Source organism: Schistocerca americana, chromosome 2 (genome assembly GCF_021461395.2).
Source record: "Schistocerca americana isolate TAMUIC-IGC-003095 chromosome 2, iqSchAmer2.1, whole genome shotgun sequence".
In the NCBI taxonomy this organism is placed as follows: Eukaryota; Metazoa; Arthropoda; class Insecta; order Orthoptera; family Acrididae; genus Schistocerca; species Schistocerca americana.
In genome coordinates this window covers 84251075-85404507 of record NC_060120.1, presented here as the reverse complement: position 1 = coordinate 85404507, position 1153433 = coordinate 84251075, and the positions used below count along the sequence as shown (strand labels likewise).

Genomic DNA, 1153433 nt, shown 5'->3' with positions numbered 1-1153433 from the left:
TGCTCAGAGCCATTTGACCCATTTTGAGCACCCTATACGAGATGAGTGGGCAAGACCCAACTTGTTCAGGCGGTAAGTGCCGCTTGCTCTACTGTTGCAAAACTACATTTTGAATTGTGGCTTGTAGATTTGCGATGCAAAATTAAAAATCAAACGGAAGTGAAGCGGCACCCAGTATATCTTGGCAACCGTTATTACGAGAAGAACATGGATTTTTTTTTTAATCGACATAAGTTATCCTTTATTCCAACAGAGTTCTCCAACAGAAAGTTTGGAGGTACGTGACTTGGTCTAGTAGTCCAACTTATCCAGCGGGTTGCAACACAGCTCCAAGATTAAACAGAACAAATAGGATAAAACACTGCTAATAATTATTTAATAATGCAATCTGTCTCGTTCCTTTTCCTGTCTAGGTAGTATGGATTTGAGTAATTCCCACCACTCCCATTTGGATGTTCTGGAAAGTACAGGTGTTTAAGTACCGGTGGCAGCATTGCCGGCTAATGACGCGATCTACGAATGAAGAAGTAGTGGCTGACACACGTGCTGATATAGTGATACATATGGACATGTGATACATATGGACATGTAATACCGATGCAGTATAAGGTACTCGTATTTATACCTTTACTTTTAATACGGTCAACGTCGTGATCAGACGAGATAACAGATTAAGATCATGGCACACATTATCGACGCTAGCCTCTTCGTTGCCTGTCAGAGAAATTTCGTATAACAGCCTTTTGTTAGGACAGAAAGTAAGAGTAAGCCCTTAAGTACGTATTCGAAAATGGCTCTGAACACTATGGGACTCAATTGCTACGGTCATCAGTCCCCTAGAACTTAGACCTACTTAAAACTAACTAACCTAAGGACATCACACACATCCATGCCCGAGGCAGGATTCGAAGCTGCGACCGTAGAGGTCGCGCGGTTCCAGACTGAAGCGCCTAGAAACGCTCGGCCACTCCGGCCGGCAGTACATATTCGTACGAGAAGTTGAATATTTCAGTGACAGAGCAGAGCAAAATTGCCTTTCTCTTGTCCTTTCTATGGGAAGAGTGCTACTAAAAGGCCAAAAGCTGTGGCAACATGAGACCACCCATTGCAGGAGATTATGTGAAGAAAGGCTAATGGGTTTCGTGGTGGAGAAAGAGTTCACTTCTAGACGGACAGTGCTACATCGGAGATGGGTCGTGCGGTCCTCTAAATGAAGAATGATGCTCTTCTTCCGTACGCCACTGAGGTTACTGTCGACTCAGGAAACCATCTTGCAGTGTGCAGGTAATCTCTCCATTCGTAGCAAAACCCTGGCGCAACTATTCCTCTGATCTCTCCCATGCTAAGCAGAATTATTTTTCTTCACTTCGTATCTTAGATACTTTTGAAGTCATTTACAGTATGTGCACTTTTTGCCGGAATTCCTGTGTTCAAAAATTAGTTTGCATGTCCAGCCCAAACAGTAGATCTTGCTATCTTCATCCACCTTGCAGCTCTGTGCATGGTCGCCATATTGCTGTCAGTCCCCTCCAGCAGTATCGAACCGATGTACTCCTGTGTCAAAGATGCCACTGGATGCTGTATGGAGGGATGTGAATTCAGCATTCCCCTCTCCTGTCCGTTGTGAGTTTTTGTGACCCAGAGCTGCTACTGCTCGGTTAAGTAGCTCCTCAACTGGCATCATGAGGCTGAGTGCACTTGGCTTCAGACTTCAAGACCTGCCTTCAAGGAAAAGAAGGCGCTGGCACTTTGGGGAATCCAACTAGGATCGCACCGGCGACAGCCAGCTGCCCTGATCACGCAGCTAAGGAGCGGACACCGATGTGCTTTGATCAAGAGCCTTTATATTATGACTAAAATATGCGGTTGCTTTTACAGAGAGGTCATTGAGTAACATTAATCTGGAAAGAACATTTAATTCAGTTAGGCATACTGGCAGAGTGGCCTCCATGAGTAACTAATATATATTCAGGCGGAAGTTAACAGCAAATTTAGGCATAGAGTGCAGGCTTTCAGATCAGGTGTGTATATCCTTGCTGACATTACGTCTCGCTCTACAGCATGTTTCTGTGTCTAACTTTTGTCTGCTGCTCCGGTTACGTCTTCAGTAGCTACATAGACGTAGTTAATCACCTGCAGAACGTAAACTTTTTAGACCCAGAAACATACTTTATCACAAGGGCAAATGTCCAGAAAATCATTGACACTAGGATACTAGTCACCCGTGGTCTAGGGGTAGCGTCTCTGATTCATAATCAAAACATCCTCGGATCGAGTTCGAAACCCGCCACCTCTTTGATTAATAATCAGCATTGGCGGCCGAAGACTTCGGGCATAAGAAGTCACCCTCATTCTGCCAACGGGCTCGTCAAAGAGGGCGGAACAGGGGCTAAAGGTTCAGGGCACTCTCTTGTCCTTAGGGTGGGAAACTGCCCCTGAAGAAGGAAGAACCAGCAATGATCAACAGCATGAGGGTTCAGAAGGCAATGGAAGCCAGTGCATTAAAGACATGTAACGTTTATCCACAGGACATGTGGCCTGTAATTGAAAAAGTGTCGTGATGATCTCCCCATTCCCAAAAGATTCCGAAAAAAGTCCCCCATTGGGATCTCTGGGAGGGGACTGCCTAGAGAGAGGTGACCATGAAAAAAAGATTGAATAATCAACGGAAGGACAACGTTCTACTAGTCGGTCCGTGGAATGTCAGAAGCTTGAATGTGGTAGGGAAGCTATAAAATCTGAAAATGGGAATGCAAAGGCTCAATCTAGATATAGTACGGTTGACTGATGTGAAATGGATAGAAGAAAAAGATTTCTGGTCAGATAAGTAAAGAGTAATACCTACAGCAGCAGAAAATGGTATAAAGGGTTAGGATTCGTTATGAATGGGAAGGTGGGACAGATAATGTGTTACTGTGAACAGTTCAGTTATAGGGTTATCAGAATCGCCAGCAAACCAACACCGACAACGATAGTTCAGGTATACATGACGACCTCGTAAGCTGAAGCTGAAGAGAAAGTATAAGAAGATATTGACAGGGTAATACAATACGCAAAGGGAGATGAAAATCTAAGTCATGGGGGACTGGAATGGAGCTGTAGGAGAAGTAGTAGAAGAAAAGATTACAGGAGAATATGGGCTTGGTACAAGGAATGAGAGAGGAGAAAGGCTAATTGAATTCTGTATTAAATTTCAGCTAGTAATAGCGAATACTCTGTTCAAGAACAACAAAAGGAGGAGCTATACTTGGAATAGGCCGGGTGATACTAGAAGATTTGTGATAGATTACAGAGATTCCGAAATCAGTTTCTGAATGGTAAGGCGTACCCAGAAGCGGAGATAGTCTCAGATCACAGTTTATTAGTGATGAGAATAGGCTGAATCAATACGCAAAGAGGTGGAATAAGGATGTGCTAAGGAGCGACGAGATACGCTTGAAAGTTGTAGATACCTCAAAAAAGAATAGTCCGGTAGGCAGTACAGTTGAAGATGATTTGATATCTCTAAAAAGGACAGTCACAGAAGCTGGAAAGAAAAACATAGTTACACAGAAGGTGACTGCAAAGAAACCATGGGTAACACAAGAAATACGTCAGCTGATCAATGAAAGAAGTAAGTACAAAAAAGTTCAGGGAAATTCAGGAATACAGAAATACAAGTTGCTCAGGAATAAAACAAATAGGAAGTGCAAGGAAGCTAAGACGAAATGGATGCATGAAATATGTGAAGAAATCGAAACAGAAATTATAGTCGGAAGGACTGATTCGGCATATAGGAAAGTCAAAACAATCTTGGGTGACATTACAAGCAACGATGGTAACATTAAGAGTGTAACAGGAACTCCACTGTTAAACTCAGAGGCAAGCGCAAATAGGTTAAATCAGTACGTTGAAGGCCTCTATGAGGAGGAAAAATTGTCTGATGTGATAGAAGAAGAAACAGGAGTCGATTTAAAAGACATAGGTGATCCAGTATTAGAAGCAGAATTTAAGAGATCTATGGCGAATTTAAGATCAAATGAGCAGAAGGGATCGATAACAGTCCATCAGAATTTATAAAATCACTAAAGTAAGTGGCAAAAAAGAAAAAAAAAGACTATTCACGTTGGTGTGTATAATGTATGAGTCTGGCGATATATCAACTGAATTTGGGAAAAATATCATACACACAATTCCAAAGACAGCTGACAAGTGTGAGAATTATCGCACAATCAGCTTAACAGCTCATGCATCCAAGTTGCTGACAAGAATAATATACAGAAGAATGGGAAAGAAAACTAAGGATGTGTTAGACGACGATCAGTTTGGCTTTAGGAAAGGCAAAGACACAAGAGAGGCAATTCTGATGATGCGGCAGATAATGGAAACAAGACTAAAGAAAAATCAAGACACGTTCATAGGATTCGTCAACCTGGAAAAGGCACTCGACAATGTAAAAGTGTGCATGACGTTCGAAATTCTGAGAAAAATAATGAAAAGATATAGAGAGAGTCGGGTAGTATACAATATGTACAAGAGTCAAGAGGGAATAATAAGAATGGACGATCAATAACGATGTGCTCGGATTAAAAAGGGTGTAAAACAAAGACGTAGTCTTTCGCCCCTGCCGTTCAATCTGTACATCGAAGAGGCAATCGTGGAAATAAAATAAAAGTTCAGGTATCCATTTAAAATTCAAAGGGAAAGGATATAAATGATACGATTTGCTGATGACATTGCTATCCTGAATGAGGGAGAAAAGAAATTGCATGGTATGCTGAATGGAATAAACAGTCTAACGAATACGGAACATGGATTGAGAGTAAATCGAATAAAGACGACAGTAATGAGAAGTGGCAGACATGAGAACAGCGAACAACTTAATATCAGGATTTATGGTCACAGAGTAGATGAAGTTAAGGAATTCTACTACCTAGGAAGCAAAATAACTACTAACGGACGAAGCAAGGAGAGCAGCAAAAGCAGACAAGCACTGGCAAAAAGAACATTCATGAACAAAAGAAGTTTACTGGTATCAAACATAGGCCTTAATTTGAGGAAGAAACTTTTGAGAATGTACATTTGGGGCACATCATTGTGTGGTAATTAGTTTAGTTACGTCACGTTTCGTAGATCATTTTTATGATTATTTTATTGATACGCTGTGGAACAAGTCAGATTAGAAGATATATATACGCACATGAAAAGTGCTAAAATTAATGTTGCTGGAATTTTTAGTTCTACAAATGCAACTACATTTAGAGGTACAATTTTATTTTTTACCAGTTCTGAAACAGAAACTCGTCATGGAATAGAAAGAGTTGTTCAAAAGAAACGATTTTAAGCTAGATTTAAAACTTGATCTGCTACCTGCCAGACACTTTATGTTGTTGGGCAAATGTTCAAAGATTTTTGTTACTGAATAACGTACTCCTTTTTGAGCAACTGACAGCTTCAATAACGGATAGGAAAGGTCATTTCTCCTTCTGGTGTTGTACGTGTGAACATCACTATTCTTCGTGAATTGAGATGGATTATTTATAACGAATTTCATTAGTGAAACATGGACTCTGCGAAAACTGGAACAGAAGAGAATCGAAGCATTTGAGGTGTGGTGCTGCAGACGAATGTTGAAAATTAGGTGGACTGATAAGGTAAGGAATGAGGAGGCTCTGTGCAGAATCGGAAATGAAAGGAGTATGTGAAAAACACTAACAAGAAGAAGGTACAGGATGATAGGGCATTGTTAAGACGTCCATTGTACTAGAGGGCGCTGAGGAGGGCAAAAATTGTAGAGGAAGACAGAGATTGGAATTCATCCGGCAGATAATTGTGGACGTAGGTTGCAAGTGGTACTCTCAGATGAAGAGGTTGGCGCAGGAGAGAAATTCTTGGCGAGCCGCATGAAACCAATCAGTAGACTGATGATTCAAAACAAAAAAAGTATACTACGTTTAGTATTAAGGTACAATTATTACTAGTGAGAAGACATTGGTCCTGGCAATTCCAAGGAATTCAATAGCAGAAAGGGGCGTTCAATAAGTAATGCAATCCTTTTCTCTAATAACAGGTTCGTTTTATTCAGGATTCAAATACACCATATTATCCCGCACTCTTTTGGCTACAAAACCCTAATTTTCAACATAATCACCTTTCAATGTCCGCCCCCGGTAGCTGAGTGGTCAATGCGACAGAATGTCAAACATAAGGGACCAGATTCGATTCTCGGCTGGGTCGGATTTTTCTCCGCTCAGGGACTGGGTGTTGTGTTGTTCTAATCATCATCATTTCATTCCCATCGACGTCCAAGTCGCCAGAGTGGCGTCAAATCGAAACACTTGCACCCGGCTAACTGTGTGTCTGACTGAGGCCCTAGTCACACGAGATTCACATTTTTACCGTTCAATAAGACGCCCCTAGGTCACCTTTTTGGGAGGGCCTGCATGGTACCACTCTACTGGTCGATATTGAAGTCTGTGACGATGTTCCCCAAAAAGTTGTCACTAACAGCTTGATAATGCGTAAACTATTCCGCACAGTTGGTCCTTCGTTGCTTTTCATGGTCTTCTGTCAGGCGGCGAGAAACCCAACAGACATGTCTTTGAGTATCCAAATTATTGGATGAGTCTGCGAGCACTGCCAGCAGAGACGTCCAGTTGTCTACATCTACATCCATACTCCGCAAGCTACCTGACGGTGTGTGGCGGAGGGTACTTTGAGTACCTCTATCGGTTCTCCCTTCTATTCCAGCCTTGTATTGTTCGTGGAAAGAAAGATTGTCGATATGCCTCTGTGTGGGCTCTAATCTCTCTGATTTAATCCTCATGGTCTCTTCGCGAGATATACGTAGGAGGGAGCAATATACTGCTTGACTCCTCGGTGAAGGTATGTTCTCGAAATCCAAGCTACTGAGCGTATCTCTTGCAGAGTCTTCCACTGGAGTTTATCTATCATCTCCGTAATGCTTTCGCGATTACTAAATGATCCTGTAACGAATAGCGCTGCTCTCCATTGGACCTTCTCTATCTCTTCTATCAATGCTATCTGGTACGGATCCCACACCGGTGAGCAGAATTCAAGCAGTTGGCGAACAAGTACTGTTACCTACTTCCTTTGTTTTCGGACTGCATTTCTTTAGGATTCTTCCAATGAATCTCAGTCTGGCATCTGATTTACTATAGAATTAACTGCTTCCAGTTGCTGACATGCTATATTGTAGCTAAATGATAAAGGATCTTTCTTTCTATGTATTCGCAGCACATTACACTTGTATACATTGAGATTCAATTGCCAGTCCCTGCACCTTTCGTCAATTCGTTGCAGATCCTCCTGTATTCCAGTACACTTTTCCATTGTTACAACCTCTCGATATACTAATCAGCAAAAAGCCTCAGTGAACTTCCGATGTTATCCACAAGGTCATTTATATAAATTGTGAATGGCAACGGTCCTACGACACTCCCCTGTGGCACACCTGAAATCACTCTTCGGAAGACTTCTCTCTATTGAGAATGACATGCTGCATTGTGTTATCTAGGAACTCTTCAATCCAATCACACAATTGGTCTGATAGTCCATATGCTCTTACTTTGTTCAGTAAAGGACTGTGGAGAACTGTATCAAACGCTTTGCGGAAGTCAAAAAACGCGGCATCTACCTGGGAACCCGTGTCTATGGTCCTCTGAGTCTCGAGTCTTGTCCAGCGAGAGGTTTCATTGTGATCCGTCGATCATCTCGATTGAGAGGTCCAAAATGGAGCCACAGCTGTGTGCAGCCGACCGGCACGCGGAAGGTCGGACAGGTTTACGGTACTTTATTGCGTTTATGACAGACGACTCGCCCAACGACTCACCGTGCTTTTGTTCACTGGCATGTCTTAGTAGACATTATGCATGCGCCTATGAATACCTAAGATTCTGTGGTTTTTCACCAAAAGAAACTCAATGACTGCTCTCTGCATGGAATGCACCTCCATTACAGACGTCATTCGGAAGGCTACGTATATCGCCGCCACCTTTCGTCGGAACTCAGTGAAACTTAGGGGCTGAAGCGGGAATATTCTACGATGTCCTAAAACAAATACATTTTGTTCAGCTGAGACTGTTCGAGAAAAAAAAGTTGCATTAGTTATTGAACGCCTCTGATATTATTTTTCTGCTATGGTCGAGAATGTTTTGCAATGGAAAGTACGTGCAATACTCTGTTCCTTAACAACTCCGCCAAACCCCAGTGCCCCCAGTACCCAGTGGTAGGCACAAACAATCTCATACACTTTATATGTCATTCAACTGATCTTAGATTCTACAGTGTCCAGCTGGGTAATTGTATTATTACCGTTTATTGTTGTGCTGACCCTGCAGCAACAACATCACCGGACCAGGAAGAGGAAACGGCAGGGTACGTCAGAAGACCGGAAACGGTTACGCGATGCCTTCGCTCCAGGGCGTCTCCACCTGCTGCTCACGCCTCTTCGGCGCCTGCCGACAAGCCGTACGTCATCGTGGAAGAGGTCTCATCGGACCAGCGAGTTACAGGAAGAAGACCGCGTCGCGTGCCCGGGCCACTCAGCGCTCAGCGCCGTTCCGTAATGCCCCTGGGGCGGCGCCGCTTCCGCCAATGCAGCCGGCGGCCGCGCACGCAACGCCGGCCGGCTCCAGCGCGCTCGGGGGATTCCCCTAACCGCGTGACGTCATGAGCACGCCACAAGGAAATGTCACGGCGGTGAACCGCACAAAGCCTTTCCATCGCCGTGGACGACTAGCAGGATACATACAAATAAAATAAGTGCAACAAACAAAATATTAGACACCCCCTTGAAACAGCATTGGAGGACGGTAGATTGTGTAGAACTGGTACCAACCTTGTCTGAAGCTCATCACCTGCGATGGATCAAGGAACTGAAGAGGCGTGTATGCGTGTCTGTTATATGGAATCAGTGCAATAATATACAAATGTCACAGAATGGCAGAAATTTATGAAAGTGTCCACGACTACACCTTCAGTGAAGTTAAGCGATTTGTTGGTGTATCAACGCAGGCTGTCCAATATGTCTACGAAGCACGGAACACCTTTTGCAGCTAAGTAATACCCTATAGGAAAGAGATAAATCTACTCAGTTTATTCCTAAATTCATAAAATAAATGATAGGAAATAAAATAAAAATACATTATAACTCTCGCAGAGGTGTAGTATTGTTTTAAACCAGGTAGATAATACACAGGTGCAATATTAACCCATAGGCATGTTGTAGAGAGATCCACTTAATAAAACAGACCAGCTAATTTTTATTTTAATGACTTACGGAAGGATTTTGATGGAATTCATTTAACAGATGTGGTAAACCTGTTCTACAATCTAAGCATTACTTCCAACATAATAAAAACGATTGAAGACATTTGTTCCAAAAACTGCATGCAGGCGAAAATTGCTTCTAGATTAACTAGTTTTATACAAGTTAATAGTGGTGTTGGATAAGGTGATTCTGTGAGACCGCTACTTTTTACTATAGTCATGGATTAAACGATAAAGAGGCAAGGACTAGCAGTGATTGTAGAAAGAAAAATCATTTGTTACGTTGATGATGCAACTCTGCTAGCGAACTGTCAAAATAACTTGTAGAATTTTTTGCATGTATTTAAGGTGGCAGCCATAAACCCAAACATGGTCAAATCCCCTCAAAAATCGAAATGCATGACCATGTCTGTGGAACGAATTACATGCAAACTGGAAACGGATTTAGAAGTTGTTCACAGGTCATGACATTTAAATACATTCGTACTGAATTCTCCAGAAGTGATAATGTCGCAGAGGAGCTTAGAGAACAATTTAAAAAAAGCAAGGAAAGTGCCCGCTACATGTTACCAAGATGGTTACGAATATGCTGTAGAAGTTTCGCTGGGAAGCCCTCATACATCCTCCAAACAGTCCCCATCTCCTCCCGAGCGATTTATGTGTATTTGGAGCCCTGAAGAAAACATTGTGGCCATGCATTTGCTCCGGACGACATGCGGTATGCTTGGGAGCTGTCATGGTTCCATGGGCAACAGTAGACGTCTTTACAGGAAGGCATTAAACGTCTTGTCTCACACTGTCAGTTGTGGTGGTTACTTTAAGACAACTAACAGTTTTTTTGCTTTTCTCCATCCGTCTTTGGTTTTTTTTGGACTGCCACAATTAAAAATGAAAATGGCTAGCTGAATTTACGTACTGTGGGAATCAATTAAGTGTGGCGGCAGTAAGAACTAGACTTCTGGTCACGTCGGTACACGTTTATCAATACAAAATCAAACAGTAGTGCGCCTAATAATGGATAAGACAATAGGAACGCGGGCTAGCTACTACTATGAAACGTCCCCTTAAAAAAATTATAAATGACTGTGCTTAAACTGACACACAATATTTTTAGCGCAACGCAATCTGACTTTCAATAATCCCTGCAAAAGAATGGCCCTGACTAAGAATAACCTATACCTTTCATGAATCACTTACCTCACAAAAATCGTTACTCGAACTACTGCAATACGGTGAGCGCCAATATTGTCAGCTAAATAAAAGATTCTAACTACTGAAGGCACTAGCTACTGATAGGCATAGTTAGCAAATGGAAGATTTTGATAGAGAACAAACAATGTATTTACCGTAATAGTGTTCAAAAGTCTTAATATATATATTAGTTCATGACATCCAGTCTTACAAATTTACTCTTTCTGGCGGACACACGTCCAGATCATCCGCTCTCAAAATTCTGCCATCTCTCTTCCCACATCCACCACTGTTGGCGGCTCACCTCCAACTGCGCAACGCTACGCGCTGTTAACAGCCATCTGCCCAACACTACAATAGCAAATTCCAACAATGCAAATCAGCCACAGTCAGTGATTTTCATACAGAGTGCTACATGGCGTTACCAACATAAAAACCTAAACAGCCTACTTACACTATAAACAGCACAGTCAACGCGTTATCATAGCTGAGACAAATATGAAATAGTCAAGACAAATATAAAACCAACACCAGCCACAGTACTAGATGTTTATATGCCAACTAGCTCTCCAGATGGTGAATAGAATGAAAGAATGTATGATGTGATAAGGGAAACTATTCAGATAGGCATTTCCAAGTGCAGATGTAGACTTCAATGTATTGGTTATAAACTGCTGAGTAAAACCAAAGAAGTTACAAAAAGGTAGGAAATTATTTAAATAGAACCTGAATAAACTGAAGGAACCAGACGTGGTTGAGAGTCTCTGAGGGAGCGTTATGCAACGTCGCACTAAAACATGGCAAAGGAGTACAATAGAGGATGAATGGGTAGCTTTGATAGTTGAAATAGCGAAGCATTAGAGTGTCACATAGATAGAAGGAAAATGTCTTGTAGGAATCCCTGGATAACACATGAGTTATTGAATTTAATTAAAGAAAGGAGAAACGTAAAAATTCAGCAAATGAAGCAGGCGAAATGGAACACAAACGTCTAAACAAGTGAGATTGACGGAAAATGCAGAAAGGGTAATCAGGAGTGGCTAGAGGGCAAAAGTAAGATTCTAGAAGCATGCATGGCCAGGAGAAAGATGTCACCTGCAGGAAAATTACAGACACCTCCAGAGTAAAGAGAAGGAGCTGCATGAATGTCAAGAACAGCACAGATGGCAAGTCAGCACTAGATAATGAAGCAAAGTCTAAAATTTGGAAGGAACGTAAGAGGGTTCATACAAGAGGAAAAACCTTAAGGGCAATATTACAGAAAGAAGATGTGAAGTAGTGGGCGATGAAATGAGAGATATGATACTGTGTGAACAATTTGACAGAGCTCTGAGAGACGTAAGGGCGTACAAGGACCCTGGAGTAAACATTCCCTTAGAATTACTGAGATAACCAAATTATTCTACCTGGTGAGCAAGATATATGAGGCAAGGGAAATAAGCTCAGACTTAAGGAAGAATGTAACAATTTCAATTCCAAGGAAGGAGAGTGGTAACAGGTGTGAATACTGCCAAACCATCAGTTTAACATGTCATGGTTACAAAATGCTGCTATGAGCTATTCACAGAAAAATGGGAAAATCAACCGAATCCATACTTGGGGAAGATCAGTTTGGGCTCTAGAGAAATGTGGGAAAAAGGTCGAAGAAAGGCAAACAATTATTTATGGTATCTGTAGAGCTAGAGAAAGCTTTGAAGTTAAGAAGAAAGCAGGGAGCGAAAGCTTATTTACAGCTTGTACAGAAACCAGACTCTAGTTATTAGAGTTGAAGGACATGGAAGGGAAGCCGTATTTATGAATAGTGTGAGGCAGGGCTGTACCCTATCCCCGATGTCATTCAATCTGTGCTTTCATCAAGCTGTGAAGGAAACCAAGAAGAAACTTGGAAGGGGAATTAAAGATCAGGTAGACGAAATAAAAACTTTTAGTTTTGCAGATGATAATGTGATTCTGTCACAGACGGCGAACGACCTGGAGTAACAGTTGAACGAAATGGATAGTGCCGTTAAAAGGTTTTTCAAGATCGTCAACACGGGTGACGGAATGTAGTTGGATTAAATAAGGCTGCACCGAGGCCGTTAGGAAAGTATGAGGCGTGTTTAAAAAGAATCGAGCCGATCGCTCTTAGACGAAAACCACTGAAAGGATCGTATAACCTGCGGAAGGAGGGCAACAAAACGGAGTTTCGAAATCGTTTATGTACCGCTGTGCTGTGAGTGCGCCGCGGATGACAAACAATGGGGTCCTGCTACGAAAAGAAATAGTACTGCAGACCGTCATTGCTGGCTGTCGCTGGCCGGGGAGGCCGAGCGGTTCTAGGAGCTTCAGTCTGGAACCGCGCGATCGCTACGGTTGCGGGTTCGAATCCTGCCTCGGGCATGGATGTGTGTAATGTCCTTAGGTTAGTTACGTTTAAGTAGTTCTAAGTTCTCGGGGGACTGATGACCTCAGAGGTTAACTCCCATAGTGCTCAGAGCCATTTTTTGAACCTGGCTGTCAGACCATACGCCGGGCGACATTCGGGTTGGTATCCACAACTGTCCGGGGCACCTCCAGACATACCTTCACTCTTCATCGCGGCACAGTTCGAAGCGGGACTCATCAGTGGTGACAATTCCGCTCCGGTCACTATTATTCTAGGCCGAATGTGCCCATACCACTGCCAATGGGATTGTGTGTGTAAAGAGGTCAGTGGTAGTTGGCGCAAGCTAACCCCCTTTCTGTGAACCGTTTATCAATGGTTCTGGTAGTCACTGAAGCACCAGTTGCTCACGGACTAATGATAACGATGAATCCATGGGTTTGAGTGCCTCTCACGTTTTCTCGATCCTGTCACCTCTTTAGGTCGACCGCTTCAAATGGTTCATATGGCTCTAAGCACTATGGGACTTAACATATGAGGTCATCAGTCCCCTATAACTTAGAACTACGTAAACCTAACTGACCTAAGGAGATCACACACATCCGTGCCCCAGGCAGGATTCGATCTTGAGACCGAAGTAGCCGCGTGGTTCCGGACGGAAGCGCCTAGAACCGCTCGGCCACAACGTCGACCGCTTCCTTCTTGACGTTGTGTTCAGCCATGGTTCATCCATTCCTCCAAACATGTCGAGCGATTAACCGATTACTCTGGCTTATTTGAGCCCAGAGACACGTCTTCCCTCAAATGCGAGCATTTAGGCATATTTTTCACACGCCTGTCAAACTGAGTACACGGAATGAAATTAGCAAAGACTTTACATCCTGGTATCGATGTGTCCCCAGTTTACTATGGTTGCTACCTGGACGGTGAGATTGCGCTGCAGTGTCACACATTCATCCATAGGCCGCTAAAGATTAGTGTTCTGCATTTGTCGTTGATATCTGTATTAACATCCTTTTCTTACCAGTTTGCGTAACTCCTTCGTGGTGCGTGATTTTATTTACCCATTGTTTTCTTATTTGTCTTAGAGTGTAGTTTAGGTATTTTTACACACACACACACACACACACACACACACACACACACACACACACACACACACGCACACACACACATAACATCACGTCTGCATAACCATACCGGAATGCGGATAAGAAACACAAAAGATTTCAACAGAGAAAGCATCATGGGAAATTCTATCAAACTAGAAAACATAATCATCACGAAGACTCACATAATCGTAACGCACGCTCCAGATAATCCAGAAAAACGAAATAATTGGTGTAACCACGAAATGATTCGAATTATATGCCTGAGTTTACGTGACTCGCAGTACTGTCAGTTAAACGTAGATTCATTGTTGTTAATTTACGCCGGCCGGGGTGGCCAAGCGGTTAAAGGGGCTACAGTCTGCAACCGCGCGACCGCTACGGTCGCAGGTTCGAATCCTTACCTATTGAACCATTTTGTTAATTTACTTAGGGCACACCCAAAATTACGTCCAGGTTCGTGATACTTCTATAGTACGTGACTAAATTTTTAATTTAGCAACATGTCTTGTGGACATACCTTAGAATGTCGAATTATTTATTAGTTATTTCCTAAAGGCTGGGCACTTCGAACCGATAGTGCTACCGTAACCCATCGTTCTTTGAATGTCATGCTCTCGGAGCTGTATTTTGTGTGTTGGTGTGATCGTTTCTTATAAATCGTTCCAATTAAGAAATTAATTTTGTTCCAGGCATGTCGCTACACTATGTGCAACATTTATTTTGCAACTGGAATTTTGTGAGCAGTTTTTCTCTCTTCTACGTAGAATCGTTTAACCTGTGCCCAGTATTAATTGCAGGGGAACAGTTATTTGCTGACGAGATCTGAAATAATCTGAAGTTGCGAGCGACAGACATCAGACATATATGTAAAGGGGTAGAGAATTTAGCAACATATCTTGTGGACATACCGTGGAATGTCGAATTATTTATTAGGTATTTCCTAAAGGCTGGGCACTTCGAACTGATTGTGCTACCGTAACCCATTGTTCTTTGGATATCATGTTCTCGGAGCTGTATTTCATGTGTTAGTGTGACCATTTCTTACAACTCGTTGCGATTAAGCAATTAATTGTGTTCCAGGCAGGTCGCTACACTATGTGTAACATTTATTTTGCAACTGGAATTTTGTGAGCAGTTTTTCTCTCTTCTACGTAGAATCGTTTAACCTGTGCCCAGTATTAATTGCAGGGGAACAGTTATTTGCTGACGAGATCTGAAAAAGTTTTGAAATTGCGAGCGACAGACATCAAACATATATTTGTAAAGGGGTGGGTATTTTGTGGGTGATACGCAGTTTCGGTGCTAGCGATACTGTCGTCAGCATCGGTTTGCCCCGCCGCCCCTGCAGTTTGCTCCAGAGCGTCCCGCAGTCGTTGTGCGGCAGTCGCTCTGTCGGCGCTTTAGGCGCCGGTCGTTGCTGCGCGGCGCAGTAATTGCAGTCTGACTGTCGACGTGCTGTTAGTGAAGCCGTCACAACTCCTGTAACTGGCGCGATAATACTGGGAATCGCATTGCTGTTTGATGTACGTCCGCAGAAGCGACTCCAACGCTTCCCTGCGGTATGTGTTCATGGACTATCGCGCACAGCTTTGTAATCTCCTGAAACTTTGATGATGCCCATTTTGTTTCCGAGGCCGCAGTTGTGTTCCACTTACAAGTTAAAATGCAGGCTCAATCCCTCAAACCCATAATGCAACAGCACGAATTATTTAACACGCGTTTCGAAATCACATACCTTCATTAGGAGAATTATCTTTTCACGAGTATCTGCAGTGCATGGAAAGTCAGTTCGTGAAAAAATATAAAAAAATCAGAAGAAAAACCTCAACAACAGTGTCATCATCACGTCAGAATAAAAGTTAGTAAAAATTCCCTGTCACCTACCTTGTAACGATGTCGATGCCGTTTCTGAATCAACATGTTTCGTCGCCACAGGATTTCATGGAATTTACTTAATTAGTGAACCAATTTTTTAACAATATATTCACCTCGATATTCAGTAAATCAATTCTCAAAAGCAACCACTATGGATTTGAGTGTCCTCTTCTTAGAACGATGTCCACCAGCAGCTACGCTTCAGCACAAGGAGAGAACAATTCGTATGTCTCTGTTGGCTAGGAGTCCCGAGGGGCTGTTAAGCTGCCTAATCTAAAAAACTAGTTTTCTTCCAGAATGAGATTTTCACTCTGCAGCGGAGTGTGCGCTGATATGAAACTTCCTGGCAGATTAAAACTGTGTGCCCGACCGAGACTCGAACTCTAGTTTTCTTATCTCATACAGAACAGCCCATTCCTACACCATGGTTGTGTCTTAGATTATTTACATCTATATCTATACTCCGTAGCCACCTTACGGTGTAAGGCAAAGGGTACTTTGTGGTCCACTGTCACTTCTTCCTCGTTACGGTCGCCAACAGTCCGCGAGCGGAGCAGTTATTGTGGTAAGCCCCCGCGTGGATCCGAAGCTGATTTTGCCTTAGTGGCATTTTCGCGAGAATACCTCAGCGGAAGCTATACATCGGTTGATTTTTCTAGGAACGTACCCTCGCCGGCCGGGGTGGCCGAGCGGTTCTAAACGCTACAGTCTGGAACCGCGCGACCGCTACGGTCGCAGATTCGAACCTTGCCTCGGGCATGGATGTGTGTGAAGTCCTTAGGTTAGTTAGGTTTAAGTAGCTCTAAGTTCTAGGGAACTGATGACCTCAGGACTTGAGTCCCATAGTGCTCAGAGCCTTTGAACCATTTGAACGTACCCTCTCGGCATTTTGACAGTAAAACACACCGTCAGTACTCGTTTGTCTAGCACTGTCTGCCACAAGGGTTGCATGAATATCTTCTTGACGCATTCTCACTAAGTAAATGAACCTGTGACAAAATGTACCCCACTTCTTTGGATCCAAACTGTTTATCAGTCGTGTCTGGTATGGCACCCAGACTAATGAGCACTATTAAGTACTGATCGAACAAGTGTTTTGTACGGCACTTCCTTTGTGGATGAACTACAGTACCTGGGCATTCTTACACTGCTCAGTCAGGCGCTTTTCCTTACCTTGTTTTAAGTGGCCGTTCAACTTTGGTCAGAACGCACAGCTACAAATATTTAGTGTATATGACTTCTTCCACCGATTCTTCGGCAATCCTGTAATTATAAAATAACTGGTCTTTCCATCTGTTTATGTGCACTTAGTTATAGTTTCATACGTTGACGGCCAACTGACAATTCCTGCACCAATCTCCAATCCTCTACAGGTCTTTCTGCTTTTCGCTACAATTTTCCAACGTTGCGACTTCTCTGTATACAAAATCATCGTTGGCGAATTGCCTTATGGAATTTTCGACATTATTCACTGAGTGAAAAGTAATAGTCCTACAACACCCCCTTGCGGTACGTCTGAAGCTTTGATGATGAGGGTGAAAGTTGACGCCTACTCCTCTCAAATAGCTCCAATTCAGGCTGAACGTCACCATCCGACGGACGGATCACCACCAAATGTTTATGATATTACGAATTCGCTAACCATCCATATATTTTATAAAAATGGTTCTACGTATGTACGCGTGTATGTTACACATATTCTCCTAAACCCATGGACCAATTTCAACCAAACTTGGTACAATCATAACTTACTGTCTCGAAATCATCTCTGTCGGGATGAGAACCACCTGCCTATCGAAGGTGTGGCGACAGGGGTGGAAAAGCAGTATAGGACATTACATTCGGATACACTTTATTCATCCAGTATTTGAGAATGAAAGCACTTGGCGACTTGCAAAAATCTTTTTACATAATTTCGAACCTTGACGAAACATTTTCTCGATGACACCCGTCACAAAATGATGAAAGGAAAATAGTTTAGGCTTATTGTATTTTCGCTGTTGGTGCAGTAAAACTGGCGCATCCGACATGTCGTTATAATTTATTGCTTCTTTACTACTAACTCTATTCGCAACACAATTTGCAGACATTATCTATATATGCCGCTAAATGTAGCTAGAAAAAAATACTACTGTATGACATATAATTCAGACGATACGAAGTCGTAAACACTGAGATGTGTGAAAAACTTCCACATCATGCATGACGCTTTAATTTATTACTTCTTTACTACTAAACCTACTAACAAAACGTATCGTAGTCAGTAAACCCATCTACGACTGGATATAACTGCCAAATCGAATCATTATACGACGCGTAGCTCAGGAGATAGGACGTCAGAGACATTGACCTGCGTGGAAAAGAAACTTCAGTTCGCTGGAAATACAGGTGAAACATATGCCAAACACGTGTGAAATATGTTAAATATATGTGAAACACCTTTGACATGTTCGTACATGGGCAAAGCAATGGGTAAAAATCTCATCGTGAACTCCTGGAACGACTTCAACGAAATTTGGCGCACAGATTAGTTACAATCTAGAGAGAAATACTGTAGGGGTAAGAACAACCATCCGCCTGTAGAGGTGGCAGTAATAATGTGAAGAGAGAAGGGAGAGGACGACAGGGGGAAGGGGGAGACGGGCAGAAATAGGTCAGAGAGAATGGGGAGGAAATGGTCAGAGAGAGGACGAGAGGATGGAATTAGATGGTCGAGGAGGAGATGGACAGAGGAGGATGGACCAGATCAACAGATAAACAGAGGGGGCAGGACAGGTGAGATGCAGGGGGGGGGGAGAGCAGATGGATAGAGAGAGGAGGAAGATGAACTGAGAGAGAGAGGGGAGAGAAGGAGATAAAGCAGGAGAAGGCGAGGGTGAGGGGGAGGGGGAGGGGAGCGGGATGGACAAAGAGAAGGGCAGGAGGAGATGGAATGGGGGAAGACATGGGCGCAGCAGTAGAAGAAAATTGACAGAGGAGGAGGAGATGGACAGAAAGGGAGAGAAATGGGCAGAGAAAAGGGGAGCAGATGGATAGAGAAAGGAAGGAGGAGGAGGAGATGAACAGATATGGTGAGGAAGAGATGTGCAGAGAGGAGGGGGTGGAGGAGATAGACGGAGACACGAGGAAGGAGGAGTTAGACTGAGATAGCGAAGGATATGGAATAGGAGGAGATGGACACAGGAGGATGGAGCAGATGGACAGAGGTGGGAGGTGATGGACAGAGAGTGGGGAGAAGTGGATGGACGAAGGTCAGGACAGAGAGAGGGGGGAGTAGGTGGACTAATAGAGGATGGGAATAAACGCATATATGGGCAAAGGCGGGTACTCAGCCAGTTATCTATAAAAGATAGCATTTAGGTTATCGGTGCAACAGTGAACTTTCAAGTTCACTTGTATTCATCTGATGAGAACGGACAGATCTGTAATTTAATCAAGTCATTAGTGCTAAGTCTGATGATCTAGAGCTTTACATCATCATCTCGCATTCGTTACTTCCACCACCTAGGTTCGAAACAGCTACCTCTGAGTCCAGTGCCACAACTCAGGCATCCGCTAGCGGTCTCTGCTACGGAAGTGGGCACTACAGCAGAATAGTAGTAATGGTTATTATTATTATTCCGTGTGGGTCAACGGTCTGGTGCAGGTGTGACCTGGACTTCGGTAAGGCAACTATTTGTGTAACTATCTCACCCCAGTAAGAGGAACTTACTGATGAACGTGGTACTCGTACCACATGCCGTTTCTGGCGAATCTTCGAGTAATTGACAGGTGACGGCTAGGCTAAAGGCGGACTGAAGTATTCCATGATCAGACCGGGTTTCGATAAGGCAACATTTCGATTTCCGGACACGATAAGTGGTACACTTTACCTGAGCGTCTCTTTATTGGTTTCTAGGACAACAACATAAATAACTTCTTTCACATGCACCATTACCGTCAGATTGATTACCTCGGGTAACGCGTGCTCGATAACGGTGCACTCTGCGATGCTCGACCCCAGCAGGTAGCGATCTAGTGGTTCCTGGAGAGCGCGCTCTTTGGAGCATTGGTGGTTCACGGTGTAGACAACGGATAGTGATGTAAGGACAAATGAGCTGGCTTGCAAGTAAACCTCGCGGCTTGAGTTCAGCAGAACAGATTAATACATTCCGAGCGTCAGTGATTGGTAGTGTTGCAGCGACAGCAATTTGTATGCTCTATCACTCGTCCAACAGGAGAACGCGGACGTTGGCATATACGCATCACGACTGAGCTTCTCATATACGTAAGCGAGGAATGTAAGACACTTTCGTATGACAATGACTGGAATTTCAAATCACGTGATACACAGTTCTTCCTAAATTCACCAATGCATTATACTAACATAATTGGTGTTTATGGTAGATGACACTGACAGTATGTCAGTTCGGAAAAATTAAAAAAAAAGCCTTACTTACTTCCGCTGTTACCTGTTAATTTAACATATTTCCATACCTCGCACTAGACAGCGTAGTGTCCGGTTGTTCCGAGAGAGCCAATTTCCAGCTTTTGGTTTGCAGCGTTTTACAGTGATTGAGATGATACTATTAAAATACCAAGCTTCACGCTGAAGCGTAGCATTTACCTGCTGAAACACAGCTGCTGATCGATTAAATTTTAAAAACAGGACATGGTAATGAAGTGAAGTGAACACAAAGTTTTTATTGACTTTTGTATGGCTTTTATCACCCACGTAGAATGATCACACTGTTGTCTTCTTTCTTCCGTTGATGTAATTTGGTAATGACGTTCATGCAATGCATATTCTTGTGTTAAGATTATATGCGTAAAATTATGTTGAGTTTCTGCAGTGTGCATTGTAATCCTACTTTCAAATCTCCTGTAGCATTCGGCAGATGCACCTATTTGTTGAAATACGTAACTTCAGAATGAATTTGTGTGTCCACCTTGCTGTGTTGAACAGTAAAGAAGGTAATGCGAAAGGAAAACAGTAAAATATACTTATTGTGGGAGCGTCTCATCCCACACTCTCTGATTCCGAAATTGTTAATTATTTGTAGTTTCGCGATATAATTTCCAGAGGAGCGTGGCTCAAATCTTCACTTGAGTATGATATACAGTCCAAGACAAAAGAAATAAATAAAATAGAAAGAAAGAATGACAGATTGATATTCATAAAGGTATAGAAGGAAAACGCAAAATATTTAAATTTGGCTGCCGATGCGTGAATACGTGACACTAAACCGTATTTTCACTGTCCAGCTGTTAAGGATACTAAACAGGGGATACGTCGATTCCAGCACGTAAAGTCTGTGCGAATTTCATTCCGTGTACTCAGCTAACTATGTCTCACAGACAGGCCAGTAAACAATTACGCCGATGACAGCTTTTGAGGACGTATAGTTGGGCTCAGAGAAGCAGGTTGGCGTAATCGGCGAATCGCTCGACATTTGAATAGGAGCTACGCCACTATTCGACGATGTTGGCAGGAATGGGTGTACCACGGCCGAACACAGCGACTGGGAGCTGTCGACCTAGAGAGACTCTATAGGAATCATCAAAGAAGCACTGAGAGCTCCTGCTTCATCATTATAATCGATCTGACGTGTAACTTGTGCTTCAGTGACCACAAAAACCGTTAATAGGCCACTCGCAGAAACGGGGTGTCGACCACATTCGGCCGGGAATCTCGTTGACTGGAGTCTTCTGTGAAGAGTTCCGTTTAGAACTGAGGCGCGATGACCAGCGAAGACGCGTCTGGATACGCCCCGGACACCCGGGGGATACCAATCCGAGTGTGGGCCGCCGTACGGCCCGACAACCAGAGGTGATTATTTGGGGTGCCATTTCATTTCATAGCAGGGCACCTTTTGTTGTTACCCGTGATACTCATACAGCACAATGGTAAGTCGACGATATTATACGCCCCACTTCGTTGACTTTCATAGAAAGCCAACGTGGTCTCTAGAAGAGCATAGGGTTCCAAAGGATTGGAAAAGGGCACAGGTCATCCCCGTTTTCAAGAAGGGACGTCGAACAGATGTGCAGAACTATAGACCTATATTTCTAACGTCGATCAGTTGTAGAACTTTGGAACACGTATTATGTTCGAGTATAATGACTTTTGTGGAGACTAGAAATCTACTCTATAGGAATCAGCATGGGTTTCGAAAAAGACGATCGTGTGAAACCCAGCTCGCGCTATTCATCCACGAGACTCAGAGGGCCATAGACACGGGTCCCCAGGTAGATGCGGTGTTCCTTGACTTCCGCAAGGCGTTCGATACAGTTCCCCACAGTCGTTTGATGAACAAAGTAAGAGCATATGGATTATCAGACCAATTGTGAGATTCGATTGAAGAGCTCCTAGATAACAGAACGCAGCATGTCATTCTCAATGGTGAAAAGTCTTCCGAAGGAAGAGTAATTTCAGGTGTGCCGCAGGGGAGTGTCGTAGGACCGTTGCTATTCACAATATACATAAATGACCTTGTGGGTGACATCGGAAGTTCACTGAGGCTTTTTGCGGGTGTTGCTGTGGTATATCGAGAGGTTGTAACAATGGAAAACTGTACTGAAATGCAGGAGGATCTGCAGCGAATTGACGCATGGTGCAATGGTGCAGGGAATGGCTACTGAATGTCAATGTAGACAAGTGTAATGTGCTGCGAATACATAGAAAGAAAGATCCATTACCAATTAGCTACAAAATAGCAGGTCAGCAACTGGAACCAGTTAATTCCATAAATTATCTGGGAGTACGAATTATGAGTGATTTAAACTGGAATGGTCATATAAAGTTGATCGTCGGTAAAGAAGATGCCACACTGAGATTCATTGGAAGAATCCTAAGGAAATGCAGTCCGAAAACAAAGGAAGTAGGTTACAGTACGCTTGTTCGCCCACTGCTTGAATACTGCTCAGCAGTGTGGGATCCGTACCAGATAGGGTTGATAGAAGAGATAGAGAGGATCCAACGGAGAGCAGCGCGCTTCGTTACAGGATTATTTAGTAATCGCGAATGCGTTACGGAGATGATGGATAAACTCCAGTGGGCGACTCTGCAGGAGAGACGCTCAGTAGCTCGGTACGGGCTTTTGTTGAAGTTTCGAGAACATACCTTCCCCTAGGAGTGAAGCAGTATATTGCTCCCTCCTACGTATATCTCGCGAAATACCGTGAGGATAAAATCAGAGAGATTAGAGCCCACACAGAGGCATACCGACAATCTTTCTATCCCCGAACAATATGAGACTGGAATAGAAGGGAGAACCGATAGAGGTACTCAAGGTACTTTCCGCCACACACCGTCAGGTGGCTTGCGGAGTATGGATGTAGATGTAGACAGCAAGATAATGTCCACCCGCACATGGAGAGATTCTATTACCTGTCTTCCTGTTTGCCATCCCCTACCTTCACCAGCAAGGTCACCCGATCTCTCGCCACAATTGCGAACGTTTTGAGCATCATGGATAGGGCCCTCCAAGCAGCTCGGCTTTTTGACGATTTGACGCCCCAATTGGACAGAATTAGGCGCGGTATCTCTCAGGATGACATACAAAAATTCTATCAATCATTGCTCGGCCGAATGACCGGTTGCATAAGGGCCAAAGGGGGACCAACACGTTATTCACTTTCTCAATTTGTGAAGCACCTTCTCACGAACAAATAATCCAATTTTTCTGAAATTGTAATCATTTGTTGTTCTGTTAAAAAAAATGATTCAAATGGCTCTGAGCACTACATCTGAGGTCATCAGTCCCCTAGAACTTAGAACTACTTAAACCTAACTAACCTAAGGACATCACACACATCCATGCCCGAGGCAGGATTCTAACCTGCCACCACTCAGTCAGAACGGCCGGCCCTGTTTTTCTCTATATGTACCGATTTCCTTTGTGGTGCGTCTTCTTCTTCACGTTATTCACTTCCTCAAAGTGTGAAGCATTTTCCCTCGAAAAAATAATCCAATTTCTCTGAAATTGTAATCATTGGCTTTTATGTACGTACATGTACAGATATCGTTTGTGGTACGTCTTCTTCTTCGTCTCTCTTTTACTTGTCTTAGAGGGTGTATTCTCTGTGCTGTCCCTACATCCCTCCAGACTTGCATGTTTCATTGAACAAAGATGAACCGTTTCCTTTGTTATTTCCTAGTCCATTTTCAGTGTAAATGATTTGTAGTCACTATAATATTAACGACATGACAACCAACTACGTTTCTTCTTCATCTCCTCAAAAACTGCACATGTGTGATGCGTTATATTTTAAAATTATTATAGGCCTGAACTGGAAGATGCAACGTAGTATAAATAAATTATCAGTTCTAAGTGAGTTTTGGCGCGACTAAGGAAATAACTTATCTTTATCGTTGCTTTGAGCAGCGTAGTAAGAACGTTCTAGTAAAAATAAATGCTGGAGATGTATTATACGTCAGAACATTATACACAACGCAATAGTTACAGAATTTTCATACTTTGCGACAGCCTGTGCTATGCAGACACAAAAAAATCACGTCGTTCAACAAGGAAAAAGAAACTATGAACGTTATTCACAGCTACAGGCTGTGATACTTGTTTGCGTTTTACCGCTGATCCGAAATATATAGGTCACTGCAACGATATGAAGTAATCACATTTGTCAGCTGCAGTAATGAGCGTTGCGCAGAGTGGATGTTCATTATGTTGTGGTGGACGTTGTCAGCAAACATTAAGCTACGAAATGATGTGGTATCATCAGTAGCGAATTAATACTGAGTTTGACTGTAATGGTTCCCTTGGTTGTTGAAAATTCTATTTTATTTGGAAACGAAAAAATGAAATTCAAATAACCTATGAAAGTTTTATGTACGCTCTTGAAAAGATATTGTTGACTCTGAAACTCATTTCCAGTGACAAATTGTTCTAAAAATTGAAGAATGGTTGACTTCCTTTGCGCGAGAACCATAGTCTCGATAAATTTGAAGAACATCATTGCTGTCTGACTATTAGTTTAAATGAGTGCTTTATTATTAAATATTTTTAAACAACGTATGGCACTGTTGGTTGGGATATTCCACAGCGTGGCTTCAGCCGCCTGCCGAAAGGGTGTTCTTCCTCCACATATGTTAGCAACCGTCCTTTCGGTTGTGTCAGTGTTGTGTCGTATGTGTATCAGTAGAATGTAGGTGAGTGTAATGGACGCTAACGTAGTGTAGTGATTGTACGGTATGATGATGATCAGAGAAGGAAGAGGTTGAAACCAGGTATCGGCTGTGCTGTTTCTCCTGGGTGGACTTGGGTGTAAAAAAATGTAAACTAAATATTACGGTAAATTTTATAAGCACACGACTTCTCACGAACCTTGAATAATATCTGTAATGTTGGGAAACAAGAAAAGACAATTAATTATCGACGAATACGTAACTACCCTGAGAATTTAGCTAGTTTAATGAGTGCTTATACACGTCGGGCTAAATTAAACAACATATTACACTGTTAATAATATTCCTACATTAGTTACTTCTCTTTTATGCTGAGCTATTGCATTAATGTGTGTTTCTTTTTTATAGAAGTCACGGCTCATATTCATTTTATTACATTACACTGATAGCAAAGAAAAGGAGTCACAAATAATTTTTTTTATTACATTACACGGCACAGAACCTAATCCTCACGGATAGCACCATAATCTAAACTTCTCGAATAGTACCAATATGGCCGCCGGGCTTATCGTCCCTATCCGACCGACGTTCATCATCGTCAGAATGCGGAGAGGTTTGCTCTTTAATCCAGGACATTGGTACAAAGACTAGTGATCTGCAACTTCACGCCACTAACTCCCTAGCCCGTCAAATACTGTCAGTGAAAATTTCAACCAGCATCAGGATTCGAACGGGTTTACTTCCAAGTCGAGGAGCACTGCATTGAGTGCGTTAGCGGCGTCGTCTACAGAAACATCTTTCATTATGCTTTGCTAACCTATAATGGTCAATCTCGAGTGTGTAGTCATTTCTAAGTTCACAACTTGATATAGACACATCATTCTCGTAAAAAATGGTTCAAATGGTTCTGAGCACTATAGGACTTAACTTATGAGGTCATCAGTCCCCTAGAACGTAGAACTACTTAAACCTAACTAACCTAAGGACATCACACACATCCATGCCCGAGGCAGGATTCGAACCTGCGACCGTAGCGCATCATTCTCGTAAGTGTATAACAAAAACCATATGCCATGCATAGTAAAACATGACATCGACATGAATGACACAACTTCAGAATAAATTGTGGGTGTTGAGGGAACAATATTTAAATTACAATTCTTCACAACAAAGTAAATTGTGTTCCTGGTCGAGCAGTGTATGCCCGCTTCACCAGAGACTCTGCATGGGTTGTTTGAGGCTCTGGCTTTTTATTTACACTCGCTGACTTAGTTCTCATAGATTGTATCCTCATACATTCGATGAGCAAGACATGAATATTTTTACCTGGTTTTTTACCACTTGTGAACGGATATTAAACACGACTAAAAACGTACATTCTACCGAGCATTACAAAAAACACCAAATTTATCATTTCCTTAATTTTGAAACTTACTTGCAATTGTTTGTGAAGATTTTTGCGGGAGAGTAGACTGTCCTCCTAATAAGCGGTCTCTCTGAAAATAAATCACAGTCATTACTAATAGACTTTAACTTCTATAAATGAAACGATATATTTTGCCTTTTATTTTGTCAAATATTAAAATATTACTGTACGTATTAGCCACTTGTTTCATGTAGAATGTGTTTGCAATATTAGAGTGTTCGGTTTCTGGTTTCGTCGCTTCTTGCGTCGTGAGAGCGATAGAACTTGCTTTATTACCTGTACTTTGTAACCTAGTTTCTTCTGACCGGTTTCATGCGGCCTGCTACGAATTCCTCTCCTACGCCATTCTCTTCATTTCAGAGTAGCGTTTTCACCCTACGACCTCAGTTATATTCTGGCTGTATTCCAGTCTCTGTCTTCCCCTACAGTTTTTGCCCTCTACTGTTACCTCTAACACCACGGAGCTTATTCTTTTTGCCTTAACACTATTCCAAACATCCCAGATGAAAATTTAATGGTCATAGGGGATTGGACTGCGGTTGTAGAGGAAGAAATAGAAGTAGGGGTTACGGGAGAATATGGGCTTGGTACCGGGAATGCGAAAGGAGAAAGAGTAATACATTTCTGCGATAGAATTCTGCTAGTAAAAGCGAATACTCGGTTTACGAGTCACAAGAGGAGGAGGTATTCTCGGGACGACCAGCAGATAAAGATTTCAGTTGGAATACATCATGGTTAGGCAGAGTTTCCGAAATCAGATACTTGATCGTAAGGCGTATCCTGGAGCTGATGTAGTCTCAGGCCAAAATTTAGTAGTTATGAAGAGTAGTCTGATGTTCACGAGACAGTCATGAAGAATCAGTGCCCAAAGACGTGGGATGCGGAAGTACTAAGGAATGGAGGGATAAGACTGACGTTCTCTAAGGCTGCAGATACTGTGATACGGAATAGCACAGCAGGTAGTTTGGTTGAAGAGGAATGGGCGTCTCTAAAAAGGGCAATCACAGAAGTTGGAATGAAAGATGTAGGTACAAAGAAGGTAACTGCGAACAAACGACGGGTAACAGTACAAAAATGTTGAACGAAATCCAGGAATACAGAAATACAAGTCTCTTACGACTGACTTAGTATATAGAAAAGTCCAAAAACGTTCGGTGAAATTAAAAGCAAGGATGGTAGCATTAAGAGTGCAATGGGAATTCCAACGCAGAGGAGAGAGCGGATAGGTGGAAAGCGTACATTGAATGCCTCTATGTTGGCAAAGACTTCTCTGATGACGTGATAGAAGGAGAACCAAGTGTCGATATAGAAGAGGTAGAGAGTCAAGTATTAGAATGAAAACTTAGAAGGGCTTTGGAAGAGTTAAGATCGAACAAGGCAGTAGAGATAAATAAAATTCCATTAGAATTTCTAAAATAATTAGGGGAAATGGCAAGAAAAGACTGTTCACGTTGGTGTGTAGAGTACGTGAGTCTGACGATATACCATCAGACTTTCAGAAAAACATTATCTACACAAAGACTGCAAGAGCCAAGTGCGAGAATTATCGCACTGTCACTAGCAGCTCATACACCAAATTGCTGATAGGGATAATATGCAGGAGAATGGAAAAAAATTGAGGGTGTGTCAGATTAGTTTGGTTTCATGAAAGGGAAAGGTACCAGAGAGCCAGTTCTGACATTGCGATTGATAATGGAAGCAAGACCAAAGAAATAGTAAGACCACTGACGTGATTTGTCGACCTGAAAAAAGCGTTCGATAATGTCAAATTGTGTAACATGTTCAAAAGTTTGAGAAAAATAGGGGTAAGCTGTAGGGACTGGGGGGTAACATACAATATGTAAAATAACCAAGAGGGAACAATAAGACTGGAAGTCCAAGAATGAGGTGCTCGGATTAAAATGGTGTTAAACAGGGGTGTAGTCTTTCCCGCTTGCAGTTCAGTCTGTGCATCGAAGAAGAAGGAAATAAACGAAAAGTTCAAGAGTGGAATTAAAATTCAAGGTAAATGGATATCAATGATAAGATTCGCTGATGACATTGATATCCTTAGTGATACTGAAGAAAAATTGCGGGATTTGTTGAATGGAATGAGCAGCCTAATGAGTACAAAATATGGAATTTGAGTAAATAGAAGAAAGACGAAAGTAATGAAATGAGAATAGCAGGAAAGTGAGGGTTAGTGACCACGAAATACATCAGGTTAAGGAATTCTGCTAGATAGGGAACAAAATAACCCATGACGGGCGGAGCAAGGAGGATATAAAATGCGGACCAACACTGGCAAAAAAGGCATTTCTGACCAAGAGAAGTTTCCTAGCATCAAACGTAGACTTTAATTTGAGGAAAAAATTTCGTAGAATGTACGTTTGTAGCACAGCATTGTGTGGTAGTGAAACATGGATTGTGGGAAAACCGGAACAAAACAGAGTTGAAGCATATGAGATGTGGAGCTACAGGAGAATACTGAAAATTGGGTGAACTGTAGGGTAAGCAATGAGGAAGTTCTCCGGAGAATCAGACAGGATGGTAGGACATTTTTTAAGACATCGGGGAATAACTTCCATGGTACTAGAGGGAGCCGAAGAGAGTAAAAACTGTAGAGTAAAAGAGATAAAGAAGTAATTGAAGACGAAGTATGCAAGTGTTACTCTGAGATGAAAAGTTTGGCACAGGAGAGGAATTCGTGGCGGGCCACATCGAAGCAATCAGCAGCCTGATGACTCAAAAAAAAGAGAAGTTATCCCACCATTCTACCACTTCGTCTTGACAGTTTTTTCTTACGATACTTTCTTTCCTGACTCCGCGGGGAATTTCCTCTTCCCTTATCTTCTCTTCTGTTCCGGTTTACAAAATGTCCATGATTCACCACCATACAATGCTGTGTTCCAACGTACATCCTCTCAAGTTTATTCCTCAAATTAATTCCTGTGTTTTATATTAGTAGACTTCTTTAGGCCAGAAATTCCTTCTCTGCATATGCTAGCCTGCCTTTTATCTAAATCCTTGCGGCGTTCCAAGGAAGCAGAATTTCTTACTTTCTTAGCCGGCCTGTGTGGTCGAGCGGTTCTAGGCGCTTCAGTCTGGAACCGCGTGACCGCTATGGTCGCAAGTTCGAATCCTGCCTCAGGCATGGATGTGTGTGACGTCCTTAGCTTGGATAGGTTTAAGTAGTTTTAAGTTCTAGGGGACTGATGACCTCAGATGTTAAGTCCCATACTGCTCAGAGCCATTTTTTTCTTACTTTCTTGCGCTTCGTGACCACTTTGGGTGCCTGGGTGCAGTTGAAAGCTCCTCCCATGATCAATGCATCCTGCCGACCTAGGAAGAGAGGCGTCACTGTCCCTGAGAAGAAGGTGGAAAATCACGGAGGCGCACAGACATTGACTGTCCTGACGCCACTAAACGTGAGATCAGGCATCAGGGAGATCGGAAACTGAATCAGGGTGGATACCATCACGTAAGAGGATCGCCATTCCCCTACCAGTAGCGGAAGCATGAGAGACATATGCTATAAAACGATGGGAAGACAGAAATTTGCAACATGCATCTCCTGAAGGAGAGCTACGTCAACGTCCGCGGCATGCAGATGTCATGGAGTGAAGCTAGTTTGTGGGGTACGCGAATAGTGTTGACATTGACCGTGGCTGTGCGATAAATCTGGAAAGGTGCCATAGCCAAGACAGGCGATTCAAACACGGGAAACCACAGGGAACCCCTGTTAGGCTCCCATAGAGCGGCACATCACTGTGACGGGGAGAGAGCCGACCCCATCAAGAGTGGTCCATCGTTCAGTACACCTCCAGAATGTCCATCCTGAGCACCCTGCCGGTTCAGTGGAACATTATCACGAGTGGGCCGACGGGTAGTCAGACACAGAAAGGGATGCAACCGCATCAGACAAAGGCGGGGAAAGGTCGGTGACTGGAGTTGGAGGGTGGGAAGGTCCTCGCGTCGTCAAGTGTCAGGGTGTCAGAGGACAGTGCACCATCAGTATCAGCGACGTCATCCTGTGCAGAATTCCGATAGACGTAGTCATGAGAAGGGGTACGGCGTTGTCTCTTCCGTTTCCTCGGCGACCTTTGCTTCCTAACATCCATTTCCGTCTAGGACGCCGGGCGACTATCGTCCGACATGTGGCCAGATGCCAGAAAGGAGGAGGTAAGTACAGCTCCATGATCAACAACAATGGGGTCGGGACAGACAGGGTGTGCCTGCTGACGGTCGTCGTTCATTTGTATTGCCTCCGTCGGGGGTGTAGGAGAGACAGGCGAAACGCCCATCACCTTGTCGAGAGGAGTCGACACCGGTACCGACTGATTCAGAGGGGGCGTAGAAGGCAGCACCACCGCTGACGTGTAAGACAGAGGTAACACAGCGGGCGCCGCAGGAGGAGTGGCGTCTCCTATCGCCGTCTGAACCAGTCTACTGCGGAGACGCTCAGAAACGACATGGCCTTCCTGGCCACAACCTGAACAGGTGCGTGGCTGGCCATCCTACACGAAGACAGCCCTGCAGCCGGCAATAACAAGGTAAGAAGGCACGTGTTTCCGTAGTTCAAGTTTTATCTGACGGACACCATCGAGGACACGGTACGTTTCGAACGTCTTCCACGCTTCAGCTACGGGACTGACGAAGTTCCCGTAAGGTTTAAAAGCGGCCACTACAATGTCCGACGGTACTTCAAACGGGAGTTCGAAAATCCGCAACGTTCGGAGGCCAAAACCAGCGTGATCAACCACGACAGTCCCTATATGTCCGTCAGAGTATCGGAATTTGAGATCGTTAGCGTGACACCGCACAACGTCGCCGCACAGCTTGTCATTCGCCAGCTTTATGTACACAGTAGTTCAAATGGTTCAAATGCCTCTGAGCACTATGGGACTTAACATCTGAGGTCATCAGTCCCCTAGAACTTAGAACTACTTAAACCTAACTAACCTAAGTATATGACACACATCCATGCTCGAGGCAGGATTCGAACCTGCGACCATAGCGGTTGCGCTTTTCCAGACTGAAGCGCCTAGAACCGCTCGGCCACACCGGCTGGCTACACAGTAGTACTGAGGATCGAAAATGTAATCCGAGAGCATCTTGTGGCGGGAGACGCATTTCTTACAAAATAAAACGTTCAGCTTCATACGCCTTTGGTCGTTCGACATCTAACGGAAAAGTTAGTTTAATTGTCGCTTGACGGTAAGAAAGCGCCATGATGATAATTGAAATCGGTACTCTGAAACAAGCCGCTACACCGATGTAAACAAGAGCGCGCTCGCAAGCAAGCAACACACAGGCGAGACGCAGACAATGCGTGCAAGTCTCACCACAGCCAAAGGCGACAATTCTGTGCTCTACCAACTCACATACCAGAGATCTTCACATTCCTTGCTCTCATATACGATTTTGCTGTACTCCGTAGTTCTGCTGTTACTTTTAATTACCGAGCGAGGTGGCGCAGTGGTTAGCACACTGGGCTCGCATTCGGGAGGACGACGGTTCAATTCCGCGTCAGGCCATCCTGATTTAGGTTGTGATTTCCCTAAATCGCTCGAGGCACATGCCGGGATGGTTCCTTTGAAAGGAAACAGCCGACTTCCTTCCCCGTCCTTGCCTCATCCGATGAGACCGATGAACTCGCTGTCTGGTCTCCTCCCCCAAACAACCCAACCCAACTTTTAATTACCACTTATGCATGTTCTACTGAACGACAGCACACATCATGAACTAAATCGGTGTTTAGGTTGATACTCTATCGACACGCAACTTCTCGCACTGATATGAGTTTCTGACATCTGAAGGTTTGGGTGTCAGACTTAACTGTGAGCTTCGATGTCAAACCCTTGCTTACCAACGTACCAGTACAGAACATGGTAGACGTTGTACAGGAGTGCATAGTAACGTATATCTGTGACATCGTGCGGAGGGGGCTGAAGACAACGAACTTCAAGTGCAAAGATAAGTTTCATGAACAGACAGATAGCACGACAGTTGGCTTCCCTCTCTCACCAGTAGCCGCAAACGTGTTCTTGGAAGCTTTCGAAGAGGCGGCACTGCTCTCTACTCCTATGCGCCCTAAATCGTGGCTCTGATATGTGGCTATTCATCATTTGGCCACGACGAAGAAGCTTCCTCCAGCATCCAAACAAATAATATGACAAAATACAGTTCACGATGGCAATGAAAAAACGACGGTATGCTACCTATCCCGGACTTTGAGACCCATAGGACACACGACGGAAAGATCTGGACACAGAAATCTGAGACGCCATGTTATAGCTCACCTATGTTTTCTGGTGTAAAAAAAAGTTTTTTTTCTGTGACTCGTGTACCTACTGTTCCGTTATTAATAGAAACAAGCCATAGATTTCGAAGATCAGTGCTTACCGATATAAAATGGGGAGTTATAAGCTGATCGTTATAACCAGTCTTACTACACGAGCATTCGCAAGAGGTGAGTGGTATATTATAACTGAGCTAAGGGCCTGCAATCCATTCACAGTGTTTAGATGCCTTTCGTTTAGTTGGTGGCACTGTAGTGTTTGTTATACATACTCCCTGCTGTTTTCACCCAGTGGTAGTGCAGGAAAAACTACTATATGGACATGGAATTTGCTATACTCATGAGCGAATCACACCAACCAGTTCCACCAAACGGCAAATGTGAATTATCCGAAAGAGATTGAAAAGTCGTCGCTGACGCACGAGATACAGAAGATACAAAACACAATGTCTATAAGTGGTAGGAAATGCTCCCTGTGCCATGGCTTTCTCCGCTGACGGGTACGAAACATGTCCCAGGACCCTGTGCTGGTCCTGTATTTGATGTGGGACTTCATAGTGGAACGGATACAATCGTAGCATATCCAGTAAGTGCAGGTATCTCGCACACCAAAGAAACTGTCCTCACACCAGGTAATGGCTCTGAGCACTATGCGACTTGACTTCTGAGGTAATCAGTCGCCTAGAACTTACAGCTAATTAAACCTAACTAACGTAAGGACATCACACACATCCACGCCCGAGGCAGGATTCGAACCTGCTACCGTAGCGGTCACTCGGTTCCCGGCTGTAGTGCCTAGAACCGCATGGCCACACCGGCCGTCCTCACACCAGGTAAATTTTCTTCTGTGCGTCAGGGTGTGTCCGCCCTCCTATTATTGCGGTACGTTTCAGCACACGAGGCTCCATGAAGGAAATGTGAGAAATTCAGTTGCACAAGGTCGTCGATGCTTCATTGAGCAATTTCTGTGCTGGACGTGTATGCAAAGCAAAATGGAACATAGGCATTATAGGACATACCTTTTCTTTACTTCACTCGTACCGTTTATCAGGTGTAAACAGGCTCTTTAAGGAAAATTTATGTGAGAATAAAACTGTGTGACCGACCGACACTCGAAACCGGAACCTTGATTTTCACGGCAATGGTTCAAATGGCTGTGACCACTATGGGACTTAACATCTGAGGTCATTAATCCCCTAACTAACCTAAGGACATCACACACATCCATGCCCGAGGCAGGATTCGAACTTGCGACCGTAGCAGCAGTGCGGTTCCGGACTGAAGCGCCTAGAACCACTCGGTCACAGCGGCCGGCGACTGAGCTATCCAAGCACGATTCAGGATCCACCATTACAGCTTTCCGGCCACCAACACCCCTCTCCTTACTTCAAAACGTCACAGAAGATCTCCTGATTCTCATAATTTACTTTGTACCTCGAACTAAGTTCTGCTCTACTCTGTTATCGTACGAGGCCAGGAATCGGACCCAAATTCCCTTCTTTTCGTGAACCATCCTGCTGTCTGAGCACAGCCTGACTTAAATGTTGTTACAAAATATTCATTATATGAGGGTCACTCAATAAGCAAAGCAACAATTTTTTTATTCAGGTTTCCAGCGCACCATATTATTCCCCACTCTTTTGGCTAGAAAATACTATTTTTCAACATAATCCCTGTTCAGTGCGATGGTCTTAACCCTAGGATAACAAGTTGGGGTAAAAATCACCCCACCTTCTTATTTACGTTAATTTTTTTTTGTTTTCTTTTGCAAGCGTAGAAAATGGCCTCTCATACACTGTTAAGTACTTCAGAGGAAATAATAAGAGAATTTGAGCGTCAAGAGGCTGAAAACGAATATTGCAGCGAATCAGACGAAGAGGTGAATGAACCTGAAGACCGTCATATCACAGACGACCACGAGGATGACGAATTCGATGTACCGCCATTTGAGGTTGATTCATCGGACAAACGATATAGCCAAGTAAGGAAAATTTTATATGGCGGAAATGGGTATTGTTGGAACACACATCCCTTCCACAAAAAAGCATCCAGAGTGTCAGCAAAGAATATAGTGCTACATGCACTTGGTGCACTAGGCAAGGCAATAAACGAAACGTCTGCCCTGAAATTATTTGAACTGTTGTTTACTAGTGATATGGTTTCACTAATAGTTACGTACACAAACCAAAAAATTACTAATCGAAGGGAAAAATTCACATCACTGCAGTGGTATATTGGAGATACCAACCGCAACGAAATAAAAGATTTATTTAGTATACTTTTATGAGTGGAGCTCTAAAAGATGCGTGTCTGAATTGTACTGATGCGTGGTCTCTAGCATACGTGTCCCCATTTTTCCGGGGAGATACGACGAAAAACCGATTCCAGTTTTTGGTCAATAATCTAAGATTTGATGACCAACATACTAATTTGCAAAGAAGAACGGCAGATAAGTTCTCTGCATTTCGTGATTTATGGTGTATTTTTGTCAAACGTAGTCAAGAATTGTACACTCCATCTGCCCATTCAAAATGTGTCTGCCAAGCAAGCTGGACAAATATGGGCTAAAAATAATTTCATTATTTTTATGCAGGAATTCCATCTTTGGGGAAAGAGACTAGGGCCTAATGTGTTTCAGTTCCAACATATTATGTGATGAAATTACGTGAACTTGTATATGGAATCAACCGGAACATTACATTGGACAACTGGTTTGCTTCTTGTGAAGCAGCCGACAAACTGGCTGACAAAAAGTCGATAATGGTTGGCACCTTACTAAAGAATAAACCAGAAATACCTGGACCCTGCTTCAAACCAAGAATAGGCCACTTTCTTCATCTGTATTCATTTACAGGAGAGAAAAAATGTTGGAGTCATACATTCCAAAGAAAAATAAAAACCTTATTATTTTGTCAACGATTCATGAGATAGGTGCAATAGATGAAAAGCCAAAGAAATCGAACATAGTACTTTTCTACAATGATAACAAAGGGGGAACCGATGTATTTGATTTACTATGCCACAACAAGATCACAGGACGAAAAACGAGGCACGGGAAAATGCGATACGTGTAAGGGCTTTTAGATGCATCAGGAATATATGCCTATGTCTTGTATAAGGATAATGGCGGCACAAACAGCCGAAGAAATTTTCTAAAGTCATTTGCATTCGGGCTGGTTGAAGCAGAAATGGACGGAATCACGAGAAAAAATTTACCCAAAGAGTTTCGCATAACCATGGAACATATTTTGACACATTTTGTGAGCGATTTTCCAAGCTATATTCCAAGATCAGCAGCACAACCAGAAACGATCTCAAAAAAAGTGGACGATGCCTTCTTTGCTGTTGTGTTTCGCAATGTCATAACACAAAGGGTAACTGAATGAAATAGATAAGCGCAGTTTCATATTTCTGTATATGACAACCATGATCCAATGAAATGCATTGATTTGCTTTGTCATATTATAAAACATAACTATAGTTTGTAATAAATGTTTCATATTAGTTTATGCTACTCCAGAACCTCTTTTGTGAAACAAATAATCCATAAAAACGTGGGGTAAATTTTTACCCCACCTTCTTATTTATGTTTCGGGATTAGCACCTTGTTACTCTATGGTTAAGACACCTTACTTGGAGGGCCCGCATGATACCACTCTACTTGTCGACGTCGGAGCTAATGTCTCGCTGCATCAATAACCTTCCCGTCGTCCACGTACTGCTTCCCGCGAACTACATCCTTCGCTGGGCCAAACAGATGGATGTTGGATGGTGCAAGCTCCAGGCCGTATGGTGAATTGCGAAGAAGAGTCAAATGAAGTTTTGTGAGGTCCTCTCGCGTGCGGAGACTAGTGCGCGGTCTTGCGTTGTCACCGAAAATGAGAAGTTCATCTGCATTTTTGTGGCGACGAACACGCTGAAGTTGTTTCTTCAATTTCCTGAGGGTAATACAGTACAAATCCAAGTTGATCGTTGCACCATGTGGAAAGACACTAAGCAGAATAGTCCGCTCAGTGTCCTAGAAGCACGTGCCATGACCTTACCTGCTGATATGAAGATGGCATCTGTTCTCTCGGATATGTCCGAATGAACAGATACCAACTTCATATAGTTAAGGCTAACCGGCCATTGATTATCTTCTTCTGTACCGATGCGCACGTATTGCCCGAACTCTTACGGGACTCGGTAAGATTGTCTGGCGCGATTAATGAGTGTAATGGGAAGGGGCATCATGAATATAGTGTGTGGACATTAAGTTGGGAATGTGGGTCTCACGGGGAGCGTGCAAGTCATGATTCCCTGCAGTCGCACTGTTCTCTGTGCCCTCGGTGGCTCAGATGGATAGAGCTGAGACATAGCGCCTTCGCATCGCTCCTGTCACTTGTTAGGACGATATCGTTATAGGTATCAGTCATCGACAGATGTCACCAGCTAACATGGACCCGAGTTACAAAGCTGCACGTAGTTGTACTAGTAGGCGGCAGAAGTCAGCAGTTGACGGACAGTGCTAGCAATCGTAGTCAAAACAATGGTGTAAAGTAATGTTTGATTAATATTTAATGTATTTGCATGATTATAATTGTTTTATATGTATAGTAATTAGCAGTGTGAGTGTTGTATGAGTGAACAAGAACAGAACTAAATGAAAATTGTTTTGTTTATTCACGAAGTACCAGTTAAACTATACAGGGGATTTACTATAATTAAATGTGCAGTCAGTTTATGGTACTAATAAATCCTGAGTAGAACACAAATTAATCGGTAATTTCAGAAGGAGTAATTTTATATTTGATACTTTTCTAAATTTATTTATTTAGCAATTGCCACAGAAAGAAATGTTTTACTATGTTTGGTCATTGAAGTAAAGAGCGGCTTAGCGCGGGATAATCCTGCAACCTGATTTGCGGTTTGTGATATCAGCCAATCAGAAATATGCAGGCTTGCGCCAATCTATGGGAACAAAGCCTTTGGTGTGATCTAGGGGGGTCGGGGCTGAGGGTTCGAACTAGTAACATCTTATTGAAAGCAGCTCCAACGAAAGTACTGTAAAATCGCGGAAAAATGCTAATTACGAGCTTGTTAAGTAGTACAAAGTGTATTTAAGTGAACGGTATAGTGGAAGTCGTGTGGAATTTCGGACGGAATATCAAAATTATTGCTTTTGACAGTTAGTTAACAACGCGTGGCGTGTTGTGCGATCTAACACTGGAGCAGGTATTACGTGTAGAGCAGAGTGCACAACATTTGAGCGAGCATTTTCATAACTAAACGATCCGGTGAACTCTATTAACTTCGGTAATGGGTGTAAATACCATAAACCGGCTACGTGTGTGATTGTGGTGTGCGTGTGAACTTTACATTGTGTTGCCACTTAGTACGGACTTGGCAGTGTTATCGTTAAAAATACACCTGAAAATTTACATTGCCAAGTTAAAACTTTTATTTCAGTAGCTAGCCACATCCTATTTACCGGACAATTCTATGCATGTTGCGACCTGCAATAGACAGTAGTGGTCTAGTATTTTCTACTACAGCTTTTAGCTAGACAAATGAACATTGCTGGACAGGTAGGGCGGTAAAAAGTAGCGTGCCGCGCCGCAGAGCGTCTGCCATACAAGCAGGAGATTCCGCTCGGGACACACATTGTCAACTGTCCCCATTGATGTATATAAACGCCTGTCGACACCGTAGGGTCTTTATTTAATTATCATTTCATTGCCTGCTGATGGTGCGGCTTTTATCTTTTTCTTCGGAGGAGAGATTGTATGGCGCTACTCCATGGACTGCCGTTTGGTTTCCGGCTGGAAATGATGAAGCCATGTTTCATTACCTGTGACGATGTTCGACAAAATAAAAAGAAATCACAATGAGCCTTGTAACGCCCAAGAAATCCCGCACAGATGGACCTTCGTTGGTCTCCATTGTTTCCTGTTAGGCGCCGAGGAACGCAGCGGATACAAACGTTTGATCACCAGAACTGGTGGACGAGGGTGCTAGCGCTACCAGCAAGACGTCTTGTTGGGCAGAGAGATGTCTGATAGTGATCTGTCGATAACTTCGCATGAGACTGTCTCTACGTTGCAACATTTCGGGAGTCACAGCTGTGTGCGGCTGGCCGGCGTGAGGGAGATCGGACAGGTTTGCGCGATCTTGTTGCGATGATGGCAGACGCTTCGCCTAACGACTCATCGCGCTTTTGTTGACTGTCAGGTGTCTGAAGACATTCTGCAAGCGATTGTGAATACCTGAAATGCTCTGGTTTTCCTGCAAAAGGAACTCAGTGACAGACCTCAGCTTGTAACGCATCTCCGTGCGCCATTTTGAAGGCTACGTATAGCGCCATTCTCTTAGCGGAACTTCAGGAAATCATAGCGGCGGAAGTGGGACATTAAGCGTTCTCCCACAGCAAATTTTTCAACCAAAACTCCCCGAGAAAAAAAGTGTGTTGCATTACTTATTGAACATCCTTCGTGTTCGTTAGAATGCAAGTTCAGGATTCCTGGTCTGTTTGATGTCATGGCGTCACCACTGTCTTCACCCTCATCGAGCCGTTCGTTCAATTTAAGTGAATCTGCTTCAAATGAATCACAGCATCAGTGGTGCATTCAATTCTTCTGTTCCTTCTCCGTGCCTGACTTGCGACTCAGACTGCCAGGATGACGTCAGACACCCTACCCATTACTATTTCATTTATTCAACTCAAGATGAAGTGGATACCACCTAGATACATTGTACTAATGTATTAGTAAACTACACCTCAATACAACTAAATTATCTACAATCTATAATTAATATTTATGGCGCAAAATCTTTTAATTATTATCTAATGTTATTACATTAAATGAATATGTTCTTGCAATCATGTGTCCTGAACAGGAGGATTGTCAAAACATATGCAAATGTTTGTACATCCACACCTCAAGGTTCAGCCTCTACCCAGGTGACAAGTGCTCAGTCTCTAACCACGGAGCCAGTGCACCATGTTTTACTGTTGCTGCGAGACGGTAAGGACAGAGAGTGTGTACGTCTGGCACAGCTCTCCGCTTCAACCCATTCGCCCACAGACTTCTCCCCGTATTCGGGGACAGAACCCATCATCCTACGGAAGAGCTCCATGACCATCACAGTCGGCGTCTGAGACGTTCCAGAAACAGTATGTTTCGCTTTGGCTCTTAAATGAGAATCGCTTCGTCCGTGCCGGTTACGTAACAGATACCCTGCAAGCCGACGTTCCTTTACGTTCATTCACATGGGTGATACAACGCTTCCGACATCTGTGGCTTGTGATAGAATGTAGGCTTTCACCAACACATGACACTGTTGATGGTAAAGGTTTCGCGATATAAGGTCGTGGTGCACGAAACTCTTCTGCTCCCAATGTTTCGTCGAGAACTACGCTAGACATCTTCAGAGACGTTGCTCCACCGCTGAGTCTTGTCGACTGACGAGTCGCAAATTTGAGAGCGACATATACGTACACTACGTGGTCGCAGTTGCACGTGATATGCAGAGATCATCCTTGTTAAAGATAAAATTTGACTATCGACTGTTGTCTCGTGAAAAAAAAATCCGTTTAGCGATTCTGCAGAGCTATTGTCCATACGTCGCTAAGTTTCAAGGTATGTTTATATACGGGGGTTAATAGTGGCAACTATTTATTTACATCTCGTACAAAATAGATACGCGTTTCAAAATCTTACTGACGTTCAAAGTAGTCACCAGCATTGTGTATAACCAGTTGCCAGCGATGTGGAAGTCGTAGGATACTCTTAGCAGTGCCAGTTGTGTTGACAGTTCGAGCGGCGCGGTCTGTTGCCTGACGAATCTGTAGCAGTTCTGGAGCGAATGCCATGAAGTGTTTCCTTCAGTTTAGAAATCGAGTTGAGTTCACGAGGGCTTAAATCAGGTGAGTGCAGAAGGTGGTATAGCACTCAGCAGCCCCGCCAGTCAAACAAATAAGTAACAGCTTGCACTGTATGTGCTTAAGCATTGTCCTGCAAAATGACGGTCAGGTCCTGCAGGAAGTGTCATCACTTCTGTCTCTAAGCTGGTCGTAGGCTGTGTTCCAAAAATGAACAGCATAAACTGAAGGAAACACTTCACGGTATTCGCTTCAGATCTGCTACAAATTCATCGGGTAATAGACTTCGCCGCTCGAACTGTCAACACAACTGGCATTGCTAAGAGTAGCCTACGACTTCCACATCGCTGGCAACGGGTTATACACAATGCTGTTGACTACTCTGAAGGTCAGTAAAACTTTGAAACCCGTATCTATTTTGTAATAGCTGTAAGTAAATAGTTTCGACTATTAAAATTCCAACCCTCGTATTTCAATGGCTTCTCTACATAGCCGTGGGTAAAAGTTTGTCGTCGTAGATAAAATTTTTGTTTCTGAAACTTCACTTCGTGGCTTTCTGGGTGAAGAGCCGATTTGTCTATTTTTCTTAGTCGGCGAATAATTTTTCGTTCCTTTAGCCGCGTATTCACCCTTTTCTTGGTTGCTCCAATGTACACTTTACCACACGTATATCGAATTTTTTGCACGCCACATGCTGACAACGGAGGCCGTTTATTCCTCGCCTATTTTCTTTGCTGGTCTAAAAACCAGTCTAATGTCATGTTTCTGTAAAATCCTTCCGATATGATCTGTTTCTCTTTTAGTAAAAGCGGGAGAAACTGTATTCTTACTTCCTTTTTTTCACGCTTATCATTCGGCATTCCGTTATTAGGTCGTAGAATTCTGTTTATTTCCTCCACCGAGTACCATTTCTCGAAAGCGTCCTTTAGATGTTTTAATTCGGGGTACTTGTATTCCGGCATGCAAATCCTTTTGGCTCTGTTGGCAGGATTTTTAACGACATCTATATTTTGTTGTAGATGGTGATTAGAGTTTTAATGTAAATATCTATGCGTGAGTGTTACTTCGGCAAAGATAATCTCTGCTTATCAAGCGTAACTGCAGCCAAACCCCTTTTTCTACAATATATATGTCGTTCTCACGTTTGCAACTCTGTCAGTCGGCAAGACTCAACGGATGAGCAACGCCTCTGAATACGTCCAACGCAGTTCTGTACGAAACGTTAACATCAGAAGAGTTTCGTGGGCCACGAGCCTATACGCCGAAAAGTTTACCGGCAGCAATCTGTGACTTGGCCTTACCTTAGGGAATCCGCCAGTTATTTGTGTACCAGTGGGCTCCTCTGTTGCTCTCGCTATTCAGTCACTGTACTGATAAAGTGAAGAGGACACAGCGATATTCTGTGAACCGCCTCTAAGGATACAACAGAACTTGTCGACTATTGACGTTTAATGTGGCAGCGGGGGCAAGTCAGTTTAAAACAATCACCATCATGACATACCACATATTCCCACCGTACTATACAATCCTAGACTTAGGCAACGAGGAGATAAACACCACCGCCGCTAGACAGTAGGTTTTGCATTTCTGGCGTGTTAAAACCGGTGGCCGTGCCATGTCTTCGTAATATCCGTGGCGTTATCTACCAACAAGCTAACGCAAGACCTCATATTGTCCCTGATTTTCCTGACATATCTCAACACAGAGAGTGTTCGAGTATTCCACTTGAGAGCTAATTGTACATATCCCTGATGCTCTGAAAACTTGTGGTAATGGGTTGCCAGTACACTGGCCACTACGACTGGCATCGAGGTGAAGCAGTATGGAGCGACCTACCCGTGAGTCTCATCCACGCTCTGTCCGAACTATACAGTCCGAGAACCAGAGGTGATCGTGTTTGGCGCCCTGTGGCAAACCACACCGTCAGGCAAGGAGTCCGCATGACAGTGATGAATGCAGTCTGACAACGGACGTAGTCCTCGGAGACCCGACCGTTCCTGAGAGCAGGTGTAGACGTTGGTCTCTTCGTTCTAGGACCGCCTATAGGAAAGACACTACAATGGGCGCCGTGCTGACAGACCAAGGTGCTCCATACGTCTGCTCGTAGTCCATGTGGATATCTTGCTGCAAATACTCCTATTTCCTGACTCAAGGGACGTAAATCGGCTGTACGATCCTGCACGGCCGAGCGAACAGCACGTCTGTCCTCTCGGGCAGTAATCGCTAGGAGCCAGTAAGATTCAGCATGTCTTGAACCAGTCTCTTCAGTATTCGCATGACATTCGTGGGATTCCGACCAACGTGAGCATCAGTATCGCATATTGGCAAATCCATGGTCATAAACCTACGATCGCCACGATCCTGCCACTGTCGAATGCTGACAAGTTCTAGCAGATGATTCTCCTTACAAGAGGCGTAATACGGTCTTCTCGCAATCAAACAATGTTTCTCAGAATGAGGAAGTAGTTGCACAATCATTGTACCTAGTCTGTAAGACTGTGATGAAATGTTTATGATTTACTTATCCAAGCATGTAGTACCGTTCATGCCTACGTGAAATTTCTTGCATATCATCTTCGAGGCGTTTGCTTTTAATCGCGGACATTGTGTTGCCCACGAAAGTTTAAGGTGGTTGACTGGAAACGCCTTGCAATGACTGGAAAGAACCGAAACGGTCCCAATTCTATAAACTCATATAAATGAATCAGCGTAAACAATAACGTTTGAGAATCCACACAGCATATAGGATGAATAACTGTAACCAGTAATTATAATGGAATTTCATTACGGGTGAGGAAGTCAATAAATAAACCAGCAACCGATTACACTGTTAGAGTGGCTTATTTATTTAGGCTGTGTATTATTTTGTGATGGGCCGTCAGGAGCGCCGTCAATTAGCTGCGCTCTCGAGCTGCTAATGGCTGACGTGTGTGGCGGCCCCTGCAGAGTCGGCCGCCCGCCGGACACGATTACTTTCCGGGTCACGGGCGCCCGGCCGGCAGGCGCGGCGCGGCGGCAGCTGTCGCGCTCGGCGGCGCGGATCAGCCGGCTGCCCGCGCGATACCGCGTAATTATTTCAGGCGCTCGACCATTAAACTAGCACCGCGGCGTTAATAATGCGCGCCGGCTAGGTGCAGGCGCGCGTGCGCCTGTGCGGATGCCCTAAATGCGGCTGCCCCATAATTGCGTTCCGTCCGGCGCGGCTCTGGTGTACACTGCTTCGGCAGGTGGGAGAGGGACTTCACCTGATCACCTGTCTCGGTTTATCCTCCCCGCTGTCACAACTAACACAGCTCGGTAAAAAAATGGCGTTCATGTAAGGCAAGCAGCGCCAGAGACGGAGCCGTGAGCTACGAGGGGTAATTTATTTTATTTTATTTATTTATTTACCTTAGAGGGGGGGGGGGGGGGGGAGGGGGGAACCACAGTGAAAATGAAAAATGTTTTATTCGCAAAATTTTGCTACTTCGTCCAGCTACTTCTTTACACAGTCGCCGCTCCGACTTAGAAATTTGTGGTAGCGTAGTACAAAGTTTCCAATACTCTTGTGATCAATGGTCTGCAGAACTTCGGCCTTTCACTTAAGTTATAAAAGGAAACACCTAAAGCCGTCGTTTTGATGAGATTTTATTATATTTTAGCCTACTTCGGTGACTCAATACACCATCTTCAGGTCTTAACTGACGCTGAGTGGGTGAACTCCGATCGTGTACAGGAGCCCATCAGTGGCCAACATCTACGAAATGTCTTCCGTAGAATACTATAAAAGTCATGTTGGTACCCGACACGTGCAGACACAACATCGCTGTTACACTATTCTACGGAAACCATTTCATAGATGTTGGCCGCTGATGAGATCATGTATACGATCGAAGCTCACTCCTTCAGCGTCAGTTAAGGCCTGAGAATTGTGTACTGAGTCACTGAAATAGATAGCAATATAATAAAATAACATCAAAACGACGCCTGAATTTTATGACGTTCCTATAGGCTCGTCTGACGAGGTCTTTTCGGAAAGTAAGGACCGATCGGTAGCGATAAGGAAACCAGTAAGAAGGTGAAAAATATTTTATTTGCAGCAGTTAGCTACACCTCTCAAGTACTTCTCTAGATAGTCGCCACTTCGACTTTGGCATCTGTCGTAACGTTGTACTAACTTTCCAATACCTTCCTCATAGATATCGGCCCCCAATAGTCTGCACTTGTCTGCAGGTCGTTGTGTTTGCCAAGATGTTGTCTTCACAGCCAGCGGTTCAGTAGTGTGAGTACAGCTGAAACCCAGTGGGAGCCAATTACGAGCTGTATCGGGGTGATCAAACACTTCCCATCGAAAATGCTGCAGGAACATCTTCATTGTCCCTGCAGAATGCGTCTGCAAGTTGTCAGGAAGAAGGGAACGCATGACAGTTATGTTATGTGGGCTGCATTACATCAGGCGAAATCTCTCACCACGTGCTCATACACTGATATTCAAAATTAAAGCAACAAACCCCCTATTCCTCCGTCCTGTGTCTAATTTACGATGTAATCGTACAAACTGTTAATCGTACGAACTGTCAACGGATGTCCATACGATCGTGTCCTGCAAGGAAGATGGCATTCTGGTTAATGGGCAACCACAACGATGACATCAGGGCACCACTAAACGAGATAGTGTTTACCTTATTAGCCCCATATCCACAACTGATGTGTACACAGTCACAAACGGTGCAATATGGCACAGGGAAGACGTCTAGAAGGCCCTTTGAAGTGGAGGGCCATGAAGTAGGACAGTTGCAAACTGATGTGGCCGGATGGCTTAATGTGAATCGTTCTGTTGTTTTTCGGATGTGGTGGCAGGTTTCAGAGATCTAAACTGTATCCTGAAGACCAGGGCGGAGCCAACGAAGTATAACCTCAGGAAGAGAGAACCGGATTTGGCTGTAAGGACACGACGATATCGCCTTAGCAGTGCATGTCAACTGGCATCTGACCTCGTACCATCCTCTGGACGTGTTGTAGCGAGGTAAACGGTGTACAGAAGGCTTCGGCAGAGTGGCCTTTATTGTCGGAGACCTGCTGTATGTGTACCCCTGGTGCGTCTTCACAGAAGGGAACGTCTGGAGCGGAGCCGTCAACATAAACCCTAGACGTTCGAACAGTGGGCCAATGTTCTTCTCACAAGTGAGTCTTGATTTGATCTGGTGCATGATTCTCAGTGGATTCGCATCTGGAGGGAACGCGGAACACGATTTCGGAATCTAACCATTGTGGAAAGAGATCGATAGCGAGAATGACTCCTAATGGTGTGAGCAGGGATTATGTTGACCACTCGAACAGTTCTTCATGAAATTGTTCGGTTAAATTGGCAAGGTCTAACTGCTGTCAGGTATCGTGACGAGATCTTGGGACCTCATGTGCCGTTGTTGCAAGGTGCTGTGGGCCGAGACTTTATGTAGCTGGACGATAATGCTCGACGTCATAGAGTGCGCGTGGTTGATGTTTTCTTGAAAACGGAAGATATTTCAAGCATGGCGCGGCCTGCTCGCCATCCTAATTTGAATCCCATAGATCCCGTCTGGGATTCACTAGCGGGACGCAAGTTGCATCAAATCAGCATCTACCAACCACTCTCCAAGACTTGCGAGCAACGCTGCGGGAAGAATGAGTGTTATTGTCTCAACATGAGGCTGAGGACATCATTCACAGCATGCCCCGTCCTTTGTCAGGCCTGTGTTGCTGCCAGAGGTGGTCATTCCCCATACTGAGCACATTAACCAGTCATCGGAATGTGTGCCTGAATCCGTCGAGTTGGAAAAAACGAAGAACATTTTTCTCTGCCATTATGCATGTTGCAGTTGATTACGTTCTGTATTCTTTATATTGTTTCTGCTTTACTATCACCCGATTATACTGTTTTGTAGCAAAATTAACGAAACCTTGAAAAATTTCGGTTTCTTGCTTAAATTTTGGACACCAGTGTGCTTGGATGTGTCGCTATTTTCTAGGCATATGTGTGGTCTGTGCCCAACAGTTCTGCGCAAAGCTTCATCGGATTATCGTTGTGTTTTCATTTCGGACTCGATCAGACCTTACTTTCCGAACAGCCCTCGTAGAAGGCTTTGCTTTTTGGCAATTCTCCACGCTGCTCTGCAGCTCGTTGTCCTCCTCGCCAGCGTTATATGTGAGCAAAGAGATGAAAATCAGAGGGAGCCAAATCCGTGCTGTATGGTGGGAGATCAAATAGTTTTCGTCAAAAACGCTGTAGGAGAGTCTTTGTTGCAGCTGCAGTGTGCAGCTGCAACGACGAACATTGTCTTGGCTTCTTCTGAATCACCCTTCGTGTCAGGCTGCATAAGACTGCGATGATGGTCGTGTCACTTCCCATGAATCCCACCAACAAAGCTCCTTTTCGTACCTAGAATAGGGTAGTCATACACTTTCTGATGGAGAGGGTTCGCTGCCCATCTTTGGTTTAATGAGAATACAACGACTGTCCGGATAGCTCTTTTGGTTCTTCACTTTCCAAATGACTCAGATCTCATCCCCTGCGACAATTTTGTTCAAAAAGTCTTCTCCTTCATCATGGTAGCGCTGGAGAAACGTTAAGGCGGTTCCCATTCTATTGTGTGAATATTATCCATAGTGGATGCCGTTGAACTTGGTGACTGTTCCTTTATAGAGTGTAGAAAAATTTCCGCTACCAGTCACAATAAAAGATTATTTATTCGTCACATGACCGGTTTTGGCCTTGTGCCCATCCTAAGGTGTTTATACATTCATGTACATGTTTATATTGCTGGGGATCACTGTATAAGTAGAAAACAATTATTTGTTGTTGACTAAACAGATACAAGTGGAACAATTGTAAGTGGCAAGGCAGCATTTGTCGAAACTATATCTGTACTTACGCACGGATGAAGCATTATTATTATAATTACGCTGTGGTGACAGTTTTTCCACTTAGTTACACACTTGATATCATTTTGACGTCCATATTTCAGTTTAATAAAGTGTAGCTCAATATTTCACTATTACAGGGTGCACTCGTGAAATACACTGTGTTTACATACAAACATGTAGGCTGTGGTCAAAGAACTTAGACGTAGGAGGTGTAAAAATGTCGCTCATACAGAAACATGTAGGTTATGGTTAAAGAATTTATCCATAGGAAGTGCAACGATGTTGCACGTATAGAAACTTAAAAAGCTATTATAAACTGCGAAGATGTTTGATCCACATTATGAAATTTTTTTACCCACATTTTTGTCGGAGAACTTAGATCTAGGAAGAACAATGACATTATATGTATGAAATTACTAAAAGCAATCTCAAATTAAATGCACTTCCTATGGCTAAGTTATTTGACCATAATTTACATGTTTCTGTATGAGCAACATCTTTACACCTCCTATGTCTAAGTTGCTTGACCATAGCCTACATGTTTGCGTGTAAACACAGTGTATTTCACGAGGCACGTCGTAATAGTGAAATACGCAACTAAACTTTATAAAACTGAAATATGGACATGAAAATGATAACAAATGTGCAATTAAGTGGAAAAACCGTCACCACAGCGTAATTATAATAATAATGCTTCATCTTTACGTAAGTACAGATATATTTTCGACAAATGCTGCCTTGCCACTTACAATTGTCCCACTCGTATCTGTTTAGTCACCAGGATTTTTTTTTTTTTTTTGTATTTATGGTTCAAATGGCTCTGAGCACTATGGGACTTAACTTCTGAGGTCATCAGTCCCCTAGAACTTAGAACTACTTAAACCTAACTAACCTAAGGACATCACACACATCAATGCCCGAGGCAGGATTCGAACCTGCGACCGTAGCGGTCGCGCGGTTCCAGACTGTAGTGCCTATAATCTCTCGGCCACTCCGGCCGGCTTTTGTATTTATACAGTGATCTCCAGCAATATAAACATGTACATGAATGTATAAACATCTGAGGATGGGCATAAACCCGAAACCGGTGGTCTGACGAATAAATAATCTTTTATAGTGACTGCTAGCGGAAATTTTTCTACACCCCATTCTATTGTGTTATTTGATAGTCGTACAGCATCTTGGGAACCCACCTCGCACTCGCTGAACAGGAACATCGGCTGACTCTCGTTTCTTTCCCTAACCGTCTGCATCATAAGCATCTGTATGTCCCGCTTCAAAGTTCCTGAGCCACTGTCGCACTCCTCAGTCACTCGTGACAGTTTCACCACACACATTCTTCTATGAATTTCAGCTGCATTGCACCCCTCACCTCGAAAACATCGAGTGATAGTACGCACTTCACTCTTGGCGGGAGACTGTTGTTGTACGCAAGTTTAAATGCTCATGGCGCAATCAGAAATGACAAGTGCGACATGCATACTAGACATTCATACCAGAGACACTCCGTAACATATTTGTGCAGAGCTTCATCGAATTTTACTGTGGTTTCAAATACGCCCCCCAACGGACGTCTTTTTTTTATAAAAAAGGGAAAAAGGAGAAAAGAATCACCTTGCATAAGAAACGAATAGAGTTGTCGCAGGTGGTGTATCTAAGAGAAGACACGGCTGGAGTCTTGTGGGAATTTAACATTGATGTCGTGGACGAGATCCTAACGGAGACGATGTAACGTGGGGGTATAACTATCGTCAGTGGTTCTGTTTTGTAGTGTTTTGGTTGCAGATCTATGAGGGGCGTGCCAGAACACTGCCGACGAAGTTTTGGCGGTGGCTCAGGCAGCTGTGATCTTCGATGCCTCATAGCAGAGGAGTAATGCTACAAGACCATTGTAGGTAATTTCCCTCAGGATGACCGTCGTATTCCAGTACCTCTTAGAAATAAACTTGAGAAGTATTTCGTACACACGTACTCGGTGTGATAAGGGAACGTAGCAGGGGAAGCCATTGCTTAGCGGAAGACACTGGTTAACGAACGATAATGCCCTAGCGTTTGCTGCAGTGGGAATATAAGTAAGGTGTTTTTCGTATGTCCTTGTCCTTTGAAATCAGTGACGTCATACACAAGATGCATATTGACGAGCTCTTAGTCATAAAATGATCCACATTCTTGTTTATCACCGTTAACGCACAGTTAACGCTGTCGGGAATACAAACCCGAGACAGAACTGAGCTTCAAAGCGAAGAGTAAACTGACTACTACTGCTGTTAATAGTAAGCGCCGTGCGTTAGTAACTAAACAAGATACGAAGTACAAAAGGAGACGAGGTACAGGCAGAAGTAAAGTAGTGAGGACGGGCTGTGAGTCGTGTTTGGGTAGCTCAGTTGGCAGAGCGCTTGCCCGCGAAAGGCATAGGTCCCGAGTTCGAGTCTCGGTCCGGCACACAGTTTTAATCTGCCAGGAAGATTCAAGATACAAAGTGGATACCAAACATATGGACTGTTGTGCAGCTATTTTCAGGGCAATATAGATACAAAAATTATTGGGATAAGAAATCAAAGTAATTGCAATTAGTCGTTAACGAGCCACCAAAGATAATGAATACTTGTTAGCCAATGCTCAGAAAAATCTTTAAAAAAATCCGAAATTTTGTTGGCGGTGTTCGCGATTGTCCTGTATAAGACAGTGAAGTGAGTGGTAAGAGGAGTGTCAATCCAGTGCTGACATATTATGGAAAAAACTAGAGTTACATAAAAACATATTATGTTTATACTCCTACCATGACGGCATAGGCTGCAAGCAGATATTGAAAGTCACGAAGAAAGCAGCGTATCTTCACCCTTTACTGTCTGATAATTTCCGTAAACTATTGGATCTAAAATTAAAAATACAGTTGAGACAAATAAACAGTTAACAATTTTAACAATTTCTTACAGTATTATAAAATGTGAAAGAACGGCTATTAGGTCGATTAAGTGACACATTTGACGTGTGGAAAAGGCAGACGACGAGGTAGTGCTGAGATGAAGTGTCGCAAATGGCGCCAACGGTAAACTAGGGTAGAGAGAGTTATGAGTTAGTGCAACAAAACAAATATTTAGCATTTAGAGAAAAAAACGTAGCTACTGATACGGTAATCCCTGCAAGCTGCAATTATCCACGCCACACGCCCACAAACATGCAGATTTCCATTCTATGATACATCGTCTCGTATCTGTTCCAATATCTGAATCAGCTTTTAAAACATAACTACAAACCATAAAACAAATCACTTCCAGCAATGGCTGCATTTCTTCCTGATTGATAATGTATTACGAAAAAACGAAATGTGTAAAATTATACTACTACTGTGCGCTGGCCAATATCAATCACTCGATAGCTTAAAGGCTTGCAGCAGAACTCCATATATTGGCAAAATTTCAGACATCCTTGCAAAAAAGTAGTCTCGCAACGACACTTGCCTTTTATTAAACCAATGGTATTTCAAAAATTTTTATTCAATAATATAGATAAATTGACCCTACGACTTCTCTTAGAAGAAAGATTAAGGAAAAGCAAACCTACGTTTCTAGCGTTTATAGACTTAGAGAAAGCTTTTGACAATATTGACTGGAATTCTGTCTTTCAAATTCTGAAGGTGGCAGGGGTAAAATACAGGGAGCGAAAGGCTATTTACAATTTGTGCAGAAAGCAGATGGCAGTTATAAGAGTGGAAGGGCATAAAAGGGAAGCAGTGGTTGGGAAGGGAGTGAGACAGGGTTGTAGCCTCTCACCGATGCTATTCAACCTGTATATTGAGCAAGCAGTAAAGGAAATAAAAGAAAAGGTATTAAAATCCATGGAGAAGAAATAAAAAATTTTGAGGTTCACCGATGACATTGTAATTCTGTCAGAGACAGCAAAGGACTTGGAAGAGCAGTTGAACGGAATGGACAGTGTCTTCAAAGGAGGGTATAAGATGAACATCAACAAAAACAAAACAAGGATAATGGAATACAGTCGAATTAAGTCGAGTGATGCTGAGGGAATTAGGTTAGGAAATGAGACACTTAAAGTAGTAAAGGAGTTTTGCTATTTGGGGAGCAAAATAACTGATGATGGTCGAAGTAGAGAAGATACAAAATGTAGACTGGCAATGGCAAGGAAAGCGTTTCTGAAGAAGAGAAATTTGTTAACATCGAGTATAGATTTAATTGTCAGGAAGTCGTTTCTGAAAGTATTTGCATGGAGTGTAGCCATGTATGGAAGTGAAACGTTAACGATAAATAGTTTGGACAAGAAGAGAATAGAAGCTTTCGAAATGTGGTGCTAGAGAAGAATGCTGAAGATTAGATGGGTAAATCACATAACTAATGAGTTGACCAGAAGAAGGGATCGGTTGGTAGGACATGTTCGAGGCATCAAGGGTTCACCAATTTAGTACTGCAGGGCAGCGTTGAGTCTAAAAATCGTAGAGGGAGACCAAGAGATGAATACACTAAGCAGATTCAGAAGGAAGTAGGCTGCAGTATGTACTGGGAGATGAAGAAGCTTGCACAGGATAGAGTAGCATGGAGAGCTGCATCGAGCCAGTCTCAGGACTGAAGACGACAACAACAACAATAGATAAATTGAGCCTTTGTCACAGAATAGCGCACATAAAATGGCTTGCAAGCAGTTTGAAAAATTATGTGTCAGTCAGTTAGGCATTTGGCTACGTGAACATGAGAGTAACTAGAGATTGATGAAGAAATATTCAAGTTTAGCTATTCATATTTTGGCAGAAAACGATTCATACGATGTGGAATGCGAAGTTTTACATTCCGTCAAGAAAAGCAGAAAGATGACCACCGTACGACCACAGTACACTCTTGTTCAGAAAAAAACGAACACCTTGAACAACTAGATACAGGACGTTCATATTCACGGAACATATACATTAGTATTGTATGTAGCCCATATATTTGTTTGTATGTTGGTAGCACTATAGAGTGCATTAATATCACTGACAGCGCTCTGCGCCCTTGCTAACAGACTATGTCGCTGGAAGAACTCGCAGTTAGAAGTTAATAGTTAGAATTGATTGAGTTTGGTTGTGTGTGAGCGGGCGGACGGTCTGGACTTGTGTCCGTCATGGAAATTTAGTGTTGTTTCGAAATGGATTGTAAAATAATGATGGATGTATCTGCTAATGTTTGGGAAAATGAACTATTGGTCATTATATAATTTTGGAACTGGATGTCATATGAATAGGGTAAAATTTGCTAAATACATTATCTGCTCTGCAACAAAATCTTTCCTCTGCTAACCACATGTCTATCAGTACTCGTAGTTAGAGCCTATAGTAGTTAGAATCTTTTTATTTCGGTGACTATAGCTGCTGCGTCCTGTACTTGCTGTACTTCGTGTCATGAAGATTTTCTATGAAGTAGGTGACTTATGAAGTGTATGGGTTACAGTTAGGATTTCTTCTTCTTCAGGGACATTCTTTGTGTTAATTATTTGCAGTCAGATTGCTTTGCGTTTCAGTATTGTGGACAATGAATGAATAAGTTTGAGTTGTATTTGTCTGGGAGAATTCTGTAGCTAAGTGTTGACATGATAAAAACAAGTAAAGGGACAGTAGGTTCAGTTTCACTCAGCAGTTTAAGAAGTTTCAATAAGCATTCGGCAATTTAAGTAGAATGTAGTAGTATCACCTTCTCAGTTATTCAGTTTAAGTAAAACGTATTGAGAAATATGTTGAAACAGGATACTCTGTTTTATAAACACTTAGGAGGAGATCCTGCATAGATTCATGGTCAGGATGAAAGTTATGGTTGTAAGCACAGGTTTATAGCGCTTGGATTATTATTAAAATCACGCACAAATGAAATGCTCCATGCTCTGATACATATGTGTATGATGAAGTTGGTGGAACAGTGGTGAAGTTGTGGTGGCAAGCGACGTGGCGACTAACTGTAGTCACGGCTCTTGATATTTGAATGTTCTATGCAATTTCTTCTTGGCGACTGATTTTTAATGTGTTAGAGCCATTCCTTGTTGTCAAGAGTACCATGAAACACCCATAGCCACATCCGAGGCAAATTTCCTTGCAAAGCGGCTTCCAATTGCCTCCATTGGCACCGTCGATGTGTACCGTCCAACGGCTGGCCACTGACTGCGTACCGTTCCCACGAAGTAGCCTCCTAGTTTGACCACAAAAAACACCTTTTACATTGCGCCGAGCCACTTCCGTTGCGGAGGTACTTCCCTACATCTTTTACTTTTTAAAATACAATGCCCTAAGCATGAACCAGCTTCCTATATACAATGTTTTTCTTCAAAATATACACATGTTATAAAATGTCATTATTTTAAATCATCGTTTAGCTTATTCCATATATACATTACAATACTTTAAATTTCCTGTCACAAATCAGTGACCTTAATCAACAAAGAATACAAATTTCGTAATTAAAGATACACGGTTACACAACATAAACCTACTTCTAATCGACATAAGTGTTACAAACTAACATAGTCAATTGCCCATTATCATGGTGGGTCTTCCTGTTTAGCGAGCGCACACGAACTGTGTACCTAGCAGACCACTGAGAATCTCGCTAGCGAGGCGGACTTCGCGAAATTTATTACTGGGGCTTTTTCTTTGTGTCCCAACCCTTTTAAAATAAATTAGATTTTCTTGTTTACCTTGATTCTTTCTTTTTCCATAAAGGAGGTACTAGAAGCTGGTTGGAGAGGGTGTAGTGACAGTGTGTGGCTCTCGTTTTGCTGCCCAGTTGTCGAATTGGAGAGTTTCTTGAAAGCAGTAGAATTTCTACAGGCCACGATCATTTAAATCTTGCCTCGTGGGTCAAAACGAGGCTGGCGACCATTATTTAGCATGAGACTACATGTGTAGTTGTGCTTAGAAATAGTCCGGGTCCGGCAACAAATGTTCCAGAGGAGGTCTAGAGAGCATTTTGCAGTGATCACTATCCTGGTGGGCCGGCCGGAGTGGCCGAGCGGTTCTAAACGCCACAGTCTGGAACCACGCGACCGCTACCATCGCAGGTTCGAATCCTGCCCCTCGGGCATGGATGTGTGTAGTTAGGTTTAAGTAGTTCTAAGTTCTGGGGGACTGATGACCTTATAAGTTAAGTCCAATAGTGCTCAGAGCCATTTTTATCCTGGTGGTCGTGCCGCGTTTTGGTTCCACGTTGACCAACAGGCAGAACTGATTTTAGGTCCCTTGCGTTTGTCCGTTAAAGCCATGTTTGCGATGAACGAAGTTGATCTTGTGGAACCGAAGGTATAACTGATTCGAACTCTGGATCCGTGCACTGTAAAATTGCTTCCTTCTGCATTTGTAGTGACAGCGTGGCTGAGAGCTGGCTTGAGATTGTATTTTAAATGACGGCCTGAACCTGCTTTGGCTAATGCTATGTGTTATGTTAAATTGTTTAAGTTTGCATATGACCGATTTGTTTCAAATTCGTGAATTTATTTGTATTGAAAATTAACGGAAGTCTTGGTGTGTTCTAGTATTTCCCAAGTGGACTGTTTAATTTAAACTACGGTTACATCATTGGACGGTCGTTCCGCTGGGTGTGTATGACCTGTTATTTACTAGTGGGTTGACTGCTGGAACTGTGTTAAACTAAAAGCTATTGATGCTTGATTTGCGTTGTTTTAGGTTCTGGAGTTTTATTTGTAGGATGCTGCACAGCGTTACAGGTCTTGGTGATGTAAATTAGTGACACAGCTGATGTTTTTTTTAAATTATTTATTTAAAATTTTGTAAATTTTTTGTGCTGTCTAGTCAGCAGATTAATTGCATTGTATGACGTTTGTAAGCCCAAGTATTTCAAGTCATTGTGTCAGTCCCTACAGTAGTAGCCTCTTGCAAGATTTTGCTAAAGAAAATTTAATATTCATACTGTGGTTCAGAACTAGCCTACATTTCTGTGCAGTTAACGCTAGTTTTCCCTCATGTATTTCGAATAGTAAGTTTTTATATCCAAGGTCTGCCTCCCATCCTACTTGTTAATGTATCTGTTTGCGTTAATCGTCCACGTTTGGGTCGTTGAGAAGGTCGCACATCTGCAATGCGGAAGGGTCATCTGCACCTCGGCCGCCACACCTTGTTGTGTCCAGCCACTCCGTCTTTATATTGTGCCGGTTGCAACTAGCCCACGCTACTAATTGACAGAGTTAAGTTATTGTTCATTTTGATTGCAATGGGGAGTTGGGGCTTTAATATTTCATGTAACAACTGAAACTTATTTATTTTTCATTTCCCTGGATGTTGCTTAATATACTCTTTGGTGTTCTTGTATCTGGTCTGGTATTGTGCTGATTGGTAGTTTTACGAGGCTAGTCTTCACGTAATTAATCTTGTTCTGACTCTTATTTCTCTAAGACAACATTATTAATAAAATGTTAATTATTCCCGTAAATTTGATCAGTTAATTTTCTTAAAGTGTGCAATTTTTTATTCGACAAGTTACCCTTAAGAGGCTGGTTCCCTGCGGTAAATGAATTTGATTTGTTTATTGTAAAAGAGAAGAAATATTAATGCAGATTTATTTTGAGCATTACCTAACTTGCGAACCTTGATTCTGATGTTATTAATAAGAGTCACGTTACATAGTCTTGATACTGGTAAAGCAAATTCAAGGTTAATTGATGTTTTATATTTGAAATTAGTGTTTTCCTAGAAACTCCTTGGAATATAATTTGGCAGTTTTAACGCCTTCCTCGCCAAAAAGTTGCCATGTGAACATATTCGCACTCTTTTTACACAGAACGTTCTAAATCCTTTTACTTAGTCTCTCTTTGTAGTTAAGCTTTCATACGCAGCATCTCCCTCTCATCTCGGCCGTGTGTGTATTGTAACTTAGTAAACATATTCCGGGTCTTTCCACCTTGTAGTAAAGTAAGCGACCTTGAAGTGTGTCTTGTTATGTAGTCGGAAGGAGAGCAGTTTTTTGCTCTACATCAGCACAACTGTCGTTGGGCGCTGGGGTCATGAGCTGGCCGACCGCGTGCGTACGATCCGCTATTTACACTCCCTATGAATCTAAAGAAATAGTATTAAATGTTATTGGACCTTTTTCATATTCCAAATACGGACTTGTACTGGTAACACAACTGTACTTTAAAAATTTCAGTTTATTATCTTCAGTATTTTTCGAGGTATAGAAACTTACCTAAAGCGCTTAATAACTCTCCCGGTATTACACAACTCAAAAAGGGACTGTTTTGCATTTGTGTGTAATCCCGTTTGAAATTACAAACATCAAAAAAAGTTTTGACTGACCTCGGTTCCGAGATTTACAGAACCTGTACAGAAAATTGGAATAGAGATCAACATGAACATCATTTCCACCCTTTTTATTGCTCATAAAAACCACACATTGCGTGTTGTACCACCATACAGCGCGACCTTCAGAGCTGGTGGTCGAGATTGCTGCACACACCAGTAGCTCTAATACCCATCAGTACGTCATCTTTCATTGATGCATGACTGTATTCGTCGTGGCGTACTATCCACAAGTTCATCAAGGCACTGGGGTGCAGATTGTTCCATTCCTCAACGGTCATTCGGCGTAGATCCCTCAGAGTGGTTGCTGTGTCACCTCGTCCATAAACAGCCCTTTTCAATCTATCCCAGGCATGTTCGATAGGGTTCATGTCTGGAGAACACGCTGGCTACTCTAGTGGAGCGATATCGTTATCCTGAACGAAGTCATTCACAAAATGTGCACGATTGGGGCGAGAATTGTCATCTATGAAGATGAATGCCTCGTCAATATGGTTGCACTATCGGTCGGAGGATAGCATTCAGGTATCTTACAGCCGTTACGGTGCCTTCCATGACCACCAACGGCGTAGGTCGGCCCCACATAATTCCACCCCAGAACAACAGCGAACCTCCCCCTTGCCGCACTCGCTGGACAATGTGTCTAAGGCGTTCAGCCTGACCGGGTTGCCTCCAAACACGTCTCCGACGATTGTCTGGTTAAAGGCATATGCGACACTCATCGGTGAAGTGAACGTGATGCCAATCCTGAGCGGTCCATTCGGCATGTTGTTAAGCCTATCTGTACCGCGCTGCATGGTGTCGCGGTTGCAAAGATGGACGTCGGAAGTGAAGTTGCGCATCATGCAGCCTACTGCGCACAGTTTGAGTCATAACACGACGTCCTGTGGCAGCACGAAAAGCATTATTCAACATGGTGGCGTTGCTGCCAGGGTTCCTCCGAGCCATAATCCGTTGATAGCGGTCATCCACTGCAGTAGTAGCCCTTGGGCGACCTGAGCGAGGCATGTTATCGACAGTTCCCGTCCCTCTGTATCTCCTCCATGTCCGAACAACATCGCTTTGGTTCACTCTGAGACGCCTGGATACCTCCCTTGTAGAGAGCCCTTCCTGACACAAAGCAACAATGCGAACACGATCGAACCTCGGTATTGACCGTCTAGGCATGGTTGAACTACAGACCACATGAGCTGTGTACTTCCTTCTTGGTCGAATGACTGGAACTGATCGGCTGTCGGACCCCCTCCGTCAAATAGGCGCACGTCATGCATGGTTGTTTACATCTTTGGGAGGGTTTAGTGACATCTCTGAGCAGCCAAAGGGACTGTGTCTGTGATACAATATCCACAGTCAACGTCTATCTTCAGGAGTTCTGGGAACCAGGTTGATGCAATTTTTTTTAATGTGTGTATAACTAAAAAGATACAGTTCATAGAAATGGTTGTTCTAGAATTTTTATTGCTTTCGTTACAATAGTTGCTGATAGAATAGTAACCACTGTAAAAATGGTTATTTAGCTGTATTATGCTGTGGGAGTGTTGTGGAGAGACTGAGAGCGTGTGTGGAGAATATAAGTAAAAAACGAATATTTTATTTTACTTTATTTTATTAACGTATGTGTGGGAAAATTCTTGTGTAATTATAGTCCATGCGATGGGTGTCCTAGGGAGCATGCTACAAAGCAACCAGAAGAGAAGTTTGGGGCTAAATCAAGTAGTAATTTATTTCTGAGGATAATCCACACTTTGTTTTATTTAAATTTAACTTCGTTTTGCAAATTCATAATTTCTTTTATAAATGTCTTTCTGTATTTCTACTGGATGTTTCATTCAGGGATTATTCACGAGTATTTGAAGGCTACAGCTTTTTTGATTGGCTGCCTAAGATGTCAATCAATAAGAATTAAACAGTTACTGCGCTTCATGTGATGCTTTTTGCTGCAGTTCTGTGCCCCCAGGAGTCTCTGGCGAACAGTCTTAGGTTGCAGAACAATGTGGAACCACTCCACACCAGTTTTTGTTAAGATGAAGGAAATATTACATTCTGTCGATTCTTTTGATTATAATTGTGAAGTGACGATAGTTTTAAACGTTTATAACACGTCTGCTACTGTTATACTATAACCTCAAAGCTGGAGGCTGTTCGTGTATTGAAATTATTTTTATTAAAGCATTTACAGTATAAAGAAGCAGAGCAGTGTTACCCTCTGAAAGGAATTTTGTTATGTTGACCGTGATGTACCTAACGAAGGTGGCTTATCAGAAGTGAAAGTCAGAATTACGTAAATATTTAAACAGTAAAAAACGATAATTTACCTATTCACAGTTTCCAAATGATAATACAAACGGTCGCCAACCTAATTAGGCATAAGAATGAGTATCATTCTTGTTCAAGAATCTGAAAATAAGTAACTTCAATGGGCAAACACAGCCTATACTTCGTCAGACGAGAGTGCAGTGAACCCTGGCACCTCCATATGTTCACGTTAAAAAAGGTGCTAACAGTTATAGAAGAACAAAGCTATTTGCGAAATTACAACAGGTTATGGCACACACTATTGCCTTCAGGGCTCAGTCAAAGTGAATGGTTTGAATAATATTACTACTAATATTCGCTGTAGAATCATAAATTGGACATAGGTTCAACCTCTCTTTTACCAATTACTTTTCTATCTGACATGGGAAAAAAAATTTCACTATCAAACTATTTCTCACTGTCCTCTGAACAAAAGAAGTTACTGTTTTCACAGATAGTGGTCATTCTGTTCCTTATTACCTAGCATAAGCACAATAGACAAACTGTGGATCCTGTTACACTATTAATATGCACTTCCAATACACAAGAGAGACAAGCACTTAGCAAACATGAGTATATAACTTTCCACAAATGCAGTTCACGACTTTTACTGCAGTGAGACACAATATTGACAAATTTGTAAGAAACTGACTCACCTTTCTAAATTTACAACAGGCAGCACTATGATAATTACCAAAGCAAAACTTTATAAGTCTCAGTTTTAAGAACTTTTAATTCTTAAAAGTAACAGCAAATTGTCTTTATTGCCACAGTCTTCTACTTTCAAGTCAATGATCAAATAGGTAACTTTGAAAGTCCACTAAACTTTAAATTGGACTGTTTCAATCACTGGGGGGCTTTCACCAAGCTACATTTACTACCTCCCACAATTTTATCAAATACACAGTAAATCTTAATACTCCCTTCTTACTAAATATCAAACAACATTATTTAATTAACTGTTAGGCTTTGAGGCTTTGTTTCCACAACAAGGACACTCGGTAATCATAGTTCAAACGGAGAGGAACCTGAGAGGTGTTGTGATAAGGAAAAAATCAAGGTAGGTACATAGATTCAGTTATAAGTTACCTTTTATTTTAGCACACAAAAACATCCAATGAGTTTACATATCTACAATTCCTTAGTTCCTTTTCAGTGATTGCGCAACGTGGTGGCGAGTGCATGTCGGTGGGTGGATTTGCAGGCGGAATTGCTGGACTCTGTCATTTCTTGGTGGCGATGATAGGTACCAATTCCAGAATAGTTCCAGCTCTTTATCCGTCCATAAGAGGCATTGGAAAGCGGCACGAGAAGCCTCTCTCGGCACCAGCACAATACACAACTTATACATGAGCAACTGATAGTTTGATAACTCGTCCCCGACTAACTCTTATTCCACCTCTTCTACCTATGCCAACCACAATTTGCGCGCTCCAAAGTTCCATTCCGGGAGTGAACCACACCACCTTTTACTTACAAAATAACTAAGAACCCTGAGTGAAGGTCAGCAGTTTACATAACAGCAACCAAACATATTAAATGAAACAGAATATTTGCACATATTGACATTTCTTCAAAAAATTACTTAAACAAAATTATTCAACCTTAAAGTAACAAAAGAGATTATGTGAGAAAGACAAAACATATCATTTGATCATATTGTCCATATTACAGAGATTTCATTTCATTGCAGTATCGAATTAATCATACACTAATTACAGAAGTTCAACGATGGGATGTTGAACAAAATAGAAAGATGAATTAATCAACAAAAGGTATGTAGTGTGTAAGCTTTGATGTTACACGTTTTAATGAAAGTCTGGAAATTTTAAGTGGATTTGATTGTAAGTTATTTGCACGTGAACTTCGTTGTCCTGCCTAAAACTCTGCGTGACGTGTTTCGTGAACATCTCGAGATAACAGGGCGAGCACCTCTTCCTAAGAAGCCCACTGAACGACTGGACGTAGTAACTCGAGAACAGCTGTGGATCAGAGACTGTTAAAACGTTACAATTCTTCGGGTCGAGTTGGAAAACTGGTTGCTTTCGTGTGGAAAACTCCTAGTCAAAAAACCGTAACCAACTTGCACCAACAATGTCTACCAGTAAGTATGGACTTGACAGCCGTTTACCACTTGTGTACTGAAGTCTAGTTAGTTGATCTTTGATTATTATCAATCAAGTTATTTAAGTTTCGCGAACGCCTAAAATTTTTCAGGCTTACAGATTCTGCCTCCAATTTCGAGTTAAGAGGCCTTTGCTTGGTAGGTACTTTGTCGTCGTTTCTTTAACGCTGCTTTTCATCGACTGAGTATCTACCAACACAGAGTGAATGGGACTGACAGGAAGAAACTTACCGAGGTAACCACACTGTGATGTCATGTAGGGATAAGATGTTATAAGCCACCCCGCCGCAATATGTCTCTCACCGTCCCCTTTATCTTCCACTGATTAACAGTATATTGCGCAGCAGCTGTCTGCTCTTTCACTTACACTGTCTTCTTTTGTCTTTCTCTCCCACAGCCACTGTCTCAACCACATCTCGGCAGCTCGAATATTCTGTGAGTAATTTTTTTTCCTCCTATACCCAAATTTTTAAAATTTCGGTCCGAAATGCACCATCCCCCGTACCAACGTGTTAAGAGTTTGCCAGTCTGGGAGAGCCCAGACCCCCGAAACCGTTGTATCTGCTTTTTTAATTTTCACTCTCTCGTCTCTTTTTGGATTCCACTGCTATTGTCTTCATCAATGTCTGTATCTCTTTCACTGCCACTTTCTCTATCCCCCCTACTGGCACTGTCTCCTCTCCCTTCTACCATCACTGTCTCTCTGATACTATCTTTCAGCTCAAAATAGCTCGAATATGTTCGCATGCCTGAGACGGTCCATAGTCGATGGTGGAGAGTCCAGCTGGTGGCCCACGATGTAGCGCTCGCCTTGAGGTGGCGAGCTTGCAACGCCGAAGCTTACAGGAAGAAAGCGCGGACCACAGGAGGCAACTGTGGACGGGCAAGTGAATGTGGTGCTTTACTACCGAGCTCTTTGTCGAAGCTGAGTTAACAACAGGTACGAGGTGGTGCGGTGCCGAATTATACTTTAAAATTTTTAATAGACTTTCATGGAAGCCGCCACTGTTGTGACGTGTTATTATGCCGTCGGGTATGGGCTTATATGGAGACACGGCGCTTGGCGTGAAGGAAGTTTCTCGTTGCAGAGAAAAACGTTAACCGGTCTAACCGTACCGGGGGCCAGTATTTGTGGCTCTCTAAAAGTGGAATACGGGCAAAATTAAGCACCATTAGCTGCAGTCAGATTGGGAAGTTGTGGTGCGCTGCTAGAACGTTATTCTGCGGGGCTGTACTAATTTCAGGCTTGGTTCGGTATGACATGGGTGAGCATCCGCAAGTCTATAAAACTTCGTCCATTGCCTGTGCTTTAATTGTTTAGTGTTTTGCCATGTTCATAACAGCACTGAACTCTGTTATTCTTAAGTTAAACTGGCATGCCAATATGCTGGATGCTTTCCAGAATAGGTGTTTTATTTTCATATCTGCGTTAAAATTCTTTTAAAGCTTTTGAGTGGTTTTCATTTTATTGAGCAATTTAAGCAGGCCGAGTTTATCGAAACATACTCTTGTTTAATAACCTTAAGGTTATTATCTACATTTGGAATCATTAGTCCACTAGTTCACCACAACATACAGTCACTAATCGTTTGTTTTTGATCGGCTACTGTTGCCTTTTTTCAAGTAAAGCAACTGCTGGGTAATTCTGTGGTGCCGTTAACCGTCACCGTGTATATATTTTTTAAAGTTGGGATTTCAAGTTTTCTTATTCACGAAAATATTTTAGTAATTATACGCCACCAAAAACGTTCCGGCCGGCCGCGGTGGTCTAGCGGTTCTGGCGCTGCCGTCCGGAACCGCGGGACTACTACGGTCGCAGGTTCGAATCCTGCCTCGGGCATGGGTGTGTGTGTGATGTCCTTAGGTTAGTTAGGTTTAAGTAGTTCTAAGTTCTAGGGGACTTATGACCTAAGATGTTGAGTCCCATAGTGCTCAGAGCCATTTGAACCATTTTTTTGAAAAACGTTCCAAGACGGAATTGTGCATTATAGATGTAAGCTGCTAGGCGCCTTTCTACATCAGGAACGTAACATCTATTGAAACTTCGCACCAGCCGCATCAGAATGGGAGTGGCACTAGTAGCACCACTATGAGCATGCATATCAGGTTTACTTTAAATGCGCACTGTAACGCTCGTGAGCGTTACTTAGTCTTGAGAGTGGAAATAGTGACTGACGTTAGTCAAGAATGCCTTTAGGATGACAACGACGCCATTATCAACAGCCCGCTCAGTTTCGACGAGTTCGTGTAATAGGGCCACTGAAAGTTAGATTTTCCTTCCGCAGTAATGTAGAAAGACCTGGCAGGAATGTAGCCACGACGCATAATTACTGGCAGCTGTGGTTACGGGAAGACAGGGTCGCAAGAAGACCGGGCTCCAGACGGCCACGTGGCACTATGAAGATGGAAAACCGTATGGCTGTGGCGCATCGTACTGCTTCTGTAGTAGCAGTTTGAGCAGCAGTTGGCACCACTGTGACATTACAAATCGGTTACTTCAAGCACAGGTCCGACGCATGCGCCCTCTAGCGCGCATTCCACTGACCCCAAACGGCCGACGTTAGTGACTTAAGTGGCGTCGAACGAGAGCTTGTTGGAGGGCGGTGATATTTTATGTCTTCCGATGAAAGCTGGTGCTTGCTCCGTGGCAATAATGGCCGTGTGCTGATAAGAAGGAGACCAGATGCGCCCCTGCTACTAACCTGTCTGCGTCCTAGAAACACTTGACCTAAATTGGGAGTTATGATCTGTGACGCGATTTCATACTATAGCAGGAGCGCTCTCATCGTTGCTCCACGCACTCTGAATGCAAATTTGTACGTCAATCTGGTGATTCAACCTGCTGAGCGGCCATTTATAAATGGAATACCTATACAAATGCATTCTCGAAATTTTATTACTCTACATTAATTATTTCTTGGGACATATTTCAATCCCAAGCTTGGCGGGGGGGGGGGGGGGGGGGGTCGTGGGCTTGTGAAATCATTATGTTTTTCGATACATTTATGTTCGTTTCTTGTTTGAGATATTTCCTGTACCAACCTACAATCAGAGTGTTGGTGACGTGAAATATTGTGATAGAGTGTTGCGAATGTAAATATGTTGCCTCTGGGTTATGTTCCTACGCACTCCCGAGTATGAACTGACTTTTGTTCTTTCTCTTGTGTTCATTGTTGTTATTGGGCTATATTTAATTCCTCTGAAATTTAGTCCTAAATTAACAAATATGTCAGTCTCAAGGCGGTTTAAAACTTTCATGTTCTACTTTGTTTATGAAAGACAGAGACATTTCGTGCCAAAATTTTGGATGGGGAAGACGGAAAGAGAATTGAGGCAGATAATTGCCAACTTTTCTGTCATACCTTTTTAAACAGCAACATACTGGCCTTTTTTGTGCTCCAACAGGAGCGTTTTTCCTCTGGTTCCCTTCTTTTCCCTACGTCAGCAAGGTGTAATGCTTAAATAAAACGAAATCTATAGGTCAGTAAAGTTTTGACAGTTTGTTTACGTACTTCGACACATTTATATACTTTGACACATATAAACAACAAAGATGTACACTGCAAATTTAAACGCAGCCTAAACCTCTCAGACAAACGGAAGCTAAACGATGTCAAAGTTAGCGCAAGGAGGGCTATGTGTGAAGCGTTCAGTGAATTCGAAAGTAAAATTCTATGTACCGACTCGACAGAAAATCCTAGGAAGTTCTGGTCTTACAATAAATCAGTAAATGGATCGAAACAGCATATACAGCCGCTCTGGGACGATAATGGTATCGAAACAGAGGGTGAAACGCGTAAAGCTCAAATACTAAACACCTTTTTCCAAAGCCGTTTCACAGAGGATAACCGCACTGCAGTTCCTTCTCTAAATCCTCGAACGAACGAAAAAATCGCTGAAATCGAAATAAGTGTCCAGGGAATAGAAAAGCAACTGAAATCACTCAACAGAGGAAAGTCCACTGGAACTGAAGGGATACCAACTCGAAGCTACACAAAGAACGCGAAAGAACTTGCCCCCTTCTAACAGCCGTGTACCGCATGTCTCTTGTTGTTGTAGTTGTTGTTGTGGTCTTCAGTCCCGAGACTGGTTTGATGCAGCTCTCCATGTTACTCTATCCTTTGCAGGCTTCTTCATCTTCTAGTACGTACTTACTGCAGCCTACATCCTTCCGAATCTCCTTAGTGTATACATCTCTTGGTCTCCCTCTACGACTTTTACCTTCCACGTTGCCCTCCAATGCTAAATTTGTGATCCCTTGATGCCTCAGAACATGACCTACCAACCGATCCCTTCTTCTTGTCAAGTTGTGCCATAACCTCCGCCGGCCGGTGTGGCCGTGCGGTTAAAGGCGCTTCAGTCTGGAACCGCGTTCGAATCCTGCCTCGGGCATGGATGTGTGTGATGTCCTTAGGTTAGTTAGGTTTAAGTAGTTCTAAGTTCTAGGGGACTTATGACCACAGATGTTGAGTCCCATAGTGCTCAGAGCCATTTGAACCATCTGAGCCATAAACTCCTCTTCTCCTCAATTCTGTTCAATACCTCCTCATTAGTTATGTAATCTACCCATCTAATCTTCAGCATTCTTCTGTAGCACCACATTTCCAAAGCTTCTATTCTCTTTTTGTCCAAACTATTTATCGTCCATGTTTCACTTCCATACATGGCTACACTCCATACAAATACTTTCAGACAACGACTTCCTGACACTTAAATCTATATTCGATGTTAACAAATTTCTCTTCTTCAGAAAGGCTTTCCTTGCCATTTGCCAGTCTACATTTTATATCCTCTCTGCTTCGACCATCATCACTTATTTTGCTCCCCAAATAGCAAAACTCCTTTACTACTTGAAGTGTCTCATTTCCTAATCTAATACTCTCAGCATCACCCGACTTAATTCGACTACATTCCATTATCCTCGTTTTGTTTATGTTGATGTTCATCTTATATCCTCCTTTCAAGACACTGTCCATTCCGTTCAACTGCTCTTCCAAGTCCTTTGCTGTCTCTGACAGAATTAAATATCATCGGTGAACCTCAAAGTTTTTATTTCTTCTCCATGGATTTTAATACCTACTCCGAATTTTTCTTTTGTTTCCTTTACTGCTTGCTCAATATACAGATTGAATAACATCGGGGAAAGGCTACAACCTTATCTCACTCCCTTCCCAACCACTGCTTCCCTTTCGTGCCCCTCAACTCTTATAACTGCCATCTGGTTTCAGTACAAATTGTAAATAGCCTTTCGCTCCCCGTATTTTAACCCTTCCACTCTTAGAATTTGAAAGAGAGTATTCCAGTCAATATTGTCAAAAGCTTTCTCTAAGTCTACAAATGCTAGAAACGTAGGTTTGCCTTTCCTTAATTTTTCTTCTAAGGTAAGTCGTAAGGGCAGTATTGCCTCTCGTGTTCCAACATTTCTACGGAATCCAAACTGGCCTTCCCCGAGGTCGACTTCTACCAGTTTTTCCATTCTACTGTAAAAAATTAGTTAGTTAGTTAGGATTTTGCAGCTGTGATCTATTAAACTGATAGTTCGGTATTTTTCACTTCTGTCAACACCTGCTTTCTTTGGGACTGGAATTATTATATTCTTCTTGAAGTCTGAGGGCATTTCGCCTGTCTCATACATCTTGCTCACCAGATGGTAGAGTTTTGTCATGACTGGCTCTCTCAATGCCGTCAGTAGTTCTAATGGAATGTTGTCTACTCCCGGGGCCTTGTTTCGACTCAGGTCTTTCAGTGCTCTGTCAAACTCTTCACGCAGTATCGTATCTCCCAATTCATCTTCATCTACATCCTTTTCCATTTCCATAATATTGTCCGCAGGGACATCGCCCTTGTATAGAACCCCTATATACTTCTTCCATCTTTCTGCTTTCCATTCTTCGGTTAGGACTGGGTTTCCATCTGAGCACTTGATATTCATACAAGTGGTTCTCTTTTCTCCAAAGGTCTCTTTAATTTTCCTGTAGGCAGTATCTATCTTACCCCTAGTGAGATAAGCCTCTACATCCCTACATTTGTACACTAGCCATCCCTGCTTAGCCATTTTGCACTTCCTGTCGATCGCATTTTTGAGACGTTTCTATTCCTTTTTGCCAGCTCCATTTACTGCATTTTTGTATTTTCTCCTTTCATCGATTAAATTCAATATTTCTTCTGTTACCCAAGGATTTCTATTAGCCCTCGTCTTTTTACCTACTTGATCGTCTGCTGCCTTCACAACTTCATCCCTCAAAGCCACCCATTCTTCCTCTACTGTATTTCTTTCCCCCATTCCTGTCAGTTGTGCCCTTATGCTCTCCTTGAAACTCTGTACAACCTCTGGTTTAGTCAGTTTATCCAGGTCTCATCTCCTTAAATTCCCACATTTTGGCAGTTTCTTCAGTTTTAATCTACAGTTCATAACCAATAGATTGTGGTCAGAGTCCACATCTGCCCCTGGAAATGTCTTACAATTTAAAACCTGGTTCCTAAATCTCTGTCTTACCATTATATAATCTATCTGAAGCCTGTCAGTGTCTCCAGGGTTCTTCCATGTATACAACCTTCTTTCATGATACTTGAACCAAGTGATTAAGTTATGCTCTGTGCAAGACTCTACCAAACAGCTTCCTCTTTCATTTCTTAGCCCCAATCCATATTCACCTACTATGTTTCCTTCTCTCCCTTTTCCTACTCTCGAATTCCAGGCACCCATGACCATTAAATTTTCGTCTCCCTTCACTACCTGTATAATTTCATTTATCTCATCATACATTTCATCAATTTCTTCATCATCTGCAGAGCTAGTTGGCATATAAACTTGTACTACTGCAGTATGCGTGGGCTTCGTGTCTATCTTGGCCACAATAATGCGTTCACTATGCTGTTTGTAGTAGCTCTCCAATTTTTTTTATTCATTATGAAACCTACTTCTGCATTACCCCTATTTGATTTTGTGTTTATAACCCTGTATTCACCTGACCAAAAGTCTTGTTCCTCCTACCACCGAATTTCACTAATTCCCACTATATCTAACTTTAACCTATCCATTTCCCTTTTTAAATTTTCTAACCTACCTGCCCGACTAAGGGATCTGACATTGGCCGGCCGGAGTGGCCGGACGGTTCTAGGCGCTACAGTCTGGAGCCGAGCGACCGCTACGGTCGCAGGTTCGAATCCTGCCTCGGGCATGGATGTGTGTGATGTCCTTAGATTAGTTAGGTGTTCTAAGTTCTAGGCGACTGATGACCTCAGCAGTTAAGTCGCATAGTGCTCAGAGCCATTTTATTTGATCTGACACGCTCCGATCCGTAGAACGCCAGTTCTTTTTTTCCTGATAATGACGTCCTTTTGAGTAGTCCCCGCCCGGAGATCCGAATGGGGGACTATTTTACCTCCGGAATATTTTACCCAAGAGAACGCCATCATCATTTAACCATACAGTAAAGCTGCATGCCCTCGGGGAAAATTACTGCTGTAGTTTCCCCTTGCTTACAGCCGTTCGCAGTTAGTGTTACAAGGCCAGATCAGTCAGTCAACCAGACTGTTGCCCCTGCAACTACTGAAAAGGCTGCTGCCCCTCTTCAGGAACCACATGTTTGTCTGGCCTCTCAACAGATACCCCATACCCCTCCGTTGTGGTTGCACTTACGGTACGGCCATCTATATCTCTGAGGCACGCAAGCCTCCCCACCAATGACAAGGTCCATCGTTCATGGGCGTAGACTCTAGAGGAACGGAAGGATTGGAAAAGAGCACAGGTAGTTCCAGTTTTACAAGAAGGGTCTCCGAGCATATGCGCAAAACTATAGGCCTATATCTCTGACATCGATCTGTTGTAGAATTTTAGAACATTTCTTTTCAAGCGTATCATGTCATTTCTGAAAACCCAGAATCTACTCTGTAGGAATCAACATGGATTCCGGAAACAGCGATCGTGTGAGTCCCAGATCGCTTTATTTGTTCATGAGACCCAGAAAATATTAGATACAGGTTCCCTGGTAGATGCCATTTTCCTTGACTGCCGGAAGGCGTTCGATACAGTTCCGCACAGTAGCCTTATAAACAAAGTAAGAGCCTACGCAATATCAAACGAGCTGTGTAGGTGGATTGAAGAGTTTTTAGCAAACTGAACACACCATGTTGTTCTCAATGGAGAGACGTCTACAGACGTTAAAGTAACCTCTAACGTGCCACAGGGGAGTGTTATGGGACCATCGCTTTTCACAATATATAAAATAACCTAGTAGATAGTGTCGGAAGTTCCATGCGGCTTTTCGCGGATGATGCTGTAGTATACAGAGAAGTTGCAGCATTAGAAAATTGCAACGAAATGCAGGAAGATCTGCAGCGGATAGGCACTTGGTGCAGGGAGTGGCAACTGACCCTTAACATAGACAAATGTAATGTATTGCGAATACATAGAAAGAAGGATCATTTACTGTATGATTATATGATTGCGGAACAAACACTAGAAGCAGTTACTTCTGTAAAATATCTGGGAGCATGCATACGGAACGATGTGAAGTGGAATGATCATATAAAATTAATTGTTGGTAAGGCGGGTGCTAGGCTGAGATTCATTGGAAGAGTCCTTAGAAAATGTAGTCCATCAACAAAGGAGGTGGCTTACAAAACACTCGTTCGACCTATACTTGTGTATGGCTCATCAGCGTGGGATCCGTACCAGGTCGGGTTGACAGAGGAGATAGACAAGATCCAAAGAAGAGCGGCGTGTTTCCTCACAGGGTTATTTGGTAAGCGTGATAGCGTTACGGAGATGTTTAGCAAACTCAAGTGGTAGACTCTGCAAGAGAGGCGCTCTGCATCGCGGTGTGGCTTGCTGTCCATGTTTCGAGAGGGTGCGTTTCTGGATGAGGTATCGAATATATTGCTTCCCTCACTTATACCTCCCGAGGAGATCACGAATGTAAAATTAGAGGGATTCGAGCGCGCACGGAGGCTTTCCGGCAGTCGTTCTTCCCGCGAACCATACGCGTCTGGAACAGGAAAGGGCGGTAATGACAACAGTGCCCTCAGCCACATACCGCTGGGAGGCTTGCGGAGTATAAATGTAGATGTAGATGTTAATATAAAGTTAACACAAAATCGTTTTCTTCGCATTTTTTTCTGGATATTTTGCCCATAGATCGCAAACAATCGAAAGCGCCTGGCTTATGATTTGCCTGTCAATAGAGCAGATATATTACGATAAATATTTTGCTTAAATTGTAGTCTTTCCTGTTTCGTGTAGTTTTGCAGACACTTTAAGTCCTATGCGGCATGTATAGACCCATGGGCCCTTTTATACCATATTTTGCCACTGCAGTATCTCTTTGGACATAGGTGTATAGATGTGAAGAGTCCATTACACAGAGACAGCTGTCAATTACCTTTTATTGGTAAAAAAAAAAAAAAAAGAAATTCGTGGGCAACCGTTGCGATGACCCTCCAACCATTCCAGTGTGTTCACTATGTTAAAACGACAATTAGGACCCATGACCGGATGTTACGTGCGTATATTAATGCATAAGTACGGTAACTTCGAACCTCTGTATCTAGGTACCGGATAATGATATCAAAAAAGTTTCAAAGTTCACCAAGAACATTGTATTATGAACGGACGTTAAAAATTTCGACAATTTGCAATGAATATAAATCATAGAAGTGGCCATTTTAACACTGGTTCTTTTGGTACACAAAAACTATGGTCTTTTAGGATGTATCTTGGTAACGAAGATAGATTTTCGGGTAAACGAAAATGGAGATTCTAGATGAATGATTAAAGAATATACATTTAAAATTTGAGCCATTTGCTATGGTTAGCTATTTAGATAATTGCAGCCGCGGTGCAAAACCGGCTAAATCGGTTTTTGCAGGTCTCTGCGTAAGTACAATAACGCTTAACCTATGGATTTTTGGTAACGCGTAAAAAGATACAAGAAAGTTTCAAATTTCTCGAAGAATGTCATCTTAAGACACATAGTAAAAATTTGGCCGCCTCCTAGTTGGTACTCCTCGTAACAAAAATCATTGCTTTTCGTGGTTTCCTCAGGAACCACACATGAACAATGGTATTTTTTCTTATTTTCGATGCATCCACATCTCTGTCTTCCTCTACACTTTCTACCCTGTACAGATTCCTCTAGTGCCATGAAAGTTATTCGATGACGTCTTAACATCATATCCTTTCTTCTTGTCGCTGTTTTCCATGTACTCCTTCCCTCGTCGATTCTGCGGACAAGTTCCTCATTCCTTACCTTATCAGTCCACGTAATTTTCAACACTCTTCTGTAGCACCACATCTCAAAGGCTTTGGTCTCTTCTGTTTGGATTTTTCCCTTTATGCATGTCTCACTACCATACTTTCGGTCTCGGAAATTTCTTCCTTAAATAAAGAACTATAACTGACATCAGCAGGCTTCTCTTGATGAGGAACGATCTTTTTGTCAGTGCTAGATTGCTTTTAATGTCCTCATTGCTCCGTTCGCCATGAGTTATTTTGCTGCCTATGTACCAGAATTCCTTTACATCTACTTCGTGATCAGTGATTCTGATGTTTCTCACGGTTCTAATTTCTGCTACCTCACCTTACTTTTTCTTCGACGTACACTCAGTCTGTTTTCTGTACTCATTAGACTGTTCATTACAATTAAAACTGCCTGCACCTCTTAATTTTCACCGACGGTGGCAAAGCCATCTGCAGATCTGCTCAGTCATATTCTTTTACCTTGAATTTTAGTCCCACGCTTGAACCTTTCTTTTATTTCCGTCACTGCTTCTTTGATGGATAGATTGAATAGTATGGGTGAGAGGCTGCACCCGTGTCTGACGCCCAATGCAACGCGAGCACTTCGTTCTTGGCCTTTAACTGTTGTTGTTTCCTCTTGGTTCTTGTTCTAATACTATATTATACGGCCTTCCCTATGGCTTACCCCCATTCTACTCAAAATTCGAACATCTTGTACCATTTTACATTGAAAAACGCTTTCATCGCGTCGACAGATCCTATTGGTAGGTCTTGATGCTGCTCCGGTCTTGCTTCCATTTCTTTCTATATAATCAGAACTGTCACTCAGGTGACTTTACTTCTATGAAAACCAAACTGATCGTCATCTAACAGATCCTCAGTTTTCTTTTCCATTCTTGTGTGTATTATTTTTGTGATTAACTTGAGTCCATCAGCTGTTAATGTGATAGTGCGATCATTCTCACACTTTTTTGTGTTTTACTATGCTCAGAACCGTGTGAATGATGTTTTTTCCGGAAGTCTGATGGTATATCGCATGTTTCATATATCCTACACGCCAATGTGAGAAGTCGTTTTATTTCTGCTTCCACCAATGATTTTAGAAACTCATATGGAATGCTATAAATTCCTTCTGCTTTAGTTGACCTTAAGACTTGCGTGTCATGACGATCTCTCCATTGGCAAAAGATTCCGGAAGAGCCCTCCATTCGGATCTCCGGGAGAGAACTGCCAAGGGGGAGGATACCATGAGAAAAAGACTGAATAATCAACGAAAGGATAACGTTCTACAAGTCTGGGCGTGGAATGTCAGAAGCTTTAACGTGATTGGGAAACTAGAAAATCTGAAAAGGGAACTGCAAAAGCTCAATCTAGATATGGTAGGGGTCAGTGAAATGAACGGGAAAGAAGACAAGAATTTCTGGTCAGATGTGTATAAGGTAATACCAACCGCAGCAGAAAATTGTAAAATGGGAGTAGGATTCGATATGAAATGGAAGGTAGGGTTGAGAGTGTGTTACTGTGAACAGTTCAGTGACACGGTTGTTCTTATGAGAATCGACAGCAAACCAACACCGACAACGAATGTTCAGGTATACATGCGGACGTCGCAAACTGAAGATGAAGAGACAGAGAAAGTATATGAGGATATTGAAAGAGTAACACAATACGTAAAGGAATATGAAAATCTAATAGTCATGGGCGACTAGAATGCTGTTGTAGGGGAAGTAGTAGCAGAAAATAAAACAGGAGAATATGTGCTTGGGACACGGAATGAGAGCGGAGTTTCAGGTAGTAATAGCGAATACTCTGTTCAAGAATCACAAGAGGAGGAGGTATACTTAGAAAAGGCTGGTTGATACGGGAAGATTTCAGTTAGATTACATCATGGTCAGACAGAGATTCCGAAATCAGATACTGGATTGTAAGGTGTACCCAGGAACAGATGAAGACTCAGATCACAACATAATATTGATGAAGAGTTGGCTTAAGTTTAAGACATCACTCACGAAGAATCAATAGGCAAAGAAGTTGGATAAGGAAGTACTAAGGAACGACGAGATACGGATGAGGTTCTCTAAGGTTATAGATACAGCAATAAGGAATAGCCCAGTAGGCAGACACTTGAAGAGAAATGGACATCTCTAAAAAGGGCCATCACAGAAGCTGGGAAGGGAAACATATGTGATACGTGGGACTTAGTGAAGGCAAGAAAAGTTGTGAACGGCGTCTAATCAGTTACCGTTGGATGCACAGTAAACACTTTATTTAAGGAAATAATTTTTTAAAACCACTCATTTAAAAAATATTGACTGTAACACAAGCTACACTGACGTCTGAAGTCCTTATGAAGAAGAATTCAAATAATTTGTCAGCTCAAGGCCGCTGGCAATAGGAATAATTTAAACAAAATATTATTTTTAAACAATTCACACCATCAGACCGAATAGAGAAGGGAGTGATTCACATACAGTGCTCCAGGATCGACCTGAGAAAAGTACCTACAGCTGCGTAATCGGTGAGACGGGCAGCCAAGAGTTATGCTCACTTAACGGGATGGCAACTAAAACTAGGGCAGCTTAAACGCCGACCAGCACAATCGCAAAATCCACCTAAGATGCAATAACCATTACCACGATAGAACTAACAGTTAACATCGTCATATGAAAAGCATTTAATTACACAAATTGGACCCACCGCATCCTAGTACGCAGACAGGATTAAGACCAAACTGCCTATTCAAAATCTGACTAGATGCACATGGAACTGCAAAAGATAATTCCGCAAACAACTTAGGCAATGCTAAAACAGTCACAGCAATGCGACGAATTGCACGTAGACATGAACGCTAAGAACACAGAAACGGTCGAAAGACCAATACACGTCGTCCACTGACACGACTATCCGAACGACCAACCAGCGGTCGTTGCCAATCAAGTCAGGCAAGGGAAGCATCAGAGTATAAAACCGCTAACTGACAGCTTGATGACATTAGGGCACTTCGGCGGACGGACACACACACAAGTGAAAGTTGTACTACTTGAATATAACGATCCATTCAACTTAAACTCGCTTCCATCGGGAAGTGCATATATCGCCAGCTCCGTCGGCGAGAACTGACGCTGTCGGACCTTACTGCTTTTCCGTCCCAACTGAACTCCGACACTCGACGACCCGGAAATCCTAGAGGTCGCTGCAAAGATAGTACCAAAGTTCTCGCTATCGATAAACGCCGCTGCAGCCACTCACGGACTGACAAAGCCAGCAAACGTAATGGCGCCAGTGAACGGACTAAGCAAGAAGAAATACTTCAACTGATCGATGAAAGGAGGAAGTACAAAAACGTGCCGGGAAACTCAGGAACACAGGAATACAAGTCGCTGAGGAATGAAATAACTAGGAAGTGCAAGGAAGTCAAGACGAAATGGTGGAAGATGTTCGAAATTCTGAAAAAAAGTAGGGGTAAGCTACAGGGAGAAACGGGTTACATACAATGTGTACAACAGCCTAGAGAGAATAAGAAGAGTGGACGACCAAGAACGAAGTGCTCGTATTAAAAAGGGTGTAAGACAAGGTTGTAGCCTTTCGCCCTTACTGTTCAATTTGTACATCGAGGAAGCAATGATGAAAATAGATGGAAGGTTCAGGAGTGGAATTAAAATTCAAGGCGACTGGATACCAATGATAAGATTCACTGATGACATTGCTGTCCTAAGTGAAAGTGAATAAGAATTACATGATCTGCTGAACGGAATGAACAGTCTAATGAGCACAGAGTATGGCTGGAGACTAAATCGTAACCGAGCGAGGTGACGCAGTGGTTAGACACTGGACTCGCATTCGGGAGGACGACGGTTCAATCCCACGTCCCGCCATCCTGATTTAGGCTTTCCGTGATTCCTCTAAATCGCTCCAGGCAAATGCCGGGATGGTTCCTTTGAAAGGGCACGGCCGACTTCCTTCCCCATCCTTCCATAATCCGATGAGATCGATGACCTCGCTGTCTGGTCTCCTTCCCCAAACAACCCAACCCCCAACTACATCGCAGAAAGACGAAGGCAATGAGAAGTAGTAGAAATGAGAACAGCGAGAAACTTAACATCAGGATTGATGGTCACGAAGTAGACGAAGTTAAGGAATTCTGCTAGCTTGGCAGTAAAATAATCGATGACGGACGGAGCAAGGAAGACATCAAGCAGACTAGCTGTGGCAAAAAGGGCATTCCTACTGAAGAGAAGTATACTAATATCAAATATCGGCCTCAATTTGAGGATGAAATTTCTGAGAATGTACGCCTGGAGCACAGCGTTGTATGGTAGTCAAACATGAACTGCGGGAAAACCGGAAAAGAAGAGAATCGAAGCGTCTGAGATGACGTGCTATAGATGAGTGTTGAAAATTAGGTGGACTGATAAGGTAACGAATGAGGAGGTTCTACGCAGAATCAGAGAGGAAAGGAATATGTGGACAACACTGATCAGGAGAAGGGACAGGATGATAGGACATCTGCTGAGACATGAGAGAATGACTTCCATGGTAGTAGAGGGAGCTGTAGAGGGCAAAAACTGTATAGGAGGGCGAAGATTGGAATACATCCACCAAATAATTGAGGACGTATGGTGCAAGTGCTACTCTGACATGAAGAGGATAGCACTGGAGAGGAATTGGTGGTGGGCCGCATCAAACCTGCCAGAAGACTGATGACCCAAAAAAGGTAATTATGATTTTAATACTGGAATTCTGCTTCATCTTCAATGATGTCATTAGGAAAGTCCTCCTCGTCATTGATAGCTTCATTGTAATCCATCCATCTGTCCTCTGTCTTCTCTGCATTCAACAGTGAAATTCCCATCGCAGTCTTAATGCCACCGCCCTCTATTTTTCTATACGCGAATGGAAAAAAGACAAAGATTTATGGTCAGATGAGTACAGGGTATAAGTGGAGTATAATTAGTTATGAACAGGAAGGTAGGGCAGAGAGTGAGTTGCTGTGGACAGTTCAGAGTTAGTGTGGTTCTCATCAGAATCGACAGCAAAACAAACTCCGATAACGATACTTCAGGTATTCGTGCCGGCGTCACAAAGAGAACATAAAGAGGAAAAGGAAGTATATGAGGATACTGAACGGGTGATTCAATACGTAAAGGGAGATGAAAATGTAATAGTTATTTTGGTATTAAAATGCGGTTGTAGGGGAAGGAGTAGAAGAGGGCTTACTGGAGAATATGGGCTTGGCACTAGGTGTGAGAGAGGAGGAAGATTAATTTAGTGCAGCAATAGATTTCTGTAAGTAAAAGCGAATAATCTGTTCAAGATAAAAAAGAGGAAGTGATATACACTCCTGGAAATTGAAATAAGAACGCCGTGAATTCATTGTCCCAGGAAGGGGAAACTTTATTGACACATTCCTGGGGTCAGATACATCACATGATCACACTGACAGAACCACAGGCACATAGACACAGGCAACAGAGCATGCACAATGTCGGCACTAGTACAGTGTATATCCACCTTTCGCAGCAATGCAGGCTGCTATTCTCCCATGGAGACGATCGTAGAGATGCTGGATGTAGTCCTGTGGAACGGCTTGCCATGCCATTTCCACCTGGCGCCTCAGTTGGACCAGCGTTCGTGCTGGACGCGCAGACCGCGTGAGACGACGCTTCATTCAGTCCCAAACATGCTCAATGGGGGACAGATCCGGAGATCTTGCTGGCCAGGGTAGTTGACTTACACCTTCTAGAGCACGTTGGATGGCACGGGATACATGCGGACGTGCATTGTCCTGTTGGAACAGCAAGTTCCCTTGCCGGTCTAGGAATGGTAGAACGATGGGTTCGATGACGGTTTGGATGTACCGTGCACTATTCAGTGTCCCCTCGACGATCACCAGTGGTGTACGGCCAGTGTAGGAGATCGCTCCCCACACCATGATGCCGGGTGTTGGCCCTGTGTGCCTCGGTCGTATGCAGTCCTGATTGTGGCGCTCACCTGCACGGCGCCAAACACGCATACGACCATCATTGGCACCAAGGCAGAAGCGACTCTCATCGCTGAAGACGACACGTCTCCATTCGTCCCTCCATTCACGCCTGTCGCGACACCACTGGAGGCGGGCTGCACGATGTTGGGGCGTGAGCGGAAGACGGCCTAACGGTGTGCGGGACCGTAGCCCAGCTTCATGAAGACGGTTGCGAATGGTCCTCGCCGATACCCCAGGAGCAACAGTGTCCCTAATTTGCTGGGAAGTGGCGGTGCGGTCCCCTACGGCACTGCGTAGGATCCTACGGTCTTGGCATGCATCCGTGCGTCGCTGCGGTCCGGTCCCAGGTCGACGGGCACGTGCACCTTCCGCCGACCATTGGCGACAACATCGATGTACTGTGGAGACCTCACGCCCCACGTGTTGAGCAATTCGGCGGTACGTCCACCCGGCCTCCCGCATGCCCACTATACGCCCTCGCTCAAAGTCCGTCAACTGCACATACGGTTCACGTACACGCTGTCGCGGCATGCTACCAGTGTTAAAGACTGCGATGGAGCTCCGTATGCCACGGCAAACTGGCTGACACTGACGGCGGCGGTGCACAAATGCTGCGCAGCTAGCGCCATTCGACGGCCAACACCGCGGTTCCTGGTGTGTCCGCTGTGCCGTGCGTGTGATCATTGCTTGTACAGCCCTCTCGCAGTGTCCGGAGCAAGTATGGTGGGTCTGACACACCGGTGTCAATGTGTTCTTTTTTCATTTCCAGGAGTGTACTTGGAAAAGGCCAGGAGATATTACATCATTGACAGACGGAGATTCCGATATCAGTTGTTGGATTGTAAGGTGTTCCCAGGAACAGATACAGATGCACCTACATCTACATATATACTCCACTAGCCACCAAGAGGTGTGTGGCGGAGGGCACAATTCGCGCCAAAGTCATATTCCCCCCCCCCACCCCCCCACCCCCCCCCTCTGTTCCACTTGCGGATCGCGCGAGTGAAAAACGACTGTCTGAACGAGCTCTTATTTCCCTTATCTTTCAATGATAATCATTACGCGATTTGAAAGTTGGTGGTAATAATATATGCTCTACATCCTCACGAAGATTGGATTTCGGAATTTAGTGAGCAGCCCCTTCCGTAAGCGGGTCGTCTATCTGCAAGTGTGTCCCACTTCAAACTTTCTATGAGATTTGTAACGCTCTCGCGATGGCTAAATGTAGCAGTTATGAATCTTGCGCTCTTCTTTGGACCTTCTCAATCTCTTGAACCAGACCTAACTGTTAAGGGTCCCATACAGACGATCAATACTCTAAGACTGGACGAACTAACGTATTGTAAACTATTTCCTTTGTTGAAGGACTGCATCGCTTCAGGATTCTACCAATAAACCGCAATCTAGAGTTCACCTTGCCCGTTACTTGTGTAATCTGATCATTCTATTTGAGATCATTTCGAATAGTCACACCCAGATACTTCGCTGATGTTACCGCTTCCAAAGACTGATCACTTATTTTGTACTCATACATTAATGGGGATTTTCGCCTTGTTATACGCAATAGGTTACACTTACTAATATTGAGAGATAACTGCCAGTCATTACACCATGCATTTAGTTTCTGCAAATCCTCATTTATTTGTTCACAACTTTCATGTGATACTACTTTCCTGTAGACTACAGCATCATCGGCAAACAGTCTAAAGCCGCTGTCAATACCATCAAATCATATAAACCATGCAAATCACAATGCAGTAGTGATGAAGAGTAGGCTGAAGTTTAAGAGACTATTCATGAATAATCAATGAGCAAAGAAGTGAGAAACGGAAATACTAAGGGATGAAGAGGTACTCTTGAAGTTCTCTGAGGCTACAAGTACCGCGATAAAGAATACGTCCGTAGGGATTTCAGTTGAAGGGGAATGGGCATCTCTAAGAAGGGCAATCACAGAAGTTGGAAAGAAGACCGTCGGTTCAAAGAAGTTACAAGGAACGTAACTGCGAGGAAACCAAGGTAACAGAATAAATATTTCAGTTGATCGACGAAAGAAGAAAGTACAAAAACCAACAGAAAAATTCAGAATACGGAAATAAAGGTGATTTAGGAATGAAATAAGTAGGAAGTGCTGGTAATCAAAGGCGAAAGGTCTGCATCAAAAATGTGAAGAAATCGAAGATATAATGATTTCGGAAGGACTGAATCAGCATATAAGAAAGCCAAACAACCACCGCTAAAACTAAAAGCGAGGGAGGTAACATTAAGAGTGGAATGGCATTACCACTGTTAAATACAGGGGATAGAGCGGATGGATGGGAAGAATACACCTAACACCTTTAAGAGGAGTTTGACTTGTCTGAGAACGTGATAGAAGAAGAAACAGTAGTCAATACAGAACAGATTGTGGACCCAGTATCAGTATCAGAATTTAAAAGAGCTCTGGAAGACTTAATGTCAAATAAGGCAGAAGGGATAGAAAACATTCCATTAGAATTTCTGAAATCATTGGGGGAAGTGGCAACAAAACGACTATTCACGTAGTTGTGTAGAATCTGAGTCTGGCTATATACCATCTGCCTTTCGGAAAAATATCATCCACACAGTTCCGCAGATTGCAAGAGCCGACCAGTGCGAGAATTATCGCTCAGTCAGCTTAACAGCTTATAGATCCAACTTGCTGATAACAATAATATACTGAAGAATGGAGAGCAGAACTGACGATGTGTCACGTGGCGATCAGTTTGGCTTTCGGAAAGGTAAAGGCACCAGGGAGGCAATTCTGACATTGCCTTTGATAATGAAAGCAAGAGTAAAAAACAATCAAGACACGTTCATAGGATTTGTCGACCTTGAAAATGCGTTGGACAATGTAAAATGGTGTAAGATGTTCGAAATTCTATGAACAATAGGGGTCAGTTGTGAGGACAGATTGTTAATATGTACAAGAAGCCAGAGGGAATAATAAGAGTGGAAGACCGAAAACGAAGTGCTCGGTTTGAAAAGGATGTCGTTTTTCGCCCCTACTGTTCAATATAGACATCGAAGAAGCAATGACGGAAATAAAACAAAGGCTCGAGAGTGGAAGTAAAAGTTAAGGTGAAAGAATATCTATGATAAGATTTGATGATGACATTGCTATCCTCAGTGAGAGTGAGGAAGAACTACATGATCTGCTGAATGGAATGAACAGTCTAATGAGTACAGAATACGGGCTGAGAATAAATCGAAGTAAGGTGAAACTAATAAGAAGTGAGAAACTTAACATCAGGATTGATGATCACGAAGTAGATGAAGTTACGGAATTCGGCAACTTAGCCAACTGAAGAACCCACGACGGTCGGAGGACATCGAAAGCAGACTAGCACTGGCAAAAGGTCATTAATGGCCAAGAGAAATCTACCAGTATCAAACACAGACCTTAATTTGAGGAAGAAATTACTGAGAATATCCGTTTCGACCACAGCTTTATATGGTAGTGAAACATAGACTTTGAGAAAACTGGAAAGGAAGAGATTGAAGCACTTCAGGTATAAATGAAAATAATGTGGACTGATACGGCAAGGAATGAGGAGTTTTCCGCGAAATAGGTGAGAAAAAGAATATATGGAAAACAATGGTAAGAAGAAGGGACACGATGGCAGCACATATGTTAAGACATCCGGGAGTAACTTCCATGATGCTAGAGGGTGTTGTAGAGGATAAAAATTGTACAGGAAGACAGAGATTGGAATACACCCAGCAAATAATTGAGGACGTAGGTTGAAAGTGTTACTCCGAGATGAAGAGATTGTCTTAGGAGAGCAATTCGTAGCGTGCCGCTTCAAACCAGTCAGAGGACTGTTGGAAAAAAAATGGAACTTCTTCATATTTTTCAAGCAACCATTTCGCCCTAGTTTCCGTGTACTTCCCATCTAAAGTGAAACTTCCTGGCAGATTAAAACTGTGTGCCGGACCGAGACTCGAACTCGGGAACTTCCCGAGTTCGAGTCTCGGTCCGGCACACAGTTTTAATCTGCCAGGAACTTTCATATTAGCGCGCACTCGGCTGCAGAGTGAAAATCTCATTCTGGATACTTCCTATTTCATTCCTAAGTGACTTGTATTTATCTATAGCTGAATTTCCTTGAATATTTTCGTACTCCGTTATTTCGTTGATCAACTGAAGTATTTTTCTGTTACCTGTGGTTTCCTCGCAGTTACCTTCCTTGAAACTACGTTTTTATTTCTAAATTCCGTGATTGCGTTTTCAAAGATATTCCTCTTCAATTGAACTGCCTACTGAGCTTATCGCAGTATCTATAGCCTGAGAGAATGTCAGACGTATCTCTTCATTCCTTGTTCTTTGTGCATTAATTCTTCCTCATTAGTCTTCATCGTTATTAAATTTTGTTCTGAGCCCGTATCTGCTCTTGGGTACGCCTTATAATCCCATATCCCATTTCGGACTCTTACCCTGACTATGATGTATTCTAACTGAAATCTTTGTGTATCTCCCGGCCTTTCCCAAGTATAAGTCTTCCTCTTATGATTCTTAAAGGATTATTCGTTCTTATAAGCAGCGTAAGACTCACATACTAATGCAAAAGAACCTACGGATTTGCTGTTTGAATGAGCTGGAGGAAGCGTGTAATGATTAAATTTTACCCTGTAGTCTAGGATAGTTCCAAGAGGTAAACAAATGGATGCAAGGTGAAGGTCTATCCAAAACACTTGATCCACTACGTCTGTGATCAATAGAACCCGAAATGTAACCCTCTCAAAAGTCACATTTTCGCGTGCCAGTTTTTGGAACATATTGGTACTTTGCAATGTCGTGCATGGACCGATAATTGGACCTCATATACTAGCATCCGATTATTCCCAGTTTCTGTTTATTTCATTTAGTTTTTTAAGAGTATGTATTTTTTTTAAAAACCATAGTTTAGAAATTCGTTACGATATGTCTTAAAGAGAATTTCATACATGTAGTGAGAGCATGTGACACTGTTGATGATGATCAAGCTTGGTGGCCGCCTTGGTGCTATTTGCGAAGAGTAGGCTATGTGCTGGCACTGGGTTTAACCCTCTCCCATCTCTCATCTCATCATCATCATCATCATACAACACGAACATTACATTACAGTCCACACAGAGACATACATACACAGTACATGCATGTGGTATTAAAACATTGTAATGGAGCATGTTGTAAATAAATAAACCAAAAAATGAATACCAAGGAGACTATGATATTTGAAACTGCCAGATTACTTGTTAAATGTCAGATCACTTCGCCATAAACTACACTCCTGGAAATGGAAAAAAGAACACATTGACACCGGTGTGTCAGACCCACCATACTTACTCCGGACACTGCGAGAGGGCTGTACAAGCAATGATCACACGCACGGCACAGCGGACACACCAGGAACCGCGGTGTTGGTCGTCGAATGGCGCTAGCTGCGCAGCATTTGTGCACCGCCGCCGTCAGTGTCAGCCAGTTTGCCGTGGCATACGGAGCTCCATCGCAGTCTTTAACACTGGTAGCATGCCGTGACAGCGTGGACGTGAACCGTATGTGCAGTTGACGGACTTTGAGCGAGGGCGTATAGTGGGCATGCGGGAGGCCGGGTGGACGTACCGCCGAATTGCTCAACACGTGGGGCGCGAGGTCTCCACAGTACATCGATGTTGTCGCCAGTGGTCGGCGGAAGGTGCACGTGCCCGTCGACCTGGGACCGGACCGCAGCGACGCACGGATGCACGCCAAGACCGTAGGATCCTACGCAGTGCCGTAGGGGACCGCACCGCCACTTCCCAGCAAATTACAGCAAATTAGGGACACTGTTGCTCCTGGGGTATCGGCGAGGACCATTCGCAACCGTCTCCATGAAGCTGGGCTACGGTCCCGGACACCGTTAGGCCGTCTTCCGCTCACGCCCCAACATCGTGCAGCCCGCCTCCAGTGGTGTCGCGACAGGCGTGAATGGAGGGACGAATGGAGACGTGTCGACTTTAGCGATGAGAGTCGCTTCTGCCTTGGTGCCAATGGTGGTCGTATGCGTGTTTGGCGCCGTGCAGGTGAGCGCCACAATCAGGACTGCATACGATCGAGGCACACAGGGCCAACACCCGGCAGCATGGTGTGGGGAGCGATCTCATACACTGGCCGTACACCACTGGTGATCGTAGAGGGGACACTGAATAGTGCACGGTACATCCAAACCGTCATCGTACCCATCGTTCTACCATTCCTAGACCAGCAAGGGAACTTGCTGTTCCAACAGGACAATGCACGTCCGCATGTATCCCGTGCCACCCAACGTGCTCTAGAAGGTGTAAGTCAACTACCCTGGCCAGCAAGATCTCCGGATCTGTCCCCCATTGAGCATGTTTGGGACTGGATGAAGCGTCGTCTCACGCGGTCTGCACGTCCAGCACGAACGCTGGTCCAACTGAGGCGCCAGGTGGAAATGGCATGGCAAGCCGTTCCACAGGACTACATCCAGCATCTCTACGATCGTCTCCATGGGAGAATAGCAGCCTGCATTGCTGCGAAAGGTGGATATACACTGTACTAGTGCCGACATTGTGCATGCTCTGTTGCCTGTGTCTATGTGCCTATGTTTCTGTCAGTGTGATCATGTGATGTATCTGACCCCAGGAATGTGTCAATAAAGTTTCCCCTTCCTGGGACAATGAATTCACGGTGTTCTTATTTCAATTTCCAGGAGTGTATTATAAACCGTGTCAGAAGAAAGTTCGTAAAATACTGGGAACGATGACCAAATCAAATGCTGTAATTTTTTTTATAACAACGAATGACATTGTCTGGGTGGTACTGTAACTTGTTCAAAAATCTTTTTAAAAATATTTTTATCCATGGTCTCTGTTGCAAATATCAATACTTGATTACTTATTTCTATTATAAGTAATGGTCATCTTCAGATCTAAAAATGAGGTAAAATAAATTCTTTAACTTCACCGTCTGTCACATCTTGACCTGGCACACTTTTAATAATGGTAATGTTTTGTCCGAGGTATATTTTTAAAAGAACAGTGGTACAGTACAGTTCAGGAATCTCTGAAGCACTATGTCATCATCCGATACTAGATAGGGCGGTGAAAGAAAGTTTTCATTTCAGGAAATTAAATATAAAGTTACCTATTAATGTTTTTATTTAATTTGTAGATCTGGAGATGATCATTAAAAACGATCGAAAGCATTAATCAAGTGTGAATATTTGCAACTAAACTAAATCTTTCTGGTGTCACGATGTTGCCTTCTGAGACATACAGCCTTCGCTTCAAAATATTAAAAACTTCCTTTACTTCTTTCTGTTGTTCAATGTTATGCTAGGCCTTTAGTACTGTTGACGTAATATTATCATAATTATTGCTGTTATTATCTAGACATTGAATTTTTTTTATTATATTAGTTTGAGGAGATTGAGAATGTCTGACACAAAATAACTATAGTATACAAGCATTTTTTATTAATTAAAACATAGCCTGCTGTTATGTTCACGGTACAGACGTGTATCGAATGTTTTATTCAGTAATACAAACGTACGTAGTATGAAATTGTATTTGATTGTGACTGTTTTTCATTGTATCCTACTGGGTCTTTGTTGCTAAAAGAGGGTAAGGAGACATTGGACTATCATCACGGACGTCGACCGTTCAAATCTGCTCATGGCCATTCACATCCGAGTGTTATTTTTAAGCCACTAATAAAATCCGTGATGGTTTCTTTAAAAAGGGCACACCCTGTTTCCTTTCCCACCCTTATCCATTTGCTCCGTATCTCATGATCTCGTCGGTAACGAAACTTTAAACTTCTTCTATTTCCGTCGCCAAATATGGCAGCGGCATTTCAGAAGGTTTTAGAAGTTTTAATTACAGGTGGGTTTATATCATCATTGAAACAGTGAATGTAGGGAGGTACAAGTGTATTTTGATTAATCAGTTGGATTGCAAACAATTCACTGCCAGAGCGGCAAGCTAATTTGAAGCATGCATATGAAAAGGAAACAAATTTTCAAATACTGAAGGTGAAACGTCCCCTTTTGAACAATTATACATGTCTGTGCTTAAACTGACACACAATATTTTGTTAGCGCAACGCAATCTGACTTTCAAAATTCCCTACAAAAGAATGGCCCTGACTAACATTAAACTATACCTTTCACAAATCACCTACCTCACAAAAATCTTCGCTGCTCAAGCTACTGCAATACAGCGAGCGCCACTACTGCCAGCTTGATATCATCATATATAAATATAGCAGTTCATGACAAATTTCAAAACTCCGCCATCTCTCTCCCCACATCCACCACTGCTGGCGGCTCACCTCCAACTGCGCAACGCTACGCGCTGTTCACAGCCAGCTGCCTAACACTACAATGGCGAGTATTACAACAATGCAAAGCAGACACAGACTGCACACAGCACAGCCAGTGATTTTCATACAGAGGTGGCGTTACCAATAAAAAAACCTAAACAGCCTACTTACATAGCCCCCATGCTCCCCACAAAAAATTTTAAAAATTGGATTGGGCAGTGGCCAATACAGATTTGAAAAAATTTTTCATAATTACAATAACAAAGAAATCAAATGCACACACTTATTGATACAATGTTGGTCAAAAGCTCAAATTTTCTCACAGTCTATAAAGACAGTCCTGATCGTTCATCACGGTAAAATAGTAGTGTTTTTCTCAAAGTCTGAGCAGTAGAAGAAATTGCCAACAGAAGTAGTGGATTTCCATGCAGTCTTGAAGAAGTAGCGTTGTCCTTCCATCGGAAAGACAGTGCTGACTCTTGACATGCTGACAGATAATGGGCCACAACAGAGCAAACCCACAGCAGAGTCATTCGACGTTTTGAAGAATATTAGTAGGTAGGTCATCACAGAGTAGACCCACTGTAGTCCTGGTAGAGAGTATGGTATTGGTGGGCCACCAGAGGTGCAGACCCACTGCAGTCCTTGTAGAAATAATGGTATTGATGGATCATCAAAGATGTAGACCCACTGTAGTCCTTGAAGAGATGGCCAGCAGCCATCTGTTGTGACTGTGCAGGTGCACAATCACCACTGAAGAGTCTTGCGGACAATATAGCAAGTCCATAAACCACCACTTGTGCACTCACAAAGTTTTTTGAAATTGTCCTTAGAACCAGCAATGCTGTTATCCAGTCCCTTGCTGAATCATTAACACACGTGCAAACACTATCAGTCCCTACTTCTCACATATTGTCCATATACTATGACCAACAGAAACGTGTGCAGTGAAATGTAACTTACATGTTAATAATATCATGAACTGGTGACAATTACAATTTTATAACATAAGAATACAATAACAAAGGTACAAAATACATCATTAAAAACATAACTATACAGATAACATTTATAGTACAGGCTTTACAAAAGAATCGAACTAACATACACATCAGTGGAATTATGACATGAGTACATACATAAAAGATCACAATAACTTTTGAAACATCAACTTCACACATGAGCATTAAACAGAACGGAATTAATAATGTCTAACATCTTTACAAAGTAAATAACATATCATTAATGCAAATTATATTTGAGGATAACAGTATTCCTCATCATAGTTCATGTAGCTGAGTATGAGAAAAATTCTACAACATATGTCTGATGAGGTAAACATATAAAAAAATGGTTCAAATGGCTCTGAGCACTATGGGACTCAACTGCTGAGGTCATTAGTCCCCTAGAACGTAGAACTAGTTAAACCTAACTAACCTAAGGACATCACAAACATCCATGCCCGAGGCAGGATTCGAACCTGCGACCGTAGCGGTCTTGCGGTTCCAGACTGCAGCGCCTTTAACCGCACGGCCACTTCGGCCGGCGGTAAACATATAAAGACAGGAAGAACATATATACACAAGGGTACCCAAACACATAGTGGGATAACACAAAAGGAAAGGACAGGGTTTGTTTCATTGCAGTATTTTGCAAACAAAACTTTCTTTGCTTCTTGGAGATCTCCATTCATCATTATTCCCAAAAGTCCTATCTAAGCCTGCCTTCTGTATTTTGTTCACATCCTCTGTCAAAAATAGTTTTTCTCTCTGCTTTCTGTATTCTGTTCACATCCTCTGTCAATAATAGTTTTTCTCCACTGTACAGTATCCTTTTTATTTTGCCAGACCATTTTCTGATAGCTTCTCGATGCATTTCTTATAAATTTATAATAGTTAGTTTCTTATATAGTCTCCTCTTAAGCTAACTTAAATCTACTGAGCTTAGATACTAAACTAAGGGATGAGGCAATGCAGCAGCACATAAGAAATTAACACAAACAGCAAGGCAAAAAAAAAAAAAAAAAAAAATGGAAAATTGCAAAGCAAGCTACAGTAAATATAAATTACCAAGCAATGCAACATTACAACTAATATGAGCCAATGTACAGTAACAAGAAAAATAAGTCAGTAGTAAAACTAGCTTAACAGAGTAACACAATTTAAAATTCAGTAGCACTATGCCTGGCAAACAGCAGCAGCAAATATAAAAAATATAAAACTTATATCTATACATGACAAAGCTCAAGCAGAAAAGATATTACAGTAAAAACAACAATGCAGATAAGGGAAGTGTATATTCACATCTTAATGTCTATGTAAATTAAAGTGGTGCACCACGACAACTTATTATAAAAAAAAAATATTACAATGAACTTGAAAAGAGAATTATGTGTCCAGTTACTGTTACTAGTCCCTTCTTATTGTTCTTTCCTTTCCAAGTGCTCCTTTTTTAAAGAATGTGGATTACAAAATTATTATTTAATAGATCTGTTGACAGAAAGTGTTCACATTAGCAAATGCATTTTATTTTATAAAAGCAATGCTGCAACACAGCTGGAAACCAGATATCAAGTGAAATAAGCAACTACGAAAAGCAAAGCATAAAAATATCATTCAATAGTCATGTGGCATTTCGTAAGTCAGTAGCTCTCAACTCTCATAGAAAGACACTTGTCATAATCAGGTGTGCAGATGTACGAATATTTCCCATCAATTCATAAGCATTGCAGTAATTAGCACAAAGTACGAGTAATCATATGTTTTCAGGTAATGAGCGTGTAATATTTGCGATGCTTTCTACAAAGGAATGTCAATAGCAAGGTTAATGGAAGTAATGAGGGTGTCGCATTTGCAATATTTTCTCTAAAGGAATGTCAATGGCGAGGATAAAGGCCTGCCTTTTTTCTTTTTTTTTCTACCTGTGCTTCCGGAAAGGCACACCCTAATGGCTTCTTCTCCAGGTGTTTGACACAGCTGCGTGCCCACGACGCATTACGTGCAGGTGGTCACTTAACTTTCTTACGGAAATATTTACGACACCAGTTTCCACTACAGTGACAGTCTCACATAAAAATATTTCACAGGTCAAGAATTAGCGTTGCAAATCTGTAGAAAGAAAATCCTATGAATATAACGTTGTCCAAAAAATTTTCGCCGGCATTGTGATACATTCACACATTTACACACATTTCATAACTCTTAAAGTACGATTCTTGGTTTCCAACATCCTGTTTCACAAGTCAAGAGTCCCTACCCACTATTCATTACTCCTTACCTTATTACACATATACGTATCCATCGACACTCGTCAATATTTCGTCATTATAAATATGAAGCATAATCAAATAACTCATATAGCCTCAGCCTATTAATCATAAACGTACCTCAGCAGCACAATACACATCGTCGTCGTAAAAATAACATCATAACACCTCAGTCAAATCTCAAAATCGTCGTAGCTTCCTCCAATAATTAAAAAAATTCTCTGCTCATGTCAAAAGTGTCATCTGCCTCAAACGTACTTTAAAAATCATGAATCCATACCAAATACATCATTGAAAGCTCTCATAGTATCACAATGGTTCCGAAAAAATATGAAGAGTTCACACAGTACAGACAAAATACAATTTCGTAAGTGTGAAGTTATCCAACTCTGTAATTGCGTAAACATCTGTCACTGACGTAGTAAAAAGAATGTTTGTTTCTCTGTCAAATAATCAGATAGCTGTGTAATTCTGTGTTAGAGAAATATGGTACCGAAGTGTAAAGTTGTATAAGCAAATACCATATTAGCTAGGGCTCTTTGTGCTTGCCAAACACATGGTACACAAAGTAAGCGTGTACCCCCCTGAGGATTATTATAATTATACCCTCAGGTGTTACAGATTACAGCAATGGAATGAAATGTATCACGGAAAACTTTCTTTGTAATTCAAAAATCTTTAAAAGTAAATGTTTTAAGTACAAAATTAATCACTCAAATACGTGTCCTGTAGCGCTAAATATGCGTCTTGCTGTAAGATAATCTCTGTGGAAGTGTCGTAGTTATCGTCCTCCGAAAGCTAAGTTCTGCAGAAGACAATGTACTTACCTCATGATAAACGAAAGTGAAATGCTTTGCGTATAGATATCTTAGTTATTACGCTTATTGTTGTGGTGAAGAACGTACTGTGCTGTAACGTATTGTTGTGCTACGGAAAACCCTGTCTCATTGTAGCTATACTACAAAAGTTACTACTAAAACATGTTTACTTTCCAGAATAAAACAGAAAAACTGTGCAGATATAAAACAGAAACACCGCAAAAGCAACATTGTATATTGTCACTCATTAGTAGCGTCGTGATAAAATCGTGTAGCTGTCACATAAGCTAACCACTGTGTCATCTGGTATCTCACAGAAAGTACTTTAAATCCAGAATATATTTTCAAGTAAACCAAAATGTTGCATTAAAATCTCATTAGCAGTACCAGTATATGTTTTAAGTATGTGAGCCTTATGGTCGTTACGTAATCGTGCCACTAACAAACAAGAATGTACACACACAATAACGATGTGTCGTCAGTTCACTATAACAATGCATTCTTAATTTCTGTTTAAATAAGTTCTCTTGGTTCTTGACTGGATATTTAACTTCAAACATTGTTGCATATTAACAGATTCTAAGTCTGACAAAGCATACTAGTAATGTAAAGTTATATGGCAAAGACAAAGTTAAAAAGGCAGATTATCTTTCAATAAACGGTTTTACATGTGAAATGTGGTGTAAACCTTCACTCTTCCTAGTACGCAGAGTTTCAACTTCAACGCAATTATCATGTGGTATACGTCGGATTCTGTAAGGTCCATTGTAAACTAGAAAGAATTTGTGACTCAAGTGTTTCTTCTTATGTGACAATGAATGAGCTTTAATGAGAACTTTCTGACCAGTATACAATTTCTTTGCATTTGCTTTACCGTGTAGTTTTCTCCTTTTGTCTGCTGCAGATTTTATATTTTTAAGAGCCAAATCAATTATGTCTTTGTGTCGAAGTTTACGTGTATTCGGGAAAGGTACAAGCTCTCTGATTCTGTTCGGTGGTTCTTCATTCTTTAGTACAAGAGTAGGTGGTAAAGCAGTGGAGTCGTGAGGCATTTCATTCAGCACGTTTTGAAATAAGTGTAAATATCTGTCCCAATGCTGATGCTTTCTGTGACAAAAAAGTCTGCAAAGCTTATTGATTTCTTTCATAATCCGTTCAGACGGGTTACAATGTGGTGAGTACAATGAAATAAAAACAGGTTTGATTTTATGATTCCGAAGCGTGCGTGACCAAACAGCAGATCTAAATTGCGGTCCGTTATCTGAAATGACTTTAGCAACGTGGCCAACTTCACGTAAGAAATTTTTAACAAAGGCGTTGGATACAGATCGTCCAGTGGCTTTACATAACGGAGTGAAAGAAACAAATTTTGAAGTAAGTTCAACAGCGACTAGAACGTACGAAAATCCATTGGATGTTCTGACAAGCGGTCCCAAGAGATCAACAGCAGCAAATTCTTTTAATTTAGAAGGAATAATAGGAAACAACGGAGCACGATGTGAGACAGTAGATGGTTTCGCCTTTTGACAAAGTTTACAAATAGACAAGACTCTTGGAATTCTTTTTTCCATATTGTTAAAATAACAAGTCGTTCGCAGAATATGATAACATTTTCGTGGACCAAAATGTGCGTAGCTGAAATGAATGTACCAAATGAGCTTATTAACAAAATCGTCAGGAATGCAAAGTACCCATAGCTTGTCATCAACAGTGCAGCGTTTGAACAGTATGTTGTTTCTAACCAGATAATAATGCCGAATCTGTGTGTGTGTCTTTTCATGCCATTTGCTCTTGATGTCTTTCCAAATCGGATCTTTATCTTGTTCATGAGCAATGTCCTTTAAAGATGTGGTGATGAAGTTTTCAAAGGCGACTTTCTGAATGTAAAGAATACTGAAATTTTTCTCGAGGTTGCCTTCTGTGGTACTTTTCTCAAGCCCAGCCGGTGCGCGTGACAGTGCGTCCGCAACAATGTTCTCCTTGCCGGGAATGTAGACTATTGTGAAGCGGAATTCTTGCAGAAACAATGCCCAACGTTTTAACCTGTCATGATTTAATTTTGAAGACATAAGAAATTGTAATGCACGATGATCACTGTATACTTTTACGTGCTTACCAGAAAGAAAGAAACGGAATTTGTTAAATGCCCAAACGATAGCTAAAGCTTCTAATTCAGTAACGGAATAATTTTTTTCAGATTTTGTTAGCACTCGGCTAGCAAAAGCAATGGTTTTCTGAATGGTAGTGTCATTTTCTATGGCTTCTTGAAATAAATGGGCACCAAGACCGACTTTAGAAGAATCCGTGCTAAGGCAGAAATCTTGTGACAGATCTGGATGAGCTAAGATTGGCGCGTGAAGTAACGCTTCTTTCAAAGAATTGAATTCCAATTGTGCTTGTTCGTCCCAGTTCCAAATAGTATTTTTTCCAGTGAGAGAACAAAGTTTTGGTGTAACAAGAATTTGCATATTCAGAAAACGACGGTAAAAATTTACGAGACCTAGAAAACTGCGGACTTGTCTTTTTGTGGATGGAACTGGAATGGCTCTGATTGCTTCTAACTTTTCAGGATCCGGCTGAATGCCTTCAGAAGAAATAATATGTCCCAAAAACTTCACCTTTGTCCTACCGAATTCAGACTTTTCCAAGTTAACTGTAATTCCAGATTCTGCAAAAATACGTAACAAACTGTTGAGGATGCAATTATGTAGTTCCCATGAAGCTTCTGCTATTAGAATATCGTCCACATATAAGGTGATGTGACGTTTTAAGAACTCAGGTAATATGGAATTTAGCCCGCGAATGAATGCTGCTGAAGAAATGTTCAAACCAAAGGGAAGTTTCCGAAACTGATAACAAACGCCGAAACAAAGGAAAGCTGTGTATTTTCTACATTCTGGATGAAGTTCGATCTGATAAAAGCTGGATCTGAGATCAATGGAAGACAACACTTTTACACCATTAAAATTTTGAAGAAGTTCTTCCAACGTTTGCGGCCTGTCTGTTTCAGGAATAATGATCGTATTGATTTGTCTCGAATCTAAGACGAGCCTGATCGATCCATTTTTCTTCTCAACAACATGTAATGGATTGTTGTATGAGCTTACTGCAGGCTCAATGATGCCATCGTCAAGCATAGATTGTATTTCTGTTCTAACACGGTCCCTATAATGTGCTGGAATTACGTATGGTCTAACACAAAATTTAGTATGCTCACGAACACGAAATTGGTATTGAAATCCCTTGATTGTTCCTGTTTTGTGAGTAAAAACTGTGGAATGTGCTTGTAAAATCTCAAAATGGTCCTGCCTATCAATGTCATTACAGTTCTCAATTGTTTGAATTTTATTTTGAATTAAATCATTAGTATCAAATATGTCGTCGATACCATCCCTGTCAGTACTTGCAGAGTGATTGTTAGTGTCAAGTTCCGTCGAAAATTCCGAACTGTTGTCTGACAGAAGGTAAAGCCGATTAATTTCCTCGTCATGGTTTGAGAGCCAATCTTCAAATTTCAAAGCTATTGACCTACCTTCTTTTTCTAAACTTATTTCAGCATCGTGAAAGTTTAAGATTGCTTTGTATTCATTCAAAAAGTCTACTCCCAATATAATTTCCGTCGACAATAATGAAACAATAAGAAAGTTCGTAGAGAAACTGTGGCTTTGACAAAAGAATTCTAAGTTGGTTTGTTGGCGTACATCTACACTTTTTCCAAAGATTGCACCTTGTAATTTAATCTTACGTAACGGAAGTGTGGGGCAATCGTTCGATTTGTTGCATTTGCTAAAGGCTGTTTCACTAATTACTGAGATGGGACTGCCAGAGTCAAGTACTGCCGTAAATTTTACGTCATTTACAGTAATGTGAATCACAGGATATGCAATGTTGTTAAGTTTTACGTCGTGTTCCTGGAGTAAGATGTCCCTAATGTCTTCCATTTTTACGTAATTACTAGCTACGGCAGCTGCGTCATCAGTTTCATAAGTACGTTTTGTTGCTGCCAGCGGTGTGAGTCATTGCCTATTGTCTCTTTGTTGGCGCGCGTCGTTATTGGGATTTGGAGACCTAACTTCTACAAATTCACCGTGACGAGAGGGCCCTGCTCTGTTTGAATCCCGCCAGTTCTGATGCAATTCAGGTCTGTCGTTACGATCATATCGTCTGTCGTCATGTCGGTAGATTCCATAGTTTCTTTCTTGTCGGTCACGTGGTGGAGAATTCCTCCCTGAGTCGTAACTGCGCGCTGGACCGTTGCGTCTAAAGTTATTCTGTCTCCCTTGATAATAATTGTTTTGGTTCCCATATTGTCTGTTTCTCTGATTGGCTCTGTGATAGTCATTACTGCGGAGAGGTGATCTTTCCCTGTAATTATTACTGCTCTGCCAACGGTTGTCATACGGGTGGTGTCTGTTTTGGTCGCGATTTGCGTTGTGAGAATAGCCTTGTCGTGTCCAGTTATTATTTCTTTCATCGCGGAATTGCGACGGATGTGACCTGTAATTGTTGTGTTCCAGGTTTCGCGTTCCGCGATTGTCAGTGTCAATTTCTAATTCTTGTAAGAGTCCCTGAAATGCTTCAATGTCGTCTTTGCAACGTCCTGCCAAAATAATATGTCGTAAATGTTCAGGCAGTTTGATTAAGCAAATGTGGATGAGTTCTGAGGGGCTGCATGGGTTTGAAAGATACTGATTCTTATGCAACATGTCTTCAAAATATTTCATAAGACTGGAAAATTCAGATTGTTCGAAACGTTTCATCATTATGATGCTATGTTTTACTCGGTCTTGTGTGGCTTGAGACCAATATGCTGAGAGGAAGGCATGGTAAAACTCTCCTTCACTGTGGCAATCGTGAATTACCGATCGCATTCTTACAGCTGGTTCATTCTCCAAGTAGCCACACATAAATTCTAATCTGTGTTCTAACGACCAGTTGGGAGGAAAACAATGCGAGAATTGATGGAGCCATGCTTGTGGATGAATGTCGTTGCCAGAATTTTTAAATGTTTTGAATTTACGTGTAGTCATGAACAGCTTATAGTCAAAATCATCATGTCGGCGAGTCGCATATTGGTCATTGTTAGGTCGTGTCGGCCGTTCCATCTCAAAATTCGGTGCACATTGCCAATTTCTTTCATAACTTCCGAAATGCCCTGTGTTATTATTTTGTGGCTGTTCCGTATTTCTATGTCCCTCTTCCCGTATTGGGGCGCGAGTGTCCTCTGAAATACGTAATTCTTGTACTACTTGTGCCAACTGATCTTGTACTTCCCGGATTTCTCTTTTGTACTGTGTATTGATTTGATTTTGATTTTGTTTGAATTTTCTTATTTGTTCATGCTCTTCTGTGTCAGTGAAGGCTACGGGTCTTGTGTCATTCAGATCATCATCTACCTTTGTAGATAAGTTAGTGACCTGATCCGAAAGTTCGGCTACTTTCTCCGATAGTGTACTTATTTCCTCCATGTGTCTTTCTGAACCAATTTTCAGGGTATCTACTGTGTCCTTTAAGTTTTCCTGAGTTCTTGCAAGTTGCGTAACCGAATCGGTAGATGCAACTGAGTCAATTTTAGCCCACAAGGTCTCATGATTTTCATGAACAATGGTTTGCAGTTCTTTTATGGCTGCTTCGTGATTCTGTAATGCATTTTCATGCCGCGAAAAAATAGGTTGAAAATGCTCACAAATTTGTGTTTTTTACGTCATTACAGACTTTTTGACATTTCGATTCAATGTTATGTAACTCAGTAGTTAAATCTTCGCGTGTTTGTTCAAGTGTGGTGTCTAACTTTTGAAGATTTTGTTCCATTGCGTCTAACTGTTGCTGTGTTTGTCTCTGGTGTTGTTCCATTGTGTCTAACTTTTTAAGATTTTGTTCCACTGTGTCTAACTTTTTAAGATTTTGTTCCACTGTGTCTAACTTTTTAAGATTTTGTTCCACTGTGTCTAACTTTTTAAGATTTTGTCCCATTTGTCTCTGATTTTGTTCCATTTGTTGCATTAATTGCAATAATAATGTATTAGTGTCTGGAATCTGTTTCTCTACGCTTTTCGGCAGTGCATTTGCACCGGCAACATTCACATTTTGACAGGCAGAAAATGTGTCTTGACTTATTTGAGAAAACGGTGATGACCCAAAACCTGAATCTACAGTATTTGCGAAATTGTGTCCTGTCATTTCGGATCCCTGAGGCGAGCTGTTGCCGACCGATCGATCGATAATGCTTCCCTGTTCACTACCTGTTTCAATGTCTACACCATTGTTTGCAGCCCGCTCCATTTCCCTATGCACAATTACCAAATTACTACTTTGAACATCAGTTAATTCATTACTCGGTGGCGCTAACACACTGCTTTCGTTTTCACTGTCATTTCTCAGTTTACTTTGGAGCCTAGTATTACGTTTTTCACACGCCATTATTGTCACAGTATTTCACACGACAACACAGAAAAACACAATTTGAAGAGCAAAAATAAGAGAACACATTAACATAGCACTGAAAATAATATTTAGTTAATTGCAAGCGCAGCTGCGAAAAACTTGCTGCAAATCTACATGCATGCCACAACTGTTTTACTGTACAACAATGAAAAACTACAACTACAAAGGAAATTCTCTCTATAATTACGCGCTAGCAATAAACAAAATCTACACTAATTACACAAACTACAAGAAAAAATCAGAAGATTCCAGTGAGGTATCCTCGGCTAAGGGTCGACATATGAAACGTCCCCTTTTGAACAATTATACATGTCTGTGCTTAAACTGACACACAATATTTTGTTAGCGCAACGCAATCTGACTTTCAAAATTCCCTACAAAAGAATGGCCCTGACTAACATTAAACTATACCTTTCACAAATCACTTACCTCACAAAAATCTTCGCTGCTCACGCTACTGCAATACAGCAAGCGCCACTACTGCCAGCTTGATATCATCATATATAAATATAGCAGTTCATGACAAATTTCAAAACTCCGCCATCTCTCTCCCCACATCCACCACTGCTGGCGGCTCACCTCCAACTGCGCAGCGCTACGCGCTGTTCACAGCCAGCTGCCTAACACTAGAATGGCGAGTATTACAACAATGCAAAGCAGACACAGACTGCACACAGCACAGCCAGTGATTTTCATACAGAGGTGGCGTTACCAATAAAAAAACCTAAACAGCCTACTCACAAAGGTTCTGTAGTAGTAACACAAAATTCATATTGCCAGGTGGTAAATTTATTGGGTTCATTGCCGGTGGTTTCACGCCTACTTCTCAGTATTATGAGTAGGGTCTTGCATTTCTTTGCGTCGATTATTTCACCGTTTTTCTGTCTCTCTTTCTCTCTCTCTAACACACACACACACACACACACACACACACACACACACACGCACACACAGTACTGCAAATATTGCATTCTCATGTATACCTGAAATAACGCGGCCGAGTTCTCTTGCTGACGCAATCGGTATTCTTGGAGAAATACTGCTATCCAAAGAAATCCACTCGGGGAAATAGCAGTTTCCAGAGAAAGAGAAAATTGTTCTGCAATGTTTATTTGTCGGCCGCGCGACGGGACTGCCGGTGGTAGGAGTCCCAAACTCGGCAGAGTGTTTCATTCGATTCCTCGGGCGGCGGTAGAGCTCTGCGGTGAGGAGTGGTTCTAAAGTTTCCTATAGGAAACGGAAGGGAAGGAGAGGAGAGGAAAGGTACACCGCAGCGCGCCACTAGCCACGTGGCTCGCCGGAGAAGTCTTTCCCTCTCTGGAGAGCCGAGCCGCCACACAAGAGAAGGGCGTCTCTCCAGCACGTGTTCCAGCGTCCAGCAGTTCCACTGAGGGCCGCGCAGCGGGTCTCGCCTCCACAGTTTCCTAACACCGTTAGCGATCTCCACTAGCTTCTCGTAGGTATTACTTGCAGGTCTTACGCGAACGGTCTACATCTCAGAATTGCATACATACTCCTAATGCCACCATATATATGTTGTATGGCGGTCTCAGTGAAGAGGACAGCTGCAAAGACGGCCGTTATTTTGGAACCAAAACGACTGTTAAAAAAGACGTTTAGGCCGTCTTTTTTGCAGTCGCGAGAGTAAATTGCTGATTCACGTAACAGCACTTTATTCGTCCTGAAGCGGACTGCAGCAAAGATAGTCGTTATTTTGAAACTAAAACCACTAGCGAAGCCGACTTTTCCAGCCGTCCTCTGCAACGTTGCGCTTCAGATCGACTTAATGGCTATAAGAGTATGAAGACACGACAGGTGAATCTCGGCACTTAGCCGAGCTACACTTCTTCATGTTTGGTGAGGACTGGTAGACAGACGATACCTGAGACTTTTTAGTGCCTGTCAGCTACTAAGAGGGAGGGAGAGTTAGGCAGATATCACTGGAAGCTGGTTCGCTGACTCGACTGGCGAATTTGTGCTGGCCACATTGAGGAAAGAATTACGCTTGAGCCATTGTAAATCATATATCTGCATCTATACTCTGCATGCCACATAACGTAACGCAGTAACTACCCACCCTGACACCTGACTTCCCCCTTCACCCCTCCGTTCTCGCCCTCCTTTACGCATGTCACATATCCCTCCCCCTCCCTCAACCCCACCCCCACCCGCACTTCTACTTACGCAGTCACGGTGTTTGGAAAGAACGATTGTTGCTAAGCCGCTTAGTGAATTTGAATGATGCAGCATTTGATTTCTCTACTGCCTCCTCTCCTCTTCCAGAGACCATTTGTTAAGCCCCTTCCCTGTCTAATGTGTGCCATGTAGTTTTAGCTCCAAGGTCTTTTCTACGTAATATATAGAGAAGAAAGCAACATACTGGTTGACTCTTTTAGGAAGGTACGTTGGAAATTTATTTGTAAAGTGCACTGATATGTTTCCTGCCTCTCTTATGGTGTTTGCCACTGGAGTTCGATCATATGCATGACGATTTGATGCTTACTAGAAGAGTCTGTGAAGAAATGCCTGCTCCTCTTTGGATCTTCTCATTTCCTCTTCTATCATATGCGACAAGAGTTCCTGTTCGAACGAGGGTCTTATATACTATCTCCTTCCTTCTTTAGGATTATTCCAGTGAATTGTCTGAATTATTCCTTTCCTGCAATTAATTTTATGTTGCGATAATAAAAATTTATGCGAGACTAGGACTCGAACAAGGATCCCGACTGGTATTAATTTTCATTCATGGCTTCACATTCATTATGTTGCAGGTTCAGCGTATCTGAACTGTTGCCTGATAGAAGTTCATGTAACAGCAACATTTTGTGCATTTAATTCATTTCATACAATATTTTTTGATTCAATGTTATGAAAAAGGAAGTTGCTACTCACCATATAGTGGAGATGCTGAGTCGCAAGTAGGTACAACAAACAGTATGTCGCAGATTAGCTTACGGCCAGTCAAAAATACAGACACACACGTACACCCACGCAAACGCTGTCGTGTGCGTGTGAGTTGCGTTAGCGTGAGTTTGTGTGTGTGTGTCTATTTTTCACGAAGGCCATACTGGTCGATATCTAATTTGTGACATACTTTTCGTTGTGCCTATCTGTGACTCAGCATCTTCGCTATATGGTGAGAAGCAACTTTCCTTTTCATAATATTGTTACATTACATCCTGGATTTTCCACAGTTTAATATTTCTGTTTCTTTACTTAAACAGTTGGTCATATGACTTTACCCGACTCTGAGGGTCGCATTTGTAGAATACACAAGAAAAAACACCAGGAAGAAAACCTGAAATCACTGTGTAGAAGCTGTTGCATATGTTTCTGCGAGGACCTGTAATAAATATTTATGTACGCATACGCAAATGACAAAATCACTTAAACTGCCTACAGAGGTCCAAAAACTTCGATGGTAGTATCGATTCTCTTTTCTTACGCACCAACTTGCAGATTGCGAGGAAGACACAGCGAGAGTTCTACAGTGAAAGTATTGTCATCCTGTGTGCACTTAAAACATGAGTAACGAGTAAAGAAGACATATGAAGACTGGAGGCCTTAGAGACGTTGAAGTGTTGGAGGATGGAATGAATAAGTTGAACTGATAGGTGAAAAAAGAGGAGGTACCGAAAAGGGTGGGAGAACAAAGATAACAAGAGAATAATGATAACAAAAGGGAAGCAAGCAAAAATGGATACGATATAGGGTAAGAAAAAAAAACTCAAAGAAAACACACACCACGAAGGAATTGTCCGCATGAGACTGAGATCGGTAGATGTGATATACACGTACAAACAAACAAATGATTTCAATTTCAGGAAAACTGGATGATTTATTCAAGAGAAATAGCTTCACGAAATGAGCAAGTCAGTAACGCGATAGTCAACCAACTATTCTTGTGCAGGCAGTTATTAGCCTTGACATTGGTAGATAGTGTTTCTGGACGTCCTCCTGAGGGATATTGTGCCAAAATCCGTCCAATTGGCGTCTTAGGTCGTCAGTGTCCCGAGGAGCGAGGAGGGTCCTGCCCATAATGCTCCAAACATTCTCAATTGATGAGAGATCCGGCGACCTTGCTCGCCAACGTAGGGTTTGGCACGCACGAAGACAAGCAGTACAAAATCTCCTGTATGTGGGCTGATATTATCTTGCTGAAATGTAAGCACAGGACAGCTTGCCACGAAGGGTGACAAAACAGGGCGCCATGGATGGCAACCACAAGGGTTCTGCTATAAAAAGAAATGGCACCCCAGTCTATCACTCCTGTTTGTTAGACTGTAAGTTGGGAGACAGTCGACTAGGCTTCCCACCGCTGTCTGACACGTCTTTGCTCGTTATCGGGGCCTGGAATCTGATTGACTGGAGTAGATTTCTCTCCAGTGATTGGTCCTGGTTCGAGATGGGCTCCGATGACCAGAGAAGACGTGTCTGGAGATGCTCCGGAGAGCGGTGGGATAACAACCAGACTGCCGCTCGCCATACGGCCTGGTAACCAGGAATGGTGGTCTGGGGTGTCATTTCTTTTCATAGCAGGACCCCTTTGGATCTTATTCTTACAACACATCGGTACGACTATATTACAAGCCCCTTATTCTCTCCCTTCATGGCAATACATCCCGGACTTATATTCCAGCAAGATAATGCGCGCCCACATAGGGTGAGATTTTCTACTCCTTATCTCATTGCGTGCCAAGCTTTTCCGTGGCCAGCAAGACAGCCGGATCTCTCCCCAATTGAGAAAGTGTAGAGCACTATGAGTAGAATCCGCCGATTAGCTCGGTTTTATGTCTATCCAAGGCTCCAGATGACCAGAATTCGTCCCGATATCCCTTAGGAGAACATCTGACAACACCGTCAATCAGAGCCGAGCCGAATAACTGCTTGCATAGGGGCCACATGCGGATCAACGCGTTATTTACTTGCTCAATTTGTGAAACTATTTCTCTTGAATAAATCACCCAATTTATGTGAAATTGTAATCATTTGTTTGCCTACACGTGTACATCACACAGATTTCCTCACATTCGGATAGTGCCTTGTGGTGATAATTTTGATCTGTCTTAGAGTGTATATTAAAAGGCTGCAGGGGCCTATGGAAAGGTATGTGGAAGAGGAGACCAGGAGGAAGAGATATCTAACTGTGGGCGATGTAATGGAGGGCAGCATCAAGGAATAAATGGTGGACCACCTGAAATGGAGAAGCAAAGGCGTGTTAATCCAAAAGCAATGATGATGGTGACACATCGAGTGGCATTATGGGGTTATGATCTACAGAATAATATTATATTACTAGTATTACATATATCTCTCTATTGTGCAGGTAATTCTGTTGCACAGTCCACTGTACCGCAAGTGACTTAGTTAATCAATCTGTAAGCGTCAGCCTAAATTTTGAAATTGTGGGATACAGAGTTCGGAAAAAATCCTACGTTTTTTAACAGTACAACTGCCTCAGTGACAGGAACATATCGATGACGGTCACCTACATAAAGCTGTAAAGAGGAAGGCGGCTGTTTGATTTAGAGAACTGCCTCCGTTAATGACAGGGAAGGGCGGCCCACGGGTGTGACGGCTGCTTGTCGCAGCGGACATTCATTGCCGCCTGTTTGCCGCTCTGCGGTGACCCGCACTACGCTACGGTGTGGTGGGCGGCCGCCCACGGCAGGCGTTTCACTTCTACCCGCAGCATTTACGCGAGAGTACGCCGGCGCATCGCATTTCAATGGCCTGAAGCTAACCAAAACAGCGCAGCGTTGCCGTTTTGTTCGTTTTGTAACGTCAAAACGGATTCCGGGATACATTTACGCTAGTTATTCGTCCTGCACGTTTGAATGCAGCTAAGTATTTCACTGATAGCTACAATAACATCGAACGATAACAGTATACAACTATTCTTATGCTGCTGGAACAACATGAGTTTCCACTAAACATTGCTCACAGAGCTCTTTGTAATTTTCGACGGCAACTGCGAAAATGTCAGTAACTACATGGAGATCAATACGCATGCTTGTCGGATAATTTACTTGCAGTTAAAGTCCGTTGCTCATTGAGCTCTTAAGCAGTTCTTCACGGTAATAAGAAATTTATGCATCGGTTTTTGATCTAATTCTAAACTGTGTGGAAGAGCACATTTTTTTACTGCACTATATGAATTCAGCAATTATTTAAAGAAGACACACATATGTTTCAACAAGGATACAAAAAAGAAATATTAAACTTATAGCTATCATTCGTATTACCAAAACTATTATTTAACACGACTAAATTTCATTTCTTTAGGAATGTTATTTGTCATCTTTACCATGGGCAAATTCCTGTAGTGGTGCATAGTCACCAAAGTAACTCAACCAGAAGGAATCCACGTGTTAATTTGTATTGTCTTTATTTCGAATTTAATAAAAAGTTGAGGTACAGTATTTTCATATTCGTAGATGTACTTTCCCGTTCTTGTCAATACGGTACCAGAACGTTTAAGTTCTACCACTGTAAAGACGGAAGATCCGCGATTCGGAATGTCAGAACTGTGCAGTAAGTAGTGGCAGGAACACCACCACAAAACCACGCAGCACTATCACTCCAAACCATCGACTCTTGGAGAGAGATTTTAACCGTGTTCAACCCAATGGTAAAGTATCGAACTATTTTTCTCCGAATCGTACAGTTTGGGGGAAAAGAAATGAGAGTAATTACTTTTGGAAACCTTTTATCAGACAAAGCCTGTTATAACAATAAATTGTTTCGCTTAATAAAACGGCCGCCAGCCCAAATCGGGCACAGTGTCTACACAAAAAGATGAAGTCAATTTTCGACACTGAATAAATAACTACTTTCACTTACTACGGTCACTTGGGAGTAAGCACTACTAATCCCACTTTCTGTTACTTATGGAATTTATCACTATACTTCAGTAATTATTTAAAGAAGACACACATATGTTTCAACATGAATACAAAAAAGTATTATACTTATAGCTATCATTCATATGACCAAAACTATTATTTAACACGACTAAATTTCATTTCTTTAGGACTGTTATTTGTTAACGTTTTACTAACACCAATATTCGTCTAGCTTTTTTTGACATGTAGAAGCAACACGAACAATTACTGTTAAGATTGTTGCAGTTAAACAATTATGTTACTTTACTTTCTGAAATACTATTGAAAACTTATCCTCATGGTCACGCAAAGCGGTGGTCCTTAAACTGATACGTGCAAACTTTAGTATTTAATAATGATTTTCAGAATTTACTACCAAGACAGTACTATTGCCAGTAATTTCATATTATTCAAGCTTCAATAAACATCAGGATATTCGGAATAAATTTGTTTAGGTAAGGACCCTACTGAGGTAAATGACATAGGAAAATCACGGTTAAACACAAAGGTAAATTTAACACTTATATTCCACTGATTGAAGATGGATGGTTCACACTGTGATACACCTCTAAAGTACTTTGCCTGTTACTAATGTCGAAGGTGGCGTGAGGCGGTGCTGCGTAGTAACATTGCGCAGGTACGGCTCTTGATGTAGATAGCTCTGTCTTCCTCTTGGTGGCGACGATAAAATTGCAAATTTCTGAGCTATTAATTTATTGCCATACTACGCCACTCATGTAGAACACGTCCGAGGCCAAAACCAAGTCTTGCAGGTAAATTCGGGGCCTGTAATGCTTGACCAACGTAATGCGTGTTCACCACTTGCAGGGCAGCTACCGACTGTGTGAGCCATTTGTGCGCCAATTCTCACTCGCGCGCCCCACCACCTTTTCGATTCCACCACAGAACGGAGTTCCGTTCTACCTATGATTCCTACACCTTTTCATTTTACACTTCTGCTTACAAAAAACCTAAGTATGAACCATCTACAATTCCATGACAGCATATACATACAAAACTGACATAATTAATTACAGTTGTACTTGAAGTATTACATAATTATTTACAAAATATGTTTTAATACATTTATTCCACCTACGTCAAAGAGGTTATTTTAAACAGATAAGCTACACTTAACAAAAGCTTACTCTCGTTATAGTATTTTCTTAATTTTTCAAAATTATTATGGGACAAAAGTATTTAAAAGATACAGATTAATGGCAGTATTATATTTACAATAGCATTACAAGGGAAAGTCCTGTATCCTCAGCAGCAACAAGTCTTATTAATACGTCGAACAATGAAGCTTATCCCCTCTTAGTAACTACAGCGTTAATCATTTACTAAGAAGAAGGGAAGAAAATATCAACCATTTGAAGTTCGGCCATTACAGAGTGCAAGTGACTTTTATAAATAGGTGATTTAACGTCCAAGTGCAAAAATATCGACATACACATTCAAAGCTTCCTACAAATAAATACATCTGGTTAAAAATGGTTGGTGTGCCACTGGATGGCTGTTTCTGGCTTTTGCATCTTTACTATAACGTTTGCTATTGGCAGTATGATTCTTCTCATTATAGTACTTCTAAGTGTTCCGCCGCATCAGGTTGCAAAAGTCTTTGAAAGGCTAAAATAGCTTTATAACCGATTTTTCGTCTGTGTTGCATGTGCCTTCCTGATAGCTTTGACTAACCTGTCCTCTCAGGAAGGCCGAAAAGTCGGTTATATTAATATTTGACAATTTTAAGTATTTTTATAAGAAGACCCAGAAGCATTTTAATGTGAATGGAATGGGCCGCCGAAGACCACTTATTTATATTGTGGTATTTGGTAAATGGATATTTATATTTGTTAGTAATGGATCTATAGCGAATATCGACGTTATCGATTTCCAAGATATTTCTGCGCGTTTTGCGAGAAAATCATACAAGTTCTCATGAACTAGCAGAACTGACGAATGCTTTTACGTAAATAAATAAGATTACATTTTAATGCTTAATGAACAAATAACAGTTTATTAACAGATGGAGTTAAGAGTTATAACACACAAAAATATTTTTCCAAAAACGTGTAAAACTTGAGGAAATGTATAAAATATTTACTTAACTTCTCCGCGAAAGTTAGTGTCAGGAAGAGGACGTTCAGCCTAATTCCAATTAGGAGGAGTTGTGTTTGAAGAATGTTCTGACGTCATACTATATGACGTCTCTCTTACCTGTTCGTTAGAACTAATGATGTTGGACTGAGGCAATCTTCTCGCCCCAAGACTGAGCCACCGCCCTTTACAAGCGCCCCTCCCCGGAGGAAAGATAAGATGAAAATACAGCCCCGGTGATAGAAGGCTTCCACATTACAGTGGAACGTTAATGGGTTTAGGACCCATTTAGAGAAACTTAAACTGCTACTGCAGGAATGCCCACTGTGCCCCTGGTTACAGGAAACACATTTTAAAGCCACCGACACCTCTGTGCTACGTGGCTATACCCTCCACCGAAAGGGACATGTCCAGGGACAGATCCAAGGGAGGTGTTATTGTGTTTGTCAGTAATGTGCATCCCTCCTCTGCTCTCCCCCACGCTACTGAACTACTGGCAGCTGCTGTTGAAAAATAAGGGTGTCGGAGGACGACAGTTTGCTCGCTGTATCTACCTCCTTTCTTTCTTTCATCAGTCTCCTGACTAGTTTGATGCGGCCCACCACGAATTCCTCTCCTGTGCTAACCTCTTCATCTCAGAGTAGGACTTGCAACCTACGTCATCAATCTCTGTCTACAGCTTTCCCCCTCTACAGCTCGCTCTAGTACCATAGATGTCATTCCCTCATGTCTTAACAGATGTCATATCATCCTGTCCCTTCTCCTTATCAGTGTTTTCCACATGTTCCTTTCCTCTCCGATTCTGTGCAGAATCTCCTCATAACTTACCTTATCAGTCCACCTAATTCTAAACATTCGTCTGTAGCACCTCATCTCAGATGCTTCGATTCTCTTCTGTTCCGGTTTTCCCACAGTCCATGTTTCACTACCATACAATACTGTACTCCAGACGTACATTCACAGTAATTTATTCCTCAAATTAAGGCTGATATTCGATATTAGTAGACTTCTCTTGGACAGGAATGCCTTTTTTGCCATAGCTGGTCTACTTTTGATGTCCCCCTTGCTCTGTCCGTCATTGTTTATCTTACTGCCTAGGTAGCAGAATTCCTTAACTTCATCTACTTCATGAACATCAATCCTGATATTACGTTCCTACTAGTAGTTCTCGTTTTTGCTACTTCTTATTACTTTCGTCTTTCTGCGATTTACTCTCAAGCCATATTCTGTACTCATTAGACTGTTTATTCCGTCCAGCAGATCTTGTAATTCTTCTTCATTTAAATCAAGAGAGCAATGTCATCAGCGAACCGTATCACTTATATCGTTTCACCTTGAATTTTAATTCCGCTCATGAACCTTTCTTTTATTTCCATCATTGCTCCCTCGATGTACAGATTATGCAGTAGAGACGAAACGCTACATGCTTGCCTTACACCCTTTTTAATATGAGCACTTCGTTCTTGGTCGTCCACTCTTCTTACGGCTGTTGTGCATATTGTATATGGCCTGATTCTCCCTATGGCTTACCCCTACTTTATTCAGAATTTCGAACGTCTTGCACCATTTTACATTGTCGAACCCTTTTTCCAGGTCGACAAATCCTATGAACGTGTCTTGATTTTTTCTTTAGAATTGCTTTCATTATTAACCGCAACCTCAAAATTACCTCTCTCGTGCCTTTACCTTTCCTAAAGCCAAACTGATCGTTATCTAGCGGACCCTCAATTTTCTTTTCCATTCTTCTGTGTATTATTCTTGTAAGCAACTTGGATGCATGAGCTATTAAGCTGATTGTGCGATATTTCTCGCACTTGTCAGCACTTGCGGTCTTCGAAATTGTATGGATGATACTTTACCAAAAGTTGGATTGTATATCGCCAGACGCATACATTCTACACATCAAAGTGAATACTCGTTTTGTTTTCACTTCTCCCAATGAATTTAGAAATTCTGATGGAATGTTATCTATCCCTTCAGCCTTATTTGATCCTCCAAAGCTCTTTTAAATTCTGACTCTAATACTGAATCCCATATCCCTTCTAAATCGACTTCTGTTCCTTCTTCTATCACATTAGAGAAATCTTCCCCCTCATACAGGCTTTCAATGTATTATTTCCACCGAAGGTTGTTTTCCCTGTGTGCTCAGTCTGTCCTAGCGACAATAATTTCTTTTTTGATGTCTTCACATTTTTGCTGCAGCCATTTCGTCTTAGTTTCCCTGCACTTCCTATTTATTTCATTCTTCAGCGACTTGTATTTCTGTATTCCTGAGTTTCCAGGTCCATTTGTGTACTTCCTCCTTTCATCCATCAATTGAAGTATTTCTTCTGTTATCCAAGATTTCATCGCAGTTACCTTCTTTGTATCTATGTTTTTCTTCCGAACTTCTGTGGTGGCCCTTCTCACATATGTCCATTCCTCTTCAACTGCCCATATTCTCCTGTAACCTTTTCTTCTACTCCTTCTCCTACAACTGCATTCCAGTCCCCCAGGACTACTAGATTTTTATCCCGCCTTACATACTGTATTATCCTTTTCATTATCCTCACACACTTCCTCTATCTTTTCATCTTCAATTTGCGACATCGGCATGTATACCTGAACTAACGTTGTCAGTATTGGTGTGCTGTCGATTCTTGTAACAGCAATCCCGTCACTGAACTGTTCACAGTAACACACTCTCTGCCCTACTTTCCTATACTGTTGTTATTACCCTATACTTATCTGATCAGAAATCCTTGTCTTCTTCCCAGTTTACTTCACTGACCCCGACCATATCTAGATTGAGTCTCTGAATTTCCATTTTCCGATTTTCTAGTTTCCCTACCAGGTTCAAGCTTCCAACATTCTATGCCCCGACTCGTAGAACGTTATTCTTTCGTTGATTATTTAAGCTTTTCTTCATGGTAAGCTCCCCCTGGGCAGTTCCCTCCCGGAGATCCGAATCTATTGCCAATGGAGAGATCATCATGAAACTTTTTCAATTACAGGCCACATGTCCTGTGGATACACGTGTCTTTAATGCAGTGGTTTCCATTGCCTTCTGCATCCTCATGCCGTTGATCATTGCTGATTCTTCCGCCTTTAGGGGCAGTTTGTCACCCCTAGGGCAAGAGAGTGCCCTGAACCTCTGACCGCTGCTCCGCCCTCTTTGACAATGCCGTTGGCAGAATGAGGGTGACTTCTCATGCCGGAAGTCTTCGGTCTCCGATGCTGATTATTAATCAAAATTTAAGCAGCGGCGGGATTTGAACCCGCGACCGAAGACATTTTCATTGTGAATTAAAGACGCTACCCCCTTTTTTTTATTCATTTTGTTCGTTTTTGTTCGTTGCATCTGCTCGGTGCGGACGTCGTAAGACATCCGTTTAAGTTCGTTGTTGATCGATTAACTCAGTTTTTTTTTCTTTTTATTACAGAGGGAGCTAACCCTCTGACCGAACACGCTGAGCTACCGTGCCGGCACCCCTAGACCACGACGGTAAGAGAACATCCGCACGAAGCTATATATTGCAGGCTGCCATAGATCTTGTGGAACAACTCCAACGACCATTCCTGCTATTGGGGGACTTTGTGCGGATCGACTACTTCCCTCCCGTCGGATTTTGGAGAACCTCATGACGTCTCACGGGCTGTGCATCCTCAACATAGCTACTGGGTCATTCGAAACCATCGATCTCTCTTTCTGCTCTCCAGCCTTCGCAGACTATGTTCAATGGAGGTCATTGACGACTTCAGTTCCAATGTCCACTTCCCACTCTGCTCTCACCTACTGGATGGAACACTACCTGAAGAGAAGCCACTAACGTTGGTCTTTCAAGATCGTAACAACGTCCAGGAATAGGTGGACCACATCGTGCGAGTAATCGATCATGTCGCTGATTTATCCATCCCAAAGTCCTCAAATCATCTTGGAAGGTGATGTGTACCTTTGTACCTTTATGGACAGGTGAGTGCCGTTCAACCATCCAGGATAGGTGTGCTGTTCTTCGCCGATTCAATGCCGCCGTACAGCAGACAACCTCATAGCGTTTCAAGTCGCGCGAATCAAGGCTCGACGCATAATTAAGGAGACCAGCAAAGGTCATGTCAAGCGTTCCTGAACTCTGTCAATCGTTACACTTGTTCTACGAAAGTATGGGAAACCATCAGGAGGACTTCTTGCAAGCGCAGTGATTTACCGATAGCAGTAGAGCTGAAACAGGGATGTCTTCAAATAGCGCCCAGAGACATCACTGGAGACTCTTCCAGAGAATTTTGCACAAAATACTGCCATTGCCAGCCATGATCCGGAGTTTCGTCGCTACATTGCGATTGTAGAGAGGGGAAAATTGGGCTTTAGATCCAATAATTCTGAGACTTACAACTGACTTTTTTCCACGAGGGATGTGGAATCGGCCCTATCTGAGACTAATACTGTATCCAGTCACGACCAAATCCAGTACTGCGTACTTTCACATTTGCCAGCAGCGTCAAAGGGAGTCCTGCTCGAATGTTTTCAACTTATATGGCAGACAGGCAACTTCCCCAACTCGTGAAGAGAGGAAATTTTGATTCCTCTCCACAAACAAGGAAAGGACCGCGCATGTCCCAGTAATTATGACAGTATCACCTTAACGAGCTGTGTAGGAAAGACCTTGGAGCGAATGGTTAACTATCGTCTGGTCTGGCTGTTAGAGACCATAGCAGCTGTCAGTGTGGATTCCGGAGAACTCAATCCGCCATCGACAACCAGATGTTGTTATAGGCGGCTATTTAGCAGTCTTTCTTACCCAAACACCACTGTATTGACATCTTCTTTGATATCTGTAAGGCATATAATACCACTTGTAGATACAATATTCTAGCGCAACTGCATCAGTAGGGCTTTCATGGCCACCTCCCCATCCTCATGAAGTCTTTCCTGTCTCAGTGATTTTTTAGGAGCTGAGTTGGTGACTCGCTGTCAGATTGCTTGGAGCAGGGTAGTGTTTTAAGTGTTACGCTCTTTGTCATAGTCATAAATAATATCACGTCTTCGGTAAGCAGTCCTGTACAGTGCTCCTTATATGTGGTAGAGTTTGCTTTCTCAGTTCTTCCACCAGTGTTGCAACAGCGAGCCGTGAATTGCAACTCTCACTGTGTAGGAGCGGGTGCAAAGACGGATTTTCAGTTTCCTGCCGATACGCGTGTGTGCCTTCTTTTAACCGTCCTCATTGTATTTTTAATTTATCTGCCTTGCATATGAGAGACACATCCTACATTCTTGAGACTCTAGCTCTCATTTTTGGCTGCAAATGGTCGTGATTGCCGTACTTGAGAGAACTGAAAGCCAGAACCCTGAAGGCACTGAACGTCCAAGTGCCTTAGCCAGAGGTCCTTGGGAGCAGGGAGGGCACGTCTGCTCCAGTTTTATACTGCTTCCGTGCGTCCCCGACTACACTGTGGGTGCTTGGTGCATGGATCAGCGAGGACTCATTTGATGATCATTGACACTGTCCACCATGAGGGGATTCACCTGGTCACAGGCGCTCATAGATGCAGTCCTTGTGCTAAGACTGGGGAACCACCACTCAGCATCCGGCGGCAGCTCCTCACAGTGCAGCAAGCGTGTAAGTTCTTCGCAGCTCCAATTCCTCCAGCATATCATACTGTTGCTCATCCGCCTCTAGAACACCTTTCATCCAACCGTCCCCGAGCGACAGTGCCATTTTGGATCCGCGTGCAGCATGTGCTGGAGTCAGTGTGGAGCTAGTACATCCACAAATCCAGGGTTTCAACCATCTGCCGTCCTAGTTACTGCAGTGGCCAAACGTCATTTTAGATTTAGTTTGGTACAGAAGAGCCTGTGCAACACCAATATCGATTGTAAGTAGGTTATACTATGCAAATGTGTATATGTAACTATGAAGTGGTTGTTATTTACTAATGAAGGTCATTGAATTGTCAGAGGGCAAGTTGAAGTATTATAAAGAAACTAAATATATTTAAAAATAAGGAAATTTTATAGTATGTGTCTGCTCATGAAACAGAAATTGTACTTTGAATGCCGGTTCATGCTTAGGGAATTTGAATTGTGTAGTATAAAAGATGTAGGGAACCCCCTCCGCTAAGGAACTGGCTAGTGGGTGAGCACGCTACGCAGTCAGTGGGTGGCCTATGTACGGTTAATATCGAGGGTGCCAAGTGAGACATTTGGAAACTGATCTATATTGAATATTCGGCTGTCGAATGGTGCTCTTGGTATTATGGAATGGCTCTAAAACAAGAAAAATACGTCGCCTAGAAGAATTTGTAAAGGTCATTCAACTTCAAGAGCGTGGGACCAGTTAGCCGCCACAGTGCTTGCCACCACTATTGCGCCACTGCTCCGAAAACTTCAGGAACACAGATATGTATTACAGCATTTACCAGTATATTTGTGTGAGTGTTTGCAGTAATAATCGAAGTGCTATAAACTCGTCTTTTGAGCCCTACATACGGTCAAATAACTAAAATTCCTCCCAGAGAGTAACGCTAGTTTGTGAGAGAGCGTTATATTTGGCGCCAACTTGCAAAATACTGTTATACTTGCACTTCTGTTCCTAATGCAATATTTTCTCACATTTTATATGAACACCACAACTATGTAGTTGCCTTTGCGGATGGGTTTAGGCAGGGCGATTCCGTTGGTTGCCCTGTCGGTTTCCCGGATCGGCTCCTGAAGGTCTGACTGCTTCAAGATTTTACTTTCTTCGACGCAGAATTATATGCGATCTTCCGGGCACTGAAGCAGATGAGATGTTCTTCCAGTGCTAAATTTCTTTTCTGTACCCATTCCCTGAGTGCCCTTCACTCTCCCCACCTTTTGTATCCGATAAAGTAATCCAAAATATCCAGGATGCCCTCCTCCAACTCCAGCTACTGGGAAAGGAGGTGTCATTTTGCTGGGTACCAGGACACTGGGTATTGAGGGGATCGAAAGCAGCCAAGGAGGCGTGTCGTGATGCTCATTTATTTGAGTGTGCCATCCCCCTGCATGCTATCACATCGCTGTTCTGGTACAAAGCCATGCGTTGATGGGAAGATGAATGGCTGGAAAGGACCAACAATAAGCTCCGTGTATTAAAACGGACAACTCGGCCGTGGCGTACCTCTTTCCAGCCACTTTGACGAGACGAGGACCTTCTTATTCGTGTTCGCATTCGCGACAACCCCACGACGTGTATCTGCTTACTCCTGCGTCCGGCAAGAGGACTCTTCGATTTGTGGCGCTTGTTGTGTGCAGATCACTGAGATCACTGTGCACCGCATTTTTTTGGACTGCGTTTTATATTTCGATCAGGGGGCCGTGGTGGATCAGCCCCCTACACTATGTGATCAAAAGCATCCGGACACCTGGCTGAAAATGACAAGTTCGTGGCGCCTTCCATCGGTACTGTTGGATTTCAGTGTGGTGAAACTTCCTGGCAGACTAAAACTGTGTGCCGGACCGAAAGTCGCAATCGGGAACTTTGCCTTTCGCGGGCAAGTGCTCTACCAACTGAGCTACGCCAGCACGACTCACGACCCGTCCTCAAAGCTTCAGTTCTGCCAGTACGTCGTCTCCTACCTTCCACACTTCATAGAAGCTCTTCTGCGAACCTTACAAGGTTCCCCCGAGATACAAAGATCCCGAGTTCGAAACTCGGTCCGGCACAAAATTTTAATCTGCCGGGAAGTTTCGTATTAGCACACACTCCGCTGCAGAGTGAAAATCTCATACTGGATTCAATATGGTTTTGGCCCACCCTTAGCCTTGATGAAAGCTTCCACTCTCCCAGGCTTATGTTCAGTCAGGTGCTGCAAGGTTTCTTGGGGAATGGCAGCCCATTCTTCACGGAGTGCTGCGATGAGGAGAGGTATCGGTGTCGGTCGGTGAGGCCTGGCAGGAAGTCGGCTTTTCAAAACATCCCAAACGTATTCTATAGGATTCGGGATCTGTGCAGGCGAGTCTATTACAGGAATGTTATTGTCGTGTAACCACCGCTGATAACCACGCCGTTGAGCGCCCCACAAACCCAACCAACCCAGTGTAACCACTACGCCACAGGTCGTTCATTATGAACAGGTGCTCGATCGTGTTGAAAGATGCAATCACCATCGCCGAATTCCTCTTCAACAGTGCGAAGTAAGAAGGTGCTCAAAACATCAATGTAGGCCTGTACTGTGATAGTGCCACGCAAAACAACAAAGGGTGCAAGCCCCCTCCGTGAAAAACGCGACCATACCATAACATCACCGTTTCCGAATTTTACTGTTGGCACTACACACGCTGGCAGATGATGTTCCCTGGGCAATCGCAATCGCCATACCGACACCCTGCCATTGGATCGCGACACTGTGTACCGTGATTCGTCACTAAAATTTAAATTTGTCGGAAGTTACTATATGACAAAACTGCTAAGGTCATCGGTCTCTAGGCTTACACACTACTTAAACTAACTTTCACTAACGACAACACACACACCCATGCCCCAAGGAGGACTCGAATCGCCGACGGATGGAGCCGAAAGGCGCCTTATACCGCACGGCAACCCAACGAGGCAATTCGTCACTCCACCCAACGTTTTTTCACTGTTCAATCGTCGAACGTTTACGCTCCTTACACCATGCGAGGCGTCGTTTGGCATGATGTGTTACTTATGAGCAGTCGCTCGACCATGGAATCCAAGCTTTCTCACCTCCTGGCTAACTTGCAGTGGATCCTGATGCAGTTTGGAATTCTTGTGTGACGGTCTGGATAGATGTCTGCCTATTACACATTACGACCCTCTTCAATTGTCGGCGGTCTCTGTCAATTAGCAGACGAGGTCGACCTGTGCGCTTTTGTGCTGTACGTGTCCCTTCACATTTCCACTACACTGTCACATTGGAAACATTGGACCTAGAGATGTTTTGGAGAGTTGAAATCTCGCGTACAGACGTATGACAAAAGTGACACCCATCACCTGAACACATTCGAAGTCCATGAGTTCCGCGGAGCGCCCCATACCGCCCTCTCACAATGTATAATGACTACTGAGGTCGCTGATATTGAGTACCTGGCAGTAGGTCGCTGCACAATGCACCTAATATGAAAAACGTATGTTTTTTGTAGTATCCGGATACTTTTGATCACGTAGTGTATTTTAAGCAATGCCTAAACGAACCGGTTCACATTTTAAGGCTATGTGAGTTATCCAACATTTTTTCAAAGGTTTTAGGGTGATAGTTTTAATGTGCCAGCAGGGTGATTGGCTCACCGAAGTTTTTTGAAAGCGGTCAGTCAGTCACGTTTCCTTGTGCTTTTCTTTTAGCTCTTCTGTGTTATGTTTTCTCTGTGGATTAATTTCGTGTGTAGTACTTTCCCTCTTTCTGAGCTGTTTTAGCGCATTTGAGATAGTGACTGGGTGGTCATTTCGAGTGCATGAGTTATAGTGCACATTTACTGTGTGGCAAGTCGAGGTACAGATGACTACCATGGATTTTAGTGACTTCGAATGATATCCCGTGAAGATCTATGACTAATTTTTGTTTGACTAGGTTCCTGAAATAGAGTTCCGTTTCAACAAAATATCATAGTTGTGGCAAGGTCGCTTTGTGAGATTTTGAGTTGATGGGAGAGTACATTAATTTTGGTGGTGACGAAGTCCAAGTGTTAGTGTTTGCTATTGAAGTGGTGGTTTATGGTTTCAGAATCATCTGTGATGACCTGTTAGTTCGACGTTTCACATTCCCAGGTAATTGGATGATTGCAAGTTTATTTATTGGAGACCGAGGTAATGTCTCGATTGCGGTTGTTGTTTGCAATCAATAGAACTATTCACAAATTTCCCTTGGCTTACGTTGAAGTTGTTATCCGAAAGTAACTGAAATTGCAACATAGCCAGATTTTGTTGTTTGGAAGTTGACAGAACTCAAGGAACAATGAAGGTAAAGAGCGTAGAAATACTGAGTCCTGGAATTTAAGAAACTGAAAGTTGCTTTTTAAATGTTTCACTGAGGCTTATAAACGGACGTGTAAGACCAATGCCTGAAGAGGTTTAGCTTTGTAATTTTTAATGAATGTTAATTAAGGATTATCGTTTTTTTATTTTTATTTTCTCTTTCCATACAGTGGGAAAGAATGTTTAGCTTTGATCACAGCACTTGCCCCTTAAAATTAACGAAAAATCAGTAGTAGATGGAGTATTTTGAATAAAAGGGTTGCTACGCTGGTCGAAAGTTAGTTAAATCAGCCGTATAATTATGAAGTGTTATGTGATAGTGGGTGGAATTTTCCAGTTTTGTGTGAAATAATGGAATGGTTTATTTTGACGGGTAAGTACGAAAATTTAAAGAGATAGTTTATCTTTGGAAGACAAAGATGAAGATCTCGTTTGATAATTAACTGACTGAATTCAGTCTGGTTAAACGATACTAATGTGTTTTTATTCGAAAAGAGAATTAGTGAGAGTGTTTTTAGATAGCTCTTTGAATTATTAGAACGTCTGTCAACGCTGATATATTAATATTGTGACAGTTAGGAACTTAAAATCGAAAGCAAGGATCCAGAGATAGCGATTGACTATTTTAAACAGAGTTAATAACTGATAAGTTGTCGGAATTATTTCCGACTGACAAACAGGGAACACTTTATTTCGAACGCTACTTTATTGAGAGTTATTTCGAGTATGTCAGAAGTTTTATTTTACGAGAAGGAACTCTAATATATTTGTACGTACGGAATTAAGTTTCATTTAAGAGAACCTTACGAAAATAATAATTATACATTCAATACTGCTTGCGATTATGATCGGTGACCTAACAACAGAGCTCAGGAAGTTAAACAATTGAACAAGTTGTCTGCATCATTTATGGAGTTTTTCAGCAAGTTGAGACTTGGTGTTTTTTTTTCCTTGCAAATCTGAACACTTTTCCCGTATTCCCCTTTTTCCCGTCATTAAAGGGATTACAGTACTGGCCGATTTAAAAGATTGTATGAGGTGAAGATAGCGTATTTATACTTGCACTGATGTTGATTGAAATACTTATCCACGCTGTACGTAGCCTCTTTGCTTGTTATTGCAAACTCATTGTCTGAAGCGAGTATGAAATAACGCTTCGGCCTTGCGTCCAACAAGTTACCCTAATCTTTTCATAGCGACTTTTGGTTTTCCCTACAGCCCCTGATATATTTTGTGAATTCAGAAGTTGTTTTCTATGACGAGGTAAAGTAACTAGATATCACTGTACTTTATAAATTCTGGTGTGCTGTGCGCTCCCTGTACTGGAGGAACAGCGCAATAGTTTGTCTTTCAAGAACGGAGTGACGTTTAGTACAGTGGCGCACGCCGCTAGCGGTACAAAGCTCTTGTCTATAGACCGACACAGTACAGAGAGAGGTACTGGTAGGCCGAACCCTTCCATTCTGACGGGAGGAAGCTAGAGGGTGTCTCACATGGAATATCGTCACTCTAATTTAAGATGGCAAACTGTTCCTTTCTCAGGAATCTTTAAAAAAGAGCCAGAGAAGGAGGACTCTCCACATTTAACTCATTTACACTTACAGAAAAAAAATTGCAAAACAAAAAAATAATGAACAGAAGAAAATTCACAAGGTATGACTGAAAATGACGAACAGAATGATATGTCCGAAATTCTCGGTATGCTAAAAGAAATAGATTGCCACGAATGTGATGAAGAAGACGTTCATGAATGGATGAATATCGATGATGCAGATCCAGGACACCAAATCATGCAGGACAGCGAGATTGTAAACGTCGTCACTGATAGTGCTCCAGAAAGTGAAGATGAAAGTATACCAACAGCTTCTGAGCCGTTCACTTGTTTAGATACTGCCTTGCGATGGTTTGAAGCCCAAGATGAAAGCGACCAGTTTCAGATATCTGTAATGAAAAAAGTACGTAACTTAGCTGCTCGTAAGCGTGTAGGTTTGCTTAGTCAGACCACAATAAAGGACTTTTTAAACGTTAATTTTGTATACTGTGTGTATTGTTCATGGAAAATGCGAATGCAATATGTATATATTTTTGTTTAATAAACTGTGCCACATAGTTTATATTCCTACTGAAGTTGCCTTTGTATGTTACTTTGTAATACTAAAAGAGATGCCTGTTTTTATGAATAAATTTACTGTACAGTACTTCTTTTTGGCAAATAAACATGTACATTTCGATTATCCGAACAAACCAGTTTTCCGAACACCCATGTCCCCCATTACTTCGGATAATCGACGCTCTAATGTACCTTCTTCTCCCTTTTTAATCCTGTGCTCTTGTTTTGTTTCAGTTGGACTTTCGTTTCCAGAGAGTAAAAGAAAGAAATTATGTCCATGAGCACGAATTGCGTAAGTGTTACTCGCAGTTTAGCTATGCAGCCAACGTATTTAATTCACTTGGAAATTGACAATCAAGTCTTACGCATTGCAATAGAAAAGAGATGTCTGTGAATAGAAAATGATTTAAGTCTCGGAATCTGATTACGCAGCAACAACGAAATTCAATTTCGATTAGGCTGCTAATTCTTTATACCAGAGAATTTGATCTGATTTCACATTTCACAAAATATCTCACTGTTAATCAGTCTCAATGTACCGACACGAATTTTAACGACCCTAATGACATTAACTACGAAATATCTGAACCTTAATTATTGTGCTATTATGAAGCAAAAAGCCTCCAGTAAATTAGTTCTGCAGTAATTGGAATTAGCCGCTGGTGCCCCCTTTATTTTTCAGTAATCCAATTTATTGGAGGATGCTCGCACGGACGATGCGTACATATATGCCAATTTTTCTCTCTTTTCCTCTTCTATTACGCCGGCGGACAAAATCCTCATGATATATATGCGAAGCCACCAGATTTTTCCCGAATGTAAACTCCCCTACTTAAGTTAATTATAGCTTCATTTAATACCACTGACTTACTGATGCTAGAGATTCAATGCACCTTTTATGGCGCACAAGTCTGCCAGTAAAATTTGCTGCGGTCGGTATTTAATACAGCGCGCCTGTGCAGCCGAGCTGTCCATTCAGCCTTTTGCTTGCTGTGGCGCCAGTTAATGGCACGCAAGAATGCTGTCGACTAGCTCTTTACACTGGTCTGTCATTAAATATAGCCCGCTACTCGGGAATCTCAATTTTAAAACACTTAAGCTTTTGAATACTTCGTACGGCAATGGAATATGACTTTTCAGGTAGAGAAGATACATTACATTACTCACAGCTTGAAAATTTTTGTTGACCTGCTTAGGTTGTTGTCTAAAGTTTTTTTCCTGTATTACATTAAGCACTTTAAAGGAACCTGGAAATCCGAGTTCGGCTGCACACCTGTTGTATGCCGGAAAAAAACCCAACCATGGAACAAAGATCAACGAAAAACTCAATACTCAGTTGAAATATATCAGGATTTTGAGTCAATTATGAAAGAATACTGCCTACTGCTAAAAAATTAATGGTCAATAAAGTAATGCTGATATTTGATAATGAGTAGATTTTTAGATTTATTTTATTCAGGCTCTTCTTTGGGGGAACACAGGCAAGAATGATATCAAAATGGTTGAAGATAAATGAAACTCGCACAAGTTTCCATCTACGTAGTAATTCACGGTTAAGACAGTGTTGAATTACTTCTATGATGGGCGGTGTAAAGTAGAAATTCATTTTTCATGTTAATGTGAACATCGGATAAGAAAATACAGAGAATGGTGAACTTGCAAAATTCTCAGCACAGGCAGAGAAAATTCAGAATAAGTTTAGTGAAAATTGATACAGCTAGGACGAAATAGTTTCCAATCTCTTTTAACTTAGAAAAAAATTAGAAGAAAAGTATTCATTCTTGAGTGTTTTGAGATACTACCATCGCGGACATTTGTACACTGAAAATCTCGAGGACAAAGAAATCGACAAGTCAGTAATTCTGACACTTCGTATTCGCTAATTTCCTGTTGAGTAATTTTCTGTACCAACACACATTTTTAAAAGGTTGTCTCGTAGAGAATAGTGTTGTAAGTCACGACTTTAAGATGTTACTAGCTTTAATTGCAAGTACATGTGACCAGAAATTATAATTAATTTTGAGTAAGTGACCACACATTAGAAACAACCAAGACACTCATGATGTCAGTACGAATCCAAAAAATAATTAACAAACTCTTTGTTAGTGATTGGTTAGGCTAATAAAAGAGCTGTACCAAAAATATTCTCTCACCTTTCCAGCGATGCAAAATTATAGTTAGATAGCCATTTTAACTTGAGACGTTAACTGAAAACCTTTCTCACAACTACCTGCAATGCAACAAATGAATATTTAGGAATTTTTTTTCAAAGTGTCATTCTTTTCTTTCAGTTCGTTAAAACTGGAATATTGTTTCGCCTCACTTAGAAGCCTTTCGCTACGTTTTTCATTTTTGACCAAGTCTTGGGGATTTTCTATGTATGTGGTTATACCGACACAAATTATTTACAGAAGAACGGGAAAACTTGTAAAAGCAGACCTCGGAGGTAATCAGCTTGTGTTCTGAAAAAATTAAGAACGCGTGAGGCACCCTAATGACCACAAAACTTACCCTCGACGAGAAGTCAAAGACTAGCCTATTTTCATAACATTTGTAGACTTAGAGAATGCTTCTGACAGTGTTGACTGGAATACCCTCTACTAAATTCAGCCGTTTTTTCACTTTTTGAGTCATCATTCTGACTTTTTAAATCTTTGTTCTGACTGGTTTGGTGCAGCCCGACACGACTTGCTCTCCTGCGCTAACCTCTTCTTCTCAGAGTAGCACTTGGACCCTGCGTCTTCAATTATTTGTTCGATGTGTTCAAATCCTTCTCTTCCCTACAACGTTTGCCCTCTACAGCTCTATCTAGTACCATGGAGGTTATTCCTTGATGTTGTAACACATGACCTATCATCCTGTTTCTCGTTCTTGTCAGTCCACGTAATTTTCAACATTATTTTGTAGTACCACATCTCAAACTCTTCGATTCTCTTCCGTTTCTGTTTTCCCACTATTCATGAGGCACCACCATACAATGCTGTGCTCCAAACGTATTTTGTCAGAAATTTTTCCCTCAAATTTGTTATGTTTTATACCAGTAGACTTATCTTGGCCAGGTATGCCCTCTTTACCTGCGCTAGTCTGCTTTTATGTTCTCCTTGTTTGGTGCGTCACGGGTTATTTTCCTTTCAAGGTAACAGAATTCCTTACTTTATGATCTCTAATTCCAATGTATAGTTGCCTTGCTTTGTTCCTGCAACGATTTATATGCTTTAGTTGATGAGCATCTGACTTACCACTGTCCTATACTAAAATGGGATCTGACCATTATAGTATCCGTGGTCTAATGGCAGCGTTTTCTATTAATAATGATACCGTCCACGGTCCCACGTTCGAAACCCGTCCCTGCTTAAATTTTGATTAATAATCAGAATTGGCGGCCGAAGACTTCCGCCATAAGAAGTCACCCTTATTCTGCCAACGACCTTGCCAAAGAGGGCGGAGGAGCGGACAGAGGTTCAGGGCGCTCTCTTGTCCTCAGGCCGCGGTACTGGCACCTAAGGGCGGAAGACTCAGAAATGATCAATTGCATGAGGATATAGAAGGCAATGGAATCTACTGCATTAGAGATATGTAAAGTGTTTGCACATGACATGTGGCCTCTAACTGAAAAATGTCACCATGACTTCTACATTGGCAAAATATTACAAAATAGTCCCTCATTCGGATCTCCGTGAGGGGACTGCGAATGACCATGAGAAAAAGACTGAATAACCAACAAAAGGATAACGCTCTACGAGTCGGTGCGTGGGAAGTGAGAATCTTCAATGTGGTAGGGAAGCTAGAAAATCTGAAAAGGGAAATGCAAAGGCTCAAATAGATATAGAAGGGGAAACAAGACAAGGACTTCTGGGCAGATGAGAATAGGGTAGTATCAAAAGCAGCAGAGAATTGTATGACGGGAGTAGGATTCATTATGAATAGAAAAGTATGGCAGACAGTGCGATAGTGTGAACATTTCAGTGACAGGGTTGTTCTTACCAGAATCGACAGCAAACCAACACCAACAACGATAATTCAGGTATTGATGCCGTTGTCGCTAGCTGAAGATAAAGAGATAGAGAAAGTAGATGAGGATATAGAAAAGGTAATACAGTACGTAAAGGGAGCTGAAAATCTAATAGTTGCGGGGGAATGGAATGCAGTTGTAGAGGAAGGAGTAGAAGGAACGTTACAGGTGAATGTGGGGTTGGGATTAGGCTTAACAGAGGAGAAAGACTGAGTTCCGTAAAAAATTTCAACTAGTAATAGCGAATACAGTGTCCAAGACTCACAAGAGGAGGAGGTACTTGGAAAAGGACGGGTGACACGGAAAGATTTCAGTCATACTACATCATGGTCAGACAGAGATTCCGAAATCAGATTCTGGATTGTAAGTCGTACCCAGGAGGAGATACAGACCCAGATCACAACGTAGTAGTGAAGAAGAGTACACTGAAGACTACGAGATTACTCAGGAAGGATCAATGCGCAAAAAATTGGTATATGGAAGTACTAAAGAATGACTAAATACGTTTTAAGCTCCCTAAGGCTATAGATAAAGGAATAAGGAATAGTTCAGTAAGAAGTACAGTTGACGAGGAATGGACATCACATGGCTATCACAGATGTTGGAACGAAAAACGTAGGTGTAATGAGGGTAAATGAGAAGAAACCATGGGTAACAGAAGAAATATTTGTTGATCGCTGAAAGAAGTAGCTACAAAATTGTTCAGGGAGATTCAGGAATACAGAAATACAAGTGGCTTAGGAATGAAATATCGACGAAGTGGCTGCAGAAAAATATGGAGTAATCGCATAAGAAATGACTGTTGGAAGCATTGACTCAGCATACAGAAAAGTCAAAACAACCTTCGGTGAAATTAAAAGCAAGGGTGGCAATAACAGTGCAACGGTAATTCCAGAGTTAAATGAAGAGGAGAGAGTGGATAGGTGGAAGTAATACATTGAAGGACTATATGAGGGGAAAAATTTGTCTGATGTGATAGAAGAAGAAACATGATTCGATTTAGAAGAGATAGGGGATCCAGTATTAGAATCAGAATTTAAGAGAGCTTTGCGGGACTCAAATAAGCCAGAACGGATAGATAACATCCCACTAGAGTATCTAAAATCATTGGGGAAGCGGCAACAAAACGACCTTTCACGTTGGTATCTATAATGTGTGAGTTCGGCGACATACCATCTGACTTTCGGAATAGTATCATCTACACAAATCCGGAGACTGAAAGAGCTGACAAGTGCGGGAATTATAACAATCAGCTTAACAGATCATGCATCAAATTACTTACGAGAACAGTACACAGAAGAAACGAAATTGAGGATGCGTCAGATGACGATCAGTTTGGATTTAGGAAAGGTAAAGGCACCAGAGAGGCAATTCTGACTTTGCTGCTGTAATGGAGGCAAGATTAAAGACAAATAAAAGCACGCCCATAGGATTTTTCGATCTGGAAAAAACGTTCGACAAAGTAAGACGGTGCAAGATGTTCAAAATTTTGAGAAAAATAGGGGTAAGCCTAGGGAAAGACTGGTGATATACAACATGTACAAGAGCCAAGAGGGAATAATAAGAGTGGACGAGCAAGAATGAAGTGATCAGATAAAGAAGGGTGTAAGACAGGGATGTAGTCTATCGCCTCTACTGTTCAATCAGTACATCGAAGAAGCAATGATGAAAATAACAGAATGATTCAGGAGTGGAATTAAAATTCCGTAAGCATGCAATTTCACTGTCCCGGCTTTTGAATCCCGTGTTGGGCGACGTGAAATTCAGTTTCGTGTACAGCTATATCGATGATGTCGTGATTTATGGCAGATCCTTCCCTGAACACCTAGACCATCTAAGGCAAGTTTTAGAACATCTGATGGAAACATACTAAAGTCAACCGCCAGGCAGTATTCTTATCGCTTGTTCCCTCCGAAAAGGCAGGCATTGTCGAAGTGAATGCTACAGGAGGGAGTCGTGTAGTGTCTTCAGAGGAGATCAAGATCGACCGGTCTTGGAGTAGAGATATCCGTGCTTTCCGCCCACCAAAAATTTAGAAGGGCATAGACCGTTTTGTCGATATGGTAAATTTATTTGAAAATACTGATTTCGTTTCGTCTAATTAGCAGTTCCTCTCAGCTAACTGAGGAGGAAAGGGAAGGATTTTAGACAGAGTGTCTGTTACAGGAGCAGAACCGCAGTGTACATATCGAGGTCCCTGTCTCCAGCGGAGGCTAAATATGCCATTTATGAGCTGGAGGCATTAGCCGTCTTATTCACTCTGTAAAAGTTTAGATTTTATGTGGAGCATTCAAGTTCGTTTTAGAATCGGATAATTAGGCGTTAAACTGGGTTCTAGCCCGCTGTCGGGAGACAGGGCGCATAGTGCATTGGGCTAGCGGAGTATCAGCATTCCGGTTTTTGCTAAAACGTATCAAGGGATAGGAGAATATAATGGCAGATGGTGTTAGTCGGATGTTCTGGGAGGAAGAAGGTGAATACAAAGCATCCCTTGCTGACGGAACCAGGGAGACTGGGGGAGATTTGTGCTGTGCTTGCGGAAGTGCCCGCACTCTCTGGCGATTTGAAATAGACGCAAGAACAGGATCCGGAACTGGGAAAGATCAGGAAGAAGGTTGCTGATGGAGAAGCGATTCCAGGATAAGAGATAGAGCCAGGTTTGCTATCGTAATAGCGGTGATAGAAAGCTAACAATCTCAGGAACTTATACCCGCCGTTTTTAGGCATCACCAAGGCTGTTATAGGAGGTCAGATGGGAACCGATATGATCACACATAACATAAAGGAACCTTAACCTGGCTGTCCTTGTGTGAAGAACTAATGTGTCCAGTAAACTAACGCGACGCGTGCAAAGGAGCCAAGCCAAACCCAAATGGTTAAAGGGGTTTGCTCTAGTCCATACATTCCGAGCACCCCATACATAGAATATTCATTGGCTATATTAGTCCCTTGCCCCGTACTAAGGGGGTTACCAACATGTTACAGATTAACCCGGTTTAGCTGACTGTTTCCTAGCAGGGACATGACGAAAGGTATCAGCATTCGGCATCTGACCTAGCTTTTCGCTCTCTTTGGTCCACCAAAAGTAATTGCAAGCGATAATGCTCTCGCTTCTGCATCGTGAGAATTCCGCAGGTTTTGTTTTCGAAACAGGTTTAGACACAATGTACTATCCTCAGCCCTAGTTCGCCGAATGGGTAAACCGTAATCTGAAGTCGGATCTTATTATATTTCATGCGAGAGCTCCAGTCGTTACCGTAGTTGAATATAGCGTTTAGCATCGCCCGCCAAGAGGCACATAAAACTTCAGTGGATCTAATGTTCGTTTACTCAGTAAACTCGCCCCTATCCAACGTGCGGCATGCTAACGATCTGTTGGCTGAGCATGTAAATCCGATACTATCAAGAAGGATTGGAAGACGGAAAAAAGGAACATCGAGAGCGCTCTCCAAAGGGAAGCAACGCGGTATAACCATGATCGGCGTCTGGGGGGAGTCAGAATTGGAGAAAAGGATTTCATTAAAAATTTTGAGAGGCGAGATCAGACTCACAAGTGAGCACCGAGTAGGTTAACACCTCGATTCGTGGGACGTTAACGGTTCCTGTCGCCTCCCCAGATCAGCTGACACCGGCCGATGTGGCCGAGCGGTTCTAGGCGCTTTCAGTCCTGAACCGCGCGACCGTTACGGTCGCAGGTTCGAATCCTGCCTCGGGCATGGCTGTGTGTGATGTCCTTAGGTTAGTTAGATTTAAGTAATTCTAAGTTTTAGGGGACTGATGACCTCAGATGTTAAGTCCCATAGTGTTCAGAGCCATTTGAACCATTTTTGATCAGCTGTCTTCAACGTCGACTAAGAATCCGGTGAAGACATACTTGGTGTGGAATTATTCGAATTATGCTTCCGTTTCTGAGGTGCGTTTGCAGCAGATTAATTCGAAGGCTAGTTCATGGCTCTGCAGTAGCGGTTCCCGCCATTCTCATAACGGTCGCTAGGTGTACTGTCGGCAACCGATATTTGAGCAAATTGTATAGAATGGTTCCCTCAGCCTCCTTGTATTGTAAGAGTTCCCGGATCAGCGCTACTTTCGTCAACTCTGAGGTACTCAGTGTATGATAGATCACAATACCAATGTTACCTGGCCGTTAACGTACGGATCTACATTGCTGATTATTTTCTGTGGAAGACGTTACTGCAGTGGATATCGATTTTAGTGTTATATTGGTGCACATTAAATTATGAACCGAGCAACGATTAATGCGGAACAAGAGCTTTAAGGTTTCGTAGGAACTTTGAAATACCTATTTAACAGTTATTCTTAAGTGAACCAACGCCCAAAGTGAATGTGATTTGACAACGATTAACAAGCTTTTACACTTTACGGGAATGATAATTAACTTTGCTAAACAGAAATTCAAAAGAAGGAAAATCAAATAGTCCAAGAGCTGTACGAATATGAAAATAAAATTTTACCAACAAGAGCACTTACAGAACAAAACGGCCTTAATCGCCCAGGTGGGAGTAAACTATAACGCCCGGCGTCCACTGGCCAACCGACCCGCCGCAGTGACCTGTAGGCTAAGCACGGGAGCATGTCTGCAACACACAAAATACTGTCTTCGACATACACACAGTTAACTAATTAGTGTTAAGATGTTATCTGCCTCTTCTTTCCCCGGACAGTACATGAATCGCGAGGAGTTCCAGAAGGAAGTCCGGTTAGCTAATGGCAAGATTTAACACAGGAGAAAAGAGCCCACAAATGTAGAAGAAAGTTTCAGAAAATTCAAGTAGGCTAGCTCACACTGCTTTTAAAACTGAACCAGGACACCCCGCAACGAGTGCATTATTGTTCTACCGGCTTATTTCCACTTCAATCTTCCCGCAAAATCGAAGCAAGTTACACTTTAGAACGCCACCAAGCAACTAGAGCCGCTTAGCGGGCAGTTCTGAAGAGCACTTTGAAATCTGACTAGCTTAAGAGAAGGGAGGTTTAAATACGTATCACATTTAAATGTTGTAATTCGTTTTGCCGTTCTGAACGCGATTATTTTACTATATGTTCTTTTAACTCAGAAATGTTCATTGTCTGTGTTCTAAAATTTTAGTATTACTGAACTCAAGTTATCAAATAATTTTAACAGTTTTTTATTTTAAATTTAATATTAAAGTTTCATTGGTTTCTAACTGAAACTTTAAGTGGTTCAAATGGGACTTAACATCTATGGTCATCAGCCCCTAGAACTTAGAACTACTTAAACCTAACTAACATAAGGACACCACACAACACCCAGTCATCACGAGGCAGAGAAAATCCCTGACCCCGCCGGGAATCGAACCGAAATTTTAAGTGTTCTTAACAGTTCTTGTGCCAGCTCTGTCAAAAGCTACTAAATGAACTTGTATATCGTTACTTATTTATGGTAAACAATCTGTCATCGAAAGTATGTTCATATCTAAATTGTATCCAACATCTTAGCACTCCATCATCTAGCTCCCTATCGTTTTATTTTTCGCATACGCAGCATTGTTGTAGTTGTTATTACAGTTATTAAAAATGGTTCAAATGGCTGTGAGCACTATGCGACTTAATTTCTGAGGTCATCAGTCGCCTAGAACTTAGAAGTAATTAAACCTAACTAACCTAAGGACATCACACACATCCATGCCCGTGGCAGGATTCGAACCTGCGACCGTAGCGGTCTCTCGGTTCCAGACTGCAGCGCCTAGAACCGCACGGCCACTCCGGCCGGCTACAGTTATTAAATCACTGTACTCGGTCCAGTAAGAATACATAAAATATTAATACTTTTGATGCATATTGTCTGTGAAGTGAAAATTCCTATGTCTTAAACTCACGTTTGTGCCACCGGAACGCATATTTGATAAAAATGCGTAATAACTAAGTGTAACATATTCATAATCGCTGAACTGCAAACTGCTACTTTAAATAACTCACCACTAACAGACGAAAACAGCACATTATTTGAATTTGATGTTGATCAGTAAAATCTACATATTCGCAATAGGAATAATTCTGTTTTTTACTTCACAACGTAATATTTCTCAGTCCATTATTATTGATTCTTTTACAGTAAGACTTGTTAACTTAAGGTCTGTAATTGTATATTGACTAATTATGGGCCAGTGACAGCTTATTTCGTTTTTACATCTTGAATATAGGTCTAATTCTTATAAAAGTTACAATTTGATAATCTGATGTTACTATATATATTCTAATATCTTTCTATGTTAATAATTGGTGAAAATAACAATAGTTCTGTTGTACATATCGGTACAGTCCTGTATGTATTTACATAACACGTTAAGAGAATGGATTAATTACAACCGAACAAGTTTTAAACACAATAGAGGTCTTATATACAGATCACGTTTTTCTCACAGGTTTCGTAACACAGTACTCAAAATATCAACTGTCTAGTAACCTACCCGTTGCACTGTGTCATGTCATTTGTCATTAAAATACTCTGCTCACTGCATCACGTCATCTTATGTATCTAAATGATTACAAACAAGTAGTTTGTAAAGGCCACTGACAGATTTTCTCCACTTAGCTATGATAAATATCAATATTGGCTGTCATTAGCCAGATACGCGCAAGTAAAGAGATATGAGCTCTGTTCACAGTAACTGAGAAGTATAAGACGGAATTGGACAAATAAAAGAGAGATGCAAATGGAAATAATTTGTCTCAAGCCTGCCACCCTCTCACTTGGTTTCGCGCTTTACTTTCGAGTTATAATGGCCTAACGAACTTCTGTGCATTAGGCTGTGAAGTTTCGAGACTTGTGTAATCTTCTTAGTGCCAGATGACTTTGGGTGTACAGAAATAATCACATTTTGCGGGCTGGAGTAAGTTCGGGCCGAGGCGCGCCTAAATTGAGGCTTAGCACCGCGCGGGCCACACACAGCGCGCAATTAGCGCCCGCAGAATCGTGAACGGCAGCCAGCTTAAGGAGCCGAGTCCTGATCCTGACGACGCCGTCGTAACTACAGAAACGCTCCGTGCTCAACTTGGCCGGTCTGGGAACTTTGGCAGTGGTTTAATCTGAGGGAGAGACTTTGGCTGCTTTTGTCAGCGTATTCCAAAATTACCAGTGCTCTTTTATCGTTATTCTTAAATAGTAATATTATTCTTATTGGGTAAATTAATAGCTATTGCATCCACGATGAGTAAAAAATGTATGAAGAATTTTCAGTCTTGATGGAAGAGTTAGCAGCAACTATACAATACGTAATGACGGAAAAAAATTCTCAATACCAAAAAATAATAAATGTAGATGAAATTTCGATACTACATTTGTCCAGGAAACGTAATTAAATAATTAACATTGTAACAACACAGATTAATTCAAGCTCTAGACACGCGTTTGCAAATGGGAGATCCTGGTACATTAATAACCGGGGTAACCGCCAGAATATTTAATCTCAACATGCAAACGTGCATGCATTGTGCTGCACAGGTGCCAGATGTCACTTTTTCGGATGGAGTTCCATGCTTGTTGCACTTAGTCCGTGAATGGGTGACGGTTAACGCTATTAAAGGATGACGGTGGATTTTGCCGACCGATGATGTCCCATATGTGCTACAATGGAGACAGACCTGCTGATAGACCAAGGCAACATATCGACACTCTGTAGAGCAGGCTGCTTTACAACACAGGTATGTGGGCGACCGTTATCCTGTTGGAAAACACCCACTGCTGTACTGTCCATGAGTGGCAGCACAACAGTCGAGTTACAAGACATAAATACAAATTTTCATTCAGGGTACTTGGGATAACCACAAGAGTGCTCCTGCTGTCATACGAAATTACAACTCAGACCATAACTCCTGGTGTTGGTCCAGTGTGTCTAGCACGCAGACAAGTTGGTTGCAGGCCCTCAACTGGCTCCTTCTAGCCAACACACTGGAGCAGAACCAACTTTTATCAGAAAAAAACAAGAGACCTCCACTTTATTTGCCCTCCAATGAGGTCTTTTTTGACACCACTGAAGTCACAAATGGCGGTGGTTTGGGGTCAGGGCGTCTGGTTCGGAGCTACCCTTGAAGTACCGATTTGCAACAATTTGTTGTGCCACTCTGGTGCCAACTGCTACTCAGATTGCTGTTGCATGCGCAGTACGATGCTCCAGAGTCATACCCCGAACATGATAGTCTTCGATCTCAGTAGTGCCACAGTGGTTGTCTGGAGCCCAGTCTTCTTGGGACCTAGCGAGGTGGAGCAGTGGTTAGCACACTGGACTCGCATTCGGGACGACGACGGTTCAATCCCGCGTCCAGCCATCCTGATTTAGGTTTTCCGTGATTTCCCTAAATCCCCGCAGGAAAATGCCGGGATGGTTCCTTTGGAAGGGCACGGCCGATTTCCTTCCCCGTCCTTCCCTAATCCGATGAGACCGATGACCTCGTTGGCTGGTCTCCTCCCCCAAACAACCCAACCCAACCCAACCCAGTCTTCTTGGGACCGTCAATTCTCGCGACCACCGCTGTCAGCGGTCGTGTACAGTGGCTACATTGCTGCGAAATCATTGTGCAATATCGCGGAAGTAACATCCAATTTCTCTTAGCCCTATTACACGACCACTTTCAAACCCAGTGATGCGTTAAGAATGGCGTCTTAGATAATGGCGTCTGTTTGGCCTTAAAGGCATTCTTAATTAACATCAACTCGCCATGTACAGTCTCAAAAGTAACTGACACTCACGTCCGTTACAACGTGTATTTACGATAAATCTGCAATAAATATTGAATTGCTAAATACTCATCCAAGATAATAAATTATTGGTTTCGGGGACGAGGGAGAAGCCATCTGTACGCGACAGATAGATTTTAAAATAATGTGTCATAGGGAATATTTGGTGCTCATGGCTGTATCAATGGCCACTCCATAGAATCTGTAAGTACTTTCGTGGCGTTGCATTATAGTGTTGACAGGCACTGTAACATCACAAAGCGTAAGATGGTTGACATAACGTGTGAAGCACTCGTACTTTCCGGTCGTGGTAAACTGATACCGTGGTATAGTATCAGTGGTTTGTCAGATGGCCACTTGCTCCGTTGCAGTGCTCTCTACAGGTTGGACGATGTGAAAAGTCTGTCATATTTATTTACTTCGTAGCATGAGCTCTAATTTTACACTTAGAATAATACCCAACGGATATGATGACCAGATCTGGAAAAGCAGTCAGCAGTTATCAGAAGGTGAGCTCTGTGCATTGTTGTTGGCTGAAAGTGATATTACTTTCAAGCATCCGCTTCTTTGTAATAAGCCGCTTTTAGTGTCAGAGGGTTAGCGTTCATGTTACTGAACGGGTTAGACATCTGCCTCTGAAAAGTTTTGTGTTGCAAAAATGTTTTGGTTAGTATTATTTTACAATGAAATGAACACCCTTAGCTGCTTACAGGCGTTGACATACGTCAACGGGAACAGATGAAAATGTGTGCCCCGACCGGGACTCGAACCCGGTATCTCCTGCTTACATGGCAGACGCTCTATCCATCTGAGCCACCGAGGACAAAGAGGATAGCGCGACTGCAGGGATTTATCTCAGGCACGCCTCCCGCGAAACCCGGTGGTATCTGTTCTTTCGGATATGTCCGAAAGAACAGATACCATCTTAGTAAATATATAGTATTTTTTTGTTTTGAAGCAAGATGCAGCAAACAAAGTTTTTGCATGAACCACTCAAGGGACAATAAAGACAACGTTTTCTTTACTCTAACGTAACAGTGTGATTACGATTTGCGTCAGAAGGATGCGACAACTGGCAGGATGTGCTATGAACAGCGCAGTTACGTGCGAAGCGCATTTGTATGACAAACAGTTTCATTTGTTCAGGCGAGATTAGTTACCTGTTTGGACGAGATGATTTGGAAAAGCTGAACAGTCCCTAAAACATAATTAAAATGATAATGACAATTAAACCCTTATCATTTTAAAGAGATCAAGAAACTCAGTGCTCAGTTGGCCCAAAAATTTTCATCACACGCCCACATGCACCGTGCAATAATACAAACACTGAGTAAATTATTTCCTCGAAATAACTAAAGCCAAGTCCTAATCCTCCGACACCCTAGCTGCGGCAAGATATCTAAAGAATTGCAATAAACTCGTCAACTTGAGATGGGAACGAGAGACCTACAGAAGCCCTAATGCGATGTCGAGAAAGCCACCGAAGTAGAAGGAAAACGCGACCCTGCTCCGGACCAACAGAACAGCAACACGTCAGTCGGTAGCGATATAAGGCTGTCAACGTATACCAAACAACAAATAGCAAACAAGTTTAATAGATATTAAGATACACAGCAGCACTTAAACGTGCAATTGAGGATTATTTTCAAGGAAACGAACTATTAAAACTTCACAGTAGGAGCTGCCCGCTAATCAACAATGCAAGTTAACCTTCCTAGCATTGACAAGAAATGATGTACGAAGTCATATAATAAAATAATTTCGTAATAATTCAAGCAAGATTAAGTAAGTCAAGGTATAACTTTACTGGGGTCTCTTAGGGACAAATAGACATTATAATTTGGACACGCACCAAATGGCAGACGGCTGGTTAAAATGAACGCCTATAACCCGAAGAGCTCCTCAACACGGAGTAAGAGAGTGTGCAAATACATGCGCACACACACACACACACACACACACACACACACACACACACACACACACACACACACACACACACACACATGACCCACACGTGCGTACCTTTGCGCTGAGCGCACACAGCTTCAGTTACAGCCCAAAACTGATAAGTCGTCTCAGAGAGGGCAATAAGATCTGCAGCAAAAGGAAATTACAATCAGTAACATCAATTATCTGTGATAACGAACAATGATTTCAAGTACCAAATTAACATTGTAAAATACTAGCTTGTCGCTTACAGGAACCTCCAGATTGAAACACACAGCCCCAGGGGTCACTGAAACGCTGGAAGGAAACGGATTTCAGGCCAGCACACACTGGAGCAGAATTAACAGTCTTTATACATAATTTCATATCAATGCGAAGGAGCCCAATAGCGTCACGTTACAGTTTGGCCCTGGATAATAAGAGGGTTGTTCGGAAAGTAAGGAACGATCGGTCGCGAAATGGAAACCACAGTGAAAATCAAAACTGTTTTCTTTGCATTTTAGCTACTCCTTCCTGGTACTTCTCTACATTGTCGCCGCTCCAACTTAGACATTTTTCGAAGCCTTATACCAGATTTCCAACACCTTCAGACGAGGGTCACTCCAAAAGAAATGCACACTATTTTTTTAATCCATCTTTTATTCTATATGTTTGAACGTTTTACAGCGCCTAGATACATCCCTTAGGAACAATATTTTCATTCCTCCACACGATTTCCATCCCTCTCAACTGCCTTACGCCCAGCGCCTGTATACCCGCACGGTAAAATTCTGGACCAACCTGTTGGAGCCACTGTTTGGCAGCATGCACAGGGGAGTCATCACCTTCAAACCTTGTTCCACGAAGACTGTCTTTCCGTTGCCCAAAGAGAAGATAGCCACATGGAGCCAGGTCAGGACTGTAAAGCGGGTGTTTCATTGTTGTCTATCCGAGTTTTGTGATCGCTTCCATGGTTTTTTGACTGACATGTGGCCGTGCTTTGTAGTGCAACAGCAAAACATCCTGCTTCTGTCGATGTGGTCGAACACGACTTAGTCGAACTTGAAGTTTCTTCAGTGTCGTCACATATGCATCAGAATTTATGGTGTTTCCACTTGGCGTGATGTCCAAAAGCAAGAGTCCTTCGGAATCGAAAACCACCGTAGCCATAACTTTTCCTGCAGAAGGCGTGGAACTGTATTCTTTTTTGTTGGGCGAATTTGCATGATGCTACTCCATTGATTGCCTCGTCGTCCTGGTGAAAAATGATGGATCCATGTTTCATCACCTGTCACAATTCTTCCAAGAAATTCATCTCCACCATTCTCGTACTGTTCCAAAAGTTCGCTGCATACCGTTTTTCTTGTTTCTTTGTGAGGCACTGTCAATATCCTGGGAACCCACCTGGTACAAACCTTTTTGAACCCCAACAGTTTCAGTATACTGCAAACACTTCCTTCCCCTATCCCAACGTAGCGTGACAATTCGTTTACTGCAATGTGTCTGTCAGCAGTCACCAATTCATTGACTCTCTGCACATTGTCTGGAGTGTGTGCAGTACGAGGCTTGCCGCTGTGAGAACAGTCCTGAATATTGCCGTGCCCGCTTTCATCACGTAACCTACTTGCCCACCGACTAATTGTACTGCGATCGACAGCAGCATCTCCATACACCTTTTTCAACCTCTTGTAGATGTTTCCCACTGTCTCGTTTTCACAGCACAGGAATTCTATGACAGCACTTTGCTTCTGACGAACGTCAAGTGTAGCAGCCATCTTGAAGATATGCTGTGACGGCGCCACGCACGGGAACAGGTTTACCTAAGTTTGAAAACAAGCGGCAAGGATGTATCTGCACACTGAAAAACTTTCACACATGCAGAATGAAAACTGTATTTTTACAAAAATTGTGTGCATTTCGTTTGGAGTGACCCTCTTAGAAGGCAGCCGCCTGTGCTTTCCGATAATTCTCTACTCTGGTCTATAGGGAGTAGTCTGCGCCCAAGTGTTGTCTTGGCACCCAGCGTTTCATGTGAACAGAGATGATACTCAGGACGAGCCAATTACGCCTGTGTTGTGGGTGATCGAACACTTCCCATCGAAAAGGCTGCAGGAGCGTCTTCACTGCTCCTGCAGAGTGCGGCTGAGAATTGCCATGAAGAAGGAAGTGCGAGGTAGTCGTGTTAGGTGGGCTGCATTCATTAAGGCGAAGCCTCTCAGCGGTCCTCCTACTTGGCGGGAGACACTGCTGATCTAGGCACCTTTACTCACAGTGCTCTCGCAACTGGACAGAGCGTCTTGATGCGATCGACTGGCATACTAGAGACACTGCCCAAAACGTCCGTGAAAAGCCTCGTCGGATTCTCGCAGTGGTTTCCATTTCGCGACCGATCGTTCCTTACTTTCCGATTAGCCCTCGTACTACCCTACTGCTTGTAGATGCTAACAAGTTGTTCAATACATCTTGGCGTTTTTAGCACACCACAATTAACTTGTGCACTTCGTAATCGGGTTGCACGTGACGAGAGCCGCTCCATGACTGCGGAACTGGCCGGTAGCAACGGGCAATACTGAGGGAAAAGGTGAGGCCGCATGACGGTCAGCGGTTTCAGCTCACTGCCATCTCTAGTAGGCAAAGTGTTCAGTCACACCCGTCCTGGTCCGTGTCCCACATGCCACTCCCTACCACACAGCCCCTACCACATAACCAAGCAAAGATGATACGACGACCGGTAGAATCGATGGAACACGTGCAAAAGTGGCGCCAGTAAGATTGCACTCGCGCCCTCACAGAAGCCGCCGCAGCTCAGTCCCCATTTAGCAAAATCACAGGGCGAAGAAAAACTGCTGCACTTGGCTGTCGGCATTCCATTACTCACCTCATTTTACGACAAAAATGTATCCAGAGAAATCTAGTCCCGGCAATACGTTTAGGAGAAATATGCTGAAAAGAAGCGAGGTTGAGGGCAACACTATAACTGCACGCAGCGTGGCCAAGGACAGGTAGCATAATCTCCGCCCTGTGCCAGAGCTGTCCAATTAGCTCAGCGATACGAGGCAACACCGGCGAAACAGTCGTGCAGACTCGCCTATGTTCGAGTCGCGTTGGCGTCAAACATTTATACATTTATTCATTTTTAATAAAAGCATCAATCCAACTGACGCCAACATAATCCGGTGTCTTGTGTATTATTGTTACCTTTATTTTAACATGAACATCTAACATGAACTTCTGACAGACGTAATCGATCGTTTTGTTTTGTTCATGACACATATAAATCCTACAGAAAATAGCACCGGATACAAATAAAAATGGTTAAAATGGCTCTGAGCACTATTGGACTTAACATCTGAGGTCATCAGTCCCCTAGACTTAGAGCTACTTACACCTAACTAACCTAAGGACAATACACACCTCCATGCCCGAGGCAGGATTCGAACCTGCGACCATAGCAGCAGGGCGGTTCCGGACTGAAGCGCCTGGAACCGCTCGGCCACAGCGGCCGGCTCAGCACAGACAGTACCATCGTCTATATCGTATGAGCTACAGAAGTCTCAATAGGTTGGTTCCACTAGATTCTACATTAGGCTACGTACTATTTCCATTCGGTGCAGCTGATGTCCAGGCTTATCCTCACAGAGACGATACTTTCACGCACAAGCAATGTTCACTTTAGAGAGATGTACGAAGTGACCACCTTGCATTAGCTAGGACTTCTCCACTCGCTGGATCACACTTCCTTGGACCCTATGCAACACACCTCCAACCACCACTGCCAAAGCGTCATGGACACGAGCTAATATGTCGTGTTCATCCATTGTTGAAGTGTTATAAAAGTATTCTTTTAATTGGTCTCGAAAAAAAAGAAAACAGTGGATTAATGTCCGGTGAATGTGTAGGCCAGAACATTGGACTTCCACGACCATTCCATTTCCCTGGAAACGATTCATTCAAATAGCAACGCACATTCTATATCTACATCTACATCTACATGGATACTCTGCAAATCACATTCAAGTGCCTGGCAGAGGGCTCATCGGACCATCTTCACAATTCTCTATTATCCCAACTTCGTATAGCGCGCGGAAAGAATGAACACCTATATCTTTCCGTACGGGCTCTGATTTCCCTTATTTTATCATGGTGATCGTTCCTCCCTATGTAGGTCGGTCTCAACGAAATATTTTCGCATTCGGAGGAGAAAGTTGGTGATTGGAGTTTCGTGAGAAGATTCGGTCGCAACGACAAACGCCTTTTTTTTTAATGATGTCCAGGCCAAATCCTGTATCATTTCTGTGACACTCTCTCCCATATTTCGCGATAATACAAAACGTGCTGCCTTTCTTTGCACTTTTTCTATGTAATCCGTCAGTCCTATCTGGTAAGGATCCCACACCACGCAGTAGTATTCTAGAAGACGACGGACAAGCGTAGTGTAGGCGGTCTCCTTAGTAGGTCTGTTACATTTTCTAGGTGTCCTTCCAATAAAACGCAGTTTTTGGTTAGCCTTCCCCACAACATTTTCTATGTCTTCCTTCCAATTTAACTTGTTCGTAATTGTAATACCTAGGTATTTAGTTGAATTTACGGCTTTTAGATTTGATTGAATTACCGTTTAACCGAAGTTTAACAAGTTCCTTTCAGCACTCATGTGGATTACCTCACACTTTTATTTATTTAGGGTCAACTGCCACTTTTCGCACCATTCAGATATCTTTCCTAAATCGTTTTGCAGTTTGTTTTGCTCTTCTGATGACTTTATTAGTCGATAAACGACAGCGTCATCTGCAAACAACTGAAGACGGCTGCTCAGATTGTCTTCCAAATCGTTTATATAGATAAGGAACAGCAAAGGACCTATAACACTACCTTGGGGAACGCCAAATATCACTTCTGTTTTACTCGATGTATTTCCGTCAGTTACTACGACCTGTGACCTCTCTGATAGGAAATCACAAATCCAGTCACATAACTGAGACGATATTCCATAAGCACGCAGTTTCACTACGAGCCGCTTGTGTGATACAGCGTCAAAAGCCTTCCGGAAATCAGTAAATACGGAATCGATCTGAAATCCCTTGTCAATAGTACTCAAAACTTCATATGAATAAAGAGCTAGTTGTGTTTCACAAGAACGATGTTTTCTAAGCCCATGTGTGTCAATAGCACGTTTTCTTCGAGGTAATTCATTTCAAAGTGTGGTGGTGCACCGTAATGATGCAACAATAGCTGTCGCCAAACACCAAGTGGAACGCTTCCAAATGCGTGTGGTAAAGTACTGCAAAGAAATGCAAGATGCAGGTGCACATTTAACTTGTCGGGCAATAGGTAAGGGCCCAAAAGCACGTCTTCCAAGGTTCGACCCAATGGGTTTATGCCAAAGCCTGCCTGAAAGCCACGTTCGCAGTTGCCATTCGGATGTGTTCCGATCAATAATGCCTATTGTGGATGTTGGAAATACATTAACGAGTGAGATTCATCCGTTTGTATCGCGTTATTTATAAAATGATCGTTATCATCCAGTTGGTGCAAAGGCCATTGACAGAACTGTACTCGTCGAATGTGACATTCTGGCCGCTGATGTTGAGTGAACGTGTAATGATATGGATGCGGTTATCCATCATACAAACTTCAACAATCAGTCTTTGAGATATATGGAACTGCATTGCAAAATCACAGTTACTTTGCCAAGGTAATTAGTGAACGCTTTCAAGAACCGCGCATAGTCCTCGGACGACCTCTTTCCATTACTTGTGGACGAAGATTATCGGTTTCCTGGAGGTGTATATCCAGGCGACTAGAGACATTCTTATTGGGATACCGCCCTCGAGCGTACCGTGCAGCATATGCACAAGCAGCAGCAGCGCCCTGATTATCGGCTGCACCCTGCACGAAAAGCATACAGATGCATCCATAGTTTGTGTATTCCACCGGGAAGCCGCCCTACATGAACTTCGACGCTACCATCTGTGTTTTTGTACTGGGCTGTTAGCTGACACATACGTGCAGTTTAATGTAGCCCACTGTCATGTGACAAAATCATGTCCCGCTTATAAATGACGAGAACTTGGGAACATACGTCCCAAAAATAAAAGAAAAGAACCTGACGAGCATTCGAATCCCTCCCCCCCCCCCCTCATCCCACATTCCCTAGGACTGACTATGTCTAGTGTACCCCATGTGAAAGTGTGAGAACATGTACGAAATGTTTGGGTATTATGTAACTGAGGCTGTACAGGGTATTTTTGCCCAATGTCCACGTAGTTGGATGTGTGAGACCACCTAAAAACAACAAACTCATTGGCCAGCACAGCGGTCATCAATCCTTATGCGGCTGTCGAGCTTCCCCGTGTCATGGAAGGGCGTGTTACCTGATCTGATACGATGCTGGTAAATGGTTCCCGAAAGCTATGCATCATGACATGCAGCGCCACATATTCTGTTCCTGCACAGAGAAGGAGCAGCTCAAACCATTCAGTCCGCTCTGAAAGGGGCTACATGGACCTCAGCCACAGTTACTGAAAACTCCTGCTCCCCCAAACAACCCTCCCTCTCTCTCAGAAATGCCACATACTGCGTGGTAGTCAAAAAGGTAGACTACCATTATGCAAGCAACGAGGTAGTGGAAGAACTCAAAAAGAGATACAACAATGTCAAAAAGCCTGACGCGTCCGGTGAAGCAAAAAGACAACGAGCAGACATTTTGTAAGTGGCTGTTTAGGTTTTTATATTGGTAACGCCACGTAGCGCTCTGTATGAAAATCACTGGCTGTGCTGTGTGAAGTCTGTGGCTGGGTGGCATTGTTGTAATACTCGCTATTGTAGTGTAGAGCTGTTGGCTGTTAACAGCGCGTAGTGTTGCGCAGTTGGACGCAACGCAGTCTGACTTTCAAAAATCCCTACAAAAGAATGGCCCTGACAAACATTAACCTATACCTTTCACAAATCACTTACCTCACAAAAATCTTCGTTACTCGAACTACTGCAATACGGCGAGTGCCACTACTACCAGCGAAATAAAAGATTCAAACTACTGAAGGCACTACCTACTGATAGGCATAGTTAGCAAATGAAAGATTTTGATAGAGAACAAACAATATATTTACCTTAATAGTGTTCAAAAGTCATAATATATATATCAGTTCATGACATCCATTCTTACAAATGTACTGTTTCTGATGGACACACGTCCAGATCATCTGCTCTCAAAAATCCGCCATCTCACTTCCCCACATCCACCACTACTGGCGGCTCACCTCCAACTGCGCAACGCTACGCGCTGTTAACAGCCAACAGCCCAACACTACAATAGCGAGTATTACAACAATGCCACCCAGCCACAGACTGCACACAGCACAGCCAGTGATTTTCATACAGAGCACTACGTGGCGTCACCAATATAAAAACCTAAACAGCCTACTTACATATATATCATTCCGCTATGTGTTTGTGTACCCTTGTGTATTTGTGTTCTTCCTGTCTTTATGTGTTTATCTGATAAGACTTATTTTGTAGAATTTTTCTAATACTCAGTTTCATTCACTATGATGAGGAATACTGTTATCCTCAAATATAATTTGCATTAATAATATGTCATTTTCTTTGTATAGATGTTTACACATTATTAATTCTGTTCTGTTTCAATCGCATGTGTGAAATTAATGTTTCAAAAACTATTCTCATTATTTTATTTATTTACTTACGTCATAATTCCTGTAACGCTGATGTATATGTCTATTTTTATTCTTTTGTAGACCTGTATTACTACAAATGTTATCTGTACTATTATGTTCTTTAATGATGTATTTTGTACCTTTGTAATTGTATTCTTATGTTGTAAATTTATAATTGGATAGACACCAGTTCTTCAAATTAAGTTACATTTCACTGCACACATTTCTGTTGGTCATAGTAATGCACAATATGTGAGAAGTTGGGACTGTTAGTGTTTGCACGTGTGTTAATAATTCAGCAAGGGACTGGATAACAGCATTGCTGGTTCTAAGGACATTTCAAAAAAAATTTTTTTTGAGTGCACAAGTGGTGGTTCATGGAATTGCTGTATTGTTCACAAGACTCTTCTATGGTGATTGTGCACCTGCACAGTTGCAACGGATGGCTGTTAGCCATCTCTGCAAGGACTACAGTGGGTCTGTACCTTTGATGACCCACCAATACCATTATTTCTACAAGGACTGCAGTGGGTCTGCACCTTTGATGACTCACCAATACCATTATTTCTACAAGGACTGCAGTGGGTCTGCACCTCTGGTTGCCCACCAATACCATGCTCTCTACCAGGACTACAGTGGGTCTGCTCTGTGATGACCTACCTACCAATATTCTTCAAAACTTCGACTGACTCTGCTGTGGGTTTGCTCTGTTGTGGCCCATTACCTGTCTGCATGTCAAGAGTCAGCACTGTCTTTCTGTTGAAAGGACAACACTACTTCTTCAAGACTGCATGGAAATCCACTACTTCCGTGTGCACTTTTTTTACTGCTCGGACTTTGAGAAAAAAAACTGCATTTTTACTATGATGGATGATCAGGGCTGTCTTTATGGACTGTGAGAAAGTTTTAGCTTTTGACCACCATTGTATCAATAAGAGTGTGCATTTGATTTCTTTGTTATTGTAATTATGAAAAATTTTGTCAAATCTGTATTGGCCACTGCCCAAGACAATTTGTAAAATTTTTTGTGGGTTAGCATGGGGGCTATGTAAGTAGGCTGTTTAGGTTTTTATATTGATAACGCCACGTAGCGCTCTGTATGAAAATCACTGGCTGTGCTGTGTGCAGTCTGTGGCTGGGTGGCATTGTTGTAATACTGGCTATTGTAGTGTTGGGCTGTTGGCTGTTAGTAGCGCGTAGCGTTGTGCTGTTGGAAGTGAGCCGCCAGCAGTGGTGGATGTGGGGAAGTGAGCTGGCGGATTTTTCAGAGCGGATGATCTAGACGTGTGTTCATCAGTAACAGTACATTTGTAAGTGTGGATGTCATGAACTGATATATATATTATGACTTTTGAACACTATTAAGGTAAATACATTGTTTGTTCTCTATCAAAATCTTTCATTTCCTAACTATGCCTATCAGTAATTAGTGCCTTCAGTAGTTTGAATCTTTTATTTCGCTGGCAGTAGTGGCGCTCGCCGTATTACAGTAGTTCGAGTAACGAAGATTTTTGTGAGGTAAGTGATCTGTGCAAGGTAAAGGTTAATGTTATTCAGGGCCATTCTTTTGTAGGGATTACTGAAAGCCAGACTGCGTTGCGCTAAAAAATATTGTGTGTCAGTTTTAGCACAGTCATGTATAATTTTTCTAAGGGGACGTTTCAATTTTACTGATGAGAGTTCTCACCAGCAACTTAGCAACTCACAGTCAGCAAGACAACTTCAGTATATTGCAGAAGACTCGAAGCAGAGCCTCCTGATCCCCCACTTCCAAACCCTATGAAAAAAATGTTACAGTTTCCAGTAAATAACCGAAAGCTGTAAAAGTTCGAAACCAATCTTCCTAAAATGTGGAGGCTCTTGTAATTTTCGCGCTGCATCAAACTCCAAGAGAAACACAAAGTGCAAACCGTAAGGGAGATTACGATGCCGTTTCCATCTCTTACTTTCTCAGGCCTCATGAGGCTGCTTCCGAACCACTACAGTTACCACTTATTGTAATCGACCGAGCAACAAAAATCAGCAGAAACAAAGACAAAGCCATTGATGCCGCAACACACAAAGAGCATCTAATAATAATAACCTTACTGTTCTTATCAACCTCTTTTCTTTTTTTAAAAAAGAGGATCATGAGGCAGGTGTCCAGAAGGCTATTCAAAAACTACAACTCAAACAGTTCGGCAACCCCCCTACATCATCTGCAACATTGCCATTTCCGTCTACAGCTTCGTAGTAATAAAGTTGCACGGGGGCTTAATTAAATATGATGCAAATATTTTTTATTTTTTAGTAGCTAAATGTCCGATTACGCTGTGTCTCGTAATCGGTTCGCCCTGACTAGTATTATTACGCTATCTGACTGCAAAGAACAACAACAAAGAATGAAATGAACATTTTCGTAAACACAGTTAATTAATTAAGTCCCCAGCAACTATAAAACCTACTAAACCAAAGCATAAGTATAACTGTTCTGTACGTGGAAGTATGACTCAACGGACATCTGGCACGGTTCTTCTTCAACAAGACAAGAATTTTTTTTATACCAACTTTACTGACGTGATAAAAGAAAATTACAAATACTATAATTGCTCAAGGAAAGTAGAATTACACTCTAATACAAGAACACACGCCAGATGCTTTGTTGACTGAACCTGTAATGACGCATTATTTAGGACACTAAAATAAAAACAAACTGAGTTAATTACCTCATTTATATTGATGAAAATCATTCTAATCCTTACATTATATCTCAATCAGAACTCTCCAATATCACATCTCAGCAAGCACTGCCTAATAGTACATCTCAACAAACACTCTCTGCTACAACATCTCAGCACAGACTACCACGAGACCTCGACAGGCACTGACTACTACGAGCTCTCTCCAAGCACTGACTTCTACGAGCTCTCGACAAGCACTGTGGAGGCGGCAGAATAATACTCTTTGGCGCAATCTCTGGCGCAGTGGCTCAGTGTAGCCACCTTTCATATGCCCCTCCTCCACAGGCCAGAATTTGATGGTATTTTTGCCAGCATTGGTGGTGAAAATACCACCAAATTCGTCCACAAAAATACAGACAAAAACAAAAGATAATATTAATACCTAAATATCACATAATTAGTTAAAATTTTGGCTTTGCACTGACCTTTCAATAACCTAATATATAAGATACAGTAGGCAATACAAATTCTTTTCATACATGTGGCTTTACATAATAGTTTACACAATACATAAAAAATCAGTTTATACAAATGTTCACATAAAATACTTTTAATTATTAAAAAAAAAAACAAATAGTTGATAATTCCAGCCCAGCAATGGTCAACACGTGCAAACACCAACAAGTGACATCGTTTCAGCAGAAGCAGTCCATCAGTTGCACCCAGCAATGTTGAGTAGGTGCAGACACCAACAAGTGACATCATTTCAGTAGAAGCAGTCCATCAGTTGCACCCAGCAATGTTGAGTAGGTGCAGACACCGGCAAGTGACATGATTTCCATAGAAGTAGCTTCATCTGTGCACCCAGTAATGTTGAGCAGGTGCAGACAGCAAGAAGTAACAGTTCATTTCCATAGAAGTAGCATCATCTGTGCACCCAGTAAAGTTGAGCAGGTGCAGACAGCAAGAAGTAACAGTTCATTTCCATAGAAGTAGCTTCATCTGTGCACCCAGTAATGTTGAGTAGGTGCAGACAGCAACAAGTGACTTCATTTCCATACAAGTAGTCCATCAGTTACACCTACCAATGATGAGCAGGTCCAGAGAGCAGTCCATGATATTCACTATCACCGATCACACTGTTCATCAGCAGAAATTAAACATGTCCTAGTGGCACCAATCATGTAGAAAAAGTACAAGTAACAGTCCATAATATTCACTATCACTGATCACACAGTTCATCAGCAGAAATTAATCATTCCTAAGTGTCACATATTATGTTGAAAAAGTGCGGGTAACAGTTCATAATATTTACCCTCACTAATCAGACAGTTCAGGCATGAACAATAGTTTGAATGCACATACAAATGCTTTTACACTAAACATACAAATCATAACAAACACACAAATGATATCAGATAATTGTCATATTAACTATTACAAATACTCTATAAAGGCACATTTGCATGCCGTGCGTGAGTTTCCTCGGAAACGCGAAATCTTAATTAAATAATTAATCTGTGAGAAATAAATAAAGCCTATGGCACAGAACTGCAGCGCTGTGTCGCTGATAAAACAAAAACAGAATTACGTTACTCGTATGTTTGGTTTAAGAAAGGAGAGGTCTTGGATAAGTGGTGCGGGAAGCACGTATATTTCATTGACTGGCACACCGCCATATTTAATGTTATATAAGATCACTGCGAGTTGCAACCATACTAGGCACTCGATTCTGAAAAGAATTTATATTTATAAAAGTAAGTAGGATTATGAACTGTAGGCTTATTCATTGAATATATCTGATTTAACTAACTGTGTAATTTTTTTGTTTAGTAGACAATCACCTCTGTACGACGTTTTGGCATGGCTGGCAAATTATTGTAATATTGAGATTTAGATTATGAGTCCGCACCTACCGCAGCAGTCTTTGGAAACGATTTAATTACGAAGTCCGATTATTTCAGTTTTATTTCACGGTCAACTACGAGTAACATTGCCTTTACGAAAAAGCCATTGTCAAGCGTCTGATACCGAATAATTAAACGTCACGCAAATATTAATTACAACCAATCACTATCATACAATAATACATAATTAATATTTTATTTTATTTTATTTATTTTATATTGGCGACTGCGTGTCGGACTTGTTATTTTGTCATTTGTTACACTGTTCTCTTTGTTTCATGTGAAAAATTAACTTTCTGGACCCGGACGTGAATGTATGAGAAATAACAAAGATCTGAAGATATTTTCCAACTCTAAAATTTTGCGGGAAGACGCAATGAAGCTTCCAGCAAAATAAGGTAAGACGCAGCATCTTTGCATTGGCAGGCTTGACCAGACGCATAATTCAGTGTATTAGCTCTTCAGTAGATTCTGTAGTATTTCTTTCGCGCGTAGCAGTTTTCAGTGATAAATTTCATTCTCAGTACTTTTCCTTAAACAATAACTTCTGCAACAATACCAATACACGAGTGTACAATATGGCCGACTTCTATACGATACGTTGTAACATGGACAGCAGCCATTAACAATAATCCCATATTCAGTTTACATTTTTAAATTAACAAACAGCCATTGTTGCTACGAGCGATTCATGCTCAACTGCATTTTATTTTAAAACCAGTGTCAAACATTAATTTCTTGAAATATATATCACGTGTGACATGGTAATAACTAGAAAACAATACGCAAAAATGGAACAGCAAAGACGTACTATTCAGACGCAATCCGACTCGGACGAGAGACAAATGTTAGAAAATGACTTTACGACAGCAACCGGTAGTGACGATTCATCAAATATTGACGCAAGTGTTAACGGAAGTTTTGACAATAGGCCGTCCACCACAAAAATTTCAAAGTCTCAGTCAGAGCCCATGTTAATACATGACGTCACGTCTAATGACGCGGCGGGGGCAGAGACCTTGCAAACAGTAAACATTGCCAACATGTTACAAGTGCTAATGAAACAGAACGCGGAAAACATGGCAACCTTAAAGACACAAAATGACGAAATTAAATCTGACCTCATAGCAATCAAGGCATGTAATGACACTTTGTGTAAACGTGTGGAACTTATAGACGCCACACTGACCAAACAGATGACTGAACCCAGTACGAAATTTTCCAAGCTTAATACGAGACAAGAAAAGACTACAAATGACGTAGCACTTTTACAGACACAATTAAAAAACCTTAATGTCACGTGTGAAGCTCTTACTGAACAAATTCAAACATATCCTTCAGTACACGACAACCTTGAAAAACGAATTACTGACGTGCAGAATAAATTTGACGATGTTGAACAACACCTGACTGACATCTTACAATCTGATGCCACAGCTCATTTTCAAAATATTAATAAAGAATTTCATGATTGGGTAGAGAACAAAGACAAACATTTTGATAGATGCATACGTGAAAATTTACCAACAATTGTGCACGACTCCGTAGCGGGATACATCACTAATAACAAACAGCTGATTAGTGATGCAGTACAATCCGTCACTGCACCCATGAGACAATTCACCGATCAACCACAGTCTGAATGTAACGAAAATATCAGTCAAAATGTACAGTTCAGAAACCAATATACATACGGGTGTGACGCACACATACCGCACACAACATACACACAAGAACAAAACACACCACGACAACAACACATACCACAACGTGCAAACACAAACACAAGCTATTATCATGGTAAACTACAGCAACATTATCGTAATTACTCGCCAGCTGAGCATTGCAGTAATTACAGTGGAACAAATCCATATCATAATGCAAAGGAAGAAGAAAGCTTAATAAAACACAGGCAATTTCAGGCTTTTATCCCAGAAAAACGAACCATTCATCCGGTGATTTTTCTTAAATCTTTTAGTAACGCATTTCCACGCACTTGGAGTGACCGGAAAAAGATTTCATATATTGTCGGTTACATCCAAGGCGATGCAGCTGTCTGGGCATACAGTCAAGCTGACGTATGTACCACGTACAGTGAGTTTGAGCGTGCTTTTCTGAACAAATTCTGGTCGCAATCCGTCCAGGAGCGACTCAGAAGACAAATTTTAGAACCTGAAACTTTTAACAGTAAAAATGGTAACTTGCGCAGATATTTTGAAAAATACTTGAACATGGGACATTTTTTAGACGAACCAGTCGCAACGCGTGATATACTCCGAGCGTTGAAGGCCAAATTGCCTTTCAACATTAAGGAAAAACTTCTACATATCCCGGATGACGATTCAGATTATTTTTTAACAGCTTTAGATTCGGTTGACATGTTACTTGAAGATCAGCGCTTCGCGCGGCAAAACAGCAGCCACAATGTTTACACTAGTGGTATGCAAAACATGCAGGCTTGCCAACACAATTCTGGCGCGCCCACAGTTGGATACGCGGTACAGCAAAAACAGCAAACTCACATGCCGTCTCAATACGCAAATCAAAATCAACACGCGTATTCCAATACAAACAACAATTACAACAGTAATAACACTTCATGCGGCAATCCATACAAAAGGCACCGCGGTAATAACAACAACGGTAACAACGGATACAAAGGTAACAACAAAAACACAAACAGAAATAGAAATAATAATAACTACGAGCCAAGACAGCATCAAGGCTGGACTCGTAGCGATCAATACTATCATTCAAATACTGCTTTACCACAGCAGCCACCAGGACAAAATTGGAGCATACCTTACGACCGACAGGTAAGTTATAATGCGCAACAGCAACAACAACCGCAAAAGTTTGGAGATCATAATAGGCAATATCCGAATGTGAATATAATAGAAATGGCACCTGATGCACAACCCCAATCTGTGTCAGTACCTAGTACAAATGATAATCCAACAAACTAGAAACAGTCACTACTTTGCCCCAGGTCGTGGCTGAAGAATTCTTGGGGGGCGACTTCAATGTTAATCAGTTATTTGACACCACAGTTGAACAACAAAATATTGATGTGGCTAATAATTCTAAACAAAAGCTATCTGTTTTATTTATAAGATACAACCACAATGACAATATATCAGATGAACTTTTACAAGACAGTACACAATGTCGTTTAAACACAAATGAAATTGTTTTAGCATCTACTACTGGTGTAGTAGGTGGGATTCCAACTACTATTATCTTAGATACAGGTGCAGCTTTGAGCGTTTTGTCTTTTAATTTCTATAAAAAGATGTGTGAATTGGAGCCTGTGCCTGAGTTTCCTGCCCAAAACTGTAAAATAACTACCGCTCTAGGTAATAAGTCATGTAGGGTTACAAAGCAAGTTTTTGTAAACGTTAAAATAGGTAATGGAACCGTACAATGGCCATTCCTGGTTGTACAAAACCTTGTGACAAATTGCATACTAGGAATAGATATTATGAGCGAGAAGCACTGCATTATAGACTTCTCCAAAGGTAAATGTATTTTAAATGATAAAGGCAGTGTAATTATTATTGATTTGGACAGGAGAAATCTAAAGCATGACAAACACTGTACAGGGTACAAGGTTCAGTTAGTACTTGACAAAGACATTCAAGACATGCAAACACACTCATCTGACACAGAGCTAATGGACTTGAAAACATTGCTTGATCATAAGATAAGTGAAGCTACAGCTCTCAGTGTACATGAACGTATAAAACTACAGGAAGTGTTATCCGAATATTTACAAGTTTTTACCAAACGATTAGGTGTTATCAACACGTATGTGTACAAGATTGAAGTTAAGCCTCACAAGATCTTCTACCATAAGACATATAACGTACCGTTATCTCAACGACCTGCTGTGTGGCAAGAATTAAAACATATGTTAGACTGGAAGGTCATTGAACCATCCACCTCACCTTATTGTAGTCCTCTACTTGTTGTCAAAAAATCAAATGGAAGCATTAGGTTAGTGTTAGACGCACGAGCTATTAATGAAATAATTTTACCGGTTCACACAAAACCTGAAAATTTAGAAGAGCAATTACAGAAATTTCTAGATGCAAAATATTTTTCCACAATAGATCTCGCTAATTCGTTTTGGCAGGTGGGTATCATTCCTGATTCTCGGAAATATACTGCATTTATGTTCGGGGGGCGAACCTATCAGTTTTGTGTTCTACCCTTCGGACTGAATGTCAGCTCTGGGGTATTCATTACAGCCCTGGATACCGTGCTTGGCGACGATTTAGTTGAGACAGTCACACACTATGTAGATGATATACTGATAGCTACACAATCTTGGAATGAACACGTTGACACTCTTCAAAGAATTTTAAAAAAATTTGCACAAGCTGGAGTCACAGCCAACCTAAGAAAATCAAAATTTGGTTGCAGTGAGATAAAGTATTTAGGACATATCATTAATTCACAAGGCATACGTCCGGATCCCAGTAAATTAGATGCTATCAGAAACTTTCCTAGCCCTCGAACTAAAAAGCAGTTAAAATCATTCCTTGGGCTATGTTCATTTTTCAGACGTTTTTTGCCACAACCACTTTTGAACAGTAAACATCTGCTAAATCTACTCAGAAGGAATCAAGTTTGGATCTGGTCGGAACAGTGCCAGAATGACTTTAATACAATTAAACATGCTTTAGTGAATGCTAACATATTGAGCCATCCAGATTTCAATTTAGATTTTTGTATGACTTGTGACGCTTCACGTACTGGCTTGGGCTGTTGCTTATTTCAAGTTGTAAAGAATAAAGAGGAGGAACAGATTAGAATTATTGGGTTTGCGAGTCGCACTCTAACTGAATGTGAGCGTACATACTCCACTACTGAGTTAGAAACACTTTCCATAGTATGGGCATTCAAGAAATTCAATTATTATTTATTTGGAAAACATACGGTAATTTACACCGATCACCAGGCCCTGACATTTTTGTTAACTTGTAAACTTGTACATCCTAGACTATCACGATGGGCAGTTACACTTCAGAACTACTGTTTTGAAATTAAGTACATAAGAGGTAAGGACAACACCATTGCAGACACTTTGTCTAGACTTCCACAAGGTATGAATGACACCAACAGTGACTTAGAAAATATAAATGACTACAGGATTCTCTTAATGCAAGACAAGCAGTATCACCAATATTATATTGATATGTGCAGAAACATGGCTGAATTACAAAAATCTGATCCTCACTGGTATAAGATAATAACATTACTGGTAGAAAAACACAACCATCCTTTGACTAAGTATTACAAGTTACACAATGATGTGTTATTTTACCGCCGACATCCAAATGCTACTAACTGGTGTGTATGCATTCCCAAAGAGTCTGAACGTAATCTAATTTGGCACACACACTTAGTTTGGGGTCATTATGGGACGAAAAAGTGTTTGGCAAAGCTCAGTACATACTGTTATTTTAGCAATATGAGAAGAAAAATTTATAGGGAACTAAAAACATGTGTCATATGTCAAAAATCAAAACCTCAGAATTTATCCACAAAAACAGATTTACATTCTATTTTACCTAGTAAACCCCTGGAAATTCTGTGTACTGACATCAGTGGACCGCATCCAGCAAGCTCTGGAGGCGTCAAATATATCTTAGCTTTTTACGATATATTTTCTAAACATGTAAAACTTTATGCTTTAAAATCCGCCTCTGCAAATGCTATAATACGAAGATTCTCAAGTGATTACCTGACGCACGTGGGAAAACCTAAAGCAATTCTGTAAGATAATGCAGCATACTACTCTGGGTACAAATGGAGAAATTTCTTGAAGGACAATAACATTAAAAGTATATTTATTTCAAAGTTTAGTCCACAATGTAACGCGACTGAGAGACTTTTCCGAGAACTAAATCGATTCATGAGGACCTATATTTCCTCAAAACATACTAATTGGGTGTCCTACCTAAGTCTTTTCGAAGACGTACACAATAACTTAAATATTTACGATACGAATTACACACCTAACGAGATCATGTTCAATTGCAAACAGAACGATCAGTGGATAGAACCATTACCTAAGTTGTCAGACAAGGAAATCACACCTGAACAGAAAATAAAAGAAGTATTGACTACATTGACACATCACGCACAGATACGAAACAAACATCACACAAACATAATAAAAAGAAAACAAAAATTCAAGGTAGGAATGCTTGTACTACTTCGTACTCATCATAAATCTGTAGCACTCAAACGACGCAACGCTAAGTGGCGTCTGCTATATGAAGGACCTTATATAATTGTTAACATACCGCATCCTGGTGCGTATCTGTTACAACATCCTAGAACTAACAAAATTATTGGGCTATACGCACACCGAGATCTTAGAGCATTTCATGCCAAATAATGTCAAAGTCATACCCATGAAAACATTGCTAAGCAACTCGCAAAACTCTGTTTGCTACAACACAGATAATAAGCAGTATAGAAATTTTCATTTCAGCGGTTCCAGTGACGCAGTTGAAGACAGAAGAACTTTTCTTTCAACGCCACGGCTCCACTGAGAAGACTGAATATTAAAGTAAAATTTATGATTACGTAGCAGTGAATGACATATTAAATTTTTCACGGAACATTTGTTATTGTAGGTACCACTGACTTGGTATGACACCTGACGAACTGACAGACGTCATCTGTGAAGCGATCTTTTACTTTGAGAAATAGATTAGACGCACATCTCTCAACACGAAAGGCATCTATCAGTAGTCAAGGCCACACATACACTCTACACACACGCACAAAACGCGAGGAATCGAACATTTTCTCTCTCTTACTATTTTGAATATTTATTGAGTAGTGAAAACGCCTGGTCTTGCCTACTGATGTAATGAATGTTGTGTCTAACCTATCTTAATTTCAGATGACATCACAAAAAACATCGATAAAATCCCAGCAAAACCGTTAAAGAGGACGTAAATATCTGCAATCCATGTAATCAAATGTGACACAATGTAATAATTTATAGCTATGTAATAATGATGAAAACATGTTTATGTGTAACTGTATTATGTTTATGCTAAGAAAATATGTGACGTGTATATGTATGATTACTTATGTTTTTTTTTAACTGATGTATAATGTAACTGTTACTGTGTGAAAATTTGAACGATAACGAGTGCCAAAATGTGAAAAACTTAAAAAAAAAAAAAATGCGTAGTGAACCACTGTTCACGGACATTAACGTACATTACTAAGTCTGCAACTACGCAGAAACCTATGTGAAAGAAACTGTTAATGACATTCATGATGCATCGTACCTTTGTAAACGCGATGAGTAACTACGAACATTTAGATGAGCTATATTAAAAAAAAAAAAAAAAAAAAAAAAAAACTGAATATGTGAAGTGCATAATTCGTGCATCGTCTAGTGACATTACTACAGTACCCAACTTCAAGATGTTAACTGGATTAAATGGACACAAAGTGCCTGTCCAGAAAACAACACGATGGGTGGAAGAATTCTGGTTGGAACTTCAGGGAATGAAATGTTCTCGAAATGTGACGGACACTCTTACCTGGACTGTCCAAGGATCGACGCCAGCTATGTGCCGTCCGAGGTTCTGCAACCAAGCTTCCACGGAATATCGAAAACGAACTGCATATGGACTAATTACTCGACGGGTCACGTCTGCTCTGTAATAAACAATGCTTTTTGTCACAACGAACTGCATCACAACGACTATAATGGAAATAGGAAATGGACATGCTTATGTATCAATCACGTTGTTATACAGCGATGTTACTGTGATCAAAAAACTTTACCACGACGACACTAACCTGTGAAACAGTACTGTGCAGTAGATGAATATAAACTGTAATAACGACACGATGTGTATAGGTCAACGCACCTGAAACAACAGAATATTTTTCGTTGAAGCATTTCATTGCAATGCTATGTAACTAAGAACATTCAACAATCTAAAGTTGTATTGTATTATAACAAATATTGTAATTTTAAAACTAAGTTACCTGTCATAGAATGTAGTCTTCATATGTAATCTTGGTGGAATATTTTCTTTGTGCAACGACTAAGAAATGCGCGCGCACACGAACAATATGAACTGCAATACTGTGCCGCGTGATCTAAATTTACGAAATAACGGCAGTGCCGTAGTTACACAGACGCTTCTGCGCATGCGCGCACTCTGTTTTGCCAACATAAGAACTTTTTCGGCGCACGCGCGTCATTCAAATTTTGTATATAATATACAGTATAATGTAAGTCATGTAAATAGTTGTAGATAACTTAGATTTTCTTGTGCCTTTAGGTGAATTGCTCGCCTGCAGGTGTGTCCTTTCGCCTCGCAATTCAGGGGGCAATATAAAGGCACATTTGCATGCCGTGCGTGAGTTTCCTCGGAAACGCGAAATCTTAATTAAATAATTAATCTGTGAGAAATAAATAAAGCCTATGGCACAGAACTGCAGCGCTGTGTCGCTGATAAAACAAAAACAGAATTACGTTACTCGTATGTTTGGTTTAAGAAAGGAGAGGTCTTGGATAAGTGGTGCGGGAAGCACGTATATTTCATTGACTGGCACACCGCCATATTTAATGTTATATAAGATCACTGCGAGTTGCAACCATACTAGGCACTCGATTCTGAAAAGAATTTATATTTATAAAAGTAAGTAGGATTATGAACTGTAGGCTTATTCATTGAATATATCTGATTTAACTAACTGTGTAATTTTTTTGTTTAGTAGACAATCACCTCTGTACGACGTTTTGGCATGGCTGGCAAATTATTGTAATATTGAGATTTAGATTATGAGTCCGCACCTACCGCAGCAGTCTTTGGAAACGATTTAATTACGAAGTCCGATTATTTCAGTTTTATTTCACGGTCAACTACGAGTAACATTGCCTTTACGAAAAAGCCATTGTCAAGCGTCTGATACCGAATAATTAAACGTCACGCAAATATTAATTACAACCAATCACTATCATACAATAATACATAATTAATATTTTATTTTATTTTATTTTATTTATTTTATAACTCAAATATCAGTAAACCTATAATATTTATGGGTGTCAGTGCAAGCCACAACAAACAAATAAAATAATATTTACGAAATAGGTGGGTAGGATTAGGAAAGGAAAACACACAAAACACACTCATTCATCTTTCATCCACATTAAGTACTACTGTGTAATTGAATGGTGTTAACTGTGTAAATGTAATTCTGTCAAAATCTGATGTTCATCATGTGTATCAAGTAGTAGTGGCAGCAATGTATAACAGTCAATAATAGTTAAGTCAACGTCATAGTCATCATGTCAAGACCAATGTTTGCCAAGCCAGATCATATGTACTGTTGTTGAACATCTGTCAGTGAGCCAAGATATGTAAATACTTCCTCTCTTCAAAAAAAAAATATATACTGCTTAGTGATTTAACAAAGTGTGTGTATAGACTATCTTCCTTCTACTTTAGTGTTCTAGTCTGCTATCTTCATCCTCCTTGTTCCATAAGACCAACAAAAAAAATATGCATCTCACTTACTTTACCTCTTATCCACCAAAACTCCAATAATCATCAACTTCACACAATCTCAATAATACCTCAATAATACCTCTTCAATACGTCGATAAATATAAACCTTATTGCCAATATATGCTCCTCACTTACTTTAGCTCTTATCCACCAAAACTCCAATAATCATCAACTTCACATAATCTCAATACTTCAATAATACTTCTTCAATGCGTCGATACATATGAACCTTATTGCCAATATCATCTCACTTCCAACACAACTCTTTCCTCTAGTCAGTCTCCTCGAACAAGTACAGATAAAATCCCAATGCAAACCTCATCATCCCATACAATCCGAAGACACATTGTCAACACACAACCTCTGTGTAATCCGTCTAACCCAAATCTTCTACTCATTATGAATTATAAACCAAAGAAATGCATACATGACCTCTAACAGACATAGTTCGAATAACTCTCAGTAATTAAGTACGATTACGGAGTGTGAATGATCGTAATATTTCATAGTGTGTACATCACTTCAAGAATTATGGCAGAAGCAAACATGTGGAATATTTTTTGTGTCAAGTGTCACTTACTATTTCAATTGCTCACGAAAAATGCAGTGTAATAGCTGTCAATGGTCTAAACCTATTTTTGGTATGTTATGTCGTTAGCCTCCTTCCTATTAGCATAAATTTATACAGCTTGCATAAAACCTCAGCTCATGTGACTTCAACGACGTTCTTTGTACCAATGTCGTTCGTCGAATTATAGCAGTTCATTTTCTTATCTTTAAAATATAAGGCACTTAGCGTAAGCAAAACAAGCAATAGCAAGTAAATATACCAGTAGAGAACAGAATGTCAAAAAGTGGATGCAGCACAATCCTTACTACGAGGCTCTGCCAAGCGAACAATCTATAATTAATCCAATAGTGTGACCTAAACTCTCTGTTTGTACACAGTATATCAGCATTTCTATATACCAAATTAAAGAGTAGTTATGACAACAACAGATATGTATAAATATGCAATCCATACGCAAAGCAGTAAACATGTCATTAGCATCAATCAGCATAAGCAAATAAATGTTCATATGTCATCTTAATAAGTAAACATGAAGGCGCAAGCAGATAAATCACAAAGTATAACTTACATACATAATCACAGTCAGCACAATTAATCAGATTACAATTATAATTTAAATAAATAAGCACAGCAGGCACATAATAAAAAAATATGACATCAGTGAAAAAGCAGTGCAGCCAAGCGATGCATAATATATACAAATAACAATCCTGTTCATTAATAAAACATTAACAAAAATCAGCAAATGTACGCAAGCACGTCGCTTCACACGTAAATTCATAGAACATGAAATTAGCACAAAGTATGAATCACGTAATCGCGAGCAGCAAATTACGTCTAAAGTACGTACCTAAGTGGAAATATGTTACCTGAAAAATAAACTCAATTAATGGCTACCCTTTTTAGTTTATTAGTTTCTTCTTCGAAATTACATTCTTCCTGAAAATTTCTCGATAGCAAGTCGTCTTAACGTCGGAGACACACAGAATTTATCTGAAGTTCTTAAATATTTTATAGAACCGTATCCTGAAAAACACTGAATGTTAATAACATAATTCATCAAGTCACTATAGCTTTATACTGAATTTAATCGGAGAAAGTGGACTGTGTATTTGTTTACGGCTGTCAGTGCATTCGCACTGAGCGCTCGATCAGCTGTAGGCGCGTGACGTAGGAAGCAATTGTTCGCGGTCAACGACTGCCTTGTGCGGCGCGCAGACTTGACTGTTGCTTTGAGTATGTGCCGCCGCCAAAACACAGCGCGGTATCCTTGTACTCTCTGCGTGTTTACATGTAGCTGTGAGTTTCTCTAAAGTATGTCATTCCACAAAAATTTTTACGTTGGATATATGATGTATTCCTTTAGAGCGTCGAGATTTAAGAGTTTCTACTTCGACAGTGTTATCATGAATAATTTTGCGAATTCTATATGGACCGTTATAAAGCAGAAAAAATTTGCGACACAAGCCGTTTCCTTTGTGAGACAAACGGTGGGACTTAATTAACACCTTCTGACCAATTGACAAGATTTTTAAACGACCAGGACGTTTAGCTGATCTCTCTCTTCTAGCAGCCGCAGATGCAATATTTCGTAGAGCCAGGTTGACAACTTCAGAATGCCGCAGTTTCCGTGAAGGCGGAAAAGGAACGATTTCAGATATGCGATTTGTCGGTGCTTTATTTTTTAATACCAGTATAGGCGGTAAAGAAGTTGAATCATTAGAGAGTTCATTCAGAATGTTTTGAAAAATATGAAGATACTGATCCCAAGTTCTGTGATTCTGATGACAATAAAGACGACACAATTTATTGATTTCCTTCATCCATCTCTCTGAAGCGTTAGATTGAGGGTGAAAAAGTGAAATGAAAATTGGTTTAATTTTACGACGCTGTAGAGTACGAAGCCAAATTTTAGAACGAAACTGTGATCCATTATCTGATATAACCTTATCAACATGATCAACTTCTTTAAGAAAATGTTTGATGAAAGCGTTAGATACTGAACGGGCTGTTGCTTTGCGTAAAGGTGTAAAACACACATATTTTGACGTCAACTCCAGTGCTACGAAAATGTACGCAAACCATTAGTTGAACGAACCACTGGACCGAACAAATCGACTGCAGCCATCTCCTTTAATTTCGCTGGAATGATAGGAAACAACGGTGCTCTGTGAGAAACTGTTGGCGGCTTAGCCTTTTGACATAATTTGCATTTGGCCAGAACAGATCGAATACGTTTTTCCATATTACTGAAATAACAATTTTCTCGTAATTTGTGAAAGCATTTTATGGGACCAAAGTGTGCATAACTGAAATGCGTATACCAAATCAATTTATTGACCCACTCATCAGGAATACAAACTAACCAAACAGAGTTGTCGACCGATTTTCGTTTAAAAAGAATGTCATTGCGGACTAAATAATGCCGTCTAATCGCTACGCTTTCCTTTCTCCTCCACTTCTCCTTAATGTCGTTCCAGATTGGATCCTTATTTTGCTCCTTAGCGATGTCCTGGAGCGAAGACGAAATAAAGTTCTCAAACGCAACACCTTGAATATACATCAAACAATAATTGTTTTCTATGCAGTCCTCTTCAGCACTTTGTTTCAAACCCACAGGTGCACGTGATAAAGCATCAGAAATAATATTTGAAGAACCCTGTATGTAAACAATACTAAAATCAAATTCCTGTAGGTACAACGCCCATCGTGACAATCTGCCATGAGTTAATTTTGTCGACATAAGAAATTCCAGAGCTCGATGATCGGTGTAAACCTTAGTATGTCTGCCAAACAAAAATGTGCGAAATTTTGTGAAAGCCCAAACAACAGCCAAAGCTTCAAGTTCCGTAATCGAATAATTCTTTTCTGATTTAGAGAGAACACGACTTCCAAATGCAATAGTCTTTTGTACTACAACGCCGTCTTCTTCTATCTCTTGAAATAAGTGTGCCCCTAGACCCTTGTATGATGAGTCCGTCCCCAAACAAAAATCTTTAGATAGATCCGGATGTGAAAGAAGTGGAGCAGCAACTAAAGCATCTCGGAGTTGTTCAAATTCTAACTGAGCTTCCTCATCCCAACACCAATTAGATTTCTTTCCAGATAGTTCACATAAACGAGGTGTGGCCAAATCGTCCAATTTAACAAAGCGTCGAAGAAAATTACAGACACCAAGGAAACTACCAACATCACGTTTCGTGGTAGGAACAGCATAATTACGAATAGCGTCTAATTTTTTTGGATCAGGAAGAATACCTTCTGTAGAAATAATGTGACCGAGAAATTTCACCTGAGAACGACCAAATTCAGATTTTTCTAAGTTCACAGTAATGCCAACTCTTGCAAAAATACGTAACAATGAATCCAAAATTTTGTTGTGCTCACTCCAAGAATGTTTAGCAGTAAGAATATCGTCAACATATGAAGTAATGTTGTCACGAAGATAAACAGGTAAAATTTCATTTAAACTACGAATGAATGCTGCTGAAGATACAGTAAGTCCAAACGGTAATTTCCGAAACTGGTAACAGTTACCAAAGGCTAAAAAGGCAGTATATTTTCTACAATCAGGGTGGAGTTCTATTTGCCAAAAACTTGCGCGCTTATCAATCGTGGATAAAACTTTAATTCCATGGAAATGTTGAAGAAGTTCATCTAAATTTTGTGGACGGTCAGTTTCAGGAATGATGATATTATTTATCTGTCTGGAATCCAGAACCAAACGAATTGACCCATCCTTTTTAAGAACAACGTGTAATGGGCTAGTATAAGGACTGACTGCAGGCTCAATAATGCCCTGATCTAACATGTACTGAAGATCATTCTTAACCTTGTCTCTGTAAGCCAAAGGAATAGCGTACGTTTTCCCGCGAAATGGTGTGTGTTCTTTTACTTTAAATAAATATTGTAAGCCTTGTATAGTTCCTGTGTGATGACTAAATACTGTAGCATGTGAAGTCAAAATGTGGTGCAGCTCTTCTCTTGCAACGTCATCTGGCACTTCAGCTTTCTTAACCTTTTCATTAATTAATTCTTCGCTATTAATTATATCATCCATCGCGTCTCTGTATCTATTGTCATTGTCATGAATAAACACACTGTCGTCATAATGCTCAACGAAAACATCAGAAGTAAGAAACCTTAAACATTTTGTATCTGACTCAGATCTTGTTAAACGCTCGAAAAATTTCAAACATTTCGGCATTCCAGCAAAAGTCAAATTCACACTTCCTTCTTTAAAGTTCAAAATTTCCTTATGTGCGTTAAGAAACTCCATACCTAATATAATTTGTGTGTTGAGTAATGGAACAATAATAAAATTAGCAGAAAATTCGTATCCTTGACAAAAGAAATTTAAGTTGGTCTGTTGTTTGACTTCCACACTGTTTCCAGAAATCGCTCCTCGAATTGTAGTTTTAGAAATAGGTAACACAGGACAGGCAATAGTTCTTTCACATATACGAAAAACTGATTCACTAATGACATTCAATGGGCTCCCAGAATTTAAAAATGCAGTGAACTTATTCTTACCCACACATACTTCAATAACAGGGTGTAATTTCCTTTTCGTCTAGCAAAATGTCTCTCATGTCTTCCAGGCGTACGTAGTGTAAAGTCGTAGTGTCATTACTTTCTGAACCGTCTATATTGCTGCCAGAAGCCGAAGCTGCAAGTCATTGTCGATTGTTTGCGTCACGTCTTTGATTACTCCCGTCATTTCGCGGATCAATTTCTACGATTTGCACTTGTCTCTCTGAAGTTCTGTCACGTGGAGAATGCCAATTAGGTCCCTCCTGTCTGTTAGATGCAAATTCTTGGCTGTGTCTGTTATTAAAATTTCTGTTTTCCTGTCTGTCTGCATAACTACTCCTAGTGTAATTTCGACTGTCACTTCTGAAATTATTGTTGTATCTACTACCCTGATTATTTCTGTAGTAAGAATTTCTATTACTGTTTGAATAATTTCTGTCTTGATGATACCGATTACTGTTTCCGTATGATTGATCATTCCGGTACGAATTACCGTTATTATAATTGTCTGTGTAATTTCTGTTAGAACGTCTGTTATTGTCATAAGGCTGGTATCTATTGTCCTGTCTGTTACGTCTGTCATTCTCAAAATTACCCATATAACGCCCCTTCCGATCACTATCTCTTTTCTCTGAAAATCTATTGTTATTACTGTTACTGAAAAAGTTACAAGAAGTCCCGTCGTCGTTGTCATACTCAAGTTCTTGCAACAAAGTCTTAAAAGTCTCAATGTCGTCTTTACATCTTCCGGCTAAAGCAATTTGTCTTATGGATTGTGGCAGCTTAGTTAAACAAATGCGAATTAATTCAGTCGGGCTGTAAGGGTTGGACAGGAACTGATTCTTTCGAATCATGTCTTCAAAATATTCTGCTGGCGTGCGGAACTCAGACTGTTTGAAATTACGCTGCATAATAAGACTGTGTTTGACTCTGTCTTGCGTGTTTTCGGACCAATATGCCGATAGAAATGCATGATAAAAATCATTTAGATTATTACAATCTCTAATGAGTGCGCGCATCCGCGTCGATGATTCGTTTTCTAAATATCCACACATAAATTCCAGTTTGTGACTTAGTGGCCAATTTGGTGGAAGTGAGTACATAAATTGATCTAACCATGCACATGGATGTATGTCATTCTTAGAATTACGGAAGATCTTAAATTTCCGAACAGTCAAAAAGTGTTTATAGTCAAAGTTTTCGCCTCGTGGCGACAAAGACCTACCGCGTCTGTCCCAGTCCGAATGTCGATTATTGTCAAGTTCGCGCGCCTGGCGCTCTCTTGTTTCTTCTCGTAAATGAAATAAATTACTTTCTTCATACCCCTCCGCTATCTGTGATTCTAAGTTTCTTCTACTGTCTTTTCCTACAATTTCGCCTTCTATTTGTTTGACTTACTTTTTTAAAGCCTCTAATTCCCTTTTCACGTGTTCATTAAATTTTCCCTGATTTTATTTATGTTCTGATACTCTTCGGTCTCTGCAAATGGCAATGGTGCTGTATCATCCGAATCTCTGTCCCCATGTAAACTAAGATTTGTCAATTTATCTGATATTTCCTCAACTCTTTCCGCTAAATCACCTATTTTTTCTTTCTGTTTATTTACGTCTTCCGTAAGTGTCGCGACACGGGTTTCAGTATTGACACATTTGGTAGTTAACTGTTCATATTGTTGTGTTAGATTATTTATTCTGTCATTTGGTACGGATTCCTCGATTCTCTCAAATATTTCTTCCTTATCTTTTGCACGTTGTAAATTTAACTCTGAAAATTTCTGTACTATCACGCAATCTCTTTCTTCCTGTTCTCTATCCTGTTCCCTTTGTCTAATCTCTACTGCAATTAATCTATTAATATGAGCATTCAAAATCGGTTGTACTTCTTCTCTGATTTCTTTCTTTAATTCATCTTTCATATTTTTGAAACATGTCCCTATTCGTGAATCTATCCGTGTTTCCAAAGTTCCCATCTCTGCTTTAAATTCAGATCCTAACCGAGTTTCCATTGTTCCCATCCGTGTTTCCATTGTTCCTATATCAGTTTTTAATTCAGATCGTAAAGTTTCCATCTCTGTTTTAATTGTTCCTATTTGTGATTTTAATTCAAATCTAAACCGTGTTTCCATTGTTCCCATCTCAGTTCTAATTGTTCCTATTTGTGATCCCAAATTTAATATTGCACCCATCAACTGCTCCATATTAAATGGTTCAGAATTCTTTTCGCCCCAAACATTTCCCGCAAAACTAACTTCCTTCTGCATAGCCATAAGGCTATCTGTGTTCGATACTATTCCAGAATCTTCTGTCGTTAATCTCAGATTCTGTGAATTTTCTGATTGAGAAAAATTTTGAAATGGTTCCGGACTATTTTCCCGACCTATTAAATTGTTTTTCACTTCATTATTCATCACACTGTTTTCCTCTGTTGGCGAGTTCGCCATGTTAACAATTTCGTCATTCTCACTATTCATCATTTTTGCCTTCTTCATTGACCGCGTAATCATTTACAAAACATAAAAAATTCGTCACTGTTCGAAAATTACACACAATGCCTCCTTATCTCCAACAAAACCATTTACATGCAATGTCTTGCTCAAACACGATCAATCGAACAATTGAAATAATTGCACTAAATTGTCAAACGCGTATACAAGACAACAAATCAAATTCTGAGAAAAAAAATACCATTAGAAGAATGACAATTACCAAATCTACATATGCAAAATAGTCTACAATTACTAAACTACAAATTACTGCAACGATACTACTGTCTACTATTTTTTACAGTCAGAAGATTCCAAGGGACGATCCGAAGCAGCGGTCGCCACGTGCATGGGGGCTTAATTAAATATGATGCAAATATTTTTTATTTTTTAGTAGCTAAATGTCCGATTACGCTGTGTCTCGTAATCGGTTGGCCCTGAGTAGTATTATTACGCTATCTGACTGCAAAGAACAACAACAAAGAATGAAATGAAAATTTTCGTAAACACAGTTAATTAATTAAGTCCCCAGCAACTATAAAACCTACTAAACCAAAGCATAAGTATAACTGTTCTGTATGTGGAAGTATGACTCAACGGACATCTGGCACGGTTCTTCTTCAACAAGACAAGAATTTTTTTTATACCAACTTTACTGACGTGATAAAAGAAAATTACAAATACTATAATTGCTCAAGGAAAGTAGAATTACACTCTAATACAAGAACACACGCCAGATGCTTTGTTGACTGAACCTGTAATGACGCATTATTTAGGACACTAAAATAAAAACAAACTGAGTTAATTACCTCATTTATATTGATGAAAATCATTCTAATCCTTACATTATATCTCAATCAGAACTCTCCAATATCACATCTCAGCAAGCACTGCCTAATAGCACATCTCAACAAACACTCTCTGCTACAAAATCTCAGCACAGACTACCACGAGACCTCGACAGGCACTGACTACTACGAGCTCTCTCCAAGCACTGACTTCTACGAGCTCTCGACAAGCACTGTGGAGGCGGCAGAATAATACTCTTTGGCGCAATCTCTGGCGCAGTGGCTCAGTGTAGCCACCTTTCAAAGTAATAAAAACCAAAAAAAGCTCCCCCCCCCCCTCATCAAAGAAGAAAGATAGCCCAGCCATAGTGGTGAACCGAAGTCTCCATAGTCTTCTATTCGCCAATGTAGGTCTTCGAAACAAACATACAAAAAGAAAAGATAAAAAATACACTCCTAAAATAAACACTAGAACAGAACCAAATAGACATAACGGGTTTCTGCGAAACCTGGACCAAACATACTAGTAAGACGAACCTAACTAGATGTATCTGTCACATAAAATACAAATTCGACAGAAGAGGAGTAGTGACACTGTACGCGCGATCAGAACTCCCGATAACAGAAGCTCCCCTACCCTCACAATCAACAACATAGAAGCGGTGATGATAGGCATCGAAAAACCGAGAACATCAAGACTAATAATATGCATGTACATAAGCCCCTTAATCGACACACACACAAAATTCCTACATTGCATTCTATCTTTGAACATGATGTTTTCATGGGAGACGTCAGCGTAGACATGACCTGCTCGGTGACACCCCAACAAACAACAACGGCATCCAACTGTACGACTACCTGAACACTGAAAATATCTGCCGCATTGCCTTAACGGGTCCCACCTTCATCAGCTGCCGGGGATACCCCTTACGACTGTATACTACACAGCCCAGGACTCACCGACCATATGGCCGAAGTCAGAGACGCAGAAAGCATATCAAGCTACCATCTCCTGTCCTCTTATAAACCACCATAACATCGCTCCCTGCCCCTAAACCCACAGATTGTACAGTCAGGTATAAGTCAGATGGAAACTGGGAGAAGTACGAAGAAATCGTAACGACACAGTCCCAGTTCCCCATGACATTGACAGGTAATCACAACCTTCACCTCATCAACAACGACATTGAAGCGACTCTTGAGACTGTCATGGAAGAGGCTGTTCCCAAAATAACTATCAAAAACTACAGACCTACTATTCCCCAAGAAGCCCTCGGATTCATCGAAGAAAATAGGATAAACAATCTAGACCTGAAACCCATATGGAATCGAAACGTACGATCTCCAACTTCAGGCAACATCTACATCTATACATCTACGTCATTACTCTGCACTTCACAATAAAGTGTTTGGCAGAGCGTCCAACGAACCACCTTCAAGCTGTCTCTCCACCGTTCCACTCTCGAACGGCGCGGAGAAAAAACGAGCACTTACATTTTTCTGTGCGAGCTCTGACTTCAAAGAAGTACTGCAGACAGTCCGCTTCTTCCCTAAACCGATATTTTTGAAGAAGAACTTCACCAAACCGTAACCACAGAACTCACAGTCCTTCTCCATACCCCTACCGCTCTAACTGAAGAAGACGAGATGCTAACTGCTGACATCACAGACAATGAAATCTCAGACGCAATCTCATCGGACTGAAATTCATCTTCTGGGGAAAACAGCATTACACAACTTCACCTCAGGAAGGCTGCACCAGACATTATTGTATGCCTAAAACGATCTCAAAGCTGGATAAAATGATGGGGAATTATCCCAACTCCGACAAAACCCAGACCATTTTATTGAAACACAGAAACCTTCACGGCAAATCGAGACAAAACCCACAACTTGATCTTCATTTACGGAACTCTAGGCTGAACCTCTCAAACGTTGAAAAATGCATAAGAGTACACACAGAAAAATATCTGAACTGGAAGACGCTCGTAAAGCATGTACTAGACAAAGTACGAAAAAGACAGAATCTATTCACAAATGATCCATGGGCGATTTCACAGCTGCAGCACTCAACACTTACCAGATGTTCATCGGACAAGTAATTGAATACGCACCAGCCCCACTCTCTGGTATGACTGGACCCTCCAATGGAAGTCTCTACACCATTCAAAGACGACTCTTACGCAGCATACTTCTACCTCAATGGACCATCCCCAGAGCGAAGGTGTACCCCGTTGCAAAAATATTCCCTTTACAAACCAGACTGACTACGCTTCGTGCCAGATACGGTCGACACATCCTGAAAAACCTGACATAAAATACATGCTCACACGAAAGCCCAGACACACAACGAAATTCACACATAAATACATTTACCCTGCGCTTGTTATAGCCCACAACACCGAGGATACATATAGAAACGTCAATTACGAGATAGACGAACTTACTCAAAACACCGCAGTCCCACCTCACCTGACTCTCCTAATCTGAGACGAATCAAACACTGCCGATTAGCGTCCCAGAATCCACATGAGACCACAAAGATAGCTGCCTACAACCCTGACGACGTCTTAAGAAAACTTTACAACCACTAACTTTATGAACTCTTATGCTGTATACAACAAAACTACCACTGTAAATTCGAAACACATAGAACTCTAAATATAATAATACCCATCACATCGCTGAACTAGAAATTTAGAAATTTGAAAACAAGCCCTATTTGTAAATACACCTCCAAGTAGCATAAGTGCCCCCTTTATAGCAAATTATATTTAGACACTCTGACACAGAATGGTAGCAACATCTAGACCGAAAAACAAAAGTAAAGAAAATAAATTATTTGTAAATGTTCCTCCAAGTAGCACAAGCGCCCCCTTAGTATAAGCAATAGCATAAGAAAATACTGTGAGACACTCTGCTTCAGTGTGGTCAAAATGTATAGACCAAAAAATAAAACTAAATAAAAGACCAACAAATCTATTTTAACTAAATATAAGCATACTGATAAGGAACAATGGATACTTAAAAATAGTCAATGAAAAAAAAAAAAAACCTACAACAATGGCCGTAAAGATCTGGCAATTTCCCATCCGGCTCGCCTGCCTCTCCCCCTCCCCACCCCCCAACCCCTAAGGGAGGGGTATGGAAAATAATTAAACGAAGTTAAATATTTTTCATCTGATGCAGTAAAATACAGTACGGGACAATCTCTTTCATATGGACTATGTGACACCGTAAGCGATCTGTATAATCGAAAGTCCTGACAATAAGTAGCTCAGAAAGAAAATTAGAGTGGCGTAGGTTATGCCTTAAATTCACACGTTACATCATGTTCCTGTAACACAAAAATTACACACTATTTTCTCACAAATTTTGACGAGTTACTGGAAAAAACACGTTGCATGTCATACGCAAGTGATACATAACTTTCTGTTTCGTCAGAATCGTATGCTGCTTATGCACTGCACGATCATGCTGGTGTTTCATTAGCATTAGTTCAAACGTTCTGGTTTCCAGTTTTGTCCTTTTCTCCAGATGAGTTGTGCCTCTATATGTGTGATTAATGTCTCATACTGGACGCCACCTTAGATAATGCACCTTCACCATCGCCACTGTATGCAAATGAAGAAGAAGAGATAATTTTCTCATCAGGAATCAGCTTTTGTAACCAATCTTCAATTTACTTTGGTTATCTCCCACTTCGTTACTGTCGAAGTTCCATCACCAAATTCACAAACAACTATTTCAATTTTCAACAAATCTCTCTAGCGTCATTTCTCACTCGCAACAAATATGGAGATACATAGCTATGTAACTCAGTATTAAATAACACTGTATGGTGGCTGACTGAATTTAAATTTAATGATAGTGGTCATCGGTTGTCGTCGGTATTACTTATGGAATATCATATACTATTCAGTTACTACACTATCGGATTAATGATGGCCTGACAAACGAGATTTCACTGTGTGACACTTCTCCGCAATGGACAACGTCAGATATGTAAGTATGTACGTATTCTGTTGTTAAGCTACAATAGAACGTCTGTTTCCGAGGTGCCGAGGCTAGAAGTGTATTTAACACTAAATTCTTCTAGAATCTTCATATGGAAATGATGTTCTAAGGCCCCCCCCCTTTCCTAACTCCGACTTTTGCTCTTGCACATGGATTAAGAAGAAACGCAAACTGAGTGTAATCGACCCTGCAAGTGGAGTAGAAAAGAGTTCGGCACCTGCAATAATTTAATTTGATAGAAATTAATTTGATAAAGGAAAGTTTCATTAACGTAGTTAGAAATGAAAGGGTATCTTTACCAATCCACAGAATGAAAGTTCTGTCCAAAATAACAATTTGATTTATTATGACTAAACTGAAAATAATAAACAAAACACATGAAAAATTTACAATACGTCAAATCGGATACTCAAATAAATGCTGTGAAGGTGAAGTTGTCCATAAACTAGATTGTGACATTTATGACCAAATAGTACGTGGAGCCAATTCCTTGCAACTCAAATCTTAAGTAGTGAGAACTCAGACAATGATACCCAAGATGGATCCATGTTAGAAAAAACAGGAACAAGCGCGCTCTACTGAGCACTGATTGTCACATAGCAAAATTCCCTAATTTGCCAGTGCTACGGACATACATTACCAAGCTGTCTTCTTAACTGCAAGGACATGATCTGGCATACCGGAGGCGATGGCTGGTTGCTTCGACGTGTCGTTGTGGTGATGATAATGTCGTGAGTATAACCTGAAACAAATTCTTCAAGACCGGTTGTTCCAGACTAAAGACTTCCTAGCAACACAAATACGCCTCTGAGGGAGACGAAGAAGGCTCGGTACACAATCACTGACGGTACAGTGAGTGATTTTAGCAAGCGAAGCCACACAGTAACACCTATACAGTCAACTGTAACCGAAACTGCTCAAGATGGACAACATAGGCAGCTTGTAAGCAGAAAACTGAATTGCCAACTGTACTCAGAAAGTTACGTTGAAGTCAAAACTTCATCAACTTCGTAAAACAGTTACAATTAAATGAAAGTATATTAGACAGCCAACGGAAGGCAGGCCGTTCAGAACAGCGAGAGCTCAGTCTTGTAACCTACTCCGAGCGAAAAGCTAGAGCCGACTCCCTCAAGAGCACCCATACAAGCCGAACACAGAACAGTCCCACCCCCACGACAGTGGCCGTGGTCATACGTTCCAATCAGAACTCGAAAACTGGCGGAAAATTCCACTCTACTGCCGACGCACTACTACTCCATCAATGGAGGTACTTGGCGCCAATTTCTGCGCCGATTTTGCTATGTCACGGAGTTATCCCCTGAGAAAGCCAATCCCAGTTATGATATTGCAGAAAACGCGGGAATTTGCCTACCAAGACTCCCTGGGAACACAAGTCATTCGCACACCTCGCTGGTAGCCCGCCAGAAAGTGTTTTCACTAAGTTTCTGCGAAGTAACGGAATCTCTAGCACAGCCGCTGCGTCAGGCCCCTGTGAGCGTGTCGCCCCCGCTCTTATGACAATGTCGGCGTCTGGAAAGCATCCACTCGATTCCCTCACACCCGTCGGCTTAACCCTTTCAAGATCAGCAGAACCCGCCTGTCACCGGACCACCCAGCTGACGGGAGACGCCGCGTGGGAAATCCGCGTGTGAAGGAATAGCAACATTCTCACCGCATGCAATTAGAGAGGAAAATCGAATTACTCAGAATAAGATAGAAATATGAGAGGGGTCTCATGCCACCTCTCATGTTAATCATCAGGGGATAGCCCTCCATGGTGCTAGAGGGAGCCCTAGAGGTTCAAATGGTTCAAATGGCTCTGAGCACTATGGGACTTAACATCTGTGGTCATCAGTCCCCTAGAACTTAGAACTACATCCATGCCCAAGGCAGGATTCGAACCTGAGACCGTAGCAGTCGCGCGGTTCCGGATTGAGCGCCTAGAACCGCTAGACCACCGCGGCCGGCAGCCCTAGAGGGCGAATACTGCAGCGTGAGTTACAGATTAGTATTTATACAACAAGTACTTGGGGTGTAGGTGCACATCTGAGATGGAGACTTTTGTACAAGACAGGAAATAATTGCGAGCTGCTTTAAATCACTCGGAAAACTGATGATAGAAACAAAAGTTTGTAGGGCGATGAGTCATATTCGCGACAGCAAAGTAGTAGGTATTTTGCCAGCTGTTTAGCTCTCGGAATAAACGACGCGCCACATCTGCCTCAGAGCGACGACCGTTGACAGGCGTGGAACGCAGCTGCGCACAGCGGTGCGCTGCGATCGCGTTGCACATCGACGCTGAGTCGGGTTCACCCGCTGGCTATGTGGACCGTCATCGCGAGGGCTTGACGCTACAGTAACATGACACGTGACAACTGGGCTTTGTTTACGGAGCTGCAGATCCGGCGAGGAAATACACGCTGTGTACCGGCGGCGACTCCACGAGCTATGCGCGCTTCGCTTTGAGGCAGCACGAGGCAAAGATAAAAAATTGTCGCCCAGGCAGCTACTGGCAGCGCAGAGGCGGTGCAGCCAGCGACGCGAGGGGGTTACGCAGTGGATGAGTGGGGGAGGGGAAGGGACTGGCGCTGTCCGCCAAATTGGCCCTGCCCTGCCTCGCCGCAGATATTAGTTTATCCCTGCGGCCGGCGGCTGATCGCGTCCGCGCCAATCAATAAGCGACCATTGTAACATTTCCAGTAAATTTATCCCAATTCCAGTCGGGGACAGGGGGACCGCGGCTCTCCCCACGGGGAAAAAACCCGGACAGCTGGTGACGTTCGCTGCCCTGGGTCGGAGGTGGATCGAATGTGCGACAGCAGAGTCCAGTAGCTCCTTGTAAAACGTGGACCCTTTAGAGAGAGAGAGCTGACAGCTAAGTAATGAATGTGCGGATATTACATATGCCGCAGTTTGAGTAAGTCAATTTGCGAAGATATACTACTGGCCATTAAAGTTGCTACACCAAGAAGAAATGCAGATGATAAACGGGTATTCATTGGACAATTATATTATACTAGAACTGACATGTGATTACATTTTCACGCAATTTGGGTGCATAGATCCTGAGAAATCAGTACCCAGAACAACCACCTCTGGCCGTAATAACGGCCTTGATACGCCTGGGCATTGAGTCAAACAGAGCTTGGATGGCGTGTACAGGTACAGCTGCCCATACAGCTTCAACACGATATCACAGTTCATCAAGAGAAGTGACTGGCGTATAGTGACGAGCCAGTTGCTCGGCCACCATTGACCAAACGTTTTCAGTTGGTGGGAGATCTGGGGAATGTGCTGGCCAGGGCAGCAATCGAACATTTTCTGTATCCAGAAAGGCCCGTACAGGACTGCAACATGCGGTCGTGCGTTATCCTGCTGAAGCGTAGGGTTTCGCAGGGATCGAATGAAGGGTAGAGCCACGGGTCGTAAGACATCTGAAATGTAACGTCCACTGTTCAAAGCGCTGTCAATGCGAACAAGAGGTGACCGAGATGTGTAACCAATGGCAGCCCATACCATCACGCCGGGTGATACGCCAGTATGGCGATGACGAATACATGCTTCCAATGTGCGTTCGCCGCGATGTCGCCAAACAGGGATGCGACCATCATGATACTGCAAAGAGAACCTGGATTCATCCGAAAAAATGACGTTTTGCCATTCGTGCACCCAGGTTCGTCGTTGAGTACACGATCGCAGGCGCTCCTGTCGTGTGATGCAGCGTCAAGGGTAACCGCAGCCATGGTCTCCGAACTGATAGTCCATGCTACTGCAAACGTCGTCGAACTGTTCGTGCACGTGGTAGTTATCTTGTAAACGTCCCCATCTGCTGACTCTGGGATCGAGACGTGGCTGCACGATCCGTTACAGCCATGCGGATAAGGTGGCTGTCATCTCAACTGTTAATGATATGATGCCGTTGGGATCCAGCACGGCGTTCCGTATTACCCCCCCCCCCCCCCCTGAACCCACCAACTACATATTCTGCTAACAGTCATTAGGTCTCGACCAACGCGAGCAGCAATTCGTGATAAGATAAACTGCGATCGCGATAGGCTACAATCCGACCTTTATCAAAGTCGGAAGCGTGATGGTACGCATTTCTCCTCCTTACACGAGGCATCACAACAACGTTTCACCAGGCAACGCCGGTCAACAGCTGTTTGAGTATGAGAAATCGGTTGGAAACTTTCCCTATGTCAGCATGTTGTAGGTGTCGCCACCGGCGCCAACCTTGTCTTACTGCTCTGAGAAGCGAATCATTTGCATATCACAGCATCTTCTTCCTGTCGGTTAAATTTCGCGTCTGTAGCACGCCATCTTCGTAGTCTAGCAATTTAATGGCCAGTAGAGTAGATATCCTATTTTTGACGTACCCATCTCCTAACTGATTATTTTCTCACGTTTTTGGTCACAACAGCTATTTTCCACTTCGCGTTACCGTTTTTAGATAATTGGCTAGGAGTATGTAGCAAGTTGAAGGTAAATTCTCCCAGATCTTCAAATTATTCTTGATCCACTTTTCTTCACAATCTTCAGGTGTTCTCCGTTAACTGCACAGTGCCAAAGAACCGCGTCTCGTTGTCTTGTAAAAGAGAGTTTTCCCATGCCTGGGCATAAGAAGTGGCGTTATTGGGTAAGATTCTTCCGTCTACTATTGGTTGACCATGACACTGGATAGATAGCGAAACAAGCAGAACAAGAGAGGTGGAAGGCTTATCGAACTAGCTGAGGTTCATGGCATTGTCTGGGAATTTATTTATTCCGATCATGTTTTCGTCCATCCCCTCCTCCCTGTTCCTCCTTCCTCCTTCCTCCTCCTCCTCCTCCTCCTCCTCCTCCTCCTCCCTCTCACCATTCATCTCTTCCTCTTCCTGTCATTCTCCTTCCCCTCTCCTTCCATCTCCTCCTGCATACTCTCTCTAACCATCCCTCTTCTCCCGTCAATCTCCACCCACTACTGTGTCCGTCTTCCCCTCACACCTCTATGTGCTCTTCGCTCCTACTATCCCCCCCCCCCCCTCTGTCTGTCCATCTCCTCATCTCCGTCTGTGTGTCAGCCTTCTCCTCCCCCTTTTCTTTCCATTACATCATTATCACTGGTCCCCTAATACCAGTGCGACATCGATGGTTTTACCTGCAGAAGTATTTCTTTATAGATAGTGAGTTATATTTGTAGCATGTTTGGTTGAAATTGATCAGTGTACGTGACATACTACAGACATATACTGTGTGACTGAGAGGTCCGTTAGGGGGGTAGGACGTCAAATGGGCCGACTTGGAGCGGGAGAGGCATCACAGGACATTTTAATTCCCAGTGCCTATACTTTTACAAATAAATTCATAAAGCTTTGTCAGAACTACCAGGAAGGATTCAAGATTCACACCCATAACAGTGGAAGTTCAAAAACATAAAAAATAATTTTTTTAGATATGAAAATTCATCAGTTTCTCACTTACTGTCTGCTGCATTTGTTGCTATAGGTACATTTTTCTTCACAAGTGACAGAGATTCTTTGATGAATTTTGCACAGCATACGAATCATACTTACAGATGTATGAAACTATAGAATTTTCCAAATCTATTTAAAAGCGTGGCAAAAATTGAGATGTTAACTACAAAATTTGATATTTTTCTAAATATAAAATTTAAAACGTAACAGCTAATTCTAGAGTTTCAGACAACTGTAAGTATGGTTTGTACGCTGTGCAAAATTCATCGAAGAATCTCTCCTACTTATGAAGAAAAGTGTACCTATAGCAACAAATGCAGCCAATAGTAAGTGAAAAAATGACGGAATTTCACATGTAAAAGAATTTATTTTATTGTGTTTTTGAACTTCCGCTGCTATGAGTGTGAATCCGGAATCCGTTCTGGTCATGCTGACAAAGTTTTACGAATTTATTTGTAAAAGTATAGACAATGGAAATGAAAATGTCTTGTGATGCCTCTCCTGCTCCAAGTCGTCCCGTTTGACGTCCTACACCCTTTAACATTTGAAAACGCACTGGTACACGGAATAATGTAGGCAGAGGGGTAAAAATTTCCAAACACGCTTGAAATGACATGGGTTTGAACTTAAACCAAATATGAGTGCAGAAACTGGCCAACAGACGGTGCGGGAGCGCATCACTTCAGTGACGCCGCACGAGAATCGTGTGTAAAATGAGCTGTAGTGAGAGAGGGAGTAAGATCAAGCTTCGTCTGTATGACCTGCTGGAAGATGTGACTTTTATGCAGGATGGCACTCCACCCCCTATTGCTATACTGTACACATAGTTTGGTGAAGATCGCGTCCCGTATGATAGACATCCCACGTTCCCAGACCTGATTCCGTATGAACATCGGTTGTATGATTACCTGAAGTATCAAGTCTACCGCGACCGTCCTGCCTTTTTTAGAGATGCTAAAAGACAATATTCGACAGCGGTTTCTTACTATACCTACTGATATGCTATATAGTACTGTGCACAACATTGTCCCTCGACTATAGGTATTGTTAGGGAATGACGGCCGACATGTTGAGTATCTGTTACAAGGAACATGGTCTTTGTAAAAATCTGTTGTTATGCTAATTATTCGTATGATATGAAGGACCATCTGTTGATCATTTTGTGCAAGTTTTTCGGTTTCGCTAAAATCCCGAGTCATTTCTAACATGTGCGTCAATTTTTACCTCTCTACCAATGGCTTTTTTCTTTCACCTTTTATACCTAAATATCTGCTCTTTAACACCATATGATCCGACAAAGGATGTTACATTAAGTGTAGAACTCTCTCACGTGCCTTGATCTTAGATCCCGGAACACGTTGACAAAATTACTGTCCCGCTGCAGCGATTATTCTCGGGAGTGAATGACAAGCTGTGCAGCACAAATAAGAGACAGATTGCACTTCATACTTATACAACTATTCCAAAACAACCATATACATGTAATAAATGCAACCAAGCCGTTTTCGAGCACATTTACGTCACCCTTCTCATCCAAAACCCCACCCTCATTGTTCGTAGGGAATCTTCCTCCCACAGTAATTTTTAGATAAATGTTGAGTCATATACCTCACAAATTTGGTTGAAATTGCTCCGCGTGTTCCTGAAGTATGCTTCAGTGTCACCCCTTCTCATTTCCGCCTCTATGGGATGTCCGTGGATGGTAACCCACAGTATTTCTTTCGAGATAATAAGTAACCAGTAAAGCATCGATTCCTTAGAGAATCAAACACCCCCACATAAAACAGCTTCAAACTTTGAATTACTTTACAAATGAGTCAATGTGTTAAATATTTGACGCTAAGCATGTATGTGTGAAGGTTAAGAAAAGTTGTGAAATTTTGTTTATTGTTTGTTGGGTATCCTTAAGTGCTGTCATTATTGAACACTGAATGAGTGTAGTCTGGATGAATTGTGGTCCGTTTTTAGAACAGCTAGTTTTTTACGCAGCTCAGTGTTTATGAATCGTAAGTCTTGAACTATGTGCCGGCCGCGGTGGCCGAACGGTTCTAGGCGCTTCATTCCGGAACCGCGCGACTGCTACGGACGCAGGTTCGAATCCTGCCTCGGGCATGGATGTGTGTGACGTCCTTAGGTTAGTTAGGTTTAAGTAGTTCTAAGTCCTAGGGGACTGATGACCTCAGATGTTAAGTCCCATAGTGCTCAGAGCGATTTCCTGAACTATGTGTTGCACAACGATATAGTTTTGCAAGAATATACATTGTTACACATGCAGAATGTCTGCGCAGTATGTTGCGAATATAGTTTATGTAAACAAGTAATAAATTTAAACGCCATGTTTGATGCGACTCAATGTTTACAACGTCATATCTCCTGAACTATATGTCGTACAGTTATATAATTTTGCAGGTAAATTCAGTAGTATATGTAAATACTGTCTATTAAATGTGTGTCGAATAGAGTTAGTACTAAATAAGTAGTAAATTAAAACATCAGGCCCGATGCGGTAATTTTACTCCATGAACAGCGTAAATGTGATAAAATTTTTTTTTTCTCTTTCGTCATTTTGTGGAGGATGTCAACGAAAGAATATTCACCAATGTTAGAAATTAGGTACAAACTATATTGCAAGTCACTAAGTGGTATCATTCTCAAATACTGGATGAATATAGCCTCAGTATTTGCGAGCGGTTTGTTACGCTTCTTTTTCACCCCATTCCGCCATCCATTTGAGAGATCGGAGGTATTTAACCCACAGCACTTCCTTCCATGTTGTTGTTGTGGTCTTCAGTCCTGAGACTGGTTTGATGCAGCTCTCCATGCTACTCTATCCTGTGCAAGCTTTTTCATCTCCCAGTACCTACTGCAACCTACATCCTTCTGAATCTGCTTAGTGTATTCATCTCTTGGTCTCCCTCTACGATTTTTACCCTCCACGCTGCCCTCCAATACTAAATTTGTGATCCCTTGATGCCTCAGAACATGTCCTACCAACCGATCCCTTCTTCTGGTCAAGTTGTGCCACAAACTTCTCTTCTCCCCAATCCTATTCAATACTTCCTCATTAGTTATGTGATCTACCCATATAATCTTCAGCATTCTTCTGTAGCACCACATTTCGAAAGCTTCTATTCTCTTCTTGTCCAAACTATTTATCGTCCATGTTTCACTTCCATGCATGGCTACACTCCATACGAATACTTTCAGAAATGACTTCCTGACACTTAAATCAATACTGGATGTTAACAAATTTCTCTTCTTCAGAAACGCTTTCCTTGCCATTGCCAGCCTACATTTTATATCCTCTCTACTTCGACCATCATCAGTTATTTTGCTCCCCAAATAGCAAAACTCCTTTACTACTTTAAGTGCCTCATTTCCTAATCTAATTCCCTCAGCATCACCCGACTTAATTAGACTACATTCCATTATCCTTGTTTTGCTTTTGTTGATGTTCATCTTATATCCTCCTTTCAAGACACTGTCCATTCCATTCAACTGCTCTTCCAAGTCCTTTGCTGTCTCTGACAGAATTACAATGTCATCGGCGAACCTCAAAGTTTTTATTTCTTCTCCATGAATTTTAATACCTACTCCGAATTTTTCTTTTGTTTCCTTTACTGCTTGCTCAATATACAGATTGAACAACATCGGGGAGATGCTACAGCCCTGTCTTACTCCCTTCCCAACCACTGCTTCCCTTTCATGTCCCTCGACTCTTATAACTGCCATCTGGTTTCTGTACAAATTGTAAATAGCCTTTCGCTCCCTGTATTTTACCCCTGCCACCTTTAGAATTTGAAAGAGAGTATTCCAGTCAACATTGTCAAAAGCTTTCTCTAAGTCTACAAATGCTAGAAACGTAGGTTTGCCTTTCCTTAATCTTTCTTCTAAGATAAGTCGTAAGGTCAGTATTGCCTCACGTGTTCCAGTGTTTCTACGGAATCCAAACTGATCTTCCCCGAGGTTGGCTTCTACTAGTTTTTCCATTCGTCTGTAAAGAATTCGTGTTAGTATTTTGCAGCTGTGACTTATTAAGCTGATAGTTCGGTAATTTTCACATCTGTCAACACCTGCTTTCTTTGGGATTGGAATTATTATATTCTTCTTGAAGTCTGAGGGTATTTCGCCTGTTTCATACATCTTGCTCACCAGATGGTAGAGTTTTGTCAGGACTGGTACTCCCAAGGCTGTCAGTAGTTCCAATGGAATATTGTCTACTCCGGGGGCCTTGTTTCGACTCAGGTCTTTCAGTGCTCTGTCAAACTCTTCACGCAGTATCATATCTCCCATTTCATCTTCATCTACATCCTCTTCCATTTCCATAATATTGTCCTCAAGTACATCGCCCTTGTATAGACCCTCTATATACTCCTTCCACCTTTCTGCTTTCCCTTCTTTGCTTAGAACTGGGTTTCCATCTGAGCTCTTGATATTCATACAAGTGGTTCTCTTATCTCCAAAGGTCTCTTTAATTTTCCTGTAGGCGGTATCTATCTTACCCCCAGTGAGATAGGCCTCTACATCCTTACATTTGTCCTCTAGCCATCCCTGCTTAGCCATTTTGCACTTCCTGTCGATCTCATTTTTGAGACGTTTGTATTCCTTTTTGCCTGTTTCACTTACTGCATTTTTATATTTTCTCCTTTCATCAATTAAATTCAATATTTCTTCTGTTACCCAAGGATTTCTACTAGCCCTCGTCTTTTTACCTACTTGATCCTCTGCTGCCTTCACTACTTCATCCCTCAAAGCTACCCATTCTTCTTCTACTGTATTTATTTCCCCCATTCCTGTCAATTGCTCCCTTATGCTCTCCCTGAATCTCTGTATAACCTCTGGTTCTTTTAGTTTATCCAGGTCCCATCTCCTTAAATTCCCACCTTTTTGCAGTTTCTTCAGTTTTAATCTACAGGTCATAACCAATAGATTGTGGTCAGAGTCCACATCTGCCCCTGGTTCCTAAATCTCTGTCTTACCATTATATAATCTATCTGATACCTTTTAGTATCTCCAGGGTTCTTCCATGTATACAACCTTCTTTCATGATTCTTAAACCAAGTGTTAGCTATGATTATGTTGTGCTCTGTGCAAAATTCTACCAGGCGGCTTCCTTCCATATAAGAAGTGATATGTCTACCAAGTTTGGCTGAAATTGATCGAGTAGTTTAGGGTCAGAAATTGAACGTACTTCTGTACAAGGTGACAATTATTGAACTATATGAAATAAAATCGTCGTAACTTCTGAACGGTTTGTTCGAACTGCACGGATGGCTGCGGGGCATGATGGGAATTAGTATGGTTTCGTTTAGCTTACGAACCCCACTTTCATTTGGATGGGTTCCTCAATAAGCATAATTGGCGCATTTGGGGGGCTGAGAATCCGCATTTAGTGATCGAGAAGTCTCTTCATCCTCAACAGATTACAGTGTGGTGTGCAATGTCCAGTCACTGGATAATCAGTGCGATATTCCTTGATGGCGTGGTGACTACCGAACGGTACGTGAAGGTTTGGAAGATTATTTCATCCCCATTATCGAAAGTGACCCTGATTTCGACAAGATTTCGTTGATGCAAGACGAAGCTCGACACCATCGAAGCACGAAAGTGTCTGATGTCCTGGAGGAGCACTTTGGGGACCGCTTTCTGGCTCTGGGCTACCCAGAGGACGCTGGCATGGGCCTCGATTGGCGACCATATTCTCCGGAGATGAACACATGCGACACCTTTTTGTGGCTATATATTAAAGACAAGGTGTACAGCAAGAACCTGAAAACCAAGGCTGAGATGAAAACAGCTATTCGGGAGGTCGTCGATGACATCGATATCCCGACACTTCAGGGGCTCAGGCAGAATTTCGTTTTTTTCTGCATCACATCATTGTCAATGATGTCAGGCATATCGAACACGTCAGAACCTAGATCCGAATATACTTAGTGACGTTTGCATGTTGAATAAAATGTATGCACGCCGTATTTTGTAACTAATTTACGTTTTTTATAATATAGTTCACTAATAGTCACCCTGTACATGCATCAGTTTTTATAAGCTGTAGAGATTATTCTCATATCGCGGAGGTGGCTTCCTGTTTGTATTCCACAGGCATCGTGCCTGCGTGTTTACTTCCCTGACTGCGGTAAGCAACGAAGCAGACTGATACTCTGTTAGCACTGGAGGCTGATCGAATCTGTCACGGTGTGGCAGGACAGCATGTGGGATAGCCGTCCATATCAGAACAGCTGCCGTGCTGTCGTTACGTCCCTTTACCATCAGCGTAAACATTATTATGTAAGTCTGCATGCTTTCGTGGCCGTCGTCAGTGAAGTTAAAATCTTTTGTGTTTTTAGGTCTCGTCATATTTCTTGAAACAATCGACGTTTCGAACTCTCTGCTGGGGTCTTCTTCAGGATATTGTGGCGTCCACTATAGAAAGGTCACTGTCAGGAACCAGTGTCACCTTGTCTTATCAAATGAAATTTTCCCGCGATTTAGCTGGAGAAGTGGGATTATTGGGTAAAAATACTGGCAACCTTTGGTGGGCCATCTTAAGTATAGATTAAGAGCTTTTCCCGCACTGATGCCGAAGGAGTGGGCTGTTCGCTAAAACTCTTTTGGCTACCATTGGTGGGCCAACATCATTGATTGGAAAAGGATTTTCCGCGCACTTGTGCTGGGAAAGAATGGTTGGTGAAAATTCCTCCTGCTGCTATTGTTGGGCCTATATCATTCACCAGAACCGAAGCGTGCACAGCATGGGAAGGGGAATGTCTATCCAAAATATTATTGTCAGCAGAGGTGAGTTGGACAGCGACGTACACTGCGGCCGCGTATTCACTTCCTTGACGGCGGGCAGGCACGACGCCTGAAGCCTATAGCCTACAGCCTAGTGAAATCGATGTCAGGACAGCAGTTCTCATGACGTTCCGCTATCACCGCTTTCATACTTTTGTTTCAGCGACGCGTGGTGTTCGTGTTATTTAATATGTTCTTTGACAGCCCTTCCCGTTTCACCTATATACACTTCGCCGCAGCCACACGTCATTTCATAGCCTCCAGGAGTTTGGAGGCGATGAGGTGCACCCGTTTTCAATTGAGAGAAGTCTTTTGCTTTATTTTGATTGAAGAAACTGGTCTGGATACCATTTCTTCTATAGACTTCTGCTTATACGGTCAGCGAGCCGAGAAACAAACGGTGACCTAACAGAGTGAGAAAGCGGTCCCTCGTCCTTCTTATTAGCATTACTAATGTTTCGCTTAAAAACCCTGTTTGTGGACAAATTGTCATAGGCATTGGTCTTCACTGTCTTCTTTAAAAAATCCAGCTCCGATTCCAAGTTTTTGTCATCGCTGATAAGGAAGGCATGTGATGGTTCAAATGGCTCTGAGCACTATGGGACTTAACATCTGAGGACATCAGTCCCCTAGAACTACTGAAACCTAACAAACCTAAGGACATCATACACATCCATGCCCGAAGCAGGAATCGAACCTACGACCGTAGCGGTCGTTCGGTTCCCGACTGAAGCGCCTAGAACCGCTCGGCCACACCGGCCTTCGAAGGCATGTGAAATCAGTGTGTTGAGCACTGCTTGCTTCTGGGCTGGGTGATGGTTCACAGTGTGTGTGAAATCTTATGGTACTTAACTGCTAAGGTCATCAGTCCCCACGCATACAAACTAATTAACCTAAATTATCCTAAGGACAAACACACACACCCATGCTCGACGGAGGACTCGAACCTCCGCCGGGACCAGCCACACAGTCCATAACTGCAGCGCCCCTGGCCGCTCGGCTAATCCCGCGCGGCTGGCTGGGTGATGGTGCCAAGTAGTATCTAAATAGGTTTTTGTGTTAGTAGGCTCTCCACACATTCTGTGTCCTAGAGTGTTGTCAGATTTTCTACATACTAAGACATCAAAGAACGGGAGACCGACCTCACTTGTACTTGATTTTCGGGTGAATACCTTTTGAGAAATTGTGGAACCTATGATTCTTTCCTCCGCTGCGTGACCATACAACAAACGTGTCATCCTCTTAGTGAAGCCAACTTGAAGGTTTCAAAGTAGCACTACAGCGTTATTTAGTAACATCCCAGAATCAGATGCAAAGGAGATCTTAAGGGGGAAAGTTGCTCCATATGTGATAATAACCGACGCTGTTCAAATGGCTCTGAGCACTATGCGACTTAACTTCGGAGGTCATCAGTCGCCTAGAACTTAGATCTAATTAAACCTAACTAACCTGAGGACATCACACACATCTATGCCCGAGGCAGGATTCGAACCTGCGACCGTAGCGGTCGCTCGGCTCCAGACTGTAGCGGTAGCGCCTAGAACCGCACGGCCACTCCGGCCGGCACCGACGCTGTAACTACACTGCTTGAAACAATGCTTCCAACTGTTCACTGCAACCGCCTACCAACAATAGGCACCGTTTTCAGTCCTGGTCGCCAGACTGCAACAGTTTCCATTCCCTTTTCGTGAGGGGTGGCCATAATTACACCTGTGCCCATTTGTACACCTTTTCCTCTACTTCTTTTAAAGACCAAACCAAAATATTTTCCCATGTGTTTCGTTTCTATAAAAACCGGAAAAACAACAAATTTTCGCATGGCCACACTAGTGCAATATGATGTAATCACTCGTAGGTATAGTAATCGAAATGAAACGAAGTAAATTTTTCGTTTGGGTACTATAGGTCACTGTCCTATTAAAGAGAATTGGAAAATGTAATTCTTAACATCAGTCACAAGATTTATACATGAATTATTCCAGTCTGAATTTTTGCATGTGGCTACCACTAAGTGTGATAGTATTTTCGATGACGGGGTGGAATACAAATATTTGCACTAACGAATGTCGCCTTCTACCAGTCTCTTCATTCTTCTGTGTTTCGATGAGTAATAAGTTTTTTATTACTGCGCTAGATCTGCGTAGCGACTACTGCAAGCCTCGATGTTTGGGGGACGCTCAACATCGTGGTCATCAGCGACCGTACAAGTTCCAATATTCTCGATTTCCAGTCTCGTCACTATCCGAATGACACAAACATCCAGTCCGCGGGTGAAGAAAACCCCAGACCCGGACGGGAATCGAACCCAGGGCCTCCTTGATCGAGAGGCAGCAACGCATCCACTAGACCACGAGCTGCGGACGCATGCTTCGAGGAAGCATTGTTTATACTTCGAAAAATAGTTAAAATAAACGTGCCAAACTAACTTCCAAAACTCCACTTGTACGATTTCATGGATGTGGTACGCACAGCCAGCAGCTGCTGGTCAAAATTCCTGCCAGTTTTGGAGAGCCACACACACTCGACCTATGAGTTATGGCATGCAACTGCCAGACCGGAACAGCCCAACAGGACACCGGCAGCAGAATTCGGCGAAATTCAGAACAACGAAACGAACACGAGCAGAAATTAACGTCAAAAACAATTCCAAAGATCAAATTTCCAGTCTGATTAGCTCTGAAATCCGTTAGCGCAGTAAAAACTAAAAGCAATTCTCCCTCGAACAAAGAAAAAGAAAGAAAAGAAAATGTTACAAATATAAAACGAACGAAATGATAACCATCGAAACAAGAAATTTTGCAAATAACTTCCTGTATTTACAGCAATTTACGTGGTTTCTGACTAACAATTTTGTGTACATAAAGCATTATGAATGCATTTTTTCCCTTGTTCAGTAATAGACATATAAAGAAAGAAAAAGAGAGGGAGAGAAGGGAAAGACAGAGAGAGAGAGAGAGAGACGAGAGAGGAGCGACGAGAGGCGAGATACTTTCTGTCTTCACTTGACAGCAAAAAAAGTGGGTCACTGCTGAATACAACCAAAATAACGTAGCTGTGTTGCAGCTCCTCTACACACCAAAACCCCGTAGGGTACAGTCGTTTGACTACACACAATGGGTACCACAAGAGACTACTAAGAGACCAAAGGTCCTTATCGCAGTCAGTCTAAGTGTCAATTAATATCGTCATACAAAACATATAAGAAAACACGTTCTTAGCGATGAGACACCCCATAACACTCATAATCTAACCTTAATTACAACAAGTGACATTCTAAAAGTTCTGAGAAAACCGATTATTTTACATATATCGTACAGTAATCCTTAGTCAAAGTTAAATACTTGACACAATATATGGAGTTACAAAGCTGTACGGCAATTGGAAAAAAGTTTTTTGCTCTCTAAAAGGTTTTCCATCCACGTGCTGAAGGTCGCTCAAGACGAGTGGCTCTGGAAACTGGATATAGGACGAACCAGTAGAAAAACGCGATTAACGGCAATAAGCACTCTAAGGAAATCTCAACGTAAACAGCGAATCACCAGCAATATCATTGTTCTCGTAACACATCAACAGCTACGTGTACACAAATTTGAACTTCAAATGACATGACCAACGTCGTCGTTCTGGACCAGGATTCAAACCCAGCACCTATAGCCATTGCTAACTAAGCTAAGCTTTGTTTGTGCCTTATTGAGATCCGATCACTAGCCATAAAGAGACGTGAAGTATAGATGTTTGCAGCAGTATCAGTTATCAATTCAGATCCTGAAAATAAATTACGAAAATGTTTGTAATGAACTGGGAATCCTGTCATAACAGTTTCCGTCCTGGGAACTACCCCCAACGACGTTTAATATGGTGTCATTCACAATGAACAAGGTATGCTCATGTTTAAAATTGAAATGCCGTCATATAAAGCTTGTGACAGGGACGTGAACCCAGCACCTAATCGGATTGTTAACGAAGAACAGTCATGCAGAAAAGTATCTGAACGACCTGGATTGCATTTCGCCTCATTCCCATCCAACCCACATAACGCAGCTGTCTAGCAGGTCCTCTAATCGCTCCTTGATACAGTCGTCTGACTATTGAAAATGGTTCCAACATGTCACCACTAGAAAACACTGCTCTGTATCGCAATAACTCAAGATGTAAAGTAATACCACGATACTACAAATATCAGGGAACATCTAATCACAGATACGACTGTCCTTAAGGCTTGTAAACTCGCTTTTATTGCAATAACTGACATACCTGAAATGTTATCACTCTCATTATTACATCAGATAGGTAATGCACGTAGTAAGTTCGTCGTATTCATTATTTCCTCTTCAAAGTAACATACCATACTTGTTATTAAATACAAAATGTCATTGAAAATTAACGTTATTCACGAGCAGCTAGTTGAAAATATGTATGAACTTCAAATGACACGACGAACCGACTCGTTCTGCGTATGGATTCAAACCCAGGTCATGCAAACTAAGATTTCGTGACTGACGGAAATTAACAGTCATTCCTGACTAGGCAAAAGAGAGTGATATACCTCGATTTTAGACAGTATCAGTTAACAAATATCAACTTTAAATTACATAACGTAAACATTTTTAACGGTCGCGAATTCCTACCCATCATCTATTGTCCCTGTTAACGAACTACGAGCGGTGTTACCTACTGCTTCTTCACATGTAACTTACTTGAAATGGAGAAAGGTTACTTGTGAAGGAGTTTCTACATGCCGCCACTCCTTACTTTATTGTCGTTCCACCTGATGTCTACTTGATAGAGAAGGAATATCCTGTTTAATGTGATTTTCAGACCACAATGCCATTATACCTTCTTCACTTGGCGTAGCCAGAAGAGAGTAGAATCTGCCTCTCCCTATGAAATAAAATCGGCAGAAGTTGGACTCGAACCGAGACCATCATCATATGAAACTATCATCAGTCCAACAGACCACCAAACCCTCTTCACTACGACTCATTTCTCTATCATAGCACCGTTGCGGCACACAAGATAAGAATTCTGACACACAGGCTCCCTGTAGTGGTTTGGAGGATGTTCAGTACATTCATTTACTTAGTTGACCGAATCACCATGAACTAGCTGCCTTGGCAACCCAGTGCATACGTTCGACTCTATTTTGTAATCGCCGAAATAAAATAACGTAACTGCCATCTACACAGAACTGCCAACAGTGTAGGATGCAGAAATTTAAATAGGAAGTGTTCCTTTCCATTTGAGCTACTCTATTGCGCTATCTGTTTGTTGAAACCATCGTGCAGTGCTAAAGAAATGCTGTAACTGTCAGTCTCTCAGAAGTCTAGATCAGGCCATATGCATTATCTCACACCACTGTGGATTGCCGAAGTTCTGGAGGAACTGTTATTCACTTCCAGAGGTGCTGTAGCTATGTCACAGCTAGTAGCGTAACGGTAAGCGTCGCGCACTGTTGATAAGACTTCGCGTGTTCCATTACATTCGCTACTATATATTTTTTTAAGCGCAGTTCTGCTGTCTGCTGAAGTTATCAATTTAATGGAACTTTGAACATAATTCTCTTCACTTCTCAACCAAAATAGTCGCATGTGGAAAAAAGGCTAACTTCTGCGTCATTTTGTTCTTTTCAGGTTTAATAGACGGCCAGGCAGCAGATGCGTCTCGAAGCTTTTGTATTATGTATGAGGAGAGCGCATCGTGCCAAAATAGTCAGAAAAGTATATTCTGCATTATCTGTCGTCTGGTAGTGGTATTTTATTCTTCTTCAAACCTTGTTTGACAGCTTTAACTCAGAACAAGTTTTCTACATGCATGTAATCAATAAACTGCATGTGCATTGTCAGACTGTTATAGATAACATCAGAGAATTTGCATACATCGTTGATGATTAATATCTCTTCCATGTTTAGTATTGTTTTAACAACACTAAAAGAAACCTTACGACAACTGTGCACTGTATTATAAGAAACAAAAACAAAAAAAATTACCCACGATAACCTTACGACGAAAGTCTGTTTTAACAAAACTGAGTATCTGTACACAAGCGTGTCTCTATCTGCACGAATTAGTAAAATACTTCTCACTTAGATTTCGATTGGGTCTGTGTTTAAATGGCATGCTGTGTCATACTCAACAGGTATGCAAACGTGGCATTTCATAAATAAAGTTACGTATTCCTAGCAACCCAAAATTTGCTTGTCAGCAGCGGAAAGAGGCGCTACCTATTGTGCAGCATTGTAAATTTTTCACCATTGCACTATGAGCTGAAAGTATTTTCTTACGATTTGCTTATCGATGTTTGATCTGACTGCTTGCAGCTCTTACATAGAAGGGATAAAAAAGTAACACTCAGCGAGACTGGAACCGCGAACCATAACAACCGCGTTTCCACAGCTAGCGGATAGATATGGTTTGCACCTTCCTCTTACGAGGCCAATAGTGGATAGAACTCGTAAACCGCTATTTACAGGACGAGATTAGTTGCGATTACCAAGTTCAATGACTTTCCTGGGCTGAAAACCGTAAATTTACAATATTCTGTTACACCTCAAGCCATAACAATTCAGGTTATTCAATGGAAATGACACGAGAAATCAAGTGAACTTTGAGGCTTAATTCCGTGCACACCAGGAAGTAACTCGTCGATCACAGAGTTGCCAAACATACCTTGCGTTGTTGCCAGATGTCAGTTACATTACCAGCAGGAAGAAGACGAACCGATGTGATCCTACAGTGGGCTGGGAAGTAATCATAGCTGACGTCTCAAAGACGCGGCTGCTACGGCCTGGAATACGTAATCCGTCTGATTCACATTTCTGTAACTGGGTTTAGCGACTGGAGCGTAGTTAGTAATAATACTCAGAACTGACTGCAAACTAAGCTTCATAAATCAGTAACTCTCATAGTTATTTTTATATATCTTTCGTAAGTGTACTCAAAACTAAGATAATCACTGACGAACGTTTTCATGCCTCGCCGATAGTCTAGCATAACAAACAAATAAAAATAAAAAGAGAATGTGGTTGTGTGTGTGTGTGTGTGTGTGTGTGAGAGAGAGAGAGAGAGAGAGATAGAGAGAGAGAGAGAGAGAGAGAGAGAGAGTGAGAGGGAGGGGGGGGGGGGGTAATAATTAAAATGACTCGTTCCACATCATTACGAAATGTATTCATGATCTATGGAACAAGTATTAATCTAATCTAATCTAATCATATCATATTGCTGACTATCCATGAAGAGTCATGAAGTACCGAAATTTTGGCCCATATCACTAACAAAACCTAAACTTGAAAATAAAAGACGACAGTTTTTGTAATAAACCAGGACTCCTATCAAACCTTTTCATCCCTGTTAACTAACCATGAAAGATGTCTGATATACCTCAATTCAGAAGTAACGAAGTGTGTATGCATTTAAAGGTGAAACGCATGATGTGAAGTTCTGCGACGGAGATACGAACCTAATACGTAATCGGATTGTTAACTAAGTAAAATCAAATGTTACGTATCGGTTTTTCTTGCCAGCTGCTAGGTGTTTGAATCTAAAATAAGGACAAAAATTTTTGTGCCTGAGCGACAATGGAACCGCACTCCTGTCGTTCTTATTTACTATTCACGAATATTGCTTAAGTATCGATTGCTTACTTACCAACAGTAAGATGTGTGTGTGTTTGACCAGAAATTGTTGGCACATGAACATACATAAAAAATGCACGTTAATTTTCACTAGCAGGCCGATGTCCACGTGATAGGGCTTGAAATGAAATTCTGAATATTTTTGTACTGGATCAGGGTTCGGACCCACATATTTACCTGTGGAGGAGACCAAGAGAAAACTGCAGTCTTGGGAAAAGGAATGAAATGATACTGTTCCGAAAGATTCAGATCCTCGAAAGAGCAGATACGAATTCGAATTACAGTCCAGCAAAAAATTTTTCAACGTCTCTAGTTCAATCAAGTACAAGTAAAATAAGAGCCCTGTTCCTTTAGATGGCTATCAGTTCATCAAATTAAATAAAATTTTCTAATGTAAGTAAGTTTACTGGTGACAGTATTTCTGTTTATCCTGACCTCCACCTACGTCATTTTGCAACGTAAACCGGCTCTGCCCAGTTTGGAATGAAGGAACGTGATGTTTAATGCGGATTCTGAATTATAACAGCTTTATCTTGAGGTTACCAGAGGTGAAGTAAATCTGTTTGCGCCCCTTAAGAGTAAATGCCTGAACCCACGCATTGCACTTGCGATAGTTCGTTCCACCAGGCCATTGTGGCCACATTTCCCAGCCAGGAGTGTGCTATAATGGATGATGTGCTTAGCTTACTAAACTAGTCATGGTGGGAAAAAACGCGAGTCTATTAAATGGTTAAGTAGAAGCAAGCTTCTGACGTGGAGATTATGCTATTCTCATGTCAGCAGGATGTAAAGACTCTTCTAGGCGTCATAGCCTCGATTTGAAGGCATTTTGAAATTTTCACTAATTCAGGAAATTTCTTAGTTCGAGAAAATCCACTGTGAAGTGTGAAGTTACCGGATAATTCGATTATCACCGTCATTATTACTATAATTTTCTTCATACCGCTGCTGGAACACATGAGCTTAAATATCATTTAAGTCCTTTTGGTCATTATAGAAGTAGTTGTCCAAGAACAGATTCTTTCCCTGTCTACGGAATTCTTTTCATGTTAATATCAAACATCAGCAATTACTCGTAGATTACTTTAAAACTGAAGTAATTGATGAAGATGTCACTTGATAACAAAAACGCACTGTCTTTCTTCATTTACCTGCCCCTAGAAATGGCTGTCGAGTACTGCCAAACCAGAAGCCAAGGGATCTTACTACCTTCCGATATACGTCGCTGCCAGTTCGTCCATATGATTTGGTCGACGTGACCTGTTTCAAGTTGTGCATGACAGAGAATGTTTTAGAAAATCAATTGTTTTCCTTTGCTATAAACAGAAAGATCTTCATTCTAAGCTAACCAAGTTCAAAATTTTCGCAGTATTAGTTCACATTTAATATTCGCTTCTGTAATGTGGAAAAGTATTTCACAGTTGCAAAACCCGCAACCGACCCATTGAATTACGCTGACCATAAATTCTATCTCAGAGTGACACCAGTTTAAGTAACCTAATGTAGCGAATACTGTTTGTCAGTTCTCTTTCTCACCGGAAAATACGCTATTAACCCATTGGGCTCCATAAGTACACTGTAACAGTAATTTCTGTGTGTGTGTGCAATGCATACGGATTGTTGAATATCGTGGTGCTCTTTCACTTCTGTATACATTATGCCTGATTTAAACGGGCCATTTATCATTACAGGCCCTGGGCAGTGCAACATCATACTGACAACAGTAATGTGCTTTTACTGACAACCTCACTGTTCGCTTTACCTGGTTTTGTAATCATTTAAATAAAATAACACGATCTTCCAATGGGTGACATTTCATCCCCCTTTTCCTTCTGTGACATTTGTCAGTCAGCTTTTTGCCTTCGAACCAGGGAAATGCGGCAGAGTACGGCTGGTAAACGATTTACAAACCACGATTTAGTGCCGTTAACACGATTTCTTCAAACATTGGCGTAGCTGAAGGAATTTAGTTTCTTCTTAAATCGTCTTATGCAGGAACGTTCACAGATATCTCAAATAGGAAAAGCTCTTTATCGAGGTACGAAGGTTGTAAAACAAACTTCCCACAGTTTGTGTCAGGTTGATCTTGTCGTCTGATAGCACTGCGTAAGTATTTTGTGTAAGAGAGCCAGAGTTGGCTACATGGTGGCAAGGTGATAAAGAGCAAGACTATGGATACGAAGGTCTCAGGTTCGATCCCTCACCAGTCCCACGTTTTTTATGTGCCGTTTTACACATATTTCCCCTGGGGCAGTGTTTGTTGATGTGAAAAATGTCGAGTTGCACTGTGGTCCGAAAGCCACGTAAAACTGTAGGTTCCCCTATTAACTGGCTAGGTAAGTCACCTCAAAGGTCGGTTGAAAGCAACAGCATACCACCTCCAACAAGACCGTGCCTATTAAAGCACTGTGGTGTTCAAACCACTCTTGCGACTGATGACTGCTTTACTTTCTATGGGTTCCAAAACTAATGATCTTCGGGTTATTAACAATTTTGTGTTTTCATGCTGTAGCTTTGATACCAGTAAACGTAAGTAACAGGTCGAGCACTGTCACCGTTCGAGTTGTCAATGTGGTAGACGACGATGCTGTCGACCCCAGTTACAATTTTGGTCATGGCTACGTTTCAGTCGCATACCTCTATGGGCCTTTTTGCGTGTTTCAATATATACTTTTATACACTTGGTACGCTTCCAAATTGATATGTGATAGAGCTGTATTTAGCAACATGAATCAGATATGTTTTCCGTGCAATATATCCGACAACACGTTAGTGCAGCGAGATTTCGTTTATATGTTGCGCATGTTGCGAGAAATATTTGTGTTTTGCTTGCTTATGTGATAGGTTTCACCCCACTGAATGCGAGCAAGCTCACGAATAGACTGTCAGTAACTGGAATTACGCAATAACACACTTAAAAGTTGTATTTTTGCATTATGTATCCCGATGAAAATAACTATAAACAGGTTATATGCCTACTTGCTTATTATCGCGCTTCTCGATGCTTTCCTCAAAAAATTAAAATAAAAATAAAGAGAGAGAGAGAGAGAGAGAGACGGTGAGAGAAAACAGAAATGTATTTCAAATATCAGCTCAGTGACGCCATGTTCGTCTCGTGATGTAAAGCATGGAAAATTGATAGGTAATACCTCGTTGTACTAGCGATATGTATGGCTTCGGGGTTCTTTGTTTTCTCTCTGCAAACAACTAGAACAGAATTCTGTAGCAAAGTGGTAAGAACACCTACTCAGTGCGCCAATTAAACACTCAGCCATTCTTGGTTATTTTGTTAATCGTCTGTAATGCAGTAAACATCCTTGATTATTGATTTGTAATTAGTACCATTGTTATTGTTATTCGTCACGCCACAACAGCTTTCCTATCACTCATTGCCGCCGGTGCACGTAACGAATGGATCAGGACGAATGGAATGTGGGATGTTTCGTCACGGAGAATATACACAATTATCTCGGCGTCTTGTGTCAGAGTAATATGAAAATCTCAATAAGAAAAGATGACAATAACACCCAACTATTTCTGTCCACTTAACACCATGACGACAGACAAATTGGCGTCTCACTGTATTTTGAATATAATTCGTTAGCCTTTTTGCGACCTCATTTTAATATCTCGTGGGAGCAGGCATAATATTTTGCTTTTTGAACACCGAACAATAACACACAAAGATAGTAGATGGAAGGGTACAAAGAAAAAATCAGTCTCATGGGTGTGGATCCAGTTCATCATAAGAAGACTAAACAAGAGGGAAACATTACGAATGCAATTAATACGCTGGTTAGTATACATTATTTGTATATATCTGAAGATGAAAAAGCGCAGATCTGCACAGTGCCCGCATCTGCACTTTAGTTTCTGTCTTAATGGGCATAATTTTTAGTTTCTTCTCTTCTGAATTATCAAATGAATTGATTATTACGTGGTACAGAATAATTAGGTAACTGTGTTTCTTACAGCTTACATTCGCACCAAAATTTTTCTGCATTCTCGTGCAATTAATGAAATTCAACTTGTATGATCACAAGACTGCACATAGATGCAATCGATTTCGAGGTGCAAAGTGTTTGTTATCTTACTTTTCGTGACAGGTTGGCAAAGTTGATTTCCAAAGTCTTTTTATTGTACTGAAATAATCTTTTGTAACAAAGTAACAAGGTAAGTGTTTTATTTGTATATATTTTGTGGGAAACTGCAATCGTGATGGAAGATTACACACCTGAATGTTTGACACAGCTAGTAGGAGAAAACGCTGCATATTAACCAAAGCCCACGCCTCCTCTCCGTATCCTCATATGACACGAGCAGAGGATTCTCCTCCTACAACGTTACAGAGCTGTTCCTAGCACAGCCGAGAATTGCCAACATCTTCACAAACATTTGGCAACACTGTGACAGTGCAATCACTTCCGCGTATGGTACTGAACTGACTCGCTAAATTCACTTGATATTCCCTTTTTGGCTAAAGCAATGCTATTCTTCACATAAGTGACAAGTTTTAATATCTTTCACGACATGTTATGAGGCTGAGCGGTCAATACCATGACGAGAGTGGCGTGCTTGCAGCAGTGTGTCCGTAGCTCCGTGGTACCGCACATGTCTCGTGTTCCAATGGTTAAGAGAATCGACAGTTCTAATCATGGTACGGGAAGCGCGTGGGAGCTTTTTTTGTGTATTATTTCATGGAGCTGCGAATTCCCAGAAAAAATTCTGTAACAAAATCAGAAGAAAACGTTTACACATCAAATCCTCTTGGCAGCCTTAAGGTTTGCAACTAAACATGATACTCCTTGCTACTACTGAATACGAAGTTGATTATTAATGTGTCTTCATTACCATGTGTGCGGCGTGCGACTCTCAGTCAGCATAGACGTTTTCGTCACCTTATTGCTAGTTAAACGTGAGCACATCTCGCTGATGGTGGACCAACACTGGACATTTCTCGTCTGTTCCTGGTTAGACAACGACGGCGGTAGGAGCTGGGTTCGAATCCCGGTCAGGAAATACAACTTCAGTCGTCATTTAAGGTTCCAACCCCACTACTGGCGACAAACTGTGATATCTACATTCTGATTTTACGTACTGATTCAACAATCCGGTTAGGTGCTGGGTTCGCATCCTTGTCCCCAGCATTACATGATGGCATTTCAATTTTAAACATGTGCATCCTTTATTCCTTGACAATGCAACACTATACAACGTCTTTCGAGGTTAATTACCAAGAAGGTAATTGTCATGTTAGGGTTCCTGCTTTCGTACAAAATTTATCGTCATTTACGTTCAAGTTGAGAATTCATAACTGATACTGGTGCAAACGTCAATATTTGACGTCTCTTTCTGCCTAGTGATCGAGTCTCGATAAGGCACAAAGCTTTGCTTGGTTAACAATCGCTTTACGTTCTGGGTTTGCATCCGGATCCAGAACAAAGACGTTGGTCATGTCATTTAAAGTACAACTTCGTGTACGAGTAACTGTTGATGAGTAATGTGAACAATGATATTACTTGTGATTCGCTGTTAATGTTGGGATTTCCGTTTAGTGGTTGCCACCGTTAACCACGTTTTCTTTTAACTGCTTAGTATTTCATAAAGTTGATGCGAAAGCACTCCCCATTGAACGTTGAACGACGTTCAGCATGTGTTGCGTAAACCTTTCAAACAGCAAGGAACTTGTTTGCAATTGCCATACAACTTTATAAATCAATATACTGTCTCAAATATTTAATTGTGCCTAAGGATTACTGTACGATTTATGTGACAAAACTAGTTGTCCCATAACGTTTGAAATGTTACTTATTGTGATTAAGTTTAGTTTACAAACGTTAAGGACTGTCTGATCTCTTCTGTACTATCGTGGTGTTACTTTACATCTGGACGGACTGTCATAAAGACTGGTGTTCTCTAGTAGTCTCTGGCGGTACCCATTGTGTACCTTACAACGACTGTACTGTGGAGGGTTGCGACGACGTGCAACACAGATATGCAATGTTGGTTGCATACATTCAGGTGCAGCCTACACGTTGGAATTCAGGGCTGACCCATTTCTTTGCTGTCAAGTGTACATGTCAATGAGACGGCCATTTTCCGATTGCAACTAAATTATCTTAGACGTAAACAAAATATTCAGTAGCACAAGCTGTAAGCTGCAAACGTACATTGTTATTGTAGAATTCCGTGACGCATTTCAGAGTAGTGTATTACTGGCGTCATTTGCCATGGCTTATTGTAATGCACTCTAATTCAGTTTTTTTAGTATACATTTCCGAAAGAAATAGGCAATAATAATAATATGCTATGCTTTATTTATTTCTTGATCCATTTATTAAACCTGTTGCTCTATTGTCACAATGGTGACATGAAATGGATGACATGCAGGTGTCCGTATGTCAGTGATCAGATCGTTGACTATATTGCATATCATGCATTTCGTAAAGTGGTAAATAAAGGCTTCCGTTGCACAGTGGATTGTATTTGTAATACGATCCGTTTCCTCAAGAACGCTGGTACGAGATTCGAGCGTAACGAATGGGCTGTTACAACATCCATTTCGCCTTGCTGAGGACATAACATGGTTGCTATCTTTCGGGCACTGCTCTGAGTGGATAAATAATTCACGTCTGGGAGGGGTCGCTAGAATGTACGAGAGCTGAAGAGCATGTTATCATCATCTTTCTGCAGCATCACATCTCAACCGCTTTCATTCCTTTCTCGTTATCCCACATTTCATGATTCACCTACACATCTACATCTGTCAAAAACACTCTGCAATCCACTGTACAACTACTTCGTAGTAATATTATGAATTTTCTGTCCTGTTCAATTACGTACTGAGCGATGGAAAAATGCTTGGCCATATGCTTCAGTACGCGTCCTAGTCCGTATTATCTTATTCTCATAAATCCTTTGTGAGATATATGACGGTGTCAGCAGGATTGGTCACACTGCCCCCTTTGAATACGGGTTCTCTAAATTTTTAAATTTACTCAACAGTTTGTCATGAAACAACATCTGTATACCACGGGGACCGGCACACTATCCCCGATTATATCTGTTAAACTTTATACAGGGATAGGCAAAATAATGTGAACTAATGGGACAACATCGCAGGTAAGGCATGGATGACGCTGGACTGTGTTTGTTCAGTACGGACTAGGCATCAGTGCAGTGTTTAAGAGTACTTAACAATTCGTATTTGCATTCAGAGGCCGAGGTCGACGTGCAATGAAAGACCTAGCAAAGTTCCAAAGAGGGCAGATTGTGGGGGCCCGATTAGCTGGAGGATCAGTAACCAAGGCAGCCAACTTGCTGAATCTTTCAAGAGCAACTGTTACAAGAATCATGGCAGCCTACATAAATCTTGGAAAGATATCATCGTGTAAACGTAACAGTGGGCGAAAATCAAAAATAAATGATAGAGATCGTCATACGCTAAAACGACTTGTGTCGACACAACACGAAAGTACGGCTGCTAAAGTGACTGCAGAACTCAATAGCCATCTTAGAGACCACCAAGCAGCGAATATTCATGGACGAGCTACTATACCGAATCCATTAGTGACGCAAAGAAGCGTAAAATATGGTGTCAGGAGTATAAATCGTTAAAGGGTTATCAATGGAAACACGTCATATGGCCCGGCGATCAAGGTTTTCGTAATTCGAGCCTGGTTTAGATCTGGAGAACACCAAAGAAGCCTACAATCCTGATTGCTTAATTCCAGCGGACAAATATTGAGCTGGAAGTGTAATGGTGTGGGCAGCCGTATCATGGTATTCTACTGGTCCCATCATTACTCTCAAAAGCCGTGTTACAGCCTGCGATGATGTAAACATTTTAGATTATGTGCATTGCATGATTAAAATGTTGTTCCCCGAAAACGATGGCATATTTCAGGACGATAATGAACCCATTCACACAACCAAGGCAGAACAATCGTGGTATGAGCAGCATGCAACTGAACAGTAGCGCCTTCCCTTGCCAGCACAGTCTCCGGACTTGAACATTATCGAACCCTTGGGGACGGTATTGGAGCGCAGACTCCGGAGTAGATTTCCGGCTTCCATGTCACTACGGGAGTTAGAAGAGGTTCTGATCGAAGAGTGGCATATCATTCCCTGGAGACTATACAGTCATTATATGCCAGTATTCACGAAGAATTGCAGCGGTTTTACGGGCAAATGTGGTTCAACCCCTTGTTAATAAACCATTCCGAAGTAAGTACAGGTATTCGCGTTATTTTCTCTGTCCGCTGTATGTGCCGTACTCCAGTTTTTCTCAGGTGTTACGTTCTCAAATGAAGGAATATGGTTGAAATCGCATAACTTGTTCAAGCTTCTTCTCGTGTCCTCCGTGCTTCATACGTCATGCATTGCCGATAATTTAATGTTTTTGCTCCTTAGTGCATTCATCTTTCTTTGTTATACTCTTAATCCTTGTGCTCATGAGATTTCTCCTTCTTTCATTTTGGCCATCACAGGACCACCTTAATTCGCTTCAGCTTCGTTTCTTCCGATCTTCTTTCCCAATATTCTTTCATTCCCATACTTTGCAACCTTCTTCGTTCTTCTGTCCAAGATGATTTTGTTCTGGGTCTCGTTCTGTCCTCGAAAGCTTTGAAGGCCTGAATGATGTAAAAATCACCCTCTTGTATATCTCTGGTTCCTGTATTCTCATTTCTTCCAGATCTCTTTGTATCTCTTGAATCCATCGTACTTTGGTTTTCTAGTTCATCAGAAATTGTGTGATTCTCCATGCTAACCTCCCCTGGTCCATTCTGAGGATGTGTGTGTAGAACATGGTCCTTCTTTCGCTGATAACATTAGAAATTTTTTCTATCATGGTATACATTTCCTGGTTAGCTCAGTTTCTAAATTGACGATCATCTGTTTTTCGAGGCACTAATATTCTCCTGAGAATCTTTCGTTCTATCAGTTCATGAGACTGTTTATTCCATGTAACACGTACTGTAGTCCTTCCTCACTGTCACAGAGGGCAGCAAAGTTATCAGTGAACAAAGTTATCATGTACATAATTTCAGACAATGTTACTCCCACTTATGAAACTTTCTTTTGTTTCTTTTATTACTTTTTCGACATAAAGGTGAAACAACAGAGGAGGAATGCTGCATACCTGCCTTTCGCTTTTTGTAATCCAAGTACGACTCTCTCGGCCTTCAATTCTTATTACTTCTTGCGCTGTATATTACCCTTCTTGCTCTATAGCGTGCACCTTTTTTCTGAGAGTTACAAATATCTTTCACCATTTTACACTGTCTAACGTTCTTTCTGGGACGATGAATCCTGTGAAAATGTCTACATTTTTCTTATGTCTTGTTTCCATTATCATGCTTAACATCATAGAAGTGCGTCTTCTGCCTTTACTTTTCTGAGGTCAAATTGACCAACAGTTAATTTTTTTTCCGTTCTCCTGTATCATATCCTAGTTAGTAAGCTGGATGCTTAAGGGATCAAACTGATTGTGTGATAATTCCCGGAGTTACCGGCGTTTGCTATCTTCAGACCGACAAATAACTTGAATAATCGTTTGACAGCTACTGCTCCCGAAGATAATTGATACTTCTCTGATTAATTAACTGTCCCGTTATACTTGCTTCTTACGAAGTCTTCCAAAGCTCTTTCATACTCTGAGCCTAGCAACGGGTCCCTTAGTCTTCTAAACCTACACACCTATTTGTCCTCTATTGCATTCTCACACAGTTCCTCCTGTGTATTCTTCCAACTTACCTGTTCTCTCCTCTACGTTTAACAGTGAAATTTCTTTCACTCTCTCGATGTTGAAGTACTTGTTCTTAAAGTCTCCTCTTTTAACTTTTATGTTTGCTGAATCAGTTCTTAAAATGAGGATTTATTCTTCGATTTATTCACTTATTTCCACAGCTGTTTTGATTTAGCTTCCTTGCACTTACTTTTGAATTCATTCATAAGTGACTTATACTGCAATCGATATGCTGTATATTCCTTTCTTTTCCTGAACCATACTCTTTAGAGATATCTACTCTTCTTCGACTGAAAGGTATTTTGTGTTATTTTAAATCCCAGTATCAACAGCCTCGGACAGCGTTGAAAGCACATTATCTATTCTCAGTACTTCGACTCTGGCACTCGTCGTATGATCTTTGCTGGGTAATGTGTTCTCTCTGAGACTGTGTGGTGGTGCGTGCTGTCTCGGCCACGGTGCTTCATGGGACTGCCTGAGTACTCGGCGTCCAGGCAATTGCAGCGGCTTAGCACCATCGACCATTGGACTTTGGTGGCTGCGTTGACCGTTGCTACTAGGGAGTTTAGTGGGCAAGTAGTGGCTCTCGTCACGTGCAACCTGGTTACGATGTGCATCGGTCAATCATCTTGTGCTAAATACGCCGGGATGTACTGCTTGTTAGCAGCCACAAGTAACAGGAGAACCTGGAATTACCCATACAGGAAGACATACTGAGTCTACGACGAAGTAGACTCTGTTCAAGAAACCCACCATTACGGCAAGCACGACAGCTAGATGCCAGTGATACCGGGGTGAGACCTGCGGGACCAACTTATTGAAAATCCTGAAGAACAGGAGTGGTTCCGAAAGTATAAATGTGATACTTCTAGCACAGATCTCGACAGGAAACTATGGGTCAAATTTAACAGACCACTGGGCATGGACGATCCGCAGACTCTCTTTACAAATGGGATGCTACAAAGTCTCCGTTATGTGACTGTGGGGCTCCGAACCAGACAATCAAGCACATTAGAGATGAATGCCCCTTGCGTTCCTACCAAGGGAGTTGGAGCGACCTCATGAAAGTTGATGATGCGGCTCTTATGTGGATTAGGAACTTACATATTGACATTTAGTTAGTTTTATATGTAGTTTTGTGTTTTCATATTCCTGTTATATTTAGTATTTTTTTTTATTTGTCATCAGTCTACTGACTGGTTTGATGCGGCCCGCCACGAATTCCTTTCCTGTGCTAACCTCTTCATCTCAGAGTAGCACTTGCAACCTACGTCCTCAATTATTTGCTTGACGTATTCCAATCTCTGTATTCCTATACAGTTTTTGCCCTCTACAGCTCCCTTTAGTACCATGGAAGTCATTCCCTCATGTCTTAGCAGATGTCCTATCATCCTGTCCCTTCTCCTTATCAGTGTTTTCCACATATTCCTTTCCTCTCCGATTCTGCGTAGAACCTCCTCATTCCTTACCTTATCAATCCACCCAATTTTCAGCATTCGTCTATAGCACCACATCTCAAATGCTTCGATTCTCTTCTGTTCCGGTTTTGCCACAGTCCATGTTTCACTACCGTACAATGCTGTGCTCCAGACGTACATCCTCAGAAACGTCTTCCTCAAATTAAGGCCGGTATTTGATATTAGTAGACTTCTCTTGGCCAGAAATGCCTTTTTTGCCATAGCCAGTCTGCTTTTGATGTCCTCCTTGCTCCGTCCGTCAGTGGTTATTTTACTGCCTAGGTAGCAGAATTCCTTAACTTCATTGACTTCGTGACCATCAATCTTGATGTTAAGTTTCTCGCTGTTCTCATTTCTACTATAGACCGGCAGCATACCCCTGGATATTTTGATTATCAAATACGCCGGGAGAAACTCAAGAATCTTTCTTTTATTTCCATCATTGCTTCCTCGATGTACAGATTGAAGAGTAGGGGCGAAAGGCTACAGCCGTGTATTACACCCTTCTGAATACGAGCACTTCGTTCTTGATCGTCCACTCTTATTAATCCCTCTTGGTTGTTGTACATATTGTATATGACCCGTCTCTCCCTATAGCTTACCCCTACTTTTTTCAGAATCTCGAACAGCTTGCACCATTTTATATTGTCGAACGCTTTTTCCAGGTCGACAAATCCTATGAAAGTGTCTTGATTTTTCTTTAGCCTTGCTTGCATTATTAGCCGTAACGTCAGATTTGCCTCTCTCGTCCCTTTACTTTTCCTAAAGCCAAACTGATCGTCACCTAGCGCATTCTCAATTTTCTTTTCCATTCTTCTGTATATTATTCTTGTAAGCAGCTTAGATGCATGAGCTGTTAAGCTGATTGTGCGACAATTCTCGCACTTGTCAGCTCTTGCCGTCTTCGGAATTCTGTGGATGATGCTTTTCCGAAAGTCAGATGGTATGTCGCCAGACTCATATATTCTACACACCAACGTGAATAGTCGTTTTGTTGCCACTTCCCCCAATGATTTTAGAAATTGTGATGGAATTTTATCTGTCCCTTCTGCCTTATTTGACCGTAAGTCCTCCAAAGCTCTTTTAAATTCCGATTCTAATACTGGATCCCCTATCTCTTCTAAATCGACTCCTGTTTATTCTTCTATCACATCAGACAAATCTTCACCCTCATAGAGGCTTTCAATGTATTGTTTCCACCTATCTGCTCTCTCCTCTGCATTTGACAGTGGAATTCCCGTTGCACTCTTAATGTTACCACCGTTGCTTTTAATGTCACCAAAGGTTATTTTGACTTTCGTGTATGCTGAGTCTGTCCTTCCGACAATCATATCTTTTTCGATGTCTTCACATTTTTCCTGCAGCCATTTCGTCTTAGCTTCCCTGCACTTCCTATTTATTTCATTCCTTGTATTTCCGTATTCCTGATTATCCCGGAACATGTTTGTACTTCCTCCTTTCATCAATCAACTGAAGTATTTCTTCTGTTACCCATGGTTTCTTCGCAGCTACCTTCTTTGTACCTACGTTTTCCTTCCCAGCTTCTGTGATGGCCCTTTTTAGAGATTTCCATTCCTCTTCAACTGTACTGCCTACTGCGCTATTCCTTATTGCTGTCTCTATAGCGTTATAGAACTTCAAACGTATGTCGTCATTCCTTAGTACTTCCGTATCCCACTTCTTTGCGTATTGATTCTTCCTGACTAATGTCTTGAACTGCTACTCTTCATCACTACTATATTGTGATCTGAGTCTATATCTGCTCCTGGGTACGCCTTACAATCCAGTATCTGATTTCGGAATCTCTGTCTGACCATGATGTAATCTAATTGAAATCTTCCCGTATCTCCCGGCCTTTTCCAAGTATACCTCCACCTCTTGTGATTCTTGAACATGGTATTCGCTATTACTAGCTGAAACTTGTTACAGAACTCAATTAGTCTTTCTCCTCTTTCATTCCTTGCCCCAAGCCCATATTCTCCTGTAACCTTTTCTTCTACTCCTTCCCCTACAACTGCATTCCAGTCGCCCATGACTATTAGATTTTCGTACCCCTTTACATACTGCATTACCCTTTCAATATCCTCATACACTTTCTCTATCTGTTCATCTTCAGCTTGCGACGTCGGCATGTATACCTGAACTATCGTTGTCGGTGTTGGTCTGCTGTCGATTCTGATTAGAACAACCCGCTCACTGAACTGTTCACAGTAACACACCCTCTGCCCTACCTTCCTATTCATAACGAATCCTACACCTGTTATACCATTTTCTGCTGTTGTTGATACTACCCGATACTCATCTGACCAGAAATCCTTGTCTTCCTTCCACTTCACTTCACTGACCCCTACTATATCTAGATTGAGCCTTTGCATTTCCCTTTTCAGATCTTCTAGTTTCCCTACCACGTTCAAGCTTCTGACATCCCACGCCCCGACTCGTAGAACGTTATCCTTTCGTTGATTATTCAATCTTTTTCTCATGGTAACCTCCCCCTTGGCAGTTCCCTCCCGGAGATCCGAATGGGGGACTATTCCGGAATCTTTTGCCAATGGAGAGATCATCATGACACTTCTTCAATTACAGGCCACATGTCCTGTGGATACACGTTACGTGTCTTTAATGTAGTGGTTTCCATTGCCTTCTGCATCCTCATGTTGTTGATCATTGCTGATTCTTCCGCCTTTAGGGGCAATTTCCCACCCCTAGGACAAGAGAGTGTCCTGAACCTCTATCCGCTCCTCCGCCATCTTTGACAAGGCCGTTGGCAGAATGAGGCTGACTTCTTATGCCGGAAGTCTTCGGCCGCCAATGCTGATTATTTATCAAAGTTTTGGCAGTGGAGGGGATCGAACCCGGGGCCGAAGACGTTTTGATTATGAATCAAAGGCGCTACCCGTAGACCACGGGTATTAGTATTACTAATGTTATATTATGAAGGTGGCAGGAGAAAATTACTGGGAGCGAAAGGCTGTTTACAATTTGTACAGAAACCAGAAGGCAGTTATAAGAGTCGAGGGGTATGAAAGGGAAGCAGAGGTTGGGAAGGGAGTGAGACAGGGTTGTAGCCTATCCCCGATGTTATTCAAACTGTATACTGAGCAAGCAGTAAAGGAAACAAAAGAAAAATTTGGAGTAGGAATTAAAATCTATGGATAAGAAAGTAAAACTTTGAGGTTCGCCGATGACATCGTAATTCTGTGAGAGATAGCAAAGAACCTGGAAGAGCAGCTGAACGGAATGGACAGTGTCTTGAAAGGAGGATATAAGATGAACATCAACGAAATCAAAACGAGGATAATGGAACATAATCGAATAAAATCGGGTGATGCTGAGGGAATTAGATTAGGAAATGAGACACTTAAAGTAGTAAGTGAGTTTTCTATTTGGGGAGCAAAATAACTGATGGTCGAAGTAGTGAGAGTGTAAACCGTAGACTGGCAATGGCAAGGAAAGTGTTTCTGAGGAAGAGAAATTTGTTGACATTAAGTATAGATTTGAGAGTCAGGAAGACGTTTCTGAAAGTATTTGTATGGAGCGTAGCCGTGTATGGAAGTGAAACATGTGCGATAAATAGTTTGGACAAGAAGAGAATTGAAGCTTTTAAAATGTGGTGCTACAGAAGAATGCTGAAGAATAGATGGGTAGATCACATAACTAACGAGGAGGTATTGAACATAATTGGGGAGAATAGAAATTTGTGGCACAACTTGACTAGAAGAAGGGATTGGTTGGTACGTCATGTTCTGAGGCATCGAGGGTCCACCAAAGTAAAAATTGTAGAGGGAGACCAAGAAATGAATACACTAAGCAGATTCAGAAGGATGTAGGTTGCAGTAGGTACTGGGAGATGAAGAAGCATGCACAGGATAGAGTAGCATGGCGAGCTGCATCAGACCAGTCTCCGGACTGAAGACCACAACAACAACAACAACAACAATGTTATATACTTGTATTTTTAAACTCCACGTGAGCCATACGAATAAATAAAATAAAAGCAGTAGTATTATCTGATGCCTACCTGAAGTTCAAATGGTTCAAATGGCTCTGAGCACAATGGGACTTAACTTCTAAGGTCATCAGTCCCCTAGAACTTAGAACTACTTAAACCTAACTAACCTAAGGACAGCACACACATCCGTGCCCGAGGCAGGATTCGAACCTGCGACCGTAGCGGTCGTGCGGTTCCAGATTGTAGCGCCTAGTACCGCTCGGCCACCTCGGCCGGCCTACCTGGAGTCTTGAAGCAATTGGCCTCCTTGGCATTTGTTTGGTATTATCTCCGTAGACTGTTTATAGGTACTGTACTTAAAGACTGTTTCTTCTACCCCTGTGTGAGCTGGCTAGGAATCCGGTTTCTTCCTGCCATTCGGTGACCTCTTTGTGGCTGTGCATCCGCCAAGCTAGTATTCGGCAATGTTAATCTTGTACTTGAAATCATGGTTTATTGTTACTGAGTATTTGATACAACTGATTGTAATTTCTATTTGATGTAGACCTCATGGCTCTTTCTGGGGCGAGGTATTGGATTTGGCCTGTAACTGAAGTTGTGTAAGCTCAGCCTAAAGGTACTCACGTATGGATCATGTATATGTGCGTGGTTGTATCTGCACAGTCTCTTACTCCATGTCGAGGTACCCTTCGGGATACAGGTGTACAGTTTAAAGGGCCATTTGTTATTTGGTGCGTCAGTGTCTATTAGCCCCTAAGACGCCCCAGTAAAGGTGTACCTTGGCTTTTAAACCTTGTTTGAAATGTTATGTAATTACTATTTTAAATACATTGCCTCTTGTTATTGCTGGGAAGGTTAACTTGCAATGTCATAAGCGGCCAGCTCCCACACTGAAGTTTTAATAATAGGATCTTTAAATGTCCGTTTAAGTATTACTGTGCATGTTAATTCTTATCAGACATGTTTTGATGTTTATTGTTTGATATATTTTGACAGCCTTGTATCAGCAGCGGTTGACGCGTTGCTGTTCTGCGGGTCTGGGGCAGGGGTGCGTGTTCCTTCTGCTTCGACGGCTTTCCCGTCATCACACGAGGCCTAGGTGTTAGGAGGTCACAAGCGATTCTGCGGGTGTCCAGTTGCAGCCTTAAGTTGAGGCCACGGCCGGGTGTCGCCGTATTAGGAAGTAATTGATTCAGTATTTCTGTTATTGTAATGCCGTCGTGGGCGTGTCATGAAAGTCTTTGGGCAAACAGAGCACTGAGTATCTATATTTTGTTAAAAAATTAAGAGCGGCCGGTGTGGCCGAGCGGTTTTAGGCGCTTCAGTCTGGAACCGCGCGACCGCTACGGTCGCAGGTTCGAATCCTGCCTCTGGCATGGATGTGTGTAATGTCCTTAGGTTAGTTAGGTTTAAGTAGTTCTAAGTTCTAGGGGAGCGATGACCTCCGATGTTAATTCCCATAGTGCTCAGAGCCATTTGGACCATTTAAAAAAAAATTAAGGGTTTAAGTGTCATTATAATTTTAACTATGTTTTAGGTGCCCGGTAGTTTACTTAAGTACTTAACTTGATTTATATTGAGCAAGCTTGTGGGCAATCAGTGAAGTACTACTGTTGCTTCGGTCTTACATGTCGATAGGCTTTGGGCACCTTGGCCGTATCTTGTCTGAATGGGAGCAGAATAATCAGTGGAGATGTAAAATTTTTAATGTCTTTAATTCAATGTTTGTTGAACTTATATTCAAGTCCAGTCGTGGAACTATCTCACAGCTATTATCTGGTTGCGGGGAGAGAGCGCCGTCCCAGGTTTATTTAATTAACTGTTTGTAATCTGGCCACCATTGTGTTGCACGGTTAACGTTTTTGAGTACTATTTGTAATTTTATGTATAATTCTAATGTCCTTACACATTGTGAATTTAATTTAAAGGTGTTGACAATTTGTATGTATTTCGCAAGAATCTTGGTGACTGTCGGATGGCTCATTATAGATTTGTTATTAAATAAAAATATTTGTTTGGGAATGATAAATGACGCATCAGTTGGGGCCACCCTACCATGAGTTTTCCTTAAATTAATCACGATTCTTGTCCTTGGTCTCACTGTCGTTCACTCCTCCTGACTATTCTCCTAAACTTTTCAATTCTAAACAGTGACATTACGTCTGCTTCTGGGCATACTGTCTCCTGCCTATGCATGCATCCTACTCGTATACTTTTCGAACATCGTTTTACCACTTGAAATATACTGCAGGGTTCAACCAGTTCCTATTGCAGAGAAAGGATTATTAAGTTTCCATTCCCTTTACATAATCAAACAGACTTCAGTTCCCACATATTCAATGTCTCGTTCTCTTCGGCTGGTATTACCATATAAACTGGAAATAAAATTTCTGCCTTTGGTCAGTTTTACAGACGAACTGTTTGCACTGATTAGCCCTAATGAATCGTACAACGGTTGTAGCATTTTCTGCTGCTGACCAGAAATCTTTCTTTACTTCACTATCTACATTAAATTTCAACCTCTCCGTTTCAATTTACAGATCTTCAATCCTCCTTATCGCATGCAGACTTCATATCCCGACTCGTAGATTTTTCAGTCTTTTTCTAGTACTCATTTCTCTCTTGGTAGTCGCCTCCAGACGTTCGGTGACACTAATGTAAGACTTTAGGCAACTGAGAGGTCATCATGACACTTAATTACCTGACGTTATTTATGTGGATATGTGTTATGTGTCTTCAAGACATTGATTTACATTACTCAATGTATCTTCCTTCCGTTCATAATTGCTGTTCTTCCATCGTAAGGTAATGTTTCTTACCCAGTGGGTAAGAAGATGCCCTAATCCTCTGTTCACTATTCTTCCCTCTTTCGTCAAAGCTATCGGCAGAATGAGGATGATTTCATATGGCAGTCGTGATAAGTTCATTATTTTGATATAGCGTAAGAATTTATAAGATCCGTGATGGTTGCTGAAGTGTTTGAAGTTCATAATATTTCTAGAGATGCTATAGTACAAGAGAGAAAAGGAATTCCTTACAGGAATTCCTGTCGGGATCACTTTTAATATTTTATACAGGAGTGAGTGCGTGTACTTTCTTTACAAAGCTTTATAGTTCACTGTGCCATTTGCTAGTGGTCATTATTTTTAATTCGTGGAGGACCAAATGTTTTGTTGCTGCGTTATCGCCCGTAGCACACTCGACACCACCCTCTCCTCCCCCCCCCCCCCCCCAAAAAAAAAATCACAAAATTTCTTTATCGGAAATGTTAGAGACCAGTAAAAAGTATTTACTTTGTGCACGGTTACTCCTAGCAAATATGTGGTTTACTTTCATAACATGTAACTGTTCGGTGGAATTATTGAACGGTGGAATGTATTTAATATCTTGCTTTTGCTTCACAACACCCAGTTTTGATTTTCGGCTTCGCTGACTGCGTAACGTGTGTTCCAGATCGCTATCAGTAACGGACTTTGAGGTCAGTTGGCGATTCACAAAACGCACATCCTTTGATTTTTTGATGCAATTCCCTTGAGCGTCTGATTTTTCGCGTTTCTACGTGAAACTTACATCTAACGTATCTGATTGACATGGCTATGAAACTGATCCGTCTTCAAGACGTCACATTACAATAAATTTTTTGTGAAACAGTTGTAAAAATGTTACGTACATGGATTCTATGACCTACACAATATTAAAATTAATACCACACCATTTAATTTTTCATCACATTATACAACGAGTCGACTGCACATTTTGGCCTATAAACAGAGTTATTAGAAATTCGAAAAGTTTATACGTTCTTGAAAAGTACGAAACATCAATATCTACGTCTATGTTTAAGCTAGAGGTTGAAAATACCGCTTCAGTTGTAAATTTCTTTTATTATCACGACAGGTTTCGGGCTCTCATAAGCCCATCATCAGGTGCCGCAACTGTTCTGTGCTAGAGGTTGAAAATACCACTTCAGTTGTAAATTGGTACCTATGAGCGCTCACAGGTAGCAAACCGTGCCTAGTACACGTCCACCGCGGCGCTCGGGGGCCACAGCACAGTAGCGACACCTGAGGATGGGCTTATGAGAGCCCGAAACCGGTCGTGATAACAAAAGAAATTTACAACTGAAGTGGTATTTTCCACCTCTAGTATAAAGCCCAGTGGCCGATGTTCGTCCAACAGGACTGTTTGTCTATATTTAACATCCGATGAGGTAGAGGTGAATCGAGTTATCAGTAACTCTATACATTTGTGACTAAACCACATTATTATAAGACGCACTCGTGCTGAGAAATTAGTTCTTTGCTCCGACCTCCTAAATGCCCTTAAATATGTTTCCTTCTTCGCCTTCAAAGTAGTATCTTAGCGCTGGGCATCAGGGAACAAGAGACTTCAGGGAACTGAAATTGTTAAAATGTGACATCAATAAAACGTCCGCTCTAAATCTGGTAGCTCAGTATGCTGTCCCTGTACATTCTATATCAAAGATGGTGCTACGTTTCAGTTGGCAAAAAAAAAGTGGCTGTAACTGATGTACAATGAAGATATGGTTGTTAAAATCTCCTACTCGATCGTGGCATATCTCCATTCGGCCACTGAGGAGACATCAAACTCTTTCAGTCGCCTTCGGGTAGGGAATGGCTTCCTGCTCGGCAGGGAGTTACGTCCAATGTGTTGTGGCTGTGGCGAAGGGATTTCAATGCGCCATATTTTAACTAAATGTGTTTCAAATTCATGCGAAAGACCAGAGATTACGAAAATTTCTGTTCTCTAGTTCACCAAATGACGAGTCGAGTGCCAGATTTAATGAAATATTTGTCGCCTCCATTACTGTGAGGGACAATGCTTTAATACGAGGGTAATCCCAAAAGTAAGGTCTCCTATTTTTTGTAAGTACTTTTTATAAGTACTTATTTCTACAGTGGTTTACATCAGTTTACAGCTTGAAAATTTAGCTATTTTTAAACATAATCACCATTTCTGTCGATGCATTTTCGTAGACGCTGTGGCAGATTTTGTTTGCCCATGTCATACCAGCTCGCGGCCATGCTATTCAGAAAGTTATGAACCTCTTCTTTCACCTCGTCGTCGGAGTTGAATCGCTTTCCGGCCAAATGTTCTTTAACCTAGGGAACAGGTGACAGTCACTGGGCTCCATTTCCGGACTGAAGGGTTGGTGGGTGATTATGTTCCACTGAAACTGTTGCAGGAGAGCAACGGTTTGCCGAGCGATGTGTGTGTGTGTGGTGGTGGGGGGGGGGGGGGCGGCGGGGGGGGGGGGGGGGGGAGCGTTGTCATGGAGAATGTGTACACCCTTGCTCAACATTCCTCTTCTCCGCTTCTGAATTGCCCGTTTGAGTTTTTTCAGAGTCTCACAGTACCTGTCAGCGTTAATTGTGGCCCCAGCGATTCTGCTCCGACGACGAGGTGAAAGAAGAGTTTCATAACTTTCTGAACAGCATGGCGGCGAGCTGGTATGACATGGGCATACAAAATCGGCCACAACGTCTACAAAAATGCATCGACAGAAGTGATGATTATGTCGAAAAATAGCTAAATGTTCAATCTGTAAACTGATTTAAACCATTGTAGAAATAAACAGGTTTATGCACTTATAAAAAAATAGGAGACCTCACTTTTGGGATTACCCTGGTATGTTGTTAGGATGACAGACTGACTCTGGGTATTGTATAAGTGAGTCGTTTTTCCCTCTTTTATTCTATAATTCAGTTTTAACAGCACATTGTAACACTAAGACACGTAACACATGTGGACGAACATTTAGTTATTGAAAAATGGCAGCACGACACTGTAACATGAAAGGTAACGTACGATGAGACAGAATGTTCGTGACGTGCCGTAGTGCCGTCACACTTCCACCACTAGCCGTGACCTGAAGTCATAGCAAATGGTTCCCTATGCCATGATGCGAAGAGTAAAACCGCTTTGCCTGTCCAAAACGTTGGAAGATTGGGACTTCTACCAGGGCAATTCCTGCACACGCTGAGGATTGTGACTCAGGGTAGCGTAGAATCTCGATTCATCACTGAACACAATGCGATGCCATTAGTTCTGCATCCTCCGCGATTGGCTGTGACTGGGCAGGTGAATGTAAGTGAAAACGACGGATAGTGGTCACTATTTTAAGGGAAATAGTATTTTCCGATTTTTGGTTATGTTTTAGTCACATTCGTCTCAATGCATTTAATACGGACGCTGTTGAGCTTCCTAAACCCACAAGCGAAGCGCGTTTTCACACACACACTCACACACACACACACGCACACACACACACACACACACACACACACACACACACACGAGCGTACGCGTGTTTAATGTAATCTGTATCGTGATGTCACAGTAGTGAAGGAGAACCCAGGTGCGAAAATACCAAGTGTAACGCAAGCACAGTCGCTGACGTGTCACAAGATAGCCCTAGGGCTGTTATCGTGTCTTTAGTGTCCCCCGGATGTCAGACTAGCACAGTTCCTGCCTGCTTAGGGACTTCGCGGCAGCCTTTCAGTCACAGATTAAACGTCAGTCAGTATCGTCGTGTTATAGGGGTCAGTACGTATGCTCAACGACTAGAAACATTTATCATAGACGAAAGGAAGCAACTATGCATGAAATGCAGCTGAATTAAACCAAAAATTTTCCATTGCCTGAAGTTTACATGATATCACTTCGTGGTCACGTTATATATACAGCTAATTTCCGTTTATATAGCGTCTTTATAATTTTTACCTACAACGTCTTTCTGTACATTTAGCAAGCACTAAACGAAACCAAGTAGCAATTCGGAAACGGAAATGAAGTTTAACGAGAAGAGATAAAATCTTTGCTGATGACATTGTAACTCAGTCAGACAAAGGATTGGAAGAGCAGTTGAACGTAATGGATAATGTAATGAAGAAGAGGTTATAAGCCGAACATCAACAAAACTAAAACAAGAAAAATGGAATGTAGCCGAACTCAATCAGGTGATGCTGAGTGAATGAAATTTTATAATGAGGCACTAAAAGCAGGAGATACGTTTTGCTACACAGGCATTAGAAGAGCTGATAATGACCAAAGTAAGGAGTAAAGCGGGTATATAAATTATTAGAGATACAGTTCTCTGTGACACATAGAGTGTCCAAGACTGCGTTGCTGGTACTCGTATTATGTGTTTTATCAAGTGTGGCAGGATAAGTGAGGAGTTTGAACAGCGTCAGATGTTCGATACGGAAATACCACGCATGGGTGTGAGACATCGTTATGAGCACCTTACAGTACTTGAAAGAGGCCTCATTGCGGGTCTTAATTTGTCTGGCCGATCAAATGGTGCAATATCCATATATATGGGGCATTCGGATGTTGAACTGGAGGGGACTTGTGGGCCGACATACTAGTCGTGAAATCTTCGTTCGGCCACGTCTGACCATCATAAGGGAGAACCGCCGTAGTGTGCACCAAGCACAAGCACACCGTAACTCCTTTACACCTGCACCTGCTATCTGATAACAAGAAACGAGCTCCCTTTAATATTTTGTGTCGTCTCACACTATTGATTGAATAGTAGGAGCACGAGGTTTAGGGAATTACCGTCGCACGCGGAGGGTGCCTTGAACACCACAACACAAATGGCTGCCTTTCGAGTGGACTGCTGATAACTGGCATCACATTGTGTTCAGTGATGAATCGTGGATGTGCACTATCCCGAATGCCCATCGTTGGCGAATAAGGCAGCTACCTGGGCAGAAGTGCTATTCTGCCTTTGTTTTGGAGAGGTATAGTGGTGTAACTCTTCGCGTCATGGTGAGGGGAGCCAGGTCACGGTTGATGGTGACTGTGGAACTTCACGATACAACCATGTGTCGCGGAGATCCTGCGTGACATTGTGCTACCGCTCATGACAGTATCGTGCTGCCGTTTACCAATATGTTAGTTCTTGAATATGTTTTTCCACACATGCCGCGTGTGTTAATGGAAGATCTGCGTGATGCTGAGGTACTTACGTGGACAGAAAACTTCCCAGATCTGTTCCCAATAGAACACGTGTGGGGGCAGCTTGGATGTCAATTCTTTTCCAATGCTTGTATCCAGGCTGTGGGGCAGCTTGCCTCAGGGGAAGATACAATAGTTTTCTGGTATCTTAAAAAGCGATTCATTGCATAACTCCCAGCAAAGATGCAAAGTTTTGCTGATAAGTGGGATCATACTGCCATATTGTTTGCAAGTTTGATGAATCTGTTATTCACTGAATTAACATCACTTACCTACTCAACTGTTAAGTTTCATTTCTTTTTTCTCCTTCCCTTCTGGGTGCTTCACTTTTTTCGTCAAGCTTTGTTTATAGGAAAGGTGCTTGACTGTTGTATGTGAAAAGTGTCAGGCTGGAGCCAGCCAGTCACTCTCATTTTTTAAAGAGTAGTAATTACTCAGTCAAGACATGGAGACATTTCTTTCCTGCTTTTATGTCAGTACAGTGTGGGATTTGGTGTGCAAATGAATGTTCCATGATGAATGCAGAGTTTACATCGTTCTTCTAACAACTTTTTTCTATTAACTGCTCCCCAGCTTGCATGCGGGATCTGGCTGATACTTTCTTTGAGTCGTGGCAAAGCCGATGGGAAGCCGTCGCCATTGAAACGATCTTGTAGTGCATAGCAGCCTTGAACTGAGGTTGCCTGGGGTCCTCAGATAAGCGTGTCGCCAGCTCACGGGTGGTCCGCTGACCGCGTGCCTTCACTATCGCATGTTACCGAGCGCACTGAGTGTATCCAGAGGTCCTGGACAGTTAAGACGGGAGCACGTAATATCTTGCAGACGCCATAGGAGAGCATCTACGTACAAATTAGGCCCTCGTTGCAGTTTCACCATTTTACGGATGGTGACGATCTGATGTACAAATGTGGTCAGTAGTTTGGATTGCAGATAAGATATTGCAGATAACGTGGAGTGCAATCTCAGACGCTACGAAGACTCCTGAGGTACACTACCACCATTCCTACGCCAACATTTGGAGGATGTCTGACGAGTTTTTGATGCAGGAAATAGAGAACTCGTTCATTGGACAAAGTTTAAAATTAGCCAGAGTGTACATCTACATCTACATCTATGTGATTACTCAGCTATTCACAATAAAGTGCCTGGCAGAGGCTTCAATGAACCACCTTCAAGCTGTCTCTCTACCGTTCCACTCTCGAACGGCACGAGGGAAAAACGAGCCCTGATATCTCTTATTTCATCGTGATGATCGTTTCTCCCTATGTAGGTGGGTGCCAACAGAATATTTTCGCAATCGGAGGAGAAAACTGGTGACTGAAATTTCATGAGAACATCTCGTCGCAATGAAAAACGCCTTTGTTTTGATGATTACAACTCCAGTTCACGTATCATGTCTGTGTCACTACCTGCCTTATTTCTGTAGAGGCAGAAGTTCAAGTTCTCTCACATTGATCAGGGCTTCCACCATTTTACAGGGTGGGGTCAAACACTGCAACTCTTGTAACTTTATTTAAACTGAGTATTTAAAATGTTATTTCAAGTGATAATAAATTTTTCAGAAGCGAGAGGGAAATATCTGCTACGTAGCCTCTCGCTGGAGACTTTCTTTTTCTACGAATCGGCAGCCAGTAATTTTTGGTAATCATTCTGCGGGAGCTCAAACGTGTTGTGCTACTGATGGTTCAGCATACTGGATTTGTTCGTATTACGCTGCAATTACAGTAACATGAGTATAAGACTGTATGGGAAGTGTGAACAATTGTAAATGGTCAGAAATTGGTAAATGTCCACGTAAGTACCTCAGCATCACGCAGATCTTCCATTATATTACTTTGAATCAGGCAAGTAATGTTCAGTTATCAACTCCTGAAATGGTTCAAATGGCTCTGAACACTATGGGACTTAACATCTCAGGTCATCAGTCCCCTAGAACTTAGAACTACTTAAACCTAACTAACCTAAGGACATCACGCACATCCATGCCCGAGGCAGGATTCGAACCTGCGACCGTAGCGGTCGCGCGGTTCCAGACTGAAGCGCCTAGAACCGCTCGGCCACCAGCTGCCGGCAACAAATCCTGACTTAATTTCTTCTTCTTCTTCTTCTTTCGTTTCACCCGACTCTGGAGTACGTTAAATCAGTTTTTATTGTTCAATGCCTTTCTACGAGTCCAGAATTGTTTCATTCTTTCTGACCTCTCATTTCTTCTTCAGATATTTGTATTGCTTGTGTAGTTTTCATTTTGACTTGGAACCTATCTTTCTTGTCTTTGACAGTTTTATTTTTTATTTCTTACAGTTTCATGTAAAAGCATATTTTTTGTGACTTGGAGTTCTCTTAAGTCATTCTCGGTTTCCTTAAACCAATTTGGTTGTTTTTTTGTTGTGGAAGTATTCAAACTTTTTTTCCTAATCTATTTGGGTTCATTCTGAGGATGTGTCCATAAAAGTCAAGTCTTCTTTTCCCTATTGTGTCCGAGGGTTGTTCAGTTGTTCAGTAACGTGTTTCATTTCCGACAAGTATTGGATTATTGTTGTTGAATATGGAACCAAGGATTTTTCTTATTATCTTCCTTTTTTTAATCTCCAGTCTCTCCCTGGTGGTGAACAGTATTTCGGATGCATACAAAGCTTCCGGTGTAATTATGTGTTCTAATGTCTTATTTCTGCATTCCATGAGAGGGACTTTGTGGTAAATGTGTTTTAGTGAGTAGGAAGGCCAGTTCAGCATTAGTTCGTCTAAATTATACTGTCTCCTTCTCGAAGGCATTCCAGAGGGACCATTCTCCAAGGTACTTTGAATTATTTGTGTTTTGTATTGTTTGTTCTCCCTCTTTACAATTTCTAGCGTGTTTTTTAAGTTTCTCATTATCTTGATACTTTCGAAGGTGATTTTGGCACCTATTTTCCTGCTTGTTCTTGTAATTCAAGGAACTGTTCTTGGTTTCTTCGCAGGTCTCGCCTAGTAGGACCATATCATCTCCAAAGGCTATACAGTTTATTTTGATCATTTCTTTTTTCTTCCTAATCGGATTCTACTATATATCTCTGTGCTTCACCCTATGACTCCTTTTTTTTGGACGCATTTAAATAGCAGTGGGGCGAGTCCATCTCATTGCTATATATCACTTTTTATCTCAGTGTCGGAGAGTTCTCCCATGAGTTTAATTTTGGAGTATATTTTGGTAAGAGTTCCTCTGATTAGTTTTCTGTTTTTGTTGTCTAGGTGTAATTGTTTTAGTATAGAGATGAGGGATTCCCAGTCTGTTGAAATGTATACTTTCTGATAATCAATAGCAGTGGTAACATATGATTTAGATCTTGATTGTTGGTAGGCCATGAAGCTTTTGTGGTTTAGGATTTGTTCTGCGCAGGACCTTGAAAACCCCTTGGTATTCTTCAAGTTGTCTGCTTTGTTTAGTAGGATTTTGGAGAATATCTTGTATGTTACGTCTAGGAGTGAGATCAGTCTGTAGTTGTTGGGGTCTGTTTTGGACCCTTTCTTAAGAAGTGTGTGGGTGAAGGCAACCTTACAGTCGTGTGGGATCCTTTCATTTATTAAGATTCCTTGAAAGATGTTTTGGAGAGAATCAATGGCATTTTTGTTGACATGTTGCAAGACGTACATTTTATTCTGATTCACTATTCACGCCTTTCATATTTTATTAGTTTTGCAATTCTTTCATCATTTTAAAATTGCGGTGGGATGCTTGAATGGCAAGACAATTTTCTACAGCAATATTACGCTGGTCGTTGTGACAGGATGGGCACAGGATACTTTTCGTTATTTGTGAACCCAGTTTAGCAGTCTCCCTAGAGTGAACGTGATGGCTTCCCTTTTCCCTTGTTTGTCGTTGGTGTAGGAAGCATGTCGAACCAGTTTGAACGCTCTGTAGTGGCTAAAGTTGTCCTCCTTGCTAGTCTCACAAATTGTCCCTTTTAACGCTGCAAAGTGGCCTCGTTGACGAGACTATGACCGTCTTCCTGCAAATCACCTCCATTTTTTGGCATTTGGGTGGGTAGCCATAACGGCATCGGGTTTCGCGCCAGTCCCATGGCCTCTGATTGACCAGGGTAGGAGCCCGCCAATCATCGCGACCCAACGCTCCCAGCTATCATTTGGAGACTTAGAACATCGGTCAGTTCTGTCCCGTTCCCGCTCGCTGGTGGAGGCTTGAGGTGGCGATGATGATGTCGGTGGGCACGTGTGTGCTATAGGGTACACTATCGGCCTATAAAATTGCTACACCACGAAGATGACGTGCTACAGAAGCGAAATTTAACCGGCAGGAAGAAGATGCTGCGATATGCAAATGATTAGGTTTTCAGAGCATTCACACAAGGTTGGCGCCAGTGGCGACACGTACAACGTGCTGACATGAGGAAAATTTCCAACCGATTTGTCATACACAAACAGCAGTTGACCGGCGTTGCCTGGTGAAACGTTGTTGTGATGACTCGTGTAAGGAGGAGAAATGCGTACCGTCATGTTTCACACTTTGATAAAAGTCGGATTGTAGCCTATCGCGATTGAGGTTTATCGTATCGTGACATTGCTGCTCGCGTTGGTCGAGATCCAATGACTGTCAGCTCCTCTTCGACACAAAGCCGTGCAACCAGTCGCGGACTGCCGCGAAAGAGTTTCGGCTCGCATCTCCCGGTAGCCTCCGGTTACCAAACGCCCGCAACGTGATTCTCACGTTCTTTTAGGGACTCTGAGGCAGTACCAGGGTTCCTTCACGGGACCAAGCCCGCGTGCTGCAGGCCATTCTTCTTCCGCACCTCCTTTAGGTGCCGCGCTTGCACGAACAGCGCATGTTAGCGTAACGTAGGGACCACCCACTTCAATAGGGAACAAGAGACACTTCTCTCGCCTATCAAGAAAAGCAAAACTGTCGTTTCCCCCCTCCCACCCAATACATGATCCTAAGTGCGAGATGGCGGACGCTGCTAGCACTTCCCCTGCTGTCACCCGCAGTAAGGCGGCAACATACGAGGCGCGAGGATCGACTGCACCCGCCGAAACTCTCGCCCCGTCCGCTGCCGAAGGCAAGGGAGCGGCTGGCGACGCTCGACAGCTTGGCGCGAAAGCGCAAAAGCAGCTCGAGTCGCGCCGGCTAATCACCGAACCTTTCGGGGCGGACGTCTCACCCACAAAAACAACTACACTCAACATCACCTTACACTCACCTGTCACTGGACAGTCATGTACCATTGTCCCACCGACGCCGCAGCCTCAAGAGATCGAGGCAGTGGCGACGGATGTGGACACGGAAAACCACTACACAGAGCCCTGGCAGGTGGAGGGCCCAAAACGCAGACCCAGAAAAACACCAGCACAAACAAGCGAGCAACCAAACTCGCTAGGCAACCGAAAGGCGCTGTTGCCTACACCTACTAGCTCATCTCAGGCTAGCAACATTAACACAAAACAAAACGCAAACACAGCTGTGGTGAACAACAACAAAGCATACAAAGCCACAGCGGTGCCCACACAACACAGGACAGGTTTTCCCCCAGTCGTTATACATAACTATGGGAACCTTAGTGCCCTTAACACTGCATTCGCGGAAAGGCACATAAACAGCACATTACACGCAAAGTACTCGGGGGATAGGGCCTCACTGTACGTTGCCACAGGCAACGAATATAAAGATCTTCTGACCTTCCTCAAAGGTCGGAAGATCGAACATTAAACGTACAGAACGCTGGACGAGAGAACCCAGCAGTGCGTGATGAAGGGAGTGGATCCCAGTACCCCCAACGAGACAGTGCAGGCGGCCCTGTGTTATCTGGGATTCGACTGTAAAAGAGCCTCCCGGATGACAGGGTTCCGTACACACGCACCTTTACGACACTACATGGTTGAGTTAGCCGACACGGCTGATTCCCGCGCCATCCTGCAGATAAAGAGCTTTCTTCGGATGGACGTATGTGTAGAACTATACGAACCACCCAACGTCCCCCAACAATGTAACAACTGCCAGCGGTTCGGCCACTCGACCCTCCGCTGCGGCCTGGCAACTCGCTGCCGCGGATGCGCTGGCAATCACAGATCCAACACTTGCACACAAACACAGCCAAACCAGCGACGCTGTGCCAACTGCGGTGGGCCCCATGCGGCAAACTTCAGACAGTGCAGTGTATACAAACAGGCGCTGAAGCGTCAACAAGACAAGAGCAGGGTACTGTACGACATACCACGCCCAAGGCCAGCGCCGAACCCAGTAAGGAACGGCGTAACGTTTGCCACGGTTGCACGCCCTGGCGGAACGGCACAGGCCGCGGAACCTCAGCGCCCTTCACACACACGCGAAACAACCGCTGCAACAGCCAGACAACAGCCACAGACAACACCTGAAACCCAATAAGCATCGGTACCAACACCTATGCCCCCAAACAACACGACCCCACTCCCGGAAATCACGTGCTGCGAAGAAACGCACCACATACAGGAAAACACATCCACACAAGAACCCCCCGAACCCCAAGCCCAGAGGAGGAATAGACTGTAAGTAGGCTGTTTAGATTTTCTTATTGGTAACGCCACGTAGCGCTCTGTATGAAAATCACTGGCTGTGCTGTGTGCAGTCTGTGATGAGACTGCCCAACACTACAATAGCCAACAACAATGGAAACCATACACAGACTGCACACAGCACAGCCAGTGAATTTCATACAGAGCGTTACGTGGCGTTACCAATAAGAAAACCTAAACAGCCTACTTACAAGACGTACACGTAAACACAGGGCGGGGAACATGAAACCACCACAACAGGCTACGCAGCAACAACAGAACAGCAACACACAGGATAACAGTCAACGAGACACCGAGACTGTAACTCACACTACGATCCCCCTCACCACAGAAGTAACACAGGTGCCACAACCTCTGTCACAAAACACAAATGCCGCTCCTAACAACACACCAATACCCGCACAAGCGGCCGCTAACTCCACAACAGCACCTCAGGCTGCCACACCCAACACCAACACATCACCTGGGGGAATACTGGAAACACTATTCCCTCGACACACGACCGTTCAAATCCTTACCAAGGTACTTATGGCCGTCACTACACTCATCACCCAGCTCATGAGCGCCGAACCCGGGCAATACTGGGCTGTCATACACACTGCCGTCACACTCTTACATGAATAATATACCACACCCGGCCCATAACGCAGACCCGCACACTATCACAGATCCTGTTCTGGAATGCAGACTCGATCCACAACAAAAGGGCAGAATTTGCCGCGTTCATGGAGCGTAAGGGAATCCTTGTCGCGCTACTGAGCGAGACTAAGCTTAAACCGCACAAACAATTAAACTTTCCTGGCTACTGTGTCTATCGTACCGACCGACCAGGCGACGCCGTGGCAGGTGGAACTGCAATCGTCTTACACAAAGACATTGAGTACACAAACACGGAGCTCCCTGAACTGGAAAGAATCGAGGCTACGGCCGTCAGAGTCAAGTTCAACGGAGCCTACACCACACTGATATCGGTATACAACAGCCCTGTAGGCATTTCAACACGCGATATCAGCACATTACTCAACATTTCACCGCGAGTAATAGTCGCTGGAGATCTGAACGCAAAACACCCAGAATGGAATTCACGCATACGAAATCCCAATGGCAAAAAACTGTATGAACATTCACTAGGCAGAAACTACATTATACTAGCGCCGACAGAACCGAAGCATATTCACTTTCAGAGGGGACACAGGCCAGACGTGATAGACATGGCCCTCATCAAGGGCATTACATCGAAACTCAACGTTGCCGTTGAAAACGATCTGCCATCAAACCACCAACCTGTAATACTACACATTGAGGAAACACTGCGGCACATGGAACAACGCAAGATGTTGGACTACGGGCGTGCGAATTGGACATTATTCAAACAAACGCTCGATAGCCACATCCCACCTATACACGAAATTAATGAAACAGCACAAATTGACGAGGTAGTAGAAACCCTCACTAACGCCGTCCAGGACGCAATGGCAGGTACCATACCTGATCGCACCTCACAACAACGCAGTGTGGCCCTGCCCCAGGAAATCCTGGGCCTAATCTCAATGAGGAATCGCCTCAGGAGACAATGGGAGCGCACCAGGCGTCCGTACTTTAAACGGCACATTAACGGGCTACAGGGCATCATACACGATAAAATACAAACACATAGAACACAACAGTGGAACCAAAAACTCGAAGGGCTGGACACCGCACGACCTGGCGTATGGCAACTAGCTCGACGCTTCACCAGGGAGAAAATATACACCCCAACGCTTCAAGGGCCTGACGGACCTGCATACTCAGCGGAAGAGAAAGCAGAACTAATGGCCCGAACACACGCAGCGTCATTCACACCGAACCAGGTACCATCAGATCCAGTGTTCACACTTGCTACTGACCAAGAGGTTACACGCATTCTAGACCAACCATCGCGCGACGACATTCGACATGCTAGCACAGCCGAAGTCTCCTGGGCTATAATGCATTCCGCTGCTAGGAAAGCCCCTGGTAATGATGGCATTCAAAACCGTGTCCTCCAGGAGTTCACGGATAAAGCAACTGAGTACCTAACACACATAACGAATTCCATACTAAAACACCAACACCCCCTCCCCGCCTTTTGGAAGACGGCCAAGGTCCTGATGTTCAGGAAGCCGGGGAAAGACCACAGCCTCCCATAAAATTACCGACCCATCAGCCTTCTGAGCACGCTTAGTAAGATTGTTGAGAAGGTGATTCTCAAACGCGTCACTAGGCACTGCATAACAAATGACATTCTGAGACCGGAGCAATACGGCTTCAGCAATCACCACTCCACAACACAACAACTCCTACGGGTCGTTGAACATATAACATATGGCTTCAAGATAAACAAAGCTACAGGGGCGGTGTTCCTGGACATCGAAAAGGCTTGCGACCGTCTATGGCACAACGGCCTCATCCGCAAACTCAGCGACGCGGGATTCCCCGACGGGCTGCTGCGTCTAGTACACTCATACCTCACAGACAGGAGTTTCAACACTGACGTGCAGGGAAAACAATCAACACGACACGGTATACACGCGGGAGTACCCCAGGGAAGCATCCTAGGGCCCCTACTGTTTAACCTCTACATAAACGATCTCCCAACCACACACAACACAATGATGGCAATCTACGCGGATGACACAGCCATCCTTGCGCAAGATTGGAAACCATCAAACATTACGTCACGCCTACAGACTGCACTCAGAGTGGCTGAGCCTTGGTTATAGAAATGGCGTGTTAGAGTAAACGTCGACAAGTGCGAAGCCGTTCTGTTCACTAGAAGACCGAAGCAACTGCGCAAACACCGCTACTGCAGACCAATAACTCTACATGCACGTCCAATACGTCTCCGCGAGAAAGTCAGATACCTCGGTGTCTGGCTGGACCGGAAATTTCTCTGGAGGGACCACATACAACACATGACCAACCGAACTAGCGCGAGGCCCTATCCTATGCTCAACAGGCGTAGCACACTGAACAGAAGGGTGTCGAGGTCCATGTACATGACACTTATCCGACCCCTGATGACGTACGCAGCTCCTGTCTGGGGATACGCTGCGCCTACACGCCTGCGCCGTCTGCAGCTCATACAAAACAAAGTACTCAACATCATAAGCAATGCTCCACGATACACACGCATCGCGGACCTTCACCGGGAATACCGACTTGACTCTCACGGAGGTAATCCACAAACTCACCACAAGACTATACAGAAACTCCAGACATTCTCAGAACCCGTTTATTCTGAATCTGGGGAACTACGGCCACAACCATAGATGGAAACATAAAAGACCAAAAGACATACTTGTAAGGACATAACATCTATGCCTAAGCATACGCAAACATAACGGCACAGGCGAGCCCCTGTTAATCAGACGCCATTACTGGATATCCAGCTGAAATACACTGCCGAATAACTGGCACAACACAGGGAAGCCGGACCGTACACTGCATGCAAACAAGCTCCACACATCCCCCACACAGTGAGATGATCTATGGCCGATCTCCCACTACTGTATAACGATCTTGATTGTTCCAGGAATGTAGCAGCTGCAGCAACTGGGACACATCGCCATCGCTTGTCACGGTAATGATGCATGATACCTATACTAACAAATCCAACCTTGCATGAGCTATCGCCGCTAGTAAGCCACTACTGCTCTTACTACCCATCCCACTGTCGCAGAGGTGTTTTTCCCACGGCACGAGCCATGGCACTTTCTTCCCTCTGCTCTTCAAATCGCTATCCTCACTCGCGTTTCGTCCACTATCTATCACCTGAAGGACCGTGTTAATGCGTAGTCTTACCCAGACGAACTGACAATATCACAGCCCAGCATCCTGTGATCCACTTACTAGATAACTAACATGTTTACGGAGGTGACAGATCTTTTGGTTTGGTCACCACGTTGGTGCGGGCGTGGAGGGGCCCCATCTCTTTTTTTTTTTTTTTTTTTTTTTTTTTTTTTAGCAGAATGTGGAATCGGTGGGTTTAGGAGGGTAATACGGAACGCCGTGCTGGATTCCAACGGCCTCGTACCACTAGCAGTCGAGATGACAGACATCTTATCCACATGGCTGTAACGGATCGTGGAGCCACGTCTCGATCCCTGAGTCAACAGATGGGGACGTTTGCAAGACAACAATCGTCTGCACGAACAGTTCGATGACGTTTGCAGCAGCATGGACTATCAGCTAGGAGACCATGGCTGCGGTTACCCTTCACGCTGCATCACAGACAAGAGCGCCTGCGATGATGTACTCAGTGACGAACCTGGGTGCACGAATGGCAAAACGTCATTTTTCGGACGAATCCAAGTTCTGTTTACAGCATCATGATGGTGGCATCCTTTTTTGGCGACATCGCGGTGAACGCACATTGGAAGCGTGTATTCGTCATCGCCATACTGGCGTAGCACATGGCGTGATGGTATGGGGTGCCATTGATTACACCTCTCGGTCACCTCATGTTCGCATTGACGGCACTTTGAACAGTGGACGTTACATTTCAGATGTGTTAAGACCTGTGTCTCTGCCCTTCATTCGATCCCTGCGAATCCCTACATTTCAGCAGGAGAATGCACGACCGCATGATGCAGGTCACGTACGGGCCTTTCTGGATACAGAAAATGTTTGACTGCTGTCCTGCCCAGCATATTCTCCAGATCTCTCACCAATTGAAAACGTCTGGTCAATGGTGGCGGAGAAACTGGCTTGTCACAATACGCCAGTCACTACTCTTGATGAACTGTGGTATCGTGTTGAAGCTGCATGGACAGCTGTACCTGTACACGCCATCCAAGCTCTGTTTGACTCATTGCCCAGGCGTATCAAGTCAGTTATTACGGCCAGAGGTGGTTGTTCTGGGTACTGATTTCTCAGTATCTATGCAACCAAATTGCCTGAAAATGTAATCACATGTCAGTTCTAGTAAAATATATTTGTCCAATGAATACCCGATATCATCTGCAATTATCTTGGTGTAGCAATTTTAATAGCCAGTAGTGTACTTAGAGCACTAGGGATTCGTTAGTGAGAGGGTACTTTTTCTTTTAGTTTCTCGTAAATTTTGTTTCGTAAATTCGGTGGTTCGTGAGTAATGGTGGACTTGGCATCTGACCTTTGTCAGTTAGTTACGCGAGGTCGGCTATGGGCCGTATCAGAATACCGATTCTATTCCTCGAAGTTGCAGTATCGCCTTCAGCATCTCTTCTTTACTCGTTTTCATGTGATCTGCGTGTGGATTTAAGTTTCTGTATTGTAACTTCGCGAGATGGACTCATGGTCCTTTGTGCTAGAACATGCGACCATGTCCGCACCTGTGTGCCACTGCGTGGAGTGTGAATGGGTTTTAATTGTGTTGTACCATAACAAACAATTACGTTAATTGGAAAATCACTCTGAGCTGCCAGGACCATGGAGCAGAATTTGAGTTACACATCATCCTTCATACACCCCGGTATTGTACGTTGACAGAATTCGTTATCGTATCAAGGAAGTATCAGAAAAATTCGTTAGATATCTGTCATTTAACAGTTCACAACCCCTAATACGAATTTCCTTCACAATCGTTATCGAAGATACGTCCACATTAGCCGTATTTCATTAATTCACGATGTCTTGTACAATGCAGTACTAATACATTTACTTCCTAGTACATCTCGTGCCAAAGCTAAAAAAATTTCCCCCGAATATTGTTTTTCATATGCTGTTTTCACTCCAAGGTACAACTGTCCTTCATTGTGCAGAAAGGGTAAAGTTAACTTCCCAAAATCGCAAAATCAGTTATAACCTTTCTCGATGCTATCTAGATCGTAGCGTAAATTTGCATCAGATACAGAAAACAAAATATTCCCTCAGCTTATAGTTTCTGTGTACCTCAATTCAAACGTATAATCAGACACTTACAAAGAGTTGGGTATAGCACAAGGAGGAGGCGCGGCCTCCGTTATAGCACAGGGGATCTCGTTTTAATTCACGCTCTGACAGTCAGTGGCTAAATTATAACTTATTTACTTTTCTTGATATATTTTCCTAACCACCCGAAACGACGTAGTCATCATGTCCAATACGGAACAGTTTACTTAATTTACTCGAATAATCTTGTGAGTTAGTTACCAGACTATTGTTTCCCCGCTCTCTTTGCTGCTCAGTTTCTGTCAACAGCTTAATTATGAGGATTTTATGTTCGAACTACATCTCCAGAGTATGAGAGAGCTCCTTATGACATTTCTTCATCATGTGCTGTCTCTCCTGCGGAATAGTTTGTAACAAACGATAGTCTGAGTTACCCGTGTTTCAATTAAGAATGAAGGTGAACCCCTTTACACTCGTTGTCGCTGTTAACTTCAGCAAGAAACACATCCATGACTGACTTGTCGGGGCCAACACACTTCCATCTGTTACCCCTGCGAACAGTACGAGTGGTGGGAGGGATCTGCATCTGCATACCGTGCGGTGTCTTGGCATAGGTACAAATGATGATGGTGAGTGGCACTGAAACAAGTAAATATAAACATCAATGATTTCTCAGACTGAAGCGGTCCTGCCAATATTATAACGCTGTTAATGTCTAAGGCTTCATGTATTTCGAAACACAGCGCGTAATAAACTGCCCTGGCTTGGTTACATCATTATTTCGAATACCTAAGTAGTGGTAAGGAATGTTTAACAAGAAGTACATCGGTCATGACTCCCGAATACCAGCGCCTCCCAGATCCCCCGATTTGAAACCGTTGTACTTTTTTTGGAAGTTTAGGGATATTTAAAACCTTGAGTGTATTCAAGCTCAATTGATAGTGGCAACGGACATCGGGAAAGCATTGTGGATGGTTGTAAATGCATTAGAACTTGGCTGGGGTTATGGGGCTCGTACAGGCATCGATAAAGGGATGTGCTGAATCCTACCATCACATGAAAGAGGACCGTGTGGAACACTTGCTGAAATGTGTTTGTCCTCGAGTGCACTTTTGCAGTTTGGATCCCTGGGGACTGTGTTGTAAGGCATTGATGTATTCAGGCGTTATGCTTCGTATCGAATAACCCGTTGATTTCGGACCTATATTTATAGATTCATTTCCTTGTTTCATAGCCTTCTAGTCGCCCCTTTAGTTTGATTTATAATAGTCAAACACTCTTCGTATACTTCTTCTTCTACGTGATCAGGCCCAGTGGATCGCACGCTGCTACAAGTTTCCTCCTCCATTGTTTTCTGTCCTTTGCTACTATTCGTCATCCGTCCACGTCTGTTGATGCTAGGTTTAAATCTTCATGGAGGCCTTCCCTCCAACGCTTCTTGGGTCTCCCTAGGGGTCTCTTTCCTGTAGGTGTGAAATCCAGGAGCTTCCGAGGCCACCTGTGATCATCCATCCGGGCCACAAGGCCGACCCAGTGCATTCGTTTCGCTTTGACAGTTCCTGCTATGTTGGGCTACTGGTATAGTTTCTCAAGCTCTTGGTTGTGTCTGAACCTCGATTTACCAGTGTCTGCATCCGGAAACGGACCGAAGATCTGCGAAGCACTTTTCTCTCAAAAACGAGGAACTTATGGAAGTACTGCTTCCGGATACTCCATGTCTCACAGCCATAGAGAACTACAGGCTGGATTAGGGTTTTGTATAGTCGAATATTGAATTGTCTGGAAAGATATCTGGAGTGAAGGAGTTGTGCTAGGCCGTGGTACGATCGGTCTCCTCCTTGTATTCTGGCATTGATCTGTGTTAAAATAAATGTGGCATAATGGTCAAGCAGCTCCTTACGAGCCACACATTTCTGTAGTCAACACTGAACGACTAACGACCCTTGAGATGGTGTAAAGAGCGAAGCCTCTGGAAAGTGGACCATAGGAAACGAGTGATTTGGTGTGGTGAATCACGCTGTATCCTGTGGCAACCCATTGAATGTGTTTGGGTTTGGCGAATTCCTGGAGAATCTTACCTGCCATCACGTGTGTTGCCAAGACTGAAGTACGGATAAAGAAGATGGTATCTGTTCTTTCGGAAAGAACAGATACCATCTTCATATAGTTAACGCTAACTGGACGTTGACCTTCTTCAGCGCTGGATGCACACGCATTGCCCAAACTCTTACAGGACACGGTAAGATTGTCTGCCGCGAGGAATGAGTGTAATAGGCTGGGGCACTACGAATGTAGTGTTTGGACATTAAGTTGATAATGTGGGTCTTACGGGGAGCGTGCAAGTGACAAATACCGGCAGTCGTACTATCATCTGCTCTCTCGGTAGCTCAGATGGACAGAGTATCTGCCATGTACGCAGGAGGTCCCTGGCTCGAGTCCCGGTCGGGCACACATTTTCAACTGTCCCCGTTGATGTATATCAACGATTGTCGACAGCTTAGGGTCTTGATTTAATTATCATTTTACTGAAGTATGGAGGAGGTGGTCATACCGTAAGAGCAAGACTATTGTGGTTAGTGTGTGCTGAAGAAAATTCAAATTGCTAAAGGATATGAACACATCTTACAACATTCTGTACGGCGTGTAGTAGAGAAACAGCAGAGACGAGCAAAATTTGTATCAGCATGACATAAATCAGCACTTGCGAGGCGACAATAACATCCCTGATAAGAACGGGCGTGCCCATTCCCGACCTTAACCCAAAGAAACATTTAAGGACTAGTTAAAAACGCGACATTGCTCCAGAATACTGCGTTCAACACCACTACCTTCCTCGATTTCGTCCCTTGAGGATGAATGGTCTGCTATTCCCACAAGACACTGAGACACCTCACTGAAAGTGCACCTTCAGCAGAATTCAAAATTCAAGCCGTCATATAGGCGAAGGGTGTTCACAACCCATATTAATGTTCAACAATAGGTATCCGGATGTTTTTGATAAGTTAACAACGAGTTCAGACACAAAGGAAGCAGAAAGTTTAGAAATGTGGTAGTATAGAAGAATGCAGAAGACCAGATGCGTAGACAGAATGAGGAGCTACTGTGTCGAATTTGGTAAAAAGAAAATTTATTGCACAACTTGACTAACAGAAAGGAGCGGTTGATAGGATACATCCTGAAGCATCAAGGAATTGTCCATTTGATACTGGAGAGAAGTTTGTGGGGTAAAAATTGCAGAGCGAGACCAAGGCTTTAATACCATAAGCGCGTTCAAGTACATATAGATTGCCGTAATAATTCAGAGATGAAGCAGCTTGCAATGGACAGACTAACATGGAGAACTGAATTAATTGTCTCCCGGCTGAACACAACACGTATTTGTATATCAGTAATTTGTTATTTTACCGTGATTTTACGTTGCCTCTACAGACATAACGCACCATTTTGTTGAGGGTTTCGTGGTTACTTGACGAATTGCCTGTTGACTTACGTCTCGGGTCCTTCACCCATCATTTCTTTAAAGATTGTTTTTGATGTTTCATCATCACGAGTGGCTCTCATTATCAAAGGTTCACATTTCGTTGTCACCACCTGTGGAGAGTGAACCTCTGACCTTGTCGACCACTCGTGCTAGCCAACGAAACGTCAGGATAATCGTTAGAAAAACGGTGCCCCAAGGTTCGAGACAGAAGAAGGAAATGATGTAATATAATGTATCCTATCAATCGTGGCCTTACATAGGACGCCGCTGAAATAATTTTTGTAATCGATGTGATCTTAAAATAATTACAGCAGGCAAAATAGCCTATATATTTACGTGGTGGATCAACAATAGTAGTAATTCACCAAAAATACATTAAAAATAAGTATATACAGTTAAATATAGGTCTTTCTAGACGGAAACGGTTAGGGTAATGTTCACGAGAAAAGCTCTTTTTAGAGTCAAAAAGTGTTGCAGTCAAGCTGAACGACATGGAACCAGGTTTTTAAACTTCCTCACAGGTCAACATTGCGCACTGGACCAGCACGGGTACGCGGGACTTTGGTCTCCCCCGGGCATGTGCTTTATCGTCTGAGACACTGAAGGAGGACTCACAATGCACCCTCACACCTTTACTTTCACCAGTAATTCTTTCCTATTAAAGGTCCCAGGTCCGAGTCCAGGTGTGGCACACAGTTTCAGTCTGCCAGGATGTTTCAAATCAGTGAGCACTCAACGGCAGAGTGAATATTCATTCTACATTTTTTATTCTTCCTTTCAAATGACACCCTCGTTTCTCGAAGAAATTTAAGTGTACAGCAGCTCCGCGTGTGCGAGGAGTTTTCGACATTGTTAAGTGACACAGCAGACGCTGTTTCAGAAAAAAGTGACGAACCATTTTACAGTGGATGTATTCAGTATTCCAGATTGCGTTTCATTTCCTCTCAACTCCACAGAGACTATTTTGCAATGCTACGAGGCGTGCACCCTCGGAAAGAATAGAATGGTATAAAATATAACTCAAACAAAGTTTAAACTTATTACAAGCGACTGAAACAGCGTATATGAAAAGGAGTCAAGTTCCTTCGTCATTGTTTTTAACAACAGGTTGTGGGTATAGTTCTGAATCAGTCCTAGAGAGCTCCTAATAAAGTTACGGATACGATCGTAATTACAGTCTTATCGACTAATTCAACGACCAGTACGCATTCTGTGAATGGCCTCAGTCTAGATGTAATTAATTTGTAATTATCTTTCGCCGGTAATTTTGTGTGTACTCGCTACATTTTGAAAAGGGAACAGCAATATATCACATCAACCTATATGTAATTACCCACAACTACTGTTAAGCTACCATATTTTTTATTTCTCTAAAGGGAGATCCGACTGTTAACTTGTAATACGTCTCTGCTGTTCCGTCTAAACTGAATATTTAATAATGCTCACTACTCGCAGTAAATCCATTCTCTTATTTAAATGCAGAATTTGAACTGAGGTTATGTCTCCATACGTCAGACACTCACAAGTGACATTCCGTGGCTTATACTGTAAAGTTCCACAGCCATGGCGACTCAGAATACCGGTGTGTGCTATCGCTACGGCGGGCGGAGTGATGGATTTTGCAGCGCTCCATAAATAACGGCTCGCAGCAGGTTCGCCGCCGCAGGAACCGGGAGTTCTCCGCAGGCGGCCAACTTTTAAAAGTGAGAGAATGGAGCCGCCGCTCCAACTTGGAACTACTCGATAACCATCTCTGCCCTAATCCGTTTATCATTCGCAAACAGCGCGAGTGAGACTGCGCTCCCCGTTAAAGCTGGAAGAGCCGGCAGTCGCACCGCCACGCCATGCCCACGGAAAGCTTCTTATAACTGGATACCAGTCGTACGACTCCCTGTATATCGTAATTATGTAGCAGCTTGCTAGCCAGTTTCACTTCCAGTAGAGCTCTTATCTTACCTCTTCATGAGACAAACATAATATGCATGTTACAGGGTTCAGATGTGACACTTCCTCGGAGACTGTAACTGTGTAACAAACCAGGATTGGAACCTGGGATGTTAACTTCTCACAAACAAGTGCTCTACCGACTGCCCTATTGAAACACGCCCCACGAACCGTCCCCACAAGCAGCAGAAGAGGTACGGGAGGAATTGTGCTTGGATAGGTCAGTCACTTTCGCCACAAAAGTTAAAGGACCCATGTTCGAGTCTGTGTTCCGCACACAGTTTGAATATGCCAAGAATTTTCATATCAGTTCACATTCCGCTGCAAAATGAAAATTAATTCTGGAAAGCGTCAGACTGTTTCCCCTGTTCTTTATTACTGTATTAGGCTCTTGCAGAAGTTCATAGCGTTTTTCCCGTAAATTTAATAAACACAACGATAGACATAACAGAGACTTTAGTCATTAATAATATATACTTCTTCACTACTGCCAACAGTCTGCCGATATCACTGTAACTTCTCGATTTCGTGACTGTAGAAATCATGTGGTTTTGAGGCGAAGAACTTGTGGAGCCTTGTACGGAGCGCATTTTCATCTGGAAAGGCAGTTCCTTGAAGGTCCTTCGATCGAGAGCCGAAAAGGTGAAAATCTGAGAACATAGGATCACGTCAATATGGTGGATACGGGGTGATTTACCAACCCACCTCCTATATCGTTACGTATCCCAGACATCTCAGTTGTTGACAATGGTAGTCAGCAGTGATGGTTACATCTCGGGGAGGCAATTCAAAAATTGGCTCTACTCACTTTGGGACTTAACAACTAAGGTAATCAGTCCCCTAGACTTAGAACTACTTAAACCTAATTAACCTAAGGACATCACACACATCCATGGCCAAGGCGAGGCAGGGTTCGAATCTGCGACCGAAGCAGCAGCGCGGTTCCAGACTGAAGCGCCTAGAACCGCTCGGCCACAATGGCTGGTGGGGAAGCAATTCGTAGTTCCAACACACATATAACGTTATCTTTTGTAAATGCAAGCTGGTCTTTGTACGGAGATTTTATGCTTTGTTTGGCCTCAACAATTCCTTCCTTTTCCTCATATTAACATAAAGACACTATTTCCCGTCACAAGTCAGGAATGGGCTGTGTTGTTCAAGAGCCAGTTGATGACGGGTAAACAAAGACTCACATATGGCCAGGCGCCGGTTTTTGTGATTCTGGTTTAGAGCAAGCAGTAGCCATCCACCAAATTTTTGTACCTTTCCCACTGCATGCAAATGTCACACGATGATGGAATGATCACAGTTCATCACTATTGCCAGTTCTCGAGTACACTGTCATGGATTATTGCGGGTTAATGCGTTTAAACTAACTTCATCAAATCCCGAATGCCTTCCTGAACGTGGAAAACCACTAACGTTAAAGCGATCTACATCTACATCTACATCTACATTTATACTCCGCAATCCACCCAACGGTGTGTGGCGGAGGGCACTTTACGTGCCACTGTCATTACCTCCCTTTCCTGTTCCAGTCGCGTATGGTTCGCGGGAAGAACGACTGTCTGAAAGCCTCCGTGCGCGCTCTAATCTCTCTAATTTTACATTCGTGATCTCCTCGGGAGGTATAAGTAGGGGGAAGCAATATATTCGATACCTCATCCAGAAACGCACCCTCTCGAAACCTGGCGAGCAAGCTACACCACGATGCAGAACGCCTCTCTTGCAGAGTCTGCCACTTGAGTTTATTAAACATCTCCGTAACGCTATCATGGTTACCAAATAACCCTGTCACGAAACGCGCCGCTCTTCTTTGGATCTTCTCTATCTCCTCCGTCAAACCGATCTGGTGCGGATCCCACACTGATGAGCAATACTCAAGTATAGGTCGAACGAGTGTTTTGTAAGCCACCTCCTTTGTTGATGGACTACATTTTCTAAGCATTCTCCCAATGAATCTCAACCTGGTACCCGCCTTACCAACAATTAATTTTATATGATCATTCCACTTCAAATCGTTCCGCACGCATACTCCCAGATATTTTACAGAAGTAACTGCTACCAGTGTTTGTTCCGCTATCATATAATCATACAATAAAGGATCCTTCTTTCTATGTATTCGCAATACATTACATTTGTCTATGTTAAGGGACAGTTGCCACTCCCTACACCAAGTGCCTATCCGCTGCAGATCTTCCTGCATTTCACTACAATTTTCTAATGCTGCAACTTCTCTGTATACTACAGCATCATCCGCGAAAAGTCGCATGGAACTTCCGACACTATCTACCAGGTCAGGTTTAATAAGTCACGGATGCAAAGTACTAACTCGTATTCTCTACAGACGAATGGAAAAACTGGTAGAAGCTGACCTCGGGGAAGATCAGTTTGGATTCCGTAGAAATGTTGGAACACGTGAGGCAATACTGAACCTACGACTTATCTTAGAAGCTACATTAGGAAAAGGCAAATCTACGTTTCTAGCGTTTGTAGACTTAGAGAATGCTTTTGACAATGTTGACTGGAATACTCTCTTTCAAATTCTGAAGGTGGCAGGGGTAAAATACAGGGAGCGAAATGCTATTTACAATTTGTACGGAAACCAGATGGCAGTTATAAGAGTCGAGGGGCACGAAAGGGAAGTAGTGATTGGGAAGAGAGTGAGACAGGGTTGTAGCCTATCCCCGATGTTATTCAATCTGTATATTGAGCAAGCAGTGAAGGAAACAAAATAAAAATTCAGAGTAGGTATTAAAATCCATGGAGAAGAAATAAAAACTTTGAGGTTCGCCGATGACATCGTAATTTTGTCAGAGACAGCAAAGGACTTGGAAGAGCAGTTGAACGGAATGGACAGTGTCATGAAAGGAGGGTATAAGATGAACATCAACAAAAGCAAAACGAGGATAATTGAATGTAGTCGAATTAAGTCGGGTGATGCTGAGGGAATTAGATTAGGAAGTGAGACACTTAAAATAGTAAAGAAGTTTTGCTATTTGGCGAGCAAAATAACTGATGATGGTCGAAGTAGAGAGGATATCAAATGTAGAGTGGCAATGGCAAGGAAGGCGTTTCTGAAGAAGAGAAATTTGTTAACATCGAGTATAGATTTAAGTGTCAGGAAGTCGTTTCTGAAAGTATTTGCATGGAGTGTAGCCATGTATGGAAGTCAAACATGGACGATAACTAGTTTGGACAAGAAGAGAATAGAAGCTTTCGAAATGTGGTGCTACAGAAGAATGTTTAAGATGAGATGGGTAGATCATATAACTAATGAGGAAGTATTGAATAGGATTGGGGAGAAGAGAAGTTTGTGGCACAACTTAACTAGAAGAAGGGAGCGGTTGGTAGGACATGTTCTGAGGCATCAAGGGATCACCAATTTGGTATTGGAGGGCAGCGTGGAGGGTAAAAATCGTAGAGAGAGACCAAGAGACGAATACACTAAACAGATTCAGAAGTATGTAGGTTGCAGTAGGTACTGGGAGATGAAGGAGCATGCACAGGGTAGAGTAGCATGGAGAGCTGCATGAAACCAGTCTCAGGACTGAAAACCACAACAGCAACAAACCATTAACAACGATCTCATATAAAAACTGACAGAAACCACGAAGGCTGAATCTGACCATAACTTTAACAAAACAACTGTAGTTAAGACACGTTATTTAAGACTCTTTCAATTCCAATACTTTGACATTACATGTAAAATAACAGTGGACACACAGCCTCAAATTTAACACGAATACTTAGAACATATTTATTAAAACGTAACTTGGGCAATCTTACAAATAACTAGACTAGAGAACCTTGGAGAGCGAACCACGAAATTATTCAAATGCCCATTGGCTTGTAAGATGGCCTTTTAGGGCATAGAAAGTTACAACTTTCTACGTTCACAAATGTGCAACAACAGAAGTAAGGCCCAAGCTTGTAAGACCGAAGTTTAGCCACGAAGGTGGAACCGACTATGGGAAGTAATACTTACCTTCGAACCAAGACGTGGCTCCGTTTGCAACCCCACGTCGAGTAGGCCACCGAAATGTGAACCCAGCAAACGCTACCGAAAAGGAACACACGAGCTCAGGCGAAGTCCACCACCCGTAAGCCAAACTTGCAATCTAAAGGGGAGCTCTGCGCTTCGATTGCCCGCTGCCTCAGCTCACTGAAACACAGACCACACCCGATAACAGGAAGCCAAAAATCTTTTCTCAACTTTAACATTCAAGATTGACGAGTAGATTAACACTATAAAATCAAGGCTCAGCAACAACTAATTTCACCCGCAAGTCCTTTCTTTAAGTGAAACAGTACCTGAAATGAACTGGCTCACGACAACCGACACTCACTAGAACTTAATGACACACGTATTGGCCACTTTAAGTGGGCTTGGAAAGCTCAATACGGTAACCTTTAGAAATAAAAGCTCAGTTTGCCCGCAGACGACATATTGACACGGATTAACCGAGATCGTAAGCAAATTAAACACTTGCTAATAATATCTAATAAACTAACATTCTGCAAATACATCAATATTGTGCAGGAGCAGAACACACACTTAGTAAGAGGCATCAAATGTAATGGAACACACATACCATCACGCCTGCGGCAACGTCTTACTGTACCAAGAGCGATCACAGTCACAGTTAACTAAGCGCTCTTAGTAGTTAGAGTACTCAACTTGGTATATTGATGCTGGGGCGATTTCGCGAAGATGTGAGATCATCACTTCGCAAGACCTTAACAGCGTGTCCCTCCAACGAAGCGGGCACATCCACAGCTCACGAGGTTGCCGGAGAATCCACAGCACCGGCCAACTTCCGCCGCCTCCAGTATAACCACGTGATAAGCACCGCCCGGCCTCAGGCACGCCGTCTTCGCTTCTGCCCGCCAGCCAATCGCCGACTCGCGCACCGCCGCCTTCCGTTCTCAAAGCGTTGTTCCCCTTACTCGCGGTCGGCACTCGCTTGTATCCCTAGCCGGCCCAAGCCCCAAGACAAATCTCTGTACTAGGAAATCGGTCGTTCTCATATCAGAGATACTACTGGCACCGGTCCTGCCGCGGCTCATTGGCCAATCGACGTTTATTGATCCCTTAACCATAGTGCTGCAACCGATTGATACCTCGATGACACGACACGTGGATGTGGAATGTTCTTTAGAAATAATTTACAAAATAGTACATTTTGTGATGAACACTAGTATCAAACATGCAACTTCTGTTGCGGTGACTTGAATCGTTTTTAGCAGCACAACAGCTATCCGAACGGGCCTTGGTCGATGTGCAGACACTCTTTAAAGGTGAGGAAATACATTATTATCGATTGACTGTGGTTCTGAATGACAGAGAGTAGTTCACGTCGTATCAACATGTCGCGCACTATATGGACTGCCGTTTTGTTTCCGGTTCAAAGTTATGAACCCATGTTTCATCGTCTGCGACAATATTTGACAAAAAAAAAATTGTCACGATCAGACTCGTTACGTGGAAGTAATTCCCCACAGATGGAATTTCGTAGCTCTTTATGGATTTTCGCCAGAGACACCATTGAGTACCACAACTGGTGGAGAAGTGTGTCAGCACTATCAGCAGAGACGTCCAGTTGTGCAGCGAGGTGTTTGATTGTAATACGTCGATCACCTTAAATGAGAGTGTACGCACGTTTCTAAAATGCAGGAGACATAGCTGCGTGAAGCCGGCCGTCACGCGGAAGATCGGACAGGTTTGCGTGACCTTGTTGCCATGGTGACAGATGGCTCTCTCAACGACTCCATAGACACTCTGCAAGTGCCTCTGTGTATCTGTGATATTTTGGTTTTCCGCCAAAAGAAACCCAATGGCAGCTCTCTGCTCGGAACGCACCTCCGTTGCAGACGTTCTTTTGAAGGCTACGTCTAGCGCCGCCAGCAGTCGGAACTTCACGAAACCATAAAGGCTGAGACGGGAATATTCCTAGATGTCCCACAACATATTCCGCATTTTTTCAACAAAAATCTTCTTGAACGCCCCTTTTCGTATAACACTGTTGCTACCCATACATTGAAAATTCTATGAGGAGGCAATTTTTTCCTGTCTAGGTGTATATTTGAATTATGAGAGCAGTTTAGAGCTGGTATGCGATTGTATAGTCAGATGTGTGCAGTTCATATAAGCAACTGTTTGGCGCTTATTTACATGGACGGGTCGTGAACGGCTGAGGAGCTGCCTGTTTGTCGATACAGTCGCAGTGGCCACTGACACAGAATTCCATGGCTGCATCGCCCACTCGTCATGTCGACACCTCCATCTCGTGGTAATCCATCCACAAATTACGGGACAAAATCATAATAGTGTCTCATCAGTGATGATGTAGATGTATCTGCCCTTATACTATCGGATTTTAGACGAGAACATATGAAACTCCTGGTCAAAGATACTGGTGCGCACCAAACATCTTCATCGTTATTCAAAAATGTAACAGCAATTATTCCCTATGCCAGATACGTAAGTACAAGAATAGTACGGTAAACTAAATGATGTGTGAATCATGCATTGTACCAGGAGTCTCTCTTAAGTGTCAGTCACACTATTTGTGGTGTTTCTCCAGATATATGGAATTTCACTTCTGTAATGGATAGGTGGAGTGGGTCCAAACAAAGACTTATAAGTTTCCTGCAATACCCAGCGTCAGTGGAAAGCTTCTGTTTGTTTCCCACAACAAAAAAATGATTCACTCAATAGTATGGTCCAAAATTAGTCTAGGGAGATATTTTTTTGTCGCTATGCATTAACAGAGGCAATAAAACACGAAGTATAAACAGTGCTCCAGCAGTAACTCATGTGCAACCCTGCTCCACACTGTTTGCCACTGCCTTGCAACAGCGCTACTCTGAAGGTGCTGGAGTACTGATTATTCTTCGGGTTTTATTGTTCCTATTAGGACATATTGATAAAACGAATATACCACTAAATTAATTTGGGACCTCTCTATCGAATGGACATGCAAAATTACGACTTAAAAACCACTTTGTCTCTAATTGGAAACAAACCTATTCGTTCCATTAACAGTTGGTGTTACATGAAACATGCGATGAGCAGTATTTGTTTGGGTTGGCTCCAGCTACACTTTGCAAAAACGAAATCGAAAACATCCACTGAAATTTGATAGAAAATGAACCTGACGACTCTTAGGAGAGACACTCTGTATGTAAACACAAAGTATATGCAGAAGTCAAACAACATAACAATTGAAACCTTGTAAGTACTATACAAAATATCACGTATGTAAGTGTCCTTGTCTCGTAGAAACCAACACAAAAAATTTTCCCTTAAATGGTCCTATGAAAGAATGTAATTTACACTTACGTGCCATTTAGAAAATGTCAATGCAAACCATGAACGAGAGAACCAAAAAATCCATATACACTGGAGATTTGTATCACAGAATGTAGCAATGAATATTATAGCCACTGTGCCTTCTCAGAATGATAAAGTTTGGTTTTCCACGTGGTGTTTATCATCATATTTACAAGCTTACACAGCTTCCAGTTCAACAGACCTCAGACACTCTATCCCTTTAACACGATAAAGACCATCGTATTTATGATGAAGTTTATGTACCCCTTTATTAACATTAACCTTATTTGAATGCATGTTAGTTCTAATCAACACAAGGCCGCTATTTCATATGTAATGGGCATTGCTTTCTATTATGGACCATCTGACGTAACCTTTCTATGGCCAACTCTATCCTTTAATTTCATGTTAGATCTGTGATGGGATAATAAGTTAAAATCTCCAAAAATATACATTCAAGTGCTTGATTACCCAGAATTTCACATGGTGGGAATGCAGTCGAAGTTTGTGGGAGGTTGCTCATCGTACATTCAGAGTCCTCTAAGCATTCCTTCCATATAATGTGTTTGGACTGTTCAGTAAGTTCGACACATGTGGATCCACTGATTCACAATTACCTTTGTTGGATTAGATGCGAGCCTATCAGGACTTATTGTATATAGTTCTCTCTTGAAAGGTCCTGTGGACTGCTGTCAGTCACACTTTGGTTGGTTGGTTGGTTGGGGGAAGGAGACCAGACAGCGTGGTCATCGGTCTCATCGGATTAGGGAAGGATGGGGAAGGAAGTCGGCCGTGCCCTTTCAGAGGAACCATCCCGGCATTTGCTTGGATTGATTTAGGGAAATCACGGAAAACCTAAATCAGGATGGCCGGACGCGGGATTGAACCGTCGTCCTTCCGAATGCGAGTCCAGTGTCTAACCACTGCGCCACCTCGCTCGGTCAGTCACACTTTGTTTAGGCTTACGTATACTTATGAAATAGCGATTTTCCAATTTTTTTATGTTACCTTGCTGTTTAATCTTCTCAGGGGGTAGAACTTTGCGTATCACACACCTCCAGAACCACCATGAGATGTGTGAAATTAAGATGGGATTTAAGCAAAGGACCATCTAAATCTATAGCCACAATATCCCTTCAAGTCTTTCGGTGTTACTGGGTACAAAGATCCTTGATGTTTAACAGTTGCTGTTATTACCTCATAGCATGCATCACACATGCAGAAAACCCTAAAAATCTTTTAACTCATCAAGAGTACATACACTCTCTTTTGAGCATATGTCAACATCTGTCTACACCAACATGAGCGTTACTTAAAAGTGTTTACAGCGCCTGTTTCTCGGATGCCTTTTCAGTCTTCATCCCTTGTTTTTACTCACTCATATGCTGTTAAAGAATGTTCCCTTGCACAACCATATTTGTCTTAGCTATTTCCAACGCTAAACCCGCCAGGTTAGCCAAAAGCGATAATGCTTTGCTTCCTGGACTCGCGTAGGCGCGCTGGTCCCTGATCGAATCCGCCCGACGGATTAACGACATGGGTTGGTGTGCCGGCCAGCCTGGACTTGGTTTTTAGGCCGTTTTCCACATCCCACTAGGTGAATACCGGGCAGATTCGCACGTTCCGCCTCAGTTACACGGCTCGCAGACATCTGAAAAGCGGTCGCACTACCTCATGCTTCACACTAAATGCAGACAGCTGGGGTACACTAATTCCGTCAGGGGAGGTACGGGGTGGCGACAGGAAGGGCACTGGTCACCCTGTGACACTAACATCGCCAAATCCATAGTAACAAGGCCGACCCCGCACTGCAGTGGGACAAACGCCCAAGGATAATGATGATGATCTTCAATGCTGACTCCTCATTTTGTTCTCTTGAAGTGTTCTTATGCAGCTTTGTCATGTATGGTCTGTCTTTTTCTCCTTTTACCAGATTAACAGTTTGTTTCAAACGGCGCAAATGGTTCTAAGCACTATGGGACTTAACATCCGAGGTCATAAGTCCCCTACGTCATCAGTCCCCTACTTAAACCTAACTAACCTAAGGACATCACATACTTCCATGCCCAAGGCAGGATTCGAATCTGCGACCGTAGCAGCAGCGCTGTTCTGGACTGAAGCGCCCTGAACCGCTCGACTACAGCGGCCGGCAATAGTTTGTTTCCTTGGGGACCAGTATACTGTTTTGGCTTCCAGATTGACATCTACCATTTCACTGGTATTCTTGCAAGGTGAGTGTTCATCAAGGAAAGCGGGAGTGGTGTGATCTGCTTTCAAAAAGAAAAGCTATGCCTTATGGTCCGTTATTACCTTAGTAACTCTGCATGCCAAGTAATATCCCAATTTGCTGAAATCTACAGAACTGCCAGTTTCGATCGAAAGAAAGTCATGCTACACTGCCAGTTATCTTCAGTGGGGATATGTTTTGAAGACAGTTGGCACTGTAACATGGTGGTCCTTCGAATGAAACTGGCATGACACAATGCTCATGTAAGAATGAGATTTTGGAACATCCTTCACAGCCGGTGCTTTTGAAGTGTTCTGTTTGATTCTTTGTACATTGATGACATAGACTAGAAACTTGATTTCATCCTTTCCAAATTCAAAGGTTTCTAAATTCAAATATACTCTCACTTTTCCAAGTCGTAATTTAAATACCTTTCTTTGCACATAATTGCCTTTATAGTTAACTGTTCACCTGTTATCCAGTGCTCGTACGAAGACGGAGGTGGAATGTTCAAATCAAAAGCTAGTACGCAGTCCAGGTAGCTCCTTTCTTCACGCAAGAATACTGTGCATTATCTGGAATCACTGAGTAGTGGCACTTGTCGATACCCCATCTTAATTCGATACTGCTAAAAATCTTCATCCCATGAAATTTCTGGAGTAATTATAAGTTCCTGGATCTATTCCATCACAGTAATATTATCTTGTTCACTGATTATGCTTCCAATATGACTCGCAAGTCGCCATTCCGCTTTACTGTATCAGCTAGGTGGTCATCCGATAGTTCCTTTCGTCATCAGCTTCCGAATTTACGTTTGCACTGTGTAAACCTTGCATATTGATGATACAGGCTTTGGAAACACTGGAGCGAACTATATAGTTGATATATCAACATTCATAACGAATTAATTAAATGGAAAGTGGGGTTTTATCATTTACAACTGTACCTAGAAATCTGCCACTCCTCCCCGCAATTTTACTGATAAATTACGGCTTGCCTACAAATCTCCATGTCTCCTTGATCGTTCGGTATCTGAGCTGGAAACGAAAAGCAGGTGTTTAAGGTGTTTTGTGTTTGGAATATTTAAAGAAAGGCGACGGTATATAGGCGGGTCAGAGAGACGTTGCAATTGAATTAAAATCAGCATATTGCGCTTAAGAACCATGGAAAAAACGAGGCAGCCTTCACAGTGTAGAAAAATTAATGCATTCATAGTTCTGTAATATTACTGGCTCTAGTAAGCTATCCATTGAAAAAGAATGCGTCACAGTTAGCTCCGAGACGTGAAAGAGGCAACATTGGAGCGCTTAGGTGGTGTAAGCAGTTCTTAATCGGCTAGTGCTCGCGAAGCGGAAACAGTGATAATAGGCTCTGCCAATTAATTAAAACTCTTGCTACGCTACAGTCACTACTGTGAATAGTGGCAATTGGTACACAATTTTCTCAGAGCCAGCCGTAAAATCTTACAAAAGCTACTGACACACTACCTACACCCATCAGTGATGCGATTCGTGGTGCAGTTATAGCGTCCCACAACGCAGACTCGCCTCCATCTGTTCCATATGAAAGTGGAACTACGGAAAGAGAGCAGCAGCCGTCGTAGAACCAACAACGGGACTGCATGGAGGACAAAGAGAATGAGATGAAATGGAGAACATACTACTTGTCGATGCCACCCAATAAGGGACCATTACCTGTCAAAATGGAAGTGCTTGCACTGCTAACCTAAGAGCAAACTATTGCATAGATAACGAAAGAATATAATGGTAGATTCTGCAAACGAAAATGCGGGCGCGTGAGTGCGTTGGTTTTCACAGATGCATTGACGAGCAGTTGATGTATTGCAGACAACCTTGTAGGTGGGGGAACCACAGGTATGATTGTTCATACCCAAGTTGATGGATTGATCGTAGAACGGGGAGCGAGAGGATCTGCTACCGTGTTCGCAACTGTAATGTGAATTAAGGTGTATCCCTATCCCCAACGTGAATGTATTGAACACATCAGACTTCAAAGTAATCAAGACCAGAACTCATTGCAACGGAGATGACGGCTGACTTACACACTAATCTCCTCTAGACTAGAGAGGGTCTGTTCGTTAAAATGGGCGGGCGAGGAATCCATAGGGCGTACTTTGGACGCGACCCGATTGGGCCGTCACGTTGTGCTCAGAAGCTGGAACTGTGGGCAAAAATGTGTGTCGTCTGAAAAACAGCGAACAGGCAGTTGAGAACTGGATGTGCTACAGGCTGGACTCGTTAGAGTTGCTGGTGGGGGATGAGGACAAACTCTGCTTACAAACTGAGGCCTGACCCGTTTGAATGCACGGGACAATAGCAGGGTGAGGAATCGAAGAACAAGGAGAGAGTGTCAGAGGACACCAGTCGTCTTTGTCTTTGCCTACGTCACTTGGGGCATGTAGGTGGAAAGACTTTTTCTTCGAATTCGTGGGCATCTGTTTCCATTGGTTGCTGCTAATTCAGGTGGAAGCTACGAGCTTTTTAGAGAGGGTCTGTTCGTTAAAACGGGCGGGCGAAGAATCCATAGGGCGTACTTTGGACGCGACCTGATTGGGCCGTCACGTAGTGCTCAGAAGCTAGAACTGTGGGCCAAAAAGGTGTGTCGTCTAAAGGGTGTAGAACAGCGAACAGGCAGTTGAGAACTGGTTGTGCTGCAGGCTGGGCGCGTTGGAGTTGCTGTTGGCCGATGAGGACAATTTTTGCACCTGTATCGAGAGGTAGTATTAGTGAGACGCAAAACAACTGTTTGCTGGCATACCGTTGACAATGTCGCGATCAGAGACTTGTTCGTATGAAATTCTTTCCTAATTGCTGAGCGCTTTGCCACATGTGTCGTAAGCTAAATTCCTTACATGGCCCTGTTCTAGGTCGAGTAGTGTGCTCATTCTATTGTTTCAGGAATAGTAATTGGCATTAGTCTTTTTTTATCGCCCTGCTCTTGCCCTGTGCAAATCGTTTAATGAAGGTTTAATGCTATTAGCACCACGAATTTCTGTCTTGTTCTTTGCTTTCAGCAATGCTTATAACGGTTGTAGCATGCTGTATCACACACATGCTTATCAGGTCTGCATTTCGGATTGGACAGTAACCTGAAAGAACATTGTTAGTTACGCAATTAAATTTCATTCATGTACAGGTAACTCTAATAAATCCTAAGGTTTAAATTAAATCTTTGAACTCAAACTTCCCAGGTCATTTTGAGGTGCGTCAGGCAACAGATTAAATGTTACGTTAGGTACTGATCAACTTGGTTTCGTCTCCATAAGGCTATACTGTTCTGCTTGTTTCCATTGGTCCAGGATAAAGAAATTGTTTGGCACGTTTTAGGGGCAGAAATTCCTTCCACTTTAATTAACTACATTGTGGCCACTGCACTTATGAACGTTATAATAAAGCAATAGGGTTTAGTTGTTAAGATAGTCAAGTCCTTTCTTTGCCTGTTCTTAACGAGAATCACAGATTAAGATCACTCCATACTACGACGCATAAAAGAATAGCCGGCACCTTAATACTTGTGCTAATTGCAATTCGAACAAACAACATAACTTAGGCACTTCTGATAACATTATAACATTTATTCTCCTTAACATCAACAATGGCTTTCTTCCCTTCCTGCATACGTCTACACAAGCTCTTCCAGATGCAGAAGAGCGTTGTGCTCCTTCCACCACTCGACATTTAATATTATGGGCAGTCCTTCCTCTTGGACTACTAGTGCGTACACACAATATCTTTTTCCATTCAGCTTCATTGCAACTAAAATTTGTGTTTTAATTATTTTGCTTTTAGCGGCCACAGCGCCTGTAACATATAAGGTGTGGTGTCACCGCCAGACACCACACTTGCTAGGTGGTAGCCTTTAAATCGGCCGCGGCCCGCTAATATACGTCGGACCCGCGTGTCGCCACTGTCAGTGATTGCAGACCGAGCGCCGCCACACGGCAGGTCTAGAGAGACATCCTAGCACTCGCCCCAGTTGTACAGACGACTTTGCTAGCGATGCTGCACTGACAAATACGCTCTCATTTGCCGAGACGATAGTTAGCATAGCCTTCAGCTACGTCATTTGCTACGACCTAGCAAGGCGCCATTACCAGTTTATATTGAGATTGTTATTAATGTATCAACAAGAGCGATGTTCTCCAATTATGGATTAAAGTTGAGTTTTACATCAACTACGTACTTTATTTGCTACTATAAATTCCCTTAACTGTTCCAGACCTCACGCCAGTCTGCGTGAGCTTAACGCGTGCCTTTCGGCATCCTCGCATAGTGACTTGGCTGTCTTCCCAAGTCACAACAGTGAAAGGCAAAATGTCTTTCTCCCCTCTTCTAGCTATTTTCTATTCAGATTCTGCGGTACAGCTTTTACCTATACCTGAGTCTAACAACATTTATACCCTAATTTTAGTCTGCTGCTCGTGGTCGAGCGGTAGCGTCCTCGCTTCCCGGGTTCGATTCCCGGCGGAGTCAGGGATTTTCTCTGCCTCGTGATGACTGGTTGTTGTGTGATGTCCTTGGGTTAGTTGGGTTTAAGTAGTTCTATCGTCTAGGGGACTGATGGCCATAGCTGTTAAGTCCCATAGTGCTAACAGCCATTTGAACCCTAAATTTAGCAATGTTGATTTCTATTATAGGCTGCATAATCTCATCCGGCTCTTCATCATTTCTCCTCATCAGATCATCATTTTTGGTTGTGACTTCTGTTTTACGTTTCGACATAACTGCGGGTCACAAGCCATCTGTTGTACTGGGAAGGTGATATAGTTTCTCGAGCTTTGGTCACGCCGAGGCATGCCAGCGTCATTGTCTGCATACCGCTACTTGTCAGCTAAATTAACTTGCTGTATTGTTTACATGCTACGCGTCATGACGTCTGTAGCTGCCGAGCTGCCCACAGAACCTTTCGCTACCTCAAAAACTACGTTAAAATGTTCTGCCGTCTTCTTTTTTCCACCGCTGAACATGCTCTGTCATTACATGATTGTGCACTATACTTCCTCTTGCGGTTTCCTGACAGCCATCGATATTACCCCGATTCTTCACTTTAGCATTACTCGTAAAACGCATTCCGTTGTCCTAACGCTGACTTTACTGCTTCCACTTCGTCTTTGGGAACGGCTAGCAAGTTTTCCTGAACTGCTACCGTCAGTTTGCGTATGATCAAAGATACTATTTCCTCTCAGGTCGCCGGCCACTGTGGCCGAGTGGTTCTAGACGCTTCAGCCTGGAACCACGCTGCTGCTACGGTCGCAGTTTGGAATGCTGCCTCTGGCGTAGATGTGTGTGATGTCCTTAGGTTATTTAGGTTTAAGTAGTTCTAAGTTCTAGGGGACTGATACCCTCAGATGGTAAGTCCCATAGTGTTTTGAACCATTTGAACCTCTCTTTTCAGTCACGTAGTTGCCTGGGAAGAATTTCGTTACAATTCAGTTGCGTTCTCTAATGAATCGTCTGTCCGTTACGAACGGTATTTTGCTTTCTGGTGGACCAACAGCGCATTAATAATTCCTTTTCAAAATCAGGATACGTCTCACATTTCTGTTCAGTTCTCATCCCCCTAGTACGAGCCACCCCCTCAATCCATGAAGTGACGAAGTGGTTATTCTGTTGTCATTTTTATCTGTTTTCCGTCTTTCCCTTAGTTGCTATAAATTCGTGGAGGTATGTACCGTTAATGCAACTAAATGAAGGCAGTTTGTTGCCAGACGCGTTTCGCTTCTTTTATTTGGGAAACATCTTCAGTGGCCTGAAATACGTGTTTCTTTTTATACATGCAATAAATGTATGGTGTGATACATATAATATGCTGCTATATTACATTTTCTCGTTTTTTCTCTTGCTTTTTAGGCTACACATGTGATAAGAGCTCTTGAAATTATAAGTAATAACATCGAACGATACATTCACAATACGGAACTTGTGCTATAAAAGTTACTTCTAGCCTAAAAAGCAAGAGAAAACACGACAAAATGTAATATAGCAATATATTATATGTATCACATAATAGGTTTATTTTATATACAAAAAGAAACATGTATTTCAGGCCACTCATGATGCTTCCCAAATAAAAGAAGCGAAACGCCAACAAACAAACTGCCTTCATTTAATTCCACTGACGGTACATAACTCCAGGTTATGCTACTGTTTGTTCCACAATTCAAGTAGCACACATTTGAATTGGTCTACGAAATTCACCAAATTCGGTGTGTTGAACACCATCGCCATACGTGATTACTACAACCTGACAATTCTGTCTTACAGAGGGACGTAGGATACTGTACAATGAGACCAAGTGGTTGTAAACACCTTGCGTCAGTGGGATGTGTGTCAAAATAATTAGTCGAAATCCGACTAACACATAATGTCATTAACCGTTATAATGGGTACCCGCTAAGTAAAACCGAGAATCTTATTTCGTCAGATATGAAGAAACAACGACTTCTGAATCGGCTGGCTGTGAATATTAATTTGCAACGATACATTACTTTCGACAGTATTCACCACTAGAGGCGCTGCAACTCTTCTACGTCAGGGTCAGCTTTACCTCAGGGCATACGCTTTCGTTTTTTCGCTGCATATAAAAGTACCGTAGTTCAAGGTTTGAGTCAGTTATGGGCGAGAACGGCTTAGCTTTTCTCACCTGATGATGGCGGCCAGGTGGACGGTGGAAAAATGTGCGCAGATGACAGTTTGATTCGGCTGAAGACCAGACAAGAATCTCATTTACACAATTAGTTAATGTGGCATGACGGACACTTGGACTCGTGGAGAACTTAACTTGTTGCAAGCAGCGGTGCCCAGGCAAAACAATGTCCAAAAGAACTCCGTTTTGTGGCAAAAAAGTCAACTTCCAGGAATGCTAAGCGAGTGGTAGTCAGTGAAAGACGTCTCAGAATTCCATGACAGGCGGCTTGCCTTCCTTGGAAAGAGGAACGCTCTTTCTATTCCACTGGGCTGATTTTCTGTCCCTGGTTCACTTGAGGTGAACAATCGTTAGCTTAAATAGCTGTAAGAGAGCTCCTCATTAGGTAACCTAGGCATACAGCACAGTAGTGGAGTCAGGAGAGCATATGTGGAGGTGACTGCGTTGTTTAAAACATCTCACGGGCTGAAGAGTGGAAGGAACTCAGAATTGTTTAAGAACTGCAAGCCCGGATGTGTAACGATTGGCTAATATTGTAAAAATTCCCTATTGAGGTGATATTCGTTTCTTACTAGGAAGAAGATCACTGGCCACTTATTCGAAGGGCAATTTTCATTGGTACACGAGAATTGAGAGGATTTTCAGAGTGAAGGACGAAGACAATATCAGTAGAGATCATTTATCTTCTGATCGATATTGGGAAGACAATACTTCGACTTGGGACACAGAGGAGGAGACTCAGGCTCGCAAGATGGAAAAGTGCCCTTAGAGACTTCATCTGAAAGATCGGATGGAGCATTGGTGTGTTGCAATATTCGGCAGATCACGGCGCCCGCTGTGCTCCACGTATCTAAGTACTGAACGTTGTGAAGAATCAGGCTTGGGAGAACAGGTTAGGGGAAGTAACGCGGGTCCGCAGGTACGTTGTCAGTATCAGCCACATTTCGGAATCCAGTGCTGTTCGTGAGTGACTGAAACTTCACGGCGGCTCAATCGGAGATGTTAGTTACACACGAATTTTTTCTGGCTTCTGCTGGATTCAGGCAATCATTGCGTGACTATTGTGGGTTCTGTCTTCCGATAATTCATATATAGATTGCAGTCTCGTTCTATTTCCCCCAATCACCTAATCTTTGCACAGTTTTTCATGTATTAATTTAGTGCAGACTCATGTTAACAAGTCTTGATCTTCTTGTTTTCCTTATTTCTTTTAATCTAACAAATCCTGCGATAACTTGTTATTCATGTATGCCAGTATGGTTCAGTGTAGTTAGGTGAACACTCTCACTGGGAAAGCCTGGGTCACAAGCGTGCAAGAGAACTGTATGACTTCACAATCCAGTGTTCTCGTCAGTTTTTGTGTGAAACAATTTGTCACGGTTTGTGGTAGTTGTTTTTCTATTTCTCCTAGTTGAAAGTCTTGAGCTGATAGACTGGATTTTTTTATTTATCTTTGCCTTATAATCTGCCCAATCAATATTTGGCACATTGTTCCCACAGTCATTCCTGGATCATTCTCATGAAATTGTCATCATAAGTGAATTAGAAAAATTGTAGCTCACACGGAGACTCACCGAGAGTCTGTAATTCTGTCTTCGGACGGGCCATCGAGCCATTCACAAATGGAACAGGGAAATGCCGGGGGGGGGGGGGAGGTGGTAGTTTTGCTAGAATTACCCTATGCCACACACTGTAATACGATTTTCAGAGATACACCTCGGCAGCACCGTACAGGGCAGTAGTGGACGAGTCGTCTGAGACGCCCCTAGCAATGCTCAGCTGCCACCCAGTCTCCTTCTGTGCAAGCCCAGTAAACGACCGTTGTTCTGATGCAATTACCAGGTTGAGCGTGGATTTGAGGATGTTTCCCTACTGGTCTAGGTTAATACCTCAGTTCCCGTCTTGTCCCTAGAAAAAATTACACAGACAATATAATAAAATTAAACGCAGTAATGACTTTTCAGATTATCCAGACAGTTGTCGTACATACCTTATTTCTTGAGTAGAGGACGATTGCGGTAAGGGAAATGCTATTCGGTTGCTGAATCAACACAAACATCAAATCAGACCCCGCCAGTACAGGACAAATGATCATGAGAATTAGACGGTAATCTTATACTGTTGTGACGGAAGAACTAGATGAACACTAATGAAATTGTATTGATATTGTAACCTGTATAACCTCTGAAACTTTGCACACTTTCTCAGACGTCTAGAACACCTTCTCGGCTTCTACGTCTCTAGTAAATGTGACTCCAGAACCTTATAGCTTTCCCGTCCTCCAGAATCCCGGCCTACTGCCACGCTTGTGTCACTGTATCGCACCTCCTTTTCATCTCCAACCAATACAATCCTTTACTCTAACCTCCCTGACCTTGAAATCTTCCCTGAAACCTGCCTGTACTTCCAACCACAACCTACCTAACCCATTCCAAGTGGAAACTCCAATCTACCCTTTCCTTGCCCACCTCGCATCCCATTCATCTCCTAACACCACACCGCACTCGTAAGCACTTTCCTACCTAGATATCGCACATCTTTCCCTATGTAACATCCTCTTCAACACTCACACTTTCCAATCCCTATCCGCAATTGTCAGGGGCACTCATCATATCACACTCATAATGAAGAGAAGGTACATCACCACAATCATAAACATAACTTATTTTATTTCTAAAATATTTTACGTTAAATTGTAAATTATGCAATCTAGTTGCGGAAGAACCGGTGTTTGGCCCCTCTAAGTCCACCGCAATAGAGGGAAAAAAATGGTTCAAATGGCTCTGAGCACTATGGAACTTAACATCTTAGGTCATCAGTCCCCTAGAACTTAGAACTACTTAAACCTAACTAACCTAAGGACATCATACACATCCATGCCCGAGGCAGGATTCGAACCTGCGACCGTAGCAGTCCCGCGATTCCGGACTGCAGCACCTAGAACCGCACGGCCACTGCGGCCGGCCAATAGAGGGAATGTAAACAACTATTAAATTTAAAAAAAAAATGAGGACACTGAAACTGACAGCTGAACGACTAAACTCTTCAACGAACGCGTAGCGCAAGGTGTTAGATAACTTAATAGTTTCCGTGTTATCTTAATAGTGTACGTCGTGAGAGTTGTTAAAACCTAGACTGAGTGGCACTAGGCTTCTGGCGAGATTTGGAACCCTTGTTTCCAGTCAGTGACTTCTTATATTCTTATGCCGCAGAGACATTTCCAGGCTGCGCAAGAAGAAAAGAGGTTTGTTCCCCATTCACGCAAAGGAGACGCCCTTGCCCTTTAACTGCTTGCAGCCACACGGCTACTGAGACGCACCTGCTCCAGAACTGCGGTAATTAACATTAGGATTAAGCACGCCAGGGGTTTCTCCACTGGCGGCGGCTCAGCGTAATATAGGCGGGGTGCCGGGACGTCGGCCGAGGGTAGAGTGGGAACAATGCCCCTCCAACGACACGCCAGCCACCGATTTCCCTGGGAGAGCCTCTGCCCTCCAAACAAAGGCCTCAAACTTCTATTAACTTAGCTTCACATAACGGTCAAATACACTGCAGAAAAAAAAGTTTGTGCACCTGGAATGACGTCGTCGAGTTTCATCCGATGACAGCATGTGCCACCTTGAGGTTAGTAGATGTAGTTCACTGGGAAAGTCGAAGTTGAATTTTTAGCCGGCCGCGGTAGACGAGCGGTTCTAGGCGCTTCAGTCTGGAACCGTACGACTGCTATGGTCGCAGATTCGAATCCTGCCTCGGGCATGGATGTTTGTGATGTCCTTAGGTTAGTTGGGTTTAAGTAGTTCTAAGTTCTAGGGGACTGATGACCTTAGAAGTTAAGTCCCATAGTGCTCAGAGCCATTTAATCTGATGACAGCATATGTCACTTGGGGGATGTTATGTTACGTTATGTTAACCGGGGACCTAGAAACGACGGAGAGGCTCCGTCCCCGCCGCAGCCGCAGTGGTCCGCAACCCAACGACGACTACCGCAGTCCACTTCATCCTCTGCCGCCCCACACCGAACCCAGGGTTATTGCGCCGTTCGGCCTCCGGTGGACCCCCAAGGAATGTAACCCTACGTTTGCGTGGTAGAGTAATGGTGGTGTACGCGTACGTGGAGAACTTGCTTATGGAGCAATCGCCGACATAGTGTAGCTGAGGCGGAATAAGGGGAACCAGCCTGCATTTGTCGAGGCAGATGAAAAGCCGCCTAAAAGCCATCCACAGACTGGCCGGCTCACTGGACTTTGACAGAAATCTGCCGGGCGGATTCGTGCCGGGGGCCAGGCGCTCCTTCCCGCTCGGAAAGCCGTGCGTTAGACCGCACGGCCAACCGGGCGGACTCACGTGGGGGATAGTAGGTGTGCTTATAATGGCATCGTTTGAAAACAGGTAGCTTGGTGGAATAGCTACCAGAGTGCCCTCTGTGTCTACCCTCTAACAGGGAATGCTCGCAGCCAGAAGGCTCATTGTGGTGCAGTTGTGTGAAGCAAGACGCAACCTTGCCATGGAGGCACACTAGTGCTCCCTGCAGCTAACTGAACGACTTTGAAAGGGGTTAAATTGTGGCTTTCCGAGTGGTGGTATGGTCCCAAAATTGGTCGTTCTGCGTCAGTTGTGCTGGTATCAGTGGTCACGTGAACATTCACAATTATAGACAATGTTCTGGGAGTCCACACAGCACAGACGCCCGCCAGGATCGTCGTATTGTAAGGGCAACATTGACAGCTCGTACAGCTACCACAACGCACATAAGAGACCTTGCGAGCCCAGAAGTGTCAACACGAACCGTAGCGCCGCGCGGGGTAGCCGTGCGGTCTCAGTCGCCTCGCCACGCTTCGCGTAGCTCCCCTCGTTGGAGGTTCGAGACCTCCCTCGTGCATGGGTGTGTGTGTTGTCCTTTGCGTAAGTTGATTTAAGCTAGATTAAGTAATGTATAAGCCTAGGGACCGATGACCTCAGCAGTTTGGTGCTATAGGACCTTACCACAAATTTCCAAATGTTTTACGAACCGTAGCGAACCTTTTATTAGCAGTGGGAATTCCGGCAGGCACGCCTCTAGCCCATCCTGCACTCACGCCACACCATCGACCACGTCTCTGCCGGTGCCGTCAGAGGATCACTTTGAATAGCCTACTGCAGTCATCAGCAATGAGAACGGATTCTGCCGGCACATAGGTAATTGTCGTTTGTGTATACGTCATTGACCTGGTGAGTACTGTCTCCTACAGTGCATTCGTGGGAGACACACTGGCCCCAACGCAAGCCTTATGGTCTGGGGTCCGATAAGCTACAACTCTCTCTCACCACCGAGCGAGGTGGCGCAGTGGTTAGACACTGGACTCGCATTCGGGAGGACGACGGTTCAATCACGCGTCCGGCCATCCTGATTTAGGTTTTCCGTGATTTCCCTAAATCGCTCCAGGCAAATGCCGGGATGGTTCCTTTCAAAGGACACGGCCGACTTCCTTCCCCGTCCTTCCCTAATCCGATGAGACCGATGACCTCGCTGTCTGGTCTCCTTCCCCGAAACAACCAACCAACCATCTCTCTCACTTTTTGTATTTCAGGAGGGCGATACTAACCGGCGCTCTGTACATGCAGAATGCTGTTAGGCCCGTTCTTTTGGCGTTCTTGCAACAGGTAGATGATGTGTTGTTTCAGCAGTATAGTGCTAGCTCACACACTCAAATTCAGCGTACTGTCTAAGACGTGCAGAAACATCTCTGGCTACCACAATCTTCGGACTTGTCTCCAGACTAGCACATGTTGGATATAGTGGGACGAATGCAACTCGTCAGATAAAAACTCTTTACGTGAACAGGTCGGGCAGGCGTGGAATAACGTATCCGAGGGCAGTATTCATCATCTGTACAATCGACTGGAATCCAGAGTCAGTAAAGTGGAAATTTGTGGCAAGTTCTATGGGACCAAGCTGCTGAGGTCATGGGTCCGTAGACTTACACACTACTCAGTCTAACTTAAACTAACTCACACAAAGGACAACACACACACCCATGCCCAAGGGAGGTCTCGACCCCCGATAGCGAGAGCCGCGCGAACCATGCGAAAGCGCATTATTCCGCACGGGTATCTAGCGCGGCTAGAGTCAGTACCTTCATTGCTACTTGTGGAGGTTAAACCACGTACTAATATGGGCGTTTCAACATGGGTTGACACCTAGTAACACAGAACCGCTTGTGCTATTCATCTGTAAATTTAATCATTTCTTCTAAGCCATATATAACTTTGCAACAATACATATTGAGTGAATTGCAAACCTCTAATTTTTTGCAATAGTGAATTAAAATTACCGAAATGGAGCTCATGATATTGCTGAGAGGATGTGTGCTGGAGCTAATGCACTTAATCGAAGTATCGGCAACAATATGATAAGTTTACAGGCAGTGTCCTTCGCGGAATGCTCTTCAGGTACTGTTGTCAGCTTTGTGCACTCTATAGTTATCCGAGAAATTATGTAGTATACAACGCACTTCGATTTCGTTCGTGTGAAGAACATGCTGCTTAAGTGTACATCTACCTCTGCATTCGTCCTCAAGCGACGGTATAGTGGGAATGGGTATCGGAGGGTACGTTGTGACTCACCATTCTTGTTCCAGCAGACAACCTTGTAGTTTCGGCAAACACAGCTATGAGTATTCATCTTGGGTATTAATAACCGCTTCAACTGTATTTTGGTCCTTTATTGCTATACCACTATCGGTTTCGTGGTGTTAGAACAGAAAAGTTCGGAATCTTTCTTCTCAGCGTTCGTTGTCCGTCAGTACGAAACACCGCTAAAAGGCTGTACGTCATGGATTAAAAACTGCCAAATTCCATTATAGCGGGTGGTTCCAAAACAAATCGTATCATAGTGATACGATTCTGAAAGGATTCTGAAAGGATTCTGAGCTTCTCCGCTCTAATGTTTTAATCATATGTCACCTGAAGATGTGGCTTTAACGCCATTAAACCGGTAGTGGTACAGTAATAAGGAACAGAATACAGCTGAATAAGTTACTAATACCCAAGATTCTTGTTCCAGTTGCGAATCACGTGAAGGAAGAACGATGGCAGTGAGGTCAAATACTCCCATTTCACCTTCAGATTGTTTTGTGGAGATATACCTACGAGTAAGCAATATATTTTTTCACGCTCGAAGAAGCGTACGCCATAGAGATTTTAACAACACTGTCCGTGACGTTCAGCACCTCTCCTGCACCGCTTACCACTGGGTTTGGTTTAACATCTTCGACGTTTTCCCCCTTACCAAATGAAACTGTGGTAGAACGCGGTACTCTTTATGGATCTTCTCTATTTCGTCTATCGGTTCTAATTGTTGAAGGTCCCAGACTGACCAGCAGTACTGAAGTATCGATTGAACGAAGGTTTTTTGAAGTACCACATCCGTGGGCAGACTATATTTCGTGAGGATTATTACAGTTACTTTAAGTGGTGTCCTTCGATCTAAATCTGTCTATACGCATGTTCTAGCATATTTCATGGATGTAGTTGCTTCTAACGCTCGTCTGTCGTGTATTTGCACATTTAAAGGTCCTTCAGCAACTTAATGCGCCATACATTAATTTTATGTTGACGGTCAACTGGCAGTCCGTACCAAGCATGAATCCTGTGCAAGACTTCCGGTATTTCGCTACAGTTTTCTAGCGTTGCGACTTCTTTACATACATTTTCGGCGCATGGCGACATGGAGCCTCCAGTAAGTCTTTTTATATGTTGTGAATAGTATAATGTCTACATTAATAGTTCGATGGTAAATCTGGAGTGCTTGTGGGGATGGTGGGCACTTCCTGTAGCTTCAAATGGTTCAAATGGTTCAGGGCACTATGGGACTTACCATCTGAGATCATCAGTCCCCTAGACTTAGAACTACTTAAACCTAAATAACCTAAGGACATCACACACATCTATGCCCTAGGCAGGATTTGAACCTGCGACCGTAGCAGCAGCGCCGTTACGGACTGAAGCGCCTAGAACCGCTCGGCCCTAACGGCCGGCACTTCATGTAGGTAAGTTTTCTACCATTCGTTGCTTTACTTGCGAGGGGTCGCGGAAGAGATAATATTTGTATATCTCTGATCGTACTATGCTGGTACTTATAGGAGATATCAGGGCAGTAAGTGGAGAAAATCTATGGTCGTCCCATTATACAGTTCTTCAACGGGGTTTCTGCTAAAGGTTCCCATTTAAGATCCCTGAGGAACATCGTTGCATTTCTGTAATTACTGACTTACTGAATCAATACCTTTCTGATTTCATTCGAACTCTTCCTTCACTCCGATCTGTGAGGGTGGAAAACTTGAGGAGCAACGAAGGACAAATTCGACGGGATACTTGTACACAGATCCCTTTTCATCTTTGCTAAGCATCTTGCAAAGTACTCTGTTTACCTATTCGCAATCTCATGTTAGTCGTCTCTTCACAGGTTCTATTTATTGGTTCCATTTTATATCACTTCACAATAATATTTCATCTTGGTCATAAAATGTTTATAAAATGTGTGTGAAATCTTATGGGAATTAACTGCTAAGGTCATCAGTCCCTAAGCTTACACACTACTTAACCTAAATTATCCTAAGGACAAGCACACACGCCCATACCCGAGGGAGGACTCGAACCTCCGCCGGGACCAGCTGCACAGACCATGACTGTAGCGCCAAGACCGCTCGGTTAATCGCGCGCGGTGGTCGTAAAATGAGATTCATAGTACAGAAACTTTGCATCCTCACTTTCGGTTACATTTAACAACATCGACATACAAGAGAATATTATTCTAAGTCCTCTTGTCATGATGCAGGAAATAGAGGAAACGAGCTCGGCAGTTTTCCAGGAATTTACGGAGCAGAGCGGAATGACTCTCTTAAACCGGCACAATTACAGTGGGGCGGCGTTACTGAGAGCGGGCGACAGCACTGGCAGTCGTCGGCATCGGCGCGGCTTTCTCCGTTGAGCGGCTACGACATAAGCGATATACGCAGCGGAGATCATAGCTCGATACGACTGTGAAACGCGGTCGAATCTGGAGGCAGATAGTGTGTCACCGATAGAAGAAATCGCAACATGAGGATTTTGACCCTCCCGATGGCTTTTTGGAGTTTCGCAACCCCAGGCACCGCGCTCTTCCCACTTCGTCAGCGATCGTAGAAACTGCTTGAAGTGTTCTCTGAATACACTGTGGTGATAGAAAAGCGGAGCAAATAAAGAAAGATCAGATCATGTCAGTGACCTGTATAAGTTATAAAGCCTCAAAGCTAGGGCCGTATTTCATACATATTAACAGAATGAAGTGCGAATTGGAAATGTTACGTGTGTGACTGTGGAAGGCGACTGACGTTTATTCTAATGTGTTTAGTGAATGCAATGCTACGACCCAGGACAGAATCCATGACGAACATGAAAAATTCGTCCAAGCTGTACCGTGGTAGCTCCCAGAAGGTGAACCATCTGTATCAGTCACCAGTAGACTGCCAGCTAGAAAGAAACGTTGATCCTGTTGCGGCAAACAAGGAAGCTATTGCAGCACGGCAGAGCAACCACGTCTGGGAGTGAAGCATGATGACACCATGGAAGTCGTGAGATACCGCCATACTAGTGACGAAGCAGAGTTTCGTAAGAAAGGCTAGTTACAACCCAAGTTTGAGAGTTCAGATGTCGAGCCCCCCAAGAGCCTCTGAAAGGTGAAATTGCAGATGTTTAGAGTTACTCGGGGAGGTGACAGAAAATGGAGAACATCCCCACCGCCGAAGAGCACATGGGAAGCGCCAACATTAAATACCCCTTCCTTGCTAACACATGGCCCTATTGCTGATTGATGAGTGCTGATTTCCAACTGCCCAGAGCGTGGCCGCAGCCCTTGTGTCAGTTGCAGTTCAAAAATGGTTCAAATGGCTCTGAGCGCTATGGGACTTAACATCTGTGGTCATCAGTCCCCTAGAACTTAGAACTACTTAAACCTAACTAACCTAAGGACATCACACACATCCATGCCCGAGGCAGGATTCGAACCTGCGACCGTAGCAGTCACGCGGTTCCGGACTGAGCGCCTAGAACCGCTAGACCACCGCGGCCGGCTCTGAAGAAGTGAATAAGGGCGCAATAACTTAAGGATTCCAACTTTCTTACCGTACACAATCGAATACTTCAATCACAATGGAAGATAAATGTGAGACAGCGTTTGTTCCTCTTCATACTCTGACACACAAAAAACATCAACTACAACATGTTGCTATCATATGCCATAATTCACAATATGAGGCAAATGCGAGACAGTGTTTGTTCCTCTTTCAATTCTGACAAACAGAAAATATCAGCTATTACTCGTCGCCACTACTAGAGACAAATTCTAAAGAGGTTGTACTTTTCTAATATGCATAAAACTCAATATAGTAACTATTGCTGTATACTTATCAGAAACTCAGTTGTCTACCCTCGAATGCGTTCAGCATCCACATGAAACGGTCACTCTATGGTCATTGCTCCAGCTAACTCGGCTGTTGTACTCATTCCAGCTTCTTGCTGGTAATGACTCCATCTAACTCATGCTACTGACAGCCTTGGCCGTCTGCAATTGACTGGACTTTTATGCACTGTTTTTTCAGGAACTTCTGTGCAAATCTCTCCTGTAGAGATATTTTCCTTGACTTTCCAAAGGTCTCGCTCAAGATTCTTCCGTAACCCTCTAGAACGTTGTCGACCATTCCAGCTGTATTCCAGCGTTTGCTAGTCGCTTTGGTACCCGTGGGTGTTTCCGTCGCCTAGCTATTACAATACAACCATTGCCTCTGCAGGCTGTCAAAGTCCGACTTCACGTCTGACGTGTTGCGTTAATATTACACTTAATAATATTACTCTGTTTTCGCTCACAGCCATGCCACTTCATACACTAATTTATGTTAGTAGCCATGAAAGCCATGAAAGTGAAGAAGAATTTCATGATCTACTGAATGGAATGGTCTAATGAGTACAGAACATGGACTGAGAGCAAATCTGAGAAAGACGAAAGAAACGAGAAGTAGCAGAAATGAGAACAGTGAGAAACTTGACATCAGGATTGATGGTGACGAACTAGGTGAAATTAAGGAAGTCTGTTAACTAGGCAGTCAAATAGCCAATCACGGACAGACCAAGGAGGACATCAAAACCAGACTAGCACTGGCAAAAAGGGCATTACTGGCCTAGAGAAGTGTACCAGTATCAAAGATAGGCCATAATTTGAGGAAGAAATTTATGAAAATGTACATTTAGAGCAAAACATTATATGGTAGTAAAACATGGACTGTGTTAAAACCAGAACCGAAGAGAATCGAAGCATCTGAGATGAGGTGCTACAGACGAATGTTAAAAATTAGGTGGAGTGATAAGATAAGGAATGAGGAGGTTTTGCGCAGAATCGGAGAGAAAAGGAATAAGTGGAAAACAATAAAATGGAGAAGGGGCAGTATGATAGGACATTAAGACATCAGAGTTACTTCAATGATAATAGAGGGAGCTGTAGAGGGGGAAAATGAAGAGGAAGACAAAGATTGGAAAACATCCGGCAAACAGTTGAAGGCGTAGGTTGCAGGTGCTACTCTGAGATGAAGAGGTTGGCACAGGAGGGGAAGTTTAGCGGGCCGCACCTAACCAGTCAGAAGACTGGTTGTCAAGCGCCGGCACGCCAGTCGGGAATGACAGGGAAGAGAATGCTGTGAGAAGAAGGCAGACAATCAATGGCACGCTGACCGGACCTTCCCCCAGGACGACAACGCGGCAGCAGCGGCCCCTATGTGAAGGTCACATAAGCGTCGCGACCGACTGGTGATGACCCAGTTCAACGGCAGCATCAAGTTCATCAACTTGGATGGAAGCGCCAACGCTAGTCACTTCGCTTGTACTATGTAGCACAGACTTGGGATTGTTTATACTGAAAAAGATTGATTATTTCGTACGTCGCCCTTTGCTTGCGACACAACTGTGTGTCAAAGTTAAGTATTGTAATTTTTTTTGTATCAAACTGATTAATATGAGTTGTTTGATTATTTGTCTAGCGAATCGAGTTCGCAGGTTTCCGAGGCACAACACTGACGACACAAAAAAAGAAGGCAATGACAGTTAAAGCACGCATATCGTATAGTTTCCGTAGTTTAGAGGATGAACAGCCGTCACATTTGATTCATTTCATGACTTTTGCTTAAAGCGTGTTTAGAAATAATGAATAACCTGATTAAAAAAGCAACTCCACGTTGGTGGGAGGGATTACTGTTCCTTCGGACCAAATAATTACGTCTACACTGTGAACTCTGTCTTGCGTGAGTTCCTTTTTCTTTGTCAGTGTTTTTACCGCTAATGGCTAAACGGTCGCCGTGCTATGCGTGCTATGGACGTGTGATATTCTCATGCTGTGAAGTTTCGCAGTGACCTGTTTAGTGATAGCTGTCGTATTGAGAGTACCCTACTTCAGAAGCCGTGTGCCAAAGAAAATAACTTTTACTCTCGTTTTCTGTAGGAGCGAAGTTTCCACAGGCATTTTATCGATTACATGGTTTCCGTGTAGGGTCTTTTCTTTATGGGGCCAGGCACAGACTACACTATAACGATGATATACACTACTGGCCATTAAAACTACTACACCAAGAAGAAATCCACATGATAAATTGGTATTCATTGGACAAATATATTATACTAGAACTCACATGTGATTACATTTTCACGTAAATTGGGTGCACAGATCCTGGGAAATCAGTACCCAGAACAATCACCTCTGGCCGTAATAACGGCCTTGATACACCTGGGCATTGAGTCGAAACAGAGCTTGGATGGCGTGTACAGGTACACCTGTCCATGCAGCTTCAACACGATACCACAGTTCATCAAGAATAGTGACTGGCGTGTTGTGACGAGCCAGTTGCTCGGCCACCATTGACCAGACGTTTTCAATTGGTGAGACATTTGGAGAATGTGCTGGCCAGGGCAGCAGCCGAACATTTTCTGTATCCATAAAGGCCCGTACAGGACATGCGGTCGTGCATTATCCTGTTGAAATGTAGGGTTTCGCAGGAATCGAATGAAGCGTAGAGCCACGGGTCGTAACATATCTGAAATGTAACGTCAATGCGAACAAGAGGTGACCGAGACGTGTAACCAGTGGCACCCCATACCAGCGGGTGATACGCCGGTATGGAGATGACTAACGAATACACGCTTCCAATGTTCGTTCACTGCGATGTCGCCAAACACGGATGCGACCATCATGATGCTGTAAACAGAACCTGGATTCATCCGAAAAAATTACGTTTTGCTTTCGTGCACCCAGGTTCGACGTTAAGTACATCATCACAGGCGCTCCTGTCTGTGACGAAGCGTCAGGGGTAACCCCAGCCATGGTCTCCGAGCTGATAGTCCATACTGCTGCAAAAGCCGTCGAACTGTTGGTGCAGATGGTTGTTGTCTTGCAAACGTCCCCATCTGTTGACTCAGGGATCGAGGCGTGGCTGCACGATCCGTTACAGCCATGCGGATAAGATGCCTGTCATCTCGACTGCTAGTGATACGAGCCGTTGTGATCCAGCACGGCGTTCTGTATTACCCTATTGAACCCTCCGATTCCATATTCTGCCAACAGTCATTGGATCTCGAGCAACGCGAGCAGCAATGTCGCTATACGGTAAACCGGATTCGCGATGGGCTACAATCTGACTTTTATCAAAGTGGGAAACGTGATGGTACGCATTTCTCCTCCGTACACGAGGCATCACAACAACGTTTCACCAGGCAACGCCGGTCAACTGCTGTTTGTCTATGAGAAATCGGTTGGAAACTTTCCTTATGTCAGCACGTTGTAGGTGTCGCAAGCGGCGCCAGCCATGTGTGAATCCTCTGAAAAGCTAATCATTTGCATATCACAGCATCTTCTTCCTGTCGGTTAAATTTCGCGTTTGTAGCACATCATCTTAGTGGTGTAAGAATTTTAACGGCCAGTTGTATAATTGTCTATGAAGAATGTTAGAGGCCACCCAGCCGTCACAGGAAATGGTCTGAATTCATATTTGATTCTGTTCTTCCTCGTCAGATAGGCAGTTCTCGTCCATGGTCTGAATTATCTTTGCATTTTGACGTAGTAAATCTTAGTCAAGAAGAGAGTGGATTGTTTATAGCATTACTGTAATATGGGAAGCAGGTAGATTCGCAAGGAGACAGTCTATAGAACGGTGATCAGCTGTTGTAATAATAAGTTACTGGACAGTCGGAGTTCGTTCCTGAACGCAACTTCTGCTATCTACTCAGCAAACAGCCGAGCAAACAGACAAAATTCAATATCCATTTCATATTTAGGTTTCTGTACAAATTGAGCTGAGTTCTGAAAGACGCTAAGGGTATCAACGTGGAAGGGCTTAAAGATCTCTGACGGGATATCAGTTACAATAAAAGTGTATATTTAATACACTTGCAGTTCGAAGTTTCACATAATTAAAAAGAAATGAATAAAAACCTCAAGTTCCTTTACGATGAAGAGATAAATCATCGTTAGTGATAACAGAGAATACGTGGACAATGAAATGGAAATTCCGCTGTGTTATTATCTCGCGAGCACTCGTGGCGATAACATGCACGAAATATCGAGTGACCAGTCGCAGGTCACGGCAGCAATTAATGCGAAGCCGCGGCCTGACGCCGCGGCAGCAGCAGTAAATACGAGTTTACACGACTCATCGGCGCGCGGGAGAGGGGGCGCGAAATGCTGGCCGCTGGCGGTAGGCGCGCTCGCTGCGATGAAATGCGCCGTGAGTCATAATAAGCAACGGCGTCCTGAAGCATTAGCCCCACTTAATACTTGTTTCACTGAACTCACGCACTTTATCGTGATGCATAGCCTAGCTTCACTCGTGCAGTGTTCACAGGTGCTCAACACGGGATGTTCATTCCCGCTCCTCCCAATGTATACCACTGGATGGCTTGGGAAAACGATCAAATCACACAGTTAATGTATTTATGTCAGTCACCATTATATTGTGATATATTTTTGTGTACTAAACAATCAACATATTGTGCACTTGTAACTACTCAGAACTGCTTTTGTTATGTAAATTGAAGGGGGGAGAAAGGAAAGGATGGGGAAAGACCTAACGATATCAGATTCATAGGCACTTTACGCGGAATCAGCGGCGACGAGTGAAAATGTGTGAAGGACTGGGATTCGAACCCAGGATCTCCTGCTTAGTAGGCTGCTGCTGTAACCGCTGCATCACGTGGACCCAGTACTTTTCACAACTGTGTGGACTATCTCTGCACTCTCCCCAGCTGATCTATATTCCCAACTATCACCACCCATCCATAGTCCCCACAGATGTTCTCCACACTCACTGATTTTAGATTCCCACTGGAGGTCGAACGTAAATGTACATCCATACTGAAGGTTGTGGATTAACTGACCATTGAGGTGAATCAGTTACATGAATGCGCAGTGTCTGTTCTTTCCGACGTGTTCAAAAAATCCGACAGCACACTTTCATATAACACAATATTTTCATTCTTTGCTGTTACATGTTGAGTGCAGTAAAACACATAATACAGTTAAGTATAATTGACAGCAAGGAATGTTTGCATTACCAGATGCAAACAAATGTTAATGTCCAGTTTCGTTTCTGACCAAATTTTGTTAAATAAACCCATGTGTTGGGGTGTTGTAACTGAATGTCCCTATCAATTCAGTTCAAACATCCACAGTAGCAGAAAACGTATTTCTATTGCATTTCACTAAAAAAAAGTGGCAGTATGTGCTGTGTGGTCCGAAAAAGACACAGCCAGGGCAAAAGCACCACAGGCGCAAAGATGTGAGCTGCTGCCAGTGCCAGAGAGACTCGCCACTTGCGCGAGTTCCACCAGCGCTGAGAATGACGATATTGACTTCGCCCCAGCCAATCGCCTGCCGAGTACAGTCCACCAATGACCGGACACAACGGACAGAATTCTACTCGGAAGATAGAAGAGCAGATGTCGCCCACTTGGTTATAGATCATCGTCCAGGGCTGACTTAGACAGGGGATGTCGTTTGATGAACTCTTCTAAGTGAACAGGTAGTTGTTGTAGATTGCATTTGTTATGTACTGCGAAGTTTACCTACGAGTATTTGCACTTGGCCATTGAGAGCCTTTTTTGTGTTATATTTCGTGCAGCGTTGCAGGCCTCATTATGCAACTTGTCACAAAGATAAGTAAACCTGAATGAGATTTTCACTCTGCAGCGGAGTGTGTGCATGGTAGAGCACTTGCCCGCGAAAGGCAAAGGTCCCGAGTTCGAGTCTCGGTCCGGCACACAGTTTTAATCTGCCAGGAAGTTTCAAAGTAATCCACTGTTGCCAGCACTATTTCTGGCTGCTGGAAATAATGCTATCGCTGGATGAATAAGATGAGCGGATGGATGTAGCAGAGGAAGCAGAATGTAGTCAAGATTGGGGAGCGCCATCTAGAGGTGGCTGTTTCGCAATGAGAAGGCCCCAGGCGAATGGATGTCCCCTTGCGGAGGCGTCACTCGTGGTATTGCTGTGTACCTATTGCTGTGTACACAGCATCCTGGATAGCCTTAGATGGAATGTCATATAGATCTTAATTTATTTATACATCTATATACACTCCTGGAAATGGAAAAAAGAACACATTGTGTGTCAGACCCACCATACTTGCTCCGGACACTGCGAGAGGGCTGTACAAGCAATGATCACACGCACGGCACAGCGGACACACCAGGAACCGCGGTGTTGGCCGTCGAATGGCGCTAGCTGCGCAGCATTTGTGCACCGCCGCCGTCAGTGTCAGCCAGTTTGCCGTGGCATACGGAGCTCCATCGCAGTCTTTAACACTGGTAGCATGCCGCGACAGCGTGGACGTGAACCGTATGTGCAGTTGACGGACTTTGAGAGAGGGCGTATAGTGGGCATGCGGGAGGCCGAGTGGACGTACCGCCGAATTGCTCAACACGTGGGGCGTGAGGTCTCCACAGTACATCGATGTTGTCGCCAGTGGTCGGCGGAAGGTGCACGTGCCCGTCGACCTGGGACCGGACCGCAGCGACGCACGGATGCACGCCAAGACCGTAGGATCCTACGCAGTGCCGTAGGGGACCGCACCGCCACTTCCCAGCAAATTAGGGACACTGTTGCTCCTGGGGTATCGGCGAGGACCATTCGCAACCGTCTCCATGAAGCTGGGCTACGGTCCCGCATACCGTTAGGCCGTCTTCCGCTCACGCCCCAACACCGTGCAGCCCGCCTCCAGTGGTGTCGCGACAGGCGTGAATGGAGGGACGAATGGAGACGTGTCGTCTTCAGCGATGAGAGTCGCTTCTGCCTTGGTGCCAATGATGGTCGTATGCGTGTTTGGCGCCGTGCAGGTGAGCGCCACAATCAGGACTGCAAACGACCGAGGCACACAGGGCCAACACCCGGCATCATGGTGTGGGGAGCGATCTCCTACACTGGCCGTACACCACTGGTGATCGTCGAGGGGACACTGAATAGTGCACGGTACATCCAAACCGTCATCGAACCCATCGTTCTACCATTCCTAGACCGGCAAGGGAACTTGCTGTTCCAACAGGACAATGCACGTCCGCATGTATCCCGTGCCACCCAACGTGCTCTAGAAGGTGTAAGTCAACTACCCTGGCCAGCAAGATCTCCGGATCTGTCCCCCATTGAGCATGTTTGGGACTGGATGAAGCGTCGTCTCACGCGGTCTGCACGTCCAGCACGAACGCTGGTCCAACTGAGGCGTCAGGTGGAAATGGCATGGCAAGCCGTTCCACAGGACTACATCCAGCATCTCTACGATCGTCTCCATGGGAGAATAGCAGCCTGCATTGCTGCGAAAGGTGGATATACACTGTACTAGTGCCGACATTGTGCATGCTCTGTTGCCTGTGTCTATGTGCCTGTGGTTCTGTCAGTGTGATCATGTGATGTATCTGACCCCAGGAATGTGTCAATAAAATTTCCCCTTCCTGGGACAATGAATTCACAGTGTTCTTATTTCAATTTCCAGGAGTGTACATACTTCACAAGTCACCATACCGTGCATGACAGAGAATATGTTGTTCTGCTGTAAGGTACTCCGTTTAGTATTCCACTCCCAAAGGAAGAGCAGGTTTCTATATGCTTCTGTATGTGCCCTGATTTCTCTTGCCCAGTCTTCTACCTATCAGTGTTACGTGAGATGTGCGTTGGTGGTGCCAGATTCTATATGAAGTCCGACCAAATAAGGTTTTCTAAATTGAATCGTCCCCTTAGAAAAATTTATACATGACTGTGTTTAAACTGACACACAATATTTTTAGCGCAACGCAATCTGACTTTCAAAAATCCCTACAAAAGAATGGCCCTGACTAACATTAACCTATACCGTTCACAAATCACTTACCTCACCAAAAATCTTCGTTACGCAAACTACTGCAATACAGCGAGCGCCACTACTGCCAGCTAAATAAAAGATTCAAACTACGGAAGGCACTAACTACTGATAGGCATAGTTAGCAAATGAATGATTTTAATAGAGAACAAACAATGTATTTACCTTAATAGTGTTGAAAAATCATAATATACATAGCAGTTCATGACATCCAGTCTTACAAATTTCAAAACTCCGCCATTTCTCTCCCCACATCCACCACTGCTGGCGGGTCACCTCCAAATGCGCAACTCTACGCGCTGTTCACATCCAGCTGCCCAACACTACAATGGCAGACAACAATGCAAACTAGCCACAGACTGCACACAGCACAGAGAGTGATTTTCATACAGAGCGCTACGTAACGTTGCCAATAAGAAAACATTAACAGCCTACTTACATAATCTATACGCAAAGCACTTCACTTTGGTGTATCATGAGGTAAGTACATTGACTTCTGCAGAACTTAGCTTTCAGAGGACGATAACTACGACACTTCCACAGAGATTAACTTACAACAAGACACACAGTTTAGCGCAACAGTACACGTATTTGAGTGATTAATTTTGTACTTAAAACATTTATTTTTAAAGATGTTTGAAGTATAATGATACAAAGGTTTTCCGTGATACATCTCGTTCCGTTGCTGTAATCTGTAACACCTGAGGGTATAATTAGATTAATCCTCAGGGGGGTACACGTTTACTTGTGTATCATGTGTTTGGCAAGCACAAGGAGCCCTAGCTAATATGGTATTTGCTGATACAGCTTTACACATTGGCACCATATTTCTCTAACACATAAGTTACACAGCTATCTGATCATTTAACTGAGAGAGACAAACATTTATTTTACTACATCAGTGACAGATATTTACGTAATTATTCCGTTGGATAACTTCACACTTATGAAATTGTATTTTGTCTGTACTTTGTGAACTGTTCATATTTTTTCGGACCCATTGTGATATTATGAGAGCTTTGAATGATATATTTGGTATGGGATCACGATTTTTAAAGTACGTTTGAGACAGATGACACTTTTGACATGAGCAGAGAATATTTTTTAGGTTTTGAAATTATAGGAGGAAGCTACGACGATTTTGAGAGTTGACTGAGGTGTTATGATGTTATTATTATGATGACTATGTGTATTATGCTGTTGCGGTATTTTTATGATCAATAAGCTGATGCTATATGAGTTATTTGATTATGCTACATATCTGTTATGATGAAATATTGAAGAAGTGTCGACGAATAAGGTCAAAAATAATGAGTAGTGGTTAGGGACTCTGACTTGTGAAAAAGGTTGTTGGAAACCAAGAATCGTACTTTAAGGGTTATGAAATGTATGTAAATGCATGAATGTATTACAATGCCGACGAAAATTTTTTGGACACTGTTATATCAATAGGATTTTGTTTCTACACATTTGTAACGCAAATTCTCATGCTGTGAATTTTTTTATATGAGACCGCCACTATAGCGGAAACTGCTGTCATAAATACTTTAGTAAGAAAGGTAAGTGACCTTGACGTAATGCGTTTTGGGCGCCCAGCTGAGAGGTAGTCGTCTAACAAAAGAAAGCCATTCGGTGCAAAAAAAAAAAAAAAGAGGCCAGTATCCTCGCTATTGACATTTCTTTGTCGAAAGCATCGCAAATACGACATGCTCAAACTTGAAAACATATGATTACACTGTGTAGCTCGTAATTTATGATATTTACTAAAATGCCTAATGAAACGATGAGAAACATTTCACGGCTATTGTCTTGCTAGTTAACAGAAATGCCATATGGCTTGCTTTATGTATATATTTACTCATTTTGTTTAATATCTAGTTTCTAGCTGCACTGCAGCATTGGTTAAAATAAAATTTTATAGATGTACTAATATAAATATTTTATGCCTACAGATCCAGTAAAAAATAACTTTATGATGGATGTACTCCAAAAAAATAAGGGAGCACAAAAAGACATTTCCACTTCACAGGAATTGCATACATAATTTTTGTCAGTGACTTGGTAACTTGTCTGCTAGAGCAAGTGATAGTGATGCGTCACTCTAGTGTTAAGATGTGACATAGGTATTAAACATGGCCATTTTTAGTGTAATATTTTTTCTGCTTGAGCTTTCTCATGTTTAGATATAAGTTATTGCATTTGCTGCTGCTGTTTGACAGGCATAGTGCTACTAAATTTCACTTTGTATTACTCTGTTAAGCTAGTTTTACTACTGATTTATTTTTCTTGTTGCTGCACATTGGCTCATGTTAGTTTTAATGTTGCATTGCTTGGTAATTTAGATTTACTGTAGCTTGCTTTGCAATTTGCAATTTTTTTTGTCATTGCTGTTTGTGTTAATTGTTTTGTGCTGCTGCATTGCCTAGTCCCTTAGTTTAGCATCTGAGCTCAGTAGATTTAAGCGAGCTTAAGAGGGGGTAGCCTATAAGAGAATGAGTTGCGATGAATTTGAAGAAATGCACTGAGAGGCTATACGAGAAAATTACAGAAACCAGGTATAGATAGGACTTTTTGGAAATAATGAAGAACGAAGGGAGATCTCCCAGAAGTAAAGAAAGTTTTGTTTGCAAAATACTGCAGTAAAACAAACCCTGTCCTTTCCTTGTGTTATCCCACTATGTGTTTGTGTACCTTTGTGTATTTACGTTCTTCCTGTCTTTATATGTTTATCTGATAAGACTTACATTGTAAAATTTTCCTACATGAACTATGATGAGGAATACTGTTATCCTCAAATGTAATTTGCATTAATAATATGTTATTTACTTTGTAAAGATGTTACACATTATTAATTCTCTTCTGTTTTAATGCTCATGTGTGAAGTTGATGTTTCAATAATTATTCTGATCTTTTATGTATTTACTTATGTCATAATTCTTGTAACACTGATGTATAAGTTTATTTCTATTCTTTTGTAAAGCCCCTATTACTACAAATGTTATCTGTATTATTGTGTTTTTAATGGTGTATTTTGTACCATTGTTATTGTATTCTTATGTTATAAAATTGTAATTGATACCAGTTCATCATATTATTAACTTGTAAGTTACATTGCACTGCACACGTTTCTGTTGGTCATAGTATATGGACAATACGTGAGAAGTAGGGACTGTTAGTGTTTGCACGTGTGTTAATAATTCAGCAAGGGACTGGATAACGGCATTGCTGGCTCTAAGGACAATTCCAAAAACTTTGTGAGTGCACAAGTGGTGGTTTTGGACTTGCTATATTATCCGCAAGACTCTTCAATGGTGATTGTGCACCTGCACAGTCACAACAGATGGTTGCTGGCCATCTTTACAAGGACTACAGTGGGTTTGCATCTTTGATGACCCACCAATACCATTATTTCTACAAGGACTGCAGTGGGTCTGCACCTCTGGTGGCCCACCAGTACCGTAATCTCTACCAGGACTACAGTGGGTCTGCTCTGTGATGACCTACCTACCAATACTCTTCAAAATTTCGACTGACTATGCTGTGGATTTGCTCTGTTGTGGACCAATACCTGTCTGCATGTCGAGAGTCAGCACTGTCTTTCCGTTGGAAGGACAACACTACATCTTCAAGACTGCATGGAAATCCACTACTTCCGTGTGCATTTTCCTTTACTGCTCAGCCTTTGAGAAAAACACTGCAATTTTACTGTGATGAATGATCAGGACTGTCTTTATGGACTGTGAGAAAATTTTAGCTTTTGACCAACATTGTATCAATAAGTGTGTGCATTTGATATCTTTGTTATTATAATTATGAAAAATTTTATCAAATCATTATTGGCCACTGCCCAAAACAATTTGTAAAATTTTTTTGTGGGGAGCATGGGGGCTGTGTAAGTAGGCTGTTTATGTTTTCTTATTGGCAACGTTACGTAGCGCTCTGTATGAAAATCACTCTCTGTGCTGTGTGCAGTCTGTGGCTAGTTTGCATTGTTGTCTGCCATTGTAGTGTTGGGCAACTGAATGTGAACAGCGCGTAGAGTTGCGCAGTTGGAGGTGAGCCGCCAGCAGTGGTGGATGTGGGGAGAGAAATGGCGGAGTTTTGAAATTTATAAGACTGGATGTCATGAACCGCTATGTATATTATGATTTTTCAACACTATTAAGGTAAACACATTGTTTGTTCTCTATTAAAATCATTCATTTGCTAACTATGCCTATCAGTAGTTAGTGCCTTCCGTAGTTTGAATCTTTTATTTAGCTGGCAGTAGTGGCGCTCGCTGTATTGCAGTAGTTCGCGTAACGAAGATTTTTGGTGAGGTAAGTGATTTGTGAACGGTATAGGTTAATGTTAGTCAGGGCCATTCTTTTGTAGGGATTTTTGAAAGTCAGATTGCGTTGCGCTAAAAATATTGTGTGTCAGCTTAAACACAGTCATGTATAAATTTTTCTAAGGGGACGTTTCAAAACTTTCTCAGTAGTGTTGCGTGAAAAGAATCTCGTCTTCCCTTCAGAGGTTTCCATTTCCCCTCATGAAGAACTTGCATAACACATTTTGGTCAAACCTACTTATTACAAATGTAGCAGCACACCTCTGACCTATCACTCGAGCAGTAAACAAGAAGAGTCACACAAATCTTGCACATGTGCTGTCGTTTGTATATGAGCTACAGTTTCCTGGAATTCTCCCAAAAAACCAAATTCGACCTTTCACCCTACGTCCATGCCCTATTTCATATCGCTTTTGCAACGTTATACTTGGACCTTTAGTGGACGTGACTGAGTCAAGCAGCACACCACTGATAGCGTATTCAAATATCACATGACTGTTTTTCCCACACGTCTGCATTAACTTACGCAGTGGAACTACATGGCAGATAAAATAATGTGAGGCGGACCTAGACTTGAACCTGGGGCCATTGCTTTTCTCTAATAGGAGCTGTGCCGACTGAGCTATCCAAGCACTATTCATCAGCTCTCCTTAATGCCTTACTTCTGTAAGTATCTGATCTCTTACTTTCATTCCAGAACTTACACTGGCGTAAGGGACTAATCTGAAGAGCTGACTACAACTTTTTCACCATACTGTTGGCGATATGTTTTTAGTACCCTTAGGAAATAACCTAGTCATGTGAGTTCAAAACATCAAAAATGGAAAAATATGAGACATAATGGTTGCCTAGGCGCGATAACAAAAAATGGTTCAAATGGCTCTGAGCACTATGGGACTTAACTCCTGAGGTCATCAGTCCCCTAGAACTTAGAACTACTTAAACCTAATTAACCTAAGGACATCACACACACCCATGCCCAAGGCAGGATTCGAACCTGCGACCGTAGTGGTCGCGCGGTTCCTGACTGTACGCCTAGAACCGCTCGGCCACGCAGGCCGGCGGCGCGACAACATCCAGAACTTGGAGGTTCGTTACATAAAACGGGATGTGACAGTGTGGCACATGCATACCACAGAAACTCATTTCTATGGGCATGATGAAATAGTTCTAGATTTGGAGCAAGTCAGCCACAGCACGAAGTAGCAAGAATTATTAGTGTGTTTTATGCACCACCATTGTGAATTTCCTTACAAACGACAGATTATTCACAAATATTACGCTAAAATTTTTCACAGGTAACAGCAGCCAGACATGGTAGTAACACTTCAACATCAGTGGTGCAATGGAAATATTCTCTCACAAACACTCCCGACGTCAGAAGGGTGCACAATAATCAACCAAATTGTCCACAATTTAGAAATTGTTCTCTGCGTACGCAAATGGGTCGTATGTATTTCGTTAACCACACGACACAACTTGTTGGAAGTAACTGGCAGTGGAAATTAATGGATACAGATATTCTGAATTGGTCTATGATTATCCTCTATTCAGTCGATGTTCAGCCTAGAACGTGGGAACCAACACATTTACATTTGGAGAGAGGCGGAAACACTCTCATATTTGCGTACGAAGTGGTGAACAGCCAGCGAATTAGGGAACAATAATTGTAGTGGTTCAACCTTATTTTCAATTCTTGCAATTTTGCAAAAATGTACCTGTTTCATATTGAATTATATAGACAAGAATACTGACCATCTACTTAAGTGAATTGTAGAATATTATACTTACACCATGTAAAAAGTGCTCTTCATTCACTCTCACTATATATTTCAAGAGAAAATGGGTGTAAGAGAAAATTGCTGCTAACACCCATTTTCTCTTGAAATATATAGTAAGAGTGAATGAAGAGCACTTTTTACATGGTGGTGTATATGTTGTATACGGCGTCTGATCTCATGACTTGCTAGTTCAATGAGCTTACGAGGATAAGCTATCACAAAAAAGTGAGATGATATTAATATTTTCTCGTTCATCTTCTAGTGCCTGTCTGTTCCGGATGTTGATGGAACCTATATGAATTCCTCTCCTGTGCCAATCTCCTCATCTCAGAGTAGCGCTAGCACTCCCAAGTCCGCAATTATTTGTTGTATATATTCCATTCTCCGTCTCCCTCCACAATTTTTACCCTCTCTAGCACGCTCTAGTACAATGGAAGCTATTTTCTGATGTCTTAACACATATCCCATCATCTTGTTCCATCTTCTTGTCGGTGTTTCCTATACGTTCATTTATTCGCCGATTCTGATGAGAACTTCCCTTTCCTTTTCTTATCAGTCCACCTAACCATCATTCTTTTGCAGCAACAAATCTCCAATATTTTGAATTCCTTTGCTGCACTCTTCCTACATTTCATGATTCACCACCGTACAATACTATGCTACAAATATACATTCTCAGATTTCCACCTCAAATTAAGGTCAATGTATCACATTTTTATTTATTCGTCGAAGTTCCGCGTCTTTGTGTGCTGTTCTTGTCCCTAAGGTTCCGAGCCACTGTGGTCTGTTTCTTCTTTGTCCTTTTTTTTACCAGATATTTTCCTTGAAGAATATTATTTAGTATTTTATAATTCCTTCCATTCCTCGTTACATACCACAAGTATTTTATTTTCACATGTTTCTTCATTTTGCAGAGAATGTCATGTTGGTAATTTTACCTGTCCATGGTACTCTTAGCATTCTTCTGTAAAGTCACAATTCAAATGCCTTAAGTCGTTTGCTCGTCGTCTCCGTTAAAGGTCTCAACTCCATGGGAAAGGATGAGAAACATGTAGCATCTGAGAAACTTTAATTTTGTTTCGATTGAATCGTGGTCGATCTTGAACTCATGAATCATTTTACAAAACGTGTTTCTGGGTTCCTCTTTAAGGACTTTAATTTCTGGCGAGTTATTCCATTGGAATGGGTGTTAATGTTAGTTCCCTGACATACATATATTTTTTCTTGGTCAGTAAGTTTAGATGACAGTTTGGTATGTCTTTCTAACTGATGACCATTAATTTTGTTTTACGTTGATCTCTAGGCATTAACGCTCACTTCCTTTCGTTAATTCGGGATACAAGATGTGAAAGACTATTTAAGCTGTCAGCAAATGTTACCGCTACCGTCAGCGTAACCGACCAGCTTATCTACATGAAGACCATTCCTTCTTCGATATTTTCAAGATCTCGTTTGAAAATATGTTCAGAATAAAGATTAAATATCAGTGGCGACGAAAGACAGACCTATCTCATCCCTTGATATGTCTTTCCTGCTTCCAGTCTTGAAGTCATGAATAACATCACATCTTGCTTAAGGATGGTAAGTACGTAATTATTATTTCTGAGCGAAGAATACTGTTAACTTTAAATGTGAGTGTTGTGTCTAAACAAGACAGCCTAGACACAATGAGAGTAAGCCGAAAGGCACGCGCCTAAACTCACGCAGGCTGGCGTGAGGTCTGAAACAGGATACGTAATGAATGCTATAAAGAAAAGTACGTAGCTTCTGGAATACTTAACTTTAATCCACATTTGTAGAACATCGCTCTTGATGATACATTAATAGAATCTCAATATCAATTGAATACGGCGCCTTGCTAGGTCGTAGCAAATGTAGCTGAAGGCTATGCGAACTATCGTCTCGGCAAATGAGAGCGTATTTGTCAGTGAACCGTTCCTTGCAAAGTCGACTGTACAACTGGGGCGAGTGCCAATACGTCTCTCTAGACCTGCCGTGTGGTGGCGCTCGGTCTGCTATCACTGACAGTGGCGACACGCGGGTCCGCCGTATACTAACGGACCGCGGCCAATTTAAAGGCTACCACCTAGCAAGTGTGGTGTCTGGCGGTGACACCACAGTGAGCATTTAAGGTTAGGCTTTAGGGTGACTGTTACTGACATCAATGAAATAACAGGGTTGTGACTACGTAGGCTATCCCGGCGTAATAAGTCTTGAAAGTCTCTTCGGGTATGCTGCTGGATTCTAAAATCTACTCTATTCGATATTTCGGAGATCCAACTGTTCGCCGTCTTCAGGAGAATGCTGCTTCTCCCGTTGAGTCCAGCTGAGAACTGACGCCAGGCTGCAAATCGACTTCTTATATAGGCCTCCATACCGTACACGGCACATGTGCCGCCCATCCCGGTTGCTGCCTTGCAAGACTGGGCAAGTGGGAAAGCTCTTAGTAGAAATCCGGCGGCAACGATATGTCGCACTCATGGACAATTTTCGAACACTAGGACCGGCGGCACCGAAGAACGTTCCGTTTTGATGCGGGATAGTACAGGATTCCACGTCCTGCTAAGAGGAAACCCATTGTCTGTATTAATTAAATTATCCGCCAACCTAATTTCAATTGCCTCTTTGTAGACACTGTTGTAAAAACCGGAAGTGTTGGCAACTATGACAGTTTCGTGAAATTTCATACAGCGTGCCTCATTTAATCAGTGTTCTGCTACTGCCGATTTTTCGGGCTGTTGTAGCCTCGTGTGACGGCGATGTTCCACACACCTGTGATTAAGTGTGCGAATCTGCGGCCGATGTAAGCCTTCCAACAGTGACACGAAATTTTGTATACACCGGGTTTCCTCAGCCCCAAATCCTCTTTCACAGAGCCGAGTACTGCGCTAATCTTGAAAGGTGGACGGAAAACACTCTTAACGTTAAAAATCCTTGAAATTCTTACAGTCTTATACGATATTCCCGCAATATAAGGAATGAAGGCCACCGACCTATGTTCCTCTACATGCACCTACGGTGATGGGCCAAACTCTACAGCCCGACGAATCTGCTTCTCAGAGTGTTATCCTTAAAAACAGCCATCAAATCTGTAAGTTCTGGGATTAAGCTGTCCGCGTCGGTAATGGTATATGCTCTGCGTACCAAAGTCCTAAGGACGCCACTGCGTTGGTGTAGTGGATGAGAATTAGAATGGAAATGCCGATCTGTGTGCTTCGGCTTTCGGTGAACACTATGTCGCAAAGAACCATCTGTGTTTTTGTAAACCATAACGTCCAAAAAATGGTAGCATCACATCACTTTCTACCTTCATGGTAAATTTAATGCTGGGATGAAGAAAGTGGTCCAAGATGCTATTAAGAGCATCACGCCCATGTGGCCAGATGAAAAGGGTATCATAGACATATCTCCAGAAGCATGTTGGTCGCAAAACCGAGGTCCTCAGTGCCTTATCCTTGAAGTCCTCCATAAATAAATTGGCGACTATGGGTGATAAAGGACTACACGTAGCCACTCCTTCATTCTGTTTAAAAATGTTCCCGTTAAATAAAAAATACGCGGATGTCAGCAGATGAAGACAAAGCTTCACCAACTCTTCATCCAGTTTTTTTACTAATCAAATTAAGGGACTCTTCCAGAGGGACTCTTGTAAACCTACCACACGAAAACTCACTAATAGATCTGAAGGACCCAGCCTCAAAGATTTCAATCGTCGAATAAAATCCACCGAATTGGAGTATGGTGTTCATACTTGCCAATATATAGACTGAGAACAGTTGATAAATACTTCTCTAGGTTGTAAATGGCTGCAGTCAAATGAGTAACAACAGGGCGTAGAGGAACCTCTTCTTTATGAAACCTAGACAGACCATATAACATGAGAAACTGCAGCACCAGGATGAAGTATCTTACTTAATTCTTCATCAACGTGCTCTTTTTCAACAGTGAAAATGTCTCGCGATTAATCCTTTCTGTGGGGCCACTAGATAGTCTTCTGCACGCGACGCCCTTGAGTACTAAATCCATTTTAAGGACGTAATCATCCCGTGTCATTACAACCGTGGTATTCCCCTTGTCAGCTCGTAAAATTATTACTTCATCATCATTTCTAAGAGAACGAATAGTTGCTCTCTCTGCGGAAGAGATCTCATCCCGCGGTGGCCGAGGCCGACGTAATGTGTGGGACACTTCTTGACTTATTTCTTGTACTTGGTCCTCGGGAAGGCTGTGTACTGCTTGTTCTACAGAGCATATGAAATCTGTGATAGGAAGTCTTCTTGGAGTGGGGGAAAAATTTAAACTTTTCTCCAGTACCGCCACTGTGAGCCCATCCAACGCCTTGTTAGAAAGATTAACCACAGTGCGTCGACGTTTATCCCCTCCTGATGCTGCAGGTCGACCGTTCAAATTTCTAAGACTGGTCACGGCGCTCTTATGTACCCAAACCGATAACGCCCATACGGAATCATCAGACCACTGTCAAACATACCTGCAATGACAAGTTCAAATGTAAGAAGAGCAGATCTTTGGAAACAATATCCAAGCTACGGATAAAACGAATGCTTTCTCTTATAAGCGCTTGGCTTGCACGCTTCTTAATCCTATTAGCTCACTTACCATTAATGAAATAAAGCAATCTGGCAAAATTAGTAATAATGTATTCATCATGGCATCTCAGCAAGAAGGCGAGCGTACTCAACAACTGTCTTTTTTTCCTCCCAAGTTAACCTAAATTCTGTGCAAGTTTCACTATCTCCTCCCCGTAGAGGTACTTGATGTGACATCGTAGGCTTTCTCTGTGAATATGTCTTAAAGTCTCTTCGGGTTTGCTGCCGGATCCTGAAATGAACGCACATTCCATATTTCGGCGATCCAACTGTTCGCCATCTGTAGGAGAATGCTGCTTCTGCTAATGAGTCCCGCTGGGAAGTTTACTGTTGTCAGTCGTTGTTATTTATCTCCAAGACGCTTTATATCTCCAACATCAGATGGATTTACATTTGTCAGTATGACATATATTTGTGTTATGTTACGATTTTTGGAGGAACTTATGGAACTGTCAAGTGAAGAAATCAAATACTATTTCAGAACATGGTTTTGGTTTTTTTTTGACAAAAACTAAACTTATATCTAACGCTAAGAATAAAGTAAAACCAAACAAATAATTTAATATCGGTAATAATAAATATTTTTAACGTAAGGTAAACCTATATCTAACGCTAAAAATAAAATAAAATAAAATAAGATAAAGTAATATAACTAACGGTAGTAATTAATATTTTTAACGTTTGGTAAACGTTTAATTTTTGTCAAAAATAATCACAAATATCATGATTTGATATACTGTTTTGTTTCTCCACTACACAATGCCATAAGTTCCTCCAAAAATCATAACACAACATACAAATATGTCACACTAACAAATGTAAATTCACCTGATGATGGCGGTTTAAACCTTTGAAACGCTCGTTGGAGATAAGTAAACAGTGAGTCATAACAGTAAGCTTCTTGTTTCATCTGAAGAATACTATTGTTGAGTGCACGGAGTTGCCACACAATACATTGCCTCAAAATAATGCATTATAAGAGGTAACAGACAGTGCGGGGCGGAAAATATCCGAAATGGTCGCTGTTTTTGTTAGGTCTTTATAAAGAGACATTTAAATTGTCTGTGTGAGCTTTACACCTACGTTTTTCCGTTTACAAGAGCTTGAAAACTATTTTTGCGGTCAGCCAGAAAGCGATGGAGAACCCATTGACCATAAATTTCTGTCTGTAAATCTATATTATTCTTTACGCTCAGTGAAAGAAAAAGTTGCTACTTACTATTTACTCAGCGGAATCAGGAACTATGATTCTAAATAAAAGTTTTATGTTCTAACTATTGATATATTTATTAAAAGTACGTATGCATAGAATATGATAATATCCGTAATAATAATAATATTCCTATCGGAAATAGCACTATCAGTAATTCAGGGGTGACGCCTATGGGAAGTTCCAAGTCAAATTGTCTATCACCCTGACTTCTAATCATCAAAGTTAACTGCTCGCCTCAAAAGTGGAATATAATTACGCCACTTGCCATGCGTTTTGTCAACGTAACTGGAGGCACATAAGCAGTTACTTCCGTGAAATCTAAACGATCCAGGACGCTACACGGTCCTCACGAATTTACTTCCTTCTTCCACCGAAAACGCCTTAGCTTCCCGGCTCTACCATCAATCAAGGCACTGCAGACGCAGGCGTTTGACTGACGCAAACAGATTGATATCTCGGAGCGAAGTGTCTCTTCTTACTGCCTTTCTGGCTGTGTTTACATATGGGCGCAAGCGGCTGTCAAACAGAACACCTTTAGGCACATGTAGCAGCATGTCGGACATGTATTAATTAATATCTCTGTGGTTTAACAATTTAAAAAGTTTTAGCTCGATTGCATTTAAAACTTGCCGACTAGAATTTTTAGAACGGAACTGACAGCAGAAATGACTTCTGAACTACGTCTTCAAGATTCCTTGTATTAATAGTTATTTGCAATACATTCCTGAAACTTGGTACAGCTGTATTATAGCATTACTGTAACCGAGTGCCTTAGGTGAAACTTTGTGTAACAAGTACAAATAATACTTAATGTATTATGAATTAGGATGTTATCGTTTCATATTTGGTTTTTAGTAAATAATTTGAAAAGAAATAGAGATAGATTGTCGGTGTTACATATTTAGTATTTTTATATAGAACTTAGGGTGTATACGAATTTTCATCTTTCTGAGTCTAATATTTAGCGCCTTCAATTTTTCCTAAAATCGCTGATTTTGATCGAAATATTGCTCTAATCATGTTGAGACTCGTAAGTTTTAATTTTGGCATACTTTTGCACGTTCTCACCAATTTTAGCTTTCTAGTTTTATTATTTAGAGCCACTAATTTTTATCCTTACGTTCGAATATTTTGTTTAAGATCATATTTTGCGTAACATATTCATTTGATCATTTCTGAGACGTTACAATGTTAACATTAATTTACTGAAGGATACAATGATGAAGTTTGGAAAAGTTATTTTAATTTTCAATTTTCTCTTAGATTATGGTGCTATCCTTTGTATGTTGAGAAAAACCGCTTTATGATGACAGTGTGCTTGTAGCCGTGAACTGGGTTAAAACCCGGCACTCACTCTTGCCTCTGTGCCTCTTACAGTGGTACAGAGCTTGTTTCGCATCAACAGAGGATAAGAAAAGAAGACAAGTCTTCTCATTTTAGTCCAAGGCACAGTGAACAGCAGTATTATAGTAAAGATAACAGCATTCAGTTTCTGCCCAGAACGTGATACTGCAAGAAAAACTTTCATCTACCCTCTGTCATAGAAATTTAAATGATCGACTTCAATGGCTGCCTGATTAATTTGGACAACTGTATGTATTTTATTTTGTTGCTGTTAAGCGTTAATTCAAAACTACTGGACATAATATTTGCTAAGCCGAAGAACTCGACGAAAACTTACCTTCTAGAACATGAAGCAGTTATACTCAAAATATTGCCACCAGTGTTATGCCGACAAAATGGGTGCACCGCTTGGAAAACTATTCTCACTGAGTAAGTATACTTACTGAAGGCAAAAGATCAGAGTATGCACCCCATTACTGAGTAATTTATAAGTTCATGACCACTAACAACTTGAAAAGAAAGGTTATATAAATGATGTGAATTTAAAGATGAAAAGGTTGGGAATAGATACAGACAGATCCGCTACCAATTTCTAATTATTGCAATCTAAAGATATAGTCACTTTAATCGAAAAACATAGTTAAAATTACATGAACCAGGTGCATACACTCCAAAACCACGACAAAGAACTCTCTGAGAAAGTATTGATAATGAAAAGCAAGGAATCATTAGACGAATAAAGAATGAATTCACATAGCTTGCCTATAAAAGCATGGTATAGAGACAAGTGGTTCTGGACACTAACCGAAACTTCATGTCCCACAATATCACTCATAATGTCTCACAACGAAATTGTTGAGTGCGAGGTCGCAAGTTCAATCTTAGCAAGGCCCATTTGAAAGTGTTGTGTTAACAGTTATGACAGAAAAATGTTAGCTGCTAATGACTCACTGTCAGGAAGGCGATAGAAGGTGAAGGCCTGGAGGGGCGGAGAACAGCCTTCTACGGGATGTATGTATTACACTTCAGAAAATGGACGTCGTCGACATTCAAGAAATGTTCAAAGCACACTATTAACTTGGAGCACGAACACCAAATGAAATATGGCATGCCACATTTGTCACAAAGGTTCCCACCGTAAAGATCAAAAGTGAATGTGGTGTAACAGAGTGATGAGTGTTGATGGAATGTGAAGTCGTGCAACTGAATGCAAAACAGCCTGTAGTGGAGCTCTACAACATGTGAGACTGGTTCTGATCTATGTTCCTACGACAGTTGCACAAGGAGTGAGTGTTCCAGGAATATAGTGTTGAACCTAAGGCCTGCAAGGTAGAAAGATACCATCTCATGTTTGCAGAGTTCAGAAGAGTGCAGCAGTGTGCACAGTGATGTAATCAGACAACTTTATGTTAGCAAAAAATGAAAATCTTAGATTTCGTCATTAAGGTTTATTTTTACTCATTTTTACTCATTTTTCATGGAGTTTCTGTGGTGTCACCGCCAGACACCACACTTGCTAGGTGGTAGCCTTTAAATCGGCCGCGGTTCGTTAGTATACGTCGGACCCGCGTGTCGCCACTGTCAGTGATTGCAGACCGAGCGTCACCACACGGCAGGTCTAGAGAGACGTTCTAGCACTCGCCCCAGTTGAACAGCAGACTTTGCTAGCGAAGCTACACTGACAAATTACGCTCTCATTTCCCGAGACGATAGTTAGAATAGCCTTCAGCTACGTCATTTGCTACGACCTAGCAAGGCGCCATAGCATTTGATATTTATCGTGTGAAGTATGTACAAACAAGACCGATGTTCTCCAATTATGGATTAAAGTTAAGTATTCCCAGAACTACGTTCTTTTCTTTATAGGATAATTACGTTACCTTGTTCCAGACCTCACGCCAATCTGCGTGAGCATAACGCGTGCCTTTCGGCTACCTCCGAGTGGCTTGGCTGTCTTGCCACGCCACTACAGTTTCAACGCAGGTGGCTACAGTGAGTCACCAATGTTTTCAGTTGGGTTTCTCGGGACGATTACCTGCGATCTCCAGCAGTGTTCCTGTAGAAAGGCTTTCAAAAGAATCGTCCTTAAAAGCAGGGACAAGTGTCCAAGGTTGCCAGCGACCTACACGGTGGCTGTGGCATCTCATTGTGTCCACTAGGTATATCGTGGCGAGGGTTCCAGCCGTGCGGGATGGCGTCCCATTGTAAAATTCTCCATTCCCAGAGAACTGCGTCTCGTAGTTCGGTTTGGGGAAATTATTTGCATGCAATTACTAGCGTGGGTATTGGTTTCTGTTTAGGAAATGTCGGTTTGCTTATACGCTTTGCTTTGCCTCTCAGTAAAATAGGTACATTTTCACATAACTATGTCGTGTGACACATTAAGTTAACCAGAATTTTTTAGGAATTCATTGTAAGGTGTGTTATTTGTTAGACACATTACAGATCCTATCGGGAAGCTATCCTTTAAAGCATAGTTGCAACGGTGCTATAATATCTTTTATAGAACCAGAAGGAGACAAATATTCAGGAACCGAATTCATCCAGTCGTTCCAAGTGCTATGAACAGTAATGTCACACACTTTTCAGGTGGGATAGTTTGCTCTGAAGAAGTACAATTTTACAGTGAACACGTAGTGCGTAGTGGGGCGATCACACTGTTGTAGAAATAATTCAAAAGCCAAGGTCGATTAAATACTGTTTATGGACGATAAACAGTTTGGAGAAGAAGAGAATAGAAGCTTTCGAAATGTGGTGCTACAGAAGAACGCAGAAGATTACATGGGTAGATCACATAACTAATGAGGAGGTATTGAATAGGATTGGGGAGAAGAGGAGATTGTGGCATAACTTGACTAGAAGAAGCGTTCGGTTGGTAGGACATGTTCTGAGGCATCAAGGGATCACCAATTTAGTATTGGAGGGCAGCGTGGAGAGTAAAAATGGTAGAGGGAGACCAAAAGATGAATACACTAAGCAGATTCAGAAGGATGTAGGTTGCAATAGGTACTGGGAGATGAAGAAGCTTGCACAGGATAGAGTAGCATGGAGAGCTGCATCAAACGCCGGCCGCGGTGGTCTAGCGGTTCTAGGCGCTGAGTCCGCAACCGCGCGACTGCTACGGTCGCAGGTTCGAATCCTGCCTCGGGCATGGATGTGTGTGATGTCTTTAGGTTAGTTAGGTTTAAGTAGTTCTAAGTTCTAGGGGACTGATGACCACAGATGTTAAGTCCCATAGTTCTCAGAGCCACTTAGCTGCATCAAACCAGTCTCAGGACTGAAGACCACAACAACAACTGGATAACTGGTTTCAACACACTAAAGGTGCCATCATCGGATCTGAATGTAGAATTGTCACGAAAGATAAAAAACAACTGCTCTCATGGTCATTCTTTTCCATAAGATACGTAAAACCGCAGTCACAAGATAAAACCATTTCGTACCTCACCGCTGCTCGACTAACAACAATCGGCATCACACTGCCCTATCTTTTGTGATAATGATTTTATATCAGCCGGTCTGCCTCATGTATAGTTATATCCAAATGGTTTATAAAAGTTAATCTATATTCTGATCCGATGATTGCACCTTTAGTGTGTTGAAACCGGTTATTCAGTAAACAGTATTTAAGCGATCTTGGATTTGTACTATTTCTGAGTACAATTTTTATACGGTGACTAGGAATCAAGCAGAAGCAAGTTATTTTGACGTGATATTTGCCAACATTATTAGTCAAACAATGGTTGTAGTTCTCTTTTACTCGTTTTCCCACTCTTGCTCACTGTGAATTATTCCCTACTGCCTTTGCAAGATGACACTCATTAAAAGAAATCTTAGGGTGCAGAGAACCTCCAACTTCTCACAGCAAAATAAATAACTTTCAAGCAAGTTTACCATCTAGACGAACAGTCGCCATAATTGTATATTATCTCGTTAAGGCATGGATGTTAGTTGATCCTGATACAGATCTTTCGGTACCTCTAATTTTCAGGGTCCCTTTCATATGCATTTCCTCTTGAAATCCGTTTGGTCGGAGTTGAAAACAAATTCCTTACTGAACGATGCGATAAATTTGTTTATCTCATTTACAAATTTTCGGGCCGATTCTTCAGTTTTCTCTGGATCATCAGATTGATGCTTTGTTTGAAATTTCGTTATCTTACACTTCTGTAGCACATTGACGTTATGCAACCGTCTACCAGTTCTCTGAAATCACTGTAGTCCATGTGGTACGCAGTTTGATGAGCATAACGTAGTAGGTCACTATCATGTACATCCAGTAAATTGTATCGAGCGTCTTTCAAATGCGCAAGCACCAGTTTTGTTACTTACTCGAAATTTGTTCATATTATTTATTTATTTATTTATTTTTACTGTTCTGCAGATGATCTTCCTTGTAGGTAATTGTGTTTAATACCCACTCCGCTGACAACGATTGTTCTTTATTACGTTCCACCGGAAATGGGGTTTGTAGTTCACTGTCATGTACCCTTGTTGCGCAGTCGAGCGTATACGACACCACACATTCCACTGACTCATCTTGCATAAGTGCTAATATTTCATCTGCCACCGGTTTCTCAATATGCGAAATTTTTTGGATTCCTTTATGACGAAACGTCAACTTCAGTAACTGTTGTTGTAGATACAATACAATGTTTGATTTGTTTATCGTTGCCATTAATCTGCTTTGCCCCAACACCACTAGCACTAAAGCACTCTTGTGAGTTGCTCATTGACTAAGATGTTGAACTACTCTCCGTAGCCTCACCATTGGGTACCTCCCATGCCTCCCCCTGTTGCCATTAGCAGCCAATATTGCGGTTACACTGTAAACAATACATGCGTTTTCGAATGCCGTAAACATCACTAATCTTTTGTTACCTCGCGCTCAGGGGATTCTTTGTCAGTATAGACGTGGAAACATAGTATGTGTATGGGACGTCGAACAACGCATCTGCGTATTTGTTACCTCATATCTTGTCACTAAGCGTAGGGAAATATTGGTCGAATTCTGTATGTAAGTTTTCATACAAACCCACGTTGTAATCATCAAACAATCTCTTTCTTTCTCCATATACCTCTAAGACTACCATCCTTCCCCCTTACGAACAAGACATCACAGAACACATCACCAGAATAGAACTAAATATTTCCTCCTTCTTCAAACATACAGACCGTGCAGCTCGCAGTGACCGCGTAGAAGTCCCATTGGCCGAGCCACCTATCTCCCGTACGACGTAGTTAAGATAAACAATCACAGCTGATCCATGGCTGACTACAACGCAGATATCGACTAGCGGGAACGCATTAATATAGCAAATCTGCTCGCGAGTTAACAGACGTGTAAAACGTGATAAATTGGAAGTTGACAAATGTAACAGGCAAATTTCGAAACTTTATCATACTCGTGAGAGTCTTTACTTTTGAATTATGTAATAACTGGTTCAGTTTCAGATTTTCTTGTTTTCTGTAGCTACATACCAAGTAGACGTCCTGGAACAGCAATTTTCTATTGTGCATATTTACCTGTACCAAAAAAAAATTTACTTGCCTACAATTGACAATAAGTTCTTGTTAAATTTTGGCAGAATTTCGGATCATTAATAGTTTCATTCTCACACAAAAGAGAGGTGATATATTCAGCACCCACATTCTGTTCTATACATGTTTCAAAATTTAGTTTTAAGTTTGTTCTGAGAACTTTCTGTTCTCTTGATGAAATGAAGTTTTGTAGCCTGTCTGTTGACATTCTTCATCAGTTTGTGGTACTGTTTGCTGCGAGTTTCTGATACTGGACTCTTACTGTCCTTAATATTATAATGTGGCTTCTTTTGGTTCTTACATTATATTCCAAAACCATTTATTATCCAAATCGGTTGTTTACTAGCACTGCAATTTTCTTTATGGGAAAGAGCTATCGAAGAAAGTGATAAAATTTTGAAGAAAGGCATTACATTTGGCGTTATAGTTGTCTGTATTGCAGTCTTATAGCCAAGTTTCCCCTTAGAGATTGGTTTTAAATGTCTGTGTTTCAAGTGGTTTCATAATGGTTGTATGTGTACCTCCATCATACTACTCAGCAGCTAGTTGTTGTAGTTGCTCTACCAGAAGCCACTCAGTTTGAATAATAATGGTAGCCTACTCTTTCCATCCTGCTTTACTTTGATGTGGATCCCACTTGGAAACCGCCAGACAATTCCTTCGCTTGCTGCCTGCCTGTAACTGCTCGTGTCCAGTCTGCGACGGTTTCCCTTGTCTGTTTTCACTATCCTTTGAATATGTCTGCCTTGACGTAAGAATCCTGTAAATGAAATAAGCTTTGCCAGCTTCCGACATCCGAGGTGTATTATGTGTACTAGCAGAGCGGGAATTACTCTGCAAAGTTCGGAGCTGTTAACATTTCAGCACGGTGCTAGCACAGTGGCGAAAGTTACGTAATAAACAATGATCCCTCCCTCTAGGGATGATAACAGAACGTGACCTGGAACATCCATGCTACATCAGTTGTTTACAGCCTGACGAATAAACCGTGGCGGAGACTGCAATAAGATTGGCTACCCATTGAGATACGGAAACATCAGAATGACACTGAGGATGCAAAGCTCACGGGATAGCGATGCATACATATACAGATGGCGGTAGTATAGTGTATACAAGGTATAAAAGGGCAGCGCAGCGGTGGAGTTGACATTTGCGCTCTGGTGATTCATGTGAAAAGATTTCCGACGTGATTATGGCCGCATGGCGAGAATTAACAGACTCTGAACGCGGAGTGGTAGCTGGAGTTAGATGCATGGGACATGGGACAGAAACAAATTTCTCCCACAAAACTTTATTGTTCAGATCATTCAGCTGATTCACCAGCTGCGACATAGTTGCCTATATGAACAGTGATCCAATACTGTCAAATGATTTTTATTCCAGTCTTTGATCATAATATCAATTCTTTTGACGACGACGGGTTTCAGTCAGTAATGACCATCCTCAGATCTTTCCTACACCATGTCCTAAAGTGATAAGGCCGTAACGGCATCGTCAAAACACATAAATATATTCAGCACCGCATCGTCACATAGATCTAAAATAAGGTGTAGAATAGGCCACATCGTCAACACAGTCCATATAGTTGTAAAAATTACCGTGTGGACGATGTGGCCCATTCTTGACCTTATTTTAGATCTATGTGACGATGGTGTGCTAAGTATATTTATGTGTTTTGACAGTGCCATTACGGCCTTATCACCTTAGGAAATGGTGTAGGAAAGATCTGAGGATAGTCATTACTGACTGAAACCGGTCGTCGTCAAAAAAATTGATATTATGATCAAAGACTGGAATAAAAAAACATTATTCAGTTGGTTGTCCTACTTTCAATGGATTAATTAGTTTCGTTAGAAGAGGAGGCAATCAGAAGATATTGCCATTATAAAATTTCGTATATCTAGTAACAGGGAAAATCTTATGAGTTAATAGATAAATTAGGAAGGAAACACCACTTCCAAATTAAAGAACTATTTTCCTTCATTTCAGTAAATTACTTGCATTAGCTCAAACGTAATTAGTTTAAGAGGTATTGATAATTATAGATTTCACTTGGTCCAGACTTTCAGTGCCACTTATAACCAAACTACTGTAAATATTCAGTATCTGTTGATATATTTTAAATCACCTGAATTTTCTGAAACAGTTGACACTAGTATTCAAGAGCAAGTTCTCTAATTAAAAATTACTAAAACTTCATTAACGAAATTATGAATATAAAAGACGCATCCCAGTGTCATAAACACTGGTTTTCCAACTGGGTAAGCGTTAATTAGTACTGCGTATTTTAATACATGCTGCTTATGAGAAATAATGCATAAACAGGATACAATAATATCATAATACCATACTGTACATGTTGGCCTGTGAAGGGCAGACATTCTTACCTACAGAATTTATGGATTATTGTACGTTAAAGAAATGTAACAATATCCCAGGGAGAGTCTTCAAAAGGCCAAAGCTCGCTCAATTTTAGTCAGTTTTACTTTAGTTTTCAATCGGCCTTGTCACCGGTTGCATATAGTGCTAATCTTGCCTCTGTATTTGTTGAATTTAGCCTCGGGACTCATTAGCACTAAATTTTAGAGCTGCTTCATAAAGACTGAGTTAGTGCACTTATAGAAAGGGGATCATCAAAAACTTCATGGGTACTGTGTGCTCTTTTGCTTTCTGACGAGATAACAGCTATTAAGCTCCATATATGTCCTTACTAACTGCCTGTTTGTAAATATTACAGTCTGTAAGAGACATGGCATCACCGGTAGGATGTTAAGGACACAATAGAAGATTGGTGAACACCCGAAGTTCAACTTGTACAAGAAATTTATGCTATTCATTTCAAGGGTAGATCCTACTTCAGCACTTTCAGGTGGTAATCCTCCGAAACTGCGCTGCTACCAAGGCTTTTTCCAGAACAGGTTGGTTTAGTTACGAAACAAGTTCTCAAAAATAACGATACAGTGCTTCTACCGTTACCGTGAAGTGTCTCTAAACAGAAACATGTTATAGTATAGAGGGTGTATCATAATTAAAGGAATAAACGCATGCAGTTGAAGGTACACGATACTAAAAGGAAAAACTCTCATTAGACATGGGCCCACAAACGAACCGTTAGCGAGATAACTGCCAATTTATCGTTGCCAGACACGGTGTGGTCTTTCTTTACTTTCTCGACATGTGAAGTTGTAAACAGAATAGATACAATAGTACAATACATAGTCAAAGTGCCACTCATGTCAATTGTTTCTGGAGGTTCACTTGTGTTGTACAGGTGTCGGTGCTGACACGGTAACGAGGAGTATGCGGCCATGCATTTCATGTATGGTACGCTAACGACAATACACAGGGCAATGTATACTTGTACCAAGAAACATACCTTACCCGGAGGCACTCCGAGAGTCGATAGTTTACAAGGACATACCAGCACCTTCGATAAACTGTGAGCTTTGCACATGCTGCAGAAGTGGGTCGTCCTGCAAGAATTACGCCTGTGTTAGGAACAGAGCAGGAATCGCGATCCAGAGACTTCCTGGAGTGAGCCAGAGTGGTGTTTGGAAAACGGTGCAACGCAGTGCAATCTCCCGTTGCACCTCCAACGAGTTCAGCATCTGAGTGAGGCGGACCTTGATCCCAGAACAAAATTTTGTCAGTGGAGGCAACAACAAGCTGTAGGCATTCCTTCGATTTATAACAATATTTCACTTACAGATAAACAATGTGCACTCGTGGGATGTGCTTCACTATCATAATTCTTATGTTTGTAGTCATCTAGGCTCCTACTCACACACTGTGCATGAGTCTTCACATCAGCGAAATTTCTCATTGAATGTGTGTTTACGAGTAGCAGGTGATCGTCTTACTGGGCCGTACATGTTACCAATCAAACTCAGTGGACTGAATTCAGTTTCTACGGCATCATCTTGCAGGATTGGTTGAGTATGTTCCCTTAGAGCAAAGCCAAGAGATGCGGTACATGGCTGGTGCAGTACTGACACCTTGGTGAGAAGACATCTAACGCGCCGATATGGCCAAAGATGCATTAGGCGAGGAGGATCTGTTCTGGGACCTCCAACATCACCTGGTCTGAACCCCTTGGATTTCTGTGTTTTAGGGCCACCAAAGAGGTGTATTACACGCCACTCTGATTGACACGTTTGAAGAATTGGAGCTGAGACATCTCAGTGCTTGTCAAGAACTTCGAAATGATCCAGAAGTGCTTTAAAGGATTCGAAAACTCTTTGCGCCGACGAGTACAGGCCTGCATCTGGGTAAGGATTTTCCGGCGTAACGACAAGCGCCGGCACGAAGATCAAGATCGATGCAGCAGAGAGGGCTGCGAGACGAAGTCAGCCAATAGCACGCTGACCAGGACGTCATCACGACAGGAGCGGCAGCTACACATCTAGAGGAGGCGCATTAGAAGAGAGGACTAGAACAGCCGCAGAGATGTTAACGATAGCAGTGACTCATGAACTTGTATGATTAGCTTGAATGAAAATTATATGTATCAAAGGACATTGATTGTTTGCATGGCGCCAGTTGCTTGCGACCTATCATGTAGAAACGAATCTTAAGTATTGTCAATTCAGTTACTGTTATAAACTCCATTGATATGATTTGCTTGTATGATGTCTAGTTATTCGAGAAAACTGATTCCTAGCAACCTATAAGAAACGAGTGGGCAGGATCCCACAACGGACAACGCTTTGAACACCTTTAATTACAAATTGCGTGCATTCAGAGGACCTGCACTTCTGCCAAAGTAGCTCTTATAACATTTATTCATGTTGTACACTATTATTACCTTTTCCTAAATGGAATGACGTTTACACAGAATCAACTCAGTGTAGGCTGGTAGCCACAAAGTCGTAATTGTCTCGCAAACACTTCGTTGCGGGGCTGAGTTCATACAGATTTGTTTTATTTCTTGTATCGTGTGCTTTCAACTGCATGCGTTTAGATACTACATTAATTTTGACACACCATATATGTATTGGTCATCTGATTGACGTTCCTGTGGCCGTCATGGTCTGTGTCGTCACGCGCTATAGTGCGGGTGAATTTTTCCGCGTTTCTTACGGTTCAGAAGATGTCTGTACGGTTATTAGCCAAAAAAACAGCAGAGGAGGCCTGATGGATGCGGCTGCATTACCGTAACTTTACGGATCAAGAAGGGCACCGTGAAAACATTAAGACTGACACATAAACAGCAGCTTGTATCCATTGGTCGAATTTCCGTACTCTAGTAAGCTTTAGAGTTATAACTAAGATTCTTCTCGTCAAAGAATTATTTTTGTTTCGATCCAGTTATCACAGAGAAAAAGAAATTTTGTGACGGGGATGCCAACTGGCCACTCACCGGAAAGACTGTTGATACTGTATTTCGTCCGTCGTATGAAACCACGTATGTTCCTTCCTCATCCAATTTGTTCTCTGCCAGTGTCAGTTCTGAGCTTACCTCAATTCATGTCCACTCACTCCACGGACAAGGAACAACAGGTTAAAGACTGGCCGTTTGATTCATTGACCCAAAGAAGATTAGAATTTAACATCTTGTCGACAAAAAGTCTAATTTCAGCTCTGCACCAACTGGCGGAAGGAACCGCCGATGGTATTATTGAAGAACCACCTAAGCATCACATCCAGCTATTTAGAGAAATCACAGAACTTTAAGCAAAATGGGCTCAAATGAAGATGGCCTTCACTCCTTACGAGTCAAGTGTGTTAAATACTGCAGAACCTCCTTCGGTAAAAAAAAGGATATATCAAAATAAAGAAGAGTACTGAAATTGATTCTTGGACTTGGTTTAGCTATGGCCTAACCTGCATTCTCCATATTTGAATTTTAGAGAAAAACCGTAAGATCTATTTTACAACTAACTGGTTCGGGAACTGGATTTTCAAAAACTCAAAAATATTGTGAGGGCAGTTACACTGTCCTTTGCAAGCTTATCTGGCAGAACTAAGGGAAAAGATAAATTAAGAGAAGGAAAACTCGTTGACGAGATGATATTTATTTACTGATGTTTGCTAGATAATAATTCTCCTATTCTGCTACCGGCTGATCCATGAGAAGTTTGACTCACAATGAATGGAAGTCAGAGTGGTTCTGGAATTTTTTCGACTCCCTTTTTCCAAGATGACCACAACCATATCCACAGAACTTCATAATTACGTTCATAGTTCGACGTACACTCAGGCAACCTACCACGTCGATGAGTCCTCTAAATCATCCGATCTTAATCTGAAGAAAATTCTGAACTATTTGGAACAGTGGGTGAAACAAAGCCATAACATCCTTGGGTGATTGAAACAGTCTGCCTGACCGGAACTCGAATATGGAACCTTTGCTTTTTATGGGAAATTGTAGTATCGACTGAGGTTCTGAAGCGTGAGTCTGTGACGTAATGGCAAAAGTAAAACTGTGAGCGAGGGTACTGAGTGGTGCTGGGATAGCTCAGTCGCTTGAGCGCGTACCCGCTGAAGGCAGTCCCGAAAAAAAAAAAAAAAATGGCTCTGCGCACTATGGGACTTAACTTCTGACGTCATCAGTCCCCTAGAACTTAGAACTACTTAAACCCAACTAACCTAAGGACATCACATACATCCATGCCCGAGGCAGGATTCGAATCTGCGATCGTAGCAGTCGCGCGGTTCCGGACTGAAGCGCCTAGAACATTGGGACACTCCAGCCGGCGGCAGTCCCGAGTTCGAGTCCAGGTCTGGTACACAGTTTTAATCTGCCAGGAAGTTTCTTACCAGAGGACACTCGGCTGCAGAGTGAGAATTCATTGTAGAACGTCACTGTAATTTACTGGCTCTACGGGATCTAATCGCCCGCCTCAGTAAGTGAGTCGTCAGCAGGACTGATTGCCATGCAGAGGATCTGGGTTCCACGGCTGGTACCGGCAGAAATTTTTCCTAGATAGGCGGAGTGGCACGGGATGCAGTCAGCCTTGTGATGCCACCTGAGAAGCTGCACATCCGATTAGTAGCGGTTAAGGTCAAGAACCTAAACAGTGACAGGGAGAGAGGTGAGCTGACGATTCGCCCCTCCATACTGCATCCAGTGACATCATTTGCAGAGGATGATATGGCGTTCGGTCGGAGGCGATAGGCTCACTAGGGCGAGAGGGCAGAACTTTGCCTTATGGAATCTAATCATCAATGATTCGTTTCGCCAGCCGCTGTGGCCGAGCGGTTGTAGGCGCTTCAGTCCGGAACCTCACTGATGCTGCGATCGCAGGTTCGAATCCTGCCTCGGGCATGAATGTGTGTGATGTCCTTGGGTTAGTTAGGTTTAAGTAGTTCTAAATCGAGGGGACTGATGACCTCCGATGTTAAGTCCCATAGTGCTTAGAGTCATTTGAACCATTTTTTTGATTGGCTTCAGTTGGATCGGCATACTTGAAGAAAGTCGTCGACTGTCTTGTGCACCGAAGTGACGAAGTTATCAATAACAAAGACGTACTCGCTCGGTATTTCAGTGGTATCTCCTGGAGATGGCTAATTTCAGTTCCAGGGTACTTGCTTTTCTTCGCATAGCTGTAAATTCTGTCTCAGTATCACCATAGAGCAGCTCTGACGAAACCCAGTAGAAAGAACCTTGAATATTTCCAATAAATCAGTGGACAGTTAACCGATCGTGACTTCGCTGCGGTTGTAGCTGAAGACTTGGATGGATGAGGCTTAAAAAAGTTGGACAAGGACTCTTGTGTGGCGTAATTCGAGGACCTTTACTGCTCCGACCAGCAGAAATCAGCCGAGAGAAGAGCTCCGCCACGCATTCCCGACCAATCACGACAGATCGCGGGCCCGGCGGATCGCTCGACGACGTCGTTAGAGTCGATCGCACTAATGCGGGCGGCCGGCGCGATTACATTTTCAGTGAGCTCGGCAGACGAGACGGCGGGAGGCGCGGTGGCGAATTTGTCTGCCGGCGCTGTTTACTGCACCCCCATCCCGCCCCCAGTGTATCGGTTTCCATTTATCGCGTGCCTAGAGCCGCGGGACCCGTCACAGCGGCGGCCATCACGGCCGGCGCTGCCTGGAGTCGCAATTCTCCGCGCCATTGCGCCCGTTATCCCGCACGGACCGTTTTCCGATCGGCCGCTGTATTGCTGTCTGCCTGCCGACGCGAAAGCCCGGCCACGCGCCTGCCTTCTCTCTTGTAGCCACCGCTGTACCACGCCAAGGAATTCCGGGTTCCCCGACCCGTACATGCCCGCATTAACCCATAGCAGCCACGTCCCAAGGGATATTATCCCCTGTACACCAGTTAGACAGCTAGTGAGCTTTACACTGAGATGACAAATATGATGGGATACCGATATGCGCAAATACAGATAGCGGTAGATGCGTACACAAGCTATAAAAGGCGATGCATCGACGGAGTTGTCATTGATGCAGGTGAAACAGTTTCCAACGTGAATATCGCCACAGGGGGATTAACAGACTTTGAAAGCGGGCAGGTAGTAGGAGCTAGACACATGGGATCTTCCATTTCCGAAACCGTTAGGGAATTCAGTATTCTGAGGACCAGTGTTGAAAGATGGCTGTCATTTGTGACATTCATTTCACAGATTATTCTGCGTATTTGGAGTAAATAAACCAATATAAAGGTTAATTAGTCGTATTAGGTGGATTAGAAAGAGAGATACTTGATGATTAGACACATGTCTGAAATAATACGGGCTTTGGTAATGATAGTATTTAGTTGCACGCTGTAGGTGTAAGCAAAGTGGATTTGCCAGTGGAGGCGGGGAGGTGAAGGCCGGTGAGCGCCGGAAGAGCACTGTGCAGGGGCCGGGGGTCCCAGGGGATGCGGCCACTGACCGGGAAGCATCAAAAGGAACGCCGCCAGGTGCCAGGTGAGAGAGAGAGAGAGAGGGGAAATGTCGAGCAGACAGAGAGCGTCCAACGTACGCGCTGGCGCCGCCCGGTCGCGCGCTGTTTTAGCGGCAAATGGGATGAGCTCTGATTGGGAAGTTCATAAGAAAGTGCGGGAAACGCTGATGGTCAACGCCCGCTGTTTGAACAGAGAAATTTTTGGATAGGCGGAGAAATTGTATCACTCCGCGAGGCAGATGTGGGAGGCCTTTGCAGCGTCGTGATTGCCTGATTAGAGTTTGGCAGAAAGATTGTCGCAAGAGCATCGTGCAGAGAGCGACAGGTGGAGAGCGTCTTGTGCCGTGAAAGAGGACAGTAGCTCTGGGATAGGGACTTAGATTCTGAATACTGTGTTGCGTATGATCTAGAGTCTACAGCTACAGTAGGACATCAGCGTCCACGATAGGAATTGACTTGACTACTAGTATAATTGCAGCTGATTCCGCCTTATAGGCTGGCAGTCACCATTGAACATAGTCAACCAGTGCACAGAGCTATCATACTGGTATTGCACGTTAGTACAAGACACACTGGGATGCACCTTAAAGGTTGTTGAGCCAGTCTTGAAAGCGTTGTATACCATTTAGAGTAAATATAGGGCTTTTGGTATCAGCAGTTTCTGAGTAGTTTATTCTGCTCGAGATATTTGAGAGACTTATCCTAACTCAGCGACTTCGCACCTGCGGTCGTCGCCCCAGTGGTATCGACAGAGCCAGCATGCTGGTAGACGGTATTGTAAAACTTGCGGCAGCGGCAGTAAAGTTCAGAAATAGTTGTAGGATCGTGTTCTTGCCATCCACTGAACATCCGTGCAGTTCTGCTTACGATTCTTTTTTGGTTATTTGTCTTTTTGCATGTTGTTTGGTTTGTTTCTTGGTGGTGGTGTCTGAAGTACGTATTATTTCAGACACAAAAGAGGTTATAGGAACGCAGTCAGATCGCATTTACCATTTGCTTATCCAGGGGCATAATTAAATCTAACTTCGCATCAACTTAACATTAAGAGCTGAGAGCCAGTCTTACCAGTGTAGTATTCTAAGAAAAGTGTACAATTTGTTTAATTAGTTTTCATTCATGATTTGTTCAATATGATCTAATTCCTATCGTGAGATAATTTACAATAAATACTAGTTATTTACAATATCGCTTTTGATTCAGTAGTAGGTGGCAGATAGCAAGCACTGTCACATTAGTATAATTTATTCATGTTTAATATCGGCCACTACACCAATAAGAACCCCTACAGTGTCAAGAGAGAGCAGAGAATATCAAATTTCACTATGGATGAAACGCCCGCTAAACCCGATGGGCAGAGCAGGTGATTAGGATTTTGGAAAGGGCCAAATAAGATGTCGGACAGCTTCACCCAAAATTGTAATTCATTGTAATTTAGTAACACCTTTAAACCAAAACAGCATATAGTCGAACCTGTAGAACTACGAGATTCCAAATGACGATTTTTTTCGGCTGAAGGCCTCCAAACAAGAAATCATAAAGCAACAAGATAAATCTCAAGTGGTAAAAACATGCAGTTAAAATTGCAAATAAAATAATTAACATATACATACACAGTGGGGCTGAGAGCCGCAAGCAAGGGTGACTATATAAGCACAAACAAGATGCAATATGAACGACTGAAGGCCCACAATAAAATTTTCAAGATTTTAAAATAAATTACCATAACCTTTCAAAGGCAGAAAGTCGCATTTTTTTTTAGAATAAGGATTTAAGTGTCTGAAGGTCCACAATTGATTTTCCAAAATTCAAAAAAATAGCAAGAATTTTTGAAATCATTGGGTATAATAGATTATAATCAGACAATTAAACACCGGTGAGACGGACAATAAAGAAAACGGCACTCGTTCACTTGAGATGACAGGTGGTGAGCCCAGCTGCACTTGATCCGTCGGAACCCATCCAGGGGACAGCCACGGACCGACCGACAAAACGACTTGCTTGCCACCAATCGGTACGTGAGAACTGAAACACAAAAGGTTACGAACGTGATTATCCACAAAGAAATATGTATTAGCTGCCAAAACTACACACCATGTTGGACAGCGACAACAGATGAGGAAAGGACGCTGCCTGAACTTACGTTAATGGCCAGGGCAGGTAACGGGAACACTAACGGCCACAAGGCAGAAAATTCCGCTGGAACACTTGAATATGAAATATGGTAATGTAGTTAGCTTCAACCAGAAGGAACACTGCCTGAATTTACGTCAGTAGCCAGGGCAGGTAACCAGCACACTAACGGCCACAAGGCACAAAATTTCGCTGGTGCACTTCAGTTGTATTCAATTAATATAGTTAGTTGCACCGCATGGCGGCTAAATTTCAGCAATAGAAACACTCGGTGTTGCTCACAGGGAAACCTCCCCAACAGCGCACCACCGAAACAAACCACAACATGAATGGACATGGCCTGGGTAGTTGAAACCACTACTCAACTTTGACGTCCTGGGTCGGTGAACCAAGCAGCTCGTAGCGATCGGACAGCTCCACACACGCTCCGACACTGCGCAGGGACCGCCAGCGAAGCCAGCCGACTGCACCGTGCGGAGATAACTGCCCCGGTCCGCAGCAACCGACCGACCCCTTGCAGACTCCCTAGCCGGAAACTATATGCACAAAACCAAAGATGGTACATGGTGCAGATATCGATACACATCGCTGCTGCCACACGTAGCGGCAACAAGAGCGGGAAACCAACCACAGATAGACAGCGAAGTGTACGATAACGCATAGTTGGGAGTGAGCACGGCTCAATGGACAACGCAGTGGCCCATCGGGCGAGAGCAGCCGCGTTTGCGTAGAAATGTAAGTGCTACCAGATAAGCAGTATTGCCTGAAATACCCACAGAAATCAATGTGGGATGCACAGCGAATGTAATCGTTTCGACAATGCTGCCAAATTTTGCGTAAATGAGCTATGGCAACAGACGACTGACGCAAGACTTTTGCTAACGGCACATCGCCTGCAGCACTTATCGTAGGCTCGTCACAACATCGGTTGGGCCCTAGACGACTGGAAAAACGTAGTCTGGTCAGATAAGTCCCGATTTCAGTTGATAAGAGCTGCTGGTAGAGTTCGGGTGGGGTGCAGACCAAAGGTAGCCATGAATCTAAGTTGCCAACAAGGCACTGTGCAAGATGGCGGTGGTTCCATAACAGTGTGGGTTGTGTTTATGTGGAACGGACTGGGTCCTCTGGTCCAACTTAATCACTCATTGTCTGAGAATGCCAATCACTGATGTGACAGTAATTGTTGGCTTTTCTTCCGTGCCGCTGTCCAGTTTCCGTCAACATGCAATGATTGGAGCTCTGGCACTGACTGACCCGACCGCATGTTATGTGCTAGCAAATACTATAACTTCGCACACCTGAAGATTGAATTCTAAAATCTCGAAACCGGTTGTGGATTAAATAAATATTAGAACAACTGAAGCGGATCTCTCTCAATTAATTATCATGCGTCTTAGTTGCGGACGTCGTACATATCAGATCTTGTGAATTAATTTTCTTTGTGCTTTCATTGTATATGCTAGCTAACAGCATTTACCTTTTCGCTAGTTCCAGAGTTTCACAGTGGTGTGGAATTCATTTGATGTTTTCAACCTTGCAAAGATGAAATACGAAGAAATCTGTATGTCGCCGAAATCATTTACTTCTCCTGAAGACCTCCATATTATGTTATTTATTAGATAAGTTCTTGGACATTCAGTCGAATGATGTCAACATACTGTTAGAAATCGTGGAAGCGTTAGAAGAAACAGGAAATAACTGTTTCCTGAATTGTGGTTCGTTCAATGACTAACTGAGTGGACATTAATTATAACAACATAGTTAATGTCCAGAACAAAAACATAGTACCTCCCTAGTCAGAAGAGAACATGTATGGTACTTGTCGCGTCCGGGAAATGAGGAACAACAAAGACTGGAGGAGTGAGTGGAACAACAGGTTTAATCTCTCAACAGAAGTTCACACAAGATCTGAATACAAACATTATCAGGAGGAATTGTACACTGAGTCCCTATCACAATCACACATCACTGTCTCCTCAGGTCTGTATGTGATCATAGTTACAAGCAGTGATTCCAAACAATTCGTGAGACTGCAGGCTGATGTTGCCTGCCATCCGTGGTGAGGCGTGCTCTTTTAACTAGTCCGGGCACACTGGGGTACACAGGCCAACGTTGATGCCGCGAAGCCGTGGCATGGCGTGATAGGTCCGTAGACAGTAGGTTGCTGTTTTCCGTGTGTTCGCCGACTGGCGTTGCTCAGGTTACCGTGGATGGGGCTTAAGCTGTCGGTACACGGGAAGAGGCAGCTAACTTTGATGTGCATGCAGACGCGGTTTCCCACGTCACGTTGCACAGCGCCATCGACACACGGCATGAGCTGTTCGACGTGATTTTGCGCTCTCAGCGCACTCCAGCGACGGTTTTCGGATTTATGTAGCGCGCAACCCATGCAGTGCGTTCACAAAAATGGATGTGCATAATATTCCTACCTAAGCTCTATTACAACTAACATTTCGTTTCCTCGCCGTATGGGAGTCCTGTTTTTCTCTCTGTGATATACATATATGAAAGTTTTAATATCCATGACCGTGTAATAAGGCAAAAATGGAAGATACATTTTCACCTAGGAATGACAGTCACACACACACATATAATTCTGACAGAGAGCGTACGCATATACACATAGAGCAAATATTACAGAAACTATTTTTATTAATTTCATATGAAACTCCCACGCGAAGATGAAAAACAGAAAAAGGTGGATACTGCGGGATGTAGACCCGTGTCCACTCTATTGCTCTTCTCTGCTACAGTGCCTCAGCCAATTATGCTTTTTTTTTAATTTTTTTTTTAAATGCAGGTTCAAATGGCTCTGAGCACTATCGGACTTAACTTCAGAGGTCATCAGTCCCTTAGAACGTAGTACTACTTAAACCTAATTAACCTAAGGACATCATATACATCCATGACAGAGGTAGGATTCGAACCCGCGACCGTAGCGCCTACAACCGCACGGGTACAACAGCCGGCTTAAATATAGGCTAACGGAATAGAAGGAATTGTCTCGAGGGCGAAGTGGGCAGGGCTCATTGTATGAGATGTGGCCATGATGTTTCTGTCGCCAAACAGGAACATATGGAGAGGGTAAATGGGCACAGCAGAATATTCACTTATTTATTGACAAAAAAAAATCCGCATTATCCATGACTTGTCTCTGAAAAAAAAAAAAAATAAACACGAAGCTACACTTCTGTAACTCGCACATATGGCGACCATACTCCACGGACGCTGCCGCCGCATTTTCATGGCATGCCTTCTCGTAATGTCGTGTAGGTAGCGCTGTCTGTTCATCTCCTTGTCTGAATGTATCAAATTTATCTCCTGCGATGAATAATCCAGCTATGCGGTGGATCGAGGACGATTCTCTGCGAGAAGTTAGAAAAGTATTGACTGTGCTTAGGGTTCTTGACAGTAGAACGACGACGATCGTTTAAATACGAAGTGTGACAATGAAGTAATGAGACTGATTTTCTTTGCAAGGTGTGGCTAGCCTGCACGCTTGCGTAGGCACAATGTCTTTGACCTTGGTCTATAAGCTGCTTCACGTCCAAGCGGCACATCGATACAAATGCTCAGTCGTGAGTTGTGCTGTAATAAGTTAACACATTTTTGTGTCTCTCGTCACGGAAATGGAACCGCATAATATTGCGCAACGTTATGCTATTTCTTTTTGTACTAAATTCGGTGAAAACGCGACGACAAGTTACGGTAAGCTTAGAAGGCTTTTGGAGAGGATGTTATGTCAAGAGCTCAAGTTTTCCGTTGGCATAAAATGTTTAGTGTAGGCAGAACGAATGTTGAAGATGAAGACCGCAGTGGACGACCATCAACCTCACGGACAGATGTCAACTTCGCCAGGGTCCTTGAACTCGTACAACCTGATCGAAGATTATCCGTGAAAATGATTGCAGAAGAACTGAACACCACTCGAGAAACGGTTCGTCTGATAACAACTGAAGATCTGCATCACGATAATGCGCCATCCCCTACTGCTCTGTCAGTACAGAAATTTTTAACCTCAAAACAAATTTCGGTACTACCACAGCCACCTTGTTCACCAGACATCGCTCTGTGAGACTGTTTTCTATTGACAAGAGTCAAAACGGAGGTCAACGGACAGTATTTTCAAACAACACAAGATGTACAAAAAGCTGTGACGAGGGTCTTGGAGGATATTACAGAAGATTAGTTCTAGAAATGTTACCATCAATGGCAGAAGAGCTGGAAATAGTGTGTGCACTCTGAAGGGAACTACTTTGAAGGAGACAACACCAAACTTGACTAAAATGGAAAGCAACATATTTTTTCACATCAGTCTCATTACATTATTGTCGCACCTCGTAGTTCCAAAAATCCGTGAGTCCTATGACACCTCCATCTCCAAATAAATAATGAAACGCATGACTTCTGATCCACGTGACAGCGTTGTATTTCGTCCTCGGATAATAGCAGCGTCGGGATAGAGGAGAGTGCAGGAATCTACACAAGCGGCCGACATCTACATCTACATCTACATGACTACTCTGCAATTCACATTTAAGTGCTTGGCAGAGGGTTCATCGAACCACAATCATACTATCTCTCTACCATTCCACTCCCGAAGAGAGCGCGGGAAAACGAACACCTAAACCTTTCTGTTCGAGCTCTGATTTCTCTACTTTTATTTTGATGATCATTCCTACCTACGTAGGTTCGGCTCAACAAAATATTTTCGCATTCGGAAGAGAAAGTTGGTGATTGAAATTTCGTAAATAGATCACGCCGCGACGAAAAATGTCTTTGCTTTAATGACTTCCATCCCAACTCGCATATCATATCTGCCACACTCTCTCCCCTACTACGTGATAATACAAAACGAGTTGCCCTTTTTGGCACCTTTTCGATGTCCTCTGTCAATCCCACCTGGTAAGGATCCCACACCGCACAGCACTATTCTAACAGAGGACGAACGAGTGTAGTGTAAGCTGTCTCTTTAGTGGACTTAATGCATCTTCTAAGTGTCCTGTCAATGAAGTGCAACCTTTGGCTCGCCTTCCCCACAATATTATCTGTGTAGTCTTTCCAACTGAAGTTGTTCGTAATTTTAACACCCAGGTACTTAGTTGAATTGACAGCCTTGAGAACTGTACTATTTATCGATTAATCGAATTCCAACGGATTTCTTTTGGAACTCATGTGGATCACCTCACACTTTTTGTTATTTAGCGTCAACTGCCACCTGCCACACCATACAGCAATCTTTACTAAATCGCTTTGCAACTGATACTGGTCTTCGGATGACCTTACTAGACGGTAAATTACAGCATCATCTGCGAACAACCTAAGAGAACTGCTCAGATTGTCACCCAGGTCATTTATATAGATCAGGAACAGCAGAGGTCCCAGGACGCTTCCCTGGGGAACACCTGATATCACTTCAGTTTTACTCGATGATTTGCCGTCTATTACTACGAACTGCGACCTTCCTGACAGGAAATCACGAATCAAGTCGCACAACTGAGACGATACCCCATAGGCCCGTAGCTCGATTAGAAGTCGCTTGTGAGGAACGGTGTCAAAACCTTTCCGGAAATCTAGAAATACGGAATCAACTTGAGTTCCCCTGTCGATAGCGGCCATTATTTCGTGCGAATAAAGAGCTAGCTGCGTTGCACAAGAACGATGTTTTCTGAAACCATGCTGATTACGTATCAATAGATCGTTCCCTTCGAAGTGATTCATAATGTTCGAATACAGTATATGCTCCAAAACCCTACTGCAAACCGACGTCAATGATATAGGTCTGTAGTTCGATGGATTACTCCTACTACCCTTCTTAAACACTGGTGCGACCTGCGCAATTTTCCAATCTGTAGGTACAGATCTATCGGTGAGCGAGCGGTTGTATATGATTGCTAAGTAGGGAGCTATTGTATCAGCGTAATCTGAAAGGAACCTAATCGGTATAGAATCTGGACCTGAAGACTTGCCCGTAAGCGATTTGAGTTGCTTCGCAACCCCTAAGGTATCTACATCTAAGAAACTCATGCTAGCAGCTGTTCGTGTTTCAAATTCTGGAATATTCCATTCGTATTCCCTGATGAAGGAATTTCGGAAAACTGCGTTCAGTAACTCCACTTTAGCGGCACAGTCGTCGGTAACAGTACCATCGGCACTGCGCAGCGAAGGTATTGACTGCGTCTTGCCACTTGTGTACTTTACATACGACCAGAATTTCTTCGGATTTTCTACCAAATTTCGAGACAATGTTTCGTTGTGGAACCTGTTAATGGCATCTTGCGTTGAAGTCCGTGCCAAATTTCGCGCGTCTGTAAATTTTAGCCAATCCTCGGGATTTCGCGTTCTTCTGAACTTCGCATGCTTTTTCCGTTGCCACTGCAACAACGTTCGGACCTGTTTTGTGTACCACGGGGGATCAGTTCCATCTCTTACCAATTTATGAGGTATGAATCTCTCAATTGCTCTTGCTACTATATCTTTGAATTTGAGCCACATCTCGTCTACATTTGTATAGTCAGTTCGGAAGGAATGGAGATTGTCTCTTAGGAATGCTTCTAGTGACACTTTATCCGCTTTTTTAAATAAAATTATTTTACGTTACGAGACTCAAATTTTCTCTGAACTGTTCAGCAACTATATCATCGGAGTCTAGCGGTCGGTAGAAGGAGCCATTTATTAACTTAGCTCGGCTGTTAAGTATAACCTACACCCATACCAATTCGCACCGAGTATCTAGTTCGACTTCACTACTAGATAAACCACTACTGACAGACACAAACACTCCACCACAAATTCTGCCTAATCTATCTTTGCTGAACACCGTCTGAGACTTCGTAAAAATTTCTTCTGAACTTATTTCAGACTTTAGACAGGTTTCTGTACCTATAACGATTTCAGCTTCTGTCCTTTCTATTAGCGCTTGAAGCTCAGGGACTTTCCCAACACAACTACAACAATTTTTAACTACAATTCCGACTGTTCCTTGATCCAAGCACGTCCTGTATTTGCCATGCACCCTTTGAGATTGCAGCCCACCCCGTACTTTCCCGAGGCCTTCTAACCTAAAAAAGCGCCCAGTCCACGCCACACAGCCTCCGCTACCCGTGTAGCCGCCAGCTGAGTGTAGTGAACTCCTGACCTATTCAGCGGAACCCGAAACCCCACCACCCTACGGCGCAAGTCAAGGAATCTGCAGCCAACACGGTCGCAAAACCGTCTGAGCCTCTGATTCAGACCCTCCACCCGGCTCTGCACCAAAGGTCGGCAGTCGGTTCTGTCAACAATGCTGCAGATGGTGAGCTCTGCCTTCTACATCTACATCCATACTCCGCAAGCCACCTGACGGTGTGTGGCGGAGGGTACCCTGAGTACCTCTATCGGTTCTCCCTTCTATTCCAGTCTCGTATTGTTCGCGGAAAGAAGGATTGTCGGTATGCTTCTGTGTGGGCTCTAATCTCTCTGATTTTATCCTCATTGTCTCTTCGCGAGATATACGTGGGAGGGAGCAATATACTGCTTGACTCTTCGGAGAAGGTATGTTCTCGAAACTTTAACAAAAGCCCGTACCGAGCTACTGAGCGTCTCTCCTGCAGAGTCATCCACTGGAGTTTATCTATCATCTCCGTAACGCTTTCGCGATTACTAAATGATCCTGTAACGAAGCGCGCTGCTCTCCGTTGGATCTTCTCTATCCCATCTATCAACCCTATCTGGTACGGATCCCACACTGCTGAGCAGTATTCAAGCAGTGGGCGAACAAGCGCACTGTAACCTACTTCCTTTGTTTTTGGATTTCATTTCCTTAGGATTCTTCCCATGAATCTCAGTCTGGCATCTGCTTTACCGACGATCAACTTTATATGATCATTCCATTTTAAATCACTCCTAATGCGTACTCCCAGATAATTTATGGAATTAACTGCTTCCAGTTGCTGACCTGCTATTTTGTAGCTAAACGATAAGGGATCTATCTTTCTATGTATTCGCAGCACATTACACTTGTCTACATTGAGATTCAATTGCCATTCCCTGCACCATGCGTCAATACGCTACAGATCCTCCTGCATTTCAGTACAATTTTCCATTGTTACAACCTCTCGATACACCACAGCATCAGCTGCAAAAAGCCTCAGTGAACTTCCGATGTCATCCACCAGGTCATTTATGTATATTGTGAATAGCAACGGTCCTATGACACTCCCCTGCAGCTCACCTGAAATCACTCTTACTTCGGAAGACTTCTCTCCATTGAGAATGACATTCTGCGTTCTGTTATCTAGGAACTCCTGAATCTAATCACACAATTGGTCTGATAGTGCATATTCTCTTACTTTGTTCATTAAATGACTGTGGGGAACTGTATCGAACGCCTTGCGGAAGTCAAGAAACACGGCATCTACCTGTGAACCCGTGCCTATGGCCCTCTGAGTCTCGTGGACGAACAGCGCGAGCTGGGTTTCACACGACCGTCTTTTTCGAAACCCATACTGATTCCTACAGAGTAGATTTCTAGTCTCCAGAAAAGTCATTATGCTCGAATATAATACGTGTTCCAAAATTCTACAACTTCATCTCGTAAGCAAGACCGGCAGCCTCCACCAAATCAGATAGCCGCTGGAATCCAGAAAGAATTTCCTCAGATCCAAAGCGACACACGTCATTAGTGCCGACATGTGCCACCACCGCAGCTGGCTGCACCCTGCGCTCTTCATGGCATCCGGAAGGACCCTTTCCACATCAGGAATAACTCCACCCGGAATGCACACGGAGTGCACACTGGATTTCTTCCCCTCCTTAGCCGCCATATCCCTAAGGGGCCCCATTACGCGCCTAACATTGGAGCTCCCAACTACCAATAAGCCCACCCTCTGTGACTGCGCGGACCTTGAAGGCTGAGAATCATCCTCTGAAACAGGGCAGGCAGATGCATCTGGCTCAGCCAGAGACAGTGCCTGAAACCTGTTTGTCAGACGCACCGGGGAGGCTTTCTGATCAGCCTCTAGGGACGTGTTTCGCTGCCTGCCACGCCTTGGAACGACCTCCCAATCAACCACAGGCGAGGGCTCAGCCCCACTGCGGGCAGCAACCGGGGAACCACAGCAGCAGACCGATCTGGGGATAGACGGGACGAAGTTGACATCCCCGTGATACCCAAGTCCGGCTCCCCACAGTGGTGCCCATTGGCAACAGCCTCATATTGCGCGACCGAAGTCAGCGCCGCTTGCAGCTGTGAGCGAAGGGATCCCAACTCAGCCCTCATCCGAACACAGCAATCGCAGTCTCTGTCCATTCTATACAATGTTGAACAATAGTTACTGAAACACGAGTCTGTGCCTAGATAACGCAAGGGAACACGCAAAGAATGTATTAACTAACCTATACAAATGCCTAACGACTGCGCTACAATCTACCTGAATTTACGATTACAGTAACTAAAACTCGAAATTACACCTCCTACACGAAACTCACACGCAATTTAAGTAAGAATCTACAAATTAAACACTAAAGCGCGATGCTACAACTCTCAAATACTATAATACGCCGGAAATTTATGAATTAAACAATGCAAGTACCCAAAACACACAAAGAAATTAAGAATTAAACTATGTAACAAATAAGTAAGCCAGGGGTATACAACTTGCTGCTGCAGATGCTTATCCAACGGCGGCAGGGAGCACATCCGTAAAAAGAGAGCCAAAATTCTGACGCAAAAATTACTAGATTTCTTCCGCCGACCCACAATGTAGCCGGTGTTCATCTGTATCCTGGACGTTACAGTTCACACATAAAGGCGCATCTGCAAGATGGATCCTGTGGAGTGTCCCCCGAGTAATTTGCTTTCTGTTCACCGCCAAATACCAGGTCAAACGTACGTCTGAGGGTTACCGCGTTGACAGTTTCCCATACTACGTTCCAATGCACGGTAGAACATGTCAGTTTGACGACATTAGGCGACTGGCTGCGATGTAGTGCGCGATTGAGTCACTGGCCATTGGTGAACGAGACACAGGCAGAACGTGCGGTAGGTAGCTGTACTCCAGATGAAACCTCTCAAAATAGGAAAAGGGCACTGGAATCTCAGAAAGCGTCACCGGAAGGTCAAGGGAATATGGTGCCTTCCAGCTGGTTGGGCATTGTCCCAAAGCTTGAGGTGCATACTGACCTATATAGACACTGCTCAGTCATGTGTGGTGTCACCGCCAGACACCACACTTGCTAGGTGGTAGCCTTTAAATCGGCCGCGGTCCGGTAGTATACGTCGGACCGGCGTGTCACCACTGTCAGTGATTGCAGACCGAGCGCCACCACACAGCAGGTCTAGAGAGACTTCGTAGCACTAGCCCCAGTTGTACATCCGACTTTGCTAGCGATGGTTCACTGACAAATTACGCTCTCATTTGCCGAGACGATAGTTAGCATAGCCTTCAGCTACGTCATTTGCTATGACCTAGCAAGGCGCCATTATCAACTGCTATTTATCTTGTGATGCATGTACCGTCAGACCGATGTTCACAAATTATGGATTAAAGTTAAGTATTCCAACAGCTACGTACTTTATTTGCTAGACTCAAATCCTTTAACTGTTCCAGACCTCACGCCAGCCTGCGTGAGCTTAAACGCGTGCCTTTCGGCTTCAGCTCCTAGTGGCTTGGCTCTCTTGCCAAGTTACAACAAATGACGACGAGGATTTTGTGTATTGATACAGCCTAATTTACTTGTGTCATGGCTTCGCCACAATCTCCAGATGTACTGTCCGAATTTTATCACTTGCAGAACCAGCAGACGCAGGCCTTATTCGATGCCCTTGGACAGCTCATCCAGGGTCAACGTGCAATGCAAAACGATGCGGCGGCCGCCGCTCCACCGCTGCCGCAGCCACAACACGCCGTTGCACCGCCTTTTCGTCCTTTTGATGCTGCACTGGAAAGCTGGACGGCGTGGTCACGCCAATTTGGATTCCATCTCGCCGCCTACAGAATTCAAGGTAATGAGCGGCAGTCTTTTCCCCTTTCCGCCGTAGGCGTCCAGACGTACCATGTGATAGTGAAATTATTTCCCTGACACGACGTAGCAACTCTGTCCAACGACGAAATTTTGTCTGCATTAGATGCATATTTCAAAGAATCAGTCAATGTAGTTGCAAGAAGGTATGCCTTCTTTCATACAAAACGTACGGCCGGTCAAACTAATCGGCAGTGGGTTGCAACTTTGCAAGGCCTTACTAGGGATTGTGCTTTTGAGTGTGAATGTGGACTCCCTTATTCAGATACTATGGTGCGTGATGCAATTGCACAGAACGTTTCTGATGTTCGTATACGGGAACAGATTTTGAAACTAGTCAATCCCTCCCTTCAACAAGTGATGGACATATTGGATCGGCAAGACACACTTGACTTTGCTCAGGAATCATTTGTAACTTCGCCACACGTGTGTCAGGTTAACCGGCCCACCGGGCGCGCTGCACGGAACAGTAAACAGCCTTCGCGCCCGTCTGCGCAGCTGCCGCACAGCTCTACACCACGTGTGCCGCGCAAGCAAGCAACTGCAGTGCTAAAATCATGCCCGCGGTGTGCTACTAGACATTCGCGTGAGAATTGCCCGTCACGCCAGGCTATTTGCTTTTTCTGTAATAAACGAGGACATGTTCAGAGTGTTTGCCAAAAAAAGGTCCGATCGGACACTCACAACCATTCCAGACCCTTTGCTTCGCGCCGGAATCGGAATCGAACCAAGGATACTCAGGCTCGTGAAACTTCGCCTATGTACATGCATATAGTTCATGCCACTCCGCCCAGTGCCACTCTCTCTAACAGTGACTGTGTTTGTCTCACAAATAGTGTGTGTCGACATCGACGGAAATCCCGTCAAGTCGCAAGTGATTCTGTACCAGTGTCAGTTCAAGTTGCACGAGACAGTCGCTCTTGTCGTCAGCAGGACAATAAACTCTATGTAGACTTGGACATTAATGGCACCGTGATACCATTCCAGCTCGATACCGGAGCTGCAGTTTCCTTGATCAATCACGACATGTACAAACAGCTGGGCACACCTCCGTTGCGTGCCACAAATGTTAAGTAGTTATTCAGGACAAGCTATCCCTGTGTTAGGACAGTGCAGCCTTCTTGCAACATACAAGGGACAAACAAAACTTGTGTCATTTTACGTCCTGCGTTCTTCTGCAGTCAACTTGTTTGATTTAGATTTATTTCAGTTGTTTAACTTGTCTATAGTCAATCAGGTCCTATCAGTGAACCAGACTGTGCCTTCAGACAGTGTTTCTCGTCTATGTGAAGAATTTGAGACATTTTTGCACCGGGCCTCGATTGCGCTAAGAACTATAAAGCACATTCGGAACTGAAAGTAAACGCGCAACCAAAATTTTTCAGAGCGCGCAATGTTCCCCACGCATTGTGTGATGAGGTCGCAAGAACATTACACGATTTGGAATCACAAGGTGTGATTGAACGTGTGCAGGCTTCTCTCTGGGCATCACCCTTAGTAATTTTGCCAAAACCTTCCAGTAAATTGAGACTTTGTGTGGACTTCAAGGCAACAGTGAATCCACAACTAGTGACTGCAACTTATCCTTTACCCCGCCCGGAAGATCTTTTTGACAAACTGTGCCCGGGTAAATATTTTTCGAAGTTGGACCTAGCAGATGCGTACTTGCAAATACCGGTGGACGAAGAATCCCAGCGCGTTTTGGTGGTTAACACGCATCTTGGTTTGTACCGATTCAAACGACTGCCATTCGGGTGTGCATCCGCCCCTGCATTGTTTCAGCAATATTTACAAACTGTTTGTGCGTTGGTCCCTACTGCAGCAAACTATCTGGACGATATTGTGATCTCCGGAAAGACGGACGAAGAACATTTAGCCAATCTCAGAACATTATTTCAGGTCTTGCTACAAAATGGTCTTCGCTTGCGGAAGGACAAATGTGTGATTTTTGCTCGTGACTTACCATATCTTTGACATGTACTCAATGCCCAAGGCATACATCCCAGTCCAGAGCACCTCCGTGCCATACAAGACTTGCCTTCGCCGCAGAATTGGAAGCAGCTACAGAGTGTGTTGGGAAAAATCAATTATTACCATAAATATGTGCGCCACGCCTCTTCCATTTGAGATCCGCTTCAACACTTACGCCGTAAAGGTGTTCCGTTCGTCTGGACGACGGAATGCAAAGCGCCTTTCGCCAGTTGAAATCGGCGTTGCTTTCCAATACTTGCCTTACGCCATTCGATCCCCAGAAACCCCTTTTGTTGATGGTGGATGCATCGGATTTCGGGATCGGTGCGGTGCTTGCGCACAAAGATGGATCGCACGATCGCCCTATTGCCTTTGCGTCCAAATTGCTCTCGTCTGCGCAACGAAATTATTTACAGGTCGAGAAAGAAGCATTGGTTCTCGTATTTGGTGTTACTAAGTTTCAGGATTTCTTGTATGGTCGTCACTTTACCATCATCACAGACCACAAAACTTTGACATCGCTTTCTCATCCGAACAAGACTGTACCTCCACGTACAGCGCAGAAAATCATTCGCTGGTCAATTTTCCTCTCGCAGTACCGCTACGATATCTTGTATCGGTCCACTGCTAAGCACGGAAACGCCGATGCGTTGTCCCGTTTGCCTGTTGCTGAGGATAGAGCATTCGATTCTTCCGAACTTGCTTGCATGTTCATTGATGCGGAAACCGATGACGTGGTCGAATCGTTTCCGTTGATTTTCGTCGTGTAGCTACAGCCACAGCTGCTGACCCTGTCCTTGCTACGGTTTTGCGTTTTGTTGCTACGCAATGGCCCTTGTCAAAGTCACGGATCGAGGATCCGTTGGTTCGCCGATTTTTTGCTCACAAGGAGAGACTTTTTGTTCGACGTGGCGTTTTGCTGTTGCGTTCTGATAATGATCAGTCCAGGGTCGTGGTCCCACGTTCGTTACAGTCCTCTGTCTTACGACTTCTCCACCAAGGACATTGGGGTATAGTGCGAACGAAACAACTTGCTCGTCAGCACTGTACTTGGTTCGGAATCGATGCCGCGATTACGAATATGTGCTCTTCTTGCATGGCGTGTGCCGAACAACAATCCGCACCACCGCGGAAATTCTTTGCATGGCCAAAAGCCACTTCCCCTTGGCAACGCTTACACACCGATTTTGCTGGTCCGTTCTGGAATGCTCGATGGTTGGTTCTGGTCGATTCATTCAGTAATTTTCCTTTTGTTGGCCGGATGTCTTCCACGACATCTTCTGCCACCATCCAGCATTATCCGCTATCTTTTGCATTGAAGGTCTTCCACAGACTATTGTTTCCGACAATGGCCCACAATTCATTTCCGCAGAATTTCAGTCATTCTGCAAGGCCAATGATATTCAACATCTGACGTCCGCGCCGTTTTCGCCGCAGTCAAACGGTGCCGCTGAACGTTTGGTCAGCACTTTCAAGTCACAGAAGTTGAAAGAGTCTCATTCTCGGGAGGACGCGTTATTGCTCTTTTTGTCCACATATCGCTCTCAGCCCCGAGATGGTCGCTCGGCGGCTGAGTTGCTCCACGGTCGTCCTCATCGAACCTTGATGTCTCTGCTCCACCCGCCGCATCAGGTTCCTGTGCAGCGGCAGACACCTGCTTTTGCTCCTAGCAACGTTGTATGCTATCGCAAATATCGAGGTTCACGGCGTTGGCTCGAAGGGCGCATTCTTCGCTGCCTCGGCTACGCTATGTATCTGGTTTTGGGGGCCTCTGGTGAGGTGTGTCGGCATCTCAATCAGCTGCGCCTCTGTCGTCGCACGGGTTCTGCCGCTCCCCGTCTGCTTTCAGCGACGGTGCCGTCCGGTCAGCGCCTTGGGGACCCATCTATTGGCTCGCCTCATCCCCAGGTGTTACCGACGCTGCCTTCCATTTTGCCCCATGGTGACGCGCCGCCGCCGCCGCCTGTTCTTCCGCCGGCGACGCCCGCAGTGGACGCGCCGCTGCTACCGCCGGGCGTCTCCCTGGGTCACGCGCCGCCGATCGCTTCCCGTGACCAGTTGTCCTCCACCATGGACCTCTTGCCCGCTCCGGACCATCTGTCGTCTTCGCCCGTCGGATGCCCCGACCCGATGGAGGTCGACCCTTCGGCCCCTCCTCTCTCTCTACGGGCGCATACACCGCATGTTGGCGTGCACCCTGGAGTAGGTTTTCAGGCGTTTCCTAGCTCCCCTCAGACGGAATGGCAGGGTGCGGGTGGCACAGCCTCGCCTGTTGTTAGGCTCCCCACCTCGTCGCAAACGTCAACATGGGGTCCTCCCCACGGCGGGCGGAAGCCTTATAACACAACCGTACGCCGATTTGGGGGGGGGGGGGGAGGAATGTGGTGTCACCGCCAGACACCACATTTGCTAGGTGGTAGCCTTTAAATCGGCCGCGGTCCGGTAGTATACGTCGGACCCGCGTGTCGCCACTGTCAGTGATTGCAGACAGAGCGCCACCACACGGCAGGTCTAGAGAGACTTCCTAGCACTCGCCCCAGTTCTACAGCCGACTTTGCTAGCGATGGTTCACTGACAAATTACGCTCTCATTTGCCGGGACGATAGTTAGCATAGCCTTCAGCTACATCATTTGCTACGACTTAGCAAGGCGCCATTATCAACTGCTATTTATCTTGTGATGCATGTACCGTCAGACCGATGTTCACCAATTATGGATTAAAGTTGAGTATTCCAACAGCTACGTACTTTATTTGCTAGACTCAAATCCTTTAACTGTTCCAGACCTCACGCCAGCCTGCGTGAGCTTAAACGCGTGCCTTTCGGTTCCACCTCTTAGTGGCTTGGCTGTCTTGCCAAGTCACAACATCATTAACATTGACAAGGCCAAGTATGCCCCATTCTTTACGAAGAGTAGGCGAGTCGTACCGAACCTTAAATATCACCGCAGTGCTGACAAAGGAACCGAACGCCACCATGGTGCTCTGAACTATGTGTTTAGGCATCGGTAGTGTTTGCGCTACAAGCTGAATTCGTGATGCCTGACAGACATGAATACATTCGACCCTTTGATGAGACGTCGTCCGTGAAGTGAGTTGTGTCTTTTATGTTCTATTCTCCAAAATGTTATTGATTCTTAATTATGTAATACATCATAATAAGAACGACATGTCTTCATGAATCTTAATGGGGTCGTTGCTTTAAAACGGCTTGTGTATTGAACTGGGGACCAAGAAACTACGGAGAAGCTTCGTCCCACCGTAGCCCTCAGTGGTTCACAACCCCACAACAAGCCACAGAAATCCACCCACCCCACCGCCTCCCCACATCGAACCCAGGGTTATTGTGCGGATCGGCCCCCCAGTGAATCCCCACGGGAACGTCTCATACCAAACGAGTGTAACCCCAAACGTTTGCGTGATAGAGTAATTACGGTGTACGTGGAGACAGTGCTGGTGCAACAATCGCCGAAATAAAGTAACTGAGGCGGAATAAGGGCAACCAGCCCACATTCTCCGAGGCAGATAGAAAGCCGCCTTAAAAACCATCCACAGGCTGGCCGGCACACTGGACTTCGACGCTATCCGCCGGGCGGATTCGCGCCGGGGACCGGCACGCCTTCCCGCTCTGGAAGCATCGCGTTAGACCACGCGGCTAGCCGAGCTGGCTAAAACGGCTTATCCTGATTACACAAGAGCTATACCGCGAAAATAACTACAAATGAAAATTCTTTAACCAGGAATATGACTTTGCCAGTAATTTTGGCTCTGAGCACTATGGGACTTAACATCTATGGTCATCAGTCCCCTAGAACTTAGAACTACTTACACCTAACTAACCTAAGGACAGTACACAACACCCAGCCATCACGAGGCAGAGAAAATCCCTGAACCCGCCGGGAATCGAACCCGGGAACCCGGGCGTGGGAAGCGAGAACGCTACCGCACGACCACGAGATGCGGGCGCCAGTAATTTTCTTACAACTCGTAACCAATAACGATTCACCTCGAGACATGTAACGTGCTGGTGCTTTGGAACAGCATATACTCATACGGTGGCACGCATAACATAAAACCCATCGAATACGAGCTTCTGCTGAACACGACAAGTACAGTATGTTTTCTGCTTGTGAAGTAGGCAGCGTTCTTGCTTTCTATTTGTTTTACTAAACGTGGCACGTTGGCGAAATATCGCAGAACTTATTTTGCGTTTCACGTAAGTAAATAGCTTCTCAATTACGAATGGTAGGACGTGGCGTCACAAAACTCTGGGAATGCCACGTCAACGTTAGGTAACTGTACCGTGCGTCGACGACGTTAGCGGTGCCTGCACCTGCATTATTAAGCGGCGGTGGTGCCGCCGCCTATCGACCATGAGTTGAACGCCGTCTGATTCCTGGCCGCGAAACACTGTGCGCCACGGTGCGATCATTGATGACACTGCTGTACTAGCTTCCATTGTCATACAGAGGGCTGTATGATTTTTGTTAAACGGAAGTGTGATAAAACGCTTAAAGTTAAGCAATGTGGAAAGCCGGTACAGTTTCGTACAGTCTGAATGTGAATTGTAAAAGTGGAACAAAGATTAAAGTGGCTGAAAAATCAGCCAATCAGTCGCAAAACAAAGGTTTATTAGCCCTTATCTAGGTTTCCATATTTCTAAAAATATTTTCTGAAGAAGGAGTAGGCCTTGTTACATCACACGATAGAACATTAGATTAGCTGAAGTCGAGAGGCTCTTGTCAAAACAGGAATTATCCCAAGCCATAGCTTTAGACAGCAGCCAGATTACGTATGTTGTACTTCAGAAACAATGCTCACTAACCTCTACTAGTGGGCATTTGCTAGTGAGCTTTCATTCTGAAGTATGACATGTGAAATCTGGCTGCTATCTAAAGCCATGGCCTGGGAAGGCATTCAGTTTCATGTAATATAATGTACCATCATGTGATGCCACAAGGCCCACTCCTTCTTGCGAGCTAGCACCCCAAAGATTTTAGGGCTCACATGCGGTTTCTCTTCGTCGACATGTCTTGGCTCAAACTCGTCTAAGGGTTGAACCACACATGTAGAATTACATGCCCTAAATTAGACACTTATGACCCTTTGGTTAAATTGTATGGCTGATGGCAAGTTTGCGAAATTCTATGAAGTTAACGTGACATATAATAACAGTAATAGTAATATCGGGAACTAAATTAACAGCCCATAAATTACGTAGGCCACACAATTGCGATTAGGATTAGAATAATGGTTATTCAGGTAGCAAACTAATAGCGAAAGTGGTCGTATTTAGAGTTCTGTTACATTCGAGGGCATGTCCATTTGACACACTTAAATCATTCACCATCTCATCGCGAAATACAAATTCTCCACGCGAAAAGTTAAGAGTTCACACGAGGAGTGCAGCGGCGCACCGCTCAGAGACTAAGTCCCGCGATAGCACTCAAGGCGAAATTTTCTAAGTCGTTTCACTTCCTAGCTGGCTAAAGACCGACTGTCCGCTTTCGCGTCTCAAAGCGAACTGTCCTCTTTGGTGTCTTCAGTCGAACTGTCCGCTTTCGCGTCTGCACCGGCACTGGCGTTGGGCGCGCGATGCCGAAGAGTGCGGGCAACGGAACGCGCGCGTCCGAGCCAGCCGGCTCGGTCGCGCCGGGGCCGGCCGCTGGCCGGTCGGTGGGGCCTGCCCCGCCGGCCGTCCCGGCGGCCGCTCCCCACAGGACGGATACAACGGCGACGACCCCTGCAATGACAACGGATTCTGACAGGCAAGATGCTGAGGACAGGACCACGACGAGCGATATGCGAATGCAGAGCGGAGGACACCGTACGTCAAACCCCTGTGACGAGAGAAATCAGCTAACACAGAACGATCGGCAACAACGGGAACTAAGACGTGAAATACAGCACATGATTCTGCAAAGTCAGGAAGTATACGACAACCGGACTAGTACAGTTCCTCCTTCACAGCCTGAAGAACAAGTAGGCGACGTGGAACAATTTTCTCCAACGGAAGACGACGACGAAATGGAGGGAGTCTCCTCTGAAGAAGTTTGGACCATGCAGCCCACCGACGGAGAGGGCGATTTTACACTAGTTCGCCAAAGAAAACGACTCAACGCTTCTCCTAAGCAGAACAACTCTCGGAAGCGACAACGTCCAGAAGAACTGAAAACTTCCAACCGTTATGCGGCTATTGCGACGGAAGATACTACGGATGCTCCAGAACGTATGGCCCAGACGAGTGACGTCAATCTCGAAGCAGATAAAGAGGGGACAGATGGCTCTGGCCGTAACTTACTACGCAAAGTCCCGCCAGTTACTATTTACCATACCAAGAACTACATGGAACTCAACAAGGCGCTGAAAGCGAATATTGACGGCAGTCTTAAGGGCATCTACCAACGAGACACGATCAAATATCATTTTGACTCTTATGAAGATCAACGGCGGGCGATAAATTTCTTTGTGTCGAATGACATCCACTTTTTTACACATCAGGCCGCAGAGGACAAGGAACTCAAAGTGGTTGTCAAACGTCTACCTGCCGAAGTTACGGAGGAAGAACTGAAAGACGCACTGATAGAGAAGGGCTTTCCTGTCATCAACGTCCACCAGTTTAAAAATCGAGACGACAACACGAAGGAATTACGACCTCAAGATGCTTACTGTGTCACGTTGCCAGCCCAAAAGGAAAACTACAAGATTTACGACATCAAATACCTTCTATATACTAAAGTCGTTATTGAAACCTACAACAGACAGGAAGGACCTGTTCAATGTCGCCACTGCCAGCGATTCGAACATACGGCTAATTATTGCAGCTTGCCTGCTCGCTGCGTTCGCTGTGGAGGGCAACACCGATCTTCAGCATGTACTCATCCCCGAGGGGCTCCGCCAAAATGTGCTAACTGTGAAAAGGACCATCCTGCCACATGGCGTGGCTGCCAGAAGTACCAGGAACTTCTCAGGAAATACAGACAACGGTCTTCCCCGCAGCCCTCTCAACGGAGGACTCGTGTAATACGGAACTCCAACCTGACGCCCCACCCTCCGCCCCATCGTCAGCAACCGCCACAAGAACAGCCGGAAGCGACACGGCAGCCAGTAACACAGCCTCCTCCTGACGCACTTCCACCTCGGCAGCACCGCCAGCATTACTCATACGCCCACGCAGCATCACCATGCCGACCGGAACCGGAAACCTACGTCTCACCAGCTCATTTGATGGAATCTATAGCTCCAGCGCTCTCTGATGTCGCGAAATTTCTCACCGCCGTGCAGCAACAACTAGTGGGGATACTTTCTTTAATCGAAAGTGTATTGACGGCCTTTGGAACACTTTAAGCTGGATCGCCCTGGGACCACGAGACACCTGAAAATCTGTATATGGAACGCCAACGGACTGAAACACAAGAAAACAGAATTCACTGAATTTTTACAACGTCACAAAATCGACATCGCACTTGTATCGGAGACGCACCTTCGTCCAACAACTGAGCTCAGATTTCGTAACATGTACGTCTATAGAACGGACAGACAAGGCCAACGAGGTGGAGGAACCGCAGTTCTGCTTAAAAGGGAACTGCGGCACCATCATGAAACACTACCACACCTCCAACATCTGGAGGCAACAGCAGTAACGGTTCAATCGGCGACAGGCAACATCACTTTCATTGCGGCGTACAACAGCCCCGGTAAAAACCTGGTGCCAGACGACCTAAGGAGTATCTTCACCAATTTTGACAAAATATTCCTCGGAGGTGACCTCAACAGCAAGCACGTCGCGTGGAATTCCCGGCGTACGAACCCACGTGGACGAACTTTGATTGCCATGGAAGAAGAACTGGGCATCACAGTCCATGGCCCACGAGAGCCGACACGGATTCCTTACGTCGATCGGCAAGAAGCAGACGTCCTAGATATTGCTATCATCAAAAATATTGAGACGAACCTCCAGCTCCGCACCGTCGACGATCTTTCGTCTGACCACCGACCTGTTATCAGCATAGTGGAACACGCAACGGCCACCCTTCCGCCCCCAACCTCACAAACTCTGAACTGGGGTCAATTTCGGACATATCCTGACAACAATATCTGCCCGACGCAGGGCGTTTCAACACCGGAAGCCATCGACATCGCGATACAAACTTTGACGCAGAAGATAAAGGCAGCCAAACGGAGGGCAACTACTCACACGGTCTACCCTGTAGTAGCGTTCGATGAGTTTCCGCCTCTACTCCAAGAACTGAAGAGACAGAGAAACAGGAGTAGGCGACGTTGGCTCCGCTATAGAAACCGGATCGATCGACGAGAAACACACGTCTTAACACGAGAACTGCACAGGAGAGTGGCCGAGTGGCGACAGCAGGTCTGGGAAGATAAGATGGATGAGTTCTTACTTCGAACCAAGAACGAATGGCAGGTAGTCAAGAACATACGACACCAGCGGCCACCTAAACGAGCCATCAGAGGACCAGATGGCCTCCTCTATGACGAACTCGCCCAGGCGGAGCTGTATGCTACGACTTACCAAGAACAGATGTCTACACCAGCGACCCCCGTGAACGACGTCCGCCTGCAAGAACAGGAAGCCGTCGTTACAGCAGAATGGACTGCTTTTCGTGCTGCGCCTGTGCAGAGCCGCCCACAACTCACCACACCAGCAGAGATCCGTAAAATTATCCGGAAGACTCGGAATAATGCGCCGGGCAACGACTCCATAAGCAACACCGATTTGAAACAGTTGCCCAGGAAGCCAACTGTGCTCCTTACCCGAATTCTCAACAGCTGTCTTCTGCAGGGATATTTTCCTACGGCATGGAAGACGGCTCGAGTAGTACCAGTACCCAAGCCAGGTAAAGACCCAGCAGAACCCAACAGTTACCGGCCAATTAGCCTCTTGCCGACCCTTGGCAAGGTGCTCGAGAGAGTGCTGTTGAAGAGGCTCCATGACACGCTTACAGCGCATGATGTTATACGACCCGAACAATTCGGTTTCAAGGACAAGTTATCTGCCGAACTTCAACTTTTACGGATCACCGAACGGATACAAGAAGGATACAACAAGCAGCACTTCACGATTGGTGTCTTCCTTGACATCGAAAAAGCTTACGATAAGGTGTGGCGGCCCAACCTTATCGTCAAACTGCATCGTACTACCCCTATTGCGGATTGTTACATTAGACTCATAGACAGCTTTCTGCAGGACAGGAAACTGTATGTCCGAGTCGACGACAAAAACTCCGAAATGAAACTGATCTCCGCAGGAATTCCGCAGGGCTCTGTCATTTCGCCTCTGCTTTTCAACTTATATATAAATGACATCCCAACAGTCCCCCTTGTTACGGCGAGTTTTTATGCGGACGATACGGCTTTTCTGACAACTGGACGACACTTGGACCAGCTAATCGCTAGGATGCAACGGCAACTTGCTGTAATGGAACGCTGGGCGCTGCAAAATAAGATAACGATCAATCCGACGAAGACGGCAGCCGTTCTGTTCACACGGAGGAAACCAGTTCTGAACGACAGACTCCAAATAGCTGACCAATTTATCCCATGGTCGCCGGAAGTGAAGTATCTCGGTGTCTACCTTGACAAAAAATTACTCTTTACGCAGCATATTGACGATAAGAAGACGGCAGCCCAGAAGATGGCCAGGTCATTGATTCCGTTCCTGAAGAGTAAGGATCTCAACCCTAAGACTAAACTCCAATTGTATAAGGCAACAGTGGAACCCACAATGTTGTATGGCTCCACCTCGTGGGGAACTACGTGCGTCTCCAACTACAACAAACTCCAAGCGCTGCAAAACATTTGCTATCGATGGATCACAGGAGCTCCATGTTGGACAAGAAACGTCGACATCCGCACCGCACTCCACGAGACCACTATACAAGAGAAGGTCCATGACAAGGCTCTACGAGTTTTTGACAAGATCGATGCCCTTAGGGACGAAGTTCGACAATTAGAATCGGTAGGAACAGTAAACCCTGCAAGATGGCACAAGTATCGAGTACCGAAGTCAATAACGTTTCACCCCCCATAGGCAATCTGTCATAACACGAGGAAGCAGTCACACATAACAGCCTTGACACATTTCACCCTCCACAGGAGATAGACATCACCAAAGACAGCAGGCTAAAGGACCCATTGCGTGCCCAAGCCTAACTGAATGTGTAATTAATAAAGTGTTTTCCTTTTATCCTTACATCCCATTCTAGAAGAATAAGTCATCAAGGATGATCTCTTCAGTCCACACCACAAACTATTTAAAAAAAAAAAAAAAAAAAAACCGGCACTGTTCCTCTTCCCGTCCCCGGCAGCGTTTCCCGCGCGCCGAACATCCCCGCTCTAGTGACTGGGGCAGTTCCCTTTCTTGAAGCCGTCCATCTGATTGGCTACAGCTTATTCTACATTATTTTAGATTTCAACATATTTAAATAATGAACGCTTGACCACTTTTGCTTTCTAAATTCAGTAACGATAATATCCATTACGTAATAAACGTTCAACTATTTTACATAAAACCAATTCAATTTCCTTCGTAACTTCGAAAGTCATGGCCAGCAGCCTTGCACATTTTGCTTTCTGATAAATAAATAAAGAACAAAAGTAACTATTTCGCACTAAACTTTACAATTTTCTATTACCTAATGATTCAATAAGGTGTCATGCTGTCATCGTTCAGTGTGTTTTGTGTGGAGGAAATGATGACCTGATGCTTAACTGAAAATACTGATACTTTAAATTTACTATGACTTTTAAACAAATAAAGTTACAGAGTTGATATTTAAAACATTTGTCATTTTAATGATGCGCTTCTATAGGAAATGTCGATCGTTAAGATCGACCAAAGCGTTCAGATATTAGCATTTCGGTCTTTGTTACAAAATTTGTTAATTTCACTTTAATGGTAAATCCTAAACTATTATAGATATGATCAACATTCAAGTTTTTTTGGGATCACCATGAGAATTCATGAAGGTTGATTTAAAGTCTTTAATTGCTTATTCTTCTGTTGCTCATATAAGAATGGTTATTGGAGGATTTCATTTCCTGCATTACTACAGAATTAAATAGTTTTCATAAATGTGTCCCTTTATGGCCGATCTTAGGTCCGCCGTATTTAACACTGCTATGAGTGCCTGGGTTTCCCTATGGCGTAGGTTCTCGTCAGTCTCACTCGCACACTACAGCGCTTAGGCCTCAATAGACAGTAGGTGTCTGTGAGTTTTCACATCTCGTGTTGAATCTGTGCCCTTTGTGGCACCCGGTCCTGGACAACAGGATTCATTTCACTATTCCTGAAGGCTGACTCATACGGCTATATACTTAAATGAGAGCTAAATGCTCTAACTAACATTCTGAAAAAAATATTTGTAGAAATACCGAAACCTAGGTCAAGGGCTAATAAACCTTTGTTTGGCAGCCATGTTTATGATTTTGGATCAAAAACTTATACAAATTACGAAATGCACACCAAAAGCAAACTCGCGAAACTGTGAGAGAAAACCTATTCCAAAAATTTACAACTGCCTGTCAACACTATTGAGGAAGATCTACGTAACTGATCTCTGTGAATTGCTTTCAGTTTACTTCAACTCAGCTAAACAGATTCAGGGAGTTATACCAACAAGGAAATCGGAATATTACTAACTTTACTCCAAGTAAACCTGTCGAGGAGATGGACTTAACACGTAACTCTTAAAGCGTAACTCGTAGCTGAAATAAAGACGACCCTTCTTGTTATGCCCTAATATGCAGCGTATAAAGCCACCAGCTGTCGTGAAAGAACGGCGTGCAAACCGCAGTTTAATAGTTCGAGCGGACGAAAAGTCGCTTGTGCAGTTGATACCATGACACATTCGTATACAACAGTGACAAATGATAAGTATCAGCGAAGTAGTGTTTCCGCGGGTTTAGACCTGTCTTCAGAAATCTCAAGGCAAATTCAGGCAAAAAATAAAGACTGTTTAGTTGAAAATTCTTTTCATCAACGTAACAAAATTTGGAAAAAGGAAGAGAATATTTTCAGTATTACATCCGAAACGTTTTCTCGCCAGTTATAGCAAATAATTCATTGATCTTGTTGGACTCTTGGCCTGGACTTAACATCACATCTGTCTTTAGGAGGACAACGAAAAGATTCAGTCTTTAGATAAAGAAATTTTTGGGTACTGTAAAACGTTTTTCAAGCAAATAATTGGACAGTCTTATTTCTGATAATTTTTTGTCGTTTTAGGTTTATCAGCGAAATAGTGTCGTTAAACTTCAGTCATTTGTGCAGTGTCAGAATGCATCCTCAGGTTTTACGAGTTTCATCAGTACGCCAGGTACGTTGCACAGTAGGCAGAATGACGGTATCGAACATTCCTTACTCCAGCGCAATTCTGTCTAAATAAAACTAGTAATTACTGTGATGTGCCAAAAATGCCTTAATTTTTCTTTTATCAGATATTCCTGGTGTAAAGAAAACGTTTGTTTTCGTCACCCAGTAGACGCTTAGCGTTAATGTCACGACTACTGAAAATAACCAAGGAAGTCTGTCACTGTAAAATATACATTACTCAAAAGTTACCATAAGAATTGTTCTACAGAAAATGTTGTAAAATATTTCCTGTCAACATACTAAAATCCCGACTGATGATTGAAGTCGTCTTTAGTGTAACATAAAACACTGCTTTGATTCTCTTACATCTGTTAGTCACTTCTCTAAAAGTTACATCTGTAACAGTTTAACTGACGATATGAACTGCAGGTGTTTAAATAAATCATGATTTGAGACATTATCTGTATAATTTAAGTGCTTATAATTCACGTGTCTGTCCTTCGGACTTTGTGCTACGCGGCGCTGTTTTCTCTTGTCACGGTTGCGTCTACTTATTCGCCGATTCGCGAGCCAGGCAGCAAGGAAGGGGATGTACAAACCGCAGTTATACATAGTTCTTCCTGTGACAAAAATTAGTAAAATTGCAGGTCGCCTTAGCAGCTAAAATTTTGACAGCGCATATCTTTCGGTGTACTTTTCCTGTGTGGGAAATTTCAGGGTAGGTTTCGACATGTCAGATTGGACCATTCCCCTGTTATTTGATCCTGAGCGGTCGGAAAGGACTAACAAAGAGATATGCTTCTCCAAACATGTATTTATGACGTACACGATACTTCCGGTTTGAATAGCTGATAATTTGGTTACGCCAGTAATAATTTGTGTCCTTGTGAGTATACAACAGGCCGCTGCGAACATTTTATTTCGAGGAGGCAATGTGGTAACATTCCATATTTGATACTCTACTTGTCTTGCGATCACTAAAATTTTTAGTGACATATGACAGTTGCTGACTGTCTGAAATTATAATTTGGCAGCCAGATGAAACTTTAACTTCAACAGTGTCAGCTTGTGAGCAGCACGATTCTTACAAGTATTTCCACTGTTACGTTAATTTTTTTCTGGTTGCTCTAAAATACTTCATTGGTACTTCGCGAAATTTACGGTTTGTTTAATGAATTATTCAGCTTTAAAAGTATGAGCCAGCTGTTGGTTTATGAACAGTTGACGTGGTATGGAATGTCATGCTACGCACATTTGTAGTGAGTAGTTGATTGAGGGAATCTAACTGCATTTCAATCGTTATACAAAAGATTTACTGCACGTACATTATTATCGTCTGTATATCTGAAGTTATATCTGTATACTGTTGGTTAAGCCACCATTCTATTTACTGTGTTCACCACTGATGAATAAATAACACTGGGGACCAAAAACAATTTTCCTTTTTTCGTCTTGCCGGAAACGTTTGACCTGAAGCTCGTTTTTTGGTGCTGTTGATTGCGAAAAATGCCTTCCTTTTGTTCTAGCAACTCTAGTTTATGAGGTATTGATGATATCATTATGCATTGGCCTTATGATTAAATTATTTTTATTTCACCATTTGTAAACTGATTGTTTGCATTAGGCCTATACTAATTGATTTTATCAAGCTCTCGTCATGTAGATGTTGCATATGTACTTTAACCATTCTGGTATTTATTTGTTTTCATAGGTACCAACATGGGTTCTTTAAGAAGAGAATGTGCGAATAATCCTATTTTTTAAATGTTTTTGGGAGTGCACATTCATTCAGCAAAGAAAAGCCATAACTTACGTTATAAAAAGAGAGTATTTGGCCTATTTCAAAGTGAAACTGGGAGACCAAGCTAAGGCCCAGGCAACTCACATTGTATGTAAAACCTGCAAGAGCATTTGCGACAGCGGGCAAATGGGAAACAGAAGTGCTTGAAATGTGCTGTACCAATGATATAGCGAGAAAAAGTAAACCATTGTGATGACTCTTCTTTTTATTCACTGAATGTAAAGGGCATCAACTGCACTAGCTGGGAAAGGAGGATATACCCCGACCTGTCCTCAGCAAGATGCCACATTCCACATTCAGAGTATATAACTGTTCGCATATTTACCAGCCTTCCGGAGTCATCAGACGAAGAGGACGACTCATATGAAAGCTAAGCTGAGCAAAACGAGAGTGGTTCTGCAGAATCTTCATCAGTTGCAACAGACTGTAATCAAGCGGAATTGAGCGACTACATTAGACATCTAGATATTCCACAAACGCCATCTCAATTGTAAGGTTCCAGTCTGACAGATAAACGCTGTGTATTAAGGAGGACAAAAGTCACGTTTTACTACAAAAGAGAAGCAGATTGCCTGTCATTCTCCACAACAGGGAACCGATTAATTTTTGACACCAATGATGAGGAACTGTTAATGAAATTAGTTATAAAACAACACACTGCAAGTAAATGGCTGTTCTTTATAGACAGCTCCAAACGCCGCCTAAAATATGTTCTTTTGCATAGTGGGAATTAGTTATTCAGACGCTATGCGTGAAAATCGAGCTACAGTAGCCATACTCCTGGAGAAGATCTCCTACAGTAGTTACCAATAGGTTGTCTTTGCCGACCTCGGAGAAATTTCGGTTAGAGCCACAAGGTAGGCACATCAAATATCAATGATTTATATGTCTATGGAACTTTAGAGGTAAAGATCAACACTGGGCGAGAAGTCAGTGGCCTCTTAAGGAAAGCATGGTCGTTGAAGAAAGAAGCATCGTCACAGAGCGTTTAGCTGAAAAAACAGCTTCATATTGCCATCAATGCATATCAAACTTCGATTAATGAAGCAATTAATCAAGACTTTGAATTGAGATGGTGGCTGTTTCGACCATATACGTACGAAATTTATGCACTTTATAAGGAGAATAAAAGACAAGGTATAATTTTGATGGACCACAAATTCACCAACTCATACATAACCAGAAACTGAAGACTAGATGAGTCACAGCAGTGCAGTGTGTGAAATATCAACATCTGCATTAATTGAGAATGGACCTGATAACTGCGATTATGGCTCCACATCAGTTGTAAAATGTTTGAGAACACATGAAAATTTTTAACTGATTGGGACTCGAGCTCGAATTTCTCGCTTGTCGAGAGAGGTCGCCATAACCACTTCGGCCATCTGAGCACACTTCCAGGAGCGGCCCAAATTTCTATTTGTCCTGGTGCCAACTCTCCCTTGTGCTTGCTCTATATTATCGTGATTTTCGTACAGGGTGAGACACTTGTTTGCCCTTGTCATTGCCTTACTGTGACATGAAATACTAAAGTGCATTGGCTAATAAATTTCTTTGACAATTAACAGCCGCATTCAAATTAGAATAAACTCACAGACTGCGATTACGGTTCCGCATCCGGCGTAGAATACTTCAGAACAAATGAAAATTTATGCATGATCGGGACTCGAACCTAAAATGATACTGAGGCATCCGCATGGTCTTCATTTTGTATGATAGTGAAGAGCTTCCTTGGAAAGTATAAAGCTCTAAATTACGAATGACTAATGAGAATATGCTCACTACTTCATGCGCATTTGGTTGTAACATGAGCATAAAGCAACTCTATCTGCATAGTCATATGGAAAGATAGCCAGAATGTCTTGTTGATGTAAGTGAGGAGAAGGGTGGCCGTTTTCACCAGGAAATACGTTCAATGCAAAAACTGTATTGTGGACGATTGGATATAAACATGATAAGGGACTACTGTTGGAGCATGCAGCAAGTCCAACAACAAGTCATCAGATGAAAAGATAAAAACGAGGATATGGTGACCTTATGAAATGAAATCAATGAACTAAGTACGACATTTGTGTAAATAAATAATGGTGATTAGATTGATTCAATTGCTTATTAAAAAGAAAGTGGTTGACCCATTCAAATGTTATCTATATTTGATTGTATGCCATGGTGTAATTGTTCAATATGCTGACCAGTATGATTAGATTCGTATGTAACGTAAATAAGTTATTTCTAAAGAATCTAGAGGTGCTGGGACGAAACTGAATGTTTAGAAACAATGACCAAAATACCATCTGAAGTGGGTTATAACTGTAAGGTAACAAAATCACTGTTCCCCAAAGCAATAGTTTATTAAAACTTAAATGATAGGTATTTCCTACCATTATCGAAGCTAAGGGATTTATCGCAATTGTTTATCATTAATTGAATTTATTTAATTGGGAATGCTTGAATTAGAATTTGGACTGGATGGTCACTTACGCATCCTTTTCAGTTTTAGCAAGCTGCAGGGCACAAATGTGACAGCGTGCAGATGTGACAAGCTATAAGTCACACACATATACTGTGTCTTGGAAAAGAAGATGTAATTAAAAAATGTGCAGTGACAAGTTTCAAGACAATAGTCGGCCCAGGTAGGTGAGTGACAGCCGTCATGCGGCTGGAGGGACACAGTGAGTGGAATGAGAGGAAAGGTAGGTATTTGGTCAGCCAGAGTGTGGATTGTACTAAGATTTCCACACATTAGAGTCGCTATGGACGTTAACAACATTGCGATGTTCTGACCTTGTCTGAAACTAATATACATTCTTGGGGTGTGGTTAGTCTAATGCAACTATGACTTCCAACTATGACACCCACCCACCCACACACACACACACACACACACACACACACACACACACACACACACACACACATATATATATATATATATATATATATATATATATATATATGTGTGTGTGTGTGTGTGTGTGTGTTGTCTCTGTATTACTGTGATTTTACAAACCTAAACATGATGACGGAATATATCAATGTAGATATTGGTTGTGAAAGTTTATAGGGGAAAAAGGTGTAAAGAATGTCGAGTGTTAATGTGGAATTATAGGAAGGTCATGAATTAAAGGTTTACAGTACAAAAACTACAACGAAAAGTTAATTTCAACGAATAACATCGGCGAAGACTGTAAGTAAGTAATGTTCTAAAAGCAAAGGTAATGAATATTTAAGTAGTAAACTAATGATTTATTGTGTGACTGAAATATGTATATAATTTTCATGGTGTGGTAAAAACTGCATTGGAAGAATTATTGGACAGGAAACAAAGGAAATAATTTTACGTTTCTACGGCACGACATCAAATGTTTCACCAAGGATTGATTTCTGTAGTTAATATATCCAGAATGCAAGGAAAAGTATGAGAAGGGAGGTAACTGCAAATCAAAGTGAAGCAAGTTTCAGTACTTCCTTACTTCCAGCAATGGTCTATCAGAGCCAACACGAAAGCTTTCTTAAGTATGCACGGGGTCACAAGCTGCAGGGTTAAGAGGATAAGATGTCTACTTGTTCGTGGAAAGGCCCCTACTGATAAGTGGCAAAAATGCATCAGGAAATCAAATCACTGTTCAGAAATAAATATGATAGTGATCATGTAAAAACTTATCCCCCCAAAATTACTCACTATACCACAAGAGAACAGCGTTATAAGAAACAAGCAGGTGAGTAAAAAAAATCATGGATGAGTAATTCAAGATACGGTATCCCCAAGCAAGCAATATAAAGTGTGAGATTTGTCTGAAAATCTACAAAGATCGGTTGTCATTTACATTTTGACATCCCAAGTTGACACATGGTGGAACTTGCGTAGATCTGAATAATACATTGTAACCGAAGACACTCAGTGAAGAAGCAAGATGGTTGCCGCTGCAGCACTGACGCTTCATTAAGGGAGAGTTTTAAAATTTTTTGCTCTTATTCGTGAAGTAGTGGGAATATGTCAAAAAAGAAGATGGTACTGCAGGTATTGCTGTAGATATGATGCATGATCAGTCTCCTCCTACCTTGGGAATAATTGAACCTTCGAAAACTTATCGTTATTGCGTTCGATATCCATTATCTCAAAATAGAGCATGTCACACCGTGTACTTATCATGAAGCAGACCCAAAAAGAAAAAAAGAGTTCTGATGAATTCTGTACTTTAATGCTGGATTACAAACAAAATGATTTGCCGCTAAAAATAAAATACCTTCATATATTTTCAGAAAACTACTATGGTAGAAGGATGCTACAGTAAGGCTCCTCATGGCAGTTGCAGCATATGAGCACTTTGACACAATTATTCAGTTTTTTCCAGTCCAAAGCCATTCGTTACTACCCTGTGACTCTGCAATGAATAAGTGGAAAATTCGAGCTGTCGATAGGATTTACATCATCAATCAGGTTGTTGAACTAATCGTTACTGCAAGTACCTCACAAAAGTTCCTGAATTAGAAGCGCAATATCTTGTCTGTGGAAACAACTAACAGCAAAATAGTCTCAATAAATAAGTCTTCCACTTTGCCGTAATTCATGGAATTTGAGTGCGAAAGTGGGCGTAATGGAAAGATGACAGCAAAACAGCACATTGGAGGCTTAGTGAGGCACTCTTCTCGTTTAGGTATTGATTTAAACACAACTGCTGCAATATACGACAACTATGTTCCATCAAGTGACAAGAAAATAGCTGAACCCAAGAAACTGGAGTCATGGATCCTCAAATAACATATGTATAGTTTTATAGCGCACTCCACAAATGGCCTCAGTAAGCAGCAGAGAGCCCAGCAGGGAATAAGAAATACGGGGACAAGTAATGTTTCACTAAGCCTTCAATTCATTTGACTGAGTTTATAAGTTAAAAGTTGGTGTTCAGAACCCGTTATATAAACTTAAAATAATAATTTTGTTATTGAGAAACAATAAAACTGATATTCAGGACATACCATGTAGCCTTACAATAACGGTTTCTCTGTTAAAATAAATAAATCTTAAAATAAAGTGATGAGTACCAGAGAATTATATTGTTGTGGAGAGCTAATTTCAGGAACAACCCATGTCAAACAACTTTAAATAACTTTAAACATTAACATCATTTCGTATCCTATCGTAGTGTTGTTGAAAATTGTATCTACATATCACCAGAAAGCCTGAAACGTCCCCTTAGAAAAATTAATAAATGACTGTGCTGATAAACCTCTTACATTATTTGCTTTTCAAACAGCTGAGCAAAAGTGAACGTACTCAGACATTACTCTCTTTACTTATTCTGATCAACACTAAACTGACACACAATATTTTTAGCGCAACGCAATCTGACTTTCAGATATACCTACAAAAGAATGGCCCTGACTAACAATAACCTAACCTTTCATCAATCACTTATCTCACAAGTATCTTCGTTACTCGAACTACTGCAATACAGCGAGCGCCACTACTGCCAGCTAAATAAAAGATTCAAACTACTGGAGGCACTAACTACTGATAGGCATAGTTAGCAAATGAAAGATTTTGATAGAGAACAAGCAATGTATTTACCTTAATGGTGTTCAAAAGTCATAATATATATATATATATCAGTCCATGATATCCAATATTACAAATTTACTCTTTCTGATGGACACACGTCCAGATCGTCCGCTCTCAAAATTCCGCCATCTCTCTCCCAACATCCACCACTGCTGGCGGCTCACCTCCAACTGCGCAACGCTTCGCACTGTTAACAGCCAACTGCCCAATACTACAACAGCAAATTCCAACAATGCCACCCAGCCACAGACTGCACACAGCACAGCCAGTGATTTTCATACAGAGCGCTACGTGGCGGTGGCGTTACCAATATAAGAACCTAAACAGCCTACTTACAAGCCTATCTTATAATGTGGAATAGAAACTGACAAGCGAAACAGAGTACTCTGGCAAATAACATATTTTTCCGTTTTTCTCAAAATCAGCATACTGGGACAATTGTTGTCTCTGCAGTCAGTGTTGGAATACTTGAAAACTGTACAGGATTATATCTGGAATGGTGATCAGGCGTAGAGTTAGTTTTTAACCAAGGATGGCAGTCACGAAGGGAACAGGCAGAGCCTGTGCTGGGCACTTATGGTTGCTGTTTTTGGCTGGCTGAGGTGGTAAGGGCTTGTGAGACCTGTAAGCCATGTGTGTGTTAAAGTATTAGCGTAGGGTGCAGCTAGACTAGAATAGCCATTTCAGTGCAACAGTTTGCAGCTTGTAATTTCTTACACTTTCCCGGCGATTTAGTGACATCGCGTTGAATCGGGTATACTGCCGGTGGTCTTTGTTCATCTAACACAATATTTTGACGTCGTACCTCAGCGTCTTCATCAGGTGCTTACTGTGACTGTCGCAGTTTGATAATGTGTACTCCTGACAGTGAACGTTGTTGTTTGAGAACGGTTACTCAGGAAGAATTGAATGAAGTGTTAAACGTGGGGAACTTGTTCAGATTAACTTTCTGGTGCTCTGCTAAATGCCATTGGTCCAAGCTGAATGTTGCCTGTGGCCGTGCGGTTAAAGGCGCTGCAGTCTGGAACCGCAAGACCGCTACGGTCGCAGGTTCGAATCCTGCCTCGGGCATGGATGTTTGTGATGTCCTTAGGTTAGTTAGGTTTAACTAGTTCTAAGTTCTAGGGGACTAATGACCTCAGCAGTTGAGTCCCATAGTGCTCAGAGCCATTTTTTTTGTTGCCTGTGTACGTTCTGCTTGCTTTTACAACACTGCTATTTCATATCATATTTTGTTTCAGCATGTAAAATATAGAATTCTGAAAGGCCAACATTCAAGATAACTTGTTTTCCTGCGAGAAATAAAACTGATATTGAATATTATACCACTGCCAGAGTACATGCTTGCCCTAAAGGACTATTTTTCTGTCTTATAATTAAATCACATTTATGTATATTTTGCAATTTATTCATTGACTTGTTCTTAGGCCGGGCTTCTATGAATTGAAAGATTTCATTGGAGCACAATACAACGGCGCACAATCACACTCGTGGACTGTTAGTGGAGCCACTAAATCAGTGTATGGTTGTATGCCTGAGCTTCAATGGTTGTGTAGTAACAAACAAGTTGCAGCTGACGATTAATTTCTCTTTGTAATTTTGATCATCAGCAGAGGCCGAAGACTGACGGCGTAAGAAGTCAGCCTCACTCAGCCAACGGCATTTTCAAAGAGGGAGGAGGAGCGAATAGAGGTTTAGGGCACTCTCTTGCCCTTGAAGTGGGAAACTGCCACTAAAAGTGGAAGAATCAACAATCATCAACGGCACGAGGATTCAGAAGGCAATGGAAACCATTGCAATAAAGACGCATAATGTGTATCAACAGGACAAGTGGTCTGTAACAGAAAAGTGTCGTGATAATCTGTCCACTGGCAGAAGATTCTGGACCAGTCCCCAGTCGGGATCCCGGCAGGGACTGCCAAAGGGAGGTGACCATAAGGAAAAGACTAAATAACCAACGAAAGAGTAAAGTTCTACGAGTCGGAGCGTGGTGTGCCAGAAGTTTGAACTTGATAGGGCAGCTGGAAAATCTGAAAAGGGAAATGCTACGGCTCAGACTACGTGTAGTGAGGGTCAGTGAAATAAAATGAGCAGAAACGGATATTTGGTAAGATCAATACAGGGTAATATCAACTGCAGTAGCAGAAAATGGTATAACAGGGGTAGGATTATTTGTGAACAGGAATGTAGGGGAGAGAGTGATTTACTGTGAACGGTTCAGTGATAGAGTTCTCATCAGAATCGGCAGCAGACCAACACTGACAGCAGTAATCCAAGTATACAAACCGACTTCGCAAGCCGATGATAAGGATATAGAGAAAATATGTGTGGATATTGAGCTGGTCGTTCAGTACATAAATGGAAAATCTGAGTCATTCGTGACTTGAATGCTGTTGCAGGGGCAGGACTAAACGAAAGAGGTACGAGATAGGTACGAGCAATGGGAGCAATTGAGTTCTGGAATAAATTTCAGCTCATAATACTCAATACTCTGCTCAAGACTCACAAGAGGAGAAAGTACACTAGGAAAACGCCGGAAGATACAGGACGATTTCAGCTAGATTACATCAAGGTCAGGCAGAGATTTCGATATCACGCACTAGACCGCAAGACGTGCCCAGGAGTGGGTATAAATGTATATCACAGTAGAGTAGTGATGAAGTGTAAGCTATAGGTTAAGAGACTGGGAAGGAAGAATCAGTGCACAATGAAATGGGGTACTGAGACACTAAGGAATGAAGAGATACACTTGAAATTCTCTGTGGCTATAGATACTGCGATAATGACTAGCTCGGTAGGCAATCCAGGTGAAGAGAAATGCACTTGTCTCAAAATGACCGTCACAGAAGTTGGAAAGAAAAACATAGGTCCAAAGAAGGTAGCAGCATAGAAACCATGGGCAGCAGAAGGAATTCTTCAAGTGATCAATGAAAGACGGATGTACTAAAATGTTCAAGGACGTTTAGGAACATACAAATACTAGTAGCTCAGGAATGAAATAGACAGGAAGTGCGCAGACGTTGATGGGGAATGACTGTATTGAACATGTGAAGAAATCGAAAAAGAAGTAACGGTAGGGAGGACTGGCTAAGCATTTATAATATTCAAAACAACCTTCGTTGAAATTAAAGTCAAGTGTGGAAACATCAAGAGTGCAGTAGGAACTACACTATTAAATGCACAGGAGAGAGCGGATAGGTGGAAGGTATACAGTCTTAGAGTATCAACTACGCACCAACCAATACAGCACCACGAAACGGCATCAAGGAGGCGGTGAAACTTGCGCCAATGGAAGAGCGGGAAGCGCCACACCTTCATGAAGGCAGAGTTCAGCGCCCACTGTCAACGGTTATTTAATTAGCCGCCCATCGTTGGTCGGGCTCAGTTCCGTCGCAGTCTTATAGAGCATCAATACTGAGTAACAGGAAGACGTTATGAAATTTAAAAAATTTTCCCGGGAAATTAAATGTTTAAAGTGATTTCGGGATTGCACTCGCTTACCGTAAACTTCACTCCACGATATTTCCACTGGATACCTGCTAGTTCTCTTCAGGTGAGATTTCGAAGACTGGCGAAGACGTTCCCGGCTCCGCTTTAAATAGCACTCAGACAATATTGCGTCAGAATCACGATGACAGAAGGACCAATTCGCACGGCGGCAGTGCCCTCGTTGGTGGAACTGCAAGGATCAGCTCTCTTCGCCTGGAGGAAATATCTGAGATGACGGGATTCCACACATTATCTAGCTGGTAGCCGCTGTCACGGTTTACTTGATTTTCTGCTATGCGTATTTCAACGGATTCTTTCATAATGGAGACCCAAAAAGATGCTACTGTGGCCAAAATTAATGTTTAATGATACACCATTGAATGTCCGTCAGAGATAAGGTGTTCCACAACTGCAGACTTGCTGGGTTGCAGAAGGCGAGAACAACGTTTATATTCTGTGCAACGTTCACCCACTTTGCGTGTTGTTTATCCTATATAGGCCACACCAGACTGGCAAGGTATTTTGTAAATACCCGCCATCCACCATAACAAAATGATCCATTACTAACCCCAGCAGGTCCGAAATCTTAGATGGTAAGTGGCTTTTGCGGGCATTCAAACAACAATGAATGCATGAAATGAGGTGATGGTGTGGTGGCCCTCAACTTCGTACCCACTGACCCAGAGTAACAACATTAAAAGTTTTGACTGGTTTCGTTGTCTATGGGCTGCGATAAATACACTACTGACCATTAAAATTGCTACATCAAGAAGAAATGCAGATGATAACGGGTATTCATTGGACAAATATATTATACTTGAACTGACATGATTACATTTTCGCGCAGTTTGGGTGCATAGATCCTGAGAAATCAGTACCCAGAACAACCACCTCTGGCCGTAATAACGGTCTTGATACGCCTGGGCATTGAGTCAAACAGAGCTTGGTTTGCGTGTACAGGTACAGCTGCCCATGTACCTTCAACACGATACCACAGTTCGCCATGAGTAATGACTGGCGTATTGTGACGAGCCAGTTGCACGGCCACCGTTGACCAGACGTTTTCAATTGGTGAGAGATCTGGAGAATGTCCTGGCCAGGGCAGCTGTCGAACATATTCTGTATCCAGAAAGGCCCATACAGGACCTGCAACATGCGGTCGTGCATTATCCTGCTGAAATGTAGGGTTTCGCAGGGATCGAATGAAGGGTAGAGCCAAGGGTCGTAATACATATGAAATGTAACGACCACTCTTCAAAGTGCCGTCAATGCGAACAAGAGGTGACCGAGACGTGTAACCAATACCATCACGCCGGGTGATACGCCAGTATGGCGATGACGAATACACGCTTCCAATGTGCGTTCACCGCGATGTCGCCAAACACGGATGAGACTATCATGATGCTGTAAACAGAACCTGGATTCATCTGAAAAAAATGACGTTTTGCCATTCGTGCACCCAGGTTCGTCGTTGAGTACACCATCGCAGGCGGTCCTGTCTGTGATGCAGCGTCAAGGGTAACCGCAGCCATGGTCTCCGAGCTGATAGTCCATGCTGCTGCAAACGTCGTCGAACTGTTCGTGCAGATGGTTGTTGTCTTGCAAACGTCCCCATATGCTGACTCAGGGATCGAGACGTGACTGCACGATCCGTTACAGCCATGCGGAAAAGATGCCTGTCATCTCGACTGCTAGTGATACGAGGCCGTTGGGAATCAACACAGCGTTCCGTATTACCCTCATGAACCCACCGATTCCGTATTCTGGTAACAGTCATTGGATCTCGACCAACGTGAGCACTGTGTCGTGATACGATAAACCGCAATCGCGATAGGCTACAGTCCGACCTTTTTGAAAGTCGGAAACGTGATGGTACGCATTTCTCCTCCTTACACGAGGCATGACAACAACGTTTCACCAGGCAACGCAAATGGGTTGGAAACTTTCCTCATGTCAGCACGTTGTAGGTGTCGCCACCGACTCCAGCCTTGTGTGAATGTTCTGAAAAGCTAATCATTTGCATACCACAGCATCTTCTTCCTGTCGATTAAATTTCACGTCTGTAGCACGTCATCTTCGTGGTGTAGAAATTTTAATGGCCAGTAGTGTAGTTGCCGCATTACAGGCCAAATACTGTTGAGTCTAAAGTATACGATAGGAATACACACACGAATCGAATGATCGAATGTTTCAGTCTTTCGGAAATTGCGAATTATGATTGTAACATATAAATTTATAAATGAAATATTGCAATTAAATGAAATGTGCAGTTACTATCTTAACGACTTTATATTATGAGTACGATACTTGAAGTACTTTTGAGAATGCGGTATACTTCTGCAAAACACTTATTGGTGTCGATGGTTCAGCAATTAAGTAAAATAAAAGTTGAATAACGGGGAGACAATAGATTCCTACTGCACGTAATTAGTGATGAACAGCAACATGGCTCGCGAGATAATCACATCTAAACGCACACTACGTCTTCACTCTAGAAGCCACGGAAATCTCACAAGTGCGCAAATCGGCATTCCGAAGTATTTATATCTGCCGCAAACACGCGCAAACCGTTCCACACTTGCGCAGTCTCTTTCCCGCCGACTGCGAGTCCGTCGCGCTGTACTGTACTTCCAGCCCCCACTCCCGTTCTTTGCTCTACTTCCCCAGTCCTCTCTCCCGAACCCGCTTCCATCCAGTCTCTCCATTCACGAGCGCTGTGATTGGCTAGAGCGCTCGCGCCATGTCTTCAGTCCAATGCACTCACACAAACGTAATGAAACACATTCGAAATACTGGATTTACATTTAAATAGCTTGAAATTATATAAATATTCCTACGGGTGGACCATAAACACGCTCTAACACACATTATTAGATACATAAACAAATTAAATAAACATATATCAAAGGAATGGAACAAAAAGTAGGCCAGTAGCCTAATGTCTCTGTGCTTTCTATAACACAGTAAATATTTAACCAATTTCTTCATGAATAGTATATATCGGATATAAACAAAGACATAGATGAATAAATATATTTTTAAGCATGCTGCTACCATTTTTTCGTGTACCTGTCGAGTACTTATGACCTGACACAATTAATAGTAATCGGCCACTTTCACCTCCAATAACTCATGTACTATCCAGTTACATGCCTGTAAGTCATACCAATTTAGGTTTACACTAATAGGTCTCTAAAGACACGTAGATCGACGAAATCGGATGAACAATTTAGATTTTGGAAATTCGTTGCTGAGCGTTACTTGTATAATTTATCGTCAGGTACTAAACTTTAAACTAATAAATGTATTGAAAATCTGATTACACCACCAGAATCGTCGTGCAGATGATAGTAATGTAAATGTTTCTTTTTGAAGTATCATGATTTATCTGGCTACTATTAATTTCTATACGAACTATGAAGTGTCTACATTAAGGCTTCACAAAGTACGCCATCTTTGGCCCTCCCGGCGCACAGTATCACCAAGGAATTCCTAGCCACGTGCCCGATGGACCACGCGCTGCTTCCTTCTTTTCAGGGCGCGACGACTCGCCCGTTACCTCACAATTTTCTTGCTATTTTGAAGGAAAATGTTTCCAGTGAAGGAAACAAAAGCTACACTGTCCTTAAATGTGCAAGCTCTATAGGTAAACTGTCTGCATCTGACACAGTATGGGCCCTGTGTACAAGGGTTTTAAGCACACTCATAGATTGCACAGAGCGAGGTGGCACAGTGGTTAGACACTGGACTCGCATTCGGGAGGACGACGGTTCAATTCCTTGTCCGGCCATCCTGATTTAGGTTTTCCGTGATTCCCCTAATTCGCTCCAGGCAAAATCTGGGATGATTCCTTTCAAAGGGCACGGCCGACTTCCTTCCCCGTCCTTCCCTAATCCGATGAGACCGATGACATCGCTGTCTGGCCTCCTTCCCCAAAAACAACCAACCAACACTCATAGTTTGGGATGGATGATGACAACTTGAAAAGAACTACAAATCAGTGCGGGTGGGCTTACGGTAAACAGAATGTCCCAGAGATCCGTCATTCTTCTGTCTAACCAAAAATCCAGGAATGGGAGGCAACCATCTTCCTCCAATTCCATAGTAAATCGAATATTCTCATGAACGGAGTCAAGACTATGTAAAAACCCTTATCTTTTCCGTGGGGCCACACTACGAAAGTATCATCCACATACCCTCAAAAAATAGTTGACTCAAGAACCACTGATTCAAGTGCTCTTTCCTCAAAATCCTCCATAAAACTATTTTTATGCCCATTTTTGAGGAAGGACCACTTGAATCAGTATGTACAGGGTGACAATTATTGAACTATTTGAAAAGAAAAACGCAAATTTGTTACAAAGTACTGCGTGCATACATTTTATTCAACATGTAAACGTCACTACTGATATTCAGATTTAGTTTACGGCGTGTTCGATATGTCTGCCATCATTGGCGATGACGTGGCACAGACGAAGAGCGAAATTCTGCGTTACCTGCAGAAGTGTCGAAACATCTATGCTGTCGATGACCTGAATGGCTGCATTCAGCTCAGCAATGGTTTTGGGGTTGCTGCTGTACACCTTGTCTTTAAATATAGCCCCACAAAAAGGAGTCGCATGTGTTCACATTCGAAGAATGTGGCGGCTAATCGAGGCTCATGGCAGACAGAATATGGTCCTAAAAGTGCTCCTCCTAAAAACTGAACACTCTCCTTCTTCGATAGGGGCGACCTCCGTCATCCTTGAACCACATACTGTCGAAATCAGGGTCACTTTGGGTAATGGGGATGAAACTTCCATCCAAAACCTTCACGTACCGTTCTGTAGTCACCGTACCATCATGGGATATCGCACCGATTATTCCGTGACTGGACATTGCACAGCATGCAGTCACCCGTTGTGGGTGAAGAGACTTCTTGATCGCGAAATGCGGATTCTCAGTCCCCTAAATGCGCCAATTTGCTTGCTGACGAACCATTCAAATGAAAGTGGACTTCGTAACCAAACCAAAATATACTACTTCCCGTCATGCCCGTACAGTTTGAACGTCCTAACGCAAAACGTTCAGAAGGTATGACGATTATATTTCATGTAGTTCAATAATTCTCACCCTCTATGTACATGTATTATAACTGTGCCATTTATAGCTGAATAGCTTTTTGTAAGTACTACTTTGCAGTGATAAGTGACACTCTGCGTATAATGGAGGTACAAGTGAAGGGTAATGTTTTAGAAGGTACCTTGTACAATAGCTGCATTTTACTGTTATGTTGTTATTTCCCTTTGGTACAGGTGACCCGAGCAAAATTGATCCCGTTCAACGGAAATGAAGAAATACAGTTGTGTATTATACGGTGCAGTTACTAACTGTTACGCGTATTTCTTATTCCTTACATCCCAATCGTATTCCACCCACTCCTTTCATTTCTCGTCACCAGTCCTAGTTACATTTTCAAGAAGCAAAGGTAAAGTGTAAGGGGCAGTGTGTGAGCAATGTCTGACTTGTTTTGATTCTCAGCTTGACCTTGGTCTTGGATGTCGTAGAGGTTATTGTCTGTTTAAATAGTTCACTGATTTTTCATATCAGATTCACATCCCTTATGATTTGGGACAATGCTGGTCCATCTACTTTAACATAGGCTTTCTTTAAGTTTCTGAAGAGGCGGACGAAATTAATCCTTCAATGTTTATGATATGAAATTAACAGATTCAAATTCAAGATTTGTTCCGTGTGTGATCTGCATATTCTGAAAGTCGTCTTGGTGCTCAACATTGCATGGATTTTGTTGCATTTCCAGTATTCAGCAATACTTTAGAGAATACCTTTGAGGTTACTGATATTAATAACATTCATAGGTAGTCCCTAGGCTTCGATTTACCTCCTTCTTCGTATATAGGAAGTATTAGTACCGACTTCCACCAACAGCTAGTCACACACGAGCGGATTTGCGAGACGGGCCAGAACTGCGAGTCAGTTCTTCGGGTATCTCTGCTGGTATCTGATGGATCTGGCCCGCCTACATGAGGCCCGCCGTTTCCCACTAACGTCCAGGCCTCGCCCGTCGGATCTAGTCTCTCTGATCTGCCCACAGACCGGGTCTGTTCGTGTATGGCGGAAAATCGGCAGGTTTCCGCGAATCGTCCGCGGATCCAGGACTGAGGTGCATCCTCGACGACCACAGGCCACGGGCGACAGAGTCGATGAGTTGCGACCGTATCTCATCACAAGTACTTCGTCAAGTACGGCGTTTTGTAGACATTTTGTGTATTGCAACTCATTTTCAGACTGTGATAATAGTTTATATTTTCGGAAGAAGTATGCTCGACACGAGTAAGGAAACTGTGGCAGTCGTTGGTGGTTTGTACGCTAAGTGCTCATATATTTCTCAAAATGAAAATCGCACAAAATGGGTCAAAAGTTAGTTGCCGACGGGCAACATTCCGAATACAAAGATCTGGTTCGGAATCGCGGGAATTCCTCTGAGAATCACGAAGTTTCAATATACTGGCTAGAAAGCGTTCTTCAGCCTTTGTAAAGTACAGTAATTCGACATAACATGGTTACGGTTAGTAGCCAACAATAATGAACATAATACAAGCAACATTTTATTGACGCTCATTATCGAGTTAGTTTATACAACTTACCCCCATACACCCTCCTTTCCGCTGATTTTAAATGTCGACACTTTTCTGAGATTAGTTTTGAAATTACTTAAGGCTTTTTAAATCCGTCTTCGTAACTACAAAAGCTTATTTTTGTCACCAAATCCGTTTCATTTTGTTCCAATGAAACGTAGTCAGTGATCTGTTATGAAACATACTTACAATCTAATATCAGTTCTTTGCGAAAGATATAGATGTTAAATACGATATATTATGTGCGACTTTCGCTCAAATCAGAAACGTCCATGTGCATGTTTTTTAAGTATTTCCTCGTTTGACACTGTCGTTCCTTGCACCTTAGATGCAAACATGGATTTCAAATACCTTCGATTACTATAAAGCAGCTGCGGACAATATGGTCACACAAATGAAGAATTATTTTTCTGAAACCGTATTTCAAATTTCGTAGCTTAATTTCTTCAACGCTTTGCTCCAGACTTGGAATACCGGCTAAAAATGTTTCAACCATCTATTTGTACGCCATCTTCTACACATTTTTGTATGTCCATTATCACAAACAAGATATTTCAGAGTACAACTGTACAAGCTTTTCGATGTGGTCATTGGTCCATCGCCGTCACTATACACGTAGCGCCTAAAACTTGCTGTCATATGAAAACCACCATCCATTTGTGGTGTTTTTTGAGTAACACACTCTTTTTCTTTGTTACCATTTCAAAAGTGGCTTCTTTTGGCAATGCAAAACGGAGATCACAGCATGTCACGTCGATAACTTCCTAATGCAGTTGCAGTTACGACAGAATCGTGAATGATTTATTAAACGAGGAACTGAGGACAATTCAGTTCGAAAGCTTATGAGGAAGCACATTCTCAGTATAAAAATAAACGTGTAATTTTTACATTTATTCTGCCGCAAAGCCTCACTTATATCTCATTTCACCATCTATCGATGACTTAAAATATACACCATTTATTCATTGTGAAAGTGCCCAGTTAGTCGTATGTAGCGGTAGATGAGACAGTTTCTCATGTTTACCATACAGAAAAAACTCTAATCTTTGTGTGCTTTTATTCGCCAAAATCTCGTTTCGGTAACTCGAACCATTCATAAGCTGTGAGAAACGTTGTGAGTACTTCGTTCTCGCTCGCGCGCTGCGTGCAGTGTATCTTCCTGATATTCGTATTAGATATTAATCTCCTCACAAGTCTAAAGAAAAATTTAATATGTTAGCTAAATTTCGTGCAGCAATATACGGTCTAACGCAACGAAAGCAAATTCATAGCGACCACTATTCCTCATTGGAATGGATTTGGATTTCACGCTGTGTGTTACGTATTCGTGAAATATTACATAACTACGCGGCTATTAACGAAATGAAGCTGACGTATAAGGCTATAACTAAAGTAAAAACAATTTATTTACCAAACGGTATCTTTAAAATCATGTGAGGAAGATTACAGGGTACCCGAAAACTCACGAACTTCCTGAACGATGCACGTTACGCGAATTCCCTCACGTGTGTTCAGCAAATTTGGAAGCTGCTCTTCTTCACAGATTTTGCTTATTATGTGTTAACTGGATGGCTTTCTCGTTACCATACTTCAACAGTTCTGCAATGGCCCCATCTTCACCTGGAGTTTTATTGTTCTAGAAGATATTTACTATTCTCCTAACCTCTCCTGTAGTTCGTGGTGTGTATCTCGCAAAATGACCATGTCGAGAAAAGCAGAGAGATCAGAGTCAATACGAAGGTTTGCTCACACCTACAGTTCGCGAAAAGGACACGATGGAAAAGATAGTGATACCAGAAATATGCTCCACCACTGAACGATGCACGTCGCGGGAATTCCCTCGTGTGTGTTCAGCAAATTTGGAAGCTGCTCTTCTTCACAGATTTTGCTTATCATGTGTTAGCTGGATGGCTTTCTCGTTACCATACTTCAACAGTTCTGCAATGGCCCTATCTTCAACAGGAGTTTTATTGTTCTAGTAGATATCTACGATTCTCCTAACCTCTCTTGTAGTTCGTGGTGTGCATCTCGCAAAATGACCATGTCGAGAAAAGCAGAGAGATCAGAACTAATATGGAGTTTTGCTCACACGTACCGTTCACAAAAAGGACACGATGGAAAACATACCAGTTGGTTGGTTGGTTGTTTCGGGGAAGGAGACCAGACAGCGAGGTCATCGGTCTCATCGGATTAGGGAAGGCCGGGGAAGGAAGTCGGCCGTGCCCTTCGAAAGGAACCATCCCGGCATTTGCCTGGAGCGATTTAGGGAAATCACGGAAAACCCAAATCAGGATGGCCGGACGCGGGAAAACATACCAGAAATATGCTCCACCACATAGCGTAAGGGGACTTGCGGAGTATACTTAGTTAGCTACTCGCTCCATTGATCAAATTCACCAAAGACTTTATGATGTGCACCGTGGAAACAGAACAAACATTGAACATTTGTACACTACTAAGCAAAAATAATATTTACACGACTACATGTAGGCCATTCACATTTTTAATGATTATTTATATCTGGTCAATCATTGTATTTGGTATAGATGCCACTGTTAAGGAGAAAGCTCCCTAATCTAGATTTGAAAATATTTCTGCTGTACGTCAGATATTTCACTTCTGTGGGTAGATTCTCAAACACATTCATATCTGCATATTTCTGTACCAAAGTTAGATTAATTTAAGGGCAATGCAAATCATTTTTCACTGTAGTGCTATACTAGATAATGTAACTGTTGCTCTCAAACTTAAATTTCATAACCGCATAAATGTACTGTGAGGGTGTCGTTAATATTCGCAGGTGCTTCAACAGAAACCTGCAAGATGTACGTATGTGAACTCCACACATGACAATAATTACTTTTTCGTGTACTACTTTTTTTACCTAAGTGAGGAGTAACCCCACAATATTATAAGAAATCACTGAAAGAAAAATTTAAAATACATTTACTTACAGGCCTCTGTATCCCCAAAGTTATCAGTTATTCTTAAGGCAAATGTAGCTGAAGTCAAAAGTTTTGGCACATCTAGTATCTGATTCTCCCAGTTCAATCAATTAGCAAATCTAAGATCTTAGAATTTTCTAGTCTGTTCTTTACTTCTAGCCTTACACTTGGTTAATATGAGGTGTAATATCTCTCACAACAGAAAACAGAGTGAACTGCATTTTTTCAGTGTCTGAAGCTAGTCCATTTGCGGAAAAACCATTCACTAACTCACAAAAGTTTACTATTTCCTCTGTTGATGTTTCTTTCCACGGCTTCACTACAATGCTTTTATCACCCACAAAACTCAATTATTTCTGTCTCCTGATACAAATGGAATGAAAAATTATTAACATAAAGCAGGGACAGTAGTGGGGCAATGTCGATCCCTGTGCGATCCTTCCCATGCAGATGAGATGGCTTTCAGCATTCTGGTTCTTAAATGAGATCTAATACAGGCATTTGCTGAAATGAGTATTCCATAAAGCTTAAATTCTCTAACAGAAACTACTGAGGTGACTAAAGTAGTAGTATACGTCCCAATACCGCATCATACCTCCTTTTTCCCAGCGTAGCACAGAAACTCAACATGGCATGGATTCAAAAAGATGTGGGAAGTTCCCTGCTGAAATTCTGAGCTATGCTGCCTCTGTAGCCATCCATAATTGCGAAAGTAATGCCAGTGCAGAATTTTGCGCAGGAACTGACCTCTCGATTATATCCCATAATTGTCATGATGGGCGATAGGGGTGACCATATCATTCGTTCGAATTGTTCAGAAGGATATTCAAACCAGTCGCAAACCATTGTGGCACCATGACGAGACATCGTTGTTTGGGAACATGAAGTCCACGAATGGCTGCAGATGGTCTTCACGTAGCCAAACACAGACATTTCCGGTCATTGACCCAGTACATTCCATGTAAATAAAGCTCACAGCTTTATGGAGCCACCACCAGCTTGCACATAGCCTTGTTGAAAACCTGGGTGATGGCTTCATGAAGGCTGTGCCATACTCTAAACCTGCCGTCAGATTCAGCTAACTAAAATCGGAGCTTACCTGACCAGGTCACATTTTTTGGGTCGTCCAGGGTCCAACCGGTATAGTCACGAGCCCAGGAGAGGCGTTGCAGACCATGTCCAACTGTTAGCAAAGGCACTCACGTTGGTCGTCTACTGCCATAGCCCTTTGATGCCAAATTTCACCACACTGCCCTAAAAAATACTTTCGGCGTACGCCCCACTTGATTTCTGCGGTTATTAAACGCAGTGTTGCCTGTCTGTTAGCACCGACAACTCTACGGAAAGGCCGATGCTCTACGTCGTTAAGTGAAGGCGGTCGGTGGATCTCAGAATATCGAATTCCCTAACGATATACGACAGAATACCCCACGTTTCCACATCCAACTACCGTTCTGCTTTCATGGTCTGTTAATCCACATGTGGCCATAATAATGTAGGAAACTTTTTCAAATGAATCACCTGAATGGATATGTCAGCTACGCCAGAGCACAGCCCATTTATACCTTATGTACACGATGCTACCGCCATCTGTATATGTGTGTATCGATGTCACAGGACTTCTGTCACAGTATACAGGAATTTGCTGAACTGAGTATTTCATAAAACTTCCGAAACAGACAGTAGAGGTATATATCAATATTCCGGTATTTTACTGGTTCTATGTGGTTAAGTTTCAATGTCTCAGATCATGCTTGACAGATGAGGAGCCTTTCTATATTCTGCACCCACCAAGGGGCGACTGAGGGGCTGGTGTCTGTCCTCGCAAGCCGCCCTGGAAAGTGCCTCTGGGCGGGTACTAGCGGCCATCGATCAGCGGCAGCGCTAACAAAGTGGACCCCTCCCCCCACCCCACCCCCTACTGCCCACTGCCACTCCCTCCAACCCCTGGCTTCCATAGGACTGAGCGCGGCCGCTCCTTAGCGCTGGCTAATACGGCCGTTAAAATTCAGCCTCACGTCTTGGCCGGCCCCGCTAATTTGTGACTGGAGGATGCGCGCCAGCTCTCCTGGAATACTGCTGACGTTGTACTCGAGTAACAGCCGGCAGCCTGCAGCCTGCGAAACGACCCAGTCACGTCCAGCGATTAGCACTCAGTATTAATTCGCTGCTTATCTCGTACTGTGATATCAACACCCTTACCTGCCTTGTAAACTGCATCCAGCAAGTTTTTATTCTCGCACGTGGTATCCCCTATACTGATGTTACTATAACTACCCTCAGTATCATCTGTGTTGAGCGAAAAACTGTGTCCATATCTCCGCACTTTTTTGCTGAAAAAGATATGAAATTTATGTATGTGGTGTCTGTTCTTTCAGACATGTCCGAAAGAACAGACACAACATACACTACTGGCCATTAAAATTGCTACACAACGAAGATGACGTGCTACAGACGCGAAATTTCACCGACAGGGAGAAGATGCAGTGATATGCAAATGATTAGCTTTTCAGAGCATTCACACAAGGTTGGCGCCGGTGGCGAAACCTACAACGTGCTGACATGACGAAAGTATCCAACCAATTTCTCATGCTGTTAGCAGTTGACCGGCGTTGCCTGGTGAAACGTTGTTGTGGTGCCTCGTGTAGGGACAAATGCGTACCATCACGTTTCCGACTTTCATAAAGGTCGGATTGTAGCCTATCGCCATTGAGGTTCATCGTATCACGACATTGCTGCTCGCGTTAGTCGAGATCCAATGACTGTTAGCAAAATATGGAATCGGTGGGTTCAGGAGGGTAATACGGAACGCCGTGCTGGATCCCAACGGCCTCGTATAACTAGCAGTCGAGATGACAGGCACCTTATCGCATGGCTGTAACGGATCGTGCAGCCACGTCTCGATCCCTGAGTCAACAGATGGGGACATTTGTAAGACAACAACCATCTGCACGAACAGTTCGACGACGTTTGCAGCAGCATGGACTACCAGCTCGGAGACCATGGCTGCAGTTACCCTTGACCCTTCATCACAGACAGGAGCGCCTGCAATGGTGTACTCAACGACGAACCTGGGTGCACGAACGGCAAAACGTCATTTTTCCGGATGAATCCAGGTTCTGTTTACAGCATCATGATGGACGCATTCGTGTCTGGCGACATCGCGGTGAACATACATTGGAAGCGTGTATTCGTTATCGCCATATTGGCGAATCACACAGCGTGATGGTATGGATTGCCATTGGTTACACGTCTCGGTTACCTCTTGTTCGCATTGACGGCACTTTGAACAGTGGACGTTACATTTCATATGTGTTGCAACCCGTGGCTTTACACTTCATTCGATCCTTGCGAAACCCTACATTTCAGCATTATAATTCACGACCGCATGTTGCAGGTCCTGTACAGGCCTTTATGGATACAGAAAATGTTCGACTGCTGCCCTGGCCAGCACATTCTCCAGATATCTCACCAACTGAAAACGTCTGGTCAATGGTGGCCAAGCAACTGGCTCGTCACAATATGCGAGTCACTACTCTTGATGAACTGTGGTATCGTATTGAAGCTGCATGGGCAGCTGTGCCTGTTTGACTCAATGCCCAGGCGTATCAAGGCCGTTATTCCGGCCAGAGGTGGTTGTTCTGGGTACTGATTTATCAGGATCTATGCACCCAAATTGCGTGAAAATGTAATCGTACGTCAGTTCTAGTATAATATATTTGTCTGATGAATACCCGTTTATCATCTGCATTTCTTCTTGGTGTAGCAATTTTAATGCCAGTAGAGTATATAATAAAGGCGAGGATGGCCAGTGAGTTCGTCAGTGCAGAGAGACGTCACTATCGAACCTTTACTGGAGTCAGTGAAACACCGGGAGTAATGAGGATAATTGGCGAGGGGCGCTACATTGGTAGCGTGTGGATAAATTGAGAATTTGGGCTTGGCGGAAGGCATGCTAGGGTAGTCAGTATAGACACGATTACTATTCTGTCCAGCTGACACAGTGTTAAGCGTGTCTGTCTAATAAGCAGGAAACGTAGGTTTGAATCCCAGTCCGGAACAAAATTTTCCCTTGGCCCCATTACTTGCAACCAACGCACACTTCCATTCAATGTCTGTAATTCTTCTATGTCTTAATTTAAAAATTAGTTTCATTTAGAAACATGTTAACCTTATTTCTGCTCCGCATCTATCATGACCTATACTTAATCAATCATACTACATAAGAACTTGTTTTTGCTATTCCTAACATGACTGCAGAAATACGTGCTAACTTCTGCTATCAGGAAATACGAAAATGATGTTCCAATTATGTATGCTATACCTTGACACCACGTTATTGCAGCGACCATGCAGTGTAAAAGGTTCAGCGCAACAATTTGGAAGAGTATCCAAGAGCAGCTTTTCCATGTAGGAAACACTGGATAACGAAACATAACGGACTTGTTAGAACTTTCTTGGATCCGTTAAGCATCACGGCTATATCCTAATGTTTATTGCAGACGGTAGTTTTAATTATTGATAAGCTCAATGGATAAAATGTTAGTCACCCCCTCTTAATAGGGAGCACATAGAGATTCATAATGAAGCATACAATAGAAGGAGCGGAATGAGAGAGAGGAGGAGAGAGGACGAAGCGGTTCTGGGAGGAAAAGCAAAAGAACACAATCCCTAAAGGATCTACCAGAGGCCTTACATCTAAAAAGAAAAAGAAGGATAAGATGAAAAGTAATGCAACAGTTTTTTCCTGTTCACTGTTGACTTTAATGGACTATTTTGTTCTATTATTTTGCAACGTCTTGATGTACTTACGACTTGCAGTAACTTACGCCATTCAACAGTGTCCACTTTTTTTACTGCTGTTACATACACAAAGATAGGGGAACATTTAAAACTTTAATGATTTAGCATTACATGCCATGAAAACGACCGCTGGTCCATCAGAACACAATATTTTTAATTAGTAAATTTTCAGTGTAAATTTTCTTCACATAATAATAGTGGCTCAAAGCTTCACTGTTTGTTAACTACAGCAACATACCTTAAAAACACGATGACGTTCAAAATTAATGTCTTATCTTAATACAAAAATAGCAGTAATGAACAGAAATTAATCATACGAAATTTAAATAAGATGGCAGTGTAAATGTTACGTCACTTTGACGTAAGCCTTGCTGCAAACTTGAATTACAGTTACTCAAAACAATATGAACCTTTATTATTAACATTATCTACCATGACTCCCATCATGTGCAAAAGAAAACATGGTAACACTGTTGCAACAGCACATTAAAGGGAGCTAAGACTTCAACATATACAAGTAATGATAATTTTGAGTAACTACGTTCTGCAGGTGGGTTGTTTTGTAATCATTCTGTTGATCTTCTTATGTTAGTTCTAAATATGATTGATCAGTTTGTAATTAATCTTCCTCATAGAATTACAATGAATGTAAGGATTCCTACAATAGAAGTTGTAGGCTCAATTCTTGATACTACATTTCATGATGTATATGCATCTGGGTAATCTGAATATCGTCGTGATATTCCTGCTAACCCTAGGAAGTGTTGATGGAAAAATGTCAAGTTTACCCCAATTAATATAATTGTGAACTGGATTTTTAATCATGTATTGTTTATGGTTAACCCTGTAAATATTGGGTATCATTGAATAAACCTCCAATAATTGCAAATACTGCTCCTATAGATAAGATGTAATGGAAGTGGGCTACTACATAATATGTATCATGTAGTACAATGTCAAGTGATGAATTTGCTAGTACTAATCCCGTTAATCCATCAATTGTAAATAGGAAAATGAATCCTACAGCTCATAATAATGGTGGATTAAACTTGAATTGAGTTCCATATAATCTGGCTAATCATCTGATTACCTTAATTCCTGTAGGTATAGCAATAATTATTGTTGCTGATGTAAAGCATGCTCCTGTAGGAATCCGTTCCTACTGTAAATATATGGTAAGCTCACACATTAAATCCTATTAATCCAATTGAGAGATTATACCTAGTGTTTCAAATGATTCAGTCCTCCCTCTTTCTTGACATACAATGTGTGCAATAATACCAAATCCTTGTAAAATTAAAATGTTATCTTCTAGGTGTCCAAAGAATCAGAATAGGTGTTGATATAGAATTGGGTCCCCTCCTCTCGCAGGGTCGAAGAATAATGTGTTTAGGTATCATTGTGTTAATAATATAGTAATAGCTCCTGCTAAAATGGGATGTGAAAGAAGAAGGAGAAGAGCTGTAATAGCTACAGACCAAACAAATAAAGGTATATTAATTGCTGTTGTAATGAAGTTTACTGCACCAAGAATTGATGATACACCAGCTAAGTGTAGTGAAAAAATGGCTAAATCTGCATATGCACTCCCATGTGCATATGCAGATGGAGGGTAAACTGTCCATCCTGTACGAGCACCATTATCTACTATAGAAGAAGTAAGAAGAGGGGTTAATGAGGGTGATAGTAGTCAAAAAGTTATACTATGTATTCGTGGGAATGCTATATCTTGTGCACAAATTATTAATCGTACAAATCAATTACCAAATCCACCAAATATAATAGGCATTACTATGAAGAAAACTATTACAAATGCATGGGCTGTAATAATAATGTTATAAATTTTTTCATCTCTAATTAGAGATCCTGGTTGACCTAATTCAGCATGAATAAGTATTCTTATTGATGTTCCTACTATTCCGCTCTTGTCCCAATTAGAAAGTATAAAGTACCAATTTCCTTATGGTTTGTTGAGAATAATCATATTTGTGGTAAGATGGCTGAATTTTAGGTGGTAGACTGTAAATCTACTTATGAGATATTTTCACTCTTACCATATTTTGTTTGTATATCCAATTATGATTCTCGACTGCAATTCTAGAGGTGTAATGTTTGACTAATGCCTAAAAGCTTATTCTTTTAATTATAACTTAGAAGGTTATTAGTTAAATTAACTTAAGTGGTTAGTATAATGAGATTAAGGTTGATGTTGAAATCAATCCTGTTGTTGAAATTGTTACAGTTATAAGAAGGATAATTCTTGATTTTTGAAACTTTATCTTTATAGATCATGAATTTTCGGTATATGATATAATTAGAGCCGAGAATTTAATTTGTATGTAATAATAAAGTGTAATTGTAGTTAGTACAACTATAATTGTTATAATGGTTGTTATGCTGTTTTCTATTAGTGATTATACAACAATTCATTTTGGTAGGAATCCATGAAATGGTGGTAAACCACCTAGAGATAGTAGGACTAAGAATATTACGAATTTAATTTCAGTCTTTATGTTTCTACCTGAATAAATTTGGTTTATAAAGAACAGATTTATTTGCTTAAATAATAAAACTATGATTATTCTTAGTAATGAATAAATAATAATGTGTAGTTCTCAGATGTTTTCTCTGATGGTTAAAGATCTGATTATTCACCCTAAGTATCTAATTGGGGAGTATGCCGGAAGTTGTTGTAGTGATGTTTGATTTAAATTTCCTATTGCCAGTTAATAATTCTTAAAATGATAATGGTTCAAATAAATGTTCTTAGCTGAATACAATATGATAGCACAATTTTTGGGGCAATTTTTTGTCATGCTTGAAGCATATATTACTTCTGGAAATCAGAAATGTAAAGGTGCAGCTCCGATCCTTAGTAGTAATCTGGATCTGATTATTATTGAGTGAATAAATTCTGTTTCTCATCCTTTTGAATATTTTATTTGAATCAGCAGAAATGAAAGTAATAGTATTATTGATGCTATTTCTTGGACAATAAAATATTTAATCAATGATTCATTTATCTTTATGCTTTTATTTCTTCTTAGAAGTGGAATAAATGAAAGTAAGTTGATCTCAAGTCCTATTCAAACCCCATATCAGGAATTCTATGAAATGGACAGGATCATTCTTATCATTAATGTTGATAGGAAGCGAAGTTTTGTGGAGTTCTTGGTCATTAAAAAGGAGAGGATTGATACCTCTGTAAATGGGGTATGGACCCATTAGCTTGGTTACCTCACCATTTTACATTAAGGTGTATGATGCACATAAATTTTTTATACTAAAAGAGGTAGTTTAATTCTATCTTATGTCATTTCTTTAATGAAGGTAATTTATATGTATATATATATATATATATATATATATATATATATATATATAATGTATTACACTTAATTGAATATATATACCTACAAGTTTATTTAATTATTATTAAATCATTATGCTAGTACATTTATTTACCAAGGATTTTAGCTACTTATGTTTCCAGCTTAAAGGAAATTTAATCTTTCTTTTGACTAATAATAAAGATAGATTAAATAGAAACAATGTAATATAATACATTTATGAAGACTGACAGATCATAATAGTACAGCAAATTTTCAGCAATATCAAATTAATTTATCTGTACAGAGGAAACACAATGAAATTATACTTCCCAAATCTTAATAATGATGGATTTTGAAATTCGAAATGAAATGAATTTAAGTTTATTTAGTAAAATTGCTACAGCACTATACAGACATGATGCTGAAATCAAATAAACGTTTAATGTTTTTTGGTAAATGAAATGCACAGTATTCACTTAAGATTATACACTGAACTATGAATAAATCAGAATTACACTGAGGAGACAGAAGTCATGGTATAGCGATATGCACATGTACAGATAACAGAGGTATCACATACACAAAAGGGGTAGTACACTGGTGGAGCTGTCATTTGTCCTAAGGTGATTCGTGTGAAAAGGTTTCCCACATGATTATGGCCACATGATGCGAATTAACAGACCTTGAATGCGGAATGATAGCAAGAGCTAGATGCATGGGACATTACATTTCGCAAATCGATAGGGAATTCAATATGCCAAGACCAACAACGTCACTAGTGTGCTGAGAACACCAAATTTCAGGCATTACCTCTTACCATAAATAATGCAGTTGCTGATGACCTTCACTCAACATCTGAGAGCAGTGGAGCTTGCTAGGAGTTATCAGTGCTAACATACAAGATCATTATGTGGAATAACCACATAAACCAATGTGGGATGGTCAACGAACATATCTGCTAGAAAAGTGCACACGATATTTGGCTTTAATGGACAATTAGTAAGAGCTGACAGTAGGGCTCGAGTGTGGTGCAGATCCCAGGAAGCCATGGACCCAAGTTTTCAACAAGATACTTTGTGAGCTGGTAATGGTTGCATAATAGTGTGGGCTCTGTTAAAATGAAACTGAATGTGTTCTCTGGACCAAGTGAACCGATAATGGACTGTCATACGCCAATTCTAGTGAAGTGAGCACTTCGAAGATCAATTTATACAATGTCCACCAAATATATAATTTCCCAGTTTCCAGCAACCAAACAACTCATTTGCCTTTTTTCGAAAATTAAATTTTACCCAAATGCAAAGGAAAAGGGAATCACTGAGCTCTTTAAAAAAATTTACCAAAGGAAATCTTAATTTCATTAAAAGAAAAAGATAAAAATTTGTCAAAATCTGATTTGCCTATCCTTAAAAACCAATATTTCGATTTTCACTTTTAAATAATTTCAAATGTAATAAATCTTGTTCTTTAGAAATAAGAACGAAAAAACCTCATTTGCCTATATTGAAAAACCAAATTACCATTGTCTCATTTAAAACATTTCAAATCTAGTAACTTTTGTTCTTTGTAAATAGGAACCAAAAAAACCTATTTGCCCATATTACAAAAAAAGTCTCATTTACCATTTTAAAAAATTCAAATAAAATAAAGTTTATTCTTTATAAATAATAATCAAAAAATCTGAAAAGTACATTATAACCAAAAACGTTCCAATAAAACAAAATCAAATTTCTCTGTTTATAAATACAACAGAAGAAGAAATGACATTGAAAGCAATGGTGTTTAAGAGCTTAGAATATTATTGCAAATCACAATATGGGGGTTGTGTTTAAAAGATTTAGAAAATTACTCTAAGGAAGATGGTTACTCCAAACGAAATAGGGAACATGGGGTTCTAGCTATTGATTATTTTAATATGAAAGAAAGGAATAAAGAAAAAAAATGACACAACTAAAATCTAAAACTGTAAAAGGAATTCGATCAATTGCTAAAACAGAAATATTGAAGAATATTTATAAACTTTGGAAAAGTCGATTAATTTATCTTGTTATATATCTTGCTGACAATATTAATAACAATGATAACGATAATAAATTCAGTAAAAAATCATTAAAATAACTTTGTTGAATGTGTAAGGCAAAAAAGGGGAAAAATATACTCAATTTAGAAAAAATTATTAATTGATGTTTTCAATGTTGAAAGTGTAGATTTTTCAGTTAAAAGTAATAAAGATAACGATTTTAGTAAAAGATCTGTAGAAGAACTTCGTAAAATTTCTAAACTGAAAAAATGTAAAAAAACCTTATCTTGCAAAACTACAATTAATTAATGTTATCAATAGATCAAAGGTTAATTTATTAATAATAATTCTTTTCTAAGGCTTCTAGTCGAATAATATCAAGAAATTATACAAAAAATCATGAGAAATATTTACCTAGTTTCAATTTTCTATGGGAGCAGATATATCTGGCGACTTTATTGAGGTAAGAATATTTCCTTCTTTTACTCAGAATGATCTTTCAGGGCCATGACACAGCACTGTTGTCGTCCAAAATTTGCCAGGTTAAATTCACAGCGAATTATTGAAAAGTCATAAGTGAGCGACATTTTAATTGAGAGGATAGTTACATTGTTTTATTACTAGATTACTGAAATTTTTTTTATTGGGATGTTACACTGAATGTAAACGACATAATTATAATTTTTTACTGTTGAGAGGTTTAGGAATTTTTCTATTGTGAGGTTACGCTAAGTGTGAATGAATTTTGAGCTTAGATTAAATCAGAAAGAATTTTGTGTGGGAGGTCAAATGAGAAAGAATTTTGTGGGGAGGTTACACTAAATTAGAATCATACTCATATCATTATTTATTTACATTTTTGTGGGGAGGTGACAATGAGATGCATGATTATTAAATTTTTGAATTAGTCCTTTTAATTTCTTTTCTCCTCTTCTTCTATTTTCTGTTTCCCAGTTATGTCTTTTATGTTCTTCTAATTCTGTATCGTCTATATTTCTTATTTACAACTGCATTTGCTATTGCTACACTTCCACCAGCTAGTGAACCAATTGTTGCTAAATAAGGTAACAGCTCACAATACTGGTGCAAATCCAACTTCATGGTTATTTTCTTTTTTGTGTATTAAATATTGAATAATGTTTTCACAACACAAATAGTTAATGAAGCAATTAAATTTCTGCCAGCTTTTATCCTTTCTATCTTTTTTAACATTGGTTCAAAATGGTCCACTCCCTATTTAATGGTTCATTATTTAATATTATTTTAATTAATTTTGCTTTAGCTTTACTACTACATAACAAAGTATAATCAACCAAAACGTTTTTCATTTATATAGATTAAAAATTAATATAACGATTTTATAAACTTCATCTATTTCTGATGAGTTTTAAGCTCATTCCTAGTTTGCGTTTTCTACTCATAATTCCTCTAACTGCAGTTGTGGCAAGTTTTTCTCCTAAAGAAGCATCACTTCCATGCCTTCTTTCTTTTGCTAATAACTGATGTTCTTTATCAATTTCATGTATTTTTTATAATCTTTATTATCTCCATAAGTAATAACATGGTCTTAACATTATTCATATAATGAATTAATTGCTTTATCCCTTCAAGGTAATCTTAACTTTTCCAAAATGAGTATGCTACATTATTCAAACATCTGATTAAATAAAGTACTCTTTTAGGATCATTTATAGTAAAATCACTGAATATAGTGGTGTTATTCAACCTTTCCATTATGATAATTCTTCGCCACGAATTACTGTCAATCTGTCAAGAATATAACAACATTCATCCAAATATATTTGACTGGTTTGTCTGAAAATTTATTTGCTATACTTTCACCAACTTTTCCAATCAATCATAAAGATTTATTTTGAAATGCTGGAAAAACATTCATCAACAATTGGTTTACTTCCTGTAGCTGATTAAACTTTATTTGGATTACTTTCACTACACTGGCATTTGAACGATATAAATTGTTGCATAAATTTGTAAATCAAGAGAATAAAATTCTTTTCCTATCTCATCCATAGTTATTTATGTTAGTTAAAAGTTTCAGTACCCAATTTCCTCTTACATTTTTTGTTTTATTGCCTCTGAATTCTAGTGTTAATTTACCAATATATTTATAAGGACCAACAGGTCTTCATCCAAATTTTGGATCTTCACTGTGATTGATAAATTCTGAAATTCTTTCAGTTATATTTATGTTTATAACATCTTTTTCTTTTAATTTTCTTGCTTTTCAATATTTCCCTGATAAAATATTTATTTCTGTTTCACTTAATGTTTCATCATATTTAGCAGGATTATCATCAATCCATTCATATAGTGGAATCTCATTGCATTCATCTAAATAATGTCAGTTGTAAGGAACTATTTGTTTCCACTTTCTCTATTTTTCTTCAATTGCTTTGAAAAGTTTTTCTCCTAATCCTGCAGTTCCTTGGTTAACTTTTTCTATTCTATCAATAACTGGTTAATCATCTTCCTAAAATTTTTGAACTTCTGTTCTTGGTTTTTTTCCTTTTCTTATACTCTTCTTTTAATTGTTCTTTTACTTTTTTTATTTTGTTTGGCTTCTTCAACGATCTCTGGTTCGTAATTTGCAGTAATCGTTACTTAGTTTATGTTTATCGTTAATGTTTGATGGTTTATATTCAGTGATAATTTTCAATGTTTATGTTTAACATTTATGTTCAACATCTAAAAAATTCATAATCCCTTATTCATATTTAACTTCCCAAATTTTTTATCATATCAATTTTTATAAGATCAAACTTAACTCTATTCAAATATTTACCTCATAATTCTTTAAATTAATCAAAGCTGCAGCAACTCATCAATTCGATGGTTAACTTAGTGTTTGGTTACACTGAAACTGTGGATCAAAGAGATGACGGAACCACATGGCGAATCCTGGCATTGTGGTATGTGAGGGAAGGAAACGAACTTTTGAGTGCATTCACAGACAGTTGCCAGTGCTTTGACCATACTATCCTACTCCTTTTTTTCCCTTCCTTGAATATGGTACTAATAGATGCCAATTTATAATGAAACATAAACTACGTTCTTAAATTTTGCCATCCATTACTATTAGAAATGTAAATAACTTTTACTACCTGATGTACACTTCCAACTTACTGACTCATATTGTTTGTATATTTTGATGTACACTCTTTTGAATATTCTCTTTGGTAGACTGATGAAATCAAATTCTTATGGCAGTATATGTATGTGGTTATTTGAAAGAAATATTCTATCATTAACTTACTTATTACTACACATATTTCTATGATCAAATTTTCTCCTTACATCAAGTCCAAATGACTTAACGATGTACGAAAATTTTAAGGAAACCCAGTGGAGGTTTATGTAATACCTGTATATTTCTATTGTCTACTGTCAAACCACAATTTATGAAAGATGTTTATATTTTATTAATAGGATTAAGTAGGAATAATTAATATTTGTCATATTGGAAATAATTGTGGTAGCAGGGAATGTCTGCACCAAAGTTCTGTTGACAAGAGAGACCGCAAATTGATATAATTTTAAAAAGGGCAGGAGAGACCGTGTATGGATACATTTTAAGAAAAGAGCAGGAAAGACTGCGCATTGATACATTTTGTGATGGTTGGAGGTATTGTCTGCACCAGAAAGCATTGTTGGCAGGAGAGTCCGCACCTTAGCATTCGTAGGAAGTCAGTAGTAAGCGAGAAGGGAAGCGAGTCGGTAGCAGGTCTGAAGCAAAGGGTTGAGAGGAGTGGTGTGCCTGCCAGCCACTAGCTATGATTTACAAGAGATTATAAATGGATGTACAGAGACATCAGCTAACTATTATAATAAGAGGAACCAATATTATTGAATTAATTTTTTGAGAAACTCAAGACTACTGAAGGTATGTTTGCACATTGCTAGTTGTAAGATTATTGTAAAAAGTAAGTCCCATTTGAACGTTTGTAAAACCATTTCATTCAGAACATAATTAACTTTTGCCAGCAATATTGCATTTATAATTATAATCCATCCCAAAAACCATCAACATAAAACTTTGCAAAATTTTATTGTTGTCACGAAAAAGTTTAACTATGAATTACGTAATTTCAGTCAAATTCATTATAGAATTACGTCAGCTTTGCTATTAAGGAATAACATCAGCTTCGGTAATAAATACAGCCACTTATTATGAAAGCCCACCTGCAGCTGATATAGTAAAACAGAGTAAGTATATTCATGTCGTAGTTCGATGTAGCCGTCAGATGGCGATCCAGTAACAGTAAAAAAAGGTAAGGAGTAGTTTTAGGTTATTGCAGATAACGACTGAGCGCCGCGACGACGACACTTTCTATGTTTCGTCGAAATAATCAGAAAATCACTTTTAATAAGCAACAATTAAATTTGTATGCAAAGATTGAGAAAGAGAATAAATTTCAAATGGAAGATTTCTTTTGTTATTATTAAGCAGGAGATAGAAATCCTAAGAAAAGCTTACATAGTTTCTTGTAAAAGGGAAGGTTATCAATAACATAAGAGGTATAGAAGAGACAGAAAGGTTTCAACTGTTGCTATAATAGAAACTTATATATACATTTCTCTTGTTGGTTTCTGTTCAAATTTCTTAAATTCAATTATTACTTCCCAAGAATGGTAAATTTTATTGCGATGGAGAAACCATAGAAATTCCTGTTCATCAGTGCACTGTGAAAACTTAATTCACTCGAAAAATTCAAATATACATATTAAAGTGTGTTGGTAGAGATGTAGCATTTAATAATCAAGTTATTGAACCTAATAACAAAGCTAAGGCTAAACATGTTTCTAAAATTATTCCTCTTGAATTAATTAACATAAATTCTAATATGGCTGATGGAATGTTGGTTAAACATAATGATAATTTTCATCAGGAAACTAATATTATTTGTTCTTTTAAATGTAATTCTGTATCTGGTGGGCCAATAACTTATGGGCCAAATCATCCTATAAAAATTTCAGTTTTCAATAGTATCCCAAAATTAGAATTTGCTGTAACTGATGAAACCGAAAATTTAATTGGCTTCAGTGGTGCTACTGTAACAGCAATTTTATAAATGTATTGATGAGTGTTTCCTTATTAAATCCTGAACGAAATCGAAATTAAACAAGTTTAGTCTTTTCCTGGAAATGGAAAAAACAAAAAATTACATAATCCTTCGTAACAATGAATCATGAACATTAATATTGCTGGTGGGTGAATTCATCCTAATATTTCTCAACTTTAAATGACTTTTGTTGTTGCTCATACAGGTGGAAGAAATTTTTCTGCATATGCTGCTAAATCAAATATTAAATTAATTGATAATTATGTTTTAAAGTTACTAAAAAGGAATTACTATTTTATCCCTAACAGCCTTTTATTTCCTCTTCAATTCTCATTCGTTTAACATCTTCCATTAAAAAATGTATTAAATATGGAAGGACAATTTCTAATAATGGAAAAGTTAAAACTAAACAAAATCAAGTTCTTCAGCCATTAGAGTTATTCGATGGATTTCTTACAGATTACCATGTAATCATGTGCGAATGTGATTTAACTGTTATTTTCACTTGGAGTTCTAGAACAGATCAAGAATATTGTGCTCTTGGACTACAGATAATAATAATTCTATCCTTGCAAAAGATGGTAAAATTCTTATTAAATGTTTGGAAATTCGTGTTTCTGTTCTTAAATATGATCTAAAATATTAACTTCAATTCGAGCAAGAAACACTTAAAAATCCAAAAATTGTCATTTCTTTCTTCAATGTTCAAACTACTGAATTCAGTGGTTTACAGGGAAAAAGAAATTTTGAATTATATATTACTAATTATTATAACTCTTCATAATTTCACATCGCTTCCTTTATTTTGAGTGTTACCCAAACTAATCGAAAGAATGATAAACTACTTCATTGTTCTTTATTTGATCATGTTAAATTACGAACTATCTATGTTAGAAATGGAAGAAATGAAGTTTATCCTCAAGAATTATGGAATCTTGATCCACCAAATAACTTCTTAAAAGCTTATGATTCTGTTAGAGATTTTAAAAGAATAACTCACTTAAATTACAATGATAATGTAAGCCCTTTCAATTTTATTCGAAATTATCCAATGAATGTAAGTAATGTGACTAGAACAATGAATGTTTTAACTGCTCAAAAACAACAATGAAATTAACTGCATTATTTAATAAGAATATTCTAAATGATACTATTGCATATGTTATTATGTGTGGGAAGTTACGATTGCCAACATAGAACACTTACTGAAAGTTTCTGATTAATTAAATGAATGAATAATTAGAAAAAATTAAAAACCTTTTAACTTCTTGTTTTCATTTCCATTTTGCAATATTTTAATAAAACTAGAAAAGATAAAAAATTAAAATTTCAAGTCTTCAAAATTAAAAAGGTCACCAAACGCTGGGAGAAAATTTCAATTTTGTTTGGAGAACGTTTTAATTTTCTTCATTCTTCGAATTATTTTCTTTAATAATAAAAATTCGCATGAACTTTAGCAGTGAAAATCTATTACAAACCTCACAATTATAGTAATGGTTGTTTAGAGGTGTTCATTAATTTATCAGAACTTGGAGTACATAAATCTTATGTAATTTTAAAAACTGAACATTTTCCTTGTAAATTTGGAGATAACATTTTGTTACTTTTGGATGAAACATATATAGTTACTGTTCCAGATCATTATACTAAAATCCTTAAAAATGATGTTGATAAATTAGTAAAACCTTTCAATTTACATGTTGTTTGTCGAGGTGAAAAAGGTAAATAGAAATCGACCTATTCATGTTATGGAATTTGAGTAAATTTTACATATTTTGTATTTTTCTTTTAATTAAATTAAGATTTCCTTTCCTATAATGTTCTAAGAATTTTAAATAGCTCAGCTTTCTTCATCGTTTCTTTTTCCGTTGTATTTAAGTAAAATTTAATTTTTCAAAATAGGGGAAATGAAATTTTTTAGTTGTGTCAGAATGGGACATTATATCTTTGGTCGACGTTCTGGAAATTTGACTTTGAAATGCTCACTATACTGGAAATGGAGTAGACCTACTACTGACTGTCCCCTCTGGTCCTTACAGTGTGTGGAGGAGGGCACCTTATACTATAACTAGTCTTTCCCTTTCCTGTTCCTCTCGCAAACAGAGTGAGGGAAAAACACCTGTCTCATGTCAGTGTTTTATTTTGTTTTTTATTCATCAGTCTTATGACTGGTTTGATGCGACCCTCCATGAAATCCTCTCCTGTGCCAAACTTTCCATCTCAGAGTAGCACTTGCAAACTATGTCCTCAATTATTTGATGGATATATTCCAATCTCTGTCTTCCTCTACAGTTTCTTTTTCCCTCAGAGGCTTCCTCTAGTACCATGGAAGTCATTCCCTGGTGCATTAACAGATGTCCTATGATCCTCACCCTTCTTCTTATCAGTGTTTTCCATATATTGCATCAATGTCCAATTCTGTGCAGAACCTCCTTGTTCCTTACCTTATCAATCCACCTAATTTCCAACTTTGGTCTGCAGCACCACATCTCAAATGCTTCGATTCTCTTCGGTTCCAGTTTCCCCACAGTCCATACTACTATACAGTGCTGTGCTCTGAATGTGCACTCCCAGAAATTTCTTTCTCAAATTAAGGCCTATGTTACATACTAGTAGAGTTCTCTTAGCCAGAAATGCCCTTTTTACAGTGCTAGGCTCCTTTTGATGTCCTCCTTTCTCCATCTGTTATTGGTTATTTTGCTGCCCAGGTATCAGGATTCCGTAACTTCATTAACTTCGTGACCATCAATCGTGATACTAAGTACCCTGCTCTTGTCATTTCTGCTGCTTCACATTACTTTCGTATTTCCTCGATTTCCTATCAGTCCATATTCTGTTCTTATTAGACCATTTCATTCAGCTGATCATCTAAATCTTCTTCACGTTCACTCAGGATAGCAATGTCATCAACGAATCTTATCATTGATCCCCATTCTCCTTGAATTTTAATTCCACTGCTGAACCTTTCCTTTTTTACATGTACAGATTGAACATAGGGGAGGAAGATTACATCCATGTCCTACACCCTTTTTAATCCCAGCGCTTCGGTTTTGGTCATCCTCTGTTATTATTCCCTCTTGGCTCTTGTATATCTTGTATATTACCTGTCTATCCCTATAGCTTCTCCCTATTTTTCTCACAATTCCCGCCTTTTTTACACATTTTACATTATTGAACGCTTTCTCCTGGGTCGACAAATCCTATGAACGTTTCAGGACTTTTCTTTCGCCTTGCTTCCATTATCAACTGCAAGGTCAGAATTGCCTATTTGGTGCCTTTAGCTTTCCTGAAGCCAAACATATTGTCATCCAACACATTCTCAATTTTGTTTGCTATCCTTCTGTATATTATTCTTGACAGCAACTTGGATGCATGAGCTCTTAAGCTGATGGTGCGATAATTCTCGGACTTGTCACTTCTTGCAGTCTTGGGAACTGTGTGGACGATATTTTTCCGAAAGTCATATGGTATGTCGACCTCTACATTCTACACACCAACGTCCATGGTCGTTTTGTTACCAATTCCCTCCCCCCTCCCCCCCCCAGTGATATTAGAAACTTTGATGGAATGTTTTCATCCCCTTCTGTCATACTTGCGCTTAAATCTTCCAGAGCTCTGATTCTAATTCTGGGTCCCTATCTCTTCTAAACTGACTCTTGTTTCTTCTTCTATTACATCTGACAAATCTTCCCCCACATAGAGGTCCTCAATGTACTCTTTCCATCTAACCACTATCTCCTCTGTATTTAACAGTGGGACATTTTTGTACTTCCTTCTTTCATCGATCAACTGAATCATTTCTTATGTTACCCATGGTTTCTTTGCAGTTGCCTTCTTTGTAGCTATGTTTTTCTTTCCAGCTTGCATCACTGCTCTTTTTAGAGATTCCGTTCCTCTTCAACTATATTGTCTACTGAGGTATTCCAAACTGCTGTATCTACAGCCTTAGAGAACTTCAAGCGTATCTCGCCATTCCTTAGTACTTCCGTTTCCCACTTCTTTGTGCACTGACTCTTCCTGACTAATCTCCTAAACTTCACCGTACTCTTCATCGCTACTAAACTGTACTCTGAGTCTATAAATGCTCCTGCGTAAGCTTTATACTCCTGTATCTGATATCCGAATCTCTGGCTGACTAAGATATAACCTAACTGAAATCTTCCAGTATCACCTGGCCTTTTCCAAGTATACCTCCGCCTCATGTGATTCTTGAACAGAGTGTTCGCTAATACGTGGTGCAATTTATTGCACAACTCAATGTTTTTCTTCTCTTAGTATTAGTTGCAAGCCCATTCTTGAGTAGCCCTTTCTTCAATTCTTCCCGTACAAGTGCATTCGAATCCCCCATAACTATTGGATTTTTACCTCCATGTATGTACTGTGTTACCTATTCAATAGCCTCATATACTTTCTTTATCTGTTCATCTTCAGTTTGCGTCAGCATGTACACTTGAAGTATCGTTGTCGATTCTGATCAGAATAATCCTATCACTGAACTCATCACAGTAACACACTCTCTGCTCTGCCTTCCTATTCATAACGAATCCTGCTCCTGTTTTAGCATTTTCTGCTGCTGTTGATATTCCCCTATATTCATCCGATCACAGCCGGCCGAAGTGTCCGTGCGGTTAAAGGCGCTGCAGTCTGGAACCGCAAGACCGCTACGGTCGCAGGTTCGAATCCTGTCTCGGGCATGGATGTTTGTGATGTCCTTAGGTTAGTTAGGTTTAACTAGTTCTAAGTTCTAGGGGACTAATAACCTCAGCAGTTGAGTCCCATAGTGCTCAGAGCCATTTGAACCATTTGAACCATCCGATCACAAATCTTTGTCTTCTTTCCATTGCACTTCATTGACCCTGGCTATATCTAGATTGAGCCTTTGCATTTCCCATTTCAGATTTCTAGCTTCCCGACCACTTTCAGGTTTCTGATATTCCACGCCCAAACTCGTAGAAAGTTATCCTTTCGTTGGTTATTCAATCTTATTCTCATGGTCACCTCCCTCTTGTCAGTCCCCTCCCAGATATCCGAATTTGCACTATTCTGGAACCTTTCGCTAATGGAGAGACCATAATGACACTTTTTTAATTACTGGTCACGTTTCCTGTGGGTACATGTTATGTGTCTTTAATGCAGAGGTTACCTTTGCCTTCCGCATCCTCAAGCCGTTCATCATTGCTGATTCTTCCTCCTTTAGGGTCAGTTTCCCACCCCAAGGACAAGGTAGTGGTTCAAATGGCTCTGAGCACTATGGTACTTAACATCTGAGGGCATCAGTCCCCTAGAACTCAGAACTACTTAAACCTAACTAACCTAAGGACATCACACACACCCATGCCCGAGGCAGGATCCGAACCTGCGACCGTTGCGGTCGCGCGGTTCCAGACTGAAGCGTCTAGAACCGCTCGGCCACGGCGGCCGGCGGACAAGGTAGTGTCCCGAACCTTCATCTGCTCCTCCGGCCTCTTTGACAGGGCTGTTGACAGAATGAGGGTAACTTCTTATGTCGGAAGTCTTCGGCTGCCAGTGCTGATTATTAATCAAAATGTAAGGGATGGCGGGTTCCGGATGCGGGACTGATGATTACTAATCAAAGACGGTAACCTTTTCTTTAAGAAAGAACAATCCTGACGCCCAAATGAGGGGTGGCGGCAAAGTGGGCAGGGGTCGCAACCCGAGGCCTGGCCACTACGTCCCGTTCCCTCCCTCCAGGAACCAAGGAAGCAGTAGCGAATGTGGAGTAGATGTACAATTAACTTAAATTATTTATTTATTTTCCTTTCCTTTTTTTTATTTTTATTTTTTTTACTTTTGTCATTAATACCGCCGAAAATATCAGGAAACTGGAGGCACTCTAGGAGGAGGCGTCAGACTAATTGAGACTATCAACGTATAGTTTTTCCGAGAAGAATATTTCGATGACCAATGAATTTATCTTTTCTAAGTGTGGAAGAGCCGGGGATGAAGTCTTCATGACAGGAAGACCCCCAGCCCTGCGGTGCTTTAAGGAATACACGTAAAAGAAAATTGGAGAATAATTGTCTGTATTCTGGATCACGGACAACTCCATAATGGCGTTCATTAAGGAGCTGCCAAAAGTCAAGGATACTTTTCTCGCCTTGAGCAAAGAAATAGCGTTCTGTGTGTCCAAAAATTCACTCCACAGTGATAGTCTTCGCTTCCGGGAAGTATCTCGCGTCCGGAAAAGAGAGTAGTTGAGTAGGTATTAGATGAGGAGCCGTACGGGTAATTAGGGACAACATTTGTCCCACCAAAAACCAGACACCTCTCGCCGTTCTGCACACCAGACGGGGTGTCTGCGAAGTGAATCCTGTGAAGGCGTGACCGGAATACTTGCTTCCCATTGACAGGTAGGTACCATGCAGACTGGACGTCAACGTCCAGATAAGGATTGCACATAGATCGCCAAACGACACACCAGTCGACGTGGGGAAGCTTCCCCTCAATCACATTCTGTGACCTGTGCTGCTGAAGGAAGCCATAGACTGCTTTCGTGGATGTCAATTGCGCCGGACGTATCACAGTACGGACGTAGCTCAGTTCAAGGAAAAAGTGGCAGAAGTATAAGAAGGGCGGCGGGACGTCCGAAAGATGGATAGGTGCGGAGAGAGAGTGTGGTGCAAGGGCCTCCAGAAATAGGCTGGTAAGGCACATGGGGCTACGGCGCCACAATGTCATGTGAGAGACAATGAAATGAGCATCCACTATGTCAGGCACATGTTGCAGACCTAAACCGACCTTGCACCGCGCGAAGGTGAGGGTCTCTTACCTTATCTTGAAAAGAAAGCCGCGGCAAATTAACGAACACAATGCCGCTGCCACGCGGCGGGCCATTGATGGTGGAATAAGAAGTGCCTGTGCCACGTGGGGGATACGTGACTCCAAATATACATTTAAGTATTGTATGCGGTGGAGAAGATCGAGTGCTCGTAAACAGTGATCTAACAGTCCAGCTCGTTCTTGGGAAAGTAGACGTCGGCAGTTGGGGGCCATTGTCCGCCTCAGATAACTTGCGAAATCGAGTCCTAATCATCGGAGAGTATCAGCTGTACACAAGGAGCAGCTCTGTCCGCAGAAAGTCTCGCACCTACAGCCATGGCGCACGATTTGCGAACGTTAAGGCAGCTACCAGAAGCTTCGCCATAGGTGGTAAGCCATGCCAGTGACTCCTGGATCTCAGCACCGCTACGAAGAACGATGACGAGATCGTTTGCGTAAGTAGTGCAGCTGAATACATGGTCACTGGGGGACGTCCCAGAGAGATGTTGACAGAGGCCGCGGAGCAACGGTTTCCATGGCGAAAGCATACAACAGCGCAGAGAGCGGAAAGCCTTGACGCACTGATCGAAGGATCGAGATGCGAGGAGTAAGACGGTCATTGTAGAGCACACGAGACCTACCTCTTTGAGGGAGACGCATTACGACGTCGACGGTAGTGTCAGGGTAGCCCATATTACGGAGAACGCCTTTCAGGAAGTTGTGATCGACTCGATCGAATGCTTGCCTGAAGTCAAGAGCTACCAAAAATAGAGGCTTACGACGAACGTGAGCAAGAGTCATTATGTCCTGATAGCGGCAGAGGGCACTGCGGATGTTATTGGCACCTCTCAAAGATATTTGATCGGGGGAAACCTAGTACCGAACAATCCGTTTAAGCCGCGCAGCCGGCCGCGGTGGCCGAGCGGTTCTACGCGCTCAGTCTGGAACCGCGCGACTGCTACAGTCGCAGGTTCGAATCCTGCCTCGGGCAGGATGTCCTTAGGTTAGGTAGGTTTAAGTAGTTCTAAGTTCTGGGGGACTGATGACCACAGATGTTAAGTCCCATAGTGCTCAGAGCCATTTGAACCATTTTTTAAGCCGCGCAGCCGACAGCCGGGTAAAGGTCTTTGTACCGCTGTTGAGTAACGTCATGGGGCGATAATCGCATATCCGCGAAGTACTCCCAGGCTTGTGGATTGGAGTGAGGAGACCATCGAGGAAACCGTCTAGAATCGGCACGAAAGGTGGCATAAGGACATGACAAATTCCCGTCCACACTAGCGCCAGAAGGTGAAGAAATCTCCTATTAAACTCCAGTGGAAGGCCATCAGAGCCAGGCGACCTGTTCGTAGAATCCTCGTGGATAGCGTCATGAACTTCGTTAACAGTCAGCTTCATCTTCGCATCCACGGGAACCGAGCCAAAGGAGAGTCTGGCGACCGCTATAATGTTGGCAGGGTGGTGATGTTGCTCAGAGTACAATGTAACATAATGTGTGTGGAGAGCAGACCCGATATTCCGTTAGGTATCAAAACGCTGCCCATCATAAATCACAAGAATATTAATCAAATTCCTCCGTCGGTGGCGTCGTTCCGCTATGGCATGATACATAGACGGACGCCCTCGCGCCAGCCCATCGTGTGTGCTCACCCGACCACAGCTCCTGCAAGGTGACGGCGAAAGAGGCATGTGAGTTGTGCCTTGGCACGATTCTCCATCATCTGACGCTGTCGAATACGGCATCATAGTACATTCCCGGAGAATGGCGAAATGGAATTCCTGAGTCCGTCGCCGCCACGCCGCAACCGCCCTTCCGTAACCAATCAAAGCCTTGCGGAGGGCAGGATTTGCACAGAGCACCCATCATGACAGGGCATTCACCACTGCGTCGTCAACAAGCTCCACACGTGGTCTCGATGAGCTGCTGGCAGTTGGCGAAATTAAAGTGGATTGCGTTCAGTCTCTATGGTCCACGGCGCGCCACACCCTTTGGCGGCAAAGATTGGCGGCCCAGATACCTGCATTAAGGCCAGAGAACGCAACGGGCCTGCACCCCACTGACAACATAGCGGGAGATGTATACCCGATCGAGTCGGCTGGAAGAATGGCTAGTGAAATGCGTAAACCACGGACGTTCGCCATCAATATGCTCCCAAGAATCCACTAGGCTGATGTGCTGGAGAATTGTCGCTAGCGCCGCGCACGGAAGTGTCGTGGTAGTGGGACTTTGGGTGCCTGGGTGCAGTTGAAATTGTCTTCCATGGTAAATGCATCCTGCTGACCCAGGAAGACAGGCGTAACTATCTCTGAGAAGAGGATGAAACGTTCACGGCGGTGACCAGAACCAGATGGCTAATAGACATTGACGATCCTAAACGTGAGAGCCATACTTCTGGCGAATGGTGTTGACACTGACCGTGGCTAAGCGATAGGCCTGGAAACTTGCCATCGCCAGGAGGACAGGCAATTCAAACAGGGGGAAACACAGGGAACTCCCTGTTACGCCCCCATGTAAGGGCACATCACTGTGATGGGAAGGGAGCCGACCGCAACAGTGGGGGAAAATCGTTCTGTACAACTCCAAAATGTCCATCCTCAGGATCGACGTCGTCCGCCCAGGAGACAGACTTGTCACCAGGCCGGTTGAGTGGAACAATATCAGAGGTGCGCCCACATGTAACGTCTGACACGGAAAGGGAAGCAACTGCATCAGACGCAGGCGGGACAAGGTTGGTGTCCGGAGGTGCACGCTGACTGGAGATGGAGGACAGCACGCCATCAGTAGCAGGGTCGTCATCCTGTGCAGACTTCCGATGGACGCAGTCATCAGAAGGGATACGGCGTTGTCTCTTCCGTTTCCTCGCTGACAGCTACTTCCTAACACGGTGTTTCGTGTCGGATGGCGGGCGGCTGTCGTCCGACACGTGGAGAGATGGCAGAAACACGGAGGTAGGTACAACTCCATGATCAACAGCCATGGTGTCGGGACAGACGGGTTGTGCCTGCTGACGGTCGCCGTTCTTTTGTATTGCCTCCGCAAGGCGTGCAGGAGAGACAGGCGGAATGTCCATCGCGTCGTCGAGAGGAGCCGACATCGGTACCGACTGATTCAGAGGGGGCGTAGCAGGCGGCACCGTCGCAGACGCATAAGACAGAGGTAACACAATGGATGCCGCAGGAAGAGCGACGTCTGCGATCGGTGCCTGAATCTGTCTACGTCGGAGGCATTCAGGACGGATGTGGCCTTCCTGAGCACAGCCTGAACAGGTGCGTGTCTGGCCATCGTACATGACAACAGCCGTGCAGCAGGCAATAACCAAGCAGGAAGGCACGTGTTTTCGTAGTTCAGTTTTTATTTGGCGGACGCCGTTGAGGACACGGTATTTTAGAACGTCTTCCACGTTTCAGCCTCATGACTGACGACGGTGCCGTAAGGTTTGAAAGAGGCCACCACAACGTCCGACGTTACTTGAAACGTGAGTTCGAAAACCTACAACGTTCGTAGGCCAAAACTAGTGTGATAAACCACGACAGTTGCTATATGTCCGTCAGAGTATGGTAAGCAACGTGGGCGCACAGTTAGCCATTCGCCAGCTTTATGTACACAGTAGTACTGAGGATCGAAAAATGTATTCCGGGAACACCTTGTGGCGGGAAAAGCATTTCGTAACATACAAATCGTTCAACTTCACACGCCTTCTGTAGTTCGTGATCTAACGTAAAAGTTAATGTAACCGACGGTAATGAAACACCGTGATGGTCAGTGAAGTCGGACTCTCAGACAAGCTGCTACGCGGTAGTAAACTAACGCACGCTCGCCCGCAAGCAGCACAACAGGCGAGAAGCAAACAAGGCTTGTGCGCCCGCGCCTCACCGCAGCCAAGAGGCCGACTGACCCCTAGACCACGGGCGTGCTACTATCTGAGTCTCCATTTCTCGCTTCTTATCGTCGTGGTCCCTACGCAAAATATACGTTGGCAACAGTAAGATCTTTCGCAGTGAGTTTCAAATGGCGCGCAGCATCAAACCAATCAGAAGATAGATGACCAATGACCAGCCCCTGTGTTTTCATTAGGCTATCTGAAGGCTATAGTGGTGCACTGTTTTGTATGCAATGATTTTATATTTCTTTCTGCTATGCTTTATGGTCGAGTGAACTTCTCTGGCATAATTTCACCGCTAGTCAGTAAAACATGTAGAAGAGCCCTGTAGGACGAGTGTGAATGACTGGTGCCGACGAAAACTGGTCCTCAAATGGCGTTGAAATGTCTTATTTCATGGCAAAATTTGGTGCTAGTTTAATGCAAGGGGTTCGGTCGAGGAATGTGAAGCACCACGTATTTGTTTGCAGTGACCTTACGTGGGCGTTAGTTTCATTAAACGTGATCGTTACAAAAACAATCTGTTTCTCTTTCGGCACTCCAATCTTTTCGTGTGATACTACAGTGGAAGAAAAGAAGGTTTCACTGAGTATATGAATGACCCGCGTCGTCGTCGTGGTTGATGGAATCTGATGTGAGATAAGAGGGGTGATTTTCTGGGTCATACGTCTGAATGGTTCGCGAACCTCTTGTCGACCCCTGTTCACTAGTTTTGGTACCCTGACGTAGACCTCTCAATATATATACACGGTGGTCCATTCATAGTGACTGGGCTAAATATCTCACGAAATAAGCTTCAAACGAAAAAACTATAAAGAACGAAACTCGTCTAGCTTGAAGGGGGAAACCAGATGGCTCAATGGCTGGCCCACTAGCTGGCGCTGCCATAGGTCAAACGGATATTAACTGCATTTTTTTAAAAATAGGGACCCCTATTTTTTTATTACATGTTCGTGTAGTACGTAGAGAAACATGGATGTTTTAGTTGGACCATTTTTTTCTCTTTGTGATAGATGACGCTGTAATAGTCACAAACGTATAGGTGCGGACGGTATTTGCTTTGTGATACATTACCCGTGTTAAAATGGACCGTTTACCAATTGCGGAAAAGGTCGATTTCGTGTTGATGTATGGCTATTGTGATCAAAATGCCCGACGGGCGTGTGCTACGTATGCTGGTCGGTATCCTGGATGACAGCTTCCAAGTGTCCGGACCGTTCACCGGATATTTAACGTTATTTAAGGGAACAGTAAGTGTTAAGCCACATGTAAATCGTCATCCACGACCTGCAACAAAAGATGATGCCGAAGTAGGTGTTTTAGCTGCTGTCGCGGCTAATCCGCACATCAGTAGCAAACAAATTGCGCGAGAATCGGGAATCTCAAAAACATCGGTGTTGAGAATGCTGCATCAACATCTGTTGCACCCGTACCATATTTCTATGCACCAGAAATGGGATGGCGACGACTTTGAACGTCAGGTACAGTTCTGCCACTGGGCACAAGAGAAATTACGGGACGATGACAGATTTTTTTGCACGCGTTCTATTTAGCGACGAAACGTCATTCACCAACAGCGGTAACGTAAACCGGCATAATACGCACTATTGGGCAACGGAAAATCCACGCTGGCAGCGACAAGTGGAACATCAGCGACCTTGGCGGGTTAATGTATGGTGCGGCATTATAGGAGGAAGGATAATTGGCCCCCATTTTATCGATGGCAGTTTTAAATGGTGCAATGTATGTTGATTTCCTACGTAATGTTCTACCGATGTTACTACAATATGTTTCACTGCATGACAGAATGGCGATGTACTTCCAACATGATGGATGTCCGGCACATATCTCGCGTGTGGTTGAAGCGGTATTGAATAGCATATTTAAAGACAGGTGGATTGGCCGTCAAAGCAACATACCGTGGCCCGCACGTTCAGCGCATCTGACGTCTCCGGATTTCTTTCTGTGGAGAAAGTTGAAGGATATTTGCTATCGTGATCCACCGACAATGCCTGATAACATACGTCAGCACATTGTCAACGCATGTGCGAACATTACGGGAGGCGAACTACTCGCTGCTGAGAGAAATTTTGTTACACGTGTTGCCAAATGCATTGAGATTGACGGACATCATATTGAGCATTTATTGCATTAATGTGGTATTTACAGGTAATCACTCTGTAAAAGCATGCGTTCTCAGAAATGATAATTTCACATAGTTACATGTATTACATTGAAACAACCGAAATAAAATGTTCAAATGTACCTACGTTCTGTGTTTTAATTTAAGAAACCTACCTGTTACCAACTGTTCGTCTAAAATTGTGAGCCATATGTTTGTGACTATTACAGCGCCATCTAACACAAAGCGACAAAAGTGGTCCAACGAAAACATTCATATTTCTTTACATACTACACGAATATGTAATAAAAATGGGGGTTCCTATTTTAAAAAACGCAGTTGATATCCGTTTGACCTATGGCAGCGCCATCTAGCGGGTCAAACATAGTGCCATCTGGTTTCCCCCTTGAAACTAGACAAGTTTCGTTCTTTGTAGTTTTTTCGTTTGACGCTTATTTCGTGAGATATTTGGCCCGGTCACGATCAATGGACCACCCTGTATTTTCTTCAGTGTCGTTTCTTGATAACAGCGTCAGCTTATTCCCAAGAATTAGCAGCTTTCACTCAGTTAATATTAGACATAAATCCAATCGGCATTTGGATTGCACTTCCTTAACTCTTGTGCAAAAACGTGTCCACCGTACTGCTGCATCCATTTTCAGTAAACTACCAGAAGAATTCAAAAATCTTAGAAGTAATCTACGCCCTTTCAAATCGGAACTGAAGGTACCTCATGGGTCACTCCTTGAAAAATTAAGCTGATTCCTATTTATATTACTAGAGGTTGAAAATCCACTCAGTTGTAAATTTGTTTTATTATCACCACCAGTTTCGGGCTCTCGTAAGCCCATCCTCAGGTGTCGCAACTGTGCTGCGGCCCCCGACCGCCACAGTGGACGTGTACTAGGCGCCGTGTGCTATGAGCGCAGAACGCCTGTTTGTATTGTTGATTGCGTTTATGGTTTTACTTTTTTCGGTTCATAAACATTTTACTTTATTTGTTATTACTTTTATGTTGTAATTTAATGCACTGACACGTTCGATGACCTTGAAGATTTTTCCCTCAAAGTGGTCCTACGGAACTAGACGTGTAAATAAAAAATAAAAAAATAGCTAACGACAGAGGTACACGTGGCACTGGCGTCGTTGTGACTTAGCGGGCTTTGAAGTAAAGCGTATGAAGGTGAACTGAATGTCCACGTCTTAGTTTGAAATGAGCAAGGCAAACTGAGATCTTGTCGTACTACTGTAAGATATCTACCAACAAAATGTTTGGCATCTTCGTAGAAAAGGAGTATACCTCTCTAACAATTAAGATGATCACTGCCAATAAAATGAAACAACTACAGACAATTCACAGGTCTCGTTCAGAAATGATTTTATTAATGATCAGTTTCGCCTGCCGCATATTTTTTGACGATGCTTTTCTTGCTTGGAAATTATTTTCATTCCGTTTTGGTGGTAAGGTTGTCGCAGAACGAGCCCACGAGTAGCTGAGCAGAGGGAGTTCTCGTTGTACAAAACATTTGTTACGGCAACATAGTGTGGCTCACTTGTGGATGCACAAGTTGCCAAATCAGTCTGACGGTCCTTAAGCATTTCAATGCAGTTCATGTGGCGTGGCTGAATTGTAGAGTACCTTGTTATTACAGTTAGGTTTTTCTGGGGATAACCTCATTGTATCTCATAGCTCGTTTTTACAGTTTGCAGCAAAACTAAACTTTGATGCATTTTAATTCTCTTATACTTCAGTGTTCCAGTTCAGTTATTACGAGAATGTAGCTTACATTCAAGAATTATTGAGATTATCACTATTTATGCCAGATTATAGCGACACGAACGTCAACTGAAAATTATGCAAATTTTCTTTACACCTTCCACCTAACGTTACCCACTAATAGAAACAGATAACTACAATTCTTTCTCCGACCCTCCGCCAACTATAAATCAAAGTTCGCGATATGCCTTCCATATCAGAGCTGAAGGTATAATTGGAGAGATGGACCCGACCTTCCTTTTTTCCGCTGCTTACAATTCAGGCCAAATCTCCAACCTGCCGCTATTATCTCGACGTCTTCTTCACGAGTGAGCGACTACTTCACAGCGTGAACATCGCTGATGTTAAACATTCTTCGACAGGTGACGCTGCATCACATGTTCCCTCAGTGACGTTATGTTGGTTATCGCTAAATAAGAAGAAACAATTCGCTCAGTGTTACTTGCTCCAGGAAAATGATTTGGAGAAAATGATTAAAATCTGGTACTTTTACAAAAGTAAAAGAGGAATATATCTTCCAAATACGACATTGTTCGTGTAGGACCATCCCGAAATTTATGAAAGTGGAGCAGGTATAAAGTCTGTTAATATTAGCTGTATGAATGCAAAATGCTCTTAAATAGTTTATGATTCGAAATAAAAGATTTCCGTTAAGAAATTGAGGACTGACCGATGTATTCCAGCTAGAGAATTCAAGATGTTCGAAAAAAGAGAGAAAGTTATTTTTATTTTATACGATATCTTGTATCCTAAGCAAAATTAAGTAACCAAAACCACATTTAAATTAAGAATATTTCAAAAGTGCATATTACAGTTATTACGTGTAATCTACAAGAATTCGGATAAACGCTACGCAATGAATGGCAGTAAATGCCGTCGTCTTTGCAGTCTACAGCCGGGATAATTGTATCTTGGGCTGCCGACAGAACAAAAGCGTCCCGTTATCGGCTGATCACGCAGCGTCTGTGTGTGTCTGCCAAATCGCGGCTTCATGTGGTGAACGTCGCATCCACTCAATTTGCATAAAATTTACATGGAGCTGTTTCACGCAGGCGGAATTTCAAAAATAAGTACACCGATCGTCGGATCTCGGCGTTAGGCTGCAAAAAAATCCGACTGTTAGCAGCAACAAAAATATTCATGCGGGGAAACGGTGGAAATTGTGAAACCGAGGGATACACCCTCAGTCTGAGCGATTACGCGACGCATGTCGACTGCCAACGATCAGCGATTTACACACTGGCAGACTTGATGGGCATCAGCGCTGGGCAACGAAATTTCTCGGAAAGCAATGTGAGGCGTTGTGCATACAATTTCGTCGGCGCATTCAGAATACATCGAACATAGAGCGAAATCCTAGATTCACGATACACCGGAAATTTTTCGTAATTCGTCTGGGGACATGAGCTGTATTGCACTGGAAAGAGATACGATATTTCCATATGGGACGCTCATTACGCCTCCCTTTTGAGCCTCTCTGCACTCGACTGATGAAAACAAATCTGCGAATCGATTGTTTCTCCGACAAGACAGTGACTTGCCACATCGTTTAGAAATTTTGTGGACATTTTTGCTGAATTTCACGCCCGTTACTTCCTCGGTCACAAGTTTTATTTTCTTTCTAGTTACTAGCTAGCGATTAAGAAACATCATGAGGTTTTAAAGGAAATTCAGCGTGTCCTCTGCTCATACTATTCTTTAAGATATAAGTCAAAAAAACGTGTGACAATATTACTCGAACGTACCGCTAGCGATCAATCAACCTTTTATATATTGTAAACGGCTATAGGCAATAACCTTGATAACATTCGGTTAGTTACTTACACAGTAAGTAAGCAGTGCGGTGTTCGAGAGGCTAGACGTTGTACCTAAAGGATGCCTCCATAGAGGATGTCCCATAATCTTAACCCTAAAAGCCTACACTGTTTACTCATGATACACCATTGACCATTAAAATTGCTACACCACGAAGATGACGTGCTACAGACGCGAAATTTACCGACGGGAAGAAGACGCTGTGATATACAAATGATTAGCTTTTCAGAGCATTCACACAAGATTGGCGCCGGTGGTGACACCCACAACGTGCTGACATGACGAAAGTTTCCAACCGATTTCTCATGCACAAACAGCAGTTGACCGGCGTTGCCTGGTGAAACGTTGTTGTGGTTCCTCATGTAAGAAGGAGAAATGCATACAATCACGTTTCCGACTTTGATAAAGGTCTGTTTGTAGCCTATCGCGGTGGCGGTTTATCGTATCGCGACATTGCTGCTCGCGTTAGTCGAGATCCAATGACTGTTAGCAGAATATGAATCGGTAGGTTCAGGAGGGTAATAAGGAGTACCGTGCTGGGTCCCAACGGCCTCGTATCGCTAGCAGTCGAGATGACAGGTATCTTATCCGCATGGCTGTAACGGATCGTGCAGCCACGTCTCGATCCCTGAGTCAACAGATGGGGACATTTGCAAGACAACAACCATCTACACGAACAGTTCGACGACGTTTGCAGCAGCATGGACTATCAGCTTGGAGACCATGGCTGTGGTTACCCTTGACGCTGCATAACAGAGAGGAGCGCCTGCGATGGTGTACTCAACGACGAATCTGGGTGCACGAATGGCAAAAAGTCATTTTTTCGGATGAATCCAGGTTCTGTTTACAGCATCATGATGGTCGCATCCGTGTTTGGCAACACCGCGGTGAACGCACATTGGAAGCGTGTATTCGCTATCGCCATACTGGCGTATCAGCCGGCGTGATGGTATGGGGTGCCATTGGTTACACGTCTCGGTCACCTCTTGTTCTCACTGACGGCACTTTGAACAGTGAACGTTACATTTCAATGTGTTACGATCCGTGGCTCTACCTTTCATTCGATCACTGCGAAACCCTACATCTCAGCAGGACAATGCACGACCGCATGTTGCACGTCCTGTACGGGCCTTTCTGGATACACAAAATGTTCGACTGCTGCCCTGGCCAGCACATTCTTCAGATTTACCACCAATTGAAAACGTCTGGTCAATGGTGGCCGAGGAACTGGCTCGTCACAATACGCCAGTCACCACTCTTGATAAACTGTGGTAACGTGTTGAAGGTACATGGGCAGCTGTACCTGTACACGCCATCCAAGCTCGGTTTGACACAATGCCCAGGCGAATCAAGGCCGTTATTACGACTAGAGGTACTTGTTCTGGGTACTGATTTCTTAGGATCTATGCACCCAAATTGCGTGAAAATGTAATCACATGTCAGTTCTAGTATAATATATTTGTCCAATGAATACCCGTTTATCATCTGCATTTCTTCTTGGTGTAGCAATTTTAATGGCCAGTAGTGTATATGTCTATATACATGTTTTGCGCCGCTCCCAGGGATAGATTTAGGAACTGGAATCTTAAAGCGTACAACGGCAGTATCAGTGATGGAAAATAACACAATGTTTTTCGTAGATGACCCAGACGAAATCTGCAATCATGATGCAATGAAAGTCCAGAAACACATGCGTGAAATCACCATTGCGGTTAAGACTTAAATGCAAAAATTTTTAGATGTATTTACAATTGAAAAAAAGGAAATAGCTTGGTGACGTTCAGTTATTTCAGAGACTGTTGAAATCGTGCTGCACAGTGTTATACAAACGTTTCGAAGTCCACTTATAAAATTCAGATATTACACGAACTGAAACTACGTGATTACGAACAACTTGTCATTCCATATTGAAGAGTATAGATGCTTCTTGTAACAAATTCCGTCATTAAGTGACGTTGTAAGTGGGTATAGCGTGGGAATTCGTGCTAACAAAGAGGGAGGGGGGGGGGGGGGGGGAGCACAAACGGATAGCCCGAAGGGAAATGCGTGGCAACCCTAAGCACGACAATGTAAACGGCATGTTGAAAACATCTGTCACTTGTACTGTGTACTTGGATATGCTTCAGAACTGTGCTGTACTGCGATTTCCGGAGATGCAACCCATTAATCCCCGTACCGGTGTGTTGGAAGGGTCATCAATATCGCCATACTTTATCCCCTTGAGATTTTTCCCTTGCGGATATGCTAAGATCAAGGTGTGTGCGGCGCCTGTACAGAATATGCACACACTGCGCGAACGCTTCAAACTACTGGAAATGTCACCCCATAAATGCTGCAAAATATGTGGCCTGTGACGGAGTACCGTTCGGATGTTTTGCGTGTCATTAGTACTGTTCATACTGAGCGCTTTAAATAAAATGGCATACGACCGAAAACTTCATGAATTTATGCGTATAAGATATACTGAACAACCAAAGCAACTGGTACTCCTGCCTGATATCGTGGAGGGCCCCCGTGAGCACGCAGAAGTGCCGACCGACGAGATAGCATGGACACGAATAATGTCGAAAGTAGTGCTGGAGGTAACTGACACCATGAATCCTGCAATGCTGCCCATAAATCCATAAGAGTACGAGGTGGTGGAGATCTCTTCTGAACATTACGTTGCAAGGCATCCCAGATATGCTCAATAAAGTTCACGACTGGGTAGTATGGTGGCAAGAAGAGTGTCCCTGGAACCACTCTGTAGCAATTCTGGACGTGTGGGGTATCGCATTGTCCTGCTGGAATTGCCCAAGTCAGTCGGGATGCACAATGGACATAAAAGGATGTTTATGTACGTGTCGCCTGTCAGTGTGGTATCTAGACGTAACAGGGGTCCTATATCACTTCAACTGCATACCCATACACTATTACAGACCCTCCATCAGCTTGAACAGTCCCCTGCTGACATGCAGGGTCCCCGGATTCATGAGGTTTTCTCCATACCCGTAACACGTCCATCCGCTCGATACAATTTGAAACAGGACTTGTCCGACCAGGCAACATGTTTCCAATCATCAATGTTGATGTTGACTGGCCAGGCGAAACGTAAAGCGATGGTTCGTGCACTCATCAAAGGCACACGAGTGGTCCTTCGGCTCCGAAAGCCCATATCAATGACGTTTCTTTGACGTTTTGCTAATGGTCCAGATTTGAAATCTGCAGAAATTTGAGAACGGGTTGCATTTACATGACGTTGAACGATTGTTTTCAATCGTCGTTGGTCCTGTTCTTGCAGGACCTTTTTCCGGCCGCAGCGATGTCGGAGATTTGATGTTTTAACAGATTCCTGATATTCACGGTACACTCGTGAAATTTTCGTACGAGAAAATCTCCACTTCATCGCTACCTCGGAGATGCTGTCTTCCATCGCTCGTGCGACGACAATAACACCAGGTTCAAACTCGCTTAAATCTTGATAACCTGCAATCGCAGCAGCAGTAACGATGATAACAACTGCAGCAGACACTTGTTGTCTAGTATAGGAGTGGCCGACCGCAGCGCCGTATTCTGACAAATTGCATATCTCTGTATTTGAATAAGCATGCTATACCAGTTTCTTTGACGCTTCAGCGTGTGTTATGCCTATGTCGGTGTTATTTGTAGTGTTTTGATCATTTTGAATCGGGTAAACATAGTAATATTATATTTACCTTGTTGTTTATTTAGGCCAGAAAGTTCAACGTACTAATCACTGAATTCAGATGCGTTGCGTGGAATACAGGCTCAAAATGAATTTATTGAGTTAAAGGAAATACGGATGCCAGTCAAAGGAGTAGGAAAATAAATAGTTTAAAACACTCAAATCATCGCAAACGGAGAGAAACATTGCCATATATTTAACACACTCAAGTTCACTTACGAAGGGAAAAGAGGGAAATTTGTTCTAACAAGTAGGACTATTAAGACATCAGGGATTAGCTTCCATGTTATTAAAGGGAGCTGTAGCGGGAAGAAACAATCGGAGTGGATACATATCGGAACACGCCGTACAAATAACTGAGGACGTCGGGTGCAAATGCTACATTAGGATAAAGTAATTAGTAGCGGATCGAATCAAAGCACTCAGGAGATGATTTCAAAATAGGGTCCACTACAGGTTTGTTTAACACATTGTTTTGCAAGTTTCCCTTTCTGGTGGTCAATGACTTTAAAACAGAGGACAATAATAATTTTGGTAAATTCAAATATTTTTATTAAAATGAGGACGAAATCTCGAAATTTTATTACATGTATTTAAATAACCAAACAAATATAACAATACAAGGTGAAGTATCTTCGCTATCAGAATAGAAATGAGAAAAAAACAAGTACGAAAACAATTTATTGGATTCACCAAAACGAAACAATAACACAATATCAAAAAGAACAACCTACTCGATGCAGACTGCCGATCGACACAAACACAAAACAATAAATAACAATAATAACAAAAAAGACTCAACTCTTCACAAACAGTTCTACAACGTCAATAGGGTCGTTAACTATACCAAGAGATAGGCCAGCTAGAAGAGGCGTCGGGCCGTGGCTGCCGGGTCGGCAGCTCTGTATCCTTCCGAGTGGGGCGTCGAACTGCCTTTTTCCGGCAGTGCGCCGCCTTATAAAGTTCGTTGGCGGATATATCTGCCGGAACTATTTGCGATCACGTGCCTGACGCAGCAAAGTAATTCCTTGGCGAGCTGCGACCTCTGGTGAAGCTGTTCTGCAGGCTCCGTAAATGGGTAGCGATCCCTGGCGGCCGTTGCTGGAGACCTGGTGGTGTGTTGTGTTGTGGCCGCCGGTAAATCTTTGATTTGACAATACAGACGACGTAAGTTTTCCTGGTGAATATACATCCAGTGATTCAGGCATTCCGTGATGGTTGGACGTAAAGTGGGATGCCGATGCAGTAGGCGCTAAGATGTCCAAAGTGTGCGGCCACAGCACAAGGTATTAATGGAGGAAGTGAGTTACATACGTCAGTTGGGAACTGTTGTACGAGGGAGTGCTGAAAAGTAATGCCTCCGAACTTTGTATGTGAAAACTCTTAAAGCTTTTTAAATAAAACAGACTTTATTAAACATTCTAAATCTTCATTCTAACATCTTTGTATTTGTTTGTCAATGTAGTCACTCTGGCGACGAACGCATACGAACAGACTGGTTTTTGTACACCATCACTGCAGAATGTTACACTTTGTTGACGGAGCCACAATCTCACCTCTGTTTGCACCGCTGCATCACTATCAAAGTGAAATACTCGAAGAAGTTCTTTAAGTTTTGGGAACAGATGAAAATCATACGGAGTCAAGTCGAGACTGTACGGCGGATAATCGACGACTGTAAACCCATGGCGTCGGATTGTAGCAGATGTTGCAGCGCTCTCGTACACAGTTTTATAATTAGGGTATTTTGTAATTAGGGTATTTTGCGAGACCAACACAAAACGCTGTCAGAAATGTAACCATTACACAGCTCGTGCCAAACATACATAGATTATTAACATGTCGTCTTACAGTTATATTATTTTTTAGCTAATGTTGTGATATATTTGTTTCCAAGTAGATTTATTAAAAAATGAGGCCTGCTATAAATGAATCCTTGTAACGAGGATCGTGTTAGTAGACATGTTTCGTTTTTTTCGTTAGTCTTCAGTGCAATTTGATGCGGCCTGACACGGTTTCATTTCTTGTGGCAAACTATTAAACCTACAGGAACTACAACAACTAAACAACCAACGTCTCAGTTATTCGTTTCATGTATTCTAGTTCTTTTCTTTCCGTACAGTTTTCGCTTTATTTGGTTCCCTAGTGCCCGTGGTCTAGAGAGTGGCGTGCCTGATTAGTAATCGAAACGTCCTCGATCCACTGCTTCAATTCTGATTAACAATGAGCATCGGCGGAAGACTTCCGGCATAAGAAGTCAGCTTCATTCTACCAACGGCCTTGCCAACGAGTACGGAGAAGTGGACGAAGGTACGGGGAACCCTCTTCTCCTTGGAGTGGAAATCTGTCGCTGAATGCAAAAAGCAATGGAAACCACTGCGTTATAGACATATAATGTGTACCCACAGGAAATGTGGCCTATAGCTCAAAAAGTGTCATGCTGATCTGTCTATTGGCAAAAGATTCCGGAATAGCCCCAATTCGGATCTTCGGGAGTGGACAGCCGAGGGGGTGGTGACCAACGAAAGAATAACCTTCTATGAGTCGGGGCGTGGAATGACGCAAACTTGAATGTGGCAGCGTAGCTAGAAAATCTGGAAAGAGAAATGCAAAGGCTCAAACTAGATATAGTAGGAGTCAGTGAAGCCAAATGGAAAGAAGACGACGATTTATGGTCAGGAGAAAACGGTAAAACGGGAGCCGGGTTCATTACGAAAAGAAGGTGGAGCTGAGAGTGTGTTACTAGGAAAAGTTCAGTGATAGGGTTGTTCTTATCAGAATCAACAGCAAACCATCACCGACAACAATGGTTCAGGAATACATGCCGCGAAGAAAGCTGGAATAGAGGGAGAAAGCGTGTGAGGATTCTGAACAGATAATACTATTCGTAAAGGGAGGTGAAAATCTAAGTCATGTGGAACTAGAATATAGTTGTAGGGGAAGGAGTATAAGAAAAGGTTACATGAAAATATGGAATTAGGGAAATGAATTAGAGAGGAGAAAGACTAATTGAGTTCTGTAATAAATTTCAGCTCGTAAGAGCAAATACTCTGTTCAAGAATCACAAGAGGAGGAAATATACCTAGAACAGGTCGGGTGATACGGGAAGATTTCAGTTAAATTACATCATGCTCAGACAGAGATTTCGAAATCAGATACTGGATTGAAAGGCGTACCCAGGAACAAATACAGACTCAGATGACAATGTGGTATTGATGAAGAGTAGGTTGAAGTTTAAGAGATTAGTCAGGAAGAACAAATGCCGAAAGAAGTGGGATATGGAAGTACTAAGGAAAAGCGAGATACACTTGAAGTTCCCAAAGGTCCTAGATACAGAAAGAAGAAATAGCTCAGTAGGTAGTACATTGAAGACGATTGGACATCTCTAAAAAAAGGCACTCACAGTAGTCGGAAAGCAAAACGTAGGTACAAAGAAGGTAACTGCGAAGAAACCATGGCTGACAGTTGATCGATGAAAGAAGGAAGTACGAAAATGTTCAGGGATATTCAGGAACACAGAAATACAACTCGCTGAGCAACGAAATAAATAGGAAGTGCAAGGAAGCTAAGACGAAATTTGCTGCATGAAAAATGTGAAGAAATCTAAAAAGAAATGACTGTCAGAAGGACAGATTTAGCACATAGGAAAGTCCAAACCACCTTCGGTGGCATTGAAAGCAAGAGTGGTAACATTAAGACCGCAATGGGAATGCCTCGTTTATATGCAGACGAGAAAGCGGATAGGTAGAAAGAGTACACTGAAGGCCTGCAATTGGTGAAGATCTGTCTGATGTGGTACAAGAAGAAACAGGTGTAGATTTAGAAGAGATAAGGGATCCAGCACTAGAATAAGAGTTTAAGAGATATTTGGTTTACTTAAGGTCAGATAAGGCAGAGGAATAATTAACATTCCATCAGAATTTCTGAAGTTATTGGGGGAAGTGGCAACAAAACGACTATTCACGTTGGTGTTTAGAATGTTTGAGTCTGGCGACATACCATCTGACTTTCTGAAAAATAACATCCATTCACTTTCGAAGACTGCAAGAGCTGACAAATGCGAAAATTGTCGCACAATCTTACTGCTCATGTATCCAAGGAGATGACAAGAATAATGTACAGAAGTATGGAAAAGAAAATTGAGGATGTGTTAGATGAGCATAAATTTGGCTTTAGGAAAGGTAAAGACGCCAGATGCAATTCTGACGTTGCGTTTGATAATGTAAGCAAGACTAAAGAAAAATTAAGACATGTTCACAGGATTTGTCGTCATGTAAAAATCGTTCGCCAATGTAAAATGGTGCAAGATGTTCGAAATTCTGAGAGAAACAGGGGTAGTCTATAGGAAGAGACGGATAATATGCAAGAGCCTAGCGGAAACAGTAGGAGTGGACGACCACGAGCGAAACTCTCAGATTGAAAAGGGTGTAAGACATGGAAGTAATCTTTTTCCCCTACTGTTCAAGCTGTACATTGAACATGCACAGATGGAAACAAAAGGAAGATTCAGAAGTGCAATCAAAATTCAAGGTGGAAGTATATCAATGATAAAATTAGCTGATGACATTGCTATCCTGAGTGAAAGTGAAGAAAACTTACGGAGTACAGAATATGGATTGAGAGCAAATTGAAGAAAGACGAAAGTAATCAGAAGAAGCAGAAATGAGAGCAGCGAGAAACTTAACATCGGGATTGATGTTTACGAAGTAGATGAAGTTAAGGAATTCTGTTACCTAGGCAGCAAAATAATGACGGACGGAGCAAGGAGGACATCAAAAGCAAAACAGAGCATTCCTGGACATGAGAAGTCTACTAGTTAAAAACATACGTATTAATTTTTAGGAGGAAGTTTCTGAGAATGTACGTTTGGAGTATTGCATTGTATGGTAACGAAACGTGAACTGTGGGAAAACCGGAACAGATGATAATTGAAGTCTGCTTTAAAAAGTGGAATTCCCATTGCACTCTTAATGTTACCACTCTTGCTTTCAATGCCACCGAAGGTTGTTTTGACTTTCCTATGTGCTAAATCAGTCCTTCTGACAATCATTTCGTTTCAGATTTCTCCACATTTTCCACTCAGCAATTTCATCTTAGATTCCCTACACTTCCTATTTATTTCGTTCCTCAGCGAGTTGTAGTTCTGTGTTCCTGAATTTCCCTGAACGTTTTTGTACTTCTTTCTTTTATCGATCAACCGATGTACTTCTTCTGTTACTCATGGTTTCTTCGTAGTTACCTTCTTTGTGCCTATGTTTTGCTTTTCAACTTTTGTGATTGCCGTTTTTAGAGATGTCCATTCCTCTTCAGCTGTACTGCCTAATGAGCTATTTCATATTTCTGCGTCTAGGGACTTAGAGAACTTCATGCTTTCTCTATCCATTCATTTTCAGCTTGCGACGTCGGCATGTATACCCAAACCATCGCTGTCGAGGTAGGTTTTCTGTCGATTCGAGTAAGAAAAACTCTATGACGGAACTATTCACAGTAACATACTGCCTGCCCTACCATCCTATTCATAACTAATCCTACTCCCGTTTTACCATTTTTTCCTACTGTTGATATTACCGTATACTCATCTGACCAGAAATCCTTGTCTTCTTTCCATTTCACTTCACGGACTCCTACTGTATCTGGATTGAGCCTTTGAATTTCCCTTTTCAGATTTTCTAGCTGCCCTACCACGTTAAAGGTTCAGACATTCCACGCCCCGAGACGTAGAACGTTATATTTTCGTTGGTTATTCAATATCTATCTCTCAGTCACCTAGCCCTTGGCAGTCCCCTCTCGGAGAGCCGAATGGGGGACTGTTCCGGAATCTTTTGCCAATGACACATTTTCAATTAAAGGCCATTTTACCTGCGGTATGTGCCTGTACTGTATAGGTATCCATTGCCTTCTGCATCCTCATGTCGTTGATCTTTGCTGATTCTTCCGTTCTTAGGGGCTGTTTCCCATCTCGAGGACAAGAACGTGCCCTGAACCTCTGTCCATTCCTTGGCCCTCTTTGACAAGGCCGTTCGGAGAATGAGGATGACTTCTTATACCGGAAGTCTTCGGACGCCAATACTGATTATTAATCAAAATTGAAGCGGCCGCGTGTTTTGAACCCAGAACCGTAGACATTTTGCTTACCAATCAAAACGGTACCTCTGTATCGCAGGTGGTGCCACTGAGTGTGTTTCGAATGTGTGAAGTCAGCGATCTGTGGTGATCAAGTAAATGTGTACTGCCCGTACGGAAAGCTTCGGACAATTTCGCAAGTGAGTTCCCACGTGCGAGAACCGAAACGGGCGTATGCATTTGACAGTTGTCAGACGCATGGTGTAATTTAGATCACTTTCAATATGCTGTATAAACGGTTGCTTAGCAGATACTGGAGCCACTAGTTAGCTGGAGGTTTTGTTTAGCGAACGATGTAGATGTGGAGAAGTCTAAATAAAACACAATAAACTCTCTTCGTCCCTGTGGTAACTTGAAATATGGTGTTTTTTTGTGAGTAACCTTCTCCGTTTTTAGGCCGTTATGCTATTTTGTATATGGAACAGAAACATTATCAAGGCTATGTACATACAACTTGTATTTGTGACGCTCGATTTCCCATCTCGCGATACGATCTGAGTGTTCTGATCGCAGGTAGATAGCTGCATTGTAGGGGTGTTGAAATTTTTAATCCCGTCTCATGGGTCAAAAATTCGATGGACAGGCTGCATAGTAGCAGAGGAAGATTGCATCCTCGCCTTATGTCCTTTTTAGCCCGATTGTTGTCCCATGGTCTTGTATTGTTATTTTTCTTCTGTAATACCCGTATTTCTCTGTACGTTATGCATATTCTTCCGAGAATATCAAATACTGTGCACCGTTTTGCCTAGTTCAAAGCTTTTTGCAGGTCGACAAATCGTATGAAAGTCTCTTGATTTTTCATGAGTTATGGCTTCATTACCATTCCTAACGTATAGTAAAAAATGGAATAATGCTATCCATGATACTGTTTACATCGCTTATAATCAAATGGTTCAAATGGCTCTGAGCACTATGGGACTCAACTGCTGTGGTCATTAGTCCCCTAGAACTTAAAACTACTTAAACCTAACTAACCTAAGGACATCACACACACCCATGCCCGAGGCAGGATTCGAACCTGCGACCGTAGCAGCAGCGCGGCTCCGGACTGGAGCGCCTAGAACCGCACGGCCACCGCGGCCGGCGCTTATAATCAGTATATCCATTGCTAACCTTGTGACCTGTTCAGTGCAGTGGGCAGCTGTTAATATGAGTTCTTTGGCGTTTCAATCAGTCCTGAGGCTGCGTAGGCTCGCAGGGCTCAGAACCAGTAGGCAGTGTCCACTGGAGCTGGCTGCGGGCCTTTGGAGCCTCAGGACTTATGGGAAAAACCAAAGAAGTCATATTAACAGCTGCCCACTGCACTGGACAGGTGCAGCACAGTTGTAAACATGATACCAAGAGCGGGCTCACGTAGGAGCCGCATCTGGAAACCTTGCACCCAGAACGTTGAGACGACAGACAGCTGCTACAAAACAGCTGCTCAGCGCCTGTGAGTGAACCTTCGGTAGTTTCTGATTTTAATAGTGCTAACTGCCCTCCCTCTTCCAGCAATTATCCCATTTCTTCACATTTCTCTTCAAATATTCAGTAGTGGTTTCCACCACAATAACTGAATAATTATTTCAAGATCTCTGGTGACACAAATTGATCTAAAACACATTGTAATTCCCTGATCAACAGCATAATTTGTGTTTTCTTAAAACTGGAAGGCACTTTCTGGGTACTTTGTGACATGAATGTCACATATCACTAAACGATATTGTTTTATTTTCTGCAACTATTTGGTTGTTGTGTTAGTAAGAATACTAGACATGAGGGCTTTGGAGGGACGCCTTGCATTTTTTGTGTTAGGAAGGTTCACTCCCGCTGTGGTCTCAGTTTTCTGCTATCGGCAGAAGTCAGGAAGACCGGCAGTTTCTGTGGAAGTGAGACTACGGCCTGCTCCAGTTTTCTGTGAGAGGAGCCAGCGTCTGACCTAGCTCAGGGCAGTTGGTGCCGTCCCACTCGTGGTGTTCAAAACACACATTAACAAACACGAGTTCGGTACTGGTCTGTGGCAATGCCGTGTATTGTTATCCTCGACTGATCAGCTTCTTAGTGCCAGACTCAGTTCGAATGGATGACAAAAATTTTAAAGCGAAAGTAACCGTTTCTCTCACAATGTCTGTGTGGCACTGCTGCGTCTTCACCTTTGATGTTCGTTCAGAAAATGCAGTAATATCAAACTCAGCTGCTGTTCAGAAGACCCCTCGTACTCTTACGGATATACGGACGCTCACGGGGTCTCTATACGATATTAGGCAGGTGTACCAGTTTCACAGAGTCTTCAGTCAGTGTAATTTAACTCCTCTAGTTGTACTCGTAACTTGGACTTCGTTTACTTCCCAGATGAGCAGATCTTGTTGTGTTTTCAACAAATATTCAACCTCAATTTTCCGTGCCTCTCCACAATGTTAGTGTCATTTTGGAAATTGAACTGAACGTCACAGAACTTCGTTCTCTGTTAATTTTATTGTGATGTTTGTCAGTCGTTAGAACACAAACTATTTATTAAATTTCGTCTTCATTTAGATTTAAAAATCATTTAAACTGTCCTATAATTTTTCCATGGTAAGACAACCGGATAAAAATAAATATTACTTGGTGCAAATTTAAGTTTGTTGTTCTCACTGTGACGGCGTTATCATTGCGCGTTGTGGACAAACTCAACTATCATTCTCGTATTATTCAGTGCAGGTAACGATCATTCCTCTCACTTGTCTTGTTTGATTATTAATCTGTTTATTGACTAGGGGGAGCTATGTTGATTTCCTCTAGGATTTTAAGTTTTCTGTGTTTTGTTTCATAACAATTTGGCTAGCAATCCTGAGTATTAAGACTTTATAAGGAACAACAGTATATACCGGTATTCATTCATGAACTTTCGATATTGTTTTACCACATGAAATCTTCGCACAGGTCCACCTGCGTAATGGAGGTCAAAGCAAAGGTGATATCTCCGCGTAATTCATTAGAGCCTACTGTGTCTCCGATCGTGAAGAAGACAAAGCAGATGGTGTACAATATTCTTTTTGTCATTTTACTCCCAGAAGGGAAAACAGACTACAGAATTGGTGTACTTGACATGCAACTGCTCCCGTAAGACACAAAACATTGAAGATGTGAACTGTGGCGACCACCAGCAGTCAATACCGCCGGTTAATGTCCAATATCTACCTATTACGACCAGCAGGAACCCCCATGAAAATGCAACGGAATTGCACGCTGCCTTTTGGGAGGCGACTGGGTAGATATTACCGTACCGGATGGTTTGTCGGTGATTTCCCATGATACATTTCGCCTGTAAATATCTATCACGAGCAAAAGCGTGAATTCTCAAGTACAGAGTGCACTATGCTGGTTTGCAAGGAAACATCTAGAATGGAACATGGATCATTGGAGCCGCGTCCTCTTCACGGACAAATGCAAGACGTGACACGTCTGATAACCGTTGTGGATGGGTATAGAGGCGGCCGAGTACCAATGAGCGTCCAAGCCAGACAGCCAACCTGCTTCAGCAGGAAGGTGGTTCAGTCACATTTCGGATTGGTGTCGTGTACTGATGTCGTTAGGCTGTCATTGCCACCGTGCATAATTTTAAGGCTCTGAAATGTCGAAAACCCTAAGATCACCGTTTTGTCGACTGTTTCTACTTTCAGAATGGACGAACACAGTACTGAACGTTGCGCAGCCATAGATTTTAATGTCACAGATGTGCACTTTTGAAAAGGTTGCCTATATTCTGCGTAGTGTTTTACTTTTGTTCCATTAACTTTCGGGTGTGCAGCCGCAAGAATTCTCCTTCTTCTTCTAATATTTCGGCTGTATAACGCTCAGCCATATTCAGAGTGAGCCACAAGACTGCCGCTCCAGTGCTCGCTTCGCCCCTTTATACTCGCGTACCGCGCAACAGCGCTTGCGGCCACAGATGCAAATGGGCCAGAGATGTTGGTCAGCGGCACAGACGTGCACAGTGTGCGCATTACATCTATGACTCCGCAGTCGATCTGGATTGGCATGTCGATATATCATTGTGAGCTGCACTGTGACGACGTCTTTGCGAGTTTAGTACAGCAAGTGCCGGATTCCGTGATTTATCACTATCTCTATTAATCAAAATCGTCTTTAATCGAATTTCAATGGCCTCCTTCACTATCGAGTCCCAAAAAGATGATGTAGTTGCCAAATTTTCGACGTTGTCATACAACATACTGTGACCAGTATCAACACAGTGCTCTGCCACTGCCGACTTGTTAGGTTGTAAAATTCGTGTGTACCTCTGATGTTCTGTACGTCTTTCTTGGACAGTACTAATTGTTTGTCCAATGCAAGAAAGGCCACATTCACATGGAATTTTGTAAAGGAGCAGAAAATCATCTTTGATGGACTCCACGAGTGCAGATGTCTTGGGTGGAGTAAGAAAAACCACATTTACTTTGTGTCTGCTGAGAATCCGTCCTATTTTTGATGAGAGACTACCCACATATGGCAGGAAGGCCATCGATTTAAAGGTTTCTTTGTCTTCTTCCGCTTTCTTTGTGGCCTCTTTCGGTTTGATTTTCAGTGCCTTCTATATTTGCTGTGGGGAGTAGCCATTGTCTTTAAACACTCTTTGTAAGTGGGAAAGTTCATCTTGCAGACTGCTTTCGTGAGAAATAATATGCGCTCTGTGTGTCAAAGTTCGGAGTACACTGACCGTCTGGCAGCTATTTGCACGTAAATACAAATCCGTGTACGTCGGCTTCCGATACACTTCATGTCCCAAAGTGCCATCCTCTCTGCGCCGAATCAGAACATCCAAGAATGGAAGGCATCCCTCCTTTTCAATTTCCATTGTGAACTTTATTTGATCGTGGAGGGAGGTCAGATGTCTTAGGAAGTCTTGCAAGTCATCTTCACCATGGGGCCAAACTACAAAGGTATCATCAACATACCTCCAGAATATCGTGCGTTTCAAGTCAGCAGATTCAAGCGTCTTCACCTCGAAATCTTCCATAAATAAATTGGCCACCAGAGTGGATAAGGGACTACCCATGGCGACTCCTGAAGGTTCATACTTTACTTTTATTTTACTTTACTTTTATTTCATTGTTGGGGAGAGTACTGTAACCCGTTGAAACTTTTCAGAGTTTCGCCTCTAGCCTCTCTGTAATAGAAATTAAACGTATTGTATTCCAGTTGTAAATTATAGCTATATCCTTTTATGTGCTTCAGTCTTTTCTCGAATTACGAAAGTTACTCTGGAAATTTAAGGATTTTTTCCAAATCTAAAAACATGTTGCAAAGTACAACTGAACGTGCATCTGCGAAAGAATATTCTACTGTTATTTAAAAGGGTTCCAGAGGAGAAAATCGTGTCTGTACTGTATTTAATCGTCTGTCTGTTATATAGTTACTCTACTACACAGCAGTAATCAGGAAATGAAGTCAAACTATGATCAAGTACTCTCAAAAACCAGACGCAAGTTATATACATTTTGAAACTGAAGGTATTAGAAAGCAACACAAGTTTCCATATGCGAGACAGATCAAACGGCTCTGAGCACTATGGGACTTAACAGCTGAGGTCATCAGTCCCCTAGAACTACTTTAACCCAGCTAACCTAAGGACATCACACACATCCATGCCCGAGGCAGGATGCGAACCTGCGACCGTAACATATCAAATGGTTAAGACATTAACGCAACTCAGTTAATTTGCAAATGTTCCATACTCCATGGTACAAAAAATTCGTCTATTTCGAGGTACAAAATGGTGCACAATCGACGCAGTACAGCTTCACCGTCGACATGTAAAATAACTAATTTTAAAAACGTACAGAATTCTACTTGCCATAAAATTTTGTAACTGAACAACTAATAAGATGTTCTAAATAGCTTTAACAGAGGTTGTAACGGGTATAAGTGCAGATACTTTTGTATGTGCTACCTTAATGTGTACACGCAGCATTGTACTGGTTGCTTTATCTCTGCGTCGAACAGTATTCCCAAAAACATGTCGCAGGGGGACAAGGAGGAGGAGGAGGAGGAGGAGGAGGAGGAGGAGATTAGTGTTTAACGTCCCGTCGACAGCGAGGTCATTAGAGACGGAACACAAGCTACGATTGGGGACGACGGAGAAGGCAAGCGGCCTCGGCCTTTGGAAGAAACTATCACGGCATTCGCCTTAGGCGATTTGGGGAAATCACGGGAAACCTAAATCAGGATAGCCAGACGCGGGTTTGGATCGTCGTCCTCCCGAATGCGAGTCCAGCGTGCTAACCGCTGCGCTACTCCACTCGGTAAACAACATGTTACAGAGTTTATGATTTGGTGTTTTGTGAAAGGCCGCAACTGCACCACTAAGTGGGCTATGACTGTCAGTGTAGATTAACCGTTTTGCGACCATGAGTCGACACTTCAACACCTGACAAGCAGCCCAGTGGAAAATAAGCATAAACGGCTTGCTCTTGTCACATGTACTTGGAGATGCTAACCAGCGTAAGAAAACATACCACTTTTAATAGCTTTATTATTAGTCTGAAAACGACATAAATACTGTGATTCTTGAGTTTCTCCCGGCGCATTTGATAATCAAATCGGAAGACAACGCACACTGATCTGTATTGACACGCAGACAGCTGCCACCACCCTTCCCAGAGGAATGGGGTACGTAAAACTCTAGTACATAGGGCGCGCACTGTCTCTGACGCAGTGAGTCTACCCCAGGAATTGGAACATCTGAGAACTCTATTCGAAAAAATTGGGTACTCAGAGTGACAGATTCAACGTGCTCTCCGCCCAACCACTACAGCACAACCTGTGGAGATGGATGAAATCACGAGGGAGGAGGAAGGCACTGCGTTTATTCCATATACAGGCGCACTCTCGGGGAAAATCGCCCGCATTTTGAAGAAACACCTGGTCGGAACTGTGTTTTGTCCTCCGAATAAAACTCGTGCACTGGTGGGGAGCGCCAAAGATGAGCTCGGTTGGAGGAAGGCCGGCGTGTACCAGATTCCGTGTCAATGTGGCAAGTCGTATATTGGTCAGACGATGCGTACCGTCGAGGATCGATGCCGTGAACACCAGAGGCACACTCGACTGATGTATCCGAGCAAGTCGGCGGTCGCTGGACATTGTTTGTCGGAAAATCACGCTATGGAGTATGAACGCACGAGGATTTTGGTACAGACGTCGAGATACTGGGACAGCGTTGTTAGAGAGGCCATCGAAATTCGCACCAATGACGACCTCATAAACCGTGATTGTGGCTATAATCTTAGCAAGGCTTGGAAACCAGCGATTGGGTTAATCAAGAGTAAATCGAGCAAACGTATAGTAGTGACGACCACGGCGGACAGAGCCATCACACCGACGTCATCTCAGACGCAGTCGCAATCTGTTCCACCGCGCGACCGTGGCGCGGGGCGCGGACAGCGGAGGGAGCGCGCCGCGGGCGGAGGGTATTTAAATCGGCCGCCGCCGCGACCGAACCCAGTTCCCTCTGAGCAGCAATAGCGTACGGATCTCCGTGCCGGCACGTTCACAGGAGCTCAGTCCGTCAGTTCACCTGATGATGGCGACATGTATGATCGCCGAAATATTGTGCCCGTTGGACACTGTAGACCGGCAGTACACCCGTGGATATTTTGATGACATAAATACTGATGTAATGTTGTTCAGTATACTGTCCTCCTCAGTCACCAATAGAAATACTTGGTCTTTTAACAGTGACATCCTGTATATTACACAACACTTAAATGCGTAGAACTCAAAATATTTACAAACGTTGCACAAATAGAAACACTTGGTCTTTTAACAGTGACATCCTGTATATTACACAACACTTAGATGCGTAGAACTCAAAATATTTACAAACGTTGCACAAAACACAACTTCATGTCTAGCAACAACAAAAATGACGGCACTGTTTATTGCGGTCTCCAGCTCGTACTTCTTCATGTGATTCTAAAATCTGCGCCGGAAAAAATGTCTGGTTACAAGGTTCTCCTCTATAATTATATTACGCTTGATGAGGTTTATCGTTTCATTCCCCTCTCCTCTTCAGTATAAGACCAGACACGTTAATATATATGCAAATGGTAAAAAACTTCTTTGTATTGTTTTTAGTAACATCATAAATTGTCACCTGTGGTAGGTTTGGTTGTGTCGCTTCCCAGGATTCGGATCCGACGAGCTACAAAAGTAATCCCACCGACCGCTACCATACAGGCGTTAACCTTCACCGAGCGAAGTGGCGCAGTGGTTAGACACTGGACTCGCATTCGGAAGGACGACGGTTCAATCCCGCGTCCGCCCATCCTGATTTAGGTTTTCCGTGATTTCCCTAAATCACTCCAGGCAAATGCCGGGATGGTTCCTCTGAAAGGGCACGGCCGACTTCCTTCCCAATCCTTCCCTAATCCGATGAGACCGATGACCGCGCTGTCTGGTCTCCTTCCCCAAACCAACCAACCAACCGTTAACCTTCAATGGTTACGAAGTATATAGAAAGAGGGGCTACAGTCGTCACAGGATTCGAACCTGCGACCGTAGCAGCAGCGCGGTTCCGGACTGAAGCGCCTAGAACCGCTCGGCCACAGTGGCCGGCCGCAAGGAAGGAAACACACTCTATAGCGGAGTGTGTGCTGCTGTGGAACTCCGTAACAGGTTAAAACTGTGCTGAATCTCTTCTACGTAGATTGCCGTGCTAGCAGTCATGGAAGAAAGGATACGGTACAGAAATGTCTTAGCCACTGATTAGGGGCGGGGGCATGATTAACAGGCCAGATCACTTAAAACATTTATTTATTACGCCTTTTGAGCTACTGCTGTCATCAGATCAAAAACTTAGAACTTACAAAATGATGCTCAGATTCAGAATCAAAAACTTAGGCCTCATCGGAGACCCGATTACGTGTACGTTTTTAATACTGACACTGAAACTTGATTTTCAGGTTCAAAGTTTTTGACCGAACGATTGCAGTAGCTGAAAGGGCGTAATAAAGAACGATATTAAGCGATGTAGACTTTCAGACGCTTTATTCACAGTGATTGCGGACTCATACAGAAACTTTATTTTCTTTATTAATGAGTTCACACTTGACTACAGAGTGAAATACACTGATGAGACAAAACACTGTGGCTACCTGCTTGACAACGTGTTGGTCAACCTTTGTAACGTAATACGCCAGCCGATTCTACTTGGAATGAATATGCCAAGTCATTGATAGGTTTATGGAGGTGTGTGGTACCGGATGTCAAGTGAATCCCGTAAATTATACGCGGGTGATTTGTGGGCATGGAGCTGGCGCCCGATAACTTCCCAGATGCTCCCGATAGCGGTAGACCTCAAGCGTGATTGGATTCAGGTGGCCAGTGGTAATATTCACGTATTCCACAGTTGTCACAGTAGCTTCGCTATCACAGGTACCACAGATGTCTAGGTGAATGTTCCCCAGTCGCTTACCACTGACTGCTCTCAGTGGTCTTCGCCCGTGACGCTGTGCATGTTTCGAGCATCCGTTCGCACTGATGATTGATCTGTAGTACCAGAAAACGTGATTTACTCGACCAGAAGATGTTTACATTGATCCAAGGCCCAGTCGCGATGAATCTGTGCGAACTACAATCGTAACTGAGGATTTTGTTGCTTCAACATGGGAACACACACACATCGTTTGCTACGGAGTCCCATGTTAAACACTGTGCACTGGTGCTCTCGTAACGCTATTGCCTGCACCAGCATTGACACACCACCACCTTTCCTGGTGAACAGAGTGGTTCGGTCACCGACATTCACGTTCTGCGTTGGGGCGTGGAAGTTCAATACCATGTTGGAAGCATTTTCATGTGAATCAGCTGAATACAAATGAGAGCTCCGGTAATGGACTGCCACTTTACACCACATGTACGCGATACTACCGCCATCTTTATATGCGCATATCGCTATTCCATGACTTTCGTCACCTCAATGTCTTTTGACAGAAATATTGTAGCATTTTTGCACACTTATCATGGAGACGTGAAAACTCTACCTGAGAAAAACAATGTCGATGCCCTGGACGGTTTTAACGTAAAAGGATTTTTCTTTAAAACGGGAGTAACACTGCAGATCAATAAGTTTCATCTGTACATTCACAGGGCTGCTTGCGACTGAAATGGAAAACGGTTTCAGATACATCCCGAAGACAAACGTATTGGCTGTGTCCTCAGTACATTTAGATCATTATCCTTGTAATTCTTTCAAGGCCACAGTAACCTCGCTTTTCATTTAACGCCAGGTGTGTTAGTAACTTGATTGCGTCTGTCAGAATATGTTCCTTCAACAATGCGACATTCTTTTTTAATGCATCCCCATCAAATCACAAATAAATTGTATCTCACCTTACAGTGTCTTATCTGCGCAGTGTGCAGTTGTGTCCACTTTAACTGTGAGGTTGGCAAACCTTTTCAGATTTTCGTTTCTGCAGCCCATTTTCCTTCATAAATTCAACCAACAACAGGTTTAACATCGAAAAATCATTCCCGGTATTCTCATTGACTTAACGAACGTACTTGGCAAAATATGATCATGGTGCTCAGCTATTTACAGTATCTGACATAGCTCCATTCAGTAATTGAAAACTACCCTCCAAAGTTGTGCGTTCAATTAATGACTCAACAAGTACAAATTTCACGGAAAATCTTCAGCATTTAGACTGGGATGAGGCGTACAAGGAACCCGATGCTTATTTAAAATATAACTTATTTCATGATACACTTGTAAGAGAATTTGAAATATGTTTCCTCAAGAAAATAGTTAAATCTAATTATAAGAAACCACGCAAAAAACTTTGGCTTACTAAAGGAATAAAAACATCTCGTAACCACAAAAGGGAACTTTATCTAGCAACAAGAAAGAGTAATGACCCAGAAACAGCCAAATACTATAAAAACTACTGTGCTACATTAAGAAAGGCCATTAAAAAGTCCAGAAGCGTCTGCATCATGTCTGAGATTAATACCTCTGATAACAAAATCAAAACAATTTGGAATATAATTACAAGGCTTACCACGCCTATTTTCATTCTCTGCTTTCGTATGCCACATCATATTCTGGGGTAACTAATCATTGAGTAAAAGGGTGTTCATTGCACAAAAGCGTGTAATCAGAATAATTGGTGGAGCTCATCCAAGATCATCCTGCAGACACTTATTTAAACAGCTGCGGATCTTCACTGTAGCCTCAATATATATATATATATATATATATATATATATATATATATATGTATATTCACGTATGAAAGTTGTTATTAACGATCCGAACGAATTCAAAATAATAGCAGTGTACATGGCTACAGCACTAGGAGAAAGGATGATAATATTAAGTCATATGGAATATTTTGTTTAACGTAATATCTTGTATAGACACCTTTTATTAACCTGACGCGTTCCACATCATTACGAAGTGTCGTATTCAGGATCAATGGAAAGTACTAATCTAATCTAATCTATATAGTATCCATACTCTTTGTTTAGTTACACCGTAAACTTTTGCAACCGACAGCTAAATAATTAATACGAAATGAGAAATTTTACTAGTCGTTCCACTAATTTCTTCACCCACTCCATGCATGAAAACTCAGCATAAAATGCTTCTTGCTGTACGGAACAATGATCCCGTCTGTCTATCGCTGTAATTTTTTGCTCTTTCATTCTCACCTAAGTGTTTAAATCCTTTCTACTTGGTATTATACCTTCGTTTTATAGCAAATTTGCAGTACCCGTCGCTTATGCAACTGTGTAATAGATCCCGAAAATTTTCGCTCCTCTCATCTGTGGTTCCCATTCGATTTTAAAGGCTTGTGATAATGGATTGGTGGACTGCTTCTTTTCGTGCAAAACAGCTACTGATATTGAGGACATCCGTCATACTACAGACAAATAACGAAGTTTAAACAACGCTCACACCACGATTCTGCCTAACTGGAGACCGAAATATGCCTTACCGCAGTACCAAACGAAATGTCGCTCTGTACAGAATATTCCCGAGAAGGACCGAGCGTAGCTTGGAGGACAGGCCGAGCCCCACTCCCACTTGGTCCACAAAATGGCTCGCGAGATGTCTGGCACACCGTTCCCAGCCCTGCCCTACACACTTACGGATAATTTCGGTGAATGTACAGTAAAATTTTATGATGATGCTAAATGTCGAAGAGTCTAAGTTCAAAGGCAAGCTCGTATGGGTAGTGTGTGGTAGGTTAATTTGTGTAGTAAGGATCCATTCGTCTGGTACACGAAACACAACACACCGATTAAATCAATAATATAACAGATAGAAAAATATTTATACGTCAATAGCTCACTTGGTAGAACCACTATCCGACCAAAAAATCATAATAGTGCTTATTTAGGGTGACTAGCTATTTACGACAATCAAACTTCGAGAAAGTGTGAACAATGAGGGGGAAAGAAAGGGTCCTCTTTCTAGGTGATATTTTGAACTGAAATGTTATTCGCAATCCAAGTGAACAGTTCCAAGATTGAAACATGGCAACTAGATTCTCGTGAGTGTTTCGTTTTACTTGAAGATGGAAACTGTTTCACTTTCAACAGCGCAGTGCTGTATCAATGCGTTACGAAAGTATTTCGTTCTTACGTGTGACACTGGTTTCTCTCTTCGATTCTGAGCTGTGAGACCACTTGGCCTTTCCTCTGCCATTTCTCATTTGCTAAAAGGTTCCTGCAGTCGAACGATGCACCGATGTACTACGAGAAATGTCTTTCTGCAAGACAGCAAATACGAGATACATAGCTCGAAAGGTTCAGATCGCAAGGCTACAAAGAATACTTCACTTCCATTTCGCTACCGGGGAAACCTTGCACGCATTTCGAGTAGGAAGTTTGTAACGACATCGAGGTTCATCCAGAGTAAAAATGGCTGTCCATAATTTAATAGCAACGAAATATTTGCGTATTTCGATTGTGCTGAGTATAGTGGCTACTAACGCAAACTGTCTGGTTGTTGTGTCTGGCCTGTGATCTGTCGGGAGAAACTTCTTACCATCCACTGCAGTCGCTTTTGAAAAATCTGACAGATTTCCTTGGTGGTGTAGGAAAAATTCCCAACCGTCTTATTACTTACCTGCAGAACTTACTTTGTTCGAAGTGAACATACCTAGCAGTGGAATTGCCTTACGGATCTGTCATAGGATTTGTGTAATTTACTTTTGTAACTCCCTTTGTTATTGTCGTTTATTAAACAGCCCTTTATTAAATTGATAGCTTTCACTCTATCGCATAATCTGCGTGTATGTTGTCTTTAGATCTCCTAAATATAATAGAGTTACCTACAAGTTGCATACACTTCGTATGCAATTGTTCCCACATACTACGTCCGCTGAAAACTACTTAAAAATGTGAGAAAAATTTAGATGAATGAACTTTGTTAGCGTTTATTAGATGTGTCTAGCAAAGGAACTTCATAATCTTTCACTTTCAGGGTTCGTTCCTCAAGACATGGAATAAACATGCTACCCGGTTCCTATGAAACGTTCAAAGACACACAAATCCCCACAAAATTACTAAAGCAATAACATGCATGCAAAAATTATAGAATGTAATAGACACAACGTGCGTCTTATTATATCGTCGTTACTAGGACATAAAATCTTAAAACTCTGTAATTAAGTGGTGTGGTGGCTTTATTGAGTGAGATTTCAATAGAAAACTCTCAGATCCACATATGATTGCATTAAAAAAAGGTTCAAATGGCTCTGAGCACTATGGGACTTAACTTCTGAGGTCATCGGTCGCCTAGAACTTAGAACTACTTAAACCTAACTAACGTAAGGACATCACACACATCCCTGCCCGAGGCAGGATTCGAACCTGCGACCATAGCGGTCGCCCGATTCAAGACTGAATCGCTCGGCCACTCCAAGTCATTAATCATAAGACACAGATCAGGAAACATTCTTAGAGATTTCGTACCTCACCTCAAAATTTCCCTTGAAATCAGATATCTGATGTATGAACAGTAAATCGTTTCAAATGGCAAAGAATTCCTAAGAGTGTTAATTTCTAAAACTGGTAATCTCCGATCTGACACACAACTTGAAAAATATTTAAAGTAACAAAGAACATAATAATATTTAACTACCGTAAATCACGGGGATTCCAATTTTAATGCCTTGGAAATCGACAAATACTCGGGACGTCAGTTAGAGAAATGTAAATGCAATACATCATTTGAATGTAGATAAACAACGTGCGGACCATTCCTCCATTACACACTAACTTCTTTACAATGTGCTTAGTCGCTGTAATGATGCCCTTGAAATGACCACAATTTCGATGTTAGAACTAGGACAATTTTTAGGGTCTACACACATGCATCTCCAACGAGTGCATGAGAACAGTTGTGAGTTCAGTAAGATAACTTCATTTTTAGTTACCTAGAGGATGTCTGCACTAACCACTGTCACTTTAACATTCTTCCAGGTAAAGAAAAGCTCAATATTGTGATTCCGCGACGCAGGAACTTCGAAGATAGTACTACGAGTATTTCTTTCAATGACGGATTGTTTCAAAAGAGGATGCATCGCTTCTAATGAAATTCAATCATATTATGATGTGAGGGGACTACAACTTTAGCGAATGCTGACATCGCGTTTTTTAAATTGATTGAAACTGTGTGCTGGAGCCAGACTCCAAACCTGTACCTTTACCATTCATAACGACAGAATAAGCCAGGCACAGTTCACGACCCACTGTCACAGCTCCAATTCCCTGAGGACCACCTTTGCAAAATTCACTCAAGCTGTTCTTGAATATTTTTTGTTTCACGCCTTCTAATCTTGCAAGATATTCGGTAGATCTTGTGTGACGTTCGGAAAGCAGGTAGACATACAGGCAAAGCTGAAGCTGTTAGAAAAAGTCAACCCCGAGTATCCCAGCGTCTGAGAGTATTGTCCATTAGTGACATGTGTTCGTATTCGTGTCCTTCTACTGACCATCGCCTCTAGTACTTCTTCCAACGTGAAGTTTATGTAATAATGTCATTCGGTACTCATGTGAGCACTGGATTACCTTTTGCCTCCCCTTCCCTCGTACACTTAATTGTAAAACTATTTTTTTCTTCTCTACTCCACCACTTCAACATCCCACCAACCAGCTATTTCCTTCCTTATCTCTTGTGGATTTCCATTTACCCTGTCTTCTATCTTCGCCCACCTCCCCCACATCATCTCCTTTAAATTACTGTGCACAGCTATAATTTCTTATGGACAATATTTAGCAACCATAGAAATACTCTGTGGTGTTCCCTTGTATAGCTTGTGTCACACATTACCACCCAAAAGATAATGAGAATAATTTTTTATTATTTAACCATTGAGTTGTATCTTCAGAAACCTATTATGTGGCCTCAAACATGGTTATATAAAACGTTTTCCGGATGTTGTGTCATCTATAATCAAGTCTGGAATATTGTTCCCAGACTTATAGGCTATTTTTTAAGATAATAGAGCAATTATTTCTGGATGATACTTTATTAAAAGTGACGATTATAATATATATTCTATTATTTTTTAATTAGGGAATAACTGGTGGTTCGTACTTCAATACTGTATTTATAAATGAATAATTGTCCACAATATTCTATATTTTCAATTTTTATTACGTTTACTATTTTGTTAACCTTGACTGTAAAAGACTTACCTTTTGTTTTAAACACGTGATTTAATAATACGCAGTTCAGATCGTACGTAAGAATAATAATGCGCCGGCCACTGTGGCCGAGTGGTTCTAGGTGCTTCAGTCCGGAAGTGCGCTGATGCCACGGTCGTAGGTTGGAGTCCTGTCTCGGGCATGGATGTGTGTCATGTCCTTAAGTTAGTTAGTTGTAAGTAGTTCTAAGTCTAGGGGACTGATGACCTCAGATGTTAAGTCCCATAGTGCTTAGAGCCCTGTCTCGGGCATGGATGTGTGTCATGTCCTTAAGTTAGTTAGTTGTAAGTAGTTCTAAGTCTAGGGGACTGATGACCTCAGATGTTAAGTCCCATAGTGCTTAGAGCCATTTTTGATAATAATGTGAACATTGTGTGCATTAGTTTCCTCCTCCCCTTTCCCTTTTCGCCACTTATCTAGATTACTGCACCATACCAGCCCTCCCACTCCTTCTCTATTTTTTTGCTTGTGATGTATTTCTGTTAATTCCATTCTGCAGTTTACCCTCGCCCTCTATGTTCCCCTTCCCTCCCTCCCCCCACCCCCTTGTTTCCCTATTGTCTTCTTGACTGCCTTGTTCTTTCGTTAGAGTCTCTACACATTAGCCCTAAAGGGGGTTGTAACCTTCAACGATGTTTATAACCATTTATATTATGGGTCTTGTAACAAACATGTTCTAGTCTAAGGTGGCTTAATCCTTAACGATGTTTATAATTATTTTTATATCAGAACATACCCAAAAGTCTTAACAACACGAGAAGGTTGAACTCCCATGTCTCTTAAATTACGCCGGCCGAAGTGGCCGTGCGGTTAAAGGCGCTGCAGTCTGGAACCGCAAGACCGCTACGGTCGCAGGTTCGAATCCTGCCTCGGGCATGGATGTTTGTGATGTCCTTAGGTTAGTTAGGTTTAACTAGTTCTAAGTTCTAGGGGACTAACGACCTCAGCAGTTGAGTCCCATAGTGCTCAGAGCCATTTGAACCATTTTTTCTCTTAAATTACGAAGTTGTATGTCGCGATCTTTACACGTCGTCTTCGAAGTTGGCTCTCCGTGCCACATAATGTAAACACCGGAATGTTGTACTGATTGCAAAGGTAATGTAACGAGCTTTGTTAAATGAACAATTCCACGACGTGGTTCCCCGACGTACCATAGATTATCAACTGAAGACATAGTCTGAAAATGAGTCCGCGATCACGTCATAGATTACATGGTGCAGACTGTGTTGTCTAGGTGATGATCATTGTACTTACGTTGGTGTCTCCTTAGACACAATGAAACGAAGTGCAAACCTGTGATTTGATTATACATTTTATTTCACAGCCTTATCATGTTAAGAAGTCATGCAAATAGCCAGCCAATTAACATATCACAAAAATCTTCTCACATTTACTTATGGCATCAGAGGTTTATGTAACCACAGATATATATTTCTACGATGGTTTTGACATGTAAAAAACAAAACAAATTTAGTTATCTATACTTTGATTACATTTTTGCCCTACTTTTCTATCATTTGTATTTCTATTGTGTGTTTATTTATTCCAGTTGTACAGTTAGTCAGGAGATCGTGCTGACCAGGGAATTTGCTGCACGTGTTGCAGAGCATATTGAGTTTCACAGGCATTGTATGCTGGTATCCTGTTGGAACAACATAACATTTCTTTTGCAAGAACGACAAAAGAACGGGCCTGAGAACACTCTGGCAATATTCTAGTTAGCGTCCCCACCAGAAACACCAAAGGTGAACGAAAGTTGCAGCGTATCACAACCCAGACTGTAAGGCCTGGTGTGGGGCTATTGCGTCTTGAGCGAATGCACTCTACGAAACAGTGCTCACTAGGTCTACGTCATACGTGCAAACGACCATCGCTTTCATGCAGACAGAATTTACTTTCATAGGTGAAGACCATGGCATGCTATTCCATCTTCCAAGTGATCCTGTGACAGCACCAGTCGATCCGTGCACGTCGAAGCTGTGGCGGGAGTGGAAGACGTACTGGAGGCGTGCATGCCCATAGTGCCACTGCAAATTACTGGTTCACAACAGTTCGTGTTGACACGTCTGGTCTCACGAGCCCTCTTACCTGTACTGCGGTAGCTGTACGATCTGCCACTACTGCTCTTGCAGTACCAAGATACCGTCTGGGGTCTATGCTGAGCGGACTTCCAGAACCTCGACTACATTTGTGAGAATATTCACGTGACTACCGGTACGAGTACCGTTGCAGAGCTGACGCAGCTTGTCCAACTTTTGCAGCAGTTATCAGAGAGGACTATCCCACCATTGTAAAGGCCACAATTAGGCGCTTTAAAACTCGCACAATTGGCTGTATGAGGCATGAATGTGTCTCTGTGGCATGATAACCTGCTTGATTCACACGTTTGCACCATACTGAGCCTTCTGGCTATGAGTGTTCCCTATTTTTGGTAGACACAGATGGCGTTCTGGTGGCTACGTGTCTACTGTATCCGTTGGCGGGCGACATTTAAACCATTACCAATACCTCCAATATCCCCCAGACGGCATATGTCGTCATCAGATCAAAATCGGCGCCGTCTTTTCATCAGATCAAAATCGATCCCGTCTTCCCACGTGCACTAACTTTTCCCCGGAAGTGTATTTGCAGGCTATGTTAAGCCACATCTTCCAGAAGCACCATTTGTGTTCATATTCAGCAAGTGCAACATAAAGTGCTATATACAGAGTGCACCCTCCTAGCGTGATCTCTACATCTTCGGACCGAATGCAGCAGGGAAGGCGGTTAGACGATAAATATACAACCAACAAGTTGCTCGTGTGTCCTCGTAGGACAGTCATATTTCTAGTGTTTATTCTTCGTGAATATAACCAGCTGCCATCAGATGATCTGCACGTCTTAATTGGCTACTTTCCTTAATCATTACCACATAACATCATCATCATCATCATCACATTACAAAGTAACTTTAGAACAAATAGTACTAAATGAAACGAATGCCAAACATATATTTGTGACTTCATTTCACTTCAATAAATGTATCGATGGGCTTTATTAATAACATGTTTCGGCATACCCATCCTCAGATGCTAATAAACTACAGACAACGTATTAGAAGTTCTGAGTGAAATACATTACTTATGTTCAGATACTTTAGTCAGGGCTTATAATCTTAATTGTATGTACTAGCAGTAACTAAAGATGGCTGTGATACGGTCCCAGGTTCGAATCCTGCCTCGGGCATGGATGTGTGTGATGTTCTTAGGTTAGTTAGGTTTAACTAGTTCTAAGTTCTAGGGGACTAATGACCACAGAAGTTGAGTCCCACAGTGCTCAAAGCCATTTTTAAAGATGGCTGTGACGAACAATATGTAGTGTCCTAAGTTGTTATTAAGCAATTTTCGTAAAGGTGCTCACGTTCACCTTCCACCATTACAGTTATTTGAAGTTAAAGGATTTCCGGCATCTCTATGAAGTACTCAACTGGTGGTACAAGTCCGCTTCCCTAAGCTAAAACCGTCAGCCACCTCGGATTGGTTATTTCTTGACAGCACATACGTTCGCAGGACCTGCGAATAACAGGGATATCAACACTGGAAGACTGACTAAAATAAATACAAATGAAGAGACACAGTTAATATGCAACAGTGAATGGTAAGCTTGGGTTCTGCAGCCCACATACACATAGATGTTTGGTGAACATACAGACTACAACTCACATTGGGTCACATCAAATGCGCAATATTTTCAGAAAAGGGAATTAAAAAACAAAAAATAAAATGATAACTACTCACAAATAAGAAACAAAAAAACTTAAATGAGAAGATCTTTTATTGATGTATAGTAGATTAAACAAGTTTAATATTAAGCAATTCCTGGTTCCGTACTGTCATTCACTTTCACACATAAACCATACCTAAGTCTCACAAACATTATTAGGAGCTCCGAGCCCCTCCTTGCAGCTAGTTGCTGCACGAGGTAAATAAGTTTCTTCCGTCTTCTACTGATAAAATTCATTCATCCCATTGACAATAGCTGGTTCTATTTTAACGTTTTATCTTTCGCTGCGAATATTACCTCTCTCAGCTACTCCGCCACTCGGACTCTTTCTTCTTGCAACTCATTTATTGGCCCTTCGGGCATCTTCCGCACTCAGCAGTAGCCACACATACTCCTGCTAGTCGGTCTTATCTACAACTGACTAACAAGAAGCTCAAGTACTCCAGTACACTCCCTACTTTTTAATTTTTTTATTAGTTCTCTCCTAAATAACATAAACAACAAGCTCTCACTAAGAATTCCGCACTATTCTATTTTCTTAGGGACGCTAGGTCCTCTCCGATGAATTTACCGACGTAGTTCTCGTCCATAAAAACAACAAAATATAACTTTTCAGGAGAAAAGTATCGCTTGAAGCTAACGGCTTATAGAAGAACTCTAATAGAATTTCTTATTTCGTGTTTCGAAGACGTCTTAGTCAGACGACAACGATTCGCACGTTTTGATCGGCTTTTCCATTGTGATAAAAAAAAGGGGAACGAACCAGGAAAAGCAATGTGGACAGGCAAGACTGGTGAATGAAATGAAAACCTTTATTAACGAACTCCTTCAGGCGAAGTAATAACAACACACTTAGTATGATTATTTCAAGATGGAACGAAATCGAGAGATATGCTGGAACATACGATCACTGGTAATATCATTCATTAACAAGCAGCATACAATCACGAGAGAAGTTGTAACACTGTACGAAAGACTGACAGCAACACTGAAACGAACCGATTGGTCTCTGAAACCGCAAGACGCATCCATACACATCTGAAATTCGCGAGTGTTGAATCGTATACCTCATCACTACCAGCACTATATTAATGAATAACTTCCATTCTTTTCCCTCCTATAGTTGTTTATGGAGCACTTTATATTTTAATAGGACGTCTCCGTCTGACGGAACCAGTTGATTTGCATTTTGCCTAACCGTGACGGTCTTCATATATAATTTTGCTGAAACAAGGCTGGTTTTCTTCAAAAATATTGATTTTTCCAGCAATTCTGAATCTGCTCTACATCACTCGACATAATGCCTCTACGAGGATTGGCTCATAACTGACGTTTGCTTGTGCACGTTGATGGTACAGACGTTCAAATATGTGTACTTTATTGTATCAGCACACGTTTGCTTATATTTGCACAAGCTTGCCTAACCGAAAATCGATCAAGCGTCATGCATCTTCGACCATCCGAGTGCTAGGACAGAACAGACGATGAGGCAAGCTTGCACAAGCTGTTTCTTTATGTAAGCTTGTCCAGCTAGCAATTGCATTTGTGACCATTGCAATGACTCACGGGTTGTGTTATTTACTATCAGCCTATTAGCTTCCGCAGCGCTATGGTTTTGTAAGTACTAGCGGTATTACGGAGGCTTCTTACTAAGCATATCTGTGTACGTAGTTAATTCGCCTTGTCCGGATATCTCTAGGCTGTTGTACCTGAGCGCCCATGTAAGACTTCTTTTTGCGCTTCTATAAACCGAGACTCCATGGACACCGTCCACTCTCTACAACCGAAGACCACTAAATAGGAACAAATTATCTGTTGCGGAAATTACCGATAGCAAGATATACACTGCGGTGACAAAAGTCATACCATAGCGATACGCACATATACAGATGGCACTAAGGTTGCTTTCACAAGGTGTGAAAGGCCAGTGCATTTTCGAGGCTGTCATTTGTATTCAGGTGATTCATGCGAAAAAAATTCCGACGTGATTACGGCTGCACGACGGGAATTAAGAGGCTTTGAACGAGGAACGGTATTAGGAGCTAGATGCCTGGGACATTCCATATTACGAATTCAATATTCCGAGATCCTCAGTGTCAAGAGAGTGCCGAGAATACCATGTTTCAAGCATTACCTGTTATTGCAAACGACACAGTGGCCTTCACTCAACGACCGTGAGCAGCGACGTTTGCATGGGGTTGTCATTGCTGGCAGTTAAGTAACATTGTGAAACAATGCAGAACTCAATGTGGGAAAAATGACGAACGGTCCGTTAGGACAGCACAGCAAAATTTGGCGTTAATGGGCTACGGCAGCAGACGACCGGTGCGAGTCCCTTTACCAACAGCACGACATCGCCTGCAGTGCCTCTACTGGGCTCGTGACCAAGTCGGTTGGATGCTAGGCGGTTGGAAAACCGTCACCTCAGACGAGTCCCGGTTTAATTTAGTAAGAGCTGATGGTAGGATTCGTGTGTGTCGCAGACCCCACGAAGGCATGGATCCAAGTTATCAACAACGCACTGCACAAGCTGTGGTGGCTCCATAGCGGAGTGGGCTGTTTTTACACGGAATGGACTGGGTCCTCTGGAATTAAATGGAGACCACGTAATATATTGTCCGCGGCTCGTGGTCCTGCGGTAGCGTTCTCGCTTTCTGCGCAGGGGGTCCCTGGTTCGATTCCCGGCAGGGTCAGGGATTTTCTCTGCCTCTAGATGACTGGGTGTTGTGTGTCTTTCATCATAAATTCACCCTCATTCACTCGCAAGTCACCGTAGTGACTTTAAAGGACTTGTGGAGCAGCGGCCGAACCGCCCCGAGAGGGGTCTCCTGGCCACCAATGCCATACGTTCATTATTATTATTATGCAATACATTGATTATTCCTCGCTACTGTAGCGTTATTTTGAACCTGTGAAAAAGGAGGACAGGCGTTCCAAGTGGCAGATGCAGAGACGATTCTGAGGGCAGACGAAACTGGGAGAGATATTATTACATGAAGTAAACCGTAAAATGCAGACGCTCGAGAAGCGGCCCCAGGGCGCTAGTTACTCTTCAAGGAATTAACATGTAACTTCATATGTCGTCTAGACCTGTAGTAGGTTGCCACCGTAGAACATTGTAACCAACAGGCACGTACTAGCGTATAAAGCCAACTTGATATCAGCCCTGAGAACAGCAACGTCAGCAGGCTCACAAGGGTTAGAAAGAGAGCAAAAACGCCAAAAACTGTTAACCAAGCAGTCCCTACTCCGGGGAGCCCGAGAGGCGGGAGGACGACGGTTCAATCCCGTCTCCGGCCATCCTGATTTAGGTTTTCCGTGATTTCCCTAAATCGCTTCAGGCAAATGCCGGGATGGTTCCTTTGAAAGGGCACGGCCGATTTCCTTCCCCATCCTTCCCTCACCCGGGCTTGCGCTCCGTCTCTAATGACCTCGTTGTCGACGGGACGTTAAACACTAATATCCTCCTCCTCCTCCGAGAGGCGGGGCTAAATGACGTATAATAATAATGCTGCAAGCCTTATTTGGCAGAGCAATTATGTTTAGCTTTTAGCTGAAGAATGTTGATTACAAATACGGACTTAGTGCAACTGCATTAACATCCCCGCCTTAGGAGCAGAGGAGGGGACCTAACTAAACTGTGATTGGAAGGCACCCACAAGAGACCAACGGGACTGGCTGGGTGGCTTTAAGTGGGAAAAACAGTGCCCCACGCGACTCTTTAAAACCCGTAGATTTCGCATTTAGGCAGAGATCTCAGTCAGACAATCTGGGCGCCGAATCTGTGTCCGTCGACTCCAGCCTTGGTCCAGCTTCGCGTAAGTCTGCTCTCTCTCTCTTGGAGTGCCTCAGTGAACAGTGTCACATTCAGTATGTTTTGTTTTGCAACTAAGTTGTCCTTAAGATGCTGCTAGTGTTTGCTACTGTGGTTAGCATCCACTCCTGGGACTTCTGCACTGGTTTCTGTTGTAACAGTGTTATTCATGCTTTTTCTAGCCCTAGAACTAGCCTCCAGTGTACTAGTTAGTCCTGTCTCGAATAAACAACTATTTGAAAACCCTGTTTATCCAAGAGCCTCCATAACGAGTTCCCTACCGAGTCTCATCACCTGCATTTCTAGTAAATGCCTGTACCAGTGTTGGCACAGATAGAAGAAAACAATCAAATGCATTCTCTGTGAATTGTCCTTCTGCCTTCTGCTCTGTACCGCTCGGGAGCGCAGACTGACCAGTAACCCCTTTTTTCCCTCTCTCACCTATGTCAGGACTCGACAACCATTTTCAGCCATTAATGGGGTTAATGCTTGCAAACAATGGTGGAATTTTTATGGATGGCAATGTGCCATGTCACCGGGCCACAGCTGTTAATGAAAGGGTTGAAGAACATTTTGGACAGTTCAAGCGAATGATTTGGCCATCCGTCGAACATTTATGAGACATAATCATAGGTCTGTACGTGCACAAAATCCTCCAATGGCAACATTTTCGCGGCTATCGACTGCTAGAGAGGCAGAATGGCTCAATATTTCATCAGGGGCTTGAAACGACTTGTTGATGCAAAGTCAAATGGCTCTGAACAGTATGGGATTTAACATCTGAGGTTGTCAGTGCCCCTAGACTTAGAACTACAAACCTAACTAACCTAAGGACAACACACACATCCAAGCCCGAGGCTGGATTCGAACCTGATTCAAAGTCAACTCGAGTTGCTGCAGTTGTACTTCAGGGGCAATTTCACACAGATGAGTATTTGCATGTACCCAGCTCTAAAGTCGACTGTTCATGGCAACGAGACAAGTGGCACTAAAACATCAAATAAAAACTGAAGAAAATACATCACACAACATTATAAGAGAGGCGACCAAGGACAACCGATAAAAATAAGAGGGCTAGTTCGCTTACCGTACGTGGAGTGCCTCAGTGAACGTCTGGGCTGCGTTCTCCGCCGACGGGGTTTCAGATCTATATTCCGCACCAGCCACAGGGTCAACAACATGGTAGGTTCTACCGAGGATGCAGCCAACAAAATAGATACTGCAGGATTATATGAACTACGTTGTGAGTGGGTAATTGTCCACATAGGGGAGACAGGGATACCAGTTAGCATTGGAGTAGAAGAACATGAGCGCTATGTGCGATTAGCAGAGCATAATCGGCGATAGCGAAACACTTTCGTGCCTGTGGAAAACCTATCTTGTTCCACTAAGCCCATATGCTGGCGAAACAGTGGTGGACGCCCAAACGCAGAATATGAGAGGCGATAGAGATTATTAAGAAGCTCGACAGCATCATCATAGAGAACTGCGACAAATATCCCCGGTTCTGACTGCCTGCTATTCCTGTCTAATGGGCTGCAAGCGACCGCGGGACAGAAGCCTCGGCGGGCACGGGCACGAGAGCCTAAACAAACTAGTATAGAGGGACTGTCGGTGCATTTCCGCGCACACCATGAAGAAGACATGCCCACCAGAAACCAAGCGGTGATTTGCAGACAAATTGGCTAGCCCGCGAACAGCTTCTTTCCCAACATCTATCTTTCATCATATTGTAGGGTCAATAAAGTTTCACAAATCTGACGTATTGACACCTGTCGCCTGCAATAAATGAAGGCAGCTTTCCTCCACCAAGCCAATCTTGCCCTGAGCAAGACAGTTGCAGTACTTTTTTTTGTTTGTGTTTTGTTTTGGTTTTAGGGCGTAAAACTGCTATGGTCATTAGCACCCGGTCTGTGACTTAGGAAAAGGTAAAAAACGAAAATGGAAACCAGCAGCAATGGGAACGAAACTCAAAAAATTGGAGAAACTGAAAGCAGAAGGAAAGCTTAAAAAGCCACTACAGAAAGGGGTTGGTTGTCCCCAAAAAGAGCTTCAAATGACTGACGTCATCTCACTGGCACTAATAAACTCGAGAACGCGATCGGCTGAGCGCGTGTCATCTGCTAAAATGGACGATATTTCAGGCGACAGCTGTAGACGGACGCGTAACGAAGTAAAATAGGGGCACTCAAGTAAAAGGTGCCGCTTAATAGATGTCGATGGCTAAAAAGACAGTACCCTATCCGGAGTCTAGTTAAAATTACCTCGTCCCGACGACGCATTCGGGAGGAAGAGGTCCAAGCACAGTGAAGAGCTTTCACGTCCAGCAATTTATTATGGGGAATTGTCGACCAATGTGCATGCCATAGAAGAACACCACGACGACATAAAACACTCCGTAGAACGGCGAAGGGAATCGTGCGAATAGCTGGCCGAAGAAGAGAGACTGCAGCCTTGGCCGCTATATCGGCCGCCTCATTTCCACAGATACCAACGTGTCCTGGGATCCAGAGGAACGCCACCGAGACGCCCCCCCCCCCCCCCCCCCAAGTGGAGCAAGCGTAGGCAGTCCTGAATCCTGTGGACCAGAGGGTGGACAGGGTAGAGAGCTTGGAGACTGAGGAGAGAGCTGAGAGAATCTGAACACATAACATACTGTATCCGCTGATGACGACGGATGAATTGGACAGCCTGGAGAATAGCGTAAAGCTCCGCAGTATAAACCGAACACTGGTCGGGAAGCCGAAATCGATTTGAGGTGTCGCCAACAATATAGGCACTCCCTACACCAAACGATGTTTTTGAGCCATCAATGTAAATAAATGTGGCACCCTTCATTTGTGCACATAGAGCAGAAAATGCCCGACGATAAACAAGTGAAGGGGTACCATGTTTGGGAAACTGACAAAGATCACTGAGCAGGCAGGTCCGGGGACGGAGCCAAGGCGGTGCTGTACTCCAGGTTGTCAAGAAAGTTTTAGGAAAGCGGAAGGCAAGAGAATGGAGCAGTTGACGGAAGCGAACTCCCGGTGGTAGTAGGGAGGTAGGGCGGCCTGCATACCCTAAATCCAAGGAGGCGTCGAAAAAAATGTCATGGGCTGGATTAGCGGGCATGGAAGACAAATGGCTAGCATAAGGAGTTAGAAGGACAGCTCGCCGTTTGGACAGCGGACGTTCAGCAGTCTCAGCATAAAGGCTTTCCACAGGGCTGGTGTAAAAAGCTCCAGACACTAAACGTAATCCTCGGTGGTGGATAGAGTCGAGACGCCGAACAATAGACGGCCGAGCAGAGGAGTAAACTATGCTTCCATAGTCCAATTTCGAGCGCACTAAGGCGTGATAGAGGCGGAGAAGGACCACTCGGTCCGCTCCCCAGGAGGTACCATTCAGGACACGGAGGGTGTTGAGAGATCGCAGACAGCGAGCCGAAAGATAGGAAACGTGGGGGGACCAGCACAGTTTTCTGTCAAACATAAGACCCAAGAATTTAACGACGTCTGAAAACGGAAGGTTGACAGGTCCTTGATGTAAGGAAGGTGGAAGAAACTCCGTACGATGCCAAAAATTAACACAAACGGTCTTACTGGGAGACAAGCGGAAGCCTGTTTCGATGCTCCAAGAGTGGAGGCGATCGAGACAGCCTTGAAGACGTCGTTCAAGAAGGCTGGTCCGTTGAGAGCTGTAGTAGATCGCAAAATCGTCCACAAAGAGGGAGCCCAAGACATCAGGAAGGAGACAATCCATAATTGGATTTATGGCAATGGCAAACAGTACAACACTTAACACGGAGCCCCGGGGTACCCCGTTTTCTTGGAAGAAAGTACGGGAGAGAGCAGTGTTCACCTGCACGTTAAATGTGCGCTCTGCCGTAAATTCGCGAAGAAAAAGGGGCAACCGACCGCGAAAGCCCCAGGAAAACAGTGTGCGGAGGATGCCTGTCTTCCAACAGGTATGGTATGCTCTCTCCAGATCAAAAAATATTGCTACTGTTTGGCGTTTCCTGAGAAAATGGTTCATGACATAAGTGGAGAGAGCAAGATGGTCAACTGCACAACGATGCTTTCGGAAACCGCAGTGGTCAGGTGTTAAAATACTGCGGGACTCCAGCCACCAAGCTAAACGGCAATTCACCATACGCTCCAAAACCTTACATACACTAGTCGTGAGAGAAATGGGGTGATAGCTAGAGGGGAGATGTTTGTCCTTTCCAGGTTTCGGAAAAGGAACGACGATAGCTTCCCGCCATCGTCTGGGAAATGTACTGTCGGTCCAAATTCGATTATAAAGGCGAAGGAGGTAACGCAGACTATGGTATGATAAATGCAGTAACATTTGGATGTGGATACCATCCGGTCCTGGGGCGGAGTAGCGAGAAGAAGAGAGTGCATGTTGGAGTTCCCGCATGGAAAAAACAGTATTGTAGCTTTCGCGATTTTGAGAGGAGAAAGCAAGAGGTCGCACTTCGGTTGCACGTTTCTTCGGGAGGAACGCTGGCGGGTAATTTGGAGAGCTCGAAATCTCAGCAAAGTGCTGACCCAATGAGTTAGAAATTGCGACGGGGTCCACTAATTTATCATGCGCGACAGTGAGCCCGAGGCCGGGGAGAAACTAGGCGCGCCTGATAACCGTCGAATCCGACTCCTAACTTCCGAGGAGGGAGTGAAGGTGTTAAATGAGCTAGTAAAGAAGTCCCAGTTTGCCTTCTTGCTATCGCGGATGACGCGACGGCACCGCGCACGGAACTGCGTATATCGCATACAGTTGGCCAAAGTAGGATGGTGTCTGAAAACGCGAAGAGCACGTATTGCGTCACGGCATGCCTCGTTCCACCAATGAACTGGGGGGCGCCGGGGCAATTCGAAGGTGCGAGGTATTGAACGTTCCGCAGCTGTAAGAATAACGTCTGTAATATGAGTGACCTCATCTTCGACGCTAGGAAAGTGACGGTCATCGAATATCGCTGGAGACGGAAAAAGTGTCCAATCGGCTTGCGCAAACTTCCAGTGTCTCGGGCGCATATGTGGCAGTTGTGGTTGCAATCGAAGGACACATGGAAAGTGGTCACTCGAGTGTGTATCAGCAAGGGCGAACCATTCGAAGCGCCGAGCTAGCGGAACAGTACCGAGCGAGTCCCCAGTGTTGAGGCAAACATGATCCGCTTGGTGGAAGACGTCTAGCAATAGTGAGCCATGCGGACAAGGATGTGGAGATCCCCAAAGCGGGTGGTGGGCATTGAAGTCCCCAACCAGCAAATAGGGGGGTAGAAGCTGACCAAAAAGATGAAGGAGATCAGCTCGCGCCATTGATGTGGACGACGTACACAGTACAAAGAGAGAAGGTGTCTCCAGAAAGGGAAAGACGGACAGCGACTGCTTGAAAGGAAGTGTTTACGGGAATTGGGTGATAATGGAGAGTATTCTGGAGAAAAATCATGAGTCCTCCATGTGCTGGAGTGCCTTCAACAGAGGGGAGATCAAATCGGACTGACTGAAAATGGGGGAAAACAAAGCGGTCGTGGGGACGCAGCTTTGTTTCCTGAAGACAGAAGATGACCGGCGAGTAGGATCGTAAGAGGATCGTCAATTCATCCCGATTGGCTCGAATGCCGCGTATATTCCAATGTATAATGGACATAGGGTGGACAGAAAATGGAAGAATGTGACCAAGATTGCCGTCAACTCAACGACTGCTCAGAGCTTGCGACCGACAGCGTGGAACGGCACTCAGCCGAAGGCAAAGATCCTGATCCATAGGTTGTTCAGGAGCAGCTCCTGCCACCAGCGATCGGCCGGTTGATCGGCCGCCAGCAGTGCGCCTCGGCGACACAAAAGATGGCCGAGGTGGTGCTTTAGATGAGACACGCCGTGGCGGAGAAGGAGAGGAACTGGGTTTCTTATTAGCCTTCTTGGAAACATGATGTTTAGATGAAGGAGGAATCGATGGTTGTGAAGTTGGGGTACGTAAAAAATCTTCACGAGTATGCTGTTTTTTGGAAGTCCAGTTGTCTGACTTTTGGGATCGAGATTTAGCAGAACCCGATGAAGGGTGAGCCATAGAGTGAGCAGGCGAAAGTGGGGAGGTTGAACGGGCGAGGTGAGATCACAAGTCTGCGTGGCCACCTCCTTTGTTGGCCGAAGAGAGGCAAGGACAGTGCTGTATTTTCCTGTCTGAGACACAGTGGGCTTTCGACTGGCGAATAATTTTCGAGCAACAAAGGTCGACAGCTTTTCCTTCCCTCTGATTTCCTGAATGAGCTTTTCGTCTTTAAAAGTGGGGTGATATCGAGAGGAAGCAGCGTGGTCACCCATACAGTTGATGCAATGAGTGGATGGAGGTGGACAAGCACCCTCATGGGCATCCTTGCCACACGTAACACATTTGGCCTGATTGGAACAGGACTGGCTGGTATGACTGAACCGCTGGCACCGATAGCAACGCGTAGGGTTTGGGATGTATGGGCGAACGGAAATGATCTCATAGCCTGCTTTGATTTTCGATGGGAGTTGAACTTTGTCAAATGTCAAGAAGACAGTACGGGTAGGAATGATGTTCGTGTCAACCCTTTTCATAACTCTATGAACAGCCGTTACGCCCTGGTCAGACAGGTAGTGTTGAATTTCCTTGTCAGACAATCCGTCGAGGGAGCGTGTATAAACGACTCCACGTGAGGAATTTAAAGTGCAATGCACTTCCACCCAGACAGGAAAGGTGTGGAGCAGTGAAGTACGCAGCAATTTTGGTGCCTGGAGGGCACTGACTGTTTCTAACAACAAGGTGCCATTCTGTAATCTGGAATAAGACTTTACAGGACCTACAATTGCGTCGACACCTGTATGAATAATGAAAGGGTTGACCATGAAGAAATCGTGACCTTCGTCAGACCGAGAAACCACAAGGAACTGTGGCAACAATGGAAGAACTGTCTGTGGCTGAGACTCAGTGAACTTATGCTTGTGAGCAGACATAGTGGGAGATGAGGAAACCATTGCGGAAAAATCCCCCATGATTACGGGCGTCTCCGATGGCGCGCTCCTCCCTTGTGGGGGCCCTCTCTGAGGGCACTCCCGCCTTAGGTGTTTGTTCACACCTCAGGTCACACCTCCCGAGAAACGGACGGAGGGACCAATCGGCACTTTCGGAAGGTATCAGCTCGGGTAGTCACCCCTCCCTGGGCCTGGCCGTTACCAGGGAGTACCCGGGGTGGGGAATTACGTGTTACCCCGTCACCGAAAATGCGTGGGTCGGCCTTCAGACACGCACAGGGTGGAAGAAAGAGAAAGGGAAAAACAAAGAAAGGGAAAGGAAAGAAGAGAGGTCTCAAACGCCGCAGCGGAGAAAAGGATAAAGAGAAGAGGCAAGGAAAAGAGAAGGACATAGGAAGGATGAAGACATGCAAGCAGAGTATGCGAAGGATGTGTTACATTTTCGAGCGTCCGTCTCCGGACATAGGTTCAAACCATACTTCCAGAGGGGGAGAAAGGGAAGGAAAGAGCCAGAGGTGAGGGGAGAGGGGGGGGGGGCAAGATGGGGGATAGGGAAGGATGCGGAAAAGGAAGGTATGCAACCCAGAAAGGAAGGAGGGCCACATTAGCTCGGGGTTCCATGCTCGCTACGCACGTATCCACAAAAGAGTTGTGGACCCCCAGGGGGGGCCGTTGTAGTACGTCCGATACGTTGGTTTTACAATTTATAACAATGACGAAATACCATGGTACCGGCGATAGAAGCCCACGTAGTTATGTAAGCGATATTATTTTGCTGAAATCTGGGTATGCGCTACTAAAAAACAGAATTTATGTGATGTAGACAGGAAATATTTATCAAATAATATTATTTCGTTTAAATCAAGGCCAAAAAAATCGGAAGTATACCTGTTGAAATAAAAGCAGTCTAGACTTTGTAACCTCTCTCTTATTAATCGGCTTATCCTGCTTGCGATATAAAACATGACCGTGGACTGCGTGTATGCCTAATGGATTTTTCTAATTGTATAGGGCTATCTCTCCTGAAAAAGTGATACCGATAAGTAGGAGGAAAGTGTGCAGTCGACACTTCTGATAGAAAGTCTACTAAAATTAAAAGTAATTAAAACGAACAGGGCTATAATTAAATGAAAGTTATTTTGTGCATTCACTCACAGAAAACACTGGACAGGAAAGGGATACCACTGATCATGAATCCAAAACTTGCACCAATGAACGAAAAGGAAATGATTAACGGTCGTAAGCCCACTAGGGGAATTTACATCCAAAATCCTGACAAGATGATGGGAAAGAAACACATGCATTATTAAACTGACGTGGCAACTGAAGGCTGTCACGTTTTTTGACACTAATTTTAAGTGAGTATGTAATGATAAAACTGAGAAGTCACTCTTAGGTTGTGTTTGGCTTTAAATTTTGAAATAGGCAATCGAATAATGATTTGAAAATATGCCATTAAACTGTATGTTAGGAGTGAACTTCGTTACACGAACAATAACCTCAGGATAACGGCAGCAAAAAATTTAGAAATAAAGGATGCATTTTTTACTTTGCTGTACTGATTTTGCAAATTGGATTTCATTTTATTGTCCGAACAACTGAGCCTTTTTTACAGAGATGAACAGAATTAAATACTAGAATACGTACCAAACAAAACAGCTGTGTGCTCCAAGCTATATGTAAAATAAACTGAAACTTCCACAGTCTTAATTTGTGCGTTTCTTTAGATTTTGATTTTTTTCCAATGACTGATTCAAAAACTTGAAAAATGAAATTGCTTTACTTTAGTCATATTCTGAAGCCTCTGTCGTACAACAGTTAATTGAAAGTAGACTGAGGTTAAAATTCTTAAAAGATTATGTAGTCATTAATAAACTGGCTGTAACTATTCAATTTGTTTCTTATGACACTCAGTTAGCATATTAGGAGATAAAGGAACAAGGATCCTGCTTGGTAACAATGTCTGGGGGCAATGAGGACACCATCGACTTGAGTTTAACTGACTATTATTTAAATAAATCTTATCACTCTAATCACATTCAGTTGTGTTGCTGGGTTAGCAGTTAATACTTTCTACCAATGAACAGTCTTATTTCAGTGCTGTGCATACGACGAAACTCGGAGCCGATGACGAAACTGTGTTACTGGAACTGCTGCTGTTGTTGAAGACGGTAGCATCTTGTGGAGCCACGGCTAATTATAGGAACGGACAGTCGTAGTTAACACAGCCTCTTCCGCCTGTCCACTGTCCTTCCTCCTGCTACGAGTCATCTGGCCGGCGCGCGTACATGATGCCGCCGACAATGGTACTCACTCTGCGAGAGCGTTAACACCACGCTTCCGCACACTACAAGCGCTGGAACCCGTCTCCCGCTCTTTCCAATCGCTCTGCGCAGCAACCCCCTACCCAAAGATTTTACAAAGCACAAGCACTGCTATTATCTTTGCTAGTCGATAGAAATAACAATTCCTTTACCTCTTACCCAGAGCTTATAAGTTTCACAGTAAAACACAGATAAATACAATGAAACGTCAACGGGCTTCTACCTAAATGTACACGTACAGTGAAGAAATGCCCTTCCTTATTAAAAGAAAGCATTTGAAACGTCCCCTTTGAACAATTTCTACACGACTGTCCTTAAACTGACACACAATATTTTTAGCGCAACGCAATCTGACTTTCAAAAATCCCTGCAAAAAAATGGCCCTGAGTAATATTAAACTATACCTTTCAGAAATCACTTACCTCACAAAAATCTTCATTACTCGAACTACTGCAGTACAGCGAGCGCCACTACTGCCAGCTAAATAAAAGATTCAAACTACGGAAGGCACTAACTACTGATAGGGATAGTTAGCAAATGAAAGATATTAATAGAGAACAAACAATGTATTTACCTTGATAGTCATAATATATATAGCAGTTCATGACAAATTACAAAACTCCGCCATCTCTCTCCCCGCACCCACCACTGCTGGCGGCTCACCTCCAACTGCGCAACGCTACGCGCTGTTCACATCCAGCTGCCTAACACTACAATGGCGAGTATTACAACAATGCAAAGCAGCCACAGACTGCGACGTAACGTTGCCAATAAGAAAACATAAACAGCCTACTTACATAGCCCCCATGCTCCCCACAAAAAATTTTACAAATTGTTTTGGGCAGTGGCCAATAATGATTTGATAAAATTTTTCATAATTACAATAACAAAGATATCCAATGCTCACACTTATTAATACAATGTTGGTCAAAAACTAAAATTTTCTCACAGTCCATAAAGACAGTCCTGATCATTCATCACAGTGAACTTAGTGTTTTTTTTTTTTTTTCAAAGTCTGAGTAGTAAAAGAGAATGCACACGGAAACAGTAGATTTCCATGCAGTCTTGAAGAAGTAGTGTTGTCCTTCCAACGGATAGCGGATAGACAGTGCTGACTCTTGACATGCAGACAGGTAATGGGCCACAACAGAGCAAACCCACAGCAGATACTGCAGTAAAACAAACCCTGTCCTTTCCCTTTCTGTTATTCCGCTGTGTTTGTGTACTCTTGTATATTTATGTTCTTCCTGTCTTTATATGTTTACCTCATAAGACTTATGTTGTAGAATTTTTCTCATACTTAGCTACATGAACTATGATGAGGAATACTGTTATCCTCAAATATAATTTGCATTAATAATATGTTATTTACTTTGTAAAGATGTTTAGACATTATTTATCTGTTCTGTTTTGTTGCTCATATGTAAAGTTGATGTTTCAAAAGTTATTCTGATCTTTATGTATGTACTTATGGCATAATTCCTGTAACACTGACGTATATGTTATTTCGATTCTTTTGTAAAGCCCATATTACTACAAATGTTATCTGTATTATTATGTTCTTTAATGATGTATTTTGTACCTTTGTAATTGTATTCTCATGTTATAAAATTGTAATTGACACCAGTTTATCAAACTAAGCAACTTGTAAGTTACATTTCCCTGCACACGTTTCTGTTGGTCATAGTATATGGGCAATATGTGAGAAGTAGGGACTGTTAGTGTTTGCACATGTGTTAATAATTCAGCAAGGGACTGGATAACAGCATTGCTGGTTCTAAGGACAATTCCAAAAACTTTGTGAGTGCACAAGTGGTGGTTATGGACTTGCTATATTATCCGCAAGACTCTTCAATGGTGATTGTGCACCTGCACAGTCACAACAGATGGCTGCTGGCCGTCTCTACAAGGACTACAGTGGGTCTACACCTTTGCTGACTCACCAATACCATTATTTGTACAAGGACTGCACTGGGTCTGCACCTCTGGTGGCCCACGAATACCATAATCTCTACCAGAACTACAGTGGGTCTGCACTGTGATGACCTACCTACCAATATTCTTCAAAACTTCCACTGACTCAGCTGTGGGTTTGCTCTGTTGTGGCCCATTACCTGTCAGCATGTCAAGAGTCAGCACTGTCTTTCCGTTGGAAGGACAACACTACTTCTTCAAGACTGCATGGAAATCCACTACTTCCGTGTGCATTGTCTTTTACTGCTCAGACTTTGAGAAAAGAAACGGCAGTTTTACTGTGATGAATGATTAGGACTGTCTTTATGGACTGTGAGAAAATTTTAGCATTTGACCAACATTGTATCAATAATGTGTGCATTCGATTTCTCTGTTACTGTAATTGTGAAAAAATTTTTAACAAATATGTATTGGCCAGTGCCCAAAACAATTTGTAAAATTTTTTGTGGGGAGCATGGGGGCTATGTAAGTAAGCTGTTTAGGTTTTTTTATTGGTCACGCCACCTCTGTATGAAAATCACTGGCTGTGCTGTGTGCAGTCTGTGTCTAGTTTGCATTGTTGTCTGCCATTGTAGTGTTGGGCAGCGGCAACTGGATGTGAACAGCGCGTAGCGTTGCGCAGTTGGACGTGAGCCGCCAGCAGTGGTGGATGTGGGGAGAGAGATGGCGGAGTTTAGTAATTTGTCATGAACTGCTATATATATTATGACTATTATGGTAAATACATTGTTTGTTCTCTATCAAAATCTTTCATTTGCTAACTACGCCTATCAGTAGTTAGTGCCTTCAGTAGTTTGAATCTTTTATTTAGCTGGCAGTAGTGGCACTCGCTGTATTGCTGTAGCTAGAGTAACGAAGATTTTTGTGAGGTAAGTGATTTGTGAAAGGTATTGGTTAACGTTAGTCAGGGCCATTCTTTTGTAGGGATTTTTGAAAGTCAGATTGCGTTGCGCTAAAAAAATATTGTGTGTCAGGTTAAGGACAGTCGTGTAGAAATTGTTCAAAGGGGACGTTTCACATTTAAATTACAGATATTTACATACAACTAAAAAAAAGGTATATATCGGTAGCAGGTGTCATGCATCCTGCATTTTCGGTGTTACAATTTCTGTGACTCCTAGTATAACAATGTACAGGTAATATATCCGCCGTCCGCGGATAGGAAAATCTCAGAGTGTGAGTTATAGCGTTTTTATTTAAACTATAGTCTTTCTTCAAAATTTACAAAACAATATTCGTGAGGTAGGCCTGATCCTCCAAGCCTACCAATAACTAAATTAGAGATTCTTCCAAACATAAACTGTCTGTAGTAACCACACAACTTCACCAAACCAGGCCCCAGGCGTCTCGTGAAGAGCGGAGCGGACGGAGTCCACGTTGCCGTCACCTGAGTCCGAGGACGAGTAGAGGCCCTGCGAGGATGGCTCCGGTACGCTAGCGGCGGTGGACGATGACGCGGCGGCTACGATGACACCAGCGGGCTCGCTCGGCGTGAACTGCCTCTCCAGGTTTTTTTTTATTGTTACTTTTAAACTTGTTTACAGGCAGCCCAGCAGCAGCATACTACGCCGCTCTTTGGCCATAGAGAAACACAAAAGAGACAAATGAAGACAATTAGAGAAAAAACATGGTGGACATATAAATGGACACAAACACTTTTTAAAATACATGGAGCCGTTCACGGGGATAGAGTCCAAGATAAAATTTGTTCAGACACTTGGACACATACATAGACGAAATTCGTCACACGCGAAAGTAGGTGCACAAAATGAATAACACTGAACCACTTAAGCACAAAACGACGGCACACACAGAAACACGAGGCGTTGATCTCCGGCGCGCGAACGTTCACTAAGCGTGTACGAGTCCGGGGACCTGCCAAGAGTGGAGGAGGAGGTGGGAGAGGGAGAGGGGAGAGCAGAGATGCCATTGGCAGGGGAGATACAGGGAAGGGAGGAAGGGGGAGGGGAAGCCGGGGGGAAGAGGGGTGGAGTAAGGGGGAGGGGGGGTAAAAGGTGAGAGATGGGAAGGAGGGTGCCTAAAGGAAAAGACACAGGAAGTGGGGGGGGGGGGAAGATCAAAGTTGATAGGAGGGGTAGATGGAGGGGAAGAGGACATCATCAGGGAGGGGGAGCTGGCGGAAGCCACCTTGGGAGAGGGTAAGGAGGGTGGAGAGATGGAGACTGGGTGGGACATGGGAATACAGGCGCGGCGCCGCTCCAGGCTCCTGCGCCACCCTAAATACCTCTTGGCGCATGGATATGGCTGGCAGTCACGTGTGGAGCGGAAGGAAAGAGGTCTGCGGCTATAGCGACCTCTTGCGGCGCCGTGGACGCCTCCTGGTGGCCTCTGGGAAGCGTCTGTGTTTCCGGGACGACCGGCCAGGCTGACCCCTATTCGGTCCGAGGCCCTCTGTACCGGTCTGCTTCGCGGGAAGCGAGAGTTGCAGGCGCTTAGTCTGGACACATTAACAGGAAACTAGAGGCCGCCGATGGTGACTACTGGCAGTCGAAATTAGATTTGGAATCCAATCAGCGCTGCAGTAAATGGCGATTAAGGCAGGTGGAACAACAATAGCAAGTAAAGTGTACTTTCTTTCAGAACAACAATAGCAAGTAAAGTGTACTTCCTTTCAGCTGTTCGATGAGGAGTCACGGTTCCCAAAAATCAAGGTTAATCCGCAGAGTGTAAAACAGGGAGTCTCGAATTACAAGGCGGCGTGTTTAGCATCTGCTGCTTGCCCCCTCCCCCCTCCCTCCCACAGGTAGCTGGGCCGCGAGGCCAGGCGGCAGAGTTGCGAGTGGTGGCGATGTGCCGGCGCCTAATGAAGTCGCGGCCTCGTTAATGAGCTTTATCCGGCGGCGGCGGCGGCGGCGGCGGCGGCGGCTGCTGCGGCGGTTTTACGGCGAAGCGCTGCGGGCGCCGAACGGAACAGGCCGGCAGGAGGCAGTCGGGCGGAGTGGAGCGGCAGTCGGAATGAGCCGAGGGCGCGCGCGCCGGCGCGCTGAATTATTCACGGCTTGCCTGGGGGGCCGCGCTGCTGAAATATGCACGCGCCGGGGCGCGGCGGCGGCGGCGGCGGCGGCGGCGGCACTGCCGGCATTAATCTGCCTGTCTTGCACTCGCGACACATCCGCAGCACGCAGCTGGTCTGCGCCCGCTCCCGTTACCGGCGCCTAGTGAAGCACGGCGGCCGGGAGCGCGAGAGGTGCGCCCAGGATGAAAGGAGGTTACGTACGTTGCGGAAGCCAGCGCTGGGTGGCTTGAACCAGCGCTGGAAATGTTTCTCATTTTATTTATCGAGACAACAAAATCAAATGGCACTGAGCACTATGGAACTTAACACCTAAGATCAGTCCCCTAGAACTTACAACTATTTAAAGCTAGCTAATCTAAGAACATCACACACATCCATGCCCGAGGCAGGATTCGAACCTGCGAGCGTAGCGGTCGCGCGGTTCCTGACTGAAGCGCCTAGAACCGCTCGGCCAGAGCGGCCGGCTATCGAGACAACAGACAGTGGCTAGAGGGTGGCGACGCACCTACAAAGCACGGAAGTAAATAGATGTGCCTTCGAACCGTGCGACATGCGTGAAGCTTCCCCTTCCCTCTACCCTCAGCAATGGAAGATGCTGGTCGCTCCAAGCAACACGTATCGCACGATACACGGGGAGCGAAATTTCAAGTCGTCCGATTACCCTAAACAAATTATTTCACATGGACGGAGCAAAGCTATATCCATCTCTGTAGCTAGTTTCTCAGTAAAGCGTTTAGTTTTTGCGAATAAAATAAAATCCACAGTTTTGGGATTCGCACGTGTTCAGCGCCATGCAGTTTTTCTCATTCAATTTTCAAGGAAATGTTCTGTAATAAAATATTATTTTTTCCCATCTCCACGATAAGTGATAACAGCCAACAATTGCAGGATAAAAATTTATTGAAATCCTTCGCCACGGTTTCAGTATATGTAAATGTACCTTCATTACAAGCAAAAATACTCCTGAACAGGAAGACACCTTCAGTAACAAAAAACTTAGCACTTTAACTGAGATACTGTAAGCAGGGATGGCTAGAGGACAAATGTAAGGATGTAGGGGCTTTTCTAACTAGGGGTAAGAGAGATACTGCCTACAGGAAAATTAAAGAGACCTTTGGAGGAAAGAGAACAACCTGTATGAATATCAAGAGCTCATATCGAAACCCAGTTCTAAGCAAAGAAGGGAAAGCACAGAGGTGTAAGGACTATATAGAGGGTCTATATAAGGGCGATGTACTTGAGGACAATATTATGGAAATGGAAGAGGATTTAGATGAAGATGAAATTGGAGATACGATACTGCGTGAAGAGTTTGACAGAGAACTGAAAGACATGAGTCGAAACAAGACCTCGGGAGTAGACAACATTCCATTGGAACTACTGACGGTCTTGGGAGAGCCAGCCCTGACAAAACTCTACCATCGGGTGAGCAAGATGTATGAGAGAAGCGAAATACCCTCAGAATTCAACAAGAATATAATAATTCCCATCCCAAAGAACGCAGGTGTTGACAGATGTGAAAATTACAGAACTATCAATTTAATAAGCCACTGCTGCAAAATACCAACACGAATTCTTTACAGACGAATGGAAAAACTGGTAGAAGCCGACCTCGTGGAAGATCAGTTTGGATTCCGTAGAAATGTTGGAACACGTGAGGCAATACTGACCCTACGACTTATCTTATAAAATAGATTAAGGAAGGGCAAACCTGCGTTTCTAGCATTTGTAGACTTAGAGAAAGCTTTTGACAATGTTGACAGGAATACTCTCTTTCAAATTCTAAAGGTGGCAGGGGTAAAATACAGGAAGCGAAAGGCTATTTACAATTTGTACAGAAACCAGATGGCAGTTATAAGAGTCGAGCGGCATGAAGGGGAAGCAGAGGTTGGGAAGGGAGTGAGAAAGAGTTGTAGCCTCTCCCCGATGTTATGCAATCTGTATATTGAGCAAGCAGTAAAGGAAACAAAAGAAAAATTCGGAGTAGGTATTAAAATCCATGGAGAAGAAATAAAAACTTTGAGGTTCGCGGATGACATTGTAATTCTGTCAGAGGCAGCAAAGGACTTGGAAGAGCAGTTGAACGGAATGGACAGTGTCTTGAAAGGAGGATATAAGATGAACATCAACAAAAGCAAAACGAGGATAATGGAATCTAGTCGAATTAAATCGGGTGATGCTGAGGGAATTAGATTAGGAAATGAGACACTTAAAGTAGTAGAGTTTTGCTATTTGGGGAGCAAAATAACTGATGATGGTCGAAGTAGAGAGGATATATAATGTAGATTGGCAATGGCAAGGAAAGCGTTTCTGAAGAAGAGAAATTTGTTAACATCGAGTTTAGATTTAAGTGTCAGGAAGTCGTTTCTGAAAGTATTTGTATGGAGTGGAGCCATGTATGGAAGTGAAACATGGACGATAAATAGTTTAGACAAGAAGAGAATGGAAGCTTTCGAAATGTGGTGCTACAGAAGAATGCTGAAGATTAGATGGTTGATCACATAACTAATGAGGAGGTATTGAATAGAATTGGGGAGAAGAGGAGTTTGTGGCACAATTTGACCAGAAGAGGGGATCAGTTGGTAGGACATGTTCTGAGGCATCAAGGGATCACCAATTTGGTACTGGAGGGCAGCGTGGAGGGTAAAAATCGTAGAGGGAGATGAAGAGATGAATACACTAGGCAGATTCAGAAGGATGTAGTCTGCAGTAGGTACTGGGAGATGATGAAACTTGCACAGGATAGAGTAGCACGGAGAGGTGCAGCAAACCAGTCTCAGGACTGAAGACCACGACAACAACAACAACTGTAGAATCTAAAGAACATACGCTTATAGCTTTAAGTAACCATGAATATTATCAAAGTATTACAAGCACAAAAACCTTTAGTCACTTACTAAAATCACATCCTGGAGTGGAGAAACATAAAACAATCGTGCCAAAGGCGTCGTCAGTAGTTAAAAATAAAATATCACCTCCGTCTCCAAAGCATAATTATGAAGAGGTGGTCGATGCGAACACGGCATATTATCAGTACTTAGCCTGTGAACTAGCGTGAAGAGGGTGTGGAAGCACTAGGGCAGACAGTTTCACCGAGAGAGGGCACTTACGGTATGCGCGAGACACTCGTGCACATTATACCCAGGGATACATATTCATGCGCCTCAAAATTTTAAAGGCTGTGCTGATTCATTCCCACCTCATAGCCAAACATAGCAGATTCATAATAAACTTGTTTTCTCTCTGTCATGGCAAATAGTTATTGTGGTACTTCGAATTACATAACAACATCGATTATATTTTGGAAAGTTTGTAGTAAAAAGTGTAATCGTTGGCCAGTTACGTATGGTGGGTTATACGATTTAGGTCTCGCATATGAAACGTAGCTAACAAAACGATGAGAGGAGGGTGATACTTTTTCCATTCTCGATAAAAGGACGAGATATATTGGAGCTGGTCCGCGACGAGGCTGGCAGCTACTCGCCACGCGTGCTGCCACTGCCGCCAGCTATTCGATGTGCGCAGCTGCATCTAGTTCCTCTTTCTCGTGCGCTGCTGGGGCAAAACGAAGCTGGAAATGAAAGAAAAACTTAATGAAAAGAAAAGACACCGGAAGTCATCACCCCATTGGGCTGACCGTATGTTTTTACAGCGTATGCTGCCTCGTTTCGGGAAACAATATTACCCATATTATGTTGTTCACAACGTTACTTGTATTATTTTCTCTAAACTGTTACCTATGTTATTGAGTTTATTCGCTCATTTATGCATGACCTGTTAACTTTAAAATTACCTTTTCAGCTAATTGCGATGAAAACTGTTGATGTACTGTGCTATTTGATGTTTCGAATGATGTCGAGCGATGTAACCGAGCTCTATCAAAATGTAGCACGGTTCCCGTCTGGTTGGTTTGGGGTATAAAGCGACCAAACAACACGATCAGCTGTCCCTTTTCCCTCAAGCAAACTGTAATTGGTATAAGTGCAGCAAATGCAACCAACTTAGATTCTGTTAAGACACGTCTACAGAACAAAATATAAATGAATAATACGAAAATAAAGCTTGTTTTTTGATCAAACAATGCAGCAGTGAATGTAGGAGACATCGGCACTTTTCCTTTTAATATATTCTACAGGAAGAAAGACTAGTGGTACTGTCCAATAACGTGTAAAACAATTAATATTAATACATCCTCTAGAGATAAGCATACAACTTTAAAATAAAATTGATGTTATATGATATAATAACTGGAGTTGGACATCAGTTCACAGTTTTAGCTCTACTCGCACCTTTATCGTTTTTTCTCATTGTTCTAAGGAAATGTGAACGCCATGCTACGATGTCCTCCCTCTGAGCCACAAATATTACAGATTTACATTTTTCAAATGTAGCAGGCCTTTCGGTTTTTCTTCTCTACAGAACTGAGTTACAGTATTTATCAACACTTTTCCACCTGAGCATAATCTGCGATAACGTTTAGTTGTGTGATGACTATCCATTCCAGCAAAGAAGGGCAGCACGTTTTGTATTATCGCGAAATATGGGAGAGGGTGTCACAGAAATGATACAGTGTTTCGGTTGTACATCATTAAAAGAAAGGCGTTTTGCGTTGCGACGGAATATTCTGAAGATATTCCAATCACCAACCTTCTCCTCCGAAAGCGAAAACATTTTGTTGACACCGACCTACGGGGGGAGAAACAATCACCACGATAAAATACGGGAAATCTGTGCTCGTACGGATGGATACAGGTGTTCGTTGTTTCTGCGCGCTTTCCGAGGTGGAATAATAGAGAATTGTGAAGGTGGTTCGATGAACCCTCCGCCAGGTACGTAAATGTGATTTGAAGAGTATCCATGTAGATGAAGCTAAGAATACACAGCAGCAATAACGCACTATGACAATAACGCCGAGGTAATTGCATCAATTACGTGCGGTCGACTACCGTCAGATGCATTTTGTCCCGCCTGTACATAAATAAAGTTTCATTCCACGTTCTGCCGTCGCCAACTGTCAAATGAACGAGGCAAAGCGAACTTGAAAACTAACAAACCTTAAGCAGACCCTATAGAAAGGAGAGACAAGCTAATGAGTAAACAAGGAAACACAGAGAAAACTGCAGCCAGAGGAAGTTAGTAAACAAGCCAATGACAGAGAAAATAGCCGCGCGACTGTTGCTGTGCTAGGCGCTGTAGGTACCTAAGGGAAGGGGGAACCGGACACTCATCCTCCGGCCCTTCGCCATGGGAAAGGCGCCTCTACATACTTCTGTGCTCCGTGCTCACATATGTCGATCAGCCGGAGAGTACGAGACAGTGTTTGGCTGCTTTTGGCGCTACGCTGACAGAATCGAAGCACGTGCCCTGCAATCTTTAGGCGTCTACGCACTGACCCAAGGAAGGCAAATTAAAGACAGCTAAGGGATTTGCCTGAAAGCTGGTCGCCAATGCTTTGCGTTTGGCCTGTCAAACTCACTAAACCAAGGCGTTCGGACCATGGGATCCGGCCATCTGGAATTGCTACTGGCTCTTGTAACTTGTCAAGGTTGCTTCCATTTTATCGCTGTTGTGAAGTAGCGTTTTAATACAGTTTTACCAGCCGATATTATGAGGGGAGAAGAGGATTTAGCAGTCGTCGCAGGTGCAGATATATTTTACTGCAAGAAGCTGATCATCATAAAAAGACGATGAAGAAGACAAAGAAGGAACAACATTGTCTGGCAATCTCTCTTTTAAAAAGTAGTGAGCAATGTGGTGCGATAAAATTTGTGTCTGACGTTAAAGCTGGATTGGAATATGGGCCATTTTATGTTTTTGTAGAAATTGTTATTGAACTAGGTAGACTCTAAAGTTTTCTGGAATGACACGTTGTTTGAGAACTGTATCTGCAGTGGGAAGATGTCTATACACATTACTGTTTGTTCTTCACTTTGTGCACTTTATTCTCTCGCAGCTCACTTATTTTCCCTTCATGCATCTAATCTTTTCATTTTTTAAATTTTTGTTTCTTATAATCGCATTTCGTACGCTCCTATAAACATTCTCGTTCATGCTAAAACTACCACATTTAATGCTGCCACCGTATTCCACTCAGTACTCTAATATTTTTAGACACAATAAATACATACTCATTCAACAGTACAGTAGCTGACACGTAAATAAGCTTTTGTTCTTGAAAATGGTCAAACGCCGCAATCTGGGTCGTATGACAATAAATAAAAGTTATCTAAGTCAAATGGCAGCAGCATCATTCAAAAATTTGCCATGACTGTCGCTCTAGCCAACATAAAAGTTATCAACGACCATTCGACCTGACGTCCACACTACGAGGTCTGTCTAAGTCCAACTCACCTCCAACGCTTCGATGTTACCGCCGGCACTCCGAAGCCGAAAACAAGGCCAGCCACTTCGTAGTCTCCACTTTGCCGAAAACGTAAGCTTCGTGGTGATTGCAGATATTTCGCATTTCAGTACTACACTGCACGAAATTCTAAATTTCGCAATGAAAATTAGAGGTGGCTAAGATTTTACCTTTGGTGCATACTACATCATATGTTGCTACGTATGAAATTTGGTAAACTTACTGAATTTCTTGTAGACTTGGGAGGACGTCTTTACCTCCAATCTCAAAAAAAATAAATAAATGAAATGTGGATTTTATGTAACGCACTCATATCCGATCGTTCGCATTTATTCATCCAATGGAATTACATTTTCCTGGCAACATACTGAGTAACAACTTTATCTTCCATAAGGACGGAAGCTGAAGTAATGAATTAAAATTTGTACCAACGCAGGGACTTGAACCTGGGTCTTCTGCTCACTATTTAGATGTATTATACTTTTACTCAGAATGGATTTTTCCTCACAAATTATCAAACTGTCTTGCCGTAAGTGGTCAGTTTAATACTACAACGTTTCAGGATTTTGTTCCAACTACATTTCAAATATAGGAATAACTGTCATCCTCGAGGAACTCATGGTAACTTCACTGTAGAGCTATAAATAACGCAAAAATCAGTTGTTTTTACCAATTATTTTCTGTAAAATCGTGTGAGAAAGACTGCACAGCTAACGGAGAGTGCGTGACCTTGAACTGGTTATGGCTTTGCTGCACCTTGACCAGTACGCTAAAGAGCGTTCTCAGTGTGCACCCATAGGTGTGTGCAGCTGCGTTGGGCAACGCTGCGAAGCGGCACGCAGATTACCGGCTTTCTTTGTGTTCTTAGACTTCGACTTTCTCTCAGCTGTCAGCAGTTTGTAGACAGAGGCAACCGATCTGACCGTGATCCTGGCGGAAGTCTTATCGGTGAAGTCACAATCATTTTAGTGCCAATAAAGGATACCTGTGCAATGAATATAATGTTTGTAACACCTGACATCGTCGAGTGAGGGAGACACAGATATCTGTAACATTAGATATAAAGTTTCTTGGTCTTGATAGCAATAAAATTCTATTACGACTTCCTGATTACCGGTTTAGGTCGACTAGCACTCATTTACAGGTCATCCTTACACTGGAACAGGTAACCAAGTGCAGTTTTAAGCACAACGCCGTCGTTACGTTGACAAGTTATTTGCTGGGGTGAACGACGTCCCCATTTCAAAATATCTTCCAGTTTGAGGAAATTACTAATTTGAATTAAATATTGTAAAAATACCTGAGTTCATTTTAAACGCTCATGTTGATCTTTTAAATTGTTGTACGATACAGAAATTAGTAGGGGTGTATGGCTTTCCAGTGGTGTAAGTTTAATATTCGAGCTGAAACGAATTTCTTAAGAGTTGCTTCACAGTCCTGTGTCCTTGCTTTGGCGACTGTGGTGATACTTTTCGCTGGGGTTCAATCGGTAGAAGATGGCCGGATGATAAAAAATTATCAGGCCATAGCAGGAAGGTGGACATTCTGTCTTCTCACACATCAGTGAAGTTCGAGTGAGAGGCATTACCCTCCGAACTTCTGGGTTGCGATAGCGCTGCAAGGTAAGCCTTGCTGTGTTCTTGAGAGTTTTTAAATCTTGGATGAGTGGAGGGAGGTACCCTCGATAAGGCATAAATTAGGTGGTGGTAAATGATGCTTGTTTGAATGCTCTTTGAATTTGCACAGTTAGTTTGTGGTTGGAGAGACGACGTCATAGTTACAGATAGACTGCGTAAACTAGTTATGTTTGCCACTGATGCGTCATAGGTATGGGACGTGACAACACCTTCAGCATCAACTAAGGTCTGAAGATGGCGCATTCGAAGCGCCGAAACTGGTAGTTACACAATGAAGATCATAAGGACGGCCGCACGCGTTCCATTTTCTTACAATAGTCAACGGCCGTGGTCCTTCAGAGCTTCAGTCAAAAGGATAGACATACAGAATTTTATTATTTATAATGTCGTCATCATCATGTCTGTAATTAAGATTAAAGGAAAATAAGAATGAGAGGCGTTTGTTATACACTGTTACGTTAGAGAAGATCAAAAATAAAGAAGTTTAATTATTTTAATAGGTCACTCATTAAAACTATAATTAGCAAAACAATCTCCAGCGTCACTGTCAATAAGTGTAAGTATGGCACGGGAGGAGAAAAAATGAAGGCATCGTCTCTCACAGAAGTGCCACCGCTCGGCTAGCACACATCGCTTGTCGTGAGAACTAAAGTCTTCACTAAAGACAGTTCGAGTTCTTATTACCTGTGTGAAGTTCACACATTAGTTGTGAATTCTTCTACGGAAACAAGGCGCAAATATTGGTTCTTTGCTTACACATGTACGTTAGGATGCCTTCTGTAGTTTTTTCTTCAGGGCCTGATCATTAACCAGGAGTCGAAACCGCTTGATAACTAAAAATCTATAAATATAACGGCTGCAGGAATACTAATTTTGCAATTCTATACCAGTCAATGAGATTCCAGGTCCAAAACGTGTCTAGAGACGTCGCAGACAGCGGGGAAATACGCGACGATACGGGTTGTACGGGAATGTGCATGTGGTTTGGATGACAAAATATACTACAATCTCTCACAAGTTCTATATCAGCTCGAAGACCCCACGTACTGCTGCGAGAAAAGATTTACCCACACATTACAGAGCACAAACTCTTCAGTGGCCCCCGTAAATGTGGTAGGACTTACAAGTTTGGCTACGTTTCGTCCAATGAGCGGCAACACACATTCGTCGCAATGCACCCAATGTTCCACAAAAGGCAAGCAGCATTTGCTATGCAAAAATACGTAAGCACTCAAGTACAAATTCGAGTTTATTTGAAATTTAAGAACTTAGAGAAAATGGCTACACACTGAAATCTAAGTGCCGCTTGTTTCACATGCAACCCGAAAAACAACAAGTCCATCATGCGCCGAAAAATTTCTATGTCCGAATGCAGGAACTGAATAATTCACACACGCGAACTAGCGGATATTTCTCTGTTCATCAGGTAAAACTTTCTCGAAACACAGACTAACACAGCCTGACCGCCTCCGACGGCATCCGAACCTAGACTGCCGTCCAAAATGCTGCTGTTGAACCAGAAAACCTCGACCATACACCGCTGAAGTCAGTTAAACAACTGAACATAAAAACTGCTGATATTATTAATTTTAACCTTTTATGCACAAATAATAGAACAAATCACATGGAAATTTTCCGAGAATTGTTAGGTTGTTATTAGTTTTCTTTATCTGCCAGAGTTTATTTATAAACGTTCCTATGGTTTTCCTCCTTTTCGGATTTATAAGTGTGAATATTAACAAAAAATTTAAATTATATCTTATATATCTAAAGTTCACGCTACCGCAACTATTTTTAATGTTCCCCTATTTATGTGGTAAGAAAAGCTGTTCTTAATTGTGAGAGGTGGTAGGAGCCCCCTCTCATATTTCTATCTTACTCTGAGTAATTCAATCTTCCTCTCTAATTGCATGCGGTGAAAAGTTGCTATTCCTTCACACGCGGACTTCCCACGCAGCATCTGTCGTCACCCGGGTGGTCCGGTGACAGGCTAGTTCTGCTGAGCTTGAAAGGATTAAGGGAGGTGTGAGGGAGTCGAGTGGATGCTTTTCAGACGCCGACATTGTCTTAAGAGCTGTGGCGACACGCCCGCAGGGGCCTAAAGGAGCGGCTGGGCTAGAGATTACGTTACTTCGCAGAAACTTAGTGAAAACACTTTCTGGTGGGCTACCAGCGAGGCGTGGAAATGACTTGTGTTCCCAGGCACTCTTGGCTGGAAAATTCCCGCGTTTTCTGCAAAATCGTAACTGTGATTGGCTTGCTCAGGGCATAACACTGTGACGTAGCAAAATGGGCGCAGAAATTGGCGCCAAGAATCTCCATTGGTGGAATGGTAGTGCTTTGGCAATAGAGTGGAAATTTCCGCCGGTTTTCGAGTTGCTGATTGGAACGTTTAACCACGGCCACTGTCGTGGGGGCGGGAATATTCTAAGTTCGGTTTGTACGGGTGCTCTTCAGGAGTCGGCTCTCGCCTTTCGGTCGGAGTTGGCTACAAGACCAAGCTCTTGCTGCTATGGACAGCCTGCCTTCCGTTGGCTGTCTAATATACTTTCATTTAATTGTAACTGTTTTATGAAGTTGCTGAAGTTTCGAATTCAACGTAACTTCCCGAGTACAGTTGGCAACTGAGTGTTCTGCGCACAAGTGGCCTATGTTGTCCGTCTTGAGCAGTTTTGGCTAAGGTTGACTGTATCGGAGTTACTGTGTGACTTCGCTTGTTAAAATCAATCACTGAAATGTCAGTGATTGTGAGATGAGCCTTCTTTGTCTCCCTCAGAGGCGCATTTGTATTGATAGGAAGTCTTTAGTCTGGAACAACCAGACCAGGATAATTTGTCTCGGACTATACTCGTGACATTATCATCACCACGACTGGACGACGAAGCAACCAGCCATCGCTTCCGGTACGCCAGATCGCGTCCTTGCAGTTAAGAAGACAGCTTGGTAATGTATGTCCGCAGCGCCGGCAGAGTAGGGAATTTTGCTGTGTGATAATCAGAACTCAGCAGAGCGCGCCTGTTCCCGTCTTTTCTTACGTGGTTCTGTCTTGGGTGTTTATTGTCTGAGTTCGCACTACTGTAACAGCAATTAATGTTGGGTTGGCTGGGTGTTTCTCTTAAGATTTGAGTTGCAAGGAATTGGCTCCACATACCACTTGGTCATAAACGTCACAAGCTGGTTTACGGACAACATCACCTTCACAGCATTTACTTGAGTATCCAATTTGACGTATTGTAAATGTTTCATGTGTTGTGTTTATTATTTTTAGTTTAGTCATAATAAATCAAATTGTTAATTAGGACAGAACTTTCATTCTGTAGATCGGTAGAGCAACCCTTTCATTTGCCACCACGTTAATGTAACTTATTAAACAAATTAAATTATTGCAGCTGCCAAACTCTTATCTACTCCACTTGCAGGGTCGATTAGTCAGTTCGCGTTTCTTCTTAATCCGTGTGCAACAGCAAAAGTCGGAGTTAGAAAAGGGGGGACTTAGAGCATCATTTCCTTTTGAAGATTCTAGAAGAATTTAGTGTTAGATACACTGCTAACCCCGGCACCTCGCAACTGCGCGAAATCCACTTTTTGGAATCTCATTTAAATATTAGAATAATTCCAGTAAATCTACTATGACGCCGACCGCGGTGGTCTCGCGGTTCTAGGCGCGCAATCCGGAACTGCGCTGCTGCTACGGTCACAGGTTCGAATCCTGCCTCGGGCATGGATGTGTGTGATGTCCTTAGGTTAGTTAGGTTTAAGCAGTTCTAAGTTCTAGGGGACTGATGACCACAGCTGTAAAGTCCCATAGTTCTCAGAGCCATTTGAACCATTCTACTATCACAGATCCAATACACTTCTACGAGCTATATCCGTAGACACGTCGTTTGTTGCAATCGCATGATTCCAATATATTCACTTTTACATTTCCGGAATTAGTTATAACATTACACTTAACAATAACTTATAAACTAATGCGGATATCGAGAGTGCGCCATCACATGCGTAATTGTCCATCTTTTCTGCTTCAGATGAGAATATTGGCTCTTTAGTGACACACACGATTCAATGTTTAGTAATTCTGGGGAAACCTTTAATTTTGCACTCGACACAAAAAGCGGCCATGAGAATATAATAGCCATTGCGCTGCTCAATGGACAGGGTTTCCTGGTCACACGGTCACCTCAGTGACAACACCATCTGTGGTGCATAGTGTGTAACTGGCCGTCGATGTGCTCCTCTCAAGCTGATTTGACCTGTCAACACGAATATGGCCCGATCTTAGCCGCCGCCTGTACGTCCGCTTTTGCTTGTTTGTGACTGAAGAAAGTGTCTCTTCTCTTTATAACAGGTTGTCGAGTTGCAAATATCAGCATGACTGTTGGCCCCCATACGGGTCAAAAGCCAGAAGTGATGGTCTAGGCTGCCACTCATATTCTTAGTAAAACCGCTTTGGATGTCACCGGCGGCATTGTTACGGTACAGCGGTACGTCGCCGATATTCTACGACCTGTTCTATTTGCCCGTCATGGCAGGTCATCCGGGGTTTACATTTCAGCAGAAGAATGCTCGCCCGCATACCGCGACAGTTACTAGTGATAATCTTCGTCCTTGCCAAACCATACCTTGGCCAGTAAGATCGCCGAATCTCTCCCCAATTGAGAACGTTGCGAGCGTTATAGGCGCGGCTGTCCAACAACCTCGGGATTTTTCTATCTAACGCACCAATCGGCCAAACGAAAAGAGTTTTTCTCGATATTCATCTACATCTACATCATACTCCGCAAGTCACCTAATGGTGTGCGGCGGAGGGTACTTTCAGTACCACTATCTGATCCCTCCAACCCTGTTCCACTCGCGTATAGTGAGTGGGAAGAATGATTGTCGGTAAGCCTCTGTATTGGCTATAATTTTTCGAATATTCTCCTCGTGGTCAATGCGCGAGATGTATGTGGGGGGAAATAATATGTTGTCTAACTCCTCCAGAAAAGTGCTGTCCTAAAATTTTTGGTAGTAAACCTCTCCGTGGTGCACAACGTCTCTCTTGTAACGGTTCAAATGGTTCAAATGGCTCTCAGCCCTATGCGACTTAACGTCTGAGGTCATCAGTCGCCTAGAACTTAGAACTAATTAAACCTAACTAACCTAAGGACATCACACACATCCATGCCCGAGGCCGGATTCGAAGGTGCGACCGTAGCGGTCGCTCGGCTCCAGACTGGAGCACCTAGAACCGCACGGCCACTCCGGCCGGCTCTCTTGTAACATCTGCCAGTGGAGTTTGTTCAGCATCTCCGTTACGTTCTCTAGCGAGCTAAACGATCCAGCGACGAGACAAACCGCTCTTCGTTGGATATTCTCTATCTCCTGTATCAGTCTTACCTGAAAGGCATCCCAGATAGATGAACAATACTCAAGAATCGGGGGAACAAACTCCTTATAAGCCACTTCCTTAAGATTCTTCCGATGATATTGTGTCTTGTGTCAGCTTTTCCCACTATCTGTTTTATATGGTCATTCCACTTAAGGTCGCTCTGCATATTTACGCCTAGATATTTTACGGCAGACGCTGTCTGCAGCTGTTTGTCCTCAATAGTGTAGTTGTACAGTAGTGGATTTCATTTCCCATGTGTGCGCGATATTTTACATTTGCTTACGTTCAGGGTCAAATGCCATAGTCTGCATCAATTACCTGCAAGTCGTTCTGCAAATTCTTAATATCTTCCGGTGTTGCTACTTTGGTGTAAACAGCTGCATCATCTGCGAATAACCTTAAACGGCACCCGACGCTCTCTACTAGATCATTTATGCACAGGGTGGTCCATCGATAGTGACCGGGCCAAATATCTCACGAAATAAGCGTCAAACGAAAAAACTACAAAGAACGAAACTCGTGTAGGTTGAAGGGGGAAACCAGATGGCGCTATGGTTGGCCCGCTAGATGGCGCTGCTAGATCAAACGGATATCAACTGCGTTTTTTTTTAAAAAAATAGGAACCCCCATTTTTGTTACATATTCGTGTAATACGTAAAGAAGTATGAATGTTGTAGTTGGACCACTTTTTTCGCTTTGTGATAGATGGCGCTGTAATAATCACAAACGTAACATTCCGCCAGTGTGAACGGTATTTTCTTTGTGATAGATTACCCGTGTTAAAATGGACCGTTTACCAATTGCGGAAAAGGTCGATATCGTGTTGATATATGGCTACTGTGATGAAAATGCCCAACAGGCGTCTGCTATGTATGCTGCTCGGTATCCTGGACGACGTCATCCAAGTGTCCGGACCGTTCGCCGGGTAGTTACGTTATTTAAGAAAACGCGAAATGTTCAGCCACATGTGAAACGTCAGCCACGACCTGCAACAAATGATGATGCTCGAGTAGGTGTTTTAGGCGCTGTCGCGGCTAATCCGCACATCAGTAACAAATAGCGCGAGAATTGGGAATCTCAAAAACGACGGTGTTGAGAATGGTACATCAAAACCGATAGCACCCGTACCGTGTATCTATGCACCAGTAATTGTATGGCGACGACTTTCAACGTCTTGTACAGTTCTGCCACTGGGCTCAAGAGAAATTACGAAACGATGACAGAGTTTTTGCACGCGTTCTATTTAGCGACGAAGCGTCATTCACCAACAGCGGTAACTTAAACCGGCATAATATGCACTATTGGGCAACGGAAAATCTACCATGGCTGCGACAAGTGGATCATCAGCGACCTTGGCGGGTTAACGTATGGTGCGGCATTATGGGAGGAAGATTAATTGGCCCCCATTTTATTGATGGCGATCTAAATGGTGCAATGTATGCTGATTTCCTACGTAATGTTCTACCGGTGTTACTACAAGATGTTTCACTGCATGAAAGAATGGCGATGTACTTCCAACATGATGGATGTCCGGCACATAACTCGCGTGCGGTTGAAGCGGTATTGAATAGCATATTTCATGACAGGTGGATTGGCCGTCGAAGCAACATACCGTGGCAAATGTTCAAACACACCTACGCGCTGTATTTTAATTTAAAAAAATCTACCTGTTACCAACTGTTCGTCTAAAATTGTGAGCCACATGTTCGTGACTATTACAGCGCCATCTATCACAAAGCGAGAAAAGTGGTCCAACTACAACATTCATATTTATTTACGTACTACACGAATATGTAATAAAAATGGGGGTTCCTATCTAAAAAACACAGCTGATATCCGTTTGACCTATGGCAGCGCCATCTAGCGGGCCAACCATAGCGCCATCTGGTTTCCCCCATTCAATCTAGACAAGTCTCGTTCATTGTATTTTTTTCGTTTGACTCTTATTTCCTGAGAAATTGGGACCGGTCACGATCAATGGACCACCCTGTATTTGTGAACAGCAAAGGTCCTATCGCACTTCCCTGTGGTACTCCGGATATTACCTTTACAGCTGTCGATTTAGTTCCGATAAGAGCGAAGTGTTTAGTTCTATCTGCAAGAAAGTCTTGAATCCAGTCGCAGGTCTGCTCCGATATTCCGTAAGCTCGTATTTTTTACAGTAAACGGCAACCTGAGCGTCCTTGTCCACTGGTCTGTGGGTCTCATGGAGGAACAGAGCAAGCTGAGTTTCGCAGGATCTCTGTTTGCGGAATCCATGTTGATTTTTATAGAGGAACTGTTCATTTTCTAAGAACGTCCTAATTCTTGAGCATAAAACATTTTCGATAATTCTACAATAGATTGACATCAGCGATATAGGCCTATGATTGTGTGGATCTGTCTTACGGCCTTTCTTAAATACGAGAATGACCTGCGCTTTTTTCCGGTCGTTAGGTACCTTTCGTTGCTCAAGCGATCTACGATAAATTACTGCTACAAGGGGAGCAAGTTCTTTCAGTTAACATTATTCAGGTGGACGTCCAACAACTATGTCAACGAATGCCAGGACAAATGACTGCTTGCGTAAGGGCCAGAGGTTGACCAACGCATTATTCACTTGCTCAGTTTGTGAAGTTCTTCCTCTTGAACAAATCATCCAGTTTTTCTGAAATCAATTTTTCTGTACATGTGCTTGACAACTACTACAGATTTCCCATCCCATTCAGGTAATTTCTACGTGGTGCGTCGTTTATTTCTTCTTTTCCCTTCTTAGAGTGTACATAAAGTTGGGCAGATCGAAAGAAGCAATGAAGTCTTTTTTTTTTTTTTTTTTTTTTTTTGCAAGCGATCTCGTAATAATAGATGGAACGTCAGAGTGGGCAAACAAAAGACTAAAACTTCCGAAGGAAACATATGAGAAGGCAGGTTCAGAAAAATCGTTTGAAAAGACAGAATACCTGACCGGCAAAAGTAACTCACCAGAATATTAAAAGCCAAGTACGGAAAAATTAAGCAAACAGACAATTCGAAATACCTGAGTCAAAATGCAGCCATAATGAGTGAAAAAGAAGCAAGCAGCAATGCAAAAATGAAAGGAGTATATTCTGAAAATGAGAAATCTATTCAATGCTGAGAAAAAGTATTGGGTCCAATCTAGAAAAATGACGGCAATTTGGTTTTGATGATCAGTAAGGAAATTACTCCTTCTGCCCTAAAATAACGGATGAGATTAGGAAAAGACGTTTTAAACTCTATGGACATCTCGAGAGAATGAAGGAAGATAGATTAGCAAAGAAGATCTGCACATTCTTTTGGAATATGAAAACAGTTAACGAAAATGGGTGGGGAGGCAAGACAGAAAAGGAATTACGAGAAATTCGGATTAAATAAGACACCTTACTCAACAGAGACCCATTCAGCCACAAAGTCTAGAAATTCAAAGGTTTTGAGAAAGCTAAACCAAACACCAAAACCACTGGTGTCAGATGATCAGGTGAGAGAAAACAGAGCTCACTCTGAGAAAATGTAAAAGTTTTGGAGGAAGATGAAGAAAAGGAGAAATGAAGATGTATCTGGAGGTTGTCTTTAGTTTGTCTGTAACGACATAAAAAACAAATATTTATGGTATTCATTACAATAAACACTGAACCATGGCAGTAAATTATAATAATAATAGATACAGAAAAGATTATATGGAGTTCCAGAAATGTCAAATATATATGTATATGTGGCAATATAGAACGAAATAAGTGTGGACAACAAGAAGAACGAGAACTAATAGGGAAGTCTTGCAGATGAGATCGAAAGATGAAAACAGAAATAGATACTGATTAGAAAACCGCGAGTAGTTTTGATGGGTAGTGTTGATAAAGTGACAGGGATGCCGGTTCATTGTTGACTAGCAGGAAAACAGCTCTGAGATACCGACAGGCAGGTTACAGTAGGGCATGTCATTGATAACGCTTATTACATTGAAACTGAAACAAAAAAAAGGAGAAGCAGTTAGTGCCGTAAAGTGGCTTAATTGTTCTTGTCGCTCACCTGCCATTTTTATTCATATTTTTATGCTGTAATAGTATTCCCCACGTCTATTAATATAATGAAAGGCAACTCAGATGTTATTTTTATAAGTCGTATTATTACCTGCAGAATGTATACTTAATTCCACATGTTACCTATTGTCAATCTAGGAACTGAATTAGCTCTTCACTTCGGTTTGTAAGGAGCTGTATTTTTCCATTTATTCGGCACAGCAGCCTAGCAGAGGCAGACGGCGGAAGGATGCGAGCAGTCAAACTTCGCGAAGGCCGTAAATGTGTAGCTCTCTGTTTCCCCAGCGCTCGTGCAAAGCTGCGATGCGTACGTGGAGGAATGTCTCCTTTACTTAAGGAAAACAGCGGTTTGAAGTTTTCTGTGAGAGCTCTCTGACACAACGTCTCAATGACTGCTCTGGAATATAGCTAGAAACACGGTTAGCTTCTGGCAATGCTGCCAGCCACAAAAAAAAAAAAAAAAAATCCCACTCTTGGTGGCTATCTGTTGAAATCCTGAATTTTCATTGGGGCTGTGGTCGCAATCTCGGCAGAACTTGGCTAGAGACTGGAGAGCGCTCGGGGTAATTACCGTCATTGGTGAGTGACTTGAAGCTTTTCCGAAACTTGAGAGAGAAGTTGGAATTATCTTTTCAGACACTCTGCCTCCTACCTCCATGAAAAGCGGTCTCGCAGCACCTCGTGGGCCGCACATGCGAAGATGAGTCTGGTACTCTATTAACTACTGCACACAGTCGGCACAAGTGCAGCCCAGTACTGAAGATCATTTGGTGAGTTTCCGCCAGCAATGCTTTTCCATGGAATTGCTCAGGGGGCACGGTATTTGATAACATTGCGGACTTAGTCGTTTAGTTTCATTATCACTTTCTGGCAGTACTCATTACATCCTAAAATTGGTATCAAGATTGGAATTAGACATAATAATCTCTTTGACTTTTTATTCATCATTATCTAGTCGTGGTTTCTGTCAATGGCATGTACGCAAAGGAAAATAACAGCTTCTTTTGTAAGAGTGCATTTTGTTTCAATACTTAGAAGCCTCCCTTAACTAAAATGGGGTGTCATGTGGTGGTTACCATGCGTATTTCACAGATGTCTACTAACTTTTAAAGGTAGGCCTACACTTGTTAAATTCAGTTTTATAAGACGTTATCCGTTGCGCAGCTTCTTTCGTTACTTTTCAAAAGTAAATTTACGTGCTTGTTAGGGAGCTTCACTCCGTTTTCCTGTCACGGTGACTTTAATTTTGTATGTCATTGCTTTAATTTTGTATCTCACTGCTACAACTACAGCCACCCCAACTCACTGTGTCTTCATAGTAGGGAAGGCAGAGATATGGCGTGGGAAAAGAATAGATCGAGAGGTGTGTGCTAGAACGAAACATCGTGAAAAATTTACGTACTGTATGGGAAGCCGCAATGAGCACTTTGCTTTTCGTGGACAACACACAGACATTATCCAGACAATGCAAGTCCCTGTGAAGTACACGTTCCGCCTCCAAAATATAAATATTCTGAGACACTAACATGCCTACATCTCACCGCGAAGAGCATCTACAAAATTCAGTACGATTCTGAGTGGCTAAAGATCGTAGGAAGTCACTGGATAAGATATAGTCCGTCAGGTGTTGAAGCTTAGGAGGTGCATTGATTTTGTCAACGACGAACACGACGTCGTGGTTGTTAAACTCATTATTAAAATGTAGGTTCAGAAACCTTTCACAACTCAAGAGCACTAGACTGGACGCATCGAAATTACTCTTTAGGAATCGATTAAAAATGGTACCTTTGTCTCCGTACAGACTTAGTCAAAATCCAAGGTGGGGTCGATCTGAATCTCAGACAGTACTCCGCCGATCGGCCCTTATGGCTCCGCAGAGTCGAGGGGACTTCCATTTATTAGACACTATAGTGACTTTTCGCAACATGTATCGTATTCATACTTTCAGGTTCTGCACCATTCTTACACACCTATATAACTTTAAAAGGATTCTTGTGGATGGAAATCAACGACAGTTAACGAAATTTGTATTTTTAAAATTTTTGTGGTAGTCATGATGCCATGACTAAAAACGACATATAATTTCTTCCCCTTCTTTTACTACCCTGTACTTCACAGATATACAGGGTGATTCAAAAAGAATACCACAACTTTAAAAATGTGTATTTAATGAAAGAAACATAATATAACCTTCTGTAATACATCATTACAAAGAGTATTTAAAAAGGTTTTTTTTCACTCAAAAACAAGTTCAGAGATGTTCAATATGGCCCCCTCCAGACACATGAGCAATATCAACCCGATACTCCAACTCGTTCCACACTCTCTGTAGCATATCAGGCGTAACAGTTTGGATAGCTGCTGTTATTTCTCGTTTCAAATCATCAATGGTGGCTGGGAGAGGTGGCCGAAACACCATATCCTTAACATACCCCCATAAGAAAAAATCGCAGGGGGTAAGATCAGGGCTTCTTGGAGGCCAGTGATGAAGTGCTCTGTCACGGGCTGTGAACAAATGCTTGCTGGATGCGTGCATTTCGAACGAAGTATGGTGTTAAACCTCCTCATAGGTGGTGTATTAAACGTTGGTATAAACACGCTGAACAACTGTCGTCGATTCACTTCTGCCGTACTCAATAACACAAAAAGCTTTCTGTTGAGCGGTCGCCATCTTAGCGTCAACTGACGCTGACGCCTAGTCAATAGCGCCTCAAGCGATCAAATGTACAACTAAATGAAACTTTATAGCTCCTTTAATTCGCCGACAGATAGTGGCGTTGCAGAGTTTTAAATTCCTAAAGTTGTGGTATTCTTTTTGAATCACCCTGTATTTGTGATGATGCAGAATATTTTTCATTTGGTTATATGTAGTGGAACATGAAGTGTGACTATGGTTACTTTGCTGCTTTCTATACGATTTCTTTATCTATTTTTTTCTGATGATCTTTCAAATAGTTTTACTAAATGTATTGCGTGAAAAGGTTATGCAATAGGCAGAAGCGTTGTAAGAACTGTGGAGCGAGAGATGTATCGATAGTTGTTTAACATGTATAGTAATGGTGTGCGTTTAACACGATATTCATACCGGACTTTCGTGTTTTAGACACGGTTTGAAATTTGACTTTATGATGGACATTCTAAACGGACTTTGTGTTACTGGAACGGTGTTGGTCTTTGCAGAATGATGCTTGTGGCAGCGACAATGCACTCGTGGACAGACATATTGTCGTCGGTTTAGAAGTGAACTGCATTACATAAACTGTTAATTTAATATTGCACAATTTTTTTGACAACGAAATGAGGTGTATGCTAAAGCACTAACCGCCAATTTGGAAACCTTGAACTGCGTTGCTTCGCAAGCGACTGTTTTCGCGAGAACAGTGTTGTCGTGAACTATGAATATTAACAGCAGACGGACTGCCTAACTTCGCAATTGGCGGATTATAGCAAATGGAATGTTAATCTAAACACGATGTATGGACTGTGCCAGACAATCGTGTGTGAAAGTTGCAGTTGAACTAATACGACCTTCAAGTGCTGCATAAACAGATACTCTGTTAAGGCCTACGACAAATGGACGCTACGGAACTGAACATATTAGAGGGAAATGTCAAATTATGCGACCTTTGTTTACGTGCCACATGACTTACAAATTTATCTGGGTTTAACTGTTACTGGTAAGCAAAATTACAGTATACTGGGTCCTTATTTATCAAATTAGCTTGAGAGTGTTTTAGGGAGTTTTCACTATCAAAGGATTTTAGTATTGGAATTTTAACAGGACTGGGAAACTTCTCATATAGAGGTTTGCTTTCGAAGTTTCCGGAAGTAGAACGGATTCTTCGGGTTTATAAAATATTAAATTACTTCATGCAGTTTTTCTCATTGCAAATTCACGGTCATAGTAAATCTCCAGGAACGCTTATCTTACACACTCCACTTGTAAATATTATGATACAAGCGTCGGTGTTGCTAAGATTTGCTAAAAAAGTGGTTCAAATGGCTCTGAGCACTATGGGACTTAACATCTGAGGTCATCAGTAATCTAGAACTTAGAACTACTTAAACGTAACTAACCTAAGGACATCACACACATCCATGTCCGAGGCAGGATTCGAACCAGCGACCGTAGCAGACGCGCGGTTCCAGACTGAAGCGATTGTCTAAAATATATTTTCAGTTTATGTACCCTACTTACACATCAGTACACACCTAAAAAATTTATTGTTAATAAAAGTTAACACATTTTAGGAAATTTGTTTTTTTAAGTATTTATGGTAGTGGGCACAAGTACTCTGGCCTCCTCTCTTGATATGATGTGTTGTGTTACAAATTGCACAAGTCTGTCCTCAAATACCATGTCAGAGGTGCATAAACGAACACAACCTGTGTAAGTTGAAACAAAAATGTACTCGAAACTATTCACATCAGTATTCCATATTATTAACGCAGTCAATAAATAAAACTACGCACAAAAATGAGATTTTCACCACGTTTTGACGGTGCAATCAATTGTATCAGTTATTGCACTAACATTGATGGCTTTGCAGTTGTGTAATTAAACACGTTTACACACAGTTAGTTAAAAGCAATGAGTTAGTTACTGCTGGGAATTAAAAACCTTTGGTTTTACTGACAACATTTCAGCTAAGTGCTGTTATCTATTTTCATGTCGATGAGCAATGGGAATGGAATAATGAGTTGGAGTAAATTATGTGTGTTCCAGCAAATGAATTTGTAACTCGAAATTTACTTTGACTGACAGTAGTGGAGGCAACTGCGGCTCTGACAGAACTCTATCACTACAGCGGTTTCAACGTGGCTAGACCCGTCGCGGATTTTTACTAGTATTACTTGCTCTTAATTTATTGTCAATCACATTACACCACTGATTTTGTACAGTGATTGAATGTAAATGAAGAACCAAATGACGACGAAAGCTAACGATGATTTCGCAAGCTTTTAACGATGCTACATCTTTCCACTGCTTCCAAAGTCACCCAGTATTATGGTGCCCTATGCGTGATTCTTTTGCATATATCTTGCAAATTATTTCTCTGTATACACGTAGTTTGTTCAACCGTCCGTCGGGCGCACCTGTGCCAGAAAACTTCCAGCTTCCCTTTTTCGGATGGCCCCGGTGGTTAATGGTGACGGTTGGCGCCGCTCCCTTCCTGGCTCGTGGAGGTGTCCCCGACCTTCCATCGCAGCTGTCGCTACGTCGTCACAGAGATCGAAGCTGAGAAAGTGGCCAAGAAAAGGCACATTGCGACCAAAGACGTCATACTTTCTTAATTTTTTCCTACATTCATGTTTATTTTCTAACGGCCTTGTCGCTGTGGAAACATCGGCTCCCATCAGATCACCGAAGTTGAGCACTGTCTGGCTTGATGGGTCACCGTCCATGTCTTCCGAAACTTTTGGCAAGCGAGTGGCACTCAGCTCTTGTGAAGGCAAATGAGGAGCTACTTAACTGGTAAATGCCGGCTCCATTCGTGAAAATTGACAACAGCCGCGAGAGAGATGTGCTGATCACATGCCACTCCATATCCAGTGATGCCCATCGGCTCAGGAAGACACGGTGGTCGGTCAGTACCATTGGCCATTCCAAGGCCTGTTCGAACGGGAGATTCATCTTTATTGGCTATATTTCACTAGTTTTTAAGGCTATTTCGTCGGAGTTATAAAAAACAAGGGCGATTTCGTGAGGTGGGCGTAATTTGCACATTGCGACTGAACTCGGTATAGCGAATCTAATTTACTTCCTTTGACTTTTGCTCCAGGTTTTTTGATATATGACGAACAGGTAATTCGGCTTGAGTGGAAAATTGGAAATTTGTGGTGAGTTCTATGGTACCAAACGGCTGAGGTCATCGGTCCCTAGGCTTACACACTACATATTCTAACTTAAACTAACTTACGGTAAGGACAACACACACACCTATGGCCAAGGGAGGAGTCGAACCTCCGACGGGGGAAGACGCGCAAACCATGGCAATGTGCCGTAGACCGCACGGATACCCCGCGCAGCTCGGTTTGGGTAACGAGAAGAATGTCATAAGATTTTTGACAGCTGTTAATTATGGTTTAGTCATAACAGAAGGTGTAGACGAAAAAAGCGATACTGCGTTAGAAAGTGTGATTGAAGAGAAAAGAGATGGTACAGCTACTGAAAAAGAGTGTACTGACGATTCTCACGATGAAGAAGCTTGTGATACGGAAGAAGATGGTGAACCATTCGCATTAGGGAAGGATAAGAAAACCAAAAGGACCTGCAAGCCACCGAATAGGGGTAAGTGCAGAGGATCTGAAAATGTTATCAGTCACCTCCCAGGGGTGTAGGAGCAACTAGACTAGCCAAAAACCCGGTTAAGTGTTGCTATCACTTCTTCACTGATACCGTGCTTGAAATGATAGTGAAATACATCAGTCAATATTTGGAGAGCTTCAAGGGAAATTTTGCTCGAGTTAGAGGCTTTAGGCCAACAAATATGACTGAAGTTGGAGCGTTTATTGGTTTACTGTACCCTGCAGAGACAATTCTGTTCGTGAAATCTTCGATCTATTTTTGGAGAACTATCAAAAGAACTATTCTGTTGGAGAGATGGTCACCATCAGCTAAATGCTTCCAGGTTTCAGAGCAAAACAGCTTTTCCGCCACTATGTTTACTCAAAACCGAATGAGAACGGCATCAAGCTGTTCGCCTTCGTGGATCCAAAGATGACCTACATTTAGGACTTGGAAATGTATGCTGGCACGCATCCTGGAAGCCCTTACAAAGTGAACAACAAACAACCTGACGGCGTCAACTGCTTGGTTCGTTTCTTACTGGGAAGTGGGTGAAATATCGTCAGGCACCTGTTTATCGACTTTGCGCTTGCAAACGAGGTCCAAAAGCGTAACCCCACCTGCGTTGGAACAGCAAGAAAAAACATGAGACAGTTTTCCGAAGCATTTGCTATAGTGAAAGGAAAGAAGCAGTATGACGGTATGTTCGGGTTCAACGATGGGAAAGCTCTGATCTCGTACGTTCCTAGAGAGCAAAAAATGTTATTCTCGTTTCTTCCCTTCTTAATGAAGATGCTACTGCTCCTTCATCTGAACAAGCCAAGAGGCCAGAAATCGTAACATTCTACAATTCCAAAAATTGTAGAGGGTATACTGCAAACCAAATGTGTTCGACTTGTACGCAGAAACAACAAGCGTTGGCCAATGGTAATCTTTCATTCGATGATGAAAGGGACCGATATGAACTCCCTCCTCGTCTACCTTGAACCATTGCGAAGGAGGCTGGGCCTCAAGAAGCTGGCCTATGAGCTTACTCTACCAGAGCCGCAAAGAAGGAGCTAGATGAGAAATGCAATCCCCGTCAGTCTGCAAATCCGCCTGTGGCAGTTTATCCCCACGATGAATTTTGGTAATGATCATACGGACGAATTACGCATGAAGAGGCGTAAGTGAATGTCCTGCACGACTGAAACTGTTTTGAGGAGGCTTACCGTGTCGAGATGTGTGTGTTGCGCCAAGCCAGCCGCTGTGGCCGAGCGGTTCTAGGCGGAACCGCGCTGCTGCTGCGGTCGCAGGTTCGAATCCTGTCTCGGGCATGGATGTGTGTAGTGTCCTTAGGTTGGTTAGGTTTAAGTAGTTCTAAGTCTAAGGGACTGATGACGTCAGATGTTAAGTCCCATAGTGCTTAGAGCCATGTGAGAGATTTTTTTTTTTTTTTTTTTTTTTTTTTTTGAGCCAATCCGATCTGCAATAAACCCGCGAGCGACATCTGCGATGTGTCCAAACCTGTCATGCTTCCAACTTCTTCTGAGGATCCCAAATCCCGTGCATCCGAGGAGAATTGAGGTCACGAGGCTCAGAGTGATATACGAAAGTGGTTTTTTGTGTCTTATTGTAAGCTTCAACATTCAGCTCAAATTTTGAAGCAAGTACAGTGGAGGGCTAAAGAAATTGTTGTTTTCAAAATCGTGTATTTTGGGTACTAGAAATGTTTTTTCCATCAAGTCTTTTTAAATCCCTTAATGTCAATTCTAATGAAGGTAAGCACGAAGTAACGTCCCCCTGATACAAAAGGACCGATGGAGGCTTAAAGACTTTTTATTACTTTCGTTTCCCAAATAATTACGGAGTGTACTTCATTACGTATCTGCGTGGTAGCTTAAGTGACGCTGTACTAAAGCTCTGTGTAGAGAAAGAATGGATAGATTAGAGGCGAGGACCATGTTGAACCTATAGGGCTGCAGATCTTGTAACGAAGCGAGCTCACTTACGTCATGTACTGGTAGCGTAAATCAATAGCTTCAAATTGAAATTCTCAAATCACCAGCAACAAAACATTCAAGCAGGAAGAGACGAAAAATTTAGATCTCGCTTCAGCGACCCCAAATAGCTAGTGTTGTCTTGAGTAGCTTTAAACTGGTCGTCTAGAGTCGTTAGTGGCGGGAAACGGTAACCAATATTCGGAAAATGTCCCTTTATACAAGAAAAAAGCGAAGCTACAAGACAAACACTTGACTTCTGGAACAGATTTCGTTAAAAAAATTAAAATAATATTGTACCGAAAGCAAACCATTTAAGAATACAGAAACTGCGCTTCTCCTGCTGCCATACTTAATTAAGAGATCAAATAACAAGTTTCTCTCCGGCAAGGTTTCTTATTGAACTGTTTTCCCGTTTATTATCGAGACACCATTTTCGTACATTATACACAGTGTGTATGCTCGACAAACAGTCTCTACTGAAGCAAAGTGCTGTGCAAATCACAAACGGTTTAGGGATAATGGGCATGCAGTGAATGTATCCTTCTTATTCCTTCTTATGCATCTGTCTCTGAAGCATGAAGCATTCACTGTATCCTTGCTTGATAGCCAGTAACCCAAATATGAATATCTCGACTACACAGTAATAGATATATTTGTCATATACCGAACACCATATTTAGCTTCTGAGCTTTCTAATACAAGTTACAACTTCCACGTCAGATACGAAGCTATGAACGAGACTAGTGACAATAATGTACGCTGTTAAAACAGACTGGCACAAATGTTCCTCACCTGTAGCGCGTAATGCGTAATTATGCTTTTCAGCAAATCCTGTTAGATCGTGAACTGACAAACAGAATTACTCAGCAAAAATCAGTACAGTTTACCAAAAATTACTTTTCAAATTTGTGTTGGTTGGGAAAACGTTGGTTCAGAGAAGATGGCAGTATACGAACATAATTTAATATTCTTCACGGTTGACGTACGTATTGTACCTACCATTTCCAGTTGAGATTGTTTATGGTAATGCACAAACAGCTGTAAATTAACAAAAAAAGTCGATTGTGCTGTTCCGATTACATTTGCATGTCTTCTGTGCTCTTCTTATCTTTTTTTTTTCATCCTTTGTTACTTGATCGCTGCATCAAGTAGCCTACCAGTCAACGAATGAGGAAAACATACGGCAGTCTTCAAAAGTTTCACATTAGTTAATAAAAATTTTAGTTTTGGTCGGTTATAGTCAAACGACTGCCCTTCTCTTCAGCAGGAGTCCTATGAGTTTCCATCATTCTGCTAGACTTTCAGAAATTACAGCGCGCTTTCTATGCCCAGCACGGAGGGAAATATCACGTTATGCGACTTCAGTCAATCACCCACCGCAGACAGCGACAAGCGGAGGGTCTCTCTATACAGAGCGCTGCTCTTAGTAGAAGCATCTGGCTGCAGGCAAGTTTTTACCAGAATGCGAGAGGAATGTAGATATGGGTTGTGTCGTACGAGATGCAGTTGAGTATCGACTATAAAGAAATGACGAATAATTCTAAACTGATACCAAACCAGCACTTTAATGTCTTATTTCACAAAATTTAAGCATCTAGTATTCCTGTATGCCTATATTTTAAATATGGCAGTGCGTGAAACAGTGTGTTTTTGATCAGTATGCGAGTTCGAGGAACAGTATGAATTAATAAAATATTAGTCATTTATCGTGATATCGTAGTGTTGTGAGAGTAGCGCCAACGGAACAGGAAGAATATGTTTCATTTGCTTCAACTCAGTTGCATTTGGAAAAGTAAATTTTTTCCTGCTTGAAAACTCTTGTTTGAAATTAACAGCTGCTTAGCTTTGAAATTCGTTTTCCATCTCGCCTGTTTCCAATATATTCTTGGTTATTCATTTGTTAATCTATATTTGAGTGGATCTTTGCAACGTTTAAACATGAACATTGTGAAATTGGTTTCAATGCGGTAAGAACAAAGGATACGCCATGTACTTCAACACACATCATGCTCTCAAAATATTATTTTTGTGTGACGGTCGTTTCACGTATGAATTCTTTTAAGAAAAGAAAAATCCACTACCCATTCAGTGATGGTGGTTTTACGTATATTTCACTTGTGGAATTCACCATTAAAAGGGCAGGAAGAAGTTGTCTTTCAAACTCTTCGAATGCAATTTTCAGTATGGATTTCTTGGTGTTCTGTTAAAGCGTTAGTTATTGTCATACGCACCTCTTAACGATATCTCTACTTGAGGCTTTTGTCTTTATTGAAAAATGTATTCAAATATTTCGCTAACATTTACTTTTCTAGCATCAGATACATGAAGTAATTCTCAGAAGTATATACGAGGTAAAGATGATCTGTAGAAACGGACTTGTAATATGGAAAAGATGCTAATAAATTCCAAACTGAAAATCGATACTGAGAGATCAAGGAACACTTGGATCACGTCGATGTGTCTCGAACCTTCAGTATTTGCTGGGGATATTTTGAGACAACAGCACTCTGGATAAGACCAGATCAAGTTTTTTTCATCAACTGCCATCTCTCTTGTCGAAGGACAATGTCGTAAAGTATCGTTCCGTGTCTACATCTAAATCTACATTTATACTCCACAAGCCACCCATCGGTGTGTAGCGGAGGGCACTTTGCGTGCCTCTGTCATTACCTCCATTTCCTGTTCCAGTCGCGTATGGTTCGCGGGAAGAACAACTACCGGAAAGCCTCCGTGCGCGCTCGAATCTCTCTGATTTTACATTCGTGATCTCCTCGGCAGGTATAAGTAGTGGGAAGCAATGTATTCGATACCTCATCCAGAAACGCATCCTCTCAAAACCTGGACAGCAAGCTACACGGCGATGCAGAGCGCCTCTCTTGCAGAGTCTGCCACTTGAGTTTGCTAAACATCTCCGTAACGCTATCACGCTTACCAGATAACCCTGTGACGAAACGCCCCGCTCTTCTTTGGATGCTCTGTCAACCCGACCTGGTACGGATCCCACATTGATAGGCAATACTCAATTATTGGTCGAACGAGTGTTCTGTAAGCCACCTCCTTTGTTGATGGACTACATTTTCCAAGGACTCTCCCAATGAATATCAACCTGGCACCCGCCTTACCAACAATTAATTTTATATGATCATTCCATTTAAAATCGTTCCACACGCATACTCCCAGATATTTTACAGAAGTAACTGCTACCAGTGCTTCTTCCGCTATGGTATAGTCATACAATAAATGATCCTTCTTTCTATGTATTCGCAATACATTACATTTGTCTATGTTAAGGGTCAGTTTCCACTCCCTGCACCAAGTGCCTATCCGCTGCAGATCTTCCAGCATTTCGCTGCAATTTTCTAATGCTGCAACTTCTCTGTATACTCCAGCATTATCCGGGAAAAGCCGCATGGAACTTTCGACACTATCTACTAGGTCATTTATACATACTGTGAAAAGCAATGGTCCCATAAGGGGTGTCCTGGGGGCTATACGCCACGCAGGTAAGTGACGAAATATTCCGTAATGAATGAATTACCATCACTATAAGATAACACAGTTTGTGATATTTGTATGTTCCTTACTATCGTGTGTATTGAAGCGTGATTCGTTTTCCATCGGTAACCAAAGCATCTTTGTACATTTAGGTGTTTTCTTATAAATTTGGAGTTAACTATAGCGATATTCTCGTGTTTCTTTACAAAAACTGAAGAATTATTTGTGGGCGTACATCAGAACTTACCACTAATGGGAGTGAAAGTTTTGACTGACAAAATAAAACTTCTCACCAAATTTCACTTCAGTGATGAGTTGCGTAAGGCATGAAATTGAAACTTTCGTTAGCGATTTACCCCTTGTTATTATCAGTTCATTAAGCACTTCAGATTAAATTTTTTTGATTTAAAAAATTATACATTTTTTACCATTTTTGTATTTCATTCATATGTCGTATTGATCCCCAAATACACGAAACTCTATTTTTTTGTGTGTCATGGAACCAAACTGGAGGGGGGAGCCAGCACTAAGAGAACATCAATTGGAAAGATAAGAGCCACCACAAGGCGTATATTTCCTTGAATCAATACTTAGTTCACAAGTCTGGAGTAAAAACCCGAATCTAAAACTGTAGCCATAGTACTAACTTACAACAGAATCATTTGTCGATGTTGAATTACACTGAGTGAGTCAATTGACAGCAAAAAGACTTATTGTAGATCCAGCAACAAATAAAGTGCCGTTGAATCTGTAGTCAGAATGTCAATAACTTGGAACACTCCTTCATATGGCACAAAAGCCGTCGAAGGAAGCAAAGTAAGTTGATTTGGCAGGCCAGTACAACATGCTTGTCGTTCAGCACGGTAAATATGATAGGAACAACGATTTCCCCATATCTCCGCTCCTATTGGGTCTAGTAACTTATAAACTCCATAGTGCTGGTACTCATGTGGCCTGCTGCTTCTGTGATTAAATTGGCTCAAATCTGTCCAGGTGTTTGGGAGGGAATCCCACCCATACAGACACAAACACTGGTTTATGTACATGTAACAGCAGATTATTTCGCCAAAGACAAACTGTTCAACGATTTCAATAACGGTGATTGTTAAGTAAATATAAGGACTAGGCAGAAAGATCAGCTAGAGGAGTGACAAGAAAATTGTGCAGCGTATTTATAAAGTGGTGTAACATGCAGCGTTTCGTTTTCTGCATTTGAAGGGGAAGAACACTGCACATATACAGGCTGAGTTGATGGAGAAGTATGGCAACTGTTTACCGTCAAAAGCATAGTGGGTTATGCTGTCGATTCCAGGGTGGTCAGATAAAACGAATCATGAAGAACAAAGAGCAGACCAACTCTCCTTTTTCGACACGACATTGGTCACAGTCTGCTGTGATCCATGACACCCATACTAAAAGACTGCCAATTCGAGACGTTAGCAGAAATGTTGCAGATGTGTTAGGCCATTCCAAATGAACTGTGTAGCTATTTAATGATACCTGTCCCACTATGCACTTGGGAAAAAGGAGCAGTGCAAGAACAGGAAAGCTGTGGATTTACCTCTTCTGTAAAGGATGACAGTCACGAGGCACGGTTGTTCTGAGCGTGTTCTCTTGGGACGGCGGAGGTTTGGTGTTGACACATCATGTGAGGGGCAAATTTTCTCGAGATAGCTCTGCTCAAACCTCTTGGCGAGGTGCAGGACGCTGCCAAGATGACGTACCTCGGGAAGCTGCCTAAGGAGTTTCTCCACGATGATGCCTATTCACTGTGCATAGGACTCAGTCACACATGCTGCTTCTTTGTCTCTCCGACAGTATACTCTAGAATTCCTCCCTTTTCTGCAAACGGAGAAACCATTGTTTGGGAGGCATAGTCAAAATGATGGCGAAGTGATTTTGTAGGTACAATATTTCTTGAAAGTCCAAAATAAGTCCTGCAGTTATTTCCATTAATAGATTCATCGTGCGGAAAAGCTGATGCATTGAACGGTTAATGAAATGATAGTCAAACTGGGCCATACCGGCCATAGTGGGCGTTCCAGTTTTCATCGTGGGTGGTAGGCGGTGGGGTTTTCAAAATAATTTAATTAGGTTTTCATAAAATTTTGACATAAAGTATTTAGTAAGTGACGGTTATACACTTTAACTTCTCTGTAACTCTATTTTATAGTGTTTATAGAGTAAAGTTCAATTCCTACTTTAAAGACCTCTATTACTTCGGAGCTGGTAGGCGGTAAGAAGGATTGACTACTAACAAAGGTAAAATAGTAACTGGTAGGTAAAAAAGGTTGACTATCTATGGGCTGATACACAGAAAACAGCTCTCGGATTAGAAAGGGCAAGGATGTAGTCTTCCGCCGCTGCTGCTGAATCTGTACATCGAAGGAGCAGCTACGAAATGAAAACAAAAATTTCAGGAGTGGGATTAAAATTCAGTGTGAAAGACATCTATGATATTCGCTGATAAGATTGCTGTCCTTAGTGAAAGTGCAGAAGGTCTCCAGGACATGGTAAATGGAATGAATAGCCTGGTGGGTAGAAAATGTGGTTTTGAGTAAACTGGAGGAAGACGAAAGTAATGAAACGTGGCAGAAATGGGGGTAGTTACGTAACATCGAAACTGGAGACCACGGTGTGACGAATTGAGGGGAATCTCGTACCTGGCAGACAGAAAAAAAAACGATGAACGAAACTAGGAGATCATAAAAAACAGACAAGGGGCTAGCACACACGAAGAGGGCACTCTTGACCAAAAGAAGTCAACTATTATGAAACATAAGACTTCAGAGGGGTAGGACGTCAAACGGGCCGACTTGGAGCAGGAGAGGCATCACAGGACATTTTAATTTCCACTGGCTATACTTTTACAAATAAATTCATAAAACTTTGTCAGCATCACCAGGAAGGATTCAGGATTCACACTCATTGTAGTGGAAGATCTAAAACATAACAAAATATTTTTTTTTACGTGTGAAATTTCATCATTCCTTCACTTACTAATGGCTGCATTTGTTGCTATAGGTACACTTTTCTTCATAAGTTAGAGAGATTCCTCGATGAATTTTACACAGCATACAAACCATACTTACAGGTGTTTGAAACTCTAGAATTTATTTAATTTATGAAAAAACGAATGAGCTGTTATATTTTAATCTTCATGTTTAGAAAAAACACAAATTTTCTAGTTAATTACCTCAATTTTTACCACAGTTTTTAATAGATTTCTAAAATTCTAGAGTTTCATACACCTTTGAGTATGGTTTGTATGCTGTGCAAAATTCATCGAAGAATCTCTCTTACTTATGAAGAAAAGTGTACCTATAGCAACAAATGCTGCTATTATCAAGTGAAAAAAATGATTAAATTTCACATGTGAACAAATTTATTTTGTTATGTTTTCGAGCTTCCACTGCTGTGAGTGTAAATTCTGAATCCTTCCTGGTCATGCTGACAAAGTTTTATGAATTTACTTGTAAAAGTATAGACAGTGGAAATTAAAATGTCCTGTGGTGCCTCTCCTGCTCCAAGTCGTCCCGTTTGACGTCCTATCCCCCTTAATTCGAGAGAGAAATTTCTGAGAATATACATCTGGAACAGTGTATTTTACGGACGTGAATTACGGTCAGTGGGAAAACAAGAAACGAAGAGAATCGAACCATTTCAGATGTGGCGTTTGGAAAGTGAAAATTAACTGGATCGATAAGGCGAGAAATGACGAGGCTTCGCGCAGAATCGTTGAAGAAAGGAACATCCGGAAAACATTCACAAGAAGAAGTGATCGGTTGGTAGGATCTGAGTTACAGCTTTATGGTAACTGAGGAGCTGCAGAGGGTAAAAATTGTAAAGGAAAAACATATTGAAATGTATTAAAGAAATGATTGAGGGCGTTGGGTGCTAGTGAAAGTGAAAATCTGGCACAGGACACAGGAGAGCTAATTCTTGGCGAGCCGCTTCTAATCAGACAGAAGACAACAAGGAAATTAGGAAACAACTAAAAATTAAGTTTAATAATCGCTGCACCATCGATTATAAGTAATTAAAGCTTTATGACTATCCCTAGTAAAAGAGAAAGCTTTCTCAGATTGGAGGGAAAAAAAAAGAAAGAAATGCATACCTACACTTCTCTCTGGTCTTTTGTGGACGATCAAGTGATAAGGTTGCGCAAGCTCATAGTCATTTTCTCCGTATCAGGGAGTTGTGCGGAAAATTTCATTTGCGGCGAGTCCGGCTGTTGCTCGATATGGGCGATACGGAGCGGCTGCCGGAAGGAGAGACTGCGGAATCTGGGCGCAGCGCCGGCCGCCCGCCGTGTTTCCACTCGGCGTATTTCGCGGCGCCTCAGTGATAGGACCATTCGTAAAGGGCCGGCGCGCTATCGGCGGCGGGAAAGGCCCACCATCCAGGCGCTGTCTCGCATCCTGAGGGCAATTTCCAGCCGCCGGATTTACGGGTCCCCCGCGGCGCGCCACAGCCGCCTCATAACGCGCCCGGAAGGCGGACAAAACACGATCGGCCGCCGCGTCGCAGCAACCCCGCAGCCTGCCAAGGATAACAGCCGCTGCGCCCCCTGTTGGCGCCTCTTTCCTCTCCCTTCTGTTTTCATACCTAGCACGCCGCCCAACTAAGGCACGCCTGCCTCTTGCCGAGATTCAGTGACTCCCCACTGTCTGTCCGCGCCGTAAATATTGTGTAATACCGCCGACGCAGAAGACACGTAGGGACTGGCGTCGTGGTTCTGACTACATCGTTAGAAGCTTTGAGGGTACTTGGCATTCCATTCGCCACTGCTACCGAAAGTCTGATGAAGTGGGCTGGTTGCAGTCAACAGGCATCTCACGCAGGTGTTAAAGGCAGTCGTGGTTTTGACTCCATCGTTAGATAGCTTTGAGGGTACTAGCCATTCCATTCGCCACTGCTGCCGAAAGCCTGACGAAGAGGGCTGGTTGTAATCAACAGGCATCTCATGCAGGTGTTAAAGGCAGTCGTGGTTTTGACTACATCGTTAGAAGCTTTGGGGGTATTTGTGATTCCATTCGCCACTGCTGCCGAAAGTCTGATGAAGTGGGCTCTTTGTAATCAACAGACATCTCACCCAGGTGTTAAAGGCCGTCGTGGTTTTGACTACATCGTTAGAAGCTTTGAGGGTACTTGCCATTCCATTCACCACTGTTACTGAAAGCCTGACGAAGAGGGCTGGTTGTAATCAGCAGGCATCTCATGCAGGTGTTAAAGGCAGTTGTGGATTTGATTACTTCATTAGAAGCTTTGAGGGTACTTGCCATTCCATTCGCCACTGCTTCGAAAAGCCTTGAAGTGGGCTGGTTGTAATCAACAGGCATCTCACGCAGGTGTTAAAGGCAGACGTGTAAGTTTCAGGCGTACTCTGCGAATGTTCTTTCCGCTCACCTTCCTACATTTCCTTTCTTTGTGATGCCTGTGTGCTTTTCCTGTGGCTGTTGTGCACGACAGCGTCAGTTTCTGGGAGTATGATGTTTTCTACAGCCTGAAGTTGATGAGCCGGTCTTCCCTAGTCCTTGTAACTGGGCAGCGCTCTGCAGTGCTTGATTTCTAAAATTTTAGTTATGGTAACGCACCTCTTCAATCATACAACCCCTCCCACTGCCCCTGGCCATAAAAATCACACATCTTGACTTTAGAAAACTTTTGTTTACTAAAAACTGTTCTCAGATACAGGTTTTCAAAACAGTTTCTTATAATCAAAACAATAAAATCGTGAGATTTAATATAACCAACAATTGCTACCGTCTGTCCACACAGGTGTTCCTTTGCTCGCTAGTTCTGATCAATACATATCAGCACAAGTCGGTAGGCTTCGTGATTATAACGTCATGTTTTCAGCTCCTGCCAGCCTCAACGTTGACACAGTTGCGTTGTAGGTGCTCGGTGAATGTGTGTCCCGTATTATGTAATAAAGCATATAGCGGTGAATATTGACAAAGGTATTCCTGACCTAGCGATTTCACGTACATTTTCGATTTCCGGAATACTAAGGAAAAAACAAAAGGCGATGTGACATGTCCCACGAACTTAGATGTTTAGCAAATGTTTTATCTGCCATTTACCTTCTACGCATTTAGTTATATTAGAGCTGAATTGGCTAAAATTCATATTCATAATTATAAGTAAGCAAAGTGTTTGAACATGAACGCCTCTACAGTACAACATTCTTGAATCAGATTTTCCCTTTCCTAACTTTGATATTGTTGTTATTGTGGTCTTCAGTCCTGAGACTGGTTTGATGCAGCTCTCCATGCTACTCTATCCTGTGCAAGCTTCTTCATCTCCCAGTACTTACTGCAACCTACATCATTCTGAATCTGCTTAGAGCATTCATCTCTTGGTCTCCCTCTACGATTTTTACCCTCCACGCTGCCCTGCAATACCAAATTTGCGATCCGTTGATGCCTCAGAACATGTCCTACCAACCGGGCCCTTCTTCTTGTCAAGATGTGCCACAAACTCCTGTTCTCCCCAATTCAATTTAATACCTTCTCATTAGTTATGTGATCTACCCATCTAATCTTCAGCATTCTTCTGTAGCACCACATTTCGAAAGCTTCTATTCTCTTCTTTTCCAAACTATTTATCGTCCATGTTTCACTTCCATACATGGCAACACTCCATTCAAATACTTTCAGAAACGACTTCCTGACAGTTAAATCTATACTCGATGTTAACAAATTTTTCTTCTTCAAAAACGCTTTCCTTGCCATTGCCAGTCTACATTTTATATCCTCTCTCCTTCGACCATCGTCAGTTATTTTGCTCTCCAAATAGCAAACCTGCTTTACTACTTTAAGTGTCTCATCTCCTAATCTGATTCCCTCAGCAGCACCCGACTTAATTCGACTACATTCCACTATCCTCGTTTTGCTTTTGTTGGTGTTCGTCTTATACCCACCTTTCAAGACACTGTCCGTTCCGTTCAGCTGCTCTTCCAAGTCCTTTGCTGTCTCTGACAGAATTACAATGTCATCAGTGAACCTCAAAGTTTTTATTTCTTCTTCATGGATTTTAATACCTACTCCGAATTTTTCTTTTGTTTCCTTTACTGCTTGCTCAATATACAGGTTGAATAACATGGGGGAGAGGCTACAACCCTGTTTCACTCCCTTCCCAACCACTGCTTCCCTCTCATGCCCCTCGACTCTTATGCCATCTGCTTTCCGTACAAATTGGAAATAGCCTTTCGCTCTCTGTATTTTACCCCCGCCACCTTGAGAATTTGAAAGAGAGTATTCCAGTCAACATTGTGAAAAGCTTTCTCGAAGTCTACAAATGTTAGAAACGTAGGTTTGCCTTTCCTTAAACTTTCTTCTAAGATAACTTTGATAATAGTGAGTGAATAAGAAGTCACAAGTTTATGTGAACAGGTAATGTGCTAATGATCTACGTAACAACAGTGATCACTCCCAGATCTGGTTTCTGCTGCTGAAAGGTACCGAAGAAAGGTAGCTGAAGGAGTTAGACGTATGGGAATTTGTTGGAAACAAGTTTTCCTGCTGTCCTACTCAGAGAAAAGCATCAAGATCGAGGAGTGATACGAGGAACTGCATATGTTGATAAGAGGGTAAAGGGGAGAGACTGTGAAGAAGTCTGAGCGCTTACCTACTTCCACAATTGGCATATGGCGTTGAAACATGATTAAAAACTCGAACATCAAGGACACAGCAAACTCAGGTGTTCATCGACAAGGTTACAAACGGAGCGAATATTCTTGAGAAACATCTTACAGGATAAGATCGCTCTAGTCAATAATGAGAAGTACCAGCGTACACTGCCCAATAAAATTAATGGGTAACTTTTTAGAAACCCAATAGTTCTCTCCCATTGCTATGCAGAAATTTGAAGTTTGTTTCAAAGGTGTCTTACTTACTTTCTTTCTGTGCAATGGTAAAAAAGTGTGGCACCCTGTGACGTCCTTCTCGCAGTCGTCTATGCTTCAAACAGCAAAGTGTCGGCACATGGGAAAAAACGAACAATGCCACCCTGGAAGCGACACACTACGGGAAGGTCACCACACCCTCTCTACACACATTTCAAACGTTGATTTGACACGTCTGCAATGGAGGACAGAAATACGACACTCAGCGCTGAAATTGTCTGTTTCGTTGTGTGTTGCACAGGAAAACATTTCAGACCTACTACCTCTCAGCATCGACACGGAAAAGTCTCAGGGGATGGCATAAAACACATTAATGAAACCACGTCTTTCCCTTGGGACGCTGATTCTCACGTCTTTTGCGGTGGAAATCGACAAGTCCAAGTGAGAAGAGCTACAGGACGACGTTCTCAAAGAGCTTTGACACTGCTGTTGCTCCCCGGACGACTCAGCTCTTCTCTAAGGACATCATAGTCTTACAACACCAATGAACATGATCGCACTCCTCTGGAGTGTACTGCGGCTGAAAGTTTTGTTCTTTTACACACGATGGAACTACAAGGGGCCGACCGTAGTGGCCGAGCGGTTCTAGGCGCTTCAGCTTGGAACCGCGCGACCTCTACGGTCGCAGGTTCGAATCCTGCCTCGGGCATGGATGTGTGTGATGTCCTTAGGTTAGTTAGGTTAAAGTAGTTCTAAGTTCTAGGGGCCTGATGACCTCCGATGTTAAGTCCCATAGTGCTCAGAGCCATTTCAACCATTTGAACTACAAGGGACCGTTCAAAATCATTCGACGAAACAGAACATGCCACAAAGTAGCAAGTGATGTTTATGCTATCCAGCCCTCCTGTTTTGCGCCCTCCCCTAGCGTTAACACGGGGGTACGACATTGACATATGTAATGAAACGGTAAAGAGAACTTCTAAGAACCCCCAGTTCGGCAAAACCCTCTGTGCCACCCGCGCACCGTTGCTCAGCACTTTAAAGTGTAGTACAGAGATATGCAGTCAGTGATTACTAGGTGCCTAATACCTGGTGGCTACCTGCGTAAATTAGCCGCATAGAAAACTTTGGAGACCCTGCTCCTCGTTACTCAACTAACGTCGAACGCCCGGCCATGTAGCCTTCACTAGCATACCGCAGCGCTAATTCTCTCGGCCTGCACAAAGGAAACAACCCGACTACCGCCGACAAATGTCAACCATCCATCAAGCGCAACCCGACTGCAGACATGAAGGACAAGACTACATTCCGATACTTTGCACAAATCCAGTGAATTAGTGACTTTTGGTATGTTTAATTACGGGCAATCCTGGTTCACAGCGAAAAGGAAATCGATTAATTCTTCCTTATATCCACGCTAAAATATCGATTCATCACTATTTAGAATCCAGCAGAGCTCTCGATATTAAGCGAGTTACCACAATATCATAATTCAAAAAAAGGGACGTACTGTATAAACTACATTTGGTAAATTCCAAAAACTGCCATATGATGATATAAAATTAGCAACAGCAGTGTTATATACACATTGTTCAGCCACAACATTATGACCACCTACCTAATAGCCAGTAAGTCCACGTTTGGCATGGAGAACAGGGATGACGAATCGTGGCAGGGAAGTAATGAGGCCTTGGTAGGTCGCTGGAGGGAGCTGGCACCGCATCTGAACACACAAGTCACCTAATTCAAGAAAATTCCAGGGAGGGGGGCGATGAGCTCTGACACCACTTTCAATCAGATCCTACATACGTTCGGTCTGGTTCAGATCTGGCTGGTTGAGGGGCCATCACAGCAACTGGAAATGACCACTGTGTCCCTCAAACCATTCCATCTCTCCTGCCTTGTGACATGGTGCGTTATCTTCCTTAAACGGCCGTCGGGTAACATGATCGTCGTGATGGGGTGTACAAGGTCAGCTACCAGCGTGTGACACATATTCACCGTCTTGGTGCCTTTCACGAGCTTCATTGGACCCATGGATGCCCATGTGAATGTTCCCCTGAATCGCCGCAAGCTTGGCTCCGTCGTGGCGTACAGGTGTCCAGGAGCTGGTCCCCCGTAAGACGACGGATTCGCGCCCTCCCATTGGCATGATGAAGAAGGTATCGGGATTCATCAAAGCATGAAACGCTCCGCCACTGCACCAGCGTCCAGTGCGGATGGTGACAAGCCCGTTTCAGTCGTAGTTGCCGATGTCGTGGTGTTAACATTGGCTCAAGCATGGGTCTTCAGCTGCAGTGGCCTGTAGTTAGGAATGTTCGGTGCAGTGTGTGTTCAGACATACTTGTACGCTGCCCAGAATTAAAGTGTGATATTAGTTCCGCCACAGTTCGCCGCCTGTCCCGTTTTACAAGACTGCCCAGCCTACGAAGTCCGTCATCTGTGGTGATGGCTGGCCGCCCAACTCAACGACGTCTGGACGTGGTTTCACCCTATTACGCCGTGTGTTGAACACACTCACCACGGCACTCCTCGAACACCCGACGAGTTGTGCAGTTTTCGAAATGCACGTTCCGAGACTTCGTGCTATCACAATCTGCCCTCGGTCGCACTCAGATACATCTCGCGCCTTCCCCATTCTGCCCATGGACAACACGCTCTCTGATACTACATGCATCGTGCGTGTGCCTGACTAGCAGCCATTCCTTGCCAGATAATCAGTGTAAAAAGAAAGTGAAGAAAGTGGTATCCGTTTTCTCATTAACATTATGGTAGAAATCAGGAAGGAGCAGAAAAGGATTTGGAAAAACTTTATATTTTCTCCATTATTTGTTTTGTACTGGAGTGTTAAGCAACGAAATAATTCATATCTATTTCATTCTTTTCTAACGCTATTAGGGTTCTTGAGGACTCTTCGCATTAGTCAAAAAAAAAAAAAATGGCTCTAAGCACGATTGGACTCAACTGCTGTGGTCATTAGTCCCCTAGAACTTAGAACTACTTAAACCTAACTAACCTAAGGACATCACACACACCCATGCCCGAGGCAGGATACGAACCTGCGACCGTAGCAGCAGCGCAGCTCCGGACTGGAGCGCCTAGAACCGCACGGCCACCGCGGCCGGCGCATTAGTCAAAAAATGGCTCTGAGCACTATGGGGCATAACTTCTAAGGTCATCAGTCCCCTAGAACTTAGAACTTCTCAAATCTAACGAACCTAAGGACACCACACATATCCATGCCCGAGGCAGGATTAGAACCTGCGACCGTAGCGGTCGCGCTATTCCAGACCGTAGCGCCTAGAACCACTCGGCCACCCGCGGCCGGCCTCCCTGGATCAGTCCGTCCCGTGTAAAATTAGAGCGATCTTCATCTACTTGAACCCTCTTGCTGTACTCAGGAATTGTACTCCATCTATAATTTTCACCCTTACACTTCCCCGCATTACCAAATAAACTATTGATTGCTGGCTCCGAATATAAGAAATCTATTCTTTCTTTAAGTCAGTCATGGACGCTCAAACAATTCTTCCTATAAACATTTTTCAGATCTGCTCCATTTTCGTTTTGTTTTGTGTCATCAGTCTTCAGACTGGCTTGATGCGGCTAGTCACGAATTCCTCTCCTGTGCCAAATTTTAAACTCAGAGCAACCTACGCCCTCTGTTAACTGATGGATATATTCCAATATCTGTCTTCTTCTACAGTTTTCACACCTACAGCTCCCTCTAGCACCACGAAAGTTAGTCCCTGATGCCTTGACAGATGTCACATCATCCCCATCCTTCATCTTGTGAGTGTTTTCCCCATACGCCTTTCTTCGCCTGTTCTGCTGAGAATCAAATCATTCGTTACTTTATCAGTCTACCTAATTTACAATATTCATCTGTAGCAATATTTCACAAATGATTCGATGGTCTTCTGATTTTGACACAGACCATATTTCACGATCACACAATGCTGAGCTCAAAACGTACGTTCTCATATATATCTTCCACAAGTTAAGACCCATATTTCATACTAGCTGGCTTCTCTTGGCGCGATGCCCGTTTTGCCATTACTGGTCTGTTTTTTATGGTCTTCTTGCTCCATCCGTTATGGGTTATTTTACTGCCTAGACAGCAGAATTCTCTATAGTAGGTTTCTCGCTGTTCTCATTTCTGCCGATTCTCATTACTTTTGTCTTTTTCCGGGTTATTCTCAATCCATAATCTGTACTCATTAGACTGTTCATTCCATTCAACATACCCTGCAGTTTTTCTTTCTTTTTACTGAGAATGGCAACATCATCAGTGAATCTTATATTGACATCCTTTCACCTCGAATTTTAATTCCACTGATGAACCTTTCGTTTCCACCATTGCTTCTTCAATTTACTGAGTTAACAATAGGGGTGAAAGATTAAATCCCTATCCCAACCCTTCTTATTTCGAGCACTTGCTTTTTGATCTTCCAGGCTGGTTGTTCCCTCCTGGTTCTTGTACATATTGTGTATTACCCACATCTTACCCTCATTTTTCTTAGAATTTCTAACATATAGAACCATTTTTACATTTTCAAGCCCTGTTGCCAGGTCAACAAATCCTATGAACGTGTCGCGGCTTAACTTCATTCTTGCTTCCATTGCTAACCCCAACGTCCGAACTGCTTCTCGAATCCCTTTCTCTTTCCTAAAGCCATGCTGATCGTCGTCTAACAGACCTCAATTATACACTCCTGGAAATTGAAATAAGAACACCGTGAATTCATTGTCCCAGGAAGGAGAAACTTTATTGACACATTCCTGGAGTCAGATACATCACATGATCACATTGACAGAACCACAGGCACATAGGCAACAGAGCATGCACAATGTCGGCACTAGTACAGTGTATATCCACCTTTCGCAGCAATGCAGGCTGCTATTCTCCCATGGAGACGATCGTAGAGATGCTGGATGTAGTCCTGTGGAACGGCTTGCCATGCCATTTCCACCTGGCACCTCAGTTGGACCAGCGTTCGTGCTGGACGTGCAGACCGCGTGAGACGACGCTTCATCCAGTCCCAAACATGCTCAATGGGGGACAGATCCGGAGATCTTGCTGGCCAGGGTAGTTGACTTACACCTTCTAGAGCACGTTGGGTGGCACAGGATACATGCGGACGTGCATTGTCCTGTTGGAACAGCAAGTTCCCTTGCCGGTCTAGGAATGGTAGAACGATGGGTTCGATGACGGTTTGGATGTACCGTGCACTATTCAGTGTCCCCTCGACGATCACCAGTGGTGTACGGCCAGTGTAGGAGATCGCTCCCCACACCATGATGCCGGGTGTTGGCCCTGTGTGCCTCGGTCGTATGCAGTCCTGATTGTGGCGCTCACCTGCACAGCGCCAAACACGCATACGACCATCATTGGCACCAAGGCAGAAGCGACTCTCATCGCTGAAGACGACACGTCTCCATTCGTCCCTCCATTCACGCCTGTCGCGACACCACTGGAGGCGGGCTGCACGATGTTGGGGCGTGAGCAGAAGACGGCCTAACGGTGTGCGGGACCGTAGCCCAGCTTCATGGAGACAGTTGCGAATGGTCCTCGCCGATACCCCAGGAGCAACAGTGTCCCTAATTTGCTGGGAAGTGGCGGTGCGGTCCCCTACGGCACTGCGTAGGATCCTACGGTCTTGGCGTGCATCCGTGCGTCGCTGCGGTCTGGTCCCAGGTCGACGGGCACGTGCACCTTCCGCCGACCATGGCGACAACATCGATGTACTGTGGAGACCTCACGCCCCACGAGTTGAGCAATTCGGCAGTACGTCCACCCGGCCTCCCGCATGCCCACTATACGCCCTCGCTCAAAGTCCGTCAACTGCACATTCGGTTCACGTCCACGCTGTCGCGGCATGCTACCAGTGTTAAAGACTGCGATGGAGCTCCGTATGCCACGGCAAACTGGCTGACACTGACGGCGGCGGTGCACAAATGCTGCGCAGCTAGCGCCATTCGACGGCCAACACCGCGGTTCCTGGTGTGTCCGCTGTGCCGTGCGTGTGATCATTGCTTGTACAGCCCTCTCACAGTGTCCGGAGCAAGTATGGTGGGTCTGACACACTGGTGTCAATGTGTTCTTTTTTCCATTTCCAGGAGTATATTTTCCGTCCTTGTGTGCATTATTCTTGGCAGCAACTTGAGTGCATAAACTGTTACGCTTACTGTGCGATAATTCGCACACTTGTCGGCTTTTGCAGTTTTGCGAATTGTGTGTGAGCCGTCTTCCGGCTCGTGTTTGTGCCGTTGACAGGTTGGCGTCGTGTATTCGGATTGTGACCTCTTGGTTTCTTAGTGCGTTCACTGGCGCCACTACGTTTACTCGCTTTGTCTGTCCGTCAGTGGCAGCAGCGGCGTTTATCGACAGCGAGTACTGTGGTAGTGTCTTTGGAGCTACCCCAAGTATTTCCGAGTCGTCGTGTGTCGGAGTTCAGTTGGGGGGGACGGAGCAGCAGTGAAGTTCCACAGCCCAACCGCTGGGGCCACACATGCACTGCCCGACGGAAGGATGTGGTCGTGAAAGTGCACGACCACGTCAAGGATCGTATTCAGCGAGTATAAGTTGAATGGATCATTATATTCCAGTAGTGCAAACCTTCACTGGTGTGTGTGTGTGTGTGTGTGTGTGTGTGTGTGTGTGTGTGTGTGTGTGTGTGCGTCCGTCAAGTGACTTCATGTCATCAAGCTGCCAGTTGGCGGTTTTATTCTCCGACGTTTCCCCTGCCAGACTTGATTGGCAACGAACGATGGTTGTTCGTTCGGTCGGTCGTCTCGATGGACGACGTGTATGTGGTCTTTCGAGCGTTTCTGTGTTCTTAGCGTTCATGCCTACGTGCACTTCGTCTTGCTGCTGCACAATGACTGTTTTAGGATTTTTTGAGTTGTTTGACGAATTGTCTTTTGCGGTTCCATGTGCATCTAGTGAGATTTTGAATAGGCAGTTTGGTCTTAACCCTGTCTGCGTACTAGAATTTGGTGGAGCCAACTTGTGTAATTAAACGCTTGTTATTTGACGATGCTAACTGTTATTCTGTCGTGGTATTTGTTATCGCATCTTAGGTGGATTTTGCGAGTGTGTTGGCTGGCGTTTAAGCTATCCCTAGTTTGAATTGACATCCCGTTAAGTGAGCATAACTCTTAGCTGCCTGTCTCACAGCTTAAGCAGCTTTAGGGACTTTTCTCAGGTCGATCCTTGGAGCACTGTCTGTGGATCACGCCGTTTTTTATTTTGGTCTGATTGTGTCAATTGTTTAAAAATAAAATTTGTTTAAATTATTCCTATTGCTTGTGGCATTCAGCCGACAAAAAATAATATGAATTTTTCTTAATAAGACCCTCATCCATCAGTGTAGCTTGTGTTACGGTCAAATTTTTTAAAAAGATTGTTTAAAAAATTTATTTTGGTATTTTTAAGATGTAATTGTCTTCCTCATTTGTGATCCAGTCCTTCAGCCGTTAATTGTTCTGAAGTATTGCTTGTGGCTCAACATGGCTCTGAGCACTATGGCACTTAACATCTGAGGTCATCAGTCACCTAGAACTTAGAACTACTTAAACCTAACTAACCTAAGGGCATCGCACACATCCATGCCCGAGGCAGGATTCGAACCTGCGACCGTAGCAGTCACGCGGTTCCGGACTGAAGCGCCTAGAACCGCTCGGCCACAGCGACCAGCTATTGCTTGTGGCCCTCAGCCGACAAATAATTTTGCATTCTCTCTTAATAAGGCGTTCAGACGTTTGTGTAGCTTGTGTCGGAGCAATTTTTTTAAATGATTCTTTTTAAAAAATTATTTCCTTAAATAAAGTGTATATGTTTACTGTGCAACCAACGGTAACTGATTAGGCCCCGTCCACACCTTTTCGTGCTTTCCCTAAGTGTGAATGTCGTTTTTTCGAATGATGATATATCGCCAGTCTTATACAGTCTACATATTTTACTTGAATAGTCATTTTGTTGTCACTTCCCCCAATTATTTTAGAAATTCCAATGGAATGTTCTCTATCCCATCAGCTTCATTTGATTTTAAGTCGTCCAAAAGCTTTTTAAATTCTGACTCAAGTACTGGTTCCCCTATCTCTTCCTTGTCGGCTCCTCTTTCTTCTATCAAGTCATCAGTTTACTCTCCAGTTTCATAGACGCCTTTAGAGCACCCTTTCCACCTATCCGCTCTCTTCTCTGCGTTTAAAAGTGAAATTCTTAGTGCTGTCTTGAAGTTACCGTCCTTCTGTTACCCGAGTTTCGATTTATTTCACCGAACAGTAATCTTTTACATGAGGGCAACGCACAGCGTTTCCATACAGATCGCTTGAGACACGAATTGTTACTTCAACTTCTTAGTCACCTCAGTTCCTTCCATCATAATATTCGTTCAGTATAGATATAATAAAAGATTATTTTACCTTTTCAGAAAATACTCGTCCACAAACAAAGCGTCTATCGAACTTGACGTTACACAAACCGAATCTTATTGTAATAGTTTCAGTGGAGCACACATAATCTTCACGCAGGCATCTCCCCGCTCTTGGAACCGGTGTCTCACGCTCTTCAAAGCAAGGCTCGCTTAGGTGGACACAAGTGCAGTGGCAACGCACCTCCTGGCTCTCAGATGCGTTGAAGCATCGTCTCACAGCGAAAACTAACAACCAACAACGCAATCCTCGGAGTATCGTTTACAAATTGGGCATGATATTTATTTCATCTAATTTCACTTGTTATTTTCATTTAACTTTTGACGAAAATATTTTAACCTTTTTCGGAATAAATTATTAACTACTCGCAACCCTAACAAATTTTGCTGCGTTTCAAAACAGATACGATTTGTTGAAGTAACAGCAGTTATAAACTACCTTTTGAAGCTGGATGTCACAAACACATTCAATACCACGTTTATAATTTCGCAAAGAGCGTTCAGCAAACATAAGTAACTAATTTACCTCCCAAATTTCGTTCAACAAACATAAACACACAACTTAGTTTCCAGTTGTTGGGAGTAACAAAAGTAATACCACAAATTCCTTTTACGAACCTCATTGACACTGAAACTGGTCAAATTCGTACAGATCAATTACGACGGCAGTCATACACAGAGTGGTTCAAAAAGGAAGAACAGATTTAGATTGTTTATTACACCCAAACTGCACTATGTGATCAAAAGTATCCGGACACCCCCAAAAACACATTTTTCATATTAGGTGCATTGTGCTGCCACCTACTGCCAGGTACTCCATATCAGCGACCGCAGTAGTGATCAGACATCGTGAGAGAGCAGAATGAGGCGCTCCACGAAACTGATGGACTTCGAAAGTGGTGTGGTGATTGGGTGTCACTTGTGCCCTACGTCTGTGCGCGAGATTTTCACGCTCCTAAACATTCCTAGGTCCACTACTTCCGACGTGATAGTGAAGTGGAAACGTGAAGGGACACGTACAGCACAAAAGCGTACAGGCCGACCTCGTCTGTTGAGTAACAGAGACTGCCGACAGTTGAAGAAGGTCGTAGTGTATAATAGCCAGACATCTATCCAGACCGTCACACAGGAATTCGAAACTGCATCAGGATCTACTGCAAGTACTATGATAGTTAGGCAGGGAGTGAGAAAACTTCGGCTGCTCATAAGCCACACATAACGGCAGTGAACGTCAAACGACGCCTCGCTTGGTGAAAGAAGCGTAAACATTGGACGATTGAACAGTGGAAAAATGTTGTGTGGAGTAATGAATCACGGTACCCAGTGATGCGATCCGATGACAGAGTCTAGGTATGGTGAATGCCCGGTGAGCGTCATCTGCCAACGTGTGTAGAGCCAACAATAAAATATCGGAGGCGGTGGTGTTATGGTGTGGTCGTGTTTTTCATGGAAGGGGTTTGCACCCCCTGTTGTTTGCGTGGCACTATTCCCAGCACAGGCATACATTGATGTTTTAAACGCCTTCCTACTTTCCACTGTTAAAGAGCAATTCGGGAATGGCGATTGCATCTTTCATCACGCTCGAGCACGTGTTCATAATGCACGGCCTGTGGCGTAGTGGTTACACGACAGTAACATCCATGTAATGGACTCGCCTGCACAGAGTCCTGACCTGAATACTATAGAACACCTTTGGGATGTTTGGTAACGTCGACTTCGTGCCAGGCCTCACAGACCGACATCGATACCTCTCCTCGGTGCAGCACTCCATGAAGAATGGGCTGTCATTCACCAAGAAACCTTCCAGCACCTGACTGAATGTATGCCTGCGAGAGTGGAATGTGCCATCAAGGCCAAGGGTGGGCCAACACCATACTGAATTCCAGCATTAACGATGGAGGGCGCCACGAACTTGCAAGTCGTTTTCACCCGGGTGTCCGGATACTTTTGATCACATAGTGTATAAAAGATAGCAGCAAATTGCCCTTGTCACTGGACAGAGGAAGATTCAAACTTTTGACACAGCTGCGTTGTCGTTTGTTTGCAGTACACCATAGGAGACATTGCTTTGTGTATTTAATCTCCGCTAAGTCAATCCGTTATTCAAGTGCAATGTGCTTTCTACCGTCCATTCAGCAAGAAGTCACCTCTGCACAAGTAGATTTATCAGTGGCGTACAAAATTCTTGGAAGCTAGTTGCATATGCAAAGGGAAGAGCACTGGTTGGCCACGCATGTCCGTTGAAAACGTCGAGCGTATCCCAGATGCGTTCACACAGAGCCCTCGGCTGTCCAGAAGGCAGGCAGGTCAGGAACTTCAACTTCCTCAAACAATGGTGTGGCCTGTTCTGAAATGATGCCTGCAAATGAAGCCTTACCAGTTACAGTTACTACAGCAATTGTTTTATGCCGACCATAACAGAACGTTTGAATTTCAGATTTCAGTTCTTCAGGATATGGGAGCGGACACTTTTTCCGAACGACTCATCTTTTCGGGCGAATCGACGTTTCACCTATCGGTTAAATAAACCGTTATATGTAATAATTGGGGATCACAAAATCCTGGTGTCGTCGAACATGAAAGAAACTCACCGAAACTGAATGTTTTTTGTGCCATGTCTGTTCTCAGACCTTTGGATCTTCCTTTTTTGCTGTGGAGAATGTGACAGGAATGTCATACCAGGACACGTTGCAAAATTGGTTGTTTCTTTAAGTTCACGAAGATTTCAATAATTTAATTTTTGTGCTTGACGGCACCTCGATTCACTTTCACCTTGGGGTGTGACGTTATCTTAACACCGTCCCGCAACGCTGGATTGGAAGAGGTGGGCAATAAGGCCATTCTCATAGTATTTGGTCTCCCTAGTCAACCAGACCTCACACCTTCCGCTATATTACTTTGGGGATACATAAAAGACACAATCTTTGTCTCATCTATGGAAGGTACTCTCCAAGATCTGATATATAGAATTGTTGAAGCTGTTGATTAAATAACAGGGACATGTTGATTAACGTGTTGAATGAAATGGACTACCATTTCGATGTTTCTCGAGGAACGCGTTGTGCTCGCGCTCAGTGTATGGTATAGCGTCTGTGTGAACATAAAACTCCAAACCTTCTTCTGTCCACTGACATGCTCACTGTATTTCTATCTTTCACAGTTTGTCTGTAATAAACAACTGAATTCTGTTCATTCTTTCTGACTCACCCTGTGATGTATACACGATCACGACTGTGTAAATATACGAAGGTATGAGCACGCACTTGAAAATTGCGCATAGCCGAAACCAGTTTATTGCGTGAAAAAAGTGACTGTAATCATAATACAGTCAAGAAAGGAAACAGAATTGTCTTGTAATAAATTTTGGGATATGGTACTCGTGGTCAAAAAATTTACGCTTTGTGTCTCCTATGTTCCCCGAATTCATATGCTGTGGCATTTCACTTTTCCACTTACCTGGAGTCTATCGTCATCTTTGGACATTAAATGTCGATAGACGTAGTTATTCTTCATTTCATTCACAAAAGTCCACACGATGTTATATAAGTTGTAGCAGTAGATCTCTACATGGGTTAAAATGCAGACGTCTCTGTAGTTAGTTAATTAGTTTGTTTGTTAGTTACACGTTCCATGGATCATTATGCAAGATAGATCGTAATGATGTGGAACGAGTAATTTAACATTCACATCGCAAATTAATTTGTGCATACGATTTCATTCCGAACTTTCCATTTTTTTTTTTTTTTTGCTTTTTTACAAAGAGAAAAAAGATGTACAGATGTGATTTAGTAATTACTACCCACCTCCTTTTACACATCACTGTAGTAAAAATCCTCCTGCGGAACAGAAGGAGTTGTCAAGGAAAAATTTTCTCAGTTAGTTACCAAAGTTTACTTTGCTATCTGTGAGACATTTTGTATCTCTGGGTAAGTGGTCAAAAATTTTTGTTGGAGCACTGTGTACCACTTTTGCTCTAAAGACAACCTTAATGTGGAGTATCGAATGCCATTTTTCCTTCTGGTATTGTAATTATATCCCTAATGGCTCATTTGAATTACAGCGAACTTTCTGCTTTAAACTCTCATCAGTGTGGACCCCCAGGAATTTTGAAGCTTTCACCTTGTTTATTATTTCCTCACAATATGCTACACTTATCGTAGGTGTAGTGATTCGAGATGTGCAGAACTGGATATGTTGTGTCTTTTTAAGTCTGAAAGTGAAATTATTCCATAAAAATCCGTCAAAAATACATTTAAGAACTTAGTTTACCTTTTCTTCTGTTTCTGCATGTACGATTGGATTGATTACAATACTAGTGTTATCTGCAAAAATAACTAATTCTGCTTGTTGTGTACTAGATGGTAGATCGTTTACATATATCAGTAACAGCATTGGACCTACGACTGAGCGTTGAGGAAATCTCATAGGTGATCTTTCCCCAGTCAGAATTATGTCCCTGGACTATATTGCTAGAATTACTGAATACAACTTTCTGCACTCTTTTGGTTATATATGACAATATCCATTGGCTGCCTATACCATCAATCCCATAAAACGTTAATTTATATAGAATACTGTGATTCACACAGTCGAATGCGTTTGAGAGGTAGCAGAAAATGCCAACCGAAGCTATTTTATTATTTAATGGTTGTGAAATCTGGTGAGTCAAAGCGTCAATGGAATTCTCAGTGGATCATCTCTTCTGAAACCCAAACTGTGATTTGCTAAAGATATTACTGTTGCTTAGCTGAGATACGATTTTACAACACATTATCTTCTATAAAATTTTGGAGTATGACGTCAGCAGTGAAACGGGTCGGTAGTTATTGACATCCCTCTTATCACATATTTCATTCTCTCTGGAAAAATGCCTTCAGTTAGTGATGCATTACATACTGCATTACAGATATGATATGAGCTTATTACATGGGAACAAATTTCTAGTACTCTACTGGAAATACCAGATGAGCTTTTATTTTTGAATGAATGTATAATTATCCTAATTTCAGAAGGAGAAATTGGTACTACATTCATATGACTGAGTTTCATGAAAGTTCATTTTTGACATACGACTGTGATTTTACTCTTGAACTGTTTGTACCTTTGCTTTCTACTATATTTCAGAAATGATTATTAAATGCATTTTCTACCTGTAACTCATCATTTATAGCCCTTCCATTCAGTTACACAGTGTGCTGCATTGTCCTGTGGTTGGTTGTCCTGTCTGTCGAGTTACCACATTCTATGTAGCTTTAAGCCTGTTGTCAGAAGTACTGATTTCTGACATTATTGGCGTGTTCTTTGATTTTTAATAACCTTTCTTAGTAATTCTGAATATTTTTTTATGTATAACTACTGCAGTATCCCTGCTTGCTCTTGCTGAGAGAGATATTTCCCTTTTCCTTTCACAAGACACTTTAATCCCTCCAGTGATTCATGGTTTTTTACATGGCTGTTTAGTGTCCTTTCTGATTACCTTATGCGGAAAGCTATTTTCAAATAATGATATGAATTTGTCATGGAATAGTTGAAATTTTATGTCAGCGTTTGGTTCATTGTAAATTACATCCCATGGCATCTCCTATAAACTATTCTCAAAAATTTTTGTTATGGAGTCAATGATTATTCTGATTTCCACTGAGGAGTATCTGTACTGTAAGGCGCTATGTTATTTATTCTGACTGTACGTCATGTTCAGAGAGAGACTTTGTTAGTGGGTAAACATTTTATTGCGTTGAGCTTCATCAAAGAAAACATTATAAATTAGGGTCTTACTGTCGTTATTCACCTGTGTTGGAAAGTTCATTACTGAGACCGACTGTGGGATCCGAATATAATTTCCAGATCTTTTTACTTGTCAAAATCTTTTAGACATTGTACATTGTAGTTACCACAGGCTGTTAACTGCTTGCTGCTGACAGTATAGACCACTTAGAACCTAAGACTCAGGTACAGGCTTTTTCTTTTTATCTTCCTAGAACTTCTTCATGCATTGGATGATGTCCTGCCTGTTCATTTGACATCACCCTTCTAGATTGGGAATTCCGTTGTTGGACAGGAAAATTTGCAGTACTGGTCAGCAGCCTGAAACTTCCCTGTTCTGCATGGTGTCTTCTCAAGTCCATCCTTGTCTCTTCTAGCAATCCTGTACCGTTTTTTAATTGGAAAATGAAATTAAAAACTTTCTTGCTTCGTTCCTTCCAAACTGCTCAATATCTTTTAATTCGTTCTGATCTATATGTTGTTTGCTAGTTTTGTTTTAAATATTAATTCCTTGTTTCTGAGTTTGCTGAGATTTTCTGTTTCGTTTCGTAAATTATCCATGGTAATTTTTACTTCTTCCAAATCTTCTGTAATATCCTTGAACCATCCTACTTTCTGTTTCAGATTCAGGAGTTACTATATAATCCTTGTTATTAAACTTATTTATGGTGTTCTCATGAAATGACCAAAGAAATAAATCCTCTTCTTACGTGTAGTGTCTGTAATAGACTCCAGTTCCCTGTACATCGCCTTCTCGGCACTATCTTCCATTGTCCTGTTCGACATTTCTTATTTATTTATACGTGTTATAACTAATCTTGTCTCCATATTTAGAGTTTTGTCGATTCTGTTATTGTGAGTGGATTTAAAAAAGTTTCAATTGCTCTGGCTGAACCACCATCTTCTAGAATCGTAATTTTGTTTTTACTGATACACTTTTTTATTGTGTGTATACCGTTTTAGTTTTTGAACTTTCGTCGTTTTATTGTTTCGTTCTTCATTCAAACTATATAGTTTAAATTCTCCAAGGTATTTACTTTGTTTCACTGTTATATTTTTCTGTTTTTTTTTTTTTTCTGTTACGTGGTTTATTACTAGCGGACCTGTTGCTATCATCTTTGTCTTATTGAGTAATGTCTCAAATATTATTTTATGTGTTGTACTTTTTGATCTTTTGGTATGTTTATTAGCTAGTAACGCTAACTCATCTGCGAATCCTAAGCAATTAAAATTCATCCGACCTTTCCCTATTCCGTATTTCTTAGAATTTTCCTTGTACCATTCTTTCTTCAAGTATTCCAGAGCATAGTTGAAGAGTAGTGGCGACAGACCTTCACACTGTCTTGCGTTGTTTTAATAGTAAATCCCCTTTGGATTTTGCCTTGGGATTTGATGTTTGCGAGAGTTGTTTTATAATTTTTATTAACTTGGGATAAAGTCCAAAATCCATTAATATGTCCAACAGTGAAGATCTCTGAATACAGTCATAAACGTTTTTTAAGCCTGAAAAAATTATGACTTCTTGTTTTTGTCTTGTTTTACACACATCCATTATTAATTTTAAAGTGATTATTTGTTTCTGGTCCAGGATGCAAATGCTCCTTGGTATTCTAGTTCATGTTGAAGTTGAACTTAAGATTGATTGTGCACTATTCTCGCCCAGACTTTCTATGTTCAAGCCAAAAGGAAATCTCTCTGTAGCTATCCGGATTTGTTTTTCCCCTTTTTTTGCAATGGCTGTACTATACCTATAGGCTAGTGTTCTGGCAGTTCTTGTTTGGTCCAGTTTTTCACCATGCAGTCATGTAATGATATCTTTGCAGGCTCTGCCGCATTTTTCCAGAGTTCCGCAAATGTTCCATCTTCTTCACATGCTTTTAGTTCTTGAACTTTCCCAAAGCTTTGCAGACTCCATGCGTTATTGGTGGGTTTATACGAGGGTTATTCGGTAAGTAGGGAACGATCGGTCGCGAAATGGAAAATACAGTGAAAATCTGATGAAGCTTTGCACAGATGCGTTGGGCACTGTGTCTAGTACGCCTGTCCATTGCATCATGTCGCTCTTTTCAGTTCTGAGGTCACAGTGAGGACGTAAAGATGGCTAGAAATTAGCATCTCCCACCAAGTATGAGGGCCTGACGGAATATATCGCCTGAAGCTACGCAATCTACATAACATAACTGACATGCAGTTCGCTCTACAGGTCAATTCTCGTCCACACCCTGGAGGGACAATAAAGATGCTCCTGTGGCGTTTTCGATGGGAAGTGTTTGATCACCCACAATACAGCCGGTAATTGGCTACCCCTGAGGTTCATCTCTGCTCAAATGAACCGCTGGCTATGAAGACATGACTGCATGGTGAAAAACTGGACCAAACAAGAACTGCCAGAACACTGGCCTATAGGTATAGTACAGCCATTGCAAAAAAAGGAGAAAAACAGACGACGAGCTGCAGTCCAGAGTAGAAAATTGTCGAAAAGCACTGGCGGCTGTCTTCTATAACGAGGGAATTGAAAAGTTGGTACAACGCTAAGACAGATGTCTAAGTCTGAGCGGCGACTGTGTAGAGAAGTAGCTGGAAGGTGTAGCTAACCGTTGCAAATAAAACAGTTTCGATTTTCACTGTGGTTTCCATTTCGCGACCTATCGTTCATTACTTTCCGAACAGCCCTTGTATTTGTGGTGGTCTTTTTTGGGGTGTGTATGTTTATTTGAATAAGTTTTGGGGATCGTCACAGTTTTGTAGTATGGTATTATGATTATATTAAAATATATTTTTTATTTATTTTATTGGTTTTACTAAAATCGTATATAATTTTAGCACTTTAAATGTGCGTATGACAACAAGTTATATTGTGGAGTGGGAAGATACAAACCAACTATGATCCCTACCCTCAGAACTGAACACTCGATCCGCGCCTATTCACAACTCATATTCTTTCATTTCCAGCGACCCTGGAATATAGCCCACACACGATCGCAGATATAGCGTTTATCAACTGTATAACATATTCCTCTACAGTGCCTCTACAAGTTTTACCATCTACTATCTGCTGTAAGGATAAAAGCTCTTTTTCATGCACCTGTTGATGTGAATTTAAATTTCAGCGTCACTTTAGTATTAGTATACCTACAGTGGATTGGGCCAGAAACTTTGTTCATTAAAACTTAGTGACTTAAATAATTTTAAACACGGTTGCTTCTTTTGTTACACAAGTTTATTCGTCTAGATCGCATAAAACTACACAATGATTACTAGTTTCAGCGGAATTAAGTCGCCGTCTTCAGATCACTTGCACAGAAAAATTTTCACATATTATGGCGATTTAAATCCTCCGAAACTAATTACAACTGGATATTTTTGCGCGAACTGGGCGATTAGAGTTCTATAATTATAAGAACAACTTCTTTTAGATTCTGAGATCACCTCCAATACAGTACACAATGTCAGGTAATTATCATTATATGATTTTGGTTTCAGTGACTTTGATAATTATTACGAAATTACAGATAATGTGGTTTCTTATGACACAGATGTGGTCGGTCACTGTTCATCTCGTGTGTTTCTTCATCTGATGTGACGTTGATGTCCAGTTAGCTCTGATGAAATTGTAGGGATACGGTATCTGACGTAGGTCACTAGAAGGAAATGACTAAAGTCCGTCCCACCTAGCATCAAATTTTTCCTAACCTGGCGCTCGATACGTTTTATATTTCTTGGCGTTAACTTTTCTTTCTTTTTTTGTGAGGTATGTATTAATTTTTTATACCAGGGAATCATTATTCCTAAAGATAGTAACTAATCAGTTTATTGCAACTTCTAAATGGTCCTATTTACTGTAGAGTAGTGGCAAGCATCCTCTCGTGTTCAATACCATAGTTTCGACTTGTTTTTAAAAGGATGAATCCCAATAATCCTTACACTACAAAGCACAAATGTTACCACTGCCTTCACAATACTAGGCTTCTTCATTCAAACTACAGTCCCCCAGTAGGTCACAGCTGGATGTTAAGGAATCGCAAAAGATAACTGAGTTCTGTGAGTTTTACTGTTCAGGCGTTTTCACTCGAAGTAGATGTCCCAAAGCACTGATAACTCTATGCAAACGCCGCTGTTCTCGGCCGTCGGCCATTGCGTTGCCCTTGGTGAGAGGTAATGCCTCAAATTTGTTATTCTCGGCAAACTCTTGACCCTGTGGATCTCGGAATACTGAATCCCCTGACAAATGGCTCAAATGGCTCTGACCACTATGGGAGGTCATCAGTCTCCTAGAACTTAGAACTACTTAAACCTAACTAACCTAAGGACATCACAAACATCCATACCCGAGGCAGGATTCGAACCTGCGACCGTAGCGCCTAGAACCGCTCGACCACCCCGGCTGGCGAATCCCCTAACAATTTCCGAAATGGAAAGTCCCAATGCTCCAACTATAAATCCCCGTTCAAACCCTGTTGAATCCCGTCGTGCGGCCATAATCACGTCGGAAACCTTTTAGCATGAATCATCTGCGTACAAGTGACAGCTCCGCCAAAACACTGCCCTTTTATACCTTGCGTACGCGATACTAATTGTAGTGTTGGCAGAAGAGCCAACACTGTGTTTCTAGAGGAGGCCGAAATGCACGCGTTTAATTACACGCTGATTGGCGTGAGGTCTGGAACAGGACAATATCTTGAGAATTGCAAATAAAGTACGTAGATGATGTAATACTTAACATTAGTCCACAATTGTACATCTCTCTTGACGGTACATGTTATAACCACAATATATATAGCAAAGGATTATGGCGCCTTGCTAGGTCGTAGCAATTGACGTAGCTGAAGGCTATGCTAACTATCGTCTCGGCAAATGAGAGCGTATCGGTCAGTGTAGCTTCGCTAGCAAAGTCGGCTGTACAACTGGGGCGAGTACTAGTACGTCTCTCTAGACCTGCCGTGTGGTGGCGCTCGGTCTGCTATCACTGACAGTGGCGACACGCGGGTCCGACGTATACTAATGGACCGCGGCCGGTTTAAAGGCTACCACCTAGCAAGTGTGGTGTCTGGCGGTGACACCACACTACTGCCATCTGTATATGTGCCTATCGCTACCGCATGACACCTTGTCACCACAGAGTTTGCCGCCGTGTGCAAAACCGTTCGTGTAGCGTTTCTTGTTGACATAATCCCAGAAATACTATCTCATAACCTCAGCTGGCTGGTACGAGACAAAGGATGCTTTGAATGATAATAAAAATAAGCTTAGATGGGAAGGAAGAAGTGTTATGACAAGACGATGAAAACAGTGACTACAGGAGATCTCAGCACACGCGTTGGGAGTTCGACTACGAGTTCAATGTAACCAAGGGCGTACTTCTTTTCTCAGTCTGTTCTCCCAATTGTGACGATTCCGCAACGCCGTCAGTGCAGCAGCCGTGCATACTGGGCTGGCGGACAATGCCGCTCTCTGGCTGCTGTGACGGCGTGACCAGCCAACAGCATGTCGCTGCCGGCAGTCCAGTGGCGGAGCGGCAGCGACCAGGCCGAAGCCTCCTGTCGTTGACTCTCCACGATGAATTATGGCACCAATAACTGTAGCGCCCGCTGTGGCATGCACCTTTATTGTTCGCGGAAACCGCGAGCAATTGCAGTTGTCAGGTCCGCTGTGCTGCTGCGCCAAATACAACGTGATCCCAGTCCCAGTTACTGGCTTTGGGCTGTTTGGGCAATAAACAGTGATGTCGTCGCCTCGAACGGATCCTTTTTTTTTTCATTCATCCGGCAAACTAGTTTTTGTTTCAAGCCTTCATAGCCATTTGTGAAGCGCAACTAGCTACACTTTAGCCGTGACTCAATATGAATAATTCGTGTGAAAATAAAAAGAAATATGATGTATATAAACTACATTACTGCGACTTGTTCAAGTAACCGATTAATATTACTGATTTGCAAATGTACAATAAAATGCTGTACCCTGTCTAGAAGCAAGGTGCTACATCAATTGCAGTGCTAGTGATACACGTGTAATTAATGAGAAACTACCTTAAAAAGTCTGGGTAGCATAATAAACCCACCACCAAATAGTTGGCTTCGCAAAGAGAACTTAATGAAGGACCAAAATTAAAATGCCTTTCCAACGCTGGGCTAAGAAATTTGACAACTTACTGACTACAATATTTTTATGATCTTATGTAACTCGCGTAAAGTAAAGTCATTACCGTTCTTGTACTCGAGTTCATTTTCAAGTACTGCATTCCAGGGAACCTGAATGTGTCAGACGTGTCACGTTTGATCATTGGTATTTACTGTATTTTCCACGCATTGGATGTCACGCTTACTGCTCTGCCCTGATAGAGTATCTTTAAAAAATGTGTAACGTATTCATTTGACTGCGTATGTATAAGAATGTAGCTGGATCGTGTGAATAGGGCTTTTTTGGCGTGCCTGTCATTTTCAGTTTGTGAAGCTCGACTTCAATTTGTGACAGAAGAGGACTTAATACCTGTCCTTAAATAATGTGTCCATTTGAGCTACAAACAATTTTTTATTTCAATAATTGGAACTGCTTCTAAAGAAGCGTTTTTTCTGAATTTACGAATTGTATTGTGTTGGCAATTACTATTAGGTGTAAATGTTCAGTGGGCAGTATTGATGACACTTAACAAACATTAAATATAGTTTAATGTGTGATATTGCTGTGATACTTGCATTTTAAAAGCATCAGTGTATGTAAATCGCCTACCTTTCACACTTCTTTTGCATTTGCACGAGTACGAACTGCCTTAACAGTTAAATTAGCACCTAACAGCTCTTTTCTAATCCTGGAGGATCTAGCTGATCACGATTTCTGTGCAGTACTTCCACTCTTCTATTACTGTGAGGAGCGTTCAGTAACGCAGCAACTTTTCTGAAATCGGACTGATTTTATTCTCGATTGCAACACATTGTATTATTGCCCACTCTTTCTACTACGACAATATATTTTTCATCATAATCTCCGTTCCATTTGACGTCCTTATGCCACCTTACTGAGAGAATCTGTATGCCCGCGTGGTACTACTCTACTGGTCGACGTCCAAGCCAACGTCTCGCTGCATCAATAACCTCTCCATCATCCGAAGTCCGCCCCCGGTAGCTGAGTGGTCAGCGCGACAAATGTCAATCCTAAGGGCCCGGGTTCGATTCTCGGCTGGGTCGGAGATTTTCTCCTCTCAGGGACTAGGTGTTGTGTTGTCCTCATCATAATCATTTCATCCCCATCGACGCGCAAGTCACCGAAGTGGCATCAGATCGAAAGACTGGCACCCGGCGAACGGTCTGCCCGACGGGAGGCCCTAGTCACACGACATCACCAAATTCCTGCTTCCCGCGGAGTGCATCCCTCATTGGGCCAAACAGACGGATTTCGGAATGTGCGAGATCCGGGTTGTAGGATGGAAGAGGAGGAACACTCGAATGAAGTTCTGTGAGCTCCACTCGCGTACGCAGAGTTGGGTGAGGCCTTGCGTTTTCTTGGAGAAGTTCATTTGCATCCATAGATAATTTCGAATGAGTGTGTGCGTACATTCCAATATTGCAGATGTATGCTGCCGGCCTGCACGCGGAAGGTCGCATAGGTTTGCGCGACCTAGTCGGCTACGATGACAGACGTCCAACGACTCACTGTGCTTTTGTTCTCTTCCAGGTCTCCGCATACATCCTATAGTATCTGCTATGATCTCGTTTTCCGCCAAGAGAAACTCTGTGGCAGCTGTCTGCGTGGAACGCACCACCATTACAGACGCAATTTTGAAAGCAAATATAGCGCTGCTACCTACCGGAGCTTCATGAAATTATAGGGGCTGAAACAATATTATTCCACGATGTCCCACAGTAAAATCCACATTTTTTCAACAGAAACGGGCCGAGTAAAAGAAAACGCTGTATTATCTACTGAAAGCCCCTCGTACAAGCTCACCTGATCGTGAGATTACTGCTACGGAAATCATGACAGAATCAAGTCTCCAGAATGAGATTTTCACTCTGCAGCGGAGTGCGCGCTGATATGAAACTTCCTGGCAGATTAAAACTGTGCGCCCGACCGAGACTCGAACTCGGGACCTCTGCCTTTCGCGGGCAAGTGCTCTACCAACTGAGCTACCGAAGCACGACTCACGTCCGGTACTCACAGCTTTACTTCGGCCAGTACCTCGTCTCCTACCTTCCAAACTTCACAGAGCTTCTGTAAAGTTTGGAAGGTAGAAGACGAGGTATTGGCAGAAGTAAAGCTGTGAGTAACGGGCGTGAGTCGTGCTTCGGTAGCTCAGTTGGTAGAGCACTTGCCCGCGAAAGACAAAGGTCCCGAGTTCGAGTCTCGGTCGGGCACACAGTTTTAATCTGCAAGGAAGTTTCAGAATCAAGTCTATTTTACTACATTATTTTTTGACTTATTTGTTTTTAGCGGACTTTAGTTACACTCAACGAATTTTCCTAAATGGGTCAAATAGCTCTGAGCACTATGCGACTTAACTTCTGAGGTCATCAGTCGCCTAGGACTTAGAACTAATTAAACCTAACTAACGTAAGGACATCACGCACATCCATGCCCGAGGCAGGATTCGAACCTGCGACCGTAGCGGTCGCTCGCCTCCACACTGTAGCGCCTAGAACCTCACGTCCACTCCGGCCGGCGATTTTTTCTAAACATGAGGTCTTTAGATATAGCAGCGTGACAGGACATTTCCTCTTTCGACTACTACTTTCTGAACAAATTCTTCACCTGCCCCTTTCTCGCCGACATTTTTTAGTCATAAAAGAAGATAGGATAAATGCTGCAAGATAGGATATTTGTTTTAATATTCGCCAGTTTCAGATGGACAAAGAGTGCCGCAAGGTGCTTCAACGATGAATGTTCCTTGAACGAAGTAACAAGAAAATCTGAAATACTCCAGATTAGTAAACATTTTGCCACTTTCTTCAACTCAAACACACTTCTTTAACTTGATCAAGAATATGGAATTAACAACGTACATCTCTAACTCATGTTTAAAGTCGGTAATGCGCTACGACAGAAATATGTACATCTTTATTTTACGGTAATTCACACGGGATCGGCATCATTTGCATTTCTCCGTTGAGGCGATGAAACGTAAACAAAGACTCGTGGACGCGAGGAAGTACAGGTCTTAATGATACATATTAGGGAGCCTCATTTGAAATAATGAAAAGACAACGGTGTATATCAAACGCAAATAAGAGTGTAGAAGAGGAGTACGTAATGAAATGGGACGAGATACTACTTGGAAGCCGAGACGGTAGGTATATACGAAATGAATGTCCTTTGTGTTACCTCTTTTAATTAATCTGTTAACTTAATACATGCTGCGCAAACACGCTAAGGAAAGAGTCAGCTCTGGAAGTTCATTTGCTGCTGTAATATTATGCGTTATCAACACAAGGTAGGAAATAAAAAACGCGCATCTCATTAAAGTTTTATGTATATTTATCACATCCGCCAACGGTGCGTTTTACACTGAGATTTCCTCAGTTTAAAAAGGCAGCTAAGTACAGCAGCCCACGGTTCTCTGCATTCGATGTAGAGAAATGAGATGAACTTCCGAGAAGTTGTTTAAAATATGGATGGTGGATGTGTCTGAAGAACAAGGGCTCTACTGCGCCGTATTTTCAGGTGTAGGCCTTCTTAGCCTTTTGGCCGGCAAGATTTACACCCGTTGCTCATTATCTCTGATCAAAGGTGTCACTACGGGTTGTTTTCCGATATGATACGATAGTCGTCAAGTTCCTCTGAAGTCCCTAAAAAGGCGATCGCAGTTGCTTTTAACTCTCTGATTTGTTTTCATATGCCATCATCAACAGCTTAGAATTACTTAAAATTTCCGTATCTCATACTGTACTTTTCTTTCTTCTCGCCTGGAACAGTGTTTACCTTTGAGCCGCTTCTGAGTTTTTGAAAATATTATGTTGTTTTTAATCCGTTTCTAGTCAAGTTCTTTTGTTCTCTAGTCTGTGTAGTGCTGGCGGTGTTACATGGATCAGCGAGTTGTACTATGAGTGTATGTGTGTTTGATTGAGTGAGTGGGTGTGTACGTGTGCTCCATTTCAGAATGTATGTGCCTGGCCTGTGAAGAGTTGAGGATACCTGTTACCGGTTTCGAGCAATGGCTCGTTCTCGACCAATACGACATTAGATCTGGAATGTCACTTTTCAAATTTTATCTACACAATCAGCATAAACCGTCCGTGTATTGACCGACTAATTGCAACAGGCGTGGAAATCCATCCCATAAATTGATATCCGACACTTGTACGACACAGTGGATGCAAGTTTGCATGCTTGCATTCAGCATTCTGGCGGCTATACCGGTTATTAATGTACCAGCAATTCACATTTGCAACGACCTTTCTCGTGATTACATTAACCTGCAATCTTGCAACGTCAATCACTTAAATATGTTTAGCTAGGCAAATGTATTTCGACATTAATTATTTTTAGTGTTGCGATTTTTTTCCGTCACTGTATTTATCATTTTATGATTCTCCGTTTATGTGGTTGCTTTTAGGAGTCAGTTATTTTCCTTCACTGTTAGCATATCTGAGTACCGATCATTTGTCCCAGTTATTGCGTTTGAGCATGCCCAAAAATTATTTCACGACTGTTTTTGCTGAATCTGTTCCAGCTCCTGCCTGAGAAATTAAGTGGTAGCCTGCTAACCCAGCTTACTGAACCACTGACATATCGTCTTTAGAGGATTTAACATCAAGTTTATTGTTGGGACAACCGTTCACTCACCCTGCCCCGGCTTCATGAGGGGTAGCACCAAGTATCTGAGGTGCAGTGGCAATAAATTATATACGTAATCTATGGACGTGAATTAATCTATTAGTGAAACCTGTGTAAAAATTCTTAGTATTTATCGAGATTAGCCCTCGTATACAGACAGCCCAGCCCAAACCACGAAGGATAGAAATTTGAAATTTGGAGAGGATGTTCATTCTGTACTGTATACATAGCTTCAGAAGAGATTTTTCGAAATCACACCTCGAAGGTGATGAAAGTGCAGATGAAAAGTTTTTCGAAAATACGTCCCTATCAAGGAAATATTAAAGCTAGACCTACGAAATTTGATATTTGGTTTCTTGGTCATAAATAATGAAATAGGTTTTTAAACATTTTTCAAAATTTAACCTCCGTTGGGGTGAAATAATGGGTGAATTTTTTTTAAAATTAATCATTATTAAAAAGTTCTAAATTATTTTTATAGCTAAATCTATGAAGGGTAGTATTGAACTTCTCGGTTACAAATAAGACAAATGCCTGTTTCTAAAAATTTTACCGTTAAGGTTGTGAAATAGGGGATGAATGTGTTTATGGCAATATTTCATTATAAAAGCATTCTTAAAACTATATCTATGAAAATTTGTATTTGGCTTTTCGGTTGGAAATATAAAAGTGTGTGATTCAATGTTTTTGGAAATTCAAGCCCTATGATGGTGAAACCCCTAGGGCCTCAGTGATTAAGTAGCTCATCATCGATAGGACCAAACTTCTAGGGATAGAAACTTGAAATTTAGTGGTGGTGTTGTTCTTATACAGTAGGTATTGTTTGGTAAGAGGCTGTTCAAAATCCCACCCCTAAAGAGGTTAAGTTGCGGGTGAATGACTTTTTGAAGTATGTCGCTATTAAGGCAATTTTGAAGCTAGAAGCACGAAAATTGGTAATTGGTTCCTCTGTCGGATAAAATATTACATGCCTCATCACTTTTGAAAATTCAACCATTAAAACGATAAAAATCATTATTAAAGTAGTAATAAAGCTACATCTATGAAAATTGGTATTTGAATTCTCGACCAGAAATAAAAAATACGTGTTTCAGTGGCTTAGGATATTCAGCCCTTAAGGGAAGAAGTAGTGGATGAAAAATTGTATGAAATATTTAATTATGAAAGAACTTTTGAAGTAAACCAAAGAAAATTCTTATTGGGCTTCTCGGTTAGAAATTTAAGAAATACGTATTTCAGTGTTTCTGAAAATTTAGCTCCTAAGGGGTGAAATAGAAGATGAGAGTTTTGGTGGAAATATTTCATTGCGAAAGCATTTTTAAACCAAATTTCAGAAAATTTGTATTTGGCTTTTCGGTTAGAAACAAAAATACGTATTTCAATCTTTTTCTTTTTTTTGGAAATTCAGCACATAAATGGGTGAAATAGAAAATGTAATTTTTTCGAAAACATTTCGGTGGATCAAAACCTTTTTATAGCTAAATCTATCAAAATCTGTATTTGATTTCTAAAGAAGTACGTTTTAGGGTATGAAAGTAGCTATGGAAATATCAGCACAGGGATCAAAGGAATTAAGAAAGACCTCTGAATCCAGCTAACACAATCACTTTTTGGTCAGAAGTACATCCAAAAAAGATGACTTTGACGGTTATCAGGATGGGAAGCTTACACTATGTTGCAATTTGTGAACAACGTAAAAATTTGCCTAAGGAAAGACATGTCGTGCAGACCATACAGTTAACGGGAGCAAAGAAGCGAGCTCTAATCCAGTTAATATGTACACTCCTGGAAATTGAAATAAGAACACCGTGAATTCATTGTCCCAGGAAGGGGAAACTTTATTGAAACATTCCTGGGGTCAGATACATCACATGATCACCCTGACAGAACCACAGGCACATAGACACAGGCAACAGAGCATGCACAATGTCGGCACTAGTACAGTGTATATCCACCTTTCGCAGCAATGCAGGCTGCTATTCTCCCATGGAGACGATCGTAGAGATGCTGGATGTAGTCCTGTGGAACGGCTTGCCATGCCATTTCCACCTGGCGCCTCAGTTGGACCAGTGTTCGTGCTGCACGTGCAGACCGCGTGAGACGACGCTTCATCCAGTCCCAAACATGCTCAATGGGGGACAGATCCGGAGATGTTGCTGGCCAGGGTAGTTGACTTACACCTTCTAGAGCACGTTGGGTGGCACGGGATACATGCGGACGTGCATTGTCCTGTTGGAACAGCAAGTTCCCTTGACGGTCTAGGAATGGTAGAACGATGGGTTCGATGACGGTTTGGATGTACCGTGCACTATTCAGTGTCCCCTCGACGATCACCAGTGGTGTACGGCCAGTGTAGGAGATCGCTCCCCACACCATGATGCCGGGTGTTGGCCCTGTGTGCCTCGGTCGTATGCAGTCCTGATTGTGGCGCTCACCTGCACGGCGCCAAACACGCATACGACCATCATTGGCACCAAGGCAGAAGCGACTCTCATCGCTGAAGACGACACGTCTCCATTCGTCCCTCCATTCACGCCTGTCGCGACACCACTGGAGGCGGGCTGCACGATGTTGGGGCGTGAGCGGAAGACGGCCTAACGGTGTGCGGGACCGTAGCCCAGCTTCATGGAGACGGTAGCGAATGGTCCTCGCCGATACCCCAGGAGCAACAGGGTCCCTAATTTGCTGGGAAGTGGCGGTGCGGTCCCCTACGGCACTGCGTAGGATCCTACGGTCTTGGCGTGCATCCGTGCGTCGCTGCGGTCCGGTCCCAGGTCGACGGGCACGTGCACCTTCCGCCGACCACTGGCGACAACATCGATGTACTGTGGAGACCTCACGCCCCACGTGTTGAGCAATTCGGCGGTACGTCCACCCGGCCTCCCGCATGCCCACTATACGCCCTCGCTCAAAGTCCGTCAACTGCACATACGGTTCACGTCCACGCTGTCGCGGCATGCTACCAGTGTTAAAGACTGCGATGGAGCTCCGTATGCCACGGCAAACTGGCTGACACTGACGGCGGCGGTGCACAAATGCTGCGCAGCTAGCGCCATTCGACGGCCAACACCGCGGTTCCTGGTGTGTCCGCTGTGCCGTGCGTGTGATCATTGCTTGTACAGCCCTCTCGCAGTGTCCGGAGCAAGTATGGTGGGTCTGACACACCGGTGTCAATGTGTTCTATTTTCCATTTCCAGGAGTGTATGTATAGACAATGAACTAGTTTGCTAAATATCTGCTCAGAAGTCCTACTCGGAGACTGAAAGGCAGAAACAATCCTTTCCAACTCCTAAATCATGACAGCAGAATGAGCAGTTTCCTCTTAATTACAGCTACTTCATCAAGGAAGTATGTCGACTAGCAGAGAGACAATTCCTGCAGATTTTGATCTGCCTTTTCTTGTAAACACAGCTTAAATGAATGAGAATACTGACTAACTGTGTTCCTTTGTGAATTTTGTACAGTTTTTCACAGCAAACCAAAAGTCACAGACTGCCTACTATGTTGGTAGACAAGTAACTACTTTTCACAATGATATCACAGCACTCCATTTCAGGTTTCAGTGCACTTTTAGTACTAAGAGCTACGTGAGCAGCGCCGGTCGCTGTGGCCGAGCAGTTTTAGGCACTTCAGTCCGAAACCGCGCTGCTACTACGGTCGCAGGTTGGAATCCTGCCTCGGGCATGGATGTGTGTGATGACTTTAGGTTGGTTAGGTTTAAGTAGTTCTAAGTCTAGGGGATTGATGACCTCAGATGTTAAGTCCCATAGTGCTTAGAGCCATCTGAACCATATGTGAGCAGCGACCGCTGAGACTATGGAGACAGCACAGCTCGATGCACTGACTTCGGCAGGCTGTTTCAGAGCTAACCCAAATGGCAGAAACGCTAGGACGTCACCGGCCACCCGTCAGCTCGCAAGAGGGCACTGACATTGTAGACTGCTCGCCATGTGGCATTGTCGCACGCTTTCTGTGGCATTGGCTACCCCTACCAGCGTACTCTCAACAATGCAGTGCGCTGCAGCCCGGCTGCATAAGTACACGCGAAAGAGATGTTTGCCATCCCAACAACCCGCGCATGTGCAAGCTAGCTAGAACACCTTGATCTACGGTATACATCATATAGAAAGGCAGTTGATGCAGAGAGAAAGAGAGGAAAGACTGGGGCGCTGTGTGAAAGATAACATTAGCTCCCTCGCATGCTTGTTTAGTACCCGCTCTTACATAATGTCCCTGCAATCATCTCTGCAATCGGTAAAAGTAGATTCACAAGCGATATCTGGAAGTAATCTCTTTAGTTTCGCTTCTCTTGTTGCTCATGTCCAGGTATCACCTAAAGTATCCATGTATGTTGATGGCTTTTAGTTGTGCATTTACCTTATGTAAAGTATCTCGTGTGTCTGATTTTTGGAAACCGTTAATAAGGGGTCTTAATGAATTTTATTTTTCAACCGTTCTGTAGGAAAACAACGCCTGCCCTTGCGAATTTGTGATTTTGCAAGACGAATACCAGTTTCATCATTTAGAAAGACTTGTCTTTGGCTAGTAATTAAAACTCTCTCGGTTCCAAGTCCGAACCTCAACACCGCTTCAGTTTTGAATACAAATCATCAGCAATGTCGACCGAAGACTTCCGACATAAGAAGTTGTAAGCTCCCCTTCTTAATTGGCCTACTGGATTGCGATATAACTGACTGTGATAGCGCATGACTAATGAAATTTTACAGTGAATAAGGCCATTGTTACCGAAGGAAAATAACGCAGTTAGTTGGAGGAAAGTGTACAACAGACTCATCTGAAGGAAGAATCTATTCTGAACATAAGCTAAATACTGATGATAATTTTGAAATGGGTGGAATATAGTGCAATCGCTCACGAACTGCACACGGGGGGCAAAGGGTACCACCTAATCTTTATTACAATAATCACTGATAACACAAAGAAACATTGATTAGTTACAAAGGATATAATAAAACAGTCGCCATCCCGCTATGGCAACAAGTCTCCAGAATCTCGTGAAAGGGAAGGCAAAGAAGGAAATAATCCCTGGCGTGGCAACAGAAGGTCGTCACTCTTTCCACAGCACAACAGTTAACGAGAAAATAAATGAATCAGGAAGCAATGACTTTGCGGTCAGTTATTTTGAAACACTACATTTTGAAAGTAAAAATAAATGGAGTAACTGGTTAAATCAGTCACTGGCTTAACTTAAACACTGTTATGTAAAAGAAAGTAAAAAAAACAAAAACTTTCAGTAAACTCTGTGTAAAGTAATGCAAAAATTTTGAAAGAGGCAAGCAATTTACTATCGATTTTTTAAAGATTGAATTGAATTTACTTTAAGTAAATGAGCAACTGATTTTTAGCTTTAAAATAACAATGAAATACATACCAAGCCATCAGAAGTCACTGGCTAAGTTAAATACAGAATAAATGAAATTGCACTTAATTTGTGCTGTATATTTAGTTATTAGTTTTGCTGGTGAAATTTTACTATACCTTAAGTAGCCTCTGTTACGCAATACAAGAATTAACGGTTTCTGAGGCAGAAAATTTAGCCTGAAACTTGTCTTTAGCAAACACAAAAGACAGGCAGTGAGTAATTAATCAGTTTTCGTATTCTTACGACACTCGGTGATTGCATGGAAAGGAGAAATTATCTGCTTGGCAATAATGTCTGAGGACAATGACAACACAAGTGCCCTACAAGTGTTAACAAATGCAGGTTATTATTAAGCTTAACCTTACTTCGTGAAAGGAAATGTTGCTGCGTAACGCCCACGTAAGTTTTTAACTTTTCATATAACAGTCTCGCGATGTTGTAGCTATGCTGACGACGAAGAATGTAGCCGACAACAATAGTGAGCCGCCGTTGTTGCTGTTGCTGCTGTTCGAGAACCCCGAGTCGTCTCCAGAGCCACGGATAATCATGGGACAGGCAATAGCGGGAATCGCAGCTTCCTCCGCCTGACCACTCTTTCCGTGCTCTCAATACTAACAAATCAAGCGCGTCTACACTGGCACGAGCATAGCTACAAACCGCGTCTGTTGGAGTGCCCAACAAACACTTCCTCAGTCTTTCAACACTCAAGTTGCTCTGCCTCCTCTCTGCTAGCAACGCAACAAAGACTCTCCATACGCAAAGATAAACCACAGCACAGCTACTGCCATTCTGTCATTGCTATCGATACATCTGAATAAAGGTTTCTTTGCTATTACTCAACAGTTTGAATATTTTCATTATAATTACAACCAATTACATACGCTAAAAAATAAGTACACTGTTACATCGATTACGTATTAAATATACTTCCTGAAATTAAGCTTACAGATTTACAATCCGAAATACAGTACCACCTATCAACAGATATGAAACGGCGAAAATTTTGGATGGTGCAGAAGGTATTTTATCTGCGTTTTCGGTGTTACAAAGTCACCTCCTTTCCGACAACAGCTTTGTCAGTGAGGGTGGAGGAGCGGTCAAAGGATTAGGGCACTCAAAATGGTTCAAATGATTCTAAGAACTATGGGACTTAACATCTGACGTCATTAGTCCCCTAGGTTTAGAACTACTTAGAGCTAACTAACCTAAGGCCATCACACACATCCATTCCCGAGGCAGGATTCGAACCTGCGACCGCAGCAGCTGCGCGGTTCCGGACTGAAGCGGCCGGCTATTAGGGCACTCTCTTGCCCTTGGGGTGCAGATCTCCCCCTGGAAAGACTAAAGAAGCAGCAATAATCAAAGGCAAAAGGGTGCAGAAGACAACAAAAACCACTGCATTATAGACATTATATGCATCTACAGGATGTAACTAAAAAAGTTTCATGATAATCTCTCAATTGGGAAAATATTCCGTACCAGCCTCATTTGGATTAGGAGGGGACAGCCAAGAGGGACGTGACCATGAGAACAAGACTAATCAGACAGAGAGTACCTTTCCAAAAGACGGGGCGTGGAATGGCAGTAGTAGAACGTTTTAGAAAAGGTAGAAGACTTGAAAAGGGATATACAGAGCCTCGATATGCAAATAGAGGTTTTCAGTGAAGTGAAATGGAAAGAAGAGAAGGATTTCTGATCAGACGAGTATAGGGATATATTACCAGCAGCAGAAAATGGTATATTGGGCGTAGAGGGAGACGAATATTTAATAGTCATAGGGAACTCTATTTCAATAGTAGGAAAAGGAAGAGAAGGAAGAGCAGTAGGTGAACATGGAATGGGGGTAAGGAATGAAAGAGGAAGCTGCATGGTAGAATTTTGCACATATCATAAGTTAATCATGGCTAACACTTGATTCACGAAAGAAGGTTGTATACGTGGAAGGGGCCTGGAGACGCTGGAATGTTTCTGACATATTGTATAATGGTAAGTCAGAGATTTAGGAACCACGTTTTAAGTTGTAAGACATTTCCAGGGGCAGATGTGATGGTCTCTGACCACAACTATTGGTTATGAACCGTAGATTAAAACTGAAGGAATTGCAAAAAGGCGAGAATTTAAGAAGATGCGACCTGGATAAACTGAAAGAACCATAGACTGTAGAGAGTTTCAGAGAGAGCATTAGGGAACGATTGACAAGAACGGGGGAAAGAAATACAATATTAGTGTGTACAGCACATATTCCTGTATAAATCATTCACTCCGTACTCTCATGATGCATGAAGTGGTTAATACAGTCTAAATTGCTGGAAAATATGGCGAACGTTGGTGGCACGCAGATTTTATGAGCTCAAGCACTGCTGTCGTATTCCTAGTGCATGTGTGGAAAGATTTACGTGTTCGACTGGAAGCTAAATCTAATAATAATTACAGCGAGCCTTCTGTCGTCAGCTTGTATGTTCTTGTACCTGACTTCATCAGACAACACACTTGAATAATTCGTGGTTGTTAATCCAATCACGAAAGATGTGTGAGTCCATGTATGTGTGCATGGCCGCGCGCGGGCGCTCGCGTGCCAGTATGTGAGTGTGTGTGTTTGTGTGTGTGTGTGTGTGTGTGTGTGTGTGTGTGTGTGTGTGTGTAAAGGGAGGGGGAAGGACGATGTTTACTTCACACTAGTCATACAATCGGGGAGCTGAATGTGGATTTCATCTGCCAAAATGAAGTACGTGTAATCTTCTCCAGGACGGCCTCAGATCATACGAAATAACTCGCTATTTTTAGTGAACCGCCCGTATGAGCTAGCTTGCGAGACGGGTAGGGAAGAAAGACCTGTGCAGAATCTGCGGGGTGGATTAACGATCGTTGATCTGGTGCTCCAGCCAGACTGAGTGTTGTAGGAAAATACTGGGCTGCTCCCCCTCCCCCAACCCCCGGCCCCACTACAGAAAAGACCGTACACAAACAGCTGAAATACGATAACATACGGAATTAACTTCACAAACAGATCTTGCACACGTCTTCCCTTGCCCAGCTTAGCTGATCACTGTAGCGAAAAATTTTATTTGTAATAAAACAAGTTGGCCAAATAATGGAAACAGCGATCCCTGTGCGACGGGATAAACGCTAGGTAACAAATAACTCACTGTTTTTGACATATCAGATACATTTCACGACACAAAGTGGTTACGACTGTAACCACCCAGTGGAATCAAGTCACTTAAATGGGAGAACGTAAGTCCGTGTAAGCGAGTGGGGACGATTTTTAGCAGGAAAATTCCGGTAAAAGTAAGTCGCTCAATGGTTTCTGTTTGGCGTCGCCTGCAGCAAACCATCACACTACTCCACTCATGAGAATACAGGAAAAATGTAACTTGTAATTACCTACGGACATATGAAAAAGGTGTTATGAGCGAGTCAGTTCACGCACATCCAGTGGCAGTAAGACTGCTGATGCGTACTGTTTTTGTCACTCAATTTTACGGACGGAAAGCCTCGCCATCAGTGGTAGAATTACTCTGTCGAATGAAATAAATCAGGTTTGTATCACCAGGACGTAATTACATGCATTACTACTTGCTGCAGTGTTTGTGACATAATAATTTTGTTACTCAGTTGAATGAACGAAGATGTAATATTTCTCTTTTCATCAGCAGTTGCGTGGATTAAATAATTTCGCGGACTAATGATCTAGCCACACAATTTGGGGCGTGATGCTAGAACAGCGGTAAAATACAAATTCGCGACGTGCTTTCAGGACTTTTATTTTCAGAAATGGCAACTCGGTGAGATATGGACTGTAAGCTGCAATCAACAATGCTTTGTGTGCTCACGGACATGTAATTACCCTTGTCTCCACCAAGCTTCTCTAGCTTGGCAGCAGCTAACACAGCACGAAATGCCATCCAGAAAATAAAGCAGTCTAGATAGCCCCTACGAATTGCTGATGGTACCTCTAAGTAGCAAAAATTGTCGATTAACGCACTTCAAACAGAAAATAAAGGGTGCTTCCAAAAGACACATCCGATTTTTTTAAAAAATGTGCACACTTAAGATAATTTTTAAAAAATAAAAAAATGAAGATGAAACATCCCCTTAGAAAAATTTATAAATTACTGCTCTGGTAAACCTCTAACGTTATTTGATTTTCAAACAGGTGAGCAAAACTGAACGTACTCAGACATTTTTCTCTTTACTTATTCTGATCAACACTAAACTGTCACACAAAATTTTTAGCGCAAAGCAATCTGACTTTCAATAATCCCTACAAAAGAATGGCCCTGACTAACAATAACCTGTACCTTTCATGAATCACTTACCTCACAAAAATCTTCATTACTTGAATCACTGCAATACAGGGAGCGCGAATACTACCAGCTAAATAAAAGATTCTAACTACAGAACGTACTAACTACTGATAGGCATAATCAGCAAATGAAAGATTTTGATGGAGAACGAACAATGTATTTACCTTAACAATGTTCAAAAGTCATAATATGTATATATCAGTTCATGACATCCAGTCTTACAAATTTCCTTTTTCTGGTGGACACCCGTCCAGATCATCCGCTCTCAAAACTCCGCATCTCTCTCCCCACATCCACCACTGCTGGCGGCTCACCTCCAACTGCGCAACGCTACGTGCTGTTCACATACAACTGCCCAACACTGCAATAGCAAATTTTCCAACAATGCAAACCAGCCACAGACAGCACACAGCAAAGTCAGTGATTTTCATACAGAGCGCTACGCGGCGTTACCAACATAAAAACCTAAACAGCCTACTTACAAAGATAATTTGGTCACAAATTTATTTTCATACAGGTATCAACGGAAAATTCAAATGCAACGATTTAGCGGCCGATGGGTGAATTCGTGATGTTACAGTGCAGTTTCAACCCGCAGCTAGCAAGGACAAACATGGGACATTTCGGTACCAGGGATAAAGTCTTTGACAAAATGGTTCAAATGGCTCTGAGCACTATGGGACTTAACATCTATGGTCATCAGTCCCCTAGAACTTAGAACTACTTAAACCTAACTAACCTAAGGACAGCACACAACACCCAGTCATCACGAGGCAAAAAGTCTTTGACAGTTATATTCCGTGTACAATGTTGGACAGTAACTATGCCTCGCATGCAGGGGCGTGAGCAATGTACTCAGATATCAGTATTTGACTGAGGACGTGTAGAGGGGCCGTAGAAGCTGGTTGTAGTAATCGGCCCATTGCTCGACATTTGAACAGGAGCAATGCCACTATTCGATGATGTTGGCTGGGATTTGTGAGCCATGGCCGAACAGCATCGAGAAGGAAGCTGTGAAGCTAGAGAGACGACAGTACGAGACGATCGAGCAATCGTCAGAGAGGCACTCAGAGCCCTGAATCCACCAGTGTCACCGATCCGGCCAGGAACGGATGCTTCAGTGACCACAAGGACCTTTAATATGCGTTCTTATCTAGTCAATAAGACTTTGGCCGAAGACGTCTCTGGAGGCGTCCCAGCAGCGATTGACTATCAGCCTGACGCCGCCTTTCAAGGCAAGGCAACCTGGACTTACATTTCAGCAAGATAATGCCAGCACGAACAATGCCCGCACGCTTTCGGTGAGAGTTTCTACTGCTTATCTTGGTGCTTGCCAAACCCTGCCTTGGTCTCAATATAGCCGGATCTCTCCCCAGTTGACAGTGTTTAACGCGTCTATTGGGCAGCGTTTATTACGATATCCCTGTATAGGACACCCAACAACTTGTAATGATCCCGATGGGAGGGAAAAGAAGTATTGAAGTATACGATACTGAGGATAAATTACGATTTTTCAGTAAATTAAACTCAAATTAGTTAAATTTCGTATGGGTGCAATTATGATGCAATGTTTTTCAATGTAATTAATATATAATATTTCGATCCAAAAGAGATTGAAAAAACAAGATACATTTATTTAAACTGTTGTAATACGAATATTTCTTTAGGAACTGTTATGTTTTGCTCATATAGGCTTATTCAAAGTGTCAAAATATGTGACTACGAAATTGCTCGTTATAAAATTTGGCCAGGAAAACCTGATTATTCACTACACTTAGTATGAAAAACAAATAACTTTAATAATACTTTTGTACTGTATACTCACGTAATATACAGATTTGCACTTTTTAACCCCAATATTATGCAAATGTGAAAGGTAATATTCAACACTTTGTAATCCAGCTATTTCACTTGGTTGACACTTGTAATTATTTGTAAAATGCACCATTTATGTTTTTAATCTAAACACCTGAGCACCAGAATAATTCGTAACTATTTCATGTAAACAATTCATTTAATAACAATTTAATTGAGTCTAAAATAAGAGATAATTTGTTGACCTCTTTGGAAGGCTATAAATAGGGGTACTGTCAACGACCGGCAGGCAGTTGGCTCAGTGCAGTTGTGAAAGTCACGTCGGTCAGTGTTTTTAGTGCCGGCCAATTCCATTGTATGTAAACATGTGTGGATCGCAGAACCAAAGAGGTTGATGCACAAGATGTAACTGTTTTGTCAGAGACGTCATGTAAACTGTACATGTGTTTTTTAAAGAGGAATAAAAACGTGTGATGAGTTTTATAAAACTACTAGATGTCTCCAGCCTTACCTTTTTTAAAAATCCGGAACTCTTATAAATATATAATACCCTAGACAACCAAAGTGAAGAGCCATAAACTGTATCTTGTAAACGGTATTAATCAGCGTTGTGACGACCACCCTGCGAACATTTTTGAAATGTTTGATGAGAAGTTATATTCTCCTAAAGCATGTGACATCTTATTTAGTAACATAAAAATGAAGTTTCGTCATATTAAGACAGGGATCCGTTATAAACGCTAACAATCAATGGCAAGCAAAATAACTGTTTACATAAGGGTCATAGGTGGAACAACGTGTTGTTGACCTACTCAGTCTGTCAAACTCTTGCTCATCTGTATCTTCCCCAATTGCAATCATTTGTTTGTCTGTACATGGACACCGCATCTACTGAGTTCCGTCCGATTCGAATAATTCATTCGTGGTGCGTCGGTTTTATGTCTTAGAGCGTGGTAGCTACATGAACGAAGATAGAAACGTGTGATGAATTTTAAGTTACGCATTAGACTACATGTTATTTCCAAAAGAACTTTCCCATTCTAGGGTGGAATGTCTTATACACGCATGCAGATTTAATCATCCATTACTTTTTACAGTTGCGGTTAGGATCAAAGTTTTCATTTATCTTTAATTCAATATTCCCTCCATCAAATGCAGAGCAAACATCCACATGACAGTGAAACACATCCCTTACTTTCTGAGCCCGTCTGGATTTTCCGCCATCTTGACTCTGTCTACTTTCGGTAAAGAATGAACGAGAGAGTGAGAAAGCTTATTGCACCAGGGATACCTCTAACGCTAGCTACACAGGCCAGCTACTACAAGGGGAGCGAAGTTAATCTTTCAATTTCCAAGTGTAAGTTAAAATTCACCAGAAGCAGTCCTCTCATTCATGCAGAATTCAGAATTCAAATAATTCTTTTTGAGACATTCTTCACAGCTGTACACGCATTACCTGATAGACTCCCAGATGATAGCACTTCCTGTATGCCAGAAGGTCATTTAAGGATAGCATGTGGACTCTCATCATAACGTATGACTTTATATTAAAATTAAAGAAACTGGAGAAAGGTAGAAGATTAAAGAGTGGGGATATGCGTAAGTTGAAATAAGAAGAGATCACCGAAAGTTCCAAAAACGGAGGCTAGTAAACAAGTGATGGATACAGGAGGAATGAACGCAGCAGAAGACGGATAGGTAGCTTTCAGAGATGAGAAGTGAAGACAGCAGCAGATCAAAATGACAGAAAGACATACCCGAAAAGAAATCCTCAGATAACGAAAGACATATTGAATCTAAATGACTAAAGAAGGAAATATAAGAGTGTAGCAGACGAAGCCTGCAAATGAGAATATAAAAGACTGGAAACGAGACTGACAGGAACGGGAAAATGCCAAAGCCAAGAAGTAGCTGAACGAGAAATTCTAGGATGTGGAAGCATGGATAACTAGGGAAAAATGTATGCCACTTATAGGAAAATTAGACGTTTGGGGAAAAGCGAATCCTCTATATGAGTATCAACAGTTCAGATAGCAATCTAGTATTTAGCAAAAGATGGAATGTGAAAGGAATATGTAGAAGAGCATACAAGGGAAGTGAACTTGAATATTACAGAACATTATAGAAAGCGAAGAGAAAGTAGATGAAGATGAACGTCAAATATGATACAAACAGTCTAGAATGCAAAAATATTTATTTTGCGGTAATCACGCAATAGCTTTCGTGGAGTTACGACAGCACTTCAGTCTCCACCACAGCCTACTATCGTGGTATGAGGTCCTGACATAGTCAAAAACTAACCGAAAGAGGCTACCACAAAATAAATATTTTAGCTATCGAGACTGTTTGCGTCCATATTTAAAGTAAATACTGTTGTGCAAGATGTATGAGACAGGTGCTGTGCCCTCCGGCTTCAAGAAGAAGGCTGTAATTTCAATTCAAAATCGGGCAGATGCCAACAGATGCAATTATTACCTAACTGTCAGTTAGTACGTCATGCTTACGAAATATTGACGCGATTTATTTACAGGGGAATGGAGATACTGATAAAAGTCGACCTTGGGAAAGAAGTTCCACTTTTTGAGAAATATAGGAACATGCGAGACAATACCGACCGTACGACTTACCTAGGAAGATAAATGAAAGAAAGGCAAACCTACGTTTACAGTATTTGTAGATTTAGAGAAAGCTTCTTGCATTGTTGACTATAATCTACTAATTGACATTATGAAGGTAGCAGGGATGAAATAAAGGGAGAAAATGGATGTGGGCTTTCGAATAGAATGATGAAATAATGGTGGTGTGATAGTGTGGTGGCCCTCAACTCGCACCCCCAGAGTTGAAGTATTGAAAGTTTTGGCTGGTTTCGTTATTTAGGGACTGGGATACGTAGTTGCCGCATTAGAACCCAAATACTGCTGAGTCTACAGAATACAACATGATATACACATGAATCGAATGGTCGAAGGTTCCTATCACTCGCCAATTGCGAATTTTTAATGCAACATAGTAATTTATAAATGAAAGATTGGCAGTAAATAAATTCTTCAGGTGCTATTTTAACAACTTTAAATGGGTACGATAGTAGAAGTACTCGTACTTTTGAGAATGCAGTATATTTCTGCAAAACACTTACTGGTGTCGATGGTCCAGGAATTAAATAAAATATAAGTTGAATAACAGGGAAACAATAGATTCATAGTGCACGTAATTAATTATGAGCGACACCATAGCTCGCGAGATATTCACTTCTAAACGCACACTACGTCTTCACTGTAGAAGCCACGAAAATCTCACAAGTGCACAAGTCGGCACTCCGAAGTATTTCTACCTGTCGCGGCCACGCGCAAACCGCTCCGCACTCCATTTCTTTCCCGCGACTGTCGCGACCGTGCGCCGTTACGTCCAGCACTCCCCGTGTCCTGAGCGACCGTCCCTCGCGCCGTACTCTCCCGAACTACCACGTGTCCTCTCCGGAAACGATACTCCTCCACAACCTCCATACTTCTGTCTTAGTAACGAGCGCTGTGATTGGCTGGAGCGCTCCCTCCATGTCTCCAAACCAATGTACACTCACAAACATTGAAACACATACGAAATACTAGATTTACATTTAAATAACTTGAAATTAAATAAAGATTCCTACGGCTGGACCAGAAACACGCTCTAACACACATTATTGGATACATAAACAAATTAAATAAACATATATCAAAGGAATAACAACAAAAGGTAGGCCAGTAGGCTAATGTCTCTGTGCTTTCTAAATCACAGTAAATATATAACCAATTTCTTGATGAATAGTATATATCGGATGTAAACAAAGACAAAGATGAATAAATATATTTATAAACAGGCTGCTACCATTTTTTCGTGTAACTGTGGAGTACTTATGGCCTGACACGATTAGTAATAATCGGCCACTTTCACCTCCAATAACTCATGTACTATTCAAGTTACATGCCTGTAATTGATACCAATTTAGGTTTACACTAATAGGTTTCTAAAGACATGTAGATCGAAGAAATCAGATGAGCCATTTAGATTTTGGAAATTCGTTGCTACTTGTTACTTGTATAATTTACAGTCAGATACTCAACTTTAAACTAATTAAGATATTGAAAATCAGATTACATCATCAGAATCGTCGTGCAAATAAGGGTAATGTACATGTTTCTTTTTGAGGTATCATGATTCATCTGGCTACTATTAATTTCTGTACGAACTGTGAAATATCTGCCATTAAGGTTTCAAAAAGTCCACCATCAATGGCAATCCCGGCGTGTCTCCTTCATCAACACAGCGTCACCACGGCCGTTGTGCGGCATCACACGGTTGCTAAGCTAACGTTCAGCACCATTTGGTTGTTGCTGGGCCCGTGACTTGCCGAGAGGCCCCAGCTCGGCCACGCCAACTCCGAACTTAGAATATTTTTAGGGCGCCACAACTCGCCCCTTACCTCACATGGATGTTGTACAGAAGCCAGCCTGCAGTTATAAGAGTTGAAGGAGGGGAGAGGAAAGCAGTTATTAAGAGGAGAGTAAATTATTTTTTTACCCTCTACCCAAAAATATTTAACTGGTATACTGACCAAGAAGAATAGGAAATGGAAGGGAATTTGGGAGAGGAAATTGAAATCAAGGGAATAGGAATAGAAATTTTGACGTTTGCCGATGACACTGTAATTTTGTCAGAGACGGCAAAGGACTTCGAACAGAAGTTACATCGAATGAATAACATATTGAAAAATGGTTGCACAATGAATATCAACGCAAATAAAGCAACGCTAATGGAATTCAGTGGGATTAAATCAAGTGATGCTGAACCATTTAGATTAGGAAATGAGACACTAAAAGCAATAGATGAGCTTTTTGTTAGGGCAGCAAGGTAACTGTTGATGCACAAGTAAATAGGATATAAAAAGAGACAGCTATAGTACAAAAAGCATTCCTGATAATGAGAATTTGTCAATATCTAATTTAAATTTATCTGTTAAGAGTCTTCTTTGAAGGTATTTGGCTGGGATGTTGGCTTGTATGGAAGTGAAGCGTGGACGATAAGCAATCCAGAGAAAAGGAGCATATACGCTTTTGTAATGTGGCGCTACAGAAGAATACTAAAGATTAGGTAGATCGAGTAACTAATAAAGAAGTGTTGAATCGAATTCAGGAGACAGGAAAACTATGATACACAACTTGACCAAAAAATGGGATCAATTTGAATAAAATTAACAGAAAGTCAGTATTTTCGTGTATCTTAATGAAGTGACGTAATAATCAAAACGATTTTTTTTTGTTTCTGCACCGGTCGGCGAGTGCGTCCCGGAAGCCACGGAGATGGACACAGAAAGAGAAGAAACTTTGAGCGAGTCAGTCTACACCGCAGCAGAGAACCAGAACACCGTGCAGGGACTGATATGGAGGTATTTGCGAAACACGACTAGTATGAATAACTGGAACATCTGGGATGTAGAATCGAGTTTCGTGCGACATGAATCCCAGGTCCTTGTTAGTCGATCTCAGCACAAGAACTGATCGTCTCCTATTCGACGATTCGGATCTTGAAAATTTGCACGAACCTCTTCACCTCTGAGTTAGAAGTTGGGTGAAACGGAGGTCCTTAAACTCATCTGATAAAAAACTTTCCGACCGTTAGCGAATACAATGTTCTGGGGAGGCGCTCAATGGCAAAAATGACTGACAACGCACAAAGTGTCTGTTGACGCAGTGGACGACGGTTTGTTTACGTATGGGAAAGTCTATGATGTACCCATCACCAACCACCAAATGGTTCCTAAAAATATGTCCACAATGTTGACATGCACAATGTCACAAGGTTGCTCCGAGACTGCACATGGGGAATAATAGTGACATGGCGTCGCTGGCTGGTTGTGAGCACGGGTCATGCAAGCCAACACAAGATGTTCAGTGTTGCAGTCAATCGGTGGCCTGTAGATGCATCAAAGCCTCCATATGAGACATACCTCAACGCGACACATGAAGTAGCTGGAATAAGCGAGAACGCAGCGACAGAGGGAAGACAACATATCAGATGTGAACCTCCATGGCAAGCCTGAGGACACCCTGCACAGAGTCAATCGCTAGTACGAAGAATGATTGTCATGCAGAATGCACTACTGAAGAAGCATGCTCACGCCGTACTGTCCGGACCGCTGAGATGATTATCAGGGCCGGCCGCTGTGGCCGAGCGGTTGTAGGCGCTTCAGTCCGGAACCGCGCTAGTGCTACGATCGCAGGTTCGAATCCTGCCTCAGGCATGGATGTGTGTGATGTCCTTAGGCTAGTTAGGTTTAAGTAGTTCTAAGTGTAGGGGACTGATGACCTCAGATGTTAAGTCCCATAGTGCTTAGAGCCATTTGAATCATTTGAATTGATTATCTGGAGAAGTTCGGCGACCACGGCATCCGCACCTCCAACACGTTCAAAAGAAAATCTAGCAATGTCTGCTGCAAGGTATCGCACAATGCCATAATGAGAGCCTCCTGTCGATCGAACTCCGGGCTGGCTCGCACTGCCAGCTGATAGTGTATCTGAGTTGACGTGTACAGTGAGAAAGTGGGCTAACTGCTGCAACTGGTGAATAGTCCTACCTAGTAACATAGGATTGGACTGGACTGGATTGTTTGGGGGAAGATACCAAACAGCGAGGTCATCGGTCTCATCGGATTAGGGAAGGACGGGGAAGGAAGTCGGCCGTGCCCTTTCAAAGGATCCATCCCGGCATTTTTCTGGAGCAATTTAGGGAAATCACGGAAAACCTAAATCAGGATGGTCGGACGCGGGTCTGAACCGTCGTCCTCCCTAATGTGAGTCCAGTGTGCTAATCAGCAGATCGTGGTTTGTGATGAGCAGGCACTTTGCTTCATACAAAAATACGCAGACTTTTAATGCAAGAAACGATAGTCGCCTCCAACGCGATACACGCAAAACTTTAAGACCATTAACAAGCCAGAGAAATCTAACTTCGTGGAACCTTGTCTGTTACTTATGTAAAATCTGGGGGTTAAACCTATTTGGTGGCGGAAATGTTGCAATTTAACCAGCACAACAAGCGCAATGGGCAGTCGTAACTGGGATGGATCACCAACCTTCAAGATATCTAGCTATAGTGTCGTCCCAGGTGTTCTAGTGTGATACTTCGATGCATACTCGTGAACTGGGACGTAATCGTTCTATTATCACTCGACTCAGAAATCCGAACTACGCCACTGGCATTGTCCGACTGATTGTTGAATCACACGGAAAGCGGCAGTCAGTTCTACTTTCAAACAATGTTATACGTTTGTGGATTTATCAGGCTATGCAGAGTGTCTTCTCTGTCTATATGGCCTCATATATTTCATGCCAGGGAGAAAGATCACGCTGGGAAACATGATTGAGAGTTTTTTCGGCCATAATGGCAACGTTTGTGAACCGTGACTGTGTGAGATACTTATTTATTTGTAATTTCTCTTACGATTCACTTTTTTTTATTTCATCTTTAATCTAACATCATACAACTCATTTCGAATATGTTCTGCTCATGTTCAGGCGTTTATACATACATACATACAGTGAAATGTCACTTAAAAATAAACTGACTTAAACTAGATAAACCTAGAACTCTTTGCCACACCAGCCGCTACAATAAAAAACAATGGACAAAGAGTTCTAGGTCAATCTAGTTTAAGACGGTTTATTTTTAAGTAACATTTCTCTGTATGTATGTATGTACGTATGAACGCCTGAAGATGAACAGAACATGTTCGAAACACGTTGTATTATGTTGGATTAAACATAAAACAAAAAATAAAAAAGTGACTGGTAGCAGAAATTACAAATAAATAACATTCAGAGTGATTCACTCTCAGTTTTACTACATATGATATCAGCACACTAAGTATCTGTAACCACCTGTCTTCACAAGGACGATCACTGGACTCAGTGAATGTGCGTCTAACTACAGACGCAAGCAACTGGGTAAATTCAGGTGGAACTTCTTGGTTAATCTTTGAGGCAGAATTCTGGAAAAAGCAATTAAAATCTCAAAGCTGGGATGAGGCGCCCCGCAGGTGGGTCCTGGAGCGCAATCTGCACAGGACTTTTTCGTAATGATCTCCACTGGGATTGGCTCTTAGAGCCATGCCTAAGGGATGGTTTCGTTTAAACCAATGGAAAATGCTTGAAGACGAGTTAATTGGTGTCATCTCTCCGGTCTTCAGATTACAGAAGGTGCCTTATACCACGAGATAATTAGTCCTGTTCATTGGTCAATTTCTACCCCTCCAAGTTTTCCGGTCTCTGAAATTAAAAGCAAGGCATATTGGTTTTGGAACAGAAATTACTGGGTCGGTAACCAGTCGAGTCGCAGTAAGATCACTCTTCTAGCCGTGAGTATGCTGTGCTGGTTCTGTGCACATTCAGATGCCACTTTTGTAAGGGACCTTGCTGGGGCCTTTCAGGTTAGGAATTCTCTTTAACTGTAAAGTCGTTTGTTAGAAGCATTGTGAGTCTCTCCCTAGCGATAATTTTGCTATCGTTTCACTAAATTTAGAGGAGGCAGAACTTGTTAGTTACGATTTACTTCATGCACCGTGATCCTGACTGCATTCGTTTGCCCCTTTTGCTGCGAAACTCAACTCAGTTTTGATGACTCAGCTATGGCTAGAAGGTGCTGAATATTACTTTCGGTAATTCTGTGAATGTCCGAGACTTTGTGTCTTAGTTATGTGCAACCACTCCTGATCCAGCCTACTCCCTGCTGAATAGTTGTGACTGATACAGTTATTCCTTATGGAATCATAGTGTCAGAAATTTTGTTTACAGGGCTATTACAAATGATTGAAGCGATTTCATAAATTCACTGTAGCTCCATTCATTGACATATGGTCACGACACACTGCAGATACGTAGAAAAACTCATAAAGTTTTGTTCGGCTGAAGCCGCACTTCAGGTTTCTGCCGCCAGAGCGCTCGAGAGCGCAGTGAGACAAAATGGCGACAGGAGCCGAGAAAGCGTATGTCGTGCTTGAAATGCACTCACATCAGTCAGTCATAACAGTGCATCGACACTTCAGGACGAAGTTCAACAAAGATCCACCAACTGCTAACTCCATTCGGGATGGTATGCGCAGTTTAAAGCTTCTGGATGCCTCTGTAAGGGGAAATCAACGGGTCGGCCTGCAGTGACAGAAGAAACGGTTGAACGCGTGCGGGCAAGTTTCACTCGTAGCCCGCGGAAGTCGACGAATAAAGCAAGCAGGGAGCTAAACGTACCACAGCCGACGGTTTGGAAAATCTTACGGAAAAGGCTAAAGCAGAAGCCTTACCGTTTACAGTTGCTACAATCCCTGACACCCGATGACAAAGTCAAACGCTTTGAATTTTCGGCGCGGTTGCAACAGCTCATGGAAGAGGATGCGTTCAGTGCGCAACTTGTTTTCAGTGATGCAGCAACATTTTTTCTTAATGGTGAAGTGAACAGACACAATGTGCGAATCTAGGCGGTAGAGAATCCTCACGCATTCGTGCAGGAAATTCGCAATTCACCAAAAGTTAACGCGTTTTGTGCAGTCTCGCGGTTTACAGTTTACGGCCCCTTTTTCTTCTGCGAAAAAAACGTTACAGGACACGTGTATCTGGACATGCTGGAAAATTGGCTCATGCCACAACTGGAGACCGACAGTGCCGACTTCATCTTTTAACAGGATGGTGCTCCACCGTAATTCCATCATGATGTTTGGCATTTCTTAAACAGGAGATTGGAAAACCGATGGATCGGTCGTGGTGGAGATCATGATCAGCAATTCGTGCCATGGCCTCCACGCTCTCCCGACTTAACCCCATGCGATTTCTTTCTGTGGGGTTATGTGAAAGATTCAGTGTTTAAACCTCCTCTACCAAGAAACGTGCCAGAACTGCGATCTCGCATCAACGATGCTTTCGAACTCATTGATGGGGACATGCTGCGCCGAGTGTGGGAGAAACTCGATTATCGGCTTGATGTCTGCCGAATAACTAAAGGAGCACATATCGAACATTTGTGAATGCCTAAAAAAACTTTTTGAGTTTTTGTATGTGTGTGTAAAGCATTGTGAAAATATCTCAAATAATAAAGTTATTGTAGAGCTGTGAAATCGCTTCAATCATTTGTAATAACCCTGTATATATACGTTTGAGGTGAGATGTACGCTCCTTTCTGTAAGTAAATGAGTTCTATTAATCAATTTAGTTGATTAAAAGTTTCCTCAAAGTGCATCATTCTACTTCCGGTCATCATTAACTTCAAGTTACTAGGAAGCAGTTAATCAAGTAGAATCCCAGTTGGGTGATCTGAAGTCCAGTTGTTAGATTTCCGTTGAACGTTTTTCTTTGTGGTAGAAACTAGGGCAAAATTTACTTCACATTTCTGGGACTTTAGATGGTTTGGCACTGAGTGGAAGGCAAAGAATGTGAGTCACTGTGTTTCTTCTTTTTTTTTTAACGTGGATAACGTAGTTACTGGGTTGCGTGAGAACACAGGGTTGAAATTTCGGTGTCGCGCAGAAAAATAGCATTGTATTCTTGTGATTCTCGGTTGTTTTTGGAGGGGATACAAGCCTTTTGGTTTTTAATACGTATGTCTGGATAAAATTGAGTATCTATGGTCAGTATTAAGAAGAAATGGGTAATTATTCAAAATTCGTCTGAGATTTTCAGTTGTTACTCTGGGTAGAGTGATATGCGCCGATGTAGTAGATCGCAGAAACATAAATTATTTGAAATGGATGGTGAACATAGTATTAGCACACCTAATAATGGCCACAAAAGGAAGCGGTAAACGTGTTGGGGGACAAGAGTTTTCTCCTAATGGAGGACGAGCACTCGGGCAATAGGATCGCAGAAACCTGGTCTCCGAGCTTACCTCAGGTTCGCCAGCCAAGCAGTCAGCGTTATTGCGGTGCATGAGCGACCCTTGCCCACAACCCAGGTAACAATGAGTATCGCTGAACTCACAGGAACGAAAGCTTTGGTACTGGCAGATACGCCGCCTTTGTCGGGGTTTCATTTTTTGCTATTCGAAATTCTTATGTTACAGAAATTTCAGGTACTGATTACTGAGTTAGGACATAGGTCAAGGCGCAAATCACTATGACAAATAAGTTTGAGAACGGTATGGAGATTCACAAAGCAGACCACTAAGTTCAGTACAGAAATTCAAGCACAGCGGACTGTGGTGGCTATGAAGTTCAAAGTGCTGAGTTAAATAAGATACATTTTCAGTTACAACGTCAAAATAGAAGACGGTATTGAAGAAAGTAAAGAAAGGAGGGGAAAAGTCTGTGCAAAATTAGTGGTAAGAAACCAATGTCACCAAGGCGTGGACAACATAGAGGTCGGCTCCATTAACTCTGTAGGCCAGATGACTGGTAATACTGAACAGAACTCAGATGAGAGATTGCCAACCTGTACTTGTGATTTAGAGGAGGTAGCAGCTGTTCGGGAGGAGTCTGTAAATATAGGCCAATCTACTAATCACACAGAGCATACAGTTTATACTAAGCGAGAGCCGACAGGGGAATATGAGTTGGAATTATCTACAGTAAAATGTTTGATTTATGTGCTATCACTGTAGAGGAGCCGGATAAACAAAGTATAAGACTTGTTGGGTACATTCTACTTCTACATGGCTACTAGGAAATTCACATTTCAGTGCCTAGTAGAGTGTTCATCGAACCATCTTCAACCTGTCTGTTTACCATTTCACTCTCGTGCAGCGCGTGGGAAAAAGGACTCTTAAATCTTTCCGTGCGAGCACCGAATTTTCTTACTTTATTATAATGATAATATCCCCTTACTTACATTGCCGTTAGCAAAATATTTCAGCATTCAGAGAAGAAAGTTGATGATCGAAATGTCGTGGAAATATCTCGCCATGTCGAAAAACACACACTTGATACGATGATTGCCACCCAAACTCGCTTGTCATATGCGTGACATTCTTTCCCCCCCATCCCCCCCCCCCTATTGCGTGATAGTACAAAGAAAAATGCTACTCTTTGGACTTACTCTACATCCACCAGTAATTCTCCCTGGTAAGGATCCCAGAGGATGGGAAAACATAGTGTAGGCTGTCTTCTAGATGTTCTGCCAATAAAACACAGTATTTGATTTGCCTTCCCCACAATGTTACATATGTGATTGTTCAAATTTAAGCTATTCATAATTGCAATTCCTATGTATTTATTTGAATTGCCTGACTTTAACCTTGTGTGATTTATCTTGTAACCGAAATTTAATGGATTTATTCTAGTATTCATGTCGACGACCTCACACGTTTTCTTATTTGGAATCAACTGTCCCTTTTCTCAACATACGGATATCGTGTCTAATTCGTTTTGCAACTCGTTTTGATCTTCTGATGACGTCACTAGAAGGTAAATGACAGCATCATATGCTAACAATCTCAAATGGCTGCTCATCTTGAATCTGTTATAAAGATCACGAACAGCACACAACCTTGGGATACGCCAGATGTCACTCGTCTTTTAATCTTTGACTTTCCGCTGACTACTAAGAATGGTGACCTTTCTGACAGGATGTCTCGAATCCAGTCACACAACTGAGACGGTACTCTATTAGCATGCAGTTTGATCAGTAGTCTCTTGTGGTGAACGGTATCAGAAGCCATCTGGAAATCTAGAATTGTGGAGTCAATACGAGATCCTCTTTTCTTAGCACTCATTACTTTGTGCGAATAGAGAGATAATTGTTGTTTATGAGAACATCATTTTCTGAATTTGTGCTATGGAACTCTCTGCGACGAGGGAACTCACTACTGCTGTAGCTCCTTGTGCTAAAAATTAGTTTGATTCTGTAAATGCCTTACCGACGGGGAGTAGGGGTTCCAAACGTGTCATTGTATAGCTGAATATTAAGACGTACCCATTGCTGTTGCATGATGGGAGTGGGACAGTGCCGGATTTTATATCAAGGGAAGAGGTTTCTAGGAGTGATTGCTTTGCTGTGAGAGGTTTTCAACAGGTACTGACGCATGTTTCGATTCATATTATACCACGTGAAAAAATTTACGACTCAACTGGCGAAAACTGAGAGGCTGAGACTGAGTGCACTGCAGGAATCAGTGTTAGGAAGTGAGGAGGTGCCTTACTTCTTGATGTCACTTATTCGCTGTAAATTATTTAATCTTTCTGTAAACAAGTGCTAGTTAAACCTCTTAATATGTTTCGGTGGATGCAGTGTGGAGTTTCATGTACCTCTTTAGATTTTGAATTATTAAGGTTTCTTATAACAATGGGGCACAAGCATGTATTCACAACAGTTTCACTATATGACATGTAGTGATGATGGAGGCAATATTCATGAAAATAAATATTCAATACTGAACTGTACCATGATTTTCCAATGTTGAGGATTCTTCATGGATGAAATAAATATTTCTATACGTTGCACCCAATTTCTTCTTCAGTGAATCGTATAATAAATATTTACTGCTGACTCACTACTATTGCTTCCACAAGTGATTGTATCTGGATGCTCTGTGATACAGGGAGGCAATACATGCTGGTAACTTTCTTCCTTTAGCTGTGACATATGATAGTGTGTGGACGGTTTTGAAGCCATGTGTTTTGCTATGTGAAGTGTATGGAGATATGTAGCATTTACATGAATGAGACTTCCTGGCAGATTAAAACTGTGTGCCAGACCAAGACTCGAACTCAGGACGTTTGCCTTTCTCGGGAAAGGTCCCGAGTTCGAGTCTCGGTCTGGCACACCATTTTAATCTGCCAGGAAGTTCCATATCAGTGCACACTCCGCTGTAGAGTGAATATCTTACTCTGGATTTACATGAATATTTTCTTGATATTTTTGTTTGTTGCAAGATACAAGGAAGCACATTGTGAATATTTATGTTTTTGAATTTTCTATACTGGATATACAGTTGTAGTTTTCTGAAAGAGGTTATGATTCTGTCCTTGTTTGGTGAGACATGAATGTGGAATTTTGCTATTGCTTGTCCTTTGGTGTGTGTGAAACAGTGAGTGTTCAAAATGAGTAAGAGCTATTGGTTACTAATGTGTGATTAGAATCTTTATGCATGATGCATTTGTGTGGTGTTCAGCATATACCAATGTCTTAAAATATTTGAAGAGTAACTCGATATGAGATTCTGATAGGCTAATATTATATTTTTGTACAAGTAACTGCTTAACAGTTTGTATTTTGATAATTGCTTCGCTATTTGTAAGGTACTGTTGGTCAACAAGGTCTTGTTACGTTTTGTTTCGTTCTGTGAGCTTTTAATGGATCTATGATGGGAGGAAATGTGATAAAAACACTATGAAAGAGACTAATCTGGTGTTATGCATTGTCAATTGTGTGAGGAGGGACAGTATTACAGGTTAGTTGAGAATATAAACGTAAAAGAACTGTGATCAGAGTACAACAAGGTAATATACATCTACTTCAAACCAGATGCATTCCAGTATCATGTTATTGATAAATAATATTGATATTCAGTGTTTCTATGTGTTGAAACATTAAAAAAGAAGTTACGGGCATAAAATCAAAAATAGTACACATAAAATGAATATCTTGACAATTCTCCAAATTATAGATTATTGAATCAACACATATAAATAATAATGTCTAAAACAATATGTGAGCTAATAAATGTACACTTATGATAACATGTCACCAAAATTTTTATTACTAAACCAAAGTGAGTTAAGTAAAAAGAGGAACTATCATATGTAAGAGAAATGCAAAACTGGTATCAAGGCCAGATATAAATATAGCTATAACCAATAATAAAAGCCAACCATAATTCTAAGTATCAAGCATTCAGCTAAAACGATTAATAAATAAACAGCTCAATAACAAGAGCAGCTTAATGAACCAAGGCAGGAACAGATGCAAGAGCAGCTATTCCTGCAGCAAATCAAGAAGAAAAGAGAATTCGAGCTCTCTTATTTATAGCTTCAAAAACAATTAACAGGGTAGTAAATTTTATTTCTAAGGAATTTGGGTTAAAAATATAATATAAAACTATAATTTCAAACAACAAAATTAAATATTCAAGCCCTAGAAACTAAAACAGCATTGAAACAAATATGATCAAGTAAAGCAGTTAATATACATGCAAAATCAGACTTCATAATTTGATAAATAACCAAACAGTAAGAAAGTAATCCTTAATCATCTCAACATAACAAAATTCTGACTAAATTTAGACTAATACTGAAAAATACTCTTTAGCAAGTAAACATTAAAAGAGTGACAACAAATCAATTTTTACTCCTTTTGCAAGACATATTATCTCCTCAATAATAAACAACCAAAGAAAAATATGCATAACAAAAGATATAACAGTAACAGATATTTAAAAAAACAATATTTTACAGCCATAGAACTAATTATATTAAAAATTTTTCACTCAACAAAACCCCATTTGGATTTTTAATAATACATAACTAATATAAAAACTTATGTTTTTGAGAAAAATACGAGGAGAATGACTGAAGAAATAGAAATTAAATACATGAATAAGGCGAAAAATTTCATATCACTGATGCCATCTAGTAATAATTTTTATTACAATATGTTGTTGATGTTGTTGTTGTAGTGGTCTTCAGTCCTGATACTGGTTTGATGCAGCTCTCCATACTACTCTATCCTGTGCAAGTTTCTTCGTCTCCCAGTACCTACTGCAACCTACATCCTTCTGAATCTGCTTGGTGTATTCATCTCTTGGTCTCCCTCTACGATTTATCCCCTCACGCTACCCTCCAATACTAAATTGGTGATCCCTTGATGCCTCAGAACATGTCCTACCAACCGAACCCTTCTTCTAGTCAAGTTGTGCCACAAGCTTCTCTTCTCCCCAGTCCTGTTCAACACCTCCTCATTAGTTATGTGATCTACCCATCTAATCTTCAGCATTCTTCTGTAGCACCACATTTCGAAAGCTGCTATTCTCTTCTTGTATAAACTATATATCGTTCATGTTTTACTTCCATACATGGCTACACTCCATACAAATACTTTCAGAAACGACTTCCTGACACTTAAATCAATACTCGATGTTAACAAATTTCTCTTCATCAGAAACGCTTTTCTTGCCGTTGCCAGTCTACATTTTATATCCTCTCTATTTCTACCTTCATGAGCTTGCTCAATATACTGATTGAATAACATCGGGAAGAGGCTACAACCCTGTCTCACTCCCTTCCCAACCACTGCTTCCCTTTCATGCCCCTCAACTCTTATAACTGCCATTTGGTTTCTATAGAGATTGTAAATAGCCATTCGCTCCCTATATTTTACCCTGTCACCTTCAGGATTTGAAAGAGAGTATTCCAGTCAACTTTGAAAAAAGCTTTCTCTAAGTCTACAAATGCTAAAAACGTAGGTTTGCCTTTCCTTAATCTAGCTTCTAAGATAAGCCATAGGGTCAGTATTGCCTCACGTGTTCCAATATTTCTACGGAATCCAAACTGATCTTCCCCAAGGTCGGCTTCTACTAATTTCTCCATTCGTCTGTAAAGAATTTGTGTTAGTATTTTGCAGCCATGACTTATTAAACTGATAGTAACTTTCACATCTGTCAAAACCTGCTTTCTTTGGGATTGGAATTATTATATTCTTCTTGATGTCTGAGGGTATTTCGCCTGTCTCATACGTTTTGCTCACCAGATGGTAGAGTTTTGTCAGGACCGGCTCTCCCAAGGCTGTCAGTAGTTCTAACGGAATGTTGTCTACTTCTGGGACCTTGTTTCGACTTTGTTCTTTCAGTGCTCTGTCAAACTCTTCATGCAGCATCATATCTCCCATTTCATCTTAATCTACATCCTCTTCCATTTCCATAATATTGTCCTCAAGTACATCGCCCTTGTATAGACCCTCTATATACTCCTTCCACCTTTCTGCTTTCCCTTCTTTGCTTAGAGCTGGGTTTCCATCAGAGCTCTTGATATTCATACAAATGCTTCTCTTTACTACAAAGGTCTCTTTAATTTTCCTGTAGGCAGCATCTATCTTAACCCTAGTGAGATAGGCCTCTTCATCCTTACATTTATCCTCTAGCCATCCCTGCTTACCCATTTTGCACTTCATGTCGATCTCATTTTTGAGACGTTTGTATTCCTTTTTGCCTGCTTCATTTACTGCATTTTTATATTTTCTCCTTTCATTAATTAAATTCAATATTTCTTCTGTTACCCAAGGATTTCTACTAGCCCTCGTCTTTTTACCTACTTGATCCTCGGCTGCCTTTACTACTTCATTCCTCAAAGCTACCCATTCTTCTTCTACTGTATTTCTTTCCCCCATTCCTGCCATTTGTTCCCTTACACTCTCCCTGAACCTTTGTACAACCTCTGGTTTAGTCAGTTTATCTAGGTCCCATCTCCTTAAATTCCCACCTTTTTGCAGTTTCTTCAGTTTTAATCTACAGTTCATAAATAATAGATTCTGGTCACAGTCCACTTCTGCCCCTGGAGATGTCTTACAATTTAAAACCTGGTTCCTAAATCTATGTCTTACCATTATATAATCTATCTGAAATCTGTCAGTATCTTCAGGCTTCTTCCATGTATACAACCTTCTTTTATGATTCGTGAACCAAGTGTTAGCTATGATTAAGCTGTACTCTGTGCAAAATTCTACCAGGCGTCTTCCTCTTTCATTTCTTACCCCCAATCCATATTCACCTACTATGTTCCCTTCTCTCCCTTTTCCTACTACCAAATTCCAGTCACCAATGACTATTAAATTTTCGTCTCCCTTCATTATCTGAATAATTTCTTTGATTTCATCATACATTTCTTCAATTTCTTCGTCATCTGCAGAGCTAGTTGGCATATAAACTTGTACTACTGTAGTAGGCGTGGGCTTCATGTCTATCTTTGCCACAATAATGCGTTCACTATGCTGTTTGTAGTAGCTTACCAGCATTCCTATTTTTTTATTCATTATTAAACGTACTCCTGCATTACCCCAATTTGCTTAGGTGGAAGGAGTATATAGAGGGTCTATACAAGGGCGATGTACTTGAGGACAATATTATGGAAATGGAAGAGGATGTAGATTAAGATGAAGTGGGAGATATGATACTGCATGAAGAGTTTGACAGAGCACTGAAAGAACTAAGTCGAAACAAGGTCCCAGAAGTAGACAACATTCGCCTGACCAAAAGTCTTGTTCCTCCTGCCACCGAACTTCACTAATTCCCACTATATCTAACTTTAACCTATCCATTTCCCTTTTTAAATTTTCTAACCTACCTGCCCGATTAAGGGATCTAACATTCCATGCTCCGATCCGTAGAACGCCAGTTTACTTTCTCCTGATAACGTTGTCCTCTTGAGTAGCCCCCACCCGCAGTTCCGAATGGGGGACTATTTTACCTCTGGAATATTTTACCCAAGAGGATGCCATCATCATTAAGTATACAGTAAAGCTGCATGGTCTTGGGAAAAATTACGGCTGTAGTTTCCCCTTGCTTTCAACCGTTCGCAGTACCAGCACAGCATGGCCGTTTTGATTAGTGTTACAAGGCCAGATCAGTCAATCATCCGGACTGTTGCCCCTGCAACTACTGAAAAGGCTTTTGCCCTCTTCAGGAACCACGCGTTTGTCTTGCCTCTCAGCAGATACCCCTCTGTTGTGGTTGCACCTACAGTACGGCTATCTGTTTCGCTGAGGCACGCAAGCCTCCCCACAATGGCAAGGCCCATGGTTCATGTGTGTAAGCAAAATTAAACAGAAAGGTATTTACCATTTCAACACTGAATGTTTGAAGGTAATAACTGTAGTAGCAAAAGGTAACATCCACACAATTAAAAGCAACCATCAAAGCACTGTACATGTGTAAGTTTAATTATACCCTTGTTAACTAATAATCTCTCCATACTCAAATACTCATACATAATGTTTGACAAATTAAACTATAAGAATGAGGACCATACCAATTGCTGAAGATAGTGAAGCTCTATGACAACACCAGTTTGTAGTTATTAAGACACCAACAACTGTTCTTATAGAAGCAACAGATAAATAGACAAGCATAGACTTTAAATCAACTTGACAAAAATAATTATACATAAGAGTAACACGAAATGATAACTTCATGACAATCAAAAGTAATTGCTCTTTAAACATATGTCACAAACAACCTCATTACATGAAAAATGCCATAACCACTGAACTTCAGTAAAACACCAGGAAGCAATCCTCTACCTGAGACTCCAACCTTCATGTGAGCTTAGGAAGTCAAAGATGAACTAAAGTATAAGCATCTGAACTACAAATACTAACACTATAGACATAGAAAAAAATATCACCATCTTCAGAAAGAAAGTAACATAAATGGCTTTAGCAACATCTTAATCCTTAAATAAAAGTACTAGCAAATGCGAAGTAGCAATTAAGGTATAAAAAATTAAATAAAGACCAGCTTGCAACTTTACAGGTTGAAAACTTGTACACAAAATTAATAATAAAGAAAGAACTAATCTAGACTTATTAACACATGAGAAGATAATAACCTGAATATAGCAAATGAGCGTTACAATACAATTAGGAAATCAGAGCCATGAAGACGATATTTAGGATAATTAGAAGATAAATAAAGTACTCCTCTTTCAGTTATTATTACAGAGTATATTATAAATGTCAGAATAAAAGAAAAATAATCAGTTCAAGAAAAATAACAAATGAGTTTCAGATCAGCATCAATTTATAAATAAAGGAGGAGAGATAAAAAGTAGCTATAAGTAAATACATTAACATAAATGCAACCCAAAAAATTAATCATATAATTTCCTTTGAGAGTAAAGTATATAATCTAAAACAGAAAGACATGAACCACTTCTACAAACATAAGAAACTAAAGAATAATAAGAAAGAGTAATCAAATCAAAATCAATATGAAAAATGGTAGTATAAACAAAAAAGAACAGTACACTCCAATCTCAATAAAATATTAACATGTGAATACATTTTGAAGAAAATATGTCACACCAGCAAAATAAATAAATAAGGAAGTAAAACTAAAATATACAAACAATCGTTTTAACAGCTTAAAAATACACCAGTCTTATAAGAAGGAAGTACAGTTAATACTCATTTTTAAGACTTCAGAGGTAGGAAAATATCCTATCCTCAGCCCCTAAATACTGTATTTTAATTTTTAAGTCCTGAAAGTATGAATATAACAAATATAACACAAATATATATAATGAACATTCATTTCATTAATTGAAGTTATCATATGTGAATAACACTTTTTATTGTTTTATATACCTTCAATATTAGATTGAATTATAGAAAAAATAATCTAAGGATTTTGACTCTAGAATGAAATTTTTAATCTGCAGCAGAGAGTGTGCTCATATGTAATTTCATGGATGATTAAAAAGTATGCTGACTTGAGACTCGAAATCAGGTCATCTGCTTTTCAATGGTAAATGTTCCATCGACTGAACTACCCCAGCTTCACGCACAAGCCAACCTCACCAATGTTTGCAGCAGTGGCTCTTCTCCTATCATTCAAACTGAGTAGAATCTCTCCTGCAGAACTTACAGTCTTCGAAACAAGAATACTGTGGAGACATGGATGGCTTTGCCAAAACTTATGGGATGTTTCCAAAATGAAACGTATCCTGATACAAAGCTTCATGGCAGATTAAATCTGTAAGTGGGACAAAACATCCTTACTTTGAGTATATTTCTGATTTACACTTTTAATCTGCCAGGAAGTTTCAAGTTTTTGGCGATCATATAGTTTGTTATTAACATGTTTTGGCAGTTTGTTTGTTCTATTAACTTACAGATAAAGAATTGCATCAAATCAAATAGTTCAGCCTATATCAATTACTGTGATCTTCACTTTAACAGCATGTGTTATTATTATATTTACTCCAGTTGTTATAGGTAAGACCATATTTATCCTCAGAAAAACAGAAACCATAAATATTATTAATTCAATTTAATGTCAAGAAATGACACTATCCCTGGAAAAATTACCTAAAATCCAATATTTATTCTAACACATTAATAATACTTTATTAATTTCTAGTACTATTAGTAGTGATTAAATTTACTACCATTAATCTAGCACCTATTTGTAAGATTTGATAATCACCAATAAACGAACCCTTCTGATTAAAACCACCTTTAATTAAAATTCTTAATAACTCTTTATCTGAGATACAGCTGCAACAAATATTTTTGTACAACATAATTTTATATCATTAATAGGATTAGGATTAGTAACTCGAATTGTAACTAGTCTTTTCCTAGCCATACATTACACGCCACATACTGGAAAAGCATTCAGAAGTGCAGTCCATGTTTGTCAAGATATTTCATTGAATTGTCGAAAACCTCGCATGTAAATACAGCTTTCATACTTGTATTTATATGTAGGATGAGGAGTTTATTACGTTTTGTATATATACATGCCTATGAGTCTGAGTGCAACAGTAATTTTATTCTTAGTTGTTATAGCAACTGCATTTCCAGAATATGTCCTACCTTTTGAGCTAAATATCGGTTTGAACGACAAAATTAACTCCAAATCTGTTATCAACGGTCCCGTACCTAACAAACGATTTAGTTCAAAGAGGTTGAAGGAGATTTTGTGTACGTCATGCAAGATTTAAAAGATTTTCATGTTCCATTGTGTATTACCATTTATAATTGTGGCTATAGCTGCAATTCACTTCTCTTTCTGACACCCAACTGGTTGTAATAATCCTGTGGAACTATATGAAGATACTGCAAAATTGAGTTCCATCCTTAGATCTAACGACTCAGTTACATTTTTATTAATAATATTATTATTAATAATTTATGTTTTATCAGTCCATACTGCCTGTAAGTTACATGCAGTTTAGTACCAGCACATCTGTTTGAAACACCAATTCATATTCAACCAGAATCAGTCCTCCTAATTACTTACACTATTTTACGATTAATCCTCATTTAGTTACAGGATGTTACTGCTTTATTCTTATTACTTAGAGTTTTAATAATTCTACCATTCTACAGGAAGTCCCACATAAAACCAATATGCCTCACATACCAGTTAATCATCTTTATTACAGTTGCCACTGGAGTGGCCTGGATGCCCATGGCCATCACTTGCAGCATCTGTTATGAACAAGTGACTCCATGTTTCTTAATGTTACCATTATCCATTTTTAGTTAGTTCATTGTAACTGAAATCTTGTCAAAGGATGTTATACAATGACAGGGCAATTTCTAAATATAATTGATTTCACTAATTTCCTAATTAATATCCATGTAGCAAATACTTGAGATAAACTAATAAAGGAATCAATTGCAAAATACTTTAACTGGTTTACGAAAAGCACACATTCCAAAAATGTAAAACTAGAAGATAAATTCTTCTATTAACTTCTTAAAAAATTCTACTAAATGAATGAACTAAATATAAGGGTAAAAAACTTTTTCAAGGCAAATACTGGGAATCAAGATAGAGTCCCTTTAAATCAAATGAAACCAAAAGGTTAACAAAATAATGTAAATGAATAAAAACCCTCACATAAAAAAGATAAATGCCAGTAATGCACTTTTAAGAGCAAATCTAGAATATTCTGCACTTATTGCTGAGAATGATATGATATGTGGTAACTAAGAATATTGGATGTTGTAATATTTTCTTTATTTTATCTCCTCAATGACCAGTCTTGACAGAGTCTACCATCTTTGGATCTCCAGGATTTCCAGGAGATCCAAAGATAACAGACAGGCTCTGTTCAAACTGGTTATTGAGGAAATGAAATTAAAGCAAAATTTCAACATGCGAACGTGGCTGCCAAATATTCTTAGTTACCTGGTGTACACCACAATAAAAAATGAAGTAAATCAACCTCTGTCATATTCAGTATCAAACTCGGAGATTAATGCCAATTTTGCTTCAGCAAAATTAAAATGAGTATGATTTGTATCTGCTAAATATGATGCTTAGCATACTGAAGCAAAAGAACAGGAATTAATAATAAGTCAACAACAAAACTGACAATTCATAAAATCATATACATTTCAACTACCTGCTGTAATAATTAAATTACAAAAATTAAAGCTAACCTAACTTTTTGATGTAGTTTCTGCAACAGTTAGCAAAGAATCCCATGTACAGCACCTTCCTCCCATCTCCATTGTATTAATGCCTGTGAGACAGACTGACTGTTTGCATCAACACAAGTGAGATGGGAGTAAGAAGATGTGTATCCTTTTATGAGGTTCCTCTTCTCTGTGTGGCAGCAGTTTTCGCATTTAATCCACATTCACTTCTTTTAAGATGTGTTATAGTGCTGACAACCAAAACGCTGAGTGCCCGTAAGTTCCACACACACACAAAATGCAACATGTTAAACAAATAATAATTAGAATTCAATGATCAGGCATCAATTATTGGAGTATAAATACCTACTCTACTACAATATAAAAGAATTAAAATTTATAAGAAAATGATATGGAAGATTAGTCATCATCTAAAAAATTCTTAAATCAAAAACAGGAGAAAAAAGTAACATAAATCATGTGGTGTAATCATAATAGGTTGTTCCTTACAAACTAACTCAATAATTGTATCACCGAGGAATACCACAAAACCTACATTACTAAGTCCCTTTCAAACCTAATTGTAACGTAAAGCATGTCACACTAATGATGTTAAAAAGGTTGAATAATAAATACAAAAATATTCAGAATTAACTAAAAGGTAATTTTAAAGATAGCACGTTACATTGTGCTATTATTATATATAAAATAAATTAAATTATGTGTTATTACCTTTAGAACCTATTGATTAAAGAGTAAGTAGTTACTATTTTTTACCTAAAAACCAAATAAAAGTAAATCAGCTATAAAAAATTAATATTTTTCTCAAGAAGATAGAAATCTTAGGAAGTGGTTAGTACTTCATTTCTAAAATTAACAAAAAATAATTGTAGTACATTAACTGTGAGTTAGTCATAAATCAGCCTAAACTGAGATAAGTAAATAAATATTATAACTTTCATGAACCATGATACAAAAGATACAAGAAAAAAAATTTTCTTTATCAAACTTAAACATTTCATAATCCACTTACATTATCAATATACTACAATGTAAGAAAGCAGTTCTACAAAACGTACAATGACAATAAATTCAATAAAATTATGTCCACTAAGGATTGAAATAAACAAATAATTAATATAATATGGTAAATAATTAACATATACTATATGCACAGAATAATTTTCATTTAAGTGAAATATTTTGCTAAGATGTTATGTCTGTATTCTCTTTCTAGATGAATAGCCCCGTTGCAAAAGCAGCTATGTGATAAAAAATCGGAAATAGGGTTAGAGCCACTTTCTTGTACAGGTTTTCATGGTTTATGTTGTAATGTATCGATCAGGCTTTGAAAATCTTTCTAAGTATTTTAAAGTGAGGTGCGGAATTGGCTGTGGGTGCATAGGCTGCTATGTTCTCTATGTGTTAGGTTACAAAAGCAGCCAAATGCTATTGGGTTGCAAAAGAGGCAGAGTCTTAAGGGGATAACGGCCGGCAACAAAGGTATGGTTGCAGAACCGGACATATCGTCTCATCATACAAAACACTTTTTAAAAGTTCCGATTTTTAGCTACAAGTGATTGAAATATTTGGGTTGGCAGTACTGGGTACATTCTCATATGTTTGTGCTTCCATTGCTACACTGTGGGAAGGAAAGTGTGAGAAGGCATTGTTATATGATAAAAAGACCTACCAGCACACTCGTTCAATTGTGTATTAGTAACGACCTTGCTGGCAGTTTTATTGTCGCACAGTTGGAAATGGACAAGGACAATGAAGAGGAAACGTCTTCTATTGAAGCTCATTTCGACGAACCCGACGACGACAAAGCTGAGATTAGCGTTAATGATGAGAGGGGAGATGCCACGAGAAACTCTACTTCTAGGAAGAGAAAACGGAATGTACAGCAGTGGGAACAGAACGTCGAGAAAAGTAAGAGGTGAAGAAGACCACTGCTTGTAGTAATATTCAAATATTCATTACAGGTTTAATGTTGTTGGATTTAATGACCTAGCAACATTACCTAACCTTTTCCGGAACACATTTCTTATAAATTAAACGTACTTGGAAATAGAAACGCTGAACATCTGATTCTATTGACATAAAACTAATATCAGTTGGTTTTCAATTTCATTTTTGATTTATCTTTAAGCACCAACCGAAAGGGTTTCTACAGATGCCAAACTGTAAACATCCTGCTGGAAAGCTGAAATGTACAGAACTCATTACGCAGGACGTAAAACGGATCCATGAAAAATGCTACGAACAAAATAACCCAGAATGGCAGAGAAACTACATTCGACAGCATGTCACTGTGTCACCTCCTCGAACATCTAAGCTTATAGGACACAAAGTATCAAGAAAGCTACTAATTACGGAGTTCGTGCTCCCAGAAAAAAACGCGAAGGAGTTTCTATAAAAATCAGGGTTGGCAGAGTGGCGTTCATGGGGATTTTGTAGATAAAAAAAATTAGACTCAACAAAATTTGTCAGAGTATAATGAACGATTCCTTACCTGCAACCGTTGAAAGAAGAGGAGGTGACAGAAGAACGAAGTTGTATGGAGATAGGAAAAATGCAGTTGTGAGACACATTAAACAATTCGATCCGATCAAAAAAGTCAGTATTCTAGAGGAAAAATGTTACATCGCAAATATTTGCCCAGTGAATGAAATGTAAAAATAATGTCGGAAATGTTCTCTGACAAACATCCCAATCTGGACGTAAAGTATGACTACTACCGGACAATATTCTGCAATAACTTTAATATTGGCTTCGGAGCACCTTATATTGACACATCCTCTACATGCTCGTCCGTACAAAGCATAATTTCCTTGAAAAATCGCCCAATGGCAAAGAAAAACTTGAAACATCAGCTTACAGCTCACAAAGTTTGGAGCCATGTTCTTTTTTTTTTCTTTTTTCATCGAAGGTCAACTAACTTTAAGTTTTGACAGCTAGAAAAATTTAGTCCTTCCAATAGTCCCGGATCAGGCGGCTTACTTATTATTCCGGACTCGGTTCGTCGAGGTTCCCCTACAAGCAGTCAGACGAAAGATAATGTGACCTCATATGTATGACCGGAGAACGAATTTGCAAAGAAGTCGAATCAGATTGCTTCACCTCTTCATCATCAACTGCTTAACACCATTTTGCATGGTGTCTCCACACTGCGCCTCTTTTAGGATGGATGCTGTGGGCAAAACAAGAATACAACAATGATTGGGATGTTGATGTACTGGTTCCTGCACGCTATTCCTGTACACGTAGAGTGCGTTGAAGTGTGGTTCCCGATCGTCGGTCATTCTTTTACACCCCCTGATAGAGATTTTGAAAACATGGAGAGAAAATTTTCAAAACTGAGCGAAATCGAAAACCCTGCAGTATGTTGTTGTTGTTGTGGTCTTCAGTCCTGAGCCTGGTTTTATGCAGCTCTCCATGCTATTCTATCCTGTGCAAGTTTCTTCATCTCCCAGTACCTACTGCAGCCTACATCCTTCTGAATCTGCTTAGTGTATTCATCTCTTGGTCTCCCTCTACCATTTTTACCCTCCACGCTGCCCTCCAGTACCAAATTGGTGATCCCTTCATGCCTCAGAACATGTCCTACCAACCGATCCCTTCTTCTAGTCAAGTTATGCCACAAACTCCTGTTCTCCCCAATTCTATTCAATACCTCCTCATTAGTTATGTGATCTACCCATCTAATCTTCAGCATTCTTCTGTAGCACCACATTTCGAAAGCTTCTAGTCTCTTCTTGTGCAAACTATTTATCGTCCATGTTTCACTTCCATACATGGCTACACTCTACATAAATACTTTCAGTAACGACTTCCTGACATTTAAATCAATACTCGATGTTAACAAATTTCTCTTCTTCAGAAACGCTTTCCTTGCCATTGCCAGTCTACATTTTATATCTTCGCTACTTCGACCCTGCAGTATACGTCGGCATAATGTAAAACTTCGCCACAGTGGTGCATTTGGGGTCGGACTACTGCAAAGTGAGAGACTGGACGAAGATCGCCACTGACGTCATCAAAGCTCTTGGGTCCTGGCGCCGCCAGTTTCAAAAGTCGAAGAGAACTATCATCACGAAGACAGCAAACAGAAACTTATGTCTTGTGCAAGGAGAAGTATTCTTCAATTTTGAAGGCGGAGAGCCTATATCTATTCTTAAAAGAGGTAAACGTATCACGAAAGAAACTCTTCCTGAGGAGATTACAAAAGGCCTTCCCCTAAAAAAAGGCACAATCACGGACGTCAAACGGCTCTTAGAACTACACTGGGAAGAGACATTGACAGAGGAGGAAAAGTTAAAATTCTACACTGATGTCTTTAAGCAGCAGCAGATCATGGAAACAGATGAATGTGAAAACGGCGAGGTTGAAGTATTTGATAGATGACGACGATTCCCCGAATATAGCTTAAACGCTGTATACTTCATTTTACCTTATGATTGTTTCTTTGCAATGTTTCATCGTCCCAAGATTTGTTTTCAAAGATTTCTCACTTCCATGACAGGTGTTAAGACTGAATTCAGTGATTAAATCTGAATAATATTAATATTGTATCTTGTAGTAGTTGATGTTTAATTTTTTTATGAAAAGGTTTAAACCATTTTAGAAATTTAAAGTAAGACAGTATTTCAGCACTTCGTTCCTTCAGTTTTCTTCCTTTCACATTATTTTAGTATACTACTGTAGTACACCATTCTTACCGACATAGCCACACCAGAATAAATTTTTCGGCCGGTTTTGCAACCGACAGCATTCCATCATGGTCGCCGATGCGGTTGCAGAAGCGGTTAACTCGTCCATTCGGCTACAAAACGGGCTAGGTACATATTTTTACATAATAATACTAATAAGGGGTTAACGTAGGATTATAGAGACATTTATGATTTGGTCGTTTTTTTTTTCTTTTTTTTGAGACATTAACCACCGTCGTAATATTGCTGTGAGAGCAAGGCTGCATTTTTCGAGTTTTCCCAAAAATCTTTTAAAACTGACTTAGCCGCTTTTGAGACTGGGCTACTCAGATGTACTTTTTCATTGTAAATGCAGGCCTTCTGAATTGGAAAAATCCCATTTTTTTTGTAAATAATGTTGTCACAGCCATATTATTACTTGAGAAAATCTACGTTTGATAGCTCTCCTAGGAGTGCTAGTTCTGCATGGTTCGCAGAAGAGCTTCTGTAAAGTTTGGAAGGTAGGAGACGAGATACTGGCAGAAGTAAAGCTGTGACGACCGGGCGTGAGTCGTGCTTCGGTAGCTCAGATGGTAGAGCACTTGCCCGCGAAAGGCAAAGGTCCCGAGTTCGAGTATCAGTCGGGCACACAGTTTTAATCTGCCAGGAAGTTTCATATCAACGCACACTCGAATCGAAATTTTTTCTGTTGAAACACAAATATACAAATTACTGTAATAATCTAACTGCAGATAGCGAGACTGGTTCTGACCATTGGTCGTAAATTGCTGGCAGTCAGTACACCACCAACAACTGGTTCATGGAAATGTCTGCAGATTTTTTTCTGTTGAAACACAAATATAAAAGTTACTGTAATAATCTAACTGCAGATAGCGAGACTGGTTCTGACCATTGGTCGTAAATTGCTGGCAGTCAGTACACCACCAACAACTGGTTCATGGCAATGTCTGCAGATTATCCCCCACAATGACAAATTAGGGAAACAGTTCAATGTAAGTAGGTCAAAAGCAACTTCACTTTACACTTCAATTTTGTAAGGAAATGAGTGATGTTTATTCCACTGAATGGGATATTAGTAAAGGTCACAGATGTGTAAATTATTTTTCATGTTTTTATTTATTTAAAACTATCGTTTTAAGTTTCGGAAATTTGTGCTAAGGTCTTATGGAACCAAACTGCTGAGGTCATCGGTCCCTAATCTTACGCACTATTTAATGTAACTGAAACTAACTTAATGCCAAGGACGACACACACACCCATGCCCGAGCGAGGACTCGAACCTCAGATGGGGGAGCCACGCGGACCGTGACAAGACGCCTAAGACAGCGCGGCTACCACATGCGGCTGCCTTTTCAGTGTCTTACAGAGCATTATATCGATTTGTTATGCTACTTGGCTGTGTTACTAGTATGAGTAGTCAGTGAGTGTCCATATATTTTCTTCTTCTTATTCTCGCTATTCTTTCTTTCAACAAACTTATTTCAAGTTTGCTCACAGCTCACAGCCCGCTCACAGCTGCAGGGGGCGCTGACTTCGGCCGCACAGCTTGAGGCTGTTACCAATGGGCACCACTGTGGGGAGCCGGACTTGGGGATCACGGGGATGTCAACCTAGTCTCGTCTGTCCCTAGACCGGTCTACTGCTGTGGTTACCCCGGTTGCTGCCCGCAGTGGGGCTCAGCCCTCGCCGGTGGTTGATTGGGAGGTCGTTCCAAGGCGTGGCAGGCAGCGAAAGACGTCCCCGGAGGCTGATCAGAAAGCCTCCCCGGTGCGTCTGACAAACAGGTTTCAGGCACTGACTGAGCCAGATGCAGCTGCCTGCCCTGTTTCAGAGGATGATTCTTAGCCTTCAAGATCCGGGCAATCACAGAGGGTGGGCTTATTGGTAGTTGGGAGCTCCAATGTCAGGCGCGTAATGGGGCCCCTTAGGGATATGGCGGCTAAGGAGGGGAAGAAATCCAGTGTGCACTCCGTGTGCATTCCGGGTGGAGTCATTCCTGATGTCGAAAGGGTACTTCCGGATGCCATGAAGAGCACAGGGTGCAGCCAGCTGCAGGTGGTGGCACATGTCGGCACTAATGACGTGTGTCGTTTTGGATCTGAGGAAATTCTCTCTGGATTCCAGCGGCTATCTGATTTGGTGAAGGCTGCCGGTCTTGCTTACGAGATGAAGGCAGAGCTCACCATCTGCAGCATCGTTGACAGAACCGACTGCAGACCTTTGGTGCAGAGCGGGGTGGAGGGTCTGAATCAGAGGCTGAGACGGTTTTGCGACCATGTTGGCTGCAGATTCCTTGACTTGCGCCATAGGGTGGTCGGGTTTCGGGTTCCGCTGAATAGGTCAGGAGTTCACTACACTCAGCTGGCGGCTACACGGGTAGCGGAGGCTGTGTGGCGTGGACTGGGCGGTTTTTTAGGTTAGAAGGCCTCGGGAAAGTACGGGGTGGGCTGCAGTCTCAAAGGGTGCATGGCAAATACAGGACGTGCTTGGATCAAGAAACAGTCGGAATTGTAGTTGTAAATTGTTGTAGTTGTGCTGGGAAAGTCCCTGAGCTTCAAGCGCTAATAGAAAGCACAGAAGCTGAAATCGTAATAGGTACAGAAAGCTGGCTAAAGACTGAAATAAGTTCTGCAGAAATTTTTACGAAGTCTCAGACGGTGTTCAGAAAAGATGGATTAGGCAGAATTGGTGGTGGAGTGTTTGTGTCTGTCAGTAGTGGTTTATCTTACAGTGAAGTCGAAGTAGATACTCTGTGCGAATTGGTATGGGTGGAGGTTATACTTAACAGCCGAACTGAGTTAATAATTGGCTCCTTCTACCGACCCTCAGACTCCGATGATATAGTTGCTGAACAGTTCAGAGAAAATTTGAGTTTCGTAACAAATAAATACCCCACTCATACTGTTATAGTTGGTGGGGACTTCAACCTTCCCTCGATATGTTGGCAAATATACTTGTTCAAAACCGGTGGTAGGCAGAAAACATCTTCCGAGATTGTCCTAAATGCTTTGTCGGAAAATTATTTCGAGCAGTTAGTCCACGAACGCACGCGAATTGTAAATGGTTGCGAAAACACACTTGACCTCTTAGCCACAAACAATCCAGAGCTAATAGAGAGCATCATGACTGATACAGGGATTAGTGATCACAAGGTCGTTGTAGCTAGGCTCAATACCGTTTCTTCCAAATCTACCAGAAACGAACGCAAATATTTTTTTTTTAAAAAGCGGATAAAGTGTCACTAGAAGCCTTTCTAAGAGACAATCTCCATTCCTTCCGAACTGACTATGCAAATGTAGGCGAGATGTGGCTCAAATTCAAAGTTATAGTAACAACAGGAATTGAGAGATTCATACCTCATAAACTCGTAGGAGATGGAACTGATCTCCCATGGTACACAAAACAGGTCCGAACCCTGTTGGAGAGGCAACGGAAAAAGCATGCAAAATTCAGAAGAACGCGAAATCCCGAAGATTGGCTAAAATATACAGACGCGTGAAATCTGGCACGAACTTCAATGCGAGATGTCTTTAATAGGTTCCACAACGAAACATTGTCTCGAAATTTGGTAGAAAATCCGAAGAAATTCTGGTCGTATGTAAAGTACACAAGCGGCAAGACGCAGTCAATACCTTCGCTGCGCAGTGCCGATGGTACTGTTACCGATGACTGTGGCGCTAAAGCGGAGTTATTGAACGCCGTCTTCCGAAATTCCTTCACCAGGGAAGACGAATGGAATATGCCAGAATTTGAAACACGAACAGCTGCTAGCATGAGTTTCTTAGAAGTAGATACCTTAGGGGTTGCGAAGCAACTCAAATCGCTTGATACGGGCAAGTCTTCAGGTCCAGATTGTATACCGATTAGGGTCCTTTCAGATTACGCTGATACAATAGCTCCCTACTTAGCAATCATATACAACCGCTCGCTCACCGATAGATCTGTACCTACAGATTGGAAAATTGCGCAGGTCGCACCAGTGTTTAAGAAGGGTAGTAGGAGCAATCCATCGAACTACAGACCTAAATCATTGACGCCGGTTTGCAGTAGGGTTTTGGAGCATATACTGTAATCAAACATTATGAATCACCTCGAAAGGAACGATCTATTGATACGTAATCAGCATGGTTTCAGAAAACATCATTCTTGTGAGACGCAGCTAGCTCTTTATTCGCACGAAGTAATGGCCGCTATCGACAGGGGATCTCATGTTGATTCCGTATTTCTAGATTTCCGGAAAGCTTTTGACACCGTTCCTCACAAGCGACTTCTAATCAAGCTGTGGGGCTACGTGGTATCGTCTCAGTTGTGCGACTGGATTCGTGATTTCCTGTCAGGAAGGTCGCAGTTCGTAGTAATAGACGGCAAATCATCGAGTAAAACTGAAGTGATATCAGGTGTTCCCCAGGGAAGCGTCCTGGGACCTCTGCTGTTCCTGATCTATGTAAATGACCTGGGTGACAATCTGAGCAGTTCTCTTACGTTGTTCGCAGTTGATGCTGTAATTTACCGTCTAATAAGGTCATCCGAAGACCAGTATCAGCTGCGAAGCGATTTAGAAAAAGATTGCTGTATGGTGTGGCAGGTGGCAGTTGACGCTAAATAACGAAAAGTGTGAGGTGATCCACATGAGTTCCAAAAGAAATCCGTTGGAATTCGATTACTCGCTAAATAGTACAGTTCTCAAGGCTGTCAATTCAACTAAGTACCTGGGTGTTAAAATTACGAACAACTTCAGTTGGAAAGACCACATACACTCCTAGAAATGGAAAAAAGAACACATTGACACCGGTGTGTCAGACCCACCATACTTGCTCCGGACACTGCGAGAGGGCTGTACAAGCAATGATCACACGCACGGCACAGCGGACACACCAGGAACCGCGGTGTTGGCCGTCGAATGGCGCTAGCTGCGCAGCATTTGTGCACCGCCGCCGTCAGTGTCAGCCAGTTTGCCGTGGCATACGGAGCTCCATCGCAGTCTTTAACACTGGTAGCATGCCGCGACAGCGTGGACGTGAACCGTATGTGCAGTTGACGGACTTTGAGCGAGGGCGTATAGTGGGCATGCGGGAGGCCGGGTGGACGTACCGCCGAATTGCTCAACACGTGGGGCGTGAGGTCTCCACAGTACATCGATGTTGTCGCCAGTGGTCGGCGGAAGGTGCACGTGCCCGTCGACCTGGGACCGGACCGCAGCGACGCACGGATGCACGCCAAGACCGTAGGATCCTACGCAGTGCCGTAGGGGACTGCACCGCCACTTCCCAGCAAATTAGGGACACTGTTGCTCCTGGGGTATCGGCGAGGACCATTCGCAACCGTCTCCATGAAGCTGGGCTACGGTCCCGCACACCGTTAGGCCGTCTTCCGCTCACGCCCCAACATCGTGCAGCCCGCCTCCAGTGGTGTCGCGACAGGCGTGCATGGAGGGACGAATGGAGACGTGTCGTCTTCAGCGATGAGAGTCGCTTCTGCCTTGGTGCCAATGATGGTCGTATGCGTGTTTGGCGCCGTGCAGGTGAGCGCCACAATCAGGACTGCATGCGACCGAGGCACACTGGGCCAACACCCGGCATCATGGTGTGGGGAGCGATCTCCTACACTGGCCGTACACCACTGGTGATCGTCGAGGGGACACTGAATAGTGCACGGTACATCCAAACCGTCATCGAACCCATCGTTCTACCATTCCTAGACCGGCAAGGGAACTTGCTGTTCCAACAGGACTATGCACGTCCGCATGTATCCCGTGCCACCCAACGTGCTCTAGAAGGTGTAAGTCAACTACCCTGGCCAGCAAGATCTCCGGATCTGTCCCCCATTGAGCATGTTTGGGACTGGATGAAGCGTCGTCTCACGCGGTCTGTACGTCCAACACGAACGCTGGTCCAACTGAGGCGCCAGGTGGAAATGGCATGGCAAGCCGTTCCACAGGACTACATCCAGCATCTCTACGATCGTCTCCATGGGAGAACAGCAGCCTGCATTGCTGCGAAAGGTGGATATACACTGTACTAGTGCCGACATTGTGCATGCTCTGTTGCCTGTGTCTATGTGCCTGTGGTTCTGTCAGTGTGATCATGTGATGTATCTGACCCCAGAAATGTGTCAATAAAGTTTCTCCTTCCTGGGACAATGAATTCACGGTGTTCTTATTTCAATTTCTAGGAGTGTAGATAATATTGTGGGGAAGGCGGGCCAAAGGTTGCGTTTCATTGGCAGGACACTTAGAAGATGCAACAAGTCCACTAAAGTGACAGCTTACACTACACTCGTTCGTCCTCAGTTAGAATATTGCTGCGCGGTGTGGGATCCTTACCAAGTGGGACTGACGGAGGACATCGAAAGGGTGCAAAAAAGGGCAGCTCGTTTTGTATTATCACGTAATAGGGGAGAGAGTGTGGCAGATATGATACGCGAGTTGGGATGGAAGTCATTAAAGCAAAGACGTTTTTCGACGCGGCGAGATCTATTCACGAAATTTCAGTCACCAACTTTCTCTTCCGAATGCGAAAATATTTTCTTGAGCCCAACCTACATAGGTAGGAATGATCATCAAAATAAAATAAGGGAAATCAGAGCTCGAACAGATAGGTTTAGGTTTTCGTTTTTCCCGCGCGCTGTTCGGGAGTGGAATGGTAGAGAGATAGTATGGCTCTGAGCACCATGGGACCTAACATCTTAGGTCATCAGTCCCCTCGAACTGAGAACTACTTAAACCTAACTAACCTAAGGACATCACACACATCCATGCCCGAGGCAGGATTCTAACCTGCGACCGTAGCAGTCCCGCGGTTCCGGACTGCAGCGCCTAGAACCGCACGGCCACCGCGGCCGGCTAGAGCGATAGTACGATTGTGGTTCGATGAATCCTCTGCCAAGCACTTAAATATAAATTGCAGAGTAATCATGTAGATGTAGATGTAGATGTTGCCTTGCAGCGGATCGCACTTTGTCAGGGCTGAGCGGGAAGGCAGTTTAAAACACCGAGTGGCCACCAGAAGCAAGCCCTCAGCTTCCAGATAGATTTCTTCCCAACTGTGAGCGAGCCGAGGTCACTGCGCAGGCGCTACCGATCGCCAGAACCGACACTAAGGCTCCGCAGACGGCCATGGCTTGGACGTGACTGGATGTAGAAAGCTATATTTGCCTCTGAAGTGTACAATAGGTTTCAAGTCCGACGAAAACTCGGAACAAGCTTTCCCGTGGCTGTTCTATTGCACTGCAGGGTGGAAAGAGCGTTCCCCATGCTGTGGAGGCAGCTCTATTAGAAGCTAAAATTATGGCTGAGGGACAGTAGAATTCCTCACCCAAACAATGTTGTTTAATTTTTCTCCTTTTAGAGACACTCCAAACCGAGCATTAGAACTCTGTGGCATTAACAGTGCGTATAATAGAAAAGGTGATTGGCTTAAATGCCATGATGTCACAGGGGCAGTAAGAGACGCTTCGTTGGCAAGCATAAAAATGTCACAACACGCGGCATTAGACAGAACTTTTTTTCATATTGCAGTGCAGACTCTCGAGACTGTGTTCTGTACTGTGATGCGGGGGTCATTCAGTAATTAAAGAGACAACTTGGTCTTGGGGAAAAACTATTAGAAGGGCAAGTTTGGTACTTTTATGGCTTGAAATTGGAATCACTGAGATGAGCCCTGATCAGCTGATGTATCAAACTGGTTTTGTTTATAACCTCAAAAATACATTTCAAAATGGCGAGTCCGCTTGAAAGCTCCACATTAGTTGAACAACGTTCTGTTATTCGTTTTTTGCTTGCTGAAATCGAGAAACCAGTGAATATATACTACAGAATATCTTAAATTTATGGTGAAGGTTGTATGAGTCGTGCAAATTTTTACAAGTGGGTAGAGCAGTTCAAAAGTGGTCGCTACTCAGTAACTGACGAACACTGTTCTGGCCGACCAGGTGCAGTTTCAACTCCATCACTTAAAAGTCAAATTGATGACATTATTCGTGCCGACCGCAGTGTGACTGTGAAAACGATAGTTGATAAGGTTCAAGTTAGTACTGGTACAGTTCACAACACTATCTGTAACAAGCTGAAGTACCGCAAAACTTATGCAAGATAGGTCCCGAAGGAGTTGACGTGGCTACACGAGGAAACAACGTTGAGAGTATGCACAGAGCTAAAGGAACGTTATGAAAGAGAAAGTGAGCACTTCCTCAACAAAATTTTAACTTGTAATGAAACTTTGGTTCACTATTATGAACCAGAATCAAAGAGACAAAGCATGTAGTGGAAGCACACTAACTCACCAGTCAAGAAACAATTCAGAACCCAAGCATCAGCAGAAAAAGTCATGTTGACGGTGTTTTGAGATGCTGAAGGTCAAGTTTTTTGTGATTATCTTGAAGAGTAGCGTACAATGAGCAGCCTATACTACTCGGATTTGCTTTCAAACACGGTGAAGCCAGCCATGAGAGAGAGATGTCGTGGATCTCAGAGAAGAGGTGTAATTCTCCAGTAAGACAACGCACGTCTTCATATTCCTATACTAACCCGTGAAACCATCGACAAAAGAGGCTGGGAAGTCCTAATATAGCACCCTAATGATTTCCATGATTTCCATTTGTTTGGTGCACTGAAGGAGGCATCACTTGTGAAGAGGTTCCAGGACAACGAGGACGTGAAAAAGTTTGAGGGGAATTGATTCAAACAACATGATAAACAGTTCTTTTCAGCCGGATTATGTAACCTTGTAGCCCGTTGGAACAAGTGCATGAATGTTCTAGGGGATTATGTTGACAAACCAAAAAGTATTGCTTTGTAAAAATAAACGCTTTTTTCTCCAGACAAATTTCTTTCCTTAATTATTGAACGACCCTCGCACGTACAAGAAATACAAGATGATGGTAAGAAGAAGAATGTGGAGCTTCGCAATTCCCAATGCAAGATTCTGGCGTAATTCTATTTTATGGTGGACAAGAGGTATCCCACTTACCCATTTTTCTGCTTAACCTTAAGTTTTGACAGACTAAACACTGTTTACAACTGCAAGATTTGATATACGTTTGGTTATAACCATGGAATGTGGAAAAGAGTCAAAAAGTTTTCGATTGCAGTGGCGTGTTACGGGAGTTTTGATTCTATGTGTGGGTTTATTTAGGATCTTCACTCAAGATCTGTTGGTTTCTGTTTCCTGTATCCAAACACAAGCCAACTAATTCAATTAAATTCACTCTCGTTTTTCTAGTGGAGCTTTTAATTCATGTTTACTGTGTTCAACATTTGTTGAAATAGTGTTCAGTATCCATTTTCATGCAGTGAAAGTAAATGGTCTTTTTTTAATACGATATCTTTTGTTCGAGTAGTAATACCACTCACCATTCAAATTTGTGTATGTTATGAATACAGATTTATAGAAGTACTAAATTTAAATTCATGTAAGTCAGATATGTTATTAAGAAGTACCAAATTCAATTCATGTAGCAAAGTTGCATTATTACAAATAGGAGAAGTACTGGACCTTAAGATGAATGTCATGTGGCCACATTCATTCCTTTAGATGCTGTTTTCAGATCCTTGCAAAGATTCATCAGACATTCAACTTGAGGGGAGCAGTGTGGCATTTAAGATATGTACATACGAGTCAGAGAGCAATCAATAACAAAATAACTACAACTGATACTTTGCAAGTTCATTGAACACAAATGTCACCTTTCTGTTATCGCCACAGTGGAAGGAATGTGCTTATCGAGCTTGTGTACACTGACTAAATGGCTACACTTGCTGAGAACATCGCGATACGACCACCAGATGAGAATGCACTTTAGAATTATTGTAGAGGAAAAGTATTCTTCTAGATCAGTTACGATCACTAGCTACCAACGTATGAAGTGTTAAACACTTTCAAACGTCATCTATGCCCAAGAAGCCCCACGAATTAACATCTACAATCACGAGAGCTCCAGGCACACTTCTGATTTTCCAAACTACCAACAGTCTTCAGTGTTCGTGGTCCATGAGATAATCGTCCAGACCTGTGCTGCACTTCTTCAGAGGTGTTCTTGGTACTGCTGAATGGTGCCTACTGTAGAGGCAACTTCTGTCACCGAATGTAACAGTAACACCAAATGTGGCAGGAAGGGGTAGAGGGCACCGTATGAAGACTCGTCCGAGCTTTACAAGTGATTTATTGTTTCCAGCTACAGTGCCCCCAATCCACTCGATCTGCATCACTGGGTCCCACAATGCTATGGACACCACTTCACTGTCTGCGAAATGGCTTGGCGCGGAATGGCTGCGTCAGCGTCCCATGAATGCACGGTGTGCCGGCCTTGTATGCCAGCGGAGTTACGTCGTCGTCAGGATGCTGGCAGTTGATACAGCGGTCTGCATCCCTGCCGACCCAGCCGCAGGCAGTCAGCTGCATGCTTCTTGCCGGCATGGCTGAGATCATTTCATTTCTTGTTCACTCGCAAATAGCCCGAGGGTAAAACGGCAGTCTATATGCCTCCTCATGAGCCCTATTTTTTCGTGACTTATCTTTGTGGTCCTTACCCGGAATATATGTTGGCGGTAGTGCAATCGTTCTGCTGTCAGTTTCAAACGCCGGTTCTCTAAATTTCCTTAGTATTGTTTCTCCTAAAGATCATCGCCTTCCCTCTTCCCATTTGGGTTCTCAAAGCATCTCTATAATACCTGCGTTTTGTTAGCACCCACCGGTAACTAATCTAGCAGCCTGCCATCTATGTCTTCATTCAATACGACCTGGTACAGATTCCAAACACTCGTGAAGTACTCAAGAATAGGTAGCAGAGGCGATCTATACGCGGTCTTATATATAGGTGAGCCACACTTACCTAAAATTCCGCCGATAAATCGAAGTCCACCAGTCGCCTTTCCTACCACAGTTCTCACATACTTGCTACATTTCATATCGCTTTGCAGCGTTACACCCAGATATTTAAGCGACTTAACTGTGTCAAGCAGGACACTACTAACACTGTATCCAAACATTACAGTTTTGTTCTTCCCATTCATAAGCATCAACTTACATTTTTCCACATTTAGAGCTAGCTGCCATTCATCACACCAACTAGAAATTTTATTTAACTCGTCTTGTATCTTACTACGGTCACTCCAAAACCTTCTGTAAATCATCAGCAAACAAACGCGGAATTCTGTCCACCTGGTCCGCCAAATCATTTATGAGTATATAGAACCACAGTAGTCCTATCACGCAACGACCGATATTAATGGCTTTTGCGTAGAGTTGTCGTTGGTAACAGCCACGTAGCACTGCGTGAAATAACCGCAGAAATAAATGTGGCACGTCCAACGAATGTATCCGTTACAACAGTACTACGAAATTTGGCGTTTTATGGGCTATGGCAGTAGACGACCGATGCGAGCGCCTTTGCTAACAGCAGGACATCCTATGTAGCGTCTCTCCTGGGCTCTTGACCATATCGGTTGGACCCTAGACAGAAAACGTGGCCTGGTCAAATGAGTGATTTCAGTCGCTAAGAACTTAGTATGACGCAGAACCTCCAAAGCCAGGGATCAATATTTTCTTCAAGGCACTTGGCAAGCTGGTTTCGGCTCCACATTGGTTTGGGCTGTGTTTACAAGGAATGGACTGAGTCCTCTAATCCAACTGAATGGATCATTGACTGGAAATGTTGAAGTTCGGCTACTTGAAGACAATTTACAGCCATTCATGGGAGTCATGTTACCAAAAACTACGCAATTTTCATGGACGTTAGACCGCTGTGACCGAGCGGTCCTAGGCGCTGCAATTCGGAACCGCGCACCTGCTACTGTCGCAGGTTCGAATCCTGCCACGGGTGGATGTGTGTGATATCCTTAGGATAGCTAGGTGTAAGTGGATCTAAGTCTAGGGGACTGACGATTTCAGATGTTAAGTCCCATAGTGCTTAGAGCCTTTTGAACCATTTTTATGGACGACAGTGCGCCGTTTCTTCCGGCCACTATTCTTCACATTCTGTACAATTCGAGAGAATGATCTGGCCACGCAGATCGCCTGAAATTAATATTACCGAACATTTCTGCGACACAACCGAGAGGTCAGTTCGTGCACAAAATCCTTAATCGGCAACGCGTTCGCATGTAAGGACGGCTATATGGGCAGCAGGGCTTAATATTTCTTCAGAGGGCTTCCAGCGATTTTTTTTGTCCATGTAACGCCGGCCTCGGTAGCCGAACGGTTCTAGGCGCTTCAGTCCGGAACCGCGCGACTGCTAGGGTCGCAGGTTCGAATCCTGCCTCGGGCATGGATGTGTGTGATGTCCTTAGGTTAGTTAGGTTTAAGTAGTTCTAAGTTCTAGGGGACTGATGACCTCAGAAGTTAAGTCCCGTAGTGCTCAGAACCATCTGAACCATTTTTCTTGTCCATGTAACGAGAAATTGCTGCACTATGCCCGACAAATGGACGTCCCACACGGTCTTAAGAGATACGACTTTTTTCATCTCACTGTATGTCAAAGAAGTATTTCTGTCCTTACGTGAACATAGTTACTTCATGTCTTAATAAGTCGAAGAACTTCTTTCTCCCGTCATTATAATCACACTACAATGGGCATGTCGTCTGATGACCCGAAGCGCGTTATAAAAGTAAAGGACTTCCTAACATCTAGTAACTATTTTTTGCGACATGTCAGCTTTTATACAATCATAACTAAGTTCATTAATAATCGTCGCACGCCTCACTCACGATTTCAGCCGTACTTACAAAATCCCCGTGATTTCCCCAAAGCGCTCCAATCAGATGCTGGGATGGTTTCATTTCAAAAGAGCATAGCCGATTTCCTTCCCCGTCCTTTCGTAGTCCGAGTCTGTGCTCTGTCACAAATGGCTGCTCTGTCGATGGTACGTTAAACTCTAATCTTCCTTCCTTCCCTCAGTACACTAAAATAGTGAAAGCGAACGAGTGATTTGAGGTTTCCGCTACTCGTTACCACCGAAAAGTCGTAAAAAGCACACGAACAGGGTTACTAGAAGGGTAGAAATTAGAATGCTCAATGGAAACCTTAAGCGAAGTGGTCATCCTGATAGCCCTAGAGTCCCAAGTCCTGGCATTACAGACGAGAGAGGCGGCACTGAAAAAAAAAATTAATCGCGTTAGTTGAAACTTTGGTAGCACCAGCAGAGACTTTTCCGTTTCCGCACGCCGCTCCGCGGACTTTTTGTGTCTTCTCCCGGAGAGAACCGCAGCGGCGCCGCGGTCCAGGTGGGTGCGCTGCCTCGGTGGGGTGGGGGGGGGGGAGGTGTTGGGGGGGGGGGGGGACAGTCGGCAGACCCGACCAACTCAGCCTCGTCCGCCAGACCAACTCACCCTCGTCCAAAGTCCGGCGACGGGACGGAAAGGCGGAACAAAATTAGGCGCGAGCGCAGACCACCCCCATCCCTCCTCAACATCGCAGCGCCCCGCCTTGCCGGCTGAGCCCTGCCGGGGCTGCCGGCAAATCCTATTAGGGTTGCGAGCCTCGCGGCCGGCGACCAAAGTGACGCCGCCGCTGTATTTACGTGCGGCAAACAAAGGGCGACTTCTTTCCCCGCTGTTTAACACCCAATGGAAAGTCGCCTATTGTCTCAAACAGCCTCGAGGAGTACCCAGGGGGCAGAATTCTTTGCGAATCGAGTCGCTGAAAAACACTGCGAGCACGAGAACGATTCGAGAGCTACATAGTTGTTTAGTCGTGCACAGATCTTCATTGGTAGTAGATATGTCAGGTTAATACAGTAATAAAATAAAGTAGGCACCGCGGCATGTTGATGCAACCACCTCTCTCTGCCATCTGTACCATTTGGTTCTAGTAGCTGGAGTTCATTCCACTGACAACGCTCCATAAAGTGGTTCTTCTGGGACAGCCTGTTGGTTTTTTCCCTAGAGTTTTTCCTTCTATATGTTTCGTCGACCTAGTCGCCCAAGTTATTTAGTTTTTCTTCTCTATATTATTTAATCAACATCCGTTTCTGTAACTTCTTAAAGTACCTATTCAGTAATACGGTTAATATTTATAGTTATTTTCTTCGGTTGCTACTAATAACTTCGACTGTGATCTGTCACAAATATGAGAAAACTTCCTTATTTTGCAACTGAAATTTGTTCTTTAATGCCAGAGATGTTTTGTTTATTCATGTTAGGCACTGTCATTCGTCTATAAAACATCTAAAATTATTTAATTGTACAGTCCTTGATGTGAGATTTTCAGTGATTCTATTGCAGTTAATCTGGATCTAGCTATATCTGTTTCCTATTACATGTTCAACTATTTTTACTTAAATTCATTTTTTTGCTGCACGTAGGTAAAAAATCCCAAAAATATAATTGTAAATACACTGAAAGAAAAAACTCGCAACATGAAAAAATTATTAATGTAGACTAACGAAATTTTGCACATACATTTGTGTAGGTAAAATATTTAAGTGATTAACTTTGCAGGAACACCGATTTATGCAAAAGGGAGATAAACCATTGCAAATTAGAAATGCTGGTACGTTAACAAGTGGTGTAACCGCTAGACTGTTGAATGTAAGCATGTCAACGTGCATGCATGATGCTGTACAGTTGCCAGATGCTAATTTGTGGTTTAGCGTTCTATGATGGTTGCGCTAATTCAATAGGGGACGGTTAATGCTGGTTGTGGATGACGCTGGAGTAGTCGTCCCATGATGTCCATATGTACCTGAATGGAGACAGATCTGGTGATCGGGCAGGTCAACACGACGTGTTGATACTCTGTAGAGCATGTTTGGTTACGTTACCGGTAAGCAGGCGAGCGTTGTCCAACGGAAAACACCTCCTGTAAAGCTGTTCACGAAGGGCAGCACAACAGATCGAATCACCAGACTGAGTTACTGTTTTTGCAGTCATGGCCAATGGGATAACCAGGAGAGTGCTCTTGCTGTTATACGAAATCTCATCCCAGACCGTAGCGCCAGGTGCAGGTGCAATGTACAGGGCTATTACAAATGATTGAAGCGATTTCATAAATTCACTATAGCTCCATTCTTCTACATATGGTCACGACACACTACAGATACGTAGAAAAACTCATAAAGTTTTGTTCGGCTGAAGCCGCACTTCAGGTTTCTGCCGTCAGAGCGCTCGAGAGCGCAGTGAGACAAAACGGCGACAGGAGCCGAGAAAGCGTATGTCGTGCTTGAAATGCACTCACATCAGTCAGTCATAACAGTGCAACGACACTTCAGGACGAAGTTCAACAAAGAGACACCAACTTCTAACTCCATTCGGCGATGGTATGCGCAGTTTAAAGCTTCTGGATGCCTCTGTAAGGGGAAATCAACGGGCCGGCTTGCAGTGAGCGAAGAAACGGTTGAACGCGTGCGGGCAAGTTTCACGCGTAGCCCGCGGAAAATTGGCTCATGCCACAACTGGAGACCGACAGCGCCGACTTCATCTTTCAACAGGATGGTGCTCCACCGCACGTACATCACGATGTTCGGCATTTCTTAAACAGGAGATTGGAAAACCGATGGATCGGTCGTGGTGGAGATCATGATCAGCAATTCATGTCATGGCCTCCACGCTCTCCCGACTTAATCCCATGCGATTTCTTTCTGTGGAGTTATGTGAAAGATTCAGTGTTCAAACCTCCTCTACCAAGAAACGTGCCAGAACTGCGAGCTCGCATCAACGATGCTTTCGAACTCATTGATGGGGACATGCTGCGCCGAGTGTGGGAGGAACTTGATTATCGGCTTGATGTCTGCCGAATCACTAAAGGGGCACATATCGAACATTTGTGAATGCCTAAAAAAACTTTTTGAGTTTTTGTATGTGTGTGCAAAGCATTGTGAAAATATATCAAATAATAAAGTTATTGTAGAGCTGTGAAATCGCTTCAATCATTTGTAATAACCCTGTATTTAGCACGCAGATAGGTTTCTTGCAAGCCCTCAAATGGTCAGCTTCTAATTAACACACGGCCATTACTGGCACTGAGGCGAAACCAGCTTTACTCAGAAAACACAAAATACCTGTCCTGCCCACCAATGGGCTCTCGCATGACAACACTGAAATCGCAAAGGGCGGTGGTTTTGAGCCGATGGAATGCTCGTTACTGGGAGTTTGTCTCGGAACTTCCCTGGAAGGAACCAATTTATGACAGTCCGTTCTGTCTCTGTGGTGTCAACTGTTGCTCAAATTGCTGATACGCCAAAGCGATACGTCGAAGACGATGTTCCTCCCTCTCGACAGTGCCACGTGACAGTCCAGAGCACGGTCTTCTTACGACCGACGTTCTCGCGACCACAGGTGCCAACAATCAGGTCCAGTGGCTGTATTTCTTTCGATTCTTCCTGAATATCGTGGAACATCCAGCTTCTCGCAGCCATATTAAATGATCTCGTTCAAACTCAGGGTATGGCTATGGGGGGACTTTGCCACCTTAAAGACATTCATGATTAACGTGAACTCACCACTTTCAACCTCAAAGGTAACTAAAGCCCACGATCTTTACAGCCCGTATATAAAGCCAACCTGATTTACATCCACTCCTGACAAGCACGAAATTTTAATACACATCATCTTCGGGATTTAGAAACACACCTACTAACTTTAGTTTACGTCCTACAACTCCTTCTTGCTGCTGCGATTATTTTCCACTATTATAGAAGTAGCTATGTCTAAACAAGCTCCAAAAGAATCATTGCAAATCTTACATCAAAAAATGTATAATTAAATGAGTTTATATGCATTACAGACCACTAAAGATGCCTGACCGAGTTGGCGAAATATTTCTGTTTCTCAAAAGTAAATTTCAGCTGCAAAAGACGTACGTTTTTTTATCTTTATGATAAAACATAACAGAAGTTTGTTCATTATATTTCTCTCATTCCAAGATTTTTTTGTGGCTCTTCTCAATATTCACAACTGTACTGCTTCTAGCTTTTTCTGTACTTGTTTCTCCAGAGTCTACCCTTCTCAACCATAGCTTCAAATGCTACAAATAAATGTCTTGATGAAATTCTTTCTTGTTTGCCTGTTAAGGTGGTTGTTAAAAATTGAAATAAAATTAAAAGTTAACCAACTCATATCTTCAGCCATACAACTGTTAAGTGTTTACGTATTACAAGATTCTGTAAATAATGTTTCAGATGGAATAGTGTAATATTTTAGGAGGCGGCAGTACAGACTAACAAGAATGAAGCATTCTGTATGTCGTCATGTGTACAGTTTTTATTAGCAACATAGCTGGCCCCAGTGATAAATAGCGTGCTTAGAAGCCGAGAGGTTGCGGATCGAGTCTCGGTCGGATCGCGTGTTTCCCGGGTTGGATGACTAAGTTAGGGGCACACGCAAGCCGTGGAAGTGGCGTCCAGTTGAAAGATTAGCACTCGCTATTGAGCCACAAGCAGTAGTTATTATCACTGGTTATAGAACGACAACTGTAAGAATGTAGCCCAAACACTCACAGATGGTGTCAAGTTCAGGCAGATCATTAAGTTAAAACTCGACATTCATGAATGTCACCTCCAACTTTGAAAGACTGTCGAATTCTCTTGCCAGTACCAAGTTCAGCTCTTCTTGGATGGTTTTGGGGTCCTATTATGGTAGCAGCACAATTCATAATCTGAACAATCAGGTCGTTTCTTGTATTTACTTTTTGTTTAAGGAGCACGCCCTTCAACCATCAAGTAAAAGTCTAAGTGGGTAAGGTCCAGGGAGCGTGATGGATGAGGAATTTGACTATTTCTGGCGGTCCATGTTCTGGGGAAAATTATGCTTAGCTGATATGTTACCTGACGACTAGAATGTGCAGGGTGCCGGTCAACATGGAAGAAGACATCCATCCTTGAAGGCAAAGAGCGCTCTTCCGATAATGCTGGAAGCATGTTAGTAAGGAACTCTAGATATCGGGTCCTGCAGTAATTTACAAACCAAATTAATTGATTTTCTTCCATACTACAGCACAGTTTTAGCCACAGGCGTTCTAGAAAACAAGTCGCCACATAGGCATATGGTTTTTCTCGGACCATCAGAGTGCTGAACAAGTATTGTTGATAAGGTTAGGAGTAAAGGTGGCTTCAACTGTAAAAGTCTGTATGTGTCTGTTACAGGACTACGCTCTACCAACTGCATAATACCTTCTACTTTATCCACACTGTCCATTTGCACTTTCAGGTGGTATATGACTAACGGGAACTACTAAAAGTTCGCACAGTTTAGTGAAAACAGGAGTAATCACAATTGAATGTGATACTGTTTGGTGACTATCGTTTTCCCTGTAAGCAGCATGAGCCTTTCCATTACCAGTATTTGTAAACTTGTATGCAATACTATGAAACCAATTTAGCTTCTAGTAATAGAGAGATACTAAAAGGTATCAGATAGATTATATAATGGTAAGACAGAGATTTAGGAACCAGGTTTTAAACTGTAAGACATATCCAGGGGCAGATGTGGATTCTGACCACAATCTATTGGTTATGAACTGCAGATTGAAACTGAAGAAACTGCAAAAAGTGGGAATTTAAGGAGATGGGACCTGGATAAACTGAAAGAACCAGAGGTTGTAGAGAGTTTGAGGGAGAGCATAAGGGAACAATTGACAGGAATGGAAGAAAGAAATACAGTAGAAGAAGAATGGGTAGCTCTGAGGGATGAAGTAGTGAAGGCAGCAGACGATCAAGTAGGTAAACAGACGAGGGCTAATATAAATCCTTGGGTAACAGAAGAAATATTGAATTTAATTGATGAAAGGAGAAAATATAAAAATGCAGTAAATGAAGCAGGCAAAAAGAAATACAAACGTCTCAAAAATGAGATCGACAGGAAGTGCAAAGTGGCTAAGCAGGGCTGGCTAGAGGACAAATGTAAGGATATAGAGGCTTGTCGCACTAGGGGTAAGATAGATACTGCCTACAGGAAAATTAAAGAGACCTTTGGAGAGAAGAGAACCCCTTGTATGAATATCAAGAGCTCAGATGGCAACCCAGTTCTAAGCAAAGAAGGGAAGGCAGAAAGGTGGAAGGAGTATATAGAGGGTTTATACAAGGGCGATGTACTTGAGGACAATATTATGGAAATGGAAGAGGATGTAGATGAAGACGAAATGGGAGATAAGATACTGCGTGAAGAGTTTGACAGAGCACTGAAAGACCTGAGTCGAAACAAGGCCCCGGGAGTAGACAACATTCCATTAGAACCACTGATGGCCTTGGGAGAGCCATTCGTGACAAAACTCTACCATCTGGTGAGCAAGATGTATGAGACAGGCGAAATACCCTCAGACTTCAAGAAGAATATAATAATTCCAATCCCAAAGAAAGCAGGTGTTGAAAGGTGTGAAAATTACCGAACTATCAGATTAATAAGTCACATCTGCAAAATACTAACGCGCATTCTTTACAGACGAATGGAAAAACTGGTAGAAGCGGACCTCGGGGAAGATCAGTTCGGGTTCCGTAGAAATGTTGGAACACGTGAGGCAATACTAACCTTAAGACTTATCTTAGAAGAAAGATTAAGAAAAGGCAAACCTACGTTTCTAGCATTTGTAGACTTAGATAAAGCTTTTGACAATGTTAACTGGAACACTCTCTTTCAAATTCTGAAGGTGGCAGGGGTAAAATACAGGGAGCGAAAGGCTATTTACAATTTGTACAGAAACCAGATGGCAGTTATAAGAGTCGAGGGGCATGAAAGGGAAGCAGTGGTTGGGAAAGGAGTGATACAGGGTTGTAGTCTCTCCCCGATGTTATTCAATCTGTATATTGAGCAAGCAGTAAAGGAAACAAAAGAAAAATTCCGAGTAGGTATTAAAATTCATGGAGAAGAAGTAAAAACTTTGAGGTTCGCCGATGACATTGTAATTCTGTCAGAGACAGCAAAGGACTAGGAAGAGCAGTTGAACGGAATGGACAGTGTCTTGAAAGGAGGATATAAGACGAACATCAACAAAAGCAAAACGAGGATAATGGAATGTGGTCAAAGTAAATCGGGTGATGCTGAGGGGATTAGATTAGGAAATGAGACACTTAAAGTAGTAAAGGAGTTTTGCTATTTAGGGAGCAAAATAACTGATGATGGTCGAAGTAGAGAGGATATAAAATGTCGACTGGCAATGGCAAGGAAAGCGTTTCTGAAGAAGCGAAATTTGTTAACATCGAGTATAGATTTAAGCGTCAGGAAGTCGTTTCTGAAAGTATTTGTATGGCGTGTAGCCATGTATGGAAGTGAAACATGGACGATAACTAGTTTGGACAAGAAGAGAATAGAAGCTTTCGAAATGTGGTGCTACAGAAGAATGCTGAAGATAAGGTGGGTAGATCACGTAACTAATGAGGAGGTATTGAATAAAATTGGGGAGAAGAGAAGTTTGTCGTACAACTTGACTAGAATAAGGGATCGGTTGGTAGGACATGTTTTGAGGCATCAAGGGATCACAAATTTAGCATTGGAGGCACCGAGGAGGGTAAAAATGGTAGAGGGAGACCAAGAGATGAATTAACTAAGCAGATTCAGAAGGATGTAGGTTGCAGTAGGTACTGGAAGATGAAGGAGCTTGCACAGGGTAAAGTAGCATGGAGAGCTGCATCAAACCAGTCTCAGGACTGAAGACCACAACAACAACAACAACAGTAATAGAGAAAATATATGCAGTTGTAGAAAGAATATATGAGTATATAGCGACAGAGGTTGAATGAAACAATAGTTTTAGTTGTCTTACGAAATACTACCTGGAAGAAATCGAGATGCAAGCTATAAGCGCATAATGTAACTGCCATAAAGTGTGAGAGCACTGATCATTTTCCACTACATTTGAAACATTTGTACATCATGTACCATTGTGCCTATTATTTGACTACTGTATGCAGTGGAACACTATCACACCTGAACATCAATTAAAGCAAACCCAGTTATATTTATTAAATAAGGGATGCCTAATTGTGGGAGACTAGTAGAAAACTGGATTCGTAAACGTTAGTTAAGTTTATATTTACCAAAAGACGTAAACTGTAATGCTCTAGAGCAGGGATGGCGAATATTTGTGCATGAACATGCCATGTTTTCCCAAGAAAGGTTTAATGGGGACAAGGTATGTCATCAAAATAATTATAGAACCAAATTTTGATACCATATATTACTCTTTTCTTCTTGCCTATATTATGCATGTTAAGGCATATCACAGTGCATGAATGCATGAATATTTTGAGATCTGGTTCTGCATGGAAAATTTGGGTTCTCTTGATTGGTGAAAAACAACTAAATACTTCCATGTATACGGCGTGCTATCCTATTTCCCTTGCTCTCGCCTTTATCCCCTTTACCTTTTGTAACTGCTAAGTGTAATGTAGAAGACAAAGTGAAACTATGTTGCCGGCAAGAGAACAGATACAGTTTTAAATACAGTAAAATTCAATGAGCAAGCAGTGCACAAGAAATTGTATAAAAACGAATAGTGACCAGCAGCACTATGTGCTCAATGGAAAATGAAGATACATTCTCCTTTGTTTTCGGTTTGTAGAAGAGAGAGAACACCATTTGTGAGCGTAAGGAATGTGGGGACACATCTTAAGTCATCTGATCTGTCATAATACTAAATTGTTACATTAAACAAGGAAACAAAGCTGAAGAATGTACCTTCCTAGTAGTTGACGTTTTGGTGGACACCGCGTTTTGAGGATAGAGTATATGCAGGAAATGGATGCAAGAACTGACTTTTCTTCATACCATGTCTCCTTCCAGAACAACGAAGCTACAAGCTACATTAGGTTACTACAACAGGTAGGAGGTCATGGAAGGTACTGTTATCATAACTGGATTAATACAGTACATGTAGAAGTACAAGTGCGGTTACAAGAATCCAATAACCTCAGATTTCCACATAAACAGCAGCTAGCTTATTTACTAATTCAGCTTTCAGAGCTATTCAAAGAAAAGCCAGGAGTTCAGGAGTTATAAGGGAATGCACCTAGCTCATCAAGGTGTACCCACATCATATGTTTTGTCACAGTTTTTATCCTGATCCTTGGTCCCAATTCAATGTTGGGGATGAATAAATAACGCGGATATTAGCATGGGATCTGACTTAACTGGCTACAAGTCTTTATTGCAGCCCAAATTTAGTTGCATCAGAATGTGGAGGCAAAGTAGACCAAGTACTTCAAACCTGGGTGACGAACAGAATTATTATACATGTCAAATCTCACCCAAAACTCATTGACAAATTAATTCAGCAACAGAATTAAGTTCGATACTATTGTGATAATCATCATACATTACGAATAAATTATATGTACTGCTTCCAAGAGATTGTCAATAACCATCAAAATTAGTTGACACTATACATCCCCGAAGAACATATGTTCCAGCGACCTGAAGACAATGAGTGGCCAAAGAAATTGCCGAAGGCACCCAATTAAGAATTTCAGTGTGAATAAAAGCTTTGACATGCACTAATTAATCTCACAAACAAAGCTTTACAACTAAAATGATGATGCATCAAAAGCTCAAGTGAATGTTTTACTGAGGTCACACCTTCAGCCATACTTGTTTAAAACGCAGAATAAAAAATGGCATTTATTATACAGGATCATTTGTTACAAATTAAGGATACCAAACCCTGGAACTTCCTTTTTGGGATATTCTGTACCAAACGGAAGGGGGGGGATACCAACACCAATACACAAAGAAATGTTATGAACGAAGCAGTGGAAGTGAATTGAATTTTAAATATAATGTGTAAAACTTTGCACCAAATTCCATTTCTTTACTTTCGTTGTGCTAGTTAAAAGACTTTAGCTCCATGAGCGAAGCTAGATTATAAGTTTAGTTATAGTTAAATGCAAAATATAATACAGCTCTAGATAGTACGGATGACATGTGTATGTTGGTGAACGTGTACTGAGCTGCACTTTAACTGTGATCCTTCTATGAAGCAACTTAAACAATTTCGATGATTGGTTCTGGATCTAGTTGACTAGAGTAAAAAGTCCTTACCTGACATAGATTTGGTTCAGAAAGGTAGCTTCCAACCAATATATGCTGTGATATTGATTATAGCACTCTTATTACTTAATTACACAAGAAGTGAATATTGAAATACTGACACTAAGCAATAAACAATGATGTTTTGGTGTGACCAGTGATGTCTCATGTATTATTTGAATGAGTTAAGGCGATAAACTCAATAATTTGGGTGAGCATTATGAATGCAAGTTTTTATTATGAAAAGCAGCTAGATAATCGGCACATATAAAGTTCAACGTTGTCACTATTTCTGAAAGCACTGAATTAACCTAATTACTTCAAGCGAAAGAAATGTGTTTCAAAACCGGACGCTCAGTGGCTGTGCCATATGTTCATTCACTAACCCACATATGGAATATCCTACCCATAAAATGGGCATTTTATTGTAATTACCTTATTCAAATCAAATGAAGCCAGATCACTCTAATTACTATGTACTTACAGATGCAGAAACTAACCAAATTTCTTGAGCTTAATCTTGTTAACAAATTACAAATCCCTTTCGACCTTGTTTCATGTACACACTTTGAATGAATCGGTTTTATATACCGATGATCAATTTGATTCCTGGCCATTCAATACGCTGCCAATATCCTGAAAGACGGCATCACCTTCTCCACCAAGATCTGCTTCACCTCGTCCTCACCTTCACGTCGACGTTGCCACCAAGTCCAGCAGTTACAAATACACAACATTACTGTGGTTTACTACAACATCCTGCTGTTCACCAACATATCTCACGTATCTACAACAAGATATCTACACCAACACATACAAAACCATGAATTCGCAAATAGCTGACAGTGCTGAATGATCTAAGATACACAATGTAACAAGGATGTACACTTTAGCAAGATTACTTGTAAACTCACGATAATATGAAACACGCTTATGTTTTGCTTTTATTGTTTACAACAGCAGCTAATGACTTCAGTACATTATTGGAGAGGCATTGAGTCAATTACAAAATGTAAACCTAGAGTTAACGAACTTTGGTCAAAGTTTCCCTTGTTTCTCTCCTCACCCACTGCCAAATGGGATTCTCGGAATTCTTCAACAATATCCACGGTTACACTAGCAGCTCGTGAAGTGCAAAGGAGCTAGCAACAATTTTTTTATTTTGGAAATGGGCTCAAACAATCTCAACCGCAAGAACGACTGACGTTCGTGGAGTTGCAAGACTCACCACATTTGCAGCCACCACCTACCGTCATGGTATTAGGGTCTGAGGATGGTCAAATACTGACCAAAACTGTCGAGACTGTTCGTGTCCATTGTAAGTACGTTTTGCCAGGCCAGTTTTCCCCATAAGAAACATTCTCAAAAACCCTAAATTTTTTTAGTTAGCAGCCTTGGTAAAATTCGAGTCGCCTGTGGCTATCGGCTATCACTAGGCGTAATAATCATAAGTTGCCAATGCGCATCTAAGCTTTTCATTCACAACAAATATGAATTCCGTCATAATTTATGAACATTGACATAACAGATAATTGTAATTTATTTTATACACAAAACTGAGTGAACATACGTGATGAATGGCGGTCAACATTTATAAATGAGAGTCAGTGTAAACTGAACAGATATCTAACAAACTTGCAAACATTTGCACGACTGAAGCTAGCGAAGCCTCTTAATATACTAATCCTTGGTGACCATGGAGGGGGGGGGGGGGCATGTGCTATCCCCTTTTCCTTACTATCACCTTTCCCTTTTGGTACTGTATAGAGAAGTATAAAGTAAGAAGTGAGACTGTGTTAGTGAGGAGATACTGGAAACAGTTTTCAGTAATGTGAAATTTACACTATGCGCTTGCAGTGTGTCAGCAATCACGTAACAACGAATCATGATCAGCAGCTCTATGCGCTCTGTGGAAAATAGTGATAAATTATTACATGTTCTCACTCTATAGAAGAGAGAGAAAGTGATATACAAAAAACCTTTTGCAAGATAGATTGGTAGTAATTTGATGTGGCATAATCAGCTATTGTTGTGGAATGATTACAAAAAATTTTCACGAATAATGATGAAAAGCGTCCTCCAGTTGCCGAAACTAATAATTATTCTTGTACCGTTTCACAGGGAACGTTTATGCGATTTTAAACAGAATGTGTCTGCATATTGTATAAGGCACATTTTGTTTAACTTATTCGATCCTTTGTCTTTCATATACTGCATTCGACATTTTTGTATGTCGTGGGAATATGAGGATAATCATTGGGTAATATGAAACTGTGCTGCGGTCAACGTCCATCTGGGTACATTTTTCCCTAAATTGAATTCCATACGAAGTACAACACTACGATAGCTACTCTCTCAGCCTTCATGCACTGAGTTGTTCTAGCACACTGACTGACTCCCCCGGTTAATAGTGACGAATGACTGTAAGTTTCCCTCAGGTGCTAACAATAATTAACTACTCGTCATGTATTTAGGATTCAACGCGGAACAACCATGCTGCAGCGATGTAAGCATACACGTTGGTAACTTCTCAGAATTATTTCAAACGGAAAACATTATTTTATTGCTAAAATAAAGACAAAACTTAGACTTAATTCATCAAAGCTCAGTGTCTTAGGTGTGCAATGAAATTAATAATTATTGAGAGTACTATTTAAGGGGGCGAACAAAAAGTTTCCGTTCGAAAGCCACACAGTCCAATATATGTATGCCAATTAGGCAAAATCACCTTGAGCGTGAGACAATCGTTCCACCAACGCATCAGGTTGAAGATATCCGTTACTGAAACGCCACGTCCTTAACTGCTTGCAGTACATCCTCGTCCGACAGGAATCGTCGACCAATGAAGGCGTTTCTTGAGGGACCGATGACGTGAAAATTCCATGGGCGAGATCAGAACCACAGGGCGAGTTCACAAGTGTCTGACACTTGAGTTGGCGTAACATTTTGCTGGCATCCCAGATCGACCAATGTTTTGTGTCGGATCGCAGCCAGCACAGAACTTGACACACCACTCCACGATCGTGGTTTTCGGCACATATGCTGCCTCCCATACACAGTACTCCCTTTCCAATAGAGGTCTACCGGTGTGTGTCCATCGCCAGACAAGAAAAGAATAACACCGTTGTGATCAGCTTTGGATACATTTGCTAACAAACTTGCTACAGTTCACATTTCGTCACATCGGAAACACACGAATGCCACAATAATCTTTCGCCGACATGCCGATGTCTATATATGTGCATATTCACTGGTCATTCGGAACATTATAACCACCTGAATGAAATCTTCACTCTGCAGTGGAGTGTGCACTGATATGAAACTTCCTGGCAGATTGAAACTGCGTGCCGGACCGAGATTCGAACTGGGATCTATGCCTTTCGCGGGCAACTGCTCTACCAACTGAACTACCCAAGCACGACTCACGACCCCTCATCACAGCTTTACTTGCCCGCGAAAGACCAAGGATCCGAGTTCGAGTCTCGGTTCAGCACACAATTTTAATCGGCCAGCAAGTTTCATTTTAGCGAACATTCGGATACACAGTGAAAATTTCATTCTGGAATCATATCCCAGGCTGTGGCTAAGCCATGTCTCCGCAATATACTTTCTTCCAGGAGATTGTTCTGCAAGTATCTCAGGAGAGCTTCTGTGAAGTTTGGAAGGTAGGAGGCGAAGTACTGGCCGAAGTAAGGCTGTGATGATGTCTCGTGAGTCGTGCCTGGGTAGCTCAGTTGGTAGAGCAATTGCCCGCGAAGGTCCCGATTTCGAGCCTCGGTCCGACACACAGTTTTAATCTACCAGGAAGTTTCATTATAACCACCTCCCTACTAGCTGGTATGTCCACCTTCGGCATGGATAACAGCGGCGACTTTGTGGCATGGAAGCAATAAGGCCATCATAGGTCACTAGAGGGAGTTGGCACTATATCAACATACACATAAGTCACCTAATTCCCGAAAATCCCTGTGAGATGGGCGATGAGCTCTGACGCCAGGTTCAGTCACATCCTAGATGTGTTCCATCGGGTTCAAATCTTGCCAGTGTTCCTCGAACCACTCCAGCACACTCTTGACCTTGTGAGATGGTGTATTATCTGGCTGAAAAATCCCACTGCTGTCACGACACATGATCGTCATGTTACGCAGAACATAATGGAGCCGCCTCCAGCATGTCTCTGTCCTGCAGTACAAGTGTTAACGACCTGTTCCTCTGGAAGACAACTAATTTGTGCCCTATCGCTGACATGATGAAGAAGGGAATCATCAGACCGTGTAACCCTTTGCCACTGCGCCAACGTCAATTGCCCACTGTCACGTTGAAACGTCCCCTTAGAAAAATTAATGAATTACTGTGCTGATAAACCTCTTACATTATTTGATTTTCAAACAGCTGAGGAAAACTGAACGTACTCAGACATTTCGCTCTTTACTTATTCTGATCAACACTAAACTGGCACACAATATTTTTAGCGCAACGCAATCTGACTTTTAATAATCCCAACAAAAGAATGGCCCTGTATAACATTAACCTATACGTTCCACAAATCACTTACCTCACAAAAATCTTCGTTACTCGAACTACTGCAATACAGAGAGAGCCACTACTGCCAGCTAAATAAAAGATTCAAACTACTGAAGGCACTAACTACACATAGGCATAGTTAGCAAATGAAAGATTTTGATAGAGAACAAACAATGTATGTACCTTAATAGTGTTCAAAAGTCATAATATACACTCCTGGAAATTGAAATAAGAACACCGTGAATTCATTGTCCCAGGAAGGGGAAACTTTATTGACACATTCCTGGGGTCAGATACATCACATGATCACACTGATAGAACCACAGGCACATAGACACAGGCAACAGTGCAGGCTGCTATTCTCCCATGGAGACGATCGTAGAGATGCTGGATGTAGTCCTGTGGAACGGCTTGCCATGTCATTTCCACCTGGCGCCTCAGTTGGACCAGCGTTCGTGCTGGACGTGCAGACCGCGTGAGACGACGCTTCATCCAGTCCCAAACATGCTCAATGGGGGACAGATCCGGAGATCTTGCTGGCCAGGGTAGTTGACTTACACCTTCTAGAGCACGTTGGGTGGCACGGGATACATGCGGACGTGTATTGTCCTGTTGGAACAGCAAGTTCCCTTGCCGGTCTAGAAATGGTAGAACGATGGGTTCGATGACGGTTTGGATGTACCGTGCACTATTCAGTGTCCCCTCGACGATCACCAGTGGTGTACGGCCAGTGTAGGAGATCGCTCCCCACACCATGATGCCGGGTGTTGGCCCTGTGTGCCTCGGTCGTATGCAGTCCTGATTGTGGCGCTCACCTGCACGGCGCCAAACACGCATACGACCATCATTGGCACCAAGGCAGAAGCGACTCTCATCGCTGAAGACATCTCCATTCGTCCCTCCATTCACGCCTGTCGCGACACCACTGGAGGCGGGCTGCACGATGTTGGGGCGTGAGCGGAAGACGGCCTAACGGTGTGCGGGACCGTAGCCCAGCTTCATGGAGACGGTTGCGAATGGTCCTCGCCGATACCCCAGGAGCAACAGTGTCCCTAATTTGCTGGGAAGTGGCGGTGCGGTCCCCTACGGCACTGCGTAGGATCCTACGGTCTTGACGTGCATCCGTGCGTTGCTGCGGTCCGGTCCCGGGTCGACGGGCACGTGCACCTTCCGCCGACCACTGGCGACAACATCGATGTACTGTGGAGACCTCACGCCCCACGTGTTGAGCAATTCGGCGGTACGTCCACCCGGCCTCCCGCATGCCCACTATACGCCCTCGCTCAAAGTCCGTCAACTGCACATACGGTTCACGTCCACGCTGTCGCGGCATGCTACCAGTGTTAAAGACTGCGATGGAGCTCCGTATGCAATGGCAAACTGGCTGACACTGACGGCGGCGGTGCACAAATGCTGCGCAGCTAGCGCCATTCGACGGCCAACACCGCGGTTCCTGGTGTGTCCGCTGTGCCGTGCGTGTGATCATTGCTTGTACAGCCCTCTCGCAGTGTCCGGAGCAAGTATGGTGGGTCTGACACACCGGTGTCAATGTGTTCTTTTTTCCATTTCCAGGAGTGTATGTAGCAATTCATGACATCCATTCTTACAAATGTACTGTTTCTGATGGACACACGTCCTGATCATCTGCTCTCAAAAATCCGCCATCTCACTTCCCCACATCCACCACTGCTGGCGGTTCGCCTCCAACTGCGCAACGCTACACGCTGTTAACAGCCAACTGCCCAACACTACAATAGCGACTATTGCAACAATGCCGACCAGCCACAGACTGCACACAGCACAGCCAGTGATTTTCATACAGAGCGCTACGTGGCGTTACCAACATAAAAACCTAAACAGCCTACTTACAACGTGCCCTTTTCAGTCGTAGTTGCTGATGTCGCGGTGTTAACATTGGCACATATATGGCTATTTTTTTGCGGAGGCCCATCGTCAGGAGTGTTTGGTGCACTGTGTGTTCAGGCACGCATGTACTCTTCCCACCTATAACGTCTGATGTTAGTTCCGCCACAGTTCGCTGCCTCTCCTGTTGTACCAGTCTGGTCAGCCTACGATGAACGATGTCTGTAATGAGGGGTGGCCAGCTAACCTCACGACGTATGGACATGGTTTCACCTAGGTTTCGCCACGTGTTGAACGCACCACAGCACTCCTCGAACAGCAGACAAGTTGTGCAGCTTCCGTCCGAAATTCTCATCCCTAACCTCCGCGCCATCACAAACTGCCGTCGGTCAAACTTAGATAGATTGCGCGAATTTCCCCATTCTACAAACGGTCAACACACTCACTGGCACTACATGCACCGTGCGCTCGTCTGACTAGAAGTCATTCCTCACCAGGTGACACTGCTGTTGCCTGGACGGGTTTATATCGATAGTAGGTCGGTGATCGTAATGTTCTGGCTTATTAGTTGCCACTGCAGTGCTGCCCTCAAACAGAAACTTTCTGATCACCCCTTGTACCCTTTATTTCGAGCCAGAAATAGACCTTCCATACAGTAGTCATAAAATAAACATACGCAGTTTATCCAAGTAAAGGAAAATTTAAATGATTTCTGCTGTTGCAAATTAGATAACAAATTACGTATATCATGTACATACTTTGAAACTTTTAGCAGAGTCCAAGCTGAACTCGAGTCATACGACAAACCGTTTCTTAGCGAGTCTTCAGCGTCATTCATTTCAGAAAAAATGACTCCCAGGTATAAGTAGATGAAAATATTGACAAGATGGCAAACACCGGCATTTTTCGACAGCTATATGTGTCTGTAATTGTACGCTACCGTAGATTTAATGTCGGCATTTTTGCTCATGTTGCCTAATAGTCTATCTAATTCGTTTACTACGAATTCTTTTCTTGTTCAAGAAATTTTTGTGTCCATACTGAACCAGGCTGGAATCAATCAGATGCACTGAAATTTGTTCAGTTTTCAACCAATGAAATTTAAACAAGTTCAGTTTGTCCAGCGAAGGCATACCTAGATTCATAATGAATTTTCATGGTTCTGGCAACTCTCTGAATGAGGAAATCCCGACGAAAATTCTTCGGTAGAAGACTTTTTCTTGGTTTTGCTTTTTGCGTAAATCCAAATCTCTGGTTATTTTTTTCAAATTTAGGAAATACTTGTAGTTTTGGGAAATAATATCATTATTAAAAACAGTTTATCCTGAAAAGCGCTAATAAGATCTATCTTAACAGTAACTGTTTTGTTTCTGCCCTGAAACTTAACACCGAAATCATTGAAACGCTGGCACATGGTCGTAAAAGAAATCAATTTTGTAAGCCACAAAACATCTATTAACTGTGAAATTGCACAGTTTTTTTCCTCATTTTGTAGAAGCAGCCCGATTTCTGCCAAACAATCCACATATATTTGAAGCAAGTTGCTGCGGAACAACCAGTGCGCATTGATATACACCAGTAATCCATTGTACACCAAACCGGCTTCATGTCGTTCCGTTTATTGGGAGCTTGTGATTATTTACTATTTTTGTGACTACAAGCATTATATTGTCAAGGAAAGAGGAAGCATCATTTGCACACAAGGCTTGTTGATGTATGATGCAGTGGAATACAGGAATAGAATGTCAAATGTGTGTTTGGAATAAACCAATAAAACAATTTCTTTTGCCTACGATATACATCTAATTCTATTCTAGTAAACGAATTTATACAGCCTTACAAATATCTGTGGCGCTGTTAGTTTCTGACAACGATATTATCGTAACAAGTTCTCTCATTTCATTTGCAACACAATAGTGAGCAAACACAGTTAAAGGGGCTGATGAAGTTACATATATACATCGTTAAGGCAGAGAAATATAATGAGAGGACTTGATGTTATCTTTTATTATTGTTTTATATAGTTTGCTAGTTTTAGGATTCTGTCTTTCAAGGCCAATTTACACTGGCCGTCACGGCACCGTCACCTCATGGCACCTTCATGTCAAGCTGCATTCACACTGCCCAACATGTCACGTCACGTCAAGGGAATTCACGTCACACAATCTCAGCCCGCTGTCCTGTCCTGGTTTCAGTCTATGACAATTAATAACAAATAGCGGATAACAAATAATAAAGAAAAATAACAAAGACTTAGAATAACAATTGATATGGACAACGAAAAGCATGATCTAACGAAAGCACGACGAAACGAAGCATGGAGGATGAGAGCATGGCTCTGTATCAGGTGGAAATGAGGTTGGCGGTCGCATGATCAACAACGTATGATGACGTCAGCCGCCAAAACTTTGTTCCCGGGGACACGTGGTGCTGTGACGTGACGTGACATGACATGACATGAAGCGACGGCCAGTGTGAATGCCGCCTATTGACATGTATCATGGAATGTGGAATAGCACATGAAATGAACGCCTTTTGCTCTGGTTCACTTTATGACAAAGATATTTGCAGTTTGTTTCGTAATGTCTGTTTACAGACAATTTTCTGCAAGCAAGTGTCTTGGAACGTAAACACACATACCACTTTCTTGGCTTTATTAAGAATGCCCTATATCGGTCCACAGAGTTTGAATTGGAAATTTTAAATTTATGATAAGATCTTATGGGACCAAATTGCTTGAATCATCGGTCCCCAATCTTACACACCACTTAATGTAGCTTAAACTAACTTACGCTTAGCACAACACACACACACACACACCCACGTCCGAGGGAGGACTCGAACCCCCGACGGGGCTGAAACCGCGCGTACCGTGACAAGGTGCCTCAGAGCGTGTGGCTACCCCGGCGCTGCAAAACTTGAAATTATCTACACTTACCCCGCAGTTTTTGTTTCTTTGGCAATTACCTATGTTGAATAACAGCCAAAATTTGAAAATGGTACCAACGATGTGTAACTGCAGCACACGATCTAAGCACGTAACAAACGAAAACGAAAACAGACAGGAGAACATTGTTTCGCTTCGAAAATTGGCTGCATGCCACTTGTCGGTACAGGCCGGAAGGAGTCGTTGTTGGAACAGTTGCCTACCTATGCGATCTAACTGTGGATTGCTGACACGTTTGAGTACACTGTGACTCACAGTGAGTGAGCATGAGCGAAAAGCTGTTATCTATAACTTCTACGACGCCTCAGCACCGAAAGCCCATTCACGATGAACTTTGGTACTATGACTTCAAATGGAGAGAACAAATGAATTACTTTGATTATTTAGGCCTACCTAAATTCTTCATCTAACGCCGCATCCAAATCATTTGGTTACGAGTCATTAATGGCATGTGGTTCACTGGTTCACCATCCATGACTCAAGGGCAGGTTTGTGTCAGGAAATGAAGGGACAAGGAACAGAGAGGACTGGACGGTTGCCTGATGTCTAAGGCAGGATAGATAGGCTGAATAGATAGGCTGGGCTGTTTGTGGCATATCTGACGATGGAGTGCAATGCTGCGGCTATATTTCAACAGCACGCTGCTCAAAGCACGTTATTAAACATGGGGCTCTACAGTAGACCATCGCTACGTGTTTCCACACTGACACAACGATTACTTCGATTACGACTAGCTGGACAGGGAATCATCGAGATCAGACTACAAATCAAAGAGAATGTGTAACCTGGCTGCATGAATTATGTTTCTTTTTACTCCATCTCGATGCACGTGTCCAGATACGTTATCATTCAGGTGAGTAAATTGCTCGTAACACGCACAGACTTCGATGGGTTCAGTATTACGCTTTGGACGATGTTATCTTTGTCTTGCATGGGGTCCGTAATAAAACAAGAAGAAGGGCGATGTGACCGAGTGGTTCTAGGCGCTTCAGTTCTGAACCGCGCTGCTGCTATGGTCGCAGATTCGAATCCTGCCTTTGGCATGGATGTGTGTGATGTCCTCAGGTTAGCAACGTTTAAGTAGTTCTAAGTCTGGGGGGCCTCAGATGTTAAGTCCCATAGTGATCAGAGACATTTGAACAATTTTTAGCAAAAAGAGGCACCGTCAGAGCTGTGGACTACATGAAAAATTGTAAGCATATAGCATATTTTATTCCACACTTGTGTGTGGGGGAAGTAACATCTGATAACGTCCTTAATTACGGTTTCCTACAGCATGGAATTTAAGAAGCATTAATTGTGGGGGGGGGGGGGGTCCTCAGATGTTGCTTCCTCCATACACATGTGTGGAATGTAAGACGCTACACGCTTACAATATTTTACCGTGATGCAATTAACAGAGGGACCTTGAAAACGCCCATGGGGGCGAAATTTGCTAACTGATAAATCATGAAATGACTTTTATTTCAAAATAAAAACATCATACTCAGGAAAACGACTTCCCACGAGAAACTCAGAGCAGCGGTGAGGACTATGGACACGTGAACACTATTGCGGACCGCCTGCATCCCTTCATCCCTTCCCCGAAGGCTATGGCTAAATGCCCATGTCAATCGGGCACAATAGTGCAACAGATGCTTAAGGATGACAGCGGACTCACGCTGATGTCTTATCCAACAAAAGAAATGGTTCAAATGGCTCTGAGCACTATGGGACTTAACAGCTATGGTCATCAGTCCCCTAGACCTTAGAACTGCTTAAACCTAACTAACCTAAGGACAGCACACAACACCCAGCCATCACGAGGCAGAGAAAATCCCTGACCCCGCCGGGAATCGAACCCGGGAACCCGGGCGTGGGAAGCGAGAACGCTACCGCACGACCACGAGATGCGGGCATCTTATCCAACAAATTCGCCTGTTCTGAACCTGAAACATGAGAACTGGAACGTTTTCTGGTGCAAGATCCAAGCCTACGTGAGAACAGCTTGACCTGTGCGTAGACATCTGATGCCAAGTACCTCCGGAAAGAAGGACTTGTCGAAACCGTGTCAAAGAGAATCGTTACTGTGTTGTGTTCAAAAGGTAGACACACGAACACACACACAACTAGGCAGGTTCAAATGGTTCAAATGGCTCTAAGCACTATGGGACTTCACATCTGAGGTCATCAGTCCCCTAGACTTAGAACTTCTTAAACCTAACTAACCTAAGGACAGTCACACACATCCATGCCCAAGGCAGGATTCGAACATGCGACCGTAGCAGCAGCGCGGTTCCGGACTAAAGCCCCTAGAACCGCTCGGCCACAGCGGCCGGCCTAGGCAGATGGTCGTAATGTTTTAGTCCGTCATGTATCTTACTGTAAAGAACTAACTGCTCATGAGTTTGGAGTTGTGATAACCTGTACGGTGTTAAACTAGCTTGCGTCTCACAAACGCTTTGCGCTGAGTTGCGCAGTCAATGCGCCATCACTTACAGTTAATGTGTTTTGAAACCGCCAGAACTCGCTCGTGTGTCGTTGACGTCCTTTACTAGACGAGAAGCGTTGGTGGAGACTGGCGCTTATATCTTGTTATTAACTCTTTGCAGGAAGTGGATGGGGTGTACAGCATCATTAATAACATTTTCAGATTACCAGTACATTTACTGGACACAGAACGACGCGACGTAATTCAGTGTCACATGTAAATAACGCAGAATAACTATCTAACTATTTGGCGAGATTCTGCTCGAACTGAGTAATTATCGAGCAACGAGAGCGTATAAACATCGTGAACATAGCTGTGTGGAGCAGACGGCTTCGCACCATTGGCTGGTCTCAGAGTATGTTGCCTACTTTATTGCCATCGCTGGGGGCACAGTCCACGCCACCCCTGAGTTATCGCCGCTGGTTCGCTGCACTCTGCTAATCTTTTATATATATATATATATATATATATATATATATATATATATATATATATATATATTTTTTTTTTTTCAGAGATGTACATATTCACGCGGTGAGTTCCTTTGTGAAGCATTCGCACGTGTTTAAAGTTTGAAAAGTTTGCTACGGTGATCACTTGTACGCATTTCTTTCATAGATAATGATTTGTAGTACGTACATAGTAACATAAAACCAATGTTTTCAGGCATCAGCTTGCAATGACGTGTCTGCTACAAATAAAACCATATAAGTGGCGTCAAATGAGTTTTTAAAAGTGATACAGTACGACGTATTTACCAGGTCGTGATGAAACTTCCGCAGCAAAACTGCACATTGATGAATACTGGGCTTCCACTTAGAAGTAAAAACTTGTTCTAATACAAGCACTGGACAGACACTAAAGATATGTTTCAGTAATAACTTGAATAGTTTGTGAGAATGGGCCAGAAAACGAATTGTGTAAACACAACTTACATTGTTCATACAAGGTAACTTGCAGATAGTACGTGCAGCTGAAAGGATAGATTCCGTATTCCTCAGTTCCTGAACGACATTCGACGCTGAACCACATCGGCGGCTCATAACCAACATACAACCATAAGGAATGTTTCCGCCAATATGCAATTGGCCCGATGAATGTTGCACTAATCATGTACGAAGGACAATTCCAGACAAACTAAGAGGAGTGTTGTCATCAGGGATTATCCTTCCTCAGGACAATTCTCGGCCACACACTGCAGCTGCAACAAAGACGCTCCTACTGCGTTTTTCATGGGAAGTTTTTGATGATCTACCACATCTACTCCCTCTAATTTTTATCTCTTTGCTCACCTGAACTACTGGCTATGAGGGACAAACAACGAGCTGCATACCAGCGCAAAGAATTGGCGGAAATCAAAGGCGTCTGCCGTCTACGATCATGATTGTAAAATTGGTATTTGCTATTACAGGTGTCTATGTTGTAGTAGAAGCAGATGGAAGGCCTGTTGTAAATAAAACAATTTTGATATTCGCAGTCGTTTCCATTACGCGACCGATCGTACCTTTAAAAAAAGCCCTTATATACAAACAATTACGATAAATATTTCAAATTAAATTCGTAATAAATCTTAGGTCTTTTATATGTTAGCTTTATTTATGAAAAAATATAAGAATAAATTTGTTGATTGACGATTCCATGGCTTGTTGTGTGCACCACGACCAAATAGTGGATAGAATTGGAAGGAAAATCAGCATTGGCCGTATTTTGTTGTTTTATTGTCAGCAAAATCGATTTTGCTGACAAAACAACAAAATACGACCAATGCTGATTTTCCTTCCAACTCTGGAATAAATTTTGTTTGTTAGATTTGCGATTTGGAATCCATTGGACCTTGTCATGAATTTAAAGTATTGTAATCCACACATACACACAAACACACACACACACATATATATATATATATATATATATATATATATATATATATATAGAAAGAGAGAGAGAGGGAGAGAGAGAGAGAGAGAGAGAGAGGGAGGGAGGGAGGGAGGGAGGGGGGAGGAGGAGGAGGAGGGGAGAAAGGAACACTTATTAGTTCCTCATCTCCATTGAACCGTAATAGTCACCGAACGAATTCAAAGACATGCTGCTAGGAGCATAAAAGGTCGGTTAGCACGTACTTCAGAGTAACAGAAACAACTTAAACCGGAAGTCGGTAACAACGGAACGAAGAAACCTCCGTCATGTAGGGCACAGTATGCAGGCTTTCAAATAATAATGATGATGTGGTTTGGTGGCCCTCAACTACGTACCCGCGGACTCAAAGTTGAAATATTAAAGTTTTGGCTGGTTTCGTTGTCTAGTGGCTAGGATACATAGTTGCCGGATTACAATCCAAATACTGCTGAGTGTACAGTATACAACATGAATATACACATGAGTCGAATGGTCAGAGGTTCCTATCACTCGACAATTACGAATGTAAAGTAGAAATTTATAGATGAAACATTTCAGTTAAATAAAATCTGCAGGTAATATTTTAACGACTTTAAATGATGAGTACGATAGCAGAAGCACTTTTGAGATTGCCATATATTTCTGCAAAACACTTATTGGTATCGATGGTCCAGCAATTAAATAAAATATAAATTGAATAACAGGGAAACAATAGATTCCTACTGCACGTAATTAGTTATGAACAACAACATAGCTTACGAGATATTCACTTCTAAACGCATACTACGTCTTCACTGTAGAAGCCACGGAAATCACACAAGAGCACATGTCGGCACTACGAAATACACTCCTGGAAATTGAAATAAGAACACCGTGAATTCATTGTCCCAGGAAGGGGAAACTTTATTGACACATTCCTGGGGTCAGATACATCACATGATCACACTGACAGAACCACAGGCACATAGACACAAGCAACAGAGCATGCACAATGTCGGCACTAGTACAGTGTATATCCACCTTTCGCAGCAATGCGGGCTGCTATTCTCCCATGGAGACGATCGTAGAGACGCTGGATGTAGTCTTGTGGAACGGCTTGCCATGCCATTTCCACCTGGCGCCTCAGTTGGACCAGCGTTCGTGCTGGACGTGCAGACCGCGTGAGACGACTCTTCATTCAGTCCCAAACATGCTCAATGGGGGACAGATCCGGAGATCTTGCTGGCCAGGGTAGTTGACTTACACCTTCTAGAGCACGTTGGGTGGCACGGGATACATGCGGACGTGCATTGTCCTGTTGGAACAGCAAGTTCCCTTGCCGGTCTAGGAATGGTAGAACGATGGGTTCGATGACGGTTTGGATGTACCGTGCACTATTCAGTGTCCCCTCGACGATCACCAGTGGTGTACGGCCAGTGTAGGAGATCGCTCCCCACACCATGATGCCGGCTGTTTGCCCTGTGTGCCTCGGTCGTATGCAGTCCTGATTGTGGCGCTCACCTGCACGGCGCCAAACACGCATACGACCATCATTGGCACCAAGACAGAAGCGACTCTCATCGCTGAAGACGACACGTCTCCATTCGTCCCTCCATTCACGCCTGTCGCGACACCACTGGAGGCGAGCTGCACGATGTTGGGGCGTGAGCGGAAGACGGCCTAACGGTGTGCGGGACCGTAGCCCAGCTTCATGGAGACGGTTGCGAATGGTCCTCGCCGATACCCCAGGAGCAACAGTGTCCCTAATTTGCTGAGAAGTGGCGGTGCGGTCCCCTACGGCACTGCGTAGGATCCTACGGTCTTGGCGTGCATCCGTGCGTTGCTGCGGTCCGGTCCCAGGTCGACGGGCACGTGCACCTTCCGCCGACCACTGGCGACAACTTCGATGTACTGTGGAGACATCACGCCCCACGTGTTGAGCAATTCGGCGGTATGTCCACCCGGCCTCCCGCATGCCCACTATACGCCCTCGCTCAATGTCCGTCAACTGCACATACGGTTCACGTCCACGCTGTCGCGGCATGCTACCAGTGTTAAAGACTGCGATGGAGCTCCGTATGCCACGGCAAACTGGCTGACACTGACGGCGGCGGTGCACAAATGCTGCGCAGCTAGCGCCATTCGACGGCCAACACCGCTGTTCCTGGTGTGTCCGCTGTGCCGTGCGTGTGATCATTGCTTGTACAGCCCTCTCGCAGTGTCCGGAGCAAGTATGGTGGGTCTGACACACCGGTGTCAATGTGTTCTTTTTTCCATTTCCAGGAGTGTATTTCTAACTCGCACGACCACGCGCAAACTTTCCCGCGACTCTGTGTCCGTCGCGCTGTCACGTCCAGCACTTCCTGTGTCCTGTGTTACTGCCCCTCGCACCACACTGCCCAGCATAGCCCTCTCCTGCCTCGGAACGATGCTCTTCCCCCACTCCCATACAATCTCTCCACGTGTCCTTTCTGGGAATGATCGCTGTGATTGGCTAGAGCGCTCCCGCCATTTTTCCAAGCCAACGTACACTCACAAACATTTTGAAACACATACGAAATGCTGGATTTACATTTAAATAACTTGAAATTGAATAAATCTTCCTATGGCTGGACCATAAACACGCTCTAACACACATTATTAAATACATAAACAAATTAAACAAACATATATCAAAGGAATAGAACAAAAGGTAGGCCATTAGCCTAACGTCTCTGTGCTTTCTAAAACACAGTAAATATTTAACCAATTTCTTCATGAACAGTATATATCAGATATGAACAATGACAACGGATAAATATCTTTACAGGCATGTTGCTACTGTTTTTTCGTGTAACTGTGAAGTACCTACGGCCTGATGCAATCGATAGTATTCGGCCACTTTGACCTCCAATAACTCATGTACTGTTCAAATTACATGCCTGTAATTGATACCAATTTAGGTTTACACCAATAGCTTTCTAAAGGCCTGTAGATCGACAAAATCGGATGAAGCGTTTAGATTTTGGGAATTCGTTGCTGGGAGTTACTTGTATAATTTATCGTCAGAGGCTGAACTTTAAACTAACAAAGGTATTGAAAATCTGATTACACCATCAGAATCGCCGTGCAAATAACGGTAATGTACATGTTTGTTTTTGAGGTATCATGATTCCTCTGGCGACTATTAATTTATATATGATCTGTGAAATATCTGCCATCAAGGTTTCAGAAAGCCCGCCATCTTTGGCACTCCCGGCATAGAAATCTCCATCATCGACACAAAGCACCGCCTCGCCACAGTATCAACATGGAATTCCGAGCCACTCGATCGACCTGGACGATGCACTGGTGCTCTTCCTCAGCTAACGTTCGGCACCACATGTTTGCCGGCAGGCCCCGGCTTGCCGAGCGGCCCGTTCGGTCACGCCAACTCCGTACGTAGAACATCTTCAGGTCTCCACAACTCGCCCGTTACCTCACAAGTAGTTTGTGGACCATATATGTTTGAGTATAATAATGGTTCAAATGGCTCTGAGCACTATTGCACTGAACCTCTGAGGTCATCAGTCCCCTAGAACTTAAAACTATTTAAACCTAACTAACCTAAGGACATCACAAACATCCATGCCCGAGGGAGGATTCGAACATGCGGCCGGAGCCGTCACGCGGTTTCAGACTGTAGCGCCTAGAACCGTTTGGCCACCCAGGCTGGCTGTACAATAATGAATAGAATGTTTAAGGAGCAGTAGCGTGGATAAAATGTCTCGTTTAAAGTAGGTGAGCATCCTTTATTACGTCTCTAGGTCACGTAAAATGTTTCGGTCCCATTGATCATCAGATAACCGTTGGCAGAAAATAATGTGTTCGGGAGTGCAGTTTCTCTATTTTCAATGGTACACAAATCTTATGAGAGAGAAGCTTTACTTTGAGTTGGGTGCATCCTCTTAGAGTAGTAGATGTTCTTGTTTTGACGTTCCTAATTAACTCTATAGTACGATATTTCTTAACTGGACTTACGATGCTGTGTGTTATATGAAAGTAAAAGGAGCGTATGGCACTGCAACTGTAAATAAGATTTGTTACTATTCTGCGTTATAGGACGAAAGACGTTTTACGTGGAATGAGCTGGCAGAGGTGGAATACAGCAGGAACCATGGTAGGAGCATGATGTCCGCTCACAAAATAATGGGTTTACGTTGATTTCAAGGAAGAAATACTTCATATTTTCGGCATCTGTCCATCAGGTACTATACTCTCTATTGTTCTCAATATTAATGCTGGTTCAAGTAGTGTTTGGATGTCTGTTAATGGGGATAATCGGCTATTACTGCAGGGTGATTAAGGCGTAGAAACTTTCACCAATCTGACATACGTTCCTGTATTATAAATTCTTCTGTGCACAAATGAAGCGAAAATCAATCTACAGTCAATCGTGTCATATATGGGCTCAAGAAAATTCTCCAGCTACGATTTCCATAATTATCAGGGTGGTTTCTGAGTTATGTTTAGCTCTGATGGATAAACAGGATGTTCGTAGTGTGGTGTCACCGCCAGACACCACACTTACTAGGTGGTAGCCTTTAAATCGGCCGCGGTCCGTTAGTATACGTCGGACCCGCGTGTCGCCACTATCAGTGATTGCAGACTGAGCGCCGCCACACGGCAGGTCTAGAGAGACTTCCTAGCACTCGCTCCAGTTGTACAACCGATGTTGCTAGCGATGGTTCACTGACAAAATACGCTCACATTTGCCGAGACGATAGCATAGCCTTTAGCTACGTCATTTGCTACGACCTAGCAAGGCGCCATTATCAGTTGCTATTGATCTTGTTAATCATGTACCGTCAGACCGACGTTCACCATTCATGGATTAAAGTTAAGTATTCCACCAGCTTCGTCCGTTTTTCTAAAGTCTAAATTCCTTGTCCTGTTCCAGACCTCACGCCAGCCTGTGTGAGCTAAAACGCGTGCCTCTAGTTTTCCTGTTTTGGCTCTCCTGCCAATCCACAACACTTAGCGTTATGTCTCAACCACTGTACGATCGATATGTCGCGTCACGATCCGAAGCAGAACATCTCTGCCTTAGTACAGCGTGATTCGCGCAGAGATCGGAAGCGCAGTAGGGGTGACAGTGAGACCGGGAAGATAAAACAGTTCGCTTGGGGTGAGGCGGCCGTGTTGGAACCTGCCGACGAACCGAGTAAATAGTGTTCCAGCATCTCTGAACGTAGCAGCGTTACCAAGAAGAGACACTCCGGCAGTTTCCTGGATTGTGAACAATTATTATCTCGGTTGCGGCCGGCTGCAAACCTTTGGACGTGTGATGCGCGTACTGAGGGAACGTTCGTGTTGTGTGGCTTAGCGACCGACCGGGCGGCGGAATGACTGTGTTGTAGTTGCGTGTCGTCTTCACGCTGTCCTTCCTGGATCGTTGTAGGGCATTTCTGATGAGCTTCCCATATCGTTTATCAGATTCGAGCGGACCGAGAATGGATAGTAACCATAGCTATAATTGCCGTTTCCTGTACCAGTACTGTGATTTTTTAGTTCGGTAGTTTTCTGGTTCTTTGTTCGAGGTTCACGTCCGGTTCCATATCACACTTCTCGTTCTTGATCCCGCTTCTGTTTCTAAGCCAGGAAGTTGGGTGTGGCTTGTAAAACTACTTAATTTGTTTCCTTGTTTAATGCTCCAATCTGAGTGTTATTTGCGAAGTTCTGTCGCAGCTCCCAAATTGGCTGCCGTAAGACGTCAGATTTATTATGGCTCTCGTTTATATATTAATTGGGTTCATTTCATGTGGCATGTCCCGCATCTACAATTACTGGTGCGCACAATTTCGTTTCTTGACTTATTGGGTGTTTATACCACCACGTTTGACTCCGTTTTTTGTTGTTTGTAAGGATGTGACCTCGTTTGCTTTTGTTACTACTATCATATATGTGGCTGTAAAGTTAATAAGCTGTTACGTTCTGTCTGCTGTTAGTCAGGGATTCGTCAACCAACCGAACGCGTTTGCTTGGAGTTTAGCGCTCCGTTCCGCCTGACAGTTACTTGATTACCCCTCGCCCACGTTACGTCAGTTTGGTACAACTTGTTGTTGGCAGTCGAACTTCCTGCTCTGTAACTGTATTTGGAACTATGTTTAAGTTTTGGCTGTCGTGAAAGTTTCACTGATTTGACTCCGTTAACTTATTGAAAAATTATTTACTTGTTCTTTTTTTTCCCTTGCTGTAAATTTGACTTGTGTGGCGGCGTTCGGTCTACAGTAGACTCCTGGCCCAATTGCTGTGCTAAGTCTTGAATTCTTCTGTTAATTAGGCTACCATTTGTGTTTCTTTTGGTGGGAATTGGTTGAAATCTGTCGGACTGATAGAGCAGACGCAGCGTACGAAATCGGATAAAAGTCCGTGCTGAAGCGAACGGCCAGTACAGTGCTGGTGGTCTGCATCACCGCGTCTTTCCGAGCCCACTACGCTTGGCAAAACGGTGTTGTATAACACGTCGATGTATGTATTTGTGTCCTTATCATTACGAGCCTACTGCAGCTCTCCTTTTATTTTTTTAATTTCTGGCTCATGTAAAGTGCTGAAATTTTAACCAGCCAGTTTGTCAGTCGAATAATTACTAGTTTTATTTAATTAAATGCGTTTGTGCAAGTGTAGGTTGGCAAACTGAATGCACTGTTCGTTTTTGAGCTGGCCAAACACTAGGAGATTTAAGATCTGTTAATTTCATGAAGGCTTAGACTGACAATTTGTACCATTCAAAACACAATATTTAACACAGTTTTGTCTGGATATTTTTCTTGCGTACCTTGCACACATCTCCTAGCCAGCTGTTTAGGATTTTCTTACATGATTCTTCTTTGCGGGGTCTGCTTGTGTTTTGTATTGCAAATCTCAAAGTTTCTTTCGAGAAAGAATTTTAAGCTCTTTTTATTGTACAGGGTGATTACAATTAAACTTTCAAACCACTGTAGAAATAACACCACTGGTCAGAATGACGTCAAATTGCAACGGAATATTATCGGAGAAGGGGGGAAACGTATGGGAGAAGGAAAATAAATAGTAAGGTAGCAATTAATGCCGCTATAAGCATCATAATTTAATAGTGGTCGACTACAAACGACAAATGAATCGTACAAGAATGCCTAAGGCGTGCGTTTGACGTTAAGCAAACAGTGCTACTCAGTGTGCGTGGGTGTACAGGTGTGATACTGTTCGTTATGTAAGCCCATCCACCACGGTAAGGTCATATCACATCGGAGGCAAAAATAGGTTTTTAATTGTGCTTAGGACAAAAACCGCATAAAACGATCAATCACATCGGTTTTTAATTGTCATACTAAAAGAAACCGTCTTTTCGAATATCGGAATCATTTTCTCCAGACCCACTGCAGTCATCGGACCAACGCCTTTTTTCAAACCCTTCAGTGCCCGGAACTCCTGCCGAGTGACGTGTGCACCAGTCATCATTCTTGTAATACAGCTTTACAAGCAGATCGCGATGCTGCATTGAGACAGTCATGGCGAACGCCACAGACTCGAAAGCAGAAAAAGCCATGTACCCAGCGTGTTTATACCAACTTCAATGGATCTTGCACATGACACGTGTTTTCATTTACGTATTCAACTGTCACACTACTTTTTTTCTTCTGCCATTTGTTTTCCCCATTCTCCGGTAATATTGCATTGCAATTTTGCGTCATTCTGACCAGTGGTGTTATGTCTACAGCGTTTTGAAAGTTTAACTTCAATTATAATCACCCTGTACTACTACAGTTTTATTACTGTATTTAAAGTGTTTTTTATTAATCAATCTGGTACAGTTTTGTGATAATATATTATTCTTTTCCTTAGTAGTCAGTACCACAGGAGGTCTTTTTACATTAAATCTTTAATAAGTCTTACTTAGAGTGTTCTGTTAAAGTAAAGAGACCGTTCACAACACGAATGATGTTCAATCTCCGTTTAGCCCTGTCTTTCCTACCACAGACAGTCTGACGTGCGTATTCGTACCAATGTCTTAGTAATTGAAGAGAATGTATATTACTTAGGATTTCTGGTGAGTCGCTTATCGACTAAATTATCTTCTGATAGATTTAAATTCTCTGCTGAGATTCGGATAAGTTCAGTTATGTCCTAGCGACATAGTGGGCCATACCGGTCACAGTGTATACCGGACAGCCTGCAGCACGCCGGCCGCTGTGGCCGAGCGGTTCTAGGCGCTTCAGTCCGGATACGCGCTGATGCTACGCTCGAAGGTTCGAATCCTGCCTCGGGAATGGATGTATGTGATGTCCTTAGGTTAGTTAGGTTTAAGTAGTTCTACGTCTAGGGGACTGATGGCCTCAGCTGTTAAGTCCCATAGTGCTTAACAGCCATTTGAACCATTCTGAACAGCCTGCCGCAGTCATACATTATACCTACTACCATAAGTCTTACCAGTGTTCGATACAGCACACCAAGCGTTGCGAAAACTGAGACTTTCAGCGATCTTATCTTTCGGGAAAGTACTAACTTTTGTAATTCAAGTTCATCTGTCAACAATTGCTTAGTAGTGAAAAGTGTTTATATTTCAATTTTTTTTGCTATTTCCGAACAAAATGCAGTAACTTGCTCCATTGTCCCTAGACATTCGTTAGGAAGGTTGTCAAGACGAGAACCTCAGGTAATCGTATCACTAGCGTCGCATCGAGGCCCACGAAGAATTTTCTGAGAAATCACGTATGGAGTACAACACTGTATGGAAGTGAAACTTCGACTGCAGGGAAATCGAAAAACAACCGAGGCGTTTGACATGTGTTACACGATGCTGAAATGGACTAACAAGATAATAAATGAAAGGGTCTGGCGCAGAATCGCTGAGGAAGGGAGCAAGCGGAGAGCAATGACTAGAAGAGACAGTATACAAGACATCATTAATCATTTTTTTGGTCTTTGACCTACATCAGCGCGGGGTCACCCCTGTTACTGCCGATTTGGAAATCTTGGTGTCAGGGAGTGGCTGGATGCTGTACCTGTCGCCATCCCGTAACCCCCAGGACAGAATTAATGTACCCCAGCTGTCTGGGTCTCGTGTAAGCCATGAAATAGTGCGAACGTTTTCAGATGCCTGCGAGTCATGTAAGTGAGGCGGGACATGGGGATCAGCCCGGTATTCATCTCGTGGGATGTGGAAAATCGCCTACAAACCACATCCAGGCTGGCCAGCACACCGGCCCTTGTCGTTAATCTGTCGGGCGGATTCGATCCGGGGCCGGCGCGCTTACACGAGTACAGGAAGCAGCGCATTAGCGCTCTCGGCTAACCTGGCATGTGTTCGACAACATACAGGACATTAGGAAATATTTTGTTGGAACCACACGGAAACTTGTTGTTATTGTAGTCTTCAGTCCGAAGACTGGTTTGATGCAGCTCCCCATGCTACACTACCCCGCACAAGCCTCTTCGTCTCAGAGAAACCACTGCAGCCTACATACTTCTGAATCGTTTTAGTATATTCGCCTCTTGGTCCCCCTCTACGATCTTTACCTCAAACTCCTCCCCTCCAGCACTAAATTGGTGATCTCTTGGTATCTCAGAATGTGTCCTTCCAACGGATCCCTTTGTCTAGTCAGGTTGTGCCAAAAATTTCTTTCTTCCCCAATTCTCTTCAGTATCTCCTCTTTAGTTACGTGATCTACCCGTCTAATCTTCAGGATTCTTCTGTAACATCTCATTTAAAAAGTTTCTGTTCTCTTCTTGTCTAAAATTTACCGTTCATGTACCTCTTCCATACATGGTTACAGTGCACACAAATACTTTCAGACAAGACTTCCTGACACTTAAATCTATACTCGATGCTAACAAATTTCTATTTTGCAGAAACGTCTTTCTTGTCATAGACAGTCTATATTTTATATCCTTTCTACTTCGACAGTATCAGTTACTTTTTCTGCGCAAATAGCAAAACTCATCTACTGCTTTAAGTGTCTTATTTCCTAATCTAATTCCCTCAGCATCACCTGATTTAATCCGACTACATTCCATTATCCTCGTTTAACTTTTGCTGATGTTCATCTCGTATCCTCCTTATAAGACACTGTCCATTCGGTTCAGATGTCTCTCACAGAATTGCAATGTCATCAAAAAACCTCAAAGTTTTTATTTCTTCCCCCTAGTGTTTAATTCCTATTCCAAATTTTTCTTGCGTTTCCTTTACTGTTCGCTCAGCATACTTATTTGAATAACATCAGGTATAAGCTACAATCCTGTGGCATTCCCTTCTCAGCTACCGCTTTCCTTTGATGCCCCTCGGCGCTTATAATTACCATTTGGTTTGTGCGCAGATTGCAAATATCCTTTCAGCTCCTTGTATTTGACACCTGACACCTTCAGAATTTGAAGGAGAGTATTCTAGTCAGTTTTGTCAAAAGCTTTCTCTAAGCCCACAAATACTGTAAATGTAGGTTTGCCTTTCCTTAACCTATCTTCTATGTAGGAATGCAGGGTTAGTATTGTTTCGCGTGTCCCTACATTCTTCTGGAATTCAAACTGACCTTCCCCAAGGTCGGCTTCTACTAGTTTTTCCATTTTTCTGTAAAGAAGACTTATTAAACCGAAAGGTCGGTAATTTTAACATCTGTCAGCACCTGCTAACTTTGGAGTTGGGATTATTGTAATGTTCTTGAAGCCTGAGGGTATTTCGCCGGTCTCATACATCTTACTGGCCAGATGGAAGAATTTTGTCAGTAGTTATAATAGAAAGTTATCTCGGGACCTTGTTTCGACTTAGGTTTTCCAGTTCTCTGTCAGATTCTTCATGCAGTATCGTATCTCCCATCTCATCGTCACCTACGTTCTCTTTCTACATCTACATCTACATTGATACTCCGCAAGCCACCCAACGGTGTGTGGCGGAGGGCACTTTACTTGCCACTGTCATTACCTCCCTTTCCTGTTCCAGTCGCGTATGGTTCGCGGGAAGAACGACTGTCTGAAAGCCTCAGTGCGCGCTCTAATCTCTCTAATTTTACATTCGTGATCTCCTCGGGAGGTATAAGTAGGGGGAAGCAATATATTCGATACCTCATCCAGAAACGCACCCTCTCGAAACCTGGACAGCAAGCTACATCGCGATGCAGAGCGCCTCTCTTGCAGAGTCTGCCACTTGAGTTTATTAAACATCTCCGTAACGCTATCACGGTTACCAAATAACCCGGTGACGAAACGCGCCGCTCTTCTTTGGATCTTTTCTATCTCCTCCGTCAACCCGACCTGGTACGGATCCCACACTGATGAGCAATACTCAAGTATAGGTCGAACGAGTGTTTTGTAAGCCACCTAATTTGTTGATGGACCACATTTTCTAAGCACTCTCCCAATGAATCTCAACCTGGTACCCGCCTTACCAACAATTAATTTTATATGATCATTCCACTTCAAATCGTTCCGTACGCATACTCCCAGATATTTTACAGAAGTAACTGCTACCAGTGTTTGTTCCGCTATCATATAATCATACAATAAAGGATCCTTCTTTCTATGTATTCGCAATACATTACATTTGTCTATGTTAAGGGTCAGTTGCCACTCCCTGCACCAAGTGCCTATCCGCTGCAGATCTTCCTGTATTTCGCTACAATTTTCTAATGCAGCAACTTCTCTGTATACTACAGCATCATCCGCGAAAAGCCGCATGGAACTTCCGACACTATCATTTCCATGATATTGCCCTCAAGTACATCTCCCTCGTATAGACTCTCTATATACTCCATCCACCTTTCTCCTTTCCCTTATTTGCTTAAGACTGGCTCTCCGTCTGAGCTCTTCACATTGGTTCTCTTTCCTCTAAAGGTTTCTTTAATTTTCCTGTGAGCAGTATCTATCTTAACTCTACTGATATATGCTTCCCAAGCCTTACATTTCTCCTCTAGTCATTCTTGCTTAGCCATTTTGCACTTTCTGTCACTATCATTTTTTATACATTTGTATTCCCTTTCGTCATTATCAGTCACTGCATTGTAAGTAGGCTGTACAGGTTTTTTTTATTGGTAACGCCACGTAGCGCTCTGTATGAAAATCACTGGCTGTGCTGTGTGCAGTCTGTGGCTGGTTTGCATTGTTGTTTGCTATTGTAGTGTTGGGCTGTTGGCTGTTAACAGCGTGTAGCGTTGCGCAGTTGGAGGTGAGCCGCCAGCAGTGGTGGATGTGGGAAGTGAGATGGAGGATTTTTGAGAGCGGATGATCTGGACGTATGTCCATCAGAAACAGTACATTTGTAAGAATGGATGTCATGAACTGCTATATATATTATGACTTTTGAACACTATTAAGGTAAATACATTGCATGTTCTCTATGAAAATCTTTTATTTGCTAACTATACCTATCAGTAGCTAGTGCCTTCAGTAGTTTGAATCTTTTATTTAGCTGGCAGTAGTGGCGCTCGCTGTATTGCAGTAGTTCGAGTAACGAAGATTTTTGTGGGGTAAGTGATTCATGAAAGGTATAGGTTATTGTTAATCAGGGCCATTCTTTTGTAGGGATTTTTGAAAGTCAGATTGCGTTGCGCTAAAAAAAAAAATTGTGTGTCAGTTTAGTGTTGATCAGAATAAGTAAAGAGCGAAATGTCTGAGTACGTTCAGTTTTGCTCAGTTGTTTGAAAATCAAATAATGTAAGAGGTTTATCAGCACATTAATTCGTAATTTTTATAAGGGGACATTTCAGCATTTTTGTAGTTTCTCCTTTCAACAGTTAAATTCAGTATCTTTTGCGTTACCCAAGGATTTCTACTAGCATTCGTTTTTTTACCAACTTGATGTTCTGCTGCCTTCACTATTTCATCTCTCAGAGCTACCCATTCTTCTTCTACTGCGTTCATTTGGTGTGTTAATCTCTGTCTTTCCGTAATGCTCCCTCTGAAACTCTCTACAACCTCTGGTTCCATCTGTCTATCGATTTTCCTTTTACTTAAACTCCTATCTTTCTGCAGTTTCCTCAGATTTAATCTAAAATTCATAACCAATAAATTGTGGCCAGAGACCATATCTGTCCATGGAAATGAATTACAATTTAAAATCTGGTTCCGGAATCTCTGTCTTAACATTATATAAGGAGTCTGAAACGCTACGGTGTCCCCAGAACTTTTCCACGTAAACAGTCATCTTTCATGTCTCTTAAAGCAAGTGTTATCTATGATTCAGTTATGCTCTGTGCAAGATTCTACTAGGCGACTTCCTTTTTCATTCTTTTCCTGCATTTCATATTCATCTACTATTTTTCCTTATATTCCGTTTCTTACTGTCGAATTCCAGTCCTCCATGACTTAAATTTTCGTTTCCCTTAACTTCCTGAATAATTTCTTTTACCTCGCCATACATTTCTTCAGCCTCTTCATCATTTTCGGAGCTAGTTGACATATAAACTTGTACTGCTGTGTTGGGTGTGGGGTTCGTGTCTACCTTGGCGACAAAAATGTGTTCACTATTCTGCTGTTAGTAGCTTATCTACGATTCAATTTCTTTTATTCATTATTAATCTTATTCTTGCATTACCCCTATTTGATTTCGTATTTATAACCCAGTGTTCACCAGTCCTGTTCCTCTTGCCATCTAGCTTCACAATTCCCTCTGTATTTGACTTCACCCTATCCATTTCTGGCTCTAAATCTTCTAACCTACCGTTGCAATAACCACTCAGGGCAAGACATTCGAAAAGGGGGAAGCTAGTCTGTCAACGGATCTTAAACTTCTTAACCAGTATTATACGAAATGGAGGCTTTGCCCAAATCCAAATAAAACTGAGTTAAGCGAATTCCACCTGAACAATCTTGAGGTAAGACGAGAGTTACAAGTAACATTCTGCAATGAGCGATTGACGCACAACACCCATCCAAAATATCTAGGAGTCACTCTTGACGGGTCACTAACCTATAAAAAACACCTAGAAATAACCAGTCAAAAGATAAATAATCGAAATAACATACTAAGATAGCTGACTGGAACCTCCTGGGGAGCTCAAGCTAACACCCTACGCACCGCAGCACAATCTCTTGTTTACTCCTTGGCAGAATACTGCGCCCCAGTCTGGTGCAAGAGTACACACACAAAGAAAATAGATGTCCAGCTTAATACTACCATGAGGATTGTCTCAGGAACTCTGCAATCAGCTCCACCTCCCTGGCTTCATGCCCTTTGCGATATAGCTTCTCCCTCCCTCAGAAGGCCACAAGCAGCTATCCGAGAATGGAAGAAACTTAATTACCCCTCTGTCTCTGAAGATACACCCATTCGAAAAATATTGGACCATCTACCAACTACCCGCCTAAAATCCAGGAAACGTATATGGGGAGACGAAGTCCTCAAATTCCCAGAAAGGTACGACATAGCAAGGGAATGGAGGCAATACTGGTCGCTGAATAGTCACCATCCTCTCATCACTGATTTTGATCCTTCGATACCGATAGAAGGGATGCAAATGCCCAGAAGAACTTGGTGCAGACTTAATCGTGTGAGGACTAACCATGGTAGGTGTAAGGCCATTCTCCACAAATGGAAACTTACTGATGGCCCACGATGAGACTGTGGTGCACAAGAACAAACAATCCCTCACCTGATCTTCGAATATCCTGCGAGGAGGTTTGAAGGAGAATGGAGGGATATCATGAATGCTACTCCACGTGCTGTTCAGTGGGTGACCTGCTTGATGTGAACTTGTAATAGCTGCAGTGTCTGTCTCCCTAATCTTTCGAATATTGTTGTTTGCAATCAACCATTTAATAATATATTTGTAATTGTTTTATTATATTAATTAATAGTATGTGTGCTATTTTACTCTGTAGATGCCATACGCTAAATAAAAATAAACCTACCAGCCCCATTAACGGTTCTGACATTCCACACTTCGATCTGTTTAATGCTTCTTTCGTTGCTCCTGATAACGTGAATAGTCCCTGTCCGTAGATTGTAAGGCAACAGAGATAATATGCTGGGCAAAATAGACCGGAAAATACTTGTTTTGTGTTTTGATGGGCGTTGTATTTCCGTTGCATGGTGTTTTGGTTTTCTATTGATTGCAACGAATTATAAAAGTGTGGTGATAAATGTATAAAATTATATAATGTATTTAGATGTAAGTATTTAAATATTATAAAATGCTGTAAACGAATTGTGGCCATGTTTAGGGATTATTTTGACTAGTGTGGTGTCATGTGACCCGACACAGGACTGTGGATATCAGCGGGAAAACGCGGTCTTTGTTCGTTGTCCGTGATGGTGGCAAGTTGGGAGCGGCAAAGTGCCGCGAGTGCAAGCATGGACGCCAGTGTATGCGAAGGAACAAAGTGTGTGGGTGTGAGACAAACAGTGTACGAATTGCACCGATTATTATTTGTGAACATAAAAAATGCATGGCCACAACGTTAAAGTGTTTCTTTTGAATAAATAAGTTTCAATCTGAACGTGAATAGTTCAATTCACTGCTGTTCAAAAGCCAGCCAATATCTGACTCAATAATAGGGGCGCAAATGCAACCGTTAACTACCAACCCCCTTTGAAGATGAGCCACGTGAAAAATAGGTAGTAAACGAGCCAGAGGTCAGTTGCAAGATCCGAACAGGAGACTTTTACCTCCGCAAAATTTTACCTGTGCCATCATCATTTAACTATACAGTAAAGCTGCATACCCTATTGAAAAATTCCGGCTGTATTTTCACATTGCTTTCAGCCGTTCTCAGTACCAACCCAGCAAAGCCGCTTTGGTAGATGTTACAAGGCCAGATGAGTCAATCATCTGACTGGTGCCTGGCCTCTCAACAAATACTCCTCCCTTGTGGTTGCACCTGCGTTACGGCTGTATGTATCGCTGGGGCATGCAAGCCCCCCGCTAACGGCAAGGTCCATGGTCAATGGGCGGGTGGGAGCAGTGGGAGCCATAGATCAGAAAAAACCATAGGGGAACATAGGTATTGGAATAACTGCAACAAGTAATCGAGGATGTAGAGTGTAACTGCTACTAAAAGATGAAGAAGTGAGGAGAAAGTTGTGGCATGACACACAAGCGAATCTCAATAATGATGAGTAAAACATGTCGATTCAGTGAAAAATGTAGGTAAATCTTCTGCCGTAGGATTTTTTGCACTTGACAGATGTGGCAGTCCGTGGCAGTTTTGAAGAGAGAGCCTACCGTCGTCGACCGGTGGTGAGGGAGTTGAGCGGGCGCCGACAGCTGCAGCTGACGGGCCGTCCTCCACCACCACCTTGCCACCGCCGGCCGGTGCGGTGCTTGGGCAAACAATTAACAAGCGCCGGCGCACTCGTACTGTGCTGGCGCCACCGCCACTGGAGCCAGATTAACGCGGCGCCAGCGTTGCAGATACGATCAACAAGTCGTGTTAATTACGGCTCGACACTCCAGAGGTCGGCTCTCACTCCCGCATGGAGAGGCCTGCAGTGCCACGGGGGACGGCTGCAGAGAGACAGCTCTGAGGTAAACGCCACGCCTGCCCGTGCGGGACAGTGGAATATAATTTAGCGCGCCAGCTCAAAATCAAACAGCTGAATAAAATTCCTTGTGCGCATTGTAGGGGCATGTATTTCGCATTGCGATATGAAAAGTAGTCTCATATAAAAAAGAGTGGCGATTTAGTTGGGTATAACATGTAACCAATTTTTCAATTTTTGACTCGATTTTATATCTGTTACATTATCACTTCCATTTCTCCATCCACACTGCATACAGTGGAAACATGCATGTATGAACTTTTCGTGTCGCAACCGAGTGTATGCAATAATGAAATTTCCTCTGTTGGACAAAATTTTACTGACTAAACTATCAAGTCTGCGACGGCGCGGTTTCCTTCATTCATTTCCGGCACCTACCTGTGAACTCGCTGCAAGAGATCGCTGATAGGAAAGCCGAGTAGAAATCTACCGCACTTCAACTCGCACCAGGCTGCGTACAACGTAACTACTCCAAGAATCGGGGAAAGGTCTTAGTTTTGAATGAGAGGTGGGTATAAGGGCCAAACTTAGGTGTATTCTGAGCCTTGATGGTGTACACGATCGCTGTCAAGGCTGTGCTAATCTTAACATAGTCGTGCACAAACCCTTTTATTCACGTTAACTAGTTTATGGTAACGTATTTCCTGAAATATGAACATCCTCTAAGCACGGATTGTTTTTAAATGAAAATGCTCGCCATACTATGAAGTTTATCGGTGTCTAATCCACTCAATCTTTTAGTCACCGATCTGCTCAATATGCCGTGCGGAACTACTGCCTTTTCTCATATACAAAATTACTTAAAAAATCCGTATATTTTAATTAAAGTTCAGTCTTGATCACAACACTTATGTCACAATAATACAGACGTCCGGTTTCGTTTATTTTTATACAACCATCTTTAGACCCATGGCTTCCTTGGAGTATGGTAGGCGGAGCTCTCCTCAGCTGCTACAAAGTCATTGGCACAATCACCGTGGTATAGTGGTTATGACACTAGACTGTGCATGGAGGGTCGTGAGTTAAAAACTCACCCGAATAGTAAAATTTTAATTTCTATATTAGGTTCGAGTACATCCTAGAAGTACCCACAAATGTCAAGGATGATCGTACTGGAATGTTCTGTAACTGTATATATACCATATGTGTTCTGGCCAGAGGCAGTTCGCTCCGTGCTCTTCTATGTCCAAGTGTTGAGTAAACCTTTGTTAAGTGATATATGAAGATGTTATCTGTTCTTTCGGACATGTCCGAAACAACAGATACCATCTTCATATAGTTAAAGCTAACCGGCCATTGACCTTCTTCTTCTGTTTGGATGCACATGTATTGCCCGAACTCTTACGGGACTCGGTAAGATGGCCTGCTGCGAGTAATGTGAATAATGGGCAAGGGCACTACGAATGTAGCGTGTGAACATTAAGTTGGGAATGTGTGCCTCACGGGGAGCGTGCAAGTCGCAGTCGCACCATCCTCTGTGCCCTCGGTGGCTCAGATGGATAGAGCGTCTGCCATATAAGCAGGAGATCCCAGGTTCGAGTCCCGGTCGGGGCACACATTTTCAACTGTCCCATTTGATGTATATCAACGCCTGTCGACAGCGTAGGGTCTTTATTTAATTATCATTTCATTCTAGAGCGCTGTATGGTCACCGATGGTATCTGTTCTTTCGGACATGTGCGTGTAATGGGCAGGGCCACTACGAATGTAGTGTGTGGACAATAAATTAGGAATGTGGGTCTCACGGGGAACGTGCATGGGATAAATCCCTGCAGTCACACCATCCTATGTGCCCTCGGTGGCTCAGACGGATAGAGCGCCTGCCATGTAAGCAGGAGACTCTGGATTCGAGTCCCTGTCGGGGCACACATTTTCAACTGTCCCCATTGACGTCTATCAACGCCTGTCGACAGCGTAGGGTCTTGATTTACTTATTATTTCATTAGTGTTCGTCATTCATTTGTAGATTTAACCGCTGCATACGATACTATGTGGAGGCATGGCCTTCTTAGCAAGATACTTGAGATTATCCCTTGCCAGACCTTATACAAAGTACTAAGTGATATGATCAGCAATAGAACCCTCGAAGTTCATCTAGAAGGAAAGAAGAGTCGAACCATTGTTTCAAACAACGGCTTACCACACGGTTCTGTATTGGCACCATTACTTTTCAATGTGTACATAAGCGACATACCAACAACAAGTGCGCGGAAGTTCTGTTATGCAGATGGCATGGCCCTGGCTGTGCAACATGAAAGCTTTGAACACTGTGAAAACTCTCTTAACCAAGACCTCGGAGTAATGGGTAAATATTTCAGATCTTCGAGACTAATTCCTAACCTAATAAAGTCAAAAGTTACAGTGTTTCATTTAAACAACCAACAAGCAACCCGATCCCATGACGTTACCTTTGCTGGTAGAAAGTTAAAGCATAGCCCAAACCCAAAATATCTTGGTATTAAGTTGGATAGATCACTTACGTTCAAACCACACCTAATAGATACTGATGCTAAGATACGTTCAACAAATAATATTATTCAGAAGCTCGCCAATACTAGCTGGGGAGCTGATGTACATACTCTGAAGATTTCTTCTGTAGCGCTGGTATACTCTGTTGCGGAATATTGCAGCCCTGTTCGGCTTAACAGCAGCCACACGTCTAAAGTGGATACTCAACTAAACAACACCATGAGAACTATAACTGGGACCATTAAATCCACCCCACTACCTTGGTTTCCTGTTCTATGCAGTATATCTCCACCACATCTTAGGCGGCTGACCGCCTTAGTTAATGAATGACGTAAAATGTCCTCGAATACCAACCTTCCAATCCATCAGGACATTGCCCCAAATCTTTCCCGACTAAGATCTAGAAGACCACCATGGAGAACAGCTCAAAACCTTATGGCTACGTCTTACGATGCTATGCATTCATGGGAATGAATAGTCTCACACCGGACTATCCAAGAACTGTAATGAAATATCACCTGGTGGAAACCTACCTGGTACAGACCTGCCAAGAAGAACTTGGGTTATACTCAATAGACTCAGAACTGATCATGGCAGACGTGGCGAGATGCTCTGTAGATGGGGCATACGAGATTCACCACAGTGCGATTGTGGACATCCAGAGCAAACGATCCAGCACATCATTCAGGAATGCCCTAAACGTGAGTTTAAAGGATCCATTCGAGAACTTTATGCAGCCTCCCCTGCAGCAGTCGAGTGGATGGAAAACCTAGACGTAGAACTTTAAAGAGACTCTATAGATTCCATGTATGTGATTGCTGAATGACCTTATAGCAACAATTTGTACATGATAATTTTATCTTATCTATGACAAGATACCTTATTGTAACAACCTGCGTATGCCTACTTTATCCTTAATTGAATGTCCACAAGACGAGACATTATTTATGTGTTATAATGTATGGTGATTTTATCTTTATCTGTCTGTATGTATTTAAACATGAAACCATTTGTGCTTGAAAACCACATACGCTAAATAAATAAATAATTCGTGTAATTACATCTTCTTCGACGTGACAATATGCCTTCACTTTAAAACACTTTTGGAACATGTAGCACAACTAAAAGTGGCAAATTATAACTTCCTTCGGAGCTCATACTACACACAACCGTACCATTGAAGGGCTGGAGTCAGACCCCTTAGACTGCTGTAAGCATTCTATATATCCAAGAGAACAGATGCGCGAACAATACTCCGTTCAGATTGGTCAGTTCTCCTTAAGGCCAATAGAAAAACATTATTCTGCCGCGTTAGTACGCGCTTTTCATGACTAACCAACCAACAAATAACCATTTTTCCCCAAATTAATATTTAACATTCTGACATTTTGTTGAAACGCGTATGTATTTAGTACAGCGATGGCGAGGCATGACAGAATCTGTCATGCCTCGCCATCGCTGTACTAAATACATACGCGAGTAGTTATACGTAGCGAGTCGCGAGAGGATGTAGTTGCTAGTTGCACTCAGTCAGTGCTAGTACCGCGCGAGAGACAGTCGGAGTTGTGTGTGAGGAGTCGGCGGGCGTCGACATGGCCCTCTGGTCAAGATTCAGGACGAGGTATATCTTTTAAATAAGGTAATGAAACAGCATTGCGCACATCTGATAATGTAATGTATCTTAACTGTAATTAATTTGTCCAAGAATTGCCCCAATAATAATTTTGTTTTCAAAGCAATTTTTTAAGAAAACAATCATTTGAATTGAAAGAAAGTTTCCCATGCATTTCCTTAAAGAAAAGTTTCACTTAAATTCAAAGAATATTTGCAATGCATTTCCTCCAAGCTATGGCGAAGAATAAGAGCAGAATTTAGACATGCAGTTTCACTAAGGTAAGAATTTCAGTTTAATTAGTGAACAGGGCCTAAGATCGACATTTCGGTCTATTTGCGTTTTCATTGTCACTGAGATTTCATTATCATTGAATTGAGTTTCATTTTTTGTGGGGAGCTTACACATGGCTCAGATTGCTATTTTTCATTTATTGTCATTCTCCATAAATTATTTTAATTGCTGGGAGGTTACATTAGGTTCTATTCTCGTTAACATTTAAATATTGTCTTTCGAAATTTTTGTGGGGAGGTTACACTTGTATGAAACGCGTATGTATTTAGTACAGCGATGTCGAGGCATGACAGAATCTTTTCTTTTTTCTCCTCGCCATCGCTGTACTAAATATATACGCGTATCATTGTTTGTACATTATGTCGTTATCTATTTCCATTTGCACTCGAATTAGCTATCCTTTTACCATGAACTTACTTAAGATATTATGATACAAAATTCCCCGTTCATCAGTTGAACAGTGATCTACATATTTACTTTAGTCCACATTCACGATCATTCTCGCTACTAAAAGCATATACAAAACTGTACAAACATAAATAATCAGAAAAAGGCTTAAAGTGATAAACAGAACAATTCACAAAAACATTCTCTTGACCTGTTTCTTCAATGTCTGTATGCACTACTGGACTCCGGTGGAAGAAATTTAGAACTCCGTACTCGACTGAACCCGCTTCAGACCATCTGTCACTGCATACGCATGAATCATTCTTCCGATACACATGCTCTAGACAGGATCGATATAAGGCCCAACGCCTCTAGTCGAATCTGCATTGTACCTGGTACAGTATTAATGCTATTGAAAACACATTAGAAAATACTAAAATTCGTATAACGTCTTTTCAAAAGCGTTTTTAATACAATGAGTATCTTTCCAAGTCACTGATTCATCATCACGGCTTCAGCATCGCAACCAAAATTGTGATGTCAACACGCAAGAAACGCGTATCTGGTATTAGTCAAGGATGCCTAAAAAAAAAAAAAAAAAATTCCGACGGAGACACAATTATCAACACCTCACTGAGTTTGAACCAGGTCGTGTAATAGGGCTACGAGAAGCAGAATGTTCTTTCCGCGATACTGCACAAAGACTTCGGAGGAATGTAGCCCCTGCACATGCCTGCTAGCAGCAATCATCTCGAGTAGGTACGGTCGCACAAAAGCGGGCTCTTGACGCCCACGTGGCACTACCGAGAGGGAAGACCATTGTGTTCGTAGTATGACTGTCGCATCGCATTGCATTTGCAGCAGCAATCTGAGCAACAGTTGGCACTACAGTAACACAGCGAACTGTTAGTGTGCATTTCACCCAAAACCACCGCAATTGTGGATTTATTGGTGTCAAGCGAGAGCACATTGAAGGCAGAGTGGAGGTGTGTTATGTTTTCTAATGAAATCTGGATCTGCCTCGGTGTCAGTGATGGCCATTTGTTGGAAGGTCAGTTTAGGGCCTGCAACCAACCTGTCCACCTGGAATTTTGGTCTGGGGTGCCATTTTGTATCACAGACCATACTCGCGGCTATCCTGTGCACCTGCCCACAAATTTATACGTCCACCTGGTGATTCGATCTGTTGTGCTGCCATTCATGAACTACACAGCATGTTTTCCAACAGGATAACGCTCGCCCACATACCGCTGTTGTAGCCCTACATGATGTACAGAGCATCGACATGTTGCCTTGGCCTGCTCGATCACCAGATCTGATGATATTTGGTTTTTGTTGGGGGCTCAACTGCTTGGTCATCAGCGTCCATACAATGTCCCAGTTTTTCACACAGTCCAGTTTCTTTACTCAGTCTAGTTTAGCCTCTGCCAAGAATGACGATGATAATGATGACGACAACACAAACACCCAGTCCCTGGGCAGAGAAAATCCCCAACTCGGCCGGGAATCGAACCCGTGACCCCGTGATCCAGAGGCAGCAAAGCTAGCCACTAGACCACGAGCTGCGGACATCACCAGATCTGCCTCCAGTCGAGCACACATGGAGCATCACCGGACGACGGTTCTAGTGTCATCCACAACCAACATTAACCCCTGTTGACCGACCAACTGCAAAAGGCTTGCAGCTCCATCCCACAATCTGATTTCCAGCACCTATGCCACACAACGCATGAATGTTCGGATGCTTGTATTCGAAGTGCTGGAGGTTACACTGGTTATAAATGAACCATAATTTCGCTTTTGGAACGGCTTACCCACTCTTAAATTAACTTATTAACTTACTAATATTTTTCCTCATAGACGACCCTATATTTACTATTGAAATTAGCGAAAATCAGCTTATTTTGTCTTCCACTCATTTCTCAAGAGTTTATAAAGTTTTTGATAGGCGTAAATGAATCCTTACTATTTACTGAATTGATGAGGTGTGAACATAGTACTGTCTTAGAAGTTTTTGTTGATGTGGTATACGCAACGAAACACAAGCTTGTGCAACGCCACTAGAGATTTTTCACACTCATATCATGTGTTAATTTTATATTTCCTTGCTGTTCCCCTTTTGACAATTTCTGGAGGGTGTTTTCTTGATGAGATTAGGGGCGATAAACCTAACATCACCTGAAGAGTATTGCTTATAGCTCCCAAAATGTCGAAAGAAATCGAGTGTCATATACACAGTTAAGTAGATGGATTTCTCAACTTTCCAGTGGTACATAACGGGTCCTGCCTTTTATTAACGGAGAAGAAGAAACGCTACGAAGAAGCTATAGCTGCTGGGCCTGTCTCACAGTGGGCAATGTAATAACGGACTTGAATCCTGCGACCGGCTGAGTACGCCAATGCGTTAAACTTCGAAGTTGCAATGTTAGTTACATATTACCTAGACAAATTTACTCCCGAAATTTCATTACTCTACATCAACTATGCTTCAAATGGCTCTGACCACTATGAGACTTAACATCTGAGGTCATCAGTCCCCTAGAACTTAGAACTACTTAAACCTAACTAACCTAAGGACATCACACAGATCCATGCCCGAGGCAGGATTCGAACCTGCGACAGTAGCAGAAGCGCCGTTCCGGACGGAAGCGCCTAGAACCGCTCGGCCACCCCGGCCGGCGTACATCAACTATGTTTTGGTGTCGCCATTATTTTTCCGTCAATGTATATATGTACGAGAGGCATTTAGTACGTAATGCAAAACCTTTTTCCTCTGCTGATTTTGGTTGAAAAAATGACATTGTGGAATACTGCCGCATCAGTCTCTACAGCTTCTTGAAGGTTCGAAACGTAGCGGCGCTGTACGTAGCATTAAAAATGTCGTGTGTAACGGAGGTGCATTCCAGTCAAAGAGGTGTCATTGAGTTTCTTTTGGCGGAAAACAAGAGCATTGCAGATATTCATAGGCTCCTGCAAAATGTCTACTGAGACCTGGCAATCAACAAAAGAACTGTGAGTTTTTGGGTGAGGCGTCTCTTATCATTGCATCATTGCAACAAGCCAGCGTCATTCTGTCTCGCGTGCTAACCGGCAGCAAAGTGCTGTGACTCCTGCAGTAGTGGAACGTGCGGACACTCTCACTGGAGGTGATCGATGAATCAGAATCAAATACCTCATTACCCAAATGGGCGTCTGTGTTGATAGTGCTGACAAACATGTCCACCGCTGGGGTTACACGAAGATGTATGCCCGCCGGGTTCCATGCTGGCCGCCTAGGCTTGGCCGCACTAGTAGACCCGGACTAGAAGAGAGCATTACACAACCGTGACTTATGAGCACACGTGATGTGTCATTTATTGCTTACATGGAAATTGTAAACGTTGAATGACACTGATTATTTGCATGTCGCCAACTGCTTGCGACAACTCGTTGTAAATACAAAGTTAATTACACTACTGGCCATAAAAATTGCTACACCAAGAAGAAATGCTAATGATAAACGGATATTCAACGGGCAAATATATTATACTAGAACTGACATGTGATTACACTTTCACGCATTTTATGTGCATAGATCCTGAGAAATCAGTACCCAGAACAACCACCTCTGGTCGTACTAACGGCCTTGATATGCCTGGGCATTGAGTCAAACAGAGCTTGAATGGCGTGTACAGGTACAGCTGCCCATGCAGCTTCAACACGATACCGCAGTTCATCAAGAGTGGTGACTGGCGTGTGGTGACGAGCCAGTTGCTCGGCCACCATTAACCAGACGTTTTCAGTTGGTGAGAGATGTGGAGAATCTGCTGGTCTGGGCAGCAGTGGAACATTTTCTGTATCCAGATAGGCCCGTACAGGACCTGCAACATGCGGTCCAAAATGGTCCAAATGGCTCTGAGCACTATGGGACTTAAATTCTGAGGTCATTAGTCCCCTTTAACTTAGAACTACTTAAACCTAACTAATCTAAGGACATCACACACATACATGTCCGAGGCAGCATTCGAACCTGCGACCGTAGCGGTCTCGCGGTTCCATACTGTAGCACCTACAGCCACTCGGCCAGTCCGGCCGGCAACATGCGGTAGTGCATTATCCTGCTGAAATGTAGGGTTTCGCGGGGATCGAATGAAGGGGACAGCCACGGCTCGTAACACATCTGAAATGTAACCTCTATTGTTCAAAGTGCCGTCAATGCGAACAAGAGGTGACCGAAACGTGTAATCAATGGCACTCCATACCATCACGCCGGGTGATACGCCAGTATGGCGATGACGAATACACGCTTCCAATGTGCGTTCACCGCCATGTCACCAAACACGCATGCGACCATCATGATGCTGTAAACAGAACCCGTATTCATCCGAAAAAATGACGATTTCCCATTCCTACACCCAGGTTCGTCGTTGAGTACACCATCGCAGGCGCTCCTGTCTGTGATGTAGCGTCAAGGGTGTGTGCAGCCATGGTCTCCGAGCTGACAGTCCATGCTGCTGCAAACGTCCTCGAACTGTTCGTGCAGATGGTTGTTGTCTTGCAAAAGTCCCCATCAGCTGACTCAGGGATCGAGAAGTGGCTGCACGATCCGTTACAGCCATGCGGATAAGATGCCTGTCATCTCGACTGCTAGTGATACGAGGCCGTTGGGATCCAGCTCGGCGTTCCGTATTATCCTCCTGAACCCACCGATTCCATATTCTGCTAATAGTCATTGGATCTCGACCAAGGCGAGCAGCAATGTCGCGATACGATAAACAGCAATCGCGATAGGCTACAATCCGACCTCTACCAAAGTTGGAAACGTGATGTTACGCATTTCTCCTCCTTACACGAGGCATCACAACAACGTTTCGCCGGCCGGAGTGTCCGAGCGGTTCTAGGCGCTACAGTCTGGAACCGCGTGACCGCTACGGTCGCAGATTCGAATCCTACCACGGGCATGGATGTGTGTGATATCCTTAGGTTAGTTAGGTTTAAGTAGTTCGAAGTTCTAGGGGACTGATGACCTCAGATGTTAAGTCCCATAGTGCTCAGAGCCATTTGAACAACAACGTTTCACTAGGCAATGTCGGTCAACTGCTGTTTGTGTATGAGAAATCGGTTGGAAAGTTTCCTCATGTCAGCACGTTGTAGGTGTCGCCCCGGTGCCAACCTTGTGAGGATGCTCTGAAAAGCTAATCATTTGCATATCACAGCATCTTCTTCCTGCAGGTTAAATTTCACGTCTGTAGCACGTCATGTTCGTGGTGTAGCAATTTTAATGGACAGTAGTGTATTATCGAGTCAGTTACTGTAATAAACTCTATTTATATGATTTGCTTGTATGTTGTCTAACCATTCAAGAAAACCGCTTCCTAGACATCCTAAAAGACACCAGTGGGCAGGATTCCACAGTATACGTACACCAACAGGTTTTGCATGCAATAAATGTGGAATTCAAAGGATACAAAAAAATTATATGCTAAATACTGTTGAATAGTTTCCAAATGTCAGTCGGTACTACTGACATAATCTGCTTATGATGGAAATACGGTCCATCCGGCGGCACAATGGAATAAGGTGTCTGTAACATAGCTACCAAGCGTTAATCAGGGTTTCTTAAGTAAAGTTATGCTGTGTATGCTGCTCCCTCCCACCATTAAGGAAAATGGTATTAAAACTATAGTCTACTGTGCCACATGGATGCATATACATGGCCTTCTGAATTCTAAATGTAATTTCCTTAGGAAGAAAAAAAAATACCTAGTAAACCAATGGAATCCAGTGGAATGAGATGCATGTAACTTTATCTCTAGACATCTATCAGGGCTATTTAAATTCAATGATTTATGTGTGGTGCTCCCACTCACCACAAATAAATGTTCCATTAAAACTAGTCTTCCATGTTAGATACATACATATAGACTTCATTCTAATTTAGAAATGTAATTTGCATCCAAGAAAAAATACCGAGTATCCTACAGTGCATTGGAGTCAGATGCATGTACATAGGTCCGAACAACTGTCAGAGCAATTATGCACAGTGATACTGTGTAGAATACTCTCTTCAATAATTAACAGATTTTTCATTAAAACTTAAGTCTTCAGTGTCATATACATCCCATGCTGGTTTTGGAAATGTACTTTTGTATTGCTAGCATTTAGACAGGATCAAACACGAAAAGCACATCTCCATAGTTACAAACCAGAGCTTCGAAGCCAGGTTCCATTTAGTGGTGGGCACTTCCTATCACATTCCTATAGGAGCAGGAAGAGTATGCGGCATAGTCAGTGAGATTCATTTATTCGAGAGCGCTTACAATCAAATTCCTCCAGAAGCAGGAAAAGTCTGCGACACATTCACTTCCAGGAAGGTAGAATTCGGTGAGGCGGTGACAAGAAGTTTGAAATTTTGAAAGAATAAGGATAAGTTACAGGTAAAAGAATTGTAAGAACTAGTTGGTTCAAATGGTTCAAATGGCTCTGAGCACTATGGGACTCAACTGCTGTGGTCATAAGTCCCCTAGAACTTAGAACTACTTAAACCTAACAATCCTAAGGACATCACTCACATCCATGCCCGAGGCAGGATTCGAACCTGCGACCGTAGCGGTTGTGCGGTTCCAGACTGTAGCGTCTTTAACCGCTCGGCCACTCCGGCCGGCGTGTAAGAACTAGTAGCTACTGTGAAAATCCAGACTGCTGCTCCTTCAGAAAACCACCATTAAAGTCAGTTTTCTCCGACCTATGTGATTTCTTCGTGGGTCTTTAGATGCTTTCGCGCTACGACATTTTACACGAGGTGAAATTTAACAGTTCAGCTGTTAGAAAGGGTAGGCAGAGCTACCACTTTTCTCCCATGCTATTCACATCTGATATTCGAATTAGCTAGACGAACATGTAATTCTGGCCTACATCCATCCATTTACCGTTACACGTGAAAGGTGTAAGAGTAATATTTTTCTAGTACGGCTTCTCGCAATTCTCTCCAACATATGACCATTATCAAAGAACTTCTGATCGCATTCCCACTTAAGTTGGAACAGTTTGGGTCACAGTCGCCTCCAGGAAGGTGGATTTCCGATGATGTGGTGTACAGACGTTAGAAATTCTAAAAAATTGAACAAAAGTTGTAGGAAAAAGAATTGTAAGAACCGGCAGCTACTGCGATATTCAAGACAGCTGCTTCATCAGAACAGCAGTTTTTAACGTCAGTCATTTCCTACTTATGTGGAACTTTAATGCTTTGTTCCTGTTTTTACCTAATATTCTTACTGCCGTCACATTGTCATTTCAGTGATGGGGACATGGTTCCTCAGCTCTGAGCATGAGAAGTTTACCAAACAGGTAGCTGCTGAAGCCACCACACTCATTTAAATGTGTTCACTAATTGAGCTCCTCCTTCTACCAAGAAGCTCAAGGCTGCTACACACTTTAGAGCAGAACAAGCAGATATCACGAATTACAGAGATGTGTATATACGGAGCAAGCGAACCACTCACACACACACACACACACACACACACACACACACACACACACATACATACACACACACACAAAATGGTTCTGAGCACTATGGGACTTAACATCTGAGGTCATCAGTCCCCTAGAACTTAGAACTACTTAAACTAATCTAAGGACATCACACACATCCATGCCCGAGGCAGGATTCGAGCCTGCGACCGTAGCGGTCGCGCGGTTCCAGACTGAAGCGCCTAGAACCGCTCGACCACCACGACCGGCCACACACACACACACACACACACACACACACACACACAGACATACATACACTTACACACATATGGTAGTTATGGCACGGACGGTGGGAGGAACTGCCCCTTGTGAGCCTCGTCCTACCCTTTAAAGCACAATAATGCACCAAGTCACACACACACAGACATGCATACATACACTTACACACATATGGTAGTTATGGCACGGACGGTGGGGGGAACTGCCCCTTGTGAGCCTCGTCCTACCCTTTAACCCACAATCATGCACCACGTTCAGGTACAGTGTTACGCTACACCATCCGCCTTATGTGCTGGACCACTCCATTCGAATCTGCACTATGGTCTGCCTACCGGCTAGCGCAAAGAACTACTCCATGCGAAACGTCGTTCAGGTACATTGCCATTGTCTACTGCCTCCTAGAGTACTGTACCAAAGTATCAGAAATCACGTTCGGATACAGCACTATTCTCTACCATCCACATAATGCGCTTTACCATCTGTACATCAGGGTGAGGTCTACAAGGGGCAGTCACTTCATCCCTCCTTACCACAGACACCGTGTATGTGTGTGTGTGTGTGTGTGTGTGTGTGTGTGTGTTTGTGTGTGTGTGTGTGTGTGTGTGTGTGTGTTCGTGTGTTTTTCACTTGTTCAATATGTATACGTGACTGTGATTTGTCATGTCTGCTTGTTCTGCTATGAAGTGTCTAGCAGCCTTGAAATTCTTGATAGAAGAAGGAGCACAACTCACAAACACTTTCGAATGTGTATGGTGGCTTTAGCAGCTCTCTATGTGGTAAATTGCATCTCCGTCAGAGCTGATAAACTATGTCTCCTACAATGGGATGACACTGTGATTGCAGTACGAATACCAGGAAAAAACAGCAAGTAAGCATCTAAAGATCCTTGATCGAACCATGTAAGATGGCAATGGATGACGTTAAAAATTGCTGTTCTGATGGAGCAGCTGTCTGGAGTACCGCAGTAGCCAGCGCTTTTTCCAACATCTTGTGCTTATTTTCTTAGCATTTCATTTATGCGTCACACCATCGAAAATCCATCTTACTGGCAGCCACTGTGACCCTTACTGTTCACACTTCCGTAGAAATGCGATAGTAAGATCCTTGATAATGGACATATGTTAGACAAAGCTGTGAAAGGCTGTACCAGAAAATATAACTTCCAGAGGTTGCGGTATAAGGATGTTCGTAAGCTAGAAAATGGCTCAAATGGCTTTGAGCACTATGGGACTTAACAGCTGTGGTCATCAGTCCCCTAGAACGTAGAACTACTTAAACTTAACTAACCTAAGGACATCACACACACCCATGCCCGAGGCAGGATTCGAACCTGAGACCGTAGCAGCCGCTCGGTTCCGGACTGCGCGCCTAGAACCGCGAGACCACCGCGGCCGGCCGTAAGCTAGAAATACCATACTTCGTCCAACTGGTTGTAGTGCTGAATGTGAATAGCATGTTAGAAGAAGCTATAACTCAGTCTGCTGTTGTAACAGTTGAAATGCTAAATTCTATCTCATTTAAAGTGTGGTAGCAGGAAAGCATCTGAAGACCTGTGGATCAAACCGTACAAGTCATATAGTTCAGAGATGGTTGAAGAAATTGCTGCTCTTACGGAGCAGCTGCCTGAAATATGGCAGCGTTATCAGTTCTTACAATTCTCCTACTTGTAGCTAACGCATTATTTTTTAGCATTACAAATATCTAGTTACCGCCTCATCGGAAATCTACCTCTCTGGCAATGACTCCACTAAAAAAACCTAGTTTTTAAGCTCTGATTAATAGCTATGGAAATGGATTGATCGTGTCTGATCCTGCCTAAATACTAGCGAAACAGAAGTACATAGAAATATTTGTGGGATGCAAATGTTGCTGAAGCGTGTAATTTTAATGGAACATTTGTCAATTAAATGACCTTTGTGACTTAGATGGCTCTGTCAGTCGTTCGAGACCTATGTTACATGCATCCTATTCCAGTGCTCCGATGAAATACTGGGTATTTTTTCTTTGTACCCAAATTACATTTCGAAATTAGTGTGGAGTCTATCTACACTCATATAACATGGAAGACTCTAGTTTTAAAGGAACATTTGTTGGTGGTGCTGGTGGTGAGTACCACACATACGCCACTGTACTTAGCCCTGATAGACTTTGGAGATCAAGCTACAAGCATCTTATTCCATTGCACCGATGGATTAGCAGATAGGTTTTTTTGTATTTCGTTTATTTATTTTTGTTTATTTATTTTCCGTAAGCAAATTACATTCTGAAGTCATAACGGAATGTATAAGCACGGATATGGCATGGAAGACTAGTTTTAATAGTTCATTTCTTAATGGTGAGACGAGCACCATACACTGCATTACTTTACTTAAATAACACTGACAGACGTTATATAGCTATGTTACAGACATCTGATTCTAATGTTTCGCTGGATGGGTTGTATTTTAATCATAAGTAGATTACATTTTGATGTCTGGATGAAGTCTATACGCACTTATAAGGCATTTAACAACCCAGTTTTAGTGAAACATTTGTTAATGGTGGGAGTGAGTACCATGCACAGCACCACTGTACTTAAATAGCACTGACTGATGTTTGGAAATAATGCAACTGTATTTCGCATCTATTTTTTTGGTACGCTTTGAATTCCATATTTATTGCATCCAAAACTTGTTGGAGTATGTACACCATCTTCCAATGAACTTTCATCGACCTTGGAATGACTGAGTGATCCAAATCAAGAGCAACACATTTCCATCTGAATACTTCCACTATTTGAAGCAAAACAGCTCCGTAGATCTAATCTCGCTCCACTGAATCACATTCCACTTCCTGCACAACATCCACGTTCACAGTACTTTGTTGTTTTCGAAATACGTCCTATGACGACTCTAAACCCGTTAATTGTAACGTGGCAACACTAATAAAAAAAAATGGCTCTGAGCACTATGGGACTTAAATGCTGAGGTCATCAGTCCCCTAGAACTTAAAACTACTTAAACCTAATTAACCAAAGGACATCACACATATCCATGCCCGAGGCAGGATTCGAACCTGCGACCGTAGCGGTCTCGCGGTTCCAAACTGTAGCGCCTAGAAGTGCTCGGCCATCCTGGCCGGCAACAATAATCACGATGAATATTCATGCGCTAACATTGCTGCTGTTGAAGATGGGAATCCCAAGACAGAACATACCGTACTTAACCGTCAATTGCCCCTTGATAAATATATCCGTTTGCTGCACACTTCCCCCATTCTATTTGAATGAGCCCCACTTTTGTACCTCACACATCCTCAGTTGCCACTATAACTTTGAGGTCATTCTCCGCTGCTGTCCGGACATTAACACATGTAGTCAAGTTTCTGGTTAACACTAAGTACTGGTGAACAATAACATCGATTCAACAGTTCGACACTACATAGGTGCTATCTATCAGTCCTGTGAGCCTACATCTATTCTTGTTGCGTGACTGACATGCAAAGCAAAAGCATCCTGCAGATATTGCTAGGGTCTTATGCAAAGGCATAGTCCATTTGAATGTGTGAAGAAAAATAATCTCTAGAAAAGATGAGATATTTCTCCCACAGCCATTGTAGCACCGAAAATGCAGGAAACCTGGCACCTTCTACTGATGTATAACTTTTTTTTGAATTGTATATAAATATTTGTAATTTAAATGCCTTCTTTTAATAAGTAAGGACATTGCTTCACTGTATGTGTACATGAAGGTAGAAGTCTGTTGACGTTTCATTGTATATATCTGTGTTTTACTGTGAAACTTATAAGCTCTGGGAAAAATCCAAAGGAATTGTTATTTGCATCGACTAGAAACGATAATGGCAGTGATCTTGCTTTGTAAAATCTTTGGTTAGGCAGTTGTTGCGAGGAGTACGCGGAGAGAGGGGAGAGGGGTTCCAGCGCTTGTAGTGTGCGGAAGTGTGGTGTTAACGCTCTCGCAGTAGAGAGTACCATTTTCGGCGGCATCATGTACGCGCGCCGACCAGATGACTCGTAGCAGGAGGAAGGACAGTGGACAGGCGGAAGAGGCTGTATTAATTACGATTGCCCGTTCCTATAATTAGCCGTGGCTCCACAATATGCTACAGTCTTCATCAACAGCAGCAGTTCCAGCAACACAGTTTCGTCGTCAGCTCCGAGTTTCGTCGTATGCACAGCACTGAAGTAAGACTGTTCATTGGTAGAAAGTATTAACGGCTAACCCAACAGCAAAACTAAATTTGATTTGATTGATAAAATTTATTTAAATAATAATCAGTTAAACTCATGGCGATTGTGTGCTCATTGCCCCCAGACAGTGTCACCAAGCAGGGTCCTTGTTCCTTTTTTCCCTTATATGCTAACCAAGTATCATAAGAAAGAAATAGAATAGTTAAAGCCAGGTTATTAACGAATAATTTCACTTTTTAGAATTTTAGCCTCAGTCTACTTTCAACCAACTGTTGTACAACAGAGGCTTCAGTATATGACTAAAGTAAAGCAATTTCATTTTTAGAGTTTGAGAATCTATCACTCGAAAAAATCCAAATCTAAAGAAAATGCACAAGTTAAGAGTGCAGATATTTTATTTATTTTCCATATAGCTTGGACCACATGGCTGTTTGGTATGTATTCTAGTATTTAATTCTCTTCCAGTCAGTAAAAATGGTTCAGTTATTCAGACAATAATTTTAAATCAAATTTGCAAAATAAGTAATGGCAAAGTAAAAAGTGCTTGGTTTTTTTTCTAAATTTCTTTGACGACGTTATGTTGAGGTCACTGAAAGTCATTGTTCACGTAACGAAGTTCAGTACTAATATACAGTTTAATTGCATATTTTTAAATCATTACTCGATTGGCTTTTTCAAAATTTAATGCCAAACATAACGTAAGAGTGACTTTTCAGTTTTCTTTATAATTACATACTCACTTAAAATTAGCGTAAAAAAAGTGACAACCTTCAGTTGCCACGTCAGTATTTAATAATGTATGTTTTTATTTCCCATCGTCTTGTACAGGATTTTGGATGTAAATTGCCCTACTGGGCTGGCGTCCGTTAATTATTTCCTTTTCGTTCATTAGTGTAACTTTTGGATTCATGATCAGTGGTATCCCTTTTCTGTCCAGTGTTGTCCGTGAGTGAATGCACAAAATAACTTTCATTTTCCAAATTATAGCCCTGTTCGGTTTAATTACTTTTTATTTTTAGTAGACTTTCCATCAGAAGGGTCGGTTGTACACTTAGTTATCGATATCACTTCTTCGGGAAAGATAGCCTTAAACAATTAGAAAAATCCATTAGGCATACACGTGATCCACGGTCATATTTTATATCGCAAGCAGGATAGACCGATTAGTAAGAGGGAGGTTACACCATCTCGGTGGATTAGAATACATTTGTAAGTATATATGCAGTTTTTTACTCCATCAGCATGTGAGACTGGAATAGATGGATGATAGATACTATTGGACCAGTGTACCCTTCACCATGCACTATACAGCCGCTTGCAGTGTATTTGTTTTAAGAATGGTACGTTCGTAGGCGATGGAGTTGTCTGCAATCAGGCGGTAAGACCTGTGGTGGAGCTGGTAGGTGACCTGAACCCAAATAAATCTATCACATGTCACATGACTAGAAATCCCGTATACACTGTCGTCGGAAGCGTTAACTACCGTAAAATGCCTAGCAGTAAGATTCTGAAGCGAGATGAAGTATAACGCACAAATACGCTCAAATTCAATTCCATGGACTTTAACGGGGGTGTGATCTACACTCTAAGACGTGACAGAGAGAGTGGTGCAGTGGCTAGCACACTGGATTCGCATTCTGGAGGACGACGGTTCAAAATCGCGTCCAGCCATCCACATTTAGGGTTTTCGTGATTCTGTTAATCGCTTCATACGAAAGCCGGGATGGTACTTTTGAAAATGCACAGCCGATTTCGTTCTCGGTATGTCAACTAGAGATTGTTGCTCTACACTTCGGACTGAGATTTAAGCGATACTAAGATGTCTGCTGTTGCTTGAAAGATTCTGGCTATTAAGCTCTTCCAAAAAGCCATGGAGTCACGTCCCGGCGGTCGCACTCATGGCACCCTCTGGTTGGCTGAACGGTGAACTAGCCAGTATGCTGGTTCAACGACGGCAGGAGGGACATGTGTGTTGCACGTATTCTCCGACTTCTAAGTTGAAATTTGGTAACATTCAATATGGAAGATTATTCTCACAATATGAAATATTATTCTCCACATGTAAGTTGATCGGCTGACGATTGGGCGGTCACCGCCATGGTGTCTCCTCCCTGTGAGCGTCTGGTACAGCTGGAGATTGGCGCCACTGCCGGTGTGGCAGGCGCTAGCTTATAACAGGATTACGTCTCTCTCCTCCTAAGGCATACTTGTACCGCTGACAGGAAAAACACGTCTATCCAACGCAGAACGTTCGCTCAGTATTGATTATCATGTTGTTGTTCATTCGTACCAGCATTACGTTATTAGTGAAGTCTTCTGCTTGCCATAGCGTGTGGAAATTGCTTGCTGCATGTATGTTTAAGGGCTGTTGGATGGTGTTGAATACTTATTTTGTAGTATATTGAACGCCAGATCAATGTTCATAGTTCGATATTCAGTGTGACAAGCATAGTTTCATACCACGACAGTGACTTTACTCTCATTTAGCTGGAGATTTCACTGATTTTAGCACTATATCCGCTATTTGCACTGTTGCCGTCACAGTATTCATTTGGAAAGCATAAGACTACACCTTTGCATGATGCGAAGCGAGGTCTGTCGATACAATATTTGTTGCAGCAAGCATAAGAATCGCACCTGGAGAATACATGATGGCAAGGCTTCCTGCCGCAAATGAGTGTTCTTGTTTATTCAGTGATTTTTCTAAATCAATGAGCTGAAGCTACACCAGCGGGCAGCTAAGAACGGCAATGCTTTCGGCAGACACTTCATGTGTCACTCCATCAGAAGCAAGTGAGCTGTGTAAAATTCCTCCATCGCCTATTTCTCCACAATCTGTACAACATGATTTTCATTTTCATCCTTCCGCAAGAGACAAGAACACACACAAAGAGCTGTTTGGTACAGGTGCACGTCTGAAACCTATACCGGTTAGCCTTTGCACAGTTTACCTGCAAATAAGACAAAAAAAGGGAGCTATGACACGTTATAATCGCATGCAGCGGTGGTAGGTAGCGAACTTGGGGACCGCTATCTACCTGCCGGGGCATACCGGCGCACAGCGATACAACTAGTATGAAAATCCGTGTGTGTGTCTCATTTACATGCGACATAATATTTCAGTGACTTTCCTACATAAGCCTGATTTTACTTCGCTGGGGACCAATTTCAGATAGTAATGATACATCCATAACTTTTAAAAGCATGCCTCTGTTTATTGTTCAGTTCTTCATCCGTGACGGATGGTCAGGTATTTCGCTATTGTTCCAAGGACGGGTCACTTTTACCGAGAGATACGTCTATCGGCGTGCAGGAAGCATCCAGTTCTTGAGCCTTTTGTCCATCAATGACCGATTCCTGCACACCGGAAACAGTACATCAATGTCTTTAGATGGATCGCTTTGTTTTACCATCAGCAACAGGCCAGAAAGTCCCTGTAAACTGGTATCCCTACTTACAGGAAGAGGAGAGGGAGGGAAGATGGAAGATAAGAGGGATGGTAAGACTGGTTCTAAGCTGGTTAGTCTGTATCTGCACATTAAGGTGAACACACGTGCAGCAGCTGCCAATACTCCCTCCTGGTGATAGTTTTTGGGGTCGGTTTTTGCTTTGTCTTATTACAATGACTATTCTCACTTCCCAGTGCGTGTGTGGCATTACGATCCGTTGTTTACGAGTGATGCCTTTTATTCACGACAGTTTCGATATGTAAATACAGCAGTGAAGCTTTTGCCATCAGTTGTGGTAACATGTATTTGCCTTCCTATACTTTAGTGACAAGTCATAATTTGCTTGCTGCTCTATCCCTTCTTACCAAGTATCTGTGTACAAATTCCTCACTAGCCATACACTTGTAGATCGGTTGGAGGCCACTCTTCCTACACCTCAGTGATAGTTTGGTGTCCTGCCCCTTCTTACCATGCATGGCCGTGTGTACTTCTTACTATATAAGTATGTCTGTACCACTTCCTCAGCAGCTAATTCACTTGCAGACCTATAGGAGGCTACTCTTTCTATGCTTCAGTGATAGATCGGTGACCCGTACCCTAACACCATGTATCTGTGCACTAGCTCCTCGTCAGATAAACATTTATAGATCGGTGGGAGGTAATTCTTCCTGCACCGGCTGTAGGACAGTTCTCCACCAGTTTAGAGTGGTATTTTTGTCTAGGTTATACAGCTAGGCGAACATATACACACGCGCGATCAGAAAGTGAAGAAGAACCCGTTTTAAGAGTTTTAATCAGAGACCTGTACACAAAGGCGAGCACCACTCCTTCAGAAACAGGGCCTAGTTGTCTCCTGCGCTGTGGACTGACCAGCCCTGGTTTACTTTTTCTATGTTCTTCACCTTCTGTGTGTGATATACAATCGGATCCATGCCTGTGCTTGTGCCTGTGTCCTTTACTGTGTACTGCTGATCTGTTCGACTTGGAGCCTGTCTTATTCCAGCGTATGGTCTCTCCTGTTTGTATGTCGCACTTTAGTGCTAGCGATACTTCTTCTACGAGGTCGTCCGCAGCTCGTGCTCTAGTGGCTAGCGTCGCTACTTCTGGATCACCGGTTTCCGGGTTCGATTCCTGGCCGGATTGGGGATTTTGTCTTCCCGGGTACTGGGTGTTTGTGTTGTCCTCATCATTTCATCATTTAACCGTGAATTCACTTTCAAAATATTTTCTTAAAGAATTTACTGTATTAACTAGCGATTCATGAAGAACATTAACACCTTTAATCACACTAAGTGAGCGTGGAAGTAGTTGCCAGTAGGTAACTGATGAAAACAAATTTCTTTCAACAAATGGAAATTTTATTCCTAAAAACCTTTTTTTAAAAAAAAAACAAATTTAAAAATTATTATCAGAAAGCACCCTCTAAATATCAAGTTACAATTTATTCAGAGGCCGAAATAAAAAAAAATTATTTTTTTATTTTTACTTGAGATTATGAGCTTTCGGGCTGAGAACCTTGCCGCTCCCTTTTAATACGGCCGTAGTCACGACCGTTCACAACAACCTCTGAAAGACTACAGCGGCGCAAATCTGCAACACACCAAATTACTTTAAACTAAAAATTTTAACAACTCACACAAACACATAAACTATGCACCCCGTAGGAGGGATGGAAATGGTACAAAACACTCACATTAAAAAAAAATTACTTACCAGCGAAGTGCAACTTCTTTTTAAAGAAAACACTTATGGTGGAAGGGTGGCAACTTTATATACTAAAATGACCATTTAAATAAAAACCCATGAAATGCAGTCTTAAATAAAATATACAAATATGGTCTACACCACACATATACCGCCTCTCAAGATGATAGGCAAGATAAAACATATTTCAGGAATTCGGCCGTTACACTTCAACACCGAATCCGACAAACATGACAGAGGCAGCCGGACGGTGTGGCCGTGCGGTTCTAGGCGCTTCAGTCTGGAACCGCGTGACCGCTACGGTCGCTGGTTCGAATCCTGCCTTGGGTATGGATGTGTTTGATGTCCTTAGGTTAGTTAGGTTTAAGTAGTTCTTAGGGGACTGATGACCATAGATGTTAAGTCCCATCGAGCTCAGAGCCATTTGAACCATTTGACAGAGGCAGCTATTAACGTACGGCAGACCGACTGACAGACAGACAGACAGTAACTGCCCAACCAACGCGGGCGGGAGACAGACGAGCAAGCTGGGGACGAGAGACTGACCAAGAAAACAAGTAGCATTAAGTAAATGAAACAACATGTCACTAATCACTTAAAATCTAATACACTGCGATGTCTGGCGAAGATCTGGCGCAGCACCCCGAAAACGCTCTCCTGAACCGTCCGCTGCCAGCTGCTTCAGCGGGCGCAGGGTGGCACGCCGATCTCCCGTCTCACGGCGTCGCAGCTCCTAGCGGCCAGACCGATGTCGTGGGTTGACTCCTGTTGCTCTCGTGTCGGCCGCGAAGCCACTACCCCTCGCTATACGGTGCGGCCCACAGGACTGACGTGGCGACCTCACATGCTCCGACACTCAAGACGGACCAGTCATCTTTTGTCTAAGTGCGCGACCGACCAACCGATCGATCCAACCGCCAATGACCATTGACTGAACAAACTCGAGCAGACTGGCGGCCTAACACATACTAGCCCCGGACGACAGACAGACAGTGACTGCCCCACACTGACCCAGCTGACCGACCGACCAAACTCGCCGAGACTGACAGCCTGCCCCACACTGACCCGGCTGACCAACTGAGCAGACTCGCCTCCTAGCGAACTCATTTTTTTTTTTTTTTTGGTCATCAGTCTACTGACTGGTTTGATGCGGCCCACCACTAATTCCTTTCCTGTACTAACCTCTTCATCTCAGAGTAGCACTTGCAACCTATGTCCTCAATTATTTGCTTGACGTATTCCAATCTCTGTCTTCCTCTACAGTTTTTGCCCTCTACAGCTCCCTCTAGTACCATGGAAGTCATTCCCCATTCCCTCATGTCTTAGCATATGTCCTATCATCCTGTCCCTTCTCCTTATCAGTGTTTTCCACATTTCCTTTCCTCTCCCATTCTGCGTAGAACCTCCTCATTCCTTACCTTATCAGTCCACCTAATTTTCAACATTCGTCTATAGCACCACATCTCAAATGCTTCGATTCTCTTCTGTTCCGGTTTTCCCACAGTCCATGTTTCACTACCAAACAATGCTGTACTCAAGACGTACATCCTCAGAAATTTCTTCCTCAAATTAAGGCCGGTATTTGATATTAGTAGACTTCTCTTGGCCAGAAATGCCTTTTTTTGCCATAGCGAGTCTGCTTTTGATGTCCTCCTTGCTCCGTCCGTCATTGGTTATTTTACTGCCTAGGTAGCAGAATTCCTTAACTTCGTTGACATCGTGACCATCAATCCTGATGTTAAGTTTCTCGCTGTTATCATTTCTACTACTTCTCATTACCTTCGTCTTTCTCCTATTTACTCTCAAACCATACTGTGTACTCATTAGACTCTTCATTCCGTTCAGCAGATCATTTAATTCTTCTTCACTTTCACTCAGGATAGCAATGTCATCAGCGAATCGTATCATTGATATCCTTTCACCTTGTATTTTAATTCCACTCCTGAACCTTTCTTTTATTTCCATCATTGCTTCCTCGATGTACAGATTGAAGAGTAGGGGCGAAAGGCTACAGCCTTGTCTTACACCCTTCTTAATACGAGCACTTCGTTCTTGATCGTCCACTCTTATTATTCCCTCTTGGTTGTTGTACATATTGTATGTGACCCGTCTCTCCCTATAGCTTACCCCTACTTTTTTCAGAATCTCGAACAGCTTGCACCATTTTATATTGTCGAACGCTTTTTCGAGGTCGACAAATCCTATGAAAGTGTCTTGATTTTTCTTTAGCCTTGCTTCCATTATTAGCCGTAACGTCAGAATTGCCTCTCTCGTCCCTTTACTTTTCCTAAAGCCAAATTGATCGTCACCTAGCGCATTCTCAATTTTCTTTTCCATTCTTCTGTATATTATTCTTGTAAGCAGCTTCGATGCATGAGCTGTTAAGCTGATTGTGCGATAATTCTCGCACTTGTCAGCTCTTGCCGTGGTGGATGATGCTTTTCCGAAAGTCAGATGGTATATCGCAAGACTCATATATTCCACACACCAACGTGAATAGTCGTTTTGTTGCCACTTCCCCCAATGATTTAAGAAATTCTGATGGAATGTTATCTATCCCTTCTGCCTAATTTGACCGTAAGTCCTCCAAAGCTCTTTTAAATTCCGATTCTAATACTGGATCCCCCTATCTCTTCTAAATCGACTCCTGTTTCTTCTTCTATCACATCAGACAAATCTTCACCCTCATAGAGGCTTTCAATGTATTCTTTCCACCTATCTGCTCTCTCCTCTGCATTTAGCAGTGGAAGTCCCGTTGCACTCTTAATGTTAGCACCGTTGCTTTTAATGTCACGAAAGGATGTTTTGACTTTCCTGTATGCTGAGTCTGTCCTTCCGACAATCATATCTTTTTCGATCTCTTCACATTTTTTCTGCAGCGAACTCATAGCGCCCCTTAAATGCACGTGGAAGGGCTACCTTTCCCCTCTCCCACCAGAGGGAGACACAAAAGCTGCGATTGCCACAGCGGCACTACCGCCAGGAATGGAGGGTGACTGCTTTAAAGTAAGAGCTGCGGCGCGCTCTTCAAAACAGCAAATTTTTCCACGGCTCAATCTTCATCATTCGTGAGAGTGACTAGGCTGGACTGTATTAAAAATTGGACTGTGTAAGAAATTGGCACTTTGTTACGGGCGCTGATGACCGTGCAGTTGAGCGCCCCACAAACCAAACATCATCTTCTGCAGTGTTGTTTATAGAGTTCCAGTCGTCTGCGTACTAACTGTCCTATGTTCTGGTTGGTCGTATGTCTCCTAAGGCATCACAGATGAGGACTATGGATTCAGGTGTGCCATTCTCACCACAGGCACAAGTGAAAGTCTGTTTTAGGCCAGACCTGCGGAAATGCATAGGATAAGGGCCATGGTCCGTGAGAAAGTGCACCACGTCGCGTGTTGTATATATGTACTTCAGATTCATCCGCTCTCGTGCACTGAGGAAGAAAGAGCAGACTCGTCTTCCCGTACCAGTTCCGTCCCATTCTGTCTAGTCTGACAAGTATGAATTCTCCATCTGTTAAATTTCCTTTTATCGCTTATGTCTTATCCAGTTATTTCTCTTATTATGTGGCGTCTTCGACTGTTCAGGCAGTAGACAGCTGCTCTGAGGCGAATTGTAATATCTATAGGGAAAACTCACAGTACTTCGCACAGTGCCTCAATCGAGGTCTTGCCGAAACCTCAGAGATTCTGAGTAGAATACTCCTCTGGCCGCGCCTCTTAATGGTTCTATGCTACCTAAGCGTAATCGCTAGGCCCAGTCAATAGCCGCAAAACAAGTTATTGACTACTGAATGATTCTATGCGTAATAGCTAGGCTCAGTCAATAGCGGCAAAAGAAGTTATTGACTAGAGGAGTGTCGTGTAGTATGTCCTCATTGTCTGCAGAAGTAGTCTGCATCTTATTGCGTTCAGTCTTGCAACTTTATGAATGAGTTTCGTCGCTTTATTGACTGTCAGTCTGGCATGTTCGTTAAAGTGTAAATGTTCGTCGGTATAAACGACAAGTTATCTTGTCACAGCTTTCCTTATTATAGGTCTGTAGTTTAACTTTATAGCTGGATTTCTTTCAGTGTTCCTCTTAGAAATAGGTAAACAGTTTTGTTTGTTACTACTGTGAGATTTTTATTCGTGCACGATTCACCAATAAACGCGAGGAGCCGCGTGGCTTTACTCTATACCTTGGGACCTGGAGTTTGCAGATACCATGCCCATAAGGTCATCAGCGTACGAATCCACCCCGTTTGCTGTGTCGTTGTGTTTTATGGGTATGCCCCAGGAATTCAGTTCGCATATGGATCCCTGCAGACAACGTTTTGTTACCATCCTCATAACCTTTCGGTGGACAGTCTTCCATTCCTCTAGTCTGTTTTCACAATAATCTCTAAGGCTGTTTCATAGAGCCAGTGGAACATTCATCTCTTGGAAACAGAACTGGCCAGCAAAGGTTGTCGAAAGCACCAGCCATGTCAATTAGGATTGCTACTATGTATTTCTCACGTATTGTCTGTGTCATTGCTACGGCCCTGTTTACTGTGTCGTCGATGGATCTATGTTGTCGAAAACCAGACTGATGTGGGTTAAGGCCGAAGAGCGGCTGGTGCGACTGAAGTCGGTCGCACAGTATTCTCTCCTGTACCTTTCGCAGAATGTCAGTGAGACGTATTGTCTATGTCTTAGGGTCAGTCGGGTCTTAGTCCTCTGCTTTCTTGATTGTTACTGCATTTTCGGCTTTCATATATTCGGTATTCGGCCTTCTAGCAGAGCATCATTCGGTAAGTCTTTAAGGTATGGTACGATAAGTGAAGCAGCTTGTTTGATTGTTTCTGGGTGGATACCATCAGGGCCCGGAGCTTTTTTGTTCTTTATTTTGTGTACTGCCAGCGCAATTTCCTTCCGAGGAAAAGGTATAGTGATGCCATCGTTTTCGTATTTGTCATAAAGTAATCTGCGAAGGCCCGTGTGAAGTTGGTTGTCCTGAGTGTGGTCATTGTCAGAAAGTAGCTTGTTGAGGAGATACAGTGTTGTGCATCTCCAGCCTCTTGTGCTAGTACCATCTGATTTGTTCAGTGCTGATAATACTGTAGGAGTCTTTATATGTTCAGTCTGCAGCATAAACGCCTCCCTCAGATGTTCTTCTAAGTTTGTCCTAACATACGTGTCACAGTGGTCCTTCCTGGTCTTATTTAGTTCGTCTTTGTATCATGTTTTAGCGTCACGATAATGTTGAAGTCTAATTTTTCTTTCCTGTGCTGTCTTTGATGTTTGGTAATATCGTCATTTATCAGGAGTGTCTTTTCTTGTCATGTTAATAGTGCTGACCACGGTGCTTTTTGTTTGGGTGCGTCGCGTGCTGCAGGTATTCCTGCAGCTTTCTGTAAGACGTCTCTAAGAACGTAAGTTCTGTAATCTATGCTTCCTTGCATGACACACAGAGGAGACTCTTTAATTGCGCACCTTATTTTTTGCCAGTTTGCTTTGGGTAGCAGCAACGTGGGTGTTGTAATGTGGCTGTGTCTGTGTTAGTTTTAGTGTATATAACTACTGCGTTATGATGACTGAGTATTCTCTTATCGAGCACATGCTAGTTCGCCAACTGTATTAATGATGTGATGTTTGCCAGAAAAATGTCTATGTTGCTGCCTACTCCACTATTTCTGTGGTAAGTTGGCGGCTGACCTGGTTTGTTTAGAACGACAGGATTAAATTCGTTTATAACATCGACTGTTATTTGTCCTCTGGCGTCCGTTCTGTCAGAGTGCCAGAGGTTCGACCTAGCATTTATGTCTGTTCAAGATGAGTAGTCGTCTGCCATTTGCAAATCGAGCAATTTCTTTTATTACTTCAGGAAAAGGCTCCATATCAAATAACTACTGGGTGTAGATCGACGAAATGATCCATGTTTCCCTGCCTGAAGTTATTTCGACTGTAAACGTATGTTGTGTGCATAATTGCGTTATTTGTGTCACTCTAATGTTATTGTTTACTAAAAATCAGGGCTCGTTTTTGCTGCGTGCCGTTCGAGAGTGGAACGGTAGAGAGTCAGCTTGAAGGTGGTTCATTGAACCCTCTGCCAGGCACTTTATTCTGAATAACAGAGTAATCACGTAGATGCAGATGAATGACTGCAGCCTTGACGTTGTTCGTGTCTGTGATTTGCATGTACTGCCTTGGAAGGTCTGGAATTCTTCCGTGTCTTGTGTACGGTTCTTGTAGACACAAAAAATGTCCCCGCATACCTCATTCACCAGCCTACCAAGTTCTGTGCCCACCGTCGTGCTACTCATAGAGTTAAGCTGCAAGTCTTTCACTATGGAAATTTAGTAAAAACAAAGAACTTCAGTCCGCTCTGGGCGTAATCGAGGTACAGGAGTCCATGCTCCCTTACCAGGTCCTTGTAGACATTCTCAAGTTTAAGATCTTAGTTTCTTCGTTCACATGTTTTTTTTTACCTTGTTTCTTACTTCACGGTTTTGTAACTCTCTTTGCCGTACTGGGTTCTTGCGTTTATCTCTTGGTGTAGTTTTCGATTTTGGGTCATGTGATGTCGCGTCAGTTGAAGAGTGTTGTGAGTTTTCAGTGTGAGCTTTTTGTGTCTTCACATTGTTTTGGGTATCTATATGGTTGTGGTCTCTTTTTGTTGCTTGAAATTTTCTGTTTGCGTTTGTTTCTTTTTGATAATTATGCCTTGCACCTGAGTTGTCTCTTCGTGCGTATTGCCACAGTAGACGTAACGTACAGTTTGCATGTATGGTTTACATTTTGATGTGTCATATTCATATTTTTCTAACGTTGTTGTTTCATTATACGGTAACCTATCCTCTGGTGATGGAAGAATTAATTTGCGTTTATGTTGTTTCGGTGTGACCTGATGTACTGGTGTTATGCATGAGTCATTATCCTGTTCTGCGTGTCTCGGACGTCTGTTGCCATTGTTATGTATTTGTGTTACATGTGGTGTGTTGTGTTGAACGATTGTGCCATGGTCCGGTTCTTGACGGCCATGACAGTATCCTGGATCTCTGTCGTTATTTTTATGTACTTCTGTTGTGTGTAGTGTGTTGTTTTAAGGTCTTCTTTACTCAAGGCTTCCTCTTTCAGTTCTTCTACTGTACTAAAGGTTGCCATTTGTAGTGTTGTCCACTGGAACAGTTCGTGTTTGATGTGCCTCGCCACATTGAAGTCCATGGCGCCGTAGAAATGCGCATCGCCGATGTAATTTGTTAGGCTAAAATACTTTTCTTGCCAAATGTAGCAACTATTGAGGGAATTTATGACCGTTAGAGCCTGTGCTCAGCAGCAACCCAAGTCGTTGCCTCCAGGCTACTGTACGTCGCCACGCTCTTGTTTCCGGTATTGGTGATTTGTGTTTGCTTCTGCGAGGTGTGATGCTGATGTTCACATCCATGTTTTGTTGCAGGACCTCTGTACATTTCTGTAGTCGATACTTGTGTTTAAATCCCTATCTACATGTCCAAAGAGTGTTGTCTCATTGCTTTCGTTTTAGCGTGTGCTAGTTGACACTCTCGGTGACATGATACTCCATAATTCTATTTGTCTTTTGTAGAGTTCTTTGTGAGTAGGGCATTGTAATCCCCCAGCTTTGTTACGTGTTCTTTTCCTGCCTTTGCAAGGAATGCAGCCAGTAGGTTACTTCATGACATTCGAACTTCTTATGACCAGGTTTCGCACATTTCCCGCAGAGAGCTTCCCTGTCACATCTTTTCGACGAATGGCCAAAATCCCAACAGTTGAGACTTTTTTTTTACTGGCACATGGTCCCTAATGCCTAAAGATTCAAACTGTATGTACACTTTATCCTCCGTAATATCAGTAATCTGTTGTTCGTGTCACCTCTAGAACATTGATTACCGTTCTTTTTGCTTTCGGGCCTGTTTTGAATCGAATTTGGCTCATTAATGAAATTTCTCTTTGGTTATGTGGTCGCTGACATTTCAGGGGCTGCTACAACTCACATCTTACTAGGCAGAAAGGATAAAACAGATTTATTAAGTAATAGCAGTGTTTAACAAACATTGATAGAAACAAACTGAACATTGGTCAAACAGGCTGGCTGTAGCAGATACACTGGCTGAGCGTGAACGTAGATGGAGAATACACAAATCAGATTCAATTTCCGCCGCACATGTGTTGGAGAAAAATCATAGACAATAAGTCAATACAGAAGCGCTACATGTAGACAACAAAAAGAGATAAATCTTGCAGAGGCACTTGACGTAAAAAATCTCATAGGCCCCACCTGGTCCTAACTAAACGGTTATATCTAGGGACATTACCACTCTTAAGTTACACATTATCAAGTCATTCCTAGATCTGTCCCAACGATCGTATTTGTTTCTACAAATGTGTTCGTAACAGAATTGTTGTTATACCTTACTTAGGTTTTTCCTTTCAAACTTCAGCAATACATTCATAAAACCCGTACATTTTAATCTTGTATGCTTTCGTTATGTACTGTGTTTGATACTATCCGTTTCGTAAATTGTAGTTCATCACATTTGTGCACGAACGACGAGCGTTTGATTTGACATTTCTCACATAGTATCAAGGCCAAATATTTTGTGTGGGTGTCGATGGTATCTTTGTTTCCAATGTTTGGTTTCCTATGCAATAGTATCTCTGGTGGCTGACAGTCACTTGTTTCCTGAGGATGTTGCAATTAACCAAAAACAGGTTCGAAAGGACAAACTGGTAGAACAATAACGCAGCTTAATATAAATGTGAGATAAAGTCATGGAGGAGACGGACGACCACTATTATACGAGTAATAATTAGTTGTCGTGCACTGACGCTGACTGGGTAGCAAAGGAAACAGTCTGACATCAGGCAAGGAACAACTTCGTTGCTCATACCACATAGACAGCAACTGTTTGTTTCCCATACAATTTGAAACGCCGTATCTACGTGCAGCAATCGCTCCTGGCTATCTGGTGATGGATGAACTTCAAAATGCGTCATGTGAGCAATAAACTCATTCCTTACCTGATGTCTGACTTTTACCTTTGTGATCCAGTCAGCCTGAATGCAGTACTAATTATAATAACGCAGCTTGTTTGTTTTCAGCTTTAAATATAAAGCTATTCTACCAATTAAGGACGAAAGCATCGATAATATGAATTAAAAAATAGTAATAATTACCTATGTAAGGTATTTCAACCAGCCTTTAAAGAAAACAATTAAATAATGCCTTACAATACATCACGATTACACAAATTGTTCCAAGGTACTGGAAAAAACAGGTTTATGAATCAGAACATAAAAACCGGTATCAATCAACAAGTCCAACAATGTAAGAAGAAAGAGTGTTCTTAACGTTTGTGTTCACTTCAACACGTAAGATTTACTTCACGCCAGTGGTGAGTTATCTTTATGTAAATGTCGTCTATATAACTGCTTTCATGCCTTTAGTGATAAGAATAAACTGCTATTTCACGAATCTAAGTGGATTCCTTTTTGTTGACTATCGTTACAGCTAATTTCTTTCAGCAGTAGATGTTCAGTGCAATCTACTTTAGGCGCTGCGTTAAAAGAGGTCATGAATTTTTAAACACTGGTTCCGAAGCTGTTTTATGGACTTGTGTATCTTCAGTTAATTGTCCTAAATAATAAAGCATTTCTACAAAAGTAACAACACTTTGTAGTCATTTTTGAGATCGCTTTGGAAGATAATTTTGCAGAACATGGGTCGCTACGGGAAATGAAATAAAGGGAATATCTAATTATGCAAATGAAATGAAATTTAATGGGCTTCCGGAGTTTGTTTCTTTAAGCAGAGGAAATTTATTCTTCCTTCGTTAATAGCCTGTAAGGGGTTCTGCATCGAATAAGCGCTGTAGAGGGAAACGATTAGAATACAAAAGACGAAATCTGAATAAATGTTAAGTGGTTCCCAAAAGTAATATCGGTATTAAAAGAGACATTAAGAATGATACAGAGCGTTCTGCTGGTTAATGAGTTCTTTTATCACTTATTATCTGAAGCCAGTAACTATTTTTCCTCTCCTCTTCGAAATATTACGAATGGGGATTTGAGAATATATGTATTACACAAGAATTGAGTTCAAGGAATAAATCTCTATTTTTCTACAAAAACAGCCGAAAAATTCTATAGACATCAGTGACACATGGTGCTCTCACAGATTCAGCAACAAAAAGAGATTTTTTCGTAACCTGTTGTAAGGAAACAGATATACGAAAGATAATGATGTGTCTCTCCCAAAGCTACAAAGTGTTCCGAAAGAGGGTTATTTAGTATAAGCAAGAACTGAACCAACTTATCCAACACAGTTCCCGTACTCGTCATAGATACAAGATTCTGGAGCACATGGGACACAATCTGATATAAAGTTCACACAGCAACAAGTGAACAGCTTCACTAGAAAACTCTGCTGTGGCTAGGTGTTGACTCTGGGTCAATTCAGAGATTACCGTTTTCGCATTAAATACGAGTGATGTCACAAGCAAAAGATATTTACTGCGTACGTTACATCAGATGACATCGATACAGAGGTGTTAGATTGTGTCCTTCAGGACTGGGAATGGTTAAAATGACGTCTTCCAGTGTTCTTTGAACTCCACGATAAAGCGTTGAGTCCCACTGCCACTTGCTGCAGTTTACAAATCACCGGAATGTAAATGTATTTTACTACAATAGATGAAAAACGTACGACAAATCTGTGGTGTTCGAACTAAACCTCTAACTGAAGACAGTTTTACTTTTACGTCGTACTCAAGGTAAACAACCGTACAGGAATGGAACACGCTGAAAGTTATCTTTCACACTTGCCAACATTCAGCGTTTCCTACTTTCTGAGCTTCCTACCACTTGAGCACCTTTACTAATGTAATAGCGTAGCCACGCCGCTTTGCGCGCGTAGACTGTATCGTCGGCATACACTATTTTGTGTTTCTTTAGTCGAATTTTTGTTGTTCAGAAATTGCAACACCATCTAAAGATTTTCACGCTGATTAAGGCCACAGAGGAATGGTCTTTCCCACGTGTGCTTCTGACAAAGAAACGATTCAGCTAACTGGAGTCGTAGATTTTTGTTAATCATCCTTTTATGTTGTTGTAGTGATATTTCGATAGAAACTTTCACCCCATACCATATATATCTCTATATTTAGGAGAGATGTGAAAGACCAGTTTCCATAGATTCAGCTTTAAACATTTTTAAAAATAATGAAAAATTTTCTTAAAATATTTATTCCCTATTTCAACTCCTCAGAGGTTGGGTTTCCAGAAACAGCAAAACATGAATGTTTTTGATTCTAGTTGAGGAGCTAAATACCATTTTTTTTAGATATAGCTTTAAAAATTGTGAGACGCCTGTTTGATGGAAGCGCTATATTCTGTGTTAATATCGCTGACAGCACTCTGCACCCTCGACAAGAGATTCTGTGGCTGGGCGGACTAGCAGTCAGCGAGTGGGTAGAGAAGTGTATGGACATGATTTTCTTAGTGGAGACTCTGTGTTGGTAGGACATGCATTGTAAAAAGAGGATGGATGTTGTTGGTAATGTTTGGGTAGTGAAAGTGTTGACAACTATATAATTTTTGGAACTGGATGTCACATCAATAAGGTAAAATTTTCTAAATACATTGTTTGCTCTTCAACAAAACCTTTCTTTTGCTAACAGTATGCCTCCTAGTAGTTAGAGTCTATAGTAGTTAGAATCTTATTATTTAGCTGGAAGCAGTTGCTGCTTACTGTAATTGCTGTAGTTCATGTTATGAAGGTTTTCTGTGAGGTAAGTGAGGTATAAAAAAACGGGGTTTGTGATTGAAATGAGTTTAATCAATTAACGACGTTTGTGGTATTTCATATTTCTTTAGTTTCATATTTTTTCGACATTTATTATTTTTAGGATTTCTTGAAATTCAGGGCTGTTCTTTTGTTTTAATCATTGAAAGTCATGTTGTCACTGTATAGCAGTCAGATTCCATTGGGCTTGCATATTGTGGGTAATAAATGAATATGTTAAGCTCGAGTTCTCTTTGACAGGGAAAATTCTGTAGGTCAGTGTTTAAATGATAAAAATAAGTAAATACATAGTTTCAACTGTCGACCCTTAGCTGAGGATACTTCACTGGAATCTTCTGATTTCCTTGTAGTTTTATAATTCTCGCAAATTAGAAATTGATAATTGTTTACTTCTAGCGCGTAGTTGTAAGTATGGGATTTCCTTTTTAATTGGCGTTTGTTATTGTTGTACCGTATTGTCATGAGCGAAGTAGTTGTGCCATGCATGTAGATTTGCACCAAGTATCTCACAGTGGCTTTTGCAACTAGATAGATATTTATTACTTTCAGTGCTATTTTAAGGTTCCTTTATGATTTTCGTTTTAAAATTGATTATTGCCTGTTATTGGATAAAGTAGTGTGATAATCATGGCACTTGAAAAGCGTAACACTAGGCTGCTAAGCAAATCCTAGTAACGAAATGACAAATGTTCAAGACATTAGTTTGGTAATAGTGCATAGGTGCATAGGGACATGGACCAGACAGTAAATACCGGTGTAGAAGTTGAAACATTCAGTGAACAGGGAACTGTTGACGATCGATCGGTGGGTAACAGTTCGCCTCCAGACTGTGAAACAGCGGAACAACATCTTGGAGATATTGTTGATTCAGGTTTTGCATCAATACACTTTTCTCAATTAAGACACACTCTCTGCTTTTCTAAATACGAATACTGCCAGTTCAAATGCACTGACGGAAAACACAAAGAACATGTTGCAGTCACTAATGGTTTCTTATTGCAATTAATTCAAAAATTTCATCAAACAGAGAAACAAACACAGTAAAAACTACAAAAGTTAGATACAATGGGAAAAAATCAGAAACAAACACAGCAACAGCTTCAAAAGTAAGGCATAATTGACGAAACTGAACAGACAATTGAACAAATATGAAAAGATTTAGCCACTGAGATACACAAAATCGAATCGAAATATGTAAACATTTCTGAAAACATAAAAACACAAATTTGTGAGAATTTTCAACCTATTTTTTCACGACACGAAAACACATTACAGAACCATTAAGCAGCAATAAAGTAAATGCAGACCATTGTACACGAAAATCATGGCACCAGTATTGGGACAACCTGTGTATGGCCCCAAAGTACCGTTATCCAAGATGGCGGCTATCACGTCTTCCAAGGTGGTGCCTGTTACGTCATTCAAGATGGCGGATGTTTGAATATTGACAGGGGAAGTGACACGCCCCCCTCACCTACAAAAATGGCGGGAAGTTAAAATTCCAACAGTATAATGCGTCACACCAAGAAAAACGGCAGGAAAAAGGGACTTGGCTTTGTTATTTAGCCAGTTTCAACCATGTGTGTTCTCCACGAGCTCTAGAGTCCAACTGGCTTAGTTGATATCGTCGCCACCAGAGGGCGCCACAGCGACGTCATCCTAGATAGCGGATTTTGGTGGGAAGTTTGAATTTTGGCGGGAAGAAGGTCAATTGCGCTACCTCCACTAACCTACCCCCAACCCCCTAGAAAATGGAGGGAAGTACAAATTCCAACATGATAATGCGTCACCCCCAAGAAAAGCACTGGAAGATAAGTCACTTGATGTTTCGCTGCTAATCTAAGAAAATCACGGGAAGAAGGTCAATTGGGCTACCTCCAGTAACCTAAGTCACCTGACTGCCACTTCCTCCTACGAACTGGTGCCAATATGAATTCCAACAGGATAACGCATCACACTGCTCTTATCTCCACTACGGAAAGAAAATCGCATGAAAATAGCTCAGTTGGCCTACCGCCACTAACCTGAGTCACCCGACCGCCACCTCTTCCTACGAACTGGCACCTACTTTTAATTTTGGCAGTAGAGAACATTCAATTCACGTATCTCTACTAAGCTAACAAAATGGCGCGACACTTGTACTAACATAAGTCACCAGACTGCCACCACCTCCTCAAGATTCATGGGAAAAGGACATAGACATAAAACTTTATTTGAACAAATCCATGCAGGTGTGTTCACCACAAGGTCAGGACTCCAATTGACTTAGTACACATCGCCAACACCAGAGGGTGCTCTCATCTGTGACATAATCCAAGATGATGACACCCAGTGCATTCACCACTAGGTTTGGACTCCAAATGATTTAGTACACAGCGCCACCACTAGAGGACGCCACCATGATGTCAGATCATTGTCGCAAGTACCGTTATTCAAGATGGCTGCACCCAGTGTGTCCACAACCACGAGGTCCAGAGTCTACTTCACATCGATGACACCAGAGAGTACCACCTTCACATCAGAACATGACGCATGTACCGTTATTCAAGATGGCTGCACCCAGTGTATTCACCACATAGTGCAAGATTGTACACTTGGCTTACCTCCACTAACCTAACCCCATCCCCAGTAAAAATCAGGCAAAGTTCAAATTCCAGCATGATATTGCGTCACACCTAAGAAAATCGCTCGAAGATAGGTCACTTTCGCTTCCAACCTAAGGAAATTGTGGCAAAGAAAGGATACTTGTACTAACCTCATCCACCTGACCGCCACCTCCTCTTAATAATCAGCGCCAAGTTTGAATTCTGCCAGTAAAGAAAGGTCACTTCTGCTTTCGCTACCAACGTAAGAAAATTGGTGCAAACGAAGCTCTCCACCACCATTAGCGTAAGTCACCAGGCCGTCACCTCTTCCTAGGGGCGGGTAGTAAAATGCCTGCAGTAAGCTGATGGAGAGAAGAATGAGTGAACTTTATTTATTTTGGAGCAGTATATTTATCACAGAACACGTGCTCTGACATGTCCCACAGTATACATACCTGCAAACTACTCCTACATAAATCATGTATAAAGCTCTACACACGCTCTTTCTAATTGTAAACCGTCAAAAATAACACATTGCACAACCTATAGACATGTGAACCACTCATAAACAATGCAGAGAATTTATGTCCAGATAGCCAAACAACAAGGTCTGCAAGATTTAAATGAAGTTCTGGTTGGAAATGAAGTAGTTTTGGTCGAAAGTGAAGGAAATATGTGCATGACAGATATTCTTGAAACGAGAAAAATAAAACAGAGGTATAAAATGCACACCAAAATACTGTAGTATCAAATTTTACACTTACACTTTCACACATTACACATGAAAAATGATCCTGTCCTTTCCTTGTGTGTTATTCCGCTATGTTTATGTGTACCGTTGTGTCTGTGCGTCCTTTCTATCTCTTCGTATTTACCTGATAAGATAAATTTGGTAAATTTTTTTTCCTTCTAATAAAATCTGGCATTCACTATGATGAGGAATACGGTTACCCTGTTCTGTACCATGTTCTTTAGTTCAGGAAGATGTTCAGACATTATTTATTCTATTATGCTACTATTGATATTATCATTTTTCATTTATTTACTTATGTCGTAATTCCTATAATACTCGTATATATGGTTATTTCTATCCTTTTCGTAAAGCATGTATTACTACAAATGTTTGTATTATCAACTTCTTTACCATTATTATGTTTTTTTTTTTTACATTTGAAACAGTTTTCTTATGTAAGGCGTGCTGTGACTTGAGCGTTGGTGCTGTTTGTAGGGTTTCGTCCTCTGTTGGAGGCCAGACCGTATCGTTTAGTTGACATGGTTGTGATTGTTTGTCTTCTTCTCGTGTTGACTGGAGCCACTTGGTGTCACAAGCATTGCCTGTCCGCTAGTGGCAGCAGCGGCTGTTATCCGTATGTACAAACTGTGGCCCTATCTTTGGGACGACGTCGTTGCTCTTCCAGGTCGTGTCAGTGGGCAGTTCGGTTGGGGACTCAGGAGGAGCCAGGTCCGCGCAGTGCGAGTACACGCTCGGACCACCGACGGCGCACATGGACTGCCAGAACGGAGGCATGTGGTCATGAGGGTGCACGACCTCGTCGTAAACCGGATCCTGCAAGCTTTAAGTTGAGCGCATTTGGCTTCAAGTAGAGAAACCTCCATCATTGCGAGACCTTGCGATTTTCCAATGACTTGGCTTCGTGTTGCTGCTCGTAGTGTTACTGAGGCAAAGAGTGGAGAGTTGAGTGCTTGGGGAAGGCGTATCTGATTAGTTTTCCTCGACTTCTAATTACTATTTATTGCGTTCAGTTTGTTACCATTTGTGAAGTTCAACCAGCGGTATTTTTCCTGCCTCGTGGCCGCTAACGACCCAGTTAATTGCCCTGGGGGTTAGTGCATGTAACGTCAGTGTGCGTTTCTTCGCCTTGCCACTGTTGTCTGGTGAGGCATGTAGTTTTGACAGCTTCTTTGATTGTAGGTTCGTTGACGATTCTTGTATTCTGGTGGTAGTGATTCCTTTCTCGTTTCTAGCGCTCTGAGCACAGTATTCCGTGGATGGAGTCCAGACCGCCGATTCTGGCTTTGGCATATTTTTACATCTTTGCATTTGGTTTATTGGATGTCAGGTAGCTTCAGCAAGGTTATCATTAGTCATTCGTTACACTGCCACTAGTCTGAGTTACCATCTTATGAAGTGAATGCTACTCTTCGCTGCCTATCTTACCGGTCACGAAAGTGTTTTTTGCCGGACGTACTCAGAGGTCGATTCCTAGTGCACCGTCTGTGACTGGCCCCTTGTGCTTTATTACTCTATTTGCTGTTTTATTGTACGTTACTAAAATTTTTTATATAATTGCCATTCTTGGCGTTACAGCAGGTTTAAATGATTGTGCTACCAAGTTTACCACCACTTTTTCTCACGTGCTCAGTGATTAGTTCCGTAGTAGTGACTATGACAGAGCCAACAGTAGAAATAGGCATTACCATTATCAATGACTTCAGACACAACAGTCCACCTTGTAATTACGATTCCAGGAGAAATTTTCCACCACATAATCGACAAGAAAAAAATTACAGAAATCACCGACAATTTAAATTAAGCTTTGCTATTGCACTGCTGTTTTACAGTGTGTTTGTTAAAATTTTTATAATTGCCATTCTTGGCGTTAAAGGTGTTCAGCCATGAAGGTGGTTACTTGCCTTAAATACTAATTGGGATCACATTGGCTTGTTTTCAAATCATTATTTGCTGTGTGTGTATTTTATGCTCATTTGGTAAATTGTAATGCACTGAAAGCACTATTAATTACACAGTTATTTATTCTTTCAATAATAACGTGTGATATCTTTATTGCTGAGTCTGGAATTACCGTTTTAAAATAAATGTTTGTAATAGCAAAAGGGAACCAATGGCAACTAATTATGACCCCATCCACAATCGTAACCGAATCCTGCATTCCTTGACTACCAGGATTCATTATGCTGTAAAATTGTAATTGTATAGACACTAGCTCTTGAAGTTAGGGAAATAGTAGCACTCCATCTTCAGGCCACAAGTGGCCCAGCGGTACCATCCGACCGCCTTGTCATCCTTAGCTAAGGATGTTTGTAGGTGGAGTGTGTGGTCGGCACACCCCTCTCCCGGTCGTTACAATGATTTTCTTTGACCGAAGCCACTACTATTCGGTCGAGTAGCTTCTTAAATGCCATCATGAGGCACAGTGCACCTCAAAAAATGGCAACAGCGCATGGCGGCCACGCCTGACAGTGTTTAACTTCCGTGATCTGACAGGAATCGGTGTATCCACTGAGACAAGGCCGTTGCCAGGTAAAAAAAAAGAAAAGTTGGGATTATTTTTACTGTAGACATTTGTCTGTTAGTTATACTGTATGTATCAAATCTCAGAGACTATATGACCCTGTTAGTGCTTGCATGTGTGTTGATGATTCAGAAAGGAACTGGTTAACAGCATTGCTGGTTGTCACGATATTGCAAAAAAGAAAAAAAAATTGGGAGTGCACAAGTGGTGGTTTAGGGAGTTGTAATATGCATCAATACTGACTACACAGCAGTGACTCATGGACGAGCTACATTATCGTCAAGACACTTCAATTGTGATTGTGCGCCTGCAAAGTCGCAATGGATGGCTGCTGGCCATCTTTACAAAAACTACAGTGGGTCTGCACCTTTGGTGGCCCACTACTGTCATAATCTCTACTAAGACTGTAGTGATTCTGCTCTGTGGTGACCCACCAATACTACCAATATTCTTCAAGAATTTAACTGACACTGCTACGGGTCTTCTCTGTTGTGGCCTATTACCTGTCTTACGATACCCACTGAAATCTTCGTGTCAAGAGTCAGCACTGTGTTTCTGTGGGGAGGACAACACTACTTCTTCAAGACTACATGGTTGTCCACTACTTGCTCGAGTATTTTCATATACTGCTCAGCCTTTGTGCCTTAAACTGGCATAGACTTCTCTTCTGATGAATTATTAGGACTGTCTTTAGGGACAGTGAGGAGAATTTTTACTTTATTGACTAGAAGCATACAACTTTACCTGTGTGTGCTTCTGTTCTATTTGATATTGTTAATATAAAAAAATTTAACAAGTTAGTCTTGGCCACTGCCCAAAGCAGTTGTTAAAATTTTTTGAGGGGAACAGGGGAGGCTATGTAAGTAGCCTGTTTGTATGATGGCAGCGCTATAGACTGTGTTAATGCCACTGCGCCCTCATTAAGAGATGTTGTGGTTGGATGGACTAGCAGTTAGGGAGTGGATGATTTTATTATTGGAGACTCTGTGTTGGTAGGACATGCATTCTAAAATGAGGATGGATGTTGTTGGTAATATTTGGGTAGTGGAATTTTTGACAACTATATACTTTTGGGAACTGGATGTCACATAAATAAGGTAAAATTTTCTAAATACATTGTTTGCTCTTCAACAATATCTTCCTTTTGGTAATAGTATGCCTCCTAGAAGTTAGATCCTACAGTAGTTAGAGTCTTTTTATGTAGCTTCATGCAGTTGCTGCTTGCTGTAATTGCTGTTGTTCATGTTATGAAGATTTTATGTGAGGTAAGTGGCTTATAAAGATATGGGGTTTGTGACTGAAATGAATTTAGGCAGTTAATGGAGTTGGACGTATTTCATATTTCTTTAGTTTCATATTTCTGGACTTTTATTACTGTTAGCAATACTTGCAATTCAGGGTCATCTTTTGTGTTAATTATTGTAAGTCTGTTGTCACTGTATAGCAGTCAGATTCTGTTGGGCTTGCATATTGTGGGCAATATATGAGTAGGTTAAGCATGAGATGTCTTTGCCAGGGAAAATTCTGTAGGTCAGTGTTTAAATGATAAAAATAAGTAAAGATATAGTTTCAAAATGCTTTCATAATGGAATATTTCATAAAACATTTCATCCCCATTTAAACCCATGGGCTTTCATAATGAAATATTTCATAAAACATTTCATCCCCATTTCATCCCATGGAGGCATAATTTCCAAAAACACAGAAACATGTATGTTGTTACTTCTAATTAAGGACAATTCTCGTAAGTGTAGCTTTAAAAATAGCTTAGTAGTTCTTTAATAATGGTTTATTTTCGAAAAAAGAAAAATACTTTCATATAATATTTCACCCCCATAGGGGTTAAATTTCCAAAGATGTTGAAACATGTATATATTTCAGACTGAAAAGCATTTACAGATTTTCGTAGGTCTAGCTTCGAATTTGCCTTAATAGCGACATATTTTCAAAAACACTTTCATCCCCTATTTTATCTCCTTAGGGGTGGAATTTCGAAAAACCTCTTCTTAAACGACGCCTACAATAGAAGATCAACAACCTTTGCAAATTTCAAGTTTCTGTCGTAGGTGGTTTGGGCTGGGCAACGGTGACTCAGTGAATGAGTCAGTTTGTCGGGACATTGCCTTTTATGTATTGAGACTGCCTGCCAGTAATCGATGTGAGAAATGAAGACAGTCTTTGCTTAGTCTAGATGGGCAGTCTGAGCGACGTTCTTTGGCAACCCGTGTCTGGTCCAATAGGAGCTCTGCTCGGCGTCAGCGCTAAGACGTGGGGAGAGATTGTTACCAGCCAAACAGCCTAAGAAAGTAACGTCAAATTGACGTAGTGAATCAGTCGTGACCAATGTTGGAAGTTTGTTAGGGTGGAAACAGTCTTCTCCCAGGTAGCGGCCGTTTTCCGTTTCGTATTTGGTTGCTTCCGTACTACGGCTAACATGTTATGAAAGTATGCGATTTGAAGGCAACGGCACATTCAAGAGTTATTGAAAAGACGCTCTTATGAGTGCGACTTGTTTTAATCAGATATCAGTTTTGTCATATGGACGACTGAGGCTTTCAGGAGCTCGTAACTTGAAAGAGAAGGTTACGGATTGGAACAGATGGTCGTAGCTCAGTGGGCGTCGTGTTTCGAATCGGTACGAGAAGATCGCGGCCTGTTAATTCTTTTCTTTTCAATTTTCCATTCCTAAAAGATTTTGAGACACTCTTATTAAATTAATGGAAGTATGTTTTGTATTATTTATGTTGTGTACATGTAAGGGCGTCTGCTAGAAGTGCGTTTGTTAGATTGCTTGACGTCCCGTGAAATATGGACCAACGAATTGCTGGCACGATCCTATAAATTAAATGTAAATAAACTGCGGTGATAATTTGACAATGAATGTCATCAATGACGTACTGACGTAAGCAGTTTCACATATTCGTTGGGAAATATAGGTCGTGTCAAGCATTCGTGATGTATGACGACTGACGAGTACAAGTGAAGCTGATGTAAAAGTGACTGACCAGGGAGCAGTGGTTTCCGTATCACGTAATTTGCTTATGGCCAATCCCCATAGGCATCCACAAGGGGGCCAGATTGAGTGGTGGGGTGGGGGGGAGGGAGAAAGAGGGGGCAGTTTGGCCCCCCTCTTGTAGAATTGGAAGCATAGCGTTTTTACTCATATATCGGTACTGAGCGGATAATCATGAGTTTCCTCGGATATAATAAGTTTGTTGTGCCACTTATGAAATGCAGTTCTTTTAGCATGACATGTGCCGAAAATGTCTAACTCATTTATATAAAAAAATGAAAAATTTAAAGCCTTGTTCTCTAGAATATTTTTGTTTTGTGTTTTGTTTTGTAGACACCCGTGGTAGTTGTATCACGTATCGATACCACCGTATCAGCGTCTTTAGGTTAGTAAAGGAATAGCAAGTTCCTGTCAGACGTCGATAGCGGTCGCGCTGGAGCTGGTGGAACCAATGGTGCGCCCCTGCTAAGTCACGACCCAGCACCTCTGTGCTACGAGCGCCCTCTGCCGCCCTGATTTAAGATGGCTGATGGTACGCAGACAGTCCACTTGCACTTGGAGCCTTTTCACTATGACACACCTGTTCGTACTTACTGGAGCGGGCCTCATCCTTACTGACATCGTGACAGCTGGACTGTTCTTCTTGCTGCATTATTTGCAATGAGTCTTCATACGTTTGGAGAAATACAAGTTAGTTCAATCTTACGTTTACTGTGTTAACTCGTTCGCTAATCACTTCCACTCCTGTCCAGCTTTCCTACGACAGATGTCGCACTGCTCTGTAGCACATCTCTCCTTACCGTTAAGTAAGAAGTCGTACACAGCAGTAGTCACTGTTATGTTGGGGCTGTATTAAGGGTCAGAAATGAAAACATGTAGTTAACAAGAGGATGAATCATAGTCTCTCGTGAAAAAACAATTTATTAAGGCAATATTGTAGCTTAAATAAGTAAATTAGTATCTACTATGATGTATATTGAAGGTTTCGCCTTCACTTGCGTAGTTTTCGTGAAAAGATAACTGTTCTGAAGTGCAAGCTGTTGGCGTGGGTTTGTTTTCGTTATTGACCGCAGTAAGTTATGTGATTATTCAATAATTTCCGGGTAGTGCCTGTGTAGCTTTATTGTGAAGGGTATCGTGCGTGCATAGTTTGCGTTCGGTTCGTGTTTTCGGTGTTTATGTACTTCCGCACGGTTAATTTTCCATATTGTGCAGTAAAGTCCATAAGTCGTGTTTCTATTAGAGTATTTATACATAATTCACTGATAGCGCCTGATTCAAATTTGTCGTTAGAGCACATCGCGCCTCTTCAGTTTATTACTTGTTTCGTGATTTCCGCCACTTTAACATCGGCCAGCAATTAACTTCGCGCTGTTTACATTCGACTACTACTACATTCGCCTGACGCCCAGAAGTTCTCTACTCATCTCACCGGAAGCTAAGTTAGTCTCTACTAATTATTAATGGTGTAGCGGAATTGTTTGTGGTGTAATTTGTATTGTTTCTATTTGCGTTGTTTGTTTGCAGTGTAATTTGTATTGTTTAATCTGCCGTCCGGTGTGACAAATGTGGATGTAGTCGTAGATTAGTAAGCACGGGACTGAAATGTCAGGATTGTGGGTTGGTGTTTCACTGGGTTGATCGCAGCGGGGGAGCTGTTATAGGCTCGCCAATGGAGTTGTAGATTATGTAGCCGTGACAAGTAATTCGTAGAACAGGGAAAAAAGATTTGTTCCCTTCAGCTTCAACTACAAATGGTGTACTACGAATTAGACACGTTGAAGGAGGAAAGAGATAATGGGAGCTGGGAACAGGTAACAAGATGTAGTCAGAAGGAGAAAACCCCAGATATCACTTTTCAGTTTCCAGTGAGCAATCAGTTTGATTTGTTACCTGAAGTAGAAGAGCCTCAAACGGTTTCTGAGCAGAGTAAGGTGCAGTGGACTCGTAGTAACAATTAGAATACTAGGTCTGGAGTGAAGTCAAGCAGAAAGAAAAGAGTCCTGCTGTTAGGCAGCAGTCATGGGAGACGTGTAGGCCAGTTGCTACAGGATAGGCTAGGCGTCGAGTACCAGCCCACAAGAATTGTGAAACCTAGTGCTAAGCTGAGCCAGGCTACAGAAAACCTACGGGCCTCGTGCAAAGATTTTTGTGGTGATGACCATGTTCTTATAGCAGCAGGAGCAGGAAGCAGCCTAGCTAGCAATTCAGACTATAGTATTAGGTGTGACCTGGATGTAGTAGGAGCAGCAACAGCTCACAGTCTGGTGGGGTTTGTGGATGTTTTGCAGCGCCGTGACCAGCCCTGGGTTAAAGCAGCTGTCAGCCGTGTTAACAGAGAGCTGGGGGGAGGGGGGGGGGGTTACTGTTGGCAGAAACTACATCTCATATCTGTGCTGTGCCTGTTGATGCAATTGGGAGGTAGGAAACACTAGTCATGGACTGCACCTGAATAGGAGGGACAAGGATAGATTAGTTGATCTTCTTGCAGAAAATGTAAGGGGGACCACATGCACACAAGGCAAAATACCTGGGATTACTGGGGTCAGAGGGACACGTTTTTTTAGGTTAGAGTCAGGTTACAGACAGAGAGTATTGAAAGAGATTAAAACAGAACAGTGCCATAATGTCTGTAGCAGTATCGAAAGAAATAAAATTTGTGTGTTCCATCAGACCATTAGAGAATTGAAACATAATATACATGAGCTTCTTGTATGCCTAGAAAATGGGGTAAATTCTGAAGGTATAGATGTCTTGTGTTTCTCTGAACACCATGTAACCGCAGGGGTGGAGAAGTTAAATTTAAGCGATTATAGATTAGCATCTTATTCATGTAGAGTCAACATGGAAAAAGGAGGAGTTGCTGCTTATATAAAAACTGGACACAGAGTCAAAAATATTGAAACAAACAGTTTTTGTGTAGATCAGATCCTTGAAGCATGTGCTTGTGAGATGCTACTGCAATATACTTCTATAGTAATTGTAACAATCTACAGATCCCCTTAAGGTAACTTTCAGCTATTCCTGAAAAATCTAGAGGCATTATTGAGCCACCTGTCTGACAAAAAGAAGCAGTTAGTGGCTTGTGGTGATTTTAATGTAGATTTCTTAAGAGATACGGATAGGAAAAATGAGCTAGAATCTTTTTTTTGGTTATTTTAATCTAGTATCTCTTGTAAATTTTTCGACTCGTATCGATAACATTTTCATACACAGTGCTCAGGAATAAACTATTAGTGTGCGCCCAGGTGTTAATGGGCTACCTGATCATGATGCACAGTTAATGGAAATAACACATACAGCGCCTTACAGGCTTCAGGCAGATTCATACAAGGCAGGGAGGCTTATTGATGTGAACAGGGTACAGAGTTTAAGAGCAGCCTAGAAGAGGTAGAATAAGATGAAATATACACAGAAAATGATGCTGATGCTAAATTCACTTATTCAACAGTAAATTGGTCTCATTATTTGAGAGTTGCATTCCTGAAATGTTATCCAAAAAAGCCTTTACAAAGTCAAGTAAGCCATGGATTACTAAGGGAATTAAGATATTGTATAAGAGGAAGAGGGAAATATATGGACAGGCCAGAATAAGTCAGGATCTGACGTTACTTGCTTACTAAAAAAGATACTGTAATATTTTAAGGAAAGTCATTAAGAAGTTGAGAAGCACATGTGTTCTGACAGAAATTAATAATGCAGATAATAAGATTAAAACTATATGGGATATTGTCAAACGGGAGGCAAGGCAGCCTGACAGTGCACAGCGTACCATAGCAATAAAAGATGATGTTGTGAGTGATAATTCATTAGTTGCAAGTATTTTTAACAATCACTTTCTGAGTGTAGCAGCAAAAATAGGGTTAAGTGGTTCAATTGAAGAAGCAAAAAAAATAGTTAAACTGTCATTTCCCAGGACTTTATGCCTCTAGAAATAGCATCAACATCTCCCACTGAAATTAAGGGTATTATAAATATACTGAAATACAAAGCTCATGTGGTGTTGCTGGAGTCTCTAAAAGAATTTCGAAGTTTTATTTTCTGTGTGTTCTTTCCAATTTAATTTGTTCGTAATTGTAATACCTATATATTTAGTGGAATTTACGGCTTTTAGTTTAGATTGATTTATCGTGTAACAGAAGTTTAACGAGTTCTTTTTAGTACTCATGTGGATGACCTCACACTCTTCATTATTTAGGGTCAACTGCCACTTTTCGCACCATTCAGATATTTTTTCTAAATCGTTTTGCAGTTTGTTTTGTTCTTCTGATGACTTTATTATTCGATAAACGACAGCCTCATCTGCAAACAACCGAAGACAGCTACTCAGATTGTCTCCGGAATCGTTTATATAGATAAGGAACAGCAAAGGGCCTATAACACTACCTTGGGGAACGCCAGAAATCACTTCCGTTTTACTCCATGACTTTCCGTCAATTACTACGAACTGTGACCTCTCTGACAGGAAATCGCAAATCCAGTCAGATGACTGAGACGATATTCCACAAGCACTCTATTTCACTACGAGCTGTTTGTGTGGTACAGTGTCAAAAGTCTTCCGGAAATCCAGGAATATGGAATCGATCTGAAATCCCTTCTCAATAGCACTCAGCACTTCATGTGAATAAAGAGCTAGTTGTGTTTCACATGAACGATGTTTTCTAAACCCAAACTGACTGTGTGTCAATAGACCAGTTCCTTCGAGGTAATTCATAATGTTCGAACACAATACATGTTCTAAAATCCTGCTACATATCGACGTTAACGATATGGGCCTGTAATTTAGTGGATTAGTCCTACTACCTTTCTTGAGCATTGGTGTGACCTACGCAACTTTCTAGTCTTTGGGTACGGATCTTTCGTCAGACGAACGGTTATATATGATTGTTAAATATGGAGCTAATGCATCAGCATACTCCGAAAGGAACGTAACTGATATACAGTCTGGACCAGAAGACTTGCTTTTATTATGTGATTTGATCTGCTTCACTACTCCGTGGATATTTACTTCTATGTTACTCATGTTGGCAGCTGTTCTCGATTCGAATTATGGAATATTCACTTCGTCTTCTTTCGTGAAGGCATTTTTGAAGGCTGTGTTTAGTAAATCTGCTTTGGCAGCACTGTATTCGATAGTATCTCCATTGCTATCGCGCAAAGAAGGCATTGATTGTTTCTTGCCGCTAACAAACTTCACATACGACCAGAATCTCCTTGGATTTTCTGTCAGGTTTCGAGACAGAGTTTCGTTGTGGAACTGTTATAGGTGTCTCGCATTGAGGTCCACACTAAATTTTGAGCTTCTGTAAGAGATCGCCAATCTTGGGGATTTTCCGTCTGCTTAAATTTGGCATGTTTGTTTCGTTTTTTCTGCAACCGTGTTCTAACCCGTTTTGTGTACCAAGGAGGATCAGCTCCGTCGTTTGTTAATTTATTTGGTATAAATCTCTCAATTGCTGCCGATACTATTTCTTTGAATTTAAGCCACATCTGGTCTACACTTATTAATTGGGAATGAGTGGAGATTGTCTCTCAGGAAGGCGCCAAGTGAATTTCTAACGGCCTTTTTGAATAGGTATATTTTCCGCTTATTTTTCGAGGATCTGGGGATTACAATATGTCTTGCTACGACAACCCTGTGTTCACTAATCCCTGAATCGGTTTTGATACTCGTTATTAACTCAGGATTAGTTGTTGCTAAGAGGTCAAGTGTGCTTTTACAACCGTTTACTATTCGCGTGGGCTCATGAAATAACTGACGAAATAATTTTCAGAGAATGCGTTTAGCACAATTTCGGATGATATTTTATCCGTACCTCCGAAATGAAACACGTATTTTTGCCAACATATCGTTGTTAAATTAAAGTCACCACCAACTATTATCGTATGAGTCGGGTAAGTGTTTGAAATCAAACTCAAGTTTTCTTTGAACATTTCAGCAACTGTATCATCTGAATTGCGAGGTCGGTAAAAGGATCCAATTATTATTTTATTTCGGTTGCCAACAATGACCTCTGTCCATACTAACTCACAGGAAGTATCTATTTCAATTTCGCGACAAGTTAAACTACTTCTGACAGCAACAAACACGGCACCGCCAACCGTGTTTAGCCTATCCTTTTGGAACGCCGTCTGGTTCTTCGCAACAATTTAGACTGAGCTTATATCCGGCTTTAGCCAGCTTTCAGTGCCTATAACGATTTGAGCACCAGTTCTTTCTATTAGCGCTTGGAGCTCTGGTACTATCCCAACACAGCTACGACAATTTACAACTATTATGTTCGGCGGTTTTACGAGTCATTTTAGCTGGCGTAAAAAACGGTGTAACCGAGAATCGATTGCCTCTGCGATAACAGCCATCCCTAGGACAAAGGAGCCTAGTCGGATGAAAATGTCTGGTGCATACAGATTGGTTGGTTGGTTGGTTTGGGGAAGGAGACCAGACAGCGAGGTCATCGGTCTCATCGGATTAGGGAAGGACGGGGAAGGAAGTTGGCCGTGCCCTTTGAAAGGAACCATCCCGGCATTTGCCTGGAGCGATTTAGGGAAATCACGGAAAACCTAAATCAGGATGGCCGGACGCGGGATTGAATCGACGTCCTCCCGAATGCGAGTCCAGTGTCTAACCACTGCGCCACCTCGCTCGAGTGCATACAGACATAGAGGCTGACTGGAGGTTGCTGCTCAGATATATGTATATACAGCTTTTACAGACGTCATCCTGAGGCACACACTTGCTCTGAAATTTACTTCCTGCATTCTCAAACTAAGAGCTACGCCTTACACTGAGGAAGTGGGCTCACAGCGCCTGTACCAAGCCGTTATGAGCGATAGGAGTCGATATACTTTGTAGTGTGAAACATTCTGCCTTGATTCACGTGGCACAGAAATCAGTTTCTACATAGTACATAGGGATCAGAGGCGAACTAAGTAAATCACTTTCTATTTCATTTAGCCACTCTTCACGTATTCGGAGGTCAGTTGTATTTTTGATGGGAAAATTCTTTGTTATGCAGTGTAATACATTACCACGTTGTTTATACACAAGTAAATATCTTCTTCCATGTACCATGAGATGCTTTTTGAGTTGAAATAATCTGAAGTTATTCATGTCCCTTACCACTGTTTATGTGATATCCGAAATTCAACAATTATATTTAGCATAGCATATGCCCCCATGCACTTTGTAAATTAAATTGCATTAGAGGACCTGCCTTGATCATTTACGTGTATCAAAAGTGTTTAATCACTATGAGCCGTTTGCACAGTCAGCGCTCATTCATTCAGCAACACTATCAACCTCCGTGTCTTTGCATGAATCTCACAAGGGAAGGTCACGCTACATTTCGCGGAGAAGAGAACAAAATTATTTTCGTTTTGTTACTGCCAAGAAAAGGAAACTCTTTGTAAAGTCTCATCTGTTGTACTGCAACGGTATTCATACGAGAGGGAGGAGGGTAATGGGTTTCCCCTCTCTTCTTAAGCTCGTCATTTACTTATCCATCTGCAAGCAACGCTGTGGTAAGAATACATAAAATGACTTTGTGTTTTCTGTTAGAATAGATGAGATTATCTCCGTAGTGTATAACTGTGTATACAGAGTTAGTAACTGTTTCAGCCTGGACAAAGAGACAGGCAGCAATTGTGAAACCGTTTGTGGAATACTTTGGTACTGCGGAAAACGGACAGTACCCACAGGAGAAGATCACGTCATTTATGAACAAATAAAGCTACAGTTGACAGAAGAGGATGCTCGAATAGCAGAGATTACTACACTTTTAATAGATGAAGAGGCATGAGATGAAGAGCCATCAGATGCCGAGGCGTCACGATATTGCCATGGCAGTGAGGCGTGAAACAATGTCACAAGTGGCGGATTTCCTAGGCAGCAGCTGCTTATCTTATCGGGCATCATCCCAAGAAAATGAAGTTTCCAGAATTATATTTGGCTGACGAGTACAAGATATGGGCAAAAATGACCAAGGCAAAAAGACGGAATGTGATTTCCCTTCTTGTGTCGTTCTGGATTGGCAACTGATATGGCACCGCACTTGAAAATTACAATAATGTTGGTACAGAAGCGGAAAATGAAGAGCAAGACTGTTTTACAAAAGTCTGAAAACAGGCTAAAATGTCGTCATTCATCAAACTGAAAAATTCTGCAGGATATGATACTTCGCCAATTGACTGATCATTTTATAGAAAATAAGTAGGGAAACGCAGTAATACATGACCGCCCATTGAGTTTTTTGGCACTGAAAGTAAAGAAGAGAATTGACCCTTACACTTCACTGAGGTTCGAAGCTTCCAACTCCTGGGTAAAGGAATGTAAATTTAAGATAATAAGATCGTCTGCCGCAAAATAGCTCATAAATTAGCAAGCGGTTGTTTGAGAGCTGTCCGGTTTCTCATTGAGGAAAAACATCTGGCACCACATAAAGTAATTAACGCCGACCAATCAATATTTGATAAAGAGTTACGATGTGGACGGACTCTCGCATTGTAGGGTAGCAAGCACATACATGGTCCGCTTGGATTCATAGCGGTAACCACACGCTCTTACATGGTAATGATTGCGATTATGATGTATTCTACGCTGCTACCCCGTTTGTACGTCCTTGTATCGGAACCCACCGGCCATTTTCCTGCAAATATGAATATAAATCTACGAACATCAAGGCATTTGTTAGCAAATCTGCTAATATCACGAAGAGGGATATAAAAGTCTTCTAGTAAAAAGTAATGTGGCCAGATATACAAGCAATATCTAAAGCCCTTTTTTGGTTGTCACCTGGACAGCCAAAAGGGATGACAAAGGAACTCTTAAACTACCGAAGGCGCTGAATTCATCAGGAAGCTGACTACAGCAAAGTGCACAAACATGTGTAACCTGCCGACGGTTTCTTCTTCCATAACACAGATACAACAATGGTATCTTCTAGCAATGACATTAGCATATGGGATAGAAATCACTTCTTACTCTTTCAATCGTGTATGTATTTCCTCTTCTCGGTGACACGATTCTCCAACGTAATGAAATTTGCTTTTTTCAGTGCGGTTACACCAAAAACTTTCCTGGTATATATCAAACATCCATGGAGTACGACTTCAAAGAAGGATTAACGGAAGAGTGAAGCCATGAGAACGATGACCAACCTGCTCTTATCAAAAGCGAACAGTACGAGAACTGTCTATGCACTGACAGTGCTAATATATGTTATCTGCATAATTTTTGCCTCCGCTAGTGTAGACAAGCAAGTAAGCTTTGTTATAATGTGTTTCATGTCATATTATTGACTGTTTTTCTCAAGAAGTCCATTTGTGTAATAAACCATTCATACTTAACAGTACTCGCATACTAACTTTGACGACTTGTATCTCCTGTTCAAATAGACCACAGCAGCTACAATTTTCGTTATGTATGTACGTTTTGTGGCTCCATTCACCGTGCTGTGTGTGAATATGGTTTTCTCGACCACATATCGTGTCCTTCCCTTGTTATAAGTACTTGCAGGTGTGTTGAATCTAGATCGTCGTAGAAGTCAATAGTGTCTCAGACTCCATTCATTGTTTATTGTACTATCAAATAATTTTAAGATTAGTGTGGAAAAGTGTTAAGATTACAGTCCGATTCAGATATTCTCATTCCACATGCATTTTCTACTAGATGGGGCATTTTATAATGTCATGCGCTCGCTGATAGGAAACTTACTTAATAAAATCCACATAAAATGTTGATTTATGCGCGTAGATGAACCCGTTGCGTAAAGTACAAATAAGTTTTACACTTGCGAACTTGATCAGAAAATATAATCTTATTCTTCTTATCTTCAGGTATTAGACGAAATTGCCTGCTACGGTTCCCACTTCGTCGGGGTCTTCTTCTATATCTTCTTCCTTGGCAGTTATTTCTGGCCTTTAACAGGAGTGTCTCAAGCTCCAGTCTTTATATGCGTTCGTTCCATTTACTTCTATAATCTAGAATTTTATCATTTAGACTAAACATTTATACTTATTCTCTAATATCTTGATTCCTTAGTTTGTCTTCTGTAGTACAAATTTTATCTCTTGTAGGGAGTTTATTTTTCTTAAGCCTGAATATGACTTTCTTGTTTTTTGCTAATCGCCCAGGTCTCGTTTCTGTAGAGCAGTTTGGAGACTGTAGTATATGAGTATTTTTATATGAGTATTTTATATGAGGATTTTTTCCAGTTTTCATCTGAAGGTTTCTGTTAATTATTGTGCCATATACACGGTGAAATTAGGAAGCTTATTTTCTATATCTTTGCTGTAGCCGTATGTCACTCGACGGCCTACGTAACTGTTCTTAGATCTTCTGACCTACCACTATTCCGGTTCTTATGTCTTCTTTGTCCAGGAAGGTCAATGCCATAGCTTTTTCTGTTGAGGTCTCCATATCAAATACCCTACTTATTTGTTTTCTTACGTAAATTTCTTTTGATGGTCCTCTTGTTTATCTGATAGGATCAGTGTATCGTCTGCATTATTTAAAAGAGTTCTTCTTTCTTGGTACATATATCTTTGGAGTTGTGCTTTCCTCGTTATTTCAAGTATGTAAATGCTGAACAAATTTGGGGAGATACAGCAGCTTCGTTGTACTCATTTGATAGTAGGTATTTACTTAATCATGTTTCCGTTGAGATCTTGAGTGATAGTCGTGCTCTGATGTGAATATTGTATCGCATTTCTTAGATGTTTCCGATTTACGCGATTCGCCGTTATCTTCCAAAGCTCTTTTCAAATCGATAAAAGCAGTGTGCGTTTCTTTATCACATTTTATGCGTTTCTATATTATCTGTTGTAAAATAAAAGCTGCATCTACTGTGGATCGTCCTTTCCTGAAACCGATTTGTTTCTCGTGCATTACAATTTCCGTTATGTTATTTAAGTCTCGTGTTTAATATATTAGCATATATCTCGTAACGTGAGTCCAGTTAACTTACTCCTTTGCAGTAACTGTATAGATTTTTATCTGATTTTTTTTAGAAACTTATATTACTTCAGAAATATTCCAGTCTTTGGGGATACTCTTTCTCTTCCAACATTCGTTTAAGAGATGTAGCAGTCGTAGATGAAGAATCATCGCACCATATTTTAATAATTCAGCACTAATACCATCTCATCCTGTCGTTTCTCTGTTCTTTAGTGATGTTAAGACAGATATTATATCGTAAAACTGTTATCCAAATCCTTGGCACCTTTTGGTTTGATTTCAATATCTTGTGCTGTATTATCATACCATAATCCTTTGTAATCATTTACCCATTGTTCTTCTCGTTTATTGTTTATTTGTATCTTCTCTTTTTCTGTAGTCTTTCAAATTCTTAAAACCTTATAGGCCATTTGCCGTCCCGTGTGCTTACGACATATTTAGCGACATTTCTTCTCTTCTTACAATATTGCTTCTTCTCGGTTGTGGAGGGGTATATAAGCATCCTGTTCTTTAATATCAGTTGTTATAACCTCATTTCAAATTTGTAGGTACTTTCTTTTCCTTACTTTTTTTTCTTTTTACGGAGAGCTTCTCCTGTTACTCTATATGTCACACTAATTAAATTTTGCTATTCTTCTCCCACATCGTTTTTATTTAGCTTTTTATTTAATCTGCTTTGATAAAGATGTTCGCCGCTGTTCTCTTCAAACAGGTACATTTCATAAACGCTTTGCTGTCCTCTTCAAGTAAATATATAACCGCTTTGATTTTATTAGATATTTATTTGTTTTATGGACTTTGTTATTTTTAGATTATTTTTAGTGGCAAAATCTACTATTATTTTTCTGTGCTCACTACATACCGGTTCTCCAAATGACCCCATATTATTCGTCACTGGGGTATTTTTTATTCTGGCATTGAAATAACCAACCATAACAACTGATCAGTAGCACGGTATTTAATCATTCTGTAGTTCTTCATAGAAGGCTCTAGACTCATCCGTTTTTTCTTCTTCGGGTGCAAATACGTATAGAATGGTGACGTTACCTTTTCTCAGTTTCAGTTTGTAACTATCCTTCGGTTATGTGCGTGAACTTTCTGATATTTTTTTCCCATCTCTCATGATTTTCTTTCGTGGTTATCTCTCTTAGTCTATGTGTTCTGGTTACATAAAGGCGCCGAAGAACTCGCCTTTCATCCTCTTACCCTGGCTACATAGCGCGAAGTCAGCTGGGTACCTTACAACCTCACCGTAACATGTAGAGCTAATGTTGTTTCGTAATTATACTAGCGGCTATCGAACACCAGTATCAACGTATAAAACCATGCAAGTAATCTCCAGGGGTCATGATATTCATGTTGTTTTCGACGTGTAAGTAGAATTTGTTGGCTACGTCACCTTCTTTTCTTCAAGGTCTGATACGTTCATCAAATTTCAGTGAATTTTTCTCGGACTTTTGACTGCGAACAGGCATCGACAGCCTAAATACAGTCCGGGATCCTATGCCAACCTTTGGCCGTTGGAGATAGTAAAGAAAGGTGAAAGACTCCCTCAAGCCTCAAAAGCTAATAGCACTGGGGTCGACAAAAACAAGAGTTGACCAAGGAAGTCCAACAGAATAGAAAAATACAAAGGAATCCTGACGCAGGTAAACGGAAGTAATGCCAGACGTAGCTAAGCGCCCATGAGACTACCACCCACTTAATGCCAATAAGTTAGGCCCCCTAGGTGCCTGAATTTTTTCTGGAATCTCACCAATTGGCCAGTCCGCCCTTGTGACCCTACAGAGAACATTCCTCCGCCAGTATAGATCAGTGGATCATTCAAAGACACGAACCTCTCCATCAGCGTTAATGGTAGTCCAAATATTGTTAATAAATTTTCGTGGGTCAACAACTATCGCACTAGAAGAGGACATTTTAATCAGGGCAGTTCTCTGTGGTCATTCTTACATGTGATCAGAATGTAACAACCACCTCATCATAATGTGTCGAACCTAACGTTTCGTAATTATACTGATGGCTACCTAACAACAGTATCACGATATTTCTGTATCCAGAAAGGCGCGTACACGACCTGCAACATGCGGTCGTGCATTATACTGCTGAAATGTAGGGTTTCGCAGGGATCGAATTAAGATTAGAGCCACGGGTCGTAACGCATCCGAAATGTAACCTCCATTGTTCAAAGTGCCGTCAATGGGAACAAGAGGTGACCGAAACGTGTAATCAATGGCACTCCATACCATCACGCCGGGTGATACGCCAGTATGGCGATGACGAATACACGCTTCCAATGTGCGTTCACCGCGATGTCACCAAACACGGATGCGACCATCATGATGCTGTAAACAGAACCTGGATTCACCCGAAAAAATGACGTTATGCCATTCGTGCACCCAGGTTCGTCGTTGACTACACCATCGCAGGCGCTCCTGTCTGTGATGCAGCGTCAAGGGTAACCGCAGCCATGGTCTCCGAGCTGATAGTCCATGCTGCTGCAAACGTCGTCGAGCGTTTCGAGCAGATGGTTGTTGTCTTGCAAACGTCCCCATCTGTCGACTCAAGGATCGATATCGTGGCTGTACGATCCGTTACAGCCATGCGGATAAGATGCCTGTCATCTCGACTGCTAGTGATAAGAGGCCGTTGGGATCCAGCACGGCGTTCCGTATTACCGCCTTGAAAAGACCGATTCCATATTCTTCTAACAGTCATTGGATCTCGACCAACGCCAGCAGTAATGTCGCGATACGATAAACCCCAGTCGCGATAGGCTTCAATCCGACCTTTATCAAAGTCGGAAACGTGATGGTAGGCATTTCTCCTCCTTACATAAGGCATCACAACAACGTTTCACCAGGCAACGTCGGTCAAATGCTGTTTGTGTATGAAAAATCGGTTGGAAACTTTCCCTCATGTCAGCACGTTGTAGGTGTCGCCACCGGCGCCAACCTTGTGTGAATGCTCTGAAAAGCTAATCATTTGCATATGACAGCATCTTCTTCCTGTCGGCTAAATTTCACGTCTGTAGCACGTCATCTTCGTGGTGTAGCAGTTTTAATGGCCAGTAGTGTATGTATTTGATTTTTTAAAAAATACTAATATATATGAAAAATATTTAGTCAACATTTACTCAGTATTCTTGGACTCAAAATATTTCTTGCAGAAAATTAAGTGTATTGAAATGATAAAAGTATGTATTTTACATTTCGGTTTCAGGTACTTTATGCATTAGAGATGTATTAATTTAATTTGTAATTTAAAAATCAATCAAAGCGTTAGCTATGATTTAACTGTTATTAGTAAACTTTTGGTTTGCAATTGGTGTACATTTGCAAAGGCCATAAATGGAAGCCTTGAATCCTATTTTTATGAATGCTGCAGGCAAAGTATCCATTCGTCGCATTTTGTTGACCCCCAGTGATTTAAATATTCACTTCGCTATGAGTATCAACACGGCGCAGGACTAAACAATTTGTGTGACAGGTATTAAACATCTGGTGCAACGTCGGGCACTGCAGTTAGCATACATTAATTTCTAGGTGTTTCAGTGTACGAGTGTGTCAGCCATGTCGCGTTGCTGGCAGCATGGATGATTTGTTAGTTCTTTATTTTTGTGGTGGAGTGATGCTGTCGAGATTAAATCATGTATGCCATTGAGAGCGTCTATGACCTGCTGAATTGGATGCTTACGGTATAGCTTTGTCAAAAGTCTTTGTGTTTAATGTGGCACGTAGTTTACTTCCGAATATACACTTAGTTGTCTCTACATCATTGTTGATGACAGGCCAGCACTATTTCTGTTAGATTCCTATGACACCCAAATAATAACGGAGACTTGCTAAATACCCTGAAAGAATATATTGATATACATTTATTTCTATAACCAGTGGTAGAAAAAGAATTCCAATAGTGTGGATTGGTCGAAACCTTTATTTAGCGCACTTACGGTCTTGTTACCCATTGTCTGTTTTCTATACCCTACCACACGTGATTTACGAAGGTGAAAATGACTTGAAAATCTTAATGATCTCTTGAAACGTGACATACATGTGATAAATGATTGGAGTTTTGGAATGGTCCAGATGGATAATGTAATGTATTTTACGGTGATTTATTACCAGTAATATAGAAAACTGAGATTCCAGCACACACGGCTATGTGTTTTGCATCAGGTAGGCAATTTGTAACGATGGGTGAACCGTCTTGATACTTTTCCCTCTGCTGCAAAATGGCTCTGAGCACTATGGGACTTAACGTCTGAGGTCATCAGTCCCCTAGAACTCGAGATCTTTGCCTTTCTCGGGCAAGTGCTCTACCAACAGGGCTACCCAAACACGACTCACAACCCGTCCTCAGAAGTTTACTTGCGCCACTTCCTCGTCTCCTACCTTCCAAACTTCAAAGAAATTCTCCTGCGAAATTTGCAGGACTAGCACTACTGGAAGAAAGGATATTTCAGAGACCTGGCTTAGCCACAGTCTGGTGGGTTTTTCCCGAATGAAATTTTCACTCTGCAGCGGGGCGTGCGCTGAATTGAAACTTCCTGGCAGATTAAAACTGTGTGCCGGACGGAGACTCGAACTCGGGACCTTTGCCTTTCGCGGGCAAGTCCTCTACCAATTGAGCTACCCAACTACGACTCACGACCCGTCATCACAATCTTACTTCCGCCAGTACCTCGTCTCCTACCTTCCGAGGTCATCAGCCCCTAGAACTCAGAACTACTTAAACCTAACTAACCTAAGGACATCACACACATCCATGCCCGAGGCAGGATTCGAACCTGCGACCGTAGCGGTCGCGCGGTTCCAGATTGAAGCGCCTAGAACCGCTCGGCCACAACGGTCGGCAACTGTTCTGAAACAGAACTTTCCGATGTGCGGTGTATCTGTTTAACAAGTGCGTTTTCCTTACAACCTGTGGAATAACATGGCAGAACGTAACTATCCTCTTTAAGCAGATGCCTGTAGGTGTCTCGTAATATTATTCACAGAAAAATCTATCTCTGTACACTCCACCCTCTATGACAGTTGTCCAGTTACCAAATTGTAATTTAACTATTATAGAAATAGAACTGCTCATAACAGTAAGGACAAAAAATGGAAACAGTTTCCTCCGATAATTAAGAGTGAAAGTTGCCTCTAATATGGTACGCTCTAATCACAAAAGACTTGTTGAGAAATGACAGAGAAAGTCATGCAATACTCACATTCCAAGTACTGTCTATCTTCCCACAAATGCCTTAGGGCAGATCTACATTAGTTCCACAGTGCAAGTATACAGCAGAGGCTGAAAATACCGCTTCAGTTGTAAATTATTTTACTTTCTCACGACCGGTTTCGCACTGTTATAAGCCCATCCTCAGGTGTCGTAGCTGTGCTGTGGTCCTCGAGCGCCGCGTGTACAAGGCGCGGTGTGCTGCCTATGAGCGCAGAACAGGGAGTAAGATAAAGTAATTTACAACTGAAGCGGTATTTTCAACCTCTGCTATAATGCTCAGTTGCTGATGTTCTGCCAGCAGGATTGTTTGTAGCAAGTATACAGATTAGGCTGATACTTGACAGTTAATGCCAGCTACAACAGCTCGGCAGCGGTTTTCAATCCCACGTTAGCCACCCTTGGTATTGTTTCTCTCTATCATTTGTCCTTTCATCTTCCCATGCTTGGAAAACGCCTACCAGTAGCAAATGCTTTTTGCTTCATTATAAGAATAACGTTTTTTGTGACATGTAGACCCAATACTGATTAAGAAACGTAATTTGTTAATGAAGGATTTAAAGTCATCCAGCAGAGCAATAGAATCAAATGTGTGTCACATAGATTTTTCACATAGTTTCCTAATTGCTACGTGTCTGGTAATCTCTCCTGTCGTTAATGAAATATGCATGAAATATGCATTTACAGCGTGTAAATGCATATACACTCCTGGAAATGGAAAAAAGAACACATTGACACCGGTGTGTCAGACCCACCATACTTGCTCCGGACACTGCGAGAGGGCTGTACAAGCAATGATCACACGCACGGCACAGCAGACACACCAGGAACCGCGGTGTTGGCCGTCGAATGGCGCTAGCTGCGCAGCATTTGTGCACCGCCGCCGTCAGTGTCAGCCAGTTTGCCGTGGCATACGGAGCTCCATCGCAGTCTTTAACACTGGTAGCATGCCGCGACAGCGTGGACGTGAACCGTATGTGCAGTTGACGGACTTTGAGCGAGGGCGTATAGTGGGCATGCGGGAGGCCGGGTGGACGTACCGCCGAATTGCTCAACACGTGGGGCGTGAGGTCTCCACAGTACATCGATGTTGTCGCCAGTGGTCGGCGGAAGGTGCACGTGCCCGTCGACCTGGGACCGGACCGCAGCGACGCACGGATGCACGCCAAGACCGTAGGATCCTACGCAGTGCCGTAGGGGACCGCACCGCCACTTCCCAGCAAATTTGGGACACTGTTGCTCCTGGGGTATCGGCGAGGACCATTCGCAACCGTCTCCATGAAGCTGGGCTACGGTCCCGCACACCGTTAGGCTGTCTTCCGCTCACGCCCCAACATCATGCAGCCCGCCTCCAGTGGTGTCGCGACAGGCGTGAATGGAGGGACGAATGGAGACGTGTCGTCTTCAGCGATGAGAGTCGCTTCTGCCTTGGTGCCAATGATGGTCGTATGCGTGTTTGGCGCCGTGCAGGTGAGCGCCACAATCAGGACTGCATACGACCGAGGCACACAGGGCCAACACCCGGCATCATGGTGTGGGGAGCGATCTCCTACACTGGCTGTACACCACTGGTGATCGTCGAGGGGACACTGAATAGTGCACGGTACATCCAAACCGTCATCGGACCCATCGTTCTACCATTCCTAGACCGGCAAGGGAACTTGCTGTTCCAACAGGACAATGCACGTCCGCATGTATCCCGTGCCACCTCACGTGCTCTAGAAGGTGTAAGTCAACTACCCTGGGCAGCAAGATCTCCGGATCTGTCCCCCATTGAGCATGTTTGGGACTGGATGAAGCGTCGTCTCACGCGGTCTGCACGTCCAGCACGAACGCTGGTCCAACTGAGGCGCCAGGTGGAAATGGCATGGCAAGCCGTTCCACAGGACTACATCCAGCATCTCTACGATCGTCTCCATGGGAGAATAGCAGCCTGCATTGCTGCGAAAGGTGGATATACACTGTACTAGTGCCGACATTGTGCATGCTCTGTTGCCTGTGTCTATGTGCCTGTGGTTCTGTCAGTGTGATCATGTGATGTATCTGACCCCAGGAATGTGTCAATAAAGTTTCCCCTTCCTGGGACAATGAATTCACGGTGTTCTTATTTCAATTTCCAGGAGTGTACATCCGATATAGGTTTGGAAATGTGAAGTGCGTACGACGAGTAGTCACTCATCCACTCCATCCCACCTTTAGCAAATACCCGTAAAAACTATTGTCTGATACGGCATAAACACTGTCTCCCGATTTTTATATGCAATTTGCTTACGAACAATGCCCATTACTCCAGTAGAGGAACGTAATTGGATGCATAATTTAGATTTCTACGTACGTTACATGCAAATAGCTAAAAACTATAGATAGTCTTGTTTGTCTAGAAGGTATCTATTTCTAAACAGCCAACTCTCATGTGTTCATATTGTTGCAGAATGACATTACCATGTTGTTGTTGTGGTCTTCAGTCCTGAGACTGGTTTGATGCAGCTCTCCATGCTACTCTATCCTGTGCAAGCTTTTTCATCTCCCAGTACCTACTGCAACCTACATCCTTCTGAATCTGCTTAGTGTATTCATCTCGTGGTCTCCCTCTACGATTTTTACCCTCCATGCTGCCCTCCAATACTAAATTGGTGATCCCTTGATGCCTCAGAACATGCCCTACCAACCGATCCCTTCTTCTGGTCAAATTGTGCCACAAACGTCTCTTCTCCCCAATCCTATTCAATACTTCCTCATTAGTTACATGATCTACCCATCTAATCTTCAGCATTCTTCTGTAGCACCACATTTCGAAAGCTTCTATTCTCTTCTTGTCTAAACTATTTATCGTCCATGTTTCACTTCCATACATGGCTACACTCCATACGAATACTTTCAGAAATGACTTCCTGACACTTAAATCAATACTGGATGTTAACAAATTTCTCTTCTTCAGAAACGCTTTCCTTGCCATTGCCAGTCTACATTTTATATCCTCTCTACTTCGACCATCATCAGTTATTTTGCTCCCCAAATAGCAAAACTCCTTTACTACTTTAAGTGCCTCATTTCCTAATCTAATTCCCTCAGCATCACCCGACTTAATTAGGCTACATTCCATTATCCTTGTTTTGCTTTTGTTGATGTTCATCTTATATCCTCCTTTCAAGACATTGTCCATTCCATTCAACTGCTCTTCCAAGTCCTTTGCTGTCTCTGACAGAATTACAATGTCATCGGCGAACCTCAAAGTTTTTATTTCTTCTCCATGAATTTTAATACCTACTCCGAATTTTTCTTTTGTTTCCTTTACTGCTTGCTCAATATACAGATTGAACAACATCGGGGAGAGGCTACAACCCTGTCTTACTCCCTTCCCAACCACTGCTTCCCTTTCATGTCCCTCGACTCTTATAACTGCCATCTGGTTTCTGTACAAATTGTAAATAGCCTTTCGCTCCCTGTATTTTACCCCTGCCACCTTTAGAATTTGAAAGAGAGTATTCCAGTCAACATTGTCAAAAGCTTTCTCTAAGTCTACAAATGCTAGAAACGTAGGTTTGCCTTTCCTTAATCTTTCCTCTAAGATAAGTCGTAAGGTCAGTATTGCCTCACGTGTTCCAGTGTTTCTACGGAATCCAAACTGATCTTCCCCGAGGTTGGCTTCTACTAGTTTTTCCATTCGTCTGTAAAGAATTCGTGTTAGTATTTTGCAGCTGTGACTTATTAAGCTGATAGTTCGGTAATTTTCACATCTGTCAACACCTGCTTTCTTTGGGATTGGAATTATTGACATTACCATATGTGTATATATTATACTCGATATGATGCGTATGTTAAGAATCTCCTCCCCCCAGTTTGTAGGTATAAAGTAGGAAACAATAGGCAGTGAGAAATTTCCCCACAGTAGTAAATATTGTAGAACTTCAGTCATGTCACATATGCTCCTTATACTCTATACACACAAGATGGAAGCTCTTGTGACCACACGATCATTGGGCCATATTTTGTAAATTTGGTTGTACTCGCAATCCTAAACCATCATTACCCTATTTTGTGAGTGCTGCAATGCGGATACCCCAGGTCGAGAGGTAGGGTGTGGGACTGTATCTACCATCAATGACAAGCTACTTGCCTGTGAGTTTTTTTGTATTATATTAAGAACAGTGTTTGGAACAGCGGATAAAGAAGATATTCAGGAGCTGTACAACGTGATTAGGCCAGTAAAAACAGTACAGACAATACCAACAGCATAGGTGAGTAGCATACCGCATAACTATCGAATTTAGAGCAGCGCGTTCTGAAAAACAGCAAAATGGTACTTAAGTTAACAGTAGCGTTAGAATAGTACACATGGGATACAAAGACAACAGTGAACAGTGAGTCAGGAAAATACAAAAATGACTGAGCTTACAGGACAGCAGTAGGCAGATTATTACAGGCATTAGCAGACAGACTCAATGATGTGAGAATTGGAGTGGGATTATTACAGTCTACCATGAGATAAACGAAAACTGAGTTCGCTTTTAGTGCCACCACAACAATCCTTGTCAGCGTTTTCACGTAGCAGCAAAAGCGTGTCCTGTGGATTTACGGCAAGTGACAGACAACAGCTTAACAGTGTTTCACCACGTACCAACCGCACAAGTGAAAACAGACACAGTGAAGTTGTAGGGACGAGCGTGCAGTATCAGTCTCATATGGTACATCCGTATAGAGTTAGATGGGGAATAATGGGTAGTTGTGTACAAGAAGTTTTAATAATATCTGGGGATGGGGAAGCTCACATTTTTACGTCATTAAGCGTCCTACAAGAATGTTCTAAGGAAAATCTCTTGGGACACACTAATAGCATCGTAGCAAGACAAAACTTCCAGGACAAATATTGCAACATATTTAACAATATCGAGAGAATCGGCGCTGAAATGTGACGACCATAAGAATTACGACCATTAATCTTGCCATGTTTCTGATAGAACATGGGTACTTTACTTTCTCTCAGACACAGAACTACCCATTTCTGGCAACTACCGACACATCGGAGACCTGTAGAGTGGTTAACTACCATAATCCGAGATGTGTAGACTAAGACAACTGTAAAATTATTATATCTTGTTACGGCGAGAAAAAGAATAATATACGAGTAGCGTAACCATGAAAAGGGTTGAGCAAAACGAAATTTAAGAATGGTAAAGAATTAAACAATAAAGATGAAATCCATGTGAGCCACCTCTCACAAGCAAAATGCTGGTGCGTGGTTACAGTTACGTAAATAAATCAATGAAGTTGTTGCACAGGAAAATCATAGGCAAAGCTTGGGACAGATTTTGTGATACAAGGAGGAGTGTTGCCCACAAGAATAATTGTATGTTAGATGTTTAAATTTTTTAAAGATGTTCTACCACACGAGCTCAGAACAGAGCAAACTGGCTCTGCACCAGTGTGCCATTAATAATTATAATGGGGTGTACCACTAATGTAACAGACGTCAGGCCATATAGTAATTATTGCCACACGACACTGACCGAGGAAAATAGAGCTGCAGACGCCACAGTGCTACATAACAAGATAGCTGGAAGTAACACTTCATAACATCAGTACCAGAGCGCCACTGTAAAGTCAAACGTAGGCAGAAAGACGTAAACTCACCGCCCGAGAATAACTGCTGATATCTTTGATGAGAGAGGGTGAACATGCATCCAGAGCCACTAGCTTGCTGTCTTCAAAGACAAGAATCAGCCAATCCGAAGCATATCACAGTCATCAGCTGCCACTGTTGTCTACTAAAACACCGCGGATGAGGAGAAGAGTGCCGTGTGGTCAACCATCTTCCACCAAGGAAGATTGCAGACGATCTGCAAGCTGCCATCTCCAAACCAACACGACCTGGCATGTTCACGCAGCGCCCAAATGACTTGTGAAAATCTGCTGCAGTCTTGGTTGGTCCATGGTGGATGACCTGGGCCTAATTTCCCCGACAACCGATATCCTGCACCATAATCCACTGTCTTCACCTCAGCTGTCTACAAGAGCACTAAGGTGGGAGCCGTGCGGTAACACAGAATGTTTGGGTGGGTGACCTCCTCTTGTCCCCACGCTGCTTCCTGCATAGTTTGCTACCATGGCGTGCTGACTTGAGGGGTGACGTCACGTCTCGCTGATGAGGTGTCAGTTTTCCTTCGTGGAACACACACACACACCCTGCCACCAACCACCACCCTGGAGGCACTTTATAACTCTGTAAACTCACCATGTGAAATAAGTGTTGTTGTAGGTACCACAGTGTCACTGATGCTTTCAGCAATAAACTGGACCCCTCACCCACACTCTGTTCCCAGCCTCCTGCAAACAACCGCAGCTCCAGCTCTCCAGATTGTCACAGCATATTGTGACCCAACACACAAAATTGCATATTAAGGGAGGAAATTTATTGGCTTATATTGATTAATTTACCCGCTCTGATATCACTACCAAGCAAATGGCATATATCACCCCAGCAACTGTATAGAATTACAGAAGTAAAAAGAACGAGGTAATGTTAACAGTGGGAGCTACCCTAGCATCGGCGTTGGCCATAATGTATGGATGACAATGATAACATTTAAAGTAGACGTAAGACGAATATTTGACAAAATAATACAAGTAGTCTAGACTTTGGGACGAACACACACGAAATAGTTAATAAGATCAGCCATGTGTTGCAAGAAGTGCTATTACCTCCTGTACAACAGTGTCTTGCTTTCCACTTTAAATAATTAAAACTATAGATAGACAGATAGTTGTTTGCATTAGATCGCCACTTGTCAAACGCAATTTATTCATATGCAGTAAATGGTATAAAAGAAGCCTAAAATATGTCTCTTCAAGTTTTAGCAACAATAAAGTGCTTAAGGGTAATACATACATCGTTTATTCAAAGCTGTTACTGTATCCAGTTAGAAATCACAATGAAACATCGACCAGTTCCACTTAGTAGCAAGAAGACAGTCGTTTATTTAAAAAGGTAGTGATGTATTACATTAAATGTCAGACATCAAACCACAAGACGCAGGGAGGCATTCGCTGACTGCCAAATAGATAGCGCTAACAGGCGAAGGCAACCATGACCTACAACACAATGCTGCAATACGGATGGTATTCGTGCACACCCAATATTAGACATCTCCGACGAAGTACGAATGTTTATCTCTTTGCAGAACATAAAACTCAATTTGCATTCTACGTCTCCCATGCACAAAGTGTCAATTAAATTAATGTGTAAATAGTAGAACAGAAAAAAGTAGCTAAAATTACGATAAATTACTTAAAAATGGGCAAAACACCAAGCAGTGGAGAGAACCGCACATCTGTATCAATTAGCTACCAACCTCTGAGTGGGTGATGTGTACTGTACGCTTATGAGTGACAGTGCATATTTTAAAGGCATAGGGACTATTACTTTAATACACATACACCATTCCACTACCTCCCTTACTATCCGTTTTTGGTCTTCAGAGTAACAGTATACACACAAAAAGGACACATGCAAACATACTGCCGCTACTGGTGCACCGACTTCCACAATCTACCCTGTTCCTAGAGTATCCACGCCACAGCACGAACAAAATAGTGTTACTGGGTTAGGGATTTACAACTGGATTGCAGGTACAACGAAATTTAGAAGTTTTGACAAGAAGACCATTCCAATGGAACATCTGTCACCTTGGGTCTTTGGAGCACAATGTTCATTTGCGGCACTACTGACAGTCTACTGTGGGGTATTCTCTGTCTGCCAGTAGTTTTCTAATATACATCTGTAAACTGGGAGGAGGAGGAGATGATTAAAACCCGCAATGTGGGTATTCTTTCGAGTAAAAGATATTTGTTTTGTTACTGTCATTCTGCAGTAGTATGAACACGCAAAAGTTATCTATGTTGAAGTACTTACTTTCCACAGAATCAAGACTGAGGATATAAACTACGTCCTGCCCACTTACAGTTTTTAGTTACTTGCATGTAAGGTATGTGGAGATCTACTTTATGCATCCAATTCCATTGTTCCGCTTGACAAATGAGTATTACTCTTAAGCAAAATGCATTTAGAAATCAGAAGAGATTGTATATTCCTTGTAAGACTGTAGTTCTAACGTAACTAAAGGAGTAAATGAATATAAATCCACAGTCAACCTGCTGAAATCAATTAAAAAAATTATGAACATTTGTAATGATGAGAGAGAGTGAATGACTGGCTTTTTAGCATAAGGAAATTACATTCCAGTATCAATACTGAATACATATTGTTCAGATAGAACATTATGATCAACTTCTAAGGACTTGCTATGTCCATCTTTGCCACAGATAACAGCGGCGATGTGTCGTGGCATGGAAGCAGTGAGGGCTAGTAAGGTAACTGAGGGAGTTGGCACCACATCTGCACACAGAAGTCATCTAATTCCCACAAATTCCGGATGGGGACTGATGAACTCTGACACCACGTTCAGTCGCATCCCAGATGTTTTTGATCGAGTTCAGATCTGGCGAATTGGGGGGCGTGCACTGTGTTCCTTGAACCACTCCGTCACACTCCTGGCCCTATGACCTAGCGAATTACGAGTATCTTGTCTCGAAACATAATCGTCATGGAGGAGTGCACATGTGGCCATCATGGGGCCTTGTACGAGCGCTACTGGACCCATGGATGATACATGAAAGGAACCACAGCCAACTAATCTCCTTCCTGCAGTACATGTGTCAAGGAGTTGTTTCCCTGGCAGACGAAAGATTCACGCCCTCCCATCGGCATGATGTAGAAGGTACGGGGATTCATCAAACCATGCAATGTTCTGCCACTGCGCCAGTGATCATGTGCTCGCTTCAGTCGTAGTTGCCGATGTCGTGGTGTTAACATTGGCACATGCGTGGATCGTCAGCTGCGGAGGCCCATCGTTAGAAGTACTTGGTCCACTGCGTGTTCAAACACAGTGGTACTCTGTCCAGCATTAATGTCTGATGTTAATTCCGCCACAGTTCATCGTCTGTCCTGTTTTACCAGTCTGCACAGCCTACAATGTCCGACATCTGCAATGAGAGGTTGTAGCCCAACCTCACGACGTCTAATGGCGGTTTCACCTTGGTTTTGCCACATGTTGGAGGCACTCACCACAGCAGTCCTAGAACACTCTAAAATTCATGCAGTTTCTGAAACTCTTGTGCCGAGCATCCTGGCCATCACAATCTGCTCGCGGTCAAACTCAGATAGATCGCGCGCCTTCCCCATTCTACACATGGACGGGTCACTCACTGATAGTGCATGCACCTTGCATGTGTCTGATTAGCAGTCATTCTTCGCCAGGTGACGCTACTATCTCCTGGGCGAGTCTATATCGATAGTAGGTCGGTTGTCATAATGTTCTGGCTGATCTGTGTATAAGAATGTAAATGCTGCAGAAGAATGTTGTTTTAACGGAGTATCTGTTGATGGTGAGAGGGAATACAACACACCCAGGATTACTGTATTAAAAAAAAAAGGGAAAATATTTGGAACTGACTGATTGTGGGTAGCAATTTGAGGAATACATGTTGCACATATTTTACAGCATTTGTATTTTACATTATTGTGTGTAATTGTTTGGAAACTACATTTTAGCACCAGAAGGGGTTCTGCATGCCATAGAAGGCTGTAACTTTTTAATGGAACGAAAAGTTTTTGCTGGTGATAGGCTCTCTTATCATATTGCTGTATTGAATCCATTCCAAGAATGGGAAGATGAATGGATGAATTGAATACTGAAAACAGTATTAAGGTCCTATCTATGACTATAGTGTTTGACTCAACACACCACACAACAACAGAGCTGATAGATGTGACATTGACTCACGCTGGTTCGAAACTCGCACCTGAGCTAAAGGGACTGGGTTCAGTCTGCATACCTGCACATTAAAATCTGCCATACAGCTTCAAGGAACGAAATTCATAGTACTTCGAATGTGAATTCTGTAGGCGTTTCTATATCATTCGTTTACATCTCTTTGGTGACGAGAGAGTACTACGTCAGAGTCTTCAATCCTGACTACCTGAAATTACTTCTTTGAGTACTGTTGTTACATTTCTATTTCTTCGCTTGGCTAGTTATCCAAGAGGACAAAGTATACGTGGCATATTTTTTCTGTCAGAAACATTACAAAACACCTATTTTGATCTGTCTAAGGAGGATAATTACATTGTAGCAAAATATTCATTTCATTATTGCAGAGGTGCTAAGAAAAATGCCCTGTTAATGAGATATACTGCAAATAAGAAAATTCGGTTTCAGGACGCTTAAAACACAAAGGAATAAATGTACCATGCTGTCTTATACCATTTGCTATTAAGGACTTCAAGTGTAGTAGGAAATAATAACAGCTTACGATCATGACATAACTTCTGGTTTTAGTGCTATAACCAGAAAACCTGTGAGTCCTACTAATAAAAATCGCATTACGTGATAGGTTGGTACATGATGTTTTATGACATATTGAACACAAAGACCTATATAGGAAGACTGTGTGGATAAAACCCACCAGCTCACATATACCCCCAGTGGTGTATAAGATTGATTCCTGGCAACATTACAAAATTTAAAAAAAGTAATATAAAAAACTGAAAAGTCAACCTTGCTGCCAACACTGTGGTATGGCTGACACACCTGTACACCGAAACACCTACAGATTAATGTATATTGACGTCGGAGTTTTCAGCCTCCAAGGCGAGAATACCTGCATGGTTTTACACATTTCGTTTTTTGCTTTACTTGATAGGTAAAAGAGTTTGAGAGTATCCAGAATGAAATATTCACTCTGTAGGGGAGTATGCGCTGATTTGAGACTTCCTGGCAGATTAAAACTGTGTGCCGGACCGAGATTCGAACTCGGGACCTATGCCTTTCGCAGGCAAGTGCTCCACCAACAGAGGTACCCAAGCACGACTAACGACCCGTCCTCACAATCTTACTTCCGCCTTTGTGAAGGCAAAGCTTCCGAGTTCGAGTCTCGGTCCGGCACACGGCTTTAATCTGCCAGGAAGTTTCAGTTTGAGAGTACACTGCAGGAGTACACCTAGCTCATGTATGTAGGATCAGTAGCATTGTCATTGTCAATGTACCGTGCCTTTTTTTAGTACAGTCGTTGTAATAATGAATCTGCTTGATCTCATGGCTGTGTCTTGTCAGCTTGTACGTGTATACTTTTACAAGTATATGTTTATATTGTAAGAAAGGGAAGTAGTGTTTCGCCCATACTCTACAATCTAAACTTCTAAGAAACAATGAGGAAAATAAAAGAAAGGTTCCAGAGTGGAAAGCAATAATATGCTTTGCTGGTGACATTTCTATCCACAGTGAAATTGAAGACGAATTGCAGTATGTGTTGAATGGACTAAACAGTCTAATACTCCAATGAGAGTAAATCGAAGAAAGACAAGAGTAATGATAATTAGCAGAAATGAAACTTAGCGTTACAATTGGGGATCACGAAGTAGACCAAGTTGATGAAACCGGTAAAAAGGCATTCTTGGCCACGAGAAGTCTGCTAGTTTCAAACAAGGGTGTAAATTTGAGGAAGAAATTTCTGAGAATGGGCGTATGGAGTTCAGCGTAGTATGGACTGTGGGAAAGCCAGAACAGAGGAGAATCGAAGCATGTCAGATCTGGTGATACAGAAGAGAGTTGATAATTAGGTGAAATGATAAGGTAAGGAGTGATGAAGTTCTCCACAGAATCGGCGAAGCAAAGAACATAGATGCAAAAGCCACTAAATGCATTGTTAGTCTGTTTGCAGAAGGGCACACTGCCTAATAAACTTTTTACAGCACCTACAAGATGAAAAAAGTTTGAAAGTGCAAAACCCGCTATAAACCGTCAAAAATGGCTGCAGAAAATCGTGTTCGGTTGCAAAAGCCGCTAACCACACTTTGTCTTCAAGTGCAAAGTCCACTAAAATGTCCAGTGATTGGCAAACCCGCCAGATTCAATAGGCATTGCGGTCGCCGTGCCACGTCCGAATGCAAAGCACGACACCTGACGTCAAACAATCTAGACATTCAAAGGTACCTTCCGGTTTGTTACGATTAGAAGAGATATTTCTCTTCTTCAGAATTAGGTTGGATAAACTGTAGCAAAGGCGTACGCAACAATGAAGCTCTTGCTGCTCATGCATTTACGCCGGTAAGCACAATTCAGCTAGTCAGGAGGATATTTGTTGACGTATTTGCGTGAGTGTTTTGAAGAAACGAGAGATTTGTAGACAGCTTAAATGCAGAAGATGAGACAAACAAAGTGGGTGTATCTGAGACGGTAGGAATTCTGCAAGAAGTCGTACCCGGCGTATAGTCGCAAATGACCAGAACGAGATCGAGGACGGCGGTCCCTCCCGGAGAAGGGAGAGGGTCCCGATCAGTGAAAGAGAAATTTTTCGAAAACAGAAAAGTAAGAGCATGAAAAGTATAAACAAAGCAATGTTACTGAATGAATGTTGACAGTAATTGCGGTGACATACTCTGAAGAAATTCGTGGTACGATCTGTGATCTGCTCTACACAGTGACCTAGTCCGACCAATTTAATGGGTAATTCCTGCAAAACATACTGGTAGCTATCTGAAAACAAAGTAGTAGTGTAGTGGATAGCAAAACTAAAGAAAATCTGTGTTAAATGCAGTAGACATCGCAGGGAGCAGCAAGGAGAGCGCGCGATCTCGCGAAGTTGTGCTGTGCACAGCATTGATACTGTTGTTAGATTGCTCCCAGTTTCCGCTCAACACGAATTTCCCATTAGCAAGGATTTTAAGCAACCACTTGTTGGCAGTAAAAAATGACACTTTCACCAGTCACGTTTTTATCACGCCGTTTTATATAATCTACTCGATTTTTTAAATTTAGCTCGTCGTACTTACTTTCCCTCTTATTTTATCTGGATGTGCACACTTTTGCCTGCACTTGAGGATCCGTGATGCGCTCCTCGCCCCCCCCCCCCCCCCACTTCGTACTGCCTGTACATATTTCCCTCCGCAAGAGTGGGAGAGCAGCTATGGTAGCTCAACATTTCTTTACCACATACCCCAAAAGACGATCCGCTAAGGAAGGAAAAAAAAGAACCACCACCAACCATTTTTCTTTACCATAAAAGAGGGGCGAGAAGATCGAAAATGCAGCTGTTTGCAAAGCGGCTTTTTTGTAGATTTTACAAATTAAGAAAGATAGGATTAACATGTTGTGTCACAAAATTTTAGACCAGGATGCACTTCTCACAGAGACAAGAGGAGGCGACAGAAGAACCAAATTGTATAAAGTGAGAGAAGAGTGCGTAAAAAATCACGTTAAGAAATTCATCCCCTTAGAACGTCACTACTCGCAAGGAATCAACACCCGAAGACTCTATTTAAGTAGCGAACTGAGCATAACAAAATGTGGACCTTGTATTGTGAAGAGAACAATGAAAACGTTGCCAAATACGATTACTACAGGACCATTTTTTACCATGATTTCAATACTGGCTTTGACGTCCCATATGGTGATACCCGCTGGACACGCTCTTTGCTGGAAAATCGTACTGAAGAGGAAAACGAAGAGCCGAAAAGGAGAGCCTGCAAACCCAGCTTGAAGTCCACACAATGAAAGCTAACGTATTCTACGCAAAGCTGAAGGAAAATAACGAGGATGAAATAACTGCCAGCCACGACTAGCAAAAGAATCTAGTACTACTGTAGGTGCCACACCCAGAGGCCAATTACTCCCGTCAAATGTACCTTTAGAGCTTTGCAGTCTCCCAGTGCTCCCCGGAGTCCCTCCAGAACATCGACACTGTGTTTTCGAACATTTGGCTGGAACATGAATGTGTGAAAGGATAAGACCAAATAGCATCGATGGTTCACCGCAACTAAGTCACCTAAACTCCGAAGGAGCCGAAAGACTTCCGTTGTGTTTCGACGGATGTGGGGGTCAGAATAAAAACAGAACGATGATAAGCACACTATGTCACTGGTTTCTTCTCAAAGCTCCAGACAATCTAGAACAAACAGAGCTGTGGCTCCCAGTAGTGGTTCACGTGACAGGGTTTCTGGTAACATCGAAAGACATTTTCGTAAGTTGAGCGGCATTGAAAACTCGACTGTATACGTTCAGTACATTGAGAAATTTGCAACGGCAGTACGTCTAGGACAAAATGAATGTCATGTTCAAGACTGGAAAGAATATGTGACAGGCTCATTTACTGGTAACTGACATTTACAGATTCAAAAATCCAAAAAAATCGTGTTCACGAACAGCAGAAACAAGAAGTTTGTCTAGTTCGTAGAGATCCTTCTAAAATTTTTAGGTTTCATAGGGGAAGGTCATTCTGAAGAGAGGAAAAATGTCAGCAAAGCAAACGGTCCAGCACCATTCGCAGCAGGTGTAGAACTTTCAGAAGCCAAAAGCGGAGACGTCAAAAAGCTTTAATTGCCCCACTTTGATGAAGACTGGGCGATCAATGACAAATTCAAATTCTACACCGAGGTGTTCGACGAGCAGGAAAATATTCCTAGAGTCACCCCTACCGCTGCCAACCCTCAGAACCAGAAAGCAGCCGGAAGAGATTTTGAGTTGTTGAACAGTGTTGAGGTCGATGCCATTTGAAAGCCCTTTGTAGCCAGTGCCATTTCGCAAAAAAGTTAGCCGCTGTTTTAACTAAGTCGCAACATTCCGCCAATTTTTTTCATTTTCTAAAATTTTGTCGATGTTTTACTAAGTTGTAATTTTGAGCTTATTTTATTTTCTATAATACCTTGTGATGTCGAAAGGACGATCATGTACGTTTTCTTTAAAAAAATCAATCTCGTATTGAACCTTCAGTTTTGTTCTCTTTTTGACATTAAATAAGTCAGTTTTTCCTGGTATTTTTATATGCTAGTTTTGTAGAAATTTCAGCCTTCTCTTTGAGATAAAGCACATTTTGTTTACATTCACAATAATGAAATTACATTCTCCTGTCACTCCTAACATATCACCAAATACCAGGTTTTACAACCGAATGTTTGTTTCGTAACTGGATCAATACATTTACAAAATCTGCTCAGATCGCATGTGGTAAGTCTATATTTCACTTAAGATACTAACGCATAAAACTTAATTGTAGATTTCAGCCATTAATACTTGTTAAATAATTGATTTTATTTATTTTTTTAAAAAATAAATGAAGTCCTTAACTATAAAAGTTTGGATGGGATGAGTGTTATGCGATTATCTCAGCTTCGCTTATAAGTAGCTGGCAGCATTTTTTATAATATTACAATTAATTTATTTAGTTGATTAAGAAATTCTGTTTAACAAAATTCTCTGCTTCTTATTTATTTTTGGTATTTTTAGTAATGATTTCCTGTGGTTTTATGTGGGTTTTAGCTTCAGTCTTTTAAAAGCTGAGGAATATAAGTCTTTGGTTTTAAATACCACAAGAGAGCTAGATATATTTCCCGCAACGTCGATCTCGCTGATACTCGTCGTCGGAAGTGCTCCACCTGAAATCTCTAAAATGTTTGTTTCGCTACGAAGATCGTTCGCCGCAACTAGGTGCTATGTTGTATGATGTGTACGGATTGATGTATCTAACTTTTTTTATCAATGAAAACTTTATAGCTTCTGAGATATTATACCGAAGAATATTCACCGTGAAAAGATGCAGGCTCTCAGTATCATTCCACACTGCACCTCAGATCGATCTACGTCACGTGATGTCTGAAGAAAGTTTGTCAAATCTTTTGTAAATTGATAAATACACACCTTGAATGCGTATTATTTTCTTTAATTTGCTTATTCCGCCATCGACTAACTAAACAAACACAATAGAGCTTAATAGCGTCGCACGACAATAGCAAGATCTCCCCGACATAAAACACGTCCGATCTCTGTTTAACGCTTAACACCGAGTCCCGAAATATAGATCTTTGGTTACTTATTCCAGAGAGATACGTCCGTAGCACGGAAAGTCCAATTCTCGCTGGCAGTTTATACTACTCTCGGCATTAATAATTCGCTTCACCAAAGTCAAAGTTATCACCATTTAGTATCCATTAAAGACAATACGGGGCCAAAACTGTAACAAAATTGACCCTACAGTTTCCTACAATATTACTGAGCGGAATATGCTGGCGTTTAAGAACTTTGTGTAGCTTTCATAATCACTCGCTGTTTCTTATAACGTTATATATTTTGACATTAGCCGTTTAAGCAACTCTGTAAACGACTCATGTGGCCATGGAGTTCCGATCAGAAGAGCCTTCCCATACGGGCAAGGGTTCCTGAGGGAAACCATGGGAAGCCTGGAACAGGGCTAATTTAACCTCATGTTCCACCCAGTAATTTACAAAAATTAATTAAAAGTTTAAATAACAGATCTGACATTGTCTTTATATAAGGTGTTATAGCATTGGTGGAGTCGGGTAAATGTGAAGATGTCTTGGTAGAATGACCCTGTTGCTAGTGTGTATGTTATGGTAGGGCTGGTCAGGAACAAGGTTGATCCTCAGGTAGGAGAACGGCTGGATCATACCCTCATAGGTCCATTCACAGGGCAATGTTGTATGAAGATGTAACACACCCCGGAACAAGTATCGATGCTAATCATTACTGATGAGAGAGCGCTGTGAGAGAACGGGTTAGAACATATGCTCTTCATTCTCACGCTACCGGTCTGAATCTAGAGATTCGGAAGAAGTAATATACATTTTATTACTCAATATTCGGCTAATCTTTCGCCACAATTACCGATTCTTTTCTCCTTTATATATTTGTTTATTAATATCAAAGTACCATGTCCACACTCGTTATCCTTGGTAAACTCTAGTGATAATTCTCTTCCGTGACTTCACATTTTTCTTCAATGAAGCACAAAGTCGTTTTCGAATATGACCCACATGAGTATATCCTTGCTTATTAGCACACAGATAACCACTCTTGTGGCTCATCACTAGTTCCTTTTTATGACACTGCACCAGAACGTGTTCATAATTTATTTTGTACCTGGAAACGCACAACACTTCACGTAAAGTTCGTAGCTGTTCACGGAATCCATCTCTACTCCGCACTTCTATCAGTCTGCGAAATTAGCTTTAATCTTTCCAGAATATAATTAGGAAATTTATCTAGTGCTCCCGAATCTACACAAATTCAGCCCAGTCGTTCCTACTAATCATTTATCATTCTCCAAATAATTGCAATTTAATACCAAACACATCACAACGATCACACATATCCCTCACAGTCTGGTCCAGTATTGTCTATCCAATACTTTCGTTGGTAATCTATCTTAATAAAATTTCCTGAAACTGCACCCAGTGAATTGACTTTATTCTTTAAAATAATGACTGAGCTATATTGCTATGGCTTTGCTTTCAATATACAAGGTGGTCCATTGATCGTGACCGGGCCAAATATCTCACGAAATAAGCGTCAAATGAAAAAACTACAAACAACGAAACTCGTCTACCTTGAAGGGGGAAACCAGATAGCGGTATATTTGGCCCGCTAGATGGCGCTGCCATAGGTCAAACGGATATCAACTGCGTTTTTTTAAAATAGGAACCACCAATTTTTATTACATATTCGTGTAGTACGTAAAGAAATATGAATGTTTTAGTTGGACCACTTTTTCGCTTTGTGATAGATGGCGCTGTAATAGTCACAATCAAATGGTTCACAATTTTAGACGAACAGTTGGTTAACAGGTAGGTTTTTTTAAAATACAGAACGTAAGTACGTTTGAGCATTTTATTTCCGTTGTTCCAATGTGATACATGTACCATTGTGAACTTATCATTTCTGAGACCGCGTGTTGTTACAGCGTGATTACCTGGAGATACCACATTAATGCAATAAATGCCCAAAACGATGTCCGTCAGCGTCAATGCATTTGGCAATACGTGTAACGACATTCCTCTCAACAGCGAGTAGTCCGCCTTCCGTAATGTTCGCACATGCATTGACAATGCGCAGACGCATGTTGTCAGGCGTTGTCGGTGGAACACGATAGCAAATATCCTTCAACTTTCCCCACAGAAATAAATCCGAGGACGTCAGATCCGGTGAACGCTCGGGTCATAGTATGGTGCTTCGACGACAAATCCACCTTTTATGAAATATGCTATTCAATACCGCTTCAACCGCACGCGAGCTATGTGCCGGACATCCATCTTGTTGGAATTACATCGCCATATCGCCATTCTGTCATGCAGTAAAACATCTTGTAGTAACATCGGTAGAACATTACGTAGGAAATCAGCAAGCATTGCGCCATTTAGATTGCCATCGATAAAATGGGGGCCAATTATCCTTCCTCCCATAATGGCGCACCAAACATTCACCCTCCAAGGTCGCTGATGTTCCATTTGTCGCAGCTATCATGGATTTTCCGTTGCTCTATAGTGCATATGACGCCGGTTTGCGTTACCGCTGTTGATGGATGACGCTACATCGTTAAATAGAACGCGTGCAAAAAATCTGTCATCGTCCCGTAATTTCTCTTGTGCCCAGTGGCAGAACTGTACACGACGTTCAAACTCGTCGCCATGCAATTCCTGGTGCATAGAAATTGTGGTGTCACCGCCAGACACCACACTTGCTAGGTGGTAGCCTTTAAATCGGCCGCGGTCGTTAGTATACGTCGGATCCGCGTGTCGCCACTATCAGTGATTGCAGACCGAGCGCCGCCACACGGCAGGTCTAGAGAGACTTCCTAGCCCTCGCCCAGTTGTACAGCCGACTTTGCTAGCGATGGTTCACTGACAAAATACGCTCTCATTTGCCGAGACGGTAGTTAGCATAGCCTTCAGCTACGTATTTGCTACGACCTAGCAAGGCGCCATTACCAGTTACGATTGATGCTGTAAAACATGTACCGTCAAGAGCGATGTTCACCAATTATGGATTAAAGTTAAGTATTCCAGCAGCTACGTACGTTTTTTGTTAGTCTCATTTCCTTGACCTGTTCCAGACCTCACGCCAGCCTGCGTGAGCTAAAACGCGTGCCTTTCGGCTTACTCTCATAGTGGGTTGGCTGTCTTGCCAATCCACAACAGAAATATGGTACGAATGCAATCGATGTTGATGTAGCATTTTCAACACCGATGTTTCTGAGATTTCCGATTCTAGCGCGATTTGTTTGCTACTGATATGCGGATTAGCGACGACAGCAGCTAAAACACCTACTTGGGCGATATCATTTGTAGCAGGTCGTGGTTGACGTTTCACATATGGCTGAACACTTCCTGTTTCCTTTGATAACTTAACTATCCGGCGAACGGTCCGGACACATGGATGAAGAAGTCCAGGATACCGAGTAGCATACATAGCACACACCCTTTGGGCTGTTTGATCACAATAGCTATACATTAACACGTTATCGACCTTTCTGCAATTGGTAAAGGGTCCAATGTAACACGGGTAATGTATCACGAAGCAAATACCGTCCGCACTGGCTGAATGTTGCGTGATACCACGTACTTATAAGTTTGTGACTATTACAGCGCCATCGATCACAAAGCGCAAAAAGTAGTCCAGTCACTATCAATGGACCACCCTGTACATACATTTATATGCCTTTAATATGAAGTTTCCCATGTAGCTAATACTAACAATTACATGAAAACTGAAACAGATATCCAATATAAATATATTTTTTACTGAAATTAAATTACTTTTCCTTAAGGATATACAACATCATATTGCTGAAAAAAAAACATATAGATTTTACATAATCGTTAAAATTCATCTCTTATGGATCCCTGTCGACCCATCATAATCTTATCTGCAATTATGAAAAAATTACTGATATTACTATTAGAAAAATTATCTTCCTTTTCTTATATTTCTTCATTCCTTCAGGAATGAAACTTTTTTAAGTCGTGATGAGGATATAATCCTTTTATATTTCTGGTCTCAGGATGTCCTAAGACATATGCTCCTGGATTTGGTGTCCTAATCACTTCAAATTGTCTTTCGTAGATCCATTGCCATTTTCATTTGTCTTGTTTAGCAACAATGCACGAGGATGTGTACGTAACAATACACTTTCGCCAACGTCAAAGGATTTTCTGTGTAATATTCTTTTGTCCAAATCTACCGTACCTTTCTAGCACTTTCGGTCAGATTTATTAAAGCTGTTCTTATCTTATCTTGCCATTGGGTTTCTGCTTCTGATATCTTTGGAATCTTATCTATCCATTCATTTCTTTCTCATCTCTCGAATGTTAGTTCAGCAAGTGTAAAGTTTGTGGTCAAATTAGGCAAATTGTTCATGATATCCTCAAATGTATCGAGATATCCTATCCATCTTGTGTGCTTCGCGTGGTAATATGTTCGCATAAACCTATTTAACTCGCGAAAAGTTCTCTCAATCGGGTTCGTGCCCATTTTATATCTGGATATCAATATTTGTGTGATGTCGGCTCGAGCTAATGTGTGCCTCCACCTATATCCAGTGAAATTTGTAGCTATCAAGACATCATCCAGAAAAAATGTTAGTTGACTCCTTAGTTTAGGTCTTAATGCTGCAGCCAATGCGGATATGAATACTCCTGCACTGATATTCAAACCAAACGGATGAACCCTGAAATGATAACTTCTTCTGGCATATACAAATGCAGTATACTTTCTTGACTCTTCATCTAACTTGACTTGCCAGTATAAATCACGCAAATCGATTGTTGTAAAATACATCATTCCATCGAACTTTTGGATCAACTCATCTACATTTCTGGATGAGTACAGACTGGTACAATAATTGTGTTAATTACAGGAGCATCGAGTACAAGACATACCTTTCCACCTGGCTTCGGCACAAGGATAAGTGAACTGCAGTAAGGACTGTTTGAAGGTTCAATGAGATTCCAGTCTAACATCCTCTGTATTTCTTGGTCCACTGCATTGCGTTGTTTCCAAGGAAGGGGATAGAAACTGTGGCAGTATATTCTGTGTGGCTTGACATACATATGACATGTATAACCCTTAATGATACCAGGTTGTTCTTCAAACACTCTCATACACTTGCTTAATAAGATATACAGTCGTGTCCTATGCTCATCCTTAAGGTGCTCTGGCTCGCTCAACTTCTGTTTTATCTGCTCGGATATTTCTACTACTTGGATGACTTTAATCAAACTTTGTTTTGCATTGCCGGCCCTCTTTCATTATCAACTCCTACTTTGCCCCTATGCAGCATCTTCCATGTTTTCCTCCTTTCTTTAGCAAATATACCTGGGCTATGGCTCTGTCGATCCAAAAATTTATTTTCCGAGTAGAGAAGTCTAATTTTGCGTCCTTCTTCCGGTCTGTTTCTAATCCCAGAACACAGTCGACCATTAATTAATCCACTACTAGGAATGAGCATTTTATCGCTGCATTTCCTAGATCCAATTTTAGCGTTGTCTGTGTTATATCCACAGATTAAGACACATTTGCGAACAACAAATTTTTATTAGGTGGAGCAAGGCCACCGCTTAATTTTACAAAAAGATAAACTTCCTTCGAAAAACAAAAAGCTTCTTCTCCTGTCTAAATTTTATAACAAGCCATAGAACTATGCCACCTTATTGAATTGAAATATTAGCCCTTTTTTTTTCTTTATTGTATTTCAATTCCCCATCGGAGCATACTAGCAGCAGAATATGCACTGCTCTTCAGCCGAAAGACATAGAACAAACAATGGACAACATTTAAAAATATACAAAGATGAAAATATGGTGAACATAGATATAAAAAAGGGGGAACATCATAGAAGGCAATATGCTAAAATAGGGGCGACTGTAAAATGGAGATAAAAACTATAAAAAAGTAGCACACCACCTGCTTCCCTTTCTTCCGGCTATTTAACATGGCGGCTCCAGTCTTTCTCCGCTGCTGATTCTGGAGTGATGAGTGGCGGCCGTTGGCGATCCCTGATTGGTGGATGGTGATATCATCGTGTGACCATCTGCGCCGAAAGAAGGCTCGTGCGCGTGCGTAGTTGGCGGTAGCGCCCACTGGTGGAACGCGCCGGTACTAAGTTGTTGGGGCCGCTTAACTCTGCCGCGGTAGCCGACCGTTGCTTTTGTGTGGCTGTGCACGGCAGCCTGTGTCTTCACAGGTTGTGATCGCGTGCCCAACTCTCCTAATATTTTACAATGCTGCGTAGGAAATGTCGGTAACGGAGTCTTCTTCATGATTTCATTAAATGTTGATATTACGTTTACCGATGCGCCTTTATCCAATACTACTGTTACTGGAATACCCTCTATTTCAACTTTCATTGCAGAAAGGGGTTCCGATGAGTATTCCTCCATACATTTAGTAATATCATCACAAATCTACTCTTCTATTAGTCTTCCTTCGTTGTACCTCGTCATATTTACGTTCTTCTCATAGCCCCTATAACTTTCCTCGACCGCTCCTCTGGGTCACGATTCGGTCGGAATCAGTTTTCCGAGCATGATTCATTTGCATGAACAGCACCCTCTCTCGCTTCTGTAATAACGTGTTCGTTGCATCCAGTCATTATCATCGGCACAGAAGATTGTGTCTGCCTATTATAGTTTTGCCAATCCGTAGAATTCGAGTTCACATTATAACCTGGATTGTACCTTCTGTCGTGTCGATTCTGTCTGGGTTTTTTTCCGTATCTGAAATTGTTTCCATTACCGCTATGCGGATTACGATGTTGGTCGTAATTATTGCAGTGCGGCAGAGCGCGATCTGCATTTGCCTCCTGAATCAGCTGATTGCTCGCTCGGCTGCCGAAAGCATTATTCGACTGCGACTTGCCTCTGTATCTTCTTGGATCAAATCAGTGGAGTCAAAGACTGACATGAATTCTTCTAAACTCTCCTCCGACGCGTGTATTAAGTTCTCTCTCTTCTCAGCCGAAGTTTCGCCTTCAAAATCTGCAGAATATCCTTCTGCATTATAGGTTCATCCCAGTATCTTGCTTTATTTAAATACTCCTCAAAGTATCGCCGTACACTTCCTTTTCTTACACAGAACGTCTCCGGGTGAAATACCTCTTTTCTTAATCATTCTTGGATTTTCGGTCAGGTGAGAGCGTCTGAAACTGCCTATGTTTTAACAATTTTTCCTCCATTCGCATTGCAGCGTACACATTATTAGCGTGCACCTACACATGCATTCCGTTATGATTAATATTTCCCTACTTCTCTCCGGCGAAGCATGTCCGTTCCCATAACATGACTCATGGCTTACGCCCTGCATTTGTTCTACTTCACGCAGCTCGTTTCTACAGTGTTTTACTGCCTCCCTCATGTGTTCCATATCTCGGGACATATTTTCAACAGAATTGACTATTTCGTCCTTTCATTGTTTAAAATTCACCCCTAATTGTTTTTTCTCCTCTTTAATGTTTTCTTTGATATTTTCTGTAATTGGTAAGCTGTCAATAGCCAATTTACTTACTACTTCTTTTATACTTGCATCTACACATAGCATCACAAGGTTTTCCTTAGTGAATGCCCATTCATTTAATTTATTTGAGAAATCCTGTTGATGTTTACTGAAATTCTCTCGTATCAATTGATCATATCCAGAAGCTATGGTAGTCACAGTTTCTCTTAATTCCGCTACAGAAGTTTTTACTTCCTCCTGCTTCGATTTCTTGTCTTGCATTTCTTCAGTAATCCTTTTGATTTCCAAAGGAAGCTGCTTTTGCGCATCTCGCAACTCGGTTATCTCTTTGTGATTTGTTGTTGCTGGCTAACTACTGCCTGAACTGCCGCTGACATATCTGTTTGCTTTTGACACAAATCTGCTTTCTTTTGTGTTGTTTGTACCTCCAATGACATATCAATTTGATTCTGTGACCTATCTTCCTACATTTGTGATACTCCTTGTACCACACCTGACATAGTCGTTACTGATACTAACAAAAGTCTTTGTTGTTCTAAGATTTGGGCCATAGGATTTGTCTCCGGTTGAGATTAAGCTACTATCTCCTCTACACCAATTTCCTGAACATCTGACACATTCTCTTTATCCATTTTAAATTGTGATCTAGTTTATACTATAACATAGTTATAAAACACAAAATACTCATATGTTTATACACACTTAATTACACTATCTCTCATAAATATTCCTCCTGAAGAGAATGCACCAAATAAGTGTCTATGACTACTTCTGAAGAAAATACGGAAATGAAGTGAAAATACAGAAGCATATTACACTGTGAAGATTGCGACTATTCAACTTAAAGGACCAGACTGAGTTGAGATTGCTGATAGTTGTGTGTGCTTGCCTTATCCAGCTTGCAGCGATGTGAAGTTCAGCGGTAGGGAACGGGACTGCTCAGCTCACACGATCAGACTCCACCAATTATATTGTACATGAAACACACACAACATATGGATTAGTACATGCACAAATTTAGAAATACACACACATACACACACACACACACACACACACACACACACAAATTTTAATTGTTGTCCGTCCTGTACTCGGACGCCATTTTATTACTGTATATTTTAATTTATTGATCTATTTATTTAAGGAATTTTGTTTACGGAAGTTCTCTGCTTCTTATACATTTTTTGGTATTTTTAGTTATGATTTCAAGTGATTTTATTTAGGTTTTAGCTCCAGTTTTTTAAAATCTGAAGAAAGTAAGTCCTTGGTTTTAAAGACCACAAGAGGGCTAGATATATGTCCCACAACGTCGATCTCACTCATACACCTCGTCGGAAGTGCTTCACCTGAAACCTCCAAAAATGTTTATTTCGCTTCGAAGATCGTTCGGCACAACTAGGTGCTATGTTGTATGATGCGTATGGATTGATGTGTCTAACTTTTTTTATCAACGATAAATTTATGGCTTCTGAGATGTTCTCTCGAACAATATTGACGGTGAAAAGATGCAGGCTCGCAGTATCATTCCACATTACACCTCCGATCGAATCGATCTACGTCACGTGATATCTGAATAACGTTTGCCTAATCTTTTATAAATTGATAAATGCACACCTTGAGTGCGTATTATTTCCTTGAATTCGTTTATTGTGCCATCGACTAACTAACCATTCACAATGGAGCTTCATAGCGTCGAACAATAATAGCAAAATCTCTCCGACATAAAATACCTCCGATCTCTGTAATCGCTTCACACTGAGTCCCCAAATATACATCTTTGGTTACTTATTCCAGAGAGCTGCGTCCGTAGCATGGAATGTACAATTCTCACAGGCAATTTATACTAATCTCGGCATTAATAATTCTCCGCACCTGAATCAAAGATTCTCACCATTTACTACCCATTGCGATTTGCATTTAGGCCATGGAAAACACTACCAAGAAGAAGGGACAGGATGATAGGCCAGCTGTTAAGGCATCGGGGAACACCCTCCGTGGTATTAGAGGAAGCTGTAGAAGAATCGTAGAGGAAGACTGAGGTTGGCATACATCCAGCAAATAGTTGAGGATGTAGGGTGTAATTGCTACTCTGAGACGAAAAGCTTGGCACAGTAGAGGAATTCGTGGTGGGCTGCATCAAACCTGTCAGAAGTCTGATGAGCCAAAAGTCTTTTAGTATGTTTGATTAAAGATAAGGCCTTTCTCAGTCATTCCTATCTTGTGGCTAACAGTCTTGGAAAGTGAGTGGAATTTGGTAAAATTGCAAAAAAATATACTTGAAATTTGTGTACAACAGTGGGCCGTATGAATGTTTACAGAATTTCTTGTTATGTCGTTTAATTAGAGTAACTCAGCAGTGCCATAGTCAAACGTTGCATTGTAGATGCGTCTTATGTCACATAATGGGTTAATATTTACTGAGATTTTGCAGAATATCTTAACATCATTATAGACCAATAGGACAGCGTGCTCGTTTCAACACATACATTATGGTGTCATACACACGAGTATTGTAGTCTTGTATAGACGACATAGACTGATGTGTAACTACAGTTTATTTTCATAAATATTGTGTTGCAGTATCTGTTTCACTTTCAAATTCTCAGCAAAGGTATATGTGTTGTTAATAATTCATTGCAAAAATTAGTTAATTTGGAGTAACAACATAATTTGTTAAACAAAGTACAGCAGTAGTTGTTTAACTTGTGATATCGATGTAATTTGTTAAATGATACACAGTGGTAACTGTTTTAAAGTTATGTTTTCATATGTTCTGGGATGGGGATGTAAATTTTGGGATGGGAATATAGGTATCTGGAAAATCGATAAAAATTGGAAGAAATTACCTGAAAAGTGTAAACAGCATGCAATTATGACAGAAACGGATTGATTTTTTTTAATCTGCATGGGGGTTAGGGGTGGGATGTTGGCTGGACTCCTCTGGCACTTCATGAAATTCCTTCCACTACAGCTCACAGACATCAAATAATGAATTTGTTATAACTGGATTGGGACAAGAAGTGTTGTTTCCTCAGGTGTAAGTGTTGGTCTGTAAAAGATGGGGTGACCCTGAGTATATCTCTCCCAACTATCTCAGGAGTAACCTGACAACAGACGTGTAATATGACACCCCATATCTCTCAAGGTCAAGGTAATCTAGAACTGGCAATCCTATACTACTAACTCCAAGCAGTGATGTCTAAACAAGGAGAATCGGTGAGATGGCTGTGTTCTGGACTTTAAGGATTTTAAATTGATTTAATGTTTATGGATTCCAGGACATGACCAAATCAAATAGCTCAAGTGGAGGAACTTTTCGAACAGGAGGACATTCTGGGAATGGACTGGCCTGCCACTATACTGATTTAAGCAAGTTTCTGATGAAATGGGGAAACATATTGCATCATGTCCATATGGACTAAAGACCATCCAGCAGCTGTCAACTGCTCTGGTGAAAAATGGAACACCCAGCCACCAGAACTTCTAAGCAAACTTGTGGCAAGCATGGGAGCATGTTGCAGAGCATGCCTTGCCGTCTGTAGTGATCACACCCTCTGTTAAGAATCATGTCCCGCCTTTTGTAATATCATGGTAATCATCATGAATCGAGTACTTCAGTGTTATTCCTGTTCTTGAATAAAAGTGCCATCCCTTCAATATCATTTCAGTGAAGTTGCCTGTCCTCAGGCGCCAGAGCAGCCGTGAGGTACCACTCAGCTTTTGGTTGTCTGACAGACACATCTCTAATATGCTCAACATAGGTGCGTTGATGTCAGCAAGCACGCTGGGTGTTGCTGTACGGGAGGGCTTTAGAGGGATCCTTCGACACTGTATTCACGCATATGCCAATTTTGCATCCCTCTGTGATCATACAACGGGAGTGTGCGCAACAGGAGAGCTGAAAAAGCATAAACACATTTTGCCACTTTGAATCACACCCAAATTTCGTCGCATGGTTTTCAACTGTCCTAGTGCCTCCACCCTGTGTATCAGAGCAGAAATTGTGGTGGAGCTACACTTCAAAATGGTCAAATCAGGTTTAATGCTGTTGCAGCTCCATGATGGCGTTAGAGTAGAGATGGACCGCCCGGAGGCTGTTAGCAGTGTCTTACGTCGTCAAGAACATCCTCATGTCTCTCATCGCTCTTCGTGCTGTCGTTTCGAACCGCGAAATGTGCGGCAATAAATACTTCAAGGAAAGAAGTGGTTTCAAGTACGCGCTTTATGCCAAGTCCTTTCGGTTTTTGTGTCCATTCTGAGCGCCGTGTACGTGAAACATTATCGTGATCTCAACGCTGGGTGCCACGGGTCTGACCTTCTCTGCAGAGGCCTCCAAAGAAGGAGGGAAATGTGTGTAAGACGAAGTGTGATTACCTTCTCATAATGTGACAGTCCACGATGACGTTGATCAGAGATGTGGTGAAATTTGGTGCCAATGTGAATCCTTAACCCGTCTTACATCTCACAGGAACTGAGGTGTGGTCTTCCTCATGTGTCGACACCTTGCTGTCTGAAGCGTCGCTGAGCCCGAGAGTGACGTCACAGGCCGCCAAGCTTTTGCAACTAAACAGTAGAAGGTTGTAGGCACTCTGAGCAAAATTACAAACATATAGGTCGCAATTGGAGAAAATTATGCGTTTCTTTGCACAGTATATGTTTGTTAATGATGGTCTCGGTAGGTGAGTGGTCAGTGTATATGATTGCCATACGTTGTAACGGGGTTCAACTTCTGTTATATCCATGAATTTTTCCTCTTTGAGATGACTGCAATGGGACACATTCAGTTTCGTGATGTTAGTTTACAACTCTACTGGCTAATAAATTAACAAAACACGGATAATGTTATACCTGTCAAAGGATTGTAATTTGACCGTGATCGTGCATATGATGGTTAAGGTATCGGATTGTTTTCATTTCTCTAAAGATTTCTATGGAAATGAAGCAACTGCATAACGAGCCCGCCCAGCTAGCCGTGTGGTCTAACCCACTGCTTCCCAAGTGGCAAGGCGTGCCAGTCCCCGGCACGAAACCGCCCGGCGGATTAGTATCGAGGTCTGGCGTGCCGGCCAGCCTGTGGATGGTTTTTAAGGTGGTTTTCCATCTGCCTCGGCGAGTATGGGCTGGTTCCCCTTATTCCGCCTCAGTCACACTATGTCAGCGATTGCTGCACAAACACTGTTTCCACATACGAATACACTGTAATTACTCTACCACGCAAACATTGGGGTTACACTCGTCTGGAATGAGACGTTCCCAGGGGGTCGCACTCGGGGCCGAACTGTAAAATAACCCTAGGTTCGGTGTGGGGCAGCGATGGGCTAAGTTGACTGCAGTAGCCTGTTGCGGGATTGTGTACCACTGAGGGCTAAGGTAGGGACGAAGCCTCTCCGTTTCTAGGTCCCCAGTTCAATACATACATACATAAAATAGCATAACAAATGGAAATCGAACCAAGGTTCTATTAGTAATTAAGTAAACTAAATTAAGTAAAAGCAGACAGTCACAAGCCTAATTAGGCAAAGTCATACTGAAATCCCTGGACTAGCTGGACAGAGTGGATGAGGTTATATTTGTGGAAAGGGGCCAAAATAAGTTACTGTCAGTTGCACTCAACATATAAACTTTATTTCTTAAAACACACAATAACACCAGCAAGAATCAAAAACTATCAAGGTTTTAATAAAACACCTCCTTTGATTTAGTTTAGATTGGCTGAAGGCCACATCGAAAATCCAAGGCACAACCCTGAAGCAAGGAATTGAGGTACAGGAGTTCTTCTGGAGGTTTCACTCCTTTAGGAATTTTTTTTATCTTCAATATAAATAGGCTGAAAGCCTTAGCTTAAATTTATCCCATAGAACTCGGCTGAAGGCCTCACATTAATCAAGAACAGTGTTACGGCTTAAGGCTGAGACAAAGAGTTTCAGTCTTTAATCTATATATATTGGCCATGACATCCTAGTAGATGATTGTGGTGTGCGTACTGTAAGACCTTCGATACACATACCATCAGATTATTTGACTTGTCGCTCGAGCGAAGTAGGCGAGTGTCCGCAATATGTCTCGTGATCTTATCGTGGCGTGTTTATCTTCTGGCGTTAGGTCAGACAATAGAAATGCCACTTGCACGCTTAGAGTGGCAGATTGAAGGTGACCAACTTTAAACAGAAATTGATTACTTTTCACACACATTTATTAAAGTAATAAAAAGTATATAAATAACTTAACTTGGTTCTGGATGGTATTTACAATTGACAACCTGAAGTTCCTTTGGTCTTGGTACGTTAATCTTATTCTCACATATCTCTCATACTTGAAAAAATGTGTCTATTCATTTATCTTCATGGCTCTGTACAGGAATATGATAATCTTATTGGGCGCAGACTGAAACTTGACTACAGACTAATGCAGACTGACTAATCGGAGGTCTGTACACTCGTCATAATATCTCGCGCGTTCAGGTGTCACTGCGCGAGTGTGATCCGCGAGGAGAAAAGGTTCTACGTTAACAGCAATCTCATTGGCTGCGTTACATATTAATACGCGGATCGGCGGAAGCAAAATTTGTTCCGTCTCTAAGGCAGCGCCATCTCGCAGAGCGGAGACGGACGAGCGCTGCGCCTGTGCTGTTGTGCTTAGTGGGGCGCGCTCTAGTGGGAAAGTTGTGTACGCGCTGACTACACGGAACTATACTATGTACACAACAATGATTGTTGCAGGGTCTGTGTGTTTATGGGTTGCATTTTTTCATATGACGTGTCAAGCCAATGGCAGCACAGCATCTCTTGCCGCAATTGTCACAAGTGTATCTGGCTGCTGAGGCGGGAGCAGTGGTAGCATTGCGAAGTTTTTTCTGCCTTAATCTGTCTAACAAGCCTTCATCATGCTTCGACATTCCAGGTAATATATCATCACGCTACTCTGGTCTCATGCTAGCCCGTGCCTCACATCTGTTTGTGTCGATTCCAAAGCTCTCCATATCTCGTTTACAGGAGTCCATGAACCTCAATACAGAACCTGCTACAGGTCTTTAATCTAAACAGGCTGAAAACTCGGCTAAAGGCTGCATAACAACAAAACAATTTAGTGGCTTAAGGCCTAGGTAGAAAAGCTTTCAATTTGAAAAGGTTGAAGGCCTTATCTTAAAATATTTCGTGTAAAACTCGGCTGAAGCTGAAGGCCTCATACTAAAGAATAACAATCTTATGACTTAGGGTAAGACAAGGATTCTGAATTTTTAATTTAAGAGAAATTAAAACTCGGCTGAGGGCCATACACCATGCAGAAAACTATTTTATGGCTTAAGGCCTAAAGGGAAGAGCTTCTAAATTCCAGCTAAAGACTTTATCCTAAAATGTTTCACATAAAACTCGGCTGAAGGCCACATAAGAACTTGAAACAAATGTACGGCTTAAGGACTAGGCACATGGAATTTTCAATTTTACTTTCGAAAGGCCGAAACTTGGCTGAAGGACACATACCAAATAAGAAACTGTTCTTTTTTTTTTTACAGCTTAAGGCCTAAGAAGAAAACTTTACAATTTTAATGAGCTAAAACTCGGCTGAAGGCCACACAGAGTACTTAAGGCTAAAAAGGAAATCACTATGTAAAACACAAGGAGCGGCGCTCGGAAGATTCCAATCATCGGCCTGGGAGGGTAACACTAACGCACGCTTAGGTGAGACAGGCAGCCAGACCGACAACCTGTTAATCGGAAGGCAACCCAACCGTAAGCCAGCCGATGAACCACCCAAGAAGATCAGTTTTTCTCCACCCGACCAGCAAAACAACAAGAAGATGTCAATAGCAGAATGTTCTGGATACTGGTGCCCAATCCAGCCAAGTAAGAATAAACGGCCAAAACTACCAACAACACCTCAGCTGTCGAACCACACGCAGTGCTGGACAGCATCAACATGACGAGGAAAATACACTACCGAAAACTATGTCAACGACCGGGGCAGGTAACCGGAATATCAATGGCCACAAGGCAGAAGATACCACTGGTACACTTCATTAATGAAGGAATGAATTAAATAAAGTTAAACACCACACAGGAAGACGGCTGCAATTCTAGCCGACTTCAATGCACACACGTTGTTGCTTGCGGGAATCTCCCAGAAAGCGACAACCAGGATCAAATGAAGAGATGTGATAGCAGTAGAGGCTTGACAGTACGTTAAGTGAGCACTCAACTTAAGTGTCCAGGAGTGGGCGACGAACTTCGTAACCCTCACAAGAAGCGCCTCACAACTCCAAGCGCACATGCACACCGTCAGCGGCTGCGGCCTGACTGCACGCCACGGAGACTTCCTAACTGCTCTTCCCCAACCGACCAACTGCCTAGGCCTGGAAACGGTCAAAGGACCAAATACACGTCGGCCGATGTGACGACCGACCGAACGACCAACAAACGGTTGTTCCCTCTGAAGTCTCCTTCATGTACGTCGCCAGTGGTCGGCGAAGACTGGCTGCCCGCGCCTCACTGACTCTCCGTCCCCGACTTCACTGCTACTGCGTCCTCACTCATCCCCAGACACACGACGACCCAGGAATACTATCGGTCGCTCCAGAGGTGGTACGACAGCGCACTTATCGATTAGATCTGCTGCTGACACTCAAGGAAGGTAACGCAGGAAGTTTCTGACGCCAGTAAATGGAATAAGAGAACGAGGCGGCAGTAGCGTTAGTGAAGATGAAAAATAATAAACGGCATGAACACGAGCCGCGCCAAGTAATAACATCGTTTGTAAAGAAATTTAACTATTAGTACTGTCTTTACTTGATACTGAAAAGCCGGCCGAGGTGGCCGAGTGGTTCTAGGCGCTACAGTCTGGAACCGCGCGACCGCTACAATCGCAGGTTCGAATCCTGCCTCGGGCATGGATGTGTGTGATGTCCTTAGGTTAGTTAGGTTTAAGTAGTTCTAAGTTCTAGGGGACTGATGACCTCAGAAGTTAAGTCCCATAGTGCTCAGAGCCATTTGAACCATTTGATACTGAAAAACCGTATTGAGGATATGATACAAGGCAGTAGCGCAGTTTAGCAAGTAATGTACAAGTGGTTTGTCATGAACTACACAGGAGGAGTATTAATACGTTTAGGCAAACACTGGCTCATAACTATTAGTATCTCTGCATTATAATAGGAAGCTAATGATCTTTATAGATTAATGATTACTACTGGTGGAGCACTACTAACGTCGACAAGGAGTTCTAATGTCAGTTTAGTATTGGACATTATTGCTACTGAAATATTTTGGCAGTAATTGTATCTTTTGTACTGATTTTTATTTTCATTCTCAAGGAGCATTCACTTCCTTCTACTATTTAACTCAGATGGGCCATGTGATACCTGAATCTATTACAGTTTGAGTAACTGTAGTTAATTGCTTACTGTTGTACACACAAGTTTTAAGATTGACAGTTGTACTTCCTGAGTAATGTTATTGCAATAAGGAATTTAGATCTGGCTCAACTATTTGCATTGGGACTCAGAAAATAGTCTGTCAGTAGACTCGGAGCTAAGCTGAACATTTTAACCACAACGCAATATTAAAAACATTGTTAACTACACAACTCATGAAAATACAAACACTGTTATTTCAGTAAGAAGAATATTTAAACTGAATGAATTAAATCTTCTCTTAGTAATTGTACTTTGACGGAACTTTTAACTATCCTTTTGTGACAAAAGTCTTGAGTACTTCAAAACTTACGCTCACTGAAGAATTATGAAATTTACTACTCAACAAAGTATATTAACTATAGTGAAAGCTCACAAAAATGACTTTTCAGTTCAATAAAACAGGTTATTCGGAAATATCGTAGCATTTCGGATAGGATACCGTGTAGGTAAACGCCTAAGGATAAAATGTAGGGGCTCAACACAAAGTTTACGGAACACAAACTTATTATTGAAAAAGCAACGGGTCCATGTAATTATGCAGTACCCAACTTCTAATTTGAGATGAAGGTGAGGCCGATGTCGGTCCCCTGTGCTATTCAAATATGGCAGCACAAGTACCCATCGCTCTACCTGTGTAACTGAAAATTCTCTTGAGTACAGAGCCAGCCAGACTAAGCCATGAATAATAAGACAAATTACGTAACTGTGAGGCTATATTATACAACCCTGCAGTTCTTCTCGCCTGGTTCAGTCCACAGCGGACGGACTTTCCTTGTTCAAGTTCTACATGATTACAAACCTACTTTTCCTACTCATGAACAAGTGTTACACGCAAAGATTTAACATTTTTATTCTCTTACAGTATATTAATTTTGAAATCGCAGCCATACATTAATTACGATTACATAAATTAAATTAATGTTACATCAAAGAGCGTGGTTGTACAGAAGTCACGTTAAGTAAAAACAGACAAGGAGTTTAGGTAAGACCATCATAGGTAATATCGATAACAGTGTTACAAGTTGACTGTCTGAGTGATAAGTAGCTTGTTCAAGGTCTAGGAAGCTGGCAAAGGACTGGAAAGCGTTCTGTTGACACCACATCTTCCATACTACATCCTCATGATGACACTGGGTGAGAATGACACAGCAGACGTTCGGCACTAAATAGTCCACAGAACCTGGGCATTGATCTGGTTATACTAGTAAATTTAAACTTGTAGAGCTTGATTGCTTTTGGCGTGAATGTGAATCACGGTGTTGGAGTGAAACGTCCAGTATTAAGATATAATAGTAAAAATATGACTGTCTCCACAGACCTTCAGTATTAAAAATTTTAAGAAATCTAGGACTCCATCGAAAACTAATTAAAATAATACAACTCACTCTAACCAACACCAAATCAAAAGTGAAGTTTAGAGGAGAAATTTCGGAACCATTCCTCATAAAAACAGGCTTAAGACAAGGTGACTGCCTATCACCATTACTTTTTAACTGTGCACTGGAATACATAATGAGAGAATGGTACAAGGACAATCCAAAGAGGATAAGAATTGGAAGTGCAAAAGATGATATTAGCTTAAACTGCTTGGGATTCGCTGATGATCTTGCTCTCCTACCCAACACCGTTCAAGAAGCCAGGCAACAAGTGAAACCACTACAAGAAATAGCAGAGAAAGTAGGCCTTAGAATGTCATTTGAAAAAACGGAGATTATGCTAACTGATCCACCACTTGCAAACAAAATTACAATAGGAGAACAGGAAATCAAAATTGTTGATAAATTTAAATATTTAGGCGAAATAATAACATTTAATCTAAATGAGAAGCCATCATGGCAAAATAGAATAAAGAAACTGAACTATGCAAATTACATTACCAAAACTACAGACAACAAAAAAAGCCTATCTATAGATGCAAAATTAAAGCACTATAAAACAGTTACACAACCAGAAATAACGTATGCAGCTGAAACTATCTTCAAAACAACTAATACAGCAGAAATTGACAGAATCCTATAAATAGAAAGAAGAATAATTAGGACATGTATAAATAAACAGTATAAAATAAATGGACATTGGAGAATAGCATCAAATGAAACAGTATATAAGAAAATAGAACCAGTCATGAGCACAATCAGGAAGAAACGCATCTCATTCTTTGGACATCTGATGAGAACTCCAGAAAACAGAATTAGTAAAAAAAAAATACAAAAATTGTGGAATAGCAAGAGTGACATTAAATGGATCACAGAAATTAAGGAAGATATAAAAGAACTTCAAATTACAGTAGATGACCCAAAAAACAAGACAGAGAAAACCAGAATACTGTAAGACCCGCAAACCAGACTACAAATGAAAATCAATAAAAGGAGTACAGGAAGAGTTGTCTCAGATGAAGAAAGAAAGAAAATATCTGAAAGAATGAAGAAATATTGGGCAGACAGAAGAGCAAAACACCTTTCATATAAGAATAGCCTCTAATAATTATATTACCTAAATACACTGCTGGCCACCGTAAATGCAACACCAAGAAAGACAAGAGGTAGCACAACAAAATTTATTTTGTAGATAACATGTTGACCAAGTATCAAATGATTACGTTTACAGACGTCTGTGACATGTGGTTCCTGCCAGAATCAGTAGCCAGAGTAGCCGCCATTGTTGGAGATCACCGCTGCCACACGTCTCGGCATTGAGTCAAAGAGACGTTGGATGTGTTCCTGGGGTACAGCAGCCCAAGCAGCTTCCACACGTTGCCAAAGATCATCTGGTGTGGCAGCTGGGGATGTAATCTGGGTCACTCGTTGAGAAACCATGGACCACATGTTTTCTATCGGCGAAAGATCCGGAGAGCGAGCCGGCCAGGGAAGCAATTCAATATGGTTATTGACGAAGAACCTTTGGACAATGCGTGCCACGTGTGGTCGCGCATTATCCTGTTGAAATATGGCTGTGGCCGAGCCCTGAAGGTACGGAAGGACAACTGGCTCCAGCACCTCGGATATGTAGCGCCGGCTATTTAAAGTACCGGCAATGCGTACTACAGGCGTGCGAGAGTAATATCCAATACCGCCCCATACCATAATACCCGGTGCAAGACCAGTGTGGCGGTGCATAATGCAGCTGTCCAGCATCCTCTCTCCACGGTGTCTCCACACTCGAATCCGACCATCGTGGTGCCGCAGACAGAAGCGTGCCTCGCCAGTAAAGACAACGTCATTCCATTCTGCCGTCCACATCCGTCTGTCATCACACCATTGGCGACGGAGACGTCTGTGGTTCTGCGTCAATGGTAGACGAAGCAATGGACGTCTTGCGGACAGACCACTCTGCTGTAAACGGCGTCGAATGGTACGCGCAGACACTGGATGATGCGTTACAGACGCAATGTGCTGTGCTATGGTTCGGGATGTCACTGAGCGATCCGTCACTGCCATGCGCACAATTTGCCTATCAGCACGTGCAGTGGTGCACCGAGGTGAATGCGATCGACCACGTCGGTCCGTCGTACCCTCCTGCATCCAACGGTCACATATCCGCATTACAGTTGTTTGGTTTCGTCCAACACGACTAGCGATTTCTCTGTATGATAATCCACAATCTCGGTAAGCCACTATCCTTCCTCTGTCGAACTCGGATACTTGATCGAAAGATGTTCGCTGTTGTCTACGAGGCATAACTGATCGTCTTGTGAAACAACCACAAGGTAAACACACGTGCCGAACGTACACTCGTCGAAATCGCCATGCCTTAAATGGCGCTATGAGGTGGCGCCACAGGCGCGCGTGATGTGCGTCTGCGCTGAAATTCTAATCAGTTGCATATCTCATCGCTGCAAACTCATGGTGTAAATTTCACTTGATTCGGATGCTTCCTTCAGGGTGTTTCATTTGCGGTGGCCAGCAGTGTATATTAAGTTACTGTCGAACCAAATTGTATCCATGTGTAACAACTTGTTTAGAACTTTGTATTTTTGACTACAGTGGTCCAATGAAGGCCATAAAATAAATAATAATAATAATAATAATAATAATAATAGTAAAAAATGAATCCACGCTGATGTGCATCCGTAGCAAACGTGAAAAAATGTTTTAAAAATAAACTCAGCATATTTATTTGTGATGAAATGTCACAATATAGCTTGCATAGAACCACAAAGAACGCAAAAAATTTTGTTGTAATTCTCTATCGTTGCATATGAAATTTAAGTACCTTTCAGTTGTATTTAGCAAAGTGGAAATTACGTATAAGACAGAAAAAAAAAGAGTTTGCTCTGCCCGTCGTGCTGCTTTATGAATTTCGTCGTTTAGCAGTTTACCGGTACCTGTGACAGTATATGGTAATTAATTCCCCGAACATCCGCCATATGCGTCATGGCCGACAGGTTGCCGCACGGATTAACGAGGCAGTCGCGAGCGGTCCGCTTAATCAGGCAGGATGCTAATAAATAATTTCTCGCGCATCGACGATTATGGTTTATTGCATCATGTATACACAAGTATACAGAGGCGGTGAAGGCACGTTGTGATGTAACGAATGCTTACGATACGGTACGTGGTTCTCTATTCACCGGATGCAGTTTTCGGGAAATTTTAGGCTGTAAAATAACAGTGAAAGGTGGCTGTTTTGTTTCACAATATTCCTTCAGAGCTACGCAATCTCACACCATGAGGTAAATGATATTTACATCTACCTTGTCGCAGACGAAAAACTCGGCATTAATCCACGTTTTTTGGACCACTGCGTGCCCCTCTCTCTTTCTCTCTCTCTCTCTCTCTCCTCGCCATTTCTCTCATCCTCTCAGTCTCTCTCTCTGTGTGTGTGTGTGTATGTGTGTGTGTTCTTCTTCCTCTTTCAATTGTAGATATGCTTCAAAGTAAGGGTTTCTCTTTGGATAATGATACACATAAAAGATTGTGCAGGGCGCACATGCCATGTGAAAAGGTATGTTACTTTCCTTCAGTTACTTTACAAGACGCTGAGACCAACCAATAGTTTATTAACTATGTGAAATGGACTTAACACGATTCCCACAAGCAAAGGAGAGCCCCATATTCGTAACTTCTGTGGCTGCACTCGTGGTCGATGTTTGTTCAAAAAATGGCTCTGAACACTATGGGACTTCACTTCTTTGGTCATCAGTCCCCTAGAACTTAGAACTACTTAAACCTAACTAACTTAAGGACATCACACACACCCATGCCCGAGGCAGGATTCGAACCTGCGACCGGTCGATGTTTGCCCTGTTTCTACAGGGTGTATACGCGGAAAAGTAAAAAAAAAAATCACTGATTTTTCCCGGGTTCCCTCGTAAAAAATACACTTTCTCCCGGATGAAAACACACTTTTTCCGTGTTATTAGGTGACAGCATATTTTCCCTCGGAACGGTAAAACTTATCAATCCGTTTGAATGGTCATGTTACTATACACGGGCATAGAATTTCCAGGCACTTTAGAAAACGAAACTCAGGGAAGAAAATCTCTTTTGGAAAGATTTTTGATGTGCAGCAACATGTACTATGCATATTTTCGTATTAAGAAAGTATAAATTCGAATTGCACCAAACAACGCATGTTACTGTAACGCAGGAAATGCATATCCTCCTATTTCCATCTATTGTACTATAATTTGTTTTCCTTATTTTTGTTACCTGAATATATGACATTTCTGTGTCCTTACATATTGTAATTGTTTTACTATTTGTATATATATATATTTATGCATTTATGTCGATGTATAATTGGTTTGTTTCGTAAATATTATTTGTATTTTTACGCTGGGTCTTGCCTAGGGAAAACTGCTATCGAACGATTACATCGATAGGTCGTGTGAAGACTCAAAGTGTGTAGGATCTTTGGTAGTGTTAACTCTGCCGCGTGGAGCGTGGGCAGAGCTGTGGGAGTCTGGCTGGAGTAGCGAGTGGAGCAGGTGTGTTGTGTGACGTTCCCGCGAGTAGCCGCGCTTTCGGGGTTTGGCAGCATGTAATTGCGCTCGACTCGCGATGATAGTTTCTGACATGGTGTCGCGGACGGGAAGCATTAGCTGGCGCACATCAAGAGCCCGTTTCGCCTGGTGACCGTGTCGAGAAGAAGGCGCGCCAACATCCAGCTTCTGCAACAGCGACGGCCGACAATGAGTGACTGTCGCCACCTCCTCGACCGACGGCTTCAAACCTTCAATCAACCAACGAGGAAGACTAAAAGCACGTAAAGTTTCAGAACTGTATGGCAGACCTCAGCTTTTCAATTTGTTCCATTTGCCTCGCAAAATTACAGCAACTTAGCATGAACCTTTGTTGCTCATTGTCCCAATTGCATTGCCAAGCAGGGTCCCTTCCTTTTCCGAAATGAACCCGAGTGTCGTTGAAATTCAAACGCCAGCATAATTCCATTTCACTGCTTTAATTTCAAAGTTCAATTTAAGTATTCATAGCTGGCTACAATAGTTAGATTACACAACCACAAATTAAGAGTGCGAGTTTTGTTACCGTACTTTAGCTTACCTGTGACTGCAGCTCAGCTTGGTACGTACTAAATTTTACTATTGTTAATTGTTCAGAATCGTTTAATTCAAGTTCAAAGTTAAATCTCTTCTTTCTAAATTGCGTAGATTGAAGTAGCCTTAGAAATGATTGTTGAGGTAGTCCAAGACTAACTGTATTTCGATGTGCTTCAGAAAGAAAGCTCACTATTAACTTCAGTCACTAAATTAACTTTCGATTTTCCGGTTTCACTAGTTCTTTTGCTAAATTAAGTGTAGCGAAATTTATTACTTCTGACAAACTTTCAGTTTTCACACTACACGTGTCAACCTACAGTTGCCACGCTTCTAGTGCTAATTATATGTGTAATAACCTTTCTTTTTCAGTTATTATAGTAATTGTCCATAGGACTGGCGACCGTAATTTCCCCCAAATCTCAAATATCTAATTACCGCTAGTTGATTGTTAACGTAACGGCCGCACATTTACTTTCTTTATTAACTTTATCCCTATTTCAAAATTAATTTCCACCAGTTTCACTTGCATTTTTCCTTTCATTTAGATGTAACCCTTTCCTTCCTCTTTACCGACACGTTAACTTCGGTGACGATTGCTTTTCCAAAATTCCCATTAGGTACACGCGGTTTCATTTTTCACTGTCATTAAGGTCTATAAGTGAGGGGGAGGTTACACGTGGCGACCTGGTGACAGGACAATCTCCAAATTTGAGGTTGTTCTGGACACGAATTTTGCATTGTACAAATCTCGGAACAAAGTACTGGTTACGAAATGGTCGATACGTCAGCGAGAATATTAGTGTGAGGAATCCTAATTAGATTTGAGATTTGGCATTTATATTGAAAATTATTGAAATGAGTTAAGGCAACAATTACCAAAATTTGGTAGTCTTGGATAAGGAACAATCGGTCGAACAGTGGGGAGCGCGCACCGCGGTACCCGTTGTTCGGGGACAGGCGGCTAGCATGAAAGACGCGACCGCCGAAACGCAACAAAGAGCAGAAATGGAATTCCACACTTCAGAAAATGTTTCGGAGTCGGAAGTGAAAATCAAATGCGAATCCCTTGATGACGAATACGGGGGGACAATTAAAGAGGAAGCCGCTACGGAAGTAAAACCAGTAGTTTCCGGGAATTTAACTGATTTATTGAATGTTTTGATTAACGAAATCCAGAGTCAATCGGCCAAGCAAGAAGTTCAGTCTGAAAAAATTGAACGAAAGCTAGACAGTCACAACAAAGCTATTAATGTTGTTAACAACAATGTTGGAGTTGTTAACACAAAAGTTGATAAAATCAAAGAAGATATTGTTGTGATTAATAGCGAAATCGGTAATCTTAAACAGGAAATGATAGGGGTTCAGGCGGATATTGCGAGCATAAATACTCGTTTTAATTCCGAAATTAGCAGAATCGAGAAAAGTGTAGGAGAATCAGTGGCTCCGATCATCGAGAATAAGGTGACGGAACAAATTCAATTAGTGAAAAAAGAGGATCAGAAGAAGGTGGAAACTTTAAAGGCTTTAGTATCCGAAGTAGATACCAAAGTGACGAAGCAGGCTAATACCTGCGAAGAGAAAAAAAGGGAAGTAGAAACGCTTGCGACAACCACTTGCCAAGTAATTACGAGAGTGTCGGAATTAGAAAAGAAACTTGACGAAAAACAGAGCTATGTGCCAATCTATGCACAAAGTTCGGAATTGTTGACGAAAGAGGAGCGGTTCGACCCCCTGAAAAAAGGCGGTATACACGCGACGGATTTCATTAAGAATTGTGAAAGAGTTTTACCCAGATCATGGACTAATGAGAGAAAAATTAATGCGATTATTGATGTGTTGGCGGGTGATGCCAAGCGTTGGGGCTTAAACCTCAACATTACGGACCTGACGTTTGACGAATTTAAAAATTTGTTTCTGGCTGAATACTGGTCAGAGCAAAAACAGCAAAGTGTCTGGCGCGAATTTGTCGTATCGAGGCCTTTCGATGCGAATTCGCGCGGTTCGATGAAGGAGTTTTGTGAGGGCTGGATCCGCAAGGTGGAATACTTGCGTGATCGCCGCACGGAATCCGAAATAGTCTGGGAACTCTACAAAAAGCTTCCAGATGATACAAAACGCTACGTAGGAAGCAATTACAGAACAATAAATGATTTCCTGGAAAGAGTGGAGGACGAGGACAATTGGCGCAATAATCGCGACAGTGCTAGAGGCCGTGGTAACAACAATGGGTACCACAGCAACCACAACAACGATAACCATGGGAATAATGCATACCGCAACCATGGCAGCAATAACAATAATGGTTCGGATCGTAATAACAATCGGTACAATGCAAATAATAACAGGAATGACGGAAACCAGTATCATACTAACGTGATACGGGCTTCACAGAATAGTAATAACGCCAGAGGGTGTGATCAGCCGCCTCAGCAGCATCCGGGGACCGTATCTGCTGGGACGAGACAGGGAAACCATTAGCCGCGCCGGAGAGGGGCCGACCGGGCGTGGAGAAATTTTGGCGGCCCAATAGCAGGAGAAAACCCAGGTGTCGTCGATATGAAAATTCCGTGTGGAATAATCAACGGCGGGAGGGTGTGCCAGTGTTAGGAGAAAGGAGTGCGCCCACAAGTAGTAGATCAGCTGTATACACGGCAGTAGGAAGTACATTCAATGTCAGTGAGAACAATTTAAGTAGTGTTCCGGAAATCGATTATAAAGTGGCAGCTGTAATACCCACAGCGGAACTGGAGATTGAGTTTAAGAATGATTCGCAAGTGTTGGGAGAAGATCAGATGTCGAATAAAACGTCCGTCATCGAGCGAGGGGATGCAGAGAGGGATGAGGTCTGGTTAAGGCAGTTCGGTCGCTTATACGACGAACTAAGAGATTATAGGGGCCTGTATGGGAGAAGTGTTTATGGGGAGCGCATGCAGAATTTTCCGCGTCTCGTCCCGCAGGAAGATACTGTTTGTGAAATGATAGAAAGTTCTGGCCCTAACCGGCAGACTTTACTAGAAATAGTTGATGTTAATGGGGAGCACGAGCAAGATTGGTCGTGTTTCGTCCCGCAAGAGTTGGATGTTGAAGTAGTAACGGAAAGTTCTGGCCCTAACCGGCAGACCTTACCGAAAGTTTCAGTGGTAGAAGTAGCCGACCCATCCGACGCAAACCTCCAGTTTAAACATTGCGAAAGTATTAAGGAGAAAGATTGCGAAAATTTTAGTGATAGCCGGACACGATTGGTAGAAAACCACGTAGATTACAGTGTGTATGAGGTTAGAGCTGACGTTATACGGTCAGACGATAACAGTGTGGGTTGCGCAGATCTAGAGGAAGTAATTGCAGATACTACTGGGCACATTTCTCCAGATAGATTGGCAGATGAGATCAATCTGGCTAAAGAGGAATCAACGAAGGTGACAATTAGTGAATTGATAGCAAAGCAACACTCGCTAGTTGACGAGTTACAGGAAAAGGTTTCGGTATTGGAGGCGAAGCTACAGACAAAGCCTCAGGACAAACGTGTTGAAATTAAAACTGTATGTGAACAGAGGCTGAAAAAGCCGCAGATAATTCGGATTTGGGATCAAAGCCGGATGGTATTTTCTGGAATGACCTGGATATAGACGAGGATTTACTGTGGGAAAATAAAGAAACAGTCGAGGACAAGTGTAGACGGGTAGTAGTGTCTGTTAATATGCACGACCTACAACTAAACGTGTTGTTTGACATCGGTGCAGAATTGAGTGTTGTATCTGGGAAAATATTTGAGTTACTGAAAGATAGACCTGGCATCGTAGTTATGCCAGTAACAGGAGTGAAAATTATCGGTGCTACTGGGAAGGCCAATAAACCGGTCACTAAACAGATTTTTGTCCACTTCGAGATATGTGGGGCACGATTTGAACAAGAGTTTGTCGTCGTGCCAGACTTGACTACGGAAGGAATTATCGGGTTAGATTGGCTATTAAAGTACCGTGCAGTGATTAATTGCGAAAGCAAAACTTTGACATGTACGTCACAAGATAAAACAATAGTAGTTATTTTTCACGAGGCAGGAGACGGTGTGCATAGGCAATACCAGCCTATACACATTGTTAACTGGCCGGATGCTATTGACATAGGTATGAATTTGAACTACTGTAATGTGAGGAATCTCGGCATTGACAATAGTGTAGAAAGTGAATTGGAAAGTATTGTAGACGGTGTGTCAAACGTAACACATGAACAAAGACGAGGCCTGTATGAAGTAATAATGAAGAATAAGAGTGTGTTTTCAGACAAACCGGGACTTGTGGAAGGATATAAATGCAAGTTGCATGTGATTCCGCACGAACCATTCTTCGTGAGACCGTATGCTATACCGCTGTCCAAAAAGGAAGCAGTGCAACGGGAGATAGATAAGATGATCGAATGGGGAGTGACTGAAAGAAGTACGAGTCCATATAATAACGGCTTGGTCATTGTAGCAAAACGGGATGGTAGTGTGCGTATTGTGATTGACGCACGCACGTTGAATAGGGCCGTTCAACGTGAAACAGACAGACCAGAGAGTATGGAGGACATTTTGCAACGTTTTCATGACGTTAAATTCATGACTAGCCTCGATCTGACGGCTACTTACTAGCAAATAGAACTCGAAGAAGAATCTAGGCCATACACCGCCTTCTTGTTTGCGGGCAGGTGTTATCAGTATAGAGTACTGCCGTTTGGACTTAATATATCTGTGTCCGTATTCATCAGGGCCCTAGATAAAGTGCTAGGACCGGCTTTGAGTTCAAGATTAACTGTATATGTTGACGACCTATTGTTGGCCAATGCCACTTGGCATGACCATTGTGACCTGTTAGATGAAGTTTTTAGAGCATTGCGCCGTGGCGGAATGACTCTAAAGCTAAAGAAATGCGAATTTGTGAAGCAGGAACTGAAATTTTTAGGGCATGCAATTACCACTCCTGGTATTACAAAGGACCCAGAGAAACTAGAGGCAATAAGGAATTGTCCTCCACCCAAGTCTAGGAAACAGTTAAAAAGTTTTCTAGGGCTAACAGGATTTTACCGTAAATTTGTAAAAGGACAAGTGTTTAATGATGAAAATTTGAATAACCTCTTACGCAAAAACGTTCCGTTTGACGGGTGTCAGGCCGCTTTCGAGAGATTAAAAGACGAGTTGTTAAGATCTAACATACTATTTCATCCTGATTTATCGCTACCCTTCCATCTGGGAACGGATTCGTCGAATTATGGGGTGGGGGTAGAACTGTTCCAAGAAGTTGGTAAAGGGGAGGATAAGGAACACCGGACGATAGCGTCCGCGAGTCGAACTTTATCAAAAAGTGAGCGAAACTACACGATTTCTGAGAAAGAGTGTCTCGCTATCGTGTGGGGATTCAAAAAGTTCAAGGGTTACCTATGGGACCGTAAGGTGATTATTCATACGGACCATAAGGCGCTCACTTATCTGAAGGATTGTAAACTACTTCACGAAAGACTGACTAGGTGGTCGCTGTATTTACAGCAATTTAACTATGACATCTGTTACGTAAAAAGGACCGACAATTGCGTAGCGGATGCACTGTCGCGTTTGCCCGAGTCTAATCAAGAGATATTGAAAGATGAGTCAGATGGAGTGGTCAAATTATACTATTTTAAAGAAGTTGAGGGACGTAAATTAATAATGAACATCTGTAAGAATCTACGTCGTCATGAGAACGAGGACGGTTGTTTAAATATGGTGAAAACCCGATATGACGAAAGGAGTCCAGAAGGAGAAAAATTAAGATAGTATTACAAGATATACGATCATATCTTGTACATATGTAAGAGTGAAGATAGTAATATTTGGCGGGTATGCTGGCCCACCAAATACGTCACGGAAATAATTGACTACTACCATTTGGCGTATGGTCACTATGGACCAAAGAAATGTACGGAAAAGCTGAGTGAAGTAGCGCATTTTAACAACATGTTAAAACGCGTTACTGACAGAGTGAAAACTTGCGGTTTATGTCAGAAGGTGAAGGTTACCAACTGTACGAGTCGTGGTCCTATGCAAAGTATAAGGCCTAACGACACCTTTGAATTACTGTGTGTGGACTTGTACGGACCTTTGCCCAAGTCATCAGGAAACTTCGCCTACATTTTAGTAGTGCTAGAAGCTTTTTCCAAGTTCATCAAACTATACCCGATTAGGAAAGCTACAGCCAAAGCGATCTATAGCAAGCTTGTGAACGATTATTTTGTTCATATTGGTAAGCCCAAGGCGATTCTATCAGGCAATGGGGCACAATTTACTTCTAAGTTGTGGAATGAAGGCATGGAAAGTAATGGGGTCGAGGTGATCCATATTTCAGCTTATTGTCCGGCTGGGAATCCCGCTGAGAGGTATATGCGCGAGCTAGGCCGACTTTGCCGTACCTATTGCCAACACAACCATAGGGCATTGGGCAAATATGTAGCAGTATTTGAGAGAATTATGAACACCTTGAGACATGAATCTACGGGACTTTCTCCAGAGGAAATCCTGTTGGGTGACGGAAGTAAAAGTTTAGTGGAAGAGATAATCAAATTCCCTCCACGGATTGACATTAGTATTTGTGTGAAAAAACATGGTTTGCGAGAAGTAATGAAGCTAAAAGCCGATGCTCGCATACGTCGTCATGACGCTAAAGTGCGTTTTGCTAAGTTTGCAATCGGAGAATTAGTACTTGTAAAAGCTAATGAGAAATCGAGCGAGATAGACAATGAAATCTCTAAATTTAAGTTTGTTTATAATGGACCATATAAAGTCATTGGTATACCTCACACAAATGCTTATTGCTTAGAGTATCCAAGCTCTGGAAAACTATTAGGTATACGGAACATTGTAGACCTGGAATTGTACCAACCTAGGATTGATTAATACCACAGAATGGGTAATTTGTACAGTATGTAAAATAGAGTGTAAGATCTAACGATTTGCTAGATTGCCATGCTTTTGACTGACCAAGGTCATTAAAGAAGTTGTAATTAGTAAGTAATTAATTTTTATTAATCAATTTAATTTTAATCAATTTAATCATGATCTAATCAACTGAAAAATCCAAGCTGCTAGTTTAAGTTTTCAGCTGAGTCACAGTAGATTAAGGAATGTAAATATGGTTTTATAAATAGCTGTAAGTTCCATAAATATGTGATTTGCTACTTATTGCCGATGTACTTAGACGCTGTTTTAAGTTTCAGGCTAGTACATGCGTGTGATGATGGACAGTATTGAGTTATCCACTGTGATAGTGTTTATGGACTCCTTGAGATTACTCGGGAGTGAGTTTTACCGAAAGAATTCAGTGAAACGGACGTTCTGGAAATGCCGTTACAAGGGCGAGAGAGATCAAGCGTGCCGCACAGGCGGGCGCAACAATACTGGCGGGGCGGAACCGCTGTCGGCTCTTGTGCCGCTGTCGGCTCTTGTGCCGCTGTCGGCATTCTTTGTACTTGCGAGTACGGAAGGCGGAGTTGTTTTTCTTCCCGGACAGCTGATGTAAAAGAATTCTGCTGCCAATATTTATGTTTTTGTCTATCTGGTGTATATTATTTTCTTGTTTAGCGTTAAGTGCACACTCATGACGAGAATATTAATTATGAAAAGTTTTTATAAAATACATATTCTATGTAATTAATTATTAATTTGCGTATTTTGATATACCTGTTTTCTATGACCATGTAACCTGATTAATTTTGTAAATAGTATTCCATTTCTTGATACTGCTAGGAATTTAGATTTTTAGAATAGCTAAACCATTTTCTATGTTTTCTATGAATTTTAATATGTTGTCAACCTGTTTTATTTTGATCAAGATGACAGAGTGGAATAAGATTAGGAGTGTCTCCACTCAATTATTATTGTCTAAAAATTGGTTTATGGTTAATTAGGCGAATGCAAAATTTTGTTGATGTTTTGAGCATATGCATTTCCGCTGTTCCTTTTTTTTTTTTTTTTTTTTTTTTTGGACATTTTCTGAGTCTGTTTACGTTACATGAACATCCTCAGACAATGTGGGGCATGTGTAACGCCGGAAATGCATATCCTCCTATTTCCATCTATTGTACTATAATTTGTTTTCCTTATTTTTGTTACCTGAATATATGACATTTCTGTGTGTTTACATATTGTAATTGTTTTACTATTTGTATATATATATTTATGCATTTATGTCGATGTATAATTGGTTTGTTTCGTAAATACTATTTGTATTTTTACGCTGGGTCTTGCCTAGGGAAAACTGCTATCGAACGATTACATCGATAGGTCGTGTGAAAACTCAAAGTGTGTAGGATCTTTGGTAGTGTTAACTCTGCCGCGTGGAGCGCGGGCAGAGCTGTGGGAGTCTGGCTGGAGTACCGAGTGGAGCAGGTGTGTTGTGTGACGTTCCCGCAAGTTGCCGCGCTTTTGGGGTTTGGCAGCATGTAATTGCGCTCGACTCGCGATGATAGTTTCTGACATGGTGTCGCGGACGGGAAGCATTAGCTGGCGCACATCAAGAGCCCGTTTCGCCTGGTGACCGTGTCGAGAAGAAGGCGCGCCAACATCCAGCTTCTGCAACAGCGACGGCCGACAATGAGTGACTGTCGCCACCTCCTCGATCGACGGCTTCAAGCCTTCAATCAACCAACAAGGAAGACTAAAAGCACGTAAAGTTTCAGAACTGTATGGCTGACCTCAGCTTTTCAAATTGTTCCATTTGCCTCGCAAAATTACAGCAACTTAGCATGAACCTTTGTTGCTCATTGTCCCAATTGCATTGCCAAGCAGGGTCCCTTCCTTTTCCGAAATGAACCCGAGTGTCGTTGAAATTCAAACGCCAGCATAATTCCATTTCACTGCTTTAATTTCAAAGTTCAATTTAAGTATTCATAGCTGGCTACAATAGTTAGATTACACAACCACAAATTAAGAGTGCGAGTTTTGTTACCGTATTTTAGCTTACCTGTGACTGCAGCTCAGCTTGGTACGTACTAAATTTTACTATTGTTAATTGTTCAGAATCGTTTAGTTCAAGTTCAAAGTTAAATCTCTTCTTTCTAAATTGCGTAGATTCAAGTAGCTTTAGAAGTGATTGTTGAGGTAGTCCAAGACTAACTGTATTTCGATGTGCTTCAGAAAGAAAGCTCACTATTAACTTCAGTCACTAAATTAACTTTCGAGTTTCCGGTTTCACTAGTTCTTTTGCTAAATTAAGTGTAGCGAAATTTATTACTTCTGACAAACTTTCAGTTTTCACACTACACGTGTCAACCTTCAGTTGCCACGTTTCTAGTGCTAATTATATGTGTAATAACCTTTCTTTTTCAGTTATTATAGTAATTGTCCATAGGACTGGCGACCGTAATTTCCCCCAAATCTCAAATATCTAATTACCGCTAGTTGATTGTTAACGTAACGGCCGCACATTTACTTTCTTTATTAACTTTATCCCTATTTCAAAATTAATTTCCACCAGTTTCACTTGCATTTTTCCTTTCATTTAGATGTAACCCTTTCCTCCCTCTTTACCGACACGTTAACTTCGGTGACGATTGCTTTTCCAAAATTCCCATTAGGTACACGCGGTTTCATTTTTCACTGTCATTAAGGTCGATAAGTGAGGGGGAGGTTACATTACTCTCCGAACCATTGTAATCGGGATTGCGATGCGCTTTTGTAAGCCAGTCATAGCTCACGTCACGTGGTCTCGCCAGCCGATGATAGCAGATATTCAGACCCCAGGACACTTGATGTAGTCAGCTAATAGCAACATCACTGTTAAGTAGCGCGGATACACAAACAGGAAAAGGTAATGTTTTAAATTAATATACATATTGTTGCTACAAGAAAAGCAACACTTTCACATATAATATTGGTCTCTAAGGTTAATAAGCTGCAAGAGAAGCTAAGCTTTCATATATAATGTTGATCTTTTTTGTGCGACTTATACTTTAAGATATATCACACAAGTGTGCCAGTAAAATTTTTAGCCGAGTCCAGTGAATTGTCCTCAAAATTTTCCACAAATAAATTAGCTACCGCAGTGCAGAGAGAGCTTCTCGTAGCACTACATCGATTTGCTCAAAATAACGACATGAATGTCTGATCTTCTGGGCTCGAAATGCTTCTAAATGGCTCGTCTTGAAACGCTCTGTGATTTAATAAATTCATCGTACATCCTCGCACACAGTTCAACTTGCGTAAAAGGAAATTTACTTTGAAAGTAACGCTTTTCAGACCACCATTCGCAATATTTTCCCGCTACCTGTTAGAAACAGGTTCGTTTCAGTAGTTATCAGAGAGCGCCAGAAAATAGGCATCACCGCGCTTAGGCAACTACAATGACGCAGGAAGACTTTATGTACGTACATGTAAAACATTGAAAGATCTTACATTAAGTCATAAGAGAAAATACAAATAAGAGGATACTCCAAGAGCATCGAAATTCGTGAAACATACTAAAATGGCACATTTAAAGTGCATACTTTAAGTGCACATTCCTGTAACCAGATTCCCAATGAAGTAGGCCTCGTCCAGACGTTTAGCTTCTCAGTGTGGTTTTCGGGTTGTAAATTTTCTTGGAGTATCAGTGCTGTATTAACTAATTTTTGATTCTTTATTATTGCATAATGCCATACGTGCTAGAAGATGAAAACGTGCACTTGAAATGCAGCGAGCAGTTGAAATTAGCCAATAGTATGGAACTAGACACTTCGTTTGAAACACAGCCTCAGCGTAAATGATGAATAAAAACCAAATTTCCTTAGCAAACTGACCAAAATAGCTTCATTGTTCTACAAGGCGATTAATATGCACGACTGTCAGAGAAGTGGAAATAAAATACAATCTGAAACTAATAACATATATTAGCCTTCCGTAATTATGTGAATGTATTTTAATTCACTTGATAGCTCCCGGCTACAGATATCGGTTTTGTTTTGGTTTGACGTAAGAGCAGTAAACGAAGAGGAAACAGCAAAATCACTAAATGTAAACACGGGTCACGTGGAGACTACACACTTCCCCACTGTAGCTCAAACTGCTCTGCGCATCAGCCCCAGATCTACGATATTTCCCAACCGCGGAAATACTAAGATAGGCCGGCCGAAGTGGCCGTGCGGTTAAAGGCGCTGCAGTCTGGAACCGCAAGACCGCTACGGTCGCAGGTTCGAATCCTGCCTCGGGCATGGATGTTTGTGATGTCCTTAGGTTAGTTAGGTTTAACTAGTTCTAAGTTCTAGGGGACTAATGACCTCAGCAGTTGAGTCCCATAGTGCTCAGAGCCATTTGAACCATTTTGAACTAAGATAGTGCCGCCCCCCCCCCCCTTGCCCCCTCCTTCGAGCGTTTGAGATACGATGTCAAAACTTTCAAAAATCGAATTTTCAAAACTATGTTCATTTTGTAGCGTACTTCTTTCTGAACAGTCTGATACATAAAACATATATGTCCGAGGAAACTTAAGATACATTATTTGGTCTTAAGAGTGCCAGAGTGCAGTGTGAACCCTCGTCACACAGCATTATTATATCGCACGTCACTGTATTTCGCTCCGTGGAATTAAAACATGTCTAATTTCTACTGGATGCAATCAAACTATAATCAGGACAGTGAAAATTAAAATGTCCTGTGGTGCCTCTCCTGCTCCCAGTTGTCCGGTTTGACATCCTACCCATCTTTATAAAAAAAAAAAAGTCGCAATTAATACCGGATGGGATTATTTGTAATCGTGAGGACAGGAACTCTTCAGAAAATTTGCACTCTTTACCTGTTAGCTAAAAACTTTCTGTTCTGAGTGACATAAAATTAAATATAGGATACATAAAACCAGTAAAGACAAGAGACAAGCAAAACAGTACACATTTCTTCAATCCTTAGCTCCTAGCATTGTTTTCTCTCTAATCTTGCTACAGCTTTACATGCAGTGCTTTCCTTTCTGCGAAAGAATCTATTACCTTATCAAAGTTCATCAAACGTTTTGCTACAAGAAAAATCCAAATTTCGTTGTCTAATACCGCGTAAGCTGTTAACACAAATAGTATCCAAGACTGGTGTGGTTCCTCGATCTGATTACGTCTATTTTATCACTGTCTGCTTGATAAAACAAAACAGGCCTTTATAACACTGCAGAAATTGTAACACACGCCAAATAAACGAGACTGTTTTGGTACAAATGGTCATTTTTATAAGACGACAGAATATAATTCACGAAGACCAACATAAAATGCCTATTAGGCCTACTAGAAGCTAAAAGCTTTATGTTAGAAAATAGGTTCACATTTCATTCATACGCTCGAGCATGAGATCGAAAAGCAGTAGTACTAGATTCTTATATAAATTTTAATCGTCATATTCTTTCCTAATTTATGTGTGTCCCCGTTTCTTCTCCTTCCCCGTTACAACAAACAAATTTGTCATGACTAATTCTGGAACTATTCCTGCCTTTGTCAAAACTTATACGCCGATTAACTTCACTAACCCTGCTAGAATCACTGGTTTAGTTATCCCTCATTATTCTTCGGTTAGGCGCTGTTATTTTCGTACAAACCATTTTCCGCGCTACTTCCAAAATAGAAGTTAAGCGGCTGCTAGACTGGGGCTGTACAACTGGCCCTTACTAGTGTAGCGATCTGGCCAAAAATTTTCTGACAGAATTTCATTTTGTGGGATACACCGAGAAGATAATACGTAATCTTTCTCACCTGTTATTTCTGTTAGTCGTTTATTTCCACTCTGGTAGTCTGACTCTGTGGATTTCGCTGCTAATTATAACAACGCTGATCATTCGCAAACCCAATCAACAACATAATCAGACAGAGATTGGCGTTCACTCGTTCGGCTTTATTCCGCGCAACTCGTATAGCCCGGTCCCCTTTCTCCTGCAGGAAAGTTCATTTCTAGATGCGACGAGGATTCCCCTGACAGACATCACGTACACTATGCACGCATTCAAAAATCAACTTATGATTCTTTCAGAAATCAACTTACACAGTGTGTTCAGAAACCAACAGAGATGCGTTTCAAAATCATATGAGTAATCGATACACCAACGTGCGCTGGATGCTAGACGCTTCGTGATCAAGGTTTTTTCTTCTGAAGAATGGAGCGGAAGGCGTAACTCATACGCCACTCATCTGCGCATGCGCATGCGCTCGTAACTACTAAAACGAATCTAATATATACAGTTGTGACGTCACGCTAATCGGAGGCAATTTGTTGTTATGAAGCATTGCAAACAGCTTGTATGAGCACTGTGTTTTGTTGTTGTATATGGCACATTTCTTTTGCAATTTATGTTTTATTTTCATATTTTTTTCTCGTTCTCGTTTTATAGTTGCAGTGTTATTCCTCAGTAGTAGGACACAGTACTATCCTTTGTTAGAGTATCGATTCTTACCAGTCAGAATTACAAAAATTTAACTGAAAACTAAAACAACGAAAAATTCCCGGAATTTTAAAATTTCCCGGATTTTCCCCGGTTTCTCCCGGTTGAAAAATTTCCCGGGTTTTTCCCGAATCTCCCGGTTGTCCCAGGTCGTATACACCCTGTTCCAGGTCCACGGAACCTTTTTTTGTTTGGCGTGGTCTTCAACTTTGTAAATTACAAACAAAAAATTTGAATAAAGTTTGTTTGTTATTGTGCACAGATGTGAAATGCACTGAAATATATCGCTGCAACAGCGTTGGAGCTTTTAGACTGGTAAAAAAGCACTATCTTAAAAACTGTGCATAACTATAGTTGTCAAATCGTCTACTTGCTACAGTCCTCGATATAGTGACAAGACTCGGCCGCTAACGCCCATCTTCTACTGACACTGGCTCTTTCAGTCTGTTGGTTTGTGGTGACAAACATATCTTATCACTTTTGTGTAGCACTGTATCTCAAATGCTTCAAGATTCTCCTCTGTTCCAGTTTTCCCGCAGGCCATGTTTCCCTACCATACAATGCTTTGTTCCAGATGTAGTGGTCTCAGAGACCTCCTCCTCAAATTAAGGCCTTTGTTTGATAATACTAGAATTCTCTTGGCCAGAAATGCCCTTTTTGCCAGTGCTAGACTGCTTTTCATGTCCGCCTTGCTCCATCCATCATGGGTTGTTTTGCTGCCTAGGTGTCTTATGGATCAAATTAATTTGCATATTGATCTAAGATATGCTGATGGCCAATTTTGTGGATAATTCAGTGCACGTAAATCAAATTCGGAGTTTCTCACAAACCGCCGTTTGTGTTGTGTTACACATCGTCTTTATACTGTGTTGACCGAAACGGGCCGACTGGCCTAAAACACACGAAATCAGAAGTCCCTAAGAAACAGCCACAACAAAATATGTTGGGGTAGGAGAGCAGCAAGTCACATTGCCAACAGCAACTTGATGCACAGTTTCGTCAGCAACAATTTTGCGTTGTCGGTAAAATTCATCTGTCACTCTCCTATTCCTCTACCCTCTCTCTCTCTCTCTCTCTCTCTCTCCCTCTCTCTCTCTCTCTCTCTCTCACACACACACACATACACACACACACACACACACACACACACACACAGATATAACTCCCGATCACACCCCAGTGTTTTACCAGCCAAACAGTATCACGCACCACAGCCGTCACTTCAGGCATCTTCAACATTATTCAGGTGACCTGAATCGCGTAGGTTAGCACCATGTACGGAAGTATTTGAACTACCTGTATTGCATGAACTGGCACCATGTTCAGAAGCTTACAAATGACATGAATTATTTATCAGAAAAGAAGGAAAGATACTGGCAACACTAGTGTACGTTATTGTACTTCCAAATCTAATACGTCTGTGTTTTATGTCAAAAATACATAAGCCAAATCTGAATTGCACACATTGGCACCATATTTAAAAGTATCTGAATAATTTGAGTTATTTATCAAAATGATGTAACTCTCAGAATATCCACCTTTAAAGTGTCTGTATTAATTGCCGAAAGTACCTCAGCACACACACATAGCTTCGGTCAAGCATCATACTGTGTGAAGTTTCACAATATTGTTTCCATGCCCAAAATTCTGTGAGAATATGTAAGTGCTTTCACTATACTGGTGTAAATCACAGTTTTCCAAGTCTAAAACGTACATTAAAATTTACTTGACAGTACTAATTTAAGTTAGAGATTAAGCTGCACTGGACAATAAGGAAACTGCAGTCGTTATATCACATTTGCTGTCACAGGAAAAGGAGCCTCTAAACAAATATTTACACATCTAAATATTATTAAAGTTCTGCAAATCACATGTTAGCCAAAATAATGCATTACTCACTGGAAGAGTGCTGCTGCACCACGAGTAAATACAGGTTTGGATTTGAGGAATTCTTGTAAATTTCACAAAAACAGGCAGCACACTTGGACATAGACTCAACACAGTGCCACTGACCAGAGAAAACTACCAAAAAGAACTTGATATAGTAATGCAAACAGCACAAAACAATAGTTACAATAGTGACATTGTCACAAAGCTAAACATCAAAATTTAAAGTCAAATAAAATTAAAAAGCAGCAAACGACACCAACAACGCAACAGAACCAAAGAGAAACACAAACGCACAGTACCATAAAAACTACACAGAATGATCAGAAAAATATAAAAGGAAACACAAGACGGTACACGATGCCATACAAACACAAAATCACCAACATTTTCAAAAGACAGTGAATAAACACAGCATAAACAGGCAATTCTGTACAGAAATACACCCCAAAACTGACAAAAAACAGAGAAATATACCAGAGAGCAGGTATATATGAACTAAGAGTAACATTTGTGGTGGCAGATACATAGGACAAACAGATAGGGTGTTTGGTGTCAGATACAGAGAACAAATCAGAGTGTGGAAGTATCGGCCGAACCACTCCACACTTACACAATACCAAACAGAACATAACCACAAACCAACCAACAGTGAAGAAGACATGAAAATAATTAGTCTCAACAATAAATAAACACTTCCTACCCCTACAAGGAAATTACTGCGTTCAGAAAACCAAAGCAGCAAAGATAACCCTGTAGAATGATCAAGTGCACATGCCAAACAATTCATTGTTTACAGTAACAGATAAAATAACAGAGTAACAATCCGTAAGAGGCTTCTTATCAGAATAATAATAATACCACCCAACGCCTTTCCACCCACTTGTCCATGAACCCCTCCACAGAACATTTAAACGAAAACTGAAATCGGCTCATCCCCAAAGCTTTCAACCACTCTCTAACAGTTATTACATTAATATGCAACACTTTACAACATCCCCCCCCCCCCCCTCACACACACACACACACACACACACACACACACACACACACACACACACAGCTACAAACAACATGAATGAACGTTACTTTCCAACATATACAGGGTGCAGCCAGCTGCAGGTGGTGGCACATGTCGGCACTAAAGACGTGTGTCGCTTTGGATCTGAGGAAATTCTCTCTGGTTTGGTGAAGGCTGCCGGTCTTGCTTAGGAGATGAAGGCAGAGCTTACCATCTGCAGCATCGTTGACGGAACCGACTGCTGACCTTTGGTGCAGAGCCGGGTGGAGGGTCTGAATCAGAGGCTCAGACGGTTTTGCGACCGTGTTGGCTGCAGATTCCTTGACTTGCGCCATAGGGTGGTGGGGTTTCGGGTTCCGCTGAATAGGTTAGGAGTTCACTATACTCAGCTGGCGGCTACGCGGGTAGCGGAGGCTGTGTGGCGTGGACTGGGCGGTTTTTTAGGTTAGAAGGCCTCGGGAAAGAACGGGGTGGGCTGCAATCTCAAAGGGTGCATGGCAAATACAGGACGTGCTTGGATAAAGGAACAGTCGGAATTGTAGTTGTAAATTGTTGTAGTTGTGCTGGGAAAGCCCCTGAACTACAAGCGCTAAAGGAAAGCACGGAAGCAGAAATCGTTATAGGTACAGAAAGCTGGCTAAAGCCTGAAATAAGTTCTGCAGATGTTTTTACCAAGTCTCAGACGGTGTTCAGGTAAGATAGATTAGGCAGAATTGGTGGTGGAGTGTTTGTCTGTCAGTAGTGGTTTATCTTTTAGTGTAGTCGAAGTAGATACTTCGTGCGAATTGGTATGGGTGGAGGTTATACTTAACAGCCGAACTAAGTTAATAATTGGCTCCTACTACCGACCCCAAGACTCCTATGATATAGTTGCTGAACAGTTCAGAGAAAATTTGAGTCTCGTAACAAATAAATACCCCACTCATACGGTTATAGTTGGTGGGGACTTCAAACTTCGCCGGCCGCGGTGGTCTAGCGATTCTAGGCGCTCAGTCCGGAACCGCGCGACTGCTACGGTCGCAGGTTCGAATCCTGCCTCGCGCATGGATGTTTGTGATGTCCTTAGGTTAGTTAGGTTTAAGTAGTTCTAAGTACTAGGGGACTGATGACCACAGATGTTAAGTCCCATAGTGCTCAGAGCCATTTGATCCAACCATTTGACTTCAAACTTCCCTCTATATGTTGGCAAAAATACTTGTTCAAAACCGATGGTAGGCAGAAATCATCTTCCGAGATTGTCCTAAATGCTTTCTCCAAAATTATTTCGAGCAGTTAGTCCACGAACCAACGCGAATTGTAAATGGTTGCGAAAACACACTTGACCTCTTAGCCACAAACAATCCAGAGCTAATAGAGACCATCATGACTGATACAGGGATTAGTGATCACAGGGTCGTTGTAGCTAGGCTCAATACCGTTTATTCCAAATCCACCAAAAACAAACGCAAAATAATTATATTTAAAAAAGCGGATAAAATGTCACTAGAAACCTTCCTAAGAGACAATCTCCATTCCTTCCGAACTGACTATACAAATGTAGACGAAACTTGGCTCAAATTCAAAGATATAGTAGCAACAGCAATTGAGAGTTTCATACCTCATAAATTGGTAAGAGATGGAACTGATCCCCCATGGTACACAAATCTGGTCCGAACGCAGTTGCAGAGGCAACGGAAAAAGCATGCGAAGTTCAGAACGCGAAATCCCGAAGATTGGCTAAAATTTACAAACGCGCGAAATTTGGCACGGACTTCAATGCGAGATGCCTTTAATAGGTTCCACAACGAAACATTGTCTCGAAATTTGGTAGAAAATCCGAAGAAATTCTGGTTGTATGTAAAGTACACAACCCGCAAGACGCAGTCAATACCTTCGCTGCGCAGTGCCGATGGTACTGTTACCGATGACTGTGCGGCTAAAGCGGAGTTATTGAACGCAGTTTTCCGAAATTCCTTCACCAGGGAAGACGAATGGAATATTCCAGAATTTGAAACACGAACAGGTGCTAGCATGGGTTTCTTAGAAGTAGATACCTTAGGGGTTGCGAAGCAACTCAAATCGCTTGATACGGGCAAGTCTTCAGGTCCAGATTGTATACCGATTAGGTTCCTTTCAGATTACGCTGATACAATAGCTCCCTACTTAGCAATCATATGCAACCGCTCGCTCACCGATAGATCTGTACCTACAGATTGGAAAATTGCACAGGTCGCACCAGTGTTTAAGAAGGGTAGTAGGAGTAATCCATCGAACTACAGACCTATATCATTGACGTCGGTTTGCAGTAGGGTTTTGGAGCATCTACTGTATTCAAACATGAATCACCTCGAAGGAAACGATCTATTGATACGTCATCAGCATGGTTTCAGAAAACATCGTTCTTGTGCAACGCAGATAGCTGTTTATTCGCACGAAGTAATGTCCGCTATCGACAGGGGATCTCAGGTTGAGTCCGTATTTCTGGATTTCCGGAAAGCTTTTGACACCGTTCCTCACAAGCGACTTCTAATCAAGCTGCAGGCCTATGGGATATCGTCTCAGTTGTGCGAATGGATTCGTGATTTCGTGTCAGGAAGGTCGCAGTTCGTGGTAATAGACGGCAAATCATCGAGTAAAACCGAAGTAATATCAGGTGTTCCCCAGGGAAGCGTCCTGGGACCTCTGCTGTTACTAATCTATATAAATGACCTGGGTGACAATCTGAGTAGTTCTCTTAGGTTGTTCGCAGATGATGCTGTAATTTACTGTCTAGTAAGGTGAACCGAAGACCAGTATCAATTGCAAAGCGATTTAGAAAAGATTGCTGTATGGTGTGGCAGGTGGCAGTTGACGCTAAATAACGAAAAGTGTGAGGTGATCCACATGAGTTCCAAAAGAAATCCGTTGGAATTCGATTATTTGATAAATAGTACAATTCTCAAGGCTGTCAATTCAACTAAGTACGTGGGTGTTAAAATTACGAGCAATTTCAGTTGGAAAGACCACATAGATAATATTGTGTGGAAGGCGAGCCAAAGGTTGGCAGGACACTTAGAAGATGCAACAAGTCCACTAAAGAGACAGCTTACACTACACTCGTACGTCCTCTGTTAGAATATTGCTGCGCGGTGTGGGATCCTTAACAGGTGGGATTGACGGAGGACATCGAAAGCGTGCAAAAAAGGGCAGCTCGTTTGGTATTATCACGTAATAGGGGAGAGAGTGTGGCAGATATCATACGCGAGTTGGGATGGAAGCCATTAAAGCAAAGACTTTTTCGTCGCGGCCAGATCTATTTACGAAATTTCAGTCACCAACTTTCTCTTCCAAATGCGAAAATTTTTTGTTGAGCCCAATCTACATAGGTAGTAATGATCATCAAAATAAAATAAGAGAAATTAGAGTTCGAATACAAAGGTTTAGGTGTTCGTTTTTCCCGCGCGCTGTTCGGGAGTGGAATGGTACAGAGATAGTATGATTGTGGTTCGATGAACCCTCTGCCAAGCACTTAAATGTGATGTACATGTTAAATTGGCAACAAGCAAAGGTGGTTTTATTTACAAAACAAGTACTATCTGGAATTGTGAGAACCTAATGTTGGAATGTACTTTAGAATTTTATGCATTTACAACAAAAGCTAGGTTTCTATTCAAGTTTGAAAGATTTGAATCCACATACTAAATAAGCATTTTCCCAGTTGCTGATTGTTCTATGAACTCTCTCCATCTTTCCATTAACTTGTGAACGTAATAGGCTGGCCTCAGCTTCTTCACTCAAAACAGCCGACAAAATTCCTTCATCATGTTGTGACATGAAGTTCGTCCCATGGTCTGTTATCATCGTCCGTGTAGATCCAAACTTCAGTATCCACATATTAATCAGGGACTTTAAAGGCACATTTGTAGATTGGGCGTGGATATATAGCAAAAACGTAGATGTATGTTCAGAATGTAAATAAATTACATAAGATATAAATTAGTATAAGCGGTTGTTTCGATTGTGGCGTGCAACCGCTGAAACATTAGAATAATTACGCGGTTCAGTTGATCGGACGCGTATCTGCCATCACTGCAGATAATAGTTTGGCACACCGCCATTACTACACAGGTTGAGGCAGCTAAGTCATAACACCCCTCGTATCTCCCCTAACGGTAATAGATACAAAGATGCCGTTTGGACAGTGAATTACAGGAAAAGGGGCTACTTGAATACACCACGTTTCATGTTTGTGATATTTTTTACTACAGAGATATGAGGCCATCTTTGGTTTTCTTAAATGAAACTCTATGTTACATTTTAGCGTAACATGATGGGCTTAAAAAGATAGTTTCAAATATGTGGATATCATAATATTTAGGCGAATAGTTTTTGAGACACGTATGTTCTCGTATCGTGTTCGTCCTTCGAAACGGCGTTGTCCAATGCGGCCGTTCCCGTTGTGTAGAGTACATGGTAAACGTCGCGAGTCCGTCCTTACTCAAACACGCCCTTTACCCGACAATAGTAATACATAATGTGATATTTTCCGTAAAAATTAACTGATGATATCGTGCCAATATTATTCAGTTATTTGACAACTGTGATACCAAAATAGTACACAACATACAGTATTAAAATACTACAAGATGTTAATACATTTAAAGCAACAGAAATGCGGAGGCTCTTATTGGTCACAATTATTTCGTACGTATTTGTTTTTTTTTTAAATATTTATTATTGATCACAATACGAAGCAAATACACACAAAGTTGCAAAATACTTACTGTACATGATACAAAACTTTAGTGAAGCATGTGCTCAAAATGCTTTCCCTCTGCTGCAATGCACATTTTTAGTCGCCGTTCGAATGATTTCTGAACGGCTGCGAGGGTGTCACGTGAGATATCAGCGCACGCTTCGATGATACGGCGCTTCATATCGTCTGGCGTAGTTGGTATTTGAGCATACACTTTATGTTTGATTGCTAACCCACATAAAAAAAAGATGGGTCAAAACAGGAGACCAGGCTGGCCACTTCACTTCAGCACGTCGTCCTATCCAACAATCCGATAGCTTTTCATTTAAGAGCTCTATAACCACGCGAGAAGAGTGAGCAGGACAGCCGTCATGTTGGAACCACATGCACTGACGCGTAGTTAGTGGTACCTCTTCCAGCAAAATGGGCAGAACGTTTTGCAGGAACTGTGCATAGCTATTGCCATTTACTATACGCGGAATGACGTAAAGCCCCACAATGACATTTCCGACGATACCACGCCACACGTTAACACTCCACGGTTGCTGATGCTGTACCTGTCGAAGCCAAAGAGGTTCACTATTGACAAATAATGCATATTATGCAAATTCGCATTACCGTCGTCGGTGAAAGTCGCTTCATTAGTAAAAAGCACCCGTTGAAAAAATGTTGGATTATCTTGTAGGTGCTGCAGAGCAGTTCGAAATCCACACCGGAGAGTGCTTGATGTAATGAGTGGTGGAACGGGTGAAATCTGTGCCGGTGCAATATGCGTAGAACACTTCTCTGACTTATACCACATTCCGAGGCGATACGTCGCGACGAAACTGTAGGTTCGTTATGCGCCAACGCTAGAGCCCCCTCTTCATGTACCTCGCCAGTTGTAGTTTTCTGCCTTGTCCTCTGTATGGCGTTCCATGAGCCCGATTCAAGTAGTTTCTTGCAAATACGTGCAAGAAGCTGGCGCGTAGGACGCTCAAGATCAGGATAGAGCTCTCCATATCACTTTATTGGGCTAACAGCAGTTCTTATGCTTTCACCATACACTAGAAGCATATCTAGCTTTTCTTCGTTGGTCTACATGTCTGCTCCAAGAAACTGTGACGGGAAAGCCATTTCTTATTACACCAGCAGCACATTTATACCCTTCTCTCCAGCTACCTCTTGCGTCAGCTTGAGGCGTTATCGAGAAGCAGAACAACGCCTTCCCTGTTGAGTTCCTCAGTGGTCAACAGGAAAGGTCGCTTTGGACAACGCCGCTTCGAAGGACGAACACGATACGAGAACATATCTGTGTCTCAAAAACTATTCGCCTAAATATTATGATATACACATATTTGAAACCGTGTTTTTAACCCCATCATGTTACACTAAAATGTAACATAGGATTCCATTAAAAAAACCAAAGATGGCCTCATATGTCTGTAATAAAAACTAGCAAAAACATTAAATGTGATGACTTCAAGTAACCCCTGTCCCTGCAATTCACTGTCCACACGGAATCTTTGTATCTATTACGGTTGCGGAGATACAAAGGGTGTTATGACTTACCCGCCTCACCCTTATATATTGAGATGCAATCCCACTAGGCGTGCTCATATTTGCTCACAGCAACAGAATTAATATAAGTGTCTATGTTACTCAATTTAGTATAATATTTTGTAAATACAGTGATATTATTTATCCTTGTTCCATTTACGCTGCAAGCTATTGTTCCAACTAAGCGGCGTCTTGGCAAGGCTAAGGATTCTGTATTACAAATTATAGCAAGGTCCAGTACGAACCAAAGTTTTGGAATTAATCAAACTACGAAGTCGGATATTTACCATAAAATCAAGGTCAACTCACAACGAACGGACCTTACGCAAAAAGCCATTGTCAACTGCGCAAAGTTTTTATAAACTGATCGCATACTGCTATTATCAATAATAATTATTATTTATCTGCTGTCTGATGTTGAAAAACCAGGCAGGAACAGCCACGGCGAGAAAAATCAAACTGGTGACTTCGTGTCTGGACCTTTTATCGTATTTGCTACATTGTTTTTCTTGATTGCATGAATAATGAGATCATATCTGACGAGTCATTCCCATTGGATATTTGTAAAGACCAAACAAAAAGACGAACCACTGAATGGTGACTTCGTGTCTGAACCTTTTATCGTATTTGCTACATTGTTTGTCTTGGTTGCATGGATAATGAGATCATATCTGACGAGTCATTCCCATTGGATATTTGTAAAGACCAAACAAAAAGACGAACCACTGAATGGTGACTTCGTGTCTGGACTTTTATCGTATTTGGTAGATTGTTTTTCTTGGTTGCATGGATAATGAGATCATATCTGACGAGTCATTCCCATTGGATATTTGTAAAGACCAAACAAAAAGACGAACCACTGAATGGTGACTTCGTGTCTGGACCTTTTATCGTATTTGGTAGATTGTTTTTCTTGGTTGCATGGATAATGAGATCATATCTGACGAGTCATTCCCATTGGATATTTGTAAAGACCAAACAAAAAGACGAACCACTGAATGGTGACTTCGTGTCTGGACCTTTTATCGTATTTGGTAGATTGTTTTTCTTGGTTGCATGGATAATGAGATCATATCTGACGAGTCATTCCCATTGGATATTTGTAGAGACCAAACAAAAAGACGAACCACTGAATGGTGACTTCGTGTCTGGACCTTTTATCGTAATTGCTACATTGTTGGCCGGCCGAAGTGCCCGTGCGGTTAAAGGCGCTGCAGTCTGGAACCGCAAGACCGCTACGGTCGCAGGTTCGAATCCTGCCTCGGGCATGGATGTTTGTGATGTCCTTAGGTTAGCTAGGTTTAACTAGTTCTAAGTTCTAGGGGACTAATGACCTCAGCAGTTGAGTCCCATAGTGCTCAGAGCCATTTGAACCATTTTTTGCTACATTGTTTTTCTTGGTTGCACGGATAATGAGATCATATCTGACGAGTCATTCCCATTGGATATTTGCAAAGACCAAACAAAAAGACGAACCACTGAATGGTGACTTCGTGTCTGGACCTTTTATCGTATTTGGTAGATTGTTTTTCTTGGTTGCATGGATAATGAGATCATAACCGACGAGTCATTCCCATTGGATATTTGTAAAGACCAAACAAAAAGACGAACCACTGAAACTGATGATGAAACCTGGAATCTACACTGCATACTTGGATCCAAGTAAGACTTTACATTTTTACATTGGCATGCTAGTCCAAGCGTTTTCAGTAATCGTAGCTTGCTTCCCAACTTTACGAAAATTTTCCATAACCGTAGCAGTCATTTTTGTGCTTTCAGTAATTGTAGCTTGATTCTCAACTTCGTGAAAATTATCCGTAACCGTAGCAGTCATTTTTTGTGCTAGATCGCGTATTCCCAGTTACTTTTATCATACACTTTCTTACAACAATACAGTCATACCATTCCACAAAAAGGCCGAATTGTGTCATGTGCAATGCAAAATGGCAAGCAGCCATGAATACTCAATTTTTTTTGCCATTAATGGCAATTCTTAGTCAGTTAAGCCAACATTGCTGCTATACGAAATCAATTTTATGAATTCATTCTCAAACGTGTTTAAAGATTTATCTTGCAGTACACATTACTTGTAGCATGGTGGTAACGCGTAAACAATTAGCACTAATGGAACACGACAGATAACAGACGAAAAACCGAATCCCATTTGGACACTGGACAAAACATCGACAATGACTCCAGAGTTCACTACAACAGTACCGATTAATCAGCAGTTAACATGTCTAGTGACGGAAATCTCGGAAATAGATCGACTACTAGTCAAATAGCTAAATCCAGCTCAGAGCCCATTCCTGTCCGTGACGTCATGTCAAACGATGTGGCGGGACACAGCAACTTCAGTTGACAAATATTGGCAGCATTTCTAACATTCTGCGTGGTGTCTGTTTGTTTTAAGTCGTGTCTCCCTACCACTTTCGCGCAACGACGCTCTGAGCGTGTTTTTTAGGGAATTGACTAGTTTGAACCTGGGACCTGTTGCTGGTAAGGAGGCGCAAGACCGCACATGACATGTAGAGTTCAGAAGAGTTCAGTGAGACCAGCGATGATATAATCAAATACTTAATGATATCAGCGTCAGCTCCACTGCACTCCCAGTAAAAGAATCTTAATACTAACTAGATTTAGTGGAAGGGGTTCAAGGCTTTCCTATTTTTAGTTAGCTGGTAAAATAACGTCGAAAAAGCAGTTAAGTTTACCATTGGAAATTTTATTCTACTCACAAAACGTTGTTTATAAAGTACACTATTGATAAAAGGAAATGTTTTAATGCAGGATGATAAAAACCAACTGCGTTCAACAAAAATGTGATCGAATATTCCCTGAATGGGTTCCCAAGTTCTACAATGGATCGAAGGATGACCTATGCCGTGTCACATCTATAATATAGGTTTAAATTAAGTTTCACAAAAGAGAAAACTATCAAAATGGTCTACAGTGACCCTCAATTATCTTTCATTACTTATGTAACTTGTCGTAAATTACAGTGGCTGATGTGGCTTCTCAATAATTATATAACAGAAAAATCATCGAGTTTCAGATTTTTACTTCAAGTAGCAAATGTGAACACCATGAGATTTAATTGACGATCGACACTAGTATTACGTAAAAAGGGGCTGTAATAGATGAGACTTCTGCAGTTCTGAGTGAAGCTTTATGCGCGCTTATGCGGCATCGCGTGCGTTCATTACCTTGTCGGTGGTTAGTCAGCGTCAGGGGGCGGCGGGCGCCGCAGCTCCATACAGCTCGCCGTCTCTCCTAACTTCTCCTTACTACAATTTACCGAAGTTGGTTAAAAAAAAACTATCTGGCTGTGTTTTCATCTGACCAATCAGGGTCTCAATGTTAACCTTAAGCTCCGCCTACAAAATTTCTGTCTATCCAGTGAGAAACGTTATACTTTTGGTGGTGGGGCAATGGTTTTAACGTTTGCAACGTAACAGAGACATGAAAAGTCTCACGTTAAACTTGCAGCTGGTATGGCCCTTTTAGTGTTATCGTAAGATCTATAGTGTTCTTCTGGAGGTCTCTATTTTTTAACATGGGCTGGGGGGTGGTCCTGGCGGTTGGCTGGAGACGTGGGTGTCTGTCCCTTATCGTAGGGCCTTCTAGCTTAACTCGGTTCTGCTCTCGGCTTCTGTTCTCGTTTCTCCCCTCGGAACTGCGTCTGTTTCACGGTGAGAAGGTATGAAATGCATTTAGGCGTTCTTGTGTTAGTCTATGGTATTCCATTTGCTCACTTGTTGATCGTATTACTTTGGTTAATTTAATGTCAGGATTTATTCGGAGCTATGTGACATACTGGCGGATTTGCTTATCATGTCAGGTTTTCATGGAGGTGTTGGATTTGCCTGACACCTTAACATGTCTGACACTATTGTCAAGCAAATGACTAAAAAGAAGAAAGACGCAGACGCACATATGTTATGAATACATAATCAAGAGACTAAAAACTAGGAAGACACCCGTCAGGGGTTCACCACCCTGCTGGAGGAAATGTAATCTCGATGTGTTGCTCTCTTGCTAGAACGACAATTCACAGGCTCTGCCTGAGACATAAAATATCTTTGCCCCTGTTAAAAGAGAGCTGCAATAGAGCCGCAGGTCAGAGCAGTGTCTGCGCCAGTTGGAGTCACTCGCTGCTACAGTGTAGTTGTTGTCTGTGGCTGGTACAGTGCAGTTTACAGTTAGTAATTAAGGTCATAGTGCTGAACAAATTATAAAATTTTATTATACGGAACCGAATAAGAATTCTGATCAGCCGCAGAGCTAAATGATACAGTGGAATGCGATGACGATGAACAAATGAATAACTGTTAATATAATGAAAAATCAACAGTGTAATTAAGTCAACCATCTATTGTAGGGTAAATTTTATAATATTTTTTTTGGCATGCGCGTAGTTACGTCACGTGACTGAGATGTTAATAAGAATTCCTTAGAATCTTTTCTTTTGTGATTCCACATCACCAGTTGACCCGGATTTGTAATATTCCATTTTCCCGTGCAATGGATTGTAGATATTTATCAATAACGTATAAAATTTTCACAATATAATTGTTTTTACCTGTCAACTATAAAAGTATAACTTCCCCTTAAGTCATTGGCAGTCCTGATCCAATCATTTATCTACATTAAAATATTCCAGAATTTTTGTCAGATCATAGTCATGTGTTCTTTAGTAATCAGACGACCAGATGTGCAGCTGTGTCGCTAAGTAAAGTCAGTTTTTCTCGTAATTCAGATCTCAGACAAATGTTATCCAGTATTAGTAGATAGGCCAGCACTGCACTAAGCCGTGCCACTTACGAGCAGATATATAGACAGCGTTATCCGGCGACACCATCACGAGGTAACAATTTTACAGTTTATTTCTCACGGACAGATTGAGATTCATTTCACAGGGCCATGGCGTAGCGCTGAATACGTCAAAATTTATCAGTTATCATGATTTAAGATTTACCATTTTTCATACGTCAGAATTTAATTATCCTAATTTAATTATTTTTATTTTCTGTTCGGGAAGGTTACACATCATTATTTTACATTTCTTTTATTTATACAGGAAGGTTACACACCAGCGCGCATATGTTATCAACACATAATCAAATGAGTAAAAACGAGGAACACACCGACGCACATATGTTATCAATACATAATCAAATGACAGAAAACAAAAATCATATGACTCAAAATAAAAACGACATTGACAAAGACATGACAGTTTTAAAAACGCGACATGACGAGATTAAGGCTGAATTAAGAGCACTAAAATCTTTGAACGACACTTTGTGTGAAAGAGTAGACGAGATTAACGCGAGACTGAGCGACCAAGTGTCCGAACTGGACTCACATTTTTTCGAATTGAAATTGCAGCAGGAAAAAAACGACGAAAGACGTAAAAGATATTCAAACTGAAGTCAAACATTTAAACGCTACATGCGAAGCTGTTGACGCTCAAGTGAAATCTAATCCTTCCTTCAAATCATGATACAATAAAAGCAAACATTACTGTAATTGAAGGCATAGTTAACACTACGGATAAACAACTTACAGACAAACTGCAATTACAAACTGACAACCATCCTGCCAACATAAATAAAGAATTTCTAGACTGGGTTGATCAGAAAAATAAGTATTTCGACCAATGTATAGAGGGAAAATTACCGACTGTTGTGCACGACACCTTAGCCGAATTTGTTAAAAATATTAAACAGCTCAATCCAACGCAGCACGACAGAAACAACTAAACGATTACGTACGACCGGAGTGTAGTAATACTAATACTCGAAGTGCTCGCTTTGGTAATGAAAACAAATATAGGTAAGACACGTATTCTTCGTACACAACTCACACCTCACAGCAACTTTACACACCTGTACACATGACACCTAGTTACAATCACGACATTTATGGGCAGTGCATTCCTTTCCATCCACCAGTCGATCACTACAATAACTACACTGAAAGCAATCGACAGTACAGTGCCAAAGAGGAAGAAAGTCTGATTAAACACCGGTAATTTCAACCTTTCATCCCAGAAAAACGTACTGTACATCCTGTAATTTTTCTCAAAGCATTTAGAAATGCATTCCTAAGAGAATGGAGTGACCGAAAGCGAATTTCTTAGGTTGTAGGTTACATCCAGGGTGACGCATCTGTGTCGGCAATAATTAAGCCGACAGATGAGTGACATATGAACAATTTGAAAGAGCTTTCTTGGCCAAATTTTCGCCGCAGTCGGTACAAGAACGTCTAAGGAAACGGATTGTGGAACCAGAGCCTTTCAGTGTTAACATGGTAATCTGCGCCGGTATTTTAAGAAATATTTTCATACGGGCCACTTTCTTGGTGGACCTGAAGCTATGCGCGATGTACTTGCGCACTAAAAGCCAGATTGCTTTTTGAAATTAAAGAGAAGTTGACGCACATTCCAGACAATTATGCAGAATATTTTCTGCCTGTGCTTGATTCTGTTGATGTGTTATATGAGGATCAAAGTTCCTCACGGCAAAACAGCTTCCACAACGTGCACGTCAGTGGCATGCAAAACGCGCAGGTTAGCAAACTTAATCCTGGCGCGCCTACCGCTGTCGGTTACGTAGTGCAGCAGAATCAACAGCTTCCTTCCGCAAACCAATACAACAACCTGCACCAGCAGACACGCCCCATTATGAACAACAATCATATCACACGCAACGATCGACAACCTACACAAGAGGCGCCTCAACAGCAGTAATGGATATAACAGAAACGGAAACAACAAAAACCCGAACAAAAACAGAAACAATTATCAGTCTGTATAAAATCGACAGCAAAACTGGAACAGTAGCTACGGTAATGCGGGCCCAAGTACTGGTTCACCACCTCAGTACAACATCAACAGAGATCCGAGGCAAATACCGCCACAGCCGGTACGAGATCAAAATTGGGCTTTTCCCACGAATCAGAAGTAAGTCAAGGTGCTCAACCGCAAAAGCCACAACAGATTGGAGAGTGGAATACACAATACCCTAAAGTAAACGTTATAGAAGTGTCAAGTGAAATTCCACCTCCGCCTGTATCATCACCTGCGCCAATTACGACGACGCCAAACTGAAGACGGTCACTGCTGTGCCCCAGGTCGTGGCTGAAGAAGGTTTGGGGGGGGGGGGGGGGCGATTTCAATACCAAATCATTGTTTGATACACCCAATGATGAACAACACAATGATTATTTGGCAAATAATTTTAAGCAGCAACCACTGTTATTTAAACGCTACAATCATGATGAGAGCTTAGCTGATGAACCGTTGCAGGAAAATTCCGTTCATCTAGCAGTAAAATAATTTCAGCTACAACAAATGGTGTAGTAGGAGGAATTCCAGTCAGTATTGTTTTGTACACAGGAGTTGTTGTGTTCTATAAGAAAATGAATGAATTTGAACCTGTACCAGAGTTACCTGTTCAAAAGTGTAAGATTTTAACTGCCATAGGTAGTAAGTCTTGTAGAGTTACGAAATATGTTTTTGTGACCATTAAGATAGGTAATCGTACAGTACAATGGCCATTCCTCGTGGTCCAGAATCTTGTTACTATTTGTACTATAGGTTTAGATATATTATGTGAGACGGTCAGTATTACTGACTTCACGAAACGTGAATGTTTGCTTAGAAATAAGGGCAGTGAAATCACGATTGACTTGGGTTCCAGGTCTCTCAAGCATGACAAGTATTGTACAGGGTACAGAATTCAATTTTTGCAAGAGAGCGACGAAACAAACATACAGGCACTCGCACCTGATAAAGAATATGATTACTTGAAAACACTGATTAGCCATAAGTTAAGTGAAACCACTGCTATTAGTGGTGATGAACGCAATGAGCTTTATAAAGTACTATCTAAGTATATACAGGTGATTACCAAACAACCAGGTGTCATTAAGACATATATTTATAAAACCGAAGTCAAGCCTCACCAAATTTTCTACCACCAAACCTGTGATGTATCACTATCTCAACAACCTGCGGTGTGGAAAGAACTTAAATAGATGTCAGAGCAGAAAATCATTGAACTATCCATAGCTCCCTACAGTAATCCACTACTTGTTGTCAAAAAAACCTACCGGAAACATTAGAGTGGTGTTAGAGGCACGTGCCATAAATAAAATTTTTATACCTGTACGCACTAAACCTGAAAATTTAGAGGAACAATTACAGAAATTTTTAGGTGATAAGTACTTTTCGACGATCGTCTTAACAAATTCGTTTTGGCAAGTCGCAATCACACCTGATTCTAGAATATATACTGCTTTCGTATTAGGAGGGGGGGGGGGCAAACATATCAATTCTGTCTTCTTCCTTTCTGATTGAGCGTCAGTTCAGGCGTATTTATTACTGCTTTGAATACTGTGCTTCGTGACGAGTTAGTTGAGACCGTTACACATTATGTCGATGATCTTTTGGCAGTTACTAAGACTTGGAATGAACAACTTGACACCCTTAAAATGATTCTGGATAAATTTGCACAAGCTGGTGTAACAACTAACCTAAAGAAGTCAAAATTTGCTTGTAATGAGGTTAGGTATCATGGACACATAATTACTGCACAGAGTATACGCCCTGATCCAGGTAAGTTGGACGCTACTAGGAATTTTCCTAGTCCTCGCATTAAAGAACAACTGACGTCATTTCTAGGAAACTGTTCTTTCTTACGAGGTATCCTGTCACAACAACTATTCAACAGTAAGCATCTCCTAGGTTTACTTAAGAAGAATCAGGTATGGATCTGGTCTGAGCAGTGCCAGCAAGATTTTAATAACATTAAGCACGCATTGGTGAATGCAAACATTTTTAACCATTCAGACTTAAGTTTAGATTTTTGTATGATGTGTGATGCACCTTCCAGTGGCTTGGGTTGTTGCCTATGTCAAGTAGTTAGAATGGAGAGCAGTAACAGGTAAAAATCATTTGATCTGCAAGCCGTACTTTAAGTGAATGTGAACGTACTGATTCAACTACTGAACTTAAAACTCTTTCTATTGCCGGGGCGTTCAAAAAGTTCAACAGTTATTTGTACGGTAAACCTACGACAAATTATACAGAGCACCAAGCTCTGACATTTTTGTTAACATGTAAGTTAGTTTATCCTAGAATATCACGCTAGGCTTTATCTCTGCTGAATTACTCATTTGAGATAGTATACATTAAAGGTAAAGACAACATAATTGGTGATGCTTTGTCCCGTCTTCCACAACGTATGTATGATTGTAAAACTGATCTTGATACTGTCAATGACTACAGAATATTCCTAATGCAAGATAAGCAGTAATACCGATATTACATTGATTATGTAGAAATATGACAGCTTTGCTGGCCGCGGTGGCCGTGCGGTTCTAGGCGCTCCAGTCCGGAGCCGCGCTGCTGCTATGGTCGCAGGTTCGAATCCTGCCTCGGGCATGGATGTGTGTGATGTCCTTAGGTTAGTTAGGTTTAAGTAGTTCTAAGTTCTAGGGGACTGATGACCACAGCAGTTGAGTCCCATAGTGCTCAGAGCCATTTGAACCATATGACAGCTTTACAAAAATCTAATCCACACTGGAACAAGATAAGAACTTTATTCATAGATCAACCTGACCATCCACTGTCTAGCCATTATCTTAAATATAATGACGTTTTATTCTGTTGTCGTTATCCTGATGGCTCTAACTGGTGTGTATGTATTCCTAACGACTCGGAACACAACTTAATCTGATACACTGTAAGTAGGCTGTTTAAGTTTTTATATTGGTAACGCCACGTAGCGCTCTGTATGTGCTGTGTACAGTCTGTGGCTGGTTTGCATTGTTGTTGGAATATCTGCCATTGTAGTGTTGGGCAGCTGGATGTTAACAGCGCGTAGCGTTGCGCAGTTGGAGGTGAGCCGCCAGCAGTGGTGGATGTGGGGAGAGAAATGGCGGAGTTTTGTAATTTGTAAGACTGGATGTCATGAACTGCTATATATATTATGACTATCAAGGTAAATACATTGTTTGTTCTCTATTAAAATCTTTCATTTGCTAACTATGCGCGTCAGTAGTTAGTGCCTTCAGTAGTTTGAATCTTTTATTTAGCTGGCAGTAGTGGCGCTCGCTGTATTGCAGTAGTTCGGGTAACGAAGATTTTTGTGAGGTAAGTGATTTGTGAAATGTATAGGTTAATGTTAGTCAGGGCCATTCTTTTGTAGGGATTTTTGAAAGTCAGACTGCGTTGCGCCTAAAATATTGTGGATCAGTTTAAGCACAGTCCTGTATTAACTGTTCTAAGGGGAAGTTTCAACACACACTTAGTTAGGTGACATTATGGAACGAAGAAGTTCCTTGCAAAACTTAGCACGTATTGTTATTTCGCTAACATGAAACAGAACATTCACAATGCACTTAAAACGTGCGTATCTTGTCAGGAATCTGAACCTCAGAACCTATCTTCCAAGACAGATCTACATTCCATACTACCCAGCCAAGTTCTGGAGACTGTAAGTATGGACATAAGTGGTCCACATCCAGCAAGTAGTGGTGGTGTGAAGTATATATTAGCATTTTAAGACAAATTTTCGAAACATGTTAAGCTGTATGCCGTAAAATCTGCAACTGCTAACGCAATCATCAGACGATTCTCACTTGACTACATTCCTCAAGTGGGAAAACCCAAGGCAATTTCATCTGACAACGCCACGTACTACATAGGGTACAAATGGCAAAAATTCTTAAAGGACAATAGCATTAAGACCATCCTTATCTCGAAGTTTAGCCCACAATCTAATCCAACTGACGAATTTTCAGAGAACTGGACAGATTCATGGCGACATATATACCTACACAGCATTCTAATTGGGTAAGTTACCTGTCACTATTTGAAGAAGTTCACAACAGCCTAAATATATATGACACAATCTATACACCTAACGAACTTATGTTCGACCGCAAAGAATCAAATGAGTGGAGTGAAGCTACCACCTCAGCAACAGTCGTACGATGAAAAGATAAGTGAAGTCCTAAACACGCTGACACATCATGGTAATGCAAGAAAGAGATACTACTCTAGTATTATTAAGCGAAAGCTTTAATTCAAGGTAGGAATGCAAGTATATGATTTTAGTGTGTTGCTTTAGACGTTTGTCCATTAGTATATGTGCGATTGGGCTTGCTTGCTGATGTATCCGGATGTTGTGTCTAATCTTTCCAATTTCAGGTGACATCATTGCTCGAATGCAAAATTTGGTTAAAAATTCTGTAATGTCTGTAAAATTACGTAAATACTTCCATATAAACCCAAAATGTAATTTCTGTATTTATGAGTAATTATCTATATTGATAAAAAGCAAACTTTAATATGTTGGTATGCAAATGTGATCAGAATTTGTAATATGTATCAAAATACGTAAAACCACCTGATTTATGTGCATGAGACTGCTTTAAAGACATTCCACATACATCGCAATGCCTGTAATCACGATGAAGTATGTGTGCAAAATTGTTAAAAACTATTCTTCATATATCGACATGAGAATGATCGCGATGAAGTATTTATGTAAAAGTACTTAATAATAAAGCACTGAAGACAACTCCACGGGTGGAGAAATTTTGGATTGGACATTAGGGAATGCAATATTATCGGATTACGACGATCACTCATACCTGGACAAATCGAGGATCGATGCCAGCCGGTAGTTTTCCGTTCGAAGTCTTGCATCCATGTCTTCACGAAACTCATGTAGCGGCGGAATGGAAATAAACTAGTCTATAATCACGCGAAGCGTGACCTACGAAGAACAGTTTTATCTGTGAAAATAAACAGTGCAACGAGTGAACATGGCCACATATCGGTTGTTAAATCTATGAAGAGTGATGTCGATATGCAATAACATTTACGTTAGGCAAACTGCCAAAACAATGCTCACCTTTGCGTTATTATTGTGTGTATTGTGTAAATGAACTGTAAAGGACGACACGCCGTACAAGGTCAGCTAATCTAAAACAGAAAACATTTTAAATGTTATACGTCCCTTGAGAGACAATGACCAAAAATGAAATGTATTTTGCTTCAATATATGTAGTAGTTTTAAGATTATTGTACCTGATTTAGAAATTAGTGCATATTTTTTGTAAAAAAACGTCTTGGAATGTCCTGTCACAGTGATGTCTTGCGCACACCAACTATACATATAAGCTGTGATCACCGTGTCGCGAATTCAGCTAACGTCTACTGCCAGACTGAACTACACGCGACTGCGCATGTACGGCAGCCGCAATACCAACACTGTAATCTTCTGGGTGCACGCGCCTCATTCACGTATTATATACAATGAACTGTATTTGAATATGTATGTAAATATTGTACTGAATGTGCTTTACGGTGAATTGCTCGCCTGCTGGTGGGTCCTTTCGCCTCGCAATTCAGGGAGAAATTTAATGGCACATTTGTAGGATGGGCATGGATATATCACAAAAACGTAGATATAAGTTCAGAATATAAATAAAAAATTACATAAGACATCCATTAGTACAAGTGGTTGTATAGATTGTGGCATACAACCGCTGAAACATTAGAATAGTTACGCAGTTCAGTTGTCTTGCCGGGAAGACGGAACCATTTTTGTTCTAGAAGCCATCCTGATCGGACGCATATCTACCATCGCTGCAGATAATTATTTGGCACACTGCCATAATTATATATATTGAGACGCAATCTCACTAGACGTACTCATAGTTGCTCACAGCAACAGAATTAATGTGTCTATGTTACTCAATTTAATAGAATATTTTGTAAATACAGTAATCTTGTGTTTCATTTATGTTGCAAGCTATTGTTCCAACTAAGCGGCGTCTTGGCAAGGCTAAAGGTTCCATGTTACAAATTATATCAAGATCCAGTACGAACCAAAGCTTTGGAATCATTCAACCTACGAAGTCCGATATTTACCATAAAATCACGGTCAATTCACAATGAACGGACGTTATGGGAAAAGCCATTGTCAAGCGCGTAAAGTTTGTATAAACTGATCACATACTACGACTATTAAAAACTATTATTATTTATCTGTTGTCTGATATTCAAAAACCAGATAGGAAAAGCCACAGCGGGGAAAATCAAAGGCCTGTGCCACTACGATTGCCTGTTGATCCAGCATTGGCCCGATCTCGACATAATGATAAAAATGATCTATTATGGCAGGCGTAAAACTACTCCCCTCTGGTGTTTGGTTGAACGGTCCTAACACGTCCACCCCAATGAAACTAAAAGTTTCAGTTGCTTCTGGCAATGTTTGTAAGTGTATTGCTGCTGACTCAAATTGGCCCTCTGTGCAAAATCCTCACAATTCTTGACTTATCGATCCACATCATCCTTCCTCCTTTCCACCAACAGGTCTCCGGCACCCTTATATTTGCCGCACTGCTTCCACCATGATATAATGTGATCCTGCATCTCATATAACGCTTATAATTTTAACTACGCCATCATCTCCACTCATGGTCCTATTTTGCCTACTGAATTGTTATGGGTCATGTATACCAAATTACTACTCTTTCCTATACTGCCTACAGTCATCGTCCATGTTCTGTGATGCTCACCATTCAGCAAGATCATGACTCAGTGCTTGTATCACACCTATCTTTCTGCTTGCCCATCCACATTTCCGTATCTCTTTCCCACCTTTTGGATTACTCGTACTCAAATTCACCGAGTTTCGACACCAGTCTTATTAATCTATTTGTCAGGTCCGTCAAGCGCAGTAACCACATTAAAGCTGCATGGTCCATTAGCACCTTAAACTTCCTCCTGTACACATAACACATTGAATGTAGGCGATACTGTATACCAGACTAAGCATCTCTTTCTCTGTCTATCTCTCTCTCCCTCCCTCCCTCCCTCTCTCTCTATCTCTCTCTTTCTCTCTCTCTCTCTCTGTGTGTGTGTGTGTCGTGTGTGTGTGTGTGTGTGTGTGTGTGTGTGTGTGTACGCTTGCTTGGGTGATTAGATTTGTTTAATATTTGCTTCTATGAAAGACGGCAACTAAAAAGAATACTTCGAGGCACTTTACTGTTAGGCGGTAAGTACCGATTGTTGGCAGAAGGGTATTAACAATCAGCGTTTGCAGCTTCTAAACTTTTGTAAATAATTAAACTGTTGCCGGCCGCGGTGGTCTAGTGGTTCTAGGCGCGCAGTCTGGAACCGCGGGACTGCTATGGTCGCAGGTTCGAATCCCGCCTCGGGCATGGATGTGTGTGATGTCCTTAGGTTAGTTAGGTTTAAGTAGTTCTAAGTTCTAGGGGACTGATGACCACAGATGTTAAGTCCCATAGTGCTCAGAGCCATTTGAACCATTTTTTTAAAATTAAACTGTTTTCCTTCAGCAAGCAAACAATAGAAATCATTTAGTTTCATAAAGTACAAGTAGCTCCACAAAATATATACTCCACTGAGGAGCAATCCAGTATGTGCAGAGCTGTTTGATGCTGTTGGCAGTAATACATAGTAATATTCTCGCAAAGCTTTTCTCAGAACTGCAGGAACATGAAGAGATCTAGTGCGAGGAGTAATGTGCCACACAAATAAGTCTCAAACACCTGTTACGTAAAGGCTGGGAAATACTGTGAGGAAAACTAATCAGCAAAGCGCTGAATGACTTGCCATTGGAGACTCATTTGTGACAACTTCACAACTTCCGACTTTTTTTAATTGTTTATTATTTCTTATGTCATCTTTCTTCCTTTCCAATCGAGGATGCTCGTGATCGTCTGGCCAATAATGCCATACGATTCTCTCTTGCCAAACCTCCTTGCTTCGTCCTGAATAGTTAGTGACAGCTTATGACTACAGATTTGGTAGTGGACTCATGAAACATGCAACACAGTCGATCAAGAAATTTCTTTGCATCCTCTGGTCGGCAATTAGGTTATGAAAACGGAGTGATACACAATAGAACCAAGTAAAAAATGATGAACTGTAAGTTAAAAGTTTGAAAAACTGTATGTTTGTATACCATGAATTGCACTTCAAACGTTCTGTGCTGCCGGACTGGTATTTGGGCATGGAGCCCATGATCAGTGGCATATTAAGTGTACGACTGCATCAGCTGTCATGTCTGTCAAGTATACAATCTTTATGATGGTGATGAGTGTTCGATACGACTAGGAAGTGTGCACAGTTAGCATTTCACAGTTTCTTACACACAACAAACTCTGAACCACAGGCGCCCACATTGCTCTTCACCATCAGAAAGGTCTTGTGTTTGAAAGTGCAGCTCATTGTATACAACAAGATGAGGTCTATCAAATTCATGAAAATCGCGGAGCGCCTAACAAACAAGATTTTCAGACCATGAAAGACGGTGACGATACGTGTCTAGTAAATCAGTTCAACCATGAGTTACTTTTTTACAGGTCTTCAGTCATTTGACTGGCCTTACACAGCGTGCCATTGCTTTCTCTCCTGAGTTAACCTGTTAGTGTCGGAGAAGCACCGAGCGAGGTGGTTAGCACACAGGACTCGCATTCCGGAGGAGACGGTTCAATCCCTCGTCCGGCCATCCTGATTTAGGTTTTTCATGATTTCCCTAAATCGCTCAGGAAAATGCAGGGATGGTTCCTTTGAAAGGGCACGGTCGGCTTCCTTCCCCGTCCTTCCCCAATCCGACAATACCGATGACCTCGCAGTTTTGTCTCTTCCCCCAAACAACCCAACCTCCGAGAAGCATCTAAACCGATATAGGGATTACTGAACGCAGTGGCGTCGTAGCAAGACTGAATACCGTAACTCGCAAACAGTCCCAAGTAAAAGAAAAACATACCTGTTCAAAAAATCGGAAAAAATTCGCTTGAGGCCTTCCTGAGAGACAGACTTCACTCCTTCCAAATTAACAATATACGTGTAGACCAGATGTGACTTGAATTCAAAGAAATAATATCGACAGGAGCTGACAGATTTATGCCAAATAAATTAACAAACGACGGAGCTGATCCCCCACGTACACAAAATGGGTCAGAGCGGTGTGGTAGGAACAACGAAGACTTATGCCAAATTTAACAAACGCAGAATTCCCGCCATTGGCGATCTTTTTCAGAAACTCGAAATTTAGCGAGAACTTAATAAGAGATACTTACAATATAATAGTTTCCACAACGAAACTTTTTCTCAGAACCTGGAACAAAATCCAAAGAGATTCTAGTCGTATGTAAAGTATGCTAGCGTCAAGACACAGTCAATGCCATCTCTGCACGACAGCAATAGAAATACTATCGTTGACAGTGCCGTTAAGGCAGAGTTACTGAACACAGCCTTCCGAAATTGCTTCACTAAAGAAGGCCAAGTAAATATCCTAGGATTCAAATCAAGGACGGGTGCAAACATGAATAACTTAGAAATAGATAACCTTGGAGAAGTGAAGCAGCTTAATTCACTTAATAAAAGCAAGTCATCCGGTCCCTACTGTAAACCAGTTAGGTTTCTTTCAGATTATGCTTATGCAATAGCCCCATACTTAACAATCGTATGCAACCACTTGCTCGATGAAAGACCTGTACCCAAAGATTGGAAAGTTGCACAGGTCACACCAACATTCAAGAAAGGCAATAGGAATAATCCAATAAATTACAGGCTCATATCGTTAACGTCAATATGCAACATGATTTTGAAACTTATATTGAGTTTGGACATTATGAATTACTGCTCTTTTGTCGAAAACTGACATTCTGATCCCATGGCTGTGTATAAAATATAGGCTGACTCTTACATTGATGATAACTACAACCAGCCACCACTTACAATGCTATTTATTGTCATGGTGTTCATTCCCTGGGCACGCAGAACAGGTTGGCGGGGATGTTGCACGAAGTGCTCTGAAGGACCCACTGTGGCGGCAGGCGCAGCCTGGTCTCGAACTGGAGGCTGCTGTTAGCGTTCCCCAGTCGTCCTGTGGTCCGGCAGTGATGCAGCGTCGCGGTGCGGCTAATCAATAATGACAAAGCCGCCGATTTGAATGACGTCCTGTCCCCAAAGTCAGCGTCATTTATACTCCGTTGCTGCCCATTTGTTTCTCTAAAACCTGGTGTCTTAGCCACGTCTCCTATAACAAAGACACTCGCACGAGTATGGTGACACCCCCCTGCAGGTTCGGGGGTTAGAATAGGCCCGCGGTATTCCTGCCTGTCGTAAGAGGCGACTAAAAGGAGTCTCAAACGTTTCGGCCTTTATGTGATGCTCCCCTGTTGGGTTTGACCATATCTCAAAATTCTTACGAAGAGCGGGCCGATTGGGGAAGGGCGCCTTACTTGGTGCATTGTGTCCATCTTGCGATCAGACCTTTCGCCAGCTTATTTGTCGTTGCATTGCAGTCCTGCCCGCTCTCCATCTCTTGGGCGTGGATACATTCCTGCGTGTACTTCCCACCTTGCGCTGTGCAGTGCCATTTTCGGCACTGACGGCGACCATGGACCACATGTCACCTAACATCCAGCACGATAGCCAGTCCATTGTAGTTGGGCTGCCATACCCTGTAGGTTGTAGCCCCTGACAACACAGGGATCACTCTACTGATGCCTGCGCCATTAACTCCCCACGTATGCCAAGGAGTAGACGCCCATCTCCCTAGGGCATCAGGACTCCCGCCAATGGACATCCTGCCAGGTGGTTTTTGCTGAGGCTGGGTGACGCCCATGGGGAGGGCCCTTGGTCGGAGTAGGTGGCATCAGTGCGGATGACCCGCAATGAAGCGTATTACATCATCTCTCGCTGGCGGACAGCCGCCAGCAGTCTCTAAGGGTTCTCGGGCTCAATTTAATGCTCAGAAGCACGATCCGAAAACGTTCCCTTCCCTGGCCACGCCGTGGGATGGCGGTAACAGTTATTCGTCCCGATTCTTAGTTTGCACGAGAGCTGATGGGGAGACTTTTCTATCCACAATGCCTCGGTTCTTCGTCGAGCATTTAGAGGACAAGTTTGGGGAGGTGGAGGGCTTGTCCAAAATGCGCTCTGGGTCAGTACTGATACAAATGGCATCCTCTGCCCAGTCACGCAGGTTACTTGCTTGTGACAAGTTGGAGGATGTTAACGTTACCATCACACGACATAAGAGTTTAAATATGGTCCAGGGTGTTATTTTCCATAGGGACCTACTTTTGCGGTCTGATGACGAGCTGCGCGCCAACTTAGAGCGTAGGGGTGATCATTTCGTCCAGCGTGTTCATCGGGGTCCGAGGGACAATCAGGTTGCTACGGGTGCCTTCATCTTGGCTTTCGAGGGTGATACATTACCAGAGAAGGCCAAGGGAATGGTCTACCGTTGTGACGTCAAGCCCTATATCCCTCCCCCGATGCGGTGCTTTAAGTGCTGAAAGTTCGGCCATATGTCTTCCCGCTGCACTTCCAGCCTCACATGTCGAGATTGCGGACGCCCATCACGTCCCAATACTCCATGTGCCCCGCCTCCCACCTGTGTGAACTCCGGACAGCATCATTCACCTTGCTCGCCAGACTGCAAAGTCTTTCAGAAAGAGCGCAAAATCATCGAATATAAGACCCTGGACAGGCTGACCTATACTGAGGCCAAAGAACTTGCGGTGGCGCCGATCCCACCACACCCTTCGAGCTCTGCGTCTGAGGATGAGGTCGAGATCCTGGCGTCCGCTGAGGACCTTGATCTCGCCGGACCCTCAGACGCCATGGATGTCACTCACGCGGGTACTGAAACGGTGGCAGTGAGTGAACACACGGCGTAAACGGCCTCCCCAGTCCCTTCATGCCTTTCTCAGACATGGATAATACCATCCTCCAGTGGAACTGCAGCGGTTTATTCCACCAACTAGCTGAGCTCTGACAACTTATCAGCCTTCACCCTTTCTTCTGCATTGCTCTTCAGGAAACTTGGTTTCCAGCGATACGAACTCCCACCCTCCGTGTCTATCGGGGTTACTATAAGAACCGGGCTGCTTATGAAAGGGTGTCTGGTGGCGTCTGCATCTATGTCCTTCGCTCTCTTCACAGCGAGTCTGTCCCTCTGCAGACCCCTTATACGCTGTCGCTGTTCGGTTGTGGACGCCACAAGCTGTTACCATCTGCAGTCTTTACTTTCCACCGAATGGTGATGTCGCGCAGCATGTCCTGGCTGCGCTGATAGCCCAATTGCCGCCTCCTTTCTTGTTACTGGGCGACTTCAACGCCTACAACCCTCTTTGGGGTGGGTCAGTGGCAACAGGTCGAGGCGCCACCGTTGATCATTTATTGGCGCAGCTCGATTTTAAATGATGGTGTCTTCACACACTTCAGTGTGGCTCATGGCACATACTCCGCCATTGAGCTTTCGATCTGCAGCCCTAGCCTCTTACCGTCTGTCCAACGGAGTGTGCATGACGACCTGTGTGGTAGTGACCACTTTCCGATCTTTCTGTCACTGCAACGGCGTCACTCTTCTGGGCGCCCCACCAGATGGGCTATGAATAAGGCTGACTGGGACTTGTTCTCCTCCATTGCCGCTATTGAGCCTCTCTCTAATGACGACATTGATCTGGTGGTTCACTCAGTCACCACCAGCATCGTTACTGCCGCAGAATCTGCCATTCCCCGTTCTTCTGGGTCCCCTCGGTGGAGGACTGTGCCTTGGTGGTCGCATGAGATCGCTGAAGCGATTAAAGATCGCCGGCGGGCGCTCCAGCGTCACAAGCGACATCCCTCCATAGAACACCTCGTCGCCTTCAAACGGCTGCGTGCGCGGGCGCGCCGCCTTATCCGCCAACGCAAGAAGGAGTGCTGGGAGCGGTATGTATCCACCATTGGCCTCCATGTCTCTCCATCGCAGGTCTGGGCCAAGATTAGACGCCTCTATGGCTTTCGGACCCCTGTCAGCGTCCCTGCACTCTCACTGAATGGAGCGGTTTGCGCTGATTCCGACGTAATTGCCAACCACTTGGCAGCGCATTTTGCTCTAAATTCCGCTTCTCCGAATTACCCACTGGCCTTCCGCTCCATTAAAGAGCGGATGGAACGTCGGAGTCTTTCTTTTCGCACCAACCATCCTGAATCCTACAATGCTCCATTCAGTGAGTGGGAATTTCAGTGTCCTCGCCGCTTGCCCTGATACCGCTCCTGGGCCACATCGCATCCACTGTCAGATGCTGAAACACCTTTCAGTGGACTGCAAGCAACGCCTCCTCAACCTTTACAACCGTCTCTGGGTCGAGGGTGAGTTTCCGTCGCAATGGCGGGAAAGCATTGTCATCCCCGTTTTGAAACTGGGCAAGAACCCTTTGGAGGTGGACAGCTACCATCCCATTAGCCTCACCAACGTTCTTTGCAAGCTTCTTTGCCGGCGCTTGAATTGGGTAGTGGAGTCTCGGGGCCTTCTGGGTCCGTCTCAGGGTGGGTTCTGTAAAGGCCGCTCCGCTGCCGACAATCTGGTGAGCCTGGAGTCGGCCATCCGTACTGCCTTTGCCCGCCGTCAGCACCTGGTCGCTGTCTTTTTCGACATGCGGAAGGCGTACGATACGACATGGCGTCATCACATCCTTTCTACGCTTCATGGATGGGGTCTTCGGGGCCCTCTGCCGACCTTTATCCGGAATTTTCTGTCGTATCGTACCTTCCGCGTGCAAGTCGCGGCCTCCCTTAGTTCCTCCCGAGTTCAGGAGAACGGGGTGCCACAGGTATCTGTTTTAAGTGTCTGTCTGTTTTTAATAGCAATTAACGGGCTCGCTGCGGCGGTGGGAACGTCTGTCTTAGCGTCGTTGTATGCTGACGACTTCTGCCTTTACTATATCTCTATTGGCATTGCAGCTGCTGAACGTCAGCTGCAGGGCGCTATCCGCAAGGCACAGTCTGTAGCCCATGGCTTTCAGTTTTCGGCCGCCAAGACCTGCGTTATGGATTTCTGCCTGCGACGCACTGTTCATCCGGAGCCGCAGCTTCACCTTGATGGCGAACTTCTTGCTGTGGTGGAGTCACATAGGTTTTTGGGTGTGGTTTTTGATTCCCAGTTGACTTGGCTGCCTCATATTCGGCAGCTTGAACAGATGTGTTGGCGGCATCTAAATGCTCTGCGATGCTTGAGCCACACCCGCTGGGGCGCCGACCGATCTACCCTGTTACGGCTCTACCAGGCGTTAATCCAGTCCCGTCTGGATTATGGGAGCCTGGCTTATGGCTCAGCATCTGCATTGCGGGTGCTGGACCCAATACTACACAGCGGAATACGACTTGCCACTGGTGCCTTCCGGACTAGCCCTGTGTACAGCATACTTGTGGAGGCAGGTGTCCCTCCACTGCAGTTAAGGCGCCAACATTTACAGGCCGCTTATGCTGCCCATGTTTGTAGCTTCCCCGGGCACCCAAATCATCGTCTCCTGTTCCCACAGTCAGTCGTCCATCTCCAAGAACGTCGGCCTTGGTCAGGTTGTACGATTGCGGTCCGCGTCCGAGAGCTTCTCTCTGGGCTTGGGGTTTTCCCAGTTCCACCTCCATTCCGGGCCCCTCTGTGTACCCTCCGTGGTGTGTGCCCCGCCCTTGCCTTCGGCTCGACTTGGCACGGGGCCCGAAGGACTCAGTCCCTCCTTCCGACGCCGATTTTACTCCATCCTCGCCTTGTATCAGGGCTTTGGTACTGTTTACACTGACGGTTCGATGGTTGCTGGTCGTGTTGGTTTTGCTCTAACTCTAGGGCACCATTCCGAACAACGTTCATTGCCGACTAGTTGCAGCGTTTTCACTGCTGAGCTGGTCGCCATATTTCGTGCCCTAGAGTATATCCGCTCCTGCTCAGGTGAGTCCTTCGTTATCTGTAGCGACTCCCTGAGCAGTTTAAGAGCTATCGACCAGTGCTTCCCTCGCTCTCGTGTGGTGATGGCTGTCCAGGAGTCCCTGCATACTCTTGCCCGTTGCGGCCGATCTGTGGCCTTTATGTGGACCCCTGGCCATGTAGGGATACCTGGCAATGAAAATGTTGACCACCTGGCGAAAGAGGCCACCAGTAAACCATCTCTGGGCATTGGCCTCCCGGAGACTGATTTGCGAGCAGTCCTCCGCCGAAAAGTTTTTGCGCTCTGGGACGCTGAATGGCGAGATCTAACCACGCCCAATAAACTCCGTGCTATAAAGGAGACGACGACTGTGTGGCGTTCCTCCATGCGAGCCACTCGCAGCGACTCCGTTGTCCTTTGTTGGCTCCGTATTGGCCACACCCGGGTGACGCACGATTATTTATTGTGTCGTGAGGACCCGCCTCTCTGTCGCTGCGGGGCCGTTTTGACGGTGGTGCGCATTTTATTGTCTTGTCCGCTTTTAGCTGTGCTCAGGCAGACATTTGCGCTGCCTGATACGCTCTCTGCCCTTTTAACTGATGACCCTGCTATGGCTGGCTTAGTTTTACGTTTTATTCGGGCAGGGAGTTTTTATCATTTAATCTGAGTGTTTCTGTTTCATTTTATTGTTTTGTGTTGATTCTGGCCTATGGCCTACGATTTTAAACTGAGTTTTTAATGTGTTCTCGGTGGCTGGCTTTTCCTTTTTTATCTCTATGGTCGGCCAACCACCGTCACACTCTGTGTGACTTTAATTTGTTTTGTCTGATCTCTGTCTGAGTCTTTCTTGTCCTGTGCCGTCTGACGTCTTTTCTGTTGTTCGTTTTTTTTCTTCTCTGTGGGTGAATTTAGCTTTTTGGAAAAAGGGACCGATGACCATCGCAGACTGGTCCCTTTAATCCCACAAACCAAACCAAACCGAGTATGGTGACAACGACTCTCCAACTACATCGTTTATCAAGTACTACCTTTCTACACTCTACTAAGGTTGATTTTGTAATTCTACTGATCCAGAAACCGAAAACGCATGAGCACGATTTTTGTCGCCTAACATGATCCCCCACCCAGGGGTCACTTTCCACTATCACAACATTTGCAAGAAGAACGACAGGGGACGGCACTGTTTCCTATACCATATAAGGAATACATCCTGAGATCGTCTAGCAGAACCTTACACCAACAGTCTAAGCTCACACTAAATGGCACTGTGCCAACACCAGTCAATTTGCAGTTTTCTCAGTAGCTTTAGTACTCTCCATATCCTAACATACTGTTGCAGTGGAAATAATTCTTCATGTTCACGATACCACAGTACTGTCAGATTGCCAATTAATTTCTTCTCAAATGTTTTTATCGATTTCCTACAGACGAACTCCCGCTAGAGTCGTATGCACCAACTGCTTACCATTGCTTGCCTACAGCAATGAAACTCAATCCTGAATAAACGGCCATTAATAAAACAGAATGTTGAAATAAAGGATCTATGACGTTTATATGCTCAAATCAGTGCCGGATTAAGTAAGCGCGGTGCCCATAGTATATATTGACATGGGGCCATTGGTTTGTTTCGCTCATGTGGTTTAGGATTTAAAATAAAGCAAGATTGTTGTAAATAAACTTTTCTCGATTTCATTTCAGACAAATTTTGAAACAATACAAGTTAGATAAATGTGTCTGAGCAAATCCTATTCAATGTTCAGTATATTGAGGTCATTTAGACATTCCTGTCCCATCGTATTCCTTAATTCTTTTTTAATGCGCATTATTCCTGAAAAAGAATTTATCCATTGCAGAGGGTGGTCATTAAAGATAATTAAATACGTAAGGCTATTTCAACATTTGGAAAACACGATCCTAACAAATTTTCCGTTAAAAATTTGTAAATTTGTAGTTTTAAAGCTTCGTTCTTTTTTCTGTCAAAGGCAGCAGCGATATCCGATTTCAGAAGCTCTGCGAGCTGTAACAGTCCGCCGCCTACTGACTCTTCTAAACCATCTGAGTAAGCATTCACGATATTAGGAGTTCTTTTCCAGATTTCTTCTGCTGTAAGAGATTTAAAGTCCCGTAATATTCCAAAAACATTAGTCAGGTGACGGTATTTGTTCATACGTTTAGCTAATGCAGCCAGTACGTTGTCCATTATCACAATAAACACATGAAATCAAGATGTTCTCCAGGTGTTTAATTTTCTACAACTTCATCGAGTGTTGTCGACGCACTAAAATGGTCGTACTTCGTATTTCGCTTCTGTCGCCTTGAAGTATGTTGCTGATATTCTTCACATATAGTAAGGGATTCTGCTTTTGCTTCAATTTATGAAAATCTGAACCTCGTTGCTTGGATATAAGTCTTTTAAAGTGCATTTCCGGTTCTCAGATCTTCATAAGACGACTGCAGCGAAACGCTAGTTGGTTGCAAGTGTTGTAGGATTCTGTTCCAGCGACACACATTATTCCCGTTTCAACTTGCTCATTTTCAAAAGCAGTCCGTAAGACTGATTGCGACACATTACCTTTTGATGCATATTAATAGATATGTAATTCAAAACATGTTTCATCGTATGAAAACCAAATAAAAGCACCTTTGTAGTATCAGCTCTGGCCGACCACCTAGTGTTCGGTAACCTCTTCAAAATCGGAATTGGTACAATCAATCTTCAGTGCTTTCAAAAGAAGACCTCATCGATAGGTAGGAGGGAAGAAAAGATGTACATACTTTCAAGAAAGTCAAAGAAAATGGATACTTCTGTAAAACATTCTGCAGCACACTTGGCGAACAGATTTAGCAAATGTGAGAAACAGGGTATAGATTCAGAGAACTTATTTATATCTTTAATTCGTGTTTCTAAGCCGGTGTTCCTGCCACTCCTGTTACTGGCATTCCCATAACTTTTCCCACTACAGTTTTTGATGTTCGTGCCATTCTTTGTTAAAAAAGATAGTAAGCTTCGGGAGAGTTATTAAGGAGTACGACCTTTCAAATTCAAAAACTCCATTAATCTTTCCACTGGTCCGAATGGTAGGACATAGCGCACTGTCAGAGCCAGTTGATCAACGTGAAATATATCAGGAACAGAATCCAGTGAGACTGAATAGTATTTGAATCTCTAAATTTCGCAAATAGTATGATCCACTATGGCTAATGCAATTAGATGGATAAATTCCACGAACGTTGTTTTTGACAACTATGACCTATGTCCCTTTCCTTTATTTGCAACAATACGTAAAAAGACAACTATGACAAATGTCCCTTTCCTTTATTTGCGTGAATACGTGTATGTTGGGCCAGAAACACATCAAATTTAGCTAGTAATTCTAATAACCTTAAATAATTTCCATTGTGGATGAACCGACAATTTCATCACTACTTCTAAATGCTAGCCCTCGCTCAGCTAAAATATTTATGACTGCAACAATTCGTTCTAAGAGTGTTCGCCACTTGACAATCGACACGTGCCTCCCTGTTTTTTTAGAACTAACAAGGAAATTATCGCTTTTGTATGTGAACTGCTTTCTTCATGTCTTTTCAGCAAAACATCTGCATTTTTCCAGCCATCTAATCTGTCATTCGTAAACCGTGGCAAGCCGTCAAAATCTGCGAAACAAAACAGAACTGTCGCCTTTTGCTTTCTGAATAGACCAACCAATCTCTCCTGTAAATTTTATCCGTTAGTTTACGTTTGTACATGAAAAACGGCTTTCTACAGAATAATGGCTTATTTTCCATCTCATATATTTTCACTGAAGACAAAAAAAAGCTACTGTTCATATGCAGAACTACGCTACTTCTTTTCATCATTCAATAATCTCTGTCAAAATTGTTTGGCCGCCCCCCAATACTGTTGGAATACATTTTACTTTCATTATGTATTCCACTTGTACAAGATGCAGTAGCATGAGAGGCCTATAATATTTTTCTGACTTCTCTTAGTCTTGAGAACGAGGTCTCTGGGCCCATAGGACTTCCTATGCTTTTCAGTTCAGTTTGGCTTGGAGACGATATGGCTGAACTGGGAAGACTTGCCGTCCGTTCAATTGCTGTATTACTTGTGGAAAATGCAACTACATCGGAAAAAGTTGCATATTCTGATGAATCTTCTGTAGTGTAACTATCATCCCTACAATCAACTACAGCCTTTGTATTTTATACTTCATTTATTGCATATGCGGCAAAATCATTCTGAACATTAAAAAACTCGTACAATTTACGTATTTTAGGTACAACAGCATTTGTCTTTCTCTCCTTTTCATCTCTTTCTTTACGCTTTGCACTTCCAGAAGCGTAGTGGCGTCCATTATCTACCGCTCATGGTGGTTACTTTGATCGGTGTAGAAGAGAAAATAAATTACCAACTAAAATGGAACACTACTATTTAATCGGATTGCGTACGTATCGTAAATAATATACGTCCATTTTCTATTGAAGCTAGTGCCAGATGACTGCACAAATTCTAATATATATATATATATATATATATATATATATATATATATATATATATATATATATATATATATATATATGTATGAGAGCTTTTCACCCATACAGCTTTTGCGAATGGTACGTGTCATATAAGCAGAAGCGAGAGTTTGGTCAGTAGCACTATACGAGCGTGAGGAGAAACCGATAGTTGCCTTCCAAGAGTTAAACTACTACTGCTTCCCGTCTATCGAGATCTATTGAATCTCTTCCCATAAAAATTATGCAGGAGGAAGAAGAAAACTGAGAGTGAGCTCTCAGCTGTTATCTACTTATCAATACAAACTCAGACACATCTTTAAATTATTCGTAACTAGCGCTCTCAACAAAACATCATCCAACTGGCTTCATGTTTTATATTTAATAAGGGAAGCATGCTGGTAAGAAGTCGGCTCCCATAAACGACCTAGCTTGAGAGTATGGATCATATAATGAAAGTATGCAGTTAAGACCTGACTATACTTATGAGCGGTGGTTGTTCGCCACTCGCTGTGCAACACTTCAGCCATTTTAAGCCAAGCGGGGAGTACATACGTAATCTCGACTTTCCGGCTACCCACGACCTACAGTATAGCAATTCCTTGATTTGAATATAAAGACAGTCAAATTGAAACGGTTGAATGTAAAATAGCGAGAGCTAGTGAAGACATGACTGACTAAAATCATTATTTTCCTGCTATATCACATTCAAATGGAAGTGTATGGGCCCTTCTTTGCGATCTTATTTATACTTTTCAGTTTCGTTGCAGATATCATAGACAACTTTCCAAACGAAGATGCAAATAGTGGACTGACATTCGATGCTTCTTTGCAACCTCCAGTGGTGGTAAGGACAATGGACTCTAAAATGAGAGAGTAAGTGATAATGAAGACTGTTCTGAAGATTTAAAATCATCAGTAATAACTTGAGATGATAGAGAGGAGTATAGGAAACCGTCTCTCACTTTCTGGAAACTAAAAAGAAGAGAATCTTTCAGGGCTGTTAAGCAAATTTATTATAACAAATACGATATGTAAATTAACAGTAAATAGGATAGAAAGCAATCTACTGTTGTACAAATGTTTTCACAGGTCAGCATAATCGATCTACATAAATTTAAGATCGTATGTTACAATACCGTGACGGTACGCCAGGTAAACATATTGAACAATGGGACGTTATAGCCACAATACAGGTGGGCCCAATTTATTAAAACAATCTGAAGCGTGGGTGTACGTATTCAATAAGATTTCTATTGTGGTGAGAAAGGTAACGCAGCTTACTACAACAAAACAACTAGGTATCGTTACGAAACAGTCATATTAACTGTGTGTGACGAATTTTTCAACACCTTAGCTACTGTGCCTATGTGAGCTTTCAATAGGCAGAATATGTGTAAGCATTTTTTCATTTTAAAAGTCACGTGTGGTCGTCCTCCTACTAAAAAGGGACGAAAGACGACACACTCGTGCAGTCTGTGCGTCATTAAACTATATAGCGGTAAATAACATGCCAACGGTATCTGCAGATCGACACTTGCTGTCGCCTGTGTTTCTACTTTTAAATGAAGCGACGTGCATACCAGGGTCACGAGGTGAGCAAAGTTTGGTTTATGGGGATCACGTTTTAGCAGACAGGTCATTTTATAGGCAAGGAATACTTACGGATGGCACGAGAAGACGTGTTTTCTAAAATCATAGAAGATTACAGTAGATTAGTTTTCATTCCGTTATAGTTTCCAGGTCACAAAACTTTGTCAGTGAATAAAAAATATGGAACTAAAGAGTCTGCAGTTTCCAGAATGACGATAGAACTAAGAGGAAGGAGAATGCCTACTGGTTTAGAGTTGTCACAAGTCAGGCTTTCTCCGGATTTGTCCACGCATTGACCGCGTCCAAGCCTGTCCATTGCGGGGCCGGACTGTCTGAGGTAAGTCCGCACTTTTTTCCTGTCGTCGGAGAAATTAGAATGATTGAAACCAAAACAATACATCAACAAACACTCTCTGCTAAAAATTTACTAAATGGTGACAGTTGTGTGTGTAGTTTCGTTCAACGGACATTAAAAAAAGCCAGTGCCACGCACACTTAACCTTTCTCCAGTACACGTATTTTTTTCCGCCACTTCCCGTGAAATATGGTTTGGCGACTGTTCGCGTGTTTTAATAGTCTGTCACTAGGGCCAGGAATCTTTGTTTGTACATTTTTATGCTGCGACTAGGTTTTACACGTGAGTTCGTTCGCCGCATAGAAGACACCGGCGCGGGTGGCGGCTCACAAAGCTTCGTCGTCCTACCGGCACATTTGATTGTTTTCAGCAAGCGACAATGTCCATTGTGCATAACAGCACATGCTTTTATGGCAAATCTGGATACTTTGATTCTACTTGGCGTGTCAAAATGAAAGCAGTATCACATTTTAAGTTAGACCTGCAAAAATGCAACTGAAAATCGCATCCAATTCCGTGCATTAGTTTTTGCGTGGTGTGCGTACAGACATAAACACAAAAATTCTAAAAATCTTTTTTCGCTTCGGTAACAGTTATAAAAAACACCGTCATATTCAGTTTTCTTAAATATCTTCTACGTACAGACACGTTACAATTTTATTATATGTGTAAACTCAAAATGTAGTGGAAACTACTGAGCGTACCATTCGAAAAGAGTACCGGCTTATATGCAGCAATGTTATGTCCAGTAGTGAATCAATTTCGCTGCCGATGTCTTGAGTAGCTGGGTGGACGTCATTCCATATCACCATCCTTTGAAAAATTGTTAGAGGTACTGTGAAGGGAACTCTTCCTTTTAATTGTAAAGCTGACAATATTGATGTGAAGTAAAGATTCAAGAGTTACACCATTCTTCAACGCCATGGATTTGCAAATTGAAAATTATTAATCTGTTACTAAAATAATTGTTTAACCAGTTAGCTGTGTTCGTGCTTCATGCTTTGCCATTAAGAGGATACAGTGGGGTGCCGTACTGCAACGTGCTAATGCTTAAAATGTACACCACAGATGGTCAAACCTGCTTTCAAAATTATAGCTCAAATTTTGAGGCAAAACCGACTGCATGGGTGTTATTTCACCAGTGTTCTGTTTTCCTCTTTAAAGTTTGCTTCAATTCGATGACGTTCCATTGTGGAATTAAAAACTCTCAGTATACAGGGTGAGTCACCTAACATTACCGCTGGATATATTTCGTAAACCACATCAAATACTGACGAATCGATTCCACAGACCGAACTTGAGGAGAGGGGCTAGTGTAATTGTTTAATACAAACCATAAAAAAATGCACGGAAGTATGTTTTTTAACACAAACCTACGTTTTTCAAATGGAACCACGTTAGTTTTGTTAGCACATCTGAACATGTAAATAAATACGTAATCTGTGCCGTTTGTTGCATTGTAAAATGTTAATTACATCCGGAGATATTGTAACCTAAAGTTGACGCTTGGGTACCACTCCTCCGCTGTTCGATCGTGTGTATCGGAGAGCACCGAATTACGTAGGGATTCAAAGGGGACGGTGGTGGGCCTTAGACACAGAAGAGACTGGAACAGCACATTACGTCCACAAGCTAACACCTTTTTATTGGTCTTTTTCACTGACGCACATGTACATTACCATGAGCGGTAAGATACACGTACACACGTGGTTTCTGTTTTCAATTACGGGGTGGAATAGAGTGTGTCCCGACATGCCAGACCAGTAGATGTTCAATGTGGTGGCCATCATTTGCTGCACACAATTGCAATCTCTGGCGAAATGAATGTCGTACACGCCGCAGTACATCTGGTGTAACGTCGCCGCAGGCTGCCACAATACGTTGTCTCATATCCTCTGGGGTTGTAGGCACATCACGGTACACACGGTACATGATGGCCACCACATTGAACATCTATTGGCCTGACATGTCGGGACACACTCTGTTCCACTCCGTAATTGAAAACAGAAACCACTTGTGTACGTGTATCTCACCTCTCATGGTAATGTACATGTGCGTCAGTGAAAAAGACCAATAAAAAGGTGTTAGCTTGTGGACGTAATGTGCTGTTCCAGTCTCTTCTGTACCTAAGGTCCATCACCGTTCCCACTGGATCCCTACGTAATTCGGCGCTCTCCGATACACACGATCGAACAGCGGAGGAGTGGCACTCAAGCGTCAACTTTAGGTCACAATATCTCCGGATGTAATTAACATTTTACAATGTAACAAACGGCACTGATTACGTATTTGTTTATGTGTTCAGATGTGCTAACAAAACTAACGTGGTTCCATTTAAACAAACGTAGGTTTGTGTTAAAAAACACACTTCCGTGCATTTTTGTGTGGTTTGTATTAAACAATTACACTAGTCCCTCTCCTCACGTTCGATCGGTGGAATCGGTTCGTCAGTATTTGATGTGGTTTACGAAATATATCCAGCGGTAACGTTAGGTGACTCACCCTGTATAACAGTACTAAAGGTGAACAAATTCTTAGCGTTAAACAAATGTCTACTGTATTCGAAATCACACAAATAGGAAGTACAGTGTTTTATGATGATATAAAACACAAATAGATGATTCCTATAACGTTACATACCGCAACTCAACATACTTTTTTATTGTTTAAATTTCGGTGTATACATGAACAAATAAGGACCATACCTTACACTTCAATGGTTCCCTCTTTTCAGTCAGAAACTTTGGAATCACTATTCAAAATCGATGTCACCAACTTAGTAATCTTCTACTTTGTAAAATATGTTGACAATTGGCGTCCAAGCACCGACTGTTAGATGTCTGTACCTCTCAGGAATTGTGTCGACTGCCCTTTTTGAATCGTTGTTGCTAACGTCAATAGCCCCGCGCATTTACATTTATAATTGTTATGCTGTGTGGTGTTAGTTGCATGCAAAGGGTTTGTTGCATGAACTAAATGTCACTGAGAAGCTGCTGCTGGCCATCTAGGTTAGCTCCGACACAACGATTACCCTGTTCTTCATCGTGACGCCAGAAACTTTATTAATCAGATGGCAGAACGTTGAGAACTTAACCAAATCGTGAGATAATTCACCTTTTTCACTAGTCTACTTCCCACAAATAAACGCTATACTTGAAGTGACTCTAAAAGAAAAAGACAAGAGTTTCTAAATCCACTGGGGGAAGTGGCAACACTACTACTCACGTTAGTGTCTAGTATGTATGAGTCTGGCGATATACCATGTGACTTTCCAAAAAAAAAGACATCATCAACAAAATTCCCAAGATTGCAAGAATCGACAAGAGCGAGAGTTACCGCACAGTCTATTTGAGACCTCATGTATCCAAGTTGCTGAAGAGAGAGCAGTGGAATAGAGAACTGAAGATGAGTTAGACAAAGATGAATTTGGCTTTAGGAAAAGTAAAGGCACCAGAGAGGCTGTTCTGTCGCTGCGGTTGACAGTGAAAGCAAGGATGAAGAAAAATCAAGACACGTTCAGGTTCTGTCGACCTGGAAAAAGGGTTCAACAATGTGAATTGGTACAAAGTGGTCGAAATTCTGAGAAGAAATGGGGCAAACTATAGGGAAAGAGTAATATACAATACGTGCAAGCCGCAAGAAGAAACAATAAGAGTGGAATACCAAGAACGAAGTGCTCAGATTAACAAGAATACAGTAAGATACAGGGCTGTATGCTTTCGGCCCTACTGGTCAGTCGATACATTGAAGAACCAAATACGGAAACAAAAGAAAGGGGTATGAAAAGGAAGGGATATCAAGATAATATTTGCGGATGGCACTGCAATCCTCGGTGCAAGTGGAATTATAGGATCTGCCGAATAGAATGATCAGTCCAACGAGGACAGAACATAGTTTGAGAGTAAACAGAAGAAAGACGAAAGTAACAAGACGTAGCAGGAAATGAGAGCAACGAGAAACTTAACACCAGAACTGGCGATCACGAAGTAGATGAAATTAAGGAATTCTGCTATCTAGGCAGTATAATAACCCATGACAGGCAGAGCATGTAGGACATGTAAAACAGACCAGGGCTGCCAAAGCGCGTTCATGGCCACAAGAAGTCTACTAGTATCAATCATAGGCCTCAATTACAGGAAGAAATTTCAAGAGAATGTACGTTTGGAACACAGCATTGCTTCGTGCCCATGAGGATTGATGGCCACGAAGTACATGGAAGTTAAGCAATACTGGTACCCACGCAGGAAAATAACTTGTGGCGGATAGAGCAAGAAGGACATCAAAAGCAGACTAGCACTGACAAAAATGGCATTCCCGGTCAAAAGAAGTCTGCTAGTATGAAACATAGGTCTTAATTTGTGGAAAACATTTCTGAAAATGTACGTGTGGAGCACAGCATTGTATGGTAGTGAGAAGTGGACTGTGAAAAACCGGAAAAGAAGAGAATCGAAGCATTTGAGACGTGGCGCTACAGAAGAATGTTGGAAATTAGTTGGAATGACAAGGGTAAAAATGGAGAGGTTCTCTGGAGAATCGATGACTGAAGCAATATATTGGAACTACTGACAGGAAGAACTGACAGTATGGTAGGTTTCTGTTGAGACATAACGGAATAAGTTCCATGGAAGTAGGAACAGCCGTATAGGGTAAAATCTACAGGGTGAAAAGTATTTAAACCGACTAACTCTGGGAGGTTGTAGGGGACATCAAAACAAATACTTTTTCCTATTGTCATTTTTTCCTATGAGGAGTATTTAAACCGGTAGAGGAAGATCTCTCTGGTGGCAAATTAATTAAACCAACAAACACTTTTCCATTTTTATGACCAAGAGACAACACATTAACACAATCCAATTTCAATTACAATAGATTTTCAAAAATGCCTCCGTTGACAAGTAAGCAAAGGTTAACCGTCGGATCATCTGTCTGACTCGGACAAAAACCCCAGGAGTATCCTGAATTGTTCCTACTGCTGCTACTATCCGGGCAATCAGATCCTCTTCTGATGCAACAGGAGCTGCGTAAACAAGGTTGCGCATCTCTCCCCACACAAAAAATTCCAGAGGGGACATATCTGAGGATCGAGCATGCCATGGTACAGGACCACCTCTGGCAATCCACGTTTCTGGGAACAGTCGGTCCAGGAATCGACGCACACGACGACTGAAATGTGCTGGTGCCACGCCATATTGGAACCACATGCCTTGTCTTGTAGGGAGCGGGACGTCTTCCAGAAATTCTGGCGGTGCTCTGGCGAGAAAATTGTAATAGTACCTGCCATTTAATGGCCTAGGTAGCAGATACGGTCCAATTAAACAGTCCCCAACAACACCGACCCACACATTAACGAAGAACCGCACTTGATGAGCGCTAGTAACTGTGGCATGTGGGTTATCCTCACTCCAAACATGCGAATTGTGCATGTTGATGACTCCATCACGCCTGAACGTTGCTTCATCGGTAAACAACACAGAGGATGGAAATGTAGGATGCATTTCACACTGTTCCAGGTACCACTGCGAAAATTGTGCTCTGGATGGATAATCAACTGGTTCCAGGTTGTGGACATGCTGTAAGTGAAATGTACGCAACAATTGCTCTCGAAGGACTGTTCTTACATTCGTCTGATTCCTCCCCATGTTACGTGCAATTGCACGAGTGCTGACTGAAGGATCCCGCTCAACAGGCTGCAAGACAGCTTGCTCAAATTGCAGCGTTCTTACCGTGCGACGGCGTCCCTGTCCAGGTAATCTGCTAAATGACACGGTCTCACGCAGACGTTGGTACACAGCGGGAAAGGTCGTATGATGCGGGATATGGCGATTAGGATATTGTTGTTGATAAACCCGCCGTGCAGCACGGCCGTTGTGGTGCGCTACGTAGTACGCACCAACCATATCAGTGTACTCACTCCAGATGTATCGCTCCATTATTAAACAGAGACAATGGACTCCAACACTGGTGGACAGCAGTTGCTTACAACTGAAGAGCGTAATACGCCCTCTAAGAACTGAAGATCGTAACAAGGCCTCTAGCAACTGAAGAGCGAAATACGGCCTCCACCGGTTTAAATAATCCTCATAGGAAAAAATGACATTAAGGAAAAATATTTGTTTTGATGTCCCGTACAACCTCCAAGAGTTTGTCGGTTTAAATACTTTTCACCCTGTAAATAAGAAGGTAGAGAATGAAATATATCCATCAAACAAGTGAGGAAGCAAGTTGCTACTATGAGATAAAAAGCACACAAGAGAGGAATTTGTGGCGGACCGCATCAAATAAAAGAAAAAAAGTAAAAAACAAAAAAAAAATGAGTAAGACAAAAAATGCGAGTGAAACAAGTTACTGCAGAACCAATATAAACGCAGAAAAGAGATTAGTTCACGAGAGCGAGGCCAGATCTTTGAATCGACGAGGCCCAGTATTGCGGCACCGTCATATCATCATCATTGTGTTCGACGTAGAATCAGATCAGAATGTATAGCTATGAAATAATTTATCATCATCTACGCCGAGAGCAAGTAAGGAATCAGATATACAAGAATTCCGATGAGGATGTTCGTCACAGACCCTATAAACCACGGGAAGGCAGCAGAGCTGATACTACTTCTGTAATACGTGTAACTGTCTGACGACAATATTATTGAGGACGACGAATCGGAAAAGGGAGGATGAATTGTAATTCAGATTGTGTATTCAATGATATAACTCGCCTCTACAGAGAATTGCAAAACAATGACAGACAAAGATGAAAGAACAATTACAGTCAGTATTGTTGTTACCAGTAAAATCGCTGACATACTTTTAGTAAGACTTAGGCTTCTATGTAACGTTCAAGAAGTCATACTACACACATTCAGCAATTCAGTAGTTTCCCTTGCTATCGATGATCACCGAGCTGATAGTCTTACATGAATTCCATGATTTACTCGCCGGTACGTCGGCATGTCCTTCAGTTCTGAGGCAGCAAACCGTTTGTATTGATACAAAGCTCGAGAGCGACATAAGGCGATCGCAAGGAAAAGCGAAGTTTTTTGTCTACCATGTTACAAAACACATGGAAGAGAAAGAGGAGGAAAAAGCCACTCGCCATAAAAGTTTCTGGCGAAGTTTGTTTCTGGCCGGGTATCGAGGGCCAGCTTAGCTCCCCCGCGGCTATGGCAAGCGGCCGACGTTCCGAAAACAATCAGGGGCGAGGGAGGCAGCGGCGCGGCGCGGCTCAGCCAGCGGCCCTGGCGGCGGCTGCTCTAAATGGAGCACGGCACGCGCCGCCCCGCGAGCCGGGGGAATCCCCTGGGGCCGGCGGCCGGCGCGCCTCCACTCTCCACCGCCGCCGACTGCCTATCGCGATCCGCCGCCACACCTGCGTCACAGCTCTACGGCAGTCTCTCCAAGTGCGGGAGGCGGCGGAAAGAACAGCCGCATTTAAGAAAAGCACTCTGAAATTCTAGGGGGTTCAGAATACGACGAGGATTTCGAAGTAACATGAGTTTGTAGTTAATGAGGATTAAAATAAACTCTCATTCAAATTCCGAGCAAAGTGGCGGTATACTATTTCTTCCCAACAAGCATACAGTGTTCTTTTTTACCGTCAACCGTTCGATTGGCTTCCAGCTTCTCTCCTGAATGAATACATCAAACGCTAATTTCTTAACTTCTAAATAATGGCAAACCCTTGCATTATCTACAGCGACTTACGGTCTTCCTTGAGTTATCTTCTCTTGCAGTGTTCGTTCTACGGCATTTACACGGGACTTTCATTGTGACTGGGTCAGCATTCCTTCTTTATTCCCAATATACACCCACAACCCCTACCTTCACCTCCCTAGTTATCCTAATTCAGCCCTATCTTTTCTACCTACACCCCTCAACACTAGTGAACATATTCTCATCTCCCAAATTACTTCTCACCCAATGCACTGCATCGGTGTTTTTTCTCAAAAGAATTTCACCCTTCTTCGATGTGTTTTTAAAGTGTATTGTTTTAGCTATAAGTCTTTGATTTTTCATTTAAAATGCAAAAACAGCCGTAAAGTTATTTTCTTCTCATTCTTGTTATACTTTTCAATTCCGTTGGATGAAGACGGGAAGATTGTGTCGCTGACAGCCCACCCTCTGCTCTTATCCCATATGGGGCGAGGACGATGAAATAACAGTGAAGGAGAAAAATAAACCTTCATCGTTTGATATTTATTTTATACGTGACATGTCAGGTTGAGTGTTTTGCTTCTGATGAAGGCAGTCATAGTACTGCCGAAACCTAGGTCCAAGCATCTATTTTGCGACTGAGGACTGTCATTGCTTTAATTTTAGCATCAAGACTTCTACAATGTAACATTGTCTATACTTAAGAGGTTTCTTATTTTGTCTGTCTCCCTTTCCTTGTAACACATCTGTTTAACACAAAGATAAGTGTTGTAACCATTTTCTTTTGTAATAAACTTCATTAATACGATTTGCTTGAACTGATGTGTAGCGATCTGAGAAAGCGTGTTTCCTGGACACCCGCCGGCCGGTGTGGCCGTGCAGTTCTAGGCGCTTCAGTCTGGAATCACGTGACCGCTACGGTCGCAGGTTTGAATCCGGCCTCGGGCATGGATGTGTGTGATGTCCTTAGGTTAGTTAGTTAAGTAGTTCTCAGTTCTAGGGGACTGATGACCACAGATGTTAAGTTCCACAGTGCTCAGAGCCATTTAAACCTAGACACCCAATATTTGACGAGTAGGCAGCATAGAAAAAGTCATACAACAGTTTTTAGATGAACACGCCGCCATTTGAATGTACTGTTGTTTATTTAATTACGATTTAGGTTTCGGCATTTTATACGATTTTCAGGTGATCGAGTATGTGTCATTAACATACACTCCTGGAAATGGAAAAAAGAACACATTGACACCGGTGTGTCAGACCCACCATACTTGCTCCGGACACTGCGAGAGGGCTGTACTAGCAATGATCACACGCACGGCACAGCGGACACACCAGGAACCGCGGTGTTGGCCGTCGAATGGCGCTAGCTGCGCAGCATTTGTGCACCGCCGCCGTCAGTGTCAGCCAGTTTGCCGTGGCATACGGAGCTCCATCGCAGTCTTTAACACTGGTAGCATGCCGCGACAGCGTGGACGTGAACCGTATGTGCAGTTGACGGACTTTGAGCGAGGGCGTATAGTGGGCATGCGGGAGGCCGGGTGGATGTACCGCCGAATTGCTCAACACGTGGGGCGTGAGGTCTCCACAGTACATCGATGTTGTCGCCAGTGGTCGGCGGAAGGTGCACGTGCCCGTCGACCTGGGACCGGACCGCAGCGACGCACGGATGCACGCTAAGACCGTAGGATCCTACGCAGTGCCGTAGGGGACCGCACCGCCACTTCCCAGCAAATTAGGGACACTGTTGCTCCTGGGGTATCGGCGAGGACCATTCGCAACCGTCTCCATGAAGCTGGGCTACGGTCTCGCACACCGTTAGGCCGTCTTCCGCTCACGCCCCAACATCGTGCAGCCCGCCTCCAGTGGTGTCGCGACAGGCGTGAATGGAGGGACGAATGGAGACGTGTCGTCATCAGCGATGAGAGTCGCTTCTGCCTTGGTGCCAATGATGGTCGTATGCGTGTTTGGCGCCGTGCAGGTGAGCGCCACTATCAGGACTGCATACGACCGAGGCACACAGGGCCAACACCCGGCATCATGGTGTGGGGAGCGATCTCCTACACTGGCCGTACACCACTGGTGATCGTCGAGGGGACACTGAATAGTGCACGGTACATCCAAACCGTCATCGAACCCATCGTTCTACCATTCCTAGACCGGCAAGGGAACTAGCTGTTCCAACAGGACAATGCACGTCCGCATGTATCCCGTGCCACCCAACGTGCTCTAGAAGGTGGAAGTCAACTACCCTGGCCAGCAAGATCTCCGGATCTGTCCCCCATTGAGCATGTTTGGGACTGGATGAAGCGTCGTCTCACGCGGTCTGCACGTCCAGCACGAACGCTGGTCCAACTGAGGCGCCAGGTGGAAATGGCATGGCAAGCCGTTCCACAGGACTACATCCAGCATCTCTACGATCGTCTCCATGGGAGAATAGCAGCCTGCATTGCTGCGAAAGGTGGATATACACTGTACTAGTGCCGACATTGTGCATGCTCTGTTGCCTGTGTCTATGTGCCTGTGGTTCTGTCAGTGTGATCATGTGATGTATCTGACCCCAGGAATGTGTCAATAAAGTTTCCCCTTCCTGGGACAATGAATTCACGGTGTTCTTATTTCAATTTCCGGGAGTGTATATTGCAGGACATCAAGCTCAAAATTGACCATAAAATAATAAAAATATTCGCTCGCCAACAAATGCCAGATGACGATGATTTTACGCATGGCATTTCGTGGGGAGCAAATATTTTTCTTAATTTATGGCGAATTTTGAGCTTGATATCCTAGAATATATGTTAATGACATAAACTGGATCACTTGAAAATGGTATAAAAGGCCGAAACCTGGGTCGTAATCAAATAAACAACAATACCGACAAATTTCAGGGTGTTCATTTAAAACATGGTGTAACACAAAATGCAATATGCGTATCCTGCGTGACAGATATGTGTGAACGTGTATACTGTATACCGGGGAGGCCACTTTGTTATGACATGGATGTGATGCAGCTCTACTGTGTTCTGGGACAATCTGTTGTCATTGCACGTATGCTGTCCATTTCCGAACAATATTCTGAAAGATTGCCCTGATGGGACAGTTTAGAATGATTGAGAATGTAGGTAAAATTTAGTTTACTGACAACATTTATTTTCCCAAAACAGACATAAATTATGCTAAACAAGTTATTGATTGAATACTGTAAACAACTAACAGGTGATTCAAGACTACACTAGACAAGGAACCTGGTTGGCAGAGACAGTTTAACTAGAGGAGTGAGTCAAGTACTCTGGCCCTAAAAATGTGAATAACACAATCTGAATTGATCTGATTCTGAGCAGACTTTGATTGATCAAATCTTCTGAAGTTTCTGTACATAGGTGCTGCTGAGAGCAAGTGGCGATTGGGATCTGTACGCCCTGACAATGCCAGAGTAGCAGTACATTGTCCTGTTTGCTTCGTCTCACAATGTAACTTGCAGCTGGCGAGATGTGTGAGGCGGAGTTCAGACGTGGAGGTGGCACCTGTGAATCGATTTCGGCCACGAAAGAAATGCTAAAATCTCGTGGTCTAGAGATCAGGCAGATGAATCACAATTTACTCTCTACCAGTGCCCTGAAATCACGGTAGATTTCAGTGTGTGACACACCAGTTCACTGGTCGTACCAAGGACCAATTTGGCTCACTTATATGACAGAGTGCACAAGGATACCAAACGTCAAGACTGGTAAACCAAAAACGAATAAGTTAGCCCTCGCACTGTCGGTACTTCACCACAGGCTCCCCAGTCTAAACTACTCGCAAGTGAAGTCAATCTCAGGACAGGTCCCAAGTACCAACCACACGTGCCAGAGCTACGACCGGAAGTCCTTACCAGGCAAAGTCTTGCAACTGAGTGCTTTGCACCATTCCAGAAAAAATTCCATTCCTTCCACAAAGTGCACGAACCTTCACACCGTCTTGAGCCAATCTTTGACCTCTAGAGGCGCTAAATCTCCCCTCCCACATGACAGCACAAACTTATATCGAACCAGAGCAAGGGTTAAGAAACCTGTGTCTCTGAAAAAAAGGAAACCGCCAATTACTGGGTTTTTGAAGTTTTTGCAGAGGGGGAAGAGAGGATTTTCTCTGAAGTCATGTCGCTTCCCACAGCAACAAGCGAATACATACAATATTAAAGATCTTTATCTAAATCGCCTGTGCCTTGGAGCTTATTAGTCCTAGCTATGAGGTGTAATAAAGATGCTATCTCTAAACAATTCTCAGATGCCGGATTTTTCTTCTACAACTGAAGTGGCTGGGGAAGTGGTTCAATGGCCTATTTGCACTATCTGTGAACATGAAAACTGCACACAATGCCTGGGGTTACTACTCCACTGTGGAGATGGATACCTTTAATCTGTCACCTGAGCCCAGACTTCTGCTGGCGCCACAGCAGGTAGCATGGCATTGCTCTGCTGGAGACCTGTCTCGATGAGGAGCTGCCCTGTCTGCCCTGTATGGCTGTGGACCTGTCCAGCAAGATTTACTAAAGGATGGACTCGCTGCCAATCACTTTAAACTCCCGACATGGCATATCTATGAGCTAAGAGTCACAAAAATACCTCATGCTTTCCACGCCCTACCATGCTCCTATTAAGTAATGAAGCGGGAATTAGGCAGACACTTTCTGCTAAGCTTTGAGACTTACAAATCCGTTTCGTATTCGCCTCCATCAGTAACTTCATGGCAAAGATTTCCAGAACTGAGTAACATCTTTCCAGTGGTTGCAGATACAGAGGGACCCCTATTTCTTGGGTGAAGTTCTGTTTCTGATGTGTCGGTCTTCATGAACCATGGTAACATTAATCGACACAACATGCATTAACTGAATGTGGAAAACACACATTGGTCATGCCAAGTTGTACATCAGCTTCTGTGGAATGTGAATGTTTGATGTGCAATAATCGTTGACAAGCTCATTGGTCTATTCTTTATCGATGGCACCTTCAGTGGTGATAAATATCGAACATTCTTGGCGGACTATTTTTCAGTATTGCTCGCAAACCTTCCCTGGGACTTGCGACAAACAGCGTGATGGTTGTCCAGTACATTGTTCTGTAGCAGCACGAGGAGTACTAGGTCGCATGTAGAATCATCGGTGGATCACAAGGATCGGCCCAGTGTCTTGGCCTGCAAGATCGAAAAATCCTACTTCACCTGACTTTTATTGGTGGGGTTACTGGAACGGTGAAGTTGATAACAGCACACGATAGCATGATTCAATCTATCAACAAATTACAGCGGCAATACCTCTCAGTTGTGTTGAATCACTCTGTAATTCACCATTAAGTGCCCAGTAGAGTGTTCATCAAATCACTTTCACTCTCTTTCTGTACCGATTCACTTTCGCACAGTGCATGGGAAAAACTGACGCTTAAATCTTTCCGTGCGGGCTCTGATTCGTGTTACTTAAAAAGATTTTCTCCTTCTTTCTCCATTTAATGCATAGTACTTCCATTTTAGATACTCGAAAGGGCATACTTCAAATATAGAAAATGTTTGTTGTAGGCATCACAAAATCATTTAAAAATTTGCTGGTTGTCTTGTATATGTTACCTATATAGTCGTGTGTTCTTACACTACTATTCTCCTGAATGTCTTTTCTTCGCCAGTTCTTTGAATGATTTCCTGGTTGGGGGAGGGGGTTATCTACCCATAATATCTTTAACAGACGTTGGCAGCACCATACCACAAATGCAAAATTGGGGAGCAAAATAACTGATGATGGTCTAAGTAGATAGGATACTAGAGGTGGCATGCCTTTAAGATGCACACAGTGACTTGCCCCTTTGCATATTTATATCTTACTCTGAGTAATTCGATTTGGGGAAAGTATGGCCGAGTATTGTCATTACAAGGCTAGTACTGAGAACTCAGAAGATATGAATACGTTCCTCTCTAATTGTATGTGGTGAAAAGTTGCTTTTGCTTCACACGCGGATTTTCCACAAAGCGTCTCTCGTCACCCGGGTGGTTTGGTGACAGGCGGGGACTGCTGATCTTGAAAGGGTTATGCCGATGGTTGTGAGGGAGTCGAGTGAATCCTGTTCAGACGCCGACATTGTCATAAGATCGGGGGCGACACGCCAGAGGGGCCTGAAGGAGTGGCTGGGGATAGAGATTCCGTTACTTCGCAAACACTTAGTGATAACACGTAATGGCGGGCTACCAGCGAGGCGTGGGAATGACTTCTACATCTACATCTACGTCTACATTTATACTCCGCAAGCCACCCAACGGTGTGTGGCGGAGGGCACTGTACGTGCCACTGTGATTACCTCCCTCTCCTGTTCCAGTCGCGTATGGTTCGCGGGAAAGACGACTGCCGGAAAGCCTCCGTGCACGTTCAAATCTCTCTAATTTTACATTCGTGATCTCCTCGGGAGGTATAAGCAGGGGGAAGCAATGTATTCGGTACCTCATCCAGAAACGCACCCTCTCGAAACCTGGACAGCAAGTTCTACATCTACATCTACATCTACATTTATACTCCGCAAGCCACCCAACGGTGTGTGGCGGAGGGCACTTTACATGCCACTGTCATTACCTCCCTTTCCAGTTCCAGTCGCGTATAGTTCGCGAGAAGAACGACTGTCTGAAAGCCTCCGTGCGCGCTCTAATCTCTCTAATTTTACATTCGTGATCTCCTCGGGAGGTATAAGTAGGGGGAAGCAATATATTCGATACCTCATCCAGAAACGCACCCTCTCGAAACCTGGCGAGCAATCTACACTGCGATGCAGAGCGCCTCTCTTGCAGAGTCTGCCACTTGAGTGTATTAAACATCTCTGTAACGCTATCACGGTTACCAAATAACCCTGTGACGAAACGCGCCGCTCTTCTTTGGATCTTCTCTATCTCCTCCGTCAAACCGATCTGGTACGGATCCCACACTGTTGAGCAATACTCAAGTAGAGGTCGAACGAGTGTTTTGTAAGCCACCTCCTTTGTTGATGGACTACATTTTCTAAGCACTCTCCCAATGAATCTCAACCTGGTACCCGCCTTACCAACAATTAATTTTATATGATGTAAGTAGGCTGTTTATGTTTTCTCTATGTAAGTAGGCTGTTTATGTTTTCTTATTGGCAACGTTACGTAGCGCTCAATATGAAAATCACTGGCTGTGCTGTGTGCAGTCTGTGGCTGCTTTGCATTGTTGTAATACTCGCCATTGTAGTGTTAGGCAGCTGGATGTGAACAGCGCGTAGCGTTGCGCAGTTGGAGGTGAGCCGCCAGCAGTGGTGGATGTGGGGAGAGAGATGGCGGAGTTTTGAAATTTGTCATGAACTGCTATATTTATATATGATGATATTAAGGTAAATACATTGTTTGTTCTCTATTAATATCTTTCATTTGCTAACTATCCCTATCAGTAGTTAGTGCCTTCCATAGTTTGAATCTTTATTTAGCTGGCAGTAGTGGCGCTCGCTGTATTGCAGTAGCTTGAGCAGCGAAGATTTTTGTGAGGTAAGTGATTTATGAAAGGTATAGTTTAATGTTAGTCAGGGCCATTCTTTTGCAGGGAATTTTGAAAGTCAGATTGCGTTGCGCTAACAAAATATTGTGTGTCAGGTTAAGCACAGTCATATATAAATTGTTCAAAGGGGAAGTTTCATATGTCGACCCTTAGCCGAGGATACCTCACTGGAATCTTCTGATCTTTTGTTGTAGTTTGTGTAATTAGTGTAGATTTTGTTTATTTCTAGCGCGTAATTGTAGAGAAAATCTCCTTTGTAGTTGCAGTCTTTCATTGTTGTACAGTAAAACAGTTGTGGCATGCATGTAGATTTGCACCAAGTATTTCGCAGCTGCAATTAACTAGATATTATTTTCAGTGTTATGTTAATGTGTTCTCTTATTTTTGCTCTTCAAATTGTGCTTTTCTGTGTTGTCGTGTGAAATATTGTGACAATAATGGCGTGTGAAAAACGTAATACTAGGCTCAAAAGTAAACTGAGAAATGACAGTGAAAATGAAAGCAGTGTGTTAGCGCCACCGGGTAATGAATTAACTGATGTTCAAAGTAGTAATTTGGTAATTGTGCATAGGGAAATGGAGCGGGCTGCAAACAATGGTGTAGACAGTGAAACAGGTAGTGAACAGGGAAGCATTATCGATCGATCGGTCGGCAACAGCTCGCCTCAGGAATCGGGAATGACAGAACACAATATTGCAAATACTGCAGACTCAGGTTTTGGGTTCTCACCGTTTTCTCAAATGAGTCAAGACACATTTTCCGCTTGTCAAAATGTGAATGTTGCCGGTGCAACTTCACTGCCGAAAAGCACTGAGGAACATGTTTCAGACACCAGTGCATTGTTATTACAATTAATGCAACAAATGGGACAAAAGCTTGAAAAGTTAGACACAATGGAACAACACCAGAGACAAACACAGCAACTGTTAGACACAGTGGAACAAAATCTCAAAAAGTTAGACACAGTGGAACAAAATCTTAAAAAGTTAGACACAATGGAACAACATCTTCAAAAGTTAGACACCACACTTGAACAAACACGTGAAGATTTAACTACTGAGTTACATAACATTGAATCGAAATGTCAAAAAGTCTGTAGTGACGTAAAAACACAAATTTGTGAGCATTTTCAACCTATTTTTTCGCGGCATGAAAATGCATTACAGAATCACGAAGCAGCCATAAAAGAACTGCAAACCATTGTTCATGAAAATCATGAGACCTTGTGGGCTAAAATTGACTCAGTTGCATCTACCGATTCGGTTACGCAACTTGCAAAAACTCAGGAAAACTTTAAGGACACAGTAGATATTCTGAAACTTGGTTCAGAAAAACACACTGAAGAAATAAGTACACTATCGGAGAAAGTAGCCGAACTTTCGGATCAGGTCACAAACTTATCTACAAAGGTAGATGATGATCTGAATGACACAAGACCCGTAGCCTTCACTGACGCAGAAGAGTATGAACAAATCAGAAAATTCAAACAAAATCAGAATCAAATTAATACACAACACCAAAGAGAAATCCGGGAAGTACAAGATCAGCTGACACAGGTAATACAAGAATTACGTATTTCAGAGGACACTCGCGCTCCAACACGGGAAGAGGGACTTAGGAACACGGAAAAGCCGCAAAATAATAACACAGGGCATTTCGGAAGTTATGAAAGAAATTGGCAATGTGCACCGAATTTTGAGATGGAACGGCCGACACGACCTAACAATGACCGATATGCGACTCGCCGACATGACGATTTTGACTATAAGCTGTTCATTACTACACGTAAATTCAAAACATTTAAGAATTCTGGCAACGACATTCATCCACAAGCATGGCTCCATCAATTCTCTCATTGTTTTCCTCCCAACTGGTCGTTGGAACACAGATTAGAATTTATGTGTGGCTACTTAGAGAATGAACCAGCTGTAAGAATGCGATCGGTCATTCACGATTGCCACAGTGAAGGAGAATTTTACCATGCCTTCCTCTCAGCATATTGGTCTCAAGCCACACAAGACCGCGTAAAACATGGTATCATAATGATGAAACATTTCGAACAATCTGAATTCTCCAGTCTTGTGAAATATTTTGAAGACATGTTGCACAAGAATCAGTACCTGTCAAACCCATACAGCCCCTCAGAACTCATCCGCATTTGCTTAATCAAATTACCTGAACATTTACGGCATATTATTTTAGCAGGACGCTGCAAAGACGACATTGAAGCTTTTCAGGGACTGTTACAAGAACTAGAAATTGACACTGATAATCGCGGAACGCGAAAACAAGGACACAACAATTACAGGTCACATCCGTCACAATTCCGTGACGACAGAAATAATAACCGGACACGACTGGTCTATTCTTACAACGCAAATCGTGACCAAAATAGACACCACCCGTACGACAACCGTTGGCAGAGTAGTAATAATTACAGGGAAAGATCACCTCTCCGCGGTAGTGACTATCACAGAGACAATCAGAGAAACAGACAATATGGGAACCAAAATAATTATTATCAAGGGAGACAGAATAACTTCAGACGCAACAGTTCAGCGCGCAGTTACGATTCAGGGAGAAATTCTCCACCACTTAACCGACAAGAAAGAAACTACAGGAACTACCGACATGACGACAGACGATGTGATCGTAACGACATACCTGAATTGCATCAGAACTGGCGGGATTCAAACAGAGCAGGGCCCTCTCGAGGAGGTGAATTTGTAGAAGTTAGGTCTCCAAATCCCAATAACGACGCGCGCCAACAAAGAGACAATAGGCAATGACTCACACCGCTGGCAGCCACAAAACGTTCTTATGACACTAACGACGCATCTGCCGTAGCTAGTAATTACGTAAAAATGGAAGACATTAGGGACATCTTACTCCAGGAACACGACGTAAAACATAACAACATTGCATATCCTGTGATTCACATTACTGTAAATGACGTAAAATTTACGGCAGTACTTGACTCTGGCAGTCCCATTTCAGTAATCAGTGAAACAGCCCTTAGCAAATGCAACAAATCGAACGATTGCCCCACACTTCCGTTACGTAAGATTAAATTACAAGGTGCAATCTTTGGAAAAAGTGTAGATGTACGCCAACAAACCAATTTAGAATGCTTTTGTCAAAGCCACAGCTTCTCTATGAACTTTCTCATTGTTCCATTATTGTCGACGGAAATTATATTGGGAGTAGACTTTTTGAATGAATACAAAGCAATCTTAAACTTTCACGATGCTGAAGGTAAGTCAATAGCTTTGAAATTTGAAGATTGGCTCTCAAACCATGACGAGGAAATTAATCGGCTTTACCTTCTGTTGGACAACAATTCGGAATTTTCTACGGAACTAGACACTAACAATCACTCTGCAAGAACTGACAGGGATGTTATCGACGGCATATTTGAAATTAATGAGTTAATTCAGAATAAAATTCAAACAATTGAGAATTGTAATGACACTGATAGGCAGGACCATTTTGAGATTTTACAAGAACATTCCACAGTTTTTACTCACAAAACAGGAACAATCAAGGGATTTCAATACCAATTTCGTGTTCGTGAGCATACTAAATTTTGTGTTAGACCATACGTAATTCCGGCGCATTATAGGGACTGTGTTAGAACAGAAATACAATCTATGCTTGACGAGGGCATTATTGAGCCTGCAGTAAGCTCATACAACAATCCGTTACATGTTGTTGAGAAGAAAAATGGATCGATCAGGCTTATCTTAGATTCGAGACCAATCAATACTATCATTATTCCTGAAACAGACAGGCCGCAGACGATGGAAGAACTTCTTCAAAATTTTAATGGTGTAAAAGTGTTGTCTTCCATTGATCTCAGATCCAGCTTTTATCAGATCGAACTTCATCCAGAATGTAGAAAATACACAGCTTTCCTTTGTTTCGGCGTTTGTTATCAGTTTCGGAAACTTCCCTTTGGTTTGAACATTTCTTCAGCAGCATTCATTCGCGGGCTAAATTCGATATTACCTGAGTTCTTAAAACGTCACATCACCTTATATGTGGACGATATTCTAATAGCAGAAGCTTCATGGGAACTACAGAATCGCATCCTCAACAGTTTGTTACGTATTTTTGCAGAATCTGGAATTACAGTTAACTTGGAAAAGTCTGAATTCGGTAGGACAAAGGTGAAGTTTTTGGGACATATTATTTCTTCTGAAGGCATTCAGCCGGATCCTGAAAAGTTAGAAGCAATCAGAGCCATTCCAGTTCCATCCACAAAAAGACAAGTCCGCAGTTTTCTAGGTCTCGTAAATTTTTACCGTCGTTTTCTGAATATGCAAATTCTTGTTACACCAAAACTTTGTTCTCTCACTGGAAAAAATACTATTTGGAACTGGGACGAACAAGCACAGTTGGAATTCAATTCTTTGAAAGAAGCGTTACTTCACGCGCCAATCTTAGCTCATCCAGATCTGTCACAAGATTTCTGCCTTAGCACGGATTCTTCTAAAGTCGGTCTTGGTGCCCATTTATTTCAAGAAGCCATAGAAAATGACACTACCGTTCAGAAAACCATTTCTTTTGCTAGCCGAGTGCTAACAAAATCTGAAAAAAATTATTCCGTTACTGAATTAGAAGCTTTAGCAATCGTTTGGGCATTTAACAAATTCCGTTTCTTTCTTTCTGGTAAGCACGTAAAAGTATACAGTGATCATCGTGCATTACAATTTCTTATGTCTTCAAAATTAAATCATGACAGGTTAAAACGTTGGGCATTGTTTCTGCAAGAATTCCGCTTCACAATAGTCTACATTCCCGGCAAGGAGAAAATTGTTGCGGACGCACTGTCACGCGCACCGGCTGGGCTTGAGAAAAGTACCACAGAAGGCAACCTCGAGAAAAATTTCAGTATTCTTTACATTCAGAAAGTCGCCTTTGAAAACTTCATCACCACATCCTTAAAGGACATTGCTCATGAACAAGATAAAGATCCGATTTGGAAAGACATCAAGAGCAAATGGCATGAAAAGACACACACACAGATTCGGCATTATTATCTGGTTAGAAACAACATACTGTTCAAACGCTGCACTGTTGATGACAAGCTATGGGTACTTTGCATTCCTGACGATTTTGTTAATAAGCTCATTTGGTACATTCATTTCAGCGACGCACATTTTGGTCCACGAAAATGTTATCATATTCTTCGAACGACTTGTTATTTTAACAATATGGAAAAGAGAATTCGAAGAGTCTTGTCTATTTGTAAACTTTGTCAAAAGGCGAAACCATCTACTGTCTCACATCGTGCTCCGTTGTTTCCTATCATTCCTTCTAAATTAAAAGAATTTGCTGCTGTTGATCTCTTGGGACCGCTTGTCAGAACATCTAATGTATTTTCGTACGTTCTAGTCGCTGTTGAACTTACTTCAAAATTTGTTTCTTTCACACCGTTACGTAAAGCCACTGGACGGTCTGTATCCAACGCCTTTGTTAAAAATTTCTTACGTGAAGTTGGCCACGTTGCTAAAGTCATTTCAGATAACGGACCGCAATTTAGATCTGCTGTTTGGTCACGCATGCTTCGCAACCATAAAATCAAACCTGTTTTTATTTCATTGTACTCAGCACATTGTAACCCCTCCGAACGGATTATGAAAGAAATCAATAAGCTTTGCAGGCTTTATTGTCACAGAAAGCATCAGCATTGGGACAGATATTTACACTTATTTCAAAATGTGCTGAATGAAATGCCTCATGATTCCACTGCTTTACCACCTACTCTTGTACTAAAGAATGAAGAACCACCGAACAGAATCAGAGAGCTTGTACCTTTCCCAAATACACGTAAACTTCGACACAAAGACATAATTGATTTGGCTCTTAAAAATATAAAATCTGCAGCAGACAAAAGGAGAAAACTACACGGTAAAGCAAATGCAAAACAATTGTATATTGGTCAGAAGGTTCTCATTAAAGCTCATTCATTGTCACATAAGAAGAAACACTTGAGTCACAAATTCTTTCTAGTTTACAATGGACCTTACAGAATCCGACGTATACCACATGATAATTGCATTGAAGTTGAAACTCTGCGTACTAGGAAGAGTAAAGGTTTACACCACATTTCACATGTAAAACCGTTTATTGAAAGATAATCTGCTTTTTAACTTAGTCTTTGTCATAAAATTTTTCGCTTCACATTACTAATATGCTTTGTCAGAGTTAGAATCTGTTAACATGTAACAATGTTTGAAGTGAAATATCCAGTCAAGAACCAAGAGAACTTATTTAAACAGAAATGACGAATGCATTGTTATAGTGAACAGACGTCTCAGTGTTATTGTGTGTGTACATTCTTGCTTGTTTGTTGCACGATTACGTAACGACTATAAGGCTCACATACTTAGAACATTTACCAGTACTGCTAATGAGATTTTAATGCAACATTTTGGTTTATTTGAAAATACATTCTGAATTTAAAGTGCTTTCTGAGAGATACCAGATGACACAGAGGTTAGTTTATGTGACAGCTACACGATTTTTATCACGACGCTACTAATGAGTGACAATTTACAATGTTGCTTTTGCGGTGTATCTGTTTTATATCTGCACAGTTTTCTGAATTCTTCTGGAAAGAAAAACATGTTTTAGTAGTAACTTTTGTGGTATAGCTACAGTGAGACTGCCTTTTCCATAGCACAACAATACGTTACAGCACAGTACTTTCCTCATCACGGCAATAAGCGTAATAACTAAGACATTTATACGCAAAGCATTTCACTTTTGTGTATTATGAGGTAAGTACATTGACTTATGCAGAACTTAGCTGTCGGAGGATGATAACTACGACACTTCCACACAGATTATGTTGCAACAAGACGCACATTTAGCGCTACAGTACACGTATTTGAGTGATTAATTTTGTACTTAAAACATTTATTTTAAAGATTTTTTGAATTACAAAGAAAGTTTTCTGTGATACATTTCATTCCATTGCTGTAATCTGTAACACCTGAGGGTATAATTACATTAATCCTCAGGGGGGTATACGCCTACTTTGTGTACCATGTGTTTGGCAACCACAAGGAACCCTAGCTAATATGGTATTTGCTTATACAACTTTACACGTCGGTACCATATTTCTCTAACATGTAAATTACACAGCTATCTGATCATTTAACTGAGAGAGACAAACATTTATTTTACTATATCAGTGACAGATGTTTACGTAATTACACCGTTGGATAACTTCACACTTACGAAATTGTATTTTGTCTGTACTGTGTGAACTCTTCATATTTTTTCGGAATCATTGTGATACTATGAGAGCTTTGAATGATATATTTGGTAAGGGAGCATGATTTTAAAGTACGTTTGAGGTAGATGACACTATTGAAATGAGCAGAGAATTTTTTTTAGGTTTTGGAATTATTGCAGAAAGCTACGACGTTTTTGAGATTTGACTGAGGTGTTATGATGTTACTATTACGACGACGATGTGTACTATGCTGTTGAGATATGTTTATGATCAATAAGATGAGGCTACCGTATATGAGGAATAAGAAGTATGTTGGAAACCAAGAATCGTACTTTAAGAGTTATGAAATGTGTGTAAATGTGTGACTGTATCACAATGCTGACGAATATTTTTTTTGGACACTGTTATATTTACAAGATTTTGTTTCTACACATTTGTTACGCAAATTTTCGACCTGTGAAATGTTTATATGAGACTGTCACTGTAGCGGAAACTGCTGTCGTAAATATGTCGGTAAGAAAGGTAAGTGACCGTGACGTAATGCGTTGCGAGCGGCCAGGTGTGCCAGTTGCCTGGAGGAAAAGCCATTATTGCGAGCCCTTTTCAGTGGCACAGGTAGAAAAAAAAAGGGGACGCCATTAACCTCGCTTCTGACATTCCTTTGTAGAAAGCATCGCAAAAACAACACGGTCGAACTTGAAAACATATGATTACGCTAGCTCTTAATTTACGATATTTACTGAAATGCCTAATGAAATGACGAGAAATATTTTTACATCTGCACACCTGATTATGACAAGCGTCTTTCTGCGAGAGTTGAGAGAGTTTCTACTAACTTATGAAATGTCACATGACTACTGAATGATATTTTTATACTTTGCTTTTCATAGTTGCTTATTTCATTTGATATCTGGTTTCCAGCTGTGTTGCAGCATTGCTTTTATAAAATGAAATGCATTTGCTAATGTGAACACTTTCTGTCAACAGATCTATTAAATAATTATTTTACGATCCACATTCTTTAAAAAAGGAGCACTTGGAAAGGAAAGAACAATAAGAAGGAACTAGTAACAGTAACACATAATTTTCTTTTCAAGTACATGGTAATATTTCTTTTTACAATCAGTTGTTGTGGTGCACCACTTTAATTACTTAGACATTAAGATGTGATTATACATTTCCCTTATCTGCATTGTTATCTTTAGTGTACTATTTTTTCTGCTTGAGCTATGTCATGTTTAGATATAAGCTGCTGTTTGCCAGGCATAGTGCTACTGAACTTTAATTTGTGTTACTCTGCTAAGCCACATTTATGTTTTTGTTGCTGCACATTGGCTCATATTAGTTGTAATTTTGCATTTTTTTTGTTAATTTAGATTTACTGTAGCTTGCTTTGCGATTTTCCATTTTTTTTATTGCTGTTTGTATTAATTGTTTTATGTGCTGCTGTATTGCCTTGTTCCTTAGTTTAGCATCTGAGCTCAGTAGATTTAAGTTAGCTTAAGAGGGGGTAGCCTCTAAGAGAATGAGTTGCGATGAATTGGAAGAAATGCATTGAGAAAACAGGTTTAGGTAGGATTTTCTTGGAAATAAATGTTGAGGTAAGAAATGTGTGAACATATAAATACAGAAAGCATGCTTAGATAGAATTTTTTTGGTGGAAACAAAGGATGAAATAAGACGAAAGATATATGAAGTTTTGGGTTGGACTGCAGTACCAAATGTTACACTGAAAACGAACCCTGTCCTTTCCTATCGGTGTTATCCCACTATGTGTTTGTGTACCCTTGTGTATTTGTTTTCTTCCTGTCTCTGTGTAGTTTCATAGAATTTTTTCTTCTTTTAATATTAAGCTACATTCACTATGATGAGGAATACTGTTATCCTCGAATATAATTGGCATTAATAATATGTTGTTTACTTTGTAAAGATGTTAGACATTATTAATTCTGTTCTGTTCAATGCTCACGTGTGAAATTGATGTTTCAATAACTATTCTGATCTTTTATGTATGTACTTATCTCATAATTCTTGTAACACTGATGTATATGTTATTTCGATTCTTTTGTAAAGCCCATATTACTACAAATGTTATCTGTATTGTTATGTTTTTAATGATGTATTTTGTACCTTTGTTATTGTATTCTTATGTTACCAAATTGTAATTCTTACCAGTTCTTCAAATTGAGTAACATTTCACTGCACACGTTTCTGTTGGTCATAGTACATGGACAATATGTGAGAAGTAGGGACTGATAGTGTTTGCACGTGTGTTAATAATTCAGCAAGGGACTGGATAACAGCATTGCTGGTTCTAAGGACAATTCCAAAAACTTTGTGAGTGCACAAGTGGTGGTTATGGACTTGCTATATTCTCCACAAGACCCTTCGATGGTGAATGTGCACCTGCACAATCGCAACAGATGGCTGCTGGTCATCTCTACAAGGACTGCAGTGGGTCTGCGCCTCTGGTGGCCCACCAATATCGTAATCTCTACCAGGACTACAGTGGGTCTGCTCTGTGATGACCTACCAATATTCATCAAAACTTCGACTGACTCTGCAGTGGGTTTGCTCTGTTGTGACCCAATACTTGTCTGCGTGTCGAGAGTCAGCACTGTCTTTCCGTTGGAAGGACAACACTACTTCTTCAAGACTGCATGGAAATCCACTACTTCCGTGTGCATTTTCTTCTACTGCTCAGACTTTGAGAAAAACACTATATTTTACCGTAATGAATGATCAGGACTGTCTTTATGGACTGTGACAAAATTTTTAGCTTTTGACCAACATTGTATCAATAAATGTGTGCATTTGATATCTTTGTTATTGCAATTATGAAAAATTTTTTCAAATCTGTATTGGCCACTGCCCAACCCAATTTGTAAAATTTTTTGTGGGGAGCATGGGGGCTATGTAAGTAGGCTGTTTATGTTTTCTCTATGTAAGTAGGCTGTTTATGTTTTCTTATTGGCAACGTTACGTAGCGCTCAATATGAAAATCACTGGCTGTGCTGTGTGCAGTCTGTGGCTGCTTTGCATTGTTGTAATACTCGCCATTGTAGTGTTAGGCAGCTGGATGTGAACAGCGCGTAGCGTTGCGCAGTTGGAGGTGAGCCGCCAGCAGTGGTGGATGTGGGGAGAGAGATGGCGGAGTTTTGAAATTTGTCATGAACTGCTATATTTATATATGATGATATCAAGGTAAATACATTGTTTGTTCTCTATTAATATCTTTCATTTGCTAACTATCCCTATCAGTAGTTAGTGCCTTCCATAGTTTGAATCTTTATTTAGCTGGCAGTAGTGGCGCTCGCTGTATTGCAGTAGCTTGAGCAGCGAAGATTTTTGTGAGGTAAGTGATTTGTGAAAGGTATAGTTTAATGTTAGTCAGGGCCATTCTTTTGCAGGGAATTTTGAAAGTCAGATTGCGTTGCGCTAACAAAATATTGTGTGTCAGGTTAAGGACAGTCGTGTAAGAATTGTTCAAAGGGGAAGTTTCAATGATCATTCCACTTCAAATCGTTCCGCACTCATACTCCCAGATATTTTACAGAAGTAACTGCTACCAGTGTTTGTTCCGCTATCATATAATCATACAATAAAGGATCCTTCTTTCTATGTATTCGCAATACATTACATTTGTCTATGTTAAGGGACAGTTACCACTCCCTGCACCAAGTGCAGGTATCCCGTCAGGTCCAGTGGACTTTCCTCTATTGAGTGATTCCAGCTGCTTTTCTATTCCTTGGACACTTATTTCGATGTTTGCTCAGGGGATAGCTCTGTGACGTAGCAAAATTGGCGCAGAAATTGGCGCCAAGTATCTCCATTGGTGGAATAGCAGTGCTTCGGTAGTAGAGTCGAATTTTCCGCCGGTTTTCGAGTTGCTGATTGGAACGTTTAACCACGGTCACTATCGTGGGGGCGGGAATGTTCTGTGTTCGGCTTGTATGGGTGCTCTTGAGGGAGTCGGCTCTAGCTTTTCGGTCGGGGTAGGTTACAAGACTGAGCTCTCGCTGGGCTGGACAGCCTGTCTTCCGTTGGCTGTCTAATATACTTTCATTTAATTGTAACTGTTTGACGAAGTTGCTGAAGTTTCGACTTCAACGTAACTTTCCAAGTACAGTTGGCAATTGAGCGTTCTGCGTACAAGCGGCCTATGTTGTCCGTCTTGAGCAGTTCTGGTTAAGTTGACTGTATCGGAGTTACTGTGTCACTTCGCTTGTTAAAATCAATCACTGTACCATCAGTGATTGTGTAGTAAGCCTTCTTCGTCTCCCTCAGAGGCGCATTTGTGTAGCTAGGAAGTCTTTAGTCCGGAACAACCAGACCCGGATAATTTGTTTCGGGCTATACTCACGACATTATTATCACCACGGCGGGATGTCGAAACAACCAGACATCGCCTCCAGTGTGCCAGATCGCGTCCTTGCAGTTAAGAAGTTCGTAGGTTATGTTCTGAGGCATCAAGGGATTGTAAATTTAGTATTGGAGGGTAGCGTGGAGGGTAAAAATTGTAGAGGGATAGCAAGGGATGAATACACTAAGCAGATTCAGAAGGATGTAGGTTGCAGTAGGTACTTGGAAATTAAGAAGCTTGCACAGGATAGGGTAGTATGGAGGGTTGCGTGGAGGGTGAAAATTGTAGAGGGATACCAAGCGATGAATACACTAAGCAGATTCAGAAGGATGTAGGTTGCAGTAGGTACTTGGAAATTAAGAAGTTCAAAATGGTTCTAATGGCTCTGAGCACTATGGGACTTAACATCTGTGGTCATCAGTCCCCTAGAACTTAGAACTACTTAAACCTATTTAACCTAAGGACATCACACACATCCATGCCCGAGGCAGGAATCGAACCTGCGACATTCTTTCAGTATTTATTCTGATACCTTTAAGGAATCTCTGCTCTCGTTTATGGCACTTTCTGCGCAGGTGATGAATAGATGTGGAGACAAATTGCATCCTTTTCCAACACTTTCAAGTGTTATAGGTTCATTCAATAGTTCTTTAATTATGCTTCAGTCTCTGTATTGAAGTTTAACATTTATTTGTTGAAATGTTCAAATGTGTGTGAAATCTTATGGGACTTAACTGCTAAGGTCATCAGTCCCTAAGCTTACCCACTATGTAACCTAAATTATCCGAAGGACAAACATACACACCCACGCCCGAGGGAGGGCTCGAACCTCCGCTGGGACCAGCCGCACAGTCCCTGACTGCAGCGCCTAAGACCGCTCGGCTAATCCCGCGCGGCTAATATTTATTTTAAACAACCTTTAGTTTGTTCCAGCTGAGAGTGTAGAATGCTTTGAACACTTTCCCGAGGTTTACGAAAGCAATATAAATTTTCTGTTGAGCTTTAATCTTCCATTACTTGTACTGCGAAGACACTGGATAGCTTCTCCTATGCATCAGCAACTAATAATATCACTTTTAACCCAATACAAGAAGTATGATGGTGATTAGTGCTTGCATTTCCTTAGCTGTGCACATCAGCGGGTGGCTTACCTAATATGATTCTTTCCTGTATCGATGATCAGTGTGTGAACGTTAAACATACTGACTGAAAAAAACCGCAACAGCAGAAAATTATTAATGTCGGGTAGTGAAATTTCGAGAAAACATTTGTCTGGTTAACATATACAACTGAATAACATTGCAAGACCATAGGTTAATAAGAGCTCGAGGTACGTCGTGGCAAATGTGAACTGGTGGTATGTTAATAACCGGTGTAACAGCCAGAAAGTTGAATTCAAGCATGAGGAAGTGCAAGAGTTGTGTTGTACAAGTGCCGTATGTCAGTTTCATGCCTGCTACACTTGGTCATTCAATACAGGGGCTGTTAATCCTGGTTGTGGATGACACTAGAGTTGTCATATGGTGCCCCGTATTTGCTCGACTGGAGCTAAATCTGACGATGGAGCAGGGCAAGGGTATATGTCGACAATGTGTTGAGCATGATGGGTTAAAATAGCGTTATGCGGTCGAGTATTATCCTGTTGGGGAACACCCCCGGGAATGCTGTTAATGAATGGCAGCAGAAGAAGTCGAATCACCAGACTGAAGTACAAATTTGCAGCCAAGGTGCTCGAGATAACCACGAAAGTGCTCCTGCTATTATACGAAATCGCATCCCAGACCGTAATTCCAGATATATGTCCAAAGTGCCTAGCGCGCCAACAGGTTGATTGTAGACTCTCAACTGGCCTTCTAACCAACATACGGCCATCACTGGCACTCAAGCAGAACCAGCTTTTATCAGAAATACAACAGACCTCCTCCCTGTCCTCCACTGAGCTTTCACTTGACACCACTGAAGTCGCAAATGGTGATGGTTTAGGGTCAGCGGAATGCGCGCTACACAACGTCTGGTTCAGAGTTGTCCTTGAATGAAGCGATTTGTAACAGTTCGTTTTGTTACTGTGGTGTCAACTGCTGTTCGGAATTGATGCTGCAAGTTCATACGATGCATCAGAGCTTTACGTCTGCAGCTCGTGGCCTAGTGGATAGTGTTGCTGCCTCTGGATTACGGGGTCCCGGGTTCGATTACCGGCAGCATCGGGGAATTCCTCCTCCCGGAGGCTGGGTTTTTTGTTTGTCCTCGTCATCTCATCATCATTCAAGTAGTGGCGCGACTGGAAATGGAAAGTTTGAAACTTGTACGGGTGCTGATGTCCACGATGTTGAGCGCCCTACAAACGGACATCATCATCATCATCATCATCAGAGCCACATGCCAAACACGATTGTCTTCCCTCTCGATATTGCCAGTTGGCTGCCCGGAGTCCTTTCTTCCTGCGACTGCACTTTCTCGTGACCACCGCCGCTAGCAATCATGTGCAAGGCAACTAACGCTAACGATCGTTACGGCGTGTATTTAAAGTATACCTGATTACGTGACTCTTATATGAATCGCACGAAATCTGAGTAGATGTCGTCTTTCCACTGTAGGAACAGCCCACCAACTTTAGTTTAGGTCGTACAGCTCCTTCTGGGTGCTGCGATTTCTTTTGCCGTCAGTGTAGCTATGAGAAGGCATTTTCTAATATGTTTGCCGACAGTTGTTTGAGCCGTTTGTTTGAGTGTTCTGACGACTATCACATTAGATTAGGTATTGTATACCAGTTGAATCAAGATTTTTACTTCTTAAACTTAAACAATAGGTCTTTTTCTTGCATTATGTTTTGTTCATGAGCTACCAATCTGCATCGGCTTTTAGATAGGAGAAATGCAGCACATTTCAGTCGTCAGGTGACTGCTGGAGTTGAAATATTGTATCTGTAACGTCGTTATAAAATCAGGAATGAAAGAAAATTGGAATCATCAGCAAAGGATATATGGGGAGGAGACACAAGAATTTTTTCCGTTGAGAGATAATCCTCGTTAAAAGATAATATAAAGGGCGAGTCGTTTGCCGAAAGTCTTAAGTAGATCCATAATTCCGAATGATAATTTCTTTAAAAATGTGGCAGTTGCACTTAGACAGAGACGTGGGGAGAAACAAAGAACAAATCCGCTATTAGTAAGGCGTACTGTTCAGTTATACTAAAGGCATTCCTGGCCAAGAGAAGTCTACTGATATCAAACATCGGACTTAATTTGAGGAAGAAATTTCTGAGAATGTACGTCTGGGGTACAGCATTGTATGGTAGTGAAACATGGACTGTGGGAAAACCAAAACAGAAGAGAATCGAAGCATCTGAGATGTGGTGCTACAGACGAATGTAGAAAATTTGAGGGACTGATAAGATAAGGAATGAGGAGGTTCTGTGCCGAATCGGAGAGGAAAGGAATATGTGGAAAACACTGACAAGGGGAAAGTGCAGGATGATAGGACATCCGTTAAGACATGAGGGAATGACTTGCACGGTACTAGAGGGAGCTGTAGAAGGCAAAAACTGTAGAGGAAAACAGAGAATGGAATACATCCAGCAAATAATTGATGACGTAGGTTGCAAGTGATACTCTGAGATGAAGAGGTTGGCACAGGAGAGGTATTCGTGGCGGGCCGCATCAAACCAGTCAGAAGACTGATGACTAAAAAAAAAGGGGGCGAAAACACCCACAACATAAAACGAAAATTACAGCACCTGCTACCATGTATTGAAGTACGCATTATGTTTGGCTGTCTCCCACGCTCCGGAATGTTGTAAGAACGTCCTCACCAAAACTAATGGCCTAGAAAATAATGAAATATTCACAGATTCAGCCAATCGTGGTAATGGACTGAAAAAAATGAAATTAGCAGCTGTTTTACAACATGCACTTTGATTCAACTAGCGTACTACCAGTCTCGATGACACTTCATATCACGTTTCAAGTCACAAAAGAGAGTGCTGGAAAATTAGTTAATAAATTACTGAGAGCGTTGCCCAACATCATGCTAATATAATTCGTCGCAGTTGCTGGTCGGGAGAAGAATCAGTGGAAACGAAATTTTTTACACGCACTTCGAAGTGGTGGTGAGGTGATACAACGACGATCGATGACAAATGTACTGTCTGAATAAAGGGTAAAGTAATGATCAAAAGGAAAGAGCTGGTGCGTACACCTATTGACTATATGCATACAAATATGTTTTTGTTTACAACTAATTAGAGCATACACCAATAATTATGCTTACTGGAGTTAGAAATGTTTATTTGGATTAACGATTTCAATGAATATTAATTATACGGATATCTACATGTTATTATTGACGCGTAATTTAAACAGATAATAAGAAACGATCACTTATACCGCCAAACTGGAGCTTGGTAGCAACATGATAGTAGGAATGACGTAACTAAAATCTTTTGTTAGCCTCTTCAAATGAAGTCGCTAGAACTGCAATTACGCTTTAGTGATCCTTAACTCGTGGACTATGGGTTACTGTATTATAAATGATATTTTGAGCTCCAAAGTCAGCAAGATACATTACCAAACAGGGTCGTGAAAAGCGTTCGGTCCATAATGGCGCTAAACTCAGACTTCACATGTGTTACAAGCCCATAATATTCACTGGTACGAAACTGTGTTACTTGCCTGAATTCGCAGAATTTACTTGAAGACAGGATTCCAAAATAAGATACTCAAACATGAAATTAACATGATACAGTTATAGATCAGGTATTAATGAATTACAAGACCAGTAGTGGCCAAAAAGCTATATCGCTCACGATGTAATGCAGCGGGGGCAATTTTTATGTGAGGCTAATTCAGTGTCATTGTTTGCACATTTTTGTGACTTACACATATGAACTGCTTGTGACGTTAATGCATACTTCATTATTAACGAGTCAAAACTTTCAAAATTAATTGGGAAACTTCAAGGGTCCACTAAGTCCGTTATTTGAAGGAAATTTTTGATTCATAAATTTTCGTCATTTTTGACTACACAAGCTTAACAATGGATATTTACGGCGAGACGAAAAAGGAGAAATATTTACGCACAAAGGGAATAAACATTGCAATTTTACAGTCATGTATGTAGAACAATAAAGTAATTAAATCGAAATTATAAGTAAATCAGCCTGTGGCTGCAAGAATGGGCCTCAATTTCTTTACTGCCTTATCGATTTTCCATCTCCTGGAAGATAATAACTGTTCACAGGTGCGTCCGAAGGGGGGTCTAGTGGCAATAAAGGCAACTGAAGACCATTCTTGCCGCCAGAGCCTAATTTATTAATAATATGAACTTATCAAACAACTGCGTTTCCGCCATCCATCACGAAGGAAAGTTTAAGTAATGAAATTAAAATACCATAGTAATTAAATTTTGTACGTATAATACACATACAATGCAAATAGCAAATCGTACACGCACTCATAACCAAAAAAAGAAAGAGAAGAATCGTGACACGTGGAAATTCTTTTTCTTTCCATTTTCTGTTTCTTCCCTGCTGACAACGAGGGCTTTCTGAGAGTGGTTTGGTTCAGTGGGACTTAGACTAAAATTTCACTGTATTTCTTTTTCTTTTTCGTCCTGTTACTTAGTTATAACTAATTTATTCTGTCAATCGGTTAACATTTTTGTTTTCATACGGTCGTTTACTTGAATCTAATAAACTGCATTCCATTTCTTGTTGTTTGTTAGCTGCTATATCTCCAATTATAATTTCCCACTTGCTTACAGCCATATACTAAACTACTTAGGATGAAATTCTTTTTACTGTATTTACTCCTAATACCATTTAAACACATACGTTTTAAGACGGAATGTATTAAAGTACTACATTGGTAGTTATTTAAGTAATGGTTTAACACTATCTTTATACTGGTTGAGGCAGCAACTTTTGGATAAGTTGATTTACAATTGTACACTGTATGCTTACGTTTTATCTAGATGCAGCTTATTCGTTTGCACTGATAAAGCGGTTTTTGAGGCCCATACTAATGCTCTTTCAGTTGCCTCGATGGCAGTCAATGGTGGCCGATGCAGTTTAACACTTTAAAAGTTTCATGTGATTACGTCAAAAAATATGCAAATGAAGTTTATCATTTGTCGCTTTTTTTACTATTGATCTACTTTGCGTTACTCATGATCGTTTATAAGTGTATCACACTGTCGCTTTTCTTACTAATGATCTACTTGGAGTTACTCATGAGCGTTTATAATTGGATCTGCTAGTCTTGGCTCAGTGTCAGTAGGTATGTGGGTGTCTGACTTTCTTGCAGTAGGTACCTTAGGTCTCCTGCAAGCTGGCTTTCGTTGAGTGATTCTAGAGTTATGTCATCATCTTCCGGAATATACTTCTTGGTGGGAAAGTACATTTGCAGTTGGGTTTCGTGATCGGGGGTTGTGTCATATCCGATCTATTTTCCTTTATATCTACCATAGGTTGCTCTTCTTCTGCTTCTACTGCCGTTCTGCTGTTGTTTTTCGTCGAGTGCGGTTCTGTTTAGTCTGGGAAGAAGTCTGGCTTTCCTGTTGTCGGAGCGAGTTAGTCTATGGATCAAAATACAAGAGTTGGGATTAATGGAAGAATCCAGGGACAGAAAAGAAGTCCGATTGTTTTGCCGCCTGTGTGCAGTATTTGCACATTTTCCACCAAACAGTGATGAGAAAGCGTGGTGCTAATAGTGGAGGAAATGCCCATTGGAGAAAAGGTCATGAAATTCGTAGATCCTATGGTCAATCAACAGATTGAAAATCCTAGTATACTTAATGAAATGTAGTATGAATTTAATCAGTGGCACAAAACCACCAATGATATTGACTCTACAATAAATCAGATACCGTCCGTATAGTTCCTGATAAAACAATCTGAAGGACGAAGCTATATTTGAGATTAAAAAAGGTTCAATTAGCCTGCCTCACCAGAAAAGAAGAAAAACGTGCACAGATCTTGACTAAAGGTTACAGGAACTTAAAAGATATACAGGGTGTTAGGGGTATAAGTACAGATATTTTTGATGGTGACTGAGGACAGTGTTCACTTCATTTGCACACTAATAATTACAGCTCTTACGAGTTCCCGGTTTTTGGTTGGCTAGCAGGTTGGTGGCAAGAGCAAGCCATTAATGTTTGTTTTCCCTTGAGCAGCAGGTCAGATGTTGAAGTGTGGATGCGTGGACGCAAAACGGTTAGTCTATACGGACTTATGCAGTCCACTTAGTTGTGCAGGTACGACCACGCAGAAAACCTCAGGAGGTTTGCAGGAACACTGTTTGACACGCAAATAAAACGACTCACACCTGAAGTGGGTACATATTAATGTACCTATGATCACAATATCTGTAATTATATCCTCAACTGCCTGTGTCACGATTCAGGGTAGTTAATATGTTTAAAATCTCTAGAATTCTTGCAAAAAATTCAGGGAGATGTTAAAATTCTTAAAATAAGGTAAAAAGTGTAACCATTTGCAGCAGTAATGTAGCTAAAAAGTAATAAATAAAAAAAAGTAAAAAGGTAAAAATAAAAAAAAAATCTTTTAAACATGCATGTCTGCTATTTGCGTAGGCTGTTCTAATCCTAGATAAAACATGAATAAATATTGTTACAACACTTTCAGCAGAGCCCCATCACTGTCAGGGCTTCCTTCGACAGGCGGAAAACGCACGGCTAAACTATTTTTAGTCGGAGACACAACACTGAAGTTACAGTCTGCAAACCCTACAGTTCTAAAGTCCAAGCCGCCACCACATGGCCGGTCTGCGTCACGCCAACCAACTACTGAAGGCCAGCAGAACTTTTGCGAGCCAGCCGCCCACAGTATTACGGTTCGTTCATTCACATACCGCAGAATTTACGTAATAAAATGTGTAATAATATGTGTAACTGCCAAGGATTCTTCTTTAGTAGGAATTCTGGAACTGGATGCGCTATCGTCAGTTGCGTGGCTAAGTGAATGAAAAGTAGCTGTTCCACGCTCTAAAAAGGTGACGACAAATTGGAGAGTGGTGTACTACACTACGTGCCTTTAAGTCGCATCAAAATGATCATAAAAAAAGGGGCTGACGCATTGGCCGGTCTGTATCGCAAATACAACCCGGCCTGAAAGCGAAGTTACTTTCTTTAGCTTCTCGTGAGGCCGATATACAGGGTGGTCCATTGATAGTGACCGGGCCAAATATCTCACGAAATAAGCATCAAACGAAAAAATTACAAAGAACTAAACTCGTCTAGCTTGAAGGAGGAAACAAGATGGCGCTATGGTTGGCCCACTAGACAGCACTGCCATAGGTCAAACGGATATCAACTGCGTTTGTTTTTAATAGGAATCCCATTTTTATTACATATTGATTTAATACGTAAATAAATATGAATGTTTTAATTGGACCACTTTTTTTTGCTTTGTGATAGATGGCGCTGTAAGTCACAAAGGCATAAGTACGTGATATCACGCAACATTCCGCCAGTGCGGACGGTATTTGCTTCGTGATACATTGCCCTTGTTAAAATGGACCGTTTACTAATTGCGGAAAAGGTCGATATCATGTTGATGTATGGCTATTGTGATCAAAATGCCCAACGGGCTTGTGCTATGTATGCTGCTCGATATTCTGGACGACATCATCCAAATGTCCGGACCGTTCGCCGGATAATTACGTTATTTAAGGAAACAGGAAGTGTTCAGCCACATATGAAACGTCAACCACGACCTGCAACAAATGATGATGCCCAAGTAGGTGTTTTAGCTGCCGTAGCGGCTAATCCGCACATCAATAGCAGACAAATTGCGTGAGAATTGGGAATCTCAGAAACGTCGATGTTGAGAATGCTACGTCGACATCGATTGCACCCGTCCCCTATTTCTATGCACCAGGAATGGCATGGCGACGACTCAATGTTGTGTACAGTTCTGCCACTGGGCCCAAGACAAATTACGGGATGATGACAGATTGTTTGCACACGTTCTATTTAACGACGAAGCGTCATACACAGACAGCGGTAATGTAAACCCGCATAATATACACTATTGGGCAACGGAAAATCCATCAGCGACCTTGGCGGGTTAATGTATGGTGCGGCTTTATGAGATGAAGGATAATCGGCCCCCATTTTATCGATGGCAATCTAAATGGTGCAATGTATGCTGATTTCCTTCGTAATGTTCTACCGATGTTACTACAAGATGTTTCACTGCATTACAGAACGGCGATGTATTTGCAACATGATGGATGTCCGGCACATGTCTCGCGTGCGGTTGAAGCGGTACTGAATAGCATATTTCATGACAGGTGGATTGGTCGTCGAAGAACCATACCATGGCTCGCACGTTCACCGTACCTGACGTCCCCGGATTACTTTCTGTGGGGAAAGTTGAAGGATATTTGCTATCGTGATCCACCGACAACGCCTGACAACATGCGTCAGCGCATTGTCAGTGAATATGCGAACATTGCGGGAGGCGAACTACTCGCTGTTGAGAGGAATTTTATTACACGTGTTGCCAAATGCATTTAGGTTGACGGACATCATTTTGGGCATTTAATGCATTAATGTGGTATTTACACGTAATCAAGACGTAACAGCAGGCGTTCTCAGAAATGATAAGTTCACAAAGGTACATGTATCACATTGGCACAATCGAAATAAAATGTTCAAACGTACCTAAGTTCTGTATTTTAATTTAAAAAACGTACCTGTTACCAACTGTTCGTCTAAAATACTGAGCCATATGTGTGGGACTATTACAGCGCCATCTATCACAAAGCGAAAAAAGTGGTCGAACTAAAACATTCATACTTCTTTACGTACTACACGAATATGTAATAAAAATGGGGTTTCTAGTTTTAAAAAATGCAGATGATATCCGTTTGACCTATGGCAGCGCCATCTAGCGGGCCAACCATAGCGCCATTTGGTTCCCTCCTTCAAGCTAGACAAGTTTCGTTGTTTGTAGTTTCTTCGTTTGACGCTTATTTCTTGAGATATTTGGCCCGGTGATGATCAATGGACCACCCTGTATATAGCGACGGTCTGTACAGCAGAACAGTTTCCGTTACGTTGTTTCGACGTAATTAGTTTGTAAATTACAGGGTACTTGTATGTCCTTCACGTATCGGCTATCGGTATGAACTATCGGTAGTGTATCCACGCGTTTCTGTTGCTCTTGCGTTGGCCCTGAGACCGCCGTCTCTGGATGGCGCTTTGCGGCTGTTCCGGGGCTTAATGTGCGGAGGTGGTAGCCCCGGCGGCCGGTCCTCGCCGTCCCCGGTGGGGTCCGCAAACAAGGCGGGCGACGCTCCGGCCGGTCCGGCGCTTCCCGTCTGCTGACGTGACGTGCAGACTTGTTGCCTTCTCGGTGTCGCGTAATGGAAGGTCAACAGACGGTGACGGCGCAGTGAGGGCCCGGCCTGATTGGCCGACGAGCAAACAGCTGCCTGCGCCGCACCGCGCCGCGTCCCGCAGTGCAGCGCTGCTCCTCCTTGTTTGGCGAGGGGGCCGCAGGCGACGCTGTGGGATTAGGGGCGACCGCCTCCACCCTGATCAGCTGGACAAGTGGACATCGTGCGGCGAGCATGTACTGCGCGTGCGTCGGAGGGAGACCTGCCGCTCGGCTGGTGGACCTGCAGCAGCCGGCTTACAGGGCTCGCTCCACAGCATGGGATCCACTACACGCAGTGGTTTTTCAACTACTATTCAGTTATGGTAAGCGGAACGTACACACTGTAGAAATGCTTAATACTTCATAAAGAACTCACGATATCGAAATACAAGCAACTCTTAATATTTCATAAAGAATTCAGGATATCGAAATCCAGGCAACATCACAGTCTCAGTACTTCTTGACTAATTACAAAATCGTCCATATAGTGGAGATGCTGAGTCGTAGATAGGCACAACAAAAAGACTCTTAGCCGGCCGCGGTGGTCTAGCGGTTCTAGGCGCTCAGTCCGGAGCCGCGCGGCTGCTACGGTCGCAGGTTCGAATCCTGCCTCGAGCATGGATGTGTGTGATGTCCTTAGGTTAGTTAGGTTTAAGTAGTTCTACGTTCTAGGGGACTGATGACCACAAATGTTAAGTCCCATAGTGCTCAGAGCCATTTGAACCATTTTTGAAAAAGACTCTTACAGTTGAAACTTTCGGCCATTAAGACCTTCGTCAACAATAGATGACAGACACACACACACTCACACACACACAATTACGAAAACTCAACTCTCACACAGGACTCTCAGGCAACTGAAACCACACTGAAAGCAGCACCACTAGTGCATGATGGGAGTTGCGACTGGATGGGGTTCAGGAAGAGGCTAGGGTAGGGTGGGGGAGCGATAGTATTTTGGGGGTGGCAGACAGTGAAGTGCTGCAGTTTAGATGGAGGGGAGAGTTGGGGACGGGGCTGGAAGTAGTGGAAAAGGAGGGAAAAAAAGACAGGGTGTGGTGGTGGAATGACGGCTGTGTAGTTCTGGAATGGAAACATGGAAGGGGCTGGATGGGCGAGGACAGTGACTTATGAAGGTTGAGGCCAGGAGGGCTTCGGGAATCTAGGATGTATTGCACGGAAAGTTCCCATCTGCACAGTTCATAAAAGCTGGTGTTTGTGGGAAGGATCCACATGGTACAGGCTGGAAATGGAGGATATCATGTTTGGCAGTATGTTTAGCAACAGGGTGGTCCACTTGTTTCTTGGCCACAGTTTGTCTGTTGCCAGTCATACAGACAGACAGCTTGTTGATTGTCAGGCCTATGTAGAAACCAGCACAGTAGTTGCCACTTAGCTTGTAGATCACATGACCGGTTTCACAGGCAGCTCTGCCTTTGATGGGATAGGTGATGTTAGTGACCGGACTGGAGTAGGTGGTGTTGTTGGATGTATGGGACAGGTCTTGCATCTAGGTCTATTACAGGGGTATCAGCCATGATATAAGGGATTTGGAGCAGAGGTTGTGTAACAATGGACGAGTATATTGTGTGGGTTCGGTGGACGGCGGAATACCAGCGTGGGAGAGGGGTGGGAAGGATAGTGGGCAGGATATTTGTAATTTCAGGGCGTAACGAGAGATAAGCGAAACCTTGGAGGAAAATGTAATTTAGTTGCTCCAGACCTGTTGGTACTATGTTACAAGGGTAATGCTCCTCTATGGCAGGACAGTGGGACTTTGGGATGTGGTGGGAGACAGGGAAGATAAGGCACGGGAGATTTGTTTTTGTACAAGTTTGGGAGGATAATTACGAAGGCTTCAGTGAGACCCTCGGTAAATTCTAAGAGGGACTGCTTGTCACTGCAGATGCGACGACCACGGGTGGCAAGGTTGTAAGGAAGAGACTTCTTGGTATGGAAAGGGTGGCAGCTGTCGAAGTGGAGGTATTCTGTTGATTAGTAGGTTTCATATGGATGGAGGTACTGATTTAGCCTTCTTTGAGGTGGAGATCAATATCTAGGAAGGTGCCTTGTTGGGTTGAATAGGACAAGGAGTATCATATGGGGGAGAAGATGTTGAGGTTCAGGAGGGATGTGGATAGGGTGTCCTCACCCTCGATCCAGATAGAAAAGATGAATCTGAACCAGGTGAGGGGATCAGAGGGACTAATGTTGGACATAAGATGTTAATGCAATTGAGTATGCATGGGAGCTGCTGAAGGTATCCAGCACACAGCGTCTGAATCCACCTCACAATCTTAAGGACCTCACTGAAGTTGCCATTGAGTAGTGGTACCTCATACCCCAAGATGAACTCGATGGTCTCATCTAGAGCATGGCTCGAAGAGTGGAAGAACGCAGCCATGTGCGAGGAGGACATACTCACTACTAAGGACTGATAATCATCAACATGAGATAAAGACTTTCAATGTTTTTGTTTTCAAGATTTGCAGTTATGAGAGAGCCTGCTTTGTTTTGTGATGATTTTTTGTGATTAATTAAAATCGTTCTTGTTTTCAAAAGTAATTATGTTTATTTATTTGATTAATAAGATACTGTACAAACCTCAATGGGTGTACTATAAGCTGTCGTTGTAGTAAACTCTATGATAATCCAAACTTTTGTTGAGGTGTTAATCTACTACAATATACATGTCTTTTATTATTACAAAGATAAGTGCAGCTGTCATGTATGTAGCACAGCCTACTAAACGAAAAATATGTAATACATATGCATTTTGCATGTATAGTATATATGGATAGAATTAAGGCTTAAAAATTCTTAATTTTGTTTTTTTCTAATAAAGTCTACCCATTTACGATCAGATAAATCATGCACTTCTCTCAGAACAAATTTGGTACTGGTTACTTTCATCTTGAGTTTCAAACCATCGCAAGGCAGTATCTAAACATATAAATGCCTCAGGAGCTGTAGGTATATTTCCGTCTTCTTTTTCTAGTGTATGAGATGTTGTCGGCGTCAGCTTTATCAGTGAGGAAGTTTAAAATTTCGCTGTGTTGATGATTTGTTGGCCTAGACCTGCGACCTGATCCATTCTTGAAGGTCTTCTTCATCATATTCATTGCAAATTTGTTTCTTTTAGCATATTGAGCATTTCGGATATTTCATTCTGTGCGTCATTTTCAATTAGACTTCGGGAATTTCCGCCGTAACGAAAATTTTATTCCAGTTTTTTTTTCAGATACTATTGCTTTAAACTATTCCATATTGCTCCTGTGCGTAGGATGCATCTTTCAAATCAATATATATTTTTTAAATTTCTTAACATACTTTCTTCTCCCTCCTCTTCTCTTTGTAACAACAACTTACTTAAAAGCTCCTTTCTGTCCTGCCGTTTGACAGTCTCAATAATGACTTGATCCATGGGCTGTAGTAAGGAGGGTACGTTAGGCGGAAGAACATCACTGTCATGAATACGTCCTTTTCGTTTAGCATATGACATGATGGATAAGCTGGTGGGTTGGCAAGGATCAGTAATGTTTCCTTCCTTTCGCTACTGTTAAAACGATGAGTTTTCACAGAGGGTACAGAAAACATCTGTAAGCCGTTCCGTGAGGATCGTACTACCCATCCAGGCGCTCTTGGGTGATGTTTAGCCGATAGGCATCACAGACTTATTAATGTGTTGGCAAAGTTTTCCAGTTAAACCGTGTTTCATCAGCATTTTACCGTCCATTAATTCATATGGAAATAATTGGCTGCTGAAGGATGAGCAGATAATTATCCTCCTTGTATCTAAAGCTCATGATGTGCCGTGTTTTGACTTAAAGCGTTTTAACCACTCTGTGATTGCTTTAAAATTCGGCGACACTACAAGATTTTTGTTAAGCTGAACTACCATTTCTCATATAATTGGATGAGAGATAGGTTCCATTGTGAGCTTTTTTTTAGTGCAAACCACTTGTAAACAGCGTCTTCTTCTTGGCGAGCTTCAGAGTTTCACGGCTTGTCGAACCATCGGTAGAATCAAGGTTATGTACAAAATTTGTGATGTTCGTCTTTTGCTTTCTTTATATCTATAATCGTCGCTTTACCGTTGTACTCATTAGATTACTTGGTTGCTAATTCACCTTCCTCTAATCTTTTACTAATCACCTCTTTATACGCCATAGAAAGGGCAACGCGTTTACATTTAGGCATTATGTGTCACAGATTTACTCTACAAGTCACAGTTGACATATGTGGCCGTAACAGAGCGCGAAGGGATGCTATTGTAGGCAACGCGGCATTGTCGTAGGAGGGGAAAGGGGGAGGGGGGCTCATGAGCGAGGTAACATTTCGGTGGTTAAGCAGTCGTTCAGTTGAGCAATGTTCGGACAATCGACGGCTGTACTATATGTACTTTTCTTTCATCTTCCTCATTTTCATTTAACCGTTCCTTAAAAGGTGCTCTAAAGTACTGCGGCCTGAAGTATGGCCATTTCGTGCAGATGGCTGGTCTTAGGACTCTCAGGGGTGGGGAAGTTTAGTGTCACCTTAACGTAGCATTCATTGCACACTGTAGTGTAAATTGTGCCTCGTCAGTCCATAGAATATTTCCCGACCACATGTCATCAGCTTCGATCCGTACCACAAACCGAAGACCAAATTCAGAACGTTGCTGCGAATCATGAGGTTTCAACTGTTGCACGTCTGGATCCTGTACAGATACCAGTGTAAAACAGACCACAAAACTTGTCATACTGCTGACCAAGGGGTGGACGATTCTCGTGTCACTGCACGAGCGCTAACGCTACGCAGGATACGTACTGTATGGTCAGTTACAGCAGCAGCAGCCTCGTCAGAAATTTCCACTGGGATAGGACGCCTTCCTCTTCCAGTGTCACACCTAGCTCAAATTTCGTTATGATCTTCTGTAAACCATTTAATGACATCAAGCCTCTCCTCAGACTTTTCAGTCGGCGATACTCTCTCAATGCAGAACTGTAAATGCTGCCGCTCGCACAAAATGGTTTCGATAATAGCGCACAGCCTATCTTCTCGATCGCCACACTGTTCACTCACGTTGTGGATTGTCAAATGACAGTGTAGATAACATACCGTCATAGAAACAACGTACAGCGCCAGATTTGCGCCTGGTGGCCAAAGTTGTAATAATTTGTTTTCCAGCGGAAATCGGTTCTTCATTAGCGTATGAGAACATCTAATAATAATAATAATAGCTTTATTCAACATCGAATGGTACACTGCACATGTACAAAGAAACAGTAATAATTGAAGTTATTTGTACAATACACATGACACATTTTTCTGAATACTTCATTAATTTACAACAAAATTACAATAAGATGTTCACTGATATCTATTCGCATAATTTCACAAAGCATTTTTTGTTCTTCGTATAAGTATGGTATTCTTCTAATGTGTAGAAAGGGTGTTTTACCAAAAATTTCTTAAGCTGATGTTTCAGTTTAATTGTAGGAAGAGCCATGACTGCACTAGCTAATTTTATCCCTGCACACTGAGGCCCCTTTTCGTAAAATGCTGTTCTGTGGCTGCCAACGTAAAATCTTTATTTATTTCTAGTATTGTACTGGTGGAAATCTGAATACGTGTTTGGGTGCAGTCTTTTCACAAGCAATATCGCTTTTAGAATGTATGTGTTTATAACAGTTAGCACCTCTGTTTTTGGAAACAAGTTGCGACAAGGTTCCCTGTATTTTGCTCCACAGATTATTCTCACACCCCTTTTTTGAGGAATGAGTAGCTTATCTACATTAGCTTTGGTTGTTGCCACCCAAATTTCTATACTGTAGTTCAAGTGAGAGGAGAAAAGAGCATGGTATGCAGTCTTTAGGACTACAGAACTTGCTAATAGCACTGACTGAAAATATATTTTTTGACAACTTAGTTGCTAGGGAGTCAATATGTGCGTCCAATTTCAGGATGCTTTGGATTGTTACGCCAAGAAATTTTAAAATAGACTTTTTCTTTACCAATTCGTTGCCAATGTATAATTTAATTTCATTATTCAAACTACTTTTGTTAAACTCCATCAAACATGTTTTACTGGTGCTTACAGTTAAGTGGCTTTCATTAAAAAACTGAACAATTTCTTATGTCACATTATTACACTCGGCCTCTAGTTCATTACATGATTCCTTTTTACACACAATGGACGTGTCATTGGCATACAGAACAATTTTGGAATTTATAGTACAGTATTTAATGTCATTTACATAGACCAAGAAAAGAAGGTGGCCCAACACCGAGCCCTGGGACACGCCATATTTTATGCAAGTGATGTCTAATATGTAGACACCACTTTCCGTTTTAAGTAGAACAAACTGTTTTCAATTGTTCATATAACACTTTATTAGGTCATAAGCAGCGCCTCTAATGCCCATGATCCATAGCTTGTCTAATAGGATGTCAACATTCACACAATCAAAGGAATTTTCCAGGTCTAGGTATACACCTGCCACATGTTTCTGTCTTTTGATACCCCCTAACACCTCTTCAATTAGTTGACCAGCTGCAGTGATAGTTGATTTACCTTTTAGGAATCCAATTTGATTTTTGAACATTAGGTTGTGTTTCTTAAGAAAGTTTATAATCCTGTTGTGGGGCGGCAGACGATTTGATAAAAAATCTAATTGCTGTATAAATGCTTGCATGTTGAATCAGTTTCTGGCTTTTAGAATGTTGTTAATGCTGTCTTTCGCCGTTCTCAACAATGGCTCCCTATTTACTTTTTAGCACCCAGAAAGTGATTTAACAAAACGTGGAGCCAGTAGTTACAGATCCTAGTGCCCACTTCATCTGAGAATACCATTATAGCTGCAGCTTATAGTTCTGAGGAATTAGGAGATTGTCCGGGATTTCTAATCAAAAACGGTTTTCCAAAATAGTTGAGTATATTCTGAAATTCACTGATAAAAAAAACACAAGTATCCCTACAACCTAACTAACAGAGCAGTTCAGAGTCTAATGCGCTGATGCAACTATAAATGTCCGAATTAAATGTTAAAAAGAATGCTCGCCATAATTTGATGAAAATATTTCATCAAACGCCATGCTAAATATTTGGTAGAATGTCTGTCCCGCGACGGCACGTGAAAATACGACAATACGCAAACTGAAGCTAGATAATGAAAATCATCCCAGAATTAACACTTCACTTGAAATGATTTCATGGTTCCGCGTATCTCTAGTAACTTAATACGGCACCCGAGGCTGTTTGTAGCAGTGATACCGATGCGACGCGACTCCCGACACAGATGGCGTATTATTCAGGGTCTGGAGAGAACAGGGGCCTTGCTTCCTCGCGCAGCGTTCTTATATATAAAGCCGCGGTGCGGACGGCTAAGGGAACGCCTGATTAAATCGGCTCTCCCGACTAGCCGCTGGGCTAGTAACGCACCACTTCAAGTTACATAACAATTTATAGCTTCTTTTGCTGATGGCCAATGAAGCTCTAAATTTAAACGTGCATTCAGCATGCAGGTAAGTATTGATAATAAAATTTTGACGTGGCTAAGTTAAATATTTTGGGCGAGAGGATTAATTTAATTACTCTGCACGCAGTAGATGAGCTCTGAACTGGCCCTTTTGAGATCCGCTATCGCTATACTTTTGTAAGTATTCAAAAGAAACTTTTCACATCTTCATAGTCATAGCGGACCTCCAACCTATTTAAATCTAAACATCCTAGCATTATTTATTAGCCTACTTAATCTATCTTGCTTCCTTCAGTTTTGAGACGAAAACCAGAAAGTCATGAATTTCCACTAAAATCTTAATTTGTGAAATCCAAAGTACTGTTTTTATTAAATCATTATGAAATATGAATCTAAATATAAATTTTGAAGTCTCTAGCTCTTTTCTGTTGCGCCAATGATTTTTTCCGAAAAACGTCCAAATTTCGAAAATGGCTAAAGTTATCGAACTGATATTTAACACACATTAATTTGGTACTATTCCTGACCTGCTAGAAAAGTTTTAGGTCATTTGCTTGATTTTTAAGGTATTGCGCAACATTTATGACGTCAGAGCTAGTTACAGCAGACTGGCTGGCACACAATGGAAACTGATGTGAATTTACTACAGCGTGAGTAGGCTGCTTCCCTACATCACCCTCTACTTTAATTTTTTGTTTATGAATGTTAATGAGTAAAAAAAAAATTAATTACAAAAGGGAAGCAAGAGTACAGTTTAACTCCCTATGAAAAATCAAAATTGAAATATAAACATGTAGGAACATTAAAGAAAACTGATTACCTACATTAATTATTTAAATTGTGGGCATGTTCACTGCCTTTTAAACAATGTCATTACTCAAAATTTTAAGCAAAGTCAATGAAATATTTTGGCATACATATTGCCTTAGACAAACAAACACATACAAATTGAAAAATTATGGAAATCTTAGATCCATTAAATACATTAAATACATTTTTACATACACAAATTCAAAGAAAATAACATGATACATAAACAGATGATTATTTCTTAGCAGTCTTTTCTAAACCTGAAAGAAAAGTTCACAAATAATTTTTACACACGTGGTTGTAGCCGCTTTGGCTGGCGTCCTACACTTCCATTCACAAGGGTAGAGGAGGGGAAGTTGCTATGGTGTGCGTCCTTCACGTTCTCTCTAAATTACATGGGGGAAAGGGGAGGTGTCACTGTGAGTTGTGTCCAAGTCACTCCACGCTTTCACGCAGCTACCAGGCTGCCATTATCTGGTTTGTCCCGTAGAACAAACAAAAAGCGTGCCTCAGACTCTGTTCACTTAATATCTATGGGTGGGTCACAATGAAATGGGGATATATACATTTTATCCTTCAATATTTTGCTGGAACAAAGTTAACAGAGCTTTTTCAGTATTACTCTCGCGGTTACTTAACTGTCATAAAATCGTTAAACAAATGGCTCAAAACGCCTTTAGTCATGTATTAGAGAAAATTTATGCTCCTAAGGCATACAGTCATAAATCATATTTAATCTGAATTTATTATTTCTGGGCCGGAACACTGAACCAATGCTCGGTACATTCCTGATACATTTGTATTTTAAGCACTTAACTGACTCATCTTTGATTGCCTTATTCTTAGAGATAGTATGAGCATGATTAGTGGTTGTTTTCTCAGCTTCTTTGTACATGTGAGTAACTTTTGGTAATAGTACAGTTCTGAGTGTTCAAAACACACTACGTTTAGTTGACTACAAAATCCACTTATTGGTCCTCTGCTGTTGTGAGTTCCACATCTGCAATTAGGTACTTACTTACTTTGAAGTGTACTTATGCTGAGCTAAAATAATGTTTCACATCTGTCAGTATGATATTTATTTATTTTGCTAGTGTATGTACTTATTTAACACTCACTCTATTAATATTTAAAGCATAGGATATCACATTTATTTCATATTCATAATGTACTGCAGCTGATTAGTTTGCTCACGTGGCAATCCATTTCCACTCAATCGGACGCTGAAACCTCAGGTAGTCTCTCTCAGACCTACCACTAAAGTGCATCAAGTAATTATGGACGAGTGTAATGCTAAATTCCTTAAACCTATAGGACACCATGAGCTGCTTTGTCTCATCTAACATAAGGGTACCTAAGGTCGCATTCACGCTTCCAACTCATAACCTCAATACGTGTAGGTGTATCCTGTCACACACTACACTAAAATAATGGCCAGCTCCAACCTTATAAATACTTCAGGTACGCGTCCTTCACGTCTCAACCACAAACACCGCTCAATTCTATTACACTGCTATTCCTTGCTACACAAGGTGAGTTCATTCTTACAACTTATCTGCATAATCTTCCATAACACTAAGCAATCTCTTTCTTACTATTTATTAGTTAGCTCTAATCCATACACTAGGTTTCACTACCACTTCAGATCCTGCTTGTACATGAATTTATACACCTTTTTAAAATATTATTGTGGGACCATTTCCAATAAAACAACACTTTGTACTTATAATATTACCAGGGTTCTATACATACTTGTTACTCAAATACATTTGTATCTTAATTATGTCATATGTCTCTACTGTTTGTCACTATTAGGTTTGTCACATTAGGTATTTTTCTTTACTAATTGGTAGATAGAATGGTTACATAACTCATGGCTTGATAGTCATGACAGAAAATTTTCATGTCTGGAAAGAAGAGGTCGAAATTTTTGAGGACAGGAAAGAGGAAGAATGAGTGAGACCTGAAAGGGAAAGAAGATCTCACACAGCTGGGACTGCACAGCTGCCACACTGTGTAGAGGTTACAGAACAACCTCCTCCCTACAGCATTCATTCATAACCTATGCCCACGCAACGTCGATCTGAAAATACTTTATGATGCCTTTTTAGAACCTGACTCTGTTCTTCCTTCAGATTGGCTGAAATCTTATTGATTTCCTGCAATTTAGCTTTTATTTTGTCTAAAATAATTGCTTCTTCTTCTTCTTCTGTGTTTAGCTTACTTGTACCAAGATTAACATCCTCGTCCCAATACCTCCTATTTTTCAGAACTCGTATAGGCAGCTCCCAAGTTTCATTATCAGCTACTACATGTTTTCACTAAAAGGTACTATAATTACTCCAGTTATTGGCAAGACCATTCTTAACTGGCTTCTTTCAAAGTCAACAACACTCTGATATTTTGACAAGAAATCTATGCCAATTAAAACCTCAATACTGAGATTGTTTACAATTAAACATGGATGATCAATTAAATTACCATTAATGTTAAAGGGTAGTAAAGCTTCTTGCTTTACCGTTTTTGAAACCTTGCCAGTAGCACCAATTATTCTTAGTCCTGATACCCTCATTACTGTAAGCTTGTCTTTACCAGGTAATGCATCAAAGAAGGACTGAGATATTGCACTCACCTCACTTCCACTGTCTAAGAGACAACGTACATTGATACCCAACATATTCACTATTATTATAGGGTGGCTTATTCTAGGTTGTACAGGTGGTTCCTCAAATTCATCTAGTAGTTCCTTTTGGATTTGTCTCCAACTAAAGTGATCAACATCTGTCTTCATTACATTTAGGTCACAGTGGGGTTTCCTGAATTACATTTTCAGCTGCCTTTTCCAGTCGGTCTATTAGTTTCAAATCGAAACACCGCACGACTTCATTACATTTAGTTTGCTGAACATAACCCAAATTACTGTAGTCTGAGCGATTCTGCGTCTCCAGACCGGGCATAACACTAGTTACAGCTAAACTACTTTTACCATTATCGTCGGTTTCCTTCTCAAGTGACAACTGGTCACAGCTACTGGGTTCATCGACCCCCAACAGCCTACCCTCTACATCCTCACTTATCTCCTGTCCTAAATCTATTAGTACATTATCAACATCCTGCACAGGCACTTTAGATAAGAGCACATCATCCTCATCGTAAATATAAGCATGAATTTCTTCTGCTTCTTCACCTGACAATTCAGTATTTTGTAGCTCTTCCCTACTGTTACACTGCTGCGCCTTCTCTTTCTCTTCCCACTTAGAAAGCGTCTCTAACACGGTATCTATCAAATACTGTGAGTGATCTAATATTTCTGTTGTATCCTTAGATGCTACCGACACTTCATTCACATGTTCAGTTTGAGTATTCTGATTTATCTTACCAATTCCCGTAACTACTGGCTTAGGAAAAGTAACCGCCTGGTGAGCGCCAGTGTCCTCATAGACGGGAACTAGTTTTCCTGCCTCGGCCTACTGCTGTTTCCTTTAGTTTCATTATAGTTGACTGGCACAGCATTACTTTCCGTACTGTTGTTTACATGCATATTTCTGTTTGGAGCAAAATTATTATCCCTTGGACGCCATTGTTGGTTCTGATAAATATTTCCCCAATTCCTACCTCTGTTAGGTTGGCGAACACTTACTGTTGTGATGTTTACATTGCCGTTTTGCTCGTTCCTAAAATTACTATTATTGTTATTGTTATTTCGGTTATTACGTGATTGCTCCTCATTGGCAGCAACACGTTCTACACGTTCCAAATACTCAATGAAATGATCCAGATTGTCTCTAGGGGCTGATATAATTCTAGTTTGCCAATACCATGGCAGTTTGGCTTCAAGACCTAGTATTATCATTTCTGGTTTTAGCTTTTCCGCCAAATGTGACAAACGTGAAATCCATGACCTAGCAAACTCTTTAATTGATGCCTTGCCTGCATTGAAGCGTTTTCCACTCCAAAATTCTCTCAACACTTCATTTTGCTTATTGCTAGATCAATACTCATTAATAAAAGCTGTTTTAAATTCCGCTAATGTTTTACACTTTAACATAACATCAGCTGACCAACGCATGGCGTCACCCGCTAAATGGCTTTAAATAAATGATATTTTCTCTCGTTCAGACCAAGTTGATGGAATCACATCTCCAAAATCGTTCCAGAAAGCTAGCGGGTGGATATTTTTATCTGGATCGAACCGCAAGAACTGCCGACACCCGATAAAAGCGGCGTTTGCAGCTACAACTTGTTGTATACTACCATTACTGAAGCTACTTTACTCTCAATGTTAGCAATGTTAGTACTAATATTTTCTACTTTCATTTCAACATTATCTACTCTTTGCACAATTTGAGTAGTATCACTTTTGATTGCATCTACGTCTGCTTGACATATGTTTACTTTTATATTAACATCTTTAAATCTATCTGAGCACAGTTCAGATTCCGCCTCGATCTTTTCTGTTAACTTGTGCTCCAGCTTCGCATTTTCCATTTGGAAGTCTTTGCGAACCTCAGAAACTTCGGATTTAACTGTTTTATACATTTCAGAAAACTGTTGAGCAACCTTTTTCTTAATATCCTCATGATTGTAATCAATTTTACAATTCAAACTGTCTAGATCCTCTTTCAACTTATTGCAACCAGCCTTGAAGGTATCGTCCATTACCTCCAATCGTTTATTAAAATTAGTTTGGCTGGCCTTAATCTCATACTTTAATTCAGCATTACTGCTTTTGACCTGTTCACTTATTTCAGACTTTAATTCAGCATTACTGCCTTTGACCTCAGTTGTCTCAGACTTTAATTCAGCATTATTGGATTCTAATTTATTGTCCATTGCCTCAAACCGCATATTAAAATTTGTTTGACTGGCAGCTATTGCTTGTAATATAACATGTAGATCAACAGCCCCAGCATCTTTGGGTTGCTCACTAGCTGGCTTTTTATCACACTCAGGTGACGAAAAACTAGCTCCAACACCAGAATCATCAAAACTAAATGAAACTTCTGATTGATTAGTCATATCTAACTTCTCCTTCTTAAACTCTACCACCTCTGTTGACTGATTCATTTTTAATTCAACAGAGAAACTATCATCCAATAAATTAACAATTTCTGCTTTCTGCTTTACTACAGGGGTCTCTATTATTGAATCATTGCCCCTTCCCACACTACTGTCAGGAGACAATACTTCATATTTCACTTTAACATTGCTACTTTCATGCATATTTACACTTGAACCGTTGTCTGGATTTACAGTTCCCTCAACAGACATAGGTTCTGATTTAAGTTTAACCTCAGTTTCTTTTGGCGGTTCCATCGCCGACAGTCTTTTAGTGCAGGTTAGTAAAATTTTTAACAGCTTTTCACTTAACTTAGTTCCTTCTGCACGACGTATGGCGTTGCCGGCGCGGCGTACCAGAATTCCTGATGCGACGTGGCACGTTGAACTGCAGACGGCTCTTCGACGGCTGTTGTGTGTTTGCGTGGCCCGCAATTGCAGGCTCTGCGCCGGCTGCTCCAGCGGACGACTGCGGTGCGGCGAGACTGGCTTCTCGCGATGCCGGCAGCACCGCTAGACTCAGTGCCAGCTCCGTTAATCCAGATGTGTTGTTAATCCAATTGCGTCGTCCACATGCACACGTAACACATTCACTGTTCTATACTCAGTTGCGTGTCGCATTTCACTCGCGAATCCGAATAGTTAAAAATCACTTTCACTTAGTTGATTTCCTGGCCGATGCACCAAATGTGGGGCGGCGGACGATTTGATAATAAATGCTTGCATGTTGAATCGGTTTCTGGCTTTTAGAATGTTGTTAATGCTGTCTTTCGCCGTTCTCAACAATGGCTCCCTATTTACTTTTTAGCACCCAGAAAGTGATTTAACAAAACGTGGAGCCAGTAGTTACAGATCCTAGTGCCCACTTCATCTGAGAATACCATTATAGCTGCAGCTTATAGTTCTGAGGAATTAGGAGATTGTCCGGGATTTCTAATCAAAAACGGTTTTCCAAAATAGTTGAGTATATTCTGAAATTCACTGATAAAAAAAACACAAGTATCCCTACAACCTAACTAACAGAGCAGTTCAGAGTCCAATGCGCTGATGCAACTATAAATGTCCGAATTAAATGTTAAAAAGAATGCTCGCCATAATTTGATGAAAATATTTCATCAAACGCCATGCTAAATATTTGGTAGAATGTCTGTCCCGCGACGGCACGTGAAAATACGACAATACGCAAACTGAAGCTAGATAATGAAAATCATCCCAGAATTAACACTTCACTTGAAATGATTTCATGGTTCCGCGTATCTCTAGTAACTTAATACGGCACCCGAGGCTGTTTGTAGCAGTGATACCGATGCGACGCGACTCCCGACAAGGATGGCGTATTATTCAGGGTCTGGAGAGAACTGGGGCCTTGCTTCCTCGCGCAGCGTTCTTATATATAAAGCCGCGGTGCGGACGGCTAAGGGAACGCCTGATTAAATCGGCTCTCCCGACTAGCCGCTGGGCTAGTAACGCACCACTTCAAGTTACATAACAATTTATAGCTTCTTTTGCTGATGGCCGATGAAGCTCTTAATTTAAACGTGCATTCAGCACGCAGGTAAGTATTGATAATAAAATTTTGACGTGGCTAAGTTAAATATTTTGGGCGAGAGAATTAATTTAATTACTTTGCACGCAGTAGATGAGCTCTGAACTGGCCCTTTTGAGATCCGCTATCGCTATACTTTTGTAAGTATTCAAAAGAAACTTTTCACATCTTCATAGTCATAGCGGACCTCCAACCTATTTAAATCTAAACATCCTAGCATTACTTATTAGCCTACTTAATCTATCTTGCTTCCTTCAGTTTTGAGACGAAAACCAGAAAGTCATGAATTTCCACTAAAATCTTAATTTGTGAAATCCAAAGTACTGTTTTTATTAAATCATTATGAAAGATGAATCTAAATATAAATTTTGAAGTCTCTAGCTCTTTTCTGTTGCGCCAATGATTTTTTCAGAAAAACGACCAAATGTCGAAAATGGCTAAAGTTATCGAACTGATATTTAACACACATTAATTTGGTATTATTCCTGACCTGCTAGAAAAGTTTTAGGTCATTTGCTTGATTTTTAAGGCATTGCGCAACATTTATGACGTCAGAGCTAGTTACAGCAGACTGGCTGGCACACAATGGAAACTGATGTGAATTTACTACAGCGTGAGTAGGCTGCTTCCCTACACTGTTGTGTATAACTTTCTAAAGTATTTTGGAAAAGAGAGGGAGGATTGTGACTGGTCTATAATTTTCTATCTTGTTGTTGTCACCTTTCTTAAAAATGGGGTTACCTGTGCTATTTTTAGTCTGTCTGGAAAGGTACCAGACTTTATAATATTGCTGACAGCTACAGACAGAAGTACAGAGACATTTTGGCTACAGGCTTTTAAAACATCAATATTTAGGCCATCATGCGCAGCTGAATTAGAGGATTTCAGAGAGCTAATGATGCCCATTATTTCTGCACAGTTCGTGGGGGCTACATATACAGGCTGTTACAAAAAGGTAGGGCCAAAATCTCAGGAAACATTCCTCACACACAAAGAAAGAAAATATGTTATGTGGACATGTGTCCGGAAACGCTTACTTTCCATGTTAGAGCTCATTTTATTACATCTCTTCAAATCATCATTAATCATGGAATGGAAACTCACATCAACAGAACGTACCAGTGTGACTTCAAACACTTTGTTACAGGAAATGTTCAAAATGTCCTCCGTTAGCGAGGATACATGCATCCACCCTCCGTCGCATGGAAACCCTGGTGCGCTGATGCAGCCCTGGAGAATGGCGTATTGTATCACAGCCGTCCACAATACGAGCACGAAGAGTCTCTACATTTGGAACCGGGGTTGCGTAGACAAGAGGTGTCAAATGCCCCCCATAAATGAAAGTCAAGAGGGTTGAGGTCAGGAGGGCGTGGAGGCCATGGAATTGGTCCGCCTCTACCAATCCATCGGTCACCGAATCTGCTGTTGACAAGCGTACAAACACTTAGACTGAAATGTGCAGGAGCTCCATCGTGCATGAACCGCATGTTGTGTCGTACTTGTAAAGGCACATGTTCTAGCAGCACAGGTAGAGTATCCCGTATGAAATCATGATAACGTGCTCCATTGAGCGTAGGTGGAAGCACATGGGGCCCCATCACCAACAATTCCTGCCCAAACGTTCACAGAAAATCTGTGTTGATGAGGTGATTGCACAATTGCGTGCGGATTCAACATTACCTTACTTCAATTGGGCCAACTGGCGGTGAATCGAGGAAGTATAGCACATACTGACGAAACTAAAATGAGCTCTAACATGGAACTTAAGCGTTTCCGGACACATGTCCACATAACATCTTTTCTTTATTTGTGTGTGAGGAATCTTTCCTGAAAGTTTGGTCGTACCTTTTTGTAACACCCTGTATACTATGGTCACATGTATTACCTTTAAAACTGTAGTGCATGTTTATATGTTTGTCATTTATGGTTGCCCCTACGGAAGAAAAATATTCATTAAAAATATTTCCAAGATCCGCTGCCATACTGGACCTTTTTGATTACCGCACATTAATTATATCCACCCTGCAATTAATTAGTCACACGGAGTTCCAAGATTTTATTTCGGATACATATATTTAATGAGCTGTTGTCCATCACTTTTTCATCAGTGAGATCTAAATGCTACTTCGAAATTATTTCTATAGTGTTAAAGACAGTCAAATATCCATCCTTTGGAAACTAAATGGGTTTTTATAACTGCTGCTGCCACGTGTCACATTCGAGGAATTCGTTGTGTGTTATTTAATTGACAAAATGTGTCGCAGTCTCTAACACTTAATCAAATCATTTGCAGTCAAAATGAACATTACATTGCAGTCAAAATGAACGTTACATTTACACATACATTCATTTATGGATTCACTGTGAGTCAGATTTAGTGGCTTATTGCCGTCCACAATGAAAGAACCTATAGACTGCAATTCTCATTCCAGAGGAAGCGAATGAATATTATATTGGGAGCAGGATTGTGAACTTTATTGTTGACGCAGGAAGTTCGAGCGCCCTCCGCGGTGGCCGTGCGGTTCTAGGCGCTGCCGTCCGGAACCGCGGGACTGCTACGGTCGCAGGTTCGAATCCTGCCTCGGACATGGTTGTGTGTGATGTCCTTAGGTTAGTTAGGTTTAAGTAGTTCTAAGTTCTAGGGGCTGATGACCTAAGATGTTAAGTCCCATAGTGCACAGAGCCATTTGAACCATTTGATGTTCGAGCGCTTCCACGAGAGTTAGTTGTAACAGACAATTGCCTCTATACAGTATTACAGTTAATGGAAAATCTTCCGTAAAGAGCAGTAATAAGCTATAATAAACAAGAAACCTCCTGGCAGATGAAAACTGAGTACCGGCCCGTGATTCGAACCTGGGACCATCGCCTTTCGTGGGCAAGAACTCTAGCCATTAAGATATACAAAAAACGTCACAAACGTCCACTCTCCCCCACAGCTCCAGTACTCCTTTTCCTACCCTCCAAATTTCCCAGAAGTTAGCCCGCACACCTAGCGGAACTAGTGAGATTGGAAACAGCTTTCTACAGAAGAACACCTGATAAACTTGCAAAGTAGGAGAGAGGGTACAGACGGAAGTGCAGCTGCGAGACCGGGTTTTGAGTCGCGCTTGAGTAGCTCAGTCTGTAGAGCACCTGCCACGGAAAGTAAAGGTTCCATGTTCGATTGCCAGTCCGGCACGGAGGTTTAATCTACCAGGAAGTTTTAAATCAGCGCGCATTCAACTGTGGAGTGGAAATTCAATTCTTATATAACACTCATATCTTGTCAGTTGTAAGAATTATAACGCTGTAACCGAAAATAATTTCCTTTCGCAATTACGTGATAATCAGTTATTAACTGGAAATCTATCCATCTATTCCAGTTCGTGCATTCCGACGGCAGCCACGTGATCTCATATCTCATGTGATCCGTGTGAAAGACGATCCCCGTAAAATATTTTGTGTGGCTACCGTCATCTTCTTATTGGTAAATTGTGCAAATGACCTCCTATTAAGGGAAGCAGTAAACGTTCGCTACATTAAAACTGAAACCCCGTGTTGGCATCATGGAAATTTCTTGTACCTTATCATCGTATTAATACATTCCATTCTCCATTTCGTAGGTTCTGAAAGAAGTCTGCTCCACTTTTCATGGTGCACATTCTCACCTCACAAAGTTCGCTACAAATCATCGGTTTAGCTATTGATACCACCAAGAAGAATTCTACCAAGGAAACGTTTATTGCATTAAGAAAATAATGAGGACAAATGCTCTTCCTTTGGTATACGATCGATATATTAGATAGAGTCTTCGACTGCGTAAACTCTTCATTCCTCTTGAGACATTTATATGTTTGCCGGGCTCGGGACACAGGGTGCTTGTACCAGTCAGGTTAAAAAAACAAGCTCGTCTCAGAAGAGGTAACTATCTGCTCCGCGTACGTGCTGAACACCTGCGCATGCATGTACGTTCTGCAGTTGTAACTAATGTCCTCCAGGCGCAGTAGATTTTTTATACTGCTGAAATTTATTGGATGGAACACCGTTACACTATGCTGGTGTTAGGGATGGTAATGTTTCTCACTCGTACAATCTGCGAACGCTTGGGACACAAATAATACAACCAGCTTATCAGAAATCCTTGCCTTACGTATCACATTTTTTCAGGAAACACGTTGCTGTACCTTGCTGTTGATCATATACTGTCACCGGAACGGTCTCGGCTGTCGCCTTAGGCTTGGATAAATCTCTACTACTGACAAATTTCTCCAGACGTACGTTTTACCTGATTTTTAAATTTACCAGCAAAAACAAAAATTGCTTTATTTTCTCTATTACATATCAGATGATTGATCGTTGTAGTGAGTTTTCTGGAGAACACATCGAGTCAATGTGAGCCTACGACTGACATAGAATACACATTAAAAAAGGCAAACCTTCATTTCTCTACTGAGGTAAAGGTTTTCGCAATGTTGAATCAAAATTGTCTTTGGAAGTCTGAACATAGAAAAAAAAAAGAATCAAAGTGGAAGGGAAATATCTTTTTCGCATATTTTTCATGCGAATTTTGCTCGCAAGTTGGGTGATATTTTTTCACCCTTAGAGATATGCAGATAATTTCTCGCAGCACCCAGGTGAAACGCAGTGTGAGAAAAAAGTTTTTAATGCTACGTAGTACGCTGGAGAACGAGAGGAGTTGTTTTTTTTCCATGTTGCAACCAAATGTTTATAAAAGACGCGAGAGAGAGAGAGAGAGAGAGCGAGAGAGAGAGAAACAGGTAGACCCTCATGTACAGACGAAGATATTGCCTTGTGCTGAGAACAATAAGACCTGGATTAGAAGCGATGGGCTGTCAGCCAGAATGATATCTGTGAGTGAAAAATTTAAACTGGACCGTAGAGGTTTAAATGAGCAGTGCATCGATGTAATTATGAAGGTATTCCTTACCTCGTTATACAAGAATACGATTAATATTAATTTTCTGTTTTCTTGATGGAGAAATGATTGGTGTGGACTCTTCTAGAATAATGGTAGAGAGATTTACACAATGTAATGATTTTGTAGAGAACGAAATGCTGAAAGGAAGATGAAAAGCTGGAAAGATTGTTCGTTATCTGTCAAGAGAGAAAGATGTTTGTAAATGAATATGGTTCCATTCTAGACGTCAAAACGGTGCAAGGTATTTGAAGTACTTCTATTCATTCTCATTATCAAGATTTCAGTGTGCTTTTTTTCTTTAAATATTTAAATTATAGTTTTCATCGAGTACTGTTTCTACAGCCTTACTGCTGGTACAAATAAGTTATTGCAAATCGGACCACATTGCACGTACAGTCAATCAGGGTAACATTTTATCAGTCAGGATATCTTTGTACCACTTACAGTTGTACCACTTAAAGTTTCTGTTTCAAATGGCTCATGTCCCAGTTACTGGTATTACTTTGTTCTGAAAGTAACAGAGGTAATAAAACTTTTGCTTGCCAGTGTGTGAGACACTAGCCATCTGAAACAAATATTGTAGTTGGTACGAACGCACACCGACTGGTAAAATGTTACAATGATTGACTGCGCATGGAGGCCGGAGGCCGATTGCATATCTATTTTCAGAAGGCAGCATACCGTGGAGTTTATTCATCAAATACGTAAAGTAAAAATACCTTTCACAAGAGATTGTCGCAGGTTTTGCTTGAGTTGTGACAGTGGCGATTTATGAATGGAAATACTGCCATTCTAGCGTGTGACGCATGCGAAACGAGAAACGTCTGTTTTATTTTTTCTGCAATCTGCAGACTGGAGCTTGTTACACTATAGAGTCTCGATTACAATGTCATAAGCGGAAAAGTATTTTTCGTGAAATACAGCACTTTAATGTCACAGTTCACTATCTTAGCAACAACAAACCCCCTTATTTTCTTGCGGATACATGTTTTGGGCCAGTATACAGACGACCGAATTTTAAAATATTCACTACATAGAATAATCCGTTCGCCTCATGGACGAAGTCCGATACGAAAGGTGTTTCTGCACTAGTGAAAGGATGTGAAAGAGTAGCACAAAGAAGGTAATCAGACAAAATTGTAGCCAGTCCCCAACGTTATTAAAGTTGAGCAGGCAAGAAAGGAAAACATTGACTAATTTGGTAAGGGGATATTAGGTCAGGAAGGAGAGATAAAAACACTGAAGTGTGTCGATCATGTTGTAATTCTGTCAAAGTATCTAGGATTCTGGAAGAGCAGTTACACGAAATACGTAGGTAGTATCTTAAAAAGAGGTTAATATGAAACAAATGGTAATTGAGTGTAGCTCAATAAAATTAGTTGATGCTGAGGGAGTAGGTGTGTTTCACTATATTTTGGCAGCAAACTAACTGACTATGGCCGAAGTAGTGACATTATAAAATGCAGATTGGCAATAGTGACGAATATGTAGCTGAAGAAGAGAAATTTGTAAACGCCCTGAAAATTATCTGCCCCGTGTTGTTAATAAGATGTATATCGGCCTGAAATTAACTGATTTAGTGCATAAAGTAAATGTGAAGTATGCAAAATGCTCTTACCTGGGACAGGACACAATTGACGTGAACAGTGACACAGTTAACAGATCTGTTATAGGTAGAAATGAGGCTCAGTAGCAAATGCACCAACTACTCCTGCTGTAAAAACATTTCATTATTTGATACCCGTTACCTCCTCTGCATCTAATATATCTTTAAAAGTAGAGCTTGACCACTGCACACAACGAAGACCCGTCACAATGAAGCAAACAGTCTAGAAACGCAGCGGTTATACGAAGGCTATTCAGAAAGTAGCGAACGTTCTGGCCTTAAAAAATTAAGTACAAGAAACACATTTTATTATATACATCTGAAAGAGTGACTGGCATACTACTTTTCCACATAGTCACCAAACACACTGAGGCACTTATCATAGCGGTGGACAAGCTTTGAAAGACCTTCGTCGTAATATTCTGCCGCCTGACACTTCAGCCAGTGAGTCACGCACGCCTGGAGTTTCGCGTCGTCATCAAAGCGCTGTGTTGCAAGCTAGTTCTTCCTCTTGGTAAACCAGAGGAAGTGGCTTGGTGCAAGATCAGGGCTGTTTGGAAAATGAGGGAACATTTCCCATTTGAATGAATTAAGGAGTTCGTTTGTGCGGTTTGCCGTGTGAGATCGAGCATTGTCTTTCAAAAACAAAATTTTGGACGTCAGCTTTCCTCGGCGTCTGTTTCGAACTGCACTTCTAAGGCTGTGCTAAATTTGACAGTACTGGTCAGAATTTATGGTTGCTCCACGTTCGAGAAAATCAATAAGAAGCACGCCTTGCCTATCCCAAAATACTGTCGCCATCTACTTCCTTGCTGACAAGGTATGCAAACATTTTCTTGGTTTTTGGGGTGACCTTGTGTGTCCCCACTCCACGGACTACAATTTTGTCTCGCAATTGACTTGTCACCGGTTACAATTCGATCCAGTAATGAACTACCATGTTTGTGGTAGGCCACCAGAAATGTCAACGTTGTCCCCGTTTGCTGTTCTTTATGGTGCTCTGTAAGCGTTTTGGGCACCCATCGTGCACAAAATATTAGTAGCCTAGCTTCTGAGTGACAATTTCAAACAACAAAGTCCATGAAACTTGTGGAAAAGAAAGCGAAACCTCCGTTATTGTGAAGCGACGGTTTTCTCGAATAGTTTCATCAACTTTAGCGACAAGATCGTCAGTCACAGTGGTCGGGAGTCCACTCTTCACTTCATCATGAACGTTAGTTCAGCCATTTTCAAACTGAACGTACCATTTCCGGACGGAACATTCACTCATTACGTTGTTTCCGAACACTTCGCACAGTTCACGATAAATTCCTATAGGTTTTAGGTTTTTTGCCAACAAAAACGGTATCACAGACCGCACCTCACAACTGGTAGGATTTTCGATTGCAGCGCACATTTCAAATTCGAATATCGAAAGAACCAGACGCGCAGAGATGTTCCCGCTGCTACGGATGGATGCCGACTGAGCTACCGAGTACGTACATACCAACATATATGCGATCGGTGCGCACCTAGCGGCGTCAGACGGACACGTTCCTTACTTTCTGAATAGCCTTCGTATTTAGGGAAGTTGTAGGATACTGTGGATGTGAAAATGTAAGACTAAGAACACAAATTTTTACTCAGTCTAATCAGGTGAACAATTGAAAATGAACAACACAGAGATATCGAGCAATCTTCTGAAAATTGTTGCAAACTAAACTGACTCTAAACTCGATGGGACTCGCGTTTAGCTCGAAGAGGCTATGGAACGAAAACTGAATAAGGCATCCACATTTCGGCAGCTTGTAAAAGCAAGAGAAATCTGACAAATAGTTAATATCGCAACTGAGCCTTCAATATACTCGTACATAGCCAAATGGATCAACTGGTAGCTGCTCATATGATGGATGCACCACTGGCTGAACGAAACGTCACTGTTAAAGTACAGCGAGAGCCCTAGAGGACAGGAGTCGCTAGCAGATGAGAGACGAGTGATGAATCCTTACCAATCCAAGTTCTCTCCTGAACCCTCGCTGTTCCCATGCTCTACTCGGAGGGGAGGCTGATGCTGCTGTCAATATGACGAACTAATATGTTCTCTCTTCTACGTAAAAATGTGGAAAGCAGCAGAAACGTACCACTGAAACAATGCGAGAAGCATCATTACTATTCATGAGACTGGAACTGGTTCTGAACTGTCTCTTTCCACTGGTCAGCACCTTCCGCACTGCGTCTGTTTGTGTACTGTTATTTTGGATTAGACACTCCGTAAATTTTGAGGGAAGCAGCGACCGTTCTCGAATCTGTGAAGTGTCGGTAGTCGGCTCGTCTTTGATGTGTAGATAGTAAAGCAAATTTCATCCTCACACACCCTTAGAAAAGTCTGGCAACATCGTGTTTGCAGCAAGCGGATTAGCTGCAGGAAATATCTTCGATACGCTTCTCGGGATACAGGACCAGTTTCCGCGAAATCTGGCTGTCATCCAGCAGGTGTTCGTTCCCCGCTTCTGAGACACCGTGAAAAGCCTCCCGTTAACCCTACGGGAATGCCGAGCTGTCCATATCCACTCCTTTATGGTGAGAAATTGAGAAATTTTAACAAACAGCGAAATGTACAGAGCTCACACAATTGATTATCACTTGATGGTAACAGAGCCGAAACAAAATCGGAAAACGACAGGTGACAGTCACGTAACACTGCAATAAAAATTTATTGAAATAAGGCAATCTTGGTTGTAAATTATGGTGATTTTTACATTAACATAGGGGTGCAAAGTAACATTGTTACGCTTTAAAAACTGGAGAGGGGAGGGAGGTGGGCATGGGGGTAGTTGAGGTGAAGTTCCAGGCCGTATAACCGTCTCTAACAACTAACAATAATTATGAACCTACGTAAGAAGTACTATGGTGCGCCAACATCCGTCCTTTTAATGCTAGCGTAGGTCATTAAAATGAAAATTATAAGGAAATATCTCCCTGTCGTCATTGGGCAAATAAAAGCATAAGGGATCTGAAGCCAATATTAAATGCCAAAGTATAACTGCAATGTCTACTGGAAGAGGAACAATGGCAAAACAAGAAAAATATTCCAAAAAATTGCATAATTCGGAACCAACTGCGCTCCGGCGTACACAGCATGGATTGCTGCGTACAGCGGACGAAATGTAAATATAGTGCGTTGGAGGGTAAAGGATAAGTCAGGTCTCGAACCCGGCCATACAGACATAGAGCCATGAAGATAAGATTAGACAGCCGTAGTAAGAAACATCTTGGTTAGAGGGCACTGCTTAACCAACGTACTTAAGAAAAGCGGTTGAACAGATACATTACTTTTGCGGAAATCAACAAATTAAATAAGGGTAAAATTATTAGAATTTAACTAGAGAACGTATAGCAATAAGGGCAAAGCCACAAACCGTGTAGAAGTAAAATGATCTCTATAGCGTATGAAATTGTTAAAATCTCCCTGACAATAAAAATTAAAATGAAAGCAAAACATATCAAATCATAACACAAAAAGCAAGTTATAAGATGAAGGAATGAATAAGGTAGCGTCACATTCTCATCTACTAAAAAAAAATTCAAATATGTGTGAATTCCTAAGGGACCAAACTGCTGAGGTCATCGGTCCCTAGACTTACACACTGCTTAAACTAAGTTATGCTAAGAACAACACACACACCCATGCCCGAGGGAGGACTCGAAACTCCGGCGGGGGGGGCCGCGCAGTCCGTGACATGGCGCCTCTAACCGCGCGGCCACTCCGCGCGGCCATCTCCTCTTTATGTTTGTTACAACAGTTGTGTAATTTTATCTTCAAAGCTGGTTTTGTAAAATTCAGGCACCATGTACCTAAACAAATGCATTAGCATGTATTTATTCATGGTTGTGTGGCCGAGTGATAGATCTGATGTGTATTGTGTCCCCGACCATGTAACATTTACATTTCGTCCGCTGTACGTAGCCCTCTATGCTTTGTTTGCAGGAATGCGGTTGGCTTTGTATTAGGCAAACTCTTTTACATGTTCATCTTGGTCTGCCAGAGCTCCTCTTTCCAACAGATATTTTAGTTATACTTTGGGATGTTATTAATCAAACTCATATTTAACACTAAAGTATTTAGAAAAGATAAAAATTCTTGCTTGAGTTATAAAATTGTGTAATTTCCTGGCAGGAGTTTAAAGAACTGACTTACTTATTTCTTAGATGGTAGTAAATATTCTTCGTTATTATGTTACATAAAAATAACTTAAAACAGTACTCTCTTTCAGCAAAAAGAATGTGTCCAATACAATATTTGGACTCAGGTGTTGACCACTGTCTACAGATTACACGATTACATCTTCTGATCTTCAGATTGTGGAGGTTTTCGTTTTCAGTTTCTAGGATATTATCAATGTTTTCTAGTTACCAGCTTATATCCACCTGATATCCACTTCTTTACCAAGATCCTTCGTGGCTGATGTTCCCACTTTCTGGCGAATACGAGATTTAAAAGCTCAAAGAGATTTTGCTACAATTATATGATTAAAATCTTTTTTCCAAGTACATACAGTAAGGCATGAGACTTAACAATTTATTTCATACTCCATCACAGATGTGCAACCAAACAGACTCCGTAAAACGCATTGTTAAATTCAGCAACAAATAGGAGCAGATGCTGGATCTCGATGCTGCATATGTAGACTGTGGAAAGATTTCTTTCAACGCGCTGATGCACTCTGCGTTTAACGAAAGTACAACAATGTGAAACCTCCGAGTATATAACAGTGTTAAGTCAATCTCCCGTCTGTGGTTGCGGATTAATGGAGTGTACTCTCAAACAATTCTTATGTCAAAATTTTAAACATGGCTGAAGCAGCAACTGTTGAAAATCTTCAGGGTAAATGATAATAGCCAAACTATTGGAGGATAATGATTTATTGCAATCCTTAATTTCAGAGTCAAAATATCTTTATGGCCGGATACAACGTATCGGAAAAAGAACTTGTTTTATTCATCAAAATCTACATTCATACTCCAGAAGCTGCCCTATTAAAGTTGCAACGAGTGAGCTGGAAGAACGAGTGTTCGTCTAATGTATCTAGTTTTATTTGTATTTCAGAATGGTTCAAATGGCTCTAAGCACTATGGGACTTAACATCTGATGTCATCATTCCCCTAGACTTAGAACTACTTAAACCTAACTAACCTAAGAACATCACACACATCCATGCCCGAGGCAGGATTCCAACTGGCGACAATAGCAGCAGCGCAGTTCAGGACTGAAGCGCCTAGAACCGCTCGGCCACAGCGGCCGGCTCTTTGTATTTTCGCGAGATGTGTGTGAGAATTAGAAATCTATTTTTTGACTATCCTAGGAAGAGATGCTATTGTAATTTTAACTGCGAATCGCCACGTCATTCCTAACGCATACCGTATAGTGTTTATCACTAGAGTTGTATGAGAATCTCTGTGACGCTTCCTACATTAACAAACGGAAAAATACGAGACGTGCTGTTTTCCTGTCTCCTTTTGTTTCCTCTATCTGTCATATCTGGTAAGGGTACAAGAAGAGAAAAGCAATACACAGACCTTGGCCAAATGTGAGTTTTGTAAGGAAATTAATTTGTGGGTGAAGAATACCGTGGAATTCTTTTTCTCGCTTAATCTCTGTCTGCCGTCAGCTTTTGATAATTTTTGCACCACTTCAGTTCGGTGCATGCGTATATTCCAGATCATCTAATGGGACTTTTCGGCAGTTAAACATAACCATACTTTCCCCTCATTTATACGCAATACGCTGAATTTGTTTACGTTGAGGACCTACGGCCAAAATCAGCACCAACCTCTGACTCTCTGCAGATGTTCCTGGTTTTGCAACAATTTTTCATCCTTGCGATGTTTCTTTTTGTGTTATTGACTTCATCTCGCAATTTTTTATCCACTTGTGCTAGAGAATTTGCGTAGCATTCAGCACTTAATGTTTTACCCTTTCCAATGCAGTCAACGAGACGAATCCCAGAAGACACTGCCCTAATGTTCTCGACATATAAAATCCATTTTTCCTAGCTGAAGTACCACGGCCTCCCACCCATTGCATTTATTTGCTGTTTCGTAATTGTTCTAAATTAGTGGATTCAGGCCTCATCCACAGTGTCAAATTTGTGTTTAAAATCACTCTGATGCTTTTGAAAAGGTCCAAACATGAGCAGGAAAATACTTTCCGGAGTTACTTTGGCTAGCTTAAAAGAAATATAGTTTCTATCTTGTACAAAGACTCTTTCAGAGTCAGTTCATCCCGTACGAGTATAACACGGCGTACTCTTTCTACTCATGTGCCAGTAATGTCAGATTTTTCATATATATTTAAGGGCCGAACGTTCATTGTCATTCCCTGTGCAATCGCAGTATTTTCACTAGTTATTGTTTTGCGACCTCTTTAAAAAAAAGCAATATTTTACTGAAAAATGTTCGCACGGTGCGTTGGCATATGACCTACGGCGTAAGTTGTGAAATATAGGCTGCAATGGAACAGCTTATACATCGTCCTGGGTAACCTTAAGGACAACACCAAATCAAGTCGCCATCCACTGGAATATATCTAAGTTGCAATATACGTAAGTAACTACAATTGCTGCACTTTAAATCTAAATAAATACAGGCATATTAGCATGTTTTTTTTCAACTTATAAAGTGGCTCTTAACATTCAAACATTCTAGTGCAGTGCGAGAGCAGACGACAAGCAACTGATCAAAACATCAATGTAACTGGAAATATTAGCCATATGGAGATGGGCATGATAGCCTCAAACTGGTTATGGCATTCGAATAAGACATTTTAAAAGTATTTGTAGGTAGTTACATTATTCAGTAACAATCATCAAAGGCTTCAGATTTAACAAAATCCAACATGGATCAAATAAAATTAGTCGTTCTCAAAATGAAGCTGCTACAATTGATGAAAATTATTTGTATAAGTCAAAACTTTCACAAGACTGCCCGCTGTAACTCAAGGAAATCCGCACATCGCTATATTTATTGATTTGTGTACGTATAGGGGGTCGTGTCTTAGCTTACTCAGTCTGTGTAATGGAGTTCACTGAACTCGTATAGCTCACAGACACTTAATAAGATTCAGGTGCCTGAATTCTGCAAAAAAATGTAATTTTAGTTTTACTTTTTTAGTAGTGTCCCAAAGGGATTACGACAGTATATGTTATTTGTTGTTGTGGTCTTCGGTTCTACTACTGGTTTGGTAAAGCTTCTCACAGCAGCCTATCTTATACAAATGTCTTCATTTAGCTTCTCGAATCTTGGTCTTCATCTACATTTCTTACTTCCTCACATTTAACGTCTTTCTGAAGCATCACATTTCTTGTTGTCTGTACTGTTCATCATCTACTTATCACTTCCATAAAATATTACGGCTCAGTCAAATAATTTCAGAAAACGCTTTTTAATAAATTTTTATTGTAAAATTGGTTCCATTCGATGCCAGGCGCTGATACATCAACCAGTTAAGAATTTCTTGAAATAAGAAAGTCTTGGTTGCAAATTGTCTTATCTATTTATTGGCAATGATGCGTTTAGAGAACTTCAGATTAACGGGGGGATGTAAAATAACATTGGTATATTAAAAACTGGGGAACAGGAATAGTGTGAGGCAAATTTCTTGGCTGTGTAGCCACTAACAATAACAGTGAACTAACATAGGAAGTAATGTAGTGAGCCAATATCTGTCCTTTAGCGCCAGCATATGACATTAAGATAAAAATAATGGAAACATTGTCCTACCGTCATTAGTCAAATAAAAGCATTCCCTAATTCTTATAAAGCACCTACTTATAAATAAAATAAAGTTGTGATAATAATGAACAAAAGACAAATGGAATATATGGAGTCAGTTTGATTTCATGCCTGTAGTTACATAAAACGAATTAACGTCTGTAGTTATGAGTCAAATATAAATGGTACCTATATAGCAAGTTGTGGCTAGAGAAGATTTTGAGTTCGACATAGATTTTATGGAATTTGTAGAAGTATATTTTACAGGTCTTCCGGAATCAAATGTCAGCGACTGAATCTGTTCACCGGAGAAATGTTGAAGAAAGTGCATTGACCTAAGAGAATGCGATGTACCATATGATCTGTTTATAGAAGGAAACAATACACAGTATATAAAAAAGCATCATCCGATTTGGCACGTCTATATTTCAGAAACTAATAAACATATATAATGAATTTAGTTTTTTGATGAACGGGAAACTAAAAAGTTTTTTTCATACCGTTTCATAGGTGTTCAATATTCCCTCCTTAATGTGCATGGCATACGTCAATGCATTATTCATATTATTCCCACAGTGCAGTGAGCATGTCTTGCGTTACGACTTCCACAGCTGCTGTTGTGCAATGTATCAGTTCATTCATTGTTGTTGGTAACAGAGGCACACAAACATAGTCTATCATAAAGCCTCACAAGAGATAAACACAAAATGTCAGGTCCAGTGAACTTAGAGGCCAGTAATGTAAGGCTCAATCATTGGTCCAGTGCGACCGATTCATCGTTCAGTAATCCTTTGACTTAAAAATTTCAGCACTCCCAAATGCAAGTGTGGTGGTGCCCCATGAAAACTCGAGAGATTTCTCTTTCCAGCGCTATGCTGTTTACGCACATATCTCAAATAACATAATAGTTACGATTTCTTTAAAGCGAATTTTTCTTTACGGTACACCCTGTAGCTGACGATGGACAGACTACGGAAACTCGTGAACCCCGCAAAATTCTACTGTCAAGAGTGCAATAACATTCACGGAGTCAAAGCAACTCTACTTGTCGTCAAAAGTGAGTGCACAGTGGGCGTCGAAGCGACATGTGTCAGAAGTCAGCTTAAAACTTACCTTTGCATTCCAGGTAGATTTCATTCGCATGACAAAAGTGTATAATATCCAGTCTTCATTTATACATTTATTTTCTGGCAGTGAATTTTGACCTTCTGCCTTGGTACTATGCCAGGTCATACTTGAAATATATCGCTGCAATAATTGGTGCTGTATTCCATGTTCAACTGGGTGACGATACTGTTCACATATGCTATTTTGATGTGTTAGGAAACTGCAGCTAGAAGCAATATGTTGTTGTGTTACTTAGAAACACGGTATCAACAAAACTTAAGCGCACTGGACAAAAGGTATGTTGTTGCGTTTGTTCCAGTGTAACATCAAGTGCCGTTACGTCGGAATGGGACGTAACCACAGAGATAGCTGTGAGACGATATCAGCCAATAGCACGCTGACTAAACTCGCACTACGACAGGAGCGGCCTCTGTCTGGAGAGGAAATAAGCGCCGCTCCAGATAACCTCGGCCACACTAGAAGATGCACTGGAAGAACCGCACTAAAAGACGAGCCGTCACTTGTGATCCATATCCATTGCTTGCAGGGAAATTGCATATAGCGAAGGACATTGATTATAATAATTATTTGCATGTCGCCAATTGCTTGCAACGCTTCATTGTAGAAACGCAAGACAAGTATGGTCAATTCAAATACTGTAATAAACTCTAATAATATGATTTGCGTGAATGTTGTCTAGCTATCCAAGAAACCAGCTTCCTAGGCACCCTAGGAAGCTGGTGATGATTGGGCAGGATGCCAGCTTGGCGACGAGTTATAAGAAGAGTCTAGTTCCTGGCGGCCACGGAATTTTGTGTTTTGCTGGCGCCTTAGTTCTATCTTGTCTTTTCTTTGCAGGGGCGTTTACTTGCTTTAAGAGTCTCTTTTGCTAATCATTGTTTTCAGGTCGGCGTTGCAGACATTTTCTTTGCTTTGTACTTATTTTTCTTGCTTGCCTTGTCTGTTTCTTGCAATCGTCTCTGCCATCCCACCTATCCCGCCCCTTGCTTGGGCGCCACAGCTGCAAGGGCCAGATGCAACACAGGTAACACAGATGTTTCAGTTCCGGACTCAGCAAATATCTACACAGTTCAAGATGGCGCAGCAGCTACTGGCCATCGCTGCGCACCCGACGGAACAAGTACCACCTACAGTAACGCCTACTGCTATACCGCCTTTTCACCAGTTTCGTGAACAAGAGGAGGAATGGCTCATGTGGTGGCAATGGTCGGAAGCCAACATCCTTGCTCACAAAGTACAAGGAACTGTGAAAGTCCATTAGTTTCTCGCAACGATAGAAAGGGCAGTGTTCCGCCTTGTAAACAAACTATTCCCTAACGCCTCTCCGAGTGAACTTTCGTATGAACAGGTTGTAGGTTCCCAAACTAATTATTATGACCAAAAGTGATGTGGTAGCAGCTAGGTATCAATTCTTTAATTGTAAAAAAAGGTCAGAATAAGCTTATCTTGAGTGGGTAACAGATTTGCAAGGTATGACAAGAAAATGCAAATTCAAATGTGCTTGCGGTGCTTTATATTCAGATGTTATGTTGAGTGATGCGATCGTGTACAATGTACCTGATGTCAAACTCAGAGAACAGATTTTGAAACATTCCAGTCCTTTGTTTCGGCAGGTAGTGCAAATGCTATATCAGTGCGATTCAGGTACTCCTTCAGCCAATAAATATGTGCAGCCAGCAATATTTGAGGTTGAGTCCCTTGTTTACGATCGGCCGAGTAGACAACGCTCCATGCCACGTAAGGAGCTCGCTGAACAGGCGGCTACACAGGAGAAAAGAATTGAGTCACGCCTTCGGTGTTATTCACGGCACAAACGCCTAGACTGCCCCTCCCGACAAGCGAAGTGTTACGCTTGTGGAAAGAAAGGACATGTACAATCGGTATGTTTACAACCAAAAAAACATAAGCATTCGGCCCACTCACAAAACTCTAGACACAAAGCCCATGTTCTCTGCCTCGTGATGACTGGGTGTTGTGTGCTGTCCTTAGGTTAGTTAGGTTTAAGTAGTTCTAAGTTCTAGGGGACTGATGACCATAGATGTTAAGTCCCATAGTGCTCAGAGCCATTTGAACCACAAAGCCCATGTCATTAATGCAGTATATTCAAAGTCTGCAACAGGCATTCGCAAAACTAGCAAGCATGCAGTCTCTTCAATGATACAACAGTCCAACAAACAATTTATTCAATTGCTTATTTTTGGAAAATATGGGGAATTTCAGTTGGACATGGGTGCCTCTTTCACACTGCTAAATCGTCATACACATGAACTTTTGGGCTCCTCAAGCCTGTCTAAAACTAGCATGCAACTGATGGCTTATAATGTGTCATTCGCATTCGCGAACACTGACTTTTACAGTGCTACAATCAAGCGATTGTCGAAAACCATTTGGCATGATTCATTTGAATTGTTTGGCTTTAACAATCGGGACAATGTGTTGTCATTGTCTGCATTCCATGCAAAAGACAGTAGTGCTGCTAGCTTGTTTCGTGTGTTATCTGTTGCACGACTAGAGTGCAGATGGAAAGGTGTGATTTTTTTCAGGCTGAATTGCAGTATCTAGGTCATGTCATAAACACTAGAGGTGTACATCCTCCTCAGGCGCATTTGTTAGCAACACGAGACTTGCCAGTTCCTCGGAATGTCAAAGAATTGCAGTCAGTCTTAGGCAAAATTAACCAACTACATTCGGTGCATACCGAATGCTGCGCAATTTGCGGCTCCATTACATCACTTGCGTCGAAAGAACGTCCCCTTTGTTTGGACAGATGAGTGCCAAGAAGTTTTTCAAAAAATGAAAGACGCATTGCTCGGTGATCGATGCTTAGTTCACTTTGGTCCCGAGAAACCAGTTGTAATGCAAGTTGACGCTTCCTCTTACGGAAGAGATACAGTGCTTTCGCACAGAATTGGTGATGTAGAGAGGCCTATCTCTTCCACGTCAGCAGTGTTCTCCAGAGCTCAGTCTAACTATTCACAAATTGAGAAAGAGGCTTTGGCTATTGTGTATGGTGTCACCAAATTCCACCACTATTTAGATGTCAGAACATTCTACTTAGCAACAGATCACAGGCCATTGCAGTTCTTGTCTCATTCGACGAAACCGGTTCCCGTACGAACCGCACAAAACTTGCTAATGTGGGGTTTGTTGTTGTCTCAGTACCAGTACGAGATTATGTATCGTCCGACAGCTCAACATAGTTGTGTGGACGCAATTTCACGTCTTTCAATTGGCCATGATACAGACTTTGACGCTTCTGCTGCATCTTGTTGTCACATCGATGCGCAGGATTCCGAAATCCTCCAATAATTTCCACTGACCTATAGTAAAACGGCACAGCCCACGAAAGGGGACTGTTTTTGCTAACACACATTCGCACATCTTGGCCTCGTGTCATGTAGAGCGTAAAGAATTCTGTAGTGCGCCCATACTTCGTACGTAGACATAGCCTGTCTATTACGAAAGGTGTGATTCTTGGACTGTGGACAGTCATGTGTGTTGATCCCTAAAGCTTTGCAAAAAGAAGAGTTGCAGTTACTTCACCAAGGGCACTGTGGGATTGTTTGTACGAAAGAGTTAGCGCATCGACAATGTACTTGGCAGGTTGTGGACACTCAAATAGAACAGATGACATCACAGTGTTATGCATGTGCGGAAAATCACTCCGCTCAACCAAAATTTTCTTCTTGTCCTCAGTCGCAATCTCCATGGCAACGTGTGCACAAGGACTTCGTGGGACCTTTCTGGAAGACATGCTGGATTATTATGGTTGACTCGTATAGCATGTCTCCTTTTGCTGAGCCAATGACCTTGACAATGTCACGTAGCACAGTTCAGGACTTGCCCTCTATTTTTTGCCTCGAAGGTTTACCTGAAGTCATAGTGTCAGACACGGCCCTCAGTTCACGTCAAATGAATTTGAAAGCTATGGCATACAGTATCTAACTCGTGCTCCGCTCCATCCACAGTCAAACAGCTAAGCGGAACGTTTTGTCAAAATCTTCAAGCAGCAGATGGCCAGACTTTGCACCGCACACGATAGGGATCAGGGAGTGCAACTGTTTCTCGGTTCCTATAGTTCGCACACACGAGATGGACCATCGTCGGAGGAACTGCTTCACGGCCGCCGCCATCGGACACTGCTCCACCCTCCTCAGCATCCGGCCCCGAAGGAAGGCCGCAAGTGTCACTTGAAGCCGCTGGAAATTCTTTTCCAGGTTTCTTAGCGGCAGCAGACGGTGGGCGCGAGACGAGTCGTCCATCGACTTGGTGCTTGCACGTATCCTGTTTCAGGTCCACACGGCATGCAGCGCCGTCATCAGAATCAACTTCTCCTCTGTCATGTGCTTGGTGATCCCTCTGTGTCTCTTCCCCAGATTCACGGATCCCGTGGACAGCGCGGCCACAGCAGCCGCCAGAGGGTGTCATCACGACACCGCGTGACGATCCCATGGAGACGGAGCCTTCGTCTCCTCTCGTCCTGCTGATGGAGCAGGACCCGCCCACACCGCAGCAGCCGACGCCTTCCACATCTGGTTATTGGCCTCCAAAGGTGGACGCGTACCGTTGCCACCCTCCCGACACGCCCTTCGCCTTCGGGGGGGGGGGGGGAGGGGGTAGGAGGAGGACTGGTTCTGTGTAACATCGAGCGCCGGCACGTTGGATCGTTGGATGACGCTGTGACATGACGTCACCCAATATTACACTAACTAGGACCGCACCACGACAGGAGCGGTCTGTATCCGAAGAGAACATAAGCGCCGCTCCAGATAGCGTCGGACGTACTAGAAGACGCACTAGAAGAGCCGCACTAGAAGACGAGATGTGACTTGTGATCCATATCGATTGTGCATGGAAATAGTATATAGCGAAGGACATTGATTATTTGCATGTTGCTGAAGAGACGCACTAGAAGAGCCGCACTAGAAGACGAGATGTGACTTGTGATCCATATCGATTGTGCATGGAAATAGTATATAGCGAAGGACATTGATTATTTGCATGTTGCTGATTGCTTGCGACACTTCCTGTAGAGAAACAAATTAAGTGTTGTCAATTCAATTACAGTGATAAACTCCATTATTATGATTTGCTTGAATGTTGTATAAGTATTTAGGTGTGAAAATTACAAATGATGGGAAACAGGACAAAGAAATTAGATCAAGAATAAATTCTGGAAAGACGACAATCTCTTTATTGAATGGAATTCTCTGGGACAAACACATAACAACTGATAACAAAATAAGGATTTTTAAAACAATAGTTAGGAGCATTATTACATATGGTTCAGAAGTGTGGACAACAATATGGCTACTGAAATCAAAATTATTAGCCACAGAAATGGATTTCTGGAGACGTTCAGCAAGAATATCAAGACGAGAAAGAATAAGAAATGAAGTAATCAGAGACAAGATGAAATGTAAAAATTCAATTATTGATTTCATCGAGCACAAACAACTTAAATGGTATGGACACATCAGACGAATGGAACAGGAAAGGCTACCAAAATGCATAATCGACTGGGTACCAATTGGAAGAAGAAAAAGGGGACGACCACCTGATACATGGATACAGGGAGTTCAGTCAGCAATGAGGAAGAACAACATTCCTGAAGATTTATGGACAAATAGAGAAGAGTGGAGAACAATAATTAGTGACTTACTGTAATCTAGAATAGGTGCTGGAAAAATGTACTCACATTGTAAATCCAGAATAATAATAATAATTGAATGTTGTATAGCTACCTGAGAAACCAGCTTCCTAGGCACCCTACATCAAACAAATGGGCAGGAGCCCACAACGTTAATGCTGGCACACTGCGCTGTGGTGAAAGCATAAAGTATCAGTAATTAAACTATAGATATTAGACACTTCTAAGTTCCTCTGGAGGAAATGTGCCCGCAAGAAACGTATATCTCTATGAGGGCTATTACATTTACGCGATTACATTTACTTTATTAACAAATCCCAAATAAGAAACGCTTAAAACCTTGTACATATTCTACATCAAGGTTTCAATTTTTATTTTTTACACTTTGAAAGCAGAGGTCCCAGCTGTAGAAATTCAGTGTTAGTAACAATCCGATTGGGAATGTCTTCGCACAAAACTGCAGGAGGCATATCTTATGAGAGTCTATCCTTCTAAAAGTTAAATTATGGCATAAATATGTATATTGGTGAAACTGACTATTACTTGAGTTTGTCCATCGTCAGGAAGGGAAATTAGGCAATATTAATAGCAAAAGTCATTGTATCTACGTGGCAGGTCTGTGCATTTAGACATCTAAATGCTGAATTTCACTGCCTTTCTAGTAAGTCTAGCAGGTCGTCCCTGCTTCTCATTCAGTTGCTTAGCTGCTTGATATTGGAGCGATCAGTCAGGTAACTCTTGGCTGATGATACTGACACCCTACCATTGTCTTTCGTAATTCTCCCAAATTTTCAGTTTGAATTTTAAACCAGGAATTACTCTGAATTTAGGCAACATTTTAGGCACGGTTCCATGGGAATGCAGTCTTACTAGAATGACGACGGTAGTGCATTCGCAACTGTCTGTGCAGATGATGAAGAAATTGAAGAAATGTATGATGAGATGAAATAAATTATTCAAATAGGTAAGGGAGACGAAAATTTAGCAGTCATAGGGCCATGGAATTCGATAGTGGGAAAAGGAAGAGAAGAGAAAGTAGTTGGTGAATATGGACTGGAGGTAAGGAAGGAAAGAGGAAGCCGCCTGGTAGAATTTTGCACGGAGCATAACTTAATCATTGCTAACACTTTGTTTAAGAATCATGAAAGAAGGTTGAATATATGGAATAGACCTAGAGACAAAGGAAGGCTTCAGATTGATTGTATAATGATAAGACAGAGACTTAGGAACTATTTTGAAACTGTACGATAGTTCCAGGGGCATATGGGGACTCTGAGCACAATTTGTTGGTTATGGACTGTAGATTAAAACTGAAGAACCGCAAGAAGGTAGGAATTTAAGAAGGTGGGAACTGGATAAACTGAAAGAACCAGAGGCTGTAGAGAGCTTCAGAGAGAGTATTAGGGAACGACTAACAAGAATAGGGGAAAGAAAATCAGTAGAAGAAGGACAGGTAGCTTTGAGAGATGAAATAGTGAAGACAGTAGGGGATGAAGTAGGTAAAAAGACGGGGGCTGGCAGTAATCCTTGGGTAACAGAGGAGATATTGAATTTAATTGTTGGAAGGAGGAAATATAAAAAATGTAGTAAATGAATCAGGCAAAAAGGAATACAAATATCTCAAAAATGGGATCGACAGGAAGTGCAAAATGGGTATGCAGGCATGGGTCGAGGACAAATGTAAGAACGCAGAAGCATGTATCACTATAGGTAAGATAGATATTGCCTACTGGAAAATTAAAGAGACCTTTAGAGGAAAGAGAGCCACCTGTATGATTATCAAGGTCTCAGCTGGTAAACTAGTCCTAAGCAAAGAAGGGAAAGCCAAGAAGTGGAAGAAGTATACAGAAGGTTTATACAAGGGTGATTCACTTGAGGGCAATATTATCGAAATCGTAGGGGACGTAGGTGAAGATGAGATGGAAGATACGATACTGCGTGAAGAATTTGACAGCGCACTGAAAGATCTAAGTCGAAAAAAGGCCCTGAGACGAGACAACATTCCATTAGAACTACTAATAGCCATGGGAGTGCCAGCTATGACTAAACTTTTCCATCTGGTGGGAAAGATGTATGAGACAAGCGAAATACCCTCAGACTTCAAGAAGAATGTAATAATTCCAATTCCAAAGAAAGCAGGTGGTGACAGGTGTGAGAATTACCGAACTATCAGTTAAATGATTGCAAAATACTAACACGATATCCCTACAGACAAATGGAAAAACTGGTAGAAGCCAGTCTCAGAGAAGATCAATTTGGATTCCATAGAAATGTAGGAACACGCGAGGCAATACTGACTCTACGACTTATCATAGAAGCTAGGTTAAGGAAAGGCAAACCTATGTTTCTCGAATTTTCAGACTTAGATAATGCGTTTGACAATGTTCACTGGTATGCTCTCTTTCGAATTCTGAATGTGGTAGGGGTAAAATATAGGAAGAAAAACGCTATTTACAATTTGTGCAGGAACCAGATGGCAATTATAAGAGTTGAGGGGCATGAAAGGGAAGCAATGGTTGAGAAGGAAGTGAGACAGGTTCCTACCTTACTCCTTATGTAAAGAAAACAAACAGATAATTGGGAGTGGGAATTATAATCCAGGGAGAAGAAATAAAAATTTGACATTTGCCAGTGACATTGTAAATCTGTCAGAGACAGCAAAGGATTTAGAAGAACACTTAAATCGAATGGACAGTATCTTGAAAGGTGGATATAAGATAAACATCAACAAAAGCAAAACGAGAGTAATCGAGTGCATTCCAATTAAATCAGGTGGTGCTGAGGGAATTAGATTAGGAAATGAGACACTTAAAAGAATAGATGAGTTTTGCTATTTTGGCTACAAAATAACTGAGGATGGTCGAAGTAGATAGGATATAAAATGTAGACTGGCGATGGCAAGGAATGTGTTTCTGAAGAAGGGAGCCGGCCGGAGTGGCCGAGCGGTTCTCGGTGCTTCAGTCTGGAACCACGCGACCGCTAAGGTCGCAGGTTCGAATCCTGCCTCGGGCATGGATGTGTGTGATGTCCTTAAGTTAGTTAGGTTTAAGTAGTTCTAAGTTCTAGGGGACTGATGACCTCAGAAGTTAAGTCCCATAGTGCTCAGAGCCATTTGAACCACTTTGAAGAAGAGGAATTTGTTAACAGCGAGTATAGATTTAAGTGTCAGGAAGTCATTCTGAAATTTATTTATTTACACATTACGTACCGTTGGACCAAATTGTGGAGCAAATCTCCAACGTCGTGGAACGTTTCAGTACATGAAATTACAACACAACGGTAATAACAGATAAAAATAAAACGTTTACGAACTCAAAATCGTCAAGTCCTACGTGTAAGTAAACATAATCAACAATATGACAGGAATCAGTTTAATTTTTCAAGGAATTCTTCAACAGAATAGAAGGAGTGACCAATGAGGAAACTCTTCAGTTTCGATTTGAGAGCGCGTAGATTACTGCTAAGATTTATGAATTCTTCTGGTGGCTTATTGAAAATGGATGCAACAGTATACTGCACACCTTTCTGCACAAGTTTTACGGAGTCCGATTCAAATGCAGGTTGAATTTTTGCCGAGTATTAACTGAGTGAAAGCTGCTGATTCTTGGGAATAAGCTGATATTGTTAACAAGAAACGACAGTGAAGAATATATATATTGAGAGACCAATGTCAAAATACCCAGACTACCGAACAGGGGTCGACAAGAGGTTGGCGAACTTACACCATTAATTGCTCGAACTGCCCGTTTCTGAGCGAAAAATATTCTTGTAGAATAGGAGGAGTCACCCCAAAATATAATACTATACGACACAAGCGAATGAAAATAAGGAAAGAAGACTAATTTCCATGTCGAAAGATCACTTGCTTCAGATATTATTTGAATAGTAAAAATGGCAGCATTAAATCTCTGAACAAGATCCTGAACATGGGCCTTCCACGATAGTTTACTGTCTAACTGAACACCTAGAAATTTGAACTGTTCTGTTTCACAAGTCATATGTACATTCTGCGTGTTAGAAACTGTAAAAAGTGAGTCTTACTTGTTAAAATAAACTGCACTATTTGAAAGCGAGCCAATGTTGCACACAACATCTTTTAGTGTCATCAGAAAACAGACATATTTTAGAATTAACCATAATACTGGAGGGCACATCATTTATATAAATAAGGATCGGGAGTGGCCCCAACACTGATCCCTGGGGCACCCTCATTTGACAGTACCCCACTCAGACCCCACATCACAGCCATTCCCAACGCTGTGAATAACGACTTTTTGCTGTCTGTTGTTAAAGTAAGAGGTGAACCAATTGTGAGCTACTCCCTGTAATCCATAATGATCCAGTTTCTGAAGCAGTATTTTGTTATCAATACAATGAAACGCCTTAGTTAAATCAAAAAAGATGCTTAGCGTTTGAAACCTTTTGTTTAACCTACACAACACCTCACAGAGAAATGAGAACATAGCATTTTCAGTTGTGATACGACTTACAAAGCCGAACTGTACATCTGATAGCAAATTATGTGAAATAAAATGATCAATTAATCTTTCATACACTACCTTTTCAATAACCTTAGCAAACACTGATAGCATAGAAACAGGACTAAAATTGTCTACATTATCCCTTTCTCCCTTTTTATAAAGCGGCTATTACTGAGTACTTTATCGTTCAGAAAACAGGCGATTCCTAAAGTAAAAATTACAAATATGGCTAAGTACAAGGGTAACACGTGCAGCACGGTACTTTAATATTCTGCTAGGCACTCCATCATATCCATGAGAGTCCTTAGCCTTCAGTGATTCAATTATTGACGTGATCTCCCCCTTGTACGTATCATAGAGGATTATTTCAGACAACAATCTCAGAAAGACATTTGCATAGAGAATTATATGATTCCCTGTAGAAGCTAAATTTTTATTTAATTCACTAGAAATGCTCAGAAAATGATTGTTAAATGCTGTAAATATATCTGATTTATCAGTAACAGGAATATATTTACTACGAAATGACTTTATGTCGTCCACCTTGTGCTGGTGACCGGACACTTCCTTCACAACTGACCGTATAGTTTCAATTTTGTCCTGTGAATTAGCTATTCAATTTGAGTACCACATACGCTTTGCCTTCCTAATAACATTTTAAGCACCTTACAATACTGTTTGTAATGGGCTACTGTATCTTGATTGTGACTACTTCTAACATTTTGGTAAAATTCCCAATTCTTCCTACATGAGATCTTTGTCCCACTAGTCAGCAGCCCAGGCTACCTTTTACTGCTAGTACCCCATTTAGAACGTTCTAATACAAAGAAACTCTTAAAGAGCGTGAGAAATGTGTTAAGGAAAGCATTGTATTTGTCATCTATGTTATCAACACTATAAACATCCTGCCACTCTTGTTCCTTGACGAGGTTTGAAAAACTCTCTGTTGCCATTGGATTAGCTTTCCTACATAGTTTGTAATTATATGTGACATTTATTTGAGTACAAAAGCCTTTTAGTGTTAAAATTTGTGCATCATTGTCTGAAAGGCAATTTATCCTCTTACTAAAAAAAGCCCTTCCTAGCAATGAAGAATGAATAAAAATATTGTCTACAGTTGTGCTACTGTTCACCTGCACCATAGTTGGAAAAAAATAGTCTGCAGCATATCATATGAATTTAGGAGATCTACCAACATCCTTGTCCTTGCACAATCGTATACAACATTAATATTAAAGTCGCCACATATAACTAACTCCTGGTACTTCCTATAAAGTGAATCAAGAACCCTCTCTAGCTTAAGCAGGAATGCTTAAGTCAGAGTTAGGGGACCTATAAACAACAAAAATTAGAAGTTTCACTAAATTCAACTGCCCCTGCACAAGTATCTATTCAGTGCATTGCCGTGATACATCTATGGGCTCCAACGGAATACTGTCTTTTACATACATGGCCACTCCCCACTCCGCAAGGAACTCCTAGGTAAACAGCCAGCTAATCTCTGTCCTGGTGAAGGAAGCCCCTGAATTGTCAAATTATTTAAGTGATATACCAATAATATCAGAGTCAACATCTATAAGCAGTTCTCTGACTTTATCTCTAATAGCTCTCGTATTTTGATGAAATATGGTAAGTCCTTCTCTGCTTGGAAGCTTGACAAATGTTGTGCAACAGAGGAATGCTGAAGATTAGACGCATAGATTACGAAACTAATGAGGAGATATTGAATAAAATTGGGGAGAAGAGGAATTTGTGGCACAACTTGACTAGAAGAAGGAATCACTTAACAGGACACTTTTTGAGGCATCAGGGGATCACCAATTTGGTACTGGAGAGAAGCGTGGAGGGTAAAAATCATAGAGGGAGACCAACAGACAAATACACTAAGCAGAGTCATAAGGATGCAGGATTCAGTAGTTACTTAGAGATGAAGAGCCTTGCACGGTGTAGAGTAGCATGAAGAGCTGCATCAAACCAGTCTTTCGGGTTGAAGACCACAAAAACAACAACCACCAGATGGTTATACTAAAATCCTTTTAGAAGATAAAGATAAACTGCAGACTCTTATCAGTTTAAATGATGTATATGAAGGCAAAAAACAAAGTAAAGATCACTCAGTTCTTGTTATTGAATTTGAATAAATTGCTTTAGAAATATTTCTATTTCTCATTTCTTAATTCTTTAATTTGTAATTTTTTTAATTCCTTAATTTTTTCTTTCGTTAGTTTTGTTGTATTGTGTTAAGGTCGGAAAGTTCTTATGGTAGAAAAGAGCACATTTAAAAATCACGGTTTTTTATTCCAGAAAAAATTAATAATATATTTTTTGCTTTCCATGCCCCAGAACTCTGATTTGGTATCTACTTACACTGGTGTCCAAAATTAAAGCAACAAAACGCTATTTCCCCTTCTGTGTTATTTCACGATATAATAATACAAAACTGTTAGGAGACTTCAGTATGATCGTGTTCTCCACGGAAAAAGGCATTCCAGTCAATGGAGAACCATGCCAATGATGACGTCAAGGCAGGGTAGTGTTTGCCGGGTAGTCCCACATCCGCAATCGCTGTGCATATAGCCACAGACTCCTACCAGACTCTGCAGTGGAACGTCATAGGAAGAACTGGAACAGGGCAGTCACAGACTAATGTGGCCTGATGGCTTGATGTGAATCGTTCTGTTGCTTTCCGGATGTGACGACATTTTATAAAGACCGAAGCTGTATCCCAAAGACCAGGACAGGGTCGACCGTCCTTTGGCTGTAAGGTCACGACGACACCGCCTTAGTACTGCAAGGCAACTGGCATTTGACCGCAGCATCCACTGGACGTTCTGTACTGAGGGAAATAGTGTACAGAAGGCTTCGGCAGAGTGGCTTTTACTGTCGGAGACCTACTGTATGTGTACCTCTGACGCGTCTTTACAGAAAGGAACGTATTGAGTGGAGTCGTCAATATGCCAACTGGAAGGTCGAACTGTGGGCCAATTTTCGTTTCGTAGATGACTCCCGATTTCGGCTGGAGAGTGATTATCAACGGATTTGTATCTGAAGGAACACGATTTCGGGGCCTAAATATTGTGTAAAGATACCGATATCGAGGAGAGTCCCTAATGGTGTTGGCAGGGATTATGTTGACAGCCCGAACACTGTTCATAAAATTCTACGGGTGAATCGGCAATGTTTAACTGCTGCCAGGTATTGTGACGAGATCTTCGGATATCTTATGTGATTGTCACGAGTTGCTGTCGGTCCAGACCTCGTACTGATGGACGATGACGCTCGACCCCATAGAGCAAAGGTGGTTGATGTTCCCTTGAAAACGGAAGATGTTGCACGTTTAGCTTGGCCAACTCGCTCTCCTAATTTAAATCCCATACAGCATATATGGAATGCGCTAGGAAGATGGTTTCCATTACATCATCCACCAACCATTATCTAAGACTTGTTAGCAGTTTTGCAGGGAGAATGGGCGTTGTTGCATCAAGATGAAATTGGTGACATCATTCACAGTATGTGAAACGTCCCCTTTGAAAAATTGTACCTGACTGTGCTTAAACTGACACACAATATTTTGTTAGCGCAACGCAATCTGACTTTCAAAATTCCCTACAAAAGAATGGCCCTGACTAACATTAAACTATACCTTTCACAAATCACTTACCTCACAAAAAATCTTCGCTGCTCAAGCTACTGCAATACAGCGAGCGCCACTACTGCCAGCTAAATAAAAGATTCAAACTATGGAAGGCACTAACTACTGATAGGGATAGTTAGCAAATGAAAGATATTAATAGAGAACAAACAATGTATTTACCTTGATATCATCATATATAAATATAGCAGTTCATGACAAATTTCAAAACTCCGCCATCTCTCTCCTCACATCCACCACTGCTGGCGGCTCACCTCCAACTGCGCAACGCTACACGCTGTTCACAGCCAGCTGCCTAACACTACAATGGCGAGTATTACAACAATGCAAAGCAGCCACAGACTGCACACAGCACAGCCAGTGATTTTCATACAGATGTGGCGTTACCAATAAAAAAACCTAAACAGCCTACTTACATATGTAAGTGAACAGCGCGTAGCATTGCGCAGTTGGAGGTGAGCCGCCAGCAGTGGTGGATGTGAGGAGAGAGATGGCGGAGTTTTGAAATTTGTCATGAACTGCTATATTTATATATGATGATATCAAGGTAAATACATTGTTTGTTCTCTATTAATATCTTTCATTTGCTAACTATCCCTATCAGTAGTTAGTGCCTTCCATAGTTTGAATCTTTTATTTAGCTGGCAGTAGTGGCGCTCGCTGTATTGCAGTAGCTTGAGCAGCGAAGATTTTTTGTGAGGTAAGTGATTTGTGAAAGGTATAGTTTAATGTTAGTCAGGGCCATTCTTTTGTGGGGAATTTTGAATGTCAGATTGCGTTGCGCTAACAAAATATTGTGTGTCAGTTTAAGCACAGTCAGGTACAATTTTTCAAAGGGGACGTTTCATATGTCGACCCTTAGCCGAGGATACCTCACTGGAATCTTCTGATTTTTTTCTTGTAGTTTGTGTAATTAGTGTAGCTATTGTTTATTGCTAGCGCGTAATTATAGAGAGAATTTCCTTTGTAGTTGTAGTTTTTCATTGTTTTACAGTAAAACAGGTGTGGCATGCATGTAGATTTGCACCAAGTATTTCGCAACTGCAATTAACTGGATATTATTTTCAGTGCTATGTTAATGTGTTCTCTTATTTTTGATCTTCTTCAAATTGTGTTTTTCTGTGTTGTCGTGTGAAATACTGTGACAATAATGGCGTGTGAAAAACGTAATACTAGGCTCCAAAGTAAACTGAGAAATGACGGTGAAAATGAAAGCAGTGTGTTAGCGCCACCGCGTAATGAATTAACTGATGTTCAAAGTAGTAATTTGGTAATTGTGCATAGGGAAATGGAACGGGCTGCAAACAATGGTGTAGACAGTGAAACAGGTAGTGAACAGGGAAGCATTATCGATCGATCGGTCGGCAACAGATCGCCTCAGGAATCCGAAATAACAGGACACAATTTCGCAAATACTGTAGATTCAGGTTTTGGGTCATCACCGTTTTCTCAAATAAGTCAAGACACATTTTCTGCTTGTCAAAATGTGAATGTTGCCGGTGCAAATTCACTGCCGAAAAGCACTGAGGAACATGTTTCAGACACCAATGCATTGTTATTACAATTAATACAACAAATGGGACAGACACAGCAAAAGCTTCAAAAGTTAGACACAGTGGAACAAAATCTTAAAAAGTTAGACACACTGGAACAAAATCAGAGACAAACACAGCAACAGCTTCAAAAGTTAGACTCATTGGAACAAACTCTTGAACAAACGCGTGAAGATTTAACAACTGAGTTACGTAACATTGAATCGAAATGTCAAAAAGTCTGTAATGACGTAAAAACTCAAATTTGTGAGCATTTCCAACCTATTTTTTCGCGTCATGAAAATGCATTACAGAATCACGAAGCAGCCATAAAAGAACTGCAAACTGTTGTTCATGAAACTCACAACACCTTGCAAGCTAAAATTGCATCTACCGATTCGGTTACGCAACTTGCAAAAAGTCAAGAAAAATTAAAGGACACAGTAGATACGATTTCAACACAAATGGACACTCTGAAACTTTTTTCAGAAAAACACACTGAGGAAATGTGTTCACTATCGGAGAAAGTATCCGAACTTTCGGATCAGGTCACTAACTTATCTACAAAGGTAGATGATGATCTGAATGACACAAGACCTGTAGCCTTCACTGACACAGAAGAGTATGAACAAATTAGAAAATTCAAACAGAATCAAAATCAAATCAATACACAGTACAAAAGAGAAATCCGGGAAGTACAAGATCAGCTGACACAGGTAATACAAGAATTACGTATTTCAGAGGATACTCGCGCCCCAATATGGGAAGAGGGACACAGAAATACGGAACAGCCACAAAATAATAACACAGGGCATTTCGGAAGTTATGAAAGAAATTGGCAATGTGCACCGAATTTTGAGATGGAACGGCCGACACGACCTAACAATGACCGATATGCGACTCGCCAACATGATGATTTTGACTATAAGCTGTTCATTACTACACGTAAATTCAAAACATTTAAGAATTCTGGCAACGACATTCATCCACAAGCATGGCTCCATCAATTCTCGCATTGTTTTCCTCCCAACTGGTCGTTAGAACACATACTGGAATTTATGTGTGGCTACTTGGAGAATGAACCAGCTGTAAGAATGCGATCGGTAATTCACGATTGCCACAGTGGAGGAGAGTTTTACCATGCCTTCCTCTCAGCATATTGGTCTCAAGCCACACAAGACCGAGTAAAACATAGCATCATAATGATGAAACGTTTCGAACAATCTGAATTTTCCAGTCTTATGAAATATTTTGAAGACATGTTGCATAAGAATCAGTATCTTTCAAACCCATACAGCCCCTCAGAACTCATCCGCATTTGCTTAATCAAACTGCGTGAACATTTACGACATATTATTTTGGCAGGACGTTGCAAAGACGACATTGAAGCATTTCAGAGACTCTTACAAGAATTAGAAATTGACACTGACAATCGCGGAACGCGAAACCAGGAACACAACAATTACAGGTCACATCCGTCGCAATTCCGCGATGAAAGAAGTAATAACTTGACATGACAAGGCTATTCTCACAACACAAATCGTGACCAAAACAGACACCACCCGTATGACAACCGTTGGCAGAGTAGTAATAACTACAGGGAAAGATCACCTCTCCGCGGTAATGACTATCACAGAGACAATCAGAGTAACAGACAATATGGGAACCAAAACAATTATTATCAAGGGAGACAGAATAACTTTAGACGCAACGGTCCAGCGCGCAGTTACGATTCAGGAAGAAATTCTCCACCACATGACCGACAAGAAAGAAACTATGTAAACTACCGACATAACGACAGACCTGAATTTTATCAGAACTGGCGGGATTCAAACAGAGCAGGGCACTTTCGACAACGTGAATTTGTAGAAGCTAGGTCTCCTAATCCCAATAATGGCGCGCGCCAACAAAGAATCAGACAATGACTCGCACCGCAGGCAGCCACCTGCGCCGGCTGGCTCAGAGAAAAATAACACAGACGCTAACCTTGAGAAAAATTCCAGTATTCTTTACTGACATATACCAAACGATGATTCCGTTGAAGCTGAAACTCTGCGTACTAGGAAGAATAAAGGATTGCACCACATTTCACATGTAAAACCGTTTATTGAAAGATAATCTGCTTTTTAACTTTGTCTTTGCCATATAACTTTTCACTTTACATTGCTAGTAGGCTTTGTCAGACTTAGAATCTGTTAACATACAGCAATGTTTGAAGTTAAATATCCAGTCAAGAACCAAGAGAACTTACTTAAACAGAAATTACGAATGCGTTGTTATTGTGAACAGACGACACAGTGTTATTGTGTGTGTGCATTCTTGCTTGTTTGTTGCACGTTTACGTAACGACTATAAGGATCACATACTTAGAACATATACCGGCAATGCTAATGAGATTTTAATGCAACATTTTGGTTTACTTGAAAATATACTCTGGATTTAAAGTACTTTCAGTGAGATACCAGATGACACAGTGGTTAGTTTATGTGACAGCTACACGATTTTATCACGACGCTACTAATGAGTGACAATTTACAATGTTGCTTTTGCAGTGTTTCTGTTTTATGTCTGCACAGTTTTATGTATTATTCTGGAAAGTAAAACATGTTTTAGTAGTAACTTTTGTGGTATAGCTACAATGAGACAGCCTTTTCCATAGCACAACAATACGTTACATTATAGTACTTTCTTGCTCACGGTCAGGTACGTAATAACTACGATATCTATACGCAAAGATTTTCACTTTCGTTTATGATGAGGCAAGTACATTGACTTCTGCAGAACTTAGCTTTCGGAGGACGATAACTACGACACTTCCACAGAGATTATCTTACAATAAGACGCACAGTTTAGCGCTACAGTACACGTATTTGAGTGATTAATTTTGTACTTAAAACATTTATTTTTTAAAGATATTTGAAGTATAATGATACAAAGGTTTTCCGTGATACATTTCATTCCATTGGTGTAATTCGTAACACCTGAGGGTATAATTACATTAATCCTCAGGAGGGTACACGCTCACTTTGTGTACCATGTGTTTGGCAAGCACAAGGAGCCCTAGCTAATATGGTATTTGCTTATACAACTTTACACATCGGTACCATATTTCTCTAACACAGAATTACACAGCTATCTGATCATTTAACAGAGAAAGAAACTTTTTTTACTACATCAGTGACAGGTGTTTACGTAATTACACAGTTGGATAACTTCACACTTATGAAACTGTATTTTGTCCGTACTTTGTAAACTGTTCATATTTTTTCGGAACCATTGTGATATTATGAGAGCTTTGAATGATGTATTTGGTATGAGATCATGATTTTTAAAGTACGTTTGAGGTAGATGACACTATTGAAATGAGCAGAGATTTTTTTAGGTTTTGAAATTATTGGAGGAAACTACGACGATTTTGAGAGTTGACTGAGGTGTTATGATGTTATTATTACGATGACTATGTGTATTATGCTGTTGCGGTATGTTTATGATCAGTAAGCTGATGCTATATGAGTTATTTGATTATGCTACATATCTGTAATGATGAAATATTGAAGAAGTGTCGACGAATAAGGTAAGGAATAATGAGTAGTGGTTAGGGACGCTGATTTGTGAAAAAGGTTGTTGGAAACCAAGAATCGTACTTTAAGAGTTATGAAATGTGTGTAAATGCGTGAATGTATCACAATGCTGGCGAAAACTTTTTTGGACACTTATATTTATAGGATTTTGCTTCTACAGATTTGCAACGCTAATTCTTGACCTGTGAAATATTTTTATGTGAGACTGTCACTGTAGCGGAAACTGCTGTCGTAAATATTTCCGTAAGAAAGTTAAGTGACCACCTGCACGTAATGCGTCGCGGGCACCCACCTGGGCGACAGCCGCCCGAAAAAAAAAAAAAGCCATTAGCCTTTCAGCGGCACAGGTAGAAAAAAAAAGGGGAGGCCGTTGTCCGTGCTACTGACATTTCCTTGTTGAAAGCATACTGTGGAGCTCGTAATTTATGATATTTACTGAAATGCCTAATAAAATGACAAGAAATATTTTTACATCTGCACACCTGATTATGACAAGCGTCTTTCTATGAGAGTTGAGAGAATTTCTACTAACTTATGAAATGTCACATGACTACTGAATGATATTTTTATGCTTTGCTTTTCATAGTTGCTTATTTCATTTGATATCTGGTTTCCAGCTGTGTTGCAGCATTGCTTTTATAAAATGAAATGCATTTGCTAATGTGAACACTTTCTGTCAACAGATCTATTAAATAATTATTTTATGATCCACATTCTTTAAAAAAGGAGCACTTGGAAAGGAAGGAACAATAAGAAGGAACTAGTAACAGTAACACATAATTTTCTATTCAAGTACACGGTAATATTTCTTTTTACAATCAGTTGTTGTGGTGCACCACTTTAATTACACAGACATTAAGATGTGAATATACATTTCCCTTATCTGCATTTTTGTTTTTACTGTAATATTTTTTATGCTTGAGCTTTGTCATGCTTAGGTATACGTCATAGCATTTACTGCTGCTGTTTGCCAGGCATAGTGTTACTGAATTTGACTTTGTATTACTCTGTTAAGCTTTTCTTGTTGCTGCACATTGGCTCATATTAGTTGTAATTTTGCATTTTTTCTGTTAATTTAGATTTACTGTAGCTTGCTTTGCAATTTTCCGTTTTTTTGGTCATTGCTGTTTGTGTTACTTGTTTTGTGCTGCTGCATTGCCTCGTCCCTTAGTTTAGCATCTGAGCTCAGTAGATTTAAGTTAGCTTAAGAGGGGGGTAGACTATATAAGAGAATGAGTTGCGATGAATTGGAAGAAATGCATTGAGAAGTTAAACGAAAAAAAGTACAGAAAGCAGGTATAGATAGTACTTTTGGGAATAATGATGAACAAAGTGAGATCTCCATGCAAAATACTGCAGTAAAACAAACCCTGTCCTTTCCTTTGGTGTCATCCCTCTATATGTTTGTGTACTCTTGTGTATTTGTGTTTTTCCTGTCTTTATGTGTTTATCTGATAAGAATTGTAGAATTTTTCTAGTACTAAGCTACATTCACTATGATGAGGAATACTGTTATCCTCAAATATAATTGGCATTAATAATATGCGATTTACCTTATAAATATGCTTACACATTATTTATTCTGTTTTGTTTTAATGCTCATGTGTGAAGTTGATGTTTCGAAAGTGATTCTGATCTTTTATTTTTGTACTCATGTCATAATTCCTGTAACACTGATGTATATGTTTATTTCTATTCTTTTGTAAAGCCTGTACTACGAATGTTATCTGTATTGTTATGTTTTTAATGATGTACTTTGTTCCTTTGTAATTATATTTTCGTGTTATAATATTGTAATTGACACCAGTTAATCAAATTAAGTAACTTGTAAGTTCCATTTCACTGCACATGTTTCTGTTGGTTATAGTATATGGACAATATGTGAGAAGTAGGGACTGTTAGTGTTTGCACGTGTGTTGATAATTCAGCAAGGGACTAGATAACAGCATTGCTGGTTCTAAGGACAATTCCAAAAACTTTGTGAGTGCACAAGTGGTGGTTATGGACTTGCTATATTATCCGCAAGACTCTTCAATGGTGATTGTGCACCTGCACAGTCACAAAAGATGGCTGCTGGCCATTTCTACAAGGACTACAGTGGGTCTGCATCTTTGATGACCCACCAATACCATTATTTCTACAAGGACTGCAGTGGGTCTGCACCTCTGGTGGCCCACCAGTACCGTAATCTCTACCAGGACTGCAGTGGGTCTACTCTGTGATGACCTACCTACCAATATTCTTCCAAACTTCGAATGACTCTGCTGTGGGTTTGCTCTGTTGTGACCCAATACTTGTCTGCATGTCGAGAGTCAGCACTGTCTTTCCGTTGGAAGGACAACACTACTTCTTCAAGACTGCATGGAAATCCACTACTTCCGTGTGCATTTTCTTCTACTGCTCAGACTTTGAGAAAAACACTATATTTTACCGTAATGAATGATCAGGACTGTCTTTATGGACTGTGACAAAATTTTAGCTTTTGACCAACATTGTATCACTAAGTGTATGCATTTGATTTCTTTGTTATTGCAATTATGAAAAATTTTTTCAAATCTGTATTGGCCACTGCCCAACCCAATTTGCAAAATTTTTTTGTGGGGAGCATGGGGGCTATGTAAGTAGGCTGTTTAGGTTTTTTATTGGTAACGCCACCTCTGTATGAAAATCACTGGCTGTGTTGTGTGCAGTCTGTGGCTGCTTTGCATTGTTGTAATACTCGCCATTGTAGTGTTAGGCAGCTGGCTGTGAACAGCGCGTAGCATTGCGCAGTTGGAGGTGAGCCGCCAGCAGTGGTGGATGTGGGGAGAGAGATGGCGGAGATTTGAAATTTGTCATGAACTGCTATATTTATACATGATAATATCAAGGTAAATACATTGTTTGTTCTCTATTAATATCTTTCATTTGCTAACTATCCCTATCAGTAGTTAGTGCCTCCCATAGTTTGAATCTTTTATTTAGCTGGCAGTAGTGGCGCTCGCTGTATTCCAGTAGCTTGAGCAGCGAAGATTTTTGTAAGTGATTTGTGAAAGGTATAGTTTAATGTTAGTCAGGGCCATTCTTTTGTAGGGATTTTTGAAAGTCAGATTGCGTTGCGCTAAAAAAAAAAAATATTGTGAATCCATACTGAGGACATTAACGACTTGTCAGAGCTTGTGTGCCAACCTGTTAAGTTGGAGGAAATGGAAGAAGGTTTTTGTCTGCCGTTATGCACGCTGCGGTTGCTTACATTCTGTGTTCTTTATATTATTTCTACTTTGCTATCACATGTTTGTACTGTTTTGTGGTAAAATAACACCAGCTTGCAAAATTTCCGACTGGTTGTGTGATGTTTGACACCAGTGCATTTTAACTGACAGTCAAACTAATGTGGTACATATTTCAAGGCTTTGTGAAATGTCCGACTTGCTCCCGAAATGTAAGGAAAAAAATTTTGATGCGTCGATAGCGTGGTTGACTCATCCATTCTTTTTTTTTTTTTTTTTTTTTTTTTTTAAGTGATCAATTAGCAACATATTCTTGTGTACTCATTTTAGTTTACTTCTCTTTTCTTGACACTTTTAGAACATCTGACGGTGTTTACACTGCCCTACAGGATGTGAACAAGTCTAATTGTGCAGGTGATCATGAGTGCAATTCGGAGAGACTGAGTGCAATTTTATACCAGATTGCATCTTACTTCTTTTATCTCATTTTCGACGTTTAAACCCATTGGTTAGTACTAATTTTCCTAAAGGTGCCGATAACCCCACCATTTAACGCACACACACACACACACACACACACACACACACACACACACACACACAAACACACACACACACAAAGCCTACGAACTTACAGCTCGTAACAGACAATGATGAAAATAGTGTTGAGGCTGGTCTGGCAAACACGTTACCCCCCCACTGCATACGTAAGTAAACGCCGACATTGTGACTTATGCAAAATACTACAGAAGATAGCGGGATAATGCATCTCAACATAAATGAAGTGCATTCCTTACAGTTTACAGGGGCAAGCACAACAGGAAGCGACAAAAGTTATGGGGTAGGGATATTCACATATAAAGACGGCGGTGGTATCGGGAACACAAGGTATAAGAGGACATTCAATGGCGGAGATGTCATTTGTACTTAGGTGACACATATGAAACGGTTTCCGACGTGATTATGCCCGCACGACGGAAATTAAAAGCCTTTTAACACGTAATGGTAGTTGAAGCAAGATGTATGGAACATTCTATTTCGGAAAACGTTATGGAATGCAATATTCCAGATCCACAGTGTCAAGATGCTGAAAATGGCATATTTCAGGCATTACCTGTCAGATGGTTTTCACTCATCGCCCGAGAGCAATGGCGTTTGCGTAGCGTTGTCACTGCTAACTGGCAGGCAACGTTGAGTGAAATATGAGCAGAAATCAATATGAGACGAACGACTAACGTATCCGTTATGATAGTGCGGCAAAATCTGTGGTTAATGGGCTACGGTAGCAGACGACGGACCCGAGTACCTTTACTAACAGCCACTACATCGACTGCAGCGCCTCTCCTCCGCTCGTCATCATATCGGTTGGACCCTAGACGACTGGAAAACAGTGTCAGATGAGTCCCGATTTCATTTGGTAAGAGCTGATGATAGGGTTCGATTGTGGCTCAGACATGGACCCAAGTTTGTCAACAAGGCATTGTGCAAGCTGGAGGTGGGTCCATAAAGGTGTAGGCTGTGTGTTCTTGGAATGGACTGGGCGCTCTGGTCCAATTAAATCGATCATTGACGGGAAATGGTTACGTTCGGCTACTTTGAGACCATTTGCAGCCAATCTTGCTCTTCATCTTCCCAAACAAAGATGCAATTTTTATGGATGACGATGCCCCATGTGACATGGCCACAACTAGTCTCCAGTGGTTTAAGAACATCCTGGACAACTCGAGCTAATAATATGGCCACCCATCGAGGATTTATGCGACGTATATGAGAGGTCAGGTCTTGTACAACATTTTGCAGTGACAACACTTTCGCAATTATGCACCGCTATAAGGGCAGAATGGCTCAGTATTTCTGCATGGGACTTCTAACGATGTGTCTAACCCATTCCATGTCGAGATGCTCCACTACTACAGGCAAAAGGACACGATATTAGGAGGTATCCCATAACTTTTCTTACCTCAGTGTATACCACGTAAAATACCATAAAAAAGTCTGTAAACTACTTGACCAAATTTGTTGGAGTAACATATTTCCTCTTGTCTTTAGCAGAGGGAGAAAGAGAGTTTAAGAGAGTTTATTTACCATTGCTGATAACAAATTTGAATATACTAAACCGATTTTCCCCCTACTAGGATCTGCTCGTCTGTGTGTGACCTGCGATCATAAACGTCCTCACCGCATACAAGAGTGCCCAAGACTGCCTTTCTCTCCAAACAACATTGTTTCAGCAATAATGCGTAAGCCAGTCAGAGTACTGCCTTCGACTGACAGACTATCTACTTTGGTGCAGGAACAGAAGAGGAATGTACACCACACTTCCGCAACCCATTTGAAGGTGTGGTATCACCTACTGATACCACCACACAGCATATCAAGGTTGGTAGCAGAATGGCAATTTTTCATTTGACGTCGATAGCGGTCGCACGGGATCTGGTGGACCAAATAGTGTTCGTCCGTTCAGCCACGTTTTCAGGAGCTCTGTACATCGAGTGCCCTCTGCCACCACAATACAGGACAGGCTGCGGCCGCCTCTAAGTTCACTTGCGCCTGGAGCCGCTACGATGCTATGACACCATCGTTCATGCTTAGAATATACAGTCTCATCCTAGTTGCTATTGTATGACCTGGATTCTCCGGCTGCTCATTTGTAATGAGTCTTCGTTCACCTGGAGAAATACAAGTTAAGTAATTGTCCTGTTTGTTGTGTTAACTTTTTCGCTAATCATTTCTGGTCCTGCCCAGCTTACCTACGACAACAGTTACCGCACCTCTCTCTAGACCGCCTCTCCTTGCAGTTGTAGGTGAAGTCGTATACAACAAAGGGAGTCATCACGAGTAGCTGACGCATTACGATATTCAGAACGATAAAACGTGTTTTGCTAATTTGGTGACTGTCGAAGTGAGCTGACGTGTTTGAGAGAGGCACCTGGTCGCTGTTCAAAGATGTAATCAGATTGACTAAAATCACTAAACTACTGTGCATTGTGTTTTTGTTGAGGCAGACGCAGACGCACATGACCGAGGGCTGAACCCTCTGCTGGGGGTGAAGTTCTAGCGCTTTGTGCGCTTCACCTTCTTAAATGATGTGGTGAAAATGTGGGGTGACATGGTGGGTGTTTTTGTTACTTGACTTTTGTGCTGGTGACTTTTGTGCTGGCTTTTTTTTGTTGAGGCATTAACTCCAAATGTTGGTTTCATGTAGGTTCCTACGCTACTCTACCCTGTGCAAGTCTCTTCATCTCTGCATAACTATTGCATCCTACAATCGTCTGAGTCTGCTTACTGTTCTTCAATCTTAATCGTGGTCACTTAATCCTTTATCCCCAGCCCCTCTACACCAACTCACCCTCCACCCCCCCCCCCCAATCTATACACATACACACTTAAATACACTGAAGGAGTGAGACAGAGAAAGAGAGGGAGAGAGAGAGAGAGAGAGAGAGAGAGAGAGAGAGAGAGAGAGAGAGAGAGAGAGAGAGAGAGAGACATTCAGTTTATCCTCCATTGCCAAACTGGTTATTCCTTGATGCTTTTGGATGTGTTCATCAATCAATCTCTTGTCAACTTGTGACACCAGTTTCTTTTCTCCACGATTTAAGTAAGTAAACTTTATGAGTTAACCAAACTACTCACCTAGCCTTCACCATTATTCTGTAGCAGACCACTTTAAAAGTTTAAGTTCTGTCCATGTCTGTACGTCTGAACAATATATCGTCCAGTTTCACTTTTGTACAAGGCTATGTTCCTAACTAATACCTTCAGATAAAGCTTCTTAATATTTAATTTTACAGTCAATGTTAACAAACTCTTCTTCCTCAGAAATGTTTTTTTCTGTTCCCAGCCTGCAATTTGTTTACATTTTTCTTCAGGCAGTGACAAATATTGTATTTTCTAAATAGTAAATCTCATCCACTGTTTTTAGTGTCTCATTTTCTAATCTAATTCTCTCAGAATCACCTGAGTTCTTCCAATCTTTTTCTTCCTTCCATGCTACTAAAATGGTTCTGCTTTCCATAAACTAATTAATTTTCCACAAATTAACTTCGCATTTGCGACCGACAATCCAAACACTTTCGAGTCCCACCATGAATTTCTCACTCATCAGTTGTTACGTAAGCACTCACAGTTTTATAACACAAATCGCATAATTCCTACACGGCCAAAGCTTCAAAAACCACACAAAGATTATATATAATTACAATGAAAAATAATACTGCAGCCCAGACAACATTTTTTTCTAACAAAACCATACATAAAACCATGCAATAAATGTTGTATAAACGGACTTGTGGCTAGCTTTCTTCTTATACCTGCCCGAGACATATATTCCCATGAAATATAATTGGTGGGGAGGCTTTTGTACGATCGTTAAAGTGTCTAATATATGTTCCTTAGAATATTTGGAAAGGGAACTGAAGTTCAATGAAAGGAGATGCACATTTTGTGGTTTTTTAGAGGCAGAGGACCTGTAAGATCAGTTCCAATAAATGGATAACGCCTTGAAAAGAATGAAACAAAGGTAATGGAATACTGTGAACCACTTACACATAGCTTATCTATTTTAAGGTGTAAGTGGTTGCAGATGACAAACTGTGAAACAAAACAGTCACTGTAGAAACATAATACAGGTATGAATTCATAATTTTATGTATTTCTTCAGATATCTGTAATTACGATTTAAAAAGCAATATTTTCATGTATACAAACAGTAAAGAACATTCTTTATCTTTAATAGCCACAAAATAAAAGACGAGGGATAAAACTAACACAGTAATACATAGACTAATATCGACGACTTGCCACAATGAAGGAAGGAAACTTATTTTTCCATCTCTCATGCGGAAACTCGTGAAGTATAAATTCGGGACGTGTTTTGTCAGCGACGCTCAAGCGAGAAAGGCGTTAACATGTACAGGACACATTATTTCAGAGAGAACAAGTTCACAGTGTGGGAGGAAGATAATTGGTAGACAAGCTGAAGTTTGTTAAGAGAATAATAGGGCGTCAGCTTGTTGTGACGGTTTCATCAGTGGATTGTTTACCATTATTTTGTGCGGATTCACAGATTCTCTCGAATTTCGTCATTATTCCGCACAAACGTGTTAACAGGGTCGTTCATTCGCTCGTAAAGTGGCGTGCAAACACGGCGCGAGTCTGGCTACGGTTAATTGTGTGGGTCCAATAAGGTGGGCCGCCTCATGTTTTAGGCACGAGAACAAAAGTCAACGCTCGCCGCTCGATAATGGAGTCCGCAAGCGCTGTAATGTCCCCCCGCCCCCCTCCTCGCGCCTGTTTAATTAAAACCCGCCGCGGCAGTCTCATTGACGAATGAAACGCGCCTTTTCACTACGGCAACAGCCGCCAATTTTGCGGTTAAGTAATTACATTTTACAGAATATTGAAGAGAATGTTTCTAAACACTCCGCGGGGCCCATATATTTTATTTGCTGTTCAGTTAAACTTTGTTATTATAGAGTGACACCTAATATAAGGTTTTACGTTACGTATAGAGGTCTGTGTAGTAACAAACGGTGAGCGCTACGTACGCGTATGCCATAAGCGAAATTTTACTACTACTGAGCTGAGCAAGCGGCAGGTATTGGTCTATGCAATAAAAAAGATCTGATGTTTTTTCAGTATTTGTTCTTCAGCGTGCAATCTTCAAATTGCGTAGAGGAGCTATTTCTGAGCATAAGTCACTGTTTCCCTACAAAGCTGTTTCACCTTCACGAAAAAAGTGAGGAATTTTCTCGTCGAAAATAAAACGAGTAGAAGACAGGTGAAAAAGTAGACACAAATCTTTTAGCTAGTGAATGCAAACAAAAACTCCTCTCGCACAGGCCATGAAGGCCGAAAGATACCGACTGGCCGCCGTGTCATCCTCAGCCCACAGGCATCACTAGATGCGGATATTGAGGGGCATGTAGTCAGCACACCGCTCTCCCAACCATATGTCAGTTTCCGAGACCGGAGCCGCTACTTCTCAATCAAGTAGCTCCTGAGTTTGCCTCACCCCGCTTGCCAACAGCGCTCGGCAGACCGGATGGTCACCCATCCAAGTGCTAACCCAGCCCGACAGCGCTTAACTTCAGTTATCTGACGGGAACCGGTGTTACCACTGCGGCAAGGCCATTGGCAGCTAGGGAATGCAGCTCGATTGTTATTCTAACACTCCTCCTGACTTGTGAGTTGTGTGTGTGTGTGTGTGTGTGTGTGTGTGTGTGTTTTATATGCACCTCTTAACCCGTGGAGTACGGGGGCAGACAAACCAAGGGTGCCTACAAGTGTGTAATTTTCCTCAACGGATGTAACTACCCCAACGCTTCAAGGGCCTGACGGACCTGCATACTCAGCGGAAAAGAAAGCAGAACTAATGTCCCGCACACTCGCAGCGTCATTCACACCGAACCTGGTACCATCAGATCCAGTGTTCACACTTGCTACTGACCAAGAGGTTACACGCATTCTAGCCCAATCATAGCGCGACGACATTCGACATGGTAACACAGCCGAAGTCTCCTGGGCTATAATGCATTCCGCTGCTAGGAAATCCCCTAGTCATGATGGCATTCAAAACCGTGTCCTCCAGGAGTTCACGGATAAAGCTACTGAGTACTTAACACACATTACGAATGCCATACTAAAACACCAATACTTCCCCGCCTTTGGGAAGACGGCCAAGGTCCTGATGTTCAGGACAAAATTACCCACCCATCAGCCTTCTGAGCTCGCTCAGTAAGATTGTTGAGAAGGTGATTCTCAAACGCATCACTAGGTACTGCGTAGCAAGTGACATCCTGAGACCGGAGCAATTCGACTTCTGGAATCACCACTCAACAACACAACAACTCTTAAGGTCGTTGAACATATATCACATGGCTTCAACACAAACAAAGCAAAAGGGGCAGTGTTCCTGGACATCGAAAAGGCTTTCGACCGTCTATGGCACAACGGTCACATTCGCAAACTCAGCGACGCGGGATTCCCCGACGGGCTGGTGCGTCTGATACACTCATACCTCACAGGCAGGGGTTTCAACACTGACGTGCAGGGAAAACAATCAACACGACACGGTATACACGCGGGAGTACCCCAGGGAAGCATCGTAGGGCCCCTAGTATTTAACCTCTACATAAACGATCTCCCAACCACATACAACACAACGATGGCAATCTACGCGAATGACACAGCCATCCTCGCGCAAGACTGGAAACCATCAAACATTACGTCACGCTGATAGACTGCACTCAGAGTGGCTGAGCCTTGGTTGGAGAAATGGCGTGTTAGAGTAAATGTCGGCAAGTGCGAAGCCGTCCTGTTCACTAGAAGACCGAAGCAACTGCGCAAACACCGACACTGCAGACCAATAACTCTACATGCACGCCCAACACGTTTCCGTGAGAAAGTCAAATACCTCGGTGTCTGGCTGGACCGGAAATTCCTCTGGGGGGGGGGGGGGGGGGGGGGGACGACGACCATATCCATATACAACACACGACCAACCGAGCTAGCGCGAGGTTCAAACAGCTCTACCCTATGCTCAACAGGCGTAGCACACTGAACAGAAGGGTGTCGAGGTCCATGTTCATGACACTTATTCGACCCCTGATGAGGTACGCCGCTCCTGACTGGGCATACGCTGCGCCTACACGCCTGCTCCGTCTGCTGCTCATACAAAACACACGCATCGCGGAACTTCACCGGAAATAACGACTTCTCACGGAGGTAATCCAAAAACTCACCACAAGGGTATACAGAAACTCCAGACATTCGCAGAACACGTTTATTCTGAATCTGGGGAACTACGACCACAACCATAGATGGAAACATAAAAGACCAAAACACATACGTTTAAGGACCTAACATCTATGGCCAAGCACATGCAAACACAACGGTACAGGTGGGCCCCTGTTAATCAGACGCCATTACCGGATATCCAGCTGGAATATGCTGCCGAATAACTGGCACCACGCAGGGAAGCCGTACCGTACACTGCATGCAGACACGCTCCACATATCCCCCACACAGTGAGATGATCTATGGCCGATCTCCCACTACTATATAACGATCTTGATTGTTACAGGAATGTAGCGGCTGCAGCAACTGGGATACATCGCCATCGCTTGCCACGGTAATGATGCATGATACCCATACCAACAAATCCAACCTTGCATGAACTATCGCAGCTAGTAAGCCACTACTGCTCTTACTACCCGTCCCACTGTTGCAGAGGTTTTTTCCCACGGCACGAGCCATGGCACTTTTTTCCCTCTGCTCTTCAAATCGCTACCCTCACTCGCGTTTCGTCCACTATCTATCACCTGATGGACCGTGTTAATGCGTAGTCTTACCTAGATGCACGGACAACATCACAGCCGATCATCCTGTGATCCACTTACTAGATAACTAACATGTTGACGGAGGTGACAGTAGAACTTCTGGTTTGGTCACCTCGTTGGGTGCGGGCGTGGAGGGGCCCCATCTCTTAACGGATGTAACAAACGCGATATGGAGAGTGGGCCTGTGACCTCTTGGAGGAAGTGATTAGAAACAATACCTAACCGGCAAAAATAAATGGTTACGTAGTGTCCTAAAACTAGAGCGTATCCAATGGATATTCAGACTATATTCTCGTCTTGAAGCTGATCCAAATTAACTGATGTATCGGATCATTATTAATAAAAGAAAACACAAAAAAACAATGATGATGGAAAATTAATCTATACTGAAAGAATTAATGTAATTCTGTACTACACACATTTTATCTTAAGTGAGACCCCATTTAAATTAATGTTAAATAATGATATAATTGTCCTACGAACGTATAAAACAAAATAAAAGTCCCTATGAACTAATACTATCGATCAACTGCCTAGTCCTGTCGCGTTGTAGGAGATGTGGTCTGTGAAATAAAACGCGAAATGACCGACATAACCTCAGTACGAATCTCTAGAAAGAGCTGCTACCAAACAGTTGGTTTGAAACTTCAGTGCAGGTAAAAATAAGTTAACAGTGATCACAGATATCTACTTTTACAGCCCTACAATGTCAGAGCGTAGCGCATCCGTGAACGCAGCGTGGTGGCTAAACGGGGTGACGAGTCTCCAAGAAATCTGAACCGTCGGAAAAGCTGCAGCCTTTCAAAACATTCTGAATGCTAAAACATAAGACATTGGACTGCAGACTGTGGTCCACAAACTACTAAATCTGAATACTGAATTGTAGTTCCTCTGCACTAAATAGAAGAGAGACGTGAACCTCCAAGCAGAAAGGTGAAATTCAGAAACGTCTCAGCGTGAGAGACTATCAAGAGAAGTGCCCTCAAAATTGCCGTATGCAGCATAAAGTACGAGAACTCCAAGCCAGAAAGGCAAAGTGCACAATGTCTAAGTTTACAACAAGTACAGTGGCCTAACAGGTCGCTAAAATATAAGTTCGCCCGTGAGAAAAGATACAGAGTCCATCCGTCGTCAACGAGGGCAGGCGCGGAAGACGTCCGATCCTCAGGAACGTCCGGCCGGATGACTCTCTCGCAACTACTGGCTCTCCAGCAAACCTCTCATTTCCTCCCCCTGTAAATGCGGGGGGTGAATCATAGTCATACAATTCCTAGTGTATTATCCCTCTCTGCTCATTCTTCTGATCGTTGACCAGTCATCGACTTTAATTTGGTTTCTGGAAGCTATACTTCTGCAATTTATCCCTACTGTGGTGTGTAAACAAAATTCTGCCAGTCGGAGACCACTCAAAAATTCGTAGGAAGCAGCCTGGCTTGCCTAACCGCCGATCTAATGGTTGCTGGTGCCGCGTGTCGTTAGGATATTACAAACTTCCTCTCTATTTGTTCAACAAGATTTCCAGACGGGACTGCAAAGATGCCATCCGAGCTCAGGTCCCCAATCTCAGATTCCTGTCTGTTAGGTCGCCGACCGCCCTAACACGAAAGGACTCCGTACCGCCCCGTATGTCCCGCTGGGACCTACCGCGACAAGGCTGACTGAGAAGCCGCCTTTGGAAGCAGTGCCGCCCTATCTCCACACTACTCGCCGCTTCCGAACTGGCGAGAGCTGTCCGCACACATATCGTAAGACTTACGTCCCGTTTCTGTCTCTTATTCCACTGAGCTCATGGACTTTGATGATAAAAGCTATCACCCGTAATGCAATGAATATAAGAATTAGGGGGGAAATGTACCTCACGATGTCAGTCTCATTAAAACGTATTCATATACGATACACAACCCTCAAATATTTCCTAATTTCAGATTAATCACATGGAAAGGGGTGGTAACTGAATCAACGTAAAGAGCGAAGTATGGCTACTTTACATTATGGCTGTGCGTATTGTGAGTTAACGAGCATTTTGCTCTCATTTAAATATATGTCCAAAAGAGTCAGCCTTCAGGAATTGTGAAACGAACCCAGTCGTGCAGGCTCTAAGCACTATGGCTCTAAGCACTATGGAACTTAACATCTGAGGTCTTTAGTCCCCTAGACTTAGAACTACTGAAACCTAACTAACCTAAGGACATCACACACATCCATGCCCGAGGCAGGATTCGAACCTGCGACCCTAGCAGCAGCGCGGTTCCGAACGAACCGCTCGGCCACAGCGGCCGACGCGTCGTGCAGGAACGCTTTCCACAGAGGGCCCAGATCCACCATGATATGGGGAAATTCACAGGCGTCTATTGTCTATTGAGGCCTAAGCGCTGTAGTCTGCAAGTGAGACAGACGAGAACCTACGTCAGTAGAAGGCTTTTGTGGTCCAGAGGACGTAGCAGTCTTAAATATGGCGGACCTAAGTACGGCCATAAAGGGGAACATTTATGAAAACTATTTAATTCTGTAGTAATGCAGGGAATCAAGCCATAAATTTTCATGGTGATCCCAATAAATCTTGAATATTAACCATATCTATAATAGTTTAGGATTTACTGTTAAAGTGAAATTAACAAGTTTTGTAACAAAGACCTGAATGCTAAAATCTGAACGCTTTGGTCGATCTTAACGATCAACATTTCGTATAGAAGCACTTCATTAAAATGACAAATGTTGTAAATATCAACTATGTAACTTTATTTGTTTAAAAGATATAGTAATTTTAAATTATCAGTATTTTCAGTTAAGCATCATATCATTTCCTCCACACAAAACACATTGAAAGATGACAGCATGACACCTTATAGAATCATTAGATAATAGAATGATTGTTGTAAAGTTTAGTGCATAATAGTTACTTTTGTTCTTTATTTATTTATTATAAAGCACTATGGTGCAAGGCTACTGGCCATGATATTCAAAGTTATGAAGGAAATTGTATTGGTTTTAGGTAAAGGAATTTAACGTTTATTATGTAATGGATATTGTTGTTACTTTAATCAGAACGCGAAAGTGGTCAAGCTTTGATTATTTACATACGTTAAAATGTAAAATAATGTAGAATAAGCTGTAGCCAATCAGATGGACGGCTTCAATAAAGGGAACTGCCCAGTCAGTTGAGTGACGAAGTTCGGCGCGCCGGAAAAGCGGCTGGAGACAGGCAGAGGGACACTTCTGGGTGCCTATTCTGTATCTTTCAGCTATTGTGCCGATCGTTTCGGTACTCAAGAGCACCGAACGGTCTAGTACTCGAATTAGAGCCACTGCATTATTCAGTATGCATTTCGGTAGCGATACCGTTCTGGTCTAGAGAACCGAAGTTCTGTTGTCGGTTCGCATCGCGCAAGCTAATCAAAAGCAAGCGGCTGCAGATCCGCGCATGCGCACTGCAGCGTGCACAGCGCCACGAACGCAAAGCGGCTAGCAGACGACACAGGCGCACTATTCTTCCAAGTACCGAAAATTGCGTTTACGTTGCCATAACGCATGACGTTGCATTCCATCGAGCTGACGTGCCCACTTCCAAGTACCGAAAATTGCGTTTACGTTGCCATAACGCATGACGCCGCATTCCATCGAGCTGACGTGCCCACTTCCAAGTACTGAAAATTGCGTTTACGTTGCCATAACGCATGACGCCGCATTCCATCGAGCTGACGTGCCCATCTTTATTGCTCTTGCCTCATCTTTAACAATATCAGGTGCAGTATATCTATTTCCATGATTCTCAGCTGAAATGCACAGAAATTTTTACAGTTTCACTGACCGCATGTTTCCACAGCAGAGGCTACGAGATATTCAGCTTGGGTTTCAACTGCAACATCGGCAGCAATACCATGGCAGAAGGATCCAGCACGACAAAGCTAAGTACCTGCGCTGATAGTGTGATTATATATGATTCTGTAGCTCAATCGCCAATAATAGACTTCGCTAATATTAAGCAGTCGGCCAGTTAGTATGGGTCCGAAAATACTAGCGAGCCGCTTAGCCTGAAGTCGGAGCGGGAGAGCGTGATCGGCGGTGAATTTAGTAGGGCAGAGAGACCGAAGTCAGCAAGGGAGATGAATTTGGGGGAGACATGATGTCGCAATTAATGCAAATGATAAGAGGATTGAGATCGAAAGTTGATTCTGTTAAAACCGATATGGTTGACGTAAATTTAGAAACTGTGTTAAAACCGATATGGCTGATGTAAATTTTAAAAATTGATTCGATTCAATCCTAAATACCTTCAGTGGTGAAAAGCGAAGTAGGTAAAATTTTTAGTGTAATCGAGGAATTGATAGACGGTAAATTAAAAACCATTCGGGGAGAAACGGGCAAAATTTCTAATAAAGTTAGGATACTTAACTCTAAGGTAGATCAAGCGGAGAAAGATTTCAGTGATAAGGTGGAGACGTTGCACGCAGATCTGGGATGCAACGTAAGAGATTGTGTGAGTTGGCAAGATACTCTAATGGCTGAGATGACAGAGGCTATTAGTAACTCATCCATTCGAACAGGGAAAGGGGAGAAAGAAGTATATAAAATAAAAGAACAACTAGAATCCGGAACTAAAATTGAAAATGATGAAGTTAAAAAGCAAAATAATAAAATAAAGAGCGAGCTGAATTCTTTAGCTGCACATAGAACTTCTGGATGAACTCGGGAACGGTCAAATGTTTTGGAGACGGAAGGAAATATCATTCCGTAAATTTTCTAGCAGCATGCACGAATGGTTTTGTAAGGGGAATGTCCGACGACGCGAAGATATGATTCGTGAAAAGACATTTGGAAGGTGAGCCGCAGTCGTGGGCAAATAAACACATCGATACGTTCGCTACCTACGAAAAATTTGAAAGTAGTTTCCTGAACAAGTTCTGGAGTGAAGCGAAGCAAACGCGACTCCAAAATGAGTTTCCGAACGAGCCAACATTTCAACACGGGAACAAGTTGATATGGGAATTTTGTAAACTTGAACTTGCAAGATTAGTGCGTGTAGAACGTCCATTGGGAGTGCTTACTGAAATGACGACGTTGAAAATGCGGTTACCGGATAATTTGCAGTGGGTTCTAGTGCGCCGTCATAGCAACTCAATAGACGCATTTTTGGACGTTGCAGAAAAATTAGAGCAGGTGTTGAAATTTAACCCGCAAAGTAAGCAGACAACCAGTTTTCAGAGTGGAAATCATAACTACGGTCCTGAGTAACTACTATGAAAGACATGCGGGAAGTTATTAACGGAACACAAACAACAGTTTTGATAAGGGCAGTGGTAACAGGAACACATCCAACGATAAATTTTAAAGAGCTAATGGGACCGGATACTTTCGTGACAGGGACCAAGAAAGTAGGTTTTAGGCACAGACACTTGACGAAATGAACTAGCGTAATGGGAGATGGGGAAACAAAGTTTCGCCGCACTTCAGGTCCGGAGATAGCAAAGTAAACCGGCGATGAATAGGACGTGAGTAAACGGAAATGTGATGGGTGTTAATAAATCGGCGGAAAGGCGTCAGAATTTTGAAATGAAATTAGTAAGAGATGAGAATCAAATAGGTAAATTTTCAAATCAGATCGTACATAAAAGGCGTAATCCTAAGGTAATGAAAGATAACGATAAAAGCGATGACGACGATTTAGGGCGAAATGATTTGTTTTATGAATGTGAGACAAAAGAGTCTGTGAATGCTAATACAGTGAAAGATTCTATGTGCCAGCAGGAGACTGAGGTGGAGCTGAATTTAGTGGAGTCAGATGGTACAGAAAATTCTAAAGAAGTACTAACCAGCGGTAACGATTATAATGACGAAGGTGATCATGTTTCAGGTGATATTGTGACAGCGAAAGTTGTTAAGGAGGTTAATAAGGACGGCGTAGCGTTAGTCTTGTTGTGGACTGGCAAGACAGCCAATCCACAGTGACGGGTAACCGAAAGGCACGCGCTTAAACTCTCGCAGGCTGGCGTGAGGTCTGAAACAGGATACGTAATGAATGCTATAAAGAAAAGTACGTAGCTGCTGGAATACTTAACTTTAATCCACAATTGGTGAACATTGGTCTTGTTGATACAGTATATGCGTCATTAGATACATAGCAAAGGATAATTAGCTCCTTGCTAGGTCGTAGCAATTGACGTAGCTGAAGGCTATGCTAACTATCGTCTCGGCAAATGAGAGCGTAATTCTCAGTGAACCTTTCCTAGCAAAGTCGGCTGTACAACTGGGACGAGTGCCAGTAAGTCTGTCTAGACCTGCCGTGTGGTGGCGCTCGGTCTGCTATCACTGACAGTGGCGACACGCGGGTCCGACGTATACTAATGGACCGCGGCCGATTTAAAAGGCTACCACCTAGCAAGTGTGGTGTCTGGCGGTGACACCACAAGTCTCATCAGTTTTTGATGAATTTATGTGTGTATCGGCGGATATTGGTGAATTAATTTTGATGGAAGGTAGTAATGTGCGGAAGTTACGAAAGTTGAAGCTACTGTTGTTGATACCTCAGAGGAAGGAATCCGTGGTTATCTTTGTACTAATGGAGGTGAACCCGAAATTCTGGATGGATCTCTGGATCTTGAATGTTTGTTTGAGAATGAATGTGGATCGTAATTTGATGTGCGATTTGGTATTAATGTGACGCAGGTGCGTGTAGGAGAGAAGAAGGTATTATGCTGAAGTTTAAATTAAAACGCAGTGGAATTTAGTGGTACTGTGGATTCTGAAATTGCACGACGTTGTAGCTACAATTTATGTGATGTAACTGAAGAGGATGGTGAAACTATGAACGGTACTTATATTGGTTATTTGTCAACGGAGGTAAATAAGGTTTTATGTAGCGAGTTGTATGATGTATCAGCGGCTGTTGAAAGTGCTATGAGTGAAGGTGTTTGTAATGACGTGAAAGTAAAAAGAAATGTTTTATTTCACGATAATGATGTTGTGGCTACTAATGTCGACAATTTTAAGGGAGAATACAGTGAGTTTGGTTCTAATATAGAAAGTGATATTTGGACAGAATGGTATCTTAAGGAGGAATGTGATTTAACAGTAACTGATTGGCTATGGTACGGTAGAACAGTACGATCGCTATTGCCTCATTTGTGGACTCGAGAGAAGTTTAAGATAGCAAGACGTCTATAAGGGAGCAAAAATGAAACTGGGTTGAAAGAAGCATTTAATGAATTATTTTGGGACGAGTACGAAATTGAGGGGTGGATTGAACTGGATATGTGTATTCTAGAGACGGAAAAGAAGGGGAAAGTAGGTCAAGAAATAAGTGTTTAGATTATAAGATTATTTGGAGGGTTCATTTGCAATGTTCATTTCAGGATTTATTGTAGTTGTTTGTTGTTTAGTTGCATAAGGGTTTTCTTTTTGGCGCAAGGTGTGTACAATTATAAAGAGATAGTTTAGACACACATTTGGTTGCAAGAAGGTTGGAGAACTCAATTACTTGGTGAATGGTACCAAGTGAAAAAACAGTGCACTGTAAGCATATAAATTAGGTTTTTGGGGATATGTAAGGGATTTATTTATGTGTATGTATGTGTTAGGCTTATGTTTTTGGATGGTTTTATGTTTGTTATAATTTCCAAATTATAAGTTATGGTCACACCAGTTTGGGTGCATGGAGGTCAGAGAAATTTGGAAAATGGAAATTAATAATGCCTCCCTAGGAAGACAGATGTACGTTTACCTACTGAACTGAGAATATTTTGGGGGAATAATTTATTGTTGTATGGAGTAGCGATTTGTGTATGCACTGCATGGAATTGAAGATGGGTGTGTTCATATTTGTTGTTCGTTTTGACTCTAAGGGAGTTATTTAAATTAAAAGAAAATATTAATGGGCTGTCGAAGTCGATTTGGAATCTGTCACGAGATGCATGTCTCTAGTGGGACTTGAACAACGTGTCATAATCATTGAAGAAGTTACGAGCATCTTGCAAACGATGTGAATCAATTTTTTACTGTGTAGTTTAGATCTGTCTGTATCTATTCCACTGGGGGAAGCGTTTAGTGCAGATCCTGAGTGGTTTCGGGAAGTGTTTGTTTTCTGGTGTCTACACCCGATTCGAATTTCAACAGATTTGTTTCCGAAAAACGTTGGCGATGGAATGAAGAGCCATACAGAATTTCGGCGGAGTACTCGGCTCCGAAGCTGTGGAGCGCCTCTGGATACTTCGTTGTGACAAAAAGGTTCTGTGAAAGTGACCGCAGTGGCGCTGACATTTCTGCGGCATTTCAAGCGACAGTCGATTTTGATATATGTATAGTTTTTGGTACTGCTGCAAGACTGTTTGCCACATATTGATGGAAAAAGGGGCTGATTGTTTAAATTTTTTTGACAACTTGGCTACAGCCACCAAATTGGGAGGAGAGGGGGGATAGAATGAGGACCATTTACTATATGTTGCTACATTGAAATTAATGGTAAATGGTAGAGCAGATGTTAAGTGTAATCAGAATCTGAGGGAGTCTAAAACATTTGAGGATTTTGTGGAAGGGTTGTATCATTAATTTAATTCAGTTCTCTTGAAATTTGTGCTTGAATTTCTCTCTTTTTCCTATACATTCTATATGACTTTCATATAATTGTAATCATTGCTTTTTATTTTATGCTTTCCATGTTTATGAATTGATGGTAAGTTTTAAGTGTAACCCATTTTATGATATGTTTGGCTTCTTCGTTCTGTGATTTAAAAAATAAATAATATAAGCCAGGATCTGTGACCATTTTTCATTACCCTGCAATTCCTACAGCACCTCAGGGTTTCAATTTTTAAAAGTAATTTAATCCTCTATACCAATATATAGTCTAACTGCATAATCAGTATCTTTATGTTCTAGAATTTCAGTAACATCTATAGATTGAACCGAAGTATTATTTTTTTCATCAATAATCATGAAAACCTATTTGTCACTATATTTAAATTTGTTTTTCACAAGATGTATGAACGAAACCAATTATTACAAAAATTTTAATAGCACTTTCCATCTTTTTGTATCCTTCTTTTTTAATATTACTAACTGTTTATTTTCCATGAACCATAGGAGGAGAGGTGTACTCCTATGTGGCGCATCCCAGGTGATGAATAGGGCGGTCCTCACCAACTTGTTGGCGGACTGAAGCGAAATAAAACAGCTCTTGTGGACCAAACAAACATCCCATCAATCTTATTTTTCACCATCCATAATTGACCCTTCACTTTCCATATCACATCTGGAATTGTAAACCCTGACCTTGGTCAGACACTTCACCGTTCATCACATAATCAAACAAATATGAGGAGTCTTCTACAGAAAGAACCTTCCAGTTTGGACAGTCAGGACGAGATTATCCACCATTCAGATATGGTGTTGTGTCACATAGAGGACAAAGGCGAGTCGGAGTGCCTAGTGATGCATTGAATGAACAAACAATCCTGCAACATATTCCACATAAGAAGGTGCTAAATTTTATAAAAACAGGGAGATTTTCGTATTTTGCAACAATATATATTAATTCTTTAAGGAAAATTTGTAAATTGAAACATTTAACAGATGTCTTAGATCAACAGAACCTAGTTATCACAGCCTTTCAAGAGTTATGCAATACACACCAGGACACGATCGAATCAGGAGGATATCGACTTTATAAGGGACAGTCAGGAGAAAGGATAATAGAAAGTCTCCCCCAATTCGGTGTGGGTTTCTTTGTACACAATAGAATATTGGATTCCATTGAGGATTTTCAATCAAGCATGGCATTGTTAACAATGAAGGAGGAAAACAGAAGATACACACTAATAAATATTCATGCTCCAACTAACGTTAAAAATAAAACTGCAAGGATGGAACGCAAAAATTCTGGGTGGAACTTGATCAACTATTAAGGACCATACAGGAAACTAACATTAAAATTCTACCTGGAGACTGTAAAGTGAAGATAGGACAAGAGAAGAAATTTCTAGTTGTGGTGGAGCTTTGGCCAGCGCATAAACTTACAAACAAGAATGGGGAACAGTTAATTGAATTTCGCACTAGAAATGGATTGGTACTGAAGATAACAAGGTTTAAGAGAAGACGACATACGTTAATGACACGGAAATGTCCTAACACCACGCTGGGAGAGTTCCAGATAGATCATGTGGCCATGGATCAGAATTCTGTAAGGAAATCTATAATGTCAAAGTGCTGCATGGCGTCAATGTTGATTCAGATTACATTTCAAAACTTAAAAACAAACTGACACATAAAAGAAAAAGCAAACACCAAAAGTTAGATACAAAGAGAACATATGACCCTAATTATATTATTAATAATCAGGTATATTATGGGAGATCAAGAATACCTTTATGTTACAATTTAGAAGCCACTGACAATCGATTAAAAGCCTTGGCTGAAGAAATAGCTCCTGTACAGAAACACAAGAAACACACTTGGTGGAAAGAGGAATGCGATGTAGCGATTCATCGTAGACGTAAGGCCACATTAAATGACCAACAAAAGAGAACTGAAAGCTCCAGGGAGGAATTAATAATTGCTAGACGATCAACCACCAAAGAAATTAGGTGAAAAGGCAATTTCATAATGACTAGTTAAATTCTATTGACAATGCTTTAAATCTTCACAAGACAAGAGATTACTATCAGACATTCAAGCAATACCAGTCGAAATACACTCCACCTACTCTTACGATGAAGGACACAAACTGAAAGAAGCACATAACAATTATGACAATTCAATGATATTGGCTAAATATTTCAAATAGTTACGAAATAGTGCAGAACCTAAACAGCATTTGGAATTTGACCCCTATGCAAGAAACAAAACGCATTTTGAAAGAGTTATACCACCACATCCAGATGAAGTACAAGCAACGATTATCTTACTTCAGAATTGTATAGCAGCAGTTGAGAACCAACTAGTGGCAGAACTTTGGAAATATGCAAATGTACAGATTATGTGGAAGTTACACAAACATCTTACTGACATTTGGACTGCTGAGAAGTTACCATAGGAATGGAATGTTGCAATAATCCATCCACTACACAAGAAGGAGATAGACTGGATCCAAATAATTATAGGGATATATCCCTGCTGGATATTACTTATAATTTTTTTCCAAGATTTTGTATTTCAGAATTCATGAACAGCTTGATGGTGAAATAGGGGTATATCAATGAGGCTTTCCTCCAGGATGAAGCTGTCCTGATCAAATTATTAGTCTAAAATGACCTAGTGATCACATTTGTCGACTTTAAGAAAGCCTACGATAGTAGCCATAGTGAATCTCTACTGTCAATTCTTACAGAATTTGGTTTACATCAGAAACTTATCATCCTCGTTGCAGTCAGCCTAGAAAATACTAAAGCTAGATTAAGGTTCATAAGTGAATTCTCTGAACTTTTTGAGATTCATACTGGCCTTCGACAAGGGGATGAATTGTCTCCATTATTGTTCAGTTCTCTGCTGGAGAAAATAATGCATGAATAGAACAAGATATGCCCACCATCTGTTAAGATTGGAAGAAGGATTCAACGTAACTGCCTTGCATTTGCAGATGATTTAGCGCTGTTAGTAAACAAGATTGATGAGGCAAAGATTCAGACAGAACAACTAGAACGATTAGTGGCAAAGGTCAGACTGCTAATTTTGTTCGAGATAACAGAAATGATGCCCAGGTTCCCAGTTGACACATCGTATATCGTACTCCATAATGATCAAATAATTAAAGCAGTAAAATACCTTAAATATATTAATGAGATTGTACCTGGAATGTTAATGAAAGAGCATCAATAGATAGCAGAACATTAAAACTTCAGCGAGCACAGGGAACCATGTGGTCAACCCACAAAAAACGATCTCTCTCAATAAATGCTAAATCTCGATATTACTCTTCCATCATTAAACCAGAAGCAACATATGCAACTGTCACACTATTCAGACGAAATATGCAAGTAACAACTGACAAATTGCAGAAAGTTGATAGAAGAATACTACAACCAGTTATCAGTTAGAAACACAAGTTAATGGGCAGTAGAGACATTTGCCCTGTTCAATAGTGTGTAAAGAAAGTGAATCCATTATTGATAAAATGCAGAAAAGAAGGATTCCATTTTTAGGCCACATATTTCGCTTACCAAATACTAGAATCCCTTGATTACTTTTGGAATCATAAACATCTGGTGTAAAGAAGTACAAAATGATCAGGATGAACTGACCATCACCACCCACCAAATTCAGTGCAGAGAAGAGAAACTACTTACTGAAGAACAACTACTTATGGCTGGCATTCAAACCATCAGAATGGAAGAAGTATGTCATACCTGCAAGAGGATGAGCAGTCACATCATTGTGAAAGAAGAAGTTTTGTGAAATGAAGAAATTGCTGACTGCTAAGACCTAAGCTTAATCATTGTAGACTCTGTTGCATTATGTCTGATTTAAGTGATCCAATGTTGGTGTAAACTACATAAATAAATAAATAAATAAGTTGTTCATTTTTCATTGACATGTTTTCCAAGAAATTTTTAAGTGGACGCTGTTAAATCTAACATTTGGAAAAATTGAATGGTTGAGAAGTCAATTAATAATTTTACTTCACAGAAATATTCAAAGGATTGTTGTAGAGCAATATGTAGATCATGTTTACATAAATATCATAAAGAATAGTTAATAAAAGTAAAATTCCTTGTGTATATGGAAAATGTTTCTAGACATTATTACAAAGAATGTTTAAAACGAATTCTTACTGAAGAACACTAGAAAATACTATTATTGATTAAAAATAATAAAAACATGAATTCTGGCACCATAAATTTAAAAAAAAAAGAGTGATGTGTCAAGAAATTAAACATTTAAATTGTGTTTACCACAATCTTAGATTTAATTGCAAGTATTCTACCAAGTGTGACAAATGTACAGAAGAGTAGACAAAAATAAGAAGTTTTATAGTTAATGTTATTTGTATATGTGTCATTTAAAAATATTTTTCAGTATAATTGGGATTATTTAAAGTTTTGAAAGAGTTAGAAAATTGTAACACAAAACATACATAAAGGAACATCAAAAGTGTTATTATATAAATCTATGACAGTGTTAATTATCACATACACATTAAACACTAAAATTATGACGAAAAAATGTTTCACATTTTATTGGTGTTATGACTTTAAAGGAAGATTACGGTAGCTGGAAGAACAGCATGAACATAAAAAATTTAATTTATTTATTTTTCAATGGAAAATATAAATATATTTAATGTGAATTTTATAAAAATATAACATCAAATCACTTAACTGTATGATGTCTATATGGTTATGTATTAATTTATTTTCCTAAACTTATCTTTCACAATCGTGAGGGTATAAAGTTCTACATATGTGAATGTCAAGAGAATAAATTTCATGTTTAAAGCATCATATTGCATTAATAGTCTATATTGTTCTTTGTGTTAACTAGACAATCTTTATAATCTTGTAATCATAATTCCTTATAAGGAGAAGGGACAGGACGATAGGACATCTGCTAAGACATGAGGGAATGACTTCCATGGTACTAGAGGGAGCTGTAGAGGGCAAAAACTGTAGAGGAAGACAGAGATTGGAGTACTTCAAGCAAATAATTGAGGACGTAGGTTGTGAGTGCTACTCTGAGATGAAGAGGTTAGCACAGGAAAGGAATTCGTGGCGGGCCGCATCAAACCAGTCAGTAGACTGATGACCAAAAAAAAAATCTTAATTCATTTTTAACGACGTTTCTCTGAATTCCTTTTACTTTTTCCCCTTCCTATTCATCAACTACATATGCATGCATTTTTGGTTTTAGCCACTAAATTCATATATTGTATTTCCATTATATTTATCTTTCATTTTTTCTAATATTTTACATTAACTTGAGATATATTGTAAAAATCTGGCAGTTTTTAAAATTATAGCATCATAAAATAGCATTATCAGCATCTCGATAACAAATTTCAATATTCTTCAAACAACTTACAGGAATTCAGCCAGTGACTGTGAACTGTAAGAATTTCAATTTTTGTCCATCATAATAGTATAGTGAATATCACACATTAATTCCTTAGTTTAATCAAGTGTACACGTTCCTATGGGAACAGGTCAATTAAACACAATTTTTGTTCTATTTGTATGGACACTAACAAAATTTTCATTCAATATTCTTCTTCCTATAAAATTTGGCTTAATTATTAATTTCCCACACTTCCATGCATCTGAGACTAATTTATATCTACCCACCAGGATGTGATTTTCACTCTGCAGCGGAGCGTGTGCTGATATGACACTTCCTGGCAGATTTAAGCTGTGTGCCTGACGGAGAATCGATCTCGGGACCTGGTAGAAGTAAAGCTGTGAGGACCAGGCATGAGTTGTGCTTCAGTAGCTCAGATGGTAGAGCACTTGCCCGCCAAAGGCAAGGTCCGGAGTTCGAGTCTCGCTCGGGCACACAGTTTTAATTTGCCAGAAAGTTTTATATCTACCCTGTTCCTAGTATGTTCTATCGTTTTTTCAGACACTGAAATATTCACCAGTATGTAGAAATCTTTTCCACAATAATGTTTCTGTTTTAAACTTAAAATCTGTATTAAATTCTATGTATTTTTTAACTAATAAGAGTATTTAAATTGTAAAACTTAACGAATTTTTGTTATTTTCATTCCTTGAAGTATATATAGTTTGAGATATCTATAGTGAACAATATAATTATATTTACTATCTAGAGCAGTTAATAATTTTTCTGTAGATCCTCATATACTTTTCATTCCAGGAGCAAAAGATATATTTTTACATTTATTACATAAATTTGTTGGGTATTCTAGATCTTCTTAAACAATGTAATTATTTTAGATGTGTTTGAAATTTAACTTATTTTTTGGGAACCAAAATTATTTTGTTCAACCTATTCAAATACTGCATATGGTTAGATATTGACTCATAGCATACACATATAAAATATTTGCATCTATTATATTGGAATGTACATGGAAACAAAGTCACATGCTTCTTGAAAGAGCATAGGGGAATGATGCAGGAGACCCACACCACTGTACTAGGCAAGGTCTGCTGTTGCCTTTCTCTGACTATAATGGGGATGAATGATGACAACGAAGACGACACAACAACACCCAGTCATCTCGAGGCAGGTGAAAATCCCTGACCCCGCTGGGAATCGAAATGGGGCCTATACGCTTGTGAAGTGAGAATGCTACCATGAGATGACAAGCAGGAAACTGAATTACACTAAAAAACGATATTATAGTGCTGACAAAATTTCTCATGTTTTTATTATTTGGTTTAACATATCTTTTACAACAATGAGATGTGTATCACTAAATCATATAATAATACAGGTGGGTGTTTGTAACTTTAACAAGGAATCAAAAGATAAACATAAGGCAGGAAAATACCAAGAACGGTGTAAATTGAAAGTTTTATACATGTTCCTGTAAAATTTTCCAAAACATGAGCTGATAATAAAACAATGGTTTTTAAACACAAATCACGACATCCTTCTTAATATATTTATATTAAATGCTGCCCATATTACTTCAGTGTGTTTATAATCTTCTTCACTAATATTGGAATTATTTAATGAATTATAAAATTCTTCATTTGGTGGAAGCTCTTTCCCTTCAAATTTTTTGGAACTATATATACAATAAAAACGTTAAACTGCTTTTTTAGTTACTAAATTTACTAGATCTTCAATGAAAAATTTTCTGATGTTTTTCATTTGTTATATTCTTAAATTTTATGGTAATTTATAAAGATTAAATATATCATAAATCCAATTTTTAAATTTAATGTTTGTGTATCAAAACTAATATAACATTTCATTATATGGTAGTAAATATATTTCTTTTTCATCATAACCGCATTCCTTCACATAAAGAAGAAGCTCATAGCCAGATAAATTATATAATAAATTGGTCCCAAATTAGGATATATTAACTGTAAATTGCTATTATTACACAATTTATTGAGATATTTTCCTACTAAATGATCATGATAACAATTTATTAATTATTTTGTATATATGCCTTCTGCACAAAGAAAAATTTTAGACTTAGTAGATCTTGATTGTTCTTCTGAAGTTAAAGCTTTAATTTCTCCTTCTTCAGAATAAATTTATCATATTTGTTCTAATTCTTTATTTATTGATTCCATAAATTTTATGACAGTAGGGTCCTCTAGACATCAATGGATCTCTGTAGTATCCGCTTGCATATTTTACATAACAACACATGCCACTGGGTTCAAGTTTTTCATATTTAATAGTACAATGCATATTATTTACTTTAAATATCAGTTGATTTGATTTGTTTGTTTGTTATTAAATTTATATGTTTCTTTGAGTTTCTCTGGATAGAAACCATTAAAAATTTCATCAGCAATTAATTCTGGATGTTTTTTAATTAAACTGATTGACAAATTTTCAAAATCAGCATAAGTAAGAAAAAGAACCTTCTACGTATACTTATAATTGCTAAATATTTTGTATTCACCATTTTCTGGGAGTTCTCCTTTTAATGAGGTATTAATTAAATATTTATTTGGGTGATTCACTAATTTTTCTTAATTATTAAAATGTATTAAACTTAAATCACTATTATATTTTTGATGCTCATTTTTATTAATTTGCTTGAAACAAGTTTAGATAAATCTTTTAAATGACAGCAGTGTGAATTATTTTCTTCTTGAAAATATAATAAATTAACATGTTTTCCTCTCTTATATTATGTTAATTTTAATGGGTATGTTTCATCCTTTCCATCATATGAATAAACCTTTATAGATACATTAATTTTAGTCACAGTTTTCGAAATTTCATCAGTTTCAACAGGTAACGAAATAGTATGTTCTTCAAGCCCTGTAACAAATTCTTTTATAGTTACTTGTCTATCTGGATTTGTAGACATCTATGTATCTACTGGATTTACTGCTGAAGCTATAGACCACAGAAAACATTTTTGATCATTATTTACATCATTAGTACAAGATAGATTTTTTCTTATTTCTTAAGTAGTTCAATATAACATTACTTTCTCAACAGACCACACTTATCAGTTGCTAATTGTATGCCAATAAATCCATTTACTGTCCAGTCTGAACCACATGCTTAACAGTTAGATATTTGTGATAAAGTATTTCGGCTCAATCTCTAAAATTTGTAAGTGACCCTATAATAAATTTTATCTTTAGTCGTAACTTTGTACTAGTATAGGAATCGTATTCAAATACAGAGAAATGTAAACAGGCAGAATAAGGCGCTATGGTCGGAAACGCCTATATAAATCAAGTGTCTGGCACAGTTGTTAGATTCGTTACTGCTGCTACAATGGCAAGTTATCAAGATTTAATTGAGTTTGAACGTGGTGTTATTGTCGCCACATGACAAATGGGACACATTATCTCCACGGTAGCAATGGAGTGGGATTTTTTCCCATACAACCATATGTCAAGTGTAGTGTGAATATCAGTAATCCGGTAAAACAATAAGTTTCTGACATCACTGTGGCTGAAAAAAGATCCTGCAAAAATTTGACCAACAATGACTGAAGAAAGTCGTTCAACGTGACAGAACTGCAAACTGACTAGTGCTCACTCCCAACTATGCATTTTCATGAATCTCTCTGTCTATCCATGTTTGGTTTCCCACTCTTGTTGTGGTTACGTCACGGTTCTTCCTGCTTCTATATGTGGCAGCAGTGACGTGTATCGATATTTGCGCCATGTACCAACTTTGATTTGGTGCATATAGTTTCTGGCTAGGAGGTTTGCAGCCAGTCTGTCAGTTGTTAAAGACGAGGGAAGTTAGCTCCGCATGGAGCAGTCGGCTGGGTCAGCTGGTGGCCCCTGCACAGAGTCGGAGCATATGTGGAGCAGTCCAATCGGTATGTGCTTCGTGGTTCACCGACCCAGGACGTCAAAGTCGAATAGTGGTTTCCACTACCCAAACCACGTCCATTCATGTTGTGGTGGTTCGTTTCAGTGGTTTGCTGTTGGGGAGGGTTTCCTGTGAGTAACACCGAGTGTTTCTGCTGCTGAAATTTAGCCGCCATTCGGTGCAATTAACTATTTTGGTTGACTACAATTCGAGTGCACCACTGGAATTTTCTGCCTTATGACCGTTAGTGTTCTGGTTACCTGCCATGGCCACTAACGTAATTTCAGGCAGCGTCCTTTCCTCACCTGCTGTCACTGTCCAACATGGTCTTTAATCTTGACAGCTAGTACATACTCCATCGTGGTGTATCACGTTTGTGTTTGACTTCTCACGTACTGATTGGTGGCAACCAAGTCGCGTCGGTCGGTCCATGGCGGACACGTGGTTTGGTGCCGACCGTTCAAGTGTAGTTGGTCTCACTACCTGTCTCGCCTAAGTGAATGAGGGCAGACCGACCTCCCTGGAGGCTTCTGAGTGCCGTTGTCTTTATTGTCTTTCCCACTGGTGTTTAATTATCTGGTTTCAGCTACTTAAAATTTAAGGCTTATGGTTATTTTTTCTATTATTTCTTAAAAATTTTGCAAAATTAATTGTGGGCTTTCAGTCTTGCAACCTTATTCTTAAAACTATCTTTCCAGCTTAGAAGAAATTCTTCCAATCCATATAGCAAACCAGTGCTTAACAGTATTGGTTAAAAACAGTCTTGCTCGCAATTTTATTTTTTTATTTTTTAACGACACGTTTCGCCTTATTTAGGCATCTTTCTAGATGGACGTGAGTGACACCAAAATCTGCATAACACGTTCCCATTATGCTTACTACCTGAGCCCCCATCTTATTCTCATACTTGCTCCTGTGGAAGGGAACGTGCTATGCAGATCTTGGTGTCATTCGCGTGCATCTAGAAAAGATAATCTGAAGAAAGTTGCAACCAAGACTGTTTTCAACCAATACTTTCAAGCTTAAACATTGTGGCCTTTTGCCAGTAAAAGATTATGGCAATATAGTTTAAAATTTTGGAACTTAATTTTGGCCTTCAGCCCTTCATATTGCACTTTGCTTATGTTTGTTCTATCTACTTTGCCTTGAGGCTTTCCACATGGTCATCTTAGATATTTTTATTGTTTTATTGCTATTTAAATTGGATTCTTATCTTGTTGATTTTTTTAAGATTTCTAGTTTGGAGGCCTTCGGCCATGAAAGAGTTGCATTTGGTAAACTTTCGGATATGTGCCACTGTGATTGTAAATGTGTTATTAAATTACAATACATTACAATTAGAAGGTGAAACTGACCCCAACCTTATTTGGTCCTTTCCACAATCCTAGTTACCTATTCTGCCCAGTGGGTTTAGAGGGCGTTTCACACCCCTTCCAGAAATTGCTGTAGATTTCAGTGCTGGGACATCAGCAAGGGTCAGTGTGTGAACCATTCAACGAAACATAATCGATATGGCCTTTTGGAGTCAAAGGTCCACTCATATACCCTTGATGACTGCACAACACAAAGCTGTATGCCTCATCTGGTCCCATCAACACCAACATTGGACTGGTGATTACTGGAAACATTGCCTGGTTGGACGAGTCTCGTTTCAAAGTGCATCAAGCAGATGGATGTGTACAGGGGTGGAGACATCATCATGAATCCATGGACCCTGCATGTCAGCAGGGGACTGTTCGCGCTGGTGGAGGCTCTGTAATGGTGTGGGGCAAATGCAGTGGGACTGTTATGGGACCCCTGATATGTCTAGATATGACTCTGATAGGTGACACATATGGAAGCATCCATTTGGATCACTTTCATCCATTCATGTCCACTGTGCATTCTGACAGACTTGGGCAATTCCAGCAGGTCAATGCGACACCTGATACATCCAGAAATCCTGCTGAGTGGCTCCTGCAACTTTCTTCTAAGTTTAAACTTTTGCTAGCTGCCAAACTCCCCAGACATTAACATTATTGAACGAATTGGAGATGCCTTGCTACATGCTATTTAGAAGAGATTTCCACACCGCCATACTCTTACGGAGTTATGGACTGCCCAGCAGGAGTCACGGCTTCAGTTCCCTCCAGTGCTACTTCAGACATTAGTCAAGTCTCTACCACATCATGTTGCGGCACTTCTGCATGCTCACGGAGGCCTTACATGATATTAGGCTCTTCAGTGTAGATGCCTAGTGTTGGATCAACAGCAGTTCAAATTGTTTAAATGAACTATACTGCACACTGTGTGCAAAATAATGAAGATCTACATTCGTCCTATCTCGCAGCCCATCACAGATCGAAGCTCCATATTTGCTGCAATGGGGTGGGATGGAATGGAACAGGGTGTGGCTAAGCTGAGCTGAGCTGAACTGAACTGAGCTGACTGGAGCCAAGCGGAGTTGAGTTTAGTTGAGTGGAGCTGAGTGGTTGGGGTGAGGGTGAAAACACAAAATTTGGTATTCCCACCAATAAATTTGAATTCCCGAGTACTTTTTTGGCCGCCATTTTCGATTGTCACTAGGTGAGGGGAAGGCAGGGGGCTTGGAGGTCCCTAAGGGGGAACCCTTGCTGGCTGAGAAAAATCCATGTTGTCATCACATTATGGCGGTTATTAATTGATCAATTAATTATTTAGCATAATTAATTTGGTATTCATTAGATGTCAAAGGTGTACCATAAAACCTTTACCCCCCTACTTATACACCTGTATGTGACCCTGACAGTTATTTCTGATGCTAGAAAGGATTTAAACAGATAGTAGTTTAGCACGCTAGTTACTGAATTGGAATTCACAGAAACTGCTCGAACGTCCGACCATTGACCACTATGCAGGCAGTACATCATCGGACCTTTGTTTGCCATGTCTGTTCACAGATTTCTGGCATGTCCACAATGGTATCAACAATGATTGCAATTGTAGTGACGAGGTCTTATACTGATTAATACAGCAGCAGTTTCATATGACCCCAGAGGAAAAAATTCAGGACATGTGAGGTCAGGTTTCATGAGTGGCCAGGCCACAAGGATCACCTCACCTGACCTGTCGATTCCCAAATTTTTGTCACAAATGATTCTTCACACCAATGCTGAAATGTGCTGGCAACGCATCATGCTGGAAGTACATCCTTCATCTAACAATCAGAGATACATCTTCCAGCAGTTCTGGCGACATATATTCCATGATGATTGTGATAACCCCTTTTGTTGACGTTTAAGTGGAATAATGTATGGTCCAATTAACCCATCACTGAGAATATTTATTAACTCAAGATCGCTGTTGATGAGCACAAACCCCGGCCGGTGTGCCCGTGCGGTTCTAAGCGCGTCAGTTTGGAACCGCGTGACCGTTATGGTCGCAGGTTCGAATCCTGCCTCGGGCATGGATGTGTGTGATATCCTTAGGTTAGTTAGATTTAAGTAGTTCTTAGTACTAGGGGACTGATGACCTCAGTAGTTAAGTCCCATAGTGCTCAGAGCCATTTGAACCATTTTTTTTTTAGCACAAACTGGATTACCTTGTAGATTCACGTATGTCAAAATATGCAAATTGTGGATATTTAAGTGGCAGTACACATTAGCAGACATGACACCGACACAACAGCTTACGTTGGCACCACTAACAAGATGTTTCCTAACATTATAAGTTGACTTCGGGGACCATAAGTTCCTTATCGTTACATTTATATTTTGACCTTCTCTACCATCGGTATTAATTTGAACAAACAGATACACTCGCTAATCTGCCATATTAGAATCTAGAAATTAATGGTAGTTCTGAGTAGATGTTTTCTATAGGTTGTTGCTACTGAGAACTACCACTAATTTCTAGATTCTAATATAGCAGATTAGTGTGTGTATCTATTTGTTCAAATTAATACTGGAGGTAGAGAACATGAAATATATGTATTATTAGGAATATGTAATACTTTTTAAGAAAAGCTTTTCTTGCTTAGTCTTGTAGACCAAATACTATTTCTACGAACGCCTCAAAGAAGAAGTTTATGTACCTAAAATTAATAAATAAATACGTGTTTTCGGCATGATATGGAAAACATGAGCCCTTTCAAAGTCGTCTTTAACAAACTGGATCCAACCCTGTTTTGACAAATTTTGGCTGCGTCCTTAGCTGTTTTCATTTTCTTTTTTTTTGTGTTACAGTTATTATTTCTTTATTTCTAGTTACGTACTTCATGTTTAAACTTTATTAGCGAATTTTACAGTCTAAGCTGTGCTAATTACAAATCGCATCCTACAAAATTCTGGCCAGAAAGATACGTGTGTAAACTTCGTAGGAATTTTTCCTACTTTGGATATCTGAAACCGCGTTCGTAAGGCTCGAATTGCCTAAACATTTGCGCGCAGCCTCGGCTGAGAAGCTGCGCTGTACAGAGAAGTGAAGCTGCATATGACAATTATCTGTTGATCGAGAGGAGAAGAGTCAGACAGTTGACCTTTGATGTTAGATGTGAACAGTCGACTTTTGGAAATTTGGAAAATGGTGGTTAGTTCCTATGGGACAAACCTGCTGGTTCCTAGGGCTACACATTACCTAATCTAAATTAACTAACTTACGCTAAGGCCAACAGACACACACATGCCCCAGAGAGGACTCGAGCCTCCGACAGGGGGAAGTTCCACCAACCGTGGCAAGCCACCCTTAAACCCCGCGGCTATCTCACGTCGCTCGATTTTTAGTTTAGTAGCAGTAAGCAGCACACTATGGCGGAATTATTGTGGAGATAAAGAGAATTTTTTTTACATTGGTACAGTTACTGTCTTTGTGAAGAATACAGGTAAATGTTAAGTTTGTTTTATTTGGTGCAGCAGTTCGGTGCTGCAGCATTCTCAGTTCGCCAGATATCCAGAGAGGTATATTTTTGCCTTTCATTCTTTTTGTTAATATTTATCGATCATTGAGAGAGAAATGGATTTAAAAATTAGATTTTGGAATTTTGTTTAAGGAAAATTTATGTATGTGAAGTTTAATCTCTGTAAATCTTGCATTTTGTTTACGTAAATTCAGACGAAGCTTACCTATTACCGTACTTTTATTGAATGAGATTAAGTCAAATTATATGAGATGGCTATTGAGTTCATTTAGCACAGAGCCACTGTCGAAATCCCATGAGTCAATTAATTATCAACTTATTTTAAACCATTATCATAAATTAAGGACTAAGAGTGACAGCAATATTTTTAGAAAACCCATTGCACCTTTGCGTATCGCAGTAGTTAGATTTTGCCGCTTTGTTATAGACACGCTGTAGCTGTGAGAACAATTTCCACGGTGTTCCCTAGTGCGACCCAGGTACGCCAAACGGTGTAGAAAAAAGATTTTTTTTTTTTTGTTAAATTTCAAATCGATCAGCTTAAGTATCAAAGTAATCAGTTTTTCATCGAAGCTCTTTGTCAGCTTTAGTGATAACAATAAGTTTGAGACAGGGCATTATTTTCTTATAATTTTCGCAATTAGATTTTTCTATGCCTTCTCCCAGTTGCAGTTCGTCACCACAAATTAGCGTCAAACATCTTTTAACGGTTCGTACCAGCATCATTCAAAGTTTAGCATCTGACAGACAATTTAAGATTTAAAACACTATCTATATTACATAGCCACTTTCGCTAAAATTAATTAAAACTAATAACTATCGAGATACGCGGATGACTCATATATTCATCAGCTGTTGTCCCATTATCCATCTGCTGAGGATGGATGAGCGGAAAAAGCCCAACTCTTACTTCCACTAGCGACCTATTGAGGAGATTGCTCAGGTGACGTTCGTGGTCATTTACAGCAGCCCAGCCTCCAGGATTGGCTAGTATCCGCATCTGTGTCCGATCATGAAAGTCTCGCGGTGTTTTCATATTTTTGTCAAATCCCTGTACAAGACATCTGGTGTTGGAAGAAAACTCTCAGAGCGCGATATATGCGGCGTGCAATTTTGATTCAGTCCTTAAGTATTAGTTTCAATGTCTTTCAAATAAAAGCTCCTGAATGGACAGCCGAATAAAGGTATATGCACGGCCGAGTGGTGGGGTTAAACCAGTAACCACGACTGACCTATTTATTTATTTATTTACACGTCAGGTTCCGTAGGACCAAATTGAAGAGCAAATCTCCAAGGTCATGGAACGTGTCAGTACATGAACTTACAACATAAAAGTAATAACAGATAAAAATAAATGTTCATGAACGTGAAAAATGTTAGTCCATAAGTTTAAGTAAACGCTATCAGCAATAGAATAGGAATCAGATTAATTTTTCTAGGAACTCCTCGACAGAATAGAAGGAGTGCCCATGAGGAAACTCTTCCGTTTGAATTTGAAAGTGCGTGGATTACTGCTAAGATTTCTGAACTCGAGTGGCAGCTTACTGAAAAAGGATGCAGCAGTATACTGCACACCTTTTTGCACAAGAGTTACGGAAGTCCGAACCAAATGCAGGTTTGATTTCTGGCCAGTATTAACCGAGTGAAAGGTGCTTACTCTTGGGAATAAACTAATATTGGTAACAAGAAACGACAGTAAGGAATATACATATTGAGAGGCCAATGTCAAAATACCCAAACTCGTGAACAGTGGTCGACAGGAGGTTTGTGAACTCACACCACTTATTGCCCAAACCGCCTATTTGTGAGCCAAAAATATCCTTGTAGAATGGGAAGAGTTACCGCAAAACATAATACCATACGACATAAGTGAATGAAAATAAGCAAAGTAGACTAATTTAGGTGTAAAAGTATCACTCACTTTTGATACCGTTCGAATAGTAAGAATGGCAGTATTAATGGGACCCGGAGCATTCTATACCTCCAACGTTAAATTTAAGGAACATTTTCTTATGAACTTTTAACACCAGAATGACGAAACTTTTACAGTATAATATTACATATATTTAATACCATGTACCATACGAATTTTAATTTATTGGTGTTTCTGGGAAGATATTAATTATTTTGTTACTGAAAATAATTGACACATTTTTTGGCATAGTATCTTTGAAATAAAATCTGTTATCAATTGTGTATCATAAAAAGGTTATGATACAAGGTGCATATTGGCACTGTTTACATTCCTTGAAAATTTTAAGCCTTTATCTCTAATAGTTTAGCAGAAAATGTTCCTTATATTGCAAAAAAGTGAAGTTGTGGAAAACCAGTTTCAAAGTTTCACTAACATTTTAGTGGAGCCCAGCACCATAAGAGGGGTTTTCACTGTCACTAGACATCTCCCCATCTAGCCTTCTTTTCACACCTTTCATTCTTTGTCTGGCTTGCCTACCACACTCCTTTTCTTTCCTTTCAGCATCCCGTTTCCTCTTATTGTCTATCCACATCTTTGCACTCACTATGTACTTTCCGGGCATCACATCCAACTTGTGCAGCACATTGCACTTTATAATGTTACCTTTGTTAGACGTAGCAGTTGCATCATATACTCCAAAATGAAGAGCATGAATTTCCACAAACACATTTTTTGGGATTCTGGTCCAAATTACATTATTCACACTTTCATTTTGATTTTGTGTACGTCCATAGAGACATTTCTTCAGAAGTTCAGTTGCAGAAAGATCTCTGGAAATTGGTTTTATAGCCTTCATTACAGTTTCTGGTAGATGGTGATGATGCTTGTATACACATTCTGATTCCTGATATTTGTTGTACTTGCACCAGGAATTGGATCCTTGTGGGCATAGTCCATGTAGTGGTTCCTCGTCAGTCGATAAGGTATGGTAGTAAAGTGCCATTACAGCCTTTTCCATTGCATCAACACTGTGAGTATTTTGTCTTATTGCCAGTCCATAGTCTCTCTGCAATCTGTTGATTACCTCGTCTGTCAATCTTTTAGTTCCACCTGAAGGTTTTCCATTGAGTACTTGGCCTTTCATTGTGGTCTTCAGTCGACGCAGCCTTGTTCCCATACGTGTCTGAACATGACCTATGCACTCCTGTTTAGTAATGGTAACATCATTTCCATAAGGTTTCAGCTCAGATACAGCAGCAAAAGACTTCGATTCACCATCACCCAGGAACTGTAGATATCTGACCTTGTAGCGCAGAAGAGAGCGACTAAAAATGTCTTTCACACCGGAAACTTCCATGGCCCCACTAGACCCACTGTGATTCCTTCGACAGTTTTCTGCATGCTCATCCTTCACTGTTTTAGGACACCTACGGTGCTTGGATTTAATTACCCTTTTGTAGTATCAGCACTTGTTGCCGATATTACCCCATTATGTGAAGTGTGCCCGCGCTTCTACCACGTACCATCTAGTGTGACAGTCAGGTCCCGAGAATTCTGAACATCTGGAATTTCTTCATTCACCATTACAGCCTCCTCCACTGCTTCTTTCATGGATTCTTGGGCAATATCTTCAACGCAGGATCAAACAACCGAGTTATATTTTGAGATTTTCGTTGGTGGTGGTGGTAGATTCATTACACCACAAAACATTTGACCAGCAGAGTATCCTTTACCGATTGACCTTAGAGCATAAACACACCTAATATTTACAGCATAGTACTAGCTTTTCTCACTATCAGTTTCACCTTGGCCTATTTCGACATATTCTGAGTTCCAAAATGAAACACTGTAAAGACAACAAGTACAATGTAGAGAGATATCTGCTGCAAGTCCTATGTGTCGCTTGATATTTGCTGACTTACTCAGTTTTCAACATACCTTACGCTGTACTGAACTCTCAATCACCTTTGTGAGCAATGAAATGTTAATTATTTCGTTCACATTATCCTCGCTACACTTCTCCAATAAACTGCAGTATTTTTCAGTTGATCCATGCAACTTCTTGCTTGTGCTAGAGACAGGAGTAGATTTCACTTCATGAATAACCTCACTACTTTCAGAATCATTTCCCAAGGTCTGAGAAATTGTCACAGTTCCAGTGGTGTACCTCAGAGGAGGCTTATTCCTCTTGTAAACTCTGTTACTAAATCGAGGCATATTTGATAAGTTCCAGTTACGCAATAGAAATACAACACAAATCGTGCAATAACCACCAAATGCTCGATGTAAACAACAGTATCCAAAGACTACAATATGCAGACAAAACAATTGGCTATCAAATTGTGTTGCCAACATAATATAAAGTCTTTGGAAAGAGTTTTGAGAAACGATGTTTCCAATGAACATGTATCCATGGAAATTCAATATCGCAACATGCCCTCTACAGCACATTATTGAAAATAATATTTTCAATACTTGGAGTTGAGCTACAGGTAAGATTAATATGTCAATTTAAAGAGGAAGATCTGTAGTATTTTATTTTAAAATTTCATCATTTTTAGGTTAGAGGTTCCCCTAAGTCTTTGAACAAGATCCTGAACATGAGCTTTCCACGGCAGCTTACTATCTATCTGAACACGTAGAAATTTGAACTGTTCAGTTTCACTAATCAGATGCCTGTTCTGTGAAATTAAATTGTGAATTGTGTGTTAGAAACTAAAAACTGAGTCTTACTGTGATTTAACATTAGTTTATTTTCTACAAGCCATGAACTGAGATCATGTACTGCACTGTTTGAAACCGAATCGATTTGCACACAACATCCTTTACTACCAAGCTAGTGTCATCAGCAAACAGAAATATTTTAGAGTTACCCATAATACTAGAGGGCATATCACTTATATAAATAAGGAACAGGAGTGGCCCCAGCACTGATCCCTGGGGCACCCCCCACTTGACAGTACCTTACTCAGATCCCACATCACAGCCATTATCAACATTCTGAATAATGACGTTTTGCTGCCAGTTGCTAAAGTAAGGGGTGAACCAGTTGTGAACTGCGCCCCATATTCTGTATTGGTCAAACTTCTGGAGCAATATTTTGTGATCAACACAATCAAATGCCTTAGTTAAATCAAAAAAATACGCCAAGTGTTCGAAACTTTTTGTTTAGCCTATCCAGTACCTGACAGAGAAAAGAGAATATAGCTTTTTCAGTTGTTAAACGACTTCTATAGCGGAACTGTACATTTGATAGCAAATCGAATTATACAAAATGATCAATTATCCTTACATATACAGCCTTTTCAATAATTTTAGCAAACACTGATGGCATAGAAACAGGTCTAAAGTTATCTTCATTATCACTTTCTCCGTTTTTTTGAAGTGGCTTTACTACTGAGTACTTTAATCGCTCGGGAAACTGACCATTCATGAAGGAAAGATTACAAATGTGTCTAAATACAGGGCTAACATGTGCAGCACAGTAATTTAATTTTCTGCTAGACACTCCATCATAACCATGAGAGTCCTTAGTCTACAGTGATTTAATTATTGACTCAATCTCCCTCTTGTCTGTATCACAGAGGAGTATTTCAGACATCGATTTCGGAAAGGCATTTGCCAAGAAAGTTATATGATTTCCTGTAGAAACTAAATTTTTTTAAATTCACCACAAAAGGTCAGAAAATGATTCTTAAATACTGTACATATATCTGATTTATCAGTAACAGAAATATTTTTACTGTGAACTGACTTTATATCGTCGACCTTGTGCTGCTGACCGGACACTTCCTTCACAACTGATCATACGGTTTTAATTTTATCCTGTGAATTAGCTATTATATTTGCATACCAGATACTCTTTGCCTTCCTAATAACGTTTTTAAGCACCTTACAATACTGTTTGTAATGGGATACTGTAGCTTGATTGTGACTACTTCCAACATTTTGATATAATTCCCGCTTTGTTGTACATGATATCCTTATCCCACTAGTCAGCCACCTGGGCTTTCCATTACTGCTAGTACCCCGTTTAGAGTGTTCTAAGGGAAAGAAACTCTCAAAGGGCATGATAAATTTGTTTTGGAAAGCATTGTATTTATTATTTATATTATTGGCACTATAAACATCTTGACACTCTTGTTGCTTGACAAGTTTCAAAAAACTCTCTGTTGCCATTGGATTAACTTTCCTACACAGTTTGTAATTAAATATGACATGGGTTTGAGTACAAAAGCCTTTTAGTGTTAAAATTTGTGCATCATGGTCTGAAAGGCCATTCGCGCTTTTACTAACAGAATGCCCATCTAGTAATGAAGAATGAATAAAAATATTGTCTCTGACTGTGCTACTGTTCCCCTGCACCCTAGTTGGAAAAAACACAGTTTGCATCAGACCATATGAATTTAGGAGATCTACCAACATCCTTTTTCTTGCACAATCATATACAAAATTAATATTGAAGTCACCACATATAGCTACTTTCTGGTACTTCCTGCAAAGTGAATCATGAACACTCTCTAGCTTAAGCAAAAATGCTCTGAAGTCGGAGTTAGGGGATTTATAAACAACAACAATTAGAAGTTTAGTTTCACTAAATTCAACTAACGCTGCACAACTTTCAAGTATCTGTTCGGTGCAGTGTAGTGATACATCTGTGGACTCAAATGGAATACTGTGTTTTATGTACAGAGCCACTTCCCCACCCCGCAAGGAACTCCTTGGAAATAGCCAGATAATCTGTAGCCTGGTAAAGGAAGCCTCTGAATTATCAAATTATTTAAGTGGTGCTCTGATATACCAATAATTTCATAGTTAACACCTATTACCAGTTCACTAACTTTATCTCTAATACCTCTTATATTTTGATGAAATATGCTAATTCCTTCTCTACTTGGAAGCATTACATCCTCTGAAGGTGAGCCCTTAATTAGAGGGACTTCCTTTAAGCAGATATACGTATCAGTGACATCAATCTAAAAAAGGTGCAGCTCTAACACCAACTACTACAGGAATTCTTCCATGAGTGACATCACCACCACCACCCACTACACAGTCGCCTATAAGCTTAGCCAGCCTCCCCTTCCCACACCTATTGAGGTGCAGGCCATGCCTAGTGAAACCCAATCTACTGATAGACCCAACTGGCACTACCGAGATGTGATCCATGCCCTCTGCCGTCAGAGCCACCCCCAGGCCCACATTAAGGCGCCTAACAGCCGCATTAACGTGAGGCCGATCATGACGCTGAAACAGCTGCACGAAATGCACATTAGTGCCACCAGTTTGAGTAGCTATCTTAACCAAGTCACCACTGACAACGTATTTCCCGTCCCTATCGAGACTGTTCCCTGCTCCACCCACTATCACTACCTGATCTTCCTTCATAAAATTCTTACTTAACTCCCCTATGCTTTCAGTCACCTGAGCTAACCCTGCACTAGGCTTCACAATGCTGGTGACCTGGTACTCACTCCCCAACACTTCCTGCAACTGTTGGCTCACACCTCTACTGTGGGAACCTTCTTTCTGCTAGACTTTGCAACTAACCTAGGCCTCCTAATTGCTGTGGACTGCTGCAAGTTCCCTACATCCACAGCTACATGAGGCTCCTCTCCACTCACACTCAACTCTGACAGTTGGTGATATCTATTTCATTCATGCAAATTAAAACTGTCTGAATACCTCCTCTTCCTAGCTGCCTTCTTGCCAACTGACAGTTCCCATTCCCCACCACCCTTCACCCCCATCAACTTATCTAGTTCCTCCTTTGCGCATTGTAACTGCACCTGAAGGGCACAGATCTTACGCTCCTGCTCCTCTTTTAACTTGTTTCTACTACAGTTTCTACATTCCCAGGAGATGATCTCACTAAAATGACCACTGGCTTCCCCACTGCATTCCTCCCAATGAAAATACTTTGAACAAATCCCACACCGTAATCCACTACTCACAAACCTACGACAAGGGCCACACTTCTCACTTATGGTAAAATTTTACAGTTACTGAAAAAAACTATACGTCTGCGTTACCAAAGTTCAGTTACACCAGTAGAACTATTTAAGAACTAACAATAATGGTCTCGAAATTCTATGCCTACTAAGAAAGCAACTACTTGTACTAATACTACTACAACACAGCCTATACCAATACCAACCAAACTTCAAAAAATTATTAGCTAAAACCAAAAAATTCAAATGGCCACTGTAACACTAAGCGACGTTAAAACACTGAAGGAAACTTTTGCTTAAATATTTCACTAGAATCAATAATAAACGCCAGTTAAAAACTACAGCACGAAATTTACTAAACGACTTCAACGCACTCAAAACTAAAAACCACAGCGAGCGAACGATTACAAAAGTTTATTAAGTCGTTATTTCGCCACAAACAGCACCCAACACCGCTGAAATGTATTAAATTTAATAACTGTATTACACCGCACAAACAAGTTTGTCAGTACTTAGCTTACAACCGCTATAGCTGAAGTGCACGCCGCAAAATGTAAACACACTACTGAGGCACGAGGCTTAGACGAACGACGCAAGCACACTCACAAATAAGAGGCCTTTCGAGTCAATAACACAGGAAGAAAGACTGAGATTAATGAAAATCCACTAATAAGTTACTTTTACGGGAAATATTAACAGAAAGAAACGTTAAAATAAGTAAATGAAGTCTAAAATTTTATAAAATATTAACGAGCTAATTCAACGGCAGTACAGCACATGTGACGTCACACCAAAAAATTCCGTCTCGGACGTCAATTGAGAAATGTGTTCGTTTGGTAGATGTGCTCAAACCATGCTCCGTCTACAGTTACGTGAACGACGCTTTAGTGATGTGGTCGAAGTAGGAGAAAACTTCTGGGAGTTCTTGTGGCAGCTCATCAACATATTCGAAAACGTAAATCCAACTGCCTTTATCACATTTTAATGAAGAAGAAACCTGATGTTTCGCATAGACGCTCTTTGTACAGATGCTTTTACATCTTTGCGCCTTGCGCCTAGTCACCATTAGACTGTTCTTTCCCCACACACAAATAGAGGCACACATGTAGGTTGCATGGCTATTCCTCAACACGTGCGTGATAGTGATTCCATTCACACCACTGTTAACACGGGTACCTCTACCCTCCGTGGGCCAAAATACAGGTGCACGGCCACTAGTCGCAAAGCGCACAGGTGTAAACACAGCCTACGCGAGGAGGTGCACATGAACATATGCCTAAGACCTGGATACTGCCACCATCTAGTGCTTCGCATCTCGGAACTCAAGACACAACCATGTTTTATTTGTCTCCTCATTTCTAAACATGCCTTGAATGTAATATTTCAGTAAGAACTGCTCATAAGCTGTAAGTCCTCTTTGCTACCACTTATTAAAACAAATCGCCCACATACCAAAGCCCAGTTTTATTCCAGCTTCTTTCAATTTTTGGCATTCTCTGCCTATTCTTTTTCTAAAATTAAATTAAAAAGTGTTGGAGATTGTGCTTCTCCTTGTCTAAGACCAGTTCTGACTTCCGAAAGCTCTAACATTCTTGTAATTATCTTTACTCTGCTATAGGTTTCGTCTATACACGTCTGTATTCCACGTATTAACTTTCGTGGAAACTGAAATCTCTTTCAAGACTTTTGTGACTTTGACATTATGTAATCTGTCGTAAGCTTCTCTGTAGTGGACGATAAACCATGCGAATATCAACATTATATTCTCAGCCTTTCTCGCTTACCTGACTGAGAGTAAAATGCTGGTCTATAGTTGACCAGTTCCCTCTTCTGAAACCACACTTAAAGTCCCCTGTAATTCATTTTGATATTGGTATCGCACTCTTCATTAGAAAGTGAGGCAGAATTTTATAGATTAAGAAGTGCAGTCACCCTATATTCATCACATACTAGTGGGTCATGTATTTTTTAGTACAGAACATCACAAATCATATTACATATCTTTACATTGCCTCTGCCGGCCCTTGAATCGCAATAGGATTAGGAATAATTTTCCTTGGAACACTTTTCGCTTATACGGTGTGCATAAGAAATCAAATCCGACACATGTTAAAGTTAGTACTTTTTCTTCTCTAAACGTCCATCCATTCAGTAGGCTACAGGCAACTTTAAGTAAACAATGGAGAAGGATTAGCGAAGCGAGAAATGTTGTACTTTATGTATCTGTACTCTCTTCCGTATATTTTTTGCGTGTGTTAAATATTTGTCTGTTAGACATCTGGTTATCGCAACCGAAAAATGTTGTGGAAAGTCGCCGAAAACCTCACAAACTCCGGAAATGACCGACATCAGCCTCATGTCATTGTTTCCTAAACCAACACTCACCGCTGTTTGTTTTACTAAAATGTATACGCGGCTTACGTCAATAGGAAGTCGCTGAGGCTAATATGAGTAAATACAGCGCCGTGCCACGCCCTGCTAGTTACCGATAAAACAGTTCTCTAAATTTACGAGCGCGAAAGTACAAATACAGCTATACTCGGAAAAAGTGGTAGCCTGATATTTTCCATTCTCTTCAATGTTTCATTGCCAAACAGGACAGGATTCGTGCCGTGTGAGAATCAGTCTGACAACGAATGACAAGGGTCCGTGCCCTCGACATGGTCGTTCTAGAGAGACTGAGTTTTTTTTTTTTTTTTTTTTTTTTTTTTTTTTTTTTTTTTTTTTTTTTTTTTTTAGTCATCAGTCTACTGACTGGTTTGATGCGGCCCGCCACGAAATCCTTTCCTGTGCTAACCTCTTCATCTCAGAGCAGCACTTGCAACCTACGTCCTCAATTATTTGCTTGACGTATTCCAATCTCTGTCTTTCTCTACAGTTTTTGCCCTCTGCATCTCCCTCTAGTACCATGGAAGTCATTCCGTCATGTCTTAGCAGATGTCCTATCATCCTGTCCCTTCTCCTTATCAGTGTTTTCCACATATTCCTTTCCTCTCCGATTCTGCGTAGAACCTCCTCATTCCTCACCTTATCAGTCCACCTAATTTTCAACATTCGTCTATAGCACCACATCTCAAATGCTTCGATTCTCTTCTGTTCCGGTTTTCCCACAGTCCATGTTTCACTACCATACAATGCTGTACTCCAAACGTACATCCTCAGAAATTTCTTCCTCAAATTAAGGCCGGTATTTGATATTAGTAGACTTATCTTGGCCAGAAATGCCTTTTTTGCCATAGCGAGTCTGCTTTTGATGTCTCCTTGCTCCGTCCGTCATTGGTTATTTTACTGCCTAGGTAGCAGGATTCCTTAACTTCATTGACTTCGTGACCATCAATCCTGATGTTAAGTTTCTCGCAGTTCTCATTTCTACTGCTTCTCATTACCTTCGTCTTTCTCCGATTTACTCTCAAACCATACTGTGTACTCATTAGACTGTTCATTCAGTTCAGCAGATCATTTAATTCTTCTTCACTTTCACTCAGGATAGCAATGTCATCAGCGAATCGTATCATTGATATCCTTTCATCTTGTATTTTAATTCCACTCCTGAACCTTTCTTTTATTTCCATCATTGCTTCCTCGATGTACAGATTGAAGAGTAGGGGCTAAAGGCTACAGCCTTGTCTTACACCCTTCTTAATACGAGCACTTCGTTCTTGATCGTCCACTCTTATTAATCCCTCTTGGTTGTTGTACATATTGTATATGACCCGTCTCTCCCTACAGCTTACCCCAACTTTTTTCAGAATCTCGAACAGTTTGCACCATTTCATATTGTCGAACGCTTTTCCAGGTCGATAAATCCTATGAAAGTGTCTTGATTTTTCTTTAGCCTTGCTTCCATTATTAGCCGTAACGTCAGAATTGCCTCTCTCGTCCATTTACTTTTCCTAAAGCCAAACTGATCGTCACCTAGCGCATTCTCAATTTTCTTTTCCATTCTTCTGTATATTATTCTTGTAAGCAGCTTCGATGCATGAGCTGTTAAGCTGATTGTGCGATAATTCTCGCACTTGTCAGCTCTTGCCGTCTTCGGAATTGTGTGGATGATGCTTTTCCGAAAGTCAGATAGTATGTCGCCAGACTCATATATTCTACACACCAACGTGAATAGTCGTTTTGTTGCCACTTCCCCCCATGATTTTAGAAATTCTGATGGAATGTTATCTGTCCCTTCTGCCTTATTTGACCGTAAGTCCTCTAAAGCTCTTTTAAATTCCGATTCTAATACTGGATCCCCTATCTCTTCTAAATCGACTACTGTTTCTTCTTCTATCACATCAGACAAATCTTCACCCTCATAGAGGCTTTCAATGTATTCTTTCCACCTACCTGCTCTCTCCTCTGCATTTTACAGTGGAAATCCCGTTGCACTCTTAATGTTACCACCGTTGCTTTTAATGTCACCAAATGTTGTTTTGACTTTCCTGTATGCTGAGTCTGTCCTTCCGACAATCATATCTTTTTCGATGTCTTCACATTTTTCCTGCAGCCATTTCGTCTTAGCTTCCCTGCACTTCCTATTTATTTCATTCCTCAGCGACTTGTATTTCTGTATTCCTGATTTTCCCGGAACTTGTTTGTACTTCCTCCTTTCATCAATCAACTGAAGTATTTCTTCTGTTACCCATGGTTTCTTCGCAGCTACCTTCTTTGTACCTATGTTTTCCTTCCCAACTTCTGTGATGGCCCCTTTTGGAGCTGTCCATTCCTCTTCAACTGTACTGCCTACTGCGCTATTCCTTATTGCTGTATCTATAGCGTTAGAGAACCTCAAACGTATCTCGTCATTCCTTAGTACTTCCGTATCCCACTTCTCTGCGTATTGATTCTTCCTGACTAATGTCTTGCACTTCAGCCTACTCTTCGTCACTACTATATTGTGATCTGAGTCTATATCTGCTCCTGGGTGCGCCTTACAATCCAGTATCTGATTTTGGAATCTCTGTCTGACCATGATGTAAACTAATTGAAATCTTCCCGTATCTCCCGGCCTTTTCCAAGTATACCTCCTCCTCTTGTGATTCTTGAACAGGGTATTCGCTATTACTAGCTGAAACTTGTTACAGAACTCAATTAGTCTTTCTCCTCTTTCAGTCCTCGTCCCAAGCCCATATTCTCCTGTAACCTTTCCTTCTACTCTTTCCCCTAAAACTGCATTCCAGTCGCCCATGACTATTAGATTTTCGTCCCCCTTTACATACTGCATTACCCTTTCAATATCCTCATACACTTTCTCTACCTGTTCATCTTCAGCTTGCGACGTCGGCATGTATACCTGAACTATCGTGGTCGGTGTTGGTCTGCTGTCGATTCTGATTAGAACAGCCCAGTCACTGAACTGTTCACAGTAACACACCCTCTGCCCTACCTTCCTATTCATAACGAATCCTACACCTGTTATACCATTTTCTGCTGCTGTTGATGTGACCCGATACTCTTCTGACCAGAAATCCTTGTCTTCCTTCCACTTCACTTCACTGACCCCTATTATATCTAGATTGAGCCTTCGCATTTCCCTTTTCAGATTTTCTGGTTTCCCTACCACGTTCTAGCTTCTGACATTCCACGCCCCAAGTCGTAGAACGTTATCCTTTCGTTGATTATTCAATCTTTTTCTCATGGTAACCCCTCCCGGAGATCCGAATGCGGGAGTATCCAGGAATATTTTGCCAATGGAGAGATCATCATGGCACTTCTTCAATTACAGGCCACATGTCCTGTTGATACACGTTACGTGTCTTTAATGCAGTGGTTTCCATTGCCTTCTGATCCTCATGTCGTTGATCATTGCTGATTCTTCCGCCTTTAGGGGCAATTTCCCACCCCTAGAACAAGAGAGTGCCCTGAACGTCTATCCGCTCCTCCGCCCTCTTTGACAAGGCCGTTGGCAGAATGAGGGTGTCTTCTTATGCCGGAAGTCTTCGGCCGCCAGTGCTGATTATTTATCAAAATTTAGGCAGTGGTGGGGATCGAACCCGGGACCGAAAACGTTTTGGTTATGAATCAAAGACGCTACCCCTAGACCACGGGTAGGTTGCGCAGACTGAATGTTAAATGTAATTTGGGCAATATATGAAGAGCAGTTTCAGCTTGTATTGAAATTGTAGTCATTTAAATTCATCTAAAAATACACTTGCACATATTCATGTAGTTTAATTTTAAAACTTCAATAATAGTCAACCACCAGACAATTAGTCGAATAGACATTCACAGACACAACTTCAAAAGTAAAATTTCTAGGAGAAGTTTCTGAACCCTTGAGACCTAACACAGGTGCCCGACATGGCGATGGGTTCTCACCGTTTCTCTTATTCTATTCAATCTGGTCTACGAGAAAAAAACATAGAAGGCACCGGTCTAGGAAAAGGAATAGGAAGATTTTAGGTGAAATATCTCTCTTTTGCTGATGATTTTGCAGTAATTTCTAAGGACTAAACACATGCAAAGACAACAGTCACGAAATTGCAGCTAATTACTAATACTAATAGCATATGAGAAAACAAACTACATTGAACATAATCAAAACAGAGAGAAATGTATACAAACACAACACGGAAACAATGAAAAGGTTGATAAGTTTGAGTATCTGGGAGAATGGATACAATCAAGTTGGTTAGATAACACCAGAACTTAAAAAAGAGCGAAGAAAAAGGAATTAGCATACAAACCCACCCAAAACCGATAAAATAAAAGATCAGTAACTAAACTGGAAGTAATTTACCTATATGAATGCCTGATGATGAATAAAAGAGGTGAACAAAAAGAACTGGAAAAGAAAGGATGGAAGATATTCAGAAACAATTAGGGTACCAAAAGAACAAAGATAACTATAAATGAAGACCTGTGCAGAAACATAGAAGGAATCAGACACAACAAGAAAGAGGAGATTGAAGTTTTACAGTCATATTTACAGCATGAGAACAGGCTAAGAACGAAAATTTTTAATTTCATTTTCAAATTAAAAAACACCACTGGATGGCTCGAAGAAAAAAGAAAGGAGAAAACTTAACCGCCACAGAAGGCTCCATACTGAACGGAGAAAGTTTCAGATTACTGATCAGTGCTGCAAAATTTCCTGTCCAGAAACGAAACTCAACCTAGGGGGCCGATGTCAAATGAGCAGAGACAGGCCATCAGCCCACGCACCAAGATTCTGCCTGGCTAGTCTCTTAAGCTTCAGCCTACTCGTAATCACCACTAAACTAACTGTGAAGATAAAAGGAAAAAGACTGTACCTTTGTCTTAGGTTCTAAGCGGTCTATAATTGGCCAAATTCTGTAATAAATAAAAGAAATCAACACAATGTTAACAGTAATTTTTGCATTTACTTCCTACTATTAGAATTAAAGAACTAGTACTATAGTGATTGCGGGTGAATTTGTAACGAAGGAAAGCAATAAAGTAAAGAGAACCCAATATTCCTCAACGTTGCAGCTAAATATTAGATTAATGATTAATTCCGTTCATTACGAGACAATTTGACTGCTAGTTTTTTGACATCCTGTTTCTTGTTGCGAAGTTGAATTAGAATTATAATCACAATTTAAAAGAACTTTGGAAGAATTAAGAAATAAGGCTAAACGGGTAGATAACAGTGGACTATAATTTCTAAAATCGTTGGAGGAAATGGCAACAATACGGCTGTATACATTGGTTTATAGAATGTATGAGTCTAGCTATACACCATCTGACTTCCGTAAAAATATCATTCACATAATTCCGAAGACTGCAATACCTGACAAGTGCGAGAATTATCTCACAATCAGGTGAACAGCTGACGCCTCCAAGTTGCAGACAATAGTAATATACAGAAGAATGAAAAATAAAATTGAGGATGTATTAGATGACGATGAGTTTTGCTTTAGGAAAGGTAAAGGCACCAGAGAGGCAGTTCTGAAGTTTTGGTTGATGATGGAAGCAAGAGTGAAGAAAAATCAAGATACATTCATGGGATTTGTCGACCTGGAATAAGTGTTCTATAATGTGAAATGATGCAAGATTTTCGCAATTCTGAGGAAAACAGGTTAAGCAATAGAGAAATACGGGTAGTATACAACATGTACAAAAGCCAAGAGGGAATATTAAGAGTGGAAGTCCAAGAACGAAGTGCTCGGATTAAGAAGGATGTAAGACAAGGATGTACTCTTTCACCGCTACTATTCAATCTGTACATCGAAGAGGGGAATTAAAATTCAAGATGAAAGGCTATCAACTATAAGGTTTGCCGATGACATTGCTATCCTGAGTGAAAGGGAAGAAAAATTACAGGATCTGGTCAATGGAGTGAACAGTATCACGAGTAAAGAATATGGACTGAGAACAAAACGAAGAAAGACGAAGGTAACGAGATGTACCAGAAATAAGAACGACGAGAAACTCAAAATCACAGTTGGTGATTACGAAGTAGATGACGTAAAGGAATTTTGCTACCTAGGCAGCAAAATAATCCATGACGGACGGACCAAGGTCCACATAAAAAGCAGACTAGCACTGGCAAAAAGGGCTTTCCTGACAAAGAGAAGTCTCCTAGTACAAAAAATAGGCCTTAAGATAGGACACATGTTAAGACATCAGGGAATGCTTTCTATGGTATTAGAGGGAGCTGTAGGGGGTAAAAACTGTAGTGGAAAACAGATATTCGAATAGGTCCACGAAAGAATTGAAGAGGAATGACACGAATGACAACTAAACGGGTCATGCCATTAAAAGAAATCGCACCACGCACCATCTTCCTTGTTTGTCGGTCCGCAGGGCGGGGACAGCCAAGATCCTATCCCATCGTCGTCTAGGGCATCTCCGCGCACGTATTTGGTAAGATCCTATCCCATCGTCGTCTAGGGCATCTCCGCGCACGTATTTGGTCCATCGTCGTCTAGGGCATCTCCGCGCACGTATTTGGTCTCCAGTGGATGGAGTATAATTGTTATCTGTGATGAGATCCCCTTCCAACTGAGCCCCGAATACCAGTGAAGAGGTGTGTGGAGGCTTTCCTGACCGCAGTGGGATGCCAGCGAAAGTGTCGCCCACCACACAGCCATTGGGATGATTTCTTCATTGTGTGTCGTTTTTTTTTCCTTTCTTTTTTGCAATGTGACGTCAGAAAGTATTACGGACGTTCACAGCAGAATTACACATCTCCATCTACTTCCACAAAAACACTCCACAAGCCACCTTACGGTGTGAGGTAAAGGGTACTTAGTGTAGCAGTGTCCCCTCTGCCTTTTCCTGTCTCAGTTGCGAAAGGTTTTAGAGAACAATTGGTGGTAAGGCTTCATGTTAACCCGCATCTCTCTGATCTTACCTTATAGGTCATTTCACGAGATATATGACGGGCAGTCAAATGAAAACGAGGCAGATGAAAGAAAAGTAAGTCAATTTAATATTTTTTAAAAATTATCGTTGTTCCCTTGTAAGGTGGCTATAATTTCGCACCTTACAAGCATCGTATATATGAATATATAAAGGAGGCTGACATTGTCACGTAGGTCTTGTAAATAATTGCTATCGCTTATTGCATGAAAGGTGACAGAGCGTCTTTACTATAAAAACGGTGTAATGAATGATTGCCTATACTTGTAGAGGTTGGAACGCCAGTGGAAATGAAACGGCTGGCGGATCTGAAGCCCTGGGTAGAAGGGCCACACAGGTGTGTTGGTCCTGCTTAAACACAGGAAACAGCAAGACGGTCCTCGTAGCACCTAAGCGCTGGAGCACAATAGAGTCGCGACCGGCCGCTTTTGTAGTAGGGCCGGAAGGATAACCGGATAATACTTTCGAACTTTGCAAGTCTTGAACGCAGGTGAGAGGAATGAAGAAGCGGCACCTCGGAAACCACGCAGGCTGGGTTATTTCCAAGGATTTTTACTCAGAAGCGTACCATTGTACGAGTATAGATTTTTCCTCGCAAACGTTCGGCGCTGGGCGACAAAAGACTAAAATATGGTTGGTCGGCGTTCGGAAGAATCTGTAGAGAGGGAGGATATTCCGTGGTTTCGGGAATATGATTCGATTTCGGAATTGTGAGGGTGGGGTGCCAATCCTTGCTGGGAAGCCAGCGCCGGAGAGACGCGGTCTTCCGTTGTGAGCGCCCGTGTGTGACGGTCGCTCGACATCAGCTTTTGTTGGTACAGATGGACTTGCTGTCTTGGCTCTCAGTAGAGTTTATAGTTAGAACAGTTAGGAACTGTACTGTTGCGAACCTATGCAATTCTGGACTTCACCTCCGGGTGGAAGTAATTGAGAGCACTACCTCTGTCTACACTTACGTTGAGACCTTATCTGAACTCCGTCCTTGTGGTTGGGAGTCCGCGTTTCTCGTCCGTAGAACACAGAGAGGACAGTATTAGAGTATATTAGTCACAGGGCCGCCTTCTGTCGTCCTAGGGTTTGAAAGAGTTTATTTGTGGCTGGTGTTCTTCCATCGTCGCAGACGACTACGAGAACCATCACTTCAACGCACCGGACGCAGTACATACGGTGATAAAGCAAATTTCTTCGCCTTATCAGGGCGCCTCATTAGGCACGTTAGTTTATTTCCACTGAGGTTCATCATAATCATTCGTCCCCATTACGGTCGGAAGAAGGCAATGGCAAACTACCTCCGCAACGACCTTGCCTAGTCGGCGGTGCGGGTCTCCCGCATCGTTCACTGCGCTCCTCGGAGTATGGGACCTCATGATCTTCATCTAGGCAAGCTCCTCGACCGACTCAAAATTCGCATCTTTCCCATTTAGCCAACCCACTTATCCGCAGTATCAGTCCACGTCCTGCGTTCTCGCCAATTTTACATTCCCACTGGAGTTCGAACGTAAATGTGCGCCTGCACTGATGTTTGTGAATTCATAACTATCGATACGTGTCAATTATATGAATATGTGGTGTCTGTTCTTTCAGACATGTTTGAAACAACAGACACCAAGCATTCACGTAACACACACATACATTTATCGGTTGTTGTTATTGTTGTTATGATCTTCACTAATGTGACTGGTTTGATGCAGCTCTCCATGCTACTCTATCCTGTGCGGGCTTCTTCATCTCCCAGTACCTACTGCAGCCACATCCTTCTGAATCTGCTTAGTGTATTCATCTTTGGTCTCCCTCTACGATTTTTACCCTCCACGCTGCCCTCCAGTTCTAAATTGGTGATCCCTTGATGCCTCAGAACATGTCATACCAACTGATCCCTTCTTCTAATCAAGTTGTGCCACAAACTCCTCTTCTAGCCAGTTCTATTCAATACCTCCTCATTAGTTATGTCATCTACCCATCTAATCTTCAGCAATTTTCTGTAGAACCACATTTCGAAAGCTTCTATTCTCTTCTTGTCCAAACTATTTATCATCCATGTTTCACTTCCATACATGGCTACACTCCATATAAATACTTTCAGAAACGACTTCCTGACACTTAAATCAATACTCGATGTTAACAAATTTCTCTTCTTTCCTTGCTATTGCCAGTCTACATTTTATATCCTCTCTACTTCGACCACCATCAGTTATTTTGCTCCCCAAACAGCAAAAATCCTTTACTACTTTAAGTGTCTCATTTCTAATCTAATTCCCTCAGCATCACCCGACGTAATTCGACTACATTCCATTATCCTCGTTTTCCTTTTGTTGATGTTCAACTTATACCCTCCTTTCAAGACACTGTCCATTCCGTTCAACTGCTCTTCCAAGTCCTTTGCTGTCTCGGACAGAATTACAATGTCATCGGTAAACCTCGAACTTTTTATTTCTTCTCCATGGATTTTAATACCTACTCAGAATTTTTCTTTTGTTTCCTTCACCGCTTGCTCAATATACAGATTGAATAGCATCGGGGAAAGGTTACAACCCTGTCTCACCCCCTTCCCAAAGACTGATTTCCTTTCATGTCCCTCGACTCTTATAACTGCCATCTGCTTCCTGTACAAATTGTAAATGGCCTTTCGCTCCCTGTATTTTACCCCTGCCACCTTCAGAATTTGAAGGAGAGTATTCCAATCAATGTTTCAAAAGCTTTCTCTAAGCCTACAATTGCTAGAAACGTAGGTTTGCCCTTCCTTAACCTTTCTTCCAAGATAAGTCGTAGGGTCAGTATTGCCTCACGTGTCCCAACATTTCTACGGAATCCAAACTGATCTCCCCCGAGGTCGGCTTCTACCAGTTTTTACATTCGTCTCTAAAGAATTCGCGTTAGTATTTTGCAGCTGAGACTTATTAAACTGATAGTTCTGTAATTTTCACATCTGTCCACACCTGATTTCTTAGCGATTGGAATTATTATATTCTTTTTGAAGTCTGAGGGTATTTCGCCTGTCTCTTACATCTTGCTCACCAGATGGTAGAGTTTTGTCAGGACTGGCTCTCCCGAGGCTGTCAGTTGCTCTAATGGAATATTGTCTACTCCCGCGGCCTTGTTCCGACTTAGGTCTTTCAGTGCTCTGTCAAATTCTTCACGCAGTATCATATCTCCCATTTCATCTTCATCTGCCTCCTCTTCCATTTCCATAATGTTGTCCTCAAGAACATCGCCCTTCTATAGACCCTATAAATTCTCCTTCCACCTTTCTGCTTTCCGTTCTTTGCTTAGGACTGGGTTTCCATCGGAGCTCTTGATATTCATGCAAGTGGTTCTCTTTTCTCCAAAGGCATTTTTAACTTTCCTGTAGGCAGTATCTATCTTACCCCTCGTGAGATAAGCCTCTACATCCTTACATTTGTCCTCTAGCCATCCCTGCTTAGCAAATCTGCACTTCCTGTCGATCTCATTTTTGAGACGTTTGTATTCCTTTTTCCGTGCTTTACTTACTGCATTTTTGTATTTTCTCCTTTAATCAAGTAAATTCAGTATCTTTTCTGTTTCCCAAGGATTTATACTATCCCTCGTCTTTTTACCTACTTGATGCTCTGCTGCCTTCACTACTTCATTCCTCAAAGCTACCCCATCTTCTTCTACTGTATTTCTTTCCCCCATTCCTGTCAATTGTTCCCTTATGCTCTCCCTGAAACTCTATACAATATCTGGGTCTTTCAGTTTATCCAAGTCCCATCTCCTTAAATTCCCACCTTTTTGCAGTTTCTTCAGTTTTAATCTACAGTTAATAACCAATAGAATGTGGTCAGAGACCACATATGCCCCTGGAAATGTCTTACAATTTAAAACGTGGTTCCTAAATCTCTGTCTTACCATTATATAATGTATCTGAAACCTTCTAGTATGTCCAGGGTTCTTCCATGTTTACAACCTTCTTTCATGATTCTTGAACCAAGTGTTAGCTGTGATTAAGTTATGCTCTGTGCAAAATTCTACCATGCGGCTTCCTATTTGATTTCTTAGGCCCAATCCATATTCACCTACTACGTTTCCTTCTCTTCCTTTTCCTACTGTTGAATTCCAGTCACTCATGACTGTTAAATTTTCGTGTCCCTTCACTACCTGAATAATTTCTTTTATCTCATCATACATTTCATCAATTTCTTCATCATCTGCAGATCTAGTTGGCATATAACTTGTACTACTGTAGTAGGTGTGGGCTTCGTGTCTATCTTGGCCACAATAATGCATTCACTATGCTGTTTGTAGTACCTCATCCGCACTCCTATTTTTTTTATTCATTATTAAACCTACTCGTGCCTTACCCCTATTTGATTTTTTATTTATAACCCTGAATTCATCTGACCAAAAGTCTTGTTCCTCCTGCCACCGAACTTCGCTAATTCCCACTATATCTAACCTATCCATTTCCCTTTTTAAATTTTCTAACCTACCTGCCCGATTAAGGGATCTGACATTCCACACTCCGATCCGTAGAACACCAGTTTTCTTTCTGCTGATAACGACGTCCTCTTGAGTAATGCCCGACCGGAGATCCGAATGGGGGACTATTTCACCTCCGGAATATTTTACCCAAAAGGATGCCATCACCATTTAATCATACAGTAAAGCTGCATGCCCCCGAGAAAAATTACGGCTGTAGTTTCCCCTTGCTTTCAGCCGTTCGCAGTACCACAGCAGCAAGGCCGTTCTGGTTAGTGTTACAGGGCCAGATCAGTCAATCATCCAGATTGTTGCCCCTGCAACTACTGAAAAGGCTTCTGCCTCTCTTCGGGAACCACACGTTTGTCTGGCCTCTCAACAGATACCCCTCCGTTGTGGTTGCACCTACGGTACGGCTATCTGTATCGTAGAGGCACGCAAGCCTCCCCACCAACGGCAAGGTCCATGGTTTCAGGGGGGGGGGGGCGGACATTTATATGTATATTTTCATAATATGTATGGATTTCCAACTGCATTCAGTGATGCTGTAAAGGCCTTATGATCAATAACTCCTCCTTCCCTGCTGAGTCGAAAAGTTCTGGTCTCTTTGCCACCTGGAGATCTAAGGTGAGACCCTCACGAGACAGTTCCATGATTGTTTGTTCAAGTTAATCTTCGGGTTAGGCATTTAGAACAATTTCATATGTTTCGCTGCCCTATTACCCAGCCTAATCAGTTGATTCTCACAGTCTATAACCTAAGACTGTAATCTATAGCTTAATACCATACCACACCCACAAAATTTACTGAATATATTCTCCAAGCTCCCCTCAAATATTCACCACTACCATTCCTGAATCAGGGACTATAAAAGCATCCTATAAAACATCCGATAACATGTTTGTTCCACCTTTAATACCTATATTCACCCAAATTATTTCACATTTGCATTCTGTACTAACATTACTAGATATTGTCGTTCTTTTCACGTCTGTAAACTGACTTCACCACCGCCGTTCGATCTGTCTATAGCTTTCATGTAGAATGATGATACGCAAGTGCGAGCTAAAAATCAGGAGAAATAGGTATTCCTCATTTCCTAAACATTATAACGCAGAGATTGCCGCATAAACTGGCTTTGCCGTATTAGTACATGAAAAAAATTACTTTCTGCTTCTAACAGCCACTTCACTCATAAGAAAAGCGTAGCATCAGACTTCCATCGCCTTTGTCGTGTTCACATCTTCATTGTAAGCAGTGTGTTGTCTCTGAGTGAAACGCACAAGGCATCACAAAACTACTGTTTACCAGGGTAGAATCCTCTGCTGAGAACAGAGTGTAATCTCTTGACGAATCTAGCAAAACTTTATAAAAGTCTGTTTACCAAGGTGGAATACTATGCTGTAATTAGAGTGTAATATCTTGGGAAAACTCACAAGAAGTCTGTTTAACAGGGTAGAATCTTTGGTCGTAAAGAAGAAAGCATCCTCGAATCTGATTTAGAGTGTTATTTCATGGCTTTGGCGACCGTTCAGAGACGCTGAAATTGTTTACCGTAGGCTAGATTCACCTGAACCATTAGTTACTTCTGCCGCGTGGTCTAGGGCGTCTTGTCACGGTCCGCGCGGCTCCCCCCGCCGGAGGTTCGAGTCCTCCCTCGGGCATGGGTGTACGTGTCGTCCATTGCGTAAGTTAGTTTAAGTTAGATTAAGTAGTGTGTAAGCTTAGGGACCGATGAACTCAGCAGTTTGGTCCCATAGGACCTTATCAATAATTTCAAATTATTTTCCATTAGTAACTTCATCCTAAAACAGTAATACGGCTGTCGCAAGTCCTCCTTCACAACTTAACGTAGTATTAGGTTTAAAACTACTTGAGAAATGTGTTATTGACTGATTGCGCCTCACTTTTAAGAATGACTCTAATCGCGCTTTGGTTTGTACACAAGATTACAGCCGATAGGGTTTGAGGATAGGTACAAGTCTGGAAGTGGGGTAGAGGGAAGGAGTGCTATAGTGAGAGAGTTTCAAGCTGAAGGGAAGTAAAGACAATCATACCTTCGATTCCCTCGGAACACATAGATCCAAAAGCCTCCTTAGAGAATTTCTAGAGTCTCGAGACAGCGCCTTCTCAGTATTATAGTAAACTGCCGCAGCTTTCAAAGTGCCACGTCACTGTCAGGGAAGTGTGGCAGAGAAGAGTAACCTGTAGCCTCTACTAACCACCTTGTTGCTGTCGATGAAAATTTCAGTTTCAAGCATTATAAACGGAGCCCTTATGAATCACCTTTTCGTCGGTCCATCTGTCTGTCTTTATGGTCGACTGTTAAAAATCCATTTTCTCAGGAACGGGTAGACATATTAAGTTAAGGTATGCAGTCCCTCCACTCTGTAATAAATGTAAGCTTCTAAGTCAATGCAGCCAAAAGATACAGTCATTTATGGCATGTATTTTGATACTCGCAAAGTCACTCATCAAAACCTATAATGTACTTCCAGGTGACATAGAACAATGAAATCTGTCCAGCAGCGAGGTTTAATAGGGCTAATTTGTGATTACATCACCCGAAATTTTTTTTTTACAATTGTTATCCGACTGTCTGTCTGTCGGTCTGATAAGATCACTCTTCTCAGGAAAGGGTAACGTATAAAGCGGTAATTTAAGCCACTTACTAAGGACTGTAGTCTCTCAGGGGTGTAATACACGTAAGCTGCAAAATCAAGGCAATCAAAAGATACTGCCATTTATGTCACTTATTTTGACGCTCACAATCACACTCACAAAAAGCTCTAAGGTGCTTCCCGTTGACCTAGAATAAAGAAATTTAGTAAGAAGCAAGATTTAATAGTGCATGTAAAGGGAAAAAATTCTAAAAAAAATATTTTTCTTGTCATTTGTTATTCGACTTCTTCTCGGGAACCTTGGAATTCTAGGGATCGATATCTCGCCAGTATCAGTGTCCATAACAGGTAGAAATCGTCGACATTCTCGATTCTAGGGATGAATGAACTCTGTATGTACGTAAAGTTTGTACGGTACCCTTGGGAAGCCAGTTCTACTCGCACATGGCCAATTTTTTATTGAAATCTGTGTCTTTGGTTCAAGAACTTTTTTAACCAGATGATTCTGATAGAGTTCCATGCCAAATTATTTGTAACTGCGTGCTACCCTCAACATCTACATCGGGATATGGTTCCATTTCTACAATATGCTTAAGTTTTTAAACATTACGAGTAGCTCAGCAGTCAATGATGGTTTCATACGAGGGCAAGGTTTAGCAACTGAGCCAGCTGACATCACCTATTTTTCCCTTCATTTCATCAGTCTTGTGGCTAGTTTGTTGCGGCCACCGACAACCTTCTCACCTCTCAATCTTAGTACTAGAATAGCACTTACAGCCAACGTCCTCATTTATTTTTTTGTGTTTATTCTAACCCTGCTTTCCCCTTCAGTTTTCACCCTCTCTGGCTCACTGTAAGACCGTGGAAGCGACTTCTGAAAATTTTCCGGTGTATTTCGTTTTCCAGTAATTTTCGGGTCTGCAGCCGGATCCCATCAACATTCTGCCACGATACTTCGGCCCAGAGACCTCCGGCCATCCTCAGGTGAGTGGACGAAGTACTGGGGTGACCTTTGTCATTTACACTCTTTACATGAGAATATCAAGTTTACTATGGAGATTGAGAAAGACAGGACTATAACCTTTTTTTAGACGTGTTGGTACGCCGTAAGAGTGACGGGTCTTTGGAACATTCGGTATACTGAAAGCCCACACATACTGATCTATATCTTCATGCATCCAGGTGCCATCACCCCGCACAAACCGCCGGTGTTCTCAGTACTTTAACCCATCGGGCGCACGTAATATCGGATGCTGATAACCTTCACGAAGAATTAGTGTACCTGGAGGAGGTTTTTAAAGAGAATGGCTATACTTCACGTCAAATACGGAAGGCCATGCGCAATTATAATAACAAGAAGCAACGCTCTGAGGAGACATGGCTATAAATCAACTGCGTTCCTTCCATACGCCGGGAACGTATCTTCTAAAATAGGCAGATTTTCTTAGGAAGAATAATATCAGTGTCATCTTCCGTCCACCAGCAAAGATCAGGGTCTTAGTCGGATCCGTTAAAGATGATTTACAATTGAGGAAAGAGGGTGTTTATAAAATTCCCTGTGGGTGTGGCGCGGCATATACAGGTCAGACGACACGAACGGTCCAGGAACGCAGTGTAGAACACTAAAGACACACCCGTCTATGGCAGGCCTTAAAATCGGCAGTAGCAAAACGTTGCATTTCCCTAGGACATTCAATGGAATACAATAACACCAAAATTTTAGCACCAGTTTCCAGCTTCTGGGACTCTGTAATTAAAGAATCCGTGGAAATACGTCTTGCTGACAATTTAATGAATCGTGATAACGGCTTACAGCTGGATAAATTTGGAATCCAATCGTTTAAATTATGCGTTCACAGCGGAATCGACATACTCAGTCGATACTCAGCAGTTAGACTATTTTACTTCACCACTGAGGGCAGCACACACAATCGTCTGCCTCACGCATGTCATCTCCTAACGCATGCGCCGTAAACCGCCAGTACGATTCGTATGCGCAGAATTCCTTATAAATACCATGACTGCATCAGGTCTCTTCACTGCTTTGTCTACTCACCTGAGGATGGCTGGACGTCTCTGGGCCGAAATATCGTGGCAGAATGTCGATGAGATCTGGCTGCAAACCCGAAAATTACTGGAAGACCGTTGAAGTTATTTCCTGATGTCTTATCACCACTATCATTGTATCGCTTCTTCTAGTCGGTGATTTCCACAGTCTTTTTCTTGTGGATTTTACGTACAATCCCGTCTTTTTTCATCATTTCGGTCCACTTAGAGTTCAACACACTTCAGTGATACCACAGCTCAAACTCTTCCATTCTTGTGTTTTCCGGTTTCACACAGTCCACGATTCACTTGAATGCAGTTTTGCGCTCCATTCGTACTTTCTCACAAATTTGTTCCTCAGCTGAAGAATTATATTTCATAGCAGTAGACACCTTTCAGCAAGGCACTCTGTCTTTGTCTGTACTAGTCTGCTTCTCAGATACCTTCAGAGTTATCTTGCTTTTTCCTATATTTGTCAAACGGCAGTGATTACACTTTCTAGAAATGGCCTTTCTCCTCACTTGCCTTGTCTTCTATGATATTCCGTATCTCACACTCTACGGCCTAAGAGAACTGCGAACACAAATTATCGTTTCGCTGTAAGTGACAAAATTATTCAGCCGCTACATCGATTCAAATTCTTGTCGTCTAGATTACCTCACAGATATAGCTGGGCCCACGGATGCGCCAAAACATGCTGCGACAGAAGCAAGAACTTCAAGCATGTGTTGATTCCTAGTGCGTTCTTATGCAACCATCGGCCAAGAAGTATTAATGGGCGGTTCATAATATCCAAATAGCCGAAATCCGTTTAGCCACTACAACTACACAGCGTTTTCAGCCTTGAATGAAATAAACTTGATACGGAAAAGTAACGTTCTCTCAGGTACCATCAGGCAACAAAATTTTAAATGTGACTCCAGACGATTACTGTGAACATCCTACTCGTTATCATTATGGAACCGTGATCTGGGTCAGTCGCTTCTCTTTACTACGCTGATACCTACTTTCAGAATCTCTGTTTCACTATGAGGTAATCCACCTGCTACCTTCCTCTGTCTCCTGCTGTTTTCCAAGTATACCTCTCCCGACTATTATTTTGGAAATGAGAAGCTGAAATTAATTTCATAGTTCAAGGCGACTTTTGCTTCTCTCATTCCTATTGCCAAGGTTACATTCCCCTGTAACTCTTCCTTCTACTCCTTCCCGTGCTATACCCAGTCCCACAAGAGTGTTAGATCTTCATCTTCCTTTCCACACTGAACTGCTCGTTTCATGCTCTGGCTATGGGCGGTATAAAAAATGTATATCGGCTGTCATTAGTTAACTCGTGTATGATTATCTGATTCATTTGAAGACTATTCTACACAATTTTAATGTATAATATACCTATGCTATAACTTCTGTGTCAAGCAATCACAACGCTCCACAGGTAAAAAAAACTGTGTACAGAAATACAACATAATGCCTGAACAAATCTTTCGGAAACTTCCAGCGACCCGATGTGGTATTCTGCGTGATGTTTCTGTAATAGAGGGACTATCTGATGTTGACTGCGGTTCTGGTTGGCGTCCTACGATTATTGGCGTCTTTTCGGTCTACTTAAGGTCTGTCTTTTCCCTTGTATTACAAAAAATTTGATCCACACATTTCTCCCTACAGGAATAAGTTTTATAGTGGTCTGTAATTGAGATACCCAAATCGTCCGCTAGTGACCCCTATCAGATCGGATTGAGGGAGGACATAGAAGCAATTCAGAGGCGGGCTGTCTAGATTTATTACTGGTAGGTTCGATCATCACGCGAGTGTTACGGAAATGCTTCAGGAACTCGGGTGGGAGTGGTTCAAATGGCTCTGAGCACTATGGGACTTAACATCTACGGTCATCAGTCCCCTAGAACTTAGAACTACTTAAACCTAACTAACCTAAGGACATCACACACATCCATGCCCGAGGCAGGATTTGAACCTGCGACCGTAGCAGTCGCGCGGCTCCGGACTGAGCGCCTAGAACCGTTAGACCACCGCGGCCGGCTCGGGTGGGAGTCTCTGGAGGAAAGGAGGCGTTCTTTTCGTGAATCGCTACTGAGGAAATTTAGAGAACCAGCATTTGAGGCTGACTGCAGTACAATTTCACTGCCGCCAACTTATTTTTCGCAGAAAGACCACAAAGATAAGATAAGAGAGATAAGCGCTCGTACAGAGGCATATAGGCAGTCATTTTTCCCTCGTTCTGTTTGGGACTGGAACAGGGAGAAAAGATGCTAGTTGTGGTACGAGGTACCCTCCGCCACGCACCGTATGGTGGATTGCGGAGTATCTATGTAGATGTATATGTAGATGCGTATTCCTCAGCATACTTTCCATTTGGGCCAATGTCGTAATTGATTAGTTAACATTATAAGATTTTGTAGATTTCGTATATATTTACGAAAATCAGTATACATTTGCCAGACAAACATACCACTATAAAAACGTGATTGTAAATGGGTTTTTTGTTTTATATTTTAGAGAGATTATTTACGTGCCATTACATTTGTGTTTTGTTTCATTTAAATAGAAGATCGTTTGCAATCCGTATCTGATATGGGATTGCACGTGAATTTCTAGCGGCACTGACTGTACTCATATTTTCTCGTTGGTTAACATTGGTGCTCTAAAACCTTTGTTCTTGATTGTAAAATTCATTACACATTTCCATGTATCGTTCATATATCTCTTAAAAGCGTATCTGAACTTTTAGTACTGATGGAGTTCAGAGTTTTGCTTGTTAGCGTTTACGTTGGGAGAGTCACTGCTTCATGCATCCTTGTGTTCATGTGATTCAGTTCCGCTTTACCCTTCACATTCTGTCAGTATATGTAATAAGATCGTCGTTAGTATTTTATCACGCTTGTCACTGGTGTAGTTTGAAACTGACACTACTTGCTTCCTCATTTTAAATTTCACTTAATTCTTCTGGTATATGGAAGTTTCTACAAGTACAATTTCAACCTTGTCGCCATATTTTTTGCTCCCGTTACCCAGTTACGTGTTTCATATCTAATCAATGTTTTTTTCGTTCACCGCTAACTGAAGTAATGACTTTGTCACTTAGTGTGAAACACACTATTTACCCTGATTTAATTTTTTATCTGTTTCATGAAATTTGTTCTCCATTAATGTTCTTTGAAAATAACGTGAACAGTCCCCTTGAAATGAACGTAAACAGTATCGACCACAGGAAACATTTTTTTTTTTTTTTTTTGTGTGTAATGAACGGAGCAGGCGTTACGAGCTCCAAGGACGTCAGCTGCTAAGGAGACCAACCGTACACCGAATTACGTCAGCGATAACCGATCAGGCATACGGGATGTAAAACAGTTTTCCTTTAGGTTTTACACATTTCAAGTTAATTTCATTTGTCAGGGACCTATGCAGTTGACTAATGAAATGCAAAATGCCCCGGGTCTATGTTTCGACACCATTCCCGACTGTAGCGCAATGCTTATACTTTGGAACTAACTATTTTAATAAATATACTGTCCTCTGCTTACGCACTTTTCTTGGTTATGCGTAAAGCAGCTTTAACGCACTTGGGTGCACAACTGTTTCAGAAGGGCATTGCAGGTCTTGTAATGAACAGTTCTACAAAGTTGTTGTACACACTGGTTCATTTTCTCGGCATGTCAGGCATAAAATAAAAGCGCTCTTGTGGTTTGAATACTATGTGGGTTACGTGTACATGTCATTCGCAATTTACTGCAAAAAAAGCAAAATTTGGCAACTAAATTTTGTAAGGGAGAAAGCCAAAGAGAGATAAGGTATATAGCCGGTGGAAGAAGAGTGGTATCAGATGAGATTAAAAGATCCCGGTTTGCTTCCAGAGCCTTCCCTTTGTGCGCGGGATCCCCGTAATTACTTTTATTGTGCCACCCGTCTCATATCACTGCCGAGGCCGGCTGGTTGCGCTTGTTCTTTCCCCCGCAGTTCTCAAAAAGCCGCTCTCAGCTTGGCTTCTCGTCCTCAGCGTACTGATGTACCACCATCACTTCTCGGAGCCGCTGAAACAGTGTTGATCTTCACTGCTACGTTGGTGTTTCGAAAGAACGACGCTTTTGTTAATACATCTGAGTACATGCGACGATTTTGTAGCTTAAAGCAAGCACTTCATGTAGCTTTCCTTTGTGCATTTAATTTAAAATAATGAACGACATGAAATGAACGATATAACATAAATTGAGATAACAAGATGAGGCAAACTGAAAAGGAACAACAGATCCCGCGGACAGGGATTTCTCTTTCATTTTTTTAAGCAAGAGGAAAGAATCTTCGAATTCATTAGAGAGGCAGTACATTTGTAACTCATTACGCTTGAAGTATTACCCCTTTGTCCTGGGTGTCTCACATTTTCCGACGAAATGAAACTTGTGATAATAGGTCCACAGTGGATTATAGTGAGATAGGGAATCTATGATCTGGAATCCATTTCTATCGTGTTGTGGACATACACAACGTACACCCAATAACAACAACGTAGCCCATAGTAACTGTTCAAAGGGACGGCCGCCAGTCTCAGTGGATTTATTGCAATGGAGCATGCAGTTCTGCCTCACTCTCAGAAAGGTCCTGGGTGTCTGTTGTACACTGCAGCAGACAGTGGGTTATGAACAGCGTACACCCCTCACCACCAAGCAGACATAATGTACACAGCTTAGCTCATAGCGCGTGCGTCATGCGACGTATGCATGCATTGACCGGCGCATTAACTTGGACCAAATGCGTGGACATTCTAAAAATGGCTCTGAGCACTGTGGGACTTAACATCTGAGGTCATCAGTCCCCTAGAACTTAGAACTACTTAAACCTAACTAACCTAAGGACATCACACACATCCATGCCCGGAACAGGATTCGAACCTGCGACCGTGGCGGTCGCGCGGTAGCAGACTGAAGCGCCTAGAATCGCTCGGCGACACCGGCCAGCGTACAGTGCCTGCGGCGTCAGCTGTCCACTGCATCAGACGCGATGTGATGTATCCATGGCGAGGTATGTTACTGTGTACAGTGCATAACACGTAGTCAAAGACTGAACTTTACTCCTTAAGACAGTTGGCAGGCATGCGTTTAATGTACTGTGCGGCAGGATATAGTGCCCGTAAAGCGGCACGAATGTACAGAGAACGCTTTCCCAACAGGCGTCATCCCAATTGGAAGATCTCCGACGATACCAACTCAGAACAGACGGGATCGTTCCTGCCAAACACATTTTCAGACACCAGTCTTTGAGAAGACGGTGCTGGACCGTGAGGTCGACAACACAGCAATATGGATCCGTCAACATTCTCGTGAAACGTACACTCCGAAGGATACAGTGTGGAGAGAACTGGTGGAACATGTAGTACACTACTACCGCAAAGAACGTGTGCAAGAACGGGGACCAATGTATTTGGAGGCCCGCGTTCACTTCTGTCAGTGGATTATCCACCACAGTGCCATAGTGCCGAACTTCCCGCAGTTTGTATTGTTCACGGATGAGGCCTCATTCATCCGTGATGGTGCTTTTAACGGCCTCAGTAGCCCTATGTCCGGAGTGACGATAATCCCCACGCCACCGACATCGGAGGACGCGAGCAACGGTTCTCTGTCAATGTATGGGTTTCAGTGTCCATGATCACCTAACAGGACCTTATTCGCTGCCTCCCCATCGGAGTGGCCCTTATTACCTGGTGTTTGTGAGATTTGCCGCCACAGTTCTTGGATATTATGCCCACTGTTGTCTGTGAAACGGCCTGCTTTCAACACGTCAGTGCAGCTGCCCACTTAGGTGTTAATGTCTGCGAGCACCTGAATAACACGTACCCTCTTCGTAGGACTGGTAGGGGTAGTCCTGCCACACGGCCAGCACGATCGCCGGATCTCACATCTCTGCACTTCCTCCTTTGAAAAAGCCCCCCTAGGAAACGGATTGATACCTGAGCACTAGGGTTCAAGCTACCTGTTTTCTGGTATTCCAGACACCAGGGATCCTTGCGAGATTGTGGTAGAGCTTCATGCGCCGTTGCCATGTGTGTATTAAGTCTGGCGCTCGTCACTTTGAAAAATTTTTACGAACTGCTTTGTTGTCATGCTCCGTGCGCCGTGTACGTCAGTCTGTTTCAGTTTGATGTAAAAGATTTCATAGTGGGAAGTGGGACTCGGGTACTAACTTCTGCTTCATAATACACTTCCGCCGCAATGAAACGTATCATAAATAATGTTCCTATAATTAAACCAACTGCTCAGTTCGTCGAATCGAGACTCGACATGAGAGCACTCTTCATAAAAATTCAATAGTCGATTAGTTTGGCCCAGATGTGTGTCCAGTACTTGCCAGCAGCCCTAAGATGTTAAGCTACTTAAGACGAGCCTCATATAGAGCATGTCCGTGGCTCGTGGTCTTGCGGTAGCGTTCTCGCTTCCCGCGCACGGGGTCCCGGCTTCGATTCCCGGCAGGATCAGGGATTTTCTCTGCCTCGGGATGACTGGGTGTTGTGTGTCTTTCATCAGCATTTCATCCTATTTCACTCGCGAGTCACCGTAGTGGCGTTAAAGAACTTGTGGAGCGGCGGCCGAACCGCCCCGCGAGGGGTCTCCCGGCCACCAATGCCATACGCTCATTATTATTATATTGAGCATAATTTAAATGGCACAAATTATCGCTTACGTAGTAAGGAAATCCCTCGGCAGGCAAGATAATGATCATATACGTATTAATAACATAGAAGAGAAAGAATGGGTAACTCATTAAAAATTGTGGTATTATGATACTTTAATTCAGACACTACCTGAACTACATGACACAAAACGCTTGGACGATATTGATGTGAGAGAACTGACAGAAGCTCTAAAAGCTACAAAAAATAGGAAAGCCACTGGTTTAGATGCTATCAATATGAGACTGGGAAAATATGGGATGCTATTCCAGCATCTAAGATTCTTTATATATTTGATCAACGTTGGAGAAATAAGAAGGCACCAAAAGACTAACGGAGAGCTAGAGTAATACCCGTCTTTATAAACGGCGATAAAAATAGCTGTTCAACTGTGTGTGATTTCCTAAGGGACCAAACTGCTGAGGTCATCGGTTCCTAGACTTACACACTACTTAAACTAACTAATTCGTAGAACAACACACACACCCTTGCCCGAGGGAGGACTCGAACTTCTGGCGGGAGGGGCCGCGCAATCCGTGACATGGAGCCTCAAACCGCACGGCCACTCTGCGCGGCGATAAAGATAAATGAATTAACTATTGATGTATAAGCCTCCTCGATTCATCCCATAAATTATGTGTCAAAATCCTGTATGTAAGACTTAAGAAAATCATGGAAATCTTAGTATCTGTGAAGTCAACTGAGCATTGATAAATATCTCAGATAAACAACGCAATAAAAAAGAAGAATGAACATCTGGCGCGTGGGGACGAGCATTCCGGCAAGGCCAAGAGAATAGAACAATCAACTATTGACAATGTCTTTACACCGCAACAATTTACAGAAAAGAGACGAGGCTTCAGTAGGAAAACCCATCTCGCTTTTGTGGATCTTGAGCAAGCTTTCGATAACGTGAACAGACAAATGCTATGAAATATCATGGCTGAACGAGGTTAGCCATCTCACCTCATAAATGCTATTAAGAGTCTATACACAAACAACGAAATACCTATGACAAATATAACAACAAAACCAATTAATACAAACAAAGGAGTTCGACAAGGATGCTGTTTTCCTTCACACTGTTCTATATATATATATATATATATATATATATATATAGATAGATAGATAGATAGATAGATAGATAGATAGAGAGAGAGAGAGAGAGAGAGGGAGAGAGAGATGAAATTATCAGCAAATGGAAGACGTTGAACATAAATGGAGTTCTTTTAGAACGTGATCTCAGACTAAATGTAATTTTATGTAGAGATAACCTAACCCTGATTACAGAGAATGAAGATGGGCTTCAGATGGGAGTCCATAATTTGCAGCAGATAACCTCAAATTACCATCTAACACTGGGGATAGGTAAAACGAAAGTGATGGCACTTCAGGGCAGAGAATCAGTAAGATTTAAAATAGTCTTTAAAAATGAAAACTTAGCACAAGTAAAAAATTTTAATAGCAAATAATAGATTTCAGGTATCAGTCGTCCTTTTGAAATTTTGTTGGCAGATCTAGATTTCAGATAGAAACTAGCCATTCTCAATGCACTATCATTTTTGATCAATGCATGTAAAGCCTGTTGGCCGGGCTTCATCCACAGTTCATTGAACTGTGGATGAAGCCCGGCCAACAGGCCATACATGCATTGATCAAAAATGATAGTGCATTGAGAGTGGCTAGTTCATTGAGCCGTGGATGAAGTCCGGGCAACAGGCATTACATGCATCGATCAGAAATGATAGTGCATTGAGAATGGCTAGTTTCTGGCTGAAATCTAGAGCTGCCAATAGAATGAAAAAGGACGACTGATAGCTGAAATCTATTATTTACGAGTCAATACAACAGTCTCTGCGTGCAACAGCCTTTGGAATGGAAGGTAACCTGATAAAACATTTTAAATATCTAGGGTGCGGCATCACTTACGAATGTAATCTCGATGTAGACCGGAAATTAAATAAATTTACTTCTATATGTAGAACCATCGTGGAAAGTTTTGCTGAACAAAGCCAGGGAAGAAACCGAATTGAAGTTTTTTAAAACAAAAACAATGCCAACACTTACTTATGTAAGTGAAGCATCGGCACCAACAAGACATGAAGAAAGTAGAATACAGGCTCAAGAAATGAGATGTCTAAGAAGTGCGGAAGAATGTACAAGGGAAGATCGAAAAAGAAATGAAGACACAAATACAAAAATGGCTCTGAGCACCATGGGACTTAACTTCTGATGTCATCAGTCCCCTAGAACTTAGATCAACTTAAACGTAACTAACCTAAGTACATCACACACATCCATGCCCGAGGCAGTATTCGAACCTGCCACCGTAGCAGTCGCGCGCTTCCAGACTGTAGCGCCTAGAACCGCTCAGCTACCCAGGCCAGCATACAAATGCAATTCTCGGGTTTGTCGCCGGATCGTATTGTGTAACTCGATCAATACTGCATCGATGCAACTGCTCGACTTCATCATGTGGTGGTAGCTGCTGCTGTCGCTGCTGCGAGGCGCGACTGATGATAATCACGCCGCAGCGTCGAAATTTATCAAGCCGGGATTAGGCAATATGCATGCACCGGACGACGCTCGTAGTTGGAGGAAAGCGGCGCTCCTGGAGCCACGGAAAGGCCATCCGCGCGTGCGATATGGGCAATGTTTGTGCTGCCGGACGCTCCTGTGGTTAAAGGCTGAATTAAATCTTAGTAGTACGTTACGTCGCGTATGAATCTGAAGTTCTTGTTTTACCTGTTTTGATTTAATGTGCTGGATTCAAGGCGGCGCATAATTGAAAATCTGCGACCCTGTTGACAAGATTGTCCGCCGTACGGGTACGTATGGTCTCCTTAACAACACAGTCCCAGAAAGATGACGCTGTGGATAAAATTTCAGTCTTTTCGTAAAACATACGATGTCTCGTGTCCAGTCAATATTCCGCTACTGCAGATTTATCAGTCTGGCCCAGGCGCGTATGACGATGGTGATCGACGAATCGTTTCTGGCACGGTTTGGCGTGTCTGCCCAATATAAGATTTTCAATATTGGCATGGGATTTCATACACGCCACGTTTCCTAAGGCAACGGTCGTCTTTGGACGAGCACAAGAAATTCCTCTATTTTGCTGGTGGCCTAAAAACACGCTTGATATTGTGCCTTTTTAGGATGCTTTCTATTCTTGAAGACATGTTGCCAAAATACGGCAAGAACACTGAAGATGTATGAAAAGATTTAGGAATATATAAGCTAAATGAGAAAATAAAGGCAAATACGAGAAAATGCGAGGAACATGTAGGGCGTTTGGTGGAGAAAGGTTCCCAATAAAGGCTATAAATTACAAATGCAGAAGATTGTAAGAAGACCATGCAAGGAACGGGTACCGTAACGGCGGAAAGTTCCACGGGACTGGAAGAAGACCCAGGTCATAGCAATCTATAAAAAGGGTAGAAAATCGGATGCACTTAATTACCGGTCAATTTCACTGAGATCGATTTGTTGTAGAATCATGGAACATACACTCCTGGAAATTGAAATAAGAACACCGTGAATTCATTGTCCCAGGAAGGGGAAACTTTATTGACACATTCCTGGGGTCAGATACATCACATGATCACACTGACAGAACCACAGGCACATAGACACAGGCAACAGAGCATGCTCAATGTCAGCACTAGTACAGTGTATATCCACCTTTCGCAGCAATGCAGGCTGCTATTCTCCCATGGAGACGATCGTAGAGATGCTGGATGTAGTCCTGTGGAACGGCTTGCCATGCCATTTTCACCTGGCGCCTCAGTTGGACCAGCGGTCGTGCTGGACGTGCAGACCGCGTGAGACGACGCTTCATCCAGTCCCAAACATGCTCAAGGGGGGACAGATCCGGAGATCTTGATGGCCAGGGTAGTTGACTTACACCTTCTAGAGCACGTAGGGCGGCACGGGATACATGCGGACGTGCATTGTCCTGTTGGAACAGCAAGTTCCCTTGCCGGTCTAGGAATGGTAGAACGATGGGTTCGATGACGGTTTTGATGTACCGTGCACTATTCAGTGTCCCCTCGACGATCACCAGTGGTGTACGGCCAGTGTAGGAGATCGTTCCCCACACCATGATGCCGGGTGTTGGCCCTGTGTGCCTCGGTCGTATGCAGTCCTGATTGTGGCGCTCACCTGCACGGCGCCAAACACGCATACGACCATCATTGGTACCAAAGCAGAAGCGACTCTCATCGCTGAAGACGACACGTCTCCATTCGTCCCTCCATTCACGCCTGTCGCGACACCACTGGAGGCGGGCTGCACGATGTTGGGGCGTGAGCGGAAGACGGCCTAACGGTGTGCGGGACCGTAGCCCAGCTTCATGGAGACGGTTGCGAATGGTCCTCGCCGATACCCCAGGAGCAACAGTGTCCCTAATTTGCTGGGAAGTGGCGGTGCGGTCCCCTACGGCACTGCGTAGGATCCTACGGTCTTGGCGTGCATCTGTGCGTCGCTGCGGTCCGGTCCGGTCCCAGGTCGACGGGCACGTGCACCTTTCGCCGACCACTGGCGGCAACATCGATGTACTGTGGAGACCTCACGCCCCACGTGTTGAGCAATTCGGCGGTACGTCCACCCGGCCTCCCGCATGCCCACTATACGCCCTCGCTCAAAGTCCGTCAACTGCACATACGGTTCACGTCCACGCTGTCGCGGCATGCTACCAGTGTTAAAGACTGCGATGGAGCTCCGTATGCCACGGCAAACTGGCTGACACTGACGGCGGCGGTGCACAAATGCTGCGCAGCTAGCGCCATTCGACGGCCAACACCGCGGTTCCTGGTGTGTCCGCTGTGCCGTGCGTGTGATCATTGCTTGTACAGCCCTCTCGCAGTGTCCGGAGCAAGTATGGTGGGTCTGACACACCGGTGTCAATGTGTTCTTTTTTCCATTTCCAGGAGTGTATATGGTGTTCAGACATAATGACCTTTCTGGAATCTGAGAAGTTCATCTGCACGAACCAGCACGGTTTTGGGAAACAGCGGTCATGCGAGACACAGCTGGCCCTCTTTGTGCATGATATACAACAAGCTCTAGATACCGGCTCCCAGGTTCTCGACATTCGAAAGGCGTTCGACTTAGTTCCGCACTGTCGTTTGCTACAAAAAGTGCGCGCTTACTGTCTATCCAGTGGCATATGCGGTTGTATGGAAAGTTTTCTGACAGACAGAGAGCAGTATGTCGTCCTGAACGGATAACTTCAACAGAAACAAGAGTAACTTCAGGTGTGCCCCAGGACAGCGTAATAGGTCCTCTGCTTTTACGATTTACATAAGCGATCTGGTTGATGGTATTAGCAGCGGCCTTAGACTGTTTGCCGATGATGCTGTAGTCTACAGGAAAGCAGTATAACACGAAAGTTTGTAACAAATCAATGAGGATTTGCAAGAAAATAAATGCGTGGTGTAATGACTGACAGTTATCTCTCAGCATTAGTAAGTGCAACCTACTGCGTATAACAAGGCGATAAATGATCAGTCTTTGGAAGCGGTAACATCAGTCAAGTATCTGGGTGTGACTATTCGAAATGATCTCAAATGGAATAATCAGATTACACACGTAACGGGTAAGGCGAACTCTAGATTGCGGTTTATCGGTAGAATCCTGAAGCGATGCAGTACTTCAACAAAAGAAATAGTTTACAATACGTTAGTTCATCCAGTCTTGGAGTATTGTTCGTCTGTATGGTTCCCTTAGCAGTTGGGTCTGATTCATGAGATTGAGAAGGTCCAAAGAAGAGCGGCAAGATTCGTGACTGGTACATTGAGCCATCGCGAGAGAGTTACAAATCTCATAGAAAGTTTGAAGTGGGACACACTTGCAGATAGACGGCGCGCTAAACAGAAGGAGCTGCTCACTAAATTTCGAAATCCAATCTTCGCCGAGGATGTAGAGCATATATTATTACCACCAACTTTCATATCGCGTAATGATCATCATTCAAAGATAAGGGAAATAAGAGCTCGTACTGAGGTGTTCAGACAGTCGTTTTTTCCCTCACGCGATCCGTGAGTGGAACAGAGGCGGGGGGGGGGGGGGGGGGGGGGGGGGGGGGGAATATGACTTTGGCGCGAATTGTGCCCTCCGCCACACACCGCTTGGTGGCTAGCGGAGTATATATGTAGATGTAGATACTTGGCCTAATACATAAGTGAAGAAGAAGACGAAGCCCAAATGGCTTATTGGGGGTCAACTCTCCCGCTGAGAACTGCTTAGCAGACGCGATTAATGTGTAAATATAATTATTAATACACCCCTTCATAGCTGAGATCGCTAACGCACACCTGTGGGACGGCGCTCGACCCTGAGGTTGCCTGTTCAAATCCTGGAAGTGGAAGAAATTATTACAACCAGTATTTGGCCAGTACGCGAAGGAGATGTGATGCTGTAAGACTTCTGGCCGCTAGAATTTTCGCCAACATACTTGATTAATTTACCAACCTCTCCGTAGTGCCTCGTGTAGTGAGGGCATATGGCACCGTTCATACTGATCCATCCTTCGGCGGCCGTCTTAACGCTATTTGAAGAGTGGGTCATGTGGCGGCTCCCACCCCTCACCAAAATATAACACAAATATGATGCCACGCTACACACACCCCTACTGTCACTTACATTCAACAGTTATGTAGTGGCGTGGCAAGACAGCCAAGCCACTCGGAGGTAGCCGAAAGGCACGCGTTAAAGCTCACGCAGATTGGCGTGAGGTCTGGAACATTACAAGGAAATGAGAACTTAGAAAAACGGACGCAGTTGCTGTTATACTTTAATCCATAATTGTAGAACATCGCTCTTGATTTTACATGCTTCATAAGATAAATATCAAATGCTATGGCGCCTTGCTAGGCCATAGCAAATGACGTAGCTGAAGGCTATGCTAACTATCGTCTCGGCAAATGACAACGTATTTGTCAGTGTAGCATCGCTAGCAAAGTCGGCTGTACAACTGGGGCGAGTGCTAGGAAGTCTCTCTAGACCTGCCGTGTGGCGGCGCTCGGTCTGCAATCACTGACAGTGGCGACACGCGGGTCCGACGTATACTAACGGACCGCGGCCGATTTAAAGGCTACCACCTAGCAAGTGTGGTGTCTGGCGGTGACACCACAAGTTACACCAAACAAACAGCTCTGACACTTCGCGAAAGAGTCATGCCGTTGTGCGAGAAGGAAAGAAGAACTTTTCTTGTTAGGCAATAGGGGTCTTCCAGCCAAATATGCCATTTGGTAGTCAACATAGCACAAAATATGAGTGCCGGCCAGGGTGGCCGAGCGGTTCTAGGCGCTACAGTGTGGAACCGTGCGACCGCTACGGTCGCAGCTTCGAATCCTGCCTCGGGCATGGATGTGTGTGGTGTCCTTAGGTTAGTTAGGTTTAAGTAGTTCTAAGTTATAGGGGGCTGATAACCTTAAAAGTTAAGTCCCCTAATGCTCAGAGCCATTTGAACAAAATATGAGTGAGTTGCATCAAGTCTGGCGCCCTTAACTAGTAATAAATTTCAAGAGCATAGCAGCCTAAAGTCTTCATTGCAGTAATGTGGTTAATTTGATAAATGACGCAGACTGATATTCTGTTTGTATGACATTTCGGTACCTGTTTTTTTTACGAATTACGGTGCAGTGTTCCCTCGCACATACCCGCATATCCGAAGGAGCAATGAAAAGTGCTTGTGAACAACAAAGGCACCGCAATATCGTATTTATCCGTCAACATCGAGCAAGTGCTTTTCAAATAATATGTCTCCCCTGTACGGGAATATACACTCCTGGAAATGGAAAAAAAGAACACATTGACACCGGTGTGTCAGACCCACCATACTTGCTCCGGACACTGCGAGAGGGCTGTACAAGCAATGATCACACGCACGGCACAGCGGACACACCAGGAACCGCGGTGTTGGCCGTCGAATGGCGCTAGCTGCGCAGCATTTGTGCACCGCCGCCGTCAGTGTCAGCCAGTTTGCCGTGGCATACGGAGCTCCATCGCAGTCTTTAACACTGGTAGCATGCCGCGACAGCGTGGACGTGAACCGTATGTGCAGTTGACGGACTTTGAGCGAGGGCGTATAGTGGGCATGCGGGAGGCCGGGTGGACGTACCGCCGAATTGCTCAACACGTGGGGCGTGAGGTCTCCACAGTACATCGATGTTGTCGTCAGTGGTCGGCGGAAGGTGCACGTGCCCGTCGACCTGGGACCGGACCGCAGCGACGCACGGATGCACGCCAAGACCGTAGGATCCTACGCAGTGCCGTAGGGGACCGCACCGCCACTTCCCAGCAAATTAGGGACACTGTTGCTCCTGGGGTATCGGCGAGGACCATTCGCAACCGTCTCCATGAAGCTGGGCTACGGTCCCGCACACCGTTCGGCCGTCTTCCGCTCACGCCCCAACATCGTGCAGCCCGCCTCCAGTGGTGTCGCGACAGGCGTGAATGGAGGGACGAATGGAGACGTGTCGTCTTCAGCGATGAGAGTCGCTTCTGCCTTGGTGCCAATGATGGTCGTATGCGTGTTTGGCGCCGTGCAGGTGAGCGCCACAATCAGGACTGCATACGACCGAGGCACACAGGGCCAACACCCGGCATCATGGTGTGGGGAGCGATCTCCTACACTGGCCGTACACCACTGGTGATCGTCGAGGGGACACCGAATAGTGCATGGTACATCCAAACCGTCATCGAACCCATCGTTCTACCATTCCTAGACCGGCAAGGGAACTTGCTGTTCCAACAGGACAATGCACGTCCGCATGTATCCCGTGCCACCAAACGTGCTCTAGAAGGTGTATGTCAACTACCCTGGCCAGCAAGATCTCCGGATCTGTCCCCCATAGAGCATGTTTGGGACTGGATGAAGCGTCGTCTCACGCGGTCTGCACGTCCAGCATGAACGCTGGTCCAACTGAGGCGCCAGGTGAAAATGGCATGGCTAGCCGTTCCACAGGACTACATCCAGCATCTCTACGATCGTCTCCATGGAAGAATAGCAGCCTGCATTGCTGCGAAAGGTGGATATACACTGTACTAGTGCCGACATTGTGCATGCTCTGTTGCCTGTGTCTATGTGCCTGTGGTTCTGTCAGTGTGATCATGTGATGTATCTGACCCCAGGAATGTGTCAATAAAGTTTCCTCTTCCTGGGACTATGAATTCACGGTGTTCTTATTTCAATTTCCAGGAGTGTACATAATGGATGTACGAGTACGTATTGTGGATCTGGCCACGAGTTTTGCTCAGAGAGCCTGATGGTAAGGCGAACCCGCGTGATAAGCAGGATATTCGGATTCGAGTCCCCGTCGGGCACAGTTTTTTACTGTCGGCATTCCATTATACAGCTGATGGTTGTCCATATTCGCAACTGTGAATACGTTTCATGATTTTCTGTTTGACGATGTATGGCTGCAAAAACGTTAGAATTGCACTACTGACCATTAAAATTGCTACACCAAGAAGAAGACGACCAAGAGACGCGAAATTTAACTGACAGGAAGAAGATGCTGTGATACGCAAATGATTAGCTTTTCAGAGCATTCACACAAGGTTGGCGCCGGTGGCGACACCTAAAATGTGCCGATTTCTCATAGGCAAACAGCAGTTGACCGGCGCTGCCTGGTGAAATGTTGTTGTGATGCCACGTGTAAGGAGGAGAAATGCCTACCATCACATTGCCGACTTTGATAAAGGTCGGATTGTAGCCTATCGTGATTGCGGTTTATGGTATCGAGACATTGCTGATCGCGTTGGTCGAGATCCAGTGACTGTTAGCACAATATGGAATCGTTGCGTTCTGGAGGGAAATACGGAACGCCATACTGGATCCCAACGGCCTCGTATCACTAGCAGTCGAGATGACCGGCATCTTATCCGCATGGCTGTAACGGATCGTGCAGCCACGCCTCGATCCCTGAGTCAACGGATGGGGGACGTTTGTAAGACAACAACCATCTGCACGAACAGTTCGACGACGTTTGCAGCAGCATGGACTATCAGCTCGGAGACCATGGCTGCTGTTACCCTTGACGCTGCATCACAGATAGGAGCGCCTGCGATGGTGTACTCAACGACGAACCTGGGTGCGCGGATGGCGCAACGTCATTTTCTCGGATGAATCCAGGTTCTGTTTACAGCATCATGATGGTCGCATCCGTGTTTGGCGACATCGCGGTGAAAGCAAATTGGAAGCGTCTATTCGTCATCGTCATACTGGCGTATCACCCGGCATGATGGTATGGGGTACCATTGGTGACAGCTCTCGGTCACCTCTTGTTCGCATTGACGGCACTTTGAACAGTGGACGTTACATTTGAGATGTGTTACGACCCGTGGCTCTACCCTTCATTCGGTTCCTGCGAAACCTTACATTTCAGCAGGATAATGCACGACCGCATGTTGCAGGTCCTGTACGGGCGTTTATGGGTACAGAAAATGTTCGACTGCTGCCCTGGCCAGCAAATTCTCCAGGTCTCTCGCCAACTGAAAACGTCTGGTCAATGGTGGCCGAACAACTGGCTCGTCACATTATGCCAGTCACTACTCGTGATGAACTGTGGTATCGTGTTGAAGCTGCATGGGCAGCTGTACCTGTACACGCCATCCAAGCTCTATTTGACTCAATGCCCAGGCGTATCAAGGCCGTTATTACGGCCAGAGGTGGTTGTTGTGGGTACTGATTTCTCAGGATCTATGCACCCAAACTGCGTGAACATGTGATCACATGTCAGTTCTAGTATAATATATTTGTCCAATGGATACCCGTTTATCATCTGCATTTCTTCTTCGTGTAGCAATTTTAATGGCCAGTAGTGTATTACGTGCGTCTCAATTTAATTTATATTTACATTCCAAGTTTGTTATTACCTTTTAAATGAAAAGATGTTAAGGATTTTTCGACTTATTCCGTATCCAATTTAATGTAATCTGTTATGAGAAATAATATCACCGTGTCGTTACCATACTATCTATTTCCAGTGCAAACAACTCATGTGTCATTCCAAGAAGCGTAATCACACCAAGGCAACACAATGTTCCCCGGACACAACAGACCGCTTGTATAAATTACTTCACACCAGCACATGCACATGTAGCATTTGGAATAGTTACTAGAATGGTCTGATTTTATTTGCAGAATTCTTCTGAAGAGTGCAGAATGACATTATTTGTAGAACAGACTAGCATATTCGTTAACAAAGGGAACCAAACGCTGGGCAGCAAATGGCAAGACCCCAGTAAGGTGGAAAATTTGTTACTGTCGACTTAGCGTTCCAAATTCTTACACACAAGTACTTATCCATACCAGTAAACTGTGATGTGCAGTTTTGCGTGCGATTTTGTCTCTTCCGGCGTCTGTTGCCTGTGTGGAGGAAAAATATAGTTGGTTATGTGCAGTGCTGAATGCCTTACTTCTGAATGTCAATTGACCTACTTTCAGTTATTTATTCTAAATATCACCCTTTGTGTCGAATGTAATATGACCTACATATATGGTTGAGCAACTGATAGAAGTCCTGAAAACGTCTCCGCATCCAAAGCTGCCTGATTTTCTGATAGAAGTTGACCCCATTGTTAGGCGGAACAATACCAACATTCAAATATAGTTAGTTACCCATCTTGATATTTCACTTTTTAGTTTGCATATTAACAGCAATGGTAAGCGGCGTATTACATTTCGAAAAAAGATTGGTATATTCCTGGTTTGTTGTAACACTTTGTAATAACTAACGCTCCGTTTACTGTAATACTTTACGGTAGCTAGCCCTATTTAAACCCGTCAAAGCTCATTGTGTATGTCAAGAATTCCAGATGCAAACCAAATTCTTGCGCTACCGCAGTCCTCCTTCCTCCTGTTAGAACCATTCCACCCTACAACTGGTTGAATAACGGTAAACCAACGTCATTCTCAATGTTAAGTTACATCTGCATTATTCCTTAACTTTTTTTATCTGCATTACACAGTCGCTCCTTTTTCTCCAAATAGATTCGAAGCGATAGGAATTTATTTTTAATACATACGCGTTCCCACTCCTGGTGTAAGGGGTGCCTATAGTTGTTACTACACTCAAGAGCACATTTTAGTGGATACACTTATTTAAAATAGTACCGAGCGTGAAGCAATGTCATTGTGACCGCAGATGTATAGAACAACACAGTTACAACTAACTCAATGAAGACCACTAATACAGTAGCAAACTTAATGAAACTTGCTATCAGTTCATAACTTGGTGCCTAAGTGGAACTGAGCCTTAATACTTGGTCTGCTGGAACAGAGACTGAAAAATTAGAAGTACGTTACAGGTAACAGAGAACCTGAATTTTCTACGTGAATAATTGGTGTCACCTCGTATTCATATAATTTTTTCGCCTGGACAGGCACTGAATCCACTACCTACTGTGCGGATGCACATTTACGTACGACCTCCAGCAGGAATCTAAAAACTGGTGAGCATGGGGGACTGTGGATAGGTGCCGTTAGTTGGGGATGAGAGTCGGCCAGGGAATGTGCCGAGGTAGTCTACAAGTTTGTCTGGGTGGCCCTGTGGTTAAGGCAACAGTCAAATATGCAGGAGATCCCGGTCGGGCACACATTTTCTCTCGTCACCGCTAATTCCACTTAAAGCCCCGATGCAGCTGACATCAATAGCCATTCACTTTCCTTTCTCTGTCCCCTCTGCCGTCAATTTACATAATTTGAATATTGCTAGCCATGTAGCGAAGGCTCAATGTGTCTGAACGTGTGTCATGAAAGTGTTCCGCATACATACACCTCGGCCGGCCTCTGTGACCGAGCGCTTCTAGGCTTTTCAGTCTGGAACAGCGAAGACCGCCACGGTCGCTGGTTCGAATCCTTCCTCGGGCATGGATGCGTGTGATGCCCTTAGGTTAGTTAGGTTTAAGTAGTTCTAAGTTCTAGGGGACTGATGACCACAGATGTTGAGCGCCATAGTGCTCAGAGCCAACCGAACACCTTCCGCACATCGTAACATTCAGTGCAGCAGGAGCATCAGACAAAGAGATTCAAAAATAATATTACAGAATGCAGAAAACAAGTAACTTACGGGAATTGTGTCGAGGTCCGGTGAGCAGGCCAGTCTGTGGACGGTTTTTAGGCGGTTTTCCATCTGCCTCGGTGAATGGGGGGGGGGGGGGGCCTGGTTCCCCTTATTCCGTCTCAGCTACACTGTGTCGGCAGAAAAAAATTGTTCAAATAGCTCTGAAGACTATGTGACTTAACATCTGAGCTCATCAGTCCCCAAGAACTTAGAACTACTTAAACCTAACTAAGCTAAGGATATCACACACAGCCATGTCCGAGGCTGGATTAGAACCTGCAACCGTAGCAGCAGCGCGGTTCCAGATTGAAGTGCCTAGATTCGCTCGTCCACACCGGCCGGCACACTATGTCGGCGACTGCTGCGCGAACAAAACCTCCACGAACACCACCATTACTCTACCACGCAAACATAGGGGCTACACTCGTCTGGTGTCAGACGTTTCCTGGAGGGGTGGGGGGGGAGGTCAACCAGGGGGGGGGGGCGAACCGCACAATAGCCCTGGCAGAGTGGTTCGGTGTGGGGCGGCAGAGGGGTGGACTGCGGTGGTTACCGTCGTGCGGTTGTGGGCCATTGCGGCTGCGGCGGGGACGGAGCCTCTCCGTCGTTTCTAGACCCCCCGTTCACATACAATACAGTATAATACAACTTCCGGGAAAATTGTCTGGGTATAGGTCCATGGAAGTCATACAATGCGCAATTAACAGTACTTGGATTTAATTGAAGCACGCCTTCCGCAATGGAAAGTGCGGGAAAGAGCCACGCAGCAGAGTGAGTGCTCCATGGTTTCCACTTCTCTGGGAGTCACAGCTGCAAAACCCCGTTCTTTGAGGTTTGATCTGGATGTTCAAAGTGCGGCTACTAAGAATGCGCCAGATAATACACTAGTGGCCAGTGGGTGACTTCCAGATGGTTGAGGCCAGTGGAGATCGAACTTGAGATTTACACATGTCTTTTCTTGATTAGAATGGGCTAGTTTGCAATAGACTGCAAGGCGCTGGAGCCGAAGAAATAAGTCATAACGAGGTGATGGGAGATCAGCATCTGCGCCGTGAATGAAAAACTCTTGCGACTGATTGCAGAATACTATTCAACTCTCCTTACCAAGTAGGTGTGGCTCAAATGGCTCTGAGCACTATGGGACTTAACTACTGATGTCATCAGTCCCCTAGAACTTAGAACTACTTAAACCTAACTAACCTAAGGACATAACACACATCCATGCCCGAGGCAGGACTCCAACCTGCAACCGTAGCGGCCGCGCGGTTCCAGATTGAAACGCCTAGAACCGCTCGGCCACTCCGGCCGGTGTAGGTGTGGCACTAGACGCTGCTAGGATTGTAACAGATTTGTACTGCCCATACGAAAGTGTAACGGAAATGTTCGGGGAATGTAAATGGGAATATTTTCACGCAAGTGAACACAGTCTTCATGAAGCTATATTAGGTAAATTTAGAGAAAATGCATTATAACATGACAGTGCAACCATTACGTTGTCACCAACACATATTTCGTGTAGCGAACATAGCAATAAGATAAGAGAGATTAGAACGCGAACAGATAATACAGTAAAACATTTTTCTTACGCTCAACGCGAGGCTGGAAGAGCAAATAAAACTGATTATGTTTCAATACGCTCTACCCTCAGACATGTACTACACAGTAGCTTCCGGAGCATTGTGTAGGTGTAGAACAGAATAAAAATACCGATTTCATTTTCAAGATAAGAATAACAAGTGTTTGTCAAAATCATGGGCGCAAGAGCTTTAGAAGATTGTTTTTCGCATGAAGCTAGCGTTCGTGATATTGCATATTTTCGCACAATGGTCTGCAGGTATGTTTCGCTACAGTATTAATGGCGCAAGTGCCTGAAAGCTACTAGTATTTGCTTCCCCAAAGCGCAAACTTGGACAACATTTCGCTATCCGTATTTTTCTGTAGAGGGCTGCAGTTCACATTTATTACGGCAAGAGATACTTTCTGTCATTTGGAAGTTTCAGTTGAGTAATCATATGTACAGATATTACTCTGCAGCTCTCGACTACGGAACACATTTTGCGCATAACGTTTTGAGGCTTTCGTGTAGCGGTAGTTCCGTTTTAATCACTTCATTTTAAAAGCAGTCGTGTTTGCGTGCTCGTTTGTCTCACAGCTCGACTAAGTTATATGTGACTTTTATGCAACCGCAGTAGTACAAGGCACTACCATTTCGTTTCAAATATGTAAATCAGGTCGAGATATTGAAACGGAAACCCCGTCGTGGTGCCAGCAAGTCTCACAGTTCAGAGGGAGAGAGACCACACTTGGCGTCCCATTTCCGGCGGTGCACTTGCCCCTAACACGCGGGGACGGCGTAAATATTAATACAGAGTAGAACTGGGGACTTGCCCGGAGATTTGGCGAGCAGGGGCCATTTGCGCTTCCGCAGTGCTGCCAACCGCCAGGACTGCGCGCTTAATTTCCGACGCGCGTGCTAGGGCCCGCATCGGCGGGATCATGCACTGTTTGGCGTGCGCGAGAAACTGCCTAAAAAAAAAAAAAAAAAGGAAGAGAGAGAGAGAGCGAAATACGAGAGGCAAAAGGGAGGAGCTGAGTGCTTGCGCAAACAAGTCGCTGCGCGCTTTTCTGGCGCAGCGAACGCGGCAGGGAAGCCTGCGCTCCACTCACCTGCCGAACTCTGCAAGCAGAGGCAATTACCAGAGGGCCAGTAGCGTACTGCACTTCAGGTCTCCCATGCTTATTAGGGAATATTTGCTTCTTCCGTTGTGACCACCGGTACAGCAGTCCAGGATAACGATTTGACCGTGGTTTCCGCTACGGTCGCAGGTTCGAATCCTGCCTCGGGCATGGATGTGTGTGATGTCCTTAGGTTAGTTAGGTTTAAGTAGTTCTAAGTTCTAGGGGACTGATGACCTCAGCAGTTAAGTCCCATAGTGCTCAGAGCCATTTGAACCATTTGACCGTGGTTTCCGCTAATACTTGTATTAACAACAACACGCTACGAACATGTTCTGTCCTAATGGTATGATGTGGTCACTGGAACTGTTCCCGCGCAAGAAAATCGGCATGGAGTAATTCTTGCACCGAGTCGCTACTCCGAATTGTGATACACCATGACAACATAGTCGTGTGCAAAGAACAAGTGCATGTCTGAAACCGGACGCACAATATCTAGCCGTACTCAACAGGACAACGCCCCATGCCATTCAAGTCTCAGATGTCCTGAGACCAGACTTCCGACTCTTCCCAGAAGGCAAGTGCAACAGATACACATGGCTGTCTACTACACGCAGTCAAATAGTAATGTCCTAGATTTCCGCTTGTCTCCACCAAATGAACACTGGGGAACCAAGAGCCGATTTGGATACAGGTGCAAGAGAAACTTTCACACTTTCCTTCAAGCGATTCATCTGGCGCCGTAGGAAAGGGATCATATGTTCAGCCATAGAAAGAATTTAGTTCTCATCCCACTGACGAGGAAATTCGTAGTCTCTGTGGAAAGTTCATTTAGTCTCCAAACATTTAAGCATTAACAAGATTTTATATCTGAAGAGGGACCTGTATCCTAGGAGACATTATTTGCAGAGCGCACGTTTAGTTTGATAATTTTTGTTACAAAAGAGACACATCTGCTTCGTTCAGAGTAAGAAGCTACGATGAAGCAAACGCTATTTTACTTTGTCTTCGGGTGCATTCTATTTTTTAACCTTTATTCCGCTTCTACCACTGTAATTCCTAATCAAAATATCCACGGGTGTACTGCCGGTCTACAGTGTCCAACTGGCACAATATTTCGGCGATCAAACATGTCGCCATCATCAGGTGAACTGACGGACTGAGCTCCTTTGATTGTGCCTGCACGGACATCCGTACGCTATGGCTGCTCAGAGGGAACTGGGTTCGGTCGCGGTGGCGGCCGATTTAAACACCCTCCGCCCGCGGCTCGCTCCCTCCACTGTCCGCGCCCCGCGCCACGGTCGCGCGGTGGAACAGATTGCGACGGCGTCTGAGATGACGTCGGTGTGATGGCTCTGTCCGCCGTGGTCGTCACAACTATACGTTTGCTCGATTCACTCTTGATTAACCCAATCGCTGGTTCCCAAGCCTTGCTAAGATTATAGCCACAGTCACAGTTTATGAGGTCGTCATTGGTGCGAATTTCGATGGCCTCTCTAACAACGCTGTCCCAGTATCTCGACGTCTGCACCAGAATCCTCGTGCGTTCATACTCCATAGCGTGATTTTCCGACAAACAATGCTGAGCGACCGCCGACTTGCTCGGATTCATCAGTCGAGTGTGCCTCTGGTGATCACGGCATCGATCCTCGACGGTACGTATTGTCTGTCCAATATACGACTTGCCACATTGACACGGAATCTGGTACACGCCGGCCTTCCTCAGACCGAGGTCATCTTTGGCGCTCCCCACCAGTGCACAAGTTTTATTCGGACAAAACACAGTTCCGACCCGGTGTTTCTCAAAAATGCGGGCGATTTTCCCCGAGAGTGCGCCTGTATATGGAATAAACGCAGTGCCTACCTCCTCCCTCGTGATTTCATCCATCTCCACAGGTTGTGATGTAGTGGTTGGGCGGAGAGCACGTTGAATCTGCCACTCTGAGTACCCATTTTTTTCGAAACACAGTTCTCAGATGTTCCAATTCCTGGGGTAGACTCTCTGCGTCAGAGATTGTGCGCGCCCTACGTACTAAAGTTTTAAGTACCCCATTCCTCTGTGATGTGGTGGCAGCTGTCTGCGTGCAAATACAGATCAGTGTGCGTTTTCTTCCCATACACCCCATGACATAGGGTGCCGACAGCCCTTCTCTTGTTCAAGACGTCAAGGATAGGTAATTTACCCTCCGTTCCAGTCTCCATAGTGAATTTGATGTTGAGGTGTATGGAGTTTAGATGTGTAAAGAAGTCAAGGAGTTTATCCATACCATGTGGCCAGATGACGAACGTGTCGTCCACGTAACGGAAAAAGGAAATACGTTTCCATTCGGATGACAACAGGGCTTCCTCCTCGAAGTTCTCCATGTACAAATTATCTACCACCGGTGAGAGTGGGCTACCCATGGCGACTCCCTCCGTTTGTTCGTAGTATTCTCCATTAAATACAAAATACGTGGAAGTCAAGACATGCCTAAAAAGTTCAGTGGTCTTCTCGTCAAACTTCTGACTAATCAATTCTAGTGACTCTCGCGGGGGTACTCTCGTAAACAAGGAAACGACGTCAAAATTCACCACGATATCTGTCTCATCCAAGCTGAAGCTATCAAGGCGTTTAACAAAATCCACGGAATTACGGATGTGATGAGGGCATCTACCCACATAAGGGCTTAATATTCCCGTCAGGTATATGGCCAACAAATATGTAGGTGCCCTGATGTTGCTGACAATGGGGCGTAATGGTACCCCCTCTTTGTGAACCTTCGGGAGTCCATATAGTCTAGGCGGTACCGGACCTTGGGGTAACAATTTCTTAGCGTCACCCTCCGGTAAATCTGCGTCCTTGAGAAGCGACCTCGTCTTGTTCTCCACCTTCTTTGTAGGGTCAACGCTGATCTTCCTGTAAGAATCGTCATTTAGCAGGCTCTGCATCTTATCAGTGTAGTCCTTATGGGAGACAACAACTGTAGCATTGCCTTTGTCAGCCTGTAAGACAACAATTTCAGAGCGCTCCCTCGGATCACGAATGGCCGCCCTCTCTTTACTGGTGATATTTGACTTCATCGGCTTGGATTTCGTCAAAGCACGACAAAGACAATGCCACAATGCTATTCTGAAAGACAATGCTCAGCCGAAATTTTGCCGGGACAGAACTGTTCTCCTTGCATTACGGGACAAAGTCACTGCTGAAAAAGAATTGCATGTTAAGGGAGTTATTGCGCCCACATCAGCTAGTCAGACTATAAGTCTACAGTCAACCCAGACACTGTGACTTGCCACGCCCAGAGTATCTCATGGACAGATCAGGCGCTGGACGCCCGTTTTCAAAAATTGATTTGCGCGACGCGAATCTTCAAACACCGCTCGATGAAGAATCTAAAAGAGTGGGGGCAATGCATACTCATTTGGGCTTGTTTAAATATTTGCGTTTGCCATTTGGGTGTGCTTCCTCATCCGCCATTTGTCAAAGGTATTTGAAACAGCTGACTGCACAAGTGCCCAACAGTTCAAACTATTTGGACGATATTTTAGTAGCAGGTCGTACACCTGAAGAACGTATTGCAAATTTACGTGCTTTGTTTCGTGTGTTATCTGAGGCTGGACTAAAGCGTAGACTGGACAAGTGTGATTTTAAACTGGACAGGTGTGATTTTTTTCAACCTGAGTTGCAGTATCTTGGTCAAGATGTACATCCTTTTCAGTCGCAATTTTTACCCATACGAGGCTTGCCAGTTCCTCACAATATCACAGAATTGCAGTCAATTTTAGGGAAAAAGAACTTTTATATTCGGTTCATACCGAGTGCTGCACCAATCTCAGCTCCATTGCATCGCCTGCGTCGCAAGAATGTCCCTTTGTTTGGACAGATGAGTGCAAAGTAGCTTTTGAAAAACTTAAAGATGCATTGCTCAATGATCGATGCTAGTTTATTTTGATCCTGAAAAGCCAGTTGTGTTGCAAGTCGGCGCTTCCTCTTACGGAATCGGTGCTGAGCTTTCGCACAGATTTGTTGGTAAAGACACACCTACGGCTTTCGCATCGAAAGTGTTGTCCAAAGGTCAGTGTAACTACTCACAAACTGAAAAAGAGGCATTGACTGTTGTGTATGGATCACCAAATTCCATCACTGTTTGTATGGCAGAATATTCTACTTAGAAACAGATCGCAAGCTTTTGCAGTCCTTGTTTCATCGCACGAAACCGGTTTCTGTACGAACTGCCCAAAAATTGCAAAGATGGACTTTGTTGTTGTGTCAATATCAGTACGAGATTGTGTATCGTCCGACAGCTCAACCTGGTAATGCGGACACACTTTCTTGTATTCCTATTGGCCCTCATACAGATTTTGTCGCTCCTGCTGCGTTTTGTTGTTACATCGATGCTCACGGTTCTGAATTGCGTCAGTCTTTTCCGTTGAACTATAAGAGAATTGCACAGGCCATGGAAGCTGATCCAAATTTGAACAGTTTGCTAACATACGTTCGCACATCTTGGCCTCACTCATTGAACAGCATAAATAACTCTGCAGTGCGTCGATACTTTACACGTCGGCATAGCCTCGCTGTACAGAGCGGTTTAATTCCTGTTCAAAATGACAGTGGACAGTCACGTGCGTTGATCCCTAAGACTTTGCTAAAAGAAGTGTTGCAGTTACTTCACCAAGGACACCGGGGGATTGTTCGTACGAAATAATTAGCGCGTCGACATTGTACTTGGCAGGGTATGGACACTGAAATAGAACAGATGACGTCACAGTGTCACTCATGTGCTGAAAATCAGTCCGCTCCACCACAAAAGTTCTCTGCTCAGACTAAGTCTCAATCGCCATGGCAACGTGTGCACAAAGACTTTGCAGGACCTTTCTGGAACACTCGCTGGTTGATTTTGGTGGCTCGTATAGCAAGTTTCCTTTTTCAGTGCCAATAACATCCTGTAGCACAGTTCAGGTGTTGTCATAGATTTTTTGCCTAGAATGCTTACCTGAAATAATAGCGTCAGACGTCTGCCCTCAGTTCACGTCAAATGAATTTGAAACATTCTGTGGACGCAATGGCATGCAGGATGTAACTACTGCACCGTTCCATAAGGCGAAGCGGAACATGTTGTCATAACGACCAGGGACAAGCGCTGCAACTGCTTCTCGCCTCATATCGTTCGCATCCACGTGATAGACCATCGCCGGAGGAATTACTTCCCGGCCGCCGCCATTGGAAACAGCTCCACCTGCTCCACCCTTCTCAGCATCCGGCGCCGGAGGAAGGCCGCAAATATCGCTACGCACCGCATGATACTGTCTTTTACAGGGTTTTTGCGGCAGCAGACTGTCGGCGCGAGGCGAGATCGTCCGACGACTTGGCGCTTGCATGTATCTTCTTTCAGGTCCAGATAGCTTGGTGCGCGGCCGTCAATAATCAACTTCGCCTCTGTCATGTACACGATGATCTTTGCCCGCATCTCGTGGTCGTGCGGTAGCGTTCTCGCTTCCCACGCCCGGGTTCCCGGGTTCGATTCCCGGCGGGGTCAGGGATTTTCTCTGCCTCGTGATGGCTGGGTGTTGTGTGCTGTCCTTAGGTTAGTTAGGTTTAAGTAGTTTACAATGCAACAAACGGGACTGATTACGTATTTGTTTATATGTTCAGATGTGCTAACAAAACTAACGGGGTTCCATTTAAAAAAACGTAGGTTTGTGTTAAGAAACATACTTCCGTGCTGTTTTGTGTGGTTTGTATTAAACAATTACACTAGCCCCTCTCCTCACGTTCGGTCTGTGGAATCGGTTCGTCAGTATTTGATGTGGTTTACGAAATATATCCAGCGGTAACGCTAGGTGACTCACCCTGTATATATAACATCAGTGTCCTAACATTGAGCATATGTGATGATCCTATTAAATATACAGGTATTGATCCACTCAGTGATTGAAGTCACCTACACAGAAGAGTATAAAGTTTCATCGCTTGTACTGTAGGAACACCACACCCCACAGGCTATCAGTTGCAAGAGAGGGTCCTTGTGTCCCTGCGTTGCTGTTTGATACGTTGCTTTTTTTCTGCTGTAACATGTCCAAGCAGCATATGAGTACAGCTTCGTAAACTTCCATACATTTTGTTTTTTCTACCATGACTTCGATGTCTGTGTCAGGTTCTAAACTGACATTAACAAGTTTCGATCCACTTTCTCCGTAAAATATGGACATCGCACAGTGTAAATTGTGTTGCTGCAGCTCCGCAAGACACTCACAGGATGGTTTTAACTGAATGAGAGTCACAACATATGGAGACTAGAAGAGTTTTGCTACGTTGCGGAGCGTTTCCAAACAGCTGTCCGTGGGTGATTGATGACCTCAACACTTAAACTCATCTTTCACAATGACAGGATAGCTGATGGCTTGGGGTTCCATTATGATTGATGCCTCATAATGCAATCATGAACGTGATCACTGTTTTGGTGCTAGCCATCCCCAAAACATGTAGCCCCTCCGCCAGGCTTCTTTCTCCATCTCAAACAAATGCTGTCAGTCAATCGTTTTGTGGTGATCAACAGTATACCACTGGATGGATGGGGTGGAATAGACAGCAGCCTTTTTCCGTAATTTCAACACTTGCCAGTGACAAGGCAGATGCTTCCCAGTTTCTGTATCATCACTAAATCACTCCTCAACTAGTTTGCGAGTACCACTGCGAATGTAGATAGATGTCTGTGTAGTACATCCATTCACTGTTAATTCTAGCACTTCTACCATAGAGTATAATTTACCATAACGATTACCCATCTTTCCCTGCGCAGATTGGAGTCACAGAGCATTCTCGCATTCTTAGGATAAAGTTAGAGATTGAAACATCTCCTAGCATAGTATTTCACCAACACTTCCTGCAATACTGTCACCGATTCAATCTGAAACTATCCAGAAGTAGACTGCTACATTCCATGTCTCGTGAAGGAGCAGAGTGAGCCGACTCCATAACATGAACAGTGCCTGTACAGTCCTCACCGAAACCCAGCTGGTACACTATCTACAAATTTACAAAATCCTGTACATAGTTACAGTAGAGTGTTGGATTTCTACTCAGAAAGAAACTAAAATATGTACAATCTAGATGATATCAAAAACACTAAACACAAAAATGTGGTACTTAGCAGTGGACATGAAAATTAAAAAAAAAAGTACTCCAATATCCAACAGTGGACAGGGGTACCCCTTACTAATTACCTTATATGTAAATTCGCATGCCTTAGACTCTAATTGTACGCAAAAACTACCCTGCAACAACTTTTATCTCCTAACCGTTCAGGCATTCACAGTGGTAAACACAAACGGAGACCAAATCTGACATGCGAAACAGTAACATGCAACAGTAACTCTAAAAATGTAGTTTTCCTGCCTGGTGGCGGCGTCTGGGAGATTTGTGAACATTTTAAAGACAAGCACAGGAGTCCACAATAGCGAAACAGAGGGTCAACACAAAAAAAGACAGTGAATACCAGCAGTAACACCTGCATGAAGTGAAATTAAGTTTCGATACTTACGTGTCCATCTGGCCCGACCTGCGACCACCGAGTCGCGAAATGCCGTCTGCCCTGTCTCGCCGAGATATTGATCTTTAGACGGCAGTTCTTCTCCGATTCGCGAGGTTTCTATGTTTGTGGTTAGGTATTCCTGTAACCTCGAGGACGAAGTGCGCGGCAGACTCTGAAACTCCACAAGGAAAGCCCGACAAACGTCTAGACGTCTGCGGTTATACCAAGAGCCCAGAAACACAAGCAATAAAACGAAACTATCGCTTCAATGAGATGTAACGGCTATGCAGGGGAAATATGCCGTCTATTCCCGTGTGACAGTTTTGTTGTTGGGTGTGCGAATCACTATTACCCACTATTTTTTCTCCACGATGAGGTTGCACACACACACACACACACACACACACACACATATATATATATATATATATATATATATATATATATATATATATATAAAATCGTTAAGGTGACTCAAACCTCTCACAACATGAAAGTGTGACCCAAAGTACAGCGGCGTGGGCACGCTCGGCGGCCTCCTTAGCATTTCACGAATTCGAATTCACCTCACGCAACTCAGGCGTGGCTAAACATACTCGAAAAAACACCACAAAAAACTGGTGCAACGCTCAAGGGCGTGCCCATAAGCAATCCATACTGATCGGGAGATAGATGCAACGCAACGAGTGTGTGCCCCACCCCCTGTCATAAGCCTTCGTAAGAGAGGTAAGCACCCCACAATACCACCTGAGACACAAGACCGGCCGAGGTTTCATACATGCCAGATGACGATTCCCCAACAAGGACGGAAAGGCCGAAATCACCCTCCATGACTCCAGAAAGAGACTGCATTCGCCCAAACACAGGTAAGTACCACTTATATTATGGCGTTCACATTCCAGATCAATGCTCCATGAGCAAATCAGTCACGGAACAAACAAAAAAAAAAAAAAAAAACAAACAAAATAATCTTTAAGATCGATGTGGCCTTGAAATATGACAAAGGTAGAATGCAGTAGTCAGACACAAATGTCCATTACAACCTTGTTTTCACTTAACCCATATAACCAAAACTAAACCCTTTATAGCACCTAATGTTTACACAATTACGTTTACAAAACAAAAAAGCAATACATAGAACTTCTACTACTAAACAGATGTGTGATACATTACGAAGTCCCTATTCTATGAAGTCCTTCACGTGACAAACGTAGTGAAGGTCGACCGACCTTTTCGACTTCAATGACTCCAATTCCAGGGTGCTCTCGCAAGTGATTCTCCCCACTCAGAAAGGCCCGTTATACACCGTGAAGAAGTTGTAGCACTGCTGTTTCACATTATTAGACAGCCGGAAGGATTTCACCAAGACTTTTTTCTCCAATATGGAACTGTCGCACTCTTGCAGTCTTGTCAGCCCGAATTTTCCTATTGCGTGCGCACGCCTGGATTCTACAGAGCACTTCTTCCACCACTCCCATATGCTGTTCCCGCGTCCTCGCAGGGTAATCGACAATGGTTCTTATCAGGTCCTTTGGCTGCCGATTTCTCAGTACTGTCCAGTGCGAGTTGTGTCACGCCCTGAGGCACGTCATTGAGTATCTCGTCAAAATCATGCAGGAAAACATTCCACGTCGTATGTTGCTTATTGCAGTATATCCTGCAGATATTACCCAATTCCTGTATTACGCTTTTCACGGGATTCGAACTTGGATGGTGGGAGGAAATAAACACAGGTTCAAATTTGTGTTTCTTCCATACCTCCTTCCATCCCGCCGATAGAAAATGTGGACCGTTGTCCGAGATGATCTTATCGACGCGTCCCACTTGCCGCAGGAAATCGTTTGCTAGAGCTCACGACACCACCCTCGCTTTCGCCGTCTTAAGAGGTATCAGCGTTGCAAATTTCGAGGTAAGCTCCACAAAGACGAGGATGCAACAGTGTCCTCTTTTGGTGCGAGGTAAAGTGCCCATGAGGTCCGTCTGGTGTACAGTGGGGAAGAGGCGTACATGTATGCTTGTGGTGGTGTGTTTTGTCTTTTGGCACGACTTGCACACCGACAGGATGCGGCGGATTCTCCTCTCCAAGTTGCTGAAGTGCGTAAGGGTCCGCAACTGCAAGTCACATTTCCAAGCTCCAGTGTGCCCGTAACTATACAGTAAGTGTGCCAGCAACTTTCTCTACAATGTTCTCCAATAGGCTCAGGCACCATAGGTGATCTCCCGTGTTTCCCCTGTGAAATAGTATTCCCTTCCTAAGAACGTAGAACGTAGAACATTGTTTAAGTGGAGTAATATATATCTGAAGAACCAAATCAAACAGTAGCAAGAAAGTAGGGGAAATTGATACTTCTGCTTTTCCAATACTTCACTGTTTCACTGCCTGGATCGGTTGGCGACCATTAGTTCATGTTTTAAACCACTAAATGAACTTGGAACTGAGTAGTTATAGCTTCGGTATAATATTATTCGTACTGCGCTTCTGTCTAACCGTTGGGTAAGATGTTAGGAAAAGAAGTGAATAGTCTGATTTACTTATCCGTAAGACACAACACACGATTAAATACTGTAAAAAGTGTAACTCTATTGATTAGCTTTTCCTATAAACAGGACTACCCTTCCATAGTGTACTTTATTTGGAAAATAAACTAAATGTTGGTAACATAGAGACAGGGTTTCTGTTGCTTAAGTAAAAGCATACTAAATTACAATAGTAGTGGCAGGGTTATAACACAGACCTTAGTCATCAATAACATACTCTCCTTCACTGATTACAACAGTATGCCAATGCTGTGGTAACTTTCCGATTCCGCTTCTGTAGAAATGACATGGCTTTGAGGCGAGAAGTGGTTGAGCCATGCTCGGAGAGCATTTTCGTCCAAAATTAAATTCCATGGATGGTGAAAATCTGAGGGAGAAAGATCAGGTAAATGAGGTGATTGCGGAATGAGTTGCGCGTCCAATATCCTTGGGTAGTGTTTCTTCTGAGTCTAGCAAAATGCGGGGGGGGGGGGGGGGGGGTCGATAGCGTCGAATAGCTTCATTTCATGCAGTCTTCCTCGTCCTTATTCTTGCACTGCGTCACCAAGACGTCTCAGTTGTTGACAATAAATGTCAATACGGTGTTCTCAGATTTCCGGTGGTGCCAGCAACGTAGGGACTGGGCCAACGAATAGTGGAGTAAGGTGCTCTTCTCGAATGACAGCTGATTCAGACTGAGCAATGATTCGTGACGTACCTTCAAATTTTGGTGGTCCAGGCGTTGCGATGTGGGGACGCATAAAGTTCATTGAGTGTACTGACCTGTAAATCCTTAAACAAAGTCACCGGTCAACGTTGTTGTGACACACTGCCCCTTCTCCACGTGCGTATTGTCAGGGATCCTTTCGCTACAGATGTGGACCGCAGAGGGAGAAGCTCTTGAAGTGCACCGAACTTAAATCACCTCCAGTTCGTGTGGGATGCGTTGGGGAGACTGTTGCAGCTATGTCCACACCCAACAACTGCAATGCAGAAGTAGTCAGCCGCGCAGGGGGAGGAGTAGCCCACTGTACCAGAAGAACGCGGTACCAACCTTGTAGTCAGCATGGGAACACGTTGCCAACTTTCATTCCCGTCCATGGTGATCTTACATCCTGTGGAGAACGATGTCCCTCCTTTTGTAATGTCCAGTGGACCATCACAAATCGGGGTGAGTTCAGTATAATTGTTGTCTTTGCATGAAAGTGTCACTTCTGTCTGTCCCATTGCGTATTTCTTTCAGTTTACTTCTGCACTATATCGTAGCAGTTATTTCTGTGTATGGTCCTAATTTCTTCGAGATCCATTTCCTGCCAGTGACACATCATGCTAAAGTTACTGTCGTCATTAAATATGATACACCTCTATGCAGGACACTTGTGCTGTATAAACCCACGAAACGACCTCACACTGGCACAATTATTTACTAATCATTATGCGTTTCAAAACTTCACCATCGTACTGAAGCTGTAGAATGAACTGTACAAGAAAAGAAACGATGGCAAATATGTTCATACATATGCATATAAGTATTCCAATATACAGAAATTTCATTTAGTATCGCACGTACTAACATTAAAATCAAACTTTAGTACAAAGCTTACGAAAGTGAGCGAGTAGACTGATTGCAGTACAGATCTCATCTCATGTAGGCCAATTTGACAGAGCTGTTGTCTATTGGAATACAACCGGAGACCAACTGAGTGTGGCGATTAAGGGACAAAGCGGTAAGCGAATGTCTGTAGGTGACGCCAGCATTACCATAGAGAGCAAGTCAAAGAGTAACCTTACAAACGTCTGTGCACTGCGGTTAAGTGCTTTCCAGGACCTCGTGAACAACTTGACGGATATACATTTATGCTACTTTATCGAAGAAAAGTTCATATACTAATAGCATGAGATGTGCGTCCTTACGCAATATTGTAATCAACGTGGCAGAGATAGTCTTTAGTCAATAATCAGAACAGAAGACAATTGCAGCCAATAACTGGTGTGGTACAATTCAAACGTAATACCGATGTAGGTAATAAATAAAATATAAGTTGTGAAGGAATAAGTTTTTAACCTTCATTAAATAAAATGTTAAGGGCATCACTAAATGTGGTCATATTACAACAGACAAACATGTAATAAATGACAAAACAGAATCATTTAGATGAGCCCAGATTAGTGGCAACAACTTGAAATAAAAAGAACTGTTATACAAAAAAATGGGATTTCTTGTTTTTAGCTTAGTGTTAGTTCGTGTAACTGTCTACCTTTTATCAGTTTACAACCATCACAAAAAGAAATGTGACATGAGTATGACCAACTGTAATCATTACATTAGTCGGACAAACAATAGATAACATATAATATAGCCATTTAGGTAAGCCTAGAGGAGAGGCAACAGTTCGAAAAAGATATTACAATTTTTCCATTATTTTATATTAGACAACATAAAGGTACAATATCAGAAATTTATAACAACCAAACTTGAAGTATACGCATGAGGACATCCAAAAACTTCTTAACATATTGTGATTGAAGAAGTAATTAGGATCATCAGTCGACAAAAAAACTGATGCCGAGGCAATCGCAATGCCGAAATAGTGGTCATACTATTTTGGTATTACACGAAATGCATTGCGAACGTGTGTAAGAGTATGAAATTGTAGAGCTGCATATAATAATATAATTTAGTTTAATTGCTAGGGAAACCCAGACATTTATCTTTTGTAATGTTAACCACACTGTAATATACATGAAATGTGATTATGTTCAATACGTGAAGTTAAATTTACTGAGCCCATAATATGGAACTCATGATGAAGAAGCATGTGTGTGTTATAATGAAACTGTAAAGTAAAGCAAATGAATAGCTTGAAGTACAAATATTGGCGTAATGCATAGAACAAATGCACTATGCATCGTCTGTAATTCAAGGCGATACACATCAAGGCAGGTACAACGTAATGGTGGCCTGCGAGAACAGTGGCTCAATGTCTTGCGGTCGAGTGAATCTATAGAGGAAGCCTGGCAAAACAGCTACATTAGACCGGCCATGAAACTGGTGGCACCATCTAACAGAGCGAAAGACAGCAAAGTATATTCAGCTACAATGGTTGCATCATAAATAGCTCACGAATTCTAGACGATTATGTCTAATTGAAGGCACCTTAGAGCAACTGGGTCAGATCCGGGATACGTTACATGTACTGTCTTCAAATAAATCTATGAACCAGATCCTACAAAAACACTTCTGCTCTTTAAATAACCGACTGACATATGTATATATGTTTCAAATTCTTCCAGAGCGTCTAGCATACGAGAATGAGAGGCGCCCTGCAAAATCTCGAGTCTTTGGGCGATCGACAACAAACTACGCTTGTTCGTTTTCAGATGCTGTCCCAGAACACTGGAATTACTAGGATGTCAGTGCTCTCATATCGAGTACTAAAATCTTTCCCCGTCATACCAGAATAGAAATTATCGCAGTCTCCACATATCTTAAATACACCAGATTTACTAAAAATACTTCTTGGTTTTTGTACTACGTTATGCCTTAATTACAAGTGTAAATTAGCTCTCGTTTTTAACGAGACATTGATATCAGCCTTTTTCAAAAACTTTCGCAATTTCGTCACAGTGAGGTTCATTGCAGATTAGACTAACAAGACGACCTTTTTTATCCTATTTTTGACTACCTTGAATTTCTTCTTCTGTATAGAATAAAAGAATTTAAGTATACTTTTAGCTTTATACACATCTGCTACACCAACTTGAATATTCGTGTGAAATTACTTGTACCTTGCCTCCAGATTTATATCTAACGTCAAAATTCAGTGTATCATGGATCCAAAATACGTCCATTTGTAGTTGTTCGGGTGCCATCAATTCATAGGACTAAACATCTTTGGAAAAATATAGGTTTCTTTTGATTTATTGTTCAAAAATCTGTTTATTTTAAAATTAGGGCTGACACAATTTTTAAAAATAGGCCTTATGGGCAAAATCTCCCAATGTAACTTCACTTGAGATCGAAGATTTGGAATTTGTGGTTTCATCATAACAATACTTTTCTTATGGAAATCAGTTTGAAACAAGAAATTACTGTTTTTGACTAATACCTTTCCGTCATTGTGAAACTTATCCACCGGACTGCGATTGATCTCAACTATTCATGTGTCCTTGAAGAATTTTAGTTTTCGTTAGGTAATCTGTGTCAGAAAGAAGAACCACAGAACTACCTGTATCTGACTTTGTAACAACGACATGCTCGTCATGGAGCTTTGTATTAAGCTCGATACAACGATTACAACTGATAGCACTCTTACGTAAAGCGTCAAAAACTGTGAGTGCCCTATTCTTCGCTACCGCAATTTCGGCTTGTTGATGTTTAGACAGGGTAGCATACTCCCATACTGCTTCAACTCCTGCTGTTGTGCTTTTTGATGGATGTTTATTCATACGATTAGCGAAATTATGCTTGAGACGATTACTCAAAATATTTGAATCATCTGGGGAAAATCTAACTTTAGACAGAATAACTGCACGATCTGGAAGCCTATGAACTTTCGTTCTACGGCGGACAACATATTTTCAGTAATAACACAACCTGGAGAGTTTGCGTTCATGTCTTTGAGATATTTTATCTTCTTCATACTCAGTGGGATGAGATAACAATATACTAACTTTAGAGGAGTCTGCCTGAGCAATCAACTGCTCTAGATGTTTCAAGTTGCTACTCACTTAAATGATTCTGTTATGTCAGTTGTTATATGTTCGTCTGTCGTAGTATGGCTACATTTGGTGATACTTACTTAACATTTTATTTAGTGATGGTTGTAAACTTATTCCTTCACGACTTATATTTTATTTATTACCTGAATCGCTTTTGTGTTTGTATTGTACCATACCACTTATTGGTTGCAATTGTCTTCGGTTCTGATTATTGACTAAAGCCTATTTCTGTAACATTATTTACTATGTTACCTAATGACGCATATTTTATGCTATTAGTATATTAATTTTTGTTCCACAAAGTAGCATAACTGTATTACCGCCAAGTTGCCCACGAGGTTCTGTCATGGTCATAATCGAAGTGCATAGAAGTCTGTAAAGTTAATCCTGCCGCCACGTACTGGAATTCGTTTACCTCTTTGGTAGCTTAATCACCACACTCAATTTGTCACTGGTTCTATTTTAATAGACAACGGCACTGTCAAATATGCCTCCATGAGATGAGATTTGTATTGCATTCAATCTATGTATTGATTTTAATGTAAGTACGATATTAATTAAAGTTCTGTATACTGGACTACTTAGATGCACACATGTGTACGTATTTCCTACAGCTAATTTTCTTCTACACTTCATTCCGCAGAAGCAGTGTGATTATGAAATTTTGAAACTCATAACACATAATAAGAAACTTTACAATCAAGACCTTCCTATATTTCAAAGTTGTACCAGTAGGTAACGGTCGCCGGCCTCTACCATGTATGTATTTCTCCATCAAATAATGGGAAACTCACATTGGTCTACAAAAGCCACCTCATCTACATTGCATGGGTTCCGGGTGACGCCCTAATAGCATCTCGTCCTCTTACGTGTCTGGATAGCTCGTGAACATCCTGTTTTTTTTTAACGTCATCATTCTACCAACTGCTTTGATGCGGAGCGACACGAATTCCTCTCCTGTGCCAACTTCTTCATCTTAGAGCAGCACTTGAAACCCACGTCTTAAGTAGCAAGAATCTGTGTTTTCCCATACAGTTTCCACTCTCTACAGTTCCTTCTGGTACCATGGAAATTATTCCCTGATGTCTTAACCAAAGTCCAATCATCCTGTCCCTCCTTCTTGTCGTTGGTTTTTATGTATTTCTTTCTTCTCCAATTCTTTGCACAATATCCACATTCAATACTTTAGCAGTCACCCTAATTTTCAACATTCGTTTGGAAACACCACATCTCAAATTCTTTGGTTCTCTTCCATTCCAGTTTCCCCGCAATTCATGTTTCACTACCATAAAATCCTGTGCTTCAAACGTAAATTTCCAAGAAATTTTTTCCTGAAATTGTGGCCTATGTTTGATCCGAGTACACTTGACTTGTCAAAGAATGCCCTTTCTGCCAGAGCTAATTTGGTTTTGATGTTCACCTTGCTCGTTCCATCATCGGTTATTTTGCTGCCTAGGTAGCTCATCTCCTTAACTTCATGTACTTCTTGATTATCAACCATGATGCTAAATATCTTTCTGTTCTCATTTATGCTGCTTCTCATTACTTTCGTTCTTCTTTGATTTATTTTCGGTCCATATTCTGTACACATTACAGTATTCATTCCACTCAGCAGATCCTGTAATTCCTCTTCACTTTCACTCAGGATAGCAATGTCACAAGAGAACCTTATCATTGATATCCTTTCACCTCTAATCTTTCTTTTATTTCCGACATTGCTTCTTCGATCTACAGGCAGAACAGTAGGGACGAAAGACTACATCCCTGTCATGCAGCCTTTTTAATCCGAGGACTTGGTCTTCCACTCTTATTATTCCCTCTTGGCTCTTGTACGTGTTGTGTATTAGCCATCTCTCCCTACAGCTTACCCCTATTGTCCTCAGAATTTGGGACATCTTGCATCATTTTAAATTGTCGAATCCTTATTCGAAGTCGACAAATCCCATGATCCTGTCTTGACTTTTCTTTAGTCTTGCTTCCATTATCAATCGTAACGTCCGAATAGACCTCTATGGTGCCTTTACATTTCTTAAAGCCAAACTGATCATCTAACAGATGCTGAATTTTCTTTTCAGTGGTTTCGTATATTATTCTTGTCAGCAACTTGGATGGATGAGCTGTTAAGCTGATTGTGTGATAATACTCGCATTTGTCATTTCTTGTAGTCCTTGAATCGTGTGGGTGATAATTTTCGGAAAGCCAGATGGTATGTCGCCAGATTCATACATTCTACATACGGAAGTGTATAGTCGTTTTCTTGTCATTTTCCTCAACGATTTTAGAATGCTGATTGAATGTTATCCATCCCTTCTGCTTTTTTTCACCTTAAGCCTTCCAAAGTTCTTTGATTCTACTACTGGATGCCCTATCTCTTCTATATTCGCTCCTGTTTCTTCTTCTATCACTGCAAATATGTCTCCCCCATCATAGAAGCCTTCAGTGTACTCTTTCCACCTGCCCACTCTCTTCACTGAATTTAACAGTGGAATTCCCATTGCACTATTCATGTTACCACCTTTCCGTCGATTTTGACTGGAGGTTGTTTTGAATTTTCTATATACTGAGTCAGTCCTTCTGACAATCATTTCTTTCTCGATTTCTTCACATTTTTCATGCAGCTGTTTCGCCTTGGCTTCGCCGCACTTTCTATTTATTTCATTCCTAAGTGCTATGTATTTCTGTATTTCTCTTAACATTTTTGTACTTTCTTCTTCCTTCTTGAGGCCTCAATTAGCATTTCTCCTCTCTCATTCCTAGTATTAATCCCATATTCTGTAGTAACCCCCTGTCCTACTCCTTCCCCTACAAGAGCATACCAATCTCGCATGAAGATTAGATTTTCATCTCGTTTTAAGCACTGAGTACGTTCAATATCCTCTTAAATTTTCACTATCTCCTCATCTTCGACTTTCGACAACGGCATGTATATCTTGGAATATCATTGTCGGTGTTGGTTTTCTGTCAAATCTCGTGAGAACGATCGTATCACTGATATATTAACAGTAACACACTCTCTACCCTACCTTTCAATTCATAAGAAATCCTTCTCCTGTTATACCATTTTATAGTGCTGTTGATGTTATCCCATACTAATCTGACCAGAAATCCCTTGTCTTTATTTAATTCCACTTCACGGCCTCCATAACACATACACATTGTAAATTTACTCAACTATTTTGTAAATTTTAACATAACAAAATTGGGGATTAAGTTATTTTGTTTCTCTGGCCTTCTTATTGTTAGACGACTTAATTGGTTATGTATAGCTCGAATGAGAAACGCAATTATTTTTTACACATCGTGTTCAGCAGCCTTCCTTTTCGTTACACTCACAGAAAAGGTTAACTTAGTAATGTTAATGCAGGCTGGAAGAGGGCGAGAGAATATTGAAAATTTCGTGTGGCGCCTGAGTGCTGTAGCGTAGATCGTTTTGTAGGCCTGTTTGAGGTTGTTTCCTGGCCCAACAGCCGATAGGTGTTTTAGATTGAACTGTTCGTCTGAACAAGCCCCACACCACTGCGTAAACATTTATTGTTTACACCCCATAATATACTCAGCCTCATGAGTTCCATCTTCACAGTATCTATTTGGTGTGATACACCAAAAAAAGGCTTTAACATTACTTTATAAAGCATTACTTTATAAAAGCAAAATTCCTGTTTAGCCATATAGTGGTGCCAATTTATTGGCTTTAGCATTTTAAATGCAAATATTTTATGCTGCTATAGAAGAATTACAGTAATAAATTATGTAAAATTATATCCGATATTCACAGAAATTTCGGCTAAGATATTGGACGAGATTTTCTCGACCCCAGCTATTGGGGGCAGAATGGTAGGGTTACTCTTGAAACAGCAGTTCCCAGTCTGGGGTAATTATCCCCAGGAGATAAAATGAAATTTTCTGAGGGGCAAAGACCAAACAATATAATTCTGTTTCAGTCACGAAACTAAATCATTTTCAACGGATCACTACTATCATCACAGTTTTGTAAGAATCTCACAATGATTATATCAGTTATCAATAATTACTTTTCCTTACTTAGTAGCATTAAAAGCGATTGAGGTTACAGGTTCTTGGCACAGTCCACCCACTACACACATATGCTGTGCTATATCCTGTTCATTGCTGATGGTAAAAATTAGACATATTGTAAGGCATCCACATTTTACAGAACTTGCATGAGCTCAGTCCATAACAACAGTATGATATGGTATGAGATCCTCAGAAAACTATATTATCAACAAATAAGCAAATGCAGTAATCCCATGTACTGAAGACTAACAAAACAATATCTACCAATACAAGAACAGGGGCATGCATAAACAAGTTAAATTGAAATGCATTTTGGAGACAAACTGAGCAGGTGGTTAAGGCATTGGAAAACCCCACTTAACAAAAGAATGCCAAGCTTCAGTGCAGAAAGGCATAAGGCAAGAACAATACATTATTCCTTTTAACGTAAATACAGCTGGTACCGACGGTAAGTGGCTGGATGACTTTAACAGGGCTAGCGGCGACCCAGAAAGAAAAACAAAAATTCACCTCTAAAGAGACGGCGGTTGGTTGAAGGCATATTGGGCAAAGCAAACTCGACGTGGTGGGGAGATCTCCATTACATAAAGCATTTAGAGAGATTAAAATTTCTAGATATCTCTCGTTTTGCGGTGGACCACACAAGTGTGTGGAAAGTAGCGAGGGAGTTGACAGCTTTGCATCTGCGAAATGTGGATGATATGCTTCAGGCATCGTGGTGACAGATACCAAAGAGGTAGTTAATTATTCCTGTAGGAAATTTTGTGGGCAATTTCGACTAGGGAAACATTAACCTTCTATAGAACGCAGGGAAGTTGATACTGAGTGAATTTAGTCAATGCCAGAGTAGGGAATTAGCGTTTCAGATAAAACACGGACGCAATGCCATGGCAGATCCCGATTGGTAAAGTACCATCGCGCATTAGGCCACAGTAAATGTTGAGTCGAGATTCCGCTCAATCCACCCTGCGTATGCTTTGACCATTGAATATCAAAAGCTATGATACTAACCTACTCTTACATTGAGTACATGAGAGTCTTATCATTGGTTTTAAAGGTAAATTTAATCTTTGCCAACTTAGTACAGTGACCAGCTACGATATCGTAGAAGTAAATTTAATAGATGAAGATTTTTGATCATTCTTACCTCTGATAACATTTCCATTTGTAGAGATAACAATTTAATAACTGCCAATTGTCTAAGAGTTAAATATTTTGTTATTGAGTGTGGAAAGTAATTGAACATGATTGTTGTGTATCACTTGACCTTTGAAAGCACAGTTGATAAACTATATGTAGAATGAAAAAAGGAACAGCTGTTTTGTCTTTCTAGAATAGATGCCAAACTTTCACTTTTATTAATTCATGCATTCAAGTTACGTGACAGTAGCATTTCTAATTAATTTGTTACAATCCGCATCTAATATTAGCTACCTCAGAGGGCCAGATTCATATTTATATACAATGTCTGCCAGAATGTCTGTTTAACACCTTGGGTTTGAGAAGACAGTTCAGATGTATTATCCATTTGCGCGCATAGCTTACAAAAGGCGACGTCTGCCAGGATGCGAAATTATGGTACTCTGATAGATTGAGGGTTTGCTTTTGATAGGTACAAAATACATAACCCTCCGAAATAATAAGCTGACTCAAATAGAAGAAAAAAATGTAAATGTAAATTTGACTCAACTGTGGAGGAAGTTTGAATAGTATTCTATTCATGTATTTCTTATTTTCTGGCGAAACACCTCGTTGAATTGGGTTGTGTTGAGTTCTGTCTCAACTTCAGTAACCAAAAAGCTATAAAAGATGAGAAAGTGGATTGAGTATAGGACCGAGGATAAAAATTTTTGGTTGAATGAAGTCTCATGATCAGATCTTAACATGTAGTCAGGTTCGAAAAATTCGCAAACAGCATCTCTCAAAGGAACGCTCCGAAATTTCAGAAAATAATAGATTAACACAAAGAGAAGTCATGGAAGATCTTGGTAGCATCGAGGTGGACATACAACAGGTAGACCAGCGTGAACAACACGAGACAGAATACGTAGAAATACCGTATGAGACCGAAAATGCAACACATGATGTTCAATACGGTCCAAAGAATGGATATGAGACTGGGATTGCTGACAAATTAGACACTGAGTCTGTAGTTAGTGGCCGACCTGGATGGCCGAGCGGTTCTAGGCGCTACAGTCTGGAACCACGCGAACACATCGGTCGCCGGTTCGAATCCTGTCTTGGGCATGGATGTGTGTGATGTCCTTAGTTTAGTTAGGTTTAAGTAGTTCTAAGTTCTAGGGGACTGATGACCTCAGAAGTTAAGTCCCATAGTGCTCAGAGCCATTTGAACCATTTTGTAGTTAGTGATTTACAGCATATTGAACCAAACCTAATCATACTGAATCAGTCAGGCTTGCAGTTGCATGAAAGAAAGTGTGTTAGTGCTCCTACACTATGTTCGGAAGTGAAGGAAACGGTTAAAGAAAAAACGAGAAAGGGAACGGATACATCAGATGGCAACAACGCGAAAACGTAGATGAAAACGCCAACATTTTTGTAATGTTGCAACATTTATTACAACAGTCACTGGAATCAGAAAGGCGTATAGAAGGGCACGTAACACAAGGGCAAAAAGAATTAGAATGGAGCACAACACGATGGCAAAAAGAGGTAGAAGGGCGCATAACATTGGGGCTGAAAGAAACTAACAAGGAAATACAAAAAACGTGTGATAATAATCAACGCCTATTTGGTCAAATACCAACTGGGGCTAAGGAAGTAGAAATGAAGCTTCAAACGCTCGTTATATGGCACAAACAACTGAGAACAGACATTGTCATTGTCCCAACAGACATGATTGCGTTACGTGAAGTTACGAAACAAAGTGGTAAAAGGGTTAAACAACTGTAAATATCGACAAAGTTCAGCAACATCACGCAGTAGCATCAACTACCACTGATCGACAGCAGCATCAGGAAGCAAACCCAGCCCAAAGCTTAAAAAGTAAAGTGCATGAAGAAAGGAAGTGATGCATGTGACAAGGTCATTGTAATATTTCTAAGAGTGGAGAAGATAATCACATCAACAAGTAGTTGAGATGCCTATAAATAATCAGTCACACCTGTACCGCTGCGAATTTGTACTTTATGTTTTCTTTTGTGTTTTGTAATTCAATTTGTAAATTGTTAAGGTATATGTTTTGTATTTCATGTGTAATTTGTAAATGTTCATATAAACTAAACAAGAATTTGTGTATATTTTGGAAACGTGTTATTAACCATTAATAATGTCGATGAGTATAAAGTTTGTCTTATGCAAAAATATTAATTATTTTGAATATATAAATACATGTCTGTTTATGAGGATAAATTGTAATATTTGTGTAGTATTTACGTGTTGAGAATAGAGATAAGAGAAACAAACGCTTCCTTATCTTCACTCATCTTTTATAATCATCAATATCATGAGTGTTTGAGAAATTGTGGAATGCCTGAAGTTATTGTAAAATGACAATCTAAAGAGTGGATGAACCATTTCAATTAAAGTTAACCACAAGTACCAGAGAGAAAAATGTTGTGAGATTAGTCAATTAACTGCTATAAAGGACTGTAAAGCCATATAATGATAATCTAAATAGAAAATTCTCTGTAAAGCAATACATTTCAAATTAAAAAATTAGAATATTCAAAAGACATCATCTAGCATCAGATAGACCAGTAGCTGGACAATGATTAACATTACTTGAGCTTATAATTTGTCACTACAATGAGCAATGCCTCCACAATTGGTCACAACAGCACAAAATTAATTCCGAAAGGACGGCATGTGTAAGGTGTCCAGATTTTATGGACCTTACATAAGCTCGGTCCATAACAACAGTATGAAATCCTCAGAGAACTATATTGTCAACAAAAAAGGAAATTCAGTACTTTCATGTACCAAAAACTAACAAAACAATATCTACCAATGTAAGGATTGGGGCACGCATAAATAAGTTAAAGCGAAACGCATTTTGGAGACAAGCCGAGCAGGTGGTTAATGGCATTGGAAACTCCCACTTACCATAAGAATGCCAAGCTTCAGTGCAGAAAGGGATAAGGCAAGAGCAATAAATTATTCCATTAAACGTAAATACATCCGGGGTCGACGGTAGGTGGCTGGACGTCTTTAACAGGGTTAGTGGCGACCCAGCAAGTAAAATAATAATTCACCTCTAACGAGACGGCGGTTGGCTGAAGCCATAATGGGCAACGCAAATCCGACATGGTGGGGAGATCTCCATTATATAAAAGAATTTTGAGAACTAAAAGTTTGTAGATCTGTCTCGTCTCGCGGCGGACCGCACAACTGGAAAATAGCAACGGCGTTGAGAGCTTTGCATCCGCGAAGTGTGGACGACATGCTTCACGTATCGTGGCGATAGGTAGCAAAGAGGTAGTTGAGCCCAAGATAGAACAAGCTATGACAGTGCTTCAGAAATGGTGCCAAGAAGCAAAAATGAAAGTTGCACCACACAAATCTACATATCTATTAATGAAGGGCAGTCTCGTCAGGAATCCAACCGTCAGAATTGAAGGAACTCCAGTTCTTCGGCGTCGAGAGGCTAGATACCTAGGAGTCACAATAGATGAAAAATGGAATTATAACACTCATATAGAAAACATTACGCAACGAGCTTTAGAAGTTCTAAATAATCTTATCAGTATAGGCCATAAAAGATTCCACCTGCCTCCCAAATTGATCAAACTTTATCATAACAGCATCCTAACATCCTTAGTAGGATATGCGAGCGGGGTTTGTGCACACAGGCACACGAGGGTGGTGCCCGCAGTGACCGTGAGAAGGGTGCAGCGAAATATGCTGTTGCGTTCAGTCGGGGCATACCGAACAACACCTGGGGGGGGCTTACTGACAATAATAGGGTTATGTCCCTTAGACATAAAAATTAGAGAACAGGGAGCGTGGTACTGGGTCTCCAAAGGAAAGATTGATAGGACCAGGGAAATCATGGGGGTACAAGTTGGGGATAGATACGCAATAAAGAGAAGGGGCGAAGAGTTATGGCAACAGCAATGGAAAAACTGAGGAAACAGGAAGAAGGGTATTCCAGCTGTTACCGAACATCAGAGAAAGGCTTCAAATGAGCCACTTTGAGCCAAGTAGAAGTCTGCTGGACTTTCTTACAGGTCACGGGCCATATCCGACATATTTATGTCGATTTGGAAAAAGGGCGACACCAGCGTGCGACTGTGGTGCTCCGGATGGAACACCCGAACATGTCGTCTATGACTGCATGTTATATGACGATGTGGCACTCGAGTTTAGGAATCAGCTACCAACTAGAGATACATACACATTACTACGACGTGCCGAGATCTTCAATGTCCTCAACAATTTGGCAAATGCAATATCCCAAAAGATCTTGAGGGAATTCATTAGTAACCAATACGGTTAGAAGATGTATAACCCGATGAAGACTCAGGTGCACCTGCAATTCCGCCGAGCGCGGAATTGGCCAGTTGCCTCACAACTGGAATCCGCCGCGCTGTCGGATCAGGGGAGCAGGAGTACCATTCCCGGACTTGACATATGCACTTAGAATTGATAGGAAGTAGTTATACTAGAATAACGTAAAATAAGAATACTAACATCACTAACATAGATAGGGACTGCAGCGATTCTAAAAGTAGTAGGCCAGCCCAGTGCCAGGTGCATGCTCACTGGGGCTAGCTCAGTGAGCAGGCCGTTTTTTTTAGTAGGTTTGTATTCTGTCTGGCACACATGTAACGCTGCAGAGTAGTTAGTCTTAGAATAATCAAGAGTAGTCAAGTAGTTAGATTAACTCTGTCCGCAGCAAGTGCCAGTAGTAACTAGAATAAGCTGCTTCTTTTTCTCAAGCATAATAATTGGACCCACTAATTACATAAGGTGGTGGGTCAATGTGTATCTCACAATTTTTGTTGATTTCATAAATAATTTGATAAATAATTTGTATCATAATACCTTCTTTCGAATGTTTCATAATGTTGATGTTGTTGTATCAATAAAGTCTTTCTTGAAAAAAAAAAAAAAAGAGGTAGTTACTTATTCCTAGCGGGATTTTTGCGGGCAATGAAATTGTGCATATCGCTCCTACCATTAGCGAGTGTGAAATAGCCATTATTTCGTCTAGGGAAACATTAATTTTCCACGGAACGCAGGAAAGTTGAGACGGAGTGCACTCAAGGCCTGAGTAGGGAATAGCGTTTCAGATCCAGCACGGGGACAACACCGTGGGAGATCCCGATTGGTAAAGTGCCATTGCGCATTAGGCTACAGTAAATGATGGATCGAGATTTTGCTCACTCCAACCTGGGTACGCTTTGAAAATTGAATATCAAAAGCTAGGATACTAACCTACCCTCACATTGAGTACATGAGAGTTTCATCATTGGTTTAAAAGGTTAATTTATTGTCCACCAACTTAGTGCATTGGCCAGCTACGATATCGTAGAAGTAAATTTAATAGATGAAGATTTTTGATCATTCTTGCCTGTGTTAACATTTTTGTTTGTAGAGACAACGAAACACTTTCGCTGTGGCATCGGTGCAGCCGCGCAACTCTCAAGTGCGGCCCGGCACCGTGCGAGTGCGGGCCGGTAACGCTCTGAAACGGCAGGTACCGCTCGGAGCCGACGCTCCTAAACACACCTGAGCTACAGGTTGGCGTCAAGACCATGTAAGATCTGTAGGATCATGTTCTATACTGACTTAATGATGACACCTTAGATGCATTACTTCAAATAAGCTCCGACTGTATTTTGGTCATGTTTTAAAGTCTGTTTGTTGTCTGACACCTATAGGGGTCACAGGCGTCATTCAAATGTTCGTGATTTGTTGATAATGTAACAAAAATTACAATTCAAACAAGCAACAAATCCACTGCATTCAGGAAAAATTTAGATTAGAAAACACAAATTCTTAAGAAGGAAAAAAAGAAAAAAGCCAACTGGAGTCATTTGAAATTATATTTACTTCAAATGCGCATTTTTAAGATACACTTCGATAGAGGTCGTCCATTTAGTAGCATGTTTGCTCCTGGTATGAGAGAATTAGCCGTCTACATTTATCATAGACGCCGAGGGGACGCCCGGACGTGTAGAAACTAGTAAGCGAAACACACCCTACGTGGAGGATTCTCTCGTGTCCCCCATCACTTCAACTGCGGTTTTATTAAAACAAATTTATCAGAACAAATTCCTTCGCAAAAAACTGAAATGAATGCTTCACAACGCAATAAGAGATAAGTCGACTTAACACAAAAAAAAACTCATTTTCTGAGAACTCGCGAAAAATAGTTCTAACCTTTCACGTCATAAAAAGAAACCATACACTGTCAAAAAAATAAAAGAAGTTGTCTTTGATAATTGGAATTTCCCCGATATTATCGCTTTAAATTATACAGCAGTTCAAGCAATATCCAGGTTTGTCTGAGCAGGTTGTACACTCGTATGGTCTATCAGGGCGTTTGCCTTGTTCCGCACACTTCTACATCTACATCTACATCCACACTCCGCAAGCCACCTGACGGTGTGTGGCGGAGGGTACCTTGAGTACCTCTATCGGTTCTCCCTTCTATTCCAGTCTCGTATTGTTCGTGGAAAGAAGGATTGTCGGTATGCCTCTGTGTGGGCTCTAATCTCTCTGATTTTATCCTTATGGTCTCTTCGCGAGATATATGTAGGAGGAAGCAATATACTGCTTGACTCCTCGGTGAAGGTATGTTCTCGAAACTTCAACAAAAGCCCGTATCGAGCTACTGAGCATCTCTCCTGCAGAGTCTTCCACTGGAGTTTATCTATCATCTCCGTAACGTTTTCGCGCTTACTAAATGATCCTGTAACGACGCGCGCTGCTCTCCGTTGGATCCTCTCTATCTCTTCTATCAATCCTATCTGGTACGGATCCCACTCTGCTGAGCAGTATTCAAGCAGTGGGCGAACAAGCGTACTGAAACCTACTTCCATTGTTTTCGGATTGCATTTCCTTAGGATTCTTCCAATGAATCTCAATCTGGCATCTGCTTTACCGACGATCAACTTTATATGATAATTCCATTTTAAATCACTCTTAATGCGTACCCCCAGCTAATTTATGGAATTAACTGCTTCCAGTTGCTGATGTACTATATTGTAGCTAAATGATAAGGGATCTTTCTTTCTATGTATTCGCAGCACATTACACTTGTCTACATTGAGATTCAACTACCATTCCCTGCACCATGCGTCAATTCGCGGCAGATCCTCCTGCATTTCAGTGCAGTTTTCCATTGTTACAACCTCTCGATATACCACAGCAACATCCGCAAAAAGCCTCAGTGAACTTTCGATGTTATCCACAAGGTCATTTGTGTATATCGTGAATAGCAACGGTCCTACAACACTCCACTGCCGCACACCTGAAATCACTCTTACTTCGGAAGACTTTTCTCCATTGAGAATGACATGCTGTGTTCTGTTATCTACGAACTCTTCAATCCAATCACAAAATTGGTCTGATAGTCCATACACTCTTACTTTGTTCATTAAACGACTGTGGGGAACTGTATCAAACGGCTTGCGGAAGTCAAGAAACACGGCATCTATCTGGGAACCCGTGTCTATGGCCCTCTGAGTGTCGTGGATGAATAGCGCGAGGTGGGTTTCACATGATCGTCTTTTTCGAAACTCATGCTGATTCCTACAGAGTAGATTTCTAGTCTCCAGAAAAGTCATTATACTCGAACATAATACGTGCTCCAAAATTCTACAACTGATCGACGTTAGAGATATATGTCCATAGTTCTGCACATCTGTTCGACGTCCCTTCTTGAAAACGGTTATGACCTGTGCCCTTTTCCAATCCTTTGGAACGCTACGCTCTTCTAGAGACCTACGGTACACCGATGCAAGAAGAGGGGCACGTTCCTTCGCGTACTCTGTGTAAAATCGAACTGGTATCCCATCAGGTCCAGCGGCCTTTCCTCTTTTGACCTATTTTAATTGTTTCTCTATCTATCTGTCGTCTTTTTCGATATCCACCATTTCGTCGTCTGTGTGACAATCTAGAGAAGGAACTACAGTGAAGTCCTCTTCTGTGAAACAGCTTTGGAAAAAGACATGTAGTATTTCGGCGTTTAGTATGTCATCCTCTGTTTCAGTACCATTTTGGTCACAGAGTGTCTGGACATTTTGCTTTGATCCACCTACCGCTTTGACATAAGACCAAAATTTCTTAGGATTTTCTGCCAAGTCAGTACATAGAACTTTACTATCGGATTCCTCACACTATGTTTCACTATATTTCGCTTCGCGTAATTTTTGTTTGTCTGCAAGGCTTTGGCTATGTTTATGTTTGCTGTGAAGTTCCCTTTGCTTCCGCAGCAGTTTTCTAACTCGCTTGTTGCACCACTGTGGCCCCTTTCCATCTCTTACGGTCTTGCTTGGCACATACTCATCTAACACATACTGTACGATGGTTTTGAACTTTGTCCACTGATTGTCAACACTATCTGTACTTGAGACAAAACTTTTGTGTTGAGCGAACAGGTACTCTGAAATCTGCTTTTTGTAACTTTTGCTTAACATAAAAATCTTCCCACCTTTTTTAATATTTCTATTTACGGCTGAAATAATCGATGCAGTAACCGCTTTATGATCGCTGATTCCCTGTTCTGCGTTAACTGTTTCAAAGAGTTCGGGTCTGTTTGTCACCAGAAGGTCTAATATGTTACCGCCACGAGTCGGTTCTCTGTTTAACTGCTCAAGGTAGTTTTCAGGCAAAGCACTTAAAAAAATTCACTGGATTCTTTGTCCCTGCCACCCGTTATGACCGTTTGAGTCTCCCAGTCTATATCCAGCAAATTAAAATCTCCACCCAGAACTATAACATGGTGGGAAAATCTACTCGAAATATTTTCAAATTGTCCTTCAGGTGCTCAGCCACAACAGCTGCTGAGCCGGGGGGCCTATAGAGACATCCAATTACCATGTCTGAGCCTGCGTTAACCGTGACCTTCACCCAAATTATTTCACATTTCGGGTCTCCGTCAGTTTCCTTCGATACTACTGCACTTCTTATCACTATAAGCGCGCCTACCCCTTCACTGTCCAGCCTGTCTCTGCGGTATACATTCCAATCTGGGTTTAGAATTTCATTACTGTTTACATCTGGTTACAGCCAACTTTCTGTCCCTACTACTATGTGGGCGTTGTGACCGTTTATTAATGAGAGCAGTTCTGGGACCTTTCTATAGACACCCCCGCACTTTACTATTAGCAGATTAATATTGTTATTACCTGTTGCATTTTGCCTACTCTTACCTTGCCGCGTCTCAGGAGGCGTCTTGTCGGGCCTAGGGAGGGAATTCTCTAACCTAAAAAAACCCCCATGTGCACTCCACACATACTCCGCTACCCTTGTAGCCGCTTCCTGCGTGTAGTGCACGCCTGACCTATTCAGGGGGACCCTACATTTTTCCACCCGACATCGGAGGTCGAGAAATTTGCACCCCAGATATCCGCAGAATCGTCTGAGCCTCTGGTTTAAGCCTTCCACTCGGCTCCAAACCAGAGGACCGCGATCGGTTCTGGGAACGATACTACAAATAGCTAGCTCAGATTCCACCCCGCGAGCGAGGCTTTCCACCTTCACCAACTCCGCCAGCCGCCTGTATGAACTGAGGATGACCTCTGAACCCAGACGGCAGGAGTTATTGGTGCTGACATGAGCAACAATTTGCAGTCGGGTGCACCCAGTGCTCTCTATCGCCGCCGGCATGGCCTTCTCCACTTCTCGGATGAGACTCCCCGGCAAGCAGACAGAGTGAACACTTGCCTTCTTCCCCGCCCTTTCCACTATTTCCCAAATGGGCTCCATCACCCACCTAACGTTGGAGCTCCCAATCACTAATAAACCCCTCCCCCCCCCCCCCCTGTGCCCGCTCGGATCTTGCTGAAGGAGCGGCCACATGTCCACTCACAGGCAGGCTTACACCGCTTCCTCATAACTTCTTCCCTGTAATAGCTTCCCGCTTTTGCACAACGTGTGTTTCTGATGTTTCACTTCCCGTGTACTCAGCGCACTTATTTATGAAACTGTCTGGATTGTTGAGCATGTACATCTTAATGCCTTATTTATTACGTTTGCTTTTTATGTATTATCTAATTGTCAATCTTCCCATCCAAACAATCATTGATTCATCTATTAATGAATCTCTTCCCGAGTAATACACTTGAGTCATTCTCGAGTTATAATAATCCGATATAGGTCTGGTTTCGGGTTTCTTGGAAGTGGATGTTTTGCAAAATGCAGATAGCGTAATATGATCAGATACCGGTCTCTGATTATACTCATCACTGCTCCTCTATTTTCAAACAGTTGTTCTTTCTTCCAGTGGGCTTGTAATCGCCCGTATTTAACGTTACCCATATGTACCGAAACACCCAGGAAAACTAGTAATGTGCATATACTTAGGGGTTTCCTTTTACATATCCTAGATCCCTCTTTTGTATTTTCGCTCAGCAATATGTTGACTGCGTTATGGTTCGTTTCGTCAACTACAAGTTGCAACAATTCGTCTCTTACCAATAATCTGAAGAAAACCATAGAAGAATTGCCAGAAGGATGAATTTGCAACACTTCTTCCTTCGTAAATGGGCGATACTGCATATTATGTGGTTCTATATGCCAGGACTCATCTGGATTGCCTCCGTGTGACAGGTCGGGCTCTTTTTCGTCGTCGATTTCATCACAATTGTCGTGATCAGTATCGCCAGATTCCGAACTATCACGAAACAGATTCTAAAGCTGTGCTTCCACCCTATCATCACTCTGCAATTCCTCTGCAGCATCTAACTGACGTGGTATACCTCGTCCTCACTACACAGAATGTCACTGTCGTCTAGTACACTAAGTAACTGTTTCTCTGTCAGTTTAACACTCCTCTGCTCCTTTTCGCATTGGAAGGTCTACTTGTCGGTTCATTAGCCGCCATTACGAAGAATATAGTTCGTTAACTGATTACACGAAAGGGTACACGCTTTGATGCTAGCTTAGATGCAGCAACTAGAGTGAGTAATCCGACAGAGTGCGGACGCTTACAAGCATGAGCCGCACTGCCTCATGGCTTGTTTTGAAGCTTATCAGCGTCAGATATACTGGCTCATGGCTTGTTTGACGCTATTCAGCGTCAGCCACACTGGCTCATGGATTGTTTTGACGCTTATCAGCGTCAGCCACATGGGTTCGTGGCTTGTTTTGACACATATCAGCGTCAGCCACACTGACTCGTGGCTTGTCTTGATGCTCATCAGCATCAGCCGCACTGGCTCATGCCTTGCTGTGATGCTTATAAGCGTCAGCCGTACTGGCTCATGGCTTGGTTTGACGCTTATCAGCGTCAGCCGCACTGGCTCGTGGCCTGTTTTGATGCTCATCAGCATCAGCTGAACTGGCTCATGCCTTGCTGTGATGCTTATAAACGTCAGCCGCACTGGCTCGTGGCTTGTTTTGACGCATATCAGCATCAGCCGCACTGGCTCATGCCTTTGCTGTGCTGCTTGTAAGTGTCAGCCGTACTGGCTCATGGCTTGTTTTGACGCTTATCAGTGTCACCCACACTGGTTCATGGCTTGTTTTGATGCTCATCAGCATCAGCAGCACTGGCTCATTTCTTGCTGTGATGCTTATTAGCATCAGCCACACTGGCTCGTGGCTTGATTTGACGCTTATCAGTGTCAGCCGAACTGGCTCGTGGCTTGTTTTGATGCTCATCGGCATCAGCCACACTGGCTCAGAGCTTGTTTTGATGCTTATCAGCGTCAGCCGCAATGGCTTTTGGCTTGTTTTGATGCTTATCTGTGTCAGCACAATGGCTCTTGGCTTGTTTTGACTCTTATCTGCGTCAGCCGCAATGGTTCGTGGCTTGTTTTGATGCACATCAGCATCAGCCACACTGGCTCATGGCTTGTCTTCGCGCTTATCAGCGTCAGCTGCACTGGCTAATGGTTTGTTTTGGTGCTTATACACGTCATCTGCACTGGCTATTGGCTTGTTTTGACGCTTATCAGCGTCGGTCGCACTGGCTTCCTTTGATGCTCATCAGCATCAACCGCACTGGCTCATGGCTTGCTGTAATGCTTATAAGCGTCAGCCGCACTGGCTCATGGCTGGTTTTGACGCTCATCAGCGTCAGCTGCACTGGCTCATGTCTTGTTTGCGTTGGCTTATGGCTTACTGTGAAGCTTATCAGCATCAGCTGCACTGGCCCATGGCTTGCTGTGATGCTTATAATCATCAGCCGCACTGGTTCTTCATGGCTTGTTTTGACGCTTATCAGAATCAACTACACTAGCTCGTGGCTTCTTTTGATGCTCATCAGCATCAGCTGCACTGGCTCATGGCTGGTTTTGACGCATATCAGCGTCAGCCACACTGGTTCATGGATTGTTTTGAACTTATCAGTGTCAGCCGCATTGGCTCAAGGTTTGTTTTGATGCCCATCAGGATCAGCCGCACTGGCTCATGCCTTGCTGTGATGCTTATAAGCATCAGCCGCACTGGCTCATGGCATGTTTTGATGCTTATCAGCGTCAGTCGCGCTGCCTCGTGGCTTGTTTTGATGCTCATCAGCATCAGCTGCACTGGCTCATGGCTTGCAGTGATTCTTATAAACGTCAGCCGCACTGGGTCGTGGCTTGTTTGGACAGTTATCAGCATCTGCCGCACTGGCTTGTGGCTTGTTTTGATGCTCACCAACATCAGCCGATCTGGCTAATGGCTAGCTGTAATTCTTATAAGCGTCAACCGCACTGGCTCATGGGTGGTTTTGACGCTTATCACCTTCAGTCACACTGCTCCATGACTTGTTTTGACACTTCTCAGCGTCAGGTGCATTGGCTCGTTGTTTGTTTTGATGCTCATCAGCATAAGCTGCACTGGCTCATGGCTTGTTTTGATGCTTATAAGCGTCAGCCACACTGGCTCGTGGCTTATTTTGACGCTTGTCAGCGTCAGTCGCAGTAGGTCGTGGCTTGTTTTGATGCTCATCAGCATAAGCTGCACTGGCTCATAGCTTGTTTTGATGCTTATAAGCGTCAGCCACACCGGCTCGTGGCTTATTTTGACTCTTGTCAGCATCAGTCGCACTAGCTAGAGGCATGTTTTGATGCTCATCAGCATCAGCCGCACTGGAACATGGATTGCTGTGATGCTTATAAGTGTCAGCCGCACTGGCTCATGGCTTAATGTGACGCTTATCAGCGTCAGTCCCTTTGGCTCGTGGCTTGTTTTGATGCTTATCAGCATCAGCTGCACTGGCTCATGGCTTGCTGTGATTCTTATAAGCGTCGGCCGCACTGGATAGGGGCTTGTTTGGACAGTTATCAGCAGCAGCCGCACTGGCTCATGGCTGTTTTGATGCTCATCAGCATCAGCCACACTGGCTCATGGCTTGTCTTGACGCTTATCAGCGTCAGCTGCACTGGCTAATGGTTTTTTTTATGCCTATACATGTCAACTGCACTGGCTCTTGGCTTCTTTTGACGCTTATCAGCTTCAGTCACATGGGCTTCCCTTGATGCTCATCAGCTTCAGCCACACTGGCTCATGGCTGGTTTTGACGGTCGTCAGCGTCAGCTGCACTGGCTCATGGCTTGTTTTGACACTTATCAGCATCATCCGCATTGGCTCATGGCTTACAATGATGCTTATCAGCATCAGCTGCACTGGCTCATGGCTTGCTGTGATGCTTATAATAGTCAGCCGCACTGGCTCATTCCTTGTTTTGACACTTATCAGAATCAGCTACACTAGTTCATGGCTTCTTTTGATGCTCATCAGCATCAGCTGCACTGGGTCATCAGCCACAAAGCTTCATGGCTAGTTTTGAACTTATCAACATCAGCCCCATTGGCTCGAGGTATGTTTTGATGCTCATCAGCATCAGCCACACTGGCTCATGGCTTGCTGTGATGCTTATAAGCGTCAGCCGCAATGGCTCATGGCATGTTTTGACGCTTATCAGCGTCAGTCGCACTGCCTCATGGCTTGTTTTGATGCTCATCAGCATCAGCTGCACTGGCTCATGGCTTGCTGTGATTCTTATAACCATCAGCAACACTGGATTGTGGCTTGTTTGGACAGTTATTAGCATCAGCCGCACTGGCTTGTGGCTTGTTTTGATGCTCATCAGCATCAGCCACACTGGCTCATGGGTTGCTGTAATGCTTATAAGCGTCAGCCGCACCGGATCGTGGCTTGTTTTTATGCACATCGGCATCAGCCGCAGTGACTCATGGCTTGTTGTGACACTTATCAGTGTCAGCCACACCGGCTTGTGGTTTTTTTTTGGTGCTCATCAGCATCAGCCGCACTGGCTCATGGCTTGTTTTGATGCCTTTAAGCGTGAGCCACACTGGCTCGTGGCTTATTTTGACGCTTGTCAGCGTCAGTCGCACTAGCTCGTGGCTTGTTTTGATGCTCATCAGCATCAGCCGCACTGGCTCATGGCTTGCTGTGATTCTTATAAGCGTCAGCCGCACTGGATCATGGCTTGTTTGGACAGTTATCAGCATCAGCCGCTCTGGCTTGTGGCTTGTTTTGATGCTCCTCAGTATCAGCCACACTGGCTCATGCCTTTCTGTGATGCTTATAAGCGTCAGCCGCTGCAGAAGTGTTAATAATTGCCAATTCGCAATATCTAAGAGTTAATAGTTTGTTATTGAGTGTGGAAAGTAATTGAACATGATTGTTATGTATCACTTGACCCCTGAAAGCACAGTTGATAAATCATATGTAGAATGAGGAGGGGAACAGCTGTTATGTCTTTCTGGAATAGATCCCTAACATTCACTTTTATTAATTCATGCATTCTGTTTACATGACAGCAGCTTTTCTAATTGATTTGTTATGATCTGCATTCAATATTAGCTGCCTTACAGTGCCAGATACATATTTATATAGAATGTCTGTTAACACCTTTGGCTTAAGAAGACAGTTCAGATGCATTATCGATTTGCGCGTATATCTTAGAATACACGTAAAAGATGCTAAATATCTCAAGAAAATGTCATCCGAAAGTTGTAGAAAGTATCTTCCATAGTCCAGAATTTGCTTTATTAGTTGCATGGAAACCGAAATATGAATTAATTGACAACAGGTCCCAGCAGTATTTACTTAATGTCTACTATAGTGCTGTACACAGCTTTTATTATTATTGGAGTGGTTAGACAGAAATCATTAACAGCCTGAATTTCTCCAATTTCTGGCAGTTCAAGAAAACTGCAGTGAAACGATTTACGAAGAGTAAGTGTAATGCACACATCTTAACGTGTTTGGTTTTAAATGGGGTTGCAGTGTGCCAGTGAAGCAAGTGCCGCACTAAGGAGGAGTAGTGCAGGGGAAGCATGTTTTATAACAAGTGTGTACCCTCACTGCGGGTAGTTAGCTTTCTGTTCTGAGAATGAGATGGAGTACCACATGTGATATACCATGAATACGTTGATCATTCCTTCTAACACATACACACAGACTGAATATCAATCATCTTTCACTTTTTAAAAGTAAACGTGTTCCAAGAAACGTCTTTCGTTGTGCAGTTTAGTTAGATGTTAAAGTTGGTGATAATGTGAGGAAGGGGGGGGGGGGGGGTAGTAGATGGCAGGAGGATCTATGGTGGGGCGGGGGCAGTAAGTAATATGTGACTGCACTCAGGGGTAATGGTCTAAGACAGGTTGAGAACCACTGTCATAGAAGATCAGTAAAGTGTTACACACAGGAAGAGGCTACAAGGGTAGCCGAGTGTTAATAGAAGATTACGATAAACTTAGTTACCTTTGATTAATATAACATGAGGTTTTATTTAATCACTACTTTTCCTGGCTAATGAACGTTGTTTTGTTAAAGAAATCTCCACCTGTAAATGTGTAGCAATGTTGTCTGTCAACCAGTGTAAATGTCACTAAGGTAGTTCTTAAAAGTAATCATTTATATCCAACAAACAAGCTAAATATATGGTAAGTAAACTGAACTAAACAAGAGTAATAATTTTTAGTAATTTGTGTGCTGTTTCTAAAAGACTCTTTGCTAGTTGCATATAGTTTATCTAAAGTAATGTTACTGTTATAGGAGGTGGCAACATCTTTCTTTAAGCAAGATGAACAGTTTTGTCACGCAGTACCCCAATACACAACACTAATGTATCTTCTTGTCCAAAAATTTCACAAAAGTTGTTACGAAATTACCAGGCTTCATATATCAGCAGATAAGAATTTATATTACGTAAGGTGCTGTTTGAATTCATAGACGTTCGGTATGTTCACAGTGCAACTGGAATTCATTAGCTCAGAGTGGATATTTGGCCACTACTACAACATTATTATTGCAATTATAACTAACAACAATTAAGTCTGCATAGAAAATCAATTTAAATCGGCCGCCACAATATTTTACTAAGACGGCGGCTAACAAATACAATCACTCGTCGATTCTGCTTCAGGCTGTATTTTACTCGTAATAAATAATATATGTTAAATCTTTTCTCACCGTCACTATATGCATTAACATTCGAAAATATTTCTCAATGTTACATTACACATTAATATTCACTATTTACCAATAACCTGCGCTGTAGATCAATAGCGCTAACTGCTGCGCTCTTTGCTAGCTGAGCAGAAAACTTGACATTTATATAGAACGAGAATTACAATGAAATAACTCACAAAACAAAGAAAATTCCTTTCAGTAATACATAAACTCTATTTTCAAAAGCAGTTAGCAACATAACAATACTTTACCACAGTTTTTTACTGACCTCTGTGTTGCGAGACATCAATCACATCCTATCAGTACAACAGTTCGAACAAGAAGAAGGATTTTTCTACGAAAATCATTGATAACAAAAGATTGAGGTTTCCATTATCTTTTTACATGGGTGATGTGTGAGATATAATTTTTACAAAATATTAAATTATGTCGTTGGCAATAATTATTTATTATTTTATTAACGATGAAGTCCCTTTTAACAGTATCACGAGAATACGATCAAAGTTCAGTCACATTCCACATGCAGTGCTGTCGTTAATATTATTTTGAATAAAATTTAGGTGTGGATATTACAGCGTGCGCATGGGGCTCTTTTTACGTTGGAGAACCATCCCTCCTTCCTCCCTCCCCTCTTTGGGATCAGTGACGAATTGCCTGCAAAATCGAAGTCACATTTGCCACAATGTATTCAAAGAATGCTCTTCAACGAGATCGGATATAGTAAAGGTTAATATGATATCAGTAAACACCATGAACGGCCACGAAAATATTTCGGAATTGGTATCGCTTATTGAATAATTTCCAGATAGTGTTAGGAACAGAAAGTGGTTTTAAGCAGCAATGAATACCTAAGTTCGGATTGGAACATTTTTCGTAAGGATAGGTTAGGAGCCAATGGTGACGGCGTACTTATTGCACTAAAGAAATTCACCATGCCTACAGAGTTTATCACAGATTCCGAATGTGAATTAATCTGGATGGAATTAGGCATCGAAGGTCGGTCAAAAATGGAAATCAGATCATTTTCTAGTCGACATGAGACAGGAGCCGTAGTGGTAGAGCGTTTCCGAGAGAACTTCCAGAATATCGTTAAAAACTTTCCTGATCATGCAATTATAATGGAGGGTGACTCCCACTAGCCAGGAATACACATACTGAGAAAATCGTGCTATCAAACCTAGTGTCAGGGACGGCTATTCGTGTGACATTATTTTGAGCGTGTTGTCCGAAAATTACATCGAACAGATTGCGGCAGGGTGGGTGTATTTAAAGTTAGCTCGTTCATCGCACTGTTTAGTGCAAAAGTTCCCCCTACCTCAGTACGGCATCAATTCACCATCGCGTTTCTCTGCATACGTATGTACCTTTCAGACGGCGTAAAAGCAGCGCTGATGAAAACGTCGCCGATACTTACGTGGCAAAGTACGCGTAAACTCTAGTAGCCAGCCCTCCAGTTAATTCCTTATAATAATTTTCGGGCGGAAGGTGGTTACTTCATTCCTTCAATAAAATATCAAATTTCTTATACAAGTCCGTTTATTTTCTTTAGCTCAAATGAAAAAAACCTACCATCAAGCCTGCATGTAATTAACTAACAAAACTAATGCTCTCAGTATAGTTCATGCAGTCCAGATCACACGCAAAGCAGCCAGAATTTTACCTAAGTCCGTCCCAGAGTGATAACACGATCTTACAGTCAAAGTTCAGCTACTAATAGTAAGTTTCACATTCGGTCCTTTTCAGTGGATTTCTTTAACGGAAACTGCTCGTCAAATATTCCATATATGGAAACGCGGAATTCTTACAAGGCCAACAGTTCACACAAGCTATAACTTTTCAACAAAGCAATTCCAAAATATCCATCTTTCAACAAACTATTCGTAAAAGCAAATGCTTTCATGGCAACACTATCTAGATGCGAGAAACCAATTACTTCTAAATTTTGCACATAATGAAGACTGAAACGTTCAACATGACCTGCACGTCTAATAGCTGACTAGCGACGGCTTCGATGCTGCTTCTTCCACAGCATATCTATCAACTGAACGATCATTTTGGCTGATCAATCAGAAGAATTGTTCGAGATGATTTGCTCACCAAAACTGGCCCGCGCCAATCACTATTCATAGGTGTATTTACGTAATTCCAACATGAAAATATTAGTATAAGATTTAATAAAACCAAACGAAAAGAAATTAATCTTGGAACAAATTTTGAACATTGTTTTACTTTCAACTTTTATTCTTGCAAAACAAATATAATTTCCTACTTTTCTTAATATTTCTTGGAATACCTGTCGTCATAATTCTTATCACAGCCTTATGATCAGTGATACCTTCTTCTACGTTAACTGATTCGATAAGCTCAGACATGTTTGTTGCTAGTTGATCTAAGATGTTACATTCAAGAGTTGGTTCTCTCACTATCTTGTTACTTCGAGAGTTAATGCGCGAGAACAATTATTGCAGTAAGCTACAGTGCAGTGCACCCTGCATTTTGGAGCCGATGGCTGTGAAGGAGACATCAAGTTGTGTCCCAGCGATGAGTCATTTCGCACTTGCCGCTAATGCTTTCCGTGAGATATGGTATCTGTGTCACTTCGAGCGACTGTATATTCATGCTACCTATGAACCTAAATAAACTATATTAAATAATATTCAATCATTTGCAACATCGGTACACTGTCTTTTGTTATTCAGGAGAAGATTGTATAACAATTTCAACCCTTTAACTATCATAGTTTTGGAGATTGAAATTATTGAAAAAGTCAAAATCCGACCCTTAGGGACTTAAATTCAGTTAGGAACTATAACAGTTTATCTTTTGGTATCATTGGAAAACACCACATTATTTAATTGAGATTTATTATTTATGTCATATGTTGTTGTGGGAATAAATGAGACTAAATGTGAGAGTATATGAGAAGCATACGTTAAATTTATGTAATGCATTATGCAATCATAGCGTGGGAAATACGTTTGTGCCCACCTTGCTGATGACGTATATCTAAGTGTACTTGCTTTTGTAAGGAGGCAGCCAGAATAACAGTTGAAAGTTGAGTCTTATTCAAAATTTATTCCAAGATTAAATTTCTTTTCGTTTGGTTTTATTAAATCTTGTATTAGTATTTGCATGTTGGAATCAGTTAACGTAGAAGAAGGTATCACTGATCAGAAGGCTGTGATAGCAATTATGACGACAGGTATTCCAAGAAATGTTAAGAAAAGTGTAATAATCGTGTTACAAAACTGCTACGTAAACAAAGAGAGCTAGAAAATGTTCATTTGGCACCATAAACTGTCGTCAAGCCACAGCCACTAAAACAATGAAATTTTTAAAAAGTTACTTAACTAGTGTCAACGCTCTGAAACGTCATTTTCAACTGTAATCACAAACCTGGAAATCTGCACTAACAATTGCAACCACACTTCTTCTTGTGTTAGCCTCAAATGGGAGGGCATCGTCTTTATAAGATTTCATTAGCAGAAAACAGTACGATGCGTGATGTGTTCTAGTTTTGGGTTTGCTGCACGTTATAACATTACGACGTGTGAGCCTTTTTTAGCCATATAATCGTTGCATCATTTGAGGACGTAATGCAAGAGTATATAATATCTTTTATCGTGATGCAGTTTTCAACTACACTGAATTCAGGCGTGAAATGACTGATGAACAAGTTTTGTAATAACGTCTCGTGACCCGGTTCTACTGTCTTTGCTTCTGTTAACTCTTTTTTATGTATTTTTACAATGTTTGAAAGTGTGGTTGCAATTATTAATGCAATTTTCCAGGGTTCTTATTCCATTTATGAATGAGTACTCATGGTGTGGAAACTAGTAATGTAACCTTTCAAGAACTTCATTGTTTTAGTGATTGTGGCTTGACGACCGTTTGTGGTGTCAAAGAAACGTTTTAAATTTCATTTAGTCTCACTCCTTGATGACAGTTATGTCGAAATACAAAAATAGAGCTTCACCACATATTCAAGAGAATTCAATATCCAGCAGACTAACAAAAGCTGAACGATGCAAAAATAGGCATAAATAGAGCAATGAGAAAATCGTTCAGTGACTCTGAAAGTAAGCTTTTGCCAACAAATCTGGCTCAAAACTCTAAGAGGTTTTAGCCTTACGTAAGCGGTTCGAGATCCTCTATTTAGTCACACTGTGATCATACCGGTGCCGAAAGTTCAAAATAAAGAACTCGCTCTTACGAAATTGTTTTAAGGTAGAAGATCGTAACACGGTCCCTCCTTTCTGTAGGGACCGATGGCCTAGTAGTCTGGTCCCTTCAGTCCCACAAACCAACCAAACAACCTCCTTTCTGTCATCGTACCAATACCGAAGTGGTAAATACCCTATCGTGGAACAGAAAAGCAGTTGCTATCGATTAGTAACTGGAAGGAATCAGGATTCGTTACCAGGAATAGTCTACAAAGGTTGTGCTAAGGAAGTTGCTCCCTTTACAGCAGCACTTCATCGTAGATCTCTGGAGCACCTAATGGTACCTAACGACTGGAAAAAGCTCAGGTGATTCCCGTTTTCAAGAAGGGTCGCAGGACAGACGCACATAGTTATAGGCTTCTGTCGTTGATGTCAGTCTGTTGCAGAATTTTGAAACATGTTTTGTACTCGAGAATTATAACGTCTTTGGAGAACGAAATTCACCTCTAACAAATTGACATGGGTTCAGTAAACAGAGATGTTATCAAATTCAGCTCCCTTTGTTTCTCCATCAGGTCCACAGCTTGTATACAACAGTGCTCAGGTTGAGGTTTTTCTTGACTTGAAGAAGGCGTGCCGTTTAGTGAAAAAAAAAAAAAACGAGCTTATCGAGTATCGGACCAGATTTGCGTCTGGATTCAAGACTTCTCTGCAGACAGATCTCATCACGTCGCCTTTAACGGAACAAACTCAACAGATGTGAAGATAATTTCCGGAGTACCCCAAGGTTGTATGGTAGCACCGTTACTGTTTACAACGTATATAAATTATATAGCAGAAATCGTCGGAAGATCTTCAAGGCTGTTCGCAGATGATGTCCTCTTAAAGTTGCAACACTACAGAATGCTGTTGATTTGCAGAATGACTTGCAGAGGATTGATCAATGGTGCAGTCTCTGGCAGTTGACCTTGAACGTAAGTAAGTATAACATATTGCACATACATAGAGAAGTAATCCACAACTGCACAACTACAGTATTTATCGCAAAATGCCTAGGAATAACTATCGAACGTGGACTGACCATGTAAAGCCAATTCCAGGAGAAACAGATGCCAGACTGTGAGTCACAGGTAAAATTTTAAGCAAAAGTGACTCATCCAGAAGTAAGTTCCTTGCAAGGCGCTTGTTCGATCGATTCTTGTGTATTGTTCATGAATCTGTGACCCTAGTCAGTTAGTGCTGACGGAAGAGATAGAGAAGATATAATGAGGAGAGGCACGTTGTGCCATGCGTGTGCTAGTCGGTCGTCCGCAGCTCGTGGTCGTGCGGTAGTGTCCTCGCTCCCCACGCCCGGGTTCCCGGGTTCGATTCCCGGCTGGGGCAGGGATTTTCTCTGCCTCGTGATGACTGGGTGTTGTGTGCCCTCCTTAGGTTAGTTAGGTTTAAGTAGTTCTAAGTTCTAGGGGACTGATGACCATAGATGTTAAGTCCCATAGTGCTCAGAGCCATTTTTTTTTTTTTTTTTGCTAGTCGGTACGAGAGCATTACAGAGATGTTCAACAAACTCCATTGGCAGATGATACAAAAGATGCATTGTGCACCACGGAGAGGTTTTCTACTGAAACTTCGACAGAGCACTTTACGGGAAGAGTCGAACAACATAGAACTTCCTCCCACATATATCTCTCGGCTATAGGGTCTTACCGACAATCATACTTCTCACGTGCCTTCGCGAGTTCATCAGGGAAGGAAGGATGAGTTGGTGGTACCGTAAGTCCCCTCCGCCACACACCGTTACGTGTCTTATGGAGTATGATGTGGCTGCAGATGTAAATTTAATTTTTTAGAGTCAGCGATACAAGATTAGATTACGATGCGTACAGAGGCACAGCTGTTTTCTCCTCGCTCCGCGCGCAAATAAATTAAGAAAGAAAAAAATCTAATATTGCTGACAAGTACATTCCAACGTTCTTTTTACGGTTTGAGGAATACTTATAGTGATGTAAACCAAGCTAATTATGGTCATAATGGATTCTATCACGTCTCTGGGCTGTTAGGTTACGACTATAATGTTCCAGGGAATGTTGACCGATGTCTTGCACGTAGGGCGTTAAATCTGTAAGGTGCATAGGAAATTATAATGTTTTGCAGTAAATATTTTAACTCGCCTGCAAAATCACTCATCAGTCTGCGAGGAGATTAGCGGTAAAACAGACATGTAAAATTAGTCTACCGAAGAGTCAAGACTATTTCAATGAAGTTAAATATTACATTGTCATTAGGTGAAGTAACATCTTATGCAGTATTAAAATATACAGGAAATTTGTATGAAGATATAAAATTTCACTAAACGATTTACATTCAGCACAACTGCAGTCGATTGTTTTGCAGTCAAATATTACGAAGTTCAGTCATGAAGCTGAGTTTCGTCAGGTTCCATCTGCCTTCCATTGAAACTATAGAACATGGTAGGATAATAATAGACAACGAGAGCTTTTGTGTTTCTGTCCGGCAGTCCAACCCGTGCCAATGAGATTCTTTGTTCTCTGCTCTGAATAGCAGCTGCATGACGCCTGTCGGACCATGGCTTGCGGCTTTCTGTAGTCTTATGCCGGGGTAGGGGTGGAGCTGCTGCAGATCACCAACTCACCCAGGGATAGTAATACCAACAATACGCTTCTAGTTTTTCAAACCATCCTTTATAACGGTTGAAATTAAGTAAGTAACAGGGGGTATCCTGGGAGACAGGGAACGCATACAAAAATACTGCATAAGATAGACACAGATGATCCGGAATATGCCTCAGTTCTTAGGCAAAAGACTATGAAATTACTAAGAAGAAAATCCCCCTATACTGATTTCTCTTAGCGTAGTACAAAAATGGGATTAAATTGTCTGCCCGTTAGAACTGCCATGTTAGTTTGCACGGTAGACTTTTCTTCACTGTGTGTATCGTCGAGTGTGGCGACGGGGAACTGACAAACACAAGCACATCTGACATGAAACATTAGTCGTACCCGGGAAACATCACACTAATACTGGGTAACACGGCCTCTGGCCTGGTTGATAGCCTCAGGGAGAGGAAGAATTTTTTCAGGTATGCCACACTCAGCTAAACCCACAAATTGTTGATCAAATTCCAGAGGGTTACACATTAGTCACCTCCCCTTCTGTCCTGATGCTGCAACGGTAGTTCAGTGTCCTGAAATAGATAACAGTCTCTGTTGCAAGTGTTTTATTGAAAACCTTGCGTTTCGCGTGGTTAGCGTAACTTCAGATTATCTTGGGCAGCGAGATAGACTAACCGCGCCCAACTCGTAATTATTAATAAGACGCTTACAACAGAAACTGTTTTCCATAGAGCTAGCAAATTACTGGGATGCTGATTCTTATCTTTCACCTGCCGTTCCAGTATTGCTATAGGATTAAGATTGACTGATTTTTTGGGCCACTCGAGCTGTGATATGTGTTGGTCGAACCAGGGCATACATGTTCAGATCTGAGAATGCGGCTGTCTTTACCTTGCAGGAGGAGACTGTTCACAGCTTACTCATCCCGAAGATGCAGAAGAAAGTGCAAATCTTGGTTACCGAGTGGTACGTGGTTCCCTGTTCGTACCACACTTACCCACCATATCTTAGATACCATAAAAGAGGAAGCGGGATGGAATAGTGGTTGGTAGTCACATCTGCATCTACATCTGCATGGACACTCTGCAAATAACATTTAAGTGCCTGGCAGGTGGTTCATCGAACCATCTTCACATTTCTCTATTATTCCAATCTCGTATAGCTCGCAGAAAGGATGAACACCTATATCTTGCCGTACGAGCTCTGATTTTCCTTATTTTATCGTGGTGATCGTTCCTCCCTATGTAGGTCGGTGTCAACAAAATATTTTTGTATTCGGAGGAGAAAGTTGGTGATTGGAATTTCGTGAGAAGATTCCGTCGCAACGAAAAACGCCTTTCTTTTGATGATTTCCAGACCAAATCCTGTATAATTTCTGACACTCTCTCCCATATTTAGCAATAATACAAAACGTGCTGCCTTTTTCTGAACTTTTTCGATGTACTCCGTCAATCCTATCTGGTAAAGAATTTATAATGAAGACAGTTTATTGACTTTACGCCTTTTAAGGAATTTGGTAATTATAAGTTATGGACGGTGCACTAGATAAAGCTTTAAAAATACAGTTAGAAACCCAACGTACTCAGTACTGAAATAAACAATCCCTTAAGAATAAGTTATAAAAAACTTAATGTGCCAGGCATTTAAGCACAGCCATTACCAATTACTTCGCATAGCTATTTCATCAAACTCCTTAAAACCAGTTATTACATTAAGATGGCCACACTTAACGTTCTTCAGTAAAATACCCTTATAAGCTCACTGTTTCAATCCGTTAAAGAAGCACTTGTTAAAAGGTCAGTTACAAACTTAACGCTGCCGCGCACTAATACCCCCTTTATTTTCCCTTATTAAGAAAACGGAATTACTGACTATTTTCAGAAATTCAAATTCCCATACAGGATTTCCCTCAAAATACATATATTGAAAACAGTTACCAATAAAGGGTGACTTAATGACACTTCAACACTAGTGCCAAGCTAAGATCTAATTACATAACATGATAGAACCACTTATATAAATAACTACAGCAGAAACAATGATCTTTAAAAATGAATCTTCACGTGCACAGACGTGTTAATGAAAGACTACTAGAAGGAGCTGCGCAAGGAACTCAGCAGATGCTATGCGATTTAAAGTTTAGCCAGTTCCCAGTCGCTAATATTTAAGGAGACAGGTTCGTATAAGAACTGATTACATACAATATATATTTATATATCTACGAGCTTAACCAGCCTTGGCGGAAGGAAGATAAATAATAAACTTTGGAAGGCGGTATGTGAACCACTCCTGGTAGTGGCCGGGTTCTTAAACACTGCCTGGCCTAGACCTCGGATGACATTTCACTCCCCGCCAAGGCGCTGGCACAATCAAAGGTTTTTGCGCGAATCACAAAGACATTCGAACAGCTGTGAAACATAGAAACACTAGGCAGAACCTTTGACTCGATATATGGGTAAGCTTGCAAAGGAACACGTTACACCAATGACAAATTCGCAACTTGGACCTTAAGCATTTTACACATGGAGAACTGTATTAATAAAGTGTAGGCTGTAAAAATGCCAACATAAAATCATTTGATTACAAGAAACACAGAGAACTAGCAAAACTTCATTAACGGCCACCATTTAACTAAGCCATTTAACTCTTCCACACCATCTCAAAGTTCGACTGTAAAAGTCTCACCATAATAATAAAATTTTAATGCCTTTGAGTGAGTCAGTCAACAAAACACAATTACGACCACTCACTTCATATCACGTACACAATATGAAGGAGTGGGTTCCACAGTTTCACCGCTTCACTTCAAATTTTGTTCGCAGCAAAGTCACAGATCCTGCATCTCCAAGTTGCCCATGTCACCAAAACGCCCGACCAATTGCACATTGCAAAATATAACGGTCATCACGCTCGTTCGGCAGCCATTGACACTCACCTCCCAGCGAATGTCACGAGAACTCGAGGGTTACCCGTCAAAGGCTAACAACCCAATCGCTACCGCCGCCAACCGGGAAGATAAGACACCCGAAGAAAGATAGCATAGCTCAACGACAATCGATCTCAACGATACATGAAAAAAATAACATTGGCGCCAGCTCGCCATGGCTCACCGAGAATGTTAAAATAAACATCTTGGTTTACCTTTACGGTAACCCGTATAAGAAGACCTAACTCACGGTACCAGAAATACATCGAAAGCATCACAGTACCACTCTCGGCCCTAACTTCATTCCACACGCACGGCGAGTAAGAGGAGCCCTCGACACCTCGTATCGTTCACAATATTCACGGTGTGGTCATGAGAACATCCAAATACGGTAGCTCTTTCCTGCCATTCTGTCAGATCTCCATGTCCTCCCAGCTTTGCTTTGCTAAAAAGAGAGAGCTATTGCTCATCATGTTACGTGATTGGGGTCTCGTTGGACAATGTGAAAGCAGTAAGTCTATTTTTCACTCCTTTCATCATATTACACACCTATAAGATAGACCCGTGGTCCAGGGGCAGTCGGCTCTCAGCCGTGCTGGCGTGCGGAGCTGCTCCGCGCGCCGTCCGTCGCTCCGCTCTCGGCGGTGTTTACTTCCGCGTCGCGGTGTTTGTGTCTATCGAGTCCAGTACTAACGTACACCATGGCGCACTCGTACCGCCGTGCAACGATCAAAGTAACGTTTCAGGCCGAACATCCACGACCCAGAGCTTTCAAAGTCGAACAGTTCATACGTGAGGAACTACGTTTGAACCCCCAGGACGTAATCGGCATACATTTTTCCATCACTGGAAGTGTTGTCTACATCAAGATGTCGACGGAGGATATTTGCAATGACATAAATCACCGTCATGCCACCGGACTGAAATTTAAACACTCTGATGGACATATAGGTGCTGTGACGGTCGCCCATGCTGGATTCGGTCTGCGGACATTGCGGGTGTTTGAGCTCCCGATCGAGGTGCCTCAGGATGTGGTCATTGCCGCTTTCCAACCATATGGCACCGTCTTGGGTCACGTCGCGGAGAAGTGGCAAACATTTACGACCTACCCGGTATTAAATGGCGTCCGGAAAATAAAAATTGAGCTGACGAAACATGTCCCATCGTACCTGCTGATTGGAGGTGTGAGGGCCATCGTCATGTATAATGGACAGCCACGAACGTGCGCAGGATGTGGCCAGGAGGGACATGTACGTTCCGAATGCTTACACCGCCGTTTAATACAGACGCCGTTACGTGAAGAGACCCAGGCTTCGACGGTCACGTTCTTACCCATCACCTACGCCAAGGTTGCACAGGACCCCGTCGTACCAATCTCGATTGCGCCAGCAGCATCGTCAACGCCACCCGCCGCAGCACAACGCGCCGAGGACACAAGCACGGCGTCGCCTCCAGTGCTCGCTTCAGGACCATCCGGTTTGCAGACCGAAACCGATGTTCCTGTTGGAACCATGGACGTCGACCTCGGTGTCGTGCCAACGTCTGCCTTTGTCCAGACGGGTTCGGTGTCAGACGACGGGCGACCACATTCTGATTCAGAAGGCCACATCAGAAAACAGCGGTCGCCTCGCAAACACAGGAAACGACGACGAACGCCTTCCGATGACGCCCTTTCTCAGACGGCCCCACGAGATGTCGACCTGATGTCTGACGGTGATCTCCCACATTGCGTCCAGTCACGCGAGGTGGCAGCAACAGGCGCCCCTCCTGTGACGCCTACTCTCCCAGCCAGGGACGTGTCCTCGCCGTTGTCAACGAATGATGACGGCGGTCCCCCTGCCACTCATGTTGCGGAATCCACAATACCCGTTCCGGAAGTACGTGACCGTCACATCTCCACGTCGTGAGCTTCCTGGGCCGATGACGTTGAAGAAGAAGTGGAAGAGACTGCCAGCATGTCTGCACAGGAGTCCACCTCGGCGACACTGGGGCTGGCGCCCCGCCAGTAATTATCACCACGGCGGGACCACCGGCGGGTCTCCACCTGCCGGCTACTTCTACCGCACGTTCTGCAAATTCTGAGGATGGCCGTACACAGCAATATCGTATCGCCACGATAAATCTTGCCACCATTCGTGCCCTCCATAAACTGGCCATGTTCAGAGACACTATTTACTCTGCGGATGTGGATATAGCACTCTTACAAGAGGTGTTTATGGCTGACTTCCTAGTTCCCACCGGATACAACGCCCATGTTTCCCCCGCATCCGATACCGGTAGCGGCGTCGCCATCCTGCTACGCGACGGACTCCCTGCAGAGGACGTTATCTACCTCCCCACTGCGTGAGGTATGGCCCTCACACTGTTCGGCGTGCGTATTATTAATATCTACGCTCCGTCCGGCACCGGCCGCCATCATGACCGACAAACTTTTTTTTCCGAAAGCGTCACACCCCTCTTCACAGGTCCGCAGGACGATTTGGTAGTCGGTGGGGATTTTAACTCAACACAAGAGCCCGCGGACCAACTCCCGCGACATTCCCCTTGTGCATCTCTCTCAGTGGTCATCGACCGTCTCCGACTTGTTGACACATGGAAGAAGCTCCACGGAATTCAACCGGGCTATATATTCTACACCTCTCACTCGTCAAGCCGCATAGATCGCAACTACGTTATCCGCTCCCTTGCTGATGGCACATGCCATGCGGAAGTCTGGCCCTTGGCCTTTTCAGACCATGATGCGTACCTCTGTGACGTCACTCTCACCCGACAGCAAGTGTGGCATAGTCGCGGTCTGTGGAAACTCAATGTCGCTCACCTGACCTCCTCAGACTGTCGCCGTATGGTCGAAGAAGCGTGGGCACGCTGCCACCATCGTCGAGAAGCCTATGACTCCACCTTATCATGGTGGCTCTCCTGTGCAAAGCCGACCCTCAGGAAGACTCTGATGAGTTATGGGAAGGAATTAAAGGCGTGTCAAACTAATACCCTGCACATCTACTACACCATTCTACGTGACTGTACGACGATGCCTTTCTCGCCAGCCCGGCAGTCGATGGTCCATCGCACGAAGGCGCAGATCTCCTTGATCATGCGGCGTAACTTAGAAGGCACTGTAGTCCGTTCTCGAGCTTCTAATCGAATCACTCAAGAACGTCCGTCGATGTACCACCTCCTTCAGGAAAGACAACGACGAGCTCTGATCCAAGTCCTCACTGATGTGGAAGGGCGCCGGCACGACACCCAACAAAGCATCGGTCGTGCTCTCCATGCTCATTTTGCCGGGCTATACGCAGCCGTACCGCATTCTGCAGCACTGATCACAGAAGTAGCTCAGCTTACTACGAACACTCTTCCAGAGGATGCAGTGCATGACCTCCGAGACGACGTAACCACAGATGAAGTGGTAGACGCTATCAAGGCGGGTTCCGATAACAGATCTCCTGGACCTGACGGTTTACCCATCGAATTTTATAAAAGTTTTCACTATTTGTTGGCTTCCACGTGGACGGCAATCGCACAAGAGCTGATGTCACCGATGACAGTGGTCCCGAGCGCTTTTCTAGAAGGAATTATTATCCTCGTACATAAACCGCGCGGGTTATCGAGAGTCCAGGACTATCGACCAATTACTTTGCTCAACAGCGACATGAAAATATTCACACGGCTACTGGCATCGCGACTCAAGAAGGTCGCACGTTACGTCACATCCTGCGACCAGACTTCCCTAGGAGGCGACAACAACATCCGTACGGCCCTTTGCCGTTACAGAGACATGATAGCATTAGCGCATCATCAGCGTCTCCATGGCGCCTTGGCTTCACTGGACTTTAGCCAGGCTTTCGACCGTGTTGACCACTTCTATTTACGGACAGTTCTTCAGCATATGGGTTTTCCTGGCGGTATTGTCACAGTGGTTATGCGCCTGTTGAGTAGTGCCACCTCTAAAATCTTGTGCAATGGTCGTCTTACACCGTCCCTGGTCATCGCACGATCTGTACGACAAGGATGCCCTCTTTCCACGATTTTGTATGCTTTCGCCTCGGAACCCCTGCTCCAAGGCATGCGCCAACGTTTGGAAGGCATGGCTGCGCAAGGCCACCGTTTTGTTGTACAGCCTACGCAGACGACATGGTACTATATCTGCGCTGTGAAGATGAAGTACGAGCAGCACTGACATGGGTGGCGACTTACGGCGAAGCGTCGGGGAGCTGCCTCAACGTGTCAAAATCCAAGGTCCTGCTCATTGGTGAGGGCTTGCCGGAGAGATGCGCTGCCCCCCTTAGTGTCGCCGCCACCATACGGTGTCTTGGACTTGATTTCACAGCAGACCTGCGCCGCTCAGCGACTATCAATGGTAGACGCTTGCTACAGACAATCAGAGCAAATCTCGCAGATCACCGGCTACGAGCTCTCGACGTTATCCAACGCGCGCAATACGTGAACATGTATCACGATTCCCGTATACCACACGTAGCTCAAGTACTACCAGTCCCAAATCTCCTGGCGCGACGACTGTTGATGGCTTTCGGCTCCTTCGTCAGCTCGGGGATGTTATTCAAGGTGCAGTATGAATCCCTTGCACTGCCACGAGATCGTGGCGGGGTGGGACTCATCCACGTGCCGACTCGTGTCAAGGCACTATACGTCAGCTCCCAACTAAAACTTTGGCATCGTTGCCCGCAGAGCCTTACTAGCTTCCTGCTTCACAACTATGCACCTGCCTCCTTGACTTTGGCATCGTTGCCCGCAGAGCCTTACTAGCTTCCTGCTTCACAACTTTGCACCTGCCTCCTTGTCCGCCCCAGTACTGGTATCGACCATTCCAACCCCCTTTTATTACATCCAACGATTTTTCCTTACCACTTACACGTTTGTACCCCACGAAAACAGTCTCCGAATTGTTACAACAGTGCCGCCCGTCCAACCACATCGAACGTAAGTATCCACAGTACGTGTGGCGACACAGATGGAAGGCGATCCACACGCGTTTTCTCGAATCAGATGTTCAATCAGCGTGGTACATCACCGTGAAGGGCAAACAAGTTAACCGAGATCGTCTGCACCGCATCCATCTCGCCGATTCATCCCTCTACACCCACTGTGGAGTGGATGACACGGATGTCCACCGGTTCCACTGTGGCACAGCGCTAGACGTCTGGACACCTGCGCGGCGAATTTTGGCGTTTCTGACTCACCAGACACCGGCTCAGATCGACGTCCACATGCTTTTGTACCCCGATAAGGCTTTCTACCCCTCCGCCAAAACTAACTCTGTGAATTGGATCTGTGGCCACACGATCCGCTATCTTTTTACTTCTGGCGACAAGTCTACGCTAGGATATTGGACTTATCTCAACGAACGACACTGCGCCCTGATACGCAACCCACGCTATAAACAATATTTTTCCAATTTCTTACAAAGCACTTTCGATGACCCACCTAGTAGCTGGAACGTCCAAGCCCTGAGAAGCTGAAAACTGTATAAACCGAACCGAACTGAATAGATCTGCTATCCAGAACCCACGCCTACGCCATGAGAAGACACGTTTGGACGAGCTGGCATGCTGTAGGCGAATACACTTCAGGAGCTCCTGCAAGAACTGGACTTTAACTACAAGTCGCACGACGACTTAAAAAGTTTCTCCTTATTTATTCCTCATAATTTGTTCTTAAAGGAAAAAGAAATTTGATTTTGGCTTTGAGAAACTTTTTTTGTTGTTTCAAAAGATTGCTTCTTCGCCAACAAGACGAAGCAGACTCATTTTTGATTTCTGGAAGGAGAAAGCAGTATAATTGGAGTCTTTATTTTCTTTTGAAAAAAAAAGGGGTAGCGTCTTTGATTCATAATAAAAACGTCTTCGGTCCCGGGTTCGATCCCCGTCACTGCCTAAATTTTGATAAATAATCAGCATTGGCGGCCGAAGACTTCCGGCATAAGAAGTCACCCTCATTCTGCCAACGTCCTTGTCAAAGAGGGCGGAGGAGCGGATAGACGTTCAGGGCACTCTCTTGTCCTAGGGGGTGGGAAATTGCCCCTAAAGGCGGAAGAATCAGCAATGATCAACGACATGAGGATGCAGAAGGCAATGGAAACCACTGCATTAAAGACACGTAACGTGTATCCACAGGACATGTGGCCTGTAATTGAGGAAGTGTCATGATGATCTCTCCATTGGCAAAAGATTCCGGAGTAGTCCCCCATTCGGATCTCCGGGAGGGGACTGCCAAGGGGGAGGTTACCATGAGAAAAAGATTGAATAATCAACGAAAGGATAACGTTCTACGAGTCGGGGCGTGGAATGTCAGAAGCTTGAACGTGGTAGGGAAACTAGAAAATCTGAAAAGGGAAATGCAAAGGCTCAATCTAGATATAGTAGGGGTCACTGAAGTGAAGTGGAAGGAAGACAAGGATTTCTGGTCAGATGAGTATCGGGTAATATCAACAGCAGCAGAAAATGGAATAACAGGTGTAGGATTCGTTATGAATAGGAAGGTAGGGCAGAGGGTGTGTTACTGTGAACAGTTCAGTGACCGGGTTGTTCTAATCAGAATCGACAGCAGACCAACAGCGACAACGATAATTCAGGTATACATGCCGACGTCGCAAGCTGAAGATGAACAGATAGAGAAAGTGTATGAGGATAATGAAAGGTTAATGCAGTATGTAAAGGGGGACGAAACTCTAATAGTCATGGGCGACTGGACTGCAGCTGTAGGGGAAGGAGTAGAAGGAAAGGTTACAGGAGAATATGGGCTTGGGACGAGGAATGAAAGAGGAGAAAGACTAATTGAGTTCTGTAACAAGTTTCGGCTAATAATAGCGAATACCCTGTTCAAGAATCACAAGAGGAGGAGGTATACTTGGAAAAGGCCGGGAGATACGGGAAGATTTCAATTAGATTACATCATGGTCAGACAGAGATTCCGAAATTAGATACTGGATTGTAAGGCGTACACAGGAGCAGATATAGACTCAGATCACAATATAGTAGTGATGAAGAGTATGCTGAAGTTCAAGACATTAGTCAGGAAGAATCAATATGCAAAGAAGTGGGATACGGAAGTACTAAGGAATGACGAGATACGTTTGAAGTTCTCTAACGCTATAGATACAGCAATAAGGAATAGCGCAGTAGGCAGTACAGTTGAAGAGGAATGGACATCTCTAAAAAGGGCCATCACAGAAGCTGGGAAGGAAAACATAGGTACAAAGGAGGTAGCTGCGAAGAAACCATGAGTAACAGAAAAAATACTTCAGTTGATTGATGAAAGGAGGAAGTACAAACATGTTCCGGGAAAATCAGAAATACAGAAATACAAGTCGCTGAGGAATGAAATAAATAGGAAGTGCAGGGAAGCTAAGACGAAATGGCTGCAGGAAAAATGTGAAGACATCGAAAAAGGTATGATTGTCGGAAGGACAGTCTCAGCATACAGGAAAGTCAAAACAACATTTGGTGACATTAAAAGCAACGGTGGTAACATTAAGAGTGCAACGGGAATTCCACTGTTAAATGCAGAGGAGAGCGCAGATAGGTGGAAAGATACATTATTGAAAGCCTCTATGAGGGTGAAGATTTGTCTGATGTGATAGAAGAAGAAACAGAAGTCGATTTAGAAGAGATAGGGGATCCAGTATTAGAATCGGAATTTAAAAGAGCTTTGGAGGACTTACGGTCAAATAAGGCAGAAGGGATAGATAACATTCCATCAGAATTTCTAAAATCATTGGGGGAAGTGGCAACAAAACGACTATTCACGTTGGTGTGTAGAATATATGAGTCTGGCGACATACCATCTGACTTTCGGAAAAGCATCATCCACACAATTCTGAAGACGGCAAGAGCTGGCAAGTGCGAGAATTATCGCACAATCAGCTTAACAGCTCATGCATCGAAGCTGCTTGCAAGAACAATGTACAGAAGAATGGAAAAGAAAATTGAGAATGCGCTAGGTGACGATCAGTTTGGCTTTAGGAAAAGTAAAGGGACGAGAGAGGCAATTCTGACGTTATACGGCTAATAATGGAAGCAAGGCTAAAGAAAAATCAAGACACTCTCATAGGATTTGTCGACCTGGAAAAAGCGTTCGACAATATAAAATGGTGCAAGCTGTTCGAGATTCTGAAAAAAGTAGGGGTAAGCTATAGGGAGAGACGGGTCATATACAATATGTACTACAACCAAGAGTGGACGATCAAGAACGAAGTGCTCGTATTAAGAAGGGTGTAAGACAAGGCTGTAGCCTTTCGCCCCTACTCTTCAATCTGTACATCGAGGAAGCAATGATGGAAATAAAAGAAAGGTTCAGGAGTGGAATTAAAATACATGACGAAAGGATATCAATGATACGATTCGCTGATGACATTGCTATCCTGAGTGAAAGTGAAGAAGAATTAAATGATCTGCTGAACGGAATGAACAGTCTAATGAGTACACAGTATGGTTTGAGAGTAAATCGGAGAAAGACGAAGGTAATGAGAAGTAGTAGAAATGAGAACAGCGAGAAACTTAACATCAGGATTTATGGTCACGAAGTCAATGTAGTTAAGGAATTCTGCTACCTAGGCAGTAAAATAACCAATGACGGACGGAATAAGGAGGACATCAAAAGCAGATTCGCTATGGGAAAAAAGGCATTTCTGGCCAAGCGAAGCCCGCATCTCGTGGTCGTGCGGTAGCGTTCTCGCTTCCCACGCCCGGGTTCCCGGGTTCGATTCCCGGCGGGGTCAGGGATTTTCTCTGCCTCGTGATGGCTGGGTGTTGTGTGCTGTCCTTAGGTTAGTTAGGTTTAAGTAGTTCTAAGTTCTAGGGGACTTATGACCACAGCAGTTGAGTCCCATAGTGCTCAGAGCCATTTGAACCATTTTGGCCAAGCAAAGTCTACTAATGTCAAATACCGGCCTTAATTTGAGGAAGAAATATCTGAGGATGTACGTCTGGAGTACAGCATTGAATGGTAGTGAAACATGGACTGTGGGAAAACCGGAACAGAAGAGAATCGAAGCATTTGAGATGTGGTGCTATAGTCGAATGTTGAAAATTAGGTGGACTGATATGGTGAGGAATGAGGAGGTTCTACGCAGAATCGGAGAGGAAAGGAATATGTGGAAAACACTGATAAGGAGAAGGGACAGGATGATAGGATATCTGCTAAGACATGAGGGAATGACTTCCATGGCACTAGAGGGAGCTGTAGAGGGCAAAAACTGTAGAGGAAGACAGAGATTGGAATATGTCAAGCAAATAATTGAGGACGTAGGTTGCAAGTGCTAGTGAAGGCTAGCACAGAAAAGGAATTCGTGGCGGGCCGCATCAAACCAGTCAGTAGACTGATGACCAAAGGTAGACATGTATCTATCCTTCATGGGTTTCCTCCTTGCTCTTAACGGCTGGTTACAATTAAAGTGCAGCTACCCACAGATGTCCAGTGTAGGCTGTAATCATCATATGGCAGCGAAACGTCGTAGATATTCTAACGCATTAATGCAGAACACATTTACGCTGGGAAAAAATGGTTCTAGGTTTGGCCGACAGGAGCAAATCGAGCGAAGTGAATGCAAGAAAGACGTATAGAACTGTTGTAGAAGTGACTGATTACGAACAGGACGCTAGTAGAAAAGTTAAAACAAGTGAGAAGGGAGTAATGTTGATTTTATTATTAACCGCCACATACACAATTGTCAACATCAATGAAATTCTCCAACAGCCGTGTAACTAAGATGTTATTTTATTCTGACGACAACCAGTTTCGGTATTCTGTTATGACGTCTTCAGGTCCCATATGCATCTCTAAAAATAAACGATAAACCCATTTATCCCACGATTTCGTGAAATCAGACCGATTCACAAGTGCTTCATTCGAAGACTTGGTAGCAATTCAAGTTCACATTTACTTAACCAAATGATGTCCCCTGTCCATGATGGATCAACAGATAACTTACAGAATTTGTTCAATATGAGCACCGGAGACGTTGACGGGACGCTGCATACGTAGAACGATGTGACCAACAGGTGATCGTAGCAGTTTAGGTAGAATCTGAGCAACGAGTCGCCTTCAGATCAGGTAGGGACCGAAAGTGTCCTCGGTAAACGCCTCTGTTAGATATCGCCAGAGCCACAAGTCACAGATATTCAGATCAGATGATCTTCAATCCATGCATCTTGGAACCCTCTGGAGACAACATTTTCGTGGAAGTTTGCGTTCAGCTGATTTTCGACTGGACGAGCGCCATGAACTGTTGCTCGATATTGCATGAAAATGTGGTTTTAACGCAACTCCGCTCTTGCACAGAAGGAATCACTTGCTGTACAAGAGGGTCTGGGTATCGTGCAGTCGTCACGATAAACCTGTCAGGCCCTCTGGGTAAATTATCTTCAAAAAAGGACGCTCCAAGAATAATGCAGGTTCTGAATCCACATCATACAGTTCGCTGTTCAACAGTGGTAAGTTCGGTAGTTTTGTGTATTCAACTCACCTTGTAGTTTAAAATGTACCGCATCACTGGAGAAAATATTGCCGGGCACGTGTCATCAGGCCATAAACCGAAAAGGAAATTCGAAACGTTCCTGGAGGCCATGAAGTTTCAGTTGCTGCACCGTCTCAGTCTTGTATAAGTAACAACGTAAAATAGACCGCAGAACTTCCTACTACTGTTGAACCTGGGATGGAAAATTTTCGCGACACTCCTCGAGCACTAGCACTACCCGGGCCACGTCCTGCTGACCTTCGAATCATGAAACGACGCGACGCAGTCATGTTTCGATTCATGAGGGTCAGCAACTGATAAAGAAAAAGGGGTCCCCGGGGTCCCAAGGTCGCGATGGCGGCGGTGCCTGTCCCGCTGAGATAATTTGTCCTTTTAGGACAATTATCTGGGCAAGCACCCACCTCAGCAAAAGGTTGCCCGACACGTGCTGTTCGATAACGTATGTATATAAAAGATGGCAATGATTTATTTATTTTAGTCAGAAAAATGTCTTGGGTAAATCAGTATTTAAGCACGGGCAACCATGGCTCTATACAATACGACGGAGGTGTCTTATATCCGGGACCTGAGGAAGACATTGAAATGGCGGAAAGAATTCCATTAACAAATGTTAATCGTTCTCGTAGCAGTAATGATATTCGAACAGTGCAACGAGAGGATGCTGCTAATCGTATACGGTATGGAGATAAACCAGCATACGACGATTTGGATACGAGTGGCGAAACAGTTGAATTTGAACGGGTGCCAGAATCAAGGCTTGTCAGATGATAGTGTGGCTGTCATACCGTCATAAAAGCAGTTTACAGTGCTAGATTTGTGTCCGGTGACCACAAGTGGAACTAATTTGTTTTCCAGCTTGAATCGGTTCCACATTAACTCGTTATTATGTCTACCAAGTTTCGCCACCAAACAATAATAATTAAAGCCCACGCTGTACTTCCGTGAGTACCTGCACTTTCATTATAATCACCCGGTATGTGTTTGGTCGTTCAGAGCCAAGATGGTGATCTTAGTCCGTCTCGGCTGAATGGAAAAGCAGTCATATACTGTTATCTGTATCGCTTTGTTGATTTGCTTAAGTATCGCAAACGACGCGGAATCGGTAAGGAAACGTGAATTGCAAGTATTGAACTCTAAATTGCTTTACAATATTCATTTTTGAGTTTCATCCAGCATTTAAGTTTTTCATTCAATGACGTTTTTGTCAAACATTTTTGTCTGATTTTGGAATAACCAGGACCAAACAGAATGACGAACGATTCCATGGTCATTGCATAGTTTCTGTCTGATGATTTTTAATAAAGCAATGCGACTTGTAACGCTTCTTTGGTAGATAATTTGGTATCTCCTATTACTTTTTACTACGTCACAGCTCTTTCAAATTTGCAATTACTCCTCATTTTTGACAGTCTCTCATCACAATCATTTGGTCACTGTTTTCATATGTAAGCTTATGCAATTGAAATAGTAGGCCGCGTAAACTAAAAACAAGTATTAAAATCGACGTTTTGACCATCTGACTTGGAGCAGTTTTCGCTTTATATCGTCGTCCATCGGTTTAGTCGACCTGAGGGGGACGTTCCATGCACCGTCGAAAGGTCGATTTTAATAGTGGACTTTAGATTCAGAATGACCCAACAGCATATCCTTCAAATTGAAACGGGCTGTAGACAGCCTGTGTACTGTGTCGGTCGAACAGGACACAGTCGGAGCAAAAGCACCAAAGGCGCGAAGGTGAGAGCTGGTGCCAGTAAAACTAGACTCGCCACTTGTTCCACAGTGCCACGGGCGGCGCCGAGAATGAAGATGTCGCCTTCGCCTCGGCCAATTGCCGACCCAGTACAATCCGCCAATGACCGGACAACGGACAGAAGCATATTCGCAAGGTAGAAGAGCAGCTCTCGCCCAGTCGGTTATAGAGCATCGTCCAGGAGTGACTTAGAGAGGGAACGTCGTTCAATGAACTCTTAGAAGTGAACGGACTGTTCTCTACATCTACATCCACACTCCGCAAGCCACCTCACGGGGTGTGGCGGAGGGTACCTTGAGTACCTCTATCGGTTCTCCCTTCTATTCCAGTTTCGTATTGTTCGTGGAAAGAAAGATTGTCGGTATGCCTCTGTGTGGGCTATAATCTCTCTGATTTTGGATTTTATCCTCATGGTCTCTTCGCGAGATATACTTAGGGGGTAGCAGTGTACTGCTTGACTCCTCGGTGAAGGTACGTTCTCGAAACGTCAACAAAAGCCCGTACCAAGCTACTGAGCGGCTCTCTTTCAGAGTCTTCCAGTAGGGTTTACGTATCATCTCAGTAACGCTTTCGCTATTACTAAATGATCCTGAAATTAAGCGCGCAGCTCTCCGTTGGATCTTCTCTATCTCTTCTAACAACCCTGTCTGGTACGGATCCCACACCGGTGAGCAGTATTCAAGCAGTGGGCGAACAAGTGTACTGTAACCTACTTCCTTTGTTTTCGGACTGCATTTCCTTCGGATTCTTCCAGTGAATTAATTTTATCTGGTCATTCCATTTTAAATCACTCCCAATGCCTACTCCCAGATAATTTATGAAATTAACTGCTTCCAGTTGCTGACCTGCTGTATTTTAGCTAAATGATAAAGGAGCTAGAATGAGATTTTCACTCTGCAGCGGAGTGTGCGCTGATATGAAACTTCCTGGCAGATTGAAACTGTGTGCCCGACCGAGACTCGAACTCGGGAGCTTACTGTTTTAAGATAAGGCTTGCCTTTTAAATTTCTGATTATGCTTGCGTTATAAGTTGTTGGACTTCAGCCGTTTTTAAAGTGTCTTTCAGCCGGTAATTAAGTACCAAAGATTAAAGCTGTGTGTTTAAAAATTTTTTTGGGCTCTTGTAATATTTGATCAAATAATAAAGTTGTATGTTCGAATATTACACTTGTCTAGATTGAAATTCAATTGCCATTCCTTGCACCATGCGTCAATTCGTTGCAGATCCTCCTGCATTTCAGTACAATTTTCCATTGTTACAACCTCTCGATATACTACAGCATCATCTGCAAATAGCCTCAGTGAACTTCCGATGTTATCCACAAGGTCATTTATATATATTGTGGATAGCAACGGTCCTACGACACTTCCCTGCGGCACACCTGAAATCTCTCTTACTTACCTCGGAAGACTTCTCTCCATAGTGAATGACATACTGCGTTGTTGTTGTAAACTGCATTTACTGTGGACTGTGAAGTATACCTGCGATTATTTGCACTTAGCCACTGAGGAACTTTTCTGTGTTACATTACATTACCGTAACAATTTTACGAGAAGGAAAGTTACTACTCACCATATAGCGGAGATGGTAAGTAGCAGATAGGCAAAACAAAAAGACTAACAATTAAAACTTTCGGCCATTAAGGCTTTCGTCAACAAAAGAAACACATACGCACACACACACACACACACACACACACACACATACACACACACACACACACACACACACACACACACACACACCACCACGACCACCACACAACACACACACACACACACACACGCACACGCACACGCACGCAGACGAAACTCCCACACACGACTGCAGTCTCAGGCAATCACACTGCCACTCAGCATCTCCGCTATTTGGTGAGTAGCAACTTTCCTTCTCATAATACTGTTACATTTCACCCTAGATTCTCCATTGTTTGACCACAAGTAGTGTTGAAGATTTAATCATTCAACGTGTGACAAAGAGAAGTAAACCTTTTTAACTCATTGGTGTGACTTGGTTACTAATTTGTTGGCGTGTTGTAGAACCTTCGTTCTCTTACCCTGTTACCTGAGCCTGGGGCATATCTGTGTAATAGTGGCAGGGGGAAGCTATCTTAGCGGTGTACTGCACCAGAAGCCGTTTCACGAACTCAAAAACTCGGCTTACTGTAACAGTGGCTACTCGGCTCCCACAAAAGTAGCGACGAGGCGTTTACAAAACTGGCGACTAGGGTTTACAAAACTATGAACTTACATATCCAAATTAGGGCATTTTCAAATGATGTATCTAGAGTGATGTAACTATAGCTTTACATATAAATGTATTCGAATTAAGTTTTGGCGCAAAGATTACTTAAACATTCAAATATTTTGCCTTATTTCTTAATTCAAGTTATTCATTTCGAAATGACATATCTAGGGTAAGTAACTAGAGCTTTACATTTATATATTCGGGTCGGGTTTGGCTCCAAGAACACCTCTGCTCCAACAAGAAATAGCCAAAAGTAGATAGCAGAAGGCTTTCAGTTGCAGTGACCATCGGTGCAGGATGGTATAGACACACGATGTCAATGCGTTTTATCATGGTCATGTGGCGGCTGTTGATGAATGGGTTACTACAGCGGAGAAGTTAGTTAGTTAATTGGTAGATTTTTTATTCAGTCTTAGATCACTTAAAAGTTATACTACACATAATTTTGTTAAATATAATTTTTTTAGGAAATTATTTATTTTACGCGTACAGGCCGATTAATTGCGAAGTTCTTGATTAACATGACTGTATTACACGTTTCTTGTATACATTTGCAAAGAAGATTCCTATTACTCTTAAAAACTTCTTTTATAATATTTATTTGTTTCACAGCACTGATTACTAAGCACGATACAGGTACAACCACGTACTTAGTACACGGCGCCACATATTGCTGCTCGGCACTGAACACACACACACACACACACACACACACACACACACACAGAGAGAGAGAGAGAGAGAGAGAGAGAGAGAGAGAGAGAGACTCTCTCCATTCCTGTTTCCCTCTCTTTATCACTCTCTCTCTCTCTCTCTCTCTACTTTCCCCCCCCCCCCCCCCCCCACCCCCCCCCGCACCCCCACCCCACTCTCCCCCTCACAAACACACACAGTCATATATATAGGAACACTATCCGCTGGCATCATGATGTTGGCAATGCTTTTACCATTCTACTGAACTCTTCTCTGACGCATCTGAAAAACCTGAATGAACCTCTAACTATTTGAATGAGATGCTGAACACAGGAGAATTAGAAGAGATGTGACGTCGTTGGCATTCGTTACGTCATGTACAAAAAATTACATATATATATTTTATATATTTTTATTTTTAATTTATCTGCATGCTTCTTTCTCTCAGGGATGTTGTCTTTTCTTATCACTTTTACTTACGTGCATGAGTAAATATGAAACGGGCTCTTGAAGGGCCTCAGTTATTCGTGTACCAGCTTTAGATTTTGAACGTGATGACTAAAATATAGCTGCCGTTAACTGAATTGAATGTAATTTTGTTGATTTCTATTTATTGATTGCAAAGCAAGGCTTGAGAGAATTTCGATTGGTGCCATGGAGCGGCCAAGATAAAACTTACCGAACTCATGGAATCTGTATAGTTTAAAAACATGAACTTTAACGTAAATTAATTATCTGTTACAATTTAAAAAGGTTCTTATAACGAAATCTCTCGCATTTACAGTTACTGTTAACAATGAAAAATAAATTAATATTTCGGTGCGTAATGGCCGACCAGAGGCTGTATCGGAAGATGAGCTTCTCGCAGCGCAAATTACTGAAAAAATGCTTATTAAAAATAACTAGCCACTGCGAGCATTTCAGGTGACAACTATTACAAAAAAATATATTTTGTAATAATAATAAGAGGTTTATTTTAGCAATAAAAACGAATAACTTACATAAAATATGTGTAGCCACTAAATGGCTGCCTTCCGTATAGCGAAACAAAACAGTGTGTCTACCATAAAGTACGTCCTTCCTCCTCGGCCGTACAATCATGTCTCTTTTGATCCTTTTTTATTTTCATAGACATTAAATAAAGATGCTAATCTTTAATTATCGCTGCATATCAGTTCTTTCAAGAACATTAACTATATCTTTTACACTAATTATATTCATGATATACTTAATTACAGTTTACAACGGATAAAAATGTCAATATTTATGTGACGTACTATCACAGTGGTTAGAATTATCCATAACATATCCTGGGTATTGCATTTCACGATTAAGTAAACTGTGACAGTTTACCGTAGAACGACAGCTATTAACTACTAAATATTATTTATTCTTTGCCACTTCCTACTCTTTGTTGTCTAAATAATTGACTTTGTGATCACAAATAGTTAAGGGAATGATTTACATGATTTTTTAAAGACATAATTGTACCTAGTTGCCCCTTTAATGTTCTTGGCCAGTTTATTGTGCAGCTTTATTCCCTCATAGAATATACTGTTCTGTGCCTTCTGTTTCTTTGCTCTTGGTAAATGTGAGTATTGCCTGGATCTTGTTTCGTGATGTGTGTAGGATCCCCAAAAATGACTTTATAGCTAAAACTAGAGTATATAGAAGAACATTCTGTTAGACACTCGTGACAAGACTCTATGTATTCTGGTGACATTTTCTTCACTACTAACTTTGTGTAAACATTCCACTTCCTATGACAGTTAAAGTTAATTCCTAAAAAAATTATTTTGCTATACAATCTATAACTTTTCCATCCAAATGCTATTTCCTAGCCTAGAGTTTAGCTGGAGTGAGCTTCGGGTTAGTGATTATGCAGACGTGGAGCTGAATTCAACAATTAAATTATTAAACACAGACTTTGGGTTAACAGAATTATGATACAATCACAGTAAAACAATAAATCCGTCTGTATCCCGCAAAGAGGCTTAAGCAGGACGCAATAAATAGAGCACGATATCTTCCATAGAATAAACAGAATTAAAATCCAACCTTTTCTCTAAGATCCCTACCTGGCAACAACTTAACAACTATAGTGTATGGCGCACGGCCGTAGACCTTAAATATAACACATAAAACTTCGGCAACTAAGGGTACGATGGGGAAACAACAGGCTTAACTATGATCGTCTACATGACATATATTTAGATATTCGCCTACTACGTGTGCCGTCACCAGATAACTATCACAACAAGCTAGGCACAGTACTCGACCAAACCATCTACAATGTATCCAATTAGCTGTTATACAGTAGTGGAAACGGGTCATTCGCACAGAACAAGTAACAGGGTAAATTCTTAGCACGAACTATTTCAACAAATAAAATGTGCTCACAGCATAGAGTAAACAAAATCACTTTCTGTCCAATTGAATTAATCACGATCTAAGCTCGCTGGACATACACTCGCACTTCCCTTCATGCCATCATGAGACGACCACAATTTGTCGCATGTCAACCACATAATTTCGGGTCGGATGCTGTTTTCTAACAGATACGCCCAACCACCATGTGAGTACAACACATTGGACTGTATCAAACAGTAAATCACAAGGGTACAGTCTTCAACTGCTAAAACACTCAGATAAGCTTCTCTTGATATGTAGTAGCCACTTTCTCCCCTTCCACATGGATCACTGTCTTTTCAGCTGGCAGAAGACACCACCTGATCGACCAAGCAGTTATTTCCACACAGTGGCCACGTCCCACACTGATCGTTTGTGACGTCTGGCTCACACTAGCTCAGCATACTAGCTTTTTGACGCTCTCGTGCGTGGCATTGTGCAGAACTCGTTCATTCTTCTCCATGCAACAACTGACCCTTTCTGACTCATGTCTTGTCCACCTTAGACATTCATTTTGCTGCCCATTTTCAAGCACAGACCAAGCCGCCATTCTCGACCACAGTCGCAGACCTCTGCACCCCACAATGACTTAAATGACACGCTTCAGTTTATCCATCCTCAATCGTGGGGGGGCTTCCAGAAGATGTACTGCCCTCTAAACGGAGGATATAACTGCCACACTTTCCTCTCATACTGTGCAACAGCACTCGGACCAGCACCAGTAGCAGTACAAACAGATGATGACAATGCCTCCTGTCGAAGCACCAGCTCGAGAGGACTGATGATGCAGCTGGCTGGCTGGAGATGGAAACTGGCCATGGCGGGATTACAAATCTGTGGCACGTACAAAACTAGCTTCCACCCCTGCAGCACGCACACAGTTCACAAAAGCAACAATAAAATACAATAACAATCACGATTAAAGCATGGCAGTAGTACACTATATCACCATACATCATTACCCAGTGAGGTTAATAGACAACAGAATTATTATAAAATGAGGTGCATTTAAAACAGAAAGCATCTGTAGACTGGCCGGTCAAAGCATGCGACATACACTCAAACATAGTAGGTAAGTTAAAATATATTAGGCCACTGGTCCTGCCTTCTCTGTCTAGCCCCGAGACTGGAGAACAGCTGTACTGCGCCAGCAGTAAGGAACACCCGACCATCACACTGGCAAACCGGCTCCGCAAAACAGCACCTCCAGTCCTAAACGAAACCTAACCAAATTGATACTAACAAGGTCTGACATGCCATCAAGCACAGGACGTGCAGTAATACCTCACTAATAAAATCTTCTGTTCTGGCCATGTACGGAAGGTAAAAGGAAGATTTTCCGACAACAACAGACCTCATAGTAGCACATACTGAGTGGTTCAAACCAACGACCGAAGCACCAGGATCTAGGACGGTGACTCAACTTCCAGAAATAGGAACACAAACTACCCATACAAGAATGACAAATATAAGAGGAAAGTTTTACTAACCCTGTGCCTCTTCTCTCCAACTGTCCACCAGCCCACCGGTAATCTACCAAAGATGGTACGATTATTTCATCACTACGTTAGCAGGGTCTGCCCACAGTTCACCATCTTCAGCTGCTTTAACAAACGGAGACAGATACCTTTATTAGCAAATGCTTTCAGGAATTAAATAGTACACAAAGTGGCTCTTTGTTTTGAACTAGTTTTAAACTAAGGAGCCATATTGCTGGCATATATAACTATGCTGCGAGCCCCCTTCCGGGCATTTTTACCGTGAACATACAAGAACGATAATAACAGTAATCCTATGCTCCCGAGCAACACACAAAATTACATTAATAAAGTTCCTACGAACACAGGCACACACGCACAAATAAACTTAACAGCGTAGACGAGGACATAAAAAGCACACCAGAAGAAGGTTTTAAAACAAATCTCTTAAGAGCACGGCTCATTAAAAGAATAAAAATTTAACAGACGAAATTTGCATGAGCACCAACGAACTATACGTCTCCAATAAGTATGGCAACAGCTCGTATGATGTACTTAACAAGAGAATTCAACAAATAGCACAGGCACTTATCAATTCACGGTGCGTGCTCCGAACGGCCAAAAGCAGCCTAAAACAACTACCTAACGAGAGCACTCTCGTCCAGTTGTATACAAGGAATAGGAAACACACTTGCAAGGTACAATGTATCCACGACCTCAGGGATTCAGTGCACTTGTTAAACAAGTTCACATCACGTCTTGATGACGGAGGTAGATGCTTACCATGAAGACTCCAACAGTTTACAGCCGAAAAGAAATTCTACGACAGGTTCCCGTCTATCAGATGACTGAGTGGCTAGTGCCTGGAATTCAGATCAGAGTCTCGGCACCAATAGCCCTCGAGCCAGGCTGCTAACAGAGCCGTAATGATCCGCCTGGTAGGATGTAGCAACAGCGAACCACCAACAGAACACTGTGCCTACAATAAGAAAACTGTCTTAAGCATGCCGTGCACGACAATACCTCAGCGCCGCATCGCTGCTCCCTTGTGAAAGCGCGTTCACCAGTTACCCAGCCGCAGGACAAACATGTTCCCGCAGAGCAGCTGCTCTCGATATCGCACGCCCTTGGCTCAGGTGTGCCCCGCGTACGGCCCATCCAGATATTTAAGAACATTCAGTGTAATTTGGATATAGACATTTATGTAGAGATTTTCATTTTTGCACGTTTCTAGCACATTTACCGCTATATCAGTCCACTTCAGTCAATACGCTACAAATATTCCTTTCATGCAACACAACTGGCTACCTGTGAAGATAACTGATTACTACTTTGATCCAATTAAGCGTAAGGAAAAATGAACTTTAGCGCCAATCGAATATTGTAGAAACACTTATTTGATGTACATGGCCCTTTTTTACACTGAAGAGTCAAAGAAACTGACACACTTGCCTAATATCGTGTAGGTCCCCCGTGAACCGCATCACGAGGTGGCATGAACTCGCCTAATATGTGGAGTGTGCTGGAGGGAACTGAAACCATGAATCTTGCAGGGCTGTCCACAAATCCGTAAGAGTACGAGGGTTCAAGATCTCTTCTGAACAGCACGTTGCAAGGAATCCCATATATGCTCAATAATGTTCAGGTCTGGGGAGTTTGGTGGCCAGCGGAAGTGTATAAACACCTAAGAGTGTTCCTGGAGCAACATTATAGCAATTCCGTATATGTGGGGTGTCGCATTGTCAAGCTAGAATTGCTCAAGTCTGTCGGAATGCATAATGGACATGAATGGACACAGGTGATCAGAAAGGATTGTTACGTACGTGTCACCTGTTAGACTGGTATTTAGACGTATCAGGGATCCCCTGTTCTCCAGTTGCATACGCCCCACACAATTACAGAGACTCCACCAGCTCTGATAGTCTCCTGCTGACATGTAGCGTCCATGGATTCACGGGGTTGTCTCCATACCGTACACGTCCGTCCGCTCGATACAATTTGAAAAGAGACTCGTCCGACCAGGCAACATGTTTTCAGTCATCAACAGTCCAATCTCGGTGTTGACGGGCCCAGGCGAGGCGTAAAGTTTTGTGTCGTGCAGTCATCAAGTGTGCGCGAGTGGCTCTTCGGCCCCGAGAACCCATATCGACGATGTTTCGCTGAATGGCTCGCACGCTGACAATTGTTGATGGCCCAGAATGGAAATATGAAGCAATTTGTGGAAGGATTGCACTTCTGGCACGTTAAACGATTCTCTTCAATCGTCGTTGGTCCCATTTTTGCAGTTTTTTCCCTGCCACAGTGATGTAGGAGATTTGATGTTTTACCCGATACCTGATATTCACGGTACACTCGTGAAATGGTCGTACGGTAAAATCCGCACTTCATCGCTACCTTGCTGATGGTGTGTCCCAACGCTTGTGCGCTGATTATAACACCTCGTTCAAAGTCACTTAAATCTTAATAACCTGTCATTGTATCAACAGTAACAGATCTAACAACTGCACTAGACACTTGTGTTGTATAGGCGTTGCCGAACACAGCGCCGTATTCTGCCTGTTTACATGTGTTTGTAATTGAATATGCATGATTATACCAGTTTCTTTTGAGATTCAGTGTAATAATAAAGTAGGCACTGTCTGATTCCATACGAATGGGGTCGCAAAAATCAACTAGTGTTATTCAAAATTTTGTTTTTTATTTTGTTTTTAATATCACTCCAAGTACAAAGTGAATCTGCTGACCTACATTCTTGGACAAACCAACTACCACAAGGTAGGTGGATTTGAGACTCTGATGAGGAGGCTCGCTTTTCCTTTATAAATAATACAAAGAAGTATAAGTAGATCTGACCTTCGTGCTATTGAGATAGCTGATATTCTGTGGCCAAGCTATGAGTGATTGCATTATCACTTTACAAACCCAGGAATAGTGCCAAGCATGTCAACATCGACACGTTTCAAAGCTTATGCCATGAATGACCCTATATATATATATATACCATGCAACACACTAGGTCTATAGGGGTACCTGAATATTTTTAGTGTCTTTCACGGCATACGAATTGAAATTGTCGATGTCGGCTTAATTGGCGTGGCGCTATTCTGTTTATTCCAAAGTTGATGCTTATATTACAGCCGCAATAGCGTTCACGTTGCACGAGAGACTGAAATAAGCAACAAAAATACATTGAGCAGAAGTTTGATAATTATATTATCAAAGTTTCAGAAGTGCATCGAATAAACTCGGGGATATAGTAGAGCCTTACTGATGTACATTTACATGCTACCTCCACAATTCCATGAATAATTGCCAGCAATTACGGAACACACAATTAACATTTCTTTGATTTAGAGCTTTTGACAATAGTGTCGGTAAAGAATGACTTCGCTGCACACACAAGATGGATTCTGCAAACAAGTTATGTATTATAATCAATTTGGTTCCATTTTGTCACAGTCCTCGTTGTTCCTACAAATTAGTTTTGCCAGACTTTTAATAAAAAAGTGTACTTCTGTAAGTAGTACTGGCACATCTCTGGTTAAGCGATACTACAAGTCAAGCTTGTTTTGGTCTTAGCGATTGTCGTTTGTCTGAGACCGTTAGAAAACAGCCAAGAATCTATTTGCGGGAGAGCACTTCCTAGGCTCTCTTGCTCGTTTAATTATACGGGCCGACCGAGACAGTGTTAATTAAACACTTCTTTGACTCGATAGAGTTTTGGTCTTAGGTAAAAGGGACAGCTGCACTTCAAGCAATGAATTAGATCGTCTCAGCGATCACAGTAAATGAGCCACTGTTTTACTATAAGCAACTAAGACTTTTCATGTTCTGCACGAATATTTATAACAATGACTTCTCCGATTTCTCGATAAAAAAGGCTGCAATATCGAACGCTCATTGAAGAGGATACGCTTTCATTTGTAGACAATATATGCGAACAGCGTCAAACTGGTAAACTCGAACTGGCCGCTTTTTTTTTTTCATCAGTTTTCTAATTGGTGTGATGACACCCTCTTCACCTCAATATAGCACTTACATCCGACGTTCTCAGTTATTTGACAAATTTCAGTCTATTTCTTCCCCTACAGTTCTTAGTATCTATAGCTCCCTCAAGTACCATAAATCTGTTCCTTCTTCTCGTCAAGATCTTTCTCAAGTTCCTCTCCTCACTGATTGTGCGTAGAACCTCCTCATTTTTCATCTTATCAGTACACCTAATTAATATACAACACACTTCTACAATACCACATCTCAGACGCTTCGATTCTCATTTTTCTTTCTGTTTTCACACAGTCCATATTTGACTACCATATAGTGCTGTGCTCCAAACGTACACTCTTTGGACTTTCCTCCTCTAATTGTCTACGTTTGATATTAGTAGACTTGTTTTGACCAGCAACAGTCTCTTTCCCGTTACCTGTCTAATTTTTTTTTTTTGTTTCATGACCTTGCTTCGTCCGCCATGTGCTTTTTCCCTCCACGGTTGCAGAATTGTTTCATCGTCACTCTTCAAGAAGTATATAAACAATGTGGCGCATAACATTTTCTACCTCTCTTAGGCTATTTTCCTGCGAAGCACATGTATACAGGGAACCTATGACGCTAAAAAGTCCTTACTAAATGCACGAGAACGAGAAGATGATCAGCTCTCCACATAATTAATTATAGAGCACCTAAAAGACTCCATGTCGTTTGATTACGCAGTCATATCAGTTTTTGATATCAGTCGCCACCGGTACTTAAACAGGTTAACATGTCTACAATCGATTAAAATGGAGAACAGCGTAAATCTATTCATCAGGAACGTGGATACGTAACGAGTTTATTGAAAGACTACTTCATTATTATCATTTCACGGAATAGACTCTTAAGCCTGGTTCTTCTTAACAAATTCTTTCGATATTGTTGAAGACATTCATTATACCGGGTGATCAAAAAGTCGATGTACATTTGAAAACTGAATGAATCACGGAATAATGTAGATAGGGAAGTACAAATTAACACACATGCTTGGAATGATATTGGGTTTTATTAGAACCAAAATAGTACAAAAGTTCAAAAAATGTCCGACAGATGGCGCTTCATCTGATCAGAATAGCAATAATTAACATAACAAAGTAAGACAAAGCAAAGATGATGTTCTTTACAGGGAATGCTCAATATGTCCACCATCATTCCTCAACAATAGCTGCAGTCGAGGAATAATGTTGTGAACATCACTGGAAAGCATGTCCGGAGTTATGGTGAGGCATTGGCGTCGGATGTTGTTTTTCAGCATCCCTAGAGATGTCGGTCGATCATAATACACTTGCGATTTCAGGTAACCCCATATCCAATAATCGCACGGACTGAGGTCTGGGGACCTGGGAGGCCAAGCATGACGAAAGTGGCGGCTGAGCAGACGATTATCACCAAACGACGCGCGCAAGAGATCTTTCACGCGTCCAGCAATATGGGGTGGTTTTAATAAAACCCCATGTCATTCCAAGCATGTGTGTCAATTTTTACTTCTCTATCTACATTATTCCGTGGTTTATTAAGTTTTCAAATTGATACTGACTTTTTGATCACACGGTATGTCCTTCCATACGGATCATAATCTTTATCTATTTTGGAGCCTCTTTTATTGTCCGTGCGTTGTATCTCTTCATTCACTTTGTTGCGCCGCTTTTTCTATTATTTCTTAGACTTCTTCTGTCTGTACCTATTGAGGTGTTGTTTCACTTCTAATATACACACATCAAAACAACTTTTGCATCACCTCGGTTCCGAGACTTCCGGAACCTTTACAGAGAATAGGAATACAGATCAACATAGACATAATTTCCACCCTTTTTATTGTTAATGAAAACCACACTTTGCATGTTGTACCACCATATGGCGAGACCTTCAGAGGTGGTGGTCCAAATTGCTGTACACACCGGTACCTCTAATACCCAGTAGCACGTCCTCTTGCATTGATGCATGTCTGTATTTGTCGTGGCATACTATCTACAAGTCCATCAGAGCACTCTTTGTCGAGATTGTCCCACTCCTCAACAGCATAGATCCTTCAGAGTGGTTGGTGGGTCACGTCGTCCATAAACAGCGGTTTTCAATCTATCCCAGGCATGTTCGATAGGGTTCATGTCTGGAGAACAAGCTGGCCACTCTAGTCGAGCGATGTCGTTGTCATGAAGGAAGTCACTCACAAGATGTACACGATGAGAGCGCAAATTATCGTCCATGAAAACGAATGCCTCTCCAATATGCTGCCCATGTGGATGCCCTATCTGTCGGAGGATGGCATTCACGTATCGTACAGCCGTTACGGCGCCTTCCATGACCACCAGCGGCGTAGTCGGCCCCACATAATGCCACCCCAAAACAGCAGGGAACTTCCACCTTGCTGCACACGCTGGACAGTGCGTGTAAGACGTTCAGCCTTACCGGGTTGCCTCCAAACACGTCTCCAACGATTGTCTGGTTGAAGGCATATGTGACACTCATCGGTGAAGAGAACGTGATACCAATCCTGAGATGTCCATTCAGCATCTTGGGTCTATCTGTACCGCGCTGCGTGGTGTCATGTTTGCAAAGATGGACCTCGTCAAGGACGTCCGGAGTGAAGTTGCGCATCATGGAGCCTATTGCGCACAGTTTGAGTTGTAACACGACGTCCTGTGGCTGCACGAAAAGCATTATTGAACATGGTGGCATTGCTGTCAGTGTTCCTCCGAGCCACAATCCGGTGATCTACTGCAGTAGTAGCGTGGACAGTTCCCGTCTCTCTGTATCTCCTCCATGTCCGAACGACATCGCTTTGTTTCACTCCGAGACGCTTGGACACTTCTCTTGTTGAGAGCCCTTCCTTGCACAAACTAACAATGTGGACGCAATCGAACCGCGGTATCGATCGTCTAGGCATGGCTGAACCACAGAAAACGCCAGCCGTTTACCTCCTTCCTGATGGAATGACTGAAACTGACAGGCTGTCGGACCCCTTCCGTCTAATAGGCGCTGCTCATGCAGGTTTGTTTTCATCTTTGGGCTGTTACAGTGACATCTCTGAACAGTCAAAGGCACTGTGTGTTCGAGACAGTATCCACAGTCAACGTCTATCTTCAGGAGTTCTGGGAACCGGGATGATGCTAAACTATTTTGATGTGTGTATTACGCCCTAAATTAGCTTCATGTTCCTCTTAGAACCTTCATTTCGGCCATCAATGTGCGATATTACTCTCTGTTGTAAGCTTTCTATGCTCTACAAATGGTGTTTTACAGAACTTTATTCAAATATCTTGCTGTTTTTTATTCATGATCATGCTAGGTTAACGCAATATACACTTTTCAATCTGGCCAGCTTTGTATCACGTCCTCGTTAGTAGAGTAATTTAACAACACTATTAGTAGAATGATCATTGCTCTAATGTTACAGGCCGGGTGCATTAACGAAGCACCTGCTGCAGAGGCCCACACACAGCATCGTTCACTGAACTGTCCTTCAGGAGACACTGCTGGTAGCCCCATGCTTCATCTGGGTGATCAGTTGCTCACCAGTTGCTCGTCTATTCGCCCGTACGCATTTCCGCAGCCGTCGTTTTTCCCCTGTTATCTATGGCCCGTGGTACACCACAGTTGCGACGGTTTGGGATAGAGCACTTTTGGAATGAACGGTACACTTTTAACTACTGTGGCACGCCATCAGTTTACAAACAGCCGTTTAACGAAATGCGTCCAGCCTTGGCCCGAAAGCCAATGACCATACCCGTTTGAATGTCAGATCGATTGCTCCGTTTTCGCATTACGACAACGACAGCACTTTTGTCGGCATCGCCCCGACACATATTATTAACTGATAAACCAAAAATACACTACATACACTAACCTGCCGAAAATATGGGCTGCAAATGGGGAAATTCATTGGGATAAGCGACTTTGACAAAGGGCAGGGTATTATTAAGTAAAGACTGTGGACGAGTATATCTAAAATGGCGAAAGTGGTGTACTGTCATGAGTAACTAAATAAGAAGTAGGAGAACTGTGAAACTACCACTAGCCGCTAAATGATTGGATGTTCACGATTTCACAGAATGTGGAGTCCGGAGGCATGCTGATCTCTGTCCAAAGAGCACAATTCTGGTGCATGCACAAGTGTTTTGGAGCCCACTGTTCATCGTACCTTGTTGAAGATTGATCTCCGCAGCAGACCGCGCATAGGTGTTCACATGTACACCCACCGACGTCGTCATTTACGATTGCAGTGGTTACTGGATCATCAGGATTCGTCCGTCGATCTATGGAACCGTGTCGGCTCTCCGAGTGGATCAGCTTTTTGCTACACTAGGTCGATGGTCGTCTCCAGAAACGGCGTAATCCAGCTGAAGGGCGGCTTTTAACGTGCAGCGCGCCACGGACGCAGGCTCGTGAGAGCAGTATTATGCAGTGGGAGATATTCTCCTGCGCTTGCATGCGAACTGTCACAGTAATCGAAGACACGCTGACAGCTGCGTACCATTTGCAACCCTTCATGTTTTCCCCGACAGCGATTGCATTTTTCAGCACCATAATTGTCCATGTCTCGGAGTGAGAACAGTGCTCCCGTGGTTTGAGGAGTATTATAGTGAACACATGCTGATGTCTCGGCGACCAAATTCGCCTCAAGTAAATCCTTTGGAATCTATTAGGGTGGCTATCTGGCGCCATCACCGCGTACGCAACTCACCAGTCCATTATTTACGCTAATTACATCACCAGTGCGTAAACGTGTAATGCCAACTACGTCAAAAAACATACGAACAAACTGTCGGATCCATGATACGCAGAATCAGTGATGTATTTCGTTCCAAAGACGGACGAAGAAGCCATTAATCAAGCGGTCATAATGTTTTGGCTCAACAGTTGATAGTGCTGCATCCTGCCGTCTGTGAATTTAATTGCAGGTTGCCGTAGAACTGGATAGTGTATTTTGTTTGTAGTCAGGTCTGAAGATGGTCATCATAAATCGAAACATGTTGTACAATACTGTGGTCCGTAACTGAAAGAAGTGTAAAAAAATTTTCCTGGATCATTGTACATTTTTGTGCCATTATATCGCAACTCGTGAAAGCAAGTTTTTGATAATATGATTTTGCTTTTTCTGTATCGTTTCAGGGATTCCATCTCGACAATTTTTACTTCACCTGGCGCTCGATCATGTTTGTGGTTCTCAGAAGCGTGGCCACTTGGTAGCTTATCGTCGGTGGAGAGTTCTCTTGTGTGCCCTCGGGGTAAATTTAACAAGCGCGGGGAGCTGGTAGCAAGTGTAGCCAGAGCTGGCTTTCGGCGGGGCTCAGCGAGGCGCAGGAGTGCCACAGGCAGCTGATTGCTGCTCGCAGAGCAGGCGGGCAGTCGGCGGTCGCCCCGGCCAGCGGAGAGGAGCGGCTGTGAACTGGAGAGGCAGGGGGGCGCAGAGCTGAGGAGGGGGAACTGGGCAGGGAGAGCGAAAACGCCGCTAACGAGAGACGTTTGCGGCTCACCTCGCCTCGCAGTCTCCGCTATCCGCGTCGGAGATCTGCACAGACTGCTGTTTCGCACTGTGACTTGTGCTGCCAGCAATCGAGGCGCTGTGGGCTGGCGCTAGCGGTAAGAGGTCTGCCACCCTTTGTGCACGTGGCCATCATCTTTAAGCAGTTTTGAATTCGTTCCCACATAAAAGATCGCTTATTGGAAAGCTATGTTAGACTGAAAGTAATCATTTACTAGTGTACCACGGATCTCCACTAACCTACTGAAAGACCCGACCATCTAGGAGATTTCAAGAGAGTCAGACGTACATTGATGTGTCAAAAATCATGGGATGCCGCCTAATACCGTGTAAGACCTCCATTTACCCAGCGAAGTGCAGCAGCACGACGTGGCATAGACTCAGCAAGTCGTTGGAAAACTCCTTCAGAAATATTCAGCCATTCTACCATTACGAAATTGTTGCCGGTTCCGGATTTTGTGCAAGAAATGACCTCTCGATTATGTCCCATAAATAGTCAAAATATCCACGGGTGTGCTGCCGGTCAACAGTGTCCAACGGGCACAATATTTCGGCGATCATACATGTCGCCATCATCAGGTGAACTGACGGACTGAGCTCCTGTGAACGTGCCGGCACGGAGATCCGTACGCTATGGCTGCTCAGAGGGAACTGGATTCGGTCGCGGCGGCGGCTGATTTAAATACCCCCCTCCCGCCGCGCGGCCGTCGGCGCCCCGCGCCACGGTCGCGTGGTGGAACAGATTGCGACGGCGTCTGAGATGACGTCGGAGTGATGGCTCTGTCCGCCGTGGTCGTCACAACTATACGTTTGCTCGATTTACTCTTGATTAACCCGATCGCTGGTTCCCAAGCCTTGCTAAGATTATAGCCACAGTCACGGTTTATGAGGTCGTCATTGGTGCGAATTTCGATGGCCTCTCTAACAACGCTCGACGTCTGTACCAGAATCCTCGTGCGGTCATATTCCATGGCGTGATTTTCCGACAAACAATGTTCAGCGACCGCCGACTTGCTCGGATACATCAGACGAGTGTGCCTCTGGTGTTCACGGCATCGATCTTCGACGGTACGCATCGTCTGACCAATATACGACTTGCCACATTGACACGGAATCTGGTACACGCCGGCCTTCCTCAAACCGAGGTCATCTTTGGCACTCCCCACCAGTGCACGAGTTTTATTTGGAGGACAAAACACAGTTCCGACCCGGTGTTTCTTCAGAATGCGAGCGATTTTCCCCGAGAGTGCGCCTGTGTAAGGAATAAATGCAGTGCCTACCTCCTCCCTCGTGACTTCATCCATCTCAAGAGGTTGTGCTGCAGTGGTTGGGCGGAGAGCACGTTGAATCTGCCACTCTGAGTACCCATTTTTTCGAAATACACTTCTCAGATGTTCCAATTCCTGGGGTAGACTCTCTGCGTCAGAGATAGTGCGCGCCCTATGTACTAGAGTTTTAAGTACCCCATTCCTCTGTGAAGGGTGGTGGCAGCTGTCTGCGTGCAAATACACACGCACACTGATCTGTATTTGCACGCAGACAGCTGCCACCACCCTTCACAGAGGAATGGGGTACTTAAAACTCTAGTACATAGGGCGCGCACTATCTCTGACGCAGAGAGTCTACCCCAGGAATTGGAACATCTGAGAACTGTATTTCGAAAAAATGGGTACTCAGAGTGGCAGATTCAACGTGCTCTCCGCCCAACCACTGCAGCACAACCTCTTGAGATGGATGAAGTCACGAGGGAGGAGGTAGGCACTGCATTTATTCCTTACACAGGCGCACTCTCGGGGAAAATCGCTCGCATTCTGAAGAAACACCGGGTCGGAACTGTGTTTTGTCCTCCAAATAAAACTCGTGCACTGGTGGGGAGTGCCAAAGATGACCTCGGTTTGAGGAAGGCCGGCGTGTACCAGATTCCGTGTCAATGTGGCAAGTCGTATATTGGTCAGACGATGCGTACCGTCGAAGATCGATGCCGTGAACACCAGAGGCACACTCGTCTGATGTATCCGAGCAAGTCGGCGGTCGCTGAACATTGTTTGTCGGAAAATCACGCCATGGAATATGACCGCACGAGGATTCTGGTACAGACGTCGAGCGTTGTTAGAGAGGCCATCGAAATTCGCACCAATGACGACCTCATAAACCGTGACTGTGGCTATAATCTTAGCAAGGCTTGGGAACCAGCGATCGGGTTAATCAAGAGTAAATCGAGCAAACGTATAGTTGTGACGACCACGGCGGACAGAGCCATCACTCCGACGTCATCTCAGACGCCGTCGCAATCTGTTCCACCGCGCGACCGTGGCGCGGGGCGCGGACGGCGGAGGGAGCGCGCCGCGGGCGGAGGGTATTTAAATCAGCCGCCGCCGCGACCGAATCCAGTTCCCTCTGAGCAGCCATAGCGTACGGATCTCCGTGCCGGCACGTTCACAGGAGCTCAGTCCGTCAGTTCACCTGATGATGGCGACATGTATGATCGCCGAAATATTGTGCCCGTTGGACACTGTAGACCGGCAGCACACCCGTGGATATTTTGACTATCAAATACGCCGGGAGAAACTCAAGAATCACATGTCCCATAAATGTTCGGTGGGATTCATGTCAGGCCATCTGAGTGGCCCAATCATCCGTTAGAGTTGTCCCGAGTGTTCTTCAAAACAACCACGAACAGCTGAGGGCGAGGGACATGGCACATTGTCATCCATAAAAATACATCGTGGTTAGAGAACATGAAGTCCATAAATGGTTGCAAATGGCCTCCAAGTAGCGAAATATAACAAATTCCAGTCAATGAAAGGTTCAGTGGGACGAGAGGACCCAGTCCATTCCATGTAAAGACAGCGCATACCATTAAGGAACCATGACCACCTTGCACACTGCCTTGTCGACACCTCAGGTCTTCGTAGGGTCTGCTGCACTCGAACTCTACCATCCGGTCTTACCAAACGAAACTGTGACTCATATAATCGGGATATGGTTTTCCACTCGTTTAGGATCCAACCAATATGGTCACGTGCGGAGGAGAGGCGTTGCAGGCAATGACGTGCTCCGAGTGAGCGGTTACCACACTGGACTCACATTCGGGAGGACGGCAGTTGAAACCCATTTTCCGCAATCCAGATTTATGTTTTCGATGATTTCCCTTAATCGCTTTAGGCTAGAGCCGATATGATGCCTTTTACAGGGCAAAGCCGATTTCCTTTCCGATTCTTCCCTAATCCGAGCTTGCCAGTCTCTTATAACCTCATTGTCGACGGGACGTTAAACACTAATCTTTTCCTCCTCCTCATCATCAATGTTGTGGTGTTAGCAATGGAATTCGCGTCGGTCCGCTTCTATAGGTCATTAACACCAAATTTCGCCGCACTATCCTAACGGATAGGTCCGTCGTACGTCTCACATTGATTTCTGTGGTTACTTCACCAACTGTTCCTTGTCTGATAGCACTGACAATTTTACGCACTCGCTACTCAACTGCGCGGTCTCACACACGAAACATCACACACAACTTGTTGTACTACAGGATGGTACAACAAGTTGTGTGTGATGTTTAGTGTGTGTGAGACTCTGCACAAATGGACCATTAGAAAACTTATAAGTCAACGAAATGAAGCAGACTCACACACACTGACAACATCAAAAGAAATAGCTTAATACACACAAAGAAACGCACTAGAAAATGGTAATTATTTCTCGAAACGTGTCGTGCAAAAAGTAAAATAAAAATAAATCGTGACTGGTAGCAGAATATTTATTTATTTATAAACAAGCCTATTGTTTCTACAGTCGCAGGCTTTCAAAAACCATTTATAATGGATCAAATCAGATTACTCATACTTTAAGTAACATCAGGAAAATGGTGAAGAGCAAGGAGATGCTACTAGCGTATACAATCCCTTGTCTATGTAGGGAATATGAGTACAAAAATTAGCAAATGAGAAAAACTGTGGTACAACTACGTCAGCTTTGTTACCCATAATACTTGACTTAAGCCTTCTGTACCTGGGTGCATATGCTGAAGTAGACGGACATACAACATGTTTCGCACACGGTGCCTGTTAAACACGACGCGTCTGGGAAGTTCCCATCCATGACGGGGCTGCCTGCCTATGGGATATTAGTATGTGAAGATGTAAAATTCATTCAGAAACGAGGAGATATTGTGTGTACGTAGCCTGATTCAGCTGCCTGTTCCTGCCTGACTGTCAGCTTCTTGTGATCTCGCACATTACTCTGCTTACAAATACCACGTAGTGATTGGAGTTAAGAGTTTACATCAGGATACAAAAATATTAATCACCTCGTCATTAAAGTGTTAACATCATTAAGGAAATGTAACAGTGAAACTACATAGATCAAATTAAATGGGTACAAGCCAAAGCCAATAGTACGAAGCAATGTGCAACAAATAACAGAAAAAACAAACTTTATCGTAGTACATACAATACATGTGTGTGAAGCATATTGTAGAAATATCGTTGCAGTAATTTTAATATGACATCCGATAAGGTTCATCAGCACAAGTTCATCAGAACAAGGGAGCAAACAGACTGATTGGTACATGAGTTCGCAGGTCAGCGAAGATGCCACCTGGTGGCAATACAGTGTAATGGAGTGTAATGTCATACGTTAACAGAGGAGAATGGGAACAGTTAACAAGCCTTCATCATGCCGATTGTAGCATCTGATGGTAGATTAATGGAATTAACTCCTCGGTGTCTAAAGGAGGATCCGAGTGTTGCGTGGCCAACACCTCGCACAGGAAGAATTCACTGAACGTCCTACTGCTAGAACCGCACTCGAGGCCCATCATTGAAGAGCCTCTAACCATTTACTGACATGCTCAATTCCAATATCGGGTCATAAACTCCCTACCAAGAGGTGCAAGGTCTGCACAGTAGCATCCCTTTATTGGCCACCACGGACTGGCTTCGAAGACGAGATTCTACCCAAATGCTTGCGTGAATTAGCGGTCCCTAAAATTTCGAAGGAAATCAAATGGTTCAAATGGCTCTGAGCACAATGGGACTTAACATCTATGGTCATCAGTCCCCTAGAACTTAGAACTACTTAAACCTAACTAACCTTAGGACATCACACAACACACAGTCATCACGAGGCAGAGAAAATCCCTGACCCCGCCGGGAATCGAACCCGGGAACCCGGGCGTGGGAAGCGAGAACGCTACCGCACGATCACGAGCTGCGGACAAGGAAATCAACTGGATGAATTTTCGAATTTGCACCACTAAAGCATTTCCAGATTGCGGGTGAAAACTGAATTGAGGGCGGCAAACACAGCTTCTAAAGGTTTGCATATGCAGGATGTAATTTGGATTTGGCCGAAGGTGACCTGCATATTCGTCAGTGACTATCAGTGATCCACCTGGGTGCCACTAGTTCTGGTTCACCACCTGCCCTTGAGATTTGCCACCCAAAGCGACGTGAAGTGACCTCTTGGGAGATGAACACCACCTAAGAACTTGCCAACAAAGGCCAGACACAAAATTCAGCAACTCACCCATTTTGTGGTAAATCTTCCTTACATCAAACCGCGATCCTTTCAGCAAGCCCTGATATTGGTCTAGTGTTCTCTCTGTGAGAACAATCAAGAGTGCCCAGAAATGATAGTACTCGGCTCTTTCACTCTCTCGCTCTTCGACCCTCTGTGCATCTGTTTGGTTACCAATGGTAGTCACCTGTCCGCCAGTTACCTAAAATTTCGGGTCTACCGGACTTAATTTTCAAACCTTCCTCACGCTTAATCGTTTTCCGGAAAGATTATGCGCAAGACCTAGCACTGTTTCTAAAGATTCAGGACATCAGCATCCAGTTCCCACTTAAATTGCCCACAGAAGGCACACTGAACTGAAGCAGCCTACAAAATCTGCGGTTGCAGAACATTACATGGGTACTGGAGATACTATGGAGTACGCGAAAACGGAAGTTTTACGGCAGGCCTCGTCTCTTTGAGACTGTGTTCTGAAGGAGGCAATTGAAATACGTGTAGCTGATGGGCTGATCAACAGAGACGCCGGGTTCAACCTCAGCAAAGCCTGTGACCCAGCACTCAGCCAACTAAAAGCACAGCGCCGACCCAAAGCGACTTTTGCGCCCGACGTAGGCCACAGGACATCTGATGGTCCACAGTTCGCGTCTAGCAGCCAGCAGCCCGCCCCTCTCCACCACCACCCCACGCAGCACCGCGTGCGGCAAGACGCGGGGGAAGGGGTGGGGAGCGATCAGAGTATAAAGGGGAGGAGATTAAGCGAAGACGCTCAGTCTGCAGGTATCACCTGAAGATGACGGCAAGGAACGCTGTCGAAATATAGTGGTTTGAAAACGACTGCACCTGGATGGAGACCCGAGAATAGTACAAACAGTTCCCTCGAGGTCTGCACAATGTGACGCAGCGTCATCGTCAGTGGTGTCGTCGCCGTTGGCGGCATTGGAAGCTGTGTAGTTGACGGTAGTGATCACGGCCTCTACAATAGTTTTAGTTTCTACGAAAGCCAAAGGTTGCCCCCCTTCTTGCAACGGTATACCGTAGGTCTCTAGAAGAGCGTAGCGTTCCAAAGGATTGGAAAAGGGCACAGGTCATCCCCGTTTTCAAGAAGGGACGTCGAACAGATGTGCCGAACTATAGACCTATATCTCTAACGTCGATCAGTTGTAGAGTTTTGGCCGGCCGAAGTGGCCGTGCGGTTAAAGGCGCTGCAGTCTGGAACCGCAAGACCACTACGGTCGCAGGTTCGAATCCTGCCTCGGGCATGGATGTTTGTGATGTCCTTAGGTTAGTTAGGTTTAACTAGTTCTAAGTTCTAGGGGACTAATGACCTCAGCAGTTGAGTCCCATAGTGCTCAGAGCCATTTTTTTGTAGAGTTTTGGAACACGTATTATGTTCGAGTATAATGACTTTTCTCGAGACTAGAAATCGACACTGTAGGAATCAGAATGGGTTTCTAAAAAGACGATCGTGTGAAACCCAGCTCGCGCTATTCGTCCACGAGACTCAGAGGGCCATAGACATGGGTTCCCAGGTAGATGCCGTGTTCCTTGACTTCCGCAAGGCGTTCGATACAGTTCCCCACAGTCGTTTAATGAACAAAGTAAGAGCGTATGGACTATCAGACCAATAGTGTCATTGCATTGATGAGTTCCTAGATAACAGAACGCAGCATGTCATTCTTAATGGAGAGAAGCCTTCCGAAGTAAGAGTGATTTCAGGTGTGTCGCAGTGGAGCGTCATAGGACCGTTGCTATTCAAAATATATATAAATGACCTTATGGATGACATCGGAAGTTCACTGAGGCTTTTTGCAGATGATGCAGTGGTGTATTGAGAGGTTGTAACGATGGAAAATTGTACTGAAATGCAGGAGGATCTGAAGCGAATTGACGCATGGTGCAGGGAATGGCAATTGAATCTCAATGTAGACAAGTGTAACGTGCTGCGAATACATAGAAAGAAAGATCCCATATCATTTAGCTACAAAATAGCAGGTCAGCAACTGGAAGCAGTTAATTCCATAAATTATCTGGGAGTACGCATTAGGAGTGATTTGAAATGGAATGGTCATATAAAGTTGATCGTCGGTAAAGCAGATGCCAGACTGAGATTCACTGGAAGAATCCTAAGGAAATGGAATCCGAAAACAAAGGAAGTAGGTTACAGTACGCTTGTTCGCTCACTGCTTGAATACTGCTCAGCAATGTGGGATCCCTACCAGATAGCGTTGATAGAAGAGATAGAGAAGATCCAACGGAAAGCAGCGCGCTTCGTTACAGGATCATTTAGTAATCGCGAAAGCGTTACGGAGATGATAGATAAGCTCCAGTGGAAGACTCTGCAGGAGAGACGCTCAGTAGCTAGTTTCGAGGACACACCTTCACCGAGGAGTCAAGTAGTATATTGCTCCCTCCTACCTGTATCTCGCGAAGAGACCATGAGGATAAAATCAGAGAGATTAGAGCCCACACAGAGGCATACCGACAATCCTTCTGTCCTCGAACAATACGAGACTGGACTAGAAGGGAGAACTGATAGAGGTATTCAAGGTACCCTCTGCCACACACCGTCAGGTGGCTTGCGGAGTGTGGATGTAGATGTAGATGTAGAACACGCTACGGAGGCCATCCTAAAGGTGCGTTTACACCTGTACGCTTTGCGGCTAGTCGCCGTGCGGCTGTAATGTGCCCCATACGGAAGTACGAGGTGCATTCAAGTTCTAAGGCCTCCGATTTTTTTTCTAATTAACTAATCACCGTAAATCGATGAAACTAGCGTTACTCCTCGACGTAATCGCGCTACAGACGTACACATTTTTCACAACGCAGACGCCATGATTCCATGGCAGCGGCGAAGGCTTCTTTAGGAGTCTGTTTTGACCACTGGAAAATCGCTGAGGCAATAGCAGCACGGCTGGTGAATGTGCGGCCACAGAGAGTGTCTTTCATTGTTGGAAAAAGCCAAAAGTCACTAGGAGCCAGGTCAGGTGAGTAGGGAGCATGAGGAATCACTTCAAAGATGTTATCACGAAGAAACTGTTGCGTAACGTTAGCTCGATGTGCGGGTGCGTTATCTTGGTGAAACAGCACACGCGCAGCCCTTCCCCGACGTTTTTGTTGCAGTGCAGGAAGGAATTTGTTCTTCAAAACATTTTCGTAGGATGCACCTGTTACCGTAGTGCCCTTTGGAACGCAATGGGTAAGGATTACACCCTCGCTGTCCCAGAACATGGACACCATCATTTTTTCAGCACTGGCGGTTACCCGAAATTTTTTGGTGGCGGTGAATCTGTGTGCTTCCATTGAGCTGACTGGCGCTTTGCTTCTGTATTGAAAAATGGTATCCACTTCTCATCCACTGTCACAACCGACGAAAAGAAAGTCCCATTCATGCTGTCGTTGTGCGTCAACATTGCTTGGCAACATGCAACACGGGCAGCCGTATGGTTGTCCGTCAGCATTCGTGGCACCCACCTGGATGACACTTTTCGCATTTTCAGGTCATCATGCAGGATTGTGTGCACAGAACCCACAGAAATGCCAACTCTGGAGGCGATCTGTTCAACAGTCATTCGGCGATCCCCCAAAACAATTCTCTCCACTTTCTCGATCATGTCGTCAGACCGGCTTGTGCGAGCGCGAGGTTGTTTAGGTTTGTTGTCACACGATGTTCTGCCTTCATTAAACTGTCACACCCACGAACGCACTTTCGACACATCCATAACTCCATCACCACATGTCTCCTTCAACTGTCGATGAATTTCAATTGGTTTCACACCACGCAAATCCAGAAAACGAATGATTGCACGCTGTTCAAGTAAGGAAAACGTCGCCATTTTAAGTACTTAAAACAGTTCTCATTCTCGGCGCTGGTGGTAAAATTCCATCTGCCGTATGGTGCTGCCATCTCTGGGACGTATTGACAATGAACGCGGCCTCATTTTAAAACAATGCGCATGTTTCTATCTCTTTCCAATCCGGAGAAAAAAAATCGGAGGCCTTAGAACTTCAATGCACCTCGTAGGGGTGTCCACGGGTGTGAATAGAATCACTCGTATGCACGTGTTGAGGAAACGGCATGCCACTCTCACGTTTGCCTCTACATGGGTATGAGGTAAACACAGTTGCACGGCGACCAGCCGCAAGGCGCACAGGTGTAAAACTCAGCAGGCTCCTCCCTCGTCAGCCACCCTCCTGCCCTACTTTGTAACCTCTTCCTTATGGCTTATTGTTTGAAGACAGGAACTTAGGTTATTTGGGACAAATACGGGTACCATCTAGAGTTTGGCTAATGGGAATCTGTTGTTCTATCACCGCTGCCTGTCAGACAGCGCGTATTTCACTCACCTGCTGATCTGCCCCTCGACTGCGAAGGTTATCTGTCTTCTTCATAGGTTTCCAGGGATTTGTTGCCAAGTAAGTGACATAATAAATAAAAATGAACTGGGGAAAGCTACAGTAAGTGAAGTTAAACTCAAACGTATGTATACCAAAAGGAGCATAAACTGAGGCAGCCATGTAACACAAATGCAATTCTTTAAAGTCAGTACCGCCATTAGACTGTTTTTATTTACAGTGTTACATTTACAGTTACACAATCATGATTTCGGCTTCAAAGTGCCATTATCAAGTGTTTCAGGTGTTATAAATTGCCTAAGATGGCATAGTGTCGTATTAAAATACACTATTAGACACACTGTGTAAGAGTCGGTATTTCTGGCAGAGCCTACTGCTTTGTTTCATTACTGAGTACACCATCTTCTCTGAATGACAGTTGGCTAAGTGTCAAATTTATAACACTTAAAACACTTGATAATGGCACTTTGAAGCCGAAATTATGTTTGTGTAAGTGTAAATGCAACACTGTAAATAAACAACAGTCTAATGGCGGTACTGACTTCAAAGAATTGTATTATGACTGTGGCCCAGCATTATGAAAAAATTAAGAAATACATTTGTCCACTCAGAATTACAAACGATGTGACGATCCGCGTTCCTGCTGTAGGCCTGGTATTACACATGACAAATACATTAAGAAAGTCAGTAATGACAATGAAATCGATCGAAAGGTGTTCCCTAGAGATAGAGAGAGAGAGACCTAAAAGCTTCGAAACCGAGAAGCGCAAAACATGGGAACGGAGATACTTCAGCAGAAACAGGGGCGGCACTCTGAAGCCAACTGCATTACAGCTGATGGACTTTCAGTGCTCAATGCGAGTGAAACATTGAGCGTGACTCCACGAGAGCGGGTTCTGTAGTTGCTGCAAGCTGCCAATCACCTGTCATGATACTCGACTGCCACCTGGTATGTACATTTTTCTGCTTCCAAAGTGATGGAGAGACAGCCGTGTTCAATGATGCAGGTACTTTCCAAACTGCAGCTAATAGGGAAGTGACAATTCAAATATTTTCAAGCAGATGCATTCACCTGAGGCCTGGATATTTATTCTCCGTGCTTTTGTCATCTTGGGCGCCACTCCACAGCACGTGTCTGCGGTTGGCAAAGTCAAGCCGTCGCCAACTTAACCGGATAGGAAGTGCTAAAAATTCCTGTGGCCTCAAACCAGTTGTTGTGCGCCTTAGCTATTTGAAGATCAGGTTACAGGACCCATTTGGCCGCCAATTCTTCGAACATGAGGACACCTGATCTCACTATATACTCCATGTAAGGGCTTCGGTTTGTAAATAACTGTAATTTTGGTTATATTATGGATGTCACGCAGAAAAGCAAAGCTTCAATAGCATCTGAGTAATAGCGGGCGACATCTCTGCCAAGGAGGTTGCGCTGCGACAGAGTGTTGGTAGCACCTTTGCATGTGAGTGGACTGCAGTCTTCGAGACAGACAGAGAGAGAGGAGTCGTCGAATGTTATCTCGTGATGGAGTATGATGTGTTTAGGTCGTGCTGTGTGTCGGCTAAAATTTTCTTGTATTATTTTTCATTAATAGAGAGATATTTTATAAATTCATTCAGAAGACTTAAAAAGGCACGGTAATATTGCATTCGCAGAGACATCCAAGCGTCTTTATTATTTTGATCAGGGATTTAGAACTCGAGATTTTTATGGTAACGTAACAATGTGTGATTGCTGATTTTTCTTCAAAGATGGATAGCAAACGTGTTTGTGAGAAAGTAAAGGGAATTTGTTCACGTTTTCCCGCTATTAACGTATTGTGAAATTTTAATATGTCAAGTGTTAATACGTTTTGTCTTAGTTATGTAAAGGTTTTAATACAGTTTCTTTATTGTTTTCCATAACGTTTCCTAGTAACAGGACTTTATTTGACAATGGTCATTGTAGTATTGAGATTTATTAGCACAGAGATTTAGTGGATCGTTATAGTTTAAACCACGCATAGCATATCGCGTTGCTAGTAGTTTGAGATTTTATTTTTTTGAGTAGCATAGCAGAAGCAGCAGCAGTGGTTTGGAGATAACAGCAGCACAGCATTTATTTTTTGAGCACACTGATGCGCCATATATAATTTACTTATGATACAATTACCATTTCAATAGTGACATACTTTTTAGACACGGCATTTATATTTCATATTTTTCTCGCAGTCAGATTGCTTATGGCTAACAGGACAGTTTTCTTAAATTTAACAGAACAGAGTGTACTTAAACTGATAATTTACTTAACGAAATTTTTTATTAGGACCAAGCTTGGTACCAATAAACACGCGTTCGATTCCCGGCGGGGTCAGGGATTTTCTCTGCCTCATGATGACTCGGTGTTGTGTGCTGTCCGTAGGTTAGTTAGATTTAAGTAGTTCTAGGGGACTGATGACCATAGATGTTAAGTCCCATACCGCTCAGAGCCATTTGAACCTGTGGTGTCACCGCCAGATACCACACTTGCTAGGTGGTAGCCTTTAAATCGGCCGCGGTCCGCTAGTATACGTCGGACCCGCGTGTCGCCACTGTCAGTGATTGCACACCGAGCGCCGCCACACGGCAGGTCCAGAGAGACTTCCTAGCACTCGCCCCAGTTGTACAGCAGACTTTGCCAGAGATGGATCAGTGACAAATACGCTCTCATTTGTCGAGACGACAGTTAGCATAGCCTTCAGCTACGTCATTTGCTACGACCTAGCAAGGCGCCATTACCAGTTTATATTGAGATTGTTATTAATGTATCAACAAGAGCGATGTTCTCCAATTATAGATTAAAGTTAAGTATTCCAAGAACTACGTTATTTTCTTATTAGACTCCTGTAATTGTTCCAGACCTCACGCCAGTCTGCGTGAGCTTAAACGCGTGCCTTTCGGCCTCCTCTAGCAACACGGTGTTGGCTCTTCTGCCAACACTTCAGAACCATTTTGAATAACCGCCCTATCTCATCAGCATCATGAACCTATAATCGGATTTTCTGAACTTATTTCATTTCACTCTCTCTATTTTCTGGGAGTAGCAAGTGTAGTCTGGGTGACTTCGCCATATCCCTTTTCGGTCCATGAAACGTCTAAGGGCTACAAATATGCTTATATACGACGATGCGGCTTCCGAACATTTTTCCTGGTGTAACCCGGTAGAAGTACTGTGCTTCATTTTCATTTCATAGTTTTTATTTTCGAGATAACAAGGCAGTAATCCGTAGTGAAGCTTAACTAAATAAAAAATTCTGAATTTTTGGTACTCAACATAAGGGTTATTGGCACAACTGCTAAAACAGGCTGAGACGAATGTGTTAAAATGTGTGAAACTTAATAAGAATAAAATTCAAACACATGTGAAATACAGTTCATGCACTCATCTGCGAATGTTTGTTTCATTTACTTGTACAACTAGGAACATATAACTACGTGCAGCAATAGCTGCAGGATTCATGATGATGGATAAATTCCGAATCGCTTCAAGTTGGGCAATAAACTCATTCTTTGCCCCATGTTTGACTTTTATCGTTGAGAAACAGTCAGTCTGCGTGCAGAACTACTGATTGTTGCAATGATCTTCGCCTGCATCCTGCACGACTTTATGTCAGATTTATATTATTTTGAATTCGATTCACGCTAAAATCTTACTACCACACGAACACGCTCAATGTTTTAAAAATCTTAATAAAACATGGCCAGAATAACGAATTAAATGCTGAAGTAACAGCTCAGGAAAGTGTTGCCCGTTGACAGCTTATGAAATTTGGCGCCAATAATACGTTGTCTCTGTCTTATAATTTATTTATTTAGCAATGAATATTTGCTTATAGAGCCTATGTGTTGTATGGATAGTTTTCTTCTGCATTCCACCAGTACTTATGGGATAAAGTAACCGACAAATAAATCAAGCTATCGAAAGCTCTAGCTGGAGCAGCCTGACATACACTTTAGTCCTCTATGGGACTCACGCTTAACATTTTCATTCACGACGCTGTCACATCTTAGCGTTTAGCTCGCTTTGGACTTTCTGTATTAGTGTATTAGACGCACCCAATATCAGCGAAGGCTGTATAAGTGACCTGTTTCGATTTCTTCCTTTCGTCCACTGAATCACAGCGTTTTGTAGATGCATATGAGAAGCCTCAAAATCAAGTCTGCTGCAAAAGTCATGTAACTGCTTATCTCACACAAAATGCAATATTTGAATGAGAGCAGCATGCGTCTCTCTGCTCGAATCTCAGCCAACACGCAGCGCTCCTCTCGGTTGTAAGTGGGCTGCGCATAACGAGCTACTTTACATGGTAGCTGTCAGTCACTTAATTCATGTTCAGTAATTGTCTTTTGCGGCCTTATGTCGAATTTGTGAGAACATTAGTCTTCTTAACTGTGATAGTCTAAGACAGAAAATGTGATTGATAAATGGTAAAAGGAACTCAGGGAATATAAACTCCTGTCAGACAAAAACTCTGTGCCACACCAAACCAGTCAATAAGTCAGCCCAACATTTTTAAGAGAAGCCATAATTTCAATCCATGTAGAGTGCTCATACGGGTATACTAAGCATTCTTCACTGGTTGACAACCTACTTGTTGTGATAAAAAGAACTATTCTTCTCTTCCTTCATCATCATCATCTTCTTCTTCTTCTTCTTCTTCTTCTTTTTCTTGGCAAATTGCTGCTACCGTACTCCATCTCTTGCATAGTCTTCCTACATCCCTTCTTGCAGTGCTTTTGTAACTGAGAACCTTTACCAGGAATGTTTCTCCACCCAAACGATCTACATGTTCCCTCCATTTTCTCCTATATTGCTCAATGTTTTCTTTAGGTTGTATGGTCCTAAATCTTTCCTTATAGCCTTATTTCTTTTTCGATCCCCCTTCTAGAACTTACTATTCTTCCTAGGAATCTCATTTTTTGAGCCTGTTTCTATTTTCTTGGTGTCTTGTTGTTTCACCTGCACAAGTAAGCGTTGTTACAGATACTTTTTTATGGAAGTTAGCTGGGTGTCTTTCCTGGCTTTATTCCGCAATTATTATTTGATTTTTGGTCCACGTCAAGGATATATTCGTAACTGATGTCGTATCCTAGATATTGAAAGCGATTTTCTGGCTGCAATATTTTATTATTGAAGACTGTTTTAGATCTTACTGGTTGTCTGCCCTGAAACGCCGTCACTTTCGTTTTATCTGCTCACTGTGCTAGATTATAATCAGAGGCTGTTAGCTGCAACTTGCAGACTCGCATCTGAAGGTCACTTTCATTCCTTGTAAGTAGACTCAACTCATCTGTATATAAAATTATATTTAGTCCAATGAGACTAACTAAACTCCTTTTATTTTCAACATTTTCCACTTGCTAATAATTTCACCTACTTTTATACTGAAGAGTGTCGCAGAGATTCCTCATCACCGCATCCTTGTCGTAACCCCATGATTTTCATTGGCTTTGTTGTTACATTTCCCATAACTATAACAATTTCATTGTTTGTGTGTAGACTCTTAATAGCATTTATGAGACGAGATAGATAATCTAGTCCGGACATGATATTCCACAGCACTTTTCAATTCACGTTACCGAATGCTTTGTGTAAAAACATTGTCAAAAAGTGATCGACCTTTTCTAAAGCCTGATTATTTTTCAAATATTACTTTTTCCGTGAACTTATTTTTCAATTTAAACAAGTCTGCAGATAAATAATGCTGCGTAAAAACAGTTTCATGTGAAGAGTGTTTCGTTAGTTTACTCTGAAAACGTAGCAAAATTATTGGTGTCAATATTTTATCATAATGAAGTATTCAACATCAGACTACACTACAGTAGGGACATGTGGTGAGAATCACTTTCACCACTGTCCAACACCCATTCTTCTACCCTTTAGTATACTTCAGATATCCAAATCTTAATGTAGACGTTTCTTTATTTTATAGTCTTTTTTTCCAAGTCATCGGTATTAAAATCTTAACTCAAACTGTACCTGCATATCAAAGAGGTTAATTTCGTGTGTGACCGTTTTCTAAAATTTGTTGGCTTCGTATCTCTCTATGGGATGGCCAAATAGGTGCCATATTACCCTGTTATTCATCTGTTAATTTAACTTGGTTAAAATGTAGTAAGGCTAACGGTTGATGAAATGAATAAATGCCCTTAACATAAGCTGGGTAACGTTAAGTAATGAAAATGTTAATTCAGGTATTGCAAAAAACTGTCAGAGTAGCGACCGACCGATTCACTGGTTATATCTGTTCAAAGTTATAGTTCTAAATATGTTTAAATTTCTGAGATCTTTAAACACGAGTCTGCAGCTCAGAAACTATACAGGATTCTCCTGACTAACACCACTATATTGTCCGGAGTAAAAGTGTAGGGGCAAAACTGTCGAAAACTTCTCTAAGTTGGTGAACTACATCTACATCTACATGGTTACTCTGCAATTCACACTTAATTGCCTGGCAGAGGATTTATCGAACCATTTTCATACTACTCCTCTACCATTCCACTCTCGAATGGCGCGTAGGAAAAAGGAACGCCTAAATCTTTCCGTTCGAGCTCTGATTTCTCTTCTTTTATTGTGATGATCATTTCTCCTTACGTAGGTGGGCGTCAACAAAATATTTTCAGATTCGGAAGAGAAAGTTGGTTATAGAAATTTCGTGAAGAGATCACGCCGCAAAGAAAACCGCCTTTGTTTCAGTGACTGCCCCCCCCCCCCCCCCTCCAACTCGTTTATCATATCAGTGACATATTCACCCCTATTGCACGATAACACGAAACGAGCAGCCCTTCTTCGCATTTTTTCGATGTTCTCCGTCAATCCTACCTGGTGAGGATCCCATACTGCGCAGCAATATTCCAGTAGAGGACGGACAAGTGTAATGTAGGCTGCCTCTTTGGCGGGTTTGTCGCATCTTCTAAGTGTTCTGCCAACAAAGGGCAGTCTTTGTTTCGCCTTCCACACAATATTTCCTATGTGAGCTTTCCAATTTAAGTTGCTCGTAATTGTAATTCCTAGGTATTTAGTCGAATTGACAGCCCTTAGATCTGTACGATTTATCGTATAACCAAAATTTATCAGATTTCTTTTAGTACCCACGTGGATGACGTCACACTCTCCTTTGTTTAGGGCTAATTGCAACTTCTCGCATCATAGAGTAATTCTCTTTAGGTCATTTTGTAGTTGGAATTGATCGTCTGATGATTTTACTGGACGATAAATTACAGCGTAATCTGCAAAAAATAAGGGGTTGCTCAGATTATCACCCAGTTCATTTATGTAAATCAGGAACAGCAGAGGGCCTATGACACTACCTTGCGGAACGCCAGATATCACTTCTGTTCTACTCGATGATCTATCGTCTATCACTACGAACTGTGACCTCTCTGAGAGGAAATCACGAATCCAGTCACACAACCAAGACGATAATGCATATGCACGCAGTTTGATTAATAGTCGCTTGTGAGGAATGGTATCAAAAACCTTCTGGAAGTCTAGGAATATGGAATCGATCTGTGCTGCTGTCGACATAGCTCATTACTGCATGAGAACAAAGAGCTAGCTGTGTTGCACAAGAATGATATTTTCTGAATCTGTGTTGGTTATGTATCAATAAGTCATTTCCTTCGAGATGATTCATAATGTTCGATTACAGTATAAGCTCCAAACTCCTACTGCAAATTGAGGTCAGTGAAATGGGTCTGTAATTCAGTGGGTTACTCCTATTTCCCTTGTAGAATATTGGCGTGACATGTGCTACTTTCCAGTCTTTAGGAACAGACCTATCGTGAAGTGAATGGTTGTATATGATTGCTAAGAAAGACGCTATTGCGCCTCTGTAAAAATTTCGGCACAACTTATCTCCGGCTTTAGCCAGCTTTCTTGCCCTATAACGATTTCAGCTTCAGTGCTTTCTATCAGCGCTTGAAGCTCTGGTACATTTCCAACACACCTACGACAGTTTACAACTACAATACCGACTGTTGTTTGGTCGAGTCCCGTCGTTTCTTTGCCCTGTACCCTTTGAAACTGGAGCCCTTTTTGATCTTTCCCGAGACTGTCTAACCTAAAAAACCGCCCAGAAAACGCGACACAACCGCTGCCACCCGTGTAGCCGCCTCCTGTGTGTAGTGGACTCCTGACCTGCGGAGCAAGTCGAGGTATCTGCAGCCTACACGGTCGCAGAACCGTCAGAGCCTCTGATTCAGACCCTCCACTTGGCTCTGTACCAAAGGTCAGCAATCGCACAGGTCGACGATGGTGCAGATGGTGAACCCTGCCTTCATCTCGCCAGCAAGACTGGCAGTCTTCACCAACTCAGATAGCCGCCGGAAACCTGAGACAATCTCTTCCGATCCATAGCGACACACGTCATTAGTGCCCACATGAGCTACTACCTGCAGTTGGCTGCACTCTGTACCCTTCATGGCATCACCAAGGACCCATTCTACATCTTGGATTACTCCACCCGGTATGCACGCGGAGTGCACATTGGCTTTTTCCCGTCCTCAGCTGCCTAAGGGGCTCCATCGTCCGCCTAGCATTGGAGCTCCCAATGACAAGCAATCCCACCCTCTGCACTCATCCGGACCTCTCATGAAGACCGGCCACTGCCGCAACAGGCGAGGCTCAGAAATACTTTCAGTAGTGGGCAGTACCTCAAACCTGTTACGGAGGCGTAAGGGTACAGCCCGTATTTGCCAACCTCTTAGGTGTAAGGCCGCGCGGGATTAGCCGAGCAGTCTCGGGCGCTGCAGTCATGGACTGTGCGGCTGGTCCCAGCGGAGGTCCGAGTCCTCCCTCAGGCATGGGTGTTTGTGTTTGTCCTTAGGATGATTTATGTTAAGTAGTGTGTAAGCTTAGGGACTGATGACCTTAGCAGTTAAGTCCCATAAGATTTCACACACATTTGAGCTCTCAGGTGTAAATGCCCTGTGACAACAAGGTCACTGCCTTTATGTAGATTCGATCTGTCGTTGCAAGCCCACAAACTACCCATACAATAGAAACTGCTGCAAGATCTACACATATATACACTTTATATGATTCACACTGATTCCTATGAGCTGTTAAAAATATCAAGTTCATTGGTGTTTCACTAAAAATACCGTAAAGCTTTTCGTTAGGGGGATCTGAACATTATTACGTGTGAAATATACATTAAACTTATCGGTACCATCACTATTATGCATGAATTAGGCTTAGGATATCACCAGTTTTTCTATTGAAACACGACTTTTTTGCTGAGGTTCTTGTTCTTTTTGGTTAATTCTACCTTATTTGATGACATGTTCAATATTGGTATTACCAAACCTGCTGAGAGTCAAACGTCTACAGACAGTTGCTGTTGCCGGCCAGGGTGGCCGAGCGGTTAAAGGCGCTCCAGTCTGGAACCGCACGACCGCTACGGTCGAAGGTTCGAATCCTGCCTTGGGCATGGATGTGTGTGATGTCCTTAGGTTAGTTAGGTTTAAGTAGTTCTAAGTTCTAGGGGACTTATGACCACAGCAGTTGAGTCCCATAGTGCTCAGAGCCATTTTTGAACAGTTGCTGTTGTTTATTATGTAATATTGCCGCTATACGTAATGTTATGCAATTTATTTTGCACTAAAACAAAACTCCGGCTCATAACCCATATTGTACTGTCCTAATCGATATTCTGAAGCTGTTTATTGAGAGTGCTGTTTGAGCGTTGTCTTGCCGCTGAGTTCGTTAAGATTGCTTAAAGCGTTAGGGAGTTATTAATTTTTAAAGGAACTTTATACATCTACAGTTCTACGTAATTCCTCTATCACACGTGGTGCCACTGTCTTCCTACACGACGAAGCAGTTGCCTGCTCTTCTCGTGAGGCCGTTCAACAGGCTTCTTTTCTTGCCTATTCTTCATTCCGTTCTTGATCTGTCCTTTAAAATCTGTGACATTACAGTAGCTTCCAGTTCCTCTTGCTCCATATTTATTCTACTTGGTCGTAAATTATGTACTAGCCTTATATTTTACTTGCTGTGAGACCATTTATCTCATACTTGGTTCTGTCCTCAATGTCACCATCACCTATCGATATGATGCGTTGTGAGATACTTTTCATTCTCCACAATGCTCCATAGAATGAAAGAAGAGGGTGACGCTATGTATATTGACAGGCACAAATTATACGCTAGGCCCAAAGAATTCGCTTGATGCTGTTTTAGAGGAATAGTTTATAGGCCAACATCGTATGTGACACCTGCTCCCTTGTTTCTTTATCTTCTGCACTGCGAACCATTAGTACTCATCGCTCGTTAATTCTGAACGGATACAGTTAAGGCCAGATAAACATCGTTCACCTACTAGGAATGTTGCTAAGATCTTCAATAATTAGCTTCACGTCATTAGAATTGTTTCATAGAGGTATTTGCAACGCCTAATTAATCAAAGCCAGTGTCCTCTTCATATTCACTCCTTTGGCATGATGTTGACGCTGTCAACTATATCTGCAGTAAGACCTTGTTGCAGCTCATTGTGAGGATGGTACAGCAACCAGTAATATACGATCAAGAAACAAACAGTCTTGATTACTGTGTTGTAATTATTATTTATTACCAATGTCGCGTTTCGCCTCCTCAATCATTTTCTCATTGGCTGATAATAGCTTGTGCCAGGTGCGTGGGATATGGAGCATATTACTGGAACGTTTCATATACCCGACATCCCATGTGTCTAACACCACCTAATATCACCGAGTCTGAAGATGCATGAATTAGGCGAAAGTCATTGGCAAATAAATCATAATTAAATTTCCCAACCAAAACTGCTTCCTCATCGTATCTTTTGTAGTCATTTAATACTTATAAAATGACTTAATAAAGTAGCCAATATTGGTATAGCCTTATCGCTTGAGTATTACATATTATTAAATGGGATATCCAATCGCTTCCGTATTACATGCGAGCCCGTTCAACATGCAGATTTCTTTAGACGCTCTGAATGAGCCCTATATATTGTCAGGGAGGTAGAGTCACTATGTAGACGCCGCACGGGATTAGCCGAGCGGTCTAGGGCGCTGCAGTCATGAACTGTGCGGCTGGTCCCGGCGTAGGTTGGAGTCCAACCTTGGGCATGGATGTGTGTGTGTGTTTGTCCTTAGGATAATTTAGGTTAAGTAGTGTGTAAGCTTAGGGACTGATGACCTTAGCAGTTAAGTCCCATAAGATTTCACACACATTTCAACATTTGTTGAACACTATGTGGTCGTGATATTCGGCGTTTCTAATCTCCGGCCCTTTTCTACATATTCAGAATAGATGCAGGGAGGATAAAGAATATAGCAGTCTTGGAGGGGAAAACGCTTCGTCGTCAGTCGATGAAATAAACTGGACGACATAGAGCATTTCTGTGTCAATGCAATGCTCTAATTATTTAAATTTTGTATTGAAAATTCTATTTTTACTATGCGAAGACAGTAAAGAGTACATCCAATCTAGCATAAAAAAGGAAGAAAACGTCCCATCCCAACCGTTACAATTGCTTTTCAGAATACCTCATAACCGTTCTGTATGAGAATAATTTAATGAATTCAGTAGTTTTTAAAAACATTTATTGTAACAGCCTCAGGCGCAATTAGTCACAGATGGTAACTAGTTATGACCACTTAATATCTACAGGTGGATTAATCACAAGTGTGAAAAGTCAAATTTCTTTAAAAAGAATAGCTATCTGAGCTGCTAATTTATTCTTTCTTTTTTTTAAAAAAAAAAAAACCTTCATTTTTCACAACTCATGGTTAATCAGGTCCGTAAATGGCCAATAAATGTTTATTGCAGATGAAAGTGTTCGCGTAAATATTTTTGAACATTTACACACCTGTGGCATATCTCATGACAATATGTCATTCATTTTTTCTTTTGTCGACAGCCTTCTGGCTGGTTTGTTGTGTCAAGTTTTTCATCTCAAGAGTAGCACTCCAAACGATGTGCTCAATTATTTGCTGGACGATTACTAATTTGTATTCATCTACATGTCTTACACTGATGTCCTTCACCCTGTCTATTCTTCTTGCCAGTGTTTTCTGTATATTCATTTCCTCGTCGAGTCTGAGGAGAAACTCCCGAATCTTTATCTTATTAGCCCGCCTAATTTTCAACATTCTTCTGATGTACCACATCTCAAATGCTGCCATTCTCATCAGTTCCGGTTTTCCCATAATTCATGTTTCTTGACCATACAATTCTGTGCTCCGAATGTACATTCTCAGAAATTTCTTCCTCAAATTGACGCTTGCGTTTGATAGTAGCAGACTTATCTTGGCCAGGAATGCCCTCTATGCCCATGCTGGCCTGCATTTTATTTCCTCCTTGCATCGTCCATCATGATTTATTTTGTTGCAAGGTAGAAGAATTTTTTAACTTCGTCAAATTGCTGAAGTTAAGTTTCTCATTGTTCTCATTTGTCACTTCTCATTACTTTCGTAGTTCGTGGATTTATTCCCATTCCATAGTCTGTACTCATTACACTGTCCATTCCATTCAACGGATGCTGTAATTCGTCTTCATTATCACTGAGGATAGCAGTATCATCTGTGAATCTTGTCACTGATATCCTGGAAGTCATTGCTTCTTCGATATACAGAATGAACAGTAGGGGCGAAAGATTAATCCTAACAACTCGTTCTTGGTCTTCCAGTCTTATTGTTCCCTCTTGGTTTTTGTGCATATTGTATATAATCCGTCTTTCAGTAAAGGTTACTCATACGTTTCTCAGAATTTAAGACATCTCGATCCATATCGACAAATCCTATGAAAGTACCTTGATTTTTCTTCAGCCGTGCTTCTATTACTAATGGCGCAGTGAGAACTGCCTCTCTGGTGCCTTTACCTCTCCTGGAGCCAAACTGATCGTCATCTAACAGACTTCCAAATTTTCCGTTCTTCTATACGTTATTCCTGTCAGCGATGATTCTCATACTTGTGGGCTCTTGCCTTCTTCGGAATTGCGTGGATGGTATTTTTTTTCAAAAGTCAGATGGTATATGGCTAGTATCGTCCACCCTACACACCAAAGTTAATAGTCGTTTTGTTCGCACTTGTCCCAATTAGTTTACCATCCATTATTAGTATTTAAATTATAACATTCGGAGTAATTTTGCACGGTATTCATCAAAGGAACCAAAAACAGAACAATGTACTGCGTTAGGAAATCGGTGGTTTCCCAACCTTTAAGTGTAGTGACTGACTGTATCCTTATCTTTGGTTTTTGTATCCAGTCTTCTGAGTGATTTGATACAACCTGTGGTATCCATTCATATCAGAGTAGTACTTACATACAGATCTACTTGCAGAACGGACCAAGTAAGGCCCAGGTTAAGCTTGAGAATGGAACAGTCCGAATGGCCCAACACGCGATAAGATAACGGTGATGATGGGTAATACTTACGTGTAACGTCTCGAAGTATTTGTTCTAGAAATTCCACTCCCTGTCTTCGTCTGTAGTTCTTGTTCTTCACGGCACCTTCTTTCGTCATGGAAGCTATTCTCTGTCACTTCTACTATCCAGTGTCATCAATCACTGATTCTGCGGGTGAGCTCCTCATTTATCATGTTTTTTGCCCATACTGTAAAATCATCGTACCGTGGTTGACCAATGGTAGGTTGTGTGTGATGATTCAGTTAATTTGCTATTTGTCTTCCTTTTAATAAGTTACTGCTATGTCAAAACTCTTCTGATGTAGAGTACAGTACACCCATTTTAAACTAAATTTTCAGGTAATATCACTTTAATTCTCGAATCACTCTCATTAAATCGAAACTCTACGCTACGGAAGGAATCTCAGTCCCTTTCTCCTGGAAGCAACTTTCATTTTCTCCTTGGGCGCAACTGGACAACGTTCTTAAAATGTATGTGACACAGACTATTGAGTTTTCATAAATAATTTTCTCAAGGCTTTTCTGGACAGCTGGCTTTATTGAGCGGGATCTCAAACACGTTTAGTGGCGTCAATAATCGACAGTGCAATACAATCCCGAAATAGATAGTATTATTGAAATTTATGGCTGGCTTATTAGCCACAGGGCATAAGCGAACGCCACTGCCCTACTGTCAGTCACGTACCCACGAAATTTATTGATGATGGTTCTGAATAATTCATCTGCGTTAATTACAGTACATCAGCTTCCTCAATGGTCATCAATGAGCTGTAGTACAGCATCGTATCTGATAGTAGCAGCGTAACTTGCTACGTTCGAAAAATTTCTCTGTAAAGTAATTGAAATTCGGAAGGGGACACGTGTAAAATACAGGAAGCAGAATGTTATTTAAAACTTGCACGGAAGCCAGACGCAGTTACAAGAGTGGAATGGGATGAAAAGGAAGCAGTGATTGAGAAGGGAGGGAAACATAGTTATAGCCTATTCTCAGTGTTATTCCATCTATCCATTTGACAGGGAGTAAAGGAAACAAAAAAAAGCTTTACAGCAGGATTTAGAGTTTAGAGAGAAGAAACAAAAACTTTCAGGTTTGCATGTGACATAGTGATTCTTTCAGAGACAGCAAATGCCTTGGAAGAGCAGCTGAACGGAATGACAGTGCCTTGAAAGGATATAAGATAACCATAGAAAAAACTCAGAACGAGGTTAATGGAAAGTAGTCGAATTAGATCAGACGATGTTGAGGGAATTATATTAGAAAATGTGAAACTAAAAGTAGTAGATGAGTTTTGCTGTTTTCACAGTAAAATAACTATTTAACTATATAAATTGGCAATTGAGAGAAAAATTTTCTGAAGAAAAGGATTTTGTTAACACTGAAGATAAACCGAAGTGTTAGGAAGTTTTTTTGTGAAGGTATTTGTCTTGATTACTGCTTTGAATGTAAATGCGACGTGGACAATAGGCAGTCCATACAAGAAGCCAATAGAAGGTTTCAAACTGTGGTGCTACAGAAGGGTGCCGAAGATCAGATCTGTAGTTCGCGTAACTAATGAGGAGATATTCAACAGAACTGAGGAGAAAAGAAATTTGTAGTGCACTGTAACTAAACGAAAGATCGGTTGATGGAACATATGCTGCCAATGTTGTTTCAAATACGTTGCAGAAGTTTCACTGGGAAGCCGTTACAAATCCTGCATATAGTCCCAGTCACTCCCCATGCGATTTCCATGTATTTGGAATCTTGAAGAAAGAAGTTCGTGGCCGCGATTGTTTCGGACGAAGTGGTGTGCGCCTGGGTATAACCATCGTTGCTGCAAACCGTCTTGTGACACTGTGGGATAAATGTGTTAATAGTTCAGGTGATGATTTTTTAAACAATAAACACTTTACTTATTTTTTTCTATCTGCCTCGTTTTCATTACTGTCGCTTACAGAAACGATAAGTTCACAAAGATACATGTATCACATTGGAGCAACCGAAATAAAATGTACAAAGGTAACTACGTTCTGTATTTTAATTTAAAAAATCTACCTGTTACCAACTGTTCGTCTAAAATTGTGAGCCATATGTTTGTGACGATTACGGCGCCATCTATCACAAAGCGAAGAAATGGGTCCAACGAAAACATTCATATTTCTTTACGTACTAAACGAATATGTAATAAAAAAGGGGGGTTCCTATTTCAAAAAACGCAGTTGATATCCGTTTGACCTATGGCAGCGCCATCTAGCGGACCAAACATAGTGCCATCTGATTTCCCCCTTCAAGATAGACATGTTTCGTTCCTCGTAGTTTTTTTCGTTTGACGCTTATTTCGTGAGATATTTGGTCCGGTCACGATCAACGGACCACCCTGTATAGGTTTTTTACCATCCCCACGATCCGGGTTGTCTAGCCGCAGAGAGAGAGAGAGAGAGAGAGAGAGAGAGAGAGAGAGAGAGAGAGAGAGAGAAAGAGGTCTAGCCAAGATCACCGTTCCCTGTGGTACACAACATTCCACCGCCGCACTGTATTGTACTGAAGCATACTCAGACCTTATAGTCACAGAGACTGACGGCGCTTCTCAGGGGTCACCAAGCTTGTACCCAGCAAACAAATGGTGAGCCCCTGACGGCCCATCGTATTTTATTTTGCTTCCAAATGACCAGAGGTCCTTTAATTTGCCTCCTTCGTGGTCACAAAATTTGATGTAAAGCTTACTGCTAATTCAGTTCTGCTATTCTTCATTACTTTCGTCTTTCCCCAGTTTACTATGAAACCATATTCTGCAGTCACTAGATCTTTAATTCCATTCAATAGGTCTCGTAAGCCTAGTGAGAAAGCAATGCATCAGCGAATCTCATTACTCCTAATTACTTTAGTCTTAGGAAACCGAGATCGTGGCTTTCAAAAGTTACATTCGATTTACTTTCTGTTTCTGTTCAAATGTGATCTCTCTAATTAAGAAAATAGATCCCAATCTCCTTCAGGGAATATGACTCCCAATAGTGTTATTATCTATCATCACAGAATCAGGTAAACAGTTCACAAATTTTTTACAAGGGAATGTTGAAAAGTAATGCCTCCTAATTTATTATGTGGAAGCTCTTACAGCTTTTTAAACAAAACAAACTTCATTAATGTTGTACTTCTTCGTGCTTCATGACTACATATTTGCAGCACCCAACCGATAGTGGGCTCCGGCGGTGTGTACCATAACTATATCGGTGTGTCAGGAACAACGTGGTGTAATCGACATTTGAAATCAAATAGTTCGTTCTCACATGGAGCACCATCTCCTTCAGGATGGCAGTGTTAGCCCATACACAAGTGCTGTGACATGTGTAACAATGAAACTCACTGGGTACTCTGTCATTGATCATCCTCCGTACAGTCCCGACTTGACCCGATCCGATTTTCATTAGTTTCTAAAATTGAAAGGATACCTTCTCGAACTTCACTCTGATAGTGATGAAGCTGTGAAGGCAGAGGCGAGACTGTGGCTCCGTCAATGGAGTCAAACATACTGCACTAGCGGCAGCCACAAAGTGGTCTCTAGTCTGACGAAATTCGTTCGCCGCCAGAATGTTTATGTCTAGAACTAAATACCCAGACACGAGCAATAAAGAGATAGTATGTTAATAATTTCTGTTTTATTTAAAAATCTGTAAGTGTTTTTGCATAATAAATTCGAGGGCTTTACTTTTCAGCACGCTCTCGGAGAAATGAAGGCGCCCTAGTCTCTTTATCCAATGAACACGGCCATTCTTAACTCAGTTAAGATACCTATAACCATGAAAGCAGTAATCAAGACAACTTGTGACTATTCATTTAACTATTTGCTTGACTAAAGGCCATTACTTTGTGTGTATCACATTTTATTTGTCACATGTGGAGCTTGTCGCAATAATGTCAGCCTACAGTTCGTGTAAGTCCACAGTTAATCGCTGTTACGCACAACACAACAGTAATCTAGTTACAAAAGCATCGCGATGCAAACTACATCCCCTTCAACGGTTACTGCCTCCTTTTTTTAGTACAGGAGCGTGGAAACTTTTAAATTGGCTGTAGAAAGGCTAATGTGGTAAAACGCCATTGATTTGTTACGAACGAGGAAAAAAAACCTTCGGAAACACACACACAGCAGGTGTCATTTTCCCGCTTGGGGAGAGGTTCAGGGTCGCAGTGAGTCGCTATCAAACCCACTCTGGCCATAAATTTCTTGGCCGTTCCGCCGCAATGGACCATCTCGATCAGCAACTGTTAGCGGCCGCCGGCGTCCCGCGGACAATGCGCAAATTGGACGAGCGGCGCCGAATGTTTTGTGAGCCATAAATCGGCTGGCCCGCCGCGCAGCCACGCGATGCGCCGTGCATCATACAGTTGTACAGGGGCGCCGCGCCGGCGCGTCCCTCTACCCGGGCCCGAATCCTTTTCGTTCCAACTCCGTCCTGCGCTACTGGATTCTGTGAATTATAGTTGAATAACGCGTCTGTTAAGCGATGGGCGTTTCGTCCAAGGCGGAGAACTACCACGTTTTGCGTCCTCTGAAAACGTTGCTCGATGCCGATACACTATGTGATCAAAAGTATCGGGACACACCCAAAAAAAAAAAAAAAACGTTTTTTCGTATTAGGTGAATTGTGCTGCCACCTACTGCCAGGTACTTCATATCAGCAACCTACACACGCCGGTAAATGCCAACCGAAGCCTCGGTTGGGGTAACGAGCGTAAACATTGGATGATTGAACAGTGGAAAATCGTTGTGCGGGGTGACGATTCACGGTACACAATGTGACGATCCGATGGCCTGGTGTGGATATAGTGAATGCCCGGTGAACGTCATCTGCCAGCGTGTGTAGTGCCAACACTAAAATTCGGAGGCGATGGTGCAGGTGTGGTCGTGTTTTTCATGGGGGGGGGGGGGGGGGGCTTGCACTCCTTGTTTTGCGTGGCACTGTCACAGCAAAGGCCTACATTGATGTTTTAAGCATCTTATTGCTTCCCACTGTTGAAGAGCAATTCGCTGATGACAGTTGCCTGTGGCGGAGTGGTTACACGACAGTAACAACCCTTTAATAGCCTGGCATGCGCAGAGTCCTGACCTGAATCCTACACAACACTTAAGGGATGATTTGGAACGCCGACTTCGTGCCAGGTCTCACCCACTCACATCAATACCTCCACTCAGTGCAGCAATCGGTGAAGAATGGGCTGCCATTCCCCAAGAAACCTACCAGCACCTGATTGAAAGTATGCCTGCGAGAGTGGAGCTGTCATCAAAGCTAAGGGTGCGCCAACACCATATTGAATTCCAGCATTGCAGCCAGGTTTCCGGATACTTTTGATCACATACTGTAGATATTTCTTGTAGCAAAGTACAGTAACAATCGCTGATATTTCTGACGCAGACAACAAGAGATTGTATCTTACAAGGGCACAACCAACAGACCCTACAGGAAGGGCTGAGGAAAACTACTAAACCTCATTTATTACCAAGTACTTTTTAAATCAGTGTTTCAACCAACAATACATCGCTACACTGTGAAAAGAACAAACATTAACCATTAAACGCGAGCTTCCACCCTCAAAAAGAAGTATTATAAGAGAAACACCAGTGCCTAACAATTTCGATACTCTTTCAAGATTTGTCACTAAAAATTACAATTATTAAAAAATTAAATTTCAATAATGTACATAGAAACTCGTACCGAGGCACACCATGAACTGAAAATTACAATAATATAACACAGCGCCATTCCCGCCCACCGGTCAGGTCACGGCACAAACCCGCAACCCGCATACGACATAACACACTCCAAACAGATTCCAGACGTACTTATGGGCATCCAACCCCCTCAGTCACTAGAGGCAGAGACAGGGTACGTGATTCGCTACAACACACACAGCCAAGTTCAATTAAGCAGCGAAGAGATTAAATGAAACCAAAGCCTTTGCCTTGTCTCTAAAACAAACCCAACAACTAATATTAAGCTAAGATTAAATCGCCACTGAATTCTAACTCGTTTCGTGATGCTAGCTAAATTTAGAGGAGGAGGAGGAGGAGATTAGTGTTTAACGTCCCGTCGACAACGAGGTCATTAGAGACGGAGCGCAAGCTCGGGTAAGGGAATGATGAGGAAGGAAATCGGCCGTGCGCTTTCAAAGGAACCATCCCGGCATTTGCCTGAAGCGATTTAGGGAAATCACGGAAAACCTAAATCAGGATGGCCGGAGACGGGATTGAACCGTCGTCCTCCCGAATGCGAGTCCAGTGTGCTAACCACTGCGCCACCTCGCTCGGTAAATTTAGAAGGTTAGAGCGAGTTGCACTCTTTAAGTAGGAATTGCTACCAGCGAAGGATTGTAATCATTAGTTTCTGAAATGTTGAACTAATATCACTCGTCGTCGTCGTCGGCTGATACTCGTATCCGAGTTTTCATTTCTCTCCTGAGATTTCCTTTGTCACGGTTCAGGCGTGGAAGTGTCGTTGATGGCTTAGCAATCTAATCCTAGCGTGGAACAGGCGGCCACAGACATTACAGCTGATGGAAGGTGGAGGACGTGGCTGAGCCTGGAGGAGTTTACGTCTCTGGCGTTTGTCATTCTCCATTCTTCGACGTTCCAGCTCAAAGTTTTGAAGAGCATTTGAGGTAACTGAGCGCCAGCGACTTCGGTCTTCTGCTATTGTGGACCAGTTACTCGGATCGATGTTCAAGTTTTTCAGATTTTTCTTGTACTGATCCTTATAACGTTTGAGAGGGGCACCTTGTGGCCTTTTACCTGTGCTCACTTCGCTGTACAGCATTTGGCGTGGAAGTCTGTCATTTTTCATCCGCTGGACATGTCCGACCCATCTGAGTTGATGCCCAATGATAAGAGCTTCCATGCTAAGCATTTTAGCTTTCTCTAGAACAGCCGTGTTGGATATGAAGTCATCCCATTTCAGGTTCATGATATATCTTAACTTCTGTTGGTTGAAGCGTTCTAGTTTCTTCAGATCGCAGCGAAATAACGTCCAGATTTCGCAACCATATAGCAGGGTGGAAATGACTACAGCTTTGTACACCATCAGTTTGGTGTACAGTGTTAGGTCTTTATTCAGGAAGACACCCTTTGTAAGACGTCCAAATGCTACATGGGCAGCACGTAATCTATTCTCCACATCTTTTCCAGATGAGCAGTTAGATGACAGTATGCTTCCCAGGTAGAGGAAATGGTCCACTTGTTCCAAGGGTGTATCATAAATGGATATGCTAAAGTCAGGAACGGAGGAGCCAGGAGTTGTCTGCGCCATCACCTTTGTCTTTGGAATATTGATAGAGAGACCAAATCGTTCGTACGCCCTGCTGAAGGAATCAACTGACAGCTGCAACTCTGCAAGTGAATGAGCTGGAGAAGCATTGTCATTAGCATACTACAGCTCTGTCACACGAATGATACTGGTGAACCTATTTGAATGGAGTGTGGACTGTTTGAATACTCCTTCATCAAACCTGTACTTTAGTTCTCTTCCTGCATTGTTTACGGTTGTCTCGTAAAGCATAGCTGCCAGATACAATGCAAATAATGTTGGTGCAAGAACGCATCCTTGTTTAAGCCCACTTGTTATTGGGAATTCACCAGTCATTTCATTCTGGCAGAGGACCTGTCCAGTCATTTGATCGTGGAGAACTTCAATCAGGTCAACAAAATGTTCAGGGCAGCCGAAGCGTTTTAAGACCATCCACGTGGCTTCTCTGGGATCTGTATCAAAGGCCTTTTCTAGATCGTAGAAAAATAGTAAAGGCTTTTGCTGTTCTCTGCACTTCTCCTGTAGTTGTCCTGCACAGAAAATCATGTCAATTGTCCCTCTTGAAGGTCGAAACCCGTATTGAGACTCAGGTAGTGTCTGGAGGCGATTCAAAAGGATTCTTGCAAAACTTTTTCCAGTGACAGAGAGTAGAGATATTCCCCGGTAGTTACCACAGACGCTTCTGTCGCCCTTCTTGAAGATGGTGACAATTGTGGAGGTCTTCAAGTCAGCTGGTACCTTGCGGGCTTCCGACATTAATAGAATGAGTGAGAAGAGTCTAGTTTTTAGAGGCAAGCCGCCACCCTCAATAAGCGTCTATGCTGTCAGGTCCAGGAGCCTTCTCAGGTTTCACAGTCTTGAGTGCCTTGCAAAATTCTTGAAAAGTTGGAGGATCAGTCATCCAGGGTTTTGGAGGGTGCTGTGGGACATTTTTTAACAGTGAAGTGCTCTTTCCAACGATTTAAGATGTCCTGACTTTCAGTAAGAATGGTGGAGTTGTTAGCAGCTTTCAGTGTTCCTGATGAGGAGCGGATAGGTCCATACAGCTCCTTAATACCAGTGTAGAAGCCACGCAGGTTCTTTGCATCGGAAAGATTTTGGAGTTCTGTGGCTTTCTGTTGCCACCATTTGTTCTTGATTACTACATTGTTAATAAATGCAGGAGAAGCCTTCAAACTGGCATCCACAATCGTAAATACACCAGCGACCTACTATTAACTTAATGCTTAAGTCAAAGGTTCTTAAAAACCTGAGTTAGCCTCAGAGAATTGTTTTTAGCACAGTTTACCTGCAATCTAACAGAAGTAAGCATCATTTAAAGCAACGGCCTAGTCGCAGTCGTAACACCGGTTCCAGTTCAAAATATCTCTATGGGCCTCAACATTGAGGTCATCAGTTCCCTAGACTTGAACTACTTAAACCTAACTAACCTAAGGACATGACACACATCCACGCCCGAGGCAGGATTCGAGCCTTCGAGTTTTGCAGCAGCGCGGTTCTGGACTGAAGCGCCTAGAACCGCTCTCCCAGAGTGGCTGGCCAGTTCCAGTCAGATAATCGATGTTAAGGGCTGTCGTACTTGGCTAGGACTACGATGAATGACCGTTCAGGTTCGCCGAGCGCTGTTGGCAAGCGGAGTGCACTCAGCCCTTGTGGGGCCAATTGAGGAGTTACTGAATTGAGAAATAGCAGCTCCAGTCACTAAAACTAAAAACGGCCGGAAGAGCTTTGTGCTGACCACACCAGTGCGCCAATCGGCTGAGGATGATACGGCGGTCGGTCGGTACAGTTGGGCCTTCCGAGGCTTGTTCCGATGGAGTTTAAGCACCATATAAAAATTCAGATTATTTTTCTTAAAGGCTCTAGTGGTATCTAGGGGGAAAGGGAAAAACTTACTGGCTGCAAGAAACAAGTTAGTGGCACTAAAGAAAGCCTATCTCTTTCCTAAAAGCCAGCATAGTGATAAGATGTGACACGGAACGAGGAACATGCCTGTAGGCCTTAAAATTAAATCACCAAAGGAAGAGTCTGCACTTTACTTAAAACTGGCCGCCCAAAAATTTTTAAAAACATTTACTCTAAACATATGCCAGTTTCTCTACAGGAGACATACTTGAGCACGTGCCCGAATACTCTATACTCATTAGGCTGCTCACATTAAATGAAAATGGGGGAACGCAGTACAACTAAAAAGACCGAGTGGAAAGCCAGCGATAAACTGCTTCAGACGCAATCAACAGCAGCCAATGGACACAAGTCTCTGGAGATCATATAAATGAAACTTACCATAAAAATAATGAAGCTGAACAGGGCCCTTTCTTACCAAGAAACTCGAAGAAGACACTTACGCAATTCTCTGCAAAATCCTTTGGTGAAAGCGTTCTGGTCGTGTTGTGCAGGAGGAGACAAGACAGGTGGGCTTCGACAAATTGTGCCAGATTCAGCAGGAGGTACTCGGGTGCTGCGCAGCGAATTTAAGACAATTTCAGTCTGGTCAGGCAGACAGCGACACCTCGCGGACAAACGATAGTGATTTCCATCTGCGCCTAGTTGCTCATGTGCTGGTTTTCCTCATTCGGCGTCCGCCCCAATAGCTGAACGGTCATCGCGTTGGAATGTTACGCACGGGGGCCCGGTTCCGATTTCCGGCTGGGGTGGGAGATTTTCTCCCCTTAGAGGCTGGGCGTAGTGCCGTCCTCGTCATCATTTCATCCCCACGCGCAAGTCTCCCAATGTGGCGTCGCACTCAATAAGACTCGCACTTGGCGGCCGCACTTCCCGCCTGGGAACTCCCGGTCACTGACGCCATACGGTCAGTTCCATTTCCACAGTCGGCACCGAGTTTTCTAGGAGATTCACAATATATGCTCCGTGTCGCGGTAAGATTAGCCAGGCACGCTTAAGAGTTAAAGTTTCTGTGAAGCCGTTCTCCCAAAAAACATTAAACGGGAAATAATAATGTGAGAATTCATTCCGGAAGTAGCTGCTTCCAGAGAAGCATAACTGAAGAAAGAAAACGACCAACGAAAATTCCAGTGTTAGACTCAAAATACATCATTTCAAAACAGAAACAATCTTGATTACGAAATTGTTTAGCATCAATGACACGTTTCACCCTTTTGTGGCGTCATCAGATTCTGTAAAAGTAGCTGAATATGTAACCCGTCCGTCATAAAGCCGTAGGAAATGGATTTATTTAGCGTATGGGTAATACAGACATATCATGAAATTACACATACATGTGTACATATTGACACACAAGAAACTTAAGTTTGTCTTTACAACTGAATATCCAGTGGTCGCAGGTTCGAATCCTGCCTCGGGCATGGATGTTTGTGATGTCCTTAGGTTAGTTAGGTTTAACTAGTTCTAAGTTCTAGGGGACTAATGACCTCAGCAGTTGAGTCCCATAGTGCTCAGAGCCATTTGAACCATTTTTTGAATATCCAGTCCTTCAATCCATCGCACTGCATCTGGAGTTGCTAGCAGGAAGTCCTCTTTGGCGCCGTGATAGGCTCGAATCCTGCGTTCACTGACAATGTGGTGAACAGTCTGGTATGGAGCCCCGCAGTCACAATCTGAATCAGGCAGCTTCTTCCACTTAAAGAGAGCATCCCTGCATCGCCCATGGCTGGTACGGATTCTGTTGAGAGTAGACCACGTCTTGCGTGGTAAGTCGAATCCACTTGGAAGTTTAGCACCTGAGAAGATGTTATGCAGGTGCACATCTGTCACTGCTTCCCACCGACCTTTCCATTCTTCAAGAGGTTTTAAATTCTTAGCAACCATGTCAGCAGCATCGCACAGAGTTGGATGACGTGATTTCAGTCTCTTGCGATTTAAAAGTGGCAGGTCGCAATGCACGGGTAGGTTAGAATTCCTGGAGATCTTGTGGAATTCTCTCATGAGGGCAGTACATCTGCGTACATCAGGAGGCATTATACCGGTTATCAGTTGAAGCCAATAAACCGGAGTAGATCTGATTGTGCCAGATATTATGCGCATTGTCGTATTCAGCTGGGTATCAACAAGCCTTGTATGATGACTATTCATCCAAACAGGTGCACAATACTCAGCACTTGAGTATACCAAGCCCAGAGCTGAAGTTCGCAGGGTGGTTGCTGAAGATCCCCACGTAGTTCCGCATAGCTTATGGAGGATGTTGTTTCGAGTCCTCAGCTTTTGAGCTAGGTTAAGAAGGTGTTGTTTGAAGCATAGTGTACGATCCAGGATGACATCAAGATATTTTGGGTTCCAGTTGTGACGAGGGATTTTGCCTCTGAAACTTACCTCCAGTTTTATGTTCGCCAACTGGTTATTTAGATGGAAGCAACACACTTCTGTTTTACTCACACTGGGTTGGAGTCTCCAGATTTTGAAGTAATTGTCTAATGCAGACAGGTCATTGGCTAAAACCTCTTCTGTTGTCTTCATTTCCTGGTGTTTGACGGCTAGAGCCAGGTCATCGGCATAGCAGTATTTTCTGGACGAAGTGTCAGGTAGATCAGATAGATATAGGTTGAACAGTAAGGGTGAGAGAACTGATCCTTGAGGCAATCCGTTGTTCAGCTTCCTCTCCTTACTTATGTTGCTTCCAGTGATTACCTGGAACTTCCGATCACTTAGCATGCTGTTAATCAGTCGAGCCATTGTTCTGCAGGGTATGATGCGGAGAAATTTGTAGATAAGGCCTTCCCTCCACACAGTGTCGAAGGCGGCAGTTAGATCAACAAATGCCACAGATGTTTTCTGCTTCATTTGGTATCCTGACTCTATGAAGGATGTGAGACACAGTACTTGGTCGCAGCAGCTACGCCCTGGTCTGAAGCCTGCCTGATCAACTGGAACATTCTCTAAGATAGCGCTACTTATTCTGTTATGTATTAGCCTTTCAAAAAGCTTGTAGCAGCAGCTGAGTAGGGAAATGGGGCGATAGTTTTCTAACCTGTTGCTGGGTTTGCCAGGCTTCAGAACAGATATTATCTTTACCTTTTTAAACTCAGATGGAAGTTGACCAGTCAGCAGGATGTCAGTAAAGATTTCTGCCACCCATTTCTTAGCTTTTCCTCCCATGTGGATCCGAAATTCTGGGTGGATACCATCGAATCCAGGTGCCTTAAGAGGTTTGAGGTCCTTCAGTCCAGAGTCAATGTCTGAAACTGTGAAGGGATGGGTATACTCAGATGAGGGAGATGCCTTCTTTTTAAGGTCACGAAGCTGTCGTCTGATATGTCTTGTATGTTTCTTGTCAGGAGGTACTCTAGAGGTGGTAATGATGTGGGAAGCAATTTGGTCTGGTGTTACTTCGGAATTTTTTCTGCATGCTGGTGCACTTCCTCCCAGTTTTCTCAGAAGACTCCATGCTTTCCTGCTCGAGTGGGTAAAGTCCATAGTTTTGACTATTTCTGCCCATTTCTGCCTCCGAGACATGTCCAAGCTGGACAATAGTTCGATAGCTAGCGTTGCTCACGTCCGTAGGTTTAACCTTAAAATATCCTACACGTGCCTCCTGGGTGGTGCTAATTGAGCAACAGTGATTACAGGCAGCCAGACTATCCATAGGATCTCCTGGCAATGACATATCAACTAAACAGCAGAAACAGTAGGAAATGGAAAATGGACGCAACGGTAACTGTTAACATTTCTACTGTTACGTACCCAGCTACTTTTGCAAATCTGATGATGCCTAAAAAGGTTCAGTGATATTAAATAACTTCGCAAGGAAGATTGTTTTTATTCAGAAATAATTCGGAACTGGTAGCTGCAGCGCCCTGCCACAATGGAATGGAAAAGTTTTTCAGAATGCAATATTCCGCACCACCTGGCTGGCAACACTGCTATCTAGATGTGGAGCGTCGTAGGCCCTTTCGGGTGTAGCTGACAGTGTTATTTACTTCTGATGTAGAAAATTAGTGGACGCGGTAATCGACAAAGTTATTTTTTCAGCACGGTCAGCTTCCTAGAGTTTCCAAGTGTCTACTGATGTGCAGGTTTGGAGTCCTGATCAGTCTTTTCAGAAGTTCTTGTGCGTGGTTACGCTGATTGCATACGCAGTTGATTTATGGACGAAACCATGGTATTATGTAATGTGACTGTCAACTAGCTGGAACAGGTGTTGGCGGAAGATAAGTGGTTTATTTGTTTCGTGAATGTGAGAAGTGTAATTATTTTATAGTTACTTATGGGTTAAATTGTTTTGTGCTGTAATCCTGTTTCGTCTTCATGGAGATTTTCTGCAGAAGTTGCAAGTCTCAAGTTGAACATGGTGCACTGACTCCTAGAGAGATACGTTTTCCATTCCAATGGTCGGGTCTTCCAATCGTTCTAGGTGCAGTCAGATAGCTGCGGGGCTCCTTATTCTTCTTCTTCTTCATCTTCTTCTTCTTCTTCTACTTTTCAACTTGTGTCTGTGGTCAAAGCGACGTTGACGGCACTTACCGAGACCGCCTTACGAGCATAAATATGCTGATAATTTTATCGGGAACGCTAATAAACATTTCCATATCTACGCAGCGATACAACATGTAGAAAAATTTGAATTACTTGTTGCTTACGGACTTGAGACTTCCCGCAATGCCGCGCGGGATTAGCCGAGCGGTCTTGGGCGCTGCTGTCATGGACTGTGCGGCTGATCCCGGCAGAGGTTCGAGTCCTCCCTCGGGTATGGGTGTGTGTGTTTGTCCTTAGCATAATTTAGGTTAAGTAGTGTGTAAGCTTAGGGAGTGATTACCTTAGCAGTTAAGTCCCATAAGGTTTCACACACATTTGAACATTTGAACTTCTCGCAATACCACATGTCACGAAGTAAGGAACTTTTCGCTGTTCCTGCAAAATATCATAAAACAAAGAACAACAGATCAGCAGGTGTTACTAATACAGTTAAGTGGATGGGCTAGTTTACCAAAGAATATCAAAACGTATTGAATGACAGAAGTTACTAAGCTCTGTCAATTTTATCTGACGACGTGTAGATGAGTTTTACCAACAGTACCACTTTGACTTACGTACAAGAATTGTGTTCTGGATAATTATTTAATAATATTCAACCGAAATACTTCCTCTCTATAGGGCAATACAAATGAATACCTCTTTCGTTAATAGGAATAAATGAAACACTATAAAGAAATGTTAGTGAGGAAACTGCAATTTCCTTTATTTGTTAGCCCATAGGAATGGACCAGCGTCAAAACAATAGGAATTTGATATTTTACTGAAATTAAGGTATTTTTGGGTCATTAAAATTACGAATGTAGTCTATACTAAATCTACAAAAACAAAAATTATAGTATTCCTTGTAAAGGGAAGAAAATTTTAGTAGAAAAATTTAAAAAATACTTATTTTGTGGGTTAATTTGGCTGTATTACTTAGAATTTCATGCACTACCATCCGCGTCACTGGTGGTTGTACACCTCCCTTCGTACTCTTAAGCCAAAACACAAAAAGTTTCTTCTGGCCTATCTTTTCCACCATTCCCTGCTACAACTGTGAATGACGCGTGGAAAGAGCAGTTACTGTTAAACCTCCCTAAGAATTTCAATTCCTTATTTTCTCATCTTGATCGATTCGAAAGATGTATGAGGAGCTGGTTTTGATGATTCCTTGAGGAGACCTCGTGGAGTAATATTCATGGCTAGAATTAGTATAGTATAAACTTGTTTCAATCGCGTATGCCATATGCTTGAAGTACAAGTCGTTGTAACGATTATTATGTGAGCGTTGGTCACTGAAATGGAAAATGGCATACGTGGAACGCAAAAAATTCAATGAGATGACTTTGGGAGAGTGTAATACCTTGGAAACGCTTTTCAGACTTATGCCAGTAACAGAAATTTAACATATTTTCTGCTGTCATTTTGAAATGATAGCGCTCACATTGTGTCCTGCAGTCTTATTCTGAAGTTACAAAAATTACTCCGGGAGAACTAGTTTTTCCAAATGTGGAAAACTGTTCCAAGGTACAACATGTTCATGTAGCTAGGAACAAATATTATATTCAGATTTAAAAGTGCTGCAATCCTGTATTTAATTGTATTTTGTGCTACGTTATTACTCTACAAAACACCAAAACTCATTAAGTGATGTCGAATTAAGAAAAAGTATTACCAAAAAAAGTTATTGGTTAAAAAACATTTTTAAATATGCGTTACTGGCACCTGACACAAATTTCCATTATTGAGACAGGGAAAAATGTTAGCAAATATCATGTGTTTCACTGTAAAAAGATCTTTTCTTACAAGTTACAATGTAGTGCATGACTGACGACGTCTGGCTTAAACATCCACATGTTATGGAACTAGATTTAAAACTATACAAAATTTTACTCACCACAAAACTTTGTAACATGAATTAACTATATCCTCAGAATAGCTTTACATGTTATACAGCAGTTAAATACGTAGAACACGTAATATTTACAAACTCTACTCAAAACTTAGCCTCGTCTCTCAAAACACCAGGAACAATAGAAAATGCTGAAACTTCTTACGGTGATCTCCAGTCTGCTGTCCTTCCAAATTTGGTCGCTAGACTGAAACATCAACATGGAAACATCGTGTGTTCTTATTAGTAGGCTGTCCTTCAGGTACACCACAATCCCTAAATAAATCTTAGCTATACTATACTTGTACAAGCTGTTCGTTTTGGAGAAAAATTTGTCATCATTTGTTTAAAATGCAAGGAAGTGTAGAAAGAAATAATTACTGGTTACAATTACCAGCCATAAATTTGGCAATGACATGTCGCATTCGATAACAAACAGATGATCGGGCCCGGACGGTTGAAACACTACTCATCGTACGTTGTACAGACCCACTTTTGTAAGAAAGTAAAAGGAATAAGAAAAAAAACCGACGCACCACGAAGGAGTTATGTCTACTGGTAGCAAATTGATATTCATACAGGCATCGATGGAAAATGCAAAATTGTAAGCTTTGGCGGCCGATGGAAGAGTGTCTGACGCTGCAGCGCAATTTCACAGAGCGGTTGACAAAACTAGTAAACACAGGTTTACTCCCCGGAGCTCCAGAGGCGGGTATACTTAAGTTCGAACGCTCATGCACTAATCCCCTCTTTATGCATTTCCAGTTGAATAACTTTTACAGACTTTCGTAGTGGCCAGCTATTGTAAAGAAGACTGACTGATTTGTTAATCTGCGTTATCTGTATATGTTTCCACATTCAAAGCTATTGTTAGCAAGTGACTCTGAAAATTACAGCAACAAAATTATATATTACTTTTACTGTTTGAAATTAGATGTAGAATAAATTAATATCTGAATTCTATCTTCATGAACCGCATTTGTTGCTCTCTCCTGTACTCACTAAAGAACCACGCAGCATGCAAAGGAAGTTATAACAACAGGTGCATGGACAATATACGCAGATGTCAAGATTCGAGAAAGGAAGTGTAATTGCTCTCAAAGAAGAACGGTTGGAGCAGTCGGCGAATCGCTCGGCATTTGAATAGAAGCGATTCCACTATTCAGCGACATTCAGAAATGGTTGAACCATGATCAAACACAGCCTCAAGAAATGAGCGATCGACCTAAAGAGACGACAGAACTTCCGGACCAGGCAATCGTCAGAGAAGCTCTCAGAGCCCTAGATTGATCATTATTATAGATTCGACTTGCAAGCACCATAATAAGATGGCTCACTGAAAGGGCACACCTTGCGACGACTACCATCGACCATCTCTACATGTTCATGCCTGATGAAGTGGTATCGGGCATATACGGCTTGGAATCTCAAAAATGGTTCAAATGGCTCTGAGCACTATGGGACTTAACATCTATGGTCATCAGTCCCCTAGAACTTAGAACTACTTAAACCTAACTAACCTAAGGACAGCACACAACACCCAGCCATCACGAGGCAGAGAAAATCCCTGACCCCGCCGGGAATCGAACCCGGGAACCCGGGCGTGGGAAGCGAGAACGCTACCGCACGACCACGAGATGCGGGCTTGGAATCTCATTGGATGCCATATAACTGTCTTCAGTGATGACTCACATGTCTAACTGAACCCGATGACCAGCGAAGACGCGTATGGAGATGCTCTGACTGGTGGGATACCATCCTGATCATCGCCCAACATACGGATTGACAACCAGAGTGCTATCTGGAGTGCCATTTTATTTGGCAGCAAGATCCCTTTGGTTGTCATCTGGAGCACTTTTTAGCACAGTGGAGCGTCGACCATAATCTAGGCCCCATTTTGTTGCCCTTCACAGCAAACCATACTTGGCTCATATTTCAGCTAGGCAATGCGCGCCCACACCCGGACATGACCTTAACTACGTCGCCGGATCCCTCCCCAATTGTGAACTTTTGGGGATTCGTGGGCAGGGCCCTCTAACGTGATCTGAATTCTGACGATCTAACACGCCAGTGGGACAGAATTTGGCACGATATCCCTCAGGAGGACATCCAATAATTCTATCAATCATTTCCAAGCCGAATAACTGCTTGCATCGGTGTTGACGGCGGACCATTGGAGGTGGGCCAACGCATTATTGGCTTGTTCAGCTGTGAAACTCTTTCTTTTGAAGAAATCATAAGGCTTTTCTGAAATTCTTCTTTCTGAAATTCTTTCTTTCATTTTCTCTTTTGCCTTAGAGTATATGTGGTTAGCTCAATGTACCAGTACCGTTTCTGACATTCTACCTTTCTCTTCACTACAGTTTGCTATTTTTGTATATGTGTTCCCAGCTAACTCTGTTAAGTCTCTGTTTGGTAAATAAAGCTGATAACACGTAAGAGCAGCCACCTGCAGGGGAAATGTAACTGTTCTCAAGCGTACATAACATTTTTAATAAGGAAATTAGCATGTAGCCGAGTTGATTTTTATAACGAAACCGTAGAAGCTACTGCAGAGTTCATATACCGCCTACGGACGTAAAAGTATCCATGAAGTTATCTCTGTAACTTTCCTCAAAATTCTCCAAATTGTACCATTAAATTGAGATAGATTTTTACCGTGTTTTGTTGCCTAGATGAGTACTTATTTACCTAAAGAGCTATAATTCCTAATTGACCATAAAGCACAGCTCTTCCATGTTCGTTATTGTTGTCGCTAACGTCCGAAGACTGTTTTGATGCATCGCTCTATTCTAGCCTGCACTCTAAAAGCCGCTTGTTCTCCCCATAATTACTATAATATCATCCATTGTAACCGGCCAACTTCATTTCTGCTACCTGAACTTCAATTCCTTTAGCAAATTTTTGCCTGTCTGCATTTAGAAGCTCTTCTATGTACAGGCTGAATAAAATTAGAGGCAGTGTAGAACCCTTTCTCATTCGCTTCTCCTCAACCACTTCCCATTATATCATTTTACTGTAATAACTGCAGCCTGGTTTTCGTGCATATTATAGATTCCTGCAACCTCCAGTCTACGTTCCCTAAAGCTAATCTCTACATGTGTGGGTCATTTGAAAACTGCTGTACACTGCACGTGGGCCACCGCGAGACCTCAGGCGCGACTGTCGTAAATATGTTTGTTGGTTCCTGCGGTTGTGTCGTGAGTAATTTAGCTTTAACGCTGGAGCTGAAACCGAGACAGGTCGGATTACATGCAGTGACTAGAGTTCCTACATCAAAATCGAATCCCTACGTGGGAAGAACCCAACGGAAATTTATAACGCTTTGAGACATGTGTGCGAGAGTTGTGTAGTGGATCGTAGCACGGTATCACGATAGTCTGCTTGTTCCAGTGTGGGTCGAGTAATCACTGAGAACAACCGAAGAAGTGGGAGACCATCAACTGCAATAGACTACAACTCTAAGGTTATTGTCAACGACATTTTGAGAGAGGACCGACGAAAAACGTGAGGAAATTACTTATACAGTCAGAATGTCTGCCAATTTAGTTTAAAGAATAGTAATTAAAAAGTGAAAGGTGAGGAAAGTAGCTGCTCGATGGGTTCCGTGTGATCTGAACGAAGAGCGGAAAGCAGGTCCCGGATGAATCGCAGAGGAGTTGCTTCAACGTTATCGAATAGAAGAACAGGTTCTGAAAAGTATTGTTACACTTCATGAAACCTAGATACGAGATTTTCAGCCAAAACTCAAGTCTCAATAGTCAAAACTGAAAAAGTTCCAACTCTTCAGGCTCGTAAAAATTCTGCTGCCAACAGTTACAGGTGGAATATAATGATCTTAGCGTATAACATGTACAGAGTCATAGCCACAAACAGAGTGCCCCAGGGGAAGTCTGCAACAGGCGCGTACTACAATCTATTTCTGCAAAATGTTTTGCGCCCGAAAATGTTTTGCTTCTCCTGTCTTCAATTTGCACGTTAAGGCAAGACCGTAATTGCCCTAGTAGTGTGAGAAACACTCAACAAATATGGGTGGAAATACTCCAACCCCCCTCACTATAAAGTCCTTATAGGAGACTAACAGACTTTGATTTGCTTCCAAAATCGAAGCAACAACTCCATGGAAAACATTTTGTTTCAACTGATGAAGCTTCCAGTCATGTGACCAGGGGCGGCTCCTGTATAGGTTTGCAGGTTTGCGCTACCCCCAATGAATAATTTTGTTCAACTGTGTTTGCCTTCTGAGCGTTCTGTACTATTGGAGAAGTAGCGCGCCGTTTATCTCTTTTGAAATGCCCGGGCTCCAAACACCGAACGCAGCGGAGTTGGACGGAATGTGCCGACAGCGACAGCGGATTGCACTGTAGCTGCAAACGTGGACTTGAGTGTCTCAGAGGGGGTGTTTGGTGTGGGGGCAACGCTTGGCATCACTGTACTCGTATGCGGGCCTTGTGTGTATAAACACCTCACCCGGGCCGCCCTGCCAGCCGCAGGAAGAGGGCCCGAACACTTCGGAAGGGAAACGGAACTATCGAATCTTCGAACAAAGCGGAATTCTTGCTCCACCTTACCAGTTCAGGTATAGCTGAGACAGAACTAACAATTTCCTGTGCGTTGTGCTAGTTATTTTAGCGTGTGCTACAGTGAATTTTGAGGCTCAAGTGACAAGTGAATACGTGAAATAATGAATCAGGTAATTTCATTGCTCTCTGAATCCTTCAGTTCACGGATGTTTGAAGAAAAATGAGAAATCAAGAGGCTACGTATGCCGACTCCTGCTTTAACAATTTCACAGACCGTTAAAACAAAATGTCGCCAGTTCAATAGGAAATTTTATTCTGAATTGTACAACGAGCACGAATGGCTGTGTGGGTGTGACATGAAAAATGCCTTATTTTGTTTTCTTTGTTTATTATTTGGAGTAGATCTTTCATGGTCTAAACACGGAGTCTATGACATTCAACACCTCCATGACAAAATAACACGAACTGTCTTCAGTCCATGTAAATAACGTTTTGAATATATCAAGTTTAGGCAATGTAAATACAGCTACCCAATTAGACAGTGGGTACAGAAGGTCCATGGCATTACACAACCAAAAAGTTACCGGTAATAGGTACATATTGAGTCTAATTATTAGCTGTATTCGTTTCTGTGGTGCGCTGGAACTTGCCCTTAGAGGACATGATGAGACTGAATCATCTTCCAGTCCTGGTGTTTTTCGATCCTTGATAAACTTTAGTGCAGAATTAGACTCAGTATTAAAATCGGATTTAGAGAAAGCTACAGTTTTCAAAGGAACCTCAAAAACCATCCAGACTGAACTCATCTGGTGCATGCTTCACATCTGCCAAGAGGAAATTAGAAAGGAAATTAGGGGTGCTGAGTTGAAAGAGTTTGGGACTTCATAGCACCATAAAAGCATGATGCCCAGTCTTTGGAAACGTCCATCATCGGACAGATAAATAATCATTTGGGGAATTGTCCACATAAGCTAATAGCGCAAACATATGATGGTGCAGCAGTCATGAGTGGTTCATCACGTGAGTGCAGGCTCTTGTTAAGGAAAATTTTCCCAACGCTTCATACATTCATTGCTATGCCCACCAGTTGAAACTCATTATACTTACAGCCACTTCCATTAATAAAAATGTGCGAATATTTTTCACTTAACTTCAGGGACTTTGCAGCTTCTTTTCAGCATCTCCTCAAAGAACAGCAGCTATCGACGAAATAGTACGAAAACGACTGCCACGTTCAGTGCCTACTCGTTGGAATTTTCAGCCAAGGAGCGTCAATACCGTTTTCGAATATAGGGAAGATATTATCACGTGTATGAATAATATGAGCCAGGGGGAAAAACTGTGTAATGAGAACACGATCCTGCAAGCCTGTGGCTTAGACCCAATTTTGAAGGATGAAAATTTCATTTTTTGGCTTTCATTTTTTGACAAAATCATAATCCATGTGGATATTTTGTATAACCGGCTACAAAAAAAGAATACTGATCCAACTTACGCACAAAATCAGCTGACAGCTTTTGAGCGTGAAATTGCGGTCATTAGGGAAGGGGTAAGTGAAAATTCAAAAGGTTTACACAAGAACCATAAAAGAGGGAGAACTGAAGATGGCGCAACGATGTGTAATCTACTGCGGGAGGCCAAAGAAGTATGTGATGTGATAAGCTACGAGGCAAAAGAAAGATTCAGGTTCACTAGACACCTAGTTCCCGCCTCTCTCTTTCTACCAGAGAAATTCGCTACTTACTCTTCCACTTTTCCAGAAACGTCTTTCAGAGCTACTATTGAATGCTACTCTTTTTTGGAGGCAAAGAAACTTCGAACAGAAGTCCGTTATTTATGGAAGAGAGGAGTTCAAAAGCATGTGTGGAGCTTTGACCTTTCTGGATTACATAACAGACAATAATCTTTGTGATACACTGAGCGAATCTGTGAAGCTCCTGAAAGCGATAATTCCAATTCCAATGATCACACAAGAAGCAGAACGTTGTTTTTATTCGCTAAACCGCATCAAAACCTTCTTGCAGAATACTATGGACCAGGAAAGACTATCAGGACTCGCGATGCTCTCTATTGAATGAGACCACATTTTAGGAATTGCAGACTTCAAAGAGTGATTGAAAGATTTGCAAATATGATGGAAAAATGAAGAGAGTTCCTGTACAAGTGATCACCACCAAATCCAAATTCAGCGATAAAATCGAGCAGCGTTAGCATCAGTCCTGCTGAAAAAGGTTAGTAAGGCACGCCTACCACTTTTTGAGTACATAGAGCTGCAGTTGATTTTAATTTCTTTTATCCTGCAAAAGTAATACTTTTTTCTGTGTACACATTTTGGTTTTATTATGAGTAGATGCAGGAGTGACACGAGCGGGTGGTCTGTTTATATCACGCATTACAAAAACATTGAGCAGTGTACTGATTTTCTCTCTTTTGTTGCTGCTTTCCTTCGTGAGTAAAGTGCACCACCATCTTCTTTGGTCCCGAGCCGCCACTGCACAGCACTAGACAGCTCATCAAAGAAGGTTCTGTATCCGGAATGCAAAAGTTACCAAAACTTTGGAAAGCTGTCACAAACCAGAATGGGTTTTATATTGAAGGCGTGCAAAGCTGTTTTGTAAAATAAATTATTTTGTTCAGTTCTGTCTTTTACTCTACAGAAGTATTGAAATGAGGCTCGTATAAAAGAAAATATCTTGATTACCTGACTAATCATCGTCCAGCCCAAACAGCTAAAAACAGAAACTTGTTTAAGAAGAAATTTTTTGAAATTCCACCCCCAAGGGGGTAAAATATGGGATGAAATGTTGTTTGAAAATGTATTGGTGTTAACGCAATTTTGAAGCTAGGACTACAACTGGTATTTGGTTTCTCGGTCAGAAACAAAAAAAAAAAAAAAAAAAAAAAAAATACGTGTTTCATCGTTTTTAGAAATTCAACCTCTAGGAAATGTAATAGTGGTTGAAATATTTTTAAAATAAATCATTATTAAAGAACAAGTAAAGAATTTTTAAAGCTACATCTCTGAAAATTTCTGTTTGACTTTTATTCTAGAAATACGTAAATACTTCTTTCAATGTTTTTTTTATTTCAAAGTGAGAAGAAGTTTAACAGCAGACGAAAGTTTTTAATTAAATATTTAGTAGAGAGAGCATTTTGTAATATAGATCTTAGAAAATTTGTATTTGGATTCTCGGTTGGAAATAAAAAAAACGTCTATCATTGTTTTTGGAATGTCAACCCCTAAGGTAATGAAAATTTTATGGCAGTATTTCGTTGTATTAAAACATTTTTAAAGCTAAATTTATGTAAACTGGTAATTGACTTCACGGTTAAAAATAAACAAATATGTGCTAGATGATGGAAGTTTCTATGGAAATATCAGCACAAGAACTCAAAAGGCAGGATAAACAAAAAAACTCCAATTCCCCTTATCAGAACCGATTTTTGGAATAACCAATCACGTACCGTGAAATTGGGGCAGCGAATTGATTTGGAACATGGTGACAATTGAAACTACAAACATTTGAAGACTACAACATTTGGGTAGAATTTTGCTTCTTACCATTACATGAAGTTTTCACTGAGAAGGTGTAGAAAATCCCTTGCTGTGATGTTATTTTTAATATTAAAAGTCCTGCAAGCAAGCACAGCAAATAAAATTGTCTGAAATACGTCTGAGATACTGGAAAGAACTAGAGATCATAGTACACAAAGAGAATCAGCCTTTAATTAAGGTGAATGCCCTTTAGGGAACGAATCGTGTATTTTTACAAGCGAGTGAGTGTTAGCATAGAAATCTTGTCGGAATCTTTATCTGTTTGCTCAGAAAAGTGAATGAAGTCCGCATTTACAATTATTGTGAAGACCCGCGAATATGAATAGATGGTTTAGAATGTTAGGATTCAGATGCCGATAATTTCCTGTTAGTATTTCCTAAGTTGGTTAGTCAATATTTTCGTTATTTAATAACAATTCCTTCTCGGAGGAACATGAAAATAATTTCACAGTGTTAAGCAACAACTCTTTAAACAAGAAAATCTGAAAGAAAACATTATTGGAGGTACACAGAGGTTGAATTACGACCTTCCATCGCGCATTATACATTTGTAGCTCGTCTTCACTAAGGCACCTACAAGAAAAAGATGTTACATACGGGGTATTCGATTTTATGAAGTGTAATATTATGTGAATGATCATGTGTAACGACAAAAGGTAGTTCCCCACTGAGAAAGCTAAATTTGATGTTTATGGGAAATGAAAGAGAGAAAAGTAAAAAAAAAGTGGTTTCAAAAAGAGGTGTTCCCACAATTAACACAGACAACAAATGTTGGTAAAGCTACAGTATTCGAGGAGCGTTTTCGAAAAATGTACTCGTTAGCATTTAACTTACTCTATGCGGAGTAATCACCTGAAGAAGCTCCACTTGTAAACACAATATCGATACCACCATGGTTAAAACACGTTTGCCCTGTGATCTTGTGGCTTTTGTGTCACGTTGTGTGCTATGATTTAGATCTGAGTACAGTGACACCCACTACCGGCATGTCTGAAGAAGGTCTTCACTTACTCCACTACGACAGATGCTCAAGACATCTAAACCAGTACTGTGGGAAAGCCCTAGTCAGTGGGAGACTTTGAGCTACAGTGGGCTTTAGAAAACCCGCTCAGCATTGGTCGTGATGTTCAAAACATTATGTCATAAAGAAAAAGAAGCAACTTATTAAAGAAGCTCACTACAATGGAACCCTTAATCCTACTGATATTGCAAAATTATTTATTAAAAGCAGCTTTTGGAAGATGAAGCGATGAACCAGATTAACACAACGAAAGTCGGCAAAAATGAACGATCTCTGACGTAAATTTTTCCTGTACAGGCAAAAGAGAAACTGCTATGAACGATCATCAAGCAGTGTAGCTTGGTGCTTGATGATGTGAACACCTTAAACTGTTACTCAACGAACAAACATCCGTTTTGTAGTTGAGTGAGATAGATTAGGTGTACTTTTAGTTCCATTGTGAGCACTTCATCCAGGATGAAGAACATGTTATAAACAAGAATACACATCAAATATTTACGGAAACTACAGGTATGATAATGTACCGTCTACAGATCCCAGGTGAAATAGTCCTCATTAATGTCCAATAATTCAAAATATCTTAAACATAGTTTCATTTAAAATGTAATAACGAACTTGCCACAAAACATGCAAATTTTAAATACAGAGATATTCTGATACTTCCTAGTTTGTTATAACCATGTACCATCAAAAAGAAAAATCATTTTGTAATACTGATTTACAAAGATCGACTTACTACACCGAAATTATATAGAAGCCAGACTGTACATAAATTACTAGAAGTTAAACTTTTTGGTGGTTTCTGGAAAGTTAGAAGGCGACTGGTCGACTTCGGTTTATTCGGAGAATTTAGGAGAGTGTGGATCATGTGTAAAGGAGACTGCATATAGGACGCTGGTGCGACCTAATCTCAAATACTGTTCGAGTGTCTGGGATCCGTACCAAGTGGGATTGAAGGACGACATCGAAGCAGTTCAGAGGCAGGCTGCTCTGTTTGTTACCGGTAGGTTCGAACAGTAGCCTACGTAAGTATTACGGAGATGCTTCGGAAACTCAGGGAATCTGTGGAGGGAAGACGACGTTCTTTTCGAAGAACACTATTGAGAAAATTTAGAGAACTGGAATTTGAAGCTGAGTGACAAATTATTCTGCTGCCGCCAACATACAATGCGCGTGAGGACCACAAAGATAAGATACGAGAAATTAGTCGCTTTCCCTCGCTCTATTTGCGAGTGGAACAGGGTACACTCCGGCACGCACTGTGTGGTGTTTTGTGGAGTGTCTATGTAGATGAAGATGTAGATGTAGACTGAAAATGTGTGTTCCTCAGTGATCTTTGAGAAGATTATTTTTATTTCCTAGATTCATTCCATGAACTGAGCTGTTGGTTTGAAAAAAAAGGATATTTTTAATGAAAAATTTCATTAAGGAATAAATAAACTGGAAATCAGTAGTTAGTATCTCTTGTACACTAGATAGTCCGTCTTAGGATGTTCTTGATTTATGGAGTAACAGTAAGAAAGGTACGTTACCTTTTTCATTTTTGTATCGACTGTGACTGACAATAGTCACATTGTAAGTAGAGATTTGTTTGGGTGCTTCAGCAGCTCTGTTGTATGCCCCTCTCAGCTGAATTTGTTATCTATCTGCAATACCACGAATTTAACACTGTTCGTCTCCTCCTGATTGTCGTTATATTTTAGGCTTATACTGATAGGAAACCTCTTACAAGTTCTGAACTGCATACAGTGCGTTTTTTCATAGTTAGTGAAAGAGAATTGGGTAGGAGCTATTTAACAGTTACTTTCACTGTTGGAAATAGCATTATTATAAGTCCCAACCTACGAAGAAGAATTCCATTCAAGACGACTATATGCCTTTGGAAGACATGAGGTAACCAGGCCTCTCTGGTAACGATCGGCTACCATCGAGAGCAGACTTTTAGGATTTATTCTCGTAGTCTATCTAATACAGTTCTCCACATACTACTTCACGTAGGAAACAGCTTATGGCGCAGCATATTTAGAAGCAGTGATGTATCACGGCAGGAATACCTCACATTATTTTTGAAAGAAAACTAAGGTATCGCTGCAATGTCCTTTTAAGCTATTGGTTGTCCATGCTACCCCTGGTTATTGCTGTGGCCTTCTCCGCCAGACATCACAGCGCCTAGAGTATCAGCAACCAAACTGACATCCTGCAGCCGCGGGGTGCCAACTTTGCAGGCACACTGAAGCACTACACAACCGAAAGGCAATATTGATAAACGGCGACAACAACAACAACAACACAGCAAAGACACCAGCGGCCACCAGGGCCACTACCGGCCCACATAAACATAAGGAAAAGGTCGCTGCAGATCCCGGAACTATTTTCACACATCCAACCATGTGATGGAAAATAGTTCTGAGGTACTCATCCGAGGAAGCGCTATTAAGTCCGGCGCTCGGCCGCACATCGGCAGTTCATCGACCGCCAGCAGACGTGGATAGCTGCCGCCCCAGCAGCCCGGCTTCGATCTTCTCGCTGATCTCTGGATTAGGCTTGGTATATCAGAGAAGTCTCTGGCGGAGACTAGTAGGAAATTATTTCAGTTGTTTTCTATATTATTCTTGCATGTAGTTGTGATTCGAAGACGGATCACTGTTTTGTGTTGGTGTTATACTTGAAGAATTTGTTTTGGTTAATTGAACAGTCCAATAAATTGTTTTCGGACTTTGATCGTTAGTTTCTTCTGCTTACGCAGACATATCAGTTATTGCTAGTGATCTTCGTCCACATGTTAAGTTTGTTGTAAATGAAAATAAATTTGACAGTTAAGTTAAGAAGTTCCTTCCTCCTCTGCTGCATGTCGAACAGTTTATGGTTGAACCTCAATGAAAGGAACCTAAGCCGGTGCGATTCGCTCTTTGGAAGGTTTATATTCGTCCAGACTGATAGTTGAGAGAGTGTGTGTGGTGTGTGTGGAGCGGTAAGTGGGAGGGGGGGGGGGGGGGGGAGCGTGGCAGAGACGGCGAGCGCATTTGCGTCTGACGGATGACCCCAGGTGGCGCGAGGAGTCCAGGATACGCACGCAATACGGTGCACACGCGATCCGACCAGGGCGGCTGCAGCAGACCCGTCCTCCAACTCCTCCGTTGGGGAGACACCTTGCGGGATAGCATTTTCCAGCAAGTATTCACATGTTGTTGCAATGTAGACGAGCTGTGTTGGAGGAACACTTTCCAAGCTGTCGACTCTGTTCATTAATTTGCTAAATCTCTTACCAATATAGGACCGTTTTAACAAACCTCAGCAAACGCCATTTACAAAATTTTACAGGAGAGGTATTTTTTTAGTTGTACTCAATGTCATAGCTTTAAAAAAAATCAAATAATGTAATACTGGTCATCCAGGTCGGTAGGGGCTCATGCAGAGATGACTGACATCCATCATTAACTGCCTTTATTGATAGAAAAGTGACAAATTACAATTTTCTAGCAAGCCGAAGTGGCCGAGTTGTTCTAGGCGCTTCAGTCTGGAACCGCGCGACCGCTACGGTCGCAGGTTCGAATCCTGCCTCGGGCAGGGATGTGTGTGATGTCCTTAGGTTAGTTAGGTTTAAGTAGTTCTGAGTTATAGGGGACTGATGACCTCAGCTGTTAAGTTCCATAGTGCTCAGAGCCGCTTGAACATTTTTTGAACAAATATCTACAAAACTCAACATATATATAAGAGTTCTCGTCAGAAGTTGTACAAGGTAATGCTAATGATACAGATGACAAAATTCTGTATCATGAAGAATATTCACATTAAAGAGGACTTTATTTCAGTATTGTTTTCGACTTCAGAAATCACTAAATCTAAACATCATATTCAAATATGTACTATATATATATATATATATATATATATATATATATATATATATATATCATAAACCTATTATGAAACTCATAAGGATACGATATATCATAAACCTATTATGAAACTGATAACGATACGTTTACGTGATGAGTGAAGCAGTAGTACATATTTCAATATGATGTTTACTTTTAGTGATGTCTGAAGTCGAAAACAATACTGTAATAAAGTCCTCTTTAATGTGAATGTTCTTCATGATACAGAATTTTGTCTTCTGTATCATTAGCATTACCTTGTACAACTTATGACTACAGCTCTTCCCTTTCCTCTGAACCATTTTCAAAATAAGACATCAACTTCCTCACGTCATTATCTTTATTTTTCCCTTACGTGATTCACTGATGGAAGATAAAGTGCTTCAAACATTATTGAACACTTCTCTTTCCCGGTTTCAGTATCGGAACGTCTATCGGTGAATGAAAGAAAATATTTTGTTTTAAAGGCATTGTGACACGGTCTTAGATCTTCTTACATAATCCAGTGCTCTTACCTCAGATATCTTAAGAGGCAATCTCGCTTTCATTACACGTTTAGACATTGATTTCGCACAGTGGCTGTACCTGGCTTTACCCCAAACTTTAACCTCTTCAAACATTCCAAAAATATCGTAATATTCTGCGGGTAGTGTGACTGTTTGGTATTTTCTTAGATCTTCATCAATAGTGCGAAAAAACCCGCCAGGAGGCAAATAACTGTGCGCATTTAATTGGTAGTAATGTTGAATTCCTTAAAATATCTTTTAACTTCAAGTGTAGCTCATAAGTATTGCCATCAAAGTGAAGTTTTTATTTATGGAGCCACAAGAATCAGAAAGTAATTTGAGGCTAATATTTTTTGCACTGCGTTCCGTTAGATCTTGCTCTAAATAATTTAAACAGTCTTTTACGGCAGATGCAATTTCATTTGCCTCCCGCCCAGCGTCGGCCTCAAGCCTTGTGTAATTGATTACTTCGTGCGCTTTCTTTTGTGAATATTTTGAGATCGTCGATTTACACAACCGCCCCTGTTTGGAATAAAATTCTGTTCCGATAGGTTAGGTGAGGGTTGATTCTTGAAGACGGTCAAAACAATCTGTCACATTATTGCTTTTATTTTCATTTAAAAAGCTTAAAAATCCTTTTGCCCTTATTTTGTGCTACCTGTAATCTGTTCTTATATTGCTTTTTAATTTCAAATCTTGAGCTTTAACTTCAGAACAAAGTGTGAACAAGCTTGGCAACTTGTAACGATGCCACCGACCGGCTTAAACGGCAATCGATGCTAGCGCTATACCTCTAATAGGAATTTTTTGAAATGTGACCGTGAGGTAACCTAATGGGAACAGAGCAATCAAACTGGGATTCGTTTCCGAAATACTCCAGCAGCGTATAAATAGTAGTAAACAGTGGGTCAGGAACAGGCGTTCCCCCAGCACAAAAGCAAGTTGTGACATTACATATTAAAACAGGTCGCCAGCCTAGTTATTTAATGAAGTAATGCAAAGGCTCCTTCAGAGCCAGTGTAGTTAGATTTGCATTCTCTTTGGTTGCTTATCTATTCTAATGCACGTTGGTTAATGCATAGAGATAGAGACCCTGGTTCTTGTTAAATACTGCTATTTTTTCGTTTCTGGTCGTATTCTACATCTCACGGAGCCGCAACAGTCAGGACTCGAGGCGTGCTGATATAGCCTAGCGGCTAAGACGGTTGTTCACGATAAGCTGTAAATTCTAGTTCGTGTCTAGTGATAGCACATTTGCCTCTATACGTTTCAACATAGGGATGTTGCAAATGTAACTCAATCAAACGGTCATTATTCTAAACAATCGTCCAGACTTTTCCTTTCATGCATTTAAATTATATTGCAAAAGTGGAGTACAGAGGAACGAGTACTTGAAATAGTTCACGTTTACCAATTTGCAGAAATACGTATTGCAACTGTTGGAGAGCATTAAGGTGAGAAGAGGTTCAAATGGCTCTGAGCACTATGGGACTTAACTTCTAAGGTCATCAGTCCCCTAGAACTTAGAACTAATAAAACCTAACTAACCTAGGGACATCACACACATCCATGCCCGAGGCAGGATTCGAGCCTGCGACCGTTGCGGTCGCGCGGTTCCAAACTGTAGCGCCTAGAACCGCTCGGCCACCTCGGCCGGGTAAGAAGAGGTGGTGACAGTATTTTCAGCTCAACTGAGGTGATGTTCCAAGGCAGCACCCAAATTCTTCGCAGTTTTCTGATAGGTTACTTTGATATCGTTGGAAAGAAACCGAAGGAATTTTTCGCAGAACTGGGAACTATACAGTTTCCGATGGAATACTGAAAATAATCGAAACATCTATACATCTAATTTGAATACCAGGTTCTGCACAGTCTGAACACAGATCTTCATTCATCTTATCGTATTGATATCTTCTGCCTTGAGACTAGATATCTACTCTGTAGGAATCAGCATGGGTTTCGAAAAAGACGATCGTGTGAAACCCAGCTCGCGCTGTTCGTCCACGAGGCTCAGAGGGCCATAGACACGGGTTCCCAGGTAGATGCCGTGTTTCTTGACTTCCGCAAGGCGTTCGATACAGTTCCCCATAGTCGTTTAATGAAAAAAGTTAGAGCATATGGACTATCAGACCGGTTGTGTGATTCGATTGAAGGGTTCCTAGATAACAGAACGCAGCATGTCATTCTCAATGGAGAGAAGTCTTTCAAAGTGAGAGTGATTTCGTGTGTGCTGCAGGGGAGTGTCGTAGGACCGTTGCTATTCACAATATGTATAAATGACCTAGTGGATAACATCAGAAGTTCACTGAGGCTTTTTGCGGATGATGCTGTGATATATGCAAATGTTGTACTGAAATGCAGGAGGATCTCCAACGAATTGACGCATGGAGCAGGGAATGGCAATTGAATCTCAATGTAGACAATTGTAATGTGCGGCGAATACACAGAAAGAAAGATCCTTTATCATTTAGCTACAATATAGCAGGTCATCAACTGGAAGCAGTTAATTCCATAAATTATCTGGGAGTAGGCATTAGGAGTGATTTAAAATGAAATGATCACATAAAGTTGATCATCGGTAAAGATTCGTTGGAACAATCCTAAGGAAAAGCAAGCCGAAAACAAAGGAAGTAGGTTAGAGTACTCTTGTTTGCCCACTGCTTGAATATTGCTCACCAGTGTGGGATCCCTACCAGATAGGATTGATAGAAGAGATAGAGAAGATCCAACGGAGAGCAACGCGCTTAGTTACAGGATCAGTTAGTAATCGCGAAAGCGTTACGGAGATGATAGATAAACTCCAGTGGAAGACGCTCAGTAGCTCGGATACGGGCTTTTGTTGAAGTTTCGAGAACATACCTTCACCGAGGAGTCAAGCAATATACTGCTCCCTCCTACGTATATCTCGCGAAGAGACCATGAGGATAAAATCAGAGAGATTAGAGCCCACACAGAAGCATACCGACAATCTTTCTTTCCTCGAACAATACGAGACTGGAATATAAGGGAGAACCGATAGAGGTACTCAAGGTACCCTCCGCCACACACTGTCAGGTGGCCTGCTGAGTATGGATGTAGGGTAAATGAATCTACATTAAAGCGCCAAAGAAACTGGTATAGCCATGCGTGTTCAAATACAGAGACATGTAAATAGGTCTAATACCGCGCTGCGCTCGGAAACGCCCATGCAAGTCAACAAGTGTCTGGCGCTTACTGCTGCTGCAATATCAGGTTATCATAATTTGAGTTTGAACGTTATGTTATAGTCGGCGAACGAGCAATAAGACGCAGCATCTCAGAGGTACCGAGTGAGCATTTTCTCGTAAGACCATTTCACAATGAGTATAAGGAGTCGGGTAAAACATTAATTTCTGACATCGCTGTGGCCGGAAAAAAGATCCTGCAGAAACTGGACCAACGAGCTTTCGGAGCCGAAGGCCTAGTCTTGTACCCTTGATGACTGCACGACACAAATCTTTACGTCTCGCCTGGCCAGTTAACACAGACAATGAACTGTTGATAACTGGAAATATGTTAGCTGCCGGACGTGTCTCATTTCAAAATGTATCGAGCGGATGGATTGTATGGGTATGGAGACAACCTCATGAATCCTTGGGCCCTGCATGTTAGCAGGGGACTGTTCATGCCGGTGGAGGCCCTGCAATGGTATGGGGTGTGTACAGCTGGAGTGATGTGGGATCCCTGATACGTCTAGATACGACTCTGCCAGGTGACACGCACATAACCATCCTGTCTGATCACCTACATCCGTTAGTGTTCATTGTGCATTCCGACGGACTTGGACAATTCCAGCAGGGCAATGCGACACCCCACACGTCTAGAATTGATACAGAAAGGCTCTAGGGACATTCGTATGAGGTTAAACACTTCCGCTGGCCACTAAACTCCCCAGATATGAACTTATTGAGGATATATGGGATACCTTGCAACGTCTAGTCAGAAGAGATCTCTACCCCCTCGTATTCTTACTGATTTAGGGACAGCCCTGCAGGATTCATGGTGTCAATTCGCTCCAGCACTACTTCAGTCATTAGAGTCATCAGTCGAGTCCATGCCATGTCGTGCTGCCGTACTTCTGCGTCCCCTTCACGATATTAAGCAGGTGTACCTGTTTCTTTGGCTCTTCAGTGTAAGTAGAGCTTGAAGTCATCGACATAAAAATGATATTGACTGGGAGAACGGACAGATATAATTAAAGTGTAGGGAGAATCATAGTGGACCCCATACCGACAGATACGGCACTCAAGACAAAACAGGCTTCTAGGTCAACTTTTCATTCCCACAGGCACCACCTTTCTGTCTGTTTCGCTAGTAACTTTCAAACGACTTTAGCTCATTATCTGAAAGTTTTAGTATCTAGGCTTTCGTCCGTAGTATGTAGATTTTAACGGTATCTAATTTACTGAGGTCTGCCACTGACAATTTTGTGGCCTCACGGTTCTCTATGGTAATACATCGGTTACTGTAATTAGTGCACTGCTTGTGCTTTGCTATGTACAAAATCCAGACTGGTATTTGTCATATAAGTCGAGTTTGTGCGAGTATCGTGACAGTTGACAGTAAACAATAGATTCCAGGGGTTTGAATGCATCAGGTAAGAATCTGATTTAAGGCGATCGTGAGCTGTCCTTCTTGGGGATATTTAATCTTCGTTGATTCATTGTGGACCATGGGACAACGGCTGGCATGTGTTTCTTGATGCAATAATTTACCAACAGCCGTATGTATTGTAGATATTTTTTTATGAACTTCTTCTGTACTACCAGTTTCGGCATTAAATTGGTGCCGTCTTCAGGCCCTATACGTCATAGTCGTAAAATCGCTATACACGGAAGGAGCCATATAACTGGATCAGTGAATCAAATCGTTATGCAACAGCTCTTGGTGGCCAGGCGAGTGAGACTGGGGCGGTTAGCAAACTTCGTTCTTGGGGACAGGTCGGAGTATGCATTTCTACATTGACAGTGACTACGATACGTCACTCCTACCTGAGGCAGCTGCAGTAAGAGAATCAGTGGCACACTAGACCTGTGCCTCCTCGTGCGCACCAAGTGCTGCTATTTGTAAGTGAAAAATTATTCGGACGTACTTCCGGGGATTAAGAAGGCAACTGCGCGAAGACTACAAGCCCTACAGAAAATAGATACGTATCAGAGGACTGAGAATCTATCCACGTTTGCGATCTACGTTGCAGTTGCTAAATGTGGGAGTCGTTTGTGAGAGGGGTACGTCTGAAATTCTTTGAAGTTGCTGATACACTTCGCCAGGGAAGCCACGACAAAAAGCCCATTTGGAAAACTATTCGTTGGATTGTCTGTCTAAGCGAATACAATCCCAACGGGACTCGGAAGGCCCAAAGGTACCGACCGACCATCATGTAATCCTCAGTGACAGATGTCACTGGATGCTGATATGGAGGTGCATGTGGTCACCTCGCCGCTTTCTCCCGGGCGTTGTCAGTTTTCGTGACCACAGTCGCCACTTCTTAATGAAGAACCTCCTCAGTTGGCCCGACAAGGGCTGAGAGCACCGCACTTGCCATTAGATTTCGGCAGACCCAGACGGTTACCCAGCCAGGTGCTAACCAAGCCCATCAGCACTTAACTTAGGCAGTTGGCGGATTGTCTATCTTCAGGTGCGAATTAATTGATGCGACAATACAGAGCTGATGAAGTGTCTACATCAGGCTCATCCAAGAATTGCGCCTAGTGGGCGCGGCAGCGTAGTTCTACTTCAGCGTCCCGTACGCAACCGTGTGTCACTAATGTCGGCATAGGAGCGAGAGAGATAGCTGCTGAACGAGTGAGAACGCATAGCACTGTTCTGCGCTGGACTGTCCCCCGGTCAGATCCAACGTAAACAAAATAACAGAGGAAGCGCAGCTCTTTAAAAGTGATCGATGAGCGGTAAAACAAGCAAACCATTTACTGTTTAGGTAACAGTGTTCGTGTGGCAGAATTGCTGCGCCAAGTTTTAGGAGACAATATTGAAAACAAGGATCGAAGAACAACTTCCTAGCTTTCTGATTGATTACTAGTACTGCACATGCACACTCGTCATATGTACTCTCGTCATATTTATAGTACGCGCCTTCTGAAAGATGTATCAAATTCTTAAATGAACTAGTGTCATGAATATTCTATTTTAGAAATAATTTTACGTAAGGGGTATACAGTCTCATTGTTACTGTATATAGTTACAAGTAAATGTTCTTTGTTGTACTTCGTGCTACACCTTTTTGTTACCATTTCAGAGTTTATGCATCGCATCCTTAGTTTGCTGTTTTGTACGCAACAGTTTTAATTGGCCAAGTTTTAGAACTTATTAAAAAATAGAATTAAGGTTATAAAGACCTTTAATCCTTACAGTCAACATTGTTAAAGAAGACAGTTAACATTTTATACATATTTATTTTTAGAATATATTATTTTGTCTAGGTTTGGTACAATATCCCGGGATACTGCTAACTTCAAAGAATTAGTCTAATTTTTATCACTAAGTAGTGAACGATTCTTAGTTTTAGCAAGCTTTAAAAGGGAGAAACAGCGCCCACAAACATACGTGCAACCAAATATAGAGAGGACTTTAGCTGCGTGATTGTGCAAAAGAGGATACTTCTGTCGTGGAAAACAGCTGTAAAAGTCATCCAAAGCTTTACACATAAGAAAGCGGTCCTTCAGGCGGATATTCGCACTGTAGGTCAGTCACCTCTAGTTGAAACACTTGTCCTCTGCCCGAAGGGAAAACGGGCGAACAAATACATCTAAGGTCGGTTGAAGTTCACTTATATCCAAAAACCTGTTTTAAAACACTTTTTTGTAATTCGCAAATTATTGGAATATTATCTGAAAACTCCTCTTCTTTTTTAACGCTTTCTAATGCACGGAAGTGTTTACAAATCTCCTCAACTGTTTTTCCCAAAAAATAAGATTTTTTTAAGAGCTTGAATCGTCTGCAGTAAATTAACAACAGACTAATTTTCGCTTTGGAGTGAATGCTCAAAGTATGTAAATGACCACTTATGTCTATCAAAAAGCCAAATGCGCCACCCACTTAAGATCACGAAGTAATTGTTCTGGAAGTCCTTTCATTTCCGAAAAGTATTGATTTAGTCTCTTAAGGAGAAAAACCGATGAAGCATCTTCCCTCTGCTCAGCCATCTTACGTCGGCGTGGTAGGGGATGTCCGGGTATTCCGCTTCGATATCAGCCAGAAATTCTTTAAATTGGCTATGTGTGAGTCCATGCGAGACAAGATAATTAACCGTTCGAGCAACTGTGTCCACAACGTTCTGTATGTTGACAGTCTTCGTACAAAGTGCCCCCTGCTGTATCAGACAGTGGACTTCTGCGAATAAGGAACAGCCGACTTCATCCACTTTTGATTTGACGTAACCCAGGAATCCAGTGTGTATTCCTCGTAGCGCGGGGGCCAGGTTTTCCCACTTTAAACCCATTGACTCGAACGCGTTCTCCACTGCTAGAAAAATATGCAAACCCATGGTTGTGTCTTTTAATGGTATAAGGTCGAGAAATTCTTCGGTGATACGCAGATTTTCGTCGACACCCCGAATGAATATGACGAGCTGATATATGTCCGCTATAGAGCTATAGACAATCAAACGAGGTTTGCCGCTCTTTCCATTAATTGCTCCTCCACATCTGAGGCCATACTTCGACTCGGCGAGCAACAGTTTGAGGCCAAAGAGCTATTTTTTTTTTCAAATTTTTCTGTGAGGTTTGCTGGGCAAATACAAGCCGCCGAGTCGACCAGGCAATCACTGATGAGATTCCCAGCCGCGGAGGGTTTCCCTGTTCTCAGTGAGCATTCGATACTTGGGCGCAAATCGGGCCATCTCTTCCCTGTTCCTACCACGGCAAAATAACCCTTGTAATTAATTTTGTACAGTCCTTTTTTTAAAAAAGAACACTTTTATCCTTTTAACAATTAATTGTTTCATTCATTTAAACTAAATTAAAAAACTAACAAAAGAAGAATGGTTTTTGGGGCGATTTCCCCCAGTTCCTCTGAAAAGCGGTCATAGACGCTAGCAAGGCTACCGAAATATGGTCGCAAAATAAATTTTTATCTGTTGGAATATTTGCGTTTTAATTACTTGAAAACATACATCAAACTACAACATATGTTTTCCCATCCATCAAAACACAAATACACACAAACAAAGAATGTCTCTTAAAATGGTTCAAATGGCTCTAAGCACTATGGGACTTACCATCTGAGGCCATCAGTCCCCTAGACTTAGAACTACTTAAACCTAACTAATAAAGGACAACACACACATCCATCCCCGAGGCAGGATTTGAACCTGCGACGGTAGCAGCAGCGCGGTTCCGGACTGAAGCGCGGTAGAACCGCTCGGCCAAAGCGGCACGCAATGTCTCTTAATGACACTTCGCTGCCCGAGCGACGGTTTGTGACGGCTTTTCAGAAAGTGGCAAAAAATAACGCACCTTAAACCTTTTTGTTACGTCTGTGAGACGCGATTTAATACAACCAAAATATAAACTTTAACCGTAAAGAAATGTTCCTTGTGGCTGACAAGCTGATACTCAATAACTGGCACATTGCTAAGTGACACGTGAAATTTTAAAGTACAGTTTTATTTATCATCTTTATAAATAATAAAGAATCTTACGATAGGAAACACTTGCTTCACTCATAATGCTGCTTGAAATTTTCTTTCAGCTCTTCAAGTTTAGGCTGGCGTTTCTCTTGCGATTAATTTTCGGACTGATCTTTGTGACAGATATTAGAGTGCCGTTCAGTGGAGTACTTTTTTAAATACATGAGGTTCCGATGACATACTAAACATTATTCTTCACGGGTTTGCAGCCGGATCATGTCGTCGTCCAGACACAATATTTTGGCGGACCAGCTGGCCGCCATCTTCAGGTGAGTTAATGCTCGTGCACTGCCTCGCCGGAACTGAATTCCAGCCACAACGGCGGAAACCTTTATACACCACGGCCAGAGCACCGCGCGTGCGCGAGGTGACGGGCAGCGCCTCCTGGCGGCAAGTAGACACGCAGCGGGCCGGTGGGAGAAGACGGCAGAAACGGTAAATCGAAACAGCACATTAAAAATGTCGTCAAGTGTTGACTTCAACGTATTTTCTTTTTAATGATGTATATTTTGAGCAGACTGACGGGATGGCTATGGGGAGTCCACTCTCCCCCATAGTCGCCAACCTTTTTATGGAAGACTTTGAGGACATGGCACTCAAAGCTTCGTTTCTTAAACCAAGGTGTTTTTTGAGATACTTTGATGACATTTTTATGATCTGGCCACATGGAATTGATGCTTAGAATCGCATCTTAGATCATTTTAACTGTCTACATCCAAGTATTAAACTTACTATGGAAATTGAAAGTGATGGTTGATTTACATTTCTTGATGTTTTAGTGCAAAGAAATGATGGTGGGACTTTTGGACATAAGGTGTATCGGAAACTCGCTCATACTGACCGCTATCTTCATGCGACCAGCTGTCATCCACCACACCAACGTAGTGGAGTTTTGCGGACTCTGGTCAAAAGAGCTTATGCCATTTCTGACGACGAACATTTGAAAGAAGAACTTGATCATCTGAAGATTGTTTTTAAACAGAATGGATATACGGAACAACAAATATGCAATGCTCTTCAGTTTGATCCCTCACGCGAGCCAATAGAGGATGCTTTTGAAGCTGTTGCTTATTTACCCTTTGCGGGAAGTATATCATCCAAAATTTCAAGAATTTTAAGAAAATATAATGTTAAAAGTGTTTTTACGCCGGTGGCCAAGACTAGAGCCCTTCTTGGCTCAGTTAAAGATAATTTGGGCTTGAGGAGGCCTGGGGTTTATGAAATTCCATGTCACTGTGGAAAGAAGTATATTGGTCAAACTATTCGAACTATTCAGGAATGGTGCATGCAACATCATCGGCACACTCGGTTGTTCCAGCCTGAGAAGTCGGCAGTGGCGAAACATTGCCTTAACGAAGGACAAAGGATGATGCATGACAAGACACAATTGATCTCTCCTGCTTCTCGCTATTGGGAATGTGTTCTTAAAGAATCCATTGAAATTAGATTATCCAGTTTTCCTCTAAGCAAGATATGGAATCTGATTTTGTCCGACATTAAACAACAACGGTCTTCTTTTCGATCATTGCATTCTTCCAACTAGTGCTGTTGCGATTTCTGCCGTCTTCTCCCACCAACGAGCTGCGTGTCTACTTGCTGCCAGGAGGCGCTGCCCGTCACCTCGCACACGCGCGATGCTCTGGCCATGGTGTATAAAGGTTTCAGCCGTTTGCAGCTGGAAGCGTCATGCACTCTGCCTCACCTTCCGTAGACGCCTCCCGTCCCCCACGCGGATCCTCTATGATCTCATTCCTTTCCCCCATCTGCTCCTATTCCTCGAACATATCCGCATCCTCTACACCTCCCGCCGTCTTGAACCCCCACACCTCCTGATTGCTCCTCTCCTCTCCCATCCCCGCGCCCTGCCACGTCTTCACCGTTGTGCCCCCCCCCTACCCTCCATCTCTACACCCTACATCTCCTTTCTCAAGGTGGCTTCCATCAACTCCCCCTCCCGGATGATGCCCTCTCTCCCTCCATTTATCCCCCCCATCAACTCTTATCCTCACTCCCCCTCCTTTCCTCTGTCCTTTCTCTGGGCTCCCTCTTCCCCCCCTTCCGTCCTGTTTCCTCCCCACTAAACCTCTCCCTACCTCCCTTCTCCCCATGAGTCCTTTTGTATTCCCCTCCTCTGCCTACCCAACTCCCTGTCGCGTCTGCCCAGCGCCCCCCACCCCTCTTATGGGTCCTCATCCTCCATCAGCTCCTTTCCCGACTCCCCCCCTTTTTTATTTTCCCGTTATCTGTCCAATTTCCCCCACCTGCTTTCGGCTGTGGTATGTCACATTTGCCAACTTTTTAGTGCAGGCGCCGGCCGAAGTGGCCGTGCGGTTAAAGGCGCTGCAGTCTGGAACCGCAAGACCGCTACGGTCGCAGGTTCGAATCCTGCCTCGGGCATGGATGTTTGTGATGTCCTTAGGTTAGTTAGGTTTAACTAGTTCTAAGTTCTAGGGGACTAATGACCTCAGCAGTTGAGTCCCATAGTGCTCAGAGCCATTTTTTTTTTTTTAGTGCAGTGTTCCAGTGACTGTTCAGTGTTGTTCGTCTTTCTCGTGTTGCGAACAGAAACCATGCTGTCGCTGGGTGTGAATTTTATGTCTTTTGCGAACGGACCCCAGACTGTCGCCGTGTGTGTTTTTTTTTAATTGTCTGTCTATTGTTTTACCTGTCTGCTTTGTATGTATTTTCTTTTCGTCATCTTCCCTCTGTTCTTTGTTTTACGTTCCACGATTTCTTTTCGCCATGTTACTCTTTAAGTCTCCGATTTTATCGCCTCTTTTATTATTTATTCTCTTCATCTTTCTAACAAAGTCTGCAGGCTGAAGATCGGCATACTAAGCTGCTGCCAGCCCACCCCCTTTGGGGGGAATTGAAATTCAATAAAGAAAAAAAAAAAAAAAGGTAGCTGGAATTCAGTTCCGGTGAGGCAGTGCATGAGCATTAACTCACCTGAAGATGGCGGCCAGCTGGTCTGCAGAAATATGGTGTCTGGACGACGACACGATCCGGCTGCAAACCCGTGAAGAATATCAGAAGTTATTATGGCGGGGAAGTCTACGAAATCACGACATACTTAACATTTTGCACGATTTTCTACAGCAGTACAGAGGTTTAAACAGTGCGTACGCGCCGCTTCTCGTTTCTTTCTTTTTTTTTCTTTTGTCTGCTGTATGAATCTTGATCCACTGTAACCTTACGTATTTTTACCAACGGCTTTGTCGTAACAATGCTTTTGACCGCTGCTGGCGCGGCGGTCTGTCTTCCATACGAAGCGCGCGTACAGCGGCATGGCGATGGGCGGCGGGCGGATCCCGTGGTCAGCTAAGCGACACGGCTCGACCACTGCAACAACATACAAATTCGCCCGTGACGCTGGCCTCGGGGAATCACAGGCGCTAGCACCCTAGGGGCACAGTTTGAATGAGCTTGGTCAACGAGTACTCTGCCTCCGAGGACACGTACGCTATGGATCGTACTGCGAACCAAAACTTTAGGAGATGCTCTATCTACTTGAACCGAACGTAGTGGCGCATTGATTAGAGCACTGGTCTCACCTCGGGAGAACGTCGGTTCAATCCCGTGTGTGGCCATCCCGATTTAGGTTTTCCGTAATTTCCATAAATTGCTTTCTTCAGGCAAATGCCGGGATGGCTCTTTTGATATGGCATGGCCTGTTTCCTTCCCCATCCTTCCCTAATCCGATGGGACCGATGATTTCGCTGTTTTGTTTTCTTCTCCACCCCGATGATTTCGCTGTTTTGTTTTCTTCTCCACCAAACCAACCAACCATCTACCCACGTGTGAATTAATGTATTAACTGCCTAATGAGAGTTGTAGCGACCGTGACTGTAAGTGGAAAACACCTGTAATTTGTCCGTTAAACTAATATATTATGCTACTGTGGGCAAACGCAGAGACTACTTTCCACGATTTAGAGAAGTTTAATTGCTATTGCGAAAGTCCACTAGACGAAACCGCTGGTGTTTTGTAGCGCTAAGCTGATGAAAATTTGACTCAGAGATAGACGTACTCTACAGAGACATATTTTCTTTATCTATTTCACAGCCGTGACCGTCTCATTTCAAAGTAGATACGTTTCCAGTGTTTACGATTTTCGTTTCAGACAGAAATGATCTTTAGCTAATGTATCACTTACTTCATTTGCAGGAACTTTTACTTTGCTTTCATGTACGCTTTCATATGATGAACATGGTAATGTCTTTGTGGTGTTTCAGAACACATGGTTTGATATTGTTGCACTACATTGTGGTTTCGACTCTTGTATAAGTATTCACTTGACGTAAAAATATTGAGTTGCTAATGCCACTAACTGTCATCAATTATCAGTAAACTGACTGTATGTAATTCGGAATCAAAGGGGACAAAGTAATATCTAATCCGGTGACTGTGATTCTTTGTTGTTTAGGTTTGCCTTTGATGGTTGATTTCAAATTGACCAGTTTTCGTTGAATGGTTAGATTTTGTTATTTTTGAACACTTTCATTTTAAATTTAGATCGAAGCAATATAGAACGATGGTTTTGCACATCGATATCAGTATTTTCTTGTATGTGTAGTGGTTTTCGAACAGTCGTAGTCGGAAATCCCCGAGGTAATTATAGATAATCCTGCACAATAGTTGATCTCCATGTGGAGACTGCAGCAAAACATAATATTAAGTTGGTGCCGGTCGGGGTGGCAGAGCGATTCTAGGCGCTACAGTCTGGAACCGCGCAACCGCTACGGTCGCAGGTTCGAATCCTGCCTTGGGCATGGATGTGTGTGATGTCCTGAGGTTAATTAGGTTTAAGTAGTTCTAAGTTCTAGGGGAGTGATGACCTCAGAAGTTAAGTCCCATTGAGCTCAGAGCCATTTGAACCATTAAGTTGGTGTCTAAGTTCGTAGTGTTTTTGTTCTGCATCTTGGTATTCTGGTTGCTATGGGTTTATTTACTGAGTGCCATTTTTTTATTTGAAGTTCAGTGGTGCTATTTGAGTTTATACATTGTCGTTCTACGATCTGAAGGTCGTGAGTGGAACTGAGGTCGCTAGATAATGGAGTGTCAGTTGGAGAAATCGGAACATTTCCGATATATTCTCCTATTTGTGTTCAATAGAGGGTTGACAACAGCAGGGGAGCAAGAAACATTTGCTCCGTGTATGGGGATACTTCCACTGGACAGAATACGGCAAGAGAATGCTTTTGTCGTTTTAAGAATGACCTTTTTGGCCTCAGTGACTTTCCAATTTGAGGAAGAGCTTCGGTGTTCGATGAAAATCGTTTAAACGCATTAATCCACAATGGTCCGCGTCAACGTACTCGAGAATTGCTAAGTGCGATGAACTGTGATCATTCCACCTTCGTGCGACATTTGCATGCAATGGGATAGGCTCAAACATCGGGTGTATGGGTACCACATTCGATAAGCCAAAATCAAAAAAATCTGAGGTTGGCCATATGTGCATCTCTGGTTCCTCGTCCTCAATCGGATCGTCAACAGCACCGAACACTCCTATTCTGTATCGTTACTGAGGACGAGAAATGGCGTTTTTATGCTAATATAAGGAAAAGAAACGAATGATTGAGTCCAAACGAAGCAGCAACTCCCCGACGAAGACCTGCGCACATCCACAAAACATAATGTAACGCCGTTAGTGGAACAGCCATGGTGTGGTGTACTACGAACTGCTTCCTCGAGGTGTAACCATCACTGCTGACATTTACTGTCGACAATTGATACATCCTGCAGACGCAGTCGAACAATAACAATCAGAAAGACTGTGCGAAGCAAAGCCACTTCATGATGACGCCCGCCTGCATTCTGTTACGCGAAAAACTTCATACAGAAGATGTGTTGGCAAGTCATTCTGTACCGACCTCATTCATCTTGCCTTGCGTCCTCAGACTTTAATCTTTTCCGCTCTCTATCGAACATCCTAATAGAAACTTCCTTTCCAGCTGAAAATACGCTACGAACGGGCTAGACGAGTTCTTCGGTTCAAAACCACTTGTTTTGTTCAGTCACGGTCTCTAAAAGTTACCCTAGCGTTGGCAGACTGTTGTAAATAGTGAAGGAGAATGTATTATTAATAACTAAAATCTTTTTATGTGTATCTATTATGTTTATTAAACTTACGGGAAAACGCTACGAACATACGTACCAACCTAACAGCATCAGCCACGAAAGACCAAAAATTAAGGATATTAATTAGTGGTGGTTATTGGGTGAGAAAAGTTCGCGCGGAAAGTACACTAACTAAAAGTATTACGACCACTGCTAAACGAGAGTCTGAATGTTGCCTGGTGGCGTTGCAGACACGTGACGCCGTAAGGAATGTACAAGCGGACCAGTTACGAATGGCGTATCATTCTATCGATTGCATTGGCCACAAATTGGGAAATCCACTGATATAAGCGACATTGACAAAATACAGGTAGCCATGGTTCGGTGCCAGGGAACAATCATTTCGCTAAATGCCTAAACTGGTCAGCTGGTCGCCTGTTAGTCTTGAGGATCCGTGGAGAATGGTTCATGGGAGGTGAAACTACGAAGTGACAATGTTGGACGTTCATGTCACTTCACAGAAGGTAGATCGGAGGCATGCACTCTCCGAAAAGCCAATCTGGGGCTAATCAGAGTACAATGCTGGGGCAGGCCCAAGGCATACATCATCCAGACGAGTGGCTGCTCAAAGCATACACTGTGCCACGGACGCTGGGTCATAACTGCAGTATTGTACTATGTTGGACATTCACCTATGCTTCTGTGGGACTTGTAATCATCGCAGGCACCATGGCATCTGAGGACGACGAGAACACTAAGGCAGACCATTGGTTTCACATCATCTTAGATATATTCTCCGAAGACGTTCGCATCATCAGCAAGATAAATGTCGTTGGCACAAGGGCAGAAACTCGCTACACTCCCTTTCTTTCTTCTTTCGGAACTTGATACTGAACTCACGTTGATGTCTTGGTCACTATATTCACCTGGTCAGAACCTGATAAAACACGTCTGGGCTGCTACCGGGTTTCAGTTTCGCCCACAAACGACGTCCCAGTACATAAACATACGGTGAAGGCATCTCCAAAAACCTACCAAGATCTTTTCGTATCTATACAAACCACAGTATTGAGTCACAAACTTACACCAACACCCTAATAAGTGGCTGGTTCAAATGGTTCAAATGGTTCAAATGGCTCTGAGCACTATGGGACTCAACTGCTGAGGTCATTAGTCCCCTAGAACTTAGAACTAGTTAAACCTAACTAACCTAAAGACATCACAAACATCCATGCCCGAGGCAGGATTCGAACCTGCGACCGTAGCGGTCTTGCGGTTCCAGACTGCAGCGCCTTTAACCGTACGGCGACTTCGGCCGGCTAAGTGGCTGATCATAGTGTTTTGGCTGTTTACCGTGTTTTCGGGCAGTAAAATCCCAGTCAATGTGCAACTACATTTCTAAGTGTACTCTGATGCCACATATTATTTGGGGTATTATCTGACACCAGACTTCGTTCATGGGTAATGATAGACGTACGTTGGTAACCATTGCTCTAAATGCTCCCTTAAGTGCATATAGGTTAAGTGGACATAAAAATACCCATTTCTGCTTTCTCTAAACATAAAAAAACTTGCAATAATACGATATCAGTAATGCACTCAACTTCTAGTTCGACATCAAAGTAACATCATGTAAGAGTTTCGTTGTCATTCAGTTAATGTTATAGGAGTAATAAATGTTTTCCTAAAAAAATAATTTTGCATGCTCTTATCCCATGAAGTGGGGCAGGGTCCGCACCCGTGGCAGGAATAGACAATGCGTACTTTTATCGTCAACTGAAGAAAATATCAAGGAAGACAAATAACTACATGGTCAAACAAATTAAGAACTCTTCATTTTTAGGCCAATTCAAATATAAATGTCGTAATGAACTGAGAGTAGGACCGAAAAAACGTTTATCGAGGAAAATGTATAGCTGTTATGTTACTTGTTCTTCCTCCGAAGAAAAAGTTTTTGTGGAACGACCGAGGTGCTCAGTATCTTTGCCGGTTTTAGGTTGTTTTCTTAAGGCATCGTCAAAAACCCGATAACCTTGGGATGCTTACTGTATTGGGTTCCCAATTTCAAAAAGGCCAAGGACTTGATGATAGAATGAATCTGCTAGTGGCTGTCGAGTAGACATTTTCGGTCAGTTCCTGGAACAAAAACCACTACGGACGATGGGACTATTTTAGAAGTGTGTTTGAGACGTTAGTATGTTCGAAAAACCCATTACCCAATGAAAGAAAAACTACAGAAAACAAGAAAGAATTAAGTCCTCTAAGGTAAATATTTAGCTATCTACGTAAATTAACCCCAACAAAAAGTGGTTCTTTGTATTTCGAACATCTTGCAATATTTTAAATATTTTACTCTTATATCTTGTTTTCATTATGAAGCGAAACGATAGAACAGGCTCTCTTGTCCCTTACCTTTCCTAATGCCAAACTGATCATCAGCTATAGGTTCTTGTATTTGTTATCCATTTGTCTGTAAATAATTGTTCTAGTAGCTTAGATGCATGAGCTGATTCTACAATAGTTCTCGTAGTTAGCTGCCATTGCTATCTTCGGTATAATATCTGCGATATTTTTTCAGAAGTCTGATGTTGTGTTTCCAGACATCCAGACATGTAGCTTCTGCACACCACATCGAATAGTTATTTGGTTGGTACTACCCCCACTAAATTCAGAGATTCCAAAGATTATAAGTTACTTCTGCCTTATTTGACCTCAAGGTTTCCAAAGCTATTTTAAACTCTGTCTCTATTTCTTGATCCCCTATGTCTTCCATACCGACTTATACCAAGTCATCACTCAAGTCGCCCCCCCCCCTTCCTTCGCTCCTCCCTCCCCCAGTGGAGGTCTCTAGTATACTCTTTCCACTTTCGCTCTCTCTTCTCTACGTTTGACTGGGGAATCGCCATTCAACTCTTAATACTTTCGCCGTTGCTCCCAATTTCACGGAAGGTTGTTGTGACTTTTCTAGGCATTGAATCAATCTTTTACGACCCTATCTTTTTCTACTTCACATTCTCACAGCAGTCATTTTGCCTTGACCTCCGTGCACTTCCTATTAATATCATTCCTTAGCGACCCATATTTGTGTGTTACTGTTATTCCCTGAAATTTTTTGTATTTACTTCTCTCATCGATCAGTTGAAGTACGGTGTAGTTCGCCCACCCGGCTAGCTGTGGGTCTAACGCACTGCTTCCCGAGCGGGAAGGCGTGCCGGTCCCCGGCGCGAATCCGCCCGGCGGATAATTGTCGATATCCCGTGTGCCGGACAGCCTGTGGATGGTTTTTAAGGCGGTTTACCATTTGCCTCCGCGAATGAGGGCTAGTTCTCCTTATTCGGCCTCAGTTACACTATGTCGGCGATTGCTACGGAACCACTGTCTCGTACATAATAATTACTCTACCACGCAAACATTGGAGTTACACTCGTCTGGAATGGCGAACCGCACAATAACCATGGGATCGGTGCGGGGTGGGGGGTGGGGGGGGGGGTGGGGGGGGGGGCGAGTGGACTGCTCTAAACTGTTGTGGGGTTGTGTACCACTGAAGGCTACGGCGGGGACGAAGCCTCTCCGTCGTTTCTAGGTCCCCAATTTAATACATACATACATACAGGGTGGTCATAATTAAACTTACGCTACTTGATCCAGTATAGACAGGAAATTATATACCGTATGGGTACCTAACTTAATAGGAATGATGTTCAAACAGGGCGCACAGTATTTGCGTTGTTAGTAGCCAGTACAATAAAAAAGCCAGCCCAAAATTGCAAATTACACTTTTTTTATGCACTCGATGACTTGCTTCGGGTAACTTTGGGCTGGTTTTTTCATGTACTGATTCACAGAAATTGCTGACTCGTAGTTATTCCAGCGTGCTGATAGTTCGTTGTTGGTAGTGTTATTGTCACTACTATCTGTTAGGCGCCGCTACTGGTACCACGACGTAGGGTTGAAACACAAGCATCAATGTGCATCACAGTTTCAGACAGGCAGAATAGGTCTGGAGAAGGTGAGCAGTGCTTTACTAGTAAGCGTATTTTACCAAAACAACAGCAGTAGTACTGCTCCTTTTTGCGAGTGTCGACGCAGTAAAGAAATGCGGAGAATTCCTCTTTCCGCGTAGGCGTAGGAGAGAATGATTCAGAAGTTCGAGTTAGATTGCAGTTTGGGAACTGCACTTAGGAGAAAACGACGGCCAATAGCGCCCGAAATTGTTAAAGAGGTCACTACTGCCATGACAGAATTCTGGAAGTAACGTGCGATCTTCAAGCAGCGCATTAGCTGTGTCACCGCAGCTGAATATTCCACGATCCACCGTTCGAAAAGTGGTGCGGACAATTGTGAAATGGAATCCAGACAAACTTTCTGGCTGTCGTCGCTGCAGATGGTCGTCACGCTGAGCAAAGTTTGTAACCTGAAATTTCAACGTGGTGCGCAAATAACAAATGTTACCCTCTCATGTGGAAATTAAAACGTATTTCTCTCAAAGGTTTATTCGTTATTTCTCTTCTGTATGTATTTACAAAAGCTTCCACTAAGTTTCATTTTACTATGATAACTCGTTTTTCACGGGTGCCCTCTCGAGTAGCGAAAGTTTAATCACACCCACCCTGTATTTCTTTCCTCAAGGGTTCTACACAACTAACTTAGCAGAAGTTACAGTCTCATAAGGCTACAAACACGTGTTATTATCCCTCATTACTTTGGTATTTCACTTTTTTCCACATCGACACTCCCGAACGATTGTCTTCAACGTTAGTAAACTCCTCGTCATTTCCAAATTGGGATTTCAGTCTATAACTGCTCTTGGGTATACCTTACGATCCCGTATCATGTTCTCGAACCTCTGTCAGATCGTGAAGTAAACCAGCTGCCACCATCCCGTTCTCTGAGACTTTTCCAAATATATTCCCCTTCTTGTGATTTCTGGATAGTTCTTGAACTCGATTAGTCTTTATCTTCTATTTTTCCTGCCACTAAGCCCACTTTCTCTCGTACCGCCTTCTTCTATTTCTTTCCCAACTATTATGTTCCAGTCCAAATGACGTTCAGATTATCATCTCCATTTACATACTGAATGACCCGGTTAAATATCCTTACATACGTTCTGTACTTCATCTTCTATTATCAATGTTGACATATATCGGGCCATTCTTTTCACGCTGATGAGAACCACCCTATCATTGGACTTTACACCGTTACTCTTTCTCGGCCGCACCATCCCATTCATAAGGAATCCTACTTCTGTTATTCTCTGCTGCTGTGATATTACCCCATATTCGTGTGACCAGAAATTCTTATATATCTTCCATTTCCCTTCAAAGACCCCACTATGTAGAGACTGGTCCTTTGAATTTCCCTTTTCAGATTTTCTTACGTCCTTACCACAGACCTGTAAGGCATCTCAAAAGTTGTACAAGCTAACGTCTGCACCTCGGAATGAGTTGAATAATGGAGACACTCGAAAGTAATACCTAGACGATGTGTCTTCAGACCCTATGTACTGAATCCATGGATGGTAGTGATACCGCTATTGATTCCTTCCCGTTAATCCCGGAAAGATAAAGGTTCATAGCCTCGAAACACAAAGTAATTTGGAGCCAATTATGAGGCATTGATTTTATTTCTTTTTTCAGGAGAGGCAAAGGAGTAGCGTCTGCAATAACTGACAAAAAAATTAATAATTATTAATGTTGGTTTTAGGAGAAATCCACCCAGCAGATACACCTGATACTACTTCTTACCAAGGGAGGTACAACTGATTTTGTTACTATATCGTGTACCCTGACACAGAAACTTTTCCGATTCACTATAATGTTAATGGCTGGTAGTCCCTTCGATTTTTTCGTGTATTAAGCTTTTCGCCCTTCCTGTTCTCAGACGAAGCGTGAGTGGAATGACTATAGCTTTCTTCGACGCTAATCACTTCGACAAGAAGCGTGTTTTCTTACCGTCAGAATAAATGTTCTTCAGCGCACAGAAGTTTCCGAATTGGTGCGTGCGGATGAAATTTTCGCGTCAACTACCGAAACTTCATAATAGCGTGGGACAGTTCTCGATGTACGACTGTGTCGGAGTGTCTCTGATCCGAACAGTGGCTACGCATATGAGTTTCACAGCTCCCATATGTCACTGTGAACTGCACATAAATAGCGAGACGGCAACGTCGGGTGTCTGTTGCAGAGGCATTTATCATTGGGAGAGTGACGGACTCATCTCCGTGAGTGGAACAGACCATAGGAAAAACTTGTGTCGCGCACCGAGTTGTCGAACTCTGTTGCCGTATTTTAGTGTTTGTGAACGTCCACCAGGCTAACTTGAATTATAACGCACAATTCTGTATGCCATGCCGATTCTAAAATACTTTTCTTATGAATTCTCGTAACCTTTAGAAACACACAGTCGTGAGTGTTCCTCTTGAGTGTTAAGAATACCACTGCGTTTGATTCTCGTTGTCGACTTCTCAGTAAACTAAAGTTCTGGTTCCAATCAAAATTTACTTTTTCATTACGAAAAGATTCCCTCCATATCTACGCCTTCTAATGCTAGAATATAATTATGTCTTCTAGCGGTAGCCATCGTTTAGTAATTTAGTGAATGATACCATTAACTGATTGATACCGTTTTTTTTCATGGTGTAACGCAACAATAAAATATTTGGTATTTTTTCTCATGTGTCTGTCATTGTGTTATCATATCGTCAACGACGTATGAAAAGGCTTTTACCTTACAGTAACTATGTAACTGATGTTCCAAAAGCCATATGAGTGTAATATTTTGTTTTCTCAAGCTAATACTGTTATTGTCATAAATGAAGATTTTGTTAACTTTATCAAAACGTGAAAATATTAATGTAAGTAATTGATCTTTACCTGATGGTTAACAATACTGTCTTAGAACGTGGTCTCGTACCACTGAGTACTAGACCCTTTAATTCAACTCATTTTCTTGCTTAGTGCTATGTATTAGGTGAATACATGAGAGTCAAGAAAGTTTAGCGTCCCCTGGACGTAGTGGTCGTTAGGGACTGAACGTTCGAGTCAGTCGTGGCCAGATGTTCGTGAAGCAAAGTAGCAGGTAGGCGTCTGCAACGAACAGTGGTGATGTGCTGTGAATGGCACTGCAGAGTCTCGAATGGAGGGTTCACATGTGTTTCACTGCATTAGTCAGTGCCCCCTTTCATATTTTTTCCTCTGATTCAAGGCTTTTGAGCGTATGAAAAGTTAATGCTGCTCGCTTGATAAATTCTGGAAGCGTAATGGTTACGAAAATATAATATGGGGAGCTGGGGCTATATTTGTTGCAAGAGACGCGAGGATAATGACATTTATTGGCTAATTAGTGGTCACACGTCTATATGTTGTTAGAAAAAGACGTTATTAGAAAGGCTTCTGTGATCTGTAACAGGAACATCAGTCGTCGTTGTAGTTTCTAAATATTTTTCAACACTTCACTACACTATTTTTGTGAAAAGCGTCAGTGTAAATCACTGTGGGGTGTTCACCTCCTCTAACCTTCTTTTCCTATAGCCATGTGTTACTTGCAATAATTTTATTGTTGCCTTGAATTTTAGCAGTAAAGTAAGTGTGGTGGGCCGTAAATGTTAACGAGTAAATTTGGCTTGTCCATTTTCTATTAATACTATATTAATGCAGTAAAGTAATTGAAAAAGACACAACTGACAGGGTTGTTACCAGTTAATGGTCTCAATTTTAATATTTTCGTGGATAATTAGCTTTTGATACTGTGGAACTAAACTTCAAATAGTTAAAGAATGTTGAAATTGTGTTTGCTTGAATCACCTTGGTTTTGAGTAAAGCAGACGTGTAAAAAGATCTGTTTGATTTAAGCTGAGTGGGTTTAGAACTGGAGGTTATGCAGACATGGGATCAGATTTAATTTAACATACAGAGTATCAATATAAAAAACACAAAACACTGTGGCCTAAAAATTAATTCTTTGTAACACGAAAAAAAATTAGCTGGGATAAGGTAAAATCATAGAATGTCCCGTTCTTTAAAATAACAACATCCAGTGTAGAATAAGTGACGTCCAATATAACAAGTATCAGAGTATACCCTCCACCCTTAGTAGGCATCCCACTAGGAAGTCCTTTTACTTGAAATTATTCTACTTACTACGGATAGACACTAATTTATATACCCGCTAACTACTCATTGCTAAGTACTAATTACATCCTATCAGCAGAGGTCAACTACTACCCATCTACTCACGCTTATGTCCAAACAATCAGTAATCCAGTTGCACATTTGGTAAACCAGTCACACGAGACAATATAACAATTCTCAGTGCACTTAAGCACAATTACAAATCACAGTTTACAGAACAGAACTCATGTTGTAATATAATTAACTTCAGCACTCCTTTAAGCAATACAGTCGTGTACCTAGATTATGCTTGCCTACTGCCGTAACATTCACTATCACAAGCCCCACGTGCAATCCACAACCAAGCGTTTACAGAACGCTCACAAATTTTCGTATTACAGTTGGCAGCGCTTAATGCACCTTCACAATGTGCTCAAGGTCATCAGGCTACCAACATTAACTCCTAAAGCACTTTGTGCCCCTTGTAATCTGATGAAGCCGTTGATCGCCTTTACTGCAGCGCTGTAGGGGTGACCGCAGAAGACAACACCCCTCCCTCAGACTGCTGTCCACACGACAGCCGCCATTGCTGACAGTCGTCTGTGCAGTATGATTCCGCACAGATTCTGTGGCGCCACTTTCTACATCTACATCTACATTGATACTCTGCAAATCATATTTAAGTGCCTGGCAGAGGGTTCATCGAACCATCTTCATAATTCTCTGTTATTCCAATCTCGTATAGCGCCCCTAAAGAACGAAGACCTATATCTTCCAATACGAGCTCTCATGTCCTTATTTTATCGTGGTGATCGTTCCTTCCTATGTAGGTCGGTGTCAACAAAATATTTTCACATTCGGAGGAGAAAGTTGGTGATTGGAATTTCGTGAGAAGATTCCGTCGCAACGACAGTACGCCTTTCTTTTAATGATTTCCAAATCCTGTATAATTTCTGTAACACTCTCGCCCATATTTCACGATAATACAAAACGTGCTGCCTTTCTTTGAACTTTTTCGATGTACTCCGTCAGTCCTGTCTGGTAAGGATCCCACACCGCGCAGCAGTATTGTAAAAGAGGACGGACAAGCGTAGAGTAGGCAGTCCCCTTAGGTCTGTTACATTTTGTAAGTGTCCTGCCAATAAAACGCAGCCTTTGGTTATCCTTCCCCACATCATTTTTTATGTGTTCTTTTCAGCTTAAGTTGTTCGTAACTGTAATACCTAGGTATTTATTTAAATTTACGGCTTTTAGATTAGACTGATTTATCGTGTAACCGAAGTTTAACGAGTTCCTTTTGGCACTCATTTGGGTGACTTCACACTTTTTGTTATTTAGGGTCAACTGCCACTTTCGCACCATTCAGATATTTTTTTAAAATCATTTTGCAGTTTGTTTTGATCTTCTGATGACTTTATTAGTCGATGACCGACAGCGTCATCTGCAAACAACGGAAGACGGCTGCTCAGATGGTTTCCCAAATCGTTTATATAGATAAGGAACAGCAAAGGGCCTATAACATTACCTTGGGGAACGCCTGAAATTAATTCTGTTTTACGCCATGACTTTCCGTCTGTTACTTCGAACTGTGACCTCTCTGAGAGGAAATCGCAAATCCAATCACATAACTGAGACGATATTCCATAAGCACGCAATTTCACTACGAGTCGCCTGTGTGGTACAGTGTCAATAGCCTTTCGGAAATCCAGCAATAGCGAAACAATCTGAAATCCCATGTCAATAGGACTCAGCACTTCACGTGAATAAAGAGCTAGTTGTGTTTCACAGAAACGATGTTTTCTGAACCCATGTTTACTGTGTGTCAATTGACCGTTTCCTTCGAGGTAATTCATAATTTTCGAACACAATATATGTTTTAAAATTCTGCTGCATATCGACGTTAACGATATAACTTTCTTGAATATTGGTGGGATCTTTGCAACTTTCCAGCCTTTGGGTGCAGATCTTTCGTCGAGCTAACGGTTGTATATGATTGTTAAGGATTGGAGCTAATGCATCAGCATACTCGGAAAGGAACCTAGCTGGCATACAGTCTGGACCAGAAGACTTGCTTTTATTAAGTGATTTGAGTTGCTTCACTACTCCAAGGATATTTACTTCTACGTTACTCATGTTGGCAGCTGTTCTCGATTCGAATTCTGGAATATTTACTTCGTCTTCTTTCGTGAAGGCACAAACAAGTCTTGTTCGTGTCCCTCCAGGAACTCGCCTCATCAGTGTGAATCCACTGTCCTACATGTGCGACGGTGGCGCACGCGTAGGTCATATTTCACGCAGCAGGCACCACCTCGTGGCACCATCGCAGCATATCAAAGATCGTGATTGCTGGCAGAGGGGAAAGAGCTATGCCGTTTGACACAGCACTGAAGTCTCATGGCAGGTTCAACCAACGCCTTTTTAACCGAGATCGAAAAGTGTTTTTCATTTGTCCTTCAGCCCTGAAGATGTTTTCTTCATTGTATAATGTTTTTAAGGAATAATTTTTTGTGCGATACCTTTGTAATGGCTTCCAACTCAGTTGTGGATACCGGCAAAGTAAACAGCTGTTTAAAGTATAACTCAGTTAGCCAGTGGCGTGATGGTGAGGACTGTTTTGCCAACTGCTTGTGTATTGTCCATTGACTCTTCAGAAAATCACAATAGCCTATGAAATAGTTTCGACGCGTGTCAGAGCTTGCTTCACCTTTCAAAATTAAAATCATTAAAATAGTTCTTAAATCACTAACACGTTTATTGAAAGTAACCATCGATGTTGTTAAAGTGTCACTTTGATGAGCTATTCACGTACATAGCCAATGCGTCTATAGTAACTCTAGGCTGTAGCAAAGTAACAGAAGTTAGCAGACGCAAATAATAGAAACATTAAACAACGGAGTTGTCACAATTGGCACCCTACTGGCGAAAAACTATCAAAATTTGCAAAAGCACCACGGATCGAATGGATTTCTTTAAAATTCTAAATATTCTCCCGATTACGCTTTATAAGATCTACTTTCGTGTTACTGTGCTGCGGACTCATGTGGCCATGTAAATTAACTGCATTCTTTTGGTAAAAGGGTATCAACATATTAATGGGATTCTTTTATGAATTAATTCATTCTGAACCAAATCATTTATTTATTATTCGTACATGATGCAGCAGCGCGCTGCCTCGGTAACATACTGCTATAAGTTAGTGATGGCAACTGCAGCACTTAAATATTTTGAGGACTCAGAGGCAATCCACTGAGTTAAGTGGCCAATTGTAAAACAGAACCAATAACTACTTCCTCTTTGCATAAAACAAGGGTCCAGTTGCTGAAAGGTGATTCGATGCTGCCGTTACTGATGTGCTCTACTTTCTCAATACACTATGGAGTGATCTGGCACTTTACTTAGATATTAGGCGGTCCTCGTAACTTGTATGCTGACCTGTACGGTTCAGTTAGTCTTTTATGCTTCGAATCAATGGTTACATATCAGACGGTGCATCCCATCTGCCTAAAACAAACACGTTACTCAATTCTTAATCAGTTCTTGACGAATCATTCGTCACTTAATGTTCGACAGAAAATATGCAAAATTCATTTCCGTTGCCTTTACAAGGGGAATTCCCCATCGCACCTCCCTCAGATTTAGTGTTAAGATCTTCCAGTGGATAGCTCTTCAAAAACTGATCAAGCATGAAAAGAGGAAGAAGGTGCGATGAACAGTGAAGGAAGAAGGAAAATAGAAACAGTGAACGGTCCAAACTCAACATATACGACATCGAGAGAATTAGAACTGGCAAGGCATCGTGTTTGTGTGGGCACGGCGTTACACTGCGCAGGGGAATATCCGTGTTCAAATCTCCTTCGTGACCCCTTTAATTCATAAAATTTCATAAAAAATATTAAATTACATTGACGAGTCTGCTCGCTGTATTCAAATTTGTGTCTGCGTCGTGGTGTAACGCCCGTTTGCAGGAGCGAGATGTAAGGAAGGCATCTCCACACGTACGTATCTCCATTTGTTCTACGTAAGTACCACTCTTGCGTTCCGTTTTAAAAGTTTTGACTCTTGAATTCCTTTGTGATTCGTACCGGTCAATTTGTCGTTTCCATTTTTGTCACAAGTCCATGTGGCATCTCACCTGCTCTCACTACTCATCAGATGTACATGAGACGGTAGCATGCTCTTCCGCATGACACATATTCTGTAACCAATGTATAGTATGACAGTTGCCAAGACTACGGAAGGAGAAGATACACGTCAGTTACCGGACGGAAACTTGATAATTTTTCGGAAAAAACAATAAAATGTGGGGCACGAAGAAGATTTGAACACGAATCTCCCGCTTTACAGTTCCACACAGTTACCACACAACCACGACGCCGTGGTTCTTACAATTCGTTCGATGTTGTGTAACTTGAATTTAGACCGTTCACTGTTTCTATTTTGCTTCTTTTTTCACAGTTCAGTACACTTTCTCACTGTTTTCATCCTTGATCTGTGTTCAGTTTTTGACGGGCTATCCACTGGGCCATCTCCCCACTAAATTTCTGGGGAGTGTGATGGGGAGTTTCCTTTGTTAGATTACGTGTGAGTTTGTGTGCCAGTATTTACTGTGTTCATAGAAGGTGGTCAGTTTGCCTTTCAAAACTGTTTTCTGGGACATGAAGACTCATACTTTGCTCATATCTGGATAGTTCAGGACTCTACTTTCACTGTTCAAGGCGGCAGTTCACTTTCCTAAACACACACACACACACACACACACACACACACACACACACACGCACACACATACAAACGCACACGCGCACACGCGGCTTACGAATTATATATAACATATTAGTAGAATATCAAAAATCTAGCCATCCGAAAACTATAACAATGTACCATATTTTAAAATTTAGGGACACTTTTCTCTAAGAATAGCTCTTAGTTTCATGAAATATATAAAAAGGGTAGAAAATCGGATGCACACAATTACCGGCCAGTTTCAGTGACATCGATTAGTTGTAGAATCATAGGACATATTTTGTGTTCAGACATAAGGACCTTTCTAGACTCTGAGAAGGTCATCTACACAAACCAGCATGGTTTTAGGAAACATTGGTAATGCGAGACACAGCTGGCGCTCTTTGAGCATGATATACAAAAGGCTCTAGATACCGGCTCGCAGATTGCTGTCATATTTCTCGACTTTCGGAAGGCGTTAGACTCAGTTCTGTACTGTCGCTTGCTACAAAAAGTGCGCGCTTACGGTCTATCCGATGACATATGCGGTTGGATAGAAAGTTTCTAACAAACAGGGAGTAGTACGTCGTCCTGAACGGGCTGACTTCAACAGAAACAAGCGTAACTTCAGGTGTGCCCCAGGGCAGAGTAATAGGTCTTCTGCTCTTTAGGATTTTTGTAAACGATCTGGTTGATGGTATTAACAGTGACACTAGATCGTTTGCCGATGGTGCTGTAGTCCACAGGAAAGTAGTATCACACGAAAGTTGTGAACAAATGAATGAGAATTTGCAGAAAATAAATGTGTGATGTATTGTTGTTGTTGTTGTTGTGGTCTTCAGTCCTGAGACTGGTTTGATGCAGCTCTCCACGCTACTCTATCCTGTGCAAGCTTCTTCATCTCCCAGTACCTACCGCAACTTACATCCTTCTGAATCTGCTTAGTGTATTCATCTCTTGGTCTCCCTCTACGATTTTTACCCTCCACGCTGCCCTCCAGTACTAAATTTGTGATCCCTTGAAGCCTCAGAACATGTCCTACCAACCGATCCCTTCTTCTAGTCAAGTTGTGCCACAAACTCTTCTCCCCAATCCTATTCAGTACCTCCTCATTCGTTATATGATCTACCCATCTAATCTTCAGCATTCTTCTGTAGCACCACATTTAGAAAGCATCTATTCTCTTCTTGCCCCAAACTATTTATCGTCCATGTTTAACTTCCATACATGGCTACACTCCATACATATACTTTCAGAAACGACTTCCTGACACTTAAATCTATACCCGATGTTAAAAATTTATATTCTTCAGAAACGCTTTCCTTGCCATTGCCAGTCTACATTTTATATCCTCTCTTAGTATTAGTAAGTGTAATCTACTGTGTATAACAAGGCGAAAATCGCCATTAATGTCTGAGAACCAAATAAATGCCCAGTCTTTGAAAGCGGCAACTTCCGTCAAGTATCTTGGTGTGACTATTCGAAATGATCTCAAATAAAATGAACTGATTACACATGTAACGGGTAAGGGGAACTCTAGATTGCGGTTTATTGGTAGAATCCTGAAGCGATGCAGTCCTTCGACAAAGGAAATAGCTTACAATACGTTAGTTCGTCCAGTCTTGGAGTATTGTTCGTCTGTATGGGACCCTTACCAGTTGGATCTGATTCAAGAGATTGAGAAGGTCCAAAGAAAGCGGCAAGATTCTTGACTGGTACATTTAGCCATCACGAGAGCGTTACAAACCTCATAGGAAGTCTGAAGTGGGACACACTTGCAGATAGACGACGCGCTGAACAGAAGGGGCTGCTCACTAAATTCCGAATTCCGATCTTCACCGAGGATGTAGAGCATATGTTATTACCACCAACTTTCAAATCGCGCAATGATCACCATTGAAAGATAAGGGAAATAAGAGCTCGTACTGAGGCGTTCAGACAGTCGTTTTTCCTTCGCGCGATCCGCGAGTAGAACAGAAGGGGGGAAATATGACTTTGGCGTGAATTGTGCCCTCCACCACACACCGCTTGGTGGCTAGCGGAGTGTATATGTAGATGTAGATGTAGATGAATAGGTGTCGTTGATAAAGGCATAAGGAGCAGTCAAATGAAACGAAATGGATAGAAAAAAGAAAGTAAACTGCTTAATGTTTCAAAACTAATCGCCATAACTGTTAAAACACTTATCCCGCTGTGAGACAAGGGGGTCAGTGCCTACGGAACCACGATTGTACCTAGGCTGGCGCCTCTTCGTCCGGAGAAAGTCAAAGGTCACTAATGTCTTTCTTCAGTGCTTCAAAAATATGGAAATCGCACGGGGGGAGATCGAGACGGCATAGAAAATGTGTAAAGGCTTTCGATCGAACAAGTCGCCGCGTCCACATATTTTTTATTCAGAAGCAAAACCAAAAATGTATTATCAGAACGTTGTTCAACCATCACAGGAACATTAAACAGTACTATTTCCTTATGAAGATACAAAGAGCAGTACGTCTTTTTCAAATAGTACCTTACATTGTTATTTGGTAATATACTTTCTCTGCCCAGTACCTGTTCGAAAATGTATCACGTGTTCACTTCAACGCAGCATTCAACGTACTATGGAACAATAACGTGGATCCTCAAATCTATTTTGGGCACTAGAAGGGATAGATAATTTAAAAGTGCTCAAAGTGGTAACCACGGATATCGAAAAACTGGTTCACGCATTCGATGGAAGAATTCAGCATTGCTTCCAGTGTTTCCTGAAGAAGTAAATTACAAGCAAGGACGACGCGTTCCTGCATGTTGTTTGGAGTTGTTGAAGTATAGAGAAAGATGATGTATTTTAGGCGCCAACGGAAAAGAAAAAAATAGTCCAGCGCACTTAGTCGGGGTACTGTTCCTCCACAAGCAAACCATCTGGCAAAATACTTTCAGTTCAGAATACGACTTACAAGCAATGCTAGACATTCATTGTGTTGGTGCCACATGCATATTCTGGTTCCCAAGGGCATTCCATCCAGGAGACGAGGGAAAACTGTTTCTGAGAAGGGCGGCATAGCCCTACATTTAGGGTACTACTGATGAAATAAGTGTTTTCATGGCACACCAGACATCAACTCTGCATTGGCGCTGACGTTTCACCTATCTACGCCATCATACATCGCTGTACCAACAATGCATGTTTTTCAGAAGGAACGTCCATCTTCGGGAAGAACATCAGAGATAAAGTTCAAATTGGCGGGGATTTGCTGTTGTGCACATTGAGAGCACTGTAATAGATTCTGGAAATCGTTCCCATTTAGTTCTGAGGATAAGTGCGCATGATAAGAGTGGAACTGATGACGTATTCTAATGCGAAGAACGCTGATTTTGAGGAATCCAGTCTCTCGTGAGATCATTTCTGGATTCGTTATAATAGTAGTGAGGTAAGTAGCTTGGGCGGTTTCATTTGTCTGATTTCAACGACGGTTGCGTTGACTCGGGTTGAAACTTTCTTTTTCCTGAAGCATCACATCAAGACGTGGAAGTATCCTTCGGGAAGGTGCGTTCTTGTCAGAATATCGCTCTCTGCAAAGCTCATCAGCATGAGTAGCGCTACGCCCACCTTGAACCTCAGTAAAAGAAGAGTAGTGCTGATGCAGTTGTCGATCAAGTACTGTGTTTGTCTCTCTCGGGAGCTTCACGATTAGCACGTCTGATTGATAACTGACTGGGCCCAGCTTCGATCCCCGACAGGATCAGAGATTTACTCAGCTCGGACACTAGGTGTTTTCTGGCCCTTACGTTTGTATCGTCATAACTGACAAGAAAATCGTATAAAGTAAGCGGTCGTATCGCCTCTCCCATACTGAGACGGCTGACGGGCCACAACCAGAAAACCAATAAATTACGATAAAAAAAGAACTGCATTGCTGTTCACAACAAATTGCTTAAAAGTGCTAAAGCTCTGTACTTCGTAGAGAAAAAATACAAGTTTTGATGTACTAGATAAATAATGTAGCAAATGGCAGGACTACCGGTTGTATTGGTAGCAGTGATAAGGAAAGAAACATAAAGGAATGGGGTAACAGACTGGGAGCTGGCGATTTCCCTTTTTCTTTTGTTTGGTAATGTTTTGCACACAATTACAATAGCATATAATTCAGTGTTAGTCCATTTGTATTTTATAACCTTACGGAATACAAGTTGCATTTCATAAGGAACAAAAATTAGTTAATCATGTAACGTTTGCGCTTTTATGTAACCAAAGCAATTAATTTTGATACAAGGGTGGTCCATTGATAGTGACGGGGCCAAATATCTCACAAAATAAGCATCAAACGAGAAAACTACAAAGAACGAATCTCGTATAGCTTGAAGGGGGAAACCACATGGCTATATGGTTGGCCCGCTAGATGGCGCTGCCATAGGTCAAACGGATATCAACTGCATTTTATTTTGAATAGGAACCCACATTTTTTATTACATATTCGTGTAGTACGTAAAGCAATATGAATGTTTTAGTTGGACCACTTTTTTCGCTTTGTGATAGATGGCGCTGTAATAGTCACAAACATATGGCTCACAATTTTAGACGAACGGTTGGTAACAGGCAAGTTTTTTAAATTAAAATACAGAACATTTTATTTCGGTTGTTCCAATGTGATAATGTGGTGTCACCGCCAGACACCACACTTGCTAGGTGGTAGCTTTTAAATCGGCCGCGGTCCGGTAGTATACGTCGGACCCGCGTGTCGCCACTGTCAGGAATTGCAGACCGAGCGCCGCCACACGGCAGGTCTAGAGAGGCTTACTAGCACTCGCCCCAGTTGTACAGCCGACGTTGCTAGGAAAGGTTCACTGAGAATTACGCTCTCATTTGCCGAGACGATAGTTAGCATAGCCTTCAGCTAAGTCAATTGCTACGACCTAGCAAGGCGCCATTTATCCTTTGCTATGTATCTAATGAAGCATGTACAGTAACAAGACCAATGTTCACCAGTTGTGGATTAAAGTTATGTATTCCAGCAGCTGCGTACTTTTCTTTATAGCATTCATTACGTATCCTGTTTCAGACCTCACGCCAGCCTGCGTGAGTTTAAGCGCGTGCCTTTCGGTTACCCGTCACTGTGGATTGGGTGTCTTGCCAGTCCACAACAGATACATGTACCTTTGTGAACTTATCATTTCTGAGAACGCATGCTGTTACAGCGTGATTACCTGTAAATACCACATTAATGCAATAAATGATCAAAATGATGTCCGGCAACCTCAATGCATTTGGCAATATACATATTGTTGGTATTTGGTACAATACAACGTTCTTCATCATGATTAAAGGTAACAGTTTCCTGTTGTTCTTAATAAATTTTAAAGTTGTTTGTGAATGACAGAAACATGTTTCTTATAAGATCGACGAAGTATCGAAAATATTTTTGTTTTGCTTATTTCATTTTACCTTTTTGTTAAGGAAATAATGTTTTCTAGCCCCATATGGTAAATCTGTATTGTTTTCTTTATTCTTACTACGACACCCCTCAGTTTCACTTCACAAATGAACAGTTTACTAATAAAACCTGAATTAAACATTGACAATTTCAATTTTGCTGTAGTTACTATTTACTTTCAAGTAACAGACAGAAAGATGACTATGTACTCTTAAGTAACAGGCGGACATATGACTATGCAGAACAAAAATGCTCCATAGGTTATCCGGCCCTTTCTATATTCTCACTCAGTTTCTATAGGGTTCGTATCTTGCAGTTTATAGGGGGAAAAATACTGATACCATAGGGAAAGGAAGTGATCGTTATGAGGTAATGCTGTATAATTATGCAACACACCTAACACACAAGTAACGCGGGTAAGTCCTCAATCGAGCAATGCTACTAGGAAAACTACAACAGTCTACGCTTAATATTATAGTCTACTGTAACCTACGTTGGTTTCTAAACTCTAATTCTGCTTGTTACCGTATTGTATATGGTAACTGTTTATTCTTTCACATTACTGCTACCTTATTTTTTAGATCGTTTAGATTCGTTAGTTGCATTGCAGGAGATGTATCAGTCCTAATGTACTGCATGTACTAGTTGCCCAGTTGAAGGTAAGCAACGAGATACTTATTTAACGTAAGCAGTATTTTGACAATAAACTCCGAATACTGCAGGTCCACTTTCTCCTTACCGACCAACTTGACAAAAGCTAGCCATACAGCTCGTGTAAATGTCATACATGCAACAGAAATAATAATAATGAGGAAAGTTAATTATTATATTAATATTATAAAGAGAAAAACTACAAAGTTTTATAATTTTCCCTCATGTAGTCAATTTTACTTCCTCAGACAACATGCTATACAACACGTCCAATACAATTGTGCTGTGTTACTGTTCAGTGTTACAAGACGGCTGTCGCAGCTTCTCCTAGTAATACGTCCTCTCTTCAAAAGCGACAATACCTGCTTGAAACATTCGAAGAGAATCCGTGAAATAACTGAAGGGCGGCAGCGATTAAAATACGCGCGTTTAGAGTCTCTGACAGAACTGACTATACGAAAACTATGGCCTAGTCTGGTTCGCAGAGAGCGATTTATTATTCCTATGTGATACTACAATTTAACTGTAATTACTGACCTGCTAAGCTACGTTCTCCTTCGATTGAATATCGTTTCAACCTTTCCTTCGTTGGTGTACACTGTACTCTAGAAAATTTTCTGCTTAAGTCAGATGGCTGATTGAATGGTGGACATTTTCCTTGTCTTTCTATTTGTTTGCTATCAACTTCAGCGAGTTGACGAACTACGTTACCAGTGTTACATGCACTGCGTGCTATTACGGGAGAGTCAAAGTTAGTTTTGTGTTACGATTTTAATAGCATATGTTTCCGAGGGCGGTACACCGCGATACGTTTTGGGTCAGGTTTTGATGAGAGGAAGTCGATTACCTAATGAAAAATACAGGACGAAATTTTAAAAAAGACGTATAACCTATTTGACATCAGCAAAAGAGGTGATAAAAATTTCGTCAATTATTCACCGAGAGAAGAGCATATTTCATTCAAATTTATGTTTATTTACCAAGTACTTACCATCAGTTGGAGAAAAAACTGGAAAAAAGTCTCAATTTTCGTGTCCATGTGGACTCGTTACCGATGTACCTTTCTTTTTTTCGCCAGCTGTTCCTGCAAGATTGTGTACGTCTAACGTAACAAGAAAAACAGATGAAAGAATAAGTTAATAGTTAAAAGGCAATATTTCGTCGCAACATTCAAGGAATAATATGTTTTCCACGAGATTCAAGCGTTGTTATTCATGGTAGTGCCCTCAGGAGATGGAGCCTAACTGTGCTCCAACTTTTAACGATGACGGCACAGTGCGACTGTCGGCAAAACTGTATCTGGCAGCAGATCTGAAAAGCCAAGAAAGGGAATTCTTTTCCGATATAACGGAGTCACTCGAACCTCGAAGGCAACTTTTAACAGAAGCAATAACGTGCTTTCATTCTGTATTGTAGCTGTTGTGTGAGTCTGCAGTATCGTAAAAAAAATCTGGCGGAAAAGTGTTTCAGTGAAGATGTGACCGCTGTTACTGACTTTAGAAACATCGTGGTCTGTTCACAGTGTACGAAGTTTGAAATTACGTTTGTAGTGTGTAATGTTTTTCATAACTCCGTTCCTGTGAATTTCACTGTCAGTACATCACATGGAGTACAAACTGAAAAATAGCTGCCGTACTAGAAAGTTTGTGGTATTGTCGGACAAAGAATGGCATTTATTGTATAAGCTCAGAAATACTTTACCTTTTGTATATTTTGGGTAATTTCCAGTTAGGCAGGTGGTACATGGAGTACAATGAATTTGTGTTAAGCAGTTATGAGGGAGAATGGAGGGTCAGGTTTTTAGCGCCCTGTCGAAGGCGTTAGGATGTCCTTAGGAAAGGATACTGCTTTTGAAGTGTAGAATGGTATTGAAGCATAATAGTGGTTCATATTTGCGGTGTGCGTACTGTAAGACCTTCGGCACACACACCATCATATTATTTGACTTGTCGCTCTAACGAAGTAGGCGAGTGTCAGCAATATGTCTCGTGGTCTTATCAAGGCGTATTTATCTTCTGCCGTTAGGTCACACGATAGAAATGCCACTTGCACGCTTAGAGTAGCAGGTTGACGGTGACCAACGTTAAACAGAACTTGATTAATTTTCGCACACATTTATTAAAATAATAACAATCATTAACCTTACTTAACTTGATTCTGGTGAAACGTCCCCTTAGAAAAATTGTACATGACTGTGCTTAAACTGTCACACAATAGTTTTTAAGCGCAACGCAATCTGACTTTCAGTAATCCCTACAAGAGAATGGCCCTGACTAAATTAACCTATACGTTTCACAAATCACTTACCTCACAAAAATCTTCGTTACTCGAACTAGTGCAATATAGCGAGCGCCACTACTGCCAGCTAAATAAAAGATTCAAACTACGGAAGGCACTAACTACTGATAGGTATAGTTAGCAAATGAAAGATTTTAATAGAGAACAAACAATGTATTTACCTTAATAGTCATAATATATATAGCAGTTCATGACATCCATTCTTACAAATGTACTGTTTCTGATGGACACTCCTCCAGATTATCCATTCTCAAAAATCCGCCATCTCACTTCCCCACATCCACCACCGCTGGCGGCTCGCCTCCATCTGCGCAACGGTAAGCGCTGTTAACAGCCAACTTCCCAACGCTACAATGGCGAGTATTACAACAATGCCAACCAGCCACAGACTGCACACAGCACAGCCAGTGATTTTCATACAGAGCGCTACGTGGTGGCGGCGTTACCAATATAAGAACCTAAACAGCCCTCTAAAAGTTTAACAAATTGTTTTGAGCACTTGCCAATACATAATTGTTAAAAAAATTTTCACAATTACAATAACAAAGAAATCATATGCACACACTTATTGATACAATGTTGGTCAAAAGCTAAAATTTTCTCACAGTCCATAAAGACAGTCCTGATCGTTCATCACAGTAAAATTGCAGTGTTTTTCTCAAAGTCTGAGCAGTAAAGGAAAATGCACACGGAAGTAGTGGATTTCCATGCTGTCTTGAAGAAGTAGTGTTGTCCTTCCAACGGAAAGACAGTGCTGACTCTTGACATGCAGACAGGTAATGGGCCACAACAGAGCAAACCCACCGCAGAGTCAGTCGAAGTTTTGAAGAATATTGGTAGGTAGGTCATCACAGAGCAGACCAACTGTAGTCCTGGTGTAGATTATGGTATTTGTGGGCCATCAGAGGCGCAGACCCACTGTAGTCCTTGTAGAAATGATGGTATTGGTGGGTCATCAAAGATGCAGACCCACTGTAGTCCTTGTAGAGATGGCCAGCAGTCATCTGCTGTGACTGTGCGGGTGCACAATCACCATTGAAGGGTCTTGCAGATAATATAGCAAGTCCATAACTACCACTTGTGCACTCACGAAGTTTTTGGAATTGTCCTTAGAACCAGCGATGCTGTTATCCAGTCCCTTGCTGAATTAATAATACACATGCTAACACTAACAGTCCCTGCTTCTCACATATTGTCCATATACTATGAACTACAGAAAAGTGTGCAGTGAAATGTAACTTACAAGTTACTTAATTTGATGAAATGGTGTCAATTACAATTTTATAACATAAGAATAAAATAACAAAGTTACAGAAAGCATCATTAAAAACATAATAATGCAGTTAACATTTGTAGTAAAACAGGCTTTACAAAAGAATAGAAATAAACATATACATCAGTGTTACAGGAATTATGACATAAGTAAATACATAAAAGATCAGAATAACTTTTGAAACATCAACTTCACACATGACCATTAAAACAAAAAAGAATAAATAATGTCTAAAAATCTTTAAAGTAAATAACATATTATCAAAAAAATTCTACAATGTAACTCTCATCAGATAAACACATAAAGACAGGAAGAACACAAATACACAAGAGTACACAAACACATAGCAGAATAATACAGGAGGAAAGGACAGGGTTTGTTTTCAGTGTAACATTTGGTACTGCAGTCCATCCCAAACCTTCATTCCATAGATCTTTCGTCTTATTTCAACATTCGTTTCCACCAAAAAAATCCAATCCAAGCATGCTTTCTGTATTTATATGTTCACATATTTCTTTCCTCATTATTTATTTTCCATTATCTTACCTCATCATTTAGTTCCAAGAAAATTCTGCCTAAACCTGTTGCACCTAAACTCTACTTTTTTTGTTCATATCCTCTTTCAAAGTACTTTTTTGGCCAAACCATTTTCTTATAGCTTTTCAATGCATTTCTTCCAATTCATCACAACTCGTTCTCATATATAGCCTACCCCATCTTAAGCTAACTTAAATCGACTGAACTCAGATGCATAAACTAAGGGACGAGGCAATGGAGCAGCACAAAACAATTAACACAAACAACAATGACAAAAAAATGCAAATTGGCAAAGCTAGCAGTAGTAAATATAAATTTGAAGAGCAAATGCAACATTATCACTAATACGAGCCAATGTGCAGCAAAAAGAAAAATAAATCAGTAGTAAAACTGGATTCACAGAGTAATACAAAGTGATATTTAGTAGCACTATGCCTGGCACACAGCAGCAGCAAATGCAATAACTTACACCTAAACATGACAAAGCTCAAGCAGAAAAAATATTACACTAAAGACAACAATGAAGATAAGGGAAATGTATATTCACATCTTAATGTGTATGTAATTAAAGTGGTGCACCACAAAAACTTACTCTATAAAAAATTACCGAGTAGTTGAAAAGAAAATTATGTATGCAGTTACTGTTATTAATCCCTTCTTATTGTTCTTTCCATTCCAAGTGCTCCTTTTTCGAAGAAATGCTGCAACACAGCTGGAAACCAGATATTAAACAAAATTAGCAATCTCTCAACTAGAAAGACAATAGATGTAAAATGTTTCTCATCATTTCATTAGGCATTTTAGTAAATATCATAAATTAAGAGGTCCACAGTGTAATCACATGTTATCATGTTTGAGCGTGTCGTATTTGCGATGCTTTCGACAAAGAAATGTCAATAGCAAGGATACTGGCCTCTTTTTTTTTCCCTCCACCTAATGGCTTCCTTTTGTCAGACGACTATCTCTCAGCTGGGCGCCCAAAACGCATTACGTCAAGGTGACCTACCTTCCTTATGGAAATATTTACGACATCAGTTTCCGCTACAGTGACAGTCTCATATAAAAATATCACAGGTCGAGAATTTGCGTTACACATGTGTGGAAACAAAAGCCTGTAAATATAACAGTGTCCAAAAAATTTTCGTCGGCATTGTGGTACATTCACGCATTTACACAGATTTCATAACTCTTAAAGTACGATTCTTGGTTTCCAACAACCTTTTTCACAAGTCCGAGTCGCTAACCACTACTCATTATTCCTTACCTTATTACACATATAAATATTCGTCGACTCTTCTTCAATATTTCATCATAATAAGTACATAGCATAATCAAATTCCTCATATAGCATCAGCTTATTGATCACAAACATACCTCAACAGCATAATACACGTTGCCATCGTAATAATAACAACATAAAAAGTCGACCAAATCTCAAAAACGTCGTAGCTTTCTGCAGTAATTTCAAAACCTAAAAAAAAATTCTCTCCTCATTGCAATAGTGTCATCTACCTCAAACGTACTTTAAAAATCATGATCCCATATCAAATACATCATTCAAAGCTCTCATAGTATCACAATGGTTCCTAAAAAATATGAACAGTTCACAAAGTACAGACGAAACACAGTTGCATAAGTGTGAAGTTATCCAACTGTGAAATTGTGTAAACGTGTGTCACTCATGTAGTAAAAGAATTTTTGTTTCTCTGTTAAATAATGAGATAGCTGTATAATTCTGTGTTACAGAAATATGGTACCAATGTGTAAAGTTGTATAAGCAAATACCATATTAGCTAGGGCTCCTTGTGCTTGCCAAACACATGGTTCACAAAGTAAGCGTGTACCCCCCTGAGGATTGATGTAATTACACCCTCAGATGTTACAGATTACAGCAATGGAATTAAATGTATCACGGAAAACCTTTGTATCTTTGTAATTCAAAAATCTTTAAAAATAAATGTTTTAAGCACAAAATTAATCACTCAAATACGTGTACTGTAGTGCTAAACTGTGCATCTTGTTGTAAGATAATCTCTGTGGAAGTGTCGTAGTTATCGTCCTCTGTAAGCAAAGTTCTGCTGAAATCAATGTACTTACCTCATCATAAACGAAAGTGAAATGCTTTGCGTATAGATATCGTAGACGTATTGTTGTGCTACGAAAAAGGCTGTCTCATTGTAGATATACCACAAAAGTTACTACTAAAAAATGTTTTACTATCCAGAAGAATTCAGAAAAACTGTGCAGATATAAAACAGAAACACCGCAAAAGCAACATTGTAAATGGTCACTCATTAGTAGCGTCGTGATAAAATCGTGTAGCTGTCACATAAACTAATCACTGTGTCATCTGGTATCTCACTGAAAGTACTTTAAATCCAGAATGTATTTTCAAGTAAACCAAAATGTTGCATTAAAATCTCATCAGTAGTGCCAGTATATGTTCTAAGTATGTAAGCCTGATAGTCGTTATGTAATCGTGCAACTAGCAAGCAAAAATGTACAAATAACAACACTGTGTCGTGTGTTTACTATAACAATGCATTCGTAATTTCTGTTTAAATAAGTTCTCTTGGCTCTTGACTGGATATTTAACTTCAAACATTGTTGCATGGTAACAGTTTGTAAGTCTGACAAAGCATACTAGAAATGTGAAGTGAAAAGTTTTATGGCAAAGACAAAGTTAAAAAGTGGATTATCTTCCAATAAATGGTTTTACATGTGAAATGTGGTAGAAACCTTTACTCTTCCTAGTACGCAGAATTTAAACTTCAACGCAATTATCATGTGGTATACGTCGGATTCTGTAAGGTCCTCTGTAAACTAGAAAGAATTTATGACTGAAGTGTTTCTTCGCATGTGACAATGAATGAACTTTAATGAGAACTTTCTGACCAATACATAATTTCTTTGCATTTGCTTTACCGTGTAGTTTTCTCCATTTGTCTGCTGCAGATTTTATATTTTTAATAGCCAAATCAATTATGTCTTTGTGTTGAAGTTTACGTGTATTCGGGAAAGGCACAAGCTCTCTGATTCTGTTCGGTGGTTCTTCATTCTTCAGTACAAGAGTAGGTGGTAAAGCAGTGGAGTCATGAGGCATTTAATTCAGCACATTTTCAAATTACTGTAAATATCTGTCCCAATGCCGATGCTTTCTGTGACAATAAAGTCTGCAAAGCTTATTGATTTCTTTCATAATCCGTTCAGACAGGTTACAATGTGGTGAGTACAATGAAATAAAAACAGGTTTGATTTTATGATTCCGAAGCATGCGTGACCAAACAGCAGATCTGAATTGCGGTCCATTATCTGAAACGACTTTAGCAACGTGGCCAACTTCACGTAAGAAATTTTTAACAAAGGCGTTGGATACAGACCGTCCAGTGGCTTAAAGTAAGAGAGTGAAAGAAACAAAATTTGAAGTTAGTTCAACAGCGACTAGAACGTACGAAAATCCATTCGATGTTCTGACAAGGGGTCACAAGAGATCAACAGCAGCAAATTCTTTCAATTTAGAAGGAATGATAGGAAACAACGGAGCACGATGTGAGATAGTAGATGGTTTCGCCTTTTGACAAAGTTTACAAATAGACAAGACTCTTCGAATTCTCTTTTCCATATTGTTAAAATAACAAGTCGTTCGAAGAATATGATAACATTTTCGTGAACCAAAATGTGCGTAGCTGAAATAAATGTACCAAATGAGCTTATTAACAAAATCGCGTGGAATGCAAAGTACCCATAGCTTGTCATCAACAGTGCAGCGTTTGAAGAGTATGTTGTTTCTAACAAGATAATAATGCCGAACCTGAGTGTGTGTCTTTTCATGCCATTTACGTTTGATGTCTTTCCAAATCAGATCTTTATCTTGTTCATGAGCAATGTCCTTTAAAGATGTGGTGATGAAGTTTTCAAAGGCGACTTTCTGAATGTAAAGAATACTGAAATTGTTCTCGAGGTTGCCTTCTGTGTTACTTTTCTCAAGCCCAGCCGGTGCGTGTGACAATGCGTCCGCAACAATGTCCTCCTTGCCGGGAATGTAGACTATTGTGAAGTGGAATTCTTGCAGAAACAATGCCCAACGTTTTAACCTGTCATGATTTAATTTTGAAGACATAAGAAATTGTAATCCACGATGATCACTGTATACTTTTCCATGCTTACCAGAAAGAATGAAACGGAATTTGTTAAATTCCCAAACGATAGCTAAAGCTTCTAATTCAGTAACGGAATAATTTTTTCAGATTTCGTTAGCACTCGGCTAGCAAAAGCACTGGTTTTCTGAACAGTAGTGTCATTTTCTGTGGCTTCTTGAAATCAATGGGCAGCAAGACCGACTTTAGAAGAATCTGTGCTAAGGCAGAAATCTTGTGACAGATCTGGATGAACTAGTATTGGCGCGTTAAGTAGCGATTCTTTCAAAGAATTGAATTCCAACTGTGCTTGTCCGTCCCAGTTCCAAATAGTATTTTTTCCAGTTAGCGAAGAAAGTTTTGGTGTAACTAGGATTTGCATATTCAGAAAACGAGGGTAAAAATTTACGAGACCTAGAAAACTGCGGACTTGTTTTTTTGTGGATGGAACTGGAATGGCTCTGATTGCTTCTAACTTTTCAGGATCCGGCTGAATGCCTTCAGAAGAAATAATATGTCCCAAAAACTTCACCTTTGTCCTACCGAATTCAGACTTTTCCAAGTTAACTGTAATTCCAGATTCTACAAAATATGTAACACGCTGTTGAGGATGCGATTATGTTGTTCCCATGAGGCTTCTGCTATCAGAATATCGTCCACATATAAGGTGATATGACGTTTTAAGAACTCAGGTAATATGGAATTTAGCCCACGAATGAATGCTGCCAAAGAAATATTCAAACCAAAAGGAACTTTCCGAAACTGATAACAAACGCCGAAACAAAGGAAAGCTGTGTATTTTCTACATTCTGGATGAAGTTCGATCTGATAAAAGCTGGATCTGAGATCAATAGATGACAACACTTTTACACCATTAAAATTTTGAATAAGTTCTTCCAACGTTTGCGGCCTGTCTGTTTCAGGAATGATGATAGTACTGATTTGTCTCGAATCTAAGACAAGCCTGATCGATCCATTTATCTTCTCAACAACATGTAATGGATTATTGTATGAGCTTACTGCAGGCACAATAATGCCCTCGTCAAGCATAGATTGTATTTCCGTTCTAACACGATCCCTATAATGTGCCGGAATTACGTATGGTCTAACACAAAATTTAGTATGCTCACGAACACGAAATTGGTATTCAAAGTAGGCTGTTTAGGTTCTTATATTGGTAACGCCGCCGCCACGTAGCGCTCTGTATGAAAATCACTGGCTGTGCTGCGTGCAGTCTGTGGCTGGTTGGCATTGTTGTAATACTCGCCATTGTAGCGTTGGGCAGTTGGCTGTTAACAGCGCGTAGCGTTGCGCAGTTGGAGGCGAGCCGCCAGCAGTGGTGGATGTCGTTGCCGGAATTCTTAAATGTTTTGAATTTACGTGTAGTAATAAACAGTTTATAGTCAAAATCATCGTGTCAGCGAGTAGCATATCGGTCATTGTTACGTCGTGTCGGCGGTTCCATCTCAAAATTCGGTGTACCTTGCCAATTTCTTTCTCCGAAGTACCCCGTGTTATTATTTTGCGGCTGTTCCGTATTTTTATGTCCCCCTTCCCGTATTGGAGCGCGAGTGTCCTCTGAAATACATAATTCTTGTTATTACCTGTGTCAGCTGATCTTGTACTTCCCGGATTTCTCTTTGGCGTTGCGTATTAATTTGATTCTGATTTTGTTTGAATTTCCTAATTTGTTCGCATTCTTCTGTATCATTAAAGACTACCGGTTTTGTGTCATTCAGATTATCATCTACCTTCGTAGATAAATTATTTAGCTGATCCGAAAGTTCAACTACTTTCTCTGATAATGAACTAATTTCCTCCATGTGTCTTTCTGAACCAATTTTCAGGGTATCTGCTGTGACTTTTAAGTTTTCCAGAGGTTTGCAAGTTGCATAACCGAACCGGTAGATGCTACTGAGTCAATTTTAGCTTGAAAGGTCTCATGATTTTCATGAACAATAGTTTGCAGTTCTTTTATGGCTGCTTCGTGATTCTGTAATGCATTTTCATGCCGCGAAAAAATAGGTTGAAAATGCTCACAAATTTGTGTTTTTACGCCATTACAGACTTTCTGACATTTCGATTCTATGTTACGTAACTCAGTAGTTAAATCTTCACGTGTTTGTTCAAGCGTGATGTCTAACTTCCGAAGATTTTGTTCCATTGTGTCTAACTTTTAAAGCTTTTGCTGTGTTTGTCTCTGATTTTGTTCCATTGTGTCTAACTTTTGAAGCTTGTCTCTGATTTTGTTCCATTGGGTCTAACGTTTGAAGCTGTTGCTGTGTTTATCTCTGATTTTGTTCCATTTGTTGCATTAATTGCAATAATAATGTGTTAGTGTCTGGAATCTGTTTCTCTATGCTTTTTGTCAGTGCATTTTCACCGGCAACATTCACATTTTGACAAGCAGATAATGTGTCTTGACTCATTTGAGAAAACAATGAGAACCCAAAACCTGAGTCTACAGTATTTTCAATATTGTGTTCTGTCATTCCCGATTCCTGAGGCGAGCTGTTGCCGACCGATTGATCGATAATGCTTCCCTGTTCACAACCTGTTTCACTGTCTACACCACTATTTGCCGCCCGCTCCATTTCCCTATGAACAGTTACCAAATTAATACTTTGAATGTCTGTTAATTCATTACACAGTGGTGCTGGTAAGCTACGCTCGTCGTCACTATTATTTCTCAGTGTACTTTGGAGCCTAGTGTTACGCTTTTCACACGCCATTGTTGTCACAATATTTCACACGAATTGCAAGCGCAGCTGCGAAATACTTGGTGCAAATCTACATGCATGCCACAACTGTTTTACTGTACAACAGTGAAAGACTGCAACTACAAGGGAGATTCTCTCTACAATTACGAGCTAGCAATAAACAAAAGCTACACTAATTACACAAACTGCAAGAAAAAATCAGAAGATTTCAGTGAGGTGTCCTCGGCTAAGGGTCGACATATGAAACGTCCCTTTCGAAAAATTGTACATGACTGTGCTTAAACTGACATACAGTATTTTTTTAGCGCAACGCAGTCTGACTTTTAGTAATCCCTACAAGAGAATGGCCCTGACTAAATTAACCTATACGTTTCACAACTCACTTACCTCACAAAAATCTTCGTTACTCGAACTAGTGCAATATAGCGAGCGCCACTACTGCCAGCTAAATAAAAGATTCAAACTACGGAAGGCACTAACTATTGATAGGCATAGTTAGCAAATGAAAAATTTTAATAGAGAACAAACAATGTATTTACCTTAATAGTCATAATATATATATATAGCAGTTCATGGCATCCATTCTTACAAATGTACTCTTTCTGATGGACACACCTCCAGATTATCCATTCTCAAAAATCCGCCATCTCACTTCCCCACATCCACCAGTGCTGGCGGCTCGCCTCCAACTGCGCAACGCTACGCGCTGTTAACAGCCAACTTCCCAACGCTACAATGGCGAGTATTACAACAATGCGAACCAGCCACAGACTGCACACAGCACAGCCAGTGTTTTCGTACAGAGCGCTACGTGGTGGCGGCGTTACCAATATAAGAACGTAAACAGCCTACTTACACTGGATGCTATTTACATTTGACAATCTGAAGTTCCGTTGGTCTTGGTACGTTAATCTTATTCTCACATATCTCTGATACTTGACATAGTGTCTATACATTTCTCTTCATAGCTATGTACAGGAATATGATAATCTTATTAGGCGCAGACTGAAACTTGACTATAGACTGGTGCAGATTAATGCAGACTGGTACAGACTGGCTAATCGGAGGTCTGTACACTCGTTATAATACCTCGCGCGTTCAGGTATCACTGCACCAGTGTGATCCGCGAGGAGAAAAGGTTCTATGTTAGCAGCAATCTCATTGGCGGCGTTACATATTAATACGCGGGTCGGCGGAAGCAGAATTTGGTTCGTCTCTAAGACAGCGCCATCTCGTAGTGCGGAGACGAACGAGCGCTGCGCCTGCGCTGTTGTGCTTAGCGGGGCGCGCTCTATTGAGAAAGTTGTGTCCGCGCTGACTACACGGAACTATATACACAACAACAGTATTCACGAGGAGTTGGGGGTGGAGATATCTAATACTCCCTGTCTAGTCACTGTGAGTAACACATGACACAGTGACATAAATTATAAGAAATGTCATAAATTATCACATGAAGAAAGTAGCCAGTTTCAGGGGCGTGTAGATGCGTACTATGTTACTAAACTCCAGGCAATGATGGACGTCCTGGTCTCTAAACGAAACTAACGTCAGAATTGCGGTAAAAAGACGATGACGACGGAGTGGGACCTCCGAGTATACACTCCTGGAAATTGAAATAAGAACACCGTGAATTCATTGTCCCAGGAAGGGGAAACTTTATTGACACATTCCTGGGGTCAGATACATCACATGATCACACTGACAGAATCACAGGCACATAGACACAGGCAACAGAGCATGCACAATGTCGGCACTAGTACAGTGTATATCCACCTTTCGCAGCAATGCAGGCTGCTATTCTCCCATGGAGACGATCGTAGAGATGCTGGATGTAGTCCTGTGGAACGGCTTGCCATGCCATTTCCACCTGGCGCCTCAGTTGGACCAGCGTTCGTGCTGGACGTGCAGACCGCGTGAGACGACGCTTCATCCAGTCCCAAACATGCTCACTGGGGGACAGATCCGGAGATCTTGCTGGCCAGGGTAGTTGACTTACACCTTCTAGAGCACGTTGGGTGGCACGGGTTACATGCGGACGTGCATTGTCCTGTTGGAACAGCAAGTTCCCTTGCCGGTCTAGGAATGGTAGAACGATGGGTTCGATGACGGTTTGGATGTACCGTGCACTATTCAATGTCCCCTCGACGGTGGTGTACGGCCAGTGTAGGAGATCGCTCCCCACACCATGATGCCGGGTGTTGGCCCTGTGTGCCTCGGTCGTATGCAGTCCTGATTGTGGCGCTCACCTGCATGGCGCCAAACACGCATACGACCATCATTGGCACCAAGGCAGAAGCGACTCTCGTCGCTGAAGACGACACGTCTCCATTCGTCCCTCCATTCACGCCTGTCGCGACACCACTGGAGGCGGGCTGCACGATGTTGGAGCGTGAGCGGAAGACGGCTTAACGGTGTGCGGGACCGTAGCCCAGCTTCATGGAGACGGTTGCGAATGGTCCTCGCCGATACCCCAGGAGCAACAGTGTCCCTAATTTGCTGGGAAGTGGCGGTGCGGTCCCCTACGGCACTGCGTAGGATCCTACGGTCTTGGCGTGCATCCGTGCGTCGCTGCGGTCCGGTCCCAGGTCGACGGGCACGTGCACCTTCCGCCGACCACTGGCGACAACATCGATGTACTGTGGAGACCTCACGCCCCACGTGTTGAGCAATTCGGCAGTACGTCCACCCGGCCTCCCGCATGCCCACTATACGCCCTCGCTCAAAGTCCGTCAACTGTACATACGGTTCACGTCCACGCTGTCGCGGCATGCTACCAGTGTTAAAGACTGCGATGGAGCTCCGTATGCCACGGCAAACTGGCTGACACTGACGGCGGCGGTGCACAAATGCTGCGCAGCTAGCGCCATTCGACGGCCAACACTGCGGTTCCTGGTGTGTCCGCTGTGCCGTGCGTGTGATCATTGCTTGTACAGCCCTCTCGCAGTGTCCGGAGCAAGTATGGTGGGTCTGACACACCGGTGTCAATGTGTTCTGTTTTCCATTTCCAGGAGTGTATATACCTGCTCTTGAGTAAAATCATCCTTGCTGCGAAACAGGAATTTCCGCAGGATGTCAATAGAGCTCCTTCCCGAATCGTTTCGGAGATAACACTTCAAAGGGAGATGCATCATCAGGAATTTTGTGGAAAAGCAGAATGCGAAGACACCTTTTCCCACTCTTACCCAGATATTTACTCGATGGAACATGTCGATTTGTAACTGTGTTATTTAGTCAGACGAATAACGTCGCTGCTTGTGTGTGGGTGAAACGTGTCACTGTGTTCGTCGTACGTATCAGGAAACCATCGGGGGGACTATTTGCAATGGGTGTAAGTACTAGACGATGGTCTGTGATGTTGTGCGTATATTTTAGCTATGCAAAAATGAATTTTTTCGTAATGTTGACTATTGTCCAATGCGCAACCAGATTCTGCAGCTTTCTTGTACTGTAACGTGAGAAACCCGGTCTTTTATGATGGCCAGACTAGATGTGCGACGATATTGGATACGAAGCAATGGGAAGCAATAATTAAACATCTAAAATGTCACAATGTTTCCTGTATTTTAATCCCATCGAATATCTTGGAAATGCCTAAAGAAAGCCCCGATAGGTGGTAGGTTGCCTCTAACCCGATAGACGTGGATGAGCTCATCTGCCGAGAGGGCTCAGTGAGAAAGGGATGGTGTGTAAAAATAAACGAAAATGATCGACAGTAGTATCGATTTCCATGTATTCGCCAATGTTAGTCTGACTGACCCGATGACACTGCATCTCTAGTAGGAAACTGGGGGGCGGGTGACTATAAGAGAAGAGGTATGCAAAAAAAAAAAATACGAAAAAAGCAGACATTAGCGTCAAACTCACAGTTCTCGGGGTCGCTAAGTAGATGATAGAATTTCACCTGTACGGGTTTGATGATATGAGAACGAGAAGGAGGACGAGTAAAAATAATGGAATGCGATCAATATTGATTTCGATCTCGGAGTATCGTGTTGGTAGGTTGAATAGATGACAGTACCCATAGAAAGGGATGAAATGATAGCAGGACGGGAAAGGCGGGGTTGATGGGGGGGGGGGGATGAGTGGCAGTGGTAAGTTCCTTTGGGACCAAACTAATGAGGTCACCGATCCCTGTTTTCTTAATCTGACTTAACGCCAAGGACAACACACGTACACACCCATGCCCGACGGATGACTCGAACCTCCAACGGGGTTCCTCACGGCTACCCCGCGCTGCTTTGGAGTGGCAGTAGTGGCGTGTAAATCACAGCAGTGACAAGCGTCGAACAATTTCAACTAAATTTAGAACTCATCCCCCTTTCTCCGTGGGAGAAAACCATAACGGCAAGTCATGGCTAACAAGCCTGGGATTAGGGGCGTCGCTGGGAAAGTGGTGAAATGACACAAGTGGTCGAAAAAGATGGATATCCAAAGTTTTTGGTGCTCCAGCTCACTAGATATATAGAGGTGGGAAGGAAGTCACAAGTATAATCGATATTGACCAAAATTTTCCGCCATAATAGCTGAGAGCTAAGCGCGTTTCATAAACTTGTGGGGGGACCCTTGTTCCTTTCCCGGTACAGTAAGGAGTTTTTCCTGAGACTGGACTGGAAAAAAGATCATTCAGGCTCGAGACGCCAATTGAGGAGCTACTTCAAAAAGAAGTAGCGGCGCCGCGGCCGGAGCGCTGACAATGGCAGAGTATGACAGGGAGCCTGGTCGGCATCGTACAGCTCTCTGTTCCTGATTGCGGAATTCAGTTTATCAATCAACTGAAATTAGTGGTGAACCCAAAGTTTTCGTGGTCGTCACGCGGACTGGTGGTAACTGTAATTATGTTTCTGCCGCGGTGGTGGGAAGAGAAGGGGGGGAAACGTAAAAAGTAACTGAAAAGACGGTCGGACACTTAGTACTCGGTGTCACTAGGTTAATTCGGCACAGCCCCGATGACGTTTATTAACTCGTACTCAATGAACAGAATATAGTAGAAAAGTGGTTCCGAAACTTTCTTAAACCGTTACGCAACTGAGTGCAGTCCGATACTAGCAAGTACCACCGCTCCAACCCACCCCCAAAGCATCATCACCAGCTTTAGCCCCTCAGTAAAGTACAGACTGAGACAGCATGTTAAATGTTTTATTTTTAAGACGATTACTTATGTTTGTCAACCTTATTTATACTTTGTTTTTTCTCACTTACGATTTTGTCACCCACATCCACCACTATGCAATGTACTTCCTGTTTATGAATCACTTGACGACTGAACTCCTTACTTCTGAACTGGCCGAAATTGTCAGAAATAAATTTTCACTCTGCAGCGAAGTGTGCGCTGATACAAACTTCACGTCAGGTTAAAACTGTGTGCCGGGCTGAGAATCGAACTCAGGATATTTGCCCACTTGCCCACGGAAGGCTAAGATCCGTAGTTCCAGTATCGGTCCAGCACACAGCTTTAATCTGCCAGGAAGTTTCATATCAGCGCACATCCCGTACAGAGTGAAAATTTCACTCTGGAAACATCCACCAAAGCTGTGGCTAAGTTTAGTCTCCGCAGTAACCCTTCTTCCAGCAGCGTTAGTCTTTCAAGTTTCGCAGGATACCTTCCGTGAAGTATGCAAGGCAGGAGATGAGATATTGGCGGATGTAAAGCTGTGATGAAACATGGTGAGTTGTGCTTGGGTAGACCAGTTTTAATCTGACAGGAAGTTTCTGGCAGAAACTGTGTGTCGCCGCTACCATGAAAATAATAATACTGTGAACATTACAATAGTGTCCTTACGTAGCTACTGCAGTGGCGTCTACCACTTCAATTATTTGTTTATAAAGTAATGGAGATGTGTGGTACAAAGCACGAAGTATGTGCGTAGGGGTGAAGTATATGGGGAAGCTGATGTTCACACATTAGTTTCACAAGCTGTAATCTCCGCCGTTTTGTCGCACATTAAAGCTAGCAACAGAGAAAGAATATTACTATAGCGTACATAAGATGTATTGGAGTGCTACAATATTGTGGCAATACTACAGATTTTTTAAAAATTATTTAGTTTCGTGACTGAAAGACATAAGGAACCTTTTGGTTTTTACCCCTCAGAAAATTTCATTTTGGCCGTCAGAGGGTAATTATCCCTAAGATGGGAGCCACGCTGTACATCAGGCACCACACATCCGTCGGTAATGAGCCACAGACGTCTTCTTGTAGCAGATCAGTACAGGAACCAGGGCCTGTTTTCAGTTACCACCCTTCAAATACGAAAGACAGCACAACAAGAATAGAGGCTTTGTATTAAAGACATTTTGAAAACATTTTACTTTTCAAGTTCCATAAATGGAATTTTAAAGAATTTATATAGCCTTTGAAGAAAGAAATCTCTAAAATCCCTGTCAATAAAAATCTAAAGTGACTCCAAATTATACCATTACTTCAAAAGTTAACTTTAATCACAATAAAAACTCAGTTATGTGATCAATGCTAACACTTGACTTAGTTTACGGGTTTCTAACTTAAAATACTCAAAACAAGTAACTGCCAATTGCATTGATTATTTCTCTTCAATGCGAACACGCTTACCATCATAAACTACGCCACACGTAACAGACCACGACGATTTACAACCTTTTTAACAGTTAACAAACCTCTGGTCACCAAGCACGACAGGGTAGCACAACACGGAACTACGAGTACCCAAAGCACCACCTTAACGATACATTATTACGAACTATGCTTTCAACACGCAAGAGCATGAGCCAAGGTAATTATTCCTTGTGCAACAGAACTTAAACAGCTGAGCGCACCTTAAGATAGATATATTTTGAAATTGTCCAGCTTAACAACGTTAGATTTGCGTTGATGCCTCATGTGCTAGATAACTAATCAGTAAAGTGGTCTACGGGACGTTGGAACACCACACCTAATTTAGAACTAGGGGTAGCCCTGCTGGGTGTATGAATATTTCTTATACTCCTTCTGGCAACAAATATTAAAAGATCACTACTAATTACTAAGTGATCAATAAATTGTTCACAATTTATGTGGACAAGTGCTAATACGCATCCTGGTAGATTTCACCAGGATACGTAATGCTTGTAATACTTTCACAGGCGTTGCCACAAATGGCACAATCCTCCGCTTTCATCTCACGTGTGGCGCCGTAAAAACAATTTCAAACAAGAATCGAAAAAACAATCCTGCACCATCAACACACATGCATACATCTGTAATCACCTCCGCCACAGGAGTTTAAAACGTGAACAGTGAGGCAATTATAGCAGTGAGGACAAAGAGGGAGAGAATTAATGACTTACGGCTTGCTATCAGCCAGAAGTCAGATAAATAGAATAACAGTGAACCATGAGATAAAAAAAAAAAAAACTGACGTGGGCCGCACTTCCTACTAGCACGTGGCATCAGACACAGAAAACATTGCCCTCGTTCTGCGTCTGTTCATAATGTACATAACACACTGCATAATACCGGTAGTTAATCTATAGGGTCTGCTGTCCAGGAACTTCCACAGACGTGCAGACCTGGTAGCAGCACACGCAATAGCACCTCCTTTCACTAGAAGGTAAATCTACATCCACATCTACATTGATACTCCGAAAGCCACGGTGCGGTGCATGGCAGAGGGCACCCTGTAGCCGGCCGCGGTGGTCTAGCGGTTCTAGGCGCTCAGTCCGGAACCGCGCGACTGCTACGGTCGCAGGTTCGAATCCTGCCTTGGGCATGGATGTGTGTGATGTCCATAGGTTAGTTAGGTTTAAGTAGTTCTAAGTTCTAGGGGACTGATGACCACAGATGTTAAGTCCTATAGTGCTCGGAGCCATTTGAACCATTTTTTGAAGCACCCTGTACCACTACTTGTCATTTCCTTTCCTGCTCCACTCTCAAACGGTTGTATGCCTCCGCATGAGCGCTAAGTTCTCGTATATCATCTTCGTCGTCCTTAAGCTCAATGTATGTTGGCGGCAGTAGAATCATTCGTCAGTCAGCTTCACATGCCTCTTCTCTAAATTATCTCAATAGTTTTTCTCGAAAAGAACGTCGTCTTCCTTATAGGGATTCCCATTTGAGTTTCCTAAGTACCTCCGTAACTCTTACGTGTAGTTCGAACCTGACGTTAAAAAATCTAGAAACCGACCTCTGAATTGCTTCTATATCTTCCTTCAATCCGACGTGGTACGGATCCCAAACACTAGAGCAGTACTCAAGAACAGGTAGCAACAGTTTCCTATATGTGCTCTCCTTTACAGGTGAACCACTGTGTCCCAAAATCTCCTAATAACCCGAAGTCGACCATTCGCCTTCTCTACCACTGTTCACATATGCTCGTTCCACCTCATATCGCTTTGCAACGTTATGTCCAGATATTTAACCGACTTGACTGTGTCAAGCAGGACACTAGTAATACTGTATCCCATTACAAATTTGATCTTCCTTCTCATCCGCATTAACTTACATTTTTCCACATTTGGGGGTATCTGCCATTCATCACATCAACTGGAAATTGTGCCTAAGTCGTCTTGTATCTTCCCACACCCATTCAACTTCGACACGTCACCGTACACCACGGAATCATCAGCAAACAACTGCAGACTGCTAGTCACCCTTCGGACAAATCATTTATGTACAGAATGAGATTTTCACTCTGCAGCGGAGTGTGCGCTGATATGAAACTTCCTAACAGATTAAAACTGTGTGCCTTCCCGCGGAAGGCGAAGGTCTCGAGTTCGAGTCTCGGTCCGGCACACAGTTTTAATCTGCAAGGAAGTTTCATTTATATATACACTCCCGGAAATGGAAAAAAGAACACATTGACACCGGTGTGTCAGACCCACCATACTTGCTCCGGACACTGCGAGAGGGCTGTACAAGCAATGATCACATGCACGGCACAGCGGACACACCAGGAACTGCGGTGTTGGCCGTCGAATGGCGCTAGCTGCGCAGCATTTGTGCACCGCCGCCGTCAGTGTCAGCCAGTTTGCCGTGGCATACGGAGCTCCATCGCAGTCTTTGACACTGGTAGCATGCCGCGACAGCGTGGACGTGAACCGTATGTGCAGTTGACGGACTTTGAGCGAGGGCGTATAGTGGGCATGCGGGAGGCCGGGTGGACGTACCGCCGAATTGCTCAACACGTGGGGCGTGAGGTCTCCACAGTACATCGATGTTGTCGCCAGTGGTCGGCGGAAGGTGCACGTGCCCGTCGACCTGGGACCGGACCGCAGCGACGCACGGATGCACGCCAAGACCGTAGGATCCTACGCGGTGCCGTAGGGGACCGCACCGCCACTTCCCAGCAAATTAGGGACACTGTTGCTCCTGGGGTATCGGCGAGGACCATTCGCAACCGTCTCCATGAAGCTGGGCTACGGTCCCGCACACCGTTAGGCCTTCTTCCGCTCACGCCCCAACATCGTGCAGCCCGCCTCCAGTGGTGTCGCGACAGGCGTGAATGGAGGGACGAATGGAGACGTGTCGTCTTCAGCGATGAGAGTCGCTTCTGCCTTGGTGCCAATGATGGTCGTATGCGTGTTTGGCGCCGTGCAGGTGAGCGCCACAATCAGGACTGCATACGACCGAGGCACACAGGGCCAACACCCGGCATCATGGTGTGGGGAGCGATCTCCTACACTGGCCGTACACCACTGGTGATCGTCGAGGGGGCACTGAATAGTGCACGGTACATCCAAACCGTCATCGAACCCATCGTTCTACCATTCCTAGACCGGCAAGGGAACTTGCTGTTCCAACAGGACAATGCACGTCCGCATGTATCCCGTGCCACCCAACGTGCTCTAGAAGGTGTAAGTCAACTATCCTGGCCAGCAAGATCTCCGGATCTGTCCCGCATTGAGCATGTTTGGGACTGGATGAAGCGTCGTCTCACGCGGTCTGCACGTCCAGCACGAACGCTGGTCCAACTGAGGCGCCAGGTGGAAATGGCATGGCAAGCCGTTCCACAGGACTACATCCAGCATCTCTACGATCGTCTCCATGGGAGAATAGCAGCCTGCATTGCTGCGAAAGGTGGATATACACTGTACTAGTGCCGACATTGTGCATGCTCTGTTGCCTGTGTCTATGTGCCTGTGGTTCTGTCAGTGTGATCATGTGATGTATCCGACCCCAGGAATGTGTCAATAAAGTTTCTCCTTCCTGGGACAATGAATTCACGGTGTTCTTATTTCAATTTCCAGGAGTGTAGTTAGAGAGAGAGCAACGGCGGTCCTATCACACTTCCCTGGGGCACTCCTGACGATACCGTTGTCTCTGATGAACACTCGCCGTCGAAGACAACGTATTGGGTTCTCTTACTTAAGAATTCATCGAGCCACTCACGTATCTGTGAAGTTATTCCATACGCTCGTCCCCTTATTAACAGCCTGCAACGGGGCATCTTGTCAAATGCTTTCCGGAAATGTAGCAATACGGAATCTGCCTGGAAGTTTCTTTAACCAATAGTGAACACTCAGCAAACACAGTGAAGCCAAGGAGCTCGCATTAACAGCAACGCTGAACCAAACTACACACCACTCGCAGTTTCGCCGACCGGAGCATGTCTGCAGAAAACTACTACTAACTACGGTGAAGAGGCTCCACTAAAATAATGGCAAGCACAGGGCGCAACACAAAACCAATCAACGCAGCATAAATGAACGGTATTCATTCACTGAAAGGGTATCTGTTTTTTTTGCGTCAACGCTCCCGTACAGTATTGAAGTATCTATCATATCAAACTGATAATTCAAACAATCATGGGGAAACGGAGGTGCAAGAACTGCAGATCAGTGATGTGGTCACGACACCAGCCATTAACCCTTTCACGCCGGCGCCGTAGTTGTTGCGTCGTGCGCTGTAGACGGGCGCTAGTCCCGCCCAGCCGTGCCGGCAGTACGGCGCGCTTTTCGCCCTCCCCGCTGCGCTACTCTGTCCTGCTTTCACACTCGTAGTGTTGTCGCAAGTTATTTGACTTTACACTATATGTTTATTCGGGAAAATATTTATACAAATCACACGTGTTTTTGATGCTGTGTGTCATTTCTGTGCACTAATCCAAGTCTGGGGACGTCAATGGAACAGCTGGATTAGCACGTGTATCTGACGTAGAAGCAGCTAAAACAGGTGTTTCATGTTCATCGTCAGATTCGGACGGTGATTCGCTTTCATCCTCGAAGTCACTACCCTGTATATCGCTTGTCTGCCATATCATTTCTACTAGAAGCTAACTGAGGTTAATAACACGTCCCTTCAGATTAGAAACAAGGAGGGAAATGAGCAGTTGAGCACTTTGAACAAAGCCGCAAGATGGTGCGTAGGGCAAACTGCCACACATGTCGAGCGTAGTGAAGCGGAGAAATATGACGCGAGGTGGAACTGCTACAGCAGTCCACTGGCTGAGCGGCACATTCGCTCCCGATCTCTACAGAAGTTCACCGTGGCGAAAGGATTAACTCCTTACCTTGCTATGCCCGAGCTGCACCACACTGCTTCGCTATGAACAGGAAAGTCTCATTTTCGCAGTCACCGGGCCAACACAGAGCTCCTCGTCCCGGCAGTGCACCGCGTGTTCTTCACATAGGTCGCTCTCTTTACAGCCCGGGAGCTTGTTACCAATCAGCGCCCCCATGTGGGGCAGTCGGCACGAAGACATACGTATTCTCAAGTCGCCGGAGCGACGGACATCCTACACAGTGGTGTAGTCTCCTTGATTACTTGTAATGGTTGTAAGATTTTGTTACAAATTTCAGTATGTACAATGATAACTACACACCTGCAAACGGAAGGTAGTGTGGAAGGGAACAATAGTGATCCACTCAGATCAAGTAGTGGCTCTATTACAAGAGCACTGCAGTGGATGCAAGTGCTACTATCTGCTCAAAAAATAGACTTGAGCATTCAGGACACCCCTGAAGATGATGTGGGCACGTTGGTGGTCCTTCCATTTGCATCGCAGCCTAGTGTAGTAAACAGTCTTGCCTTAGTCATGGAAATTTGTAAATTTGTGGTAGGGTTCTGTGGGACCAAACTGCTGAGGTCATCGGTCCCTAGGCTTACACATTAATTAAACTAACTTACGCTAAGGACAACACATATACCGATGCCGGCGGGAGGACTCGAACCTCCGACGGGGGGAGAGCAGCCCTTAGTCACGTTCATCCCGCGTTTCTCGCAGAGCTTCTGAGAATTTAACAATATTTCTGGAGAATTTTCGCGATATTGGCAGAAATTCCTGGTGGCGTGATGCGTTCAGTTAAACGTTACGCATCTGAAACTGTCAGCAGACGTTCGAACGTATGTCGATTCTGTCGTACCTCAGAAAATGTCGGCAGTTTCTAACTGTTGGCTAAGGCGTTACTGTCTGGTACTTCGACAAGAGAAGTGTGTTTTTACAACGACAAGCTGCCCGCCCTTCGACAGTGCGCAGCGGAAGAATTTGCTACTTTTGCCGATCGAGTATGGATAGCTTCATGTCGGAATTGTTCTCTGGGATCAGAGCAGGCAAGAAATGATGTAGACGTCTTTATTAGTAGGAAAAACCCGCAAATTGGAGGAGAGATAAAGGTGGTGTCCCCCATCTTTCCAAGAAGCGATCCGTCTTGCACTGCTTGGAGGGAAAGGGGGGGGGGGTGCTGGAAGTATTTCTTTCGTCTTCTTTCTTGGATATGCCTTCTACCATGTGCATCCGACAGAGGCAAATTGTTCGTATGGCAAGTGCTTAGAACATTCAGCCAATAATGGTCGTACCCCTTATTACAGTTACTGTAGAAAGGTCGGTCACTTAATTTGCGACTGTATCTGATCACTCAATATACATTGCTCAGGCTGTGGAAAATTGCGATATTTAAGACATTATAGGAGGTAATGGCTGGGACGTGGCATGGAAACAATGCACTGTGCTCCCATTAAAACCAGTCAAATCCTTTAGTTTTCACTGATTAATAGAACTAACAATTTGAGTGTGAAAGGCAATAATAGAGGAAGAATAGTTAACATTTTCGTAGATACAGGCTCTCAGATTAGCTTACTATTTTAACCCCAAGGAATTAAGCTGGCATTGAAGCCACTGAACTGTTGCATCAGTGGATTTGGGACTGAGACTGTTAATCCTTTGAGAACACGCAGTGTCGAATTGGAGATATAATGTGTATATACAAGGAAATAAGCATCTGAAGCTGAGATCTTTAGAAAAAAAGGGACCGGACTCCGATGTCGTTCTGGCGAAAGATTCCCTGTACCACTTTCGGAACATCACTGACAGTCACTAACTGTCCAGTTAAGTTACGTAGTTTACCAATTTGGCAGCGACGCCACTACAAAGGCACAAGTACCTCGTGGAAAGAGGCTTATCTCATGAAACTACGCTAAACCGCGTATCTTAGAACTGAAAGCCAGCATTGGAACTAAATGTGGTGTAATTGGGATACAGCTCCAGATGGCAGCTGGAATCTGAAAGTCTGCTATCTTTCTGATCAATCCGCTCTAGAACATATACAGGTTAACGCAAAATAAGGCCTTTGCAGGGCTGAAAATTTGTATGGAGAAATTTTCATACCTGTTTTCTTAAATAATTTTGAAATAGAAGCTACTGTGGTTCCACATGGAACAGTACTGCTCAGTGTAGAAGGGATAGCCACTGCAGAAACTGACTCCAGAAGGCATCCCTCAAAAGGTCAAAAAATGGCGTCAATCCAGGAAGTGTATACAATGAAGCCACCCTTCAAGTTACAAGAAAAATTTAGGCATTGGTCTAAACTGGAGAAAAATATTATATCTGGTATTTGAGGAATTCACATGGCTGTTTGGGGAGAGACAGTGTTTAACAGCGACAGATTTACCTCTACATGAAATTCTGAATCAGAAGAAGGAATCATTTATCCTTCCTCTAGCCATTGGATCTTACATGTTACTATAATACCTCGGAAAAAGCATTATGGGGAGTAAACCTTCCATCTTTGTGTAAACATGAGAGCAGCACATTGTGTAACCACCCCATTTCATGTCCACTACCTCAAAATGGTTCAAATGGCTCTGAGCAGTATGGGACTTAACATCTCAGGTCATCAGTCCCCTAGAACTTAGAACTACTTAAACCTAACTAACCTAAGAACATCACACACATCCATGCCCGTGGCATGATTCGAACCTGCGACCGTAGCTGTCGCGCGGTTCCAGACTGTAGCGCCTAGACCCACTCGGCCACCCCGGCCTGCGAGCTTGAAAGTTTTCGTGTTACAAGCAGACGAGGTACATATTGCTAACTGCAGGATGCACAGGAAGAAGACGCAGAGTGTCAACAGTTTGCTACTCTACTGGAATTTGTTGGATTTGCTGCTTTATATGGTAAAACCATGCAAGGAAATCAGTTAGTGAAGCTGAAGACGCTACAGTGCCGTGGCATCACACAGTGACATGATTGTATTCAAGCTTATCATAATGGAAAGAAGCAACAAATGCTCGTGTAGCAAAATGATGATAATGGAAGTGTCAACAGTGTGATATTTAAAATTACATTCATACTTGCATTTGTTTTGCTCATTGAGAACACCAGACTAAATCTAAATTTGCACTGAAAGCACTACCTCTGTCCTCTCGGTCTTTTGTGATAGGAAATACGGATGTCTTAGGACCATTTCTACAAACACAGCAAGAATAGAATTACATATTATAAATTATTACTAATCACTTCTCCAATGACCTAGTTCGGTACCAATTAGTGGCATGACAGCAAAGACCTTAGATAAAGGAATTTTTTACACGCTTTCAGACATTAGCTAAGGGTTCCGTTACACTTTGTTTTGCGTTTTGCAAGTTCTGATGCAACACAGACACATCAGGGTCCAAGTTTTATCTCTTATCTATTTCTATGAATCGGGGCGTGGAATGTCAGATGCTTGAACTGGTAGGGAAACTAGAAAATCTGAAAAGGGAAATGCCAACGCTAAACCTAGATACAGTAAGGGTCAGTGAAATGAAATGGAAAGAAGACAAGGGTTTCTGACCAGATAAGTGTAGGGTAGTTTGAACAGTATCAGAAAATGGTATAACTGGAGTAGGATTCGTTATGAATAAGAAGATAGAGCAGAGGGTTGCTGTGAACAGTTCAATGATATGGTTGTTCTCGTCAGAATCGACAGCAAACCAACACCGACAACGATGGTACAGGTACTTGCCGACGTCGCAACCTGAAGAGAAAGAGTTAGATAAAGTATATGAGGATATTGAAAGACTAATATAGTACGTAATCGGAGATGAAACACTAATAGTCATCAGGGACTGGAATGCAGTTGTAGGGGAAGGAGTAGAAGAAAAGGTTACAGGAGAATATGGGCTTGGTACAGTAAATGAAAGAGGAGAAAGACTAATTGAGTTCTGTAATAAATTTCAGCTGATAATGGCGGATACTCTGTTCAACAAACACAAGAGGAGGAGGTATACTAGGATTACGCCGGGTAATAAGGGAAGATTTCAGATAGACTACATCATGGTCAGACAGAGTTTCCGAAATCAGATACTGGATTGTAAGACGTACCCAGGAGCACATACAGACTCAAATCACAATGTAGTAGTCACGAAGAGTAGGCTCATTTTTAAGAGATTAATGAGAAAGAATCAATACGCAAAGAAGTGGGATACGGAAGTACAAAGGAATGCCGAGATAAGCTTGAAGTTCTCTACGGCTATAGATACAGCAATAAGGAATAGCTCAGCAGGCAGTATAGTTAAAGAGAGATGGATATCTCTGAAAAAGGCACTCGCTGAAGTTAGAAAGAAAAACATAGGTACAAAGAAAGTATCTGCTAAAAACCCATGAGTATCGCAAGAAATACTTCCGTTGATCGATGAAAGAAGGAAGTACAAAAATAATCAGGGAAATTCAGGAATATAGAAACAAAGGCGCTGAGGAATGAAATAAATAGGAAGCGCAGGCAACCTAAGATGAAATTGCTGCAAGAAAAATGTGAACGAGAAAGAAATTCCTGTCGGAAGGACTGGCTCAGCTTGTAGGAAAGTCGATACACCCTTCAGTGAAATTAAAATCAAGGATGGTAACAATTAGAGGGCAACGCGAATTCCAAGGTTAAATGTAAAGGAGAGAGCGGATAGGTGGAGTATCATGACGAATACAGGGTTTAGCGACCACAAGGCAGTTGCTGCTAGGCTAAATACCGTACGTAACACCAACAACCATCAAAAAGAAACGCAAAAAACATGTATTTAATAAAGCTGATAGAAATGCTCTTAACGCTTTTTTAAGAGACAGTCTGCACTCCTTCCGATCTGATCATGTAGGCATAGAAAAGTTGTGGTATGATTTCAAAGAGATAGTATCGACAGCAGTTGAGAAACATATACCACCTAAATTAATAAGTGATGGTACTGATCCCCCTGGTACACAAAACGGGTCAGATCGATGTTGCAGAAGCAGCTAAAAAGCATGCCAAATTTAAGGAAACGTAAAACTCCAAGATTGGCAAAGTCTGTAGGAAGTTCGGAATATAATGCGAGATGCTTTCAATAATTTCTACAACGTAATTCTGTCTCGAAATCTGGCAGAAAACCCAAAGAGATTCTAGTCATACATAAAGCACACCAGTGGCAAGACGCAATCAATTCCTTCACTGCGCAATAACGACGGTGAAGTCACTGATGAAAGTGCCTCTAAAGCAGAATTATTAAACACGATTTTCCGAAACTCCTTCACCAAAGAAAACGAAGCAGATATTCCTGAATTTCAGTCAGGAACAATTTCCAAGATGAGAAACATAGAAATAGATATCCTCGGTGCTGCAAAGCAGCGGAAATCACTTAATAAAAGTAAGGCTTCCGGTCCAGATTGTATACCAGCCAGGTTCCTCTCAGAGTATGCTGATACAATAGCTCCACATTTAGCAGTTATATACAATCACTAACTCACAGAAATATCCGTACCTAAAGACTGGAAAATTGCTCAAGTCACACCAATACCCAAAAAGGGAAGTAGGGGTAATCCGTTGAATTGCAGGCCCATATCACTAACGTCGATTTGCAGTATGGTTTTGGGACATATACTGTATTCGAACATTATGAAGTGCTTCAAAGGAAACGATTTCTTGACACTTAGTCAGCACGGATTCAGAAAATATCGTTCTTGCGGAACACAACTAGCTATTTATACTCATGAAGTAATGAGAGCTATCGACAGGGGATGTCAAACTGATTCCACATTTTTAGATTTCCAGAATGCTTTCGACACCGTTCCTCACAAACGCCTTCTAACCAAAGTGCGTGCCTATGGAATATCACCTCAGTTGTACGACTAGATTCGTGGTTTCCTGTCAGAAAAGTCACAGTTCGTAATAGTATACGGAAAGCCATCAAGTAAAACGGAAATAATATTCGGCGTTCCCCATGGAGGTATTATAGACCCTCTATTGTTCCTGATCTATATTAAAGACATAGGAGACAATCTCCGTAGCCGTGTTAGATTGTTTGCAGATGCTGTCATTTACCTTCTTTTAAGGTCCTCAGATGACCAAAACGAATCGTAAAATGATCTAGATAAGATACCTGTATGGTGAGAAAAGTGGCAATTGACTCTGAGTAAAGAAAAGTGTGACGTTATTAGCATGACTACTAAAAGAAATCCGCTAAATATCAATTACTCGACAAGTCACACAAATCTGAAGGCTGTAAATTCAACTATATACTTAGGGATTACAATAACAAATACCCTAAATTGGAACTATCACATGGATAATGTTGTGGGTAGAGCCAACCAAAGACTGCGATTCATTGACATTTCACTTAGAAGGTGCAACAGGTCTACTAAAGAGACTGCTTACAACACATTTGTCCACCTATACTGGAGTATTGCTGTACGGTGTGGGATCCGTATCAGATGGGACTGATGGATGACATAGGAACAGTAAAAAGAAGGGAAGCTCGTTTTGTATTATCGTGAAGTAGGGGAGATAATGCCACAGACGTGATACGTGAATTGGATTGGCAATCATTAAAACAAAGGCGGTTTTCGTTGCGACGGAATCTTCTCATGAAATTTCAACCAGCTTTCTCCTCCGATTGCCAAAACATTCTGTTGTCACCCATCTACATTGGGAGAAATTATCATCACGATAAAATAAGAGAAATCAGGACTCGCACAGAAAAACTTAAGCGCTCGTTTATCCCGCACGCCGTTTCAGAGTGGAACGGTAGACAGCTTGACAGTGGTTCATTGAACCCTCTGAAAGGTACTTAATTATAGCAAAGTAATCACGTAGTGTAGATGTAGAAAATTGTAATGACTGGGATAAATACGTATTATATGTTGTTTAACCTTCATTAGTCCCATGGGCAAACTCCTCATGAGGTTGCGAATCGGTGAATGATGAGCTCTGTTTCCGCATTAGAAACTTTGAGTACAGACAAGGATGTGGTTAAGATGTTAAGCTGTTTGGAGAAATGTACAACAGAACAGGTACAGGGCAACCACTAAGCAAATACAGAGGGGTTATGAAGATGCTGCTGTATTTCACTATCAACTACCTGTGAGGGCCAATACTAGACTTTGTGGCTTACGTCACCTGCGAATATTGAGCTACTGTTAGCTGACTGCGTGATGGTTGTACAGTTCCACGAACAAACGCGTTACTGCGGTCACTTAATACCGCCCCCAGTTATAATCCTGGTAATCATCCACAAACAAAGTCAAGTGTCTCCTAAGGCGTTAGAAAACGAAAATAAAACAACCTCCCGCTCCTGGTGCCACATCAACACAAACTAAGCTCAAACATGCACGAGGCCTCCGATCAAGAGACTGAGTTCAGTTTCGTAAACTCATTCTTGCTGGAAAAGTGCAGATCTTAGTGTGGAAATACTAAACCATATTTTCTAAAGGCATTGTGTCCTACGAATTAACGTCTTTCTTTCTGAATGATTACGCCGCTTTACAGCCACTCTTAGCCCAGTCTTCGCAAATCTTCCCGTTAACTCGAGATCTAATGGTATTCCACAATCAGTATTCCAACGAATGTTTCACAAGAAGCATAGTTCATGGTATGGAACCTGAAGCTCCTTTGAAGCTCCGGGGTGCCAAAATTTATCACTTCAGGAGCAACTTTTGACTTATTCGTAAACGTTTATAGCGATAAACGGAAAACTGTTTATATACTGTTGAATGCAAGCCAGTCTGGAAAACTGGTTCTCCTTCGCGATTAAATTTTTTTGTAGTACGGCAGCTAAGTTTCCTAATGTTTACAGTACATTGTTAATTCCTCCTTCCCCTCTGTCTATCCCTTCGTGTGCGTAACAAACCCTCCGCTACAAAAAACGACTTGTTCTAGAAGTCTATCGATGATAGCATTTCGATGATATTGAAACTTTCTTTATCTTTCTTAATCGTAATTTTTGTTTCACCGCAGCTCCATCGTTTATAGCATTTATTTTTTTAATTTGAAGTGTTGTGACTCATTAAGTCGCAAACCAAAGCTGAATTCTTTTAATTCACTTTTTGTGTTATCCTGTCTGCAAATAAACCACCTGTCAATTTCCTTGTAATAATGAGCTGCAGCTGTGTCGTTTACAGATTGACCCTAGTATGACGCACATATTCAGTGGTTCTAGAACAAAACTGCCGCAAAGACGGCTGTATCAATTCGAAATCTTCTCAAAGGAAGTCAGTACATGAGATTGGCTCGTAGCAAGTGTAACCAGAGACATTAATTAATGTGTAATCTCAGAACTATTTGTTTGTTCCCATCTACTCTCCTCTAGCAGCAGACGCCCGATATCTCTGGGTTCCAATAACTCCCGGCAGCGTTATACCTTTAATGTCCAATGTTTTTTCTTGTTTTCATTGTCACAGCATGTTAAATCCATAGATATGGAAACAGTCTGTATGCATCTGACCGTTTCTGCCTGGCGGCGAATCAGTCAGTTAAATCATATAAAATACACTCTCTGAGAGAAATAGATAGCATGTAGTAGGAACCTGTTAGAAAATGGCAGCATTAGTAAGTTTTGTGATTTATGCAGTTGTTCAACAGTTTTGCTCTAAATTTCAAAGAAATTTCTTTTGTTTCCTTTACCCTTGTACACTTTCAGCGGAACACGAATCTAATATAGTAACCCCTTTCCTCCACCCGAAAATTCCCTCTTCTCCAAGCACAGATCTAGGGGTATGTTCTTGGATCCAGATAGTTATATTATTACTGAACTATCACTCGTCTAACTGATGCCCTAGAACCTGGTGGCAGTTGGATTTTTTTTCCCGTAGTACGGCCCCCGTTGTTCGTGATTTCAGGCCCTTTGGCCGGTTCACGCACGTAAAGTTTTATAATTGAGAATCAGAATAATTGAGTAAATACCCCATACCAAGCAGTAGGCTCATCAATGGGAGGATCGCGTGCACCACCTCCATTTCTCCGCCCGCGAAAGAATACCTGCTGCCGCTGCCGCTATCTGCGGTACGAAGTTTGCCGCCGACGGTGATTCTCCTGCGCCCTTCCCTCTGCGGAGAAGAATACATCACAACTTCATTTTACTTTGTACACATTGCCCACTTTCAGACCAGTTACAACAACAATCAACGTGTACTAAATTCGAGGAATTGCATTTGGCGACTGTAATGGCTTTAATTTCTTACCCATTGTCATTTTACTATTAGGTACTTATTCAGACAATATGAGTTTAAAAAAAAATGTATTACATAAGAACTTAGTATCGTTTGAAACCATTGACAACAGTCATCAGATATTACTCGAACATATTTTAGCGTCGCTGCTGAAATACTGGTACGCAGCATCCGTGTTCTGAACAGGACCCTGTTCCAATGTGTTGAGTATTTAAGTTATTAATTAACACTTACTTGACTTTTTCATGTCGTACGTTTTGGACCTTGCAGATTGATCGTACGAATCAGGGGGTTCAGTTTATGATTAAGGAAGCGATACTCAATATTTAAGATGTCGAAGAGGATAGAGACAGTTAATGAAACAGTGGTTCTACGACGCAATCTTTAATTTTTTTGTTACGTATTACTGCAAAAAATTGTTTCTAAATAATCTGATCCTTTGTAGAACAATTTCAAGGGTGGAAGGAAGGAGGAAAGGAAGGAAGGAAGATTGGGTTTAACGTCCCGTCGACATCGAGGTCATCAGAGACGGAGCACAAGGTCGGATTGTGTCAAGGATTGGGAAGGAAATCGGCTGTGCCCTTTCAAAGAAATCATCCCGGCATTTGCCTGGAACCATTCAGGGAAATCACAGTAAACCTAAATCTGGATGTCCGGATACGGGTTTGAACCGTCGCCCTTTCGAATAAGAGTCCAGTGTGGTAACCACTGCCCCACCGCGCTCGGTTCCTAGAGTGGCGCCTTTACTTTACTAGAAAAAGGATGTTGTACGCTTAGAGAGAATATGGTTGTATCTTGGAGTACTGACGAACAATGTTTTGATTTTGAATAGTAGGATGACACTACTCACTCACTGGACGGTCAGACATCCTCTAGCCATTGTTCCATTTGATCTAGCCTTTGAAACAGCTTTTCCTGGCTAATACGGACTGAAGGCGGTTCAGGTTTTGAGTTGTGTAATCAGGCTGCTGTGCCATCTGGAAAGAAGTAAAGACAGATTAATGTTCCGACTAAAAAACATGATAATGTCATGAGACAGGGCACGAAAGGAGATCAGAGAGTCCCAGGGTTAGCGAATTTCACAATCTCAAGGTCCACTACGACCACTGACTGTCTTGAAGAAATCACTCTTAGTCATCAAAACGTATTAATACACAGTACTGGGCAGCCACGAAGATTTAAAATTCAGTGACGGTACGCTCTTTGTCGATATCCACTGTAGTAAGTCGCCTTCCGTTGCTGCTGATTCACGGCGAGAGTTGTGTAGGATTGAAAATACGAACGAATGTGTCACTGATGTGTAACGCTTTGCTTCCTGTCACTGCACCACTGTAATGAATGGATCTGTAATACCACTACCAAATAAATTAGAACAAGTATATGGAAACATTGACATGTTGCAACACGCACTAACAGTAACATATAGTTCAAGTTAAACTTTAATGTAGAGCTGTGCAGGCTGAGACAAGTCCAGAACGCAGTACAGTCACTTCACAAAAGTAAACACTGCCTAGAGCGAAGTCGCTTAAGAACGTCACTGAACTATAGTGCCTGTAGCGTCCAGTATCCTTTCGCACTGTTTATGATTCACTGCTGATTTCAGAATGGTAGCTGCTCTCTTGAAATGGGTGCAAGCACTCGAACTCCACACGAAGCACTCGCAGACTGGATACAAACTGGCGATAACTCGCTGGAGCACAAGTTAAATAACCACGTCGATTGACACACGTATTCTGCACGACTTGCTGTTGTGGTCCCTGTGCGATAACACGAATCTCTCTCGTTTGCTTCCCAGTTGTGGTGATGTCTTATGTTTTTACTCTCTGTGGTACAGCACCAAAGTACACTCTCACCTTGCTTCTCCGTGACGTACGTTAAGTCCGCATGCCAACGTCACGGGACTATCCTGTAGAGTTAGGGGCGTGTGACAAAACATCTCCCCCTCCTCCATTCCCCCCCCCCCCCTCCTCAAGGAGAGGAGGAGCCTCTTCATCCTTGGCTGCTATTGTGGTTGGTGGACAAAATCCACTTCCACCCTTGCCTGTGCGCCGTCCCTGCTGTGCTCTACGTACACTGCTTCTGGTGGTGGCAAGGCATCGGCACAGTTGGGTTCCTGCAGTCCTATGGCTACCTTCTCCCCTGTCAGGTTAGTAGTGTTGCCACTGAACTGAAATAGGTGCATAATTCCTGAAAGAGTGAAATTTATCTACTCACTGTTGTTGCTGATCTACACATTTGCATAGTTTATGTGCGTCTGCCAACAGTGCGATAAATTGTAAGCGCAAACAATGTTGACACACGGCGCGGTGGTTGATGGGAGCGACTGCAAAGGCATACCCCGTTTACAGCCGCTCCCATCAGCCACCGCGCCGAGTGTCGACTTTGTTTGCGCGTTAATATGTCGCTTTGACCAGGTGACAGATCATTGTCCTTGGATACCAGTCCTTCTTGCCATAGCGTACCCAGAATAGGAGAATCAGCAATGAACAGCTTCCATAAGGGACAGGAAGTCGTTATCTTCCGAATATGCGGCATCTCGTCAGGAGATGCATCCCTGGGGGGAAAGCTTCTGTAAGGTGATAGAAACATTAGTAAGGCGTCATCTAGAGCCTAATCAGTGGTGAGTGTTTTCGATTCTTCTCGTTTGGTCTCTGAATGTGCGGTGATGCCTGCACATATTTGTTTTTATACCTAGTGGTCACAATTCAACTACCTTTGATTACGGATGGCGTTTATCAGTGAAACAATCGGTTCTCTGTCACACCTGACTGTTAAAACAGCTTAAAATAACAGGTTTGTGAAATAATCGTTTTTAGGTTTTTTTGCTATTATTTACAACAACAAACGTAGACGTAGAACATCCTGAAACTCCCTCTGACGTCTGCACTATAAGTTTCAAAATACGCAGTATGAAAATATCAAAGTCCATCCACCGTTCGTTGCTTTTCTTGAAAAGTAATAAGAGGTTAAATACCACAAAAAATTCGCCAGTATTCTGCTACTAATTCTAAATAGTTAAATCTCCTTTTAAAAAAATCACATAGCAATCGAGGATCGTAGCTCTACTTGGCATTACGAATAGTCAGTGCTCAAGGGTGAAAATCGAGGTTAGGTAACTCCATTTTTGGTGTTAATTTGCCATTTTGCAAGTGCTACAAGTATATATAGGCATACTATGCAGACACGGGCAGCAGGTCAGCTACTTTCTACATTTATTATAAACTATGAATGAACTATTAAGTTTTTAATTTATTGCTGTTGCCATAACTTTCTTTCTCTCTAATTATTTCATAGAAATGATAGACAAATAAAAACTTTTTATGTAAAATTTGTAGCGTTCTTTTTCTTTAACTATGTTTAGGAAAAGCCCCTTATTTTAGTCAATTAAATATATATTTAATTGTTTATGGGAATTTGAATACAATAGATTTTTTGGTGACAAAAACAAAAATGCTCTTTCAAAAAATTCAGATGAACTGTTTTAATAGTAGACTAAATTACTTACCAGGAGCATTTACTTTGCAATAGTTAAAATTTCAATCATGAATTAATGCAGTGCGATTATTTATTGTCCAATCTGTTCATAAATACTTATTGTGCGGTATGCTAGTCTGTAACTTCGCGCGTTTGATCAGAAAAAGATATCATTCAAAGGCCTTGCCAATATTTCAGAACTAACACTATCACCTACATAACTCGTTTTTAAACGTGAGTTTTATCTAAGGCAAAATATATTAGCACCACTGCTCTGTCGAATTGATACATCGCTTTTATATACCTTTAACAGTAAAAAAGAAAAGAATACCTATTGTAACAGACACCAAACAATTACCGAAAAATACCGGTAACTCACAACTAAAATACCGGTTTCGGTATGTTCAACTGAATTGTGTAATAAGAGTCGTTAGCGTACCTTGAAATCTGAACAAATGTGGAGAACCAATAAAGGAAGCGTAGTAATATATATGTTAATTTTTCAGGAACCAATATCAAGTTGGAATATTACATTTCGTAGATTCAGCCCAGCAACCACTAAGACTATATTATGAGCTTGAGAAAGAATGCTGTAAACTCAGTCTCTAAACTCATCCCCCTTATGACTGGCGTCACCTGTGCAGGTGCTTGACGGCAGGACGTTGTTTCAGTAATACACCCTGTGCTTCATGATAATTTTTTCAACAGTTCTAGGGCTTCAATCTTTTGTAATAACACAGATACAATGATTTACGAAGCACTCAGCACAAGAATTATCTTGCTCTCTTTTGGTGTTGTGTAGTGTAATCACCCACAGTACTTTGGTGACTTTTAAAGTCCTGTTCATCCCTACGGCTAAAAGATTGTTCGTCTCAATGAGAGTACGTTTTAAAAACGCCGGTTCTTCCATGACCAGGTCGCGCTCTGTTTGTTGCGTTTGTTCAGACGTTTGACCAGTCCAATCCAACGTGGGATTTTTTAAGCGAATAAAATCATTACACTGACCTGCATGTGCTGTATGAAAGATAAGAATGTTGCCGAGGGCTCCATCGTCATAAAAAAATTACAGACTTGTTCATCACTCTTTAATTTACAATCACGAGTGAGACCTTATTGCATGCTTACTCGTTTCTTTAAAGATTCTCAAAGTTTCTTATATGTCCTGTTGAGTTTAAATGTTTTGTTACTGTTATTATTATTATTATTATTATTGTGGGTATAAGAGAAGGGTATAATACGTTTTGCACACGGATAAACAAAGCATAATTATTTGTAATTTTATTAATTTTTTATCTGTCCAATAAGAGATTCAGTAAAATAAAAATTGCTTGCCGCCACCTCTGGATCTTACTTTAAATAAATTAATTTATTTGTCCTTCACTTCCTTTAATCTAATACACGAAGGTCCTTGTCCAGAAATAATTATTGCCCCGTCCTATAGGTATGAGCACTTGCCTTACCTACTGCACTCTGCACTGTAAAGTGTTGCTCCAGTGTAGCTATGTAGCTGGACAAACGTTCCTTTGCTAAGTGACACGGGTGGAACGCCAGTGGCATCCATGGCGTCCACCTAATGCCCTTTTGCCATTGTTCCGTTCATAAATCCTTTGTAACAGATTTTTCTGGCTTTCATTAACAGATTGCAAGAGGTCCAACATCTGAACTGCACAATCATATTACTGCTCCATGTGGAAAGAACTAAAATACCGATTACTGTTCCTACCCAAAATCGAGACAATGTTCTAAGGTAGGGGACGAAAGAAGGTTTCACCAACAAAAGCGTACAGAAAGTTCCAGAGTTTGTGAATTTCACGATCTCATGGGCCTCTGCGACCACTGACTATTGCGAAGTCTACGCTACTTGTGAGCAAAATGTAGAATAGTACGCCATACTGTGCACTCAGGAAGATAGGAAATTCTTCTACGATGCAATCTTTGTCGATTTCGAATGAAGCACCTCGTCTTTAGCTGCTGCCGGTGACTGGCCACGTCTGTTGCTAGTAACTGGCTGACGTCAAGGGTTGTGTTAGCTTGGAAATGCGATTGACTGGGCCATTGATGTGGTACGGTATGTCTCCTGTCGCTGCGCCACTTCAGAGATTGGGTTCTGGAACACCCCTACCAAATTAACTGGTGGCATTTACATGAACACTCATTTCATGTAAGACACACCAGCCATAACATCTGGCTCAAGCGAAACACTGATCCATCCTGGCTGAGACTAAGTCCAGTGCATAATACAGTCAATTCCAAAAGGTAAACACTGTCCAGAGCTAAATCTCTTACCGACATCACTGAACGAGAATGTCTGCGGCAGCTGCTATTCTCTCGGACCGTTTACGGTAGAATGCCGGTTCTAGACTAGAACCTGTTCCCTTCAGACTGCTGCTAGCCCTCTAACTCCAGGCGAAGGCCTCACGGACTAGATAAGAATTTCCACCAACTCACTGGAACACTATTTAACAAATCACGTGGATTGATGCAGGAAATCGGCACGATTGGCTGTGGCCATTGCATAAAATGGGCGTCTTGCTCGTTTACTTCCTAGACAGAGTGATGTAATCTTTCCTTCTGACTGGGGCACGTGATGCTACTCTGAAGATAGCGCTCGTTTTTTAGACCAGCAGACAGCAACTGTCGCTTGTCCCACTAGCGGTTAAGTGCTGTCTCCACTGCAGAGGACACGAGCAACGCTGCCAGTGATGACCGCAAACAAACAAAAAAAATGTGTCGCTGCCGTAACTAATAGTCAAAGTTCTCAGGGAGTAAAGTCAGGTGCCAGCACGCCAGTCGGGAACGATAGAGAAGAGATGGCTGTGGCAAGACGTCAGCCAATCGCACGCTGACCGACCCCACTCCAGGACAACAACGCAACAGCAGCGGCCCCTACGTGAAGAAGACATAAGCGCAGTGAGCGACTGGTGACGGGCCAGTTCTATAGCAGCTTCAACTTTAGTCACTTTGCTTGTACTCTCTATGTAGCACAGACTTGGGATTATCTATATTGAAGAAGATTAGTTATTTTGTATGTCGCCCTTTGCTTGCGACACATCTGCGTAGTTACAAAAGTTAAGTATTGTAATTTTGCTTTCGCAATGAAACTCATTAATTCAATTTGTGTGAACAGTTGTCTAGCGAACCGAACATGCACGCTTCCTAGACACCACAAAAGTATCATTCCAGTTGAGTGGAAGAACAACGTGTTTTAATGTACACTGGCGCAGGGATCCGTGAGTTCCTAAGGTAGTATTTGTACTTATCAGTAAGACTGTAAGCCAACGTAATTTCAATGGATTCATTCAGGACACCATTCCAGTAACGAGAATAGGTTAAGCAATGCAGATTTTTCAGATTATTGTAACGTTGCTTGGCGTCGATACTCGGCACCTCTGTCCTACCTGTATGAATGGTTTGACCAATGCATCCTTTATCACATTGCTATGGAATCTTATGAAGCGAGAGCTTCCTCAGCCCCATATCATCTTAAACTGAACCACAACTGGCACTAACCTTAACTGGCGGATGAAGCTCAGTTACCTAATTTAGATGGCAAGCTCCCAGAACATGGTAGGAAAGCAACTTATGTACGTTCAAATTTCTGCGTGTACAGTGACGATTCTGGCATTATGGCATGAAGGATTAGCGTCTCAGAGAATACGTTTTGCTTCATTACAGACCAAGTGTTCAGTTTATGCGTAACCTCTCCGTACCAGACATGGTACATGCTCTTTGAACTAGCTTTCTAAGGAAACCAGTACTTTGGTGAGAGACACCTATTCGCATGCAAATAAAAGACAGTATGTGGAAGTTTACGGTAAATTAACACGAACAGCTGCTAGCATGAGTTTCTTAGAGGTAGATACCTTAGGGGTTGCGAAGCAACTCAAATCGCTTGATACGGGCAAGTCTTCAGGTCCAGATTGTATACCGATTAGGTTCCTTTAAAATTACGCTGATACAATAGCTCCCTACTTATCAATCATATACAACCGCTCGCTCACCGATAGATCTGTACCTACAGATTGGAAAATTGCGCACCAGTGTTTAAGAAGGGTAGTAGGAGTAATTCATCGAACTTCAGACCTACATCATTGACGTCGGTTTGCAGTAGGGTTTTGGAGCATATACTGTATCCAAACATTGTGAATCACCTCGAAGGGAACGATCTACTGATACATAATCAGCATGGTTTCAGATAACATCGTTCTTGTGCAACGCAGCTAGCTCTTTATTCGCACGAAGTAATGGCCGCTATCGACAGGGGATCTCAAGTTGATTCCGTATTTCTAGATTTCCGGAAAGCTTTTGACACCGTTCCTCTAAAGCGACTTCTAATCAAGCTGCGGGTATATGGGGTACCGACTCAGTTGTGCGACTGGATTCGTGATTTCCTGTCAGGAAGGTCGCAGTTCGTAGTAATAGACGGCAAATCATGGAGTAAAACTGAAGTGATATCAGGTGTTCCCCAGGGAAGCGTCCTGCGACCTCTGCTGTTCCTGATCTATGTAAATGACGTGGGTGACAATCTGAGCGGTTTTCTTAGGTTGTTCGCACATGATGCTGTAATTTACCGTCTAGTAAGGTCATCCGAAGACCAGTATCAGTTGCAAAGCGATTTAGAAAAGATAGCTGTATGGTGTGGCAGGTGGCAGTTGACGCTAAATAACGAAAAGTGTGAGGTGATCCACATGAGTTCCAAAAGAAATCCGTTGGGATTCTATTACTCGATAAATAGTACAATTCTCAAGGCTGTCAATTCAACTAAGTACCTGGGTGATAGAACAACTTCAGTTGGAAAGACCACATAGATAATATTGTGGGGAAGGCGAGCCAAAGGTTGCGTTTCATTGGCAGGACACTTACAAGATGCAACAAGTCCACTAAAGAGACAGCTTACACTACACTCGTTCGTCCTCTGTTAGAATATTGCTGCGCGGTGTGGGATCCTTACCAGGTGGGATTGATGGAGGACATCGAAAGGGTGCAAAAAAGAGCAGTTCGTTTTGTATTATCACGTAATAGGGGAGAGAGTGTGGCAGATATGATACGCGAGTTGGGATGGAAGTCATTAAAGCAAAGACGTTTTACGTCGCGGCGAGATCTAATCACGAAATTTCAGTCACCAACTTTCTCTTCCGAATGCGAAAATATTTTGTTGAGCCCAACCTACATAGGTAGGAATGATCATCAAAATAAAATAAGACAAATCAGAGCTCGAACAGAAAGGTTTAGGTGTTTGTTTTTCCCGCGCGCTGTTCGGGAGTGAAATGGTAGAGAGACAGTTTTATTGTTGTTCGATGAATCCTCTGCCAAGCACTTAAATTTGAATTGCAGAGTAGTCATGTGGATGTAGATGTAGATGTAGATATACGCCACAGCATCGTCGTTTCGTTTCTAGACAAGAACATCTACAATTGAGAGCTTTCCACATCCATTGTAAGCTTAATGCTGGGGTTAACCGAATTAAAATTGTCTAAGAAACGGATAAGGGTGTCTTTTCCATGTAGCCAAACTATCTATTCTGCAGAAAAATATTTATTTTAAGGCTGCTGTACAGAGTGCTGTCTGTTGAAACCCCTCGCTACATATATTAACAACTACGTGTGATAAGGGACTATCCATAACTATTTAGTCAGTTTTTCATAACAACTGTACTAAATAAAAAGTAAGTTGAAGCAAGCGCATGATAAAACAGTTCCTAAATTTTTCTCATCATTTTAGTGATTAATCTTAAGGATTCTTCGAGTGAAACCGCCTAATAAATTCCACTTATACACAAATGTGATAATTGCATTTGCCGACATAGGGACAAAGAAAATCCCCTACATACTTCACCAATTTTTAGGTAGGCGCGCCCAAATCTAACAATTGGACATAAAGGCACCCCCTAACTTGTCATTTAATCTCGGCTGAACAGCAGCACCTGGCAGCAATTTCTTAACGTTTTCTCTAGAAATCGAGGTCATTTAAATGAGTAGCACCAACGTCATTCATTGAAATTAATAGAACTACGGTACGTAAATTCTAATAACTAAGAGCTCATATGGTGCTCATGGAATTTCTAGCAGCATTTTGAAAAGTTTATCTGCATTAATAAGTAATTGTGATTTATATAATGAATCACTGGCACAGGAACATTTGCTTCACAGATTAAAATATGCAAGTATTAAGCTTCTTCATAAGAAAGACGGCATGAAAATCTTAAATAATTATCGTCCAGGTTTCTTACTGGCATCTTTTTCCAAAGGATTCAAAAAAGTAACGTACTCAAGAGAAGCTTAACATTCAAATACAAACAGTTAACTCAGCATATCACTGTTGGTATCTCAGAGAAGTTGTTCAGCTGAGAATGTCACCTATACCTTCAGTAATCAGATATCAGAAGACTTAAATAACAAAATATCGCCAATTCATATTTTTTATGATCTTTCCAGGGAGTTTCATTATGTACATCAAGTTACATTCTAGGAAAGAAATCAAGTATTATGGAATCGATGGCTTTACAAACAAGTGGTTAAAACCATACTTAAGTAATAGACTGCAAAAAATTGTACTCAATAATTCAAACAATGCTGGAGGGATAGAGAATTTAAGTCCTAGGGAGAAATCGTGTCCCACTGGGTTCAATTTTGCGTCCACCACTAACCCTCATGTAAGTGAATGACCTTCCACTTAACATTCAACAAACAGAATTGGTACGTACTGCTAATGATACTAGTGTTATAACAAATCCCATTACACAGAAAGCCATAGAGAAGATTTTTTATGATGTATTTTGAAGAATTATTAAATGGTTCTCCATGTGTTAATCATGACAAAACACAGTATATTCAGGTCTGCAGAACAAAAGGTAACACCAACAACTGATAGAGTTGATGAACAGGAGTCAGTAAATAGTGTAGACTGCTGCAAATTTGTGAGTGTACATGTTGATGAAAACTTAAATGGGAAGAAGCATGTCTAAGCTAGTCTTAAAAACAAGCTCATAAACTTCCTGACATAGTCTGCATATTTCTACTCACTAATGACTTATGGAATAATTTTCCTGGGGTAACTCACCACTTAGAAAGTACTGTTTGGGCAAATGCGAGCTATAAGAATGATATGTGGTGGTCACCCACGTCGTCATACAGGTACCTCTTCAACGAGTTAAGCAATTTACTTTCACCCTGACAATACACATATTCACCAATGAAATTCGTCGCAAATAATTAATTAAAGTTTGACAAGATTAGCGATGTTACAAAACAAGAGGACAAAACTCCCTTTATTACCCATTTTTAAAGCTGTTATTAGTTCCTCAAGGAGTTCAGTATGGACCTACAACAATTTTTGGTCTTTTGCCCAATGACATAAAACGTCTGACAGCTAGCAAAATTTTAAATCTATCCCAAAAGCATTTCTTCTGGACAACTTCCATTGCATGAACAAATTACTTTTTAAAAAACGGTAACTTGAAAACAAGACTCTTTAATGAGTGTAGTTGCATGAATAGGACTAAAAAATGTATTCATATCCTCTAAATCGACTTGTTCCCCATAATTTCGATAAAAGAATCATTCAGATATGTTTTGGAACCTGAAACTAAATAACTGAGGAGTGGAAGGACTTTCCGTCGTGAGATGGGTCACTGAGTAAGAATTCCAACTTCTACCATTCCTTGCACGAGAAAAGAGCGGCATGGCATTCCATTAGGGCCCTGGTAAAATTGCTAAATCATTATTTTGTCTAACAGAACGAATAGGCGCCTTTAAACATATGAGGTATTATATATCGGCGGCCGAAAAGCCTTAACGTGAAACACAGTTTTGCCTGACTTCTTCCACTCGATACTACGGGAAACTGGGCACTACTTGTTCTACAGACAAACGAATTCCTCAATGGGAATTATTTGATTTGTTGTGCGTAATAGCTACTCTGAGATAAAGAGATTACTACTAGAGACGAGGAAATTGTGACGGCCCGTGTCAAACGAGTCGACTGTAAAATGAAACTTTTCTAACAAGAAGGCGGACGCCTCGTGCTGTGGTGCTTTCACGCGGTATGGTCTTCCTTTGTCACCGCACATGATCCTCTTTAGCCCCGCGTTCAACACACTCACCTCTGTTACCATGTCAAGATATGACACATCCGTTTCCTGGAAATCCATTGCCGTGTCTCGTTCAAACACGAACACAAGCTGTTATTTCACCATTTACGGCGGTGAATCATACTGGCAGTAGCCTTCACGTTTCCTCATTTGACAGCTCATCCCAGGCTGGGTAATGTCAACCTTTCCTATCACACTTCTTACGTGTACGACATGTGTGTGCACTTAGTCATCTGGAGGATTCAGAGAAGCCGTGGCGTATATCAGTTCCGTCCCAATATTGTCGGTGGTATAACGTTTTGTGAATCTGTTTACAACTCGTGTGAGAGCATAACTACATATGACGTGTTTAGAAGCACTGTACTAATATTATTTCCATAGGAATAAATACATGCTTTTTGTGGACAATGAAAGACAATTTCGAGCTTCGCTTCATTTATCTGCAGGAAAAGGAAGAACTGTTCCCATTTTTCTTTACAGTGGGCAATCAGTAAGTTTCCATGGCCATATTTAATAACGTGTTTTATCTTCATTTATTATAAGGAAAATATCTGAACATAGACCCACACATGGGAACCATACTGACAAATAATTATCAATATTGTAGTATATTTTCACACTTCAATTATTTTCTAAATTAGCAGAAGTTGTGTCTGGGCCAAAAATGACACTGACGCAGTTAGGGATGTTGACATTGAATACATGACGTCACCTATGATCTTCAACGTCCACTCCTGGAATAAATACTAGTACATACAATGACCTTTTACTTTGAATGCATGACGTCTTCACACCTCGACCCTCTGTCCCTCTCACCTTTCACGGCAAATCAACAGCCACTGAAACATACCAGCGAGTCAGTATGTAGCTCTAAAATCACCTTGTTCTATTGGTGATACGATGTATACGAACGATACGAACTGTATAAACGAAGCAGCCAGTCAGTACGAAGCCGAAGAGCTATCATCCAGATTGTCTGAATTTTGTAAACGAAACACCTTATCAGCAACGTCTGCACGTGATTGACGAAAGCTGCCTGCGGCGGGTGGGCACTCTGTCCCCTATTTCGCGATGGTAAAAGAAAAGGCTGCTCTTCTTTGAACTTTTCCAATGTCCATCATTAACCCAATTTCGTAAAGGTGCCATACTAAGGAGCGGTAAAATGGTTCAGATGGCTCTGAGCACTATGGGACTTAACTTCTGAGGTCATCAGTCCCTTAGAACTTAGACCTACTTAAACCTAACTAACCTAAGGACATCACACACATCCATGCCCGAGGCAGAATTCGAACTTTCGACTGGAGTGGTCTTGCGGTTCCAGAATGAAGCGCCTAGAACCGCTGGACTACATCGGTCGGCTGAGAAGCAGTAATCCAGAAAAGGACTGATAAACGTTATGTGTGCATTCTCATTAGTAGATGTGTTACATCTGCTAACTGCTCTGTCAATAAAACATTGTCTGTAGTTTGCCTTCCTCATAGCTTCTCCCAAGTCATGATGCATTTGGAGTTGTTAGTAAGCGTAATCCCTAGGTATTGAGCTGAATCGGCAACCTTCAGATATCTGTGATTTATAGTGTAGCCGAAATTTAACGGATTAATTTTACTACTCATGTGAAGGACCTAACGCTTATTATTCCGATGTGGATTTCCACTTTCCGCATCACACAGATATTTTTCCTAAACTATTTTGCATTTGTTTTTGATCTTCTGAAGACTTTACTAAGCGGAAACGGCAGCATCATCTGTAAACAACTAAGAGGACTGCTCAGATTGTCTCCTGAACAGTTTACGCTGATTATCAACAGTAAAGGGCCTACAATACTCCCATGGCGAACATCAGATACCACTTCTCTTGCCTACTAACTTTGACGTCAGGGAACTATAAATCCAGTGGTACAACTGTGATGATACTCGATATGCACGCAGTTTGATTAGAAACTTACGCTTAGATGATTCTGTTGTAGGCTGAGGAAAACGGTTTTTCAGCAATATACCTTCCCACGCAGTATCTACGTCTTTTACAGAAGCGTTTCTTACCAGTAGAGTTGGTGTGGTGGGAGTAGCAGTTTCGTCCGAAATTTTGCTTCCAAACATTCATTTGTACTAACGTTTCTTATTACGTAATTACCGATGTCTGTGTCTAGCAAATTACTTCATTTTTTTTCTTGGTAGGACTACAAACAATTTTGTAAATGTTACGGGTTGTATAGACTGCAAACATTCTTCTCTTCAGCACATCGTATGCTTCAATTCTTCGTTTTTATTTTCTACCCTGAACACTGTACGTTCTCTCCTCCATGTTAGATATGGACTTCAGCGGACGTCACACAAGCTACGGCACTTAAGTTACACGTTGTTACTTCGGTATGGGCGGCAGTATCACACTAATCACACGTATCCTGAATTTTATATCTCAAAGCAGTGTCCATATTTCTAGCACGTGAAATACCGCATGGAGCTGGCATGTGTGGTCTGATTTTTAGTCTTAGAGACCAAGCTAAAAACAATATCGCAAAAATGGCAATTCGTATGTCAAATAACTGCTTCAGTTGTTGCATTATTCCATTCACATGACGCCTTACTTTTCACTCTTCAATGATTTCTTCATCAGAACACTCCTCCTTAATGACTGTATTGTTCATACACATTCTGTTAGTAAATATTACTACTCCTTCACTGTAGTTAAAAGTACGACGGAGTTCTATTACAGTGGGATGTCAACTCAGCTGTTTCTAGTAGCTATGTTCGACAAGGCAGCCACTTAATAAGGGTCCCAACCAAACTGATGAGATCTTTTTAAATGTAGAAGGGCGAAACCTTTTCGAACGTATCTCATTCTCTTCTTGTCACAGAAACACATTTTGACACGCGGACGTCAGCACCGTCGTTCACATAAAACGTGAAACAAAAGGTGCACCACATGACTCAAAGAGTTCACAACAAATGTAATTGACATAATACAGAAATTATTTAATACGGTCGCCAGCTCAGTTGAGCATTGTCTGTCCAATATCTGATCAATGATGCGGACCTCTATAAATACGTTACCGTTTGGATGTATTCGTGGCAACAGAAGTTGACACACGTTTCTGACAACATAAAATGTTGCGAAATATCATTGAATGAAGAAAACAATTTTCTTATCTCGTAAAGACTCAAATATGTTGATCGGGGAAATAAGGGTACTTAACTTGTTATTAAAGAGTAAATCACTGACTGGAGGTAGATCTTTTAATATGACAATGATGTGTTGATAAATGTGCCAACACCTTGTAGATAGAGGAGGCCTAAATGCACGCTATCTAACGCAGACGGGCGTGAATTCTGGAACAGGATAAGTAGTGAATTCTAATAAGAAAAGTATGCAGCTCCTCGAATACTTAACTTTATTCTATCCCTGTGGTACATCGCTCTTGATAATACAAATAAGACTATCTTCAGATACGGTTAATGGCGCCTTGCTAGGTCGTAGCCATGGACTTAGCTGAAGGCTATTCTAACTGTCTCTCGGCAAATGAGAGAAGGCTTCGTCAGTGTAGTCGCTAGCAAAGTCGTCGTACAACTGGGCGAGTGCTATTCCGTAACTGAAGACCACCCTTGTGGTGGCGCTAGGTCTGCGATCTCACAGTGGCGACACGCGGGTCCCACTTGTACTAAATGGACCGCGGCCGATTTAAGCTACCACCTAGCAAGTGTGGTGTCTGGCGGTGACACCACAGACAATAATTTACGTAACTTGAAATTAACGTTTACTTGCGTGAGCTAAACTACTGGTCATGGAAATCTACGTACTTCAAATACGTTTCAATTACTGTGCAAATGCGCTGAATCAAACATGCAACTGCACGATGCCATCACATAATACCATTATTGCAAAAGACACGGATATGAAATGAGTGAACTTAATTTACACTTTGCTTCGATATGAGATTGCCAGAATTATTTTAATTTTGTTACTTTATTTCACTTTATGTTCTCTCAATTTGTAAGAATGACATTGCATCTAAATATTATTGAACAACACTATTAAGTTATGGAGGCTTCGTTATTAATTATTGGGTTGTTGCGTAAGTCCGAAGAGTTTTCCCATAAGTTTAATAAACACAACGAATGAACATAAGAGAGACATTTTATTCATCAATAATATAATCTCCTTCACTACTTACAAGTTTGTCGAGCCATGTTCGGAGAGCATTTTCATCTGGAAAGGAAGTGTCTTCAAACTTGTTCGAGAGAGAGCGAAAAAGGGGAAATGTTAGGATGCAAGATCAGGTGAATAAGATGTCTGCGGAATGACTTTCAAATCCAACACTTGTGTAGTGTTTCATGGCAGTCAAGCAGTCAAGTATCATCACATCGTGTAGTCTTCGTGGTCGTTGTTCTTGGATTACGTCTGCAAGAGGTCTCATTTGTTAACAAAATATGTCCAGTACACCTCGGGGAAGCAATTCCTAGTACTCCAAACTGGAGCTGTCCCACGAGATGCTTAAAACTGCCCTTTGCCGATGCGGGCAGATCTTTCTACGGGGAGTTGGTGCTTTGTTTGGGGGCAGACATTCCTTTCTTTTCCTTACGTTAGCATAAAGACACAATTCCTCATCACCAGCGACGATGCAGGATGGGAATGGCCAGTGATGTTCACGAGCCATTTGATGACGAGCAAGCAGATTTTTCTGATTGTGAAATAGAGCATATGGTACACACACACCCAATTATGTTGCACGGCGGTGGAATAATCGTAGTTCATCACACCTGCAGGTTCTAGAGTCCAGTGACGTGGATCATTGTGTATTAACACGTTTAAATGAGCTTCATCGAGCCCCGTAGGTCTTCCTGAACTTCGAGACCCACTAATACCAAAATGATCCTTCTTAAGATGAAAATACGATTTTCTTCCAGTCCTCTCAATGGGATTATTCTTATACGCGGTGCAACGTTTCTTGCTCCCTCCTCTGCTGTCACCTTTCTACTGAACTCAAACAAATGGAAATGCCGGGAATGTTCCGATTTCTCCATTTGGCACTCCATCTCCTAGCATTCACAGATCTACTCATTATCTCCAAATGACAAAATGACACCATGTAAAGTCAAATAGCAAGAGTGAACTACAGATAAAAAATGACAGTCGATGAATAAACCCATAGCTACCGAAATACCAACATGTGAAACACAAACACAACGAACTCACGCAATAAACTAGTACTTTCAATTATCTTTTAGCGAACAAATAAAACTAGCAGTGACAGTCTTTATTACGTTATTTTAACTGTTTAAACAACGATGCTCGGGTGTTCAGTAACAGGAAAGGTGACAATGAGTGAGGATAATGGAAAGATCATCTGCCTACTGTTTTGACGTACGACGTGTATTCTTGAATTGACATTCACTGAGAATAAAGTTGGGTAATGCTTCACAAAGTTTCTGATACGAACGAAAGTAAAAATTCTTACAGTTCTTAGCAGATATTATGCCTCTGTCTTTGTTGTCGTCTACTGCGGTTCCACTGCTCCATGTAATATTGCGGGCACACCTTGATTCGCAGTGACCAATTATTGGGCAGGACCTTCATGTCATTAGAGCCTCTTATACCTGCCCGCGCTCGTCTATCTGTTGGTGCCCTACTAGCAACAGCTGCGCCTCTCATAGTGCCCGCCACTTGTGTATGTTCACTGTTATTGTCTCACAACCAAGCAACTCTTCTGCAGGCTCTGCTCTGACCACACACTCGCGTCCAGAGACAGTGCTCATACACAAGTTTTTACTCTTTGCCAACCATATTGCGTTTCCTAATTCCCCTAGCCCAGAGTGAATACATCATAACAGCAAATTATTTTACAGGTTACAGTATACACTACACTGCTGATTAACTACGGTTTCTAAAGATTTACAGGATTTTATTTACATCATATTTACAGTAAATGTACTGGAGAAGAGTTTTAGCTGTTATATAGTGTCACAAATTAATATATATCTTTCTAGATAAAAGCGTAGAAGACATACCGAATAAAATTGAGCACTCTGCTGCGGGTTATTTGTTGTCTAGATTTCGCCTGATATCGAATTTTATGTATTTTACGTGTAGAAGTAGGGTAATTGAACGTGTATAACTTGGAAACGGATAAAGATGTCACGAACATGTCCAAGATTCTTCGAGATCAGGATTTTAGGAATACATCGCAAAAATTTCAGTTATTTTCGGCATAGCCGTCTTGTCATCTGCGGTTCACTTTTGGTATACAAAAATAGTAAAAAACACATTTTTGGGCTTTCTAAGGAATCGCCCATGAACTAGTGGGGCCTCATTGAGCCCGTTGGGCCGACTGTAGACCACGTCAAACGCCAAAAAGAACCAACTGTTTTGCTCCATTTGCCTAAACAGGAGGAAGTGTCTAGTATTCCACTTTGATCGTATATTGTAGGATAGCGACACTGAGAGGATCCTTCTGTTGGATATACGAATGGTTTCCAACCCTAGGGCTATCCCAAACAATTGACGCAACGTTCATACCAACAACATAACCTGACATATGAGCACCAGAAGAGTCCCGTATTTATGCTCGACTTTTGGGACATATTAGATGGTGCTTGCTATCGCATGCATACTGATGTAGCACCTGACACGTCTGCCGTCATAAATGTAACGTAAAATATGTAGAGTGCCTGGCCAGATGTAATAGAGGACCTGATGGCCCTAGTCATATAGGATTAAATAACTAAATACAATATCAAAAACTGTTTACGGTTAGTAAAACAGAGTCTAATTTTAATACAGTGCATCGCAATTCATGAACTACAGTTGTCACAAAACCGATTTCTGCGAAAATGAAAATATAATCTTTACTGGTCTATAACGTGGGTTTATAACACACAGTAGTTCTAATGACTCAGTACTTGATTGTACAACATTTTACGTGTTACAATCTGTAACAATATTTCGAGTGTATTCTTTGTCACTTTTCTTTCTAAAACATTGTACATAGTGTAAGTAGACAGAACTTATTATGGACAAATGTTTATGCCTGTTTTGGCTCTGGAGATTATTGCTACCATAATCGCAAACAGTCGTATCGTTTTGTAAACTCACGATCAAAAGATATAAAGCTTATATTGAGACTTGAGATCGCTTTTCTATATTATTGGTCATGTGAATATCGGCGCATGTATGCTTCCTAAATACATGCGGGAGAAAAAATCTAAAAAAATGAAAAAGTGGAATTTTAAAGATTTATGCTAGAATCATGGAGACAGAAAAAGTGCATAAGAGTCTGTAGTGTGTGTTTTAGGTCATTTCCACATGTTGAAATGTCAAGAAATGCAGCGACATTTGAAGCTAACTGGTTACTTACTATGAAAAGGGCTCTCGAGAGGCACTATGAAAGTTAAATTACAGATTAACATTTGTATAAATTTTAAATTTAGTACTCCTCGAATCTAAATTCCTGTACATTTAGAACAATATTTCATAATGTTTTACATTCACTCAGTCTGGAGGTCATACACAACGTCCAAAGTTGAGTATTTTTCGGTACAACATGGACTCCAGCAGTGGTTTCAGAGTAACAAGACGCTATTTTCGCAGCCTTTGTGCACATATGCAGTCTAATTTGATGCTACGTAACAGGGCGCTGCCGGCGCACTGAGGCCCAAATAAACTTTCATATGAACGCTCTGCGTAGTCTGTAAATTGCAGAGACGCTTGATTAAATTTTTAATTTTTGAAACTAGATTGCCTTTTATATGAGGGCTGGGGAGAAACGCTATATTTAGTTTCTGGAGGTACAAAATATTTTCAAATTCCTTTCTGTCAACATGAGAGTAGAAGAATCCCACACTACGATCATCGTGTCGATTGAGTACTTTTATTTTACAGTTGGTCTTAGCTTTCATTTCCTTCATCTTGTCATATTAAGTAGGTAGTTTCAATTGTCTGTATACCAAATATGTGGCGTCCATATCTGCGATTTAGGCTTAAAACGCTACGGTCGCAGGTTCGAATCCTGCCTCGGGCATGGATGTGTGTGCTGTCCTTAGGTTAGTTAGGTTTAAGTAATTCTAAGTTCTAGGCGACTGATGACCTTGGAAGTTAAGTCCCATAGTGCTCAGAGCCATTTGAACCATTTAGGCTTAAAACCGTTAGTAATTTCCTAAAATAGCCAGTTCGATTTATGAGAAGCTTTAAAACACTTCTGTTCATTTAGAGCTTGTACTAGACGAAACAGATCGACTACGACGTAAATACCGTCCTGTCTATAAATCAATGGATACGAGTCTCCGATACAAGAAATCAGTTAAATATTACTCTTTTGACTTGTTGTGGTGTTTCTTACTTTGTATTACATTTATATTGTTACTCATTTAGAAGGGAATAAACTGAAAGATTTCTTTTTGTTAAACAGAATTGTTAGCTTGTCAAGTCTAGAGATAAAAATGATCAGATAAATAACATATGGAAACTCAAGACGTAGCGTACCCAGCTTCAGTTATTACGCCTTTATTCCTCTTCTCACCATGCTATTATTAGTCAGAACAAATATCATTCTCGCTGGTAAACATAAACGTCCGTATCCAAATGTAACACACATTTGACTGGATAAAAACACAGATTGACTGAGATGGTTGTGGTCTCCATCGTAGAGCCAGTTAGTTTCCTACAGGCCACAAATTGTTCCACAGTCATTTGTCTCCCCACATTCTTTTTTCTGTGTAAGCCCATTTTGTTTGAACTTAGTAATGGCAATGCAACAAATGTCGTATTCAGTCTTTAAAATATTAAAATATTTGAATATCTAAGAGAGAAAATTAGTCCTTTTTCTGTTTCGAATATATGCGCTACTATCTTTATAGTGCTAATACTCTGATATGCAGATAGCTTACTAGAAAACCGAAACGAGTGAACAAGAAATCATTGTGTTGTGATACTAACGCTGTCAAAAATGGTTCAGTGGTATCTCCAAGCATAACACCTCTTTCTAATTGTGGATATGATTTTTCTATCTTCATTCTGTCATGGGTATCGTAAATATTTGTATTGATTTTTATTTCCATCCATCTCTTTTCGACTGTTCTATCTAGGAACTAGCCTATCTAGGAACTACTATTTTCTATGTTTCTCACGAATGATCAACCGTTCTTGCAATTCTCCTTTCAGAAAACTTTGATCCTGTGTGTATCAATATGTTTTTAAATGATGACAATCAAATTCTTATTTCATCTACTTTTGCAGGAACTGTGTCAAAAACTTGCTCAGCATATATGCCTAGGAGAATATCTTGTGTATTACGTAGAGGAGTCAGAAGATACGTCTATAATTTTCTTATGTCTTGGCTGTCTCCTATCTTGTGAAGTAAAAGTAAAATAGCGTCTTATATGTTTGTGTAATTGTTTTACAATACAGATATTGTGTAAGTAAATTTCCAACTTACTTTTGTACCTTTTTCCCATAGTTTCGAACTTTTTTGTGCAACACTGTTACCGAATGTCATATTTCCTTTGTTCACACCTCAAGTGACTTTATGGGTCATACATAACGTCAATCGAGTGCTATCATTATCATTACTAATATTTCTGAACAGTTTTGTTTAATTCATCAGCTCAGTATACGATCCTATTTCCATTTCCTTGTAAATATCGGGTTCTTTTTAACAGCTGCCTTGTTCCATTTGATCATTTATCTTCGTTATATATGGTACATCATTTGCTATTTGCCAAATATAATTTTGAAACAGTAACTGCCGAACCAATAGGGCCGTTTTTCTTTTGTATGAACATAATTAATAGCCGGCCAAGGTGGCCGAGTGGTTCTAGGTGCTACAGTCTGGAACCGTGTGACCGCTACGGTCGCAGGTTCGAATCCTGCCTCGGGCATGGATGTGTGTGATGTCCTTAGGTTAGTTAGGTTTAAGTAATTCTAGGGGACTGATGACCTCAGAAGTTAAGTCCCATAAAAAACACATAATTAATACGATTTCGACAAAAGGCCTACTGCCCTTTGAATTTATTCGCAATTTCAAGACGGCGGTAGATTTTGCAGGGTACAATCGCTGTTGACAATAAATCTGTCCACCACTTTAGCTGCTCGCTCTGCTGACGTCACCGTAGGCTTACTTTGGGGGGATACGTCACACGAGAAGTTGCTGCTCGAGTTAAGTACATACTAGTACTGTATCTTCACCTAGTGTCGACCTCTGTGACGTGTGTATCGCTGTATTTCGCTCTCTGTATCCCTCGCAGATGTAGCGGTTACTGGCTGTAATATAAATGTTTCCAGAGGAGGCTAGGTACTTCATGCTTGCGTTCTTGTGAAATCGTTTAATTTGGCACCTAAACGTCGAGCAGTTCCTTCCATACAGTAACACGCGCCTGTGGTACATACTCAATCAGCTAATTGCTCTGTATTACAGATCCATCCCTTGCATATCCTCTTCTATATGTGGGAACGACCACTTGCTGCTTCCGAGCTGTAGCCCTGCTCACGTATTGTAATACAGGTCTTTAGAGTAAACATCGTAATTCAAATTTACTTTAAGTGATTAAAAAATAATAATAAAATGTTTGCCACATTTTGATGAAATGTGGTCTGTCCAGGGACTGACTAGCTGTTGTTCTCTGTGTACGCGGTATCTATTGTCCATAGTGATTAGCTAGTAATGGTAGCGTCAAAGTAAAATTAGGAAGCTGAAGTCAGACAAGCGAATCATTTGATTAAATATTTAAGCATCAAACCGGAAGAATGTCCATTTAATATAGAGTGGAAAATAAGGGTGTCGCAAAAATGGCGGTAGATAGAGGAATCAGTGCGAGGATCCCACTCAGAATTTGAAAACTGACTCGACTGTAAACTGACATGCCTTGAGAAACTGTCTGTGCAAAGCAGCATGCAAATCACGACATCTCAAGCATTCCTGGGTTCATTTGTGATAGATCCCCAAGCTGGCCCTGTATAGGTGCTAGATTTACTGTCACATTGTCTTTGTCAATAGCGGTCCCAATCTGCAATTATAGCCATTAAACGATATCGACACTTTATAAGCACATCTACGAATATTCCTGCAGAGTGATGACGTTTCTTCTGTAGCAAGTTGAAATTTTCCTGAGAGGCGGGTAGCATGAAACGTGGAAACTCTACCAGTGTTCTCATTCTGTTTCTAGTGCCGGCGTTTAACAACGTGGGCCGAGGGTCCCCTAGCGATTTCTCTGTTGGGCCATAAATCACACAAATACACACATCAAAAAAAGTTTCGCATCGCCCAGGTTCTCAGCGCTCCTGAAGGTAGACGTCGACTGTGGATGTTGTATCACAGACACAGTCCCTTTGGCTGTTCAGGGATGTCACAAAAGTCTCCAAAAGATGTAAACAACCATGCATGAGCAGCACCTATTAGACAGAGGGGTCCGACAGTTCCAGTCATTCCACCAGGAAGGAGGTACATGGCTCGAGTTGTCTATATCTACATCTACGTTATTACTCTGCTGTTCACAATAAAGTTCCTGACAGAGGGTTCAATGAACCACCTTCAAGCTGTCTCTCTACCGTTCCAACTCGAACGCCGCGTGGGAAAAACGAGCACTTAAATTTTTCGGTGCGAGCAATGATTTCTCTTATTTTATCGTGATGATAATTTCTCCCTATTTAGGTGGGTGGGTGCCAACACAACGTTACCGCAAGCGGAGGACAAAATAGGTGATTGAAATTTCATGAGAAGATCCCGTCGCAACGAAAATCGCCTTTGTTTTAATGATAACCACTCCAATTCATGTACCATGTCTGTGACCCCAGCTCCCCCACTTCGCGATAATACAAAACGAGCTGCCCTTCTTTGTACTTTTTCGATGTCATCCGTCAGTCCCATCTGATGCGGATCCCACACCGCACAGCAATAATGTAAGACAGCTGCTTAATGGTCTCCTATGTCGTTAATATAGATCAGGAACAACACAGGGGGAACGCCGGCCATTATTTCTGTTTTACTCGATGTTCTTCCGGCGATTACTACGAACTGTGATGACCTTTATGACAAGAAATCACGAATCTAGTAGAACAACTGAGGCGGTATTCCATAGGCACGCACTTTGGTTAGAAGACGCTTGTAAGGAACGGTGTCGAAAGCCTTCTGGAAATCTACAAGTAGGGAATCAATTTGACATCCCCTGTCGATAGCACTCATTACTTCATGAGTATAAAGGGCTTGTTGTGTTACGCAAGAATGATATTTTCTTGATGCATGGTGACTACGTGTCAATAAATCGTTTTCTTCGAGATACTTCATAATGTTCGAATACAGTATATGTTCCACAACCCTACTGGAAATCGACATTAGTGATATCGGCCTGTAATTCAACGGATTACTCCACTTCTCTTTCTTTGTATTGGTTTGACTTGTGCAATTTACCAGTCTTTAGGAACGGATGTTTCTGTGAGCGAGCGGTTGTATATAACTGTGAAATATTGAGCTATAGTATCAGCATACACTGAGAGGAACCTGACTAGTATACAATCTGGACCGGAAGCCTTGCTTTTTAAAGTGATTTATACTGCTTTGTGACACCGAGGCTATCTATTTCATTGTTTGTCAACTTGGCAGTTGTTCTTGACTGGAACTCGGGAATATTTACTTCGCCTTCTTTGGTGAATGAGTTTCGGAATATCGTGTTTAATAGCTCTGCTTTAGTGGCAATGTCGTCAGTGATTTCACCGTTGTTATCACGCAGTGAAGGTATTGACTGCGCCTTGCCACTGGTGTGCTTTATGTATGACCAGAATATCTTTGGATTTTTTGTCATATTTAGAGACAGAGTTTCGTTGTGGAAATTACTGAAAGCATTTCGCATTGATGTACGCGCTGTGTTTCGATCTTCTGCAAAACTTTGCCAGTCTTGGGAATTTTGCGTTGATTTAAATTTTCTATGCTTTTTTCGCTGCTTCTGCAACAGCGACCGGATCCGTTTTGTGTACCATGGGGGATCAGTATCATCACTTATCAATTTATGCAGTTCAACCATGCCTAGACGGTCAAAACCGCGGTTCGATCGCGTCCGCATTGTTACTTTGTGCCAGCGAGGGCTCTCAACAAGGGAAGTGCCCAGGCGTCTCTGAGTGAACCAAAGCGGCGTTGTTCGAACATGCAGGAGAGACAGGAACAGTCGATAACATGCCTCGCTCAGGCCTCCCAAGGGCTACTACTGCAGTGGATGACCGCTACCTACGGATTATGGCTCGGAGGAACCCTGACAGCAACGTCAACCTTGTTGAATAATGTGTATGCGATGGTATCTGTGACACAGATTTGAATTTTAGGATGGGGACTGATTTTATGTGTGTAATATGAAGAAAAAAATCTCGGTCCGCTATTTTCCTCAGCTCGTGGAATCCACACGCACAATCGCCCATGACGTGCAAGCCTTTGTATAGCAAGAATAAAATGAAACTCGTGCGAATAGCAACAACGCACTCCAAGGATGACCGCTTGATTAGTCGACTGTTTTTGCCATGTACGTAGCATCATCGCTCGTGGTCAGAGCTTGTACAGTCCGTAAGCCCGTAGCTGCTGATTAATTGCAGTCTTCGAGGTCTGGACAAGGGCTTCTTGTACGGCTGGTAATGACGTCATTAGGGACACCGAAAAAGCACACGGAGGCGTGTGCAGTACAGGTCTCGCAACTCGCATAACTCGTTGAACCTGCAGAAAATTTGACGACATTCCTATCATTATCGTAAAATAAGGCTCTCTACATTTGAGGCAAAGTTTTTTGAGTACGTTGCCTATATTTTTATCTCACAGCTACTTGAGAAGTTGCATACATAGGGTGGATGAGATTCCTGCCCGTTGCCATAGTCTGAGAAAGAAGATCTTAAAACCAAAAACATCCGGAAATCGTCTAGACTGAATAAAATTTCCAGGTGTCCTTGTACTTTGTATTCTTTCATTCGTAGACTGATTACCCATCCTTCGTCGGAGATTAGTACTTTGTTTTACGACGTGCAGCGTGTCATAAGTTTAATTTTAATCAATTTCTTCAGTTTTCTTTGGATTATTTCCTCAACAGACACCCAGCGTCAATTAAGAGCACCATATACTTCTTCATAGTCGAAATGTTGACGGACGACACCAGACTTCTGCGAAGAATTTGTTGATTTTTCCTATCTGCATTAAAGTGCAACCATCCGTATACGGCTCAACCACGGTGGTAACATTTGACGATCAAAATTATACCAACTTCTCTGCTTAAGAATGGTAAATCACTTTGATTTTGAAGTATATTCACATAGCAGATTCGTCTAAATAGTTAGATGTAATGTGGGTGTACATGATTATTTCTTGATGTAGCAACAAATTAGACTTAAGATTTTCATAATATCAGCGCAGCTGCTATTACGTTGCTAAAGGAACCAGACATAAGCCAACGCTGCTGCACAGCAACTTTTGTTAACTTCAATTACTACAAAATACAATATTTTAAAAAATCTCTCACTCTGATCACTTTCCGTTACATAACTATGGTAATTTTCACTGATGGATCACATAAGCTTTCTTCTTTTGGGAAATTGTGGAACTGTTTTGTAGTAACTTCACTTCGTGGTAATACTGTCAACACCACTTCAGTTTAGTGTCGTATTTTCTTTTTAGTTTTAGCGCAGTAGGACCCATTCGTTGAAATATCTCTCTAATACAAAACGCTTAACGTAATTCCACCTAAATATTTTCAGTACAAATCACCACAAAGAAACAGCTCCATTTTCAAATAACAACTTCAAGATAGTTTGTTTTCCATCACAATGTACAACATATGCCCCATGTTAAAAACTTTAATTGAAGTTGTAACAGGCATGCGAAAGCAAGCGTGGCTCAATCAGAAATGAACTCACATGAACGTCTTACAGGTTCAATTATTTTTTTATTATTAAAGCAATAGTGGCAGAAATGTTAAATAGCCTTGTTTCCTCTCACGATAGACGGCCATTGACCCATTGACGACTGTATTCTGTGAAGCTAAATCCCCGTGCTATCAAAGAACAGCCGTGAGCTCCCGCTCCATCTCTGCGTCGGGCATGGAACGAAGAAAACGCAAAACAGAGTCTGTAATTTTTTATACTTCATTACTGCCATTGTAAAGCAACATTAACTTGCATACAGAACACATAATGCAGCACACCTTACCATATATTGTGGAGGTGGCACATCTACGTAGTGGAACAGCATCACGTGTTGCATGGAAGTTACATGATAACATCCACAAGAAAAACTTCCCTCGATTCTTTTTTCAAATAGTCTTAACCCGTTAACAACCTCTAGAAAGCGAATATGATCTCTACTGTATTGAAATTAAGTCAATGTAGTAAAAGATGAAGAAGAAAAATGATAAATGATAGATTGATAAAATTTTTAGAGCTGCAAAACGTTAGCTTACCAATTAATTATTCTGTAACGTACTATGTAACAACTGAAGACGCAGAAAATAATCACACATGCTCTCTACCAACGAATTTCTACAGAAATATACAGAACTCCATGAAAAATTAGACAGAATATGCTACCTACATGTTAAAGTTGTAGGACTACACTTGGAAAGGATGGAATATACAGTTCAAATTCGTATGAAACTTGCAGAAAATAACTTTATGAATCGAAAGTATGTTGTCAGACATTGCTCCGACTGTTGTGTGAAGCCCAAACATCTGTAAAAGTTGGAAAATTTCTTGTACTAACGTTGTTTAGTCAACATGAAATTGTGAAAATGACAGAATGACAAAAGGCCGGTGTTTTACACAGACATATTAGCTATGTACACAGCTCAGTCGGTTCAATTGTTTACGCGGGCCAGGGTAATCCGTGGACGCATATAAGCTTCACCATCTTCTGAAGGGCTGAAAAGTTGGTAAGCAACCAAGTGTTACCGGAAAAATACCAAAATGGGATAACTGTTTATCATTTCTCAATTTTGTTTCACTGTGATATCCATTTGAACAAAATAACAAAAGTATTTACAAAATAAAGTAGTACACCATATTTATAGGTCCCTCTCTGTAGATATTAGTTCCGCTTAATACTCGGGTGCAAGCTACATAATAGCTCATCAAAATATCCACGGGTATGCTGCCGGTCTATAGTGTCCAACGGGCACAATATTTCGGCGATCAAACATGTCGCCATCATCAGGTGAACTGACGGACTGAGCTCCTGTGAACGTGCCGGCACGGAGATCCGTACGCTATGGCTGCTCAGAGGGAACTGGGTTCGGTCACGGCGGCGGCCGATTTAAATACCCTCCGCCCGCGGCGCGCTCCCTCCGCCATCCGCGCCCAGGGCCACGGTCGCGCGGTGGAACAGATTGCGACGGCGTCTGAGATGACGTCGGTGTGATGGCTCTGTCCGCCGTGGTCGTCACAACTATACGTCTGCTCGATTTACTCTTGATTAACCCGATCGCTGGTTCCCAAGCCTTGCTAAGATTATAGCCACAGTCACGGTTTATGAGGTCGTCATTGGTGCGAATTTCGATGGCCTCTCTAACAACGCTGTCCCAGTATCTCGACGTCTGTACCAGAATCCTCGTGCGGTCATACTCCATGGCGTGATTTTCCGACAAACAATGTTCAGCGACCGCCGACTTGCTCGGATACATCAGTCGAGTGTGCCTCTGGTGTTCACGGCATCGATCCTCGACGGTACGCATCGTCTGACCAATATACGACTTGCCACATTGACACGGAATCTGGTACACGCCGGCCTTCCTCAAACCGAGGTCATCTTTGGCGCTCCCCACCAGTGCACGAGTTTTATTTGGAGGACAAAACACAGTTCCGACCCGGTGTTTCTTCAGAATGCGGGCGATTTTTCCCGAGAGTGCGCCTGTGTATGGAATAAATGCAGTGCCTACCTCCTCCCTCGTGACTTCATCCATCTCAACAGGTTGTGCTGCAGTGGTAGGGCGGAGAGCACGTTGAATCTGCCACTCCGCCCAACCACTGCAGCACAACCTGTTGAGATGGATGAAGTCACGAGGGAGGAGGTAGGCACTGCATTTATTCCATACACAGGCGCACTCTCGGGAAAAATCGCCCGCATTCTGAAGAAACACCGGGTCGGAACTGTGTTTTGTCCTCCAAATAAAACTCGTGCACTGGTGGGGAGCGCCAAAGATGACCTCGGTTTGAGGAAGGCCGGCGTGTACCAGATTCCGTGTCAATGTGGCAAGTCGTATATTGGTCAGACGATGCGTACCGTCGAGGATCGATGCCGTGAACACCAGAGGCACACTCGCCTGATGTATCCGAGCAAGTCGGCGGTCGCTGAACATTGTTTGTCGGAAAATCACGCCATGGAGTATGACCGCACGAGGATTCTGGTACAGACGTCGAGATACTGGGACAGCGTTGTTAGAGAGGCCATCGAAATTCGCACCAATGACGACCTCATAAACCGTGACTGTGGCTATAATCTTAGCAAGGCTTGGGAACCAGCGATCGGGTTAATCAAGAGTAAATCGAGCAAACGTATAGTTGTGACGACCACGGCGGACAGAGCCATCACACCGACGTCATCTCAGACGCCGTCGCAATCTGTTCCACCGCGCGACCGTGGCCCTGGGCGCGGACGGCGGAGGGAGCGCGCCGCGGGCGGAGGGTATTTAAATCGGCCGCCGCCGTGACCGAACCCAGTTCCCTCTGAGCAGCCATAGCGTACGGATCTCCGTGCCGGCACGTTCACAGGAGCTCAGTCCGTCAGTTCACCTGATGATGGCGACATGTTTGATCGCCGAAATATTGTGCCCGTTGGACACTATAGACCGGCAGCATACCCGTGGATATTTTGATTATCAAATACGCCGGGAGAAACTCAAGAATCACTACATAATAGCTGTCCGAGAGTGAAGACTCTATGTAGGTGTCTTCACAGAAAATGCAGCTATGAATAGTGACTGAAGGCAACGGAATGTGAAAGGCAAGTCTATGGTACAAGGCGGATCTTGAAGATGACTTCCCCTTTACCCAAGTTTGGCTTCAGCTACACTCCGATTTAGGGAATTTAATAACAACCCCATTCCAGTTCACAGAATGGTTATCTACAACTTCGGCAGTAGCCATTATTGTCAGGAATCTCTCTGTGAAAAAGTGAAACGGCGTTCCTAGCTGGGTGGTTTCTAAACGAGAACAAGTTGCCCTACATTGTTCCCTTACCAAAATGAAATCATAGTACTGCAGGCGTGGTTCGTCCTTGTACTCACATTCACAGTGCAGCAAAACAGACGTCATGGTAGATTAAGGGAGAAATCTGCTTAAATAAGAGTTGACTTCAGGCTCAGTTACTAGATTTTGATAAAAATCCACAAATACGTTAGCAAAGAAGCTCAGATGATTCATCAAGATAAAAACAAAGTCCCCGAAATAGACGGGAAAAGTGCCTGAATACAAGATAGTTACTGCTGAAGATGGAGGCCAGGCTCACTGAACAATAATAAAAATACACACACACACACACACACACACAAATAACAGGTCACGTGCAAAATGAAGAAATACAGAACATAATTGAGAGGGAGCGCGAGAGAGGTGGCCTGGTGATGGAACATGGCAGTAGAAAGTGGCAGACTACCTTTGGTGCGGCATGGAGGAGGAGTCAGTGGTTCGGGTTCGATCGTAAAATTACGAGATGTCGTCGTAATCCCGGATAATCCGACTGTTGCGGCTAGCGAGCAGCAAGAGCATTAACTGTTTCTCCAAATAAACAACACTCTTTTATCGACTTTCTGCTGGCTGTAGCACTCAGTAAAACTGTCGTAACGCGACGCTTAAACTGTGGAGCCACGTGTTCTGGAGACTGACATACGACCACCACAAACGAAACTTGACGGCAGGAGAACTCGTGTTCCATTGAGGTAGAGCTTTTGCTGTGGTAGTTGCCTTAAACCCCGAGTTTCGAGACGAATTGGCAGAGGCCTCTGCACATCATAGCCAACTGAACTGTGTTCATTTGACAGTTTGGGGGAGGGTGCTTAGTTACGGTTAGGAATCATTGGCTTCTTCTGACCTCGGTTAGACGATAAATCAGTCTAATCTAAAGGCCGTAAATTCAACTAGATACCGAGAAAATACAACCACGAACAATTTAAACTGGCAAGAACACACAGAACATGTTGTGGGGAAGGCAAACCAAAGACTGCCTTTTATTGGCAGAACACTTAGAAAATTTAACAGATCTACTAAAGAGACTGCCTACATTACACTTGTCCTCTTTTGGAGTACTAATGCTCAGTCTGGGATCCTTACCAGATAGAATTATCAGAGTACATCGAAAAGTTCAACGAAATCAGCACGTTTTGTATTATCGCGAAATAGGGGAGAGATTGTCACGGACATGATACAGGATTTGGGATGGTCACCATTAAAAAAAGGACTTTTTTTGTTGCGGTGGAACCTTTTCACGAAATTTCAGACACAAAGTTTCTGCTGCGAATGCGCAAATATTTTGTTGACGTAGACCTACACAGAGAGCAAAGATCATCAACATAAAATAAGGAAAATCAGAGCTCGCACGGGAAGATACAGGTGCTCGTTATTCCCGCGCGCTGTTCAGGAGTGGAATAATAGAGAATTATTGTGAAGATGGTACGACGAACCTCTGCCAGGCACTTAAGTGTGATTTGCGGAATATCCGTGTAGATGTAGGTATAACGGCCAAAACCAATTTCCTGGCACATCTATCGGGTATTCATGTCCGAAAGACCTTTCAAACTTAGCGCAAAGTGCTCCCTTATAACGGAAAATATCATCTTAGAAGAAAAATGACTGACTTCTAAATTAATTACAGTTGTGAGCAGAGAATATTAACAGACCATAACTCTGTATTAAGGCGCTGTTGCTGCCTGTTTGGAATCTCCTGTTCATCCTCGTAAACACATAAAATCACGAATCAAAACATAACCAGAAGTATTACTTATAGGACTGTCATGCTAGTCTCAAAGACCTGTTAATCTTTGATTAACCTACTTCCGATGTGGACAGTGTGACATCACATTGTGACCTCAGGAGCTGCTTCTCCTGCAAGTGACACACTGCTTGATATCTTCCTTCCTGTTCACGTCTGCAAACGTATTTGATTTCTTTGACTGACTTACAATTGACATTGCTAACATGCACATGAACTATATTAATCGTGATGTGTCTGAATGGTAGGCCTACAATCAATTTCTTGCCAGTTTGCTTAGTACCACTATAGACTGCTGTAATTAATTTGAGATGTGAAAACATCGTCGGTTAGAGCGCGCTCGTGTAAAGAATAGTCACCGGATATAACTACACTGTCTACATCTTTGATCATGTTTTATACATAATGTGTCGCCGAACGCTTCTTAGACGACTCTGTACAATGAACAACGAAAAAGGTACTTAGTCCCGGCAAAAAGACGTTCACCTTATTAATTCAGCAGCTATAAATACCAAAAGTTTTGGAAATGAGTCACACTGTAACTCAGTGAGAACAACACCCTTCCGTGTTTCCTCGTTATGCATATATTTGGGGTAGCCTATCTGACCTACCTCACGTCGTATAGAAATTTGTGACCATCCATAAATCCAGTGTACTTAAAACTATTTCCGCAACGTTTTCATGAAATTTTATCTGTGAAGATTGTAAAGAAACTGGTTCACTACTTCTGAAAGAAAAACCTTTTAAATAATAAAACAAGGCCTATACAAGGAATCTGACTACCCCTGTTAGTCATGGACAAAAAAATTTGGCGTAGTCTTTGTCAGAACGTGCAGAATCTTATGTGGGGCCAATAAGACGTCAATTTTAATCTAAATATGGTATGCCAATGCAATAAAAAATAAATTAGGTAATTCGGTACAGTTATTATATAGATGCCATAAATCGCTTTAACGGGGGCCAAATGATCAATTAAGTCAATATAATTCCAGTAAACCTGCAAAAGTAAAAATAATTATTGTAGGGACCTACATAGACATCGCGCATCTCCTAGATTCCCACGAAATACGTAATTTTGTTTTGAGGCTGACAGCCAATGAAAAAGTAGGTGCAAAAATACTATTGGCCAGTTTTCAAGCAGTAATGGCGGACAGCATCAGCTGGTAATATACGTAATTTTATGGTAGCTAATTTCACTGTAGACAATGGCTCAAATGGCTCTGAGCACTATGAGACTTAACTGCTGTGGTCATCAGTCGCCTAGAACTTAGAACTACTTAAACCTAACTAACCTAAGGACATAACACATATCCATTCCCGAGGTAGGATTCGAACCTGCGACCGTAGCGGTCGCGCGGTTCCAGACTGAAGCGCCTAGAACCGCTCGGCCACAAAGGCCGGCACTGCACAAAAAAATAAAATATGTACTCCCCCCAAAAGAAGTTACACGCCAACATTAAAATAAAACTATGATGAGCAGCAAAATGTCAGAGAAGAAGTTTGAAATAAAATTATTAATTGAACTTTAATTTGGTGGGTTTTCAACACTGTCAACAACACGAAATAATGGAAAGAATATTTATTGGAACTAGACAAAATTGAACCTTGATATTGTGACAGTATTTTTAAAATAGATAGTTTAACTGCAATGGTCTTTAATTTTGAAATGAGAGAGAGCGTAATAATTTTCTTTTAATGTCTTAACTGTTGCTGCAGGCAGTGCGATGACGTCAGCGGTGGTCCGCGCGGACGATGTGTGAAGTTAATCCTGGTTCGTGGCGTGAAGATAATGATTGATCCTCCCGTTTCATTAATATACCAGTTACGGCGGTGGTCCACGTCACCGTTGTAGTCGAATCAGCTGGCAGCACTGGCGCGATAATAATAGTTCCAGTGTGTACATTGTCGTTACGCGCGCGACGTTTTATTATTAAAAGTTTATTAATCACGCTGTGCGGGTAGGTCGGAATTATGCAGTGTCTTTAGTATTTACGATATATAGCCGGTTAACGCCAATACTTCGCACAGTTCTTTCACCGTGTTGGCACAGGGAAACAGTCACATGTGTTTATCACTATAACAGTCCGTTAAATATCAGTTCAATTTACGTCGTCGTCTTTAAGACAGTTTGGACGATATGATAAATGTTTCTTGATCAAATCGCAGCACTGTTCTTTTACTTAACATTTTTTTACCACTGACACGCAATTCAGTTAGTGTCTCCACACGACAATGGTGTCTGGCTCACGGCTAATTGTCACAAGTTCACACAGTATGTAAAATCGTCACCGCAAACGCTCGATATACTTTTCACGTTTTACTGTTCACTTAATAATGCACTATCTCCTATTAACACAGAGGACGCACTGTAATTAATTGTTCCTCCGCGTATCACCGTCTTTCACGCCGAACTTTGCAACGTTTCTCCACGGGCGAACCGGCCACGATACCACAACAACTCGCACGCTCTCTATCGATAGTCGTGCGCTCTCTCTCTCTGACACAGTACTTCTCCTAGCCTAACCAAAGATTTACAAAGCATATAAGACCAGAACATTCATATTCGTACAATATAAAATATAAAACAGTAGCAAAATGAATGAAGAAACAATGTGACGTATTAACAAATAAAGAATAGTTGAAATATAAGATACATACGTACTATGACAAGATAATGCGCAAAAGAAAAAAAATATTATCGACTTTCGGGGAAAGCAATGTCTTTACAAGGTGCGTGTAACGAAATATCACTTGGAGATATTTTAGCAATCTGATAGAGACTATGCCTCACATTTGGTTGCATAGGCTTACAGACGGATCCGAAGTTGTTCTAGGCTTCGGAATTATTGTCATTCAATTTCCGTTAGCTTCTAACCGCTCCCTCCGTTCCTGTGGTGTTATAGTAACAACTGCCAATTGCAATCGCTGTTGTAATTCTTTCGAAAAGAGCAAACTGCCTTTTTTTTGTAAGTCTTTCTAAATTATTACGCTTTCTTCGCTTACATATTTATTATTCACCCATAATGGACCAGTTGCGGCCCATTACCTGTGTTATTTGTCACAGCCAATAAAATAAAATAGTTAACACCAACACAAATACAGTACCGCATCAATAAAACGAGATTTTATGGGAACCACGGTACATTCTACATGTCACCCGTTTACAAGTCACCTTTTTTCCCGTAGGGGTGATGGACTTCCCTCATTGTCACAGTACTTTTATACCATTTAGTAGGTCAGTGTACCTACTGTTGAAATTTTTAGACTGTGGATATTCAGTGGTGCAGGAAATATCAAACCTCAAATAGGCTGATTCCCTCCAACTACTGGTGTTCTTTTCAGAAATCAGAATAATTTCAAATGTGCTGAGAAAATACAAAAATTGCTGGTCTTAGTTTGTGATATCAAGTAAGCACAATAAGGTCAAATGTCTATAAGAGACTAAAAACATTTTATTCTTGTAATTTACTGGCGAATGTATGGAGGTGAATTGATAGGAAAAAATTCACTTGAAAAATCAGAATTTGAATTGCTCGTACCTCCATAACGACACAGATGTTGTTGTTGTAGTGGTCTTCAGTCCTGAGATTGGTTTGACGCAGCTCTCCATGCTGCTCTATCCTGCGCAAGCTTCTTCATCTCCCAGTGCCTACTGCAACCTACATCCTTCTGAATCTGCTTAGTGTATTCAACTCTTGGTCTCCCTCTACGATTTTTACCCTCAACGCTGCCCTCCAGTACTAAATTGGTTATCTCTTGATGCCTCAGAACATGTCCTACCAACCGATCCCCTCTTCTAGTCAAGTTGTGCCACAAACTTCTCTCTTCCCCAATCCTATTCAATACTTCTTCATTACTTATGTGATCTACCCATATAATCTTCAGCATTCTTCTGTAGCACCACATTTCGAAAGCTTCTATTCTTTTCTTGTCCAAACTATTTACCGTCCATGTTTCACTTCCATACATGGCTACACTCCATACAAATACTCTCAGAAACGACTTCCCGACACTTAAATCTATACTCGATGCTAACAAATTTCTCTTCTTCAGGAACGCTTTTCTCGCCATTGCCAGTCTACATTTTATATCCTCTCTACTTCGACCATCATCAGTTATTTTGCTCCCCAAATAGCAAAACTACTTTAAGTGTCTCATTTCCTAATCTAATTCCCTCAGCATTACCCGACTTAATTCGACTACATTCCATTATCCTCGTTTTGCTTTTGTTAATGTTCATCTTATACCCTCCTTTCAAGATACTCTCCATTCCGTTCAACTGCTCTTGCAAGTCCTTTGCTGTCTCCGTCGGAATTACAATGCCATCGGCGAACCTTAAAGTTTTTATTTCCTCTCCATGGATTTTAATCCCTACTCCGAATTTTTCATTTGTTTCCTTTACTGCTTGCTCAATATACAGATTGAATAACATCGGGGAGAGGCTACAACCCTGTCTCACTCCTTTCCCAACCACTGCTTCCCTTTCATGCCCCTCGACTCTTATAACTGCCATCTGATTTCTGTACAAATTGTAAATAGCCTTTCACTCCCTGTATTTTATACCTGCCACCTTCAGAATTTGAAAGAGAGTATTCCAGTTAACATTGTCAAAAGCTTTCTATAAGTCTACAAATGCTAGAAACGTAGGTTTGCCTTTTCTTAATCTTTCTTCTAAGATAAGCCGTAAGGTTAGTATTGCCTCACGCGTTCCAACATTTCTACGGAATCCAAACTGATCTTCCCCGAGGTTCGTTTCTACCAGTTTTTCCATTCGTCTGTAAAGAATTCGCGTTAGTATTTTGCAGCTGTGACTTATTAAACTGATAATTCGGTAATTTTCACATCTGTCAACACCTGCTTTCTTTGGGATTGGAATTATTATATTCTTCTTGAAGTCTGAGGGTATTTAGAATGTCTCATACATCTTGCTCGCTAGATGGCAGAGTTTTGTTAGGACTGACTCTCCCACGGCCATCAATAGTTCTAATGGAATGTTGTCTACTCCCGGGGCCAGTTACTCTTTCAGTGCTCTGTCAAACTCATCACGCAGTATCATATTTCCCATTTCACCTTCATCTACATCCCCTTCCATTTCCATAATATTGCCCTCAAGTACATCACCCTTCTATAGACCCTCTATATACTCCTTCCACCTTTCTGCTTTACTTTCTTTGCTTAGAACTGGGTTTCCATCTGAGCTCCCGATATTCACACAGGTGGTTCTCTTTTCTCCAAAAGTCTGTTTAATTTTCCTGTAGGCATTAGCTATCCTACCCGTAGTGATATGTGCCTCTACATCCTTACATTTGTCCTCTAGCTATGCCTGCTTAGCCATTTTTCAATTCCTGTCGATCTCATTTTAGAGAAGTTTGTATTTCTTTTTGCCTTATTCATTTACTGCGTTTTTATATTTTCTCTTTTCATCAATTAAATTCAATCTCTCTTCTGTTACCCAAGGATTTGTATTTTCCCTCGTCTTTTTACCTACTTGATCCTCTGCTACCTTCACTATTTCATCCCTCAAAGCTACCCATTCTTCTTCTACTCTATTTCTTTCCCCATTCCTGTCAATCGTTCCCTAATGTTCTCCCTGAAGCTCTCTACATCCTCTGGTTCTGTCAGTTTATCCAGATCCCATCCCCTTAAATTCCCACCTTCTTGCAGTTTCTTCAGTTTTAATCTACAGTTCATAACCAATAGATTGTGGTCAGGGTCCACATCTGCCCCTACAGATGTTTTACAATTTAAAACCTGGTTCCTAAATCTCTGTCTTACCGTTACATAATCTATCTGAAACCTGTCAGTATCTCCAGACTTCTTCCATGTGTACAACCTTCTTTTATGATTCTTGAACGAAGTGTTAGCTATTATTAAGTTATGCTCTGTGCACAATTCTACCTGGCGACTTCCTCTTTCATTTCGTACCCCCAATCCATATTCACCTACTACTTTTCCGTCTCTTCCTTTTCCTACTGTCGAATTCCAGTCACCCATGACTATTAAATTTTCGTCTCCCTTCACTATCTGAATAATTTCTTTTATGTCATCATACATTTCTTCCATTTCTTCATCATCTGCAGAGCTAGTTGGCATATAAACTTGTACTACTGTCATAGGTGAGGGCTTGGTGTCTATCTTGCGCACAATAATGGGTTCACTATGTTGTTTGTAGCAGCTTATCCAAATTCCTATTTTTTTATTCATTATTAAACCTACTCCTGCATAACCCCTATCTGATATTGTATTTATAACCCTGTATTCACCTGACCAAAAGTCGTGTTCCTCCTGCCACTGAACTTCGATACCTCCCACTAATTCTAACTGTAGCCCATCCATTTCCCTTTTTAAATATTCTAACCTACCTGCCCGATTAAGGGATCTGATACTCCACGCTTCGGTCCGTAGAACGACAGTTTTCTTTCTCCTGTTAACCACGTCCTCTTGAGTAGTCCCCGCCCGGAGGTCCCGAATGGGGGACTATTTTACCTCCGGAAAATTTTACCCAAGAGGACGCCATCATCATTTAACCATACAGTAAGTTGAATGCCCTCGGGAAAAATTACTGCTGTAGTTTCCCCTTGCTGTCAGCTGTTCGCAGTATCAGCACAGCAAGGCACAGATATAGTGCGTATAAATATTCTTGTAGGAGACTATCTTTCAGATCTTCAGAACCGTGTCAAATTTTATTTTGAATTAACCGCTTGGACGCAACCAACGAAAAGTGGAAAAATGTCGGAATGGGAAAGCCCGATTTGTTGAATTATTTTATACTCTTTCAATGAACTGTTTGTAGAGAATTAGTAGTAACAGATGGGAAATTTGGCCTGAGAAATAATTTTTTTTAATTTGCGACTGGACAATTTATGACACGAAAACCATGGATATGAATAAAGTTCAAAAATATATATGAAGAGTTTTGAGACTTCGAAATAACAGGTGGAAGTAATTACATTTAAAAATAAAACTGCCTGTGAAATGTGTAGAACATGTCAAAAACTTCTGAAGAACTGGTTTGAATAAGGGTTTGTGTCTTCCAATTGCTGGTAAAAGCCTCAATATATGGAAGAGATGGAGCCGTTCCAGACAGAAAAATAAAACTGACGGTGTAATACAGGTACGTGGCCGACGTGGCAACATCAAATGCCTCCCAATGTAATATTAAACGAAAAACAATATTGCCATGCATTTTTCTAACGATTTGTATTCCTTATTACAACATGTTGTGCGTGTTAGATTCTTAATTTTTACGAAGCTGGAAGACATAAAAATAAATTTCTTTTTTTAAATTGGGTATTAAACATCTGAAGGTATAGATAAATGAATACATACTGTATCGGCAATTAAAATTGCTACATCACGAAGATGACGTGTTACAGACGCGAAATTTAACCGACAGGAATAAGATGATGTGATATGCAAATGATTAGCTTTTCTGAGCATTCACACAAGGTTGGCGCCGGTGGCGACACCTACAACGTACTGACATGAGGAAAGTTTCCAACAGATTTCTCATACACAAATAGCAGTTGACCGGCGTTACCTGGTGAAACGTTGTTGTGATGCCTCGTATAAGGAGGAGAAATGCGTACCATCACGTTTCCGACTTTGATAAAGGTCGAATTGCAGCCTATCGCGTTTGCGGTTTATCGTATCGCGACATTGCTGCTCACGTTGGTCGAGATCCAATGACTGTTAGCAGAACATGGAATCGGTGGGTTCAGGAGGGTAATATGAAACGCCGTGCTGGATCCCAACGGCCTCTTATCACTAACAGTCGAGATGACAGGCATCTTATCCGCATGGCTGTAACGAATCGTGCAGCCACATCTCGATCCATGAGTCAACAGATGGGGACGTTGGCAAGACAACAACCATCTGCAAGAAACAGTTCGACTATGTTTGCAGCAGAATGGACTATCAGATCGGAGGCCATGGCTGCGGTTACCTTTGAAGCTGCATCACAGAGAGGAGCGCTTGCGATGGTGTACTCAACGACGATCCTGGGTGCACGAATGGCAAAACGGCATTTTTTCGGATGAATCCAGGTTCTGTTTACAGCATCATGATGCTCGCATCCGCGTTTGGAGACATCGCGGAGAACGCACATTGGAATCGTGTATTCGTCAACGCCATACTGGCGTATCACCCAGCGTGATGGTATGGGATGCCAATGGTTACACGTTTCGGTCACCTCTTGTTCGCATTGTCGGCACTTTGAACAGTGGACCCTACATTTCAGATGTGTTACGACCCCTGGCTCTACCCTTCATTCGATCCCAGCGAAACCCTACATTTCAGCAGGATAATGCACGATCGCATGTTGCAGGTCCTGCACGGGCCTTTCTGGATACAGAAAATGTTCGACTGCTGCCCTGGCCAGATCTCTCACCAATTGAAAACGTCTGGTCAATGGTGGCCGAGCAACGGGCTCGTCACAATACGCCAGTCACTACTCTTGATAAACTGTTGTATCGTGTTGAAGCTGCATGGGCAGCTGTACCTGTACACGCCATCCAAGCTCTGTTTGACTCAATGCCCAGGCTTACAAAGGCCGTTATTACGGCCAGAGGTGATTGTTCTGGATACTGATTTCTCAGGATCTATGCACCCAAATTGCGTGAAAATGTAATCACATGTCAGTTCTAGTATAATATATTTGTCCAAAGAATACTCGTTTATCATCTGCATTTCTTCTTGGTGTAGCACTTTCAATGGCCAGTAGCGTATTTTTCGTAGCAGATTGCTTTATTACTTCTTAGAATAACAGTGAAAGTTAGGTTAGGAGAGATGTTTACCCAGTAACACCCAACTGTTTAACCGAAGTGTTTGCTGAGCTCTTTAAGAGTTTCCCCGTTTAAAGACAGATTTACTGGTACGTAAATCTCACTATAAGATCATGAAGGTAAAATTAGAGAGACTCGAGCTCACACGGCAGCCTACCAGCAATTGTGCTTCCCATGCACCATTCCTGACTGCAACAGGAGGAGTAAATGACAGTGGTACACAAACTACTCTCTGCCACACACCTTAAGGTGGCTTGCTGAGTATAGATGTAGATGCGGACGGCAGAGGGCCATCGTCGAGCCCAAAGCAGCTGGGACACTTGAGTGCAGGCTTACGGGCATTCTCGTTACAAACAAGCAAGTTTGTTGTTGGGTTGCAGTCTTCTCGAAAGCACGGGAATGTAGATACATTCTTGAAGGATTTCTCGGTAGTTTTCACAAAGAAATTTACATCCGCAGCTATATGATTACTCTGCAATTCACTGATAAGTTCCTCGCAGGGGATTCATCAAACAAACTTCAATCTACTTCTCTACCGTTCCACTCTTAAACAGCGCGCGGGCCAAACGAACTCTTAAATCTTTGCGTGCGAGATCTGATTGATCTTATCTTATTTTGATGATCATTTCTCCCTAAGTAGGTTCTTAAACAAAATATTTTTACACTGTGAGGAGAAAGTTGGTGATTAGCTTTTCATGGGAAGGTTCTAACGCAGCGAAAAACGCCTTTTGTCTTAATGACTGTCACCCCAATTCGTGTATCACATCCGTGTAATTTTCTCTCCTTTTCGGCGATAATGCAAAACAAGCTGCCCTTACTAGTAGTTTTTCGATATCCTTCGTCAGTTGCCGGCCGGTGTGGCGGAGCGGTTCTAGCCGCTTCAGTCTGGAACCACGAGACCGCTATGGTCGCAGGTTCGAATCCTGCCTCGGGCATGGATGTGTGTGATCTCATTAGGTTACTCAGGTTTAAGTATTTCTAAGTTCTAGGGGACTGAAGACCTCAGATGTTAAGTCCCATAGTGCTGAGGGCCAGCCTTCGTCAGTTCTTTCTGATGAAGATTCCTCACCGCACGGCAGTACTCCAGAAGGGGGTGGACACATGTAGTGTAAGCAATCTTTTTAGTTGACATTTTACATATTCTGAGTGTTCTGCCAATAAATCGTAATCTTTGCTTTGCTTTCCTCACAAAATTATTTATCTGATCCGTTCAATTTAAGTTATTCGTAAATATAATCCCTAAGTATTTAGTTGAGTTTTCAGCCATTATACCCACATCAAAAAAGGTTTTGCATCACCCCGGTTGCAAGAGTTCCTGAACCTGTACAGGAATTGGGAATAGAGATCAAGATAAGCATCATTTCCGCCCTTTTAATTGCTTATGAAAACCATACACTGCATGTTGTACCACCGTACAGCGAGACCTTCAGAGGTGGTGGTTCAGATTGCTGTACACACCGGTACCTCTAATACTCAGTGGCAAGTCCTCTTGCATTGATACATGCCTGCGTTCGTCGTGGCATACTATCCACAGATTCATGAAGTCACTGTTGGTCCAGATTGTCCCACTCCTCAACAACGATTCGGCGTAGATCTCTCAGAGTGGTTGGTGGGTCACATCGTCCGCTTTCAATCTATCCCAGGCATGTTCGAAAGGGTTCATGTCTAGAGAACATGCTGGCCACCTAGTCGAGCGATGTCGTTATCCAGAAGGAAGTCATTCAAAAGGTGTGCATGATGGGGGCGCGAACTGTCGTCAGTGAAGACGAATGCCTCGGCAATATGCTGCCGATATGGTTGCACTATCGGTCGGAGTATGGCATTCACGTATCGTACAGCCGGTAGCCCCTTCCATGAACGTCAGCAATGTACGTCGGCCCCACATAACGTCATCCCCAAAAGAGCAGGGAACCTCCACTTTGCTGCACTCCCTGGACGGTGTGTCTAAAGCTTTCAGCCTGACCGGGTTGCCTCCAGACACGTCTTCGACGATTTTTTAATTGAAGGCATATGCGACACTCATCTGTGAAGAGAACGTGATGCCAATCCTGAGCAGTCCATACGGGATTTTGTTGGGCCCATCTGCACCGTGCTGCATGGTGTCGTGGTTGCAAAGATGGGTCTCGCTACGGACTTGAGCTCTGCATTTCGATGAAAACAACCGCTAGAGCATTTCCCATTTCGTGCCTCTGCTCGACGGCTGGGAAAGGCCCACGCTGTGATACGGCTGTGGCTGTCTAATACACCATGTGGCCGGTGGTCCTCCACCTCTCGGTTATCGGTTGGACTGTCGAGCACTGCCGGGCGCTCGAGCGTACTCACAATCTCGGCCGGTGACAGTACAACCGCCGCGCGCTCTACAGTGCCGAATCGCATTAGAAACCGTGTGTAAACGCAGTTGGCGACCTGGCTTTGAGCAACGCAGACAGCGTATAGGTCGTAAACGTTCCATTCATGAAACGAAGAGAAGTATTATGGAGAGAATTAGGAGGGGCTCGTTAGTCCTGAAGAAGAAAGACATGTCAGAAGAGGAGGCGAAAAGTGAAGCTTGGAAATCGTTTGCACTTGTAGTGGATGCTGTCACGCAGGCTTCTGCTGGTTTCGTGCAATGTACCACATGTGATACCATACTTTCGTACCAGTCAAGCACAACAGGTATGCTTCGGCACTGCAAAAGTAAATGCGGAGCAGAAGTCCACCGGCCACTTGCAGTATCAAGTAGCATAAAGAAAGTTGTTGTTGATAGGTTGGTCGATATGAGTGGAATAGATATGCTACCGTTAAATACTTGTAGTACGATTGGCTTCAAGAATTATTCGCAGGAGCTCATCAATGTTGGCGCCACTTACAGCAAAGTCAGTATAGAAGATTTTCTTCCGCACCCTACCACTGTATCGCGGCATATTAAAGAAAAGGCAGACAAAATACGGGTGACAATGGTGCCCAAGCTAATATGTGCCTTAAAGAACAAAATGTTCGCTTTAGACGCTGATCTGTGGTCTGATAACTAGAAGAAGAGAAATTTTTTGACTGTGACGTCGCATTATGTGAATGATGAGTGGCAGCTAGAAACGCTTGTTTTGATAACAACCGAGTTTCCGGACGTACCTAAGACAGGAGAGAACATACGGCGCGAAACCGAAGGAGCAGATGCTTGAGTTAGGAATTAACAAGAACGATCTTACGAAATTTTACTTTCTCACCGACCAAGGAGCTAATATGAAGAAGGCACTTGAATCTTACGACCGTTTCCCTTGCTTTTATCACTGCTTGATGACTGCCCTTCGTCACACATTTCAAGAGACGTTTTTAGAAGCGAAGCCTCTGAAATCCTGTCGTGTCTACTATCAGCAAGAGCTATAGTAGGCTATTTGAAGAGATCTGGTCATTCGGGGCGTCTGCGGAAATCTGTGAAGCAAGAAGCTGTAACTCGGTGGAACAATATACTGTTAATGCTCAATTCCGTTAAAAGTCAAATCGACGATATTCGAGATCTACTAGAATCCCGGGGGCAATCGACACTCTTAGAAACCTTCCAAGAAGGGTGCGTACGAGACGTTGTCGCTTTTCTGACCCCCTTTAAAGAAGCGAGTTTGGAATTGGAAACTGCAAAGATAACTACGCTGGAACGTGTGCTGCCGTGGTACAAGAGTCTGTTACATCATTGTCAACCAATAGACAGTGACAACGAGGTAAGAACACTTTCTATAGGTTACGATCCTTTATACAACTGTTGAATTATCAGAGTGCAGTTATGTATATTGGGTTTCCTTTTCAGCTCATGGTGAAAAGAAAAAGGAGAGCAGCATACTTCATCACAGAGAAGTGCAAAATTGAAGCTATCCATTACGTTGCCACGGTTCTATGGCCATCACGGCGTCATTTGAAGAAACTCACAGCAGACGATAAGCAAGCCGCGTATGCTGGAGTTCGACAATTGTACTCGGAACTGCCCGTAAATGGTAAGGTTCATTCACTGAAACCAATTAGTAAACGAATGTTTGTTTGTCTGATCTGCCATCTTTCGGTAGATCAACATTTATTACGCCTACAATGTGGTATTTGGGAAAGTTTTCGCAGCTTAAACATTCCACAATGCGTTTTGATGTAATTTGTGCGATATATATAAAATGTCACCGAAAATATAGTCGTTTAGTAACCAGTAACTCTAACTACGGTGTATACATATTTGAAGGTGACAGGAATATCTTACGGATGTTTTCATTCATGTTTAGAGTCCATTCAAGCAAATGCGGTGTAACGACGTATTATTTAGGTTTGCGTTTGATATATGTATGACCATGTGCAGACTTCGTCACCTACGTCAGTTACAACCCACTTCAAAAATGGTTCATATTCTTTTAAATTGTCATAGAATGGTTCTTGAACGAAACTGTAAAACATCAGTTGAGTCGTGTGCAAAGAATTACATCACTTGGGCCAATTGGTTTTTGTAACTTTTCCGAATTTAAATTTCGTTTGTTTCTCCTCAGAAAATTATATCGACACACGTTATCTTGATCTAATCGATATCAGAATCACACATTAAATAAACTTTTTAGATTCAAAGTTTCGGTCAACGCTGTCTGAATCAATAATCTTGTCAAATATATTATTAATCCGTTCACATAACTCTTCATAAATAAATCTTCACGACACGTGTTTCAACTTTAGTAGCATACACTATTTTATTAGCTTCCTACACATACAGATGTGAACTTGAGCGTTGACAGACAGTGACTGACTTCTCAATAAGATTAAGCTCTATTTTTTTTTCATTGTTGTACAAAAAGAGTATAAAAATTCATTTTTAATTTTTTAGAAACACGACGCAACAACTCGGTTCCAGGATCTTCTGTTGCTCCTTGGCTGTCGACCCGCGACGTATAGCGGCCAGCAATTTCCTCTCTGGTCGCGGCAACGAAGATGCTGTCCCCGTTCGTTGCGCCGATCTCTCCGTACATGAAACACATAAAAAAAATACAAAACTTTTAGATAATTCACATCTTATTACAAATAATAAGAAAACACATAAACAAAACTAAATTAAACTTATAGTCACCTGCAAACTGGGCTGACTTTGGTGGATGGGTGACGCTTAATTTCGTCCCACTACATACCCCACCCACAAGCTCAGTTTGTCAGGTTTTAACCGGAATTAAAACTGTTCAATATACAATATTTAACTGTTAATACATTTTCCTCACATTTTACGTAACCTAGAGTCTTTGCTATTAGATAGATTTAATCCTTTTAATACGATATCGTTGTGACTATTTGTCATTTACTCTTAATTGTGCTCTTATGGTAATTCGTAACCGAATATAGGGAGATTGCTCCTCTTCAGTTAATAGTTGCTAATAAATACTAATTTAGTACGTTGTTTAACGTTGTACATTAGGACAGAGCGTTCAAATTGTGATAGATTAGTTCCAATTTCATTTATTTACTAGAGTTATTCTTTTCAAGAATGTATATTACTAATAAGTTTCTCACAATAACTAATAGTACTATTTACTTTACATCATTCTCTTCCCTAATGCCTTATTTATGCCTGAGGTCAAGAAGAAATCAAGCAAAACTCTCTTTAGAATCTCGGCACGGCTTTCTTTACCTTCGGACACCTTGTTGGGTAATGGCCATTTATTTAGGAGAAACAAGCGAGAGAGCCCCGTTTGGTGTGTTCTATATTAACACTATTGCAAACCTCTATTAAAGGCACTCTGCTATGTTCTCGTGAGCCATATAGCTCTGGACGCCCATGGTCCCTAAAACTATTAACCATCCCCTTTGGTTCCTACTATCCGAGTAAATTTAAAATATGCAAAATTCCTTTTGACCTAAGAGCAAAGTTTCCTCCATATAAATCCCCCTTTTTGGTTATCTTTCTCTTTTTGAAGTACCAGTAGATTATTGCAGAACACTTGTTTAAGCTTTCTGTTCTATTCTTTAAAATAATACGTAACTATCACGAAAAACTTCACATGAATAAACCATGAACGCTCTTCCGTATGTAACATATACTAAATATTAACTTATTTAGGAATGAAGAGTTTCATTTGATCAACACTATATAATCCTTTAATTACACCTGATGAAGGTTCCATAAGAAGTAATGCTTTGGGATGTACAATCTTATGTACAACATATGGACCTTCAAAGATAAAGAAGAATTTTCTACATTCCTTATCGATCTTAGAGCTTTTAGGATGAGATCGTACTAACACAAGATCTCCTACCTGAAATGAGGGTTCTACAGCCTGTTGATTATAACTTTTAATTCTCCGTTCGGCATTTTTTACAATCTGTTCGCAAACTTTTTCGTCTGGAATATCTTGTTGTATCTCATTTACTGGTGGCCAAGGTAAAGCAGCTAGTAAAGGCTCACCTATAATTCGTTTGCCTAAAATTTCTATAGGTGATAATCCCGTCGTTAGGTGAGGCAATTCATTTAATATCTTTTCGAATTCAGGCATTAGTTTGGCCCACCGAGTATGTTTATGTGCACAATAAGTTCTACATAATCGTCCTAATTCTTTCATGACTCTTTCTACTAAATTACTTTGAGGGTGATATTTCGAAATTAAGATATGTTTGATTCCATATTGTCTTATCATATCTTGAAATCTTTGACTAATAAAGGCACTACCGTTGTCAGACATAAGTCGTTTAGGAATGCCCCAGTTAACAAAGTAATTTCGGGTGAGGCAGCGTATAACGCTTGCTGTATTCGCTCGTTTCAAAGTATATAGTTTCACATGTTTGGACCAACATTCCATTACAACAAACACATATGTTAATCCTCCTGAACTCCGAGGCAGAGGGCCGAAAAAATCTAATGATAGTAGATCCCACAAACCTCGAGGAATTACAGCATATAATTTATAACGCTTGGATTTGTTATTAACTTTAACCTTTTGACAGGTTTCACAAGCCCTAATAATACTTCTCACAATACGTGACATATTTTTGAAATAATAATACTTCATTAGATGTTTAATACATTTATGAATTCCAAAAATGCCCGTAACCTTCATGAATATAAGTAATTAACTCGTCCACAACAGTTTTCGGAATGCAGATTTTCCATCTCTGGTGTTCCCTCTGTGCTTTCCAATACAACAAGTCGTTAAAATATAACCACACACCCCGGGTGTTAACTGTTTCGTCCCCATTATTAAGGTTTTGTATAATTCGTAGAATAACATTTTTCTTTCCTTTACATAATACGGTAATCCACTAATTAGGACTCGCATTAGATGACTTTCAATTAATTTAGCACGGTTTAAATTCCATTCAAAATAATTCCTATAACCTCTCCACCGTTTAGAATATTGAGGAGGGGCTAACAACTCTAAAGTTAAGTGTTGTTGTTTTCGTCTTGACCAATAATTTTGTTTAAACTGCTTAACAAAATCATCCCAATCCCTGAATTCATTTCTATGCAGTACTGCCCATTCCGCAGCTTCTGCTTCTAAATGTCCTATTACAAATTGAATGCGTTTTTCATTACTCCATTTAGGAGATAATGATGTTTCAAAAGCTTTTATAAAGATTATAGGGTGCAGTTCGCCTCCTGGTTTGAATACAGGAAATCGACTTGCTACATTTGAATTTGTTGTTATGTCATCCAGACATTCTGCGAGAGAAATAGTCGGATTTTGTTTAGCTTGCAGAGACGGAGTTGCATCGGATTGGCTTGCCGTGATTGCCTTATTCATATTGTTGTCATCCGTGCTAGCAAATTCGATGCGACTGTTGTCTCTGATTATGTTATTACCTCTGCTACCTGAAATGTTCTCGTTATTATCTAATTCCGATAATCGTTTAGTAATTTCCTGTATCCGCATTTCTGTATTGGATACGCGATTAGCTAATATCGATTCTTCACTGTGTTCACGATGTGAACGCTCTATACCTTCATCAATGTTATTATCTTTGGCAGTCTCAAGGTTACTGCATATTTCGGTAATTAAAAATTTCATGTTTTCGATTTCGGTATGGTCCTTTTCTACTTGATGAGTTAATGTCTCTAATTCTACATTATCTATTGAAGAAATCTCTACAGGTTTGGTAGAGACCTCTTTAACAGATTTCAATAATTCTCTGCGAACAGTTTCTGTTTGCATAGAAAATTCATCTCGTAACATGTTGTTATTTTTCTGTATTTCATTTACAACTAAGATATTGACACTATCTAGTCTCTCGGATAAGTCAGTGATATCGTTTCGCATGCGAGCTTTTTCCTCGCGCGATTCCTGGATATATTCTTCTAACCTTTTACAATTATCAGCAATCTTATTACTAAGTCCTACTAGTTTTTCCTTTAGAAGACTCTATTTTACCACTTAATTCTCGACTGGTTTCATTAAGATATTCCTGCAACCTGTCTGTTGATTTTGTTAGCTCCCCTTTAAGTCTAGCAGTAGATTCCTCGTTAGACTGTTTTAATTCCTGTTTTAGTTCCTGTTTTAATCTAGCAGTAGATTCCTCGTTAGATTGTTTTAATCTAGCCATAGATTCTTCGTTAGACTGTTTTAATCTAGCAGTAAATTCTTCGTTAGACTGTTTTAATAGCTGTTTTAGTTCCTCTTTTAATCTAGCAGTAGATTCTTCGTTAGACTGTTTTAATTCAGCTAGGAAATCCCCGTTAGATTGTTTTAATTTAGCGATCGCCCTAAAAAGGGATCTCATGCTCCTATCGGACATAGATTGCTCTTCGTCTGACATTTCACTTCCCGACATTATTGTAAAATCTTAACTATTTACACACGCAGATTTGTAATCAACAATCCTGTAAAAGCACACTTCCTATGTACAACACTCCACTTCCAACTTGAAACAAACTCACCGGACACTAATATTGTAATTTGTAGTTCTCGATGATCAGTGTGCTGCTATGGGCTGCAGATGTAACAGCCGTCGATGCAGCCGCTGAGATGCTGCGACCCCGCTTCCGCAACCGGCAGGACGCTGAGTCGAACACCGGAAACGTCGCTGGCTGCAACCACGCCCGGCACCGCCGTAGACAGGCGAAGCCCTCAGCAACACCTCTAATACCAGCCGGAGGAACACCCCTCAACTGACGTACTGGGCCTATTAGTTTAGTGAGAAAAAAGGTTGTCGGGTTTTGCAGCGTTCAGCTGCTGCCCAACAGACGCGCCTTCTCGTGGAACAACTGCGTGACCGTACTGCTTGGCTGCACTCCGTCAGATGCCCACACCCGCGAAGTCGCCGCTGGCTGGTGAAGGCTCCACGAAAACTCGCGTTGACTTCCGAAGGACTCTTGATGCTTTGTTTCGTACCTGTGTGCCTTAGTTGCACACAAGTCCTGTTTCTAAGGTCGCCACGGTGCGGTGTAACGACGTATTTAGGTTTTTGTTTGATATATGTATGACCATGTGCAGACTTCGTCACCTACGTCAGTTACAACCCACTTCAAAAATGGTTCATATTCTTTTAAATTGTCATAGAATGGTTCTTGAACGAAACTGTAAAACATCAGTTGAGTCGTGTGCAAAGAATTACATCACTTGGGCCAATTGGTTTTTGTAACTTTTCCGAATTTAAATTTCGTTTGTTTCTCCTCAGAAAATTATATCGACACACGTTATCTTGATCTAATCGATATCAGAATCACACATTAAATAAACTTTTTAGATTCAAAGTTTCGGTCAACGCTGTCTGAATCAATAATCTTGTCAAATATATTATTAATCCGTTCACATAACTCTTCATAAATAAATCTTCACGACACGTGTTTCAACTTTAGTAGCATACACTATTTTATTAGCTTCCTACACATACAGATGTGAACTTGAGCGTTGACAGACAGTGACTGACTTCTCAATAAGATTAAGCTCTATTTTTTTTTCATTGTTGTACAAAAAGAGTATAAAAATTCATTTTTAATTTTTTAGAAACACGACGCAACAACTCGGTTCCAGGATCTTCTGTTGCTCCTTGGCTGTCGACCCGCGACGTATAGCGGCCAGCAATTTCCTCTCTGGTCGCGGCAACGAAGATGCTGTCCCCGTTCGTTGCGCCGATCTCTCCGTACATGAAACACATAAAAAAAATACAAAACTTTTAGATAATTCACATCTTATTACAAATAATAAGAAAACACATAAACAAAACTAAATTAAACTTATAGTCACCTGCAAACTGGGCTGACTTTGGTGGATGGGTGACGCTTAATTTCGTCCCACTACACAAACAGTGACCAAGTTCTTCCCATGAAAAAGTCCAGGATGAACTGGAGTTCGGATGAGGACGACGAAGATGGACACACAGTTACTACCAATGAACTCGACAGGTACCTTTCGCTCTCCAAATCCGACTGTAGCTGTGCGAAGGACAAATTTTGCAGGGGTGGAAAACGCACGCGAGGTTATTTCCAAGGCTGTCGGTAGTAGCCAGAAGAGTTCTCTGTATTCCTGCCACTAGTGCTGCCAGCGAGAGAAATTGTAGCCAGGCCGGTCACCTGCTGTCCAGCAAAAGATCGTGCCTGGAATCAGACAAGGTGGATGATCTCTTATTGATCCATCACAATTACGGAAGTATTCACAACATACCACGTAATCACAAGGAAGGAAACATTCATCAAACTCTATAAATGTAAGATTCCACTTTCATTGACTTCACAGGATGAAGTTCAAACCGCCAGCTGTAGTAATAACTCCAGGAACACAAATGACGCCTGTGTATCAGGGAGCACCAATGACGAAAAACGAATTTTGTAGTCATGATTCACTTGTAACGTTATTTACAGGTCTTAATTTGTTCAGAAATTTACGTTTGTGCAACAAAATTTCGTGAATATTACTTTTAACTTCGTCATTCATTCCCGATCCTGCATTCCATGTTAGTACAACGTAGTGGCCGAGTTTGGAGATAGGCTACACATATTCCATGATTAGACTACTGTGTTCCCGTCTGTCTACCGAACGGAACAAACTACTAAATACAGACACTACAGTTTTTAACGTTACATTTACTGGAATACATGATAACCTCAAAGGCGAAACTCCAGTAGCCTGCATCATAATAACAAACATCAAATGTAACATATAAAAGAGTATTATTTAGGTCATAGAACTGGTAGTAAACAACGAAAGACATTTGTAAAAGAAAGAAGTGAGTGGTTAATGTGAAGCGGTGGCCTCTGATCTCAAGGAGTGTGAAGAAGCGCCGCTCGCTGGCACTGAGTCCACCGGTTACTGGCGACTGGCCGAGCGTTTGGCGCGCTCGGCCGAGCGCTGGCGATCGGCTGCCCACAGCCGGCGGAAGAGGACGCTCGGCCGCATACTCCCGAGAGCCAGAGGGGCGAGCGGGACTCGCCGGTAAAAATCGGGGACAATGCAGACCTCCACAACGGACGTCGCGAGTGAAGTTGCGCATCATGCAGCGTATTGCGCACAGTTTGAGTCGTAACAGCGACAGCAAGGAGTAGGATAACTCCAAAGTCGACGCAGGGCGCCCAACTCAGACGGCAATAAGTCAAATGAAAACTGAACAGAGATTTTAGTAAACGTTTCCTGTTCTGTTCTTGTATTACTCTAATACCTAGAATTGTTCGCTGAGTGATAAGATGAACATAACAGGACCAAAGTAAGCGAAATAACAGCTAACCAGATTTTGTATACAGTATGTAAACTTATCAGAGTAAACTGTCTCCAGCAATCCCTCGTGAAAAACTTTGTCTTCTAATCGAAGAAGTTTCACCTGCCGACCATCTCGTCCAACATATTGTTTCTTGCGATTAACTTAGAAGGTAATGTAGGCTTTGAAAGACAGCACATTAAGGCGATGTGACATAATGGGTACTTTCTTTCATTCTCGTCGTATTGAGCTTCAAGTAACATTTAGAACACTGGATTAAGAATCTGGCCACAGTAAGCCGTGCGTAATAGTACTGAAATAAAATCGTTGGTTCTTGTTCTGGCACTGAAAGCCTAGTATAAATTAACTACACTACTGTTGTATAGTAAATCTCAGTACAAAACGATCTTTCTTAATTTTTATAGTGACCTAATTGTAGTTTAAGATATTTTTGGGAAAAGCTTTTATTTTGCTATAATCTGAATGTAAAACGTTAATAAAAGAATCTACATCCTGCAAAATGTAAATACGGAGACCCATCATCTTGGAAAGGTATCATCAACTGCGCTCAGCGCACGAAGTGATGGTTTCCGGAGGATCCTCATAAAGTGCTAGGTTTCAAGTTACAGTAGGTTCTAGGATCCCGCTACTGTCGGGGTGTGTCTACTGCGCTCAGTGCGCGTCGAATGTGCAGGGAGGAGGGAGATTAGTGTTTAACGTCCCGTCGAGAACGAGGTCGTTAGAGACGGAGCGCAAGCTCGGATTAGGGACGGATGGCGAAGAAAATCGGCCATGCCCTTTTGAAGGAACCATCCCGGAATTTGCCTTACGCGATTTAAGGAAGTCACGGAATACGTAAATGAGTATGGACCGTCACCCTCCCGAATGCGCGTCCAGTGGGCAGACCACTCCGCTACATCTGTCAGTAATGCGCGCACGCGCGCGTGTGTGTTTATGGGCGTGCAAAAGCGATACTGGTCTGTAACTCAGTACATCCGGTCTTTTACCGCTTTTGCAGCAAGAGACTTTACCAGTCGTGCAGAATTAATTGTTGCGCAAAAGATTTTCGCTAAATTGATCTAGGAAAGGATCTCATTCCGAAGTGCATCCATGGTAATATCTAACTGGAATAACGTCGGGGACTGCTGCCTTAGCTGCTTTATGCTGTTGAACTGATTTTCAATCTCCGGAGAGCTAACATCATTATACGTCACTTGCGTAATATGTTTTGTTTACAAAATCACTTTATCCTGGTCGTTGTGGAGTTTAAATACGATAATGTAAGTAGGGACATCGTGGTAACAACACGGCGAAAAGGGAATTCATCTCTCTAGTGGTCAAAGTATAAATGTGGCTGTTAACTACGAAGTATTAAATTGACAAAACTGTGAGATTGTAATTTGCCGCAATATATCGTATGGGATCGTCCCGTACTTCGTCGGGTACGATGAGGTTTCATAGATATAGAAGACAAATTGACTAACAATTTAGCTAACGGTTTTAGGATACGAGAATAGATCTCGAGGCATCTTGCGTTTTGGCGTATAGGTCTAGAACTTTGTTCATGTCTGACGGTCATCTAAGAACCTATGCTGTGGTCCTATGGATAACCTAACTTTGAAGGCCAACAGACACAAACAGTGTTTGGTGACTGTAACTGTCGTTGCGCTATGATGAGTGAGAATTACACAACACGGAAAGAATAGGCTCACGGTAACTACCTAAGCTTTATACATGAGCGAAAGGAACCCCATCATTTAATAGTTGCTGATGGAAACGTGTCCTTAATCCAGATTTGTTAATTTGCAATATTAACATTCCTGAGCAGAGTATCAATCTAGTCTGAAATACAGAGAAATGCGACCTTAATGTTGATGACACTTACTATGAATGTGGTAAGAGAAAACTACAAGCCAATGCTTTAACGCCATGTGTGACCAGCATTCTGCACAGATGATAATATTCATACCACACATAATGAATTCGAGGTGGCAATGTTCTGGGCACATGTTATATGAATATTTTGTATCTTCTCCTTCGTTTAATTGCCTGTCGGTGTTTCTAACTCGAAAGCTATAAAACTGACAGAATTTTGCCTACGCAAAACTCAATGATTTTATATCTTCTCCATGAACTTCAAATACTTTGACAAATGTGTCCTTGTTTCCCGATAGAGCTTGATCTAAATACAGACTGAATGACCTGAGGGACAGGCTAGAACCCAGTCTCACTCCATTCTCAGCTACTGCCCCTGTTCCATATTGTCCTTTCTGTGTAACATCTACAGTATGGCTTCCGCACAGGAATGACATAACCTTTAATTCCCCGTACTTCTTCCCAGCGACCTTCAGAATTTATAAGCACGTTGTCTAATCAACATTGTCTATAGGTAGTGGTTAATAGCCTATAATAACATTCAATTCAAATACAGCAGTCAGAGTTGAAATTACAACCTTTAAAGACAGCGATACTAGAACAAAAATTTGATGTGTTGTTGTTACACTAAGTTGTCACTGTAAGAAAGACCAAATTCTCAATGTTGTAAGTGCGACCAGGACGGTCGCCATGTAGCAATGACGGAAAGCGCGGCGGGACCCGCGGAGAGGCCCACGAACAACAACACAACGGTAGAGGACGGACACGACCAATGAAGGACAGAATGAATACAACAAGACCGAACAACAGAGTCACAAGGAAACAAACACGTCCACTCGTACACGAACCAGGAAGTAAGCAGTCTAGCGCAAAGTGAGGTGTAACCCGACGTAAGCGAGATTAAACTGACTGGCCAAGCCTTTTTTTTTTCCTTTATTGAATTTCAGTTCCCACTGAAGGGGGCGGGCTGGCAGCAGCTTAGTATGCCGCTCTTCAGCCTACAGTCTTTGTTAGAAAGGTGAAGATAATAAATAATAAAAACAGGCGAGAAAATCGGAGGCTTAAAGAGGATGAGGACCCATAAGATGGGTGCGGGGGGGGGGGGGGGGGGGGCGCTGGGCAGACGCGACAGTGGGGTAGGCAGAGGAGGGGAATACAAAAGGACTCGGGGGGGGGAGGTTTAGTGGGGAGAAAACAGGACAGTAGGGGGGAAGAGGGAGCCCAGGCAAAGGACAGAGGAAAGGAGGGGGAGTGAGGATCAGAGTTGATAGGAGGGATAAATGGAGGGAGAGAGGGTATCATCCGGGAGGGGGAGTTGATGGAAGCCACCTTGGGAAAGGATATGTAGGGTGTAGAGATGGAGGGTAAGGGGGACACAACGGTGAAGACGTGGCAGGGGGCGGGGATGGGAGAGGAGAGGAGCAACCAGGGGGTGAGGGAGTTCAAGACGGTGGGAGGTGTAGAGGATGCGGATATGTTCGAGGAATAGGAGCATATGGGGGAAAGGAATGAGATCATAGAGGATCCGCGTGGAGGACGGGAGGCGTATACGGAAGGTGAGGCGGAGTACATGGCGCTCAAGGATCAGGAAGGACTTATAGAATTTGGGGGACTGGCCGAGTGAGAGGCCGGCCCTTAAGTATGCTATCGCGGGCGCCGCTATTGGCCTCAGGGACCTCGTGTTCCACTGTGGCGCCCCCACACTAAAAGCGAGCCAGGAGGCGTGCACCGCCACAGCTTACGGCGCGATTGTGCAGAGACCTCTAATGGGTCTTCGACGTCCATGACGTCTAGCGCGGATTCAAATTCCGCGGCGTGCGGTACCAGACCCGACTATGACGTAATTTTTTTTTTACATTAAGGGACTGGCAAGTGGGCACTCCAGTGTTGCTGCTTTAATTAATTTCCAAGTGCCATACAGAATGAGCAGCAGATTGTGCTGAAGAAATTTTTTTTCAGAGTTGTTTCTGAGTCATCACCTTCTACTGGTTTGATGCGGCCTGACACGAATTGCTGTCCTGCGCTAACCTCTTCGTCTGAGATTCCAAGATTCGCCCTCAATTATTTACCAAAAGTATTCCAATCTCTGTCTTCTTCTATAGTTATTACCCTTTACATCTCCCTCTAGTACCAAGGAGTTTATTCCCTGATGTCTTAACGGGTGTCCTATCATCCTTCTCCTTGACAATGTTATCTATATATTCCTTTCCTCTCCGATTCTGCGCAGAACTTCCTCATTCCTTACCTTATCAATCCACCTGATTTTCAACTTTTGTCTGTAACACCACATCTCTGACATTTCTTTCTCAAATTAGGGCCTACGTTTTATACCAGTAGGCTTCTCTTGGAAAGGAAGGCACTTTTTGCTACCGATAATCTACTTTTGACATCCTTCTTGCTGCGTCTGCCGTGGGTTATTTTGTTGCCTATGTAGCAGAATTCGGTAACTTCAACTTCTTCATGATCATCTACTCTCATGTGAAGTTTCTCGCTGTTCTCATTTCTGCTACTTCACATTACTTTCGTCTTTCTTCGGTTTACTCTCAGTTTATATTCTGCACTCAGTATACTGTATATCCAATCAACAGATCCTGTAATTCTTCTTCACTTTCAGGGAAGATAGCAATACCATCAGCGAATCTTATCATTGACATCCTTTCCCCCTGAATTTTAATCCTATTCATGAGTCTTTCATTTCTTTCCGATATTGCTTCTTCGATGCATAAATTTAACTGAAGGAGCGGAAACTAAATCCTTGCCTCTTTAATCCGTGCAATTCGTTCTTGGTCTTCCATCTTTATTTTTCCCCGTTGATTCTTGTACAATACGCTATATCACCCGTATTTCCCTAGAGCTTAATACTTTTTATCTCAGAATTTTGAACATCTTGTACAATTTTACACTTTATAACGCTGATAGTGTACGTTAAAGCAAAGTGTGGAAAGCCGTGGAGAACAGAAGAGTAGCAAAACCGATTATCTGGAGGATGAGGGAAATGTACCATGGAACTGTGAGCTGAGTGGAAGTAGGAGAAGAGAGATCAGGTTGGATTGAACAGAAGAATGGCTTGAGGCAGGGGAGTGCACTTTCACCACTACTCTTCATTGTAGTGATGGATGAAATAACGAGTACAGTAGCACAAGTAATTGGTGAAAGGAAGGTGAAATATATGGTGTTTGCAGATGATCTGATGATTTGGGGGAATAAGGAGTAGGAAGTACAAGAGCAGTTGGACGTATGGGAACGAACAGTACAAGAATATACGACGAAATTTATTATAAGTAAGAGTGAGATGATTATCACAACAAGAAAGAAAGAGAGAGAAACAACTGGAATAACAGTTAATGGGGAACTGTTGAGGAGAGAGGAGAGTTTCAAGTACCTAGGAAGCCTGATACAGGACGATGGAAGAAACGACAGAGAAATAAACGAGCGGGGGACAAAAACATGGTTCAAATGGCTCTGAGCACTATAGGACTTAACAGCAGCTGAGGTCATGAGTCCCCTAGAGCTTAGAACTACTTAAACCTAACTAACATAAGGACTTCACACACATCCATGCCAGAGACAGGATTCGAACCTGGTCGCGAGGTACCAGACTGAAGCGCCTAGAACCGCTCGGCCACTACGTCCGGCAGCGGGGAAGAAAAACAGAAGCATTTCGGAAGAGTGTCAGAAGCTTGATATGGATCAAGGATGAACCCAAATCAGTAAAAAGGTTGTGTACCGGTCATACTATGTCCCGATCCTGACATATGCATCAGAAGCCTGGGTTACGAAAGGAAGGGAGAAAAGCAGAGTACAAGCACAAGCTAGTGAGATGAAATTCTTGAGAAACAGAATTGGAGTGACAAAGGTAGACAGGTTAAGAAATGAGATGATCAGAGAGTTAATGAAGGTGGAACCATTACAGGAGGAGATAGAGAAACCAAGGCTGAGATGGTATGGACACGTTAAGAAAATGGAGGAGAAGAATATACCCAGGAGGATACTCGATATGAAACTGGGAGGAAAGAGACCAAGAGGAAGACCGAGAGACAGATGGCTGAAAGGAGTTGAGGAATGCGTTCAGAAGAAAGGAGAAGACTAGACCAATCTGAAGACGGAGTTATGGTGGCAAGACAGACGGTGCAGAGGCCTGTGTTCCATACAGACCAGGCCACAGGCTAGAAACTGTCCAAGATGATGATGAACGCTATTTCTAGTTGTACGTATCCAATGCGTGTGTCTTGATTTTTCCTCAGTTTTGCTTCCATTATCAAGCGCAGCGTCAGAACTGCGGTGGCTTTAACTCTCTTCAAGCCAAACCGACTGTCATTTAACAGATCCTGAATTTCCTACTCCATTCTTGTATACTACCCGTGTCAGCAGCTTGGATGTGTGAGCTCTTTAGCTGACTGTGCGATAGTGCTCTCACTTATCTGCCCTTGATGTCTTCGAAATGATGACTGTGGATCATATTTTTCCGAAAGCTTGATGGTATGTTGCTAGGCATTATATTATACATACAAACTTGAAAAGTCGTTTTTTCGACACTTCGAATTCCCATGAAACGTTGTCTATTTCTTCTGTCTTATGTGATCAGAGTCTTCCATTTTTTTTAATTTATGACTCTGATAATCGATCTCATTTGTCTTTCATGTCGATTCCAGTTTCTACTTCTGTCTTCCCCTTCAAAGAGGGTCTCTAATCTGCGTTTAACAGTCTAATTCCCATTCCAGTCACCTTGTTATCACCATTGCTTTTAATGTGACTGAAGGCTTTTCCGACTTTTCTGTGTGCTGAGACAGTCCTGTTGACAGTAATTTCTTTTTAGGTTACTTCACAACTTTCCGGTAACCATTTCGCCTTGGCTGCCCAGCACTTCCTATTTATTTCGTTCCTAAGGAATTTCTGTTGCTGTATTTCCATGCCCTGTTTTGTACATCCTTCTTTCGCCGATCAATTGAAGTATTTCGCCTGTTACCCACAGTTTTTTTGCAGTTACATTCCTTACCTGTATTTGATTGTCCAACAACTTCCGTTGCTCTTTTTCGAGATGTACACTCCTGCTCAACTGAACTGTCTACTATGGTCCTTCTTATCGCAGTACCCATATCCTTAGCGAACCTCAAACACGTCTCATCGTTTCTCAGTACATCAGTATTCCACATCTTTCCAAACTGATTTTTAAGAGGATTGCCTTCTAAAACTCTGATTGAGTCTGTATCTGCTCTTGGGCAACGCTTTGCAACGTACCGAATTTCACAATTTACCTGACCATGATGCAATGCAGCTGGAATCAGTCTGTGTCTCCAGGTTTTCTCCAAGTATACTCCGTCCTCTTGTGATTCGCTATTGCCATCTGAAATGTACTGAAGAACTCAATCTTCCCCCTTTCTCGTTCGTGCTGCCACGCCCATATTCTCCCATTTCTTCCATTTCAACCGCTATCTAATTCCCCCAGATTATTAGATCTTCATCTCCCTTCACATTCAATATCCTTTTGTAGTTTCAATATCACTTCATCATGTGCTTCCAACATTGGTATGTACGCTGAACAACCGTTATCAGCGTTAGGTGTTGTGAAATCTGATGAGAAAAAACTTTTCACCGAAATGTTCACAGTAGATTACTCTTTGCTCCACTTTTCTATTTATACCCGATTCCACCCCCGTCATGCTATTTTCTGCTGCAGTTGATATAACCTTTCATTCATCAGACTATAAATCCTACTGTTCTCTCCATTTCACTTTATTGACCAAAACTATATCTACGTGAGCCTTTGCATGATTATTTCCAGATTTCGTAGCTTTCCTGCTACGTGCAAACTTAAGACACTTCAAACTCATATCCGTAGTATGTTTTCCCGTCGTTGGTTATTCCATCTTTTTCTCGTGGTAGTACTCTCTAAGAGATCCGAAGGGGAAATAAATCTGGAATATTGTGCCAACGGAAGATCATCATGACACTTTCACAGATACAGGTCACAGCTACTGTAGATACACGTTATCTGTCTTTAATACAGTGGTTCCCAATGCCTTCCGCATCCTCATGCTGTTGATGATCATTGTTGAATCTTCCGCCTTTTAGCGGTAGCTTCCCACGTGAAGGTCAAGAGAGTGCCATGAACCTCTGTCTTCTCCTCCGCCCTCACGAAGCCGCCATATAATGGATCATAATTTTACTTGCTGGCATGAGCCACCATACAATTATTATATAAAAATTTAGCTCCTTAAACAACAAAGACAATAAAATCCCCTTTTGTTAGTGTAATATTATCTCCAAGTATAAACTTGAATAGAAGGTTTCGAGTTAACAAACATAGCGAATGTAAAAAATGTGGTTGTTTTTAATTTCTCTCCCACCCTGGAAAATCTACCGTTGAGGAAGAGTTTGGGAGACTAAGGTTTCGCTTATTAAAGAACCGCCTGAAACCGAAGCACTTCTGGAAACGAGAATAACTTGCCTTCGGAATGAAACGATATTTAAGAAACTAATATACCGGTTGCTGAAACCCCTTTAACTCGCTGCTGAACATAACGATAATTTGTTTCCTTACGGATAAAGTCTTTGAAAACAAGTATACAACAACTCATTATTTCAGATGACGAAGAGACTTAAGCAACAGACCAATAGAGCTACATCTGTATGTCCTAAATATGTCAAGGATGAAAGCTAAAATACCTCATTTAAGACGCCATATCCTTCCAGTAAGAAAATTAATTGTGCGTAGCATTTATGATATCAAAAATCAAAATACATCCGCATTTCACGTCATGAAAGAACTGCAAACGGTGAAAAATAATAATTTATTGTGTTATAGAATGGAGCTTAACAATGCGGAATGACGTCGAGCGGCATGTAAAGAAGCTGAGGGTCCCGGACAAAGTTTTAACCACGGTAATTAAATAGTGAACGCAACAAGGGGCTTTGAAACAATTTAACTAATCAAGTTCTTTACAAGACACTAAAGTTGTCACCATGGAACAAAACTGCCGAGCTGGATCGGTATTTTTGGATCGTTGGTGCCAACCATCTCGCAGTCATGTGAAACACGTTAATATTCAGCAAAACATGAGTTTTAAAACTTTCAGAGAGTAAGTATACCAAAGTTTCGCAGGGATGCAATTCGGTAACACTAGCATTCTCGAAAATCTTCTTTTTCTTTCTGCGAGTTTTGTACACAGTGCACGCAGTGGTTAGCACACTGGACTCGCATTCGGGAGGACGACGGTTCGATCCCGTCTCCGGCCATCCTGATTTAGGTTTTCCGTGATTTCCCTAAATCGCTTCAGGCAAATGCCGGGATGGTTCCTTTGAAAGGGCACGGCCGATTTCCTTCCCCATCCTTCCCTCACCCGAGCTTGCGCTCCGTCTCTAATGACCTCGTTGTCGACGGGACGTTAAACACTAATATCCTCCTCCTCCTAAACAGTGCAGCGTCTCTCGCATCCCAGTTTCGATCTCCTTCTAATTTAACAATCCTCTTCTGGCATGGTTCTGACCTGCATCCGATCGCCCAAGCCCTCGTTCCAGTGTAGCCGTGTCTTCCTTTCTTTCTGTGTAGTGAAGGTCTCAGGTGCCATATTTTAGAACGCCATCTTTCCTCTGGCCTTCTTCTGACATGTTAGCCGTTTATTTTCAGTTGTGACCACAATATACTTTGTAGCTTCCATCTGTTCTCGTAACAACTCATTTCTCATTTTGTCTCTTCTTGTTACTTCACAACCTCGTCTCCAAAAATTCATTTCTATTACCTTTAATTCCTTCTCATTGACTCTGCAGACCTCCCGTAGTTCAGCGCCATACAGAACAGAGCTCATCACTATAGTGTCGTGTATTCTCCTTTTCAAATTACTTGATGTAGTCTTAATCCATATAAGAGAGTGTGCTTGACTGGAACCTTCCCCTTTCTTATTCCGTGCTTTATTTCCTTGTTAGTTTCACCTTTATCTGAAATGACTGTCCCTAAACATTTCCATGATCGATTGCACTTAACCACAGATCCATCGTACGTAACAAGATCCTTTCCTACACCTCCGACATTCAAGTATTCAATCTTCGTAAAGCAAAGTTTCATGCCCCACTGCTCACATTATTCTTTAAACGTCCTTAACATGTAAGACACATCCTCTTCTTCACCGGCGAAGATGACCTGATTGTCGGCGAAATGAAGGGAGAACAGAATGTCATCACCTACTTCTAATGTCCACGTTCCTGCGCTTTCCTTTCCAATTGTTCACTGTTGTGGATTGGCAGGAGCCAACCCACGGGGTTTGGAGGAAGCCGAAAGGCACGCGTTTAAGCTCACGCAGGCTGGCGTGAGGTCTAGAACAGGACAAGGTAGTGAGACTAGAAAAAAAGGATGTAACTGGTGGAATACTTAACTTTAATCCATTAATGTTGAACGTAGCTCTTGTCTGTACATTTTTTACAATAACAATAGCAACTGATAAGGCGCCTTGCTAGGTCGTAGCAAATGACGTAGCTGAAGGCTGTGCTAACTATCGTCTCGGCAAATGAGAACGTATTTTGTCAGTGAACCATCGCTAGCAAAGTCGGCTGTGCAACTGGGGCGAGTGCTAGGAAGTCTCTCTAGACCTGCCGTGTGGCGGCGCTCGGTCTGCAATCACTGATAGTGGCAACACGCGGGTCCGACGTATACTAACGGACCGCGGCCGATTTAAAGGCTACCACCTAGCAAGTGTGGTGTCTGGCGGTGACACCACATTCACTACTTCGTTCAGAAATATTTTGAAGAGAGTAGAAGCTAAGCAACATCCTTGTCTCAGTCCTATGCTAACCTTAAGTTTCTGTGATGGTAAATTCCCAAGTTTAACAATACAGCTATTATCTGAACACAGCTTTCCAACGGCATGTACAAACATACATGAATGTTATTGTTACTCATTGCTACCCACATCTTCGAAAGTGGTACACTGTGATAGGCCTTCTGCAAGTCAATAAAGACCATGTGGGTCTCCAAAAGGAGGAGGTATTTAAGTGTTTAACGTCGCGTCGACAACGAGGTCATTGGAGACATAGTACAAGCTCGGATTAGGAAGGGATGAGCATGGAAATCGATTGCGCGTTTACAAAGAAACCAGCCAGGCATTTACCTGAACTGATTGAGGGAAATCACGGAAACCTAAATCAGGATGGTGGGACGCGACTTTGAACCGTCGTCCCCCGAATGCGGGTCCAGTCCGCTAACCACTGCGTCATCTACCTCCGTGAGTCCCTCCACCTTACGTGCCATTCTTTTGTCAGTCACCTGTCTAATACTGCAGGTATTATCGATACAAGACATTCCTGCCCAAAAGCCACTCTGTTCTTCTGCTTCCTACTCCTGCCCTGTCCCTGCCCCTTCCCCTGGCACGGCTATGGAGATCGGCGAAATGCCGTGGATATTGATGAGTGTGCCGTCAGGTTGAGAATTTGGGTCTGACGGGAGGCGTGCTGTGGTAGTAAGTGTAGTTGCGACGACTACTGTGTCCTGGTGGCTCGGTGTTCAGAGCATCTGCCTAATAAGCAGGAGATGCGGACTCGAATCCCGGTCCGGCCCAAATTTTCACCTTCCCCATTGATGTAAATCAATACCCACTAGCAGCTACATGTCGTAACGGCTTTGTATCTTGATAATGGCTGCAGGATCAAAATAGCGTCTGTTCATTCAGACATGACGAACAGACACTACCCATGTTTTGAAATATGTTAGTTATGAACCCTTCTTTATACTGGTCAGCGGTCTCCACTAAGACAAAGGTTAAATAGATTTACGAGATTTTCAAATAACACACCTGGCCCAGCCTTCAACGACTCCAGGCTGTGCTCTCTTGTAATGTTTTGTGGTTCCTGGCTGGATCAGGAGAGGGTGGTGTGATCGATGGGTGTTCAGTTTCCTCTCAATACAACACAAAATGCACACGTGGTTAAATTACAGGAATGAATTGAGTACTTAACTTCAATGATGTCCAATCTGAAGTTCTGTGGTTAACAGCAATCAAATAACATGTACTAATTCTTGAATCTTGACTGTCTCCGTATTACAACTATATACAATGACTAACGTTCTTTCGCAGCTAGCTAAGGTGCGAGGCGACGGCTATCACTGTGGAAGAATAGAGCACAGTGCAACGTATCGAGGTGCAATGCAAAATGAGTTCCGATGCGGAGTATTGAGGTACTGAGCTTGAGAAATTGAAACCGCTCGGTCGGCGGTGGAGGCCTATATGCACGCTGCTCAGGGGGCGCTATAGGCGCGTAGCATGAAGGCGTTTCTTGGTCTTCTCTTGCCATAGGTGCGATTAGTTCAGCGCCTGCTATACAATGCTTCCTAGTGGCGGCCGGCGTGCTGACGAAGGCGTATGCCAGCACACACAGAGCTCCAGGTTGCAGTGCTTTGCCATTGTTTAACTGTATCCTGTACTTCCGCTGTTGTTATCTCCTCGATTTGTGCGTCACATATTCTGATATTCGGATCGAATGTCTTTAAACTGTTATTTCTAATATGTTCTCTATCTGTCTAGGCTTATCAGCTGTAGCTTTATACTACTTCTGTCATTTGTTCTTAATTGTCTTAACACCTTCCGCGCTTCTTTGGACTTTGAGCTCCCTATGCAGTTATTAATTTCTTGACATTTAAAGTCACACATACCATTTTTTTCTCTCATTTCTGCTTTCTTTGTGTCTACCCTCGATCTCACATACCTATCACCAGCCTTATTGTTTAGAAGTAATCTGTTACAGGTCTCCTTCTTCTCCTTCATCTTTGCGGAAATATCAACCCACCAATGGGATCCTGTCAACAAATAATGTGAGAGTGAGCTTTCTGTAAATTTTGTACGCCAATAGTTCCGAGAACTTATACCCCAAAAGTTCAGTTGGCATTCCAATCAGAAAATAGGATTATTTAATAAAAAGGTGGATTAGGCTAAGAGAATCTGTGAGCTACACTACTTGAAGAATGAGCTGGATCATTTTAAGAAAAAGGGCACTGTATCAATACAGGCCTAGAGTTTTTGGCAAAAAGAACCATCTATAGGGAAACTTTTCCTCACATTCGTAAAAACAGCTACAGATCACATCAGCAGTGTGGTAAGGAGATATAGAACTGACACAGTGATTACACTCAGAGGAATGGTGGGTGAATAATTCAGTACCCCAAGGGACCTGTGCCTACTGCCTGCCGCAAGAGTAGTCTACGATACTCTAGTTTCATGAAGGTTCAATTATTATTACACTACAATTTACAGAGAAGCCATAAAAATCCGAAAAATATGTTGATATGAATGATGGTGTAAGGGTACTATTAATGGGTTTGCTTCAGTATTATTGTGGAATTTTTAGTATATTGTGAGTTCTCACGGTCGATTTGCTTCCATCTTCCTAACTGCTTATGGGGAAACTCCTGCGGCTATATGGAATGTGTAATGTTTTCGATCTCCGCAGCAATTGATGTCTTCAACCGTGTAAAGGCACGGATACAATGATTTCTACTAAACGTCCTGTTCCATTTCCATTTCATTATGCTACTAAGGAAGTTATTATTTTCTTTGAAAGGAGTCTATTTCATCTTCCCCCTTTCATCACGACTCTCGTTCTTCTATCATGCACGAATTGTATCTCGATAAATTTCTATGTCTGTGTAGCAACTCGATCATTGGCGCAGTCGCACACTAAGTTCTATGGTGCAAGGATATTTTGGAACTGTAAACTGATGTTTGACAATTGCTTCCGGAATCAAGCACTAAGATTAGTGTTTGTTTGGAGTCAGCTGAGTTTCGGAGTACGATAGGATTTGTATCGCCAGTACGCAGAGCCGCAAAGTACTATGGACTGGTAAGTAAGGCTCACTTTGTACATTTTGTAGTTTCAAATTGTTCATGTTGCAATATAATTTTTATTCCGTGGACTTTTCTGCTACTAATATCTCGTAATATCTGGAAAACTGAACAACTGGGCGTTAAATGTATTTTAACATGGGAATGATCGATGAGTTCTGGTATTAACCACTGTTATATTCAAACGTCGTATTCAAGTACCATAAGTTGTTTAGATTGCGTAAAGGAGATTGAAGTCACCTTGGTAGAGAACGTATTTTTACTCTTTACTTATTTCTTCAGACTGATAAATCACTTTATCTAGAAACTAACATTAAGGGTTTAAGCGCTCGACAGCAATTATTTGTGGTTCAAAAGTTCTGAGATGTACTTTTAATTCTTTGTTTCATGGTGTTCAGAGCTTAACCCCTTAAAAGGTCAAATCTGGAGTTGTATAATAAATATATGTGTTGCAAGTATGCCATCTGCTGTCGGTATTATTTAAGATGCTCTTAGCACCCTCCATCTAAACACTGTAAACGTAAACATACACCAGTACAGAACCCCATCTTGTCTACGTGTGTTAAGACTGAGGCAGTATACAGTAAGGTGACAAAAGTCGTGGGGCATCTTCTAATATCCCCTCGGACCTTCGTTTGCCTGGTGTAGCGCAACAACTCGACGTGACATGGACTCAGAAGGTCGTTGGAAGTGCCCTGCAGAAATACCGAGCCAAGCTGCCTCTTCAGCCGTCCATAATTGCTTAAGCATTGCCAGTGCAGGATTTTGTGCTCGTACTGACCACTCGACTATATCCCATAAATGTTCGTGGGATTCATGTCGGGTGATCTAGGTGGCGAAATCATTCACTCGAATTGTCCGGCACGTTCTTCAAACCAATCGCGAACAACTGAGGTCCGGTGACATGACGCCACAAGCTTGCATAGACCGTTGTTGACAATTAGGGTCCTTGGCTCCATGGGGTCGGTGCAGCACTCGAACCCTACCATCAGCTCTTACCAACGGAAATCGACGCTCATCTGATCAGGCCACGGTATTCTAGTCGTTAGTGTCCAGTCGATAAGGTCACGAGCACAGTAGAGGTGCTGCAGTCGATGTCGTGCTGTTTGCAAAAGGCACCTGCGTCGGTCGTTCGCTGCCATAATCCATTAACGTCAAATTTCGCCGCACTGTCCTGCTGCCATAATCCATTAACGTCAAATTTAGCCTCACTGTCTTAAAGGATATCTTCTTCGTATTTTTCACATTGACTTCTGCGATTATTTTACGCAGTGTAACTTGTTTGTTACCACTGACAACACTACGTAAGCGTAACTGCTCTCCATCGTTAAGTGAAGGCCGTTGGCCCCTGCTTTGTCCTTCGAGAGAGAAAATGCCCGAAAGCTGGTATTGTCGTTACAGCTTTGACACTCGGAATATAGAATTCCCTAACGATTTCCAAAATGGAATGTCCCGGCCCTCTAGCTCCAACTACCATTTCGTGTTCAGAGACTGTTAATTCCCGTCTTTCGTCCATAATCCCCTAGGCATTAGCCCCCCTCTCATATTTCTATCTTACTCTGAGTAATTCAATTTTTCTCTCTAATTGCATGCGGTGAAAAGTTGCTATTCCTTCACACGCGGACTTCCCACGCAGCGTCTCTCGTCTCCCGGGTGGTCCGGTGATAGGCGAGTTCTGCTGAGGTTGAAAGGGTTAAGCCGACGGGTGTGAGGGAGTCGAATGGATGCTTTACAGACGCCGACATTGTCATAAGAGCGGGAGCGACACGCCCAGAAGGGCCGGAAGGGGCAGCTGGGCTATAGATTCCGTTACTTCGCAGAAACTAAGCGAAAACACTTTCTGGTGGGCTACCAGCGGGGCGTGGGAATGACTTGTGTTCCCAGGCACTTTTGGCGGGCAAATTCCTGCGTTTTCTGCAAAATTGTAACTGTGATTGGCTTGCTCATGGCATAGCTCCGTGACGTAGCAAAATCGGTGCAGAAATTGGCGCCAAGAATCTCCATTGGTGGAATGGTAGTATTTCGGCAATAGAATGGAATTTTCCGCCGGTTTTCGAGTTGCTCATTGGAACGTTTAACCAAAGCCACTGTCGTGGGGGCAGGAATGTTCTGTGTTCGGTTTGTACGGATGGTCTTGAGAGAGTCAACTCTCGCCTTTCGGTCGGAGTAGGTTACAAGACTGAGCTCTCGCTGCTCTGGACAGCCTGCCTTCCGTTGGCTGTCAAATATACTTTTATTTGATTGTAACTGTTTGACATAGTTGCTGAAGTTTCGACTTCAACATAACTTTCCTAGTACAGTTGGCAATTGAGCGTTTTGCGTACAAGCGGCCAATGTTGTCTGTCTTGAGCAGTTTTGACTAAATTTGAATGTATCGGAGTTACTGTGTGACTTCGCTTGTTAAAATCAATCACTGTACCGTCAGTGATTGTGTGGCGGGCTTTCTTCGTCTCCCTCAGAGGTGCATTTGTATTGATAGGAAGTCTTTAGTCTGGAACAACCAGATGAGGATAATTTGTTTTGGGCTATACTCGCGACATTATCATCACCACGACGGGACGCCGAAGCAACCAACCATCGCTTCCGGTACGCCAGATTGTGTCCTTGCAGTTAAGAAGACAGCTTGGTAATGCATGTCCGCAGCATCGGCAGATTAGGGAATTTGCACTGTGATAATCAGAGCTCAGCAGAGTGCGCCTGTTCCCGTCTTTTCTTGCGTGGTTCTGTCTTGGATGTTCATTGTCTGAGTTCTCACTACTGTAGCAGCAATTAATGTTGGGTTGGCTGGGTGTTTCTCTTAAGAATTGGGTTGCAAGGGATAGGCTCCACATACCACTTCGTCATAAATGTCACAATCTAGTTTATGGACAACTTCACCTTCACAGCATTTATTTGATTATCCAGTTTGATGTATTGTAAATGTTTCACATGTTTTGTTTATGATTTTGAGTTTAGTCATAATAAATCAGACTGTTATTTTGGACAGAACTTTCATTCGGTTAATCGGTAGAGCAACCCTTTCATTTCTCACTATGTTAATGAAACTTTCCTTTATTTAATTAGTTTCAATCAAATTAAATTATTGCAGGTGCCAAACTCCTTTCTACTCCACTTGCAGGGTCGATTACAGTCAGTTCGCGTTTCTTCTTAATCCATGTGCAACAGCAAAAGTCGGAGTTAGAATAGGGGGGGGGGGTTAGATCATCATCTACATATGAAGATTCTAGAGGAATTTAGTGTTAAATGCACTGCTAGCCCCGGCACCTCGCAAACCTTTTCACATGGATCACCTCAGTACAAATGACAGGTCCGCCAAAATAGTGCGGTACTACCATACTACCACCATCTTAAATATTCCTATCGCTGTCCCATGGCTTGTCAGCTCGGTGTAGACGAGCAGACAGTTGAAGCCATTCAGGTACGAAGATTCTTAATAGCAAAGAATGGAATACCTAAACCTACTTATGCTACTCGTATCATCTCGATGTCGACGAGATGATTATTCTTGTTGCATTGCTCACAGACAGATATTAAATAAAAACTACTTTAAGGGGAGACGGAAGGGAAGTGGGCTTGAAAAATTCGATTTTTAGATTTTAGAATATTTGAAATATGTGGTCTTTCTTGCCTGAAACAGTTTTTGTTTTATGTAAATATGAAAATTTTTTCGTGAAATATGATGGTTTTCCTGACGCTTTGTGCCATTGGGGACGGTGACAGCAAGGCTTATGACTGGGTATGTGCAGAACAACCCTATGGTCCTAATGTCACAATTTCTAAATTAGAGTGCATTGGGCATGTCCAGAAGAGAATGGGGTCCAGGTTGAGAAGATTATTGAAAGAAAAGACAAAAAAATGTATTGGAAGATGGTAAGAAGATTGGTGGTAAAGGTCATCTGACAAATGTTGAAATAGATTACAGAAATATTATGGCTTGGCCGTAAGATGACATGTAGTGAATTTAGAAAACATGAAAAAAGCTGTATGGGTTATCTTTTTCCATAACCTTTCCACAAATGGAATTCCAGTGCATGGTCTTTGACCGAATGGTCCTGACACTTGGTACAAGTACAGGAGAAATCCCAGTTATGACCACAAACATTCTGTACCTGCATCAGTAGTGAATGAAATTAAACCCATATTTAGAGACCTTTCTAAAGATACCTTGTCGAAGAAATGTCTTCATGGGAAAACCCAAAATTCAAATGAATGGGTGAATTCTTCCATTTGGAACCGGTTACCGAAAACTATATTTGTTCAGCTTACAACCCTCAAATTTGATGTTTATGATGCTATTTAATGCTTCAGTGATGGTGTCATTAGAAAACAGGATATTTTGGAATTATTGGGCATAAAATCTAGTGGAATTACAGCAAAAATACTTGGTGCACATAAATAAAGAGAGAATCCGCACAGCAGATATTGCTAATTTAAAATGCGCATAAGAAGCCAGGCAGAAAAGAGAAGGGATCAAGAGAAGAAAAGAAGATCAGTATGATTCAAATGATGCTCAGTATGGAGCAGGAATATATTAGTGGTAAGTAATTCTCATCAATAATTGTACTAGAATTGCAATATCAAATTTTAAATGGATTTTTCTCAAAACTACTTGTTTTTTAATTTCAGGTATGATTATTTGATAAATTAATGGGGTTAGAAAGATGAAATTTGGTCAATTTGTACTGCAGATGGTAATAAGTTATTACAAGTAAATTGAGAACCACCAAACAATCATAAACTGTTTTATAATAATTAGTGTACAAAAAAAGTTAAATTTTACTAGTGAAAGAATAATTTGTTTCCTTCAAAACTGTAAGATGTATCACCTTAATTTTATTTGTAAATTGAGGCATGTATGTTATATATATGCAGTAAAAATTTCATTGTTTTGTAACTTCTACATTTACTCTACATCTACTTGATTACTCTGCAATTCACATTTAAGTGCTTGGCAGAGGGTTCATCGAACCACAATCACACTATCTCTCTACCATTCCACTCCCGAACAGCGCGCGGGAAAAACGAACACCTAAACATTTCTGTTCGAGCTCTGACTTCACTTATTTTATTTTGATGATCATTCCTACCAATGTAGGGTGGGCTCAACAAAATATTTTCGCATTCTGAAGAGAAAGTTGGTGACTGAAATTTCGTAAATAGATTTCGCCGCGACGAAGAACGTCTTTGCTTTAATGACTTCCAACCTAACTCGCGTATTATATCTGCCACACTCTCTCCCCTATTACGAGATAATACAAAACGAGCTGCCCTTTTTTGCACCCTTTCGATGTCCTCTGTCAATCTCACCTGGTAAGGATCCCACACCACGCAGCAATATTCTAACAGAGGACGAACGAGTGTAGTGTAAGCTGTCTCTTTAGTGGACTTGTTGCATCTTCTAAGTATCTTGCCAATGAAACGCAACCTTTGGCTCGCCTTCCCCACACTATTATCTATGTGGTCTTTCCAACTGAAGTTGTTCGTAATTCTAACACCCAGGTACTTAGTTGAATTGACAGCCTTGAGAATTGTACTATTTATCGAGTAATCGAACTCCAACGGATTTCTTTTAGAACTCATGTGGATCACCTCACAATTTTCGTTATTTAGCGTCAACTGCCACCTGCCACACCGTACAGCAATCTTTTCTAAATCGCTTTGTAACTGATACTGGTCTTCGGATGACCTTACTAGACGGTAAATTACAACATCATCTGCGAACAACCTAAGAGAACTGCTCAGATTGTCACCCAGGTCATTTATGTAGATCAGCAACAGCTGAGGTCCCAGGACGCTTCACTGGGGAACACCTGATATCACTTCAGTTATATTTCTTTTGAAAAGTGTACTTATTCAAAGAGTAAAATAGCATTGGCAGAATAGGGGTAAAATTGCCTTCTGTCTCCCCTTAAACACATATTCGAGACTAGGAATGCTGAAGCCATACTCGCCATAACACGTTACATGTCATTTTTGCAACCTCCCCTATTCGTATTGCGATGGTTTACCATTGAACAACTCTAAGAACGATTGATTTTTTTTCTCCTGATAACCTGATGTAGAGTCGACAAAGGCCGTTGTCACACTTGTCAGTGAGGCCGCGCTGGTGGGACGGGTGGCCGCTGACACTCAGCAGAGTACGAGTGTCGGCCAGTGTTCCTCTGGACACCGTACACTGCACCGTGTTGGTCCGCCTTGACAACAGGTAGTGAGCGCGTGCGGTGGTCGGAGCAGCAACGCACAGCGTCCGCTCATGATTAATGGCGAGGCCAGGCGATGGTGGGGGAGGGCGAAGGGAAGGCGAGGCCAGTGCCTGAATATTTCACCACATCCGGCTTCGCGAAAAACAAACGCCAGAGTCTAGTGGGGCCAAGGGCGGAACGAGCTGGTCAGCCACCGGAAATGTTAGGGCTGGGTGTCCGGCATATCCGGCGTGGTTCTTCTGATTACCTGAATACGCAATGACGACAGGAAACAGCTTCGAAGTAAGAAACGTAGAACACTGAGGTCCGATGTTTCTTTGAACTTTACACCGCCGCGTACAGAGAATTGTGCCACACATTTCCAGATCTGTACTCACATTCGTGATCCGTAAATTGCTGTACAGTGCCCGAAGGAAGGGGCAAAGAGTACCAGTAACATTACTGAACCGTGGATTTAATGTCAAAGAATACTCTAAAAAATTTATTTTATTTACTAGCGACTCATCGAGAACATTAACACATTTAATCACACTATCTGAACGTGGAAGTAGTTGCCAGGGAGTAACTGATGGAATCAAAATCAAATTGCTTTTAACAAATGGGAATTTTATTCCTAAAAGCTTTTTTTTTAAGGAAAGAGATTTAAAATTATAAGCAGAAAGCACCCTCTAAATATCAAGTTCCAATTTATTCAGAGGCAGAAAGAAACAAATTTTTGAGTGTATGAGCTTTCGGGCTGAGAACGTTGCAGCTAACTTTTGACACGGCCGTAGTCACGACCGCTCACAACACCCTCTGAAAGACTACACTGGTGCAAATCTGCAACACACCAGATTACCTTAAAGTAAAAGTTTTAACAATTCACACAAGAACACACAAACTATGCACCCCGTAGGAGGGATGGAAATGGTACAAC

At 42.1% G+C, this 1153433-nt stretch overlaps 2 non-coding genes and 1 pseudogene across 2 annotated transcripts; 1 reads left to right on the top strand and 2 right to left on the bottom strand.

Moving 5' to 3' along the window:
* Positions 1-475310: 475310 nt before the first annotated feature.
* Positions 475311-475385, bottom strand: Trnas-cga. The gene has a single exon. It is a non-coding gene; the product is annotated as a tRNA-Ser (tRNA).
* Positions 475386-571895: 96510 nt separating this feature from the next.
* Trnai-uau lies at positions 571896-571970 on the top strand. Its single transcript has one exon. It is a non-coding gene; the product is annotated as a tRNA-Ile (tRNA).
* A 242736-nt stretch (positions 571971-814706) lies between these two features.
* Positions 814707-814824, bottom strand: LOC124597672 (annotated as a pseudogene).
* Positions 814825-1153433: the final 338609 nt, after the last annotated feature.